The sequence below is a fragment of the Sus scrofa genome, chromosome 8 (genome assembly GCF_054392235.1).
Source record: "Sus scrofa isolate SSC_HxYL_T2T_F1_AM1 chromosome 8, Sscrofa_HxYL_maternal_Yorkshire_Landrace_v2.0, whole genome shotgun sequence".
NCBI classification, from domain to species: Eukaryota; Metazoa; Chordata; class Mammalia; order Artiodactyla; family Suidae; genus Sus; species Sus scrofa.
In genome coordinates, this window is record NC_139390.1 from 34,990,986 (window position 1) to 36,105,190 (window position 1,114,205).

General features: G+C 35.6%; 4 protein-coding genes, 4 long non-coding RNA genes, 2 other non-coding genes and 1 pseudogene across 25 annotated transcripts; 5 read left to right on the forward strand and 6 right to left on the reverse strand.

Moving 5' to 3' along the window:
* The first annotated feature begins 10,250 nt into the window (after positions 1 to 10,250).
* LOC146400415 (U6 spliceosomal RNA) lies at positions 10,251 to 10,356 on the forward strand. Its single transcript, XR_014813929.1, has one exon. It is a non-coding gene; the product is annotated as a U6 spliceosomal RNA (small nuclear RNA).
* A 62,532-nt stretch (positions 10,357 to 72,888) lies between these two features.
* YIPF7 (Yip1 domain family member 7) lies at positions 72,889 to 98,581 on the reverse strand. Of its 3 annotated transcripts, XM_084971943.1 has the most exons (6): positions 98,508 to 98,581; positions 96,627 to 96,743; positions 87,962 to 88,123; positions 80,098 to 80,242; positions 74,882 to 75,063; positions 72,889 to 73,380 (listed from the first exon to the last, which is right to left on the reverse strand). In XM_084971943.1, the coding sequence occupies exons 2-6, from the start codon at positions 96,740 to 96,742 to the stop codon at positions 73,218 to 73,220; spliced, it is 768 nt and encodes a 255-aa protein (XP_084828069.1). In that variant the 5' UTR covers position 96,743; positions 98,508 to 98,581; the 3' UTR covers positions 72,889 to 73,217. The 3 variants fall into 3 exon arrangements, with proteins under 3 accessions (XP_084828069.1, XP_084828070.1, XP_084828071.1); XM_084971944.1 differs by lacking the exon at positions 87,962 to 88,123 and having other exon boundaries at positions 80,098 to 80,243; XM_084971945.1 differs by lacking the exons at positions 87,962 to 88,123; positions 96,627 to 96,743; positions 98,508 to 98,581 and adding an exon at positions 87,767 to 87,935 and having other exon boundaries at positions 80,098 to 80,243.
* Positions 98,582 to 105,275: 6,694 nt separating this feature from the next.
* On the forward strand, positions 105,276 to 128,235 carry GUF1 (GTP binding elongation factor GUF1). 7 transcript variants are annotated; one of them, XR_014812370.1, is made up of 17 exons: positions 105,276 to 105,653; positions 108,500 to 108,611; positions 108,754 to 108,902; positions 109,173 to 109,253; positions 110,165 to 110,242; positions 112,376 to 112,459; positions 115,839 to 115,903; positions 116,395 to 116,598; positions 117,755 to 117,894; positions 118,992 to 119,115; positions 119,468 to 119,600; positions 120,358 to 120,509; positions 121,720 to 121,853; positions 124,705 to 124,806; positions 125,683 to 125,802; positions 127,127 to 127,163; positions 127,978 to 128,235. XR_014812370.1 is itself a non-coding variant. In XM_013978641.3 (17 exons), the coding sequence occupies exons 1-17, from the start codon at positions 105,489 to 105,491 to the stop codon at positions 127,942 to 127,944; spliced, it is 1,899 nt and encodes a 632-aa protein (XP_013834095.1). In that variant the 5' UTR covers positions 105,276 to 105,488; the 3' UTR covers positions 127,945 to 128,235. The 7 variants fall into 7 exon arrangements, 4 of the variants coding, with proteins under 4 accessions (XP_013834095.1, XP_003128999.1, XP_084828065.1 ...); XR_014812369.1 differs by having other exon boundaries at positions 120,358 to 120,501; positions 121,720 to 123,463; positions 123,763 to 124,806; XR_014812368.1 differs by having other exon boundaries at positions 120,358 to 120,501; positions 124,899 to 125,802.
* A 1,942-nt stretch (positions 128,236 to 130,177) lies between these two features.
* Positions 130,178 to 145,349, forward strand: LOC146400416 (uncharacterized). Its single transcript, XR_014812377.1, has 4 exons — positions 130,178 to 130,332; positions 143,934 to 144,093; positions 144,591 to 144,740; positions 145,166 to 145,349. It is a non-coding gene; the product is annotated as an uncharacterized LOC146400416 (long non-coding RNA).
* GNPDA2 (glucosamine-6-phosphate deaminase 2) lies at positions 131,427 to 157,124 on the reverse strand. Of its 4 annotated transcripts, none has more exons than XR_014812371.1 (8): positions 157,028 to 157,124; positions 153,701 to 153,842; positions 149,125 to 149,226; positions 147,896 to 148,078; positions 145,322 to 145,385; positions 141,955 to 142,139; positions 138,367 to 138,541; positions 131,427 to 132,386 (listed from the first exon to the last, which is right to left on the reverse strand). XR_014812371.1 is itself a non-coding variant. In XM_003128949.6 (7 exons), exons 2-7 carry the CDS (start codon positions 153,822 to 153,824, stop codon positions 132,325 to 132,327), a joined length of 831 nt encoding a protein of 276 aa, XP_003128997.3. In that variant the 5' UTR covers positions 153,825 to 153,842; positions 157,028 to 157,124; the 3' UTR covers positions 131,427 to 132,324. The 4 variants fall into 4 exon arrangements, 2 of the variants coding, with proteins under 2 accessions (XP_003128997.3, XP_003128996.1); XR_002346624.2 differs by having other exon boundaries at positions 153,701 to 153,862; XM_003128949.6 differs by lacking the exon at positions 145,322 to 145,385.
* Positions 157,125 to 157,184: 60 nt separating this feature from the next.
* Positions 157,185 to 624,971, forward strand: LOC146400417 (uncharacterized). The gene is made up of 6 exons (XR_014812376.1): positions 157,185 to 157,265; positions 186,577 to 186,637; positions 214,717 to 214,815; positions 260,744 to 260,836; positions 267,264 to 267,334; positions 623,943 to 624,971. It is a non-coding gene; the product is annotated as an uncharacterized LOC146400417 (long non-coding RNA).
* On the reverse strand, positions 422,116 to 747,237 carry LOC146400418 (uncharacterized). 5 transcript variants are annotated; one of them, XR_014812374.1, is made up of 5 exons: positions 743,387 to 747,237; positions 741,563 to 741,709; positions 685,272 to 685,405; positions 475,968 to 476,072; positions 422,116 to 425,249 (listed from the first exon to the last, which is right to left on the reverse strand). XR_014812374.1 is itself a non-coding variant. In XM_084971946.1 (3 exons), the coding sequence occupies exons 1-3, from the start codon at positions 743,840 to 743,842 to the stop codon at positions 685,288 to 685,290; spliced, it is 627 nt and encodes a 208-aa protein (XP_084828072.1). In that variant the 5' UTR covers positions 743,843 to 747,237; the 3' UTR covers positions 681,585 to 685,287. The 5 variants fall into 5 exon arrangements, 1 of the variants encoding a protein (XP_084828072.1); XR_014812372.1 differs by lacking the exons at positions 422,116 to 425,249; positions 475,968 to 476,072 and adding exons at positions 675,976 to 678,050; positions 687,144 to 687,222; XR_014812375.1 differs by lacking the exons at positions 422,116 to 425,249; positions 685,272 to 685,405 and having other exon boundaries at positions 474,237 to 476,072.
* Positions 496,442 to 496,550, reverse strand: LOC146400419 (U6 spliceosomal RNA). The gene has a single exon (XR_014813923.1). It is a non-coding gene; the product is annotated as a U6 spliceosomal RNA (small nuclear RNA).
* On the reverse strand, positions 744,103 to 745,859 carry LOC100623129 (kinesin-like protein KIF3C pseudogene; annotated as a pseudogene).
* Positions 747,238 to 747,805: 568 nt separating the features above from the next.
* Positions 747,806 to 786,233, forward strand: LOC110262082 (uncharacterized). Its single transcript, XR_002346625.2, has 2 exons — positions 747,806 to 747,894; positions 786,106 to 786,233. It is a non-coding gene; the product is annotated as an uncharacterized LOC110262082 (long non-coding RNA).
* A 121,265-nt stretch (positions 786,234 to 907,498) lies between these two features.
* LOC146400420 (uncharacterized) lies at positions 907,499 to 912,388 on the reverse strand. Its single transcript, XR_014812378.1, has 2 exons — positions 911,902 to 912,388; positions 907,499 to 911,193 (listed from the first exon to the last, which is right to left on the reverse strand). It is a non-coding gene; the product is annotated as an uncharacterized LOC146400420 (long non-coding RNA).
* Between the last annotated feature and the right edge of the window lie 201,817 nt (positions 912,389 to 1,114,205).

The following is a 1,114,205-nucleotide window of genomic DNA, read 5'->3' on the forward strand; positions in this document are numbered from 1 at the left end:
AAGATAAGGTGCCCTCAGTTGACATCTGCATTATAATGAATGATACTGGCTGCTCTATATTATTCGCTTGATGCTTTTCTGTGGTTTGGTTTGGGCCGGCTGGGGACGAGGGAAGAGGGAATAAACTGTGAATAGGAAGTCCCACTCTCATCATCTGTTCTGCTTCTTTTATTGCGGGGCTCGTACAGCGGTTTGTTTTATTCTACTTAAAAATATAAGAAAGGATCAAATATCAAAGATGACTGCCTGCTAATTTCAGTGACGCAGTACTCCTTCTTAAATGACATTAGTCATCCCTGTGAAAAACGGCTTATTCTGCCTCTCCAGCTGTGATGTGACCTTCTTACAGATGCGGAACTCTGCAAAGGCCTGAGCCCTGCTAGTGACACATGGGCATTTTCTCTGGCTTCGCTGACACATGTAATATCCCAAACCAAAGCTTTTCGAGGATTAAATCTCTTAATCAAGTCACCTCATAAGAGAAGTTAAGCTTACCCCCAAAAGTTTTCTGGCAATCATTTGCAAACCATTACTACCTTGTCATCTGAGGCATTAAAAAATCAAACTGCTTGGGCTTCATGTGTTTCTCTCCAGAAGAAAAATGTATTTTTATATTTTTATAATTTTTTTCTAAGCTAATGTTTTCTAGTCTCTTAGAAACTGTGCACATTAATGAAAATAAGATCTCAAAATGGGAGTTCCCGTCGTGGCACAGTGGTTAACGAATCCGACTAGGAACCATGAGGTTGTGGGTTCGGTCCCTGCCCTTGCTCAGTGGGTTAACGATCCGGCGTTGCCGCGAGCTGTGGTGTAGGTTGCAGGCGCGGCTCGGATCCCGCGTTGCTGTGGCTCTGGCGTAGGCCGGTGGCTACAGCTCCGATTGGACCCCTAGCCTGGGAACCTCCATATGCCGCGGGAGCGGCCCAAAGAAACAGCAAAAAGACCAAATAAATAAATAAATAAATAGAAATGAAAATTAAAAAAAAAAAAAAAAAGATCTCAAAACGATGACTACGATGAGGTATGAAATGTTATACTTTTCTCTAGATCCCCATCAAGCCCTAAAGCTCTTTAGTCATAATATTCAAAGAACTATGATAAGCAATGTAAAATATACAAATTAAACATCTTACAAATCCAGGGAATTGTTCTAAATGGTTGAGACTTCCCATTGTGGCTCAGCAGAAACGAACCCAAATAGTATCCATGAGGTTGGTTCAATCCCTAGCCTCTTTGAGTGGGTTAAGGATCCGGTATTGCCTTGAGCTGTGGTGTAGGTTGCAGACATGGCTCTGATCTGGCATTGTTGTGGCTGTGGTGTAGGCCAGCAGGTTTAGCTCCGATTAAACCCTTAGCCTGGGAACTTCCATGTGCCACAGGAACAGCCCTAAAATAATAATAATAATAATAAGTGGTAAAAAGTGAAAACTTAAGCTGTCACAGGAAATAGCATCTCTGAAAATGAGGAAGAGGGAGGACAGGGCTATAAGTCTACTGACGTATTTAAGAGGAGATTTATTATAAACCTTTATTCAGTGGTACTTTGAGCACAGTCAGAGGACACAGGGAATCTCAATATTTATCAAAGCAAAAGTGAGTCACATCTCCAAAATTTGATATTAGATCACTGTCCACCAACCGTTTGTAGTTCAAACCATATATGTCCATAGAACACGTTTTTTTCAGTTTGGAATTTAGAGTCTGCTAAAGGGAGAGATTTATCCTACTTCCACAGAACCAGAATTCTATTTGGAGGTAAGTGTTTCATGTATCTTTTTGGACAAAAAAGATAGAGAGTTTCTGTGTAAGTTTAATATATAGAGGTACAGCTGGAAATGGAATGTTCTCATTGGCTGTTTTCATGACTGAGCTAACTAGTGTAATCTTTTAAAAATAACTCAGGGCCAGTTCACTGAGCACTCTTTATGTAGAAAACATTATTTCATGACTCATCCCTCAAGTGGCTGGCAAACACCTTGGCAGGTTACAGATTGGTGCTTTGTTTTCCTAAGTGCCCATGTGGATCTGGCATGTTCTGTATGATACATCAGACGGGGATGGTGAGAAGGCTATGGGGACACCTGAATTATCAGGTATCCAGGTGTCAAGGTCAGAAAAATGTTGAGCAGAGACCGAAGATTTCCATCATGCCCCTCTGACCCCAGATGTCACAAGATCAGTCAGCAGTGACCTACTCAGTTGCTCACACTTATTCTCACCTCCTTTCTCTTTCTCCTTATCTCCTCCTCCCCAACCTGGAGTCTCTTGATAGTTTTCAACAAAATCCCCAAGGGGTAGAACTTTCAGGCCTTTAACAGTCGGTAAATTGAGTGAGTCTCCAATTGAAACAATCATAGCCTTGTTCGGATTCGATTCCCACTCTTGCCCCCTTTTTAGTAATATAAGTGGCAATTTGGTCAAGGACAAACTATCCCATTTCTGGATTCCTCAGTTTGAGGCTTTTTTTCATGCTAATATGGGCTTTTGTCAAACTTTCTCCCCATAGTCATCGGATTCTGGAAGAAAACTGGACCTGGAAGGAAGAAGGGAAAGTAAATAAAAAGAATTGAACTTAGAAGCTTGGGGCAGGGGGAAGCAGAGCTAGAAACAAGCATTGAGACCTTTAGATCATTTACAGGAGACATCTTCGAAACTGCCACAGGGGACACACATGCAAGGGATCATTACTGAGCGCATTCCGTTTTCCTTCTTCTTTCTCGTGTGTTCTGCTGTTATTTAAGGAAAGACTCTCAAGACAATCATCCCATCTCCTTACCCCAGAAGTGTCTCCGGTGGGGCCAATGCCTCTTCACCACGTGGGCCCAGGTCTTGGTGGTCATCAATACCAAATAACCCGGCTTCATTTTATGAGTTATCTTAGAAGAAACTGGCAGAGTAATTTCAGGAGGAGGGAAAAATAAACACAACATAAAACCAAGCAGAGATATGCGTTGAAGTCCCTTGGTATTAAGTGTGGAGTTTTTATGTCAGAGTAAATGGCTCTTGTGAAGCGGATATGACAAGTGAAAAAAACAGGGAGCCTTTGGTGGTCCCTTCTGAGCGTCCTGCCTGTTCTGCCTACAGCTGCCCTGGGAAGGAAACCTGTTTACTGGGAATTGATGTCCCTTTAGTTCTAGTTGTTAAGACAGCCTCCACCTTGGGGACCTGCTTGGGAACTGATATATCACTTTGACGTTTTTGCAAGTTTATTTTTTTATTTTCTGCCTTTCAATCCAGTATGATTTTTAGCAGGTAATTCCCATATCTCTTCTAGGGTAGGCTTAATAGTAGACTTTTAAGACGAGGCTGTTCTCCTTTTTATGGCTGGGTGGAATACACTTCCCAACTGTGTGCTTAATCTCAGAGTTTGCTGAGAAATTTGAGGGTTTACCTATTCCACTAAATAAAGCCTTGCAACACTCAAAAGGGATTAAGTAACCAGTGAGCCCTGTTTCTACCTCCATCCTCCATGTCGGGATCTAAATCAATTCCTTGCTTATTTCATCATGCCCCTTATTTCAGAGTGTTTCTTTTTATTCCCCAAGGCAAAGGTCATGACATTCTAAGGGAGAGAATGATTACTGTATATTCATTCCTAAATTCCTCTAAGATTTTGCTGTCTTATCAAGCAATAAATATCCTACCAAAACTGCCATAAAAATGAAAAAAACATGTGAGCACATTTGCTATATGTTTTTCCAAGAGAGATATTACTTGTTTCCTTTCACTGGCTAAATAGTAGGTTTACAAAAAGACAAGGTGAAAACAGTAGCGGGTTCTGGCTGTCACACTCTGTTTAGCATAGATACCTCTGGAGAAACGGGATGGGATGGGGTATCTCTAGTTACTTTAGTTTCCTTCTGGTTCAGGATACAGAGAGGGAATGGGCCAGGATTTTTGATAACAGTTAGTGTGAGAGAGTTTTACTAGATGCTAGAGGTCAATACATAGGAGAAAGGAGATATGGAAGGATAGCAAAAGGAATCTTGTAGAAGGAAAATTGGTTTCATGCTCACATTCTCCCATCTTTTGCTAAGGAGACCTTGGGGCAAGAAATATCTTGAACCATAATGTCCTTATTTACAAAAAATTGGCAAGATAAAAAACAGCAAAAGGAATTGTTCTAAAGATTGTGAATTCTGTAAAGCACTGACATGTAATTAGTACTTAGTAAATCGTTACCATTATTATGACATGGTTCTTGAACCCTAGGAAACTACTATTCGCTTAGGGAAGAAGATGATAAATACAAGAAAAAAAATGACCTTTTCAAGCTATGCTATACTGAATTCCTATGAGTGATATAAATGTTTGCTTCTTCTCAAGCAAGAGGCCGCTGGGATGTACTAGTTGGAAGACTTTTCCAAGAAAAGTCAGGGCTTAATTATCACATTACAGCATCATTAAAGGGAAACTGAGACTGGAGAAAAAGTAATTGGAGGTAAATATTTGAAGACAGGAGAGGGAATCATTCATGGCAATGGGTTTGGGTGAAAAAAAGCACTAAAATAAGCAAAAGCACTTTTGAAGTGTTCTAGACTTCAATTTGAACTCAGAGAGCATAGCCTTTCAGGATTATCTATACTTTGTAGGTGCTTATTAAGTCAGTGTTTTACTAAACTACTACCATATGCCTAGCTTTACACTAGATTAGAGTGGTGAATAATGAGGACATGATCCCCCATTCTGTGGAGTTTACAGTCTAGTGGAGAAGTCAACAAGAAAACAAGAAATGCAGGTTCGATCTCTGGTCTCGCTTAGTGGGTTAGAGATTCGGTGTTGCCATGAGCTGTGGTGTAGGTCACAGACTCAGCTCGGATCCCGCATTGCTGTGGCTGTGGCTGTGGCCGGTAGCTACAGATCCAATTAGACCCCTAGCTTGGGAACCTCCATATGCTGCATGTGCGGACCTAAAAAGACAAAAAAAACAAAAAACAAAAACCAAGAAAAGAAACAGAAAATATGTATAACAGAGTAGAGTGATTTTATTGTTTTTTGTTGTTGTTGGTTTTTGTCTCTTTTTGTCTTTTCTAGGGCCACACCTGTGGCTTATGGAGCTTCCCAGGCTAGGGGTCTAATCCGAACTGTAGCCAACGGCCTACACCAGGGCCACAGCAACTCGGGATCCGAGCCACGTCTGCAACCTAAACCACAGCTCACAGCAATGCCAGATACTTAACCTACTGAGTGAGGCCAGGGATCACACCTGCAACCTCATGGTTCCTAGTAGGATTCATTAACCCCTGAACCATGATGGGACCTCCTTGTTAAATACACTTATCTATCTACTAACCTATCTACATTTTTCTTGATATATTTAGAAAAAAATCTCAAGCACCCTCTCTAGATGGATGGTCTAGTGAGGGTTTTTTAAGGAGGCCAATTTTTAGCTTTGTTTTCCTTTTTAAAATAAATTTTATTGATGTATACTTGATTTAGGAGTTCCTATTGTGGCACAGTGGAAACAAATCTGACTAGCATCCATGAGGGCTCAGGTTCAATCCCTGGACTCGCTCAGTGGGTTAAGGATACAACGTTGCTGTGAGCTGTGGTGTAGGTCTCAGATGCAGCTCAGATCCTGTGTTGCTGTGGATGTGGCGTAGGTTGGCAGCTATAGCTCCAATTTGACTCCTAGCCTGGGAACCTCCATATACCGCAGGTACGGCCCTAAAAAAAGAAAAAGAAAGAGAGAGAGAGAGAGAGAGAGAAAGAAAGAAAAGGAAGGAAGGAAGGAAAGAAGGGAGGGAGGGAGGAAGGAAGGAAGAAAGAAAGAAAAGAAAGAAAAAAAGAAAGAAAATGAAGTATAATTGATTTGGTGCGTTAATATCTGCTGTACAGCAAAATGATTCAGCCATACATATAACACATGTGCATTCCTGTATAGGTTACCACAGAAAACTGAGTAGATTTCCTTTTGAAATACCCCAGGTTCCCGTTGATCATTCATTCCATACACAAAAGTGTGCATTTGCCATTCCCAAACCCCCAACCCATCCCTCCCCCTCCCACTCTTCCCCTTTGGTAACCATATGTTTGTTTTCAAAATCTGTGAGTCTTTTTCTATATTGTAAATAAGTTCGTTTATATCCTTATTAGATTCTACACATAAGTGATATCATATGATACATGTCTTTCTCTAACTTACTTCACTTAGTGTGATAATCCTAGGTCCTCCTATGTTGCTGCAAATGACATCATTTCATTCTTTTTTCTGGTCAAGTAATATTCCCTTGTATATATGTACCACTTCTTCTTTATCCATTTCTCTCTCAGTGGGCATTTAGATTGTTTCTGTGTCTTGGCTGCTGTTAATGATGACTACAGCTGTATTTTGATCCACTCATTTTGTGTCTGAATTCTACAATTCTCTTCTGACACTAGGCACTAAGGCACAATTCCCTAAGGTTTCCTTCATGATCACAGGATGGTTCTTGGTTATGTCATATCTTAAATAATAGTTTCTCTTTCATTTCTGTTGAGTATCTGTTACATATGTGTGGCATATGTGCTAGGCTCTGAGAGTGTAGGAAGAAATGAAACATACAGTTTGCTTGCTCATGGAAGTTACAGTCTAGGTTGCCTATAAAATAGAGGCAGCAGTAGTGGGCTAGAGTCTAGTTACTGCATCTACCAGTTACTATTGCTATGCTTGGCAGATACTGAGATCTTGCTCTTCTACATCTAACCCTAGTTTTGGCCTCTTAGAGAAGTGAAAGTAATTAGAGAAGACACAGATACTTTAATTTCATTCATCTGAATAGATTGTATTGATAGAATTATTTCTAGGATATTCAGCATATTTTTCTTGAGCATTTGTTCTGGACCTTGTTCTAAGTATTGGGATCAGAGGTGAACAAGATACACATAGTGGCTGCCCCCATGGATATTCAAATCTAATGGAAATAGATTTTGTCAACTGTGAATCAATGAAAGAAACTTCCACAAAAGTTTTATAAGTCTTGACAAATTTTTTCTCTACTTGTCTCCCTATTTTCATGGTCATAACAGTCTATCAAAGATAGGACATCAGGAGTTATAAGAATTAAGGGTGAGCTCTTTATGGGGCTTCTCTACTTTCCTGCTACATATAATTTACCATACAGATAAATTCTGGTTCTGAGTATTGTGAACCATCCCACAATTTCAATCCCTAATCTGTTAAATCTGGTATGTGCATTTATAGTTCAGCCTCTACAAGCAAAAATTTTAGTATATATAGATAGTATATACCAGAGAGAGAAAAATTTATGTCCGTATTGCAAGGGCCACAGAAGTAAAATAGTGGGGGAAGGTATTCTAAGACAAATAGCAAGGCCATAAGTTAAAGAAAAAGAATCATTTTAAAAACATAAGGTCATTCAAAGCTAAAATGCATATTCTCATTCAAGTTGGAACAGTGTTTCAGAATTTGAATTTTGGACAACTTTTAAGAATAATGAAATACTTCTCTTTTGCTGCTTCCATAGATGGATTCAGGTATTTAGTGTTTTCTCAAAAATATTAAAATTGTGACATAGTCTTTACACACATAGGTATTTATATAACCATAAAATTAAAATTATAAGCTAAAGACAAAAGGATCCTTCATGCCAATACAATTAAAACATTAATATCAGGGTACTTTTGCTTCTGGTCAAGGTAAAGTAACAGAGAAGAATTTAGCCTCTGTCTGAAACATGTCTCAAGTCTTTAGAAGTCAGACAAGGAAGGAGAGTGATCTCTGAGCAATAGGAAACAATATACAATGAACTTTGAAAATGCCTAAACTTGCCATAGGGAGTTTCCAGGCTGTGATGTAGGGAGGAGGAAGCCAAGCAAAGCCTGGCTGTCCTGAATTGAGGAGACAGAGCTGGAGGTCTGGGTAGACCAAGGTGGGCAGGAGTTTGTAGGAAATCACACCAAGAGCAAAGATCTGGTAGAGAAAGAACTCTTAAGGTGTACAAACACCTATTTTAAGTCTCCAGGTGAACTCTGATCAGCACAAGTGTGTGAAGAAATTATCCAAGGCTAAAGAAAAGAACATCCAAAGGACTAGAGGAAATAATCTCTGGAATACACATAGGAACAGGAGTAGTGCCTATTTCTTTCAACTTGAGTGGAAAATGATCTACTTCATAGCATAACAGGGAGCATACTCAGAAGTCTTTTTACAAGAGAGGTTGCTAAGGTCCAACACAACAAGTTTAAAAGCAGGATCTGAAAAGATCAACCAGTTTCCCAGTGACCTAACTATATCTCAGAAAAAAAACTCAAAAATATACCTAGGAATACAAATATATCCAGCACTCAGCAGGTAAAATGTGCTGTGTCTAACATCCAATCAAAAATTATCAGGCATGCAAAGAAGTAAAATAATACCATAAATGAGAAAATTTATAAAAACAACCCAGAAATCATACAAAAGATAGAATAAGGAGATAAAGGTATTAAAAATCATATGACTGTATTCCACATGTTCAAGAAGCCAAAAGAATGAATGAACACTTTTAGAAGAAGTATCAAAGATATAAAAATACTCAAGTTGAATTTCTAGAGCTGAAAACTATAATATTTGCAATTGAAAATACACTTGATACGATGAATGGAAGATTAGAAACTGCAGAAGACACATTAATAAACTTGAAGATAGTCATAGAAACCATTCACAATGTAATGCAGAGATTAAAAGACATTTGAAAAAGAATAAAGAATCAGTGAACAGTGAGATAACAACAAATAGCCTGATACACAAATAAATATAATTGCCAAAGGGGTAAAGAGAAAACATTTTTTGAAGAAATAACGGCCAAACATTTCCAAATTTGAAAAAAATAAAATAAATTCACATATCCAAGAAGCTTAATGAACCTCAAGCAAGAGAAACATAAAGAAAACTGCCATGGCACATTGTAATAAAATGGCTTAAAAAGTAAAGAGGAAAATCTTTAAAGTAGACAGAGAAAAATGACACAGAAAAGAAAAATAACAGCAGTAGGTTTCTTGATAAAAAAACAATGAGATAAAAAGCCATGGGATGACATCTTTAAAGTACAGAAAGAAAAAAAAAACAAAAAACCTAGAATTTTTACCCACAGAAAATATCTTTCAAAAATATGCTTGAGGAATTCTTGTTGTGGCTCAACAATAACAAACCCAAATAGTATCCATGAGGATGTGGGTTTGGTCTCTGGCCTCACTCAGTGGGTTAAGGATCCAGTGTTCCTGTGAGCTGTGGCATAGGCCAGCAACTGCAACTCCAATTTGACCCCTAGCCCAGGAACTTCCATATGCCACAAGTGTGCCCCTCCCCTGCCAAAAAAAAAAAAAAAAAACTGGCATGACAGCAAAATGTGTTCATACATACAAATTTGGAAGAATTCTTTAGCAGCACCCCTATACTAAATAAATGTTAAAGGAGAAGGAAAATGATATCAGATAAAAACCTATGTCTATGAAAAGGAATGAGGAGCATAAGAACAGTTATTATGTGGGTAGAAATTTTTTTTTCCTATTTTTTCTATTTTCTTTTCTATTTCAATTTCTTTACATGTTTTAAAAATGATAATTTACCATGGACCTTATGATACATATAGAATAAAATTCATGACTATAATAGTACAAAGGCCAGAGAGGGAAATGAAAATATACATTTAGTACATAATAATGTTGTATAATATCACACGACTGTTGCTTGTCATATATTGAAGGTGAATGCTATAAATTCTAAAGTCAATGGTAAACAAAGCTTAATTTAAAAAACAACAGCTTTATCTAATAAGACAAAATATGTTAAATTAAAATGAAGTGCTATAAAAGAAGGCAGAAAAAGAAAAGAAAGGAACAGAGTTCCCACAGAGTGGGTTAAAAGAGTCAGTGTTGCCATAGCTGTGGCAAAGATCACAGCCATGGCTCAGATTCAGTCCCTGGCCCAGGAATTTCAAAATGCCATGGGTGTGGCCATAAATAATAATAATAAAGAAAAGAATGGAACAAAATGGACAAACAGAAAAAAGAAAAAGAAATGGTAGATTTAAATCATATCGATAATCACAGTAAATGTACAGGTGATCCTCATTATTTGTGGATTCTGTATTTTCAAGTTTGTCTACTCACTAACATTTATTGGTAACCCCTAAATCAATATTTGCTGCATCTCCCTGGTCACCCATGAACTTACTCAAAGCAGTGAAAAACTTAAATGACCATCATGCAAGTTCTCAGGTGAAGTTAAACAAGGTGACACTCTGTCTTGCTTCAGTTTTCATGCTGTAGCAATCACTTTGGCAGCACATATACTAAAATTGGAAAGAAACAGGAAGATTAGCATGGGCCTGGAGCAAGGACAACATGGAAGTTCGTAAAGCATTCCATATTTTTAGCAAAGAGAAAATATATAAAATAGAGATTAAAAAACAATGGAAAATATCCATAAAACCAAGAGCTGGTTCTTTGAAAAGATAAACAAAATTGACAAACTTCATGAGGAAGAAAAGAGAGAGGACTCAAATAAACAAAATAAGAAATTAAAAAGGAGAAAGAAGAACTAATACTGCAGAAACAAACCAAAAAAAAAAACACACACACACACAAAAGAATACTAGGAACAATTATATGCCCACACATTTGACAACCTAGAAAAAATGCACAAGTTTCTAGAAACATACAAAATTGAATCAAGAAGAAATAGATAATTTGAACAGATTGATCACTAGAAGTGAAATAGAGTCTGTGCTTTTAAAACACTGCCTACAAACAAAAGTCCAAGAACAGATGACTTCACAGGTGAATTCTACCAAATATACAAAGAAACCATACTGATCCTTCTCAAACTCCTCCAAAAGATTGAAGAGGAGGGAACATTCCCAAAGATGTTCTTTGAAGCCACCATCACCCTAATACCAAAAACAGACACAGGCACCTCCAAAAAAAGAAAATTATGGGCCAGCTGCCATATTGTAAACATATGTCCATTTCATGGTCTATTTAGTAACACAGTTTTGCAGTTTTGTACATTTTGTTGGCGATTTCACTATTTTAAGTGGCCCCAAAGCATAGTGCTCAGGCTCTGCGTAGTGTTCTTAAGCCCAAGAAAGCTGTGCCTTACAATGACAATGAATGTGTTAGATAAGTTTTCTTCAGGCATGAAAAATATTACTGTTGGCCCAGAGTTCAAGGTGAATGAATCAACAATATATATTAAAGAAAGTGTTGTTAAAAGGAAACATACATGAAACAAGGTTCTATATTGATTGGCTAACAAATCAATTATAGCCAGAGGCTCCAGGAGATTATGTTGTATTTCCCCAAGGAGCATGCTTAGGTATTTACTAATTCAGTGACCATGGTGACTTTTTATAACATAACTATTATGTAGAGCAAGAACCAAGTGTAAAAGCTCTTAATAACCCAATTAAATGACAGAGATTGTCAGAATGGATTTAAAAAAAGGAAGACCCAAATTACTTGCCTACAAGAAACCTCTTTTAAATATAATGATATAAATAGGTTTAAAAAAGAGATGAGAAATGTTATAGCATATTAACACTAATCAAAAGAAAACCAATTAACATCAAAAATTCCAGAACGAAATTATCCCAGGATACAGAGATTAATTTCATAATGAGGATGAATGGATCAGCTCCTAAAGAAGACATAATAATTCTAAACATTTATGTACCTAACATCTGAGCTTCTAAATCTGTGAATCTGAAACTGATATAACTGCAAAGTGAAATGCACAAACCCACAATTATAGGTCAATCCCTGATAATAAATGTCTTATAAAACTACATAGTGATTCTGCTTCTTTGAATGCTGATGGATACATTTACCTTATTAATTAAAACAGAAAAACGCATAAGATCATCTCAGTGCAGAGAGCAAAAGAATTTGACAAAATTGAACATACATTTCTCAGCAAAATAGGAATAGAAAAAAATTCTCAATATAATAAAGGGCATCTATAAAAAATCTACAGTTAATGGCATTCTTAATGGCTAAAAACTGAATGTTTTCCACCTAAGATCAGGAGCAAGGCACATGTATCAGCTGCTACCACTACTATTCAACCTCGTACTGGAGATTCTAACTAGGGAAGTAAAATTTTTAAAAAGAAATAAAAGGCAACCAGCTTAGAAAGAATCAAACTTTCTTTATTCATAGATGATATTATCATCTATATAGAAAATATGATGGAATCTACACGAATGCTACTAGAATTAATAAGTGCATTTTGACAATATCAAATATATAAGATTGATATAAAAAGATTACTATAAAACAATAAATTGAGTTTCTGTATTCTAACAGTGAATAATGGAAAGCTGAAATTTTAAAAATAGATTATTTATAATAGCAAAAAAAATGCAGAATACTTAGGGATGAACTGAATTTGACAAAATATGTATGTCAAAGACATATACTTAAACCTACAAGGATTACTAAAGAAAAAGCCAAAATAAATCCGAGTCATCATATTCGTAGATTGAAAGACTACATTAAGAATGTTAATTGTCCCCAAAATGATCTATAGATTTAATGTAGTCCCAATAAAACCCTGCTAAGCTTATTGTAAAATTGATAAACTACTTCTAAAATTTGTATGAAAAAACAGAGGACCTAGCACAACTCAAACAACTTTGAAGAAAAAAAGCAAAGTTGCAGGACTGATGCTGCTTGACTTCAAGACCTATTATAAAGCCACAGTAATCAAGACAGTTTGGTACTGGAATAAAGTAAATAAATAGATGAGTACACTACAAAAGGAAGTTCAGAAATAGACCTACATATTCATGATCAATTAATTTTCAAATTGGTGTCAAAGCAGTTCAATGAAAAAAAGAGAGTTTCATCAACAAATGGTGCTGAAACAATTGGATGGATGAGATAGAATGATATTTTATCATAACTGACATCATGTAATGCAAAACCTAAAACCAGAAAACTTCTTGAAAAAAACGTTAGGAGACAGTCCCCGTGTCTTTTTTAAAATACAAAACCGAAAGCATGATCCATAAAAGAAAAACTTTGGATTTTATTAAAATTAAGGATTCTGTACTTTAAAGATAATTAAGAGAACAGAAATACCAAACACAGATTAAAAGAAAATATTTGCATATCACATTTCTGATAAAGAACTTACATACTAAAATGTACTTTTTAAAATTTTGAAGATCAAAATAAGGACACAAAAATTCAATTAAAACTCACCAAAGATTTTAACAGATGCTTTCACAAAGAAGATATATGGATGATAATTACCTACATGAAAAGATGCTTGATATCACTCATCATTAGGGAGATATAAATTAAAACCACAATGAGTTTTTATCACACTTATTAAAATGGCTAAAATGAAAAAGACTGTCCATATCAAAGGTTAGGATGTGAAGAAACTGAAACTCTCATTTACTATTGGTGGGAAAGTGAAATGATACCAACGTTGGAAAAGACTTTGCTACTTTTGTAAAATTCTGTGCCATGCGACTATTATATGATCCATCTATTGCACCCAAGAAAAATGAATTTACACATCCATGAAAATATTTATATGCAAGTGTTCATAGAAGCTTCATTTTTGATAACCAAAAACTTTAAACAGTCCATATATTGATCAATAGGTAAATGGATAATCCAATCATGGTGTATTCATTCAGTTGAAAAGTACTTATCAATAAAACAGCTAACAACATAGACAGTCTAATTAATTATCCTGAGTGAAAGAAGCCAGAATGAAAGAGCACATACTCTGTGTTCCATTTATTAAAAATCCTAGAAAATTCAAACTTATCTATAGACTTAAAGCAGAATATTGATTGCCTGGAAACAGAGTATTCTGGAGGAGGGGGGAATGTATTGCAAAAGGTCTTGTGTTGCCTCAAATCTTCCACTATTTTCTCTGCTAAACTATTTTGTTTATCCAATGCAGGATGGTATCATTTATATTTTTTATATAGTCAATCCAGTATTAAGTGCACGGTTTTTCTAATTAGCATATAACAGTTAGATTAGTGGTACACGGCACTTAGGGCAAGCATGAAAATAATGGCCATCACAAACACTGAAATTGCCAGCACTATTTGATTATAATGGAGTCATCCGGGAGTTCCCATTGTGGTGCAGCGGAAATGAATCTGACTAGGAACCATGAGGTTACAGGGTGTGATCCCTGGCCTCGCTCAGTGGGTTAAGGATCTGGTGTAGCTGTGAGCTGTGGTGTAGGCTGGCAGCCGTAGCTCTGATTTGACCCTTAGCCTGGGACCCCCACATGCCGAGAGTGTGGCCCTAGAAAAGAAAACAAAACCAAAAAAAAAAAAAATGTAGTCATCCAAATGACCAGGAGAATGATTAAGCCAACATTTATTTATTACCATCAAATTAAAAATAAGTTTAAAATTTAGGAAAGGTAACTTGAGCACCTCCAGAATTATGTCTATCAACATCCAGAAATCCAAGATCAAGAGAAGTATTGACCTACAAGTGGGAAGACCTAAGCAAGTTTTTTAGTCCCTCACCCTATAACCTGACAGCCAAGAACACTTCTCCACAGTTCTCCTTAAAGAATCACATCTATTCTTTCTACAAAGGGCCATTTAACTTCAGCTGAAGTTCAGCTGCTTCTTCTATAAAATTGAATTTGTAGTGTCCTGCTCCACAGGAGTTTCTCTTTAAAGTAGAATGTACATTTATACATTTTTAAAAGCATATTTTTAGCTGTACCCTCAGCATGGGTTTAAACCCAGGCCAGGGATTAAACCCAGGCCACAACAGTAACAATGGCAAATCCTTAACTGCTAGGGCACCAGGGAACTCCAACCTCGCTTTCTATAGCACTTGAATGTGTACTTTATATACTGCCACTTCCATAATTTACTAGCCGCGTAATCCTGGTTGTCACTGAGCCTTTCTTTACCTTGGATTCTTCACGTATAAAACAGACTTAATAACAAGACCGATCTTACAGACTGTTAGGAGGATTCAGTGAGTTAAATCTTTGAGTTATTAGGACAGTACCTGGCCATGTAAGTACTCAATAAATCTTCTGAGAGGATAGGATATTTTTGCAAGGATCACTCTGTAAAAATGGAATGTTTTACCCTGCTCTTTGACAAGCCTTGTCTTATCTTTCCTCTTTAAAATTTTGCAGTCATCTTTCCCATAATCAAATGCGATAAATGTTTCTACTCTATTGGCAACAGAAATGGGCTAAAATTTATGAATTGAAGAAAGATGTAGAATTTATTTTTTTTCAAATCTAAAATTGTAAAAATAACTGCTTGAATATTAAAAGAATGCTTTTTTAGAATAAGTAAAACGAAATATTCATATCACATCACACTGAGCAAACTATAGATTTCAATAACCTAGCAATAATACAGAGTAGGAAAATTCTTAAATTTTAAGACGTTTCAATAAATTTATCATGACATTGCTGCAGTTATAGGGAAGATCAAAAGCTTGGAGATATTCTCTGAATCTTTCCTTGTATTTTAATCTCCTTAAGCTAAATTTACAGGTTTGATTTTTTAAAAATTTGTTTTTGTGTTTTTCAGAGGTTGATTATGGGGGTAGTAGAAAGAGGAGGGGTCTTTCTCTTCTCCCCACTGATAGTGTGAATATTCAGTACCCTCTCTTGGTTGAATAATTTTCCCCTATGACTGTCAAATTAGAGGAAATGAACCATCATGGTTCTGTAACATCAGGGCTTTATTAATAAGAATACTAACAGTATGTTAGTTTATTTTACAATAAACACAGTACCCACTCTCATGTAACCGTCACAACAATCTGATAATGTAAATATGTACTAAAAAGCAAATATTCTGCAAAATGAAGCAACCAGGACTCAATGAAGTTAAATTATTTGCCCAAGATCAGGTCCAGAGCCTAGGCCAACATCAGGTCTTCAAATTGCGTTTCCAGAATACCTTCCCAGTTTTATTGCTTAGTTCTTAATTCCTTCTTGTAATCCCTGGCATTGTATTGACTCTTAACCCTGAAAGCACATAGGACCACTGTCTTTAGCGTACCACCCACATCGCTTCTTAAATGCGTCCTTGATCTATACCAGTTGCTCAGAACCCACTTTCCTGTAAATATGGTTTAAAATCACTCTTTTGCCCCTTTAATCAATCAGTACCCTAGAAACCAAAAGAACCTTAAATCACCCCCAACACTAGAAAACTCCCTGCCACTTCCTTACCATCAATTGTTTTATGGTCTATAGTGTACCTTATTTATCTTTGATTTACTTTTATTTTACAAATGTTAAGATAATGCTTACTATGTGCCAAGTTATGTTCTAAATATTTTACAAATGTTAATTTTTAAAATCATTATAAGCTGAATCCTTATAAGCTTTCAATCTTTATTACCCTCATTTTGGAGGTAGGGGATGAAGAGGCACTTGCCTAGGAGCATCAGATTAGTATGTGACAGAGCTTTAACAGAGTCACAACACATCACACATCCACTTAGTGAAATACTACAGTTTAGACTAAAATTTGAGCAGTCTTAAATAGAGATCTGTGCGTTCACACCCTATCAGCTCTATTCACACCTGTGACTAACTCAGGGTCTAAAGTCTGCACGGTAGATTAGAGACCAGAGAAGAAATAGTTCAATGGAAGAGGAGAAACTCAATCCATAACATTACCTGAGGCACTCCCTGCTAAGCTGCATATATGTGTAGACACACACACACACACACACACACACGTGTGGGTGGATGGATGGATAGATAGATTAGATAGATAGATAGATAGATAGATAGATAGATAGATAGATAGATAGATAGATAGATAGAATCAGGTAGCTGAACTAAAAACGGAAATTTTATTGAACATGGAGCATTTCCTTGAGAGAACTAATTTCTTTGCTATTAATTCTCTTGTAATCTTAACATCCAGAGTTAAAATAATTCCCTTCAGTGACTGTTAGGGAAAATTCTGACCTATGCGGTAGCTCTAAGTCACATTCACAGTCATTCTGAAAGTGAAAATAAGTAGCTCTCTATTCTTATCTGAAACACATATTTAAACAATTAAAAAAAGACTAAATTTATTTTTTGTTGATAAATTGTCCCTATTCTCTCAAATCAACAATTGGTGTGAAACTATTTGAGTATTTTTTTTTAAGTAAAAATAATATTTTAGAGCTTGAGCACCCTTTTCTAAGAGCTTTGCCCAATGACCTCACTTTACATGATTACCTCACTTAATCCTCATTACAACCTTATGAAATAGATACCCCTATGATTCCCATTTTACACTTAAAGAAACTAAAACAGAGAGAAATTTACGTAATTGGCTCAAGTTCATATGGCTAGTCAGTGAAGCAGGTTTAAACTCCAAAGGTATGACCTCAGAACTTTTGTCCTGAATATGAAATGGTTGTCAGAATACGATTATTGTGATAGAAATGGTTGTCAGAATACGATTATTGTTGAAGACTTTAGATCCAGAAGCCTTGTCTATATTCTTATTTAATTCTTCCCAAGTCCCTAGAAAATTAGTGAATAGCATCTGCAGTTAAGAAACCAAAGTGAAATGTTTCCCAAATTCTCCAGGAAAAGAAATAAGACAGTCATGTAAAAACTCCACTAATAAATAGAACACAATGCTACCTGTGATTGAATGCTGACAGAAGTCATTTAAAAGACTGTTGCCCTGTGGCTTATGATTACTGCCCAGGTAAAAGATAAGGTCTTTGCCAGGTTCTCAGAACCTACCAATAGACTAAGGTTTTGACCAAGAAGTCCACATTATTAATTGTATGTGTTTTAAAACTCTTAGTGGAGGTACTAAATTCTGATGATGAATCTAAGTCCAGTTTGCAATTAGTTCTAAAACGTCCTCTTTGTTTACCATCAATTTGATATTTTAGCTCTTTCCTTACTGGCACATATTACGTTAAAAAATGCAAATATATTCAAAAATATTTATATGGCCTTATCATGTGCCAGACACAGTGCTAAGCATGTCACCTATTTTATTCCACTTAATCCACACAGTAACTCTATTAAATAAATATAGGTATTATCACCATTTCATACATAAAGAGACTGTGGCACTGAGAGGTTATGCATCTTCAAGGTCACTTACTACTAGTGCAAATGATAGAGCCTGGATCCAAACCAGATAGTCTGACCAAAGAAGCTATGTTCATATTGTCTATGTTGTACTATTATGAGATAATGCAAATATTCTAAAATACCACTAGAGCCACAGACTCATATCCACTCTTGGGCAGTTCATCCCCAGATACAAACTCATCCCCTAAACATTTACTGAGTAAAGTGTTAGTTTTCCTGACCATTAACATCTGGAAATACAATGATAAGTAAGGCAGAGGAACTTATAAGGAGACAGGGAAGGCATATAAGTGATTAATTATAACAGGAGGGTTAAATGCCTGTATAGAGTATATAGAAAGGGCTGCAACAGCATAAATGCGACTATACTTGGTCCAGAAGCCCTCACTGGGGGAGGAGGGAAGGAAGGAAGGAAATTTAAGGAGGAGGAAATGGAATAACTTCCCTCCCCCAAATAAAAGCCCAGAACTAACAGTGAATTAAAACAAAAACAAAAACAAAAAAACAAACAAAAAACCAGAACCTATTACCTTCAGATTTACCTCAAGAAAAAAAAAAAAAAAAAAGGTGATTTAATTACGCTACGAGAATATGAATCATTTCATAGGCAGGATCCTTGTAGGACACATAAAAGTGATAACTGAGACAATTTAATGAAGGGACTATTTGCGGAATTGTGGGGAGCATTAAAGGCACCAGCTAGAGAAGGAGAAGCATTCATTAGGAAAGCCCAAAGCCAGGATCTATTGCCCTCTTTAATCGGGAGGAGGAAAGAGAAGCTGCTGTCACTGAAACTGACCAGAGCTGTAAAGGAGGGAGAGGGTCTGACCCCCTGTAGGATGGGGGGCTCGAGCTAGAGGAATACAGCCACGGCCAAACAACTGCCCAGTGAATGGATAGGGAAAATGCATACACTGACCTCATTCTCTACCATTTACCAATCGCTGCTGGTGTCTCCACTGGCTAAACAGAGGGCAAAGGAGTGTATGTGAGGCAGACCACAGAAGCCAGAGTCCACCTCCCAGAGCATGTAAGAGGGTCAGGTGTTGACCCAGAAGAATGAATGGAAAATAGCCAACACCCATTATTACTCAAAAGACAGTACTTGGTACTTAATGCATCACCTCAAAGGAAAACAGAAATAGCAAGAGATTGGATTAAATGAAGTCTTTTCTAGAATTGCTACATAATTACTAAAATCAACTACATCAACATGGACTCTGCAGAGATCTTGTATGAAGATTTTTAAATACAAAATTTGTATCACATTTATTAGACTTCTCTCTCACATCACTTAATACTTTAAAAAATTTTAAAGACTTAGTCCACTCGCAGAACCCACATTTCATGACTTTTATTTTAGAGAAGACCTTGTCTTTCATTCAACTGGCAGTCAAAAGTTTATGAATTCTACCTCTGAATGTCTTTATATCTATTTCCTTTTCCCCTTTCTCACTGTTTAGTTCAAGCTTTTATCAACCACGGCTACTATTAGCTCTGACAGCAGTGAACTTCAAGTCCCTGAAATGACAGGCTGTTCTCGGTCAAGACTATGCTCCCTAAATACAACATAAAATAAGCTCAGATAACAGCACCAGGAATTTCACAGAGAAAGATCCTTTACTGATTATGTTTTCCAATTTGCATGTAATTTTGCAGTAATTTTAACTATGCAAAATTAGCATTTAATTACCATTTATGCTTTTTGGCTTCTTTTAGGGAGCCCCATTAATTAAGGTGAAAAATTAGATGAATTTGGTTTTGCTGAATATGCAAAACTGACTTGGATCTTTATGTAAAAATTAGGCATTCTAAGAATTCCATTAATCAGCATTAGTGTTCCCTCTGGTCATGTTTAGTTTTCAAGTGTTTAGTACTATTGTTCCGAACTAAACTTTCTTTTACATTGCTCTCAGCAAAGATTTAAATTGTGCAATGTCTCTTATTTGTTAATTTTTCTTTGGTAAGCATGGAAAAAATAGAGCCAACTGTCATAGTTGTTCCTGATGGTAAAAAGAAAAGAAAAAAAAAAGAGGATAAGAAGTAATGGAAAGTTGCAAGTGTAATCTTTCTTTTCCCATGGTTCTGTAGAAAAGTAGGACTTGGAATGTATTAAGCAGGGAAGTGGAGAATGAAGAATGGGGAAAAAGGAGTGGTAACTATAAGCTTAATTGTCAGTAAGTAGATAGATATTTAGATAGATAGGTATTTAGACAGGTAGATAGATATTTAGATAGGTAGTAGATAGATAGATAGATAGATAGATAGATAGATAGATAGATAATAGATATATTTATATGTATACTTACAATACATATTTTGTATAAAAACATATATTGTTCAGGTTCATATTATGACACTCAGAAAATTGATGCCACATGAAACATGTCCATTGCCCTCTGTTGCAAGCCATATTTCTACAATATTTTCTTAGCCTCTTTGCTTCTATTTTCTATGCTGAAAACTCCATCTTGTCCTCTCTTACTTTACCCCATATTCCTGCTTGAAAAACAGTTGCAGTGCTGGTGAATGACTTAAGCTTAAGAACAAAGACCTAAAGGCATAAGTTATTCATGTGGTCAGCTGAATGAAGACATAATGCCTTGGTCTAGGCATGTCAGACCTGTGCAGATAGGCACGCCGTTTGTACAGCATGGTATGTCCTCTAAAGAATAAGAGGAAGATGAGCCTCATGGCCCCAAGGGGTTTATGAGGGGACATTAGCAGGATATGCATTAGCAAGGAGAACCAAAGTGCAAACCTAGGCACGCCAGGTTGCGGCAGATAGGCACACCCTCTGCAGAAGCACAATGGTGATTCTCTAGAATGCTATGCATAGATAGCTGATGCCAAGATTCCTCAATGCTAATGATTGATTGTTAAATGCCTAAAAGTCAGAATAAAAGCTTAATCAGCTACCAGCTATGTGATTTAAAATAACTTAAAAAAAACTATATCCTACACCTACACCCCCATCCTCACTTGATGTAATCCTAAAGAGCACAATAAAAGCAGTGTGGTTTCTTGAGGTGGCGCTCTTGGTCCCTGAGACCTTGAGTCCCCTGGTTCCCACCTTTAATTAAGATAAATGTCTCTGTGTCTTGTTTTATGCTAACTTTTTCCTTAAGTTTCACAGCACCCATTCTTCAGCCCTAATCTGCTGAGCTGGTCTCGGCAGCTCTCTATACCACCTACAGAACCAAATTTGGGACCCTCATACAAGTTATGCTTAATCCATTTTTCCATCAATAAATATGTGAATGCTTAATCTCTGCCCAGTCCTCTTCTCTGTGTTCCAAGGGGAATATGGAAATTTAACATAAGATTCTAGATTCTACATTGAAAGAACTTGTTAATAAAATGAAAACATTTGTATAATAACAGTGAACTCTCTGTGATTAAAGGTGATATGATCATTGTGAGAATTAAGAAATATAAGAGTTAGACTAGTTCAAACAGCCTTTATGGAAGGGATGGACTTGGAGGAAGAAGAGGGTTTGGTTAAGCAGTCAGAAGATGAAAGAGGTAAGTGGGAAGAAGGCAAGCTAAGGCTGTGTACAAGGTTTCATATGCTTAGGTTAAATTAACACTAAGACTAAAGAGGCTAACACTTATTAAATACCATTTATTTCATGTTTGACACTCACGAAGCAAGGCGATAACATCATCCTATGGTGTAAGGGCAAGATATTGATCATAACATGGTGCAGTGACCAGGAGGAACTTATTTAAATTTGTCATCCCTAACAAACTTTAATTTCCTTATCTATGAATGGGGAAAACTATCAACATTACCAATTTCATTTGCAAAGTTTAAATAAGATAATACTTATTAATTACTTTGAACAGAGTTCAATCTCTCATGACAAATAAATGTAGAGCTGACAGCTTTACTCCGAGGTGGAAACTCAGAAACCTAACCCTAAGCTGTGGGTGGGAGAGGGGCGCAGAAAGATAAAGATCCAAATCCACTTAGGCAATGTTTCTCAAAGTGGTCTAATCCTACCTCCGTTGTAATCATTTTGATGACTTTTCAAAAATTTTTTCATTCCACGTTTAAGCTAAACTCACTCTATGGGTTTCTCTTCTACCTTTTTCCTCTGTCTCAAATGAAAAGAAAAGGGGGGGGGGAGAAGCGTCTCTCCCTATACACAGAGAAGATGAAAAAGAGGGAAGCTGCCAATCAATAAGAGATCTAAACAAAATGATGAGAATGAAAAGCAGGTGGAGGGCTGCTACTGCTCACTGGATGTTCGAGAACTTTGACAGGATAACACAAGGAAGAGCTTTTATCAGGGAAGGTAGTCAGTCTTCTGTGGAAAACTTCAGACACTCGTTTCAGTGGAGGTTTGGAGTGGGTTTCAGTTTATTGAATCAGGCTTTAATTGAAAGTCTTTTTATGCAACAGTAGACTCTCCACCCCTATCCTGTATCCCAAAGATGTGCAAACTTGGCAAGTAGGTGCTTTCACTCCAGGCAATACAGAAGAATTATGTTCTTCTCTTGAACAAATCAGTTGCAATGAGCATCAGGGGAGAGCTGCTGAGTACATTGTAATAGGGCAAAGGGGAACTGAGATTTTGCCTTTTCTTTGCTTGTCAGACATCACTGTCCACTCATAATAGGCACCCACAGGAAGACGGTGCCCAATGGATCTACTCAAAGCCTTTTTCTATTTTTCTTAGTCTAGAGAAGTTTCCTTTTTTTTCTATTTTATTTGTCCAGAGGTGGTGCCTTTTTCTATCCTGTCTTCTCTAAGAGGTTTGCTTTTCTAGTTTAACAAGTTCAACAATGATTAGTGCAGAGACTTCCACATGCTGGCATCTAAAGTCACCCTAATACTTTCTTCTCTGCTTACACAAAACCAAAGCGTGCCTTTATTTAACTAAAATCATGACCCATTTACCCAGACCTCCATATCCAAGAGAGATGGATGATAGGAAGCCATTTTAACCTCTGCATTGAATGAACCAATAAATAGGGGATCAGCATTCTGTGTTCTTCAAGGAAATCCCACCTGCCACATATTTTTGTGCAGCTTATGAGCTAAAATTTTCATAATATTTAATGGTTGAATAAAGTCAAAAGAAGATTAATAGTCTGCGCCTGTATACATTATATGAAATTCTAATTTCAGTGTCCATAAATGAAGGGTTTTTTGGAACATAGCCATGCTCATTTATTTATTTTTGATGACTGCTTTGGCACAACGACGGCAGAGTTCCGTGGTTGTGAGACAGAGAATAGGGTTTAGAAATTCTAACATATTTACTGTGTTATTCTTTACAGAAAAAAAGGTTTTTCAATCCTTAAAGTAGTTGCTTAAAGAGGAGTCCTTTTCTTGAGAGTTGGAGAAAATGGGTTGGAGCGTTGACATATTGTTATAGACTACACTTTCCTTTGCCTTTCTTCTTCTTCTTTTTTTTTTTTTTTTTTTTTTTTTTTTACTTTTTCAGGCTGTACCTGTGGCATATGAAGGTTCCCAGGCTAGGGGTTGAATCAGAGCTACAGCCACTGGCCTACACCACAGCCATAGCAACTCAGGATCCAAGCCATGTCTGCAACCTACCCCACAGCTCCCAGCAACACTGGATACTAAACCCACTGAGCAAGGCCAGGTATTGAACCTGCATCCTCATGGATCCTAGTCGGGTTCATCAACCACTGAGCCACAGAACGAACTCCCACCTCTTTTTTTTTTTTTTTTTTCTCTCTCTTGCTTTCTTTTGGGCTAGTCAGTATACAGCATCTTATGTTTCACAGTACCTAATGCTTCCACCTTTGACAAAAAGCCTAAAGTGAGACCACATAAACAAGATGCATGTCCATTCTTTTGTTTTTGAAGGGTACCAATACAAAGGGGAGATTCTGAAAAAGTCAGGCCGAATTTGGGCTATGCATGAGAGGGTGAGGAGGTCAAGCCAAATCTTTCACCCCAATCTTCAGGACCTAAAGTTTCAAGGAGTTCTGTAAACATCCCTAGAGAACCAGTGCTTGGGATCTGGTTCTTGTTTCTTTATAAAAATCTTTCCTTGCCATCTTGAATGGATGTGATAATATTTTATTCTTATCTTTTCTCTGGAAACAGGTTTAAACCCAACTTCAGCCACTGCCTGATTCTTTGTTCCCACAAAATGGTCTTGTAATAGCTCTTTTCCTGAATACATGTGCCCGGGTATTCTTTTATAGGTGCAGGAAATCAGCTGTCAGGTCCTGAAGAGGAGAAAGGAGCTGAACATGAATAGAGAAGAGAACTATTAGAGAAACCCTCAGAGACGACATGGGGTTATCCAAAGGACAACAGGTATGCCTTCATATTCAGTTTGTGACATGTTATCGAGCTGCCCTGAAAGAAACACCACGAATCACTGGCATTCTGAAAGCTAGGTGGAATTTTTGCAGTGTTATAATGTTTTCATTTTATGCCCCAGAAATAGCTGAAATAATGTGAATTTTCATTGGGGAATTAAAGTGTTCTTTCAGTGTTTTGACATAAGCGCACGAAAGAGCCAGAGGCACTTACAACACTGAGAGTGAAATCCAAAGAAACGGAATGAAGAATGAACACAGGGTTTGTTTGTGGATTCCTTACCCCAGAAGTCCCCAGCCCCACGGCTCCTAGACTGTTTAGAAATGAGGTAACCTCAGAGGGCTTTGGGGTTGGAAACAGATTTAAATGTGGAAGCTCTGCTTGGGGATCTGGTTATGCTTATGGCAGAATTTTGTCTTTTTCATTTTTTAAAGTTTTATTGAAGTATAGTTGATTTACAACGTTTTGATAATTTCTGCTAAACCACAAAGTGATTCAGTTATACATATACTCGCATCCATTCTCTTTCATATTCTTTTCCTGCATCAGTTATACCAGATAATTGGGTAGAGTTCTCTGTGCTACACAGCAGGTCCCATTGGCCAATCATTCCAAAGCTAAAGGAAAATTAATGTTTGATTCTAAAGTTGTGCCCAGTACCAATCATTGCCTCAATGCTGTTCATTAAAAACACAGCAATCTTATTTGTATTCAGACAAAGCACATACGGAGAAACATGAGAAAAATCTATGTAGAATGGTTGACATTTGTCTTCTGGATATTACTAGGAAGGCTGCCAGTCTATTTACCTTCAAAAAGACAAAGACAAAACTCTTGAAAGTAAATTGGTCCTTGTAATGCAGTGGGATTTATTACCTAAACTCCAGTAAAGAAGATAATAATAAATACTCGACAATGAATTTGTGAAAAGATCATGTTGTGTCAAATTGAAGTTACTATAATTATAATCATGACCATTGGAAGACAGCCACTACATTTTAGTCACGTGTTGGCTCTAGACAAAATTTAACATCAACATAACATTGTGCCATATGGCAATTATGATAATAGTCATGTAATTCATTATTAGATGGATTCACAATTGTAATGAAGTAACTCCATGAATGATTAATAAAGTATATTAACCCTTGTGGCGTATCAAATTCTGTACACTTACCTCCAGAAATATGATTTTTAACTGTTGGCAGGGTAGAGACATTTAGGCTTTGTTGGATAAAAAAATGTGTATTATTTTAGAATACGCTATTAGCGTAGACATTACAAAACAGAATTTTATATTCATTATATTAACAACTAAATTATACTGAGAGAGGCTTATGTGTGAGTGTGTGTGTGTGTGTGTGTGTGTGTGTGTATACACTGCTAAAGCTGCGATTAAAAAATAAAACAAAACAGGAGTTCCCGTCATGGCCCAGCAGTTAACGAACCCGACTAGCATCCATGAGGACGCGGGTTTGATCCCTGGCTTCCCTCAGTGGGTGAAGGATATGGCGTAGCCCTGTGGTGTGGGTCACAGACAGGGCTCAGATCCCGCGTGGCTGTGGCATAGACTGGAGGTTACAGCTCCGATTCGACCCCTAGCCTGGGAACCTCCATATGCCATGGGTGTGGCCTTAAAAAGACAAAAAGACAAAATAAATAAATAAACAAACAAGCAAACAAAACAAAACAAAACAGAAAAGGCAGAAACTGGATACTTAAACAACGGAAATCTCTTTTCTCATTCTTGGAGGCTAAAAGTCCAAGATCATTGTGCCAGCAGGGTTGGTTTCTGGTGAAGCCCCAGAAACCATGTGGCCTCTCCGTTTTATGTTTGCATATATGTATAGAGAGATCTCTGGTGTGTCTGTCTCTTCTTATAAGGTTATCAGCCCTATCAGATTAGGACTCCACTCTTATGATGTCATTAACTTTGAATTAACTCCTTAGTGGCCCTATCTCCAAATACAACCATGCTGAGGCTTAGAGCTTCAACATGTGAATTTTGAGGGGACCGGATTCAGTCCATACTATCTATGCACAGGAAACACATTCCCTTTTTCACGCATTTTTAAAAATTATTATAGAAAAATATATCACTTTTTGAGCTTAGATCTCCTATTTATACGATGCTAATAAGCCAGCGAAGAGCTAATGGAAGTGTGTTTATTCTTACCACGGGTGGTCCTTGGGGACTCTGAAAATGATGGTAACCTAAAATGATATCTTTTAGTTGTGAGACAATTCACCAGTGTTTTTTTAATGGAAAGCAAGTTAATGTGCCTTTTCGAACATTTATTGTATTTTATGTTCATACTTTATTTCTGTGATACTTTTAAACAAGAGCATCACAGAAATAAAGTATGAACATGAAAAGTATGTAATGAATATTGAATAGAATTAAACACCTTGGTTCTGATTTATTGAGGCACCCAAGAATCTTTTTTAATCTTTAATATTCTTATTATTTTTACATTTACAAAAATCCTGACAGAACACTGTAAACCAGCTATGATGGAAAAAAATAAAAAACATTTTTTATTTATTTATTTTATTTTATTTATTTTTATTTTATTTTTTTTGTCTTTTTGCCTTTTCTTGAGCCACTCCCATGGCATATGGAGGTTCCCAGGCTATGGGTCTAATCGGAGCTGCAGCCACTGGCCTATGCCAGAACCACAGCAACGCGGGATCCGAGCCGCATCTGCAATGCACACCACAGCTCACGCAACACCAGATCCTTAACCCACTGAGCAAGGCCAGGGATGGAACCTGCAACCTCATGGTTCCTAGTCGGATTCGGATTCGTTAACCACTGCGCCACGATGGAAACTCCTAAAAAACATTTTTAAAAAATTAAATTACATTTACAAAAATCCTTCCTCCATTAGAGGGATGGACTGGGAGTCAGGGCTTATAAGAGGCAAACCATTACATTTAGAATGGATAAACAAGATCCTATTGTATAGTACAGAGAATTATATCCAGTCTCCTGGGATACACCATGATGGAAAGAATATTAAAAAGAAAGTGAAGTAGCAGCACTTGAGTCCAGATCTCTTAGAAGAATTTGTTTTTTTCTAATTCCTTGCTACATAGGATAAGAATGCTGTAATGATTTGTGATTCTAAATAATGTTTGTTACTGCTGTTATTATTTATTTTTATGACCTAGAGGCTGAAAAAAAGGAATAGCTGGGTAATCCATGGTAGAATAATGTTTACCTACTTCCATATTTTGGAATTGGAAAAACTACCTTTGGTTCATATGAAAAAAGACCAAGCATCCTCAAAAGTCCAAGTGTGGGAAAAAAAAGGGTAACAAATCATAGGAAAAGCAGGGAGACGAAGCACTCTGAATTAGCACTCCCATCCCTAGGATATGTCAAGCAGCCTAAGGAAATGTGTTACTGTTTATTACATGATAGAATAGTAGCAGCTAATAGTCATCAAGTGGCAGCTATGTGACAGTCAGTGTAACAGTGGACTTTCAATAATCTTTATAACTTCATTCATAGCTATTGGCATTTTTCCTCATTTAACAGATGCGGAAGTTGAAAGTTAATTGGCTTCATCAAGGTTACGTAGTAAGTGTCTGGGTCAAAATCCATACCTAGAATGGCTTTTTGTATCCATGTATGTTCTCTTTAGGCTACTATTCCCAGCCACATGTCAAAAATAGTGTTTTGTAATTTCAGTTTATAGAATGCTTTATATTTCTAAAGAGTATTTAAAAAGTAAGTCAAATGGTATTTTTCCTTCCAAATGGTATGAATAGAAGAAAATCACATAAATTAATATGGTAACAAATATCAATGAGTTATGAGCCCACTTGGGAGAATCTGCTTATGTTTTGTGTATGTGATCCTTTATCTTGAAATAGTCCCTCCACCTCACCCTCATTCCTGCTTTTTGCTCTTCTTCATGCTTTCCAACCATCTTAGAATTCTTATCTCTTTAACCTACCCAATTCTATGAATTCTTTAAGGAACAACTAAAGTCTAAGTCGTTCTAGGGGACTTTTGTCAAATATTTTAACCAAGTGATCCCACTGCATTTACGGTCTTTACCCAGATGTTAGCCCTTAATTATAAACTATAACGTATTGTTCTCCACTTATTTGTCCAAACTTCAAGCATTTTCAGTCCCTCTACAGCAAACTTTCAGCATATAACAAATGCCCAAACTCAGTTATTTGATTAATAAACTGTCAGTTCAAATATGTTTTTAAAATTATATATGTGATAATTGCTCCATTTTTTAAAGTAAGGCGTCAAAGGTACACATGTATTGCTGTCACACCAATACATTTTTCACAAAACTAAACTCTGTTCCACCTCTATAGACTATTCCCAAACTCCAAACAGCCATTTCAGAATAGAGAAAATAGATGCCTCGTACACTCAAACGAAAACTTATTCATGTCTCTGCTTTGAGTTCAGCATAAGGACTGGTGATGTAAATATGAATAAGATCCAGTCCCTACTTGTAGCAAATACGGAATTGTATAGACATATAAGTTAAAATATTCAACAAATTTGATGCTTCATAGGGACTTAGAAATAACTATGTTATCAGGGGAAAAACCAGCCAGTTGGACATCTAGAAGCCCCATAGACTGGTACCAGTGTGGTAAAATAGACGCACAAAAAGTTCTTATTTAACTGGCCCAGAAATTTGTTCTTGACAACTTATAAAAATGGGCATTATTTCTTAGGGTTATGTTTTCACCAATGAAGTCCTCTGCAGAGTGAGGCTAGTGAGTTAATTTAGAATTAAAAACAAAATGAATAAATATCCTGTCCTATGACCCACTCATCCTTTCTCTGTAAGGAGAAAATAGGAGACAAATTTTAACCAGGTTTCTGGTGAGCATTGAATCAGAATAATTAGCTCTGTAATTACTAGCATATTACCTTGAAAAATTAACTACTCTCTGTCTTAGTTTACATATCTGAAAAATAGTGGTCATGATAATACCCACCTCTAAGATTGTTGTAGGCTGAATAAGTCAATATATGTAAAATGTTTACAGTTGTTTCTTGCACAAGTAGAAGCACAATAAAATAATATTATTGAAGTATTTAATGATGTGGTTTATAACAGCCTGATGTACACAATACACAGTTATAGCAGCCAAGATAATGGATGTAATTTATTCATTCATTTAATCATCGATTGAATATCTGTTAATGTTTGAAATCTCTTGAGCACCTAACAGACTAACATATCATTCCCTGTACTTTGTGTTCACTATAGAATAGTCAACTAATAAAATTGATGTCTTCCCTTAACAAAACTTGCATTCTAAAGGAATCTTATCAAATAATTACAATAAAATGTGACAGCTGTTATTATTGGGGGTTGGTGACCTAAATTCCTATTTCCAGCATGGCCCTCCATGTGGAAGGAGCTCCATGAGCCTAACTTCATGAATTTTTTTTCTATGTCCTCATTCATTTGTCTCCTGGAGAGGAGGACTGCACTTTCTAGAAGGTGAATTTTGATTAAGAAAATTGGGCGTGCATGGCTCCCAGTCTCTTTACTCTTAGTCACTTACTCACCTCCCTGGAAAGAGCATGTGATCTTCTGCAATATAACAAGGAGAGGCTGTGCTCAAGGACCTATCACTGCTAGTGACTGCATAGATAGCCCCACTTCTGAAATTCAAGCTGAAAAGTCCACTGAATGGCAAATATAAACTGCCTTCTCCAAAATTGACTTTCTTATGGTGGTAATTTTGCCTCCATCTGCCATAATCTTTTATCTGGTTCTCATGTGACCCAGAGCTCAAAAGGGTAAGAGTGAGTTGTTTTTTGGATAACTTGAACTCCAAATAGTTAGGATATAAGGAAAGCAATCCATGTAGGAGGGATTAAGTCTAACCTAGAGAAAGAGGAAAGGGTTTGTTGCTGTTGTTGTTTTTATTAGTATGTAGTTGATTTATAATATTGTCTGAATTTCTTCTCTACAGCATAGTGACTCATATACATATATACACACACACATTCTTTTTCTCATACCATCTTCCATCATGTTCTATCCAAAGAGATTGGATATAGTTCCCTGTGCTGTGCGGTAGGACCTCAATCATTGCTTATCCATTCTAAATGTAATCGTTTGCATTTACTAACCCCAAACTCCAGTCCATCCCACTTCCTCCCTTTCTCCCCCTTGGCAACCACAAGTTGAAACAGGAAAGGTTGACTGAAGGAAATGATGTTTGGACACAAGTTGGCCAAGGAAACAGGGGATTGGTCTGGGACATGGCAGGTCCTTCCTCTCCTGTTCTTGATGGGCACTGACTATGGCTCTTTCCAGTCCCCTTTCTTTGACATAATCTCCTTTTAAACATATTATTCCATTTTTAATTTTCAAGATCTTTAGAAATGTCAAAATAGCCAACCTTAATCTTAGGTTATATTCTTCACCTTTTGTTATCAGAATGCTTTAAATAATCCATTTAAATTATTGCCCACCTAAAAGTTAATTCTCCATCATTTATTAATAGTGATAGCTATCATTATTGAGTACTTGTCTGTCAGGAAGGATGAAAAGAACTTTATATACATGATCTCATTTGATCCTCATAAAACCCTAGTAGGGATGATGTTACTATGCCCATATTCAGATGAGAAAATGAAGGCAGAAGAGGCTAAATAACTTGTCCTCAGAGCACATAGCTAGTAAGTGGCAGAGTCAAAATAGGAACCAATTACATGATTTTAACTCCATTGTCCATCTCCTAAAAACCATACTGGGCCTTTTTAAAAGCTAAAGTTATTTCTAGATTCTGCGTTACTTGTTTTATCCCCTGACTAGTTTTAACAAAACCATGTGAACAAACTTCTATAGGATGTCAGCAAGGAAAAAGGCACTGGTTGCATCCAATCCCTTCCATTGGCAGACTAATCAAACTATAAGACCTTTTGATGCAGAGCAAAATATGTGGTTTTTGTCATGCAAAGTAAATGTAATTTTTTCCCCCTTTTGATTCACTAAAACCTATCCAGAATTAGTTTTAATGAGGTATCACATGATTTTGGAAATACATTTTCATATATGTCAATGTACAGTTTGTTGCCTAAATCAATATGCTCTCTTCCTGAGAGTTCTTTGTGAAGAATTTTGAAATACAGAAATATATGTTTTGAATTAAGTTCAATTCAACACACATTTGCAAACAATATGCAAAGCATGGTGCCAGCAACAACAAAGAATACAAATTCCATCTTCAAGGATATCACAGTGCCTGACATTGTGATTTCTTATTCTCATTTCTATTCACAGAAGTAATTTTATTATTTTCTCAGTGAACTTCCTGTTTTCTTTCTCCTCTTTGCCTTGCTGCCCTATATAAATGAAAGATGGTTTCCTTCATAAACCATATTTTTATTGCTTTGCACCCTAGCAAAGAAAAAAGACAGGTGAATAAGAGTTTTCTGCTTTGAACTAAAATTTTAAATAGCACCTAGAACACTGTCATCATAAAAAATAATTGATTGTGGTGTTGAGGCCAGCATTTATTTCCTCCAAACTTTATTTGACTGAAAACATTGCAGTGAATGAGAGGCTCTACCCATTCTAAGTATCACACATGTCTGGCAGATACCACCCCCATCATATTCTGAAACCATTCTGAGACATGTACAGCTATCTGTTCCAAATTAACCATGGCTAAAAAACAATCAGACAGCACTTGCTCCCCAAGGACAAAATTCAGCAGGAAAGAGAGCCATCAGGATGAATGGGAGCTTGCTTAGGAAACATACTTCCTAGCAAAAAGCAGGATTGCTAAAAAGCTGCCCCCCTCTATTAACTACCCACCTTTTTACAAAGGCAATTTATTGTAAGCTTTTGGAATACAGACTAGAAGTTTACCTTATACTTCCTGGTATGTCATATTATAATCAAGATATATAACCTATAGACGTTAAATGGAAATCACTTTATACATTAAGCGATTCTGTATGTGCCTTCCTGTGGCCTCCATCTTCCATGTTTCATCTACACTGATAGGATGTAAAATAAAAATACATCTCTTTTTAGGAAGGTTTGCAGAGAATAAGGAGTAGAAGAATTAAGACAGTCTTTTCAGCAGCACAGCGAGTCTAGATTATATAGAGGAAAATAAAGAATAGCTTTCTATATCAGCCTGTCGTTCTGTAATTACAACAATCACTTTCAAGAACTGTCTAGATATTAAAATGGTAAAACTAAAATCAATCTAATTATCCACAGTGAACCTTCCCTCCATCAATTTCCATTACAGAGGAAACAAAATTGGCCATTACCTACCACTTCAATATTAATGCTGTCTGCAGCCCCACTGAGAGGTACTTAGATGCACACCATTTGTTAGAAATCCGAAAGTGATTCCTTGGACTATTAACACATGCATGGCAAGAGAGAAGAGATAGGGGGAAATTACTAATTCATTTTTTTTTCCTTCACGCATAAGCACTGGGCTCATCCCTGAGACTATAAACATGCATAAGATGTTATTTCTTTATTCAAGTCATTCCGTCTGTTTTTTTTGGGGGGGGGCAAGCACATAAACAGATAATAATGAAACAATGAGGTAAGAGCAATGATAGGAAATTCAGACATTACTGAGAACCAGGAACTAGTCGAGTCAGTTTGAAAAACAGGGAGAGGGATGTTAGTCAGGGATGTGACTGAATTGTTTCTTGGGAGAAGTTGGAAAGGGGAAGAGAGTACTTCCTCTAGGAGGAAAGTCCTGAACAAAAACATGGAGTTGAGAAATAGTAGGAGCTTAATATGAAATCACAAGTAACTTGCTTTTCTCACATAATAAACAAGGCAGAGACTTCCAGACAAAGAGGCAATGGAGCAATAAAAATATTTGGTGTTTCATTTTAAAGAGGAGAAATTTTGCCGAATAGGAGATAGGGAGGGGGCTCCAAATAGTTATAAACAGTCGAGCTCTGTTGTAAGATCTGTGTTCTGGATTGTTCCACGACCCTTGCAGAGCCATTATCCAGTGGTGTCAATTCTGTGCTCTGCCCTGAAGACTAACTGGTACAGATTATATCAAGGGGTTCTCCTGCCTTCTGATTTCTCTTTGGGTTTGGCCACTAGGGGCCCCAGTCCAAGCTTAGAGGGAGGGTGGGAGTAAGGGTACAGTATTTATCTGGTGTGGTCTGAACAAGCTTTGTTCTGGAATGTCCCTTGAGTAATTAAAGATCTCTGCTTTTTTCAAATCAGCCAGCTCGACCCACTTTTATTTTCCGTATTCTAGTAGCCACTCCCTCACTTCCTCCCATTAGTCCTACAAGGGGTAACATCTTGGCCAGATTATCACACCATCTATTGTAGTTGTCCTATATCCAAATCTATTGGAGATTGTTTCTGTGAATAAAGCTTCCTTGAATTAATCTTATTTTGAATGTGCCCATTGTTTCCAGTTGGGACCTGAGATAATACACTTTGCATTTAGATAATCCAAACTGAAGTCTGTAAGGGAGTCAGTTTAAAAAGAAGAGAGCGGAGAGAGTCCAGCTGAGACATTGTGAAGAAATTAATTGTATCAATGATAGCTGTATCAGAGAAGCAGGAAAAGGTTTGAAAAATACTTGAAGGCAAAATCTGTTGAATGCATTGATTGGTTGGGGAGAGAAAAAAGGAAATGGGCAATAAAGATAGTTTCCAGTTTCCTAACTTTCAAGTTTTCAACTTCAGTGACTAGGTGATAGATGATGGATGATGGTACTGCCAGTGGAAACGATAGATGAAGGAGCAGGTTGATGGGGAAAGATAACAAGTTCACTTTTACATGTGTTAACTTGGAGGTGTCTGGATCTGCTAGATATATGAAAATAAATGGTCAGGACTGAAAATAACACCTTTGAAAGTTGTCAGTAGGTGGTACTTTAACCATGAGATTGAAAACAGTGAGCTGGAAAAGAAACCTTAGAAAGGCCAACATGTAAGGAAATGCTCTCAAATTTTAATGTTTGTGAAGTTCCAGTCAGAAGGCTTGTTAAAAAGCATCAGGATCCTGATGTCTAGTGATTGATTCAATATGTAGAGTGGTGCATTCAGAGATTTCGTATACCAGACACATATCCCAAATGATTCTGATTACACAGTTTACAGACCACATGCAGAGAAATCCTCATTTAAATAATGAAGGAAGGGGGAGTTCCTGTTGTGGCTCAGTGGTAATGAACCTGAATGGTATCCATGAGGATGCAGGTTCAATCCCTGGCCTCGCTCAGTGGGCTAAAGATCTGGAGTTGCCATGAGATGGGGTGTAGGTCACAGACACAGCTTGGGTCCCGTGTTGCTGTGGCTGTGGCTGTGGCTGACAGCTACAGCTCTGATTTAATCCCTAGCCTTTGAATTTCCATATGCCATAGGTGAGGCCCTAAAAGAAAAAAAAAAAAAAAAAGAATGGAGGAAGGAAGAAATACTCATAAAAGAGAAAAATGAAATATACAGAATATATAGAGAACTCCTAAAACTAAAAAAACAAAAAACAAACAAACAAAAAAATAAGCAACTCAATTCAAAAATGGGCAAGGAACTTAGACATTTCTCCATAGACGATATATAAGTGGCTAACAAACACATGAAAAGTTGCTCACTATCACTAAACATTAGGAAAATGCAAGTAAAAAGCACAATGATACTATTTCACATGCATTAGGATGGCTACTATCAAAAAACAAGCTTTGTTGGGGATGTGGAAAAATTTGAAATCCTGATGTATTGTTGGTAGGAATGTAAAGTGGTACAATCGCATGGAAAACAATATGGCAGTTCTTCCAAAACTTACAAATAAAATCACACTGTGATCCAGCAACTCCACTTCTGGGTGCATACACAAAAGACCCAAAACAGAGTCCTAAAGGGACATTTGTTCTCCTGTTTTCTAACAGCATTATCCGTAATAGCTAAAATGTGGAAGCAACCTTAGTGTCCAGTGACAGATGAATGGACTAGAATGTGATATATTGTGTAATGGAATATTATTTGGCCTTAAGAAAGAAGGGAATTCTGACCTCTGGTACAACATAGATGAACCTTGAGGACATGATGCTAAGTGAAATACGTCAGTCACAAAGGGAAATAATGTATGATTCCATTTATATGAGGTACCTAGAGGAGTAAAAATCACAGATGCAGAAAGTAAATGGTGGTGGCCGAGGGCTGAGAGGAGGGAAACATGGGGAGTTATTGTTTAATGGGTATAGTTTCAGGCTTACGAAGTAAAAAACTTTCTAGAGAGGAAGGTAGTGATAATCATATGGCAGGATGAATGTACTTCATGCCACTGAACTGTGTCTGCACTTACAGTGGTTGAGATAGTAATACTATTAAGCCCATTGTATCCATATAAAATGTAAAATATAAATATATTCTCCATTTTATCCCGGGGTGGAGGAGGAGAAAGAGAAGTGATCAGAATATGAAAACAAGGAGAATTTCAAGATGGAGAGAGCAATCAAGAACATCGAATAAAGCAGATAGTTAACTCTGTGCTGTAAATGGCTAATTTCACCATCAATGACAAGGAAATGAGGTCTCTACATTTCAGTGCATTTTCTATATACTTCAATAACATCCTCTGCCGTCTTTTGAGTAAGAATACAATGTTAAGTGTTGCTGATCTTCTTTAGAATTAGATTTATCCAAGAAACTGAATCACTGTTCTTATAAGTGAGGCATTCATTCATTTTAGAAATACAAGATAAGAAATATTTTTAATACAAAATAAAGCACTCAGGAGTTCCTGTGGTGGTTCAGTGGGTTAAGAACCCAACATAGTGTCCATGAGTATGTGGGTTTGATCCCTGGCCTCACTCAGCAGGTTAAGGACCTGGCATTGCCTCAAGCCACAGTGTACATCACATCTGCAGCTCAGATCCAGGGTTGCCCTGGCTGTAGTATAGGCCTCAGCTGCAGCTCCAATGTGACCCCTAGCCAGGGAACTGTCATATGCTGCAAGTGCAGCTATAAAAAGGAAAGAAAAGAAAAGAAAAGAAAAGAAAAGAAAAGAAAGAAAGAAAGAAAGAAAGAAAGAAAGAAAGAAAGAAAGAAAGAAAGAAAGAAAGAAAGAAAGAAAGAAAGAAAAAGAAAGAAAGAAAGAAAGAAAGAGAAAGAAAGAGAGGAAGGAAGGAAGAAAAAGAAAATAAACACTCAAACATAAAACAGACTAAAGGTTGCAGAATTCTGGCTGTCTGCCTACTCCACCAGATCACATTACCCCAAAGAAAAATATGGATGTAACAAATAATAACCATAATACCAAAACCTTAGGCCTGTTTGCCAGAAACATACCAGGCTGGCCTTAGGCAGATGTGCTTTTAGTCTGGTTTCCATAGTCTCTGAATATCTGCAATGAACAAGTTTTCTTGAGAAACTTGCTGAGCTCTCACTTATTTCCTATTAAGCATCCCCTAAATCCACAAGTTGGACCTGCCATTTCTCAGAATCAGCATAAAGCATAAAAACAAAATGTATCATCGGGAACATGTAGTTCATCCAAAGGCACTTATTTTTCTGCATGTTCACAGATCCACTTCCTTTTAAGCCTTCAAGTGATAAATATCTATGCTTTATACAGCTTCATTTTTTCCAGCCCTCAAAAACTTAAAGGTGACTACTCTTTGAAAATACATCTTCCTATTTTCACATTAAGATCACATGTACCCAAATAGCTAATCTTTTTTTAAAAGGAGAATAATGGCATTATTCAAAAGATTGATTGTTTTTAAGTTTTTAGGAAAGTACAAATGTATCTTCATGATTGTACTTATCCTGGACTTAAGCTCATGTTTATGCTAATTTCTCTCCCTAAGAACAAATGTCCCCTCCCTCACCCCACAACTTTTTCTATTTCTTTATTGTTGCTGAAGTTGGTTTCTTTCACTTTGTACACTGGTCTATTCCACACTGCCTGTTTTCACAGTTTATCTGTTCATTCTTCCCTGACTCATTTTTTTTTCCCATCTCATCTTAAAGCTGTTCCCTAAATGGCTTGACCCCTTTGATGTGCTATTCTGCTACCATGCCAGTTTTGCTTCTTGGAGTAATTGCTGTGAATAACATATGTTGGCTGGATGTATTGCAAATTTAACTATATATGTATTTTCAGAATCAGTTCAGATAGTGGTTAAGCAGACATATGACAGTGAAGCTGAGTTGTGGTGGTAATTGTCTGAACTCAGCAAGTCTTGGCTGTCTCATCTATAGAACAGGCGTGGTAGAGACTTCCAGGTGGCTTCACAATGGTCTAAATCCATAACTCTCTAGCCATCCTCCAAAGCTGCACAGATAAGTAAGCTGCACAACTCCCTTTCTTTCCATACAACAAACTTAAAATTGCTTGTAAATTAATAAAATAAATACCTAATCCCAACACACCTATTTATCAAGTCCCTGATGCAAGTCTTTGCAGAGGGGTAGGGAGGTCTAGAAAAATGGTGCTAAACAGAGAAAAAAAGATTGACACAAAATCTTCCAGAAAGGGGAAAATCTTCCTTATATGAAAAACTATTAAAAAAGAGTTTTAATGCATCAGAACTCTAATGGCGAAGGTATTTAAACGTGCCACAAGGAGGCAGTCTTGTGAAGGTGATACTTTTGGGAAAACAAAGGTTAAAAGGAAGGGGGAGAGGGTTTTGAGGACTGTGTGGTAAAGGGTAAAAGAAATAAGAGGAGAAGTTTTACAAGCCCTCAAGACAAATTTTAAAAGGAAACTATCCTCTCCTCATTGACCAAAAAAGGGTGGAAAGTCATCCATTAAAGAGACTGCAATCATTCACCCTGACACAAGGTGCTCTTGAACCATAATCCATAGACATCCCAAACCACCACATCTGTCCAAGAAATATAGAGCTGCAAACTGCATTTATTATATAAGCTACTGAAAAGAACAAAATTAAAAGATTAAAATATTTCTGCTAGTAAGCAACTCCTACCCCCGCCATAAAAGAAGTACAATAACACAGCATCACACACTTAATCAAATACCATTAAAAAGCAATTGGAGGATTTCCCCTGTGGCTCAGGAGGTTAAGGATCCAGCATTGTCACTGCTGTGGTGCTGGTTACAGCTGTGATGTGGGTTCACACCTTGGCATGAAAACTTTTTAATGCCGTGGGCACAGCCAAAAAAACCCAAAAAACAAACAAACAGAAAAAGCAATTGGAGGTATGCAACTAAAATACCTTGAATCATAAATACAAAATTTAAAATTAAAAAATATATATAAACAAATAGATGAAATGAGAATTCCGTTAAAAAAAAGTGGAAGAAAAAGACAAAATGATATCAAAAATGATGACAGAATTGCAAGATTCCCAAAATGAGAATAAATTAAAGAAAATTTAATAAAAGTGACTGAACAGGAGTTCCTTGGTGGCCTGGTGGGTTAAGGATCTGTCATTGTCACTGCTGTGGTGTGGGATGGATCCCCGGCCTGGGAACTTCTGTGTGCTGCAGGTACAACAACAACAACAACAACAAAAAAAGCAAAAGTTACTAAACAGGAGGAAAACAAAAGGAGGAACGTGAAATAGTTAAGTAAAAGAAAAAAAAATGAAGAAATAAAGAAAGAGAAAAAAGCAGGAAGATATCAAAGAAAACTCAACAGACTATAATTATTAACTCTGGACAAACAAAATGAAACAGTTGAGCAAAACTAATAGTTAAAGTCTCTCCTCTGATGCTTTAATAAATAGGCCATTTAAATAAAATAAAGTATTCATCCAGAAGACTGTTTCTTTGCACAGACTATATTCTAATGGTTAAACCTCTTTTTAAGAAAGGGAAAAATATCCAGAGCTGAATTGAGGGCAGAGCAAGGAGTAATGAGATAATATAAGATCTGACAACTTTAAAGAAAGAGCCGAGCCTTCTCTTGATAACCCTGCCTAAAAGACAAAGTACCTTAAGGAAAACAGTTAAGGATGATTGGCAAGCATTCTATTTGAAGAGGGATCAAATCTTATGTTCTGCAAATAACCATCACTTTCACAATGATGGCAACAGCATCTTTATCAAGATCAAACTGGAGAGATGGAGTAAATGCAATCTTAGCTGAGAGATATCGTGTGTGCCTCCTTTGGGGATTCTTAAAGTATTCTACACTGAAGGAGGAAAAGATCCTAAGTCCAGCAGAAGGACAGCAAAAGACGGATGGTAATAGCCTCAGTATTCTCCCTTTCAGCGCTGTTGCCTACATCCTTCTAGCTGCACAAGAGAATATTGTTTCCTTAAGATATATCTTTTAGACACTTCTGTAATAATTATTATAATGCTTCACATTTGTTTAAATAACCTACTCATTGACAGCTTTTTGATGACTCGAGGCTTTGCTTAAATTTCCCCAGGAAGTAAGTTTTCCTTCCCTTTTTATCATCAGCTATTGAAAGTTTACAAGCCACCAGGAAAATTAAGACAGCAAAATATATCAAACATCTGCCTCACAGTTTCTGTGAACATATAGTAATTGCTGAGTGTGATTACCTTTGCTTCCAAAAGTAAGAAGCGCAGAGCAGATAGAACCTAGTGTATCTCTGTTCAAAATAAGCCAAGATAAGAGTCCCCTCTGTGGCACAGTAGGTTAAGAATCCAACTGCAGCAGCTGGGCTAACGTGGAGGCGCAGGTTCCATACCACAGTGGGTTAAAGGATCAGCGTGGGGAGTTCCCGCTGTGGGGGTGGTGGAAACGAATCCAACTAGGAACCATGAGGTTGCAGGTTTGATCCCTGGCCTTGCTCAGTGGGTTAAGGATCTGGCATTGCCGTGAGCTGTAGTGTAGGTTGCAGACGCAGCTCAGATCCCGCGTTGCTGTGGCTCTGGCATAGGCCAGCAGCAACAGTTCCAATTAGACCCCCAGCCTGGGAACTTCCCTATGCTGTGGGTGTGGCCCTAAAAGGACAAAAAAAAAAAAAAAAAGGGATCCAGCATGACTGCGGCTGCAGCTCAGATTCAGTCTCTGGCGAGGAAACATTCATATACAGCAGGTACAGCTGCTAAAAAAAAAAAAAAAAAAAAAAAAAAAAAAAAGCCAAGATCAATCAGCAATACTTCTACTTTACCTCTGTCCTGCCTCTCGTGTCCCTATATACAGCTGTGCAGGCTGTTCACTGCACACAAATATCTTGACAAACAGGTAAGTGGAGGCTGAAATGTAAGTCACACTCCATTCACCCAGGTACATGCTCCAGCAGAGGGCTGCGTTCCCTCAGCATGTCCACCTTTTTCAAATTCTCAAAGACACCCTGTGAGCTCACAACACCTTTGCCTGTTTGTAACACTAAGGACATGGATAGAAATATTGACCTAATGCTAGGCAGTGATCTCGCCCGTATAAGAAGAAAGGCCCCTGTGGAAACTGCTGAGTCCCAAACATCCCTTTCTCCTTCTTCCTGAGAAAACCCGCCTTTATTTGTGATGACAGTATGCCCAGCAGAAAGCATTCAACTCTTCAGACTCCCTTCCAGCTAAGGAGTGTTGAAGCTACACAATTTTGGCCTTAGGATAGAAATTGAGGCTTTCTAGGACAGTTTACCACTTTCTGACATAAGTGCCAGCCGTTCCTGGTTCCCTTCCTTTATCCTTTTGCTTACAAAGCAGATGGTATGCTGAAGATGCCTCAACAATTTTGTGATTACATGACAACACGAAGAAAAATATTCTTCCACAAAGGAGGGCACACCACCAGGAAGATAAAATATCTAGGACAGTAACAGCATCATGCAGACACCTCCCAGTGCAAACTTCCCACCTTCAAGCTGCTTGTAGTGTGTGCAAAAATAAACTTTTTTGTTTCCTGTCCCATGTAGCAAAAAGCATTTCTAACTGACATGTCAATCTTGCTTCTACCTTGGAAGAGATGGATGAGAAAGCTTTGGCTTGTTTTCATGTCCCGAATAGTTATTGTATGTTACATTCATCCAGTTTAACAATTTCATCATTAATTACCAAGGAAACCAAACTTACTGTTTCTACCTCATAGACAAGTAATTTAAGTAGGTTTTAGTTAAACAGCAGAGCTGTATTGCTAAAGACAAATTATGAATTTTTTCCCCCACATCTTGGTAAGAGTCCAAGGAAAGCGGAATAGCAGTTAATATTTAGCTGAGCTCTGCTGTTTTCTCTGTTTAATATGCTTGGGGTATAAGAATTTTTAAACAGATGCTGGCACATGGTCAGTAAATATTGAATAATGACTACAATGATAATGATATTTTAACTGTTTTAAACAATTTTCAAAAGAACGGTTTATGCTGTAGATAAAAATAGATGGATAACTTATAGATTATGTTACAGCTCCTAAAAAGAACATCCTTCCATCTTAGAGGCCAAAGTTTCTCGCTATTTACGAATTGTTAAGTTTTACTAAGAATTTATGCATAGTCAAGTTAGTGAACATCTACACATTTACTTTCATGAAATAAGAATTTTTGTATCACTTAATAGGAGAGTTCCAGAGAGTTGGTGGTATAGGTGCAAAATATTTGTGTCCTGGAGTTCACGTCTTGGCGCAGTGGTTAACGAATCTGACTAAGAACCATAAGGTTGCGGGTTCGGTCCCTGCCCTTGCTCAGTGGGTTAAAAGATCCGGCGTTGCCGTGAACTGTGGTGTAGGTTGCAGATGCAGCTGGGATCCCGAGTTGCTGTGGCTCTGGCGTAGGCTGGTAGCTACAGCTCCGATTCGTCCCCTAGCCTGGGAATCTCCATATGCTGCAGGAGCGGCCCAAGAAATGGCAAAAAGACTAAAAAAAAAAAAGTGTTTGTGTCCTAATGGCTGGTACTACATGTAAATTGAGAATTAATCACTCAGCACCCATTTTTTGTGCCTTATGTCCTCCTCAGAGTGTAAACTCCAGAGGGCACTGTATTTCATCCTCTAAAATCTTAGAGCATTTGCCCAGTTAATGAAACTTCTCTCTGTTGTTTTCTAGGCACCATGTCCCTGGAGATGAAAAGGTAAATTACCATGTCTCTCTTGGAAGTGTTCATGATCTTGTGGTGGATATACATCTATTTTTATACTAAAGTGAAGAAAATCTAGTGATTGAGGTAGGTAATTACCTTACGGTTGAAATACATGAATTAAAAACTACTAGAAATAAAAAAGGAAACAGAAAAGCATATGATGAGTAGGATAGTTTAAGACCTGTATTTCAGTCTCTTTTTATTTTTCCTTAATGACCACACTGGCAACATGTGGAAATTTCCAGGCTCAGGGTATAATTGGAGCTGCAGCTGCAGGCCTACGCTACAGCCATAGCAATACCAGATCAAAGCCATGTCTGACCTACACTGTAGTTGGCAGCAACACTGGATCCTTAACCCACTGAGCCACAGTGAGAACTCCTATTTTGAGGGTTTTTTTTTTATGAATGAGTTCTCAAGTAATTGGTTTTGCTTGTTTTTAAGATCCACAAAAGTGGCATCTTACTATATAGTTTTCCAAGGCTAGCATTTCTCTCAATTTTATTTTGTTAATACTATTATTGTTCATGTGTATGTGGAGATAGGCTTTAAACTGGGTTGAGGTTTTGCCAGACTGATGTGATGGATGAGACACCAAGGAAGCTGAGCATGTAAGCAAGGGTGTGATCATAATGACTGCCTAAGGAATTTAAAGAAGATGTTGATGACACAAAAGAGATTAGGAACATGGAAAAGATGACTTCATCAATGATTTATAGTGGGGATCAAAAGATTGTTGGAGTCAAGAAATAATGAAAGGAAGCTTGAAAAATAGGAAGTGATACTGAGACTACATCTATACTTCAAATAGTATGACTTTATTTCAAATATTAATGAATATGAAAAGATCAAGAGAAGACAAAACAAGATATAAACTTTTAACTAGATGTAAAAAGCCAATTTTTTGAAGTAGGGATAATTTATTTTCCTAAAAACATCATTAAAAGGTATATGTCAAACCAAGACCTAGCATTATGTTTGAGGATGGTACCATGTCTCTTAAAGTTAGGATTAAAACAGTTCTTTTCCTGGTCATCAATATTATTTAGCTTTGTTCTGGAGAAATAATTCAAAAATTGAATTTTAGCCAAAGACCATTCCCCTTCACTCCAAATTTCTGGCACCATTTTTAGTGAAATCAAAATTCTGCACAGATGCCATGACCTTTCTCTTTCCTTCACCAGACCTTTGCATCACCAGAAACAGAAGACATCCAACATCTCAATTTCCTACACTGTGCCCTCTGAACAGTTCCTTTAAGTTTTCCCACTCTCTTGCTCAAGTACACACTCTGTGGCTATAAGAAGACTGAACAAATTTAAAAACAACAATTATAGTTTTGTTATTATTTTCATCAATTGTTCTACCGGCAATGAACCACTTTTAATCCACTGATCTGTTGTACTACAGCAGAAACCAAGGAAGCTTGCAAACTTAATAAATGTAAACATTAATATGCAAACGCTATGAAAAGAATTTCTCTAGGAATTATACTCTCTTCATCTAATGCAAGCAACATAGTCTTTAAGTATATGCACAAAACCTGAGAACATTAATTTTTATTAAGAACGTAATAAGGTTTCTATGAAAATTATAGACAGTCTTAGAGTTCAAATTTATAATATGTTTGAAAACAAATTAATTACATTTGTTTTTCTTCTTCAAATGCTAACATGCCCATGGACTCACCAGAAGTCCAAAGAGCACGCATTGTGTAACCTTCCTGTAGTTTTATTGACATGAAAATATATTCCACAATACATCATTTCCCTCAAAAAAAAGGTTATAAAGTAGGATGTTTATATGAGTGTACTGGTGTGAAATTATATAAATGTATGGGTAAATAATGTTAACATATTCATATGTATAAGAAAAAGAGAAAGGAAGTTAATTCTAGAAGAATGATCACCAAATGATCCAAGAGAATATTTCTGAGGGATGAGATTTGGCGTTTTATTCTTTTTTCCCCTAGGTTATAAACTTTTAGAGGCTATCTTCTATCATTGTATGCCTGCAATAAATAGTTGTCATAGGGTTAAATTAACAAATCAATGGCAACATTTGAATTTTTAACAATTTTATTTATCAGCAAATGGATAGTAATTCTAACCACTGCCAGACTTGGGTGATTGTAACAGCCAGTGATGAATCAGCAGGAAATTAAGTTACTTATTCATACCTCGTGCCCCCTGGAGTAGGTTGTCTGTAAATATGACCAATACCAATTCGGCTTCCTCTCATATTCATGCCACACCTACATCAAATAGTTGAATCAAATTCCCTTCTTCTTAAATCAGGTCAGGATTTGTTGTATAACTAATAAAATTCATGGAAGTGATATTTAGGAATTTTCGAGGTTAAATTTCTTGGAACTTAACTTGGAATGCTTGGTCGTATTTCATGGGATGCTCTTGGAACTCAGTGGTGATGCTGTGGGAAGGCTAAACTACAAGAGGAGTCCCAGGTAGGATGTCTGGTCTTGAGCTCGCAGTTGAGAGACAGCATCACCTGCTTGACTTTGTGAATGAGCCACCTAGGATATCTAGCTCAGTCAAGCCTCTAGTGACGCCAGTTTTACCTATGAGAGATGCTAAGTTAGAGCTGCCCCACTGGGACCTAGTCAACCTGCAGAACTGTGAGAGATAACATTTTATTTCAAGGTATTATGTCTTGGGGGTGACTTTTTTTTCATGGCCATAGATAACTGGAAGACACTCCATATTCTTGTACAAGATTAATGTCATTTAAGGATTCTGGAATATACTTCTTGCTTAACTATTTTTCTCAGAGCCCTCAAATTTGTCTGTTGAGATTCATCTTATTGGTTAGAACTGACTCTCTCCAACACCCGGACAAAACTTACTAAACTTATTTTATGTTAGTGTAAGATAGTGTATAGGATTTTCTGTCATAATATTTTGCAAGGTTTAATGAAAGAGATGGTAGGAAAGAAAAGGCCAGGCTCCAGGGTCATTCTGGAAAGGTCCAGGCATGAAGGTAGAGAAGGACCCTGGGCTAATCTATACTGGGAAGAAATGGATGTGAAGGTTCATGATGTGTATGTGTGTTGGAAGAAGGAAGAACCCAAATTATAAATAGGATGACTCTAAATTTCCAGTATTTTCTGTAGGTCTCAACATACAGGAGATTTTCTGCCTCCTCCCACCCATCAAGGTATCCAAAGAGCTTCCCTGGCACTCCAGGCTCCAGCATTTTAATGACCACCACTCATGATTAAGGGACCCCCATCCTTGCTCTGACTCAGGGACCGGTTCAGTCTCCCATCCTCTTGCCTGGTCCCCATTCCTCATTCTCCTTCAGGCCCCTTGCCTCTAAACTAGACTTTCAACTCTTATAAATCAAAACTGTATTCATCTCCTTTTCTTTAAAAATAAAAACCATTAAGGAGTTCTCACCATGTCTCAGCGGGTTAACCCAATGTTGTCTCTGAGGGATGTGGGTACGATCCCTGGTCTCACTCAATGGGCTAAGGATCCTGCATTGCTCCAAGCTGTGGCGTAGGGCGCAGATGTAGCCCGAATCCAGCTCTGGCTTCAGTGTAGGTCTGCAGCTGCAGCTCCAATTTGACCCCTCGCCTGGGAATGTTCATATACCACAGGAATGGCAGAAGGAAGGAAGGAAGAGAGAGGGGAGGAAGGAAGAAGAAAGGAAGAAAGAAAATAAAGACCACTGAAAAGTTGCTTTCAGAAACAATCTCCAAAAAAAAAAAAGAAAGAAAGAAAGAAAAAGAAACAATCTCCAGACCCTAGCAACATAAAATTGTCCTTTTCATTGTGTTCTAGCCTGAATATTATCTCAAAGGGTAAGAAAATAATGTAGTACAAGTTGAGTAATTTAGTTGTAATACTCTGGTTAAAAAAAAAATTACGGGTCAAGGTTTCTAGTTTTTGCAAAACACGAAGTTAAATAATCCTAGGAGAGTAAAACAACTATATAAAACTCAGAAGGAACTCTGCTACAATAAAATATTCAAAACAGTCATTCTTTTTGAAGTAAATACAATTACTTTCTCCCTTTATGCACAGCCATGACTAGTCCACAGAAGAGGCAATGGGAGAATTATCATAATTGAGACAATACAGTCAATAAAGCTAACCTTATTGTCACTGAAAACCTCACAATCCATTTAAAGTAAGGAAATAAAACGCTCAGAACTTTTGCCGATAGCTACAAAGATAAATGAAGTAATGGAGTTACATTGGCTTATGGAAAAAGCAAATCTAACCTTAGATGGGAAACTATAAAAATATATGAACAAATTTTTGTCTGCATACTTGCAGATAGAAAGAGCAAAGAGAAGAAATAGATCCAGGCACTTTTGTATGGAAAAATCATTAGCATAAATCTTCATCACTGCAGTAGGCCCAATGACAATATATTACCAAAACTTATATTTATGTATTTATATTTAAGTTTAGGGTACTTCCAAAGTACCCTAAAGAATCACAGACTGGTGCTAATCAAAGGAGATCTTTATAGTACCAAACTAATTAAATTACAGCATTTCAAGAAGCAGAACTTGGCTCCTTAAACATAACTGGAAATAAAAGCAGTAGCCAGCATTCTGTTGGATTCTAACTTCTAAGTACCATAGAGGGTTTCCTCTTCCACAGTGTTACTCAGGGAAAATTATTTTATCTAAAGAGTCCCACAGAAAGCTCTGAGATCTAAAACAGCTAAGGTTCTATCCCCATGTGTGCTGGCTACAAAAAGGGAGCAAAGAAAAGGAAAAATTAAAAAAAAAAAAAAAAGGCTAAAAAAGAATCTAGCAAAAGACAAACTGGGATTGAGATATTTGTTGCTTTAGGCAAACTAAGAAGTATGAAAAAAATTTTTTGACATTTCTGGCTCACTAGCATTACAAAAATACCCAGGTTATAGAATTTGATTCAGATCCACCCCCTCCCCACTTTTTTTTCCCTCTCTCTCTACTATGTCTATTGTAAAGAGTGAGTTCAACTTGCTTTTTGCAAATACATTATGTGATAGCAGGAGTATATTTCCTCACTTTTGAGGGCATATAATTATATTAAGAGGAGGTAAATATTTATAATTATTGAGTAATTAATTTATTCTTAAACTTCTAATATCCTTCTTTTGCAAATTTGCCTATTCCCTAGGTCTAACCAACAGTTTTGCTTTTTAAAAAAGGGTGGTAAGACTTAAAAACACATATACTTTGATTTACAAACATCTCTAGACATGACAATAAAAATGGACTAAGATATATGGAGCCCAACTTTAAAAAAAATTACAAAACTATGAAAGTAACAGTTTCACATACTTTATCAAAAAAAAGAAACATTCATTAAACTGGAATCTCAAACTTCAGGTGACTATATGACCTTATCATTACAAAGCATTAATATTACACTGAATTCAGGCTTCTAATATAGAAGAAATGTCATTTTTTTAAATAAACTTCTAATATTAGCCATTAATAGAGATAAATAACTACTCCTCATCATGAAAAATTAAGAAACCTTGCTGTTCACCTGGCCTCTTCATTGACAGCAGCAAAATCTTAGCATGCCTTGACTAATCCCCTTCTCTGATTCTAGAATATTCCTCCACCCTTCACCCTGATCCAGTCCCAACCATGTCTACCGCTCCCATTTTCAGAACACACTCTTACTCTTCTTCAGTGTGCAGTTCTGGCATCCTCCTGAGGGTGCCCACCTGTTCACCATCCCTGGATCCCTGCAGCCCTGAGGGCTGGGCAAAGTAACTTTATTATAGCTCATTTTCATGCTACTTCATTACCTGCATTATGCTGTCTGGGTCCCTCCAGGTGTGAAGTGCTGTCTTCGTCACCATTCTCACATGCCTGACACTTACCAGGCTCTTATAACTATTTGTGCTACTAAACTGAATGGAATTTAACTTCTTCCTGTATAACTTAACGATCTACAAAGCTTTACTAATTTGGGCCAAAAAAAAAAAAGTTGAGAGGAATAAATGTTATGTCATGGACTATGTAGTCTTAAGGGTGGTAGTAACAGCAAGTCATAAAAGCAATGAAGACTAGTGTCTGGTTCTAGTATGAATGCTTGGCCCTTCCACTCTAAAACACTAAAAGTCTTAGTTAGGCATCCCCAAGGGAATCTCTCTGTACCAGGTCTGGTCCAGATCTGCTTCTGCTATTTTAATCTTCTTTTCTTTCTTTCTTTCTTTTTTTTTTTTTTCAGCTACCCACTAACCCTGTTCTGTTCCCAAACTGGTTCATGTCAGGTTAATTACTTCCTTTTTATAAGAGCTTCTAGGCAAATCTCAGAGAATTCTTGGTCTCCTCTATAACTGATCCAAGCTGACTTTAATCTAGAAACTTTCTCAACTATATTTCTATAACCCTAACACAGGTTTGTAGGTTGGCAAATTTTCCATTGAGGTGATTCTTTTCCAGTTCCACTTTTGTCAAATATTCTTGTGCAGCTGCCTGAAAATTCCCAGAGATATTTTCTCTTTTTACTACTGAAGGCCATTCTGGTATTTGGGAGAAGAAAATAACTTCTAAGCTAAATAAAACTATTCTCCCAACATTAGAAAGAAGAGAAATTCTATTACATTTTAGCAACCAGATATGCCTTAGGTTTATTAATGTTCCATGTACATTTATGCATTAGCTAAACACACATTGCAATTTTCAGTACCTACAAAGTGTACCTAATTCATCTGCAATGAATCATACAGTCTCTGTCTACTTAGATATAAAATTCATTCAATGTTGAATTACTTTTTAATATGATAATTTGGGATTGTAAGATATCAGCTAAAATAGGAACCAACTCACATTATGCTTCTGCAAACTTTTTCAAAACACAAAGACTTGAAAATCTAATTTTTTTATAGTAGAAAGTAATAGCAGCATTTAAAATAACAATTACTGTACACTTTTATCACAACAATTCATGTGAATATTCACAACACGAGATTGCCTTCAATGCACTTAAAGCAAGAGTTAAAAGAAAGTATGTTCATGTCATATCCTAAAAAGCAAAGAGAAATAGAAAAGTATATGCAATAGACCATCTCAAAACAAGCAGTAAAAATGTGATCGATAGGCAACTAAGAAACTTAGAAATTTAGAGGTGAGAGCTATATATTAAAAAATCAAAAGATTAAGATAGGGAACAAAAATCTTCATGAATTGGGATAAATAATTAGCAAGGTGTACATTCTTTTAAAATGAACTCAAAATTGTTCATCCAATAAAAAATAAATCTGGTTGAATTTTTAAGCAAATCCATATTCAAGCACAAAGAATATTCGTCAGTAATAATATGGAGGAAATAACAACATCCATAACAATGGAAGAGCTAAGTTTTATAAAATTAGATTTATAGTTTTTCTAACTATAAACATAATAGGTATTTGTTATAGAAATTTGAAGATTAAAAAAGTCACTAAGTAAAAACATGTATAATTCAAATAGAATTACATTTCTATTTGCATATGCTTTAGTATCTGAAATAATATTAGAAATTAAAGATTACATGAGTTTTTACCGTTTGTATTAGTATTTAAGTATTTTCTGTGTCATTGATTTATTTGCAGAGAACTGAGACCCAATTAAAAGTGGCTTAAGCAAATAAAGGTAGATTTTAGCTTGTATGAATAAAAAGGTTACTGAAAAGGCCAGGAGTAAGCTTGCTTGGGCTTTTGTGCTCATACAAATTAATCGAAAATTATCTTTATCTATCTCTTAGCAGTGATTTTCTCTGGGTTGATTTTATTCTTAGTCAATTCTTCCTACAAGATGGCAAAAGAACCCTAGAAGTTTCCATTAACTTTTTATTTAGAAACTCCAATGGAAAGTTTCTGCTTCTTCAGCAATACTCCCAGGGAAGGTTCCCAGCAGGGTCCTTCTCTTCACCCAGGGGGATATAACATTGATTACTCAGCTTTTAATTGCCAGGGAAATGTGGGAGTCATTGGCATGAAGCTGAATCTAAAGTTCGGAGGCTGGATGACATGACTGCCTAGGGAACAAGAACAGATACAGAAGAGAAGCGTCTAAAACATAAGCCCGAGGTCACACAACCAGACTTGTAAGTAGAAAACCTTTCATATAGAAAAATAGCTGCGGATTCTCTTTTGTGTAAGCTCCTTAGTCTCAGTAAGTAGTCAGAAAGGCCATGGACTAAAAAGTCCATATATTCTAACATACACCAAGGTTAGACCCAACATGAAAATTTTTCAGAAGAAAGTGTTTTAATGGACATTGCTGAAAAATCACTATCACAAAATTCAATTGAAATAGTATATTTAAATGTACTAAATCGGTTAAATAAAAGTTTACACTCAACTAAAGAAAAATTTATTGTCCTATACTCAACTGAAAATTCCTTCCCGGTCAGTTGATTTAGACAGCCTGCTCATCTTCAAAATCAAGTTCAATAATACATGGAAAGCCATGAAAAAAGACAAACTGTCATCCGAGATTAACATGTATTTTTGCACTTCATGTAAAACTGCCACTTCTGAGGACATTCAATGTCTTTTGAAAATTTTATCAAGATCAAACTGTACAAGACCAGAATTTTTAAAAGTAATTGATACTCTCTAACAATTTGCAAAGAACTTGGCAAGAAAGGAAATAAAATATGAATAGCTTTACTAGTATGTTAGCACATGTTATAATGAATAATTTGGAATATTTCCTTTGGAATTTTTAAATAATGTAAGGTAACCTACATTAAAAATTTGTGTACAATATAAGTTTATCTAAATATCCTGATTAGCTTTTGAACATTGCATGATGCATAATCTATATTATTGCTAGAGGAATCCTAAACTATACAAAAGAACTCATATTTCAATGCTCTGTTAGATTTCTCTGTTAAAATAAGAAATTATTATATTAGTTTACAAATTAAGACTTGGTCTAAAAAATCATAGAGTCCCGAGTTTTTAAGATAATCAAAATTTCACTGTGATGCAAAGCATGTTCTAAGAATTCAAAGCAAACTTAATAATAATATTCTTTATCCCCAAGGAAAGAGTTAGAAGATAATTTCCACATTTATTTTATATACTTCTGTTTTACAGTATTTTTTCAAATAATGATCTTTTTTATAATTATTTAAAAGCAATTTGTAGTCATAATGAAGTATTAGAAAAATATATCAACTGTGTCACATTGTAATATGCAAATGGATCAACTCTTTCTCTTGATTTAAAAAAATACAAATTATTTGGGCCTCATCCTAAAAAGGAATCCAGTAAAATAAGTCTGTAGTGGAGCACCAAGATTCAATATTTTATTTTATTTTTTATTATTTTTTTTCAATGCACATAGAAACTCCTGGACCAGGGATTGAACCCATGTCATAGCTGCAACCCAAGACACAGCAGTGACAATGCAGAGTCCTTAACCACTAGGCTACCAGGAAACTCCAAGATTCTGCATTTTCAAAAAGCAAACCTCGAGTTCCTGCTGTGGATCGGGCATCTTGGGAGCTCTGGGATGAAGGTTTAATCCCCGGCCTGGCACAGTGGGTTAAGGATCCAGTGTTATCACAGCTGTGGCTTAGGTCTGATCCCTGGCCCAGGAACTCTATATGCCGCAGGGTGACCAAAAAAGAAAAATAAATAAGGAAATTTGGGTGATTCTGTGCACACAGTTTGTAGACTAAAATTCAAAAAACCCCGATAATAGGGAATAATTTCATCATGGTATAGAGAAGGAGAGTTCCTGAGCCTGTTTGCAAAGACAAAATCTAGGGAGAAGAGATAGATCTGACAAATAAAAATGTAAGACTAAAGTATGTTAGAAAACACTGAAAAAAAATCAAAAGTCAAATAATAAATTGGGAAAAATTTAAATTCTTTCAAAATTAAAAAATCACAGTTAACCCTGATAGAGTAAAATGTTTAAAAATCAATTAAAACAATAAGCATCCTAATAGAAAAGCCTTGTAAGATTCTAGATCTCAAGAATTTTATCTGTTAAATAACCCCTCAATTAAGTGATTAGCCCTGATGAGTATAAAAAGAAGCCATGAGGATTATATGGAGTCAAGAAGTGTTTAGAGTTTAGAGTTTATGACAAAGGGTCATAACAAGCTGAAGTTTGAGGAAGTAGGGCAAGAAGGCAGAGTAGCGGAAAGACTACTCTAGTCAATACAAAGAACATAGATAGCATTGCTGTCAAGTTCCAGACAATTCATGAACTTCTCCTGCTAAAATGATTAGTGCTGCCTTGGATCAAGTTCCATTTGTATGATGGCCAGGTGTACTATGGTTTCCATTCTTGGAATCCTATTCCATCTCTGCCTCTCTTAATTGCCCTAAATGTTTCCTTACTGCAAATCCTTCACTATTAAAACAACTTGAGTGTGTCTGTTTCCTTCAACTAAGAGATCATAACTAGAACATCTGAAGAACTCTATCTAATGCATCAATCTCAATGAATAAACAATATACATTGGGCCTTGAAAGTCAGAAGAGTGTCCTTCATTTTTCTCTGGTAGTAGGCAGCAGCAAGGTCATGATATACTGTTATATCTTATACAACTAGCTGAATAATTACATTCCATGTTTATAGACAAGAATCCATTATGTAGATTGTAAGCCTTTTATGGAAAAGAACTGTCTTTTTTTTTTAAGTCCCCAGCACATACATAGTACTGTATAGTTAACAGGCTATGTACCTGAATTTATTGTCATCTCTCCATATTCCCTCTTGCCCTGTCTTCACTGGGATCAGAAACACACAGATTCTGAAATTGAGATATAAGATTTGCATAATTACCTTTTCTCTTAAATAAAGAGTACCATTATTTTAAATCAACTCTCATTTTCAAAATATGCTTTTTTAATGACATAATTAGTAACCCAGTTTTGTCTATTTTTACATCAGTGCACTCCGCTTGATAAATAATATTCAAAAATTTTTCCAGCATGCATATATTTTCTTAAGCAAGTTTAAAATATATATATTAAATGTATACTTATATTTTATAGGTACAAATTTCTGTTGGTCATTCATACACATTATGTGGCTTTCATATCATGATGCTTTATAACACTGTAGTTACTTTAGTCACGTCTTCAGTATATGTATGACCTGGCAAAAGGATGAAACAAATGGAGACCAATAGATAGATAGGTAGCTAGGTAGATAGATAGATAGATAGATAGATAGATAGATAGATAGATAGATAGAATACTTGGTATTCTAAACAATTGAACATATACCCATGAATTAAACCAGATACTCTTGAAAATATTTATTTAAAGGAAATGTTCACCTGACAAAAACAAAAACAAAAAAGAAACCCCTGAAACCCTCTCCTCACACGAAAGCATCTCATGCCTAATGAATGCTCCTTTTAAGAATCATTTAAGGTAGTTTATAAAGTGTGTCTTCCAAATTTCCAGGTTAAATGTTTGATGTGGTTTTTTTCTGCTTCAAAATCACTTTGTTGTTAAGGTTTACTGCTGAGCTTTATAGGGTAAGGTAGATCCAGATTATCTTTTCCTGAAAATAAGCATGGTATTGTCAAGTTCTACTATTAATTCATGCAAATATATCCTTCTATCAGAGAGAATAAAGTCATGTTAAAAATAAAGCTAGATTATAGAATGAGACCAAACTGAATATTTTCTCCATTCTGGAATTTGAGTAGAATCTGTGCTTAAAATAATAGCTTGGGGGCATGTTGAAAAGTTTAATGTCAATTAACCTATTTCCTAAAAATGTTTATGCTAAGAGCCTCTCAGTCCATCTTAAGACAGAATAAAAAGCACTGAACAGAATCAAACTGCTTTAGTCTATAGGTCTAAGGTCCATATGTGCATTGAAATTAGGCCTCGCTGCCATCTCTGCTTCATCTAGAACTAAAACTTCAGTGAGTACATGAACTATTGAAAGCATTCTTCTTGCCAACACCATCTGAATCAATAGCCTGCAAAAGACATGAGGCTCTTTTGGCAAAAATGCACCATGGACACCAACTCCAAATACTGGGAGAGCTAACATTCTGCATTATTCTCAAGGAAACAGCACTCGTGGCAAAGCCTAATCCTACATTGATAGTAGCCTCACTGAAATGCAGCTCAAAAATTAAGAAGGTTCTCATATAAATACTATTCATAATTCAAAGACAGAAATACCTGGCCCACAATGTCATCAGGACACAGGAAATGCACTCTCTAAAAGGTATGCTAATTGATACAGACACTTCAGGCTTCAGAAATTTCCATCAACATTCAGTTCACAAACTCGGAGATATAGTAGAGATTCTGCACGGAAGAGAAACACCTAGACAGGGTGTAGTTGTCAGAAAACATCAGTATAGCCCCCAAATCAGAGAATATTGTTGTTAACATGGCAGGAAGTCCAGGAATTGATTGCTTTCAGAGAAGGGAAAATGGTTTAGGATATCATAGTATTTAAAATAGTGTTTATAGATAATAATTACTGTGAAGTGGAGGTTAATAGATGGATTTTAAAGTATTTCCTATAAATTCTAAGAATTTTTCTCAAAGTTGTTAAAACAAACTTTCTTTAAAATCACAACAGTCACAGAATTGGTATTATTGTGAAATGTAATATGGATTCAGTTCCACTCAAAATATATTTACTTAGTGCTATTAAAGAAAGCCAAGAACTGGACAGCAGTTAAAACAGTAAAGACATATTTTACTCAGGATCTCTTGCAGTAGGGGAAAAGAGACCTCAATATAGAATCAGAGTTATTTCTGAATACAGTGAGAATAAGTAGGGATTTATTGCCAAGTATCATGGGCTGTGGTCAAAGGATGGAAAATTACTAAGTGGAAACATGTTGATAAGGAGGAATTTTGGTTAAACCAACTTGACAGGATTCTAGCTGAAGGCAGGCCACAGTGATCAGATTTACCTGGGAACTAGTGGGGGATGAGGAATTTGATCTGTTATTAAAGGTGAACAGATATGGTGGGTAGGAGTTCTGGCTAAACTGACAGCAGGATTTTGCCAAAAACTTAGCAATGCAAAGAGGAACACAGATACCCAAAGGCTGGGACTAGTTGAAAAGATGGCTCAGAGGATCCTGTCTAAAATTTGGTCAAGGAGAGAATCTGTTAGTACATACCTGATACAGTGTAAAAAAAAAAAAAATGGTGGCAGTAAGTGGTAAGAAGAAAAATCAGTTATGATTGCTGCACAAAAGAATCTACCCTCAGGAAGCTGTGATATGACTTATAATATTGTATTAGATGTACGGTATAGTGAGTGATTCTGTATTTTTGCAGATTATACACCATTACAGATTATTGCCTATAATGATAAAAGATGATGGGTATAAATCGCTGTACTATACATACTACCCTTGTTGCTTATCTATTTTATATATGGTACTTTGTATCCATTAATCCCAAACCCCTAATTTGTCCCTCCCTCCTTACCTCTCCACTTTGTTAACCAGTAATTTGTTCTCTATATCTGTGGGTCTGTTCCTGGTTTACATACACATTCACTTGGGTAATATTTTTTTAGATTCTGCATATAAGTGATATCAATAGTATTTGTCTCTGTCTGACTTATTCCACTAAGCATGATATTCTCTAGATCCATCCATGTTGCTGCAAACAGCAATATTTCATTCTTTTTATGGCTGAGTAGTATTCCATTATATATGTGTGTGTGTGTGTGTATATAAATATGCATATATACCACATCTTCGTTATTTGTTGAAAAGCTTCTAGAAAATGGTATGATGATACCAAGATACCTTACACCTAGATTTACCCATTAACATTTTGCCACACTTTTTTCTATCTATATACAATTTTTTCTTTAACCATTAGAGATTCAATTGCAGGCAACATATAAAAACTTCTGTCTCTAAACATTCTGGCAAACACCAGCTAAGAACAAGGGCATTCTCCAATCACAATGCAGTTATCACGTGTGGGAATTATGACAGTCTGCATTCAATATTGCCAATTGTTTTAATAGAGTTCTTCATAAATCTTTAAAATTTTGATAAGTGATCCCACATTGCATTTAAGAGTCATATTCTTCAGTCTCCATTAATTTGAAACAGGTCCACATCCTTTTGGTGTGTCTTTGTGTCTTTCTGGAAGACATTTAAAAAGATTCCAGGCAGTTATCTTGTCAGAATGTTTTTTTCACACTCTTTTCCCATAGACTGTGGTGAAGCTCAGGCCCACGTGTCCTTCCTGTGCTTCTCGGCATCTCAGCTTCTTAGCCCTTTGTGAGCAGCTGACTATCACACACCCACACAGATAAATATAAATATCTCATTAGAATATGCACCACTTTATGCATGGAGTGCACTCCATACCCACACAGGGGGGAAAATAGGGAGAAAATTCTCCCAGTTCCAAATTAAACCCCACCCTGACCCTTCCCCCGCAAAAAAAAACACCTACCAAGGCAAAAGTCAGAGCTTCAATTCATCAGAAGTAGCAATTTTCATCGCAGAAAGAGAATTTTCAGTTTTAAAGAGCTGCATGCAAGTAACTTGTTTCTTGAGTTCTTTCACAAGCATAATAGGTGGGGACAGCCTCCCTGTACAGTTGCATAAATAAAATACTTATTCTGAGTGCTAATCTTTTTTTCTTTATTAAGGATAATTTGTTTCAAAAGACTGTTGATGCCTGTAGCTCTTGAGAGGCAGAAAATGTGACTTTTATTTTTCTTCCCAGCTAATACTCACACTTTCTCCAAATCTTTGGTCAAATTTCAACCAAATTGCTCCATTACCAAAATTTAAATGAGACAGAGCATAAGGAAAAATCCTGAGAAAAGAGAGACTGAGAAAACTTGGATGGGAAGATAGTCCAGGGTTAGATATAAGGATCCAAGAATCACAAGACACAGTCAGACAACAACTCAGGCAAGTTATTCATAGAACAAGAAGCCCTGAGGAAGTGAAAATCTAGGGTTATTAATCTAGCAGTTCCAAGTTATCAGCAACAACTCAGATTTTTGCCATCTTCCCACTCTGCCTAATCAGCTAGTCAGCTTACCTCCTAGTGATATGGTGATGGTTCTTAGCATCAGATATTCCCATGCCTGAAGTTCCTATTGTGGCTCAGTGTGTTAAGAACTGACTAGCAGCCATGAAGATGTGGGCTCGATCCCTGGTCTTGCTCAGTGGGTTAAAGGATCCCTTAAATGGTCATTTAACCTTCCAATGGTCATTCCTACTAAGAATAAAGAGGCACATACACTCAACAAGAGCATTAACAATTAGTGCTTTTAGCTTGCAGTTTCTGTTTTCCCTGGAATTATTCAAACAATATAGAGACTATTTTTCTAGAAATCCAGGTTTGGTGCCATAGCCCCATTATGAGCCATCAGTTTGGGTTGGGGTATTTGATTTGATTTCATTTAATGGGATTGCTTTAAGGCACTTGAAAAGGATATAGGAGACATAGATTCTTAAACATGCTTGACATTAGCTGGTATGGTAATTGTCTGTTAAATCCCTATTAATAACTGTCATACCCCTGTGTTTTAATTTTGATATCTGTAATATACAAAAGTTGAACTTCTTGTGGTTATCAGTGACTCAGGCACTAACAGAATGTAAAATATTTGTCTCTTCCTATCTCAATCACCTTGTACTCCTTAGAACTGGAACTCAGGTCCACCAGACCCAAAATCCATTTGTTATTCCCATAACTAGTTGTCATGTCATAGTGGCCTCATTTCCCAAATATACCTCAGAAATATTCACAATGGATCCAGAGGATCCCAGGTACACTGTTCTTACTTCAGTTGTCCAAGCTCATCAAACTTTTTTCAGTTGCCTGGTCTTACTGTCCAATGTTCTCTCTCCCTGGAAATGTTGGAAGCCTTGAGTGGCCTAACCATACAATTCTTCACAGCAATATGAGTGGTTGCCATTTTGTCTTCCAGTTGGTAATGATAAACATTGCCTGCATTTATGATCCACAAAAGTGGAATGACTGGGTCAAAACATGAGCATTTTAACATGTTGTTACATTGATTTTTAGAGAAGTTTGCAATAACTTAGACCACCATCTCCCCACACCCTCACAGCTGTTAACATTCATTTTGTCTTTGCAAATTTTAAGAGTGGACATAGGCCTGTATTACTATTTTAATTTTTTAATTATAATTTATTTGGTTACCAATGAGTCTGAAGACAAGGTCCTTGTCTATCTACTCTACACGTCTTGTCTCATAGGCTTCCATATGTTCCTGCTTCTTCACAGGAAGTTGCCAAGAAGCTGCCAAGAATTTATGAGTTTTTCAGACCTTGTTACAGAAAGATCTTAATTGGGATATGGGCCTTAAAATTGCTCAAGGAACTCCCCCTTATTTTTAAGTTAAAAATTTCTTTGAATAAAATTCTTCAATAACTCCCTGATTTCCTTCAAGGGTAAGCCCAGACTCCCTCTTACAGTAGAGAAGTCAGTACAATTTCTAGCCACCACCTCACATCCAGAGGCATCTCTTCCCCTCCCTCCTTCACACTTCATGGTCAAACAACACCTAGCTGCCTGCAGCTCTTTACACAACAGTGATTCTAAATTCCTTTCTCTTGGCTGAGGATCTCCCCTTTCCCACGGCTGTGTTAGCATTCCTTCTTTTCCCTCTCCTGGGTTCCTCAGCTTCATTATATCTGACAAGCTCCATTTCTACTTAGTGTTATTCGACGAATTTTTATATGATTTTGAGGCAGGAGATGATAGACTCCAGGATAGACATTTATAACTAGCTTCCTATTTATACTTCACAAAAGAAATAATAGCAGAAATATGGTAAATAGCTGAGCTTTGTCTCCTATGGACACTTTAAAATCATGGTAATTAATGGCAGGGGTAGAGAAGAGCTAAGCCCTGTTTGGGTAAAAAATCAAGAAGTCACATATTTCTCATCCTTGTGGTCTGGGAGATCCCATCTAAGAGGCACAGAAAGTCTCCTCACGGGTCACAAAGTGAGGGGGGTCTACCCCATAATAGGTGTTGTCATTATTCCTGTAACTCCCCGCACTGGAAACCATCCTGGCTAAAAGATATGCACACATATCAGGGAGGGCTCTGGGTTCAATCAAGAAACAAAGTAAGATAACTGACCAGAAGAAAACAAAGACCCCGAAGAACTGACCCATAGACGTGACTTAAATCACCCCTTTGGCACATTTCCCACTTGTGGAAGCATCCACACACCTCTCCGAGTGTACGGTTTTGCTTCTAAACTGCTTGCCTGTGTGGTCTCCCACATATGCTGTGCTCATAACAAACTTTGTGCCTATTTTTACAGTTCTGCCTACTTGAAATGTTCTTGCTTCCAACAGGGGCAAGAACCAGGGCAACTCTGCTTTTAGTCTCTAGCCCCTGATGGTCTAGTAACTAAGATTCCTGTTTTTTACCCAGGCTGCCCAGGTTCAATTCCTGAGCAGGAAATTAAGATCTCACTTCATGCTATCATGCACTGCTGTCTCCCCAAGATCAATTTTTTTTTTTTCTGGGCCAAGAAACTGTAAGCAGTAAAATATTGACTGGATTGGGTCGCCTTCCTCTGTTTCCCTATTGCACTCTGTGTTTACTTCTGAAGTGTAATTATCTGTCTTCCTGTGTCTCGAAGGAAGACCATGAACTCCCTGAGGGGGTAGATCAAGTCTTCATCTTATATTCTCAGTAACTAACACAATGCCAATGAAAATAACATGGTATGAATGTGTAATAAATATGTTTAACTGAATAGATGAATAAATGCCCAAGAAAGTGAAAGATTAGGCTTGAGCAGGAAATGTAACATTTCTTCTTGGGAAATGGAAGGGAAAAAGGATGTACTAGGTATAGATATTAGTAAGGATTCTGTCAGAACAAAAGGAACAAATCTAGGAATTTGATGTGGGAAGAGATTTAACATGGTATTAAAGCCCAGGGAAGTAAAAAGTAGCAGGCTTTGTTGGGGAGGTGGGGTGTCAAAGGATCAGTGATCCATTAGGTCAACAGCCAAACTGAAAATAACAATCAAGACTTTATTCATTTGCTGTGACAGTGCAAGCAAAGGACAAAAAGAGATATCGGCTCCCCAGTGTCTCTGTTTCTCCCTATGGAATGGCACTGGGCAGAGGTCAGGTGGAGGTTGCAAGGAAGGCAGGGATTGTATCACTCCTGAGGAGTCTGGAACAAAAAGTTCTTCCTTCTTTATGGGTCCCTGAGCTAGCAGGAGAGATGTGGGGAAGAGAGCAAAGTCAAGTGCTTTAGGCAAAGCTCCTAATAAAGAAGAAGAAATGCCTGGAAGTGTGAGGACTCCAAAGCCCCTGATAAGGTGACCTCTGATATGTGGATGAGCATGGCTGGCCCAGAGGAACATGGCTCTTTGCACTGCCATTCCCTCCAGAGAGCATCAAGGCCCTGGCTGTGCAACGAGTCTAGTGTGATCAGCACCTCCCCTTGGGAGGCCTGCTTGGCAAAGTCTTGTAGTTGCCTATGGTGCAGCCTGAAAGATCACATAGGATTCTGACCTGGAACTGGACTTCTCACCGGGAAGCCATTCACATCTGGGAATTGTAGTAAAATGTCAATGCTAACTAGCTGCCTGTAGCATCAAATCAGAAGATCAGTGAGAGAACATCCAGAAGGTGAAAAGCCTTATATTTGCCTTCTGCCAGTGCCCTTGTTTGTCCACCACTTCTTAGGAGGAATAGCAGTTTCTGCTTCTTTTTGGCCTGCTACCCCTTTCATGAGAGACTATTGGACTCTTCCCTGGGATTCTGTTGTTGGAATTTTGGTAAATATAATTCCCAGGTTTCTTGCCTATGTAAATACAAAGTGGCCCACAAAAGGAAAGTGTATTCCAAGCTGTCAATAAATAAACAAGCACAATACATAAGATAAAACATTGGAATGGAGAAGGAGGAATATTGTTGCTAAATAGACCTAGTTGTTAGGTAATCTAAAGTATAGGAAGCAAAGCTGGGAAGGTGTGGCATTGGGGAGCGTGACCACTGAGGGGCACTGAGAGTTGAGAGTAACTGAGAGGAATGAGAGTCTGAGATGCCCAGGAATAGTCCAAGTGACTACTTTTAAGATGTGAATAGGGAGTTCCTGTTGTGGCACAGTGGAAATAGAATTCAACTGGTATCCATGAGGACGTGGGTTTGATCCCTGGCCTCACTCAGTGGGTTAAGGATCGGGCATTGCTGTGAGCTGTGGTGTAGGTCACAGAGACAACTCAGATCCCAAGTTGCTGTGGCTGTGGCATAGGCCGGCAGCTGTAGCTCCAATTACACCCCTAGCCTGGGAATTTCCATATGCCTTGGGTGGGGCCCTAAAAAAGCAAAAAAAAAGCAAAACAACAACAACAACAAACAAATGTATGAATAGTAAACTCATAAAATAATAGACACCAAGAAATTTATAAAGTGAAACATTCTTGGTAATCAAAGAGATGAAATAGATATGCAAAATTTTTGACCACTTAAATGTACAAAGACTTGTAAACGCTATTGGTGTTGCTTTTATATAAGCTACTCAATGTGCCAAGTTAATTGTTCTCTGTGCCACTGTTATTGGAATCTATTCTCAATTTTCCCAAAGATGACTGGTTGAAGTACGTGTAGAACCTCAAAATGTATTTTCTTTGGCTCCCAGGTTCTGTCTTTAGAAATTCATACTAGAAGAAAAAAAGCTTGATTAAAGAAAAGTCAGTAAAACCTAAATATCCAGCAATAAAGGAACATTAAAAATAAATTTTCATGTGTCTAAAAGGCAGGAATGTTAAAAAGCCACTAAAAATTAGACATTGGAAATAAACTCCATGATGTGGACTCATTTCATAGTAATAAAGGGCATTTTGTAAAATAATATGCACATTTTGTCTGTTATTTATATAAAAATGGGAAGGAAAAGCACCAAAATCATGACAGTTTCTCTGTTAGATATTATAGGTATCTTTTCTCCCCATGCTTTGTTATTTTTTGTTTTCCTTCATGCATTCTATAAAAAACATGTTTTACTTTTATAAAAATTGAATTCCTTTGAGAGCCCATTTGATATTTTAGGTTATAAACTTGAAATCAGACTAATCAATAATGTTATGTGATTCCCCAGTTTTCCCACAGCTCCCATCACATCAAGTAGGAAATTAGAAAACCAGGAGTTTGTATTAATCTAAGGTTATAAGCAGCTTAGCAAAACCAGTTGGGAGAAGGGCAGAGGGCTTAGAGAATTGGGAATGTGAAACACCATGATATCTGACCTGGATAGAAACTAAAGTTATATGTCTTAAGGATGGGAAAATAATACTAAAGGGAAAAAGAAGAAAGAATTGAGGAACTGAGAATCCTAATGAAATTTTTCTTTTGAGATGGAAAGCTTCTAGAAAACAGCAACTTTTAGAGTATGGATCTAGAAGCAGGATGAGAATGCAGGAGAAGGAGAGAGAAAGGCTGTTTCAGTCATCAAGTATCTCAGGATGAAGTACAAGACACCCTATCCACATGGATACACAGGTCCCTTGGGGAAGGACCAGGACGTAAGAGGGATCCAAAGTCCTTAGTGAACCCAAAAGGCTTCCCTGGAGAAGGTGGTGACAAGAAAGAGGGGACAGACATGTCCTGAAAAGCACAAGGACGTGACCGTAGGGGAAAGATGAGAATTACTGTGCTGCCTCCAAGTTTGAAGTTCTCAGAATGTTTTTTTTTTAACTAAAAAAAAGAAAAAACTTGATTTTTACCATTTTTAATTATCATCACTCCTTAAAAAATTTGTTCAGATGTAACCAATTTTCCTGTGGTACCTTTATGATTACTTAGCTTCTGAAGGAGAAGAGGTTATAGTATCAGTTAATTTACTTCCCAGCTATCATTACAGTGATTAATGACTGGCTGTACAAAGAAGTGTGTTTTTAATTTTTTTTCTCATTAAAATTGTGCAAGGAATGTTGACAGTACCAATTGTACCTTAACAGGCATCTCAGGTTCAAAAATATTTGAAAGCCATTCTGTGAATGGTTGTTCCAATGAATGGATTTCAAATTATGTGAAATTGGTTTTATGTTAAAAGTGCAAGAGTTTGGCCTAAAAATACATTAATTTTATTAAATTGTTTAGCAGCTTGGAGTTCCCTTTGGATGGAGCCAGATTAAAGGATGGAAAATGAGACTGCCCTCCCTGCCTACCCTATATACTAGGCTGGTGCAAAGGAATTCTTTAAGGTTGTGATAATCTAGCCATCCTCAAGTGGTAAAGTTGGGACGGCTCCAGCAAAGTTAAAGGAGTAAAGAGTTGTGGTTCGAAGGCCGGGGTCAGGGGAAAGAGAAACTTCTAGAATTCTCAACAACACATCCTCAAGGTAAACCTGTCTGTCTAAGACGTCTTCCTCACTAACATTTCTAGCTCCTCCGTGCTCCTCTGTGTGCTGTCTTATTGCAGCACAGCAGCTTGGCCTTCTTTCACAGTGGCTGAAGGTATCAAAAGCCAGGGAGCAGAAATAGCCAGTCCTTGTAAAGTCTGGGCTCAGACCTGCACAGTGTCATTTCCACCATGTTGTCCTGGTCAGATCAGTCACAAGCAGCTCAGGTTTAAGAAGAGGAGGAGAGAAATTTTCTGCCTGGTGCAGTGTGTTATGGATCTGGCTTTGCCATACTGTGGTGTAGGTTAGAACAATGGTGTAGGTTGGATCCATGACTCAGGAACTTCCACATGTGCACCCCCCAAAAAAGCATCTCTGGAGTGCTGGGATGCAGGACCAATCCCTGGTCCCCAGTGCATTGGTTTAAGGATCCAGCATTACCACAGCTGAGGCAGGTTGCAACTTCCATTCAGATCTGATCTAGCAGGGTGGCCAAGAAAAAAAAGGGAGGGGGCCATAGAGGGAAGGAAGGAATTGTTGGCAGCAGCCATATTTCCTGGTGGATTCTACACGGGGTGGGGGTGGGAAGGTGGGGGCTGTGTCATAACACCTGTGGAAAATAGCTATTCTTCGCTATTGAAGAAGAGATTAAAGAATTACTTGGAAAAAATAGGTGGCATATAGAAATTAGCATTAACTTCATGGTGAGGATATAAAAAGAATTAGTCATGGAGAGTGTTACAAAATGAAGTGTGCTCCCCACACTCCCAATTTATAGGTTTAAGTCCTAAACTCTAGTACTTCAAAATATGACTGTATCTGTGAATAGGGCTTTGAAGGAAGTAATTAGAGTAAAATGAAGTCACATGGGTGGACATAATCCAATATGACTAGTGTTCTTTTTCTCTTTTCTTTTCTTTTTTATTGTTAAGGCCGTACTTGCAGCATATGGAAGTTCCCAGGCATATGGAAGGATCAAATTGGAGCTGCAGTTGCCAGCCTACACCACAGCCACAACAACACAGGATCTGAGCCATATCTGTGACCTACACCACAGCTCTCGGCAACACCAGATCCTTATCCCACTGAGTGAGGCCAGGGATCGCACCTGCATCCTCATGGCTACCAGTCAGGCTCATTATGCTGAGCCACAATGGGAAATTCCATGTGTTCTTATAAGAAGAAGAGATTAGGGCATAGAAAACAAGAGACCAGGAAAAGAACATACGAGGATAGGGCACAGGGAGAAGGTAGCCACGTGCAAAACAAGATGTCTCAGAAGAATCCAGACTTAATGACATCTTGACCTTGGACTTCAGGCATTCAGAACTGTGAGAAAATAAATTTCTGTTGTTTAAGACACCCAGCCCTAGCAACGTGATGGTAGTCCTAGCAATCAGTATCAGTAATAGTCTGTACCCTTAAGCCACCTCACTCCACTGAATGTGCAGACAAATGAATAGACATTTCTAATAACTGCAAGAGGGTTCGAAACATGATGCTATGGGAGCATAAAACATGGGCATTATATTCTCAGTTTATATATACACATATATATGTATATATTAGGGACCACATGCAACATATGGAAGTTCCCAGGCTAAAATAGCTCCAGGGGTCTAATTGGAGCTACACCTGCCAGTTTACGCCACAGCCACAGCAACACAGGATCCAAGTCACATCTGTCACCCTCACCACAGCTCATCACAACGCCAGATCCTTAATCCCCTGAGTGAGGCCAGGGATGGAACCCACATCCTCATGGATACTAGTTGGGTTCCTTACCGCTGAGCCATGATGGGAACTCCTCTTTGTTTATATTTTGTACTAGCATAATATCCCATTGTTTTTCCTGATGGTAAAATGTGACATTCTAGGAGTTCCCAGTGTGGCTCACCAGGTTAAGAACCTGACTAGTATCCATGAAGACACAGGTTCATTCCCTGGCCTCTCTCGGTGGGTTAAGGATCCCGCGTTGTTGTAGCTATGGTATAGGCCGGCAACTGCAGCTATGATTCCACTCCTAGCCTGGGAACATCCATCTGCCACAGGTGCGGCCATAAAAAGTAAATAAAATAAAATGAGACATTATGCATAAAAGACTGAAACATAATAGATGCCCACTATATATTTGTTCTTTAAATACTTCTTTCATACCTATTGTATACACACATTTTTTTTTTCTCCTTCTACTCATGGAAGGGAAAAAAATGTAGACAGCCGGGAAAGAAGAGTCTAAAAAAATTCCATTGAATACCCCACCTCCAGCATCTATTGACTACACCCAGAGAACAGTGGTCTGACCTTGGCAGCTCTGATTCATGTGGGAGAGAAGCTTTTCACAACCAAGTGTCTGCTTGTTCTGAAGTTCTAGGAAGCTGTGTACATGATCCGGAATGGTTCTGACGGTGATCTTAAAATATTCTGGGTTAGTTCATTCTCTGCAAGCTCAAAAGAATCTTCTTAAGATTAGCTTATACTATGATGGAGAGCAAAAATTAGTAAATGGAATTATTCATTATTTTTAAATAACATGGAAATATAATGGTGAAGTAAATTCTAACTGCTATTTAAGGAATCCATTTCATCAAAGTTTATAAATGATGAAAGGTTTATTGAAAACAGTTTGTGCTGAAGGGAATTTATCTTGGGAAATCTTTTTGGAAGTGGTATTTCTAATAAGATCAAGTAAGCACTAGAGCATATCATTCATCAGGGAGGAGTTATTTATATTTCTGATTTATCATTTTAATTACACATTGTTTCTTATTAGTAGTCATGACTCAGGGCAGATAGATTGGGTATAGGTTCCAGACATGCAAAATATTTCCAGGCTCTATAGCTCCTTGCAGAGAGACAAACCTAGGGTCATATCCAAAAAAACATAAAATAAATGCTTTTTTAGTCAGTGTTTACAAAAATAATGCTAGGGAAAAAATCCTTGCATGGTCTATATATATTGTTGGACTGGGTCCAGCAGTCTCTCTGAGCAAATGAAGAATATAAACACAGAAACACTAAACGACATTTGAGGACCTCTGCAAACAATTGCATTCTGAGAAAAAAAATTCAGGCTATTTAAAAGGTTTCTGTAAAAGTTCCTCGAATACACTTTTGACACCAGAAAAATCTTGCTTGTACTTGTACCAGCTTCTCTCACCCCTGCCTGCTCAATAAATGACCCCTCCATGGGAAGTTCACAGTGGTCATTTATCTACAAGGCCCACACTTTTTTTTCAAATGAGGATGAGTTCCCTGAGTTACTGCATTTTAAAAGGCAAGACAGGAGTTCCCTTGTGGCTCGGTGGGTTAAGAGCCCGACATAGTGTCCATGAGGATGCTGGTTCCCTGGCCTTGCTCAGTGGGTTAAGGATTCAGCATAGCCATGAGCTGCGGTGTAGGTCGAGGACACAGCTCAGATATGCTGTGGCTGTGGCTGGCAGTTGTAGCTCCAGTTCGACCCCTAGCTTGGGGACTTCCATATGCTGCAGGTGAAGCCCTAAAAATAAATAAATAAATAAATAAATAAAAATCAAGACAGAGTGTAGTGCCTGTTGAGGTGGTGGTCTCACAGCAGCTTGTTTCAGGGCACGGCCGAGGTGGGGCGCACTTTTCCCTAGGTCAGGGGGAGGGTCTTCGGCTGGTGATGTCCTTCACTCCTGCTTCCCCTGCCTGCATCCCACCTCTAGTAAATAGTTAACGTGCTCCTCTTCACATGCTGCTTCTATTCTAGCCTGGCTGCTCCCTCTATACCACATTACACACTCTCAAATACAGCCTCAGAAGCTTTGTCGGTGGATTCCCATGTTCTAAATTTATCCTCAGAGTCTAGGAATTATACTCTAGTTACCACTCTCTTCTCAAACTACAGTCAGTTCCAAGTGCCACTTTTTGGGTGCTGCTTTGTGTGATGACACCTCCGCTGTGACAGTTTAGGCGCCAAGTGTTCTACATGTGATAGTCATCTTCTCGGACAGTACAGTTGTCTCCTGGGGCAACAGAGAGAATACCTTTATTTAAACTCTCTATATAATGATAACCTAATTTATACTCCAAATGTTTGGTGATACTGAGAAAAGGAAATGTTCACTAGTTGACAATATCTTGGGAGTTCTCGATTGCAAACCACAGAAATTGGATAATATAGAAAGAAAATGAGATTTCTAGGAAGGATGTAGGATAGATCATAGAATCATTGTAGGGCAAGAGGACCATGATTGTGAAAAGGACATAAGTTGGAAGAGACCAGGCAGAGAACATAGTTCAGGTCTTAATCAGGGAGAAAGTCTGGTTCAGCAGATATAACCCCAACTATATATGCACTGCTTATATTTCCATGAGTGTTTCTAAGTGCCCCTCTGTCCTTATTTTGGTATCATTCCAGGTACTAAACAAAAGGATCTAATTAGCTGGTCTTTGGTCACTTGCTACTAGCTTTCAAAAGTCAATGAGAGGATGTAATTGCCTACTTTGTTTATTGCTTTGGGAGATGGACAATATCTTCTATATAAGAAGGAGGTTGAGATGCTTGGTAGTCAAATAATGAAACGTCAACAAAGGTTCTTCTTTCAAATTCATAAAATTGTGTTAATATGTCTAGTAACACAAAAATATTTAGATGGATTTGACATGAACCCCTCACCAATTACACTACTATGCCAAAAATTATTTTTCATTATATATATCAGTGAAGGTCATCATGCTTATACTTTTATTCATAATATATGGAATAGCAAATAGTATTTCTTATAATCTCATCCCAAAGGATCTATTACAGCTCTGGTAACCTTCCTTGCTTCCTTCTTTTCTTTCTTCTATATCAAAGTCCTTGTTCATAATATTTTCACCACTTTGCCTAACTAATCAGAAGTGTAAAAGTTTATGAATTCCATTTTCATGAAAGAAATTTTTTTCTGAAAATCTATATTTGGTCGCCATCATCATGAATTCTCTGTGACACAGTCCAGTTTTTTTTTTAAACTTGAAAAAATATAATATTGTGGTTTATAAGATACATGCCTATATATCTTACATATGTATCATATGTATACATATAAATTCATATATTTGGTCTTAGTACTTATTTCTAGCACAGAGCTCCTACAACCTTTGGAATTGGTGAGGGCGATAAAAAAGGTTTTTTTAATTTAAAAAAAAATTTTAAATGGAAATGATCAGTGCAATAAGGATGATTTTGTTATACTAATCAAGTGATTTTGGCTAGAGAACCAACCCTGTAATTAGAGAGTTATAACTTTCCGTCCTACTCTCCTATTTCTGAGAGAGGAAAAGTGGCTGGAAATTGAATAAATCTGCAATGGCCAAATCATTTAATCAGCCATGCCAATGTAGTAAAGCCTCTATAAATACTCAAAAGGGATGGGATTCAGAGCTTCCAAGTTGGTAAAAACATGGAGATTTGGCGAGAGTGGCACATTTGGAGGGAGCGTGGAAGTTCCCTTTCACCTACCTTACTTTGTCCTACACATCTCATCTGTTTATCTGTATCCTTTATCGTATCCTTTATCGTATCCTTTTATAAACCAGTAACCCAGCAAGTAAAATGCTTCTCTGAGTTCTGTGAACTGCTTTATAAATTAATCAAACCCAAAGAGGGAGTTGTGGGGACCTCTGATTCTTAGCCAGTGAATCAGAAGTACAGGCTAAAAAAAAAAAAAATGGGCTTGGGACTGGCATCTGAAGAAGGGGAGGGAGCAGTCTTATAAGACTGAACCTTTAACCTCTGGAATCTGATGCTATTTCTGGGTAGATAGTGTCAGATGCAGGTTGAATACCCAAACTTCCAGCATGTGTCCAAGAATTTCTTGCTGGTGGTGTGGGAAGCTACCCCTCCCTCCACACCAGAACACCCATTTCATATCATTCCACCCAGAAATGAAAGCTAGTTTGAAAAGCTATATATCCTTCACAGTGTTACTGAAAAACAGAACAGAAACCAGGTCCTCTAAGGAAAAGCAGAGCAGGAGATTGTCAGTGTGGTTTTAGAAATGGCATTCTTCACTGGGAGCCAAAGCATAGTAAGTAGAAAGGCATCTGTCATCCAATATTGCAAAGGCCATTGCCCTAGTTAAACTCTTGTGAACTGGGGCACTTGCGTCTGAGTAATTAAGGACTTTTATTTTCAGCACCTGTCCCCATTCATTCCTGTAGAAATGAAGGCCATCTCTTGACGCCAAGTGTGCCATTTACCTTTCACACATAATCTGTAACTTTCATCCAACCAGTAAAAGCAAAAAAGTGGGGGAAAAAAGTTAATTCTCAGATAAAAGAAGTTGAAAGCATTTGAGTAAAAGGTTACGGGAAAAACATTTACTAGGATCTATTCAACTAAAAAGATGTATTATAAGTTGTGTACCCTGAATGTGTTGCTTTCACTTTATCATTTGTTCTGTAATACATCCTACTGACCTTAAACAGAAACCACTATTTATTAACAAAGGAAAATACCCCCATTCCATACACATCCACATAATGCAAACACTATTTGGAATGAGGGAAGAGACCTATATTTTATGACATTTTTCTATTCAAATGCCAACTAGATCTGAATCTGCATTCTTATTTCAACTAGAGTTCAGACATGGACCCAGATGTCATGCAGGTACCACTTTATTCCTATTAGATGCTCCGGAGGATTTTTCTTCCGTCTTTTCATTGCATAATGTTACCCTGTCAGGTAAAGCTTTTCGACTCCTGTCTGGCATTGGCTGAGGCCAAGGGAAAAGGATAATCTGAGTAGAAGAGGTAGTGGACATGTTGATGGCCATGGGAAGATGCAAAGAGATTTTCGCTTAATAACAGGAGAGCTGTGTGGTGATTAGGGACACTAGAATCCTGGTTGTTGGCTGATTAACCTTGCTCAAGTGATATAGCTGATCTGTAACTAGCAGCCTCATCTATAACATAGAGGTGATGATAACAACACTTCATAGAGTTATTGTGAGGATTATATGAGTTAATGTAAAATATCTAGGTCAATCCACAGTAAGTCTTCAATACATATCAAAATTATGAAAAGTTAGTAAAGCATTTCTCATGTTATTATCCTTCAAAAATATTTTTGTATAGTTACCTAGCATTCACCTATAATAATTGTTTTGACTCATTATTATAATACATTTTTGGATTGTTTCAACTTTTCACAGTCACACATTTACTTTTTTTTCAGATTAACATTGAAATTACTTTGCCAACTTCTAATAAAAATACTCATAGAATTTTAATTGGAATTATATTAAACCTATACATTTATTTGGGGAAAATTATTTTATAAAGTCCAGTTTTCTCATCCTAGGATACAGTATATCTGTCTACGTAGCTAGTCTTCTTAAAAAATGCCTCATTAGTTTTCTAATTATTTTCATAGAGATTATCTATATTTTTACATTAGTTCTTAGGTATTTCATAATTCTGCTTTTAAAAACTATTAAATAGGATTTATTCTTATTTCTTGCCAATAAGAAATATTTACTATTTTGTTTATGTGGCTTTTTATACAGGTGTTGTAATTTTTCATAGTAAAAAGCTCAAACCTTTTAAGGTATAACTCTGCTTTAATGCATAGAAAAAAAATGTCAACCTACATCCTGAATTTAGGGAAATTTTTACATGTAGTTTTTTTAATTAAAGCACTTTCTAAAAGATAAAAATTTCAAATCCATTATGTAAATGCACCTGTAATAAATAGGATGATGTCATAGAGAAATAACTATAATAAACAGCATTCTTGCTTCATCTCCCTCAATAGTCAGTAAGACCATCTTAGTCCATATAGAAAGAGCAAGAACTTAAGGAAACTTCATGGTCTATTAACAGGTTCATTAATGAATTATAAAGTAGAGAAGTATGACATTTACCATAGTCCTGCCTTCTTTTCTACACATTCCCCCTTAGTATTCTTCTTGTACATCTGTAAATGTCTTATTTATTTATTGTTTACTTGCTTATTGTCTTTTTCCCCCCACTCCCAGTGTACTTCCTGTTAGGGCTGCAGCTGTGGTTATCTAGTTTACTACAATGATCAACACCCACTTTAGAGAAGGAAAAATTTTTCCTTCTTCCCTTCTAGGTTGCTTACCTGGCGAAATAATTAAATTGACCTAAGACAGATTAGCAGGAGAAAACAAATGTATTTTCATATATACAGGAGCCCCAAGTATAGGCGACTCAAGAACAAGTTGAGCAATTGAAGCTCATATGCCAACCTGAGCCAAAGAATAGGATAGAGATCTGGAGCTTCAAAGGGGAGGTGGGTAATTCATAGGCAAATCATAACAGCAGATATTTGGTAGTTAGATATTTTCCCTGCCATATGGATAAGTCTTTCAAATAAAAATTATCTCTGGTAACAACTCCTTCACACACTCTCTCTTGTCCCTGTCTCTTTTCTTCTCCACATCCAGCTCCTCCATCTGTATAACCAGTGTTTTCCTCTTGATCTATCTTTCATATCAACACATAAACGTTTCAATGTTATCTTATCTTAAAATAAAAATCCTTTGAATCAATATCACTCTCCAGTCATGGCCCATTTATCTGAATTTCCAAGGGGGAATGTCTGTGCATATGAACACATATATGTACACACACACACACACACACATTACAAATATATGTAATAATGCACGTACGTTGATAGATCTGGTGATGGGTAAATGCACTTTTCTTCTAGATGTTTCTTTCTTTCAATAAAACAGAAGGGTCATCAACTAATAGTAAGAATGGGGTATTGGAGATTTGAGCAGTGAGGAAATGGTATAATACAATCATCTCAGAATGTGAAAGCAAATTTAGTAGGACTCTAAAGGCAGTACCGAGCAGCCATTTAAGATATGGTAAGAACAACAAATGGGATTTCCTCTGGTCACATTCATCTATTTAGGGAGCAAGTGGCAAGATTACTGAGGAGATGTATATATTCAAGGGAGAAATTACAGTAATGGACCAAGGCATCTAAACCAAATAAGAAGGAATGAGAACTTGAAAAAGAGGTGCTTTAAGGCATTGTTCAAATGGGACTGAACAACAGTTGTGAAAGTAAATTAATTGAAAGATAGGAGATTCTTTGACTCCCAGGTAAATAAAACCCTAAATAACTCTCCCCTGCAATTCTCCAAAAGTGCTGGACAGCTTGACCTAAGCCACCTACATAGAGCTGGAGCATCATGAAGTTTTCTCAAAAGGATCACTGTAGATTTCCTTTACCCAGTCAGCATATGATTTTATTTACTTACAATTCTCAGAAATACATCCATCGAGAAAAGCAGGGTCCATCAGTACAACAACCATATTCTGTTTCAGTTTAAAGAATTCTAAAATGTTTTAATGCACCAAACAGAAAGCAAATCATGATGCAAACCAAAAAGCCTATTAGAGAACCATCCTTAAGTGCTGTTTTGTCTCTCTGCTTATTATTCTCTCAACAGCAATAAAATCGAAATCATATTACCAAATTCAAATGCTAATATATTTCCAGGCTAATCTGAGCAGGAAACAAATAGAATCCTGTAATGCCGTCTCAAATACTCTTCAGAAAACTGTTAGAAGGGCAAAAAGTCCATAAAGCAAGGCACAAGGGTAGGCAATGAGAAGCTGCTGTCCTTCCATGTCCAAGGCTGAAATGAAGATTTTAGAGGCTGAGAGACTACACCAGCCAATGACGACCAGTGCCAACACAGTTCCAAAGGTGTCCCTACAGCAAAAACAAAAGAGATGGTTATCTTATACCAGGAGGGGAAAAAAAAAGTTTACTGAATCACAGCTGCTTCTGAAATATCCTTGGTACAATATTTATGACTATGTTCTCTATTTGTAAAATGAGTGTGAGGAACCATAGGAACTCAAAGGCCTTGGCTAGTTAGAAAATGTTTGAGTCAAATTCACCATCAGAAGCTGTACATTTTTCAGTCAGTTAAAATTCAGATTAATACCAACGGAAGAACTGACACAAAGCAAAGCCTGACACAGTTCAGGAAGGGGACAGATGGGACAGGAAGGCACAGATGTGTGCGGCCTCCCTCCTTTTGGTAGGTGTGGATTTTTATGATATTGAAATGGATGTGTGCAGATTGCTATCTTCAAAAAGGAACTGTGGAGATTTATTTCTAACTGGGTTTATTTCTAAGAGTGTTTATTTCTAATTGGGCTTGCAGCGTTGCAGGTGACAAAGGACTATGTCATAATTTGTTCTCCCCACCCAAAATAGTAGTGATATGCCTATGCCCTGGGAAAGTACCTGACAGAAGCATATCTACTGAATCCTTATTAACATTGCTGAATTGCAAATACTAACTGCCAGGAAGTAAAAAAGAAAAAAAATATTTTTAATGATTTTTTTCATTATACTTGGTTTATAGTGTTCTGTCCGTTTCTACTGCACAGCAAAGTGACCCAGTCACACACACACACACACACGCACACGCACACACATACATATACACATTCTTTTCTCACATTATCCTCCATCATGTTCCATCCTAAGTGACTAGATATAGTTCCCTGTGCTATACAGCAGGATCTCATTATTTATCCATTTGAAATGCAATAGTTTGCATCTATTAACCCAAGACTCCCAGTCCATCCCACTCCCTCCCCCTTGGCCACCACAAGTCTGTCCCCAAGTCCTTGAGTTTCTTTTCTGTGGAAAGGTTCATTTGCGCCATATGTTATTTGCAGCAACATAGATGGAACTAAAAAAAAAAAAATTATTGGCTGAGCATATACGGTATAAAGTTCTCTGGTGTTAACATCCTCATCAGGGTTCCTGAGAATTCTGCACAACAAGGAGCCCAGCTGAGAAAGAACAGTTGCTTCCCTCCTAGAAGGCAGAGTGGCCGTGAGCTGAAGCAATTTGTCAGTGTTCACCAGGCACTTACTCTTCCAAATTCAAACAAGTGAATTTTCTGCAGTTGGCATATTACTCATGACAATAGTTCATATTGGAGAATGTGACAGCCTACAGAGGGCCAGTTTTAAAGGTAACTTGGTTTAATTTATTTTTTAAATCATCGAAATAGGAACAGCACCTGAGCCAAAACTGACCTACTTTCCTGAATCTGTATGTAGCTTTTAATAGCCAGTTTCCCCAATCCCACAACTAAAATGTTTCCGAAAGAGGTTAACAGTTGCACTGGTGTGGCAAGCTTTAGCGATGATGGTGCCTGTGGGGTCAATTAGCTCACACAGACACTTACTGCAGTGAAAAGAAGATGGCACAGCTGGACAGGATGACCATGGGGAGCAGGCAGTAACCCAGGACACTTGCCACGCAGCCATAGGACACCCCTGAAGAGCTCATCAAGTTTAGTAAGCCATGAATCCCTAGGCAGCCAATGGCACTCATGCCATACACGTAACCAAACTGGACTTTTCCTGCCTGAAAAATGGGAAGAAAACAGTCTGAATGTCCAGAAGCATCAAGAATAAATCAACGTGCCAACAAAGCAGAGAATATTTAAGAATCACTCAGCTTAATGTTGTTCATTCTCTATAGTATAAGCATCAAGAGACTGGGAGTTCTGGGAAAAACGAAAAACAAAAAACCTGGCCGTAATATGGATTCAGGTCACAAAAACAAACACCCCCAATATACTTGGGACGGCAAAAGCATGCTTACATTTTTGGGTTTACATTTTTTATCATAGATTTCCCATTAGGGGTATTAGACATAAGTAAGGATATATTTTCTCTCCATATTCGTTGAATAATTGAATAAATAAATTTATGAAAAAGATCAATATAATTTTGGAGATTTATGTGATATATTAGTAACATTAGCAAGCATATATAGGATTTACTACATTAGGTCTTATTCTAAGCATTTCATCTAGATTAATTTATTTAATCCACACAACAACATAAAGAATAGGTCGCATTGTTGTACCCATTATTCACATGAGGAAATCGAGGTCCAGAGAGATTAAGGTACTTGCCCAAGGTAAAATAATGGCAAGTGGTGGAGTTCGGCTTTGAACCCAGGCAGTCTGGCTCCAAAATTTAGAGCCTTAACATCTGCAGGAGTTCTAACAAGCCCTAAAACAAGGGGACTTATTTAACCTTATCTGTCCTAAACTCACCTGATCACAGAATCCTTTGCTTTCCTAATACCCATCACCAGTTTAACTGAATAGATCTTACGAAAAGCTGATTTACATAAACCAATTGATAACGAATCGTAAAAGAGGTATTGTTAAAGGAAGTCAATAGTGTTCAAGATATACCATTGATCATCTGAGGATTCATAAAAATAGTCATCACTTACGGAGCACTAAAGATTTGTTGCTGAAGTGGCTGCATTAAACTCATCCAGGGAAAGTCACATACTACTATTGATTCAACAGGGAATATTTTAATCTTTGCTACTTGAGGATGCCACAGCTCCAGCAAAGAATGCATTTTCATATATACATTAAGCTGGTTAGAAGTAGGTAAACGTTGGGGGGGGTGACTGATTTTCATGGAAATTATACAAAAACAAGGAAGATCTGGTAAACGGGTTCAGAGAGAATTTTAGCTGTCATTTTTTCTTCTCTGTACACTGTTATCCATGAAGTCCTTATGTCTTACAGAATAAAGAGGTACTTATTTTGCAATTAATTAATGGAGAATGTTATGACCATTTTAATAGGCAGAACTGTCCAGTTATTTTTGAATTTGTCTTCCTCTGCAGCTGGGGAAGTTGATCACTACTAAACCCTTTCACAAAATGTCCCTGGGCTATGCTGCAAAATTCTCTGCTGCATTAGCCATAATAAGTCCTTCTGGCTATTTTGTGAAATAATGCTAATAATACTAATGGGTATGTTAAAAGAAACAAATTGGTTATGTACTACTCTATCGGGTGAGTTTGCTCTACTTGGAAAACAGTGACAATTTCAAATCACTTTCATATATTAGAGAAACATTCTACTTAATATTTAAATTGGATGGGATAATTCTGAGGTAGGAATGGCTGTAACTAACTTCCCTACACCCAAAGGACTCGTAACCATGACCCTAAACTGTTTTGTAAATGAGGTAAATAGAAGGTGGATAAAACTAATTAGGTAGTAAAATTGTCCCTTTCCATATCAGTTATGACTTTCTCTCTTTATCTCTTTTTGTTGTTGGTTTATCCAATTTAAGGAGCAATTCCACTTGGCAGGGGCCAGTCCCGTATTTTAATGTGTCTCAAATTCTAACAAGAACGTGTAATTGAAATGGAAAATAAACGTTCACTTTCTTTTTAACTTGAAAAATTTTCAGATCATCCCTATACCACCCTCATTACCACATCTTTATTTGAAATACTTTTTATTCTTCTGATTATGCTTTGATACTAGCTGTGCATGTTCCTTTTCCAGATCACACTCTTAGCTCTTCTGGAAAAATTAAACAGAGCCATAGCTTTTTTTTTTTTTTTTTTTTTTTTTTTTGGTCTTTTTGCCTTTTCTTGAGCCATTCCCGCGGCATGTGGAGGTTCCCAGGCTAGGGGTTTAATCAGAGCTGAAGCCACCGGCCTACACCACAGCCACAGCAACTCAGGATCCCAGCCACGTCTGCAACCTACACCACAGCTCATGGCAACACCGGATCCTTAACCCACTGAGCAAGGCGAGGGATGAAACCCACAACCTCATGGTTCCTAGTCAGATTCGTTAACCGCTGCACCACTGTGGGAACTCCAAAGCCATAGCTTCAAAACACTTGTGTTCATAGCTTTGGGTATAAAAATAATTTTCAGAGGAAATAACATTAAGTCTGTGTTCAGTGTTTGAAGCCTTTCTTTTTCGTTTGCTTCCTTCAACATGAAGAAAGTCCATTCAAAGGCATTATGCCTTATATCAGCATAAATCTTAAAAATGATGAGGCAGTGATGTTGAAACTTACACTTCCAGAGATGAACAGATTTCAATGTTGTTTCTGCATTTAGTTTTGCTTTCTCTAGTACAATGCATATGCCAGCCAGTAAAATCATCCTTTACATTTTAATTTCAGATATCCAGGGCGGGATTAATTTAGCTTCAAATGGACTCCAAGTTAAATCTGGCTTTACTAATATCAAGCTGAGGTTTTTGGTCCTTATTGTTCTATCTGTATTAGAATCAGTTCTGAAGTAACCAGATCTAATGGTGAAATTGAAGTGAAAAGGTTTGCTTAAAAATTTTGAGAAAATATGCATTTTCACATATTTCCCCAAATCTCGGAACTGAAAGGAAACCTTAAAAAAAAAAAAAAAATGAAGGCCTAGAAATAGTAAACAAAAGGTTAGGGATCACCCCTAGAGGCAAAATTTGAGGCAGATCCAGTTTTTTCCACTTTCCTATGCCAGGATTGCTTTGTATTTAAAAAAAAAAAAAAAGAGGATATTTAAATAATTCCAACTAATTTAAAACAAGGTCTTAATGGGATTCATGCTTTCCTTTAAGAGATGAAATAGTAATATTTTCTACAGAAAAAACAAACAGCTGTTATATTACAAATTACTTGAAAAAGAAAGATGAGTTAATATATTAAATTGATTGTTTCTGACTATTTGATTAATTGACACGGTCTTACTTAGCAGCTTAATCTAAGATTATCAAATTACTATGACAAAGACAGAAGGGACATTAGAGACTAAATTAAAACTCTGGTTGATGTAGCATTAGATTTGTAGGGTATTTGCATTTGCTGTGGTTCAAAGGAAGAAATAAGAGCTATAACCAAGTACTACCATATTGGATAAACATGATGTAATTATTGACCACATTCCAATGCAGAAACTAGATTTCTATCAGAATTTTGATTAGTGTTATGTAATTAATAAAGGGAAGTGAGAATTCATTTAGTTGCAAATACATTTCACAGCTACTTTTGAGAAGTATAGCTACATTAGAGAAAAAGCAATTATTTTATTGTAAGAAGAGGAAGTGACCTGAATAGTTACTTTAAAGGCTTTTCCTAGAATCCTTTTTTTTTTTTTTTTTTTTTCTGCTTTTTAGGGCCAGACCTGCAGCATATAGAAGTTCCCAGACTAGAGGTCAAATTGGAGCCTCAGCTGCAGGTCTACACCACAGCTCGCAGTTACACCACATCCTTAACCTACTTGAGCGAGGCCAGGGATCAAACCCGCATCTTCATGGATACTAGTTGGCTTTATAACCCACTGAGCCACAATGGGAACTCCCCTGGAATCTTTCATTTCCTATATTACTTCTCTTGCCAAGTTTATCTTTTAGTGCCTTAATGAAACTGTACTTTCCAGACTAGCTTGCCCATCTTTTTCATCCTGTTTTTAACGTATTATCATTACCTCCTTCATATACAATCACAGACCTTTCTCATTTTTTTCTTTTTCTTTCTTTTTTTGGAGGGGGGGGTGGAGAAAACATTTTTCTAAACTATGAATTAGAATGGTTAACTCAGGTGGAAATATATTTTTCTTTTTTAGTGACTTCTAATGTTTTTACTCCCAGATTTAAAGAATGAAAAAGGCCATACACAAGACAAATGGTGAAGTCAGAGGGGAAAAAAAATGCCTTCATTAAACAAAGGGAAACTAAAATGATAGGGGAAATATATGGGCTGAATAAATGAATCACTGGTTATTGTTGCAAGTCAGTTTCTTCAGAGTAGCCTAACCAGAAACAAGGAGACTCATCTCATACCCCACAGAATATTTGAAAGAGGCTAAAGATAAACAGCAGCAAAGAAAGGAGAGGGAATTTATCCAATATCATAACAGAAAAAAGGAAATAAAATTTGGGCCCTATATTTCCCAAATCCAAGTATGAAAATCAAGTACATAATTTCCTCATTTGTAGAAAATCTGACCTGGTGATTTGGATTTTTGAAATTCTATTTAAATTTAGGGTTTTTTTTACTTGTTGTAATACCCAATGGCAGTTTCTCTTTGTCATTATGGTTCCATTAAACATGTCTTTCTCAGAGTTCCTGTTGTGGCTCAGAGAGTTAAAAACCTGACAGAGTGTCTGTAAGGATGCAGATTTGATCCCTGGCCTCGTTCAGTGGATTAAGGATCTGTCATAGCTGCAAACTGTGTCACAGGTCGCAGATGTGGCTTGGATTTGGTGTTACCTGCCATGGCTGTGGCGTAGGCCAGCAGCTGCAGCTCCATTTTGACCCTGGTCTAGGAACTTCCATATGCTGTAGGTGCAGCCATAAAAAGAAAAGGAAAAAAAAATGTATATGTATGTCTCTCTCACCAAAAGAATAGTAGTTAGGAATTAAATGATTTTCACATCATAAAGGGACATACTTCTGTATTTACAAAGACCTCTTCAAAAATGACATTTGAAAGGACATGCATTAAAATCTAGTGCTTTGCTGTATACAGAGGTATAAATACAATGCTGTATACATGAAACTTAGATAATATTATAAGCCACAGTTACTTCAATTAAAAAAAAGAAAAATCTAGCGTCATTACCAGAAGTAAGGTAGTTCCTAGGGCCACGAAGAACAGGATAGGCCCAGTGAGGTCTGTTTCATTCATAATGCTGCCATCTGCTGGTTTCAGTGGGTTTAACACCGTCAAGGTTTTTTGCCATATGTGGTCAAAATTAATTCCAAGTTCTGCAAAAACAATAAAGAGAGAGAGAGATAATATAAATATAGAAGAATAAACGAGTAATATTTTTTACTTAAAGTTAACATATATGATTGATTTTTTAGCACTTTAATCTGATTGTTATACCTTCATAGTCTAAATTCTACATAATACATAGCAAAGAGTTTGTTAGCAATGCGCTAAAAGATATTTTAGAGAAAAAACTCCATCAAGGAAGGATTTTCCTGCCTGATGCTGCAAATATAAGCTTAAAATTTAGCCCAAAAGAGGAACATTCTACAATAACAATAGAATAAAATGGTAGCTAACAAACCAGAAGTCCCATTTCAATGCCCATTTAGCTATTTCCTTTTTCTGCATTTTCTATTGCTAACATTTTTGAAACTTGTCTACTCAAACATGCATAAATTTCAATTAGTCGTGTTAGCTAAAGATATTTAGCCTGGGTCAGGGGTTTTACTTTGCACCTGCCTGATGGGAAGAGCAATCCTGGGCTAACTACCTGAAACCCCACAGAGGAGAAAAGGCAATGGCTCTTTCACAAGTAAAAGTAACCATGGCATGCACACATATTTTAATAAAGCCAATGCTCTGTGTTGTTGAGTCTGTGTTTTCAGAGATGAAAATCTTGAGACAAGTTAAACTTTGTCTTTTAGGAGTGGTGATGGTAGAACAAAATATCCAATATCAGTGGGGCTCAGTGTCCATGAATCCAAACTCATTTAGATATTTCTTTTTTTTTTTTTTCTTTTTAGGGCCACCCCTGAAGCATATGGAAGTTCCCAGGGTAGGGGTTGAATCAGAGCTGCATCTGGGGCCTACACCACAGCTTGCGGCAATGCTGGATCCTTAACTCACTGAGCAAGGCCAGGGATCAAACCTGCATCCTCACAGAGATAACCTCAGATCCTTAATCCAATGAACCACAATGGAAATTCTTAGAAATTTCTAATTTTTTCCCCAATGCCTTGTATTTCAAAGAATTCTGACTGCTACCTTGTAGACCCTCTGCTAGATTCTGCTCCTCTTGTATCTCTTTTATTAAAAAGAAAACCAGCCAGCCATTTGACATCCACTGAATATAAAAATAAATACTAACACCACATCAGTTACTTTTCTCACCACTCCAATAAAGATAAAATTTAAGACGGACTTTGAGTAGAAAAAAAAAGGACATTCACAAGGGAAAAGAATATACCTTTACTTAGGAATTAATAAACAGGCTGGTTACCCTCCTTCTATCATTTCAAATTTAAATAAGAGTAAGCTGGGGGTTAGGACAAACTGAAGCTAAACTTCTGTAAAGTACATATGCTTGAACTAAAAAGAGTAGAATTGGTTTTTGCTGAATGTTTTCACTGAATTTTGCCATGAGCCCTACAAGATTTACGTACATTGGTCTTACTGACATGCAGTGGGGCTCATTTTATTTTATTCCTATTTTGTGCATGAGATGTCTGAGGTTTTGAGAGATTTAGCAACTTGCTCAAAGTCACAGAGCTAGTCATAGAAAATCTAGGTTTCAGCACTGGAGAATCTGAGCCAAGAACCCATGCTTTTCAAAAATAAATAAATTAAACAGTCTAATTAAAAAAAAATGGACCGAGAAACTGCATAGACATTTTTCCAAAGAAGACATCTGAACAGCCAATAGTTACATGTAAAGGAGCTTAACACCACTAATCATCAGGGAAATGCAATTAAAACTACAATATTACCTCAAATCTGTTAGAATGACTAACATCAAAAAGACAAGAAATAAGTGTTGAGGAGAATCTGGAGAAAAGAGCACCTCCCACTGTTGGTGGGAATGTTGATTGGTGTAGCCACTATAGAAAATATTTTGGAGTTTCCTCAAAAATTAAAAAAAAAAATAGAATATGATCCATATGATCCAGACATGCCACTTTTGGAAATAATATGAAGGAAAGAAACACAGGATATCAAAGAGATGTCTGCACCCCCATGTTGACAGCAGCATTACATAAAATAGCCAAGACATGGAAACCACCTAAGTGTCCATTGATGGATGAATGGATTAAAAGGTTGTGTAGTTTATATACAATGGAATATTGTTAATTCATGAAAAATGAGGAAATTTTTCCATTGGTGACAACATGAATGGATCTTGAAGGCATTATTCTAAGTGAAATAGGCCAGACAGAAAAAAACCAAATACTATGTGGTATCACTTGTATGTGGAATCTTAAAAAAAAATTTAAACTCATAGAGTCAGGAGTCAGAGCAGAAAAATGGTTGCCATGGCCTAGGGGTAGGGAAAATAGGGAGATGTTGAAAGAAAAAAAAAAAAGAACCCATAGTTTTTGTTTTGTTTTTTGCTTCTTCGGGCCACAACTGCAGCATAGGAGCATAAGGAGGTTCCCAAGCTAGGGGTCGAGTCAGAGCTACAGCCTCTGGCTTACACCACAGCCACAGCAATGCGGGATCCAAGCTGTGTCTGTGACCTACACCACAGCTCACAGCAATGCCGGATCTTTAACCCACTGAGCAATGCCAGGGATTGAGCATGCATCCTCAAGGATCCTAGTTGGGTTCGTTAACCGCTGAGCCATGAAGGGAACCCCAAGAACCCATGCTTTTAATCATTTGCTGTGGTAGTGTCAGTGTGCATCTAATCTCATAATATTTGTTTTTTTGTTTTTTTGTTTTTTTTTTTTTTTTTTTTTTTGACGTGAGGCCAATTCTCCAATGTGAAGGATTGTCTCCCTAAACCATTTTTTTATGTGGCATTCAACTTCCCTTTCTGGATTTAATAACCAGACAGGGTAGAATTCAGCTTCTTTTATACTGGCACAATACCACCTAAACAACCTGCAAAGCTTCATTCTACACACGGAGTACCAAGTGGACTTTCAGTGATCACTGTGATATACAGGGGCCTTGGTCTAGCAGGGACCTAGCCATTTTCAGAAGGTCAGCCAGACATGGTCTGACCTCGGATAGAAAGGGTATCTTTCACTCTTTCCACATGCGGGTTGACAACTGCTGCCCAACCCAAGGCTGAAAAGAAAGAATTTGACTGGTTAAATTAATGATGAGTGAATCATTTGATTTCAACTTCCGTTTTTATTTTCGTGGTATATTTATATATTTCTTAATGAACATACACTTTGGAAAATGTAGGCAGTTTGCAGGCTTAAAATAGGTTTGAATATTTATTAATGTGATTTCTAATTATTTTTTCCATTTTTAAAAGTTTTTTTGAAATATAGTTGATTTACAATATTGTAATTTCTGCTGTTCAAAAAAGTGATTCAGTTATACATATATACACACTGATTCTTTTTCATATTCTTTTCCCTTATAGATCATCACAGAATATTGGGTGATAATATTCCCTGTGCTATACAGCAAGTTCCCATTAACCTATATAGAAGAAGATTTTTAAAATTGAGAAATGTTATTTATTAAAATATTTCTCCTGAGCCTGGTATTGTTTGCAAACTTTATTTAGACATTTATGTTTAAATTATCAGCATGTTTTAAGTATTTACCACAATGAAGTGGTCTTTAGTTCAAAATACCTTTTTCCTCAAAAATCATAGTAATTATCCCTGACAAAGTCCAGATGAAAATGCCTTTTTGATTTCAACCATTTATTTGGTGACATAATTAACTTTTGCATGTTTCAACATTGTCATGCATCAGTGAATAAACATAAGACCTACTCAATAATTTCATATGAAAAGAGATTTTGTATGTTTTTCTACCAGAATACATCTTCATAATATTTTGTTTTCATATTTATTACAAGGTATGCAAATGAGACTATACGTATTTATTAATTTTAGATAACCTAATATAACACTTTATTTTACAAGCTAAAAGATGAAACTGTTGTGAAACTTGAATGCAAAATTTATTGTTTTGCTGTCATCTAGTGGTAGTAAAGTGTACAATATATATGCTATAAAAATGAAGTAATATCTTTGTTTTCTATGCAAATTGTGGCATTGGCCTTTCAAATATAAACATCAAGCTATGCTGCAATATAAATACCAAATATCACACTAATTTTTCTAGTCTTACAGACTTGAATTGACTAATATTTTTCAACATGCATTTGTTAAAGTATTGATTGTATGTTATCAAATAGCAAGTGTTATTATCCCTACATAAAGCCAAACAGGTCTTTTAGACAACAAAGTATTTTAAGACATAAACCAGCACATTTTCAAATAGCATGCTTCTTGTGCAAGGGATGTTAATTATTATAGCTTCATAGTTTTATAGGTGGTGCTGGTGTATGCTCAATAAAAACTAGCAAATGTCATTTATCACCTTATCCTAGGAATCCTGCCTATAGTCTTTTTTTTTGTACCTTTTAGACAGATAAGGCTTGAGGCTTTCACAAAGTCACTCAGCCTGAGGAACAGTCTTGGATCAGAGTCTAGGAATTTCATAGACTCGAAAAGCAAAATTATATTAGGTATTCTCTCTTTTAACATACTATTCATTTGGTGGGGATAATGATAAAGAAAAAAGAATCTAGGAAATTCTCTGAACTGTACAAATTAGAAGGAGAAATCTAGTATATTACCCATTTGAAGTTTAAGGAGTCATTAGGAGAGGAATATTAGAATTTAGAATGTCAGAATGGAGGCATGTCAGACAAATAGAAAAGATGTTACAATTTTTCTGTAGAAAAAATTGTTTAATTATTAAAGAAAAAATAAAGTTAAAGGGAATATACTAACCTAGACAATTTTCAATGAATCAAAAATTTAAGTGCAAAACAAAAAGACATTCTAAAAATTTAAGAATCTACAGGAGGATACAGCAGTATCTAGAACTGGAGAAATATGTTGTAAACAAAAAAGCAATTGGAAAGAAAATTTACCAAAAAAGTACTGTGGAGTTGAAAACATAAATATTATACTGCTTATGTGCCACAAATAAATTAGATGGCAAACAGAATCTAGGAGAAAAAAGTTTAAAATACATATTCCAGACAATAATTTATATCTTTACCATATTTTATATATATATATATACATATATATATATATATGACATATCATATGTATGACAGAGAAAAACCTAAAATTCCAATAGGAAATCTGACAAAGAACTTGAAAAACAGGAAGAAGTAAAAATAGTCAATAAACATATGGAAAAAAAATGTTTAACTTGTCCTTCAACCAAGAAAAAAAGTATTAGTTTTTGCCTTCTTGCCTATTAAATTAACAAAGATATGAGTTCCCACTGCAGCAAGTAGATTAAGATCCTTACTGCAGTTCAGGTCCCTGCAGAGGTATAAATTCAATCCCTGGCCTTAAGCAGTGGGTTAAGGCTCTGACATTGCTATAGCTATGGTGTAGTTTACAGCTGTAGCTTAGATTCAATCCAAGGCCCAGAAACTTCCACATGCCACAGGTAAGGCCATTAAAAAAAATTAACAAAAATATTTCATATTCTATTGTGGAGGTGTATTGGATCATCATTTTTCTCAATGAATTTGACAGTGTAAATACCTTTTGACAAAGTAATCTCAGTGTTATAGATCGATCCTAAGGACAGATTCTTTAATAACAGGTTAAATTTGTTTACTATGAAATTCACCAAAGCATAATTTATTATAACCCTTAAGGTGTGTTTAAATTAGGGTACATTATATAATAAAATATTATGAAGCCATTATATATCATGTTTTCAAATATTTAATTATGTTAAAGAATGCATGTGTAGGAGTTCCCATTGTGCCTCAGTGGAAACAAACCCGACTAATATCCATGAGGACACGAGTTCAATCCATGGCCCTGCTCAGTGGGTTAAGGATACAGCGTTGCAGTGAGCTGTGGTGTGGTTGTAGACACAGCTTGGATCCCTCATTGCAGCGGCCATGGCGTAGGCTGGCAACTATAGCTCCAATTCGAGCCCTAGCCTGGGAACTTCCATATGCCACTGGTGCAGCCCTAAAAAGCAAAAATAAATAAATAAATAAATAAAAAATAAAAAGAAAAGAAAAAAAGAAAGAAAAGAAAAGAAGAAAGAACACATGTGGTGTAGAAGTGCTTATGATATAAGGCAACTTTAAAAAATACAAAACTTTATGTCCAGAGTATGATCCACCTTTTCATTTGTAAGTATTTATAAATACCTATATATTCAAAGAAATATAGTATTTCATTTTAAGTCTGTGTCTGTGTGTGTATATATGTATATTCACAGAAAAAGAGAATAAAGGCTGGAAGAAATTACACAAATCATTAATGGTGGTCATGTCTCAGAGACAAATTTAAGGTGATTTTTTTTTGTTTTTATTCATATGTTCTACATTTTCCAAATGTCTGTATTGAATATAGATTACTTTTATAATTAGTTGATTTTTTTAAGTAGAAATGTCGGCAGAGTCAAGGAAAATGCTTACTGAGAATAGCTTATAACTCTCAGGTGGTTGTTATTAGATGCAGAGGCAAATTAGAATAAATTGGTTAATCATAATCCAAAAACTTAGCTGGCTTTTAAAGAGCCAGCACATCTATTTTATAAATCTCTGCTTTTCTGAATGGTTTAAATCCTGTTTTTAATTTTGAAGGCAAAGCAGTAAGAATGTTTTAATATCAGGTGAGTGGTTGTTCATAAGAAACAGTGATCTTTTGATGTAAAACAGTGAGAATTTTAACCTATTGCTTTCATTGGACTACATACGAAAGAGTTAAAACAGCCTGTGACTATGTCTCCTTGGCTCTCAAATTTAAATCTTGATTTTTAGTTTTCTGGCATTATGTTGACAGTCCTTAAGAGCAAAAGGAGGAGTTCCCATCGTCGCTCAGTGGTTAACGAATCCGACTAGGAACCATGAGATTGTGGGTTCAATTCCTGGGCTTGCTCAGTGGGTTAAGGATCCAGTGTTGCCATGAGCTGTGGTGTAGGTTGCAGACGCCGCTTGGATCCCGTGTTGCTGTGTCTCTGGCGCAGGCCGGCAGCTACAGCTCTGATTAGACCCCTAGCCTGGGAACCTCCAGATATGCCAAGGGAACGGCCCTAGAAATGGCAAAAAGACAAAAAAAAAAAAAAAAAAAAAAAAAAAAAGCAAAAGGAGCAGATGTAAATGGTCTGGATTTAATTTTTTAAAAATCAGTAGATGGAAGCTCCTTGAAATCTTCGAAGGAATTCTTCAACTGTGAGGGTCCCTGGGTTTTCTTGCCACCAGCAGTGCCATTTACTAGAACAACGTTCCTCTCCGCTTGTCATGCCTAGCTGGGGTGTGTAGTGGGGTTTCATATGAGCCAGGAAGGAAGGAATAAACTGTCTTGTCTCCAAGACAATAACACAAAAATATTGAGAAACTATCCCCTTTCCTCCAAGGCAAACTTAGCAGAAAACAGTAAAATATGCTGTTAAGAAGTAGCTTCATTCACTGGAGTGGGAAGCATGAATATGTTGATATAATCACTCTGCCAAGAGATGTCTTCACTATTGTCTAAGGATCAGGGAGTCCACTTTTAAGAAACCTCAAAGAAACATTTAAACACTGCAAGACTAGCACTGCTATAACACGTACCCACTTCCAATTTTCCCTGCACAAGCATGAGACAAACTCCCAATGGTTTAAGTGTGTCGGTTTGGCAGATTCTTGTTTATATGTGGAACAATCACATAAAACCCTGTACATGGCGTGCTGAGAGCACACATTAAGGGCTGATGATCACTATTATTCTTTAAGTCGTACACTCATTAATAGCACATCCTTAACTTATCTTCTAGTAAAGGAGGCTCTTCATCAAAACTGTCAATGTAAGAAGACTGAGAATAATAATCTGGGTTGGATTCTGGCTGCAAAAATTGTCCCGAGTAACCTGACGGTATGAACATCTCCGATGGGATGAAGGCAGATGGAGGTTGCTCACTGGCTTGTTGCCTAGAAAAAAGGAAAATACTGATACGTATACATCTAAGGAAGGCCTAGCAGAACAAATCAAGGAAAGAAACTACAATTTTCCTTTTATGATTTCTCCTAGGTTTTTTGTTTTTGTCTTTTTAGGGATGCTCCGACTGCATATGGAAGTTCCCAGGCTAAGGGCTGAATCAGAGCTATAGCTGCCAGCCTATGTCACAGCCACAGCAAAGCAGGATGAGCACAATATTCAACCTACATCACAGGTCACGGCAACAGTGGATCCTTAACCCACTGAGCGAGGCCAGGGATTGAACCGGAATCCTCATGGATACTGGTCGGATTCCTTACTGCTGAGCCACAATGGAAACTCCATCTCCTAGTTTTTAATGAGTATTTACCCACGAAAGAATTACCTTGCTTAAAGTTTAACCTTAATCAAAACAAAAACAAAAAAGGACTGAGTTGTGAGAAAACTCCAGAAGGATGATCCAAACTAGCATTTATTGATCCATGCCGACTAACGTTATATACAATGTGCTGGACAGTTTCTTTCACATTTTCTCACGTAAGAAAACTCTGCAAGGTAAAAACTGTACTTTTACTCTCATCCTACAGAAAAAGAAATACAGGTTCATGGAGACTGAATGCCTGGCCCAGTATCACATAGTATTGGACTGTGAACTGAAGCTGCCTGTCTGAGCAGTGTCCTGCTCCCTACACAATGTTGCTTTTTCATGCATTTTCAGGGGTGACCACCAAACAGGACATTTCCTACAAACCTGTAGAAGCAGCAAATAAAAAAAAAAATCACAATGTTAATAGTATAGTCAATTCTTAGGAAAAAAATAAATATACTAACTGACTGTCGTCCATCCAGTAGCACACTTTCGTGCTCTGGCCATTCCCAGACAGTTATTGGAGACCAAATTATCTCTGAGTACCGGAGTAAAAATACTCCATAGCTTCTTTCCCTGTTCCACTTTTGAAATGTGCAATTTCGTTTTGTTAAATCATGATGTTTCCATACTTCCTTGCTTTTATTTGTTTTTTATTTCACCATTTGTGTGAGAGAGTTGGAAAACAAAAATCTTAGTAACTAACTTATTGCTAGAGCTAGAGAAAGGAAAGAAGAAAAAAGGGCTGGTCTGTGAGGTTATTTGGTCATTTGAAATTGCTTTTACCCCAAAGAAAGGAAACAAGAAGATTTGTGCTTAAACTTCTTTCATCAAAGTCCCTTAAGCTAAGCTGAAACTGCATTCCAGGATTCTGAACTTTGTAGCTCCCTGTGATCTCTTTGTGTTAAAATATTTACAAAATGGTTTCTTATACTTTCCTTCCCACGTGAAACTTAATATGAAGTCTAAGAATCACACACTCAACCTCCCTTCTATGAGTAAGTCTGACAGAGAAAATAACCCCTTCTGGAAAATAAAGTTACAGAGATAGAAAGAGATACATACACTTAACCATTCTGTAACTCAGTTGTAAGCTCGTTAAGGGCAGGGACCTTCCTGAATCCTTCACAGCACATGCAATTATAGTTATTGCTCATTTAGCCTTGCGGCCTGTTCCTAATTTTCTTTTTTCCCTCAGCGAAGGAGGTCTACTATCAGAAATATTGGGAGAAATGTATTATAAATAAGAATCTGAATGACCTGCTGCTTGATAAATAGTCCCTGTTTTTTTAGCCACACTCACGGCATGTGGAAGTTCCCAGGCCAGGGATCAAACCTGCACCACAGCTGCAACCCCAGCCACGACAGTGACAATGCCAGGTGCCTAACCTGCTATGCCACAAGGGAACTTCAAACATCTGTATTTTTTAATGCAAGCATTTCTAGAAGAATAAAAGGAGCAACTGGAAACAACTCAATGGACCAGAGTCTAAATAAGACTCTTCCACTGAGATACTGTCCTGGCCTCAATATAACCCACAATTACTCCCAGCAAAGCAATCTCTGTGAGTAAGGAAATGTAGCTGGTCACTGTGTTGTTGACCCAACCCCTCTCCCACAAAGAGAAAAACACATTTTTACAGAAAAAAAAAAAAAAGGAATTTGCCCATATATGGGTCAACTCATGCCCTTTTCCCTTTCTTCCATCCTTCTCCGCTCCTTCATCCAGCAAAACTTCATCAGGAGCTTGGCCTCTGCTGTCCTTGTCATGTTGCAGGCATAATATTAAAGTTCTCTCACTACATATTTAAGAAAGTCAAATTTCAAAATCTGTCCTACATAGAGCATCTCAAAATCCCTTACCCAAAATTGTTATCCCGTAAAAATCACCATAGTCACCTATCACTATCTAAACTAAAATCCTCTCTTTTTATCTCATAACTTTGATTTGTACATGTTGCCTATAACATTTAACATTTGTTCATCAAAATGAACAAAATTTAGGCAATATCAAAATAATTACATTATTAGTTCACAGCCCCACTCAGCAAACTGTAAATTGTAACATTGTACCCTTATTCCTGTGTTTTAGGTCTTTTTTTGAAAATTGCTATGAACCATAATTGTAACCATACCTCTTGAACTACATTTAGTCACACATATCCTAGGCTTACTCTTTTTTTAACTAGAGAGTACCAACTCTGAGTGACTATTCCAGTGAAGTTCTCATAATTTTAGTGACATCTTTCAAGCCTACAGTATCCTTTCATGAAAATAATTCAGGAGTGAGACTGGGCATTTTACTATTCCTTTGTTAAGCCTGTACCCTTGAGTTATTAATCTTTTGAACTATTGAAGGCCACTGCATGAGTCAGATTAGTATACCCAATACTTAAGATGGTAATTTGTATCCTATCTGTACCCCACACAGCAATGGAAGTTTTGCAGTCTATACCAACAAAATAGTCCTCTTCTCTTTGATTACAGGGCATCTTAATTAGCTCTTTGAGAAAGTAAATACTGAATTTTGATGATTTCTAACTCAGCACATTACTCCAAATTTCAACTGAATTAGACCAAAATAAACTTTAGATTCTGGCTGGTAGGATTAGCTTTGTTAGCCGGCATCTCCTCTTCCTGTAAAAATCATTGCAAACAACTGTGAGGTGATTGCAAAAGGCTCCTTTAGAACAGCTGGCAACATTGTTGGTCCCGTTTCCCCTTTTATGTTTTCTGACTTTGTGTGTTACAATTCTACCTGTGTGACAGTTCAATGGGAAAGCTGCATCCTGAGCCAAGGAGAGTGGTTAGCAAACAGGATCTCTGGAGTCAGATCATTTGAACCCTCTGTTGGGTTCAAATCCCAGTTTTATAATCTTAGGCAAATCACTTCACATTCAGTGCCTCAGTTTCCTCATCTGTAAAATGAGGGCAATTAATAGAACTCATAAGGTTGCTATGAATTAAATTAGCTGGAATAAATAAAGCGTTCAGATTAGTGTTGGACACACAAAAACTGATCAAGAAGCATTAGCTAAGGATATGAATGCTCTTTTCTTCATGGGGCTTACACTGAAGCATCCTAGGCACCTTCCACACACCTGGAACAGCATCTTCTGTATTTTTAAATAGTTGTCTCCCAAGCTATCACTTCCTCAGAGAAAACAATAGTAATAGGAGACCAGGAGTCTGTATCCCTTCTGTGCTGATCATCTTCAGCTTTTCCCCATTTGAGTTTCCCTGGAACACCCAGAATGACTTCAGTAACACACCACCCACCCTGAGTTTTCCTACCAGGACACTCTCCATTGTACGCATGCCAGACTTTCTGTCTCTGAGCCAAGAAGCATGGGCCACATACCTGGTGGCCTTCTGAATGCTTACCAGTTCTTCAATATTCTCCTTTTCACTCCCTAAACTTAGGGTTATACTGTTCCAACTAGCCTGCAGAGAATTGTTTTTACTTAGATGATATTGTGTTAGGATACATCATGGCCTCCAGCTGGGGAAAATTTTTTACCTGTTTCTGAGGCAATAGGAGTTAACATTCACCTTTCAGTGCAAATATAAAAGATCCCTCTTATGAAGACTCAGGTATAATTTCTGTGGTTGCAGAACTGTATTTGTTGCATCAGTTTTCTGTGTCCCATCACAGTCACCAGCTACATATTTTATTACTCTAGGTTTGGACTTCCATCATGATGGTCAGTTGATGATGCTTTACTCTGTCAGTCTGACCCGGGGAATAGGGTGCTGAGCTGACTACCTGTGTCATATGGAGAGCTGGGGTCTAAAATAGGTGGTAAGAAACACCCTCAGATAAGTACAATTCATTGTAAATCTGTCTTTGCATTTGGGCTAATATTCAAGTATATGTGTATTTCACACAGTCAGGTTGACACCCTTCCAGGAACCTGAGACTATGAAGGCTTTCAGAATTTGTATCACCATGATTTGAAACATCATAAGACAACAAAAACAGGCTGTTGGTTAGCAAAAAATGTAGTCTGGACTCCCAAAAATATTTTACCTATGAAAGTCTCCAGTTGAGCCAATAAACCACATTTTAAGTATGCTTGGTAAGAATACTCTCTACAGGATCAGTGTGATGGCAGTGTGTTTAGGAAAAGGTGGCCAGCGGAGTTCGCTTATGTAACATTCCCAGATTCTGGCTGAGCAGGAGCAGAGTAACTATGTAGCCTTGACAGTGCCATTAACTATCTTTAAAACACTAGAGGAAGATCAGGTCTAGGGATTCAGAAAAGTTATGATTCAGCATTGATCTGTTAAAGTCTTACTGAAACATGCAAAGGAAATTTTCCTGTTGATGTCACCTTTCTGCAAAAATAGCTGTTTCTTTACTCTAAATCATTGGATTAGATTTCCCATTTCAAAATCTGGGAAAATGTAGTGGGAAAACAGCTTAGATAATTGGCTTCAGGCATTGGAAACAACGTCTATCTGAATGACTGGATGATTGTTTGTTTGTTTTTTTTTTTTTTGATGAGAAAATTCTTTGCTCACTCTAAAATAAGAAAACTTGTTTTTAAATGTAAATATGTCATTGTCCTAGTAAGTATGCTCAACTAGCTTTCAGATCACTTTGCCATTCATTGAGCAGAACATTTTTTCTTTTTTTCTTTTTCATTTTAGGGTTGCACCAGGGGCAATGGAGGGTCCCAGGTTAGGGGGTGAAATCCGAGCTGCAGCGGCTGGCATACAGCACAGTCTTAGCAATGCCAGATCGAACCAGATCTGTGACCTACACTGCAGCTCATGGCAATGCCGAGTCCCTAACCCACTGATCTGGGCCAGGGATCAAAGCCATATCCTCATGGATACCAGTTGGGTTCTTAACCCACTGAGCACAATGGGAACTCCTAGAACAGATTTTTTTTTTTTTTGTCTTTTTGCCATTTCTTGGGCCGCTCCCACGGCATATGGAGGTTCCCAGGTTAGGGGTCTAATCGGAGCTGTAGCTGCCAGCCTACACCAGAGCCACAGCAACGCAGGATCCGAGCCACGTCTGTGACCTACACCACAGCTCACGGCAATGCCAGATCGTTAACCCGCTGAGCAAGGGCAAGGATCAAACCCGCAACCTCATGGTTCCTAGTCAGATTTGTTAACCACTGTGCCACGAGGGGAACTCCTTTTTTTTTTTTTTTTTTTAAAGCAAACTCTTATATGGGGAGATGAGGGGAAGGGGAATGGGTCAGGGGACAGGGAGATAGAGAAAAAAAGACTAATTGACTATAACTATCTACTGGATTCCTATGTCTTTTGCCAAAATGATCAGCATCTTATTCCGATTTGGAGTGTATTTTAATTCATTGTATGAATAGAAGATCAAATCTCTGGAGTTATTTTGATGAACACTAGTAAATCATTGGCCTGACTCCATGTTTTATGTACCTCATAAAACTGCCACAGCTAATATGCCCTTTTCTAATTCCTGAGACTTGCAGTGTGGGTTGAAATTTAAATGTTATCACATCCAAATCAGGACTTGGATTTAAATGCTAAGCATCTGAAGGCGGCTAGGCCATCAACCTGACACAATAAAATCTTATCTTCTTCTCACTTGGTTATATTAGTTTCCCCATTCCTGTCATCTCAATGTCTAGGCAAAGTGGAGAAAGAAAATTGGGTGGAGTGGGTGGGGGAGAAGGCTATGGCATAAGTCCCTGCTTAAGGAGGAAGCTTTTTGTCTCTCTTTTCTTGGGCTTTTTAGTTTAGTTTCGTCTAAAAACGTAGGTTGCTGATGCCACCCAGATGTTTATTCCATCTGGAGAAGGGATGGGAGAAAAGAAACAGAAGGCAACTGGATCCTTTCAATAAAAGGGGAGAACAGAGCTGAAAAAACCCTATTAGATGGCTCTCATGTGGATTATATATTTTGAGTTACTGTTCTGTAGTACCTTCATGCTCAAACTACTCCCAGTGCCACCATGTACTTTTCTGTTTCCTCTTGACCTTCTCAATTGTAAATCATAACTGAAATAAAATCAAGTTCTATTTCTGTTGTTGGATTCTGCAATGATCCTTACCCCCATTTTTCATATATTTAAACGCATTTAATTTGCCTACTGATAATATTTAGATAGATACATTGTTTTTCTTTTTAAGAAATGCTTATGGCAATCTGATTAATGCTAAACAGCATAGACTAGGGGCCTGAATGAGATAAAATTCCAGATATTTAGCTTTGCAAGTTTTAAAAACACAATCCACCTTACCTTAGAGCAGTGGTTCAGCAGGAGAAGCTGGAACACAGCTTGTGAAAACAGCACCTATCTGCCTGGGTCTGTAGGAATCATCAGCCAGTGAAAACAATGTCCAAATTGTCCTGGGCATAGTTGGAACAGAAAAGTTCCCACTGCCTGATGTACTTATTCTGTCTTTTCCTCCTTCTTCTGAAGCTTTCAAAGCACTTATCTAACTTTGAAAAATAAACTTCAAGGATTAATAAATTTGGAATATTTGTTATGTGGTTATTTGCCCTAAACTTGTTGGAAAGGTACAAAAACTACACCTCCCAGTTTGCCTAAGACTATCCAGTTTATTCTTACTGTACTAACATTGCAATTAATATTACACATTTTACTCTCAAAAATTTTACAATAAATTATATGTCCACCCTAGTTATGTGTGTAATTGAACAATCTTGGGCTAATATCATAACCCCATGTGTTACTAGCTATGGCACCTTGAACAATTCCCTGAATTTCTTGGGGCCCCTGCTTTTTCATGTCTAAAATGGGGATACACACACACACAGATACATACATACATGCATAGGGCTATTTGGGGATCTAATGAGTTAATTTATATAAAGCTTAGAACAGTATCTAATACATCATAAAAGGTCAATAAATGTTAGTTATTATGAAAGTTGAAAGGTCTGACTCTTGTCACAGTTCACTTATTTATTTATTTTTGTCTTTTTGTCTTTTCTGGGGCCTCACCCGCAGCATATGGAGGTTCCTGGGCTCGGGGTCAAATCAGAGCTATAGCCTCTGGCCTACACCAGAGCCACAGCAACACAACACCAGATCCGAGCTGCGTCTGCAGCCTACACCACAGCTCATAGCAACGCCAGATACTTAACCCACTGAGCAAGGCCAGGGATTGAACCTGCAACCTCATGGTTCCTAGTCAGATTCGTTAACCGCTGAGCCACTCCTGGAACTCCACTGTTCACTAATTTAGACCCACAAAAGAATATCCAAAGAAACAGCTGTATAACCAAATACAATGTTTGACTTGACAACAAAGTATCCATTGCTTCTCTAAGCTGTATTTATATGAAAAAAATAACATTAATATAATGGTTTTACTTAAAACACACTTTCCTACACATTATAGCAATTGATCTTCAGACAATTCTCATGAAGTAGATACTATCAGTGTCCTTATTTCTGTTTAAAAATCTCAGGGAAGTTGTTTCTCCCAGTGTCACATAAAACAAATGCTAGAGTCAGAACTTGAACCAAATTCTTCTAACTATCCTAGTAAAAGTAAAATACTAAATTCCTAATCATTTTTTTTAAATTTATTTTCAACTCAAATTGAATTCTCAACTCAAATAACCAACCTATTCTGAATTTTGTTTATCTCTATTCCATTTAGGAGTTGTTAACAATGTCTTATAATCTCATACTTAATTGCCCCTCTCTCCAATGTAAATTTTTAAATTTTGTGAGAGAAAAGATTATGGATTTCTTTTTTACCTTCGAGTTTATAGGGCCTTTCTTATTTTCTGACACACAAGCAGTTAATAAATAGTTATTAAATTGAATAAAATCTGTTTCGTGAGCAGTGTTCTGGAAAATATCAAGTAAAAGGAAAATGTTTTCTGTTTGTCCAGGGCCTGCATTGTTAAGTGATATTTTGAAAAGCGGAGACAAGTTATTCACCTATAAGTGGGCCTGAGGAGATCAAGGGCATTAATGGAGAACTGAATTTATTTCTCTGCCCTTTCCTGACATTTTTCCTTGGGCACTTTACTAAGATATGATGTGGAGAGGTCTTGCTTCCCCCCAGGAAACCTCCGTCTCTGAAACACCCCATCAAAATATTGTGACTTCTTAAAATGAGAACGTACTTTCTCAAGATCCAGTACTTACTTTCTAGATTCGTAAAGATTTCCATAGGCATGAGGCTCATTACCACTCTGCTCCTGATTTTCAATGGTATAATTAGATTGGTAAAAGTCAGAGTCAAATTGTCCCAAGTTTGACATCCTGAAAATAAAAGTGAAAAACTGAGACATTTACGAGTCAATAAAATCTCTTTTGAGATATTTATAAGGATTAATAGATGATGTGAATATGGCTGGATACCAATTAAAGAACACGGTATTCTTTGAAGAGGGGAGGGTGTGGAAATGTATGCTAGAAAGTCATTTATAGAACCTGTATCTTTTTTTGGGGGGGTACATATTTGAAATTTGTGTCTGTTTGTCACAACACATTAGTATATTCAAACTTGAAACTGGCCACTCCAGTGTCTCTAGAGATCATGGTATTTACCCCATTTAAGAAAATTGAAGTTCTCTTTGGCAAAGCTGAAGCATTTAACTTCAGGAGAATACAAAACAAAAACACATGGCATATGATTTTGAATAGAATTGACAGTTGAGGGTCAGTTGCCCAGAATCTATATCTTCAATAAACTTTTCTGGAGTTTTCACTCATTAGGACTGACTGTGACTTTGATCAAATCGACTTTAATTGATCTGAACAGTATATTCTTCACCTAATGCCTTTTTCTCAGCAGTTTAGGAGAAAAAGTATAAAAGCTGGTATATATCTAGAAGGTTTTCTGAAACAATGTTAGTTCCTCACTTTAAATACAAATATGTACATGTATGTATGTAAGTGTAGTGCGCACACACACACACACATACACGCACGCACGCACGCGCGCGCACACACACACGCATGCACACACGCATACTCTTGTTGCAAAGCCACAAAGCAAACGTCTGATAATAATACTTGAGTTTGATTTTTCCTCCAGCTTTAAAGTGTGCTAGCAGCCCCTCGCTTCCCCAAACAAAGAAAAAAACCTAAGAGCTAATCTCCTAGTTTTATTTTCCTAATTCCTAAAATAAAATGGTTTGGACCATTTTCCTTTTTTCTTGCCCTTCCTGCAGCACCTGGGCTTCTGAGTCAAAGAAGAAAGGACAGTTCTGCTATAGGAACAGTCTGCCTTTCCATGCACTCTCTACAGAGTTTCTGCTCACTTCTGGGAACGAAGAGGAGTGTATGATCTTGGTTTAGACCTAACAGCTAGAATACAAGGGGGAAGAAGACTTGAGAGGAGGAAAAGGTGAGGGAAGTAATAGCAAGATGAGAAATGGTGGCTTTTTGGATGAAAATTGGAGAATGGATTAAAGAATCTTTTCAGTTAGACAGATAGGGTTTTCAACTCAACATCTTAATCTTCATTTTCCTTTGAAAAACTTTCAATTTCAAAGGGTGAATTTAAAAATCACTAGGAGTAAACCATGTAATTATAGTAATCTGTGTAATACTACTTATAATAAATTTCAAATAAAATTGCATAAGCAGCCTTGGCTCTGAGGGCCTCATTAATCAGGAATATTCAAGTAAAACTTGTCAAATATATCAATTTTTTCAGCTCAGTAAAAATACAGAAAGCTTTTCTAAAATAAGATGCAGTGATTCATGTATCTGATACAGTAAATCAAGATTTTTTGTTAGTAATGTGTATACAAGTAGTTATGAATTATGTAAACTAAAATCAGGACTAGGTGAATATTAAGTCTTTTAACAGATTTAAAGAATTTAAAATTTTATAGCATAACTTTCTCAGTCCATGAAAATATGTCATTTTAAAGCATAGGTAGTAATTTTACTAGAGAATATGCTATGTTTTCAGAACATGCAAAGCTTTATGTAATATGACTACTAGAGTCCTTAAATAATGCATCTTCATATTTTGTTTCAATGCCAAATTCTTTAGAAGGATCAGACACATACCTTTATATTATTTTAGGTTGAAAGATCCTCCAACAAATGTAGCTTTACTTGAGGTATTTTCAACAAATCAGCTCATGAAAAGATGACCTGCTGGCTATATATAAGTTTCTAAATTTGTACTCTGACACTCTGAACAGATGCTACAGCCAAAAAAAAAAAAAAAAAAAAAAAGCCTGGCAAATGCCAAATACAAATACAGTATCTTCTAACACTTGTTAAACTGTAACAACACAGTAAATGATGTAGAGACTAACAAATTTAAAATTTAAAATTTGAGTCAAACAATGAAAAATAAGAGGCCTTAACACTCCTTCTGCTTCATAGCCCGTAAGACTGTATTCACCCTGGAAAAGATTTCCTAATAATACGCAATAAAAATCAATACAGATACAGGATCTTAACATGATGAGTGTAGAAACAATCTGAAAATGAGTATTATCCATGTTATCCAAATCTGAACCACTCTATTTATATAAACAACATCGAGGAAACTACCTATGATCTACCTCTGATTTTTTTCCGCTTGCTTCTGACTTTTCCATCACAACCAAAGATGGATATACTAATATAATCTAGGAGTGCTCCTCACTTATAGGCCATGTTCTGTCCCATTTTTGAGCTAATCTTGACCATTGGAAGGCATCTATAATATTGTGGTTTACAAGAAAAATATATTTTTGTCATTCAGATGACCAAAGTACATTTCTCATGTATATTTGGCCTTTATCCATGGTTCTTGACTCACAGCTCCCCAAACCTTTGGAATTTTATAGCTCTTGAGAGTAACAAAGGTGTCTCTTGGTATGTAAATGAGATGATTTTGGAATCTCACCAGTATGGCTGGTTGCTAATGGAACCAATAATATGATTAGAGGGTTAGAACTTTCAGTCCCACCCTCTACATCTGAGGAGGGAAGACAGCCTGGATGTTGAATCATTTGTCAGTTGCCAATGACTTAATTGATCATGACTGTGCAATAAAACCTTCATTAAAATCCCCAAAAAGGATGGGGTTTGGAGAGCTTTTGGGTTGGTGAGCACATGGAGGAGCTAAGAGAATGGTACCCTCATGGGGAGGGCAGGGAGGCCCTGTGCCTTTTCCCCAGACCTTGCTCTCTGTATCTTTTCCATCTGGCTGCTTCTGAGTTCTGTTCTTTTGTAGTAAACCAATCATCTAGGAAGTAAATTGTTTCTCTAAGCTCTGTGAGCCTCTCTAGCAAATAAATCAAATCCAAGTAAGAGGTCATGGGAACTTCTGATTTATAGCCCATCGATTAGAAGTAAAGTAACAACCTGGATTTGTTACTGGCTTCTGATAGAAGGAGGTGTAGGCAGCAGTCTGTTGAACTGAGCTCTTAACCTGTGGAATCTGATGCTATTTTCAGGTAGATAGTATCAGAATTGAGTTGAATTGTAGGACATCCAGCTGGTGACCCAAGAATTTCTTGGTGCTGTGTGGGAACTTCCCCACTGCAACATGTTGGAACTCGTACCCAAATCATTTAGCATCAGATCCATTTCCACCCCAGGAAACTGCCTGAGTTGGTTCCCTTTCTATCTGATGGTTACTTTCAGGAGGGTTCTCCCTTGTTCTGACACAGGTAACTTGGATAATACTCCCAATTCCTATCTGGATCTGGTGGTTTTGTCCTGAATATCAACAATTACAACCAGGGGTCAAGTTCCCCTGTGATCTACTTCTGGCTGATTCTCCTTTACAGGACTCAAGACCTCTCATGTATCCAGATCTCCTTAACTGAAATCTGCTGTTATGTGGCATATTGGAACTTTCAACTAGAGCCGATGGCAGATTGATAAAATAAATTTTTCCACATTGTTTAATAACATTTGGAATTTGAATTTACTTACTCAGTGCTATCTTTTATAGGGTCACTAGCCAGGTAACAATGAATCATGCATTTTTTGAGGATCTCTTGAGTACCAGGTTATGTTCTAGATGTTGTAGTGGACAAATTAAACAGACCTGCATTTCAAGAGATATATTTTAGCATCAGTTCTACTATATCTACACAAATAACAATGACTAGCCAGGTACTGTTATGTGGACTTTAGGTTTAGGTCTTTTAACTTTTGCAATAACCTTGTATGGTATTATTATCCCATTTTCCAGAAAAAGCAGCGGAGATTAAATAACTTACCCAGTAGGGGGAAAAGTCAGGGTTTGCAAGCTCGTGGGCTGAGTCCAGAGCTCACATATTATCCAAGACAGTGTCGGGAATTAACCAAAATCTATCAAGAAGTTAGCATATACTATTAAGACGGAGAGTGCAAAGGGGAGAAAATTGGAGTATTCAGTGAAGTTCTCTTAAGGTCATTTGAATTGAGACCTAATTGGTGAGAAGAATCCACTTGAAATACTATGCAAAGAAGATATAAGGAAATGCTCTGAAATGGTAAGGAATTGGCAGTTTGTAGCTTAGAAATAAAGCCAGTGATTTTGAATAAAAAAAAAAAAGGTTGAAGGAGATTAGGTTAGAGGTATAGGCACAAAACAGATCATGAAGGTCATGGTAAAGAGTTTAGATTTTATTATAATTGAAATAAGATGCCACTGCACAGTTTTAAGCAGTGAGATGACATGATCAATCTTGTGCAGAAAGAGAAGACTAATTAGGAGGGTGCTGTGGCAGTGATACAGCCATGATATACAGGTAGCTTGGACTAGGGTAGCAGTGGAAGTGGAAAAACTGCTGCAAAATTCTTGGCAGCTGAGGGGAAGATAAATTGAACAGGTCAGGACCAGAGCAGATCCCTAAGGAAGAAAAAAGTTCACTCCAGGAAAATGATGTTAAGATGTCTGAACTGGGGAAGGTCCAGTGGAGGCAGAGCAGACTCTGAACAGGTACAAAACATTTGCAGATAAAAGATTTCAGAGGGTTTAATTTCTATTGGAGAAGAGGGAGGAGAGAGAGACAATTATTATAGATGATTTCTAGAATCCTGACAACTTTCCTGTCCTGATATATTAATGTTATGGAAAACTCCCAAGTCATTATATAGTAGCCAAATTTAGATCATCATACTTTCTATGCCTCCTTTCAGAATTCTTTATGTGAGAACATAGGGCCCTTCCTGTAACAGCAAGGACTCAGAGCACATTCTTTTTTTCTGACATCTTAAGTCACTGAAAAGTTTACCAAAGATAATAGTCTCAATCATAGTCCATTCATTTCAATTTTAAACTTACTTTGTTGTTTCATAATTTTTCTTCATAAAACACCAGCTTGATTAAATGAAATGCAGAATATGTGAACTGAAAATGTCATATAAAAATGAAATTAGTCTAAGCATGAAACACGAAAGACCAAATGACTTCATTATCCTGATAAGTGCTTTAATGGACCATTAATATATAGGCCAGAATATTTTGAAGTTACTCTTATATGTGTCACACTGTATACATATAAAACATACATTTAAATGTTAATTAAGGAATCAAGCATTGAGTTGTTATAATGCATGTTGAAGGACAGAGTTGAAATTGATATTATAAGTAGTCACAGTTTGATCATTTGATTAGCTCAGATACCTAAATAATTATTTCTGGCTTCTGAATGATCAAAAAGACTGGATCATGTGAATAAGGATTCTCACCTGATGTAAAGGGCACCGTGTTCTACTCACAGCCCCCTTCCCTTCCTTTCCCTTTCTCCTTCCATCCCTTTCTTCCTTCTTCTCTGTTCTTTCTAAACCCTGTGGGTGATCTCATCCATAATCTATTTAGAGAGAATTCCTGAAGCCACTTATGCAGCCCTCACCTTTCTTCTCAGCTCCAAACTATTTTTTATATCTTACAGACTATTTAAACTTAACATCATTCAAACTGATTTTTTTTTTTTTTTTTTTTTTTTTTTAGTCTCTACCTTCCCCAATCCAACACTCTCTTCTCCATTTCAGGTGATAGCATCACAAACCACTCATTCAAGTCAGAAATCATCTAATCCTTCAGTGAATTGTATTGATTCTAGAAATTTCTCCCACTAACCAAGTCTCTCCATCTCTACTGCCATCACCTCAGTTTATGCTCTTGTGCTCTCCCACTTAGACTTCTGTTTGTACTTTACAATAAAGTGAAATACCCATTTTAAAGTAGCAGATCCAGTGGGTGGTTATAAAGTTTACCATAATAAAGATTGTAAAAATCATGATTGTTAATGCTGACTTGCCAAATCAGGAAAAAGTTTCTTCTGTGGTTGCTGACTGCAGTTTGAACAGGAGTAAGGGGGAAAAGCTCCATCTGTAATTTCTTTATCTCTCTGGTTATCTGCCAAGTGTCAAGGAGATTGTGAGCTGATCAACAGCTATATCTGAAACAATTTCCCTTGTACTTGGCAATTATACATACAAATATACATACGTGGTTGTGTTAAGTTAAAGCATGAAGGATTATATGGATGAATGAATGATTACTACTATTAATTTTGTGCAGTCAGAAACAAGCATTTCAATTGCATAAATCTAAGTCACATATGATTATGACATCCTCTACTGCAATCTTTTGATGTAAAAAAAGAGGATCCAAGAGGCTGACTTCTGCAGTCACACACCTAACGTGACAGAACCTAATCTGAAAACTCAATTCTCTCACTGAGCCTCATTTCCTTCATTACTCAGAATGTTTCTCCCAAGACTATCCATGGCTGTCTGAAACACCAGTGTTAGGATGTTTTTAAACACTAAATGATATTTATTCACAACCTCCAAAAAATATTTTTCGACTGAGTGGAACTTCCAGTGGATCAAGACAAAATATGTACTTCTTCACCTCGGCCAACAGCGAAATGCATTGTTTGCTTACCAGTGTTTATCAAGAAATTGTTTTAGCAGTCTATATTGCAGTTTAATGTGCATTATACCAACGAATGACTACTCTTATTAAGGCAGAAAAAATACAGTACATTCTGTTTTCATTGCCTTTTAAAAATACATTTTTTCTTAGTAATCTCAACATGCTTCTTTTTTTAATACCGCATAACATTTGTTCCTGATCATCTGCCCTTTAAAGACCATGCTGCTTCTATTTTATAAGCCTGCAACTGCAGCTCTGAATATTACACAGTCACATGAAAATGGGCATAAAATTCGGTTTCACTGCCTGAACTTTAAAGAGTTCAATGTGTCCCATGGCAAGACAATAAAATAAAATAAAATTACAGTTTCCTTCATTAATACTATCATAATTATCCTTGACTTTCCACTTGTATATTTCTTATCTTCCACATCTGTCTTAAAAAAATGGAATTTAACAGAATTAGTACTGAACACAAGTTTTTAGTCTTATAGTAACCAAACGTTAGCAAAAACATACATAATTTACACCTGAAATTATGAAAACTGATTTGTTGTAGCTAATTTGTACATTCTTAGTGGCTATATTATCATTATTTTAAAACGTAATAAAGCAAATTCATATACATTATACATTTAGCATATGGATATAATGAACTTTTATAGGAAAATTCTCCTAGGAATTATATAAATTCATCTACAAGTTATCTAACTACATGGATCCTCCATTCCCTCCTTCATAAAACACAAAATTTTTACCTACCTCTTAAGGTACTCAAGATACCTCTTAGGTATCTTTATCTCATCAACTTAATTTTATTTTTCCTTATGCTTCATAATATACCTAAATTATTAATCAATAAATACATATATAACATACATGTGTATGTATGTATGTGTATACATAAATTTGTGTATAAAATACAAAGACTAAACTGGATTTTGAATAGGAACAATTAACAGGCAGGGGAAAGTTGTAAATGTTCAATACATAGTCTCTGCTATGATTATTATGATTGTCGACAACAACAACAAAACACAGAAAACTGCAAATAAGAGAACGGGTTTATTTGTGGTTTTAAGTATTGTAATTCACAAGGCACCCATAGGAGCAGTGACTCAAACGGACTCCAGGGTAAATGGAAAACGGCAGGGGTTTATAAAGGCAACTTACTAGACATTGCACAGAAGGTTATTTTTATACAACTATGATTGGTGCCAATGGGTGGTCTAAGAATGGCCTGATCAAAAGTTTATGCTGCATCCAGGTGTGGACATGTGTAAGTTCCAGTAGCCTCCCGGCTCCATTTTAGATCCCTTGACATAAATGACCTCATTTTGTTGTTCATGTCCCATAGCTTTTAGGTGGAAATAAAGTTGGATCAATAGAAGGTATCTGTGTTTACTCTTGTGTTCATTATTTACAGTCACTCAACAATACAATGGTGAACTCAACGCAGCTGTTTTCTTCTCGGTGCCAAACCCTACGTGCGGCAGAAAAGCCTCTGGGAGACAGTGGGAAACAAAGGATGTGGTATACAGATCTCATGATCCTCATCGTTATCCTCCTCCACCTTAATTGGCTGGAGCTCTGCCACCGGCAAGATAAACACTGTCGAAGTGGTCAACCGTAGACCATAAAGGCTTAAAGGGAGTTCAGGATGTAACTTTTCTTTACCCTCACTTCTGGCCCCAACTTTTCCTAGGATACATTACTGCAATAAATTTTACCGCCTGTTTCCACTCAGATGTACCTCAATATTAGTGACAGCACAGACAACATGGAGAATACATCTGGACTTCTGGATTTTAAAAGTCACTGAAGTATTTTACCATTTGGTAAGAAGCTAAAACTCAACCTTTTGCTAAAAGCACGACACAGCTCCCGAGAGCTTCCCTCACGTGACTTCCCTGCAGCCTCGCGCGGAGGCACGCTGACGTCACGGCGACGTGCGACGTGAGGTCGTCGACGAGCGGCGCTGCGTCTCCAGTATCCCTGTCGGGGCTGCTAGTTGTGCGGCGCTGCCCAGCTATCGTTTTCTTCTCAGCTTCTAAAAGCCCGATTGAATCTTGTCCGTTTGCCGGGAGCCGGACGGATTTGGAGGAAACTGAGCCGCGGGTGATGGCGCTGTCCCCTCTCGGGACCCTCTCGTGACGTCTCCGCGCGGGGCGATGTGGGCTCGTGCAGGGCCGGGCTGGTGGCCCGGACGGACGCTAGCGGCGTGGGCCAGCCGGTCGGCGGGTCTTGGGCCGCCCGGGGCTCTCCCCGCGTCTGCCCTGGGCCCTGCCGCCGAGCCCAGGGCTCCGGACAGGCCCTTCAGCTCTGCGGACCGCCAGGTGACCCCCCCTGAGTTTCTCCTTGGCCAGGTTTTAAAACTTGGGAAGGTGCTCCTGTTGTATTTGGGAATGTGGACGCAGGTTGCGCTTCTGTAGAGGAGGCAGTGCTGGGACGGGCTCCTCTGGGGTTCCTGAGTCTTCCACTGCTCACCAGTGTGACCTTGGGCAGGTGGCGGCCTCACTTTCCTACTTTGTAATATCAGAACTGTTTGTGTGATGCTTTGGGCTAAATATGTATTTAAGTTTAAAAACTTTTTTTTTTTTTTTTTTTGCTTCTTAGGGCCGCACTCCCAGGGAGTATGGAGGTTCCTAGGCTAGGGGTCAAATCAGAGCTGTAGCGTCTGGCTCACACCACAGCCACAGCAACGTAGGACCCGAGCAATGTCTGCGACCTACACCACAGCTCACAGCAAAGCAGGATCCTTAATGCACTGAGCAAGGCCAGGGATTGAACCCGCAACCTCATGGTTCCTAGTCGTATTCATTTCCACCACCACAAAGGGGAACTCCTGTTTGTTTATTTGTTAAATGAGGTGCCAGTGGAGGTCCCATTGTGGCTCAGTGAAACCAACCTGATTAGTATCCATGAGGATGCATGTTCCATCCCTGGCCCTGCTAAGAATCAGGCTTTGCTGTGGCTGTGGTGTAGGCCGGAGCCTGGACATTTCCATATGCCTCTGGTGTGGCCCTCCAAAAAAAAAAAAAAAAAAATGCTAATAAAACCTCCAATGGCTATGCATGACTTAAGGAGTAGAATTTTTAGGAGTTGCACTGTGGCAAAACAGGATTGGAGGTGTTTGTAGCGCTGGGGTATAGGTTCAATTCCCATCAGGGCATGTCGATTTAAGGATCTGGCACCAACTGAAGGTGAGATATGATCCCTGGCCAGGGGACTCCATGTGCCTCAAAGTGGCCAATAAAGGGGGGAAAAAAGAACTTTTAGTCCAGTATCAAGGATATAATAAGTGCTGAGTATGCCTTAGCTTCTGTTTTTCATTATTTCATTTTACCTCAAAGCAGACTTGTTCATGTCTGAGTATTCTTGCGGTTGAGGAAGGTAGGCGTTCAGCGATTCTAAAACCTGTACTATTGGAGTTCCCTGCGGCTCAGCAGATTAAGGATCTGGCCTTGTCACTGCTGTGGCGTGGGTTGGGTCCCTGGCCCCAGAACTTCCACAAGCTCACCAGTAGAGTCCAAAAAATAAATAAGTAAATTTTTTAAAAAACTGTACTATTTGATAACTATGAAGAGATAATTTAGGCAGTAAAGTGAAGCAGTTAAATGCAGGTTATGAGTAGCTAGGGAAAAAAAAGATTATATATAATTAATCAGTTTATTTATTTATTTTTTTTAGGGCTGCAGTTCTGGCATATGGAAATTCCCAGGCTAGGGCTCGAATCAGGGCCACAGCTGCCTGCCTGCGCCACAGCCACAGCCACACCAGATCCAAGCCTCATGTGGGACCTACACCACAGCTCACGGCAACACCAGATCCTTGACCCACTGAGCTAGGCCAGGGATCAAACCCACATCCTCATGGATACTAGTCAGATTCGTTTCCACTGCACTACAATGGGAACTCCCAGTTTTATCCTTTTTAAAAATGCCTGTGGAATGTAAAATGGATCTATATTGTAATTCCAAGTTCTTAAAAATGGTGCAGTACTGTATGTCTTTTGAATTGAATGGTTGAGGGAAGACCCACCAATAAAACAAATCAGGTTTAGTTTTTTGCAGAATTTTTTTCAGATGTAGCTGCAACCTTATTGTCTGCCTTGTATTGGAGCACTTATAAAGAAAGAAGGAAAGGTTGGCTCATGAGAATTGTGTATTGTAATTTCACTTTTTTTTTGTTGATTATGAGATAAATTTGGAAACAGTGGAATGTTTTTAGTACAAAAAACTTACGTATTTTACTTAGACACTGATTTTTAACAATTTGTAGTCTCAATAAAACAGTAAAAAATATGTGTGCAACTAAAAATTCCGAGTTAACATTTTTAAATATTTTAAAAATTTAAGTGATAAATAAGAACTTTTTTTTTTTTTTCTGATGTGATCATTGTTTTTTCTCTCCCTAGATAAGTTGTCAAGGAACAAAATTGAATCTAAATTAAACCTTTGAAGGTTTTATTAGGAGCACAGTTTTTTGTTTTTTGTTTTTTTGGGGGGTTTTTTTGGTCTTTTTGCAATCTCTTAGGCCTCACCTGTGGCATATGGAGGTTCCCAGGCTACGAATTGTAGCCGCCAGTCTACACCACAGCCACAGCAACGCAGGGGTCCCAGCCTCCTCTGCAACCTACACCACAACGCCGGATCCCTAACCCACTGAGCAAGGCCAGGGATGGAACCCGCAACCTCATGGTTCATTAACCACTGAGCCATGACGGGAACTCCTAGGAGCACAGATTTTTAAGTTGACCTGACTCTAGTCATTAAATGTGTGATGGGAACAAAGATTTTTTTTTTTTCTCCCAGCTTTTCTGTAGCTTTTTTGTTTCAAGAGGTTTTGTTAGACGAGGTGCTCTAAAACTGTTCAGAGTTCTAGGTATCTTGAATTCTCCATTCAGTTCCTTATTGGCCCTCAAAGTTGTGGAACTATTATAATGGACTTTTATTTAGCCCTCTGGTCATCTCTGACAGTGGAAACTGATGTATTTGATGGGTCCTCTTGTAATTCATTGCTTGCAATATGAGTTTGGCCGTACATCTCTTTATTGTCAGGAACATAAGCAATATGAATGAAATCGTTCAAAGACCAAAAGAATATTCTTTGATTTTGTATACTTGTTTCATATTGTGCACAGTTTATACTTAAAAATGTGCTATTTCTCTCCCTTTTCTAGGAAAAAATTGATATGTCTAGATTCCCTGTTGAAAACACTAGAAATTTCAGTATCATTGCACATGTGGATCATGGCAAAAGTACTTTAGCTGACAGGTTCCTGGAACTAACAGGTATTTTCATTTTGTGTTACATAATTATGGTGAATAACTGATAATTGCTTTTACCATGCTTTTAAAGTTTTGGTTTTAATTTTATGTGCAGTATTGTCTCTTTAAAAGCTCATAGAAATATTAATAAATGTTTCTATTATAGGGGCAATTGATAAAACAAAAAATAATAAACAAGTTCTTGATAAATTGCAAGTGGAACGAGAAAGAGGAATCACTGTTAAAGCACAGACAGCATCTCTCTTCTATAATTGTGAAGGAAAGCAATACCTTTTAAATCTCATCGATACACCGGTAAATTGATTATCAGTTTTTGTTAAAGTCAGCATTGTATTAATAGTACAAACAAATCCTTTGTTCAGTTTTTGAACTGAACACTAAACATCTTACTTTGCTTTTTTGTTTTCTCAGTGTTCCAATGTTAGTGTAAATTGTTTCACAAGCATAAGCCAAAATATTTACTAACTTTTTTATGAAGTGGAATAAATAGATTTGCCATAATGTCCCTCCCTAAGAAACATTTAAACTCTAACATTTAGAGGTATTAATATTTTTTTTTCTCAGGGCCATGTTGATTTTAGTTATGAAGTATCCAGGTCACTCTCTGCTTGCCAGGGTGTTTTACTTGTGGTTGATGCAAATGAGGTAGGTGCTTTTAATTTTATTTGATGCGGCATGCTATTTGGTTGTTGCAAGCTTTTCCTTAAAATGTATTTTGGAAATAGAATTTTTGTGTTTGAAGAAAAGATTTATTTTATTACTTAGCCAAAATTATGTGTTTTGGTCCTGTTAATTTGAAGTTTTATTACACTAAAGTGGTCTGTGAAATTGATCCTATTCATCCTTTAAAAAATTTAAGCTGATCAGAGGAATTGTTCAAGAGATTTTTGAAATATGTCATATTACATATACATCCTATCAAAAAAACTCAATTTTAAGCAGTTCTTAATCTGAGGTTTCGATTTCTAGCAAAACTTGAAAATAAATTTTTATTTTTGAGGTTATTTTGGATGTTTTTAAGTAATAAATAGAAAATGTTAGGTTTAAAGAAACATGTCAATAACATTACCAAGTTCTTTGATATGAGTATAGCCATAAAAACATATTGAGGTGAGACTATAAGAGCTGAATCTACTATTTAAAGTAAGCTTTTGATATATTTCAGTTTCTCACAAGTTCTTCATTGAAAACCCGAAGTTTTTTTGTTGTTGCGTTAAACCTTCCATAATCCTGTCTGGGAAAGTTAGTCTCTACATATTTAGTATGGGCTTTTTAAAGTGCCTCTCATGACTTTGCCCTTTGGTAGACTAAGGTGTCCTGGAGGATCCTTGTTTTAATACTTTGCCTCCAGAGCCTAACACAGTGCCCACTGAAAAACGTTTCCTGAACTGAAATGAATTTTCACAAGGAATGATCCAGATGCTTGGAAGTATAGATACCATAGTTTGCCTTATACATTTGTTTTTGATGAAGATGTGTGGGATGATCTTGAATTACAACTTTCGTGATAGACTGTAGAATGATCATCTTAGTATCTTGTTTCTTGGTATTTCCAGGGTATCCAAGCCCAAACGGTAGCAAACTTCTTTCTTGCCTTTGAAGCACAGCTATCAGTAATTCCAGTTATAAACAAGGTAATTTGTTAGCACAACAGTGCTATTTATTTACTTTCTAAAAGTCTTCTATTTGGATATTACTTGTACTATTTTTTATATGAGGAATCTTTAGCTATTTATTAAATGGAGTTGACGCTTAAACATCATGGAGGTTAAGGGTGCCAACTCCCTGTACAGTCAAAGTCTTAATGTAACTTTTGACTCACCACAAACTTAACTACTAATAGCCTATTCTTGACTGACGCCTTACCAATAATTTAAAGTCTGTTAACGCATAGGTTTTATGTTATATGTATTGTACACTTTATTCTTACAATACAGTAAGCTAGAGAAAATGCTAAGAAAATCATAAGGAGGAAAAAAAATATTTACAATTCTCTATCAATATCCTAAGTTTACATCCTTTGTTTATAAGGTGAATTGTCTCTTAATACCTCAGTATTATCTTTTGTGATATAAAACACTTTAGATGTTATATGTATTACTGACACCAGACATCAAAAATAAAAAGATAATGTGAAAAAGAATTTCACATTTATTTGCAGGTGTAACAATTTGTGTATTGATAACAATAAAGCAAAAAGATGATTGCTGGGGAGTTCCCATTGTGGCACAGAGGAAGCACATCTGATTAAATCCATGAGGATGAGGGTTCAGTCCCTGGCCTCACTCAGTGTGTTGGGATCAGGCGTTGCTGTGGCTGTGCTGTAGGCTGACAGCTGTAGCTCAGCCCCTAGCCTGGAGACTACCATATGCCACAGGTGTGGCCCAAAAACACAAACAAACAAATTATATTTTATATATATATATGTAATTTTTTTTAATTGAGAGTTTCAACGTTTATTTCAGGTTCTGTTTTGTTTTGTTTTTTTGTATTTTTTTTCTTTTCATTTTTGCCACACCTGGAGTATGTGGGAATTCCTGGACCAGGGATTGAATCTATGCTGCACAGCAGCAACCAGAGCCACAACAGTGAGAACACAGGAGCCTCAACCGGCTAGGCCATTAGAGAACTCCCTATATATGTAATTGTTTTATAGCATACTGTAAGCTCTGTGATTGCTTCATGGTAACCTAGCATATACACTAATGCAGGGTTATAAATGTTTTATGGCATACAGTATTATGGTCATATTCATAGTAGTATTGGAAACATTGTTACATTAAAAAGAATGCTTATCTGTGATGATAAGCTGATGTGTAGTTTCTCTAAATATGAGAGAGAGACACACTCTATGATACTTTAATTCTTTGAAAGCTGTAAAACAGTAAGGAAACTGACATTACTAATTTTATGTTAAATATCCCTCATTATTCCTGTGTAGGGATAGGCTTATCCACCTAAATACAGGTCTTGCACGTGGTGTTCTACAAGTGTATTTTTATATATTTGTTGCAAAAAATCTGCAGATAAGAGGACCTGTGCAATTGAAATTCTATATTCAATTCTATATGGGTGGGATTTACTTCTTTGAATTTCACATGATAAAATTGTAACTCAAACTCCTATTCCCTGGCATGTAGTTGAGAAGAGAGTCTCCCTGAATTACATGGAGTGGTTGAGAGCTATTTCTGTAGGAAAGGGACGTTCAGAGCAGTCAGAATGTCTGTTAGACTAAACTATGCGAAGGAAAGGAAAAAGAGCTTATAAACTAGGAGGAAACATTGTAACATACGACACCTAACAGTTAAGTGCTAAACTGAGCACTGTTGAGAAACTTTAACATTTATATTTTGAAATTAATAAGAATCTTAAAAATCTGCAAAGCATTCACTTTTATTTTTTGATATTTGAATTGTTTAAAAGAAGCAAGGTTGCTCATGTGTAGGACGGTTATATCTAACATAAAATGAGTTTACATGATGTTAATTGTTTTTTAACTCTTCTGCCGTGCGTAGCTAACCATCTAAATTTCTTGCTTGCTCCTTTATATATATATATATGCCCTCTATCTTCAGTGTCCATACCTCTTAAAATTGTATTTCCTTTTTCTAGATTATTTTTGTTTTAATGCTTTTGAAAATAAGATCATAAAGTGGTCAGTTTGGTTAAAAGTAGGTATCTTTTAACTTTTCCAAATACTATTAATATGTAATACATCTTACTTTCACTATACTAAGACATAATGAATTTTTTTTTTTTTTTTTAAGATAGATCTGAAGAATGCTGATCCTGAAAGGGTTGAAAAACAAATTGAAAAGGTGTTTGATATTCCAAGTGATGAGTGTATTAAGGTAAAATACTTTTTTTGGAAGACTTGGTTATACTTTAAAAAAATCTCAGGTAATTGACCTAAGTAAAATTTCATAGTATTTGATAGCTCATCATTATTATATTTTTACAAAGTCTTTTTACTGATACTTCATTTGATCTTTGCCAAAAGTTCTTGGTTAGGCAGATAGGAATTACTCCTTTGATACAGTTGAAGGAAATAAGGTTCAAAGATTTTATCACTTTCTTAAGATTATAGATCTAGTTAGCTTATGTGCCTGGACTGAAATGTAGGCCTCCTGCAACTCTTTACAGTATTATTTCTTGTATGTCAAATACTGTTTTGCGCCTATGGAAATACTGTCTTTTAAGGGTGGGGTCAGACTAATTTCAAGGCATTTGTACGTATCATTCATAGAAATAGATTTTATTTATATCAGAGGTGATACTATTTTAAATTTGAATTTTTAAATCTACCTTTCAAATGATGGTTTGTGTTAAATAGCCATAGCCAAACTGTGCTTTGCTACATGCTTGTGTAGTATGTTAGTGCAATAATAGAATGTTTAGCTTCCACTTTCAATCTTATTTGATTTTTGAAAAAGCAAGTTTCAGCTGATGAAGTGGGTTTTTTTGTTTGGTTAGTCTTATTACATTGGATGATAATATACAACTTGGTAATAACTAGAAAAGGCATTTTTTAATATATGTACACATAGGTTTTATTATGAAGAGGACCTTGTTGTAAGGCAGTTCTGGAATTGTGATATTATGACTTATTATGTTAAAGTATAATTGACTATTCAGATTTTAATAAATCTTTGCAAAATTCTTTTATATACTTATTTGGTATGTGTCAGCTAGGGCCACAGCAATGAACAGCATAGGTAAAACCTGTCTCATTTTGTATATATTCTACTTGGGGAGGTAGTCATTAAATAAGTAAGAGAGAAGTAAGTATAGTAATTATTGAAAGAGGTAGATGTTTCCTACCAAGGAAATTCATTCAGCAGAGCGTATTGTTCCATGTGGAACTGCCATATTTAACAATGAAAAAAATCATTTTCTTAGAGAAGAGCTATGATGCAGAGTAATTTAGGGAATTCTTCTCTGATGGACTGAGACTTGAAATAAAGAGCTAGGAGAAATGCATTTCTGGAAGGAGAAAGAACAGAAAGGAGGCCAGTTAGATGAGTTGGCTTTGTAGGGATAGGCAAGAATCAAGTTATTTTGGGACTCCTGCTGTGCTAAAAAGTTTGAAAATTATTTTAAGATAATGAAAATTTTAAAGCAAGAGAGAAAAATAAATTAATCATTCAGGTTGCCTTATAGAGAATGGATTAGAAAAGAGTAAGAAGAGATATGGTGAAACCAGCTTGCGGTAGTAGCTCAGGTGCAAAATGATGGCTAAGTATATGGTGGTGCTGATGTTGAAGAAATAGGCAAATTTGATGTGTACTTTGGATACAATAGATTTTGCTGGTGTGCTGTGTGTAAGTAGTGAAATAACGACTCAAGGAGGCTTTGGGTTTGAGCAGCTGGTTGAGTACTGACATTTATTAATATGGAGAGGACTCGGGGAGGAACAGATACTGTGGGAAAATAAATAGCTCTGTTTTGGACACAGTGGGTTTGAAATGTCTCTTAGACATCCGGTTAGAAATAGTGCATAAATCTACAATTCTGGCATTTGTTGAGAGGCTTGGGTTGGAGATATTTAGGAGTCATTAGCACGTAGTTTTGAGGCTATGGAAATGGGTCCATTTCCTAGGGAGAAGTGTAGGTAGAGAAGCGGTTGTTGAAGTAGACAACATTATTGTCAGTTTGCATGGTGTTGTAGAAACTGAGGAGGATTAAAGAGGAGGATTCAGAAGAGAAGGGTGCAAGGGTTGCATTTTCAGAGATGGAAATACAGATTGTAACAAGGGAGAAGGCAAAGAGGTTTTGGATATAGGTGCAGATGGATTTGCATGTTTGGATAAAAGAGTTTCTGATGTTTTCTGTTTCCTTAAATGAAATAAGAGGGAAAGTTATCAATTGAAAGTGAAATGGCCAGAGGGGAAAGTATGTAGATTGAAAATGAAGGTAGTGTGAATTATCTTAATGAGTGGTAATGTGAATTTAGTAAGGGATGTGTCCTGAGGCTGTCAAAAAGTGTTAACTGCACGTTGAGGTCTGTGGTTGTGAATTCACAAAAACAAATAAGACTGTTTACTTGATTTGCTCCAGTAATGTTAAGCTGCTCTGATTATAAACATAGAAAAGGCAAAGAGTTGGATGCAGTCACAGTTGCGGTTTTACCAACTGCTTATGGTATCTATATATATATATGGTATGATATATATAATGCCCATGATATATGTATACACACACACATATTTGTAATGCTTGTGAAGATAAGAAGTAGTTGAACAAAATGATTTTAAATAGTGGAACCTTGGAGTCTCTGCTGGGAAAAGAGCTAGGGAGCTAATGGATAACGAAAAAAAAAAAAAAAAAGTACTCCTTGATTTAATGGATTGGAGTTTGTGATCTTAAGAGATTGTTGCAAAGAATGTACTAGAGTCTGAAGCAGTGATTTCTCATTAGGGGGTAGTTTTGCCCCTCCAGGGAACATTTGGCAGTGTCTGAGGATCTTTTTTGTTGTCACACTGGGTAATGGGTACTACTGGCATCCTATGGGTTGATGAGACTCCATGGATGCTGTTAAGCATCTTAACGTACACAAAGCAGCTTTCAAAACAAAAAATTGTCCAGCCCCAAATGTCCTTAGTGCCTAGTTGAAAAACTGATCTAGAGGGATTTTGAAAGGTAAGAGAAAATATTCAGGGAATTAGATTTGAAGTCAAGATTGCAGAGGTGGTCCAATTATTGGTAATGACAAAAGTCAGATGCACCTGTGTTTTGAGTCTTTTGGCCTGCTTTTTCAGTAGGAGAACAATAGCAATAATATGCCCTAGAGTTACCTGTATGCCATCCATATATATTGTTTATTCACACAGTAACCTTGAGGTTTAGTAAAATATGAATACTTCGTTTATCAGATGAAATTAGAAGTTTAAAGAAATACATCTTGGTGGAAGTTACAGTACATGTAGAGTCATGATTAAAGCCCAGATTTTCTGAACTTTTAGTCCACTGTTCTTTCAGTACCATAATCAGAATCTCTTGTAATTTAATCCAAGAACCAGAGAATCACCTAACTGTATTAGAAGGGCATAATATGTGGATATATTATATGTTTTATGACTTCTTTTATAAGTTCTTCTTTATGACTTCTTTTACAAGTTCTTCAAGCAAATTGAGAACTTTTAGAATTCTTTTTTCTAATCGTAAAGTTAAGTCACAAGGTTAGAAAAATAAAGTCTTAACTGTTTATTTGTTTTACATACATATTTTTAGATTTCTGCTAAACTTGGAACGAATGTTGAAAGTGTTCTTCAGGCAGTCATCAAAAGAATACCTCCGTATGTATTTTGCTCTTTTTATAATAAACTATTCATTTATCTCTAATAGTACAAAGCCTGTCAGTTTGATCTGTTTTTTTAGCGTAGTAACTATGGTAGATGCACTCTGTGTGGTCAGTGAGAGTAAATTTTTAATTTATTTTTAGTAATATATAGAAGGTGAAAACAGTACAGAAAAATTTTTTAAAAAGCAAGGATAATATGGGTCTCATCAGTTATTGTAATAGACTTGAATACATTGGTAATTATTGTTTTCTGTTTTAATCCGGAACAAATGTATTCCATCAATTTCATAAGTAATTTAAAAATGGTCACTTAAAATGTATTTAAAACTTGAGGTTGAATTAAAACTAATATAAATATAGGCATTATACTTTACAGAAAGGTCCTTTGGCTGTCAGTTACCAATTAAGCATAATATTTGAGTTAAAAATAAGCATTTTATTAAGATTTCAATTTATTAAGTGTGTATTCATTCCTATTTTTAATAGTCCTAAAGCACATCGCAAAAATTCCTTGAGAGCTTTGGTATTTGACTCCACCTACGACCAGTACAGGGGTGTGATAGCCAATGTAGCATTATTTGATGGAGTGGTTTCCAAAGGAGATAAAATTGTATCTGCACATACTCAAAAGACATACGAAGTTAATGAAGTAGGAGTTCTGAATCCTAATGAGCAGCCAGCTTATAAACTGTAAGTAATCTGCATTAGTAACTGAAAAACACTTGTATGTGTTTCTGTCCCTGCCTTTCTTAACTTAGTATGCTTCGAATGATCTCAATATGCTAACCTAGGGGAAAAAAAAAAGCCTGATTAGGAAATGCAGCTACATGGTGAATGCTCTTTTCAAAAGGAACGTCTTGGGAGGGACAGTAGGAATTCTTTGTATTTTTTTGTTTTTATTCCTTTTGACCAGCTGTAACTAGTTTTATGTTCTGGTGCAGACTGGGTCCAACACTGATGTATTGATGAGGTAGTGGAAGAGATCCCTTATCCATATCCATACTGGGTCACACTTAATATTTGAATGTTGTGTGTCTCAAACTAGCATTATTTTATCTTTTTTTTTGTTTAAAAGTCATAAAGACTTTTAATTTTTACTCAAATATTTCTAAAGTTTGTATTCTTATGTATAGTTGATTTATATGAATACATTAGTTTCAAGTGTACAGCATTGCAATTCATTTTTTTTTATAGATTATGCTCTCTTAAAAGTTATTACTAGATAATGGCTATAATTCCTAGTGATGGTCTATGTCGCATGTGTATTGAGGATTACTGAATCTTCAGTAAAGATTTTTGTACCTCATCCTAAATGGAAATTAGTTTCTCTTGTAGGAAATTTCCTTTTAAAAAAAAAAAAAAAAAACTAAGATGAAATCTGAAATCTTGAAATTTGCCCTTTTCCTGCAAGAAGCACATCAAATAGATAATCAGATTTGTTGACATTTATATTTTTTTGTTTGGTTAAAAATACTGGGTTTTTTTTGGTCTTTTTTTAAAGGACATTTCTAACACTAAGAAATATTGCAAGAAGTGTTTATGTTTCTGCACTTTCCAGTGTCACCATGTTTACATAATATTTTAGAAGCTAGTGTTTAATATGTAGAAGTGGGCAGGGTCATGAGGAAGGGCCTAAAACTTGTGGATTGCAGAGTCTTGGATTGTAAGGCATGGGATGTTCTTTTGCTGACAGTCTTTAGGGTTGAGAATTGATATGTAGCACTTGGTTTCGGCTTGATGAGGTTTTGTTTGGAAAGTGATCATTTCCTGGAAAAGTAGAGCTAATTATGCATATGCACTTGAAACATTAAAACAGTAAATATTTCCATATAATAATTTTATTTAGATATGCAGGACAGGTGGGCTATCTGATTGCTGGGATGAAAGATGTCACTGAAGCACAAATAGGAGATACATTATATTTACATAAACAACCAGTGGAACCCTTGCCTGGGTTTAAATCAGCGAAGCCAATGGTATTTGCAGGTGAGGAGCTCACATATTCAAAGGATAAAGGCCAATTTATTCTATAAATTGAAATAAAAATTAGTAGAAATACTCACTTTAAATAACAGCTAATTCCTGTTTAATAGCTTCTCTGTTTTTACTTGTGTGTGTGTGCTGTTTACGTATTGGTTAATTGCATATATATGGTGAAACTTTATGTGGGAGATCATGTCCCAAATTTGTTAGGACTTCTTAAGAAATAACCTCTTGAGAAACAAGTTCTCTGATATTTGAAAGTGCACAGTAATATTTTCTTCTTGTTTCATTAGAGAGTAGGTCATTATATTTGAAATACTTTTAATTAGGATAATTTTATTACTTATTATCACTGGCATTTACTGAATGCCTTCCCCTTAGTTGGCCTGTCTTTAATACTGTATTATACTAGTGTAGACATGGCAGAGGATAATGTCACCTCACAGGTGCATAACTTCAGAACCTTTTACTTCTGTGTAGTATCACAGACATTTGAAAAAGGAAGACTTGATTGAAGGTCATCAGGTTACACTGTGCTGGGTATCCTTCCTTGTTTTCTCAAACAAAATTATGAGTTTTGTTTAACTCTCCCTGCCCCTATTAAGACAAAGTTAGTCATTTGGATTTTAAAGGATTTAAGAGGTGAGGACTTGGGGTTGAGATGAAAGAGAATCTGATGAATCAGTAGTTTTTGGTTTATTTTTACTCCTGTTTTTTAATCTGCTAATGGAGTTTCATTTGTGGTTGTGGGATGGCTTGCACTTCTGTTTCCTAAAATAAGCACAGGGTATTTTCCTGTTAGGCCTAATTCCCATGGTGGTTTTTCTTTTTTTCTTTTTTTTCTCTCGTATATTCTTTGCAAAAATAAAATCATCACTTTGAGTATGAATCCAATGGTAATTTCAAAAGTCTTTGAAACTTGCAAAATATTTCAGAGCTAATTTAACTTAATATTCATAGTTTTCTTGGCAAACCAATATTTTAATTAGTGAAAAACAGAAAATAAAAACAAGTGATTAATTTTGTACTTGGCAGCAGTGTATATTAGGTTTTCTAGGCAGCATTTCACATGTGATAATTAGAAACCATTGTGCCCCCAGGTGTGTACCCTATAGACCAATCTGAATATAATAATCTGAAGAATGCTATAGAAAAACTGACTCTGAATGATTCCAGTGTGACAGTTCATCGAGATAGTAGCCTTGCCCTAGGCGCTGGCTGGAGGTAAGATTCATTTATGTTGTAGGGTTCCATTTTTATTGAAAAGTAAAGTTTAAATGGTTTATTGCTCTTAAACATTTCTGAAGATAAGTTCATAGTAGTGTAAAGTGAACTGAAACAGTGTCTGCCTATTTCTCACTGTGGATTCATATTCTTCGGGTGAGTTTTATAGCTATTTTAATTAATCCCAATGGAAAATTTAATCTTATTTAATAAAATTATGCTAGCTTAATTGATGTGAATTGATTTGCTCTCTTGATTTCTACCCCTCCCCCCAAAATTAACAATATATTTGTCAAAGAAAATAGAGCCCATGGAACATAAACATTTTGGAGTTTGGCTTTTTCTCCCCCAGGTTAGGATTTCTTGGACTGTTGCATATGGAGGTTTTCAACCAGCGACTGGAGCAAGAATATAATGCTTCTGTTATTTTGACAACCCCTACTGTTCCATATAAAGCAGTTCTTTCATCAGCAAAATTGATAAAGGTAACTGTTGTGAGCCAGCATACAAGGGAAAACTAAATAAATGTGTGTGTACGTGTGCATGCAGAATACAAGAGAAACATTTTAGTACACCAGTAGCTAACTAGTTATCAAAACTAAGTATTTCTGGATTAGTAGTAATAAAAGTTGAATTACCTTATGATGGAGAAGTTGAGAATAATTCATGCAGTATTTTTCTTAACCTGATAAAATTGCCACATTATTGCTAGTCTTTGACTGAGGGTAAAAAGTAGAATTAATACTGAAAATACTGTTCTAAATTCAGCACAAAGAGTAAGAATATAACTTTGGTCATTATGAAAATTGAAGTATTCTACATGGTTGTTAACAGTAGCTTGTATTCCATCTCAGTGGCAATCTGATCATTTTAAACATATTTACTGTGGCATCTGTAAATATTTCCTGACAAAATTAACTTAGGAAACTATTTACAGTGCATTATAAGGGGTAGATTAAAATGTATTCTTATATGAAATGTGTTTAGTAAATGCCAATAACCAGAATATATTAATAATTGTTATTAATATTAAATTATTACAATTGGAGAGGGGTTTTTTTGTTTTTTTTTTTTTAATCTAAAGTATGTTAGGATAATATTCTCACCTTTAGGAATTCTTCTGTTTTCATTAATTCCAACACATTCAGTAACAAAATTCTAACATACAATATAATTAACAGTAAATCTTAAAGCATGGTAATTGTTAAGATATCTTTAGTAATTGGTGATTTTTATTTTTAGGAATACAGAGAAAAGGAAATTACAATCATCAACCCTGCACAATTTCCTGATAAGTCAAAAGTAACAGAATATTTGGAGCCAATTGTTTTGGGCACCATTATCACGCCAGATGAATATACTGGAAAAATAATAATGCTTTGCCAGGTATAAATGTAAGAGAGGTTAATGCAAAAGTAAATTTTAGCCTTCTCAAACAGTGGTACCCAGCTTGGGTTTTGAACAGTTTCTCTCTATAGAGCACATTGAATTTAAAGAAATTTTCATGGAGCTCTATACTTGTATATGTAGATACACATAATTAAATTATTTAGATTTTTAAGAAGGTAAAACCAAAGTTTTTGCTCATTTCTGTTTACTGAATTGATATTTTAGCCTAAAGAAAATAAATTTGATGCCTTTTTATCCTGAATATCTAAAAGTATAATTTCCCTTAGCTTTTTTGAGTATTTGAAATTGAGTATTGTTTGAAAGATACTTATAATACTTTAGAGACCTTTCATTGGAAGGTATTCCCCATTTTGCTTTGGTTTTTGCCACATTGTAATAACTGATTTAATCCATAAATTTGATATAATCATAGTCCTCAGAAAGTACATATTTGAAATATTCTGACATATTGGAAAGAACTCTCAAATGATTCAAATGATGACTAGTAGACTTGTATTTTAATTCTCTTGTCACATGAAAAATTTAACTTTGGTCACTTAATTTCTCTGGACCTAAATTTCTTTTATTTGCATAATAAGAAATTAGAACTTTGACTTTATCTGTAGCTAATTTGATTTATTGTTAAATGAAAAATTCTATAATTAAAAAAGATAAAAATGTTAAAGACCAAGGATTAAAACTTTGGTAATAAGTATATTGTAATTGAAATACAAAATGGGGAGTTCCTGTCGTGGCTCAGTGGTTAACGAATCCGACTACGAACCATGAGGTTGTGGGTTCGCTCCCTGGCCTTACTCAGTGGATTAAGGATCTGGCGTTGCCGTGAGCTGTGGGGTAGGTTACAGACGCGGCTCAGATCCCGCATTGCTGTGGCTCTGGCGTAGGCCAGTGGCTACAGTTCTGATTTGACCCCTAGCCTAGGAACCTCCATATGCCATGGAAGCAGCCCAAGAAATGACAAAGAGACAAAAAAAAAAAAAAAAAAAAAAAAGAAATACAAAATGGTTCTCCCTGTATTATAAATACTGGTCAGAAGTTTTTACTAGACTATAAAATATTCCTTCGTTCTGGCCTCTCTTTAGTAGGATTTATAAGGAAATTGTTAGGTTGAAGATTGACTTCTGTCTGTGTTCATTAAGTAAGTCATTATTTCAATAGGTTTTCGTTAAATACATTTCTTTCTTCCCTTTTCAGGCCAGAAGAGCAGTTCAGAAGAACATGATGTATATCGATCAAACTAGAGTGATGCTTAAATATCTCTTTCCTTTGAATGAAATTGTGGTAGATTTTTATGATTCTTTGAAATCCCTGTCTTCTGGATATGCCAGGTAAAAATTCAATGGGAAACTCAGATACCTGGACAATTTTTTTGAAATATTGACTAGCAAGAATACACTAATACAGCACTTCCTTATCCTCAGTGCTTCTAAAGATGGTTAAGAGTCACACTGTAAAGTTAGAAAAGCTTGGGGCAGCCTTAATAGTGTTAACAGAGTAATTTGGTTAATGAAAGAAGGAATTCCTTTGATTCATCAAACTATTAACTCCTCTCTTAATGACAAACATTTAAGTGCCCTTTTCATGGGAAGAGTTATACTCCTATGTGTTGATTAAAAATTATACATAATTTGAAAAAGTTACTGAGTGACTCTTATGACTCAGTGGCACTTTTAAAATGTATTCGTGTGTTACATAATCCTGGGAGCATCTGTGTATATTGGGAAAATAGAAGTACATATTTAGTCGGTAGAAAGTGCTGGCTATGCCCCAGTGTTTGAGAACACTTCAGTAACATGTTCTTCCTAGGAATAATTGAAAGCCATTATTTTATCCCATAGGAGTACATGGAGGAATAGTGTAAAAAAACTGAAGAGTTAATATTAAATAACAAAGAATTCCGTGTATAGCAATTTGGAATTTTTTTTTTAGGGCAAATATCTCTAGATGCCCTTAATATCCTAAAATCGTAACATTACTGGGTAGCATATATTAGAGTATGAAATATAAAACATAATGGTGGTAAGTTGAGAGACAAATGAATGTTCACATCTGTAAAACACATGCACACATGAATATGCATGCACATTTAAAATTCACATTCAGAGAAAATTCCCAGTTTTCAATGAACATGCTATCCTGACCTGGAAGTTTACTTTATGAAATGAGTTTTTCAGTGAAGAGAGTCAGCATGACTTATGATACAAAGGAATCTTTATGTTTATTTGTATTGAGAATTTATATTTTCCTGTTAGGTCACTCAGTTTTTTTTCTGTGTCTTCTTTCAGACAAGACCTCGAGCAAATAAGTAGCAATATGATTTAAAATAAAACAAATTGAGGCAGCATGTTGTTAAACAATTACTGTAATTTAAAGAATAATTACTAGTGTTATAAACACTTCTAGCAAAAGTCTGAATTCTAGTTTGCATTTGGGTACCACTTTCTGACTTAGGTGGTCTTAAAATCTTTTAACGTGGAAACTTAAATGTATTTCACATTTAGTGATAGAATGTGGTTTATTTTAAACTAAGTTAAAGTAAAATAATTCTGGGTTCCAGAATTAAGGTAATTTCATATTGTTAAGAATGCACGTGGATATTTTTTCATATTCTAAAAACCTATAAAATTTTGGCATCACAGAACATTTTAAAGCTGTAAATAAGGTGAAAGCCTAGGGACTATGTCTTTGTCTTATCTCTCTATTTTGCATAGTACTTAACATGGTACCTTTATGTAGAACATGCTTAATGATGTATTTATTTATTTTTGTCTTTTTGCCTTTTCTAGGGCTGCACCCATGGCACATGGAGGTTCCCAGGCTAGGGATCTAATTGGAGCTGGAGCCGTCGGCCTACATCAGAGCCACACAACGCTAGGTCCGAGCTGCGTCTGAAACCTACACCACAGCTCATGGCAACGCCAGATCCTTAACCCACTGAGCAAGGCCAGGGATCAAACCCGCAACCTCATGGTTCCTAGTTGGATCCGTTAACCACTGAGCCAGGATAGGAACTCCCAAAGTAATCTATATTTAGAGAGTACTAATAAATAATCTCTTTTTAGAGAGAGGTCACCTTGTGACTTTCCTGCTGAAAACCTTTAGAAGCCAAACACTTGCAACTCTAGGCACTGGTTTGTTTTAAAATTAAGGCAGTAGGGGGAGTTCCCATAGTGGCTCAGTGGTTAACAAACCCAGCTAATCCATGAGGATGTGGGTTTGATCCCTGGCCTTACTCAGTGGGTTGGGGATCCTGCATTACGGTGAGCTGTGATGTAGATTGCAGACGTGGCTCGGATCCCTAGTTGGCTGTGGCTCTGGCATAGGCCGGGAGCACAGCTCTCCGGTTCGACCCCTGGCCAGGGAATGTCCATATGCTGAGGGTGTGGCCCTAAAACGACAAAAGACAAAAAAAATAAAATTAAGGCAGTAGGAATACACACATTTTTGGCAATAATTACAAAGACATATAAGCATAATTGAAGTTTTCGTTCTCATCAGATTTCAATTTGTAAGTTAAACCTGCCTGCTTTGATTAGCATTGTAAGCTTTGACCATATTGGTAATAGGAATAGCTAACACTTACTAAATGCTCATATGTGCTAGGCTGGCTTTGTTCTTAACGCTTTTTAAGTACTAGGCAATGTTCAGGTGATTTACATGTATTAATTCATTTCGTCCTCAAAAAAGCCCTGTAAAGGTTCATACTGAAGAGCCATTCGAGAAGTCTCATTTATTAACGGCTGTTTATCACTGACATATCATTTATTTAACTAGTAATAGGAAACTAAACAGAAACCCAACTCATGAATCTGAGAAAGACTCACTAGTATATAGTCTACCAGCCAGCCAGCTGCTAGGAGGGAACATTGGGAAGATGGCATTTGCGTTCAGTGATCCATCCTCCCAGCCTTGCTTAACAGTTTTTTTTTCCTTCCTCAGTAAAGCATGTTCCCCTTTGTACCTCATTTCATATATGTAGAAAGATGAGGGAGTTTGTTCCTTACTATGGTCATTTAGATCCATTCATCTGAAATGTCTTTTGTAATATTTTGTTGGAAAATTAGATCTTTTGGGGGGAGTATGGGAGGAGGTAGAAAAAAGATATTCTGAAAAGAAAAAATATGTAATCTCTTGGAAAATAGAATGTTTATCTACCACTTGAATTTTTTTCCTTGTTAGTTTTGATTATGAAGATGCAGGCTACCAGACTGCAGAACTTGTAAAAATGGATATTCTGCTGAATGGAAATATTGTAGAAGAGCTAGTAACTGTTGTACACAAGTAAGTTGCATAGAAACTAATTACAGAATGTGAAAGTAACCACTTTTGACATATTTTTATTTAATGACTGGTTGCTTATTTTTATTTGACAGCTACATTTTGCAAACTTAAAGGTAATTAAATTTCCAGGTACTAGTTTTTCCTTCCATTCTTTTTCCTTGCTTCTCTTTCCAAATTGTTAAAAGGAGAACAGAATTACAATAAACAAAAAGAGTAGTGTCATGGAAAGAAATGTTTACCTTATTATCAGGTAAGAAAAAATAAAAATGTTTTTTAAACTTTGATAGATTTAGAATAGAGAACAAAAGGTTTTATTTTCATTAAAAATTTTATAAAAATGAAAAATGAAATCCCCTTTTCTGTAATAGATCATGTTCAAGAAATAGTGGATTGGTTAAAATAAATTGTGGAGCACCATATAATCTATCATTTTAAGCCATTACAGTTATATTGTAGAGAGGAATACTTAACGTAAAATTGTCTATTAAGTAGAAAGATAGAATATAACATAAACACTATCATCCAAACTGTAAAAACAATCAATATGTATGCAGAAAAACAACTGCAAGGATGGATTTATGTTTAACATAAATATTGTAAAATGTTTAACAGTGGTATTTTATAGGTGAGGGAAGGGCATCAAGAGTGGTTTTATTCTCTAATGTATGTTTCTGTAGATTTTTCTGTAAGAGATTATGTTATTTTTATAATCACAAGAGGTCATATATGATCCGGCAATAAAGTAGTGTTTATGATAAACAAGTTATATTTTCCTCTCCTTAATAACCTTTGCTTTGATAATGTGTATCAATCAGAAAGCTACTTTAAATATTCTTATTTAGGATTTATGAATAGTTGCATTTTTTTCCATCTCAGAGACAAAGCATACTCTGTTGGCAAAACCATATGTGAACGTCTGAAGGATTCTCTTCCAAGACAGCTGTTTGAGATAGCAATTCAAGCTGCTATTGGAAGTAAAATCATTGCAAGAGAAACGTGAGTTGAAATTCATTTTTGTTTCCTGGTTGTTGTTAGCAATGATATACCTAGAAAGTTAAAAAATATTAAAAAAAATTTAACTCTACATTGTCCCAAGATTTATTACTATTTTAGAAACATCAGTCTCTTAATTTGACTAATTTGAGTGATGACTGGTACTTTGAATTACTTAAATGACAGTTTGGGATGGTAGTTATTTATAGTTATCAGTATAATGTATATGAGTTTGAGGAATTTTATTTCTGCTTGTTTTATTGAATGACACCACTGAATTTTCTGGTTAAGGAATTTCTGTAAAGTTTCTTATAATTTGTTTTATCCCTTCAAGTAGATTATAAACTAATAGGAACAGGAATTAAAAAGGTTTCAGAGATAGGCTTCTAAAAGCCCCCCCCCCAAAAAAAAACCCTAAATTATGGTTTTTGCTTGAAGCATTTGGTATCACTTGCTCAGAGCTAGTCAGGTTCTAAATTGGAAAGTTGGGAGAGGAATGCTGATAACATGTTAGGCTTTGGGGTTGTCAATAGTCTTGGGATAAATTTAATGCCTGTATTTGCAATGAACTTCATTTTCTATACTATATTTTACTTTAGTTAGTTATTCTGTTTCATGATTACCCAGATATTAAGCAGGGTAGAGTTTATAGTCAATATCCAGAAAACTATAATTTAAAATAGTTAGTGGATAATCATTCAAACATAAGTTTGTTAAGGTAGAGAATACCTTAAAGAAAAAGAAGAGATTTATTTTCTTATGGTATACAAAAAAGTAGAGCTGTTTTCAGATTTTTGATCCTCTCAATTTCTCAGCTACAACATAGAAATGGATTTGTTTATAGCTGCTTGAATGAATATATTAAAATTATTTAGTTGCCCCTGAAATGGGTTTTATAAAATACCTGTTGTTTGTATTCCTAGTCACTCTTGACCCACATTTGATATAGTAATGAGATAACTGTTTCAGTAATTTGGGAAGTAGTAGTGACAGTAGTATTTTTAGGTTGAGCTGGAAGTGACCTTATATAATCAAGGTCATACCATGCATTAATTTGGCATCTTCAAGACTGCCCACAAGCCTTGATTTTTTTCTGTTCTTAATAAAGCCTGTATTGATATTCATATTGAATTAATTTTCTATTTTGTTAAAATACATGAAAATAAATACAAGAGCATTTGAGCTAATTATTTGCTAATGGCAATTTTATGTAAGTATGACCTGGTCTTAGTATCTTTAGTAAAGGGGAGATTATTTTTGAAAATGAGTACTTTTAAATAGTATAATTCAAAGTTACATACTTAACGCAAAATTTTCTTTTTTACAGTGTGAAAGCCTATAGGAAAAATGTTTTGGCCAAATGTGTATGTATCTACATGTGTTCTACTTTGTAATAATGTATTTATTTTATAAGCTTAAAATCAAAAAGGGTATAAATATATTGGTTTCTGTTGTTGGTTTTTATAATACCTTTTTTTTCATCTGCACATTTTCTTTTCAAATAGGGAAATTTCAGCTTGACTTTAATGATAGCAATTCATTTTGATCACATTCTTAAATATTTTCCTGTCTTATAAAAATTTCCTTATATGCAACTAAGAACATTTTTTTAACAGTTATGATCAGGATAACATTTTATTCATTTAATTTCTAAGGAGAGATTGTGAAGACAATACTGTCTTACAGTGGGAGTTGAAATTGAAATCCATCTCTCTTACATGCTTTTCCAAGTCTGCTATTTTATCTATTAAAAAAAAAAGATTCTTATTATGAGAATTAAATGATAAATTTTCTAAACCCTTAGCATAGGGACTGACACATGTAATCCTATGTGAGTTTCTGTACTAGGCTACAGCTTTACAATCCAAAATTTCAAACACTTGAGTCAGTAAGGAGATTGATAACTTTTCCTTAACATGCATATTACAGCAATTGATTTCCTTGAGGATCTTCATTTCCATCCAAAAAAAAAAAAAAAAAAAAAAAAAAAAAAAGACTCATTCTTTGAGAAGATAGTAAAATTAGGATGTGCTAGGAGGGGGATTGGAGGTAACTTTGCAGATGTCTGCTTCACAGATAATAATTGTAAAGTTGTTGTAATTGTATTAATGTTCCTAGGTAATTGTAAGATTTTCTGTGGAGTGATTTGGACTTCCAATTCTTAAAAATATTTTTCAGTACGGTGGTGATATTACCCGAAAAATGAAACTTTTGAAGAGACAAGCAGAAGGAAAGAAAAAACTGAGGAAAATTGGCAACATTGAAGTTCCAAAAGATGCTTTTATAAAAGTTCTAAAAACACAATCTGATAAATAATTGGTGGGGATATATACATTTCATACATTAAAAATTGTGTATCTTTTAATTTTTCTTAGTAATTTATAATATGTTGAAAACAACAGAATGAAAATTAAAAATTTTTTTTGTTACTTTCAAGGTTTTCAGTCTTGGGTTTTTTTTTTTTTTTTTTTTTTGGCTGCTCCTGCAACATACACAAGTTTCTGAACCAGGGATTGAATCTGAGCCACAGCTGAGGCAGGGTGGGATCCTTAAGCCACCACACTACAGTGGGAACTACAGGTTTTCAGTTTTAAATAACTTCTTGGCTTTTCTCTGAGAATAGTGGGTAGTTAAGAGTTTAGATTCTGTAGCCGTATTGCCTAGTTTCAGATTTTTGTCCCACCACTCACTAAGCAGTGTGACCTTGGCCAAGTTATATATTACCCTATGTACACTGTAGTAATATCAGGATTATACTGTTACTTCCATGGGCTCTGAAGATTAAAAGAAATATGTTTCAAATATTTAGAAGACTACATGATACATAGTAAGTGTTCAATCTTAATTTGTTTTCAAGCATATTCCTTCCTCAGGCTAAAAGGCCCCATACTTAAGATTCTATCTAGTTTCAAGGTAAAATATTTAAAAAGTCACATTAAGTATCAGCTTGTTAGCTGGATATATTTAGATGATACATATGAATATATTATTAAAGTCAAATAACATGGTATCTAGACATGCTCTAGTTTTTCCTGTAGAACGTTTATAAACGTTTCTTTGAAACTAGACAGTTTACATAATAGTTAAAATAAGCGTAGAACAAAATAGTCTAGAAATACCCACAAAATAACTTGTGTTTTTTTTTTCTATAACATGCAGTTTAAAATAAGACTTAATCTCTACTTGGTGAGAATATTCCGTGTCATTGGTTACCTCCGTTCTTGTGTTTAAAATGGGTTAAAATCTTTTTATGCAAAAAAGAGAGGGGCAGAGTGCTCTCTTATTTCTGAAGATTAAAATGAACTTTTGCGGGAGTTCCCGTCGTGGCGCAGTGGTTAACGAATCCGACTAGGAACCATGAGGTTGCGGGTTCGATCCCTGCCCTCGCTCAGTGGGTTAACGATCCGGCGTTGCCGTGAGCTGTGGTGTAGGTTGCAGACGCGGCTCGGATCCCGCGTTGCTGTGGCTCTGGCGTAGGCCGGTGGCTACAGCTCCGATTCAACCCCTAGCCTGGGAACCTCCATATGCCGCTGGATCGGCCCAAGAAATAGCAACAACAACAACAACAACAACAACAAAAAAAAAATAAAATAAAATAAAATGAACTTTTGTAAAGTAATGTTTCTTATATGAGCAGCTGTTATTAATGATGGTTTAATAATTACTAATGACAGTATTTGATAATCCAGGTTTCATAATTGAGGAGACTGAGCTTTAGAGTAGATAAGTAACTTACTTAAGGTCACATAGCCAGAAAATGGCTGTCTTACTTCAAACTATGTGCTTTGTTTACTCAGTCAGTAAACACACCAGAGGGCAGACTGTGTTATATAGTAAGATAAAATAATTTAGCCATTGATTTTTGTCCTTTACCTTGAATGGAATGAATGAGGTTAAATGTCTATTATGGATAAGAGAATCAGTGATAAACTTTATACAGTTATTATGAGATAATTATAAACTCAGATAGTAGGGATTTACTTAAAATTTTGTATGGAGGTTAAATAATCTGTGGCTTAATCCTTAGTCACATGAATTAGTCAACTGTCTTTCCTGTTTCTTCTAGTTCTAGTATAACAGATGAATTAGGAGATCTCCCGACAACAGTATTTTGGAAAATGGCAGTATTTTTGAAACCAGATAAGCATTTTTAAATAGTTTTTAAGACAAGATGTTCTCTTCTACCCTTACCGCCAGGGGAAAGTTATAGGCTGGTACCTGGCACGTAGTGTGATCTGCTATTTAACATTTGTGCCTTATTACTATGCTTACAGTTTAGACACATGTTTTTTTCTCTAACCTCTGACTTTTTAGGAAAATTTTATTTGTAGTAATAGTACAAAAAGTGTTTTTCTGATTTTTTTTTTTTTTTTCCCAGCATACTCCTAAGTTCTCTCCCCTGGCCACTCTCTGAACATGATTTCAAGTTGTGTGTCCCCCAGAGGACCTTATATTATGAAGATTTGGGGGTACATTAAGATAATGTAAACTATTAGAATAGCCACCATTTATTGAATTTACTACTGTTGACAGGTAGGATTCAAACAGTGGTTTCTTTCTGCTACAGTGCTTTCTTTCCTTTTGTGGAGATATCTTCAGTAAGCTTGTTTCTTTGCTTAACAGGACAGCTTAGTTCCTGAGTTAGCGTGCCAGAGTGGCCAGAAAGCATTTTGGTGTGGACCTAGAGAACATGGACTCCACAGTGAAGAAAACGAGATCTTTCAGACTTTGTTTCAGCTAGCACATTTAAACCATAGAAATAACAGCTGAACCGTGCACCAAAACAGTTTAGCTTTTTCACTGACACTGTGACCTTCTAATGTAGTCTGCAATAATCAATACTTTATTATCAGTTATAAGACTGGGAGATGATACTGATTTCACTGGTTATTCAAAAACCATTTATAATACTTAAGGCTCTTAGAACTTTATTATCTAGAATTAAAGCAGTATATTTTATCCTATTACTTTTACTTATTTTTATTATTTTTTAAATTTGGTTGCTATTTAAGTATTTTAAGGAATGTAACTGCAAACACATTTCAATTACATAAGCAGTTAAGCAGGTATATAAGTGATGCTTCTACTAGTTGGACTTAAAAGAAACAAAAGATACAGAGGAAAAGGAACATTTTTTTTTTTTACTCCCCAAGGAGCAGAACTAAGAAATAATAGGCAGAGACATTGTCTTTTAACTTAAGTCTTCTAATTGGATGATGACAGCAAATAAAAAGTAAAGGCAGGCTCATAGCTACTATTAACTGTTAGAATCTTTCAGATGCATGTGTTCACTTTCACTTCTAGAAATAAAATTTAGTAACTTTTGCTTATTATAAGCTTTATTTGAGTTAAAGATAGAAAACAAGGGAGTTCCCGTTGTGGCTCAGTGGAAACAAATCTGACTAGGAACCATGAGGTTGCAGGTTCAATCCCTGGCCTTGCTCAGTGGGTTAAGGATAAGGCTTTGCCCTGAGCTGTGGTTGTAGGTCGCAGACACAGCTCGGATCTGGCCTTGCTGTGGCTGTGGTGTGGGCTGGCAGCTGTAGCTCCCGTTCAACCCCTAGCCTGGGAACCTCTGTATGCCATGGGTGTGGCCCTAAGAAGAAAAAAAAAGATAGAAAACAATATATTTTTATTTGCAATTTAATGATGCAAGTTGTTATGGCAATCTAGTTTACAGTAATTCCTTTTATATTATACTTCATCATATTATCCTTTTAAACATTATATGTAAGGAATAAAGCTAATCATTTATGAAGTTTAACAATAATCAGAAAATTTACTTCAAAAAATCTTCCTTAAGTGTGTTACTAGGTATAAAGCTCATAATTGCCAAAATACTTATATGAGGTGCATGAACCCAAATCATTAAATAAAAATAAGAGCACATTTGTAAAAAAGTGCTATAGAAGAAGGTGCACAAAAACATGCACTTACACATACTTTTCAAAAGGGTGTAAACTGTATTGTTAGGCACAGCCATATCTTCATATTTTCTATATCAACGATTTATAGCAGGACTTTTGATGTCCAGATGCTACTGCAGGAAGATGACTAAGGCAACCACGTGCAGAAAGCTTGTGTGTGATGAAGAGAAAATATAAAGATAGCATTCCAGAAGCCTTGCAATGACAGTTGCTTGATACCTGAAAGGCTTGGAGTGTCTTCTGTATTTAAAAAAATTGAATCTAATAATGCCAATTTGAGTCATAGGAATGGTACTTGTAGAGAATCTTCACCTTTAAAATTACTTGAAATTTGTAAACAGGCAGACATTTCATTTCTGTGCTGTTTTATGTGGCTTCTGTAACAAACAGCTGATCAGTTGTGAGAGCCAGGTACTTCTCAACCCTAGTATAAAATGGATATTCTAAATATGGAATGTTTAACATATAGATATTAGACTTCAAAAAAAATGACAATATTCAAAAATTCCCCAAGTTTTTATCATATTGCATAGCTGAAAATTCATCTATAATATGAAAGTATACTGTTCATTCAAGCAGAATTTTGATCCAGTCTCCTTCAATTTCCTTCTTTCATACTGTATAGTGGATCCACAAGTTTATTGTGCACATGCATTAAACCTTAAAGAAAAAAAAGCACAGTTCTAGTTGTATTTCTAATTTTGAACTAAATCTCATTTACTGAAAAAAAAGAATAAGATACAAGTATCCTGCTTCCCCTCTAATATAAAATAGTTAAATTTACTGAAGAAATGCAAATAAAAATGTTTCAGAACATTTAGTTTTAACTACTTTAGGAAGTATCAGTTATTTATGAGACTGTGGTACTAATTATGCCTAAAAGTCTGGTATTTTTTTGTTTGTTTATGTATTTTCATCTTCCTCCAACTCCCATCCCATATCCATGACATGCAGAAGTTCCCTATAGCAGTGACAGTGCCAGATCCTTAACCTGCTGAGCCATCAGCGAACTCCCTGAAAGTCTGTTGCATCTGACTTTGGCAGATAATCCACCAGACTCCCAACAAGGGACTCAGAACTACTGTTAGACTAGTTCTCCAACATACTACCTTATACATTCACCTGGAAAATTATTTTCCACTATTCTGACGTGAGTATTTACAACAGAGGTTGTTTACAAGCCACATAGGGAGTTTACTAAAACAAGTAGATAACCTATGTAAAATACTGATTTCCAAGTAAATTTTCATTTCATCTTATAATTGGTATGCTTGTAAATTGTCCTTACTAAAGCCTCTTAGGAAATATCTTCTAGTTACTCATGCCTTAATGCATATGTATTGTATTTCTTTGGGGGGGAGAATCGTCCCAATTAATGAACTAGATTTTATATTTTGGAGGTTAAAAAAGTTCACTTTACCAGGTTGTTAAGAACATGGAGGCTAGGGAAAGGGATTCATAACGTGGTTTTCTTAGGAAATGGGATTAATGGATTGAGGAGACCGGGTACGTGTTAGTAAGAAGGTGTTTTATCAGAAAGGCTGAAGAAGGGTTCTGAAATCCAAACTGTAACAAGACCCCCTTTTAAGAGGTAAGTAAAGGGACATGCAAAGAACACTAAAGTGTATCTGTAGCAGGAGAAAAAACCAAGAGTGGAACAGTCTTGAGGGGAAAGAGAAATATTCACTAGTGTAATTGAAAGGATTCTAACTATTCAATAGCCTACTTCAGTGTCTTGATTAGCACTTCAGACTTATTAACAAGGTTCAGATCCATATTTCCCCTCTAAACCATTTCTTTAAAAATCTTGGTATGTGGTGTTACCCTTCAATGAACTGCTAAAGCCAGACATCTAAAATTCTGTAAATTTTTTTTTCTTTTTTAATTCAGCAGCACTGGTTGGCACTACTTTCAAAATATATCCCAAGTTAGCTACAGGTCTTCATCTCCACAGCTACTGTCCTAGTCAAAGCCACTTTCATCGCTAATCTGACTACCAACTCAACACTCTACTTTCATCATTTTTCTCTGTTCCGTCATATAGTTTTCGCACAGCAGGCACTATGGGTTGTTTTTTTTTGTTTGTTTTTTAAAAGACAGAAACTAGATTATAACATTTCCCTACTTAAAATTCTTGAATTGCTCCAGTTACTTAGAAAATAATTTAGGTTTTATTCTACTGTCTTTGTTTATCCTTCTGAACTGACATCCTCTCACTTTCCCAGTATTCCCTTTTGTTACACTCAACCTTGGCTTTGTTGCCAATAACTCAGAAAGACTAAGCCTGTTTCCAGTACAGGGTCCTTACACTTGATATCTCATTCAATCTGGAATGCTCTTCTCCCTGAGCAAGGCATGATTATCTCCTTTTGCCTTATCAGGTCTCAACCCAAATGTCATCTTACAATGAATTACTATTTATCTTTCTTTAGAGCAATTTTCACTCTTAGAAAATATTTTTCCTCCCATGTTCCAGGTCTAGGACCTTATTAAGTTCACTGTTCTAAGTCCTGGGCCTATAAAGGTCATGACATGGTGGAAGAGCAATAAAAATTTTTTCAAAATCTGAAGGTTCAGAGAGATGGCCTCTAGCTTTTTTTTTTTTTTTAATTTAAAATGAATCTAGAATATATATTGTTAAAAAGGAGAACATGGAGACAGATTCTGTAATTCAAGATCCTTAAGACTGAAAAGCATCAAGGGCACTGGCAGAATGACTAGACATGAATGGATGCTTAATGATTAGTATAAGTTTAGGATCTTGGAGGTAGAACTGTGGAGGGACAGAAGTTAAGCCTTCCATGCAGCACGAGGGACAGAAGGGACAAAAGGTTAAAGTGAGTAATAGGAAGAGTTTGAAGACAGCAAAACAAGCACAACTAACCCGGTAAATGAAAGGGATTTTGTATAAAAAGTACTAAACAGTCTAAAGGCACCTGATTGATTCTGCTTCCACCTCAGGTGTATGGCAGTCATTTAGCTATCTGGCCTTATTTATGAAATGGAGTAATAACCTCAGCTCAAAAATTCAAAATAGAAAGCAACTCACCCAAAATAGTGTATAAAAGTCTTACAAGGATGTTAGGTCTATATATATTAAATAATGTCATATTATCTCTAATACTTGAATGTTCTATAGTGACAGTTCCATAAAGATATACAATCCTCCCTTCCATGCTTACTAGTGGCTTTGAAGACAAAAAGCCAATGATAAAAATCCATGAATATGTAGACAAACCAACAAATACTTCATTCATTAGACTGTTTTATGCAAGCTATCCCTGAGGCTGGATTTGAAATACAGTGATTTACTGGCATTTGTTCTTTGCTGAAAAAATGTTAATACATAAAAATATTTTTCTCAAGGCTAATAACCCCTCTCCTCCAATACTTTTTTGGTGCTACTAAGGCTGCTGCTAATTACGTATCTTCATAGGGAAGAGACTAGCTCTTGGGTGTTCAAATGCAAGAATTCTAAGGGAAGCCAGGACAGAATGAATCTACAAGCCTTCTGTCTGTGAATATTCTCTGTGTTCTTCATAGAACCTAGTTTTAAACTGCACTGGCCCTTTTACATTTGGGCTATGTTCCAGTACTGAGATTCCCAAGGTTAAAAAGAAAATCCAAGGTACTATCATTATTTAAAAAGTTAAACATTCCATACTTAAACATAACAAAAGAGTTAAATTTTGAATGCAGGAAAAAATAGAGCAATAAATACTGAACCATTCTGACTTGCAAACTGATGACAATTAGATGTCTTCTTGGAAAGCAATCAAGTGTATCATGAACTCTTAAGTAGAGCTAGAGAAGGTTCAAGGAATTCTCAAATCTCTCCAGTTAATATACAAATGTGTGTGTACATATGTGTATACACACATGTGCATTTTTTGAAGACAGTCTGTTCACCAAATTCTCAAACTGGTCCATGACCCAAAAATGATGGAAGGCCACTGACACATCCTCATTTGCCTTTTTGTTCTTAATTTATACATTCCCTTTTGTTTTTAATGTATAAGCTAGCCCCACTGTATCAATATATTTTGTTCCCTATTCTACTGAGGAGCCTTTTCTGCTACCGTGTTAGCTCATCCTTACATCTGTGCTGTTGATTATGCTACTTCCTTCTAATCTAAATGGGATTCATCTTCCACAACTCTAGTCCCATCACCTCAAAGTTTTCTTCAACTACTACTATAAAAATCTCTCCTTTATTTAATATCCCTTGGACTTCACAATGATTTACATTAAATTTAGCATGTAAACTAAAATGATACCATCCATGTAGTGTGTTCATCCATCTACCTGCCTAATTACCTACAGTTTTCAAATGTCTGCAATGTACTACATACGTACACCTTGACATGCTGAACTAATGCAGTGAACCAAAGCTAAAGTTCCTACCTCCATGAGCTACATTTTATTTTCTTAAATCACTTAATGAGCCACTTTTTATGAAGAATGCCAACTACTTTCAGGCAGGGATACCTCGTTTAACTAATACCACATAACACAATATACTGGAAGACACTGTAACCCATTTTCTTGGCTGATGACACTTATGTTGAAAACATAATTTACCTTTACCAAAAACAGTAATTTTTTATACTGCACAAGTTATCTACTAATGAAAAAAATTACCAATTTTTTTAACCAATGATCTCCAAACAGAACCAATCTTATTTAAAACAAGATTTAACTGAAAGGTTTAATCCATTTTCAACAACCAGTATGTAAGAAGCAGTGAAATGGAGATTGGAAAGACCTGAGAGAGCACAACAAAGACAACGGTAATCTCATCCATATGGTGTAGAAGAAGTCTTCTAGAGTATCAGCTCTTAGAGGATTATCTACTTGATATAATTCATCTATCATTTGTTTAAAGCTTTGGCCATGGAAGGAATAGATTAAGAGCTTAAAAATACATGACTTAAAACATTAGGATAAACATTAAAAATCCAGTTCCTTCGTAAAGTTTTTTAAAAAAATCAAGCCTTGGCTATAACCTATATTTAAGACAGAGCTAGTTCCAAACTAGAAATTATTTTGGAAATTTTAGTACTGCTTTTATATTTCAAATTACTAAGAAGCTAGCAGTTTTCAGTTTAATTTGGTGTATTTATGGCTTGCTGGAAACTTGTAATTTAACTAATAAAATTTGGAAGTAATCCAAGTATTTAAAAAGGAAACATTTAAGTAAAATATGATATGTATATTTTATAGCCATTAAAAATACTTTTGAAGAATAATAAAACGGGGAAATGCTCACAGTAGATAAGTGCAAATTCAGAACTCTATACATATGATCAAAATTTCATTTAAAATATTAGACTTTTTCACTATTTGTCAAACTTCATTTGTGTATCACCTTCAAAAATTTTTGATACACAAATATTTAAATGAACTACAAATTACTGGTTTCCTTTAAATCAACTTAAAATTTTCAAGTTATACACTATCTCATGAATATGAGATGTTAAAAACTCTAAGACACACTATTTAGTAGTACTATATTATGTACTACTAAGAAAAAACTGCTACCAGGTAAACTATGGTATGACACTAATTTTAAACATATCCCAATTTTATATGAGATAAATGTGAAAAAAGATGTCTTAGAGGTGGTAAAAATATGGTAATTTCTTTAGCTTTGTCAAATCAATGATATCCATGAAATACAGGTTTGATTGGTTCAGTACTTTTTTTCTAATATGCATTAAACACCTAGTTAGAGTAAAAAGATTAAAAATATATTTTCATTCACATAATGTTAGCAGTACACATACTAAATACTTTGTGAATTACTGACCTGTATGTATGACTGATTACATAATATTTTCATGTTAGCTACACAGATACACGTGTGCTCTTGTAAAGATTACCTATTTATACAATTTTTTTATGTGTGTTTATTTACATGTGAAGTTGACTCTTAGCCAGGGAATGGCTTGCAAACTTGAGTGTAGTCAAAAGTTTTCCTTGAAAATCTCTTATACAGCTATCACATCAAGTACATATGGTTTTATATGTATGTGTGTGTGTGTGTATAACCCAGTACAGTAAGGTTTAAAAATTACTGAACTAGACTACAGGAAGAAGCAAAAGGAAAATAAACATGCAGAAGTCTTGGCAATCAAACTCTTCCTTACTTGTAGAATTTACTCCATACTGTTTGACATTTAGTCATTACAAATTTAATACACGGGGATAACTATTTGAAATTGTGACAATTATATGAGAGAGTGGGCAACCCATCTTATGCCCTGATTTCATTCTAAATGTAGCTGGGGGCATGGGGTGGGACAGGTAAATAATAAAAAAAATTAAAAGGACATATACTAATTTCCTTTGGGGTTATTATTGTACACACAATATAAAAGTAAAATATTTTATTAAATTTTGGATTTCAAGAAACATCTTGTTTACTGAAAATATAGACTGAAGAGATTTTCTTCAAGAATAAACATTAGGAAACTACTTTGAAAGCTAGTATTCTCTGAAGTGAGACAGTTCTCTTCCTCAGCATAGTACTAGTTTTCAGTGGGCCACAATGCAAGATGTAACTCCACACCCAATTAAGTTTTATTGACATCTGCCATGAAACATTTTCACAGTCTGGTTTTGAAATTTCAGTGCTCACCTTTAAAGTATTTCACAGTTTTAACTCTTAATTCTAAAGTAGCATCTTCATCACATACAAAAATAGTTCGGGGATGCTGCTGGAAAGCTGAAACAGTCCACATGTGATTGACTCCTTCTTCTATTGCTTTGTAGAGAGCAAATGCTTTGTGTGCACCTGTTATAAGGATCATTACCTGAAAAAGCATGAATACTAACTGTTAATTCTTACAACTTGTTCCAAATGACTAAGCAGACCTATTTTTATTTTAAACACAGACTTTAGCACCAATATTTTCCTGTGGGTTAAAATAAATACCTCCATAGTTTAAGGTATTTATTTCTACTCTTTAAGGTAACAGGCAAGTACAAAGTGTATCTCTTCTTCTGGTTGAATAAAGTAAAACAGTATTTTGTCATGGAGTAGTACTGAATCATAATGCCTATGACAATTAAGATTAAAGACTGATGTGCAGAAGAGATCTGGGAGAATGAAGAAAAAGAAACTAAAGAGCTGTTTTGCAAAAGCAGTTACAGATCAAGAAAGAATTTCTATAACCAGGAATGATATACCAGTCTGCTCTAGTCCAGATAAGCAACAGACAGGAAAAGCAAAGGCTAAAATAATGGATATTTTAGAAGTAATCTAGGAAAAGGAGCCTGAAGACTGTTTCACTGCATGTGTGCGATCTAAAAGAGTTTTGAGACAAAACTAGATTTAAAGAAAGATTCAGAATCTACTTAACTGCAGGAACTGTCCTTTAAGCACTCACAATGGAAACCACCCTTATGTACAGAAAATCCAAGCTCCTGGTCCTAAAGCCCTAAACAGTGGATGAAATAATTTAAAGAACACGCAAATGTGAGTGTACAGATGTCTGAATGAATCTACCATTTTTGACAGTAAATCAATCCCATTTAACAAATTAGTTTATGTAATCAATCTTTCAGTATTTTTTCTCACTACAATAGTTAACTAAAAAATGAATGTTGAGGTGGTTGTAATTCTAAAATATCTGTAACAAATAAAAATTCTATCTTTCATATTTTATAACCAGACCTTATTAATGAAAGATTAATCTTAATTAAAGATTAATGAACCAGCTATTACTGTACTTCTTTTATATTAATTTTGAAGCTGTTTCTTAATATTAAAGCCCATGGATACATTAAGATATGTATGAATTTCTACTGTTTTTATTGATACTACTTTTTCTTACATATAGAAATCCAGGCTTAGTGAAGAATTAATATGCCATCACCTATAATTAAAAGCATTCTTTTTAAAATTAACAATGCTTAATATAATAAGGTAAGCACAACACTGATTAATGGATATATCAATTAGTTCTCCTTGCTGAAAATTAATATTTTTTTTTTCCTTAAGACTGATACATATGTCACAGAGGAGTTTTTTTAAAAAAACAACTAAGGAGTTCCCGTCGTGGCGCAGTGGATAACGAATCCGACTAGGAACCATGAGGTTGCGGGTTCGGTCCCTGCCCTTGCTCAGTGGGTTAACGATCCGGCGTTGCCGTGAGCTGTGGTGTAGGTTGCAGCCGCGGCTCGGATCCCGCGTTGCTGTGGCTCTGGTGTAGGCCGGTGGCTACAGCTCCGATTCAACCCCTAGCCTGGGAACCTCCATATGCCACGGGAGCGGCCCAAGAAATAGCAACAACAACAACAAAAGACAAAAAGACAAAAAAAAAAAAAAAAAAAAAAACAACAACTAAACATTTAAGTTCTTTGCTCCATCCTGTCTTCTAATTCAGAATCTTTGGGGTCAGGGTCCCTTTAAGAGATTATCATGCAATCTGGCAGAAGTCCTCAATCTAGCACTTGAAAAGTCTCTAAAGCTACTTTAACACATACTACATTAAATGGGAATATGTAGTCACTGCTGATGATGGATATTTTCTAAGGTTTAATTTATTTTAGGAGCTCCGAAAAGTGATTTGAACTTAGCACTTTCCTTGATTTATTTCATTCAACTCCTCAAAACAATACCATGAGATAAACGCTATTCTTATTCATATTTTTCAGGTAGGGAACAGATATTCTACAACTTGCCCATGGTCTTGGTAAGGCTACTATATAAACAAGAAGTCTGATTCTAGCGTCCATATCCTTTCAACTACAATAAAACACATACAATCTTTAATTGAGAATTAAGAAGTATCTGGAAAAGAAGAAGTTGAAAAAAATACTCTCAGAATATAATCCGATGTGGGTAATATGTGATTAGTTCTACTCTGTTCCACTATTCTCAAAGACAGTATTCCTCATATCCTGAAAAAGTTCTAGAGCAGCTCCTCTCTGAAACCAAGTCTTAAAGATAAACCGAAAAGGGGACATTTCAGACAGTAATGGGGAGGTCAATTAAAAGCTAGAAGTTTGGTAAGGCTGGAGCATAGGTGACTGATTTGATGTGAAGAAACTGAGAATGACATATTTTTTGAGCTCAGATAATTTTCATGGAGAGTGCTGCTATTCACCAAGGGAGGGAAAGACAATTCTGATAGAAAAGAAGATTTAAATTTTGAATAGTTTAAGGAGTCAGGTGGATATATGAATTCCGAAGCTTCAGAAAAAAACTGGCTAAAGATACGTGTTGGTAGTTAGCACTGCATTCAGAAGAGTTGATCTTTTTAGAATAGTAATAAAAATACTGAGAACACTGCTCTAAAGTGTGAGTGCTACTGATGAGTTAATTTAAAAAACAAAAAAACAAAAATAAAAACACAAACAAGAAAAGGTAATGTATAAGACTGCCCAAAAGTATACAGGGTGAGTATACAGTGCTCAGATGAGAATTCAGAGAACAACATTCAAAAGTCAGATAGAAGAAGAGCCAGGGAAACAGTCTGGGAATGGCTGGAAAGAAAGAATAATGGTAGAGTTTTAAATGAGGGAAGAAATAGTTCATAGGAATAGATGATGAAAAGGAGGCTCAGTGGGATAAGATCTGTAGAAATGATGATGGTTTTAACAATAAAGAAATCTCTGGCCAACTGATCTGTAATAAAGGAGGCAAAACTACACAATGTGCAAAAGACAGCTTCTTTGTCAATTGGTGCTTGAAAAGGTGGACAGCTACATGTAAATCAATGAAGTTAGAACAAACTCTCACGCCATACACAAAAATAAAATCAGAATGGGAGTTCACTTGTGGTACAGCAGATTAAGGATCTGGCTTGTCACTGCAGTGGCTCTGGGTCGTGGGTTTGATCCCTGATCCAGGAATAAATACATGCTGCAGGCATAGCCCAAACAAACAAACAAACAAACAAAAAACCTCAAAATGGCTTAAAGACTTAAATATAAGACATAACATCATAAAACTCCTAGAAGAAAACATAGCCAAAACATTCTCTGACATAAATCCTTCCAATGTTTTCTTGGTCAGATGAAACAATGCCTCAAAAGAGATGGTGCATATTTTTTTAGTTTCCAACTTAAGACTTAATTTACTTGAATTCTAAAGATGGCAGTGAGACGGACAAATTACTGAAAGCTAGACAACAATTTATATTGCAAACAGGATACAACAATATCACTTACTCAACTCATAGACATCAAAGGAAAAACTTGAAAAAACTATAATTCTTACTTCTCTAGCATCCATCACAGTTCCCACACCAACTGTTAGAGCCATAGTTGGCACTTTTGATAAATCTCCATCAAAATATTTAGCATTTGCCAAAATAGTGTCCATTGCCAGAGTCTTTAATCTTGTCCTTGATACTAAACTGGATCCTGGCTCATTGAAAGCAATATGACCATCTGGACCAATTCCTTTCAAAAGAAATACATAGACACACATATATACATAAGTAAATAAGGTTTCTCACATAAAGTAAATTAAGGTTTCTCAAAGTTCAACATGATTTTTAGACCAAAGAAACAGTCGTAAATATGCTTACCTTGTTTTATTTCATAGCTGAATCTCTAATGCTGCAGTAAAATATTTGTTCCTGAATTTGACTCAAGTATTTCAATGTTTTCCATATGCACAGCATTGAGCTAGCATGAGTCTAACAGCAGCAAAATTAACTATCACTTGCTATTAGAATATTTTATACTTAAAGCATTTTCACATTTATCATCTCAAGAACAGATATATTTAACATTTTTCTGATGGAGTCAGAGTAGGCCTATCTATTTGTCTCATCTCTCCAACCTTTTTTTTTTTTTGTCTTTTTGTCTTTTGTCTTTTTTTGTTGTTGTTGTTGCTATTTCTTGGGCCGCTCCCGCGGCATATGGAGGTTCCCAGGCTAGGGGTTGAATCAGAGCTGTAGCCACCGGCCTACGCCAGAGCCACAGCAACGCGGGATCCGAGCCGCGTCTGCGACCTACACCACAGCTCACGGCAACGCCGGATCGTTAACCCACTGAGCAAGGGCAGGGACTGAACCCGCAACCTCATGGTTCCTAGTCGGATTCGTTAACCACTGTGCCACGACGGGAACTCCCCCCCCCCCCAACCTTTTTTTTAAGCTTAAAAGGAAACTTTGCTGCTCAAGGATAATATTTGTTCAAGGTAATAATTTAGTAAATATTAAGACAAAACTCAATCTAAATCTTCTGATTCCCAACCCAGTGGTCTCTATATTCACATTTTAACTTGTCTGGTTATAATCTAGATGGGGCAACTATTGGACCTCCCTGTAGTATAGTTTCTGGACTATAACTACCGGACCTCCCTGTAGTATAGTTTCCTCCTTTTAAAAATGTCTAGATTGGATAAGGTATTATCTAAGGCAGTAGTTTTTTTTCAGACTTTTTGGACTGCAACTTACTACAAGAAATATATCTGACATTGCAATCTAGTACACATACAAATACAATTAAAACAAGAACTGCATGAACTAATACTTACCCGCACTAGGAGCCATTCAAGCTACTTTTGATTACATTCCATTTCATTAACAAAACATATAAAAGGATGCTGGAAGTGACTGACCACTCTGATTTAAAGACCTAATGATGTGTGATAATCACAATTTGACACACTGCTTTAAGGAGACCCCATGCCGGCTCTAGTATTCCAGGACTGCCTCTGAATTATAGAAGGTATATGACATTTCATATGTGAAAGAAACTGGAGGTAAATCTTTTTATAAAATCAAAAAATCTCTCTATGGCATAAGTAAATCAAGCTTTATATACATGGACCCTACTTGCTGGTCAGCTTTCTGGCAACTTCGGTCAAAAAACAAACTCAGGAGTTCTCTGGGTGAAAGTTTCTCTTGTACATATATATTATGCATATTTAATGATAGATATGTATATCTTATTGGCTCTTAACACACAATTCTAGGAAAATTTTCCCAGGCTACAATAAGGTAAAATATGACAAAAAGTAACCTGGTTTTGAAGGAAGAAAGAAGAAATGAAATCTTAGGAAGCAGATATGAACCACCAAAGCACAACAATCTAGGAGTTCTTTAAAAAGTACATAGAGTCAGACCTATACGTGGTTAATGTATGGTTTGTTTCCACTATTAAGTATGTAAGTTCTTTAAGTTTTAAATCATAGCTATGCATATTTCTCTGGATTTGTAATTCTATTCTTCTTTTTCTCTTAAGTATACATCTGCCCAGATATTCTGATTTATATTTCTCTATGGAGAAAAGGATGGAACCAAGAAAATAAGAGTTCCAGAAGTCCTCAAAGATCAATACTAGTGGTGTCACTGGTACAGCCAAGCTAAAATTATCAATCAGCAATGGTTCAGGATGGAGAAGGGTCAGTACATTCCCTTACTCACCATGAGTAACTAGCAAAAATTGAGCTTCCTCATAGAAAATTTGGTTTTTAAAATGTTCAGAATATTTTACGAAGCTTTATAAAATTTTCTTAAAAAATAACCACGAACTCTAAAAACTATGGTTAATTATCATTCAGCCTTTAAGTCTAGACTAAGATACCAGCACCTTTATGATAAAACACCCCTAAAACCTGAGTCTAGACTGTGTCTTTCCTCTGTCTATGGTAGTTCCGTGGGCTAGAATGTACTGCATGAGGGTAAGGACCTTCTCTGCTTCATTACTGTATCCTTACTATTTAGACAGCATGACACATAGAAGGCCCTCAATAAATAATGGCTGAATAAATGAATGAATGGGTAGTTGCTATTCTCTGTTATGTTTAATATAGCTTTTCCCTCCTTCTTCTACCCTGCTCTGTTCCCCTCACAACAGGGACTAGATAAACTGTAACACCCTATATCTCATCCCTTTTAGGCAGAACTGCTGTGATCTAGGGATTAATACCTGTCCCAAGCTGAAACATCAGAATTTTTCTCTAGAAATCTGAAACTTGACCAGGGATAGAGAAATAAAGCAGGCATTGAGAGCTGAGGCATTTGATGACAGCACTGCAGAGAAGGTCAGGTGAGTCCCTGCTTTGATGATCTGAGGCTCCTGGTTCTTATTCTAAAGACTTGTTTTTTTCAACTATTCTATCAATTCTGTGAGTTACCCCAGAATCATTCCAGTAAATTCACTTTGGAGCCCGTTGATAGATTACTGTTACTTACAAATCAAAGAATCTAATCATGTAACTAAAGTAGAGGGGTGAAATTTTCTCCAGTGTCTTCATTTATTTTTACCTTTTAAGTGCAAATTATCTTAAGATAATTTTAAAGTTAATAATGCTTTTAGAGTCTATTTATAGATCTCCATGTTTGTGTATTTTATTGCGGGGGGTAGATTAGGAATTGCATGATACATCTTACTCTTTCTCTCGACACTTTTGTCACTAAAGGAAGAACAAGAACTTCTGAGAGTAGGTATTTCCTCCCTTCTCCTCTCTACAGAGGGAAAGAAATCTCACTCCATTTCCCAGGAGTGAGCAATGGTGGATTAACACTCTTGAGCTCTTCTCTTGTCCTACTATTTCCAATTCAGACGGGAGGAGTAGGAAACCCCATTCTGGCCTCAAGCCCAACCTGCAATCTCTAATCCAACTTTACCTTTAATAAAGCTGATATTTTGATCCCATTTGGCTCAGTTCTTAGTGTTTTTATTAACCAAACCCTGGAACAAAAGAAGGGTAAGTGGTAAGACCCAGATACCAACCCTCATCTTGAAAATCCAGTGACAACAACCTAGATCAACAAAGGCAAAGAATCAAGTGAGATTCTTTCATGAGTACACATCAAATAATAGAGTACCCAGAACAGGAAAAAGGTCAAAGAAAATACATAAGCCGACTCTTCATTCCCTATATACAATTACATGTCCTTGGGTGATAAATATGAACTGCCAGACCCTGGATTATCCTATAACTAAGTGAATGAGTTGATGGAAGAGGAAAAGAAATCCTCTTAAATTTTTTGCAAGGGGAGAATTAAAGGAAGTTTAAGACAAAAACTGGTTAAAAAACAAATTTCTTTTTAGTAGTAAGAGTAAGTGGTAAACCAATAATGATGTTTTTGTTCCTTTAGTTTCAAAGGGAGAGCTAAGGTGGGTTACTGTGAGGAAATGCACCAAACATTTTTAGCTAAAAAGAAACAAGAAAACTATGGGGAAAGAAAATTCTACTAGAAATCTCTGAAAAGGGAGATTAAACCTTAAACATTACATAAAGCTAAAATGGGCAAAAGTAGGGAAAAGGACAAAATGGAGTTAAAGAGATCTAGGTTTTTTCCCCCCCAGTAAATTCTACTTCCTGGCATTGAGTGCCCAAGGGATTTGTCACGAGGATCCTTAGGTAAGTTCAATAAATTAACAGGAAAATGTAATTTCTCAAATAAATAGTAAAAAAAAAATTTATGTTATTTATGAAGACATTTTTTACTATTAAAGTTTTAATAACTGCCTTATCTTTTTGTGTAATGGTAAATGAGGACTGTATTTCTTGATATCACTAAGATAAACAGTTTAAGTATATTATTTTTCAGTAATTTACTTGCTTTTAGTGTAGACTTCAGAAAATCTAAAGAATGCACAGGTAGTGCACACCTTAAACATTTTAAATTTATCTACTGCCTTGGCCTTGATATTGGTAAATGCAAGTGGTAACTACCTTAGAATTAAGTCATATGGGCAAAACTGGAATGCAAATGGTATCTAGGAATACTGAAGGGATATTAGCAAGTTTTATTTAAAAAAAGATACTTTCTACTTTGAAAAGCAAAACAGTCTAACTTGTATTCTTGCTCAGAAAAAAAACATCCCATCTACTTAAAATAACTGACATTAGTTCTGCTGGGTAGAGATAACAAATTCCTCAAAGAGAAACTTTCAATCTTGCTGGATACCTTTAGAAGTAAATCAGTAAAACAACAGGACATTCAATGAACTAAGGAAAAATTACTTCACAATCTACCTCAGAGACAAAGATAAGAGCAGAGTAACACTTCATGGATTAACAACTACACACCAAGCACTGCACAGGGCATTTTGTACATGTTATAACAGTTAATTCTCATCCATTCTGAAATGGTTAATATAAATCCTATTTTACAATGACTTTATTATACTGAATTAATATAGTGAACTCAGGAAAGTTCCCAAGATCTTATAGATAGTAAGTGGCCAAAACAGGATGCTAATTTTTTTGTCTAACTGTAAAGCCTGGTTTTCCCCAAGGGCAACCAAAACACCTCAGCAATACCTGGCCACCTCAACTATGAATCAGCCTCAACACAACTCTATAGAAGATCCAATTCATATAATTTTGAACAGTCTTCTAATAAATTAATTATAAGATATATTTATATTTAATGGATCTATCTATCTATATCTAATGTTAATTTAGGGCTTTAGTATGTTTAGTTAAAAACTAAAGAAACTGGCAAAAAACAACTTTGGCTTCAGTTTATATGATGTACTATCAGATGCTTCATACTGATGACAGAAAATAATACTGTCATTACAAAGAAACTCTTTACCTCTTTTCAATGGCAGATCATAAATACAACATAAAAATCACATACATGTGTGTGTGTGCACGTGCAGACACATACGTATATTTCAAGTGGAATTTAGTTAACTAAACATTCATTTACTTTAGAGTTTATTAAGACAATTACAGAAATTAGTTTGTATGAACCACAGGCTAATGATAAATTAAATCTTACATTCTTAACTAATAACTTAATCCAATGAAGCAATTTAAATTATCAGTAGAGAAATGTTAAAATCCACCTGTTCTACATGCAAACTTTTATTAGAGATTTAGCATTATAATTTGATAAGAAAGCTGGGTTGGAGTTTTAAAGAAACAGTAAAAGAATAAGAGTATCATTTAGGAAAAACACATCACTCATTTTGTTAGAACTGGTAAACTGTCCATTTTAAAGAGATAACTAGAGTTATTTAGCAGGGATTAGGGTCTATTTCTCAAGGCATGATTTAAAAATTCCAACTTGTGACATTCAGGTTATTTCTTGATGAAAAGAAAGTAAAACAGAAATCAATATCTAAATAAATGAGTACTACAGTCACAGGTGTTCTTTCCATTACACAATGGTAATTTTTTTTTATTTAAAGCACCTAATCCAAATACTAACAAATGATCAATGACAAAATGTTTTCCATACCTCCAACAAAAAGATCAATTCCTCCAGCTTCCTTTATTTTCTTTTCAAATGATTCACATTCTGCTTGTAAATCTGTAGCATTCCCATCGAGGATATGAGCATTATTAGGATCTATATCAATATGCTTAAAAAAGTTATTCCACATGTAAGAATGGTAGCTTTCAGGATGATTTCTGGGAAGTCCTAAATACAGAGTTAATGAATAAAAATATACTATTTCCAGAAATTAATCTAAAGTTTACTTTTCTAATTAAGCTGTAATTGCCATTTAAAATATATAACCATTCTATACCATATTCAATTTAAAAGCATTTTTATATGGAATATATGCTTATTATGTTCCAGGTCATTATTTTAACCACCGTACATGTATGTATTAACCCAATTAATTTGTATGACATCTATGGAAATACTAACATCAATCTCATAGACAAACAGAGTCACAGAAAAGTTAAGTAACTTTCCCAGGGTCACAAAGCTCATAGAAGGGCTGGAACACAGAAGTTTAGTTCATGTGCTTTAAATCACTATCCTCCACTTCTCAAATACAAGATATTAACCAATAAAACTGATATATGTGTTAAACTCAACATAAATTGGCCATACAACTGAAATCTTGGTCCATGTTCTTCCACTGTTATTCCTATTTGCATGCAAGATAAATTATAACAGTTCTTTGGCAATCACTTAGGCTTCCATTAAAAATGTATTCCTACAAAATTTAAATTTTAACACAGAGTTTACATGTATCTCAAATCTTCCCAGTTAAGCAAGTTAACAATCAATAAATTATAAAGCTTCATGGCTACAATAGCCTTCTATTTGAAAAGCATTTTACTAATTACTTTTACATACACATTATTTAATTTAGCTCCACAAAAAACATTGGTTTTAACCTTGCCTTAAGAAAAGAAGAAAAAGCAAGAATGAGAAATGTAAATGAACTGGCTCAGAGTTGATAGAGCTCTGACTATTAACTGGCACAGCTGAAGATGAATGCAGATCTTCTGATTTCTAGTCCCACATTCCTTCCACTATGCCATGCTGTCATCACAAAAATACAGCATTTTTACATAAGCCTCCCAACCCCATCACAAGGTAGTACATTATACTCTAAAAATACATTCATAGTACCTTAAAAAATGTAAATATATTAATATTTTCAAAATATATTCATTTTATGTAAAATATAACATATGCAAGTAATACATTCAAATAACATAGCTTACCTACATATTCATCCATGTTAAAGGTCTTCACATATTTAAAAGAAAGATCTCCATTCTTGTGATATTCTATTAGTTTTTTATAACATCCTAAAGGTGTACTCCCTAAAACAGATAAAGATTATATTTGCTAATGTAATTTGAAAATCCAATTTTAAAAAAGTTTATATTAACCTTATTCTTACTTAATGGTATTCTGTCAATTATTAATTTAAATACATATTCAATTAACAAATAAATGTTGAATTAGTCTCTTTACAAGGTACCCTAAAATTTTATTAAACTAGAATTTGCTGAATAAAGTTGGGAATCTGACAAAATAATGTATAGTTTGGAAAATTATTCCTTTTTTTTGTCTTCTTATGGTCACACCTACAGCCTATGGAAGTTTCCAGGTTAGGGATCAAATCGGAGCTGCAGCAGCTGGCCTATGCCACAGCCACAGCATCTGCAACCTACACCATAGCTCATGGCAATGCTGGATCCTTAACCCACTGAGGAGGTCAGGGATTGAACCTGCAACCTCATGGATACTAGTCAGATTCATTTTAGCTGAGCCACTACAGGAACCCCTGAAAAATTTTTCTTGAGTTGTTGGATATTTGGAATTAATGTTGTATATTCTAGGACTAGAAACTCCTAGAGAGTACATTTGAATCAGAATAAACATCCCACCTTTAAAAAAATATTTAGAGAGGAATTTGTAGCATAAATGATAATATAAATAGGTCAAGTGATGACCATTAAATGAACCAAAAAGGGAACCAAAGCTAAATTTAAATATTGCCCCTACTTTCAAAACACACTGGCAAGGTTTGAGTGAGGAACACTTGTTTTTAACTGAAGCACCTGTTTCTCATTTTGTGTAACTGTCAGCATGTACCAGCTAAAATGTATGAAGTAAAATGATTTCTAAGAAATGGGATCTTAGCTTTGGGTACTTCATCTGAGTTCTTAATTTTATTATTTTATAAATGTGATTCTTTTATGTTTTATAAAATTAAGATCTATTTGAGAGTATAGTAGTGCTCCATGAAATACACAATAAAGATAAATTCATTTAGTCACGTGAGGATGGCCTCCCCTTGTTTTTAAATTTGCTGTATTTTCTCATTTTAACTATAAATTTGAAGACTAGACTAAGCACATTCTTACAGCAAGCAATTTGGCCCACTCAATCCTGGTTGCAATATTGATTCCTAGTCCACCTACCCTCACAAAACACCTGCACACAAAATTTTTACTCAAGAGGCAGGGGGAAGTATGGCAGAACCAAACACTTTCTGGGGAAAAAAAATACAGAGCCAATTCTGGAGTAGTAAAAAGACTGCCTCTTGTTTAAGATGACAGAATACAAGTGGCTATAAATAATAAATATCACATAGACAGGTTCAGGGAAGAGAAGACTAATAGGTTTTCTTAAAGTTAACCTTACATATTGTTTTAAATTGTCATTAATAATTTAAATTTATGTAGTTAAACTTTACAATTCCTTCTCAAAGAACTACAGCCCACTAACATGAAACCTGGCTAAAAGATGGATAAATACGCTTTTCCTTTTTCCTTTCTAGAAACATAAGAAACTTTCTTATGTCTATCTTTCAATGCCAAGAGAATAGTTATAGGACTCCCTCCTTAATTTAAGGACATATGAATTTATTTATTTATTTATTTTATTTATTTATTTATTTTTAATCTTTTTGCTATTTCTTGGGCCGCTCCTGCGGCATATGGAGGTTCCCAGGCTACGGGTCGAATCGGAGCTGTAGCCACTGGCCTACGCCAGAGCCACAGCAACGCGGGATCCGAGCCGCGTCTGCGACCTACACCACAGCTCACGGCAACGCCGGATCATTAACCCACTGAGCAAGGGCAGGGACCGAACCCGCAACCTCATGGTTCCTAGTCAGATTCGTTAACCACTGCGCCACGACAGGAACTCCAGGACATATGAATTTAAAAAGGAAGAAGTTCTCACAATGGTGATGACCAAAAAAAACACATTCATTTTCTACTTTTTAATCAAAGTGACTGAAGAAAAAAAACAATGAAAGATATAGTACAGGGTGAACTGGTTAAAGAAACTTCATTCTAATATATTTACTTTGCAATACTCATTTACTAACATAACTAATTTAGCAAGTGCTTGCTATGATTAAGACTATACCCTAGAAGAACTCATAATACAGAGATAGGCAAGTACAATATAACCATAACACAAGGGAAAATATTATGAATAACCTATAAGAAGTACAGAGAACTATGTGGTGAATCAAAGAAGAAAAGACTATAGTCTTGTTTGCTGGAGAAAGGATCAAAGATGGTAGTTCAACTCTGTCTTTGAAAAAGGCATGAAATTCCCACAATCTAAGAATGGGGTAAGTTTTAACTGAAAACAGAAAAAAAAGGGGAGAAAGGTCAGAGATGACATTTATATACTTACCATCTGCTAGATGCTTTGCTGATGTTTCATATATTAGCTAATACAAATCTCCCAAGTTGGGAAATTGGCATTATATCCCCCATTTTGAAGAACTAGGTCAAAAAGGTTAAGGAATGTACCAATTATCACACACATGGCAGTGAAGCCAGAGATTCAAGAGCTTCTGCCTGGTCCGAGCTCATAAAGTTTTTCTTACACAGTATGCTAGCAATATGAGTGAAAAAAAAGCCAGCAGGTTCAGGCCTGTTCTTTGAACCACAAGCAGTCTAATTTGCCTCTCATGAATCAGTGTAGTGGAATGGTGGAAATAATTCCGGAAGGCAGGTCAGGCCCACAGCACGCAGACCCTCAAATGTCATGCTTGTCAACATCGACAAATACATACTGAAGAGATATTCCCCAGAACTGGGCTTGGAGGGGCATAATTACAACACTGCATGTTATTTACAATTATAGAAATGTATGTTCAAATTTCAAAAGCACAGGATTAAGAACGGGACATGATTTAATACCGTCATCACTCAATGAAGGAGAAAAGTGGAAAACATCAACAAAGGTTTTAAAGAAATACACCCTTGTCAGGTATATCATTACAGTTATACTATCCAAAATAAAGCAAGAGTATATATCTAAATATACAAAAACATGTTTAGCACTACTGGCATTTATGACTGTGAAACCTTTCTACCCCACACTCAAATTATGGTTTATTTCTTCAAAATTAAAACAGTGATTAAGGCAGCTAGTCTGAGCACAGCCCAGGTTTACAGTGTGCAGAAGCCATGTTGAACCACTGAGGCTCACACATCAGGACAGTGTGTGCTGAGGGGGCCCATTTCTGGTGTGCAGAACTTAAAAAAAAAATCCCTCTTTGCCATTCTCACCAACATCTACTGCTTTGGACCAAAAAACAAAAAGCAAAACAACAAACAAAAAAAATCAATCTGGTGAGCTAAAGAGAACCTTTCATGGAAACTATGTAAATAAAAAAATTATGATCGTAGCTTTATGTAGTTAGCATGTATGGGGGAGGAACAAGAGGAGAAAATACTGTTTAAATAAAACACACTTATGAGAACCTTAAATTTATATATACAGTTTTACAGCATACAAGAGACTTGCTCTTATTTGAGTCTCAAAACAGCATTTGTGAGCTATTTAATTTCCTTATCTTCCTTGATGGTAAAGAAACCAAGAATTGGGGTGTAGAATAAATGCCCCGCAGTCACCAACAAAATAACTGCTCTGATTCCACGTCCAATAATAGTCTTTCCTGTAGAAGTCAACAATATTAAATAGATTACCAGGACATCAATGACACTACTTGGTCATTTAAAAAAAAAAAAAAAACTTTAACAGAGAACTAAATCGAATAAAAGATATAATTAATGTTTATATTCATTCTGTCATGAAGACATCTTAGGCTTCAATTTTTCACTTATAATACTTCTAAAATAGAAAGAAAATGATCTCAGTAATAGCAAAGGACTAATAAGATAACATGAAGCATGTGAGGTTAAATTAAAGGGCAACAATACATACTTTAGGTACCTCTTAATGATCAATAAGAAGGCTAATCTAAGAAGCTGCATGAATAGTGAAAGCAACATCCCTAAATATAAACAAAAGACTATTAGACTATTACAAAAAGTACCCTGATCATTATTTGAGCTATTATTTGGCACTCTGGAGCAGTAGGTGAGACAAAATTTTAACAAATAGTAATGAAGTGTAGATATTAGATATGGCTGTGTTTGGCTTGGAGTTCCTGTCGTGGTTCAGCAGAAACGAAAACTGACTAGCATCCATGAGGATGCAGGTTTGATTCCTGGCCTTGCTCAGTGGGTTAAGGATCTGACATTGCCATGAATTGTGGTATAGGTCACAGACCCAGCTTGGATCTGGCGTTGCTGTGGCAGTGGTGTAGGCCAGCGGTTACAGCTTCAATTCGACTGGTAGCCTGGGAACCTCCATAATGTTGTGGGTGTGGCCCTAAAAAGACAATGTATCTGGCTTTATATACTAACATGTTAAATCAGTGATATGACAAGAAATAAACAGGGAACGTATTTTACTAAGGAAAATACCTAAATCCCACAACTTTGTTTATCTAACATGGAAAAAAGGGTGTATTACCTGTTGGTAATCCCAGCGTAAAATATCTGTCCTGTCCAGGTCTGAACTGAATGATGCGATTACAGATGTATTTGGCTGCCCATTCACTAGCCAAGTCATAGTTATCAAGAATTACAAGCCTCATTATGGTGATGCACAGCTTCTAGGAAAAGAAGTTCAAACCTGAGAAAAGTCCATCATAAGCACTTTAAGTAATTTATAGACAAACAGAAGTTTAATACATTGATGACTTTCAAAAGGACATTACCTAAGAAAGACATGCATGTATACAAATAAAAGCTGTATTTTTTAAACAGCTGTTCTCCTCTGACAGTGGGTTAGGTCATTTAAGTATTAATCTTTATAACAACCTTCTGAAGTAGATACAATGTCCAGTTTTAGATGAGGATTGAGACTGACAGTTTGACTGAGTTCACATAGTTACTAGTGACAAAGCCAAAATGTATCTTAAGACAAATTTACTATAAAGACATTACACTGCACTGTCTCAAGGGGATATTATATTAAGCAACATAAAACAAATCTAAAGGCAAAGCAGCACTCGTTTATTGATTTCAAGTTAATGGTAGTAATGATTACTCAGCAACTTTTGGGTCACTTACTAAAATCCAGAACTCTCCCAATGAATGATATAATAACCAAACCTCCCTTCTGTTTAATGGTGTTTTTATAAAAGTGATACCTGTACTTTACTCTGAAATAGTTCTCATTACTATTAGGTACACATCATTCTAGGTATCTAATATACACATATTAATAGGATGTATAGAAATAATTTCTAACAAGGATATCATAATAGACATGCTATTTTTAACAAAAAGTGAAACAAGTATTTCTGCATTCAACAGAAGCAAAAGAAAATAGACTAAGGAAACTGCTGATCTCTGGGGAAAAAAAAGAAATTCTTCACACAAAGCAATTTCAGTTCCTAAAAGGATATTCTAAGATTAAGAAAAAATATACTAATATTAAGGAATCAGTCATGTAAAAACTATGATTCCATTTTAGACCATGTGGATTGACCAACTAACAGGAAAGATGTGAAAATTGTATTCTTACAGTTCCACCGCCTGATTTCTGTGAGATTAGTTATTTTTATTTATTTATTTAGTCTTTTCAAGGGCCGCACCCAAGGCATATGGAGATTCCCGGTCTAGGGGTCTAATCGGAGCTGTAACTGCCAGCCTATGCCAGAGCCACAGCAATGCGGGATCCGAGCCATGTCTGCAACTTACACCACAGCTCACAGCAATGCTGGATCCTTAACCCACTGAGCGAGGCCAGGGATTGAACCCTAAACCTCATGGTTCCTAGTCGGATTCGTTAACCACTGAGCCATGATGGGAACTCCAGATTCATTATTTTTATATTGTCAAGATTTATAACATTTACACTATGCTCTACAACCATAATTTCCAGATTTTTCTTAGTTTTATATTTAAATGGATCCATTACCTACACCAATCCTTTTACAAATGGCTTCAGCAGTCCTAAATTATGTACCCACAAACCTTACATACAGTAGTAAGTAAAATTCTTTACATTAATGGGAGTAGTATGTCTTATTACAATAAATACATGGAATCTAAATATGTCCTTAAGAACATAATGACTTAGAATTCTGGCCTAACAACCAAAACAATCACCATGATCTAGAATTCTGGCACAGTAAAAAGAGATAAACAGCATTTACAGACAGTAATATACATAATAAGTCACAAATCAGTCCAACAAATGGGCTTGACCTCCATTTAAATTCATTAATATTCTAATGCCAGAAATAATTTCAGAGTTACACCAAAGAATAAGAAACATTTCCTGGCTGTTTTGACCATCAAGAGATGTACTTATTTCTAATATGAGAACTGAGCAAAATGACTATGGATAAAAAGGGGAAAAAGAAATATAAAGTGAGGAGGAGAAAGATACTAAAGCCTTCCAAGTGTCTGTGTTTGGGACACGCTATTTCTTATCTCAGTTCAACACACTTAGAGCTTGTCCTGTTAAATGCCATGCACTAAGCTCTGTAGACACAAAAATGACTAAAATAAGGATCTTACTATCAAAGGCTTAGATTCATTTAATAGGCTTTGGGGTAGAACTTATCTTCATTTTTCAGATATAGAAAACTGCAACTCAGAAGTTTATTACTGAAGTATAAAGCTATTAAGCGGTGGAGGATCTATCTGACTGAAAGATATATGCTCCAAAAATGCCTTATAAAGAAGAACCATTTAGAATCCTTGTTAAAAAGATTCCCAGGGCCCTTCCCCTGGACATGATGTTTCAACAGTTCTGAAATAGGGTCCAGAGAATCTGGACCTTTACAAATACAAGTGATTCTTACAATCAGGATAAATTTGGAAAAGAACACCATATAAGATGAGTTCATTGCACAGAGGATCAAGAAACCTCTCAGACCAAGTACAGGCATGTTTTGTCCTCTTAAACTCTTCCCTGAGCTCACAGTTCACTTCCAAATTCCCAAATGAATCACTGCACCCAGAAGAAAGTAGAATGTTTTTGGAACATGTGTTTAAATTTTAAAATGTGTCTTTTGCCAAAATGTGGTTTTGCCAATCCTCAGAAGTCCAAACTGCTGTGGCCCTCGACCATTCTCTGATATCACGACCCAATAGCACTCAGAAAATGACACAGCGTCACCCTGCCCTCATATTCCTCTGGTGCTGATTCATTTGGGGTATGGATCCCTTGGAAAAAAGAGCCATGGAACACGAATCTGAGAACTCTAAAGCTGGATGGGAACTTCTAGATGACTTGAGTAACACAGCTATTTTAGAATCTATACTAGAATCTGGAATCAAGACTTCCAGAATCCCTGCTCTGAGCTTTTCCGAACACCACATCACAGCTGACCTGAAAAGACCTCTGAAGCCCGACCAGGAAGGGGGCCTGCAGGGCAGGGGTCTGGATCCCGACGAGGGCTAAGAAGCGGCAGAGAAGGCCGTGGTCCCTACCCAGAAGGCGGGGGCTGCAAACCCACACTGCCGGGCTGCCAGGCCCCCGTCTCTCCGCAAACCGTAACGAATACAAATGAGGATGACTATTAGGAATTTTTAAGAAGTGTCAGGAAAAGGCCGCCAAAGGGAGAGACGGCTATAGCCCTGTCCCAGAGACCCAGTTCGAAGAGCACACCCAGCCAAGTTGGAGGGGGGTAAGGCTGAGGACACCACGGCCCCCGCCTTGAGACTTCCCGGATCCTAATCCGCCCCGCGTCCCCATCTCAACATAAAGCCCTCCCACGGGGACGACGCCCAGCGGGGCCCCTAGCCGACTCCCCTTCTGGGTCCATCCCGGTGGACTCACCCGCCGACCCACTGACTCTCCCGACGCCGTAACAGGGGGAAGAACCAACACCCAGCCACTCTGGAACCAGCAGAGCCGGGCGTGGAGCGCGGAGCTCAAGGACCCGGATGTAAACCTGGCGCAGAAGGGACGGCGGCGCGGCCTGTGGGTGCTGCGCATGCGCGCGCTTCTTGCTTGCTAGGGATGAGCCGCGTAAAGGTCCTTGTGAGTTAAGCAATACAGGAAACCCTGCCTTAACGTGAGTCTCGAGATCCTGGGCCCTTGCCTCCACACTTTTTTTTTTTCATCCCTCAGAGGTTGAATTGCGATAGAGTCTTTGGGTTAATGAGATTTAGCATGTAGGACTGCAAGGCCCGTACATCAGCATTACTTTAGTTGCTGCTTATAATAGCAATATGAATTCTCTCTCTACTCCAAGCTGTTGAATGTCTCCTTTGCAAGCAGAGTGACAGCTAAGCGCTTTTTATCAATAAGCTCATCAAAGTCAAGTTTAACGTGCTGCAGAAGGGCAAACTGTGTACCATGGGAAACCTTGAAGTGGTTCAGAGGCGATTTTGATGAGATACGAACTTGTGCTGAGGTTGTAGGAAAGGGAAGCAGAATCAGCTTTGAACTGAGTATTGCAAATCTTTGTTCATGAGGGAAATGAGGAAGTTGTTAAGAAAGTATCAGTCACTCAAAGAAGTATCATGTGAGTCCCAATAGGAACATTTAGAATTCTGATAGGACCTATAATCTGACTACCTGCATGAGGTGACAGGCAAACTCGTTTCCTTGTACACTACAAAGTTAAGATAAATGTGTAACACTATGTCCCCAAATTCCTTAACTGAAGTTCTGCACCTGAGTTGTAAATCCAGCCAGCTTCTCTAAGTCAAATGAATCCCCCAACTTACATTTTTTAAGGCAAGAACAGTGTTCCATTTCCATATATAACTTCAAACAGCAACGTTTCTCTGCACTATAGCCTTGAGTTAGCTTACAAAGGCAGTTTTTAATACCTCCCCAGTACTATAATTTATCATCTAACAAAAATCAATTGTACAACTACTGTAGTCAAAAAGACCTGCAAGTAAAAAAGAGCCTTGCAGGGAATATTCTTGGACCACAGAGGGATGTTTTTGTAACATATTCTTTCTCAGCGGTTCTACTTATGTGTTTCTAACACTAGAAGAATAAGTTCTGCTCTTGCTATAAGTGCTAACAATGGTTAATTCTACTTTAACTGCATTGTGTCATATCCTGTCTTCCTTTTCTCTCAAGCTGGTGTTTCTCACCTCTTGCAACTCATATGCCATGCTCTTTGTACCAGGATGAAAGCAAGCAATTACTGCCATCAAAAGCAAAATATGTAATACTAAGCAGGAAAATTGTTTTGACAAGGACAGGGATGAATGTGCTGAGTCATTCATTTGTCCATTCGAGAAATGTTTACTGTTTAAGTACCAGACACCAACACAAGGAAAGCGGACACATATTTCCTTGCTCCAGGTAAACCAAGAGTTTTGTGGGGATACAGACATCACCTAGCAAATCCTAATAAGGGAAAGTATTCTCAGTCATGAGAATCTAAATTTGAGATATTACTTTATGTTTGGGAATGACCTGAGTGTAGAAAGGACCTGTGTCTTGTCTTCTAAATAAAGCCCCATGGAATGACAGGGTTACCAGAAAGTTCCCCTGAACCAAGGTTTTGGATGAAGAGTTTGGTAGAAAATTTTAACAGTCTGTCACCCAGGGAAGGTGACAGATTTACAGGAGCACAGGAGCAGTACAGTAGAACTGGCCAAGTAGGTGACAGGAGTATATGCCTGATGACAGCCCTGGTCTACTGCAAGTCACAGAGAGAGAAGCATCAGACAGCAGTCATACTCTGTGATCCTGAGTTGCTGACTTGCAGCTGAAATCAGCTGGTAGAGAGCCTGAAATAGTGTTCACTCAACATGTATCATGCAAATGGATAATGGACAAAAGATGTTTCAGGAGACACCAATGGGGATATATATACTTAACACCGAACACACAGGAAGAGATGCTTGTCCATTAAATAGATGTCAGAGAAGAGAAAATGACTCCAGCACAGATTCCTTCACTGATGTAGACACCTGTAATCTCCCCACCTTATCCTGAGTGAAAGGTGGGGAAGAGGGATACTTACAAATGATAGACTTTACACTTGAAATGGCTAAGGAAACCCTAAAACAATTAAATGAAGCTGAAAATAACTTTTAAGTTGCCTGCCCTCCTGAGAATGGGGCTTGAAGGAAAGATTTAAGGAAAAGTTCCATTAAAGCTGTGTATTATGTAGCTATATTACAGAAAAATAAGAGAAGTCACATTGGAATTTACAGCCTATGAAATTTCTATGTGCTACAAAATGTTTTAGCAGGGGATGTACTGTGATCAGATTTGTGTGTAAAACAAAAATCACCCTGTATACCTGTAAAGAACAGGTTGAAGTTGGGTCAGGAATACATCAGAAAGGCTGGATTTTGTCCTTACAGAGGAGGACCCTATAACCCACCAAAATAGTTTATACCAAGGCAGGAAAATGAAAGACACACATATGGAATTCTGAATGATTCCCATGTGACTAAGAATAGTATGTAGAATAGGTGGGGGATTACATTATAGCTGTGAAAATCCAGACACAAAAAGAATCCAGGCTCATTTTGTATTTTCTCTGTCCCATCCCTACTAGTAGGCATTTCACTAGTGGCTGACGGTGTTTGGTTTTATTTTGTTTTGTTCTGTTTGTTTTTTTTTTCATCAAGAATGTTGGGTTTTACCAAACACTCCTTCCATGTATTGAAATGATGGTATGGTTCGCTCTTTCAATGTGTTGGTGAATTACAGCGAATTGATTTTCGAATGTTAAATATGCCTTGCATTGCTGAGATAAGCCTGATGGGGGCCATGATTTTTCTTGGTCAAGGTGATGGACTTTGTGCCGGAAGCAACATTTGCCTGTAAAGTTTTTGACAAATGCCTCTTTTCCTGTGGGAGTGGCTTTAGCACTAAACAGTTGTTGGGAAAACTAAAACAAGCCTTTCAGTGGCTTCTTTGAAGATTCTGTCTTAAACAGAGACTAAGTAATAAGAGCTGTTCTTTGGGAATGAGGGTTTGAAAGTATTCCTGCCCAGTTTTTCTACCTATAGTACCAGGAATGTAGGATTATTTGTCTGCTTATATCGGCTGATTTTATGTTACTTATTTTATCAATTAATGAGAGAGTAGTGTTGAAAATATAGACAATTATTATGGACTTGTGTATATTTTTGTTGGTATTTTATCAGTGTCTGATTCATGTCTTCTGATACTCTGTTATAGGTGCATAAATATTTAGGTTTGTTATGTATTCTTGATGAGTTAACCACATTATTACAAAAGGATCTTTATCTTTGGTAATATTCTCAGTTTTCTTTGTCTGATGTTAATATCATCATTCTAAAAATTTTTATTACTATTTAAGTGCAATATATTTTCCATTCTCTTATGTTTAACTTATGTCTTTTTGCTTAAAGTTGTTTTTTAAAATAGTTATGGAGGTATGAGTGCATGTATTTAAGGTGTACAGGTGGATGAATTGGGGCATATGCATACACCTGGGAAACCATCATCAGAATCAAGGAAATAAACATACCTATTACTTCCAAATGTTTTCTTATGTCCACCTCCTGCCTTTAGTTAATATGAGATCTACTCATTTAACAAAAATGTTAATTAAGTGTGTGGTACACTCTTGTTAACATAATAGGCAATATGTTACACAGTAAATCTCTAGAACTTACTCATCTTATATAACTGAAACTTTATACACATTGATTAAAAAATTCCCATTTCCCTTGCCACCTAGCCTCTGGCAGTGAACAATATATTCTCCCCTTCTCTGTGTCTGGCTGTTTTAGATACCTTGTATAAGCCAGATCACACATTATTTGTCCTTCTGTGACTGGCTTAATCTCTATTAGCCTAATGTGCCCAGAGTTCATCCATATTGACTCATATTGCAGAATTTTTTTTCATTTGAAGGTTGAATGATATTTCATTGCATGTATATATCATATTTTATTTATATATGTTCATTTGTTGATGAACATTTGAATTGTTTCCATATTTTGGCTTTTGTGAATGGCTCTGCAGTGAACATGGGAATGCAGATATATCTTTTGATACATATCCAGAAGTGGGATTACTGGATCATATGGTAGTTCTATTTTAATTTTTTGAGGAATCTCCAGACTGTTTTCCATAGTGGCTATACCATTTTACATTCCTGCCAGCAATGAACAAAGGTTCTAATTTTTCCACATCCTCACTAACATTTCTTATCTTTTTTCTCTTTTTTTGTAATAGCCATCCTAACTGGTGTGATAGGATATCCACTATGGTTTTGATATGCATTTCCCTCATGATTAGGGAAACTGAGCACCTTTTCATTTTGGTCATTTTTGTGTCTCCTTTGGAGAAATATCTATTCAAGTCCTTTTCCCATTATTTGATTGAGTTAGTTATCTTGCTATTGAGTTGTAGGAATTCCTTGTGTATTTTGGATATTAACCCTTTACTGGATATATAGTCTGAAAATATTTTCCACCATCCTAGGTTGCATTTTTTTTTCATTCTGTTGATTTCCTCCTTTACTGTGAAGAAGGTTTTTGGTTTGATATAGTGTTGCTTGTTTATTTTTGCTTTTGCTGCCAGTTATTTTGGTGTTATCTCCAAGAATCATGGCCAAACCAATGTCAAGAATATTTCCCCCTATATTTTCTTCTAGGAATTTTATCATTTAAGGTCATGTATTTGTCTTCCATCTATCTTGAATTGATTTTTGTGTCCAACTTCATCATTTTGTATGTGAATATCCACCTTTCCCAGCACCATTTGTTGAAGACACAATTCTTTCTCCATTCTGTGTAGTTAGCTGCCTTGTCAAAGATCAGTTGGCTGTTTATGCATGGGATTATTTCTGGGCTCTCTATTCTGTTCCATTGGTTCATATGTCTATCTTTATGCCAGTTCTATACTGTTTTAATTACTATAATTTTGTATTATATTTTGAAATTGGGAGGTGTGGTGCCTACAGCTTTGTTGTTCTTTCTCAAGATTGCTTTTGTTATTTAGGATCATTCTGGGTTAATATGAATTTTAGGACTTTTTTTCCATTTTTATAAAAAATGCCATTGAGATTTTGAGGGGATAGCATTGAATTTGTAGATTGCTTTGGATAGTATGGACAGTTTAACAGTATTAAGTCTTCTGATCCATTAATGTGGGCTATCTTTCCATTTATTTGTGTGTCCTTTAACTTCTTTCATTTGTCTTTTATAGTTTTCAGTGTATAAGTCTTTCATCTGCTTGGTTAAATTTATTCCTAAGTATTTTATATTTTATTTTGGTACTATTGTGAATGGGATTGTTTTCTTAAATTCCCTGTATGGATAGTTCTATGTTAGTATAGAGAAATGCAACTGATTTTTTAATGTTGATTTTATGTTTTGCAACTTTACTGAATTCATGTATTAGTTCTAACAATTCTTTTGTAGAGAGTTTTCTGCATATGGGATCAGGTCATCCACAGACAGACATAATTTACTTCTTTCCTTACATTCTGGGTGCCTTTATATATTTTTCTTACCTAATTGTTTTCACTAGGGCTTCTACTAATTTTATGTTTAGAAGTGGCAAGAGTAGGCATCCTTGCCTTGTTTCTGATCTTAGAAAAAACTTTAAGTTTTTCACCATTTAGCTTCAATGTTAGCTTTGGGTTTAGTGTATATGGCCTTTTTGAGGTAAGTTCCTCCTACAAATTGTTTGTTGAGAATTTTTATAATGAAAGTGTATTGAATTTTGTTAAATGCTTTTTCTATATCTATGATGATAATCATGTGATTTTTTATCCTTTATTCTGTTAATGTGAGATATTATGTAATTGATTGGCATATGTTGTGCCATCCTTGAATCTCAGTGATAAATCCCACTTGGTCACGATGTATGATTTTTTTTTTTAATATGCTGTTGAATTCAATTTGCTAGTATTTCATTGAGTGTTTTTGCATCTAGTTCATCAGTGATATTGGCCTGTAGTTTTTCCATTTTCTCTTGTGTTTATTGGTGCTCCAACATTTATCATTTCTTCTGCTAACTTTGGGCTTGGTTTATTCTTTTACTAGTTCTTTGAAGTGCAAAGTTACGCTGTTTATTTGAGGTCTTTTCTTATTTTTTAGAGTGGGCATTTATCACTATAGGCTTCCTTTTTAGAACTGCTTTAGTTTCACCCTATTAATTTTGGTATGTTGTGTTTTTATTTTTATTTGCCTCAAGATATTTTCTAATTTCCCTTTTTATTTCTTGTTAGACCTATTTGTTATTCAGAAGAGGGTTGTTTAATTTCTACATTTTTTTATATCTTCCTTCTACTCAAATTTCTAGTTTTATTCCATTGTGATCAGAAAATATATTTAATGTGGAGTTCCCGTTGTGGCTCAGTGGTTAATGAATCTGGCTAGGAACCATGAGGTTGCGGGTTTGATCCCTGGCCTTGCTTAGTGGGTTAAGGACCTGGCATTGCCATGAGCTGTGGTGTAGGTTGCAGCCACGGCTCGGATCCCGCATTGCTTTGGCTGTGGCATAGGCTGGCAGCTACAGCTCTGATTAGACCCCTAGCCTGGGAACCTCCATATGCCACAGAAGCAGCCCTAGAAAAGGCAAAAAGACAAAAAAAAAAAAAAAAAAGACAGAAAATATGTTTAACATGATTTGTCTTCTTAAATTTATTGACTCATTTTAAGACCTAGTAAAATACAGAGTATTTTCCATCTCAAACATTGTAGTTTTTTTTTTGTCTTTAAAATTTTGTTTTGTAATTTTTTTATTGTCCATGTTTTTACTTAACATATTCAACCTTTCCTTTAGCTTTGTGAATATAAAGAATACAGTTAAAATAACTTTTTAATGTCCTTGTCTACTAAGTTTATTATTTATATTATTTCTGGTTCTCTTTCAATTGATTGACTTTTTCCTCATTATGGTTCATATTTTCTTTCCTGCTTATTTGCATTTCTGATAATTTTTCATTTGATTTTCACATCATAAATCTTGCCTTTTTCTGTGCTGGATATTATTATTTCCTAAAAATATCCTTGGGGTTTGTTCTGGAACATGGCAAATCTACTTAGAAACAGTTGATCTCTTTGAGTCTTGCTTTTAGGCTTTTTAAGGTAGGAATAGAGCAGGACTTTTTCCAGAGTTAACTTTTCCTACCTCTAAAGCAAGAACCTGCTTAGTAGTATTACACCCTTATCTCATGCATTATGTTATTTTCTATTCTAGTTGTGGGAACAGGAACTATGTTTGTCGCTATGAATGCCTCAGACACTGTTCCCACTAATCCTTTCAGGGGCCTCTCTCAGCCTCAGGTAGTTTCCTTACCTGTTTATTCTGATCAGTACTCAATTCATACTCCAGTGGAGTACTCTTCAGATCTTCAGAATTCTCTCTGTGTGTGTCTTAGTTGCTATAGCTAGTGAACAAAAAATACATTTTCTTCTGCCAGTTGTTACAACATATTTGCTTCCTTTCAAACTGACTGTTAAACTTGCAGTGAGTTCTTCACTAAAAAGTCATTCTCAAGAAATTGCATATATCCACATCAAGCACAAAACCTGATGGAAAAAAAATGTTATATTCATGGAATCAAGTTCTCAGAAAATAAAAAGATTTCATTTGGAAGTTTTCTATAAATTAAAATTGAATGTCTTTCTTAATACTTTATATTTTGTTTTTCTTGTCTTGAATTATGTAAGATGAAGAAATTAATAACTTTCCACTAGCCTGGGCAGAGATGCCCTTAAAACTCCTCTAGTTTACCTCCATGTCTGTACCCATATGATCTTTCTCTTTATGTCCCATTACATGAAAAAATTTGTAACCCCTCATGTGAACTGTGAGTCTAAATCTCGAAAGACTCTTTGCTGTAAGTAGCAAGCAGCCATAGAGATGGAGATGGGCATGTGTGAGAGCATCCAGAAAGTCTGTGTGTGCATATACGTATGTTTTAGATGTCTTTGTTCAGAATGTATAATAGAAGCAAAAGGAAGGTCAGATTTGATTTAGAAAGGAGATAATTTTATAATCATCATTACATTAGTGAACATCTTATAGCATACTGACTGCAAAAATGGCTTCAATTCTCTATCATTGATCCACACTCTTTCTCATGGAGGTGGTCTTGGTGGTGGCTTATTTCATATGACTTCATAGCAATGTCTAACTTATACATAACTGTTGTAATGCATCGGAGAAAGACTTTGACCAAGTGTGGAGCCCTCCACGTGCAAACAAGATGACAAAGTTCTCACAGATGTTGGATATACCTGCTGAGGTGGGCTTCTTGACTCCCAATCAAAGATGCTGCCCTACCTTTTGCATCATACAGGGGTAATGTTTGTCAGACAAGGTATCTTGGCTTATGACTCAGGATCCCATGGGCAAGGCAGGCAATGAAGGCTACCTTAAAATTTAATAACCTTTCATTCATAATTTTAGCCAGATATTTGCATATGCAATAAAATTGGCAAAAGCATTCCTAGGACAAAGTGGAAAATGCTCCTGTCATCTATTTTTTTTTTTTTTTTTGTCTTTTTTTTTTTTTTTTTGTCATTTCTTGGGCCGCTGCTGCGGCATATGGAGTTTCCCAGGCTAGGGGTCGAATCAGAGCTGTAGCTACCGGCCTACACCAGAGCAACAGCAATGAGGGATCCGAGCCGCGTCTGCGACCTACACCACAGCTCGCGGCAACGCCGAATCATTAACCCACTGAGCAAGGGCAGGGACCGAACCTGCAACCTCATGGTTCCTAGTCGGATTCGTTAACCACTGCGCCACGACAGGAACTCCCCTGTCATCCATTTTTTAAAGGAAATACAGTACATGGTCTGAGAAGGCCAATGAGGGGTTTTGATTTTGAATGTGAGTGGGCATTTGAGTCAGTCATTTGGTTGTAAAGAGAAACTGGAAATTGGACCTCAAGCTACATTTGCATAGCAGGCTCATTGTTTTCATTTAGGTTTTAGGTTTATTTGGGGTTGTTTAGGTTTGATATACTTGGAGGAGGGGTTAAGTTCACCACCCTAGGACTCACCTAAATTAGAGCCCCTCCCCCCCCCGCCCCCAAACACTAAGGTAGAATTAGAGAATCTTACAGTAAAAATAAAAGGGATTGGGCAATTGATTAAATTACATGCACAGTGGTCTTCACACTTAGGAATGAGGAGACACCCTCCTGATACAGAGATATGAGGATTTCATTGTTAAGGGTGAAACAATAGTCCTCTAAAATCTAGAAGGGAAGATTATTGATTTAAAGGTTTCATTGAAATCAAATTCTCCCCAATCTGCCCACTGTGGTTTTACATCTTATCATAGGAGGTTTCCTTCTGGATGGTGTGATTTGTAATCTGTCTGCAGCCATCACAATTGAGTTGCTATTCTATTCCTTTAAATTAAAACAAGAAGTTTTGTTTTCAAAAGCCACAAAGACCAGGCAGTGACATTTGAGGAATTTATGTCAGCTCTGAGATTTTTAGCAGATTTCTTTACATAAGAATCATAAAAATGCAGATGGTAAGAATACATAATAAGATTTAGGGAATTTCAATTTTAATAACCTAGACTAAAACACTGTCTCTTGTCTATAATTTAATAAGGAAAATTTTCCTGGGATCATAAACTATGAAATTATAGCCTCAGAGGCTTTTCAATGACAACTAACACTAAGATTAAATAAGATCTTTTGAATTAAACATTACAGCATCATTGCATTAAAGATTATATCTTTGTAAATAATAGCTATAAAACTAAATCAGTGTATTATGAAATTTTTACCACTAGAAGTTAAGGAGAAAAGTTTAAGGGCCAGATGAGTCAATAATTTAAGACTAGAGAAATTAGCGGCAATGTAATTTTTTAGCTGATAGAAATATTTGTATCATATAATGAAATACTTAATCTTCATACAGAGGTTTTCAAATGGATTTTAAACTTCTGTAATAATGAAAATAGGTCCAAAATAATCTCCATGAGAATAGGGACCATGTAGGTCTTGTCCACAGCTGTGGACTCAGCACCCAGCCTAGCACCTGGCACAAAGCCAGTGTTCCCTATTCGTTGTATTCAATTTGAAGTGGAAGCCACTATGCTACACTTATACACAAGAGGGCGTACTTGAACCTGATATAATACAGGTTGTGCTGCTACTTGTGCATTTACTTTTAAACTGTGGGTTTTGTTTTATCCATTGTTCTTTATGGAGAGCAGATCACTCTGACTGACCTTCTATAGCATAGCAGTAACATGCAGTGAAGACTATTAAAAAGGTGAATTTACTGAAATTTAAATTTGCTATAATATAAAACTTAGTGTCCACTTTCACTTATAATATTTGAAAGATTTACCAGAGAACTGAAAAACACAAAATGCAGTAATGTAAAATTTTAGAATTTTTTTTTTAAATGACTACTCTTCATGCAAATTGGGAATCTGCCTCAGATCACTGCCATCGGAATCTTTTATTTGGCTAGAATATTCATTTTTGCCCATTTTTGTGGGTAGTGGATTGAGGCAAATTAGTGTAAGAAAATTAACCTTGATAAAGAATATATATTCTTCAGCATATAAAATAGTGATGATAAGCAAGGGGTGTAGTTGGAGCAGTGGCCCCCAGTAATATTTTATATGTTGGGGAGATGAAAGGCACTCTATTGACCATTCTAAACTCTCTCAGGAGGTGTCTGTGCTGCCTCTATAAAGATCCGAGGTGCAGACACTTCCTGACAATTGTACATCACAATTGTGTAGCCATTGTAGGTCACGCTCAGTCCCTGACTCCCAGCCCTCTCCTCCATGGGCTCACATTGCTGTCATTAAAAAATAAAGCGCCTGGGGGTTCCCGTCATGGCTCAACGGAAACAAATCTGACTAGCATCCATGAGGACGAAGGTTCAATCCCTGGCCTTGCTCAGTGGGTTAAGGATCTGGTCTCACTGTGAGCTGTGTGTAGGTTGCAGATATGGCTCAGATCTGGTGTTGCTGTGGCTGTGGGTGTAGGCCAGCAGCTATAGCTCTGATTCAACCCACAGTCTGGGAAGCTCCCTATGCCAGGGGTGGAGCCCTAAAAAGCCAAAATAAATAAATTAATTAACTTAAAAAATAAAGACCCTAACAAATAACCAATGAAATCGCTAATCTATAACTAATTCCTTATTTATTTTTCTTCCTTGGCAATGGTCATCATGCTATATTTGTGGCTAAAATTGATAGACATTGTTCATTTTATTTTATCTCTGGAAAGCATTTAGTACCACTGGTCTCTTTTTCCATCTTAAAATACTGCTCTCTCCTGCTTTGTTACGTTCACGGAGTTTCCTTTTCTGTCTGTCAAATGGGCTTCTCTCTCCAAGCATCCTTCTTTGACCCGCTTTAGTCACAGTGTCTGAACAAACACTTTTCTCTGTGACTTCAGTTATATTGTCCTAAACTTCTAACTCTAGCTTGGTTCTCAGTCTTGAGCTCTGGACTCCCATGAAACTGAGCTTTGGGCTTTCTAACTAGAAATTCAAATGTATTCAAAGAACTCTTATCACCCCCTACCCTAAACCTGTTCCTCTCACCTTGTTTGGTCCATGAATGACAATACCATCCAGACAATGGTCCAAGCCAGGTGTTTAGGCAATCTTTTTGAATTCTCCTTCTCTCTCAACCTCCACATCCAATCAGATACTCTAGGAGACACTATTGGCTGTCTGTCCAACAGCCAATTCCATTCTCTTCACTAGTGTTAGAACCTGTTTCCCACTGTAGATCCTGAATGAGCCAGATTTCATTATCTCAAGTTTTCATGCATTGAAAGCATGGGCATTTGGCCCAATCTGATTAACAGGCTCTGAGGGGAAACCGGCTGAAGGCTTCCAAGAAAGATCTTCCTCTCTGATTAAAAGACAAAGAAATGCCTGGACAACAGATGTCTCTTCTTCTTTCCTGTTGTTATGGAGATGGATATTTGAAGATCTGATGCTCAAGGCAACTGCTTGAGGCCATGAGCAAGAGGAAAACCACATGGACACGTCAACACAGAGTTTTGACAGGGATGCTTAGAGTTTTGACAGGGATGCTTATCTCTACTTTTCTTGTATGAGAAAGGAACCCCCTTGGTTAACACCTCTGTTTGGTCCTTTTTCATTTCATGCACGGATTGCTGCAACAACAACCTGGCTGGTTTTTCTTCTTCCACTCTTTCCCTCTCTAGTCCTGCTTTCCCTCTGATATCAGAGAAATTTTAACTTCACACTTCAGATCAGATTATACCTCTTCCCTTGTTACCAAATTTTCAATGGTTCCCCTTCTATGATAGTTAAATAGTCAAATAATTCCTAAGCAGCAGCTGCTACTTTGGCTACTAGATCAACTTCCCACATTGCCATCAGTGTGGTTGGTAAGGAAACCATGAGCTTAGTGGATCAAGACAGCTTATTACTCATGGGACATCAAGCAGCACGAGCTTCTCCCTTGGTCTCATCTCATGGGGGTGACACAGAGTGGATCCTGGTGGACATTGCACACACCATGGGTTTGTGTCACAGCTGGGCCTGGGAAACAAATTTCCTAAGGGGGTGGCCAGCTGCAAGCCAATCTGTCTGTTTTTGCTTCCAAGGGAGACATTATTTTAAGTACCTTGATCAGGAAACAAATTTGTCCTAGAGCCTAGAGGGGGACACTCTCTTTAGTCACCAAGGAGATTTGTTGTATAAACATCCTTGAAAAATAACCTGAGACATTTAGAAATACAAGAGAGAACTGCTCCCAACAAATAGGTTTGAGAGCTAGGTTTGAGAATTAAATTGATCTGGAATTAAGTTTATGTGTAACATTATATTAAATTAGTTTTATTTATTCAGATTTATTTCTCCAGCCTTAGAGTTTCCCCCCTAAACTCCAGCCCGATATATCCAATTTCCTACTTTACAAATACACTTGAACATCTAATAAGAATATCAAACTTACCATATCCAAGTCTGAGCTCCTGGTATTTGCCACTAAATCTCTTCCTCCCCCAAATTAATTGCAATTTATCTTTCTGGTTGCTCAGCCTTCAAATCTTGCTGTCGTTTTTCACTCCTATCTTTCTCTTTATGCACTGTATTCAATCCACCTGCAAATCCTGTTGACTTTACTTTCAACTATGTTGAGAATCTGACAACTTACCACTCTTTGACAGTTATCACACCTGTTCAAAGTGCTACCTTCTGTTGTCTGGATATCGAAGACATGTTCTAACAATCTCCCTGCTTCCTCTCTTCAGATTGTTCTCAGCATAGCAGCCAAAGGGATCCTGTTAAAACAGGTCCCTCTAGGATTGAAATCCCATTTTCTTAACTGGAGCAAATGCCGAAGACCTGACTGAACTCCAAGGTCCTATATCATCTGTCCCCTCTACCATGACAACCAGATTTCATTACCCACTGTGCTTCCCTTCTCTGCCTCAGCTTCACCCACATCGACTTCTGATCTCAGGGTCTTTCTACTTGCTGTTTATTCTCTCTTAAATGCCTTTCCCTTAGATAGCTGCTCATCCAACTCCCTCACTGTTTTAAGCAATTACTCAAATGTTGCCTCCTCTCCTGTACTCTCTGCCTACTTGACAAACACTCTTGGATGCCCAACAAGCATGTCAAACTTAACATGTTCAACATGAGGACTTCCCTGAACATCTTATTCAGAATATCAATCTCCACCTCCTAGTTTACTTCCATTTTTCATTTATTTTAGTGGGCATTTATTATATACTGTGTGGAACAAGCCTCACACAGAGTAGGTGCTCAATAATTATTTGTTATTTGGCCTTATTCTTTATTTTTCTCTGACTTTGGAAAAGTTAATTAACCTAAGCTTTATATTTCTCATCAGTGAAAAAGGAGAAACAGTAGCACTATATTGTTGGCTTATTGTGAGGGTTAAATGATACAATGTGCATAGAACACTTAGTATGCATAGTGACCGGCACACAGTAGGCACTCTGATTCCCTATGAATGGTGGTAGCTCACTCTCCTCCTTCCAGTTGTGTTAGCCATGAATCTTCATTCTGTGTCTTATATTGTACTTTGTTTTGTTTCTGTGTTTTTGGCCGTGCCCATGGCGTACAGAAGTTCTTGGGACAGGGATTAAACCCACACCACAGCAGTGACCCAAACCACTGCAGTGACAACAACAGATCCTTAACCCACTTTGCTATAAGAGAACCCCCTTATATTGTACTCTGATTGTGGAAGTTATTGTCAAATTCTAGTTTGCCTAGCTTGTGTTTGACTTATTAGCAACTGAGGGGGAAAAAGTAAGTTGGCAGTTTATAATTTGCTTTAAATACATTATCTAATTTGACCCTCAGAACTAAGCCAAGAGGGTAGTAGGCTGGTAAAAATCCAAGAAAAAAACTGAGGTTTCGAGGGATTCACAACATTGCCAAATAGTGTCTGGTGATGATTTTTGTTGTGGCTTGGATGAAGAATCTCACATTTCCTAAATGATACTGAAATGAAAGCAGCGAACTGCAGCAATCCATATACCCATGAACCTACGTTTGAGTTCTCCAGTTCCCAATTGTTTTGGACCTTTGAAGGCATTTAAACCCATTTTTACCATTTTGGTGAAACTGTTAGAAATGGGATACCACCTTTATTCTCCTCATTCTCCTATGCTTCACTTACAAACCTGTTATTGGTAGATCAAATAAGCAATGCCTAATTTTGTTAAGTAGTTTGTCCTTAAAGAAGAGATCAACTCACAACACAAATAGCATTTGTCTTCTCAAACATAAAATAGCTCATTATTATGTGCTATTTGAGGATTTAAAAATATATTTTGATTCTAAATTAGTGTCTGACATTAATTGAAATAGGTGTATAATCCTAATTTAAATATTTATTAAGTATTTGGGAATATCTTCCCTCTCATTTATTTTGACAAAGCAGTTTATAGAAAGTATCACTATCTTATCAATTTATAATTATCATTTCACAAATAAAGATATTTTGGGAGTCCTGACAGGTGATTGAAAAAGAAAAGATACTTGATGAGAAGGGAATAGTTTCTGGGCATCTGGGGAAAATCGTCATAATTTTTGTTGGTATATTATTTTCCTTTTGCTGCTGCAAAAATTACCACAAACTTAATAGCTTAGAGGAACACAAATTTATTATTTTCAGTTCTGGGAGTCAGAAGTCTGCAGTGTGTCTGTTTGGGCTAAAGTTAAAGTGTCGTCAGGACTGCCTTCCTTTCCAGAGATTCCAAGGAAGAATCCATTTTCTTGCCTTTCCAGCTTCTAAGAGTTTCCTAGGCTTCTTGGCTCATGGCCTCTTTAATTTTCAAAGCCAGCAAAGTCTTTGTCATGATGCCTCTATCTGGTTCTGACCCTTCTTCTACCCTCTTTCATATTTAAGGAACCATTGTGATGAATTACATTGAACCCAGCTAAGTAATCCAGAATAATTTCCTTACTCTAATTTCAACTGATTAGCAACTTCAATTCCCTCTGCAACTGTAATTCCCCCTTGCTATGTAATATAACATGTTCACAGGTCCTGGGGATTAGGATATAGACATCTTATTTTGTCCACCATGGTGAGAAAAGCAAGATAGAGGCCTAAAATGATATATGACTGTACCATATAGTTATGGTTGCTTGTTTATGTAAAGAGTTAAGGGGTCATTCACACTATAATTGAATACTTGTTCATACCTCAGTTTGCTGTTTAAGAAATTCTGATCATGTTAGAAAGTTCGGATCATGCTTTGTAATCCAAATTGAACCCATCACTGGCAGTTTCCTTCTTTAACAGTACTTACTTTTCTGCTGGCTTGCCACTTCTATATTTTTTAGCAAATGATTTTACAGTTATCAATAATACATGCCAGTTGAACGGATATGAACTTTCTCATACTCAACATCCCTTTATTGTTACCTTCTGGCAAGTAGAGAACAGTATTACTCATTATACTATACTAATTTTAGCTCATATAGATTTCCGCTCACTACCAGGAGAAAGGGGTTGAATTTTGGGGTTGTTTTTGTTTTCTAGTTGACAGATTTTATAGTTAAATCACAGAACTTATAGTGCAAAAAAAAAATTTGTGAAGTTCATTTAATAGCAACAGCATGTCTTGCTGTCTCTGGGCAACCAGAAGTGGAGCAAAAGGGGATGCAGCCAAAGGGGAGAGGAGGCAGGGTGGCAGCCAAGGCTTGGGAACAGCACACCCAGCAGACCCTCTACCTGGAAGCTCAAGGCTTAGGAGCTTGTCATCCACATTTATTTGCCGGTCAAAAAGAACATCTATAAAATGGGGCTTGAAAGGAAGGGGAATGTACTGCCCAGAGCAATGGTGGCCCTGGGCAACAGGGTGGACACAAGAGCAGGCATGAAGCGGTCACCACTGTCCATTCAGAATATGCAAAAATAAGTAAACAGAAGTTTTAAAATATTTTAAAAATCTACAGAACTTTTCCTTCAAATGAAATATTCTCTGGAAGTCTGTAGACCATTATTTTTTTTTTAATTTTATTATCATTCATTTACATTATTTTGTCAATTTCTGCTCTACAGCAAAGTGACCTAGTCATACATCTATCTATACACAATCTCTTACTCGTATTGTCTTTCATCATGTTCCATAATAAATGATTGGACATCATTTGTTACGGAACTGTATAGCATCACCTCATTGCTTATCCATTCTAAATGTAATAGTTACATCTACCAACCCCAAACTCCCAGTCCATTCCCCTCCTTCCCCCTCCCTCTTGGCAACCACAAGTCTGCCATCCATGACTTGAGTCTGTTTCTGTTCTGTAAATAGGTTCATCTGTGCCATATTTTAGATTCTGCATGTAAGTGATATCATATGGTATCTGTCTTTCTCTTTCTGACTTACTTCACTTAGTATGAGAATCTCTAATTCCATCCATGTTACTGCAAATGGCATTATATTATTATTTTTTATGGCTGAGTAGTATTCCATTGTATATATATACCACATCTACTTAATCCATTCAACCATCAATGGACATTTAGATTGTTTCCCTGTCTTGGCTATTGTGAATAGTGCTGCAGTGAAAATAGGGGTGCATGTATCTTTTTGAATGAAAGTTTTGCTTGGATATATGCCCAGGAGTGGGATTGCTGGATCATATGTTAGTTCTATATTTAGTTTTCGAGGAATCTACAAACTGTTTTTCATAATGGTTGTACCAATTTGAATTCCTACCCACAGTGCAGGAGGGTTCCATTTTCTCCACACCCTCTCCAGCATTTGTTATTTGTATTCTTATTAATGATGGCCATTCTGACCAGTGTGAGATGGTACCTCAGAGTAGTTTTGATTTGCATTTCTCTAACAACTAGTGATAGTGAAAATTTTTTTCATGTGCCTATTGTCCATCCATATGTCTTCTTTGGAGAAATGTCTATTTAGGTCTTCTGCCCATTTTTCAATTTGTTTTAGACCATTATTTGAAGCAGATAAACACTGAACTGCTTTGTTGCCAGCGAGAAAGCTCTAACCTTATTCCTCACTCCCTACTTTTGGCAAACCCAACTTGAAAAAGAGCAAATTCATGTGTCTTCAGGAAAGATTTTAGGAAGTTGAGGATGAAGCAAGTAATAACTTATTTTATAGTTATTTTTTATTAAAGATGTTTTCCCTAGATTTACTGAGATATAATTGACATATAGCAGTGTATAAGCTTAAGTTCTGAAATGTAATGTTTATATGTAGATATAGATTACAAAATGATGCCACAGTAAGGTTAGTTAACACATCTGTCACTGCACATCATTGAAATTTTTGTGTGTGGAGTGAGAGCTTTAAAAATCTAGTCAGAAAGACAAACATCATATGGCATCACGTATATGTGGAATATAAAGAAAGGATATAAATGAACTTATTTGCAGAAATGGACTCACAGATATTGAAAATGACCTTTGGTTATCAAAGGGTCAGGTGTTGGGGATGGCTGGACTGGCGGTTTGGGTTTGGCTTATGCACACTGTGGTGTATGGAATACGTTGGCCATCATTGGGAACTGTATACCATGAGGAACTCTACCCAATATTCTGTGATGGTCTGTGTGGGAAAAGAATCTGAAAAAGAAGGGACACACACACACACACACACACACACACACACACACACTCACACACACACACACACACACACATATATATATATTTGAATCACTTCGTTTTAAGCAGAATTATCAAAATATTGTAAATCAACTATACTTCAATAAAACTTAAACATTTATCCTACAGATAAAGTGAAAAAATCTACTCTCTTAATTTTCAAATATGTGATACAGTATTGTTAACTATAGTCGCCGTGCTGTACATTTCATCCCCTGAACTTCTTCTTATTGTAACTGGAGTTTCATACCCTTTGACCACTTTCACCTTACCCCCTACCTCCCACCCTCTGTCCCTGGCAACAAATAAAAACTTCAGTAGGAGGCAGCCTGTCCAGGGTAGACAAGTGAGGTACAATGTGGAGCAGAGGTTCAGGAAACAGAAAAATCATAATAACCTGCAGGAATCTGTGGGTATCGGAGTCATGACTTACACAGATAGATAAGGTTTTGGAAAAGTTGAGAAAATGAGGAAGCAGCAGCACAGGCTGAGAGTAAAGAGGTGAGTGAGGGCACAGAGACAGACAGGGTACGTTTGTGGACCACACACAGTTCCGCTGGACGCTAGCATTAGCTGAATTTAAGAGAAGATTGAAAAATATGAGTCAAGACATGAAATGAGGAAGGCTGGGGAAAACCTTAAATAGCAGAGTGAAAAGACTGAATTTATTTTATTTTCTCGTGGGAAACTTGTGCTAAACATAGGAGTCAGGAATTAGAAGCAGGTTGGATTAAAAAAGTGAGCCTCATTTATAAAACGCTTTGATAGCATGATCGTCTCCTTTGAGCTAAGCAAAGAATGCATCTTGATGCACTATGACAGATACTTTGTCTCTCATGCAGTAGTGTGTCCTAGCTTGTGACAGTGAATGCCCTAGCCCTACCCACTGACTCCAACGACGATCTTTCTTACAACCCACTGTGCTCTTTTCTGTAAGAGCACACGTGAAATTTTTCTATTCCTAGAAGGGCCTTTTACTTGATTTAAACATAGAATTCAGTGACTATAAAGCTTATTTATATTGCATCCTTGACAGTGGTTTCATTGTGGTGAATTCCCACAAGAAGATTGAGCTGGCAGACGTGAGCGAGACTTTATATGACTTTAGACCTTCAAGGAAATCATGGCTTATTTTCACACATCCTGTCAGTGTTTGTTATAAAAGTTCAGTAGATTCCACTGTCATATCATACAATGCGTTGTTTTCCAATAACAACTTTTTCTTTTAATTGAGTCTTCAGCTGAGTATTCACATTCTTTCAGTTGTCATGGCTGTGTTGTTTGTGTAAGTTTCTCTTTTGCACCACTGGAAACCTGCATGGAAACTTTCATTCACTTTCTGGGGAAGATCAATGAGGGGCCCTGTTGGCCCCATCTCCGGCAATGGCACCCTCATCCACTCAGTTTCTTAGGCAAGAGACCAGGGAATCATCAGTGATGTTTCCTTTTCCTCTCTCCCATTAACTAGATGTTTTAAAATGGTGACAATTATCTACCCTTTCTTTCTCCACACTTTACAAATGTGACTTTTGCTCCTCCCATCAAGAGAAGGATCTACTTCTCCTCTCTCTGTTTTATTTTGAAGTATAGTTGATTTACAAGGTTGTGATTATTTCTGCCGTACAGTGACCTAGTCATACATATACACATATCCATTCTCGTTCAGATTCTTTTCCCACATAGATTATCACGGAATGCTGGGTAGTATTCTCTACGCTATGCAGCAGGTCCCTGTTGGTCAATCATTCCATATACCTCAGTGTGCATATGCCACCTTGCAAATCCTCTTTGGAGAAATACCTTGTAATTCACTTTGATTAATAGATGATGTTCTATTTCCAAGCCTAGGTGTCAAGCAACCTTGTGTATATTGTCTTTAGCTATACTGCTTCTACCTCTGTTCTGCTGTCATGAGAACAGAACTGGGCCAGCCTGTTAGGGGACAAAAGACCACATAGAACAGAGCTGAATCAACTGGTTCCTTCAGAATGAGGCCCCCAATATGTGTGAGAACCCAGCCAAGATCGGAAGAGCTACCTTACAGCTGACCTACCAGGTGACTGAGGCACCTGAGTAAGATTCTTCTAAACCTTCCTGTCCCTAGCTAATCAATCAACTTACTATTTCAAAAAATGCTTGTTATTTTGAGCCACTAAAGTTTGGGTGGTTAATTGTGCAGAAAAAGCTAACTGATATACCCTCCTCCACTTAATTGTTCCTGGGTTTTATAGCTTCTAATTCTTTAATGTAATTTCTCTGCATTCCATTTTATCCTCCTTTATTGCCTTCTATCTCAATTTTAATCCTTCTTCATTTCTATTACTAGAATAGTCATGTTATTCTTCTACTTAAAACCCTTTAATGGCTCATCATTTTCAGTGTAATAAAGTGCACACTGCTGAAGGGAGTCAGCCTAATGGCTAAGAGCGCAATTTTTTATTTCAGACTTCCTGGCTTCTTTACTTTCTAGCTGTGTGACATTCAGTAAATTACTGAAGCACTCTGTGCTTCATTTTCCTCATGCTTAAAATGGAATAAAATTGAACCTTTTGCAAGTGGAGTCTAGAATAGAACCCAGGACATCATAATTACTCAAACTATATGTACTACAATTTTTACTCAGTGTAAAATTTAAGGCCTTCCATGAACTTCTTCTTTTATTCTCTTTCTAAAGTCATATTTCACTCTGACTTCTTGTTTTGCTTTGTTTTTTCTTTTTAGGCTGCACCTGCAGCATATGGAGGTTCCCAGGATAGGGGTTGAATTGCAGCTATAGCTGCTAGCCTACACCACAGCCACAGCAATGCAGGATCTGAGCCATGTCTGCAACCTACACCACAGCTCATAGCAACCCTGGATTGCAAGGCCGGGGATTGAATCCACAACTTCATGGTTTCTAGTCGGATTCATTTACGCTACACCACAATGGGAACTCCTCACTATGGCTTCTTCACTAGCCAGACCATAGCCCTTGGTTCTTCCAATATGTACCCTGTGTTTAAAGTGTCCATATTTTTAATTCATGTTGTTTCAATGTTTGAAAGGCCTAGTCTCTGCCTCTCTTTTCTTTGGCTTCTAGTCCCCCTCTCTGACTATATGAATTTCTTCTCTTTCAGTACTTATCTCAGGTAGTGCCATTTTAATGAAGTCTTTTCTAGACTCTTCTGGTATAATTGGTCATGTCCTGACTTATGCCCCCATAGTATCCTGCCCATACCCCTTGCATTGTATGTATTGGCTTATATACTCCAGACAGTTCCTTTTAGCAATAAGTAGTGCCCTGTTTGTTCTTGTTTCTCTGTTATCTAGAATGCCTAGCACATAGTCTGAACTTCATAAATGCTAATTATGAATTTAGGACACTGTAAAGATACAGAGGAAGTAATTGAGGAGAAATGCTCTAATGTTCAGTTTCCAGAATGCTAAAGTCGCAGGTGCTCTTGGAGTGATTGCAAAGAACTCTAGGCAAGAGGTCATTGGGGTGGGGTTGAATGTAGGTAAGAGTGTAGGGGTAGGGTAGGTGTGGATAATGCTATAGTTCCATGTGGGTCTTGAAAAAATTAGAAGGTGATAATATAACTAAAACTCTAGTGAAAAGTTGAGGTCCACGAGCATGGCATTATTAAGGGCATGTAGAAACTGTCTCCTGGTTAGAATAAAGGGTTCCTACTCTTTTAGCCACTATGAATGAACCCAAGGACAATTTAAAAGTTGAGATCTTTGACAGTAAGATAATTTTCAGTTACATAGGCTATGTGCTAACTTCATATTTGTTATACATTTTGTTAGTATTTTCTCTTATTATAAATTTAATGTTTTTAATGATTGAAAGGTGGAATGCATATGATCATATATGCTATAGGACATAGTGTCAGGAATATTGGAATAGGAAATATTACGTGAAGTTGATTTATCATGCATTTAGTGACCCAAGGTTGTGATTTCCAATGATTTAAAAAGAGCACTCCAGTAGAATTACTGTTACAAACCAAACATCATGTAACAATTCAGTGGAGAAAGGAATTCCCCATAGCTTTTCCCAAAGAACTGGAAGCCATCATTCTACTTTCTGTCTCTACTATAAGAACTTCATATAAATGGAATCATACAGTAGTTGTCTTTTTTGTAATTGGCTTATTTGACTTGGTCTAATGTCCTCAAGTTTCATCCATGTTGTAACATATGTCAGCATTCCTTTTGTTTGTTTGTTTGTTTGTTTGTTTTTTAAATGGCTGCCACTGAGGCGTATTGAAGTTCCCAGCCAGTGACTGAATTCGAGCAACAGTTGCAATCTACGATGCAGCTGCAGCAATACTGTATCCTTTAACTCACTGTGCTGGGCCAGGGGTCGAACCCAAGCCTCTGAAGAGACCCAAGCCCCTGCGGTCAGAATTCCCTTCCTTTTTAGGGCTGAATCATAAATCATATGTGTATAATACATTTTGCTTATCCATTTGCCCATCAATAGGCATGTGGGTTGCTTCTAAGATTTACCTGTTGTGAATAATGTCGCTTTGAGATTCTACTTTTAATTCTTTTGGTTAGATACCAGAAATGGAATTGCTGGGCCATATGATAATTTTATTTCTAACTTTTTGAGAAACTGCCATACTGTTTTCCACAATAGCTGTACCATTTTACATTTCCACCAACAGTGCACAAGGATTCCAGTTTCTCCACATCTTCATGAACACTGTTGATTCCTATTTCTTTTTTAATAGTAATCATTCTAATGAGTGTGAAGTGATGTCTCACTGTGATATGTATGAGGTGAAACAATGTAATTTTGATTTGCATTTACCTAATTAGTGATGTAGAACATATTTTCATGTGCTTATTGGTCATTTATATACCTCTGGAGAAATAAGTCCCTTGCCCATTTAAAAAAAATTTTTATTTTAGTTGATTTACTGTGTTCTGTCATTTCTGCTGTACAAGAAAGTGACCCTGTTATACATATATATAATTTTCTCACATTATCCCTTGCCCAATTTTGAATTGGGTTGTTTGTTTTTATTGTTGAGTTTTAGGAGTTCTCTATCTATTCTAGATGTCAGTCCTTTATCAGATATATGATTTACAAGTATTTTCTCCCATTCTATGGGTTGCCTTTTTACTCTGTTGATAGTGGATTTTGATGTACAAAATTTAAAAATTTTTATCAAGTTCCATTTATCTCTTTTTTCTTTGGTTGCCTATGCCTTTGGTGTGATATCCAAGAAATTATTGCAAATCCAAATCTATGAATCTTTTGCTCTATGGTTTCTTCTTATAGTTTGAGGTCTTATGTTTAGGTACATCTTGAGTTATTTTTTGTATATAGTGTTAGGTAAATGTCCAGCTTCATTCTTTTACATGTGGATATCTAGTTACCTCAGCACCTTTTGCTGAAAAAAAGGATTTTCTTTTCCCCATTGAATGGTCTTGGTTCTCATGTTGAAAATCATTTGGCTGTGTATGCAAGGGTTTATTTCTGAGATTTCTATCTTTTCCATCAGTCTACATGTCTGTCTTTATGCCAGTACCATGCTATTTTAATTATGATAGCTTTTTCATATGTTTTAAAATCAGGAAGTCTGAGTCCTCCAGCTTTATGTGTCTGACACATTTTTGTGACACCTTGATCCATGGGAGCACTTAAAGGATACTTCAAAACACTTGCAGATTTAATGATGGAACTGCAAGTATTATGTAATGTGGGACATGCTGGAGGACTTGCTCTCACCTTGCCAAACCTAGAATAATTTCCACAAAATTATTTTCAACAAGAAAATATCAAAGATGTTTTTCATGATACAAATTACTCCCCATACTGCTCACTGGAAGCTACTGTTCTGGTGAAGAATGAATGGATTTATTCTCACAATGTTTTGCCCTCTTTTTTATTCATTAAAATTCAAGTGATTGGTATTACAGAAAGAAAGTCTTTTTCAGGTTAGTCATGGATTCTGAGCATAGCATTTTTCCAATGCTAGAAAATTGATCTGGCACAATTTCCTATCCATAGCAAAATAGCATGATCTCTTTATTACACTTTTCACTTAACATTATGGTATGGATTAAAAGTCTAAGGAGATATGATAGAGGATAGTAAGGTTGTATTTGGCAATGCCATAATATAAAGATATGAAGACAAAGTGACTAAAATCTAGGGATGTAAATATCAGAAGTGAGGTATATTATAAATCATCTTTGTAAAAGAAGTCTAATGCAAGGGATTCTGGTTTTATTAAACCACAATTTCCATTTACTTTTAAATTTATGAGCAAAGTATTTATCATCTCTTCCTTTTTTCTGATTAACAATTAAGAATTTCAGAATTTAAGGCATCTGAAAATTGATCATATTAGTTAACGTAAGCCTCGTGTGGTGTAATAAAGAGAACTAACCATAGTTTAGTAGCTTAAAGAAAATATGTTTCTTTTTTCCTTATGTTATGGTCTGAGATGAGCATGCTAGGTTAGCCTACAGTTAAGCTCCAGGTAAATTTTTAGTGTTCCAGCCTCCTTCTATTTTGTTTTTGATGATTCCTTGGGGCATTGTCTTCACCAGCTTGAGAAAAACGGGTATCACACATGTCCTTTTTCCAGTTGTAAGTAGAGAAGTTGCATACAGGGGCTCAGTGCAAGGTTTTAAAGCTAGGCTGGGAAAGGGAGAGTGCCATTTCTGCTGATTTCCCTTTGGTGAGATTTCGATCACTAGGCCACACCTATCAACAAGGGCCCCTGGGAGATAAGGTCCTGGGGAGCCAGTCATGTCAGCTATAGCTCTCCAATGATGTAGAAAAGGAAAAAAAAAGAAAAATCAATTTTGGATAATTAGCAGCATCCTCCACTATCACCCAGACCAAAGCCCTTAGATTACTAATGAGAGAAGGGAGATGAGTCATTATCACTTACCACCTACGTGCTCTTGGACATACACTCATCGTCCATCTGACCTTGAATACCTAATCTTTACCATTTACCACTAATATGACCTTGAACATATGATTTCTACTACTTACCACCCACCTGACTGAACAATTAACCCCTGCCATTTATGTCCTGGACTTTGGACACACCATCTCTAGCACTTCTGTGATTTGTAGCACCTAGGTGACCATGGCCTATAACCTTGCTGAGCATATTTTCCTCATCTTTACCTCATAGGACTTTGTTAGACAAGGTAATTAGTATAAACACATTAGCAAAATGACTAGCATGCTGCGGTCAACAAATATATGCTGCTGTTGCTGCTATGACCACCATAGCTACTCATGTTATTGCTGTTTGTTTATCTAGCTAACAGAAAACTAATAAACATGATAATTAACCTTTGGCTTATCACATAAAGGAATATTTCAGGGCCTCCTGGTTATGAATATGGATTTTAGTTATTTCCAAGCATAGAAATGCACCTGAACAAAAAGTTATGGTCAAAATATATAAGGATTTAATATACACACTTCAATAGTATATAGTGGTTACAGTCTCAGATTAAATGGGAGAGTAACACATTTGTGTATTCTGGTTCTATTTGCCAGTTATAAAATTCAGTGACTCTTTTATGGAGTATTGGTCCTATAGGGGAAATTAGAGCATTGAAAGTGATAATTTATTCTGAATATAATCTTAAAGTTAAATCAACCATCTATGTATTTTATTCATCCTTTTGTTATGCTAACATTCCAGGGAAGCTAAGTGACCCTAATGCTTATTAGTTCAATGAACAATCTATTTAACTGGAAACAGAAATCTAAGAAGTAAAAACTCCCAAGTAGCAGTTTGTCAGATTTTCCAAAATGAAATTCAATTAATATGTAAATAGGTCCTTACATGCAAATGACTTGTTCCTTCCCACATGCAGCAAAATAACTGGGACAGTTGAAGAATCCTTAAGAACTAAAGAGAGTAAACAAATTACCGTCAAAGTCAGAATTCATTTTCCTATGTTTTACAGACATCACAGCAAAAATTTTCAACATTCAGCTTCAATTAATGCTATGTATTTTTTTGCTTTTCTTGAAGTCAGTTTAACTTTTTATTATCTAGAGTTCCCTTTCAAAGTGTGTTGATACCTAAGTTATCTTCAATGAGAATTCATACTTGTTGACTGCATGTACCATGTAATTTTCTGAAAGACTATAAATGTTCATGTTTTGATGTGAATTTTAAATCCTTGTAATAATTCAAAGTAATTTTCATAGAATACAGAAGATCCTTGATATTTGTAAATTTTGCACGTACATGAACACAAGCATGTGCACACACGTACACACACACATGCAGATTTAATGGATTTATATTCCGTTGAATATGGACCCAAGCATGAAATGAAGTGTTATTGCTAATGACAGAAATAATGAGAACATACAAGGTGACTTCTTAGAAGACAGAAGCTTGGACTAAATTAAGACCTGGCAGTCAAATTCAGTGGTGGCTTGGCTGATGTCATGAATAAGTCCACCATATGTTTTACATAGAAATGTGAAAATAGGAATCCTGAAATTATTTCAGTGATAGCTCCAGGGAGAATTAGTTTTATATCTTTATAAGTGGAGGCATTTAGAGCTGTTTGTTTTTTTTTTAACACCAACAAGGGTGTGAAAAGACACTAAAGTTTTGCATTTTGTTATGATATATTATGAAAGAAATTATACACATTATAATATTTAAGAATTTGGGGAATCTTCATAGCCTTAGCTTATATTCTCTGGAATAGCAATATTTATTTAGCGAAGAAGTAATCATTTCACTCACTACTGATCTCTTACTCACTGAACACATACTGTCAGTCTGTAAGCCTAGATATATGGATTGTGTTCTGTCTGGATTTTGCTGAAGTAGTGCTAACATGAAAATACAGCTTAAGGTCAGCTTTTTTTTTTTCTTTAAAGCCTCTAGTTCATGTTTATAGTTACGGCTTTCAAATCAATTTTCAAATTAATTAATTTTCGGAGTATACTGAAAGTGAAAAAAAAATGTCATTACAATTAGAATTTACCATCAGTATGTATTTAATAGCACAGTATCTCTCCACTTCGCGTGAGAGATATTTCATGGGAATGCTGGAGCGAATCATCCAGTTTCTTTCTGTAATTTTATTTTAATAATGGTATGTTTACTTGACACTAACATTCTACTCTTAGTCAAAAACATTGCTCTTGATGACTGGCATCTCATTTTCTCTCCGTTGTTCAGTTTGCAGGTACTAACAAGTTTTGCCACTGGGGGTCACTATTTATCTATATTTTGGAAAACCAAGTCCTTAAAGGTGAAGTGACGTAACTGGATAACCATACAGTGTGCGGTTTACAGTTTAAAGAAACATCGCTGCAGGAAGAGTCTAAATTTAGACAGAAGTTCCTAGGGACTAAAATACCATCTTTTGTAAATTAAATGATTCCACAGAGCCAGTGACTTTTCCAGAGATTTTATTCAGAGATAACTAAACAGTAATTACGTTCAAAATAGCCATGTGTGTTATTTTAGGAGAATTAAAAGTGCTTTACTGGATTTCCCGTTGCGGTGCAGTGGAAAAGAATCCGACTAATATCCATGAGGATGCGGGTTCTATCTCTGGCCTCTCTCAGTGTGTTGGGGATCCAGCATTGCCATGAGCTGCGGTGTGGTGGCAGACGGGCTTGGAACCCCAGTTGCTGTGGCTGTGGTGTAAGCCGGCAGCTACAGCTCTGATTGGACCCCTAGCCTGGACGCTTAGCCTTTTCCATACACTGCAAGTGCGGCCGTAAAAAGCAAAAGACAAACAAACAAATTAAAAAAGTGCTTTACCAATTTGAGGCAGTTAGGGGCTGGATGCTTCCCAAGTCCCCGGGAATGATGGAGGCGACACGGTGGACCACCTGTGCCCAGGAACTCAGGCAGGAGAGCTGGGTTCTGCTCTGGCTCTATTATTCACTGGCCAGGGACCTGATCCAGTCTCTGAAGCCCAGCTTTCTTTCCCTTTGTAAAATGAAGGTGGAAAGTCTCCCTATAATTTCAGCGGTCTCTTCTGCGCCTGTCTTTCTAAGAACCCTTGTCAATATCTGTCAGATTTTTAAGTTTTCAGATGAAAGGGAATGAAACTATTTTTACTCTTTCATCTCCATGGTAGACACATTTCAAGACAGCGGCACAAGAAGTACTGTTTTTTTTTTTTTTTTTTGTGGTGCCTAACGTTTTATGACAGCAGAATGATGTGGCCATCACTAGAAGATTTTCTTTCTCAGTGATCTGCAGGGTGAACCGACAGCCTGGAAAGTTTATGATATTTTAGCTCAGGTTCACCTGTGTTTCATCAATTTTGCTTAATGAAGTGTTGCTCTATTAATGCCTTTTTAAAAAAATTATGCAGTTGGTGCTGATTGATCCAAAAGAGTTAAAGATTCCTGGCCTAGGATCTGCTGGATTGTTTTTCTTTCCCAACTTGCAGCCAAGGAAGCTTCCCTCTCAGGTGAAACCTGTACTTGCCATTTTCTGGCTTCATGCCATTTGTCACCAGGACTGGTTCTCTGTCAGGTGTCTCCTGATCCTGTGCCTCAGATCAACGATTTAAAAAACAAAACCAACCAAACAAAAAAAAACTAGTGTTTGTAGCAAACTCTCAAAGGAATTTTAGACACTTGATTTTCTTCATATCAACCCTGAGGAATAAAGCAAGTAGTATTACCTACCCCGTTTTGGAGTTCTAAGAGTCAAGATCTGGAAGGAGGAACGGGATTTAGCCAAGTGATTTGTTCAGTTTGTAAGCTAACAACAAACCGAATCCAGATCTTCAGTCTCCGTTTTTTTCTGAAGACCTAGATTCTCTTTTATACTGAGTTCACAGTATTCTGTTCTGGCATGTTTTCTTGTGTTTGGGACTCTGCGCTAGTGGAGTGTCTTACTATGGCACCTATTATGAGCTGATTTGTGTCCCCACAAAATTCTTATGTTGAAACATTAACTCTTGGAATTCCCTTTGTGGCTCAGCAGAAATGAATCCACTAGCAACCATGAGGTTGCAAGTTCGATCCCTGGCCTTGATCAGTGGGTTAACCATCTGGCGTTGCCATGAGTGAGCTGTGGTGTAGGTCACAGACGCAGCTTGGATATGATGTTGCTGTGGCTGTGGCTGTAGCTGGTGGCTGTAGCGCAGATTCGATTCCTAGCCTGGGAACCTCCATGTGCCGCAGATGCAGCCCTAAAAAGCCAAAAAACAAACAAACAAACAAAAAACAAAAAAAAAACATTAATTCTCTGTAACTCAGAATGTAAGCTAGGGCCTTTCAAGAGATGATTAAGTTAAGTGAGGCTCTTGGTGTGGGCCCTGACCCAATCTGACTGGTGTCTTTATAGGAAGAGAAATTTGGACACATACAGAGACACCAGGGATGTTCATACGCAGAGGACAGACCAGGTAAGCACAAAGCAAGAAAGCTGACCTTCTGCAAACCAAGAGAGGCCTGGGAAGAAACAAACCTACCAACACCTTGATCTTGGATTTCCAGCTCCAGAACTGTGAGAAAATGAAGTTCTGTTGTTTAAGCCACTCAGTCTGTGATGTTTTGCTATGGGAGCCTTAGCTAAGACCGTTCATCCAGCCATCCAGCAACCCAAGTCATCCATCCATGTATCCAGCCATCTGAAAATAATGATCTAGTATTTAGCAGGCTGCCTACTGTATTGATCTTTGGATACAGAAATAAAGTATATAGTTCATGTCCTCAAGGCCCTCATAGTCTAATGTGGTGATGGGGTGGGTGGGGGGCAAACAGCTAATATAGTTCAGGTGTGCTGAGCTATGATGGGGGGGATAGAGAATAGAGAACCATGGAAATACATAGAAGGAAGCTCTGTCCCAGTCTGAGTTAAGCGGGGTAGAGGCAGAGCTAGGGAGTCCTGAGAAGGTAACCTGAGGAACAGCGAAGGTAAACACCCCCTCATCCCACAAACCATTTCATAGGCTCTATTCATTGTCCTGAACTCCGTCTGGGTAAAGGCCAGTTACCTGCTAAGATTTTTTTTTTTTTTTGTCTTTTTAGGGCCATACCTGCAGCATATGGAGGTTCCCAGGCGAGGGGTCAAATTGGAGCTGTAGCTGCTGGCCTACACCACAGTTCATAGCCACACCGGATCCTTAACCCACTGAGCAAGGCCAGGGATTGAACCTGTGTCCTCATGGATCCTAGTTGGGTTCATGAACCACTGAGCCATGACAGGAACTCCCACCTGCTAAGATATTCTTGATTTCAAATATGTACATAGATTTTCAGGATTACTGGCCTCTAGATTTTCTTTGCCCTTCCTCTGTCAACAAACCTAATACAGCTCTGATCCCTTTTGTGTGCTTGAAATGCCTATACCTTCCTTTCTGTCAAAATCAAGCCATATCTCAAATATGCAAACAAGTTCTTGCCATATCTTGTGAAAACTTGTCATTTTACATCCTAGACATGTAACAATATCTCCTGTCCCGTAGAAGTTAACCAGGCCATTGTAGACCTTGTTCTAAGAGCTAACAATTTCCAACGGGCATAACACAGAGTTGATATACATGCATTGTGGTTCAAGCCACATCATAGACTGCCTGTCAAATATCACTTATTTATGAGATCACCATGAGTTTTTGAGATTCAACTTTATCTGTTATTGGAAAATTAGAGATAAACATGATGTCATTAGTTTGGCTACACTGCTGAATGCAGAGAAAATACTGTCTACTCTGAAATGTGTCCATAAGTGAGTGATGTAGGACTTGAGAGAAGATGACATCAGGGAACTTGTGGTTATCCATATGGAAAAAAAAAATTGAATATCATATAGGAAAAAAATTGAAGTTCACCCCTTCTTTATACCATACAGAAAAAATTAATTCTAGGCACCTTATAGATTTAAGTTGGAAAATGGTGAAAGAGCAAAACTTCTAGTATTAGTAAAGCTCACTTGGAAGAATTCTGAGCACTTTTGCAACTAAACTTCACAATGTTGAATAAACAATTGTAAAGATGAATAAAGGAAGGTAAAGACAGAATGACTGGTGGTGATGACGGGTTAGGTCATCATCCATTTTATAGATGGTTGTCAAGAAGGGAACATTTGATCAGTGTCTGAAGGTAGCTAAAGAATGAGCCATATAGATACCAGGAGAAAGAGGATTCTACCGGAGCGTAGCAAATGCAAATGTCCTGAGGTGGAGTTTGTAAGGTATGTTAAAGCGACAGCAATGGAGTCTAGCAAACCTGAAGGAGAGTGAGTGAGCCAGTGCTGGTGGCCACAAGGCCAGAGAGACATCATGGGTTATAGGTAATGGATCTGGGAATTTAAGTAAAATGTGAAGCCTAAGGAAGATTTCATTATGTGCATAAAAAAATTTAACATAGATTTATTTATTTATTTATTTTTGCTAAACTGTCTGAATTCCTAAAATTGATTAATGGTTCTAGTTCCAATTCAGCTGGGCTTTATAATTGTAAGTGGAAGGGATTAAACTTTTATGCAGTAAACAAATATAGATAAACAATATTCTGGGGGATTTGTGATTTCCCAGAAGTAAATAATAATAATATTCTCCATTGATAAATAATAGCAATATAACTGTATTCCAGCCACTCTGAACTATGTGTGGAAGCATGTACCATCAATTACTACTAGGAGTTAGGAGAAAATTAAAAATTATTTCTCAATATTTCCTCTCGTAATTAAATGTTGTATGTTTAACATCACCAAACACTGTCAAAATAAATGTCGTATTTTCCATACTGAACTTGTTAGACCAGGCTTAGTTTGAATCTTTGCTCTGCCATATACTTAATCTTTTACCTTGAGCAAATTTTCCCAGCATTTTTGAGTCTTAGTTTCTTTCTTCCTGGCAGCATGGGCATAATAGTCTCTAATTCATAGAGAATATCTGCTAAACACTTGTCCTGGTTTTTACCACATGGTAAGCATTTAAAAATAGTTGTAGCTAGGAGTTCCCATCATGGCTCAGAGGTTAATGAATCCGACTAGGAACCATGAGGTTGTGGGTTCGATCGGTGGCCTCGCTCAGTGGGTTAAGGATCTGGCATTGCTGGGAGCTGTGGTGTAGGTTGCAGATGTGGCTCAGATCCCGTGTTGTTGTGGCTGTGGTGTAGGCTGGTGGCTACAGCTCTGATTAGACCCCTAGCCTGGGAATCTCCATATGCCGCGGGAGCGGCCCTAGAAAAGGCAAAAAGACAAAAAAAAAAAAAGTTGTAGCTATAGTAACTATATTGTTTTTTGTCTCTCCTAGTAGTGTTACATATTGTAACTGAAATAGGTTACAATGCCTGCATTCTGTTCACTCAAGTATATTTAGTAATGTTTATTGATATACTCTTAATGTTTTTATATTTTGAGAATCCAAAAATAATATGTACAAGAATAAAAGAAATAGGCTCCATAAATGGAATAATTTAGACAGATAAGCAATACATTGTTTCATACAAATCAATTAACATGAGATTTTAATTTTAGGATAGTCAGCATCTGTTTAATATTATCAAGACTTATTTTTTCTTCAAAGAATGGCTAGTTTTTCTTATCTGGCATCTTGCCAATAATACATGTTCAATAATTGTTTGGTAAAGAAGGGGGGGAGGGGAGAGAGAGAATTATTTTTTCTTTTTTTTTGTGGCAGATGGAAGTTCCCGGGCTAGGGATTGAATTGGCACTGCAGCTGCAGGCCTATACCGCAGCCACAGCAACGCCAGATGTGAGCCACATCTACGACCTATGCTGCAGCTTGCAGCAATGCCATGTCCTTAACCCACTGAGCAAAGCTAGGAATCAAACCCACATCCTCATGGAGACTATGTTGGGTCCTTAACTGGCTGAGCCAGAATGGGAACTCTGAAAGAGAGAGATTTTAAAAGGAAAGCACAATTGGGACTCTTGTGCATTGCTGATAGGAATGTAAAGTGGTAGCAGTCACTGTGGAAAACAAAATGACAGTTCCTCAAAAAGTTAAACATAGAATTACATGATCCAGCAATTCTACTCCATGTATGTATCTAAAAGAATTGAAAGCAGGATCCAAAACAGATACATGTGCCCCAATGTATAGCAACATTATTCACAATAGCCACAAAGTGAAAATAACCCAAATATTTATCACCAACTGAATCAATTAAAGAAGATGTGGTATATACATATAATAGAATATGACTGAGCCTAAAAAGTAACAGAATTCTGATAAATTCTACAAAATGGACAAACATGGCAATTTGAAATAAAACAGATTTTTAAAAATTGTATTATTCCACTTATTTGAGGTGCATAAAATAGGCAGATTCACAGAGGCAGAAAGTGTAACAGAAGTTACCAGAGGCTGGGGGAAGGGAAAAATTGGGAATTCCTGTTTCATGGGTGCAAAGTACAAAGTGTTGGAAATGGATAGTGGTGATGGTTGTACAATATTGTGAAAGTACTTAATCCCACAGACTTATGTACTTGTATATTATTTGTTAAAATAGTAAATTTTATATTTGTGTATTTTACCTCTATTAAAAAGAAAAAGTCTCTTTAGAATTTTAAAAAGCAAAGTATCTTCAAAAGTAAATTAATTAAACATTGCGCAGATAAGCACAATTATTTACTTAGTGATACATGTTAGATTATTCATTTACTTACTGAAAATTTATTGTATGTTATGGTTGTTTTTGCAGCTCATTTTCCAGAACATTAAGTATCAGCCATGCAGTTTGGAGACAGGGGGGCTTAGGTATTCATATTTTTACAAACTCCAGAGTTGTTTCAGCCTGTTATGGAAATTCAGTGCCTCCTGTCACAGAGGTTGCTTCAGAGATGGGTAATTGCCCTGATATAAAACAGTATATTAAGGGTTATAATACCACTGTCTACAAAAGGAGCATAGCTGTAGGCAACTACCTCAACTACTGAAGGTTTCCATTCTCCAAGAAATGGAGAGTTGACAATGTCATGAACACCTTTTTTTTAATTGAAGTATAGTTGATTTACAATATTTCAGGTGTATAGCAAACAGATTCAGATATATATATATTCTTTTTTAGATTCTTTTCCATTACAGGTTATGACAATCTATTGAATATAGTTCCTTGTGTTATACAGTAGGTCTTTGTTGTTTAGCCGTTTTACATATAGTAGTTTGTATCTGTTAATCCCAAATTCCTAATTTATCCCTCTCCCTCTTTCCTCTTTGGTAACCATAAATTTGTTTTCCATGTCTTATGAGTCCATGTATGTTTTGTAAATAAATTCATTTGTATCGTTCTTTTAGATTCCACATATAAGTGATATCATATGATATTTGTCTTTCTCCGACTTACTTCCCTTAGTATGATAATCTCTAGGTCTATCTATGTTGCTGCAGATGGCATTATTTCATTCTTTTCATGGCTGAATAATATTCCATTGTATTTGTATGCCACATCTTTATCCACTCATCTGTTGATGGACATTTAGGTTCTTTCCATGTCTTGGCTGTTGAAATAGTGCTGCAGTGAACATTGGGGTGCACAAATCTTTTTGAATTAGAGTGTTTCAAGGACACTTTTATAGCCTGGCATCACAACTAGCCTACGCTGAAAACTGTTCCAAATAATTCATTGGAATGTTATGAAAAATGAGAGGCTCACCGGTATGTAGGAAAGTTGTCAGTACTTTGGTATTTTTTTAGAATTTAAAAATAACTTGAGAGCTACTAGAAAAACCACTTAAAAATATAAGGAGAAGCATGAAAAGCTATTAAAAATTACCTGTGTTTTCTTTCTCTTTGTTTAATATGCTAAATGCAGAATAGTGCTGGGTTTTTTCCTAGGTTCATTTAACTTTAACGCTGTAATTTCACCCAAGAACATTTGGAACAGACAGTGTCCACCCTCCCCCAAAGCACCCCTTACTTAGAGCAAGAGAATCTTCTAAAGCAAACAGAGACAAATTGTTCTCAGTCTGAAACTAAATCACCTTTGGTGGAGGTGGAAAAGACCTTTGACTACAAAGAATACAATAGCTGAAGTTATTTTGGTTCTGTTTCTCTGCTCAGTAAGTGCAGGCTTGTGTCCTTTCTCCTCCCTTTCTCCCTTTTCCATTATCCGTCAAAAGAGGAACAGCCAAAATAAAGCAAGATAAAATAAAATAAAAATGATAGGGAGAGGTGAATCAGATATAATTTTAGAGACAATGTTTAAATTCTGGTTTTGATGTTTTAGTTATACTAGTGTACACAAAGTTCATTTTAGCTTAGCTTTTGTGGAGGGATACACTTTTGCATTCAAGGAGAGTACTAAACTGGAGTTTAGGAGGTGAAATTGCTTTCTATGAATGCAGGGAAAAGAAGTTAATTTGGAAGGGCCACCAAACAGGAACCTTAATGTTCCAAATCTGAATATTTCAAGGCATTTTATCACGATCAGTTGAAAGGTCTTATTGTGGGGAATAAATTGCCCAAAATCATTAAAAATTTTTATAAATAGTGCTATCGTTAAGTCAGAAAAAAATGGCATTCAGAGGGACACAAGTGGTTGAAGGTTTTAAAAGGATAAACAAATGGAAGAGAAGTAACTGGAAACAAAATTCAGCAAAAGTGTTGAGTAGATGTGGGAACTACTCTTTTTAGGGATTTGGGGGAAGTGTGGTTTCTCACCACCCTTCACTTGAATTTTGAGCAGTTGTTGTGTTCTCTTTAGTTTACATAATGTACGTGACGTTGAGCTTCCTGTGGACGAGGCAAGTCCAGGGTTCAATGTTTAGCAGCCTGGTGGCATGTCTAGAAGAATTATTTCTCGAGGATTAGAAAAAAGGAGGAATGTGTGGGCAATGAGTAGAAAAGTTTCTGTTTCATCAAAAGAAGATCTAGTTTTTAAGGAAAATATCCCCTGCAGCATTCCAGAAAACATGTGGGTTGTGCAGTGGATGAGAGTCAGGGGAGGAGACCTGAGGCTCCTCTGAAGTCTCCCAATTTAAACAGTCCAAGGTGCCTCAAGGCTCTGGGTAAATGGCTTAATCTGCCTTGTTTGTAACTCCTTTTCCACCATTTCTTTTTCATTTAAATGCATTTAGTACACAACGAAAATGATCACAGGAGCAGCAATCTGAAAGAAATGTATTCACTCAGAATTCCATCTCAAACCATTTTAGTTTTTTTTTTGTTTGTTTTTTCCCTTGTTCTTCTACAATGTTTATTGTTCATATGCACCTATGTCATTTGTAAGTAATTGTAATCACTTTAAAGATTTGGTTTGGAATTCACCCCAACATTTCACCCCAGCATTTGTTTATGAGAATTATTCCACATTCCTGTCAGTTTTATTTATTTATTTATTTATTTGCTTTTTAGGGCTGCACCTGCAGCATATGGAGGTTCCCAGGCTAGGGATCATACTGACCACAGCCACAGCAATGCAGGATCCAAGCCGCGTCTGCGACCTACACCAGAGCTCATGACAACGCCAGATCCTTAACCCACTGAGCGAGGCCAGGGATCGAACCCTCAACCTCATGGTTCCTGGATTCGTTTCTGCTGTGCCACAATCGGAACTCCCATATTCCTGTATTCCTGTCAGTTTTAAATCAATCTCATTAGTAGCTATGACTGCCTGTTTCTGCAGTTTTTGACAATTAAATGTTATCAATCTTTCGTAATCACAAATAATATTAAGACAGGTACTAAAATCCCTTTTTAGAGAGTAGCTGTTTTTGTAAAAATATATGTCAAAAGCCTGAGGTACAGGGTGAAACATTAAAGCTTCAGCTAAGACTAAGACTTCTGAGAAAGGGCAGAAGTATATGAAAGAGACACAGAGGAGAAATTATTGAGGCTTCTTGTGAGACAATGAAAAGCGAATGGGGAAAGGAGCCAGTAAGACTGATACATTCATCCCTGTTTAGCTTTTTTCCCATTTATTATTATTTTATTTCTTATTTTTAAAATTTTCTATTTTTTCTTAGTTTTATTTTCTTACTCTTTTATTTTCCTTATTTTTTAAATGAAGATTTAAAGAGGAGACATGCCTGATAACAATTGGTCTTGATAAATATTGCCAAATTATTTCTAAAGGCATTTCTTATTGACCTTTGCCTTCAACATAAAATAAGAGCATCCATCCCTCCAGTTATTATTAGCAGCCTCCATAGATTACACAGCATTTAAATGAAGTCAACAAAATTTATCATGGTGAGTACAGAGTGAGGAAAGAGACTGCCTGCATTGCTTTGGAGATGAGGATAACAGAGTGGGAATATCTGACTATAACATAATGCCAGTTTTATTGTATCCTTTAGTACCCAACTATTGTGTTGTTGCTTAAAATTTTTTTTTCTCTAAAAATCCTCTTCCCATCCATTCACATGGTTGCAGTGAGAGTTGCCATATTATCACTACACAATTTTATTTTCCATTGTTGCCGTTGGTTGGATGAGAGATGGGACCTTGACCCATTTGGGCTATTGAGTTCATTCCCTGGGAATATAGGGAAATTGGAGTCAATTTGTCCTTGGTTCTGAGATTATAATATGGGAGATTTATGGATTCTTATGGACTATAAAGGAGGTAAAGTTTGTCTGCAGGAAAGTCAAACAAAAGGAAGCTTTAGACAGAGAAGCAGATACCAAATGGAGAAAGAAGCTGATGGCACTGGAGCTCACATTCCAATTCTTTCATGATGTTTAACTCTTTTGTTTTTCTTTTATGGCCACACCTGCGGCCAATGGAAGTTCCTGGGCCAGGAGTTGAATCAGAGCTTCAGCAGAGCCTACATCCCAGCTGCAGCAACACTGGATCTAAACTGCATCTGCAGCACACACAAGCAGCTTGCGCTAACGCCAGATTCTTAATCCGCCAGATTCTGAATCCACTGAGCAAGGCCAGGGGTTGAACCTGCATCCTCACAGAGCCAACATTGGGTCCTTAACCCACTGAGCCACAACAGCATCTCCAATGATATTGGCCTCTTGAATTCCCTCTTCCTTTCTTATTTACTCTTGAAGCCTCCTGGACAGATGCCCAGATACTCCTGTGCACTTTTCTACATGTATAGTGATCTGCTGTAGGAACCTCATGCTTCTCAGAGATGAACTTTGTTCTTGATTAAACCGCCAGTAACTATCAGTCCCTTGTTCTTGGAAAAATAATTTATCTGATCAACTAATTTACAATAAGTTGCAAATACTGGTTAATAGTTTAATACACATCCTCAAATCTGGTAAATCAGAATTTTCCGGAAATATATTATAATTGTCTATTTCTTTGTCATGCCAGTTATTTCAGAGAATTTAAAGAGAATCACTCAACAGAATATGAGGCCTTGAAATGGACTGGATTGTGCTCTCCCTCTTTTCTTACTTTCCTGTATCTCCCTATTTTCTGACGTTTCTACTTGTATCTCTCTCTCACTGACTACCCCTCTTTTCTGTGCCTCCTGTGTGGTCCTGCTTTTCCTCAGCTGCCTGCATGTGACCCATTTCAGGTGAGGAACAGGGGAGCTCTACATACAGAGCTGACAAGTAATGTCCATATTTGCTCAGAATGAAACAATATAACTACACTTGGACTTCATGATCACTGCTTAAAAAGTAAAGTCCTGGGCCCCACTGCTAACATCACTCTTCATGCTTTATCTTTTTAGAGCTTGCTACATCCTGACACAGTCACATGATACGTTTCACTTTTAGATCCATTGCTAATCAACCTAAATCTCTCAATAGTCCCTGTTCCATTGGCTGAGGGAGATGAGTCTGATTAGCAAAATTCATTTCCTCCCGCCATGCGTCATTACAGACTGATGGATTGGCTGTCTTGATGTCAGGTACTCACTCCTAGTCCAGCTCCAGTGACAGGAAGTGTTTATTTACAGAGGGTGAACTATGGTCACTTAGGCATAACAGAGAAATCCTCTTAGCAGAGGGACCGGGCAGACCTATTAAATGATTCAGTTTCTTAAGTGAAATCTCATTCATTTTAACCACAAAATAAGGTGACAAGAGATACTTTTAAAATTTAACAAATGACTTAATAAATTCTTTCCTCCTTTCTTTCCTTTTTCTTCCTTCTCTTGTACAAATGTATACGCGTGCGAGCACACACACACACACACTCATGCACACATGCATGCATGTTCTAGACAGTTGCACTTAGTGATTCTAATTTTTCCAAATTAACCCTGTAATAACCCACAATTGTTGTCTCTGGTGTTTACTCAGCTCTTTGGAGGCATGTTTTATCTTAATTTTCTTTCTTTTTTGTGTCTTCTTCTTCTCCATCAGGAAATAATATTGGATAGCACAGTAGAAAGAGCAGAGACCAGCAACTTAGATCCCCTGGCAATCATCAACTAGCTATATGTCTTTGAGGAGCCATCTATGTTTATTTAACTTGCTTTCGAGATAGATAGATAGATAGATAGATAGATATACATACACGTATATGTACGTGTGTGTACATATATTTATAAATACGTAATATAATAATGTTTACAAATATATTTTATATTTAACATAGACAAAAGGAAAATATGATACTCTAATACTCAACACATGTATTTATAAAATTGTAAATTTCTCAATTACAAATAACCATGGGTTCAAACTTTTAGGTGGTGATATAAAAATGAATAAATTATCGCTTATAAAATTGATAATGTCCAGAAAATTAGGAATAATATATGGTTCTAAAAGACAGTAGTGTTTCTTTTTCCTGAGATGAAGAAGCTATTCCTGCCATGGGCCCTCATAAAGAGAGCCCTATATAAAAATATTCCTAACTATCTCCTGAGAGTAATTACAGAAGTAGTAGTTTTGGTAATGATTAAGGGAATGGCCTCTGAAAATTGGGCTCAAGTTTTCATACCACATTTACAAGCTGAGTGACTTTGAGCAAATTATTCAGTCTCTTTGTGGCTATGCTTCCTCATTGTTAAAACAGGGAAAACAATAGTTGTTAGCTCGAATGTGTGTTGTGAGGATTAAATGAAATGTTTTGCATGTGATTCTTGGAATAGTGCCTGGCACATATCAACACATAATAATAAACGATCATTTTTTCTGAAATATAGTTTATTATCTTAAGAAATCATTTCAAAATAGAATAACACTCTAATACTCAATTGCATTTCTCTCACAATATGATTTTGAGCAAGCCAAAAGTTTCAGAGTTGTATGACATTCAGACTCAATCCAGGGAAATACTTTAGATAAATAAATGGACTACCTGTTCTTCAGACAATCATCTGTCAATAGTTTTGTTCAACTTAGCTTGCAATAGCTCTTGATCAGCGGTGATTTTGTGGTTATACTCTTTGACAAGTACTTGGAGTACCGCTCTTCTGAGTTGTTGATTAAGTGCAAAACTCACATTGTAAAAGGGCCAAAGGAAGATTTAAAGTTGAGAAACTTGATGAAAACACACGTCTTAATAGAAACCCTCTGTTTTTGCCTGGAGATGGGCGGAGCTTAGCTATGGGAAATCACAACGTTCTAGTTAAAATGTAATTTGGAGTTTGACCCAGTATCTAGATGGATGTGCAGCTGAGGCTCACACATTTTAATCAGAAAGCAGAGGCCCAGTGATTTCACCTTGGAATGTTTGAAAGGAGGTATGAACAAATGCTTGCCTCAGCCATAAATAAAAACTCGGTGAAATCCTCATAGTATGTTTAACCTTCAGTAATCCCCCTTTCTTGTATGTGCACCAAATCTTTGCCAAAGTAGCTGAATGGATTTGACTTACTGTATAGTTTCATTGATTAAAAGCCACTTAAGAGTTGTAGATTATGTACTCAAAATAATCATTTTGTTTATAGAATAGTTCACGGTACAGTTTATGTTTAAAGTGACCCTGATGGCTGACTGCAGACTAGATTGTTGGAAGGCAGTGGTGAAATCCGGAAAATAAATTAGGAGGATGCTATAGCAGGAAACTAGGTGAGACGTTTATGGCTTAAGGTGAATCAGTTTAAGGATCTGTGAAAGCCCCTGATAGGGAAGCCACAAGTTTCATCCCCAGTCCCGATGTTCACATCCCCAGTTTCAGCTGACTCCTTCAAGGAATGAGCAATGAAAATTAAAATATCATCAAACTGATCTTTTATACCTCAGCAGTGCATGTGTGCCTTGACTAAGGCAATGCACATTTTAAAACTCACCATCCACAGCTTGCCAGGAATCTGAACTGGGGTCACAAAGAAGAGTTGTCAGTAGCATGAGCCAGGTGACAGTCCTTTTTGCAGTTGACACCCATAGGGATGGCCACATTACACTTCTTTTTGCCAGTTCTTTTCTCTGAATGCCAGAGGTTTAAAAGTCATAAAATGATCCAAATGAACATAAAATTACAAAGAACTCCAAGACTCTTGCTGGAAAATGATATCGGAGAAAAATTCCATCGGGGTTCTTATTGTGGCTGTATAACTAGCCATGTTTGAGAAAAGAAACCATAATTTCTGAAGCTTACATTCCAAGGAATCTACTCCACTAAAATTAGAAAACCTCTGGGAGTTCCCGTTGTGGTGCAGCAGAAATGAATCCGACTCCTAGAACCCTCCATGAGGTTGCAGGTTCTATCCCTGGTCTCACTCAGTGGGTTAAGGATCTGGCATTGCCATGAGCTGTGGTGTAGGTTGCAGATGTGGCTCAGATCTGACACTGCTGTGTCTTAGGCTGGCAGCTGTAGCTCCGATTAGACCCCTAGCCTGGGAACCTTCATATGCCACAGGTGGCATAAAAAAAAGCTAAAAAAAAATAAAAGAAAAAAAAGAAAACTTCTGAATTAATATATTTCTATTGTGCACTTTGTAATATTAAGAAGCACCCAACACAGAGCACTTTTAAAGGCAGATAAGGTCATCTATGCCAAAATATAATTTTAAATTTGGAACTTAATTACGAGCATGGAAGGGTCTGAGATTTTAACCTATTTGTAAGCTGACATGTTAGCCTGCTACAGATTCATGGATACTGGCAGGAGACATGAAACTCTTGGGTCAGAGACAAAGGATTTTTATTACTCTAGGCTTGGCAGACAGCATGAGTCTTAATTTGCACTGACCCCTTGCCCTACCCATCCTCCTCCCCCCACCAAGCCCCACAGGAGCCAGGTTGGTGCTGTGCTGGTAGTGTGTTTGCATCACAGTCGAGGAAACCCAGGCTTAGTAAACACTAATCTTTTGTAAGATGGATGCAAACCTGCCCAGTCTTTGCTCTAAAGGGAGATATTTTCATCATACTGGACAAATCTGTAAACAAATCTGCCCTTTGCTTCAGAGACAATATATCTATTTTCCCTGGCTGTTTGCTATCCAAGCATCCTTCAAAAGATAGTCCAGGAAAAGATCTATCAATAACTCTGCTCATGAGACAAACAGAAACATGAAAGACACATGGAGAAATTTGACCCAACAATGTTAAAAAAGCCACACAAATAGCATTAAAGGAAACTTTAAACTATGATAAATTTATTATCACTGTAAAAAAATATTATAAAACATTTATAGCCATCAGTGCCTGGTATTACACTTATAACTCATTTAGTGCCTGGATTGAGAAGCTATTTTGTATATGACATCGCTTAAATTGGGCTCTCGCATCTTGATCAACCAAGACCAGACAACTGTTTCTTTGGGGGTCTTACAAAGCAGTAGAACAAGTTCAACCAGCTTTCTTTGTGACAGTTCCATCCTGTCCCTTCCATCTGCTTCTGTTCTCCTCTACTTGGCTTTGTACCACATAGTATACAGCTGGATTAAAGGTTTTGTGGCTTGTGGGGAACTGTGAGGGAGCTACGAATAGAGGGAACATGGTGTTTTTAATTCCCACTATGTATGATATTGAGAAAACTTATGACCTTATTGGACATTATATGCAGAAAACCCAAACAGCCTGTTCTACAAAGTAGCAATTTTCTTGAGCTATATACCATATTCTTTTCCCTGAACTTGGAAAAGACACTTCAGTTGTTCACAAGTACACGTTAGATACTGCTAACAAAGGATATGTATATCTCTGTTGGTTTCTTACTGTGAATCTCAGTGTTGTAGCTAATAATCCGCATTTTTCAGAATTCATCGTGTGTTAAGCTTCAGCCCCACAGTGGCTTTTGGTGTTTATTTGGCTATTTGAAAATCTGTTTAGTCTTGTATTCCTTCTCCCAACTATTTAGCTTGGTATTAAATGCATTCTAATTATTCCTTCCTCTTGTTTAACCTTCCTATCGATTGACCTGGCCACTCAGCTAACATCATACATTTTTTATTTTTTTGGTATACAGTAACTCCAAGTTAAATTTCTATAAATAGAACATGAATAGATTAAAAATTATTGTTTTTTTAAGGCCAAAATATATGATGAATGATAGTGAAAGTCACTAAAAAGAAATTGCTATCAAATTAGGATTAATGTATCAAATGTAAATTATTACAAAACGAATGGATGAGAAATACTTATAAAGATGCTATATTTATACAACTTACAACTGACTGTAGGTGGCAGTTGGTGACCTGAGCCCACTTTGCCCCTTCAGAGGCTTTTGCATGCGTATATTCTGGTCCAATATGTGTTTAACATAAAATATAATCTTTTGGGGACAATTTATTTCTACCTGAATTATTCAAAAAAGAGTGAATTCTTACACAAAGCTGGTCAAACTATATATGTAACCTTGTTTTTGTTTGTTTGTTTTGTTTTGTTCTTCACTTTTTTCACCTAAAATTGAAGTATGAGCATTTACTTCTATCATTTAGTCTTGGAAAATGTGATTTTGCGGTTGCATTGCATTTCATCAAACATAGTCTCTTTCAAATTTGCTTTAGTACCCAAACTTTGGACATTTAAAGTTACCACAAGTTTTAAATTTTAACCATTTAAAATTATCAGATATTTTCAGTGATCATCCTTTGTGCTTGTCGTCCAATTATTCCTTTGAGTAAATTACTTGTGGTTGAATTGCCATATCAAAGGGTAGGAATGATTCTAAGGCTCTTGGTCTATGGAGCAAAAGTACCCTATAGTGCTTATTTTGATTTAAATTTCTTCCAGCCAGATTATTACATCCTATGGAACAATAAATATTGACATTTTTATAATTTCTGCCAAATTTTGGGCCAAAATGGTGTTGTACTACTTTATTGTACATTTGGTTCTAAGGGAGACATTTCCCCACATGTTTATTGATCATTTGTTGCTCTCCTCCACGAATAGCCCAAATCCCATATTCTTCAGGAAGATATGGTTGTGGTTTATCATATTTATTGCACGTATTTTCCCCATCTTATTGCTTTTTAATTTTATGGTCTTTGAAAATACACAGCATGCCAACCAAACTAGAAGTATAGAGATTTCAATGTTATTATTTAAATGCCAGATTTTGAAAAAATCAGGAAACATTTAAATTATTAAAGGGCTTACTTGTACTTAATAGTAAGTAAATCAGGCAATTGTCAAATTATTTGATTAGAGTTTATGAGTTTTAAAGACCATCATAAAAAGTGAAGAAAATGACTGATTATGGCTTTGCTGTAGCGAGATAATTGCTTTTGTAGAGTGAAATATGATAATTCTCTTGAAAAAGAAAATCAGAGTAGTAAATTTATTTTTCTTCATCATTTAGCCATCCAAGAAAACCTCAAACATCCACCTTGCAGTTGTGTTATTGATATTGACTTGTAATATCTTTTGGTTGTCTGTGTGATTTTCTGAAAGTGAAAGGCTCTTTGGGGCAGGGCAGATTACAAACATTTTTCAAAAAAAAAAAAAAAAGTAAAAGAAACAAACAAAGCCTGGTGCATTTCACAAAAGACAAATGAAACATGATGGATATTTGCCGATTAGATCTAAATGAAGTCTCACCAGAAATGTAATCATTTTCATAGCAAGCAAAAGAAGTGAGACATAAGTAGATATATAGCATGTGTTACACAAAGTAAATCATACATTTTACATTATGCAATAAAAGTCTGGGACATTTTTAAAGCATCAACCATGCAAATTTACCTGATAAAAAAAAGAGGAATCTAGAAAAGGAACTTAAAAAAATCACCACCTGGTTGAAATTTTAATATAGTGGAAACTTTTGAAAAGAGGAAATTTTTAAAAGGAGATTTTCTTCCTATATGCACATAGAAGGGTAGAGAAATAGGGAGTATAGAAAGGTGTAGAAATAGGGAGTCATATTTTGATTTCAAATGAGGAAGCATTTTCTAAAACTCTTCTAACAACTTCTTAAAGGTTTAGTTTTCTTTTTGTGGGATAAGGCCCCATCCTCTGCTGCTGCTCTGCCCTGAAGTTCTTTGCTTGTGCAGATGTTTTATATGCTAATGTATGTGCTTTCATTTAAGGAAAGTTGACTTGTCATCTCTTATCTCTTGTCCTCAATTCTTGCTCTGCCTTTATTCCTCTTCCCAAATTTTGGCATAAAACACAGCTGCCACAGACTGTCTGAAACATGGTTTGAGAGGTTCTAAGGCCGGTACAGAACATAAGTGTAAAAAAATAGAGGGGCAGCTACTTGTTTTCAGTGAGAATTCACTCATTTGTATTTGAAATAGCAAAATCAGATTTGGGGAAGGAGAGACGGGAAGGTGAGCCCACAGCTAAAGAATTCACATTTAGAAAACTGATCATTGAATGAATTGGCTTTGTACTTAAAAAAAAAAAGATTGAGGTATAATTAACATAAGGTCAAAGGCACAGATCTGAAATATACAGATTGGTTAGTTTTCATCAATGTTAACAGATGTGTATCTGACACCCTGATGAAAGTATAGAATATAGAATATTTTCATCAGCCCAGAAAGTAACTCACATCTGCTTCTAGTCAATCAGTGATTGCTGTTCTGGTTTTTGCTGCTCTAAATTAGTTTTGTTGTTCTTGAACTTCATATAAATAAATCATCTGGTCCAAACTGTTTTGTGGCTTTCTTTCGTTTAACATAAAATTTTGATATTTGTTAAGTTATAGTGTCTATTTTTACTACTAAATAGAACTCTTCTGTATGGATATTCCAAAGTTGGTTTGGTTGCAACTAAATGAATTTGATGACTGGCTTTTCAAGTAAAAAAAAAAAAGACAGTGGAAAAAAGGACATTGTTATTTTGACCGGGTTGGCACTGATTCCATGCATTAATATGGGGAATGTTGCCATGTCAACAATATTAAGTCTTCTGATCCATGGACATGCAATGTATGTCCATTTATTTAAATATTGTTTTATTTCTTTTGACAGTGTTTTGTGTGTACAGTTTTGCATTTCTTTAGTGAAATTTACTTCCAAGCATTTAATTCTTTTTGATGCTATTGTATATAGCATTATTTTATTAACTTCATTTCAGGTTGTTTATTGCTAGTGTATAAAAACACAATTGATTTTAGCGTATCGATCTTGTGCCCTGGAACCTTGCTGAACTCATTTATTAGTTCTAATAGTTTTTTAGTCTGTTCCTTAACATTTTCTATAAATAAGAGGTATTATTTATGAAAGAAAATGATTTTGTCTTCCTTCTTTTAAAATTTGGTTGACTTTTATCTCTTTTTCTTGCCTGATTTACCTGGAACGAACCTTGTGGACAATGTTAAATAGTGTTGAGAGTGGACATCCTTAGTCCTGATCGTATGTGGAGTGATATCAGACTTTTGCCACTGAATGTGATATTAGCTGTGCCTTTCTCAGATACCCTTTATCAGGTTGAAGAAATTTCCTTCTCTTCCCAGTTTTTTGATAATTTATATCCTACCTTAATTCATTATTGTGCTCTTAACATTAGGGACTCATTTACTCTCACATCAGAATTTTAATCTATTATTATAGACAAGGAGATCTGTGCCATCTTAATCCCAGCTCAAGGCAGGACTTATTGCGCAGCTGTGGGCGGTGCAGTCAGCCAAGCACTTTCATCGTCTCAGTTTCTTCTGGGTTGGACAGCAGACTCCAAGTTGTCTTCTAGTGTTAAAGCAACTTATAAGTGGAAGCCATAAAGGTTTTATTTTGTATGTGGTTTATTCATAAAGAAGGCACTGAATTACAGTTAGCAGACCTCTGTATAAGGACCAGGCTTTGGTCATATATCAAAAGATTGGTGAAAGAGTATCTGTATATCTCTCTGTCTGTCTGTCCATCTATCCATCTGTACTTTGAATTCTCCATTTTAACCCATCTTATCACCTGCTTTCTTAGACACTCCTGACCTCAACTGTCAGAAGTTCAGTTCCTTGGAAGTAGATTCTGTGATGTAGTTTGGACATTCAAGATTGTTACCAGGGATAGAATAGGGAGGAAAAGGGACCAGACAGAAAACAGAGTAAAAACATGATATATCTGATAAAGCCTTGGCCAACACAATGAAGAACTCTGGGGCAAAATTTGCTGTCATGTTCTCTCACATTGGGCCGAAAGGACTTCTGTATACTTGCTTTTCTCAGCTGTCACATGCAGATACCTAGGGAGTACAAATTCCTTCCTGCAACAAGGTAAAGCGGCATATCCAGCCATTGGGGAACTTCTGGATGTAGGGCATGAATTGACCTTGATACTCTGTCACCACTGTCCCTGGTAAAGTAGGAACATATGGGACCAGATAAAAATGAAGTTTTGATCAAGGTGCGACTTCTGATGGGCCCAAGTAAAAAAAGAATGCTGGTCAAGGTCCAGCTTCTGATGGACCCAGACTCACCTAATGGTCACTTATTTATTCCCTGAATATATAATTGGAATTGACATACTTGGCATTTCACATTATTGTATATTGGGTCTGTGGGTTGTGTGGGTTAATGGCCAAATGAAATGCCCCCACCCCAACTAAGAGAGTAAATAAACAATAGTGCATCAAAGGAGATGGAACATGGATAGAAGAGATTAGAGCTTCTATTTAGGATCTAAAAGATGAAGAGGTGCAGGTACTCCTATTAATTCATCAGTCTAGCTATTGCAAAAACTAGATGGATAGCATAGGATGACTGTGCATCCCTAAAAACTCAAGTAAATAGTAACTCTAAGCACAGCCACCATACCAGAAGTAATGTCTTTTTTAGAGCAGATTTATCTAGCCAGTATCCACAGAGTTATACTTTATGTATATGTTAACTCTCTTGTTATCTGTCATAATGTAGCCTGAAGATGTCTGGACCACTGTTGATATCCTGAAGAATATTACATTGCCTCATTGCATCAATAATATTATGTAGATCTGACCGGAAAAGTAAGAGGGGCCCACCTCTGCAATAGGCCTGGTAAGACACATTTGCTCTAGAGGGTAGAATATAAACCTTGAGAAAATTCAGAGGCTAGCCACTTGAGAAAATTTTAGAGGGCCTGACAGTATATCCTCATCCAAAGTAAAAGATAAATTATTACATATTGCTTCATCTACCATGAATAAGGAAGCACAATGCCTGGTGGGTCTCTTTGTGTTCTAGAGGAAGCACATTTCACACCTAGGGATACTGTTCAGCTGATACACCAAGTGACAAAAAAAGTTTGCCACTTTTGAATGTGGCCAGAGTAGTAGAGGGCTCTGAGCAGCAGCAACCGTGCTTTTTTGCCAGAAGTTCTGTTTTGGAGATAGCAGTGCTAGGAAAATTTACCGTGCTGATTTTGTGGCAAGTACCAATGGTAGAATTACATCATGGGCCATAAGATTTGTGTCAGGGAATTATATGCCTTTTAAAAATAACTCTCTGCAGGAGTTCTCATCGTGGCACAGTGTTAACAAACCCAACTAATATCCATGAGGATGTGAGTTCAATTCCTGGCCTTGCCAAGTGGGTTAAGGATCCAGCGTTGTGGTGAGCTATGATGTAGGTTGCAGACACGGCTCAGATCTGGTGTGGCTGTGGCTGTGGTGTAGGCCAGCAGCTGCAGCTCTGATTTGACCCCTAACCTGGGAGCTTACATATGCTATGCGTGAAGCCCTAAAAAGGAAAAAAAAGAAAAAAACAAAACAAAAAACTACCAGGCCTGACCATGGGACTACAAGTGACTAGAACTAAGAATCATGATCTGGGTCCTATAAATCTCATTAAATCATAAATCAGGTAATACCAGCAATAATCTAGTATAAGATGGAAGAGTTAACACCCAGGATTGAGTACCCACAGATTCAGAAAATGCCTAAGTGCTGCATCAACAGGACCTCATGGCCCCCCCAGTAGTAAGTAGTTCAGTGCTTCTCCTCCTTCTCTATGGATGTGTGAAAGATCCTGTATAAAATCAAGTGATGTGTTTGAGCATCTCTTGGTTCGTTTTTGCTGTACTGTGACTATAAATGGACACTTAAAGCAACCTCAGCCTGAGAAGATCAGGGCGATCATGGTTCAGGGGCCTCAGAGTTGAGTGTGTGCGTTATGATATCTATCAGGTAAGCCACTGCTATGGATGGAATTGTGTCTGCAAAAATTCATATGTTGAAGTCCTAACCCCCAAGATGATGATATTTGGAGATAGGGCCTGTGGAGGCTAAGGAGGTTTAGATGAGGTCACGCAGATGGCACCTTCATGGTGGGAATAGTGCCCGTATAAAAAGAGGAAAAGCTCCCTTTCTGCCACATAAAGGCAGCATCCTTACCAGGAACTGAATTGCCTGGCACCCTGATTTAGGACTTTGCAGCCTCCAGAACTCTGAGAAATCAAAGTCTATTGTTTAAGACACCTAGTATATGGTATTTTGCTGTAGTAACCCAAGCTAACTAAGATAGCTCTCAAGGTCAGCAGAATTGGCAGCTGAGGGTGAGGGGGCTCTAGAAAAGTAGCAAAGGAGGAAGACGGTGAGTATCAGTCTTCTGAAGACGAACTTCCATGGGCCCGCTGCAGTATTATATATTATATGAGAAAATAAGTTGTCATATTTTTAAAGAAATGTATAATAAAGCCAGCATATATTGAAGACTTACCATGAGCTAGGAACAGTGTTAAATATTCTAGTTTAAACCTACAACAACCAAAGACGTAACTATAATTAACTACATTTTACTATTGAGGAAGTAGATTAGAAATGATCTTAAGGTCTTTACCCAGGAACACAAAGCTAGTAAAAGAGATAGAACAACAATATAAATCAATCGCCTGAGTACTTATCAGTTACAAGTTAGCATGACTCTAAGTACAGGCTTTAAAATCAGTTCATCTAAAGTGGTGTTTTCAGTATTTTAGCAGTGAAATAGTCTTTTTAAAAATAAATCTGGGGAGTTTCGACTGTGGCGCAGTGGGTTAAGAATCCAACTGCAGTGTCTTGGGTTACTCCAGAGATGTCGATTCAATCCCCAGCCCAGTGGGGGTTAAAGGATCCCACTCAAGTTACAGCTTTGGCTTGGGTTCAGTCCCTAGCCTGGGAACTTCCATATGCTGTGGATATGGCCATAATTTTTTTTAATTAAAAAAAAAAATCTAATGCAAAGGGATAGAGGAAAAAAAAAAAAAGAGAGAGAGAGAGAGAGACTAACTTCCATAACCTCTGTTTTCCAAGTTTCCCTTCAGAAAAACATGCCTGCAGCAATCCTGGAGAGGCTGTCCTCTGAATGTTTGTGAAGAAGTCAGTCGAGCGGTACCAAAGGTGGGCAGTTGTGCAGATGTCCCCTTAGAGGAGCCCTGGCCAGTCAGCGGAGGGCCTCCGGCTCTCAGACCTTCAGGACTTGCCTCGGTCGTGCAAAGCTGTTCCACTCCAGGTCACACCCCTTGCGGGGACGCTCACCCCTGGTGACTGAGTCAGTGAGGCCTGGGCGTTTTGATCTAACATAGAGCCCTGTGGGAGCCGAAACTCCCTTTTGAGTGTCCCACCAAGTCGGCAAGATTTTCTCAGGCCTGCATTGTAGTTCAGGTTCTTGTGCTTGGCCCTGCTTCTTGTCTTTCCCAGATCCATGGATTTTTGTAATTTTTTTTTTTCTTTTCTTTCTTTGTTAAATATTTTTTTAGGTTTTTATTTCTTTTGTTATAGTTGATTTACATTGTTATGTCATATATATATATATATACTTTTTTTTTTTTTTTTTTTTTTGGTCTTTTTGCCTCTTCTTGTGCTGCGCTGCTCCCGTGGCATATGGAGGTTCCCAGGCTAGGGGTCTAATCGGAGCTGTAGCCACCGCTGGCCTCTACGCCAGAGCCACAGCAACGCAGGATTCGAGCCACGTCTGCAACCTACACCACAGCTCATGGCAACGCCAGATCCTTAACCCGCTGAGCAAGGTCAGGGATCAAACCCGCAACCTCCTGGTTCCTAGTCAGATTCGTTAGTCATTGAGCCACGATGGGAACTCCTTATGTCATATATTTTTAAATCAAACTCTTTTTATTCAAAGGAGTGCTGCGAAAACATTTTTTTTTTTCTTTTTGCTTGGGGCCCTGCACACTGTAGTGTCAGCCACTAGGTGACACTAGGTGACCCAATCCAGTTAGTTTCTTAACTAGTCTTCTTGGTTTCCATTGACAATTCTACCAGAGCGTTCTGGCATCTTAGTTCTTCTCCTATGATTATGACCCATTACTGCCCACTAGTGTTGCAGTACATTTATTTTTCGTTTCCAGAAATGGCAGCCTTATCTAATAAAAAAAAGTCTTACAAATAAAGGGATGGTTCTGTTATAACTAGTTTTGACAGTTGATATATTCCTTCTGTGTACTCAGAAAGATGTCATTCACCTTTTTCCTGTTTCCCAACACACCTTCCTCTACCTTCTTGGAAGGCATTTAGAACACTTGCACATAAACCATAGGTGAAAAATGGAATAGAGCCCTCTGTATTAATTTTCTAGGCAGCAATTCATTGAGGTTGTAGCTATTCTTTTTTTTTTTTTTTCACTTTTTTTTTTTTTTTTTTTTTTTTTTGGTCTTTTTAGGGCTGCACCCGTGGCATATGGAGCTTCCCAGGCTAGGGGTCTAGTTGGAGCTGTAGCTGCCAGCCTGCGCCACAGCCACAGCAACGCAGGATCCAAGCCGCGTCTGTGACCTACACCACAGCTCACGGCAATGGCGAATCCTTAACCTACTGAGTGAGGCCAGGGATTGAAGCCGCAATTTCCTGGTTCCTAGTCAGATTCGTTTCCTGTGCATCCTGATGGGAACTCCTGTATCTGTTCTTATAAAACGACTGAACAACTTCCCTAAGTCAGCTGAGTTTTGATGGAAGAGATTGATTTCTTGGCAATACCTTTCATTCTTCTACCCCATGCTGATAGCAGCTGGGTCAGAAGCGCACTCAGCATTGCTTCCACGCTTAACAGTGATAGTTGCGACCATGTTAATTACTGTCCTGTCAAATCGCACAATAGGGACCCTGAATGAGACCAAGAGTGATTACAGCTTTGCCTTCTTCTTATTGGAAACTACATGCAATTTGTAATTAAAGTTCTAATCATCCTTGGTAAATGTATCCTTCTTTGTAGTATAAAATTCTATTTCACTTTCATTTTGATTAAATATTTTACAAGTTAGGTATATCTGGGGATGGGATCCTAAGAGTCTCATGTTCCATGGCCTGTGACAGTTAGAAATGAGAAAATAACAACATTGAGCATATGCCTTATTCTTATAAAACTTTAAATACCTGGAATGAAATGTATTTAAATGCAAAAACAATTCGCGTCTTTATATTTAAAATATATTTTGCTCAGAAGCGCATAAAACAGAGATATACACCTCGATGGATTTTTATAAAATGTAAAGTGAACAACCAAGAAATTATATCCGCTACCAATTATGAAACCTTAGATCACCATCCCCACATCCAAAGTAAGCACTCTTTGACTTTCCTAACCTATGCTTTCTTTTCTTTGTAGTTTTTTTCACTTGAAGCACAAATGTCTAATCATTTATAGTTTTACCTGTTGTGTAACTTCATATAAGTCAAGCTGCAAAATAAATGTTTTATTTTCTCTGGCTTCTTTTTTCCACGTTCTGTTTGTGAGACTCACCTCTGTTGTTGATGTAGATATGCTGGCTCATTTTTTTATTATTAGAGTTGATGTACGGTGCTGTGCCAGTTTCTGCTGTCCAGCAGAGTGACCAGGTCATACATATATATATATATATATATATATATATATATATATATATATATATATATATATACAGTCCCTTTCTTATATTATGTTCCATCATATTCTATCCCAAGAAACTGGATATAGTTCCCTGTGCTGTACAATGGACCTCATTGCTTATCCATTCTAAATGTAATAGTTTGTATCTACTAACCCTCAAACTCCCAGTCCATCCCTTTTCACACCCCTCCCCCTTGGCAACCACAAGTTTGTTTTCTAGGGTTGGCACATTTTTATTGATGTGTAGTATTCTGTTGCTTGAGTATTCCACACTTTGTTATCCATTTTAATGTTGATAGATATTTGAGCTTTTTTCAGTTAGAATTATTTATAATAGTATGCATATTTGTAGATGTCTTTTCCTGCATGTGTGCACACATTTTTCTTGGATATATACCTTGCAGTGGAATTCTTGATACAGTGTATGCATATATTCAAGTTTAGCAACTATTTCCAAACTGTTGTCTCAGTTCATTATGTCATTAGCAATGAATTGTAGTTCCCATTGCTTTACATTCTTGCTAATACTTCGCTGTAAGCCTTAATTTTAGCCATCTGTGGGTTTTTAGTATCATCTCTTTGTGATTTTAATTTGCGTTTTCCTGATTTTTCTAAGATAAAATATTTTTGTAAATTTATTGGACACTAAGATGACTTCTTTGTGAAGGACCTATTCCACTTCTATTTATTTTCTCTTTGGATTTGTTAGCTTTTTCTTTTTGATTTGTAAGAGTTCTTTATATATTAAGGTGTGTGTGTGTGTGTGTTATATCTTCTTCTGTACATTGGTTTGCCTTTCACTATCTTGATAATATCTTTGGAAGACTATAAATTCTTATTTTTATGTAGTCCAATTTTTAAATCTTTTCTTTATGTTTGCTACTTGTTGTGTCCTACTTAAAAGTCTTCTTCCTACCCTAAAGTTATGAAGATATTCAATTATGTTACATTCTGAAAATTTATAGTTTTGTTTTTTACATTTATATTTATACAACAGTAAGTTTTGATATTTACATATGATGTGATATAGAGGTACATTTTGTTTTTTCCCATATTTTATCCAATTGTTTCAGGAATATTTATTTAAAAAGTCTGCCTTTCCTGCATTGTTCCACAATGTCATCATTATTTTGAATTAAATGTCCTTATGTGCCTGGATCCCCTCTGGGCTCTTCTATATATGATATCACTTACATCTGGAATCTAGTAATGCACAAATGAACCTATCTACAGAAGAAAAAAAAAATAAACTCATGGACCTGGAGAACAGACTTATAGTTGCCAAGAGGGCAGGGGAGGAAGTGGGATGGACTGGGAGTTTGGGATTAGTAGATTCAAACTATTGCATTTGGAGTGGATAGGCAATGAAGTCCTGCTATGTAGCAAAGGGAACTATATCTAGTCACTTGTGATGGAACATGATGGAGGATAATGTGAGAAAAATAATTTTTGTGTATATGTATAACTGTGTCACTTTGCTGTACAGCAGAAATTGACAATGTTGTATAATAAAATTTTTTTAAAATAAAATAAATACATTTTTATTAATCTCATCTAAAAAATAAAAAATAAAATCATTCCAGTTGTCTGTATAGCATGGCATTTGTATCACATTGTTTTAACTAAACGTTGCTGTAAAATAATCTTCACATCATGTGTTAAAGTGCATCCTTACCCTTCTTTTATCTTGAATAATATCTTTACTATTTTAAGTCCATTGCTTTACATTTAAATTTTAGGATAACTTATAAAGTCATACTCACAAATGCCTACTCTGTTATAATTGTATGGATTCTTTAGAAGTTTGAGGAGAATTGATATCATAATAATATCAAGTTTTCCCATGAATAAACATGTTAATTCCTACATTTATCTAGGTCTTCTTTCTCTTAATAGTATTATATTGTTTTCTATGTAGAATTCATGTACATTGGCTTTTAGATTTGCTATATTTCATAATTTTTATGCTCTGTAAATGGTATGTTTCATTAGCATTTTATTTTCTATAATTTTTGTGGGAATTTACAGAAATACAATGGATGATTCTATGTTGGATTCATAAACATTAACTTCTCTAAAAGAATATATCAATTCTAAAAAATGTATGAGTATATTGTTTCATATTTTTTCTCTATATTGTCACATTACAGAATAATTTGGACTAGTGGTTAAGATGGTATGTTCTGGAAGTGGGCTGTCTAAGTTCCAATTCCAGCTCTGCCACTTTTGGAGCAGATCTTTGGTAGGCTATTGAAACTTTTCCAGTTTTGTTATCTTATCAGTGAGACTGCTGTAATAATAGAATCTGTCTGCTAAGGATTTTGTGAGGTTTAATTAGGTGCTAAGCTGGGAGAACTTCCTGAGAAAGATATCTAGTGATAGCTAAGAAACCAGGAATAGAAACCAAGAATATATCTATATGTACTTAAATGGAAAAGTTTTTGGAGTAGTTTTAGATTTATAAAAAAATTGCAAGGATAATAACTGAAGTTCCCATATACCTCACATCCAGCTTCTCCTACTCATATCTTATATTAATATTTTTCCTATGCCAGGATTCTATCCAAGGTACCACATAACATTTAATTTTCATGTCTCTTTAGGCTTCACTAGATTGTGACAGTTCCTTAGACTTTTCTTGCTTTTGATGACCTTGACAGTTTTGAAACACTGGTCAGGCATTTTGTAGGATGTCCCTCAATTTGAGCTCAGCTGGAGTTATGCATTTTGGGGAAGAGGACCACAGAGCTAAAATGCCATTCTCATCACATCGTATCTAGGGTACATACTATCAAAATGTTTGCTGCGGTTAATGTTAATCTTGATCCCTTGGCTAGACCGTGTTTGTCAGGTTTCTCCATTGCTAAGTTACTTTTCTCCCTCTTTCCATACTGAAAGGAAGTCACTGTGTGCAGCCTACCCTTCAGAGGTGGGGAGTTACTCTCCACCTCCTTAAGTACACCGTAATACATAAATTATTTGAAATTCTTCTTCATGAGACATTTGTCTCTTCTTCCCCATTTTATTCAATAATTTATTTATATCAGTATTAACTCAGAAGTCTTTATATTTTGGGTTATAATCCAATATTGCTTCATTTATTTTGTTCAAATTGTTCCAACTTTGGCCATTGGAGATTCCTCAAATCAACTCTGATGTCTCTTTAATAGCTATACCACCATCAATGCAGATTTCTTCTTTTTTTTTTTTTTTTTTTGAGTCCTCATATAAAATGTGAAAACTGTGGAGTTCCCACTGTGGCACAGTGGGTTAAAAATCCAACTGTAGCAGCTTGGGTTGCTGCAGAGGCACAGGTTCAATCCCTGGCACAGCAGAGCAGATTAAAGGATCCAGCATTGCTACAGCTGTGGCATAGGTTGCAGCAGTGGCTTGGATTCAATCCCTGGCCCAGGAATGTATGCAATGGGCATGGTCGTTAAAAAAACAAAATGTGAAAATTTTAAAGTGCTCTAGTGAATAGTAAGAAAAACAAAACAATAAGCCATGAAGAAGTGCTGAAGGGGCAAGGCTTTATTTTCTGTAGAAAGGTAAAGCAAGGGATCGCCTAATTGCCTTAAAGTATATGATGTGCTAAATCCCAGGTTGTTACTCCATTGTTACCACTAATCATAGTTCAAAGAGAAACAGATAAGAATTTAGGAATTAAAGATATATATATATATATAGTTGTGAGATTTCAGAATTGCCAAGGCAGTCTGTCTCTGATTGTTACACTAAAAAATAAAAAACATTAAAAAGAAGAAGAGGTTTTAGAGTAACTGTGGGAGGAACTAATTTTTAGCATGCACTTACACTATATTCCTGGCATTTTGCACATGTTATATCGTTTTCACAATAGCCATTTTCCTCAGGTTTTCTCTGCTCAAAAGCTGGGGAAGAAACTCAACAGTCTGTTGTTATGCTTCACTGTGATTCTGTGAATCATCTAAAGCCAACTAAAGAATTTCAAGAAGCAAAAACAGTAGTTGCATTTATAGAATGAACTCAAGTTATATCCAGATTCTGTAGGAATGAATTTCCTGCTACTTTGCTATTCCTTTTTGTAAATTTCTAATAATAAGGGGTGAGGTATGAAGATGTAGAACACAGCTTGTTCCAACTATATCAATTGTGAAGTGCCCTTTTCTCTTCATTTGCCAAGAGCACACCACTAACTTCTATAATCTAACCTTCTATTGCCTGTAAACAAGATTCACCCGTGAAGAGAGTGGTTCTGAGGACCTTTGACTCATGGGATGCATGGTGCTTGGAGCCTCCAGCTGGGGCCAATCTATTCTCTCTGCTGTGCTTCTGACCTTAGATTATCACCTGGGTTTGGTTCAAGTAATGAGGTTTTCAAGTGGAATCACACAGTCATTTTCCTCTAGAACTTAAGCGATCCTGGGGACTAGTTATGTTATTACCAGTCAAGGCAGATCTCCGTGCTCTCCTGACAACTTAATAATTCCAGTTTTTTACTTCTGACTCAGAGCCCGGCATACACAGAGCTTCTGCAGCTCCCGAAATATTTTCAAAGCCCCCAGACATGCATGTTTTCGCTAGGAAGGTTAAAGCCCACACTGAGAAAGGTAAGTACCCGCCTGCATTTTAATGAGCCTTTTAAACTCAATTTCTATAATGTTAGTAAATTTGTTTCCTCAGACAGCCTTGATAAGTTAACCACTTAATCGGGAGACATGAAATAACAGAAATTTATCTTCTCAGTCTGGACTTGTGGTGGTGGTGGTGGTGCCGTGTTCCCTATGAAGTTTCCAGGGAAAAATCCTTTCTTGCGTCTTCCTGGTGTCCGGTCACTCCCAGCACTCTTTGGCATTCCTTGGTTTATGGCTTCATCGCTCCCATCATCTGTCTTTACACGTCTTCTTTTCTGCGCATCTCTGTGTGTATCTATTTCTGTGTTTTCTTACAAGGTTGGTCATTAGTAATTGGATTTAGGCCCCCCCCCCAGTCCAGTGTGACCTCATTTTACCTTAACCGATTCCGTCTGCAAAGACTTTATTCCAAATAAGGTTACATTCTGAAGCTCTGGGAAGACATGAATTTTTGAGTACACTATTCAACTTGTTATGCTGGGTTATTTCTTTTCTCAGTTGAAAGCAAATTGGGAGAACAATCAGGCAGATTAAGCAGGCTTCTCTGTACATGGAAAACAATGAGAAATGCTGCTGAAAATCTGACAATGAGGAAAAAGTTGAAAATGCTAAAACACACTTAGGGTGTTTTATGCACATTAAATCAGAGACTCCAAATGTATGTACATAATTATCCTCTCAAAAACATGTTTCTGTGGAGCGCTGACCCATGACTGGGTTGTGGAGACCACTTTTTAATTATTAACTTAATTCTCTTTAACAAAACATAACTTTCTATAAAGCAAAATATTCCTAACTCATTTTTGATTTTCTGTTCATCTCATTGTCTCATCTAAAATGTAACCTCCTTGGAGTTCCCGTCGTGGCGCAGTGGTTAACGAATCCGACTAGGAACCATGAGGTTGCGGGTTCGGTCCCTGCCCTTGCTCAGTGGGTTAACGATCTGGCGTTGCCGTGAGTTGTGGTGTAGGTTGCAGACGCGGCTCGGATTCTGCGTTGCTGTGGCTCTGGCGTAGGCCAGTGGCTCCAGCTCTGATTCGACCCCTACCCTGGGAACCTCCATATGCCGCAGGAGCGGCCCAAAGAAATAGCAAAAAGACCAAAAAAACCAAAAAATAAAATAAAATAAATAAAATGTAACCTCCTTAAGAAAAAAAAAGTTGATCAATATATTATTTCCAACAACAACTAGCATGATTTATCAATAATATCAAGCATATATGGAACATCCGAATTAATTAGAGGATTCTATATCATAATAAGAGGGCAAACTCTGGCAACAAACTGTCTGGATTTGAAGCATGGCTTTACACCTCATGTATTGTGCTTTAGTTTTCTCATCTGTAAAATGGCATATAAAATTGTACCTATTTCCTAACATTGTTACAAGAATTAAATGAGTGTATAGATGTTTATTCGTGCTTGTATAGATGTAAGTACATGTATATACAGCTATATGTGTATATATATATATGTAATGTAGGTATTTTTCATAATATATACTTATTATATGTTATACAAGTTATTATATGCTTTCTTCTCAAAGTTCTATGTGTTTATTGAGTCATGTCATATAAACTTCATGACCAACCTTTATGTACCATTTTTATCATCTCTGTTCTGTAAATGAGAGGAGATGGTATTAAATCCCAAAGAGCTTAAGTAATTTACTGAAACCCCTGCAGTAGGGTAGTTTGGATACTAATTTAAGCCATCTAGTTTCAAAGCCCATACCATTAATTATTATAGAATATCACCTCTTTATTTTATAGGTTTTTATTTTATGGATAATAAGCATTTGTCGATTAAGTAAATCTATACTCTGATTCTTACTGGTTTGACTTCTTCACAAACCTCTCAAATTTATGTTGTTCTTTAGTGGCTCTAGGCCACTTAATTAGTTACCTATTGCTACCTAACAAATTACCACAATCCTCACAGCTTGAAAAAACAATAATTATTTATTATCTCTCACCATTTCTGTGGTCAGAATCTTGGAACAGTTTGGCTGAACAGGTTCCAGTTCAGGGCCTGTTTTTAGCTTGCCATCAGCCATTGGCGGGAGTGGAGGTCATCTGAAGCCTGGCCTGGAGGTGGCAGATCTGTTTCTAAGGTGGCTCATTCCCATGGCCAGCAAGTTGGTGCTGACTGTTGAAGGGAAGGCTTAATGCCTTTTCACATGGGGTTCTCCACAGGGCCACTCAAGTGTCCTCACGGCACAGAGCTGGATTTTTCTATAGTAAACCATTTAGGAGACCAGTGAAAAAGTTCCAGTGACTTTTATGGCCTTGACTTGGAAAAGGTCTTACTTCTGCTGTATTCTTCTGGTCTCAGAGATCAGCCCTGCTTGACGTGTGGAAGCCTGCACAAGGGCAAGGGGTTTATCACGGGATGTTTTGGAGGCTGGATACCACAGTCATATTTATACACAGAGTATGTTGTCTTCTCGAGCCTTTCTGTTTTATTAAATCCCCTCCCACTTCCTCTGAGGAGATGGCTCTTCTGGATTCCACAGTAACCTACCTCCTGAACTTACCTCCCATCAGATTTACAAAAGTAGAAAGGACAACCACCATCACTTCCAACAAACGTATTGCTGCATGGAAATATACAAATTCAAAGGCTCATCTGTCTAAATCACCCAGTGAGTACCTGGGAAGAATGTCCAGACATTCTTGTAGCTTCCCTGGATCCTGTTCTTTTCATAGCCTGGGTATTCAGTTCTTTCAGAACATTCTTCTTAGATCAGAGTTTCTTCTTAGCAACTCTGAGTTTCTTCATCATTTGCAAGTCCTACCTGATATAGCTACCTTCATACTGCACGCTAACTGACTGTGCTGCTGGAGTTCCAATATAGCTACTTTCACTAAGTACCCCCGCCTCCAAGGACAAAGTACGTAGTGTGTCTTATGTGGGTAAAACAATCAGGAAGCCGTTCGCTGTTGTAGTTTTTTGGTCTCCAGGGCAAGTGCCCTGGGAGACATGTGGTCCCTGAGATGGAGTTTAGAGACTTGCTCTAGAGGCGTCTTCTACTTCTTTTGTCAGGTCCTGCCATCACACACTCAACACTGAGACTATGCTCCTTCCAAATCTGGCCCTTTTGTTCATAGGAGTCCTATTCCTAGAGAATTTGTTAATTTAGTTAACATTTTTAACTCATGATTTAGCCCTGTATGTGAATACGTCGCAATCTTATACATTATGAATATTTCATTAAATATCATGAAAAAGTCTTTGGTAAATTTGACTGTCTCATATGCTGAAAGATTCCTACTAGTCATGGTGTACAAGAATTTTCCTTTGTTAAAAAGAATTTCCTTAATGTAAATCCATTTCAAATGATCCAGTCTTCTTGATTTCATTATTATAAACTATGAACACCAGCTTTGAAAATATACTTTCTCAGCTGGAAATATATCTTATTAGTTTAGTCTTCAAAGCTAATAGAAATAGACATTGTGTTCCAATCTTTTTACAACCTCAAAAACAAGCTTAGGAGAAGAAGGGATACAATTATGTGTGGGAAGGTAAATGAGGATAATAGTTTCTGGCACATTGTTAACTAAAAGTGTGTGTGGGTGTTCAAGATACCATCAGCTGAGAAGCAAATCTAAGAATATTCATGTATGGTGCTTCCTAAACATTTTCCCAGCGAATTAATGTGTTTGAGGTCTTTTCCTGAAATGATTCATTGGTATCCAAATTGATACTCCATGTAAATGAATCACATGCAACATGATGACTCAGGAACTAACAAGACAGAGGGTACTGGGCCATATTTCATTTGAAGATGGGATTTCAGTAGATTCTAAAGAAAAAAAGAACCCAGCTGCCTCCTGTCATTTGCTCACATTCTGAGTTTTGCTGTGGGTATTGATAGTTGCCTGAAACACCCTGGTGCACATGAATGCACACATGAACTTTTGTAGGGAATATCAGCTTTCTTTTGCACTCAGCTAGGTACTTGGCATTTTCATGTATGTGGTGGCTGTGTTCTGACTGCTGGTAGGGCTAGTACACCTGCAAGTTTGTGTAGATATCTGTAGCCATGCATACATGTGCAGACTCGCTGGCATATTTAGTTGTGTGTATGAGCCTTGTATATGTCTTTGTGTATCTTCTTACATGTCCTTGTTCACAAGTTACTATTTTCTTACACCTCTAGTATTTTGTTTCTCTTTTTGTTACTTCTTTAACCCAATACAGAGGTTCATGGACTCCTCTTCAATCGCATAAACCCTTCTTAGATTAAATAACTGAGAATTGAGTCCCTTTTTTAAAATTTTTTTTCTGCTGTATGACATGGGGACCAAGTTACACTTACATGTACACATTTTTTCCCCCATCCTTTGTTCTGTTGCAATATAAGTATCTAGACATAGTTCTCAATGCTACTCAGCAGGATCTCATTGTAAATCCATTCCAAGTTGCATCTGATAACCCCAAGCTCCCGATCCCTCCCACTGCCTCCCTCTCCCCCCAGGCAGCCACAAGTCTGTTCTCCAAGTGCATGATTTTCTTTTCTGTGGAAATGTTCATTTGTGCTGTATATTAGATTCCAGTTGTAAGTAATATCATATGGTATTCGTCTTTCTCTTTCTGACTTATTTCACTCAGTATGAGAGTCTCTAGTTCCATCCATGTTGCTGTAAATGGCATTATGTCATTCTTTTTTATGGCTGAGTAGTATTCCATTGTGTATATATACCACTTCTTCCGAATCCAATCATCTGTCAATGGACATTTGGGTTGTTTCCATGTCCTGGCTATTGTGAATAGTGCTGCAATGAACAAGTGGATGCATGTGTCTTTTTCAAGGAAACTTTTGTCCAGATATATGCCCAAGAGTGGGATTGTGGGGTCATATGGTAGTTCTATGTATAGATTTCTAAGGTATCTCCAAACTGTTCTCCATAGTGGCTGTACCAGTTTACATTCCCACCAGCAGTACAGGAGGGTTCCCTTTTCTCCACACGCTCTCTAGCACTTGTTATTTGTGGACTTATTTATGATGGCCATTCTGACTGGTGATGAGGTGGTATCTCATGGTAGTTTTGATTTGTATTTCTCTTATAATCAGAGATGTTTAGCATTTTTTCATGGGCTTGTTGGCTATCTGTATATCTTCCTTGGAGAACAGTCTATTCAGGTCTTTTGCCTATTTTTCCATTGGGTGGTTGGCTTTTTTGCTGTTGAGTTGTATAAGTTGCTTGTATATTCTAGAGATTACGCCCTTGTCAGTTGCACCCTTTGAAATTATTTTCTCCCATTCTGTAAGTTGTCTTTTTGTTTTCTTTTTGGTTTCCTTTGCTGTGCAAAAGCTTTTCAGTTTGATTAGGTCCCATTGGTTTATTTTTGCTCTTGTTTCTATTGCTTTGGGAGACCGACCTGAGAAAATATTCATGAGGTTGATGTCAGACAGTGTTTTGCCTATGTTCTCTTCTAGGGGTTTGATGGTGTCTTGTCTTATATTTAAGTCTTTCAGCCATTTTGAGTTTATTTTTGTGCATGGTGTGAGGGTGTGTTCTAATTTCATTGCTTTGCATGCAGCTATCCAGGGTTCCCAGCAATGCTTGCTGAATAGACTTTCTTTTTCCCATATTATGCTCTTGCCTCCTTTGTGAGAATTGAGTCCTTTTCTTCTCCTTCCCTTCTTCCTGAATCATTCTTCTATACTTTACAGAAATATCTTCACTGACTGTTGGTTGACAATTCCAAGACACATCGTCCTTATTTAGGAGAGGAGAGGAACAAAGAGATAATTGATAGTCCATGGAAGGGAAATAGAAGTCAAAGAGATATATGGGTGGCATCTTTGGACACAATGATTTAAAATGTCCCTTAGAAGCAATACATTCCTTTATTCACCCAGCATTTATTGACTTCCTTCTGTGTTCAAGGTGGGATTCTGGGCAATGTATAACAACAGTGATGGCATTCAAGTTTTCAATTTTTTCTGGAATTTGTGCTAAAATAAAAATATTTGAAAAAGTGATTTATTTGTCCAATGGAAAGATACCTCTTAAAAGATAGCTCTAGTGGAAAGAGCGCAGGGCTTGATGCTGATATCTGCACAGGAACTGCAGCCGTCCTAACACTGGCTTCTCCACACTGTAGCTGGATTCTTCATTTTAGGATGCAAATCTGATCATATTATATCTCCTTGTCTTTTAAGGCTTCTTACTGTTCTTAGAATAAAAATGGCAGTCTTTAACATGGCCTACAGCTCCTCCAGAGTCTGGCTGCACCTACTTCTCTGGTCTTAGCTGTCATTACTGCTCCCCTTGAGCTGTTTGCTCCTCTCTCTGCAGCCCTAGTTTATTTGCCAGACAACACTCTGTCTCTCAGGACCATTGCCTACACTTCTCTCTAAAATCCCTCTCCTTTCCTTGCCTTTTAAATTTTCACTCATCCTACTGAAAGCAGATTAAGTGGTTTCAATGAAATGGATTCATGAAACCATGTTGCTTTCCTTCGGATCACTTATCTCCATTTTTAATTGTATATTTGTGTGATGGATGTTGGCCACTCCCGCTTAACTCTCTGTGTTCGTGACCCTGGACACGTGCCTATCTCAGTTTCTGACACATGTATATTTTCAAAAGTTAAATGATTAGAGGAAATTAATTAACTGATCTGAAACAAAGTTTCACCAAGTACAGAATGAAGAAAATAATTGAGAACAGAATATGTTAAAGGAGAGAATATGCAAAAAAGCTTTTGAGAATGCTATAAATAAAGGATAGGATAATAATTATAGTACTAATGAAGAGGAATTACTATTCGAATTAATTTGGTCAGGGGAGAAGAAGTGATTGGGGATGTGAGTATGAAGACAACTTTAAGAGAAATCATTGTCTTCTTGCATAAAGAAAACAATAAGAAGAACTTCTATATCTGTATCTCCCTATCTCTATCTCTATATCTAAAGATAGCTTAAAAGGAAAGTTTTAAAATGAAAATTTTTTCCTTCCTCTGTCCTCACTTCTAGCTGCAATCTGTAGTTGTAACCACTCTAAAGAATTTTTGTTTTCAGCTCATCTGTGGTTATACTGGCTCTTTAAATTATATGTTATTTCTATTTCTTAATTTATCAACTTTAGACAGTATCTGTTGAATTTAGATCATGACACTAACTCCCACTTTCCCCCTTTTGTGCCCAGTTATTACTTATATTATTTATTATGCTAGTATTGGATTTATGATGAAGTAATATTCTTCAACAGATGTTTCTCAATTCATGTAATTACCGAGTACTTATGGACCTTACGTTATTTTACACAACATAAGTGAAATAGTATACTTACATCTTTAACTTCTATTTCTTTCCATTTCCTAAATTCCGTAGCTATACTATTGTTTGATTTTTGCCAGCTTATGTTGTTTTATTGTTTTAAGTTTTATGTTATTGTCTGTGTTTTCATTAAAAATTGAAAACAATTGGGAGTTCCCGTCGTGGCTCAATGGTTAACGAATCTGACTAGGAACCATGAGGTTGCGGATTTGATCCCTGGCCTTGCTCAGTGGGTTAAGGATCTGGCATTGCCGTGAGCTGTGGTGTAGGTCGTAAATGCAGCTCACATCCCGCATTGCTGTGGCTCTGGCGTAGACCAGTGGCTACAGCTCCGATTCGATCCCTAGCCTGGGAACCTCCATATGCTGTGGGAGCAGCCCTAGAAAAAGGCGAAAAGACAAAAAAAAAAAAAAAAAATCGAAAACAATTGAAATCATTTAAAAATTGAAAACAAATCAACCTCATAAAACAGTATCATTATATAAATGTGATGAATTGCATAAATAACATTCAGAACAAATCAATATTATTTCAATCAAAGACCTATAATGGGATCCACTGAGAAGTAGTTGTAATCCTGGATAATTGAAACAGTGCCAAACAAAAGGTAACATTCCAAGATCTTAATGCTCAAAATTATGTTATATTTTAGTGTTCAGTATGTAGTCTTGAGCTTTTTTATTCATCTTTTTGTTCTCCAAAGAGTTTCTAATTGTATTTCTTATTACTGGCAGCGACACCCCCGCCCCCGCCACCTTCATTAAGTCATATTGGTGCAGTCTTTCAAGATCTTAATAATACAGATTGTCAAATGGAATCCACTTTTTCTTAATGACATTTTTTTAGAATCCTTTGACTTCCTGTTTCATTTGAACTGATTGCACAGAGATTACATTGCATAATTTCAATGAATCCAAATGTGCTTCCTTTTTCTTGATTAAAAAAATTTTTTTTCTGCAGTACAAATTCAAGTTTTTTGTAAGATACTTGCAAGCAGGTAATCATTCTTAATCTTGAAGGTCTGAAAATGCTTTTAATTTCTCTTTAACTTTGATTGCTAATTTGACTGGATATGGAATTTCAACTTCAGACTAATTTTCCTCAGAAATTCTAAAGGCACTATTCCATTGTCTCCTTGCTTCTATATGGCTAAGGCGAAACTTGATGCCAGATTCTTTTTCCTCTGTAGATAACCTACATTTATTTTCTGAAGATTTGAAGCATATTCTTTTTATTCTGGGCTTGAAATTCTACTAGAATTTGCATCCATATGGATAAACTTTTATCCATATTTTGGCATAAAATAGGTATTTTCATTCTGGAGATTATACTTTTCCTCAGCTCAGGAAATACATATTTTTTAAAAAATTTCTCCTCTTCTCACTTTATGTCTTCTTTTCTAGAATTCCTCTTTGATATTTTCTTTCTTGTATTAATTCTCCCCACCTTACTAATTTACATCATTTTTATATTTTTGCTTTATAATTATTAATTAATTAATGTATCAATAAATATTTGTTGAATACCTCCTAAGTAAATACTGAACTTTAGGCTCTGTGAATGCAATAGGAAATAGGCAAAATTCCTTACCCTTATATCATAGGGTTTAACACACCCTAATTTAGGTACTCTGATAGATCCTCTTAGCTTGTCCTAGAGACCAGTCATTTTGTCTTCATCTACGTTTGTTATTTATTTTTAATTTTTTTCTACTACTAAAATTTTAAATGCCAGTTAGCATATTTCTGATATATAAAATTTTTTCTTTATTTTTTCCCATGTATAAAATGTTTTACTTCTATTTTTTTCTTTAACATGGTCTTGTCTAGTTTTACAATTTAAATATCCACTTGAATAGACCCACAATTGCCAATTATCTATCTCTATCTATCATCTATCTATCTATCTATCTATCTATCTATCTATCTATCTATCTATCTATCTGTCTATCTAATCTATCATCCATCTATCTATCTATCTATCTATCTATCTATCTATCTATCTATCTGTTTTTACTAGAAAGGCACAATCTCAGTTTCAGTGAAGATGGAGTTTTAGGAACATGGACTTCCCAGAAGCAGGAGATAAACCTGGAATCTATTTCCCCAACAAAGCTGTGAAAAACCAAGATTTTTTAAACAACTCTGAAGTTATCGGCCAACTTGTGAATTCTGTCCAAGATTAAGTCAGTGATTTCCCTGCCAATGGTATAGTGCCCTTGAATATTGTTGTTGGCAGAATTTTCCTTGCCAGTGATAGGCTGCCCAGGGTGGAAGTGTTCTTGGTACAAACTTTATTAGAAATGTGGGTTTCAGGTCTATAAACACTGCAGTAGTAATGTTTAACCATGGTTTTGTTTTTTGTGGTTTCAGTTACCCATGGTCAATGGTGGTCCAAACATATTAAACAGAAAATTCTGGAAATTACAATTCATAAGTTTTAAATTGTATGCCATTCTGGGTAGTGTGATGAAATCTCATGCCATCCTGCCTGGAATGTGAATCATCTGTTTTTCCTGTGTAGCCTGCCTGGTTAGTATTAGTTAATTAGTAGCCATTTTGGTTATGAGGGTGTAGTACTGTCATAGTATTGCAGTGCTTGTGTTCAAGTAATGCTTGCTTTGTTTAGTAATGGCCCCAAAGCAGGAGAGTACTGATGCAGGCAATTTAGATGCCAAAGAAAAGATGTAAGTTTCTTCCTTTAAGTGAAGAGGTGACAGCTCTTGACTTAATAAGAAAAGAAAAATATATATATATATATGCTGAGGTTGATAAGATCTACAGTAAGAATGAATCTTCTATCAGTGAAATTGTGAAGAAAGAGAAAGAAATTGGGCTAGTTTTGCTGTTGCACCTCAAATTGTAACAGTTATAGCCACAGTGGGTGAATTTGAGAGAAGACAAGGTAGGTGGTGAGATGAACATAACTTTTTTTTTTTTTTTGCTTTTTAGGGCCATACCCACGACATATGGAGGTTTCCAGGCTAGGGGTTGAATCAGAGCTTCAGCTGCCGGCATACACCACAGTCATAGCAACGTGGGATGGGATCTGAGCTGCGTCTGCGACCTACACCACAGCTCATGGCAACGCCAGATCACTGACCCATTGAGCAAAGCCAGTGATCGGACTTTCATCCTCACAGATACTAGTTGGGTTTGTTTCTGCCGCACCACGATGGAACTCCTAACATAATTTTTATTAAGTGAGTGGGCCCTTGCACATTGCACAACACCTGGGAGTTGGGGTTGTCAGCACCCTTGTAGCCAAAAATCTGTATACAAGTTTACAGTTAGCTCTCAGTATCTATGGTTCTGCATCTGAAGATTTGGCCAACCTCAGATTATGTAGTACTGCGGGGCATATTTAGTTAAAAAGCTTCGCATGTTAGTGGACCCATCCAATACAAACTGTTGTTGTTCAGGAGTCCACTGGATATGGTTATAATTATTTTATTTTATTATTGTTGTTGTTAATCTCTTATTGTGACTAATTTATAAATTAAACTTTAACATAGGTATGTATGTATTAAGTATACATATATATAGGGTTTGGCTTTATTTGCTGTGTCAGGCATCCACTGGAGGTCCTGGAATGAGTCTCCTGCAAATAAGAAGGGACTACTGTACTTCAGAGATCTGTTCTGCATCACCCATCAAACTGAAGGTGGTAGAGGAGTCACCTCCCCTAAGTCACACACAGTAGTTTTGTTACTTGGCTGGATGACACGTTCCAGGAGGTCGAGTGCCTGGTAGTTATTTGCCTGTCTGGGCACAGGCTGGCTAATGTGGTGGAGATGAATATATGCATGTAGCTGTGGGTTGGGAGATGAAGCTAGCTGGAACAGACACAGAGTCCTGGTTGCCGTGCCAACCAGCTAAGGTTTGAGGTAAATAATTTGCTTATTATTTTTTTGGAAGTCTGATTTTTATCTTCCAATGGATCTATTTTAATCTCAAGTGTGTTTCTGGGTTTGCTCACGTTGGGATTTCTTTTTCCACTTTAGGAGGTCCCGGAGTCATCTCTGGTGATGCTCTATTTTTTGTTCATGTTTATGAATGGTGATTAAGTCGGTCAGCATAGGTAGCGAGTATACAGGCTTCTTTTAATTTAAACAGGTTCAGAAATAGAGTGGGGGAGACAATTCATCAAGTGATGTAGAATATCTTAAATATATAGCCTTTTTTTTTTTAAGGAAAATAGGCTACGTAAAAATAAAGATGCTGTGCTGTTTCTGAATGATCACTCTGTTGTCACCATCATTGTGACTGACCAATATTTCCTTCTCTATAAAACTTGGAGTTCACTATATGTTGTTAAAGTCCAATAGAGAGAAGGATATATTGGTTTAAATATTGGTCTAGATTAGAAAGAATCCCTGTCATAGGAAGATTTACAGCCTAGTGGATCTAATTATCTTTCAGTAACTTTGGAAAATGCATCAACTTGTCAAACCTGGCATCAATTTAGCACCAAGAGCAAATATTAAGTAATGAAGGTGGTTTATTACAAAGAACTATGAGTTACCATTTTAACTTCATTTACAAAAATTTTTATACGTACTTAGGGCAGAAAAGGAGCAAAGCAATTGCGAACAGTTTTAAGGCAATTCGTTCCACTTTTCCCACAAGAGATGTGCTTCATTTATAGCCCTTTAAGTGCTGGCTTTAAAATAAAGTATTGCCATATTTTATTTGCTCCTTCGTATGCTCAGAGATAAAATACCAATATCAAAGCAGTAAATACTACACGGAGGATATTGATGGAAACAGTAGCATAATAGAAAAATATAACTCATTTTTCCTATTTATATGGGAATATTGGAGAACAAATCAAACAAAAGGCAGAGGGCCTGTGAAAAGGGATAAATTTTTTAAATGTGCCAATTAAATTTTCTCTTTCAGTTCCTCTTTTTAGAGACTGTGTTTTCTTTGTATACCTTCACTTATCTCCGTAGCATGACATTTGCAAAAGGTACTATTAAAACATGAGCCAAGATGACTCATGCAGACACTGGAACTAATCCTTAGAGATCATAAAACGTGACTCTCTCATTACTGTTTCTCATTTCATTTAATATGCGAATAGCTCCCATGATTTTGCTCTCTCATAACTTCTCTTCAGTGCTTTCTAGAATTATTTGGAGGCACACACCACTGTCAAAGGATATCAAAAAAAAGGTTTCATAGTTCACGAGAGAGGATTTGACCACATATCTTATATTGTAGCTTCTTCTCTCTTTTTTCTCAATTGTTTTGTTGGTATTTTTATATTTTTCTCTTCCAATCTTGCTTAAAGTATATACTTTGTGTAATTTCTCCCAAATATTTTTCTTTCCATTTGATAGTGATAGGTAAGTACAACTGATTGCGATAGGTTTATTGCTTTTGTTATTGGAGGATTTGGGGCTTTCCTTAAATTGTCACAAGTTCAAACCATCTTTGCCTACATGCACAGTCATTGCTTAGCTGTCCCCCAGTAATTGGATATAAAGAAGTTTCTATGACTGGTGGTGCTTTTCCTAGTACATATGATAAAAATATTTATTGTTCTTTCTGCTTGCTCATGGTTCTAAACTATGGACTGACTCAATTATAAGCCACAAACACTGGCATGTCTTCTTATATCTATGCTTCATGATAGAAAATGATTGTCAAGATTCTTATAACAAGGACCTGTGGTCCCATCATAGAGGAGAACTTACTTGTGATGAGGGCTCTGGAACTGAAGAGACAGGGCCTCATTCTGTGAAGCTAGAACTATTCCTGTTCCAGAGGCCAGTCCAGTGAAGACTGAGATACCTTGACTCAGGAAAGAAATCCAGAATGGACCATGTGGATTTATCTATAGACGTGTATGCCAGATACTCCACAGTGTAAGAGGAAGAGTATTTCTATTCCTTAGGAGGCAAGTGCTTACTGAGAGCAATTCTTGTCTATTCAAAACAACTTGGTTCCACTATGGATACATTAAATACCCAGTATAAGGAGTCTGTCTCTTTGCCTGTCTTTTTATGTTTGTTCTTGAGAGTGCAAATTGATATTTTTATGAAAGAGTAACTTTGAAGCCCTTCTTAGTTCTAAAAACCAGCACTCCTTTCTTGAAACCTTCTGATATTTAAATGTTCAGCTCCATATCTTGTCTAGCTGTACTCTGTTGCTATCACCAGAATCAATATAGTTGCTTCATTTTGGACTAATAACCCCTAAGTCTGCTTAGTGTTGTCCTGTTATGTGAATTTTTGTAACTGTGTTCTAATAACCATCATTTTTTTTAGGTCAGTCCACTGGATGCTACTGAAATTTTTATTTCTCTCACAACTGGCCGTGTATATTGGTACATCTGCTCATTCAGTTTGTTCTCCCCTTGTCAGAGTTTGATATATGTAGCAATAAATCAGAAATTATATATCTAAAACTCCTTGTAGGAAGTTCATTAATTAAAACCCGTTGAAGAAAAAAAGATGCCCAGGGGCAGCAAGTGTATCATAATACTACATTTCATCAGTTTTTCCACATACTAATATCTCTGAAATTGGTTTTCGTTTCACAGTCAATGGCACCTTAGATTTGATTAAAAAAATGGTTTCATCTACCAGCCTTCTTATGTCCTCAAGTACTCTATATCAAAAATGCAGCAAAGACTGAATTGGGCCAGCTATTTTAGAAAATGAATTATATGAGGAGTCTTCATTTCTGAAATGAAATATCACATTACTATGGAGATACTATAGATGTTGGGAAAATCCCAAGAATAGTCATACTGTAATCAGTAGGACATAAATCAGACCCTGGGTTATAATAGTGTCTATTTTTTAAGATCCAAGCAGGCATAGATAATTAGAATGGAATTGCCAATTTTTTTTTTTTTAAATCTCAACTGGCATAGTATTGCAGTGCAATGACAGATGCTTAGAAAAGTTGAAAATAACTCTTATTCAAATGGGAAAATTTCAAAGCTGAGAGTTCTGAAAAAATAAAAAAATAAATAATAAGGCAATGACCAAAACAGGCTAATTTTTGACCAATATGAAAAACTCATTAATAAAGGAGGAGACCAAACTATCTTGTTACACTCATATATGAACCCATTTTACATTGAAACCACTCAATAAAAATAAATTATAGTAAAAAAAACCTTTTAAAAGGATGCTATTCAAGCCCTCTGGCTCTTTTTGGTGGGTGACCTTACAGTCCACTGTTGGTTGCACAATTACTCAGAGCCATTGAGCACAGATTCTTCGTGATCTGCTGGCTTTTGAAGTGGATAAGCTAAATCATCCTAACTCTCAGTACACAGCATTCTGCAGAGTTAGCATCAGCAATGGCTACAGCTGATGTCATTACCCAGTAAATTGGGCTCTACACATCATTCAAGACAGAACCATTTTTAAAAAGAGAGATAGATCTTTGACTTGACAAGCCCGATAAATCAAATCTAGGTTTCAAAACCAAGAGTGGATTCAATGAAACCATGTGAACCCAAGAGCTGTTTCAGAGACACCATCTAGCAAAATTAAACTTGTTTTTAGATGTCATAGGTACACTTAAAAGTCCCATTTGGTTGGACTGTAATAAAAATTAATTTGTGTACCCAAATTACAAGGGGAACAATACAGAAAATTTAAACAGATCCCAGTCTCTGAAATTAGGTGTCCTTATTTATTATGTGGGGTCAAACTAGATAAATTAAATGATTCTCAACTTGAAGGTAAAAAAAATAACTAGAAGTGTCTCTTGCTGAGTTCTAATTTGTATTGAACAACATCTGTGATTAATACATGGGTGTGTGTGTTGGGGGGGACTATGGTGAGATGGAGAGGCACTGGCCAGATCTCCCTGAAGGGAGGACTTGTTCCAGCTGTCAGCAGACAGCCCCCAGCTGTTAGCTCCTTCAGTGTCTGAGCTGTGGAGGGCTGCCTCACTCAAGGGGACAGCCTTGCTGAGGCAGATGTCAAATGACTCATCTCATGGGCTTTAAAGCCATGGCCACTTTGGTTCATCAAGGAACGGACCATCTGTGCTCTGGAGCTCTGCATGGGGGTAACTGAGGCTTTGAGGGGACTGTGTTGTGCTTTGACTGCTCACTCCACTCCATCCTATTTCCTCCCCCTTCCATGGTGCTCTCATAGTCTACAGGCCAGACTCTTCCTCTGTGTCTGCTGCTGGCAAACCCATCTGCAACGGGGAGCATACAAAATGATCTCTGCAAGGAAAATGCCAAGCCCTAGCTCTGCTCTAAATATGTCACAAAAAATAGTTCAGCCTGCAGAGGGCTTTGGTGGGATAAAAAATAGCAACCCACGCTATCTACTCCTGCTTGCTCCAGGGACCAACTTTCTCACTACCCTGCCATTGTCTGTCATTTCCTTCTTTACCAGATACTTATCTATGAAATGACATTGTTGGGAGTTTTCTTTTTTTGTGTAGTCTTTTTAAAATCTGAATAAAAAATAGTTTTCCTTTATGGGAGAGAACTCTACAGGTATAAGCTGTTGCAGAATGGCTCCTGGGCTGGTTTACTTTTACCAGCTATTTCAGTACTTTCTAATCCACCTGTTTATTTCCACTGAATTAAGCAATCTTAAAATCATGTGCCAGAAAGGCAAAGAGGTCTATTTATTTAAACAAAAATCGAAAAGTAAGTGTACTATTAATCTAATCCTGAACCTCCTGCTATTGGCCTTAAGGGAGGTGAATCTCAGTATGGAAAGCTTCTCTCTCAGGACCCAAGCAGGTGGCAATGAGCAGGATGTGACTTGGTTGCATGGGGCTCCTGTATGCTGTGCTTTGTTCTCATTCTTTTTTTTTTTTTTTTAACACAATCTTCAACCACCATTTTTATTTTTATTTTTTGAAAGGTTTAATAAGCTTTTTATTTTGGAACAATTTTAGATTTACAGAAAAGTTGCCAAGGTAGTACAGATGCAGACCCTTTATCCAACTTCCCCCAATGTTAACAATTTACATCACAATGTACACTTATCACAGCTAAGAAGACAACATTTGTGCATCCCTATTAGTTAAATCTAGGCTTTCTTCAGATTTTATCAGCTTTTGCACTAACAGCATTTTCTTATTTATTTTTTAATTTTTATTTTATTTTTATATATATATATTTTATTACTCAAATGAATTTATCACATCTGTAGTTATATAATGATCATAGCAATCTGATTTCACAGGATTTCCATCCCACAGCCCAAGTACATCCCCCCACCCCCCAAACTGTCTCCTCCGGAGACCATAAGTTTTTCCAATGTCTGTGAGTCAGCATCTGTTCTGCAAAGAAGTTCAGTCTGTCCTTTTTTCAAATTCCACATGTCAGTGAAAGCATTGGATGTTGGTGTCTCATTGTATAGCTGACTTCACTTAGCATGATAATTTCTAGGTCCATTCATGTTGCTAAAAATGCTGGTATTTCATTCGTTTTAATGACTGAGTAATATTCCATTGTGTATATGTATCACATCTTCTTGATCCACGCCTCTGTCGATGGACATTTAGGTTGTTTCCATGTCTTGGCTATTGTAAATAGTGCTACAATGAACATTGGGGTACATGTGTCTTTGCCCTAAAAAGCAATAATAATAATAATAATAATAAATTAATTAATTAATTAAATCTCATGTCACTAATAGGATGACCAGATCAGAGCCAGTGGGAGTAACCTCAACTTCATCTTAAATAAGAATGCACAGTCATTCCTAATGAAGTCTCCAATTATTAAGGATATGAACGCCTCTGCTCAAAGACAGGCTTGGATCAACAGCACGGATAAGCTCCATGAAACTGCTCATGGCTTGACTATTCTGAGAGGGGATAACTATTCTCTAGTTACTTAAAGATAATAGCTTTTGTGAATTTTTTTATGCTCTTTTTGGAATATGCTAAATTTAGTGTCACGCAGAAGTTGTTAACTCTCATTTTTTTTTAATCTTCTAGGATTGATGAACCGTTTCAAGAGTATAAATCTAATCTGGGGTTAGAAGTTGATCTCAGAGTCTGAATAATTCCTCCAGGTTCTATTTGCCTCTTCCTTCCTCTCCCTACTATTTTTCTCTTTTTCATTATCAAATCCTATCTAAGCCTCGGTCACCAGGCTTGGTCCTGGAGATAGAGTGAACTATCCTGCTTTGCTTGGGATGAAGAGTTTTCTAGGCATGTAGAACTTTCTGTGCTAAAACCAGGAGAATCCTGGACAGACTGGCACAGTTTTAGGCAAATTGTGAAGGTCGGTCAAAGTTCTTAAAGGTTAAGTGGCTATTGATGGGAATTCCATGCAGAGGGAAAATGTTAGCCAAGGTATAGAAATAAGAGTAGGGAATATTTATAAGAACAATGATATGCATTTTGGCTGGAATCTAGTGTATATTTAATAGGCAGGATAAAGAAAGTGAGTAGGATCACCAGTTTGTGTAAGAACAAGGAGCTTGAACTTCATTCTATAAAGTCAGTGTTTTTGGTTTTCTAGTATTGGTTTTGAGTCTAGCTGACCAATTTATAGATGACACAGAGGTAAAACACAGGGATAGAGCCTGTCTCTACCTTCCATGTAGCAGCATACAATTTTTTTCTTTCTTTTTGATTATCTGTGATTATTGTCGTTCTTATCAATCATTCAAACTATCTGAAATCTTTAGACAAAATCTGTTAGTGCATGTTTTTATGTTTCAATGGTAATAATCATCTAGGAAGCTCACATTTCAAATCTAGCTTTTTTTTTCTATCATCAGATGATCTAAGAATCAGTAGGATTGAAGTAATTAAAATTGTTTCCCCACTAATTGTCAAGTTTTAAAATCCCGGGTAGGAAATTAGATAATGCCAGATGTTTTCTTAAACTTGGAAAAACACAAACATCTTAAAAAAATCTGTCATTTGAAGCAATCAAATCAAATTTTAAGTGGAAATGTCTGTTATTATATAAAATAACAATTTTTTTCTATTTTAGATATGATTTAAAATTATAAACTGCTATTTCAGATGATCTAAAATGCTTCATTATGAATCATTTTTTCAAAAACCTATATTCTATTAATATTGATGGTGAATAATATTTTTGTTCATGAGACTAGTCAGTTGGCTAAAGTAAATATCCTAGTCACACCAGAAATCATTACTTTCATAAAAGCAGTGTTGAAGGAAGAGATAAAATAGATGAGGGTTTTCTGGGGTTATAATGGGATGTCTATGTGACTTTAAGGTCCTCACAGCTCAGCAGGCATAGATCTGTTAAAGTGGCTGCTTATGTCTGGGAATTCTAACCAAAGTTGCAAAGCCGGAAGCAACTGTGAAGCTACTTTTCAGATTTATTTGTCTTTGAAACTCAAAGGAAGAGAGAGGGCATCATGTCATATTAAATAAAATACCATCCTCATGTAAAAGTGTAAGTAAAATTCCTACATTAAATATATGAAATTGTAAATAAAATTCCAACATGAATACATGAAATTGACATGATTTGGTTTATTGGAAAGATGTATGTTAAACCAATTTTCTCTACCTAGAATTTTTGCTAAAATGTAGTCTGGAGAAAAATGCTTGTTAAAAAAACAACCTCATCAAAAAATGGGCAGATCTAAACAGAGTTCTCCAAAGAAGACATGCAGATGGCCAAAAAACACATGAAAAGATGTTCAGCATCACTCATTATTAGAGAAATGCAAATCAAAACCACTATGAGGTACCACCTTACACCAGCCAGAATGGCCATCATCAAAAAGTCTGCAAACAATAAGTGCTGGAGAGGGTTTGGAGAAAAAGGAACCCTAGTACACAGTTGGTGGGGTTGTAAATTGGTGCAACCACTGTGGAAAACAGTATGAAGATTCCTCAGAAAACTAAAAATAGAATTACCATTTGACCCAGCAATCCCAGTCCGGGGCATCTATCCAGAGAAAACCATGACTCACAAAGACACATGTACTCCGATGTTCATTGTAGCACTATTTGCAATAACCAAGACATGGAAACAACCTAAATGTCCATTGACAGACGCATGGATCAAGAAGATGTGGTACATATACACAATGGAATATTACTCAGTCATTAAAACGAATGAAATACCAGCATTTTTAGCAACATGAATGGACCTAGAAATTATCATGCTAAGTGAAGTTAGCTATACAATGAGACACCAACATCTGATGCTTTCACTGACATGTGGAATTTGAAAAAAGGACAGACTGAACTTCTTTGCAGAACAGATGCTGACTCACAGACATTGGAAAAACTTATGGTCTCCGGAGGAGACAGTTTGGGGGGTGGGGGGATGTGCTTGGGTTGTGGGGTGGAAATCCTGTGAAATCAGATTGCTATGATCATTATATAACTACAGATGTGATAAATTCATTTGAGTAATAAAAAAAATGCTTGTTAATCACATAATACTTTGAACGTCATGAGTTCTAGACAATTTTTTTTCTTTTAGGGCTGCACCCACGGAATGTGGAGGTTCCAGGCTAGAGGTCAAATTGGAGCTGTGGCTGCTGGCCTATACCACAGCCACAGCAGTGCAGGATCCAAGCCACATCTACAACTTACACCACAGCTCACAGCTATGCCAGATCCTTAACCCACTGAGCAAGGCCTGGGATCGTACCCACATCCTTATGGATACCAGTCAGAACCATTTCCTCTGAGCCACGAAGGGAACTCCAGATAATGGTATTTTTATTTTTATTTATTTATTTATTTTAAAATAATTTTTATTTTTTCCATTATAGTTGGTTTACAGTGTTCTGTCAATTTCTACTGTACAGCAAGTTGACCCAGTTATACATCATCCTCCCTCATCATAAGTGACTAGATACAGTTCCCTGTCCTCTACAGCAGGATCTCATTGCTAATCCATTCCAAAGGCAATAGTCTTCATCTATTAACCCCAAGCTCCCCATCCATCCCACTCCCTCCCTCTCCCCCTCCCCCTTGGCAACCACAAGTCTATTCTCCAAGTCCATGAGTTTCTTTTCTGTGGAAAGATTCATTTGTGCCATATATTATATTCCAGATATAAGTGATATCATATGGTATTTGGCTTTCTCTTTCTGACTTCACTTAGTATGAAAGTCTCTAGTTCCATCCACGTTGCTGCAAATGGCACAGATAATGGTATTTTTAAATGCTAGCTTTGATGTTTGTCTGCTGTCTTTTGCTCCACATTTTAGCCAATTCCTCACTGTGGCAGAATTACTTGAGCAACATAGTTCAATATCAATCAGTCCTTGACTTGATAACACACTATTCTTGTCTCATAAATAGTCAATATGGTTTGACTATTTTAGATACTGCACATAATTTGAATCATGCAGTATTTGTCCTTTTGTGACTAGCATATTTCACTTTGCATAATATCCTCAAGTTTCATCCATGTTGTTGCATATGGTAGTGTTTCCTTCTTTTTTAAGTCTCATTGATATTCCATTGTTCTCCATAACTCCTTTTTAATACATTCATCCATTGATGGATCTTTAGGTTGCCTCTGCATCTTGGCCATTGTGAATACTGCTACAAAGAACATGGCAGTGCTGATAGCTCTTCGAGATCCTGATTTCAATTCTTTTGGATAAATACCCAGAAGTAGAATTGCTGGATCATACGGTAGTTCTAGTTTAATTTTATAAGGAAGTTTCATACTGTTTTCTTTTTTAAAATTTTTTTTTTATTGTAATGGTTTTTATTTTTTCCATTATAGCTGGTTTACAGTGTTCTGTCAATTTTCTATGGAACAGCGTGGTGACCCAGTTACACATACATGTATAGATTCATCACAAGTGATTAGACATAGTTCCTAGTGCTATACAGCAGGATCTCCTTGCCCATCCATCCTAAAGGCAATAGTCTGCATACGGTTTTCTACAGTGGTTGCACCACTTCACATTCTCACCAGTGGTATCCGAGGGTTCCCATTTTTCTACATCCTTGCTAATATTTGTTGTCTGTCTGTCTGCATATCTATCTATCTATCTATCTAAAATAGCCATCCCAACTTACCTGAGGTGATATCTCATTATGGTTTTGATTTACATCTCTCTGATAATTGGTAACATTGAACATCTTTTTTATATGCCTGTTGGCCATTTTCAGGTCTGTGGCTAAATAAGTATGGGCTAACACTGGGAACTGGTAATCTCAAAGATGATGTGGTAACTGACAGTTGCCTAGTATCTGGGGCCTTGTGATGGCTCCCAACATAGTCACAATAGTTTTTCACCATACTATCAGCTCTTAATATCACTTTATAACCTGCCACTGCCCAGTTATAGAAGGTTAAGAAATAAGATCCTTATTTGGGCATACGTGGTAGTCCTGTTTAACCTTGGTTAAACTCAAGCATGTATTCAATTGATAGGTATGTGTGTATATATTTACATTAGGTACCTTGTTTCAGATGCCTGAATTTCTAGAAAAACTATAGCATATGTCCAAAATAATAGTCTCTAATCTCACATTTGACTCTTGCATAACTTCTAAATGTACTTCTTTCTATGAGAGTTATAGAACTACAAATTTTAGTAGCATAAAAAGTGGCAATGATAGGAAAGTAGTATCCTTTAAGTCATATCTATGTGTATCCATTTCTACAGACTGAAAAAGCCAAAACCAAAAAAATCAGGAAGTCCACGTTCCAGAAAGCTCTTTTCTTGTCAAGATATGTTGTCTTATGTATTGATGCAAAGAATATTAAATTACAAGGTGCATTTTTTTTCATCTTCTACTAGAGAGATTTCCAACTGCATTTCTGTAAGAATTATAAGAAACTCTTAACAAACAGATTTATGTGTGGGTTGAAAATTGCTTAGTTGTTTAGAAGTACATGCTATTTCAATGCATGAAGAGTAGTCTTCATAAAAATCATTAAGAATTAATCTCCTCTCCTGTGCCCTCACTATGCGACGCTTTGAAATATCTACCTAATTAGAGAAATTCTTGTCCCTGAGAAGCAAACTCACTTGCCACATCATCTCCAGAATAATTTTCCCTGTCATTGATGTTTTCATTTCCAGTAGCATGGTTAACAACTGGGGCTCTGAATCTAGAGTGCGTGGGTTTGAATACAACTCTGCCATTTATTAAGTCAGGACTCAGAGTTGATGAATACACATCAAGATGTTTTTCTCTCTCTGTTTTGATCGTTAGTGCCCATTTTGCCATTATATATTATGAATATTACCTCTGACTAGTTGTATGACCTTGGCTGAGTTACTTAATTCATCTGTGAATCAATTTCCTCAACTGAAGGATAAAATTGTTAACTATCTCATTGAACTGTTATAAGAATTAAATTTATAGATATTTACACAGTGTTTTAAAAGTTCCTGTCACAGAATAAGTGCATAGTATGTGATTTGTATCATCTTTTATTTCCCTCTGGCTCCTTCTGATCTGTGTCTGTATTTCTTGCTTTCTTCGTGCTCTTCCTGAATTTATGCTCTACAGAATGTAAATGTAAAGATAAAAAGGGAGGGAGGAGAAAAAGTGAAGGCAGGGATATGATGTTATTTCAGCTGTCTGTTCATGAAGTAACAAACAAGAGCCTTATCTAATGTAGTAGCTGTGGGAACAGAAAGCAAGAACTGATGATAATAACTGATGCTTACTGAGCATTTACAATATGCCGGGCACTGTTTTTAGTGGATTCTTAAATTGTTTTGCACAGATTTTGTTCTAGGTATACCTATCAACAATTAAAGGATGCTGGAGTTTACTGAGGCTAAGTAATTTGACATCCAGTCAGTGCCAGACTTGAAACGATATCTCGGTGTTTGAGAGTCCCAAACATATGCCCTTAACTCCTACGCACTGCCTCACTCCAGAGAGAATATGGATCCAGGTATTGGACCTGAAGGACTCCAGGGAGTCTAGCTGATATGAGTTATTTGAAAAAGCTGTCAGAAGATAGTATTTTAATTTTTTGGCTCATTGTTTCAATAGCCAGAATGAAGGCTTTTATCAGAAGCAGCTTCTGTTTTGATCTCTAAAAGCTGCAGGAGTCTTTATCAACAACAAAACACTCGACAGTAATAAAGGAGGACTCATTAGGCTTATCTCTGTAGACCGGCTCAGCCACTAGCCACCTGGAGTTGTCCCCTGCTCTTTTATCTGGGCACAAGATGGTAAATGGCAAAACCGCCCTTTAAAAATAACTCTTTCCCCATAACTCTTTTTCATCCTTGCTGCTTCCTGGTCACTAGTATCTGTGGAAATTAAATAAAGCCTGCTTGCTTTTCCTCTGAAGGAGAAACAATGACAGGTCTCTTTGATAAATAATCCCCCTTTTGCACAAAGGAAATGTCACTTCTTAACATAATTTGTAGCGACTCGTACCATTTATTTCCCTGAATGCACATATTATTTAAATCAATCACAGAATCCACACACCAGGGACAGAGGATAAACTTGAATTTTAGTTGATCTAATTTTCCTTGATTACAAATATTGGAAAGGGAATGAGTTTGGGAAATAAGTATCTCTAAATGGATTTGTTTGTTTTTTTTCTTTGGCTGTGTCTGTGGCATGTGGAAGTTCCTGGGCCAGGAGTTGAACCTGAGCCACGGCAGCAACCCAAACCACTGCAGTGACAACACCCGATCCTTAACCCTCTGCGCCACAAAGATAACTCTTGGATCTCTCTTTCATATGCACCATATAACATACTATACTCAAAGGTTTAGGGTGAAAACCAAAAACATAATTATTCCTGCATCAGACATTATACTTATATAAGAATATAGATGTTTGTATATCCAGTTTAGTTAAATTGTATTGGGGAATTTTGGATAAATTCATTATCCAAATAACATTATATAAAATGCTAAGGTCCTCTAAGGGAATTTTCTTTCTGATTATCAGTTCCTGTCAATACAATGCATGTTTCTCTTTTCCTTACAGATTTGATAAATCTCCCCCCTAAGGGAAATAGCAAAGACTCGCTTTTAAGAGTATCCATAGTTCAGTCATATCTGATAAATAAATAATATTTTTATAACTTTTATTTCGTAAATATGTATAAAGGGCCAACTGTGTGCACTCTCCTTGTCATTGCAAAAAAAAAAGCAATGAGAAAAACTGTCTCTTTGCCTACAGATATTACATTCAAGTGAAGGACAGACAATAAACAAGCAAACAAGTAATATGTCACGGTGATAAAGCTGTGACCAGGAGCTGGGTGATAGCTATCAGAGTGCTGTTATATATCAGGGGTCTGTGGTTAAGAAACTGTTCCCTGAGAAATTTCTTCACCTACCCATGTATGAACAAGCCTTGCTATCTAAGACATCATGCTTCTCAAAAGAAGACATTTCAGAAAGGCAACAGAAAGTAAACCAACAACTAATCAACACCTAATTAATGGAGCTTGAACACAAATCCCACATTTACTAAATCACATAGAGGTATAATATACATATCCTATTGGTTCTGTTTATGTGGAGAGCTAATATACTCATAAATGGACTTGCTACAGTTTAAAAAATAATATATAGAAATCTGAAGTGTAAATGTGCCTTGTAAAACAATGTAACAAAATAAGTAAACATAATCATGACAAAGTGCTTTCAAGACACATTCACGTATAGTTTTTATTTTTGTATTAAAATACAGAAGTATTTATATAATATTTTTCCTGCCAGGGCACTATCATTTAAAGGGACAAGAGGATCTCATATGACTGCAGCAGGCAGTGTACATCGGAGTAGAATAAATGTCCTTTACTCACATGGATCTGGGTATGAGCAAAGAGAAACACAACCCCAAAGTAATAGATGAGGAAGTATGTGTATTAGAGATGAACGAAAATTGTACTGGAATCGTTTTGCCAACACTAACACAGTAAATAAGTAGTCTAGCAGAGTGGATCAGCTTAGAGCACTTTGGGGCAAAGAAAGATATAGATGAATAATTAGTACAACGAGGCCAGAAGATCAATTAAGACAAAGACTAATTATACTGATTTATTTATGCTCCAGTTTATTCTAAATCAATACTCATGGTTGCTATTACAAGTCTAGATGAGTTTAATATTGAAAATGTTGTAAACATCTTTTTTTCAATAATAGCTTTTTTGAGTTATAATTCACATACCTTAAAATTCATTTTTTAAACAGTACAATTTATTGTTTTTTAGGATATTCACAGAGTTGTGACATTTGCCATTCTCTAATTTTAAGACATTTAAATCACCAACTAAAATCACATACCCAGGGAGTTCCCTGGTGGCTTAGTGGTTAAGGATTTGGAGGCGTCACTGCTATAACTTGGGTTTGATCCCTCACCCAGGAACTTCTGCATGCTGTGGGCATAGCCAAAAATAAAAAATAAATAAAATATTGCACCCAAATGAAACCTCATGCCCATTTACAGTCACTCCCTACCCCCACTTATTGTACTCTATGCCCCTAGCCGTAGCTAACCACTCACTAATCTACTTTCTGTCTCTATGGATTTGCCTGTGCTGGACATTTTGTACATTATGTGATCTTTTATGACTGGCTTCTTTCACTTAGCATAATGCTTTCAAGCTTCCTTTGGGTTGAACATATGTTAATATCCCATTACCTTACATATACATGGAAAGAGAGAGAGACATTGATTAGTTATAGGGTTAGGTTCACTTGGTTATGGAGGCTGAAGTGTCTCACAGTCTGCCTTCTGGAAGCTGGAGAAGCAGGAAAGTCAGTAGTACAATTCAGTATGAGTTTGAAGAGCCACTGATAATAAGTCCTAAAGTCCAAAGGTCAGAGAACCAGGAGCTGTGATATCTGAGGTCAGGAGAAGACGGATGTTCCAGCTCAAGAAGACAAGAAGAGAGAGAGAGAATTCACCCTTCCTCTGTCTTATTTGTTCAGTTTAGGCCCCCAACACACTGACAAATTGCCCACCTTGGTGAGGGTGGGTCTTCTTTACTCAGTCTGCTGATTCAAATGCTAATCTCTTCCAGAAACACTTTCCTGGTGAAACTCAGAAATAATGTTTTACCAGCTACCTGGGCATCCTTTAGCCTAGTCAAGTTGACAGATAAAATTAAACATCACGATAGGTGACTGTTCCATGAAATGAACAAAATACACTCTATCCCTAATGTAGGACCAAAACAGAGATGTTACTCCTAGGAATGGTCTAGAGCCATCTTCTATGTACAAGTGGCTGGGTAGGCAAGTCTGGGTATATCGCCTACTTTATATCTCATAGTATGTTACTGTTAAAATTCTCTAAACTTTGCGTTTCTATTGAATTAGGGGAGCATGGGCAAAGACTACAAATAACACAAGTTAGACTCTAAGAAATTTACAGGTGCAAAGCTGATAATGCACATTTCTCTCTTGGGCACAGTGGGGCTATATGCTCCACAGGTTTTTCTCTAGAAGAATATCTGTTTTTCCTGTTGCTTCTCATATTGGAGATTTGAATGAGGGCCGGATCATCCTAATTGGAACAGTTTGATTTAATAATCTGGTTTCCATCTTGCTGGCATGAACATTTACTATTCTCTGACACCTTGCTGCAGATCAGCTTTAGGTTTAACTGGAGGCCTTGTCTCTCACCACCTCCCAGGTCAGAAATCTGAATCCTAAGCTGCCTGAAGAATTATTGATGGAATTATTCAGGGAACTAACTGTTTTGTTATTGTTTTATTTTTTTTTATTCACTATCTTCTATACTACCTTGAATGTTATCTAAAGTCCTTTCCCCAAATTTGATAGCATTTTATATAAACTTAGTCTCCAAATTGTTTTTTATGTATACTTAGTCCCCAACATGAAGTTACTAATAAAATGAGTATTGGGAAACATGAGTTATATAAATCTGGCTCTGCCTGAATATCATAGCTCTGGTCAAGTAATTTCTGTCACATTCATTTCATCACTAGTAAGATGACGAGGTAAGACAAAATAATCTCTTATCTCTTGCAAATCTGTGATTCTCTAATGGTGTGCAGTATTGGATAAATTTACTAAAGGAAATAACTCAATTTTTATGCATATACACACATCACTTTACAACTTTTTATTGAGAATGTCTCTCTTCATTCCAGGTTTCTCTTTACCTTATTACCCCATCTCATAGAAACTGTAAGGTAACAAAGAAAGAGATTGGTACATCTTGCTTTGGAAGATAATGTGTTAAATTTATCTTGCTACGTTTTAAATTCACTAAATCCAAATGACTTTACCATAATTGCATCTCCAAAATTCACAACACTGCTATCATATAGTCTTTTCTCTCTTAATGGGTATAAAATTGGCAATAAGAAAAGAAACTTGATAGCACTTTATATATGCAAAGGCCAAATCAGATGTCATTTGTGTAGCTATCACTAGGAAAATAATCATATAGTGTAATTAGCATTGTATTGTATTAATTCTGTCTGCTCTTAGGAAACACAAACTTCTTAATGTCACTAATAAACAACTAGAAATGAACTTATTTTAGATGACAACAGTAAAATGGTCTTGCCTCCTTTTCCTCCATCAGTATCTGTTCATTAGGCTTGATGGAATCATTGAGTAGTATAATAAGATATTATTTATCAATAAACACATAAGATGAACTAGGTAATAAGCATGTCTCTTAAATATAAATTAATTTATACCACAAAAACAATTCTTTTCAGAATGAGTATGAAGTGCTGGCAGTATTTCTGCAAGAAAATTATCAAGATTTTTTTCAATCATATAATGTACCTTTACAAGTGCCAGGAATGACCCATATATATTTTTTCTTCAAATAGCATTAATTTTTTTATTTTTTTATCATTTATTTATATATGCGTATTTTTCTACTGTACAGCATGGTGACCCAGTTACACTTAATGTATACATTCTTTTCTCTCACATTACATGTTCCACTATAAGTGACCAGACAGAATTCCCAGTGCTACACAGCAGGATCCCATTGCTAATCCATCCTGAAGGCAACATTCTGCATCTATTTACCATTGCAGCACTATTCATGGAATAGCTAAGACATGGAATCAACCCAAATGTCCACTGAGAGATGATTGAATTAGGAAGATGTGGTATATATGCACAGTGTGGAATACTACTCAGCCATAAAAAATGAAATAGTGCCATTTGCAGCAACATGGATGGAACTAGAGACTCTCATCCTGAGTGAAATAAGTTAGAAAGAGAAAGACAAATACCTTATGATATCACTTATATCTGGAATCTAATATATGGCACAAAGGAACATTTCCACAGAAAAGAAAATCATGGACTTGGAGAATAGACCTGTGGTTGCCAAGGGGGAGGCATAGGGAGTTGGAGGGACTGGGAGCTTGGAGTTAATAGATGCAGAATGTAGCCTTTGGAATGGATTAGCAATGAGATCCTGCTGTGTAGCACTGGGAACTCTGTCTAGTCACTTATGAAGGAATGAACTATGTTTATTTCAAAGTCCTGACCATTATTTTAACTTAAGGAAAAATACAAATCAATGTAAAACAAATTTATGACTCTGTGTATGAAATTCTATTTAGAAATAGGTGGTCATTTCAGCTCCTTTGTAAAGTGGCCTCAGATTGGGGCTTTTAGAACTCAAGTTTCCCTTTTTCCAGACAAGTAAGAGTAGAAATGTCCTTATACAGGGTCTCTGCTGGGAAATGACTCTAGAATGTTACAAAGACATTGCATGAAAAAAAATTGAATGAGTAAACTGTAATTTTAAATGAAGAGCTATAGATTTTTCTGGGCCAGTGTTTCTCAACTTTGGCACTAGTGACATTTGAGGGCTATAATTCTTTGTTGCAGGGGCTGTCATGTGCATCGCAGAATGTTTAATAGCATCTTTGCCCTCTACTTAGTAGGTGAGGGCACTCTTCTAGTTGTGACAATCAAAAGTGTCTCCAGACAAGATCAAATGTGTCCTGACAGGGCAAAATCACCCCTCCATCCCCTGCTCCATTTAAACCACTGTTTTAGGAGTTTCTGTTGTGGCTCAGGGGGTTAAGAACCTGACTAGTTTCCATGAGGATGTGGGTTTGATCCCTGGCCTTGTTCAGTGGTGTTGCTACAAGCTGTAGCGTAGGTATGTGGCTTGGATCAGCATTGCTGGGGCTGTGGCATAGGTTCCAGCTGTAGCTCCAGCTCGACCCCTATCCTAGGGACTTCCATATACTCATGTGTGGCCATAAGATAGATAGGTAGGTAGATAGATAGATAGATAGATAAACAAAACCACTGTCTTAGTCAAAGCAATGACGCAACATGTTTTCTCTGATTTGGATGCTCCTATCTGGTACTGATAGGGGATCTATTGTGGCAGGAACTACATGGGATGAATTGTATGAGATTTTTATGTACTGTGGATATTAACTCCTTTTCAGATATATGATTTGCAAATAGTTCCTCCCAGGAATGACCAACAGTCACATGTGCATAGAAGAATGGCCAGGTTCATTAGTATTTCTGTATGGGTGCCAGGGATCTAGGGCTGATCCTTGATGGCTATATGACATTCTGCAGGCTATTTATCCAGGTTTTCTGAAGTGTGTAGTATCATTTGTAGAAAGTTGGATACAATGCCCTCTTTGGCTGTTTTGGAAAGACCATTAGGTTTCTACTGTCTTTCTCTTCAATGTTCTGTAGCTATCACTAAGACTCTCCTCAAAGTCCTTCCAGATTCTTCTCACTTGAACTCTGAGATCCGTTTCCAAGATGGTTTTCTCACATAGTGGTTAGCAGAACTCTTTAGTTCCTCGCTGGCTGTCAGCAAGAGGCTTTACATGGCCTCCTATGTGGTTGCTTGGGAATCCTCATAACATGGCAACTGGCTTCTGTAGGGCAATGATCCAAGAGGCAGTAAGGCAGAAGGTACAAAGTCTTTCATGACTTAATCCCGGCAGTCACACTTATGATTTCTGCCATATTCTTTTGGTTGCGATGTCAGCCCTGTTCAGTGTAGGAGGGGCTTCTAAAATGATAGGGGGCAGGCCATTATAGGAGAGCATTCTAGTGGCTGGCTGCCAGTCTCTTGATTTTGCTTCTGCTGTTTGATTTTCTCTTTTGACCATCAGTCATATTTTCTACCTTCTTGTCTATCAAGCTTCACTTGTATGATGTACTTTGTGTTCAAAGAGACATTGTGTTGAAGCTCCTAATAACACCACTCTTTTACCTGAAGGCTTGGCTTTCCTCTATGAAGCAGGTAGGATGAGGAGCTCAATCTAGTTTGAGATTGGGTTGAATCAGGGCTGGATGGCAGCTCTTTTGGGACGCTACCGTTGATTTTCTTTCTTTTCCTCTGATATATCCTGTCTCGGCTTTTAACCAAGAGCCTGGTGAGTCACTATCTCCTTTCTGAAAGACAATACATGTATCATGGGGAAAATCTAATTGCATGTTTGGGGTTCATGGCATCCCCAAATTATCACACCAGTGCTTCATGACTTTGGAAAGCTTTTATAATTTTTCTTTATCCCAGTAGCGTTCCTCTTTGTGAATTAGGCCATTCTCAGCTCACACCTAGAACTGGCAAATGTCCCCTCAGGAATAGGGTTGCTAGCAATGCTCTCACCTTTTTGATATTCTGAGGTTTCAGTTTATCATTCCTCTTTCCTCTAGCAGCTCTTTCTAATGCTTTGGCATTGTGTGTGTGTGTGCATGTGTGTGTGTTTACACACATATGCATACATATATATACATATGCACACATATATGTATAAGTATATACATATATACATGCATATACATACATATAGAGCCTATTACTGCTATATCCTCCCTGGGACTAGAAGTCCTACAGCTCATTGTCTAGGGAAAAAAATGAAAGGGGTTTACAGCCTTCATAATTCTATGAAAAGTGAGCAGAGTTGTTGAACTTGTCTGCTTGTGCCAGTGTTATGTGTGTGTTTGTCTTGTTCACTCTGTCCCACTTTGGGGAACAAAAACTTGGATTTCTTTGCTGATGTTGTTTATAACCCTTATCAATAACTCTAAGGCCCAACACCCTGTACGGATCTTCTTTAGCCTTTGCAGAAGTTCCCTTCATAGAGCTTGTACATCATAAGGAACATCTGGCTATGACACGAGATTGATGTGCTCCACTCCTATTATAGCTCTAATCACGGCAGGCGAGTGTAAAATTATGGTGCTCAGTTGTAATGAGACCAGCTTGACTGGGGAGATGGCAAACGTTGAAGAGCTTTTCCATTGTGGGGCTCCTATAAGCTATGCAGCATCACAAACAGGGTACTTTATTTTCGTAGTGTCTACATATGTTTTTAGGACGTAGTTATAAATATTTGATTGTCTTCTTACTAAATTTATTCTTGAAAACTACATTTACTTGCTGGGGCTCAAATGATGAACTCAGACTTGGAAATACGTGGCATATACTTGTCATAACTCCCAACAATTTCCAGCAGTTATGCTAATTAGACATTTCCCGAGGCTCTTGGTTTGACAATTGAGGTTAAGCAGCTGTGTTTAATTACAGAAACCAGAAACTTATAAATCCAAATGGGTCACCAAGGCCATACCTTATGAATAGAAAAAAATGAACAGTATATGTGGACCCCATTTTTAATTAATATTCACTCACTCACTAGTTAATTCAACAAACGTGAAGGCCTACTATACACCATATTCCCAGTACTGAGTTACCCACTCCTCAGAGGTAGATAGATGGTTGACCCTGTCCTCCTAGATCTTGGCATCTACAAGAGGGTCCTCAGCAGAGGGAATAACAAATGAGAAGAACCTGAGAATCTAGTATTAATGTAAGTAAAAGGATAAAAGAAAGTCTTAAAGCATTCTGTGAGCTATAAATTGTTGCAAGAGAAATGCTAGGGCTCAGTTAAACTCAAGAGAGACTCGTGGTTGCCAAGGGGAAGGGAGTGGGGTGGTTGAGGAGCGTGGGGTTACAAGACACAAACTATTGCCTTTGTGATGGATTAGCAATGAGATCCTGCTGTGTAGCACTGGGAACTATGTCTAGTCACTTATGATGGAACATGAAAATGTGTGAAAATAGAACGTGTACATGTATGTGTAACTGGTTCACCATGCTGTACAGTAGAAAAAAATTGTATTGGGGAAATAACTATTAAAAAAATAATAAATAAATAAATAAATAAATAAATAAAACAAAGTGACTGCTCTCAGTCAAGTTCCCAGAAAATTTAACCTAGTCAATCAAGTATTTACATGGAGAGTAAAGAACAGCCTCTACCCCCTTTATCTGTTATAAAAGGAACATAAACATGTGATCAAGAGCTCTTCCTGACTGCAAAAGAAAACACCTTTCTTCAATGTTTTCTGCTTGTTGAGCACCCCAATATTTACCTAACATGGTTTAATTCTCTCAACAATCCCATGAGAGCTTGAGCAAGCCACTCAATTGTTTTATGCCTTAGTTTATGTTATCTGTAAAGTGGGGGTGACAACTATACCTTCATATAGCATTATTGTGAGGATTGGGTGTGTTAGTGATTATAAAGCTTTAAAAATAATGCTTCACACATGCTAAGTGTTCAATTAATATTAGCTTTGATTTGTGTTAATCCCATTTTAAAGATGAGAAAACTGACATTTAGGGAAGTTAATTAACATGCCCCAAGGTCAAGAGTTCCTGTCATCGTGGCTCAGCAGAAACAAATCTGACTAGCATCCATGAGGATGAAGGTTTGATCCCTGGCCTCAATCAGTGGGTTAAGGATCTGGTGATGCCATGAGTTGTGGTGTAGGACACAGACATGGCTTGGATCTGGTGTTTAGCTGTGGTATAGGCCAGCAGCTACAACTCCATTCAACCCCTAGCTTGGGAGCCTCCATGTGCTGCCAGCGCAGTCCCAAAAAGCAAAACAAAAAAAAAAAAAAGTCAGACAATATGAAAATAGTAGAAGTAGGATTTGAACCCAGGTATTTTGACACCATAGCCCATATCCATTCCCTGCTCCTACTGTTTTCTTTTGAATGCCTGGGCAAGGTAATAAGGAGAAATTGCTTTGCATATTTATTGACAGTATACAGAAAGAAGATAAATAAGAAGCTACACATTATTCTAATGAATATGATGTTAAAAGAAAATAAGAGACGCTTAACCTTATTATAGAAAAGAAAGGCTAAGAAATCATATTTCTACAGCAAATGTTGTAGTTACAGGATTTTCCTTGTTACTAGTGGAGAAACATCCAGAGATGCGAAGAGGGATGACGGCCATAAATCAGCACTGAATAATCAATCCAAACCAGGAAAAAATGCCAAACAAGCCCTAAACGCATTTGTCTGCAAAGCTTTAATAAATGTAGTTTCATAAATACGATGTAATATGAAGTATAAATTATGCTAATTTCTCTCAAAAATTAGTTTAAGTGCAAACTGGAAGGATTCCTTGTGCTTAGGCTGATATAAAATTCAGTAAATACAGAAACTTTGTGGGGAAAGAAAATAATAATAAAGACTTCTAAAGGTTATGCGAATACTGTAATTATTTGTGCATAAATGAGAGCATTTTTTCTTTCTATGTCTAAACAGGAAAATGAATGCTCAAAAAAGTGTTCCCACAGAAAAATTAGGTCCAAAACCATCTTGCAAAATGGCAACATTTCCCATATATAAGTACTTAGACATCCTAGTTAAAATTTGGAATGGAAGAACATTGACTTTGATATGTATATTTATTATCTTTCTTTCAAAACATTTAAATTTCTTGTATAAAATTATACATCTCTTAAATAAGTGAAATGTAGATTCACAAAGCTGGTTTAAATAGAGGCTCTACTTTAGTCAGTGATAGAAAACAAGATTTAAATGGAGAGAATCAGGGAATAATATATAACTAAGAGTTAAAATGGTACTTGGTAGTTAGAATATTTTAGGTAGTTAGTCTAATAACAGGTTTACATTAGTCAGACCGAGATACAATTTCCTGCTCTATTTCTTGCCACAAACTATATGACTTTAGGCAAGCTGCTTAATGCTCTGCATAAGAAAAATCAGAATGATAACAAAATCCACCTTACAGATTTGTCAGAATTAAATGCAATAATATTTATAAAGTACTCAGACACCCTCTGGCATATAGTTATATATTTAATAAATGGCAGTTAATATTACTGCTTAGTAATAATATTCATGCCGCAATTACGAATTTGTGTTGAATCCTAGGATTCAAGAGCAGGCAAATGATAAAATTGTAAAGGACAGAGAGCAGAGCCATGATGGTAATGGCAATGCCTGGACCTCATGGCACTGCAGCTCCCTAGCTCTTTCCCAGTCCTGCACACATGGCCTTTGGGCCCATTCCTTACAACTGGGCTCCTTTCCCTATAATACCTGAAGCTTGTTTTTAGATATAAAGGCATACAATTACCAAGATTGCCCACCAAATGAGATATGCTATTAGGATAATTGTGTACAGAATACTTAATAAAATGATTCTTATCAGAGAAAACAAGTTGAAATATATAAAGGGATGTATCTATTGGGAAAAAGAATTAAAGTTATAAATATCTAAAGCCCAAGGGGCTGCAGTAAAGCAAATTGGATTTTTTTTTAAATGAATACCATGGTATATTCAAAGAAAAACATGAAGCCTGATAATGCAAAAAAAAAAGTTAATTTTCTCCTCCATCTTCCTATCTTTGGACATGGTCTACAACCTCTTGTACATAGTGGGCATTAAATGTTTTTAAATGAGTGATTCCATCAAGGCATCAGTTTTAGGTTGCTAAGAATACAGAATAAAAAATAAATAAAGGAGTTCCCGTCGTGGCGCAGTGGTTAACGAATCCGACTAGGAACCATGAGGTTACAGGTTCGGTCCCTGCCCTTGCTCAGTGGGTTAAGGATCTGGCGTTGCCGTGAGCTGTGGTGTAGGTTGCAGACGCAGCTCGGATCCCGCGTTGCTGTGGCTCTGGCGTAGGCCGGTGGCTACAGCTCCGATTGGACCCCTAGCCTGGGAACCTCCATATGCCGCGGGAGCGGCCCAAGAAATAGCAAAAAGACAAATAAATAAATAAATAAATAAATAAAAAGAACTTCAGCTGGAAGAAAGTTAAAGATCGTTTTAATCTAATTTGCACACTTATACTAGATCTAGAAAGTTAAAGAGATTTATTCAGGGTCATTTAACTAACCAGTGACAGAGCTGCAACCAGAAATCAAACCTTAACTCCTAATTTAACTGAGACACATAGGTGGTTAAAATTAAACTTCACATATAAAAAAATTTATATATAACAAATCAAGGATCTGTCAATAGGCTCCCATCAAGCAAAGTTTATTGATAATAAAACTAATACTGTGATGCTCTAGAGGCAGTGGAAAGAGTTCAGAAGAAGGTGTATAGAGCTCTTACTTTCAGTCCTGATTCCCCTGTGCAGGCCTATGTGATTCTGACCTGAATAATTCAATCTAATGCCCCCTCCTCCAAAAACATGTTACATTCCCACTACATTTCATGCCTTGAGTTAGCAGCTGAGGATACAAAGAGAAATGAAAATGCAGGTCATGCTGTGAGAGGTTGATGTACAGTGAGACGTAAGCACGTAGACTATTGAGCCCAACTGCGTGTTCTACTCCCAGCTCTGCCACTTACTAGCGACATGACCTTAAGCATTTATTTAATCTCTCTTGGCCTCAGTTTGTTCCTCTAAAGAATGAAAATAATAACAGTCTACCCTACCTTGAGAGTTACGAAGACTATAGTACCTAGAATAAGCCTGTCACTGGTCTCTAAATATTAACCAATTTAATTAGCCATAAAAAATCCACAATCTAACAGAAAATATAAGAAATGTAAAATTATAGGAGTTCTCATTGTGGCTCAGTGGCTTTAAACCCGACTAAGATCCATGAGGATATGGGTTTGATCCCTGGCCTCACTCAGTGGGTTAAGAATCCAGCGTTACCCCGAGCTGTAGTGTAGCTCACAGGCACGGCTCGGATTCCGCGTTGCTGTGGCTGGGGTGCTGGCCATCAGAGCTTCAGTTTGGGTTAGACTCCTAGTCCTGGAATTTCCAGATGCCTCAGGTGCAGCCCTGAAATCAAAAAAAAAAAAAAAAAAAAAAAAAAAGGTAGGAAGCATTCTTTTCCTTTGAAGGGTGTGATGATGACAAAAGAAGAAGGTGAAAAGGAAATTTATATGAAGATGGACCACTGGATTTAGAAATTTGGTAGTCTAAAGATCACTTTCAACCTTTTGAGAAATTCATTCCCATGGAAGGGACAGGCAAATTATTAAAAAGTTGTAGAGCATAAGAAGGTGAGAAAAAATGAACAGTAAATATGGACCCCATTTTTAATTAATATTCACTCACTCACTAGTTAATTCAATAAACGTGAAGGCCTGCTATACACCATAGTCCCAGTACTGAGACTCGTGGGATAGACCCATTTTCTATCTTAACCCTGGACTCTTTCTCCCCCATAAGCCCAGTGTGATAGCTCTTCACATTGCTATCAACTTGCTATTGGCAGTTCATTTTTTAGTTAGAAATATCCAAGGTCAAGGAAGTGTGGCTTGTTTTGTCTTTCTGCTTCCCAGGAAATAATGATGACAAATTACCTTGGTACTAGAGTTGTGAACTTCCGTCAAGGAAAAATAAACTGGTTTATATTTTTACTTTGTCACACATAACCACAATGTGTATTTGGTTATGATAATGTAGATAGCTCCTTTAGTTGCCTTTCTCTATTGGGAGAGTGTGGAAGGTCTATTTCATTTATCTTTCCCATTAGCTCATCAAATTAAATGAATTAAACTTCTTATTTAGTACTTTCTCTCTTTAGGACCAAAGTGTTAGATAATGACTCTCAAGGAAAGGGTCAGACAAAGTAGGAAAAAATGAACATATCCAGGATAGGCAGATTTTTCCAAAGATAAGAGACAGACCTGGGATTCGTTTCCATTCACTGTGATTTGTTTTGGGGTTTTCAAATGATTGTACTTCAAAATGAAAACTAAAGTCAAACAAACCAAAGAAAAAACTCAGAAATTGAGGCTTGTGAGGCGTATTCCTATACACTCAAGTTCAAAATTATTACTCAACCTTTAAATATCACCAAGTTGTCCCAGAAATGGTGACTGTCATGGTTAATATGACAACTGGTCTGACAACTGTATATTGTGTGCACCCAAGAATTCTCCAAGTCTCAAAGGCAATTTAATTGATAAATTTATATTAACCTTTTACAAAGAGACAAGCTTACATTGAGTTAGAACTTTTTTCTTCTTTACATTCCTTTCTTTTCTTTGACAGTACTCTTTTTCTTTACTGTTGCTTTCTCAGAATGCCTGGATGTAGATATTCATAGGATAAATCAGATTGTTGGAGGTGCTATAAGAGATGGTGATCCTAAGTGAGATTAAATTAATTCAACTGAAATTGATCCCTATTTTACCACAAAATATAAAAAGTAAGTTTCTTGGAGCTGAGGGTTTTTATATCAGTTTTATCTGACTCTTTCTCCTGACATTTAATATCTAACAATTTTATCTAATATAAAAGCATGAGTTTAGTTTTTTCTAGATGTCATAATTGAATGATATCAAATACCTGGGCACAATGACATGATCTTGGTGGTTAAGTCTTGGAGCCCTGGAGCAAGACTACCTGGGTTTGCTACCTGGGTCAGCTTTGTCACTTACCACAAGACATTGGGCAAGTGACTTGTCTTTTCTGTGTCACAGTCTCCTCATCTGTAAAAGGAGGATAACATACATACACAGCAAAAAGTTGTTGTGAGGATCAGATGAGTTCATCTGTGTCAAGTGCTTAGTTTAGTACCTGGCACAGACTAGGGAGAGGTTTGCTATTATTATTGGTTTTTTTTTTTTTTTAAATTGTGTAATGATTTTTATTTTTTCCATTATAGCTGGTTTACAGTTCTGTTAATTTTCTACTATACAGCAAGGTGACCCAGTCACACTATTATTGTTTTACCATTGAGGTTGAACATGTTTTTGTTTCTAAAATATTTTTATTTGTTCTATAATTTCTTGTTCATATCCCTTGCCCATTTTATTGTCATGGTCACCATTTTTTTTCTTACTGATTTTCAAAATGCGTATTGATGTACTCCTTGGAATATCATTAAATATCACAAGTATTAACAATAATTAATAAAGAAGTATTAACCAAGCACATATAATGTCTGAAACACTGTGCTGGGTGCTTTGTAGAATAGAAAAATGGATAGCATCGTCCTTTCCTGCTACGTGATTTTTTAACAGTAAGGGAAAGGGAACATGCAAATAATGCAGTGTGTCACAATAGAATTTTCCATGTCTGTTCTTTTGCTACATTAATAAGGAAGACATTATTCAGGTTTGGAATCATCCCAGAAGCTCTTTAGAAGAGGTGGCATTTGAGACTGGATTGAATAATGAGCAAAATTTCAGGAAACATAGATGGCTGGACAAGGGCCTCCTAGTGGGTTAAAACAAGGAGAGAGAAGACAGAGTGGGGAAATAAAGTATTCATTTAAAGAACTTATTTTTGATTTTTCATCTCTCTGTGATACTTGTTTTCGACAAAGCAAACACCGTGATCACTGACCCCTTAGAGTTTGAAGCATAAGGAAAGACATGAACTGTGCCTAACCTAAGACTAATTTAGGAACTCAAACTAGTGGCGTGTATGATCCTTTCATTGCTGCAGTTTGCATTAAAGGGATAAACTAAATGCATAAGACTGACCTACACCGAAACGACAATTACTTTTTGCCACTATTGAATAGAAGAGGTAGGTTATGGCAATTCCAAGTCTGAAAAAATCTAGAGTGATACAACTAAGATTCTGTTGTAATTCACGAGGACAGATTTAGAAGAAACCAGTCAGTAACATTTGATATACTTGAATGAGTGCAATTTTTCAGCCTGAGCATTCTGACATGTTAACTCAGAAGAGTTGTTGTTATGGAGCTGTCCTGTATATTCTAAGATGTTTAGCAGCATCCTTGGACTCTACCCAGTAGATGCCAGTGGCCTGTCTCCCCACCACAGGGTGATGACAAACAAAAATATCTCTAGACATTTCTGAATGTCCCTTTGGAGGCAAAATCTTCCCTCATTGAGAACCACTGGAATACAGTATAAATTATCCCTTTATTTCAAATTTCTTTTGACTGTTTACCATATTCTTGGGCAGTATGTTCTATTTCCTAGCATTGTAATACCAAGGACCTACCATTTATTGAACATATGCATAAAAGAGTTTAAAAATATGTATCTATATTCCATATAAAGTGATTCCAATTGTGAAAGGTTAACACATACTTTGGTGAGTCCAAACCTTGGTGCAAACCAAGCCGAGCTCATTTTCTGAATTTATCCGCATACTAGCAAATGCCTTATTTACAGCAACTTAGTATTCCTGCTGTTAAAAACTGAGCAGCTTACTCTAACTTGAGACTTATGGAATTATCTTTTTTTACAAACTTTATATATTGAAATAATTTCAGAATTAGAGGAAAGTTGTAAAAAATTGTACAAAGTACTTCACATAGCTTCACCCACATTTCTCAAATGTTAACATTTCACTGCTTTGCCTTTTCTCTCTCTCTACGTATTCATGTGTAATTTTTTAAGAATCATTTGAGAGTAAGTTATAAATATGATGTCCCTTTACAACTAAATACTTCCATGTTTATTTCAAGAAACAGGGACAGGAAAATTCCATTGCAGTGCAGCAGGTTAAGGATCTAGCATTGCTCTGGCTTTTGCACAGGCTGGAATTGCAGCAAGAGTTCTGTCTCTGGCCCCGGGGACTTCCATATGCCACAGGTGCAGCCAAAAACAAAACAAAACAAAAGCAAAAGCATTCTCTTTTGTCACTACAAAGCAATTGTCAAAACCAGGCAATTAATATTGCTTCAGTACTGATATTAAATATCTAGGCCTTATTTAAATAATGCCAATAGCTCCAATAATAGCCCATCTAAGATCATGTTACATTTAGTTGTCATGTCTCTTTAAACTCATTTAATATGGAACATTTAATATTGAATCAATGCTTTAATTTTGGGGGGGGTTCTGGACTGAATAGTCTCCCTCAAAATTCATATATTTAAACCTAACTCCCAGTGTGTCTATATTTAAAGATATATTCTCTAGGGAAGTTATTAAGGTTAAGTGAAGTCCTAAGACTGGGGTTTTGATCCGATAGAATTTGTGTCCTTGTGAGTGGAGACATCAGAGAACTTGATCTTTCTCCCTCCCCACATATATGAGGCAAGATCGTGTAAAGACATAAGGAGAAGAAGGTAGCCATCTACAAGACAGGAAACAAACTCCCAAGAAAGCAGTCCTGCCAGACCTTCATCCTAGACTTCCATCCTCCAGAACTGTGAGAAAATAAATCTCCATTCTTTAAGCCACCCATTCCGGTAATTTATTTTGGCAACCTGAAGCGGACTAATACAATGACCTTGACAGTTTTGAAGTATATAGACCAGATACAATGCTTAACCCTGAGATTTCAAATCCATGAAAGCTACGATCAGCTAAAGGGGTACTGCAAATGTACAGGCAGCAGGTGATTGTGGATTGGTCTAAGATGATGGCAATGATGGTGGGATGGTTCATACTCAGGGTGTATTTGATACTAAAGTCAACAGGTTTCCTAAATGCATTAGGTATGAGGCATGAGGGGAAAAGAAGAGACCACGTTTCAGCGAACGTAACAGATTATATCTCCAAATGGGTGACAGATCGATGATAATTTAAATACATCACCACAAAGCAATTTCTATTTGGAAATAATTTTCTGGTGGCATAATGTTTTTACATAGATCCAACATAAGTTTATTGAATGAAAGATGGTAAGTAGGGTAAATAAATAGCTTCATTCATAGTAAATATTTCAGGGTAAATTTAACTTTAGGAGTAATACAAAAGCCATAGGGTAAATAAATTAGATAACCACTTTAAACAATAACATTTTCAGCCCGAAATTTAAGTAATAGCTCTGATTTCTTTGCATTGTTCTTAACGTGATCCTGAAAGCAATTTCAAGGAAGAGTTTTCCAAAAACTTTTAAGCCATATAGCATCATTAACAAAAGTGACTATATTTTAAAGATTTTTTTTCTTTGAAAGAAAAAAAATGTCAGTAATATCTACAGATAAAGTAATGGCTATTTATATCTGTAGATATATCTATAAGTTATGTCATTTTTTCATTATTTTCATGTTTTCTTTCTCCTTATAGAAGGCTAGATTGTTTTCCTTTATTTTTTCATTTTCAAGATGTGGCTGTCTTTAGGGTACCCTGGTATGGTACTTAGAGAAATGTCTATATCTATAGCTGTATTTTTATATATCATCTATCTCTCTATATATATTTGTATGTATATTTGTCTATGTTATCTATATTTATATGCATGTACATGTATACATACATATATATATATATACACACACATACATATATACACATACACACACTATTATATTATAAAGAGGCCTTTCTTTTTCATCTGGTAATTGCTGTTCCATTGCTTACTAATTTCTCTTAGATTCATGAATCCAGAAAGAACTTAGAAGTCATCTACTAAAACACTCTAATTTAGTCCACAAGGAAACTGATTTTCTTCCCTAATAAACCCTTAACCAGCATTGCATTTAGGATGGCGTGCTCTTTGGCTCTTTCTGGGTTTTTTTGTCATCTTTTTAGGGCCACACCTGAGGCATATGGAAGTTCCCAGGCTAGGGGTCAAATCAGAGCTGCAGCTGCCGGCGTACACCACAGCTCATGGCAACACTGGATCCTTAACACATAGAGCAGAGCTGGGGATTGAACCAGTGTCCTCATTCATACTCATGGAATTTGTTACCTGAGCCATAACAGGAACTCCAGGAATTTTCTTTCTAATCTGTTAGAATGAAGGTTACAGTAGTACTCAGAAGAGAAAAATGATTACCAGCATGGTAACTTAGTTTAGAAGAGTGAGGTACACTAGTTTTTGCTGTAGATATTTTGAAAAACAGAAACAAAACAGGTCAGTATCTTAGCTTCAGAGGGTCCACAAAAGGGTTAGAATTACGTACAAGCCAATCCATTACTCTAAACCTTCAACTCAGAATCAACAAATCACAGTAGATAGACAGTGTTAAAACACTTAGGTAAATTGCAAAAATATGAGTTAATAGCAGAGCTTGCCTCACCAAAAATACCTCTATAATAAGGGAACTCTAGTGTTCAGTAAAGTACTCATTGGATATTCTTCATCTGTAGATGAGCAGAAAGAATATGAAGGAAAAAGCATTCCTTGAACATTTATTGTTTTGCAGTCACTTTCCATGTATTATGATTAAACTCTCACAATTTTACATCTATTGAAATTCTGATTCCAGGAGAGTGTTTAAATAAAAGTTCTGAGTTGAATATTTATCATTTTGAAGTCTTAAATTCATACTTTCACATCAAATATTTAAGTATGCTAAATGACTAAGTTACTGAAAATATAAGCTAAACGTTATCATATTGAAATCTCCCTATTAGAAATAAATTATGATGAGTTAAAAGAATTATGTCTTTTTTAATGAAAAAATTAACATAGTTGATTAATAGTCAACAAATATTTATAAAGTGTTTGCTCTGGGCCCATCAGTGACTCATGAACTGACTATTTAGAACAGGATCCATTTGTCTTAGCTTGAGCTACTACAGATTGTCTTAAACAGACTTTAAAAAAAATTGTTCAATAATTCTTTTTCAAAAATTTTTATTATAGTTGATTTACAATGTTATGTCAATTTCTGCTACACAGCAAAGTGACCTAGTCATAAACACACACACATAATTTTTCTGATACTCTTCTCCATCATGTTCCAGCACATGTGATTGGATATAGTGCCCTGTGCTATACAGCAGGACCTCAGTGCTTATCCACTCTAAATGTAATAGTTGCATCTGCTAACCCCAAACTCCCAGTCAATCCCTCTCCCTCCCCCTGGAAACCGCAAGTCTGTTCTCCATGTCTGTGAGTCTGTTTCTATTCCATAGATAAGTTTATCTGTGCCATATTTTAAATTCCACATATGACTGGTATCACATGGTATATGCCTTTCTCTTTCTGACTTACTTCACTTGGTATGAGAATCTCTAGTTCCATCTATATTGGTACAAATGGCATTATTTTGTTCTTTTTTAAGACTGAGTAGTATTCCATTGTGTATATGTACCACATCTTCTAAATGCATTCATCTGTCAGTGGACATTTAGCTTATTTCCATGTCTTGGCTATTGTGAATAGTGCTACAATGAACAGAGGGGTGCATATATTTTTTGAATGGAAGTTTTGTCTGCATAGACTAGGAGTGGGGTTGAAGGATCATATGTGAGTTCTATATTTAGTTTTCTGAGGAACTTCCATATTGTTTTCCATAGATGTTGTACGAATTTACGTTCCCACCAACAGTGTAGGAGGGTTTCCTTTTCTCCACACCCTCTCCAGCATTTTTTTATTTGTAGACTTATTAATGATAGCCACTCTGACCTATGTGAGGTGGTACCTCATTGTAGTTTTGATTTGCATTTCTCTAATAAATAGTGATGAACAATAGACATTTTTTCTCACTTTTTCAGTTCTGGAGGCAAGGAATTCCAAAATCAATGTGCTGGCCTATTTGGTTCCAGGTGAGAGCTCACTTTCTGGCTTTCAGATGGCCATCTTCTTGCCATGTCTCACATGGCTTAGGGAGCCAGCAAGCTCTGGTCATTGTTTCTCTTTTTATAAAAGACTAATTGCATCAGGGGTCCCACTCTCATGGATTCATCTAAACCTAATTACCTTCCATAAGCCCCATCCCCAGTTACAATCACATTACGGATTGGGGCTTTAACAGATAAATTTGTGGGGGGGGTGGGCTATAAACATTCAGTCCATATCATATATCGGTCTGTTTTCTTCCTTGATAGAGCTTACAGTCTTACAGAGAAAGGCATCAATAAAAATTTCTTGTGGCCAAGGTTATAAAAGGGCCAAATAAGGTCATTAAGAGAGAAGAACAGGGGGAATCAACTTTAAGTACAATTTTCAGGAGAGCCCACCCTAAGGAAATATTTGAGATTCCATGGATCCTGGAGAGCCAGCCTTGCCAGAGGGAGCTCGGCAGGGTTGTTCAGACAGAGCAAATGGAACATCACTCGCTAAGAAGACAGGCTGGGACCTTGGACCTTTTGCTGTAGTGCTTGCACCTGGACAAACATATTCTCTGGCAGTAAAATACAAAGAAATTATAAGGGACTAAAAATAACTACATACATAGGTAGTTGGGACAAATTATGAGCAACAGGATAGAAAAAGACCAATACCCATTAGAGACTTCTGAGGTGTGGGGAGCAAAAGCAGGGTACTGTGCAAGATCCCTGCACACAGCACCACCAAGGGGGTGGACACACCACCTAAGCCTCCCCTCCAGTCTGCCCCTACCCACATCGCATTTAAGGGATCATCATCTCAACCCCACTTGGAGAGTGAGCAAGGATCCCTGGGGTTTTCCCTCCCTTGTGCTATAGTATGAGTCCTAATAATGCCTTGCCAGAATGAATCATCTGGCCTCTTATCAATTTCTATTGATTAAAGAGTTCAAGATCCCAAGTGGGTAACACTAAGGTCCTGAGGAGGGAGAGATTGCATTGGGTTTGGGAAAGGAAAAGAACGTTTTCCATTTAGAGTACCGAGAGATGGGCTTGCAAGAAGCTGTAACCACAACCAAGATTGTGGAGGATGTCTTGGCCTGTGCCAAATGTGAATAGACCTCACTGTGCTTGCTTTGATGGACACTAGTAAACAAACAACAGACATGGTCAAAATGTTGGCTAAGGAAAAGAAAGAAACACAGTTTGCTAATTTGTCTCATTTAAAAGTAGGCTTTTCTTGTCTTATTTAAGAAACAAACATGAAAGATATTTTAATGATAAGCAAGTATTTTTGGAACAAATGTTTGTCAAGAAGTCACCTAAAAAGTCACATGAGTAACTACTAATAGTAGACCCTACATGGAGCTTAAGCCCCCAACTTCCAATCTGCTTTCAGAGTCAAGAGGGAAAACAAACAAGCAAGCAAACAAAACTCTCCTGAAAACTGAGCCCTTAAAAACTGGGCACAGCTTCTTCCTTTCTCTTGTGAAGCAGTTTCATTCTGAAATGGAAACTGGAGGATACAAAATAGAAAATCTCATGTACGTGCCCTCAGGAAAATAAAACTTAAAAGACTTTTTCCATAAGAGCCTGATTTACAGAAAACTGATAATATTGGAATTTTCTTTAATGATAGGAATTTGGTCAGGGATTGCCTCATATCAGCCTTGGGAAATTTTCCTAATGATTTTCAAAGGCATAAGCAAGAAATGACCCAGAGTGGGTTGATTTCACAAAATAAGCCAAATTGAGCTTTGTTTGTATGCCTGGACGGGTTTTATGTGCTTGGGGAAACTTCAGGGCTAGTCTCCAGTTGTTTTTAATTTTAACAGATTCTCACCAAATCTCTTCTTACAGTGTCTGCCCATGAAAACAGCCCCCCAAACCCTCAATGGACTCACCCATAGCGCCTACAGTTTGTGTGTCCAGAATTACAATTTTCCTGCTGTTCTTGAATAAAGTCATCTTTGACAATTTCGAGCTTGTCTCATTTTACCTTTTTGATGTCAACATTCTGTTACAGACACTGTTTTCTCTGAGCCCTAGTAAGCTGCTTCACATCAGCAGGAGGAAGCACTGGCTTTCTTACACAGTGAAGCACTGGCTTAAATCTCAGGTAAGTGGCAATCTGACTTACACCCTGAGGCACCATCTATTCTTCTGATTTTGGAAATGATCTAAGGGATTTGCTATATTCCATTCCATCTGGTGTAAAAAGTCAAGTTTTTTTGTTTGTTTGTTTTGTTTTGTTTTTTACCACATGCATGTTTGTGTGTGTGATCCACAGTGAGGCCAAACAAACAAAAACATTGGAGTTTGGAGCAGAGAAAGGTTTATTGCAGGGCCATGCAAGGAGAACACCTATATCGTGTCCCTCAAAACCTAGAACTCCCCGAAAGGATTTAGCAAAGCATTTTTTTTAATGGTGGCATTCAAGGCACGTGGGCACGTGGGAGTTCCTGGGCCAGGGATTGAATCCAAGCCACAGCTGTGATCTGTGCCTGCGGCTACAACAATTCTGGAGCCTTGAACCCACTGTGCCAGGCCAGGGATTGAACCCACACCATCAGAGTGCCCCAAGCCACTGCAGTTGGATTCTTAACCCACTGTGCCACAGCAGGAATTCCTAGCAAAGCATTTTTAAAGGCAACACGAATAGAGAGATTGAAAGGATTGTGATCAATTCCTGCACAATTCTCTGGTTGATGTTGACATCACAGGGTGGTTCACATTATCAATCCTTAGGTGCAAGCAGGTTGTGGGCTACCTGCTCATGATCATCAAGTAGTTTCTTCCACTTGGTGGTGGTTTTTAGCACCTGCAAAGACTCAGGAAATAAGAATGAGATGCTATTATCCATGGACTTTAGAGAGGGGCTACAGCAGAAGATATGGGGAAGGGGTCTCTCCCCTCTCCCCTCTTAGGAAGGCCCCATATGAGGTCCTGCTCAGTTGTAAGTTAATATTTTTTTAGCCTATGACCAATATATTCTTCAAAGACACACTCTTTCAGTTTAAAGTCAAAACAGAGAAAGAGCTCAATAAGGTTAATTCTAGCAGGAAAGAATTATTTCATAGTGAAAACACCTGGAAAAATATCATATTTTTCTATCTCCTTTGTTAAGTATATTTGGCTAATTGAAAGAAGAGACTTTATTTTCCCCTGAAAGTTTAAGTGTCTATCATATCTGAATAGAAGATAAGACTGCTTCAAATACAGTATTCTGTTTGTACACAAAACATTTCTCTTGAAAGGTTAGTAAAGGCATGTTTTAGATCCATAACATAATGGATATATGTATATATATCTATATATATATGCTTTTTATAATGAAAACGTTCTAAGAATTATATTTTACGTCAGCTCTAGTGTAAGTGGAGTAAGGGCAATTTGCAAATTAATTAATTGGAGCTGAGCCCTTTAAACATTTTAAATTAAATCACATGCCTTATTTTTTCCCCCTTTTTTCTTTTTTGCGTGGAGGAGATATAAATATCACACCTTTTTCTTTCCCGCAACGATAAAGTAACCATATGCCAGAAGACCTAAGGCCTTCAAGCCATGCTTTAACACTCCTTGGAAACATCTATCCATTCTGCCCATATTCACTGCCTAAATCTCAAATTATATCAACTCAATTGAAATAGTTTTTTTTAATGTTAGTATATTTCTTATTAATTTTCAATCACTTTCAATTTTTTTGCAAAATGAGAAAATGATTTGAATTTTAATGCATATTATATTCCTTAAACACAAAATTCTTTAAACCAATAATGCACAGAGGGACAGATGTTGTTTATTTCTTCAAGGACCCAGAAATGAAACAACTTCAAGATGGCATTTGGATAGTCACCAGCTAGTCAGTTTTAAGTACGCTTCCTTCCACAGTGTTCTTCATGCTGTAAATGAAATGATAAACATATTCAGTGTATGAATATTTATTTAGGAACTACTATGTGCTTGATACCACGTATATGACTGACATAGCACTTGCTTCATGGGGTTTTTAATACATTGCATTTGGAATAAAAATACTTAAATTTTCAAGTGGGTGCAGTATCTATCCTTAATATTTTAAAAATAAGGTTTCTAAACACTCTGAATTATTCTGGTTATATGCTACATCTCTTCCTTTTTGATGGCTTTATTGAAGTATAATTGAAACATAACAGGATATATGTAAATATACAAACTCCATAAATTTTGACAAATGTATATACTTTGAAACTACTACCACAATTAAGATAATGAATATATCGTCAATCCCCAGAAAGTCTTCTCTTGTCTGTTTTTTAATCATTCCCTCTTGCTAATTTCTTCCCTCCACCACTCTTCACCCCACCCATCCCCAGGCACCTGATATTTCTGTTGCTATATTCTAACTTACACTTCCTAGAATACTATACAATTCTAGTATAAGTTCTTTTTATATGGTTTCTTTCACTGAGCATAATTATTTTGAGACTCATTCATTTTGTCTCATATATCAATAGTCCATTTGGTTTTATTGCTGTATTGTATGGATATACTGTAATTTGTTCATCCATTCATCTGTGGATGGACATCTGTGCTGTGTCCTTCTTTTGATGATGGTTACCGAAAAAGCTGATGTGAACGCCATATGATATATGATATAAACACACTAATAGGATTTTTTTGTGAACATATGATCTGATGTTCTTAGAAATAGCTGTTTAATATGATGGGCATAAAGACAAAATTTTTAAAAATTGTCAAACTTTTCTAGATTTGTTGACTCTGTCCTCTTTTCATGAGCAGCGTTATCAGAGCTCTAGTTACTCCACATGCTCACCAACACTTGGTATGTTCAGTCTTTTTAAATAGTGGACATCTGGGGTTTGAGTGGTATCTCACTGAGGTTTTTAATTTGCATATCTTTTATGACTAATGATGTTGGTCATTTTCCATGTGCTTATTTCCATGTGCTTGTTTCTTCTTTAGTGTCTAATGAAAATCTTTTGCCTAACTTTAAACAATTGTTTTATTATTGAGATTTGAAAATTCTTTACATATTATGAATATAAATCCTTTATTAAATACGTGATTTGCAAATAATTTCTTCTACTCTTTGGGCTTTTTGTTTATTTTCTTGATGTCTTGCAAAAACCAGAAGTTATTAATTCTGATGATGGCAAATTTATCAGTTTTTTACTATGTGGAAAGTCTTTGCCTAATCCAATGTCAAAAATATTTTCTTCTCTGTTTTCTTCTGGAAGTTTTATAGTTCTAGTTTTTGTTAGTCCTATGGTCTCATTGACTTAATGTTTGTATGTGGTGTAAGCTATAAATTGCAAAAGTTCTTTCTTTAATACAGATATGAGCCATTTGGTGAGAGAACTCTCTTTTCTCACAGAATTGCCTTGGCATCTCTTTCAAAAATCTACTCTGGACTCTATATTCCTTGTCTCTGTTGACGCCAATACTACATTGATTTGATCACTGTAGCTTTTCGTAGAATTTAGTTATTTACTAAGATGTTATTTTCTTAGACCAGTTTTAGGTTCACAGAAAAAGTGAGGGGAAGGTACAGAGTTCCCGTATACTTCCCTGCCTCTACACATGCACAGCCTCTCCCATTATCAACAACTCCCACCAGAGTGGGTACATTTGTTGCAGCTGATGAACCTACACCAACACATCATAATTACCCGAAGACTATGGTTTTCTATTAGCAATCTCTTTTGGTGTTGAACAGTCTGTGGATTTGAATAAATGTATAATGACATGTTTCCATCATTAAGGTATCATACAGAGCATTTTCAATGCTCTAAAATCCTCTTTGCTCAACCTTTTCATCTCTTTCTCTAACCCAGCCCCAGCCCCTGGCAACTATGGATCATCTATTGTCTCCATAGTTTTGCTTTTTGCAGGAAGTCATATAGTTGGAATCATACAGTATGTATCCTCTTCATATTGGCTTCTTTTGCTTAGCAATAGGCATTTAAGTTTCTTTCATGTCTTTTTATGGTTTAATAGCTCATTTCTTTCTAGTGCTAAATAATATTTCTTATTTCTTTATCCATTAAGCTACTGAAGGACATCTTGGTTGTCTTCAAGTTTGGTAATTGCAAATAAAGCTGTGATAGATTCTGTGGGCATTTTTCTGTGGCTATAGTGTTCAACTCCTTTGGGTAAATATCAAGGAGTAGTAATGGCTATGTTGTATGAGTAGTCTTGTTAGATATCCCCAAATTGTCTTCCAAAGTGGCTGTAACATTTTGCATTCCTGTAGCAATGAGTGAGAGTCCCTGCTATGCCACGTTCCTGTTAGGATTTGGTATTGTCATTATTCCAGATTTTAGCCATTCTAATAGGTGTGCAATGTGTTTTTACTATTGTTTTAATTTGCATTTCCCAGATGGCATATGATGTGGAACACCTTTTCCTATGATTATTTGTCATCTATCTTATTTGATGAAGAGTCTGTTAAGGTCTTTTGCCCATGTTTAAATCAAATTGTTTGTTTTCTGGCTGTTGAATTTTAAGAATTCTTATATATTTTGGATAATAGTCCTTTATCAGGTGTGTTTTTGCAAATATTTTCTCCCATTATATGATTTGTCTTCCCATTCTCTTGACATTGTCTTTTGCAGAGCAGTTTTTAATTTCAATAAAATTCAGCTTATTAATGATTTCTTTTATGAATTATACCTTTGGGTGTTATATCTAAAAATTATCCCCATATTCAAGGTCATCTAGGTTTTCTCCTATGTTATCTTCTAGGAGTTTTATAGCTTTGTATTTTACATTTAGGTCTATGATCAATTTTGAGATAAATTTTGTGAAGGATTTCAGTTCTGCAGTTAGATGATTATTCTTTCCTTCTAGATGATTTTTCTTTCTTTCTTTCTTTCTTTCTTTCTTTCTTTCTTTCTTTCTTTCTTTCTTTCCTTTCCTTTCCTTTCCTTTCCTTTCTCTCTTTCTCTCTTTCTCTCTCTCTTTGCATGTGCATATCTAGTTGTTCCATAACCATTTGTTAAAAGAACTATGAGCTCCATGGAATTGCCTTTACTCCTTTGTCAAAGATCTGCTGACTGTATTGATGTGGATCAATTTCTGGGATCTCTATTCTGTTTCATTTAACTGTTGGTCTATTCTTTCACTGATACTACACTGTCTTAATTACTGTAGCTTATAGTAAGTCAATGTCAGTGTCAGTCCTCCAAATTTCCTCTGAATTTGTTTTTACCTTTATCAGGGTGAGAATCACCCTTTTCGTTCAGTCTTCTAAGAGTTTTTGTTTGTTTATTTTTTGTTTGTTTTTAAGAAGAAATAGATGTTGCATTCTGTCAAATGTTTTTAATGCATCTATTGAAATGATCATGTGTTTTTCATTATGTTAATATGGTGAATTACAAGGATTGATTTTCAAATATTAAACCAGTCTTATTACACTTTTAATATTACATTTTTTTATTTTTTGGCTTTGAGGAAATTTTCTCATAATTTTTCCATCAGCTTTTTGAGAGTTATTGGACAACAGTTTTTCTCTTTGTCTAGTTTTAGTATTATAGCAATACTAGTGTCACAGAATTAATTATTTAGTATTCTACTTTCTGAAGAAGATTGTATAGAATTGGAATTACTTCTTATGTGTTTGGTAAAATGTTGAAGCCATGAGGACCTTGAGTTTTCTTTGTGGGACGGTTTATAATTGTAATTTTAATTTGAAAAGTAGATTTTGGGTTTTCGATATTTACCCATGCAGCGTCAACTCCAAATGTGATTTCTCTGTGTTGATCTAGATTTTCGACGTATACCATTGTCCTTCAGAACTCCTATAATATTTTCTTTAATGGTGGTGATGAACTTTTATGTTTGAAAAAGACTTTCTTTTACCTCTGTTTTAAAACAGTATGGAATTCTAAGTTGATAGGCTTAGAATCAATCTAAATTGATTCTAAGTTGATAGGATTCTAAGTTGATATGCTTTATCATTACTTTAAATATGTTGCTCCTCTGTTTTCTGGTTTACTTGGATTCCAACAAGAAGTTGGTTGTTAATCTTATTTTGTTTCTTTTTTCTTCTGTACTCTTTGAGATTTTACCTTTATCACAACATTCAAACAATTTCATTATGAGATGCCTGGGTGTAGTGCTTCCCTTGTTCCTGGGGTCGGTGGAACATCATGCAGCTGCGGGTCTTTAGTATCCTTCAAGCGCGGAAAAGTTGTGGCATTGGTTTCTTCAGGTAATTTTTGTCAACTCCACTCTCTCCTTTCTTTCAAGAACTCCTATAACATGTATATTTGGCCACTTGAAATTGTCACATGCTCTTTTAATTTTTAGTGAGCCTATGCCTCTGGACTATGAACTTCTTAAGTGATTCTTAGTTATTTTCCCCACCTACTCATGTAGGACGAAATGGCTACAGCTGGTTGAGTACCATCTTCCCTCAGATCTCTTAGGCTCAATGATACCCATCTGGTTAGGCTTTGTTAACTAATTTCTCCCAAGGGTGGGTCTTAAGAAGAATGCTCTGGTGTGTTTCAAAATGGTTCTTTTCCTTCTCTCCTTGCCAGAAGCACAAGAGGATTTTTCCTCAGATTTTTACTGTGAGAACCTGGTTGAGCTCCTGGAAAACGCAACAAAAGTGAGTGAATGCTTTATATTATTAAGTACTGGATATTTTTATACGGTATGCAGATTCTTGAGCTTTGTTCTGAGATCATTGATTGATTTGGAAATCATTTGATTCCCATTGATTCTTGGCTTTAGAATGTAGTTAGTTGTGATTTGTATTGTTGCTCTAGGGCCAGTTTTGCCAAACCAGTAAGATAGAACTTTTCTGAATTGTTTACTTGATGTTGCTGGAATTCTGAAATTTTCCACTTAATTTCTGACTATTGGAGATTATTCCTTCTGATGACTTTTCCTGGCCCCAGGTAATTTTTTCACATGCATATACTAATGATTATCTGCCTGAGGTCTCCTTATGGAAAACCTCCATAAACCTCTGGAGCTCTCAGTGTAGCTCTCTAACTATCTAGGCTTTTCTCAGCTTCCAACCCTATCTACTTCTGGCAGGGAGTGTGCAGAGTCCCCCATTTGTTCCCCTTTTCCTTGCCATATTTTGTAAACTTTTCCCTTAATTGCCTGATGTATAATAATTTAGAGCTCTTAGTCAAAAACTGTTAATAACTTGAAACTTGTTTTACACATTGCCTGTTCCAACCCCTTTGTATATGTGTGTTTAGTAGTTTGAGTAAGAGAGTAAATCTAATCCCTGTTACTCAATCTTGGCAAGAAGAAAAATCTGCCTACTTTTTTTTAATTTTGTTTTTAAGAGTTATTTTGATTGGATGGTTATGATTTATGTGTATGCAGACTCAGCGCCATTAAAATATAGATTATGCAAATTTAAGGTAGGATAATTTAAGAATTTTAACTAACTTTTTCCATGTTTATGTTTTACATAATGCAAATTAATTCTCCCCAAAAGAACCAAGAAACCTTAAGAACTGTATATTTTCAAAACTTCACAGGCCAAATGGATTGCAGATTATGTTCATGCTGTTGACACATTTTGGCACCATCTTTTGTTCGATTTAGTAGAAGTATGTTGGGTTTGAATTTTGCAAAATATTCAGTAATGAGTCCTTCATGTAAAATGTTGTCTTCCTGTTTATGTAAAGTTTATCTCAAAAGAGAGGCATTAGTATCTTTATCACATAAGTGTAAAAGCTGAGGTTCACAGAGCTTCTGACATTTTGCTTAACTTTGCATAGCTAAATCAGAGCAAGTAATGAGACTGAATTATTGCTGAATTCTAAGAGTAACTACTTTCTGCTATTCCACATTGATTCAATGATTACTTTAAAATCTGAGATAAATTAGCAAATTAACAATGCAAATATAATGAACTTAATGTATTTGCAAAAAAATTGAGGAAGCCATATTATTTATGCTTGCTTTGTATTTTGTTACATGAGGCTCTAAATTATGTGTGTTAGTGTGTATTAAACCCCATCTAAAGGGGAAGGACCTCCCACATGATCCAAACGGATCAGTTTCTTGCTAATTTTCTTTGTTGCTCTTCTCAAAAGTAGGAGAGACTAATGGCATTTGGAAAAGAGAGTCTGTGCCTGGGTTACTTCACCCTTTCTTGGTTCTCTCCCCTCTCTCTTTTCCTGTCCATCTTGCTCTATTTTGCCTCTTCTTCCTGCTTTGTGTGGGAAATCTGGGTCAGAACATTATTCAGGACCTTTCAAACTCTTACTTTCCTCTTTCTTTTGCCTCTTCTCTGTTTCTTGGGTTCTTTACATCTGGTGTATTGAGAGGAAAGGTTGGGATCCTCTGGTGACTGGTAAGGATTCAGCTGGAAATCTTAAAGAATTATGTCTGGCTTCAGTTCCTAGTCACATATTCCATCCAGCTTTACCAGTAATAAATCTCATATTTTAAAGTTTGAGTCTTAAAAAGAGATATGACAGATCATTGATTTCACAAACCCTATAGGTATCTTCAAATCATATACTTATTTCCTAAGGATAAGAGGGAAACTTCTTTAAAGTAATCAAGGCCATCCTGACTACCTCCAAAATAATAACTAAAGGGTAAACAGCTGACATATCAGAATACTGCCAAGATACGATTCAAGCTCTGTAACTGGTATCCACTCTGATTGTCAGATCCATGGCAAATTGGCTGTTGAAAAATATTCACTATTACCCTTATCTAACACACCAAAAAGAAGGCAAACTTTAAAAAAGGAAAATATACTGGTAAAACACAATGGGGAAAATAAAACAAAAAAAATTATATTACAATTTTTTAAAATTTTTATGTGAAAACTGAATCATTTTTTCTCTATTGCTTCCTATGAAAACAACATGAACTTAAAAGGGGAGTGGGGGAGAAAAGCTCCTTACTCAATACCTGCCTTTTTGACAAATGGTTTGAAGTGGCTTACAGGAAATATAATATAAATATAAAATGTAAATTTGAATAGCCACCAAAGTGAGATGAAACTGAAAGTGCAGATTTATAGGCTTACTGAACTATGCAGTTGCTTAAAGTGGGCAATAAATTTTATTTTGAGACTCCCAGAAAGGAAGGTTTAAAGAAATCCAGCAACACGGAAGAAATACAAAAAAACATTATTTTTATTTCTCTGGATGAATGTTGCCTTTTTTCAAATGAAATTATGATAGGAAAATGGTAGATTTACTACATATAATTTAAAATTTTTGTTTTATCAAAGATAATACATGATCTGCCATTAAACAAACATAATGTGCTCAAAGAAAATATTTTTAGAAAATAATAGGTGATTTTTTTTTTTTTCAAAAGCTGCTTAAGAACTTGGAAGCATTGTCCTTAGTAGGTTTTTAAGTCTTTCAAATATTTCAAATGTCTGACAGAACATACTTAAAAACCTACTAAATGACTCAATTACTTTTTGCCAATTCTCATCACCATGCTGAAGCTCTGTGCTAGGATGCAGTATTTTGCTAAAGTTCTACTTTGTATAAAAAGGTAGAAATCACAGATAGTTGGTGTTTGACTCCTTACTGCTCAGATATCTCTTACCTCACTTGTAGCCACAAATAACTGAACAGCTGATTTAAGTCAAAGAACTTTCTCCAGGGGGACTTTGAAACTGAATCCAGGTGATTCCAATCAGGCATTACGGGGGGAAGAGAAAACGTGCTGGGGGTTATTAGTGATGATCACTTTCTGTCACAACAGCTCTAAAGTAGATAAAAGTCATTTTAAGAGTGGGAGAAGAGCAAACAAATCTGTGGAGGTTGAGGGGAGAAAAGGAGAAAGGCAGGTGCTTTTGTGATTTTCCCTGTAGCTTTTCAACTATTGGTTCCATGACGTTCTATGGCCTCAGCTGAAATTCTGCCCTTTGCTTCCCCAAGAAACACTCATTATATTTTTATATTAAGTCTGCCTCTCTGCTTAATCTGGCTGCCAAAATGCTTCCATGATAACATGGGTTCCTCGGAACTTAGGATGTGCATCCTCACATAAATCATGCCGGAGAGATGGCAACAGCTTCCAGGTTCTGTGCATTGACTTCTGATTGCTTCTCAAGAGTTTGCCTCTGAGACTGTGTCATCTGCCTCAACACCTCACTCAGGTGTGCAAGTCTAATGTTACCCCAGAAGACTTAACTCTGTCTCCATATTACTTTTCGGTTCTCCTGACTCCCTCGATTATCCATACTCCCAGCTGACCTCTGCACTATGAAGTGAATGGATTTTTGAGGTTTCTGGTAGGCAGCTCTAGAAACTTTTTACAAAATACTTTTACCAGAACAGTATGACTTCAAAGTTTTAAAAGATGAAAGTTAAATTTAAACAACCATTTTATTGCATCTGTATGCCCTTTTACTTAAATTCATTTTATTTAAATTCTGACAATACTAGATTATTTTAGTTCACGATTTTAAAATCATATTATGAAGATGTGCATTAGTTGAGTCCCTTTATGCAGTAAGAATTACAATTTCTTGTATGATTCTGTTATCTGCTGGGCTCATGAGAACACAAAGTGAGAAATCAGAACATTTTGAAGAATGATAACTAATTTGTAATGCCTTTAAAAGATCATGCATAGAAATAATGCATTGCTTTTATAATATAAACTCATATTTATATACAGTGGAGTAGGGATTATAAGGGAAAGTATTGCCATTCTGCACAGTACAATAACACGTTATCTTGTGTAAGAATTCTGTACATGTTTGAGAGATTTAATGGTCACAAGGAATTTTCTTATTTAGGCTTCCATTCACTGTTGGAATAAAAATGCAGTTTGTCTTCAATCTTGAGTTCTTTAAGAATACCTTGTTCAACAATTGATTTTGATTACTATTGTTAAGATGAGACTAAGAACCTGCCAAATGCTGCATATCATTGAAAACTTTTTGGTGCCTTAATTCCTTAGTCAAACATAAAACAAGGTAACATCATTGTTGTGTTATAACTGATGCAAAACCTGGTGTAACAATAGGACCAATGAAAAGTAAGTACATTTGTTCTTAATATGCATTTAAATTCCTTGTGCTCAAGATAAGTCTGCTTAAGACTACCCCTTCCCACCTACTGCTCCTTAGAAACACTAATGCAGTAAGCTGATGAGACCACCCCCCTACTCTGTAGGCATCTGTACTGTAGTGCATTTATATACTAAGGAAAATCAAACAATATCCTGTCATTTAAACCAATGCTTTAGCCTTATTAAAAGCCAAAGGTATCTGGGCAAAATGATCTCATGTTAGGAAAAAAACTTCTTGTGGAGTTGGAATGTTTGATTGCTTTCAGCTGTTTGTTCTCTAATCCAAAGCCATAGAGCTGCTTACTCCCTCTGGGAAAACAACTCCACAACAGCTCATTTTACACCAAAACGATTAACTGAACTTAATTGGGCATAGCATTTAATAAAAAAAAAAACTTCCTTTGGGGAAAAAGCAATTTTTTTATGTGTCTGCAAGCACACAGCATAAAATTGCTGTGATTTGTGGATGTGTGTGTGTTTTAGAAACAACTTCATAAAAGACTCTAGAAACCAACATAACTTTTACATGGTGTTGGTGCAATTGTTGGCTGTTAGAAAAACGATGTCAGTTTTTCCTTCTAGACTTTTATATGAGATTTTTTCCTGACTAATGATTTATCAGATTTCACAGGAATAGAATAAAGGTGAATTTTGTTTGAAAAATTTTCCTCTTTGAACTAATCATATGAACTTCTCTATAGAGACATGTATTTCAAGATTTATTTTCTGTGATAAAAGGGCAACTCCTTAAATCTGAAAAATGATTAAAAAATAAATTGAAGGAAGTTATCATTACAGATTGTAATACAATTTACTGTTGCTCTTTCCAAATACGTTCTTGTCCATTAAATTTTAAAATATTCTACCCTAGGGTTATGATATTCATCTTTCTTGACATAGATGAACATGTTTATCATTATGTTATATAGAAATCTCAATTTATGTATTGTTTGCAGAGGATTATACTTTAATAATACAACTGAAATGCCTTTGAATTTTTTAAATGCCCTAAAGAAACCATAAATTCTGAGGTAAAAATGAGACTCAGAGTGGATAAAATTAGTCCTTTTTAGTGTCAGTGAAGGGGTAATGTGCATACATGAGAAGATATGAAAAATATGCTTATTTGTCATTTATTGGTTTTAAAACTCCATTTGAATAGACTGGAGAAGAGAAGGTTTTACTCTGCTTCCGTTTTTGTGATAAATTTAATAGCTCATAAAATTTTGGAGATGCTGTTTCAGGACACAGTGGCATAAATATCTGTAAGATTTTTGCCTTAAAGTAAGAACTAAAACGTTTCTCAGAGGAAATGTATTTCTGTCACAGATAAGAGCATTCTAAAATAATCTGTTATAAGGTAAATACAAAATATAGAATGTTTGGTGCTCTGCTGCTTTGTATTCAAAAATAAATCTGAGTGCCCTGAAATTATTGAGACTTGGAAACTTCAGCAGTCAAAAATTGGGCATTATATGCTTTTAACTACAGTAAAAGCTAAAACGTGAGCTCTGAAAAAAGCATATACTTAGTGAAATAGATTCACCCCACTCGATTTTAAATATGTCTAGGTGTAGTGAGGTCAAATGACAGGCCCATTATCAAATTCAAAAAAGGCAGGAAATAGTTGTAAACAGAAGGTAATTACTTTCCATTTGTCTGCTTCTTCTAACATTGTATTGAACTATAATTATGATAACTATCTGTGGGGTGACTGCCTGGGTTCAAATTCCAACCTGACTACTTAAAAATTATGTGACCTTGAAAAATTACTTCAACCATGTTATACCTCAATTTTTTTACCCATAAAATGGGGATATAACAGTATTTCCTTCCTAGATGATTATGAGGGTTAAATGATTTAAAACCTTGTTGAATAGTGCCTAGAATGGAAAATAGTACATTTGGCTGGGTAAGTCCCGTGCATATGAATAATGGCCTTTTATCTTTCCTATGATGGCAAAGCTTCACTAAAGGCTTTATTTGTGTTTCTGTTTTTTGTTTGTTTTTGTTTTTTAATCACAAATATTCTATGAAGTTTTATTTCTAATAGCCAGAACGTGTAATCAACCCAGATATTCTTCAGTGGATGAATGGCCAATAATCCATGGCACATACATGGAATACTTGTCTACTCAACAATAAAATTGGAATACTTGTCTACTCAACAATAAAAAGGAACAATATGTTGACACACACATAGCAACTCAGATGACCACCTAGGGAATATTCTGAGTGAAATACACCAACCACTAAGGTTAAATAACATATCATTCCATCACCTAACATTTTGAAAGGAAAACATTGCTAGGTGTTACGAGTTGGGTGGAGGTGGGTGTGGTTATAAAAGGTCAATGTGAGGGATTCTTGTAGTGATGGAACTATTTGAGACCTTGACCGTGGTGGTGGATTAAATAAACCTACAGTTGTGATAGTATTGTATAGCACCAAACACCCGCACCCCCCATTCCGTGCATGAACAAATGAATACAGGTAAAACTAGGGAAATTAGAATAAGTTTGTGGATCGTATCCATTCAATATTCTCATAATCTGCAAAATGTTATTAGAATTTGGAGAAATACATGGGAAGTTGAACACATGTTTCATATATTACTTCTTCCAGCTAATGTGAACTGTACTACAACTGCATATGAATATACAACTATCTCTGAATTTCAGTTAAGAAAATTTCATGGATTGCAATTTTATTTAATAAAAGAGCAGGAGAAGAGGAAGCCTATTTAGTATTTGAAAATATCCATTTGTAGGAGATAGACAATTAAAAGTTAAAGTAGACTGATACATGTATGTACGTATGTATATATAATAGAACACAAATAAAACCATAGAATCCAAAAGACACCTGAGAGATCTTGGCATCTAGTAATCATTCTAGGGTAAACGGTTTGTTACTCAGTGGCAAAATGAGAAATTCCAGGACAATGGTGAGTGTGTGTGTGTGTGTGTGTGTGTGATATCTATGTTTCCTAACTGTCATGATTTGAAGAAACTGTTCTTTATTCTGAGATTATAACCTCTATACCTTGTGATGTCTTCTTTCTTTTACAAAATAACTATAGTACTTTTTTGTAATATCTTTAACAAAGTTGATAAACTTAAGAAAACAGCTAAGTGGGTACAACACCCCCCTCTCCACCAAAAAGACACAAGAGTAACAAATGTAACATCAGAAAGAAAAAAAAAAATCAATGTGCATCATTGATCACTTGCACAGAATTTCTCTCCGGAAGGACTTCTCATGTTTTGAGGCTGACTTGCACTCTGGGAGATTGTAGTGCATGTATATTGATTCTTTTCAACAGGAACTTTTTGATGTTCATTAAGCGATATTAAATCATTTAAAAGTTTCCTAGGAGCTCCCCCTGTGGTGCAATGGGATCAGTGGCTGTTGGGAGCGCTGGGACCCAGGTTTGATCCCCGGCCTGCCACAGTGGGTTCAGGATCCGGCATTGCCACAGCTGCGGCTTAGTTTGTGGCTATGGCTCAGATCTGATCCCTGGCCTGGGAGCTCTGTATGTAGTAGGGCAGACAGGAAAAAAAAAAAAAGTTTCCTATATTCTTTGTACTCAAAATGTTTTCTTCCCTTACAAATTTCCACAGTCTATTTAAGACTGGACTCAAAGATTAAACTGGTGTTCATAAATTCATAGGATTTATTTTTGATGGAGGCCTTCTGAATATGGAGAACAAAAGTCTTCCAGATTTTATTTTTACATCATTTCTCACCATTACTGCCTTCTAAATGATTGTTTAATCCTAAATTATTATGGACAATTTTAATATACAAGGCCTGTTTATGAAGTCATCTTGGGAGAAACCTGACTGAAAGACTCAGTGCTGTTCTCCATAAATTCATTCTTCACCCAAACTCTCTCCTGAGAAAGAACTTTCCCTTTGGGTGAATTCACTGCCTCCAAATGTCTCACTTGGTTTCCTGGCACTTCTCCATTTGATCCTTCCAACCCTAAACCAGTCCATAGTAGCATGACCAGGACTGTTCCCTGGTTTCCTTTTATCTTTTCAAACCATATGATGGGTCCTCATTGGAACTGCCCTTTTTGAGGTTGTTTTTTATTCCGAGTACATTTGCAAAACCTGAATACTACCCATCAGACTCAGCTTCTCATCCAGTGTCTTCACATTTCCCACAGCTGAGCCTAACGACTCAAGGCAGCTGGGTGAACTCAAATGAGAAAATGCCACAGAGAACTCTGGGTCTTTTGATGGCAAATGTTCAGATAGACACATGCACACCAGTTTGCTTTACCTTCCATTCATACATGACAGCTTACATAATGTACAGAGAGAGTTTATTGTAAAAATTGGTAGAGCTCAGTTTCCCCCCCTTGGTAGGATGTCATGAATTTAGTACCAACTATGCGTTCTGCACATAGTAGGTATTTTGGAAGTAAAAAATACACTCAAAATATAGATGATATCAGTGATAATGACTAGCCAGGAAGAAACACTTAGGTGGATGCATGCAGTATCAAATTGCCAAACTGGAGTTCTTCATTTAAGAGAAATACAATTTCCAAATGAGTATATTGAAAAAGAGTTATACTCAGAATACCTGCCCTGAAATTACCAGTCTATCAACCTTTATGACAAAGTGATATACAACTTTCTCGTGAGTTACTTCTAAAGTGAACTCGTGCAGACTTTGCAGTTAAAGAAGTAGACAATTTTACACTTTAGCATACTTAAAATGTTTTTGTAAAGATTCTGTATATTGTGTGGTGTTGTAATCATTCATTCAGTTGACGTCTGATTTGGTAAAATAGTTACGATGGTTATTCTTTTTGATCCACCAGGGACCATATTTTTTGATCCATGCAGTGCTCAGTCTCTTTCTTACTTGTTTGCCTTTGTCCATGCCCTCTGCTAAAGACTACTAGGAATGCATGTACAGTTGAACAATAGGGTTTATTGCTCTTGAAATGAGATACCATGCCATGGGGTATTAGGTAGCATCTCAGTAACAGGGTCTTAGGATATATTGTGCAATTTGGGCTCATGGTAGGTGATTCCGGGAAGTTTAATGAAGCTATACTTTGAATTGTATGCTATCAAAAAGTATGGTTAGTTCCATGATCCTGTATTTTAAGATACCTTATTGAGAAGAAGGGAATATCAGAGTGAGGCTATAGATGAAATTCATAAGAAGCAAAGGTTACTATGATCCAAGATAGGGGAATGTTGAGTTACCTTGGACAGTGTTCACATCAGATGTGTATAGGAATTGGTATTACGTTTTGTCTGGATTCATTACAATCTCAGTGACCTTGTCTGATGTTGATTTCTATAAAATTACTTATGGCCATAGGAGAAGACAAGACCTAGCTGTGAATATCGAGTAATCCTCTAGCAACACCACCATCCAGCTAATAGTATTAGGCCAACACCTAAAGACAGCTTTTCTTTTTCTCACATTTACTTCCTATTCCTTCCATTTCTAAAAGATAGGGATGCCTACTTTCAGGACTATGTTATCCTTCTTTGCTCAGTTATCATCTTGGCCATGCCAGGAGGAAGATTTCAGTAGAAATAATGAAGCTATTTTGGACTTCAGTGCTTAAGTGGCAGAGTCCTCTGATCGATGATTCTCCAGTTAATGACTCTTTCTCACAGTGACCCAAGATCCATTACTTGTCTAGGTCTATTTTTTTTTTTTTTTTGTCATTCTGCAGGTTGATTTGTATATAATCAAAATGCATCAGAGTGCTAAAATATCAAATACTATATCTGAAATAATTACTTTGAGTGTCGATTATTTTGAACTGTTAGGGCTAAGTTTGGTTAACTTAGGGTATGGTGCTCAGTTGTTTGGTCTTACTAAACACTAGACTAGATATTGCTTTGAGGCTGTTTTGCAAATATGATTAACATAAAATTAGTAAATGACTAAGTAATAGGGAATGCCCCTCATAATGTGGGTGGGCCTCATCTAATCAGTTGCAGGTCTTAAGAGCAGAAATTATCTTCTCAGAAAAGAATGAATTCTACTTCAAGAATGTAATAAAGAAATCCTGCCTGAGTTGTCAGCCTCCTGGCCTCCTTTACAAATTTCAGACTTTCAGGCTTCCTAAAGTAAATCTCATACATTTATACGTATCCTATTGGTTCTGTTTCTCTGGAGAATTCTAATACAGCTGCTATTTAGCATTTTATAATTGTGATTTTTATATCTTTAAGTACATGATAGGGACATCGAGTTCAGGGAATTTGAAACTCTTCAGAACTATGCCCTATGAATACTTATTGAATGAATCAATGAAAATTGAGTGACACCTTTCCCATAACTTATAATGCTCTTTATTTCATTAGTCTTCCCTGTTGGTTAAAGGACCTGGGGGTCAGCTTAGTTTTTCTAAATCAACACAAAGTCATTTATATGTTAATTTAAAATTCAGACTGTATCTGTATTTTGAGTAAGACTTGATATAGAAGCTAGATTTAAAATGACTGGGTTTGCTCTGAAAACTGAAATTGAAATATTTAAAAATGCAAGAAGCCCTCTCATTTTATGCCCTAATCTACTCCATTTATTAACGCACACTATTGAGAGGTAGTCTACTCGTAATTTATATGTATGACCAGGGCCAGAAACCTAGAAGAGTATTTTAGATGTTACACAGTAGACATTTTGAAGTGGCCACTACCTTCAAATGGGTTTCTGTTATCACCATACTAACTAGATTTTAATTTATTTTCTGTTTGTATGCAACTTTAATCTTTTTGGCTATTTCATGCATTCAATTTTAATATGAATTTTAGGAGTGATAGTTGTTTGAGGTCTAATAATCAAAAATTTAAAAGAAGCTCAGGACATGAGATGGCAGAAATGTGATTCTGTGTTTAACTTAGCATACGTAATTGAGACTGGACAAATCATGACACACACATTCTTTACATTTTTTTCTCATACTCCCAACATCTGTTATCTTTTGCCCATATATGTTAATGTCTTAGTAGAATTCCCTTATGTCAGAACTATTTTATTCAGAATTTTAAAACAATAGTAATGTAATGATTGAAACCTGGCCATCAAGGATAATTGGACTTAGAGCTTCTATCACAGTGACTCCTGGGTTTTCCAGATTCTATCATTTCTGAACCACTCTCCCCCCTTGACTTCATTCATCCACTTCTTCAACTTGTGCAAGGTAAGGGCTGCAGCTGTGTCTGGTCACAATGGATCCTCCCCTTAGGTCTCCATAGCATGTTACCCAATTTGTGCTCTCTGCCCAAGTCACCTTTTCTCTGGCTTCTTTTCCTTCACCTAATTACCTCAGAATTAGACATTGATTTTAGGTACCCACACCTTGCTAGGCTGGCTCTGGGGCAATTGCACTTCCATTATCTTAGTGATTAGCACACCATGTGGCTGCTGTATACACTTGTCTTCATTCTGCAAGCTCCATGTCACAGTGTTCAGTAAGTCACCAGTGGCTCACAAAGAGCCTGATGCATTGTAAACACTAATAATAAATCAACAATCTGAGATCTGACAAGCATTTTTCCTTCAGGGTGGAAAAAAAAGAAGGCAAGACTAATTAGCAAGCAAAAGCTAGTGAAGTGATATTTGCAGTTGTGCAAAGCTTCATGAGGAATGTGACCAATTCTAATTCCTTTTTACAAACCTCATTTCTAGCTGAAACCTAAATTCAATATATTATTTTCCTATTTTAACAAAAGCATAATTTAAACAGTGAATCTATACAGCATATGCTTATTAAGAAAACTGGAAAAAAATGAAAAACTCATTTTTATACTACAAATCGAGGCATTGAAAATTACACGTTTTCATTTCTAAAATATCTGTTCTGGTATTCAAGTGACAAGAAAATATTTTTAAACTATAAAACAAATATATTGTGTCAATAATATATGTATGTTTTGCAATCATGTATGTGACATACGTATATGTATGTTTTGTAATCATATATGTATGTGACATACATGGTTATTAAATGGTTCATATTTCACAGGGTCATTATGAGGATTAAATATAAAGAGCTTTGAATAGTGGCTGAAACATAAACACCATATAAATTTTGTTAGCATTATGATTATCAATAATTTGTAAATATTTTGGGATTGAAGGACGTTTTGTTCTTTTTATTCCTACAGCAAATAAGAGATAAAATATTATTTTGGGGTCATCAAAGCTATTAGAATGAGGTGACAATTTGTGTTTTGGGAATCAGTAGGTCAAAAGTGGTATCTATGTCAAGTCATGCTGAAAAGATTATGCATTAGGGTTTGCAGTCAAAAAGCCATCATCTTTCCATCCTATCTTTGGACAGAGGAAAATTCTCTCTCCGGGGTTACACTCAAATAGGGGCTTTTCCTCTAGTGACAATCTTTTGTCCATCCTTTTAAGTTTCAGAATTGCTGCTGTGCATCTCCTGGAACTTAAAAGCTTCTTGAGATTTTCATCTAAAATTAGTTTTCTAGAAAACTCAGCCCAGTTTCATTTCTCTTGATGTATTTCTTTGCTTTCTCTCTCAAGCAATTGTGATAAACTTCCAGAATTCCAAATATATTATTATTTCCACAGGTGTCTCTGTTCACATGCTATACCTTCATTTCTGCATACTCATCAGCATGATTTTTCTACTATATTTCATTTAAGGGGTATTTGCTCAAAAAACTAAGGGCAATGAATGATCACTATAATAAAAATTAGTTTGAGAGAGGAATAAATGTGTTTGAATTCTTTATTTTATTAACTTAAAAGTTCTCCTGTAGTGCAATAGGTTAAGGACCTTGCATTGTCATTGCGGCAGCTCGAGTCGCTGCTGTGGTATGGATTCTATCCTTGGCCCTGGAACTTCCACATGCCATGGATGTACCCAAAACAACCAAACAAACAAAACCAAATAAAAATGCAGACTACACACTCAAAAAATCAACTTAAAAAAGTATATTTTGCAAAATTTAACTGTCATCTTATTCTTTGCTCTTTAGAGAAAAATTATATTGAGTCTCTCCTTTCTATTTTTATTACTCTTTCTATTCCTTATTTTTATATTTCTAAAACACAACTGGACCTAACCTACTATGAAGTTTTACAATGATTTACAATTTTTTTTTCTTTTTAGGGCCACACCCACAGCATATAGAGGTTCCTAAGCTCTAGGGGTGGAATCAGAACTGTAGCCGCTGGCCTAAGCCACAGCCACAGCAATGTCAGTTCCAAGCCATTTCTGTGACCTACACCACAGCTCATGGCAACGCAGGATCCTTAACCCACTGAGCAAGGCCAGGGATCAAACCTGTGACCTCAAGTATGCTAGTCGGATTCATTTCCACTGAGCCACAAAGATAACTCCATGATTTACAAATTTTAAAGCTCTTTTGTGCTTTCATCCTGACAAAGACCATATGAAATAATCATGTCAGGGAATAATAACCCTCCTTCTCATTTTCTAAAGTAAAATAAAAATAGTTAAGTGACTTGACAATGTTAAGCTTCCTAGTAAATATTACACAGTAATTTTGTCTCACATTATCAGTCTCCCAAAAATATTCATTGCATCCTTGTAACCTCCAATGCTGGAATGGGCTTAACAGAGATGATTTTGATCTAAAAGTAAAACACAAAAAGGAATTAAAATTCTAAATTTTAATAATTACCCTTGTCCTAGATTACTTCTTTTGTTAATAAGTGGAAACCTAGTAAGAAGACCCAGAACCTCCCAAATTGCCGTCATGAAATTTTGTGATTCCTTGATATTAATAAGAGTTAAAATAGGAAAAGCCCTTCATCTGGTGTAGTGAGAGATGAGGGAAAATGAGAAAAAGGAGAAATTTTAGATTGCCTTTTCACCCCATTTTCTCATTCTGGGATCTTGGCATAAAAGCATCAGGCAGATGTTTTTCTGCAGGACAAGTACGGGTAGGAGAGACTGTGGTCCTTTTGCTCATGGATTTATTTCTCTTTGCCCTTTCCTCTGCTTCAACCCTCTTCTCCTGCACAGGAGAATTGGTTGGTCTTCAGTGGTTCGCTAGGATTAACACTCTTAGGTAATGACTTTTCTTATTTTCTTCCGGGATCTACTTGGAGAAACAAAGTTCTGTTATTAAAACCTTCTGTTTTATAATGCTTCAGAAAACAAATTTTAGGGGAAAAAATGAATTAGGTCATTTTTATGATCAGTTATTGACGACTAGCTCAAAAATTTCTCTGAGGCATTATTCAAAGTGATATAGTCAAAAGCCAAATTATATTTAGAATAATTCTTTTCGATTAATTTTCATTATATAGGCAACTCATTAAGTGCATTGCCTTAGTTAATAATTAAAACAGGCTTGATAAATCTACGTCCCCTTCATCATGACTGCAGTCTTGGCTCCCTTCATCCTTCTTTAGAACTAACCATAGAAATAATTTCTCATGTGTATCCTCCTAGTGTCTTTTTTTGAATATTTGAATTGCATAAATAAACATAACCGTGCAAAATACAAAGTACAGCTGTTTTTGACATAAAAAAACACTGTTCTGTAATTTGCTTGCCTTCCTTACCCCCCGACGATACAGTTTAAAGATCCCTTCATGCTAGAACATGAAGATCTACCTCATTCTTTTTGTGTTATACTGTATTCCATAATATTCCGCTTCTCTACCAATTGGCATTCAAGTTATTCCCTGTGGTTATTGTTACAAATAAAACCACAATAAGCATCCTTGATTATGACTTATTAAGTTCAGATGCCAGTGTTTCTAAGAATGGATATGTTGAATTGAAAATGGAAGATGATACGGTCTCCATAGTCTCAGTTATGACAGATCTTGCTAAATTTCCCCATCAAGTTACTATCACAAATAATACTCAATAAACAATGCCTCTTTTCCACTGTTTCAGTAACATATGGTATAAAACTTCACATTTTTGCCAGTTTGATAAGTGAAAAATGGTTCCAGCTTAACTTTTACTACTTTATCTAGGGCTAATCAGAATAAAATCCTCTTAAAAATAATTTCTTGTGATGCAATAAGTAAAACATTGATATATTAATTTTTTCTTTCATTTTATTGTATTACAGCACATAATCAGATGCCCCTGTTGAGGGACTGCTTTAAGATTCTTTGAGACAGAACTCCTTCCTTTTACTGCTGGGGACTATTAGTTTTTGAATCTAATTACTGACACAAATTGGATCAAGAGTAAAAACACAAAGCGATTTATTGCATTTTCACAGTCTGTTGCCAAGAAAAACAGATGATAAGTTCCTGGGAAACCACGAGATTGTCCATCCTCTTAAAAAGCAAGCCAAAAAGAAAAAAAATTCCTAAGCAGACATAACTGACAGCTTGTTACGGAAGCCTTTCCTAGAGTCAGTTCCTCAGGTTTGGGATGATGGGAAGTGTCTGAGCATATCCAGGCTCTCACTGCACTTTGTATTGTACACAGCTATCTGTTTTAACTCAGGATAAAAGCTGGAGGTGAGCATTCGGGCCTGTCAACACTGGACTTGAACAATCGAATCAAGTTATTTTTAGCACTAGGGATGTGTGCACAGCTTCAGTGGCTGGGCTGTGATAATGATGAGGCCCAGTGGCCCAGTGATTCCGGCTTCTGAGCAGGAATAAAAAGACAAGCCCCTATCTCAATAAAAGAGTGTCAGGGAAAACTGCTGAACTCTTCATTACCCACAGTGGTACCAATGCAGAGGAGAAGTAGATTCTTAGGTGTGTTCAATGGAAACCTTCTCAATATGTGATGTATTGATCCCAGGTAAAAGAAGGACATTTTATAAAGACAAGTGCTTTTCACTGAATGAAGGACTGATGTGGCAGCATAGTTTAATTATGGAATCATACGGAAATTGACACCAAAATAGTGTATAAACGTTTTTATGTCATACCTCCTCCACATGGCTTTGTGTGAGAATTGGATCGCTTTAATTTTTTTATTTACTCATAGATAAAATGGAGTTGCTAATATGTTGCAACTCCATGGGGTTCTGAGAATCAGAAGAGCATGTAAATGTCATATTGGGAAACCTTTAAGCTACAGTTATGGAGTCATTCATTTATGAATCTATGCAATAAACAGTTCTCGAGTATATAGTATGTTTCATGAATATACACACACTCTTTAATATATATAATCAATTTATATTAATCCTGGGAAGAAATGTGGGCTCTTAGCTATTTCAACCTGCAGCAAGGATGCTTATGCAGAGGAAAAATGCAGCCTATCAGGAGAGAATGACAATTAAAGCAGGTGCAAGAAGGTGAGTTTAAGTTACATCTGGGAGTTGAAGGAAGAAAAGCAGGACTTCTTTAGAAAGAAGAGCATTAGAATGCCTTAGGCAAAAAAATTATTAACTAGGGAGTTCCCCTCGTGGCTTAGGAGTTAGTGAACCTGACTAGCATCCATGAGGACGCAGGTTCCATCCCTTGACTGGCTCAGTGGGTTAAGGATCCGGCGTTGCCATGAGCTGTAGTGTAGTTTGCAGATGCAGCTTGGATCTTGCATTGCTGTGGCGTAGGCCAGCGGCTACCGCTCCAATTCGACCCCTAGCCTGGGAACTTTCATTTGCCGTGGAAGCCAAAAGCACAAAAAAAAAAAAAAAAAAAGTTTTTAATCTAGCAATTAAATTTCAAGGGATTAATTTCTAGGGACAAATTGAATACAAACATTCATGCACATGGAGATTTATGACAGCGTTATGTATCACAGCTGTACCAATACAGGATCGGAGCCCTGTCTGCAACCTACCCTGCACTTCACAGCAATGCCGGATCCTTAACCCCCTGAGCGAGGCCAGGGATCAAACCGAGTATTCCCATGGATACTAGTTGGGTTCGTTACCACTCAGCCACAATGGGAACTCCCATAACAAGCATTCTTCATACATATTGCCAAATTGCCCTCCAGAAATAATGTATAAATTTGTTTCTACCAATAATTTTTGTGTATTTTCACATGTTCAACATTAGGTATTTGCCTATTTCAGTATTCTCTGCCATTACAGCAGTCTTCAAAATAGATCCTTTTCTGCTTTTTAAAACTTTAAAGTTTTATTGAAGGATAGTTGACTTACAATATTGTGAAAATTTCTGCTGTACAACCAAGTGATTCAGTTATACATGTACACATATCCATTCTTTTTCAAAACCTTTTTCCACATAGATTATCACAGAATGCTGGGTAGAGTTCCTGTGCTATACAGCAGGTCCCTATTGGTCAATCATTCTATGCACCTCAGTGTATATATGCCAGTGCCAAACCCCCAGTCCATCCCTTCCCCTCCCCACCTGTCCCCTTTGGGACCATAAGTTTTTTCCAACTTTGAAAACCATAAGTCTGTGAATCTACTCCTGCTGTGCAAATAAGTTCATTTGTACCTTTATTTTAGATCCCACATATAAGTGATATCAAGTGATACTTGTCTTTCACTGTCTAACTTCATTTAGTATTATGGCTGGACCAAAAATATATGTCCTTTTCTTAAATTTCAATTTCTCAGATTAAAAGATTGAATTTAAATTAATGTTTGACCTACAAAAGCTGTGCGTAATTAATGTATAAAATAATTCTGTGCTGGTGAAACCATCATAATAGATGCCATAAATCTATCTCTAAAATTTCTTCCCACTATCTTACTTATGTTTATAATTTTTAAAGACCAGTTAACAAGATTTACACTCTTAGCAAAATGTTAAGTATACAATACAGTTAACTATAGGCTCTATACTATAAACGCTTAAGACGACTTCATCTTGTATAAACAAAACTTTGTAAGCTTTCTCTAACATTTCCCATTTACCCTACCCTAAATCCCTGGAAACCCCCATTCTAACTCTTCGCTTTCAGGAGTTTGGTCTTTAATCTATTTGAGTTGATTTGGGGGGTATGATGTGAGACATCCACTTTTCCCAACAACATTTATTAAAGAGACTATCTTTTTCCCATTGTGTATTCATGGAACGATTGTGAAAAGTTTTTTTCCAGGCTCTCTTTTCAGGTCCATTGGTCTAAATGTCTGTTTTGATGCTGGCATTATAATATTTTGATTATCGTAGCTTTTTATTATTCTTTCTCAAGCTTTTTACTTTGGACATGCAGGCGTCTTCTGTGATTTCACATGAATTTTAGAATTGTCTTTTCTCTTTCTGTAAATAACACTATTGGGATTTTGATGGGAAAAGCATTGAGTCTGTATATCACTTTGGTTAATATGGACATTTTAATAATATTAATTCTTCTTACTCAATGAACATTCATTTGTGAAGAAAGACTAAATCCCCTCTGTATTTATTTTTGCATGTATGTGTTCTCTTGTGACGTGTTATTTTTCCACTTTTCTTTGCGCTGTTCTTAAATACTCTTAGTAGTTTATGAGTCATATACAGACAGAAGCTTTTAATAGTTTTGTGTGCTCTATTTGCAGAGAGTACTATTTATATTTATCGATTTGTGGCATTACAGATTGGGAAAGAAAAGAATTCTTGATAAATAGTGATAATGAATTATTTCAGTAAGAGAGTACAAGGAGAAGCTTAGTGTGGGTGTTAAACTTTTACTGTGTACATTCATGAAAGTTCACTTCAGGTGAATGAAGAGTCAAATGTAAAAGAAAAATAGTTTGTTACATTGAGAGGAAATTAAAGGATAATGTCTCTGATCTAGAACTAGTGAAATCGTTTTTAAGCATAAAGGCAATGAAAGAAATTTGTAAAGGAAAAAAATTAATATTTGGCCATAATAAAAATAAAAAACAGAACCTGTGAGTTTAATGTCATTTTTAAAAGATTTCCAAAAGGAAATGACTTATTTTCAGTGTAAAGTCATCATAAGAGTGGGATGAACCAAAGAGGATAAAAATACTATCTTTTTTTCTCTGATCAGTACTTTAACTAAATGTATATTCTGACCTGCAGAACCATTTCTGAAGTAAGATATAATTAAAAAATTATTGGAGTTTCATGTATAATAATAATTGTTTTGAAGCAACAATGTTTGTATTTTGGTGGTGTTTGACTAAAGAAAGATGTTGTCTTTCTACCTGGCATGGTTTATTTCCAGAGAGCCCTTCTTCTGTTTGGCCTCTCACGGGCTCAAGCCCAGGTGGCAATGCCTGCTGTGGGGCCCACACTAATGTCACCAGTGTCCTCTGATGCTTTATGACTAGAGTCCTGATCTCTTTCTTAGGCTCAAGGCCGATGTTCCCAAATACAGTTAGAGAAACACACTTGGGGGTCAGACTGTAAATTAATATAACATGTCCCAAACAGAAGTGATCATTCTCCTTCTCCATTCTGCTCCTCCATAGTTATCTTCTCTTGGTTAATGATATCATTGATCACCTAGATTCCTGTTCTTGCTGTCGTTCCGCACACTCCCTGGTTTCTTATGGCACAGATCTAAAACTTCTCAATAATCACTTGTGATTCCACTTTAGAAATCCCCCTGCTTTTCTTCTTTTCTTAATGATATTTATCTAGTTTAGGCTTTTCTCATTGAACACTTCACTCTTCCAAGTACTTGCTAATTTTTCTTTTTATCTCTTTTCTTTCACTCATTCCAAAACCTAGTCATATGCTCAAAAATATCTGTGAAAAAACTCTCCTTGTATATTCTGGAACATTAACAATTATGAAGACAGTTTTAAGAAAATATGCTCTTTATATATCTCATTCAAATCTCCATATCCCCACACACATTTTTTTTTTCAATCTTGGAAATGGCAAGTATTTCCCTAAGCAGAGGTAGTTCTGCCAAGTAAGATATAGGGATATATTAAAGAAATGACTGGGTGACTGCCAATGATTGTGGGTGAAGGACAAGAAGTGCAGAACATGAAAGGAGAATTAATAGTACTCACTCCTTCCCTCTACCTCCTGCTCAATTTTCTCTCATGCCCTCCCTTTCTTGGTCTTTCTCTAAACTATTTGAATCAAGGAGCATGATTACCTTTATTCAGTACACTGGCAAGGAATATAGAAATAAATAGCTGAACCAAATACGGGTCAAACACTGAAATGAACCGCTAAAAACAAGAAAATCTTTTAAATTACTTAGAAATTCTCATTATCTTATTTTATCATTATCTATTTTTATTAAAATATAGTCGATTTACAGTGTTGTGCCAATTTCTGCTGTACAGCAAAGTGACCCAGTCATACATACATATATATGTATATATACACATTACTTTTCTTATATTATCTTCCATCATATTCTATCCCAAGAGACTGGATATAGTTCCCCTGTGCTATTCAGGAGGACTTCATTGTTTATCCTTTCTAAATATAATAGTTTGCATCTATTAATCTTTTTTTTTTTTTTAGAAAATAGTTTTTTAATTTTTTTTATTTTTTGCCATTTCTTGGGCCACTCCTGTGGCATATGGAGGTTCCCAGGCTAGGGGTCGAATCAGAGCTGTAGCTGCCAGCCTACGCCAGAGCCACAGCAACACGGGATCCGAGCCACGTCTGCAACCTACACCACAGCTCACGGCAACGCCGGATTGTTAACCCACTGAGCAAGGGTAGGGATCGAACCTGCAACCTCATGGTTCCTAGTCGGATTTGTTAACCACTGCGCCACGATGGGAACTCCTGCATCTATTAATCTCAAAGTCCCTTGGCCACCACAAGTCTGTTCTCTATATCTGTGAGTCTGCTTCTGTTTTTTAGGTAGGTTAATTTGTGTAATATTTCAAATTCCATTATAAGTGATATCACATGGTATTTGTCTTCTCTTGCTGACTTATTTCACTTAGTATGAGAATCTCTAGTTGCATCCGTGTTTCTGCAAATGGCATTATTTTGTTCTTTTTTATGGCTGAGTAGTATTCCATTGTGTATATGTACTTTGCATTGTGTATATGTACTACATCTTCTTAATCCATTCATCTGTGGATGGACATTTAGGTTATTTCTATGTCTTGGCTATTGTGAATAGTGCTGCAATGAATATAGGAGTACATGTGTCTTTTTGAATGAAAGTTTTGCCTGGATATATGCCTAAGAGTGAGATTGCTGGATCATATGTGAGTTCTATATTTAGTTTTCTGAGGATCTCTGTATTGTTTTCCATAGTGGTTGTATCAAATTACATTCCCACCAACAGAGTAGGAGGGTTCCCTTTTCTCCACACCCACCCTCTCCAGCTTTTATTTGTAGACTTATTAATGATGGCCTATCTGACCAGTGTGAGGTGGTGCCTCATTATGGTTTTGATTTGCATTTTTCTAACAATTGGTGGTATTGAACATCTTTTCATGTGCCTATTGGCTACTTGTATGTCTTCTTTGGAAAAAAAGTCTAATTTAGGTCTTCTGCCCATTTTTCAATTAAGTTTTTTTTTGTTATTATTGAGTTGTATGAGTTGTTTCTATATTTTGGAAATTAAACCTGTGTCAGTTGGATTTTTCTCCCATTCTGTGGGTTGTCTTCATTTTTTAAGGGAGGTGGATCAAACAAGATATTAATGTGATATATGTCGAAAGAGTATTCTGACTGTTTTCCTCTGGGAGTTTTATAGTATCTAGCCTTAAGTTTAGGTCTTTAATCTAGGTTGAATGCGTTTTTGTTTATGGTGTTAGAGAATGTTCTAATTTCTTTTACATGTAGCTGTCCAGTTTTCCCAGCATCACTTAATGAAGAAACTGTTTCCAACACTGTATGTTCTTGCCTCCTTTGTCATAGATTAGTTACACAGTTTCAAAAGTATATTTTTGGGGGTCAGCCACCCTGTGAACATTGAGGAACTTATGGCATTTTCTTGATATTAAGTGTTTTAAAGGAAGGAGGTTCCCCTTGCCTTTTCCTAATTACTGACCTTTAGTGTGTTCTTTGAAGAATGGAACCAAGCTGTCCTTTACTTTTTGTTCTTTGAGTCTCATATGCTTATTATGATTGTGACAGAGTTTAATTTCTTCTAAGTCCTCTAACACGACAAAACAAGTGAAGAGAAGCCAAAAACCAGAGAAGAACATCTTTCATCTCCTTCTTAATACATACAAAATTATGGAGATTAATTTAGAAGCCTGATGAGGAATTCAATAGAAGAGGATATTTAAATAGGAAAAAAGTATAACACTAAAAATAACTACTGCTTATTGAGAATTTGCTATGTGTCTAGCACCATGCTAAATGCCTTTCAGACAACACTTCAATTAATCCTAACCACAACTCTTTTTAATGCTTTATGAAAGAAAAGTGATTATCTGGCACATATTAACACAAATGAATCACACATTCAGATGATTTAACTACATTTAAGGCAGTTGTTGAATACCTCTGTGTTAGATGCCAAGGCTAGAAAAAGAATCTGCTACGGTCCTCTGGTTCTTGAGAAAAAATTATCACGAAGAAAAATAAATTTGTCAGTTGACTTTAGGCATATCTATTTCAGCATACGCAAGGAACAAAAGCAGACCTGGAAAAAGCTGAAATCTTTTCAGCTACCACCCTACCCATTCTGCCACGCCACACTGGCTGCCAGTTCTGCACCTAACTCACCCCATCTTTCCTCCTAGTGGAATTCCTCTCCATCCTCTAACTCTCTGCTTCACGGTGTCTTCATCGACCATGTCTAGTCTGAGTCCTATTCTATTAGAGTGCTTTTATCTACCATTACCTGTGACAGTGAACTAATTGGATAGACTAATCCTTACTTTTGTGTTAATAAGAAACAATAGCTTATAAGATATTCCTCCCAGGGAACAGGTAACTTTCTTACTGACCTCCTCTTGCAATAAAGTGTCAAAGTATTTCTAGGAACTGAGAAAAGTTGATAGAACAATTTAGGGGCAGAGTAAAAAAGGGTACTTAGTCTGCTTCAGACTATACTCACTTGAAAATCATTCACTTGATAAATTGTCGTTCCTTAACAAGTTAGCGTTTTTTCTATATAAGGCTAGTTGCTGGAGGTACACTGATGAATAAGACAGCATAGCTCTCATGCAGGCTCCACTTAGGTCTGTAACATGGTCTAGGATCTGTAAAGTGCTCAGGGGTGAGAGAGAGACCCTGTGCTCCCGAAGTTTGCAGGCTTGAATGCCATAACTAAGATATTTTGATGGTACTTTTCCATCTTTATTTAAAAATTTGTCATATGTGGGATAAACACTGGCCTCTACTTGCTCTTTAACAAAGCATGCTAAAGGCTGATGAAAGAGATCACCCAAATATGCTTTAGGTTACATATCTCTCTGTTAGGAATATAAATCTAAATCAGGGTTTATAAACTCATATGTATACATGAGCCCAATAGGTAAAAAAAAAAACAACAAAATTCAGTGATGTCAACTGGGTATAAGACAAGATGGGTTGATAGGCACTGTATTAAGTTGAAATATATATATTTCATACAATGACATTCAAATACAAAATTTAGAAACACAGTGTCAGCCAATGAAAGCACAGCCAAGGACCCCAGAATTTGATCTCCATGTCACTACATTTTATCTCTCATCAGTAAGATTGGCTGTGATATTGAAAAAATGAAAGTCGTTTAACAAAATCTGTAAATTATGGTTATATTTATGTTTCCATGTGCTAACTACAAATTAGTTTAGGAAACATTGTATTACTGTATTCAGAAATAGTTATCTCACACCCATGATGTCCTGGACTCTGTTCTAGGTGCTTGGGATACATTTGTGGCAAGCTAAATGAAAATATGCATCTTTGTGGGGTTTCCATCCAAGCAAGGTAAATAAGTAAATAATAGAAATGACTTTAAGAAGGACTCTGGCAAAAAGAGAAGAGGGGACTGGTTAATAGGAAGTAGAAGATATCTATAGTGGTTGCGGTTTTTCATAGAGCAAGGAGAACATATTGAAAAGGTTGGATTTGAGTCAGTTGTTCAAAGTTGTGATGGAGTTGCCATGCATATAGTCAGAAAGTACAGTCCAAGCTGAAGGGAAGATAAGCACACGATTTTTGTGAGGCCCATACAAGTGACATTTAAGGGGACCTGTAGCTGGAGTGAATGAGGGTTAGAGTAGAATGCTATGGGCCTTATAAACCATTTTAAAAACTTGATTTCTCTAAAAAATAAATGGTTTTTTTTTTTTCAGAGGAAATGATCTAAATTATGTCTTAGGACTATTCCAGCTGTGATGTTGAGGATAAACTCTACATAAACATTCTCACTGAACTCTTTTGGTAATAAAGCATCAAGATTTTTCTAGGAACTGGAATGGCTCAGACAGTGATGGTAGCTGGGGATCATAATTGCTGAGAAATGTGACAGATCCACTCGAGTGCCAATGACCGCACAGAGTTATCCCCTGATGATGTGTGATTAAAAGCTTTTGTATTATTAGGGAAGAAGGAGCAAGAATGTTCTTAACGCAAGAATGAGGACAAGGAAAATGGGTATACTAAATCTTTAGACCCACTTGTACGAAGAAAGGCTGTGTAGGGAGGGGGTTGGGAGGTGGCAATGATCACTCCATAAGAGAGCCCACCCTAGGGAAGCACAGTCCTCAGGTAAGAACCAGATTTTGGTTTCAGAAAGAAAATAAAAGAAATAGTAAGAGAGGAGGCTGAAAGTGAATATAGAGGATTTGGGCTGTTGGCAAACCATCTATCTCAGAAGGTGCAATGGAAGTTATGAGGAACTGATTAGGGAGAGGAGGAAGATACAGAAGTGACGGGGTGAGTATATAATGTATTTTCCAAACAGGGCATTTCTTTAATTGTATGGGAGACCATTGATAATATTCCAGGATAACAGGCATACATAGGAACCATTGCTAGCCTAGCTGGACTCATGGTACAGGTGGCCGTCCTCATTGCCTTATGGGGATCAGAGTGTCAGAGGTGAAGGATGCCCTGGCATCTGGGGCTTCTTTAAGTGATAGTCGCAAAGAGGGTTAAAGGGCCTAATGAGATTTGCTGAATACAAGGCCGATAATAGCAGCAGAGTTGGAGTGTTAGCGAGGGAAGTTACACCTTTGAGCCGAAATCTGAATTGTTAATGAAAGCAAGTGCCTGTGCCAGAAGCATAGTAAGGCCCAATAACACTGAAACATCAGTTTGGAGCAGAGAAAAGTTTATTGCAGGGCTATGCAAAAATAGTGGGGAGGGGTAGCTTATGACCCCCAAACCCTAAACTTCCCAAAGAGCTTCAGCAAAGCGTATTTAAAGGCAAGGTGAGGGAGCGGGGTCACAGAGTATTGATCAGCGAGGGTACAACCTCTGATTGGTTGATGTAGAGGTAACAGGGCCCTTAACATGAAGCCTGGAGGCTATGTGCTCAGAATCATCAAATAGTTAATTTCTCCCATTTGTTGGTGGTTTTTAACATCTGAAAAAAAAACTCAGGAAATTTACATGTGATACCACTATTTTATCTGGGTACTTCAGAGAGGAGCTACAGAGAGGTCTAGCCCCAGAAGGCTCCACGGGGTCCTGCTTGGTAACAGAATGACAAGCAGAAGCAAATTTCAGTTTGGAGGAATAGAGAAAGAATTCCAATAAAGGAAACAGTAGGGGGAAAAGCTTAGTATTGAGGCCAGTGTGCCTGGAAAGTAATGAACAAGGGAGGCTAGATGAGTAAAGTAGATAATGGATGAAGTATATTTTTGGCTAAGTCTCCATGTATTAATGTAGTGAGTTAGCTAAATTAGGACTCTTTTGAGAATAAAAGGGGGTTCTATTAATGACTATGCTCTTACAAGAACATAAACCTGTCTTGTGTCAGTCACATGGGGATGTAAGCTCAGCTAAGTTTTGAAGCAGGTAACTGACTAAATTGCTGTCAAACAGCTTTGTTTATATTATCCACCTGATGGCAGTACAGGACAAGATAGGATATTTTCCTGCCTATCTGACCTGATTGTGACATTTTTCAGGAAGGCTCTGTGTGTGTGTGTGTGTGTGTGTGTGTGTGTGTGTGTGTGTGTGTGTGTATGTTTCCAAAACCCTCTGCAATTTGTTAATTGTATTCATGGAATGCATCCATGCATTTTTTATTTTGTGGGAACATTTGTGGAGACTGCAAAACAAACAAACAAAAAACACCCGGAAGACCCACCCTAGTATATAAACAGTTTTTTATTCAAAATAGAAACATTTCTCAAAATGCTAGTCATACTTCCTTAAAAGGAAATCCTTGCTGCTTTATAACAAGATTATGAACAAGGTGTGTACATTTAAAAATCAGTTATGGGCTAAGAGCTGACTCTTTGAGTTGTTGCCGCGTCAGCCTGACATAGCAAATTTAGGCTGGTTTGAGAGTCAAGACTTCTCAATCAAAATGCCTTTTAGCTCTGTCTTAAAAATTTAATGCTAGACTTTCCTTAAATGGTAGTGTCTAGACTCTGTTATGGTTTGTGAGATGGACCATTTTGGGAATCAGAGCCACCGAAGGCCTCTTGATGGGAAGTGTAGCTAAGTCAACTGTCGTTACCAAGGAAGTCCAGTGACAGCCAGGCAGGCAGGTGGCTTTCTTGGCAGCTTAGTGGAACATGACAGGAGAAGCATTTGGCAGCAAATAATAGATAAAGCTCCAGGAAATTTGTTTACGTCTGGGAACCTTGGTGGTAGAGAAGGGTCATAGTCACATGAGTAGGGATTTAATCCTTGGATCAGGAGGAAGAATAGCTATTTTTAATCACATCTTCCCCAACTACTATGCTCAAGGGTGAGAGTTATTATAACACTGACCAGTTCCCTCTAATTATCTCTGGGAGAAGCTCAGGATGGCCTCTGTAGAGTTGGATGTGGATGCTGAACAGATGGATGGAGTCTAGGACCAGACAAATACTGACAGACCATTACACTGCAGCACCAATAACTTTGCTTAAATAGCCGTGGGCTTTGCTCTGGCACATTAACCTCCAAAACCACTAGGACTCTCTTTTGCAGTGCAAGAATAATCAGGATTCATTCTCTTGTCAGCTACCATGCATTATAAGGACCCGAACACTATATAGAATCTTCAGGAGTTCAACTAGGACACTTAACTGACCTCAGGGGATTTGACTAAGGGGCTTAGAAAATAGTTTCTAATGCTCTAGAGCTGACCAGACCTAGAGTTTCCAAACTGACTTTTACTACTCTAAATTTATCTCCATATTACTGAGCTAAGAGAAAAATAAAAATGTTTTTCGGTAGTATATTCAGTATTATCACATACACGGAAATCTGTGAAAAGCTGGTAAAATGTTAAACAAACCTAAGAGCAGCTTTAATGAAATTTAGCCTTATTACTGGATTTCCCTTCTGCTTGCCTTTTCTTCTTGGCACTGTGCAGGTAGGCATGAAAATGCTCACTGCTGTGTTAAACGTTGTTATTAATAGAAAATCTTTCCTTAATTCCTAGCTAGAAACAACCCTTTCCCTTTCCAGAATCTAAGTGGTTAATTTTATCTTTCATTTACTGCCTAAGACTTATGTCATTGTGATGATTGTAATTATTATCAGCTATAAAAATAATCAGGATGCCTAAAAATGCAGGAGATATTTTGGGGAAGAAGAAAGGATACAAAGAGCCTGTCTCTGGGGAATTGTAGGGTATGAAGTTCATGAAGTTTCCTCCATTTTCACCCTTGGGTAAAAAGTAATGCTGGTTGTACACATTCATCTTTATGTGATGTTAAAAAAAATATAAAGTTATCAAGTTTTTCACTGTTGGCTTAGGTTTGACCTGTGTTGGGAGCCTGTTATAAATTATACAGAAGTTTTAAAAAATGTTCATTCCAGTTATATAATATGCCCATTTATTTAAGTCATACAGTGCTTTCTTCTAGGAAGATCAAAGTAGTGTTCAGAGAACGAATGCCTAACTCCTTTTCATGTCCTAGAGTCTGATGACTAAATAGAGAGAAGAAACAAGACACAGTGCTGAAAGGGACAAGAAAGTAGAAAAGCATAGACTAACACAGAGCAAAAAAAGTACCTTTTAAAAGGTACTACAGGGCATCTATTAGTCATCTTGGTATATTTGGAAGCTGGACTTCTGTGCGATAGTGAAAGAGGTAATTGCATATTTGGTTATTGAATCATGACATTACAGTTAAAAGCTGTTCACTATTTAAGCAGCAATTCTGACAAAATCACAAGATAGGTGCACAGCAGTAATTTTTAATACCAAGAAAAATAACCAAAAAAAAATGTCAAGAAGTGGTCGATTTGCCTTATTGCTTCACCTCAAGGCTCATGCATCTTGATGATAACAATGCTTCTGATTGATCTGCCCTTCCAGAGAAAGCTGAGAGCTACTTTTCTGTAAAATAGGCTGAATTGAATGAAACAAAATGGGGGAACTCCATGGCCATTTTTTTATTGGCTGCTTCTTGGGTGAGCTTTGAAATTCACAAATTACTAGCTATGTCTTGATGAACGGCTTTCTCTGGAATTTAAAATGCAGATAATGTGGGTGTTTGTGAAATTTTTATTTGCTTAACAGCTAGCATAGGAATTAACTTGGGAGTTGACATTTTGTTTCCCACTGGTTGCCCGCAGGTTGTTTCCCGCTGGTTGCCCGCAGGCCTTGAGCAGCCTACAAACATAATGACCTGCATGATAGGTATTAAAATAGGCCAGTATTTTAAACTTAGAAAATTGTACATCCATTTTGGATTCCAGAGTTCTTAAAAAGCTAGATGAGTGTGCTCACATATCAAAAACACTTTTTATAGCTAAATATTACAGCTGTCCCCTTAGCCTGAGCATGCCCTTTGCAGTTCGTTGTGGTCACAACCACTTCCCCGTTAGCCTCCCAACACTGAAGTAAGATGTCAGTTGCCCTATTGCATTGGATTTGCATTAGTTTTTACTGACAAATCCAGTTTACTTCAGTCATTCATATCATCCTCTCTTCTGGGTAAGCATATGTAGTTTACCCTCTTCTATTTTAGAAAAACGGCTTTATGAAAGACAATATCTTGAGGACAGGAGCCAAAGCAAATATAGTTCAATTGAAAGAGAAAACAAAAAGAGAATTTTTTTTTTTCCTTCTAAGAAAGAAGAGGGAGAGGAAAAGGAAGGGGAAAAGAGAGGAGAGGAGAGATAATTCAAAAAGGTTTTGTAGCACTAGGAATACAATGTGGGGTGGGGTGACCAGGAAACACCCCTGGTATTAGAAAGGCCGTGGGTCATTTAAACAGGAGGGTTGTCTAATCATTGATTTCTTATTTATGATGGGATATTCATAAGGGATGGCTGAATAGCCCAGTAACAGAATCTTCTGTTGAACTATTAAGATATAAACCAAGGAAAGTTATAATATTAGCCCCAAAGAATAGGGGGGAGGCCTTTTGTCTTGTACAGGGTTTAGAACAGAGTTTTAGGGAGATTAGATTTCCAGGAGGTAGCACATCACTCTTGACATGTTTTTACATCATGATTTCCTTTGGATTATAAAGACCTTTGCATACATGTGGAAATGAACCTCACTAGTATCCATGAAGATGCAGTGTTCATCCCTGGCCTCAGTGGTTAAGGATCTAGCGTTGCCAAGAGCTGTAGTGTAGCTTGCAGATGGGGCTTGGATCCTGCCTCGCTGTAGCTGTGGTATAGGCCAGCAGCTTCCACTCTGATTTGACTCCTAGCCTGGGAACTTCCATACCTAAAAAAAAAAAAAAAAGTCGTGTGATATTAACCTCCTGTTTTTGAAAGTGGGTTAGGGATTTATGACAAATACGATGTATTTGGAGATCAGCTTTTGACAAAGATTCACGACATCATATGAAAAGCTGGAAGCTATGGGTGCGTAGTTATTAATTATTTAAAAAACAGTTCCTCTCAGCTTATCTTTGATGATTAAATATTGAGTCATGGTACCTGAGGGTAAATACTTTTACAATTGTAAGATTTCCCAAGTGGCAAGAATCTGTTGAATTGAAACTATTGATTGATTGGAAGAGATAAAAATAATTCTTGTCCAAATAGTAGATGACTTAGGGCTGGAAATGAAATGGAAATTTATTGTATAGGAGTCTGATTCAAGTGTCTCCATAGGTTGATATACCACTAAGCAGAAGAGCTTCTCTAGGAAGATAAAATTCCACAATGTCCTGAACTTGCCAGCATGGCTTCATAGCAACAGAAGTGGAAAAAAAAAAAAATGCTTCCATATCTTGTAGAAAGATAAGGTCACCATAAGTTAATAGTTTTGTGATTGCCAGAATGGCTCTGTTAGTCTTAGAATATATCAAGAAAAACAATAGCATCTATAATAGGTATGAAAAATTGATTTCATCTCACATGTCAACTAGTGGAAGAGACTACCTAACATGCAGTGTTGAGGGGGAATCTGAGGCTGTATCTAAGTCTGGCAGGAGAGCATCAACTAATGATGCCTGTCATGGCCACATCAGGGGAGGTGGTACTTTTAGGCACCTGCTATCCTTGGTGGAGAATGTGGGAGATGGTGGGATAAGCTTCATTTTGCTCTGTAATAGTTATACTGCATTTGAATCTTTTCATGACAGTTTCCATTCTTAAAACTGGTTTGGGTTTTCAATGTATGTGTATCTCAAATCATCTCATTGTACAACCTGAGGTATACCATTTTTTATTTATTGTCAGTTGTTGGTAGGCTAGAAAGAAAATTAGTTTGAGTCTTTTTTATTCCTAGACGGGGTAAGTGGAAGAGGGAAATAAGAACTTGGAATTGGAGATAGTGCTTTTCTTTTTTGCTTTTTTAGGGCCACAGGTGTAGCATATGGAATTTCTCAGGCTAGGGGTGGAATAGGAGCTACAGCTGCTGGCCCACACCACAGCCATAGCAACTCAGGATCCAAGCTGTATCTGCAAACTACACCACAGCTCACAGCAACTTTGGATCCTTAACCCACTGAGCAAGGCCAGGGGTTGAACCTACATCCTCATGGATCCTAGTCAGGTTTGTTAACCACTGAGCCAGTGCTTTTCTTTTTAAAATACCTTTTGTTTCCAGATGTGTGTCAGTTACACTTGGTGCTTTGAAACTTTTATCAGGCTCCTGGCTACATACTGCCTATCTCTTTTTGGTATATTTTTGTCCTCGGCATCTTTTTTTTTTTTTTTTGCATATGGAATTCCCGAGCCAGCAATCATATCCAAGCCAGAATTGCAACCTATGGGGCAGTTGCGACAATGGCGGATCCCTTAACCCTCTGTGCCAGACTGGGGATTGAACCTGCATCCTTGGTTCTGCAGAGACACCACCAATCCCATTGCACCCCATCACTGGGTTTTGCTTTGACCTCAAACCTTCTATTCTGGTAATTTTTCTCATGTATCAAGAGAGAAAATTTTTTATTCTTGTCCCCAAAGCAGTGGTTCTTAACCCAGGGTGATTTTGACCTACAGAGGATGTTACTTTTGGTTATCACAACTGACGAGTTGCTACGGGTATCTAAGGCTAAAAAGGCTGAGGATGATGCCAAATATCTTGAAAGGCACAGGGTCCTCAACAACAAAGAATAATCTCGTCCCAAATAATTGTGCCAAGGTTGATCAACTTTTCCGTAATGTACTGATCCTATTTTCTCAGTCAAAAACAGGCTGGCCCAGATAAGTCACTGTGCTGCTTCCTTTGGATTAAGTCTAGTTCAAAAGCTAAGATGATCTGGCATAAATTGCTCTTATTATAATATACTACCCTTTTGACAAGGCAGATAATCAACTATTGAAACAGCTATATTGTGAAAAACAGGACAATATAAAAGGTAAACTGTGAACCAGACTGTCTTAGTTCAAATCCAAATTTCCCCACTCATTAGTTGTATACCTTAGTTTTCATTTTTGTAAAATGATAATAAAAAAAGTATATATATATATACATATATATATACACATACACAATGGAATATTACTCAGCCATAAAAAAGAATGACATAATGCCATTTGCAGCAACATGGATGGAACTAGAGAATCTCATACTGAGTGAAATGAGCCAGAAAGACAAAGACAAATACCATATGATATCACTTATAACTGGAATCTAATATCCAGCACAAATGAACGTCTCCTCAGAAAAGAAAATCATGGACTTGGAGAAGAGACTTGTGGTTGCCTGATGGGAGGGGGAGGGAGTGGGAGGGATCGGGAGCTTGGGCTTATCAGACACAACTTAGAATAGATTTACAAGAAGATCCTGCTGAGTAGCATTGAGAACTTTGTCTAGATACTCATGTTGCAACAGAAGAAAGGGTGGGGGAAAAAATGTAATTGTAATGTATACATGTACGGACAACCTGACCCCCTTGCTGTACAGTGGGAAAATAAAAAAAAATTATAAAAAAATATATATATATAATAGTAATAACAGTACTTACCACATAGGGTTGTTTTAAGAATTAAATGAGCGCATACACATATGCATGTGTAATGCGTGTATGTACCCAAAATGGCTATGTTAATCTTAGACTGTATAGCATCTTTAGCAAAGATAAAAAAAGCAGCTTTGATTTAGGGCAATAGGTGCTTTATTAGTATTATTATTTTTCATCCTGAGGGCCTTTTTTAAAAATTAAGTAATTCTACTTATTACAACTGTTTAACAAAGAATGTGGTTGGTGGCTACCATCATTGGGTCACTAATTTTAAGTCACCCTCTAGGCTGTCATTGACTTTCTTAGAAGAATCAAGATTCTGCATTGGGTTCTAAAGAAGTTAATCTACTAGGAAGACTTGTTAAACTTACCGAGTAGACTTTTTTTAAAAACAAGGAGAAAAACCTTAATTTTATTTTCAGTGAATCTGCACAATTTCCTATAATTGATTAAATTAATGTGTGATTAGTAAGGTCAAAGTTGATGGGTTAATGTTCACAAGGTTAGTAAACAAAATCAACTTCCTATAATAGAGATGATTTACAACTTGAATGTTTTCTACAACAAAAATTTTAATAAGTCATTTTAGTAGTCTCAAGGATAAGTCAATACTTTTTGTGAGAGCACAGATTTTTGCCCTTTTCAAAAGGTTTTCTCCAAGGGGAAAGGGGGAGGGAGTGGAATGGACTGGCAGTTTGGGGTTAGTAGATGCAAACTATTGCATTTGGAGTGGATAAGCAATGAGATCCTGCTGTATAGCACAGGGAACTATGTAGTCACTTGCAATGGAACATGATGGAAGATAAAGTGAGAAAAATAATGCATATATATATGACTGGATATATATATATGACTGGATCACTTTGCTGTACAGCAGAAATTGACAGAACATTGTAAATCAGTTATAATAGAAAAAATAAAAATCTTTAAAAAATGAAATTAGAAAATTAACTTTGCATTGACAATAACCAGAAGATAGATTTAATGTAAATACTGTGATAATTGACAGTAATATATTTATTACCTTTATTCTCTAGGAATCTAAATTAAAACTAATGATTAAGTATGCATCAACATCTTCCCAATGTTTTTCAGTAAAAATTTTCTCATTAAGAATTGAGACTTGTGGCCTCTTGTTTAAATTTATTTTTAGTAAAGCTTTATTAAAAATATTAAAGCTTATAATAATTTATATTTGCATCCCACAAATGTAGGGCCTGACACTACTGAATTAAAGTTAACATTTCTAAGCTTTTGACACAAATATGGCTTTTAAGCCACTCTTCTTATCTTGTACTTTTACATTTAGTTATAGAAAACACTACCTTTAGTGATAATACACCACATTTTCTTTTGTAATAAGTGAAGCATTATGTAGAGTAAATGGCAAAGATATAGACACTGGAGCCAGATAGCCTGAATTCTGTCTGTAACAAGTAAGTTACTTGTTATTTAATAGCTCTTTGCCTCTGATTTTGGATATCTACATAGTGTATATATGGTACATAATAACAATAGTGACTTTTTCATAGGATTTTTGTGATGAGTCAATGCATTCACATACTTAAAAATACTTAGAACACTGGCTAAATCCCTGGTAAGTCTTAATTATCCCCAATTTCAGAAAATTATATTTCCTATAAACTCAGAACAAAAGCATATAATTGTTCATGCAACACTAAAACTCTTTTTAAAAAAAAAAACAAGGGTCACCAGCATTTTTCAAAAAAAGGAAAAATACATTATGAAAAAACTGTTTTATTGACTTGAAGTCTCAAAACAGTAGATGAGAATATGTTTGTGAGTTAGTGATTAGAAACCATGGTTTATCAAATATGCAGGATAAGGGAAAACAGTAGTATTGAGCTGGTAAGAAGAATACATTTTTTTTTTTTTTTTTTTTTTTTTGTCTTTTGTTGTTGTTGCTATTTCTTGGGCCGCTCCAGCGGCATATGGAGGTTCCCAGGCTAGGGGTTGAATCGGAGCTGTAGCCACCGGCCTACGCCAGAGCCACAGCAACGCGGGATCCGAGCCGCGTCTGCAACCTACACCACAGCTCCCGGCAACGCCAGATCCTTAACCCACTGAGCAAGGGCAGGGACAGAACCTGCAACCTCATGGTTCCTAGTCGGATTCGTTAACCACTGCGCCACGACGGGAACTCTGAAGAATACATTTTTAAAGTCTCACTACACCATTCTCTTGACCTTGAGATGCAGGAAATCATTGTAGTAAACTATTTAAATTTAATTTGAACTCAGAACCATACTATGGCTGCATGGCCAAAAATTACTAATCTGTATCATGGTGAAGTTGAAGTCTCTCGGGGGATCATGGCCAATACATTTGTACTTGGTTTGGCTTAGTATTTCTATGCAAACTAAATGCTGAAATAACTTTTTTTCTTATTCACCTTATAGCTTAAATGACAAGTCATTTCTAGGATCAAAGTAGTAGTAATGAGCATTATTAACTTACTACTGGAGATTTGACTTCTAAAATCTTGTGTATTTTTTTATAGTTGTGTGTTGAATTGAGTTTTGTTTTCTGATTTCAAGAACTTTCAACTGAAAAATGAATATATTCCCATATACATTGCATGTCCATTTTACCGATAAGGAGATAACCTTTAAGTGACCTGTGAGTGGGGAGTCTTGGGTTGATTTCCCTCAAAGCAGAGCCTGAAACAAGGATTTGATGCATCGGCTTTACCGCAGCTGTACTCTTTAGGGAAAGTCTATAAGGGAAGAAGTTAAGCAAGATAGGGGAGTGGAAGATGGTAAACGTGTGCCCTCATGGAAAGCAGAACTTTACTTGATACACGGGATGTTTCTGAAGCAGAAAATGCCCCATACAAAGGTGTTTCCCTTTGAGACAAGATGGTCACCCATTTGTAACTTGCGTTACTCAGATACTGGCTGTAAATTGCATTGGGAGTGGCAGTGAGGCTTAATCCCCATGCTGAGGCTACTCTGGGGAAAATCTCTAGAGAAGTGAAAAGCTCTTTTCTCTGGCAGCCAGCAATCACAGTAGCAAGGATGTGGGTGCACCACCCAGTGAAGCATCTACTCTAAAAGATCAATTCTTGCAGTATTTTCAAACCAGCTAGCCTTCTGAAATATTCAATGCTTGCTAAAATTTACTTAATTTTTTAAAAAAGATAATATTAGAAAATGTTTCTAATGCACTCATATTTTATAGAGAAGTTTATTTAATTTAGTCAGTTTTTGTCTTTTTAGGGCCGCACCCATGGCATATAGAGGTTCCCAGGGAAGGGGTCGAATTGGAGCTGTAGCCACTGGCCTCCACCACAGACACAGCAAAGCCGGATCTGAGCAGTGTCTGAGACCTACACCTCAACTCATGGCAATGCTGGATTCTTAACCCACTGAGTGAGGCCAGGGATCAAACCTGCCTCTTCATGGGTCCTAGTCGGATTCGTTTCCCCTGAGCCACAACTCCTAGAGCAGTTTATTTTATAATGCCATTGACATAGAAGGAAAAATCATGAAACAGGAACTCTTTGTGGAGGTACCGTCTTCAAGAAAATGCAGAAAAAAGGAAATGCAATGATAACTTAAAACAGAACTAATGGAGTGAATTAGTATTGTTCCTTGGATGTTTGTTATTCAAAGTTTTTACAGTGGTTTTAAAACCAGTCATATTTGAGAAGTTTAAAGATTCTCAGAAACAATAAATCTTATGTGTAATAGGACATATTTTGGGTTTATCAAAAGCCGAATTCTGAAGATTTATAAACTCATTTACTTGGCAATCATTGCAGCTGAATCACAACTCTTTTAGCAAAACATTTCTTTCTCACACTGCCAGTTTCTATCATCTATCTTGAGAATCTGAATGTTCCACTACAACGATGGAAGAGAGAAAGTGAAAATTTTGTTGAGAAGTGGGAAAATTTGTTTTTAGTTAGGCTTCTGCTATAAATCTTCTGGATCTAGGTTTTAAGTGTAGAAATACACATGACAGTTGGGCTGCTACTACTTTTGAATACATTGCAGAACAAACACTATCCTTGAGAATTAAAGTTACTGGAAGGTCAGTTTTAGATAATAGTATTAAAAATGCCTTTCAATCTTAACTATCCTTTAGAATCTTCAAAATGCGTGTGTGTGTGTGTGTGTGTATAAATTTGATCTTTATAGCAATCCTCCCCTTTTGGGGTGGACACATTACTTTCATAAACCTCTTAGAAAAGAGGAACATCTTTGAGACTCAGTCACTTGTAATGCATGGTTCACACAGAGGTAAAGTGACAGAGCTTGGTTTCCCACATGATTGCTGATTTCTCTACACGTAATATGTTGGTCAAAGTACACACTAGTTGTATATCCTGTGTTTTTGCCTCTTACCCCCTTCTATCTGTGCACTACTGCTTTCAAATTATCTTCTTAAAACATGGTCTTATTTAAAGCTTTTGATTCTTCCACATGACACACAGAACGCAGTCTAAACTCTTAGCAGAATAGTCATCACCCTCAGAATTGGGCTTTACTTTGCCTGCTCACTTCTACACACTTTGTAAGCCCTCCTCTCCTAGGACAAAGTCGAAAATGAGCTTCTACACTTTTATCATAAAATATGCCTATTTTTATTCAGCTGTGTTATGTCCTCTGACATACTACTATTCAAGTTCTTCATTGTCTGGAATAGCATTCATTTCATATTCATGGGTAATAGGACCTGATACTTGGGTAGGACCCAGCATAGGCCAATACATTATTTTGACAGAAGTTCCAGGCTTAAAGAGAAGTCAGGAGACTTTTCGTGGTGAGTCACAAACAAGTTGAATTGTTGGAATCTAGTAATTGGAGGGTGGGGGAAAGCAAAATGGAGCAGCCCAGAGAGAATAATATTAGTAAATCCTTATGTAGCGTGTACTATGCAGCTGGTACTATCTACACACTTTGCATATGCTGACATCATTTAATCCTCACAACTCTATTTACCTATATTTAAGATGAGGAAACTGAAGAATAAAGGGTGTAAATGACTTACCTCAGGTCGCACAGCTATGGAGTAGGTAAGCTGGAATAGAAACCCAGGAAGTGTGGTTATACTGGTACAACTGATACACAAGAAGAGGTGAGAGACGTCTCTATTCCAATATCTTGTTCCAGTTCCCATCAGATCCATATGCACTTTGCTTCTTTTCTTTGGATTTTTGTGAGAGTTTATGGTATATGATGCAGACTTTTTACTTGAGCTAATTGAAATATATTTCTAAATGTATTTTAGATATGTTTCACCTAAAATAGCCTTGGTGAGTCTTGATAATTTCCATTTTAAAAAAGCTCTAATGTAATCTCTAATTGAAATGCCTTTTCTGTTGACATTGTACTAATGTTTCATGATCCAGCTCCTGTCCTTCTGCTTATTCCTGGCTTTTCTGAACTCACATCTCCAAACAGGATTATTTTTCTTCCTTCATATTTTATTTACAGACTTGAGATATTCTACTTCTGATGTTTTAAGTTATATATCTATTTTCTATAATATTAGTTTGAATCATATGAAATCATCAACCATAAAGTATTTTTTTTTTTTTTGTCTTTTGTCTTTTTTTGTCTTTTGTTGTTGTTGTTGTTGTTGCTATTTCTTGGGCCGCTCCCGCGGCATATGGAGGTTCCCAGGCTAGGGGTCTAATCGGAGCTGTAGCCACCAGCCTGCGCCAGAGCCACAGCAACGTGGGATCCGAGCCGCGTCTGCAACCTACACCACAGCTCACGGCAACGCCGGATCGTTAACCCACTGAGCAAGGGCAGGGACCGAACCCGCAACCTCATGGTTCCTAGTCGGATTCGTTAACCACTGAGCCACGACCGGAACTCCCATAAAGTATTTTTAACCTAAAGGTCAATTTCATGTGAGTCCACTTAACATGTTGGATAAAGACCTTATTGGCAGGTCAGTATCTTAATAATATTTGTATCCTGAATATCTAATAGATTGTGAGGACTCAGTAAATTTGGATGGAATTAAATACTTCTTTGACATAATAAAACCTTAGGAATTTGACTAAAGATTATATATTTGAGGATTTCCCTCAAATATTCTCCTGGAGATAATAAAATGTTTAAAAGAAAAATCCATCATTCTCTCCTACCCTCCACCCCATTATCTACTTCTGACCTTATTTGTGTCCATTTACAAGAAAATCCTAAAAATAGTTATTCTGAGTTCTTGTGTGTGGATAACCACAATCTGGAGGCTAATTTCACTACATAAAATAAAACAAATTCACATTTACTAAAAATATATTCATAAGAATTTGAGTCATTATTTCAAGTGATATCCAGGCAAATGGGTCAGAATATTAAAATAAACTTTGAGAAATCCTGTTTCTGAATAGTAAGGAACCACATATAGATGCATTTCTTTGGGAGGTCAGAAGAATGGATCTGTACCAAGCAGTTATTATGGGAAATTTCACAGACAAGTGGCTGAGTAGGAATTAGAATAGGAAGCAATATGAAGTGTTGCAGAATATTATAGGCAGAGTGAATACAGAGTTTATGGGAAAGCTGCATATAGAACCATATAAGTAGAGGCTGTGGGATATGAGATGAGTTGGGGGAGGTGACAAAAAAGGAATCGTTTGAACATTTTGAGTAGGATATTAACATTGCTAGACTTTCACTTTTTAAAAGTTTTTTAAAAAATGAATTACAAGGGAATATAGAAAGAAACTGCTGAATTAAACGAATTGACCTGACTGTATTTCAAAGGATGATGAAAAAAATGCTAGCAGAGCCAGTAGGAGATGACTGATCTGAGCAAGGATGACAAGGACCTTGAATAAGGATGTTGCTAGTTGAAATCAGTGGGAAAGTGGATTCAGGTAATATAGGCAAATTGATAGGATCTGGATATCAATCAGAGGCTGGGGGTAATCCTGTTTGTGTTTCCTGTCAATTATATCTAAGTAATTTATTTATTTAGAGTAGGCCTGTATCATTTTGGACTCCACTTAATAGTGAATGAAATTTCCAATAAACTGAACTAAGTACTTTATGCAAAAAAATATGTATATATATATACACATAGCCCAGAATAAATTGTTGCTTCTCCAGAGGCACTCTTTTCAGTGAAGTTTCACATAAATTATACATTTTGTGATGATGAGCAAAACATACTTCAAATTAAAACATGGAGTAATATTAATTAAACAGAAGAAAGTTGTAAATTGATGTTGGCATACATCTTCACCTTCATTTATTTTTATGAAACTGCATTATTAATGTCTCTTCTAGAAATAAAAGATTAAATAGCATTTTGTCATTTAAAAATGTGTGCCCAGTATCCTGCTGTCAGATGAAGAAGGTGATTATATCATTGTTATGAGGAACAAGTGGGAATGATGAGAGGTTTGTTTTGGCAGCCTCATGATTTTTTTTTTTTTTTTGGTATTAGCATTATGTGATAATAAGAGAAAGGTGTTTTATATTTTTGGGCCTTTCATTTAGTTGAACAGATTTTAAGAGTTTAAAAACATGATTTACTTACAGGTGTTAAAGAATAATTTTTTAAGAAGTCAAAATGTCAAGAGTTTCCTGGTGGCTTAGGATCCAGTGTTGTCACTTCTGTGGCTTGGGTCACTGCTGTGGCGCAGGTTCAGTCCCTGGCCTGGGAACTTCCACATGCCATGGGCATGGCCAAGAAAAAAGCAAAATGCTTATTGCAGTGTTGTGCAAAAAAGTTTCCAGTCACAAAATGTGTATGATAAATCATTGGGGGAAGGAGGGTACTTTTTAAAGAATAGAATCATAATCTCATGCAAATGTAAAACAAACATATGTCAAGTTAATTAATGAGAAAATCAGGTTCAAAGGAAAATTTAAAGAACAAACATGTAGGCAATTGAGAATGTTGAGAACATTTACAAATAGATATAAAACTGGTCCATATATACATAGGGAAATAAGCAATTTCCATCCACTGGGCAAATTCATTTGTAGTACTATCAGCTTTCTATATCTTAACAGACTTTAAAGATTGATAAAAGGAGTATGTTTCACCCATTTCAACATTTTTACAGGTTTTCTTGACATAGGGAAGGATCACATTAGAAATGAAATTCTGAGAAACATGCTGTCAGACTGCCTCCTCACAGCAGGTACCACAACTTTCAACAAATCTTCTTTTCTTTGCTTAGAGGTCAAATCCAACTTTGAGTAGTAGAATAAACATTTGTCATGCTGTCCGTTTTGTCAAAAATGGTAACTTTAGAATTTAGTGTGTGCCAGTTGCTGAGTGACTGCTCATGGGTACTATGGCAGTACAGAAATAACACTGAACCTGCCTTCATGGACCTTATATTCTAAAGGGAATACAGACAAGTAGCCAGGCAGTTATATTACTGTTATAAGACAGGGTGATAGATCAGTGAGGTTTCTTAAAGGAAATAAACTTAAGCAAATATGTGGAAAATGAGTGGGAATTATGTTGATTACCAAGATAAAGAGGTTAGAAGCATTGCAGAAAGAACAGATATGTGGTGGTAGGGCTGGGGTGTAAGTGGGCTCCAAGATTCAGGGGAGCTTACAGAACTTCAGTATCTCACAGCTCACTTAATGTCTCCAAATCATGTTGCAGGTTTGGCATATATGTATTACAAAGACTAGAAGGAATTTTCAAATGACACTTGCCATTTTCTTTAAATTATTTTAACTTCTAAATTTACCATAATTTCTATGATTTATCTTGAAATGATGAAACAATTTAGGGGAAATAGTCAAAATATTTAGAATTTAGAACTAGTTAAATTCACTTCAGTTGTTCCATACTGGTCTATCATTATGACCATACCATCTATTCTCTGTTCTCCCACAAATATCTTAATCCCTTTACCTCCTGCCCAATAACTCCTTTTTTAAGTGGAGAGAGTGTCCATTTTTTTCCCCCCAGGCAGACTTATTTTTGCATCCCTCTGTGTTTTTACAAAAGTATCGATGTAGGAAAATTCATTTATTCACATAGTTTACAATACTAAAAAATAACCAGTTCAGGGTAATGATGCAAAAGGAATAAAGGCACATGGTACAATTTTAACCATAGAAATAATATAAAAGAGTAAAAGTCCACTTTTCACAGAGAGCTATATACATCCAAGTTGATATATTTGGGTGAGATCTCTAAGGCCATTTTTTGTTTATTGATTTGGGGTTTTCAAACTATTTTGATATACTTCTCTATACATTCATTCAGATGAAAGATTAGAAATCAGATTATGAAAGTGAGGTAGATAGTTAAGTGGATAAGCAGATAGCTTAATCTACAGGAAAGCATGAAAAAAAAAAAACTATTACAGCATAATACAGTAATGCTGCAATTATGTCCTTAATCCAAGGATAGAATAATTATTTTAAGTATCTTCTATTTAAAGAAATTACGTAACACATTTTAGATTTTTAAATTAAACATAGTTATAAAAATTAGGTACATAAAGAATTAAGCTTTATGTCTTGGTAATTACATTGCTGATACCTACTAATTCCCTAACAATGGACAATCCTATGTGATATATGACTCATGATATTAACAGTGTAAAAAAGCTTAATATATTAAAGAGCAAGTCACAGAGTGATTGGGTTAAAGGGTGTAGGGTCCTTCGTTTCTCCTAAGGACACAGAACAATATTCAAATTAAGAGAGCAGCAGAATACACAAATAGGGAGAAACATGACCAGCAACCGTAATTAAGGGGTTTCACCCATCCCTCCTGCAGATTTGGAAAGGGTTTGTTGCTGTGGTTTGAAGATGCTCCAAATAAACAGCCAGCAGTGATGTCAGGAACTTGGGTCTTCTGGCAGATGGCCACTACAGCAGATTGCTTCATAAGTGTGCAGGAGATTGCTTTGTGCTAAAAAGGTGGTGGTGATGTCCTGCAGAGGATAAAAGCAAGAGAGCCAGAGTTCATGGCAGTATGGTCACCATGGAGAGTCTATAGGACAAAGCATAGGGCACAGGTTTTAGCTAGAGGTGGGTGATGGAGCTGTGGGCAGTGAATGTCTACACTTTAGATGTTTGACAAATATTATGTCCTATTTTGTTTCTTATATGTAAAATCTGTGTGAAAAATACTACTCTAGCATTTCAGATATTCCCAGGAAATCTAAGAAAAGGGAATAAGGCCCCATCATTCTCTGGCTACTTTCACATTGGTTTAGTTTTTCTTTGTAGTCTTCTTCATGTTCTGATAAGATGAAGTCTACAGGATAATGATCCCCAAAGATGCTCATGCCCTAATCCTCAGAACCTCTGAACATGTTATCTTAGGTGGCAAAAGGCACTTTGCAGGTGGGATTAAGTTAAGGACCTTGAGGTGGGCAGATTATTTTGGATTATCTCAGTAAACCCAATCTCATCCATGGGTCCTTAAAAGCAGAGATAACATTTCCTTGCTGTGATCAGAGGGAGATATGACCATGGAAATAAGATCAGAGGGGGGTTGTCTGTGAAGATGGAGGAAGGGACCCATGGGGAAAGGTTCTAGAAATGGGAAAAACAACAAAACTGATTCTAAGACCTTCCAAAAAGGAATGCAGCTCTGCCAACATTTTGATCTTAGCCCAATGAGACCTGTGTTGAAATTTTAACTCAAAGAATTGTAGAATAATAAACTTGTGTTGTTTCCAGTTTACGATAACTTATTACAGCAGCAACATAAAACTAATACATATGGTATATACTTTTCTCATCGTCTTTCTACTCCCCATATACACATAAGAATGTAAACCTCAAAAGGGCATGAAATACCTGGTTTCTTCAGTGCTCTCTCCCTAAGACACTTTGATATATTGCGTCTGTGCAATAAATATTATTGAGATGAATGGATGATTGAATGTGAGAAAACTATTTAAATAAATTTATGGAATTTTGCTCCAATAAATGTATTAAAATAACAAATGATACATTCTTGTAATCTTGAAGTACTTTGGTCTACATTATTTTATTTGAACTTTCTATTTAATTGTATTGCTTCATTGTAAAGCAGAAATTATCACAACATTATAAATCAACTGCATTGCAATAAAACGTTAAAAACTGGGGAAAAAGACTTCTGCAATGTTAAACAGGTTTTTAAAAACATAAAAGTACCCATGTTTTTATTATTTATCAAGATTAAAAGCCAATTTCAAAAGCAATTTAAATGTGTAGGAACCAGATAAGGACCACATAATTTTACAAAGTTAAGAAACTGAGAGATTTCACATTGGGAAGTCAGCTGGCATCCCAGGGATACTTGACAAAATGGGAGTAATTTGGGGTCATTTCCATAGCCCAGGGCTTTGGCTTTGGCGTTGCTTTTACAAATCTAGACAAGAGATGGAGTTGGTGCATTTGGGATCAATTAGGTTCTCAAGGCACATCCTTCATTCATTCGTTCATTCAATAATATTGGCAAAGGCTTGCTATATATGCTAGGTATTGGTGTTAGTACTAAGGATACAGGAAAGTACAAAGTAGACAAAAATTTCAGTCCTCATGAAAACTCATTCTGTTGGAGGTAGACAATAAAATATAAAATATAAATTTTATAAAAATTATAAAATTTTTATAAAATATAAAGTAGACAATAAAATATAAAGTTCTCCCCCACTTTTTGAAAGTTTACACCTCTTTGCTTTTACAAAAGACTTACATTAGTACCTTTTTCGCTAATGGAAAGAAATCCAAAGAGGATTTTCGATTTTCAAAAAAAAAAAAAGAAAGTGAAAATAGGGTTCAGCAGTTGTTTTGCATTAAGCCCTTATAAAGGAAGCACACCCTTCAAACTGAGAGAGTCGTATTGCTAAGTTCCTCCCTGGGAACTATACTCAGTATCAAGCTGCCATAGCTTTGAACTGTGTCTGTGAGCATCTGTGCTTTATCTCGACTGATTTTTGTGTATTTGTTAGCAAGATGTGTCCTAAGGTAATTGCTTCTTCACTTTTTTGCCATTCTGGTTAAAAAAAAAAGTTTTCATAGGAACACTCCTACTTTCAGATAGTGGGAGAAATCTGTATGTTATATGGTGATCTGTGGAGAAAAACATGACAGGGCAAGCTAACTAGGGAGAGAGTGTGTAGTGTTTCTTTATAAGGCAGATGACTAGGGAAGTCTTCAATGAGCAGGTGAAATTAAACAAGACTTAAGAGAGTTATTGTTTGGACAAAGCGTGAGGATGAGCTCTGAAACTCGGGGTGTGGGGGTGGTATTCCAGGCAATGAGAAAAATAAGTGCAAAGCCTTGAGTCAGGGTAAACCTGGTATGTTTGAGGACTTGCATGACCATTTCTTACGTACAGTACTTTAAATCAATTACTTTTAAGGTAAAAAATTGAACTTAATGACAGACCTCTAAACCAGATAGCATGGCATTACCTGAAAAGGACTTTCCAATTTAGTCTATCAAATGCCTCAGTTATTCATTTGAATCTGAGATGACTATTTAATTGCTGAGCTTCCAACCAGCAGGTCAGACTTGTCCACATCTGTTGGTATTCTGGGATGCTTGAATCAAAAGTAGTATTTCAGTGACCTATCAACAGAAAATCTGTTGTCATCTGTCTTAGGATTCCTTTATCATCAATAATGAAGAGATCTCTAAGAGTATAATCTGAATGTTGTAGATATGTCCATAATTCTTTGTGGTCTGTTATGTGAGATCTGAGGGAAGTGAAATCATTATTGTTCCAAATCTTTGTTTTTAGAGAGAATGATCCAAGTCAAATGAGTATTCTGTGAATCAAGAAAACAAGCCATCATTTTCTGATTTATATATCTGTATCACTCAATTCTATCACCAAAAACAAGTTCATTTGGACACAAAATGTGACAACAACTAAGTGATGAAAACAATCTAGGATTTTCCACAATAATCAGTTCATGTGAGCTCTTCTTTTTCAGTAAGGTTCTGGCTTTGAGATCCTGGCTTTGCTGACCTGCATAGAATGGTCAAACACCAACAACAGGGATACTTCCCTGGGGTTCAGAAGGACATATTTTGATTTATTGAATAATTAAATGAATTTCCAATTACATAACTTGTAATGGAGGCTATAGCTATCCAGTGAGCATACTTTTGCTTGGAAGAATGAATGGCTCATTAATGGAAAGATTCCTTGGTCATAAAATCAGATCAAGGTCGATTAGCTTGTCAAGAGAAATATTTCATCCAGGACAGTTGTCCTTTCTGTGCCCCAAGTGTGTGTCCTATTCATTCGCTCATTCATTCATTCATTTGATGAATATTTTCTGAGTATCTACAATGCACTCTTTCTGGGATAAGACTATGACAATGAAGAAAGTACGTAGAAGTCCCTTCCTTTATGAAGGTCATAGTAGGTTTTGGTTGTTAAATAAATTCTTTCATTTCAGGTTATTAGTTGAATTCTATAGTGTCTCTCTGACTTGGACAGTGCTGAATAGATAAATATTTTTCTGCTTGATCCCCTCTTTTAGAGTTGTTATGAAGGTAACTGTGTTTTGGCTTGGCTAAGTTTTTTACATCCATGTGTTTATCTTAAGTCTTTAGCTATATTGATACAGATATATGTCCATGCTTATGTGTTCCTACACTTTCTCAATTACCCATTTATTGACTGCTTTTTTAGGGTGTATTACTTCTAAAGATGTCAGCTCTCATCTACTACACTGAAAATCCTTTCACACTAAAAACAGGATTATAGTCATTGTAAAAACTTCAAAATGGAGAGTGTATAAGATAAAATAAAGTCTACTTTCCCATTTCCTTATCTTCGCTCACCAGGTTCTCTGGCTAATTTCTCCCATTAGAGATGGAGCCTTTCTTTCTCTATCCCTCCTCTGAACAGACACCCCTTTTTCTCCAAAATCAAAATCCTACAGTAAATTTTCTTCTTTTTCCCAAGCACTTAATTCATTACTTGCCTTTTTTTTGGATGATAAGAACATTCCCCATTTGTTAAATACATGTCTGTGTCTATGGTCACCTGTTTAACACCTCTTTCTCTTCCATTATAAACATGAAAAGAGAAATAATTCTCAATACAAAAACTTTATGTTCTCCAGTAATAATTTTATGGGAAATTGCTTTTTAAATATGTACAGCTTCTTTAGATCAGATTATTTTAACTAATTTTCCACACCTCAAGTTTTATTTTTATTATATGTAATCTGTTAAAGTAGAATTTTAAAATTTCTAGTTACTCGTTATAATTAGCTTTGCATGGACTGTATATAGTCTCAGAATTGCTTCAGTAGATTTCAAAATTGCAAATAACTGTCCAATATCATGAGCTAAATGAAGCTTATGTAGATTCTCAAATAAAGGTCTTAGAAATGTAAGCAGTGAGAACGATTTGGCCATGGCACAGATGTTCTGATCATTAAAGGAATTGTGTCTTTAATTAAATTTGTTCTCTAGTGCCAGTTCAAAAACTTTGTTTTTCACACAAAAACCCAATTATACAGACAAAAGATGTTCATGCTTCAATGAATTGAAAGTCAAGAAGAAAAATGTTACAGAATTCAAGCTTTATTAATGCAAGCTTTTAATTCAAATGTTGTTGTTACTGTACTATAATAGAGAAATTTCTGTTATTGACAACTTGAAATACACAGATGACCTCAATAAATGGAGGAGGGAGTTAGAAATCCTTTATTCAAAAATTAGGTGACTTAAAGGGATAGAACACTATTTTTTTTTTTTTTTACTAGATGATAAAGACATCTCTAAAAATTCTAAGTTTATTCTGCAACAATGAAATGCTATTCAAACCAAATGGAAATTAAATTGTAAAATGAGGTTTTGAACATATTGACATTTCATATTTTCCCATCTATTTATCGAGATCTTCTTTTGATATAAGGCATGCTATTTTACCATTAGTATTTATATTTTAGGAAGCAGAAATTTTGCTCACTCACATTTGAATCACACTTTCAATTCAAATAGCCTAAGGCTTTTAGAGAGGATCAGATAAATTGAAAAGCAAGTAACATTTGTATGCTTTGATTCAGAATTAATATAATGAAAGGTAAGGTAGAAAGAAAAATTATATTTGTTTACTGTAATGTGAACAAAAAGACTGTTATCAATGATGTCTGTATACCACAGAGCATACACTTAGGTCCAAGAACATATGAATGAAAATGTAAATTTTTAAAATGTTAATCTCAAGTTACTCCTTGAACATTTTGCTAAAGAATGTAGAAATTCCACTTGCTTTGCAGCAATGAAATTTATTTTAAAATATATTATAATTCTATAATGTCACAATCTTGGGCTTTTTCGTTTACATGATTTTCATGTGAGAGGATTTTCCGGGAAAGTAAACACAAAAAAGAGAAATGATAGAACTATTTTGCACACAGCAGACTGTTTCGATGTTTTAAATTCTTGACACAAAAATCAGTTATGTCTCTAAATTCAGTTTTGTTAGCTTGATACCTTGCCTTTTTCATTCTTTTGAGGATTTTAGAATGGGATGATCTAGGTTCAAATCACATAAATTCTTTGAGCCGATTTACTAAGATTTCTTTTTCTCCAATTCATATTCATATGAGTATGTATGTATGTATGTGTGTGTGTGTGTGTATCTCCAGTTTCTCTAAAACTGGCTGGAAAAGTCCACAAAGAAATTAAAGTTATATGAAACTGAGAAAAATCCAAGTGCATCTAACTGAGTTGGTACGTCTCATTATTAGGTCTGTCTGAGGTGATTCAAAGAGAACACCTCAAGGTGTCTCTATTTCTAGGAATGATACAATTACCTGCTTCCACCATCCCAATTATATTATTTGCAGCCCTGCAATGGATATAACGTTTATCTTTCTTTAAAATAAATGCTCTATATATTTGAGGATGCATTAGGGGAAAATCAAAATCATCTTATTCTAATCCCCTAGTGCTGGTGATCCTAGTCCTAAAATTCTGTTGACATCAAAATAGGAAATAAGTTTACGAGTTAAAGGGCTTGGTATTGTTACTGACTCAATCTCTTCAGTACCTTTTTATGAGTTAAAAGTGAGATTTCTAAATTTGCAATCGAGTTGTTTCTCACTGTGGGTGTTTGGCTCGCCTTCCTGACTGGGGAAAGATTTCGTCCAGAGGCAAGTGATCAAATGATTCCAAACCTTGTGTGTAAGTGCAGTGGGCGGCTGGCATCCACAGTGGCTGTAATTCGCTTACTCTTGATTGTCCATTCTCCACTTACACTGCACGCATTTTCCCTTTGCATCTTGGAAGTTTTCCGTGTTGTTGGGACTCTTTCCTGTCCTAGTGTTGAAGTCCTTAGAAAGAACAAGATCGTCAACTGGCTCGCAGAATTTTAGAAAATATTATTAGCCTTCAAGTGCTTGCTGATGACCTCAGAATGTTTGTAATCTCAAACTCGCTTCGAAGGGATACTTTTGCACCGATTAAATTCCTACCTAGTTTAAACAACAACATTTCATTTAGCTCTTTCCAAACACTTACCAACCTCAATAGGCATAGAATTGTAGAGGACAAGAGGAATCAGCTTGCAAATGGGTCTGCCTTCTCCACCCCACTGCCTTGCTGTCCTTTGGAGATGCATGTCCTCAGTGGTTCTCATTTAAATCATCTTTTCTTTCTTTTTGACTCGTGACATCCATGTCAGTCTGTTAAAGCTGGAAAATTTCACAGCTAGTTCTAGTTATGTCTAGATATATATGTCTTTCCCAATTTGTCTTTGTTCCTTATATCAAAATAGAGAAAGATACCACATTATGTGAGCAAAATAAGGCTTATCCATGAATGTCCCTATCTGTAGATATTGAAATATAGCATATGAAGGAGCAAGGACAAGTATATATTAGAATAAAGAAGTTCAGGCTGAGGCTGTTTTTTTTTTTTTTTTTTTTTTTTTTTTTTAGGCATTAGCAGTCTGCATAAGCTCTATTGCTTTGCTTGATACTTAATATACTGCACTTTAAGCTTGTTTGGTTACTCCCTGTTCTGATGTTTTAAATGTACTGCAGTCTTTTTATCATTGCTGCTACCATTTTGAGAGCTCGCTAGCCATCCATGTGTTTAACTGTAAAAAAAAGATACTTTGGCAAAAACTTCTACAAAGTCCACTTGAATTCAGTCTTCCCTTTTCTTTCCTTCTCTTTGGCGACATAGCTAGATAATGTTTCCCAGTCTCATTTACCATCAGGTGTGGCCATGTGACTGACTTCTAGCTAACAGATTATGAGTAGCAGAGATGTGTGCATTTCCAGATCAAACCTTTTATGAAACTACTGTGCCTTCTCTTCACTCTCCTTCTCCTACACTGGCTAAATGCAAACAATGATGGGGCCCTGGGGGATGACAAAACTAAATGGAAGGAGCCTGGATCCCTGAACCACTTAGTGAAAAGAATCCAGGGTTGGCCAGGAACACCTCTTTGGGTTGTTAATGTAAGCAAAACTTAAACTTCCATCATGACTGAGTCATATATTTTGGAGACTATTTGTCACAGCAGTTAGTTTCCTCCAATAGAGATCAACTTGGACAATTTTATTAATTAGATATTCTCATTAATTGGATACTGAAATAAGACTAAAGCCACTAAAGTCGTGAATGTAATATGAGTACAGCTGCAACCATTAAAAAAAAGCCATAGATAGATTTCTGAATTGGTTTAAATGCTAAAGAAATAAACTCCTAGTGCCAGATAGAGTTACTATTTTTTTTTTTTTTTTTTTTTTTTTTTTTTGTAATTTGGTAAAAGTCTGAGCTCTCCCCAGGCCCTACTTTCTAATCTAATCCTGAGTATTGGACTGTAAGACTATAACTGTCCCTGCAGGTCTATTCTTGACGTGGTCCATCTGTCCCTGAAACTCTGTTTTTGATTTTCTGGAACGTCTGTGACTGTGGAAGGCACTTTTCTTCTGCTACAGAGAGGATTTTGTAGGTTTCAGTTCATCTTGTATGATGCTTCCTTTGCTGCTCTTTAGTATTCCTTTGCCTTTGGTCTTATAAATGTCCCGTGCACAGTTAACTTTGAGTGATTTATATTTGCTAAATATATTTAATAACCCATTCTCAGAATGATTCCCATTTTGGCCTAGTTTGCATTTTTACTCAGGGCTCTCATTGAGTGATCTAGGACATGGTTTCTGCAGGCCATGTGACTGACTATATCATGTGGTATAATTGATGTCTGTTCACTTTATTTATACAAACCTTTCAAGTCTGTGTCAGATAGCTCCTTACTATTTTAAAGCTAGGGCCCTCAGTTCCTATCTGAGTAGTGCAAAATACTTCCAGATCTTCTGCAAAATGGACAGAATTGACATAACTGAGCTCAGTTAATGAGAGACTTTTCAGTTACTTGTCCATCTATTCCTCTAGTTTCTGTTCAATGTTAGATTGTGTTGCAAGTATCAGAGAAGAGTGGCCAGAAACAGAAAGAAGCCTAAGACTGAAATTTAGGCAATTTGGGTTCAATTCAGGCACATTACCTACTAATTAAGTATATCCTTGATATTTTATCTCTGGTAAAAATTAGGAATAAAAATAATGCTTACTGAAAGTTAAGTAAGACCTCGTGTTGCTTCAAGCACTAAATAAAATCATGAACGTGGAAGCACTTAGGAAATATTATACAAATACATCATTTTTATAATTCAAATAGATACAGTGTTTCTAAAATTCCTTGAAGATATCCTTGGAGTATATATTTTTAAACACATGTTAATGACATATAAGCAATTCAGAAAATGTAAAGGGAAGTTTGGTCTCTCATCTTGTCTGTGTTGGATTCTTTCTCTTTATGTAATCAAATCATTGCCCTGGCTCTTCTTTTCCACGTATATTCTGAATAAACAGAGACATAAAATAAAGGACAATGAGTAGATGCAGAACATGGAACATCTTGATGTAATCCTGGGGGCCCAGTGAATTTCAGCAGTAGGGAAGCAGTCCCTGAGCTCTTCTGGCCTCAGACACCTCTATTCGCCAGCTTCATAGCCTCTTGGTGTACAGAACATTGTTTTGGAGGGATAACTTGGTAGTTGAGCAGCAAGACCTCCTATCTTGGGATATGAACTGAGACATTGTGGGAGATGATGACCACAACCAAGAAAACAGGCAGATGCTATTAACTCAATCCAGCAGGAGCCATGAATAAATTACATACCATGAAAGCTTTCTGTGACTGAACTTTCCGAAGACCCTTCTTCACTTTATGCTCCATTTCTTTTAGCTCCTTTTTCTTTTACTTTGCCCCTGCCTTAGCAATGTTGAGGGGTTTTGCCTATGATGCATTTGATTAAAAAACGGTAAAACATGGGCTCTTTTAATGTGGTAAAAATGAGATACTCTATTTTCCATAGATAGCAATTGAATTCTTACACCATACTTTGTTGTAAGATGTCACATAAGTTTTTTAACGTTGTACACAAATTACCTAACCTCAGCCCATGGCATATTCCTGACACATGGAAAGCATTTAATATGGAATTGTGAATAAATGGATGATATAATACACTGTATTAGTTCATAATTATTGCTTGTATTTTTTTCTACACACACCCAAAAATGGTAAAGGATATTGTCATATTTTCTAAATTTTTCTCCAGATAAAAGATCTATGCTTCCATATCTACAATCTTTTATAAAGATACCCACTGAAAATTATGTCCCTTCCCTGAAGGATGGAATAGATTTTTCTTATAACAGTTGTAGTTTATCTCCAAGAATTAGTTAAAAATGGACCTGCTTATTTGAGGCAGATAAATATTTGCCTACAACCTTAATTGTAAGTAAAATGAAGGAGATTCATTAAGAAAATTAAAAGGGTAGCTATTTCAGTGCTAACAGCTTTCTGTCTGCAGAATAGACTTTTAAAGAAAGTATGTCATTCAGAAGAAGATTCTTTTATTACATGATTTTTTGGGGGAAACAATTCCTATAGATTGTTTCATTTTCTAAACTTCATCACAGAGGTGGTACCTTGCATTTCCTGTGGAAGATTTCTCTAATACCATATCTTAGCTCAGACTATTCAAATGAAATATTTTATTGAGTGACATAAAACATCAGAAGTTTATTTCTCACAATTCTGGAGGCTGGGAAGTCCTAGATCAAGGACTTGATTTGGTTCCTGGTGAAGGCCTGTTACCTGGTTTGCAGATAACTACCCTCTTGCTGTATCTTTTCATGGTGCATGTAGGGGGTGGGGGGAGGCATAACAGGTGTCTCTTTCTATAAGGGCACTAATCCTATCATGGGGGCTCCACCCTCATAACCTCATCTAAACCTCATTATCTTCCATAGTCCATATCTCCTAATACCATTACTAGGGCTTCAGCATATGGATTTAGGAGGATAAACATTGAGCTCACAGCATACCACCAGGGAACCTGTGGTGTCACTTTACTGAAGGAGAAAATGCTACATCATGGTTAATAATAAGTGCTCAGATGTAACAAAGTGAGTTTCTGAAGAGCTTCTAAGAGTTGTTCATTGAGAAACTCAATCACCTAGTGATTTACAATAAAGCATCAGGTGCCATGTAAACACTTGTGAAATTTTACAATGTAAAGTCAACACAAAATGATATTAGTGATGGTCCTTGAATTAAAGTAGAAAAATTAATAACATTGCTCTGCTTACTGTATTTACTTTTATTACTTTCTATTTGTGGCTAATGATGTGGTTTTCTACTTAGGGTATTAATTTAACAATTTCTTTTTGAAGGCTAAACTTCGTCATTTGGTTTAAAACCTATTAAATAAGTTCTTAGGACAAAATCCTAAAGTTAGTATTATTAGAAAATAAATTTGAAGAATACTGCTCTCATAATTTTAAGTGTTCTTTCTATAAACACCCATACCAATTTCTTTTGTGACCTTTTGCAACACTCAGTAGTTCTTTTGACATATTTATTCAGGATTTCATTTGTTACACTTAGCTAATTTCTTTCAGTTTTCCATCATGGTTACCAGTACCTCCTATTACTCACACTGAACCATGTTACCTACTATAGGAATTATGGGAAAATACATAAAACCAACTCTGCAACCTGACTGGGTAGGTAAAACATATCTGCAAGAGAGAGTAATTACCCTTGACCCAGTTGTGGAATACTAGGAAGATAATAATAGTATCCACATATAAGAAGTATATTCAGTTGTCTTTAGCAGTTGTCCTAAAACTTCTGAAGGGATAATCATCAAACGCCTGTAGTATTTTAAATATGTTTCCTTTGGTCTGAAATTCTAACCTTATTTATAAAAAGCAGATCATTTTATGAGTTAAAGTCTTGTCTTAACAGTAGTTATAACAATGGTTCATATCACTTCCTCTAAGAGAAAAGAGAATGAATGTTGAAAGAGGAAGTGAAGGAGAAAGGCATGCTTTTGTTTTGTTTTGTTTTGGGGGGGGAACCCTTTCTTCCAAATTGTTTCTTTCCCTGGAGGTATTCTCAAATTTCTCAAAAGATAGTGGAGGAAATTTTAATTTTACTTAAAAGAATATCACATACATTCCTTGAGAGAGAGAGCTTCACCAGATAAACTACAGGATGTCAAATCATTTTCAATACACAAGTTGATAATGAAATGTTTTTGACATTGTATACTAGCAGAAAATAACCTTTAGCTGTAGATTTCCATAATAATACAGTTCATTTTCATTGAACTAGATATCAATTTTCTTTTTTTTTTTTTTGTCTTTATAGAGCGGCACCCATGGCATAATGGACCCAGGCCACGGGTCCAATTGGAGCTGTAGCCGCCAACCTACACTACAGCCACAGCAACGCAGGAACAAAGCTGTGTCTGAGGCCTACCATCCTCATGGCAATGCTGGATCCTTAACCCATTGAGCGAGGCCAGCGATCAAACCTGCGTCCTCATGGATGCTGGTTGGGTTCGTTAACCACTGAGCCATGATAGGAACTCCTACATATCAATTCTTGATGTCATTCTACTGGCTTATAAAAAGGAGATTTTATATTCTGGGGTAAATATTGCTGAATATTTTTCTTATGCTTCATTTTCAAACAGCTATTTTTTTTTTTTTTTAAATGTATGGGCATTGGGGAAAATACATTAGGAGTTCCATGGTGGCTCAGCAGCTTAAGGATCTAGCACTGTCACTGCTGTGGCACGGGTTCGATCTCAGATCCAGGAACTTCTGCATCTGCAGCCTAAAAAAAATCTAAACTCCCAGCTAACAAACAAGCCCCCCCCCCAAAAAAATAAAAAAAATAGCTTAGCCTAATAGTATTATTGTTTATATTACCCAACCATAACAAATAGTTCTACCTTGGCATGACCCCAAAGCCCACATTTAACTTGATACACTAGCAAAGGTCAGAAACCAAAGAAAAGAGGCATCCTCCTATTACAGAGTAAATGAAAATTGAAACCTTTCAAAATATCAGTCACTAAAGAAAATGAGCTCTGATTGCCTTTGGAATACACACACAGACGTACACATGTGCACACACATTTATGCAGACATAGTACCTAATTTATCACTTTCCCAAGAAGAAATTTAAGTGAGAAAATAAGACTAGTTCGATGCAAAGAAAATAAAATAGCTCAACTCTGTCACTTGTACTCCATTTCAGAGCAGTCTGTTCTTTGGTGATGGGTTTTGATACTACCCTGATAGCTTGTTTTTGTTTCCTTTTTTTTTTTTTTGGTTGTGGAAGGGTGCAGAATATGGATGTTCCATCAGGATCTTGCTGGCACCCTGCCAGGGGCACAGTTCCCTTGAGAGCTTTTCAAAGAGAGATCAGATGATTAATCTGACTTTGCTTCACTGGGAACACTCATCAGCAAGGTGGGACCAGCACACTTTTGTTTTACTCTCTTGTCATCGTTGTGATTCACATCAGGGTTGATGTGAGTGATTTTCTCCTGCAAGAGGCAGCAGGGCAGCCATTCCTGTCTCAGAGATGCATCTATGTAAAAAAGAGAGGAATCTGGAATTTTTCCTTTTTTTGATGAAAAATAATCTGATTTGCTACTGGGCTGTACACTTTTGTGGGTGACTAAAGATAGTGGGGATATGATTAGCTTAGTCCTTAGAATAGTGTCCTATATGCTTAGCAATGGAATCTATAACCATGATTATGAAATGTTAGGATCTTTTGAGGGCCTGAAAGTTTTTGCTGAAAATAACAATGTGTAGAGTGTCCAGTATGTGTTTGGTCAGTGTTTTATGTTGAATAATGATCATTAGACACAGCAGACTATTCTGTCCCTATTCTCCTTATAATACATAACACCGATAATGAATAGATATGCATACAGACACTCAGAGGAGAGGAGACAGGTGTGCACCCCCTGATGTACACCAAAGCCTCCTATCCACCCACGCAGGTATGCTTCACACTCAGTGTCTTTCCCTGAATGTGGCCTTGCTATTTCCTCCCCTCACTTGTACTGAGTCCTGGTCCTCCACTGCTATGTCTCCTGCCTCTCTCACTTTTTCCCTTGAGAACATTAAACTCACTAGCATGTACTGTAGGCATCTCTCTTTCAGCATTCCTGAGCTGGTCTCTCAATGTCTGATTAAGTATTTATTTATTTATTTTGTATTTTTGTCTTTTCTAGGACCTCACCCGTGGCATATGGAGGTTCCCAGGCTAGGGCTTTAATTAGAGCTGTAGCCTCCAGCCTACGCCAGAGCCACAGCAACACGGGATCTGAGCCACATCTGGGACCTACACCACAGCCCACGGCAATGCCAATCTCCAACCCACAGAGTGGAGTGAGGCCGGGGATCGAACCTGCAACCCCATGGTGTCCAGTCGGATTCGTTAACCACTGAGCCACGAGGGGAACTCCCCTAATTCATGTTAGGGGAGGCAATTCATGTCATTATCTGACCCCTGACTTGTGGGGGAGGATTATTCCCCAGTTCCTCCTCATACCCAGACACCCCTCTGCTTGATCACATTGTGTTATTTTCTGTGAAGAAGGGCATGCCAATTTGGTTAATTCAAGTTCGTTGTAATTAACTGGGTAACATTGGGATGGATGCTGTGCCCAAGTGGGAGATGACATCCTCTGTTGGCTCCCTCCTTCTTCATGTGAACTAAAGCGGTTGAGTGGGTCAAGGAAATCAGAAGTCTTTTTCTTCCTCCTCCTTTGCAAGTAAATAAGCAATTAGGTCGGACCAGAGTGATGGGTAGTGATGAAGATGTCATGACGACCAATGTTTATTGAATGCTTACTATTTGTCATCCATTATGTGAAGCCCTTTAACACATTCATTACAACTCTGTGAAGTGGATGGGATTATTATTCCTATAGAGAAAAACAGGAAGCCCAGAGAAGTCAAGTGACTTGTCCCAGAAGTTGGCATTGCTGACACTGGCCCTAGCCACTTTGCTTCTTTATTTTTGACTTCTTTCCTATTATTCAACTGTTAGAAATGTCCCAAGCTCTGAATTTAGGAGAAGGGGATATAAAAATGCTGGAGAGTATAGAAGTCTTGATTGAGATTCCAAGGTTTGAACACGGGTTTTAACAGATGCTACAATAAGGGTATTGGGGGGGGGTATTAGATTCTCATTTTTGCTGCTGTTCTTTAAGCGCAGTTCTTTGAGAAAGCTTGTTAGTAGAATTTGGGGGTGCAGTGGTTTAATTGCTAAGAGAAATAATTAGCCATTTCTTCCTTTAGTGTTATTTCTACCTTAAAAAATATTAATTGCAACTTTTAGCGTACAACTGATTTTTTTTTTTTTTTTGGCTTTTTTGGGCAGCATACAACTAGTTTAAATTGACCTTTTAATGGTTCTATTTATTAAAAGCAACACAGGCAACGTTTACCTTCTTTTCTACAACCTTCAAGTGTTTGAAAAATCAGTGTGGTAGAGTGACCATAGCAGAGTTGACTACTTGATCTGTACTCTCCCAGTTCATTAACCCTGCAGAAGAGTAAAGTAGACAGAAAAGTCAACATGTTAAAGTCCATGTCCCATTCAGCCTAAGCTATGCTCCTTTCAGTGCATAATGATATGGGGATAATGATACTTCAAGACAATTATTTTCATGGAGGAATTTCTCAGAAGATAATTTTACCTTAAAAAATTAAATATGCTTGGCTGCATGACACATTTTTAGAGTTCAGTATTGAGTCTGTTCATATGATGATGTTTATCAGATGTGTTCTTTGGTCAGCCACTGGGATCTTACTTATATAATCTGGGGAGCAGGGAGAAGAGTTGGAGGTAAGAGAGAAAAGGGAGAAATCAACTAGGATGCAGAGATATTTTGATGGAGATATTTTGCCTTAAGAACCTTAAGATTTAGGGGCTCAAGTCAGTGTTTCCTTGGTGGTGTTAAAGGAAACATGAATTTTCTTTTCCTGTTGAATAGACCACCTGAGTTTGAAACCCTACCATTGGACAGAGTTAAACATTAGTTTGTTATTGGCAGTGTTCCAGCATGTGTAACTACAGTGCTGTCCAGCAGCATAGTAGTACTGCAAGTACTTGGATAAAAAGAAGCTCTTCTTAAGTAGATATAAAGTGTCTTCATGTAGTTTTGGAGATAAGTGGGGCCACAGTAACAGTACTTAGAAGGGCCAGAATAGAAGAAATACTTCTTGAATGCCCTGTGGTTGCTAATTGACATGGTCATGATATCCAAGAAATACCCTGCAGGATGACTGGAGTGATTTTGGCAGGGAATGTCTTCTTAAAACAGGAAATCTTTCAACAGAAGGTGAGCAGTGAAGGAGCAGATCCAGAAAATGTTTTTCTAGATTTGACACTATTTCAAAACCTGGTCTTTTTTGACCATAACAAAGCATTGAAGGTATCTGGAAATCATGTCTAAAATCTCATTGAATTATTCAGGTCAACATGTTCTAGTTATAAAACAGAAATATTAATAGCAGGTATTGCATATTTAAGAAATCATTTATTAGCACATTATGTATATAGTATTGTGCTCAGGAGGTGCCTTGGGCAAATGAAAGATCCAAAGCTTTTAGGGGGAAAATGGCATGTAAATATGAAAGTTTTACATAACATGCAACAATTTATTATTTAGAAAAATAAATATTTAGAACATATATTCCTAGGAGGAAGAAGGTAAAAAGGAGGAAGAAGGTAAAAGTAGTCTGGGATATGTTATAAGAGGTGGCATTAGGAACAGAGTACTTGATGAACTTAAAAGATAAGTAGGGTTTAGATCAGAAGAGAAAAGTCAATAGCTCAGGTGAATCTAACCCCTCCAGAGACAATTTTTTTTCTTCAACACTGTGCCCAGAACCCAGAACAGTGCCTGGCACATAACAGATATGCAATAAATGTTTGTTAAATGAAGGAACGTTGAATTGTTAAAACAATTTAAAACTATTGTATTTCTTTTTGTGATGACATTTGAGATGATCTAATTAAAGAGAAGTTTTCTCCTTGGATTTAGACTTGGCAGTGAATATGGCTTAGTTTTGACCAATTTCTTGTCTCATATCAATTAAACCTTTCATGGGCTTTTACTTGAAATGCAGTCATTAATGAGCAGCTGCCCAGGGCAATGATAATGATGATCATAATACATTGCCCTTACACCATCTCCCTTATCCATGGAAACCTCAGTGCTTTACCAGCAGTAATTATCATAGCTCTTATGGGAGGTACAAACGTATAATTAACACCATTTACAGATGAAATTGGAAAGAGACATTAAGCAACCAGCTTAGAGAAATGTAGTAAGTCAGCCGTCTTTTATTTTTGAAAATGTCAGCCTTCAAATCTTATTAAGGCTTGAGAACAATGAATGACCAATATCTGTTAACTGTTCAAACCATGCATTTGTTTATCACGTTTTTAGAGCTATTTATAAAATTACAGAAAGGAAGACAAATTTTGAAATTCAACAGTCAACGCACTACTTGAGACCTAGTTTGAATTCTTGTACAGATTGGTGGATGCTAATAGGTTAAGGAAAGTGTACATCTCTTGATATAAATTTAGAAGTGCAATGATTGTATAAATTTAGAAGTGTAATTATTATTCAATTATCAGGTCAAAATAATCATATTATCACATGGTTGGTCCCCTTTTCTCAAATCTCATCTGCTTTTTCTCCACACTTATAAAATAAAAACGGCCGCACCCCGGGAGCTAAGATCAATATTGATTCTGTCAAGTAGATCTAAAGAACAATTGAGTTACATTGATTTACTTTAAGATAAGCTTATTTTGTGTTTGATTTGATCTCTTCTACTCTTCATTGAGGTATGTGTGTACATTGTGTGTGTGTATGTTTCAGCGAACACCAAGCATTTCTTTCCCTCTTCTTTTGTAATAGTATATTTGCATTGGGATATTTCTGACACAAAAATAATAGTTTGTAACCTATAGTTTTTATTCAGATTTGGCTGGTTGTCTCAATATAGTCTTTATAGGAAAAAAAAAGAAAGATCAACCTCCCAAAACCAACAAAACAAAACCCCAAATCCTGGATCATACATTGCTTCCAGTAGTTGTATCTCTTTAGTCTCCTTTAATCTCATACAATTCGTTAGTTTTTCCTTTTTTACCCCAATATTGGAATTTTTGAAGGCACAGGCCAGTTATTTTGTACTACGACATGTGGTACTGATTTGTCTCAATGCTGATGTGAACTTTGATCACTTGGTTAAGGTGGCATCTGCGAGTTTCTTTACAATAAATTCTGCCCATTTCTTTTTCGTAATCAATATATATGTCATGGGAGGTATTTTGACTAACATTCTTCAACTCATACTTCGTTTAACCCACTTTTGCATTCCCAGGTCTTTATAAATTATGTCCCTTCTCTGCTTCACTGAATTCTTCTACAAGGGGAACGTAGAAATCAGAATGCTTTCTATCACTCTATAGCAAGGAGATAATTCACTTGGGATCATTGTTGTAACAATTTGGTAACATTTCTTAGGCTTTGTGAATTCCTTGATAATTTATTATTTTTATTATCTTTTATTTCTTTATGATGAATAGCAATAATATTAGTAACAAATGTGGCCCTCTGTAGAGGAGATTTAAAAAAAAAAAAAAGGAAATCTAAAAGAAAAGGCCTCCTATTCTAAAGTCTGCTACTGCTGTCAGGAGGAAAAAACAAATTATGTCACTAATGCCTGAGAAAAGGCAGAAAAAGGCATCATAGAAAGGTATTCTGGTCTGAGGAAATGTCTTAGGGTTTACCCATAAGTGGTCCACAAGGGCTTCTAGACACTGAACACTAAGAAGATTTAAAATCCAAAAGATTCTGGCTTCTTCATTCATGTTTGTTTCAGCTACAACATTATCATAGACCCTAGATTCTGTGTACTTGCCTTTTGGGGAGTTTTATATGCACTTCTCATATTAGTTCTCCCAGCATCAGTGGGAAAGATAGTGATGTTTTTATTTTCAAAGGGTTGTTATTGCAAAAGTAAATATTTCTGGATAATACTTTTCAGTCTGTAAGCTCCAGGATGACAAGTGCCTACATTGTTTGCTATAGTTTTCCAGGCATAGAGCTAGTTACATGGTATAGGTAGTCAGTAAATACATGGTCACTCGCTAAGAGGCTGCAGATAATACCATTTTGCCTTTGTTTTATTCTTCCCTCAGCTAAGGTTTTAACTTTGTGATAAAAAACATTCAAGAGCTTAAATAACCTGACATACTTATTTCTACAAACTGTTGAAAGGATGAGTTTAAGATTATAAACCAAGTTAAACAGATCTGTTGATTCTAAACTCTGGACTCCAACTGCATATTGAAGAAATGATAAGGATAACTGGAGTATATTAGAGTAAGCTGCAAATTAGCAGCACTTAAAGGCTGGTTTCTTGTCCTTATCACAATGTTCCCTTTCTACAAGGGCATAGAAGAAAAACACGCCAAGTACCAGACCAAATGAGCGATAGTCATGTCTGTTTTCTTTCCTACTTTTAATGGAGTCTTTGACAAACTTCATAGAGAGCAAGTTTATCTAGATTTACACTTTTAATCAAATGCAAATTATACCCTTAACTGTTAATATTGATAATATGGCCACTTTCTTAATAACATCCAGCCTGGAGAAAAATAGGAAGAATCTTCATGATTGACTTTTCCTTGGCTGACCAGGGTCCAGAAACAGTCCCTGAGGGTTACATTAGCTCTCTCTGTACTCACATCCAGGATTTGATCTCAATGCCCCCATTTAGGAGACCTCAATCACAGATTTGTAAACCTATTGTCGCATTTTAATCCTTCTCGAATTCTAATTAAGTTATGGTCTTAATGCAAAGTAGTTATGTTTACTGACAGGCCTATGATTAAGGCAAGCCACAAAGCAATTATCTGAAGAGAGACAAAGATTTGGCTAATATCATTGACATACTGGTCCTAGGCAGAATTAACATTATCTTTGAAATGGAGACTCTTTCGCATAGCTCATTGACATGGTTGTCATAGAAACTGCTTGTCTTGTCATTACTGCAGTCTTTAGACATCTGTTCTAGGTTCAAACACTCATTGACATGTGCATTCATTTGGTCAGATAAGATGTTTTATCTCAGGCACCTTTATCATCCATGAGTACATTCATTCCCTTTAAATAATGAAACACCAGTTATAAACTAGTAACCACAGGTGTGTTAGCATGTAGAATATTTGGTTGATAATGTCTAATAGCAGAACTGAGACTTATTTGTGGCTAGTGTTACAGAGATTTTTATAGTCAACTATGAATTATTTATAGTAATGGATTAAAGCCCCGGGCTTCAAGAAGTCTGAATAGTTTGTGGCTTTTTTTTTTTATCTTAATCCTTAAAATTCTGAGTTTTTACAGCTATGTGCAAATACAGCCCCAAAGTATTGGAAAATGTTGGAAAAATTCACCATACTTCAAACAAATAATGAAATTATACTAGGAAGTTATAGTCATGGAGAACTAGTTGAAATATTTAATTTCTCCCTTACTTATTTGCTTAAATTTCCTAAGTGCCATAGCCACTGCTAGGAAGATGGCATTAGCCTTCACATTGACATACTGAGCAGAATAATTTTTAATTTTGAGTGACTGTATTAATCATTTTATGAAATTTAACATTCCTATCCTCCAAACACTGAATGTTAGTAGTAACTCTCTGCCTCAGTCATAGTAGCTACCAATTATGGATCCAAAGGTACACTAGGTAGACCATGAGATAGAGCTGGGGAGGATAGTATTACTTATGGTTGGAAACCACTGTAAAAGTCTTGGCAAAGAGGTATCGTCTATGATTTTCTCAGCAGATGATTTTCATCTTATTACATTTAAATTTATCAGGTGTGTATCTCATATTAATTGCAGCCTGGAAGGTAACAATTGTTTTTAGCTGTCAAGACTTCTATAACAATCTCGGGAAAAAAACAAAAAGCAAAGTTAAAAAAATTTGGTACTCTAAGAAGAAACTAATAAAGGGGAAAAAAATCACTAGGTTGCTAAACACTGAATAAGGAGTATAGAGGAGTTAAAGATTTGCCTTTCTCTCTGCTGAAGGGTGCACTAATATTGGAGTGGATTATTTATTTGAAAGAAATATAAGATAAAAGCTGGCAGGACTGAGAGTCTGTGTTATATGAAAGGAATTTGCAGAAACTGTAGAAAAGATAAGCTAAATAAGCCTGGAGGAAATATCTTATGAATTTTATACCAAAGAAACTTGGACGAGTAGATCTTTTGGAAAAGATGCCTACTGAAGGAGTGCCTATTATATTTCCTATAGCTTAAATTCATGCAATAACAGAAATACACTCTTGGAGTGTAGTGAATAGCAGAAAAGTGTTTTTCCTTTATCCTCCAAAAACTCTGGCATATTTCATTGATTAACATTATCCTGCTGTTTAATGTACAATAAAGAATTGCCACTGAATACTATGATTACTATAAGATATTTGTGCTGCAATTATTGTCTTGGTACACAATAAATAATAATTGATTAAAATCCAGAGAAGGCTAGAAATATAATAGACCTTAGAGACTGTCTAACATCACTTTGTCCATATAGAAGAAGAAAATAATGTTGAAGATATTATTTAAAACAGTCCCTTAGCTGCTTATAGTCAGAAACTGGCTGAAAATTTAAAAGGTATATTTTGGAATTAAAATATGATTTAGAGTCATCATATTTCTGTGTAATTAAAATGTAACTATTTCTTAGGTTGTGCTCAGAAATGATGCTGGAATAGACAGTTTTGGGATTCAGAGGCCAGGGCTTGGTACATGTCAGTTTAGGAGACTATATCAAGTTAGGGACACTATATCAAGAATTTTCCTTAACCAGTGAGAATCATTAATAATGGCAAGAGAGAAGAAAATAGAGAGAAAGATTACTAGGGTAGGAGAAGTTCTGTGCTGTTAGATTACAACACTTCCACAGTATCAGTCTGTATTACCGTGTTTTATCATTGACGTGTTCATTTCTTGGGGATAGCCATAGAAATGAAGAATTCTTTGATTTTGGGCCAAGTTTGGTGGAAAAAAACTGGTGCAGAACCATAAGCTAGAAGGATAGAGTGTTTTGAAAGGAGTGAGATTTTTGTAATTTAAAATTTCAGATGTAGAAAAGTTGTTGAGTGGCAGTAGTCCAGGATGTGAACATCAGCGTGGACAGGGAGAATGCAATATATATGAAATAACCGAAATTATGGAAAACCAGAAAATATAAAGGCTCAGCATTTAGACAACTTTGTTACCTGGCCACTAGTTTCCTAAGAATAAGGGTTAATGTTGGAATAAAAAAAAGGAAGATGGCCAGCCATGAGCCAAGGTCACTGATGAGTAAATGAGGCTGTTTAGGAAGCTACATAGATGCAGAGGAGGAGGAATGGTGATGATGAAGCAGCAATGGTCCAAAATGAGGACCATGAAGTAGAATACTATCCTGCAGCCCCCCTGCTCCTAGACTCTGAACAATGTAGAGTATGGGAGACTGAGAGGGCAGCACTTAACAGGGTTTTATAAGGGAAGTGGTGTTTTGTCTGCTAGCAATTTGTCAGGAAAAACAGAAGCCTCTAGGTACTTCAAGGAAAGGATTTACTACAGAGAATTAGAGGTTTGCAGAAATAGGGAAGTGGCCGTGTTCATTCAGGAAATTATTACAGGAAAAAAAAATTGAAACCACTCCTAATAATGATAGCTGCCTGCCGATTGGAAGTGGGAGATTAACAGGAGGACTTGCCAGCACCACCATATATATCTCATATCCACTTATTACTGCTCTTCCTCTAGCTTCCAAGTCTTACACAAATGACTCTTGTTAGTGGACTCTAAACCAACCCCCTGCTAGCCAATGAGTCTGGAAATAATTTTCCCAGCCTCTATCCCTTATGATACATGATAATGCTCTGCTTAGCAGCTGGGACTAGTAGTACTGAGTATGAAGAGATAACATCAAGAACTATGGTCAAAAAGATGAATCAAGACAAGGAGGTAGGAGTTCCCACTGTGGCTCAATGGTAACAAACCTGACTATTTATCCATGAGGACACCAGTTAGATCCCAAGCCCCACTCAGTGGATTAAGGATCTGAGAGTTGCCATGAGCTTCAGTATAGGTTGCAGATGCAGCTGGGATCCATGTTGCTCTGGCTGTGGATAGGCCAGCAGCTGCAGCTGTGATTCAACCTCTAGCCTGGGAACTTCCATGTGCTGGGGATGCAGCCCTAAAAAGGAAAAAAAAAAAAAAAAAAAAAAGGACATGGAGGTGGATCTTGCTGTCCCCATTGTGGCTCAGTGGGCTAAGAACCCATCGCTGTCTCTGTGGGGATGCAGGTTTGATCCCTGGCCTGGCTCAGTAGGTTAAGTATCCAGCACTGTAGCAAGCTGCAGCATAGGTTACAGCTGCAGCTCTGATTTGACTGCTGGCCCAGGAACTTCCATATGTGGCAGGTGTGGTTATAAAAAGGAAAAAAATAAAGGACAAGGCGGTAGAAAGGACATTCAGAATAGTTTAAATAGAGATATTTGTTATTGTGAGACAAAGACTAAAAAGATCAGAGGAAAAGTTGAGCAAGAGAGAACAGTGGGAAATTGCAAGACCAAGGAAGCACAGAGCTGAGCTGTGTTTCTGTGAAACTTCATGGCACCAGAAAAAGACTAGAGGGAATCATTTTGGGAGTGTTAATTAAATACCACAATGAAGTGAGGCATGGTAGGACTAATTTCAAGTTTCCTTAAAAAAGAAAAGATTTCATTTTTTTTTCTAATGAAAAGAAAAACTCAGGTTTTTTGGATGAAATTGGTAACTTGGATTATTATATATCTATAGAAGTTCTAACCTGACAGGCAGACAGTGAAATAGTGACTTTCTAGGATCCTAATTATGTGTTTGAAACAGTGGCATCCTCTGATAAATGGCAACTTAGTTCTAATGGAAATAGAAGTCAATTTTAAAGGCCTTTTTTTTTAATTTCAAAATTCTGCAAAACATTAGTACAACATGTGCATATTAAGAGGAGACTGCATATCAAAGAGGAGAGACTACAGCTTGGTATATGAATTAGATCGTATTATTGTTCCAGTTATTTATGAGTCCTTTGAAAGCATTGTGATTCCTCCTCCGCTGACCTGGTTTTGGTGGGGGAGAGGGGGGGGGAAGGAGAATGGACGTGTGCTATTTATGAATGAAAGTTTAAGATACATCATGTGTTTCTCTTTTTCCTCTGTCACCAGCCAACATGTCCTAGATAGGGCTCCTCTCTGAGCCTGAGTCCCTGGATGAGGACACAGTTGCAACTGCCCAGTAATGAACTGACATGAGAAAAAAAATCTGCTTCCATTTTTTGTAACTATAGGGAATTTGAACTGGTCAAGAACTGTCTGATACTGATATTTGAACAGTATATATTTCTGTATACTGTAGCTATATATTTCCAAATATATGTAGCTATGGGAATATTTTTTAATCTCAGAATATAGTGGTATAAGTTTCACTGAAAATATGGGGGCAATACTGGTTTAAGATACTAATTTGTTTTCTCTTAAAATACATATTTTTAAGAAAAGAATTTGGTCCTTAGAATGGTTCACCTTTTAAGATGCAGAAAATGAATTTATGTTAACATTCCTAAACGACTCTGGAGGAGTTTAAGAAGGTACCTGCTCTTGCAACACAGTGAAGTTTATAATGTTTCTCTAATTGTTTTGTACCTTTGTGCTTGTTACATATATGATACTAAAGTGGTTATTTTGTGGGTTTCCTTGTTGGTTTTTGTGTGAAGAAACAGTAGTCAGGGAAAATAGAAGATCAAATTTCTCATTTTAGGCAGTCTCAATTTGAGTCATTGATGAAGATTTTCCCAAGGCTCAGATATAACTCTGGCTGAAAGAGGTAAACAAATGTAAATAAGTAGAATGTGCTGATAAATGTTCAACAACAGGGTCTTGAGGGAAAGAAAAAAAGCCCCAAATCCCTGATTTGTAGCATTCGTCAATTTTCAATGCATAAGTACTCCTGACATAGCCAGCTTCAAGCAGTTGTCATAAAGTTGCTGACCATGAAGTTGGGAAGAGATGTACACACTTGCTGGCTCTCCTGATTGTGCAAACCAACTTCTATATTCAGCTGATGGGTAGCTTGAGCCTTGTGAAGTCTGGAGTGCATTGTGTTATTACTGAGCTGTTTCCATAGACGAAGCCTCTCTCACCCTTAAGTGTTAATTGTTAGAACATCTCATTTTTCATACTCCATTTGCCAATAGACGAAGCCTCTCTCACCCTTAAGTGTTAATTGTTAGGACATCTCAATTTTCAACTCCATTTGCCAAATCCAAATGAGAAATTGTCCTGTTTGTCCTTTAAACTATTAAGTTTGGCTTGGAGGCCAGAATCCGGCAGTGAGTCACAGCCCAGTTTTCTAGAAACTCGGAAAGGCTTGCTTTTGAGAGCCCTTTCTTTTTTGTATTCTACCTTCTCTCTCTCTAAATAGAGCAGCTGCCTAAGATATTGATTGTTTTCTCACCTTGTCTTCAAGAATTGGTTCTCATCAATCCTTATTTGAACCAATCCCTCCCTCCCTCTCAAGTTTTACTTTTTCTGTCATCACCTATCTAGATCAGCGTGCATTTGCCCATTTGAACACTTCATCAGGCTGCCCACTTATCCCATTTTAACGCTACTCCGGCCTCTTCTCAACTCTAGTGATTGAGATCAGAGTGTGCCTCACCCCAAGCCTCTGAGTTAAAACAGTAACTGTTGTAAGTAAATGTAATACTGTAATACAGATGTTTTAGATAGTCTGATCAATAGTTTTTAATTAATGTATTCAAAGGACCCAAAGCAATTAAAATCCTATATTGAGCAAGTTTTTATGAACTTCTGAGATAGAATATTGTCATAACGTAAAAGCTTTGCTGATTGAAAAGTATTTTGCATTAATTCTTGTTTTGGTAAACAATATGAAAGCAAACACAATGATATATATTAATATAGGTATATACATAAACTTGATAAGATTACTTCACTTGTGTAAAGCATTATGACTAAGTTCTTTCAAGTTTAGGTACCATGTTATTTTTAACTGTTGTCCAGTTAATATTTAAACTTTTCTTCCTTAAAATAAGATAGCAAGTAGGAGACAGACTTGCCACCCCTGTCTTTTAGACCAAAGCAAGCCTTAAGAGTTCAGAGTAGCAATGCATTAAACAGTGATACTTTCAGACTAAAGTATTCTTCTTTGCAGAAGAGTGTTACTAAAACCTTGCAGCATCTGTAGCACACCATTAAAGAGTGTGACTTGAGTAATGAAAATGGAAAATGTGTTGCTTGAACAGATGTTGCAGCCTATTTTGAGAGGTGTCTCCACTAGCCTATGTGTATATTTATCTTCAAATGGCCAGGCTGATCTTGCTTGAACATGGAGAAAATCCTTTTTAAAAGAGGCACCTAGATTCAAAACAGTTTCTGCTGTGCCCTCACTAGTGCTTGCATTCCATTAAAGTGAGCCTACCGGAACAAACAAACCCAAAAGTGTGATTCATGAAGTTCTTGAAAAATTTTGAAATTTCATTAGAACATAATATAGTATGGAATCTGAGCATAGTATCACTTAGCAGCAGCTGTTAGTCTTTAATGAAGAAAGATGTGCTACATAAAATACTACTTTCTTTCAAAAGAGAAATGATTGATAAATTTATCTTTCTATTAATGTACATGACACTTTTTTCTAGGTATTTTTTTTATAGCTTTTCCATGCCAGATGATTTTAGTTTTGTAGAGAAAAATTTTATTCATTAATTGAACTTATAAAACATATCACAAATATTTCACCATATGAAAAATGGTGATTTTAACCACCAAACTTACATTTTCATCAAGGAGTCTAGGATTTAGGACACAAGTGATTATTATTCCATACTTCTATTGATTATTTTGTTGATGCCACAGAAATACTAAGAAGTTTAAGAATCCTGTATCGTTATATTTTCTAAATAAAAAAGTAATAACATGTAGGCTAAAACTCATATCAAATAGTCTTTTAAAAAGTCAAAGGGGATTGGTAGAGCTATCCCCTTCTAAAGGTCAAGGTTGTCCTGTGTAACTTTTGAAATTAATAGTGATAAGATTGTAGTTCAGATTCTTTTTTTGTTAATCCTATGCTTTTCTATAGCTAAAAGCATTTCTGCTTCTATAAAATATGGTATACTAGCTTATCATTTGCTGTCCAGTAATCAGAATTCTAATTTTAAATACCATGGTACTCTTTTATAAGGAAAAACTAAAGCAGCTTTCTAGTGTTCACTGGTATTTTTACTCTTATTTTTTATAAACCTATTGAAGATAACATGAAAAAAAAATTTTGCATTTCGTGTTCCCATGTATCTGCTACAGCTCTTTTACATAGCAGTTACTCTAGATAGCTTATGCTGCCTGTAGAGCTATGCTGTTATTTTTGATTATCACAGACTGTATGAATGGATGACATAATTTTATTTTTTATTATTATTTTGCTTTTTATGGCCACACCTGTGGCATATGGAAGTTCCCAGGCTAGGGGTCAAATCAGAGCTATAGCTGCCAGCCTCCACTACAGCAACAGCAACACAGGATCCAAGCTGCATCTGTGACCTACCCTACAGCTCATGGCAATGCTGCATCCTTAACCCACTGAGCAAGGCCAGGGATAAACCTGCATCCTCATGGATACTAGTTGGATTCATTTCCAATGCACCAAAACACGAACTGCCTCCTTTGATATTTCACAGTCAGGCTCAAAACATTATTTAAACTAAGTCTGATACATATTTTTTACTGACACTGGAAACTCTTAATCCTTTACGGCAACCATGATTCTTTACTAATCATGGGAAATTACCACAGTTTTGACCAGGATTTGGGAGGGAATTTTATTGGCACAAGATATTGTCAACCTAAGGGAACCAGACTTTGTTGCAGCAGAAAGTTTGATTCCGAGAGACCTGCATTCATAAAGATGAGAAAGCTACAATGTTTTAATAACTTTCTGAGTTTCTCCTTCTTGGTGTTATGGTAGTGCACATAACACCAACAAAGTGGGAAGAAATATTTTTTCTGTGGAAAGGTTCTTTGTCTTGCTGAACAAAGAATTCAGAAACAAGATGGAAATTAAGTAAAGTGAGGATTTATTTAAGTGAGAAATAGACCTCCAAAGGGGAAGTGGGCATACAGGTAAGCAGCTGCCCCACATTTCTTTGCCAAACTGGTTATGAGGAGCATACAGATGAAGGGGTGGAATATTCATTGAGAAGGGGGGGGGGCTTGGGAGTCACATTTCCTGGTTTTTATTCCACCTCCATTTTGCTGAAGGGAGGAGGGATTTTTGTCCTTGTTTGGCCTTGATTAGACGTGTCATGGCAGCATTGCATGGTGGGAACTTCTTATCTCCAAGGCTAATTTGATTGTGTTGAGGGCATGAGCCACAGGTTACTTCAGATGCTAGATATCTGGGCCTTTCCACCTCCCTTCCTTTGTCTGCCTCCAGGACACTTATCACCCCAAAATGTGTGGTTTCCTGTCAGCCTGGAGATTCCTGCTTTTCTTTGCCCATGGACTCTGCTGTTTTCATGATGCCTGGTTTCCTGCCACCTTGCTCATGTTCCCTGCTCTCTCTGCTCTTACGTGGCTCTCTGCCTGCTGTAAAAGTGTTTCAGATGCCGTTTTGTTTATGTACTCTGTCTTACGTTTTGACACTTCAAGGTATGCTACCATTACCAATATATCTTACACTGAGTGCTGACAACAATGAGTAGCCTAAATTTTAAAGTTCAAAAGGACTGGTTTCTAACAGAGATTCAGAGATCAGTGGAATGTTCAAGCAATTAGCTAAGGCTACTGTAAGGACACATTATGCAAATTTTGAGTCTTTCACAGTTAGTTGGTCTTAAAGCATTTTTTTGCCTTAGAATGGGTGTGAATATGTTTTCTTCCTCAACAAACAACTTTTAATAAATCAACTTTGTAAGATTATTAACACTTTTGTATCAATACTAGGCCTGCCTGATTTTGTTCCATAGTAATAATCATTAACACTAATTTGAGAGTTTTCACTTTTCCCCTAACTTTTCCTCTGCAATTCCTGTTGGCCTCAAAATTTGCATATTTACATCCATTCCCCAAATCCCTAGTCCTCATTATCATCGAGTGCCCCCAAGTGCCTCATTCTATCATACTCCCATACCTGATACGAGCCATCTGCTTCCTCTGTCCTTTGATGGTAGCTTTTCTGCTCATCTCCTTAACCCTGACATAAAAGGGGGACTGTGCTCTTCCTTGTATATCCTAGTTTCTCACTTAACTTACCTTTTCCCTTGGTTTTTACTAATTAGAAAGCAATCTTACATAATATAAAGAAAATATGGAAGCGTGGAGAAAATGTTTCCATATGCCACAGGTTCCCCCCTCCCCCCAAAATAAAACCACACACATGAGCAAAGAAGCCAGGAGAGTGTTGTTTCCAGTGTTACTCTTTCTGTGAATGACAAACATAATGCTTTCTAGCATTTGAGAGCTGTTTTCTCACCTGAGATGTGTAAAGAACAAAAGGGAGAAAAGGAAGAAATACAGAAGTTAAAATACCTACAGTATTTGCACAGTATTTCCTCCAAAATAGAGCCAAGTGGGAATATAAAAAATTTGGGGGTATTAAGTGGCTCAATATAATGTTGCCTTACCAGTGACTTAGTGATACATGTTATTTACAGCCTACCTATATTGTTCTTATTCAATATTTATTCAAGTAGTATTTGTTAAGATTTAACTTTTTCCAGAAGTATTTGTTCAGCATTTAATCTTTTTCCAATTATAAAATATTCCTAGCTATACACTTACTTAGAAACAATTCCTGCCCTCACGTAATTTAAAAGCAGAAAGATAAATGTGATACAGAGAGATAATGTCTTTTGTGTGTGTGTGTCTTTTGCCTTTTTAGGGCCACACCCAGGGCGTATGGAGGTTCCCAGGCTAGGGGGCAAATCGGAGCTACAGCTGCTGGCCTATACTATACACAGCCACAGCAACACTGAATCCTTAACCCACCGGCCGAGGCCAGGGATCGAACCCACAACCTCATGGTTACTAGTCAGGTTTGTTAACCACTGAGCCACGATGGGAACTACAAGATGAATATCTTAAGGCTAAGTAAGGGAGACATGACAGTTTTAATAGGCATGGTGAACCAAGTCCTGGAGCCAGCCACAAAGAATCTTTTGGGTAGACATTTAGTAACATGTTTCTACAAGCATATGTAGGTTTCTCTGTAAAAATGTTACTAGAAATGAAACCTCAAGAGTATTTGTGTATTTCATTTTGAATACTTTCTCTCAGTTGCTCTCTGATCTGTTTGCAGGCATTTTCGCTACCACTAAATGTATTATACACTCCCTAATGTTGGGGCTCAGCATGGGCCACCCCAAAATTTGCTGCAGAAATATTGATTATTTCGAATTAAAGTTAACTTAGAAATAGCCAATGTAAGAAGGGCCATTCTGACCCTCGTTTTGTTGCCAAAATTTGACCTCTGCTTACTGGTGCCAAATTGAAAGACCGAGGCAGAGTTCTGGGTAAAGGAGAAAAAGTTAGCTTTTATTGCTTTTTATTGCTAATGCCTGAAAGACTGTGTCCTCCCTTGGAAAGAATTACAAAAAGTTTTATTGTAAAAAGGGGAAAAAAAAAACAGGTTTTCAGATAGGAATCAGGATTGGGAGAAAATTGCATTCTTCTTTCTTTGGGGGGATCTTAGTCATGAAAGCTAGAGTCAGAAGATCTTGGCATGATCATGATGGTGGTCTTTGTGGGTTATTGCCCAGAATAACACTACTTGCAAAAAGGGCATATTGATTAGAACAAACTAGGAAAGTTCCTGAAAAATATCATGTGCAAATAATCTTTAACCCACAGGCAATTGTGCTCAGGGTGCCTAATCTTTAGCTTATGGGTGGTTGTGTTTAGGGTGCAATTAAGCCGGGGAGAAGAACAAGGAAGGATTCTAAGCTGTTTGATTTTAAAATAGTCATTTCTTAAAGAAGCATAATGATAAGATGCCTATATTATTATGTGTATCCCTTGAGAGGGAACAGGGATCCTGCCCCAAGGTACTATACTCTTGGTTTGTTTGTTTTGTTTTGTTTTGTTTTTTAGGGCCACATACCCATGGCATATGGAGGTTCCTAGGCTAGGGGCCGAATGGGAGCTATAGCTGCTGGCCTACACCACAGCTAGGCCAGCTCCAAGCTGTGCCTGAGACCTACACCTCAGCTCACAGCAATGCTGGATCCTTAACCCACTGACGGAGGCCAAGGATTGAACCCACAAACTCATGGTTCCTAGTCGGATTCATTTCTGCTGTGCCACTACAGGAGCTCCTGTTCTCTTATTTCTTAATGCTCCTCCCTTGTTTTGCATCCTCTTCCTTCCCTGATCAGCAACTGTCTGAACCTGTTCCTTGGAACTCAGGGAAGGTTGTAGAGGCTAAATGAAGCCCATTTCCTAAGAACAAGAAATGAGGGACACAGAAAGGCTTTTGTGCCCAGGAGCCCCACAGGGCCCTGCTGGGTGACACTTTCTTCCTGAAAGCAGGACATCAATCTCCCATGTGACAGGTGCCCTCCCTGTATCTGGAGGAAGGACACCACTGTTATCAGAGATAAGATTTCAGGCTGAGAAGCCTCTATAAATTAAACTTGCTACTTATTTAATGTACTACCCACCCCAAGTCTAAACTTTGTTTAAATTCTATACTACTTAGTACCCAAAACTTAATCTCTTTGTCCTGTAAATTCCTCACAAATGTATTGTTTCTTTAAAAAGTATAAAAGTTGCCTGCTTTGGCCACTTCTTGGGTTCTATTTCTGTGAGACCTCCGTGCACATGAATTAAATTTTGTTTCTTTTTGTCCTGCTTTGTGTCAATTTTATTATTAGTCCAGCCACAAGAACTCAGTAGAAGTAAAGGGGATATTTCTTCATGCCTGACACTAACTATGTACTATCAAGAATTTGAGCTCTGATATTCTGATGTTTTTGTGTCTGGGGCATAGACCTCAGCTATAGCTCCAATTCCACCCTTAGCCTGGGAACTTCCATAGGCCACAGGTGTGGCCCCCAAACAAACAAAAAGAATTTGAGCTCTGATATTCTGATGTATTTTCACATCTTTATTTTGAGGAAGGTGGTCATAGAGATAGAGACCATCTCCCTGTTTTTTTTCCTGCGACCTCTCTATGTGCTTCGCTTTAAAAAAAAAAAATAGTTTTAACCCTTTCTTAATGTGTTGGAAGAGCTCATTATGTATTAGAAAATTATTTTTTAGTCATATGTGGTATAAAATTTTTTCATAGATGGCTTATCTTATGACTGATGGCAATTTATTCCGCACAGAAGCATCAAATCTTATTTGATAATTAGGCCATGGTTCTCATTTCAAACTTTTTTGGATTATTTGATAGGTCTCTGGGTTTTGAGCCGTTTTTAGAGGGTTTTTTTTTTGGTTTATTAAGTAATTTTTTAATGTATTGGTATGACAGAAGAGTTTCTGTTTATGCCTATAATTTAGTCTCCTCATATTTTCTCTTTTTGTTATGCCCTTAAAAAATTGCTCACTCTTATATTTGAGCTGGTGTGTGTGTGTTCCTTTTTAGAGTGTGAAACTTTATACTTTTTCTAAGTGGTTGCTTCATAGGTATTTACAGTAATTTTTAAGCTTTTCTGATATATGCTATTAATTAAAAATTCAAATCACAATATGCATACAAATTATATAATTTTATATGTAAAATTTCAATACTTGTATTAAATGTAGGAAAAATAAATTTATCTCATACTCAGGTGCAAACAACTACAGGTGGAAATAGCAATATTTTATGTGGTTATCCTGAGGAATCTTCATACATACCTCCTGTGGTATGGAGAATACTGAATTTTAATGTAATCATTTAAACATTATCTATTTACTTCACAGTCCAGAATAAGGTAATGTGCAGTCTTTCATTTCCTTCCAGCTTCCTTCCCTAACTTCACCACCCAAGTACATTATTTCTGGCTCTTCGGATGGTGACGTTTACACCTTACCTGACATATTTGTACCTCTTTTACTCAATTTAGCAATTTTGGGTTCGGGTTCGGGTTAGGGTTGGATTCTCACCCCTTGTTCTGAAGAATCGGGTTATGAGTTTATACTGGAAGTTTTTCTAACTAATCTCCACTGGCACGACTTCCTTTAGGCATTGTTTTTTGGTTCTCTCAATAAAACGTAACTGGTGGATTTCCGCCCTGTGTGGAACACTTATCTCTAGGTGACCCTGATGTATTTTTCTCTGGCCGATTGTGCTTTCCAAAGAAACAGCACATTTCATCCCGGATGCCCTTATACAATCTGACCTTGCCAACCTACCAACTCTGTCTTTTCCACTTGAAAGTGGATAAACAATATGTTGCTCTTGACCAATTGAATGCAGTGGAAATGATGTGTAACTTCCAAGAGTAGGTTAGAAAAGACCATACAGCTTTAGCTTGTTGAGACGCTCAGGGCTTTGGGGGAAGAGAGACCATCATTCAGAAGAGGCCATGTGTAAATCCAGAATATCGATAAAGCTTTTTCTCACCTTTGTATTTGGAAGTTCCTTCACCCTCTCCTACCTTTTTTTTTTTTTTTCTTGCTGAATAATTTGCTTACTGTTGGTATCGCTCTGTTGTTACAGAATATTTTTGTTTATATCTTTCAGCTATGCTTTTAGCTCTTACGTTTATGGATGTCATGTTTTTTCCATGTCATGTTTTAGTTCAAGAAATAGTAGTCATAAGTTTCAATAGTTACAAACTTTTTAAATGTGCTCCTCAGCTGCTTTTGTTTTGTGACCTTCTCTTTTTCTATTTAGTGTGGTGGATTTACATGGGTATTTCTAAATTACTTATATTTAAATCAAGATTGTATTTCTGGGATCTGATCATTTTTTCTTCTGTAAATAATGTTACATCTGTTTGGAGAGTTAGCAGTAATTATAGTCAGTTTCAAACTTCCTTCTGTCGTCTATGGAAACTTTCTTGTCAACACTTAGCTTTTTGGCTTGATTTAGCTTCCTCTAATTTGAAAATCCCACTGATTCAAGATGAAGACCTACAGGTTTCTTTTTCTTTTTTTACAGTCCCTTCCCTGATGCGTCCTTCTTTTCAGATAATAAAAACAGGCAGGTGCAGAGCTTCTCATGACTTAGAATTTTCCCTTTTTTCTAACACAAAGATAACCTACTGACAAACATGGGTATAATTGCCAATTTCCAGATTCAGTGCAGCTTTCTGCCATCCCATGGTATTAAACCTATTGCAGGGAGTATGATAATTGTGATTTACAATAAGAAATATGTATTCAGTCTTAGTCACTGTTTCTGGCAGCAAGTTCCTGAAACTCTTGGAATTTCCTAAGTGATGAGAGCAACAAAGGTGTCTTTTGTTATGTTAATGAGATTACTTTTGGACCTCCTCTAAGGCTGGAAGTTTGTTGCCAGGGGAACCAACCACAAAATTAGAGGGTTGGAACTTTCATTTCCTGCCCCCTGACCGCCAGGGAGGAAAGAGATGCTGCAAGTTGAATCACAGTCTGTATAAGAAGCATCCATAAAACCCCAAAAGGATAGCGTTCATACAGTTTCAGTTTGGTGAACACATTGAGGAACTGGGAGAATAGCGTGTCTGCAAAGGGCATGGAAGCTCTGTGCCATTTCCCATACCTTGCTCTTTGCAGCTTTTGTATCTGGCTATTCCTGAGTTATATCCATTTTGATAAACCAGTGATCTAGTAAATAAAATGTTTCTCTGAGTTCTGTGATCCACTCTTGCAAATTAATCAAACCAATGGGGAGGAGTTGTGAGAAACTCTGATTTGTAGCCAGTTGGTCAGAACTAGAGGAAACAACCTTGACTTGTGAAGGTTCTGAAGTCAGGGAGTAGTTGTTGGAACCTCCAGATTGTAGCCAGTTGGTCAGAAACACAGGTGACAGGGAAATGGGTAGGACTGAACCCTTAAACTATGGAATCTGAAGTGAGCTCCGGATAGATAGTGCTAGAATTGAGTGGTGGGACACCCAGCTGGTGTTAGAGTATTGTTTGTTATTGGTATTGGGGAACTCCCCCTCAACACATACACACATTGGAATTGAGTGCAGGAATCCAAAAGAAAGATTTCCAGAGACAGCCCCTGCTTTTTATTCATGAGGTTGATTTTGGAACCTTGTGGGAAGGGAGGAAAAAATGACCACCCAGTTCATGTATAGTGACAGTTTTCCTGGGACATTCTGAGATGTTTTCAGCTTTTTTTTCTGTGGCCCACCTGTAAGATACTTGGTTTCTACATCTAATATTTGATGTCCCTTTAAAAAACAAATTTATCATTGGCCTGTTAACCTCTAATTAGTTCCAAGTGAAATAAATATAGGCAGGATAACCTCACTTCTTCAGAAAAATCTTTCCCTTGAAAGCTTTTATCTAGAGGAATGTAAAGGGTACTAGACTTTGTAAGTTTAAATTTTATGAACTTTATTATTTTGGGCAGCTATTCCTCATAATATGTGATTTGTGACTTATTCACTGTATCAAATATTTTTGCCTCCATTTTATTTTTGCTTGTTTGTTTTGCTTTTCTTAGTGCCATACCCAGGGCATATGGAGGTTCCCAGGCTAGGGGTTGAATTGGAGCTACAGCTGCTGGCCTACACCACAGCTACAGCAATGCCAAATCTGAGCTGCATCTTTGACCTCCACCACAGCTCATGGCAATGCCAGATCCTTAACCCACTGAATGAGGCCAGGGATCAAACCAACCTCATGGTTACTAGTCGGATTTGTTTATGCTGCGCTGCAACGGGAACTCCCAAATTTTCATTTTAAATAAGTCCTCATTGATAATTGGTTATTGAAGGTAGAGAGAAGAATGAATCTTGAAAGACTGGTCTCGAGGGCCTTTAATAAGAGGATATATGGACCAATATTTTGACATTGGCAATAAGGAAAAAAATAATTTGACACTTTTAAGGAGGTAGAGCTGGAAGAATTTCATGATTATTTTATGCTTGGATTGAGGGAGAAAACAGAATCAAGTATAAAAATCAGTTTTGTGTTCAGGCCGAATTGATTAATTTTTTGCCATCTCCTTCCTGGATTATGGAAATCAGAAGTGAGAATGTTGGAAGAGATAATGTGTTTATTGTTGAAATGGGAAGTTTCAACATTTGAACAGCAAGCTGGTGACTTTTTACCCCCAGGCACCATTTGTCAATGTCTGGAGACATTTTTGTTTATTACGACTGGGGGGCTTAGTGCTAGTGACATCTAGTGAGTAGTGGATGGGAATGTGCTGCTAAAATAAAAACCTGTGGAGTTCCCGTTGTGGCACAGCAGAAATGAATCCAACAAGGAAACATGAGGTTGAGGGTTGATCCCTGACCTCGCTCAGTGTGTTAAGGATCTGGCATTGCCGTGAACTGTGGTGTAGGTCCCAGATGTGGCTCAGATCTGGTGTTGCTGTGGCTGTGATACAGGCCAGCAGCTGTAGCTCCAATTCGACCCCTGGCCTAGGAACCTCCATATGCTGTGGGTGTGGCCATAAAAAAAAAAAAAAAAAAAAAGCCTGTAATGTGCAGGATATCTCCTCAACAAAGAACTAGCTGGACCAAAGATCCATAATGTTGAAGCCAAAAAACTGTGCCTTATGTAGAAATGTCCAACAGAAAGGCAGTTTGATAAGCAGGTCTGGAATTCAATTGAGAGACCAATTTCAGAGACACAGTTTTGGAAGAGACCTTGCATTGACCACTTAATCCCTTTTTCTTATTAGATATACAGATAGACTTAATTTCTCAATTTCTTTTCTGTAGGTAAGGCTTTGTGACTTAGTTCTAACCAATGGAACTTGAGGAAGGGAGGTAAGGAGGGAGAGAAAGAATAAGGGAGGGAGAGAGAGAGAGAACTCAAGATGAAACCATGGAAGCACAGTCTTTTGTAACCTAATCCAGGAACTGGCCTGCTGTCACTCTGCTGTATGCTATGTGGAAGACCAACCTTGGTGCACTGTAGGTGGGAACTGATTAAGAATGTGAATAATGTAGAGATCACTGTGAATCGCCTAAGATTTTAAAGATTGACTACCACAGAAGTTTATCCTTTATAGCAGAGTGCTACCCTTATCAATATTAACAATTTTATTTATCTTTAATTAAGAATCAGTATGGTTCTTTATATGGGAGGTTTGGTTTGGAAAAATAAAAGGGTGGTGAAAAACTAACACAAATTATTATAAATAGTAAATGTTTTAAGTATTTGCTATCAATTGAAATAGGTCCCTCCAAAATGCATATGTTGAAGCTCTAGCACCCAGTGTGACTATAGAGATAGAAACTTAATGGAAGTAATTGAGGTTAAATAAAGTCTTAAGGGTGGGATGCTGATCCAGTAGGATTAGTGTCCTTATAAAAAGAGACAAAAGAGGGATTGTCCTCTTGTAGGCACAGCAAGAAGTTGGCCAGATCATTTACAAGTCAGGTAGAGAGTTCTGAGCAGAACCCAACCATGCGAGCACACTGATTTCAGACTTCCAGCCTCAAAGACTGAGAAAATAAGTTTCTGTTGTTTAAGGCCCCCAGTTGATGGGACTTTGTTATGGCAGCCCTAGCTAACTAATACATTATACTTTTGTGGAAGGTCCATCCAATAGCATAGCAGAATAACAGATACATCTCAAAAGGTTTCATTGTCATACAGAAGAAAAGCCACTTCATTGGTAGTAAGTAACCAGGTAAATTCAGGTAAATTTTCCTGATTTTAGTTTTCTCACCTTTCCCTAAAATGAGGATATCAAAATATATTTCATTATGTTTTAAGATAACCTTAACTACTATACATGTAAAATACCTAATAATGCCAATATAGGGAAGTGTTCAATACGTATTTGATGAATTGTCTAATAATTTCAGCATATGGCTTGAAAAAGTGAACTGAACATTATAAATTCCTCTAAATTCTTTAGTAGTACTTATTCTAGTAATGAATTATGTTGAGTAATAACAATATATAATTTTATAAATTACTTTCATTTTTAATGGACAAGATAAAAACAATATAAACTTGGGCAAATTTTTGAAATTTTAAGTATTGAAGTTTTTATTGTATTCATTTAATAAAGAATTGTTGATTTTTTCCAAGTCCATATATATTATTGCTTGATAGAAATAATATCTATATCTCAAATAATTTTGCAGAAATAGTGTCATTTAATTTTCTTCACTCTCTTGATAGGCATTGGGTATTATGTACTCGCCATTGTATTCATGAAGAAACAGAAGCTTAAAATGATTCCCAAAGATTACCATCAGTTACTGGAAGAGCAAGTAATTCTGGCACTTTAGAGTTCAGAATCTGAATTAGAAAAGAAGTTAGTAAAAATCTGAATTAGATCTATTTACACAAAAGAGATTATAGATTTTTTATAGATTTAAAAAAATTAGATATCAAATAACCAATTGCATGTTAAATCACACTAGACATTGTATGATACATTTCCTACTCTGGTTCTTCTAAAAGTTTTTTTTATTGACCTGGACAGAGCGTATACTATGAAGTTTACAGCTGACATATATTAAAAGTAGAGGTTAGAAGGAAAAGATGCGTAAAAGAGATTTGAACTTCAAAGTGACACAAATAATTTATAAAAGAAATCAGGGCCAAGAGAATTGTTTGGTCAAATATCCATACAACACATATTGAGTGTTTACTTTGAGAATCAGCAGTGAAAAAGCAAAACAAAACAAAACACAATGTCTATGCTCCTGTGGAGTTTACATTCTAGTACTAAGAGAATGGTCATCAATAAATATGTTACATCAGATGATTATGGACACTTTGGAAAAAATAAAAGAGAGTCAGGAAAACATGGGAGACCTGGGGATTTGTTTTATATAGACAGTCAAGGAGAGCCTCACTGCCAAGTAATGTTGTTCAATCATTTGTTCAATTTATTAATTGATTTCGTAAAATTTATTTAGAGTGTAATCTGCAATAGGCACTGAATTGTCCCTCATGATTCATTAAATAACTATGGTCATATTTGCAAGTGATAACTCACCTTGGCAAAGGTTCTTAAAATTTTTGGCAACAAATAAGCCTTTAAAAATCTTTTGAAGGCTGTGACTACTCTTCCAAGAAAATGCTTACAAGTACATATACAAAATATTGCCCCTTTTAGGGATTACATAAAACTAAAACTCAAGGTTAAGAAGCCCTTACTTATAACCCAGCTAAAAGCCAGCAACATGGAGCCACTTCTTAATTTCAAGTGAAACTTAAATCTTTTAAGATCATCAAAATTTTTGTGTATGATTACAGTTTTCTGTACTTAAGAAAAGAACCACGAGGAGAGTCATAATTTAAAAATAGAAAACATCTAAGAGCAATCCTTATATTGGAAGAAAAGATGTTGGAGAAACACCCACTATTCTTGAAATAAACAAATGATTATTTTATAGTAACTTTTCTTCCTATGTAATGTATCATAATATTTATATAGTTAAAGTATGAAATGATAAATTTTGATATTAAAAACCCTACTTATAAAGGTAACTTTTTTTTTTTTTTTTTGTCTTTTCTAGGGCTGCACCTGTGGCACATGGAGGTTCCAAGGCTAGGGGTCTAATTGGAGCTGTTGCTGCCAGCCTACACCAGAGCCACAGCAACTCAGGATCTGAGCCTTGTCTGCGATCTATACCACAGCTCATGGCAATGCTGAGCAAGGCCAGGGACTGAACCCACAACCTCATGGTTCCTAGTTGGATTAGTTAACCACTGAGCCACGACGGGAACTCCAGGTTAACTTTTTTTAACTTCTTTCCCCCTCTATTTTGTTTCAGTCCTTCATTTATATTCACCTTATTGATATCAAGTCATTAGGAAACCAGCTCTAAAGGTACCATTTCAGTGTTTGTTGCCCTCATAGAACTATAGACCTTCAGATCTAAATGTGACATCCTATGATCACTTTGTCTAATTTTATACTTGAAGTTGAGACAAAAGTTAGTGATTTATCTAACTTCATACATCTACTTACATTATAAAATTAAGACTAATACTTAATAAAAATTTAATATGAGCCAGGCACTGAGAAAGCCAAGCACTAATGCTATGTTCATTTTAAAATGTGGAATCTGAGCCAGAGAGGGGAATATCATTTGCCCAAGATTACAGGATTAGTAAGTAGCTGAGTTGGGATTTAAGGCTGGCTTCTACTTCACAGCCCACCCACGGTTGCATGTCACTCAAGTCTTCTGGCTCTAAACCCTCTGCAATTTACACAGCCCTACACTGCCTCCATCCTAAAACTCACCACCTCCTACTCTTTTATAGCTCTAAACCTTGGTTCCCTAAATATTACAGTCAGGGACAGGTGGAAGATTGTTGTGAAAAGAACAGGCAGCAACGTTCTTGTTTAGCCTCTTTTCTATATCTATTTTTCCTACAGATTGGGGTATTTTTCTCAATTATGCATACTTATTCATTCTGCCAAAAAATTCTTTTAAGGCTGTTAAAGCTGTAGTCAATTTTCTCAGTTTGATGTTCCAAAGGAACCTGCTGTGTCTTTTTCATTCTCTGCAAAAATAGGCATGGCAGGATCCACCAGCTGCTAAAGTCACTGCATAGCTTAAAAACTTTCTATTTGTTTTCTCCATTGTTAGAGTTTCAGTTGCAGAATTTGGGCAATGTTTACTTTCTGCTTTACGTTTTCCTTTAGAGATGGAACACACTGGTATTTGTGTATGTTGGAGGAATACTTTCAAAGAGAGAAATTATTCTTCAAATATCCGTGGCACTGAATACTAAATAATACTGAAGCCTACTTGAAAAACAAAACCCAACCCCAAAACAAACCAAACAACAAAACATCCTGCAAACCAAAAAGTACTGGAAGCCTCAGAAGAATATTGTGGTTATACTTGTTTCCTGAAATGTAAAGATGCTTTACTCTATCCTCTGTGGAGAGGATTCTGATAGTCTTTACCAAAGACCCTAAATTTCTTCACATCTTTTGACTCAGCAATTACACATCCTAAAATACATATAAAATGTATGATGTATCTTTTTTTTATAAAAGGAAACAATCAGAATCTAAATGTTTAGCAATAGGGCATTTATTGACTGAATTGATATACTCCGATAATAAAATATTATAGAGCCACTGTAATATTTATATGTACGACTATCAGAAGTCATTCATAATTTGTGGTTAAACCATGAAACAAAACAGATTTATGGAATAGTGTGCACAACATCATCTGATATTTTCATAAGGAAGTAACCAGAAAAAATTTAAACCAAATAGTTTAATTTGTTCAGATGTCCTATATGATTACTAGTCTTGCCACTTTTTATATCTTTGAACCTAGTCTGATGACTTCTTGCCCACAATATTTTCTATGTTCTGGGGGAGTAAAAAGGGAATTAGAATGAATGTAAACTCTTCCTGCTTTCAAGATGTTTACCAAGTACCAATGGGGCAAGTGTTAAACCAAATAATCGAAAGAAGAGGACTGCTAGGAAGGCAAAAGATGGGATATTTTCTGCGTATGGAATAGTAATCCTTGGAAGACTAAACCATAGGTTTAATTATTACAAAGGACTTCAAAAGGGAAGACTTTTGCCTATCTGGAATGAAAAGAAAATCAGATTGTTTACTTTTGTGAACATGTATTTATCAGGAATTTCCTTAATTATTTTTTGGATTTGTACAGATTCCTGGAAGTTGAGCCTAATTTATTTTTATTCTCCCAAAGCCTGGACTTATTTTCTTATTTTGACCTCCTCTAGTGCTATTTGACGGCTAACTCATTTAGTCTCAGCAAATACCATGTTTTTGTGTCCATAGCAACATTTATTCCCAACATGGTGGAAAATTCCCTCAAAGATGGCCATTTCTCTTGATTCTTCACAGAATTTATTATGGAATCCAATAAGTAACAGAGACTATATAAGTGGTTATTGAATAGAAAGCCAGTATTCAAAGCTAGTCATAATGGATACATATTCTATAAAAATGCAATATAAATATACATAGGCAATTAAATATATATTATCTCTTGAGGGAAAAATAGTCTCCCACTCCTATAGTTCTATGCTTAAAGGCCTCCCTACTAAGATAATTTCTTTTTATTTTATTGGCATACATTTGACTTCTAATGTTGTGTCTCAGGTGTACAGCAAAGTAAATCAGTTACACATACACATATATTCATTCTTTTTCAGATACTTTTCCCATATAGGTTATTATAGAGTTTTGAGTAGACTTCCTGTGCTATAAGTAGGTACTTGTTACTTTTCTGTTTTCTGTGCAGTAGTTTGTATATGTTAAACCCAACTTCCTAATTTATTCCTCTCCCCAGCATTTCCCCTTTGATAACCACAAATTTGGTTTCAAAATTTTTGAGTCTCTTTGTTTTGTGATTAAGTTCCTTTGTATCATTTTTTATTAGATTCCATGTATTTGTGATCCCATAAATTTTATTTGTCTTTCTCTCTGACTTTCTTTACTTAGTACAATAATCTCTAGGTCCATCCATGTTGCTGAAAATAAATAGGTATTTATTCTGTAGTTTCCATTGTCCTAAATTTAAGGTTTGTATCATTGGGGTATCATGTAACAAGCTTGTTTTCTTTTGCATTTCTGCGTATTGATTATTGGATCTAGGATTTTGATCAGACAAAGCTTTTTTTTTTTTTTCCTTCAGGATATACATAAAAACTGATAACATTTTTATGGTGTTATCAATCATTGATATATACTGTCCATTATATTTTATTTCATTATTACACTTGTTTAAGTAGGGAAGATGGGGTTGTAAAATGTGGTCCCTCTTTCTCCAATGTGGCTCAGAGTGAAAACATTCTTTGTATTTTGCTTGTTTTATTCATAATATTTAGATATTTACTCTTGAATTTGTATCTTTAAATTTACGTAGATTCAACTTCAGTTCTTTCCTATATGAATGACTGATGCTACCACTTCCAATAATTGTATAGTCCTTCCTTTCCCAGTGATACGCCTTGACATGAAGAGTATAACTTGCTGAAGTAATTGTAGAAAGTAGATGTTTTTATGATGCCTTAGGACTTTAGGATTCCACTGCTAAATAGATATCCATGAAAAACTCATGCATTTATGTGCCAACAGATATATACAAGGGTTTCTATATAAGCATTCTTTATAATCCCCCACATCTCAGATGCCAGTCTATAATAAATTGGATATGTATATTATGGTAAATTTCCACCATGGACATTGCTAAAATAGTGAAAATGAATGAACTTAGGATATGTGCAATAGCATGGTTAAACCTTGGTACCATAATGTTGAATCTTTTAAGTTTAAAGCTTAGAAAACTACATGCAGCCTGAGGTTCCATAAACTAAACCATGTATAAACGCATGTGCACACCCTATACATAATCATTATTAGAATACAGAATAACAATTACTTCTAGTTGTGAACAGAATGGGAAAACAAGATAGGGAAAAGCACATGGGTACTTCTAAATAATTTTTTAAAAAATGGCTATTGGATTTGGTACTAAATTGACAAGTATTCCATGGTTTCTTAAATACATAAATACACATAGAAATAAATAAAAAGGGGCCAAATTTGTATCAATAATTATAGTATATCACCATGTGTAAAGATTACTCCCTGATAAAATTATTACTCAAATAAATTTTTACATTTACATGTGATTATACAAAGTAAATATTACTTATATCAATGGTATTTTTGATATTTTACGAAAAGAGAGCAACTAAACTCTCTTATAAATGCCTGGACTTGGATTAGAAGACAGAATTCCATTACTTATTAGTGACATGTAAAATGATAGATATCATGCTTTATTTCTTTTAATCTTAAGGTATTAACACTAATTACTATTAGACTAAATGTAATTAATAGTTGTGATCATAGTATAAGTTGCATGTGAATTAAATCAAGATTAACAATTGTATTGCCTGTGTAAGCTACTCAACACCCAATAAATGTATTATATTGACATAATTAAAAACCAAAAATGAAATCTTTTACTCTCTAGTTGTATCTTTGTTGTAATTTTAAAATCCTTTAAATATTTATTTTCCTTTTTTGGCTGCACCCACGGCATATGGAAATTCCTAGGCCAGGGATCAAATCCAAGCTGCATCTGTGACCTATGCCACAGCTGCCAGATCCTTAACCTACTCACTGCAATGGGAACTCCAATTTTTTTTTTCTTCAATTTTTAACTTTTAAAATGTTATTGTGGTATAGTTGACTTACAGTGTTGTATTAGCTTCAGGTTTACAGCAAAGTGAAACAGTTACACATATACATATGTCTAGTCTTTTTTCCCATATACATTATTATAGAACATTGAGTAGACTTCCCTGTGCTATACAGTAGGTCCTTGTTAGTTACCTATTTCACATATATTAGTGTTATGTGCTAATCCTATCCTCCACATTTATCCCCCCCCCGACCAACTATTTCCCCTTTGGTAACTCTTAAGTTTGATCTCAAAATCTGAGTTTGTTTCTGTTTTATAAGTAAGTACTTTTGTATCATTTTTAATTAGATTCCTCATAAAACTGATATCATGATATTGGTCTTTGTCTGACTTACTTAATATGATAATCTCTAGGTCCATCCATGCTGCTGCACATGGCATTATTTTGTTCTTTTTGTGGCTGAGTAATATTCCACTCTATATATGTATCACATCTTCTTTATCTATTCCTTTATCTATAGACATTTGGGTTTTTTCCATGTCTTGGCTTCTGTGAACAGTACTGCAGTAAATATTGGGGTGCATATATCTTTTCAATTTTTGTTTTCTCTAGGTTATATGGCCAAGAGGGGGATAGCTGGGTCATATGGTAGTTCTATTTTTGCTTTTTAAAGGAACCTCCATACTGTTTTCCATAGTGGTTGTACCAATTTACATTCCCACCAACAGTGCAGGAGGGTTCCTTTCTCTCTGCTTACTCTCTAACATTTATTTCTATACACATTGTATTAAATATCTCTAAGAGGATAAAACTCAACTTTCAGGAAGCCTGCCAGAGAGGAGAGAATGTGATCCTTGGAATTAGATATATCTACATTTTAATTCTAGCTCCTAAGTTTCTAGCTTTGTGCTCTTTTGCAGGAATTACAGTCAACATGGGGAAAACGGTAGCAGATTTATAATGTTATTAGAGGGATTTAATGAGATAATCTTGGTGAGCACCTGAATTCCTTTCCTTTTTCCTCATTTTCTTTGTAATTTTTTTTCAAAATTGAGGTATAGTTAATTTACAGTGTTATACTTGTTTCATATATACAACAAAGGGATTCAAAATTTGTGTAGATTTTACTTCATTAATAGCTTTATAAAATATCAGCTGTATTTACTGTGCTATCCAAATACATTTATAGTTTATTTTACACATAGTAGTTTGTACCTCTTAACACCCTACCCCTATCTTGCTCCTCCTGCCTTCCCTGATAATGCAGATAACCAGTACTTTTGTTCTCTATATCTGTGTCTTTCTTTTTCTTTTTTTCTTTTTTATTTTTTTTATGGTATTTGAATGGGAACATGGACAGATCCCAATGGCTGATTTTATTAGAATGTGAATTCTGGATGATTTTCTTCACCGTTTGCCATTACTACATTATTTGCAATAAATAAAAAATCTAATTGAAAGGGTAACCCCCCCTTCCTTGCAGCCCAGCAAGAGGACAGCTGGACCTTTGGAGCTCACCATTCCAGCAGGATGCTCCAAACTTGATAGGGAAACCACTGGGTCTCACTGACCTTGGCTGGGAAAGCTTAGACCTGAGGGCCAGAGGCTCCTTTCTCAGTCTTTGCTGGCTTGTCTGCTCTGTTATGCTTTATTTTATTTTTGCTCTCTCCAATATGATTTACAGCCCCAAAGAGAACAAGTTGGAGAGTTATTTTATAGGAGGCCCGTTCATTCTCTTCTGTGAGTCTTTTTTTTTCCCTCATATTCAGTAGTTTTTTTTCATATTCCACATATAAGGGATAACATAGAGTATTTGTCTTTCTCTGTCTGACTTTTTACTAAGCATAGCACCCTCTTGGTCATTATGTTGCAAATGGTGAAATGTCATTCTTTTTATAGCTAATTGTATATATACTACGTATATTGTAAAATATATGTATATATATCTCACGTCTTTATCCATTCATCTATTTTTTTTGACCTGACTGTGGCATGTGGAATTTCCCCAACCAGGAATCAAACATGCACCATAGCAGTGACAACACCGGATCCTTAACCCACTGCACCACAAGGGAACTCAATGGAACTCCTATCCATTTATCTATTGATGAACATGTAGCTTGCTTCCATATCTTGGCTATTTTAAAGAGTAATGATATGAATATTGCAGTGCATGTATATTTTTAAATTAGTTTTGCCATTTTCTTTGTATATATATCCAGGAGTGGAATTGCTGGAACATAGGTGGTTCTATTTTTAGTTTTTGAGGAAACCGTCATATTGTTTTCCACATTGGCTATACCAATATACATTCCCACAAACAGTGTGCTAGGGTTCCTATTTCTCCACACCCTTACCAACATTTGTTATTTGTGGTCTTTTTGAACATAGCCATTCTGACATGTGTGAGGTAATAATCTCATTATGGTTTTGATTTGCCCTTTTTTAATGATTAATAATATTGAGCATATTTGAATGTGCCTATTAGACATATGTGTCTTTGGAAAAATGTCTATTCAGGTTTTATGCCCATTTTTTAAATTGGGTAGTTTTTGATGTTGAGTTACGTGAGCTGTTTATATATTTTAGCTATTACTCCCTATTGATCATAGCATTTGCAAATATTTTCTTCTATTCAGTAGATTATCTTCATGATCTGTTGATCATTTTCTTTGCTGTGCAAAAGCTCTTAAATTTAATTAGGTCCCACTTTTTAAATTTTTGCTTTTGTTTCCTTTGCCCTAGGAAATAGATCCAAAAAAACATGGCTATGATTTATGTCAGTTTTCTACCTATGTTTTCTTTTAAGAGTTTTATGGTTTCTGGTCTTACATTTATCTCTCTATTCTGTTTTGCATTTCTTTTTGTACATAGTATTAGAAAATGTTCTGACTTCATTCTTTAACATGTAGCTGTCCAGTTTTCCCAGCAACACTTACTGAAGAGACTGTCTTTTCTCCGTTGTATATTCTTGCCTCCTTTGTCATAGATTAGTTGAACATTAATGCGTAGTTTATATCCAAGCTCTCTATTCTGCTCCATTGATCTATGTCTGTTTTTTTTTTCAGTACCATACTGTTTTAATTTAGGTTTGTAGCATAGTATGAAATCAGGGAACATGATTCCTCTAGCTCTGTTCTTTCTCAAAATTTTTTGGTTATTGGGGGTCTTTTGCGTTTACACACAAAATTTAAAATTATTTGTTCTAGTTCTATGAAAGATACTATGGGTAATTTGATAGCGATTGCATTGAATGTATGGATTGCCTAGGCTAGTATGGTCATTTTAATATTATTTCAAACCATGAACTTGGTATCTCTTTCTATCTGTCTTCAAGTTCTCTCATCAGTGTCTTACTGTTTTGTTTTCTATTTTATTTCTTGCTTTTTAGGGCCACACCCACAGCATATGGACGTTCCCAGACTATGGGTTGAATCATAGTTACAGCTGCTGGCCTACACCACAGACAGAGCAATGCAGGATTCAAGCCACATCTACAGTCTACACCACAGCTCACAGCAATGCCAGATCACTGACCCACTGAGCAAGGCCAGGGATCAAACCCACATCCTCATGGATACTAGTGAGATTGATTTCTGCTGCACCACAACAGGAACTCCAGTTTTCTGAGTAAAAGTTTTTTACCTCTTTAGGTAGGTTTATCCCTAGGTATTTTATTACTTTTGATGTGATCGTAAATGGGATTGTTTGATTAATTTTTCTTTCTGATAGTTTGTTTTTACTATGTAGAAATACATCTGATTTCTGTATATTAATTTTGTATCCTGAAACTACCAGATTCATTGATGAGCTCCAGTATTTTCTGGTGGTTTCTTTATGACATTCTATGGATCGTCATGCCATCTGAAAACAGTGACAGTTTTAATACTCCCTCTCCAACATGAAATCCTTTTATTTATTTTTCTTATTGGAGTGTCGTGCCTAGAACTTCCAATATTTTGTTGAATAAAAGTTGCATCTTTGCAATCATTACCTGCGGGGAGCCGAGAAGATACAAGGAGCCAAGGAAGGGAGCTTGCCTGAACGGTGCAAAACCGAGGGCAGGCTCCTAATCAGAAAAAGGGACCTGCCTGAATGGTGCAAGCCGAGGGTGGGCTTCTGGTCAGGATAGAAGCCTGTCTGTACAGTGCAATCTGAGGGCAGGCCTCAGGTTACACAGCTCTCATGTTGATGTTGATGGGGAAGAATTGGGGCTTTCCTGGGAAAACAATTTCCATGTTTGCGCTGGAGAACATGGATTGTTTCTTGGGTGAACTAGTCTTTCCTGTTGTTTTATTTGTTATTCAGTTTTCCTCAGTCTTTCCTGATTATTTGCTTATTATTCTTATTTCCCATTCTTATTTTCCTGTGAAGATTTGTGATTTAACAAAATTACTATAATAAGAATTTCTTTCTAAAGGACTTTCCCCTATTTAAATCCAACTTAATTTAAAACATAGTGTTTATCTACTAACCAGTTATACAGTAAACTTTAGAGTTAGGTTTTTAATGAGGTTTTTAGAAGTTAGATATATATTATTCTTGATCAAAAGAAACCCAGCTGTGAGTTTTGTCCTTGATTTTAGAAACTTTTAGCAGTAGTTAGCTAAGTTGATTTGTATTTTCTCACACTGTCTCCCTGCCAAGGATGCTTTGAAGATAGACACTAGTCTGAAGACAGGATTTTTTGTGTTTGTAACTTCAGCTTGTGGGAACTGGCTGGCCATGACATGGTTTGTGCTGGGTCTCCTCTTTCCCACATGATATGCTGTGTCTGTCCTTGAATTGTACTCGCTAAATTTACTTAAGCTAAAGATTTTAAAACATGACGTATTGCTACGGTACCATGTGATCAAAAAACAAAGCCTAATAGTTAACCAATGCACTTTTAACACTATGATGTAATCTGTAGTAAAACTGGCTATATAATCTGTCTGTATAATCTATGTAATCAACCACTTATGCCAATAAATTTGAAGCAGTCCAGCGCCCTGAAAGAAGGGACAAAGAGGCTGTCTCCGTTCTTTTGCCCACTCTGTCCATCTCCTATCGGGATGTATACATCCTGGCTGCCGGACCCAGTTGTTGGAGCTGGCCTCTGGAAATTACCTTGAACTCTTTCTCAGGTGGAGGACCCTCCACTCCTTAGGAAGAACCTCTGCAGTTGTAACTATTTTTCCATCTGTGGGTTGCCCACTGGGTGTATGGGTCTTGACTACACCATGACTCTGCCCCTCCCACCTGTCTCATTGTGGTTCCTTCTTTATGTCTTTAGTGGTAGAAGATCTTTCCTGATAGGTTCTGGTCTTTTTCATCAATAGTTTTTCTGTGAATAGTTTTAATTTTGGTGTTCCCATGACAGGAGGTGAACTCAAGGCTTTGTACTCCACCATCTCAGGAACTCCATCCTTAATTCCTTCTCTACGTAATTCATATAATGACAGATTTTCATGATGTGTGTTATAGTCCAAGTAGTAGCATTTTTCCTTGGATAACACAGTAGCCTTCTAAATGACCTCTCTGTTTCACCCTTGCTTCACTGAATTTCATTCCTATTTTGTGCTGAATTGTGTTGTCCAAAAATTCATATGTTGTAGTGCTAATCTCCATTACCAAAGGATGTGACTGTATTTAGAGATAGGGTTTTTAAAGTGTTAATTAGTTTAAAATGAGGGCATTTGAGTGGGTTCTAATCCAACTTGACTGGTATCCTCATAAGAAGAGGAAATTTGGACACAGCAGGAACAGAGGTAAAACAGTATGCAGACACAAAGACAAGAGAGACCTCAGGAGTAACTCACCTTGAAAACCCCTTCATCTTGGACTTTAAGCCTCCAGAACTGTGAAAGAATTGATGTCTGTTTTTAAGCTACCCAGTCTGTGGTGCTTTGTTTTGGCAACCCTAGCAAACTGATAAGAGCTCTCTACTCAAATTACAGGGAGACCCTTGAAAACTTGAAAATGCGTAAATCGTATCATAGCCTACCTGTTCACACTGCATGCTCTGAACACAAAGACCTCAAAGTCTTCTAATGGATTCCCATCACACTTAGAATAAAATCCTGAGGCCTACAATAGTGCAATGAGAATACTATGAGACACAGGGGTGTTTCTTTTACCTCTTTTTTTTTCTATCTTTTTTCTGGACATTCAGTGTGATTCTGCTTTATTGGCTTCTTTCTCTCCCTCAAACACACCAAAGTAATTCCCACCTTAAAAATCTTTTTTTTTTTTTTTTGGTTTTTATCTCAGCCTGAAAGATCATCTTCTAGATATTTACATGTTCTCTGTTCTGTCCTTCTGGTTTCTTCAAATGTCATCACCTAAGAGAGGCTTTTGCTGACCACCCTACCTAAAATTGCAACCTCCTGTCACTCTTTATCTTCTACCTGGCTTTATTTCTTTTTATAGTACTTATTGCTGACAGATGTTATTACACAGATGGTCTCTTAAGTTATTTGTGTATTTACACATAGCCTTCTTCCACTGTAATACAAATGCCATGAGAATGACTCTATGTTGTTCATGCTTATAATCTCAATGCCTAGAAATCATTTTGCCAAAGCTGCATACCCAAGATGTATTTTTACAGTAATAAATATAACTTTTTATCATTTTTAAGTTTTATTGAAATATAGTTGATAATGTTATAATTTCTGCTCTACAACAAAGTGATTCAGTTATACATATACACAGTTATTTTTTAGATTCTTTTCCCTTGTAGATTATCAAGGAATATTGAATAGAGTTCCCTGTGCTGTAGAGAATGCCTCTGTTGGCCAGTCATTCCATGTACTACAGTGTGCACATGCCCCAAACCCCCAGTCTGTCCTTCCCCTGACCTGTGCCCTTCGGTAACCATAAGTTTGTTTTTAAAGTCTGTAAGTCTGTTTCTTTCTGCAAATAAGTCCATCTCTATCCCCCTTTTTTTAGACTCCACATGTAAGTGATGTCATATGATGTTTATCTTTCACAGTCTAACTTTGGTCATCTCTAGGTCCATCCGTGTGCTGCACATGGTGTTATTTCATTCTGTTTATTATTGAAGAGTATTCCGTTTTATATTTATATATATATATCCAACATCTTTATCCATTCTTCTATCAATCGACATCTAGGTTATTTCCATTCTTGGCTATTGTAAATACTGCTGCAATTAACATTGGGGTGCATGTATCTTTTCAAATTATGGTTTTCTCTGGATATGCTCCCAGGAATAAGATTGATGGATCTTATGGTAGTTCTATTTTTAGATTTTTGGGGAACCTTCGTACTCTTTTCCATAGAGTTTGTACCAATTTACATTTTCACAACAAAGTAAGAAGGTCCCCTTTTCTCTGCACCCTCCCCAGCATATAGTAATAAATATAACTATTAAATGTTTTTCCTTTATTTACTAATAGGGAAGGAGTTAATGCATTTCATTAAATGAGCATATAAAGGAAAAAATACATGAATCAATGTGTCTTCTATTGTATGAAAGATAATTTAAAATAGTAAAACAATAAAAAAAAGACCCAAAAATATTACCCAAATCTAATCAATAAATTGTGTTGGTTTGTGACATCCATCTTGTCATGTAGATTGTTATTAAAGAAATCATTTGATGGTCAATTATGGTTATTGCGGTTGTAAGAAAATTTTGTAATTTATTTGATTTAGTCCTCTTGTTTACTCTCTTACATGAGTATAAAACTTTTTTTTTTTTTTTTTTTTTTTTTTTAGGGCTGCAGGAGCAGCATATGGAATTTTCCAGGCAAGGTGTTGAATCGGAGCTGCAGAAGCCCACTTATGCCACAGCCTCAGCAATGCAGGATCTGAGCCACATCTGCAACCTACACCACAACTCATGGCAACCCACTGAGCAAAGCCAGGGATTAAATCATATGCTCATGGATGCTAGTTGAGTTCATTACCACTGAGCCACAATGAGAACTCCTAAAATTTGATTCAGATCTTGTGTGTCATTTAATAAGCCAATAACCTGAGACAGATCTTTTAATACTACTGAAATAACTGCATCATCTCTAAACTATGAATAATAATATTGGTCCTGACTGTCACACAGGGTTATAGCAAGTTTTTATGTTAATAATGTATGCATTTTGTTATCTGAAAAATCATTCTGCAATGATGAGTGAGTGGTAGTGTGGTCTTAGTGACAGTCTAACTGAAATTGGGAACAAACACCATTTTCTGTCTCAAGCATTTCCATTGCTATGACACAGTCCTCAAACTAGACCCAGAATTTAATCCAAAGGAGTAATACAATTGGAAATCCTTATAATATTTAAGTATATTTTATATGATATGATAAAATATTAATTTAGTGACCCTTATCAGATAATTAGCACAAAATGTATTATGCATTTTCCATCAAGGACCTGTGGAGAGTAGTCCAGACGACTTGCAAATTTAATAGGAAGGCAGGCAAGGAGGAAGTCTAGCTAAGGCAGGGTCTACTGACTTCTCTAGGGATAAGCAGTTAGAGATGGTCTGGCCCTGTGGATAGCCAGGATGTTGTCATAGAGAAGTAGATCAGAGTGCAAGAAGCACCTGGAATTGGGACAAGAAAAGAGGATGACAAAAATTACTTTGACTTACTAAAATTTTTCTTAGAAGAGACTTGTTCTCTACTATCAATTGCCTCTTGAGAAATCATGATTTTACATGGAACCTACATAATTATTAGACTAATAGTGCTACTATTCAAAAGGGAAAAATAGTCTCCAAGATTATATTTTATTTGAGATCACTTATTTGTACTTCTTTCCAGTATTTAAATGTAAAAATACCTTCTAAACACAATGTTGTGAAGCAAAATGTAAAAGATTCAGGCATGTGTATAAAATTTTAAACATATCCCTAAGGACTCAACTCAAAAACTACTTGAATTGATCAACAAATTCAGCAAAGTAGCAGGATATAAGATTAACATTCAGAAATCAGTCGCATTTCTGTATACTAACAAGGAAACATTAGAAAAGGAATATGAAAATATGATACCTTTTAAAGTTGCACCCCAAAAAATCAAATACCTGGGAATACACCTGACCAAAGAGGTAAAGGACTTATATGCTGAGAACTATAAAACATTAATCAAGAATATTAAAGATGTCAAGAAATGGAAAGGTATTCCATGCTCCTGGATTGGAAAAATTAATATTGTAAAAATGGCCATACTACTCAAAGCAATCTACAGATTCAATGCAATCCCTATCAAATTACCCATGATATTTTTCACAGAACTACAACAAACAATCCAAAAATGTATATGGAACCACAAAAGACCCAGAATCGCCAAAGCAATTCTGAGGCACAAAAACCAAGCAGGAGGTATAACTCTTCCAGACTTCAGGAAATATTGCAAAGCCACAGTCATCAAGACAGTGTGGTACTGGTAGCAAAACAGATGGACCAATGGAACAGAATAGAGAACCCAAAAATAAACCCTGATGCCTATGGTCAATTAATCTTTGACAAAGGAGGCAAGAATATAAAGTGGGAAAAAGAAAGTCTTTTCAGCAAGCATTGCTGGGAAACCCGGAGAGCTGCATGCAAATCAATGAAACCAGAACACACCCTCACACCATGCACAAAAATAAACTCAAAATGGCTAAAAGACTTAAATATAAGACAAGACACCATCAAACTCCTGGAAGAGAACATAGGCAAAACATTCTCTGACATCAACCTTATGAATATTTTCTCAGGTCAGTCTCCCAAAGCAACAGAAATAAGAGCAAATATAACCCAATGGGACCTAATCAAACTGACAAGCTTTTGCACAGCAAAGGAAACCAAAAAGAAACCAAAAAGACAGATTACAGAATGGGAGAAAATAGTTTCAAATGATGCAACGGACAAAGGCTTAACCTCTAAAATATACAAACAACTTCTACAACTCAACAGCAAAAAAGCCAACAACACATTGGAAAAATGGGCAAAAGACCTGAATAGACATTTTTCCAAGGAAGATGTACAGATGGCCAACAAGCACATGAAAAAAATGCTACATCACTGATTATTAGAGAAATGCAAATCGAAACTACCACGAGATACCACTTCACACCTGTCAGAATGGCCATCATTAACAAGTCAACAAATAACAAGTGCTGCAGGAGGTGTGGAGAAAAGGGAACCCTCCTGCACTGCTGGTGGGAATGTACAACCACTATGGAGATCAATATGGAGATATCTCAGAAATCTATACATAGAAGTACCATATGACCCAGCAATCCCACTCTTGGGCATATATCTGTACAAAACTTTCCTTAAAAAAGACACATACACCTGCACGTTCACTGAAGCTCTATTCACAATAGCCAAGACATGAAACAACCTAAATGTCCATCGACAGACAATTGGATTAGGAAGTTGTGGTATATATACACAATGGAATACTAAGCCATAAAAAAGAATGAAATAATGCCATTTGCAGCAATATGGATGGAACTAGAGACTCATCCTGAGTAAAGTAAGTCAGAAAGAGAAAGTCAGATACCACATGGTATCACTTATATCTGGAATCTAATATAAGGCACAAATGAACCTTTCCACAGAAAAGAGAATCATGGACTTGGAGAATAGATTTGTGGTTGCCAAGGGGGAAAGGGAGGGAGTGGGGTTGTTGGGGAGCGTGGGGTTAATAGATACAAACTATTGCCTTTGGAATGGATTAGGAATGAGATCCTGCTGTGTAGCACTGGGAACTATGTCTAGTCACTTACGATGGAGTATGATAATAAGTAAAAATAGAATGAGTACATGTATGTGTAACTGGGTCACCATGCTGTACAGTAGAAAAAAAATTGTATTGGGGAAATAACTTAAAAAATAATGTATATATTAAAAATATATTTAAACATAGATGTTGATCTATTAAATTTGGGCCTAAGCAATGTTTTCCTCTCCTTGAATTAAACCTTGAATTAAATAAAGCCATGTGAAAAATAAATAAAATTTTAAACAGTCTTATTTAGTAATGACTATAATTCAGATAGATACTATAAATAAAAGAAAAAGGCATAGCTAGTTTTGGAACAGAATTATAAATATGGATATAGTGATCAAAGTGCATAATATTTGTCTTTTTTGTGCATTTAAATCAACACTCTGTCTTGCATTTACCTATACATGTGTATGCACATTTGAATATATGCCATGGTATACCATTTATGAAGAATACAAGTAATACTTAAGAAATTAGCATTCATTTAACAATTATATGGGCTTTGGACTAAAAAAGGTAATAAATATATAACATAATTCTAGTGATAGAGAACAGATCAGTGGTTGCCAACTATTAGGTTTTGACTATTAAGGTGTAATATGAATACATAGTATTTTCTTTGCAGTGACAGGGCAGATTTTGATGAGGGTTACGTAAATCTACCCTTCATATAACTACATGCACTCTCACCCCCATCACATACACACAAGATTGAATGACAAAACCTTTGAAATCTGGGAGTTCTTGTTGTGGCTCAGCAGGTTACAAACCCAGCTAGTATCATGAGGATGCATGTTCGATTCCTGGCTCACTCAGTGGGTTAAGGATCCAGCATTGTGGTGAGCTGGGTTTAGGTCATAGACACAGCTCAGATCTGGCATTGCTGTGACTGTTGTGTAGGCTGGCACTTGTAGCTCCAATTTGACCCCTAGCCTGGGAACTTCTATATCCCACAGGTGCAGCCCCCCCCAAAAAAACAAACAAAAACAAAAGAACAAAATCTTTGAAATCTGTTTAGGGTCTGAAACTGAATTAATGGTATAGTAACAGTGTTGTCAGTTTCCTAGTTTCGATAATGCACTATGGTTTTGTAGTAAGAAATCATCATTGGAGAAGCTAGTTGAAGATAAAATGGTAATTCTCTTTACTATTTTTGCAGTTTCTCATGAGTCTAATTTTAAAAAGCATTAAAAGAAGAATCAAATAAAGAGGCTTGGAAAGAATTCCTGATTTCTACCTTATTAACTGTATGAATCTGGGCATGTTATTATTCAACTTCTTGTCTAGACCTCAGTTGCCTCATCTGTAAAATTGGAGTAATAATTTGATTCCCATCTTATAGTGGTTTAATCATGGTTAAATCATGTAATGTATATGTATCCAATAGTGTGTATAGCATAGAATTGATGCTTGAACATCAAGTTTCCTTTTTTCTGTGGCTATTTGTGTTTAAGGTCTCAAGCAGAAGCTTGTTAAAGAAGGAGCAAAAATGGGTGTCTGTATCACAAAGCATCATCTGAACAAGAAGGATGTTCTCTATCCTTTGAAAAGGTCTCAATGCTCTTCAATTTTTAGCTCTTTCTTCAGACAAACCAATAACCTCACATGTTGCTATATCACCAGTAGAGAATTCATTCTCCTTGAGATTTTTTTTTTAATCCATATCTTATTAGTAGTTGCTGGGACCTAAACTTTTACTGGCTCACTTGCTTTTTCTTATTTATATATTTAATAACACTCAATTAAAACATTTCTTCAGGAAACGATTGTTAACTAGTATACATTTATTATTTTTGTTTTCCAATTATATTCCTTGGAGTCTATACACACTCAGGCTTTTGGCCTTTCCTAATATCTGAAGATGAGACAGTAAAAATGAAAACTTAAGATATGTCCCAGGAGTTCCCGTAGTGGCACAGTGGTTAACGAATCTGACTAGGAACCATGAGGTTGCAGGTTCGATCCCTGGCCTTGCTCAGTGGGCTAAGGATCTGGTGTTGCCGTGAGCTGTGGTGTAGGTTGCAGGCGCGGCTCGGATCCCGAGTTGCTGTGGCTCTGGTGTAGGCCGGCAGCTACAGCTCTGACTGGACCCCTAGCCTGGGAACCTCCTCCTTATGCCACGGGAGCGGCCCTAGAAAAGGCAAAAAGACAAAAAAAAAAAAAAAAAAAAAAAAGATATGCCCCACCCTGAAGTCTTATCTCCCCAGCGAGAATGTATACTTTTTGAGAGTAGAGATTATATTATCATTTCCAGGGGAAAAAAACAAAAGTGACAAAAGTTAACACTAGTTGGATTCAATGGTGAGCAGAAGGGGGCAGATGTTAGCCTTCTTCCTCTTTGCTGTGCTTCTTTAACTTTTGAGATTCTGGGTGAAAGAACTAGATTGTCATGGAAACAACCTAAATGTCTACTGAAAGATGAATGGATTAAGAAGATGTGGTATAATTACACATTGGAATACTATTCAACCATAAAAAGAACAAAATAATGTTATTTGCAGCAACATGGATCAAACTAGAGATTCTCATACTAAGTGAAGTCAGTCAGAAAGAGAAAAATAAATACCATATGTTATCACTTATATGTGAAATCTAAAATACAGAAAAAAAAATGAACCTCTCTACAAAACAGAAATAGATTCAGAGACATGGAGAACAGACTTGTGGTTGCCAAGGGGGAAGGGGGAGGGAGTGGGATGCACTGGGAGTTTGGGGTTAGTAGATGGAAATATTACATTTAGAATGGATAAGCAATGAGTTCCTGCTCTATAGCACAGGGAACTATGTCCAATCTCTTTTGTAGAATATGATGGAGGATAATATGAGAAAAAGAATGTATGTATGTAACTGGGTCATTTGCTATATAGCAGAAATTGACAGATCATTGTGAATAACAAAAAAATATTAAAAAACAACCAAATTAAAAAAAAAGAACATGATTGTAGAAAGAAGTTCCCAGAAGGCCCTTGTGTTAGGACCAACCAAAGGGACTAGGAATCTTCATTTTTGAAAAGAAAATGGGAAAAATATAATAAAAATGGACAAAATGCACGAAAGGCATGGTATTGTTCACATGTTCTTGGTGACCATATTTCTGTCATAAAATGGCAAAATCCTGTGAAGCTCAAAAGGGATAAATTTAGGATGCATAAAAGCATTTGTCTATTCTCACAGTGTATACTAGGGCTAAGGAGTGCTTTACCAGAGAGGTCTGAAGCACAAGGACAAATTGATTCACGAACGTTTAAGTAAATTATTTTTGGCCTCCTAAATCATAGACCTCTATGAATCTTAGATAATGTTTTTACAAAAGCATTACATGAAGCATATAATACAGTTGATTTCAAATAACAAGAATTACTTAATATATGTGGGCAAATAATGAACTTACAGATGCACTTGACAGGCATTTATTAGGCAATTTCTATTGAGTGTCCTGTATCATTCCAGGAGCCTAAAATTCACACTCAAATCCTTGTGCTCAAGGAGTTGATATTCTAGTTGATAGAGAAAACAATAAAATTAATAGGTAAACTATTTAGCATATTAGATGCAAAGTTCTGTGTTAAAAAACCCATTGTGGCTCAGAGGGTTAAGAACCTGACTAGGATCCATGAAGATGCATGTTCAATCCCTGGCCTCCCTCAGTGAGTTAAGGATATGGTGTTGCCACAAGCTGCGGTGTAGATCACAGGTGCAGCTTGGATCTGCTGTGGCTGTGGCTGCAGCTGTGGCGTAGGCCCAAAGCTGCAGATCCCATTCAACTCCTAGTCTGGAAACTCCCATATGCCACAGGCATAGCTCTAAAATAATAATAATAATAAATAAAAAATAGTATACAGGGAAAGTTACACTGAGGTGATAATTTGCATAAAGATCCAAAGCAGGTAAAAGAATAATCTATGCAAACATCTTGGGGAGATGTATTCTAGGCATGTCAGATGTCAGAAACAATATAAAATTCTGTACGAGTGAAGCAGAGTAATGGAGGGATGTAGGGGTTTGTAGTGTATGAAGAGAACAGAGCAGGGGGTGGATCATTTTGAAGGGAAGTGTTTCTCAAATTTTAATTTGCATGTAAATCACTTATGTGTCACATTAAAATGAAGGTTCTAATTTAGGAAGTCTAGAGAGTTTATAGTTTGTACAAGCCTCCAGGTGATGCTGAGGTTCCTGGTTTATAGGTCATACTTTGATTAGCAAAATATTGGGGCTCGTGTGTCATTGGAATGATTTTGGATTTCCTTTGAGTGTTGTGGGTTGAACTGTGCCTCTCCACCAAAAAAAAAGACATATTCAAATGCTACCTTTCAGTACCTGAGAATATGACCTTATTTTGGAAATAGGATATTTGCAAATATAATCAATTTAAGTTGAGGACACAGCAGATTGAGGGGAGGTGTTACTCAATAATTAGTGTCCTCATAAGAAGAGATACACAGCGAGAAGGCAGATGGAGGCAGGGATTGGAGTGCTGCAGCCACAAGTCAAGGAACAGTAAGGATTGCTGGCAACCACCAAAATGAATAATTCTTCCCCTGGAGACTTCAGAGAGAGAGGATGGCCTTGCTGATATCTTAATTTCAGATTTCTAGCCTCTCCGGCTGTGGGATAACAAGTTTCTTTCACCCAGTTTGTGGGGATTTGTTACAGAAACAAATACACTGAATGAGGAGGAGAATTAAGCCATTGCGTGGTTTTAAGAAGAGTGTCTCTATGAAACTACTTCTTTTTTGTTTTATTAATTTGTTGTATTTTAAATGCTTTTAATGCATGCCTTTTTATCAGACTAGGAGTGTTCCCTTCTATTCCTAATCTGCTAAATTTTTATTGTGAACAAATGTTGAGTCTTCTCAAATAGTTTCCTACAATGATTAAAGTATCCATTTGTTTGTTATGTCTTACTCTGTGTAGGAAATTACATTGATACACTGGATCATTCTTGCACTCCTGGTATTAACTCTGTATAAAAGTGAATAGTCAACAGCGGAAATAATTCAAGATGATATTTATTGTTCTTTGAGCCTCTAAATAAAATTATAAAACTGAAAAAAAAAATCAATGTGACATATTTTAAAAGAATCCCTCTGGCTGCAGAGATGAGGACGGACTGAAGGGGGCGAGCAGTACAGAAGTGGGGAGACCAGTCTGGAGGCTATAGCAGTAAACGAAGTTGGATTGTGGAGGATGACAGTGGTTTGAATCAGGGTGGTAGTGATGGTGATGAGATGTGGAGATAATCCAAATCTGTTTTGAAGCTACTGTCGATAAGATTTGTTAATACACTGTGAATTCTAAAAGAATTAGGGATGTTAAAAAGGACAGCAAAGTTTAGGGGCTTAAAGAGAACAAAGGAGTGCGCTAAATGAGATGGGGGAGATGGTGGGAAGAAAAGTGGGAGAATAGCACAGGCATATTAAGACCTCTGTCTTGGGTAGGTTAAGTGTGAAATGTCTATTATGCCTCCAATTATAGATGGTAGGTAAACAATTTGGTATGTGTTTGGAGCCCAGAATAGAGGTTTCAACTGGAGTTATAACTGATATGCATCATTAAGATAAATCACCATGGTTGAGAAAGATGCACTTGTGTTTTGTGATCAACATCAGGAAGGATAGTTATGTATTTTTAAACCATGATCTTTAGGAGTTCCCATCATGGCTCAGCAGTAACGAACCCAGCTAGTACCCATGAGGATGTGGGCTCAACCCCTGGCCTTGCTCAGTGGGTTAAGGATTCATCATTTCTCTGAGCTGTGGTATAACTTTCAGATGTGGCGTGGGTCCTGTGTTGCTGTGGCTGTGGTGTAGGCCAGCAACTGTAGCTCCGATTTGACTCCTAGCCTGGGAACTTCCATATGCCACGAGTGCAGCATTAAAAAGCAAAAAAAAAGGAGTTCCCATCATGACTCAGTGATTAATGAATCCGACTAAGAACCATGAGGTTGTGGGTTCGATCCCTGGCATCGCTCAGTGGGTTAAGGATCTGGCGTTGCGGTGAGCTGTGGTCTAGGTTGCAGACGCGGCTCAGATCCTGCGTTGCTATGCCTCCGGTGTAGGCCGGTGGCTACAGCTGATTAGACCCCTAGCCTGGGAACCTCCATATGCTGCGGGAGTGGCCCCAGAAAAGGCAAAAAGAAAAAAGAAAAGTCTTTAGTACTACTTGTCATAAATTATACTTGCCCATATATCTGCCTTGTGACAGTTCTGACATTGGTTGTAAAACATACCAAGACGTTAAGAGTTAAGGGACGGATCTTTTTCTTCTTAGGGTTTATTATAACCTGAATTGTGTCTATCCCAGAATTTGCCTGTTCAAGCCCTAACCTCTAATGTGATATGTATGATGGTATTTGGAGATGGGACCTTTGGGGGATAATTAGGTTTAGATAATGTCATGGGGGCGAGGCTCTCATGATAAGATTAGTACCTTTATAAGAAGACCACTTGTTCTCTCTCTCCCTGTCCTCTTATATTAGGGAGGAGAGTTGGTGAAAGGAGGTGAGGAAGAAGGAGAGAACTTTCACCAAAGACCCAACTATGCTGTCCCCTTGATCTTGAGCTTTTAGCCTTGAGAACCGTGAGAAATACGTTTGTTATTTAAGCCACCCAGACTTGTATTCTGTCATGGCAGTCCAAGCTGACTAAAACAAGGCTCTTATAAAACCCCAATTTTCTATATCTTTAAAGCTTCCAATATAAACAGTTGATCTGACAGACATATTCATTATGTTTTGCTAACTTTGAATTTGATGTCTCCATGTAAAAAGCATGACCTCACTTGGAAACATCATAGCCCAAGAATGGGAAACTTTCACTATTCAGCACTTCTGATAAAACTCAGTTACTCACTGTGGTATATAGAATGACTGGCCCACATGGATCTGCTCTAAAGCATGGAGCACTCTATACTCAATATTCTGTTATAATCCATATGGGCAAAGAATCTAAAAAAGATACCTGTATATGTACAACTGAATCACTTTGTTGTACAGCAAAGATTATCACAACATTGGTAAATCAATTATACCTCAATGAAACTTGAAAAAATGGGAAAAGTCAATTACTCAAATATAGACCTATTGTTCACTGGGCTTGCTGAAGAAGTAGGAGTTGCATGTACAAAATACCACCTGCTATTTATTTTGCTCACATATATTTTATGTTTATATTTTAGATACTATCACTTCAGAAAGTTACTATTAGTACTTATTTACAAAGGCAGTAATAATTCTTTTCATCATGAATTTAAGCAAAAATCTTGTCTATTTGTGGGGACAGGAGGTGGGGGAGAGGAGACCTGCAGATATCTAGCTCTGCTTGTGGCTGGGAAGATATGTCTGTCTACAGTAATAGGAAATCCATTGTTACTGCAAAAAGACACACTAGCTCTTTTAAAAAATGAAGCTGTTGTTTTGACCTCCATCTGTCTGGAAATAGTCTCTAACTCTCACTTCGTTCAAAACATTGTGAGCACTGGGAGGGAGAAAACCAACCCATACTGAAATGGTTGTTCAATCCCAATGACAAAGCTATAGCTGCAAGTCCTGGTTTTCTTGTCCATTGCCAAGAAAAACAAAAAACAAAACACACACACACACACACACACACACACACAATCTGAGCCCATTTAATATAGGCTGTGTCAAACAACAGAAGTCCTACTTGTGCATTTTCTGGGCATGCAGATGGCTATTCCAGGTAGTGGGTTTCTAATTTGCCCTTCCAGATAACTAGGTACTTCTTAAGATTTTTTTTTTAATGTATTTGATTTACAATGTTCTGTCAATTTCTGCTGTACAGCAAACTGACCCAGCCATATATTTTTATACACTTTTTTTCACATTCCATGCTCTAATTGTTCCTGTTTATAATTTGGGGTATTGCTAAGGCTAACAAAATTGTCTTATTGCCATTGGACCTACCTGTGATCATCAAGGTGTAGCTTTCTTGCATTACAAAATTTACACTTGATAAATTGATGAGTATAGACACCTTTTATCATCTCACAAAACCCATATGAAAACTGGAATATGCGTTCAAATTCAAAATTTTCAGAGTGTTTCCTGAGTCATCCACAGTGTTTCCTGAGTCAACATATAGTAGTAACATTTTATTTTTTTTACAACAGCAAGTTGTTATGTCATAAACCTCTGTGATTGGTTTGACACAGTGAATTTATGCTGTACCTATTCTTTTTTTTTTTGTAACTTATTGTCATATACAGCTGATGCTACCTTAACTTATTGATAGCACATCAATTCTATTTCCTAAACCTCCTACAATCAATTCAATCATAAGATTTATTTATTCATTTAAGAAAGTTTTTGATAGCATTGTCCCCATTTAATTTTTTATGCATAGAGATTTAAATCAACATAGTTCCTGTCTTCTAATCCAGTGCATCTCAAAAATGTGGTTTGCTTACTGATCAGTGGCATCAGTATCACATAGATTTTATTAGCAATGAAAATTATCAGTCTTTTCTAAACAGACTTTAACTGAGGTGAGGCCTCGGAATCTGTGTTTTCACAAGTCTTCCATGTGATTCTTACACTTGCTACTATTTGAAATTCCCTGTTGTAGTTAGTTAAATAAAGAAATAGCATAGGCATGGATTATACAGCCTTTAAAACTTATTTCCTGATTTTCTAGAGTGTTTTGAGAAAACAGGTCTATCTTTGGTTCCATTAAATAGATTCTGCTTTGGAAGATTTAAAATAGTTTTCTCTCTTTTTTAATGATTTTTATTTTTTCCATTATAGTTGGTTTACAGTGTTCTGTAATTTCTACTATACAGCAAAGTGACCTAGTCACACACACACACGCACACACATGCATATATACATTCTTTATCTCACATTATCCTCCATCATGTTCCATTATAAGTGACTAGATATAGTTTCCTGTGCTATACAGCAGGATCTCATTGCTTATCCACTCCAAAGGCAATAGTTTGCATTCACTAACCCCAGACTCCCAGTCCATCCCGCTCCCTCTCCCTCTGCAATCACAAGTCTGTTCTCCAAGTCCATGAGTTTCTTTTCTGTGGAAAAGTTTATGTGTGACCCATATTAGATTCCATATATAAATGATATCATACGGTATTTTTGTTTCTCTTTCTGACTTACTTCACTTAGTATGAGAATCTCTAGTTCTGTCCATGTTGCTGCAAATGTCATTCTGTTCTTTTTTATGGCTGAGTAGTATTCCATTATATATATATAGATCTATCTATAGATAGATATAGATATATATAGATATAGATATATATAGATATAGATATATATAGATATAGATATATATAGATATAGATATATATAGATATAGATATATATAGATATAGATATCTATATATATATATCCCACATCTTCTTAATCCATTCATCTGTTGATGGACATTTAGGTTGTTTCCATGTCTTGGCTATTGTGAATAGTGCTGCAATGAAGATATGGGTGCATGTACCTTTTTCAAGGGAAGTTTTGTCTGGATATATGGCCAAGAGTGGGATTGCTGGGTCATATGGTAGTTCTATATTTAGTTTTCTGAAGTACCTCCATGCTGTTTTCCATAGTGATTGTACCAATTTACATTCCCACCAACAGTGTAGGAGAGTTCCCTTTTCTCCACACCCTCTCCAGCATTTGTTATTTATAGACTTACTAATGATGGCCATTCTGAGAGGTGTGAGGTGGTACCTCATAGTAGTTTTGATTTGCATCTCTCTAATAATTAGTGATATTGAGCATTTTCTCACGTGCCTGTTGCCCATCTGTGTGTCTTTAGAGAAATGTCTATTCAGGTCTTTTGCATATTTTTCCAATGGGTTGTTGGTTTTTTTGCTGTTGAGTTGTATAAGTTGTGTGTATATTTTAGAAATTAAGCCCTTGTCAGTTGCATCATTTGAAACTATTTTCTCCCATTCCATAGCTTGTCTTTTTTTTTTTTTTTATGGTTTTCTTTGCTGTGCAAAAGCTTATCAGTTTGATTTGGTCCTATTGGTTTACTTTTGCTTTTCTTTCTGTTGCCTTGGGAGTCTGACCTAAGAAACATCTGTATGGTTGATGTCAGAGAATGTTTTGCCTAAGTTCTCTTCTGGGAGTTTGATTGTGTATTGTCTTACATTTAAGTCTTTCAGCCATTTTGAGTTTATTTTTGTGCATGGTGTGAGGGTGTGTTCCAGTTTCATTGATTTAGATGTGGCTATCCAGTTTTCCCAGCACAATCACTTACTAAAAAGACTGTCTTTTTCCCACTTTATATTCTTGCCTCCTTTGTTGAAGATTAATTGACCATAGGTGTCAGGATTTATTTCTGGGTCCTCTATTCTGTTCAATTGGTCTGTATGTCTATTTTGGTACAGTACCACACTGTCCTGATTTCCATGACTTTGTAATATTGCCTGAAGTCTGGGGCAGTTATGCCTTCTTCCTGGTTTTTTTCCTCAGGATTTCTTTGGCAATTCTGGGTCTTTTATGGTTCCACATAAATTTTTGCATTGTTTGTTGTACTTCTAACAATAGTTTTCTTGTATGAATTTATTATTAAATTTCTCCAAGAAGTATAAGTCCTCTGAGGGTAAACTTGAACAAGTCTAAATAATACTAGGAAATTTTCCAGTACATAAGGAACCGAATATGATGATTAGAAATTTTTTCTCTTTTACATAAAATCCATATATTTGAAAACATATGAAAAAAGAAAACAAATGGTTTAAACATTCAGTTAGTGTTGATATTAAATAAGTGCATATGGCCAAAATGATAAAAATGATAAATTAATTTCTAAGTCTAATGGGACTTTTTTCCTTTTCTATACCTGTGTAATGGACATGACCCTTAGCACCTCTGACAATAATAGAAGAAATATGTCCTTCCATTGACATTCACCCTTCAGTCATTATTCGGATCACCAACTCTCTCATAAAGGCTCTATAAAATTAGTATTACTAACTTTGAGTCTTTTGGTGTTTGCTGTTCTCTGATTGCATAGATGGGACTTAAAGAGTTACAGTCACTCCTTCAGAGGGTCATTTGGTACTTTGAAGCCCATAGTTAAAAAAAAAAAAAAAAAAAAAAAAACTTTTTTTTTTTTTCCAATAAAGAAAGACTGAAGCAGGAGAAGGATTGAAAGTAAACTGTCATTTTAAATGCATTTAAGAAGTTTATGAGTGGGCAAGAGAAGGGTCACCCCTTCCAGTGAGCTGCAAAGCTGAGACTGTTGACCAGCACCATCTGCCCCTCCCCTACTTCCAGCTTGCTTCATGCTTTGACTGTCTGGTAAAAATCTCCTTGGGGGGGGGCATCTGGCTTCAACTGTTCCTGCTCAATTATGCCCTCCTGTGCCATATGATATCTCCATGGCCCCCTGGAATAATCAAAACCTTTTAATCTTACCTCACACTGTGAATTGCTGAGTATCATATGGTGACAGTAATTGGGGAAAAATGACTCAAACATTTCTAAAATTTGCAGAGTTTTCATTGTCATTTTAGGGACCCCTGCTCTTTGTTTTGGAATACTTTTAAAAGCAACTATTCTTTCTGGCTAATGAGCTGAGACAAATTTTCTATTTTTAAGCTTTTTTCTTTGGTAAGAGAATTTTGGAAGAGAAAGGAGAATAGTGGAGAAAAAGATCAAATTGACTGATAAAACCCTATACTGAACATGATTAAGGTTTTATTAGTTTAGAAAATTCAGTGTTTTCTAACGACAAAAGCGGCAATTTCAGGTTCTATCTAATATATCTAAGGAATAGAAGCTCAATTTAGAAATTAAGATCTTATAGGAAATAACAAATTTGATATATTTCTAATATTCTTCAAATTCTGTCCACCATCCATGTCTAATATATTAATTTTTAAACTTTTATTCTGCTTGTATAAAGAAGGCAGCTTTTTTCTATCTTCATAAAGAATCAGATGAGAAATGGACTTAATCATTATTAATCAGGCCAAATTATCCCCCAAATATGCTGCTTATCACGATGATTATTACTACAACTGGATACCAAAGTTATTTTTCACTTGAGTTGAAATGTTACTTAAAATTTTGAGAATTTTTTTTTTCAAATTAAAATATTTTGGAGGTTTTTAAATTTCTGTAGTGTCTGGAGATTGTCCTATGTTATTCTTTATGACTCTCTCAGTTACTCTTCTATGATTTAGAATTTCTCCATTCTCAACTGAAGCAAAAAGCACTTTTAGTTCTCAATAACAGCCTTGGAAAATAAAGGCTAATGAGATACAGTACTACTCTTAGGGAATATAAAAAGTATTTGGAGATATAGGAAACATTCTATCATAACTTTATTTTTATTTTGTATTTTTAGGACTGCACCTGTGGCGTATGGAGGTTCCCAGACTAGGGGTCAAAGCAGAGCTGTAGCTGCTGACCAACATCACAGCCACAGCAATGCCAGATCCGAACCGCATCTCTGACCTACACCACAGCTCATGGCAATGCCAGATCCTTAACTCACTGAGCAAGGCCAGGGATCAAAACTGTGTCCTCATACATGCCAGTCAGATTCATTTCCACTGAGTCATGAAGGGAACTCCTCTATCAGAACTTTAAATCTTTGAAGATTCAGTTCAAGTACTTTCCTGCTTCTGAGAGGGTATTTTTGTCTTTACCACTATGATAGCAATACTGCATCCAAGCATTGAAAGTTATCTACCTTTATTTGTATCGCTATTCTTCTGTGTGAGCCTATCAAGATGAGATCTATGTCTGATTATTTTTGTTTTATCACAAGTAATAGTGGACATAGATTTTGATTCTCTAGGAAAATATGTTAAAACATGTTTTTAATCTTGACCTTAATGTACACATGAATAAAGCCAGAGTTAGAGACATTGTACAGGTAGGCATTGCCTATTATGTTCCAGGTAGCATGTTAAAAGGTTACCATACACTCAGAAACTTCTAGAATTGAAAGTATTTTGGAGATGGTTTATTTCAATTTTCCTGAATTTCCAGATAAAATTATGGAGGTTTAGGGAGTTTAAGTGGCTTTCCCTAGGATATAAAATTAGTTGGTAGCAAGTTTTGCATCCTTTGTGAACTTCAAGTCATTGGTAAAGTAACTATACCATGCAAATGATGACATGATATCATTGGGCAATGAAATGTTATTTGGTAATTAAAATTTATTAGCAAATTTTACTTAGATATATTTTTGCACTTAGAACTGTCGTTTCTTTCTTAAGCCTGTCTCTTTTGTCCAAGTAGAATTGTATTTTTGCTTTAAACTAGCCTTGGTTTTAAACTCAAGGCTAGTTTAGACAATGGCTTCTTACATCTGCAATGAGAAAGAGCAGATTAGTATGTGTATACGTGACTGTGTACTCTGGATAACCTCTGAGAAAATGCCAAAGACATAATGTCTAACATCAAATAATCAGTGCCATAGACTACCTGGGAAATATGTGTCTCAGAACTATGTGTCCAAGAGGATAGACAAAGAGAGTTATCACTGCACAGCTACCGCCCAGCAGGATGGCTTTTGCAGAATATGGGTGAAATAGTTTTTTTCTTCCCCTGTGAACAAAGAGCTTGTCACCTTTTTAGCACATTCAGACTCCTCTGAATGGGGTTGTGTGGGCCATGCTGACTTTCAAACCTTAACCTGCCAAAAGAAAAAAAAAAAAAATCTCTTCTTTAGAAATACCTTTCATTATGATCATGTTTGAAAGAAGCTTATAAGCTGAATAGTGAATCACAGTCATTGTAAGAGCTTACTGTTTCTTTTATACAAGAGATATGCTTTGTCTTGGAAAAAGACTATATGATTAAATCAGATTGGCATATCTTTGTTTTTCTCTTATTCATTTGATACATTCTATATTATTTTTGATTAATATTTTCTGCTGAGAATCTTGAGAGTGTATTTTCCGCAGCTTTCTAAATCCAAAGTGAGTATTTTAAACTCATGTATTCACTTAGTCATTCAGTTTTCTTTGTGGTCCAAGTTGGTACCAGGTAGTGTCATTTCCCTGATATATGTGAGGCCCTGTAGGTGTTTAATAAAGTCTGAGATGCTTTGAAGAATGCCATTAAAAGTTTTCAGATGGTTAAGATTTTTTTTCCTTCATTATTTCCCTTTTTTGGGTGTGGGGGGGTTGGAGGGCAAGACTACTTCATAGATAGTTTGTGCACTTCCATCAGGGGGCACATAAGCCAGATTGCTGTCTTTTAGTGATGGTAGCAGCTACAGATGATCATTACCTTGATTTATTGATTTGTCAGGTACTGCAGATCATGGTGTTTTAATATTTTTCACTTATTAGTTGGATGACTTTTATAAACAGAAACTTGTCCTCATCAAATTTTGATTACACTTACGTAGACTTTCTAGGGGAAAGTCAGGATAAGTTCTTTGTTTTTTCCTTTTACCTCCCAGTTTTCACAGTAATGATTTGGTTCCCTGGCATCTTTAAATTTGGCCACTGAATTTTGTTTTGTTTTAAATATCATGAACTCTTGCAATTAAATATATTTCATGTGTTTCAATTCATTGCATGTATTACCCTATTGATACTCACATGGTTCTCTCTGGTCCAGTGGGAGCTTATTAAATGGGTTCTTTACAAGATCCTAGTAATCTTTGATGACCTCCTTAATTTCTGGTATAACAAGATATGCCAGACTAATTTTATGTATATCTCAGTCCAGATCAGGAATCTGGTATTTCTCCAAGGGAGTGATGAAAGTCTGGATAATAGATGTGCTGATAGCTACTGAATGGTCACTGTTTCTAGGCATTTTCCGTATGTATGAACACACCCACGCAGTCATGAGTTTACACTCATTTCTTATTCAGATTTAGGAAAAAAATATTTTTTATTTAATCTCATTAATCTAAAAACTGTGTCTTTTTTATAAGGACAATTTTTTAAAAACCTTCTGTTATCAATGTCACCAATGTAATTTCTCATTTGCTTTGTCCCACCCTACTACAACAACAGTCTAAGAGTACAATACCAATACTACTCACGGAGTGATGAGAAAATAAATCCTTGAATAGACGAGACTCTCACTTAGCCTTTAGATCTAACTCTCAAATTACTGGAGAACCATGTGAGAGAGACATGCCAAACAGCATTCAATAACATAATCAGTAAAAATCCACAGTGCAGGAAACCCCATGGGACAAATGACCTGAATTTTTCAGCCACAAAGACAAAAGTGTCAGGAAAAATAATATGAAAACTATATTAAAATATAATTAAGGAGATATTTTAGCAGTTCTATATGGACTTTATTTTGGATCCCAATTAAGACAAACTATTACAAAAGACAATTGTGGACTGTATATTTGATGATTCTAAGGAATTATTTTTAATGATTTTAGGTGTAATAATGGTATTGTGTTATTACACATTAAGAGATACACATTGAATTCTTACCAATAAAATGGTATGTCTGAGATTGATTTCGAAATAATTTCAGGAGTGTGGAGATGGGTGCCAGTACAGATGAAGCAAGATTAGCCCTGACTTGACAAATATGTGGATCATGGTTGATGAATATATGATTGTCCATTAGCCTACTTTCTCCTATTTACACATTTCTTTGAAATTATCCACATAAATGGTTAAAAATTCAAGTAGTTTTTATTGATGGGATATTGCTTTCCAGAATAGGATTGTCTCATTCTATGTGCATAGTACAGTTTTTTTTTTAAAGATGCTGAAAATTTGCATATAACAAAATTACTGGCTTTTAAAACCTAAGAATTTGGCTTAATGGGAGTTCCCGTCGTGGCGCAGTGGTTAACGAATCCGACTAGGAACCATGAGGTTGCGGGTTCGGTCCCTGCCCTTGCTCAGTGGGTTAACGATCCGGCGTTGCCCTGAGCTGTGGTGTAGGTTGCATACGCGGCTCGGATCCCGAGTTGCTGTGGCTCTGGCGTAGGCTGGAGGCTACAGCTCTGATTAGACCCCTAGCCTGGGAACTTCCATATGCCGTGGGAGCAGCCCAAAGAAATAGCAAAAAGACAAAAAAAAAAAAAAAAAAGTATTTGGCTTAATGTATCTTTCACCTACAGGAAGCAGTATATTTTAGCTTTTGGATATGATAATGTAGAAGTATTGTTTGAATTGCTTATTAGTGTATTCAGTGGAAAGGAAAAATTAATCAAAATTATGGAAATAAGAACAAAGATAAATTTGAAACTGGAATGTTCATCGATTCCTCTTCCCACCACTTTGGTCATGATTTCTTCTCCCAGAGAAGAAAAGAAAAAATTGTGTGCTATGAAATTCTTATGTCTTGTCCAAATTCTAGAAGCTATAATGAAACTCTGAATTTGCAATTTCGTCCCCTGATGACTTCCAAAGGGCCTAATCTGAAAGGTTAGATGATGTAGCACAAATGTTTAAGGAGATGTAATACCAGTGTTTGAAAGGGTAGGAATATAATTCTTCAGAAGGGTTTTGTCAGAACATCATAAATCAGAGACTAGTAGTGGAAGCAGGGAAATGTAGTAACTGAAAAATAATTTTCCCTGTTCCTCCAGATCATACACAGTTTTTAAAATGGCGATTACTGATGGTTTACTGTTTAAAATAAGGTTGTTCACATAGTGACATTTTACCTATCATCAAACAATAGGAGGAGAGACAAAGTCAGAAATTGTCCAGTGTGGGGACTAAACCCAAATATCCACAGCTGCAGGAAACCTGTTTGATTTTACACCACATTATATCCTCAATAACTGGTCTAGAATCTGGATTATGGCAGACTTGCAGTAAATTCTGTTGCCTAAGTGATTGTGTGCATGCTGAATGGAATGAGGGTAGAGATGAAGTGAAGGAAATAAATAAGCAAAACCAAATAGATACTAACATTAAACACCTGACCAGCCTTTTAAAAGATTAATGTGGATCCTATGGCATAAATGCTCATTAATATTCTCAGAATGGTTTACTAACTCATAACCTTGACTTCAGAATTCTTTTTTCTTAAACTTTCCCTTCCACTGCAGAACACCCAAAAGTGAGAGACTTCTTGAACAACATTTACTCAGTTTTCACAGAGGTCCCTACTTGCAAATTTAGCCTAATAATTTCCTCATCCATTCATCCTGTCAAAACATTTTTTCTATTTATGACTCTGAAAATTTTATAATGATAAAATAATATAAAGATATACAATTGGGAGTTCCTGTTGTCACGCAGCAGAAATGAATCTGACTAGGAACCACAAGGTTGTGGGTTGAATCTCTAGCCTCGCTCAGTGGGTTAAGGATCCGGTGTTGGCCTGAGCTGTGGTGTAGGTTGCAGACACAGCTCGGACCTGGCATTGCTGTGGCTGTGGTATAGGCTGGTGGCTACAGCTCTGATTAAGACTCCCCAGCCTGGGAACCTTCATATGCTGTGGGTGCAGCCCTAAAAAGACAAAAAGACAAAAAATTATATATATATATATATAATCAATCAAAGTTAGCTTTTTTTTCTCTTTTTGGATAGAATTCAACTGAGGAAATGAGTTTAGAATAATCATATTCAATATTTAGGGCAATACATGTAGGGAAAGACTTTCTGTATAAAGTAATTCTAGAAATTTTGGGAGGTGGCTTAATTACAATAGCATATCTGGAACATTAAATGAGGTAATTAATCTTCGCTAGAAGTGAAGCCCTACATGGCAGACAGAGCCTGTAAATATGTAATGAGAGAGAATCTTATTTTTTTTGAGAAATAGGTTGCAAAGTAAAGACTAAAAAATGGTAAATTCCAGAGGCTGAAGTTATATCTATTGTGGTTACTCTCGTTGGAGGAAGAGAGTGTTGGATTAGCTTCATATTTAATATCAGTACTATGTTCATATGTTAATTATCCAACAAATATTTGCTGTGTATATACTCTGCAGCAGGTAGTTTCCAGATGCTGAGGCGTTAACAAGAAAAACAAGGTACTTGCTATGATTTTAATGTGATTCTAATTTTGGAATGTAGGATATGTCATACAATCTAATGTTTTTGATGTCCTGTTTATAAAAGGGAATACTTAACATCGTCAAGGTCAAAATGTAAATCCTTCCCAAGTTCATCTGTGTCGTCTTAATTAATACTGTTATTAGATTCAGCAAAAGTTTAAAAAGATGTTTTTGAAAAGAACAGAGAATAATAATTATACAGCAGCATGTCATAAAACTGTGGGAATTAGTGTGTAGAATATTGGTACATGTGTTAACAAGCAGCTTAAGAGATTAGAAAGTCCAGAAATATGCATATTTTCATGTATATATGTATATATGTTTTATTTGTATTTTAATATATTCACTGACCTTAACTAGCATATATATATATATAATTGAGAAATTCCCAAACCATGAAAAAGTACAGTTCAACAAATGTCAAGAAGACTATCATTATAACATAAAAATATCATTACAATGTAAAATTAGATTCTTACCTCATAATATGTAAAACTAAATAAATTGAAAGCTTAAACACAAAGTAAACAACAAAAGATAATTAGGGAAGTGCAGATTAAAGCAATTATGTCCTTAATCTTGGAAGAATTTAAACAGTAAATAAAAGCAGTTGCTTGTGGGCTTGTGGGAAAAGGCTACTCACACACTAAGGGGGAGGGGGGTATAAATTGAATCAGTCATTTTAGGAGGCAATTTTGCAGTATTACTTGGAACAAATATTGTATTGACTTCAAGCAGGTAATTTCCCTTCTAAATATATATTTTTGACAAAGCAAATGAAAAAGGCTGTGAAGAGTCCTTTAAAAATTTTTTCTTTAAATATTTTCAATTAAATTTTATTGGAGTATAGTTTGACTTACAATGTTGTGTTAATTTCAGGTGCACAACAATATGAATTGTTACACATCTATTATTCCTTTTCGTATTCTTGCCGGTATAGTTTACTACAGAGTATTGAGTAGGTTCTTACAACTCATCCATTCCTATATAGTTGTGTGTATGTGTCAATCCCAAACTCCCATTTTATCCCTACCCCCCAACATTTTCCCTTTGGTTTCAAAATCTTTGAATCTTATCCTATTTTGTTAACAAGTTCATTTGTATTATTCTTTGTTAGAGTCTATATAATAGTGATCTCATTTGATATTTGTCTTTCTTTGTCTGACTTAGGTCATTTAGGATGATACTTTCTGGGTCCATCCATGTTGCTACAAATGGCATTATTTCATTCTTTTTATGGCTGAGTAATACTCCATTTTATATATATATATATATGTGTGTGTGTGTGTGTGTATGTGTGTGTGTGTATATATACACACACACATCTTCTTTATCCATTCCTCTGTTGATGGACACGTAGGTTGCTTCCATGTCTTGGATAGTGCTGCAATGAACATTTTTATTATAACATTAATTGCAATACTAGAATATTGGATAGGACCTTAAAGTCTTTTTGTAGAAAATGGCTATATGATAACTATATTCCTACACTGGAATTCTACAAAGTACCCAAAGGAACTAGATCTATAGGCATTAATGTGACTCTTTATTTAATATACTTTTTGTATATTAAATACATCATAGATAAAGCAAATCTGTGAATACAAATTACTGGATAATAAAATTTAAGGAAAAAATGAGCATATGAAGCATGTGATATATTTATTACAGTTTGATAAGCAAAGACATAAAAATGTCCAATGCTGCAATTAAAATGAAATAATGACCAATGTAATTGTGGTTCAAGGGGAGTGTCCCTGGGTTTTAGAACTGATGGAAGATCATATATACTGGCTTGGCTGCTTATAGCCTACTCTGTTGAAGCAGCAAATAATCCATTTCTGCTCTTCTCTATCAGTGGATCATCACTTCTAAGACTCTTCATTGAAAACCAAATTCAAACTTTGAGGACAATTCTGCTTCTTCAGGAGTGCTTCCATCAGAAGTATCTTGGTGTGCAACAGAAAACCTTACTTACTTCCTCCCTTGTATTTTTGATTTTGGTATGTGTCTTCGGATATTTGCTTTCTGATTTACAGCCAATTGAAGTAAAAGCAATCTATTGTGTCAAAAAATTTTCCAGTCATTAGATGTACAATATTGTAAGCATGAGGATCTGGTTCTTCATGCTACCTTAGCAAAACAGATGTTCCATCCTGTCTGCAACATATAAATAAGGATATCATACAGAGTGCACAATTATAGATGAATGATAATACTTTTCCTTTTTTTATCAGAAAGAAAATAAAATCCATCAGAATTCTTGGGTTCATAGGGCAAAAAACGCAGAGTACTATAAACAGTTTATGCATGAAACCACCTGTTTATGAGTCACAGATCACAGTATTGGGTCACCTTTCAGAATATTTGACCCATCTTCTGCTAACTCCAGGTGTAACACCAAAATTCCTATTGACACAGAGAAACTTCCAGAAAAAAACAAAAACATTTAAGTGACAAGATTACATGTATTAATGTCAGTGAAGATAGTGTGCTAGTAATTCAATTACACACTTAACTCAGTACACAAAGCAATTCAAAATTGCATTGAGATTGCCCTTGTGTATGCCTTAAATTTAGAATTTATACACTTTATGAATGATTGAATGTACCAAAAATATCCTGGTATATATACGAAAACATATACCTCTCTAAAAAAGATAAATGAAGAAGTAAAAAATGTCAAAATCCTTCTATTTTAGAATGAAAACTAAAAGCCCATGATAGTTAAAAACTATGAAAAAAAGGAAAAGAATCACACTTGCTGTGAAAATGCAGATATTTAAAATGACAACAGAATTGATCAAGAGAATTATAAGAAAATATTTGCTAATCATATATTGATAAGAAGTTAGTATCCAAAGTATGAAAAGAATGCATACACTAAAATGGCAAAGAAAAAATTCCACTAAAAATGGACAAAGAACAATATTTCCAAAGAAATATTTTTAGAAAATTTTGGAATTTTTTTCCAAGGACACACAAACAACAAATATGTACTTAAAATGGTGGTCAATGTCACCAATCATCAGAGAAATGTAAATCAAAACCACAAGGAGACTCATCACTTCACACCTGTTAGAATGGTTATCATCATTAGAAAGACAAAAGACAATGAGCATTGGCAACGATGTGGAAAAAAAAATGGACCCCTCATGCAATTTTGGTAGAAACGTGACTTGGTTCAGCCACTATGGAAAACAGGGTGGAAGTGCCTCAGAAAAACTAAAAACAGAATTACTATATGATCTAGCAACCCCACTTCTGAGTATATATCCAAAGAAAATAAAATCACTGTCTTGAAGAGATAGCTGTACTCCAATGTTCATTGCCATGTTTGCCACAATAGACAAGATATAGAAAGAGCCTGTGTGTTTGTCGACAGCTGAGTAGATAAAGAAGATATGATATATGCATACACAGATGTACACACACAGTGGAAAGCCATGAGAAAGGAAGTTGTCCAGGACATACTGTTGTTTGGAGTAGTACGGACATAACTACCTTGGGAGTTTTATGCTAAGTGAAATAAGTCAAAGACAAATAATATATGATTTTACTTACATGTGGAATCTAAAAAAGCCAAACTCATAGAAAAAGAGACTTAGAGTGGTGATTACCAAGAGGTGGGGGAAAAGGGAGATGGTGGTCAAAGAGGACAAACTTCCAGCTATAAGATGAATAAGTTCTGGGAACCTAATGTACAGCATAATGATTGTAGTTAATAATACTGTACTGTATATTTGAAAGCTGCTGAGAGAGTAGATATTGGGTGATCTTACCATAAAAAAGTAATTATGTGACCATGTATGGTAACTATGTAAAGCAGGTGTTAGCTAACCCTGTGGTAGTAATCATTTTGCGCTATATAAGTGTATCAAGTCAACACATTGTATACTTTAAACTTACACAGTATTACATGTCCATTATATCTCAGTGAAGCTGAGGAAATGAAGAGCAAACTATGAGAATGAAGATAAACCCAAATTGGGGGGGGGGTATCTAGAAAGGAGACAGAAATAATGATAAGAAAAAATAACATAATTTGTATGATCAAAACAGATGATGAGGGAGTTCCCATTGTGGCTCAGTGGAAAATGAATCCAACTAGTATTCATGAGGATGCACATTCGATCCTTGGCCTTGCTCCGTGGGTCAGCGATCTGGCATTGCTGTGGCTGTGGTGTAGGCTGGCAGCTGTAGCTCAGATTCGACCCCTAGCCTGGGAACTTCCATATGCCATGGGTGCAGCCCTTAAGAGCAAACAAACAAAACAGATCATGAGCTTTGCTTAGATAAATTTGTTGATTCTTATAAGTACTGTGATTTTAAAAAGGTATCATAATGAGAATAACTTTACTCAACATTGTTTCATTAATAACGGATAGAGAATAGGAGGACGTACAATGGGAGAAAGATTGTTCTCAAACAGATATTTGTATAAATACAGATATATATCACACTCTTATCAGATACTTGCTAGCCTATTCCAGCTCTAAAATTCACTTATATTTTTGTTTATCAGCTCTAAATATATAAGATAGACAATATAAACATCGGATTGATCTTAAGACTGGAAGAATACTTTTAGAGCTTTTAAAAATCATGAAGGCAATATCAAAGAAAAATGTATTTACTTGGCTTTTGAGAATCAAATGTAAATTCACTAGAGCAGTATTTTGAATATACAAGAGAGAACATTCAGTTCTATTTTGAAGTGCTGAAAGGTGTAGTTGTGTTTATTATGGTTTCAAGTGAATGAGATTTAGCCTTCAGGTAAGGATGCAAAGAAGCATTCTTCAATGGAAAATGATAATGTTTGAAATTAATCAATATTTTGCACACTCTTTAAAAATTCCAAAGTAAAACCAAATGTGACTCATTTATCTCAAAGTGTTTATAAAGCATTAAGCAAAATAATTAGAAAGCATGGACAAAATGAAGCAATAACTCTAAGAGATAAAGCAGAGTAAATACCATTATGGTAGTTTCTATGTTGGATGTGACAAACATTAATTAGTTGATAATTATTGTGCACTATTTTTGTAATACAAAACCCTCTGAGCAATTTTGAACTTTGTCAAGTGAAAATTATCTATCAGTGGGTTTTTTTTGTTTGTTTTTTTAAACAATGAAATTTCTTTGGGGTGACTATAAAATGTTTTACCATTATTTGTGGTCAGTCACATGACTGAAAGGTAATGACAAAGGGCTGCATGCCTTCTTTCGGAACATTAACAAGTAGGCACCGTAAGTATAATGTGCTCTTGTTTCCTTATTCTCATCAGAGAAAAAAAGCTGCATTCACAGTCCCTGAGGTTATTGCTATTTGGGGTATTTATAATAGTAATAGGTTTTCTTTTTGCATTTGAAGTATTATACATGCCAATTCCTTTAAATTTTAAGTGTAATGAGATAATCTGCCTATTGTAAAACAGTGCAAGTCCTGGAACATTGATGAAATGTTTTAAAGACTCTAAAATATATTTTCAAATGCAGAGAAAAAGAAGCCTATGCATAAATAAAATGCAAACAATTTAATTAAAATTTGCTAAAGCTCAATGTTTCATTTTAAATTATAAATTACAAAGATGTTTTTAGAACATTTTGGAAGAAAATTAGAAATTATTGGCTTTGGATTTGGATGTACATGAAAGATAGCTCTTTTTGTATTTTTACATTATGAGGAAATCAGGTAAAATAAGTCAAATCTAAAAAATATAAAATTAAGAGCTATCCTTGTTAGAAATTATTCTGAGATGAGAAACAAATTATAAAAAATTCTCATATAATACTAAAGTCAGCAGTTTAGTAACAGGAGAAGTGTTTGAGTTTAGTAGTAATGATAGGCTTTTTTATTGTTTATGCATTTCAACATGGGGATGAATCTCACACACTAGAAAAAAATTAGAGAAATGTAAATTTCTATCTTGATTACATTTGTCAGTACGTAAGAAAATTTGACATGCTGAGAAATTGTGCATATATTAAAATATTTATGGTGTTTCCCAAAATTCTTAAAAGTACCAATTATAAGTTGTAAAACTAAACTGTTTTAAACTATTAATAATAAAAACCCCAATTTCATCCAACCATGCTATTCTCTCTACAGCAAATTATAACTAAAAATTATTTAGGGAGTTCCTGTCGTGGCTCAGTGGTTAACGAATCCAACTAAGAACCATGAGGTTGTTGGTTCGATCCCTGGCCTTGCTCAGTGGGTTAAAGGATCTGGCATTGCCGTGAGCTGTGGTGTAGGTCACAGATGCGGCTCGGATCCCTTGTGGCTGTGGCTGTGGCATAGGCCGGCAGCTACAGCTCTGATTAGACCCTAGCCTGGGAACCTCATATGCCGCAGGTGCAGCCCTAGAAAAAGACAAAAAAATATATATATATAAAGATAATGTGTCCAACATTTTAGGATAAAAAAGATATTATTGGCAGGTAGATAATGCATCAATAGTCTTTTTTTTTTTTTTTTTTGGTGTGATACTTGCCAATCTAAAAAAATTGTGATTTGTAACAATTTCTTCTCTTTAGATGTTCATATCCATGCCTAACCTTGTGTTCAAACTTTGTATTTATCTTACAAAGATCATGATTTAAATGTTAGAAGCTTCAGGCACTATAAACCATCACCTGGTTGTAATTACATGCTAAGAAGTATAAAGCTAAAATTGCTGCTCACAACTTTTGCTTGCTCTAATCATGAAGTAACATTTTACAGACAAAGCATGCAATCTTACCATTGGCTATGGAACAAACGTCAGTGCAGGGTATAGTCCCTGAGAGAACAAAGCCGTATATAGTAAACTACAGAAAATTCCTGGCTCCCTGCCTAGAATCACTTTCTGGACAATGGCACAAGTGGAGCCTAGTGTATGGCAGTCTCACTCAGGAGGGGATAATTAAAGTTTGAGGCTGCAGAGGGGACTGTGATTTGCAAGACAGGGGTCAGAGAGGAGGGCCAAGTATTCTAGTTATGCACCCATAGGGTGAGACTCTTTGAAGCTTGGCAGAGAATAGCAAAGAATTGGGAAACTGCAGACCAAATGGAAATTCCATTGGACATAAATTTAGGGAAGATATAAGAATTCTAAAATAATTGGACTGGAGAGACTTCATGAAATAAGCTCTCAGAGCATTCAGTTGAGAGAGCAGAACACGCACCTTAGGAGCAAGTTTACTCTAGCCTTAGAATTTGGGCCTCTTTAGATACACAGTTAAAAAAATCTTTTTAAAAAGCCTCAAAAGGATAAGTTGACCTGCCATTAAATTGACATCCTGCCAAAATAAAATGCAGCACTTATTTACAGTCATCATCTAGTATCCAAAATGTTCAACATCTAATCAAAAATGAAATAATGTTCTTCAAACAGGAAAACAGCCAATAACACATATTCAAAGAATATAGAAATGATAGTATTAACAGATTAAATATTTAAAATGGTAATTATAAATATGTTTAAGGATTTGTGAGAAAGATAAAAGTATTAAAGAAAAAGAGAATATTAATAGAGAAGTGGAAACTATAGGAAAGACAGATAACCTTGACATCTTTGAGCCTCACAAGGCCTAGTCTTGAGCTCCTGTCCTCCCACCCAGCAGAAAAGGCTCCCTACATGGTTGATTTTCCCATCACCTGACCACTTGTACCTTACCAAGTCTTCAACCTAATGTTACATTCTCTACCAGCTCCACAAAATTATTCAGACAAGACAACCATATCCTCCTGCAGGAGCCAACTCTCATCCATACTCTTGTCACTACAAAGCCACAGCCCATGCTGCTTCCCTCTGCTCCTGAGTGTAATCCCTTGTCGAGGCACAATGCTCACCTCTCCTGAGTAGATGTGACTAAAACTTTCTTGCCAATCTTGTATGTTCAATATTAGGTATTGTGTGTTTGACCATTTTATATAGGAAAGGGGATTTCCCTTATCCTATGGTTAAAAAAAAATATTTGAATATTTGATTGGAGCAAGACAGGAAAGGAAGAAAAAAACACAATGGGGACATTAAAAGAAAACAAGAGAGTAGAACTAAATGCACTCAAATCAATTACAGTAAATGTAAATTGACTCAGTCTTTGATTTAAAAATATACAGTGTTGGATTTGATCAAAAGCAATACAGAGTCACATACTTCTTACAAGGGATGCATTTTAATAAGATGTCACAGTTAAGAGTTAAATTTAAGAAGCAGATGAACATTAACCATAAGAAAACTGGGTGACCACATAAATAATATCACAACAGACTTTAAGAGAAATTATATTATCAGAGAAAGAGTGAATTACATTATACATGTAAAAGAATCTGTGCATCAAAGAGAATCTTAAATATTCAATTTAATAACATGTCTTTAAAATAATGAAGCAAAAAAAAAAAAAATCACAGAATTTAAATGAGTAAAAGCCAAACACAGAGCCATTCATGGATAGTTTAATATTCTTTGTCTAGTATTTGCAGGAAAAAATATGGTCAAAAAGAAAAAGGCAGCATTATTCAGATCTTCTATATATTTACTCTCAACCATCTTAATTGATATTTATAAAACAATCCATTCTATTAACTGCAAAATTCATTTTTTCAAGTGTACGTGGAATGTTCACCATGATGACTCCCTGATGGGGCATAAAAGCCCTTAATAAATTTCAAAATTAAATTAAAAATCAATAACAAAAGGCTATTTAGAAAAACACCAGACTCTTTGGATGTAAATAATGATGTACTTCTAAATAACCAACGAATGAAAAGAATATGTGAAAGTGAGAATATTTTCTACTAAATGATAATGGAAACTTGTCAAAATTTGTGGGACATAGATTAAAAAGTGCTTATGATATAATTTATATCTCTAAATCTTGTATTATAAACCAACAAAGTTCTTTTTTTTTTTTTTTTTTGTCTTTTGTCTTTTTTGTTGTTGTTGTTGTTGTTATTGTTGCTATTTCTTGGGCTGCTCCCGCGGCATATGGAGGTTCCCAGGCTAGGGGTTGAATCGGAGCTGTAGCCACCGGCCTACGCCAGAGCCACAGCAACGCGGGATCCGAGCCGCGTCTGCAACCTACACCACAGCTCACGGCAACGCCAGATCCTTAACCCACTGAGCAAGGGCAGGGACCGAACCCGCAACCTCATGGTTCCTAGTCGGATTCGTTAACCACTGCGCCACGACGGGAACTCCTAAACCAACAAAGTTCTTAAATCAACAGTCTAAGCATCTAAGTTAGAGAAAGAAGAATGAATTAAAAAGTAATTAATTTTTCTGCATCAGTGAACTAGAAAACAAATAATAAAAATCAATAAAATCTGAAATAACTTTTTTTTAAAAACATCAATAAAATTGTTACCCTTGGAATTCTCTTGTGGCACAGTAGGTTGAGGATCTGGCATTGTCACTGCAGAAGCTCATGTTACTTCTATGACATGAGTTTGATCCCTGGCCTGGGAACTTTGACATGCTGTGGGTGCAGCCAAATAAATAAATAAATAAATAAATGAATAAATACTTCTAAAATGATCAAGAAAAAAAGGAATAATACCAAAAGACAAAACAGCAGAAATGAAAAGGCAGTAAAACTGTGATCCTAAAAAGGTAATTACTAGATTTAAGAAAAATTTACACCAATAAATGACTGAACAACAATCAAAAAAGAATAAATAAAAATCAGAATAGCTTCATATTTGTAAAAGTAATCATACTCATAATTTAAAACTTCTCCAAGTGAAACCTTCAGGTCCAGATGGAATCTGTGGTGAATTCCATTAAACATGTAAGAAAGAAAGGACAAAAAAACCCCTTGAACCCTACATCAAATCATAAAAATTAATTAAAAATCATACAGATAGCACAAAATCTCTAGAGTAAACAATGGGAAAATATATGCCTACCTTGAGGTAGGCAAATATTTTTTAGGAATCAAAATCACAAATAAAAAAAATGATACATTAGATAATCATCAAAATGTCTCACCAAATGAATCATTAAAAATAAGAACCTGAAAAATAAAATATTTGTAATGCCTATACATGACAAAGGATTTGTATTCAGAATGTATAAACCACTGCTCCAAACAACCTCATATTAAAAAGGGCCAAAGACTTAAAAAGACATTTCAGAAAACAAGTTGTATACAGGACAAATAAGCATAACTGCTCACCAATAATACTGATTTAAGAAACACAAACTGAAGCAACATGTTATACTATATAAGTGGTTACAATTTAAAAAATTGACAGCATTCAGTACTGATGAGAATGGAAATAAACCAGGAATTTCATACACTGCTGGTGGGAGTGTAAAATGATGCAGCCATTTTGAGAAAAGTTTTGGCATTTTTTTATAAGCTTAAATACACACTTCTGCTATCACCCGGAAATTCCATAGTAGGTATTTATCCAAGAAAATTCCAAAGTATATCCACCACAGACCTTAACAGTAATGCTCATTGGAATTTTATTTGAAAGTTGAAAAGAATCGGGTACAATCTAAATGCCTTCCCATCAGAAAAATGTGTAAATTAAGTGTGTATTTATGCAGTGATATAGTAATTAAACATAGTGACATAGATACAACTTAAAACAATAAGCTAGTTACAAAATAGGAAAATTGTAAGATTGCATTTATATGAAATTTTGTAACAGGTAAATCTGGTGTAAGAAATTATAATAGTAGTGGTTTATGCTAGTTGAATGGAGAATGACTTGGAACACCGTAAGGGAACTTCATGGGCTGATGGAAATACTTTTTTTCCTAGGTATTTGTCTGGGGTATGTGGATATGTGCACCTGTAAAATGCATCAAGATATTACATATTAGATCTGTGCATTTCACTTTGTAAATTACACCTCATTAAAAATGTTACTCATTTTACAGATTAGTAATTTTCTGATAGTAATTTTTTTATTTTAATTGTAATAATTTTGAAATTAAAATCCCTACAGTCTCTGAAGGTAAAATGGTTTTAGTGCAGTTAAATTTCCTTGGCATTGTCTAAAGTGCTTCATAGGAAAAGTTCTTCATAGGAAAAGATCCTGAGAGCACATGCATTTTTGCTCCTCCGTGTTCTGTTCTCTGACCTGTTGAAACATTCACAACATGTTAATTTCACTGTCCATTAGGATAATGCAATGTTCCACTTTGAGGAATGATTTTATACTGCTCTGGACCCAGCAATTATCACAATTTTAAACAAACATGCTCTGTTGGCTTAATCCCCAATTCTAATATGGTGCTACACTCGAAATGATTATATGGTGTGTAAGCTTAATATTTTTTCCATCATTTTAAGGCACTTGGGGTTCATGCATTTGGAGACAGCTTTCTGATGTCAAATATATTTTTAGTTTATCCAAGCAGCCCGTTGCTTGCAGGACCGGCAAAAAGAAGCTATTCTGACAATTTGGCTGAAATCATGGAAATTTCAGCCTGGCCCAGATGGTGAGACTCAGCTGTTGTGTGAAACAGGTAGAGGAACCATTTTAAATGCCACTGGCAGTTTTCCTGAGCCTTGACAACAGGTGTTCCAGATTTCCTTTTTCTAAAATGTTCCCCTAAATTGTAAATTATATGGCATTGTGTTTGTTTTGAAAACAAAGGAATCTTTTCCCACCAGAGTGATAAGCAATTGTGATTACTTTAATCATATGGTCAGAATTCTACCTCTAAATTCTATATGATTGAGGTAGGGTGCAATTTGATTTTTTTTTTCCACCAAGACATGGCTATGCAAGGAATATGGGCAATACAATTCATTATTATGATGACACTGCCAAAAGCAATAGCCCCTTGGCATGCAATGCAATGGCAAGAGAGGGGCATTTATGGACTGTATCTACAAAGTACTTTGGTCAGGCTCAGAGGGATTTTTGTGTTTGTGTGTTGACATCATGGTCAAGCACTGAGCTATGTCAATTTTGCACAATTGAATTGCATTTTTCATTTTAATCACCAAAATTACCAGCACTATTCCAGTTATCTGGGTCATTAAAGTGATGGAATTAGATTGACTACTCTTGATCTGATTGCTCACTAGGAAATTTATCTTCAAAGACACAATCCAGGCTACTGTGACAACAAACCATGATAATGTGATGCTGAACAGCTGTGAACTGGGAGCTCTTCCCAAGAGGCTAGAGTTTTTGCTCAGCTTGGAGTCATGGGATTTTAAATGCCCCATGGAAATTAAACCAATAAAGAAGTTGTCACTTTTATGGAATCATTACTTAATGCAACAAACTAGATAAATATTTGAATTAAAATGGTGAAGCATCCATTCTCAGTCCTTTTGTTTTGAATTTTCTCCTCTTTAGACTCACTATTTTGTGGAGTTTAAATCAAATTTCAAGAAAATGTTTCTTTGACTACTAGCAATATTTTTTTTGGTTTTGTCTTCAACCTCAAGGAATCCAGGGAGGGAAAGGCAATTAATAAAATATAATCCAACAAATGGAGTGACTTGAAGTTTTGGGGAGAAGTATTTTCCAGGTTTGGAGGATATACTAATAATAAATCTTTATTTCCTGTGGATTTCTCTCAAACTGTCATTTTTCCATGTTCTCTTATACCGCATCACTGCTGGCTTGCTGTGTACGTCCTCTAAATTGCTCACGTATATGTACTGTTTTTCTTTCCTAAAGAATCCATTTGCCATCATTGTCTGGAAATTCTGTCTGCAGGAACAGTTTTTACTAGTTTTTCATCTTCTTCACATCGGCTGTTCTTCCTGCACGTGGATGTGGATGCTTTACTGCTATGCTTGTATCTTTAGGGACAAATCGATGATGTCTCTTTGGTAATGAATCATGTGCATCTTATACCACCTGTTCACTGCTTCAACAGATGATGCCTTCCTATAGTCTATGAGTTAGTCGTATATAAAACTCCTTTAATGAGGTGGCCATTGTTAATTTTTCTTCTAACGAGGAAGAAGAGGACCTTTTCTAGGAGTACTTAGTTGTAGCTCAGACCAAGTCTTCATTTCAGATTGTAGCTCGCAGCCAGTGTATTTCATTTTAGTTATCCATGCTATGAGGCTACATGCTTCTTTTGGAGTTTAAAAAGTTTTGAAAGAGGCCATTCATTGTCTCTGAGTATTGAAGTAGTTAAAAATTATATAAAGTGGCATGAGGCAAATAGGGACCAAAATGGAACTTTTTTTAACAGATAAAGTAGATATTGAGATGACATATCATCTCAGTGGAATGTAGGCAGATTTATCTACTCAGTTCAAGGGCAGAGGCAGTCTCTATAAAATGTGTAGCAAGGAGGATCTAACAGAGTAGTGCTTCTTGTGGGGAGAGAAAGGGATAGATATCTATGTCCAGTTTATCAGATAAAGTTGCCCCATATCCTGTGGTGACAGTTTGGTAAAAGGACTGGGAATGAGGCCAGGCAGGTTAGAAGAACTTCCACTGAAGTAAACTTGAAAAGTAGAGAAGAAAGTCTTCTTCCTTTAACAAAATTGGAACTGCTTTTCCTCTAAACCTCAGGAAGGGAGGAGGAACTTCTATTGAATTAACATATATTTTCCTTCCTAGACTAGAAGCTAGTCTTCTTCAGCTTCCACTTAGAGTTAGACATTAATTCCATAAGTCTGCTCTCCAGAAGTGTTATTTAAGCCAAGACATAATCTGCAAAGGAGGCAGGATTGTGAGCCAGGATTAGAACTATCTGGCAGAAGTTCCCTTCATGGCTCAGTAGTAACAAACTCGACTAGTATCCATGAAGATGTGGATTTAAAGTCAGACCCTGCTCAATGAGTTAAGGATCCTGTGTTGCTGTGAGCTATGATATAGGTCACAGACACGGCTCAGATCCCACATTGCTGTGGCTGTGGCATAGGTTGGTGGCTACAGCTCTGATTCAACCCTTAGCCTGGGTGTTTCCATATGCTGTATGTGCAGCCCTAAAAAAGAAAAAAGAAAAGCAAAAAAAGAACTACCTGACAAATGAAGCAGAAAGTGCAAGGATTCCCTTACAAAGAGATCAGTGTGGTTAGAGATAGGGTTGAGCAGGGGCCACCTCATCAGTCTCATAAACTGAAGTAAGTATTGGATTCTGTTTTACTTAGAATATGCAGCCATGGGAAGGTCATAAACAAGAAAATGCCAAATCTAAGGATAAATTTTCTTTGTTGCAAATGGATTAGAGAACAGGGAGCATAGAGGCTATTGTGGGAGTCTAGGTGAGCAGTGGATAGGATAGCTTGGACTAGGGTGGCATCAACACAGAAGTGATGGATTAGGGTATAGTTGAAAAGGCAAACAGATAGGAGATGGATTGGATGCAGGGTATGGGAGAAAAAGAGGATTCAAAAATATGGCCCGGGTTTTTGGTTAAAAAACTGAGTAGATGGTGATTTCCAAGATCAGAAAGACTTTTGGAAGGATTGTGTTCTATTATTGCTATTGTCTTTATCTTTTTTCTTTGTCACTCTTTTAAGATTTACTTTGAAATGTCAGTTAAATAATCAAATGGAGATTGGATTGGAATTTTGATGTAAAAGTCTGGAACTTGGAAGAGTTAGAGTAGGAGGTATAAAGTGGAAAGTTGTCAGTGTACTGGTGATACGTAAAGCCATGTGAATAAACCAGATTTCCAAGGCAGAGGGTTTAGCTATGCAGAAAAGAACACATGTTGGAAGCTGGGGTACTTCAGTATCTAGCCACTTGCCCTAGAGTTGGTCTAACATATACAAAATCCTTTGTCCTACTCTCTTTTACTAGTTTAATAGCTGTGTGTCTTATGGTGTTTGCTCAATTATCAAAGAAACTTTTATGGTAGAAAAGGGACTTTTGACATGTTTGAATCAAGGTGTGTTAGAAACCTCATTACCTCACAATTATTGAATTGCATTTAAGTCTCTTTGTAATTAGAGCCTAAATCTTCAGAATTTTTCATATTTTATTAAAATTATTCTGTCCAAAATTTGAAAGAAAATTCGAGCAAAGTAACTAACTAGTTTCCCAACCAGTTCCCTGGATAGCTTAGCAATCATTCTTCATGTTTATTCAATCAGCCAAATAATATAATTATAACCATATCCTAAGGGGATTTCTGCAAGTTGAATCCACTATAATATCCTGGATAGGGAAAATGAATATTCACCAGCTTTAGTAAGGATTAGCTATACCTCTTTCTGATTGGGGTAAAACGTAAGCTTGAATTTAAATGACAGTTTGCCAGTTTGCAGTCTCAGAACATTCTAAAATGGGAGGAAAAAAACCCTCTGATAATGTAACAGTTAATTGAAAAGAAAATTTGCCCTTACAAGAGGGACATATTTAGGTAGATTTCTTGCCTTCTATATTTTTTGTCCTGAAAAGTTCATTTAACATTGTTATACTGACCAGAAATGTGACTTTTCAGTTTAGGAAGGGCATTTGGTTACTGTGACTATAGTAGGAAACACAATTCCTGGATGGTGTGCTGGAGGTGCCCATCACTGGCCTGGCTGTCTGGGTTTCTTGTGCCTCTAAAGTCAGCACTAACAAAGACTGTGTCTTACGGCACATTATTCATCTTTTTAAAAATGTCATGGCTCCATCTGTGACATGTAGAGGCCCGTGATCATTTTTAAATGCCCTTGGTCACGGCACTTAGCATTTAACAAATTTTAACTTGGGAGGGTGACCATTCCTAACTCTAATAAAACAGGTGAACAGGTCTCGTATATTCCTGGATCCAGTGGCAAGTATGTGCCTGATGATCAGATGCTTTTCACATATTTCAATGATTAACTCTAAAAACCCTTTGCTTCAAGTACTAGTATTCTTACTTTTAATTTGAGAAAACTGAAGCCTAAAGAGTTTAAGTAGCCTACCCAATATTATCCAGTAAATAATTTCTAAATTTACCTAACTTCCAATTCTATACATGCTTCCTTGCCAGATTTCTACTTGAGGCCCAAAGAACCAGGATTATTTTTGGTGGTGGTTATTTTTTAAAGACCTATTTAGGATTTTATTTATTTTACTTTATTTCTTATTATGTTAAGAACACTTAACATGAACTCTACCCTCAACTAATTTTTAATTGCACAGAATAAGATTGTTCACTATTGGCACATTACTGTACAGCAGATTTCTGGAACTTATTTATCTTGAAAAATTGAAACTTTTTTTTGAATTTAAGAAATATATAGCTATAATATCAGACCCTGATAACATTTAAAATTGAAAACAAATTTATTCTTTCAAATGTCTCTTTCATTGGCTTCAATGTTTCATTAAATTAAAAATGATGGGACTCCTAGAAGATCCAAAAATATACAAATAATTAGTTTTATGTGGTTAATATGAGTCTATTGTTCTCCATTTCTCCACTTCCAGGAAAGCAGAATTGTATGTGCAAAAAAATACATTTTTATGAGACAAGAAAAACAAGGTTTTCATGGATAATTTAGTAAACCATTTCTCAAATTGAACTCTGAAAATAATCAGCAGGACCAGCTTCCAGCAGAATTCTATCAGAGATCAACCCAGTTAGAATTAGTTGTGGGAATGGGCTGCAATCTAAATTTTAAATAAGCTACATCCTTCCCATCTAATTCCTATTTCTAGAAAATTGTGTGAATGCTAAATTTTGAGTCACTGGCCTAAATATGATGAGGAACAATTTAGGTAGGAAAAAAAGTTCAGAGTCAGTGAATTAGGAGAAAATTTCAATTAAAAGATGCTTTTGAAAAAATCTCTAGAATTTCCCATGAAGTACGGAATATACAGTTTTAAATGTACTAGCCTGTAACGTTTAATAGATATTGAAAAATTTTCCACAATATACAGTGTTTGATTCCAAAGGGTTTGTTTTGGAACAACTCATTGCATTATCCCTTCTCTTGCCATTGTCTCCTTCTTAGAATATTTTTTTTTCCTTCTGATTCCTGCCTTAAGAATTTTTTTTTTTCTTTAGGATATTTAAGAAAATCCCACTACCCATTTCCAGATGACTTGAAAGATGTCATAGCTTTCTCTTTGAATGGTGGGGGAAAAAGAGTTTTTTTCCCATTTGGTAGATGATCTTTTCATTTTCTTTATGGTTTCCTTTGCTATGCAGGGCTTTTTAGTTTGGTGTAGTTTCATTTATTTATTTTTGCTTTTGTTTCCCTTGTCTGAGGAGAGATATACAGAAAGCCACTACTAAGATCTTGTCAAAGGGTGTATGGCCTGTTTCCTACTCTGAGTTTTAGAGTTTCAGGTCCTACATTCAAGTCTTTAATCCATTTTGAATTGATTTTTGTATTAAGTGCGAGGTTTAGTTTTATTCTTTACATGTGGCTCTTCAGCTTTTCCAGTACTGTTTATTGAAGACACTATCCTTTCTCCATTGTATATCCCTTGCTTCTTTGTCATAGATTAGTTGGTCTTATATCTGTGGGCTTGTTTCTGGGCTCTCAATTTTGTTCCAAATTTATTTAGTTATAAAGTCTGTTTTTCCAGTAATACTATGCTGTTTTGATTAATATAGCTTTATAATAAAGCTTGAAACCTGGGAGTGTGGTAGTTCCAGCTTGGTTCTTTCCCTCCTGATGACTTTGACTATTCAGGGTCTTCTCTGGTTTTGTATCCATTTTAGAATTTTTGATTCTATTTCTGTGAAAAATGTCCTTGGGATTTTGATAGAGATTGCTTTGAATCTTTAGACTGCTTTAGGTAATATAGATATTTTAACAATGTTAGTTCTTCCAGTACATGTATATGGAATATCTTTCCATTTCTTTATGTTTATAAGGTTTTTTTTAAGCAATGTCTTAAGTTTTCAGTGTGTAGGTCTTTTACCTCTTGGGTTAATTTTATCCATAGACATTTTGTTCTTTCTGTTATGATTACAAATGGGATTTTTTTTTTCATAATTTCTCTTTCTGCCAGTTCATTGTTAGTACATAAGAATGCAACAGGTTTTTGTTCATTGATTTCGTACCCTATAATTTTACTGAACTCATTCTTGTTTTAAATGGTTATTTGGTAGAGTCTTTAGGTTTTCTATGTATAATCATGTCATCTGCAAATAGTGACAATTTTTCCTTTCCACTGTGGATGCCATTTATTTCTTTTTCTTGCTTTATCTCTCTTGCTAGGACTTCCAATACTATGTTGAATAAGACTGGTGAAAGTAGGCATCAATGTCTTGGCTCTGATCTTTGAGGAAAAGATTTAAGTTTTTTACCATTGAGTATGATGTTAGCTACAAGTTTATCATATATGGCATTTACCATGTTGAAGTATGTTCTTCTATATCCGTTGTAGCGAAAGTTGTTACCACAAATGGGTGCTGAATTTTGTCACATGCTTTTTATGCGTTTACTAAGATGATCATATGATTTTTATCCTTCATTTTGTTAATGTGGTACATAACACTGATTTATTGTGGTTGTTTAACTACCCTTGCATCCCTGGAATAAATCCCACTTGAACGTGGTGCATAAGTCTTTTAATGAATTGTTGTATTTGTTTTGATGTGTTTTGTTGAGGATTTTGCATCTATGTTCATCAGAGATATTAGCTTGTAATTACTCTTTTGTGTGCTGTCCTTATCTGGCTTGATATTGGCACATTGTTGATCTCATAAAGTAAGTTGGGAAGTCCTCCTTCCCTTTTAATTTTTGGAAAGAGTTTCAGAACAATAGGTATTAAATCTATTTTAAATGTTTGGTAGAATTTACCTGTGAAGGCACTTGGTCCTATTTTGGAGGTGGTTTTTTATTACTGTTTTAATCTTCTTACTCTCACTCTATTCAGATTTTTTATTTCTTCATGATTCAGTCTTGGAAGGTGAGATGATTATAAGAATTTGTCCATTTCTTCTAATTTTTTTTTCTTTGTCTTTTTAGGGCCATACCCACGGCATATGGAAGTTCCCAGGCTAGGGTTCCAACTGGAGCTCTAGCTACCAGCCTATGCCAGAGCCGTAACAATGTGGGATCCCAGTCGAGTCTGCGACCTACACCATGGCTCACTGCAACACCGGTTCCTTAACTCACTGAGCAAGGCCAGGGATAGAACCCACGTCCTCAGGGATGTCGGTCAGTTCTTTAACCACTGAGCCACGATGGGAACTCCTCTTCTAAGTTTTAAAATTTACTGGTATATAGCTGTTCATAATGTTCTCTTAAAATACAAAGTTTTATCTGTGGTATCTTATTTCTCCCTAGTTTTTTTTTTTTTATTTTATTTACAGTGCTTTGTTTCTTAGTGAATTTAGCTAAAGCTTTGTCAATTTTATTTATCCTTTCTATTGTGTTTTATTCTTTATTTCATTTATTTATTTTCTCATATTTATTATTTCCTTCCTTCTGTCTCTGGATTTCATTTGTTCTTTTTCAAATTTATTTAGTTATAAAGTTAGACTGAGGTTTTTGTTTGTTTCTTCTTTTTTCTTTTTTGTCTTTTCTAGGGCTGCACCCACGGCATATGGAGGTTCCCAGGCTAGGGGTCCAATCAGAGCTATAGCCACCAGCCTATGGCAGGGCCACAGCATCTGCGACCTACACCACAGCTCACAGCAATGCCGGATCCTTAACCCACTGAGCAAGGCCAGGGATCGAACCCACAACTTCATCGTTCCTAGTCAGGTTCGTTAACCACTTTGCCACGTTGGGAACTCTTTGTCTTCAGATTTTTTTTGATCTAATAGTTGTTCAGTAGCATGTTGTTCAGTGTCCACATATTTGTGTTTTTTCCCAGCTTTCTTCTTTTCATTGATTTCTAGTTCCATACCATTTTGATCAGAAAAAAATGCCTGATATGATTTCAATTGTTTTAGCTTTATTGAGACTTGTTTTATGCATCAACATATGTTCTATCCTAGAGAATGTTCTATGTGCACTAGATAAGGATGTATATTTTGCTGCATTTGGATGGAATGTTCTGTATAAATCTATCACGTCCATCAGGTCTAATGTTTCAATTGAGTCTCTTGTTACCTTGTTGACTTTCTGTTTGGCTAATCTATCCATCGATATATGTTTAAGGTCCCTGGTGTTGTATTGTTGCTATTAATTTCTCCCTTTAGTTTCTATGCTCCTATGTTAGTCAGTAACTTTTATGGCTTTTTGATGAATCATCCCCTTTATCATTATACAAAGTCCATCTATCTCTTCTTGGGTTTTTTTTTTGGTTTGAAGTGTGTCTTGTCTGATATGAGTGTGGCTATACCTGCTTACTTGTGGCTGCCAATTGCTTGAATTGCTTGGAGTATTATTTTCTAGCCCTTCACTTTGAGTCTATGTTTGTAGAGCTGAGGTGAGTTTCCAAGAAACAGCATGATGTTGGGTTTTGTTTTTTTAATCTATCCAGTAACTCTGTGTCTTTTGATTGGTGAATTCAACACATTTATATGTAGAGGATTGAGGACTTAGTACTGCCATTTAGCTTTTGTTTTCTTAGTTGCTTTATTTTTTCATTATTTCTTTTTCCTTGTGTTTCTGCCTTTCATTTTAGTTTGGTGGTTTTCTGTTATGTTTTTCTCACTTTCCCCTTTTTTATGTTTTATGTCTCTGCTCTAGATTTATGTTTTGTGGTTACCATGAAGTTATGTAAACTTAATGTACCATGGATGTTACAGTCCTTTTTCTGGCTGCTATCATCCTATCTTCCATTGCCTGTATGGATTCCATTCTTTTCCTCTTCCCCCATATGTTTTTTTTTTCCCTCAAATTATCCCTTTTATGTTGTGAGTTTGTTACCAAATTGAAGTAGCTTTAGTAATTTTAATGCATTTTCACTTTAACCTTTATTGAAATTGTAATTGACTGCTTCATTCTATTTTATCACTTTACTCAAAGTTTTGTGTACTTTTGCTTCCTTGTTACTGGTAGAAGAGTTCCTTACATCACTTCTTGGTAGGCAAGTCTAGTGTTGATGAACTCCCTCAGCTTTTATTTGCCTGGGGAAGAGTTTATTTTTCCTTCATATCTGAAGGATCATTTTTTACTGGATAAAATATTCTTGGCTGACAGTTTTTATCTTTCAGTATTCTGAGTATATCATTCCACTCTCTCTTGTCATGTAGAGTTTCTGCTGAGAAATCTGTTCCTAGCCTAATGAGGGTTCCATTGTAGGTTACCATCCTTTTTCTCTGGCTGCCTTTAAAATTCTTTGTCACTGACTTTTGACAGTTTTGATATAATATGTCTTAGAGAAGGTCTACTAGTGTTGAGGTAATTAGGTGTTCTCTTAACTTTATGGACTTGAATATCCAGTTCCTTACCCAGGTTTGGAAAGCTCTCAGCCATTATTTCTTTACAGAAACTCTCTGTACATTATCCCTCTCTTATCCTTTTGTGATGCTCATTATGCCAACATCCTAATGTTGCCTTTCTTAAAAGAGTCAGGTCTTGTAGAATTTCTTCTTTTCTTCTGATCTTAATTTTCTCTTCTACCTCTGAAGCATTTGTAGATTTCTATCTTTTGGTTCACTAATTCTCTCTTCCAAATGGTATGCTCTATTTCTAATATTTTCTAGTATATTCTGCAGCTCTTCATCTCCAGAATTTGTTTGGTACTTTTTTTGAGTGCCAATATTTTGTGTGAAGTGTTCTTTCTGTTCATTAATTTTCTATGTTTTCTTGTAGTTTATTGAATTTCTTCATGATAGCTATTTGGTAGGCTCTTATCAATTAGATAACAATATTCTGTGTATTAAAGTTTGGTTTCTGAAAAATCGTAATTTTCTTTTTGTGGTACAGTGTTCTGTGACTCTTCATGATACATGATGAGTTATGCCTCTGATGTGACATTTGAGGTAGGAACACCTTTCGGCTTAATTCTAATGATTCAACAGGTTGGAAATTAGAGGCCTCTCCTTTGTTTTCCAGTAGGTGGTGGTAGAGTGCAAATTTTGGGTTTCTCCAATCTGAGCTGCCTCTAGTTAAAACTAATTTGAGAAGCAGTACTTTCCACCATCCACCACTTCTGCCAGAGGTGTTGCCTGGTGCCCTTGTATTTGTTGCTTTTTTCTAGGTTTTGTGGTACCTTGCTGCTGCTGGTATTCCTGGTGTTGCCTCCTAGGGTATTGCAGTGGCAGGCACTTCCACCACATCCCAGGTCTCCTGAATTGCAGGCTCTACTGCCAGGGAGGGAAGAGGGATTGAGAGAACTAGAGTTGTATGGGCCTCTGCTGTGTCCCAACTGTCAGGTTTGTGGGCACCACTGTGGGTTGGGGTGGAGGATCAGAATCATGTGTTGCCTATTTCCCTATGCCTACCCATGTTCTGTGTCCCTGAGCCAAGCCTGCTTTGTGCTTCCTCCTCTGATGGTACATGCAGGTTTAGCCACCTTCACTGTGGCTCCAGGGATACACGTACTGCCTCAACTTCTCCCACTGTTTCACTACCTCTATCTCTTCCAATCCACCCACTATAGTTGTAGAGATTGTAGTTCTTCAGCATCCTGGTGTGTTGGGCATGGTACCTTTGTTGAGTTATAGCTGTTTTACTAGTTGTAGATTAAAGAGGAAACAAAGGGAATATCTAATTCCACCATGACAATGACATTTTCTTTTAACTTGTAATATCTTTTGAAGCATAATTTCAAAAATTTGGTAAGGTCTAATTTATATATACTTTCTTTGGTTGCTTTTACTTAATTATTATATCTGAGAAATCATTGCTCCTGGGTTTAAAGATGTTACATATTTTTCTTCTAAGAGTTTTATAATTTTAGCTCTTTCATGTAGGCCTTTGATATTTTCCCAGAACTATTTGTTGAAAAGACTATTCCTTCCCTATTGAGTTTCTTTGCATCCTTGTCCCCACCCCAGCATAGTGGGTTAAGGATCTGTTGCCACACCTGTGGGAGGAGAGATCTGCATCCTTGCCTTTCTGGCCTATAGAGGCTGCTTATATTCCTTGTCTCATGGATTACTCCTTCACCTTCAAAGCTAGCAGTGTAGCATCTTGAAAGCTCTCTGACTCTTTTTCTTTTTCTTCCACATTTAAGGACCCTTGTGATAACATTGGACCCCCTTGGATAGTTCAGGGTATCTTCTTATTTTAACTGTAACTGATTAATAATCATAGTCCACTGCTAAATTAATTCCCATTTGTTGTATTTACAGATCCTAGGGTTTAAGATATATTTAGGGATAAATTTAGGGAGCATGTATTCTACTAACAACAGTTTGCTAGTAGAAGTTTGTTGAGAATTTTTGCATTTATATTATAGTGGCTATTGGTCTGGAATTTTCATTTTTTGTCATGTGGTGTTAACTCCTTAAGTATATGGTAGAATTCAACAGAGAGGCTGTATGATCTTGGACTTTTTTTGTGGTAGTTTTTTGATTATTAGTTCAACTTCTATACTTATATAAAACTATTAAACTTTCTATTCTTCTTGGTTAAAGTCACAGTAGTTTATTTCCAAGAACACATCAATTTCATTTAGGTTATATAATATGTTGACATGCAATGTTTCATGGTACTGACTTTTAAACCTTTTCATTTCTGTAATATTTTATTGATACCCTGCATTTATTTTTTGTTTTTAGCAATGTGAGTCTTTTTTTTTCCCTTGGACAGACTAGCTAAAAGTAGATTTTGTGGATCTTTTTGATAAACAAACTTTATTCTTAATATGATTTTTATTTTTTCCGTTATAGTTGGTTTACTGTGTTCTGTCAATTTCTACTGTAAGCAAAGTGACCCAGTCTCTCTCTCTCTCTCTCTCTCTCTCTCTCTCTCTCTCACACACACACACATACACACACACACACATATATACATTCTTTTTCTCACATTATCCTCAATCATGTTCCATCATAAGTGACTAGATATAGTTCCCCATGCTATATAGCAGGATCTCATAACTTATCCTCGCCAAGTGCAATAGTTTACATGTATTAATCCCAGACTCCCAGTCTGTCCCACTCCCTCCCCCTCACCCTTGGCAACCACAAGTCTGTTCTCCAAGTCCATGTGTTTCTTTTCTGTGGAAAGGTTTATTTGTGCTGTATATTATACTCCAGATATAAGTGATATCATACGGTGCTTGTCTTTCTCTCTCTGACTTAATTCACTTAGCATGAGAATCTCTAGTTCCATCCATGTTGCTGCAAATGGCATTATTTTGTGTTTTTTATGGCTGAGTAGTATTCTGTTGTATATATATAACACATCTTCTTAATCCATTCATCTGTTGATGGACATTTAGGTTGTTTCCTTGTCTTGGCTATTGTGAATAGTGCTGCAATGAACATACGGGTATATCTTTTTCAAGAAAAGTTTTGTCTGGATATATGCCCAAGAGTGGGATTGCTGGGTCATATGGTAGTTATATATTTAGTTTTCTGAGGTACCTCCATACTGTTCTCCATAGTGGTTATACCAATTTACATTCCCACCAACAGTACAGGAGAGTACCCTTTTCTCCACACCCTCTCTAGCAATTTTTATTTGTTGACTTGTTAATGATGGCCTTTCTGACAGGTGTGAGGTGGTACCTCATAGTATTTTTGATTTGCATTTCTCTAATAATTACTGATGTTGAGCATTTTTTCATGTGCTTGTTGGCCATCTGTATATCTTCTTTGGAGGAACATCTATTCAGGTCTTTTGCCCATTTTTCAGTTGGGTTGTTGGTTTTTATGCTGTTGAGTTGAATAAGTTGTTTGTGTATTTCAGAGATTAAGCCCTTGTCAGTTGCATCATTTGAAACTTATTTTCTCCCATTCTGTAGTTTTTTTTTTTTTAATGGTTTCCTTTGCTGTGCAAATGCTTATGAGTTTAATTTGGTCCCATTTGTTTATTTCTGCTTTTATTTCTGTTGACTTGAGAGTCTGGCCTAAGAAACATCTGTATGGTTGATGTCAGAGAATGTTTTGCTTATGTTCTCTTCTAGGAGTTTGATTGTGTCTTGTCTTACATTTAAGTCTTTAAGTCATTTTGAGTTTATTTTTGTGCATGGTGTGAGGGTGTGTTCTAGTTTCATTGATTTACATGAAGCTATCCAGTTTTCCCAGCACCACTTGCTGAAAAGACCGTCTTTTTCCTATTTTATATTCTTGCCTCCTTTGTCACCAACTTTTTTTTTTTCATTGTTTCTCTGTCGTATTTTCTATTTCATTACTATTTACAGTAGTATTATTGCTTTACATTTGCTTTCTTTGGGTTGAATGTTCTTTTCTTCTACTTTCTTAAGCAGATAGATTAGGATATTGTTATAATATTTTTATGCCTCTTTAGATATAAGCAGTTAGGTCTATAAATTTTCCCCTAAGTACTGATTTAGCTGCATCCCCTACATTTTGGTTTGATCTCATTGTTTTTTTTCAATCTCAAAATATCCTTTAATTTCTCTTGTGATTTATTTGATCCCTGAGTTATTGAGGAAAGCGTTAAATTTCTGTATATTTGTGAATTTTCCTTATTATTTCTAATTTAGCTGGAGAATATACTTTACATATGATTTACATACTTTTAAAATTGAGGATTGTTTTATGGCCTAGCATATGGTCTATCCTGGAGATTATTCCATGTGTACTTGAAAATAATTTGTATTTTGTTATGTTGAGTAGAATATTCTATACATGTCTATTGTTTAATTCGATTTTGTTAAGTCTGCTATTTCCTTGTTGGTCCTCTGCCTTTTTTATTCTTACTGAAAATGGTACATTGAGGTCTCCAACTATTACTATTGAAAGATTTACTTCTGTCTTTAGTTCTGTTTTTGCATTATACATATGGAAGTTCTAGTCATAGCTAATAATAGAGGAATTAGTATATGTTCTTGTTGACAAATTGACGTTTTATCATTATGAAATATTCTTCCTTTTCTATAATAACAATTTTGGTCTAAAAATCTATTTGTCTGATATCATTGTAGGTACTTCAGCTCTCTTTTAGTTACTGTGTACATGGTATATTACTTTCTATCTTTTACTTTCAACTTATTTGTATTGTGAATCTCAGGTATGTATTGTAGACAACATATAGTTGAGTAAATTTTAAAATACCTTGGCCCGTCTCTCTGCCTTTTAATTCTAGTGTTTAATCCATTTACATAAGGTAGGTTATACATCTGCCATTTGGTATCTGGTTAGGGGTTTCTTTAAGGCTTTATTTTGTAAGAGCAATTTTAGGTTTACAATAAAATTTAGAGGCAAGTGCAGAAATTTTCTATATAAATCCTGCCCCCCATGTGCATAATTTCTTTTATTATTAGCATCACTCACCAGAATGGTACCTGTTTTACCAAGGATGAACCTACATTATTTACCTAAAAGTTCATGGTGTTCATGGTGTTGTACATTCTCTGAATTTGGAAGAGGTATAATGACATTTATTCATTATAATAATATATAGACTATTTTCACTCCCCTAAAAGTCCTCTGTTCTCTTAACTATTTATCCATCTGCCCTCCCTCACTCCTAACTATTACAAATCTTTTTATTGTCTATGTAGTTTTGCCATTTCCAGAATATCATATTATTGGAGTCATACAGTATCTAGAATTTATAGATTGGCTTATTTTACTTGTAATATGCATTTAAGATTCCTCCATTTCTTTTCATGTCTTGTTAGCGCATTTATTTTTAGCAGTAAATAATATACCATTATCTGTATGTACCGCAGTTTGTTTATTCATCACCTATTGAAGGACATCTCAGTTGCTTGCAAATTTGAGAAATTATGAATATATTATTTATAAATATGTATGTGCTGGATTTTGTATGGACACCAATTTTCAACTTCTTGGATAAATACCAAATAACACCATTCCTGGATTGTAGGGCAAGAATATTTTTAGTTTTATAAACAAATGCTAAACTCTCTTCCAAATTTGCTGTACCATTTTGCATTTCCACAAATAAAATGAGTGTTCCTATTGTTTCACATACTTGCCAACATTTGGTGTTGTCAGTATTTCAGATTTTGGTTATTCTAATAGGTTGTATCTCATTTTAATTTGCATTTCCTTGATGATATATGATGTATGGGACATGTTTTTTATGTGTGATTTGCCATCTCTGTATCTGCTTTGGCAATATGTCTGTTAAGCCTTATTGTTTTGATTATTTTTTTATTATTGAGTTTTGATAGTTCTGTTTTTTGGATAACAGTCCTTCATCATATGTCTTTTGCATAACAGTCCTTCATCATATGTCTTTTGCATGTATTTTCTCCCCACCCCCCAGCTTGTCTTCTAAGCTCTTGATATTGTCTTTCACAGAGTAGAAGTTTTTAATTTTAATAAAACCTAGCATATCAGTTAATTATTTAATGGATTATATCTTTGTTATTTCATCTAAAAGGATATTACCATCCCCAAGTTTATCTAGATTTTCTTCCATGTTACATCTAGGAGTTTCTTAGTTTTCCATTTCTGTGTTGGCCTATGATCCATTTTGAGTTAATATTTGTGAAGGGCATATTGTCTGTATCTAGATTTATTTTCTTTTTGCATGTGGATGTCTGGTTGTTCCGGAACTGTTGTTGGAGATACTACCGTTGCTCCATTGTATTGCCTTTATTAATTTGTTAAAGACTAGTTAACTATATTTATGAGGATGTATCTCTGGCTCTTTATTCTGGTCTGTTGTTCTATTTGTTTATTTATTCACCAATACCATACTATCTTGATAACTGTAGCTTTATAGTAAGTCTTAAAATTGGGTAGTGTAATTTCCCCAACTTTTTTTTTTTTTTTTTTTTTTGCCTTTCATCTTTTTAAGGTGGCACCCATGGCATATGGAGTTTCCCAGGCTAGAGGTCTAATCAGAGCTGTGGCTGCCGGCCACAGCCACAGCAATACCAGATCCAAGCTGCTTCTGTGACCTACATCACAGCTCACAGCAATGCCAGATCCTTAAGCCACTGAGTGAGGCCAGGGATTGAACCCACAACCTCATGGTTCCTAGTCATATTCACTTTTGCTGCACCATGATGGGAACTCCATAATTTCCCCAACTTTGATCTTCCTTTTCAATATTGTATTTCCTATTCTGGTTCTTTTATTTCTCCATGGAAACTATAGAATCAGTTTGTCAATATTCATAAAATAACTGTGCTGAGATTTTGATTGGGATTGCACTGAATCTATAAATCAAGTTGGAAAGAACAGACATCTTGGCAGTATTAAGTTGTTCTGTTTGTGAATATGGAATATTTCTCCATTTACTTAGTTCTTCCTTGTTTTTTATTTATCAGGGTTTTGTGGTTTTCCTGATACACGTCTTGGGCATATTCTGTTAGGTTTATATCTAAGTATTTCATTTTTGAGGGGTGATAATGTAAATTTTAATATATTTTGAATTTTAAATTCTACTTCTTCATTCTTGGCATATACAAAAGCAACTAACATTTGTATATTAAGATTTTGTGTGCTGGCTAATCTTGTTTATTAGTTCCAGGGTGTTGTGTGTGTGTGTGTGTTCCTTTGGATATTTTATGTATACCTTAATGTTATCTGAAATAAAGATAGTTTTATAACTTCCTAATCTGGAGAAATTTTATTTTATTGCCTCTTGCATTAACAAGTACTTCCAACAAGATGTTAAAAAGGAATAGTAAGAGGGGATATCCTTTTCTGGTACCTGATCTTAATAGTACTTCCAGTTTCTTACCATTAAGGATGATATTAGTTGTATGGTGTTTTTGTTTTTGTTTCAATAGTTTTTATAAAGTTAGGGAAGTTTTCCTCTATTTCTGTTTCCTGAAAGGTTTTTTATGAATGGGTGTTAGATTTTGTCAAATGCCTTTTCTACATGTGTTGATAATAATCATTTCATTTTTCTCTTTAGTCTGTTGATGTGATAGATAATACTAATTAATTTTAAAATGTTGCACTAGCTTTATAAACCTGGAGTAAATCCCATCTGGTTGTGGTGTTTAATTATTTTTACATATTGTTGGAAATACTTACTTTTTAAGGATCTGCTGTATTTTCAGCTTGGCTAATTACTGTCTTTATTCCATAACTACAGTATATTTTTTAAGACTATAACATGGAATCCAAACCCATTGTTCCCTTGTTTCAATTTTGTTCTTCTTTAATTTCATAATGTTGTAATTCGTTCATTGCTAAATTTGTTGTGCTGTCTTCTTATTTGGTTTCTTTTCCTTTGAACATAGAAACACCTGTTGGTCAGGCCTAGTTCTGTGGTCCTTGCTTCTATAGTTCACAGTCTGCAGAGACACAGATGTCTATCCTTAGGCTAAGCCTCAGTGAACCAACTCTATTCCAAACTACATGGAATGTGAAGGGTTTCAAAAATTATATCTATGCTCAAAAAAATTGACAAATTTATTTTACTGTAGTATTTTGGGGGAATGGAAAAGAAACTTCTGAATTAAACCATTATTATTTGATCATAAAAATACTCTAAAAAGAAATCCATTAAAGTGGACATACATAAAATTTCTTACTTAACTTGGAGAATTCATAGGTATACTTAAGAAATAGAATCCAAACATGGAAAATACACAAATTCTATATATATGTATGTAATTATTCCAAGAAAAGTAGGTGTTGTGAACCATCAATTATTGGTTGACTTCATCTTACTTATTTTTCTAATTCTAGAAAGAGATTTCCACTGTGAGTGTAGTGTTCAGTGAATTCATAATTGTACAGTTGACCTCTTGGGTTCATATTATTGAACACATACCAGTGTAAACTGAACTAATGAGTACCTGCATTAATGCTCTGCATCTCTTCCTTAATGTGATTCAAATGCATCCTGTTTATATTGGAATAAAAACATGTCACTCACTACTGAGTATGTCGTTCTGAAAATGCAGCCTGGGTGCTATTCATTTTCAGGTGAAAACAATTGCAGCTCTTCTGAGCACAGAGAGGCAGCTTGTCTTCTTGTAACCATGGAGACCAATCATGGGTTTAGGACTTTAACTTGTGTGCTCCATTTCAAAGGAAAATAGCTCTGGGAAGATCATAGAAGTCACAGTTTGGCCTGTAGGGAGGGAAGTGTTAGACAGTACACACTCAAGGAATCGTAGATTCACATACTTGAGATTTGGTTCTGACAGTTGGTGCTTTAGGTCAACTTTATTCAAAATTAGTACAAAACAATAGCAAGCAAATGAAAAACAGTTACAGCGTTATTTCAAGGAAGTATATTTTAAAAGAGAATTGATTTTTTTGTAAGACAAAGTCACTAATTGCAAACTGATAAATTCTTCAAACCAGTTTCATTTAAAAGATGTTTTAAAATAAAGTCCTTTCTATGTATTACAAATCACTGTGTGATTTCATTCCTGCTACCATTTCTTCCTCCCCATATCTTTTTACCTTGCGTGTCTGCTCTTCCTTCTGCTTGCAGGGCTTTTTGTCCATCTATTTACATGGCTACTCTCCCCTCTGCCCCCATCAATCTTCATCTCAAAGATAGACAGATGCTTGCTGATTATCTGCCTTCCAATTCCTAACACACTCATTCTAGAATCTAAGCCTCTAAGGGCAAATATCTTGTCTATTTTACTCACTACCTTATCTTTAGCACTTAGAACAGTGTCTGTCATAGGATAGGTGGTCATAAATGTTGAATAAATGGGTGAAATAATTTAATATTTCTATTGACCTTTGCTTGTAATTACAATATTATGCAATTAGGTTAAAATAAAATCCATCAGTTTCCAGGAGTTTTCAAACAGGGCATTTTAGCAAAACAAAAATGATGAAAAAAAAGATTTTGCAATAATATAACAACATTGACGTGTACAATTGGGCTAGCAAAGCCAGCCCTCTAAAATAATCACTAGACAGATAACATCTTTCCAGTAAACAAACAAACTTGGCTTTGATTATGCAAGAGCTTTTAAAGTTATCGTGAAAAAATTCCAGTGTTTTAAAATATCGGCAGCAGAGAAAACATAATTTTATGCTTGTGGATATCTCAACCTAATCCTTCTTTTTCAGCTTTAGTTTCCTAAGGATTTTAGCATTTCTCTAAAATACTAAATTTCTGTTTGTCATAAACACTAACTCAAATATTCAGTCTCACAACTTTGACGTCTCTAACTTTCTGGTCTTAACCTCTCTTCCCTATTAAATTGGCCATCGACTCATGTATATCTCATTGTGGTAGAAATTACTAATTGCATAATCTGATACACATTAAAAACTCCAATTTTAGTTTCTGCCTGCATTAATGGGACTATATAGCTCAGCTTTCCCTGCAGCTAAGGGTGGCCACACGACCAAGTTCACACCAGAGGAGATGTCACTGGAAGTTTTGAATGGCTCTCATGAAGGCCACTTTAAGGGAGCTCACTCAGAGAAGAGGACGTCCTTTTTTGTATTTCTACTTTCTTATCTAGGTCTACAATGAGGATGTTATGATGGAGATCCAGTCACCATTTTGGAGAATATGGAAATAGGGGCCATACAAAAATGGTAGTATGGAAAGTTTGGATCTTCTGAAGACTCTTTGAGGTTACTATCTTAGTTCTTGGGTGTTACTAATCTTCTTTATTTTTTTGTTAATAGCCACACCTGTGGCCTATGAAAGTTCCTGGGCTAAGTATTTAACTGGAGCTGCAGCTGCTGGCCTATGCCATAGCTACGGCAATGTGGGATCCTTAACCCACTGAGTGAGGCCAGGGATTGAACCCACACCCTCCTGGATACTAGTTGGTTTCTTAACCTGCTGAACCACAGTTGGGAACTCCTAATGTTCTTCTCTTAAATGAGAGACAGATGAACTTCTATCATGGGTAAGCCACCCTGATTTTAGATTGCCTGTTACACTCATTTAATTCCAATCCTAACAGATACACACCTCAAAAATAACCCTCTTCACCTATTGCCATCTTTCCACTGGAAAATGATAATAGTTTTCTAGTTTGTCTCCCTGTATTCAGTTTTTTCCTATAGGTACTGCCAGGCTGATTTTTTCTTAATCTTGATTCCAGAAGTGCTGTCAGCACAAAAGCCTTCAATAGCTTACTTTTGCCAGTGTAATGACACCATCTGCCTTTGTCTACACTTAATATTTTCTATATGGTTGGATCAACCTACCTTTCTACCTTGCCTTCTCCATTCCTTCTATTTGCCCTACATTGTAACTACAGTGAACTATACCTTTATTCCACCTGATGGTCAACCACCTGACAATTGATGTCATATCCATAGACTTTCTGACCAACTTTTACCATGGCCCTTCTTCCCTCTGTTATCTGTATTTTTCCTGTAGTACTTGTCACATTCTATGTCATGTTTTAGTGATTGGAGTACATTTCTTTTGAAAGTAGTAGTTCTATCTTTTTTAGTTTTAGACATGCCATAGATTTTTTTTTTTTTTCAACTTCAAGATGGTGGTATACTTGGTTATGGGATTTTCTTTCTTTTTTTAATTGTTATTTCCCCAAAACAGTTTTTTTCCCTACTGTACAGCATGGTGACCCAGTTACACATACATGTACTACTGAGTGAAGTAAGTCAGAAAGAGAAAGACAAATACCATATGATAGCACATATCTGGACTATAATATACAGCACAGAGGAACCTTTCCACAGAAAAGAAAATCATGGACTTGGAGAATAGACTTGTGGTTGCCAAGGGGGAGGGGGAGGGAGTGGGATGGATTGGGAGCTTGGGGTTAATAGATGCAAACTATTGCCTTTGGAATAGGTTGGCAATGAGATCCTGCTCTGTAGCACTGGGAACCATGTCTAGTCACTTATGATGGAGCAAATGTGAGAAAATAGAATGTGTACATGTATGTGTAACTGGGTCACCATAGATTTTTACACATGAGCGCTCAAGAAGTCATTATGAAATAAGTGGACAGATGGATCAATAGATGCATACTGGCCATGTATCTTTTCCAGTTCCTAACTTCATTTTATACACTGATTCCAACAGTTGTAAATATATTCTTCTTAAAGTTACAGTAGAATCTTTGGTTCTTTTGTCATTATTTGTCCTGACTCTAATCCACTGTGATTCCTAAATAATTTCTTGAGATAAAGAGTAATTGAGTGTTTATGAAGTTTACTTTTCATCTCTTTGTGGAAAAACCCCATTACACTGAAAAGAATATGTGCTAATACAGGCTGTCTGCTTGCTTCTACTGAGAGAAGAAAGATGAGGTGGTGAGAAGAATGGGAAAATTGAGACATGTATATGATTTTCCAAAGACCACTATGGATTCCTCATACTTTTGATTTGTTACCTAGAAGATAAAGGTTGTTTTTTTTTTTCTTTTTACTTGAGTAAGAAATGGGGCATTTCTTCAGCTTATTGAAGGGTTTGTTTCCCCACTTGCATAGTTTTATCTGTATGATTTACCTGTAACTTCAATATTTCTAGCAACTAGTACTTACATGACACATTACATACAATCAAAAGTATCCAAGCTCATCTGGTCTTGAGAATAATATGGTGAGATAAAGAAGGAGGAAATTTATATCTGTATTTAAGAAAGAGAAAAGTAGAGCTCTGAGAGGTTGTGAAATATCTTAAGTCACGTACATACAAGTGACAGAGGACACAAGGTATTTTGGTTTCTAGTCTTGTGCCTTTCTTTGCATTTTATCTTATTATTCAAGTCATTCTTTCTTTTTCTTTTCTATTTTCAAAAGACGTGGTCATATAACTAATCTTTAAAATGATCAGACTTAGGCATATCAATTACATCTGTTTATACGTATAACAGTAAACGAATTAAATATCTTGCTTTTTTTTCTTTTTCTTTTTGAACCCTATCTTTTTCCACCACTTTCTGTCTCTGGCTCCAGGCACCATGTTCTCTTACATGGACCACTGCAAAAGCTACCCTGCCCGCCTCTGTTTCTGCTCCTTCCCCATTAAAGTCCATCCTCTAGACAGCAGTGTTCATTATAAATAACTCATTATAAAGTAGATTATTTAAAATAATTCTCTAGGCAGAACGATCATTTTAAATAAGTCACGTGATGTCATTCCTTTGGTTAAAACTTCCCCATGGTTTAAGGAACACCCAGTTAAATTTGAGTGTCAGATAAACAGCACATAATTTAGAAGTAAGTATGTCCCAGATATTGTCTGTAGCATACTTGTAATACAATTGAATAATTTACTAAATTGTTCAGGTAATTTTTTAGTGAAACTATGTCCCAAATTTTGCATAGGACATGCTTATATTTAATCATTCATTGTCTATCTGAAATTGATATTTAAATGGGTGTCCTTTGATTTGCTGATTCTGGCAATTTCACATGGGTTCCCATTCTCTAAGAATATGGAAGACTCCTGACTATGGTCTATAAGCTCCTATGTGGAAGGCCACCCTAACCTTCCTAACTGGGTCTCTTATTACTCTCTCCTTCACTCTGCTTATTGTTTCCTAACAGATCAGATGCTTCTGCTTTAGAGCCTTTGTTTCGACTGCTCCTTCTGCCTAGAAGCCACCCATCTCACCCTATTTACTACTGCAAACCACCTCCCCAGAGCACTCCAGACCCCTTACTCTGTTCTAGTTGCTTTTCTGTAGTGCGCATCTCCTTCTGGCATCTATGTTTATTGGGTTTATTGTTTATTGTCTTTCTTTCCTCACTTGAAAGAGAGCTTTACAAATGCAGGGATCTCTGTTTACTTTTGGGCTCCTATACCTGACACACAGAAAGCTTTCACTTAAGATTTGTCAAATAAATTAGTGATAAAATATAGGCATGCAAGATATGCAAATGAAAAGTTTCATAACAATTTTGTATGCAATAGGGAGATGAAGGAACATAATCGTGGATCAAAAGTAAAAGCTAAGATATCATATTCTGTTGGTAGCCTATTCTTAAACTTATTTGTGGGAAGATATGTTCTTTTGCAAGATAAATGCTACCTAAATTTTTTTCCATTAAATGTGATAAATACCATTTTGGATACTGCTATTGCCTAAGTGCATCATTCTTTTGTTACAATGTTATTCTCTGTTGGCTTTTTAGAACTGGAGTGTTTCTTATGGCTCTGTTGATGTCAGTAAAATAACAAAAATGCTCAAATGAAGAAAAGAGGAAAATGAACTTGTTTGACATTTCCACTGTAATATCCTATTTAGAAGGGTCAACATTATTTTTCTGGGCAAGCATAGCAGAACAATCTGTACTAAATGTTGCAGCTTTCACAAAGCCCACTCTGTTTGTGTTTAAATATATTCGTACCCAGTAAAATATTATCTTATTCATGTCCTAGATTTTTAGGTGTCAGCCTTAAAGATTAGACAAGTTTATTTTAAAAGCTTGCAAAGGAAATTAAAGTTTTCGTAGTGGTGATGAGGCAGAGAGGGAAAGAAAAGAATAATACATAACTGGTCTATTTCTTAAAGAACGAGGCTAGATTGTTTTATCTCTTAGACAGATAGATCATACATTTACTAAAGGTCAGCCTGTTATTAGGGTAAATTGAGGTGTTCAAAAATAACTTCTATATATCCTTTATCAGTTCCTTCTTGTAATTATCAGATACAGATATACAGGCCATTGCTAAAATATACTTTATTTTTACAAGTATGCAAAATAGGTTGATGAAACAAGGCTGATTGAGAAAATGAAAGAAAAGAAAAAATGTTTCTATGGGTGTTTTTACTCTCTGTTTTCTAAACTTGGGGTGACATTTTAATTTTACTTTTGTAGTTAAAATAGTCATGTAATATAAAAATGAGAGCTATGGGAGAATGCAACAGAGGCTGTGGTACATGGCCATTAGAGCTCAAAGATTCATCTGGCGTGAGACAATAATATACTTCCATAGAAAGAGTCCACAATTGCTGCTCTTTCTGAAAAAAGTCATGGAAGGCCAGCTTTAGAGATGATAGGGGAGAAAAAATCACTTTCAAACCTAACCAAGTCAATCAAGTCCTTTTATTTCTCTTTTAAAAGGAGCACAAATCAAGTTTTTAAAATCTATAGATGTGACTTCATATTCTCATACTAAGTAAGTCAGAAAGAGAAAGACAAATACCATGTGATATCACTTATATGTGAAATCTAAAATATGGCACGAATGAACTTATCTACAAAACAGAAACAGACTCAGAAACATAGAGAACAGACTTGTGGTTGCCAATGGGGCAAGGGAGGAAGTAGGATGGACTGGGAGCTTGGGATGAGTAGATGCAACTATTATATCTAGAATGGATAAGCAATGAGGCCCTACTGTGCAACACAGGGAACTATTCCAATCTCTTGAGACAGAGCATGATGGAAGGTAGTAGGAGAAAAAGAAATGTGTGTGTGTGTATATATATATATGTGTGTGTGTGTATGACCAGGTCACTATATTATACTGCAGAAATTGGTGCAACACTGTAAATTAACTATACTTTAAGAAAAATAAAATATGAAAAAACAGCAAAAACTCAAAATTATCTACAGTGGCCAAACTTGGGTTAATATAAAGAGAATCAGTAACAAGAATCCTAATATAGGAGTTCCCGTCGTGGCGCAGTGGTTAATGAATCCGACTAGGAACCATGAGGTTGGGGGTTCGGTCCCTGCCCTTGCTCAGTGGGTTAACGATCCGGCGTTGCCGTGAGCTGTGGTGTAGGTTGCAGACGCGGCTCGGATCCCGCGTTGCTGTGGCTCTGGCATAGGCCGGTGGCTACAGCTCCGATTGGACCCCTAGCCTGGGAACCTCCATATGCCGCGGGAGCGGCCCAAGAAATAGCAACAACAACAACAACAACAAAAGACAAAAAAAAAAGAATCCTAATATAAAAGCATGGTCATGATATATATCTAAATCTCTATTTCTAGATGAATCTTTTTTTCTTTTCCAGGAAAATTACCTGTTTTTTTTTGTTTTTGTTTTTGTTTTTTTTGATCCAGGGCAAAATAAACCTCATAATCTTGAAATTGGGGTAGTGGTAACCACAGTTATTTAAAAGTAATGTTTCACTATGAATGAAGCACCTTTACATGGGAAAAATCAACCCTTAGTTACTTCACTAGAAATGAAGGCCTTGAACTAGACTTCTATGTTAACTCTTCCTCTTACAAGACCATTTCTTTATATCATGGCCTTTCTTTTGTTGTGTCTACAATGCAAAATCCAACTGGTAGCAGAGACAGATTAGATTTTCAAATAATTCAGGTTTGGGAAAATTTTTTTGAATATTAGAAATAGTGAAGTTTCAAAACTATAAATACAAAGTACTTGAGGGGTATGCTGTAAATGCATCTTTTTTTAGGAAAAATTAAAATATAATTTGCAAGTTCAGACTACTTTTTACAAAAGAAAAGATATAGAAAAATGGAAAATATCATGTTTTTAATAAAAAGGATAATTACATACTTAGCAACAACTACAGGGATTTCATGCTCTTACATCTACACACACACAGAGTTAGGCAGGCAATGAAGAGAAACATAAACAGACACATGAGCTCAAATTATCTATCCCAAATTCTAAAATATAATGCCTTCATTCTGTTTTCAAAATAATTTTATTCACCCAAAATATTTTCAGCTATATTTTAGTAATAAGTTTTATCCAGAATGGCATGTTGGAATTGTTAGACAAATATGCTATTACAATCAAATAATGTTTCTTTAGTTTCTGTATCACCACCTCTTGCCTCCTTGACTTTGGGAAACTACTTTTTGATTATAATCCTCTTTTTAAATTGTATCTATGTCTGCTAAGATTTTTTTAAATTGAAGTATAGTCGATTTATAATATTGTGTAAGATTTCAGGTATCCAGCATAGTGATTCGGTTTTTTGGTTTCCGGATCCTTAACCCACTAAGTGAGGCCAGGAATCGAAACCTCAACCTCATGGTTCCTATTCAGATTCATTTCCATTGCACCACAATGGGAACTCCAGTGATTCAGTATTTTTGTAGATTATAATCCATTATAGATTATTACAAATTCCCTGTGCTACACAGTATATCCCTCTTGCTTACCTGTTTTATATGTAGTAGTTAATATCTGCATACATCTTTTTATGTAATTGTTAATATCTGTTAGTATCTCTACTCCTAATTTGTCCCTTCCCACTTTCCTGTCCTCTTTGGTAACTACAGTTTATTTTCTGTATCTATGAGTGTTTCTATTTTGCACATACATTCATTTGCATTATTTTTTAGATTCCATATATGTGATACCATGAGGTATTTGTCTCTGTCTGATTATTTAACTATGAATAATATTCTCTAGATCCATCTATGTTTCAGGAAATGGCAGTATTTCATTCTTTTTTATGGCTAATATCCATTGTCTATATATACCACATATTCTAAATCCAGTCATTTCTTGATGGGCGCTTGGGATGCTTCCATGGATTAGCTATCATAAATAGTGCTGCTGTGAACATCGGGATATGTACGCTTTTTTTTTTTTTTTTTTCCTTTTCTTTTTAGGACTGCAATCAGGGCATATGGGTGTTCCCAGGCTAGGGGTCTAATCGGAGCTACAGCTGCTGGCCTACAACACAGCCACAGCAATGCCAGATCCAAGCCATGTCTGCTTCCTACACCACAGCTCACAGCAACTCAGGATCCTTAACCCACTGAGTGACGCCAGGGATCGAAGCTGCAATCTCATGTGTCCTAGTCAGATTCATTTCCACTGCACCACAACTGGAACTTCCACTATTTGAATTAGTGTTTTCATTTAGATTTTGATATAGACTTTGCAGCACATCATACTGCTTTGACATCTATATAGCGTATTAGCACAAGAGCCCTTTGCTGGTGCGAAATCTGCTCTTTAAATTAATGGTTAGTTTGAAGACTGCTGAGAAATCAACTGAAATTTATCCTATGTCTATGTTATAGGATATGTTAATATGGTGCCCTTAAAGGATATTATAATATATACAGTTTGGAGGCAAAATGAATATGCACAAAATAAGAAAGAAACAATTAAGAGCTGAACTTGTGACATTGATTCAAATTGTGAGAAAAATTCATAGAAAGAAAAGAGATGAGATGATTAGCTATAGCCATCAAAGGAGCCTTTATAGATAATAGAAGATTTTAGTTGTCTTGAAGAAGTTGAAGAGGTCTTGAAGAATGAAGAAGTTTTAATAAATGAGAGATAATTAAAAGGGGTATTTAGGACAGAAATAATGATTCAGTGATGAGATAATGATCTGGAAGTAAAAAGAAACTGATATTGGCAGAAAGAAGATAAATGAGGAAAATTTGTTTTCTCAAGCTTTCTTTAGAAATTTCAAACAACTTTCACCAGAAATCCACTGGAAGAAAGGCCGATAAATATGTGAATTAAAATGTGATATTATATATGATTTTGTTCTCTTTTCTGTCTTGAGACCCAAACCACAGATGAGGTGGTAAAAGAAAGTGGGGATATGTTCAGGTCATAATTTGGCTTAGTAGTGTTGGGTAGGGGTGTTGGAGGAGATTGTGGTCTCACAATAAAAGTGCATAAACACTCCTACTACATTGCCTTAGAAACAGATCAGTTCTTATCACACATGACACTTTTGGAGGTCACATAATTTTTTTTTTCCCACAACACGGACTGCTGTTTGCCTGCTTCAGGTACAGTGGTCATTATCTCGTGACAAGAGTCATGCTCACAGCACTTTCTTTGTTCTCATTGATTGTTTGACCTCTCCCCTCTCAACTGCTGTAGGAGGTAGGTTCTACCACTAACTTACATTTCAGAGGAGCGAGAGAAAGCAAAGCGGGGTGAGCTCAGCTCTGCACCCAAGCTTACAGCTAATAAACAGATCCCAGATTCAAACCCAGAGACCAAAAGCTTTTATTGAGCATTGGCAAATTCATTGTTTCATAGGCATATTTACATGGCCATTCTTTTTTTTTTTTTGTCTTCTTGCTATTTCTTTGGGCTGCTCCTGCAGCGTAAGGAGATTCCCAGGTTAGGGGTCGAATCAGAGCTGTAGCCGCCGGCCTAAGCCAGAGCCACAGCAACGCGGGATCCGAGCCACGTCTGCAACCTACACCACAGCTCATGGCAATGCAGGATCGTTAACCCACTGAGCAAGGGCAGGGACCGAACTCGCAACCTCATGGTTCCTAGTCGGATTCGTTAACCACTGCGCCACAACGGGAACTCCTACATGGCCATTCTTCATAAACCTTATAAATGTGGCCCATATTTATAATGCCTGTCTATATGTGCTACCATAGATGTGAAATTTTTGACCCTAACATCATCTTTGAAAATGTTAAATGGAGAATTCTGTTAACTTACATTTTATGAATTGGCATATTTATTACTGCAAGAAATGTGATTTTCAGCATAGTGTAAAGATCTTTCCAGGGCATATGTCTTTTTTTTTTTTTTTTCTTCTTCTAGTTCCATTTTGTTTTAAAGCACATTTTAAATTAGTTTTCTCATTTAAGAAAAGTTGCCTAATTGAAAAAAAAAAATCCACACAGTTGGAAGAATGCCTTGTTCAGGTTTTCTACTTTATCAAAGCATGGGTTTTTTCTCAGGCACAGTTTTTAAAACAAATAGAAAGAAGGTCCACGTTAGTGGTTATAAAATACTTCATCTTAGAGTTCTAGAAAATCAAATGAAAACTTATCAAAGGACCGAATCTATAAAACAGGTAAACTATAATAGTTTAGACTGAATGGATACTCTTTGCCTGGTGCAGGGCTAAGTGCTTTACATACATTTACATTTCTTGTCTAAAATAACTTTCAGGAACCACTGCGATAGAAATGTTATCATCGGTATTTTTCCTATGAGGAAATGGCCTTAAATCCTACAGCCACTAAGTGGCAAAGCCCGGACATGGACTCAAATTCATTTGAGTTAAAAGCCTGCACTTATCACTGCTGTCTGAGTTTCTCTCCCATAACTAAGGGACTCCTCTGGATTAGACTGAAATTGAGAGTCAGGAGATGAATGCCTGCTGTGACCTTCTCTCACAAGAGGCATTTTGCCATCCTTGGGAGAACCCTAAAGAGTACACGGAGCACAGTTTGAAAATCATGAGTTTAGTTAACTTGTGTTATGCAATGGTCTGATGTTCTCTTAGACAGCTGCTATTTACTTCTAAATATTTTTGCTCTTTTTCTAAATATAACTTCGATATTAATAAGAAAATATAATTAAAAAGTAAAAAAGAAAATACAAACCTAACCTTAATTTAGAAGTGTTTTTTAAAATTACTATAAAATTATTATTTATTGAAATACAGATTGTTTTTACTAATCATGCTAGAATAATATTAGCGATGGGTTTGTTAAAACTCAGAATGTACAATCCCATTCAAATAACATTGAAGATTTAGTTTGGTCCCTTAAATAATTGATTAAAATAATTGATTAAAAGGCTAGGATGTATATGAAATGTGATATGGCACTGGAACAACTCAACATCATAATTTTATTTGTAAAGATGTTTTGTTGGGAAATGGCTTTAAATAAAATTTGAGATGTCCAGAAACCATTTTCTCTCTGCCTTTCCCCTCCCATCTCCAGATACAGATGCTGTTGCAGGGTGGCAGGGAAGCATCCACACTTCTTGGAATCCACTTCCCTTTTTTCTTTTTGGCAGAGGGATCAGGATTTCTCCCTGCTATACTATAACTAATTAATAGCAATTAGTTATTACTATTGCCCAGAGCAGGTGTCTTAACAGTCAGGAAAATATACAGATATAAAGTTCAGGACTCTTGGATGGAGTGAAAGAGAGGAGTTTAAACATGGCTGAGAGTAAAGGTAGAGAGAGAGAGAGGGAACTTTGTTGCCTTGTCCTTTTGGCAACACTGTCCTTAACAGTATAATGCCAGTAACATACATACATTTAAATTTGATAGTGGCCACAATAAGGAAAAGTAAAGAAACGAGATATTAATTCTAATAATACATTTGGTTAACCCCATATGCCCCAAACATTCTAATATGTAATCAATTATAAAATCATTATGCTTTCTTTTTTTCATTATCGTATGATGTTTTTCACAGTAAATCTTCAAAATATATTTATACTAAGAGCATAAACATTTGCTACAATTTGGACACTAATTTTTCAGTGGTTAAAGTACATTTATAATTAGGTTTAAAGGAAAAGATATTATTCTATACCATTTTAGTTCCTAAATGCAAATTCAAACAAATTAAAAATTTAGACACTGTGTTGCAGTAACTTCTGGTAGTGCTAATAAGCATATCTGGCAGGTGGCTCCAGCAGGGCTGTAGGGCTTAAGTCTCCCGGATTTACCTATATCTCCCATAAAGCTTTTACTAGGGAATCCTTGTTTGAGAGGATTTCTTAGGGATTTTTCAAGCCATGAGTATATAGACTTGTTTTTATTTTGTCAAAATGGAGGAATAGAAAGTGGTAGGAACTGATGAATCTACACTTGAATATAACCCTTTGGAGAAGGATGCATATTAGGTCATGGATGGCTTGGCGGGCCACTCCTTAATTATAAAGCATCTTCTATTAAGATATCAGAATGCATGGAAGATGATTTAAGACGTACTACAAAACAGATTATTTCAATTATTTCACAATAAAAGATAATTAGAATTTTTATAGTTTACCTGGAGCCTTCATGAAATGTTAGGCCAGTGTGGAGCACAGTGGGGACTTGGATGGTCTATGAACATCTATTTGATGACTGAGTAAGACATATGGTGGCCAGAACAGTGTGACACATGAAGCAGATATGTGCACTTAAGTAGAGCAAAAATAAACTGTAAATGTAAACTTCAACTTCCTGGAAATTTGAGCCCAGGGCTTATTTTGCACTCTGGCTGTTTTTGTGGCTGATGAAGACAATGCAATAGATTGTAATGAGACAGATAAAATTCTGTCCGCAGTGCAAACACCTATTCAATAAATGTCCGGAAAGATGAGGTGCAAAGCCAAGATGTGCCAGGTCACCAGCTTCCAAGGGGTCTGATGGATGTTGCCATGTGAACAGCACTCTGTCAGAATATACTTGGCTGAGGACAGTGACTCTTTCCTGCAAATAAGACACAAAGCTTAGTGATACGTTTTGGAGCTAACCCCAAATAAGACTACTGAAGAGAACTTGTACTGCTAAATGTTTTGTTAATGGGTGTCAAGGTGGATTTGATGAATTTGAGAGTGTTTTAGTGCACACCTGCAGCAGATGGCCTGTGCTTCTCAGCTGCTCTTATGATTTAGCCACAAGTATTTTAAATCCCAGCTGTCAGCCCATAAGCACTGACCGTGAATGTTAAGATTCACAAGCGGCATTGCCAGTGGCAAGAACACACTTGCTGGGGTCATCCTGTTGTGGGAAATATGACTCAGCTGACATTTTTCTCTGGGTTACTTAAAGATGCCAGAAGAAATTGTAAAAAGAAGGCAACTTTATCTATTTCATGATCCTACCAGAACCCATGTATAGCTCTCTCCTTCTGAGATAAGAACTTTTGCAAAATGAATCAATAGAACACTTTGGCACAGTCACTAAAGTAATCCTGATTTCAATCCTTTATATTGGCATAGGACGTTGCCAGTCACAAAATATTTTCACATCCATCATTTCATTTATTACTAAAATATCCATGAGGAGTAATTATGGAAAAAATATTATTTCTATTTTAATAATTGAAAAAAAATTGAGGCTCAGAGAGGAATAAGACAATGTTTGTGCATGTGTAATTTGATGAGGTCCAAAATGGCATCTTGGAGAGTTCCCATCATGGCTCAGTGGTAACAAATCTGATAGGATCCATAGGATGCTGGTTCAGTCCCTAGCCTCACTTAATGGGTTAAGGATCCAGCATTGCCATGAGCTGTGGTGTAGGTCGCAGATCCTGTGTTGCTATGGCTGTGGCTTAGGCCAGCAGCTACAGTTCTTATTTGACCCCTAGCCTGGGAACTTCTGCATGCTGCAGGTGAGCCCCCCCCCCCCCAAAAAAAAAAGCAAACAAAAAAAGCTAAAATGGCATCTTGAATAAAATAGTAAGGGAAATCAAACAAAAGTCCATTTCGGGAGAGAGCATAGCACTCAAGAAATGTCTCTTATATGGATATCTAGTGTTTATTTTCTTTAGCTTCAGGCTCCTGCCCTCTTAATATAGCTTGAAATATATGTCATTTATATATAGCTTAAAGGAGATCTCTAAAATGAGCAAGAAAGTACCTCTTCCCACACACAGAAAAGTGGTTCATCCTATTTGAGGCAGAGTTGCTATCAATATCCACTCTTTTCTTATTTGTTAATAATAGAATCCTTGATTTTAAGCTGGCACACAGCCATCCTGAACAGAAGAGTCATTCTCATCTTTCCTTCTACTTAAGTTCTGGCAACAGGGACCTGAATGACTTCTCAAAATTGTCCTTAATGGAAATATACGAATCAGTAAACAAGCCATTCTATTTCTTCCAGACACAGAATAAATTCATATAGATAATTAGGAGTTTACCTAATAATTAGAAGATCAGGGAAAGCAAAAATGAGGAAATTACTAGGGATTGTCTTGGTTGAAGGAACACATTGGATAGTTGTTAAATTTGCTGGAGATAAGCCCAGATTATGAAGACGTGCTGGAGAGCTCCCACCAATTATCTCCATCAGCAGAGCAGAGCAAGTTGTTCAGAGGGCTCACTGGGCACAGCTGTGAGTTACACACCTGATAACATCTCTGGCAAACATTTCCTCCAGAGGTTATATCTTTCCCTCTTTCAGCCTCTGAAGTGAGTGCCTCTCATTAGAAAATTCTAACCTTGAACCATTGGGAAAAGGATTTTAGGAACATTTCTGATTTCTCTTTGGTCTTGCAAAAAAACCTTAGGATGAAGTTGTGATAGTACTGATGTGTTAATGGACAGTCCAACACAGCCCACCTCTTTGCTCAACACAGCATCCATAAATGGCATTTAACTCAACATCCAAATATACAATAGCAATGCCACACCTGCTTAGCCTAATGCAACTTCTCTTAAGTAAATGAGACTTTGCAGAGTCTCATATGTCATTTATATAACTCCAGTTATGTTCATTGTTTTTTTAGCTCATTCACTTTCACTGTGATGATGCTATAACTTAAATACTGAATTACAAATTAGCTATTATTAATACTCATAATATCAATGGAGAGGGAATATGACAAAAATCTGATCAGTTTCTATATATAAAATCTATTATATATGTATAAATATGTTCATGTCACTGTCAAAAGTAAAATACGCATGGTTGCTAGCCTATGTGTAGTTATACAGCTGTAGTTTACATCCAGAACTTCTTTTTTTAACTGTTGTTTCCTTTGCCATTTGATATTACATCAGCTGGTTTTGATTTTGTACTGCGCAGGATCTAAACCTTATCTATTCAAATGTCTGTGGCATATGTTATACTGTATATATTGCATTGCCATAGCTTTTTATTCTTTTTTTTTTTTTTTTTTTTTTTTTTTTTTTTTTTTTTTTTTTTTTTTGCTTTTTAGGGTTGCACCCATGGCATATGCAAGTTCCCAGCAGACTAGGTGTCTAATTGGAGCTGCAGCTGCCAGCCTACACCACATCCACAACCAAGCCAGATACAATCCGCATCTGGGATCTACACCAGCTTACAGCAATACTGGATCTTTAACCCACTGAGCAAGGCCAGGGAGCAAACCTGCATCCTTATGGATATTAGTCAGAGTCATTACCACAGAGCCACAATGAGAGCTCCTTTTATTCTTTTTTAACTGCTGAACACAGGAGTGCTAAGGGATACTCTGGATATTATCTTGGGCTCAAGATATATCCATCCATTACCCCATGTGTGGTAGCAACTCTATTTCCTCTGTTTTTTTTATTTTTTATGACTTAATGGATTTTATTACATTTATAGGTGTACAACAATCATCACAAGCAAATTTTGCAGCATTTCCGTCCCAAACCATCAGTGAATCTCCACACCTCCCAACCTGTCTCACTTGGAAACCATGACTTTTTCAAAGTCTGTGAGTCTGTGGTGCAAACAAGTTCATTGTGTCCTTTATTTTTAGATTCCACATGTAAGTGATAGCATTTGATGTTGGTGTCTCATTGTCTGACTGACTTCACTTAGCATGATAATTTCTAAGTCCATCCATGTTGCTGCAAATGCTGTTATTTCTTTCCTTTTAAAGGCTGAGTAATATGCCATTGTGTGTATGTACCACATCTTCTTGATCCATGCCTCTGTCGATGGACATTTAGGTCATTTCCATGTCTTGGCTATTGCAAATTATACTGCAATGAACATTGGAGAACATGTGTTTTTTCAAGTTATGGTTTTCTCTGGATAGATGCCCAGGAGTGGGATAACTGGATCAAATGGTAGTTCTATTTTTAGTTTTCTGAGGAATCTCCATACTGTTTTTCACAGTGATTGTACCAATTTACATTCCCACCAACAGTGCAATAGGGTTACTTTTTCTCCACACCTTCTCCAGCACTTGCTTTTTGTATACTTTTTGATGATGGCCATTCTGGCTGGTATGAGGTGGTTCCTCATGGTGGTTTTGATTTGCATTTCTCTAATGATGAGTGATTTTGAACATCTTCTCATGTGTTTTTTGACCATCTGTATGTCTTCTTTGGAGAATTGTCTGTTTATATCTTCTGCCCATTTTTTGATAGGGTTGTTTGTTTTTTCGGTATTGAGCTGTAGGAGGTGTTTATAAATTTTGGAGATCAATCCCTTGTCAGTTGATTCACTTGCAAATATTTTATCCCATTCTTTAGGATTCCCTAGGTATAGTATCATGTCATCTGCAAATAGTGATAGTTTTACTTCTTCCTTTCCAAATTGGATTCCTTTTATTTCTTTTTCTTTTCTGATTGCTGTGGCTAGGACTTCCAAAACTATATTGAATAGTAGTGGTATGAGCGGACATCCTTGTCTTATTCCTGATGTGGGAATTCTTTCAGCTTTTCACCATTGAGAATGATATTAGCTGTGGGTTTGTCATATATGGCCTTTATTATGTTGAGGTAGTTTCCCTCTATGCCCACTTTCTGAAGGGTTTTTATCAGAAATGGGTGTTGGATTTTGTCAAAGGCTTTTTCCACGTCCATTGAGAGGATCATATGGTTTTTATCCTTCAGTTTGTTAATGGGGTGTATCACACTGATGGATTTGGGGATATTGAAGAATCCTTGCAGCCCTGAGGTAAATCCCACTTGATCATGGTGTACAATCCTTTCAATGTATTGTTGGATTCAGTTTGCTAGTATTTTGTTGAGGATTTTTGATGTATGTTCATCAGTGATATTGGCCTGTAATTTTCTTTTCTTTTTTTTTTTGTGGTAACTTTGTCTGGTTTTGGTATCAGGGTGATGGTGGCCTCATAGAATGAGTTTGGGAGTGTCCCTTCCTCTGTGATTTTTTTTTTTTTGGAATAGTTTCATAAGGATAGGTGTTAGCTCTTCTCTAAATGTTTGATAGAATTCACCCATGAAGCCATCTGATCCCAGACTTTTGTTTGTTGGAAGTTTTTTAATCACAGTTTCAGTTTCAGTACTTGTGATTTGTCCATTCATCTTTTCTCTTTCTTCTTGGCATAGTCTTAGGAGATTGTACTTTTCTAAAAATTTGTCCATTTCTTCTAGGCTTTCCATTTTATTGGCATATAGTTGCATATAGTAGTCTCTTATGATCCTTTGTATTTCTGTGATGTCCGTTGTTCCTTCTCCTTTTTAATTTCTAATTTTATTGATTTGAGTCCTCTCTCTTTTTTCCTTGCTACATCTGGCTAAGGGTTTATCAATTTTGTTAATCTTTTCAAAGAACCAAATTTTTGTTTCATTGATCTTGTCTATGGTTTTCTTCATTTCTATTTCATTGACTTCTGCTCTGATCTTTATTTCTTTCCTTATACTAATTTTAGGTCTTGTCTGTTCTTCTCTCTTGAGCTGCTTTAGATGTAAAGTTAGCTTGTTTGTGTCAGCCTTTTCTTGTTTCTTGAGGTGAGTTTGTATTGCTATAAACTTTCCTCTTAGAACAGCTTTTGCTGCATCCCATAGGTTTTGGAGTGTCGTTTCTTTGTTATTTGCTTCTAGGTATTTTTTAATTTCCTCTTTGATTTCTTCAGTGATCTATTGGTTGTTTAGTAGCATGTTGTTTAGTCTCCATGTGTTTGTGTTTTTTTGCAGTTTTTTTCTTGTTGTTGATTTCCAGTCATATAGCATTGTGGTCAGAAAAGATGCTTGAGATGATTTCAATTTTCTTAAAGTTACCAAGGTTTGATTTGTAGCCCAGGATGTGTTCAACCTTAGAGAATGTTCCATGTGCTCTTGAGAAGAATATGTATTCTGTTGTTTTTGGATGGAGTGTCCTATAAATATCTATTAAGTCCATCTGGTCAAATGCTACATTCAGGGCCTCTGTTTCTTTACTGATTTTCTGACTGAATGATCTGTCCATTGCTATAAGTGGGATGTTAAAGTCCCCTGCTTTTATTATATTATTGTTGATTACTCCTTTTAAGGTTGTTAGCAATTGCCTAATATATTGTGGTGATCCTATGTTGGGTGCATAGATATTTCAAATTGTTATATTGAATTGGATTGATCCTTTGATCATTATATAGTGTCCTTCCTTGTCTCTTAAAATATTCTTCACTTTAAGGTCTATTTTTTTCTGATATGAGTATTGCTACTCCAGCTTTCTTTGATCCCCGTTTGCATGCAGAAACATTTTCTTCCATCCTCTCACTTTCAATATGTATGTGTCCCTAGAAATGAAGGGGGTCTCTTGAAGACAGCATATATATGGGTCTTGTTTTTGTATCTATTCAGCCAGTCTATGGGTTTTGGTTGGGGCGTTTAGTCCATTAACATTTAAGGTAATTATTGATATGTATGTTCTTATTGCCATTTTATTAATTGCTTTGGATTTGGTTTTGTCACTCTTTTTTCCTCCCTTCTCTTGTTCTCGCCTCTTCTGGTTTGATGACTATCTTCCGTGTTGTATTTGAGTTGATTTTTCTTATTTGTTTGTGTATCAATTGTAGGTTTTTGATTTGCAGTTATTCTAAAGTTTTGATATGAGTCAAATATATGAACTTGCCTTAAGTTGTTGGCCTCTTAATTTCAAGTTCACCTCCAGTGTCCTGCATTTGTACCCTCGTCTTCTCATGCTTTCTGATTCTGGTGCCATAATTGTACATGGATGATTTCATATCTTTACTGTATATATACCTTTACTGGTGAGACTTGTCATTCATGGTATTTTTGTTTCTGGTTGCAGCCTTTTCTTTTCTGCCTAGAAAAGTTCCTTTTGTATTTGTCGCAAAGCTGGTTTAGTGTTGCTGAATTCTCTTGGCTTTTGCTTATCTGTGAAGGTTTTGATTTCTCCTTCAAATCTGAATGAGAGCCTTGCTAGGTGAAGTAATCTTTGTTGGAGGTTTTTTCCTTTCATCACGTTAAGTATATCATGCCACTCCTTCTGGCCTGCAGAGTTTCTGTTGAAAACTCTGCCAATAACCTTATCGGGCTTTCCTTGTATGTTATTTGTTTCTTTTCCCTAGCTACCTTCAATATTTTCTCTTTGTCTTTAATTTTGGTCAGTTTGATTAATATGTGTCTCAGGGTGTTCCTCCTTGGGTTTATTTTATATTGTACTCATTCTGCTTCCTGGATTTGAGTGAGTGGTTTCTTTCCCATTTTAGGAAGTTTTTGGCTATTATCTCTTCAAGTGTTTTTTCTGTCCCCTTCTCTCTCTCTTCTCCTTCTGGCACCCCAATAATATGGATGTTGTTGCATTTAACGTTGTCCCAGAGTTCACTGAGACTCTATTCATTTGTTTTCAATCTTTTTTTTCTGTTCCTCATCCATAATTTCCACTAATCTGTCCTCCACATCGTTTATTCATTCTTCTGCCTCCTGTATTCTGCTGTTAGCTACTTCTAGTGAATTTTTTATTTCAGTTATTATATTTTGTATCTGTTCCCCTTTAAGTTTTATATCTTGTATCTCTTTACTCAGTGTTTCCTGTAAGTTATCCATTTTTGTGTCCAGTTTATTTCCAATGTCTTGCATCATCTTCAGCATCAACAGTCTAAAGTCTTTCCTGGAGGCTGAGAATCTCCTCATCACTAGCTGATTTTCTGGGGTTTTTTCTTTCTCCCTCATCTGAGTTATAGTTATCTGTCTTTTCATTTTTATAGGTTTTTGGTGCGGTGACCTTTTTGCAGACAATGGAGTTGTAGCCTCTCTTGCTTCTGGTGTCTGCCCCCCTTGTGGCTGAAGTCAGTATGGGGGGCTTGCTGTAGGCTTCCTGATGGGAGGGGCTGATGCCTGCCCACTGGTAGGTAGGGCTGATTCCTGTCCCTCTGGTGTGTGAGTCTTTGTCTCTGGGTGAGATTAGAGGCAGCTGTGTGCCTGGGGAAACTTTAGGCAGCCTGTTTAGTGATGGGCAGGGCTGTGATCCCACCTGGATTGTTATTTGCCCTGGGGCTTCTCAGCACTGACTGACAGGTGGGGCCAGATTTTCTCAGAATGACCACGTCTAGAGAAATGCATGCTGATGAATATTCCCAAGAGCTTTGCCTCCAATGCCCTTCCCACACAACAAGACACATTCACCCCTGTTTTCTCAGAATGTCCTCCAAGAACTGCAGTCAGGTCCACCCCAGATTCCTGTGCAGGCTTTGCTTTGCCCTTGGACCCAGTGCATATGAAAGTCTGTGTGCCTTTTAAGAATGGGGTCTCCATTTCCCCCAGTCCCATGGAGTGCCTGTGCACAAGTCCCACTGGCCTTCATTGCCAGATTCTCCAGGAGTGGTGTGTGGGGATTTGATGTGGGGCTCAGAACTCTCATTCCTATAGGTGAGTCTCTGTGATACAGTTACTTTCCAGTCTATGGGACTTCCCACCCAGGAGGTATGGGATGACTTACATTGAATAGTCACCCCTCCTACCTCTTAATGTGGCCTCCTCTTTGTCTTCTGGAATAGGATGTCTTTTTGAAAGTTTCCAGTCCATTCGGCTGAAGGTTGTTCAGCATTTGGTTGTAATTTTTTTTATGTCTATTTCCTCTTGATAACCAGAAATAATCACCATAGTCAGAAGTGTAACTTCCTGAAGGTTTAGTGGCATGTGGAGTCTAAGATGGCCTAGTAGAAATTTCATTGTTCATTTCAAAGGAGGCTTTTAATTTATTCCCTGGGAGAAAAATTCCTCTTTGGAGAAGTTTATATCTCTAAAACCAGCATAAGTGTAGTGAGATAAAGCAGCTCTCTTTCTAGTTAATGGGAGCTAATACCACTTCTAAGTTCTGATTCCCAGATTCAGGATTCCTTCCTAAGGGAGAAAGAATACCATATAGTGTCACTGATTTCAGAGCATACAGTTGTTATCAGCTGCCATTGAGTCCTTAGTCCTCATGAGGTGATTCAAACTGCCTAATGTATTATTACCTTATCTTTCTGGGGGTCACTTTCATTCAAAACTAATGCTAACTTATACAGCAATGCTAATGTGTTGATATCTTTAACATTTTAATACTTTTTGTGTTGTCAAAAAACCTATAGGAAATCCATTTTTAAATTTCTAAATTAAAATTACATCTTTTTTTTTTTCTTTCTTTTTAGGGCTGCACCTGTGGCATATGGAAGTTCCCAGGTGAGGGGTCAAATCAGAGCTGCAGCTGCAGGCCTACACCACAGTTACAGCAACACAAGATCCAAGCCACATCTGTGACCTATGCTGCAGCTTGCATCAACACTGGATCCTTAACCCACTGATCAAGGCCTGCAATCAAACCCACATCCTTATGGACACTTAGTTGGGTTCTTAACCTGGTGACCCACAACAAGAACTCCTAAATTAAAATTTCTTCTCAGTTGTATGTATGCCTGTGTTATAAGTGTGGTGAAAGCTATGAGCAGGACTTTATTATTATCACTTACAATTTTTTTTTCAAATTTCATCTTCCTAAATACTGTATGTCTCTCTCCATTCCAACAAGTTTAGGAAAAGGACATGGAGTAGTATGCACAGTTATATATGTCAACTCCATTGAGAGAGGAACAACGAAAAAAGAAGAGGGTAAAAGCAGATGGGAATCATAAAAATTTTTCCAGGGGAGTTCCCGTCATGGCTCAGTGGTAAATGAATCCTACTAGGAACCATGAAGTTGAGGGTTCAATCCCTGGGCTCGCTCAGTGGGTTAAGGATCCAGTGTTGCCATGAGCTGTGGTGTAGGTCACAGATGTGGCTCAGATCTGGTGTTGCTGTGGCTGTGGTATAGGCTGGCAGCAACAGCTCTGATTCAACCCCTAGCCTGGGAACCTCCATGTGCCACAGGTGCAGCCCTAAAAAAGACAATAAATCAATAAATCAATAAAAAATAAAAATTTCTCCAGATGTTCACTTTGACATCAGTCACCACCCTCATTTGAAAGCTGTGGACATAATCATTCATTGCTCTCACTCAGTGTTATAATTCATACACATATCCTTATGATATTTGAAAAATCATATCTGCGTCCAAATCTACAATCCTGATCTTTTCTTTGAGATCCTAGAAGTTTCCATCTGCTTCCTAGACAAATATAACCTTTGAATACTTATTAATAACCAACTTCAGAAATAATTTTGAAGATATTATGTCTTAATACCCTACCATGATTTCATAATAGAGTGCTTTGCACAGTGCCTAGCCAGTTAAAAATATAGCTAATAGTGTATGCAGTGCCTTCATATACTATTGTCAAAACACCTGGACATTATACAAACATTTAATGCACATCCAAAGTTTGTTACTTTATCCTTTTAGATAGAAGCCCTTTACCCATCTATTGAGTATTTGCAATTATGTAAGTTAAAATTAGCAATTCTCAGGTAAACACTAATATTTGGATCTGTAAGGATGAGGAGAACATTGTATATCCCATGCATTCATGTTCTTCTCACTTTTTTCTTGGTAGCATAATATCAAAACATGTTTGAAACATGGGAGGTCAGAACTGAGAATCCTTGAATGACATGTTCCAAGAAGAGATGTGTTAACGTTGATATAATAATAGTTAATGTTATTAGTTCTTACTGTGTGTCAGGAATTTTAATATGTCTGCTTATTTTATACTCATTACCTGTATGAGATAGGTAATATTTTTATTCTCACATTACAGATGAGGAATCTACAGTATAAAAATTCTAACAATTAGTTTCTATTATATAACAGGTTACTGCAAGACTTAGCATGTTATTAAAATAGCCATTTATGTAGTTCATGATTCTGTGGATCAGAAAATTGGTCTGCATTCAACTGGACAGTTCTTTTGTCATGACTGGGCCCCCTTATGTGTTTGTAGTTCATTAAACATCAGATAAAATATAGATATTTCTGGGGGTTGAGTAGATGTTGGCTGGGGTGACAATGGTGACTGAGTGATGCATCTCTCATCATCCAACAAGCTACTCTAGGCTTGTCACATGCAAGCTTGGGAGACAGAAAGAGTAAAAGAGAGCAAAGTCTTAAATTTTTAAGAGGCACAATTCTAATGTCATCACATTCTATTGATTAAATACAAATCACATTTCTGGCCAAGAATCAAGGGATGAGACAATACACCCCATACTTGATGAAAGAGGGTACGGAGGTACATTGTAATGAGGCATGGATACCGGGAGGAACGTCATGGCTATGTTTGCTATGTAGCAGTCAAGCTAGGGAGCTTGAGTGGTGGGTAGGAAGAGAGACGAGAGAGAAAATCTGTTTATCGGAGAATCTTTTGTCTTTATTTGAATGGCCACCCATGATATTCTCTCAAAGTTATAGTGAAATAAATATTAGCATTAGCCTTCTAAAGGCATTTTCATCCATATTCTGTATCTGCCTTCAGGTGCAGAGAGCATTGCTACAAAATATTTACAGGCTAGTTTGAAAATTTTTGAAAGCTTTTACTTGATGTGATATCCAAAGTGAGGGTCAGAGATCAAAGAATGTTACTCTGAAAATTTATTATCTGTAATGGTTTTAAACTAACTCTTTTCTTAAATTTATTCATCATATAAAAGATGGGGAAAGACTGCTTTGTATTCTTACTCTAAGATTTTTCTCGTCTTACTCAAAGTTTTAAGCAGCCATTTTTTGAGATCCTTCTCTAAGTCAGGCGGTTTGTTACAAGACTTGAGATACAAAACAAAAAGACATTCTTTTGTCCTGATGCAAGACATAAACATATATGTAACACTATACAAGCATATATTATGATAGTTTGACTTTCTCCCTCTGGGTGCCTCTATCTTATACTTAGAATTGGGTTTTTCAGAATCTGAAGGAAGATTTCTTCGTGCAGTGAAGTTTTAAAAGAGGAGTTATAGAAACCAGGCAATGTTGGGTGTTCAGGGGCAGAATGTAGAATATTATAAGAACAGCAACTAAAATAGATGACTGGATTTTAGTTTCAGTTATCCAGATGAGAAATGTGAGACTGATATAAGAGCAATGACAAGAAGGATGGGGAAAAAAGAGGGGCATAAGAAAGGTGTAAGTGAGATGGACTTATAGGAATTAGAGCCTGCTTAGATATGAGGGCAGACAAAGGAGGAGGAGTTGAAGATGAGGATGACTTTCAGATACTTCCTTTGGACAGATACAGGTGTATGGGCATATATCTAGATTTCATATATATCTACCATGTATGTGCTATATAGGAAGGGAAAGAGGAGGAGAACTCCCCACAGAATCAGTACAGGGAATCTTTATGTGCAAGTTTCTCATTGCAGTATCAGGATTTTTAAAAGCAATTTTGTGAAATGCAATTATAAATATATGTAGAAATAGAGATCTAGACCAGAGGAAGACAAGTTTCTTGTTTGAATTGTAACCTGTAGATTTTTATAGCTGTTTTAGGGACAACTTTTCTAAGTATTTGTAGGCTGTAGATTTGTCACCTACTTATGTTGAAAGCATTCCCTATATGATTACATATTCATAAAACACATAAAACTTTGTCATGGCCATCTACCATCCTATCACATGACACTTTCATACTTTACATTAATAATTCCCCTAGTGTTTATTATAATTTAAAAACTTGGATCTAAATCTTTTACCACATCAGCAGCTAAGTAAAGGGTGGGCTATTTATGGCATTTTTCTGCTGACTTGAGGTTCTCTGCAGGGGAGGATGGTCCTCCTTTCATTTGCTCAGTACGCCTGCCTAACCTCATGAACAATAAAGACACTGGCTCCATTTTCTCTGAAGCTGACAGGAATGACGTCTCTTCTCAGTGTCAAGATTTGGATTTAGAGGAGAGAGGGTGTGTCACATTTAGATTCTCCCTTTCAAGTCAACCTCTTTTAGGAAATGGATTCCCTCATGGGAGTTGCAAACATAACTGGGGCGTTTAATGGGGAGTCCTAGTGACCAATTGTCCTCATGAGTGGCTACAATGTAACCTTATCAGGTCACCTTTAACAACACATGTCTACTGTATATTTCATTTAACACATATCGCTTTTCTACAAATGTACCAAAAGAGATAAAAATAAACTGTCACAACTTTATGTAAAAATAGGGGAGAGGAGGAGTTCCCGCTGTGGCACAATAGGATGGGTAGTGTCTTGGGAGACCTGGGATGCAGTTCAATCCCCAGCCCAGCACAATGGGTTAAGGATCCAGCATTGCCACAGCTGTGGCTTAGGTGACAACTGTGGCTTGGATCTGATCCCTGCCCTGGGAACTCCTTATGTTGCAAGGTGGCAAAAAGAGAAAAGAAAAAAAAAAAAGAGGAGAAAATAGACTATGACACTGAAGAGCAAGGCAATAAAGTCTACGATGGATGTGGCCCAGAAGTAGATTTTATGTATTTTATATATATTTTATAAATTTATATGTATTTATGTATAAATGATATATGTAGGTATATTTATAGTCTAATGAACATATACACATACATGTATATGCGTGATGTACATATATTTGTACACATATACACACAGGTGTATTCTATATGGAGAGAGAGTCAGTGTTGATCTTCAGGTTTTAGTTTTGTTTTGTTTGGGTGGGGGCATGGGGCCCACAGTTGTGGCATATAGAAATTCCCAGCCTAGGAGTGGAATCTGAGCTGCAGCTGCTGGCCTACGCCATAGCCACAGCAATGTCATATCTGAGCCGCATCTGCAACCTTTACTGCAGTTCAGGGCAACACCAGAGCCTTAACCCACTGAGCAAGGCCAAGGATTGAACCTGTTTCCTTTGGGTTTATTTCTGCTAAACCATCACAGGAACTCAGATCATCAGTTTTTAAATTGTATGAATTGTTTCCCAGCATTTAAAGATAACAATATTTCATGTAAAAATCCTGATTTTCTTGAAAAACTGAAAGATCTAGAAATTTTGTTCCTGAATCCAAACGTGACAGCATTTCTATATTCCTGCATAACAGTTAGGTAGACTAGAGTGGCTAATATGTTTTTAGCTCTTGTTCAGTTGCCCTTTCTAATGTCTCATGAATTCTGCTGTTGGTTGTAATAGGATAATTTTTACTTTGTCTGGTTTCTGTAAAATACTTTATTTTGAAAATTCCACTTTACATGATATATTTTGAAAAGAGCTTTTCAGGTCAGAGGATCTCTTTCTTTAAAATTGTCCTCATAGATGTAACTATAAGAAAACAAGACAGGAGTTCCCATTGTGGTGCAACAGAAACAAATCTGACTAGTATCCATGAGGGTGCAGGTTCGATCCCTGGTCTTGCTCAGTGGGTTAAGAATCCAGGCTGTGTGGGTTGCATACAGAACTCAGGTCCCATGTTGCTATGGCTGTGGTATAGGCCAGCAGCTGTAGTTCTGATTCAACTCCTAGCCTGGGAACTTCCATATGCGACAAATCTGCAGCCCTAAAAAATAAAAACAAAAATACAAAATTAAAGAAAGCAAGACAATTGTCTAGTTCAATTACTTCAGTCAAAAAACTTTCCATTTAAAGAATTCAGCAAAATTGACAGTCTAAACTTGATCAAATGTTTCAATGGATCAACTATTCCTGTCAAAGCATTAAGCCCAATAATTCTATATGGATGCAGCCTATACCTTTATAGATACAGTAAAGATTTCACTTTTGTCAATTTGTGCACATCACTGAATGATGATTTATGCTTGAAGCATGTGGTACACAGGGGACCATTTTCTCAATTTTATGTTGGATGACAGTCTTGCCACCTATTTCATTTTCAATTTCTTAGAGAAAGTAATGTCTGGGCTCTTGTTCAGATGCTCCAAAGATTTTAAAATCATCTTTAGCCCTCAGGAAATGTTAAAAAATGGACCACAATATAATAATAACTATAAAATGTTGTCCTTATAAAATCAACTTTGATCTCAAGCCTGTTTTCCTTATGTGGAAATTCTTGTGCTCCCACACTAGAAATCTATGATTTATTTATGAATGGTCATAGAAAATGCTCTTGATAAAGCTAGCCAGTGAAAGACAAACATCACAGGATTTCTTATATGTGGAATCCAAAAAAAGGGTACAAATGATCTTATTTGAAGAACGGAAATAGACTCACAGACTTTGAACACAAACTAATGGTTACTAAAAGGGACAGGTGCAGGGGAAAGATGGACTGGAGATTTGAGATTGGCATATGCACACTGTGGTATATGGAATAACTGACCAATGGAGACCTGCTGTATAGCACAGAGAACTCTATCCAATATTCTGTGATAATCTGTATGTGGGAAAAGAACCTGAAAAAGAATGGATGTGTGTACATGTATAATTCAATCATTCTGTTGTACAGCAGAACTTATCATAACATTATAAATCAACTATACTTCAATAAAACTTTAAAAATAAAAAAAATGCTCTTGAACAAGTAATCTGGTAGCTACATGTTTTTCAGATTGGTCCTTCTGTTTCTAATAGAAAGCCATCTAGTACACAGAAGATGAGTTTGCATGATGACAGCTGACAAAACTGCCCCACAAAATAAGATGTGCTTACTCTTACCATGGTTGAGGCAGTTTATATTCACAGAGAAAGCATCACTCTGGAAATCAAAGGTATACATTTGCCCTTCCTGTGTTACGAAGTCAACACTGACAGCTCTTCACAACCTCAAGAATAAAAGCAAAAATTCCAGTCAATCTTTACCATTTTTACAACACTGAACTTCTTCCTTGATCAAACTTACACCCTTAAGGGTTATCATTGATAAAAATGTTCTTTTGTCTAAATCATAGTTTAAAGAATTGTGTCTTTAGTAGATGAATAGTGTATGTTCTAATGAGTCATGGTGTTAAGTTTATCTCAAAGTATTGCATTTGATTTTTATAATACTTAGTATGGAGTGTTCTCACCAACCAACATGTAAAAATATTTACTTATTTATTTAGCTATTTTTTTCTATAACCTTGTTAGTTGCTATAAAGGATTAAAAAAGGAGATACAGTCTTTTGCATCTTCCAATATAATGCCAGAGATTGAATTTTTTCCAAGAGGTTTTTTTTTTTTTTTTTTGTATTGAAGTACAGTTGATTTACAATACTATGTTTGTTTCAGGTGTACAACACAGTGATTCAGTATTTTTGCAGATTATACTCCAGTATAGGTTTTTATAAGATAAAGGGTAAAACACCCTGTACCTTACAGTGTATCCATGTAATTTATCTATTATATATATATTAGTTTGTTCATAGAGAATATTATATCCCTAATACGTCCTCCTCCCTTCCTTCTCCCCTTTGATAACCACAAGTTTGTCTTCTATATATGTGAATCTGTTTCTTTTTTTGCATATACATTCATTTGCATTTTTTTAAAGTATAGGCCAGAAGTTTTTAGGAAGAGGGACATATACAAAGTAGAAAGAGCAGCATGTACGAAGGCCCAGGGGTAGCAATGAACATGGTAAGTTCAGGGAATGGCTGATGGGTGAACTGGAAGCAGTACTGCGTAGAGCCAGTTGAGTAGCAGATTCTATGGCTGGAAATTTTGACTCAGGATGCATATCACCAGATATTTTTTAGCCAAAGATAAGTCACAGGAGTTTCTGTGTCACAAAAGAAAGTAACCAATAACCCAAACCATCTTTTGAAATCATCCAATCAAAAGAAGTCATTGAGGCATTCAATTTCTGCAAGATTCAAGTCCTTATCCACTGAACGAGGCTCAGATAATTCCTTTAAGGAAGATTCACCATTTAAGACAAAAGTAAATGCTTTCTTTAGGTACTGTATTGTCCTGGCAGGAATTTGTTTTGGGGTCTTCTCTGCTCCTCACTGTATGTGATGCTGATAATGAACAAAGAGCTGTTTCTTTTAGGGAATCTTGGCCTTCGCTTCATTATGAGCCATAAGTAATACAGACATTTCCAGAGATATATTTTTAATGATAGTTCTTCAATTTTCAAAATTAAAAAGCATAATATTTTTTAAAAATGAAGCAAACATGAGACACATGTTAGAGTTAGGTTCGTTGACCAGTCCCTGTCAGGAGTTACAGTACCTTAAGAAAGGATCTTTGAATACCAGACCTCTGCATATGACCCTTGCTTCTTCTGTATGACTAACTTTCTTTTATACTATTCTTAGAACCATCTTTGCAAAATCATTTATGTTCCTTAGACAGAATATTTTTTTTTCCTGTAAAAGTTATCAAGGCCTCACTTTCTGCTCCAGGAAGTCTGAATAAGTTGGTTGGAAATTTTCTTTCAGTGAAGTTATTTTTTTTTGAGTTTCATAAAAGATATAATTTTGGAAAAAATGGACCTCGCCTTTTTCTGTTTACTATAAATTTTGATCTGTACATTCTAGGATCAGAATGAGTTCATTCGAGATGAGCTATAGATCCATTGGTCTCTGAAGGAATTTTCTGAACTATATTCACTGTGAAAATGTAGTGTTCCAAACTACTGTAGACTGGCTTTGTCCTCTTTTCTAGAAACCCTCTGGAGTGCAAGGGCATTTATGGAAAGGTCCTAGACTTTATTGTAAGGTGTGATTTTTAATTGTTCTCCAGGGGAAGTATTAACAAAATACGTCAAGAGCATTTATTTCTGCTGAAGTAGAAGATCACGTCCATCATTCAACTGGAGATGACAGATAATTTACAAAAATTAGGTAGATGTGGAAATATACTATTTTTATGGGTGGACAGGATTTGAAAAGGATTTGAGAGAGAAGATATACCAAGAATAGGGCACAGTAAAATATACAGACACTGGCATTTCAACTGGAGAGAATGTAAAATTTTTCTTGCTAGATCATTTTCATCTTGCTAATTATTTTGTGAATGTTCAATGTGAAAGAGTGAAACAGTCCTCCTAACAGTTGTCAGTCTATTTGGGACATCAAATAGCTTTTTTTGTCAGGACCGGAATGTCATCAGCTACGTCTCTCTAAATGAAAGTTCTGTATATTAATGCTAACTGTGAGATGAATAGTAAGATTGGCATTAGAGACTTTCTGAAATGAGAACAACAGTCCTGGTTAACCTACAGAGTGTGAAAATTGGGAAATCATCTAATAACTTTGTGAGGCTACGTTGTATTATAATTTCATTTTCATTAGCAATGACGTTATTATAGAATAATGAGAGACTTTGAAGTATAACAAGATAGTCAGGTAAAAACAAGTGGCTGCACCAGGTTTACAGACAACTTCCAGACACTTAGTAACTTAAAATTTTCCTATAACTCTTGAACTAAACTTTGGAGATGGAATGTTGTTTATTTATATGTCTTTACCACTGTTGGTATTACCATTTATAAACATATCAAACATGATTATAACTGATCATTTAGTTTTAGATACAATCTGTGTTCTGTAGTTTCAGTTGGGAAGAGAGGAATTCATTTTTATTGGACCCCTCCCATGTGCTAGGAGGCTTACACATTTGTTTTTAATTCATAGTTTATTGACTATGAATTAAAAGATTTCAAGTTTCATGTGTTAAAAATATTGTGTTTCTTCTTCTGTATACACTAAAGTGTTCTCACCATCAAAAATTTAGTTTCCATCCATCACCATAGAGTTGATCTCCTTTAACTATTTCACCTTCCCCACCACCACCCTTCCCCTCTGATAACCCCTACTTTATTCTCTGTATCTAGGTAGCTTTTTGTTTTTGTTTTTGTTTTGTCTTGTTAGGGCTACACCAGCAGCATATAGAAGTTCCCAGGCCCAGGGGTCGAACTGGAGCTGCATCTGCCAGCCTACACCACAGCCACAGCAATGCCAGATCAGAGCTGCATCTTCTATCTATGCCAAAGCTCACAGCAACGCTGGATCCTTAATCTACTGAGTGAGGCCAGGGATCAAACCTGCATCCTCATGGATACGAATTGTGTTCCTAACCTGCTGATCCACGATGGGGACTGCTCTAGGTGTTTGTTTTTATGTGATTTGGTTTCTTCCTTTATTTTGTTATTTTTTTTGTTATATTGCACATATGATGAAATTGTACAGTATTTGTCTTTACCTGTTTTCTCTCACCCAACCTTCCCAGTGGACCAGTGAGATTATTGCTATTATCCACATTTTACAAATGAGGAGACTGGTATTAAGGGGAATGAAGTAGAGTGGATATGTATAAATTTGTGTTTATTTCCTTAGTACTTTTTGTTTTGTTTTGTTTTTTGGCCATGTCTGTGGCATGCAGAAGTGCAGAAGTTCCCGAACCAGGGATTGAACCCACACCATGGCTATAACCAGAGCCACAGCAATGACAATGCCAGATCCTCAATTTGCTGAGTCACAGGGAACTCCAGTACCTTTGTTTTCGAGGGTTGTGCCTCAGTCTCTCTTGTACCATATGTTATTTTCTTCACCTCAAAAGAAGCAATCTTTTTGTTTTTGTTTTTGTTTTCATTTGCTTTTTAGGGCCGCAGCCTATGGAAGTTCCCAGGCTAGGGGTCAAATCAGAACTGTAGCTGCTGGCCTACACCACAGCCACAGACGAACTAGAGCTGAGCCATATCTGTGACCTACACCACAGTTCACATCAACGCTGGATCCTTAATCCACTGAGCAAGGCCAGGGGTCAAACCCACATCCCCAGGGATACTAGCCGGGTTTGTTACAGCTGAGCCACAATAGGAACTCCAAGAGAAGCAATCTTAACATCTCTGTAACCTAAAAATAATGATTAATCTTCTTGTGGGTTCAATATTGCAGCAAGGCCAAGAAATGTCCATTATCAGAGATTGGAAGAGGGAGTGGAAGAGGGAGTTCTTCTCTTTCTATAATCTTGAACTTTACAAAACACATAATCCTAGCACACTGTTTGAGTTACTATTTTAGCACCCATAGGAAATATATCTTCCATAAGATAAAGCCAATAGAAGTATGGCAGAACTGGGAGATAGGAACAAAGAACCTGATTCAGGAACTTCAACTTGAAGTTAAAGAAAATCTGGCCATAAAACTCAGAAGAGGGGAATTAAGTAAGTGGAATAATTATTATGCTCAAGTATTTTCTTAGAACACTTGTTTTCTCATGACTAAAACTTGCTTCATTTTCCAATCAGTACAAGGTCTAATTCCTTGAACACCTTATGACAAACCTGTGATAGTTATTGACCCCATAAAAGTGACTTCACCTGTTAAAAGGAAATAATTCATGAATCTGTGAAACATGCTGAGAAGTAATCAAATTTAGTTTAAAATTTAGAAATTAAGGTGGGAATCTGTTGTATAGTTACAGGGAGTTTTAAGGGATAAGAAGTACATTATTCTGTTTTACTGTACTCATGAAGTTTGCAGCGGGTGTGTTGTGAATGCGTTTCTCTGGATTTGCAAAAGCAAGATGGAAATACCAGTACAGAAATGACCCTAGGGGTAAAAACTGTATTGGCCTTGATATTTGGTGGCTTTATGTCCTGGGGCTTGGCTGTCTTCTGCTATTGTCAATTGTGTTTGAATCTTTTAGGGACATTATTTCTTGTTTGACATACCTGCTGGGTGCAGCAGTCCTGGAAGATAAAAACCACTATCCTTGTGGTTTTTATCTTCCTGGAGATAATTAACTCTGAAGCCAGATGATGCCGGAAGTCACCAAATCTCCCTTTTCTGAAGAGGGAGGAGAACAACTTTGTCTTTTTTTTCCTATTGTGAAGGGGGGAAAAGTGTTCACAAAAGGCTCTTCTGGGACATAGTGGTATAGCTGATGGTGGTTCTTACTGGTATTAGCAAATTATTTATTGAGTATCTCCTAAGCACAGGCACTTGATTGGGAATACAAGTTTTTAATCTTCACAGCCATTTTTTAAGGTTGAAACAATGAAGGGGCTGAGGCTCCAAGAGTTTCTAAGTGACAGAAACCTATATGAAAATACAATGCGATGATGCATTGATAATGCATGAAAATACCTAATGCAAACACCGCACTAGGTAGGTGGTCAGTTTCAGCTCCTCCCTTTCCTCTTCCTTTCCTCCTTCCCTCAACCATGGTCTGAATGTTTGTGTCCCTCCCCCTGTGACAATTCAGGTGTTGAAACCAAATGCCCAATGTGATGGTATTTAGACATAGGGCCTTTAGGAGGTGATTTAGGAGGTGACAATTCAGGTGTTGAAACCAAATGCCCAATGTGATGGTATTTAGACATAGGGCCTTTAGGAGGTGATTTAGGAGGTGATAATTCAGGTGTTGAAACCAAATGCCCAATGTGATGGTATTTAGACATAGGGCCTTTAGGAAGTGATCAGGAGGGGGAGCCCTCCTGCCTGGGATTTTGTGCTCTTGTCAAAGAGGCCCTGGAGACAGATCTCTTGCCTCTTCTGATTTGTGAGGTTACACTGAGAAGACAGCATTGGTCAAGAAGCTGAACCTTACCAGACCCCAAATATGTCAGCACCCTGATGTTGGACTGCCCAGCCTCCAGAACTGTGAGAAGTAATTTTCTGCTGTTTATTATGGCAGCCTGATTGGACCGAGCCATCCTCCCTTTACCCCCTCGCCATCCTTTCCTCTTTTTCTAGCGTGCTTGGTGGAATACTTAAAGCATTTTCCATTTAGGCTACTCTTTTTGTAATTAATAGAGTGATCTGACTTGGCCCTTGGTGAAATTTTCAAGGCTTTTTCAATCCTGCCTTAAAACCTACGTCAAATTTGGTGACTTTTACAGCTCCAGCTATAGCAAGTGCTACATATTGATCTTGTTTACTAAGTAAAGGAAATTCCCAGGTATTGTAGCTGCAGTGGGTCGTGAATTCACGTCAGAATGAGCTAAAGTCTAAAAATAGATTATGTTCTGTACATGAGGTTCTTCCCTAGCGCTTTTCAACCTCTGTTTCTCAGAAATAGTTGATGCAGCTCAGAGGCAGAAAATAACAGTGAACTCCACAATTCACAGTGGGAGGAAATGATATTAAACTCCTAATGAGTTCTGACATGTATAGCGTCACCAAGTGCTACAAGTCCTAGGAATATTTTTAGGAGTAACCTTGCTGAAGAGTTATATATTTCAAGCTTCATATATGCGACCATGCTTTATATATTTATAGCTCCATGATTCAGGATCTATCTTGATAATCTATTTTACGTGTATATGTGTACTGTTTCTAATACGTTTGGGACAACATCTTTTAAAATACTCTAACTTTTTTTCATTATATAACCTTGTTCTTCTTTAATTACATTTCCCTTTTAACTCGGATGACATCCTTTGATGTAAAATAAAAAATAAATGCAACTCTGTCTCTGTTTTCCATGAGGAAGTGTTAGATTTATAGAAAAAAAAGAGAAGATAGTAAATAGCATTTTTATATACTCAATACCAATATTCCCTAGTATTAACATCTTATATTAATATAGCACACTTAAGACAATAAACTGATATTGATACATTATTTTGAGTTAAAATCACAATTTACTCAGGTTTGCTAAGTTTTTACTTAAGATCTTTGTGTTTCAGGATCTTGGTTGGTATATCATTCCATACTTTATTGTCACATCTCCTTAGCTTCCTATAGGTTGTGACAGTTTCTGGAAATTTCTTTGTTTCTAATCATTCTGAGTTTTGAAGAGTACTAGTGAGGTATTTTGAAGGATTCTCCTCTACTGGAGTTTTCTGGATGTTTTTCTCATGCTTATGGTTGGGTTATAAGTTTGGGGGAGGAAGGTCACAGACAGTATTCCTTTCATCACATCATGAACGTTTACATACCAAAGGTATGATTCATGACGGTTGGTTGGTGAGAACCCTGGCGGCAGCACTGTGTCAGGTTTCTGTACTGTAAAATTACTCTCCCCTCACCTTTCTGTATTTTACTCTCCGGAAGTGTTGCTATGAGCAGCCACATTTATGGAGTGGAGATTTATGCTCTCCCTCCTTGAGGGAGAAATAGCTACATAAATTATTTGGAATTCTCCTGGATGGGAGCCCTGTCTCTCTCCATTAATAACTTGCTTACTCATTTATAAACTGGAGTATGGAGTCATATGCTAATTTTATGTTTGGAGTTATAAATTTATTTATGCTCTTGCTCAAATTTTCCCAGCTTTGGCCATGGGAGACTCTTTCAGTTGGCTCCCGTGTCCCTTTAACACACCCCTGTATACCTCCAATAATGTTTTGTTCTTCATTTTCTATAATGTGTGCTTACTTTCTGACCCTGTAAGATGGTCCACACTCATCTTTTATAATTCCAGGCCCAGTCTTGAATTGGCCATTTCTCCAAGGAGGTTTTGCCTCTTTTCATAGGAAAATGGTACTAGAAACCAATGTCTATGCTCTCTGCTACTGGGGTGGAGCTCTCAGTTGATAGAACAAAGAAATGTTTGTGTGTGTGTGTGTGCGCTAACCTATCTGTTTATATATTTATATATACGCACATATCTGTTTATATATTTATATATATGTCAATTATATATATATTTAGAGCTGCACATATATGCACATATCTGTTTATATATTTATATATATGTCAATTATATATATATTTAGAGCTGCACCCACAGAATATGGAGGTTCCCAGGCTAGGGGTAGAATCAGAGCTACAGCCACCAGCCTATGCCACAGCTACAGCAACACTAGATCCAAGCTGTGTCTGTAACCTACACCACAGCTCATGGCAATGCCGGATCCTTAACCCACATCCACATGGATCCATCATCAAGTTCTCTACCGCTGAGCCACAACGGAAACTCCATACATCTGTAAATATTTCTATTTGCAGCCATATGTAATACATTAAGCTAAATGTGAGTTCTTACTGATGTCTCCAACTCTAATCCATTACTGCTTGAATCAATTTAGCTTTTCCCCCTTGCTTATTGTAATGTATTTTTAATATAACATGAGTGTAAAGTTGTTTCTAGATGCTAATGATAAAGATAACATTTACTGATGACTTACCAAGTTTTAGATATTACCTTTCGAACTTTATTTGAATTATCCCATTCAATTTTCACCCCTAGACTCTAGGTAGTGAGAATGCCTTTTTAAAGCTTTCATATGGCACAACATAATATTTGCATATTTAGGACTTTATATATACAAAGAGAAAGAAAGAAACTCAGAGATACTCAGTAACTTGGCCAACATTATGCAGTACGGAGCATGATAGCTTATGTTCTCTGACTTCAAACTTGTCTCTAACTTTCGTAGATTAACTCCTGGCTCCAGCTCCTCCTTTTCTTTCCATGCTGAGCTTCACTGGGGTGAATTCAGTGCTGGGTACCTTCAGGAAGGCAGCTATGGCCGAGTTGTTTATATGACCAAGTAAATTAGAAATGCCCATTAGTTATTTTAATGCAGTATCAATGTGCATCTGTTTATCTAATGAAAGCAAGGACCAAGAGATTACAAAGGAGTTTAATATAGTAAATGCACAGAAGCTTCTGTTCGTTATTTATTTTTACGCAGACCTTCCCACTGACAGCTACTATATTCTTTAAAAATATTGAAATTGTGATTTAGGGGAGTAGATGGACTAAGGATACATGAAAGTAATGTTTTATAGGTTCACAGGGGCAGTCAGAAGTGCTTTTTCATTCATCATAAGTTGAGTGTTAATAAATGGTTACACCAAAATGTGCAGAATACTTAGTGCCCAGGACTTGTATGAATGCGGTTATTTTGATTTCTAGGATCTATGAGTAAGTAAAAATTTTGAGGAAATTACTCTTGGTCTTAAAAGTATATGGATCCCAAGGAGGAAATATATGCTGATAGACTGAATTGGGAAGGCAATTGTTACTTCATAATCACTAGCAATACTAAACTTATATAGTTACATCCTTAAGTAGATATGTACTTATGTATAGTTAGGTATAAACATCCTGAATTTTCTCAACTCATTTCTATGCATGTGAGTATAATCATTTTTTAAGAGCTAATATGCATACAATGCCAAACGGTCAGTTCAGTTTGGGTCTTCTCTACTTTGGCCCTTACTAGCTCTTTCTCAGAACTTCTTAAGTTATTCATGAGTGTTTAGCTTTTATAATCAACATTTGTATAACCTCTGAGCCATAGATTCTCAATATAAAAATATCAGGCAGTTATTGATCTGCTGTTAAAACCAAAGCACTTTTTAGAGCACTTTGCACGTAACCTTTCCTTTAATCTTTATGACAGTTTTATGAAGTGGGAACTATTAATTATGCCCATTTCATAAATGAAGAATGTGAAAAATGTTAAACACCTGAGTTCACACACTTCCTATGTATCAGAGTTTAAACCAAGGTGATTTGACTCTAAACTTGCACATCTAACCACCACTCAATAGGGTATAAGTGCAGGTAGGCTACAATGATAAGCAATCCCAAATTGGAGTGACCAAACTAGATATATGTTTATTTTTCAATCACATTACATGACCCATACAGTTTGGTAAGGAAACTATGATCAGCAGTCTCTCTGAGATTCAGGCTCACCATTATGTACTGTATGATCTGGAGCACGAGGTCTCCTTGGTCACTGGGGCGGAGGAAGAGACTGCTAGAAATTTCCATTTTAGTTTTTTTTTTTTTATATATATATAAATCCCAAAGTGACAGTGTGTTTGGCTGGAACTAGTCAATGTCCCTGTCTAACTATAGTGGGCTGGGAAATATGTAGGTATAGACAAAATTACTGGATGGTGTTATAGACTGAATTATGCCCTTCCTACCCAAATTTGTATGTTGAAGTTCTAACCTGTAATGGAACTATATTGGATATAAGGACTTTATGGAGGTAATTAAGGTTAACTAAGATCAAAAGAGTGGGGTTCTAACACTGCAGGCCTTGGTGGCCATCCAAAAGCTAGGAAGAGAGCTCTAACTAGAATTTTCCAGTACCTTGATCATAGATTTCTAGCCTCCAGAACTGTGAGAAAATGAATGTCTGCTGTCTAAACCACCAGTCTGTGTTATTTTGTGATATCAGCCTGAGCTGACTAATAAAAAAGCAACACTGTCTCTGTCACAAAAATACAATACGTATTTCAAGGAGTTTTAAGCTGAAAAGATATAAAAGAAATAATTAATTTGATGAGCAAAAAAGAATCGATGTTCAATAAATTTCAATAATTTCGAGGCTTTCTATTTACCTTGCCTAAGTACCTCCAAAATTGGTTCTAGTCAGTGCTTTTACTGAGTAGTCAGTTCTTTTTGTTTGTTTGTTTGTTTTCTTTTGCTTTGCTTTTTAGAGCAGCACCTATGGAGTATGGAAGTTCCCAGGCTAGGGATCCAATCAGAGCTACAACTGCCAACCTCCACCAGAGCCATAGCAACGTGGGATCCAAGCCATGTCTGTGACCTACACCACAGCTCACAGCAACACCTGTTCCTTAATTCACTGAGTGAGGCCAGGGATCTAATCTGAAACCTCATGGGTTCTAGGTGGGTTCGTTACTGCTGAGCCACAAGAGGAACTCCAGCAGAGTTGGTTTTGATCAGCATTCCTTTAGAACATACATTTTCCATTGAAATGTATCTTAGGGTTATGGGGAAAAAAAGAACCACTAGTCAAGTTGACATGTAAAATTAACCACCTTAACAGGAAAAACATGAAATATTTAAGAAGAAAAGGAATAATGAATGTTGTAGTTGTGTCATTGTCAGACTCTGAAAGGATTTATTTGAAGGCCAGCATAAGAGTTGTTTAAAAGAGTAAGTAAGAGTATTTCAATATTGGCCTCTCAACTGCATTCACAAATACTCCTAAATGTTTTAATGTATCTTAATCTTATCATAGAATTATGGAAATAAAATTATCTGGGTGAACATTTACTTACATGGTCTATGGTAATAAAATGCTATGTGACGTGCAATATTCAGGTATTTACCTTTTTACAAATTAGTGTTTTCAAATCTAGCAAATATTGTTTTTGTTCCAATTCATGTATATTAAGCAAGAAGTCATATAGATTTTGCTATATAAATATGAATTAATCAGTATAAATATCACATGGGATTGTTTTGATTCCCCGAGAGCACACAAATGTAATCTTTTTTTAATTTTATTATAGTTGATTTACAATGTTGTGCCAGTTTCTCCTCTATACACACACACACACACACACACACACACACACACATATGTGCATTCATTTATATATATATATACATTCCTTTTTATGTTCTTTTCCATCATGGTCTATCCCAGGAGACTGGATATAGTTCTGTATACTATTACTTATCCATTCTAAATGTAATAGCCACACAAATGTAATTTTATACTTGACTTTTAAATCTATGTATACATAATTAAATTTGGAGGTACGTAGTTGTATGTATTTTAGATGGTTTGCTTTCCCATTCCAGGTTTAAATTCAGCATGGTCGAATAATTATGTTTCAAGACTATAAAACTTCTGTCCACGTGAAATTAATTTTATTATTTTAAGTCTCCAGAAAGTCAAAAATTATTCAGCTAGGTTTTGTGCCACATGAGTCTGTATGTTTGTATGCATATTTGGTTGGTAGTATATGGGGGAGATGTGCAAGACTTTCTCTTCCTCTTTATGTGTTTTTCCTTATCATTTCCTCTCCTTTCGTCCTCGTGTTATTTGTAGGCAACAGAGATGGCGTGTCCTAGCAGACTCACTGAAGCAGGGATCAGGATGAAAAATAATATAACTAAAATCGCAGTTAATAAAATATTTCAAATATATTATCCCAACAGTGTATAAGAAATTCTGTTGATTCTCAACCTCTCAAATTTGATATTGTTTGACTTTTTAATTATTACCAAACAAGTGGATAAAAAGTAGTTCTCATCATGCACTTCCTTTACCTTTAAATGATAAGTTTGAGCATATCGTAATCTTAATGGCCATTTGAGTCCTTTCTTTGGAGAAGTGACTATTACTATTTTGCTATTGAGTTGTTTTTTCTTTTCTTTTTGATTTATCACATGCACAATATATCAACCCTTTGTGCACTATGTTTTCTATAAAATTTCAATTTTTTAATTTAGTTTCTTTAGCTTCTTGTAAGATACCTTTTGATGAACAGGTATTCTTGTTTCTTATAAAAATTTTAAACTATATATAAAAGTAGAAAGAATAGCGTATTGAACCTGAAATACTATCACCCAATTTCAAACAGCAGTCAATATATCACCAGATATGTTCCATTTATATGACCCTACACTCACAATTTACCTACCAAGGTATATTGTGAAATGTCTCCGATGTTATATGACTTAAATTGTAAATTTTACAGTGTGCATCTCAAATTTTAGGCATTAAAAAATCATAACCATGATATCATTATTATACTTACATATTTAATAATTTTTAATTAATTGGTATTCATATTTTCCACTTCATCATCTTAATTTTTGACTGTTTGAAATATGTCTGTATAAATTTCATAATTGTAACTAATTAAATTTTCTAGAAATGTCTTTTAATCTATAGGTTTCCCATAATTTTTTCCCTGCATTTATTTTTTATCTGAATTTATGATTATATTGTACATAACTATCTTCTCACAGTTGTTTTTTTAGTCTTAATTGTAATCAGTTGTTATTTCCCCAACACATTTTTTTTTCCTACTGTACAGCATGGTGACCCAGTTACACATAAATGTATACATTTTTTTTTCTCACATTATCATACTCCATCATAAGTGACTAGACAGTTCCCTGCATTTATTTTTGTTGAAGACATATTTATTCTATAGTTTCCATAGCCTAAATTTAAGCTTTGTATCATTGGGGTATCACTTAACAAGCTTCTCTTTTTCATTTCTACGTATTGATTATTGGATCTAGGATCTTGATCAGTAGAAGCCTTCTTTCTTTTCTTCAAGATGTATATAAAAACTGATTGCCTTTTTAATTGTTATCAACCATTGATATTTATTGTCTTTTATTATTTCATAATCATACTTTTTAAGTAGGGAAAATAGGGTGGTAAAATGTGGTCCCTCTTACTCCACGTGGCCCAGGTTGAAAACCTTCTTAGAATTTTGCTTGCTTTACTCATAATATTTAGATATTTACTCTTGATTTGTGTCTTCTATTTTATTAATCGTTTTAGGGCCGTACTTGTGGCATATGGAGGTTCCCAGGCTAGGGGTCTAGTCAGAGCTATAACAGAGCCACAGCAATGCAGGATCTGAGCCACGTCTGCAACCTACACCACAGCTCATGGCAATGCTGGATCCTTAACCCACTGAACAAGGCCAGGGATTGAACCTGTGTACTTATGAGTGCTAGTCAGATTTATTTCCTCTGAGCCACGATGGGAACTCCTTGGTTTGTATCTTTTAAATGACTTAGACTCAACTTCACTTCTTTCCTATATGAATTACCAATGCAACTACCTCTAATAATGGTATGGTCCTTCCTTTCCCCAGGGATATGCCTTTACACAAAGTGTATAATTTACTGAAATAATTACAGAAAGTAGACATTTTTATGCCCTAAGAATTTAGGATTCCACTTCTAAATATAAATCCAAGAAAAACTCATGAGTATATGTGCTAAGAGACATATACACAGGGTTTTTATATAATTATTCTTTATAATCCCCCAAATCCCAGATGCCAGTCTATCATAAATTGGATACATGCATTATGGTAAATTTCCACTAGGGTCATTGATACAATAGTGAAAAATGAATGAACTTGGGATTTGTGCAATAGCATGGTCAAATCTTGGTACCATAATGTTAAATCTTTTAAATTTTAAATCTCAGAAAACTACATGCATCTTAATGTTCTTAAAAAAAATTCAAACATAAACTAAACCACATGTACACACATGTACTCACCCTTAAAGATATAACCATTATTAAAATACAGAATAACAATTACTTCTCACTGTAAACAGAATGGCAACACCGATAAACGAGATAGATAAAAGCACATGAGGTATATGCATATAAATTATTTTCAAAGACCTAGCTATTGGATTTGGTACTAAATTCACAAGTATTCCTTAGATTCTTAGAAATGCATAAATACATATAGAAATAAATCAAATAAAAAGGGGCCAGGTTTTACAATAATTACAGTGTATAATCAACCAAGTATTGTGAATAATCTCATTCTGTGTTCCTGTGTTCCATTAAAAAATATTCCCTGATAAAATTATTACTCAATTTACATTTAAATCTGATAATTATATGAAATAAATATTACTTACAGCAATGGTACTTTTGATATTTTATGAAGAGGTAGCAACTGCAGGCTAGTATAAATAGTCCTGCACTTGGATTAGAAGACAGAATTCTACTACTTATTAGTGACAAGCAAAATGATAGATATCATGCTTTATTTCACCTAATCTTAATGTAGTAACACTAATTACTATTAGACTAGATGTAATTAATTGTTGTGATAATAGTGCCAATGTATAAACTTGCATGTGGATTAAATAAATCAAGATTAACAATTGTACTGCCTGTGTAAGCTATTCAACACCAGATAAATGTATTATATTGACATAATTAAAAACCAAGAAAGAAATCCCTAACTACTTTCTAGTAGTATTTTTATTTTAATTGAAAGTTTCTAATTTTTAAATTTTATTATGGGATCATTGATTTATAAAGTTATATTAGCTTCAGATTTATAGCAGAGTGAATCAGTTATACATATACATATATCTATTCTTTTTTCCCATATAGGTTATTATAGAACATTGAATAGACCTCCCTGTTCTATACAGTAGGTCCTTGTTAGTTATCTATTTTATATATATTAGCATGTATGTGTTAACCCCATCCTTCCAATTTATCCCTCCCCCTCACATTTCCCCTTTGGTAACTTTGTTTGATCTCAAAATCTGTGAGTTTGTTCCTATTTTATAAATAAGCGGTTTTGTTTGTTTTTGTTTTTGTTTTTGCCTTTCAGCCACCCCTTTTGCATAAGGAAGTTCCCGGGCTAGGGACTGATTCCATGCCACATCTGTGACTTAAGGCACAGCTGCAACAATGCCGGATCTTCACCCCACTGCACCAGGCCAAGGATCAAACATGCAGTGCCACAGAGACAAGCTGGATCATTAACCCACTGGGTCACAGCAGGATTTCCCTCTTTTGTATCATTTTTAATTAGATTCTACTTATAAGTGATATCACATGGTATTTGTCTTTCTCTGTTTGACTTACTTCACTTAATATGATAATCTCTAGTTCTATCCATATTGCTGTAAATAGCATAACTTCATTCTTTTTGTGGTTGAATAATATTCCTATATATATATATACACACACACACACACCCCACATCTTCTTTATCCATTCCTCTGTTGAGGGGCATTTAGGTTTTTTCCAGGTCTTGGCTATTGTGAATAGTGCTGCTATGAACATATGGGTGCATGTATCTCTCTGAATTGTAGTTTTGTTCAGATATATGCCCAGAAATGGGATTACTAGATCATATGGTAGTTCCATATTTAGTTTTCTGAAGAACCTACATTCTGTTTTCTATTGTGGTTGTACCAATTTACATTCCCACCGACAGTGTAGAAGGGTTCACTTTTCACCCCACTCTCTCTAACATTTATTATTTCTAAATTTTTAATGATGGCCATTCTGACCAAAGTAAGGTGGTACCTCATTGTAGTTTTTATTTGCATTTCTTTAATAATTAGTGATGTTGAGGATTTTTTTCATGTGTCTACGGGCCATCCATATGTCTTCTTTGGCAATATCATTGTGCCACAGTGGGAACTCCAGAAGTAGTTTCCTTCTATGCCCACTTTCTGGAGGGTTTTTGTCTTAAATGGGCATTGGATTTTGTCAAAAGATTTTTCTCCATCGTTTTAGATGACCATAAAGTTTTTATTCTCCACTTTGTTAATGGGGTATATCACACTGATTTATTTGCAGATTTTGAAGAATCTTTGTATCCCTGGGATAAATTCCACTTGATCATACTGTACAATCTTTTATTGTATTGCTAGCTTCAGTTTGCTAGTATTTTCTTGAGGATTTTTCATCTATGTTCATCAGTTATATTAGCCTGTAATTTTCTTTTTTGCGTGTTATGTGGTATCTTTGTCTTTCTTTGGTGTGAGGGTAGTGGGGTTCTCATAATGGACTTGGGTGTATTCCTTCCTCCGCAATTTTTTAGAATTTTAGAAGGATAGGCGTTAACTTTTCTCTAAATGTTTAATGGAATCCGCCTGTGAATCCGTCTGGTCCTGTGTTTTGGAAGGTTTTAAATCCCATTTACAACTTTAGTACTTGAGATCGATCTTTTCATACTTCGTGTTTCTTCCTGGTTGTCTTAGAAGGTTATACCTTTATAATAGTTTATCCATTTTTTTCTGTTGGCATATAATTTATTGGCATATACTTGCTTATAGTAGCCTCTTATGGTCCTTTGCATTTCTGTGGTATTAGCTGTAACTTTTTTCATTTCTAATGTTATTAATTTGAGCCTTCTCCTTTTTTTTCCTCAATGACTACGGCTAAGGTTTATCAATTTTGGTGACCTCTTTAAAGAATCAGCTTTTAGTTTCATTCATCTTGTCTATTACTTTCTTCATCTCTATTTCATTTATTTCAACTCTGTTCTTTATGATTTCTTTCCTTCTACTCACTTTGGGTTTTGTTTGTTCTTCTTTCTCTAGCTGCTTTAGGTGTAAGGTTAGCTTGTTTATTTGAGATCTTTCTTGTTTCCTAAGATAATATTTTATTACTGTAAACTTCTCTCTTAGAACTGCTTTTGCTATGCCCCATCGATTTTGAATCATTGTTTCTTCACTGTCATTTGTTTACAGGTATTTTTTGATTTCCTCTTGAATTTCTTCAGTGATCTCTTGATTGTTTAGTAGCATATAATTTATCCTCCAGGTGTTTGTGTTTATTTTATTTTAGCTAAGCCTATGGCATGTGGAAGTTCCTGGGCCAGGGATCAAACCTGAGCCACAGCCTTAATCCAAGCCACAGTAGTGACAACACCAAGTCCTTAATCGCTAGGCCACCAGGGAACTCCCTCTAGTTGTATTTTTAAAATCCAGGTTTCTTCTGCCAATAAAAGCAAAGGTGAACGTATTCACTCTAAATAAATAGACAGTATGAGGAGCATTTGGAATAAGGTGTGGGGAAGAAAATTGGGATGGAAATTTGGAATGGAAACTAATATTACTGTTGACTGATTCTCAGTCAAAAGGATCTGCTGATCAGAACACTAGCCTTGGACTGTTACAGAATAGTATTCACATTGTGTGAGAATTATTCCATATTCTGGAGTTTACCTGTTACAGCAGTTTGCTTATCAGTTAATATAACATCCAATGCTTCTCCTACCTGTAGCCTGCTGTATAAAAACTGAAGACTTAAAATCAAATATAACAGAGGCTAACTGATCACTCTGAAGCAAAATTGTGTTAAAGCATGGTTTCCTGAGTATTAGCTAGAAAATCTTGGATAGTTTCTCAGTTTCTCTGTTTCTGAATTTACTCATGTGTAGTATAGAATTGATACCATCTATGCCAAGAGTTGATATTCTACTGGTATGCCTTGATGGTTTTAGCAAAAACTTGAATGTTAATAATACGTAAAAAATATTTTAAAACGTTTAGAATATGTTTGGTATATATGACACAATCAATATATGGTAGCAGTTTTAGATTTATTTAATTTTGATAAATCAGAGATACTGTCTGAGAAACAAAAACAAGCTTTTTGGAGGGATGAGGTGGACGTTAGGATTTTCTCGAGTTTTTGTTCACTTTCAGTTCCATGACCAAGGGTAAATATACCCTAAAAAGAGGCATGCAAAGTTCATGTCTTTGAAGAAAGAGGAACTCAGTTTCCTTTTCTCACACCTTCTCAAGCAGTTTATTAATTTCACCATTTTAATTTATATACTAAAACTTTTGCTATGCAGTTTGAGGAGCAGATTTTCTCAGTGCAGCAGAGAGTTGAGAGTAAGAATGTCTAACAGTTCATTCTAATTTGTTCATTGATTGTTAGGCATCTTCAGCAGCAGCAGCTTCAATCAGTTTACTTGATCCTAGCTTGTGTATGGATGCTCAAAATAGAGGAACAGCCAACGTCACAAGGCCCCACATGAGTTTTTGGTAACACTTGTCTAGATAGATAAAACAGAATAGAGTTTATTCACTGTTTGGGTGGATGTATCATATCGCCTAAATGGTTCATTTACACCGACTATTGATGCATTGCTTCTTGCCCCTGAGCTCTCTCAAGCTGTGTTTTATTTTTGAAACATGGCTTTTTCTCCCCAATCTCACAAGATATCTTTCTAGCATTGCTTATAAAATCTCATTTTCTCCATGAAACCTTTCTAGCAGCTTTAGAGAAACGAAAAGATTATATTATATTCCTATACAAATATGCATAATTCCATGACCATGCATTTCATTATTTGAATATAAATATTACTTAATATCCTTCATCTCTCTGCATACCTGTATGAAGTTTCTCTGTGTCAGGATGTATTTTTACTTTCGGCATCAAGATAAATGACAGAGTTATTTGCTTCTTTCTAAGGTTGCCACATTTTGAATTTGGTCACAGTTTATAATGCCCCTTACTGAGAAGTGTGTCCAAAATTATATCAGAAGAGGCTGTTATTGGACCTTATACCAAGATTTTGAGAAGAGTCTTATTATGTATCCTCAAGCAGTTCCAGAAGTAGCAGCACTGCTTTTTACTAAGCTCAGATCTTTGTTTTTCTTTAATCCTACTTTCTGGATGTTCATAAATTCCTAGGTTGTCATTCTGAAGTTCCAAAATGCTTGAGTTTTTATTCTATTGGAAGTCACATTGGCCACTGTCCTCAGGTGTACTTTTGATACTGGAGACTTGTGAATAGTGCCTGAATTAGTGATCTAGTTGAATATCATGCTAATGTGGAATAATTCTTATAAATTAAATTTTTTATACAGAGAGGTAAGTACAGAGTTAGAAGCATTGTTGAATATTTTTAAAAACTCTAGTAAAGCAACATTTATGCTTTCTGTTTTCTGTTAGTGTTATCTTATCAGCAAACAATACGGTATAATGGAAATAGCTATAAATTTAAAATGAAAATTTGGTGTCTTGGCTCAATCTCCCATTTACCTAGCCTTGAGCAAATGATATAGCCTCTGAGAGTTAGCATTTTATTCTTAAAATGAGAAGAATAAATTCTGCTTATCATGAAGTTTGCTATGGAAATCAGGTAATTAACTGGCTTTGTAAAACACTCCTTGTTCCAAGAAGGAGATAATGAGAAGATAATCTGAAATAATGTAAACTTTATTCAAAGCTAAATTAATTGCTAATTCCCTTCTACATAGTTTGCTCTTTTTAAGGATGATCTGTGCATGTTAATAATTATCACTCTACTAATAATTTTTTACCATCAGATGACATTTGGCAAGAAATCAAAGACCATATGCACCACAGAGAATGTTTATTGTAAGTAAGTAAACCAGCTGTGGACTTTTGATCAGTACACCAATATTTAGGTTTTTTTAGCTTTTATTTCTGCTGTATTCTGCCAGTCAAGTCTCTTCATATAACAGGAAGGGAAATGAACAACTAGTAACACATTTGATGTGTCATTCTGATGAACTTAGAATGCTTAATATCATCTTGTTTAATTTCATGTTTCATAAAAGCTTCTCAATTGCAGGATCAATTACTTTCAATTTCCGCATCAATCTGTCCAGATGGTTCTCATTATTTGCTAAGGATAGCTGCAAATTGAAATTTTTGAACCCATGATGCGTATTGTGTTAATCCTTGATATGAAAGAGCCCTTCTGCAGAATAATAAGTGGAGCTGAAAAAGGTGTGTTTTACACTCATAAAGTGAATATTACTTAAGGATTGAAGAGGACTCTGTAGTGTTATACCCAGACGAACATTAAAAAATATAATATTCAGAAAAATCAAGTCATTTCACTTAGGTATTCATTGCTGAAATAAGAACATCATTTTATTTCTGATTCTAAATTGAATTTTGATTGGAAGGAAAAAAAAAAACCTCTCAGGGTCGTTATGTATTGCAGAACACACCATAATATGTTCTGTAAACACTATTTGTTGTTACACTAAAAATGTGAGTTATACTTATTTGTGTATGCAATAATTCCTTTATTGTCAATTTTTCCTGAACTTAACTCATAGCTGGAATGTATTCCACTTTGGAAAGTTTGAAATGTAGCTAATACAGAATAATAATTTTACTTTTCTTACTGATTTAGTTGAGAAGGTAGTTTTTAATGATATCCATTGCCATTTGGTTGTATTTTCATCTTCAATCATTTCTATATTGAAGGCAATTTATGAATATTTTTTATTTAAATGTCTTACATTGCATATAAACAATATAATATGTTAAATTTGGAGGGGCAATACATTTATTTTTAAAGTTATTAATACTTTCATAGAGGAAAGGATGCAATCCTCCAGAATGTTCAAACAGTAATGCAAACTCACAAGAGACAGAAATAATAATCGAGGGGCTCTTTTATCAAGAGGATATGGCAGTTGTGAATATATGTGTATCCCAATATTGGATGACCTAAATATTGCCAGCATATAGTAGAATAAATGAAGGGAGATATAGACAACAATACAATAATGATAAAGGACTTCAACACCAACCTTCATCAGTGGATAGATTATTCAGACAGAAAATTAACAGTAGACCCAAATAACAACATAGACCAATGAATCTAACCGACATACACACATTTCATCCAACACCATTGCATTTCTATGAATGCCTGCCAAGTCCACCTATGTTGCTGCAAGTGGCAAACTGTCATTCTTTTTATGGCTTTTTTATACCTTCTTTATCCATTCATCTGTTGATAGACACTTAGGTTGCTTCCACACCATGGTTATTATAAATACGGTGCTATGAATATTGGAGTGCATGTATCTTTTCAAATAAGTGTTTTCCTTTTTTTTTTTTTTTTTGTTCTGATATATGCCCTGGAATGGAATTGCTGTATCATATGATAGTTCTGTTTTTTTATTTCTTGAGAAATCTCCAAACTGTTTTCCATAGTGGTTGCACCAGTTTACATTCCCCAACAGTATACAGGGGTTTCCTTTTCTCCACATCCTTGCCAGCATTTATTATTTGTGGGTTTTTTTTTTTTTTAATGATAGCCCTTCTGACAGATGTGCTATCTTATTGTGGTATTAATTTACATTTCTCAGATGATTAATGATGTTAAGCATCTTTTTGTGTGCTCGTTGGCAACTTGTATGTCTTCTTTGGAAAAATGTCTGTTCAGATCTTTCTTCTACCCATTTTTTAACTGAGTGTTTTTTTTTTTTTGATGAGTTGTATGAGTGGTTTATATATTTTTGATATCAACCCTTTAGCAGTCATATCATTTGCAAATATTTTCTCCCATCCTATATGTTGTCTTTTCATTTTGTTAATGGTTTCCTTTGCTGTGCAAAAACTTTTAGGTTTAATTAGGTCTCATTCATTTTTTATTTGTTTGCTTTAGATACATAGCAAAACTGTTGCTATAATTTATGTCAAAGGGTGTTCTGCCTATGTTTTCATCAGGGTTTTTATGGTTTTTCATCTTATATTTGGGTCTTTATTCCATTTTGAGTTTATTTTTGTGTATGGTGTTAGATAATTTCTACTTTCATTCTTTTACATGTAGCTGTCCAGTTTTCCCAGCACCACTTATTAAAGAGATAGTCTTTTCTCCATTCGTGCTTCCTTTGTCATAGATTATTTGACTGTAAGTGCATAGGTTTATTTCTATGGTCTCATTTCTATTCCCATGATCTAGGTGTCCATTTTTTGCCAGTACCACCCTGTTTTGATAACTGTAGTTTTTATAGTCTGAAGTCAGAGAGCCTGCTTCTCCAGCTCTCTTCTTCTCAAGATTGCCGCAGCCATCTGAAGTCTTTTGTGTTTCCATAAAAATTTTAAAATTATTTGTTCCAGTTATATCGAGATCTCATTATTTTGATAGGGATTACATTGAATTTGTAGATTTCCTTGGGTAATACAGTCATTTTATCAACATTAATTCTTCCCATCCAAGAACACATTGTATCTTTCTGTTTGTATCATCTTAAATTTCTTTCATCAGTGTTTTACAGTTTCTTGAGTACAGGTCTTTTACCACCTTAGATAGGTTTATTCCTAGGTATTTTATTATTTTTTTGATGTGATTGTAAATAGGATTGTTTCCTTAATTTCTCTTTCTGATAGTTCAATGTGAATATACAGAAATGTAACAGATTTCTATGTATTGATTTTTTTATCCTGCAACTTTATGAACTCTAGTAGGTTTCTGGCAGCATCTTTAGGATTTTCTATGTATAGTGTCATATAATCTGCAAACAGTGACATTACTTCTTCCTTTCCAATTTGGATTATTATTTTTTCCTTAGAACTTCTAGAAGATTATGTCAAATAAACGTGGTAAGGGTGGCCATCCTTGTCTTAGTCCTTATCATAGAATAAATGGTTTCAGCTTTTCATCATTCAGTATAATGTTAGCTTTGGGCTTATCATGCGGTCTTTATTATGGTGAAGTATATTTCTTTCTTTCTTTTTCTTTTTTTTTTTTGTTTTTTTAATCTTTTTGCCATTTCTGGGGCTATTCCCGTGGCATTTGGAGATCCCCAGGCTAGGGGTCTAATCGGAGCTGCAGCCACTGGCCTACGCCAGAGCCACAGCAACGCAGGATCCGAGCCGCGTCTGCAACCTACACCACAGCTCACGGCAATGCCAGATCCTTAACCCACTGAGCAAGGGCAGGGACCGAACCCGCAACCTCACGGTTCCTAGTCAGATTCGTTAACCACTGAGCCATGACAGGAACTCCTGAAGTATGTTTCTGTTATGACAACTTTCTGGAGGGTTTTTATCATAAATAAATGTTAAACTTTTCAAAAGTTTTTTCTACATCTTGACATGATCATGTGGTTATTATTCAATTTGTTAATGTGGTGTACCCTATTGATTGATTTGCAGGTATTGAAAAATCCTTACATATATCCAACTATGATTCTTTTAATTCAGTTCGATATTTTGTTGAGGATTTTTGCATCTGCTCTGCAATGATATTGGCCTGTAGTATTCTTTTTTGTGTGGTATCTTTGTCTGGTTTTGGTATCAGGGTAACCATGGCCTCATAGAATGAGTTTTGGAGTGTTCATTTCTCTGCAATTTTTTTTAGGGCCCCACCCATGGCATATGGAGGTTCCTAGGCTAGGGGTCGAATTGGAGCTGTAGTCCCCAGCCTATGCCAGAGCCACAGCAATGCAGGATTCGAGCAACATCTGCAATCTACACCACAGCTCATGGCAATGCTGATCCTTAACCCACTGAATGAGGCCAGGGTTCGAACCCACAACCTCATGGTTCCTAGTTGGATTCATTTCTACTGCACCATGATGGGAACTCCCCTCTGCAATTGTTTTGAATAGTTTGAGAAAGATAGGTGTTAATTCTTTAAATGTTTGGTACAATTCACTTGGGAATCCATGTGGTCCTGGACTTTTGTTCCTTGGGGATTTTTCCATGATTTCATTACCAGCAACTGGTCTATTCATACTGAAGTTGTCGCTGTTGTGATTTTTAACCAGTATAATAGACATGTATTTTGTAAGAGCTGAGGATCCAAAATTGAACGTGACCATGATCTGTAGGAAACACAACAAACAAGAAAAAACAAATAGAAAAAATAATAAAAGATTCTGAGGGAAATAAACAAAATGAGGTGATAGCTAGTAACCAGGGCAGCAATTTTCATTAATTAACATGTTAGAAAGCTTTTCGCCTGAGATTTCAAAGAACAAACAACCTACTTATGCAAAGGACCAGAGAAACATTTATTCTAAAAAGAGAGAACAGTAATCATACAATCCTAGGTGTGGAAAATCTTAATCTTTGGATGTATATCCAAAGATTAAATTAAGAAATGTTGGGGTATGATAAGCTTTATGGACTAAATTTGTCCCTCCACAATTTAGATGTTTAAAATCCTTACCCCCAGGGTGATGTTATTAGGAGGCTGGGCCTTTGAGAAGTAATTAGGTCATGACGGTAGAGCCCTCAGGAATGAAATTAGTATCCTTATAAAAAGAGACAAAAGAGACATTCCTTCCTCTCTGCTCTTTTCACCATGTGAGAAGACAATAAGATGACCATCTGCAAAAGAAGCAGGATCTTAACAAAACTAAACCATGCTGACACTCTGATCTCAGAATTCCCAGCACCTGGAACAATGAAAATTAACTTCTCTAGAGACTTGTGGTTGCCTGATGGGAGGGGGAGGGAGTGGGAGGGATCGGGAGCTTGGGCTTATCAGACACAACCTAGAATAGATTTATAAGGAGATCCTGCTGAATAGCATTGAGAACTATGTCTAGATACTCATGTCGCAACAGAAGAAAGGGTGGGGGAAAAAAACTGTAACTGCAATGTATACATCTAAGGATGACCTGACCCCCTTGCTGTACAGTGGGAAAATAATAATAAAAAAAAAAAAATAACTTCTCTTGTTTAAGCATCTCAGCCTAGCGTAATTTGTTAGAGCAACCTGAACTAAGATGGGAAAAAAAGAAAAGAATGGTAGGATATGTGATTGGAGAGAGGTAGATAGGAAAACATCAAACTCGGATCAATGTCATCATAAAAGCATTGACTTTCTTTTTTTTCTATTAACAGTGGAAATCCAATCAAGGAATCAAAGCAGTATGTGGGAATTGAAGAGTCAAGATCTTGTGTGATTTTTTTTCAAAATATCACTCTGACAGCTGTGAAAGTAGATCACTAAGGGAGTTGACAGGGAGAGCAGAGAGACTGATTTGCATGTGTTGTCATGTTCTAAAGAAGAGAAAGGGTGGCTTTGACTAGACGTAACAGTTGAAAAAGAGAAAGAAATTTTGGGTCATGGATAGTAATGGAAAGAGAAGAATCAGACTGACCTGCGGTTTGGGGACAGGAGTTTCACAGACATACTGCGGTGCCATTTATTGAAATGAGAAAAACTATTCAAGGGATTTTGTTTCAATTTTAGACACACGAAAGTTGAGACTTCTGTTTGATATCCAGGAGATTTCAAGTAGGAGATTTGATATACAGCTGAAGTATTATATTTGCAATGATCCTTCTTCAATTAATCTTAGATGAATATTAGATAAATGAGTCGAGTACAGTGAAAAGATTCCATTAACCTTAGAGCTATCTGGGTTTATTATTGTAGTCTTTTCTCTTTTTTATGTGACTCAAATGGGTAATAAAACTCTCTGAGATTCAGTTTCTTTGTCCGTGGAATGATAATAATTAATTATGCTAGATATGCATGATGTGAAAATTAAGTAAATTACTCAGATAAAGCAGCTCCAACAATGAAGGTTATAAAAGTAAAACTTTTGGGGATCTAAATAAATATGTATTGTCCTCCATTTGACTTTCCCATTTTTGAATTAAAAAAGGAGACACAGGAGTTCCCGTCATGGCGCAGTGGTTAACGAATCTGACTAGGAACCGTGAGGTTGTAGGTTCGATCCCTGCCCTTGCTCAGTGGGTTAAGGATCTGGTGTTGCCGTGAGCTGTGGTGTAGGTTGCAGACGCAGCTCGGATCCTGCGTTGCTGTGGCTCTGGTGTAGGCCGGCGGCTACAGCTCCAGTTAGACCCCTAGCCTGGGAACCTCCACATGCCATAGGAGCGGCCCTAGAAAAATACAAAAAAAAAAAAAAAAAAAAAAAAAAAAAAAAAAGAGAGAGACACAGGAAGATATCCTATATCCAAGTGTTTCAATATGTAGTTAAAACATTTGTTTTTTAGTAATTTATCTTGAATGATACTCTTTGGCCAATGTTATCAATTTTAAAGAGTGGATAATTTAAGTAATTCAAGCAGAATTTTTTCTTAAGCCATCAATTCATTATTATGTATGTGACACTGTTTCTTTTGATATCAGTGAAAAAATGTTACAAATTATTCTTTCTATGAAAGTGGTTTTATTTTATTTTCCCAATTTTAAAGGAAGCTAAGAATCAATAGCTTTCTTAAAAGACCTAGAGCCAGGTAAAATCTCACCCATGACTCTGAATCATATCACTGTGTTACACTGATTTCAAGGTTTAGGCATTTATAAACGCTCTTTAACCTATTCCCATTCTGCATGGATATAATTACATTATGTCCTCTAGGAGGCAGACTTTTTGTAATTGTTTGCTGTAGTGCTTTGCAAAGAAGAACAGAATATATTTTCACTGTCACAAAAAATACAGTTGTGACTTCCTCCTTCCTCTTGATGGTTTTGTTTGTTTTTTAAAGGTGTTACTGAAAAGAATAACTTAAATGAGACAGAAAAAAAACCTCTTTCCTAAATAAAAAAATACTTTTATTAGTACTTAAAAGAGTGTTCAACAGAAATGACAGTTCATAATCAAATTCTGTAAAGATAGGAGCCTGAAAACACACTGTAATGCATGAATATTTTCTTCTCTTCTGAATCTGAGAGATTTTCTGTCCTTGTAAAAATACTGGAGCCTCTTTGATTTTGACTTGTGTTTGTAACTCATGATTTCAGCTTAATAGTACATGAGGCCTCATGCATTTTTGTCCAGAAAGCAGAAGACACTTTCTATTACATAAATAATGTCTTTGAAAGGATGCCAGAACCTCACTTACATGTGGTATTTTCAGTAAGACCACCTCTCTGTGATCCAAGGGATTTTAAATTTCAGATTAGATCATGCCACAGTTCCCAACTCTCTGTGGCTTATTAATGATGAATTATTAAAGATGAATGATTCTTTTCTATAACATCAGACAACATATCTTCTATAAAATAGTATAAGATTTTCTGCTAAATATGGGATGTTTTTGGTCACCCATGTTCAAAAGCAAACTCCAAGGAGACTATACATTTTCTTGGTATAAGACAATCTTTCAGGATTACATATTGATACCATTCTTCAGAAATCAAATATCACTTGCTTTAGGTATTCCTTTCTCTTTACCAAGAGGTTTGTACAAGCAGTCATGTTCCCAGAAAATGAGGAGGGACAACTTTCATTATTTCTATATTACTTAAAATTAGGTGTTTTAGTCCTCTAATTAAGATTGGGCATGTTAGTACTTTCCCTTACTACCACCCCTCTGGAATTCCTGAGTTTTAATCTCTGAAGATCCTAAAACATTTTTTCCCTGTCACAACTAAGGGTCTTAGTGATTTGGGAATTAATACCCCATAACTTGTCATGAGGCAGAGTCATCTGCCCAGTAGCATCTCTTATGACTTTTTTTTCCATTTTCATAAAGAAGAATAAGAAAATCTCCAGATTTGCTTGAGAATAGCTTGATCGGTCAAGTCGGTCATGATCAAAGTTTATGTCTACCTCAAAGACCCTTTTTTGCACCTTATTGTCTCTTCAAAGAGAGTGAAGAATGAAAGAGCCTTTCAGACAAGTTGGGGCATTTGAAATGCCAAGTCATTACATTTGGTGTCTTAAAATGCCTCACTGAATTATAAAGTTTTACAAATAATGCCCTGTGCAATTGGCTGGAGTGAGAGGTAATTTATTCATCTACATTGATGTAGTTCAGATAGATTCCATGGACATGATTATATTGACACACCTAATGTGAGTTTTTCTACTCCATGTATGATTTGACCTCAGCCCAATCTGTGTGCAACTGCCTGCTCTCATCTTCTATTCTATTTCTATCCCTCAAAAGCCTTCATCTAACATGTTCATCTGCATCTTTGCTTCTTGCTTCACTGCCTCTTTTCTTCTTCTTGATTAGAAAATGTGGCTAAGTAACTGGTGTTTTAACCTCATTTGGCCTTAGGATTCTCTTAAATATGTTCCCTTGAACATCCCATATAAATGGTAGCATCTCTGAGCAACAATGTCCCTCATGTCTCATTTCTTATTCCTCCCCATTGCTCTTTCAATGAAAAGTGAAGAGTCTAGGCAGTTTCTCTATATTAGAGGAAATAACCTAAAATTTGCCATTAATCCACAAATGTTTTCATTATAGTGATCACTGAATGATCTAGAAAATGATGGTAAACTGTATGTATGTGTATGCACTTTTTGTAGCTATTTTGTCCTTCATATAGAAAGATTTGTTAAATATCTAAGTAAATATCATTTTTATAAAATGAAGTCTGGTTAAAGTCTAGTGAACAAAATTGAACCATATAGTCATCATTTGGAATCTTTCCTACACAGTTCCCTGAGGAATTGCTTAATTGCTAATTGTTTCTGCCTTCTCTGCCAAAACCACTAATATTTGGACTTAAAAAGAAAACCTTGGTAAGGCAAAGTGGAATTTCTTTTGGAAGTAACTATAGAGCATCCTACAGGGAGAGTGAATCAGATTAGGACAATCGCTGTTGGAATTTCCCTGTTAGAGAATATCCAGCCTGGCCTTGGGGCGGAGAGAAGGGGGGAGGGGGATGTATTTCTCTCTTGCTGCTTTGTTGCTTATCTCTTCGACTGTGTCAATTTTCATCTTAGTAAAACTATTACCCATTTCAGGAACATGCCTCTCATAGATCTAGCCATCTATTGCAATTGATTTTCCTGGTTCAATTATATTCAATTTGGGTTTTTTCACTGCTTCCATGACAATTATTTGAAACAGAATATATGTTTATGCCCAGGTTCAAAGGTGGTTTTCATTTGGGGCAACTATAATGTCTCCCTTGTGTGTGCTCACTGGCCTTTGCAGGACGTGGTCATTAACTGATTTTCATTTGTATCAGATCCCTATTTCTGCAATCTTGGCTCTAGTTAAATTTCAATTTCATTCCCTACAATGCCTCTCAAATCTATCTTGAAACTCAAGATGGGTAGAGATCATGATATTTTAAGTACTTAAAACTTATGCTCAGCTTAATTATTTTGTAGGAATCTGATTAGTTTACCAATGAAATTGGAAAATGGTTGTAGGTTATTTCTGAAGAAACATGGAGCACAGAAGACTGTTACATCAAAGATTCCCAATGAGTGAAGCCTCATCCTATCTACATCTTTGTGTAGCCCTTTCCCACAGTGAATTTCTAGACACTTGATAAGTGATAGTGAATTAGGGCTTGCCACATTGAAAAGGCACCCCTGCCATGTAAGAAACCTGATCTATACCCTATTGAAAAAGGAGGGAAGAGGCAGAGCACAACCTTTAAAAAGAAATGACATAGCCTTTGAGGTTATGACCAAAACTGGTTAGAACCAACGAGGCCCACAATGGTGCATGATTTGACTTCCAGAGGAACTTGAGTTTCACTACACTCATGGTAACACATTAGCTGAATGATATGCCCACACATATTATGACAATTCCAAGCCTGGCCATAAAAGGCCAAAATTGGCAATGGCCCAATTCCTGGAAACCCTGACCTCTTCCTGGAAATAGCTGAAAAAATTCTCCCAATCAACCTATGCCCAGCCCATAAAAAACACCTCATATTTTGGGGCCTCTCGCCTTTTGAGATGACCTACTCTCCGTATTTCTTCCAGGGCTACTCACCTTTTGAGACAATCCATACTTTGTGTCTCTCTCAATAAATCTACTTCTTACCTGTCACTTTGCCTCTCGCTGAATTCCTTCTGTACTGAGACATACAGAACCTGAACTTCTAGAAGTCCTGGGACCAAGTGTATGATTTTATTTTAAAAACAGTGGGTTCAAGTCCCAATCTATGTGTTGGCTGGGTTAGAGTCCCAGCATATGGGTTCGAGTTCCGGTCTGAGGTGTAAAGTTTTCTTATTAGAGAAGACAGGTGAAAAGGAATCAAGGCTTCTAAGATGATAGCATCAGTGACCTGCTGGACATTTAAGTTATGTCATTTTGGACCATACAGATTCAATCAGCCATATGAGCAAACCTAGGAAAGGCTTAGAATAACGTCCTACCAAGGCCAACCCAAATTACCAAATTGTGAGCTTTTACAACCAAGTTTTATGGTTGGTTGGTATACACCAAAGTGTAACTGAAATAATAACAAAAATTAAGGATAAATACAAGATAATCCTGTTTCAAAAAATGAGCAGATGAGTATTTCATAAACATGTAGATGATTTATCTTGATGACATCACCAACTAAATCTTACTGGAATTAGTAGAACACATTATTTGGGCATTGATAAGAGAGTGCTGATTACTGGAGGCCAACATACATCTACTTACCCATGTGCTATCTCATTTACTTTGTTTCAGTTATTCTATAAAAAACAGGGTGTTGCTTTCAACAGGGTATCTGAGGTATTTTACAAGGACTCTCAGATGATTTTTGTGTATCAAGGGTAGATATCTGGATTGGGGGCAACACCAAAAATGTTCCATCTTCTCAAATTGAATAGTGTACTTACATGTGTTTAATAGCAAGTTGAAGGCACCTTGATTTAATGTTTACTCTAGTGTGTGATATAAGATTTCTTCTATAACCCTCTTGCTTTCACTTGTTAAAAATCATCAACATAGATGACACAGAATGTTGTAAATATCAAAGGTACGGATGATGTAATAGAACAGTAAATATGTGTAAGAGTGTTACAGCCTTAAAATATTGACACAGATTGGAATAATGACCTAATTTACCATGACAAAATCTAATGGAATGGGGAATATAAAATCCTGCATTTCTTTATGAAATGGTCCTTAGTACTTACACATGTTTTTAACAGTGTATCAGTTTTTGTCAGTAGCGGGCTGTGTATCAGTCAATGATTGTTACATTCTCAACAAGCTAATTTAAATGAGGGATACCCTGATGGTTAATTTTACATGTCACTTTGGGCCAAAAGGTAGCCAGATACTTAACTAAACATTATTTCTGGGTGTGTCCGTGAAGGTGTTTCTGGAAATGATTAGCATTTATATTGGTGGACTGAGTAAGCAGATTGCTCCACCAGTGGGGCTAAGTATTATCCAATTGTCTAATTCTTGGAAGGCCTGAACAGAGCAAAAAGCCAAAGAAAGACTGAATTCTCTTTCTCTCTTTGCCTGACTTCTTGAGCTGAAGCATCATCCTTCTGCCCTTGAGCTAGACTGGGACTTACACCATTAGCTCTCCTGTTTCTCAGAACTCAAGATTTGTACTGGAATTTATAAACCACTGGCTTTCCTGGATCTCCATCTCACAGACAGCAGAGGCAGATTATGAGACTTTAAGGCCTCCATAATAGTATGAGCCAATTCCTTATAATAAACTTAAAATTCTCATTCATATATACATATGTGTATGCATATATATATATATATATATATATATATATATATATATATGTATGAGTATGTGTATGTGTGCGTGTGTGTATATATATGTATACATATCTATATATGTCAGGTCTGTAGCAGAGGATGGTTTGGAATGTCAGGGCCCTCTGTGTTATCTCTGGATTCTTGCCCACACACAGCAAAGATTTGGAGGTGGAGGTGTTCTGGCTGGGGGTTGTTCCAGCAGGAAGTGCTGAGGAGGCACCTGGGAAGGAGCCAGCAGTCTCACTGCTCTGGGATGGAGGTAGGTGGTCTCTCCAGGCAGGAGCATTCTGTTCAGGACTGGAGAGGCTCTGGATGCCACCATGCCTTAGTTTGAAAGTTACAGCTCTTTGATACGGTGGTCCTAATGTCCCTTCCTTGTTCTGTCAAACAGTGCAGAAAAACTACTCCCTCTGCAGGTTGCCTCTGGATCACAATCAGGAGGCAAGTTTGTAGCAGTGTTCAGCAGCTTTGATTTATGCCCTCAGAGAGAGCGGGCTGTCCTGGGGTAGGGACTGGCCCTGCCTGCAACTGGGTCTTTCCTTATATCCCTGTATTGGGGACCCCAATTCTCATGCCCCTGTCTCAGTCCCGCCAGCTATGTGTAAGGGCTGAGTGTTGTTTGATCTCTGTATGGGGCATATTTGATCTTCTGACTGGTCTTGGGCAGGATACCTTATTTGCATGGGGAACAAGTTATATAGAGGTTATGCAGAGGTGTGGTGAGAAATGGGTGACATTCCTTCTCTAGCAGGGACATTACAATGAGACATGGCCAGAGGCTTTGGGGTTTAATTTCCTTGAAGGGGACTTGAAGCCTATAACGTATATGTATGCATGTACGTGTGTGTGTGTATTTACATGTAGTAAAAATATTTCCCATTGCTTCTGTTTCTCTGGAAAACCCTGACTGATATAGATACAGTGTAAACATTTGGAAAGAGTTTTACATTTCTGTTCTTCTCTGCATATGTCACTAGAAATCTAGAATTACAGAGTTAAATCTTACTTTATGAAATGTTGTAGTCATTGGTTATCTTAAAAGTTCAAAATCACTTAAAATAAAATTAGCACTTCAAAATTTCCTGAAGTGCCCATTAGTAGTTATTATGGGGTTTACAAAAATATGTGACATAAAGGGATTGCTCTCTGTTGGAATCACTTGCCATTTTCAATATACAGAATTATTTTTGGTGTTTAGGTCTATATAAAGAGAATGGCATATAATTTTTTAAAAGACAATTTGGGTTTAAGGAAGGAAATTTACTTAAGGTTGTTGCTTCTAAGAATAGTGTGGTGAGTTTGATTTAAGGATTGTGTTGTAAGAAATATTGTACAGGCTCTAAGTTTATGCTCCAAGACAAAAAAAAAAAAAAAAAAGCATTATGAGTGCAATATAAGGAAAGACATTCTTACTTTCATAACTGTCTTTAGGAATGTGCACTCCCTTGAGAAGAACTAATTTCCTTATAGAGGAAGAGATTCATGAATTAGAAAGGATGTGGACTCCTTGAATGTTCAAAATACCTCCAAACCTTAAAGATGATCAGTTTGCAATGGTAATTATCATCTCCCAAGAGTATAATTAGCTCCTTTTAAGAGACATGGTAGAGTCCCTCTGAGTCATCCCCAGACACATATTACTCCAATTGCCTGGAGAAATGTTTAGCAATCCACACAGAATTACTCTCATTGAGACTTAGAGAAAACATTCTCATAAGTGTTTGAAGAACACTAGAATTGAGGAAAATATGGTAGAGCTTGAAGCTTGATTTATTCTGCCTCTACTGCTCTGAAAACTGAAAATTGAAGTGAGTGTTGCTATCCAGAATATTCACCAGACCATGAAAATTCAGAAATCTGATGAAGTCTTCGCTCTGAAACTGTGAAACAACCATCTCTGTTCAAGGCCCACAAAATCCACTTAGCTGTTTTATTTTCACTAATTTTTATTCCTTTCATTTTAACTCGTAGATCTATTTATAGAGCACTGCTTCTCAGTAACAAAGTTATCACTATAAGGTAGAAACCCAGGTCTCTTTGATAGTTATCAGAAGCTCCATTTCCAAATCCCTTTGCAATGTTTTGTAAGAATGTTCCAAGGAAATTACTTTGAAATGCCCTCTCATATTAGAAAGAATAAATTATACATACCAATTTCCTATATCAGATTTCAAATTGTACCATTTTCAGTTTTAACCTGGCCACACACAAATTTTCCTCATGGTTGGTGAACATGGTAGTTTAATGATTCACATAACCTATCTTGCAGAGGCATTTAAACTCAAAAATGGATGACATAATCCTCTGATTGTTTACATTTTAAAGGAAGCCTCTTAATCATGTTTTATTTTCATTTGTACTAGCACTAATTTACCACCCCATCCTTACACCATGTGTCAAGATTCCAATATACATTTAATTGTTTCTTTTCTTTCTTCCTTTTTTTTTTTTTGTCTTTTTGCCTTTTCTGGGGCTGCTCCTGTGGCATATGGAGGTTCCCAGGCTAGTGGTCTAATCAGAGCTGTAGCCACCACCCTACACCAGAGCCACAGCAATGACAGATCCAAGCCACGTCTTCGACCTACACCACAGCTGACGGCAATGCCGGATCCTTAACCCACTGAGCGAGGCCAGGGATCGAACCTGCAACCTCATGGTTCCTAGTCAGATTCATTAACCACTGAACCACAACAGGAACTCCTACATTTAATTGTTTCTAAGAAGAGTGTCCACGTAATTACATCCTTACAGTTTCCCTAAGTTTTTATTTGTCCTCATTTAAGGTAGGGCTGGACATTTCTCAATTCGGATGAAAATTTCTAATTTTTTTCTCATTACTAAAGCATATAGTGGTTGATGAGTATTCTTATTGTACTCATTACAATACATTTAATTCACGGTGGAGAGGCCTTATTGTATAGATATACCTAAAGATGAGAAATGTTAAAAGCAAGAGTTGAGCGTCAAAATATCAAGACTAAAGAAAATTTTATCAATTCAGAAATATTTTAAGATTACTGTGTATGTGCATAAAATTTTCACAGAGAATCTCCAAAGTCTGAGAATACAGATGCTCTCTTTCCCAAGGTGAAACTATTTTTGGCTTACCCAGACTTTAGATAGTGTATAAGTAATTCAGAGTTTTATTAGACAGAATCAGGAGGTAGTGAGAATTATTGGCCCAGGAAGAGATGGAAATGCTTGCTGACTCTGCTCTCAGCCCCAGTGAAATTCCTATGCTGTGGGTAAAGAAATGATTAAATTAAGCAATTTTGAGACTAAGCCAGTGAATCTAAAGTACTGATTGGTTGATTAATCAGTTGTTAAGATTTGCTTTTAAGTATATGGTTTATTATTTAATGATCATTTTTGTAGACTTTAAAATTCCAAGGGTTCACAAGGAAAATATTAAGGTAATAAACAGGTGAGTATGGAGACCTATATTAAGTGGGGGAAAAAAATCCCAAGATATAACACAGAGTCCAATAAAACACACATGGAATACTTTCAACCCATAGGGAAAAAAATTAGTAGCATATTTGTACTGCCCCAGATTGCACTGACTTGATATAGAATTGGTGTTGGTATTTACCCATAGAGAAAGGCTTTACAGGCTGAAATGCCCTCTTTACTCCCAATCTCCCTACTTAAAAAGATTGATTTCTTCTTTCTAGTCCATTACTACTGGAATCCCCACATTAAAAAGAAAAAAAAAATCCTTTTGATTAAGTTGTTGAAAAGATCTGATAAATGCTAAGGATATCATGGAAGATATGAAACATGAATTGGCATTTCTGACCATTGCTGGGTCTTTTGCACAGCATAACACAGTCCTATCAGGATTGCCTGTCATTTAAAGTAGAAATTTTCAAATAAATATTCAATATAGGGGAAGGAGGGCAATTCCGATCCCAGGGAGGCAGATGCCTCAGGTGGGGAATTATCACACTTAATCTGAATTGGTTGAATAAATTATGATTAATAGGGAGTAAACATTTTGTTTTATGGATTTTTCCTGGCAAGGTGAGAATTAAAAATGAATTAAAAATGACTCACTAGTTACGTAGCATATTAGTTAATATAATGCTAGCAATTGTCACAAACTCCAATGGAATAATGTCTCCCCTCCAAAAAAAAAAAATCAAAGTCTCACAATGGGTGTTTCTTATGACAGGTGTTTTCCCTCCAAGTGACGTTCCGGGAACTCCGTCTCTTTGATCTTGTGTTTCTCCCATGATCTTCATTGCTTTTCATCAATCTAGGGGAAAAGAAAGGAAAAGCACAGAAAATTTCACGTGGCATGGTATTGTTATGGATAAGACCTGGAAGTAATGCTCGTCATTGCTATTCAAATAATATTGACTAGAACACTGCTCTTATCCACCTCCCATCACCAATTGTTTAAAAAAAAATGCTGAAGAATACCATCTATCAGTTTGCCCAGGGAAAAAATGAAATAGGGTTGGTGAGCTGCTATAGCAGTTGCTGCCATAGCATAAACATCATGCCTCAGCATCTCAACATCTAGTGCAGGAGGTGTGAAGTGAGCAAAAATAAATTAGGGCTAAGTAAATATTAGTCTCCAAATTTGTTGCACAGGATTTCTAGATTTTCAACAGCTGTGTATTTCAGTTTATACTCAAATACATGTTTCTATTTTTGCTTACCACCAACTTTAGCTTTGAAATTTTACAAGTCCCCTAATCCCTAAAGACTCTCAGTGCTCAACGTGGTAGGTCTATACATCACCACAACCTGGAAACATCCTGGACATATAATAGTGGTAGTTAATTAGAGAGGTGACAGACGAGGTTGAACAGTAGGAGGAGTATGGAGAGAAGATAGTGTAAATTCCAGAAAGTCTTTTTTTGCTGAATAAATTTGACATCACAATGTATCCACTTGTCACGAAGTATAAGATTTCAGACTTTACCATTTACTCACAGTTGCGGTTGAGAAACAACCGTGGTGAGAGAGGACTATCCGCAAATACATGCTCCCTGTCTTATTGCTGTGTTACTTTGAACAAGTCATTTCACCTTTCTGGCTCTCCTCTCTCTGAAAGATAAGAGAGAGACTAGATAACAAGCCCTCCCCACCCTGGTGCCCTTTGCCCATATTTTCTTTCATAGTCCTATAAAATACTCTTCTGGGAACCTATTTCTAAATATAACTTAAGAACTCTTAAAATGACTTTATAAAATTGTATTTCAATATGAAAGCCCATGTAGAGGTCTTTGTAAATCTTTTCCTATCGAAATTAAAATTACAATTTCACTGTCTGTGTGGGATAAAGATAAAAGGCTAATGCTTCTTTTATTAATATTGGAATTCCAGAAACAGATGAGCTACAAGATTATATCTTTTAGCAAAAGTTTTTTTTTATTTGTAAAGTATAGTTGACTTACAATATTGTGCCAATATCTGCTGTAGAGCAAAGTGACCCAGGCGTGTGTGTGTATGTGTGTGTGTACACACACACATTCCCTTTCTTATATTCTATCAACTGGCTATAGTTCCCTGTGCTATAAAGTACAATCTCATCACTTATCCATTCTAAATGGATAGTATCCATTCTAAATGGGATACTAACCCCAAACTCCCAGTCTGTCCCCTTCCCTCCCTCTTCCCTCTCAGCAACTACAAGTCTGTTCTCTATGTCTGTGAATCTCTTTCTGTTCTGTAGATAGGTTCATTTGTGTCATATTTTAGATTCCATATATAAAGGATATAACAAGGTATTTGTTTTCTCTTTCTGACTTACTTCACTTAGAATGAGAATCTCTAGTTGCATCCATGTTGTTGCAAATGGTATTATTTTATCTTTTTTATGGCTGAGTAGTATTCCATTGTGTATATGTACCACTTCTTCTTAATCCATTCATCTATCGATGGGCATTTAGGTTGTTTCCATGTCTTGGCTCTTATGAATAGTGCTGCAATGAACATATGGGTGCATGCATTTTTTGAATGGAAGTTTTGTCTTTATTTATGTCCAGTAGTGGGATTGCTGGATCATACGGCAGTTTACAACTTTTCCAAGGAATCTCCACGCTGTTTTCCATTGTGGTTGTACCAGTTTACATTCCCACCAACAGTGTAGGAGGGTTCTCTTTTCTCCACACCCTCTCTAGCATTGCTATTTATAGATCTTTTAGCAAAAGCCTTGATAATTCTTTTTTTAATCCAGAAAGTATTATGTCTTCATTATATTCGTAAATGGACCTATGTGTAATACACCCCAAATATTTTTATTACCTAAACATATGTCATGGATATACATTTTGTAATAAGGCTGCCTTTTGAAAGGAAAAGGGTTCTTTTTTTATGGTATAGTAACTGCTCTAGCCCCTGCCCCGCTGATCTCCAATCTCTGGAGCTGGCAGCAAACCATTTTTTTATGCAGCGCAATGGGAAGAATTGGTTCTTCCCTTCCTCCACCCTTCCTCTCTTTCCCTTTCCTTCCTTCCCTCCCTCCCTTCCTTTCTATTGAATTATAATTAACATATAACATTATATTAAAATCTAAATGTCCATCCACGGATGAATATCTTATAGAGAAAGAAAACACACACACACCAGAAAACTAATCAGCCATAAAAAAAAAGCAAAACGGTATCTTCCCATTTGCAACAACATGGATAGACATTGAGGATCTTATGCTACGTGAAAAAAAATCAAGATAAAGACGAATACCATATGATTTCACTCATATATGGAAACCAAAATAATTGGTTCTTAATGTGGGACAAGAAAGAATCAACCCTATAGATATTTTACTGTTTTCTTTGAAGTCTTTTCCTAAATAACTTTTTCCTTTGTGCCAAATCTTAACTCGCTACCCTTTTGTGTTAGTTCTAGTCCAGTTTTTGGTTTTGGTTTTTAAATTGACCATGCACCATTCAACCTTTTTTGAAATTATGCTGAACATTTCTTGGCTTATGTGGGGAAAGGCAGGAAGTACTGTTAGAATGAGCAAAACATTTTTTTTTTATGGTTTATTCATGCACACGGAGTCAGCAAGGGCATCCCAAATAAGCTGTGGCCATGGGGAGAGAGTGAGGCAGAAATAGCATTTGCATGCAGCGCACTGAAGTTGCAAGTTTGAAATCATTTGGGCTCTCTCCTGGAGTAGCAGGTTTTTCTACATAGAAAGTTCTTATCTACTGCAGAGGGAAGATTGAGTTATATGAGGGTAAACAAACATTACAGATTGCAGATATTCTGATTTTGCAATGAATTCAAATTTCAGATCTCAGCATTATGAACACTTAACTAGGGAAGACTGGGCACCAGGGAATTTCAAGAAAAAGAAACATGAATACCTCCCAAACTTCTTGTCCTGTGCTATATTTTCTGCATTAAAAATGTAGGATTTTGATAATTGCATATAATGTAAATGGAACACTACTTATCTACACAATAAGTTCCAGGAAAGATTTCTGAAGTGATGCATTAGAAAAAAATGCGTACAAAGAAGTTAGAAATGAACAAAAAGAAACAAGACCGAAAAAAAAAAAGACGTTAGAAACATCAGCGCTCTAAGGGGCTGTATGATTATCCTGTTACTTAATTTTATTGACGGAGTATAAAAGGCCTAAATATGTTGAGTGATTCTTGCCCACATTTACAAATAAAGTCACATATATTGAGGTTTGATAGGTCTCCTTCTTCTCATTACAATGTTGTTTAAAAATAAATATATAGCAGCAGAAAATTATTTTAAAACACTCATTTTTTGCAACCTGGAACAAGTGATTTTTGTTTCCAATACTCACAGAAATGTATTAAAAGAAAAGATGTGGGTTTTAGTTTTGTTTGTGCTAATAAAACAAGAATAAGAAAGTAATGCATTGAAATAACAGTACTGAGATAAGATTACTCATTGTAGTTTTGCCAAAAAATATGAAATTAGAGTTCAGTGAACTGGGAAAGTTAAAAATTGTCCAAATAAAAAAATAGCATTAGTAGGTCAGTTATTAAAAAAAACAAAGCCCAAACAAAAAAAGCAATAGAGAATTTCACTGTCTCATTATTCAAGGGAATAATACCTTCACTATTGCTTTACAAACATGAGGATATGGAAATATAAACCTCTGAAAGCTCCTAGAAGCATTTTTCTCCTGTGAATATATAATGGTATGCATATGTGAGAAAAAAAATTCTTTGGATTTTGGCAGTTTTCTTACAGTAATTAGCTGCAGTGGGAATGTTTTGGGGCACATATTTACATAAACTAAAATAAGATGAATTAGGTGAATGGTTGTTATCTCTGAATTGAGGGAAAATGAAATAGGATAATAGATCACATTTATTTTCAAAAAATCTGGTCCATGCTGATACCTTGACTAAAATAACCAATTGTATACAAAGTAAATGACCTTGTTTGATGTTTGTCAGGATATTATAATAAATATTAATCATATATAAGAAGAATGATACGGAGATTACTGTCATGGTGTGAGCTTTATTTCCATAGATGCTAAGGAAGGATATAAAAGGCATAAAATGGTTATTATAATGTAACTATTATTGCAATATTAGCATATTGGGCTACTTCACTTTTTCTTTCCATTTTTTTTTTTTTTTTTTTTTTTTTTTTCCCTCGCTTTTTAGGGCCGCACTTGCAGCGTATGAAGGTTCTGGACCAGAAGTCAAATCAGAGCTACAGCTGCCTTCCTACACCACAGCCACAGCTACACAAGATCTGAGCCGTGTCTGAAACCTACACCACAGCTCATGGCAACACCAGATCCTTAACCCACTGAGCAAGGCCAGGTATTGAACCCGCAATCTCATGGTTCCTAGTCAGATTCACTTTCGCTGCACCAAGACAGGAACTCCAATAAGAACAGTTTTTTTGTTTGTTTGTTTGTTTTTGTCTTTTTAGGGCCGCACCCACAGCATATGGAGGTTCCCAGGCCAGGCTAGGGGTCTAATTGGAGCTACAGCTGCCGGCCTACTCCAGAGCCACAGCAATGCCAGATCCAAGCCTTATCTGCAACCTACACCACAGCTCAGAGCAATGCCAGATCCTTAACCCACTGAGTGAGGCCAGGGATCAAACCCGAAATCTCATGGTTCCTAGTCGGATTTGTTTCCGCTGAGCCATGACAGGAACTCCCAACTTTTTCTTTCTGATTAACATCAAACTTGGGTGTCTATATATGGATAGTTTAGTGAATAAAATTCCATATCTTCATATTCTATAAAACTCATAAAATTAACCTGAGAACAGGTTATAGGTATGCTCTCAAAATTGTCTGACTTTGGGAAAGAAAGGTCTGGCTCACTCCCATTCTGTATCTTACTATGGTGCATTACAGGAATGTGAGAAATTATGCAGGCATCAAGACAGGTAGATATTTCAACATATCAATTTTAGGTACACTATTATTTTTCTTTTTTGACTCCCATGGCATATGGAGTTCCCAGGCCAGGGATCAGATCCCAGTCACAGTTGCAACCTATGCTGCGGCTGCAGCAACACTAGATCCTTAACCCATTGGTCAGGGCCAGGGTCAAACCTGCATTCTGGTGCTGCATGGATGCTGTCAATCCAGTTGTGCTATATTGGGAACTCCTGGGTGCCCTCTTTTAATCAATGCTTCTTTGTTTCACACATACTTCTTTTTAGGGTAAAGAGCTACATGAGAAAAGTATTTAAAAACTCTAAGAGGATGTTCTTAGATGTAGAGTGGGGCAATGCAAGTGATGATAATTTTCCCTTAATCACATGTTCTGTTCCATTTTCTGACTACTATCAAGTAATTTCTTTTTTTCTGAGGGAAAGGCCCACTAAAGGTAAGCAGAAGGAGTATCAGATGGAGAAGTTGAGAATTGTGGTTCATTAATTCATCTATTAAACTCTCAGCAAGACTCCCTGCTTTAGTTAGCTATACAGTTATCTAAGAATGGGAATTCATAAATGAGATAAGTGTGCGGGGCTCACATTTTAAGATCTACACTTGAAGTAAAAAATGATAGTGATTTTTTTTTTTTGAGAGTGTTTGATTAGGTTAATTTACTGGACAATGAGAACAGAGTTTGCCGGTCAGGTTATGTATTATACATTTTCTGCGAATTGAATGACCTAAATTTGTAGCTCTGAAGCTTGATATAACAGTTAAAGTGCATAAAGAGATTAAAAATATTTCATCTTATATGACACTGGGAGAGGTGTATTGAAATTAATATTTTGGTTTTCCTAATTCCTTCTTATTGACTTTAATAAAGTACTTCCAAGTTGAAAAGGATCATGTGTAAATAATATAAGTTTGAAAAGTCTTGTTAAAATCTTTCTCAAGGGAGTTCCCATTGTGGCGCAGCAGAAACGAATCGGACTAGGAACCATGAGGTTGCAGGTTCGATCCCTGGCTTCTCTCAGCAGGTTAAGGATCCAGCATTGCTGTGAGCTGTGGTGTAGGTCACAGCCATGGCTCGGATCTGGCATGGCTGAAGCCATGGCTTAGGCTGGCAGCTGTATCTCCGATTAGACCCCTAGCCTGGGAACCTCCATATGCGGTGGGTGCAGCCCTAAAAGAAAAAAAAAAAAGAAAAACAATCTTTTTCATATATAGATTTGTTTTTCTATCATTGTATAATAAACTTCCACAAAATTAATAGCTTAAAAACATACTCATTTATTACTTCACAGTTTCTGTGGGGTCAGTGGGTTATCATAGGATAGCTGGGTTCTCTGGTCAGGGTCTCACAAAGCTTCAAGCAAAGTGTCACAGGGTCTACAGACTCATCTGAGGCTCGTTTGAAGTCCTTTCCCTCATTTGCTGTTGGAAACATCAATTTCCTTATAGTTGTAGAACAGGTCTCCATTTATTTTTTTCTTTTCTTTCTTTCTGTCTGTCTGTCTTTCTGTCTTTCTTTTTAGGGCAACACCCGCAGCATAGAGAAGTTCTCAGGCTAGGGGTCAAATCAAAGCTACAGCTGCTGGCCTGCACCACAACCACAGCAATGCAGATCCTTAACCCAGTGAGTGAAGCTAGGGATTGAACCTGCATCCTCATAGATACTAATCAGGTTTGTTCATCACTGAGCCACAACAGAAACTCCCAGGTCTCCATTTTCTTAGCTGTAGATCAGAACCACTCTCAGGTCCTAAAACCACTCTCTGGTCCTTGACCTGTGGGGCTTATCTCTCAAAACATGGCAGTTTACTTCTTAGAGGCCAGTAGGAGAGTATCTTTTCATTAAAGGGCTCAGTCCCTCTTTAAAGGCTTTCTCTGGAAATCATACTTACCAGGCATAATCTTCATTTTTATTTACCCTAAATCAATAAATTTGGGATCATAATTTCATCTGTAGAATGCCTTTGCCTTTAATTAAAAGGAAACCCACCCTATCCACATCTCACCCACACTCAAGAGGAAAATGAACAAGGTATATACTCCAGGAGATGGGAGGCTGGGAGTCATCTTAAAATTCTGCCTTCCATAGTATACTTTCCAGAAATTAAGAAGGAAAAAATAATCTTTAATGGTCTGTAACAAGCTATATTGCCAGTCAGGTGTCTCTAGGCATTTTTCCTTTATTTAAACCTTCACTACCTTTATTGAGAAAAATTAATAGATATGGATACATTTTTTGAGGTAGGGCTAATACTTGGTTTCTCACAAGCATGAATTGTAAATGAATCAGATGCTCAACAAGGTATATCTATTGGATGTACACTACTTGTTCTGAGTATCAAAGAATAAATATTCATTATTAAAGATGTTTCATTTGAAATACATAATATAGAAATGCATTGTGAATTGGTTAACAGCATCCTTTACACCTTCTTTCTAGTGAAATTTCCAGAACTGCAGAGGCTGGAAACCTGAAAACCACAGTCCTTAGGTTTCTTAGCAGGTTAAGATTCCAGAGTAATTTGGAAATATTTATATGCACTTTGGGAAGTAGAAAGTATGGCTAAAGCTGGACCTTTCCTGTTTCTGAAGATTTTGCTGGTAAGCCATATTGTGGAGGCAGTTATTTTCTTAATAATATAATTGTTTATTGTGGAGGACAATGAGCGGAGGCACCAGTGTCCCATCAGCAACCTCATAGGCATCAAGAGGTCTGAGTAGGTCATCCACTTTGATCATGACCCTCACAGCATTGTTCTGAACCTGTAGCAACTTCTCAGTCATGGAAGGGGCTTTCTAATTCCAGTGGGGGTGTAGTGTTTGCATGGAGAGGAAACTGCTCTAGGCTCAGCCTCTCCATTCAGTGGGTAGCTTCCTGATCACAGGAGAAGTGGTTCCTTTGGTGCATATGCTCTGTGATGGCCTTAGGAGTCTTTTCTGAAAGCATACTTTTTGTCCTGGTTTTTCAGCACTCCCAGTGATTCTGTAAACCTCTCTTTCGACTTTAACCAGCTAGAATGTATTTTCTCTGTTGCTAAACACACCCAGTACAGGTAGCACTTCCTTATTTTTCCTAATCATCTCCATTTCTAGAGGAAGACTCATTCTCCTATACCAAACAATAATTTCAGTTGGTTTCTTACATGGTCAGGCCTTTTGGATGTGTCTGGGACAATTCTACTACTTACTTTTTTTCTTTCAGTGTGAGAGATCTGAAAATGACTCCTTACTGTGTGAAGCTAATTATATTTGTTCTCAAATCCAATTGGTAGAGAGGAAGGGGAGAGTTTGTTTGTAAAGTTTAATACCTATTTAAATAATAAAAAGAAGTCTCACAGACAGTCCACAGAACTTGCCTTATTGTCAGTTGTAGATTCACCAGGAGTTTTCAAACTTAATGACCATTTTTATAGTTTAAATGCATAGGTTAAATCATCCATTTGCCCATGGCTATTTTTCCTGCAGGCAAATTAAATTTTTTCTTCTTTTTTTTTCCCCCTAGCTGCTACTTTAAAAGTTTAGTTCCATAGAACTTCCAAGATTGCTTTAAAAAGAATGGATTATCATAGTGTTTAAGAAAGTTGAGTTGTGGTTTCTTTTTATTTTGACAGTGGTAACATCCTATTCTACAGCCCAAGTCTACACGAGAGAAAATGAACTCAGTGTAGCAGAAGATACATTCGGGTTTAATACAATGAGGGCCTCTTGGCAGAAAGCCTGTTTTGGCATGGAGCCTGTCTTAATGTCATGCGCACAGCATGATTTAGTCCCCAGAGAATATCCAGTGTTTAAATTTTGATAAAGTTCTGGATGATTGGCTGAATTTTTTATTTTTACCTTAAAATGTATTTTATTCAACCATCTCTTGTATCTGCCAAGAACAGCCTTTGTGCTTTCCCCTTTCACAGCCCTCATTACTCTTAGAATCCTTGGTGTAATATCTGTATCTGTCAGTAAGGTTATGAAGCTCAGACTTTTTTGCATCCTTCTTATGGACCACTATTTATCTAGCAAATAGCATTGAATGAATTACTGAAGATATATTTAAGAAGGTATCCTGGGAGTTCCCGTCGTGGCGCAGTGGTTAACGAATCCGACTAGGAACCATGAGGTTGCGGGTTTGGTCCCTGCCCTTGCTCAGTGGGTTAATGATCCGGCATTGCCGTGGGTTGTGGTGTAGGTTGCAGACGCGGCTCGGATCCTGCGTTGCTGTGGCTCTGGCGTTGGCTGGTGGCTACAGCTCTGATTAGACCCCTAGCGTGGGAACCTCCATATGCCGTGGGAGCGGCCCAAGAAATAGCAAAAAGACCAAAAAAAAAAAAAAAAAAAAAAGTATCCTAAGTGTAATTAAACCTAGAGTGGTAGAACATAAGTGCTGTGGAATTTTAATACCTTGTAGGAAATTAAAACAATTTAAATTCATCTTCTATTTTATTTATGTACCAAATAAATAGTTAGTATTTATCATGTGCAAGGCACAATTCTATGTAAAATTCAGCGTTTGCCTGTTTTACCCTCAAATATCTCTTTTAGGGAAGTGCTATTATTAACTTCCAACACACAAGGAAACTGGAGCAAGTAAAAGTTTGCCCAAGTCACTCAGGAAGAAAGCAGCTGCCAGTCAGTCTGGACCCACAGACCAGGTTCTTAACAACTAGAGGGGCCAATTTCCCATCTTTGCCTGCTTTCAATTGTAAGGCTTGGGAGATCAGTGGTAAATATAGATTAAAAATCTGTGTCATTTGGAGTTCTCATTGCAGCCAATGGGATTGGCTGAATCCTTGCAGCACTAGGATGCAAGTTCAATCCCCCAGTCTGGCGCAGTGGATCTCAGCTGCAGCATAGGTCACAACTGCTGCTTAGATCTGATTCCTGGCCTGGGAATGCCATATGTTGTGTGAGTGTGTGTGTATTGTGGGGGGTGGCCAAAAATGAAAACAACACCACCAACTACAAAAAGAACTATGTCATTAATCTCTACTTTATGAATTTATGGTGAATCTTGTTTAAGGCACATTTTCTGAAACTAAAAATCTGTGTCATTTGGAGTTCTCATTGCAGCCAATGGGATTGGCTGAATCCTTGCAGCACTAGGATGCAAGTTCAATCCCCCAGCCTGGCGCAGTGGATCTCAGCTGCAGCATAGGTCACAACTGCTGCTTAGATCTGATTCCTGGCCTGGGAATGCCATATGTTGTGTGAGTGTGTGTGTATTGTGGGGGGTGGCCAAAAATGAAAACAACACCACCAACTACAAAAAGAACTATGTCATTAATCTCTACTTTATGAATTTATGGTGAATCTTGTTTAAGGCACATTTTCTGAAACTAGTATCAACAAATATTCATAAGAGAATCCAGAAATAGTAATAGCCACTTATCAAATTCTGAAAATTTATCTGAGTTTTCAAAAATAGGAAAGAACAAAAAGAAGTTAAAAAAGATGTGAGATGGGGAACTTTTAACTTGCCAGTAGCCTTATCTTTACTGTCTGTTTCCTCTTCCTATTTCATTCCACTCCTCCTTTTTTTTTTTTTTTTTTTTTTTTGGTCTTTTTGCCTTTTCTAAGGCCGCACTCAAGGCATATGGAGGTTCCCAGACTAGGGGTCCAATCAGAGCTGTAGCTGCCAAGCCTACACCAGAGCCACAGCAACGCGGGATCCGAGCCACATCTGCAACCTACACCACAGCTCATGGCAACGCCAGATCCTTAACCCACTGAGCAAGGCCAGGGATTGAACCCACAACCTCATGGAACTCCCCACTCCTCCCTTCTTACTCAGATTCCCCCACTGATCAAAATTGAGGTGGGAAGACTCTTGGTTGGGACAGTAATGACAGTACTCTAAAGTAATAATTATAGACTCTGGAGTTTGTTTTTTTGTTTATTTTTTTGAAATGGCTTGTGCTAGAAAAGAATCCTAATGTATTAACAGCGACTAAAATATCCCCTCTTATAAAGTGCTGGCCCAGAAGTATAAGTTTAGGCACATCACAGGTGCTTCTCATCATGTAATAGTGTCTATCTTTTTAAACGGTGTGGCAAATCATTCAGCTCTTTTAAAAAGCTGAGGGAAAGGTGCATGATTTGCTGGAGCATGACTGCAACTGAAATTATCAAATCTGTTACACAGGTAAGATACGATTACTCTCAGATCATTTAACTCGGTATCTGAAAACTTAGCGTGGATATAAAACTGACTTTTTTTTCCTGCTTCTGATAGAACAACTCAATCCTGTCTCCGTTACTCGCCTCCATAGCAACTCAGAAAGTACCAACAATGTATCTTTCTATGCATAGAGATATTTCCCATGAACCTCCTTGACCCCTCATGTCTATACTTTTCTTATTATAACACTAATCACAGTAGACTGGAGTGTTTTCTTTACTTGATCTTATCCTTCATTAGGTGGTGAGGTCCTAAAGAATACAAACTCTGCCATGTTCTCCTAACACAACTAGAATGTCACTTGGTACAAAGTAACCATTGGACAATACTGGCCAACTAAGCAGAGGCTTATCCTATTTATTTCCTGTGTCAGTTTTTGATTGCAGCTATAACACATTATAACAAACTACCATTACTTAGTTGTTTTAGGACAATGCAAATTAATTATTATCCAATTCTGTAGGTCTGAAATCAAATATGATCTCACTGATCTAAAACCAAGAGGCCAGCAGGGCTGCAATCCTTCTGGAGGCTCTAGGGAAGAATTCATTTCTTTGGTTTCCCTAGTTTCTGGAAGCCACCCACAATGCTTGACTCATAGCTCCCGACTATCTCCAAAGTCAGGTGTGTAGCATCCTTGGTCAGCGTATTATAGCAATCTCCTTCTGGTATCCATCTGCATATCCAGGATAATATCCCTATTTCAAGGTCAGCTGATAGTAACTTTAATTTCATCTGCAATTTTAATTTAATGTAACATATTCACATGTTCCAGGGATTAGGATGGGGATATCTCAGAGAGCAGGGACATTATTCTACCTACCATACTTCCTATACTCCATCCCAAAGTCAGTTACCTACTTGACAGTTAAAGTGGAATGGAAGGTGTGGAATATGGCTCATGCAATGTCCATTCTAACCTCCAACCATCTCTGAGTTTCTTACTGTATTTTAGAAGCTGGATAGCTGGAACTATGTATTTCAAGTTCCTTCATAGCTAGTTTTCCAGCTATGATTTAGGTCTGAGAATCAGATGTGCTGCAGGGAAATTTGAATTCCATAATGAAGGAAATAATAAGGGACAAAGAGATGCACGATGTGGCAGAGAAATTCACATGTCTGTATTCACCACTTCTGTGATTTGGTAGCTTTCTGCAGTCAGGGGGCATTTACCCAGTTATGGCAGAGGTACCATACAGAATGGTGTTTGTGTACCAGTTTTCTGATTTGCTAACTACAGTTTTCCTGGGCAGAGACAGGATGCTTGATGGTTTCCTGGAAGCTCTTTCAGTCTTCAGCCCATTTTAAGCAATGTGCTATATGTGGTATTCCATCAATTTGAAATACATTTTCCCACTTTTAACTGTCATAATGTTTATCTTTCTTAGTTATACATGAAATGACATGTCTTATAATCAATGCTGCCAATTATGTGAAGTATTGTACGTTTCTTTCTGGGAAAACCATCTAGCATGGTTTCTGCAATTCAATCCTATCTAATACAGATAGTCATTGTTGAAATATTACGTCAAGGGTTTATGACATAGTGAAAATGAGTATCTGCCCTTTAAAATTCAACTTTAAGACATAGAAAAACATATAATTTGCTATTTTATCTTCCAACCTCTGTTTTGACCACCAAGGACAAAAACAGACTTCTTTTCAGAAAACAATAGAGTTGCAAATTATTCGCTATGTTAAGACATAGAGGATGTCTTTAACAAGGCAGAGTTATCATAATTTACTTTTAGGCATTAGACCATATTCCCTGAGGAGTAGACTTTCACATCAATATTCTGATTCTTAGACTTTCACATCAATATTTTTAAAAGCTGCAAATTATTACACACCAGAGATTTTGTTAGTTTCTCTAAATCCCATTGCCTTTTCTCTACTCCTTACCATTGTATATAAAACATCAAGACAACTTTAAGGAAGCAGGCATAATGTTGGAAAAATAATTTATTTTCTGATTCACTTTCAATGTTAATTTATATATTTAACTTGTAAACAAACATATTCAGATTCAGAATACAAGCTATAATGATCCATTATGTGACCCATTATAACACATTCAACCTTGCGCTAGCAATAACAGTGCAGTTGTAATTTTAGTTCTGTGCTCTTAAAAGTCAAACATGAAAAACAACTTGACATGCCAGTCAGTTGATTGATGTTTAACCCTTTACAGTCCAGGCCTTAATTCCATTTTGATAGAAATGGCATATCAAGGCATTTCTGAAATGTCTTCTATGCCTTCTTATCTGTTATTTTAAAATAGATTGAATTTTTGGGGGGATACATCCTTATGCTGTGATTGTCAAGCATTGTGATCAGATGCAGATCTAGGTGGGATGGGATCAATTACTGTTGTGGCATGAATTACAGTGTTGGCTCTGAAGGCTTTCTTGAAAAAGTATTCCAGTGCAGCATACTTCTTTTCTTATCTCTCTTTCCTGATGAAGGTTGAATTTAAATTTCACAACCTCATGACTTCCTAAGCAGAGCTCAAAAGCTGCATTTCTCTAAAAAGAATTTGTACATGAAAGGCTGAAACAGAAAATGATCACTGAGTAGAAAATTACCTTATCATTACCTCTTCTCATCAATGTCCTTTGACTCATCTGCACAAGTTTCAACACTATTATTTCTGTATCACTAACATCAGTTAGAGTGTCCTCTGGGATTTCTGTTTTGTTGCCCTATTTGTTTAAGACTGAATATTCTTCACTATTTCAAAAATTTACAACAGTGAATTTCTGGACATATTCTTTATCTTTATTGGATAACTTCTGCTTATCTGATAGCAGACTACACTTATGTCTAAGTTTACTTTAAAGAGCAACACAGACACATAAACTTACAATTGCATCTCTATTCTAAAGATAATATTGAATGTTCTCTAATGGATCTTTGTGTGATAACATTTCATATTTAGAGGCTGAAGACCACAATTCATAGGTTGAATATACAAAATAACACTGAAAATTCAGGAAGATAATGAAAAGTGTTTTTCTAAGCTTATAAGCACTTCCTTAAAGTTTCCCAGTGTTCCATATGCAGCAGAGAATTATTGGATTCCTCCCATATGTCAGACATTGTGTCAGATCTGCAAAAAAGATTTAGCAACAAAAGACAAATGGCATTTCTATCTCTGGACAGCATCTATTTTATTGAAAATACATAGAAGGATAAAACCATTTAGAATGTGTTTTCATTTATTGCTAACTAGTTTCTGTTCTGTCAGTAACAAAAGAGTGCTTAACAAACACTGTTGTCTAATATAAGCAGTTCCATAGTGTAGTACTGGACCTTAGTCTTAGATTAACTCAGAAGCAAGGACAACATAGCTACTATATCTGATTTCATACAGAAATACTGCTTCAAAACTTTGGAAAATACCACACATTCTTAATAATAAGTACTCAACTTACTTTTATAAAATGATGATTAATACCTGTATATTACCCTAAGATACGGTTGGTTTTATTTAAATGGTCACTTGTTTAAGTGGATTCCAATTTTGGATCCAGTAAAGCTTAGTCTGCAATGAAATTCTATATGCAAAAACCTTGATGCATTTTTCCAATGACATTCTTTGGCTATATTCTAAGAATGGTAAGAGATGACTATGCACATTTTGGAAGCTTTTCTATAAGTATTCTTAAAATCTCCACAAATTTCAATGTTAACATACTTTATCTTTTAGGAAGGAAAGACTACAATCCATAAAAACGGATGTTTCCTGACACGTCTTTTTTTTGTTCCGTTGCTTGCATTGACACTATTGTTTAACCCACAGCACTCACTTGCTTTATTGCTCATTTTGTCATTGCACTGTCCACTTATACTGCAGACGGGGAGCAAACTTCCTCTTTCTAATGCCGCAGGATAACGACTCTATTGACTGCTATAATTTCACTGACACATAATAATACCCTCCGTTGTTCCAAGTACTTGTTGATGGCTATAACTCTTTCTTGTTGCAGATGGCTTTTGGGAGCTAGTTAGAAGAACGTTCTTAATCAACCCCAACTGATTCATATGGCGACAAAATACTAGGGATTTAACACCAGGATGTTAAACAATAGAAAATATACAATATTGGCTGTAGACTACAAATAAGGATAATGCTTTCTCAAACTGAGATGTTTAGTTCTTTCAATTAACTAGCCGGTACAGCACATGGTTTCATATGAGTTTTCTTTTGTCTTTTGCCTTATAATCTTGGTAAAGCTCCATTTGTGGTTTCAGTTGATCTTAGTATTGGCTTTTTATTTCACCATCAAAAATTTACTTCCCATATGTCACTATACAGTTGATCCCCTTAGCTCATTTTTTGCTTTCCCATCTACCTACTTTCCCTCTGGTAACCACTACACTGCTTTTTGTTTCTATGTGTCTTTGTTGTTATTGTTGTTTTTGTTTTGTTTGGGCTGCATCCACAGCATGCTGAAGTTCCTGGGCCAGGGATGGAAACCACGCTATAGCAGTAACCAGAGCCACAGCAGTGACAACACTAGATCCTTAACCCACTGAGCCACCAGTGAACTCCTCTATGTGTATATTTTTGTTTTGCTTGGCTTGTTCATCTATTTTGTTTTTGTTTGTTGTTTATTAGTTTTAATATTCCACATATGAGTGAAATAACACTATTTCTCTACCTCTGTCTGACTTATTTCACTTAGCATTATACCCTCAAGGCCATCCATGTTGTCATAAATGAAAGGATTTCATCTTTTTTTTTTATGGCTGAGGAGTAATCCATTGTATATACGTATACATCTTATCCATTCATCCATTGGTTGGCAGTTAGGTTGTTTCCACATCTTGACATTATAATAATGCTGTGATGAACATAGGGGTGCAGACATCTTTTTGGATTAGTTTTCAAATTCTTTGAGTAAAAACCCTAAAGTGAGATAGCTGGATTACACTGTAGTTTTATTTTTTATTTTAAAAAATTTTAATTTTAATTTCTTTCTTTTTAGGGCTGCTCCCACAGCATATGGAAGTTCCCAGGCTAGGGGTCAAATCGGAGCTATAGCTGCCAGCCTACACTACAGCCACAGCAATGCAGGATCTGAGCCACATCTGCAACCTACACCACAGCTCATGGCAATACTGAATTCTGAGTTATTGAACAAGGCCAGGGATTGAACCCGCATCCTCATGGCTGCTAGTCAGATTCATATCTGCTGAGCCACAACAGGAACTCCAATTCTTTATTTTGGGGGATCTCCCCCCTATTGTTTTCCATAGTGGCTGCACTAATTTACATTCCCACCAACAATGTATGATTGTTCCCCTTTCTCCTCATCCTTATCAACACTTATTTGTCTTTTTGATAACAGTCATTCTGATTCATCTGAGATGAAATCTCACTATGGTTTTGATATGCATTTCCCTAATAATTAGTGATATTTAACATCTTTTCATGTGCCTGTTAGCCATCTGTATTTCTTCTTTGGCAGAATGTTTATTTAGCTTCTCTGTCCCTTTTTAAATTGGGATGTTTTGTTGTTGTTGAGTTGTATGAATTCTTTATATATTTTGGATATTAACTCCTTATTGGACATATCATTTGCAAATATCTTTGCATTTGGTAGGTTGTCTTTTCATTTTATTGGTGGTTTCCTTTGCTATGCAGAAACTTTTTAGTTTGAGGTAGTCCTATTTGTTTGTTTTTACTTTTGTGTATTTTCCTTGCCTAAGACACATCATGAAAGATTTTGCTAAGACTAACTTCAAAGAACATTTAGTATTGGCTTTTACAAGGGAATCAAATGAAATATGTCTGGATTGAGTCCATCAAAAAGTCTGTGTACTTAAGAGTAGTAGAGAATCCATAGCTGTCAGGCATTGTGAAGTCAAGGAATTAAAATGGAAGAAATTAAATAAAAGGGGGGAGGGGCAGGGAGTGGGATGGTCTGGGAGTTTGGGGTTCGTAGATGCATTTGGAGTAAATAAGCAATGATATCCTGCTGTATAGCACAGGGAACTACATCTAACCACTTGTGGTGGAACATGATGGAGGATAATGTAAACAAAAGAATGTATATAAATGTATATCTGGGTCCCTTTGCTCTACAGCAGAATGTGATAGAACATTAAGTCAACTATAATAAAAAAATTTTTTAAATAAAATTTAAAAACTTAAGACTCTAAGACTGGAACTATTGATACATAATAGGTACTTGACCACCATGATATATATTCTCAATATATTTTATTGAATTATTGAATAATTTATCAAGAAAAATCAATACATCACATTTCTATTCAAAAATAGTATTTCCAAAGAGGTTTCTCTTATGGGTATAATTGGGGAAATTATCCTATTTCTAATAAGTGAAATTTCCCAGTTTTTGGAATTACTTCACCCAGTGCTGAATTCACAATGGTGCAGTTGGGGCAGGAAACTATAATACAAACTTTATTTGTAAATGGGGAGAATGGAAGTCATGCAGAAGTCATTTGTCCATAGAAATCCTAGATTCTTAGAGAGCAGTTATTATTTCTGGGAGTCATTCTCTTTTTTGTTGTTCTCTGTGTTCCTGTACTATCTTCTGGGGAATGCTTATTTGCTCATTATTCTGTGTGCCACTTATAAAGTGAGTGTTAGGTCCCCTAAGAAGGGCATAATCTCTAAAATTAAAATCCTTTTACAGCTTCATGTAAACTCTGTGCCCCAAAGATTATTTCAAGTCAGGATTAGTAACAACTTTGTTTTGGGTCACAGTTTTCTCTGATAATAAAATTCTCACAAACAGAAATTCCCGTTGTGGCTTAGTGGGTTAAGAACAAATGTCTCTGTGAGGATGCCTAGCCTCGCTCAGTGTGTTAAAGATCCTGCATTGCCACAAGCTGCTGTATAGGTAGGTCACAGATGCACTTTGGGTCTAGTGTTGCCATGGCTGTTGTTTAGGCTTGTAGCTGCAGCTCCAATTTGACACTTAGCCCAGGAACTTCCATATATCATGAGTATGGCCATAAAAAAAGAAAAAGAAAAAAAGAAAATTCTTACAAACAATAAAATTCTTGTTATTTTTCCTCTTCCCTTCCCCCTCCTCCCCCTCCTCCCTCTCTTCCTCTTCTTCCATAGTAATAGTAGTAGTAGTAGGAGGAGTAGTAGGAGTAGTTTCAGATCTGCTCCATGCAACATTAACTATGTTCAAAGTTCTTTCTTAGAAATAGTTCTTAAATTTGCTTTAAGATGTTAAGTGTCCAATTGAATAGACACAGGAAAGAAAGTGATTTTAGTAAGATGACCAAGTAAGATGTCTCTTGGTGGGGAAATGGGATAGGTAACCAAAGTGTATGAATTTCTAATTATAGGATAAATTCTGGGAATTGAATATACAGTATGCATTTTTTCTTTTTTTATTTTTTCTTTCTTTCTTTCTTTCTTTCTTTCTTTCTTTCTTTCTTTCTTTCTTTCGTTTTTTTTTTTTTGTCTTTTTAGGGCCACACCTGCAGCATATGGAGGTTCCCAGGCTAAGGGTTGAATCAGAGATGTAGCTGCTGGCTTACACCACAGCCACAGCAATGCAGGATCTGAGCCACATCTGTGACCTACACCACAGCTTAAGGCAACACCGGATTTTTAACCCACTGAGAAAGGCCAGAGATCAAACCTGTGTCTTCATGGATGCTGGTCAGATTTATTTTTGCTGAGCCACAGTGGGAACCCCAGCATGCACTTTTCTGATGACATTTTTTGGATCATTCTAAGAATGGTAAGAGATGAAAAATTATGCACTTTTTCTTTCCTTCTATGGTCACACCCATGGCACATGGGACTTCTCAGGTTAGGGGTCGAATTGGAGCTACAGCTGCCAGCCTACACCACAGCCACAGCAATGTGGGATCTGAGCTGTGTCTACAACCTACACCACAGTTCACAACAATGCCAGGTGGCTGACCCACTGGGTGAGGCCAGTGGTTGAACCCACATCCTCATGGATACTGATTGGATTTGTGTCTGCTATGCCTTGAGAGGAACTCCAATATGCACATTTTAAAAGGTTTTCTATATACATTCTTAAAATCTCCACAATATTTTAATGTTACTATACTTTAACTGTAGTTAAGTATACTCTTGAATATTTGAAACTTGGCAATATAGTGCATCTTAAAAATTCCAGCCATACACACAAAAGAAAGATAACTATATGGTATGACAAATGTTTTAACTAGCCATGTTTGGTAATTATTTCATAGTGTAAACCTATATGAAATCATCACGTTGTATCCCTTAAATTACAGTGTTATATGTCAGTTATATCTCAATAAAGCTAGAGAGGAAAAGAAGCGAACTAGTGGACTACTCTCTATAAACCTTCCCTGAATTATTTTTCAAAATAATATATATACACATTTACATATAATATATATGTTTCATTTGTTTATTATTGGTTTCTGTTAATATGGATAATTGTTACTGTTCAAAATCTTATTTTGTTTGAATAGATAACAAGAAGCAAATTAAAACGAAAGAAATGCTTCAATAAATATTTGACTTATCTCAGGCCCAGTTATATAATGAGAGAAACACGCACACACACATCAAGTCCAAAATTTATCGAAGAAATTGATACCAAGTTTTCTAAGTCATTTAGTAAGTATATATAACTCTAGGCAGTACTATGTGTGTGATATAATAAAAAATAGTGTTCAAAATTATTTAAGTTGCCACATGGTGCTTTATAGTGGTTACAAGCATGGGTTCTGAAATCAGACGGAAACTCTCCACCATTTATCCCCTTTATGTCCCTGCACAAATTTTTTGAACATTTTATGCCTCTTTCTATTTTTGAAAATTAGGTGTCACCCATTAACAGTAGCCTCGAAAAAGTTTTAATTACTGCTTTATATGCCCAGCATTGGAAAATTTATCTTTGCTCTGATGTCAAAACATCATCAGTATCTATGTAAATGTTAATAAATTTATACCTATATTATCCTTTGTAAGGTATTTCTAACCTTTACTGAAACAAAATTCCAGTCTTAAAATTTAAGTAGAGAAATGCCACAGAAAATATATCTCTTATAAAAGGGGAAAATTGCATGACAGCAAGGATTTTTTTAAAAAAAAATATGAAATGCCTCACACAAATTTGCATGTCATCCTTGCACAGGAGTCATACTACTCGTCTTCTGTATTATTTCAGTTTTAGTAGATGTGCTGCTAAGAGAGTACAGGGATTTTCAGCAGTCTCCTCCCTGGGACTCTTTCATGTTTATTCCCCTGCTCCCAAACTTCCTAAATTCTAAGATATTCTACTCACCCCTAAATTTCTAGTTTGTATGTATGGCAGGGCAATGAATCAAAAATTGAATCCTTGTATTTTATTTTGCTTTAGTATACCTAAAATACAATGAATTTTTTTTTTAAAACCCTATCTCTAAAAACAAAGGTAAAGCTGGAGTTACTTTTCTATTTTTAATTTTTTTGATCTCTGCCTTTTCTAGGACCATACCTGCAGCATATGGAGGTTCCCAGGCTAGGGGTCTAATCGGAGCTGTAGCCGCCAGCCTACACCAGAGCCACAGCAACACGGGATCCGGGCCATGTCTGTGACCTACACCACAGCTCACGGCAACGTCAGATCCTTAACCCACTGAGCAAGGCCAGGGATCGAACCTGCCACCTCATGGTTCCCAGTCGGATTCTTTAACCACTGAGCCACGGTGGGAACTCCTGGAATTGCTTTTTTTAAAAAAGTGTATTTATTTACAGTAATCAGATGGAACCTTATAATTGACAGAAACCTCAAACGCCTCTTCCTCTCATTAGGGAGTATAAGATGGTTCAATATTCATAAACTTTGTGAAATGATTTTCACATTCAGCATATTCATCACCTCACATATTTCACTGTTTGTTCTTCAGAAAGAATGTCAAGGTCTATTTTCTTTCAATTTCAAGTGTACAATACAAAAGTATTAACTGTAGTCCACATGCTGTGTATTAGTTTCTCAGAACTTATACAATAATTGAAAATTTTGTGCCCTTTGACCAGTTTCTCCCCTTTTCTCCTATTTCTCCAGCCCTTGGTAGCCACCATTCTACTCTGTTTCTGTAAGGTATTATTTATGTATTAAGATTCCACATATAAATGATACCATTCTCTGTCAGGTTTATTTCACTTAGCATTATGCCTTGTATTTTTATCCATGTTTTCACAAATGGCAGCCGAATTTTTCTTTTTTACCACTGAATAGCATTCAACTTTGTGTGTGGGGGGGAGTTGACATTTTTCTTTTCTATATAATGAGTTTTATTTTTTTTTCCATTATAGCTGGTTTACAGTGTTCTGTCAATTTTCTACTGTACAACATGGTGACCCAGTTACACTTACATGTATAGATTCTTTTTTCTCACATTGTCATGCTCCATCATAAGTGACTAGACATAGTTCTCCAGTGCTACACAGCAGGATCTCATTGCTAATCCATTCTAAAGGCAGTAGTCTGCATCTATTAACCCCAAGCTCCTGATCCATCGCATTCCCTCTCCCTCCTCCTTGGCAACCACAAGTCTATTCTCCAAGTCCATGATTTTCTTTTCTGTGGAAAGATTCGTTTGTGCCATATATTAGATTCCAGATATAAGTGATATCATATGGTATTTCTCTTTCTCTTTCTGACTGTCTTCACTCAGTATGAGAGTCTCTAGTTCCACCCATCTTGCTGCAAATGGCATTTTTTTTTTTTTTTTTATGGCTGAGTATACCACAACTTCCTAATACATTCATCTGTTGGTGGACACTTAGGTTGTTTCCATACCTTGGCTATTATAAATAATGCTGCAGTGAACATGGAAGTGCAGAAACCTCTTCTAGACAGCAATATTGTCAGTTTGGTTATATTCCCAGAAGTGATATTGCTGGACCATATGATAGCTCTATTTTTAATTTTTTGAGGAACCACCATACTATTTTCCATAATGGCCCACCAAGGGTATACCACGGTTGCCTTTTCCCTACATCCTTGCCAGCACTTCTCTCCTATCTTTTGAAAATTGCCATTCTGACAGGCATGAGGTGATATCTCACTGTGATTTTGATTTGCATTTCCCTGAAGATGAGGAACATTGAAAGCCTTTTTATGAACCTGTTGTCCATTTACATGTCTTCCTTAGAAAAATGTCCGTTCATGTCCTTTGCCCATTTTTTAATTGGATTGTTTGTTTTTTTGCTATTGGGTTGTAAGTGTTCCCTGTATATTTTAGATATTAACCCCTTCTTGGTTATATGGTTTGCAAAAGTTTTCTCCTATTCTGTAGTTGCCTTTTTATTTTGCTGATTTCTTCTTTGTTGTATGGTAGCTTTTTGGTTTGATGTAGTCTTACTTGTTAATCTTTTATCTTTTGTTGCTTATGCTTTTGGATTTGTATCCAAAAAATCATTACCAAGACCAACTCAAGGAGCTTTCTTTTAGAATGTTTACAGTTTCAGGTTTTATGTTCTTTAGGCTTTGAATTCAGAAAGGTCTGGATTTTATATCCTGATGCAGTATTAAATATCTCTGTGAATGTGAGTAGTTGAGCAGAGTTCTCATTTCTTAGTTATTAACTTTCCATTTTCCCATAACTTAGTTATTAACTTTCCAACTTTCCTTATCTGGTCAAAGTTAAAAGTGCAAATACATGTTAAAGTACCTTGTATAATGAGCACTCCAAAATGTTGTTACTATTCTTTTCACTAAGTTTTCAAAAATGTTTTTAGTAGTATTATCATTTTGATTTTAAATTGCCGTTTTTACCATAGTGCATGTATTCGGCTATGTTTTTTGGCAAAGTATGTTGTTACAGTTACATCTATTATTTTATCAAAGATTTATTTTAGTCAATTTTATTTATTTACATAAATATAATGCATCCATTTGAAGTGTACATTTTCCTGAGTTTTGAGAAATATGTGTACCAGTAGAACTCCCATGGCAAATCACTTGTGGAACACCACCATTGTACCAAGAAATTCCCTACTGAGTCACTAGCCCAGCCTAGGAAACCTCTGCTTTACTGCCATAGAGATTAGTTTTAGCTTTCCTTTGGGACTCATATGCTGTATCTTCTATTGTGATTAGCTACTGTCTATAGGCATAATGGGTTTAAAACCTCATGTAGCAGTACCCCCTTTATTTTCATTGCTGAATCATATTTTACTATATGAATATCCCATGTTTTAAAAAATATATTCACCTGTTGATGGAAATTTTGGTTGTTTCCAGTTTTGGCTATTAGAAGTAAAGCTGCGACCCATACTTGTATACATATCATTGAATGAACACCTGTTTTTATTTCTCTTGGGGAAAATTCTGAAAACTGGTATTGCTAGGTTGTAAGAGTATCTTTAACTTCATAAGAAACTGTCACACTCTTTCAGAATAGTTATGCTATTTTAAAATTTATGAGAGCAGTGTATGAGAGTCCTAGTTATTTTACATGTTGCAAGCATATTACTAATCATTTTAATATTAGTCATTCTAATGTGTCTAATAGTATGTCATTGCACTTCTAATTTACATTTCCATGAAAACTATTGCTACTGAGCATATTTTTATGTGCTTATTAGTCATTTTAATATCATATTTTGTGAGATGGCTCTTCAAATCTTTTGTCTGTTTTTATTGGCTTGTTTGCAGGCTTGTTATTGAATTGTAAGAGCATATTTTAAAAAGCTTTCTTTGCAATTAAAATGTAATTTTCTCAGCAAATACAGAATCAAAACAGTCAAGTGTTATTCTGAACACATTTTTAATTCAGAATAAATTTTCTTTTTTTTTTTTTTTTTTTTTTTTTGTCTTTTTGCTATTTCTTGGGCTGCTCCCACGGCATATGGAGGTTCCCAGGCTAGGGGTCTAATCGGAGCTGTAGCCTCCCGCCTACGCCAGAGCCACAGCAACGCGGGATCCGAGCTGCGTCTGCAAACTACACCACAGCTCAGGGCAACGCCGGATCGTTAACCCACTGAGCAAGGGCAGGGACTGAACCTGCAACCTCACGGTTCCTAGTCGGATTCATTAACCACTGCGCCACGACAGGAACTCCCTGGAATAAATTTTCCATGGACTTGAGATCAAGAATGATCCAGTAGTCACTCTGATCACCATGTCCACTAGATATTTTTGCTTCTGAATCAATTTGCTATATTTTGCCATATTCTGAATTTAAAATAATCACTGAAAATGTAAAAGATACCTCTTAAAGTCTTTTGCCAATCATTAGTTTTCTGTATTTGAAAGTGTAGTACATTTATCATGCAGATTCTGAATTCCCATAATATAAGAGATAAGTATTCAAACACTGGGGAGATATTTATTTGCAATAAGATACAAATATTGTACAGAACTATTTTCATTTGTCACATTTTAATAGTAATATGAAATAGACAATACCTTATCTAAATTATTTGTCTACATCAATAGAAGTTAATACTTCATTTCTTTTATATTCTCAGTGGCTGTTAGGCCTTATTTATCCTTGCCAAGTTTATTTCCTAGAGTTCCCCAAGGTATGTTAAACACAAAAAGGTATTGCTGGTTTTTAATTATATTTCTACCATTGAGATATTTCAGTTCATTACTTGAATGTTCCACCTGGCTAAAATTTGGTGAATCAGTCCCTCTAGAGACTGATCATTTAAAACTATTGTTTTTCTCTTTAAATAGCAATTGATTTATATACAACTCAAGCAGATCAAAAGCCAACAAGAGTCCTATTTTACCTGAACATCAAAATTTTTCTTGTTTGTTTCTGACTCTCTTAATGTTAAAACTGCTTGGCAGTTGTGCAACTATACATTTTCATTCATTTATTCATTCCTTCAACAAAATTACAGGGAGTCTCACTACATACCAGGTACAACTGTTATGTGCTGAGGACACAAACACATGAACTCAGATCAGTCTTTGCTTACAATGGCTCGGTGTCTACCAAGAGGACAAAAAAAAAAAAAAAAAAAGACACTGTTCCTGGGTTATTACAGCTTTTAAGTAGTCCATTTGTACTAAATGCTTTTGAAATTAGCACACTTAGAAGGACTTACACAGACCTTGTTAAAACATTGTTTATAGGGAGTAGCTTACTGAGTTCCCTTATCCTGGGTACCATGTACTTGATTGTGGTTTTGACAGGTAAGACTTTTTTCTAGCTCGTAAATTTATTATAGTGACAAAAAATGGGGAGAATTATATATTTTATTTTGGAACTATACATACCCTACAAAGAAAACTAGTGGCAAATGACTAAACTAACAACATAGATGAAACATTTTCTATATATTTTAGTGTAGTATAAATACTTTTAGCAACTATTAGGACTATATTAGGGTTTTTATGTGAATCACTCAATCTTCATATTTAAGTAACTTGTATAAATACTAAGTATAGTTAGAGGACAATCTGTTGTTTGAGGCCATGATTTCCCTTTTCTTAAGTTCTAAAATCCCCTTCTCTATCAATATATTTATTTTTAATATGCTGGGTTGATTTAAGATGGTGCTTTCTGGTTTCAGAATTTATATTTTAAATCTCTGCTTATGCATTGGCCTAGAAATTCTTAAATTCAGAAGTAATTTTCTAATCATGAATTCCCCTATGGGAAATTCCATTGTATGCAACTTGATTTCTGTATATATTTTGAGAATTGCATTAATTTGTGTTCCAATATATTTGAAACATAGGTTGCTGATACCGTAAAAAATTTTCAAGTCCTGTTATTGAAATATAAGGAAATAAGTAGGTGAGAAAAATTAAATGTGAAACTAAGATGTATTGGCAATAAAAATGAGAATTAAATAGGGTAGATATACGTGCTATGGTTGCTGAAAAGAGGTAAAGGCAACTGAGGAAAAGGAAATCTGAGCCTTAGGCTTGAATCCTTGCCTCCTATTGCCAAGGGGAAACCAATACGTGCCTAAAAAAAAAATAACCACTTGTTCTGTGCTGGGATTAAACATTTCCATGGGTGTTGTTCAATTCTCTAACCTTGTGGAAACTGAGAATTGGTTAATTAGATTTGCTGAGTGATTTAAACAAAGATGCTCAGCATTTCCTTCCATTTCTTGCATTTGAGTTTTCTGTGGAATAGAAGTTAGATTAGGGCAGTAGTTATCAGAATTTCCAAATGATAGGATTGGTGATTCTTTAAAATAATTCATTGTGCCTGCCACATAGCAGGAATGCTTATCAAAATATATCTAAGATGTTCTCAAATAACTAGCTTTAGACTTAACATCAGAACAAATAGGAATGCATTCATTTTTTTTTTTTCACCATGCCCACAATATGTTCCCGGGCCAGGGATGGAACCCGTGCCGTAACAGCAACCTGAGCTGCTGCAGTGACTGCCAGATCCTTAACTTGCTGACCCACCAGGGAATTCCAGGAATCACATTAGGTTTAATTCCATTTATAAATTTAATACTTAAAAGAATGCTAATATTTCTAAAAAAGATGACTCAGTCTTGTTATTAAGATTAAATTATCTTTTGTGGACCAAGTTTTTTACCACGAGAATGTCAGAAGCATAGCACAATTTTGCTTAAGACTGACATATTTATTTGTATAAGGTGACATGATAGACACATCAACATACTTTCAGGTTCAGGGTAGAGGTAGAATATTCATTTGCTAACAACCAGTACTGTTTTTGAGTGACTCTGAACTCCCTAACATTTACTCCATTTTTGAAGTTCAGCCTTTCATTACTGATATAAAACACATTTAATTAGATGGCAGTATAATTAATGGTATATAATAAGCAAGTTCATAACAATATAATCCCTTATTGCCAAAAAATATTTTCAAACTCAACTCAAATTCATGGCAATTGCATATTGAAAATCCACTAATAACAACCCTCATTTATATGACACTACTCTTAGCAAAATCAACATTCTGGTATGTTTATTTTCTATCTGAGAAAAACATTAGACCTGTTTGTGTTGTTCTGAATTCTCCTGTGTATTTGTTTATTTGTGTATATTTTTGTATTATGGTACTTATTCCTTTCCTGTTTTCCTCACTGATTCCCCAGTTTGTATATATTCTCCGCTTAGAATATACTCTAAGTAATTACATCAAATTTCAATTGAGACATTACATTTTGGCAAATTTATACATCTTTGCTCTGCTAGTTTTTATCAAGAAAGCTAAAATCAAAGACAGTTATTTGGACTTATGTATGCTCAACTCTTAAGCATCTAGAAGTGAGAGTGTGACAGTCTTTAATGCAATGGATTTGATCTATTTTTATGTTATTCCTCTAATTATGGTATATATGTATGATCAGTAGAGGCTGTGTTTCACTGTTTTCAAAGCTTTGGTGCGATGTTAAAGTAGTTTTATTAAGTCCCTATTCATTACAAAAAGACCCCCACCCTAATTGTCTAAGCTCCAGCTCCAGCATTAAGGAATATTATGTTTGCTTGGGTCAGCTAAAGAGAGGAGGACAAAATGAAAATTTTGGATAGGGCTAAGCACATTTGGGGGCACAGATTGGTGTTACTGCTACAGACAAAATATACTGTATGATCTTTATATGGATGAGATACTGGCTGCTGTAGATGCATGGGTATGTTTATGGTGTTAATGAGAACAGGATTAGATGTAGAGGCTAATTCTGCTACCATTCAACTATTGATACTATTCTTTTGGACAGAGTCTGTTCAGTCTCTGATGCTGATGTTGGTCCCTCCGGAGTCAGCAACATGAATCAGGGCCCTAAAATCTATTATCTGATCATGTTCCACTTGATAGTTTTCTCCTCTTTCCAAGTGGTTGAATTTTATTTTATTACAGGTTAAAAAACGTAACTTTCCTGCATTTTCATTAACATGGACTTTGTAATTAATTTCATGTTTTGAATTCATTTTGCTCTTAGCCTCTTTGGAACTCTAAATCCCTTGTCTTGTTCAAAAATTTAGCCATTATAAAGTCTCTTCAAACTTATATTTCTTCATATGAGGTTCAAGAATGTACTCTGAAAAATAAAATTAAAATAGGTGGGGGTTTTTGGCCTTATTTATTTATTCACTCAGCATCAATATTAACTGAGGGCTTACCATGTCCCAGGCATCGTTTTTGGTGCTGGAGAAAAATAAATCAGACAGTGGAAGCCTCTGTTCTCCTAAAACATATATTCATGGAGTGAGATAGAGAGCAAAGAAAGAAGTAAGTATGCAATAAAAGTATGAGAAAGTAATAACTGCAATACAGAGAAATGAAATAGGGTAGTGTGATGGCATGCCTCAATAACCAGGCCTGGCTCTCCTCAGGAAGTAAATTATGTACTGAAATTTGAAGATTTTTAACACTCATCAATGTGAGGACACTATACCCTATTCTGAATAAGTATAAATATGTGAGAAACGAAGGATAGAAGACAAAGGAGATGTACCCTAACATAGCATTTCAGCACTGTTTCTCTAAATCTATTGTATATTTTTTGTATTGTAATATTATTGATGGTGCTTTTTTGCAATCCAGAGTTCATAGTTCACTTGCTGAGTTTGGAATGGGGCTCAAGAATATGAATTTTTATCAAATCCTCAATGGTCTTTGGACTATACTTTGAGAATCCACCTATTATAACCCACTGAGACAGGGTATAAAAACCATAATAATACCCTCTGGGAAGAGGAGGCAAGGCTTTCCAAGCTAATTCAAAAGTGGTTTCAGAGAGCAGGGAAAAGGAATTGGCTTAGGGCTTTTATGGTGGTTAGGTAGAGGAAATGGGGTAGGGATCATAAATTTCTACCTGCATTGAAGGATAAGGCATCTGGGCTTTCTTAACAGCATGGCAAGATGTAAGCAAAAGGGGAAGATAGCTATATGTGGCTTAAAAACCATGTAAATCAATGAAACTGGAACACACCCTGACACCATGCACAAAACTAAACTCAAAATGGCTTAAAGACTTAAACGTAAGACAAGACATCGTCAAACTCCTAGAAGAGAACATAGGCAACACATTCTCTGACATCAACCATACAAATGTTTTCTTAGGTCAGTCTCCCAAGGCAACAGAAATAAAAGCAAAAATAAACTATGGGATCTAATCAAACTGACAAGCTTTTCCACAGCAAAGGAAACCATAAAAAAAAAAAAAAAAACCCAAAAAGACAACTTACAGAATGGGAGAAAATAGTTTCCATTATTTGGACTCATGCATGCTGAACTCTTATGCATCTAGAAGTGAGAGTGTGGCATTTTTTAATATAGTGGATTAGATCCATTTCTATATTATTTCTCTAATTATGGTATACATGCATGATGAGTAGAGGTTGTGTTTCACTGTTTTCAAAGCTTTGGTGAGCTCTTAAAGTAATTTTATTAAGTCCCTATTCATTACAAAAAGACCCCCACCCTAATTATCTAAGCTCCAACTTCAGCATCAAGGAATATCATGTTTTCTTGGATCAGTTAAAGAGAGGAGGTCGAAATGAGAATTTTGGATAGGGCTAAGCACATTTGGGGGCACAGATTGGTGTTACCATTTTATGTAAGGGACTTGAGCTGATCTGCAGATTTTGGTACCCGTGGGGGTCCTGGAATCAATTTCTTGCAGATACCTAAGGATGTATGAATTCTATTTTAAGATTGACATGAATCTTAAATTCATTTTGACTAAATCTCTTATTTACATATCCAGAACCCGAAGAATATATGGGAAAACAAAATGTACACGGACTAAAATAAAACCTTATATGTCATGCTTCTTCACTCTTTTCTTGTCTTTACCATTTTATTGCTTCCTACTCTTTGGCAGTAATACATTTTGGTACTCCTGTGCTTTCTTGGAATGTTAACATCTGGCCTAACCACTTCCCCTCAATTCTCCTTTTCTTACAGGCATCTTGTTTTTCTATTAGCAGATTTTTTTCTTTCACTCTAATGCTCACTTACTACAACTATCTATAGCAGTATAAATTATCAAGAATTTTCTTTGAAATAGGTAGAAACCTAATTTTAGTGTCCTGATTTTTCATTTGAGGAAATATTCATAACATATTAGAAAATTTGTTCAGTAGCAAGAGTAAACCTGGCATGCTCCTGGAATTACTTGCACATAATTTGTGTTCAGTTACATAAGATGAATTAATGTATGAATGGCTCAATCAATATTTCTAACAGGTTAAATCAAGTTGTATTTATTAAAAATATTGGAATTTTCAATAAGGCTAAAGGATATTTCTGAAATTCAAAGCACAACACAGATATTACTTAAATCATTCAAGACAGAGCTCAAAAAGACTAGGCTATTTTTAATATTCAGAGACTATTGCTAGGCATGATAACAGAGCTCTATCTTGAAGCTGGGTATGTATTATGATAATAAGATGTATTTATCTTATAATAATAAGTACGGTAGATACTTTCGACCCTTCAATAAGGGAAATTATTTTTATATGTATTTTAGGTATAAATTTTCAAAGTAATAGACTATCAAAATAGACATGTAAGGGTTAAGTCTTATTATCAACATTTTATATAAAAGTAACATCTTTTTCTGTCAGGTCAGACAAGGCTATTTTGTGATAACAACCCTAAAATCCAAGTGTATTAACACAATAAAAGTTTACTTTCCAGCTTATAAAAAACGCTGCAGGCAGTGGTGATTCTGCACGGCCAATTGTCCTTGCTATGGCAATACTGTTATAAAGAGAGACCGAACTGCTGTAGCTTCTCAAACATGTGGTCTACTAAAGGACTGAACACCGGCTCTTAAATACTCCCACTCAAAAGTCATACACATCATGTCTGCCCAGATTTCATTAGTTAGAGATAGACTCAAGTTCCTTCCTATCCTCAAGGGGAAAAGAAGCACAATCATCTCCTATTGCCTAGTAGAGAACTACTTGTCAGTGAGCATCTGCCTGCTCACTGAAGTTACCTAACTAGTAGGTAGAAGAACAGTTTTCAACTCAGATCTCTCTAACTGTTGTGCTCTTAATTACTGGGCTATGTTTCATTCCTTCACCTATATTACCTAGTAAACCTACCAGAAGCTCAGAATAAGAAACCTTCAAAGAAACAAGGAAGCTAAGAAGTTCCTCAGGGAGACTGATTACTAAAGCATTTGTAGATAACCTGATACTCTGGAGGCTTAAGTGTGTTGTACATGCTACTTAAATCTCTACCTTAGCTTTTGGTGGCACCTGATGAAGAAAAGAAAATCTGGGGAAATTTTAGGGAAAAGCATCTACTAAAATAATTACTGTTCTGGGTTAACTTTGATCAACAAAGATTGACCACCTAGGCAATAAGCATTTTAGGGTGTGACTCGTCCCAACTATGATGTTAAAAATTCACTCTGCATCTCAGATGAGAGCCTCTGAATATTGAATTCAGATAAACATTCTATTTGGATGCTTGGCATCCTGTCGAATTGAAAAGGGAATCTCCTAAGATGTCTATCAACAGAAGAGGACTTTTCTATTAGGATAAAAACATTAATTAATGATTGATTGACCTGCTGAAAGGCTAGTTGAAATATACAGCTCACCCTTGCTGCATAATCTCTTGAGAATTCTCATTTTATTGCACTATAAAATGGATTCATTAGTATTCTAACTGCTTCTTTTATTGTTGCTGTAGCTATGGCTGGAGTGAGAGGTTTATTCTTACTGAGCAATGATGTTTAATGGTATTTTTATTTTGAAAGTAAAAGTGCCTTATATTCTCACATGGCACATCATGTCAGGGTATAGCTGCTACACAGATAAAGGTCAAGTGAATCAAACATTCCAGGCTCTAACTAGATTTATTTTACTTTATTTTTTAAAAAAGAATAACCACATGCATTTCCAAAATGATCTCAATTTTATTATTTCCTTGGAATTTCTTTTTTAAAATTATTTTATCTTTTGAGATCTGAGTTGTTCAAAATATCAATTTTAAAACCTATTGGAAAACTGTCCATAATTATAACTATTTAAATTTTGTAGTCATATGAATAAGATTGGAACAAAAATACCTGTCAAATTGACTTGGTTGATAATAGGGTTGTAATTTTTAGGTCTATTGTTCTTTTGATTTCAGGTGACAGTGAATAAAATACCAAGAAATATTTAGAAATAAATTTGAGGATTATATATTCTTGCACATTTTAGCAGTCACAGAATGAAAATACAATTAAACACCTCTTTTAATTAGCGTGTGGCAAACATTGACAGTTTGTTATTACCGCAACTGAAGAAAATACAGCACAGAAAAGGACCATTTGAGAAGAAACTCACCTTCAGTGTTAGCAGATATATTACCTAATAATTTACCAAAATTCACTTGAGGAAGCATTAAACAATGCTTGAAGTCTTTTAGAAAAAGTCCCGTACCTGCCAGGCTATGGTTTCTGGGATTACTCACACAGGTTAACTTTTCAATTAACACCTCTTTTTTAATATTAGATTTGTTTTTTCATAAGAAAATAGAGACACGTTGGTTTCTTAAAATCCATAAAACTCCTAAATCAAGACAAATATTTTGGCTTATGACTACCACATGCAAACAAAGAAAATATGAGCGCAGTGGAATTCTGAAATTATTAGACTTGAATGTTACTACTAAAAGCTTATATTTGCACAATGATTTCATAATTATGTCTGTTATGCTTATTAATAGAAGTTCTGTGTTGTATTTTCTGGTTGAAACCTCTGGTCATAGCTAAAATGAATGATTCTTAGTTGAAAAAAGGAAAAATAGACTGAAGGAAGAAGGAAAAAATGCATTAATAGAGAAGTATGTATAAATCCATACATAATTGCTACTTTAAATTTTAAAAGGTATGCTGATGAGTCATTAAAGCTCATTCTGCTTCCCCCCCCCCCTTTTTTTTGTAGCCTTTTGCCTTTTCTAGGACCACTCCCACGGCATATGGAGGTTCCCAGGCTAGGGGTCCAATCAGAACCACTGCAACATGGGATTCAAGCTGTGTCTGCAACCTACACCACAGCTCGTGGCAACACCAGATTCTTAACCCACTGAGCAAGGCCAGGGATGGAACCCTCAACTTCATGGTTCCTAGTCAGATGCGTTAACCACTGCGCCACAACGGGAACTCCTCTGCTTTCCCCTTTATCTTTCAGCAGCACCTTTATTGTAGAGTCTAAAAGAGTAAGATATATGATAACAGATTATGAAGAAGAATATGACTTCTTTTTAAGATCTACTTGACTATAGATTAAGTCATTGAATCTCTATTTGGTTCTCTTTATGGAAACCAGAAAAATGTCACAGTTGGAAAACACTCACTGGTTCTCAGAAAAATAACAATAGAGCTTTTAATATTTAGCAGAGATTTCACCTTAAATGTGTTGAGGCATTTATTCCATGGCTTTTTTTTTTTTTTTAATGAGCTTAGGAAATGGTCAATTATAAAAAGGTATAGGACAAGATGAACTAATCATGTGATCTCCATAACATGAATGGTAGAGTGTAAACCAACACGGAAGGATACTGAGTATACATAAGAAGAAAAATATTGTTGCCATGGTTCTGATACATTGTGCTTCTGAGGTTGGTTAAGTGACCTCTGCTTTAAACCTCAATTTACTGATATAAAATGAATATACAACCTTTCCTAAGACCCTCAGTTGTGTTGCAAAAAGCTGTATGAGAAAACATTTTCAAAACTGAAAATCATGATACAGATTGCTATTCAATAGAATAGCTTCACTGAAATCACAAATTTTAATCTTCCTGTTACCTTTCTATTCACCTGAATTCTATGTTGACCAGCAATACTGTTTTACTTTCTTTTGTAATCAATTCTCAGTTTTGAACTGGGCTTCTCTCATCTCCTCATGTCTATTTTTAAGCAGTTTATAATCCTACTTTATTTCTATCCCTGAAGGCATCCTAGGGAAACAGATAAAGATTATTAAGCAGTGGGAAATTTCTCTGCCTCCTTTAAATAAGACTTGTTTTCTTCTTTCCTTCTTTATTTTTTTTTTTTTTTTGCTTTTGCTTCATTATGCTTTCTTGCCTTTTAACATTAGAATTAGAGAAAATACATAAACTTGTTTACCTACAACTATCACAGGGCTGTCTGTCATTACTACCATTTGATAACTGTTTCTTCTGCTACTGCTGATACTACTCCTAGCGAGGCAGCCACCAGTCTCAGCACTTTACATTCATTGACTCATGGGATCGACCTGAAAAACTCATATGAAGTTTATTTTATAGCCCGGATTTTCAGTCAAGAAAACTATGTCCCATATAAATTACCAAGTTCAAAGTGGCTATACACTCACCCAATGAGGTGAAATGGGCATTTGGGGAACAAAATAGGAGTTAAGAAATGAAGAAACTCAAGATTCTCAGAGCTTGACATACACTGTGTGTATAGTGGCACTGTTAACCTTTCTCAGCTGTCCTCTAGCAGAAACTAAAAAGTGGGTTTCATAAAGCATGTACCACGTGGGGTCCCAGAAGAGTATTCACCAGGTGATCCTACCTGTAATAAGAGTATAGTGGAATGCAGTTTTCTGTGCAAGGCATATAAATTTTTCAGTAAATAAAAGATCTTCAGGTAAATTAGACAGGCAGCATTTCACAGACATAAAGCACTGTGGTGGCCAAAGGGGGGAGGGGAGGGAGTCGGATGGACTGGGAGCTTAGCGTTAGTAGATGCAAACTATTGTATTTAGAATGGATAAACAACAAGGTCCTACTGTATGGTACAGGGAACTTATCCAATCTCCAGGGATAGACCATGAGGGAAAAGAATATAAACAAAAGAATGTATATGTATGTATAACTGAGTCGCTTTGCTGTACAGTAGAATTTGGTACAACATTGTAAATCAACTATACTTAATAATAATTAAAAAAAAAAACTGTGAAGAATAAAAGAGCATAATGCTACTTTTCGCAGTCAGTCACCACCCAGGCATATCTTAACATTCTGTCTTTGGTGATACATGAATTGGGTTTACTTCTCAGATTCACCAGTCAGCTCTACAAACTTAGAGTTGATTAACTTCTTTGGTCCTTTATCTGTAAAATAGGGATAATCATAGTATCTACCTCAATACCTTAATAGGGCTATTGTGAGAACTGAAGGTGACAACACTGACCCTGGCCCCTAATAACTTTTACACATAAATTTTAAAATTAAAATATTTAGCGGTAATGACCAAGACCCTCTTCAGTTCATTTAGAAAACATTTTTTTTTTTTCTAATTCAAAAGATTCATGGGCTGAAAAGCCAAAATCACTGTTGATTTAGTTTTTTAAGATACTCAAGTGAAGACAAATCCAGATCTCTCTCAAAATACCATTGTTCTAAATGAAGAGAAAAAAACCAGCTGAGAATGTATGTCTTGTGGCTCCCCTTAAGATCAGTGAACCGGAGCTGAGATGGATTTTGCCATCTAAAAGTCTCTCCCTAGATGAAATTCCATGTTTGATTTCTTTTTTATATGTGCTCAAGTGAACAGTAACAATTTATAAATGTCCTGTGGTGGTAATATGCCACAAATTCTCCTTTCTGCAACAAGATTCAGCCAATTAACTAGCTTTAGGTAAAAAACTGTAGGACAATCCACTCAACAGGAGCAGTACCTACTATCTTTATAGTTAATAATGCATTTCTCTCTTAACCCCCATACAGCTTTTGAACTATTCCCATTTTTTTAACTGATCATCTAGATTCAGAAGTCAAATTTTTAAAATAAAAACCCATTTTATATATATATATATATATATATATAATTTTTTTCCCTGAAACAATAATCTTCCCCTGCTTAAAACACTCCAAGGGGCTCTTTCCTTTGCAGAATTTGAAATCCACCGATGTGTGTCTCAAACCTAAAAATGAGCCTGTAAAGAATTACTGTCTTACTTAACCTCCTCAGGCTAAAAGATGCCATGCTGTGATAAGTCAGTGGCAAAAAACAAATAACACTTCAGTAGGAAAATCAGCAAGGAATTCCAAAGAATAATAAGATTCCTCTGACACTTAATGGAAATAGCCACAATTTACCATATATTAGAAAAGTCCAAAAGTAAATAGTCTTAAAGATGAATAAAAGTGAGCTATATTCTGTACAACACACACACACATACAGGTAAATTGGAAACTAGAATTATCTTGTTCACCTTAAAAAAGTTTTTATACCTTTGATACTTTTTGAAACATAATAATTTAAAAATACCATCACTCTTTTCAAAGAAAATATATACATATTATCTCATTTTTTTCACTGATGTTTCACATTTGCAATCTATTTTAACTTACTTTGAAATTTGGACTCACTTAAAATTCTCTCGTATTTTCAAATGATTATACTTAGAGCGCTGGATGTCAGGATCCCCTGCTAACTTACCTTTCTCCATGTTTTTATAAAAGGACTTAATCTTAAGAATACCACACATTCTCATTCTGTCTTTCATTCGTCTGAAATCAATAATTATTCTAGGAGTTCCCATCGTGGCTCAGCAGTGACGAACCTGACTAGTATCCATGAGGATGTGGGTTTGATTCCTGACCTCTCTCAGTAGGTTAAGGATCTAGCGTTGCCTTAAGCTGTGGTGTAGGTCGCAAACGCTGCTTGGATCCCGAGTTGCTATTGCTGTGATTTAGGCTGGCGGCTATAGCTCCAATTCAACCCCTAGCCTGGGAAACTCCATATGTCTTGGGTGCGGCCCTAACAAGAAAGAAAAAAAAAATTATTATTTTAACTTTTGCGGGAAGGTTCTTCTGTTTTTTGGGTTAATCCTGCTTAACTATCTCAACCACTTCTTAATTGACTGTGATGAAATACTGAGTTTTCACTATTTTAGGCCTTTTTTTTTTTTTAATTCTCCATGTAGTCTCAACATTTGTCTAGCTCTGTCATTTCCAAAGCTAACCTGAAAAGGCAATGATTTGGACCAATGACTTTTAAGTCCCTTCATTATTAAAAAAAATAATAACGGAGTTCCTGTTGTGGCTCAGGGGTAACGAACCTGACTGGTGTCCATGAGGACGTGGGTTCGATCCCCGGCCTCACTCAGCAGGTTGAGGGGTCCGGTGTTTCCCTGAGCTATGGTGTATGTCACAGACATGGCTCTGATCCTGCACTGCTGTGGCTGTGGTGTAGACTAGCAGCTACAGCTCCAATTCAACACCTAGCCTGGGAACCTCCATATGCCAAGGTGCAGCCCTAAAAAGACAAAATTTTTTTAAATAAAAAAAAAATTGATTCTATGTCTTTAGTATAATTACTCTTTATAATATCATTATTAAATTCACTTTCTTATTTATGTGATATGTTTTAGGCCTAATTTTAAAAGATTCAGGTTTTCGTATTTTCCCATCTTATTCTTAAATATGGATTGTGTACAAATTTTAGATTATTTTCTCCTCTAAATAAATCTGTACACTACCTTTTCACAATTTCTCTACCCATATGTCACTATCAATGAGATTCTTGCCATGGAAAATAACATTTCTAACAAACTCTTCAACATATAAATACATCTCTGTAGGAGTTGTTCTAAGAAAACTGTAATTAGAGGAAATCTGTAGAATCTTTTTGAGCGAGTGCAGAGCTTACTTGTAATAGGATCAAAATCAGGTGGTAGCAGTAAGGGGAAGTAAAGTTTTCTTAGATTTTCTTCATGTGAAGTTTTCTTACCACAGGGTGATAAAATTACCTTCGTATGGGCATATCTTATTGTGTTGGTCAGGGTTCTGCAAAACCAGAGCCAACTGAGAGAGAGAGAAAGTGTGAAAAAAGAGAGTGAAATAAAAAGAGAGAGAGAGAGATAGGTAAGTGACGGAGATATTGAAATTGATTGAGAGAAAGGGCCAGAGGAAGAAATTTTTTTTAAGAAATTGGATCAAATCAGTATGAGAGCCATCAAGTCCGAAAACTGTGGACCGGCCTGGTAGGCTGGAAACTCAGGCAGGACTTGATGCTGTAGTCTTCAGACAGAATTCATTCTTTCTGTGAGGCCTCAGGTTTTGCTCTTAAGGTTTCACATTATGAGGTTAATTTCCTTAAATTCAACTGATGGTAGATGTTGATCATATCCACAAGATACTTTTAGAGCAACATATAGATTAGTGTTTGAATAAATAGCTGGAGACTATATAGCCTAGTCAACTGACACATAAAACTAACCATCATATTCACCTCCCCCTTTTCCCTTGAAAAGTTGTTATGCAAGTGATCTCAAATTCAAATTTTATTGTCTTAATATTTAATCATGGGTCATTAAATTATTGTCCTTTTAAGTATCATCTTTGACTTTCAAAGAAATGTCATGAGCATAAATTACATCAGACGACTTAAGCTCTCTGAAATTCAGTTATTCTTTCATGAATGAGAATATTATAATGACTATAAATAAAAATAATAACATAGTAAATCATGTTTTGTTAACATTGTGTTTTATTTGAAAGCGCAAATGAGAGACACATTTAAGAAATTTCAAGGTGGTATGCAAATATAAGAGGTTACACAAGATCTCTAGATAGTTTTTTATCTCTTTTTCTTTTGTTTCTTTTTGTTCTGGTATTTTGTGCAGCCAGAAACTTGAAAATGGGCTTTCTGCCACCTTACCAAAAACTTTCCAGATTCCATAGAAGGTGCCCAAAGATCCATCTGAAAGTGACCATCAAAATACTGTTTCAGCTATTAAAAATTAAGGTCCAGAGAACTATTGTTCAGCCAGATTTAGTTTCCCACCCACCTTTAATGTAGGGAGGAGACTAGAAAACACAACTGTGTACTCCACCCTCAGTTAAACTGTAACTATATTAAATCTAAAACTGCTAAGTAAAATGAAGGGTTTTTCAAAATTCATGACATAATATAGTGGTAAAGGGAAGCCCTCAGACCTCAGAAAATATTACAAGAGTACTCTTTTCTATGTAAGCCATACACACAGTCACACAGGATTTTCATAAGCCCTGTTGAATATTTCTTAAAGTATTTTTATTTTTCATTTTAAGACTTTTTAAAGGGCAGTTTTAGCTTCACGTAAAAATTGAGAAAATACAAAGATTTCATTTGTACCCTCTACCCACACATATGAACAGCTTCTCATATTTTCTGCATTCCTCACCAGAGTGGTACATTTATTAATATTGATAAACCTACACTGACACATCATAATAACTCAGAGTCCATGGTTTACATTGGGGTTCACTCTTGGTGTTTACAGATTATGGTTTGGACGAATGTATTCACCATATGGTATCATACAACATATTTTTACTGCCCTAAAAGTCCTCTCTCCTCTTCCTACGCACCCTGCCCCTACCCACATCCTTGGCAACCACTTATTTTTTTTACTGTTTCCACAGTTTTGCCTTTTCTGCAATGTCATTATAGTTAGAATCATATAGTATTCTTTTTAGATTGACATCTTTCACTTAGTAATGTACATTTAAAATCCCTCCATGTCTTTTTGTGGCTTGATGACTCATTTCATCTTAGCAGTACATAATATTCCCTTGTCTGAGTATACCATTGCTTGTTTAGTCATTCATCTATGGAATGACAGCTCAGCTACTACCAAGTTTTTTCATTTATGCATGAACTGCCATAAACATCCATGTACAGGGTTATTTTCACGGATATACGTTTCTCAGTTTATTTGGGTAAATACCAAGGAGTGCAATATCTCAATCATACGGTAAGAGTATACTTAGTTTTGTCAGAAAGGAAACCCGCATTGCAGTTTGTTTTGGAACTTTTGCTTTGTTTTGTTTTTAGGGCAGCAACCACAGCATATGGAGATTACCAGGCTAGGGGTCAAATTGAAGCTGTGGCTGCTGGCCTACACCACAGCCAGAGCAACACAAGATCTGAGCCACGTCTGCAACCTACACCATAGTTCATGGAAACTTCGGATTCTTAACCCACTGAGTGAGACCAGGGATTGAACCTGGTGTCCTTATGGATGCTAGTCAGATTCGTTACCACTGAGCCACGATGGGAACTCCTGTACTGAAACTTTTTTTATTAAACCTTTCCCAGAAAACAGAAAACTGCCTTGCTAAGTAGGTATACCATTTTGCAATCCCATCAGCACTGTCTGAGAGTTCCTGTTGTTCCATATTTGGCAGTACTTGGTATTATCAGTATTCCAGATTTGGGTCTTTCTAATAGGTATATAGTAGCAATTCAAATGTTATTTTAATTTGCCTTTCCCTGATGACATATAGTGTGGAAAATCTTTTCATATGCTTATTTTCCGTTTGTATATATTCTTTGGTAAGGTCTCCACTAAAGTCTTTTGCCCATTTTCATTTTTTTTTCTTGGTGCAGCGTATGGAAGTTCCTAGGATGGGTCAAATTGGAGCTGCACCTGCAGGCCTACACCACAGCCATTGCAACACCAGATCCGAGACTCATCTGCAGCCTACACTGCAGCTTGCAGCAATGCTGGATCCTTAACCCACTAGGCAAAGAGGGATCATACTTGCATCCTCATGAACACTGTGTCAGGTTCTTAACCCACTGAGCCACAACAGGAACTCTGGCCCATTTTTAAAATCAAGTTTTCTTTGTTTTCTTGTTGTTGAGTTTTAACAGTTCTTTGTATATTTCAGATAACAGTCCTTTATCAGATGTGTCTTAGTAAATATTTTTCTCCTATTCTATGGCTTGATATTGTCTCTTCCATAGAAGTTTTTCATTTTAATGAAGTTCAGCTTATCACCTATTTCATTCCTTGATTTTAACTTTGGTCTGTATCTGAAAATTTATCACCATCCCCCAAGTCATCTAGATTTTCTCCTATGTTATTTCACAGTTTTGTGTTTTTACATTTAAACCTATGATCCATTTTGTGTTCACTTTTGTGAGGGTGTAAATTCTGTGTCTGGATTTATAATTTTACCTGTGGATGGCCAGTAGTTCTAGCAGAATTTTTAGAAAAGACTGTCTTTTCTCCATTGTGTTGCCTTTACTCATTTGTCAAAGATCAGTTGACTATATTTATGAGTGTCTATTTCTGGTCTCTCTATTCTGTTTCATTGATCTACTTGTCCATTCTTTCACCAGTACCACTCTGTCTTGATTACTGCAGCCTTATAGTAAGACTTGAAGTCAGGTAGTATCACTCTCCAGCTCTATTCTCCTTTAATATTGTATTTCTATTTTGTCTCTCTCTATAAACCTTAGAATCAGTTTGTCAATATCCACAAAATAACCTGCTTTTTTTGTTTGTTTACTTAGTTTGGATTGCATTGATTCTATAGACTAATTTGGGAAGAATTGATATCTTGGTGGTATTGAATCTTTATCCATGAAATGAACATGAAATATCTCCCCATTTATTTAGTTCTTTGATTTTTTTTTCTCAGAGTTTTGTAGTTTTTGTCATATAGGTCTTATACATATTTTGTTTGATTTATGCCTTGTTATTTTATATTTGAGATGCTAATAGTGTGTTTTAAATTTCAAATTCCACTTATTCTTTGTTACTGTATGGGAAAGTGATTGCCTTTGTATATTTATCTAGTATCCTGCAACCCTGATATAATCACTTTTTAGTTATACAAAATTTCTTGTCAATTATTTGGCATTTTCTGCTTAGATTATCATGACATCTGCAAACAAACACAGTTGTATTTCTTGCTTTCCAATCTGTGTTCCTTTTCTTTTTCCTCATCTTATTGCATTAGCACAAACCTCCAGGATGATGTTTAAATGGAGTGGTGAGAGGCGATGTCCTTGCCTTATATCTGATCGTCATGGTAAATCTTCAAGTTTCTCACCATCAAGTGTGATGTTAGCTGAAGTTTTCTTGTAGGTGTTCTTTATCAGGTTGAGGAAGTTTCCCTCTATTGCTAGTTTTAAGAGAGTTTTTATCATGAATGGGTGTGAATTTTTTCAAGTTGCTTTGTTCATAATCCAGTCATTAATATAATCATCTTTTCTTAAGCTTACTAATGTTATAGGTTACATTAATTGATTTCTGAATTTTGAAACAGCCTTGTATATCAAGAATATAACATTGGAGTTCACATCATGGGGCAGTGGAAACAAATCCAGCTAGGAATCATGAGGTTGCGGGTTCAATCCCTGGCCTTTCTCAGTGGGTTGAGGATCCGGTGTTGCCTTGAGCTGTGGTGTGGGTCGCAGATGTGGCTCAGATGTGGTGTTGCTGTGGCTGTGGTGCAGGCCGGCAGCAACAGCTCCGATTGGACCCCTAGCCTGGCAACCTCCATATGCCACAGCTACAGCCCTAAAAAGACCAAAAAAAAAAAAAAAAAGAATAAAGCATGACACACAATCATGGTGTATAATTCTTTATACACATTGTTGGATTCGATTAGCTTAGATTTTATTGAGAGTTTTTGCATCTATATTCATACTGGAGATATTGGTCTGTTGTGTCTTTTCTTATAATGTTTTCGTCTGGTTTTGGTATTAGGGTAATGCTGGCCTCACAGAATGACTTAGGAAGTACTCTCTTGGCTTCTATCCTCTAAAAGATGTTATAAAGAACCAATGCAATTAATTTCTTACTTAAATGTTTAATGGAATTCACCTGAGACCCCATCGGGACCTGGTGCTTTCTGCTTTGGAGTTTATAATATTGATTCAATTTCTCTAATTGATATTCAGATTTCCTTTTATTCTTATGTGAGTTTTGGTAAATTGTGTCTTTTAAGCAATTGGCCAGTTTCATCTAGGTTATCAAATTTGTGGGCAGAAAGTTATTATTCTTTTGCTGTCCACAGGATCTGTAATGACATCCCTTATTTTATTTTTGAGGTTAGTAATTTGTGTCCACTCTTATTTTTCTTAGTAAGTCTGGATAGAGGCTTATCAGTTTAACTGATATTTTTCAAAGAACCATCTTTTGTTTCTACTGATTTTCTCTAATGATTTCCTATCTTCAGATTCATGGATTTCCATTCTAATTCTTATTCTTTGCTTCTACTTGCTCTTATTTTTTATTTGTTGTTTTTCTAGTTTCCTGATGTGGAGACTTAGATTGTTGATTTTAGATCTTCCATCATTTTTAATATTTGCATCCAATGTTACAAATTTCCCTCTAAGAACTACTTTTACTGCACATCTGACACATTTTGGTAATTTGAGTTTCCATTTTCACTTTCAATGAGTTCAAAATATTTAAAATTTCTTGAGATTTTTTTTATTTGATCCATGTGTTATTTAGAAGTGTTTTATTTAATCACCACAAATTTTTCAATTTTCCAGTTATCTGTTACTGATTTCTAGTTTAATTCTACTGTGTTCTGAGAGTAGGCACTACATTATTTTTATCAAAAAAATTTTAAGGAATGCTTTATGGCCCACACTGTGGTATCTTGGTGAATATTCCATATGAGATTGAGAAAAATGTATATTCTACTGTTGGATGAAGTTGTCTTTAGATGTCAACTGATAGTGTTGTTGAGTGCAGCTATGTCCTTACTTATTTTCTGCCTGTAAGATTTGTCCCTTTCTGGAAAATGGTTGTTGAATTCTTCAACTATGATGATTCATCTGATTTTCTTTACAAGACTATTAGCTTTTGTGTCACACAGTTTGGCATTCTGTTCATAGGCATTGGGTTTTTTATTGTTATTTTTTTAAGAGAAGCAATTATTACAGAACCAAGTGATAAACATCATAGACAATTTTTATATTAAAAAAGAATTATTGAAGTGGAGGTTGCTGAGAATTGCACATGTGGTCATTTTACAGTTATTTGCAAGTAGTAAATATGGATTAAAAGAAAACCCTTAAGGCCTTAAAACTTACAGAACATTTATGCCAGTTGGGCTCTCATCCACATATGAAAGAACTTTTAAAACAAGTCTAACAAAAAATAACTATCACACGAGATCTACAGAGTACTACAAAATAAAAGCAGGAAAAAAGCACACAGACCAAATAGATTAATAACACCATCATTTAAAAAGTTCCCACAGATCAGATGAAAACTAACCAAATACTGAACCAAGAATAAAAATACAAAGGAGGGGTTAAGTAAAATTTTTTTCTAAAATGGTAAAATAGATGAAGAAAAGCTTTCCAAAGAGAGGACAAAATAACAGATGCCTATAGAAACAAAACTAACTTCTAAAAAATGAAAACTAAATTAAGGGGAGCATATATGAGAATAGATATGGCTGAAATTATAGTACTGGCTTTGTCTTGGTCTAGGTGCTCTAGAGAATAGAACCTAAGGGTGGAAAGTATGCTAATACCTTATTGAGGTATGAATTTCAGAGTAGCAGGAACACATAGAGGTAGAGAATGAGAGAAAGAAAATACATGATAGTGAATTACTGAGTTCTACAGAAAATATGCCTGGTTGTTTGTGTAGGACATTTACAGAAAGACTATATGGGACTACTGTGACTCAAAGCATTCAGTTAAGGGGAATTAGAGAGAAATTTATGTTCTGATTCCTTTTAGTCATCCTCTTCTTATTGGCCAAATTAGGCTCATGGGTATTTACTCTCCTTCACTGCTGGTTTGTGCAACATCACCCCACCAGTAAGTCTCTGTGCAAGCCAGTGCCATGTATCATGATGCAACACTTCATCTGAGTCTGGAAGGGCTGAGAGAAACCATAGCTTCCATCAGCCCAGTTGGTTGGCTTGGATACTGGAATTCCCTCTGCTCCCATTATGGTGGAAGAGTTGGAGACTAGCCATCCTTTCTAGGAATTATGAAATAAATAGAAACATTAATAGATGGATCAGGAAGCCAAAGCCTAGAAGGCAAAGACCAGCTAGATAAATCTGGGAAACTCACAAATTATATCTAAAGTGTCAATCCATCCCTGTACTCATATCCTGTATCCTCTATGATATTTGATCTATACAAATATATGAAAATAAGATACTCTCACTTCATCCCTCAGAGGAACAATAAAAATCCAATGCTCCTTGGTGGGGGTCAGTTATAATATCCTAAGAAGGCTTACAAATGGTTCAATAAAACCAGGTCCTCACGGCTGGAGTTCTCCCAAGACTATAAATTATCATCTCTGCCTACATGAACAATCCGGATTTTTCAGAAGGAACCTAACTTTTGTAGGTTGCCTGCCCGGTGGCTTTCATTTCCAGTGTGTCTGAAATTTTAATTGCATTCTCTTGTAAGGATGCAGTTATTGAAATTGCCCCATTCACAGTTATCATTGAAGTTGGAAACAATGAGATACCTTAATGAATGCCCTGAATCTGAAGTGTGTATTAGTAACCTTAGCTCCTCATGATAATTGGGGTCACTCATCCCAGGAAGAGCATCCTTTTTTTGCCCTCTGGCTCCCTGGTGTTTGTTATATATTAAGGTTCAATCAAACTCTTAAGGTATTCTTTAGGTAAATATATACTGGTCATATCCTACCACTATTACCAGAAACTAGAATGTCAAATCCATCCGATTCTAAGGATGCATGGAAGAGATGTTCTAATAGGGAGCGTTTAGGAAAGAGATACTCTTCCTTCTTCCACTTCTTTGCAGACTTGTATATTCTGGTGACACAGTGTCATATTTTGATCATTGATATAGTGACTAAGTGCATCCTGCAGAAGAGCACTCAAACATTGTAGGATGTCCCTGAGGTTAATCCTTAGTTGGGAGTTCAGTATCCCATTCAGCCATTCTATCAGGTCAGTTATCGGAGTGATCACACACTTGATAATGAGCCCACTGGAGCAGCTTTTGGTGTGAAGCAATCTGTGTGGGATGCCACATCAAAGCATAAGGAATTCTATAAACCCTTGGGTGATACTGTTTTTAGAGGTACTACAGGCAGAGAAGATAGATTCATATTTGGAATACAAATTGTTTTGGTTGGTGAATATCACTGCCCTCTTTAAGGTGAAATGAGTCTGATGTCATCAGCAAGCCTCCAAATGCCTGGAGAACTCAGCATCAGTCCTTCCCTATGGCAAACTGGGTGCTCTGGCTCAGCAGTGATAGCAGCTATATTAGCTATCATGTGAAAGAGCCATATGTTTTATTCCACATATATCTTTCATCCCTGCCACCATGGCCATTCTCTTAGTAGAGTTACTATGTGAGAATATGAAGAGAGACAATGCTAATTCATGATCTTCATCTGGTCCCTGAGAGCATTCTCTGAAGTGGATGCTGAGGGACAAAGATATGAGACACAACAGTCTTTCTGGCCTCTTCAACCTTGTAACTCCATGCTTCCAGTTTAAATCTTCTTCCTTCCAGGTTGCCGATCAATTAGCCAGTTTACTTGACTACCAGAATTTGGCTTATACCTCATTCATCTCTTTCTGCAGGCAGAACCCGTACCTTTCTCTATTGGGAGACTTTCGCCTCAACACTATTTTCATCGGGGTGGGGGGTACTCAATGGGGCTCTAATATGGTAACAGTTCATTTTTCACTAATGTAAACATATCCTTTAATGAGGATTAGTCCCATAACATTTACTTATCTACAAATTGGTCATCAGAAGGAGCCCCTCAGCCCATGGGTGTGAATTTAGAGAAAGTCTCTGTTGCATCATTGAGTCTGAACTATCCATAGAGCCCAATCCAGAATGCAGGGTTTAACTTACAGGCTGTATTGCTCCTCTGCATACCTGACTTTTTTAATTCATCAGATCTAATGATGGCTAGATCTGATGGGCAAGTCGTGTTGCCATGTTTTTCAAATGTAGGTTCTCCATGTTTACTTAGGGTGTAGTACCAGACCAAGGGCATGTTTTTTTCCCCAAATAGTACATAGGTCATGGCTATAGAAGCATTACCGTCCTTCAAACCCCTGGATATATGTACTCCAAGTATCACATTAGGGCTTACAAGACTTCTTTCATGATTCTTAACCAACCCAGATACATAAAGTAACATCTTATTTGCCATGTCTTGTGTCAAAAGTTACAGGATAGCTTTTACTAGAGTATGGACTTGCCACAGACCCTCCTGTGTTCAATCGTACTTGAACATGGCACCATTGTGTATCATCTAATAAAGATGTTAGAGAATGTTCCCAAGTGCAGTACATGTTTATAAACTCACTAAGATTTTCAACTCTTTCACAAGGTAGGAGGTACGGGGCAGTGAGTAGGGGTGGGGAGCAACAACTTGTCTTTTGCCTTGTTGGTGATGTCGCAGCAGGACTCAGACCCCTGGATTCCTAAAAACTTCACTCATGTCCCATGCATTGAGTTCACTTCCTATGCTCTGGCACATACATATCTTACAAGGACATCTAGCCCCAGAGGAAAAAAGGTGAATGATGTCAACAAAGTGCTAAAAATGCAAATGGATCATAAACATGAAAATATTTTCAGCCTCATTTACAAGAAGAAAAATGCAAATTAAAATTTACTTTGATACTATGTTTATCTTCCACATTATCAAAGAACAAAAAGTCTGTGTTAGGAAAAATAAGAAACAGACTCACATACTCTTGGACTGCAAATGAGAAAAATATCTATGGCAGTCGATGTAGCAATATCTCAAAATATCAAAAATATATGCCATTTTCCTAGCAATTCCTTTCCTTATAATTATCATGCTGATAATCTTGCATTTGAGAAAAATGATACTATGTAAAGAATTATTAAGTAGTACTTCATTTATAATTAACAGATTGACAAGTGATTTAACAACGGGCTGGTTAAATAGTGTTATTCAAAGGATAAAGACTTTTAGAAAGAATGATATAGATCTTTAGCTCCTCATATGAAATGATATACAAAATATAAGTGAAAAAATAAGTACTGAACAATATATATGGCATATTACCATTTCTGTTTGCCTCTGTTTATGAAGACTCTCTGAAACAATGTTCAAGAAACTCATTTATATTAAAAGTGGCTACCTCATGTGTGGGAAGTTGATTTTTTCTATGACAAGGATGTAAAACTCTTTTTTTATCTGTATACTTATTTATCTCTTTTGAATTTTTCCTATGTATTCATTTTCTAAAATCAAAATAAATCCTACCTAATTCAACTTAAATGTTAATGCATATCAAGGCTTTGCCCCGTCTTCTAGCTAAGATTTGAGCAGCAGCTTGAGGACTTTAGAGTAGGAAAGAGGGTAAGAGTAAGATGTTTATTCCTTCTTCCTTTATCTCCTCCCACGTGACAGTTGAGATAATAGGGAAAAAAGGATTAAATAAAAAAAATTAAAATTCTTACGAGTTTTTCAAGGAATAGGGAAATTCATATAGTGTTGATGGAGTTTAAATTTGTTAAAATAGTGACAAAGAAATTTGGCCATATATAATGAATTTTTATGGAATTTTACAGAGGCTGTTCTTATTGTGGTTTGCACACCCATTGATCTGCTCTTGTAGCATTAAAACTCTGGCTATCTCATTACTTAACATGGGTAATTACTTAACTGACCTCCTTTGGGATGCCTCTGTATGCCTCAGAGTAACACTAGGTGCTGTAACAAATAAACCCTTGAATATAAGTGGTGTAATAAAATACAATATTTCTTTTCCATCTAAGAATCTAATAAAAATATCACTAGTCAGTGGAGTTTAGGAATAAGTGTGAAGGCTTTTGTTTTGCATTCATTGAAACCCATACTATCAAGGCTCTGGCCTTTTTGATATAACTTTGTAAGATTAATTGGGCATGCTATAGAGCCAGTGGAAGAGGGGGATGCATGGTGGCTTGCAATGTGGGAGAATTTTATGGATCAGGCCTGGAAGTGGAATGTGCCACCACAATCTATTGTGTGGACCTGGCCTCATTTAAATAGGCAGATATTATTGCAAGTGAAGCTTCAAAATGTAGTCCCAGGCTGGTCAGCTAATATTCAGTGACAATCCTATACCACTGAAACTCAAGCATCACATTTTTGGTCAGCTACTTTTTTCTGCCACATGCCCTTCAGCAATTTCCCATGTCACTTGCATCACATAACCCCTTATTGCTGAAAGGTACTGTTGTCTTTCTCTTGCAGCATCTACTCTTAGGCAAAGCATATTAAATATAACACAAGCTGGCTATCTTTTCTACTTTGCCCAAGGGAAACTTAAACTCATTTCCAAGTGGGAAAGTGCCAGTGGCATGTGTGTGTGTGTGTGTGTGTGTGTGTGTTTATTCCTCACTCCAAGGCACATAGAAAAGTATTCTAAGAACTATTTCACTATGATCCACTCTAACATATCTGGTGGGAACTCAAGATTCTCTGGTTAGCTAAGAATCAAAGCTAAAATACTGCATTCAGTGGGTTGACTGGAAAGCAGATGTTGAGTCAGAGTGAGTAGTACAACAGACTCACTTGGAAGTGGTGCTGGATAAATGCTTATGAAAGTTCCAAAGGAGAGGAAACAGGACTGGGACCAAAAAGTTTTCAGATACAGATGCCAATCTGACATCTGTGAAAGGAAAGGCTGGAGGAAATAGCATTGGTAGGGAAAAGATCAGATAGCCAAACATGTCTGCAAAAGGGTTAGTCCCATGGGGAACACTACAGCAGAGCTTCCCAGTTAAAAGAATTCCATATATGTCCAAAATGGCCAGACTCTAGTAACGCAACATTAATCATTGGTTAAGTCTAGGCAAAAAAAATGCATGTGGATTCATCTTGATAGATGAGGTAAACTCTGTTTTTTGTTTGTTTGGTTGGTTTGGGTTTTTTTGTTTGTTTTGTTTTGTTTTGGCCACATTGTGTGGGAATTTCACTGCCGGGGATTGAATATGTGCCACAGCAGTGACCCAAGCCACTGCAGTGATAATGTGGGATCCTTAACCTGCTGAGCCACCAGGGAACTACATGATATAAACTCTAAAGGCATTAATAGTTGAAGGCTGTCAGCTATAAGCACTCTTGAAGTTAAACAAGCAGTTCATTTGTGGAAGGAGATTTGAGCTAAAATCTCCATGGCTGCTTTAGCTCTAGATACCAGATTCTCATTATTTCATGTCCCTTCAATTTCTATGAATATGTTCTGTTGGATTGATTAGTCCTCACTTAACCTGGAAGGAATAGCTGATTCTTTAACCAACCACCATCTCATCTCCATACCTTCACCTCAATTGCATGGGTAAAGAAGAGGGTATTTCACAGAACTTCTGTTAGGAAGCTAGCTTTCTATTTTACAGAAAGGATGAAAATGGCTTATATAGTTCTGTCTTAGTAATGACTTGTATGGTTCTGGTCTTAGCAATGGCTCAGGAAACTTCTAAATACAAAGAGAATGTCTGGCACTTAGTATTCTTGGAAATGGGAAAACTTGGGCCATTTTAATATTTCGACAAGAGCCAAAAAAGTGGGGAAAAGGTGGTCAAATGAAAGAAAATAATAAAGTTCCCAATGAATTAAAGATATTTAACTTATATAATGAATTCAAAGAAGAAAAGTTAATAGCAAAGATGAAATAACAGAACTTCTCCAAATGATTAAAGGACATATGTCTGCAAATGGAAAGAAGCCCCTGACACCTAGCAAAATAAAGATCCACATAAAGTGACTTTTTATCTACCATGTGTGTGATTCCTCACAAAATCTGGCCTTTAAATTCCTTGATTCCTTCTCCTCGAAGATCTGACTTTTCACCGTATTTCAGGTACAGTGTCCATGTTCATTGCATTAATATTTTAATGTATAATAAATGCATTTCCCTAATAATTTCATTTTAAGCACCCCAGCCTATGGTCACAATATTTTAAGTTACTCCAACTTTATAAAAACACACCCTTCCATAATGAACTCACCATGCACTGAGCCTATGATGTTGATGCTCCTCAGTACCATCTCCGGTTTCAGTAACATGCTAGGACGATTCATAGGGCTTCAGAGGCGCTCATCCTGATTGCCAAAAATTTACTAGAGCAAAAGGATACCAAGCAAAATCAGCAAAGAGAAAGCGACATGGGTAAAAGTTTGGAGGAAACCAGGTGCAAGCTTCCAAGAGTCCTTTCTTAGTAGGGTCACAGAAGCAATGACTTGTTACAACACGTGTGAAAGTTTACTAAAGAAGCTCATTAGAGACACAGTGCCTAAGGATTTTGTTGAGGACTGGTCATGTGGATACCCTAGCATGTCTCAAAATTTTAGCCTTGGAAAAGGAAACAGATGTTTAGCCTAAAATCATTTTGTTGGCACACACAATTTAGATACAGTAATTTGTTCTTATCAGGGAATGGTGAAAAACCTCTCCATATCCAAGCTTCTAGATGCTAACCAATGGCCAGTTATAAGTAGGACTTTCAAAGAATAGCATTCTCAGGTGTACTATGTATTAACATAGGTGTGCTATGCTAAATACTTTCTGCCCGCACTAAAAGTTTTTCACGCCCTTCACCCTGTCATGTTCTGATAACCTTTCTTCCTGAAGTCACAGTCTATGGTCTATCAGTATAAGCATTCTTGTATGTAACCTAGATCCCCTTCCTGTTGTCTATTTATGTGACATTGGGGGAATGAATCATGATTAAATCCAAGTCTCAATTTCTTGCAACTTTGTATGATAAGAAAAAAACATACACAACCCATACAGTAAGTTCATGACCAATGCACCTGTACTTCTTCCCAGAAATTCTAATGAAATTCTTTAGTTTATTGTATTGTTTCTCATACTATGGTCACTGAACCTATGGACCAGCTCTATCTGGGAACTTATTAGAAATGTAAGCTTTCGGACCTTACTACAGATCCACGATTCAGAAGCTCTAGAGAAGGACCCACGTATCTATGTTTTAACAAGTTCTTTGGGTTATTTTGATGCATGTTGAAGTGTGAGAAACTGTTCTTGGCTATTTCTCCTCATAATCTCTTAGAAATATACTTTACATGTTCCCTTCTTCAACTCAAATTGCTGGGAACACTGCTCCCATCTTTCTTCTCAGTCAATGCCCTTGCTATTTATTTTACTGAGAAAATAGAAATAATTAGAAAGAACTTCCCTAAGCTCTCTTTTGCCCATGCTTCTAACCTATGCCCATATTATCTGCCTTTGCTTCTTTTATTATAGAAAACCTGCTATATCCATTTGTGCCCTGCATTTCATCCTCCCTGCCTAAGCACTTAATTGTCTCACTTTCTCTTCAACATCATCAATTCCTTTCCACTGAATCATCTCCATTAACATTCAAATATGCTGTAATGTTTCCAACAACAATTAATAGCACCTTGACCTTGGTCTCTTGCAACCTCTCTATTTTAGTGATCCATTTACAGCAAAAAAATTAAAAAGGAAATACATACTTAATATCTCTAATTCCTTTCCTCCCATTCTCTCTAACCTACTTTAATTAATCTCTCTCTGTACCATCCACAAAACACCTCTAAGTATACCAGTATTCACCATACTAAATATAGTGAATTTTAGTCCTAATGTTATCACTGTCATGTTATAAGTTGGTTCAAGGTCCCTTTATATTCTGTTATCTAGAATAGCTGCCCTATTTCCATATGAGTCACTCTCTTGTAACTTCATATTTCTGCTCAAATATAATGTTATTCATGTAGCATAACACTAATAGCAAATACTATGATCAACGATTATCTATCAGACATGTTTTTAAACACTTTAAGTTTTAATACAATCCCAATTTTTAAGATAGAGAAACTGAGACACAGAGAGGTATATTAATTTTTCCAATGACACTGTCAGTAGCAGTGGAGCCACATCAGAGTTCAAACCCAAGCAATGTTGCATGACCTTAAGCCCTAAGCCATATTTGTTGTATGGGTTTTCCAGACTTCCTATTCTAATTAACTATCATCATCTTGCCCTCTCTATCCTTCTCTACTTTGTATTCCTCTATAGCCTTTCTTATCATCTTTGGCAGAGAATGTCAAGTGTTCCCTCAAAACTTGTTTTTGTTTTATTTTAAACATACAACTCAACTACATTTCCTAATCCCTCTTGCAGTTAGTTGGCCACGGAATTGACTTCTCTCCAAGGGCACATGGTCATAAATGATGTGAGTCACTTCTAAGCCTGGCCTGTAATAACCTCCAGATGCTCAGAGATGGATTTAGTGTGAAACTAATGAAGCTTAATATTTAGGGATCTTGCTCAATTCAAATTCTTTCATGACTCATGAAGGGCCTCAGAAATGTACCTACACGCTCTCATAAAAGATAAATTTTAAGATATTTTCAACCCTTTAAGAAACTGGGTTGTGGAGTTCCCATCATGGCTCAGCAGTAACAAACCCGATGAATATCCATGAAGATGTCGGCTTGATCCCTGGCCCCGTTCAGTGGGTTAAAGATCCGGTGTAGGTCACAGACATAGCTTGGATCCTGTGTTGCTGTGGCTGTGGCACTGGCAGGCAGTTGTAGCTCTGATTTGACCCCTAGCCTGGGTACTTCCAAATGCCTCAAATGTCGCCCTTAAAAGCAAAATAAAAAAAAAAAAAAAAGAAAGAAAAAGAAACTGAGTTCTTTCTATTCTGACTCTGTCACATTTCATCTTTTGTTGTGCAAAGTTAGAGTGATGGCAGGTTTTTTGGGATCTGTAAAGGGGAAAGTTGAATTAATGTTATACGTGAATGGGATTTGGGAAGATGTGTGCATATGTTTTGCTTTTTTTTGAATCTATATTTAATTTATAGCCATCCAGATGTAGAAATGGTTTTCATGACTTTTTAAATCAATAACTGTACAGATACACCCAGAATCATAATACAGATGAATGACTCTGTCCCATGGCACTCAGCATCAGACTCACATGGATGGAGGAAAAAACCAGGTTTGAAATTCAGGGTTTCAAAGGCAGTCTATGGAAAATTATTCCAGTTATGAGATACGTAAAATTAAATGAGCAAGATTCACTTCTCACTGAAACCTAGTGGAATGAAAGTATTCTCTTGTCAAGAATAGGAAAAGCAAATGACTCCTAAACATAAAAAGAAAAATATTATAATAAACCCCCACACAATGTGTTGAGTTGAACTACTAAGATCTGGAGGTTTTTTAGAGCATTTGCTATTACTTATCACAATAAAATATAATAACACCTTATATATTTTCATTTTGTTCATATGAGCTGCATGGTGTTAGAGTCTTTGCTATTTGTTCACTACATGATCCCCTGCAATTAAAATGGAACATGATATATAATAATCTTCCAGCATATATTTTTGAATATGTAGACACGTCTTAGTATAACTGCAGAACACCAAAGACAGAATACTGTAGAAGTTTCCAGGGAGGAAAAAAATTTTTATTAATGAATAAGACTCAGACCAATTGAGTTATCAGATATGCAGAATATTACAAGACAAAGGAGTGACACTTCTATTGCTGGATAACAGATTACTATGGATTTAGTGGCTTAGAACCTCACGCATTTTTATCTCAAAATTTCTGAGGGCCCAGAGGGTTTGCTAGGTGTTTTGCTGAAGGTTCACAAGACTGCGATTAAATGGTTGGCCAGGCCTGTGGTCTCATCTGAGGCTTGGCGTTTCTTTCTACTGTTTAGAATTTAGTTCCTTGCAGTGGTATGACTGAGACCCTCAGCTATTAGGGACCATCCTCAGTTTGCTGCAGGTGGACCTCTCCAGGACATGGCAATTTTCTTCTTTAAGGACATCATGAGAGTATCTCACTGTTTTGAATCTCTGTCTTCAAAGAACTTCTCAGATTTCTTGTAAAGGCTTTACCTATAATATGGTCAGGGCCACCCAGGATACTTATTCATTTGATTAATTCAAAGTCTACTGTTGAGTCTTAATTACATCTGTAAAATACTGTTACCTTTGACATAGAGCATAACCTAATCACAGGAGTGAAATCCAGTTACATTCCCATGTCCCATTCATACTCAAGGAGAGGGGATTATACAAGGAATGACAATAGGGGCTAAGAAACTTGGGGACCATCTTAGAATTCTGCCTATAAAAATGCTTCTAAAGGAAATTTCTTTCTAACCTTGAATTCTACACTGAGACAAAATATCAGATATTTTAGACATAAAAACAGGGAGTTTCTTCTGTGTGGCAAAGAATTAACCCAGTAAGCCTGCTGTTGCTCTTTAGAAGGGCACGCTTGTGGAGTTGTCCTTGGCTGATATTTGGAAAATTGGCTTTTGGAATGTTTTCTATGTTACTAATCTATAAGGTTATTTTGTATGCCTGAGCACTGAATCCTGATGTACCAAGATGACTAGATTATTTGTTCAAAGATGTGATTTTTGGTAAATGCCTCTTTTTCTTTCGAGATTCTATAATTTTTGTAACTTTGACCCTAGTAGCAAATGTCCTTGTGGCCAGCCCCCCATTAAAAGTACTGTATTGTGAGTCTCAGGTTGGCTTCCCTGGGCCACAACATTTTACAAATGTTGCTACATTTCATTGCTGGAGAAAGAAGCATGTTCTTTGTAGCCCCAAGACCCCCTACCCTGGGAGGGAAAACTTGGAAATCTGTTCCTGATGTTCTCCAGACTCTGCCTGATGGGTTCTTTTTTGTTGCCAACCCATCTTTGTATCTTTTCAGTGTAATTTGCCATAGCCTCTGGGTCCTGTGGGTCTTTCTAAGGAGTAGCCAAATAGGATGTTGTTGCAGAATCCCTAAATTACCTGCATACACCTTATTATACCAGAAAGCCACCAAAAAAATTAAGGTGTAAGTCAAGAAAGACGAAAGTATATTCAGGAAACAGTGGATAGAATTTATAAGGTCGGTAAATCCAAGGCACAGAATAACAGCTGTATATCAGCTTGGAGAACAGCCAGTCTTGACTGAAGTCAGAGATTATAGATAGATCACAAGTAAATAGATGCTATAATCGAGATTGTAAAAAATATGAGAATATAAGGAAATCCAACACTATAACAAAAGTGAAGCAATTGGCAAAATCATAGAAAGCAAAAATTGTATAAAAATAATTGCCCAATATGAAGGGAAAATGTATCATGAATTTTAAATAATTGTTAAGTAATGAAAATTATTATGCATTTTAATTAAAACATGTGAGTTTTTAGTTCATGGTGTTCCAGGGCTCATTACTTTGAACACAAGAGGGTGAAATGTATTATTTTAGCATATTATTAGACACAAGTCTAATATTGGAGAGAGACTGCAAGCCATTAATAATGTAAATGATCTTTAATCCTTTTCATTTTAATAACTTTCGACTTAACCAAAAAGACAAATGTTGGTAGTTATTAAAGAATCAAAATAAATATTAAACTTCACTATGTAAAACTAAAATGTTAGTAGCAGAATTTAGGGGTTGCAATGCGAGAAAGAATAGGAGAATTAGTACCACCATCTTTCATTGTGGAGGGCCAAATGTTACTATAAACCTTTAAGGGAAAAAAAATAAAACTTATATTTAAAGTTTAAGAGAATAACAACTAAAATAATAATAGCACAGGTAACAAGTATTAAAATGGGGTAATCTACAGTAGGATCCTAATCTTTTATGTCAGGGAATGAATACATAGTGTCTAAAGTTGAAAATCAATACATGTAGCCTATATATGTGTATATATATATATATGATATATTTTATTAAAATATATTTTAGTAAAATGTCTTTCATTAAAATATATTTTAATATAAATATTTTACTAAAATATATTTATTAAAGCAGATATTTTAATTAGAAATCTAAAAATTATCAAAAACTCTTCTTTAATATTCATCATGCTCACATGTATATTCACTGATTTATATAAAAACTTTAAAGGAGAGGAATATTAATGGAAGCTGGCTACCAGCATGCCAATGTAAAAGTAACAGTTTTATTAAAGCAGTGGAATAATAGGGGTTTTTTAATTTCGGATTTTAAGTTCTTTGATATTATTACATTGTTTTTAACTTTAAAACATAAATTTATATTAAACCTTTACAAAATTTATTAGAATCTTAATACTGGAAGGACAGAGATTTTAGTTTTTCTGCTCTAAGAACACAGAACGTTTGGCATTTAACAGATGTTCCGCAAACATTTGTTGAGTGAATGCAGTTTGAATTCAACAAGTAGTTCTTAATCATCTCCTACACAAAAGGCAATATTTTAGGTTCATTGACTCCAACTCTAATCACCCTCTTTTTACGAACCTCATTTTGATTCTACTTTAATGATTTAATTTCATCCCTATTGTTCCGTGACCTTTTGTTTCATAGGGTTTACATCCATGGAAACCTAAAATATTTTAATACTATATTTGGCTTTCCCAGGGAACTGCCATTTATGAAAAATACTGGAGAAAGAGTAGGACTTGCATAATTATACTATTACAGATACGGGCAGCAGCATTTAGGAGAACTTGGTGTGTCAGAGGATAGAAAGATATTTGATATGGTTAAAATGTAGAGTTTGAGAGGTGAACACAGAGTGTTTCTAATCATGAGAAAAAAAAAAAATGAAAGAACAATATAAGCCATTCAAGTACATTTGTGTTTCAAAACCATCTATACAGCTGCAGCCAAGACAATTCTTGAGGCAACAATGAGAGCTATTGCTAGGGTACTGGGGATAAAGAAAGCTATATATATACATATACACACACATATATAACGCACACATGTGAAATGCATGTTATACAGTGGGGGGGGTGCAATTTTCCCAGGGCTTGGTACAGTGATTTAGTAACAAAACAGAGGAATTGCACAAAACCCTTTCCTCTTAAAACCCTTTCCTGGCACCACAGGCAGAGGGGGAAAGGTCACTGTAGTCAGAAAGTGTGTCAGTAGTTTTAAGATTCAGGAGCTGCAGTCCAGGAGCTGAGTCACCCATAGCCATACTTGCACCACTCTGTTTGCTGGTGACTTCCTGGTTTGGGGGATACACACACATACACATATATATGTATATGTGTATATATACACACACACATACATTTGTATATATACAAATACATAGTTTATACATACATATATATACACAAATATTTATAATAAAATTAGATAATCAAGACAATGTTTGCAGGAAGAGAGGTTTAAGGATGATCTGGGCACAATTTTGTTTTTTTTTTTGAATGGCCACACCCATGGCATACGAAACGTTCCTGGGCCAGGGACTGAATCCCAGCACAACTGCAGCAGTGTTGGATCCTTTAACCTACTGCGCCCAGCCAGACACCGAAGGCGCAACTCTACGCCACTGCAGTCAGATTCTTAACACATTGTGCCCCAGCAGGAACTCCTGGGCAAAATGCTTACAGAGAATTTGAAGGGGATCAGAAGCAATGTTCTGGTGGGGGTAGGGATGATGCTCTGTGTGTTCTGCTGCCCACACGTGCCCGTACTTGCCCATCAGCACTAATGCCGCCAGTCTATTTCAGGTCACGTCTGTATCTTTAGGAAAGAAATTGCTTCACTAAGACTATTATTTCACAACTTGCTACCCACTCCCGTGCCTGTTGTAGGTGATTAGAGACATTTATGCGACTAAGAATGACCTATGTAGGGAAAAATACTGTGGAAACTCTTGGGGCTTTGTAGTTGCTTTTTGAAACCTTCTTACCATTACAGGTTTGTCTAGAAGTTATCTCCCTGCACAAGACTTTACTTTGACATATTATCTTATTATACATTAAAAAAAAAAAAAAAGGAAGCGTCTGGCATGATGGAGCATAGAGTTATTCTTGAAATCTTATTTTTGAATTACTATTCTGGAAATCATTCATGTTAATAAACTGGTTTGCAGAAAGACTTCCTATGTTATGGCCAGCAAATTCTATTTAAAATAGATAATGTGCACATGCACACATATAAAACACATTGATATAAGATAATAAAAACATCTACGGTGGAGTTCCCATCATGGCTCAGTGGTTAATGAAACTGACTGGTATCCATTAGGACATGGGTTCAATCCCTGGCCTTGCTCAGTGGGTTAAGGATCCCGCATTGCCATGAGCTGTGGTGTAGGTCGCAGATGCAGCTCAGGTCCTATGTTGCTGTGGCTCTGGTGTAGGCTGGCAGCTTCAGCTCCAATTCATCCCCTAGCCTGGGACCCTCCATATGCCATGGGTGTGGCCCTAAAAAGACAAAAGGCAAAAAAAAAAAAAAATCTAGGGTAACAACATCCAATTACACTATCCATTGTTTCAAATAGTGTTCCTTTATAAACCAGGACACAGACCAAATTCACAATTCTCTTTTTTTCTTTTCTTTTTTCCTTCTTTTCTACCAAGTTCATAATTAAAATGGACTCATTTCATTGAATAATATCCTTCATTTTGAATATGAATGCAAGTTTGTAATATTATACTTATGCCCATGGTAATCGTCTCTGACAAAATTTCTCTGCTGCCCCCAAACCAGCCAAGTGCTCATTTCCTCGGCACCTTCCTCGCTTACTGGTGACTGTAAACCAATAGTGCCCCTTTCTGGAATTACTCAGTGAATAAATGATAAGGGAACTTTTAGGTTAATAGGAGAGCAGAGATTGTGCAACGTCAAGAGAATGCTTTGTTATAATATCTGGTCAATTATTATAGATACGTTTGTCTTCCCATCATTAAGGAATTACCGTCTAATTTGACTTTCTTCGATGCAATTTTTAGGAAGTTGCTAGACCTGTGATGACTGCAGCAAGAATAAGGAGCAGTTAGTGAGATGCAAAGAGTCTGAAAAGCATGTTATACACTGGGAACCTATCTTTAGTGACTAGTATGTCTTTTGTTACAAATACGTTTTCAGTGAAGATGATACATCTTTTCTTGGATAAGTGACAGATGGTTTCGATTGGCAAATTTGCTTTCAGTAAATACATGAGGAAACAATCTCTCATGTTTCAAAAGGGTAACATCAGGTCAAATACTTAGATTTGGATCTAATCCCTCAGTAGCTGCACTATGAGTGAATATCCTTGATCTAATACCATCTTTTAGAAAATTATCTTTGGGAAGATGTGTTGTGCGTCTTATTTCAAAAGTCTGATTCATTTCCCATCCACTGTGCAAAATTGCTCCTGGGTACTAAACCTCTCTGTATATTAAATATGTAAGCATGTGTATCGTGCATTTCTCTGTGTAAACTGATGATGGAAACACAATCGCAGGCTCAGAAGCTTAGATGTTCTTCTTATTTACATGGTAATATTAAGCAATTTTCATTTCTTTGACCTTATTTTATACTGCAAAATGAGAAGATTCAAAAAAATAAATAAATAAATGAGGATTTCAATCCTGATTTATACAAATAAGGTTGGCTATTTATTTTCTCTCTCAAAATTATCAGAAACTAAATAGTTTATGGATAAAATAAATTCCTCTCTAAGGGGAATTTTCTAAGAGTCTTCTGACAGTCACTCTATCATTGTTTCCATTTGATTCTAAATTACAAAAAATCCTACTACTGTGACTTGTACTCCTTCTTATAAGCTTGTATTTCTCATGTCAAGAAATTCAGAAGGCAGTTATCCAGAGCCATTAGTGTGACTTAAAAGTGCACTGGCAACTTGGAAACCTTTAACATTTCCTTTTCCTTTTTTTTTTTTTTTTTTTTTTGTCATTTCAGGGTCACACTCGTGGCATATAGACGTTTCCAGGCTAAGGTTTGAATCAGAACTGTAGCTGCTGGCCTTGGTATCCTTTATGCTTTTGATTCACTTTTTGAACCTGTGATTTTAGCTGTCATGATCACAGGATTATTGATGTATACTGACGCGAGTTTCATTAAATTAAGAAAAAGGGAAAGTACCAAAGGAAGACAGGTCCTCCATGGAGCACTTCATGTGGCTGATCATAGCTTCAAGGGAGCCTTGGACGATATGCATTTTAGTTTTACTGCTTTGTTAACAGAATAAGACAGGGGAAATTAATTTGACTATAGCTTTTGAGAAGTCCACCCAGTGTGTTCCATAGTTATGAAGTAAATGCTATCCTTTTAATTAGAAGAGCATGAGTCACTTTCCGAGGACAGTAGAGCACTAGAATAAAATGAAGCTTGCTCCCTAGTAGATGTTGAAAATTTGCTTTTATCTTTTCCTAGTTATGGTCATAAAGCATATATTTGCTTAGATTTGCTTGTTCTTTATTTTAAAACCTCATGTCTGTTATATAATTATAATAACTAATTTTTTATCTTAGAAAAAATCACCATTACTCATTTTTGTCTTTCTTCCAGAATATAGCATTGCTTAGAATACTAATAGATACCCAGTTACATTGATCAATAAATTAATGAATATTTTAACCACTCTTAAAATATCCAGAAATGATTACCCAAGGTGGTTTAGAGGAAAATTTTTATTTATGACAGCTATCAAATGATTAATATAATTGGTTAATAAATTATGAACTTTAGAGATACATGAGTAAAATTTCATATTTACACTAAAATAATACATTTAAAATTAGATTTTTGGAGATACTTTTTTTGATTTCACCCCATCTTTCCTTGCTACTTGAAATAGACTTAATAGACTTAGCTATTATTGGCCTTCATGAACTTGGGTTTAACTTCTGTTCTTTCTGTGTCACTGTTGTACCAGTCTATCCAATTTAATTCCAGCTCCGAGACATGAAGGGATAGGCTGTATTGATTAATATGTTAAGAATAATTTTATTTTTGTACCAAAAGCCTAAAGGGGAATCCATAGAAAAGTTTAAAAAAAGGATGAATGAGGATTGGATACTTCCAGATGCTCACACTTCCTCTATATTATTTAATATAATAGGCCTATATACAATGCTCTCAGAAAATGCACATCTACATTCCAGTCTTAGCATTGTAGAAATGAGAGCTACCAAACTATTGCTCCCGCCTTCTCTTACTGATGAATGGAATGGTAAGATGCTAGACTATTAAGACACAGACAAATGATTCAGATTTAGAATCTGGGATCTCTATACTCAGAGTAAATTTCAATTCAGCTTTTGCCTTAGGCTACTCATTAAATCTGATTAGGCAAAATGATCTGAAAGAGAAGATAATGGAAGACATTACTAGAACTTATTAAGCAAGATATCTGATCTTATTCTGTTTGGGGATCAGGTCTCTTAGAGATGACCATGGCCATGTGATTTATGTTGGCCAATGGAACATGAACTTGAAATGACATATGTATTTTCCAGGTGGAAGCATTTAAGAATCATGAATGATTCTCTGTGCACACTTCCTCTGGTACTATGTAACGCATATGTTAAAATGTAATTCCATGATATTGAAGCAGCCTGGAATGATGAGTCAAAACTTAGAAGTTGCTGTGGGGAGTCATCTAGAAACACTGTAGACTCCATGATTGATAAAGAGACTTTATTAACATTTCTGATCTTTTGGTTATGTTGTTACTGCAATATAACTAAGCCTACCTTAGCTGAACCTCTATTCTCAAAAATTTGAGAAATAAGTGATTTTAAAATATCGACCTATTTTACTAATAAAATCTAAAATGAGACATAAAATCTAAGCTTAGTATGGGGAAGAAAATGGACCTTGTAAGCAACCTCAAAAATAGGCAAACTCCTCCCTCCTTCTAGCCACAGGTAAAGCTGAAATCCCTATCTTCTCAAAAAAGGAAGTTATGGGGTCATGGGGAGAAATTCTGGACATTGTGGACAGATTCACTCACTACCAAAAAGGAGAGGAGAGGAACAGAGTTGAACATGACCAGTTTATTGTTATGAAATTTTCTAATTAGGTAAAGTCAGATATCCTCCTTGACATTAGGAGGATAAGGGATAGAGAGGCCAGGAATGTGCCAGCAGCTCTACTTGTGAAAACAAAAACAAGATGGGGAAGAAGACTTTTGCCTGTTGCCCTGCGTGATTCTATCTGGTCCCTACCTTCTGCTCCAGTCACACACCGCATTTCTGTATTTAATCTTGAAGGCATATGAACATACCGTTTCCTTTGAATTAAACAGTCATCTATTCTCTCTTATCTAGTCAGCTCTTACTCATCATTCAAATCTCAAGTCAATAACTATTTCCCCAGTTAAACAATATTTATTGTGTAATTAATTTTATTAGTGTCCATATCCCTAATAAGATTATAAATGGAATGATATTATGCCTGTTTTGCTCATCATTTATTCTTTGTGTCTTGCATGGTGGAGCTGTTTTTTTCCCTCTCCCTCTTTCCCTCTCTCTCCTTCCTGCTCCAATTCTATTTTCTCTTCCTCTTCTTCCTTATTTTTTCTTTGATTTACCCCTCCCCATATTCATTTTATATATACACATATATTCACATCTGTATATATGCTAATATACAAATATAAAAATACATATATGTATATCTTATGTATTTAGATACACAAAATGTGTGTAGAATGTATACATAATGTACATTATCTAAATATTTAAAATACTTAAAAATATTTTAAAGAGATACATTCATAATTGTACACATGAGAAATATTTGGGAGGTACATGAATGTTCAAAAGCAATCTTATAAAATGACTTATTGGTAAATGTCAAGGAATGTCAAATTATGGTGTGGAATAATGATGTGAAATTAAATACTTTGAAAGTAAATTACAAGGGAATACTCACCGGCCATTGCACTGATTTTTGTAAGAGTGCTTTGACCAGAAGCAAAGTTTCATGGCAGTGACTCAAATTGGTTTCATTATAGATTAAATCATTATCAATATTTACATGTACTTAAGGTGTAAGTTAAGTGGTTACAACAAAGAACCATAGAATATGATGACTAAAAACATACATTTCTTTCCCACCTACTTCCAGGTGTGGATGAGGCAGGTTAGTGGGATGGTTCTATACCACAGAAACATCCAGGTATAATCATTTCTTTCATCTATTTCACCATATGGTCAAGGATGAGTTATTGTCATGATATTCAGGCCCTATGTAAGGAGATAAGAGTTTAAGTCCAAGAAAACATTTTTTTGTTTGTTTGTTTTTCTACAGCCAAACCCACAGCATATGGAAGCTCCCAGGCTAGGGGTTGAAATGGAGCTGCAGCTGCCAGTCTATGATCCAGCCACAGCAACGCCAGATCCAAGCCATGTCTGTGACCTATAGTGCAGCTCATGGCAATGCCAGATCCCTAACCCACTAAGCTAGGCCAGGGATCAAACCAGCATCCTCATGCATACTAGTAGGGTTCATTACCACGAAGCCACAATGAGAACTCCAATAAAACAGATTTCATTTTAATTGAGTGACCCAAATTACCCCCGGTATGTATCTATTAACCATTACTAGTTCCAGGGAGGCTGGGAAATGTTCTATCTAGAAAGACAGTTAAAACTTTTTTACTAAGGGAGAAATCTATATTTTGTGGAACAATAAATTATCTGCCATAAGCTTCTGTAAGAAAGGAATTCTGACTGTAAGAACCACAGCATTTCTTTAATGATAAGATAAGATAAGATTCTCTTATCTTTTTTTTTTTTTTCAGAAAAGTTACTTGGTTGGAAGATTTTTCTAAAGTTTTTCATCTTTCTTAAGTAATTATTTTTTATTTCAGAAATGTAAATAAATTTGCAATTTCTTAATGCAATTTACTGGAGAAGAAAGGAATTTAGGAACAGAATTATGATTATATAAAACTCATGTTCATCCTATTTCATTAAAGAAGGATATTTTAAAAAGCAGTATTTTTCAAAAAGTTTAGGTAAATTGAAAGTGTATGTTGATTTCCTTAAGGTACCTAATATCACAGTTTTTCATATTCTCTTGAGCAGTTACATGATTTTGGAGAGAAGCTTGAGGAATCCGTACACATGTACATATTTGGGTCCAGAGAATGTGGTTCTTCTAAAAGAAACTGAGAAGATTTAGTTCTGAAGTTCTTCCTGGGGTTTTAATTGCTGCAACAGGAACTACTAGAAACATAGGTATATATATGTTCATATATTATATATATTTCATATATACATATCATATATATCTATGTTGTGAATATATGTGGAAATAGAATTGCTGGATCATAATTATATGTTCAACTTTCATAGAAACTACAAACAGCCAGAAAGTTTTCCAAACTTCTACAAATTATCCATTGAAACTATCTGAGCCTAGGGATTTCTTTCTTTTTTTCTTTCTTAGAAGTTTTTACATTTCAGATTCAATTTCTTCAATATTTATAGAACAATTCAGTTAACCTATTACATATTGTGGGAGCTTTGGCAGTTTGTGTTTTTAAGAAATCGGGAAGTTTTCTCTAACTTTTTAAACTTATGTGCATAGAAATGATAATATTCCCTTAGTTTCCTTTTAATAAACACAGGATTTATAGTTATGCCATTATTTTTTAAATCAAATTATGGTTGACTTACAGTGTTGTATTAATTTTTGATGTTCAGCAAAGGGATCAAGTTATATGTATATATATATATTTTTTTTTCATGTTCTTTTCCATTACAGTTTGTTAAAAGAATATGGAATGCAGTTCCCTGTGCTATAAAGTTGTACCTTCTTGTTTATCTGTTTTATATTAGATAAAATATAATTGTTTGTATTTGCTAATCTCACACTTATAATTTATCTCTGCTCTGCCCTTTCCCCTTCAAAAACCATACTTTTGTTTTCTATGACTGTGGCTTTTTCTGTTTAGTAAATAAGTTCATTTGTGTCATATTTAAGATTCCACATACAAATTATATCATATTATATTTGTCTTTCTTTGTCTGACTTATTTCACTTAGTATGATAATCTCTAGGTCCATCCATGTTGCTGCAAAAGTTATGCCATTATTAATTCTTTGATCTTGATGATTTTCTTTGCTCTGAAGTCTACTTTTTCTGATATTAACATTGTCACTTCTGTTTTTAAAATTCACTTTTACATGGTATGATTTTATCTTTTTACTTTCAACCTGTCTATATCATTGTATTTGAAGAGAGGATCTTGTAAACACAGTTGGCCATGGGGTATATGACAGTCATTCTGAATATAGTTCTTTCTGGTTAATGTGACAGGATGTAAAATCAATTTCATGTTTAGCTCACAACATAGAGGGTCATCAATCTGAAAGTGCAGTGTGTCCTTCTTGGATGCACAAGAAAAGGAAATCATTCAGTATACATTTCTAATTTAATGTAAAAAAGAAGTACTACTTGGAGTTCCCATTGCGGGTAGGGGGGTTAAGGACCCAACGTCTCTGTGAGGATGCTGGTTCTATTCCTGACCTCGCTCAGTGGGTTACGGATCGAGCATGGCCATAAGCTGTGGCACAGGTCCGATCTGGTGTTGCAGTGTCTGTAGCATAGGCTGGCAGATGCAGATTTAACATTTCATCATAATTTAAATATTTTTAAAAACTCAGCATTGCTTTTGTTTGGTCAATACCCCAAGATTTTTGATTCTCAATTAGGGCTGAACTGCCAAATGGTAATGATAGCAGATTACTCTTCTTAGAATGGTTAAATTGCTTTTGAATAGACAGTGTCCACAAATCAATTTCTAAAAACCAATTTCTATTTAGTTTAATTGGTGGAGTTTCATCTTTAATTTTAAAGTTGTGATAAGTTTTTGAATTTCACTTTTTTTTTTTTTTAAGAACAAACAGATAACTTGCCCATTATCTGAATTGGGGCCATGTTTTTTATTATTTTTCTTTAGAAAGACTGAAATTATCTGAAGAATAAAGTATCCCTGTGGAGTTTCCTTTGACTCATCATACTGCTTTTTCAGTAAAAGATTGTTCCTAAGATTTTCTTGAATTGCCCAGAACAGTAATTGTAAGTACAAGGCTGCTGGCTATATTCAACAAGCCAAGTATCTTCAGGTCTCAGATACTTATTTCAGATCAGACATAGAGGAGACAAACTATTTCTGTGAAGTTAATTGGAGGAGAAGACATCTGTTGCTTCTTTTGAGTAGTGTGATATTTAGGATTGTTAACCTGAAAGGTCCTGCCTCTTCTGAATTAAAATAGCAAAGTTAAATATTTAGGTAAAGTATGTATAAAGAGGAATAAAAACAAATTGTACATAAACCCAGGAGAAATATCTGTTATTTAGTCTTAAAGAATACCTAAAGTACCTTGTAAGTCTGCAGCTAGAATTAAGATGAATGAAATGAATGCTTTAAGCATCTGTAGGGGACAAGTTTAGAATTCCCAATGGGAAGAGTTTTGGAAGAGGAATGTTGAAGTTCAAGTTTATCACCTGAGTTTCTGATTGGAGACTAATGAGCATTCTCCCCACAATTTATTGCACATCAGTCATAACATCTAGTTAAAGACACCCCATACTTGATGGTGAAAATGGAATAATGTTTTTCCTGCAGAAAAACCCTATCACAACCTGCATCTTTCCTCACAACTCCTTAATATTTGCTCTATACATCTTTTCCATTTTAGCAAGCGCTGAATAAAAATAAGGATGCTAAACTGTCAGACTCTTGGTCTCCAGTCCCACTCAGATTCAAACACTGAATACTTTCAACTAGCAACCTTACTTCTGCCTAGTCTCTGACCAAGTTATGGACAAAGGAGGCAGGTTTGATTTACGTTCTTATTAATCTTTGCATAGTGAACATTTGGAGTAAAACCGTACTTTTTTCTCACCGAGTTAAACTGTTGTATTGTCTGCTGTGGGTTTTTTTGTTTGGTTGTTTGTTTTTTGTTTTTTAATTTCATCTGCCTGGAGTTCTCTTAGGCATTCAAGATCAAATTTTTTCAGAAAGCAAATTTCATGATGGCAGGATAATTTGACTGTTTTTTTCACTGTTATACTTGAACATATATAGCAATGCTTCATTCATCGTAAACAACAAGAAATATCTGTTGAGTGAATCAACCAGTGAATACCAATATCACTCCTCTGTGCCTTTATATTTTTGAACTGAGATATGATATTCTGTTTATTAACACAAGTCAGTGCTGACTTGTACGGATTGAGATCCCATTACTCTCTCCCTTGAATTCTATTCCAAGTTTTGTTCCAGATGGAATAAACAGCACACAAATTTCTGTCTAATAGAAAATACTGCTCTGAGTTTGCAAACTCTGTTGTCACATTTTAACCTCCAGAGTAGCTACCTAGGGGCATGAACTAGCTAGAATTAAATACAAATTTGCCTTGCTCCCTTACTGTATATAAATTGCTGGAACATAATGTAGTAGAAAGAGGCCTGGTTTTGAAATAACCCACATCAGGATTCCAGTACTGCCTCTGACATTGTAATTGTGTTGTGTCCATAGGCAAGTTTCCTCATTCGCTTCAATAAAAAATAATTGATTGTGTGCTCCAATTCATCAGGCAGTGTACTATAACCCAGGGTCATGAAGATACAGTCTTTATCCTCAGAGAGTTCAATAAAAACATTTTTTTTAAAAAAATGCAATAACAAGTGATTTAACTGAGGCTTATAAGGGGTCAAAAGAGAATATTACCTAGCCTTAGGAACTTCCTCATTGAAATTATACTCCATGTACAATTACCAGCAAAATATAGCCCAAATCTTAACACTTCTTGCTACCTTCAAAGCTAGCAATCTATGCTAGTCTAGTTTGCATCACATTTTCTTTGCAAGAACACAGCATTTCAAATTGGTTATAGTATAACCACAACAGCCATATTAATCTTAAAAATATAAATTATGCCATTCTCCTATTTAAAATTCTCCAATAGTTTTCCACTATGCTAATGATAAAAGTACTATTGCTTAACAGCAGCCCACATTGACTTGGTAGAGATCTTCCTGGCTCAGGAAACCCACTTCTTTGTCATGGGAATATAGCTAGGCCCCATGTCCCACGTTTCCCTTCAGGGATGTGTGGGCTTATGAATATATTCTAAGTGATGGCCTTTTAGCACATTTAGAACTTGGAAGCCATGTGTCAAAGGTGATATTATTTCTGGATACCTTAAAGATTTGATGGAGCAGTGACACCTGTCCACCCCCCTCCCACCATGGGCCCATCAGGAAAACTGGGTTTAATTTATAAATATTTCACATTTACCTGTGAAATTTGCTAGCATTAGTGTAACTAACACCAGGACTCGACTTTGTATTTTCCCTGCCCGTCTCTCTGCCTCATCTCCTACCACCATTACACTTGTCCATGGTGCTCCAGTCACACTGGCTTTCCTGCTGTACCTTAGGCATCCCCAGTTTGTCACTATTTCAGGACTTTGCACTTTCTTCTCTTCTTGGAGTTCTGTTTCTCAGGACATGTAAATGGATCACTGCTCACTTCTTTAAGTCTCTGACCAGAGTGACCTGTACAGGTTTCCCACCCTTACCTTTTTAAAAGAGCCACTCCTTCCATCATGCGTTATCCCTTTGCCCTGCTTTATTTTTCTCCATAGTATAACCTAATCTCTTCATATCATTTTATAGATTTGGCATTTCTACATTGTGTAATTCCAGTCAGTGAAAGTACACTATATTTATCTGCCTTTTGTTTCTCTTCTTTACCAGAATGTAGTTCCATGAGGTAGGGGCACTTTCTGTGTTTACTGTTTTCTCCCTAGAAGAGCGCTTGCACTTTGTAGGCAAGTAATACATATGAGTTGAATGGGTATTAAATGGATATTAGTGCTTAGATATCTAAGATATAATGATTCTTAGAATTTGGAAGATCCAAGGTGTGGTTTTGGGAATAGATGCCAGGTGAGGGTAGAGGTCATGGCCAAAAAAATGAAAATAGTCCAATAAGATGAGATATTTTATAATCATTTATTCAAAAATGGTTGATTGAGCACCAGACTAATACAGAATAAATTCTGAGTATAGTAGTATGTTGGGAGCTTACATTCTAGTGGGAAAGGCAAAGGGTGAAATCAAATTTAAGATGTAATAGGTGGCCTTCTTACATAGACAGTAAATTATACAATGGAAAGGAATGCTTTGTACCATGGGCCTGTGTTTGCATTTAAGTAAGGGCAGAAACCTGAGGGATGATCTAATATCAAAGAGAGAGGATAGCAGAGGTGGCATTTTTTTAACCTCAAAGGTGGAAGAGTTTTACAAATCAGATCTTCAGTTCTGAGCCAGAATTCTTTCCACACTAGAAGAGTCAGTAACAAGGCTTTCTTTATGTGTCGAAAAACCATTGCACCTCCCCACCTCTCTAGGGAAAGAGCCATCATATGTGCTTACTGGATGATGTCCTGAAGAGTCCGATCCCAAGATGTCAACCAAAACCTACAGGGAAAATTTGTATTTAGGAAGGCACCTCTAGGAAGGAAAGAAAGTTACTATTTTAGGCAACAAGTGAAATCAAAATAAAAAACTAAAACAGTTAAGAATATGCATTCATATTCTCCAAACTAGATGTGACTGCTGCTGCTCTGCATGTGCCTGATCTCCCATTCTACCTCTCTGCTCACCATTTTATAAGCTTGCCTTTTAAACCCTGACTATAGACTATTTGAGTGCATGGACTATAAATGTTTTTAAAATGTATATTTCCAAGCAAAGCACATTGCATATAATAGATCAAAACTATTAATTGAAGTGAATTATATTTATTAAACAGTATTCATCCAGTATGTGTCAAAATTGCTCAACTCAGAGTTTTCACCCCCTACCATAGTTAATTAAAGTGAAAAATGTAAATCTCTCCTAATACTTTAGACATTTTTCTTCTTCATGGATAATATAGTTATTATATATTATTTATATATATACACACATATACACATATATATATATATTTGTATAAAATTTACTTTTCTGTGATTCTGGCTGCCAATCTCAATTCTAAATTAAGCAAAAAGTTGTTCTGCTGTGCATATCTGAGTTGCAGGTGCAGGAATCCAGTGCTAAAGTAAATGTAAGGGGTTGGTGAGACCCAAGGATTATTGGGAGATATATTCACTTTCCTGTTGGATTTGAAATATGATGTAATGGCACTTGCTTTAGAATGTAGACTTAGAAAGTCCAAGTTCAGAAGGAATTTAAACTCTTTCAGACAAAATAACATCACAGGAGTTTAGTCCCATGAATAACAAATACCCATTTTCATTTATATTTTTAAGTTGTTTACTTAGATAGCACCATCTCTGAAATTATGGATGATGCTAGTCTTATTCCCCATCTCAAACTCCCATTATTTATGAATATGTTAAAGAGAATAGTGGAGGCACCTGGATTTGATGGGGATATTTTAAGAAACTTCAAAACACTTATCACATTGTCAAATTTGGATTTCAGCCAGAGTTGACTGATACTTAATTTGGAATATATTTGAGATGGAGTAAACTCTTTCATGTGTAAAAAAATCTAGAAATAGCAAAATTAAAACCATAAGCTCAGTAAAACAGTGTTTAGTAAGGACTTCTTGGGCATGTAAGAATAGCTCATGATCTGGGAGTTCTCAAACCAATAGGGAATGACTCTCAGAGGTACACTGTTGTAAGAGAATTGATGTAGTGAAAATGCAGAGGCTGTTTGTTATTTACAATGGTTGCTCATAGCATTAGAGTTTTTCTAGTGATAGAGAATTGATTAAAGGTGGTAATCACATTATGCAACTTTTGAGGAATAGCTTAAGCTTCATTTATGATTTTTTAGAGGCATTTACAAGAAGTGGCCTAAGTTAAGTTTCACTTATTTTGCAGAATAAGCTAAACTGAGTTTTGCTTATGTGGCTTAAATGGTTTTGTCTGCTCAGAGAATTCTCAGGTTTAATCTCTGTCTTTTATTTTAGTTTAACACTTTAATCTTTTAAAAACACTAGCAGCACCATGAAATAGAGAACTCGAATTGACTTTTAGGTTTTCATTTTCCTTTAGCTAGATTAAGAAGGTCATACAGAGAAAAAAACTGGAACAAAGAATTTTAATTTTATTATAGTATTTGAGAGAGATGGTAGTATACTATTATGTTTTACTTTTACATTGATGCCAGTTTTATAGCACTGCAAAGAGTAAACTAGAAGAGTAATAAACACTGTCGAGAACACATTAGAAGAAGGATAAGACTAAAGGCAGAAAAACTTGGAAAGAGAAGCTGTGGTAATGAAACCGACAGCACTAATGGTCTGAACTTAGCCAGAATACAGGCTGGGACTTGAACCCAGGCTAAACCCAGATTGGGACTTGAACCCACAGTTTTAAATTAGAATCACTCACCCAGTGTATGGACTTACTGAGGTTCAGGTTCTTCATGCCTCCGTGCAGAAGGAATTCAGTGAGAGACAAGGTGATAGGCAAGACAGATTTATTAAGATAGGGCACTTATGAGAGATGCAAGGGGGCAGGCAAGGAGGTTCTGCTGGAGGATGGAGGATTCAGTGGGCTACAGTTTTTTTCACCCAAGGGGAGTGGGGGTGGGAAAAGACTGCCTCTTTCTCTTTTTTCAAGTAGTAGTTCCTCCTTGGTCAAGGTGTTTATTCAAATTAGCAGAAGGGTAGTCCTCAAACTCTTGACCTTGTTCTGAATCTGAATGCAGGCCTCACCCCATCCCCCACCCAATGACCTCCACTAGTTAAGCAAGGCTGCCTTGTTCTGATGGCCCTCTTGAGCAATTAACTTACAGTGGTCTCCCAAAGTCCTCTAGGTTTATACATCTCTATCTATGGTCCCTTACTGGGACTTGTACAACTACCTGTGCCTACTCCATCCCTATCAGTAATATTTGTGAGAAATGTTAAGGACTTCAACCAGAGGAGTAATATTAAAAAGGATGTAAAGAAAAATGGCATGTTTAATAGATGTAAAGGTGGCAGGTCGGTACTAATTGTGATTGGAAGTGGGACTGTAACCAAAAGAAATCATGCACCTCATGGTAACGACATCACGTGCTGAGCACTGAGTATAATACTTTGTTAAGTGTTAAGGGAGTACCTAAGGTATAGGAAGTTCTCAGAATGTTTAAAAATAATATTCAAACTAGTAATCTATATTAAATACCTGTAACAGTGATGCTAATAATGAGGCTGATGATGAGTAGAGGTCCCTGTTCATAAAATACATATAAAAGTTAACATCAAGAATGTATGAATTAAAAATATTTTCAATCAATATGTCAACAAAGCCAGGGTGGGGGAGAACTTCAAGAAGAAGGATGTTGGAGAAAATATCAGTTGCTACGAAGGATTTAAATAAGAATGTATGTTGAAAATTATCCATTGCAAGTGATAGCAAGGTTGTTAGAGACCACGGCAAGAGGAGTTGCTATGGAGGATGCAGATCAATCAGAAGCTAGGACCTGTTGCCTGAGACACATCCTAGGAAACCTACTATGTGACTGTTTCACAGTTGTTATAGGAGTCCCTGCTGTGGCTACCAACCCACCATACCCTTCCAGAACAGTTGCCTAGCTGCTGAAGCACAATATTAGAATTTGTAAGAACTTCCATGGTAGCCTAATATCTTGGCCTAACAATTTAGTTCACTTAATTGATTCTGTAGTTGCTATTCCCTGTTGGAACATAGAGATGGCACCAGAAGTCTGCATCTCTCAACTCTTTAATCAACAATCTTTATTTTACATACTCTTTGAGATCTCCAGTAGTCTGTAACTAATTACTGCTTGGTGCCTCCAGGCATGGGAGAGACCCACCAGGGACTCCCTCTGTATATTTTAGCACAAACAGAAGTTTGCACAGATTAGTTTACACAATCAGCTTTAAAGCTTAAGAGCATTAGGCATTTCCACCTAGAGTTACAGGCTTCCACTTGTGACAATCTTAATTGGTGGGTAAGGATGTTGAACAATAGGTGTAAACTGTTTCCAAAAAGCTGGGGCTGTAAATAGAAAGGCAGAGGTAGGATGGTAACTAGAAGGATAGAGAAGTTTTTTTCCAACACAGGTAAGACTTGAACATCTGCTAATGTTTTTGACACATTAATTAGAGACTTGACTACATTTTCAATGTCAGGAAATTATAGGTAACACAATAACTTGAAATGACCTTGTCATTTAGGTTTTCTCTTTGTTTTATTTGTAAAACAAAACAAGAATTTTTATAAAATGGACTCGTACATTCCTTTTATTTCTCAAATTCTGATTTGGTGTGCCAGCTTTTTTGCAGAACAAAGAATCCACATAATTTTGTAAGATTAACAATAATAACATTTAAAAATGTCTGACAATGTAGATGAGATGAGACTGTTCCCTTAACAAACACATACAGATTGCATTAAAATGTTTTTTTCCCTCTGATTTCTCTTGAGATAAAAATCAGGGCAAGAGGTAAATATGACTTTTTTTTTTGTTTTTCTTTTTTTTTCAATTTCATGAGAGATGATTTTTGGCTATTTAAATAATCACAGTGTTCTTAGGTTGATGGTACATGTGGCAATGACTAAGAAAATTTTAAATCTGATTCTTTTAAATGTTATTACTGGCTTCAGGTTTATTTTGAGACTAGTTTGGAGGTGCCTAGGACAGAAATGTCAAAGTTAATAATCTTTATGCTATCAGAGTAAGTGGAATTTGAGGTAACACTGTTTGTGTTTCTTGATAGGTTTTTTGCCTTATAAATTTACTTTACTTAGTTGAAACCAGTAAGGATAACTAAGTAAAGATTGTTTTTGTTATACTTCCTAAATTGACATTGTAGTTTTGTTTTGTTACACATCTTTGAATGAGTAGACCTGAAACCAGAAGAACACATCTCAGAACTTAGTAAATTAAGTGTAGGTTCTTCTATCTCGGCACAGAAAGAATTCAGCGTGAGGCAGAGTGACAGGTAAGGAAAGAGTTTATTGTATAGGATGCTTGTGAGAAATAGAAGTGGGCACCCAAAGGAGTACTGCATGGAGAACTTACTGGGCTACAGTTTTATAATAAAAGAAAAAGTGGGGAGGGGAAAAGATGCCCTTCTTCCTCATTTTTTGAGTAGAAGTCAAACTTCCATCATCAGTTCTTCCTCCATGTCAGGCAGGGGAGTTTCCTTGTGCTTACAGGGTCTAACTAGGAGTGTCATGTGCAATGGAAATGAGCAAAAAGAGAGTAACATATTAAAATGTAGTAGTCATCTCATGTTTCAGTAAATGTCATCTTTTCCTATATTTTTGTTTTTAGTGTATGGAAAAGCATGTCCTAGGAATCATTAACTTACTGACCTTACTGACAGTATGTGCGTCTCATTTTACCATGGTTTTATTGCTTTGGAGCATGCTTCTGTTGTATGGTTTTGTTGCTAAGCAAGCCTGCTTTCTTAAGGGATCATTAACATGTGGGGTCTCACATACTTTTTTCTACTAACAATCCCCTAGTGGGATTAACTGTTTAATCACCTACTTTGGCCCTTTACTCTGTCCCTATTATACTGATTTCAATCTGCATTGTTAAGTTCATCCCTTAAACACGCACATACACACATACACTTGGTACATGTTTCTGACTTATTCAGTTAAGGGTATAGAAGTTAATGAGTATTTACAGCCTTTTACTATATGTTCCATATAGGATGTAATGGCTCCTGTAATGTAATGTAATGTAATGGCTCCCTTTCAGAGTTACTAAAGCCAAATTCTTGCTATATACCACAGCCTTTTATAGTCAAGCTTACATTATGCTCAGGGACAACTAAGACTATCTCTAAATATGCTTTCATTTAAAAATATTTGATAACTAGTTTGTATTGAGTTTTTACATACTTAGTGTCAGCTGAGATACGTCCTTACTCAGGGTAAGTTAGATGATTAAGTGTCTGAGGTGCCCCTGAATGATATTTTAATCTTCTTATGCCAGTTTTCAGCAAACCTATTTCCCCACATGATCACGTGTAATACATGCACACATACTCTCTCTCTCACACACAGTATTTAACTTATTGTATTTGTCTGTCTATAATGGCCAAGAAAGGTTAAAAGAGTATATTCTTTATTACTATATTTAAATATAGAGATAAAACACTACCAGTATACATGATATACTGCAGAGACCAACCTTAGTATAAACTGATATTCATTATTTATATTAATGTCTGTGAAAATGTAGTAGGCTTTTATTTTCCTCTTTATAGGAAAGATTCAGACCTTTGACACTAATATTATTACATTTCATGAGGTTATATTTTGCTAGTGATGAATTGGATTCAGCATTAAAATCTTTTTATTTAATTGAAAGTACTTTGTGTTTTATATTTCAGTTAATATATAATGTTCCTTTTGCAACTCCCATAAGCATTTTCCAGATATTCAGTATACAATGTCCTATGCAGATTAAATAATTGATAAACACTGCAGATTTCCCAAGGAGTGGACAAAGTACAGTTTCTCTCTTAAAAGTGCTTAAAATTGAAGTTGGAATGAAGTGTCACATATATATATATATACACACACACACACACATATATATATATATACTTTTATGTCACTAGTTCTAAACCATAATGAAAAATTAACACTGCTTTTCATTATTGCTGCTTTCTTAAAACGAACACTAATGTGAATTGACTTATTTCCACAGTAAAGTTTTATTTTTAACTCATATAATGCAAACTCAATGTAAAGCATTGGTGACACTGAAAAAAAAATATTGACTTACAATATTTTAATTACTTCTGTTATGCATAAATTTAGAAACTGCACAGTAAGATTGTCATTGTAAGGTAATTAAAATCATTTGCCTACAAACTGACAAATTAAATGTAAAGATGGAGCTTTTCTTCTAAAGCTAACTCAAGCCCATAGCTTCTTCTAGGGATGGGTGGTGTCACCTTGGGGTGACTTTCAAGTCATGTATTTAAAATCTTAACTACATAATGAAGAATGAATAAGAGTGCTCGAAACAAAGCAAGGTGGGACTAGAGCAAAAACAACACTGCAGATCTGAAAGGTCTTAAAACCCATAAACTGAACGAACTGATGAAGCTAAATGAGCTTATTTGCTATAAATATAGTATAGGATATCCCTAAAAAATGTTTATGGAACATCATAAAGAAATGTTTTGGATTTTCTATACCATTTTGTGCTGCTTGGCTTACCAATTTAACTTCTTGCATAATAAACAATTCAAAAAACAAACACTATAGCTCTGAAATTTACTTTCTAAAATGCCTCAAGAGAGGCTAAGTATATGAAAGATATCTAATAAACATTGTCTAGTGTGCTGGTGCAAAAATGTTAAACTTAAGGAGTACAGAAATACGAAAATAAATTAATATACTTGGTTTCTGTTAGCCTTTTCATCAAGCATTTCAGTATTGCTTATATTACAGGTATCAAGGGGTGAAGAGAAAGGTAAGGTCAATGTTTTTCTAGTTATCTCTACATGGCTAGTCTGTCTGAGTCTCAAATGGAGATGTAAAAACAAGTAAAGTACATTACATTTTCATGTATTTTCTGCCATCAGTGAGCTCATCATCTTCCCATAATGAAAGTTCAAAATTTGGAGCCATTTCTTAAACCCATCTACTGTTTTTTTTTAATGTATACATCCATAACTATAGTTCATATTCTATTGGATGAAAATTTACAGACATGTCTTTAATATGCTCACGTGCATTCCGGTCCTTTCTTCAACAAGTTATATTTTCCCCTTCAGTTCTTTTTTTTTTTTATGAACATGTTTGACTATTACTCAAATATTTCTCTAATTGTTAAGATCTCTCCTTGAGGAAACATACTTTACAAAGCCTTTTAGGGAGTTAGCCAAGGATCTGGGGTAAGAACCTTATTGGGAGAGAAACTGAGTACAGAAGTCCCAAGGACAGCAGTTAGTGTGGCCCATTTGACAAGCAACAAGAACTGCCGATGACTTTGAATGTGGAGCAACAGAATGAACATTTGCTGCCTTGTTCTCTTCTTATTTCCATACATCTTCTCAAGTAGTCCACACCCATGTTTCTCTAGTAGTTGGCATTGTGGCTGCTCTGCATGAAGGTTTCTGTCTCCTTGGCAGCTGCTTTGTATGATCTGGGTCAGGTGATACCCCTGTTAGTTCTTGGGTCAAGATGTCGAAGCATCCTGTTGTCCTTTCCATAGATGACCAGAGCTGGCTTTTAGGTAATAAGAGTTGGGGTTTTATTTTGTTTTGTTTTTTATTTGCATGTAAATTGTAATATTCTAGTTGTTATTTGCCCTTCAGTTCTTTTACTACACTTGCATTAATGGAGGAATAGAACAATATTTTTATGCTTTCATAGCAGAATCCCTGGACCTGCCTTGTTGTCTTTTTAACTGCTGCATAATAACTCTTAGTAAATGTATACTATAGTTTATGTAGGTATTTATGTATTAACTATTCTCTAACAGTTAATTTCAACTTGTTCCATTATACAGTGAGACAGTTAACATCTTTGTACATGCTTTCTTGTGTGTACATTACCACATTTCCCTGGGGTCAGTATTGAAACCTGGTATTGTTTTTTAAAAAGTAATAAGTACTATGAAGCTGCCCTTCAGACTAACCTTTCCCTTTTTAAAAAATCTTAGACACTCATCATTACTTGATAATCCCCAAATTTTGATTCTTCCAATTGGATGCATAAATATTATTTCCAGTTAGGGTGAATACAATGTGTTATCCTTACTAGAACTCTTTAAGAAGAGAAAGGAGGCATTAGTAAGAATTTTCCTGGGGTAATTGGCATAGACAAGGATGGTAAGGACCAAACTAGAACTACTGTCCCCACAGTTAGAACGAAATTTCTAAAATTCAAACCTTATAGTTTCAATAACTGCCTAATTATTTATCTTTATACAATAGTATGCATAAAGGCTTTTCATGATATGAATCTACCACCTACTTCTTTAATCCTAATCTCTTTTTTCAGCATTCTATTTAATACAAGTGACATAGTCACTGTCATTTCCAAATTCTTCTGGGCTACTTGAGCTCCTGCTGTCTTGTCTCCTTGTCTACTCTCCTATCATGTCTACCTGTCAATGTCCTACATTTCCTTAAAAGTCCAGCTTAATTCTACACCCTACAAGGGGCCTTCCAAGTCCTTCCTGTTAGAATTACTTTTTTTCTTACTCTGTTGTGCTTTATCTGCTACTGCTCTTCCATTTTTATATCTTCCTCTTCTGCTCTGGGGATAATGCACCTGGCAATTAAGATAAAAGACTCTGGACTGGAATCTCAGGTCTATAATTTGTATCTTGAGGAGGTTATTTAATGACTCTGCGACAGATTCCTCACGGCTAAAGCAGGGATGATATTTCCTATCTCCTAAGGCTTTCATGAGGGTTAAATAAGAAAAAATAAGATAAAATATTTAGAAATAATGCCTGTATAATAAGTATAGTTGTAAATATAAGGTTTCTCTTAAATATTGGTTTTCCCCAGAAGTTAGCCTTTGGCCTTTCTAAAATTCTCTCCTGCTTGGAGAAACTAAGGTAAATCTGTAACTACTACTTCTTCATTAGCTCATGAAGCAGCAGAATATGGAGCTAAAAGTTTAACTGGGGAGTAGGCTTGGCCCAGGTCCATAATCTGCCACCAGACAGCTGTGACCTTAATCTTTTTCTTTTCCTCCTCTCTAAAATGCAAATAATAAAAATACCTTCTTTATAAGACTGCAGTGATAATTAAAATATGACAGATACCTAGCATAGGACCTGGCAGCACTGGGTTAATGATAATAAATATTACCTATAGATAATGTATTTAAAACACAGTGGCTCTGAGGCCCTAGGTGAAAGATCTTTTTCCTCACTTTGGCCATCCAACCAACAAACAGATAAAATGTTTTCATTATCTGCATAATTATAGACTGTGAGCTCATCTAAAGGGTTCAGTGAAATCATCTGTAATATTATGAAAACAATGCAGTGATTTAATAGTTCTCTACATGTGTTTTCCCCAAAACAGTAATAACGGGTTTACCTCTCAATCATATGGAAACTGCATAATTTTGAAATCTCTTCTTACAGTCTGAAGGCTGTCTTCATTTTGTTTATGGTTTCTTTTGCTTGTAAAAGCTTATAAGTTTGATTAGGTCCTATTTGTTTATTTTCATTTTTATTTTTATTGCTTTGGGAGACTGACCTAAGGAAGCATTGCTACAATTTACTAATTTATTTATTTATTTAGCCATGCCTGTGGCATGTGGAAGTTCCCAGGCCAGGGATCAAAGCCTTTTCCTGGCAGCAACCAGAGCCAAAGCAATGACAACCCTGAATCCTTAACCTTTTGAGCCATGACAAACTCCTACACTGCTATGATTTATAACAAGAATATTTTGCCTGTGTTCTCTTCTAGTAATTTTATGGTGTCTTTAAGTATTTAAGCCATTTTCAGTTTATTTTTGTGTATAGTGTGTAGGTGTGACCTCATTTTATTGATTTTCATGTCACTGTCCAGCTTTCCCAATACCACTTGCTGAAGAGACTATTTAAAAAAAGTTGTATTCCACCTGTAGAAATCTAAACTTTGTTCTTTGTCTACATGATTATCTGGATTATTTTTTTGCCATTTGTATTTCCTTAACATTTTAAATGTTTGTTAAAGGAAAGCTAGTGGGACATTGATTGGAACTGGATTGAGTATATAGATTAATTGATAGAATTGATAGAAAATTGATGTCTTTACAATATGGAATGTTTAAGTCTATGACATTTGTGCTGTCTGGCCCTACAGATTACACCCTTGAAACTACAGTGTCCACTAGTATGATTTAATATACATAAAGTTCATAAATGGGTAAAACTAATATAAAGTCATAGATATCAAAAATAGTGGTTACCTCTTAGAAAGGGGATTGACTGAAAAGAGACAGAAAACTTTCTTGGTTGTAGGAAACCTGATGACGTGAGAGAACATATCTTAAGGTTTATATCTTACAAACTCCTTTGAACTGTGTTCTTAGGATCTACGTTTTACTAAACATAAATGTATCTCAGTAAAATTCATTTAAAAGTTTAACAAAAATGATGTGGCAATTAAAAAATTATTCAGGTTCAGGATCACATTTATGATTTTTGATTATTTATCAAGGTCATGATTTTGTGCATCTCATGGATCTTTTCAAAGAACCTAAGAAACAACTTTTCTTTTTGTGGATTTTCTCTATTGTTTTGTTTGATTTCTGCTCTAATTTGTATTATTTATTCTTCTGCTTTGTCAGAACAATGTTGTGTCTTCTTTCTCCAATTTCCTAAATTGGAGGCTTAGGTTACTGATTTTAGATCTTTCTTCTTTTGTAACATACGCATACCTCATTTATATATTTGCTTTATTGCATTTCAGATAGTATATTTTTTACAGATTGAAGATTTGTAGAAACCCTGGACTTTCAGATGATGTTTAACTTTTTATCAAAATATTATTCAATTAAGGTATGTACAATTGTTTTTTATATGTAATACAACTGTGCCCTTAAAAGAATACAGTATAGTGTAAACATACCTTTTATAGGCACTGGGAAGCCAAAAAATTCACGTGACTTGCTTTATTGCAATATTCACTTTTTTACCATGGTCTGGAACCAAACCTGCAATATCTCTAAGGTATACCTATAATGTTTTTCTGGAGAACTCATCTCTTTATAATTATGTAATGTTTCTCTTTATCCTTGAAAACTTTCACCATTTTAAAGATAGCTTTGTCTAAAAGTAATCTAACTATTCCACCTCTTTTTTTGATTAGAGTGGTATATCTTTTTCCCTTTACTTTTAATCTGAGTTTTTAATATTTAATGTGAGTTTATTGGCAACATTTAGTTGAGTCCTTTTTAAAATCTACTTACAATCTGTCTTAGATCAATCATATGTGAAGTGATTATAGATACAGTTGGATTAATTTGTACCAAGTTTATAATTATTTTCTATGGTTCTTTGTTTTTCTTCCCATCCTCCCCACTTCTCACCAATCTTTCTTCCTCCTCTGACTATAATTCAACATCACATGATTCTATTTTACCTCTTAGAATATCAACTACACTTTTCTTAAAAAAAAGTAATGATTTCTCTAGTGATTTTTAATTAATGTAATGTTTTTTTTCTTTTTTTTTTTTTTTTTTTTTTGTCTTTTTGACTTTTCCAGGGCTGCTTCCCATGGCATATGGAGGTTCCCAGGCTAGGGGTCTAATCGGAGCTCTAGCCTCTGGCCTATGCCAGAGCCACAGCAACGTGGGATCCGAGCCGCAGCAACATGGTATCTGAGTCACATCTGCAGCCTACACCACAGCTCATGGCAATGCCGGATCCTTAACCCACTGAGCAAGGCCAGGGATCAAACCCGCAACCTCATGGTTCCTAGTTGGATTTGTTAACCACTGCGCCACAGCGGGAACTCCTGTTTTTTGTTTTTTAAAGTTTTATTGAAATATAGTTGATTTACAGTGTGGTGATAATTTCTGCCATACAACAAAGTGATTCAGTTATAAATATACAGACATCCATCCTCTTTCAGATTCTTTTCCCATACAGATCATCACAGAATATTAGGTAGATTTCCCAGTCCTATACAGTAGGTCCCTGCTACCCAGTCATTCCACATACCACAGTGTGCCTGTGCCAAACTCAAACCCCCAGTCCATCCCTCCCCTGCATCTGTCCCTTTGGTAACCATAAGTTTGTTTTCAAAGTCTGTGAGTCTGTTTCTGTTCTGCAAATAAGTTCATTTGTATTCTCATTTTAGATTCCACAGTAATATCATATCATGTGGGTCTTTCACTGTTTAACTTAGTTTGGCAAGTCCATCATGATGCTACAAACGGCATTATTTCATTCTTTTTTGTGGCTGAGTAATATTCCATTCTGTATATGTACCACAACTTCTATCAATGGTCCATTCCTCTATCAATGGACATTTAAGTTGCTTCCATGTCTTGGCTATTGTATATAGTGCTTTAATGAGCACTAGGATGCATGTATCTTTTCAGATTAGAGATTTCTCTGGATATATGCCCAGGAGTGGGATTACTGGATCATATGATAATGCTATTCTTAGCTTTCTGAGGAACCTCCATGCTTTTTTCCATAGTGACTGTACCACTTGACATTCTCAATAACAGGGTAAGAGGGTTCTCTTTTCTCCACCCCCTCTCCAGCACTTACTGTTTGTAGACATTTTTATTAAAGCCATTTTGGCTGGTATAAGGTGGAACCTCATAGTCATATTGATTTGCATTTCTCAAGTAACTGGTGAAGTTGAAAATCTTTTTCATGCATTTTTTAGCAATCTGTATGCCTTTTTTTAGTTGGGTTGTTTCTTTTTTTGTTGAGTTGTATGAGTTGTTAGTAAATTTTAGAGATTAAGACATTGTCATTTGCAACAATTTTCTCCAATCCAGTAGGATTTCCTTTGGTGTGCAAAAACTTGTAAGTCTGATTAGGTCCCATTTGTTTATTTGTTTTTATTGCCATGGGAGACTGATCTAAGAAAATATTTGTATGTTGATGTCAGGGAATTTTTTGCCTATGTTCTCTTCTCAGAGTTTTATGGTGGCATAAAAGATTTATGTTTAAGTCTTTAAGCCATTTTAAGTTTATTTTTGTGCATTGTATGAAGGTATGTTCTAGTTTCATTGATTTACATGCAGCTGTCAAGTTTTGCCAGTATACTTGCTGAAGAGACTTTTTCCCATTTTATATTCTTTCCTCCTTTGACAAAGATTAATTGACCATAGGTGTTGGGGATTATTTCTGGGCTCTCTATTCTGTTCCATTGATCCATATGTCTTTTTTGTACAAGTACCATACTGTCTTGATTACTATAGTTTTGTAATACTGTCTTAAGTCTGGGAGAGTTTTGCCTTCTGTTATGTTTTGTTCCCTCAGGTTTGGTCTGAAAACTCTGGGTCTTTTAAGGCTCCTCCATATTAATTTTTGGATTATTTGATCTAGTTCTGTGAAAAATGTCATGGGCAATTTGATAGGCATCACATTAAATCTGTAGATGAGTAGTATGGCCTTTTATCAATAATAATTCTTCTAATCTAGGAGCTAGTGGTATCTTTCCATTTTTTTGAATCCTTGATTAATGTTTTATAGTTTTCAGCATATAAGTCTTTCACCTCCTTGGTTAGGTTTAATTCACAGGTATTTTATTTTCGTGGGCAAGATTTTTGAAAGATACTGTTTTTTATTGCTTTTGTAATATTTCATTGGTTAGTATACAAAAATGCAACAGATTTCTGATTGTTAATCTTGTATCCTCCTACTTTTACTGAATTCGTTGATTAGATTGAGTAGTTTTTGTGTGGAGTCCTTAGGATTTAATATATACAATATCATGTCATCTGCACATAGTAATAATTTTACCTCTTCTCTTCCAATTTGGATACCTTTCAGTTCTTGTTTGTAAGACTGCTGTGGCTAGAGCTTACATTACTATGTTAAATAAAAGTGGTGAGAATGGGCATCTTTGTATTTTTCCAGATTTTCCTCGGAAGGCTTTCAGCTTTACTCCATTGAGTATCAAATTTTTGCTATGGGTTTGTCATAAATGGCTTTTATTATGTTAAGATATGTTTCCTCTATACCCATTTTGGTAAGAGTTTTTATCAAGCATGGATATTGATTTTTTTCAAATGCTTTTTCTGTATCAAAACAATCATGTGGTTTTTGATTTTTATTTTGTTAATGTGGTGTATGACATTGATTGATTTGCTTATGTTCAATCATCCTTGTGAGCTTGGGATGAATCCCATGTGGTCATGATGTATAATCATTTTTTATGTTGTTGGATTCGGTTGGCCAAAATTTTACTGAGAGTTTTTGCCTCTATATTCATCAGAGATATTGGCCTATAGTTTTTTGTTAGTATCTTTGTCTGGTTGTTATTAGGGTGATTGTGACTGAATAGAATGACTTTAGAAGTGTTTCTTTTATTTCAATATTTTGGAAAAGTTTAAGAATGGTATGTATAAATTCTTCTTTGCAAATTTGGTATCAGTCATTTGCCTAGAAAGCCATCTGCTCCTGGACTTTTGTTTGTAGGAGGTGTTTGCATTACATATTTCATTTCATTTCTACTGATTGGTCTATTCAGTTGATCTATTTCTTCTTGATTCAGTTTTGGCAGGCTGTATGTCTCTAGAAAGTTGAATTCATTTTTTTAAGGTTGTCAAATTTGTTGGTATATAATTGTTCATGGTATTCTCTCTCTCTCACTCTTTTATTTCTGCAGCATCAGTTTAGATTTCTCCTTTTTCATTTATTAATTTATTTCAGTTCTCTCTTTTTTCTTCTTAGTGAGTCTGGTCAGAGGTTTGTCAATTTTATTTACCCTCTGAAAGAACCAATTTTTGGTTTTATTTATTTTTGCTATTGCTTTTTGAATCTCTATTTTATTGACTTCCTCTCTGATTTTTATGATTTCCTTCCTTCTGGTGACTTTAGGTTTTGTTTTTTCTTTTTCTAATTCTTTTAAGTGGTAAGTTAGGTTACTGATATTCTTGTTTGAGGAAGGCCTATAATGGTATGCTGTCTAAGAACCGCTTTTGCAATATCTCATCAATTTCATTTGGTTGTGTTTTCACTGTCACTTGTATCAAGGTATTTTTTAAATTTCTTTTGTATTTGTTTTGTTTTGTTTTATGGCCATGTCTAGAGCAAATGGAAGTTTCTAGAGCTGCAGCTGCCAGCCTACACCACAGCCACAGCAATGTGGGATTGGAGCTGAGACTGTGACCTACACTACAGCTCATGGCAACACTGGATTCTTAACCCACTGAGCAAGGCCAGGGACCATAACCTCATCCTCATGAATAGTAGTCAGGTTTGTAACCAGCTGAGCCACAGTGGGAACTCTCTTAATTTCCTTTTCTATTTCCTCATTGACCCATTGTTGTTGTCGTTTTTATTTTTTTACCAGCATGTTGTGTAGTCTCCATGTAGTTTTTCTCATTTTTTTCCCCCCTGTGGTTGATTTCTAGTTTCATGCTATTGTAGTCAGAGAAGATACCTGAAATAATTTCTATACTCTTAAATTTACTGAGATGAGTTTTGTGTCCCAGTATGTGGTCAATCCCAGAGAATTTTCCATGAGCACTTGAAAATTATATTCTGGGTTTTTGGGGATGTAAAGTCCTGAAAGTATTAAGTCTAACTATTCCTACTGTGTCATTTAGGATCTCTGTTGCCTTATTGATTTTCTCTCTAGAGGATCTGTCCATTGATGTGAGTAGGGTGTTAAAGTCTCCTACTATTGTTGTGTCCCATCAATTTCTCCTTTTACTCCTGTTAGTATTTGTTTTATATATTTGGGTTCTCCTGTATAAGGGGCAAATATATTGATGAGTGTAATATCCTCTTCTTGAATTGATCCTTTTATCATTAGAGTCCCTCTTTATCTTTCTGGCCTTTGTTTTAAAGTCGATATTTTGTGTGATATGAACATTGTGACTCTACATTCCTGTCTTTTCCATTGGCATGAAATAGATTTATCTGTCCCCTCACTTTCAACTTATGTGTATCCTCTGCTCTAAGGTGGGGCTCTTGTAAGCTGCATACTGTAGGCTTTTGTTTTTTTAATCCAGTCTGCCACTCTATGTCTTTTGATTGGAGCACTCAGATAATTGACATTTAAGGTAATTATTGATAAATATATATATTTATTGTAATTTTAAACCTTATTTTCCATTTGATTCTGTTTTTCATGTGTTCGTTTTTTCTTTACTAGGTTGGATGATTTTCTTTTATCTTATGCTTTTGTCTTCTTGTTTTTTGTGAAGGTATTATTTGTTTTTGATTTGTGGTTGCCCTGTTTTTCAAGTATGCTAACTCCTTCATATATCTGGTTGCTTTAGACTGCTATTCATATTAGTGCAAACACATTCTAAAAAAAAGTCTAGATTTTATTTTCCTTCCCCACATTTTATGATTTTGTTGTTCTTTTTTACAGTCTTTATCTTTATCCTTTTGGTGTTCCTTGATTTTATCACTGCTTTCATAACTAGCTTTTTATTTTTTTCCTTTTCTGGTCTGTATACTGTCTTATTTAAGTGATTACTTTTCAATTTTATAATCTTCCTACATCCTATAGCTTATTTCTTTTATATTTAAATGAGACCTTTCAGTATTTCTTTTCAAATGGCTTTAGTATTGCTGTATTTTACTTTTTGTAGTTTTCTTATATCTCTATGAATAAGGAAAACTATTTTATGTAACCTTTATTTATTGTTTCCAGTGCTCTTCCTTTCATCATGTAGATCTGAGTTTCTGACATGTATCATTTTCCTTCTTTTCTAAGACGTTCTTTTAATGTTTCTTTCAGGATAGGCCAACTAATGATAAATTCCCTCAGTTTTTCTTTGAGAAAGCCTTTATTTCTCTTTTATTTTTGAAGGATAATTTCATTGTAGCTAAGATTCTGGGTTAGTTTTATTTTTTTCTTTCAACAAATTAACTGTTTCACCTTACTCTTTTTGCTTGCATGGTTTTTGACGGGATGTTCACCATATTGCTGTTCTTGTTCTTCTGTAGCTAAAGTTTTTTGTTCCCTCACCCCCAGCAGTGTCTTTCAAGATTTTCTCTCTCTGGTTTGCTTCAGTTTGAATATAGTATGTCTAGAGGTAGAATGTTTGGTATTTATACTGCTTGGTGTTCTCTGAGCCTCCTAGACTTGCCCTTTGGTCTTTGTCATTAATTTTAGAAAATTCTTAGGTGAATGTGGTATCATAGTTGGAGATTTAAAAAATATTTTTTGTTTTCTCTCTTATCCTTCATATTCTAATTATAGATATGTGTATCTATTTAAATTGTCTCATAGTCCTTGCATCATCTTTTTGCTTTTTATTTGCCATTCTTTATCCTCTTTCATTTTTGTGTAGTTTTACTGACATATCTTAAAATTTACCAGTTCTTTTCTTTATCAGTTCCATTTATTGATAAACTACTGAAAGCCATTCTTTATTTCTATAATGACATTTATGATTTATAGTATTTTCTTTACATTGTTTCTGAATTCCATCTCTGCTTACATTACACATCTGTTCCTTCATAGTTTCTATTTTTTCCATTACAGTATTTAATTTAATCATAGGTGCTTTATATTTCCTAAGTAATTTATAATTGCAACATTCACAACATATCTGAATCTGGTTCTTGCCGGAGTCCAGCTCCAGCAGCCAGAGTGTTCCTGCAGGGATGGACAGTGTCGGTGAATGCACATGGAGACAGCCTCTTTGTCCTTTCTTTCAGGGCACTGGACTACTCGAATTTTATTAGCATAGGTAGAAGTTTATATAGACAGCTTAATTATAACTTACATCACAGTGCTTAAATCATATTTTTAAAGGTTAAACTTTTAGATTACACAGTACAGTAGATATACATTGTGTTTTAAGGATCTTAATTAAAACTAACAGATACAATACATCATGTAAAACTATAATGAGTACAAAACATCATGTGGAAAAAACATTATATGAAAATAAGGTGATTTGGCCCAAAACATTTTGTGGTTACTTTTAGCAAGCACTACCCGTTAATGTTTTAAGCTAATCTTTAACAACTAGAAAGGTCACAAGCACAAGAATTTGACATTTACAAAAACTCATTTTTTAGATTAAAGCTTGGGGTACTAACTTCAAAGCGTTATGGTCAGGAGACAGTATGAGAAAATATTTTTTATATCAAAGTAACTTAATTTCCTAAAACTTAAAAGTTTCCTACAAAATTCATTAAAAGCAAGATTATTATTATGTTTTTCCATCAAGAATAGTGTATGTCTAACCTATTCTAAGCTATTACACATTCCAAAATTACCTAACTCTAAAACCTATTCTTACTTGTAACAAACTAATGAATACTTTGTTTTTACCTACATTAGATCTGAATAGGGGGAATTCCACCAAGGTGAAGCTCCGATTATTTTATTACTGTTCCAATTTTTTGTTGTTCCAATTTTATTGAGTCACAAAACAATATAGGAGACTAACAAACAAATAACAGGAAAGACTGAATAATAAGTAAATAATAGGAAAGACTGATTTTTCCAAGAAGCGATTTTTATTTTTGCACTGTTGTGCAAAGCCTTCATTTTGTTATTGTTGCCGTTGTTGTCAGGTTAGCAAGTGAGCCTCATTGTTTTTAGAACTTGCCCTCAGAACTGTGCCACCGGGTAAGCCCCTTTTCCTATTTCTAAACCTGCCCTCGGAACTGTGCTGGCGGGTAGGCTTTTTTTCCTCAGTTAGGAATCTTGCCTTCAAAACTGTGCCATCAGGCTAGTTCCCTTCCTCAGCCTCCTGAATCTCCTCAGCTCCCCTCAGGTTCTTTTGCCACTTTTGCCCTTCAGATTATGTTTTTCTTGTCTTTCACCATACCTTGTAATTTTGTTGTTGTGGTTGTTGTTGAAAGTTGGAATAGGAACAGAGATAGAAAAGATTTTAATGTAGGTTGTATGTTAATCTGGCTAACTATTGGTCCTGTTCAATTTTTGATGTAGCTGTAGGTATTAGAGGCTTTAAATTCCAAATTTCAACTTTCCTTAGGGAAGCTCAAAGACAGAAGAAGAGAATAAACTAAGAATGCCTCTTCAGATAAAGTCTATGTACTGAAGCTTTTGATCTGTAATACTCCCTTTATACTGGAGCTCTTTTGGTATGGTGGCAAAGGTCAGGGAAGGAAGTTTTCTATAATTTTATAATTACATCTTAGTCTTTTAATGAGTCTATGCTCTGGATTGAGACCTTCACAACTGTTTCTTAGTTTCCCCATCCAACATTTTAAGTGAGATAGGAAATCTAGAGGAACCTAGAGTAGGATAAATGTTCTTCCACTAGGTGGGATAAGACTCTGGTAGGTTATTTGTTTTGCTTTTTTTTTTTTTTTTTTTTTGAGAGTAGGCCTTAATGTAGGCTCTGGGTGTACTTCACAATAGCTACATTTGTCTTCAGATCTATGTGGAGTATTTCTTTTTTTTTTTTTTCATGTGGAGTATTTCTTAGCTATTAACTGTGAAAAATGTGGCAGGATCCCTGAAGTTAATGCCCATGAAAATTTGTGTGATCCTGTCCACTCAAGACTGTAGAAACCAAAAGTTTTCAACTCTCAGGCTAACCTACACTCAGCCTCAACCAATTTGTCGAAATTAACATTTTGTGTTATTAGGAATTTATGACTCCAGAATCTTCTGCTTTGTGTAAGCAATTCTTGGAGGCAACTATCTGAATTCAGCTAAATCTCTAGATTCTGGAGTGACAGTGTATCCTGCAGACAGTTTGCTGATAAGTTCAAGACAATTCATTGCTTTTCAATTTATTAGGCTTTTTCTTATTATAGGAATGAGGATGACAACTTCCAAGCTCTTTTACATGTTAGAGTTAAAATAAGAAATTATTTGGTATATTTTAATATTAAAATATTTATATTGTTAAGAATTTAATCCCTTAAATTTTTCCATGTGCTCCTAATTTACTTGTTTAGATGTATACATTTTGCACAACATAAACACACTATATTTTGATTAGACTATAACTATTCTTTCAATATGTAATTTGAGATATTTGTCTATATTTTTATTTTACTTTAAAAGTATTTTTGAAGTGTATAGATTTCCTTGTGAATCGTTCATTATTAATTACATTATGTCATTTATGAAAATTTTAATACTATATGTCAGTTTTTTAATACATATTTTAATAATCTGGGATAGGTCACTAACTAGACGCATTAATTTATCATATTTAAACTCATTAATAATGAAGAACATATTCATTTCTCATACACTGGTAAGAAGAGATAAATGTTATAAATGATATCATAATTCTATGTAATAGAATTAATTCAAAGATTAGAAGCACAAGTATTTTTTCTAAGATATGAATTATCTGAATTCCAAATAATAGTATGGAATAGATTAAAACATTATTTTCTTATAAATATTGTCAAGTGCTAACATCATTTAAAGAACTTTGCAAAATAGTTGTATACTACCTCATATAAATTAAAGGAAGAAATTGGTCCCAGTATTACTCTTTCCATTAAAAATACATTAATAAAGTATATTAAAAAGGACATTGGTATTAATATAGTAAAATACATATTCCAAACCAAATCTAGCCTAATAGTCAATGGGAAACACTAGAAATATCTCCACCATGAGCAAAAAGGTAAAGTTGCCAAATACTGTAATAATTTAATTATGTATGTATTGAGAAATCAATGAGAAGACAAAGTGTTATGAAAACTACAAAAACTGAGTTAATATTTTTTTGATAGTAGATAATATAGTTGTACAGCTATCCATCCAAAAGAATGTCTAGGAACAAATATATGATAAAGTCATCCAGGAATAAAAAAAAAAATGATGCCTGTATTGCATATCAGTTCAAGTGATGTAATTTTTGGAAGTATCGATCTTGTAACCTAATTTTTTGAATTGTTTGCTTACTTGTTTTATTTTATAACCATCTTTGGTCATTCTGAATCATAGCAATGATTGATAATCATCATCCTAGAAGGATATAATCAAAGACCAAACAAGGAAGGTGCAAACTCTTCTGTCAGAGATTGTTTAGCTCACTCTTGATGTCTTATGCAATACCATTTAAATGGTTTTATTAAATAAATGAAGGAAATGAATCAAAATTTTTTAGCCACAGAGAATAATTTATACTTTTCTTATTTGACATTAGGATCAAAATTTTAACAGTTTCACAAAGTTGTATTAAAATGTTTTCAGGATGGAACCTAAATTCTGTACAGAATATGTTAATATTTTAAGCTACTGCAAAGAAATCTGTTTTTTAGTGTAAGCTATAATGAGAATATACATATCTTCTTCTTTTTACCTCTTCTTAAAGCTCCCATTGATATTGCAATGATCCCTGAAACCATGATTTCATATTCTATAGCTTTGGTTAACCCATCAAAGATTTACTGGCAAGCCTATGCCAAAGCAAGTTTCAGTCACATTTTTTCTCATTCTTTTTTCAATATCTAGCTTTAAGTAATTAGTTTAGAATAGATATTAATAGTATTTTCTATTTTTAAAAATCAGTCATAAACCTGTCTTTCCCTGCATGCCTGCCCCCACTGCAGTCTTTAAATTAAATACCTGTAAGTCTTTTTTTTTCCTCTTTTTTTTTTTAGGGCTGCACTCCCGGCATATGGAAGTTCCCAGACTGGGGTGGAATTGGAGCTATAGCTGCCAGCCTATACCACAACTGTGGCAATGCAGGATCCGAGCCTCATCTGTGACCTGCAAAACAGCTCATGGCAACGCCGTATCCTTAACCCACTGAGTGAGGCCAGGGATCAAATACATGTCCTCATGAATACTCGTCAGGTTTGTTACCCCTGAACCACAATGGGAACTCCCAATACCTGTATGTCTTCATAAGGATAAAAATAAACTTTACTTTTCAGCCGAGAATTTTTTTCCCCAAAGGAATTTAATAGTATTGGAGATTGAATAAGTGCTTTTTATGGCTTAGGAATTATTTTTGCAAAAATTTTTAGGTTTGTAAAAAATACTAAAGAAAAAAAAATCTCTTAACAATTAAAAAATTGTGTTTTGGAGTTCTCTTTGTGGCTCAGCAGTTAACGAACCCAATGAGGATCCATTAGGACTTGGGTTTGATCCTTGGCCTTCCTTAGTGGGTTAAGGATCGATCTGGTGTTGCTGTGAGCTGTAGTGTAGATAGTAGATATGTCTTGGATCTTGCATTGCTGTGGCACAGGCCAGCAGCTGCAGTTCCGATTTGACCCCTAGCCTGGGAACTTGCATATGCCATGGGTGCAGCCCTAAAAAACAAAAGAATAAAAAAGAAAGAAAAAAATTTCTGTTTAGACCCAGAAGCCAAGGTTATATTCAAATGAATTTGCAAAATCCTTATTCCGTCCGTGCTTTATCATGCTGATTTTTCATTTGATTAGTAGCACATTAAGCAGATGAATATAACTATAGATCTGAAAATGTTGTAACATTGAATATATATATATGAGAGAAACCCTTTAGGATTGAATAATTTCTCTTACTGATAGCCTATCTGGCTGCTTCTCTACATGCAGAAGGTAAGGAAAAATAAATCTCTGGAGTAAAATTTTCCTTTAGAGTCTTAGCTATAATTCAGGTGAAACTGCCACCTGTCCGGAGTTCAAGACCTAGGGGGATAATTTCTACCTAGAGAATATTTCCATTACTTTCAACTTACCAGTAGTACTGTTGACATTCACATGCATTAGTAAGAGGAAATATGCACCAGAGGGAGATGGGTGGAGTGGAAAACAAATGACTCTATTTCTCCTCTAATGTTAAAAGTGTTAAATTTCTATTCTCCTTGCAATCACCTTTCCTGGATACTGTCCCATCTTATACCATTCCCAAGTATTTTCACATGGAAATAAAAATACACATAAAAAGAAAGGAAAAATAAAGTATGTTGCATACAATATAAAAGGCAGTTAAACTATGGGCCATCAGTTAAGCAATTATGTTCAATAAATGTATATTAGAACTTGAGACTATCAAGTTTTAAAAACAATACAAAATAGTGCTTTCTTTGTATAGAACCATTCAATGTTATGATAGTTTCCAAATGAATTCAAAATGACATAGGAACTAGTCACAAATAATATATTTTCATAGGTCACTTTTAGCTAATATTAAGACAAAGGTAAATGAAGGAAAAATATAAGTTATGATGGTTAACTCCACATATCAACTCGGTTAGGCCTCAGTGGCTAGTTATTTAGTCAAATATTCCTCTAGATGTTGCTGTGAAGGTACTTTTGTGTAGATATGATTTACATTTAAAATTAATTGATTAGTAAAGGAGGTTACCCTCCAAAATGTAGGTGGGGCTCATTCAATCAGTTGATGGTCATTAGAGTAAAACTTAAGGTTTCCTGAAGAAAAAGAATTCTTCCTAGAGTCTGTAATAAAAATCCTGCTTGAGTTTCTAGCCTGCTGGCCTGCCCTGCAGATTAGGACTTGCCAACCTCCATAACTGCATGATCCAATTAATTAAAATCTCTTTTTCCTGAAAGAACCCTGAATAATTAAAATCTCTTTTTCTTGAAAGAACCCTGAATAATATATTAATCCCAACAATAGAGAGATAGAATCAAGAATTTAGGGAATAAGAAGTCCTATGAGATGTTTTAAATATATTATTTGGTTAGCTCTTAGCCAGTAAGCCCAGCAAACTATGGTTTGGGAAAACTTGATCTAGTCAATTCTACCTCAAGTTCACTTTTACAACAAATACTGATAATAACTATTACAATTTTATTGTAATGATGTCACATACTTATAAACTATGACTAACATGTTATATACTTAGTTTGAAAATTATAAATCTGTATTGGTTTATCCACAGAAAGCAGTTTAACTTAACCATTTATTTTTCTGGTGTGGCTCATACCATGTGAAAGTCCCAGACCAGGGATCAAACCTGTGTCACAGTAGCAACCCAAGCCATTGCAGCGACAACACCAAACCTCAACCAACTGCACCTCAAGGGAACTCTAAGTTGTCTATTTTTAATTCTTGTGTTAAAATTAATGCTAAGGCATTATTCATGTTAGTGAAAAAAAAAAACAACACCTGAATGTCCAACAAATTATGGTTGAGCCATACAATGAGACACTATTTAGCATTAAAAAGGAATAAGGTACTGATAGATGTACTTTGAAAACATTATGCTAAGTGAAAGCATACAGTAATAAAGGGTCACATATTGAATAATTTCACTTACATGAAATGCCCAGTATAGGAAAATCCATAGAGACCGAAAACAGATATACGTTGTCAGGGGATGGAGTGAAGAGGAAATGGGGAGTGACTGTCAGTGACTAGGGGTTTCTTTCTGGGGTGAGTAGAGGCTTAATTAGTGATAATGTTACCACAAATTTGTAAAAATGTGAAACTAAGCAGAACCCCGTGGGCCTGCTGGGTAAAAATCCCTCCTTTGTTCCCTGTTCTTATTTGCAGGAAATAGGTTGCATTCAGCCACCTTGACCTTTCCTAATTTATAAAGGGCAGATTAAAATAATTGCCTATCAGGGAAGTAAAGGAATGCAGAAACAATGGAGGAGCAGGTAAGAAACCATAAGTGAGTCTTGGCGAAGGGTCCTAGTTCCTCCTCAAGAATATATACATAACAAATTCTCTGAGTTTCCTTGAGGGAACTAAAGCCCCCACCCTAGTGGAAAATGTCAACTCAGACTGAGCACTGCATTCCAAGAACACCACCCCCATTACCTCACTACCAACCAATCAGAAGAAAGCCACATACCCTGAATCCCTCACCTGAAATTTTGCCTATAAAAACTTCCTGAAAACAACTGGAGAGTTCAGGTTTGTTGAGCAGGAGGCACCCATCCTCCTTGTATTTAGCACCTTTTACAATACATGCTGCATTTTTCTTCACCACAACCAGGTGTCAGTAGATTGGCTTTACTGCATCCAGGAGAGTGGACCCAAGCTGGTTCAATAACAAATGTGCTAAAACTGACCGAATAATATATTTTAAAAGACTAAATTTTATATTATGTGAATTATATCTCAGTGAAACTGTTATTCAAAAAGTAACAGAAACATTATTAGAAGTATGGGAATTTCTGATTTCAAATTATATTACAAAGCTACAGTAATAAGAAAATGTGATACTGGCACAAAGACAAATAGACCAATGAAAAAGAGATCCCACAAATGAACCCTCACAGGTATGGTCAGATGATCGTTCCAAGACCACAAACTGGGAAAGTATAGTTTCTTGAACAGTGTTTTGAGAAATGGATAACCATAAGCAAAAGAATAAAGTTGGACCCTTTACAATACATAGAAAAATTAACTCAAGATGCATTAAAGACCTAAATATAAGGCCTAAAACTGTAACTATTTTAATTTAGGCAAAAAAGCTTAATGACACTGGATTTGACAAGTATTTCTTAGATATGTCACAAGCAGCAAGTTAAAAAAATTAGACATCAAAGTAATAAACTTCTGCATATCAAAGGAAACAATCAACAAAGTATAAAAATGAAACAGAATGGGAGGAAATATTTGAAAATCATATATCTTATGGATTAATATCCAGAATACATAAAGAACTCCTACAATAGCAATAAAAAAACTGATTAATAAATGAACACAGGGCTTGAATAGACATTTCTCCAAAAAAAAAAAGTGTAGAAATCAAAACTCTTGTGCATTATTGGTGCGGAGGCGCAATGGTGCAGCCTCTATGGAAAACAACATGGAGGTTTTTTGGAAAAATTAAAAAAAGAATTACAAGATGATCTAGAAATCACACTTCTGGATCTATATATTCAAGGGATTTGAAAGTAGGATCACAAGGAGACAATTTCTCACTCATGTTTGTTTCAGCATTAATCACAACAATCAAGAGGAGGAAGCAATCTAAATGTCCACTGCAGGAAGTGGGATCAAGATGGTGGAGAAGTAACACATGGTGCTCTCCTTCTCCTCCAAACACACACACACACACACACACACACACACACAAATCTACATGTAGAACTAATGGCACAGAACCCCCACTGAACCCAGGCATAAGACCTTAAACCTCCAAAAAGAGCAAGAAACCCTCAAAATAACTTGGTAAAATGAAAGGAAACAAACAAGAGAGAGAAAAAAAAAAGAATCAGAACAGGACTAGCACTCCTGAGAGGCCACAGAAAGAGGAAAGGAACCCACAGCCTGGAAGCCACCTAACTGATAGGGAGATTCCCAAGACAGAAGGATCTCAAAGCCACAGAGAAAAGTGCAGCAGCTGGACTGAGGGGGGCAAAGCAGAGAGAGAGCTGCACAGACAGTTGGTTACCACTGCCCATGGACACCACAGCCTGAGACACTTGTGCAGGTGTGGGTGCTGACTTAAGCTCTGGAGGTCAGTTCCAGGGAAAGGGCTAGGTTTGGCGGTCTGGAGGCAGCCTGAGGGAGATAGGGGGTGGTGAGCCAAGGGCTAGGGAGTAGGATGCCACAGCCAAGGAAAACCTGGAAAAGGTCTGGGCCTGCAGGGGAAGCAGGAAGCCACTGTTGAGGAGGAGCAGACCAACCATAGGAATATCTTTCTCTGTGCATGGGCAGATTCTCAGAGAGCAGGGATGTAGGGGGTGAGGTACCTCTTGCATGGGCTATGGGTGATGGTTCTTGCACCAGTTGTAGGTTGTGGCACCTCCTACACAGGCTAAGCGGGATGGGGGTGTTTTTTGTGTGGTCTACAGGTGGTGGAGGCAAACCTCTGTGGTAATCTCTAATCCAGACATGGGCATGAGCCCCTATCACTTGGGGTCCATGAACAAGCACCACCTGGGCCCCAGTCATCTCAGAAGTAGGCACAGAGGTGGGCACTGCAACTGAACATCACCCGTTGTTGCTCTCATTCCCTTAGGAACACTTCCACTGCCAAATGCTCTGGGCACCACCTAAACCTGCCTAAGTCTCATTGCAGTTGCCCAAGGCCCTGCAACTAGGAGCAGCCTGTGCCACCTTCATGCAAGTCCTTGCTACTGTCAATGGTGAAGCAACCAGTTACTGGCTACTAGCCTTGCTCATTGCCTCCATCTCTTTGGAACCACATGCAGCACTCCATCAAGGGGATAAAGCCTACTCACACTGAGGAGATACAGCAACCATCCAAACTCTCACACCAAAAATAAATGGTAAACCCTCACAAAATACCCAGAGGTCCACTGTTGCATATAAATAGACTTCAGTAGTTAGTTTCCCTAAACTCATAGAATAAGAAAAATATAAGCAAAATGAGGAAGCTCAGGAACAATTCCCAGTTAAGATAACAGGCAAATTTCCCTGAAGGAGCAAACAATGAAATGGATTTCTGCAGGCAAACAGACACAGAGTTCAAAAAGGAGATAGTGAAAGTACTGAAGGAATTAAGAGCGTATATGAACAGTAATGCAGATTACTTTAGAAAGAAACTAGAAAATATGAGGAGCCAAGACACATTAGAAAATTCATTTGCAGAGAGCAAACTTAAAGGCACTGAAAAGCTGAATGAATAATGCAGAGGTATGATTTAGTGACTTGGAAGGAAGAATCATGGAAATCACACAATCAGGAGAGCAGACAGAAAACCAGATGAAAAACCATGAAAGCAATATAAGAAATCTATAGGCTAATATAAAGTGGGCCAACTGATGCATAATAGGGATTCCAGAGGAGAAGAAAAAGAAGAGGAGATAGAAAATATATTTGAGTATGGGAATTCCTGATTCCCATACTTATGGTTGAAAACTTTATAAATCTAAAAAAAAACCTATCAAGATACAGGAAGCACAGAGGGCCCCAAACAAGCCCAAACCAAGACATAATAAAAAATGGCAAAAGTTAAAAGTGAAGATTCTAAAGGCAGCAATAGAAAAACAAAGATTTAATTATAAGGGAACCCTTATAAGATTTAATTATAAGGGATTTCTCTACAAAAACACTAAGGACAGAAGAGAATGACAAGATATGTTCAAAGTTGTAAAAGGGAAAAATTTGTAGCCTACAATAATCTACTCAGCAAGAATATCATTTAAAATAGAAGGAAAATAAAGAATTTCTCCAACAAATAAAAACAAAGAGTACAGTAATACTAAACCCATTCTAAAAGAAACACTGAAGGGCTCCTCTAAATGAAAAATAAAGAAAAAATAGGATGGAGGAAAACACAATCGAAAAATAATCACTTAAGCCAGTATTCAGAACTAAGAGGAAAAAAAAAAATCCTATTGTAAAAGTTATGTTAAACACAAGGAACACCAAAAGGATAAACACAAAGATGTTAAAAAAGGATGTCAAAATCATAGAATGTGGGGAAGGAAAGTAAGACAATTTAGACTCTTTTTTTCTAGAATGTGTTTGAGCCTACACTGCTGTCAAACTAAAGCAAGAAGATATAGGAAGAGGTTAACATAATTGAAAACAGGGCAACCACAAATCAAAACCAAACAATACATTCACAAAAAAGACACAAGCATAAAATAAATTATCCAACCAAAAAAAAAAAAAGGAACAAAGGAGAAACACAGAATCAACTAATAAAATTTTTAAAATGGCAATAAATATTTACCAATGGTCTGAATGCTCCAATCAAAAGACACAGATGGCAGATAGGATAAAAAAAAAAAAGAGAGAGAGAGCCTACAATATACTGCCTATAAGTAACTCACCTTAGGGCAAAGGGCACACATACATTGAAAGTGAGGGGGTGGAAAAATATATTTAAGGTGAATGGAAAAGACAGAAAATTAGGAGTTACAATACACATACCACAAAATAGACTTTAAAATAAAGCCATAAATAAAAAGATGGACACTCTTTAATGATAAAGGATCCATTCAAGACGAGGATATTATGCTCATCAATATATAGGCCCCTAATATTGGGCTACACAAATACATACAACAAATACTAACAGACATAAAAGGAGAAATTGATGGGAATATAATAATAGTAGGAGACTTTAACACCCAACTCATGTCAATGGACAGAGCCTCTAGACAGAAAATCAATAAGGTAACAGAAATCCTAAATGACACAATAGAAAAGTTAGACTTAATTTTAAGGACATTACAGCCCCCCAAAATCAGAATAGACATTCTTTTCAAGTGCACATGGAACTTTCTCAAGGATTGACTGCATACTGGGGCACATGACTAACTTCAACAAATTTAGGAGTACAGACATTATTTCAAATATCTTCTCTGATCACAATGGTGCAAAACTATAAATCAACTACAGGACAAGAAATGAGAAGAAACTGACTACATGGAGACTAAACAACATGCTACTAAAAATCCAATGGATGAATGAGGAAATCAAAAGGGAAATTAAAAATACCTCAAGACAAATGATAATGAAAACACAACCAAAACACAACCAATCAAAATCTACAGGATGCCACAAAAGCAGTTCTTAGAAGAGAAGAAAAATCTCAAATCAACAACTTAACCTACCACCTAAAAGAATTAGAAAAAGAACAAACAAAACCTAAAGTCAGCAGAGGGACTGAAATCATAAAGAGCAGAGAGGAAATAAATAAAATAGAGATTCAGAAAACAATAGAAAAAAATCAATAAAACCAAGGGCTGGTTCTTTGAAAAGGTAAACAAAATTGACAAACCTCTAGCCAGACTCACCAAGAAAAAGAGCAAAAAAACTCAAACAAAATAAAAAATTAAAAATGAGAAATCTTGACATACACTGCAGCAATACAAAAAACCATGAGAAGATGATGAACAATTATATACCATAAATTTGACAACTAGGAAGAATGGACAACTTTCTAGAGATGTACAGCCCTCCAAAACTACATCAAGAAAAAATGGACCAAATGAACAGACTGATCACTAGAAATGAAATTGAATATGTAATAAAAACACTCCCTACAAACAAAAGTCCAGGACCAGATGGCTTCACAGGTGAATTCTACCAAACATACAAAGCAGAACTTATAGCCATCCTTCTTAAACTTTTCCAAAAGACTGAAGAAAGATCACTATCAAGTCACCATCACCCTAATACCAAAACCAGACAAAGATACTACCAGAAAAGAAAACTATAGGCAAGAAAACTACAGGCCATGTCTTTGATGAGTATAGATGTAAAAATTCTCAACAAAACTTTAGCCAGCTGAATCCAACAGTATATAAAAAAGATCATACATGAGGACCAAGTAGGATTATTCCCAAGTTCACATGGAGGGTTCAACATATGGAAATCAATCGACATCATACATCACATTAAAAAAAGAAAAGCCAAAAACCACATGATCATTTCAATAGATGCGGAAAAACCATTTGACACAATCCAACATCCATGCATGATAAAAAGTCTTACCAAAGTGGGTAGAGAGGGAAAATACCTTAGCATAATAAAACCCATTTTTGACAAACCCATAGGCAATATAATACTCAATGGAGAGAAAGATGAAAGCCTTCCTGCTAAACTAGAAAAAGACAAGGATGCCCACTCTCACACTTCTATTCAACATAGTATTGGAAGTCCTAGCCACAGCAATTAGACAAACAAAAGAAATCAATGTTATTTGAATTGGAAGAGAAAATTTAAAATTGTCCCTCTATGCAGATGACATGATACTATATATAGAAAACCCTAAGGACTCTACATAAAAACTACTCATACTGATGAACAAATTCAGCAAAGTCACAGGATACAAGATTAACATTCAGAAATTGGTTGCATTCCTGTATCCTAACAATGAAATATTAGAAAAGGAATATAAAAATGCAATAACTTTTAAAATAACACCCCCAAAATTAAATGCCTAGGAATAAACCTGACCAAGGAGATAAAAGACTTACATGCTGAGAACTATAACATGTTAATCATGGAAATTAAAGAGGTTTCAAAGGAATGGAAAGAAATCCCATGCTCCTGGATTGGAAGAATTAATATCATTAAAACGGCCAAACTGCTCAAAGGAATCTACAGAGTCAATGTGATCCCCATCAAATTTCCCATGAATTTTTTCACAGAACTAAAACAACCCAATGATTTACATTCAACCACAAAAAACCCAGAATTGCAATTCCGGGGGCGGGGGCAGGCAAGCAGGAGGCATAACTCTCCCAGACTTCAGGCAATATTACAAAGCTACAGTAATAGAGCCAGTGTGGTACTGATACAAAAAAAAAAGATGTACAAACCAATGGAACAGAATGGAGAACAATTAATCTCCATTCTGGTCAATTAATCTTAGACACAGGAGTCAATAATATAAAATGGGAAAAAGACAGTCTCTTTCAGTGGTGCTGGGAGAACTGGACAGTTGCATGTAAATCAATGAAACTAGAACACACCCTCATGCCATGCACAAAAATAAACTCAAAATGGTCTAAAGACTTAAACATAAGACAAGACACCATAAAACTCCTAGAAGAGTACTTAGGCAAAACATTCTCTGACATCAACCATAAAAATGTTTTCTTAGGTCTGTTGCCTAAGGTAATAGAAATAAAAATACAAATAAACCAAGGGGACCTAGTCAAACTTACAAGCTTTTGCACAACAAAGGAAACCATTAAAAAAAAAATCCTATAGAATGGGAGAAAATAGTTTCAAACAATGCAGCCATCAAGGGCTTCATGTCCAAAATATAAAAACTACCCATACAACTCAACAACAACAACAAATAAATAACCCAATTAAAAAAATGGGCAAAAGACCTAAGTAGGCATTTCTCCAAAGAAGACATATGGATAGCCAGTAGGCACATGAGAAAATGCTCAACATCACTAATCATAAGAGAAATGCAAATAAAATCCACCACCACACTGGTCAGAATGGCTATTATTAATAAGTCTACAAATAACAAATACCAGAGAGGGTGTGGAGAAAAGAGTACTCTGCTATACTGTTGGTGGGAATGTAAACTGGTACAACCAACATGGAAGACAGTATGGAGGTACCTCAGAAAACTAAACACAGAACTACCATATGATCCAGCAATCCCACTCCTAGACATAAACAGTGGAATATTACTCAGCCATAAAAAAGAACAAAATAATGCCATTTGCAACAACATGGATGGAACTAGAGACTCCCATACTAAGTGAAGTAAGTCAGAGAAAGACAATAATCATATGATGTCACTTATATGTGGAATCTAAAATATGGTACAATGAACCTATCTACAGAAAAGAAACAAACTCATGGACATGGAGAACAGACTTGTGGTTGCCAAAGTGGGGAGGGAGGGAGTGGGATAGACTAAGAATTGGGGGTTAATAGATGCAAAGTATTGCATTTGGAATGAACAGGCAATGAGATCCTTCTGTGCATCACAGCGAACTATATCCATCTATGTGATGGAACATGATGGAGGATAATGTGAGAAAAAGAATGTATATAAATGTATAACTGGGTTACTTTGCTGTAAAGCAGAAATTGACAGAAAACTGTAAATCAACAATCATAAAAAATTAAATATCCATTACTGGATAAAAGAACAAAAAACTGTTGTATATACATATGATGAAATATTTTCCAGCCTTAAAAAAAGAAGGAAATTCTGTCATATACTACAATATGGATGAACCTTGAGGACATTTTTGCTTAGTGAAAAAAAGTCATAAAATTCTTGTTTCCACTTATATTAAATATCTGAAATAGTCAAACTCATAAAAACACAAAGCAAAATGGTAGTTGCCAGGGGCTGAAAGGAAGAGAAAGTGTGGTGTTGTTCAATGGGTATAGTGTTGCAGTTTGGCAAGGTAAAAATGTTCTAGGTATCTGTTGCACCACCATGTGAATATAGTCAATATTGTCAAACTGTTAAAAAAATATAGTAAACTAAAACCAAACCATTACTTTTTAGAAAAGCATGAAAAATAGGTAAAATAAAATAAGAAAGCAAAGTCATTTGCAATTGTACCACCCCAATGTTAACAGTGATCCAACTCTGACATCGATAACAACAAAAAAAGGCTCTCAGAAAAGAAGGGAGTAACCCTTTCCTTTACATCTTGGGAAACTTTGGGTCAGAGAAGGGGATTGATTTGCTTAACATCACAGAGAGAGGTGGTGGCAGAGTCAGGACTAGTGTACATATACAATAATTGTTTGTTAATTTTTGTAATTATGAAAAAAATACGAAGTTTGAAAATACATAAAAGTCTGAGTATGTGCTTCTACATACTCATGATTTTCAGAACTCCAGTTCTCAGCTTTCCCCGCAATTCCAGACACAGTTGCATTGCTACCTACATGACTGCTACCTTCCAACTGCGTTTTGGTTTTCATTCCTGGGTCCTTAATTCAGTAAATGTGACTATGATTCACCCATATTTTGAAGCCACACCCTGAGGTCCATCCCAAATTCTCTATATCACTTCCCCAATTCAATCCCCTTTCTAATCCTATATGCTTTTTTAATCCACTTTACAAAACATTCCACTTCATTTCTTCCCTACCATTATCAACATCTCAAATCTTTCTCCAACTCTGTTGCTCAGCTCTTGCCTTTTAAATTCTCTCTTAATTTTTTTTTTTTTTTTTTTTTTGTCTTTTTGCCATTTTCTTGGGCTGCTCCTGTGGTACCTGGAGATTCCCAGGCTAGGGGCCGAATTGGAGCTGTAGCCACCGGCCTACACCACAGCCACAGCAACACAAGATCTGAGCCGCGTCTACAACCTATACCCCAGCTAATGGCAAGGCTGGATCCTTAACCCACTGAGCAAGGCCAGGGACCGAACCCGCAACCTCATGGTTCCTAGTCAGATTTGTTAGCCACCGAGCCACGATGGGAACTCCAGAATAATTATAATTTTTTTTTAAACATAAGGAGATAATTTTACTCTATTACTCATGTTTAATTGTTTTAAGTTAGAGGAAAAGACAAATTCCTTAATCTTTCAACTCTGAAGTTATTTGAATTTTGCTTAGAATAACTTGTATTATTTTATACCACTTATATTATTCTCTTTCTAAATTATACCTCATCCATTGTGACTATATTTTCTGTTCCTGAAACATGCTAAGCATCAAATACATCAGTATTTAAAGTTCCTTTTGTGACTTAGCAGAGACGATTCCAACTAGTATCCACAAGGATGTGGGTTCAATCCCTGGCCGTACTCTGAGGGCCAGGGATCCAGTGCTGCCTTGAGCTGTGGTGTAGGTCACAGACGTGACTCAGATCCTGCATTGCTATGGCACAGGCCAGCAGATGTAGGTCAGATTTGAGCCCTAGCCTAGAAATTTCCATATGCCACAGGTGCAACCCTAAAAAGCAAAAACATAGTAACTAAATAAATAAAATAAAAAACAAAAATACACCAGTTTCTAAGTATCCATGAGAGATTGATTCCAGGATCCCTGTGAATACTAAAAGCCCTGGATGTTCAAATCCTTTTATAAAATGATATAGTATTTGCATACAATCTACACATATCCTACCACATACATTAAATAGTCTCTTGCTTACACCTAATACAATGTAAGTGCTATCTAAATAGTTTTAAATATAATGTAAATCTATCAAAATAGTTGCTGGCAATTCAAGTTCTGCTTTTTGAAACTTTCTGGAATTTTTTTATCTGAATATTTTTAATCCTATTGGTTGAATCCATGAATGTGGGACTCATGGATAGGGAGGACCAACTATATTGAGCTTGTCTGTTCCTATGACTATAATATTTTCCCCTATGTTTGTTGCTTGGCTGGCTTCTTCCATGCCTTTTTTAGATTTCAACTAAAATGTCATTCCACAGAGAAACCTCTGACAATATAATTGAAATGATCTTTCTACATTACTAAAGGATTTTTTGAGCACTTGCTTTAAATTTTGGATTCTCTCTCCAGTGATTTCAGAATAATTCCTAGATTAGCACAGCAAGACACTTTAGCAGGTAATCAGTGTTGAAACTATCTTTTCTCATCTCCTGTAATTCTCTCCAAAACTCATTTATTCCAGCTATTCTCAAATATTATTGTTCACTGAATACTTTGAGTTTCAACCCTCAGTGCTTGCATGCAGACAACTAAGAAAGAGCTTTTTTTGTATTGTTTGTTTTGTTTTATAGAATTGTTTGCCTACTATCCATAGCTATATACTCCTTCAAAAAGCTCGAGTTCTAGAGATCTTCTGTACAACATTGTGCCTATAGTTAATAATACTTTATTTTACACTTAAATTTTGTTAAGAGGATATAGCCCATTATATATCTTATTATTATATATTAAAAAAAGAAGTTTATGTTTATTGTATGTTTGGCAAAATGTTTGGTACAGTATATAAGACTGGTAATTTTTAAAAGTAATTTAATAAAATTTCATAATCCCTATACAGCTAAATATCACCCCCAAATTGTAAGGTCACTCGAGAAGTAGCTTGGGTATATTTCTCCTACCCTACCTTCTATATTGACCATGCTTTAAAAAATGTATTTCTTATTGCCACTGAATTACAACTATGTGAAAATAAACAAAAAAGAGGTTGGCAAAATTTGTCATTACTCAAAGAATAGAATGATCATGTTAGAATGGGGAGGTATGGTTGAGAAATTATTTTCTTTGCTTTTCAAACACTGCTGAAGAATAATCTGGTCCAATGTTGAGCCCTTTTTGAGACAGCTGTCATGTACTTATCTCCCTCTACTCTGTAAGTTATATTTTTGCTCATTTGATTGCTTCTATGGATAAAATTTTTAAATTCCTAGAAACATAAAGCCTACCAGGACTGAATTATAGAGAAATAGAAAGTCTGAACAAACCAGTAAGAAGTAAGGGAACTGAAGCAGTTATCAAAAACCTTCCAATAAATAAAAGCCTAGACAAAAGATGGAACCGTAATGTTTTCTGATTTCAAACTACGTCGCAAAGCTACAATAACTAAAAGTATGGTTATGGCATAAAAACAAACATACATACCCATAGAACAGAATAAAGATCCCAGAAATATATATGTATGTATATATGTGTGTATACATTTCTGTATATATACATATAATTGATAATTAAATAATCTCCCAAGTTTATCTTCCAAATTTTTCTGTTTTTTTCTTAGACCACAAATAAGACTTGTAATCCTGCCTAATATACCTACTGTTACTAAAAGAAAAAAATAAAAAGAAACAACCAAAAATAAACCCTCTTATCAGTCAATAACCAAAAAAGGTAGAGAAGAAAAAAATCAATAAAAATGGTTATCTACTTCAAGAGAAATTTCACAATCAGAAACACTAAATTGCAAATAAGTACATGAAAATGTGTTCAAGAGTATTACTCCTAAAGGAATGTAAATTAAATCTATAGTGAGATACCACTTTGTACCCATTAGAGTCGCTGCATTTTCAAGGACTGGCAGCACCAAATATTGACCCAGACATGGAGCAACTTGAATGTTCAAATATTGTTAATTGAGGTGTTAAATAATACAACCATTTTCTTAAACTCTTCGGCAGCTTCTTTCACTATTAACATATGGCTCAGCAATTCTACACCAAGAAAGAATTTGCCAAAGAGAAAAGAATCCTTACACTTTTAAAAAGTTTTTTGCAAGAATGATCAATAGTACGTTTATTAATAATAATCAAAGAATTGAAACAATACAAATGTCCATCAACAGAACACAATTCACTAATTGTGAATTTCATAGAATGAAATATAATTTGGTATATACATTAACATAAATGGTTTGCAAAAATATTATTTTCAAAGATAGAAGCAAGACACCAAAGAGAGCATAATGTATGGTTACATTTAAATAAAAGTAAGCCACCTAACTTAAAGTAACAGAAATCACAGCAATTGTTTCCAATGGAAGTATGCAGATTAAATGTAAGGGGACATGGGGAGACCTCCTGAGGTAATGAAAATATTCCATAGTTTTGTTAAGGTGTTATTTATGTGGTTGAGTTCACTCTTCAACACTCATCAAGTTGCACCCTTAAGATTTATTTCTATTGTATGAAATTTACCACCTATCCAACCCCTCAATCAATTATATTTGTCTTTAAAGTTTGTCTATTTTAAGCAGTATAGAGTTGATGTTTTGAAGAAAGACAAAAGTAGAAGGCTCCCCAAGTCAAAGTGACAGAGTGAAGAATCTGGGAAGACCAAGGCAACTAGAATTTACAAAACAGAGTTCTGAAAAATAGAGCTTCATGGAGGGAGAATGCCAAAGACCTTAAGGTTAGGGGCTAGGGTTAAGAAGGCCCTTTAGTATTCATGAGAGAACTGTTGCCAAAACTTGGCCTCTGACCTCTGGTGCTGAATACAAATGTATAGACAGAGTTTTGGGTGAAGGAGAAAAAGATAGCTTAACTGCTTTGCCAGGCAAAGGGGACCACGGCAGGCTAATGCCTTAAAGACAGTGCCCACATTGGGAGAGATTAGGGGTGGTTTTATGGTTTGGGAAGTAGAAAATAGGGCTTCAGATAAGGATGAGGATAGAGGCAAGCCTACATTGTTTCTCAAAGCTTGGGTTTAGTGACCCCAGGACTGGTTCTGGCGGATCTCCTTTGTCTTGGAATGAAGAATGTTTCAAGTAGTCCTTCCAATTGTTGGGGGTTTTAGTTCTGCAGAAAGGCTCCAAGATATTGTTATATATATTCTTTGAGGAGGAACTGGGACCCTACCCCAAGGCTGCACTATTGTCCCCTGACTGCTCCTCCCTGGTTTCTGTATCCCCTCCTTTCCCTGAGTAGCAACTGCCCTTTGGAACTCAGGGAAGGTCATGGAGGCTGAAGCTTACTCCCTAAAAATAAGAAATGGAGGACACAGAAACGCTTGTGTATCCAGAAGCCCCACAGGCCCCTGCTTGGTTATAGTACTGATCGGCATATGCTTGTGAGGAAACCACCAAAGACTTGGAAAGAGAAAAACTGAAAGGATGAGAGGTAGCATTACCTGGTATACCCTGGAACAGTACTTGGAACAGTGCCTGATCTCAAGAGCCACCTGAAAAATTGCATAACTCAAGAGCTTTGGATAGAGTTTTCAACTGTCTTGCCTTAGTAGTGGAATAGGGGAGTAACTAGTCATAAATTAAGTACAGCTCTGGTTTTACCTAACAAGTCTTAAAACCAAGACCCAAAAGGTCAAACTGTATTCAAATTTCTTAAATGTGTCTCAGGACATATTTCATAATGTGAATATAAAACAATTGCTCATAAATGGGAATACAAAATATCCAGGACTCTAAAATTTGAATTTATAATATCTTCCATTCAATTAAATTACCAAGCATGTAAGAAGTAATAAAATAAGACCTATAAAAAAGAAAAATCAATCGAAACTAACCTATTACTGACACATAAAATATAGAGATATGAATGCCAAGATTCAAAAGTTAAAGGGAGAATTGACATTGTATTATTTTGCTAATGTCACCATAACAAAGTACCACAAACTGTGTGGCTTACTGAACAGAAATTTACATCTAACAGTTCTGGAGACCAGAAGTTCAAGATCAGATGGCAGCAGGGTTGGCTTCTGGTAAGACCTCTCTTCCTGCCCTCCCACAGTGTCAGCTGGTAGCCTTTCCTCTATTTACATGCATTCCTAGTGTCTTTCTTTTCTTATAAGGACACCAGTAAGATTAGATTAGGACCCACCTAAGGGCTCATTTTAACTTAGTTATTTCTTTAAAGGTCTATCTCCAAATATAGCTACTTTCAAAGTACTGGGGATTAAGGCTTAAACATATGATTTCCCAGTAAAAGGAAGGACAGTTTAGTCCATAACAAATGTGTTTCATAAAAATACGTTCCATTAAAAAAAGTGTTACATAAAGACACATAACAAATATATTATACACACATTTTTCTCTAGGTACATATGCATGTGTGTGTATATATATGTATATATGTGTGTATTTATATACCTACACATATGCAGATTAATTCGTCTGAGATTAAAAATTCAATGGGCATGTGAGCAGATTAAAGGCAGATTTTATATTCATCAAATGGAATAAATTTTATGGAAAAAATAATATGTTGAAAGATATAAGTGGAAATAAGTTACAAGCAAGGGGAATTCTTATTGCTTCTCTTTGTTGACTTGGAAGGGAAAAAAACTGTGAAGAAAAAAGTTCATTGCATAGAAGGCATTAAAGCCCGGCCTTTGGTTTTCTAGTATATAGTATTCTATGACAGCCTCATGAATTCATCTCTCAAAGCCTAGGAAGAACTTTTTAGCAGGAGACTTGCTGATCTAATTCAGCTTCAGGTAGAAAATCCCAAGTACTGCTTTGGAAGAAGCAATACTGTGGACTGGACACAATTAATATAATACTTTGCAATAAAATATTAAACACAAAAAAGCTTGAAATTTGAAGAAAAAAATAACTTGTGTCACATATATAATCACATTTGGGTAGTTTTTTGGTATTTTTGAAAGATCTTTATGAGTAAAACATATTTAAGCTAAGAAACAAGAAATAAAGTATAATTTTGGAATTAAGATCATCAATATAAGAATTAAAGTCACAGACAATTACTGTAATGGAAAGTGTCTCCAAAATTAAATAAGCAGACACACATATACATGCAACGATAAAACTGAGGAGACCAGAACTCCATCTGATGGAAGAATTATTAAGTTATCTTAATCTCTAACAGAAAGAGGGGATTTCCACTTAATTTGTAGAGTTAAATAAACATCTAATTTGAATATCCACATATTAAAGGCAAAAGCTTAACCCCAGAAACAGGGTTGAGAGAGTTCAAGGTCTCCTCAGCAGGTCTTAACTTGGGCTGGACAGAGAAGCATCGTTGAGTTGAAAGGGTCAGGAATCAAAGCCAAAAGTAAGATGTCAAGCATCTGGGGAAATTCCATTGTTTGTGGAAGGCTAGATCTGGGCTGCACTGGCAGGGATATCTAGCTCCTCTGAAGAAAATTTAGAAATAAAGAATCTAACAAATATGAATCTGTAGGCCTGGGAGGAGTGTGGTATTTCCATTAGTGTTGGAACAAATGAAAATGATGAAAAAGACAAGATTAATACTTTGGTGAGGATTGTTGCCCAGGTTGTTCATACTACTGAATGTTTTACTTCTGTGTTCTTTTATCATGGTAAGTCAGAATAATAACCTTCCCCATGATAGACAATGTAAGATGTCTATAAAATATGATGCTATTAACAATCTTTCATTTGGCTACAGTCCAAGAGTCAGAGACAGCCTTCAAATTGAATAAAAATATTCCTGTTTGGGCAACAGAAGGGAGAACAATGATTCTTAAACACAGAAAGCAGGAGACAGAGTTATAAAGAAAATGGAGAGATAAATTAAGACATGTTCATATAGCACAATATGGACTGTGGTACCTAATTGAGGTGAAGATGCCAAGGATCTGAGCGGTCACAGTATTAGATATTTCTAACAACATGGATAATGTGTACATATATGGACATATGTGACTGTGACAAAGAAAAGACAACTGTGATGACATAGCCTTCTGTTCATAAGAATAACTAACAGGGACATTATACCAGTGTGACTGTAATTGCAATATACATGGATGACATGATTTTCAGCATAACTGGTGGTTTTTAAGATGGAAAATGGATGAGCTGGACATGTTTAGGTGGTGGCCATGAAGAAGTCTATGTAGCTCATCTCTTTGCATAGTGCTGTGTGTAGTATGAGGGCAACAGTCTCATTTTGAGATGTTTTAGGCATTCTGGAACATTGAACCAAGGTGGAGGAGACATACCCAGGGAGATTAAAGCTGGTCACAAATTCAGTGTTCCAAGGATACAAGTGGCAGGGCTTAGAAGTGAGACAAGTAATGGAAGTGGTTGGGGATGAGGAGATTAAGGACTGATGGCAATTGTCTTAGGTGATGGGTGTTCACACAAGAAATACAAGAGGGTATGGCAGCCTCTGGATAACTGTTCCCTGTTACTCCATCTTCTTAGAATACTTCCTTAAACATTGCATTCTATTCTCATATTCGGGAGCTCTGATTTGCTTCTTAGTTCCTTCTATCTGAATGTAAAGTTAGCAAAAATCTCATATATTTTGAGGAATAACTTTAGAACATAAATCTATTTGGATTCTTATAGTCATCTTCAAATACCTATCTCTTCATTCTTTGTTGAGTGGCTGTGCTGTAAGAATGTATTTAAATGAATGATGCTTCTCCTATCTGACATGAAGAATACATTTTCCTCCATGTATTGAAAAAAATCAGTGCCATCCCCAGAGTTTACATTTATGGCCTTATGAACTATTTATTACCACCACAGTATCTTACTTAGAGTATATTACTTGGTAGATTTAGTGTTGTAATATTTACTGCAATTGACTGTACTTTAGGAATGTCTTTTTCAAAATCCCTAGTTATCTTCTAGTACAGTGTAAATGTACAAAGGAAATTCACTAAGTACTGTTGAACCTGTCCCTGTGTGATATAGGAATTGCCCAACTATCCCAAAATATTCTCTCTTCTCTTTCTTTTGTCTGAATATTTACTTATGCACATTCATTTTAGTAAGTGTAAATATCCTTAATAGCACCAAAGACATGGAAGATTTCTTGTTCTCTGTGGACACATTCTATATGCATTTAACTTGGAAGTATGCTTTGACTGTGTAAAAAATTGGCTCCCAGACTTCAAGCTGAATGTTTCTTTGAAACTGGAAACTGACATATGAAATGATGAAATATGGGCCAATAGGCTTGGGAATTCTCATCATTTCTTACTTCTTCAGAAAATGCCTCGGGACTTTTCTATTGCTGTTGCCACTTTCAACTCGGATAGCCACTGGGGAAGAGTTTAAAAGAGATCTCCTCTAAGTCAATGCCCATCTCTCTCATTATTTTACTCCATTGTCAGCTATTTTTTCCCTTCAGGAGATTATTCTTCCATATTATTCTTCTGAGTTATAGTTAAAAGACCAGTGTTTCTACAGTAAGGAGTTACACAGGAATTTCATTAAAGCCTGGAAAAGCCTTAAAGAATTTACCTTTTACTCTTGTGAATGAATTAACTATTCTAAAACCATGTGTATTATCATTTATGGAGAACTTTGTGATAAGCATTGTGCTAAGTGCTTACATAATTTTTTCCAAGCTGTGATAAACAGAAATGCAATGCAACTAATTAGCTTACACAAAACTGGAAATTTGAATTCCTGCTGTGGCTCAGCAGAAATGAATGCAACTGGTTTCCATGAGGACATGGGTTCAATCCCTGGCCTTGCTCAGTAAGTCAGGGATCCACGCATGCCATGAGCTATGGTGTAGGTTGTAGACACAGCTCAGGTCCTGAGTTGCTGTGGTATAGGCTGGCAGCTGCAGCTCTGATTAGATCCCTAGCCTAGGAACTTCCATGTGCCCACATGGGTGTGGCCCTAAAAAGCAAAACAAACAAAAAACTGGAAATTTATTGGCTCAAAAAGTCAAATCAGGCCTGGGAAGGCAAAGTTAAGGCTTTCTTAAAGGCAAAGTTAAAGATGTCTCATTGATAATGGGAACCTGATTTAGCAGTTATCAGAGTCTGTACAATCTCTCACCTCTACTTCTTTATTCATATAAGATTCTTTCTTCCCATAGAATGTGTTTTCTCCATGTCGATGTAGAATAATAATTCAAGTAATTACTGTAGGAACATGGGCTTTGATATATTCCCTGGTTGATGTCCAGGTTTAAGATTTATAAAAACTAATCAAGACAAGCAGGCCTTGCTTGATGGAAGATTAACTATTGAAAGTACATTTGTTTTATATCAAGATGGGTATTGACCCCTGACCTATACATTTGATTGTCAGCAAAAGAATGTAAAGACTGGTAACTCTAAGTCTAGAGGACAGAAGAGCAAAAGGACCAAAAAACTTATAGAGCATATGCTAACTGGAAAGTCCCTATTGGACGAGGCCTGATATAGGTTCTGGGCAAGGCCAAGGGGGAGAAGAACGGATAGCAGGACCCCATGTTGGTACCCCCATCCTTAAGAAATAAAAACCTCCACAGGACAGTAGAGAGGTAGATTCTTCCTCCCCCTGCCAGTGCTGGGAGCTATTTGCTTTCTTGTAATGAAGATTTTTTGCTTGCTTGCTGCCTGTGTGTGTTCGTGAAGTTCATTCTTCATCTCCATGAACAAGAACCCGGATTCCAGTAACAATATGACAGGTAACACAGTCAGTGACAACGTCTAGATTTTACAACTTACATCTTTAGCTCCTGGGGCAGAATTCTTTCTTCTTTTTAGTTTGAAAATGCCCAAGAAAAAAACTAGTCTGGTTCATGTGCACAACTGTAAAGCAAATCAGTTGCATGTACAGTCTGTGTTGTGTATTACAAAATTGAAGATTCTTTTTTAATCATTAGAATAGAGATTAGGGGATATTTAAAGGAAAAGCATTGGGTTCACTATATATAGCTATCCCAAAAGTAGTTTATATACATGTTAACTTACTACTGTCTCTCTTTTTATGTATTATCACTCTTTTACAGATGATAAAACTGGGGATCATAAAATATTAGGTGAGATGTCCAAGGACATACTGCTGATAAGTAACATAGATTTAATATAGGTGGCTGCCTTTAAAGTCTATGCTCTTATTTGTAATATATATTCTGTAAATGTATAACTGTAATATATAGGTATAAAATTTAATATTTAGTGCCACAGTAAAAAATCCAGCAATAAAGCACTCTCTGGGACTCTAGGACTCTTATTAGCATTTCCCAATATTCTTATCATTTGTATCTCTGGCACCCTTGCCTCTGCTAGATCACAGGACACATAACCCAGGGAACCTTGCACTGACAGCCCAACCTACTTTGTTTCTTTTGGGCCTTACTCAGATTTGCCAGCCTTCTTGGTTGTCCAATACATGTTTGGAGAAATATTCCAAATTATAGCATGTACCATTTTCAAGGTCTGAAGTAGCTCCAAATATACTCTGTCTCTCTCTTAGTAGTGGGTAGTACATTTTGTTTATATCAAAGTGGATATACTCTAATACCCAGAATGCTAAAAACTTCTCTAGGAATACCATGACCTATTAGCCATAGTCACAGATTCCTATGGATCTAGCCTCTCTGACTGTCACGTTAACTTTGTTATTCTTTTGGTGATTATGTCTACCTTTCTTCTGATGGTTAACTACTGTCACCCAGCTTCACCATTGCAGGATTCCATGATCCTACTCATTAGAGTACAGTTCATTGGCAGTATTAGTTACCAAAATCTCTAGCTTACAATAGATAACCACAGTTGAAACAAAGCAGGGCCCTGTGGGCTCCTGGGCACACAAGCCTTTCTGTATCCCCCATTTCTTATTTTTGGGTAATAAACTTTAGCCTCCAGAACCTTCCCTGAGTTCCAAAGGGCAGGTTCAAGCAGTTGCTAATCAAGGAAGGGAGGGGATGCAGAGACCCAAGAGGAGCAATCTTGGGGCAGGGTCCTGGTCCCTCCTCAAGGAATGTACATAACAATATTTTTGAGTTCTTCTACAGAAGTAAACCCCCCAACAAATGGAAGATATTAACAAAGCATTCATTATTCCCTAAAGAAGACCACCAGACCACCAACATCAGCTATGAAAACAATGCAAGCTTGCCTCTACCCTGATCCTTATCTGCAGCCCTATTTTTCACTCCCCAAACTATAAAACCACTTCCCAATCTCTCCTAAGCAGGGCACAGTCTTTGAGGCATTAGCCTGTTTTGACCCTCCTTTGCTCGGCAAAGCAACAAAGCTATTTTTTTTCTCCTTTGCCCAAAACTCTGCCTCTGAGTTTCTATTCGGCATTGGTGAGCAGAGTCCAAGTTCTGGTTCTGGCTACACTATCATTGGTTTTTTAGAAATGCCAGTTTCCTATGTACAGATGCATTTTTACATTTTTAACTGCCTTGGTGAAGGGGATATCCTCTGGGCACTCCTGACACACTTAGGGACTGGTTTGTCTGTGGATATATTTTACATAATCCTATATGTGTTTAACCAGGTTCTTCCCAGAACAAGTCTTAAAATTTCTTTTATATGTAGCCCTCCCCCGCCACACAACAATTTTATACTTCTACTTCCCAGTTTAACATATAGCAAACATTGGTTATGGACCTAGACACAATTAAGTTTAGTGAGGTAATTTTCAAGAACAGGCATATCTTCGGGCTCTACTTCAGGTGAAATAATTACCCTTTATTTACATGAGGGGAAGCCAGACTCTTCAGGTAAGGAGCACAAAATACCTCTTCCAACAAGGCATATTCAAGCTAAGTTGGTCCATCCAAAACCCTCTATCCCTTATCTTCCCATCCTAATCTATCCTTATCAGATGTTTGAATTGGACACAGAAAATTTTTGAGAATGTGCAAGTAGTCTAATTTGCAGCTTTACTGTCATTATAATCTTGGGCCTACATCAAATCTTGTGCTACATTTTAAGGCAGTTTCTTTTGAGGGTACAACAGAAAAGACTTTCCTTTAAAGGTATCATAGTGACCCTCTGGTTTTAAAGGGTGCTTTAAGTGAGCAACTGACTTTTCTCTTTATTATTTTTCTTTTCTTAAATCTCTAGTTGTGTCAGAAGCAGATTATTCCATAATCCTAAATTTCCATGTCAATATTTAAGTACCACTCCTTTAATTTATTTAGCAATGCCTTGCCTTTCTCCTTCAATTCATCCCACTTCTCCACAGGTAAGAAATTAAGTGCAAGATTACTATACGAGAGGAGTTATTACAATCCACTAAGAAGTGACAACAATGGGTTCCTCTTTCAGATAAAAGGGCAACCTAAACACAAAAATTCCATCTGGAGGTTACACTTTACAGAACCACACCAATCCCAATTACTGTAACTCATGCCTTCTAGAATATAAATCCTAATACAGGAGTTAAGTTGCTGAAACTTTATACGAAGCAATTGTAAATTATATGTTACCACGTTGGCTATTGCTTCAATATGATTCAGGTAAAGGCCCAGGAGGACATTTGGCAATTCTGTTTATTCGGTGTGTTAGGACTTTTCAGCAGAGACTACATAGAGCAACCATTCTTTGGAGAAGTCCACGGTGGTGAGGGAGAAAGAAAATGAAATCCTCCACCCCCATCTCCTGTTTTCTATGTTCTTCCAGGTTGCATCACCTGGCTCCTTATATTATGGCTCCTGTTAGATCCCAGGCCATAAGATACATTGTTTCCTCAACCACCTAGAAGTGGTGGAGGCTGGAAACTCCTGGCATCACACTGGTTGAGGTTAACACTCACTTTCAGGAGGAGCGATTAATTAGCTCCCTCTGCCGTTTGCTGGACAGGTTTGTAGGCGAACAGAACATTAGGACAGAAGAAAACTATTGGGAGAAATTGAGGGGCCATGTAAGCTTTTTGTCTGAAATAATCACCCTCTTTCTGAAATTCTATTAGTCAACTACAATTATTTTTGGAGGGCATTAACATTATATATTTGTGTCCTTCAATGGACTGTGAGCTCCTGGGGGGAGGAATTTAATGATTTATCTTGTATTTCTAGGGATTAGTATGATGCCTGGTATAAATTGAATTCTCAACAATATTTTTATAAGCAATACAGGCCATTTTATAAAGATAAAATTTAGTATGGTTTCTAAAACAACTCATTTTAATCTTTCTTACTGAAGAAGGGAATTCTCTTCAAGAACATTAAAACTATGTCCTCATAAAATGCATGGTAGAGTATTAAATCCATGGCTCCATGATTTACCCTTGATTCATCCTGAGACCCAAGGAGGTCTCATAACACTTGGCCTAACAAACCAGAGCTAAGTTCATATGAGGCCAGAATTCTTAACAGGACATTTGTGTAGCAGCAAGAGCAGAGAATGTGACCGAAATAGAGATTAAATTGAAATTAGCTTAATTTCATAACTATGCCCTGAAATATCTAAAAAGATAAGGAGGAATGGTTCACTAATATAAAAATTATTGTTGGAAAATCATAAGCATTTATGAAGAATAGAATATAATTTTAAAATGTTATTTACTTTACCCACTGAATCTCTAATCAGGCCATCAAAATTTGAATCTTTTGAACATCTGATTTTCCCTTCCATTAACTTTATCCTAGGATATCCCTTTCCACCCTCCATTGTCTACAGCTGTCTGCCTGGGGTCAGAAATTCCAGTTAATTGTTTCATGGGACATCTTAGGGCAAGAAGGGAAACAAAAGGTTTTTCCAGTGTGCATATCAAGCTGGGTAACCAGAAGGGGATTTTGCATTTTTCAGGTCTGGCATTTTTTCAGGACCCTTCAAAGTGAAAGCCACAGTAAAATCACCTTTTTCTTCTTTATAATAACTGCTTCTTATAATATTACTTGGTGATTATGTGTTAACAGAATTCTTCACTTTCTTTTTTCCATTTAACCTAAGACCTGCCTCCTAAAAATGGTGGAGAAAGCATGCAAATAATGAGGTTAGCTGCTTCTGTATTGCCTCAGTTACTCTACAATTTAAAAAAAAAAGGTTTTAGGTAAAATAAATGGAAATAATTTTGTATTTGGCATATTTTTTGAATGATAAGCTAATGACAGAAATTATTAACCTCAAAATGTGTTTTTGGTAGAGGCTTTGGCTTTATGCTTTAGAATTTCAAATACTTGTATAATGCTCATATTCTGAATGTGGATTTTTCTATCCAAAGTAGAAACTGGTATTCAAAAAATTAAAAGAGATTTGATATCTCTATTTATCATACTTGTTTTCCTCAATCCATGATGCTAATAAAACAAACATTCTATTCTATCACTGCTTTCCTATTCTATATTCAGAATGATATGAAAATTAGGTAGGCAGGATATTAGTGAAATAAATTATATATTTTACTTGATGGTTACCAACCAGTTGTTTCTAATTTGCTTACTTTCCTTTTATATTAAAATGAAATAAAATTGTAGATAAAAGGTAATATCTATGAGAAAAATAAAGATCAATTAAACGACATAAAACCCTCTGGAATGAAATACTGCTAACTGAGAAATTGTTGATTTTCTGCTTAGGCTTGGACATTGAAAATGCAGTAAAACAAAACTGGAGAGAAGAAACAGGAAAAAAGTCCTCCTCTCATCTCTGTGCTCCTATATTAAGAGAGAAAGCTGCTAGTTCCTTCTTTATTATTCAGGGACATTCTTCCATCTTGGTAAACCCTTTTTTCCTCATTTGGCTTTTCACTTTCTATATCAGTTTGAAAGAGGATTTGCAGTGAAACTATCTGGTTTAGGTTATAAAGTAATGTGTGGCATTCCTTATAGACTCCCTTTAAAATGTTTTCTAGATTGTGAAGTATCAGAAGAAAAGGATGAAGGAAGACAGGATTTACCAAACACATGCACACACACTCATCAGGGCAGAGAGAGTTCCTCAGTCTTCTGGGATCTCACCTATGGAGACAATCCTCTAAGCTTCTGAAGTACCACTAGGCAACTCCCCTTCATAAGAGACACAAATTTTAGATTCTGATAAGCCTAATCTAACTTCTTCTCTTTGTTTTATACAGACCTGAACTGGCAGCTGCTTGTTAAAATTATTATCTCTGTATTAGTTCATTGTTCCTATTAATCCTTAATAACTATGTAACATTTTTTGTAATAAATTCTTTTAAAATAACCTGTATGTTTTTTATGTCCTTGTCCAAATGACACAAGGACAAAAAGGTACCTGAAAGCTGCAGAAATATGGTAAAGAAAATTACTGGAGTAATTTTTTAGTGAGATTTAAAGAAATACCTACCACATGATCCAGCAATCCCACTTCTGGACATCTGTCCAGAGAAAACCGTAATTTGAAAAGATACATGCACACCAATGTTCACTGCAGCACTATTTACAATAGCCAAGACATGGAAGCAACTTAAATGTCCATAAACAGAGGAATGGATAAAGAAGATGTGATACATATATACAATGGAATATTAAAAATGAATGAAATGATGTAATTTGGGGCAACATGGATGGACCTAGAAAGTATCATACTAAGTGGAGTTAGGCAGTGAGAGACAAACATCCTATGATTATCACCTATAGTGGAATCTAAAAAAAAAGAGGGTAAAAATTAACTTATTTTCAGAACAGAAACAAAATCACGGACTTTGAAAAATGTAGAGTCACCAAAGGGGACAGGTGAGTGGGGTGGGAGGAATAAACTGGGGGTTTGGGACTGGCATATGTACACTGAGGTATACAGAACAACTGGCCAACAGGGACCTGCTGTACAGCACAGGGAACTCTACCCAGAATTCTGTGATAATCTATGTGGGAAAAGAATCCAAAAGGTAATGGATATGTGTGTATACATAACTGATTCACTTTGTTGTACAGCAGAAATTATCACAGCCTTGTAAAATAAAACTTAAAAAATACTAAAAAAATAAACAAGCACCTCCAATTCAAACCAATCATCTGATCTTTAGATCCATTATAACACTGCCTATTAAAATTTCCATTTTAAAAGTTCTATAGCTGTCTCAAACTGATCAGATTAAAATTAAATTTTCCTTATGCTTTGCCCATTAAACTCATTCCTTCAGCATTTTCTATGCTAGTCAATGGCATCATAATCCACTTAGTTATTCCAATAAAAATCTATGAAATTATTATTGACTCCTTCTTTGAGCTATGAATCACCATGTGATTTCTACCCTTAAGTGGCCCTAAAATCTGTTCACTTATTTCCATGCTTGAATTGCTAGCGGAGGTTTCTAATTGTAATTCCTGACTATGAGTGTATCTCATTAAATTATTCTCTACTTTGCATTTGTCACACATTTAAAAGTAGGAATTTAAACACATCACATATCCTTGCTTAAATCCTTTAAGTACCAAATCCATGCTTGTCCCTTTGAGTGTCAGAGTCAGAAACACCCATATATAAAGTTATTAAAAGACAAGAAAACTGGAATAGAACTGTCCTTGAGAAAGTTTGCACAGGCTGCTGGGTTTGAATCACACATATGTAGCTGTACCACTTACATATGTGTGAACCTGGGCAACTTACAATTTACTTATTGCGTGTGTGTGTGTGTTAGTTTATTCATGTATAAAATGTAAGAAGAACATTCAACTCACACAACTGCTAGGGAATTAGTTAATATATGTATAGCATTTATAACACTCCCTGACAAGACAACTGCTTGATGTTATCATTAAACAATGCACAGATGTATAGAACCTTCTATAAGCTTTACATATATAAACATATTAATTCTTGAACTTCCCATCATGGCTCAGAGGTAACAAACCTGACTAGCATCCAAGAGGACACGTGTTCAGTCCCTGGCCTCGCTCAGTGGGTTAAGGATCTGGTGTTGCCGTGAGCTTTGGTATGGGTCAGAGACGTGGTTTGGATCCCATGTTGCTGTGGCTGTGGTGTAGGCCAGCAGCTACAGCTCCATTTCGACCCCTAACCTGGGAACTTCCATATGCTGCAGATGTGGCCCTAAAAAGGCAAAAAACAAACAACCAAAAACCCATACTAATTTTCAGTATTCACCTTGGTCAACCTGTCAGGGGAATTCGACATAGGTGATCATTCTTTCCTTCTTAAAACACGTTCTTCACTTGCTTACAAATACTATCTACACTTATTTTTCATTCTATTTCTCAGGCTTCCACTTCTCAATTATTATTGCTGACTTCTCCTCATCTTTTTGAATTCAAAATTTGGAAATGCCCTAGAGCTCAATCCTTAGGCAGCCTCTGTTTTTATGCCGATTAGTCTATGTGACCTAATCCAGTCTTTTAGGTGAAATGGTTAAGAATGTGTTTGACTCAAATATATATCAACATTTTGAATAAATCTATGAATTTCATAAATGCTTGTATAGATTTGTACAAATCACTACCCATTTCTTCACTTGTAGTAGAAAACTAATCTTAATGTGTCCAGAAGTGAGTTATCCATATTTTATCATTCCATAAACCCACTACCTCAGCAGTATAGTCTGGCTACAGGTCATAAAACTCATAAATACTGAATGTAACTGATGAAATTTTATAACATACATTTTTAAATATGTAAGGTATACTTTAATATGTGTTTAGAATTTTACTGAAATATTGTCTTAGTCCGTGCAGATTGCTATAACAAAAATACCATAGACTGGGGGGCTTATAAACAACACACATGTATTTCTCACAATTCTGGAGGCTGGGGAGTCTAAGACCAAGGCCTCAGCAGATTTGGGGTTCGGTGAAACTGATTCTGAGTTCATAACTGGCTGTCTTCTTGATAAATCCTCACAAGGAAAGTGAGCTCCTCTCTGGAGTATCTTTTATAAGAGCACTAATCCCATTCATGAGTGCTTCATTCTCATGACCCCATCACCAAATGCCCCACCTCCAAATACCATCACACTAGGGATTAGATTTAAAGATAGTAATTTAGAGAGAAAGATATAATCATTAAGTCTATATCAAATATTACATCTAATTAATTCTGCAAAATATTTTACAAAGCTATAAAGAAACCAGTTGTTTCTTATTGTCTTTATATTGCTGTGTATGCCAATAGTTGTAGAGAATACTGAAAAACGAAATGCAAAACACATTTTGCATTATTTTGTAACTGAAATTTTAAAAAGTAAATTATGCTTAGTCAAGAAGTTTTAGCAGGCGGAAATGCTTTTAGCTGAAGCTGGCAGAAATGCTTTAAAAATTTTTTTTTTGTCTTTTTGCCTTTTCTTGAGCTGCTCCCACGGCATATGGAGGTTCCCAGGCTAGGGGTCCAATCCGAGCTATAGCCTCCCGCCTACGCCAGAGCCACAGCAATGCGGGACCCAAGCCACGTCTACGACCTACACCACAGCTCATGGCAACGCCGAACCCATAACCCGCTGAGCAAGGCCAGGGACCGAGCCCGCAACCTCATGGTTCCTAGTCAGATTCGTTAACCACTGCGCCACCACGGGAACTCCTTTTAAATTTATTTAAAAAAAAAAATACCAAGTGTTTTGTACTGGTACCACACTGTCTTGCTTACTATAGCTTTGTAATACTGTCTGAAGTCTGGGAGAGATACACCTCCTGCTTTTTTTTTTTTCTTTTTCTTTTTCCCTCAGGATTGCTTTGGCAGTTGTGGGTCTTTTATGGTTTCATATAAATTATTGGATTATTTGTTCTAATTCTGTAAAAACTGTCATGGGTAATTTGATAGGGATTGCATTAAATCTATAGATTGCTTTGGGTAGTATGACCATCCTAATGATATTAATTCTTCTAGTCCAGGAGCATGGAATATCTTTCCATTTCTTTGAATCCTCTTTAATTTCCTTGATTATGTTTTAAAGTTCCCAGCATATACAGCTGTCAAATCCTTGATCAGGTATTTAATTTTTGGGGGTGCTATTTTAAAGGGTATTCTATTTTTATATTCCTTTTCTAATATTTCATTGTTAGTATACAGAAATGCAATCAATTTCTGAATGTTAATCTGGTATCCTACTACTTTGCTGAATTTGTTGATCAGTTTGAGTAGTTTCTGTGTGGAGTCCTTAGGGTTATTTATATATAGTATCATGTCATCTGCATATAGTGACAATTTTACCTCTTCTCTTCCAATTTTTTTTCTTTTTCTTTTTAGGGCTATACCGGAGGTATATGGAAGTTCCCAGACTAGGGGTTAAATCAGAGCTATAGCTACTGGCCTACACCATAGCCACAGTAACAAAGGATCTGAGACATGTCTGCAACCTACACCATAGCTCACATCAATGCCCAGATCCCCAACCCCCAGAGTGGGGCCAGTGATTGAACCCATATTTTCATGGATACTAGTGGAATTCGTCTCTACTGTGCTGCAATGGGAACTCCATTCTCTTCCAATTTGAACACCTTTTATTTCTTTTTTGTCTGACTGCTGTTCCTAGGACATTTATACTGAATAAAAGTGGTAACAGTGGTCATGTTTGTCTTGTTTCAGATTTTAGGAGGAAGGCTTTCAGCTTTTCTCAGATGAACCAGAAATAAACCCAGAAATCTATGGCTAAGTAATCTTTAATAAAGGATGTAAGAATATAAAATGGGAAAAAAATCTCTTCAGCAAGTGGTACTGGCAAACTAGATAGCTGCATGTAAATCAGTGAAACTAGAACATACCCTCATGCCATGCACAAAAATAAACTCAAAATGGTCTAAAGACTTAAATATAAGACAAGACACCATAAAACTCCTAGAAGAATACTTAGGCAAAAGATTCTCTGACACCAACCATACAAACGTTTTCTTAGGTCAGTCATCTAAGGCAATACAAATAAAAACACAAATAAACCAATGGGGACCTAATCAAACTAACAAGGTTTTGCACAGCAAAGAAAACCATTAAAAAAAAAAAAAAAAACCACCTACAGAATGGGAGAAAATAGTTGTAAATGATGCAACCGACAAGGGCTTGCATCAAAATACACAAACAACTCAAACAACAACAACAACAAAACAAACAACCCAATTCAAAAAGGGGCAGAAGACGTAAATAGACATTTCTCTAAGGAAAACATATGGATGGCCGAAAGGAATATGAAAAAATGCTCAACATCACTAATTATAAGAGAAATGCAAATCAAAACTACAATGAGATTCCACCTCACACTGGTCAGAATGACTATTAATAAGTCCATAAATAGCAAATGCTTGAGAGGGTTTGGGAAAAGAATACTCTTCTGTACTGCTGGGAATATAAATTGGTACAACCAATGTGGAAGACTGTATGGAGGTACCTCAGAAAACTAAACACAAACTACCACATGATCCAGCAATCCCACTCCTGGGCATATATCCAGACAAAACTTTCAGTGAAAAAGATACATGTACCCCTATGTTCACTGCAGCACTATTCACCATAGCCAAGACATGGAAACAACCTAAATGAACACTGACAGATAAATGGTTATGAAGATGTGGTATATATACACAATGGAATACTACTCAGCCATAAAAAAAACAAAATAATGCTATTTGCAGCAACAGGGATAGAACTAGAAATTCTCATATTAAGTGAAGTAAGTCAGAAAGAGACAAATACTGCATAATATCACATATATCTGGAACTAAAATATGACACAAATGAACCTATCTTCAGAAGAACAGAAACAAATTCATGGACATGGAGAACAGACTTGTTGTTGCTAAAGGAGATTGGGAGGGAGTAGGGTGGACTTGGAGTTTTGGTTTAGTAGATGTGACCTATTCCATCTGGAGGAGATAAGCAATGAGGTCCTGCTCTGCAGCACAGGGAATTACATCTGATCACTTGTGATGGAACATGATGGAAGATAATATGAGAAAAAGAATGTATATATATGTATAACTAGGTCACTTTGCTGTACAGCAGAATTTGACAGAACATTTTAAGTCAACTATAATAAAAATTAAAACAAAAACAAAATATTCCATGTTTTGTAATAAATTTCACTGCAAACAATTTTTCTTTTTATGGCTGCACCTGAGGCATATGGAAGTTACTGGGCCAGTGGTTCAATCAGAGCTGAAGATGCAGGCCTAACCCATAGCCATAGCAACACTGGGTCTGAGAGGCATCTGCGACCTATGCCCCAGCTTGTGGCAATGCTGGATCCTTAACCTCCTGAGCAAGGCCAGGGATCTAACCCGCATCCTCACAGACACCATGTCAGATTTTTAACCTTAAGAGCCACAACAGGATCGCCAAATAATTTTTAAATGTTGTTATTTTGCTATAAATTAATCTTTCCTTGGATGATGCCAAAAGAGTATACCTGGTAAGCACTGAAATGAACAGCTAATATTTATCTTGCAAAGATATAACTGAGATCATTAGACCTAAACCTATGGAGAGGAGGAATATTCATGGATTAAGTTCTGAAGGGACCAGAAAAAGTAAACTTTGCAAAAGGTCAAAAATCCCCTTAAAATTTCCTTTGAAGAAATCACTTACAGATAGATATAGTGGTCTTTAAAGCTAACCCAGCCAATTTTATCACCCACTATTGGGATGGATAGTAGTTTCTTTGGCTAAGCACCAGATGAAGTAGTTCCAGTCTTGTTTTAACAAACAAAGTAATCAACATAATGAGATGCTCACATTATAAGAGATACATAGATCCCTGTGAAATGCAGTTTAACTAATGAATTGAAGCCATATTTCCTATATCAAACGTATTCTCAGGCATATGCTCATTTCTCCCTCCCTCCCTTTCTCTCACTGATTAATTTTTTGCAAGGACACATAATAGAAATTCCTAAGTGAACATGATTATAACTATACTGTAATGCACCCATCCTAAAAGTCACACAGGAAAACACTTCAGCAAAGAGATTTATACAGAATCATCATTACTCTTTCGCAGTTTGCATTTCCCTCTGTTAAAATTACTTCCACTTTCTAGGTTTTATTTTCTTCATCACTGTATTTACTACCAAAATAAATACTTTGACTAATGTAAGGCTTAGAAGCATTAACAAAATTTAGAGTGAAACAAGATGCTCTTTTACGGAACTCTAACTTAAAAATAAATATTCATAGTTGTTTGTATTTCACTAGGCCTAAAGACATACACTTCTTTACTACTAACTTTATAAAAAGGAACAAGGTCTTCAAAAAAAAAAAAAATCGAGACAGTAGATACAGGATTAAGAGAGGTTGTTAAAATAATTAGATCAACCATTAGAGAACCCAATGTTATTTCTTCTTCTCAGGGCCTATTTCCAATGTAACAAAACATTCTTTTCAGACTCCTTCAGAAAACTCTTCTCCAAATATTGATGAGGAAAACATATGGTCTCAAATTGTCAGTAATTTTTTGAACCTATGAGCCTTTTAGATTGAAATTAAACAGACTTAGACTATAGCAATCTGCATTCATTTGGAACATTCCTTAAAAGCATGAATCAAAGCACCTACACTAAAGATATTGTCCAATGTACAAGCATCCATCTGCACTGTGATACTGATTAGACTGGCTGAAACTAGATGTTTTCTATGTAAATGGATTTCCTTTTAAGTTGAATTTGTAAGTATAAACATAACAGAATTATCTATAAATTTCCTGGTATGAAAATCATTTCTAACTTCTGTTCTTCCCGCTTCTAGTCTATTGACTTTAAAATATAATAATAATAATAATATCTTTATCATTAGTCATTATTTATTTGTTTACAATTTAGGCTAACCTGAGCTTCTAGATGAATAAGTTTTACAGTTATCTATAGTGATATAAATCAATATTTATTTTTATATGTAGGAGGACACATAAGTCAGTGAGAGGAAGAAAAAAAAAAGAATGCATTGCTCTGAAATATCCTGTTTTAGTGAAATAATATAGACTAAGGAGTTTGAAGACTAAGCAGTTCTAGTACAGATTTTGCCTTCAAATGTAATTATAAAGGAGGCAACCTAATTCTTTGCAGGTTTCTTCAAGTAAAGAATGTGGATAAATATTCTCTCTTGGAAGATTTTTTAGGACTGTTATAGAAATAAAAGTTTATGAAATTGTGGGCAAGAATTGTTTATAACATACTAGATTCTGAAATGTTAAAATAACTGCAGAAGGGAATTCTTATTGAGTCAAGTTGTAAGAATTGTGGAGTGTTGTTAAGAAATTACTTTGGCAAAATTACCTTCCTCAGACAACAGGAGTTGCTGATGTCAGGTGAAGTTAAGGAGGAAGGAGGTACTTTGGATGTCCTTTACACATAGAATGGCAAATGTGATGTTTTATTTGGAAAAAACTAAACTGATCATTTCTCATGGGTATCCCATGTTTCACAAGCTGATAAATGTATCATTTTTTCATATCCGAGGAATCCAAGAATATTTGCAGTATATTACTATATGTAACAGGCAATATCTTTCTAAGCCCTTTTGTTAACAACTGCCATTTTCTCCACTATCAACAAAGGAGATCGCCTGCCTTCCTTTCTTAGGCTCTGCCTTCTCCAGTTTTTAGGACCAGTCTGGACTTTAAACAACACTTTTTTAAATAGTTGTACAGAGTTGTGTTTCACAGTGTAAGTTTGGGAACTACAATGTGTGTATGTTATATTGCTATTTTACTAACATCTCCATCAGTTAATTTTGCTGCACAAATAATCCCCAAATCTCAGTAACTTTTTTAAACTAACTTTAATTTCTTAGCTGAAGGTGGATTGTGACTTGGCTAAAGCTGTATTTCTGCTGCAGGATCCTGGAAGCCCCCTAATGTAGACCATGCTCTTTTTACGGCTGTATCTTAAGCTCATGCTGCATCTTAGGCTCATGCTGCATCTTAAGCCTCCACTGCACATGTGTATCTAGCATAAGATGTCACATGGACAAGCCAAAACTCGAAGAGGTAAAAATGTGTTCTCTTCCCACAGGAGGCAAGGCAAATTACATGGTGATGAGAAAGGTTAGATAATCTTTCAGGGAAGGAAAAGAGAGAAAAATTTAAACAAAAGTATAGGAATTTCCCTGCCATTTATCACATGTTAGACTGGCTTTTTTTTTTTTGTCCTAGAACCTCCAGGTGTTATTGTATAACACTCTCTGCCAACCCTTTGAAATTTCTTGAATGGAAATTCTTCTGAGTTCAAGTGCCTGAATGTGTTTTTCACTTCCATCCGGGTAGATCTCTTTCCAGTTTCCATCTCTTCCAGTCTGTCCCAGAAAACATAATTTCCAAAGTGTAGATAATGTAAGCGCTTTGTCATGCACATTGTGGATGCTGTTTCCTCTCTCCATTCCTATTTTCTGCTCATGCCTACATATCTGATTGATTATTCAATACTCTTAAAAGAGTCATCTTCTGGGGAAGATGACAGGAAACCAATTCTTTATCTGAATATTGAAAACAATATTTTTGATTTATAAAATTCTTGAAATTTGCATGTCTAGTCTAGACTTTAGAAAAATACAACTTTGATTGAGGCCTTACTCAAGAACATGTAATTAGTGTAACATGTAGGGTAGTGGATTAAATTATGGACCTCTGAAAGATATGCATACATCTCAATTTACAGAACATATGAATATGACTCTGTTGACAAAAAGGTCTCTGCAGATGTAATTAAATAAAAGATCTTGAGGTGAGATCATTCTAGATTATCTTGTGGGCCCTGCATCCAAAGTCAAATGTCTTTATAAGAGAAAGGTGAATAAATGACACAAAAGAGGAGGGCATGTCAAGACAGAAGCAGAGATTGGAGAGATGCAACCACAGGCCAAAGAACACCTGGAGACACTAGAAGCTAGAACAATCAAAGGAGGATTCGCCCCTGGGGTCTTCCCAGAGAGTTCAGCCCTGCTGATTCCACAATGATTTCTCTTAAGGACTTCAAGGATTGTGGGAGAACACATTTCTATTGCTGTAAGTCACCCAGTTGTGACAACTGATTACAGGAGCCACAGGTAACTAAATACAGGCACCATACATTTTTAAGGAGGAAACTAATTTCTAAATCTTCTAAATGTGGGATATAACAAACATCAGTAGGTCTTTTCACTATAAGTAGACCTGCTGCTTCTTATACCCTGAAAAGTACTGTAAATTCCAGTTTTCCTATGGATTAAATTATAACTCATAAAATATTTCTTATTATATTGCCAGAAATGATATCAATAATCTACAATATGGGAGTTAATCCTATCTTGCCACCAATGATGGAATGTGTGCTGCTAATCTTTTTTGGGTTTTTTTTAAAAGGGCCGCACTGGCAGCATGTGGAGGTTCCCCTAATCTAATCTGAGCTACAGCTGCCGGCCTACACCACAGCCATAGCCATAGCCACAGCAACGCTAGATCTGAGCCGTGTCTGCGACATATGCCACAGCTCACGGCAACACCGGATGTTAAACCCACTGAGCCAGGGATTGAACCCACAACCTCATGGTTCCTAGTCAGATTTGTTTCCTCTGCGCCATGATGGGAACTCCTGTTCTGCTAATTTTGAAATTGGATTTGCCATTGTTAATAAAATTAAACTCTTTGATTCAACATCTACTTTATATACTTTCTCTATTATTCAGCTAAGAAAGAGAACACTTTCTTAATATGCAATAGGTTTCTTAGTCTGGGAAAATTTAATGGTAAAAAGGTCACAGCAATTTTCTTTATGGGCCACATGTTACCAATAAAGTGAAATCATTTAGCATATGGCTTTTGCAGAAGAAACACACAAGCAAACAAAAATTCTAAATGTCAGAGTAACCTCATTTTAGCATACATATCTTCACAAAATGTATAAAGATAATAAAAATAAAGCTAATATGATAAATCTAATTAAGAAATGCATACATATATAATTATAGACAATGCAAGAACAAATAGTTTTGCAGATTTCATTAGATTTTAAAATGACAAATAATATATAACCTCTTCACTGCAGTTACAAGAAATTTCAAAGCATTAATGGTACACCGGGCAATTGTATTGGGGGGTGGGGAACAATATAAACTGCAGTGCTATTGGCATGAATAAATATATATCTTTTTCAGAATACCATGCTAATTTCCTGATTTTATACATATTTGGGTTTTTTTGGCCCTGCCAAGGGCATGTGCAATTTCCCTGGCCAGGGATCAAATGTGCTCCACAGCTGTAACCAAAGCCAAAGCGGTGACAATGCCAGATATTTAACCTGTTGAGCCATGAGGGAACTTCTGATTTCATACATATTTGAATCAAGTTAATATTTTTTTCCAATTCAATTTATATTATATTGTTTTAGTGAACCTGGTTTCTCTTTCCAATTTTGTATATATGCATTTATAAAACATGGAAGCAGATACAACACAAATGGAAAAGCCTAAGAAGATGACTTTAATTGATCTTACTAGAAGGGGACTCTGAAAATGTGGCAAAGGAAATGACCCTGGGTAAGACTGAGTGTATAGACTCCTTTGGAAGACGTTCCCCCCCACCACCACCATGGAACCAGGACTTAAAAACAAAAAAACAAGACTATGTTCCTATTCCAAAATAACAGAAAAATTGCAACATGGCAGTATTTTTGTAGGCTCAAAGACATTGGCCCACAATAAAGATACACAGTAGCATTACTTAAGGAAAGTAATTATTTTTCTTCCTTTTTAGGGACACATTTGCGGCATATGGAAGTGCCCAGGCTAGGGGTCGAATTGGAGTACAGCTGCCAGCCTACACCACAGCCACTGCAATGCAGGATCTGAGCCCTGTCTGTGACCTACGCCACAGCTCATGGCACAGCTGGATCCCCCACGGGCATCAAACCCAAATCTTCATGGATACTCGTCAGATTTATTTCTGCTGCACCACAATGGGAACTCCAAGGAAAGTAATGTTAATGGAAAGAATTAACAATGTGGATGACCTAGCAGTTTGTAGCCCTCATGTTACAATAATTTTACATACATTGTTTTATTAATGTCTGAATTTTGTTTAGAAGAACTATTTGATGAGGGCTTTCTCATCATTTTAAGCATTTTTCTGTTTTCTTCATGGACCATTTATATATGTCCTCTATTAACCTTTACAGTCTACAAATAACAAAGAGCCTTGATTGTTCTATGTCATGCAACTGATAATTTCTGGGGCATTTGCTAGAAATCAGTCAAGATTGTAACCCTAGTACAGAAACATTGTAGGAGGATAATCTTCCTAAAAATGAACAGAATAGAAAGGTATGTTTACTGGCTTATTCAATCAGATTGACAAGATGGTTGGTTTTAATCCTATGAAATAGTTTCTTTTCTCTAATTTGCTTGTATTTCTTTTTCATTTCCAATATTCATAGCTTCCTTGGAGATATATATATATATATATATATGTATATATATATATATATATATATATATATACATATATACCTTTGGTGACGTGTCTGTTAAGGTTTTGGCCCATTTCTAATTGGGGTATTTGTTATCTTGTTGCATTTTTAATAGTTCATTTTATTTTCTGGTTAACAGTCCTCTTTGATGTATTTAACAAGTATTTTCTCAGTTTGTGTCCTCTTGTTTTTCTCTTGACATTGTCTTTCACACAGGAAAACTTTTAAATTTTAGTGAAGTCCAGCCCACTAATCATCTCTTTTAATATGTTGTCTTTGGTGTATATCTAGAAAGATACCATGATATCCAAATTCATCTAGATTTTCTATGTTATCTTCTAGGAGTTTTAGAGTTTTGTGTTTTATGCTTAGGTCTGGGATCAATTTTGAGTTAATTTTTGTGAAGAATGTAAATTCTATGTTTAGATTCATTTTTTTTTTTTTTTTTGCACGTGGGTGTCCAATTGCTTCAGCATGATTTATTGAAGAGAATATTTTTGCTTCATTGTATTGCCTTTACTCCTTTGTCAAAGATGAGGTGACTTTATTTATGAGGTCTATTTCTAGGCTCTCTGTTCTGGTCAATTGATCTCTTTGTCCATTCTTCTGCCAATATCACTCTATTTTGATTACTAGAGACAGTTTTTTGGGGGGTTCTTTTTTTTTTTGCTTTTTTTTATTACTCAATGAATTTATTACATTTATAGTTGTACAATGATCATCACAATCCAATTTTATAGGATTTCCATCCCACTATCCCAGTGCATCCCCCAACACCACAAGCTGTCTCCTTCGGAAACCATAAGTTTTTCAGTCAGTATCTGTTCTGCAAAGAAGTTCCATCTGTCCTTTTTTCAGATTCCACATGTCAGTGATAGCATTTGATGTTGGTGTCTCATTGGATGGCTGACTTCACTTAGCATGATAATTTCTAAGTCCATCCATGTTGCTAAAAATGCTGGTATTTCATTCCTTTTAATGGCTGAGTAATATTCCATTGTGTATATGTACCACATCTTCTCAATCCACTCCTCTGTCGATGGACATTTAGGGTGTTTCCATGTCTTGGCTAATGAAAATAGTGCTGCAATGAACACTGGAGTACATGTGTCTTTGCGAGTCGTGGTTTTCTCTGGATAGATGCCCAGGAGTTGGATTGTTGGATCAAATGGTAGTTCTATGTTTAGTCTTCTGAGGAATCTCCATACTTTTTTCCACAGTTGTTGCACCAATTTGCATTACCACCAACAGTGTAATAAGGTTCCCTTTTCTCTAATGTGTGTCCTCTCCTTTGTTTTTATAGTTAGATCTATCAGTTTTTACCTCATTTGATACTCTGCTGTTAGGCACATACATGATTGTTATGTTTTCCTGAAGTAGACAAGTTTCCAGAAACATAAAGCCTGCCAAGATGAAGTTAAAAAGAGATAATTTTAACAGACCAATAACTAGAAGTGAAACAGAATTTTTTTTTTGCTTTTTAGGGCCATACTTGTGGCACATGGAGGTTTCTAGGCTAGGGGTCAAATCAGAGCTACAATTGCCAGCCTATGCCACAGCCACAGCAATGCAGGACCTGAGCCACATCTATGACCTACACCACAACTCATGGCATAGCCATATCCTTAACCCACTGAGCGAAGCCAGGGATTGAACCCACAACCTCATTGTTCCTAGTCGGATTCATTTCTGTTGCACCACAATGGGTACTCCCAGAATTCTTAATAAAAACATATGAATAAAATACCCTTCAAAGAAAAGTCCAGGACTGGATGGCTTAACCGGGGAATTCTACCAAGCATACAAAGATGAATTTATAGCCATCCTTCTCAAACTACTCCAAAGGACTGAAGAAGAGAGGTCACTCCCAAAATCATTCTATGAGGCCTACATCTCCCTGATACCAAAACCAGACAAAGACACTACAAAAAAAATTGCAGACTAATATCTTTGATGAATTTTTTACAGACGTAAAAATTCTAAACAAAGCAGTAGCACATTGAATCTAACAGCACATAAAAAGGATCAAATACCATGGTTGAGCTGGATTTATTTCAGGGTCACAAGTAGGGTTCAACATATGCAAATCAACCAGTTTGATATAGCACATTATCAAAAGGAAAAACAGGGAGTTCCCACTGTGGCTCAGCAGAAACAAATCTGACTAGTATCCAAGAGGATTCAGGTTTGATCCCTGGCCCCACTCAGTTGGTTAAGGATCTGGAGTTGGCATGAGGTGTGGTGTAAGTTGCAGACATGGCTTGGATCCCACATTACTATGGCTGTGGCAAAGGTCAGTAGCTGCAGCTCCAATTCAACCCCCTAGCTTGGGAACACATCCACATGCTGCAAGCGCAGCCCTAAAATGCAAAAAAAAAAAAAAAAAAGGAAAAACGAAAACCACAGTATCATCTCAATAAACACAGAAAAAGCATCTGACAAAATTCAACATCCATTTATAATAAAACTTCCCACCAAAGTAAGTAGAGAGGGAACACATCTCAACATAACAAAGGCCATTTACAATGAACCAACAGCTAACATAATACCCAATGGTGAAAAAATTAAAAGACTCCTCTCTACATTCAGGAACAAGACAAGGATAACCCCTCCTACCACTTTTATTCCACATAATTTTGGAAGTCCTAGCCATAGCAATCATTCAAGAAAAAGAAATAAAAGGTAGCCATATTGGAAAAGAGAATAAAAAACGGTTACTACTTGCAGATGACATGATATTCTATACAGAGAACCCTCAAGTCTCTACAAAAAACAAAAACAAAAAAGTATTAGAACTAATAAATGACTTCAACAAGATAGCAGGATACATTAATATACAAAACTTTAATGCATTTCTTACACTAAAAATATCAGAAAGAGAAAGTTAAAAAAAAAAAAGCAATACGACACAATCCCATTCAAAATTGTGTCAAAAAAATTTAACTACCTAGGTATAAACTTAACCAAGTATATGAAAAACCTCTATCCTGATAACTATAAAACAATGACAAGGGAAACTGAAGATGATTCAAAGGAGTGGAAAGCTATGCCATGCTCTTGGTTTAGAATAATATTGTTAATATGGTCATACTACTCAAAGCAATCTACAGATTTAATGTAATCCCTATCCAAATATCCATAACATTTTTCACAGAACTAAAACATATAATCCTAAAATCTGTGTGGAGCCACAAAAGATCCATAAATACTAAAGAAATTCTGAGGAAAAAAGAACAAAGCTGGTGGTATAACCCACACAGTCTTCAGAATGTATTACAAAGCTGGAGTAACCAAAACAGTATAGCTGGCACAAAAACAGGCATACAGATCAAATGAATAGCATAGAGATCCCAGAAATAAACCCATGCACCTATGGTCAGCTATGACAAAGGAGGCAAAAATACACAATTGATAAAAAGATAGTCTTCAACAAGTGGTATTGGAAAAGGTGGGCCGTTTACATGTAAATCAAAGAAATTAGAAGATTCTCTCAAACTATATGTAAAAAATAACCTCGAAATAATTCAAATACCTAAATGTAAGGCATGATACCAGAAAACTCTTAAAAACTATCCAGGCAGAACACACCATACAGATAGAAATTCCAGCAATATTTTCTTAGGCCAGTCTCCCAGCAATTTTTTCCTAGGTAAAATAAATAAAAGCAAAAGTAAGCAACTGAGACCTAATCAAACTTAAAACTTTTTGCATAGCAAAGGAAGTTATTGACAAAATAAAAAGACCACCAATAGAATGGGAGAAAATATTTACAAATTATGCAACCCACGAGGGGTTAATATCCAAAAATATACAAAGAGCTCATACAACTAAGTATTATAAACACCCAAATCATAAAATGAGTAGAAGCCCTAAATAGACGCTTTTGCAAAGATGAGGTACAGATTAACAAGTACGTGGAAAGATGTTCAATGTTATTAATTACTAGAGAGAAATGCAAATAAAAACTACAATGAAGTATCACCTCACACTGGCCAGAATGCCCATCATCAAAAAGTCTAAAAATAATAAATGACGGAGAGGGTATGAAAAAAAGGGAGCCCTCCTACACTGTTGTTGGTGAAATGAATGTAAATTGGTGTAACCACTATGAAAAACAGTATGGAGGCTCCTTAAAATCTGAAAGTATAGCTTTAATGTGATCTAGCAGTTCTACTCCTGGGTATATATACAAAAAAAAAAAAGAAAGAAAGAAAGCTCTGTTTGAAAAGATACATGCACCCCAATTTTCAAAACAGCACCAGTTACAACAGTCAAGACAGAGAAATAACTGAAGTGCCCATCAACAAATGACTGGTTTAAGATGTCACACACACACACAAGCATACACATACATATACATACATACACACATATATGTAAAATGTAAAATGTAAAATGGAGTATTACCCAGCCATAAGAAATAATGAAATACTGCCATGTGTAGCAAAATGGATGGACATAGTGAATATTACACTTAGTGAAATAAGTCAAAAAGGTAAAGACAAATAATACATAATATCACTTACATGCAGAATCTGAAAAAAAACCAATATAAATGATTCTATACACAAAACAGAGTCACAGATACAGAAAACAAATTTATGATTACTAAAGGGGAGAGGGAAATGGGGAGGGACAAATTAGGGTATGGGATTAACAGAAACAAAATAGCATACATAAAATAGATGTGGAGTTCCCGTCGTGGCGCAGTGGTTAACGAATCCGACTAGGAACCATGAGGATGCGGGTTCGGTCCCTGCCCTTGCTCAGTGGGTTAACGATCCGGCGTTGCCGTGAGCTGTGGTGTAGGTTGCAGACGCGGCTCGGATCCCGCGTTGCTGTGGCTCTGGCGTAGGCCGGTGGCTACAGCTCCGATTAGACCCCTAGCCTGGGAACCTCCATATGCCATGGGAGCGGCCCAAGAAATAGCAACAACAACAACAACAACAACAACAACAACAAAAAGACAAAAAAAAATAAAATAAAATAAAATAGATGAGCAACAAGGAGCTGCTGTATAGCACAGGGAATTATAGCCAATATTTTGTAATAAGCTGTAATGGAGGATAACCTACAAAATTAAAAAAATCACTATGCTGTACACTTGAAACACAATAACTGTGAATCACCTGTACTTTAATTAAAAAAAAAAAAAAACTTTTGTGCCTTCTTGCAGAACTGACCATTCACCATCATATAATGTGCTTTTTTATCCCTCATAACCGTCTTTGCTTTGATGTCTGCTTTGTCTAAAATTAATGTAACTTGTTTTTCAGTCCTAGTATGATATATTTTATATTTATTTACTTTTAACTTATATATTTATATTTTAAGTGGGTTTCTTATAGACATTATATAGTTAGGTGATGTTTTAGGCCCACTTAGATATCATCTGCCTTTTAACCAATGTTTTAGATCATTCACATTCAAACTAATCATTTACATAGGTGGATTAATATCTACCACATTTGTTGACATTCTCTATTTTTTTTGCCCCTGTAGTGTTTTTGTCTTCTATTCTTCTGCCTTTTATGGTTTTAATTGAATAATTCATATGATTTCTTTTTCTCTCCTTTCTTATATCAATTATACTACTTCTTCTCTTTTTAAGAAAATTCCCTAGAGTTTAGAGTTTATAATTTATATTAACAATTAATCCAAGTTCTACTTTCAAATAACATTATACTGCTTCCCAGGTAGTGAGTATCTGATTTTAATGAAGTTATCCTAATTCTTTTCTCTCATCCCTTGTCTTACTGCTGTGATGCATTTTACTTATACCTAAGTATACATAATCCATAAGCATGAATATATACACACACACATACACACACAATGTATCTGCACATATTTTTGCTATTTTTATTTTGAACAAAATTATATTTTAGGTCAACAAATAAGAAAAATATAAGTTTTTGGATTTCCCATTGTGGCTCAGTGGAAATGAATCTGACTAGTATCCATAAGGACACAGGTTTGATTTCTGGCCTCACTCAGTAGGTTAAGGATGTGGTGTTGCTGTGGCTGTGGTGTAGGCCAGTGGCTATAGCTCTGATTCAACCCCTCGCCTGGGAACCTCCATGTGCCACTGGTGTGGCCCTAAAAAACAAAAAAAAAAACAAAAAAAAAAGGAAAGGAAGAATATAAGGGTTTTTTTTCCATTTTTTTTATTACTCAAATGAATTTATCACGTCTGTAGTTGTATAATGATCATAACAATCTGATTTCACAGGATTTCCATCCCACAGCCCAAGCACATCCCCCCACCCCCCAAACTGTCTCCTCCAGAGACCATAAGTTTTTCAATGTCTGTGAGTCAGCATCTGTTCTGCAAAGTTCTGTCTGTCCTTTTTTCAGATTCCAAATGTCAGAGAAAGCATTTGATGTTGGTGTCTCATTGTATGGCTGACTTCACTTAGCATGATAATTTCTAAGTCCATCCATGTTGCTAAAAATGCTGGTATTTCGTTCTTTTTGATGGCTGAATAATATTCCATTGTATATATGTACCACATCTTCTGGATCCACTCCTCTGTTGATGGACATTTAGGGTGTTTCCATGTTTTGGCTATTGTAAATAGTGCTGCAATGAACATTGGAGTACATGTGTCTTTGTGAGTTGTGGTTTTCTCTGGATAGATGCCCAGGAGTTGGATTGCTGGGTCAAATGGTAATTCTATGTTTAGTTTTCTGAGGAATCTCCATACTGCTTTCCACAGTGGTTGCACCAATTTACAATCCCACCAACAGTGTACTAGGGTTCCTTTTTCTCTACACCCTCTCCAGCACTTATTGTTTGTAGACTTTTGGATGATGGCCATTCTGGCTGGTGTAAGGTGGTACCTCATCGTGGTTTTTATTTGCATTTCTCTAATAATGAGTGACGCTGAACATCTTTTCATGTGTTTCTCGGCCATCTGTATGTCTTCTTTGGAGAACAGTCTGTTTAGATTTTCTGCCCATTTTTTGATGGGGTTGTTTGTTTTTTTGGTATGGAGCTGCAGAAGTTGTTTATAAATTTTGGAGATTAATCCCTTGTCAGTCAAACATAGGCCAAACACTCTCTGACATAAATGACAGCAACATCTTCTCAGATCCACCTAGCAGAGTATTGACAATAAAAAGGAAAATAAACAAATGGGACCTACTCAAACTTCAAAGTTTCTGCACAGCAAAGGAAACCCTAAACAACACAAAGGACAACCCACAGAATGGGATAAAATCTTTGCAAATGAATCAACTGACAAGAATATAAGTTTTAATTTCACCTTCACTTATTTATCCTTTGACAGTTTAGCCTTCTTTGTTACAAATCTGACTTCCTGACCTATATTGTATTTTTTTTTCTAATGAACTTTTAACACTTTTTTTGCAAGCAGGTCTGTTGACAACAGATTCCCTCAATTTTTATTGGAGGAAGCTTGGATTTCTCTTTTACTTTTAAAGGATAATTTTGTAGGGTTCAGAATTCTAGGTTGCTGGGTCCCCCTGCCCCCAAAACTTAATTTTTCATTCCACTTTCTTTTTGCTTTTATGGTTGCCGAGAAGAAGTTGGATATAATTTGTACCTTTGTTCCTCTATAGGTAAGGCATTTTTATTCTCTGTCTAGGATTTATTTTTTATTTTCCCCTTTTGAAAATGATATGCCAGGGTATTGTTTCTTTGACATTTAGTCTGCTTGGTGTTTTCTGACCTTCCTGGGTCTGTTGTTTGGCGTCTGACATTAATTTAGGGACATTCTCATTCATTACTATTTCAAATTTATCTTGTTTCTTTTCCTCTTGTCCTCTGTAATACCTATTATGCACAGGCTATGTATGTTTTATAGTTGATGCATGTTCTTTGAATATTCTATCCTTTTTTTTTTTTTTTTTTTTTTTTTTTTGTCTTTTTACTATTTCTTTGGGCCGCTCCCACGGCATATGGAGGTTCCCAGGCTAGGGGTCGAATCGGAGCTGTAGCCACCGGCCTACGCCAGAGCCACAGCAACGCGGGATCCGAGCCGCGTCTGCAACCTACACCACAGCTCACAGCAACGCTGGATCGTTAACCCACTGAGCAGGGGCAGGGACCGAACCTGTAACCTCACGGTTCCTAGTCGGATTCGTTAACCACTGCGCCACGACGGGAACTCCTGAATATTCTATCCTTTTTTTTTCGTCCTCTTCATTCTTTATCCTCTTCATTTTTTGTTTTTTGAGGATTGTATGGACATATCCTCTAGCTCAGAGATTCTTTCCTCAGCGATATCTTCTTAGGTGGAAACTAAAAGGAAGGCCTAAAAAAATATAACTCCATGTGACCCACCCAGACCCAGACCCAGACTGGCAGTCTCTACTTTATCTGACCTCCACAGGCAAGACAGCCAAGCCAGTGAAGTGGTTGGCTTTCCAAGGACAAAGACAGCCCCAAGGAGAAAGTTAAACTTTATACAATGATTTCAACTGCCATTCCAGAGCTATAGAACTCAGCACATGACACCTACCTATAAAACCTGAATCTCTCCCAACAGTGGGGGGCCTGAGTTTTACTTGCTCAGTGCTCCAGGCCACTCTGTTGGTCAATAAACCTGCTTGTGATCTCACTGCTCCAGCCTCTGCCTCCTTCCTTCCTGCCGCCCTAATATATCAAAGCTACTAATAGGCCTTCAATGGCATTTTCATTTATTTTATTCATTTGTTCTTCATCTCCAGAATTTTTTGTTCTTTCTTAGGATTTCCATCTCTCTGTTTCCATTGGCCATCTGTTCTTGCATGCTGTCTATTTTACCCATTAGAGTCCTCAGCATATTAATCACAGACGTTTTAAATTACTCGTCTGATCATTCCAACATTCCTTCCATATCTGGTTCCAATACTTGGTCTTTCTCTTTAAACTGTAAGTTCCTGGGCTACGGGTTGAATTGGAGCTGCAGCTGAGGCCTATGCCACAGCCACAGCAAAACCGGATCTAACCTGCACCTGTGACTTATGCCATAGCTTGTAGCAACACCAGATCCTTAGCCCACTTAGCAAGGTCAGGGATCGAACCCAGATCCTAGCAGAGACATCAAGTCCCTAAACTGCTGAGCCACAATGGGAGCTCCCAGATTGTATTTTTTGATTTTTGGTATGCCTTTTAATTTTCTATTGATAGCTGTATATAATGTACTGGGTGTAAGGAATTGCTGTAAAAAGTCCTTTCGTAATGTGATGGTCAGAAGTGAGAGGAGGGGAAGCACTCTAGAGCCCTATGATTTGGTTTCATTTTTTTAGTGAGTCTATGCCTGTGGACCATGAGCTTCACAAGTATTTCTCAGTTAACTTCCCCTTCCCTTAGGTGGGACAGGAAGGATAGAATGGGTTAGAATGGGATATTTCTTTTTTATTTTTTTCCCATGTGGATGGATAGATTGGCTGGAATTAGGTATTTCCTTTCCTTAAATCAGCTAGGTCTTAACATACCCGAGGTGATGAGGTGCTGGAGGGCAGTCTTTGTTAAGAATACAGGGCTAAGATGTATTTCAAAGTGATTTTTACCCCTGCCAGAAGCCCAAGAGTATTTTTTTTCTGGTTCAGTTTTTGAAGTTAAACCTCACAACACTTATGATTGGATCCTCTGGAGTTTTTAACTCTCAGAGTTGTTTGCACTTATAACATTTTCCATTTAATCTATTTTGAGACTTTGGGAAGGAACATCTGAGTTGTAGGGATTTAAAAACATACTTCTACACTGTAGACATGTAAACATATATTAGCCCAATTATTTTTCTGTATCAGAAATATGACTATAAGGCAAATATGTCTTTTTTGAAAATTATAATAAACATGATGTTTGCCATCTTAACAACATTTAGGTATCCAAATCCATGGCATCAAATACAATTCATATTGTTGTGCTGTTACCATTATGATCAACCATCCACAAAACTGTTTTCACTTTGGAAAACTTAAATTATGTACCTAATAAACAACTCCCATTATACTCTTCTCCAACCCTTAGCAATCACCATTGTACTTTTTGTCTCTATGTATTTAACTACCTCATGTGAGTTGAGTCATAGAGTATGTCTTTTATGATTGACTTATTTCACTGAATCATGTCCATAAGTTTCATCAATGTTATAGTGTATGTCAGAATTCTCTTCCTTTATGAGGTTGAATATTGTTTTATTGTCTGTATGTATACATTGTATTTATCCATTCATGCACCAACTGAATACTTGGGTTGCGTCCACATTTGGCTATTGTAAATAATGCTGCTATGAACGTGAATGTACAAATAACCTGTTCAGGTTTCTTCTTTTAACTGTTTTAGGCATATGCCCCAAATAAGAACTATTGAATCATTTATTAATTCCATGTTTAATTTTCTGAGAAACTGCTATACAGTCTTCTATACATATGTGAAAATATCCCTGGATGGTGAATTACTGTACTTCAAACTGTAACCACTAAAAATAACAGAGAATTATAGAAAATAAGCCAGAAAAAGAGATATAGTAAAATATCAAAAATACAAAAATGACAGAAAAAGAAGAAACAAAGGACAGAAAGGAAAGATAGAAAATACAAAAAAAATGAAAACTGTACCAATAATTATATAGGGGCAGTCTAAATGCAATAAGTAAATGGTACTGATATTCAGATTTCATAATAAAAGTATGACCCAAATATAAAATACCCATAAGAAACAAAATTAAAATATAGAGAACAAAAATAATTTGGAGTAAAAGAATTTACAACTATATATAATGCTAATACTATTCAAAAAAATATAGCAGTGGCTATATTAACACTCAGAACAAAATAGATTTCAAAGCAAATGATAAAACCAAGAATAAAGAAAGTCATTTAATAATGAAAAAGATGACCCTTCAACAGGACATAATAACCTTAAATGTTTATGTACATCAACATATGCAAATCAATGAACATCATACATTAACAAAATAAAAATCAAAAACCACAGGATCATCTCAATGGATGCAGAAAAAGCATCTGTCAAAATCCAACATCCATTCATGATAAAAACTCTTAACAAAGTGTGTATAGAGGTAACATACCTTAACATAATAAAAGTCATTTATGAACAAACCCACAGCCAATATAATTCTCAATGGAGAACAGTTGAAAGCCTTTCCACTAAAATCTGGAACACAACAAGGATGCCGACTCTCACCACTTTTATTCAACATGTTATTGGAAGTCCTAGTCACAACAAACAGACAAACAAAAGAAATAAAATGATCCAAATTAGACAAAAAGAGGTAAAATTATAACCATTTGCAGATGACCTGATACTATAGATAGAGAACCCTATGGACTCTGTACAAAAACTACTAAAACTGATCAACAAATTCAGCAAAGTAGCAGGATCATAGATTAACATTCAGAAATCGGTTGCATTTCTGTATACTAACAATGAAATATTAGAAAAGGAATATAAAAATACCTTTTAAAATTGCAATTCAAAAACTCAAATACATAGGAATAAGCCTGACAAAGGAGGTGAAATACTTACATGCTGAGAACTATAAAATATTAATCAAATAAATTAAAGAGGATTCAAAGCAATGGAAAGGTATTCCATGCTAGATTAGAAGAATTAATATTTTAAAATGGCCTTAGGACCCCAAACAATCTACAGATTTAATGCAATCTTATTATTTTAACCATGACATTTTCAAAGAACTAGAACAAACAATCCAAAAATTTATACTCAACAGCAAAACAGCCAGAATTTCCAAAGCAATCCTGAAGATAAACAAACGAACAAGCAGGATACATAACTCTCCCAGACCTCAGGCAATATTACAAAGCTACAGTAATCAAGACAGTGTGGTACTGGTACCAAAACAGACATACAGACTAATGGAACAGAATAGAGAAGAGGGAAATAAACCCAGATACCTATGGTTAATTAATCTTTAACAAAGGAGGCAAGAATATAAAATGGGAAAAAGTCTCTTCAGTAAGTGGTGCTGGGAAAACTGGACAGCCGCATGCAAATCAATGAAACTAGAACACACCCTCACACCATGCACAAAAATAAACTCAAAATGACTTAAAGGTTTAAATGTAAGACAAGACACCATCAAACTCCTAGAAAAGAACATACCCAAAACATTCTCTGACATCAGCCATACAAATGTCTTAGGACAGACTCCTAAGGCAACAGAAATAAAAGAAAAAATAAACCAATGGGACCTAATCAAACTGACAAGATTTTTTACAGCAAAGGAAACTATAAAAAAAAAAAAGACAACTTACAAAACTGGAGAAAACAGTGCCAAATGATGCAACCAACAAGGGCTTAATCTCCAGAATACACAAACAACTCATATAACTCAACAGCAAAAAAAACCCCAAACAATTCAATTCAAAAAAAGGGAAGAAGACCCAAATAGACCTTTCTCCAAAGAAGATATATGGATGGCTAACAGGCACATTAAAATATGCTCGACAACACTAATTATTAGAGAAATGCAAATTAAAACTACAATGTGAGGTACTGTGAGGTACTGTGAGGTACCACTTCACACAGGTAAGAATGGCTACTATTAATAAGTCTACAAATAACGAATGCTGGAGAGGGGGTGGAGAGAAAGGAACCATTCCTTCAGTGGGAATGTAAATTGATACAACCACTGTGGAAAACAGTATGGCAGTACCTCAGAAAACTAAATATAGAACTACCATATGAGGCAGTGGTCCCACTCCTGGGCACCTATTTGGACAAAACTTTCACTCAAAAGGATACATGCTCCCCTAGATTCACTGCAGCACTATTCACAATAGCCAAGATATGCAAACAACCTAAATGTCCATTGACAGATGAATGGATTAAGAAAATGTGGTACATATACACAATGGAATACTGCTTAGCCATAAAAATAACAAAATAATGCCATTTACAACAATATATATGAAAATAGAGACACTCATACTAAGTGAAATCAGAAAGAGAAAGACAAATACCATGTGATATTAATTATATCAAAAATATAATTTATGGCACAAATGAATCTATCTATAGAAAAGAAACAAACTCATGGACATGTTGAACAGACTTGTGGTTGCCAAGGGGGAGGAACAGGGTGTGGGATGGAATGGGAGTTTGGATTTAGTAGATGCAAACTCTTGCATTGGGAGTGGATAAGCAATGAGATTCTACTATATAGCACAGGGAACTACATCCAATCATTTAGAAAAATAATGTGTGTGTGTGTGTGTGTGTGTGTGTGTGTGTGTGTGTATGTCATCCAGGTCGCTTTGCTATACAGCAGAAATTGAAAGAACATTGTGAATCCACTATAATAAAAAAGTTAACAAAAAGAGTCTACATCAAAAAAATGTTTATGACCCTAAAAACAAAATATTTAAAGCAGGGAGTTCCCGTCATGGCTCAGTGGTTAACGAATTCGATCCCTGGCCTTGCTCAGTGGGTTAAGGATCCGGCGTTGCCGTGAGCTGTGGTGTAGGTCGCAGACATGGCTCAGATCCTGTGTTGCTGTGGCTCTGGTGTAGGCCAGCGGCTACAGTTCCGATTGGACCCCTAGCCTGGGAACCTCCATATGCCGCAGGAGCGGCCCAAGAAGTGGCAAAAAGACAAAAAACAAAACAAAACAAAACAATTTAAAGCAAAAACTGATAGGACTTCATAGGGAAGTATATTAATTTACAATTATAGTCAGTGATTTCAATTCCTTTTCCCTAACAAATGAAAGAGCAAAAGGTGGAAAATTAGTAAGGATACTGAAATATAAAAAAGTACTACTGATAATAGTATCTAAATATGAAAAGCTTAAGAATAAAATGGATAAGGAATGTGTAAGACATACACAGTGAACACTAGAAATTACATGAGAGAAATTAAAGATGTTTAATAAATTAAGAGATGTACATATTCATGGGTTGAAAGACTCAAATTTCTAAAATGTTAATTCTCTCCAGTAATCATTTACTATTGAAATTTACAAGATGATTCTAAAAAAAATAAAAACGAGTTGAACAGTTTGTAACAGAAGAGCAAACTTGTACACATATCTATAATATAATGAATTCTCAAATAAAGATGCTGCCCAACTTAAGATGAACAAAATATTTGAAGTGATAGTTAACCCAAGAAAGTATTAGGTTGAAAAATAAGCATATTAAAAATGATCAGTAACTATAACTATTAAAATCACAATGAGATACCACCACACACCTATCAGAATGACCAACTATATACTAAGTGCTAGTAAAGATGTGAAGGAGCTGCAATTTTCTTACATTTCCCATGCAGATATAAAATAATACAACTATATTGTGAAAGAGTTTAGTAGTTTCTTTAAAAGTTGATTCTACATCTGCTATCTTGCCATTCTACTCCCAGTTATTTATCTAAAGTAAATGAAAACCACTGGGCATTCAAAGACATGTATATAAATGTTCATGACAACACTGCAATACCTAAAAATTAGAAAGAGCTCAAAGTATCTACTGGTGAATGAACTCATAAATTAAAGTATATTGACACAATGGAAAACTATTCAGCAATAAAACATGGACTGTTGATAATACAGCAGCATGAACGAAACTCAAAATCATTATGCCAAGTAGAAAAATCCAAATTTAAACAAGGTACATACCAAAAGATTCCATTTATATAAAAATACAGAAAATTCAAAATAATCTATACTGATATAAAGGACATCCGTGTATGTCAGGGGACCCAGGCAGTAGAAAGCACAGGAGGAAAGGGAAGGTAATTGATTATAAAAGTATCTGAAGAAACTATTAGGGGTGATGGATACAATCTCTATGTGGATTGCTGTAATAATTTCACTGGTGTGTATCACCCTTACCTAGTTGGGCCCTTTTAATGTGTGCTGTTCATTGTATGTTAATTATACTCCAAGGGAAAAAAAAAAAAAGAAAAAAGAAAAAAGAACAATGGAATGATTGATTAGTACCTGAGTCCCAGGAAAACTATTTACCGCTATAATATAAATGTGTGGCAATTACATTAAATGAAAAATTATAATGTTAATTTTAGCTACTGTCTTGTTTGATCACATCCATATTAGTTCCATTCTTTGAAAAATTTTCTTTCTATTTTGATTCATTCTAATTTATCAAATGTTCACTTCATGTGTAGGGAATCCTCTGATCCTTTCTTCTCATGAAGTCCCAAACGCCACCCTGTTTATTTAGGTTTCATTGGTTTAACTGCATTTTAATTCTACACATTGAGCTGGGAGTACAAAAAGTCTACAGGAAAATATTTTGTTCAACCAATGGCTTTACTACAGGTGGAAGCGATAAAACAAAAAATGTTCTAGAAAAGATTTTAAGATTGGTCATCATTACCAGTGGATTATTGTATTCTCAATGATTATTTAGCCTGTACCATGTGGAATTAGCCATATACTAGGAGAAAGATTATTTCTGCTTGCTTCCTGACATTGGAAATGGTCTGACATTTGACATCTTGGCATCTAATTGTCAAGAAAATTCTCAGCTGTGAGGCTTGTCTTTTAGCATTTTACTGACACCTGAGAACTTAAGTTAAATCTAATAACTTATTTTCTTAACAACACAAGAAGTGTGCTTCTTTCTGTTCAAACTGATTCTCTCTCTCCTGGAGAATAGTTTGGATTTATTATATTTTTTTCTTTCAAACATACTCTGGGTAAACATAATTTTTAACATGTGTGGGAGTAATGTCAGTAAAAATTCTTGTGAATAATGGACTTGTAATTGACTCTGAAGGCTAGAGTGTTAGTATATGAAAGATAAGAACATTAAAATTAACATCCTTTAAATTCAAAATGTTCTTAAAATAAATTTTATTGTCACTGGAGTGAGTGGGTGTTTGAAGAGTTTGAATATTATCGTGGACATGTAGTTCTTTAACAGTAAAGAATCCTAAGGTTAAATCTACACATCTGATGAAAATAATTTATTTTGTTGTATTAATGATAACTACCATTAAAAGCCTACTATCTACAACCCAACAGAACCAAACTCTTTATGGATCTCTTATCATTTAATCCTTTTGAAAGTCTTGCTTAGAAACTAATTCTATAGTGAGAATATGGTGGAAACTAAGAGAACTTCTTGCCCACAAAATATTAAGTAGTTTTGAAATTAATGATTTTCATATAGAACATTTCAATAATAATATTAAGAAGTTGCAAATGAGGTGAACAATACAGCTAAGTTTTTCAATGAGAATATGTACCAATATTTAATTATTACTAGGGAATTGTCTTACTGCTGATATTCCAATTATGAGGCCAGTGTAGTAATAAAATGCCTCAATACATCATGGCATTAAATGACCAATCATCATTCTGTGGATTAGGAATCCATTCTGTGGATTAGGAAGTCAATCGGGGCATAGTAAAGACACAGTAAAGACAGCTTTTCTTTGTTGCTTTCTGGACTCTCAGCTGGAGGACATAAGTGCTGGGGGCAGGAATCATATGATAGCTTATTAAGTCACATATATGGCAGTTGCTACTGGTAGTTAGCTGAGACTTTAGTTGGAGCTATTAGCCAGAACATCTCCATATAGTCCATCCATTTGGGCTTCCTTCCTGTCAGCATGGAGTCTGTGGGACGAAAGGAGTGAGATAAAGGGAGAGGGATGAGGAGAGAAACTGAGATACTAAACTTGTGTAAGTCTCTCCTGTGAGCTCTACAACAGAGATTGGTAGCTTCTCTTCAAGTTTATCTTCTATTATTCCTGGGAATTCTAATCTCCTTCCAGTAATAAGTGAATGCTGTGACTGAATTATAGCTAGCAGAATATGAGTAAGAGATATGTACATCTTTTGAAGACTTAGCCATTGAAATTCTTATGACCACTACACCTTGTTCTAATCCCTTTTCAGCCTGGAAGAGATTAAACCTTCAGGATGACTTTGAAGTTACATGAGAATGATGGCTCCATCAGCCTTGAAGCCTTAATAACTTCATTAAGGAGGACAACCCCACTAACTCTGAAGCTCACTCAGTGTTGCTATGAGAAGAAAAAATGGACTTCTATTCTGTTTGACCCACTAAACATTTTTGATGTATTTTTTAAAGCAGTTACTATACCACACATAGCCAACTAGGAACTGGTAAGGAGTTGGGGCTGACTAGATTGCAGAATGAAAAAAAACTTTTCATGCAATGGTCAACATGATATGTAATTAAAATCCATGGACATTCCTACTATAGTTATAAACATAACAAAAGTGACATCTTTTGACAGTATTGCTTAAAATTGTTTTGAAAGTTCTAACAAATGCTATTTTAAAGGAAAATAAATGTATAGTTATTGGAGAGAAAAAAAGGACAAAATAATTTACAAGTGTATAAAAGGATTATTTAGAAAAATCAATGGAATGAATAAATAAAACTAAGAATATAATGAGAGTTTTTAAATATCAAAATTTGGTACTTATTCTACAAATATGGAAACATCAGAGAATATAAACATTTATTCATACTAAAATTTAAAAATTTAAATGATAAGAATAAGCTTTAAGATCTTTTTTTTTTTTTTTTTTCTTTTGTCTTTGTTGTTGTTGTTGTTGTTATTGTTGCTATTTCTTGGGCCGCTCCCGCGGCATATGGAGGTTCTCAGGCTAGGGGTTGAATCGGAGCTGTAGCCACCGACCTACGCCAGAGCCACAGCAACGCAGGATCCGAGCCGCGTCTGCAACCTACACCACAGCTCACAGCAACGCCGGATCGCTAACCCACTGAGCAAGGGCAGGGATCGAACCCGCAACCTCATGGTTCCTAGTCGGATTCGTTAACCACTGCGCCACGACGGGAACTCCAGCTTTAAGATCTTTTTATGCTATAAAACTGGGTTGTGATGATTGTTGTACAACTATAAATATAATAAAATTCATTCAGTTAAGAAAAAAGTATATCTTTAAAATTTTGCGATACTAGTACACAGAGCATTTTTTTTTTTTTTTTGTCTTTTTAGGGCTGCACCATGCATATGGAGGTTCCCAGGCTAGGGGTCTAATCAGAGCTGTAGCAGCCGGCTGATGCCACAGCAGTGCCAGATCTTAGCTGCGTCTGCAACCTACACCACAGTTCAAGGTAATTCCGGATCCTTAACTCACTGAGTGAAGCCGGGGACTGAACCCACAAATTCATGGTTCCTAGTCAGATTCCTTTCTGCTGGGCCACAATGAAAACTCCCCCAGAGAATCTTTTAATATATATCCAAATAGTGCCAGAGATGGAGGTTCTGTTGTGGCTCAGCAGTAACAAACCATCTTAGTATCCATGAGGACACAGGTTTGATCCCTGGCCTCACTCATTGGGTTAAGGATCTGGTGTTGCCATGAGCTGTGATGTAGGTCACAGATGTGGCTCGGATCCCACGTTGCTGTGGCTGTGGCGTAGGCCAGCAGCTGCAGCTCTGATTGACCCCTAGCCTGGGAACCTCCATTATGCTGCAGGTGTGGCCCTAAAAAAACAAATAGTAGCAGAGCATATGTTAAGAGATTATTTTAAAAACCTTAAGTGCACAAGAAATTGTAACAAAGTCAGAGATTCATTATATTCCTACATGAGAGAACTGATGAGTATAATAATACTTATTTTCCATAAATCAGTATATAAAGTAAATACAATTGGTGTCATGTCAGTCTAACAATTTTGGGTTTCAAGGAAATTTTAAAAATATAATGGAATAAAATGTAAGTAAGATTCAGAACATAGGATCTTACAATTTAGTACAGGGAAATGTGAGTGCAAAGTATTCATTTCCATAATTTGTGGAAAGAAAGCAATGAAAACTTTTGTATATATATTTAAAACTACTTATTATTCTGCAATAAAACCCCTTAAAAGCACAGCAGCAGCAACTATATAGAGATAGACATAAGAACACAAGTTCTGGAATACGACATGGAAAGAATGACGTATAGAGGTGGTGAAGCTAAATGAAGCCAAGAGTTACCTTCTACAGAGATATCAGTGAGAATATATTCATTTTATACTCAAAAGCACTCAAGGTTTACCATTGAAAAGATGTTTAGGATTCTGCAGAGTTGTAGGAATTTGAGAGTTTTGTACTGGATGAGAAATATCATGGCTGTTAAAAACAGGAAGAAATACATTGCCAATTTATTTAAGTGATGTTAATATCTTAATTTATCAAAAATTTGTGTTAAAGTAGATTCTATTTTTCCAAAATTTTAAAGATGACCTAATTTGTAAATCTATGTTTAAAAGCCTAAAATTTACATTAAAAGAACCATTCACATTTCTCAGGATAGTAACCTGCAGCCCAGATAGGTAAAGTGGCAAGTCAAGGTCCTATTACAAGATGCAACCAGCAGAGGGAAAAAATCTGCTCAATGAGCTGTAACTCTATCCATGCTGAGAAGAGATTAGAGGAAAAGTGCTTTTTGATTCCTAGAAATTTTATTAACCCAATTAAGTTTATTTCCTTAAGCTATATCCTCCCTAGGCCAAAATTATATCCCTTTTCCTTCCAGTGGTGAGTTCGCATAGTTCAGAGAACTACTGGAAACAAAACACCAAAAAACTTATTCCTAAAAGCAAGGAGAATCAGCAATAGAGAATGCTTTAAGGACTATTTCTTCATTTTGGTGAAGGTATAGGGGTATGTACATAGCCCCATGTACAATCCAAAGAGCTTATAAATAGAGCAGCTATAAATGATGTCTCAGGCAAGAGGAAACATATTCCATGTATTACACATAGAGGTTTTAAAAAGGTTCTTTCTATGCTAACTAACAGATGTAAAAATTGCACAGGTAAACCCTACCAAAACCATTTAGTACATTTTACTGAACCATCTAATTACCACTTAATGACTACTTGTAAAATTAAATTTTCCAAAGATAAGTAATACTGTCTACATACTAGATGGACAGAAATTTTGAGTATGGATAAATGTCCTTTATTTGCTAGAATAAAAACCCTTTTATTGACTGAGAAGAATGCATCTAAAGATTCAGTCTGAAGCACTGTCAATAATCATAATTCCTGGCACCTTGATTTCTTCTATGCTGTGTAATGTTTACTTTTATTACTTTTCCTTATCTGTGTCATTGCTTATTGATGCATTCACAGTTGTTTTCTCACATTATAATAAAAGACGGTGTAATAAAAGGAATTTGTAAGACTAAAAAAATCTGGCTTTAGATATAGTTTGGATGTTTAGTAGCTCCTGAACTGTGCCCCTAACTTGAACTCTCTTAGCTTCACTTTTCCAGTTTGCAAAATGAGAACTGTCAATCTAGCTCATAGTATTATTATAAGGATCTAGTGGGATAACTCTTAGGAAATTGCTTTGTTAGTTGCAACATGCCACATGATTGCAAGTAAGTAGTAATGTCATGTTCAATAGTGATTCTGTCCACATGACCTAGGGCCTGCAGCATCTCTCAGTGGTCTCCGCACTGGTTGTGTTCATCCATCTAGTGGAGAGTCATGCTTGATACAACATATTATTGTTGCAGGCCCTGTTTCTTCTTTCATCAGCTTCAAGACACTTGGCTCCAAATGGCAATTGTCTGCTTCATTGGTCTGCCAAAAGACACAGTTTCCTAGCAGACAAAGTCTATGTCTGCCTGAAACTCTTCCACAATGAATCTCAGGGATGTCTCATCAATCTTCCCTGCTGACAGTGATTCTACTTTAGTCCAGCATACAGGGAGTAAGTGGTTATCTGGCTGGCACTGAACCTGCACACATGTCCTTCCCAGAGAATCTGTTGTGCAGCGTGTGGAGTTGCAATATGGTTGAGCTGAATTCATTCTAAGAAATCATTCTAGCCGATCCCAGCAAGTTAATAATGCCAAGTTTTGTATGTAGCATGTGCTAATTTAGAAACTTCACATGAGCTCATGATGCCTAATAAAGTGCTGATATCACTGTGAACATTTAATTAAAATTTTGGTTTCATTGATAATTTACATAACAAAATGGTAAAAATCATGTTTCAGAAGACTTTATTTTGACCTTGGAGCTAATAAAAGTAACTGACATTTACTGAGCACTTAATATGCCAGATATTTTAAAGCATACTATACATCACAACTTCTTTTTATTACCTTAGTTTCTTAGTATGCAGGTTTTCTGATAAGGAAACTTAAGCATATGGGGTTCAAGGAATGTGCCTCAAAGAGCTAGATAGGAAAGAGTACACCCTGGATTCAATTGAGAAGACCCACCTCTGAACCTGGTCTACTAATCACTCCACGATTATGCCTTATCATCATTTTGGTATGCTTGTCAATGGAGAGATATATAAATATTGTAATGAATACTTAAGAAGTAAGATCTTCATATGAACCTCTCTTAATATACTCTCTGGTAAGAGAGAATTAATGCCCTACAGCTGTTTCTGGGACTATGAGTCTTGTATTTACATGTGTGTATTTCGGTATATAATCTAGGGCATTCAAATATGCAATGCCACTCATTTTCTGAGCAAAGTTATTTCACTGCTTTTGAGTAAGGGAGTCAAATGAAGGTACATAAAAATAGCATAATAATATAACCTCTTTAATACACTCAAGAGTATCATTTGGGGAATGTGACCACATGTTTAAATCAATTGGGAGAGGGGTCTCCCTTAATTCAGGAAGGGCAACAAGAGCAGCTATGAAATCAAATAGTTTAACATTAGTTGACCTAAGAGATTGGGTATGAGGAGTTAACACGACATAGGTTAAGACAACCTGAATCTCTATATAACATCAGGAAGAGTTATGGGAGTCTGAGTTGATGGTGACCATGGGAGCCTTGGAATAACAGTAACAACATGCCGTAATGTAGTACTTCCCAGGGGCAGAAATGATGGGACATCAGCAGTCATGTTATAAGGTTATCTGTGATACAACGGAGCAGACATCAACACAAATAAAAACAAAATGTAAAAGTTATTTCAGATAATGTGTGAAAAACTTAGGACTCTGAAAAAGAAGAAGGGGGATAAACTGTTTTGGGTTTCTGATATCTCAACAGCTGGAGTTCTCAATAGTAAAATCTATTTTCTATTTTCATTTTTATATTTTATATTAATTATATACATCCATCAAATCCTCTTCCAAGGTGAGAAACCAATTTTTACATATATGGAAAAGGGGAAAAGGAGAAAAAGTGAAAACCTGCATGCTATTTGTTCTATTTTTTGTTTTTTGTATTGAATTAATTTATCCAGCAACAAGCTATATTATAATCTCATTTGTCCTGATATTTAAGAATAACCTACATGAAAATACCTAAGTGTTCAATCTTTTATATAAGAAATAATATGAAGGTAAAATTCTTGTTAAATCAATACTGCTGACATCTAAATATGAGCTTTAAAATATTTCTATTTCTTAATGATCTTGAAAATAATTCAGCACGAAAAAGTATTCCCTTTTGGATAGTAAACTATTGCTGCTTTTGTTGAAACTTGTTACACTATCAATATCTTTTTTTTCTAGGTTGCTTACAAGATGATAAGTTAAAATGTGATATCCCATCTCCACTATTTTTGCAAATAATCACCAAAGAGATAAGTAATAGAGAAGACATAAGCATGTGACAAGCAGCACAATTGCCTACATCATTCTTTGAAAAGGCCTAATTTTTTCTTTCACAAATGCTTTATGCTTGGTCTTTTTCAAGTAAAAGGCACAGAATAAGACAACCTCTTTGTTCAGAGTTAAAAAAAAACAAAACAAAACAAAAACTGGTGAGGATAACAAGAATTAGCAAGTCTGTCTTGACTTCCTGAATTCACATGGTAAATAAAAATAATTCTTCCCAACTTTATGGATTTTCAAAGTTGGGCAAGACTGTGTCATTTAAATAAAAAAGGTAAAAGTTTTTAAGCTATTACTGAAACCTATAAAACTGTATTGAATTAGCTGCTCTGAGTGCATAATGTTATACACGGTTTGTGAAGTTATAAGTTACCCCTTTGAAACAATATGATCCACATTATCCAAAGTCCTTTCCATAAATATGAAAACTATGGGACTTTAGAAAGAAGAAAGACTAGTTTTGGATGAGTCAGATCTAGGAAGTTTAATTGAAGGAAATAACCTGTGGCTTTCCTTAATAGGTATGGAATATCCCTACCTACCATATAAAGATTAATGGATGTCAAAACTATGAAAATAAATAGAACATCTGAAGCTAGATTAGAATACAAAGGCTTTAAAATCAGAAAACTACAGTTTTTAGCCCCAAAATTCCTAATCCTGTGACTGGAATAATCACAAAACTCTTCTGTGCCATAGTTACTTCCTCCTTCTTAAAATAGACACAAAAATTATACCATCCTAACTTGCCTTGCTTATGCTACAGAGAGGTCACTTAGTACTATAATGTTGTTGGCAACAAACAAATTGCAAAACATACAAATGATAATTTATAGACTGGCACTGAAATGTAAGATTATTAATTTCTTTTGTATAATACATGTTTGAAGCAACAAAAACATTATGTGGCTATTAAATTAAGCCATTAGAGTCAGAAAGATGAATATAAAATTAGTGTGCCTTCAGACTTTATGGGTAATACTGTAACAGGCAGAATTATGTCTCCTCCCAAAAAATTTTAATCCCAAGAATCTATGAATACGTTATACTACACGGCAATGGGGAGTTGAAGTCGCATATGAAATTAAAGTTGCTAATCAGCTAACCTTCATGAACTTTTCCCGGACTACATGGGCATGTCCACTGTGATCACAGGGGTCCTTGACTGTGGATGAGGGAGACAGAGGAATCCCTGTTAGAGTGATGTGATGTGAGAGACTCAACCATCTGTTGCTGGCTTTAAAAAAAGAAGAGCAGTATGAGGCAAGGAAAGTAGGTGGCTAGAAGCTGGAAAAGAAAAACAAAACAAATTCTTGCCTAGAGCATCCAGAAAGGAACAGAACCTTGCCACCTCATTGACCTATTTCAGACTTCTGACCTTCAGAACTACAATTAACAAAATTGTGTTGTTTTCGGCCACTAATTTGGAGCAAAATGTTATAATAGCCATGAAAACTAGTAGAAATACCATGTCTGCCTTTTACATCACTGCATTCCCAGCATCTACACACTATCAGTACTCAATAATTATTAAATCAAAGAAGACATGAGTACAGTTCTTTGTTTAATTTTAAGACTCAGTTGATTCATCTCTCAAATGGAACTGACACACATGCATTTGATGTCTCCTTCCCTTCAGGTTTTACAATCCCTTCTATTTGATTAGATATCACATTAAGTATTAAAGACAAGAATCAGGTGGAAAAAAGGTCATGGGGCCTGGTTTGGTCTTTGGCAGTCATACCATAATATCTGTTATTACATTTGAGGAATCATTATATGGGTATACGTAGGTATGCATATACACTCAAGAACACTGCAACCTACATGAAAATATCATTTTCTTCTATTCTATAGTTCACACTGTGCCTGCCAAAGGGCTGCACCATAGTGGTTCCTTCTAAAGCTGCAAAGACAGTCATACATGATACACGGCTACCATACCATCCATAAGACCATTTCCCACAAAATTCCACAGGTTCTATTACTGCTATTAAAGAAATTCCACCCACATTCACAGAACACATCAAGCCCCAGCAAATATGGCAGGTCCCAGCAATATGCTTCTAAATATAACCAAGCAGCTGTCTTGATGAGTCAACTTGATTCATAACTACATAGCATGCTTTGATGTTCAAGAAGCTTTACACTAGGCAGTTCAGGAGTATTATTTTTGTTGTATGATTAACAAAATCATAAAACAGTCTATAAATTATGAGCTAAATGGTAGTTTTGGTCACGTATGAGATCAGTAAAGATATCTGTGGGTTCTGTGTTACTTTTCCACAGATCATCCAGGTGAATTAAGGCAAAAATCTGTAAATCAGCATGAGTTGTCTTTCTTAACTGGAGTTAAAACTGAAGTTGTCTTTCCTTAATTGCAGCAAACATATCTGATAGCTTCTCCCAATATCAACAGTTAGCTCCAGATCTAAGGGAAATAACTAAGAGTCTTAATCTCTTAATTGGGGATTGTCTCTTGGGAATGATTTTAGTGTATCCTTTCCTGGAACAATAACCCAGCCCCTTCTTGTGTGCACTGAACTCCTGTTTTCCATTATTACCCATTCCATCCATACCCTTCCCAGTAGGATTTTCTAGCCTGGCTGTACTGCTTACTGCTAGGGCATACAGTAACATCATTATAGCCAGAGCTTTCCATCTGCTCTATTCCAGGGAATACATCATGGGATTGGACAAGAAAAGAATTAAAGGACTTTCCTGATGCTTGATAATGGAGCCACTTTCACTGTGGTTAGCCCTTAATTTGTTTCCTTGCAATGAAGTTCGGCAGCCTCTATTTGTCACATGGTCACATAGGTGTCTAGAATCCTTAACTTCTTTTAACCTACTTCCCAAGAAGGCAATCATTTATGTATTACACTAAGTTACTCTTAAAGGCTATTCATTATAAAAGTATGCTTGCGAGTTCAAATGTACTCATGACAAAACCATAAGTATGTACTGAACATTTTCCCATGAAAATGCAAACTGTGCCTTAGTGGACTATGAGATAGAAAGGAAAAAGGAGATGTCTGCCAAATCTATTATAGTACACTAATTACCCTTAGTGTATTGTAATTATGGAATAGTTTTACCATACAAGGTATAGATGAAGCCAACAAGGGAACTGCCCTGTTTAATCCTTGATATCTACTGTATGAACTGAATTGTGTCCCCTACAACTGGGAGTTAGAGTTCTAACTTCCATTATGATTACATTTGGTGGTAAGGCCTATAAGGAAGTAATAAGGGTTAACTGCGGTCTTAAAAGCAGAGCCTTAAATCCAGCAGGGCTGGTGTCCTTATAAGAAGAGGAAGAGACATCATTTTTCTCTTTCCATGTGCAGACACAGGATTACACTCTATAATGTGGGTGGCCCTCAACCAATCAGCTGAAGGATAGATAGCTGATAGAACAAGACTGACCTCCTCTGAGCAAGAAGGAATTCTGCCAGCAGAATTCTGCATCTCTATCCTGCTGGTCTACCTTGCAGACTTGTTTATTTATTTAAGTATAGTTGAATGTATGTATGTCTGGTTGATTTGCACTGTTGTGCTAATCTCTGCTGTACAGCCAAGTTACTCAGTCATACATATATGTTCTTTTTCTCATACTATCTCCCATCATGTTCTATCCCAACAGATTGGATATAGTTCCCTGTGCTCACTGCTTACCTTACAGATTTTGAGTTTAGCAAGGTTCCACAATTTCATGAACCAAATTTCTTAAAATATATCTTTCTCTCTATGTGTGTGTATATATATATATATATGTGTATATATATATATATATATATATATATATATATATATATATATATATAACATCCTATTGGTTTCGTTTTTCTGTATGACCCTAATACTCCCTACAGAAATACCACCCTAATTGGCAGTATTTAAAATTAGTGCTATGCCCTCCTGTTCATTTTTTCTTAAGACTCCCTGCTAGTAGGAATTTATCAGACATCTACTAGTTTGTCTGTAAACTGGCTCAGCTCTTTAACAGAATATACTGTGGATTTTAAAGACTCCTGACCATGGCTCTACCTGTTAATATTTGGGGTAACTAAAGGGTGAAAGTGATTCTGTTCTTTTCCCACATGGCCACTGTAGTGCCCTTCTATAAAAATCTAGTTTTCAGCATGTTTTCTAATAAAGTCCATGAAATTATAAGTGCTTGCTAAATTTTCTTTTGCTTGCCATTATCTGATTATTTTCTTGGCCGATTCCTCTGGGTTTAACATCATTTACTCCTGATTCCATTGGTAAGACTTGCCCACTGTAATACTTTGTATGCTGTTATTCTACCCTACCCAACCCTACCAGTTCATACTAAAGAAGCCATTTACAGCATCAAATCTACACCATGCTTCAAAACTTATCCTTTTTCCTGCCAGATATTGTAATTCATTACAATTCATGGAACTAAGATGTAATCCCTACAGCTGTTATCAATCTTTTTCTCCACAAAGTTTTAAATGTCAAAGCATATTCTGGTGACAGATCTCTTCCAACTTGAAACTTTAACAATGATGCAAAGGGTAGAGGCAAGCACCAAGCACAGATTACACAATCTTTTCCCAGAGGAGCCTAAAACTATCAGAGGCAGTTTCCAAGATTCTCTTTTCTCCTGCATACGACATGATTTAGCTTCAGATTAAAGGCCATTTTTGAGTGTCCATGTGGAAAATGCTCACAAGGCCATTTCTGTTTTGTAACTCCTCTATTTTATACTCCTTTGATTACACAGATAAGAAATTGCTTATGCGACCCCTCCCATTTTCTAGCCAGTCATGCCCAATAAATGTGTACCTTCCTATATTAAAGGCAATAAAATATCTAGAAAGACTACATATGTCCTGTTAACAAAATATTTCACAATTAGGGATTCCTGGGTATTTTTCTTTTAGCAAACATCATTAACTTTTTTCCAGGGAGGTCTGGCATCAGTACCTTTACAAGGTGGTCTGCTCTAGCAATTCATTCTGTAGGTATCCTGGTACAAAAGGTTAATCTTTGCATTCCCAACAGGGCACATTCTTATTGAGCTCTACAGCAGAGGAAGGAAATAGACAAAAATGTTTACCAACAAAAACAATTACCTTGTTTTCTTAAAGACTCAACCATAATGATGTAGAGAACAGTATTTACACTTATGAAGTTTTCATCTAAAAAAAAAAAACTCCGACAAAAACAAAAAAAACTATGTAACATAATTTCGGAATCAAAATTTCTAGAAATAGTTCAGTTCTTCCCTCTGGAGAATGTTTTAAGGAAAACTCTTGACAGGTATGATTTAGAAATTTATATTAATCATGGTAACAACTATTTCCTTGTATATGGAAATCAGAATTGTATGTGAATTTTTTTTGCAAATTTGGAAAAAACAAAAACATAAGATGTTTAAAAGAGATTTTTTTAGTAATTTAGAATATGTTAATTTGTGCAAATAGTTATTCTGAAAAACTAAAAATGCACATATAATGATGAAAAATTGCTCAATCTTAGTTAGGTATTAAGGGTGTAAATAAGTAGTTCAAGTCTTTTATCCCTTTGCATGGTGAAATAAATCCCTGAGAGCCAGGTGCTAAAAACTGATCTCATACTTTCTAAGAAGTATAGGAAAATTGTATGTCTCAAGATAACATCTAAAAACTACTTTATGATTCCTTTAAAAACAATGAAGAACGTATGACTCAATACATTACATTCTTGTATTTGTTTATTAAATAATATTTAAGATGCTTGAGAGGAATAAAAATAATTTCTGATGCTAATATACAAAATGAAATTGGAATATATTTCAAGTACTATTTATTTATTCAGGCATTTTATACCTCTAAATAAAGCTGCAGATTTTTATTTATATATAATGTATAATGTTTTAACATTTTAGGTGTATTAGTATATGTATACATTATATATTATATTTTTATTGTGAAGAAGCCTTATTTGTTTTCATTTTATTTTATGTAACTAGTAGGAAATCTACTGATATTTTGAAATACTAATTTTCAATTTACCTGTCCTAAAAACACTAACAACAAAAAAATTTGATCTTTAATAAATTTCTAGTTGATTTTATTATGTGCATGTGCTTGTGAGGTAACATCTTGTGCAAAATGATTATTTTGTCTTCTTTTCCACAAAGGTTTAACCACTGCTGCTTTACATCTTATTTTTTGATTTGACACTTCAATGTGTGATTTAAGATTATATAACTGGCCTTTTATATTATTTAATTCTGGTGTTTATTATTCTGCAAATCCTAATCAATTATGTAACTGCCCTAAAATATGTACAAAGTATTATCTTCTATTGGTCTGATAATTTAATTTTAAAAAATACATTCTATTATAAGTGCTTTTTTCTTGTTTGATACTAAAGAATGGAAAATCACTCCCATATATTAAGTATTTTAATATTACTTAATACTCTAATTGTTTTATTATTTCAGTTATATTTTAATATTAACCCAATAAATATAAATATCCATATAAGTATTCACGCAAGTATTCACAGAACTTATGAAAGTTCAAATAACAGTAGCAATGTCTTAATACTTAAAGTGCTTTGTTAAATAGCTGATGCCAGATCTACTGAAATTCATTTTATTTAATTCTCGAATATAGTGCTTTAATGCATTCATTGCCCTAGGCTACTTATTCTAGAGGCTCCATTTCAACTCATAGCAGACATATTCATATTTACACTGTAAATTTTGAGAATATTTTTTATAATAGTGTCTTTGAAGTTATTTGACCATAATGACCTAATTTAACATTACATGACTTTTCAGCTATCATCATGTAACTTGGGAATGCTTAAAAGGGAAAAATTTAACCCACACATTTCCTTATATATAATGAAATTTTATTATCTAAAAATCTAATGTTATTTGATAAGAAATTTATCATTGTTCAACTTTCATTTTGCTATTTTCTTTTAGATACTAATATATTAATAGGGAGGTTCTGGAGTCTGGGTTCAAATCTCATCTATGTCATATCCTAAACTCTCTAATCTTGGAAAACATTACTTAAATCTCTAACTCTCTGTCTCCATTTCCTCATTACTAAAGTAAGAATAATAGCCATGACTACTTCATAGACTTATTATGAATATTATTAATATAATTATGAATATTGATATATATTAATATAAAATATGTGTATTAATATATAAGTATCCTAGAATAATGCTAGGCACATAAACTATTATATAATTGTTTACTAAATATAAGTAATACGTGTTGAAAAATAAACCAATTTGAGACTCTCTCAACAGTTTTAAGGGGACTTTTCAAAGCTCAATGTCTTGCTCACTACATGTACAATGCCTTAAAAAATGTACTTTTGCTGTCACATGAGCTTTTAAACATGAAGACTATTTCATTTTCTATTACTACATAAGGATCAGAACTAAGATATTTTTAAAATTAATTAGTACACAAAGTTTTTGAACAATTTTTCTGCAGATATATTGCTTTATTATAATACTATTAATACTTTATCTGATATAACTGACAATAACATACTAGTTTCATGCGTACAACAAAAAATAATTATGGAGTTCCTGTCGTGACTGGGAGTTCCTGTCATGGCTCAGCAGAAATGCATCTGACTGGGGTCCATGAGGACACAGGTTCGATCCCTGGCCTTACTCAGTGAGTTAAGGATCCAGCATTGCCGTGAGCTGTGGTGTGGCTCGCAGACACAGCCAGATTTTGTGTTGCTATGGCTGTGGTGTAAGCCAGCAGCTATTGCTTTGGTTTGACCCCTAGGCTGGGAACCTCAGATCCCATGTTGCTATGGCTGTGGTGTAGGTCAGCGACCACAGCTCCAATTAGACCCCTTGCCTGGGAACCTCTATATGCCATGGGTGTGGCCCTAAAAAGAAAAAAAAATCGATATATGAATACACTGCAAATAATTACCATACTATGCCTAGTTAACATCTCTTACCACTTAGAATTTTTTTCTTCTGAGAAGAAGTTTTAAAATCTGTTCTCTGAGCAATGTTCAAATATATAATGCAGTATTATTAACTGTCACCATGCTGAACATTACATCTTCATGACTTATTTTACACTGGAAGTTTGTACCTTTTGACCCTTTTCACTCATTCTGCCCAGAACCCACCCCAGCCTCAAACAATCACCAAACTGTTCAATGAGTTGTTTTTTGTTTTTTTTTTTTTTTGAGTTTATATATATGAGTGAGGCAAAAGGGTATTTTTTCTTCCTCTGACATTTCATTTAGCATAATGCCCTCACAATCTATTCATGTTGTTGAAAATGGCAGGATTCTTTTTATGTCTGAATGATATTCCATTTTGTTTGTTTGCATGTGTGTGTGCGCACTCATGTATTTATTTTTTTTTTTTAGGGCTGCACTTGCAGCATATTGAAGTTCCCAACCTAGGGGTCAAATCAGAGCTGCAGCTGCCAGCCTACACCACAACCACAGCAATGGCCAGATCCGAGCTGTATCTGTGACTTATACTTCAGCTTGTGGCAATGCCAGATTCTTAACCCACTGAGTGGTGAGTGAGGCCAGGGACTGCCTATTGCTTACTACAGAGACAATGTCAGGCTCTTATCCCACTGAGCCACTCCGGGGACTCCCCTGTGTTCATTTTTTAATCAGGTTGTTTTAAATCAGGTTGTTGTTGAGTTGAATGGGTTCTTTATATAGTGTAGCTATTAAACCCTTATCAAATAATGATTTATAAACATTTTCTCCCATTCAATAAGATGCCTTATCACTTTGATAACTTCCTTTGCTATGCACAATCTCTTAGTTTGATGTAATCCCACTTGTTTATTTTTGCACCTGTTGTTTTTTTTTGCTTTTGGTGTTAAATCAAAAAAAAAAAAAAAAGGAAGCAACACTAAGACTGATATCAAGGAGCTTACCACCTACATTTTCTTCTAGAAGTTTTATGGTTTGAGGTTTTACATTCAGTTTGATTCTTTCACATGTTAACTGTCCAGTTTCCCTAACACCATTTACTGAAGAGACTGTCCTTTCCCCATTGTATATTCTTTGTATTTTCCTTATAAATTTGTTGCTTATATAAGCATAGGTTTATTTCTGGGCTCTCTATTCTGTTCCACTGATCTCTACATGTCTGTTTTTATGCCAGTACCATACCATTTGGGTTACTTCATCTCTGTAGTACAGTTTGAAATTAAGGAGCACGGTCTCTTCAGATTTCTTTTTTCTGAAGACTGTTTTGGCTGTTTGGGGTCATGTGTGTTTCCACACAAATTTTAAAATTATTTTGTCCTATTTCTGTGAAAAATGTCATTGGTATTTTGATAGGATTGCATCAGATTTGTAGATTGCCTTTGGTATTATGATGTTTTAAAAATATTAGTTCTTCCCACAGTATATCTTTTCATTTGTTTGTTTTATCTTTCATCAGTGACCTACAGTTCTCTGAGTACAGGTCTTTAACTTCCTTGGTTATATTTATTCCTAGATATTTTATGATTTTTGATGCAATTACAAGGATTTTTCTTTCATATAACTTTTAGATATTTTGTTATTAAAGTATAGCAATGCAACAGATTTTTCTATTTTGAATCTTATTCTGCAATTTTATTGAATTCAATTCTGAGTTTCAACAATTTTTTTGGTGAATTCTTTAGGTGTACTATATATAATATCATATCATCTCCAAATATTGTTCTGCTTCTTTCCAATTTGGATGGATTTTATTTCTTATTCCTGCCTAATTGCTCTGACTAGGACTTCCAATACTATGTTGAATAAAAGCGGTGAGATTGGGCATCCTTCTCTTGTTCCTGATCTTTGAGAAAGCCTTAGATTTTCACTATTGACTGAAATGTTAAATGTAGACTTGTCATTTATGGCCTTCTTTATGTTGAGATATGTTTCCTCTATAGCAACTTTCTGAGAGTTTTCTTTAAATCACAAATGGATGTTAAATTTTGTGAAGGCTTTCTCTGCACCTATTGAGATGATCATATGCTTCATTTTGTTAATGTGGAGTATCACGCTGGCTGATTTGCAGATGTACTTTAACTTTTGAAGGATAATTTACCAAATATACAATTCTAGGTTGGTAGGTTTTTTTCTTTAAATTATTTTAATTCCACTCCACACTTTATCTGCATGATTTATGTGAGAAGTCTACTATTGTTCCTATCCTTTTTCCTTTGTAGGTAAGTTTTCTTTTTCTTTTCTTCTTTCAAGAGTTTTTCTTTATTTTGGTTTCCTGCAGTTTGAATATGGTATGCCTAGATGCAGGGTTTTGTGTCTGCGTATGTGGGTTTATATTGCTTAGCATTGTCTAACCCTCCTACATAGGTGGTTTGGTGTCTATTATTAATTTCTGAAAACTTTTGGCCATTTCACTTCAAAAAATTTACTTTCTGGTAATAAAATTACATATATGTTACAAATTTTGAAACTGCCTCACAGTTTCTGGATTTTCTGTGTGTGTGTGTGTGTGTGTGTGTGTGTGTGTGTGTGTGTGATTTTCTCTTTGTCTTTTAGTATTGCAGTATTATGGTTTAGAAGTTTCTATTAATCTGTCTTAAAGTTTATTGATTCTTTCCTCAGTCATTATTAATCTGATAAATCCATCAAAGACATTTTTATTTGTCTTACAGTGGTTTATATTTCTAGCATTTCCTTTCTGAGAGTTTCCATTACTCTGTTTATATTGCACTTCTATTCATCCATGTCTTTTTTTTCCCCTTTAGAACTCTTAACCTATTAATCATATTTATTTAAAATTTCATCTCTAAAAATTCCAAAATGTGTTTCATATTTAAGTATCATTCAGATATTTGAATTGTCCCTTCAGATTGCATTTTTTTCTTGCCTTTTAGCACACCTTGCAGTTTTTCTTGGGAAGCCAGACATAATGTATTTGGTTACTGAATTAATAAGACCTTTAATGTGAAGATTTATATTAATCTGGTAAAGAGTAGGGCTATGTTTAATGTTTGTTCTAACTGTGTCAGAGGCTTCATATTCCTCTTATATCTTTGTTTTTGTCTTTCTTGTTTTGAGTTTCCTTAACAACTTCTCTTCAAGAAACTCTGTTTTGCAATCTTTGCAGTTGTAATCCGCTGGCATTATTATGGGCATGTAAGATGTGAGTAAAGAGTAATAATCTGTAATTTTATAATTAAGTTTAATTTTTAATGGGATTGTGTCTCTGGGCTACAGCCATCACAAGAAGTTAGATATCCTTGCCATGCCCTAACCACCTCACAATACCCCACCCTATACTAAGACAGGAATGCTGGAGAGGAGTGTTTTACAAGGTTTAATCTTTCTCTCCCCAGCCAGAGCCATGAGAGGATCTTTCTTGGCTCTTTACCATAAGAATTTGGTGGCATAAAACTGATGAAGTAGTGAGGAGGGTGGGTAGAAGATTAATAGAGCCTTCAGGAATTTCTCATTCCCCAAGGGTCAATACTATATCTCCAACAACTGGTTAAAATTATTTAACTGCTCCAACAAATTTATAGTTCTGGTGGCTTTTGTTCCAGGTAAGCAGACTCTTGGCTGTGACTCTCTGACCTGTTTTTCCATTTAGGGGATATGGTGGTTTGTCCTATGACTTCAATTTTGTGATAAGTTCAAGAAAGGTCATTGACATTTAGTTTGGTTATTTTTTGGTTTTGTTTTAGTTTGGTATGCCTTTTCTTGTCATAAATATGAAATTGAAGAGTTCATTTTCTACATATTAACAATGAAATTCAGCAAAGTAGCATTTCTGTATACCAGCAATGAAACATTAGAAAAGGAATACAAAAATATGATACCTTTTAAAATTGCACCTCACAAAATCAAATGCCTCGGAATACACCTGACCAAGGAGGTAAAGGACCTATATGCCGAGAACTATAAAACTTTAATCAAAGAAATCAAAGAAGATGTAAAGAAATGGAAAGATATTCCATGTTCCTGGATTGGGAAAATCAATATGGTAAAAATGGCTATACTACCCAAAGCAATCTACAGATTCAATGCAATCCCTATCAAATTACCCATGACATTTTTCACAGAACTAGAACAAACAATCCAAACATTTATATGGAACCACAAAAGACCCAGAATCGCCAAAGCAATCCTGAGAAACAAAAACCAAGCAGGGGGCATAACTCTCCCAGACTTCAAGAAATACTACAAAGCCACAGTCATCAAAACTGTGTGGTACTGGTATCAAAACAGACAGACAGACCAATGGAACAGAATAGAGAATCCGGAAATAAACCCTGACACCTATGGTCAATTCATCTTTGACAAGGGAGGCAAGAACATCAAATGGGAAAAGGAAAGTCTATTCAGCAAGCATTGCTGGGAAACCTGGACAGCTGCATGCAAAGCAATGAAACTAGAACACACCCTCACACCATGCACAAAAATAAACTCCAAATGGCTGAAAGACTTAAATATACGACAGGACACCATCAAACTCCTAGAAGAAAACATAGGCAAAACACTCTCTGACATCAACATCATGAATATTTTCTCAGGGCAGTCTCCCAAAGCAATAGAAATTAGAGCAAAAATAAACCCATGGGACCTCATCAAACTGAAAAGCTTTTGCACAGCAAAGGAAACCCAAAAGAAAACAAAAAGACAACTTACAGAATGGAAGAAAACAATTTCAAATGATGCAACCGACAAGGGCTTAATCTCTAGAATATATAAACAACTTATACAACCCAACAGCAAAAAAACCAATCAATCAATGGAAAAATGGGCAAAAGACCTGAATAGATATTTCTCCAAAGAAGAGATACAGATGGCCAACAAACACATGAAAAAATGCTCAACATTGCTGATTATAAGAGAAATGCAAATCAAAACTACCATGAGATACCACCTCACACCAGTCAGAATGGCCATCATTAATAAATCCACAAATAACAAGTGCTGGAGGGGCTGTGGAGAAAAGGGAACCCTCCTGCACTGTTGGTGGGAATGTCAACTGGTACAGCCACTATGGAGAACAGTTTGGAGATACCTTAGAAATCTATACATAGAACTTCCATATGACCCCACAATCCCACTCTTGGGCATCTATCCAGACAAAACTCTACTTAAAAGAGACACATGCACCCGCATGTTCATTGCAGCACTATTCACAATAGCCAGGACATGGAAACAACCTATGTCCATCGACAGATGATTGGATTCAGAAGAGGTGGTATATATACACAATGGAATACTACTCAGCCGTAAAAAAAAAAAGAATGACATAATGCCATTTGCAGCAACATGGATGGAACTAGAGAATCTCATCCTGAGTGAAATGAGCCAGAAAGACAAAGGCAAATACCATATGATATCACTTATAACTGGAATCTAATATCCAGCACAAATGAACATCTCCTCAGAAAAGAAAATCATGGACTTGGAGAAGAGACTTGTGGCTGCCTGATGGGAGGGGGAGGGGGAGGGAGTGGGAGGGATCGGGAGCTTGGGCTTATCAGACACAACTTAGAATAGATTTACAAGGAGATCCTGCTGAATAGCATTGAGAACTATGTCTAGATACTCATGTTGCAACAGAAGAAAGGGTGGGGAAAAAAATGTAATTGTAATGTATACATGTAAGGATAACCTGACCTCCTTGCTGTACAGTGGGAAAATAAAAAAAAATATATTAAAAAAAATGAAATCCTTGTATTATTTTTTAATTTTGAAGAATTTTACAAAACAAATACATACAACATGTAAATTTTATCATATGAAAATAAAAGTAATAACCTTTAGCTGCTGGGCAATTTAAGGAAGATAGTAACACCAATATTGTTGAAGCTTTAGGTATGCTTCTTCATCAACTTCGTATTTGCTCCCTTCAGAGAGAACCACCACTACCCTGAACTTGAATACTCTATCATGCCCTTGCTTGTATTCAGTGTTTTACTATATATGTATATATCCCTAGCAAGATATTGTTGGTGGCACTTGTCTGTAAATTAACTATTTTTCCTAAGAAATTTTTATATTTTATGTTTTATCATCTTGAGTGCTGCTATTTGAACTTTTACATATAAAACCAATGTTAAAAACACACTGTAGTGAATATAAAAGTTGCATTTAGTAAGCTTTGAAAATGTCAAAAATTGTGTTTAACTGCTGTGATAAGAATATTAGATCCACAGCATGGATTCTTGAAAAATGAATTATGCTTTAGTTTATAAATTTAACAAAATCAAAAACTACCATGATTATTTCTATCTTCTATTATACTGATATATTAAATTATTCCCAACTTAATCATTATTTGTTTATATCTAGATAAATTACTAATTAGGGGACTACACATTACTTTCTTTTCTACTAATGCATTTAACGTCATAACTAAATTTTTTTTTTTACCGTTTTGATCTTCCATTTTGATTAAACTCCTTCTGTCAAGCCACCTATATTTTACTCTCATACACCTTCTAAACCTGTTCTAGTCTTTAAAAGTATCACCAGTGACTTTTTCTTTCCATTTCACCCACTTAATTACATCTCCTCTTTTGGATCATTACTTTTGAGTCTCTGGCCTTCCCTTATTCGACTCTCCATTTATCTCCACCACTGCATGCTTAATTAAAACTCCCCAAATCTCTCCCCTCATTCTTTATAAGAGCCTGCTATTTGGTCTCCCTGCTTATAATCTTAACCCCTAAAAGCCATTGCTTCCACAGAGCCAAAGTGAATTTTTTCAAGACAAATTTTTAAAAAGACTCACATATGATTTAAAACTTCTGAAACTTTCCCAATACATTAAAACACATAACCTTATATTACCTGGCTGTTACTTCTCTGACTAAATCTCATCCCAATATGCCTTTACCACTATAATCTAGTCCCATTAGCAGTACATTTCTGGTCCTTGATGAAGCCAATATAATTCTTACTTTATGGCCTTTAAATAAGCTTTTTCACTTGCCTGGAAGAGTCTTTAAATCTCACAATGTTGACACCCTCATGTTATTTGATCTCAGTTTAAATGCCACCTCCCTGGATAGTTCTTCTCTAACCATCCATCTAAAATAGCCACTTAACGACTATTTACTTTGCAATCACATTCACTTATTTTAAATTCTCTGGAAAACACATGCTGCTATTTGATTTTTTCTTGTTTCATAAAGTTATATACTTGTTTATTACTCATGCCTCTGCTAGAATATAAACTCCAAAAATACAGAGACTTTTTATATTTTTTGTTCTATTTCCAGAAATTTTAACAGTTGCTCATTAAATATGTGTTGACTCTAAATTAAATAGTTTTTCAGTGACATTTGTTTTGCTTAGTTTCTCCACAATATACGCCAAGAACAAAATCTGAGTGAAATAGTTTTTGTGGCGATGATCTCAGGAAAAACTATTAAGAAAGTAGAGAATTCAGAGTTTAAAAATACATCAATATAAAATATGGTATTATAGGGAAAATAATGGTTCCTCCAAGATATCCATATTCTATTCCCTGAAATCTGTGGATACGTCGGCTCATATGGATAAAGGAACTTTGCAGAAGTGATTAAGTTATTGATCTTGAAATGGGAAGATTATACTGGATCATCTGGGTTGGTACAGCATTTCACAGGTGGCAGGAATATCAGAGTCAAAGAGATATTTGAAGATACTACTTTTCTCACTTCAAAGACTGAAGATGGAAACACCCGTCAAGGAAGGCAGCAAAGGCAAGGAAATGGATTCTCTCCCTAGAGCCTCAAGAATGAATGCATCCCTGCTGACACCTTGATTTTAGCCATGAGAACTATTTTGGATATTGGACCACCAATCTGTACCATGATAAATCTGTGTTGTTTTAAGCCACTAAACTTTGGAATAATTTGTCTAAGAATCAGTAAGAAACTAAAACAGGTCCATTAAAGAACATATTACCATCATTGGCAAGTGGAGCTCAGTCGTACTAGAGACTGCAAATTGTTTATAACTTGTTTCAGAACTGCCTCACTCAAGATGTGAGAAAGATGGTGCACTTATCCAACAGTTTTTGTTAGTCCTCAGTCATTCTCCTGGCAGTGACTGCAGTACCAACGACTGCCCTGTATGTAGACAGAGCATGTTCCCAAGAATAGAGAAAACTCTCATGCACAATCAAAGATACAGCAGAAGGCTCATTGGCATGCATGGCAAGGTTGAGAGGCAAGCAAAGGTGGGCAGGAAACCAACATTTGCTAACATAATCTTGAGTCCTTCATACTCTCACTTCTCCACTATGTTTAGTGTTAATGTTTAATATGAAAACTTAAATTTAATTAATACATTTTCTAAGCACTATGCTAGGTTAAGGCAGCACAAAGCCTTAATCTCACTCCCCAGGAAATTTCCTATTAGTAGGTAATAGAAACAAAGTCTATAAGGAAGGTTAAAATGGAAATATACTTAAGCTGACTTCTTAGCACATAAGAGGATTACTGGATCGAGATAATGGTGTACAAAAAAGACAATGATTAGAGGGGATAAAGGTGCCAAAAGTTAATATAGGAGTTAAGTATATAAGGAAATGGTAGAGGATGTACTGCAAACATGTATAGCATATATAAATATGTGCTTCAAGAAAGATCTATAAGTTTAGTACACTTACAGAAAAAAATTTTGGTAAGATGTGGGTCAGGACATCAATGATCCCAATAAGTAGATTTAGGTTCAAACCGACTCTCAAAATATGCATTATAATTTTGGTTTTGGACTTGGCTAGATAATTTCATGTTCTCCATACATATCTGATGTGCATACTATGAAAATGAGTAAGTGAGAAGAAATAAACATATACTTCAAATCCTTCAATAGGAGTTTCCAAAATACAGATTATTAATGGCCAGTATTGGCTCAAATGAAACAAAATTCTAAGAAAGGATGGGTTTGCTGCTAATGCTCATGTGAAAATATTTGAAGACATAATCCTCAACTGTTCTCATTTCTAACAACCCCTATCTACTCTATCACCAAAACTGCTGCCACTAATTTCAAAATATTCAAGCATCTGTACACTTTCAACATTTCCAAAGCTACTGTCACAATCTAGACTCTCTCTTGGTGTATCTGATTGCCTTTTAGCTCAAGGCTTACTTTCTTGATTATGTCGCATAACTGTCTATTCTCCACTCAGTAGCCAAAGTAATCTTTTAAAAATTTAAGTCAGGTCATAACCATCCCCATTTTACAAACAGGAAACCGAGGTACAGAAATGTTTAGTAATTTGCAAGGCTAGTCAATGACAGAGTTAAATTCAAATGCAGGTAATCTGACTCCAAGTCTACATTTTAACCATACCACGACTCTGTTTTTATAGGTATATTTGGATAATATTCTTAGTTCCATAATCCTTAAATATTTAAACCATGTAATTTCCTCAAACACTTAAAGATTTCCATTCTATGTTCTCCTGTTCCTGGCATCTTGAGTTAGTGCAGGTGGCCTCTCTCTCTCTCTCTCTTTCTATCTTGTTTCTTTGCTTTATACAACTTTTTTTTTTTTTTTTTTTTTTTGGTACATGTGAAGCATGTGGAACTTTCTAGGTCAGAATCACACTCGTGCCACAGAAGCCACCCAAGCCACTGCAGTGACAATGGCAAATACTTAATCCACTGTGCTGCAGGAGAACTCTTGATATTACTTGATTTTGAAACACAGTATTTTTATTGGGCTTATACACACATACACACTGTATTGCTCAAAATGAAACCTAGCAGTGCTAAAAAGCCATGGACATGTGTATGGAACATATGTATGTGTGTATACATGTAATTTATGACAAACATTGTACTAAGTGCTTTACGAGTATCTTTTGCTGTATATCATCAAGTATACATTAAGAAGTTAGCACTATTAGTATCATCCTCTTTTACTTAGAAGAAAAGAGGGACAGAAAAAATTAAGTAACCTGGCTAGGATAAAATACCTAGTAAATAGGAGGTAAGTTCACACTCTGGTGTTTCAGCTCCAGTCAGTCTCTCTTAATGACTATACTATATTCAGCAGATAAAACTTAACAAAAATAAAATTAATTAAAAATACAAGGATAAATAAATATTAGTACCTATTTTCATACATATATTAATATGCTATACATGTATATATTATATATAATTGTGTATATATAAATATACAGAATATATACATAGAGTGAGAGACCTTTTAGAGGCAGATAAAGATAATCCATTTTGACTAAATAAATATATCTCAAAATTTTAAGTTCTATAAAGTAAAAAAGTATATCATCTAATTATTAATTTAGTATAAATTGAGACTCTTGGAAAGACTAAGGAACTCCTGGTAATAAAAGGAGACAGCACTGCTGAGATCCATAGGAAATCTCCTACAAAATGCCACTTCTCTAAGGTTGGGAAACTAACCAATATACCAGAAACATAAAAATAAAAACAGGAAGTTAGGCAAAATGAGGCAACAGAGGGACATGTAACAGATGAAGGAAGAAGATAAAACCCCAGAAGAACTAACTGAAGTGGGGGTAGGCAATCAAATCAAGAAAGAGTTCGGGGAAGTGATTGTAAAGATGATCAAAGAACTTGGGAGAAGAATGGATGTAAAGAGCAAGATGTTAGACATTTTAAATAAAGAGCAAGGAAATATAAATAACAACAGAGATAAAGATTACAATAAGTACAATTAAAAATACACTAAAAGAATTCAATAGTGTATTAAATGATAGAGAGGAATGGATCAACAATCTAGATGACAAGGTAGCCAAAATTGCTACTGATTTTGAATAGTAAATATAATTTAAAAAATTAGAATAGTATAAGAGACCTCTGGGACAACAAGAAAACACACTAATATTCATATTACAGGGGGTCTCAGAGGGAGAAGAGAGAAAGTGGCTGAGAATATAACTGAAGACATAATGACTGCAAACATTCCGAACCCAAGAAACAAATATCCAAATGCAAAAGGTGTAGAGAGTCTCATATGGATTAATCCAGAGAAGAGCAGGTCTAAACACATGTAAATTAAAATAGCAAAAAAAAAAAAAAAAAAAGAAAAGAAAAGAAATTAAATAAAGAAAATCCATTAAAATCTTACATACAAGGGAACAAGGGAACTCCTACATGACTATCAACTAATTTTTCAGCAGAAACTCTTCAGGCCAGAAGGAAGTGACACAACGTATTTAAAGGGATGAAAGTAAAAAACCTATAACTGGGAGTTTCCATCATGGTGCTGTGGAAACAAATCTGACTAGGAACCATGAGGTTGTGGGTTCAATTCCTGCCCTCTCTCAGTGGGTTAAGGATCCAGCATTGCTATGAGCTGTGGTGTAGGTCACAGACGCAGCTCAGATCTGGCGTTGCTGTGGCTGTGGTGTAGGCTTGCTGCTACATAGCTTTGATTAGACCAAAAATCTATAATAGATACACACACCAAAGGAAAAGGAATGCAAACATAATAATAAAGATAGTCATCAAATCACAAGAGAACAAAAGAAGAAAGGAATTAAAAACCAACAAAAACAACCCTAAAACAACAAAGCGGCAATAAGAACATACGCATCAATATTCCAATAAAAAGTGGCAATAAGAACATACAGATCAATATTCCAATAAAAAGAGTGGCTGAACGAATACAAAAGAAGGCCCATTTATGTGCTTCTTACCAGAGACTCAATTTAGAACTAAAGAAACACACAGAATGAAAGTGAGGAAATGAAAAAAGTTTTTCCATATAAATAGAAATCAAAAGGAAAAAAAAGCTGGGGTAGCAATATCTATATCAAATTACAGAAGACAAAGAAGGATATTATGTAGTGATCAAGGGATCAATTAAAGAAGAAAATATAATAATTATATATGCACCCAACATAGGAGCAGTTAAATGCACAAAGCAAATTTTGACACATGTAAAGGGAGAAATTATCAGCAACGCATTGATAGTAGCAGACTTAAACACTACACTTACATCAAGAGACAGATCATCCAGTAAGAAAACTTGGCTTAAATGACAAATTAGACCAGATGAACTTAAATATAACATCCCATACAGAACATATAAATATTCCAAAAACAGAATACACATTTTTTTCAAATATCCATGGAACATTCTTCAGGATAGACCAGACACTAGGCCATAAAACAGGCCTTGATAAATTTAAGAAAACTGAATTTATACCAAGCATCTTTCCAACCACCATACTATGAGACTAGAAATCAACTACAAGAGAAAAACTGCAAAACCAAAAACATGCAGAGGCCAAGCAATATGCCACTGAACAACCAATGGGTCACTGATGGACTAAAAGAGGAAATAAATTTACCTAGAGACAAATGAAAACAAAAACACAACAGCTAAATATCTAGAGACACAGTAAAAAATGTTCTAAGAGGAAAGTCTGTAGTAATACAAGCCTTCCTCAATTTTTTTTAATCTGAAATAAACAAGCTAACCTTATACCTAAACAAACAAACAAACAAAAAACAAAATTCAAAGTTAATAGAAGAAAGAAAACATAAAGGTAAGGGAAGAAATGAATGAGAAAGCTCAATGAAATTACGAGCTGGTTCTTTGTAAAAATAAACAAAATTATAAAACATTAGCCAGACTCAAGAAAGAGAGAAAGAGCACAAATAAATAACATCAGAAATGAACAAGTAAAAGTGACAATGGACAATACAGAACTATAATTATTATAAGAGATTGCTACAAAAATTACATGCCAGTAAAATGACAACCTAGAAGAAATGGACAAATTCCTAGAAATGTGCAATCTCCCAATACTGATAAGGGAAAACATAGAAAATATAAACAGAATAATTTCCAGTAATTAAATTGAATCAGTAATTTAAAAACTCCCAACAAACAAAAGTCCAGAACCAGATGGCTTCACAAGTGAATTCTACCAAAAATTTAGAGAAAATTTTAGATTTCTCAAAATATTCCACAAAATTGCAGAGGAATGAATGTTTCTAGACTCATTCTATGAAGCTAGTAACACTCTGTACCAAAACCAGACAAAGATATCACAAAGAAAGAAAATTACAGGCCAGTATCAATGATAAACATAGGTGCAAAAATGCTTAACAAAATATTAGCAAATTGAATCCAATAATATGTTAAAATGTGACATACATCATGGTCAAGTGGGCATTATCACAGAGATGCAAGGATTTTTCAATATCCACAAATCAATCAATGTGATATACCACATTAAAAAATTGAATAAAAACCATATGATTATCTAAATACATGCAGAAAATAGTTTAATAAAACTCAACATTAATTAATGACAAAAACTATGGAGAGAGCATATCTCAATGAATAAAGGCCATATATGACAAGCCTGTTACATCATACTCAATGGTGAAAATCTGAAAGCATTTCTTCTAGATTAGGAACAAGATAAGGATTCTCACTCTTTCTACTTTCATTCAACATAGTATTTTTAGTCCTAGCCAGAATAATTAGGCAAGAAAAATAAATAAGAACATCCAAACCAGGAAGGAAGAAGTAAAACAGTCACTATTTGAAGATGACTTGATATCATACTTAGAAAATTCCTAAAGATACCACACACACAAAATAATAGAGCTCATCTATGAATTCAGTAAAGTTGCAGGATACAAAATTAATATATAGAATCTGTTGCATTTATATACAATAACAAAAGGCTATCGAAGACAAATTAAGGAAATAATCCTATTCACAATCATATCACAAATAATATTTAGTAATAAACATATATAAGGAGGTAAAACACCTGTGCTCAGAGAAGTATAAGAGAAGGATGAAAGAAACTGAAGACAACATGAACAGATGGAAAGACATATCATATTTAGGGATTAGAATAATTAATATTGATAAAAATGACCATACTACCAAAGGCAGTCTGCAGATTCAATGCAATCTCTATCAAAATACCAATGGTATTTTACATAGAACTAGAACAAATAACTTTAAAATTTGCTTGAAAACATGAGACCCTGAATAGCAAAATCAATTTTGAGAAAGAAGAATAGAACTAGAGGAATCATGCTCCCTGACTTCAGACTATACTGCAAAGTTACAGTAATCAAAACAGGATGGTACCAACGCAAAAAGAGACATATAGATCAATGGAACAGGATAGGGAGACTAGAAATTAACTCATGCACTTAGAGTCAATTAGTCTATGACAAGGAAGGCAAGGATATACAATAAAGTGAAGATATTCTCTTCAGTAAGCAGTACAGGGAAAACTGGACAGTTATATGTAAAATAATGAAATCAGAAAATTCTCTAATATCATATCATATCATATACAAAAATAAACTAAATAAAATCTGGAAAGCCTAAAGGTCCTAAATATAGGAAACATAACAGAACACTTTCTGATATAAATCTTATAAATATTTTTGGATATACATATTTTTCCTCAGCCAAGGGCAGCAAAAGCAAAAATAATAAAATGGGACTATCTTGAACTAACAAGCTCTTGCACAGCAAAGGAAACAATCAACAAAACACAAAGGCATGGAGTTCCTGTCATGGCTCAGCAGAAACGAATCCATGAGGTTGTGGGTTCGATCCCTGGCCTTGCTTAGTGGGTTAGGGATCTGGCATTGCTGTGAGCTGTGGTGTAGGTCACAGACACAACTTGGATCCCGAGTTGCTGTGGCTGTGGCAAAGGCTGGCAGCTATAGCTCTGATTCAAGCCCTAGCCTGGGAACCTCCATAAAAAGCAAAACAAACAAACAAACAAACAACAACCCAAAAGGCAACTTACTAGATGGGAGAAGATATTTAAAAACAATATATGCAATAAGCAATTGATATTCAAAATATACAAAGAATTCACACAACTCAATATCAAGAAAAGAAACAACACAATTAAAAGGCAAAGGAGTAGTTCCCATTGTGGCTCAGCAGTAATGAACCTGACTAGTAACCATGAGGATGCAGGTTCAACCCCTGACCTCTCTCAGTGGGTAAGTATTGGCATTGCCATGAGCTGTGGTGTAGGTTGCAGACATGGCTTGGATCCTGTGTTGCTGTGGCTGTGGCATAGGCAGCTGCAGCTCGGATTCTGCCCTCAGAACCTCCACATGCTGCATATGCACCACCACTAGCGCAGCACCTCCCCCCCCCCAAAGAAAGTAAAACAGGCAAAGGATTGAATAGACTTTTTTTGTGTGTGTCTTTTTGCCTTTTCTAGGGCTGCTCCCGTGGCATATGGAGGTTCCCAGGCTAGGAGTCTAATCAGAGCTGTAGCTACCAAGCCTATGCCAGAGTCACAGCAACGTGGGATCCGAGCCACGTCTGTGACCTACACCACAGCTCACAGCAACACCGGATGCTTAACCCAATGAGCAAGACCTGGGATCAAACCTGCAACCTCATGGTTCCTAGTCGGATTCGTTAACCACTGAGCCACGACAGGAACTCCCTGAATAGACTTATTTCAAAAGAAGATATACACATGGCCAGGAGGCACATGAAAATATGATCAACATGGCAAATTAAAACTATAATGATTTATTGCCTCATAGCTGTTAGAATGGCTGTCATCAAAAAGACCACAATAAGAATTGCTGGCTAGGGTGTGGAGAAAAGTGAACCCTAATACAATTCTGTTTGGAAAATAAATTGGTATAGACACTATGAAAAATAGTATGGAGGTTTTCCCCAAAACTAAAAGTAGGACTACCACAAGACGCAACATTTCCATTCCTGGGTATCTTATCACCCCCAAATGAAAACACATCAGATATATGCACCCTGATGTTCACAGCATCATTAATTACAATTGCCAAGATATGGAAGCAACCTAAGCGTCTATCAAGAAATAAATGGATAAAGAAAATACTCCACTTTTTTTAAAAGAAGCTTTTATTTTACCGTAAATACTTTTGGATTCCTCATATATAAAGGGATAACGTTTACTATTTTTTTTAATTTTATTTTATTGGAGTATAGTTGATTTATAATGTATTAATTTCAGGTGTACAGCAAAGTGAATCAGTCATACATATAAATTTATCCATTATTTTTTCCCATATAGGTTATTACAAACTATGAAGTATATTTTCCTGTGCTTTACAGTAGGTTCTCGTCAACTACCTTTAAGTAGCAAGCATCTAAGTGATTATGTATGTGATACTTTTGACCATTTTTGTAAAACTAAAATATAATGATATTAGCTCTTTGTTCCTACTGTCATTGAACCAAATGGAGAGGATAAGCTCAGAGATGTGAACTCCCAGCTCAAGCACCAAAAATACCTGAAGCCTCCTGTGAGTGCCCTGAAAGAGACTAAGATCTCCTTGAGGACTACAAATATCTTTCTTTGTCTTCTTCAAAGGCACCTACATTCTTTTGCCAGGTTAAATTTTTATTAAAGGATTGGAAACAGACATTTTAGAGACTACCAGACTGTGGATCTAAACTGACAATAATTCTAGCAGACCTAAAATATCACTATATTCCAACAGACAGAGTAGGGGTTTATGTAGGTCAATTGATCAATGGAGTTTTATCTTGGGTCCATGTCACAGTGGGCCTGGTGGTTCTTTGAAACCCATTCTGTGGTTATTTTTCCATTTTCAAATTGCATAATTAGAATAAGTTTACTTGGCCGCTTGCAGAATTCCCTCTTCAGTTTCTTGATGTCTGGGCTAAGGGCTATTACAATTGCAAAGGCCAAGTTGAAGCCAATTAAACTTGCCTCTACCTGGGAAAACAGTAAGCCAAAAGTACCACATTTCTGGAGGGATTTCAGATTAGTAACAATATCAAGGCCTTGAAAGATTCAGAGGTGGTTATTCTCACCACCCTTCCACAAATAAGACAGAATGCCTATTTGCCTGATAGTCTTCCATCCTCTCCCATTTCATCTGCCTAATGAACATTAATACTCTCCTGCTTTCAGATAGAGACTGGATCTATATCATTAGCTTTCGTGGGACTCCAACTTGTAGGCTACAGGTACTGGGGACTTCTCAGTCTCCATATCCACGTGGACCAATTTCTTATCATCTCTCCACCTCTCTCTCTCCCCTTTATCTTGAACTCAGACTAACATGCCTATGATTTTACTAAAACAGAGGAAAATGCAAATATAAAAAATTAAGAAAGAAGGGTAAACACCTAGTAATACAAAGTAAATTAACAGATAAGAAAAGTATAGTTTATTAAAATAGTTCTTCTCTCATCCCACCTTTTCTTGTTCCCCTTTTATCTAAATTTGTTCCAAGAAGGAATTACGATTGATAAGTTAGGTAAGATTCCAACTTAAAAATGAGAAATGAGAGCCCAGTATTGCCAGCCCTTCCACAGTTTAATGAGAAACAAAACTCCAGACATTTATGTAAACTTTCTCAATGTTTAAAGGTTAGCTCAGCAATTTTAAAACACTGTTGACACACATACACATAAATGTCTGCTTATTATTAAACTCAATGCACACGCCAAGCTTTTGTCTTCCGATGAAAAGATCACCACTTATTTTCAGATAATATTTGCTAAATATTGAGTTTTATGTCTGAAAATTTCTAATCATTGGGGATTAGTGAAATCATATTTCCTGGTAAGCAGTGGCATACGAACAGTCAATGCTTTATCTAAGGGAACAAGAATGTACTTTAAGAACAAACTGAATCAGAGGTAATCATGGTAAGAACTTTTGAAATTTGAAAAATGTGATAAGCACATATTCCTAAATGGAAGTATATTCCTTTCCCACGTAAGAAGGAACTGAGCAAATACTGCTAAGCAATTAAAAATTCTTTTGTTTTCAGAAATACCCACAAAGAAGTGTGTACTTCACTCATTCAGCAAATATTTATTCATTATCTATGTTTTACGCTGAGAACTGAATGTATAACATCATGTTAAAAGATATGATTCCATGAGTTCATGGAACACATGGTCATTTCTAAAGTCTAATAGTGAAAGCAGAGGGGAGTGGAGAGAAGGATAAAGGGTGATGGGAAAGTGAAGAGAAGGATGGGAGGAGGAAGAATGGGAGAAAATGAACTAAAAATGCCCAAAAGCTTCAATTATGAAGATATAATTCTTAATCCATTATTTAGTAGGTTTATTGTCATACTGTTAAATGTAACTTATTTAATTAGATGAAATTTACCAAAAATGAAAAATTGAGGTCATGGGGAAATGTCAGTGGTAAGCCATTCTATCTGACCTTAATTAAATACCTGTCCCAGTTGTACATCAAAACCACTTTAATTTGTGGAAATAAAACTAAATAGACTGTATCACCTAAATATCTGATGTATCTCTCTTTGTCAGATTTCTATGCAATTTTATAAATTCATGGATCTTAAGCAAAAACCTTGCAGTTAAAATTTTTTCCTACTATGTTTAGTTTGAGGTTGGACTTAATCCTCACTCAATATCTGTTTGCCACAAAAAAATGACATAGAATTAAAGAATGTTAACACTAGAAGGAATTTACGATATTATCTTTTCATTTGTCAACAATTTATATGTGTAATGATTGAGATGTAAAGAAGCAGTGCTTTGTCAAAAGTTTATAGGAACATGTAGCGGTTACCTACATAAAAAGTGTTTGGGTATTTAGATGTTGAAATAGAAATGTCTACTTGTGAAATATATTTAAAATTCATCTGTAGTTTTATTTTATTTTATTTTGACCATGCCCACAGTATATGGAAGTTCCTGGGCCAGGGACTGAACCTGCACCATAGCAGACACTGAAGCACATGCAGTGACAAGGCCAGATCCTTAATCTGCTATACCACAAGGGAACTCATCTGTATTTTTAAAATGATTCATGTGAAGTTCCCCTGAACTGCTCAAATGAGCAGAAACGAGGAAAATTAGTATCCATGAGGAAATGGGTTCCACCCCTGGCCTCGCTCAGCAGGTTAAAGATCTGGCATTGCTCTGAGCTATTGTGTAGGTCACAGATGCAGCTTGGATCCCGTGTTGCTGTGGCTGTGGTGTAGGCCAGCAGCTGTAGCTCCAATTGGACCCCTAGCCTGGGAGCTTCCATATGCCATGGGTGTGGCCCTAAAAAGCTAAATAAGTAAGTAAGTAAATAAATAAATAAAATGATTCATGCACTGTGCCATAAATTAAGTTCAGAGGTAAAGACCACTCTTTCCAATTTTGATTGGAACAATTTTCTGCAAGTTTTGGTTGGCACAATTATTGAGTTTTGGTCCCATGAGCTCTGCTGTGGCTGGCCGACTGTTACAATTTCCTCAGTACTCTGTCTCACTAGTCAAAGAAAAATGAGTTAAGAAGGCATGTGAGACTGTAGCTCAGAGAAAGCTATAAAATTCAACCAACTGCCACAGGGGTCAGTATGTGGGGGAGGGTAGAGATTTGAAGTCAGTTTCCAGATTAGTTATTGCTGGTGAACATGGCAGTATTAGAACTCACTGCCTCAACACAAAGCAAAGGCCAGCAATTAAAATCCCTCATAAACAGCTCTTGCTTTCATTTTTCTGGTGTGCCCTAATGGACTTTAGAGCCCTTTGCTTCTAATATATTCACATCATGATACTAATATATATATATGAATTTAGTCTTTGTGTACTGTATGCTTTCTATAACTGAAAGATCTGCTCTTTAATTTAAAAAAGAGCATTATTGACCTATGTAATTTGTGTTAGATATGTTACTTGATTATTTTACGTTGATGGAGGATTCTTATTTTCATAGCAATACATCATGGGGTCTGACAGTACATAAATAACAGTAAATAAAAACATTATCAGGATCTCTTATTCGAGAAATTGATTTTCCATAGGATCGTATTTAAAGTCCTATTCAGGGAATAAGCCAGCTGTGTTTCATAAAGTAAAAACCATCATGCTTAAGAAATCAGTCTTATGGAGAAAGAGAGGAACACAAAAGAAACACTATTAGATGCAAAGCTGAGTTTTACAATGGTGTTTCAGGTCAATGGTTTTATACAACATATGAATAAACTCATCACCCCTGTTGTCCAGTTCAATCATGAAGAGACATGGCATTGGTATATACAAAGAAAAAGGGTTTGAAAATGTTCTATAATGCTAGTTTGTTCAAAGGCTATGGGGGTAATCACTCTAAAAAAAGTGTTTTATTTGCATGTGACTTTTATCAATAAGATTTAATTCTCTAAAAAAAAAAAGCTTTCATAAATGCTCTTGATCTTTCCCAATTGTCACTTTTTTTTCAATTGTCACTTTTAAAGAATATACATTTCTATGATCTGCTTGTTCACTTGTCTCTGTGTAATCTCTCAATTTCTACTTATAAGAAAATCCTTTATAAGAACACAAGGATTTAGAGTAGCAAAGAGGAAAGTAAATTGATTTTTTGAGACTACAGATATTAAATATCGGTATTCTAAAGCTAAAGATAACTGATAAACACTGGTAGGAAATGAATGTCCATTACCAATAGGAGAATGTTTATTAGGATACAAATTGAAACAATATTTCTCTAGTGAAATCAAAGAAACTTTCTTTAGGCAGGCTTGGAAGTAAAACTCTTCAAAAATATCTGTCTTTAAAGACTCTAATTTTCTCTGCTTATAAAGACAGACAATTGCATTGAGTGAAGTTGGAAGTGAAGAAGTCATATAGGTAAAAATACTTAGAACCCTTCAAACACTATGCAAATTTTAAGATTATAATGACTATAATTACAATCATATAATAAATATTAAGTATTAACTTATGTAGTTGAATAGCATTCAATAATTCTAATTATTTTCCCTTTTACTATCTCAAAACCTCACCCACAGTAATTCCACACTATAGGAAAAAAAAGAAATACTTATTTTCAATTAATAAAGGAGGAGATTTTGAGGCCAGTGTGAGACTGTTCCTACCACAGATCAAGGGTCATTGCTATTGTGGAACATAAGCAAGCACTTAGTTCTCATCACAAAGCACTAATTCAGCTTTCAAAAAGTACTGATATACATTTGCAATCTGACAAATGACCAGATTTCTCTGTATTCCCTTTCCAAATGGAAAAAAATAAACACATTTTTTAAGTAGTAGAAACAATACGATGTCATTCTGCATATTTACATTATTTAACAAATGTGGTAATAATTAAGACTGTTCTCAATAATCTAGTGTGGGAGAGTGGGATCAAGATGGCAGAGGAGTAAGACATGGCACTCACCTTCTCCCACAAACACATCAAAAAAATCCATTACATGCAGAACAATTCTCATAGAACATCTACTGAATGCTGGCAGAAGACATTAAATCTCCAAAAAGGGCGAGAAACCCTCTACATAACTGGGTAGAAAAAAAGGAAAAAGAGAGAGAAAGAGAAGAGAGAAAAAAAAAAAAAAAAAAAAAAAAGCAATCAGGACCAGACTAGCTCTCCTGAGAAGGAGCTGTGATAAAAGAAAGGAACCTCCACCCAGGAAGGCTGATTAACTGTTGGGGAGAACAGCTGAGACAAAGGGACCTCAAAGCCTCAGAGAAAAGTGCAGCAGTGGGATTGAGGAGGGCAAAGCAGAGCGAGAGGTGCACAGACCACCAGTACCACTACCCCCAGACACCACAGCCTGAGATGATCAGGCAGCAGCTGGGTGCTGAGACTCAGGCTCCAGGGGTCAGTTCCATGGAAAGGACTAGGGTTGCCTGTGTGGAGACAGTCTAAGAAGCTAGGGAGCAATGTACCAGAGGTTGGGGAGGGGAGCACCAAAGTTGAGGGAATTGGGAGGAGGCCTGGGCCTGCAGGAGGAGCTAGGTGCCATTGTAAGGGAGGGTGAGAGGAACAGGGGTGGGACTGCCTTAGAAATATCTTTCTCTGCTCATGTGTAGGCTCTTGGGCAGTGGGGCACCTCTTAAATGGGCTATGGGCAGCAGGGTGCCTCTTGTGTGGGCTATGGTGGTGAAGGTAAGCCACTGCAGTCATCTCAGACTCCTAAGGTGTACATGGCTCGCCACCACTTGGGGTCTATGAACAGGCACCATCTGTGGCCCCACTCATAGGTCAGCACAGAGGAGGGCACTGTAACTGAGTGCCACCCATTATTGCTCTCACTCCCCTGGGAATGCACATGCCCTGCTGCTGTCACTGCCCTGGGTACTGCCTACACCTGCCTGAGAGTCACTGCCATTTCCCAGGGCACTGCAACCAGGAGCAGCCTGTAAACTTCCATGCAGGTCCTTTGAACTGTCAAGGGCCCAGCAACAAGGCCCTAGCTATAGGCCCTGCCCTTTGCCTCCATCTCCCAGGAAGCACACACAGGCCATACAGCAGCACATCCCCTATCAAGGGAATAATAGCCTGTACACACTGAGAACACATTTGCCTTCATGCCTATGGAGACGAGGGTATGGGGCAAGAAGATGGTGAATTCTACTCTTATTCCATAGGAATAAGAATGGAAATTTGAGGATGTCAAAAAAAAAAAAAAGGACTTCAAAATCATAAAATGTTGGAAAGGAGAGCAATAAAACCTAGACTTTTTTTTTTAAAGAATGGGCTTGGGCCTATATGACTATTAGGCTAAAGCAAGCAGATATGGGAAGGGGATAATATATTTGAAAAACAGGGCAACCACAAATAAGAACCAAACAATACATTCACAAAAGCTAAAACTAAGAGGACACAAACATAAAATGAAAGGAAATCATCTAACCCAAAAAAGAAAGGAACAAAGGAGAAACAGAATCAACTGGAAAACAAGGCTTAAAATGGCAATAAATACACATATATGAATGATTACCTTAAAATCAATGGCCTGAATACTCTAATCAAAAGACACAGAGTGACACACTGGATTAAAAAAAAAAAAAAGAGCCTAAAATCTGCTGCCTACAAGAGATCTATCATTGGACAAGAGACACATATAAACTGAAAGTGAGAGGATGGAAAAAGATATGTCATGTGTATGGAAAAGACAAGACAGTTTTGCAATGGCAGTTGCATTACTCATATCAGACAAAATAAACTTAGAAAAAAGGCCATAAAGAAATATAGAGAAGGACACTATTTAATGATAAAAGGATCAATTCAAGAAGAGGATAATACACTCCTCAATATATATGTCCCTAATATAGGAACACCCAAATATATACAACAAATACTAAGAGAATAAAAGGAGAAATTGAGGGGAATACATTAATAGGAGATTTTAAAACTGCACTCCTATCAATGGACAGGACCAGATGCTTCAATGGAGAATTCTATCAAACACAGAAATAAGAACTTAAACCCATCCTTCTTAAATTTTTCCAAAAGGCTGAAGGAGGAATAATTCCAAAGACATTCTATGAAGCCACCATCACCCTAATACCAAAATGAGACAAAAGTACTACTAAAAAAAAAGCTATAGGTCAATAACTTTGATGAACATAGACACAAATGTTCTCAATAAAATATTAGCTAACTGAATCCAACACATAAAAAAGCTCATAAACCACAACCAAAAGGAGAAATTGGGATTTATCCCAATTTCACAAGGACGGTACAACATAAGCAAATTAATAAATGTCATACACCACAGTAACAAAAAAGTCAAAAACTGCATGATCATCTCAATAGATGCAGAAAAAAGAATTTGACAACATCCAACATGCATTCATGATAAGAACTCTTACCAAAGTGGGTATAGGAGGAACACACATTAACATAATCAAAGTCATTTATGACAAACCTACAGCCAATATAATACTCAATGGAGAGAAACTAAAAGATTTCCCGCTAAAATCTGGAACAAGACAAGGATGCCCACTCTCATTAATTTTACTCAACATAGTATTGGAAGTCCTAGCCACAGCAATCAGACAAACAGAAGAAATAAAAGGTATCCAAAATGGAAGAGGTAAAATTGTCACTATATGCAGATGACATGATACTATATAAAGAGAACCCAAAGAAATCCACACAAAAACTACTTGAACTGATCAACAAATTCAGCAAGTAGCAGGATACCAGATTAACACCCCAAAATCAGTTGCATTTCTGTATACTAACAATGAAAAACTAGGAAAGAAATACAAAAATACAATACCTTTTAAAAATCACACCCCAAAAATTAAATACCCAGGAATAAACATAACTAAGGAAGTGAAAGACTTAAATGCTAAGAACTATGACACATCAATCAAGGAAATTAAAGAGGATTCAAAGAAATGAAAGAGATCCCATTTCCTGGGGTGGAAGAATTAATATTGTTCAAATGGCCATACTACTCAAGGAATCTACAGCTTCAATGCAATCCCTATTAAATTACCCACGACATTTTTCACAGAACTAGAACAAACAATCCAAAAATTTATATGGAACAATAAAAGACCCAGAATTGCCAAAGCAATCCTATGGAACAAAAATCAAGCAGGAGGCATAACTCTCTGAGACCTCAGACAATATTACAAAGCTGCCATAATCAAGATAGTGTGGTACTGGTACCAAAATAGACATACAGATCAATGGAACAGAAGAGAGAACCCAGAAATGAACCCAGACACCCATGGTCAATTAATCTTCGGCAAAGGAGGCAAAAATATAAAATGGGAAAAGGACAGTCTCTTCAGCAAGGTGCTGGGAAAACTAGACAGCTACATGGAAGTCAGTGAAACTAGAACACACTCTCATGCCATGCACAAAAATAAACTCAAAATGGTTAAAGACTTAAACATAAGACAAGAGACAATAAAACTGCTATAGCACGGGCAAAACATTTTTTGACATCAACCATACAAATATTTTCTTAGGTAAATCACCCAAGGAAATAGAAATAAAAACAAAAAAATAAACCAATGGGATCTAATCAAAATTATAAGTTTTTGCACAGCAAAGCAAGCCATTAAAAAAAAAAAAAGACAACCTATGAAATGGGAGAAATAGTTGCAAGTGATGCAACCTATAACAGCCTAATCTCCAAAATATACAACTCATACAACAACAAAAAGGCCAAACAATCAAATTCAAAAATGGGTAGAAGACCTAAACAGACATTTCTCCAAAGACGACATACAGATGGCCAACAGGCACATGAAAAATGCTCAACATCACAATTATTAGAGCAATGCAAATGGAAACTACAAGGTACCACCTCACATTGGTCAGAATTGCTATCATTAATAAGTCTACATAAATGCTGGAGAGGGTGTGGAGAAAAGGGAGCCCTCCTACACTGTTGCTGGGAATGTAAATTGGTACAACCACCATGGAAAATAGTATGGAAGTACCTTAGAAAGCTAAATATAGAACTACTATATGATCCAGCAATCCCACTCTTGGGCATATACCCAGACAAAACTTTCATTGAAAAAGATAGATACACCCCTATGTTCACTGCAGCACTATTTACAATAGCTAAGACATGGATACAACCTAAATGTCCACTAACAGATGAGTGGATTAAGAAGATTTGGTACATATACACAAAGGAATATTACTTATCCATAAAAAGAACAAAATAATGTCATTTGCAGCAATATGAATGGAACTAGAGACTCTCATACTAAGTGAAATATGTCTGAAAGAGAAAGACAAATACCATCTGATACTGCTTATATATGGAATCTAATATTTGACACAATGAACCTATCTACAGAAAAGAAACCACTTCATGGACATATTGAACAGACTTGTGGTTGTGGTTGCCAAGGGGAGGAGGAAGGAATGGGAGTTTGGGGTTAGCAGATGCAAACTATTTCATTTGGAGTGGATCAGCATGAGGTCCCACTCTTTAGCACAGGGAACTATAGCCAATCACTTGTGATGGAACATGATGGAAGATAACATGAGAAAAAGAATGTAGTATATATGTATAACTGGGCCACTTTACTATACAGCAGACATTGACAGGCTATCATAAATCAACTACAATAAAAATTAAAAAACACCTAAAAAATAAAAAAACACCTAATATTATTTATATATATATATATACATATATATATATATATATATATAATTCAGCTGACTCTTTCTAGTGACAAGGCTGTATTAAACTGCCCAAAAAGTTACAATTAGATATGGTCACATGAATTTTTTCTTAACGACATATAAGCAGAAATGATAAGTATAACCTTCACGATGAAGCATTAAGCAAAAGTTCATGTTTTTTCTGTTGTTTGTTTTTTTAATTTCTTCCCCTTGGCATTCTGACTGGCAATGTTAAGAGATGGCTGTTCTTTCAACATGTACCACCAGCATGACGTGATAATAAGCAAAGGAAATTTCTACCCCACATATACATGGAATTTGCAGTAAAATCAACTTCTTGTTTGTTTGAATTATGAGTTTGTATAGATTTGTACAAACACCAACAGTCAGTATACAGAACACTTCCATCACTTTCAAAATTTCCCTTGTGCTATTCATTTTGTAGTCATTCTCCTCTATCCTGAGCCCTGGAAATCATGAATATTTTCTCTGGTTCTATAGTTTTATCTTTTCTAGTATGTCATATAAAATGGAACCATTTGGTATATAACATTTTGAGACTGGCTTTTTTCATTCAGCATATCTTTCAGAGTTCTCTATGTGTCACATGTTATAGACAGCTCATTTCTTTTCATTGTGGAGTAAGTCTTCCAGTGTATGAAGCTACCAATTTCTTTATTTATTTTATTTTTTTGCTTTTTAGGGCTGTACTTACAGCATATGGAGGTTCCCAGGCTAGGGGTTGAGTCAGAGCTACAGCTGCCAGCCTACACCAGAGTCACAGCAACACCAGATCTGAGCCGCATCTTCAACCTACACCACAGCTCACAGCAACACTGGATCCTCAGCCCATCGAGCGAGGCCAGGGATCGAACCCGCAACCTCATGGTTCCTAATTGGATTTGTTTCCACCATGATAGGAACTCCCCAATTTCTTTATCAACTCCTAATGACAGAAATTTTGATAGTTGCCAGCTTTTTTTGTGATTATAAATAAAAACAGTATAAACCCTGTTTATCAGCTTTGATTTGAACCTGAATTCTCATTTAACTCCTCTGTATAAGAGTGGGACTTCTCCATCATACGATTGATGAATATGTAATTTTATAAGAAATTCTCACTTTTCTAGAGCAGTTGTACACTTTGGCATTCCTACTACCAAAATATAAGAGTCACAGCTCTCTTGATATTATCATATTTTATGAATTTAGCTATTCAAATAGATATGTAGTGGTATCTAATTATATTTTTAATTTGTATTTTCCTAATAGTTAATGAGGTTGATGTGCAGTGGAATCTCATTATAGTTTTAATTTGTATTTACCTAATGATTAGTAAGGGTGATCATTTTCCCTTGTACTTATTTTCCTACTGCATGCCATTTTTAGTATTTCTCATGCTCACTTTCTAAAGTGTGCTTTATGCTCATTTTCTAAATTGAGTTGTCCACTTTCTTTCTTCTTTTTGTATTTTTACAGCCACACCTGGGGTATATGGAGGTTCCTGGGCTAGGGGTTGAATCAGAGCTGCAGCTGCAGGCTGACACCACAGCCATACCAGATCTGAGACACACATGTGACCTATGACACAGCTTGTGGCAATACTGGATCCTTAACCCACTGAGTGAGGGCAGAGATCAAACTCAAATCCTCATGGAGACCATGTTGGGTTCTTAACCCACTCTGCTACAACAAGAACTCCTGAGTTGTCTACTTTCTTCTCATTGCATTTTGACATATTTTTATTTATTCTGGATATAAGTCCTTTATTAGATACGTGATTGCAAGTATTTCCTCATCTGTAATTTGCCTTTTCATTCTTTTTATGTTTTTCATTGAGCAAAGGTTTTAATTCTGAAATCTAATTTGTCAATATATTTTTAAAGATGTATGTCTTATTGCCATATCTAAGAGTTCTTTTCTTAACCTAAGGTTATAAACCTTTATTCAAGGTTTTCTTCTACTTTTCATTGTTTTGTTTTTTAAATTTATATCTATGATCCATTTTGTTACTGTTTTCAAATGAAGTATAATTTACCAAAAATCTATTTTAGTTCTCGGTGAACAACAAATAATTCAGTATTTCTATACATTATAAAATAATTACCATGATAAGTCTAGTTACTGTTTGTCACCAAAGTTATTGCAATATTAATGACTATATACTCCATGCAGTATATTTCAAACCTATGACTCATTTATTTTGTACCTAGAAGTTTGTACTGCTTTAACTTCCTCACCTACTTCACACCCCCACACCACCCTTCCTCTCTAGTGGCAACTGTTTTTTTTTTTCCTCTGTAAACTGTGAGTCTGTTTCTGTCTTATGATTGTTCATTAGTTTTTGGGGTTTTTTTTAGATTTCACATATAAGTGAGATCACACTATATTTTCTCTCTTATTTCACTTAGTTTGGTATACTCCAGATTCATCCATGTTGTCACAAATGGCAAGGTTCAACTCTTTTTTCTATGGCTGAACAGCACTATTTATCCATTCATCTGTTGATGGGCACTTAGGTATCTTGGCTACTGTAAAAAATGCTGCAATGAACATAGGGGTGAATTTACCTTTTCAAATTAGTGTTTTTTTATGGACAAAACTATTTTGATTACTGTCAGTGCTCAGAAAGTCTTAAAATTGGTGAATGCATGTCTTCCTTTTTCTTCTGAAAATTGTTTTCATTTCTCTAGATCTTTAACTTGCAATATAAATATTAGAATCAGCATGTGGATACTTGCAATAAAGCCTTCTGGAATTTGACCAGAAATACATTAGTTGTACATATCAATTTTAAATTAAAACTATGTTATATTCTAATATATGATTATGGTAAGTTTCTCAGTTTATTTAGGTCTCCTTTGATATATTTCCTTATCATTTTATGGTTTTTATAGATATTGTTTATGAGAAAATTTTATTTCTTCCTTTCTAATTGGCTACTCCTTTATTTTCCTTACAAGAAAGTTCAATATAATATTGAATGGGATTGTTCAGCATAGAAATGCTTGCTTCATTCCCAGTTTTAGGAGGAAAGTATTCAGTCTTCCACCATCAAGTACAATGTTCACATTTGTTTGCTTTTATAGAGCTTCTTTATTAGGTTTTCTGTGAATTTTTATCATGAGTGAATATCACATTTTATCAAAATCTTTTTCAGTATCCATTGATATCATAAAATGGTATTTCTTCCGTAGTTTGGTAATATAATGGAATATGCAATAATATGATGCACTGAATTTTGAATGTTGAACCTATCCTTAAACCCTACTTAGTCTTTGTATTATTTTAATTGTGGTAAAAATGCTTAACATGCACTCTATCCTTTTAACAAATATTTAAGTGCACAATACGCTATTGTTAACTATAGGCATTGTGTTGTACAGCAGACCTCTAGAACGTATTCATCTTGAATAATTGGAACTTAATGCACTCTGAACTACAAGTCCTCATTAAAATTACAATTCCTTTTGCCAGACCCAGACCCTGGAAGCCAACATTCTATTCTCTGCTTCTATGAATTTGGCTATTTTAGATTATGTCAGATAAGTGTAATTATGCAATGTTTGTTCTTCTATAACTGACTTCCCATAATGTCTTCTGGATTCATCCATGTTGTTGCATATAGCAGTATTTCCTCTTCTTTTAGGCTAAATACTATTGTATTATATGTAAATGACGTATTTTCTTTATCCATTCATCTGTCAATGGACATTTAAGTTGTTTATGTATCTTGGCAATAACATTGCTGAAATGAACATAAAAGTGCAAAATATATCTTTGAAATCCTATACCCAGGAGTAGCATTGCTAGATCATATAATAATTTTATTTTTAACTTTTTAAGGAACTGCCATAATATTTTCCATAGAAATGGCACCATTTTACATTGATTGGCATGAAGACAGATATATAGAGAAATTGAATAGAATAAAAAACTCAGAAATAAATCCACTCATGGCTCTGAATCTTGACAAAGTAGCCAAGAATACACAATGAACAAAGATATGCTGCTCAACAAATGGTGGTGGAAAACTGGATATACACATATATGTAACTGGATCCTTACCTTACACCATACACACAAATTAACTCAAATGGATTAAAAACTTAAACATTAGATGAAAATACAGGGGAAAATTTCCTTGATATTGGTCTTGGCAAGAATTCTTTCAGATATTACACAAAAAACACAGGCAACAAAAGTAAAATTAGACAAACAGGACTATAACAAACTAAAAGCCTCCTGTACAGCAAAGGAAGCAGTCAACAGAGCAAAAAGACAATTTAGAGAATGGAGAGTATGCTCATAAACCCTATATCAGATAAGAGTTAATATACAAATTACATAAGAAACCCTTATAACTTAATATCAAAAAACCACACACAAACCAATTTAAAAATGGGCAAAGGACTTGAAAAGATATTTCCCTAAAAAGACAAATTTCAATAACCAAGAGGAATATGAAAGAGTGCTTAACATCACTAACCTTCAAGAAAATGCAATTCAAAATCACTTAGTCATGTTTCATTATTTTTATATATTGCTGGATTTGATTTACAAATATTTTGTTGAAGATATTTTAAATCTATGTTCAAAAAGTATGTTGTACTTTTTTGCACTGTCTGCTTCAAATTTAGTATAATGTTCCCTTCTGTTTTCTGAAAGATATTATATAGTATTGGTGTTATTTCTTCTTTTAATGTTTGGTAGAATTTACCAGTCAACATACCTGGGCCTTAAGCTTTTCTGTTTTGAAATATTTTAAAATATGGATTCATTTTTAAAATGTTTATAGGAATATTCAGGTTATCTATTATTTTTGGTTGAGTTTTGTTGTGCAAGAGTATCTTGGTCTCTTGTGTGTGTGTGTGTGTGTGTGTGTGTGTGTGTGTGTGTGTGTGTCTTTTTGCCTTTTCCAGGGCCACTCCCGTGGCATATGGAGGTTCCCAGGCTAGGGGTCTAATCAGAGCTGTAGCCATCAGCCTACACCACAGCCGCAGCAACGCAGGATCCAAGCCACGTCTGCAACCTATACCACAGCTCATGGCAATGCCGGATCCTTAACCCACTGAGCAACCCACAACCTCCTAGTCAGATTCGTTAACCACCGCGCCATGATGGGAACTCCAAGAGTATCTTGATCTTAAGATTACCTTCTTCTGGGTGAATAGCTAGAATATATAGGTCCTTACACAACTATGTGATACAGGCTAAGAGAAGAATTGTCTAGTGAGCAATGGCATCATGATCCCTCATATGTTCCATAGTACAGCCAGACCCCAGAGATAATTCATCTAGGATATCAAATAGATTCCATCATATAGGAAGAAGTATCCAGAAGAAACCGGAAAAATTTTTCTGAGTCATAAACATATGGTCTGTGGTCCAGAAAATACTTTTTGTCTTTGATTATATATCCCAGGCATTTGCAGACTTCCAGCCATGGGGCCCAAGACCTGCACACCCACCCCCAGGTGTGTTGCAAGAGCAAGCAAAGGAGACACATGCATGGCCATGGACATAACAGCAGGACAGAGGGGCGGTTGGGCAGAACCAGGCTGGCTTGGAAGGTCAGAGAAAAGGTACCAAGTCAGTCCTGAGGGATGGAGATTGGGGCAAAGGGAGGAACGGAGGGAGGAAAGGTGACAGCCAGGTAGAAACATGTCCCATTGTGAACTCACTGTTCAGTGAGGTGTTTGATATAAAAATCACACTCAGAGACTGAATCAACATGGGAGGTAAGTGGCAAATGGAAACATATTTCAGGTCTCCAAGTTGCTGTAGGCACAGTGGAAAAGGAACCATGTTATGAATAGATCCGTATCTTACAACAAGCTTGACTTTAGTTCCTAATGTACTTCCTCTTCTACTCAAAGGGTTTGTGGTTTTTTTTTACAACCAAAGTGAGGCTGAGCATATTGTAAAGCCTTTAGGATTAGAGTGTGTCAAGGTGAGTGAAGAAGTTATGGAAGCAAGGATGGACAAAATATTGATTTTATAATTTAAATGATGAATAAAACATATTATACCAAAGAGGTCATGATCTAGGGAAGTTTTAAAAAGTAAAAGTACCAATTTATTATTAAGTAAAAATCAATTAAAAAATCACTATTTTCATTAATTACATGTTAAGTTGAATAAACTAAAATATCATATCAGTCCAACAATTTTGCCAAGATTCCCTTCTGAGACAAAGGGAAAGCCTTGGTACTGAAATAAGATAGAGCTTATGAGGAAAACTGTTACAGATTATTTAACAAAACGCACTGGTCTATGACAATTGTATGAAATCCAACTTCGAAAAGACCTAGGTAGAGGAAAAAGTAAGCAGTAATCCAAAGAGATAACAGAAATTAAAAACTAAAAATGAACCACAGAAATATAACTGAAAAACAAATAGCCAAAGTGGGTGTGGAAAGACTGATAAATGTTTATCCTGGAGTGGTATATCCAGGTTGGAAGACAGAAGTAATATGGTTCAACACAGAGCTATTAAACCATGTTTGGATAATTTTGGTCAACTGCAATATCATGAAACTATAACAGCAATAGGACATTGGGAAGCCCATATATCTTTGAAAAATGGAGGTTGTGATAAAGAATCTCTCCTTGACAAAACTTTAGATAACAATTCTCTGTGCTATCTTTTTGACTAGACTTCATCCTTGGGCTTTATTTTTAGCCTGCCTAGCCCAGTTTTAACAAGAAAACTGTTAAGACAGTATAGCAAGAATCTCCGTACCCTTGATGTCTCTCATAGTACTTTTCCATCGATTGACCCCCTTCTTATTCTGCTCTTCGACTACAAACCACCTGCTCTCTTTGCTGTATTTGGAGGTGAGCCCCATCTTAACACTTAATACAATAGCCCTGAATAAAGTCTTCTTTACAATTTTAAATGTGTCAGGATAATTTTTCCTTTTTTTTTTCATTTTAGTGCCACACCTGCAGTATAGCATATGAAAATTCCTTGGCTAGGGGTCGAATCAGAGATGCAGCTACCAGCCTAAACCACAGCCACAGCAAGCCAGACCCAAGTAGAGTCTGTGACCTATACCACAGCTCACAGCAGCAACAGATCCTTTAGCCCACTGAGCAAGACCAGGGATCAAACCCCCTACCTCATGGATACTAGATGGGTTCTTAACCTTCTGAGCCACGACAGGAATTCCAGGATGATTTTTTTATTTAACAGTTGTGACCTCTAATAAAATCATAAAGCTATACAGAAAATTTTATCACTTTGCACTGAGTGTGCTCCAAAAATGGTCTAATGAAGGGAAAAAAGTCATGTAACTCTTCTCACGCTCTAATCTCTAGCATTTTGCAAAATGCTAGGGTAAGACCTATATAGAAGGATAATTGGATTTGATAGAATAATGCATTTTTAACCTGAGTTATGAAAACAAAACAGCATGTACAAACTTGTACTTACACAAAGCATTTTAACATCCTTAATGATCATTTATAAGCATAATAGAGCCAATAGTCACATAATATACATAGGAAAAAATAAACACTCTTTTACTGATCCTAAAGTATTGAGTTTGGTGTTAATATTTTGTCATGATTCTTTCTCCTAGAATAAGCACTTTCCACCTTTTTGTTGTTGTTGTTATTGAGCTCTGTATAGTGTTGAACCAAATATTCATGGTCCCCGACTTCTTGCAGCAACTGAAAAGAGGCTTCGGAACTTGATTTCTCTAACACTAGGAAAGAGCTACTGGTATGGTAGAAAGAAAATCATGGTATTCTGGAATCCAAACTAAGAAAGTACATTAAGGAGGAGGGAGTGGTCCACAGTTTCAAATACTGCTGATTAGTCATTGATGAGATCAGTTTTGGTAGCATGATGGGTAAGAAAGTCTAATTAGAGTAGGCTTTTGAGAAATGAAAGAGAAAAACTGGAAAAGTGAATAAAGACCACTTATTTGAGGAATTCTGCTGGGGAGATGACCACAGAAATGGGGCAGTCATTGATAGGTAAAAAAAGAGAATGGAGTCAGGATAAAATTCATTCACTTCTGGTAAGTACATTTTAAGAGGGGAAAAACAAGAGGATGTTTTAATATGAATAAACACATACAATAAAGTGTATGATAATCATGCAAGAAAAATCAGGGAGAATTTCTGGAACAATCATCTTGAATAGGTAAGACGATATAGGGTCTATCACACAAATGAAAGGATTAACCTTATATAAGTTCATGTATATATGATCTTAAATAATTGGAGGATAATCATAGGAACTGGATAAGCATTTTGAGAAAGGACAGACAGGGGAAATCTGAGGATATTCTTAGCCAGTGACCAAGGACTAAATTAGAGTGTGTTTGCAGACTTTGAGATTACGTGTAAAAGCTAGATTAGAGGACAAAGGTACTTCAAGGGCTAAAATAGGCTTGCTTTCTCTTTTTCCACCCCTCCTCCCAAATTCTCCAAGTGAGAATATGTAATATCACGGCACGTATAGTTTGTCAGCCTCTTTCTTCCCCTCCCTCTTTTTCTCTCGTTCTCTCCTTATTCACAATGAAGAGGTAGAAAGGAAAGGAAATTTACCGTGTTTAGGATTTTTGCTAGATTAATACCATCTTATCACAGAGAGGTAGGTTACTCCTCAGGGGAGTGGAGAAACATGGAAGAAGAACTGTTAGGAAAGGCCAGACAAGCAGATCTACAGTAGATGGCGAGTGAAATCTCCTGCCAAAGAAACCAAATTTGGTTTCAGAAGAATTAGTCATTCATGTTGACTGCCATGTTTTAGATACAACCCTACTGTGTTTACTGCCACTCCTCCTAGACTATGAAGTCATATTCGTTAGAGCCAGATTAATCCCCTCAAACCGCTGACCCCCCTATGTTGCCAATAATGGATCGATGACTGCCCTACATTTTGACTTTGTTAATCTTCAACCCACACCCTATCTTGGAACATTCTCACCCTTTCCTCCTACCTTCCCATGACCCTATCTTGGAATCTTGCATCCTCTCCTTCTACCCCTCCCACGTAGCCTAATGCTAACATTGACACTGGTTACCTCAGCCATAACCCCCTATAAAACCTACTAATGCTGGGAAGCCTGAGCCTTCTCTCAGTGCTCCTGGCCATTTGCTGGTCAATAAACCTGGAAGTCACAATGCTGAGGATTCCCTGCCTCTGTTTTCTTCAATTCCAAACCCACAGCCCTTTCTCACTCTAACAGTATTACTATCACCTAAAAGAGTAGATGTCTATTAAATATGAAAGACCAGTATCTGTGAAATTTTAATGTCTTCATGTTTTGAGTTTATTGTGACTCAACTTTCACTTTCCATTGAAATAAGCAGGGATGCAATGTCAGGAAGCAGTGTATGACTTGATTTTAGGGGACTTAAGTCCTACTGCTGCTGTGTGACTAAATAATTTCTAAATGCCCTGTAGGTTCTAAATTAGTACATCACAATAGTGTTTTTTTTTCCATAATTTAAGCCCTAATACACATTTTCTCCACAATATTTAGTTTTCTATTGATTATTAATATACATATTTGCATTCTCTGAAAGATTTCAAGTACCTTGATGAATAAACAATGTCTTCTTTACAATTTTTTCACATTTAATATATTTAACAATGTATTAAATGTGATGCTTAGTACATTTAATAATTTATAGTTGAATTAAAACAAAATGCAATAATGGTTGCTTAGGGCAGGAATTCTAATTATTATTGTGCCAAAGATACTTGAAGGTATCTTCACTTCTTACAAATATTTTTTTTCATTTTGCTACACTGCCTGGGTGAGTGCCATTGTTCTGTCTTCAAACTTGCTTATTTTTCTACCTCATCCAGCCTGCTGCTGCTGGAAGCATCTAGTGTATGTATATATTTATTTATTTATTTATTTTCCCACTGTACAGCAAGGGGATCAAGTTATCCTTACATGTACACATTACAATTACATTTTTTTCCCCCACCCTTTGTTCTGTTGCAACATGAGTATCTAGACAAAGTTCTCAATGCTATTCAGCAGGATCTCCTTGTAAATCTATTCTAAGTTGTGTCTGATAAGCCCAAGCTCCCGATCCCTCCCACTCCCTCCCCCTACCATCAGGCAGCCACAAGTCTTTTCTCCAAGTCCATGATTTTCTTTTCTGAGGAGATGTTCATTTGTGCTGGATATTAGATTCCAGTTATATGTGATATCATATGGTATTTGTTTTGTCTTTCTGGCTCATTTCATTCAGTATAAGATTCTCTAGTTCCATCCATGTTGCTGCAAATGGCATTATGTCATTCTTTTTTATGGCTGAGTAGTATTACATTGTGTATATATACCACCTCTTCCGAATCCAATCATCTGTTGATGGACATTTGGGTATATTTTTTAATTCAGTTATACTATCTGTTACTTTTAAAATATTTTCTACCTCTGTTGAAACTCTGTGTTTAACCACTCTTCTCCCAAATTTGGTGAGCCTCTTTATGGCTATTACTATGAACTCATTATCAGCTAAATTACTTTTGTTTTGTTTAGCTCTTTTTATGATTTTTGTCTTGGTCTTTCAAATGGGACCTATTCCTGTGTGTCCTCATTTTGCCTAATTCTCGTGTTTATAACAATGTATTAGGTAAATCAGTTATTTCTCCCAGTGTTGAAGAACTGGTCTTATTTAGATGTCCTGTGGGGACTAGAAGCACAATCCACCTTGCTGCCAGAGGTAGGCACTCAAGGAGTGTCCCCTACATGGGCTGTGTGTGCACCTGTTAGGGTGGGGCTGCACCTGCTGCAGGGTGTTGGTGCAGGGCTACTGCTTGTCTTAATGGGAGGGATGTCCAAGGTGCAAGTGTAGGCAGGACTCTCAGTGAGGCACACCCATTGGTGCTAATAGGTTGGATGGAGAATTCCGAAATTGTGCTCACCATCACTGGCATGAGCAAAATAGTCTGAAATCACAAAAGTGGCTCCTGCCAGTGTGTCAGTCCCCAGCTAATACTCCAACAAGTTTCTGGCAGATGCTTCAAGATTCATTAAGTGGGTTTTCTCGACCTATAGTCCATATGCTCTTCAAAATGTTGTTTTAGCACTGGTTTTGGGGTAGAATGAGTCTGTACATGAGCTCTTTAAGAGAAAATTTTCTGTTCTCTACAGTGCTATACTTTCCCTGGATGTATTTCCTGTTGTTTTTCAAAGCTAAGCATCTTAAGAACTTGTATTGGAGTTTCCGCCATGGTGTGGCAGAAACAAATCCAACTAGGAACCATTAGGTTGCAGGTTCAATCTCTGGCCTCACTCAGTGGGTTAAGGATCTGGCATTGCTGTGAGCTGTGGTGTAGGTCACAGACATGGCTCAGATCCCAAGTTGCTGTGGCTGTGGTGGAGGCCAGCAGCTGTAGCTCTGATTGGACCCCTAGGAAGGGAATCTCCATATGCCACTGGTGCAGTCCTAAACAGCAAAAAAAAAAAAAAAAAAAAAAAAAAGGCTTGTTTCTCTTGTGAAGAATCTAGAGGGTATGGTTGGTGCCGGATATGGAGCTCCTCAGAGAAAAGATCCACACCTTTGTGATTCCTTCTGATTCTAGATCACAGTGGCTGGGGGGGGGGGGGGACTTTTTCCTTGAGACTCTACCTTTGCCTCTCCTACCTGTCTTGATGATGTCTTTTTACCTCTGTTGTGGAGGATGTTCTTCTAGCTTTCAGGTTCCTTTCTAAGGGAATTATTTCATACGTAGTTGTAGCTATGTTGTGTCCCTGAGAAGAGGTGAGTTCAGGATTTTCCTATACTATCATCTTTAACCTGATCTTTAAGAATACAATGTTTTCTGCCTTAAGGTATGTAGAGTACCTTAAAATATTAACTACATTCCCCCCTCTCCCTCCCAGGAGGCTTCATGGCTATCAATGGTGATTTATGTGTTTTAGTGAATATCAAATAGTTTGTCATCTAAGCAAAATAAGAAATTTTCAGCTAGGGTCTGAGCAAAATCATGCACACCAAAGCTAAATATAAAAATTATATATTTCTTGAATTTGCTCTATGCCAACCCCCCCCCCTTTATTAGTCTGGATAATAAAAAACTGAATACAGTTAAAATTTCAAAAAAAGAATAAATTAATAATAAACATATAATAATGGGCACTGTATTGGAACTAAAGTTGATCAAAACCAAGTTGACATATACCTTACCTAGCCACATCAAATCTTACTGATTAAACACCAAAGCAGCATAAAACTGAAACAAATGTGAGCTAACAAACTTCAATGTTTCCTCCATTTTTCCTGGCCTCTTTCAAGAACAGCAATTTCCACTAATTCCCATTAAGCAGCATTTATTCTATGACAGTCTCCTCCAGGTCACCAATTCACCTCCTGATGCTCCCCTGCTGTTGAAGCTTTTGTTGGTTTTATTACATGACAAAAGACTTTAGGAAGATGAAAAGTGGTGCTGAAGTGTACTTTCCAACTTACTGAGCTTCTTTAGAAATGCTTCAGGCATAAAGGTGATATATACAGGTTATTTTATTCATAAAATAAGGAAGGAATTGTTTTCATCTTTATAACTTATATCTGCATATAAATATTTCCAAGTTAGATACAGTTACATGAAAATATATGATTTCAACTCTGTTTCTTCTGTAAGAACAATATATCATTCATCTGAGTTTCTGTTGTTTAGAAGAGTGCTTTACACAGTGTGAAAAGCTGTAACTGTCAGATAAATGTGAAATATATGTACCCACTTAGCATTAGACTATGGTTTCAAGAATATTGGTCACATTTACAAAGTTCTTTGAGATAAAAGTTATATCCTATATCTCAATTTCTTTTGCCTTACAAATGAATGCAACTACATTATTTTTACAGACTGTTCTCAAGTGAAAATCTTTGATCTTTACATTTATCATATTACTACCACTTGGTTTATGGATGTTTCTTTAATGTGTTCCAGATGAAATTTTTCACTTATGAAGCAAAAATTATGTACACTGACTAAATCTATATGAATATCCCAGAATATTTTGATTTTCTACCAAAGTTATCTTTTCATTTATTAGTAACAATTATAAAGAGACTCTGTTTATGAGTTTTCTCCATTGTCCTGAAATATTTTGTACAATATTTTGTCAGTACAATTGTCTGATGAAATTTTGCTAGATTATGGTTGATAGAAACCTTATCCTATATCCTAAATAATCCCAAAGTAGTAATTTGTAAGTAAAAGTGAACTCCAAGATTCTTTGACAGTTAATCAAGTCAAGTCTGTATGATTTTACTTTTGAATCCCTCAACATTCTGTATGCTGAAGAATAAACTGCTCATGCAGCTATGTGAGTAAAATTCTCCTTATTGGATTATTTTGGAAGATATATTATCATATCTGGAAAAATAACCCCACTTCAGAATGTTAACTTTGATTTTTTACCTCTTTGAATGTTCCTAAATAATTTATTTGATTGTATGGACTCATAGAATTCTAAGATTGCGTATTTAACCCAAAATGTAAAGGGATTACTTAATATTTTAAATGATCATTTTATCTAATAGATACCACAATAATACATAAAGTTGATCAGAATGTCCCAAAATATTACACAAAAAAATATTTTGTGATGTTTTTTTCCCTTCTGTTTTATGTTATTTCATATTTTATCTCCTCTTCAATAATTCCTGTAAGTAATTCTCCAGCTGATTACTCTTATTGCTTGAGTACTTAGTTTATTATATAATTCCCTACTATAAATGACTTATTTCTCCAGTTGGGAATCATTGTATTTGGTAGCTAATGGACCGTGACATCTGGCACATATTACTAGCAAAGCAGAATATTAGACAATGGTGTACCTTTGTTTTCATTCTATTTCTTAGCATTTCACAGCCCTTGGTTCTTGGGACTGTCTCCACCTCCTTTTACTTCATCCAGAGCAAGAGCCAGGAAAAGAGAATGTGATTTGGCAGAAGATTAATAGCACATGCTTTGACTTATTGAAGGTTGGTCATTGAGCAGACTAGATATAGCGAGTGTTTTTCAAGGGTTGGGTTCCTCACGGTCATTCATTTTGAGCATCTGATGTGCAATACTGTTTCTTTCCTTGCTGCCTTCTCAAATCTTGTGACCCTGCTGATGAGTTTCTGAAAACCCTGAAAGTAATCACTGGAATGATACTTCCTTTTCCGTAATCAAAATTCATTTTTCATTAGAGTTAAGTGTTCAGAAAGCAACTCAATTAAGCTAGATGCTGCACTAAAAGCAAGATTTTTTAGCAAGAAAATATTCGTTCTTCTTAACCCATGCTTTCTTTTTATTATTGTATTCTTCAGTGATTTGCAGACATTTGAGGCATTGAACTCCTTTGTAATGATTTGAAATTCTTGAACCATGAAATATCAGGAAGGCATGCCTTAACCTTTAATATCTCAAAGAATCATATACCTAGGAAAAGTCTCATCTTAGGTTTGCTTCTAGTGGAACAGATATAGGAACTTATTCTGTCTGAATGACTGTAATCCATTGATATTATTCCACTAGAAAAGTCTTTTCCTTTTAAATGATTATTTGATGGCTTAATGTGATCCAGGCCTTGTATAGAAGGGGAAAAAAACAAAAACAAAAACAAAAACAGGCATTTCCGACAAAAAAAAAAAAAGTCATTCTAAATCATATGGAGATAAATGTCTAAATAAGTCATTTTCAAATTACATGAAACCATATATTAAAATATGTTCAAAATATTATAGGATCACAGGAGATAGACAAGGAATTTAGAGGCCCGGATTATCAGTGGAAAGAATCTTGAGCTGGGTATAAAGAACTAGTAGTTGGAAATATTCAGTTGACTCTGACTGAAAAGTCTAGAGCAAAGAAATCAAATCAATAATTATTGATGCAAAGGTGATTAAAAAGTTACAGAAGTAGAACAGTGGCAAAATTTGTCTGTTTTAGGTGCAAATAGGAGAGCTTATGCTAAAATCATGTGGAACATCAATTTTTCAAATTTTGGATGATAAAACAAGGACAGAGAAGACTAAGATGTGATTAAAGAGATAGGAGGGAATATTTAGTAGAAAGTGTCAAAAGTCACTGAATGTTCAAAGGGTGGAAGGCATATTACCATTATTAGCAGTATTAGTAATTATTTGTCTTTTTAGGGCCACACCTGCAGGATATGGAGGTTCCCAAGCTAGGGTCAAATCAGAGCTGTAGCTGCCAGCTTACACCACAGCCACAGCAACACCAGATCTGAGCTGCGTCTGTGACCTACACCACAGCTCATGGCAACGCCAGATTCTTAACCTACTGAGCAAGACCAAAGACCAAGCCTCCATCCTCATGGATTCTAGTCAGATTCATTTCCACTGAGCCACGATGGGAACTCCAGAGAGGCATATTATGATGTACGAGGTACTCAGCTGTGTCAGTGGATATGGGAAATTACAATAAAGTCTGAAAAATTCCAAGTGTAGCAACCTTACTAATAACCATTTTCAGTAAAGTTCAAATTAGATTTCTTTGAAATATCTAGCCTTTCAAGTCTTAAGTTGTATAGATAACTTTTGATTTTTCTTCGGCTCCACTGTAACAGCTATGTCAATGGTCACTGATTCTTCATGGTAGATATATATATAAGGGAACACTTTTGTATGCAGCCTATGGCTTCATGCCATGGAGGCCACTGGCCTCCATACACACATACACACATGCTGTGGATTAAAAAGTGATACTTTACAGAATAAAAACTATCCCTGTATTGGTTTGCATTGTTATTCTCTTCATGACAGAGAATGCCTCCTCTCATGTCTGCTCACCACATACTCTCCTGTTCTTCTATAAGAGCAGCCCAGATTTTAAAAAATTTCATACTATTTCTCTACATAATTAAATAATAGATTTGACTATGTATCTTTACATTTATGCTTATATATTAATATTAAAATCTGTTTATTTTAACCTCTAAATTTGAACTATACTTTAAATAGGATACATTTCTAGAACAGTAAAGATTAGACAGAATGGGTGAAAATATTTGCAAATGAAGCAACTGACAAGTGATTAATCTCTAAAATATATACACAACTCATACAGTTCAAGTCTAAAAAACAAACAACCCATTAAAAAAACAGAAGATCTAAACAGATATTTCTCCAAAGCAGACATACAGATGAAAAAAACACATGAAAAGATGCTCAACATTGCTAATTATTAGAGAAATGCAAATCAAAACTACTATGAGGTACCATCTTACACCAGTCAGAATGGCCATCATAAAAAGTCTGCAAACAATAAATATTGGAGAGCGTGCAGGGCAAAGAGAACCTTCTTAAACTGTTGCTAGGAATATAAAGTGGTACAGCCACTATGAAAAATAGTATGGAAGTACCTTAAAAAAAACCCAAAAGCTACCATATGACCTGGCAATCCCACTCCTGGGCATCTTGAGAAAATCATAATTCGAAAAGAAAATACGCCTCAATGTTCACTGAAGCACTATTTAAAAGCGAACCAAGACAGGAAGCAACCTTAATCTCCATTAACAGAGGAATGGATAAAGATGTGGTACATATATACAATGGAATAAAACTCAGCTATATAAAAGAATGAAACAACACCATTTGCAGCAACATGTATGAACCTAGAGATTATCATACTAAGAGTAGTTAGACATTGATATACAAAGATTTGATATCACGTATATGTGGAAACTTAAAAAAAAAAAAAAGATACAAAAGAACTTATTTGCATAACAGAAACAGACTCACAGATTTTGAAAAAAAACTTATGGTTGCCAAAGGGGACAAGTGGGAGGGGATGGGATGGACTGGGGCTTTGGGACTGGCATATGTACACTGAGGTACATGGAATGACTGACCAATGGGGACCTGTTGTATAGCACAGAGAACTCTACCCAATACTCTGTGATAATCTATGTGGGAAAAGAACCTGAAAGAGAAGGGATACATGTATATGTATACCTGAACCACTCTGTTGTACAGCAGAAATGATCACAGCATTGTAAATCAGCTATACTTCAATAAAACTTTAAAATGTGAAAAAATAAAAGATTAGACAAAAGCATGTATTTTAACAGTATCTACAGTTCTAAGGGTCCCATGATTCATATTTCCAGCAGTACTTATGAGGAATTCAATTTCCTTAACTCACCGGCCTGCTTATTCTCATTATGTTTAAAATTTTGCTAATAGGATGGATGTTCTGTCATCATTTTAACTCCATATTTAATTGTTTCATACTGAGATTTGCTCTTACTGAACATTTTACTTTTCTTTTTTTGTGAAGTGCCTGTTTTTGTTTTGTGTTGATTTCTAAGATATATTTAGATACTATAGATATTACTTATGTATTTACATAATTTACAAATATTTTTCCAAATTATTGCTTGTCATTTAAATTTTACTTATCTTAATAGTTATTTTAGTAGTATATAAGTTTTTCTGTAAGATACATAGCAGCTTTTTATATTTTCTACTTCCTGTGCCCTTCTTTTCACTAATACTAACATATTTCAACCACATACTTAATATTTTAGTATTTATTTAATGTTTTATATTCATATTTTAAATCCATCACACATTTTAAAATCCATCAGGCATTTCTGTACTCTATAAAATGAGGTAGGGATACATATTTTAATATTAATTTATAATGTAGATATATTATAAAAATATGCCTTCTATTTCTACCTGGACTTTGTCTTGCTTCTAAACATTAATTTATTAATCTGACTGTATATCTTGATGGTAGAATAATTGTATTTTGGTTATCACTAATATGGAATGCATCTTAATATTTGAAAAAACACTTCATAATTTTTTTTACAGTTTCTTAATTGCCCATTTATTTTTATCCAATAACAGAAAATCAGTAGATGAAATTCTTAGTCATTTTTTTATTACAGTATAACTGAGAATGCTATATCGGTTTCTGCTATACAGCATAATTCATTAACCACATATTTGATATTTTTCTCACATACTCCATCATATTAATTCTGGAAAAATAAGACTATCTTTGCTATTGGGATTGCAGTAAATTTATAAATTTATACTTTAAATGTTTTTATTATGTAACTTACAATGGCATTCTGCCATTTTTCAATTTTTTTTTCTGTTCATCAATAACATTTATAGATTTTATCTTAGGTAATTTATTATTTTCTTACTAGATATTTCACATCTCTCATATGTTAATGTTACACATTATATTTTATTACTATTGCCTTTTAAACCAGTTATTGGGAACACAAAAGAAAGCTATTTCAGGTATAGTACTATGACATATAGAAAGTTTTCTTGTTGCTTTCCGCCCTTGTCATGCATCTCTCAATTAGCTTTCATCTCTCAGCTGTGCCCAAGATTAGAATGAATCCTCATTTAAAAGTTAAATCTGTAACTCTTCTTTTAAAAGAGAAAGCAGAAATACTCCAAGGAGAGAGTAGACCAGATTGTAAAGTCAGATGTGTGATTCAGTAATGTGGATTATTATTTTTTAAACTCAAGTGACACAAAAAGTATAATGTATCGATGTTTACATGTATATGGAAGGATGTGCTTCTACTTATGTGTACTGTGCAATGTTGGATATGTAAAAATAAAGAAATCCTCTTGCTAGTTTACCTTTCACATATTCTCAGAGACAATTTTCAGGGTTTCTACAATTATTTCCTCATAAGGATTCAGAATAAGCACTCAACAAATATTCACTGAATAAAAATACTGATGAGAAACAAAGTTAATCTTTTTAAGTTCCACATCATAGATAATCAACAAATATTTATTGGTGGACTGAAGAAGATTTTCTGTGATTTACATGAAATTAAATGTGAAGAGCTGGCTAAATACATGTACTAAAGAATGATGCTTACAGAGATTATTGACCTTTTATTTAGTATTATTCTTTCTCTCTACATAGCGATCTCTATATGTCTAAATATATATGTATTTATCACATGATATCTAATGTGGGCTTTCTTTAAGGTAGCGTCAAAAAGATGATAGAGGATGATTTGGAATTTGAGTATTTATTATTCCAAGGATTTGACTCTTATGAGAAATTCCAAAGTTACTAAACCTACACTTCTGCTAAGGCACCAATTCAGCTGTAAATGCCAGAAGTTGGTGTAGCAGCAGCGGTACTTAACTAGTAAGTGAACATACAGTAAAGTCTTCTGAATGCAGGACTTATTTCGTATAAAGGATTTGTCTTAGGTGACTTCGGAAATTAACATAATCAGGTAACTGAGTCACATCTCACATTGATGTCCTCCAAGAAATCAGGACATGCTTGCAGTTCAGTTGTTGCTGAGGCCCTCAGTGAAGATGGCAATTTGTCTTGAATTATTAAATGAATTTTTCACTTATTCTCAGTGCTATCTTCAATGATGCTTGTCAGTAAGTGTGCACATATATTTACTCATACTGTGATAATGAGTATATATGCCTAATGTTAATTACTAATTCTACTTATTGTGTATTTGGCATTATTTCTTGCAACACATCATGCTGTGAAGTACATTCTCAACGAGTTAATTCCTTCTATTCACATTAACATTGAAGAAAAGAACAGAAGCACATAATTTCTTCTAAAAACAGTAAGAGCCAGGTGCTAAAGAAACTTGCTTTCACTTACATAGCTCTGTTAAGTGATTGTTTAATATTAAGTCAAAAATCTGAAACACTACCTCAGAGAAATAGATTTTGGTCATCTTTTACTTGACATAATTGTTTCCCTCTCATGGACTTTTGCTCATGTTATATTTCTTGCCATAAATGTAAAATATTTTAACACACATCCCCAGGAATTTAAAATGCTACAGAGGCTCACATCATTCAAGGGGACACCCGCACCCTCACTTCTCCTTTGGGTGTGTATTACTCCTTTACTTCTGTCTTAGATAAATAGACTAATACTCTGTATTTCTGTGCTCTCCCACATATTATACTTATTTTTTACAATAAAAAATGCTAAAGATGCACAAAAATTCACATAATTATGAAATATCAAGCCAAGTATGAAATAATGAAATCACATAATATTCAGATTCATAAAATCCAACAGGGATGTTATGGTATGGTATTTTAATAATTACTTATTCCTAAATAAAGCTTCAAGTCTTAGAAGGATGTTTATTTATAAGAAAATGTCATGTTTTCCTTTTTGCGTCACTCTAGCAGAATAGACAAATCCAACACATAATTCGCCATATGTTAAATTCCCCTTATTTTTATTGCCTCACATAAGGCAAGGCTAGTCAAATATGTAACTAAATGTGGAAGTCTCCATTTTAAAGTGAGGAAGAGACCACTAGAATATATTATAGGTTTAATTAGAGGAAATTATTTTAAAGCTGTATTTCTTTTGTGAGTATCTATGGCGTAGTAATTTATATCTACACTTTCATTCACTTTGAAAAGCCCATGATAGATAAAAATATAACTTTTATGTAAGTGAATGGGTTTTCTCTTTAGAAAAGTGCATTGGATGAAAATAATTTCCATTTTTATAATTAGAATACTCATATAAGACAATTGTTTTCTTATCTTCTTACTATGATTACATACTTTCCTGGGAATTCATCCAAAGAAAGCCAAAATGATTTGTTATTATGAATAATTTGTTATTGTTGATTGTAGAATGAAAATGTTCTTTAGAAATAACATTTTCATGGAATCATAAATATATTATTTAGCATTTTTAGTAACAAATGAATGAATACGTCAAATATCTCAAGGGATCTTGATAATAAGCAGGACTGTGGGTGGGGTGAGAGAAGTTAGGCATTCACTTTACATGCAAAGTTTAAGGCATAGCAAATAACTCAGTATTCAAGATGAAAGTTTTAATGCAATTTAAAAAACCCAACTTAATGCAAAAATTAATGATGAGGAAAACACAAAACTTAAGATCTGACTCTGCATTTGCATAACTCAACTGCACTCTATTTCCTGCCCTAATAAAAATAAATATCTGATTTTTAAAAAATGCCTCCTCAAAGAAATTGGAAATTTTGATATGTAAACATTAGATAACAATGTCATTTCATTAAAAATCATGATACATTTTGGTAACAAAGAAAAAGAAAGATTTCCAATAATTTCCTATCAACTTAGAGATTAGAGAAAATGGTTGTTCAAACAGAAATTCATCTTAAAAAGATTAAATGTAACAAAATCCACTGATTCTATCTTTTGCTTTCTCTTCATTGATTATTAAAATAAAAATAACATTTCACATGCATAATTTTCTTATATTTTTCGATACATAGTTTATATAGGCCATCAGGTTTTTATTTTGGACATAATTTATTATTCACTAATTTTTATGTGGCTAAGTATTGTTGTGCGCTTCCATGAAGAATCATAAATTTTCACTCTGAGAACAATATGGAAATTTTGGTCCTGTACCCATCAGTCAGCAACCAAGAAAACTAGTCAGATCACCCAGAGTAGCAGCCAATGTTACTCTAAAATGGAATTGCTTAATAAAACCAAGTAAAGAATATTTTTAAAGTTCTTCATTTCCACTAAAACAATGACTCTATAATTAAATCCAATTGTGAACTATTTTGTGCCACTGCACAGTATATTTGTTCTTTTGACAAAATTCTGGTTGTTTAAAATCTTGAGTTACTTAAGTAATTCAGAATTGTTTTAAAGCAGAAAGTTGCAGAGTTAGGAACTAAGCAGACATAGGTTAGGAATATGCTAAATATGTTGATCTTATTTTAGTAGAAAATTACTGAAATAGAGTCTGTAATGAAAATCAGAGATAGTAGAAATAACTTACTGAAAGCAGATGGTTGCTATAGTGATGAGATACATCCATTCTGGTGCTGATTGAAAGGAACATATCTCAGAACTAACACAAGCCACAGAGGATGGATATCTTTGGGAATCTTTCTTTTTTCCAACTTTTCTGTCCTAGTAAAAGATGGGGAGATTGAAGGTCAGGGAGGACATGAAGATATTACAAATGAAAAAAATTCTTCTTAAACAATACTAGCAGAAGGTGATTACAAATTATGTAGTCTAAGTGATGGGACAAATACTTAATCAAATTCTAAATGTTGAGCTAAGGTGGCAAATAGATTTTATCTTGAGCATCTTAATTAACTTGGTCACAGATTCCTCCAATAGTAGTGCAATGAGCTTCTCTGGACTCAGTATGAAAGAATGTAGCAGTTAACAGACAAGGCACCTGTTTTTGGAGACAAAGTTTCGAGTATTCCTGTTTGCTTTTGGAATTTAAGCCAGGGAAAGCACACAAGAATCAAAATGCTTTTTAGTGATAAGAACCAGCAAAAGGAAAGTAATGGTGCATGCAAGATTCTAAAACCCCAACCAATTTAGTATTATATACAATCAGTACTTTTATAATATACAAAGAAAATACATGCTAGCTGATCCTGAATCAGGAATGGAGGAATGAGTACTGCAAATGCTCAGATTATTTTGCCACCGCTGACTGCTGTCTCCAGCTACCTCACAACAGCATCTGAACAGCATTTGTGGGTCCTTCCTGATAAAATCACTGGAAACCAATTTAGGCATGAGTTTTGACCAACCCTTTTTCCAAATGATTGTCAGAGTAGTATTTAATAACTGGAGAGATTAATATTCAATAACAGATTTTAACTTCATAACAAATGATAATTAAAAAGAAAACAAAAATAGACTACTGTGTGGAGAACATGTGGATGTGGAAATAACTCAGAGAAGAGACTTATTAGAAGATTAAGCATTAACCCAGGAAAGAAGTGGTTGTGGTTTTTTAAAAAATTTTTATTATAGTTGATTTAAAATTTCTGTCAATTTCTGTTGTACAGCAAAGTGACCCAGTTATACATACATATATATTCTTTTCCTCATATTATATTCCATCATGTTCCATCACAAGTGACAGGATGTAGTTGCCTGAGCTATACAGCAGGACCTCACTGGAAGCAGTTGCACTCTAAATTATGATAGTGGCAATTCTGGGAGAGATGGGGAGAGAAGAGAGGACAGGTTGAAAAAACATTTGGATGGTAGGGTTCAGAGTAGTGGAGATCTGGAGTGCTTTATTGGCTCTGGAAAACAAAATAAGAAGTGGCAAGTCAAGGAAGAAGACTGGATTTTTTGGCTGGACAGTGGAGGGAGAGTGATACTACTGACAACATAATAAATTCAGGTAGAGTGATTGGTTTGACACATGCTGAATTTTTAAGGTCCCTGAGAATCTTTAAGTGGAAATGCTGATTTCTTGGATTTATATGTCTATAAATCAGGAAAGAAGTGAGAGGATACAGAGAGAGACAGAGAGACTATCTTTCTATCTGTCTAAGTATGTCTGTGGCTGATAATTTGGGTAATGAAGACTGATGAGATCAAGCTGCATGTGAAGAGTGAAACCGTAAGGAAAAGAAAGGGAGAGGAAAAGAGAGAAAAATACTAGAAGAGGATCTACAGAAGAGCACTGAATGAGGAACATATCAAGAGAAACTTAAGTAGAAGAACAAAATAATGATCACAAAATATGTTCCTTTGGAATTATTCTGACGCAGGTGAATATCCTTTTAAAACTCCCATTGTGGCTCAGTGGTAATGAATCCAACTAGCATCCATGAGGACACAGGTTCATTCCTTGGCCTCGCTCAGTATGTTAAGGATCCCGCCTTACCCAGAGCTGTGGTGTAGGTTGCAGACATGGCTAGGAACCCGTGTTGCTATGGTCAGCAGCTGTAGCTCCAATTCAACCCCTAAAATGGGAACTTCCATGTGACACAAAAAACCCTTCTGTTTTACTACTAAGCATCAAAATTCTAGACACAGCAATACTATCTATCTTTATGAAGGTAAAAAAACAGATTTAATAATTAGTTAATGAAGTTTAGATTACTGGAAAGGTAGTTACATTTCCTTTTCTAGAAATTCTAGATTCAGAAATTATCTCTGTTTTGACTAGTGAATAGGATCAGAAGTTCTATTACATATTTGCTTTTTTTTATAAATTGTAAGTCAAAATTCAAAAATATGACTGCTATAACAGAATAGAATCACAAAATTGCATTTACTATAAAGATAATTTAAAATGACAAAAAAAAACTAATCTCAAAAAAATCTCCCTTGCAAAAAGCAACTTTTCTTGGATGAAAATCTGTAAGTAAATGAATCCATATTTGAAGTATGTATCAAAGCAATTCTACATCACCGCAACTATACTTAGAGGAAACATGATGACTAGTCACATACTTTAAAAGGATAAAAAGAAAGCAGAAATATCAAACCATAAGAAATAAAAAGAGATATGGGAATGACTCATAAAGTTTAAGTAATTTCTTTACAAATTATGTTAAGTAAATGGGCCTTAAATGTCTCAGGCATATGAGCTTCCCACTGTGCACAAGTAGTGCTTTCTAGCCACCTGTCTTATATTCTTAAATCCTATTCAGATGATCTCTTTAGAACCATTATGAAAATTTAGTGTTATTAAACTTATCTTACATGTTAGAAAACTGAAGTTAATAGACCTGAAAATTACACAGGAAGTAAATAATACAGCAACAGTCTGCACCTTGGTGTGCTAAATACAAAAGCTGTTATCTTTCCATACTGTGATGATGTTGCCTATCCAATGTTTTGTTAAAAGTCTAATTGTATTAGTCCTGCTTATATTATCCTTTAATTTATTACGTGCTTTTTTAATGTATAGTTTTAATTTTTAAAATTTTAATAAAATTTTTAAATGTTACTTTCCATTTACATTTATTACAAAATATTGACTATATCCCCCATGTTGTACAATGCATCCTTGAGCCTGTCTTACACCCAATAGTTTGTATCTCCCATTCTCCCACTTGTTCATTGCCTTCCACCCCTCACTTCCCACTGGTAACCACTAGTTTGTTCTCCACGAGTCTGCTCCCTTTCATTATATTCACTAGTTTGTTGTATTTTTTAGATTCCACATATAAATAATATCATAAAGTATGCCTTCTCTGACTTATTTCACTTAGCCTAATTCCCTCCAAGCCCATCCATATTGCTACAAACAGCAAAATTTCATTTTTATAGTTGCATAGTATTTCATTGTTTGTGCATGATATATGTGTGCTATATATGTATATATGTATATGTGTGTACTTGTATCATACCTTATCTATTCATATGTTAATGGACATTTAGTTTTTCACCTACATGTCTTGGAAATTGAAAATAATGCTGCTGTGAACAATGGGGTACATGCATCTTTTCAAGTTAGTGGGTGTTTTTGGGGGGGATATAGACAAATGAGTGGAATTGGTGGGTCATTTTGTAGTCCAATTTTAGTTTTTTGAGGAACCTCCATACTGTTTTCCACAGTAGCTGCACCAATTTACATTCCTATCAACAGTGTTTGAAGGTTCCCTTTTTCCATATCCTCACCAACATTTCCTATCTGTGTTCTTTTGGATGATAGCAATTGTGACAGGTATGAGGTGATACCTCATTGTGGTTTGGATTTGCTTTTACCTGATGATTAGCAATGTTGAACATCTTATCAGGCGCCTGTTGGCCATCTGCATTTTCTCTTTGGAAAAATGTCTGCTTAGTTCTTCTGCCCATTTTTTAAACAGGTTACTTATTTTTCCGATGTTGATCTATATGAGTTATTTATATATGCTGGAAATTAAACCATTATCTGTCACATCATTTAAAAATACTTTCTCCCATTAAGCAGGTTGTATTTTCTTTTTGTCAATGGTTTCTTTTGCTGTGCTAAAGCTTTTAAGTTTAATTAGGTCCCATTAGTTCATTTTTGTTTTTATTTACTTTAGAAGGGGGATCCAGAGAAATATTGCCACAATTTATGTCAAAGAGTGTTCTGCCTATGCTTTCCTCTAAGAGTTTTATAGTATCCAGTTTTATATTTAGGTTTTTAATCCAATTTGAATTTATTTTTGTATATGGTATTAGAGAATGTTGTAATTTCATTCTTTTACATGTAGCTGTCTAGTTTTCCCAGCACTACTGACTGAAAAAACAGTATTTTCTCCATTATATAGTCTTGCCTTTGTTATAGATTAATTGACCATGATTTCATAGGTTTATTTCTTGGTTCTTCATCCTGTTCCTTGATCTATGTGTCTGGTTTTGTTCTAGAACCATACTGTTCTGATTACTTTAGGTTTATAGTATATTCTAAAATCAGGGAGCATGGTACTTCCATCTCTGTTCTTGTGTCTCAAGATTGTTTTGGCTATTTGAAATCTTCTGTGTTTCCATGCAAATTTTAGAATTATTTGTTCTAGTTCTTTGAAAAGTGCCATTTGTAATTTGAAAGGAATTGCATCAAATCTGTAGATTGCTTTGGGTGGTATAGTCATTTTAACAATACTGCTTTTTCCAATCCAAGGACATGGTATATATATTTCCAAATATTTGTGTTGTCTTCAATTAATTTCATCAGTATCTTACAGTTTTCAGAGTACAGATCTTTCCCCTCCTGAGGTAGGTTTATTCCTAAGTATTTTATTATTTTGATACAATGTTTCCATAATTCTTCTTGATAATTTATTGCTATGTCATTTGTTTTTTTTAAGTTGTCATGGCAGTATCTGGTTCTAGGTTTAAATATATTGAACTAATCTACCACAGTTAGAATAACACAATAATTACATTAATACAAATATTTTCTCTCATTTTGCATATAAGTGCTCCAAATATGTAGTTCAAAAGAATCTGTGGGCAAGGTCTAGGGAAAGAACCACTACCAAACCACAGCATGGAAGGAAAGGAGCTGGGACAATGACATGTTTTGACTTTGCTGTCTTCTGTACCATGCCAAACAAACCTTGTTGCTAAGCCTAACTAGATATGGGCAAGGGAATTCTATTTATTCAGTTCACAGAAGTTGGCATTGGCAGGGCAGAGAGCAGAGAGAAGAAAGGTGGAAAATAAATCAGGAAGGATAAATGAAAAATATTCAACATAACTGCTAATTGCAGGGGTGTGATAGTCTGAATATTGTATGCACTAATGATACCATTCTATAAAATCTACCAAATATCACCTCATATTATTTGAAAATAAGCTAGCTTTAGAAGCTTCTTTTATTCATTATGCTTTAATTTACATAATATAATTAGTTTGCTGATGATACTCTTATTGATACTCTCAATTGCCATAACAATCCTTCATTTTCAAACGTTTCTTGCATGTTTCTTTTAAATTCTGGCTGCATAACCTCTGCACCTATATTTCCCTTTCAATTTTCATAACCAACTAACTCTTTTGTTTTCCTTTTTGAGAAATATTCTGTCTTTAATCCTGACTGGTTTACTGACTTTTATTTATAAGTTGCAATCTGTCCTGCATCTTTTCCTTTTGCCACATAAAAATTGTGAATTCCAAACAAACCAAACATTTCAATAGATAACTTTTCCACAAGTCACTTTTTTAGATACATAGAATGATATATATTGATAGAAAATGTTCTCTAAAAGACAAACCATTTAAACGAGATATCCATCACCTAGAAGTCAGTTGTACTTTTTTAGAGTCCTCAGGGATATAGCTAGTGTCAGATTCATACATATATTTTTGTAGAAAATTTAACATATATCTGTATATTATATCTTCTCAACATATGCATTATATCAGTGTTTTGGAGATGAGTAAATTAAAGCTTAGAAATCCTATGTGTATTGTCCAAATCAGCAAAAAAATGACAAAATAGCAAATCCAGATTTACTGTCTCAGTAGTCTGCATGCACTTCACTGTATATATATCTAAGATATGTGTACAAAGACTCTTATTATAATCTCACATTTAGAGGTTAAAATAATAGGAAGTCTTCCATTTTGGTATGATAAGAAAATCCTGAGTTTCTAAATACTTGTAAAAAAGGAGCAACTGCTCCTGAAAAGAAAAATAGCAGGCATGTATTTAACTTATCAGTTCTATACAGGAAAATAATTGGACAGCGAAAAGAGATATAATAGGTCACCTCCAAAAAGGACAGCATTTACAAGAGACCACGGCATGATAAGAACAATGGTACTATGAATTTGCAACTGTTGTCATCCATCATATTAGGAATACAAATAAGGAAGAGATTTGGGGGAAAAAAAGTATATGCATGAGAAAAGCTGGGTTTAAATTATAAGGGCTTGCTAAAGCTTTTCATTGGACTTCTCTCGAGAAGTATTTTTTTTCCCACTAAAAGCAATTTCGCAAATAACATCATAGGTAGGGCAAACGCAAATGACTCAGGTCTAGCAATAGAGGGCAGACATCATTTCTGTAATCAAATGGAAATCTCACGAGAATTACGAAAGTAACCAGAGCAGCTGCCTTTGAATTTTGCCAAAAAGACAGATGCTCTTAGAACAGCCCCTTCCACTGCTGGTGCCTGAATCCCAGTAGGACACTACTGTCATGCCATTCCACTTATATTTTATTATTTTACTCAGTCACATTTTATTCAGAACATTGAAACTTTCATAGAAATTAAATGCCATGTGTTCACATTAGACTTTCACCAGCAGCTCCATTCTATGTGAAATATTGTAGTCTAAGAATTTGACTCTAGTCCTGCTGAAAACATTCCCTCCTTAGTCATCTAAATGTCAATTCCTTTTAATTTATAACTAACACTTTAAAAGATAAAAGTCTCAGTTTTACATATGTAAAAGAAACCAATCAGGATCCTGGAGGGCCTTCTCAAGACAGACCACCTCCCCAGATCCTTCAGATCTTGTGTGCAGAAAAGCTTTAGCTTTCTAGCCTTCCTTGAGTTCTTAAGAACAAATTTAATCAGAGAAGTGAGTAAAATGAAGAAATAAAGGGAAGCAATCAAGCAAGACAAAATGATAATAGTTTATCTATAAAACAAAGTCTGGGGCCTTTAAGTTCCTCCTAAATGGCCATAGATAATATTTTAGGCCAGACAGGCCCTTGAGTTGTTTTGCTGATACTAAAACCCCCACTAGGTGGAAGTGTGCTAACCACCAGATCACAGACTCCAGACGTGTGGAACCAGAAGGGTGATGATTAAGTTTCTTGAACATCCTGCAACCCTCTCCCATATGCTGTCTTTAAAAACCCTTTCCTGCACCATCAGGGAGTTTGGGTTTTTTGAGTGCAAGCTGCCCATTCTCCCTGCTTGGCATCTTGCAGTAAACACTGTACTTTCCTTCACCACAACCCAATATCAGTAGATTGGTTTTGCTATGTGTCTGGTGAGCAGACCCAAGTTTGGTTCAGTAACAAAGCCTGTAGTTACTAGCCAGGCTTTATAAGGAACACTGTAAAACTTTGTCATAAATACTGGGTGGAAAGTTGTATTCATCAAGAACAAACATTAAATCCTATGTTACCCATGTGCAATATGCATTGCCTGTCACTCCTTCAAATTAGAACTAAATTCTTCCCAATTCTTAGCAGGAAAATCCTGAATAATATTATTAATCAAAGGACCAGAGAGATTTTACAAATAAGATTTTGTTTGTTTTTTTAGGGCTGCTCCTGTGGCATATGGAGGTTCCCAGGCTAGGGGTCTTAATCAGAGTTGTAGCTACTGGCCTACGCCGTAGCCACAGAAACGTGAAATCCAAGCTGCGTCTGCAACCTACACCACAGCTCACGGCAATGCTGGATCCTTCACCCACTGAGCGAGGCCAGGGATTGAACCTGCAGCCTCATGGTTCCTAGTCAGATTTGTTTCTGCTGTGCCACAGTGGGAACTCCCAGGTGAGAATTTTAATCAAACTTTTGAAATGTTTGTAAAATGCCTTCTTAGCTTTTTTTTTTTTTAATTGTTATTTCAACATGCAGTGAATTCAAAAGAATGAACATAATCTTTTTAAAAAGTACAGGATTCTAAACCCATAATTCAGAAAATTTGGAGTAACTCAGTTTCTGGGTTATAACAAGAGCACATAAGCCAACATAAAAAATAAATAAATAAAAACATTGATTATTTGATCTTGAAGGTTTTTCAGACTATCATATGTGTTGCCCTGAAATTAGTAGCATTAAGAATGAGAAATACAGTGTAAAGATTAAGATCATAGACCAGAGTTCTAGGCTTAAAGTGTGTTATGCGTCTACAATATAATAACTGGGTGACCTGTGACAAGTTCTTTAAATTCTCTGTATCTTTCTACATTTGCGAACCCTGCAAAGTATCTGTATGCATATTATAAGGTTATTGTAAAGATTAAATGAGTTAATCATTTTAAGTGCTTAGAAACTGTCTGGTATACAGAAAATTCCCTATTTTTTTCAAAGTTAATTTCAAGCTACATGAGTATATATCTGTTTATGTGTGGAGGTTTCTCAAAAAATTAAAAATCAGACAACCATAAGATCCAGCAATCCCACTTTTGTGTATATGTACCAAAGAAATGAGACAAGTCATCAAGAGGTATCTATACATCTATATTCATTACAGCAATATTCACAATAGCTAAAATATGGAAACATTCTAAGTGCCCATCAATGATGAATGAATAAATAAGATACATTGTACACATGGGTATATATGTATATATGTATATATTTATACTCATAATGGATTCAGCCATTAAAAAGGAGGACATCCTACCACCGGCACAACATGGATATATCTTGAGGATGTTATGTTAAGTGAAATCAATCAGAGAAAGAAGATATTTTACAGTATCACTTATACGTGGAATCTAAAAAAAAAATGGATCTGTAGAAACAGAGACTAGACTGATGGCTGCTAGGACCTGGAAGAGGGGGGAATGGGAGATGTTGGTCAAAGGGTACAAACTTCTATTTATAAGAAGAATAAGTCCTAGGGATCCAATGCACAGCACGGTGATTATTAAAAAACAAAAACAAAAAAACATGGTATGATATATTTGAAAGTTAAGAAAGTAGATCCAAAATGTTCTCACCACAAAAAGAAACAGTAATTATGAGAAATGACTGAGATGTTGACTAATGTCATGGTAGTAATCATTTTGCAATATATGTGTATCAAATCAACGTGATGTACACCTTGGACTTACATTATATATATGTGTATGTATATACCAGCTCATAATATTATGTAAACAATATTACACACATACACACAATATATTTATGCCAATAAAGCTGGGGAAATATAAATTCTTGGCAAATGTTATTTTCTCCATCTCATATGTTTTATACTAAAAATAAAATTAGGTTTATCAACTACTGAGACTTCCTGGGACAGATAATAAAAGTACAATATAAGCCATGCACAAGATGCATTGAATCAAGAGCAGGTAAGGTGGGTTCAATTCCTGTCTCTACCACGCATATGCCCTGGTCCTTTGGACTCACTTTACCCCTTATGGAACTAAAAAGGGAGACGCTGGTAAACAGGTGATATCTACAGTATAAATCTAACAGTATAAATTTGACTATAACTTATGAAATTCATAAAAAAGTGCCTCTTCTTTTCTAAAACATAAAGACATTTTAAAATATAACCAAGATATATACCTGAGAAATCATTATCTCATATTGTTGTTCTGATGACACCTGTATAATTTACTCCTCTTTTTTCCACAGAATATTATGATTAAGTTTAATTATTTAACCATATGAAATGGAAAAAAAAAAAAGCAGAGAATCACCAAGAACATGAAAACAGATGACAGCCATTTGAACTCATATACAAACCAAAGCTGTAAGTTAGGAAGATTTTCTCTGGACACAGAATCACAAAATAAACTTATGGCACATAGCAGATTCTTAAAACTTAAATGTGGAAATTTAAATGTGGATAAACTCCTAGAGGGAAGAATTATAGGTCATGAAATTTTATGTGCATCAATTGAGGGTCTAAGGCATGCATTAAAAGAAACCAATTCATCCAAGTAGTTTATGTAGTTTGTACTTATATTTACAGCCCTTACGATTAGTTGATTTTCAATAAAATAAGTCACACAAAAATAATAGGGTAGTATACACTCCTGCTAATGTTATCCTGTAATGATTAAATTATTTCAAAAGGCATATGAGTCTAATATTTTTCTCTATTTCTCTCTGGTGTATAAAAAAAAAAAACCCACAAAATCTTGGACTGAAGAAAAAACAAAATTTCTAATTACCAACGCATTTTACTATGTTCAGCCTACATACAGTATAACGTAACTCCTCGTGAATTTTTGCTTAATAGAATCAATGAGTGTTTCTTTTAACTTTCTAGTAGTCTACTCTATAATTTAGTTTAAATGGTTATTAAACATACATTGATTCAACCCTTTAAATGTCATATGTAAACATTACATTTCAGAAGAACTGTTGTATAATAGAAGGTAAAATTTGGTCCTTCCTTGTTTTAAGTCTAAATCAAATATAATTTTTTGCTTTAGTGAGTGTTGATACTTATTGATCATACTATGAGACACAGAATTAATAAAAATGAGTCAGTTGAAGATTACACTATTTGCAACATCACCAGGTTCTTTATTCTTAATTGATGGGTCAAAAGGAGATATGGAAATATTAATTCTGTAGAAATCTAATAGAAATAAAGCCAGACTACTAATTATCTGTTGTTGTGTAATAAATTACTCCAAAAAATTAAAACAAACAATTATTATCTCACAGTTTTTCTAGGTCAATAATCTGGAGACAGGTTACGTCTGTCTCAAAGTGTATCATGAGGCTGCAATATGAGGAATGAAATCTTATCTGAAGTTTCACCTATAAGCAGAATTGTTGGCAGAACAAGGGTGCTGGCCAGAAACATCAGTTCCTTGACAAATGCACCTCTCACATGTCAACTGGCTTCCATCAGAGTAAGAAAGCGAGAGAAGTGAGAACAAGACAGAAGTCAAAATACTTTGAAATCTAATCCTCAAAATAGCACTCATCTGAGTTCGTTAGAAGTATACATATGAAACGAACACAACTTTGAGGATCAACTATACTTCAATAAAATTAAAGGGAAAAGAAAAAAGAGAGTGAGAATGAAGAGAATCACTAGGATCAGTCCACACTCAAGGGGAAGGATTTACAAGAACTTGAAAAACTGGAGGTGGGAATTATTTGGGACTATCTTAAGAGGCTGTCTATCACAGAATTGCAGCAGAAAAAAGACTAGTACTGAGGAAAGTTCTGAGTTTCATTTCAGAAATATTTTTAGATTAAAAGGTTGTAAATTTCTGTCAATTTATAAGATTAACATTAAACATTTCTGAAAATTAGGATTCTAGCCAGTTTTATATTTTGCCACAATTTTAAATATATGAAATGATGCCTTCTCAATGCTTTTCATTTTGACTAGAAATGTAATCACTTGGGCTCCAAGGATTTTCCCACAATAGCATGTTTCATGTAATTGTTTTATAATTACATAAAAGAAGAGAAATCTAATAGAAATAAAGCCAGAACTACAAATTATGAGTAATATAGAAATTAATATTTTATAGCTACTTCATAGATTCCCATCTGATTGGTCTCTTCAGTACTGTTAATTTGTTGAATTTGTTTATTATTTAAATTTAAAGTAAACATTTATGCTATAATAGGTTAGTTCTACTAAATTGTCACGTTATAGTTATCTCCCTGAACTCAGACAGCATTTTAGATAGCTTTTAGTGATGTTAGGATATCTAATATCTCTTTCCATGTAGAAAACAAAATTGTATTTATTTATATGAATGTGGCTCAAATCTTGCTGCATTTGGGAAAAACACAATTCCTATGGCATTGCCACAGGAAAAGTCCCTCAAGTCATCCTGGCCCAAATTATTACTCTTATTATGAACCTATACTTGGTCCAAGAACTTTAAAACATTTATTTCTAATACATAATATTCTTTTTTATTTTTAGGTCAAAAGTTTTGTTTTGTTTAGTTTCTGTTATAGAAAAGTTAATGAATTTTTCCCAAACTACAAGCAATCTGCATTTTCAAGGGTTTCTACTTTTATGAAGCTTTCTAAAATACATTAGATCTAAACGTATATATATAAGTCAAAGAATATCATCTGAAGAGGTTACCTACTCTATGATTCCAACTCTGTGACTTTCTGGAAGAGACAAAACCTTGGAGAGAGTAAAAAGATCAGGTGTTGCCAGGGGTTAGAAGTGAGAGAAAATAAGCAGAGCACTGAGGATTTTTAGGGCAGTGAAATACTCTGTATGATACCATAATTGTTAATACATCATTTGTCATCATACATTTGTCCAAATCCACAGAATGTACAAAACCAAGAATGAACCATAAACTATGAGCTTTGGATGGTAATGACGTCAATGTAAGGTAGTATATTGAAATATGCACCACGCTGGTGGGAGATGGTGATAGTGGGGAAGGCTATCCACGTTGGGAGGCAGGGGTATGTAAGGAAATCTCTGTACTTTCCACTTCATTTTGTGAACCTAACACTGCTTTGAAAAACAAAGATTTTTTTTATAAAAGGCAAATAAAAATAACTATTATGTGAATTTGGATAGGAGATATTCTGTGGTGTCAGTGTAGCTGTAGGGACATTTTCTGGGGGCACAACAGGACTCATTTAAGTGGAATGAAAGCTAGTAAGGGCTCCAAACCAACGTGTTCAATTCTCTGCTATGAAGTCCCTTAAGTCATCTAGTGCAACATTCTTCACGTGGGAGTAATGAGACTGAGGCCCAGGGAGGCTGAGTGACTTACACTAAGTGACATAGCTATTTTATGGTAGTCTTCATCATATAAAACTTTAAAAAAAAAACTTCAAAGTCTCATATGAAAAGTGTCAATGTCAGCAATGACTGATTTGATTGGAAATTAGTTGTGCATTATAAAGATATGCTAAATAAGTAAATATCACTCTTCACACCTTGGTGAAGGAACTTCACTTAGAAAATTAAGCGACAATTGAAGGCCACTATAATAATGTGTTACAAGTCCAAAATCAAGACGTGGCATCTATAAATGTAGTTTTCTTTCCGAGTATGTGTATGTGATTTCCATAATAGAATATTCCTTCAACAAAATATGAGATGAAATGTAATTGTAGAAGGAAATATTTTATATAGTGTTCTTGGAGATTCACAATGTATGTCAGTGCAGTAAGGGAAATAATATTTGGTTTTTGCAAAATATTATTACATATCTACAGGTAGCTCTTAATCACTTAGCTAATAAAAAGACATTTAATTTTGTAAAAGTTTATTGTTACTAAAGAATAGTTTGTTGTATAAACAATTTCTCAACTCCAAAGCAGTTAAAATAAGCAGAAAATCATGCATTATTAACCATGATTAGGCCCTAGAACCAAACTTTGGGGTCAAACCCTGGCCCTGGAACTCACTAGTCATGTGACACTGGAAGAATGCCTTAGTCCTTAGGCTTTAGTACCTATAAAACAGAAATAATAATTTGCTATGCCTCCTAAACTTTTTAGGATTAAATCAGTTAATATTTATAAAGATTTTGAGTAGTGCCTCGCAGAGAGCTATCACACAATACATGTTAGCTGCTGGAGTTATCATCTGTTAGGAAACAAGGAAAATATTCAGGAAATGGGAAAGCTTCCTTTGCCACCTAGATCTTTGTCCATCTCTCCTATAAAACAAAACAAAAAATTCCTCTTTGTATCTTTTCCTCAATATTCTATTATTTTTCTTGTTCATTTATTTCCCCTTGCCTATGGTGATAAGCAGAGTATGGACATAGACAAATTTAGGATATATGTTAGAATCAATGACTGAGGGAAGAAGACAGAGAATGAAACAAAAGCAAGTAGTGAACAGGAAATGAATGTACAGATGAAAACAGAAAGACATGGAGTTGAATGAATAATTTCATGGAGCTACAACCTTGCAGGTTCAGAATTCCTAGTTCTGAAATACCCAACATCTACTTAGGATTCATGAATGGTAACAAAATATTTTTTAAATTATTGAACAGATTTTCACCTGCTTCTAAGTGACAATTTGGCAGTCTCAGTATCTTAACAGTACTAAGCAACATTACAGTTTTTACCTCACTTGTTTTGTTCAATATTTTGCTATGAAATAATTTTGACCATTATAAAATACAATTTGTGGTTCAGCAAAGTACCCATGAGGATGTGGGTTTGATCCCTGACCTTGCTCAGTATGTTAAGAATCCGGCATTGCTGTGAGTTATGGTGTGGGTCACAGACACGGCTTGGACCTGATGTGGCTGTGGCTGTGGCTGTGGCTTCCTGCTGCAGCTTCAGTTCAACCCCTAGTCTGGGAACATCCATATGCTGTATGTGTACCACTAAAAAGCAAAAAAAAAAAATATATGTATATAAAATGTATATAGCATGTAATATATACATATATACACACATATACAATTTGCTACAAAAATGATACTTGTTTTACATAAGAAAAGCTATATATTATAGGAGGTACTTAATTACAGAGTTTCTTTTTAACTTACTTTCTATTAATTTGCAGAAGCAGTGTTCCAGAATGTTGAAAGATATGGTGCTTCCATGATTATAGAAATTCAACTTTTTTTTTCCTAGTGAAATTGACTACCAATATGCAGATATGACAAAAATATATTTGAATATTATGACATAACAACACATGATTAATTGAAAGTATTGATTCATTTGAAGGCAGAAGACATTAAGAACAACTGAAAAGTACATCAGAGAAGATAAATAACAATGAGCTTCCTGTAAGAATTACCACCTCTGGAAAAAAATTACTATTAGAATAGTACTACAGAAAACTTCTCACGGTATGGAAAGAATATGATGACAGTCTAAAAATTAGTCTGGCTAAGAAACAATGTTAAATAAGTCACACAGATGGTTATGAAGACACTATTCACTGACACAGAAAATGACTCAGACACCAGGTAATGGAAATAACAATTATACTTAATAGCAGACAGCAGCATAGGCGTGAACTGCTACTTGAACAGAGAAGAGACGCATTATTCAAAATTGTTTGTCCTAATTGTAAAACACAGGTGAAAAAAGAAAAGATGGAATTTATTATAGAAACATTATAGTGAAAAATCTAATATTCAGTTCAAAAGAACAGTTCAAGCATGGTTTATTGGCAAATTTAGAAACAACTATATACTTGACATTTTTTTCCAAATGTCTGCATTTTAAAGACACTGTTGTTACTGCAATAAGGTTTTCAATATAAATGTAACATGTATTAGCGGAAATTATAAACTAGAAAAAAACTTACTTGGAAAATAACTAAAATATGATAACTGCAAAATAATACAGTGGATCTCAAAAACTTAGTATAGAAAAACATAAAACATCCCATTTAGAGTCCTTTTTTGTTTACAAGCTAGGTTGAAAAATATCTTTGATATACTGTGTTAAATAAATATGTTACAAAGTTTAACTTCACCTGTTTCTTCTTAATTTTAAGTGTGGTTAACAAAAAAATGTGAAATTAAATAGTTAGGTCTAATTATCTTTCAATTGGACAGAGTTATAGAGATTGTGGTTTGAAAACCGTGATATAGTTTCTTGAGAGATGATTTCATGCACTCTTAAAAAGAATTAAAAGTTCATTTTTTATCATGACACCAAATTCAGGCCTTAACAATACAATCAAAAAATTAACAAAGGTACCTGGATAATATTTTGGAGATCCATAAATTAATAATATTTTACATTCTATGCCTGTATTTTTTATAGTAACTTTGAACAATTAGGTTTGAATTTTAGTCCTACCACTTCCTAGCTCTCAGATCTTTAAACTCTAAGCCCATTTATGCATTTATTAGTTAATTACCAAAAAAAAGGGCTGTTGGTATTTCATGATTATTGGTAGAAGATTTTAATAGTTTAAGTAATAATCAATTTGTATTACATTCAGTTCATGTTAAGAATTATTATTATTGTTAGATATTAATGTTGTTACTAACATTAGTAAAAACTTTTAATTTTGTATGGGCTTATGAACAGCTGGAATGGCTGGCAGACTCTATTCATGACCTTTTTTTAGTTTTCTTTTTTTTTTTCCTTTCTACCAACGTTATAAAGGGCACAGCAGGGAAATCACCAGCTAGAGCATGAAGGTAAAGCTATTTTGCATTCATCGTCCCTTCAGGAGGAAATATTGAAATGCCAGTTGCTGTGCTGCCTGATACACTGTGAAATCATTTACTGCCCATTGGGATTAAGAGACTTGGTGATGCGTTGCCTTTACTTAATATAACTTCCCTGAGAGAGTTGCTACAACATAGCCATCTGTCTGGGTATCATGGCTGAGATGTATTTTAGAAGCCTGTGTTCCCTTTCCCTTATTTCTCAACATGGGCATTTTTACATCCATAAACCAATGTCTTAAAGTATTTTGCTCAGAGCAGCCAAATCAAGAAAGCAATGGATTTAGAGTCAGGAGACCTAGTTTCTATTTCTGGCTTGGCCACTAATGAATTCTGTGACTTTATGAGAGTCATTTAATTCCCCTTTCCCTTAATTTCTTTATATATACAACAAAGAGTTTGAACTGAATTTTTTAAGCATCCCTCTAAAATACAACTGCCTAAAATCTTGTCATGTTTGAAATGGAAATGTGTTATTTTATGATATTTCTGCTATCTCCTTGATGTTACATATTTGGTGTCTGTCATTTATTCATTCATTCAATAATTATTTGAGGGTATACTTTTAGTGTTTGAAGTGTTAGGAAAACAATAATAAACAAAAAATATGCTGGTGATCTTTACAGTCTGGTGGGAGAAATAAATATTGATCCAATATTTACACCCACATCTCCACATAAACATACATGATGTAACTGTGACAAGTGTGACAGAGACATAAAATTCAGTGATATGAGTGAAAAAAGTGGAGTTCCCATCATGGCTCAGTGGTTAATGAATCCGACTAGGAACCATGAAGTTGTTGGTTCGATCCCTGACCTTGCTCAGTGGGTTAAGGATCCGGCGTTGCCATGAGCTGTGGTATAGATTGCAGACGCGGCTTGGATCCTGCATTGCTGTGACCTCTGGCCTAGGCCGGTGGCTTACAGCTCTGATTCGACCCCTAGCCTGGGAACCTCCATATGCCGTGGGAGTGGCCCAAGAAATGGCAAAAAGAAAAAAAAAAAAAGAGTGAAAAATGTATGTTGGCTTTGGGGGGAATGTAAGAGAGGCTATGTGTATGCACATTGTAGTTAATGTACTATTTATTTATTCATTCAAATTTTGAGTCTGATCCTCATTATATTCCCGGCACTGTATTGTACACACATCAATTTACAGTAATAAACAGTATAGTTAAAAAGACACAGCAAATAATCAAGAGAGTTCTGCTTCCACTTAAGATGTAGAAAGCAAGAGAATGTGACTCCTATCCTAACAACCAAAAAAGGCATACCATTTACAAAAGCATAATCTTCCTTGAAAGTACAGAATACTTATCCGAAGACAAACGACCAAATTTCAAGTGAGAATTCAATTTCCCAGGAGAAAAGAGACAAATGAATGGTTTCATTTTTGTGAAAGCAGAGAAGATATAGGTGGCTTCAATAGAAGCCTGTGCGATAACTGGCTAAAATGTTGATGAATTACTAACGACCAAATTTATATGAGCTTGAAATTAACTTCCATTATAACTGCCCCACTATCCATTTTTATCTGTTATACTGCAATAGTGTTTCCTTAATTAATATAAAAATGGTAACTTGACGTGAAACAATTTCATAGTATAATCACAAACTAGATGGGATCGCCTTAGCAATCAGATACAGTATCTAAGAAATTTATATTAGAGCTCAGAAACATGTCAATTCCTTGGGCAGTAGCAATACCTCATTTAAAGCTGTTGCTCTTGGTAACTTAGTAGGCCTGACAACAGGCCTACTAAGTTGTACTTCTAGGAAAATGTTAAAGTTAAAATGATAATGTATGGTGTATAGCACAGGCAACACTACCCAATATTCCATGATGGTCTATGGGAGAAAGGAATCTGAAAAAGAATGGATGTGTGTACATGTATAACTGAATCACTTTGTTGTATAGCAGAAATTATCACAACATTGTAAATCAACTACACTTCAATAAGACTTTAAAAAAGATAGTGTACATTGGCTTTTATTTTAGGCTTCCAGAAAGATATTTTACAAAAGAGTTAAGCCCAAGGAAGAATCATGCAGTTTACAAAATGAAGTAAAAGCAAACAAAGAGTCCTACTATTTGGAGATCCTCAAAAGTTTGGAAAATTCTGGCTGCTTTTGGATTTATAACAAATTAGAGTAACAGATTTGAGCAACAGATACTCAGGAAATCGAAATCACAAAGCCTTGTGCAAAGCTCAGATTAAGAGTTTTTCTAACCTAGATAAGCCTATTATTTCAGATAACCTCCAGGTGTTCAAAAGTGTTCAGCCTGGGGGCAGGGTGGTGTTTACGGAAACTAGGATGAGAATTACAAAGTAATTAATGTTAGATGTTTTTAGGTGGATTCTGTACATAAAATGGACAGGAAGCAAACATATTTCAATCTCATTATGTCTTTGAAGAATTATCTAGTCAATTGATAAAAGCCAACTAAAATATGCATTACTTATTTTAATCTCAAATCAACACTGGATCTCCAAATCTGAACCAGTAAGATATCGACCCTAAAAACTGGCAGCCCCCCAAAACAATACATGTTAGCAGCTACTTCATATATGTATATGGATAATAATGGAAAAAGAACAGGCCACAGGGTGGCTTTAGAAGGCGTTGGAGAATAGTGTACGGGTGAGGTACTCTCAGAAAGCAGAATTGGGATCCTATTATGTCAGGCTTGAGAGATTTTCCATATTGGGCCCAGCAGAAATTTATTATTGCTATGATCCAGTGACAAATATGTATTTCTAGATCTTTTTTTTTTTTTTTTTTTGTAGTGGCAGTTTTAACTGCAATTATCCTGTTTTTACTGCACACTGGGTGTGTGTGTGCTGATGAGGGTAAGGGGCAGATAAGTTCTCTTTATTATGCATATATTATCCTATCATAAAACACAACCTTCACATGAAAATGACTGTATCACCCAGAAATCCTGAACTTTGATTTAGATCTTTATACTAGAGTTGCATCACTTGAGAAAGTGGTGAGAGAAGCAAGGTAAACAGACAATCTGTCACCAGAAAGCCAAACTGTAATAATCACTGACTAGTTGTTATGGTTGTATTGTATTTAATGTACTTTAACATCTGCTTTTTTTTTTTTTAATCCTATTATGGGATTTTTGAATTGATAGTCATAATGTGAATTTTTCTGTCTTATACTATCTTTATCAGGATTAGGCATCAAATACATTTGTTATAAGGAATAGAATCTAGATGGTGTTAGTCTTCTAGGCTATGGAAACAAGTCAAGTAACGTAGAAATTATCTATTCTTTGCGGTTTAATAAATTTCTCTGAAAAATCTAGCGTTTTTTAATGAGGTTCTTTGTAATAACTGTCTGTAATTCTCTGGGAGAATTTGTTCTTATTATATCTGTATCTCTATTACTGTCTACTTAATAAATGGTAACTAAATTTCTTAGATAATATTTACTAAAAATTGAAATCTAACTTTTATTTATAAATTTTTATGGAAATTTTTAATTTCCTTTACCACTATCATTTTTAATCTATTTCTTCCTCTTACTTTCCTTTTATTTTGTATGTTTATATTATTTTCTATCCTTTTTCTTAATTGTTATTTATTTTGTCAAAGAATTTTTTCTCTATATATATATTTTTTAATTTTATTGGAGTATAAGTTGATCTATAATGATGTATAAATTTCAGGTGTAAGCAAAGTGATTCAGTTCTCTTCCTATACAGATTATTATAGAATATTGAGCAGAATTCCCTGTGCCTACAATTTCCTTTCTTGGAATATGTTTGTCTGGCTTTGGTATCAGAGTAATGCTGGACTCATAAAATTTGGAAATGTTAATTCTGCTTCAGTTTTCTGGAAGACTCTGAAAAGGATTGGTATTGAGTCTTTAAGGGTATGATAGAATTCATCGGTGAAGACATCATGTACTGGCTTGTCTTTGTTGGGAAATTTTTATGACTGAGTCAATATTCTTATTATCAGTCTCCTCAGATTTTCAAGTTCCTTATGCTTTAGTCTTGGTAGTCGTTCTAGGAATTCATCTATTTTATCTAAGTTATACAATTTGTTGATATACAATTGTTCATAACACTCTCTCATAGTCATTTTTGTTTATATATAAATCAGTAATAATTTCCCCTCTTCATTTCTGATTTTAGTTATTTGCATCTTTTTTCTTAATTGGTTTAGCTTAGAGTTTGTCAATATAGTTGATATTTTTGTAGAATCAAATCTTTCATTGATTTTCTTTACTGTTTTTCTATTTTCTTTACTGTTTTTCTATTCTCTGTTGCTCAAGTCTCCCATTTCCGCACTGATCTGTTGTTATATCTACTATTGAAACTAGGGTACTAAAGTCGACCACTATTACTGCAGCACTGCGCACATCTCCCTTCAATTCTGGCAGTGTTTTCATATATTTAGGAGCACTGATATTTGAGGCATACACCGTTATAATTTTTATATCTTCTTAATGGACCAACCTTTTTATGCAATTGACCCTTTAACATACAATGTCCCTTTTTCTCTCTCAAAAGAGTCTTTAACTTAGTTTTTTTTTTTTTCCTGATAATAGTATAGTCACCCCTAATCTCATCTGGTTACTATTTGCATGGAATATCTTTTTTCATCCTTTCACTTTCATGGCTTAGATATAAACTGAGTCTAATGATTTCACAGAGGGGGATCAAGATGTCACAGTGGGAGAATGTGGAGCTTACCTACTCCCACAAACATATCTCATGGAATATGGAAAATACCTCATAGAACAAATCTCATGGAATATGAATAGGAGACTGGCAGAAGAATTCCTATACAACCAAAACTGCAAGAAAGATCTCCATGTAACTGAGTAAGATGGGGGGAGGAAGAAATTTGGTTGGGGCCTGAGGCCCTGGGAGTAACTTGAAAAGAAGAGAAGGTTCACACAGACAAACTGTCACCTCAGGGAGCAAGCAGGTCATGCCATAATCTGGGCATCACAGTCCTAAGTAGGACCTAAGGTCCTATGTGGAAAATCGCTATGACAGACAAAAGGGGTTGAAAAGCCTAATCTCTAATTGTGAGAAGTGGGACAAAGTGAACACTCTGGTCCTGCTCATTCCACACCACAGCCTGGTGTGAAATCTGGACCAACCAAGATCTAGGAAAAATTTTGGTCTAGTTATGAAGAGACAGACCATGGAGGTCTGGTGTGTGATCTGGGTGCGGCCATAGTAGATACTGTAAGAGTGTTCACGGAGTGATGCCACAGGAGTGTGCCACTACGAAATGCTGAATGTTGAGCAGATAGACCCGGGAAGAGGACCTGATATAGTATACAGAGACAGCCCAGGAGACTTGGGATGTGATTTGGACAGGGCAATAGCAGCTGCTGTCAGTGTGCTTGGGAGAGCACCCCAGTTCCGCCCACTAAACATCCCAGATTAGCACTAGATCTGGGATAGACAAGTCCTAGGAAAAGACTGGTAGAGAGGCAACCCAAATCTCTGGTGGCACTATAGCCACCTCAATTCCTGTAGACGCAATGTCCCAACCCTGAGCCCTAGCCTTTTCCACACCACAGGCTTGCACTAGATCTGAGATGAACAAAACAGAGAAAGGGCTGTGATCTTCGGCTGCTCCTGGGCAGAACCATGGACACCTACACAGACCGTGTATGTATCGCCTGTGACTCCACAGGACTCAATTGCCTCACCAATCACTTTCTTTGTGGCAGGGTATGCATTAAAGGGCAAGGGAGCCTGGTAGAACCCAACCCTCATGGATTCTACTCCAAAACCTGGTGAATAGATGCCACCCCTGACAAGGTAGGAATGGTCATTGAGCAGAGAAGAAGCCCCACCTCACACCTGGCACAGGATTCAGACACTCCAACAACAACCACACCTATCAAGAGGATAATGGTCAGCATACCCAAGGAAAGACCAATGTGGTATCCTTACTGAAACTAGCCCCTGCACCAAAAACAATGGACACACACAGTCTATATAGGGATACTCCCACATAAAAATGCTTCAAGACCACAGCAGATAACTGCTTCTCCTAAATTCATAAAGACAGAGAAACTTAGGTAAAATGAAAAAGCAGATGAAGTATTCCCATTAAAATAACAAGAGAAATCTTCTGAGAGAACAAGTAATGAAACAGAGCTCACCAGTCTCCTAGACACTGAGTTAGGAAAAGTAGTAATAAAAGATGTTAACTAAATTTAGAAAGACTATCGATAAAAATGCAGATTATAGTAACAAGAACCTATAAAGATGAAATAATCAAAAATATACAACTCACAAGATAAAAATCAAACTAGGGAGGAGCAGATCAAGATGGTGGAGGAGTAAGACGTCACGCTCAACTTCCCCCACAAACAAACCAAAAAAACACATCTACATGTAAAACGACTCAGAGAGAACATCTACTGAATGCTGGCAGAAGAATTTAAACCTCCAAAAAGGGCAAGAAACTCTTGACATAAGTGGGTAGAACAAAAGAAACAATGAGAGAGAAAAAGAATCAGGATGGGGCTAGCATTCCTGAGAGGATGCTGTGAAGGAGAAAAGAAACCCACACCCTGGGAAGCCACCTAACCGACAGAAAGATGAGCCGAGATGGAAGGACCTCAAAGTCGCTGAAAAAAGCACAGCAGCTGGACTGAGGAGGGCAAAGTAGAGTGAGAGCCACAAAGATCATCTGCACCACCAGCCTGGACACCAGAACCTGAGACACTCGAGCGGGGGCTGGACACTGAGACTTAGGCTTTGGAGGTCAGTCCCTGGGAGAGGACTAGGGTTGGCTGTGTGGGGACAGCCTAAGGGGCTAAGGAGTGGTGTGCCACTGGTGGGGGAGTGTTGTGCTATGAGCTAGGGAGTGGAACACCACGGCAGAGGGAATCCAGGAGAAGGTCTGGACCCAAAGGAGAAGCAAGGTGCCATTGTTGGGGAGGGTGAGAGGAGGAGAAACAGACCCCCATAGAAATCTCCTTGTGCATGGGCTCTCAGAGGGTAGGGTGCCTCTGGTGCAGGCTAAGGGTGGCAAGAAGCCACTTTCTCAGGCTACAGGTGGCCCGGAACCTCTTGTGTGGGCTAATGGCAGCAGGAGGCTAAGTGTGATATGGTGCCTCTTGCATGATCTACAGGTGGAAGGGATGGACCATGACAGTTATCTCGGAGGCCAGAGGAAGCTGTGGCCTGCACCACTGGGAGCCTGTGAGTGGAATCCACCTGCAGCCCCAGTCACCTCAGGGGACAGCAAAAAAAAAAAAAAAAAAAAAAAAAAAAAAAGAGGTAGCACTGCAACCAAGCACCACATGTTATTGCTCTCACCCCCCTGGGAACACACCCACACTAGCTGCCACTGCCAAATGCTCTGGGCAGCAGCCAGACACTAGATCACTGTCCCTTCCCAAGATCTTACAACTAGGAGCAGCTAGTGCAGCACCTCCTGAGGAGGTTAAGTTGGACAAGGTGCTTCTTGCATGATCTATAGATGGCAGGGGCAAACCACCACAGTTATCTCTGACTCCAGAGGAGGGTATGGCTTGCCACCACTAGGAGTTCGTGAACAGGCACCACTTGTGGCCTGAATTACCTCAAGGGTGCCAAACAGGAGGGCATTGTGACCGAACACTACCTGTTGTTACTCTAGCACCCTGGGAAGCACACCAGCCCTGTTGCTGCCCCTGCTGAATGCTCTGGGCAGTGCCCACATGCTTGATCTCTGTCACTTCCCAGGATCCTGCAACTAGGAGCACCCTGTGCAGCACCTCCTGTGTGGGCTAAGTGAGACGGGGTGCTTGTTGCATGGTCTGCAGGTTGTGGGGGCAAAACACCACAGTTATCACTGACTCCAGAGGTGGGCATGGCCTGCTACCAGTAGGGGTCCCTAAATAGGCACCACTTGCAGCTTCAATCACTTCAGAGGAGGGCAATGCAATCAAACAATACCTGCTGTTCTCACTCCCCTGGGAACCCATACATCTTGCTGCTTCCTCTGCCAAATGCTCTGGGCACCTTGTAAATCTATGTAGGCTCATTACCACTTCCCAGGGCCCTGCAACTAGGAGTAGCCTGCACCACCTGCCTGCAGGTTGTTGCTACTCTCAAGAGCCCAGCAACAGGCACTGAGTACTAGCCCTACCCATTGCCTCCCTCTCCCTGGAAACACACTCAGCACCCTGGGGATAACAGCCTACTCACACCAAAGAAAGAAACAGCAAATATTAAAACTCCCATGCCAAAAATAAATAGTAACTCCCACAAAATACAAAAGGGCGATCTTGCGTAGAAGCAGCCCTCCAAGACTATACTTTGGCTTTTCTAAACTCACAGAAAAAGAAAAAACATAAGCAGGATAAAGACGTTCAGGAACCATTCCCAGCTAAAAGAACAGGAGAATTCACCTGAAGCAGCAAACAAGAAAACAGACCTCTGCAGTCTGACAGACACTGAGTTCAAAAGAAGGCAGTGAAAATACTGAAGGAATTAAGGCAGAATAGCAAGGACTTAAGAGCAGATATGAGCAGTAATGCAGATTCCTTTAGAAATGAACTATAAAATATAAGGAGGGAGTTCCTGTCGTGGCTCAGTGGTTAACGAGTCCGACTAGGAACCATGAGGTTATGGGTTCGATCCCTGGCCTCACTCAGTGGGTTAAGGAGTCAGTGTTGCCAGGCTGTGGTGTATGCCAGTGGCTACAGCTCTGATTCGACCCCTAGCCTGGGAACCTCCATATGCCATGAGTGTGGCCCTAAAAAAGCAAAAAATTTAAAAAAAAAAGAAAACTAAAAAAAAAACAACTAAAAAAAAAAGAAAATATAAGGAGGACCATAGAAAAATTATAAAATTCATTTGCAGTGACACAAACTGAGCTAAAGGCACTAAAGAACAGAATGAATAATGCAGAGGAACAAATCAGTGACTTGGATGATAGAATAATGGAAATCACACAATCAGGACAGCAGACAGAAAACCAAAGGGAAAAAAAAACATTAAAGCAATATAAGAGATCTATGTGATAATATAAAGTGGGCCAATCTACACATAATAGGAATTTCAGAAGGAAAAGAAAAAGAAAAGGAGACTGAAAATGTATTTGAAGAAACTAAGGCTGAAAACTTTCCAAATCTAAAGGATACTGATATCAAGAAACAGGAAGCACAGAGGGCCCCAAACAAGCTCAACCCAAAGAGGCCCACACCAAGAAATATTACAATAAAAATGGCAAAAGTTAAAGAGAAGATTCTAAAGGCAGCGAGAGAAAAGCAAAGCATTAATTATAAGGGAACCTCCACAAGGCTATCAGCTGATTTCTCTATAGTAATGCTACAGGCCAGAAGGGAGCGGCAAGATATATTTAAAGTTCTTAAAGGAAAAAAAAAATGCAACCTAGAATACTCTATCCAGCAAGAACATCATTTAAAATAGAAGGGGAAGTAAAGAATTTCTCCAACAAACAAAAGCTAAAAAAGTACAGCAATACTAAACCCATTCTAAAAGAAATACTGAAAGGGCCTCTCTAAATAAAAAAAAAGAAGAAATAGGATGGAGGAAACCACAATTGGAAAGCAATCACTTAAATAAGCCAGCATACAGATCTAAAGGGAAAAAACAAACAAAGAAACAAAAAACCCAAAACTACTGTAAAAGTCATGATAAACACAAGGAACAGCAAAAGTTCAAATATGAAGATGTTAAAACAAAAGACTTCAAAATCATAGAATGTGGAGAAGGAAAGTAAGAAAAAAAATATACTTTTTAAAAATTTTAATAATGTTTTTAAGCCTATATGACTATCAGGCTAAAGCAAGCAGATACAGGAAGGGGTTAACATACATAAAAACAGGGCAATCACAAATCAAAACCAAACAACATTCACAAAAACTAAAAAATATTCAAGCATAAAATAAATGAAAATCATCCAACCAAAAATAGAAAGAAAGGAGAAACATAGAATAAACTGGAAAACAAGGTTTAAAATGGCAATAAATACATATGTATATCAATAATTACCTTAAATGTCAGTGGACTGAATGCTCCAATCAAAAGACACAGTGTGGTGATTGGATAAAAAAATAAAAAGCTAAAATTTGCTGTCTACAAGAGACTCCTTAGGCAAAGCACATTCAGATTGAAAGTGAGGGGATGGGAAAAGATATTTCATGCCAATGGATAAGACAGGAAAGCAGGAGTTGCAATACTCATATCACACAATATAGACTTTAAAATGAAGGATATAAAGAAAGACAAAGAAGGACACTACTTAATGGTAAAAACATCCATCCAAGATGTCAATATATATGCCCCTAATACAGGAGCACCCAGATACCTACGGCAAATACTAACAGACATAAAAGGAGAAATTGATGGGAATAAAATCATAGTAGGAGACTTCAACACCCCACTCACATCAATGGACAGATCCTCTAGGCAGAAAATCAAGAAGGCAACAAAGATCTTAAATGACACAATAGAAAAGTTAGATTTAACTGACATTTTCAGGACATTACATAAAAAAATCAGAATATCATTCTTCTCAAGTTCACATGGAACATTCTCAAGAACTGATCACATACTGGGGCACAAAGCTAACCTCAACAAATTTAAGAATACAGAAATCATTATTCAAGGTTCTTCTCTGACCACAATGTCATGAAACTAAAAATCTACCTCAGGAAAAGAAATGAGAAAAAAAAAAACCATATGGAGACTAAACAACAAGCTAGTAAAAAACCAATGGGTCATGAGGAAATCAAGAAGGAAGTTAAAAAATACCTTGAGACAATTGATAATGAAGACATATCCACTCAAAATCTACTGGATGCCCAAAAGCAGTGCTCAGAGGGAAATTCATAGCAATACAGGCCATCCTCAAAAAAGAAGAAAAATCTCAAATTGACAATTTAACCCAACACCTAAATGAATTTGAAAAAGAACAACAAACAAAACCTAAAGTTAGCAGAAGGAAGGAAATCATAAAGATCAAAGAGGAAATCAGTAAAATAGAGATTAAAAAAAACAATTGAAGAAATCAATAAAACCAAGAGCTGGTTCTTTGAAAAGGTAAACAAAATTGACAAACCTCTAGATAGACTCACAAAGAAGAGGGGAGAAAAAACCCAAAGAAACAAAATAAGAAATGAAAAAGGAGAACTCACAACAGATACTACAGAAATACAAAAAAACCATGAGAGAATACTACGAGCAACTGTATGCCAACAAATTTGACAATCTGGAAGAAATGGACAACTTTCTAGAGTCTTACAGCCTGCCAAAACTGAATCAAGAAGAAATAGATCAACTGAACAGACTGATCACTAGAAATGAAATTGAGTATGTCATAAAAACATTCCCTACAAATAAAAGGCCAAGACCATATGGCTTCAAAGGCAAATTCTACCAAACATTCAAAGAGGAACTTATACCCATCCTCCTTAAACTTTTGCAAAAGGTTGAAGAAGGAACACTCCCAAAGTCATTCTATGATGCCACAATCACCCTAATTCCAAAACCAGACAAAGATACCACCAGAAAAGAAAACTATAGGCCAATATCTTTGATGAATATAGATGCGAAAATTCTCAACAAAATTTTAGCCACAACACATAAAAAAAGATCATACACCACAACCAAGTGGGATTCATCCCAGATGCACAAGAATGGTTTAAAATATGCAATTCAATCAATGTCATACACCACAGTAACAAATGAAAAGTCAAAAACCACATGATCATCTCAATAGATGCAGAGAAAGCATTTAACAAAGTCTAACATCCTTTCATGATCAAAACTCTTACCAAAGTGGGTATATAGGGAATATTCCTTAACATAATCAAAGCCATTTATGAAAAACCCACAGCAAATATAATATCAATGGAGAAAAGCTGAAAGCCCTTCCACTAAAATCTGGAATAAGACAAAGATGTCCACTTTCACCACTGTTATTCAACATAGTACTGGAAGTCCTAGCCACAACAATCAGACAAACAAAAGAAATAAAAGGCATCCAAATAGGAAGAGAAGAGGTAAAACTGTCAATGTATGAAGATGACATGATACTATATATAGAAAACCCTAAGGACTCAACCCAAAAATGACTTGAACTAATCAACAAATTCAGCAAAATAGCAGGACATAAGATTAACATTCAGAAATCAGTCACATTTCTGTATACTAACAAGGAAACATTAGAAAAGGAGTACAGAAATACAATACCTTTTAAAATCACACCCAAAAAATCAAATACCTGGGAATATACCTGACCAAGGAAGTAAAGGACTTATATGCTGAGAACTATAAAACATTAATCAAGGAAATTAAAGAAGATGTCAAGAAATGGAAAGATATTCCATGCTCTGGGTTGGAAAAATTAATATTGTAAAAATGGCCTTACTACCCAAAGCAATCTACAGATTCAAAGTAATCTCTATCAAATTACCCTTGACATTTTTCACAGAACTAGAACAAACAATCCAAACATTTATATGGAACCACAAAACACCCAGAATTGCCAAAGCAATCCTGAGGAACAAAAACCAAGCAGGAGGTATAACTCTTCCAGACTTCAGGCAATATTACAAAGCCACAGTCATCAAGACAGTGTGGTACTGGTACCAAAACAGACATACAGACCAATGGAACAGAAAAGAGAACCCAGAAATAAACTCAAACACCTATGGCCAATTAATCTTTGACAAAGGAGGCAAGAACATAAAATGGGAAAAAGACAGTCTATTCAGCAAGAATTGCTTGGAAACCTGGACAGCTGCATGCAAAGCAATGAAATTAGAACACACCCTCACACCATGCACAAAAATAAACTCAAAATGGCTGAAAGACTTAAATATAAGGCAAGACACCATCAAACTCCTGGAAGAGAACATAGGCAAAACATTCTCTGACATCAACCTTACAAATATTTTCTCAGGTCAGTCTCCCAAAGCAACAGAAATAAGAGCAAAAATAAACCAATGGGACCTAATTAAACTGAAAAGCTTTTATATAGCAAAGGAAACCAAAAAGAAAACAAAAAGACAACTTACAGAATGGGAGAAAATAGTGTCAAATGATAGAAATGATAAGGGCTTCATCTGTAAAATATACAAGCAACTTATACAACTCAACAGCAAAAAAGCCAACATCTCAACTGGAAAATGGGCAAAAGACCTGAACAGACATTTTTCCAAGGATAATGTACAGATGGCCAATGAGCATATGAAAAAATGCTCAACATCCCTGATTATTAGAGAAATGCAAATCAAAACTACCACGAGATACCTTCTCACACCAGTCAGAATGGCCATTATTAATAAGACCACAAATAACAAAGGCTGGTGTGGGTATAGAGAAAAGGGAACCCTCCTGCACTATTGGTGGGAATGGAAGCTGGTACAACCACTATGGAGAACAGTATGGAGGTAGTTTAGAAATCTATACATAGAACTACCATATGACCCAGCAATCCCACTCTTGGGCATTTATCAGGACATAAGTTTCCTTAAAAAAGATACATGCACCCACATGTTCAATTGTAGTACTATTCACAATAGATAAGATATGGAAACAACCTAAATGTCCATTGACAGATGACTGCATTAGGATGATGTGGCTTATATACACAATAGAATACTACTCAGCCATAATAAAGAATGAAACAATGCTAATTTGCAGCAACACGGAAGGAACTAGAGACTCTCATTCTGAGTGAAGTTAAATCAGAAAGAGAAAGACAAATACCATATGATATCGCTTATATCTGAAATGTAATATAAGGCACAAATGAACCTTTCTACAGAAAAGAAAATCATGGGCATTGAGAATAGACTTGTGGATGCTGGGGGGGAGGGAGAGAGAGTGGAGTGGTTGGGGAGCTTGGGGTTAATAGATACAAACTATTGCCTTTGGAATGGATTAGAAATGAGATCCTGCTGTGTAGCACTGGAAACTATGTTTAGTCACTTATGATGGAGCATGATAATGTGTGAAAATAAAATGTGTACATGTATGTATAACTTGGTAACCACACTGTAATGTAGAAAAAAAATTGTATTGGGAAATAGCTATTAAAAAAATAAATACAAAACAAAACAAAACAAATAAGTAGATACAATATTGGGTTACATTCTTAAAAACCACTATAACCACAAATCAAAAGCCTACAATAGATTCACATAAATCAAAAGGAAAGGAACACAAGCATACTACAAAAGAAAATCATCAAACCACAAAAGGAAAAACAAATACGTAATGAACAAAGAACTAAAATAACAACTGGGAAATAAGAAATAAAACAGCAGTAAGTACGTAACTATCAATACCTACTTTAAATATCAATGAACTAAATGCTCTGATCAAAGACATAGAGTGGCAGATTGGAATAAAAAGCAATCTTTTAATATGCCCCTAAAAGAGACACAAGTCAAGGTGAAAGACACACACATAATGAAAGTGATAGGATGGAAAAGATAGTTCATGTAAATAGAAATGAAAGCAGGGGTAGCAATATTCATATCAGACAAAATAGACTTTAACACAAAGACCATAAAAAAGACAAAGAATGGTATTATACACTGATAAAAAGGATCAATACAAGAAGAGAATATTACACTCATTAACATACAACCAATATAAAAGTACCTAAATATATATAAAAAAATACAGACACAGATGGAGAAATTGACAATAATACAATAATAGTAGAAGACTTTAATAACCCACTGACATCAATGGGCAGATCATAGGCAGAAAAGCAATTCAGCAATTGAGGTCTTAAATGGCACAATCAATCAGTTGGATTTAAATGAAATCTATAGGATATTACCTCAAAAAACAAACAAAAAAACCCAAACCCAGAATACGCATTACTTTCAAGCATGCATGGAATATTCTTTAGGATAGATCACACACTAGGTCACCAATAAGCCTAAACAAATTCAAGATACAGAAATTCTTTCGAACATCTTTTCTGACAACAAAGGTATGAAACTAAAAATAAACCATAGAAAGAAAAATGGGAAAAAAACAAACACTTGGAGACCAAACAACATGCTACAAAAACCCAGTGGGATCAATGGTAAAATAAAAGGAGAAATCAGAAAATAACTTGAGCAAATAAAATGAAAAGACAACCTTACAAAAACAAAAGGGAAATACAAAGCTATCAGGGTTTTCTCAAGAAACAAGAAAAATCTCAAATATACAACCTAACCTACCACCTGAAAGAATTAGAAAAAAAGAACAAGCAAAACTCAACATCAGTAGAAAGAAGGAAATAATAAATATCAGAGAGTAAAAAAAAGAGGTCCAAAAAAAAAAAAAAAGAAAAAAGTCATAAAACAAAAGCTTTTTTTTTTTTTAAAGATAAGTGCATATCAAAACCACAATGGAGTATCACCACACACTTGTCAGAATGGCTATCATCAAAAAATCTAAAGATGTGGATAAAAATAAACCCTTGTCCACCATTAGTGCAGCCATTATGAAAAATAGTATGAAAGTTCCTCAAAAAACTAAAAATAGAGCTACCTTATGATCCAGCAATCCTGCTTCTGAGGATATATCCATTTAAAAAACAAAACACAACTCTAATTTGGCAAAAATGCATGCACCCCAATATTGATAGTCACATTACTTATAATAGCCAAAGCATGGAACCAGCCCATCAAGATGTGACACACACACACATACTATGTAATCTTACTCAGCCATAAAAAGAATGAAATCTTTCCATTCGCAGCAACATGGATGGACCTAGGAATATTATGCTTTGTGATGTCAGAGAAAGACAGATCCTATATATTACTTATATATGGAATCTAAAATATAATACAAATGAATCTATATACAAAGCAGAAAAAGACTCACAGACATTGAAAACAAACTTATGGCTAGCAAAGTGTGTGTGTGTGGGGGGGGTCAAATTAGCAGTATGGGATTAACAGATCCAAATTCCTATACATAAAATATATAAAAAGGATTTATTGCATAGCAAAGGGAATTATAATATATTGTAATAATACATAACTGAATATAGTCTGGAAAAAAAACCTGAATCACTACACCTTAAACCTGAAAGTAACACAGTATTTTAAGTCAACTACACATCAATTAAAAACAAGAAAAATAATAAGAAAATGCATCTCTTGTAGGCATAATATAGTTGTAACCTGTTTGTTTGTTTCCCATTATGCCAATCATGTCTTTAGTTTGGGGAGTTTAATCCACTGTTATTTAAAGTAATTACTGAGAGGCTAAGATGCTATTGCCATTTCATAATTTATTTTGTCTATTTCCTATAGGTTTGTATTTTTTCGTCCCTTATTTCCTACATTTATGTTTCCTTTGTGTTAATTTTTTTATAGTGACATGTTTCGATTCTCTCCTAAGTTTTGATGTTTCCTGGTAGTCTAATGATTAGGAGTTGGTGCTCTCTCATTTCATTTTCAGTTGTGCATATCCTACAGATATTTTATTCTAGCTACCATGGGAATTACATATAACATTAAAGATATAACTATTTCTTTTAAACTAATATTACTAACCTTCAGTCACAACTTACATCATTATATTAGATGTGTATAACTTGCATCTGTAAGTAGAACAGATTTATAATTATTTTATGCACTTGTATTTTAAATTCTGTGGGAAAATTAAAAGGAGAGTTGTAAATCAAAATTACCTTATTTTTTATTTTCTGATTTTTATTTTTTGTTATAGTTGACTTACAGTGTTCTGTCAATTTCTACTATACAGCAAAGTGACACAGTCATACATATATATAACAAATCAAAATTAAAATACTGAATTTTTTATTTATCCATTTATGGACCTTTGCTAAAGAAATTTATATTTTTATATAACTTTGAGTTATGGTCTAGCATTCTTTTATTTCAACTTAAAGAACTCCTGCTAACGTTTACTGTAGGTCTAAGTGGTAATGAATGTCTTCAGTTTTCATTTACCTGAGAATGTCTTAATATACCTCTCATTTTTGAAGAGCAGTTTTACTAGACATTGACTTCTCATTTGCCAGTTTTGTTCATTTACATTCAGCATTTTATACATATCACTCCACTGCTTTCTGAATTCCAAGGTTTTCTGCTGAAAACCTTTATATTTTCCCTTGATCCTTTCAAGATTCCTTATTGTCTTTGGTGTTTGACAGTTTGATTAGTGTGTCTTGTTGTGGATCTCCCTTTTTATATTTCTAAGTTCACTGTACTTCTTGTATTTGCATATCTACAACTTTCCTCAAATTTGATTAGTTTTTGGCAATTATTTCTTCAAGTACTATCACCCTTTCTCTTTCCTTTCTGGGATTTCCAACTTGCACATATTGGTCAACTTGATGGTGTCTGATAAGTATCTTAGGCTCTGTTTACTTTTTCTCTTTATATTTTCTGTTCTTCAGACTCAATAATTTCAAATGACTTGTCTTCAAGTTTGCTTATTCTTCCTTCTGCCTGTTTGAGTCTGCTATTTGTTTTATGTATCTGGGTATTCCTATATTAGGGGCATAAATATTGATTATGGCAATATCCTCTTCTTGAATGGATCCTTTTACCATTAAATAGTGTCCTTTGTCTTTCTTTATGGCTTTAAAGTCTATTTTGTCTGATATGAGTATTGCAACTCCTGCTTTCCTGTCTTGTCCACTGGCATTAAATATCTTTTCTCATCCACTTATTTTCCATCTATACGTGTCCTCTGCCCTAAGGTTAGTCTATTGTAGACAGCATACTGTAGGCTTCTGGGTTTTTTTAATTATTATTATCCAATCTGCCACTCTGTGTCTTTTGATTTGGGAAAAATTAATATCATAAAAATGGCCATACTACCCAAATAAATCTACAGATTCAATGCAATCCCTATCAACTTACCCATGACATTTTTCACAGAACTAGAACAAACAATCCAAAAATTTATATGGAACCATAACACTGAATTGCCAAAGCAAACCTGAGGACCAAAAACCAAGCAGGAGGCATAGCTCTTCCAGACTTCAGGCAATATTATAAAGCAGGAATAATCAAGACAGTGTGGTACTAGTACCAAAACTGACTTACAGAGAAATGGACAGAATAGAGAACCCAGAAATAAAACCGAGACACCTACGGTCAATTATCGTTAACAAAGGAGGCAAGAATACAAAATGGGAAAAAGACAGTCTTTTCAGCAAATGGTGCTGGGAAAACTGGACAGTCACATGTAAATCAATGAAACTGGAACACATCCTCACACCATGCACAAAAATAATCTCAAAATGGCTTAAAGACTTAAATGTAAGACAAGAAACCATCAAACTCCTAGAAGAGAACATAGGCAAAACATTCTCTGACATCAACCATAAAAATGTTTTCTTAGATCTCCCAAGCCAACAGAAATAAAAGCAAATATAAACCAATGAGGCCTGATCAAACTGACAAGTTTTTGCACAGTGAAGGAACCCATAAAAAAACCCCACAAAGACAACTTACAGAATGGGAGAAAATAGTTTCAAACCATTCAACTGGCCAGGGCTTCATCTGTAAAATATATAAACAACTTATACAACTCAACAGCAAAAAAATCACAGCCAAACTGAAAAATAGGCAGAAGACCCGAATAGACATTTCTCCAAAGAGCATATACATATGGCCAGAAGGTACATGAAAAAAGGCTCAACATCACTAATTTTTAGAGAAATGCAAATCATAACAACTACTATGAGGTACCACCTCACACCAGTCAGAATGGCCATCATTAATAAGTCCACAAATAACAAATGCTGGAGAGGGTGTAGAGAAAAGGGAACCCTCTTGTACTGTTGGTGGGACTGTAAATTGGCACAACCACAATGGAAAACAGTATGTAGGTACCTCAGAAAATTAAATATAGAACTACCATATGACCCAGCAATCCCACTGTTGGGCATATATCCTGAGAAAACTTTCCTTGAAATAGACACATGCACCCACATGTTCACTGCAGCACTGTTCACAGTAGTCAAGTCATGGAAACAACCTAAATGTCCATCGACAGATGTTTGGATTAAGAAGATGTGGTATAGATACACAATGGAACAAAAAAATCCATGTGGAGCAACATGGATGGAAGTAGAGACTCTCATACTAAATTAAGTCAGAAAGACAAATACCATATGATATCACTTATATCTAGAATCTAATATACAGCAAAAATGAACCTTTCCACAGAAAATAAATGCCCATGGACTTGGAGAACAGACTTGTGGTTGCCAAGTGGGAGGGAGAGAAAGTGGAATGGACTAGGAGTTTGGGGTTAGTAGATGCAAACTATTTCATTTGAAGTGGATCAGCAATTAGATCCTGCTGTATAGCACAAGAAACTGTATCTAGCCACTTGTGATGGAACATGATAGATAATACGAGAAAAAGAATGTGTATACACACACACACACACACACACACACATATATATATATGACTGAGTCACTTTGCTGTACAGTAGAAAATTAACAGTGGAAAACAATTACAGTGGAAAAAATAAAAATCATTAAAAATAGATTTGCTTATTCTGGACATTTAAATGGAAAAATCAACTATGTTGTCTTTTACAACTGGCTTCTTTCAGTTGTACATTGTTTTCAAGGTTAATTCATGTTTCCTGTTGTTCAGCTTATTTATGAGCCATTTATACTCTGAGTTGTTGACTTTCTGATTCATAGTGTTCCTTCATTTTTGCCAATGCTTACATGTTATCTAATTTATATTAGAGTGTTATAATTTTCTTCTGCTTCATAATTATTGTTGGTGTGTACATGCATCTGCTGAGAGGTTTTGACAGTCACTTCCTTCTTGTAGCAGATCCGACGTGGATGGTATGTGACTTTTTATGTGTATTTTTAAAGTACCTTTTATTGCTCTGAAACATTAATTATAGTTAATTATATATAGATGACACTGAGTAGTGTGAATGCCTTGCCAAGACTCTTAGTTTAAGCTTACCATATTCTGATAGCGCAGTTCAGTTTCTTTACTGATTGCTGCCTTTTCCCCATATTTGTGTTTGGGATAGAGGAAATGTAGAATTTTTTCTGATTCTGTGATATTCTTTTGTTTTGGAAGGTTCCACATTTTTCACTGCTATTTTCCTCCCTTTATATTTTTACTATCAAACTTCCAATAATGCCTCCTCTTCACGTGGCCTCTATCATCCCCCAAAGTGAGGCTTTTCCACCTTTTTACCTCCAACTCCCCACACGTTCCAATTTTTCCTTCTGGTTCCTTAAGAGTAATTGTTCTGATCCACAGGCATCTGTCACGTTCCAATTTTTCTGTCACTCATGGCCAGACTTTCCTCTTCAAGGATGATGTTATCCGTATTTCCTACTGTTAGGACTCTGTTGCTCAATCTATTTTACAGATAATCTTCCTGTTCTTTCCACTTAGTACAAGGTTACAGAATATGCTGCAATGATTTTGGATGTTTCCCCCCATATGTAAGTTGGACTTTTAGCAAATTGTATCTCTTAATTATGTTCTAGGAATAGAGTATATTTAGCTTTGTTTATGTGGAGGTTGTGTGGAACACTTTATATTTTAGTACACAATCATTATTCTATCTGGTATTTTAAGATAGAACATTTTCCCTCAACTGTTTTGCAAATCTAGCAGATTCATTGTGGTAAACTAATTGATCTTACAAATAGTAGTTTCATGTAATTCTTCATGTCATTACCCGAGCATTTGACTGATTTTACTTTTTGGTACAAAAAACAGTGCAAATTTGGGCTAAGTTTTTGAGGTAGAGATTACCAATGCTCATCATTTCATCTATTTTTATTTTTCTCATACAAAAGAGACTGCACATATAATATTTCTTTTAATTAGGTAAGGTCATGTGAGTATTTCTCATCATTAAAATATGAATGGGAGAAATGTGTCATTTCTAGGCTAAGCCAGAAAAAAAAATCATTATAGAGTTCTATTCTCTCACTCTTCCCCTGCCAGAACAAAAACGGATAAGGTTTTACCTTAAAAGAGTTGAGTCACAAGATGGAAATGATTTAAATTTTTGAGCTTCCACATGGGAGACATGTTTGTTAAGAAATATCTGAAACTGCACTCTAATCAGAATGATCAGGGAATACACTTTTGCTTTGTCTAGTCACTAGATTTGGGGAGATATTTGGTACTACAGCATAGGTCTAGGCTATCCTGGCATATGTAGTTTAGAGGTTGAAACAACTTCCCCAGAGCAAGAACAGGAATATAGGCTTCCATGTTTAACAGAAAGAAAATAACTAACGATATAACTCAAATAGTTATTAGTGAAGTTCTTTGGTGGAAAAAAAAGGGAAGTCCACAAACATAATGCAGTTAAGAAGCTGAAAGCTTCATGTATCCTTCTGGAAGTCACATTTTGCATATATAAATTTTCAAATAAAATGATTACTATTTAAAGTAGAAATCACTATTTATTTAGTATCTTAAATGAATGAACAGCCAGCCACATTTGTGAGCAATACTTCATAAGACCTTTGCACATCTCCAAATCTGTGAAAATCACTAATATAAATCCCCTCATAAAATATTATATTAACAATTATATTATGCTTCAAAAAGCAAGGTAGAAAATATTAATATCACTTTGATTTTAATTATTTTGATATTTAATTATTTTTCTTATAAATATTCTATCATTCAATGTATGATTGGTATAGTAATATTAATTTTGAACTAAACTGGCAAACCTAAAACTTGCAAAATAATTGTGATTTTTGCTGTATCTTGTGTGTTCACTACAAATAGAATGAATGTATATTTAGAAATAGATTTTCTTCCATTATTGAATGGTTTAATTCTAAATGAAATTTATTCTGCCTATGGCTCATCTCTTTGTGCTAGAATTCTGCCTTGGTAGGGAATATTTTCTCAGTTATGTATTCAACTGATGATTCCTTTCCTATTAACTTAACATTATGCAAAATAAAATGCTTCTTGAAATTCTTGAACCAAAATTGGTTTCTTCAAATGCTGTTCTGGTACCTTCAGTACCTGTGGTTACATAGAAGAATTTTTTTTGCAGGCTTCTGGCTTCATGCAAAATTATATTTGCATCCAGAATCACGTTTCCTATGCACACCTTCATACCACACATTCATGATCTTTTTAATACTCATAGATTATTCCCTTTTAAGCTATGAAGAACTATGTGCAACCTGGAACATTTTAAGAAAAGAACTTCTCTGTATTTCTACATAGAGCATATAAAGCTGAGTCACAACCAGATTTATCAAAACCTTCTATATTCTGGTTAAGAAGCTTTGCTTTCAGTTTCATTTTCATTTCTTGCAAGAAGAGCTATCTTTCTTTTCTAGGTGATTCTCAGGAAAACAGACTATTAACTATTACTTTTTACTTTGAACCTAGGGTACTAGATATAGAATGAGTAAGTGAAATAAACAAACCCGTACTGAAATGTAGAATGGTGTGCAGATTTATTCATTAGCTAAGTGAAACAATCCTATATTAGGGCCTCAGGGGTTCTACAAAAAATTACTAATGAATAAATCACATTACAAACACACATGATGAGCACGTGAACGCACATGCATCCCAGAATTCTGTAGTCTTTGCTTAATACTAAAGCAGTTGTTTCTAATGTCCTCAAATACCAAGAATGTAGTATATTTGTGTTTAATGTATCTACATTTGGTAGATTTCAAACTATTTTCATCCCTCTAGCAGAGAAGGGTAAACAGGTTGGCACTTGTTTCTGTTCCTTAACTCTGGGTCACACAACCAAAAGCTGGATTCTTTTACCTATTTTACATATTTGTTTTATATAAAGAGGGGATTTAAAATAATTACTTAAATATGGAACTTGTTTTATGGAAATGGCAAAGGTACTACCAGTTTTTAATCTGAGTTCCTTATCATTAAATGTTAATTTAAAAAGTAGACTATCTGACCCCCCAAATTTGATCACCAATGAGACAGTCACAGAATTCACAATCAGTTGAAGAATAGTCTTTTCTTATATTTTTCAAGGTTGTATTATGCCCCAAATAAAAGTTGCAATGTCTTTAAGGTTCTTAAAATGGAAATTAAATGTCAAAGTTTTTAACCATATATTTTACTCTAAACTCTTTTTATGATGAAAAACAAATACTAAAACTGTTCTTTGTGGTCTAAAGTTTTCTTTCTTTTTTTTTTTTGTCTTTTTCTAGGGCCGCATCCATGGCACATGGAGGTTCCCAGGCTAGGGGTCTAATCAGAGTTGAAGCCACTGGCCTTCACCAGAGCCACAGAAATGCCAGATCCAAGCCACATCTGCAACCTACACCACAGCTCACAGCAACGCTGGATGCTTAACCCACTGAGCAAGGCCAGGGATCGAACCTGCAACTTCATGGTTCCTAGTCAGATTCGTTAACCACTGAGCCACAACAGGAACTCTGTGGTCAAAAGTTTTCAAACAGACTTATTTAGGCTATTTTTTTTCCATCTGGTATCAGAAAATATGCTCTAAGGAATCAAATTAAACCTTTCTGGTGAGGCCACAAAATTTTTCCTCTTGTTCTGGGTAGTCAGTGAGCTGAGAACCCTATCATCCATAATGTCTCTTCTAAATTTAACATGCTAACAATCTCATTTGCTATGTACTACCATGAAAACATTTGTAAAAGTGCATGAGTGTATAAATTAGTGGATTCCTGAGTTTTTTATCATTCATCAGAAGACTTGTTCCTGAAATTTGAGGGTCATTATTTTATGGGCCATGCCCAGAGAATGTTGAAGTTCCCAGGCCAGGTATCAAATCCACATCATAGCAGCAACTCAAGTTGCTGTAGTGAAAAAAATGCCATATCCTTACCCTGCTGTACCACAAGGGAACTATTTGAAGGTTGGTTTTTTGGCAATATATTATTCTCTCAGATACAGGTTATAAATTTGCTTCTTGGCAAAGTCACTCTCTAGTCTAGACCACTGCTCCTCAAATATTAACTTGTATTCAAACTATTTCAGGCAGGATCAAGATGGCAGAGGAGTAGGACATGACATTCACCTTCTTCCACAAACACATTAAAAAAAAAATCTAAAAGTAGAATGATTAACAAAGTACGTCTACTGAATGCTGGCAAAAGACATCAGACTTCCAAAAAGGGCAAGAAACCCTTCATGTAACTGGGTAGAACAAAAGGGGAAAAAAAGAGACAGATAAGAAAAAAGAAAGAAATCAGGATGGGACCAGCACTCCTGAGAGGAAGCTATGAAAAATGAAATGAATCTGCAGGGAAACTGACAGACATTAGCCAAGAAGGAAGAAGGGAGAGCCTCAAAGCCTTGGAGAAAAGTGAAGTAGCTGGTCTGAGGTCAAAGCAGAGAGCCACAAAAGCCATCGGTACCAGTGCCCCTGGCTCCACAGCCTGAGACACTTTGGTAGGGGCTGGGTTCTGAGACTTTGGTTTCAAAGGTCAGTTCCAGGGAGAGGACTAGGTTTTCCTGTGTGCAAATAGCCTTGGGGCCCAGGGAGCAGTGTATCACAGCCCAGGGAGCAGAGGAGGAGGCCTGGGTTCCCCAGGAGAAGCAAGGTGCCATGATTCAGGAGGGGCTAGAAGAGAATACAAGGGACACCACAGGAACTTCTCCAGGCTCTTGGGTGTCTCTTGTGTAGGCTCTAGGGATAGGTGCAAACCACTGTAACCATGTCGAACTCCTGAGGTGGACACAGCTAAGGGTCCCTTGAACAGGCACTGCCTGGAGCCACAGTCACCTCAAGGATCACTAAAGCAGAAGGCCCTGCAACCAAGGGCTGATTGATTCCTCCATCTCCCTGGGAATGCATACACTCCACCACCGCTGCTGCCAAAGGCTCTGGGCACCACCCCCACCTCCCTGAGGGTCACCACTGCCAAGGGCTCTGCAACCAGGAGCAGCCTGCCACCCCACCCTCCCACTTTCCCATGAGTCCACAACAGTGCCACAGGCCAGGTGGATAAGTGCTGACTTCAGGCACCACCCACTGCTCCTCCCACATCCCTGGAAGCACATGCAGGCCATATACCTTCACATCCCCTATCAAAGTAATAGTGGCCTGCACACACTTAAGAAAGAGAAAGCATCCAAGCCACAAGCAGCCCTCACTGCAAAAAAACAGAAGTCCCCAGAAGCTACCCATACAAATAGCCTTTGAAGACTATAGTGGGTAGCTCTATTTGCTAAACTCATAGAGTAAGAAAAATATAAGCAAAATGAATAAGCACAGGGCTATTCCCAGTTAAAAGAACAGGAGAATTCCCCTGTAGGAGCAAACAATGAAACAGACCTCTGTAGTCTAACAGACAATGAATTCAAAAAGAAAGTAATGAAAATAATGAAGCAATTATGAATGGATATAAACAATAATGCAGATTACTGTAAAAAGGAACTAGAAACTATAAGTAGGAGAGAAAACATTAGAAAATTTCATTTGTACAGACAAAATCTAAGTTAAAGTCATTGAAAGCAGAGTGAATAATGCAGAGGAATGAATAACTGGAAGATAGAATTATGGAAATGGAGCAATCAGGAGAGAAGAAAAGCAAATGAAAGCAAAATAAGACGTCTATGAGGTAATATAAAGCAGGCCAATCTGTGCATAATAGGGATTCCAGAAGGAGAAGAAAAATAAAGGGGACTGAAGATATATTTGAAGAGATTATGGCTGAATACTTTCCAAATTTAAAGAAGGAAACAGGTATCTAGATACTAGAAGCAGAGGGCCCCAAACGAGTTAAACCCAAGCAGACCTACGCCAAGACATGGTTTAATATAAAATGGCAAAAGTTAAAGATAAGAAAAGGATTCTAAAGACAGCAAGGGAAAAAAAGTAAGAGTTAATTATAAGGGGAGCCCGATAAGGCTAGTGGCTGATTTCTCTACAGAAACACTACAGGACAGAAGAGAGTGGCAAAATATGTTCAAAGGTCTAGAAAAGAAAAATCTGCAACTTAGATTACTCTATCTGACAAGACTATCATTTAAAATAGAAGGAGAAATAAATATCTCAGACAAACAATAACCAAAAGTATATGGAAACACTAAACCATTCTAAAAGAAATATTGAAAGGTCTCCTCTATTTAGGAAAGAATAAATAAGATATGGGATGGACGAAATCCCAATTGGAAAGTAATCAATAAAGCCAGATACAGAGCAAAAAAAAGCAAAAAACAAAAAACAAAACAAAACAAAACAAAAACTCTTGTGAAAGCAATGATAAACACAAGCAACAGCAAAAGGATAAACATGAAGATATAAAAAAAAGGACATCAAGATCATAAAATATGGGGAAGGAAAAAAAGGAAATCCAGATTTTTTTTTTTTAGAATGTGTTTGAGCCTATATGACTGTCAGCCTAAAGCAAGCAGATATAGGAAGGGGTTAACATACTTAAAAAAATAAGGCAAACCACAAATCAAAATCAAACAATACCTTCACAAAAACTAAAAATTAGAGGAAACAAGCATAAGATAAAAGGAAACCATCCAACCAAAAAAAGGAAAAAAATAAAGGAACAAAGGAGAAACATAGAATCAACTGGAAAATGAAGTTTAAAATGACAATAAATACATACTCATCAACAATTACCTTAAATGTCAATGGACTGAATGTTCCAATTAAAAGACACAGTGTGGCAGACTGGATTAAAAAAAAAAAAGGAACCTATGATGTTGTCTACAAGAGACCCACCTTAGTATATAGGACACATAAACTAAAAGTGAGGGGATGGAAAATGATATTTCATGCAAATGGAAATGAAAGAAAACAGCAGTCACAATATTCATAAAAGACAAAATACACTTTAAAACAAAGGTCATAAAGAAAGATAAGGAAGGACACTAATGATAAAAAGATCAATTCAAGAAGAGGATATTACACGTGTCATTATACAGGCCCCTAATAGAGGAGTACCCAGATACCTACAATAATACTAACCGACATGAAAGGATCAATTAATGGGAATACAGTAACAGTAGAAAATTTTAACACCTCACTCATGTCAACAGACAGATCTTCTGAACAGAAAATCAGTAAGGCAATGGAAACACTAAATAACACAATAGACTTAACTAATATTTTCAGGACATTACGTCCAAAAAAAAAAAAAAAAACCCACAGAATATATATCATTTTCAAGTGCTCATGGAACATTCTCTAGGACTGACCATATACTGGGACACAAAAGTAACTTTAACAAATTTAAGAGTAGGGAAATTATTTCAAGCATCTTCTCTGACCACAATGGCATGAAACTAGAAATCAACCACAGGAAAAGAAATGAGAAAAAAACAACCATATGGAGACTAAACAACATGCTGCTAAAAAGCCAATGGGTCAATGAGGGAATCAAAAGGAAATTTAAAAATATCTTGAGACAAAGGACAATGAAAACACAACCACACGAAATCTATGGAATGTCACAAAGACAGTTCTTAGAGGAAAGTTAATAGCAATACAGCCTTTCCTCAAAAAAAAAAAAAAAGAAAAATCTCAAATCAACAACCTAACTTACCACCTTAAGAGAATTAGAAAGGGAAGAACAGAAAAAACCTAGAGTCAGAAGGAAGGAAATCATAAAGATCAGAGAGTAAATAATAAAGAGATTAAAAAGAGGAAAAAACCAATAATACTAAGAGCTGATTCTTTGAAAGTGTAAGCAAAATTGACAAACCTCTGGCCAGACTCACTAAGAAGAAGAGAGAGAAAACATAAATATACAAAATAAGAAATGAAAAAGGAGGAATCTCAACTGATAATGCAGAATACAAAAAAATAAGAGAATACTATGAACAATTATACGCCAACAAATTTTACAACCTAGAAAAAATTGTCAAATTTCTAGAAACATACAGCCCATCAAAAAACAGAATCAAGAAGAAGCAAATCATTTGAACTGACCAATCATTAGAAATGAAATTGAATATGTAATAATAACAAAAAAAAAAAAACTCTCTACAAACAACAGTCCGGGACGAGGTGGCTTCACAGGCAAATTTTATCAAACATACAAAGAACTCATACCCACTCTTTTTTAAAAGAAGTTTTTAAAGTAGAGTTGATTTACAATGTTCTGTCAGTTTCTGCTATAGAGCAAAGTGATACAGTCATACATATATACACATTCTTTTTCTCATATTTTCTTCTATCATGATCTATTACAAGTGATTGGATACGGTGCCCTATGTTATACAGCAAGACCTCATTGCTTGTCCATCTAAATATAATAGTTTTCATCTACAAATCCAAAACTCCCAGTTGATCCCACTCCCTCCCTCGCCCCCTTGGTAATCACAAGTCTGTTCTTAAACTTTTCCAAAAGATTGAAGAAGGAACATCCAAAGACATTTTATGAAGCCACCATCACCCTAATACCAAAATCAGACAAAGATATTACCAATGAAGGAAAATATAGGGCAATATCTTTGTGAATATAGATGCAAAAATTATCAACAAAATTTTAGCCAACTGAATCCAACAACACATAAAAAAAGATCATACACAACAACCAAATGGCATTCATTCCAAGTTCACAAAGATAGTTCAACATACGCAAATCAAACAACATTAACAAAAGTCAAAAACCACATGATCATCTAAACAGATGCAGGAATAGCTTTTGACAAAATTCAACATTCATTCATGATAAACACTCTCAACAAAATGGGTATAAAGGGAACCTGTCTTAACATAATAAAAGCCATTTACAACAAACTCACAGCCAAGATAATACTTAACAGAGAAAAGCTGAAAGCCTTCCCACTAAAATCTGGAACAAGACACAAATAAAAGACACCACTTTTATTCAACATAGTTTTGGAAGTTTTGGAAGTCCTGGTCATAGTTTTGGAAGTCCTAGCAATGACAATCAGACAAACAAAAGAAATAAACGGTACCCAAATTGGAAGAGAAGTACAACTGTCACTACATGAAGATCGCATGATACTATATATAGAAAACCTTAAGGACTCCAAACAAATACTACTTGATCAATGAATTTAGAAAAGTAGCAGGATGCAAGATTAAAATTCAGAAATCAGTTGCATTTCTGTATACTAACAATGAAATATTAGAAAAGGAGTATGTAAACCAGCTAAAATGGAAAAAAATAAAAATTATGTATAAAAAAAACTTTTAAAAATTGCACCAAAATAAATACCTAGGAATAAACCTGACCAAGGAAATGAAAGACTGATACACTGAGCACTATAAGGAATTTGGCAAGGAGATTAAAGTGGATTAAAAGAAATGGAAACATAGCCCATGCTCCTGGATTGGAAGAATTAATATTGTTAAAATAACCATACTACCCCCAAAATTGTAAAGATTAAATATAATCCCTATAAAATTATCCATGACATTTTTCACAGAACTAGAAGAATCAAAAAATTCATATGGAGCTTGGGTTTATCAGACACAATTTAGAATAGATTTACAAGGAGATCCTACTGAGTAGCATTGAGAACTTTGTCTAGATACTCATGTTTCGACAGAACAAAGGGTGGGGAAAAAATGTAATTGTAATGTATACATGTAAGGATAACTTGATCCCCTTGCTGTACAGTGGGAAATTAAAAAAAAAAATTCATTCTCACATTCTCATATTTTCCTTTTGGATTTTTAACAACTACCTTCTTACAAAGGAGTTGAAAATGCACTGAATAAAAAACATAAATAAAAAAAATTCATATGGAATCATAAAAAACCAGAATTGTGAAAGCAATACTGTGGAGTTGGAGCAGTGGGGGATGAGGGAGGAAGTAACCAGGAAGCATAACTCTCCCAGACTTCAGACAACATAACAAAGCTACAGTAATCAAGACAATGTGGAAATGCTATAAAATTTGGTTGTGATGATTGTTGTACACCTCTAACAAAATTCATTGAGTAATTAAAAAAAAAAGAAAAAAGAAAAAGAGAGAAATTGTCAAATTGCATAACAGAAAATAAGACCCAGCTAAACAGATTCTACAACAAACCCATTTTAAATATAATGCTACATTTATATAGTTCATAAGTAAAAGAACTGATGAAATAGCAAGTAAACATCAACGAAAATTAAGCAAGCATGTGTATATTGTTATCAAGGAGACTTCAGAACAAGACAAATTACCGGGGGTAAAAGGGACATGACATAGTAATTAAATAGTCTATTCTCCAAGAATATACAGAAATTCTAAATGTATATGCACCTCATGACAAAGTTCCAAAATACATTAAGCAAAAACAGATAGAAATGAAAGGAAAAATGGAAAAATCCACAAATATTTCTGGAGAGTACAACACTTCTCTCTCAGTAATGAGTAGAATGAGCAATTAGCAAATCAAAACACATATATGTCAGAACTGAACAGCACTATCAGACAACTTGACCTAATTGGCATTTATAGAAAAATTACCCCAAACAGTAGATTACAAATTGTTTTATGCACATATCAAACATTCTCCAGAATATGTAACTTCATAGGCCATATAACAAACTTTAACAGACCTAAAAGAATTAAAATCATACAAAGTATAATCTCTAACTATATCAGAGTTAAACTAGAAATTCGTAAGGAAAGATACCTGAGAAATTTTTAATATTTGGAAATTAATAGCATTTATAAATAATCCATGAAGTCAAAGACTATATCTGTTATGTATAACTGTCCAATTTGCCCATTATTGGAAAGACTGCCCTTTTTCTTTTTTTCTTTTTTTTTTGGCTGTGCCTACAGCATGCAGAAGATCCCAGGCCAGGGATAAAACCTGGGCCATAGTAGTGATGATGCCAGATCCTTAATTGTTAAGCCACAAGGGAACTCCTTAGAAAGACTGTATTTTTGCCATTGCATATTCTTTTTTCCTTTGTTATAAATTACTTGATTATTCATGTATAGGATTATTTCTAGGCTCTCTATTCTGTTTCATAAAAAAGAATGAAACTTTACCATTTTAAGCAACATAAGTGAACCTAGAGATTATCATACTAAATGAAGTTAGAGAAAGACAAATATCATACAATATCACTTCTATGTGGAATCTAAAAAAAAACACAAATCAATCTATTTGCAAAAGAGAAATAGACTCACAGACTCAGAAAGCAGACTTATGGTTCCCAAATGGGAAAGAGAGCCAGAAGAGGGGTAAATTAGGAGTATGGGATTGACATATACACACTACTATATATGGCACAGACAAGCAACAAGAATTTACTATATAGCACAGGAAACTACATACAATATCTTATAATAACTTATAACAAAATAACCTGAAAAATATATATGTATAACTTTACTGTATACCTGAAACACAATATTGTAAATCAACTGTACTTCAATAAAAATGTGCAGAATTTTTGCACATCAATTAAACCTCAATAAAGCTGCAAATTTTTTTCATTTTCCAAATAAAAAAACCAGTGTGGTACTGGTACAAAAACAGATCAATGGAACAGACTAGGGAGCCCATAAATAAACCCAGACTCCTATGGTCAAATCATCTTTGACAAAGGAGGCAAGACTATATAACAGGAAAAAGACAGTCTCTTTAGAAAATTGTGCTGGGAAAACTGGATGGCTGCATATAAATCAGTGAAACTAGAACACACCCTCACACCATGCACAAAAATAAACTCACTGGCCTAAAGACTTACACATAAGACATGACACCATGAATCTCCTAGAAGAGAACATAGACAAAACACTCTCTAACATCAATAGTACAAATGTTTCTTAGGTCAGTCTCCCAAGGAAATAGAAATAAAAAACAAAAATAAATCAATGGGACCTAATTAAAATGACAAAATTTTGCACAGCAAAGGAAACCATAAAAAAAATATGAAAAGACAACCTATGGAATGGGAGAAAATAGTTGCAAACAATGAACCGACAAGGGCTTAATCACCAAAATGTACAAACAACTCAACAACAAAAATACAAACATCCCAGGTGAAAAATGAGCAGAAGGCCTAAACAGACATTACTCCAAGGAAGACATACAGATGGCCAGTAGGCACATGAAAAAAGGCTCAACATCACTAACTGTTAAAGAAATGTAAATCAAAACTACAATGAGGTACCATCTCACATTGGTCAGAATAACCATCATTATTAAGTCTACAAATAACATATGCTGGAGAGGGTATGGAGAAAAGGGTACCCTCCTCACTGGTGGTGGAAATATAAATTGGTACAACTCTGTAAAACAGTATGGAGGTTCTTTAGAAAACTAAATGTAGATCTACCATATGATCCAGCAATCCTACTCCTGGGCCCATATCTGGACAAAACTATCATTCAAAAAGATATATGCACCCGAATGATCATAGCAACACTATTCACAACAGCCAATACATGGAAACAACCTAAATGGATATCAACAGATGAATGGATTTAGATGATGTGGTATATATACACAATGGAATACTACTCTGCCTTACAAAAGAACAAAATAAAGTCATTTGCACCAACATGGATGCAACTAGAGATTCTCAAAATGTGAAGTCAGAAAGAGAAAGAGAAAGACAAGTACCATATTATATCACTTATATGTGGAATCTAAATTATGGCACAAATGAACCTATCTACAAAACAGAAACAAAGTCACAGACATGGAGAACAGATTTGTGGTTGCCAAGGGGGTGGGGGAAGAGAGTGGGATGGGCGGGAAGTTTGGAATTAATAGATACAAACTATTACATTTAGAATGGATAAGCAATGAAATCCTACTGTATAGAACAGGGAACTATATCCAGTCTCTTGGGATGAACCATGATGGAAGATAATACAAGAAAGGGAATGTATATATACATGCATGACTGGATCACTTTGCTGTATAGCAGAAATTGGCACAATATTGTAAATCAACCCTTTAATTTTTTTTAATAAAAAAAATTTTTAAAAAGAACTGTTTCATAACCTTTATAAATATTCAGATATTTGCCTGATTTATTGTTGGTTTTTATTAAGTAGTTTGGGAGTTGTTTTATAAAATTTTAGAAGCTCCGTGAAACCATTAGTTTGAATATAAATATTTTAGAACCTTCACTCCAAAGAAAATGTTAAATTTAAGCACCATTATCAGCAGACAGGAGAAAGAGAATCAACATAACTAAACAAGTTTTTTTCCATATATATATATATATATACACACATATATAAAGTCTTAGATCCTCTTTTTTTATATTTTTTCCCATGGGCCACCTGCTTCAGAGTTTGAGAGTTTGGCAGTTTGCTCAATTAGCCGTTTCTGGTCCTTTGCTGCTCTCATACTCAGTTTGCAGGCTTGAAAAGGTCCAGAACATTTATATGTTACAAGTTCTCCAGGTAAACCCTTATGATTCAAGTCTTCTAATGTTGGGGAGGGGGGTCATTTTCATTTATTTATTAAGTGAATACTTTGACTTCTTGGCATTCCTAATATTTCCCTTGATTTCTCAAGGCATATAATTATAATGATTGTGTTAAGGACCACATAAATTAAAAAGGGACACCCTAGAGTTTCTGCTGTGGTGTAGTGGGTTAAGAATCCAACTGCAGTGGCTGGGGTCACTGTGGAGGCAAGGGTTCAATCCCTGGCCTGATGCAGTGGGTTTAAGGATCCAGGGTTACCACAGCTGCTTGGATTCAATGTCTGGCCTGGGAACTTCCATGTGACACAGGTGTGGCCATAAAAGTAATAAAAGGCTGCATCCTTTCTCAAATTTACAAAGGCTCTTTACCCCACTGAATAAAGTAAAAGAGAAGGGAAATAGATACACTTTCACATACCATCTCCTTCAAGTATTTAAGCCTCCACATAACCCAGTCTTATTAACCATTTGCATTTGAGGAGACAGATTTACCAAACATATAAGTAACTTGACTAAGGCACTATTGACTCACAGAGTCGATAAATGGCAGAAATGGGACACTGATTGAGATCCAAGTCCCACAGACCATTTATGACACTATGCTGGCCCCCAAAATATGATAATAGCAAAAGAATGGAAACTTCTTGTGTAATACTAGACTAGATTCGTTAGTTGACTATTCTCTTGGTAAGACTTGCACTGAAAAATTTGGAGCCATTTTTAATACCAACATTAAAATCTGCAGTTAATTTTAAACTCTATCTTCATTTTTGGATTCCATGTCCTAAAAATATGTTATTATATTAGCTTCCCAAATTCTTAGAATATTGAAATAATAACTTTAATATTTTAGGAAAATACAAGGTTAGTACTATTTCAGAGAAAAATTTTGAGTATTTCAGATAAAATTGTATTTCAAGAGAAATAATGAAATAATTTATAAAGAATTTCCCTAGAACATTTGTGAAATAAGCAGAAACCCTACTAGCTTTTCTTATAACTATATAAAATCCTTCTCATGCTCATCCTTCCTCTATCAGCCATGTTAAATGTAACATAAGTTTATCAAATTATAAAATATTCATGATACAAAGAGTTTTATATGAAACTTGGACTGCCTTTGCAAAACACCTCTTGGTATGTTTAACACAAAAGTTCATCTAGAACCTAGTGCTATTCTTGAGTGCATCATTTAAACCATCTCTAAAGGTATATTTTAAAGGCCTCTTCTTTAAGGTAATGTTTTCATATCAGAAATACTGACACTGTGTATGTCTGCTCAAACCAATACTTTCCATTTGTTCGTAATCTACATTAGACTAATGGAACCTATGCAGTCTTATGGCAGCAATTAGACTTTGAAGTTCATAAATTATTTGCTTCATTTTTCCTGTCCTAGTTCATCTGAAGAGTTTTTATTCTGATTTCTTTTTTCACCTTCTATTCCATTCTCCTTATCTTATTTGCTTTTCATATTTTTGTCCATTCCCCCCACCCAAATATGCTTAAGCAGAAGGTTACTCTACATTGGCAACACATAGGAATTTCATCGGTAGACACAAAGTGTACACTAGCCCTTGTCACTCCCATCATGCTGACACTGTCAAATGCAGTACAGTGACAACAGTTTAGAGCACTTCAATTATAAAACCTGACAATGGTGTAGATAATGGTTTACAGAAGTCTCTGAGTAGATACCTCCTGTCATATGAGGGGGAAATCTTTAGAAATTAAAGATAACTTCAAGAAAGAAACTTCTTAGGTACACTCTTTAACCATATAAATTCAATTTTAGATTAAATGTGAAGGTTTAGAATATTTTTATTTTAAAGTGCTCTGGACTGTGATTATTGTAACAACTATTCCTGGATTCCAAAGTAGTCTCATGACTAACTATTGCAGTAATTTTTATATTGCATTCTATAACTATAGTCAAATACTATGTTCAATAAGCAGGCAGATGAAAGAATCATACAGCATGTTGAGAAATTAGTGGGTATAATTTTGCAAATAGTAGACTTTCAAAATGATTATGTTAATATTTAGGTTTTTTAATATATTATTTAAAATAAGTCTTTTGGATTAATTACTGAATATAAATACAATTCATTTTAGCAAAACAAAATGTATGGAAATATACCTTATATATTTTTGTTAAAATTTGGGACAGATATTTTACTTTTAGAGAAATAAGAGGTCTTAGGTTCTACTAGACGTTATAGTACTCTCTGAGATTTTGGGTTAGCCACATATCTTATCTTCTTTTAAATCTTACAGAAATAAAATACGTAAAACCTTTTTTCTATAAAAGATCTATGATTTAAATTATAGGCAATTTGAAAAAAAACCTGTAAAATGTAAATAAATCACTCTGGATATATAATTTTGTTTAGCTATCTTTCCTTTTGCTATTTCATTTTAACTTTTTGCTTATGTAGTCAAGCACTATTTTTCATCTGAACAGTGTCCATTATTGGCATAAATTTGGAACAAATCAATTGTGTGAGAAAAAGCAGAACAGGAGGAAATGCACATAACAGCCAAAATCTGTTATGCCTATTTCCTCTAGCACCTGAAATATAAGCATCGGCTTTTCCATGGAAGAAAAGCTGGCAAAATGCTCAAGATGATAATAAATATACTGCATAACTTCTGACTGCTATCTCTTATATTATGGATGTTTTATATACCGATTCCCTCAGCTTTTGCTTATAACACCCAGTAGTGCTATGCTCCTTTCTGGAGGCTCCAGAGATGAATCTTCTCCCAAGATCATTCACCTAGCAGGATTCATTTTCTTTCATTAGCAGTACTGGGGAAACCACTTTCTCCTGGGTGTCAGCAAAGGGCTGTCTTTGCTCCTAGAGGCCACCTAGGGGCCTCTAGAAACCTTCCTGGTCATGTTTTCCATATATCTCCACTTCCTCTCACAATGGCAGGTAGACTCTTCTCATGCTTCAAATATCTCCCCTTCAGATGAACCCCTCTGATGGATTCCCAAAGAAAAGAGGAAGCACTGTCTTATTGGTTTTTTCTTATCAATATTTTGTAACTTTCAGTGTACATAACTTGTGTCTATTTTGCTACATTCATTCTTTTTGGTATTATTTAAGATAACTGTTTTCACAAAAAAAAAAACCCTATAAATTCAGCATGATCTGCTGTTTTAAGTTACCAACTTTGTGGTGGTTTTTTACAGATGCTTCAGCAAATTAATACATCATATATATGAAATTCCAGAGGAGGCAAAACTAATCTATAGTCACAGCAGATATTGTCTGAATCAGAAATTAGGGAAGGGTTGCCTGCAAAGAGGCAAACAGGGAGTTTTTGGAGAGACAGAAAATGTTATATATCTTGACTGTGATTATGGTAACATGAGTAGGTTTGTCATAACTCATGGAATTACACAATTAAAATAATATACATCAGAAATTAGAAATGTTTATCAGTTCATTGCTTATTTAATCTTATAGGAAAATCATTACCTTAGGCAATGTGAGTAGGATAAAATGAACAGAATTGAAAGCAAAGTTTATGCTTTCAATATAGCCAAGACTCATTAAAATATCATGGCCTCAATATTTATATCTGTATTTATGATATATCTCAAAGGGCTGCATTATCTGGGATACAGTGAAATAGCAACCCTTGGTCTCAGAGGTGTTCTTTGGCTCCCTCGTGGGTTGGGTTGCCTTATGGTTGAAATTTGATTATAAATCACCCCAGCTCTGAACAAATGAAAGTCACAAGCAATAATGAAACAATTTTCCTTGAGTAACAATGGATGGTCAGAGCAAGACAGTGGAGCAACAACCATGACCAAACTGTTATTTTTTTGTTCATAATGTCTCTAAGCATAGCTGAGGAATCAATTTACTACCCTAATAATTTTGCAAGTGAGAATGAAAAACTGATTCCATCAATAACTTAAGGAACATTTATAAATTCCTGAGAGGCCGAAATACCAAGATATTTGCTTATCTGTAAATCAGGAGGACACTGAGTTAGTCATTAACTTTGACACATGGGAAGGAAGGACTCTTACACTGGATTGTGGAGGATATAAAAAAAAACAGCACAGAGACATAGATAAAGTGTGAAGCACTGTCAGCACAAAGATGAGATTAGAGCAGGCAACAAGGAAATACTAATTAGCAAACAGGCTTTTTACTTTACTTTAAGCACCTCTCTCCACTACTCCTTTCACCTATCTTGATTCCGTTATTTTTGTGTGACTCTAAACATTTCATTTTGTCATGATTAGAAAAACAGCCACCCATTCACACAATTTTATAAATTAAAGCAAACATGTCATTGACCATGACTATGAGAAATAGGGAGGCCCCACAGTTAACCTTACAGAGTGTGAAACTGCCTTCATGGTATAAGTTTGGTAATGACAACATGAAGACCTTTGTCCTAAACTTGCATATCTAGAGTTTGGATTTGGGCATGTGGTCATTTTCATAGACATTTTAACATCTTGGTCCTAATATGTACTTTCTTTTTATAGTGTACATATATAATGTTGGAGAAATAAGGCACAGGTTCAAATTAGAGTGTAACAGGAAAAGCTGACCTATTGGCTGCCAGCTTTATTTTGGAGGAATGCACTTCCAAGAGTAAATACAATAAAAGAATACAAGTGACTCCATGTTAGCCCAGTGAAGACACTGGAGGTAATGGATTCCAACAGAGGAAAGAGCATATTCAGATGTCAAGACAAATGGTATAATAAAAGACTATAGTACTTTTAAAGACCAAACTTATTTTACTGAAGAATAGAGCTTAGGATGAAAAGTTTTTAAAAGATGTAGCTGGAGAAAGATAAGGGGATAAGAAGAAGCAAGTAAGCCAAAGGGCAGGGCTATAATTTGACTGTAATGAAGGGTCCGTGGGTTTTCTAAGTGAATGAAATGTTCAGGTCTTCCTGTACTAGAGAAATTCAGGGGCTTTCCAACCTTGGAACCCAGGGTAGACTTCTTCACATCTACTATTATTGAGTACAGAAGTAGAGTGAAAGAGATCAAAGCGCCCATGACTATAGGAGGTTATGTATGTAGTTTGAGGCCAAATCCCTGAAGGTGTAGGCTGAAGTTTGTAAGGCTAGAGAGTCAGGCTGTGGAAACTCTGAATATTATGAACTATGAAGATTCATTTTCCTTTTTCCTCATAAAGATAAAGGAGACCGTTTTTTTTTTTTTTTCTTTTTTTCAGAAAAAGCCACTCACTCACTTTATAGGGAACTTACCTCTTAGACCTACAGAGATGAAGCTGAAACCCAAACTGGCCAATCAAAGTATCCATAATGATTAGCTCAGAAGTAGATAGGTGAATTAAGCAGGAACAGTGTTATTTGGGGCAACTAAGATGGATACTGAGGGAGGAGGTTAGATGTTATTCTTTGTCAGTTAAAGAACACTGTAAGTCTAAAAGTTTTTTTAGCAATTTCTGTTATAGTATGGAGAAAATTAATTTTGTCTAAGATAGTTTGAGATTTATTTAGTGTTGTAACCACTGCAAATATTCTGATATGTGTATTAATGAAAAAATAAATTTTCTTGGCACTGGAATGTAATATCTTTTTAATGGATTATAAATATATCTACAATTTCATATAGATATACATATGTATGGTATAACTCAGGATAGTTTATAATCTACAATGGAAAAAAATAATCAGAACATATTAACTAGAAGGAAAATAATTAAAATCACATAGTTGATATATATTGAGTATGTGTCATGTGCTCAAATGTGGAAATGAGATGAATTAATATACTTTTTATTTAAGGTCACATCCTAAAATTATATACAAATGTTTAAAGCTCATCCAAAAATCCATGAAATTTATTGTTGTGTGCTTATTTAAGAAACTTCACTGCAACCTTTGTATTGAAGTCCTGTTTTAACATTAGGTCAAAAATATTTGGTCCTGAAGCGGAAAAACCTTTCAAATATGTTATTTGCATTCCACATAAGATTAGTGCAGGGGTCTTATGATTTTCTGCATCTTTTGTTAAGAGTGCTTTGAAGGCCAAAGTGCCTATCACTGTATTCCAGGCGACAGATCTTGTTCCCACTCATGAATTAAATATTTTATACTACCTTTGTAATGATGCATGCAGTGAATACACCTAAACAGTTCATTAATTGTTTGGTCAGAGGAAACAAATTGGGAAATGTATGGTATAGTTTTAACATTATCTATTTTTTTCTATTTCTCAAGAGAGTGAAATAATACCATCTTCAATACATGAATTAAACCTAGCATGACATTCCACCATCAAAATTCATTAAAAGTAATAAACCACTGTCTGAATATTAATGGATCTATTGAATCAGTGCAGTGGGAGCCTAGAAATATATTTACCACTTTTACTCAAGTCTGTAAGTGACCAATGCGGGTTATACAGATAGGAAACAAAAACTATTAATTTTTGATTTTAGATAATCTAGCTGTATTTATAAATAATCACTAATAGTTTTATTGCACAGAAAAATAACATTTTTGAGCTTAATATTTTGTCTTAAGGATAGGGTTCAATGGAATATTAATTTCAGTAATTATGACTATCACAACCCTATAATTCAGATAAAGTTCAATCTATCACAGATCAAGTAGGGAAATCCAAAATGTGCTGGGTTTTTTGGTTTTCTTGGGACCCAGACCACATCAACCATCATAAATTACTGACCACCAAGCTTCAGGTAACAGACATACATACCTTGGTCCTGGCTATGGATCCTGCAGTACCCCGTACCCCAGCTATCACCCCTCAGTATGGTCTAGGAAGACCTGGGAGAACAGAGTAGACTCACAGATAACAGAACCTTTGTGGAATCCAGGAGTCCAGTAGAATAGTCCCAGCATACTGTTAGAGGGGGAAAAAAATACAAGTTTCAATGCACTAGAGAGAGTAGGAGGTACAGTTTGACTTAACCTGCATAATCCTTTCCTTAAGGCAGCACAAATTAGTGCCCAAAGGGGCCATCTTGACTCATGATTCCTCACACAGGGGAAGTGAAAGCTTGTGAGTACTCAGGTTCCCAGCCATGTGAGATGCTGCCCAAGAAGCCCATTTCTTTTTCACCCCATCCAAAGTACTGAGTTGTCAAATGCACAACTTGGGAGAGGGAAGATGCTGGGAGACTGGCAGAAAGAAGTCTAGAGGGCATTAAAGGAATGTGAATCTGGATCCTGCTAATTGAAGAATCCTGGCCAGGAGCCACTGGGGAAGCCTTACTTCTGGATCTCCCCAAACTGGCCCATGAGAACCCCCTAGTGCTCTTTGTAACTCACCCCCATACACCCTGAACTGGCCAGCTCCCTGTGCACACTCCTGATGTTGGCAAGAATAAGCTTTAGCAGATGGTTAGTGAGCACTGCAGAAAATCAGCAGGCCAAAAATCAACCACAAATTTGAGCTTTAGCAGCACCACTGGGAAAGTAAAAGGGAGGCTGTCAGCAACCTGCCTGGTGTGTTGCAGGATGGAAAGAAGGCATACTGGCTTAAGTATTCTGCCAAGTGGAAGCAAAAAGGGTGACCGAGGTGTAGTCACCAAAGGACTGAGAAAGCCTCAGAATCCCTAGCAGAGCAGTGGGAAGATATTTATTTCCTAAAGTCAGTCAGTAAATACTGAAGAAAGTGTCTGCTACTTCCAATGGAAAGAAAGAAACTGCAAAAAACTTCAAGAAGCAAAAAAAAAAATCATGGAAACCTGACACCTCAATAATCTCTCAGTAACCAATCTCTAAAACATCCTTGATAAAGAATTCAAAATAGCTGAGTTTTTTCCTTGTGATGAGAACTTGTAAGATCTACTCGCTTAGCAACCTTAAATACACAATATTAAACTCACCAAGCTGTCCCATCACATCCCACTAGTTATTTTATAACTAGAAGAGTGTTCTTTACGTTTCCTGTCCCTGCCCACCCACATAGAAGGGCACTGCAAGTTGCTGACCCACCATGCCACCGGCTTCCAGCGGCGCCAGGAAGGCAAGGACATGGTTTTCCTCCTCCCGGTGGCATGGGTCCTGGCCCACTTCAACCAGGGAGCACAGGCGTGCTTCGACAGGGCGCAGAGATGGCACGGGGCGCGGGTAAGGACGCTGCTCCTGCCTTTTCACCTCCCCTACACAACCCCCACCGCCGCACCGCCCCGGGCACCCCCGCAAGCCCCGAAACCGGCTCCTGGGCAGCAGCGCAGGTGCGGAGGCGCCCCTCCTCCCCCAAGCCCTGCGAGGAGCAAACCCAAACTTTAGCCCAGGTGGGCTGGATCCTGAGCAAGAGCCCAGGGCCTCGGACAACACGGAGCCCGGCCTTTTAGAGGCCGAGGGGACCAAAGTCGCGCCGACCTTAGGTCCTCGAAGAGAACGCCCAGGTACCACTGTGCAGCCTGCAAGAAAGCGCCTGTTCCTGATAACTTAAACAGCGAAGACATGCTTCGCCTTTGGCAGCAGGCCCTCCAAAAGTTTGCGCTTCCTCCTCGGAAAGCTCGAGGCACCACCACCTCTCTGTGCCTGAACGAGAAGTTGCGAGGCCCACCTGTGCGAAGCCCTTCGGGCGGAGCCGAGGATCACGCGCGCCGTCACACCCGCCTTCAGCTTGCGCGGGGATCGGTGCCGCCCCCTCTGCCACTACTGCTGCTCTGACGCCAGCTCGCCCTGACCGCCCCGGCACAGGCCGCCTGGCCGATGTGGCCAGTTTCGCGGCGCCATAGCGCAACCCCGCCAAGTTCTTTCGCAGGCCCAGCGGCCCCAGCCCCTCACCTTGTGCGCAGGAGACCTGAGGCCCCGCCTCCCTTGTTACAGTCTTAGGCAGGTGTTTTCTCCTTTTGTAATGAGAAAGAAGAGCACGGACTTTAAGGAGGCCAACAATAAGGAAAACAATTTTCTTCACCTCAGGGGTCAAAGAAAACTTGTAAAACAACAGCGCGAAGACGAGAACAAAAACACCATGCACAAGCTGCGCAGTGGATATATCCACGGAGGTGAAATTCATTGGTGTTGAACCCCACTTTTTCAGGGATGGACAGGTTCCGGAGGTCAGAGGTCAAAAGGAGCCCCCCCCCCCCCCCCGCCGCGCTTCCTGCGTAGACCCTCTACATGGATTGGTGCTCTGGAGTTTTCTTTAGGTTCGGGGAAGTACTGGGGACGAAGGCGGCAAACCACTACAGATGGAGCTCAGTGTCTGGCCGGTGCATCAGCGGATGGGTGAATTTGTCAGCCCGACTGAAGATCATCATTTATGGTCTAGCACTGTCATGGTCTGTAGAGTAGTGGAGGGGGAGGCCAAGAAGGCGTCTGGCACCAGGATCTGGATTTTTGGACTTTAGACCGGAACGTTCTTTCCACGAAGCTGTTTAACTGCATGAGCCTCTCCATATATAGTGCATGGGGGTCTTGCTCTTAGTCATGAGAGAATTCTATCATAAACATAGCAGGAGGGGATATATCCAACTCCAAACCATTATCCCGTGGCTAGGGTGGGACCCCGTTGCTGTGGCAACCCAAGCACACTGACTGATAGGCCTCTTGTAGTCCACTGCAAACACCTGCTGCTGCTTCTTTTAGCTGTTATTAAGTCCAGCTGGCACACGTTGTTGGCCCTTCTACTGCTTCTCCTCACCGTCTAGGAAAAGCTGGTTTATGATCCTGTTCCTTTCAGGGAAGATGAAGCTCTCCACGGTTAGATACTTGAACTTGAGTTCGCAGGCCTCCTCATTCTGTGCCTTCTCCAGGTCCTGCTACATGTGGATATACTCTTCAGGCTGATCCTGGATCTCTGCCTTCACTGCCTGGTGCTTGTTATGGAGCCTCCTGAGTTTCTTGGTTTTTACTTCCACATCCTGTTGCAGAGATGCGTAGGTGCGCCAGAACTGCATGGTCTCCTCATCTCAGATCATCACTTCCTGCTGCATTTCCTGCTTATGACATTTCTGCTTGGCCAGCTCTTCGTCCTTCAGTTTCAGTATCTTCTGCTGCTTCTTGGTGTGATCCATGAAGTTCCGGTCCCAAAGGAGTAGCTTACTTTCTCTTGCTTTGTACTTGACTGCAAGCAGATTTGTGTCCTGCTGCTCCTGCTATAGAACTTCCAACATCTCCTGCTTCATCCTCAACAGTTTCTGCCTCTCCTTGCTCACCAGGCTGCAGCCATTCTGGATTGTCGCCTTCTCTTCCTTGAGCCATTACTTCTGCACCTGAAGGTAATTATCCATGTTTTTCTCCAAAGCCGACTTCAGGCAGCTGCGGCAGGTGGTTGTTGTTGTTGTTAATTGTTGTTATGTCATCTTTGGCCTCCCAGGCTTTGATCATTTACCCTTCATAGTACTGCACCAGGGTTGACATGCTACTTTTTATGTACTGTTCTTTATGCTGCTGTTTTTTGTGCTATTGGTTTTTATGCTGTTGGAAGCCACTTTTGCAGCATCTCCTTCTTCTCTGGATGAGACTTCAGGTGGGTAATCTTTTGTATTTATTTCAGCAGTGTGTCCTTAGGGTCCTCATGTCTCAGGACTTGTTCGTGATGTTTTTGGCTCAATTGGCAAAGTATAGGTTGGAGAGGTTCTCAGTGTAGCTAGCGAGACTCTGGCCCCAGTGTGACCACTGTAATGATCTTGTCATTGCCCCCAAGACAGACGCTGAGCAGCTAGGTCAGCTCAAGGCCCTGGTAGGGGATGTGAGCGCTCCTTATACCTAACAGAACCGTGATCACATTGCCCAGGGTAGACAGAGGGAAGTTGATTTTTGGAGGCTTCTTTGGCGTTTTTCTACCACCACCTCTGCTGCCATCGCCACTACCCATGGACAATGTGGCTGTTCCTTCAGCTGCATAGGGCACAGAAAAGGTCTGCTTTGTTCTGCCTTTTATTACCAGCCAGTTCCATGAGGTTGAGCTTGTCCAAACAGATGTGGTCCTGGCCATTATAGCTACACTCACTGTACTTCACCATAATGAGGAAGGAGAAGTGGGAGCAAGAGCTGAATTCACATGTGTGATGCCCATGACTTGAGCTCATTTAAAGAAGTAATGGCTAATAACCTCCCAAATTTGGGGAGAGTTTTATACATCCAGTATCTTGATGCTCATAGGTCTCCAAACACATCCAATGAGACCTTTTCCAGGACACTTTGTAGTACAACTATGAGAATCAAATCTGATTCTTAAAAGCAGCAGAAAGAAAGAAACACATAACTTACAAAGGAACCCACATAATGCTATCAGCAACTTTTTAGCAGAAAACATTCAGGCCAGGAGAAAATAGGATGATATATTCAACATGCTGAAAAAAACAAACAGAAAAATCTGCCAACCAAGAATGCTTATTCCAATAAAGTTGACCTTTATAAATGAAGAAGAGATAAAGACTTTTCCCAGACAAACAAAAGCTGGGGAATTTCATCACCACTAGACTTGCCTTATAGAAAAGGCTGAAAGGAGTTCTTAAAGCTGAAATAAAAAGATACAGATCCGCAACATGAAAACATATGAGAATATACAAGGCACTAGTAACAGTGATTACTCTTTCTCATAGGAATCAACTGAGTTGTTTGGGCAACTTTTTTTGTTCTTTGTTAGCAGTATTAACCTCATGCTGTAATCTGAAAGTTTCTGTCCCTCCAAAATTCAGATGTTGAAATCCTAACCCCTGGGTGGTGGTATTAGGAGGTGATTAGGCTGTGAGTGTGGATCCCTCAATAATGAGATTAGTGCCTTTATAAAAGAGGCCCAGAAAGCTCTATCATCCCTTCTACCATGTGAGGACATAGCAAGTAAATGGCCATCTATGAACTAGGGTGGGAGCTTTCATCAGGCAGTGAATATGCTAATGGGTTGATCTTAGATTTCCCACCTATGGTATTTTATTTATAAGCCACCTAGCCTATGGCATTCTGTCATAGAAGCCCAAACAGACCAATATAACATGATCTGTTCCATTCATGGGCAGTGACATGCAGTGCTGTGAAGAACATAGAAACAAGTAAGATAGCTTAATTTCTAACATTGGAACGAGCATACTGTAACTTCCAGATATATGACATTGGCCAAAGCAAGTCATAGTCAAGCTAAAAGTCAAAGGGTGGGGAAGGAGACTATGACCACTTTGAAGCCATGGTATGAATGCCGAAATTGAATATTGCATCAAAATATTCAATACATCATAGTCTGCCTTCTTGGTTTCAATTATTCATGATGTTCCTGCATGTAAAACAAACTCATCTCCATTCCAGGATCACTATATGTCTCATACAATCATGGTATCAACTTTGCAATCTAAGATACTGTGATTCACGTTGGGTTGAACGCAATTTCTCTTGGTCCTTACGCCTATGAACTAAAAAACAACAACAAAAAATCTGTAGTACACATACCCTATATAAAATGATGTACAGGGAAAAAAATACACATAATGTACACTCTCATTTTAAAAAGGAACAGAGTCTCATAACAGTCACTACTCAATATTGATTTTGAAACACTAGGCAAATGTTACCAGGTACCCAGGCTCAGGTAGTGGGTATTATTTGCTTGGCATTCAATTCTAATTCCTAAGATTGTTTCCCACATCCATATTTTTTAAGGCGCTTGGCTTCAAATTATGAAAGAATCTTCCCTTTCTGTCATTGTCCATGGCTATTTCTAAAGAACACATTAGCTGTGTATGTGTGTGTGTGTGTCTTGGTGGCTGCTGGAAACTCCAGCCTAATTCCTGATAGTTGAAATTTTGGGGCCCAGAGCCAAGCTTTTTGTTGTTGGGATCTAGATTGACACCGCTTTGCTTGTAAAATCTTTTCTGAAACATTGTAGGGTTTTATGTACTGAGCTTACTCAGTTTTGGGCCAAAAGTCACATTGATAATTTTTGTGAAATATGTCTTTCTGGTTGGATGTAATTATTAGTACTCTGATAGTATTATGCTGCTTTGGGACTTATTTTTTTTAGGAGGTCTTTGGCCCCTCTAAAAGAAGAAAAAGTTCATTCTTGAACTGGTGTCCAGCCAGATTATGTTTCTATCATCGAGTTCATAAAGGGGAGAGAAATACATCATCAAAGTAAGTCACTAGGCCAGTCACAATGTCAAAAGAGTGGAGAAGAACCGTACATTCATGATGAGGCCGTGGTAGAGATAGGAATTCAATGAAAACTAAAGAATTGGTGCTAATAATTACATGAATCATAAAATCCCCCCTCCCCAGTGCTGTAATTTTCCAATTTGTTCAATTATTCAGAGTCCTTTATGAGTTCTTTAAACTTTTGCTTTTAAAAACAGTACACATTTCTTTTTGGTTTTATCCCTCGATATTTTGCCTTCTCATTGCTTTTTTAACTGGAGTTTTCTTTTGCTCTCTTCTACCCATTGTTTGTATACATGAAAGGTGTTGGTTTCTAGTATTAATATAACTCATCCTGCGTTTTATACTGCTTTAAGGAGTTTCTCTTCTAGTAACTTTCAGTTTGTTTTGTTATTCCCAATCTTGTCTTTTCTATAGAGGATGTTCTGTGGGGGCATTAACATAGGAGACAAAGATCCTCACACTTCATGTCACTGCCTATTGGTTCAATTACATGTTTCTTCTCCAGATGTTCTTAAACTCAATATACCAATATTGCTCCTTCCATGCTCTTGCCTACATAGTGAAATTATTTTCCAATATTCGTGAATCCAAGTGTGATGGTTAATTTTATGTATCAATATAACTGGGCCACAGCATGCTCAGATATTTTGTTAAACATTACTTTTAGTGTGTCTGAATGAGATTAACATTGGACTCGTTACACTGAGTAAAGTAAGTTGCCCTGTTACTACCGTGTAATTTTTAATTAGAATGTTACCTTTTAGATGAAGATATAGGGAGCCTGGTCACTGTCACTCAGACATCCAGCCTAAGCCCTCAAATTATGTAGCAAAGAAATGTCAGCTATAAAAATTCTCATTGACTACTTTGAAGAGATTTATTTTGTAGTATTCAAGAAGTATGAAAGTAAAAATTATACACTAGGACAGATCCTTATTTAATACATATAAAAATTATTTTTCTGGGATTATTCAGAAAATTACTTTTTGTGTTGTTTCAGTTGTCAGTTTAAATCAGAAAAAAAATAAAAATTAAGTTATATAATTTTAAAAGCTTTTAAATTATTTATAGAAATTTAGTCCTCTTAAACTGATTAAATTAAGTAGGAATACTCTAGTTATTTTTTTTTTTAACTTAAGAGAGGAAAAAGAGCTTAGATGAACATAGCATTTTTGGGTTTCATTAATGTTGTGGGTAAAGATTTATACTACCCAAGAATATAAGCCTGTAAGTGGAGGAATAAAAGTAATAAGACGAGTTTAATAAAAGAGTGTTGCCTCAAGTTAAATGAAAAAAAGAAATAGTTTTCCTTAATATCCTTTTAATATTTACCTGTTTGAAATTTTCTATTGGTTTATTAATGACAGATGTATTTATTAAAGGCCATAATTAATGTAATTTTTCCTCCCAGTACAAAAGGCTTAGGTAGGAAATGGGAATGGCTGATCTTAGCCAAAAGCATCATCTCTATATTTTGGTGAGATTCATGGATACTTTCTGAGTTATATTAAAAAATTCCTATATTTTAAAATATAATTTTCATGGCTGATGTAAGAAAATTATTTTTTACCATATCTAACTCAAATCATTTGGTCTAATTTAGACTATAAGTCATAAAATAGCATGTGAGACTTACAGATAAATCTAATTTTTTGTTTAGAATTCTCTTCCAGATAAAATATATTTTATTTAATACTGACTTCATTTTATTTTGTTATATAGCTTAATTCAAGAAATGTTAACTTGGGGGTTCCCACTGTGGCTCAGTGACGCAAACCCAACTAGTATCCATGAGAATGTGGGTTTTACCCCTGGCCTCACTCAGTGGGTTAAGGATCCAGCATTGCTATGAGCTGCAGTGTAGGTCACAGATGCTGCATACATCTGGCATTGCTGTGACTCTGGCAGAGGCTTGCAGCTGCGATTCTGATTTGCCCCCTAGACTGGGAACTTCCAGATGTCACAAGTATAGCCCTAAACATACCCACCCCCCAAAAGGAAATGTTAACTTTAAGTATTAAAAATAGTATTGATAATTATGGAACTTTTGTAGATATTTTATCTTAAATACATAGGAATAATCATCTGAATTATGAAAAAGATTTTGCCAATCTGTAAATGTAAATAAATTAGAGCTAGCATTGATTTATAAATGGTAGTTGATATCATATTTGCTAATTGTTAGACTGTTACTTGTGTTCTAAGCCACAAGCTACTTGTCACCTTATCGTATATGATGTGTATTCCTAGAACAAATGAACAAGCCTATCTGGCATAATGTCATAATATCTTAAAATACATGTGAAAATTTGGTATATAGATCATAAATATTTTTATAAGAATGGGCAAGCTAAGCTTTTTTTGATGCTGTCTTTTTTGAAAGAAAGATATGATATCTCATACTGTGGGAATTTTCCACTTGAATTATCTACTTGATATAATTATCCCGACTGGGAGTTTACATATCTTTAGCTATAATGTAGTACTTTGGACATCTTATGACACAGGCCACATCCAGGACATCATTATTCCCTTTATTGAAGGGTAATTTCAGAAGGGTAAAAATTCTGCATCAGTATTTCAGAGTATTAATATGGGCTCCGAGATAAGTTTAAAACCACTCAGTGCTAATGATTGGAACCAGAAAAAAATTGTATTACAAAATCTATTCTTAAAAGAAGATTCAGGTGTGCCTTCTCAAAATGGCTGGAGTTCAGGGCTATTTGGATTAATATGCATTATGCACACTCTGCAGATTAAGCTAAACTGCCTGGGAAACGGATGGCCAATGAACCACTTTATCTGTACTATGCAGGTACCTTGAGTAGTTTGCTACCTGCAACATAATTATAATTCTGTTTTGATGTAGGCAGTGGTACAGTAGTTAACATCATTTTCATTTCCTCTCAGAATTTCCCACAGAGAAATGCAAGGTAATGTGGCCTATTATAAAACAATATTTTGTCCCTGGATCTAAGCCATTAAATGTAACCATAATTCAGAAACAGCTAATATATCCTTCAATAGAAAAGGGAACAATTATTGTCTATGGTGAAGGACAGGAACAGAATTAAATGTAGATGTTGTGAAAATCCCTTGATATTTCATTAATGAGATTGCTTTGTGCCTTTTTAAATCAAAATCACTCATTCAAAGAGGTTTGAATTCTTAAAATATGTTTTGATACATTTTCCCACACATTTAAATGAAATGTTGGGTTGAAGCGCTTGGGACGTAGATGGAAAAATGTATCTTGGCATCAATGATTTAGACATTTGGGGGAAATACATGTGCACATGAATTTATATGAATATATGTATATATATATATGTAAATATTTTACATGTACTAAAATTTGGTTTGCATAATTTGGGTAATTTCATTTTGTTTTTTAAAGTATACTTAGGAAATTTGCTATATGTGATCAGAATGGACCTGGAGAGATGTCTACACCAAAATCCATGGAATTTATGAATATGTTACATTATATAGCAGAAGGGGTTTACAGTTATCATTAAAGTTATGGACCTTTAACTTTCAAATAGGGAGCTTTTCTTGGATTATCTCACTTGGCTCAGTCTAATCACATGAGTCCCTAAAAGCAGTTAAGTTTCTAAACTGGAGTCAGAGATATAGCAGGGTGAATATCAGAGATACTGAGTGTATTCGTGGGGTTTGATTCACGCTTACTGGCGGAGGCCACGTGGAAAGCATGAGAAAGACCACAGATAGCACTTAGGAGCAATAACAAGTCTGACTGACAACCAGTGAGGAAATAGGGACCTCAGTCCTGTCATCACAAGGGGATGGAATCAGCTCAAAACTTGAATGACTTTGGAAGTAGATCATTCTCCAGAGCTCTAGGAAGGCAGATCTATCAGCACCTTTGATTTCAGCTTTATGAAACCCTGCCCCATCATAACTTCTGACCTACAGAATCTATGGGAAAATAAATTTGTGGTAAATTGTTACTGCAACAATAGAAAACTAATATGACATGTTTTAACCTGACACTTGTACAGAGGTGTAATTTATTCAGTCTATTTATTTAGCTGATTTCTGTGTTAGTTCCTTGGCACTGTGGTAGGTAGTATATTTCATCTGATAATTACCTATGGGAATATGGCCCAAATGGAAGACCATCCATGGTCACTATGGTTTCTGCCTCTCTGCTATTTCCCCATCACAACTCCTGTCTTGGACGGTTATTGATGCTGCACTTCCACGTCTCCTTGCCCAGTTATCTTGATCACATTCTGGAAAATCTCTATTTTTTTTTTTTTTTTTTTTACAATGAGTCAAAGACTAACCTTCCTGTCCTCTTCCCTCCCTAACAACAACAAAAAAGAAATAAATATATCAAGAAATAAAGAAATTCATGCAATATTAGGGAAAACAATCTTTTAAAAATTTTACCTGAAGGAGAGTCCAATTGGATGACCCTGTTAATAGAGTTTCCAAACTTAGTTATTTTAATCTTCTTAACTTTGAGTGTGTGTGTTAGCTAAAGTCCCATCTTGGTTTAGGACATGATTTCCACGTATTATGGGATTTCCAGGCCTCAGAATTTGATCTCATGACTCTCTTAAGGTACAGTCACTTGATATACATTTGCTAGGATGGTACTATATCCCTGCAAGGCTTACTGTGTCACCTTGCCCTGGAAGAAGAAAATTATTCCACATCTTCCATCCATAGATGTAGCCCCTCAGTTAAAGTTCATCTTACATGGCAGCCACAGAAGTGTGCCTTACAGATAACTGGTAAAGAGAGGACCAGCTAGGACTGTGAAACCACACTCTCTAGCTGTGATTGCCTTAGCAATCTACCTTACCTTGCCAGCCTAGGCCTTGTGCATCCTAGAAAATCCTTGTCTATGACTGAGCGCACACTGCAGTAGCACAAGGACTCACCATTTCCAATTAGTTAAGGACTGTACTGTGGAGTTGAGCCTCTTCATACCTGATCCTCCTGTCCTTCCCCCCCCTTACAGAGATATTGGAAGTTATTTGCTTTCCTTGTACTCACTTTTTTATTCAACTTAATCCATGTGATACTGATCATTTGTTAGATACTATGATCTGAATGTTTCTTTCTCCTCTAAATGTAATACTGAAGTCTAACCCCCAAGTTGATGGTATTAGGAGGTGGGGGATGATGACGTGAAAGAGGCTCAGGAGATCCCCAGCCCCTTCCACCAAATGAGGACACTGCAAGAAGGCTTTGCCTGTGAAATAGGAAGTGAGCGCTCACCATCACAGAATGTACTGGAGCTTTGGTCTTGGACTTCCTACACTCTAGAACTGTGAGAAATAGATTTCTCTTTTTTATAAGCCCACCCAGTATGTGGTATTTTGTTACAGCAATCTAAACTGGCTGTGACAGAGGCATATTTCAGGTTTTCCTTATGTTGGGGAACAGCACTAAGTTAAAAATGTATGTTTATGGAGTTCCCATTTTGGCTCAGCAGTCATGAACTGACTAGTATCTGTGAGGATGCAGGCTTGATCCTCGGCCTTGCTCACTGAGTTAAGGATCCAGCATTGCTGTAAGCTGTGGTGTAGGTCATAGCCATGGCTTAGACTGGTGTTGCAGTAGCTGTGGCACAGGCCAGCAGCTGTGGCTGTGATTCAACCCCTAGTCTGGGAACTTCCATATGCCACAGATGCAGCCCTAAAAAGACCCCCCTTCCCCCCCAAAAAAATATGTATATATAATATGAGAATCTGTATAAATATTTTTTCATCAGGATTCATATATTCATTTAACCCATATTTATTGAGCATCAGTTATAGGTTATATACTATTCTAGGTGAAGGGATATACTAATCCATGATTATTGAAGCTCTTAAAAATTTTCTTATGTTGGATTTTAGTAGATCACTGAAGATTTTCTGTTTTCCTGTATTACCTTTTGATTTAATGATGTCTAATTTTACTATTCCCATATTAAAATGAATCATCCAATTAACATATAATGCTAATTAGAATTAAGTAGTCTGCAAAATCATCCTTGCACATATAAGGCAAGTTTGCACTTTGTATCTTTTGTAATTATGTTTCTATACCTGTATTAACATAATGGATGTGTGGCCCACTAGAGAATGTTTAATTTATTGAACCATGTTACCATTAACAGAAAGTGTCAGGATAATAAAATAGCTGATTCTGAATTTTTGTAGGGACCTTAAAAACAGGGTCCTTCATCTCACAGTATAATTAATCTTATCCATCCTTTTAATAACATATATATTACCAATAAATTTGATTTATCTGAATATAATACTGCAATATCAGTGATGTTGCTTATTATTCTCAAGATACATCTCAGAAGTTGGAGCAGAGACACAACAGATGTGAAGTAGTTCAGAAACTACATTGTTGCACTTAACTATCTGTGAATTTGATGAGCTGGCCTACAGAAGTATTAATACAAAAAAATAAGTTACTGTATTTAAAGTCCCTGATTTTTGTGGTGTCTACATAACACTAAAATGCAGTTTAAAAACCTATTCATTTTGTATGGACAAAAAAAAATATTTGTTTTCTTCTTCTGTACTTAGAAATCAGGTAGCATAGATTTCAGGAAACTTGCAATAAAAATAGAAATAATGGTAAAAAAAAATATGATGGTGTTAATGTTGACTGTTTATGAAGGGCATACTCTGTCCCTTTTAACCCCATCAGGTGAAGGATTTTTATTTCCATTTTAAAGAGGAGAAGATTATGGTTCATAAAGGATTAAACTTGTGAATGGAAGCAAATCTAATAATCACAACTGGGATTCAAGTTCTGGTTTGTGTGTAATAATTTATGCCACACTCCTTTGACAATGTTATTTACCTTGCTTATAAGTAAAATTTTAATATAAATTATTATTATATTATTTATCCACTTTATAACCAGGACAGTTTTAAATTTTTAATAAATAGACTCCATCATTCTTCCATGAGGAATGTATAAGAGGATTAATGAATGAAGAACCTAGTAGCCTTGTAAGAATAAGTAGCGAAGAACAGATAGTCACAAACTTTTAGTATAAGCGCTTCAAAACTATTTATTTGAATTGTATCAAATAGGAGTCAACTAGATATCTGATTTCTAAAATTAAACAAATTTTAAAAAACAAAACTATTTAATATATAAAAAATATTTAAAACAACAAATCTATTAATGAGGGTGAGAACTTCTAAAGGGCATGCTGGCTTAACTAGGACCAGATTTGACCTCCGTTAAAACTGGCTAACAAAACAAAAAATGTATGAAATAACTCTTTTCAGACATTAGATAAGAACAGTGCAGGACTGTGATCCCTGAGAGAAAAGAAACAAGGGGGTGAAACCAAAATCATACTGGTTTTCCTCTTTAAGGCATTTTCCAGGGAATAGTGCAAAGAGGGGAATCTGAAGCTGAGCAAGAAAGCCTCACTGAACCAAGGAATTAACAGTAACAGAGAAACCAAGGTGCTTGAACATTTCAGCATAGTGTTCTGGGCATAAGGGATCTATGTAGCAAAAGAACTTCATAGATTCAAACTTCAGAAATTTGTGCCTCCTTGAGCATTTATTGACTACCAGATGGCACATGAGGAAAATGAAACTCCCAAGGACAAAGAACAATCAGAGAATTATAAACTGAAAATTCTCAGAGCTCCTCATTAGGTAAGGAGAAATTCCATCCCTGACCAGCAAGAATGAAGCATCCTCAGAAATCATTCACATCATTCTTAGAGAGCCCAGAAGGGTCATGACTGAGTAAGTGGGAGTGAACTATGTCTGAGTAAAGGCTCTTCTAAACCCACCCCAGAAAATTTTAAGAACCTGAAGCTCAAAATGATTACTTAGGATATAACTTAATTCTCTGTCAAAACAAAGCATTATATTCTTTAATGGAAGATACAAATACAGACATTAAAAATACAACATTTGCAATGTTAATATCCAACCAAAAATTCCTTTGAAAGTCAAGAACAGGAAAATGTGACTCAAAACCAGAAAAATAATCAGCAGATGCAGAGATGGTAGGACCAGCAGGAAAAAATAATTAGAAAAGAACTATGTGCAAATATTTATGAAATCTCAGACTTCTTTGCCATGCACCTCCTTCAAAGAACCTATCTTTCTGACTTACATATTAATTTATTTGTCAGTTTTTAAAACCTACATACATGCAATAAACTTGTATATACTTACTTGTAACTTATTTTACCTAATATTACCTCAGCGCTTTTCATTATTTTTATTACAATGTAGCGCTATGTGTTAATATATTAATACTGTATGATACAAAAACTATATTACAATAATTGTTAATTGCTGAGTGAAATGTTTTCAGTTTTTGGCGACTGTAAGTAATGTTGATAAGAAAATTCTTTTGATACACAATTTGCACATTACTTTTGGGTAGAAATAGTGATTAGAGTGGAATGCCTGGGGTATTGGATATTCATCTGATTACATTTGGTAGTTCCTACCAAGTAGTTTTCCACAAGGATTCTAACAATTAACAGTCACAACTTGTTAAGAATCTGACTACAGTGGCTAGGGTTGCTGCAGAGCCATGGGTTCAATTCCCAGCCCAGTGCAGTAGGTTAAAGGGTCCAGCATTGCCGCAGCTGTGGTTCAGGTATCAGCTGGGGCTCAGATTCAATCCCTGGCCCAGGAACTTCCGTATGCTGTGGGTGTGGCCATAAAGATGAAAAAAAAAAAATGTAACTAAAATGCTTGGGAGGTATGGTTGTAGACATCTCACTGTCACTTGATATTATCAGCCCTATTTCCCTTTTAACCATTCATAATGGATAGGATTCTTATAGTTGTAGGGTTATCTCATTGACCCTTTAATTTATATTTCCCTTCTCACTTAAGAGACAGTCAGTGCATCTCTCAGTATTCTTATAGGACAATGGTATATCCTCTTGCTAAAGTGCCTGCTCAAATATTTTGCTTAATTTTTCTTGAAAGGGCAGAAGAGTTAATCCTTTTTTTTTTGCTGAATAATGAGAAAACGTTGTGTATTTTAGATAGGAATTCTTCAGATTTATGTGTGCAATATCTTTTCACATTCTGTGAATATTTTCACTATTTAAAGGGATCTTTTAAGGCACAAACATTTCCAATTTTATTTTATTTTATTTTATTTTGTTTTTTAGGGCTGCACCCTGCGGCACATGGAGGTTCCCAGGCTAGGAGTCAAATCAGAGCTATAGCTGCTGGTCACAGCCACAGACACAACAATGTAGGATCTGAACCACGTCTGTGACCTACACCACAGCTCACAGCAACGCCGGATCCTGAACCCACTGAGCAAGGCCGTGGATCGAACTTGCATCCTCATGGATGCTAGTCAGATTCATTAACCACTGAGCCCCGATGGGAACTCCTTTTTGTGTGTGTGTTTTGTTTTGCTTTTTTTGTTTTTTTGTTTTTTTGCTTTTTAGGGAACATTTTCAATTTCAATGGTGTTCAGTCCATCAGCATTTACATGATATGCTTATTCATTTTTTTATCTGGTTTATGACACCTTTGCTTGCTCTAAATTCAAGAAGACATTTTCCTTGCAGTATCCTTAAGAGGTTAATAATTTTATTTTTATATTTAGGTGTGTAACATACCTGGATTCACATTTGTGTATGATGTGAGGTGGGGTCAGAGTTTACTTTTTATCCATAATTCGACACTACTAAATCCAGAACTTTTTGTTGAAAAGAACATTGTTGTCTCGCTGCATTTTGGTGGTATCTTTTTTTATTTTTTGTTGCAATCTTTCTGAATTGTACAGTCTGTTCCGTTTATCTGTCTGTCTGTACTCTGCTTGTCCCCACTCTGTTTCTTCCCATTTCCTTTAATAGTAATGTTTTGTAATAAGTTCTTCAACTTTCTTCTTCATCTTGTCTCATTTCTTGGCTTTTTGTGTTTCTGTGTGAACTTTATAATCAATTTTTTATCAACTTCATAGTCAATTTTAATTTTTAATAGTGATTTTATTTGGAATCTTATTTGGAATTGCATCCAATCTAAAGAGTAGGTTGCAGAAAATTAGCAATTTAATCTTGAGTTCGTTAGTGTGGTTTGTGTTTTTAAAATAGGTTGTATAGAGTTCTCTCAGTAGTGTTAAATAGTTTAGGGTGTATGTCATCACAATATTTGATAAATGTAGTTATTTAATGCTTATTGATCTTAACTGATCTTATAACTGATTTTTCACTTTAGTTTTCCAAATTTTGTTGCTCTTCTATAGAAATAAAATTGAGACTCAGAGTTCCCGTCGTGGCACAGAGGTTAACAAATCTGACTAGGAACCATGAGGTTGAGGGTTCAATCCCTGGCCTTGCACGGTGGGTCGAGGATCCGGCTTTGCGGTGAGCTGTGGTGTAGGTCGCAGACGCGGCTTGGATCTGGCATTGCTGTGGCTCTGGCGTGGGCCGGTGGCTACAGCTCCGATTAGACCCCTAAGCCTGAGAATCTCCATATGCCATGAAAGCGGCCCTAGAAAAGGCAAAAATACAAAAACAAAACAAACAAACTGAGACTGGACAGTTTCATTTTTGAAAGTAAAATGGAATTTGAGAGTTAAATCTAAGAGTAACCAATAAATACATGGATTCTGAGACAGTTTCCTTTCAATCAGTAGAAAAGCCAACATCACTGAATGCTTTAGTGGGAGAGAAAGAGACAACACGGCATGCTCATCTGCTTCCATGAGTTGTATTTGTTCAGCACACAACTTCTGGATCCATGGTAAATCATTTCACACAAATTAGAGCATTTGTTAAGTGTTCACGCTAATAAAGATGTGTGTTGGAGACAGATTCTTATTACTATCACCCTAGTGATGTACATGTCTCAATGAGGTAATAGAAGATAAAAAGTGGATTTTTAAAAGTGTTACTTGAAAAACATATCTGTAGTATAAAGAAACAGACATTTCAATAATAGGTTAGTTATAGAATTATTCATTTTATATTACATTCATTCTATTTTTTATATTTGAGTCACTTTCTATTATTAAGATTTTAACAGCATGTGTGTGTGACTACTACTTTCATGATTGTTATAATGCTTAAAAAGAAAATATAATGGAGCAGAATCATTACCAACTGCTGAGATAGATAATATAAATCTTAATTTCACTGGAGTGTTTTTTAAAAAAAGGCATGTTCCAATACCTTAGCATATATCTGACAATAGGCACTTTTAACTATTTAGCACTATTAGTTGAGGTTTTTCTTCAACTTCTTATTTTTTTTTCAAGGATAGCATATTTTCCCCAGACATAAGAAGGCTTACTGGTCTAATTTTTAATCTTCCTGTTCCAGAGAGGAAAACAAATGTGCCAGAATCACAAAGAGAAATTATGCATTTCACATATCATCTTTCTCTCTCTTCTCTTTTGCTTATTTTTAATTTCTTTTTTTAACTGAATAAATGTGAGTTATATATTGTGTAAGATTAAGATGTACAGCATATAACTTTGAGACATTTATGAATTGTAACATGATTGCCAATGTTGTGATACTTATCACATTTCATACTTTTTTATAGATTTATTAGGCCTGATAATTTAGAGTGAAGGAGCTCTTAAAAGTTTTATGTAAAGCAGTCATTGGGGAAATATTTTCAATCCAGGGCAAAACCTCAAATCTACTAGCTAATCCTGCCCTTAATGAAAGAGTTATAGTAAATAAGCACATATATTTATTATATAGCACAGAAAGTTTATTAAAGCTTAGCATATTTCCACTTAGCATCCCTTATATAGCAAATAAATTCTGAAGACCCCAAATTTTTCTCAAGGCTGAAGCTAAAATCCACTGTGAAGAGCTCTATCCATGGCTTTTGCAACATTTTTCATTTATTGAATAGTCTTATCAAAACATCTTTTTTAACTTAGTAGAAAATTCTATTGAAGATCTGTGACTTTAGATAGTGTTATACCTTGAGAATTATTGTAGTTGGTAAATTGGATGACATAACTCGAGAGCTCCTTTAAAGACTGGTGTTAGAGGAATATTTGCTTATCCATTTCTATGTTATGATCTTGTTTGAATATTTGCAAGTTTGATTGGCAAGGGTGGATGACATATGCCTAGTTTTACCTTCTTTCCCTCTGACTTATATCCAAGAGCTAGCTGGTTAGAAAGGCTTGTCAGAGAATTTTGTTTTGGAGTTCCCATTGCCACAGTGGAATTGAGGTGTCTCTGTAGCAGCAGGGACACAGATTTGATCCCCAGTGCAGTAGATTAAGGATCTGGCATTGCTGCAGCTGTGGCATAGGTTGCAGCTCCAGCCTGAATCTGATCCCTCACCCAGGAACTGCATATGCCACAGGGTGGTCAAAAAAGAAAAAAAAAATAATTTTGTTTTCTTTACACATTCTTTATGTAATGAATTTAAATTATTATTTTTAAAATTCTATTTTTTACACATGGTATATTGTGTTTAAAAAAAGCAGTTTGTATTCCATGTTGTTGCTATTAGCAACAGATATTTAAGTCAGTAATCTAAACACATTAGAATGTGGAAAATAATCAGCTCTCTCTGGGTGAAATAAACCAAAGGAAGTTTGATATTTCTATAAAAATGAGAGATTTTAAGTTTCTACATCTTAGGGAACTACACATGGCCTTGAGTAAATATTTAACCGACCTGAGTTTCAGTGTCTGCATTTATAAAATACAAATAAAATTAATAACCAGCCCCATAGTTTATTTTGAGGAATAAATGAGGAAATATCTGTAAAGTGCTTACCATTCTTCCCAGCATCTATTATATGTTACAAAAATATTAGCTATTATTGCTACTAATATAGAATTCTACTCATTTTAATTATTCAAAAACTTAAAGCTGTCATTCTCTAATGAGCCTATATCACTTAAATCTTTTGTTACTTGTATTTGAAAATAAGAATCATTGTGTTAACGGAAAGTTGAATTGATATCTTGAGTGATTATAGTACTAAATTTTAAGGTAGTTATAGATTAATAAAAATGTATATTTCTATAATAATGAGTGCATTATGATTAATAACAATATTTGTTAAATTAATAAACTAGCAAGTAAAGCATGAGACTTGAAAGTAATAGCTGTTATATGTGTTCAAAGGAAATGTTCTGAAAATAAACTTGGAGGTAAATAGAGTGCTAAAACACACTTACATCTATAATCTATCAACATTTATTTTAGAAAATAGGGAAAAAGCTTATCTTAATATCTACTAACCAGCCATAAAATATAGAAAAACATTATCAGACTAGAGTCAAGAACTTGATTTTATTCCTTATCCTTTCTCCTACTCCAGACTTTTCTCTTAATTATTCAGCTTTGTCATCGTCTGAAAATGCTTTGTCTTTCTGGGTTTAGTCTCCTCACCTGAAAAAACAAAATGAAAATATTAGTTCTAAAGATTTTTAGGATAACTTTCTTATAAAATATCTATGATAAACTTTCTGATGACTGATACTCAGATCTACTAGGCATAGATATCCTGGGAGTTTGGTAAAAATTAGAGACATAACAGAACCAAGAAAGATTTGTAGGAGAAATGTAATTAGATAAGAATAGGGGATAGGTACCTTAATTGATAGAGCTCATGTAAATTATTAAGATAAAGAAATAAAATATCAAGTTTCAGGAAACAACATTTCCAAAGCTGACTACAATTTTATATTTATCTTATGGGAAGAATATAAGCTGAAAAAATTAGAATAGCTAGTTGACTTGGGAAATGCCATTAAATAATCTGTACCTTGATTTTTTCACTAGTAAAGTGAGAATAAAAAAATGTATATCATTGAATGAGTGTGAAATAAGGTGATATAGACCATGCCAATTGGTAACGTATAAGAATTCAGCAGGTGTTAATATTCTCTCTCAACTGTGAACATTTTATTTTTTTAGGGGTTGAAGGTGCAGGTATGTTTTCATTCACCATTGTCATGGGGTTTCAACCTGTCCCATAGTAGGCACTCAGTGAATGCTGCAAACTCACAGGCTTGGCTCTCTGCATTGGTAGATTTTTAACTCTGGTTGTGCAGCCTTTGAAATTTCCATGATGCTATTTTAGTCTGTAGGGAATTGTGATTGAGACTGTCAGCCAAGACTAATGAGAATAAGGTGAGGAAATTTTATTAACTTTTAAAACAGGCTCTCAGCCTTTCTGGAGAGCCAGTGAGGGTGGATCATCCTGCTATTTCTGTATGGCTATCAAGTCTGAGTTCAGAATAGAATCCGATTGTGACATGCCTCATTTTTATAACATTTTATATAATGCTAAAATGATATTTTAATTTATGATGTATCCCAGAAAAGAATACTCCTGAAGCAAAGAGCAAAAGAAGCTTAGAAAAAAAAAGTTACTTCTGGAAAATAACTATAACATTAACATTTATTCATAAAATAAATGTAATCTCCAACAGAATGTTGTCAAAGAAAGCTATAACTTAGGAGTCAGCTGACTCAGATTCTTGTCCTGATTAATTTAGTAGCTAATTATTTATCTTCAACAAATTATTATTCTGTTAAGAAGCTGTTTCCTTAAGAGGAAGATTTTCGAAGCCAGTAGTTTCCGGTATCCCTCACAGTACTGTGAGTATGGACACTGAAAGGAATTTTCATTGCATGTTGTTCTTGATATTCATGACAACCTGTTTGGTTCAGAAAATTTTTCAGGCTTACAACACAAACATATATTCTAAGGTCATACCTTCTAATTTGTTAAAATTTGTATTTACCACCAGTGAATAAAATTCAGCATTGAGAGATTCTCTTTTAGGGCTTTTAAACTGTTAACAACTGTAATTGACTCTTAGGAATATATTAGGTAAAAATAATTCATTCATTTTGTGCATAGTGCTGGTCATATAACTATCATAAACACAGACTAAATTTGAATTTGTGGATCTATGTACATTAAAGGAATATAAATGCCCTTTTCATTGGAATTTAAGGGCTATTCCTCTATCTTTTGTGTAACACTTTGGGCTCTGGAGTATGACCCTCTGAAAAAATGTTTCCTTTCAGGAATTAAGCCAAAATCAGCCTTTTTTTAAATCACCAAAACACAGATATACAAAATATTAAAAAGCCAAATTTAAAGAGTCTGGTGCCATCCAGATGTATTTGATGATGGTAAGAAAATCATAGTAAGAACTATTTGAAAATCTCTGAATGCTAGCCAGTTCGCTTGGCTCATGCCCAAACTGTGGGCCTCAAAATAATTCCAATTCCCAACTCAGCTGGGGCACTGTGTTTTCCTGTGTAAGACATTTACACAATTATAAATTGAGCTAACTATAGTAACATTTCAATTAGTGTACATATAAACATTATCACAAGCTGTCTTCTCTTTAAAAAGGACTTTTTCACACAGTGGATGGTTTTACAATGAGCATAGCACATGGTTTATATTACCTGTACTTTAAAAGCAAACTTACGAGGCTTAGTGGAATGAAGGACTCATGGAAAGACCATTATTGACAAGGGAAAATAAGTTATTAACCTGAAACATCTCTCTAAAGGCAACCCTCAGTGTATTCACTGAGTGTACAAAAAACAATGAAATGATTAAATCAGAAATAGTGTTCCTTCCCATCCTTTTATGAGCTGATTGACGTACACCTAATTCCTGACTGACCATTTTTTCCTCTGTTATTCAAGAAAGCACTTTGTGTCTACGTTTCTATGTTGTTATTGTGGAAAAGAATGTCACACATACTCCAATAATTTTATCTATGTATTTTTGTTAGGGTTTTTTTTTTAATTTTGAGAGATATCATATGCACAGAATAGTCAGTAAAATCTAAATGAGCAGGTTAATGCATAAGAACACAGTCATTTACTACCATCCAGTCCACAAATTAGAAACTTTCCAATAATCCTTATACTGTTTATATATATAGGTATCTATGTATATACATATATATATATATATATACACACACATTATTGGATTTTATTTCCTAATGTTTTGTTCAGGATTTTTTTTTTTGCATCTATATTCACAGGAGATATTCCTTTGTAGTTTTTTTGTAATATTGTTGTCTGTTTTTGGTATTAGGGTAATGCTAGACTAATAGAAAGAGTTAGGAAGTATTCCCTTTGCTTTTATCTTCTGAAAGAGGTGGAGAATTGGCATAATTTCTTCCTTAAATATTTGGTAGAATTCACTCTCTGGGCCTGATGATTTCCATTTTGGAGGGTTATTAAATTTTGATGCAATTTTCTAAATAAAGGCCTATTCAGATTATCTATCTCCTCTTTTGCGAGTCTTAGGTTGGTCTCTCAAGGAATTGGTATATTTCACCTAAGTTATCAAACTTGGGGACATGGAGTTGTTCATAGTATTTCTACGTTATTCTTTTAATAGGATGCATAATGATGTACCACCTTTCATTTCTGATACTAGTAATTTCTTTCTCTTTTTTTTTTTTTTTTTTTTTTGCTAGAGGCTCTTCAACTTTATCAGTCTTTTCAATGAATCAGCTTTTGGTTTCTTTTTTTTTTTTTCTATAGATTTCCTGTTTTTAATTGATTTCTGCCCTAATTCTTATTCTTTCTTTTCTTTTTTTCCTTTCGATCTAAATTTCTCTTCTTTATCTAGTTTCCTAATACAAAAGCTTAGATTCTTCTTTTTATTTTTTTTTCTGTAGATCACATCTGCCCACCACTCTTAAAAGTAATCATGTTTGACACTTAGATTACGTTTTTTTACTTTGTTTTAGATCATTGTCTGTGTGTGTATGCTCTAACAATATCTAGTTGTCTGTCTCTGAAGTATATACAAAGGGAATTACCCTGTACACATTTATGTCTCTCTTTTTCTTAACTCTGTGTTGTATATACCAGAGCTATCTGTGCTATTATGTGACTGTTCATTCAGTTTCTCTTCTTAACAATGGTAGTGATGATGATACCACTGTCATATTAACTGCAGATGTTATTATTAAATATAATATCAAATTGAGTTTATTAAAGATAGAACTCAAATATGAATCTCTGTAATCTGGCTCCAAATCCTGAATTTACAATCATTCTGATATACACCATCTCAGTAGCATATTTAATAGTATAAAGTAGCAGGTTGGCCCATTCTGTTCTTGGTAGAGGTAAATTGTTTCCTGTTTTTTCTATAACAAATAATGTTATTTTTATATATTCTTTTTTTTTTTTTTTTTTTTGTCTTTTTAGAGTTACACTCGTGGCATATGGATTTCCCAGGCTAAGGGTCAAATAGGAGCTGTAACTGCCCGCCTACACCAGGGCCACAGCAAAGTGGGTTCCAAGCTGCGTCTGAAAACTACACCACAGCTCAGTGCTATACCGGATCCTTAACCCACTGAGCAAGGCCAGGGATTGAACCTGCATCCTCATGGATACTAGTCAGACTTGTTTCCACTGAGCCACGATGGAAACTCCCATATTGTATATATTCTTGTACAAATATCCTAGTGCAGATGTATGAGAACCTAAGGTATAAATCTGTGACTGAAATTGATGGGTTGTGGTGTATATAAGAATGCAGATTTATTGGATAATTTCAAACACTTTCCAAAGTGACAATAACAGTTTATAGACTCATAACAGCATGTGAGTTTTTCCCTTGATCCACATTCTAGTAAAATTAGAATTTGAAATCTGTTCTTATTTGATATATGTGGAATAGATTTACATTGTGACTTTAATTTGAATTTTTAGTAACTTGTTGACATCTTTTCATTTGTTGGTTGCATAATTGGATTTCCTTTTTGGTGAAATGGGCATTTAAGTCTTCTTATTTTTAAATGAGTTCCCTCTTCTTTTTCTAATTGAATTTTGGAGTTTTCAACATATTTTGTTAGTTAGGAGTGTTGTGAACATATGTTCACATGGTGTTGTTTACACTGTCTTTATAAAAGAATGATTGGAATGCTATTGAATGCAGTAATCCTTTATTGCATAATTAGTAATTAATTGTGTTTAGTTTTAAGAAATTATTCCTTACCCTTAAGTAATGAAAATATTTTTTATCTTCTAAAATGTCCATAATTTTTTCTTCATTGGTAGAGCTCTGAAGCACAAGGAATTGATTTCTTTTTTTTAATGTATAGTGTTAGATAGGGATACAATGTAATGATTTTCATACATGGATATCCAATATTTGAAGGAACGTTTTATTGAATAGTCCTCTTTTTGTCAGTGGTTTCTAGTGCCACCTCTGTGATATATCGGGTGACCATCCGTGCGTGGAACTATTTCTATTTATATGTTATTATGTTTATCAGCACCTTATTCTTCTCTAAGGGTTTCTGGGCTGAACTTAGGTATCTTAACCTCCAAGTGGAGTTTTAGCTCAACTTTTCTAGTTTTTCAAATTTATGCTTTAAAGTAAATATTTCACAACATAGGTGCCATTAACTATTATTAGGAGCTAAATCATGGCATATAATTATGCAAAAGGCAAGCCTCAGTATATGTCTTGGGCTATTCAGGCTGCTTCAACAAAATACCATAGATTGAGTGGCTTATGAACAACAGAAATCTATTTTTCACAGTTCTGGAGGCTGTAGGGTCTTAAGATCAATGTTTCAGCATATTTGGTGTCCAATGAGCACTTGCTCCTTACTTCATAGATTGCTGTCTTTTCACTGTACTCACATGGAAGAAGGGACACAGGAACTCTATGGACATTCTTTTATAAGGGCACCAATCCCATTCAGAAGAATGCCACCCTCACGACCCAATCACTTCTCAAAGGTTCTACCTGCAAATATTACTATACTGGGAATTAGGATTTTAACATAAAAATTTGAGGGGGGGCAAACTATAGTATTCCACACCTGGTACCCCAAATCTGTGTCCTTCTTACATGAAAAATACATTTATTCCATCTCAATAGAAAAGTTTTAACTCATTCCATTATCAGCTTTAAAGTCCAAGTCAAAAAGTCTCCTCTAAATATCATCTAAATCAGATTTGAGTGAGAATCAAGATATAATTTATCATGAAGCAAATTGCTTTCCAGTAGTGAACTTGTGAACCCAAACAAGTTATGCTCTTCTGAAATATAGTGGTGTGACAAGCATCAGATAGACATTTCCATTATAAATGAGAGAAATAGGAAAGGAAAAAGGAGTGAAAGTTCTCTTTTAATCCAAAACCTCATGGGATCAAAAATGTTCACTAAAGCTTGAGGCTCAGGAACATCCCCTTTTGGCCTGATGCTCTACTCTCTAGGCTCCATGGGGCAGAAGTATCATCTTCTGGACAAATTAAGGTGGCCGTCCTGATCACGAAACTTGCTGCCCCCATAGCTTTGGGTGACTCCCTCTCCGTAGTACCTTTGTTCCTAGGCCATGCCCCCCTGATTATTCTTTGAAGTTATCCCATCTGGAAGCAGCTCTGTGTCTTGTTTGCACACCTGTGACTCCAGGCAGCTCTGTCCTTGAAACCAAGATGGAGACAGCCAGGCCCACAGGGCTCATGTATCTGCTTAGTGGAGAAATGGCAACACACTGAAGCTACCCAAGTCTTCTGTTTCCACCCTTCAGAGGAGTGGCCACTGTGGCCTATATCACATCAAGGCCTATAGGAACCTCACCTGGAGTGGCCAAAGAATGTAGAACCAGAGTGCAGGGAGCTTGTGATAGAGGGCAGTGCCAAGCCATGCTCACTGAGGTCCCACAGGCACTGACAGCTTCTCCTTTGAAATCACTCTGCTTTCTGGCTGCTGGCTTATACTCTGGGTCTGTGATGGGAGTGTCAGCTTTCCTAATCTCTGAATTATCTTCAGGGCCATTCTTCCACATTTTAAGGATTTGCTCCTTGACTTCGGTTGAGATAGCTGATCCATAGTAATCTCATTATCAAAGGATCTTTGGCCATACCCTTAGTATCTCATTTTTTGCAATAGAGATAAGCTGAGAATTTTCTAAGTCTTTTAATTCTGCTTCTCTTTTGATGAATGATTTCATCAAGTTGTTGATCTCTTCTCAGATTTCACTACAGGGAGTCAAGCAGCCAAGCCATATTGTCAACACTGCTTAGAAATAGCTTCAGCCAGATACTCAGTTTCATTACTAACAAGTTCTATCATCCATAAAAGACAAACACAGTTCAGTCAAGTTCTTTGCCACTTGCAGCTAGGATCACATTTCCTTTAGTTTTTGATAACATGTTCCTCATTTTTATATGAGATCTCATTAGAATGGCTTTTACCATCCCCATTCTGCAGAAAGATGGTACCAGAATCCGGGTTCTTGTTCACTGCGGTTGAAGAATGAACTCCATGAACTCTGCGAACACACAGTCAAGGGGTCGAATTAGAGCTGCAACTGCCGGCCTACACCACAGCCACAGTAACACCAGATCCAAGCCACAACTGCAACCTGTGTCACAGCTTATGGCAGCACTAGATCCTTAACTGACTAGATCCTTAACCCACTGAGTGAGGCCAGGGATCAAACCGCACATCCTCATGGATACTAGGGAGCTTCGTAACCCACTGAGCCCCAACGGGAAGTCCTGGACTAGCAGCTTTTGCAAAAAATCATTAAGTACTATTTCATGTGACCATTGACTAACACCAAACTATTGGACATATTGTCTTATTTTAAAGTATTAGGAGTGACCACAAAGGCTTTGAAAATTCCCCTCAACTTGACAAAACAAAAAGAAGCTTGTCTCCCTTTTCTTAGAGCATTTACTCTAGAAAACCTTTAAGCACAAATTCTTTCTCTGGTCTTTTGAGATGTAAATGTTTTCCCAATATCTTGCCAGTTTTATAACCCAGATATATATTTCTGAATGGTTTAGATTATCTTTTCCAATAATCATCAAGGAAGATAGTGCCCCTCTCTTTCTGTCTTTGAAGAAGAGTAGGAACCAAACTTTGCTAAGTGCCAGTTGGCAAGAACCTCCCTCCCACCCCCGCAGCATCCTTTAGTGCTTTTCCACTAGCTCAGACAAACACTTAAAAACCCATTCACCTCCCTTCTCCCCACTTCCCATAAAATAGAATTTAATCTCTCTTTCCTATTGTGATAGTCTTGAATTCAGTCTTCCTTGTCTGTTTAACCTGTCTGGTTCAATTTCTCTTTGACCAGAGGATATTTAATTAATAAGAACCTAATTTTGTCAGAAGCAAGACATTGTAAATGACTTTGGGAATATATATTTATTTGCTTTAACTTAGAGAAGCAAATTCCTAGGGCAAATACCTTTTAAGAAGTTGAATATAGTTAAAGTTTAAGGAAATTGAATAATGAATTGCTCTAGACTATGACTTAACGTGTTGTAATGAAATTTGTAAGACACTGCAGATATTATTAACTCAGCTCTGAAAATAAGTGCTCTCTAGAATTGGAAGGCTTTTGATAGCCTTTTGATAGGTCTAGTCTACAATATCATGGAGTTTTAAAATGTGCAGTTTCATCAAGGTCTCAATATGTTATTTTTGTTTGTAAGGAAGCTGAAACCGAGTGTTTTTAACTATGGAGAAAATCAGTCATCTGCTTATCTAAGAATCTTAGCTCAGGAAAGAACTTAGGCAGAAATAATGAATTTTTTCAATTATATTATTTTCTCATTCATAAACATTTTCTACAGATGTAGTGGACACTACAGAAATCTTTGAAATTGTTAAGATATGAGCATTAAAGATTTGTTCTTCTTTGGCTAGACCTATTTTTAAATATTTTTTTGTTTTGGAGTTCCCATCATGGCGCAGTGGTTAACAAATCCGACTAGGAACCATGAGGTTGCGGGTTCGATCCCTGCCCTTGCTCAGTGGGTTAACGATCCAGCGTTGCCGTGAGCTGTGATGTAGGTTGCAGACGCGGCTCGGATCCCGCGTTGCTGTGGCTCTGGCGTAGGCGGGAGGCTACAGCTCCGATTAGACCCCTAGCCTGGCAACCTCCATATGCCACGGGAGTGGCCCAAAGAAATAGCAAAAAGACAAAAAAAAAAAAAAAAATTTTTTTTTGTTTTTCTTCATAAAGGTACACTTGGTGGTGTGCTATATATGTAACAGTTGGCTTTCAAGGAGAGAAAAAGGCCCTAATTTGTGGTATTTGCCAATATTCATGGTGCAAACATTCAAGCTTCCGAAAAGATTTCACTGAGTAAGGGGTTGGGAAGAGACAGGCAAAACCAACTCTTCCAAACTGCTATGAGCTAGTTTCAGCATACTGCTAATTACAGATATAATTTCACATTAATGAATTATGTACTTGCTTATCAAATAATTCTGGTTATCCCTCCTTTGGGACACCAGGTTGAATTGAGCTTTCTTGTGCTCTTGTGATTGAATGTGCCCTTGTGCTTCCTTCTGGTCAGTGAGTGATAGCAGAGGTGTTACATATCACTTTCAGTCCAGATTATTAAAGTGTCTTTGCAAGACCCTCCAAAACTCTCTTACCCTCTGCTAAGGTCATGAGCATCTTCCAGATAGTGAGTTGTCATCACCTTCAGTTTTAGAGTAACGATGAAAACCGCAAAAGCAAAAATGGTCTATTCTTAGACACCTAATATGAATGAGAATTAAATCTTTGTTGTATTGAACCACAGAGATGTTAGTTTTTTTATTGCCACATAAGCTAACCTATTCTGCCGGAAAAACCTTCTTGTCAGTGACTTAGAAAATGTCTTTGTATTCATGCACTTTAAAATACAAAATGAGCTTATGTCAGACATTTTAGTTTGTTAAAAAAATACATTTGCAGATACCGATTGGACACAGTCACCCTGCTCTGTTCGCCTCAGCCATTTCCTTTCCAGTAGGTATTTTCCTCTTGTCTTTTTGCTAAAAATATCAACCTGAAGTAAAAGTTATTATTCCAGTATTCAGAGAGAGGTAGTATTTGTATTTACTCAAACATCATTTTATGTAAGTACTCATTTATAATTGGTGGATACTATGATGTGAAAAAATTAGTCATTTTTCTAGGGACGCCTTTTAGTGTATAAAGAGAGCAAGCCATGAAATTCTTTGAGAAGCCTCACATTAATGATCATCTGTACCTCTTGCTAATGTATGCTCCTGTGCTTCTATAGCTATATAGTCGTGGGAAAAGTTTCAGATATATGGTTAAGAAACACAACTAGATTATAAATAAGAAGATATAGTAAGACCCTGTTTTTATATGTTCCCCAATAGTGAGAGTCAAATGATTTAATTAAATAGCTGATAACAGAATTTTCTACTAGTCAAGAACATTGAGAAGGATGTCCTCATAAAATGAATGCTGACAGACGAAAGAAACCTAAAGGACCTAAAATTGATAAAGAATAAATGAGAAGAGCCAACCTCTGTACAAAGTAAATTCTACCTTGAATAGAAGAGGAATTTTATAAAGTTAGACAAATATTTAGGAACATAGGAACCTGGCACTGTCACTTAGACTAGGGGAGGGGGAGACTGCCTGGGGAGGGGCCAGTGAAAGAACCCCAGGTGTGAATACCCAAAATGAAAATTAGAACACTTAAATAGCTTTTATTACATGCTGGGCACTGTTCTTTTTCTCCCAAAGAACTTTAATAAAAACAAGTACATGATATTGAAATTAATCAATTTTCATTGCTGAGATACAAAATGCCTTTGGCTGCATGTTCTACAACTCCTCTGCACCATGCACAGATTCTTTGAGGGAGTTTACTAAGCTCAAGTTGTTTTACTGAGTAACTTTTTATATGGAAAGGCCTGACTTTCAAATCTGAGTTGATAGATTGCAGAACAGAAATTAAATTCCAGAATAAAAATCCTACATGGCATTTGGAAACAGGACCCAGAGGCAAAGGTGACCGACCATGGGAATTATAGCAGCACTTCAGAGAAATTCACAGACATCAACAGTCAAAAGCTGGCTTACCTAAATCTCAAGGCTCTCATAGAAAAACCCATCTCAGTGTAATAGTCAATTTTTTTTTTTTTTTTGGTCTTTTTGCCTTTTCTAGGGCTACTCCCTTGGCATATGGAGGTTCCCAGGCTAGGGGTCGAATCAGAGCTGTAGCTGCCAGCCTACGCCAGAGCCACAGCCACGTGGGATCCAAACCGCGTCTGTGACCCACACCACAGCTCACGGCAACGCCAGATACTTAACCACTGAGCAAGGCCAGGGACTGAACCCACAACCTCATGATTCCTAGTTGGATTTGTTAACCACTGAGCCACAATGGGAACTCCTGTAATAGTAAATGTTAACTATAGTAATAACAGTTCACGGTGGTAAAAATGAGAATAGTTTGTATTTTGTTTATTTTTTTATTTTCAGATGATAAACATGGATAACTTGATAGTTTTTTTATTATTTAGCTTCTTTATAAGTTAATGCAAATGATTATAGAATCACATTAGCAGTAACAGTTAGGAATGAAGCATAATAGCTTTGTGCTGCTAAAATTTTTATATAAACCTTTTGTTAGTTTGGCAATATTTTTCCCCCTTTTAGTTGAACATGACACTAATACTGATAAGTCTCCCATTACTATAGAAATGTATTTTGTTCTAAAATAAGTTTGCCTTATTTTGACAAACAGTTTTTAAAATTGTTCAAGCTTAGGGGAGATATTTGTGTGCTCAAATTATAGTGCCTTGGAAACCAGTAGGTAATAATCATGCATTAGTAGAAAAGTGAGATGAATGCAGAATTTGTTTAGAAAAGGATTCTAAATTTATAGATAAATGTGGTAAAGTGGAGACAACAGATTTGTTTGGAGTTTCTGACTGTGTCATTGTTCATCTTCAAGTTTGATGCACTATACATCCTCATTATAAAAATACTGTTGCCTATGTTTCCTTACAATATATGTTATTCTTTGAGAATGTATTTGAAAATGAGATTTCAATTCTCTGGAGAAAATATGTATGGCAAAAACTACTATTCCTTGGTTAATTTCATTTTGTTTTAATAATTTCGTATGCACCATAGATTTAGTAGAGCACATTTAATACATTTTTTAAAAAAGTATATCCACTCCTGATAGATTGATGGTGTCAAAAATTCGCTTTTTCTCCATCTGACCTAATGAGAATTCACTAATGAACTCAGATAAAGGATGTGTATGCGTGCACATGTGTGTGTGTTTGTGTGTGCGCATATGTGCATGTATGTGTTATTGGCGATTTTTTCTTGGAAATTGCATGTAAGTTTCCATATTTTGCCTTGATTTGAACCTAACCTAGTTATAGCCAAAGCACTTTGAGAATGGTTATCCTTTTTTCTCAATGAGAGGAAATGGCTTTACTAGAAGATCTTAGCACAAAAAGAAACAAAATCGTACGAGATAAACACTGTGCTTTGGGAGTAAGTGTCTAAGAAAAAAAATGAAAAAAAAAATCAGAATTAGACCACTGTTGCCCAATTTCAATGTGATAATGAGATGCATGGCTCAATGGGTATATACATTCACCAACATCACATGTTTATATGGATTATGCCCTACTTTATTACTTTGAGGACAAATTGGCATTTTAAACCAAAGACTATTTAACTCAATATTCCCTCCAGAGCAGTGGACGAGAAATGAATGAATGGTAAGATGGGTGAGAATTTTTCTTTGAACACTTTCTTTTTAGTTCCCTGGAGTTAATAATCAAAACTAAGGTCAACCTGGGGCTGGACCTGTGCCCACTCAGGGGAAATAAATAACGATTTACCAGAGTCCTTTCCCACCACTGTGGGGCAATTCTCTCTGTATCTACCACAGCTTCTTATTTATCTTTTAGAACCCCTGTAGGACTTCTCAACTGCTGCCTATAAATAGCTGAAGTGAATCATACACAGTTTTACCCTGAATTTTGTTTCTTACCTCACATAAAAGCAGCTATGTTATTTAATAACTTGCCAGTAGTGACTATGTAATGCAAATAATAGCATAATAATATTCTAAATAATATGATACGTTATAAAATAATTCTCTAACTTGAGGAATAAGAACTCTGCCATCATTAAACTTACAGAGATAATCAAAGTATAAAATAATCCCTCTCCTTGAAAATTGAAGTCCAAAAAAGTCAGTGTTTATAATTTTTCAATTTCTTCATCTGCTCAAGTCCAGTGATATCGTCTTATTCAGAAGCCATTTATTTATTTTATTGCTTATGTGTATGTATGTGTGTGTGTGTGTGTGTGTATATATATATATATATATATATATATATATATATCTGTAGAAGCAGTTGTACCTTCATCCCACTCTAGTGAATTACCTCTAACATTAACCATCAATGTTATGGTTGGCACATAATGAATCTATTGTCATTGCCACATTCAAAACTTGGACTTCCTGATTGGTATAATGTCTCTCAGATGCTGAAGATCCTGAAGATTTCTTGGCTAATGGTCCTAAAAATATCTCAGGCTATGGTCCATATTTTGGAAGTTAAGCACTACCTGCTCAAAAGCTCTTTATTCCAGGTTCTAATCAATTGAGAGAATGCATTTTTTAAAACATGCCAACTGATACCACAAAAAAAAATGACAAAGTAGGAAGCTCTAAAGGTTGGTCCTCTCACTGAAGTGACCAATTAGCTGGAAAGAGCAATGAAAATCAACTGCTTTGGAACCATGCAACCTCGTCGGAGAGTTTTAACAATCAGGGTAATGCTTTATGAAGGCAGAGACTGATGTTCTTTGATAAGAGAGTGGTTTGCATGAACCAGTTACTATAACTCATTCCTCATCTTACTATACCAATAGGAGCCAACATTCCTGGAACAGGTAGCCAGTATGGACCTTACCCTCCAAGAATTTGGGATTGCACATTTTGATTAGCCTGGAGAATAATAAGCCTTGAGGATGCCAAGAAAAGGAAGCGTCATGCATTGCTGATGAAAGTAGTACAGCCACTGTGGAAAACAATTTGGCCATTTCCCAGAAACTTAAAGATTTACATTAGATAACAGTTTCTCTCTTAGTTAACTATATACCCAAATGATTAAAAACAAGGACTCAGCCACTTGTACATCAGTGTTCTTAGCACCATTTTTTTAAATAGCCAAAAGGTGTAAAAAACCCAAATGTCTAACAATACATCATGGATTGAAAAAAGTAATATATATATACAGGGGGATATTATTCAGCCATATAAAGGAATGAAGCTCTGATACATGTTATAACATGAATGAAACCTGGAAATACAAAAAGTGAAATAAGTCAGACACAAAAATAAAAATATCGTATGATTTTATTTACACTAGGTATTTAGATAAATTCATAGAGATAGAAAATCAAACAGAGGTTACCAGAGGTGGGGGATGGGAAGAAATTGTGAGGTATTACTTAATGGATATATAATTTATGTTTGGGATGATGAAAAAGTTCTGGGATGTGTGTAGTGATTTATACAACATTGTCATACTTAACGTAGAATTGTATACTTTTTCTTCCCTTTTATTTAAGTATTTTAATAGTCTCATTTTAATACTAGAAAAGTAATAAATGATCCCAATTTCACCATCAAGAAAAGAGGCGGAAAGAAAAGAAAAAAGTCCAGAGTTATGCAACCAGCTATGCTAATGAAGCTGTGTTAGGTAATACATCAGTCTAGGTTGAATGAAGACATAGAAGCCACACAGTGAGTGAAATAGGGAACATTTGATATAAGGAAACTCTATTTGGTACCTTAGAGCTGAGGGAGAATACCCATAGAAGGAACAACTTAAAAATGAATCTCCCTACCCCTGAAGGCTAGTATCTAGATTTTATTGGAGAAGGTGTAGTTCCACCTACTGAATTATCAGAAATATTCACTGATTTGCCTAGGCCAAATCTAGTCTGAGGTCACTGGACAAGAAGTAAACAGCCCGCCAGAGAGCAGCAGGAGTAACTGATGGTGCAGTTAGCAAGAAGCGGTCGTGGTTTGGAGGGAACCCTCTGGATTGCAGGCACACAGTTTAGGGACATGCAGAAGGAATCAGGGTGCCAATGTGGGTAGAAGATCTTTGGGACACTGATTTCTGAATCAAGAGAACCACATGAAGGTGATATCTAGACCACACTGGGCTGCAGTGTCACCAAGAGAGCATGCTTTTGGCCACAGGCTTGTGCAGAACTCCCCTTGATGTCTTTACCTCCGTACCATTGACTCACTAAGCAAGAGCTGGAAACCAAGTCAAGGCCTTTCTTTTGCAGTGTCCCTCTAGTGCCCTCTACTGAGAAAGCTTTGTATTATGTTCACTGTAAAGGAGAGATGCTTAAAGGAACTCTATATCATCAGAAAGCCTATGTATAAATGTATACATATATGTATATTTTATATATATAATAGTCATATCACATGTGTTACATATTATATCCCTATGTATTTGGAACTGAGGTGCAATAAATTGATAACCGACATAATGTTCAGCTTAAACACTGGAATTGGATAGCGTGGTTTCAAAAACAGGGAAATAAGATGATCACTCCTTTATGGCAGGGAATTTAAATGAGTGTTGAGTGTTGGGACTGGGTTAACGCTGTCAATGGATGACGCCTGTCAAGGAAAACAAGTCCTAACAGATGTTAGACTCTCACTGAAGTTTTAATTAGTCTCTCCTCCTTTCAAGGGAAAGAATAGAGAACACCCTTGAAAAATAGACTGGGATTGATCTATTTCCTTCTGCTCCATGAAAATGTTGAAAAAGGGTAATATTTTCTCCCACTGACTTCAGCTATCTTTGAACTTCACATGAATAATAAAATTCATGTGAAAAACTTTTTAATCCTCAACTTGAGTATAATTTTACAAACTCAAGGCTGTTTCTAAGGTTTAGAATTCACATTACCATTCATATGATTAATAATCTTGACTAATACACCATATACAAGCAGCAGTTAACTCTTTTTTTTTTTTTTTGATACTCTCAGGGAAATCAGATTCTTAATTATGATTCTATGTGAAACAGAGGCTATAGTTTGTGATTTTTCATTGTTACAAAGGTTAGAATGAGGATTTCATACATCAGGAGCCTTCTCTGTGTCCTTGACATAGAGCTAGAAGGAGCAATGTTATGAAATAGGCAAATTATAAGATTGGAAGATAATGTGTATTCGTTGCCTAAATTTTAAAGGATAAAAATAATATAAACAATTTACTCTTTTTAAAGTTTTTTTGAAGTATAACTTACATTCAGTGTGTATAAAATTGTTATCTTTAATTTATCAAGCTACGTAACCAAAACATTATTTAGTTTTAGAACAGTTCCTTGAAATGTTCACTTGTGTTTATTTTCTGTTAGTATCCACTCCCATCCTCAGCTCCAAGCAACTCCTGATCTCCTACAAGTTTGCCTGTCTAGGAAATTCCACATAAATGTGATAAGTCTTTTATGTGTGGGTTTTTTTTTTCATTTAGCATAAGGTTTTTGAGGTTTATCCATGTTAGACCATGTATCTATAGTTCGTTCATTTTTATTGCTGATCATGTGCTTTTGCATTAGATAGGCAACATTTGCAGTTGATAGCCACAGTTCACTCTTCTGAATTATCCTGCTGTGCACATTCACATACAAGGCTTTGTATGGATGTATAGTCATTGCTTCTGGATAGAAATCTAGGGATGAAAGTGCAGACTTACTGAATTTCCAAAAAAATCCGCTTTTTTTTTTTTTTTTTTTTTTTTTTTTTTTGCCACGTCCATGGCATGCAGAAGTTCCAGGGCCAGGGATCAAACCTGTGACACAGCAGTGACCAGCACCACAGCAGTGACCACACCACATCCTTAACCCATTGCATCACTCCCCCATACAGTCTTCTAAAGAATTGTCTAGTAGTTTTCAAAGTGGCTAAAACTTTTACATTCCCGCCAACAGTGTTTAAGGATTCCATTTGTTCCACAAACTCCCAAACCAGCTTATTGCCATTGTTTTTAAATATAGCCATTCTTCTTATTGTGTAGCAGTATCTCAGTATGTGTGTGTGTTGGGGGGAGGTTAAAAATAGTTTTGTGGACATAAAATTTATACTTATAAATACATTTTCATATATTAACAAAGTTGTGCAACCATCACCACTATCAAATTTTGGAATGTTTTTATTACCATCCAAAATACCCTGTACCCATAGCAGTCACTCTCTTCTCTCCCTTTCTACCCAGACACACCTGGAAACTACTAATCTACTTCCTCTATGGACTGCCTATTCTAAACATTTAGTATAAATGGTATCATATAACATATGCCTTATAAGACTGGCCTCTACTACTTAAGTGGAATGTTTTCAGGGTTTATCCATATTGTGACATTTATTGATTTTTATTGATGAATAATATTCCATTGTGTAAGTACATCAAATTTATTCATTCATCAGGTGATCTGTATCTGGGGTGTTTCTAACTTTGGCTTCTATGAATAATGCTGCCATGAACATTAATTAATTAAGTTTCCATGTGAACGTATGCCTTCATTTTTGGGGGGTTATAAACCTAGAAGTGAAATTATTAGGTTATATGGTACTCTATGTGTAACATTTTGAGGAACTGCCTCACTGTTTTCCAGAGTAGGTGCACTGTTACACAGTCTCACCAGCAATTTAGGAGATTCTAAACTCTGAATTTTCACCAGCACTTGTTATTTTCCGTCTCTTTGATTTTAGCAATTCTAGTATATGTAAAGTGGTGTTTTACTGTGGTTGTCATTGTGTTTCCCTGAGAGCTAATAATGTTGAGCATTTTTACAAGTAATTATTTGATTCCTCTTTGGAGAATTGTCTTTTCAAATTATTTTTCCGTTTTTAATTAGGTTGTCTTTTTATTACAGAGTTGTAAAGAGTTCTTTATATTTTCTATATATAGTTTCTTATCAGATAAATGATTTATAAAAGTGTTGTCTTGTATGTGTTGTTTTTCACTTTCTTGAGAGTATCCTTTGAAGCATAAAAACTTTTAATGTTAATGATGTCCAGTTTAGCTATTTCTGTTGGTTTCTCATGCTTTTGGTTCTGTATCTAGGAAGACTTGGCCTAAGTGTGTCAAAAGTTTAGTCCTATGATTTCTTTTAATAGTTTTTTGTTTTAGTTCTTACAAATTATGTCTCTGTTCCGTTTTGAGTCAATCTGTGTTTTTGTATGAGGAAAGCATCCAAATTATTATTTTTTTCTTCATTTTATAGTCGCACCTGTGGCATATGGAAGTTCCTGGGCTAGGGGCCCAATTGGAGCTGCAGCTGAGGCCTACTCCAAAGCCATGGCAACACTGGATCTGAGCTGCATCTGTGACCTATGCAGCAGCTTGTGGCAATGCCCAGTCCTTTACCACTGAGGAAGGCCGAAGATCAGACCCCTATCCTCAAGGTCACTATGATATGTTCTTAACCCTCTTAAGCCACAGCTGGAACTCCCCAAATTAATTTTTGCATGCATTTTTGGTTATCAGATATGCAGTTACTGCAGCAACATTTGTTTAAATGACTATTTTACCACACTGAATTGTCTTCACAATTTTTGTTAAAACTCGGTTGACCATAAATATGAGAATTTATTTTCAGTTCTATTGCATTGATGTATAGCCAGAGAAATGGTTTTAATTGCTTTCAGGAGATCAGGAAATATTTTTGTACCACAATTTTTTCCATGATAGTATTTTTGTGTGTGTGTGGTAAATAGATATTTTTTAGTGTATCATTATAATTCCATTGCTGTTTGGCTATTTTGTTATTTTTTAATGATTGGCAATTAATATATTAACTTAAAACAATATACTTTGATAATAGAAACTTAATTTTGATAGTATAAAAAGAAATGTGTCCAATATAGTTTTATCGTCCCTCATCCTTTGTCCTGTCATTGTCATACAAATTACATATTAATAAATTATAGTCACATCAGTGCATTTTTATAACTCTTACTTTATGCAGTTGCCTTTGAAGTCAAATATGCAAAGAAATTAATTATAAACTATGTGGATTCATATTTCTGACTAGTGTCTTTCATTTTAGTTTGGACAATTTCTATAGAACTTCTTATAGAGCAGCTCAAGACAAGAAAACTACTGTTCTTCATGGAAGTTTGAGAGTTTTTCATGGATAAACTCTTTTGAATTTGTTATTTGTCTCTGCTTGATTTTCAGAGCTCTGAAATGTCTATTCTTGGCAGTTCTGTTGAGTAATTTAGTTGTTTTCAGTAGTTAAGATATGTAAATCTCTTCACTCTACTCTAGCCACCATATGTTCATCTTAACCATAATTATAAATTCTAATATAAATTAAAATGAATAGAAGTTATGTATTCTATCTCTGGCTTGTAACTATTTTTCCCTAGACTGCTTCATTGTTGTTGGATTTCTAGAAAACAGATGATACAATGAATAGGAAGTTTTGTAAAATTTCATTTGCATTTTATTCATAAAGTAGCTTAACTAAAGATAATATAAAGAGCACTTCATACATGAATGTAGAAAATTGGCCTGAATCACTATGAGGAATAAATGATTTGCTTTTGAGTAAAGGAAGAAAAACATATAAATATGTATTTATATGTTTTATATATGTGTGTATGTGTGTGAAATTCACACTTTTAATGTATACAAAATAAAAGAAGAAAATGTAAGTTCAAATTTGGACATTTCTCGGTATAAAATTCATTATCATGAAATGCAAAATCCAAGTAATAATATTCATAAATTAGTTACGCCAATTATGTAGTACATAACGAGGCTTCATTTTGATCATTCTTTAAGGTTATCTTAAATACCACCTTCTAGCATAAGTTCTTTCCTGAACTCAGGCTGTTAGGTGCCACTATTCTGTATACCATATTTCTCTGAATATATTTCTACCTTTATTACACTGCAGGGTAATGTAATAGTGTTCAGTTTTAAGCTGTCAGTTTTTTGCAGGACTATGCCATACAAAACTGATTGCCTAGAGTCTGGCAAAGTACTTGACATATATTAAATAATCAATAAAATCAAGATGAATCATTGAATTGTCTGGACTCAGCTTTTTCTAGAGTGTGTTTTATCAAATGTCAGAGTGACAGAATACTCCAAGGAGAGAAGCAAAAGGGCTATATAGTACAATATGTTTGGGATAATCTTAATGAACCAATAATAAAAGTGCTTAGGAAATGTGAAGTAACAAAACTTTTATCCAAATCCTAACACAATGTTTCACAAAGGTTTCAAGCCCATTTTATTCTTAAACGCCCAATAAATTTTGAGCAACTATGATTTGATGGGAAATGCTACCCTAAAAAAATCATTAGGCTCAGACTCTAAGTATTTGCTAAGCTTCTACTTATTTTTTTCTTTTTTTTCTTTTTATTACAGAATAAAATACATACATTTACACACAATTACATTCACACAGATTATTATAACATGGATCTTAAGAAACAGATTAAGTGACTCCCACTGGAGAAGTGGAATGGAAAATATGCTGAGACAAATAGGAAATTTATTCTATACTTTATCCCAATTTTATGGCTTTCATCTTTACTACTTAGTTTTATCTATTACATTTCAATTTTTCTTTAAAAATTAGCATTATATTAAATTGTTATATTATGCAACTAAAATTTATAAAGAAGAAAGCCTTATATACCATCAAATATTTTATATAGCATAGTAAAAAGAATAACAACTGGTAAGCATAACAAAAATAATACACCCTCTGAAGATAAGTAAAATATAAAATGCGTAAGTTGGTTAAAAAACAGTGTAACTATATAAATATGTCCTCACAATTTGTTCCATCTCATTGATTCTTCAATAAAGGCATTACACCATTCTAGGTGATGTGATAAGACATTATAGACTACATTTTACCATGGAGAGAAATGGTTATTAATAATACAATTGTAGAACTGTATTATTTAATTGTACAGTGGCATTATTTAATTATAATTATCATAAGTTCTTTGATGGAGAGGAAATCAGAATCAGATCTAAGAAGACTTCAGCATTCCAAGAATGATGTCAAATGACCCCCTTCATGGTGGATTATGCACTTATTTACTATGAGATATATTTCTTCTCCAGAGATTCCTTGTTTGTGTATCAATTGTAGATTTTTGGTTTGCAGTTATTCTGAAGTTTTGATGTAAGAGTCTATATGTATATGAGATTGTTTTAAGTTGTTGTTCTCTTAATTGCAAGTTCATCTCCGGTGTCCTGCATTTGTACCCACCTCTTCTCATGATTTCTGATTTTGATGGTATAATTGTGCATGGATGATTTCATATCTTTACTGTATATATACCTTTACTGGTGAGCCTTGTCATTTGTGAAATTTTTGTTTCCTGTTGCTGATCTTTTCTTTCCTGCCTAGAGAAGTTCCTTTAGTATTTGTTTTAAGGCTGGTTTAGTGTTGCTGAATTCTCTCAACTTTTGCTTATCTGTGAAGGTTTTGATTTCTCCTTCAAATCTGAATGAGAGCCTTGCTGGGTAGAGTATTCTTGTTTGGAGGTTTTTTCCTTTCATCATGTTAAGTATATCATGCCACTCCCTTCTGGACTGCAGAGTTTCTGCTGAAAAATCTGCTGATAACCTTATTGGGGTTCCCTTGTATGTTGCTTGTTTCTTTTCTCTAGCTGCTTTCAAGATTTTCTCTTTGTCTTTAATTTTGGTCAGTTTGATTAGTATGTGTCTTGGTGTGTTCCTCCTTGGGTTTATTTTATATGGTACTCGTTGTGCCTCCTGGATTTGAGTGAGTGGTTCCTTCCCCATGTTAGGGAAATTTTCAGCTATTATCTCTTGGAATATTTTTTCTGTCCCCTTCTCTCTCTCTTCTCCTTCTGGCACCCCTATAATACGGATGTTGGTGCGTTTAACATTGTCCCAGAGTTCCCTGAGACTGTATTCATTTTTTTTCAATCTTTTTTCTCTTTTCTGTTCTGCATCCGTAATTTCTTCTAATCTGTCCTTCACCTCGCTTATTCGTTCTTCTGCCTCCTGTATTGTGCTGTTGGCTGCTTCTAGTGCATTTTTTATTTCCATTATTGTATTTTGCATCTCTTCTTGTTTAAGTTTTATATCTTGTATCTCTTTGCTCAGTGTTTCCTGTAAGTTATCCATCTTTGCCTCCAGTTTATTTCCAATGTCTTGCATCATCTTCAGCATCGACAGTCTAAAGTTTTTTTCCTGGAGGCTGAGAATCTCCTCATTGCTTTGCTGAATTTCTGGGGTTTTTCCTTTCTCCCTCATCTAAGTTATAGTTCTCTGTCTTTTCATTTTTATAGGTTTTTGGTGTGGTGACCATTTTATAGATAATAGAGCTGTAGCCTCTCTTACTTCTTGTGTCTGCCCCCCTTGTGGCTGAAGTAGGTGTGGGGGGCTTGCTGTAGGCTTCCTGATGGGAGAGGCTGATGCCTGCCCACTGGTAGGTGGAGCCTATTCTAATCCCTCTGGTGGGTGGGGCTTAGTCTCTGGATGGGATTAGGGGCTGCTGTGTGCCTGAGGCTCTTTAGGTAGCCTGTTTACTGAGGGGTGGGGCTGTGATCCCACCTGGGTTGTTGTTTGCCCTGGGGCTTCTCAGCACTGACTGATGGGTGGGGCCAGATTTTCCCAAAATGGCCACCTCCAGAGAAAGGCAACTGCTGAATATTCCCGAGAGCTTTGCCTACAATGTCCTTCCCTCACAGCAAGCCACATTCACCCCTGTTTTCCCATGATGTCCTCCAAGAACTGCAGTCAGGTTTGACCTAGGTTTCTGTGGAGACCTCGCTCTGTCCTGGGACCTAGTGCACGTGAAAGTCTGTGTGCGCCTTTTAAGAATGGGGTCTCTGTTTCCCCCAGTCCTGTGGAGCTCCTGCGCACAATCCCTGCTGACCTTCAATGCCAGATGCTCCAGGGGCTCTTTCGAGCTTCTACTTATTTTTTCTTTAAGTTTGAATGAGTCTGTATTCATTCTGAAATGCTGTATTCTCATCTGTAAAATGAAATTACTATTAACTCATTAAGTTCTTCTGTGAATTAAATGAAGCAATGCTGAAAATATGTTGAACCACCAGTTGTTTCAGAAACATCTATTTCCCATAATGCAGGTATGGTTTTGTATCCTTTCTACTGGCACAGCAAAAGAAAAATTTCGATACATTGCTGCATTCTAAAATATATCACTTTCTTAAAATTCAAGTGATTCTTTTAGGAACACTTTGAGGGGGGAGCTGTACAGAATAAGAAATTTGAATTATTAAAAATAACTTGTCTATAATTTCATATTTAAAAAATCGATATATCAAAAGCGTATGTTGCTTCAGTCAGTGTTGTCTGAAGTAATTCACAAGTAGACAAAGCTATTCCTTGTTTTTATATTTAAGATAGAATTTTAGAGAGACTGTCTTCTAAGAAGTGACTTACCTAAGGCACTAGGCTCCTGGTTTTAGTGTTGACAACTAAAGGCATCCTATTTTCATAAATTCTGAAACTAATTATTAACTTTCTGCTATTAATTTTAAAATAATCAAACAACATGTGCTCTTACTGTCAGTATGTAGAGAACTATTTAAAATTATTTAACAGTGATTTTATTAAGTTTGACAGATTTCCTCACACTTTTCCTAATTCATCTCTTTTCCCGGGTAGTCTGTTAAGCATGGTAGATATGACATAATAGAGAGATTTGGAGATTTAGTTAGCATCTCACAATGTTTTTTAAGATAAGATTTTGTATTATCTTTCCTTGAGAAGAGCACATCTTATAACATCACCCCGTGACATAGGTAAAATTGCCTTTGATTCGTGTGTAAGATCTTCCAACTTGCTGGAGGGGCAGACTGCCAACTTTATAGCACAGGGTTTGAAATTACAGTGGAAATTACAGTGTCTCTTTTGTTGATGGAAACAGCAGGGAGCAATGGTCAGTTCAGATGTCAAGACCCCCTGCCTATAGTGCTTTAGATTGATTTTTCAGAAAAAAAATCTTTCTTTAAAAAAAAAAAAAATGACCACCATATTCATTGTGCAGTATCTTTGCTTTTACTTCTGTCTTATTTTTTCTACTTTATATCTGCCTCCCTTTTTCTTTAACTGGAAACTCTTTAGTTTCAGTTATGTTGGGATATTAATTATGATATGGGATATTAATTAAGTGTTGTTAGTTAGCAGACCTTCCTAAAATATCATGAAAACTGCCTGCCATTAGCATTAACATAGAAATATTACCAACAGCTTTGTGTTTTCCACGAGTTTGTATTCTCCAAACTGACAGCTCTTTGTCTTGTCCTTTAATGGAAAACACATTGTATTCTGTGTAGTCTACAAACCAATATTATCCTATTTTCCAAAAGAACTATTTCAATTTTAACTAATTATATCTTACTTCAAGAAGAAATGTGTTAGAGCTTATATGGATTTTAAACTAATGTTTGGCTAAAAAATGAAAAATGAGTAAAGTATTTATGAAAAAACAAAATAGGCTTTTGTCTACTTGATTTGTCATACATAGGTTAGTAACATTCTAATAGGGATTGAAACGAAGATATTACTATTGAGCTACTCTTAAAAGAATGGAAAGGCATACAGTGGTGTAACGGAATGGATGGCACCTTGCTCTGAAGTGTGAGAGCAGTGCTATAACTTCTGCCATTTAAGCACACAGAATTCTGAGACGTTTTGGATAAAACACTCAGAAATGGATTATTTTGAAATACTCTGGTTTCTTGCATCCTAAGCCATGTTGACCCAGAATGGAAAAATTAGGAAAATATATGGTTTATCAAGGTAAAGCATACAAAATGCAAATCATAGAAAATTTACAAGTTTTGTACCCATATTTTGTACCCATATTTTCTTTCCATGAAGACAAATAAATGTATAGCAAGCTAACACTTGATTTTTATTTAGTTACCATATGAGTACTTCTAAAGAATTGCACTTCAAAACCAATGCACACATTTTATTCCTGTTCCGCATCAATATTCCGTATCAATTTTTAGTAAGGAACAATGTCATATTTTTCAATTATTCTGATAATATTGAAATAAGAACAGTTTTCAGCAAGAATGTACTGAAATAATGGCAGGAAAAAACCCAATATCTCATTTCCATTTTAAAGAATTATTTGTTAGGAAGGAAAAACAGCCTGTACCATGAATCTCTTCAATGCCAGGTGCCCATGTGATTTTCCACCAATAATTCTAGTATAAATATAACTGAAATGGCTTATCTTTAAATATGCATAAATATAGGTCATGGCATCAGATTGAATGTCATATTGTTATTTTTAAATAAAAGAAATATATGAATTCTGTAAACTTGGCACTTGACATTATAAAAATGTAATTTTTCTACTCTTTAGGAACCTTGGAATTAATGACTGTAACTCCTACACATGAAGATTAAATGCTTATTAAAGGATTTGTTAGGCATCTCCTGATGGCATTTATGGTATTTTAAATCAAATTCAAATAAAACTTCATGAAATTTCATTTAATGTGCTAGTTTGTTCTTCTTTTAAACTTTGTGGATTCTGTCTTGGTTGATTTTTTTAGTACCCATTATTTTCATTGTTTTTAATTCTGTCCTTGTGTTGTTTTTGCTGATAGGTAGTGAGTTAAAAAATAATCATAAAAGAGGAGTTCCCGTCGTGGCGCAGTGGTTAGCGAATCCGACTAGGAACCATGAGGTTGCGGGTTTGGTCCCTGCCCTTGCTCAGTGGGTTAACGATCCGGCGTTGCCGTGAGCTGTGGTGCAGGTTGCAGACGCGGCTCGGATCCTGCATTGCTGAGGCTCTGGCGTAGGCTGGTGGCTACAGCTCCGATTCGACCCCTAGACTGGGAAGCTCCATATGCCGTGGGAGCGGCCCAAGAAACAGCAAAAAGACCAAAAAAAAAAAAAATCATAAAAGAAAATGAAAGATTATTTTCATATCTTTTAGTTTGAGAGTAAAGCTAAATTGTGTGGAAAACTAGGTATTTTTTAGAATATATTTGGAGGAAGTATTTATCTTGATATGAGTTAATTTTTATATTTATCAATCACATTTATAAATATGAATGGTAAAGTGATCATGAAGAGATAAAGTTCAAACTATTTTTTAGAAATAGTAGGAATTAATATTTTTGAAGCAAATATTTTTATTGCAGTTATAGTTTTATAATTATAATGTAGAGACATAAAAAAGCATGGATAGGTGATAAAAGAAATACAATTTACTAACTATAATTACTAATTATACTTTTCTAAGGATATTACAATTTATTGCAGACTGGAAAGATTTTTAAATGAAATGATATATGTAACGTATATTTTAAGAATAGGAGACATTATAAAAATGAAAAAGAAGACAAAAATCACAGATATTTCATAAGGAGAAGTGTAACTGAGTTGGAAATTGGCAGAGTTTGTATTGATAAAGAATGATAATTTTACCAGATTTATGAAAGAAACAAATCTTCAGCTAACAGGTTTATGAATTTTGGACACTGTTAAGTGTATTAAACTTTATTTAGTAAAGGAAACAAACATTATCTGGACAGATATTTGTAGTATCTGTAATGAAGGAAGTTAGCAAAGGTTACTTGCTTTCTAAATGTAATAACCCTTTCTCTGTTTAACCACTTATTTTTACTTAGTGTTTGATCCCACTTCTTATAAGTAATGCATAACTTTTTCAACTCTTGTTTATTATAATAATGATAATGATGATGATGATATTTCTCTTTTTGCTTTCTGCAATCTTGAAGGAAAAACATCACTTAGTCTAGCCTGTCCCCAGTGATTAGATTTATAAATACTCATTGCCATATGAAAACAGATTTTCACTAGCCCTTTGGAAGAATGGATGCATGTATCAGGCCATATGTGATGGCCTGATCACAATAGGTTGAAGATAAATTGAACTCTTTACAAGTGTTGGGATTCCATTTACAGTATGATACTCATTGTTTAATATGTGATTAAGCATGTTAAGTTAACCGTTTTGATCAGTAATGAACCAGGCTCCTATGTACTTCTCTTCCTTCAAAAGATAATAAACATTCATACTGTTTTCTTCTTATACAATTTTACTTATATTTTTGTTTTATTCCCACACAATTAATTTTGGTTTGAGATAAGCTCTATGGTAATTTTTCTGTTTAAAATACATTATCCAAATTAACACAGAGTAAATAACATTATTTAATGAATTATTCTGTTGTTCCACTGATTTTACAAGTCCTCCATAAGCATGAATGCCATTTTCACACATACTAGATTCTATTGAAAACACTTAATTTGTCCTATTTATGTAACTATTATGCAAATCTATATGTATATAGATTTACACACATATATATTTTTTTGTTTTGGTTTTGGTTTGGTTTTTGGTCATGCCTACAACATTTGGAATTTTCCAGACCAGGGATCAAACCCCAGCCACAGCAGTAAAGTGGACCACAGCAGTGACAATGCCATGTTCTTAACTGCTAGACCATCTGGGAACTCCTATATTTAAATATATTATTTCAACAGAGATCAAGTGGCAGACCTTATAGAATCCTAAGGGAATCATTAGTCAAAATACTCCTACTTGGGTATAAAATAATATAGCTGCAATATATCATGACTGGGTTGTATTTATATTAGCAAAGCATATAACCAGTAAACAAACATACAAACAAATAAATGTTAAGAACATATACATATTACATCATCATAATATGTAGAAAAAATGCAAACAATTCAACTTCAATTTATGGATTAAAAATATAAAATATCTGGATAATAAACTTATGTACTTAGAACACTCATACAATCTGAAATAAATTTTAGATTAATAATTGGCTTATGCCTTTTGCTAAATATAGAGATTCAAAACTCATTTAATTTCCATTCATGAGGTACTATGGGGCCACAAAATGAAACTTCATAAGAAAGTTACTATGTATAGTAGGATAAGAATAAATCTAACAAAAATGTGCAATAAATATACAAGTAATATTTTTTAAATTTTTTGAAAACTTTTTTAAAAGCCCTAAGTAAGGGAAAACAGAGTAAAAGGTTCATTGATAGTTTGTCAATAATAAAGGCATCAGTTTTCTATTAATAGTACTAAAGAATCAATACAATTCCCATTTAGTTTTCAAAGACAGAAATCTCTGAAACTTGACAAGATAATTGAAAAATATAGTATATATATAGAAGAGAAAAGTGCCAAAGATATCTAAACAGTTGTAATACATAGGAAAGAAGGAGAAAAAGGGCAGCTTGCCTTAGAGAGGTCTGAGAATGAGTACACTAGTTAAAACTATGCCAAGTGTGGGTATCATTGGCTTGTTTTTGATTTTAGAGGCAAAGCTTTCAGCTTTCCACCACTGAAAATGATATTAGCTTGGCCTTATATGTGGCCTTTGTTATGGTTAGATATGTTCCTTCTATACCCAGTTGTTGAGTGTTTTTACCATAAATATATATGGAATTTTATCAAATGCTGTTTATCTATTGAGATTATCATATGATTTATAACCTCATTCTCTTACTGTTGTATACACATTTATTTATTGATTAGGATATATTGAACCATCCTTGCATTCCAGGGATGAATTCTACTTAGTCATAGTGCATGATCAAGGTGAATTAGGGTTGTAGGGGGGGGGGTAAGAAGTTTTGAATATGTGGTCATCAGGGATATTGGCCTGTAATTTCCTTTACTTTTTGTGTCCTTATCTGGCTTTGATATGAGAATAATACTGGCCTCAAAAATTAGTTTGAATGTATTTCCCTCTCTTTAATTATATGGAAGATTTTGAGAGGAATGGCATTAACTCTTCTTTAAAGCCATTTGATCACAGACTTTTCTCTGTTGGGAAGTTTTGGATTACTGATTTGATTTCAATATTCCTTTTTGATCACTCGGAATTTCTCTTTATTCCTGATTCAGTCTGGGTAGGTTGCATGTTTCTGGAATTTATCCATTTCATCCAGGTCATCCAATCACGTGGTATATAATTGTTCATAGTAGTCTTTTATAACCCCTTGTATTATTGTGGCATCAGTTTTGGTGTCCTATTTTATTTGTGGCTGTATTTATTTGAAGCTCCCCTCTAGTTAGTCTAGCTAAGGGCTTGCCAATTTTGTTTCAGAAGACCAAATCTTTGTTTCATTTATCTTTTATATTGCATTTCCATTCTCTATTTTAATTATTTTTGCTCTAATATTTATTATCCCTTCTGCTACCTTTGGGCTTCTTTTATTCTTTTGATATCAGTTCTTTGATGTATAAAGTTAATTTATTAAAAATCTTAATGTAGTCATTTATCACTGTAAACTTTCCTCTTAGAACTGCTTTTGCTGTATCTCATAAGTTTGGAGTGTTGTTTGCATTTTCATTCATTTCAAGTTATTGTTCCAAATTTCCCTTATAATTTCTTTTTTGATTCCCATTACGATTTCTAATTTCATATCATCATGTTCAGAGAAGATATTTAATATGATTTCAGTCTTCTTAAAATCTGTTAAGACTGGTTTTATAGTTGAACATATGATCTATCCTGGAGAATGCTTGAAAATAATGTGTACTCTCTTGCTGTTGAATGGAAAGTTATATATATGTTAGGTCCATTTGAGCTATAATGTTGCTCAGGTCCACTATTTTCTATTTATTTTATGTCTGAAAATCAACCCAATTTGAAAGTAGAGGGTTGTGTTTCCCATTATTATATTGCTATTTATTTTGCCTTCAGTTCTGTTAATTTTTGCTTTATATGTTAGATGCTTCAGTGTTGGATACATATATATTTACAACTGTTATAACCTCTAGATTAATGCTCCCTTTATTGTTTATAAAATGGACTTCTCTGTCTCACTTTTTATTTTGCCTGATGAAAGTAAACCTACCCCTGCTCTCTTTTGGTCATCATTTGCATGAATTTTTTTATCTCTTAACTTTTAGCTTATGTATGTCCTTAAAGCTCAAGTGAATTGGTGGTGGGGCAGCATATAGTTGGATCTTGTTTCTTAACCTCAATCCACTCTATGTGTTTGACTGGAGCTATTTATATTTACACTGATTATTGAAAGGTAAGGACTTACTATTGACATTTTGTCAACTTTTTTCTGAATCTTTTTAGTTCCTTTGCTTGTTTCTTACTTTCTTGCTGTCTTTTGGAATTTGATTTTTATTTATGTGTTGATGGAAATTTAAATTGGTACAGCCAATATGGAAAATAGAGCAAAATTTCCTCAAAAAATTAAAAATAGAACTACCATGTGCTTTAACAGTCCCACTTCTGGGTATTTACAAAAGGAGATAAAAATCTCAAAGACAAAATTGCATTTGCATGTTCACTGTAGCATTTTTCACAGTACCCAAGATATGGTAACAGCCTAAGTATTCATTGACAGGTAAGTAGATAAATTATGGTATATACATAGAATATTATTCATTCTTAAAAAAGAATGAAATCTTGCCATTTGTGACAATATGGATGGGCTTGGAGGACATAATTCTAAATGAAATAAGCCAGATATAGAAAGATAGTACTATATATTTTCACTTATATGTGCAATTTAAAATAATCCAACTCATAGAAGTAGATAATAGTGGTTACCAGGGACTGGAGGAAAGTGAAAATGGGCAAATGACCAAAGAAAGTTTCAGGTATATAAGATAATAAGTTCTGGGAGTCTCATATGTAGCATAATGCCTATAGCTAATAATACCATTTCGTGTATTTAAAATTTGCTGAGACTAGGTCTTCTTTTTTTTTTTTTTTTTTTTTTCCCCTTTTACAACCGTACCTGAGGCATATGGAAGTTCCTGGGCTAGGGGTCAAATCAGAAATGCATCTGCCAGCCTACGCCACAGCCACACCAGATCCCAGCTGCATCTGCGACCTAGGCTCCAGCTTGTAGCAACGTTAGATCCTTAACCCACTGAGTAAGCCCAGGGATTGAATAGCATCTTCATGGATGCTATGTCATGTTCTTAACCCCCTGAGCCACAATGGAAATGGGAACTCCCTAAGTATTCTTAAATAATAATAATAATATTAATTAACAATAGCAATAATAATGGTAGAGATGGGAGGAAACTTTGAGAGGTGATGGATATATTTATAACCTTGACAGTGTTGATGATTTCATGGGTATATGCTTCTCAAATTCATCAAGTTTTATACGTTAAATTTATGCAGTTTTTACATGTCAGTTATACCTCAATAAGAAGTTTTAAAATTAAAAACTGTATGACCTGAGTGCAGGGATTGACAGACAGACTTATGGAATGGGAGAGAGCACCTAAGAACCACTTCACTCACATGAAATATTTTTAATCAATACAGTGTGAAGTGCAGTGTAAATATGAAGTATTCAATAAATAGTGCCAGTCTAATTGTTTATAAATAAGGAAAAATACTGAATCCTTTCATCCCTGTAAACATGAATATCAATTTAAGTATATTTAAAAAACCCTTATGTTAGAAGTGAACATTTTTATTACCTGGAGATAAGGAATAATGATTCCTTCTTTTCACCATAGGTTGTTAAAAAATCAAGTCGTAAACTGGGAGTTATGGTTGCAGCAGTAATTGAACACAGATTGTTTGCAGAATATATAAGGGACTCCTAAAATGAATGAGACCATGAAAAGAATGAAATAGAAAAATGAGCCAAAGTCTTGAGCAGTTATTTCACATAAAAGAGAACACAAATAATAATTAAATAAGGAAGAAGTTTGAGGAACTTTACACAGTTAGTAACATGAAAACATTTTTAAAAAGACAACAAATGATAAAACCATAATGAGATACTATTTCACAATCCCAGAAGGGCAAACTTAAAGTCTAAAATTTTCTATCATCATTATTGACATGGAGCAAGAAGATTCCTTGCTCCATGGTAGATCTGTAAAATGGTAAAATGATTTTGGAAAACATTTTAAATTTAGATACCTAAACACACACACACACACACACACACACACACACACACACACACACACACACACACACACACACACACACAGAGTGAACTATAAGAAAAGCAACTCATTTGTAGTTACTTCATCTACATTAACTTATCCATGTTTACAACAGGTCATGCATATAATCTCACCTTATCAGTTTTAGTAATCACAAATGTCCATTTATTGGAAACTGGATAAATGCATTGTCCTTCATAAAATATAAAGCTATATAGCAGACAACTGTGGCTGTACATATCAATTTGGATAAATCTTAGAAACAATACTCAGTGAAAAAATATGTCTGAAGCATTCTTAGAGTATGATACTATAGTACTCTTTAAATTAGCATTTTGTTTTTGGAGACACCTTGTGTAATCATTTTTCTTTTTTATTTTTTTCAAGGTTTTTATTTTATGTTATTTTTATGATTTTTATTTTTTCCAGTATAGTTGATTTACAGTGTTCTGTCAATTTCTACTGTACAGAGTGACCCATATCACTTTTTCTCACATTATCCTCCATCATGTTCCATCACAAGTGACTAGATACAGTCCCTGTGCTATACAGCAGGATCTCATTGCTTATCCATTTGAAAGGCAATAGTTTCTATCTATTAACCCCAGATTCTCAGTCAATCCCACTACCTCCCCCTCCCCCTCAGCAATTATAAGTCTGTTCTCCAAGTCTGTGAGTTTTTTTCTGTGGAAAGGTTTATTTGTGCCATATATTTAGAGTCCAGATATAAGTGATATCAGATGGTATTTCTCTTTCTCTTTCTGACTTATTTCACTTAGTATGAGAGTTGGTAGTTCCATCCATGTTGCTGAAAATGGCATTCTTTTCTTCTTTTTATGGCTAAGTAGTATCCCATTGTGTATATAAACCACATCTTCTTAATCCACTCATCTGGTGATGAACATTTAGGTTGTTTCCATGTCTTGGCCTTTGTAAATAGTGCTGCAGTGAACATACGGGTACATGTATCTTTTTCTTTTTTTCTTTTTAAGGCCACACCCACAGCATAGGGAGGTTCCCAGGTTTGGGGTTGAATCGGAACTACTGCTGACTTATGCCATGGTAACGCAGGATCCGAGCCATGTCTGCAACCTACACCACAGCTCATGGCAACTCTGGATCCTTAACCCCTTGGGCAAGGCCAGGGATTGAACCCACAACCTCATGGTTACTAGTCGGATTCATTTCCACTGAGCCACAATGGGAACTCCTGCATGTATCTTTTCCAAGTAAAGTTTTTGTCCTGATATATGCCCAAGAGTCACAGGGATTGCTGGGTCATATGGTAGTTCTATATTTAGTTTTCTGAGGTACCTCACTACTGTTTTTCATAGTGATTGTACCAGTTTACATTCCCACCAACAATGTAGGAGGGTACTCTTTTCTCCACACCCTCTCCAGCATTTGTTATTTGTTGATTTGTTAATGATAGACATTCTGACAGGTGTGAGGTGGTACCTCATTCTGGTTTTGACTTTCATTTCTCTACTAATTAGTGATGTTGAGCATTTTTTCATGTGCTTGCTGGCCATCTGTATATCTTTTTTGGAGAAATGTCTGATCAGGTCTTTTGCCCATTTTTCAAATAAATATTAAGAAAATAAATTACAGAATAGTTATTTCTGTAGTTGGAATAAGGTAAAAGTTTGGGAACTAGAAGCATAGAGGAGGTCAAAGTTTTGACAGTAATACACTGCCTTGAGTGGGTAATAGGCTTATGGCTTCTTATTTTATTATTGTTCATGGTATTCATAATTATAAAATATTATATGCATGTCAGATATTGTATTGTGACATTGTATATGTAATATCTTACAAGGTAATTCACCTCTTAAATATTTCTTATTTTATTTTTTTGCTCATTTTTTGCTTTTTTACAAATGAACTTTAGGAACTTGTTATTTAGGTAAAGTTTTAATATAAAATTTTTATAAATATTTATAGAGAAAACTTTCTCATTAAAGGTTTAAATGAAAAGAATTAATGGTGTACACAGTCTTTATGTTTGCAAATATAGTGAATATTCCCATTCTTTTCCATTTTTATGTCATTCAGTAATAGCTGGTGATGTTTCATATACTGAGTGATTTATACATTTATAAGGATAAGCATTTCAGAATTTTGTTTGTATTATCAAACATGTTATCAGATTAACTTGTTTTCTAATATATTTTCCAATTTTAAATTGGTATATGCAAAATCTATTGAAAATGTTGGTATCTAGTCAAAATTGTGAACTTTCTTTTTAAGTCTATCAGCTATTTTCTTGATTAAAAATAATTAAAAGCTGGAGTTCCCGTCGTGGCGCAGTGGTTAATAAATCCAACTAGGAACCATAAAGTTGCGGGTTTGGTCCCTGGCCTTGCTCAGTGGGTTAAGGATCTGGCGTTGCTGTGAGCTGTGGTGTAGGTTGCAGACGTGGCTCAGATCCCGCTTTGCTGTGGCTGTGGTGTTAGGCCGGTGGCTACAGCTTCGATTCGATCCCTAGCCTGGGAACCTCCATATGCCACGGGAGCAGCCCTAGATAAGGCAAAAAAGACAAATAAATAAATAAATAAGTAAATAATAATAGTAATAAAATAATTAAAATAGGCATAATATTTTAAAATTACATTTAAAACCTAGTCTGTCACTTTCTCTGTTAAAATACTTGGGTTGCCCAAAGTTAATAGAACAAATTTATGATGTGAGTGTGACTATTCCTTTTTTCAGATGTGGAACTTGAGGCTTAAAATTAGTTTATGAATATACAGAAAGAAAGCTGGAGCTAGAATTTTAGCACAGCTGGTCTCATTTAAAAAGTGAACTATAAATCAAAATTCATCTCATATGATGAGTAAACATATTTCCTCCTTTTCAAAGTGTTTTAACTCATGTTCCTATTCTTCATTTAGAACTTCCTGAAGGAATATGTACATAGGAATGTACATTTCGTGTCCACTTTTTATTAGATACCTACCATTACACTGATAATTATTAAATTTTATATTCTTTTTAGTGTATAAAAATCCTTTTATTTCTACTTATTGAATTACTTTCTAAATAAGTAGTTGTGAATTGTGTCACGTATGTTTGAAACTTTAAAATTTGATATAATGATGGTATATGTTCTCAATAAAATTTCTAAGAAAACTTTTCTGTTATGGAAACTTTAATATATTTCTGAATCCTGTTTCATATTACATTATATACATTTTTACCTCTATTCATAGGTAAAATTTATCCATGTATTTATCCCTTCCTACTGATTTCCTGGTTGTATGTCATGATTAGTTTGGCTATTTCATTTAAATGAATCGGGTTCTTTGTGTGTATATTCTAAAGAATAGTCTATACAATTTATAAATAAATGATTATTTGGTAATATTTGAACTAAGTCAAATCAAAAATATTTTTACCCTAGGATCTTAACAAAGACATAGAAATTTATCTAAACAATTGTATTTTTCAATGTTTTTTCCTTTAGCAGTATTGAGGAAACAATTGAGAGTGTCTGTATCATTTATGAAATTTACCTGACATAGTATAGTTATCCTTCTGCATTTACAAAATTTTCCCCTAGATGTGTACCCTTGATTATTGCTTCATTCATTTGGGATACTTTCTGTTTTATGAATATATATTTAAGTTTTGTCTCTAAGATCTGGCCATCATATCATTTTTAATTGCATTTCTCCACTTTATTCTTTTGTGTTTCGAGGATGTTTTTCAAGAGAGTCTATGAATTTCTAATTGGAATTTCTACAGCATTAGTTCCAGTCATTACTCACAATGTGGTTTTTACTTTGACAATCGTGATTTTCATTTTAATGCAATCTTCTTATAAGCTGTTGACATCACCAAACAACTTCGTTCTTAATGGAAATAATAAACATCTTCTTTTATTACATGTAAGTGATTAGACAAGTATTTTCCAATATATTCTTTTGGTTATATACTGCATATCTTTTTGAAAAAAATGAGATTTGGAATATTTTACCTTAAACTTGCATTTCTTTCCTCACAGACTTGCTACATTTTTTTTTTTTCTTTGCTATTGTTTGGTAGCAGTAGTCATTTATTGGTTATTTGTTCCTTGAAAAGTTCATTTTGACAGTACAGAAAAGGTTCATCTAGAGAACATGGAAAAAGCTTTTGGCTCCAAGAAAAGCCACACTTTGACAGATATATAACGTTAAACTTGAAATAAGAAAAAGTGCACAGAGGGACATGAATTCAAAGATTAAATGCTGATGGTTGTGGATGATGGGTCTTCTGCTATCTGATGGACTCTCCATGAAGGACCCACACTAAACTTTGCTTGATTGCACAGTTGTGTTTACAGTGATCATGCTGAGGAAGCATAGTAGGATGATGATTCTCGTGTCTAAAATTTCCGAAGTAAAAGTTTTATGATACAAGATCAATGAGGGAATGAAAACTTTGGTTTTTGTACAATTCCTCTACTTGCTCTGTAACTTTGTCCTGGACCACAGTATTTGACATTGCCTTACCTATTTGTTCATCCCTCAAATGACAATTAATCCCTAACTTACCAGTTTATCATGCGTTTGAGATACAAAAAGTCATTACAGAATATAGGAAATAATAGAATATATTATTTTCATGATCTTGAGAGTCTTTGAGGGTTGTGGGTAATGGCTCTTGAAAATACTTACTGTACAGTGGACAAAACTGTGAACTTAAATACGACTTTTACTGGCAAACATTAATTTATCTAGGTAATGAAAGTTCACATCACCAGTGATATGTGAATCTCAATTACCTGGATATGATATGACTAGAAAGGCACTTCATCTCTATTCTTTCCCCCAAATCCATTACCTTTGTCTAATAAGTGAAAAAAAAAAAATCCAAGATACGCAGCCTTTTACAGGATACCAGGCTAGTATTCCTTAAGACTCCCATGTTCATTAAAAATAAGGAAACAATTAGAAACTCAGTAGAGACTGAGAAGTTGTGAGGACTAATTACAATGTAGTGTCCTGGATTGTTCCTAAAAGAGAAATAAGACATCAGTGGAAGAGTTACTGAAATAAAAATATAACTTAGAATGTAGTTAAAAGTAATACACTAATGTCAGTTGCCTAGTTCTGACTATGGCAACGTTAGATGTTAAGGATATGAGAAACTGGGTGAGAAATATGTGGAAACTTTCTTTATAGGCTTTAGAACTTTTCTATAAATCTAAATTTTATTCTAAAATAAAATATTAACATTTTGAACAGTAATCCATTCTAAAAGGCTAATGGCAGCATTTCACAGATACTCCATAGAAATTTTCTTTTTTATTGAACTAATGTGTGATATAGCAATTCAGCACAGTTCTTTGAGAGAAAAGTAGAAGGCTGAAAAATTTCTGAAATGGGCAAATTTTACCTTTGCTGTTGGAGAATAGCTAATTTAGCTGGATGTAGAATCCCTGTTGACAGTTTTGGGTGTTTTTTCTTTTTGTTTTTTTAATTTTCAGCACTGTGCCCGGTCATTTTCAAAACTGAAATTTATTATTCACCCCTTGTTCACATTCCAATTGCTTTTCAATATTTTTTCTCTTTGTATACCTCGTTACTGTTCTGGGCATTAGGAGTGTGTTGTGTGTGTGTGTGTGTGTGTGTGTGTGTGTGTGTGTGTGTGTATTTATTTATTTATTTATTTGTCTGTTTTTGTCTTTTTCTAGGGCCGCACCCATGGTATATGGAGGTTCCCAGGCTGGGGGTCTAATTGGAGCTGTAGCTGCCAGCCTACACCAGAGCCTCAGCAATCTGAGCCATGTCTTGTGACCTACACCACAGATCACAGTAACACCAGGTCCTTAACCCACTGAGTGAGGCCAGGGATCAAACCCGCAACCTCATGGTTACAAGTCCGATTCATTAACCACTGAGCCATGACAGGAACTCTATGGACATTATATTTTGTTTTTAACATTTTATCTTGAAATTATTACTTAATATATCTCGAGACCTAGAATAATGGTGTCTTTCTTCAGAGGCTCTTTACTTGCTGTTATTAGGGTTCTCAGGACCCAAGCATTCAGACCTATGGCTGAGATATTTTCACGACCTTAACCCTAACCCTAACCCAACCCCTAACCCTACTCCTAACCCTAAAGATTCAAAACCAAGATTGTTTTTTTCTTATTCACAGTAACCTTAGAATGTAGAATTTGGGAGTCATGGGCCAACGTGGAGAGAGATTTTTCTGGGTACTATTTTTTAGCATTAAAACTGAGTTTTATCTTTAAGGCCCTACGTTTATTTTTAGGCCTAGTGGGGTGTAAAAATACAAGTAAGTCTCTTATGCTCTGCGGCATCACTTCCAGGCTGACAACCAGGACAAAGACAGTCCTGAACGCTTTCCTCTGGTTTGGTGGCCCCAAATGGATTCAAACCCATTTTTCTTTTTCTCATCATCTATGTAGGTCTTTTATTCTTGGTTTGTTTATCTTTTTGTTTTTTTGTTTCTTTGTTTTTGTTTGTATTTTTGGCCACGCCCATGACATATGGAAGTTCCCGGGCCAGAGACTGAATTCAAGCTGCAGCTGTGACCTACACTGCAGCTGTGGCATCCTTTAACTGGATCCTTCAACCTACTACACCAATCTGGTGATCAAACCCATACCTCTGCAGAGGATTGAGTTGCTGCAGTTGAATTCTTAACCCACTGCACTACAGTGGAAACTCCTGTTTAGTGCTTTTTATCTTGTTTTAATGTCTCTATTCAGGTGTTAATTCTAAATTCTCCAGACTCTCACTAAATCCTAGTTTTGTGTACATAAACTATTTCATTATTAAAACTGTAGAAATAAATGAAAGAAAAATATGTTCAAGCCATTAAGAGGCCATTCAAACCCTGACAACACATTGGATAAAGCCAGGACACAATAAAAAAATGAGACAAATTTTACATATGAATATTAAAATACTCCAATTAGAGCATTAACTAATTTAATAGACAATATTTTAAAAAAACATTTAATTCTAAATAAAGGTAGAACATTTCAACATAAGAAAACTAAATCATATAATTTTCTGCATTAATACTCTATGAGAAAAATCTTTCGATAAATTAAATAAATTCCCAGATAGGAAAAATGACAAAGTTCTTTGACTTGATAAAAAAATGTACCTTCCCAAAACTTCTAGCTACAAGTATTCTTAAAAGAGCACTTTAGGAGTTCCCACCGTGGCGCAGTGGTTAACGAATCTGACTAGGAACCATGAGGTCGCGGGTTCGATCCCTGCCCTTGCTTAGTGGGTTAACGATCCGGCGTTGCCGTGAGCTGTGGTGTAGGTTGCAGACGCGGCTCGGATCTCACGTTGCTGTGGCTCTGGCTTAGGCCGGTGGCTAAGCTCCGATTGGACCCCTAGCCTGGGAACCTCCATATGCCGCGGGAGCGGCCCAAAGAAATAGCAAAAAGACCAAAAAAAAAAAAAAAAAAAAAAAAAAAGAGCACTTTAAGGCACGTTTCTTTAAGTTTCGAAACAAATTTGCCTGTCCTTTTTCATTTTGAGAGAACTTGGTCATAAACAGCACAAAAATAGGAGTAAGTGCTATAACAACTGCAAAGAAAACTGAACAAAATCTGCATACAAACTACTAATAGGATTTATTTAAAATAACTATTGAAATAATCTCTAAATAGATTTCATTCCTTTACACCAATAAGTGCCAAATAGAAAATGTATTGGAAGGTTAGATGCCTTTCCCAGAAGCAATAAAATAAATATTGCACCTAATATTTTTATCGAATGAGAAGTTCCAAAGTCCTTAGTGAACAAAATTTGTAAAATTATTTGAGGACATAAAAGGACTGAACACATGAAGAGACATACTCTTTTCAGGTCTGATATCTAAAAATATTAATTGTAAATATGCTAAGTGTCTCCAAATCAATCTATGCATTTAATGCCATTCTAATTAAGATTATAGTTGGAAAAAAACAAATGTCCATGCACAGCTAAAGGAATTTTAAGAGAGAACAAGAAGAGATTAAACTCACCCTATTTTTGCAAAGATGTACAAGTAATAATGAAAATAATTTAAGAAATAAATTAATAGCACATTGCAACAAACTCCAGTAAATAAAGAGAAACGAGACATAAATCCAGGAAAATAGTGGAAATTTATGTATAATAGAAATAACATTGTATTATAGTTGAAAAAAGAGAGAATATCTTTGATATCTTGTCTCTCGTTTGAGACAAGTTCTCTCTCATGGAAAAACTGTAGCCAGAATCCCTCTACAAACCCTTTACTAAAAACAAACTAAACTTTGAATGTGAAGATTAAATCTGTGAAATTGTAAAACCAACAGAAGAAATTGAACCTGCATCATTGTGTGGCCTTACAGAAATGACTTATTGGAACTGATCAAATTTACAACACATGATATCAGGATATATATGTTTTTTACATTAAAATACATTATCTAGAAAGGACACCAGAGGCAACATGAATAGAAAAGACTGAAAGAGTACCAATATCAAAAACTCGAAAGATATTAATATATACAGTATATAAAGAATTGCTGCAAATCAACACCAAAAGAGAAGAGACAACCAAAGGAAAAATAATGAGCAATCAAATCTCAGAAATAAATACCTGAATTGCTAGCAAATGCTCAACTAAATATTTAAACTGCCTAGAAGTAAAGTGCAAATCTGAAATAATGGCATAACACCAATTTACACTGATCACTATGGCATGTTATAGGAGTATCATAGAATTAAAGTTGATCAGGACATAAGAAGACATCAGATTTCTCTATTTTTAATGAAAACATTATGAAAATAAACTGTTGTTACTGAAATTATGTACATAAATTAAGAGCCATTATGTTCCACTCTTTCATCTGTGTCTCATAATATTTCAAGCACACATCCAAATAAACATGAACAGGGAGTTTCATTATAGTGTTTTTTAGAGAAGGCTTAATAGTACATCAGTAGGAGAAAAAAAAAGTTACATGTTGAGGATACAGTTAGATGAAGTAACCTAGAAATGCCAAGCATCAAAGAGATTATGCAATTTTCCCAGTATTACATGACAGTACATGAGTATTAAGTAGTAGAGACATTACCAACTGTGTCACATCATTTCAGAGATTATACTTTTATTCAGAGCTTGCAAAAAAAATAACATTGTGTGAAAAATGTAAGCAAGACGATGAAACTACAGAGAAGTACCATTTATATAAATCAAAAATAAATGGGAAAGTTCCCATTGTGGATCAGCAGAAAGGAATCTGACTAGTATCCATGAGGATGCAGGTTTGATCCCTGGCCTTGCTCAGTGGGTTAAAGTTCCGGCGAGCTGTGGTGTAGGTTGCAGATGCAGCTGGAATCCCGCGTTGCTGTGGCTGTGGCATAGGCTGTAATTTGACCCCTAGCCTGGGAACCTCCATATGCCACTGGTGCAGCCCTAAAGAGACTAAATAAATAAATAAATGTACACTCAAATTAGTACTATATAATCTCAAAGACACACAGAAATATAAGAATGTTAAATATTTAAGGCATGGGGAGATGGATGAAAATAAGAATGGGAGATAGAGTAAAAGTATTCAAATAAAATAATACAAGCAGATGCTAACCATTATTATTTTTCATAGTAATATTTTTCAGAGTCTGAAATATTTATCAGTAATCTATTTTTAAGGTGCTAGTTTTTTTTTCTAATTTTGAGAAATCCTCAGTTATTTAAAAGTAAAATTCAGTTTATAGTCAAACTTATAATAAAACTAGCAATTACATAAGCCTTGTGTCACAGTATGTCAGGCACAGTTTTATAATAGATGATAGATCATTAGACCATAAATAGCTAGTTAGATATATAGAATACAGAAATACATATATATATCTATATATTTTGCTTTTTAGGGGCGCACCTGTGGTGTATGTAAGTTTCTGGGCTGGGGTCTACAGCTGCCAGCCTATACCACAGCCACAGCAACATGGGATCTGAGCTGTGTCTGTGACCTACATCCACAGCTTAAGGCAACACCGGATCCTTAACCCACTGAGCGAGGCTAGGGATCAAACCCGCATCCTCATGGTCATTAGTCGGGTTTGTTACCACTGAACCACAAAGGGAACTCCTAGAATACAGAAATATAGATATATAATCAGTGATATACATACAGTGATAGATGTACATGAATATATACACACATACTCATACTTTGCTCAGAACGTCAGTGCTGTTGATACTTTCATTTTTGTGATAAGAAAATTAAGATCAACTGAAATTGCTTGTCCGAGTTCACATGTTTTGTTAGGCTGAATAATGCACAAAGATAGCCACATTCTGACCCCTGGAATCCGTGAATATTTACCTTAGAGGGCAAAGGAGTGAAAATATTGTGGCAAAAGATGTGATTAACTTAAGGATTCTGAGATGGGCTGATTGTCCTGGATCATCTGGGTGGACCCAATAAAATCACAAGGATTCTCATAAACCGAAGACGGGAGGGTCAGAAGAGCAGGATGCTCTGTAAAGGAGGAAGATGTGATGAAAGAGGAAAAATTAGAGGAGAGATTTGATGATGTTACACTTTAAAGATGAAGGAAGAAGCCATAAGCCTAAGAATACAGGCATCCTTTAGAATTTGGAAAAGGCAAAGAAAGGGATTTTCCCCTGGAACCTTCAAAACAAAAGCAGCTCTGCTTTCATTTTGATTTTAGCCCTTTATTTATTTATTTATTTTTAATTAGCTTCTGCTATTTTATTTTATTTTTTGTTTTTTTCTAGGGTCATACCTGCAACACATGGAGATTCCCAGGCTAGGGGTCTCATCAGAGCTGTAGCTGCCGGCCTACACCAGAGACAGCAATGCTGGATCCAAGCTGCATCTGTGACCTACACCACAGCTCTTGGCAATGCCAGATCCTTAACCCACTGAGCAAGGCCAGGGATTGAACCCGCAACCTCATGGTTCCTAGTCGGATTCCTTAACCACTGTGCCACGATGGGAACTCCTGATTTTAGCCCTTTAAATCTCATTTTTTTTTTTTACTTTAAATCTTTAGAAATTAAAGAAAATAGATTTATGTTACCTTAAGCCACTAATTTTGTGTAATTTGTTGCAGCAATTGGAAAGTAAAAGAACCAGCTAGTGTCAGAGCCCCATTACAATCTTATCTGATATTCTCCAGCTACACTTTCTACCTCAGTTTAGTAATTTGGAATATTCTTAGGTAACATGTTATAGAATTATTATGAATATGTTTTTCAAATGAGGTTCTCCAAAATCTCATGACTCGACTAAATTTGACCTTTGTAACAGTGAAAGTTCCTAACCCATAAAACTACATCACACTACAGCACAGAAAATTAAAATTGTCCTCTTTTATACTCACTCAGGCAGCACACTTGCTTTCCAAACTGCAGGTTTTCTACTGATATTTGAATATGTGCTAAGACATGATGATGAACCCATAATCATCCCCCACTTGAAAAAGTGTGAAATAATACCTAAAATTACCTCAGTGACATTTCAGAATCATACCCTTACTGAAAGAAATGCAAAGAAACAAGTAATGGCTTACTTCAGAAAAATATCTCCCACGTATTAGTACACTGTCTGGCACATATTAAAGGTTAAAACTTACTTGTTTAATTAAAAAAATGACATTTGAAATTATTTATAGTAATATTAATTTAGAAAAAATTGTCATAAATCTTCATTTCTATTGTCACATAAATTTTTTACTTCGGTTCACATGTAAGAGAAGAACATGCTATTATAATTACAGCTATTATGAATTTGAATGATTTTATTTTTCTTATCTATCATTTGGAGCTAAAAAAGAGCAATGTAATTTCACTTGAGTTAGAGCTGAGGCATTTACAATAGATTAGTATTAGATTAAATGTTATAATATAGCAATTTTCATTAAATAACCTGGAGCTGCTCTTTAAAAAAAATATTGTCATTTGAGCTAGGAAATTTAACTTTCTCTGCCAGGTTTTATATTCATCATAAAGAGTAAATTTGGAGCTAGAAGAAATGCAGTATACCATTTTAAGCCATTTTTGAGTTTACAGATTGATAGAACTTTTCTTTAAACACAGGCTACGAGAAGAAGAATTTTAACTGAACAGAAATGAGACATAGTCCTGTCTCTCTGTTTGAGTACTGTAACTACCTTGACTGTGAGGGGCTATCTGAAAAATACTTCTTTTCTACAGATTTCAGTTGTTCTCCCATGTCATGGATAAGTATGCAGCTTTTTCTGATTGCACATAAGTGATCAAGTTCACAACAAGCATATAAGTAGGCAGAGAGATTTAGCGAGAGGGTAGATAAAGGTCTGAAATAGCTGGTGAGAGTACAAAGCATTTCCTTGGGTAAACAAAATCTTGAGAAATCCTAAGGGCCTGTATTGACAATGGAGTCTATTTTTTTTTTTTTTTTTTTTTTGGCTCAGAATTTCTGGGAGTTCTCAAGCATAGCCTTTTAAAAATTAAAGTTTCGAGATTAAGATGTCCTAGACTTTAGAGGTATTATAAATGCATACCTCAAAATTCGATGAAGACAGGACTGTGGTGTTAAATCCTCATATGATAATCTTTTTGTTTGATTGTGTTTCATTGTCTAGAACTTTGTAAAAAAAACAAACAAATAAACACCACCCCATCACCTCTCTTTGCCTGTGAGCTCACTGAAGATTTAGCATTTTAAGGAGTCTCCATACTAAGTAGAAGATCTTCTTTTCTATTCCTTTCACCACATCTTTGCATGACCTTTGGATATTTTTAAACTAGTATCTTCAAACATCAGCAGAGTAACTCAACCTAAATGTACCATTCTGCTTTTCAATTACTTCTAATTTTTGCCCTCTGCAGAATTTCTTTCTTTTCAGTTCAACAGTAGGCTGAAGGGGCAGTTATTATATTAATCCAGTAATTTTGTTTGAGTATCTGGTTTACAGTTGTGCTTGCATTAAAAAATACTAGTGTAGGAGTTCCCATCGTGGCTCAGTGCAAACAAATCTGACTAGGAACCATGAGGTTTCGGGTTCGATCCTTGGCCTCGCTCAGTGGATTAAGGATCTGGCATCGCCATGAGCTGTGGTATAGGTTGCAGATGCGACTCGGACTGGTGTTGCAGTGGCTCTGGCATAGGCCAGTGGCTACCACTCCGATCAGGCCCCTAGCCTGGAAACCTCCACATGCCTCAGGTGTGGCCCTCAAAAAAAAAGACAAAAGACAAAGAAAAAAAAAATTTAAAAAAATACTAGTGTCTCATTTTTAGTCAGAATTTGTGATTAATCATTTGAGTATAGTGCTGTCATAATTTAGTTTGATAAAAGTAGTAGTTTCGTATTTTTGTTAAAAATAGTGAAAACAGGAGTTCGCATTATGGCTCAGTGGAAACGAATCTAACTAGTATCCGTGAGGATGAAGGTTTGATCCCTGGCCTTGCTCGGTGTGTTAAGGATATGGCATTGCTGTGAGCTGTAGGTCACAGATGTGGCTTAGATCTGGAGTTGCTATGGCCAGTGGCTACAACTCAGATTCAAACCCTACCCTGGCAACCTCCAAATGCCATAGGTGCAGCCCTAAAAAGATCAAAAAAAGAAAAAATAGTGAAAATATTTATTCACTAATACTACCTTTAAAATAATCCATTTAGGATATGTCAGGTTAGTTTTCTTTTTGTTCAGTAAAATTGTTGATTCAGAGACCTTTATTAAAAATTTATATCTGGAGTTTCCATTGTGGTGCAGCAGAAACGAATCTAACTAGGAACCATGCGGTTGTGCGTTCGATCCCTGGCCTCGCTCAGTGGGTCAGGGATCTGGCATTGCCCTGAGCTGTGGTGTAGGTCGCATACATGGCTCAGATCTAGCATTGCTGTGTCTCTGGCCTAGGCTGGCAGCTGTAGCTCCAATTAGACCCCTAGCCTGGGAACCTCCATATGCTGTGGGTGCAGCCCTAAAAAAGACAAAAAAAAAAAAATTATATCAATCTGTTATAAATATATATATATTTTTTTACTGTTTACAGTAGCTCAGGATTTTTTTGTTTGTTTGTTTCCAGTTGTATTTATCTAATTCCTTCCTGTTTGTTCCCCTAAACACAGAATCCCATAGTATTTGACATTCTGAATAATCTCTGGTAGATTACATTTGCTTTTCCCTATACAACATGCCTCTGCCTTCTGTCATCTTTTGGTTGAATTGTCATCAACCAATTCTTCTCTGAGAAATGTATCCTCTATTATCTGGTAGAGATTTCAATCAGCAGGTCATGATTTCCTTACCAGCTGGGGTGGTTAACAAGGCTGATACTCTGTACCTTCTGCCGTAGTTATTTTTCCAATACAAAGTTTTGGTTCAAGAGGAAACTCTTTTCCTCTTTTCGAATGTAGTCCTGGCAAGACTGAGGACAGCTTCACACACATGCACGATGCCTGCCTAAAATTAAAACCGCAGAGTTGAAGTCAGAGCTAAAAAGATTTGTGATATTACGTGACTCTGTGCATTAGCCCAGGCTTAAAAGGAGATCTTTTACTGAATATTTAACATGCAAAAAATTACATTTTTAAAGTTAGTTGATGTCCTTTTTCACTTTTAACCAGAATATCTTCAAGACAGAGGTCATACCTGGCATATTCTAGATTCATCCTTCTTCCATGGGTCAAACCCATAATTTCACTTAAGATTGTCAACATAAAAAAATGCACAGCCAGAAAGTTGAGGGTTAAGTTTTATGTGGGGCAAAATTAGAACTTAAGCCCAGGAGACAGCATCTCAGGTAGCCGTGAAAAACCACTGGAAGGCTGCAGATAGAAGGAACAAAAGAGACCTGGGCTCACTGAAATCATTCCTTTGATATGCACCTCAGCTATCAGGGCTGGTATCCTGAGTTTTCACGCCTGCAGGACACATGGGCTCTCACCTTCCATGGTGACTGCATTCACAGATGACGGTGACATTCTTTGTTTTATCCTTAACTGCAGACCAGGCAAGGTATTTCAGATACTTGAAATACCACCCAAAGAGGAAAGGGGGCAGAACAGGATATGATAAGGTGAGGGCGAGGTGCATAGGGCCATACATATACTTTACAAAGTTTGTTGCTGATCTCCTGAAGGTTATTACCAGTCACAAGGAGCAGCCATCACCATGAAGGATTTTAGTGTTTTTCTACATATGAGAAGATGCAAGAATTTGGCACAAAAATCTTCTCCTAAAAATATCTGACTATCTGAAGACCTCTTCTTCCAGTTTTCCTAGAGCACAGAGTGCCTCGCTCCTGGTTTTCACCCTGAGCTCTGCTTAGGGGGTGCCACAGGTCAGGTCAGCAGCTGTAGTGGCTCATGATTTAATTCATATAGAGGTTAATGGCAAGAACCAAACTTCAGTTCACAAAATATTTATGACTACTAAATATATATTTGCTCCCCAAACTTCTGCTCTTAGCTCCAACCAAATAGCAAATTTATAATCTTTATGTGGATATTTTAATATACCTCAAATCCTAACATTTCTATGACAAGGATCATTGCCTTTCATCTTTGCCCTTTCTTACACCTCTCCCAATAACTGTCAAGTGAAAAAAAAAAAATCTTTTTAAATGCACGACCTAAAAGTTGTGAGTTGTGTTTTTTATTTGGGGAGCTTACTGAGGAGTGTAGTCCAGAAGACAGCTTCTCAGGAAACTCCAAGAGGTAAAGGAGGAGCCAGGGTATATAGGTGTTTTTGCTTAAACATTCAGTCAGACATCAAAAGATTACTCCTAATCAGGAATACAGACATCTCAAATTAATGATTTTAGCACTTTTCTATGTATTAGAAAATGCAAGAATCAGGGCTCTTTGAAATTATTCCTTTGATACTCATCTTAACTATCTAGGGCCAATATCCTGTTTTTCTCCATCCTGAATCCCCTTCAGGGTACACTGTCAGGGATGGCTGCCATGGCTGATGCTTTGATGGCAGGCAACATTCCTTGTTTACTGAAATGGCAGGCAGTATTTTATCTACATATCCTTGTTTCTGTTTTCCTGTGGTCTGGAAATTTCATCCATAAACGAATCACTGTTAACATCTTTATCATTTTTCTTGCAGATGTCTTTTAACACATGCATGTCATTTACACAAATAGGATAAAATTATTCATGCAATTCAATGACTTTTAACAAAATATTTTATTTATTAGAAGGTAAAATTTATAATAGTTAAAATCAAGTGGTTTTAGAAAACAAAAAAACTCTTACCTTATTTCTTCCTATTTTCCAGTGGTTGTCCCCAGAGGTGTTTGCATTCACCTATTTTAGTTGTCTTCCATTCTCCACATTTCCCTGTATAGATAGATCACATTTTTATTTGAACTGTAATTTATTTAAATTATTAATAAATATTTCAGCCATCTTTAACTTGGGGTCCAAAGATACCAATAAATTGAATTCAGTAACTCTGTGACCTGAATGAGGAAAATACTTCCATCTCCATTTATATTAATTTCTATCTGAAATTCAACATTTTCTTAATATATGAATGTAAACAAAAACTAAGGAGCCTTGGAAGTATTTGTGATTGTGTCACCAACAGTAATATAAATACTTTTAATTATGAATAGTATTTAAATATAACTAGTTTCCTTTGTAACATTATCTTTTCTGCCTTTGAAAACATTAGTCTAAGAAAGGGTCCATAGGTTTCACCAGGCTGCCACAAATGTCCATGGAAAATAAATGTAAAAAAAACCTGACTATATTGTTATTGTATAAATATTTTCACAACTGAATCAATTCATAGAATATGTTTATATATATTTCTTTTGCTACTTTTTCCAAAATTACTAATTCCTTTAAAATGCGACGTTTTAAGCCTCACCAGGGACTGGAATATTTCCAGTTTCTTCCTCCTCAAAGATTTCTGCTGTCATGGAACAGTAATCTTCGTTATTCATTTAAATGCAGTAGCAAGACCAAAAATGTGTTGTTGGGCGCTCCTGTTGTGGCTCAGCAGGTTACAAACCCCACTAGTATCCATAAGGATGTGGGTTCGATCTGTGGCCACACTCATTGGGTCAGGACCCGGGATTCCCATGAGCTATGGTATAGGTCACAGACATGGCTCAGATCCTGCATTGCTGTGGCTGTGGTATTGGTTGGCAGCTGCAACTCTGATTAGACCCCTAGCCTGGTAACTTTCATATGCCACAGGTGTGGCCCTAAAAAGCAAGAAAAAAAAAAGTGTTGTCATCATACATTAATCTGTTGTGTTTTTGTACTCTTTTTTATTTTAATTTGTTCTGTTTTGTTTTTTCCTTTTAAGGATACGCACGCACAGAGGCACATATAGTCACACATAATTCAGTTACCGTTATTTTAGTTGTCTTTTGAGAAAGGAGATTAATGCTTTTTGTCAGTCCTCTCTGTTTAATTATAATTTATTAGTATCCAATTGCATGTTGCAAGCATTTTCCATGTAAATGAGTGAGCTACATTATTATTTTAATAGCTGCTTAAAATTTCATAATGCATGTACCATCATTAACTTAACCAATCTCTATGATGCATATTTATGTGGCTTCTAAATAATGCTGTTGTAAAAATGATGTGATGAATAAATACTCTGGTGTACATATCCTTTTGCAATCTGATGATCTCATTAGGATAAATTCCTAAAAAAATGAATTTCTAATGCAAACTGTTCACATTTTCTGTCTGGACTCATATTAACTCTTCCACTTACTTACTCCATGTCCTTGAGCAAATTTCTTAACTACTCTGAGTATGTTTTCTTATGTGCATAAAGGAACTACTACAATATCATTGTCTTATGTTCTATTATTGGGTTGTTGGTGTTGATTGTTTGAAATAACATGAGCTCATTTTTCTCACACATTTATTTAATCTTGTTATTACTGATCTACTGAGTGATTATTTAATAATAATAGTAATTGTAAGATTGGCCGAAAGGGTGAGACCCTAGTTCAGGCATAAAAGACTTTATTAGTGGGGTATACTGCCAGGCTGACTCACAAGGGTAGGTCAGCAGTCAGCCATTTGAGGAGGGAGGTTATTTGTGAGTGCCAAGAAAGGGGGTCACCTGTGCAGAAGCTGATTGGCCATTTCTTATGTAAATAGGGTGAAAAGGAACAGACCAATCAGCTTAGGAGAATTGTTAGTGGGATATGAGCAGAGGTTTAGACACTCTCCTGGGTGAGGTAGGCTTTAAGATTGAGTCACATGATTTCCGGGAAGACTTAAGTCATGTCTTAGTTATGTTTCTCCAAGGGTGGGGTGAGTCAGGTTTCATTTTTCAGTTTTTCTAAGGCGAACCTAACAGTAATAATGTTTTTTTTTTTTCAAATGTTGTTCAGAAAGGTAGAATCTCATGTAATTTAATAGTAAAAGTGTTTGCTTTGCCATATCCATTCTGGCATTGATATTTACCTATGCTTCTTCATATTTGCTGCATTATAGTTCTTTAGTAAGTTGCTTTTTTATCTGCTCTATCCATTTTTCTTGTTTTTATATTTGGTTGCTTATTAATATGTGAGTACTTTAATATTTTTCAGTTTTAATTGAGATAAATATTATTGATGTCCTTTTGTTTCTCTTTTAAAATTTAATTTTTTTTCTTTTGTCCTGTGATTTCAAGTTGTTAAACGTTTACAGGTATTTTTTTATTTTCCTTCAAGAACTTAAGGTCAATTTAGTTCAAGTTTAAAAATATTTTCACTATTCTTTTGTCTTATACTTTTTATGGTTTTAAATTCTTTTCTGGAATCATAGTTGGAATTGGTATTTCTTCTACTATAAAGCATAGTGAATCTTAAGGCTTGTTTCACTTGTTATTACAGATGACATGGGAAGTTATCCTGACACCAATTAGTGAATAATTCATTCTTTATTCCACTGAGCAGAAATTATATTTTAATCATATAGTAAATGCCTCTAGCTGTGGCTTTATATCTGTGCTCTCTGTTCTGTTACACTGATTGAAATGTGAGGAAGAGAACCTGACTTGCCTGTTCAGTATCCATCACTGGCCTTTAACGTTGTTAACATCATCTCAGTTACGGCCACGGCCCACAAGGAATGATCATTGGGAGAAAAGATCAGGGGATGGATCGTAATAGCCCTCTATCAGTAGCTCTAATTGTATTGTTTCCCTAGTGATTAGACAAGAAGTAAGCCTTTAACCCACTTCTGGTAAATTTTATAAGAGAAGACTTTGTCTTTCCTGAGAAGAGAAACCATTATAGGAGGAAAGTTTTCTTTCCACCCATACCTTCCTTTTCATATGTTTTGTTGTTGAGTGAGGACTTGATATTTGCTGCTATGGCAAGCATATTATAATGATGAAGAAAAGGCTAGAACAATTGTGACCCAGATCTGGGGCTGCTAGAAAAGTTCTGAAACTGCTTACTTTGAGGCATTCAAGTAAATAATAAAGATCATTTATTATTTAAACTGTCATTCATGAAGTATTCTATAACCTGCTGCCAAACTAATACAGTTCTTTTGTTCCAGTGCTGATATCACACTGTTTTAATTATTAAGACCTCAACATGATTCGACATCAGATATAAATAATTTTGTACTTATATTTTCTTATGCTTCCTAAATTTTTTTTCTTGTTCTCATTTCACATGTGACTGTTTTTTTAAGAGGGACTTTAGACTATTTCATGTCATAAAAAGATTTTAAATAACATATTAGGAGCTTGAACAGAATTACAGGGAATGTGTTTATTAATTTGTAATGTAAGAATATTTTTAGAAAATTTTTTATTTTCATATTGGGTTTTATGTGAAATAGAGTTTTATAAGCTTTATCGTATAAGCTAGGTTGACTATATTGAATTATTTCTTTTGATTTTTATTTAAATTCTAACTAGTCTTTTTACTTATTTCTCATATAGCTATTGGCTTGTTTTCTTCTGTTTCACAAGCACAGAAAGATAACATCCACACATAATAATAATTTTGATCATTCTTGTATGATAGTATTTCATCTTACTGGGTTAGTGAGTACTCCCATATTAATATTAAATAATGGTGGTTATAGATCACAGGTTTTATTCCTGACTTTAACAGGAATGCTTTGACTATCACCACTAAGCTAAATAACTGGCTTTTGGGCTAAGAATTATTTTTAAATCATTTCAGGATTATATCTAGATAATTTTATTACAGGTTCTCTAAAAATATCTATATATTTTATTGGGATGATCATGTGGGCTATCATACTAATCTATAAATATGTTAACTTAGCTGGATGTGGTGAAGATGATGTAGTAGGAAAGAAGACCCTGATCTTACCTACTCACAAAGGTTCACCAAAATTACAACTATTTACAGAGGATCTCTTTTTGAAATGACCTGAAGATGAGCAGAAAAGGTTTTCTATAACTAAAGTCCTAAAGAAGGAACCAGAAATGAGTAGGAGGGGGCAGAAACACAATATAGTCAGTACTTACATCACTGGTTAGGTACCCTACAAACACGAGGATAGTCACAATTTTAGAAGTTCACCCCAAGGAACAAAGAGTCTGAGACCCACAATAGGCTCCCTAGCTTGGGGATCTTGCGCTGGGAAGACAAGGCTCCAGAATGCTTGGCTTTGAAGACCAGAGAATCTTGCTTGAGAGAGAGCCAGAGGGCTATAGGAAACAGTCTTCCCTCTTAAAGAGATCACACAAAATCTCTTAGCTGTGAGTCCCAATATAGAGGCAGTAATTTGAAAGGAACCTGATAAGACCCACTTGCTGATCTTGGAGAGCCTCCAGAGAGGCAGAAGCCTACTGAAACTCATTGTGGAGGTATTAAACACTGACAGTAGCCATTTGGGGGAGGTCATTCTACCAAAAGGACACTGGTGCTGGAAGGCATCTTTTGGAGTCCTTCTTCTAGCCTATTATCATTGACAGCTTACTGTTTACTAGACTAGCACCAGTCGCAGGAACCAGGAACTTGGGCTGCAAGGCTAGCCAAGCCACAACCTGGCTCTGCCCACCAATGGATCATCAACCAGTTTAGCTGAGAACCAGACCCACCTTCCAGTGTGACCACTGTAATCAGCCCTACCACAGCAGAAGAGCCCACACAGCCCCTACATTGAAGCACTCCTAGAGTATGTCTGTGGTAATCTGAGGGGAGAGTATGCTGCTGTGTCCCATAGAATGTATTCTTACAAAAGGCCACTTCTCCAAGGTTGGAAAACTATACAGAAATAAACACACAGAGAGAACGAAGGAAGGAAGCATGGAAGGAATGAAGGAAGGAAGGGAGAGAAAGGAAAGGAAGGAAGTAAAGAAAAAGCAAATTAGGTTAAGTGAGGAGACAGAGGAATATATTCCAAATGAATATGAAGACTGAACCTCAAAAAAAGATTGACGGTGGAGAGAAGCTATCTAACTGATAGAGTTCAAATAATGATCAGAAAGGTCCTCAGAATTCCCATTGTGGCTCAGTGGTGATGAACCAGACTAGGATCCATGAGGATGCAGTTCTGATCCCTGGCCTCACTCAGTGGAGTTAAGGGTCTGGTGCTGCTGCAAGCTGTAATGTAGGTTGCAGACGTGGTTTGGATCCTGCATTGCTGTGGCTGTGGCATAGGCTAGCAGCTGGAGTTCTGATTTGATCCCTAGCCTGGGAACTTCTACATGCCATGGGTATGGCCCTAAAAAAAAAAAAATGGAGATCCTCAGTAAACTCAGAAGAATAGAATAGATGAACAGTGAACATTTTAACAAAATGTTAGCTAATATAAAGAACCAAACAAATCTGAATAATATAATAACAAATTAAAAATACATGAAAAGGGATCAGTGAACTGAAAGACACAATAGTGGAAATTACCCAAGATGAACAGAAAAAAGAAGAAAGAATTTTTTTAACTGAGGATAGTTTAAGAGACTTCTGAGATAACATCAAGTATACTAACATTCATATTACAATGATCTCAGAGGAGAAGAGAGAAAAAGTGGCATAGAACTTCTTTGAAGAAATAATAGCTGAAGACTTCTGTAACCTGGGAAAGGAGATATTCAGGTCCAGAAAGCACAAGACAAACCCAAAGAGGACTACACCAAGACACATTGTTAGAATGTCAAAAATTAAAGACAAGTTATTTTGTGACATATCAGGTTAAGGATCCAGCATTGTCACTGCAGTGGCTGGCATTGGTCCCTGCTGTGGCCTGGGTTGACCCTAGCCCAGGAACTTCAACATGACATGGGTGCAGCCAAAGGAAAAAAAAAAACAAAAAACAAAGGTAAGAGAGAATCTTAAAAGCAGTAAGAGAAAAGCAACTAGTTACGTGGAAGAGAACTCCCATAGGACTATTGACTGACTTTTCAGTAGAAATTTTGAAGGACAGATGGAAGTGGCTTGATATATTCAAAGTACTGAAAGGGAAAAACCTAAAACACAGAGTACAGCAAGGCTATCATTTAAATTTGGAGCGATAAAGAAGTTTACAAGTAAGAAAAAGCCAAAAGAATTCAGCACCACTAAATTAGCTTTATAAGAAATGTTAAAGAGGGAGTTCCCATCGTGGCGCAGTGGTTAACGAATCCGACTAGGAACCATGAGGTTGCGGGTTCGGTCCCTGCCCTTGCTCAGTGGGTTAACGATCCGGCGTTGCCGTGAGCTGTGGTGTAGGTTGCAGACGCGGCTCGGATCCCGCGTTGCTGTGGCTCTGGCGTAGGCCGGTGGCTACAGCTCCGATTCAACCCCTAGCCTGGGAACCTCCATATGCTGCGGGAGCGGCCCAAGAAATAGCAAAAAAAGACAAAAAAAAAAAAAAAAAAAAAAAATGTTAAAGAGACTTCTCTAAATTGGGGGGCGGGGGGGAAGACCACAACTAGAAATTTGAAAATTACAAAAGGAAAAATCTTACCGGTATAGGCAAACGTACAATAAAGATTATAGATCAACTGCTTATAAAGCTAGTGCACACAATAGAAAAGGATGTGAAATATTATTTCAAAAACAACAAATATGGGAAGGGCGTGGTGAAAATGAGGATTATTAGAAAGCATTTAAACATAAGCGATCATCAACTAAATACAATTTTGTGTATACGTACACATATATGTGTATATGTGTGTATATATAAACATATAAATGTATATATATACATTTATAATATATAAATATTAACCATTTATAAATCTCTTGGTTACCACACACCAGAAACCTATAATAGATACACATATTAATATGCATTGATATAGTACATTTGTTGCAATTGATGATATAAAACTGATGAATTATTATTAACTGGAATTCTCAGTTTACATTAGGATTTATTTTTTGTACAGTTCTACAGGTTTTGATAAACAATGTATATTGTATAATCTACAAATTATACAGCATGCTTTCTGCCCTAAAAAAATCTGCCCTCCACCTAACTATCCCCTGCCCCCACTCTGAAACCACTGGCAACCCTAATTTTCTAGTGCTTTGTTTTGCTTTTTTAAAAATAATTTTTTAAAAAAAATCCTTGCTTTTTAACACCAAGCAATGTAATATTAAAGCAGACATTTAAGTGAGATAAATTAATCTGAATCAAAGTATGCTAAGAATTGAAATGTATATGTCTATATGAGCATGTAGGATTATGAAGGTAGGTAATATGGCCAACACAGTTGAGTTAGGGTTCCTTTATGTTATGACTCTGCCAACAGCATTGGAGCCTATGATAGACATGGATGAGAAATAAAATTTACCTCAGTCACTCCTATCTCAAGAATCTCACATCTCTGTTTCTCTTAACACTTGCTAGGAGCTAGTAAAATACATTTTACTGCTTTAGGCCAAGCTACAACCTGACCCTGCCCACCAGTGAATTGGCAGTATTATTTACAATTAGTAGAGCTATTTTGTAGGCATTTGCTGCTAACTCTCTTTATGCAAATATGCAAGTACTTATTGAGGCGAAACCATGAGTCTATCATTGTGCTAGACTGTGAAGATGAGAGGGGTAGAAAATGAAGTGAATTTAAATAAAGTGTTTTATCTCAAGTCTTCTAAAAATTTTGTTGTAAGTCTTTATGAGCATTCTGAATATACCGTATTTTTCTTGTTAAAATAAGATCTTCATATTTCACTCTGCCCAGGATTTTGTTTGGGAGAATTTGATAGGATATATAAGGGAGATGAATAAACTCTCCAATTAAAAATATATATGTATATAATATTTATTCTCTAATGTCTAAATCATGAATATTAAAATTATCACTCTAAAATTAGGCTGCATTCCAGTGAAGAATAAATCAGGATTTTTAAAAACCTGCTCTCCTAAATAAACTATATAAATGAATGATCACGAAGTTTGAGAACTAAATGATGAACTTGAAAAAGTTTTTTGGAGCTCAATCAACTAATTTCCCATACTTCATTTGCTGGAAGGATGAGAGGAGATGGCTAGAGTTCTAAATATTGATTGAGGCCACAGAGAAAAATGGAAAGATGATGACTCACTAACTTTCAAAAGAACTTTCAGAACTTCATAATATTGCCAGAAAAGTGCTATCAAATCATCAATATTTTGTCTATACTCATCCAGTCATCATAAATGCTACAAAACTGAGTTTTAACTGGTTTATATTTTCTGTTTTTAAAACTCAAAATGCTTTATTCAGAGTGAGTTGCTTCAGATATCAAGAAATTCTTAAAATATTGCTAGATTAATTATATTTTAATAATATTTGGTGGACAGGGCATTCCAAGGTTTTTCAAAAACAAATGATATCAACATTTGTATTTATTTTTAAAGGTCATTTTCACAAGCTTTTTACTTTTTTGGACTACAGGTATTTTTTGCTAAAAGTATGTCTGCTTTCTATGATTGAAAATATATATTCCCATTATTTCTAATCCTTAAAATCTCTAGAAATTGGAATTTGTTAAGCTGTCATTTTCAAAATGATAAAACAAAAGGGTGAAGGGGCCTTGTTTTTTTTAAAAAAATGGAAAGGTATACTGTATTTAAAATACTTCCTACATAATTTATCATTGAATTATATATGCAAGATTATTTTTATGCATTTGTTTCATGTATGAATATATATCTCCAAGGATCATATCAGCTGAGCGATTAGAACACATCTGTTATTTTTTTCTTTTAATTGCACTTAACCTGTAGTTAAACATGGAATATATATTGAATCAAAATTTGGTAATTATTTATGGAATTTCTCCATAATTTCAATGTGAAAAAAAAACTGTCACAAGAGTTTTGTGATTTTTTAAAATTTATCATGTATTTCTACATAATTTTAAAATCTCTTTTATAACTAGCATTATATTTGCATGAAAATATTAAAAATAAAATACAAAGAAATTCAAAACTAAGTTAAACATTATTTCCTCTTATTATGTGGGTCTTGTTTCAACCTAGGAATAAAAGTTACCATCATTAAAATAGAGATCAAGGCTGTTTTATGACCTGATCAATGGCAATGTAGTTAAAATAGAAAGTAGTGCTAATAGAGTGATTAATATGCACAGTGACCTAAGCATGTCTCTTGGATTATCTTAATTAGTCATTCTAAAAACTCTTTAAGATAAATTTCTTCTTCCTCATTTACATATAAGAATTTAAGTAATTTGCCACCTTTTCTTTTGAGAACGAAACTCTTGCTCTTTCATTGAAAGTAGTATTTTACCTGAGTTACTCATTGTCTTTTGGAGCTTCTGATTTTTATAGCTCACTATTTCCCTTACCTTATAACAATAATCCTTTAGCTATACCAACCAGTCTGTTGGCCCTTTCTCCTCTCATTCACTCCCACTCCTTCATCCCATCACCTCTTTTGCCGCTCTTTGAATACTATAATCACTCTGTTGTCTCTACCTTCAGTCCTTTAGCCCCTCTCTTTGTAGTCTTTGGAAAATGCAAAACTTTGTTAAATTTAACTCTTCCCTACTCTAAACCTAGCCCTGGAGAGCTGGGTGTGACAAGAGAATATCACAGCGCTGTTGTCAGGGCTCACTCTAAATTCATGACCAGTAGTTAAAGCATGACCAATATGGTGCCAGATAATCTTATTTCAGTTTTCTGATCTATCGACTCTCAAACACTGCCCAATGTAAATTTCATATTTTTTCTCTGATGAAGCTTCCACACCTACTCCCATTGTCATTCTCAACTGATCATTTTCTTCCTTTCTGACTAAAAAATTAGGAGCCAGTAGAAGAGGACTTCAATACAACGCCATCAATGACATACCCCTGTACCGGAAGTCTTGCATAGACACTCTGCATTCTTTTCTCTTAGCAGGGATGATCTATCTGGACTCCTACCTAACACAAACTTCTCCACTTGTGCCCATTCTTCTGTCCTTACTTTCCTACTCAAGGACATATGTCCAGCAATACTCTTGTCTCTTTATTACACTTCTGATTTTTTCCTGCCTCCTGGAATTTTCCTAGTAGCACCTAAACCTGCTTTAATTGTTCAATGTTTTTTAAAAAAATCTCTTACATGTCCTAATTTTCTCTGTGATTTACTATTACATTTCTAGTTTCCTTTATCTCAAAATTCTCAAAAGCCTCACCTGTGCTCTGTGTTCTCAATTCCTCTCCATGTTTTGTCAAAGCTATTCTAATTAGCTGTGTTCCACCACTACTCCACTGAAATAGCGTTATAAAAACATCAGTGGTCTCCACATTGCCAAACACTATCTTTATTGTAATTGACAGAAAATTGGGTATAGTCGATCACCTGTTCCTCTCTGATAGGTGTTTATTTGTCCATTTGGCTTTCAGGTCATCTGTCTCACTCCCTTCTCCTTCCCAGTCTCCTTTGTTTTTGTTTCTTCTTTTCTGTGACCTCTTAATATGGGAGCATTCCAAGGTCCAGTAATTAAATCTTAACCATCTATATCCACTCTCTTGGTGATCTCATGAAATTGTTTTGTTTTAAATATCATAACTGAACTGATGTACCTATAATTCGCATCATCTTTGAACTTCAGACTGATGTATTCAGCTACTCTCTCGACATCTCTAATTAGGTGTATAATATATGTTACAGCCTCAACATGTCCAAAAGACACTTGGTCATCTCTCCCAAACTGTACCTTCCTCATCCCTTCTTTCCCATTTCATTGGTAGACTATTCCCTGACTTTAATTTCTTGGGATGAAACATTTAACTCCTGAATCCTCCAATTTTTCTCACATCTTAAATTCAGTCAATCAACTGCTATTTGCTCTACTTTCAAAATGAAATCAAAATTCTACCATTTCTCACCACTTCCATGTGTACTTTTTGATGCATTTCACCATAATTTCTCATCTAGATTTTTATCACAATCACCTTCTAATTCTTCTCTGTAGTTATGTGCTTGCAGTTGTATATGAAACACAGCAGATAGAGTGATCTTTTACAAATTTAATGTTATTACTCTTTAGAACTCCTACCTCCTAGTGCTTTTCAGTGTCAGATAGTGCAGGAACATAAGCTCATGTGTAGCCTGCCCTTCACAATACCAGTTAGCTCTCTGACTTACATGCCCTTTGCTTTCAGACTACCCTGTTGCAGATATTGATGTCTTTGCTGTTCTTAAGAGCACTTGTACTTTGCATTTTCTTTAGTTGCAGTGTCTTCCCTTCAGAAACCTATTATATCTTTTCCCCTCCCTCCCTTGGTTTACTTTTCTCCATAGCATTTTCAGTACCTAGTACATGTTATGCCTGTTTGTTTACTCTGTAAATCCCCTATTAGGAAATGACTTTCATTGGAGAAGCAGCTTTGATTTGCCCACTGTAATTCCCAAAATGTAATACATAGTATATATGATGTATTCAAAAAGCATTTGCCCAATGAATATACAAATCAAATAGTGAAAGAGATAGAGATCAAATCTAAATCTAGAGTTAATATAATATTATCCTCAATTTCCATTTAATTAAAGTAAATGAGTCTGAAGAGTTTCAGAGTATGCCACCCAAAATGTGCTGCTCTGGCATAAGGATTATTTTAAGCTGAAGGCAATTGAGAAGAAGCAGATACAAGAAAACCTTTTTATGTTGCACCTCCTACCAGGAAAGGCAGGACCATTTTTAATTACCTGAGACAACTCTAGACTCCTATGGGTCTGGAGACAGCACCAGAATAATCTACATAACAAAACTTACTAACTAGTCCTTGTCTTCCTTTAGGCTTCCCCATATATTTACCTCCCCACAGTTTGCCTCCCCTAAAAGCTGAAAGCAGTTTTCTTTTGTCTTGTCACTCCTCTACAAATTTATTGTTCGTTTGTTAAGATACTACTTGCATCCAAGGTCTAACCACCTCTTCAAGTTACTCAGCGTGAAGTACTCCTCTGTGAACGCATGTATTAATAATCTTCTGTTTGTTTTTCTCTTGTTACTCTGTTTTTGTCCGTCTAATATGCAGGGCTTCAGGCAAAGAAATTAAGATGAGTAGAGGAAAAAAAAATATGTTTGCTCTCCTCTAAAAGTCTTAAATATTTTCAAATGGATACATATAAAAACTATTATAAAGCAGAATTTTTTTTTTTTTAAGTCACAAAGGTAGTTTGGTTTGGCTTTCTGACAGTGTAACTAAACTGATCATCTCCACCTTTTTACATCAATGTCTAACATGATTTAAAAGTATAGAATGAGGAGCTCCCATTGTGGCTCAGTGAAAACGAGTCCGAATAGGAACCATTGAGGTTGCGAGTTAGATCCCTGGCCTTGCTCAGCGGGTTAAGGATCCGGCGTTGCCATGAGCTGTGGTGTAGGTCACAGACGAGGCTTGGATCTGGCGTTGCTGTGGCTCTGGCATAGGCCAGTGGCAACAGCTCCGATTGGACTCCTGGCCTAGGAACCTCCATATGCCTCGGGTGCAGCCCTAAGAAGACAAAAAAAAAAAACAAAAAAACTGAAAACAAACAAACAACCTTATAGAATGAGATAGCTTTTAGAATAATTCTGGAGATGTGATATATTGCACCTTTCAATGTATACAATTCAATAAACATCATTTTCTAAGGGTAAAATTCTATATTAAGTTACTGATGAGTAATACCATAAGCACTATATACATAACTTGAACAATATCTTATGTACCAAATCAAGTAATTATAAAATTATAGGTGTTATTTGATGCTAGAAAATTATTGCAAAGAAGAAAAATAAAAAGAAGCTCTTTTCTTTAGTTCAGGTTAGCTAAAGGAAAATATTAAGTGTGTCAACAGCCTGAATAGTAATTACGTCTCTCATTTATTTTGTATATATATCCTAGAAAAATATTTGTAATCAATCCATGCATATAGAAAAGGCAATTTTTAGCAGAAATAGAGAACGTTTTTGACATATTTATTTTATTTCAATATCAGGCAGACAATAATTTCCTATTGTTCAGTTATTACTGAATGCCAAGAAGAACAAAGCTTAGTTAAAGCACATGATGTTAATAGTGGAAAGATATTACCGGAATTCAGTAATATCTTGTTCATGGAGCCGAAGAATGAACTTTGTGAACACACAGGTGGCAAACAAGCAAAAGTCTTTATTACAGGAAAGCAAATATCTTCCAGCACAGACACTGGGATGGGGAGGGAGTCCCCCTTTCCTACTGTTCTATGGAGGCTTTTATTTCTTAAGTACAGGGTACCAATGTGGGGTCCAGACATCATTTTTTTTCCCATTGGCCTTGTCCAGTCACCTGTATCAGGCCTTATCCAATAGGGGTCTTAGATTTTTTTTTTCTTTTTTGTCTTTTTGCTGTTTCTTTGGGCCACTCCCGTGGCATATGGAGATTCCCAGGCTAGGGGTCGAATGGGAGCTGCAGCCACCCGCCTACACCAGAGCCACAGCAACACGGGATCCGAGCCGCGTCTGCAACCTACACCACAGCTCATGGCAACGCCGGATCGTTAACCCACTGAGCAAGGGCAGGGACCGAACCCGCAACCTCATGGTTCCTAGTCGGATTCGTTAACCACTGCGCCACGACGGGAACTCCCAATAGGGGTCTTAGAGATGGATATACCCCATAAATTTTGTGGCTACTTTGTTCTTTCCCCTAGACTGGGAGTTGCCATTTCTCTCATTCCTTTCTTTCAGTCAGGGGTGTAGAGATTAACGTTCACATAGGTGTAAAGCAGATATACTTTCTATAGAAAACAAGGCCTGAGAATGTTATTTCCTGAAACTCCCAAATCATAGATTTTTTTTTTTTTTTTTTCCTTTTAGGGCTGCACCCACAGCATATGCAGGTTCCCGGGCTAGGGGTCCAATTGGAGCTATAGCTGCCTGCCCACACCACAGCAGCCCAAATCATAGATATTAATCAACAGCTATATCAAAGAATACATTGAAGCCCATGTTTCTATACTAATTGCCTAAATCAGTATTTATTACTCTGCCTCAATATATTTATGTATACTTTGGCTAAGCATTTGTGCTTATGGTGCTTTGGAAAGCTTCCAGTAGAGAATGGGGATATAAGATATATTATCTATCACATAAGAAAAGGAATCTGGAGTTCCCGTTGTGGCGCAGCAGAAATGAATCTGACTAGGAACCATGAGGTTGCGGGTTCAATCCCTGGCCTTGCTCAGTGGGTTAAGGATCCGGCATTGCCATGAGCTGTGGTGTAGGTCACAGACACGGCTCAGATCGGGCATTGCCGTGGCTGTGGCATAGGTTGGCAGCTGTATCTCCGATTAGACCTCTAGCCTGGGAATCTCCATATGACGCGGGTGCGGCCCTGAAAAGATGAAAGACAAAAAAAAAAAAAAGGAATCTTGATTATTCAGCCTTGTATTCTTTGCCAAGTATATCTTTCGGCAAATAGGTGCGCAGTAAATCTTTGAATGAATGAATTATTCTTTATGTGTGAATATTATTAACACAATTATTTTCTAACTCTTGATGGAGGAAGTATGCTCCTTTAATGCTAAGATACTGACATTTAAACAAGTGGACATTTTGGAAGTAGGCAGATGTCAAAGATCATGCATATACCTAACAGAATCGAGGTGATCATTCAAACCTGGAATTGAATTCAAAACGTTAAAAAAAACCCTGTGTGATATTGGTGGAGATCAATCAGAGTGAATGCTCTATCACTGCATCCCTTACTGTGCCAGGTGTTAATCCTACAGCTCTGCAGCATCTGGATGTTGTGGATGAGGGGACTCTTGGGATGGACAGAGTATCTTGGAAAATGGAGGGAGGGATGTGACAAAAGTAGCAGACAAAATAATTTACGGTTTCCACAAAGGATATGTCAGTACTGGTGTATTCAAGTAAAATATCAATCTGGAGATAGATCCCGATCAATATAGATGACAAATTTTCTGAGCAAAGTAATATTCAGTAGTTTAAAAGATAGATAACATTTTCTGAGGCATTTGGAAAATTTTACTTTCAAATCACTCCATTTATATCATGTCAAACATTAAACCTTTGCTCAAATGGTAGACTTTCTGATCTTAAAAAAATAAGTACAACCAGAAATGTGCTTTGAGTACTAAAGCTTTATCAGTTAATGATCTGCAGTCTCTAGAACTAAAATTCATGTTATTTTACTGATCCGTTACATTTCGAAAAACTTTTTTTTCCCCACTAGGACATCTTCCATTAGAACGAAGATGAATAACCTTAAGTGTTTGTTTATTTTTTATTTTAGTTTTTTGTCTTTTTAGGGCTGCACCCATGGCATATGGAACTTCCCAAGCTAGGGGTTGAGTTGAAGCTGTAGCCACCCACCTAAACTACAGCCACAGGCCACAGCAACACGGAATCCTTTAACCCACTGAGTGAGGCCAGGGATTGAACCCATGTCCTCACGGATACCAGTTGGATTAAGATGAATAACTTTAATGTAAACTATTTTTGGAATTGTGGCAATTTACTCTTTGTGAAATTAGCATTCAGTTGCTTGTATTTGTTTTCTAATACATAAGATTGCTCAGCTGTATTTTCTGACAACAGCTTTTATATCTGTTCTTAAAGCTTGCAGTTGTTGAATTATTTTTTAAATTATTTTTAAAGTTAAAGCGTACATTATAAAAGTAATTTTAGAAGAAAGTATTTTTATTTACTTGAACAATCAACTCTTTTTCTTCCTTTCCCCTTTTTTTCTTTTATTCCTTTCTGTAAGTAGCCTAGAGCAGTGTTCTAGTAATGGCTTGGTTAACGTGGACTTTGTCTATGTAAGTTGCTTGTTTTGTTTGAATTGAAATTTGAATATAGAAAACAAATATGATTGAACATAAATTAGGTGAATTACCTGCCATTTTTTCATTTGTAAGGGAAAAGGCTAGGTGAGGCAATGTGCTTATAGATAACATGCTGAAGTATGACACTTTGCTTTAAAATTAACTCAGGAAAGAAAACCTATCTACTATGAGTGAGGAACACAATATGTAGAACAAAATGTGTAGTGTTTAATGACCCATTGTATTCTTACTAAAATTAACTGCACTTAAATTGGTAAGGTTCAATAGTCACACTTTTCCAACAGTGATCATTTCAAAATACTCAAATTATTGTATGACAATTGATTAGAAATAAATTACAGTGGCTCTAGGAAAAAATATATGCTGTGGACAATCAGGGATTCATTTCCACCCACTACATCTCTGAAATCACATCTCAAAATACTACCTTTCCATGTTTTCACATTTTTATTTTTCAGAATCTTCTCACTTATTACACTTTGTATTGGATACAACTCAAGTGTTTATAAATCCTGGTGTGTGTGCGTGCGTGTGTGTGTGTGTGTCTTTGTATACACATACATGCACACATTATATATCATTGCACAGAATAATTTCCTTTTGTGGAGGAGAACTCAGTGGTAGTTTCAATTTCTTTACTCAATACCTGCATGATGATCTGCAGTCTCTTAAAAAATCTAGTATTTATTTTAGAGTTATTCGTGATACTTGTTTCCCTCATAATATTCAAAATTCCATAATTCCTTCCTTCATTCTTTTTAGTGCTTCCTCCCATAGGACTTACTGTTTCTGGGGTCAGAGAGTTTGTAGTTAAAATCCCCAGAAGTTACCACTTGGTTAGCCATGCAGATATGCCCTACTTCCTATGAATCTACACTCTGCATTTGTACAATAGAGTTGAACTCTTGTCAGCTCATGTAATAACTGAAGTGTCTGACAAAAATGCAGACACTCAACAAATCATTGTGCTACTTCTGTATACTTCACAGATAAACATTTTAATGTGTAATTTTATTTAAAAATTAAACTACCATAAAGAATATGATTTCTTTATGGTATTTTAAATGCCTGTATAAGAAGCCATAGCATTAAGCACAGTAAGAACAGGATGGATGTGTGTCTAAGGAGCGTCCATCTTTAGAGACTACAGCATTAAGTTCAAAATATTTTACAGTAAATGATTTTGAGAATTTACTATTACATTCCCAAATTTGCTAAATTTCCCACACCAGTTATTTATAAGAATAATCCTTTTGATGTACATTATGATGTCTATAGTATAAATTTGAACCATGAAACAGAATATGTGTGTCATATTTTAGTTAAAAATGTCATGATATTTAAGCCTACTGAATTTGCAGGGGCATTTTAATATCCTTTGGGGATTTTCCGCAATTTTACTTCCTCATTATTCCTACTGTGTTCTTAACTCCCACTCTTCTCTCCTTAATATACTTGGTTTCAAAAACTCTTGAATAAGAGACAAAATCCCTATCCTCATGGAATTTACAGTGTAGAAAATTTAAAAAGACAAAAATCACTGAAAGAAATAAATACTAACATTATTTTATACAATGTATTTGTTAAGACAACAGTTAATTATGTATTCTTAAAATTTGTTTAGAGGGAGACTTTGTGTTCTCACTACATATACATACACACACACACACGATGGCAACTATGTAAGGTGGTACATATTTTTTATCACATTGTATACCATAAATACGTATAGTATAGTTTTATTCTTCAATTATACCTCAATAGAGCTGGAAAAATTAATACATTTCAAAAAATAGGAAACAAGATAAATTTTTAAATAGGGTAATCTGAGGCACTTTGAGGAAGTACTATTTATACTGAGTGTGAATACCTCAGGAATAATGAAACCCATAACAGAAGTGCAGAGCTAAAAGCAAATGTGTAAATTGATAGAAAGCTGAGAGAGCATACATTTGTTTATATTTTGTCACATAAAAGTCACATAAAAAACTTGAGACCATCCATTTTAATACCTTACCTTGTATCTTTAGATTAATTTTTAGTAAATCTACGCAGACTCATATCAATAGTACAATATTTTAGATTCAGGAGAATGAAAATATGTAAGACTTATACAAAATCTTTATGAAAGCTAGTGACAAGTGTGCAAAACTGAAATGAGTATCATACATATGTTTTTTAATTTTTACATGCATTTTGGCCTGTGACAAGTGTGCAGAACTGAAGTGAGTATCATATCGGTACTTTTTAAATTTTTACATGCATTTTGATGCAAGCATGATAAGTGCATGCCTCAAGAATACTCATCAACTGGAAACAATTTTTCCAGTTATTTGAGTAAATAAATCTATGCTCCTCCCAGGTGCTCTGTAAAACTGTACATGAAGAGACATATCCAGAACCTCATTTTAAAAAGTAGACAGTTGCAGACCTGTAACATTCCAATTCAGTGACGCATTTATAAGAAACTTAAGCATGTGCTCAGAGATGACTAAAGAGCTTCATTTTGAGTTGATAGCTAAAGTTAACACATTCATTGTCTATATTAAAGTTTAATGTAAACAAATTTAAATTTCCACTCTTCTCATTACAGTTTAAGAAAAATTAAATTACATGTTGCATTTAAATTATAATCAAGTAAGAAAGAATCCTGATGTATCAGTGGGAAACAATAGAGGCTTCTTGAAACACATTTTGAAAAAGTATTGGTATGCGTTAACTCATTTTCAAAGTACTTCATCTTTCTTTCCAGAAGTCATATAATTCAGTCCATGATGTTTATCACTCTCCACTTTAGTGCCAATAATATACTGGGGGCTAAATTCCAATTATTTAGTCTATCACAAAATATTTAGGAATAAACCAGTGATGATGTAATTTAATCGTTGTTTATGGGAATGTTTTGACGTACTAAAATAATATAATTTTGAAACATTTAATTCTATACATGCAGTATGACTATGCAGATAAAAGAGTTTTGATTTTACAGTGTAAAATCATAGCACTGAAGTTTGAACTCCACAGCCTTCTATAATGTAACCTACTGTCCTTGAAATATTAATAGAGTTGAAATTATAAAAATTTCCTTCAAGATGAACTTTTAATTTTCCTGTCTGGATATCTGGGGATGTGTCTTTCAGCATGCTGTGAAAATGGCCTAAAGAGGGAGATGTCTTTAAGGGGACATCAGGCCTTTTCAAGAGTCATGTCTGCAAGGTTTGAATGGATGTCATGTGATATGACATCCTGTTTCTGATTATTCACAAATCCTTTTTCATCACAAAGTGGAGTGCTAAGCAGTCTTTAAAGCATCATCTCAGTAAAGTCTAAAACATACCTACCATGTTGAATAGACGTTTACCATTCGTGCTTTCAGAGAGTAGATTCTTTGCTATAAATGCTCTATCTGGCATATTGAAATGTTCTATAGAACATTACATTAATATTTCTGTTCTAAAACATCCAGTTTATATTTACAAATCCATTTATAAAAATCCATTTATAAGCAAATTTCTAGCAGAAATCTTCACGTAGAACATTCACTCTAGAACATTGTGGCTCTCTCCTCTTCTCCATTCTCATGCCCTGGAAGAAGCAGAATGATAAGTTTGGGGAAAGTAACAAGGTATTCTTGGTTCTACCCACATTTTCCTTGGAAGCCCATTACCCACAGGTTGTACATATGCTGCCTCTGTTTCAGAGGCATCCTATCTCTCATTAGGTGGAAAGCTCACGTGAGTTTTCCTTCTATAGCTGAGTCTTTAACGGCAATAAAAGGAATATTCTGGTTATTATCTGATACCTCTTAATTCATTCTTTATTTGTTCAGAATTCTGACAGGGGAGTTGTTAATCATACCTGATGACCCCTTCAGAGTCTCAAGCAGTTTCTAATAATCTATTCATAAAACTTTACTTCCTATGAAGCAATAATAAGGTAACTTACAGTGTCCTCATTCAATTATACTGTTGTAAGTCTTGGAATTAATTGCCTTAGTATTTCTTCAGGAAACCACATCAGATTAAATTAAATGTATATTAAAATCATGTCATTATATCTATAAGAAATAATTAAGATTTTTTTGAAAATGATATGAGTAAAAGTTCTGTAATTTTTTTTTTTTTTTTTTTTTTTTTTTGCTTTTTAGGGCCACACCCACAACATATGGAAGTCCCCAGGCTAGGGGTCAAATCAGAGCTGTAATGTCGACCTATACCACAGCCACATCAATGCCAGATCTGAGCCATGACTGTAGCCTATACCACAGCTCACAGCAATGCCAGATCTTTATCCCACTGAGCAAGGCCAGGGATTGAACCTGTGTCCTCATGGATACTAGTTGGGTACGTTACTGCTGAGCCATGACAGGAACTCCCCCAAATTCTGTAAATATCAAAGACTCTTTGTGAAACCATCCTCTGCTTAAGTTTTTTTTTTTTTTACAATATTTGCCAAAATAGTCGCTGATTTCACTTCCATCAAAACAATTTCACAGGGAAATTCAAAATTAATACATCCCTATTTAGTGCAGAGTGTAACACTTATCTAAGCAAATTTTTTTTCTATTTCTTTAGAGCTTTCAAAAAGGTATTTCAATAAATACAGAGATGAGTTTATATAGGGTAGCCAAGACTGTAGAGTTATTGGCAGGTTTTACCTCCAGAATATCAATTTTTGCAAAGTATTATCATTAGCCCTTTAAAAAACTGCTTAAAGCCCCAATATTCCTTAATATAAGATACATTTCTCGGTGATGGTATATTTACATTCCACCATTCTAGAGTAACAGATATCTAATACATTACATGTTAAAATAATACAGTACCAAAAGAGCATGTACTATTGAGGGCTTGCTATGTGGCAGATCCTGGACTATCATTCAGAATGCTTTTAATTCTCAAGATAAGTCTACATAACAAACATTGTTATCATTCCTCTTTTAAAGACATGTCTCCCAGGAAATGGAGAACTTAAGTAAATTATCTAAAGTAACAGATTGAAAAGGCTTACCCGGGTTTTAACCCACATATGCCTAAGATTATAATGTTTGTTTTAAGAATGAGACTAGGCTGCCTTTTTTTTTTTAATATGGATTCTTTTATAACAAAAGCCTAGTTTCACCAACACAAGCAGGAAATGATCATAATTCATCACCCTTTCCCAGTGGCAACTGAAGGTCTAGAAAATGCAACCTGAAAATACCACAGGGGAGTAAACTCAATTTGGAACAAATTTTGACCAACGAAGGACTTGGGGTACAAGTGCAGATACATCCTCTCTTTTCTTCCTTAAAGTGTCTCTAAATATGTCCATTGAGTCTTGCTAATCAACCACCCTTGTTACAGATCTGAGGCCAGTTCAGTAACATTGTTATTTGCACTGTCTCCTTCTATACCTCACACTCCTTTTTTCCCTCAATGATGTTTCTGTAGGATTTCACTCCTCGGTAAAGTGTAAGCACTGCATTTTATGCCTCAGGCTCTGTCATTCCAGGGAACTTGGGATAAAATAGTGCTTTATCATCCTACCTGTCTTCTACACTACTGTAAGAGAATTCATCATCACATTAGTTATATGATACTACTTCTAAGAAGTCTTGGTCTATATGTCAAAACTCCAGTGTACAGTGTAGGAATCCAGTAAATATTGTTGAATGAATGAATATCTGCACACATACACACTTATATGCAACACATAAAATGAGTGATGAAAAGTTATGATACCAATATTCATTTAGTGATTGTGTTTTATGTATATTTGAGGTCATATTAAGTCTTTCACATAATGCCATTTAATCTTTCTAACAAATATGTAGGGAAGTATTGTTATCGTTTTCACCATTTAAAAAATTATTTATTTTTGGAGTTCCCATTGTGACTTAGTGGTAACTAACCTGAGGACGCAGGTTCCATGAGGACATGGGTTCAATCTCTGGCCTCGCTCGGTAGGTTAAGGATCTGGCGTTGCCGTGAGCTGTGGTGTGTTGCAGACACAACTCATATCCCATGTTGCTGTGGCTGCAGTATAGGCCAGCAACTATAGCTCTGATTTGATCCCTAGCCTGGGAACTTCCATATGCGTGGGTGCAACCCCAAAGAGACAAAAAAGAAAAATTAATTACTTTTTGAGTAAATTTGATAAGCAATACAATGTAAATTTAAGATATACAGCATGTTACATTGTTACATTTTGTATATTGTAATATGATTGCCAATGTAATGACATTTATCATTATATATAATTCCAGTGCAACAATTTTGTCTCTATTCATTATACTGTGTATTAGATTTCTCACTTATTTACTACTCTTTTCAAGTTTGTCCATTTAAACGCCATAATTTTTATCCTCCCATCCTCATCCACTGGAAACCACCATTTTATTCTCTGCTTTTTGTAGGTTTACCTTTTTTAGGATCCGCATATATGTGATGTGATTTTGTATCTGTATCACACCTCTTTACCCAGTCATCTATTGATGGACATTTGGGTTATCTCCATATCATAGCTATTGTGATTAATGTGATAAAAATGTGAGTGCATATATCTCATCGAAACCCTGTTTTCATTTCTTTTGGATATATGCCCAGAAGTGGAATTTCTGGATTGTATGGTAAATATATGTTTAATTTGTTGGACAAATTTACATTTCTACCAGTGATTTATAAGTGTTCCCTTTCCACCACATTCTCACCAGGACCTGTTGTCTCTTGTCTTTTTGATGATCTCCATTTTAATGATGTGACATGATAGCTCATTTTGGTTTTAATTTTAATTTCCCTAATAATTAGTGATGTTGAACATCTTTTCATGTGTTTGTTGCCATTTTAATGTCTTCTTTGGGAAAATATCTATTAGTTCTTCTGCAAAAGTTTTAATCAGATGCATTTTATTTGTTATTATAATAACTTATAATACTATTATGCAACAGCTACATGCATATAAGAATTTAACAGATAATCAGAATGGCATACTAGTCTTTTATAAGCCTTTTTTATCTATATTAAAGCATTCATGGGTAGTCACATTGTTAGGATCAAATGGGTTGCTGTAAAAATAGTCTCTAAATATAGTGACTTTATTAGGAAAATGTTTCATTTCTCTATCATGTAACAGTCCACACATAAGCAAGCCAGGCCTCAGATAGAGGTTACATCCTGTGGAGGAGTTAGGCTGCTTCAATCTTGTTGCCATTATAAGAGTTCTTGTCTCTATGTCCATAATATTTATATCTTTATTATAATCAGGTGGGGAGAGGAAAAGTGGGAAAAAGAAGTAGCATACAGGAATTCCCATTGTGGCTCAGCAGGTTAAGGACCTGACATTGCCTCTGTGAGGATGTGGGTTTAATCCCTGGCCTGGTTCAGTGGGTTAAGGTTCTGACTTTAGCGTAAGCTGCAGCATAGGTCACAGGTGCAGCTCACATCTGGTGTTGCCAAGGCTGTGCCGTAGCCCACAGCTGTAGCTCCAATTCCACCCCTGGCCCAGGAATTTCCATATGCCACAGCCACAGCAGTGCTGGATCCGAGCTGCATCTGTGACCTATACCACAGCTGGGGACAATGTTGGATCCTTAGCCCACTGAGTGAGGCCAGGGATCCAACCTGCGTCCTCCTGAATACTAGTCATATTTGTTTCCATTGAGCCATGAAGGGAACTCCCATCTGTATACTTTTAATTATCTCTGAATAGAAAATATGTTTTATAGACTCTATACTGTAGGCAGCTTATATACTATAGGCAGCACTAATAAGATGGGTACCTCTCTTATAGAAATGTCTGCTAAAGTGTCACCCTTCCTAACTCCCTCTGGATATGTTTAAAATAAACATTTATCTTATTATTTATCTTATTATTAAATAAAATAATCTAGAACTTATAGAGGAAATATTTTATTGGTTTAATTCCAGTTACTATGTATAACACAATGTAATAAAGTTGGAAGTCTATAAAATTCTTATTTGATAAGTCGGCTCAGGTTGCTCTAACAAATATACCATAGACTGAGGGTTTGAAAAAAAAAAGGCATTTATTTCTTACGGTTCTGAAGGCTGGAAATCTGAGATCAGAGTGCTGGCGTGGCTGGATTCTCTCTTTTCTTATATGAGAATTAATCCTATTCATAAGGACTTTACCCTCATGACCTAATTATCTCCCAAAGGCCTTACCTCCCCATGCTACCTCAGTGGTGAATAGGCTGCAACAAATGAATTAGGGGCATATACAGATATTCTGTCTGCATTATTGTAGCTGTTTTGATTATTTTTGGTAGATTTTAAAAATGATATTTTTGTATGATAATTCCAACTCTTCAGTCACCTGGCAAAAAGTTATTTAAAAGAATTTATATTCTTCTTTTGGCAGATAAATCAGGTTGTACATTTTCATTGTTTGTCACTAGAATGGTATTATTTGTCTTGTCTACGATTCTCTGACATTTTTCTACCATGTAAAATAATGCTTTTAAAATAATTTAAAACAAATTTGCCACCAGTTGTCTCTGTGGCAGTAACTTATGTAAATGGATTTTATGGAAATTGTAGGTTTATCTTTACAGAATGTAAGTGACCTTTACCTGTCATTGTTGAAGAATATATTTCATTGTTGTTTCTAGTTCTAATACTGGGGAACAATATAAGAAAATATGAAGAAAACTGTGAAGGCAAGAGTTGTCTAAAGGTGATAGATTTTAAACATTTTCTTTGATCTTCAGTTGCCATAGCCCTATTTTAAAGACAGAAGTTTGGAAAAACAGCTCATACTACTTCAAGTGGAGAATTTATACTTAATTCAGTTCTCAAATATGTGTTTTAAATATACATGTGAAATCAATAATATTTAAATGTGGATTACAAGCCGTGAATTGTCTAGAGCAATAGTAAAGGGCATTTAGATACTTATATATTTGAGCAGGAGAAATCAATAGCTATGAAACGAATACCTTTATGAGCTCACATTTAAAATATTATATTTATAACATGAATATTAGATTCTCTAAAACACTCCTATAGAGAAATTATAGGAGAAAGTGGTCATTGTGTCCAATGATATAAAAGTTAACACTAATTTTCACCCACTGAAGTTTAAGAAGAAAAAACAACCAATAAAGAACAATATGTGGAATATATCCATATTCATAGAACTGTATCTCCGAGAATAAATTATTTCTTTTTGTTTAAATATTTTACCTCTATCGTTTTATAAAATCACATGCTCAAATGTATAAATTGTCCATCTCAATTGATATTGTCAAATAACTATCATCAGGGATGGGATTTTGCATGATCAGTGAAACAAATTAATACTAAGGTATGGTAATATGATTATTATCACTAAATTCCAGAGCACAAAAGAAAGAGTTCACTTACAAAACAAATATCCCCTTTTAAATATGTCAGTATTTTATTTTTTCCCTCAATACCATCTATGTAACCTATTTGTTAGATATTAAAAACCCTACCCAAATGATTAAATTACACCTGTGAAATAGAGACCAGAAAGATAGTGAAAGGGGTAAATGTGTTTGTAAAGGGAACATGTAAAAAGCATTATTACAGATTTCAGAGCTGGTAATTCAGTAATGAAGTATCAACTCTGTTTATATTCATTTTCTAAAATCTTCATCATGTTAACAACATTTATGCAGTTAAGTTCCAATTTCTCACCTTGCATCAAAGGCCCTCTCCTTTATCTGTTATGCAAGTATTATTATTAGAGTTCCTGTTGTGACTCAGTGGGTTAAGGATCCGTCAATGCTGCAGTGGTGTAGGTGGCAGCTGCAGCTTGGAGTCAATCCCTTGTCTGGGAGCTTCCATGTGCAATGGATGCAATATATATAATTGTAACCCAGGAGTCTACTGTTAGGACAGGAACAAGAGAATAATTTGTAAGTAATAGAAAGATAAAAACTGGCCTGAGGCTAAAACCTGAGGAGTCGAGAATACCAGGAACCTGTTCTTCCATTGATGCAACAGTTGAACTGGCATCTGCTGTCAGACTCAACTTTACCAAAATTCTGGAACCTAGTCAAAGATTGATAAAATCTAAGGAATTCTTATTGGAGAAAGAAGGTGATAAATTTGTGTAGGATTATCTTGGCATTTTGCTTCGCTTGCTTGCCATCACCAATCTCTTTTCTCAGAAGTGGCTTTAGGGATGGCAGCCCATTTTTCCTTGTGTGTCACACAAGTGCCAGAGGGGAAGATATGAATCTTTTTTTAGTGAGTTGTGCTTTTCTGTTTTGAGCATCTGGCAGTGCCCTGAGGGAGTACCTCAGGGTCTTATTCTTCTCACTTTGGAACTTGTTTAGGATTAGAGCAGTATTCTGAACAGTGTTTGTCAAAATACTTGACATGTATTAGTCCCAAATGCTGCTGGGACTAATCTTTTATGCATAGGGTAGTATAACTTCCTGTAGCCTCAATGTCATAGTCTGAGGAGGACGTTGTTGCTGGAGTAAAATCCTTGTCACAGATGGCAAACATATGCCTTGGACACAATCAAAGCAGGCCACAGGTTTACTCATGTGAATTAGAGAAGCATAACAAGAATTAGCTAGGAGAGGTACGTATTTGTGGAGACAAGTATGCCAAGAGGTTTAGCTCACTAAGAAGATTTAATGATAGGAAGAATAGGTCTCAGCATATATGTCTAAACTGATCACTGGGTAAATCTAAACAGTGGCCACGTGGAGTCTTATATCAAGAAAGATTTGAAGCCAAATATGGGTGAAGAAGAAATGATTACCATGGTTGATTATTAATGGCTAATATAAGCAAGAGGAGGGGGAGTCTTTATTAAGAAGTATGGTGTGAGTTCTACATTTTGATATCTGTGGCTCAGGATTTTGTTCAACAAATTATTCTTCAGTGCCCATTGTGTACAATATGCTACAGTGCTGGACACTGAAAGTATCAAAAGTAAAAGCTTAGAGTCCTGTGGAAAAAACATATATAAAAAGAAAGATTTAAAACAACACATGATAGTTACTGAAAAATGTGCACTTGAAACATAGACATAGGAGTTCCCTTCATGGCTCAGTGGTTAATGAACCCAACTGATATCCATGAGGACATGGGTTCAATCCCTGGCCTTGCTCAGTGGGTTAAGGATCCGGCATTGCTGTGAGCTGTGGTGTGGTTGCAGACTTGGCTCAGATCCAGCATTGCTGTGGCTGTGACATAGGCTGGCAGCTACAGCTCTGATTCGGCCCCTAGCCAGGGAAGCTCCATATGCCACGGGGGGAAAAAAAAAACAAAAAAAAAAAACGTAGTTGTAGAAACTACCAAAACTGCCTAGAGAGAAAAGGTTAGCTACACAGAAAGACTGTTATTTAGAAGAACACATGAGCATAAACTAAATTGGACACATTTCAATACATTGCCCTGAATAATTAAAATGAATTATCTTTTTTGTGCAAGTGGGTCAAAATATAGCTTTATGAGAAGGTAAATAATGTAAAAGCACTTTTTACCCACCTAGATAAAATATTTTATATCATCAAAGAATCATATACGTTTAATAAACTTTAAACAATTCAAAGTTTAAAATGATTCTAAGATTTAAACATTTTAATTTTAAATATATAAAAGTGTGGATGGAGAGATAGTATAAGATAAAATAGAAATAACATTTAATAAATATTTTACTGAATTTTAATTCGCTTCATATTATTTTAGTATTATATAATGGTATCAAAATATTATTAAAATATTTTTGTATATTTTGTGTATATGCGACTTTGTATATGTCTATTGTTAACTTCTGTGAATAAGAGACATTATTAAGATATTTTGAAAACATGTATTTCTTCTGGAGGTATGTTATAATACTGGCCATGCTTCAAATTCACAGAGATTTATTATAATTGAAACCATCACTGTTACATGTTTTTGAACTGTAAAATATGTCATTTCACCTGGCATTTATTTGATTAAACAGTTTACATATGTTTATGTGCCCTTCATAAATTTTCTCCGTGAATGTTGCTCTACCTACTCTATACATTTTTCTATTTGAAGAAAAAAAATTTTTTTGTCTTTTTTGTTTTTTGTTTCTTTAGGGCTGCACCTGTGGCATATGGAGCTTCCCAGACCAGGGGTCCAATCGGAGCTGTAGCCACTGGCCTGCACCACAGCTGCAGCAACGCGGGATCCTAGCCGCATCTAGAGACCTACACCATAGCTCACGGCACCACCAGATCCTTAACCCACTGAGCAAGGCTAAGGATCCAATCTGCATCCCCATGGATGCTAGTTGAGTTCGTTAACCGCTGAGCCTTGACGGGAACTCCTATTTGAAGAACATTTTTAAAAGAGATTTTTAAATTCAAATATGAACAGCAATATTTCTTTTTTTAATATGTAGTTATAAAAATTCTAATAAAATACTCTAAAACAAGCAAAATACTTTAATATACATACATGCAATCTTATCCCAAAAAATGTTTAATAGCAAGTAATTAAAGACTTTGGAACTGTATTTTAATATAAAAATTTTCAAGCAGTTTAAAAATTATAAACCTAAAGAATAACACTAATGAAATATTCAAGACATTTCAAACCAAATACACATTTTCCACATTTTTTTTCATTTTGTTTCTTTTATCACAGTTCCTTACTATGCTTGTGATCATTGGAATTCCGCAGCAATAACGGTTTTTAAAAATTGTCTGCGCAGAGTAAAGGATAATGTGGCTGCCCTACACAAACTAGTTTAAAAGTGAAAACATTTAATTTATTTTCATGAATAAGGAATAAGGGAATAAATAAGAAAAAGTCTGTCAGACTACACAGCAAGGGGATGCTTAGTACAAAGCCAGATGAGACAAATTAGCCGTGGTGAAAGGAAAACAAACAAAGGAACAATTCTTAACTTCAATAATGGACTGGAAGGTGGAGTGGAGAGAAGAGAGGCAAGCACACAGCAAGCGACATATATTTCCAAGTAAAGTTCCAATGGCGTAGATGAAATCCTTTCCTCCTCTCAGTGCTGACAGATAGTGGGGACTGTGGTGGCCACAGGAGCCCGATGACTGAAGAGGTTTTTGTTTAACTGTTAAGCTTCCTACTTTTTATGAGTCTTTTGGGTTATAAATATTTGGCTTGTTTCACTCTCTAATTTTTTATTCTTTTTCTAAGGTAAACATCACTTTCTTAGGAGAACAAGTCAGATTAAAAAATCTTTCATAAAAACCATTATTTGTGAAAACACTTAATTATGGGATTGCTTTTAGATTAGATGATGTGCCTTCTTCCATACTTTGCAGCCAGTACCTAGCATAGTTTCTGGTACACAATAGAATTTCAGTTCTATTTGCTAAGTGCATAAATGAATGAATCTGAATTGTTTTGGCATGTGATAGTGCAGGAAGACTTTCAGAATGAAGAGTATTCACCACATTATATCTGAAGTCTTTGTCCCTTCTCTGTTGTTGATATTTTCTTATAAGTAGATAATTATTATTTGTGAGAGTCTCTGGTAGCTTTATTTCAGCTGTATATGTTCAGTATTTATACATTGCAAACTTTTTGAGAATATGTTTTTGGGAAATAGCAAAATCACAGTTATAGCAGATGTAAAATTGCTTTTAAAAGTTACAACTTATTTGTAAATGATTTGTTTTCATTGAAGTACAGTTGATTTATAGTAATATGTTAGTTTTAGGTATATAGCATAATGATTCAGTATTTTTGAAGATTAACTCCATTATAAGTTATTACAAGATAATATACTATACAGTATATCCTTGTTACTTTATCTGTTTTATATATAGTAGTTTGTATCTGTTAATTCCATGCCCCTAATTTCTCTCTTCCCCCTTCTCCCTCTGCCTTGGTAACCATGAGTTTGTTTTCTATGTCTGTGAATCTGTTTGTTTTGTGTATAGATTCATTTGTATTATTTTTTAGATTCCACATATTAGTAATATATAGTATTTGACTTTCTATGAGTTGTTTCATTGAGCATAATATTTTCTAGGTCCATCCTTGTTGCTTCAAATGGCAGTATTTCATTCTTTTTTTATAGCTGAGTAATATTCCATTGTGTATATATACCACTTCTCCTTAAGCCAGCTGTCTATTGATGGGCACTTAGGCTGCTTCCATATCTTGGCTTTTGTAAATGGTGTTACTGAGAACATTGGGGTGCATGTGATTGAATTAGTGTTTTCATTACTTTTCAGATATGTACCTAGGAGGGGGAATTGCCAGATCATATGGTAGCTTATCTTTAGCTTTTTTAGGAACCTCTATACTATTTTCCATAGTGGTTGCACTTGTACTAACAGTGTACAAGGATTTCCTTTTATCCACATCCTTGCCAACATTCATTATTTGGAGACTTTTTAATGGTAGCTATTCTGACAGGTGTGAGATGATATATCATCATGGTTTTGATTTGCATTTCTCTAATAATTAGTGACATTGAGCATCTTTTCATGTACCTTTAGCCATATGTATATGTTTTCTTTGGAAAAAACGTCTTCTCACCATTTTTACAGTGTTTTTTTTTTTTTTTTAACACCAGGTTGTATGAGTTGTTCATATATTTTGGGTATATACAATGGAATACGACTCAGCCTTAAAAAAGAACAAAATTATGCCATTTGCAACAACATAGATGCAACTAGAGATTATCATACTAAGTGAAATTAGTCAGAAAGAAAAAGACAAATGCCATATGATATTACTTATATGTGGAATATAAAATATGGCACAAATGAACCTATCTACAAAATAGAAACAGACTCACAGACATAGAGAACAGCCTTGTGATTGCCAAGGGTAGCGGGGAGGGAAAGGAATGGACTTGGAGTGAAAAGACTAGCAGAAGACTGGGAGAAAATATTTGCAAGTGAAAATATGATTTAAAAAACTCTTATCTAAAATATGCTAAGAACTTTTAAAACTCAGCAATAAGAAAAAATATCTATCTGAAAAAATGGGCCAAAATATCTTACCAGACACCTCACCAAAAAAGATATAAAGATTGTAAATAAGTATTGAAAGTACTGCAACATTGTATGTCATTAGGGGAATCAAATAAAAATAAAAATGAGTTACTACTACACAGCAATTAGAATGGCAACATCCAAATGCTGACAAAACCAAATGCTGGTATGGAGGATAATTCAGTAGGAACAACATTGCTGTTGGGAATGAAAAATTGTATAGGCCCTTTAGAAGACAGTTTGGTAGTTTCTTACAAAATTAATTATACTCTTAAATATGTTATAGAAATTATGCTCCTCGGTAATTACCTGACATTTATTCCTTGGTGTTGAAAACTTATGTGCACACCTACACACAAAAACACACATGGATGTATACAACAGCTTTGTTCATAATTGCTAAAACTTGGAAGCAACCAAAATGTCTTCATTAGATGAATGGATAAACAAACTGGCACATGTAGATAATGGAATATAATTTAGTACTAGAAATAAATGAGGTATCAAGCCACGAAGAGACATAGAGAAAACTTATATATATTATTAAGTGAAAGAAGGCAATATGAAAAGTGTACATGCTGCATGATTCGAACTATATGACATTCTGGAAAAGGCAAAACTATGAGGAAAATAGACATCAGTATTTGGGTGTAGAGGAAGGGGGCATGAATAGTCAGAGCACAGGGAATATTTAGAGATGAGTAGCAGTTTCACTACTCTGGATGGCCCTGTAATAATAGACACAAGTCATACATTTATCCAAACTCATAGAATGTATTATACCATGGGTGAATCCTAATATAAACCATCGATTTTGTTAACAATAATGTGCCAGTGCAGATTCGTCCATGATAACAAATTCACCAATCCATGGGGTGGGATGTTAATAGTGGGAGAGGCTTTGACTGTGTTGGGGGCAGGGAGTATGTAGGAACTCTGTACTTAGGCCTGTTATTGCTGTGAACATGAAATTGATCTAAAAAAAATCTACTAAGAAAATAAGTGATTTAAGATTCTCTCGGGGATCTGTAAATACATACCTAGGGACTGTGATTCAGTAGACCTCAGCAGGGTCAGAACTTTATGTTTTAAATGAGCACACTGTTACTTCCGGCAAGCAAATGTTAAGAAAAGCTTATTTTAAAGCTTTTAAAAAAATATCTGTAACTGAATTTGTTTTATCTTTAATAGTACTTTTTCTAATGTAGCAAAGTATGAACACTTCAATTAATTATTGAAGGACTTATGATCACAAAAAGAAAGGAAATCAGTCATATTATATTATTTTCATATGTACTTTTTATTCAGAAAAACTATCTCTAACATATATCAAGAAATGGGACAGTTTTCAGTTGTATAATTAAATATTTTTCATTAAAGTACATTCAAGCTTGTAGTTGTGAATAAAGTGTTCATTAACAACTACTCTTGTAGAGAATGCAGCTGTTAATTTGATCTCATCAGCACAATCTCTACCATTGAGGTTTTCCTGCAATAAATTAATTTTTTAGACTCTGGAAACCACACTAAGGATAGCTAACTGATATCCCTTGAGTATGATTCCTCTTCAGTGATAGGAGCTCATGTTCATAAAGCAAGAGATCCTTATCCTACTAGTGGAAATGAAGGGAAGAAGTTTGCACACTCCAGTTAAGAAACTCTAGGAGCTGAAATACATTTAGTCTTCCTGGATATAATATTACTTAAAACAATAGAATATAGAGGGAGGAGTCACAGAAATTCATTTCTTAATGATTTGGAGATTTTCAGTTATATCCTTTAACCTTGTTATAATCACATGTGTACAAACATCACTGTTATATATATTTTTATTATTTAAAGTCCTGATTTATCTCATGGATAAGGGCATAATCCTGGGCATTTTACTTGGTTCTGGTATTCATTTTTATAAAGGCTACATGATAGTTTGTTGGAAAAATAATGTGCTTGAGTGTGTTATATTCATGCTAAAAATACATTTTTACTATTTATGAATTAATGGCCAAGTAATTTTCTTCTGAGCCTCTATTTCACCACCTGAAAAACTGAGATGATTATAATTACTTGTCAGGGTTACTAAAATGTATAGATGTAATGGACATAAGTGGGTAGCCACAGTATTGTGAATAGTATACTACTTATTTACATTAATGTTTTTATCATCATTCTAAAACATAACAAAACAAGCCCAAAGTCAATATAACTTTGAAAATCATAAATAATTAAAAATTAAAGGTTGTCACAAAATATATGTCCTATGAAACAAGAAGTACATTGATGTTTTTTATATTTTCAGTATGGATAAGCACATTGTGTGACTTTATAAATTTAGTATCTAAATGAGTATATGAATGTACTATACAATATGACTTTTAAAATTATTTAGTTTCCCTTTACTCAGTGGCACGAGGCTATTTGTTTTACCTATGATGCATGATAAAATGCTTATTAGTAGCAAATGCTAAATTTGACAGCTCCTGGTATACACTGTGTATTATGTGGTCATAGCCAGTAGCATGTTGATAGATGTAAAAATTATATAATAATTGTTTGCGAATAACTTACAAGAGTCTGTGTCAAGCAACAGTCAGATCAATTTCCCCCCCAAATGGGGAAATACTGTAATTAGATTTATTATACTTATGGAGTGAATTTTTATATTCTGTTCTTTAAATGCTGCCATCACCAATTTATTCACAATATGTGGAGAAAGTGATGATCTTTATCTTCACATGGGTCAAGAGGTATAACTCTATTAGCATGAATTAAGAAAAAAGTGAAATGAAAACTTTGGTTAAAAAAAGGAACTGCCAGATATGGCAGCATGTACATTGTACACAAAATAATATTACCAGATCCTGAATAATAACAAATATCCTCCACAGCAGGTACATTTTAGGGAGGCTTATTAAAAAATAATAGGTAAGTTTAGTCTATGCATAAAGATCTCAGACTTTGCTATTCTAATGCTTAAGCTTTTGCATAGTATGTTTAGAAGTTGATGTTTGATGAACATAGGCAACTTAAAAGATGCTAAAATGCTCACCATTCAGTTATATCTTTCTGTAATTAATTAATAATTAATACTCAAGTACTGCTTGCTCTCTATTTTTATTTTGTACCATTGTTGACAGTTTGGGAAAAAAATTGAAGTTCTCTTACTGAAAGTAAATTTAACATATGCTCTTGCAAAGAGGTACACTGCTTGCTTGCTTCTTGCATCAAGGAACAACCTGCCAATAGGCATAAGCAGTGTAATTGGCTGACAGACTCCATCTGTTAGTGCCTTTGGGACCCTTTTCCTTTCTGCTTCCAAGCTGAGGTTTTACTCTCTCCAGGAAGTCCCACCCAGTCAGTGACTGAACATGGTGGGAGTCCTAGGGTCTGGCTATTTCTGCCCAACACAAGACTCTTCTAACAGGTAATTGTTCCAGACCTTCTTGCCAGGTTATCCAGTACTGGGGCAGTGCTGCCCCCTGGACTGACCCTTTCTCTGCCTCATTCTGCTTTCTCTCTCTTCTCTTTACACAGGTGTCAGATTCACTGGTAATCAAAATGCTTCCATTCCCTAATCATCTTTCCCATACTCTCTTTTATCTTTAAGTTATAGGCTTTAATATAAAAATAAATCTCTACCTGCTTAACTTCTCAATGTCACTACATTTTAACAATGTATTAGCAAAAAAAAAAATCAATAATATGCAAATAGTATGAACACGAGCAAAAGTAGCTGGGCAAGTAAAATCTTTAATTATAGGAAAAATTAGAATTTAATTTCAAAATTTTTAGTGAACAGTACTTTGTAATTGTAAAATTCTTCCAACAAGCTAAAAATTTTTCCAATTTGAAATTATGAGTTGGTATGGAGAAAATACACATAAATAACATATTTTGAACAGCAATGGCAGAAACACACAGAGAAGTTGAAATCTCCCTGATCCTGAGTTATTTTAATACATCTTTTTCAGGGACCAAAAAAGCCAGCAAATCAGTTAATAATTACATGGAAATTTGAGGAAAAATTGCCTGTCTTTTTCTAAAGAATATATAATGTCTTATGAAATATTTACAAAATTTAATTGCACACTGAATCTAAAAGGTTTCTCCACAATTGTGAGGAATGGATATCTAATAAATATTTCTGCTCATAGTATGATTAAAGAGGTTACAAGATTCAACCTTGGAATCTTCAAAATGACAGGCTACATAATATATAGATTAAAAGAAAAATTCCATAGGAAAAAAATAAAAGAAGATAATACATATAAAACTCATGGTATATATATATGTATATATATATACACACATGCATATATATATACTCAGAAAAACTCTTTATTCTTATAAAATATTTAAAAAACTGAAGTGAGGTAATAATTCCAATTCAAGAGTAAAAGATAAAGGACTGCTGTTATTAAAGGAATAACAGAATTGATTCTTGTTAATTAAAATAACAATGAAATAATAAAATCTCAAATTTTAAATATAATAAAATGCAATATGAGACTTAAAATAAGTAAAAATACAATATTTAAATATATTTGACAAGGTACAGGAAATTAATTCTGTCCTAAAAAAGTTTTCCATAACCTGCATAAAAAATATCAGACAAATCTGAACTAACCAATATAGATTAAAACCATTGAGGAGTTCCCTTAGTGCCTCAGTGGTTAATGAAGCCGACTAGGATCCCTGAGGATGTGGGTACGATCCCTGGCCTCACTCAGTGGGTTAAGGATCTGGCATTGCTGTGAGCTGTGGTGTAGGTCACAGATATGACTCAGATCCCATGTTGCTGTGGCTGTGGCATAGCCTGGCAGCTACATCTCCTATTCGATCTTTAGCCTGGAAACCTCCATATGCCGTAGGTGTGGCCCTAAAAAAAGCAAAAAAAAAAAAAAAAAGAAAAAAGAGAGAGAAAAAACATTGAAATGATAATAAAAAAATTATCCCTAGCAATGATTCCAAGTTCAGTCCTTTTTAGAGACATTTAAAAATAATTTTATATAGCCTATTTTATTATTATTATTATTATTATTATTATTATTATGGTCTTTTTAGCACTGCAAGTATGGCATATGGAAGTTCCCAGACTGGGGATCAAATTAGAGGTGTAGCCGCTGGCCTATACCACAGTCACAGTAAAGTTCTGTCTGTGACCTACACCTCAGCTCATGGCAACACTGGATACTTAACCCACTGAGCAAGGCCAGGGATCAAACCTGCATCCTCATGGATACTAGTCGGGTTTATTACCACTGAGCCACAATGGGAACTCTCAAAATATTTATGAGGAAATGTGTAATAGAATGGGTAGTATTGTTGGCTTAGGTATGATAGTGGTAATTTGACTATGTATAGGAACATTTTTATTTTCAGGAGATACATGCTGGGTAGGTCTTGTAGTACATTATTTACTTTATAATAATTCAACAAAAAGTTAAATGGGTTACTAAGGAAATGAGTAGACCGATAGATAGATAGATGGGTGAATGAATATGTGGGCAGAGAGTCAGAGTAAATAAAGTGAAATATAGTTATTGTTTCAGTTCAGATGAGAGCTTTATGAGTTGCTATATTCTATACTTTATGGTTATTTAAATTCTTCATAATAAATCTTTAGGAAAATTTACTATAGTTTTCTCATTTCTCACTTTTCAAATATAAAGGTGACCAAGAAAAAAATAACAATAAAATAGGAAAAATAAAGTGAAAATCCACCATATTATTACTCCTGAGAGGTGTTCTGGCAGCTTTATTTTATTATTTCCTATAAGAATTGAGCTATTGGAGTTCCCGTCATGGCGCAGTGGTTAATGAATCCGACTAGGAACCATGAGGTTGCGGGTTCGGTCCCTGCCCTTGCTCAGTGGGTTAAGGGTCCGGCGTTGCCGTGAGCTGTGGTGTAGGTCTCAGACATGGCTCGGATCCCTCATTGCTGTGGGTCTGGCGTAGGCCGGTGGCTACAGCTCCGATTCGACCCCTAGCCTGGGAACCTCCATATGCCTCGGGAGCAGCCCAAGAAATAGCAAAAAGACAAAAAAAAAAAAAAAAAGAATTGAGGTATCATAGACTTCTGAAGCTTACGTCTTGAGGATTTACAAGGAAATAAGATATAAAGTAATTAACAGTATTGACAATAAAAACAAAAATAAAAAAGTGGGACCTAATCAAACTTCAAAGTTTCTGCACAGCAAAGGAAACCCTAAACAAAATGAAAAGACAACCCACAGAATGGGAGAAAATCTTTGCAAGTGAATCCACTGACAAGGGATTAATCTCCAAAATTTATAAACAACTTCTGCAGCTCCATACCAAAAAAACAAACAAACCCATCAAAAAATGGGCAGAAAATCTAAACAGACTATTCTCCAAAGAAGACATACAGATGGCCAAAAAACACATGAAAAGATGTTCAACATCACTCATTATTAGAGAAATGCAAATCAAAACCACGCTGAGGTACTACCACCTTACACCAGCCAGAATGGCCATCATCACAGAGTCTACAAACAGTAAGTGCTGGAGAGGATGTGGAGAAAAAGGAACCCTATTACACAGTTGGTGGGATTGTAAATTGGTGCAACCACTGTGGAAAACAGCATGGAGATGCCTCAGAAAACTAAACATAGAACTACCATTTGATCCAGCAATCCCACTCCTGGGCATCTATCCAGAGAAAACCATGACTCGCAAAGACACATGTACTCTGATGTTCATTGCAGCACTATCTGCAATAGCCAAGACCTGGAAACAACCTAAATGTCCATCGACAGAGGCGTGGATCAAGAAGATGTGGTACATATACACAATGGAATATTACTCAGCCATTAAAATGAATGAAATACCAGCATTTTTAGCAACATGGATGGACTTAGAAATTATCATGCTAAGTGAAGTCAGTCAGACAATGAGACACCAACATCAAATGCTATCACTGACATGTGAAATCTGAAAAAAGGACAGACGGAACTTCTTTGCAGAACAGATGCTGACTCACAGACATTAAAAAACTTATGATCTCCAGAGGAGACAGTTTGGGGGGTGGGGGGATGTGCTTGGGCTGTGGGATGGAAATCCTGTGAAATCAGATTGTTATGATCATTATACAACTACAGATGTGATCAATTCATTTGAGTAATAAAAAAAGTAAATAAACACCTAAAAATATTTTAAAAAATAATTAACCTTATTACAAAAATCTTTGTGACCCCTAAAAACCTGTTTGTTTGGCTCATGATAAGGTCATGTACTGAGAATATTTTCTACTTATTTTCAGGATCTTACATATATACCTGCAAAACTGTATCACTGAATGTTTGTATAGGATTAAAGCCATCAATATTTAAAAAATGTTTTTAAGTTTTGAAAGGAATTATTCATAAAACCGCCTAAATTCGATGTATAGAGAGATGGATAAACTAGATCATCAAATAAAGTTTCAAATTATATTATTTATTGGAGTTCCTGTCATGGCTAACAAACCCAACTAGCATCCATGAGGATGCAGGTTTGATCCCTGGCCTTGCTTGGTGGGTTAAGGATCTGGCGTTGCCAGATGTAGTTCCCAGACATGTCTTGGATCCCGTGTTGCTGTGGCTGTGGTGTAGGTCAGTGGATACAGCTCCACTTGGACCCCTAGCCTGGGAACCTCCATATGCTGTGGGTACAGCCCTAAAAAGCCAAAAAAATATATTATTTATTGATGTATTTGTATATTTTTTTAAAAAATAAGAGGATTCTGCCAGGGCCCAGAGATAACTGCAGGGGAAATAGCATATTGGCAATGGGAGGTTTCCAAGTGTTACTGCTGCCCAAGCTATACCCTCCTCAAGTCTTAGGGACAGCTTACTTGAAAGGTAGAGTATGAGTCACAACTTCTGAAACCAGAATGCCTAGTTCTAGTCTTTCTCTTCTCTTCTTTCACCTCCTGTTCAAATATAGCATCTGTGAAGGAAGAGGAGATTCTAAACCTAAGAGGTTCAGTCAAAAACTCTGCTCCTAGAGGTCCATCAGCTCCTCTGGTCCTTCCTCTGTTCTTTAGCAACTTATTTTTTTCTACAAAATAGTTTATTTTAGCTATGAAATAATTGGTTTCAGCGATTCTTCTGTAGCAGATGCTTTCTGATATACAGGAGACATAAAGACCTGCATACTTTGAGCCCCATCCTACATGTCTGCATATACACATTTGCATGAATTTCACTGTCTCTGTCAAATTTTGTTTCTTCCAGTCACTAATCATCAGTGAAACCATCTGATAATATCCAAGATTTTATGTATTCTTTACCCTAGCCCCCATTATCTCCACATTCAAAGGAGAACACTAATTGTATTACTCTGAGGGTATGTTTCCTCATCACTGGCCTGAAGGACCATGCTGAATGGAGCTGTTATATGATATAATGCCTTGCACAATATATTGAGCAAACCCATCTCTGAACCAGACCCATTTTTTTCCCTCCCTTTCATCTGTAAGTGTGAAGCCATAGATGTGAGCTGTGAGACAATGCTGCATCAAAGATAAGTGAGCTGGGATTCTGAGCTACCTTTTGTGAAACATTTAGTGTGCCCTCTGGGTCTTCCCAGGCCTCATATATCCTTTTCATGGAACAAGAGATTGCTACTGCATTCCCCTGACCTTAAGGCTTGCTTGTTCTGACAATACCAAGCTTCTGAAGGACAATTCTAATTACACAGTTATCTCCCATGGTCAGGCATTTAGTCTCTACTATGTGTGAATGTCATGCCAGGAGCTGCTTTTCAAATGATGAGTAATTTTCAGCCACAGAAAGCAGGACGTTCCTCCAGAACCCGGAACTCTCCTTTGGGGCTTCCTGGGAACACAATATAATATATTTAATTCAATGGATATCTTTAACACCATTGGATTTAATAATTCATATAGCCCAAGTGACAGGGCAGTTTAACCAAAATCTGGACCTGTGGAAGAGTCTACCCTTATTCTGTTTCTTTCTCAAACCTGGCAATTTTCTGAGTTTTTGGGAAATGGATCAGAGAGATATTCCCAAATGGTATGTGTGTGTATGTTTGTATTTCTGAACTCACAAAAAAGCCCAATGAATGTTGTGCCACATTTTTAGTATTGTTCTTTACTTTCTCCTTTTCAGGATGTCTTGTCATACCCTGAATTTTAACCCTAAACCATTCACTGATGTGTAATGTCTTAAACATGTATAGGATTTCTCTCTCACCATTTCCTATGCATGTGTTTAACTAGGGCATAAGGAGTGCTTGCTTCTTCCCATTTAAGCAAGTCCAAACAGCATTATGTTTTCCATGAAGTGAACAACCTGAATATGCTGTGTGATATTAGATCAAGGATTTTTGGACTTTATTGTGGGAGCCTCTGTGTTAACATAACTCTGTGACAAATAGTAAATGTGAACCGCTATTCTTCCCAGGTGAATGTGAATTGCTTTTGATCTTCTTTTGTGTTCGGGATTTAAAAGAACTGCTCATGTCAAGTACCAGAAACTATGTCGATCTCTTCTAGTAAAACACTAAGTTTGGCACAGCAGCTGATACTGAGGCTACTACTTGGTTCATTTAACATTAGTTCACTGTCATCTACTCTGTTTCATCTGTATGTTTGGATTATATTCTGGAATACAATGTCAAATTGTGGGGATTCTGAATCTTGGTATGTTTATACCATAAGTGTTATTTGTTTTTTTTTAGTAGATAATTTTCATGGGTAGATGTGAAATGGAACTGCTTTGGGGCAACTCTGCCTCAGGTTAGTTTTTTTTTGTTTGTTTGTTTGTTTTTTTGCCTTTTAGCTGAATTGTTTTGAATCTATTCTGTATATTCATGGTTTCAGAATCTGTCAGAATATGGGATAACAAAGAAGGAAGGATTCTCTTTCCACCTCTTATCCTTTCGGGAAACCCCGTTCTCTTCAGCATTCATTATGTACTGGCTATATTTTTTTGATTGTTCAAACCAGGACATCTGTAGGTTTTCACCTTCACACTCTGGCCATGGTGTTTGCCATGCAAACTTCATTTAACTGTTGGTTAAAGGCCATGAATCAAGGACTTAACTTGTATAGTTCCCTGTCTTACCTCTTGCAAGCAAGTGTGTGCTTTTCACCAAACTCCATCTGTCTTTCCTCATTATCTAGCATGCTAAGTGGGGCAGCTTCTATTTCAGTTCAGATCTTTGGTCTTTAGTTGTATTGTTTGGAGTTCTTTCTGCAGACAAAGACTCTGGACTCCATTAAAACAAGAAGTAGGAAGGGTTTGTAGATCTTCACTTTTTCACTCTTATTTTTGCAAAACACACTCAATTGATATAGAAATCTGGGTTGAACTCTGCCCCCCCCCAATGTGTTTTAAAGATAGAGAGATTTAACTGCTTTGCAACTTGCAAGAAGCTTCAGCTGAACTGATGTGAAGCTCTGGAACCAGGATGATCCTTTCGATTTGTCCCATCAAGCAAACAGCCCAGGTGTCCTTTCTTGTAAAGAGTGGCTTTCTGGTAGCCCTCTCTGACTTCACCCTGCATTCTTCATTAATAGTTGCTTTCTAATCTTTTGATATCTAGAAAATTCCATTCTAATTTTTTGTTAGCTTTATTTTTATATTTAGAATACCTTTTGGGGTACACATTATAGAGAAATTTCATTATGTTCTCCACTTCATATTTTTGAAGCAGAAGAAAATCTTTTTAAGAGGTTTTCATACAATTGGTTAGCACAAATGGAATTGTAAAAATTACAAATACTGCTTTCTTAGTGGTCAAGTTGTCAACAATCTCCCGTACTAAAATGTATCTGGGAAACTAGAAGTAAATGGAAAAGACAAGAAAACAGCTTCTAGAAAAATTACTTTTTGTCAAAATTCTTAACAATTTAAACTTTAGAGCCTTTTCTTGTTTTGTTTTGCATGCCTATTTGTAGTAGCACATTTTGAGTGGAACCAATAGACTGAGAATGTATGTAAAGACACAACAGGAAAAAATGGTAAGTATAAAAAGGTTATAAAAAGGCAGGATAGGTAGGAAAGCAGAAGTACAGGGAGTATATTTAGCACAGTGATGAAGACTTCTGTACACTTCAACAAGGGATGATATCTCTCTTTGATGACACAATGCTGTTAATGGTATTTTAAATAATGATGGGGGAACATTTGGAAAAAAATTAATACAATAAAGAGTCATGCATTTGGAAATGGTCCCATAAAATATTAAAATATAAAAACATTTGCTTATTGTGTTATCATTGATGTATAATGTCAAATTTAAAAAGCATGGATTTACTTAAATTAACATTTATTTTATTATAACTTAGATTTGCTTTCTGGCAAGCATAAGGGATATAAATTTAAAGATACCTTTCTTTCCATTCCTGCACTGCCTATTCAGAAATGGATATTTCTGTTTATTTTTCATGTAATAATTTTAAAATCCAACAATAATATTATACTTGAAAAAATTACTTTTAGGCAAATACAAATGACCGTTTTTAAGAAACTAGGTCGGGCTCTGGATATTTCTCTGTAGAAAAAACAAGTGGAAAACTGAGGTTAAAACTTCTGTTACTAAATGTTGTGTTTTGTCTTAATATTTACTGTTTGCTATAATTGGTTTAGTAATTATTTTTTCAATTCACACATTTACTTTATGATTACAGACTTAATATTTTAGATGCTTTGGCATGAAGTAGAGTAGCGAGTTCTAATTATTTCAAATCAACTATGAAAATTGGAAATAGGGAGTTCAATAAAAGAACAATATTTTTGCATAAAAGCACATGATTATTTTTTTCAGAAGACAAGTCTCTGTTTTCATTTTAGGATCTCCATGATTCTGGGCAAGTAAACTGAGTCTGAGCTTCTATTTCTTGTCTGTAATATAGGTTTAATAACAATCACAATTTCAGCATAATTTTGCTAAACAGAAATAAGACAAAACTTGTAATTATTATTGATTTTAGCAAATCTTTTCCACAAGAATCAGTTGTAAAGCTGGATAAAATTGGCTAAAAGCAACTATTTTAAGCCTGGAACTTAACCAGAGCCACACAACAAATTGAGAAATATTTGTTTAAGAAAGTTTACTAAATTTTTGGAATGAGAGTGGAAGGCAAGGAGTTCCCGTGGTGGCTGGGTGGTTAACGAATCCGACTAGGAACCATGAGGTTGCAGGTTCAGTCCCTGGCCTTTCTCAGTGGGTTAAGGATCCAGCGTTGCCGTGAGCTGTGGTGTAGGTGGCAGACGCAGTTCAGATCCCGCATTGCTGTGGCTCTGGCATAGGCCAGTGGCTACAGCTCCAATTGGACCCCTAGCCTGGGAACCTCCATGTGCCGTGGGAGCAGACCAAAAAAATGGCAAAAAGAAAAAAAAAAAAAAAAAAAAAAAGAGTGGAAGGCAAGTATGTAAGAGAGAAAATAGCAGTGCCTGAAGCTTGGTAGGGGAAATATAGAGTGAATGAAAATGAATATGAAAACCCTTTTTGGGTTATGGAAATGTTCTAGGATTTGATTGTGATAATTGTATGACTCAGCAAATTTACTAAAAACAAAATTGAAATATTAAATTGTAAAGTTAAAATAGGTGGTCTTTATGGGGTTTAAATTATACTTAATCTTAAAATAAGAGTTAATGTAAACAAAATATTTTAAAATGAAAAGATAAAAAATATATCAACCACCTCATGCCCATTAATTATGATTTTATTTAAAAAACAGCAAAAACGCAAGTGTGAGGATATGGAGAAATTTGGAATTCTCCTGCATTGTTTGTGGAAATAGAAAATGGTTCAGCCACTGCAGAAAACAGAATGATGATTACTCAAAAAAATTAAACATAAAATTACCATATGATCCAGCCATTCCAATTTTATATATATAAAATGTATATATATATATATATATACACATAAAATAATTGAAAGCAGGCACTCAAACATTTGTGTACCAATGTTCATAGCAACATAATTCGCAATAACAAAAGGTGAAAACAACACTAATGTCAAACAACTCATGATTGGATAAACAAAATATGGTATAAATACGCAATGGATTATTATCCAACCTCAAAAAGGATACATGCTACGAGGTGGATGTGGATGAAAACATTTTGCTAAGTAAAAAAAGCCAGACACAAAAGGATTGCCTGATTCCACTTATATGAGGTACCTAGAATAGTTAAAATTCAAAGAAATAGGAAGAAAGATAGTGGTTATAATTGAGAGGAGGGAGGATTGGACAGTTATTGTTTAATGGGTACAGAATTTCAGTTCGGGTTAATGAAAAAGTTCCACCGTTGGATAATGGTGATGGATATGCAACAATGTGAATGTACTATATATGACTGAACTGAACAGTTAAAAACTGTTAAAATAGTAAATTGCATTTTTTGTATATTTTACCACAACAAAAAGAAATCCTCAAGAAAACTAATATGCATATCTGAGGCAGAAAATGTGAGTTATAAAAAAGGTGACTTCATAATGATTAAATGTACTGTACATAATTTATAATAATCATGACTCAAGCCTATATATATTTAATAATATATAAGGTGTTTCATAACCTCACAGAAATACAAATAAGATTTAGTAGAGTGCATTCCAAAGGAGATATCTATGTAAAGGAACTCAGGCCAAAATAAAGATATTTCAAATACTATTTTAAAGTATCAAATACTATTATAAAGTTTGACTAGGTATATGAAAACATGTATCCTAAAATCTAAAATAATGCATCTCTTTTTAAAATTTTTTTTTTTTTTTTTTTTTTTTTTTTTTTTTTTAGGACTGAACCCAGGGCATATGGAAGTTCCCAAGCTAAGGGTCGAATTGGAGCTGTAGCTGCTGGCCTAAGCCACAGTAACACCAGATCTGAGGCACAGCAATAGGGAATCCTTAACCCACTGAGTGAAGCCAGGGATCAAACTGGCATCCTCATGGATACCAGTCAGGTTCGTTACCACTGAGCCACAACAGAAACTCCCTAATGCATCTCTTTTTGTTGTCATCCCATCCCTAAAACCTTTTTGCAAAACAAAATATGCTTTCTTTTAAAATTAAAAATTGCAAAAATGCAAAAAATTTCAGATTCTTCTTTTTGGGCATGATATAAAAGCACATATATTAATTTTCAGTTTGAAGCCAAGAAAATTCTATCTACCAGAAGGAAATTGAACACTTGCCAACATGGTTTGTTCCAATGGAGAAAAAAAAAATCACATAATACACATGCTTAGAATATATAGGAGGTGTATGAGGGTAACAATAGATATATATTAATCTACCAAAAGCATTTACTTAATAATTTAAGCACAAAAAATGAAATGTAATCCTCAGTCTTGACCAGTTTAAGGATGGTGTTCTCTACTGGCACCTTTAACCTATAGATGGTGATTCAAAGATGCAGGAACTTTCTGTGCTATGTTCTTCCATTATCATCCCATTGAGTGAAAGGAAATATGACATCAAAGAGGAACATGTTCTTTCTTGAAGGCTTTAGCCAAGCTGGGGTACACAACATTTTATCTTATTCCAGTGGTGAGGATAGCCATATGTCCTTGCTTAACTTTATACTGAGAAATATTTTCTAGTCTTGTGCTAAAAAAGGACAAAGACTTCCATGAGCAGCTTTAAGGCTATGTTCAAATACTGCCATAAGTATTTAGATATAGACTTATAAAATAAAAGTCAAATTTATGGAGTATGGGCAAAACTATATTTAGGAAAAATCCGTACCATTAAATAAAAGGAAAACCCCACACTATTTTTTCTGTATTTGCTCCCAGTTTCTTCTCCCAAGTTCCTTCAATAAAATTTATGACTTTTTCCATGATGACTACATCTGTAACAACTTAAAGACTAATATTAAATAAGTTGGCTTCTTGAGAATATGTCAAGTCTGTGTACTCTGCTTATTTTAATTGAGGTAGAGAAATAATTGGGCATGAAATATGAACAAATGAAATAAATCTCAAGTCTTCCATGCTCTAACTCAAAGAAAGTATGCTGCCATCCTCAAGTAGTGGGAAAACTACAGTAATAGAACCTCAGTATGTGTGTGTGTGTGAATGTGTGCATGCATTTGCGCACCTGCATCAAAGAAGAGACAGAGACAGAATATTCAAGTGGCCATAGCTTCTTTTCATATTTTACACACTGCTCTTGACCAACAGGCATTGATAAACCAGCCTTTCTGGAGACAGATTTCTTCTACATCTTAATACTAATAAACTAATAAACAGTAATTCTCATTACTAATAAACGGTAATTCTCAAACTATAGCATACCTCAGAATCACTGCCCAGATTACTGGCTTCTAACTTAAAACTTGAAAGTAATGAGGATTAAAAATAGTAGCAGGCAGAATTCTAATACATTTTACAAAAGACTGTGTGACACGTAAGTGTGAAATATGTTTGATTAATGAAAACTAAGATTCCTAAAAGGAATTATTAAAACACATCATATACTATTGGGGAAATTTAAAACTTTGGAAAACTTGATATTAAGTGTTCACCGTATCTCATACAACTCTAGCCGTTTCCCCATTATTTGTAGTAACATATAATTAACTTAGATTTATTAAATTCAGGTAGAAATACTTGAGATATTTTAATCTAACCATATATTATTGCATATTTTTGACTGTTTCATATTATTTGTTCAGATTCACATTTAGAATAAATAAAAATACTTCACTTTTAAATAACTAGTGTTTTTCAAGTATTTCTATAAATATTAAGTCATTTTCTCAATATAAGAGGAAAATATTAAAATAGTGAAATACAAAACAAAATATTGAAATATGTTAATAAATATTTCATTATTGATTCTTTGAAATTTTTGGAAGTGTACGGTTTTAATGCATGATATATGAATTTGTTTAGAGACTAGTTGCATTTTTACTATTCTATTTTCAGCATATATTATATAATAATAAATATTTGTTTATTGAACAAAGATTTCCACAATTCACAGTAACTTTTCTACAGAGACATTAAGAGATGGGAAAAATTCAGTTCATGAGTCATTTCTAACTCAGCTGGGAGTTTTGTTCCGGGTAGAAATTATCCTGCATTCTATGATCATGGAAAAATAAAACGTTAGAAGAGGGAAGACCTAAGTCCAATTATACTAAACTACTAACACTGTTTTTCATAAGGAATAATTTTTTATTGTATCTCCATGAATTGCCTATCTCTAATCTCAGTATTTATCAAGCATTTGAGCACAATTGTTTTTTCTTGGGAACTTCATTTTTCAGCAGTCTACATTATGCCCAGATACACTGAGATTTATGATCTGCCATGTATTTTACAGAGTTCTTCATAAATGTCTATTTTTGAAGTTGAGTTCTTAGACAAACACAGGAGCGATGTCTTCATGCTAAGCTAGAGAGGAAGCTAATATTTTCCATTTGACAATAGGATGTTGATAGAAAATCAGTATCAATTTTCTGAAGCAAATCTGGGATAAACCAGCCTCTCTCTGTTCACTCTGCCTGATTTTTCCTCAGTGGTAGACACACAGAAAAGAATATGGCCTAATATTAGTTCATTAGAGCAGTCATATATAATTACTTTAATTCATCCAAATCTATATGTCATTTGTGATTTCAAGCCAAGTTCAGAAACTGTTTGTTGCTATTGAATAGAAACTTCTATGTGGATATGTTTGAATTACATTCTCTGCTTAATTCCTATTTTTTAAAATAGAATAATCACAAAAGTAGTGATGATGAAAATATTGATATTCTGCTACTTGCTGAAATAAAACTGTTTAGACATATTTTGCTACATTTTTTTTCCCACTGGTTAATATTTACAGGTGAAGTTTATTGGCTCAATGTAATTTTTTAAAGGAGGACCTCTTTATTTTTATTTATTTAAAATTTTTAAATTATAGTTGATTTACAATGTTCTGTCAATTTCTGCAGTACAGTGATCTAGTCATACACACATACATATATGTGTGTGTGTATGTGTATACATTCTTTTTCTCACATTATCCTCCATTATGTTTCATCACAAGTGATTGAATATAGTTCCTTGTGCTATACAGTAGAATCTCATTGCCTATCCACTCCAAATGCAAAAGTTTGCATCTACTAACTCCAAACTCTCAGACCATCCACTTCCTCCCCCTCCCGCTCAGCAACCACAAATCTGTTCTCCATGTCCATGAGTTTTTTTTTTTTCCTATAGATAAGTTCATTTATGCCATGTATTAGATTCCAGATATGTGATATCGTATGGTATTTGTCTTTTCTCTTTCTGAATTAACTTCACTTACTATGAGACTCTCTAGTTCCATCCATATTGCTGTAAATGGCATTATTTTGTTCTTTTATATGGGTGAGTGGTATTCCATTGGGTGTATATACCACATCTTCTCAATCTGTTTATCTATTGAAGGACATTTAGGTTTTTTCCATGTCTTGGTTATTGTGAATAGTGCTACAGTGAACATATGGGTGCATGTGTCTTTTTCAATGAAAGTTTTGTCCAGTTATATGCTCAAGAGTAGGATTGCTAGATCATGTGGTTTTTCTATATTTAGTTTTCTGAGGTACCTTCATATTGTTTTCCATAGTGGTTGTACTAATTTATATTACCATAATCAGTGGAGAAGGGTAACCTTTTCTTCACATCCTCTCTAGCATTTGTTGACTTGTTAATAATGGCCATTCTGACTGGTGTGAGGTGGTATCTCATTCTAGTTTCGATTTGCATTTCTCTATTTAGTGATTTTGAGCATTTTTTCACATGCCTATCAGCCATCTGTGTATCTTCTTTGGAGAAATGCCTATTCAGGTCTTCTGCCCCTTTTTCAATTGGGTTGTTTGTTTTTTTGCTGTTGAGTTATACCAATGTAATTAATAAAAGTTTGTAAGATGGACAAAAAGAGGACATTAAGCCACGTAATTATTTAATTCCTCTGATCAGCTCAGGTATCCCAGTCATACAGTGCTGATTGTATACAGAGTAACTAGTCATTGATTTGATTGCTTCCAACAAAATAAGAGAAATATTGAGTTATTTGTCTGTAAGAGGTGTAAACAGATATATTTTGTCCCCATAAATGACCTAAATGAAATGCTTGGTGAGGATAATTTAAAAAAATAGGCATTGTAGTGTTCCCATGGTGGCTTAGCAGGTTATGAACCAGACTGGTATCCATGAGGATGCCGGTTCAATTCCTGACCTTGCTCAGTGGATTAAGGCTCCTGGGTTGCTGCAAGCTCTGGTGTGGGTAACAGATGTGGCTCAGATCCCTAGTTGCTTTAGCTGTGCTCTAGGCTGGCAGCTGCAGCTCTGATTTGACCCTTAGCCTAGGATCTTCCATATATGCCACGGGTGTGGCCCTGAAAAGCAAAAAAAGCAAAAAAAAAAAAAAAAAAGGCACTGCTTGATTTTGGTTGGAAAGAAAGAATAAATAATATATAATCAAAACGACATTACATATTACGTCTTACATATTCAATTTTATTTGTGGAATTACTAAAGCACTTGATCGTAAATGAGAGGTACTGACTCATGAAGTTACAAATCAGTTCAATTCTACCTTACATGCACTTTATACTTTGCAATTTACAATGCACTTAAGTGATGCTGTAATTTAATCATTGTAACACCAAACCATGAATAGGAGAGATTTTGTGATAGCCCTTATTCATTGTAGATTAAAATATGGGCATTACATCTCTTGCTCAATGCAATTGAGCAAGCAACAGTGAGCAGCCGAACAATTGCAGGACTTCAATTTCTATGCTTTTTAGTAACCTAATTAAGTCCACTAATTTGTTATGACCAATTTGGTCAGTTTTCTTTGTGTTTTACACACAAAGGAATATCTAATGTTGTTACTTTTCATAAAAATCAGAGGCTGAAACTTCTTGTATACTCTCAAAAACTCTAGAACCAGATTGTCTCAATTCAAAGCATAGCTCTACCCTTATGTGTGATGTGACCTGGAACAAATTGTTTAAACTTTTTATTATTTTTTATTTGATTTGATTTTTTGTGTTTTTGACTTTTCTAGGCCCTCACCCTGGCATATGGCGGTTCCCAGGCTAGGGGTCTAATTAGAGCTGTAGCTGCTGGCCTATGCCACAGCCACAGCAACACGGGATCCGAGCCACATCTACAACCTACACCACAGCTCACGGCAATGCCAGATCCTTAACTCATTGAGTGAGGCCAGGGATCGAACCCGCAGCCTCATGATTCCTAGGTGGATTCTTTAACCACTGAGCCACAATGGGAACTCCTGTTTAAACTTTTTAAAATCTCAGTTTCTTCTTCATTTCTTATTCATAAAATAGGACTAATGTTAAAACTAGTTTATGAGGATTTACCTCATAGTTGTGTTGTGAAGTTTTAATAATGAATATATTCAAAGCACTTAGAATAGTGGATGGCACATATTGAATTAGAAATAAATATGTTACTTATTAAGCATTGAGATTAATCAGCTGTCATTATGAATATATTACCATAAAGAAAATAAACAAAAACTTTAAAGCTCATGTAATGTGTATCAAGTCCTAGAGCTAAAATAATTTAGTTTAAGGGAATTCCTGTTTTGGCTCAGTAGATTATAAATCCAACTAGAATGCATGATGCAGGTTGGATCCCTGGCCTTTCTCAGTGTGTTAAGGATCCAGTGTTGTTGTGAGCTGTGGTGTAGGCTGGCCACTGCAACTCTGATACCACCCCATAGTTTGGGAACTTCCATATTCTGCAGGTGCTGCCCTAAAAACCAAAAAAAAAAAAAAAAAAAAAAAAAAAAAAATTAGTTTCAGAGAGTTATTATATATGTGTGTGTGTTTGCACATGCATGTATGTGAAATGAAGTTATTGGATAATCTGGTAATCTGAGATAGAGTTTTGTTTCCTCACATTTCCTTGAAATATTCACAATCATAAAAGCAAAATACTATCATTATGCATAACCAGTAGAAAAACATTTAAGTTGTTTTTTTTGTGGATATGTAATGTACTTGCATTAAGATTCTTATCTGCTTAGCAACCTCTCACTCTACTAGCAATCTCTTGCAGTGTGGTGATTGTTTTATAGGAGGTGGCGATGTAGGCGTCCACATTAACCTGAGACCAGACCTGTGGCCACACTTAATAACACCTTGTTCTGACCCACTGAGCTCATCAAGTGGAGTAGCATTTGAATTGGTTGAAACAGATGTGATGATCTGAATAACAATTACTGCAATGGGCCCTGTGAAAATAAGAAAAGGAATGTACTTTGGCCTTGAAATGGCATTATCCTATCAGTGTGATAGACCTTGTCTATTTATCTACACCTAATATAATTTCTTTCTATATTTAAATAACTGCTGGTTTTAATGAGTTTTATTGAACTTAGAAACTGCCCTAAAATTTCAGCTTATACATTTTTATACGCTGCTGAATATTTATGACTTTGTAACATCACTGTAGGAGCTCTGTATGGCCGTTATGAGTACTGCTTTTTAAGGGACGCTTACCCAGGAAGAAAAAATTGATATGTGGTCATATAGCTAATCATAATTACACTCATTTTTTTTCATTTTACATTCACCAAATTCAGTATCTGTTTTGTTATTGGTTAAAACTAGATAGAGATAGTATTTCCTATTGTTATAATAATATATATAGTTCTTGTTTACTATGGGGTCTTCTCTAACATCCTTATTTAAGTACCCAACATTTATTTTTCTCCATCTTTGGCAGTTTTTCAACCTGCCACTATTTTATTTCATCTTATTTTATTTTTCTCTCTGTTGGTACACTAGAATTATATTTGTTTTATTTTATTTTCAAGCTGGCACAAAATAAATACTCAATAAATTCAGATACACCTCCACAGTTCCTTACCTAAAGCCCTAAGGACCATACGTATGTTCAGAATTCAAAGAAATTTTTATTTGAGACATGCGAAAGTAGACATACACCAAATGTCATAGCATAGTTCATTAGGGCCTGCAGCAGTTCCCTGCAATCAAATAATAGTTTTTCTTTAGAAAAACACATGAATATTCACACTTATGAGATGAATAAGGAATCTAAATAGACTTACCAATTCAGGTCAGGTCAGTTTTGCTGCCAAAATTAATTATATATATATATATATATATATATATATATATATATATATATATATATAGTGGCTTTATCTGTAATGGCTAAGAGCTAAAGGATATAAAGAAGTAAAAGAAAAAATAATTTTAAAATTTTACAAAAAATATTATCTGAAAGCTTAAGTGAAGATCATGAAAATGTTAAATAAAAGAAGTTTAGTAGATTGCAGCATATGGAAGTTCTTAGGCTAGGGGTCGAATTGGAGCTACGCCACAGCCACAGCAACACAGGTTCCATGGTGCCTCTGTGACCTACATCACAGCTCATGACAATGCCGGATTCTTAACCCACTGAGCAAGGCCAGGGATTAAACCCATATCCTCATAGATACTAGTCAGGTTCATTACTGCTAAGCCACAATGGGAACTCAGCCATTGTGTCCCTAAATTTTAGGACCTGGTGGAGTGCCTGGCAAATGGACAAAATTGAGTGAGTTGTTCCTAAATGAATAGAAGGTAACTCATATCTTACATTCATCCTTTGCACCCAGTGTTCTTTCCATGGATTAACTCATTTAGTCCTCGTTACCACAAGAAGTAGTTGCTGTTTCTATCCCTTTTACAGATGAAGAAATGAAAATGTTGTGCTTTCTCCCAGGATCATCACACTGTGAGAGGAAATGCAGTGGTTCACTACAGCATTCCAAAGTCAGTGTTTTAATGACTATGGTGTGATGCTTTGCGTATTCCCATAATCCCTGGCCCATATCAGTACTCAATAAATATTAGCTACATCTAGTTGAGAAAGTTTAAACTAAGCAACTAAGTACATAGGCAAGCAAATCTTTTTTTGTGTGAACTATGACAATGTCTTTCGCAAAAAGAGATTTAGAATTGGACAGACTTTGTCTCCATTATGGATTGAATCTTTACTAGCTGTTCTAATTTTGAGAAATTTACACAAAATCTATCCGTTTCATATCTCTAATCTGTATAGTGGACATGGTAATTGTCTTTTCCTGACAGGCGTTTTGTCAGGATTATATCAGATCGGTACCCAAATCTAACTTCTACTATCAGGAATTTTAAAAATTAATTTTTTTCTTATTAACAATTAAGTATAACTGCAGGATCTCTGTGATGGTTAGTTTTGTGGTCCATGTGGCTAAACTCTCATTCCCAGTTACTCAGTCAACCACAAATCTAGGTATTTTGAAGATATTTCGTAGATGTGCTTAATATGTATAATCTGTTAACTCCAAGATCATCCTCCATAATCATGTTAGATCTTATTCAATCATTTGAGAAGCTTTAAGAACAAAACTGAAGTTTCCCTAAGAGGAAGAAATTCCTCCTGTAGACTGCAGCTTCCGTTTCTGCCCTAGAATTTCCAGTCTGCTGGCCAGCCCCATAAATTTTAGACTTGGCTATGGACCATACAACTGTATAAGACAATTCTTTCAAATAATTCCATATCTACTATATGTGTGTTTGCACATGTGTGTCCATTTTATGTTCTTTTTCTCTGATAGAACCCCAACTGATACAATAACTGTATTGTTATTAGATTAGCATTTCCATTAATTGATTAGGAATGCTTATGTATTTTATAGATCTATACCAGTTTCTGCTCCTCATTCCCCTGGAGACCTGGGGGAGCTAGGCTTCAGATAGGGGATTGTTTATACTGGGGAGCCTAAATCCATAGTAACTACTGAAGTTTTGAAAAAAAAAAATCCATATCCCCTCTTTCATTAGTTTTGCATTTATTTTGAGGGAATATATGACCAACTACAAGACACTTAGTTCACTGAGGTTGAGAAGGCTCATGATTGGCCACTGTTCCATATACAGAATTTTGATTAATTCCCTTTACATTGTCCTTATAATTACTCTTGCTTCTCTGTCTAGTTTGTTTCTCCTCAGGGGTCCTGCCAGGAAGATCAGTTGTGTCCTCTACTCCAGTGGGCCTTGTGACTTAGCTAGCATGAAAATTACTCTCACTTTGCTTGCTTGCCAGTTTCCAAATGTTGAAAGCTCCTGGTCTGTTGATCTCTCCCCTTGTCTTTGTTGTTGACTATTATATCATTTTGAAACAGGAAATAGGTGAATCCCAGGCGGCACAACTGTAATCTGTTCCCTGTGGAACACTTCAAGATAAAAGCTGCATCCTGCTTGGATAAAAGATAGAGACCATCGACTTCTGGTTCTTGAGGTCAGGGAGACTTCTGGAACCACACATTTGCAGAAAGGTTCCTCAGGGGTCAGAGAAAGGAGGGGCACCAGACCATAGTACTTCCTGTCATCTTCTCAGAGACCCTTGTGCTAGAATCCATCGTGAGGGCAGGGTGCAGAGTAAGGCCAAAGCCAGATGAAGCAAGATGATTGGCCAGGGGAAGCCAGGAAGGACTGCCCTCATTCAGGTGACTTAAAGCACCTCCATAGCACGTGTTGCTCTCTTCCTCTCTTGCTCTCTGTTTCTCCTCCCTTGCACCTGTGCTTTCTCCCCACCTATCTATCTCCTAATAAACCTTGCCTGTGTTTTCTCCCAACCTATCTTCTCTCTCTTCTTTCTTTAAATAAACACTTACTTGCTTTACTACCTTCAGTCTCTGCTGAATTCTTTCTCCAAATTTCTGGGGACCTACATCAAGTGGTTAGGGTTCAGCATTCTCACCCAACAGCCATCCAAGAACAATTTCTCTTTGTATATTTTAAAAGGTATTGGGAGAGAGGGGATTTCAAAAGTTCCTCAGAACTCAGTTTTTTTCGTAGTATACGCTTAATGAGAGGCACTCTGGGAAGCAACTAATGATATACTTCATAACAGTCTGTATGAGAAAGGTACATGGACAGATGACGGCTGCTGTTGTGACTGTAGTCTTCTGTTTCAGCCCATTATTGGATTTCTCTCTGAGGTAAACTAGATATATACCTGAGGTTTAGAGAAATGAATCCTTTTACCAATTACTAAAATAAATAAACAACCAAATAAAACAATAGCAACAAAATAAGACTTAAGCAAAGTACATCTTGGAGACTGATTTGAAAAGAGCTTTTAATGCAGAACTCTACATAATTTTATTACTTAGAATTTCATTTGAATAAATTTATCTAGAAAAATCACAGCATTCTAAGGTTCTTAGAGGTAGTTTTAGAAATATTTAGCGAGGCTTCCATCAGTCCTGTAAGATAACCAAAAAAACTTTATTGTTTCAGATTCAGTTAACCAAAATTTAGAGAAACAACTGGAAAATCATTAAGTTATTATTTTTAAGGGTCTCAGATGTGACATATGGAAGTTCCCAGGCTAGGGGTCATATCGGAGCTACAGCTGCCAGCCTACACCACAGCCACAGCAGTGCCAAATCCAAGACGTATCTGCAACCTCCATTGAAGCTCACAGCAGCACCGGATCCTTAGCCCACTGGGCGAGGCTGGGGATCAGACCCGCATCCTCATGGATACTAGTCAGATTTATTTCTGCTGAGCCACAGTGAGAACTCCCAAATTATTTTAAGAGAATAAAAAAATAGGAACATCATAATGAGTCATTACTTCTAAAGTGTAAACCTTATTCTCCACCTAATGAAGATGTGTTTCCCCCTTAGAAGGGAGGTATACTCCTGATGAAGTTTTTGACCAGGCAGATGAGTAAAGCCACAGAGATTGTAGGCATAGGTGGTTATAGTAGCCAGTTGAAACACATAAACAGATGGCTCTGATGTTATGGAAAATGCATGAGATTTGCAGAAAAATCTTTAGGCCAAATCTACATTTGGGGACTCTAAAATAGCTTACTTAATTTAGAAAGGCTTATTAATTTGTCTAAACCTTATTTCCACACAGGTAAAGTCAGTGTCTTAGGTTTATTTTGAAAATTAAACATGAAGACATTGAAAGCTAACATATTGTATTATAGAGATAGCCTCATAATCTAGGTAAATACTGTGAAATAAATGATTATCTCAGTACTCCACTTGAATTAACCATTATTCTTGCACTAAGTCTTTCAAAAATGTTGAGAGATTTGTTGAGCCCTAAAAAGAATTATGTAATTAAGCAGCCAAAATTGCTTCATTTCTATATCTATATTCCTTTGTGCTATATTAAAATACTATGCAATATAATTAAATACAAGTACTCTAGTAATCAAATTAACTATTTACAGAAATTAGTAGTGCAAATAGATGAATATATACATATATATATATACTGTAAATAATAATACAGCATCCAGCTGTATTATTATTTACAATAGGGTTAGACTTTGAATATATCATCTGATATGCAAATGCTTTAAATGGTCGATAGAGCAATAGGATATTGAGCAAAAAGTGATGAAAGCAATAATATAGCCAAATAAAATACTTATTCAAAGCAAAATATTCCACTAAATTGCATTGTTTTAATACTCTAGTGAACTGCACACTTTATTTTTACATCTACCATTTACTTGGTTGCAAAAGGGACAACTGAACTCTATCATTTTCATAATGGCAGTTGTCATTCTAAAGATAACCTTGATCCTCTGACTCTGTTTATCATTTAATTACAAGCAAAGTTAGCAACTACTTGGATAAATCACAGTCAGTTTTTCTGTGTGGGAAAACTCTGTAGGATAATAGGGATATACCGTTGTTGTATCTAACCTTGTCTGAAAATGGTAATGAAATACAAAACATTAAATTTTAAATAATCATTGCTACACTTTAGGATTAACAATGAGTTCATAAACCCAATCTGAAATTTGCAACATTTATAATGGAGTTTACCCTTAAGAATCAGATTGCAATTTAGGTTTCAATTTCATGTGCTTAATGATATAATCTATAGGTCAAAACATTCAGAAGGGAAATTACTTTGTTTTCTAGTTTTTACTGGTAAAGTTTTTCAATCTTTGCTACTAAATGAAACAACAGCAATCACCAAGAAATTGAAATGGTTGGCTACTCATTGTTAGTGATACTGGTTTTATGCTACTGTCATTTGATTATTATATGTTGGCAAAGTGCTGACCCAAGACAAGTTTAGAAAACTGAACTTGAGTTAAGATAGATCACTTTTTCAAACATCTGTAATATGGAATGATACTATAATAGGAAGTAAATGACTTAACTCCTCTTTTTTCCATTTATCTGGGTGACGATAGACGTCAGCAACATTTAGTGCTAATGCAACAGATAATATTCTCAGATATCCTAATATGAATTCCTTTGAACTTGTCAATCAATGCTACCTGTACCTAATATGTATGCTAGATCATTCTTTCATGCCAATATAAAGGTAGTTATCTGTGTGAGTCAGGATGGGAAGTAATTTCTCATCTTGCCTTAGTTACCTCATCTGTCAAATGGGCCCAATAATAGTATGAGTCTCGTAAGTTATGAAGAGATTAAATTAGCTAATATGGTAGTGAACTTAAAACAATGTTTAAGACATAGTTACTACTCAATAAATATTAGACACGATTAGTTTCAGTATTGTAACTCATCAAAAACATGGGTTTGTATCTCTGGGGCAAGATTTCAGTATCTCAGAGGATTATGAGATCTGTGGTACATATTATATGTCATAGTCATTTATCTGCATTTTTTGTTTGTTTGTTTTATCTTCTGTCTTTTTAGGGCTGCACCCGCAGCATATGGAGGTTCCCAGGCTAGGGGTCTAATCAGAGCTGTTGCCACTGGCCTATGCCGGAGCCTCAGCAATGCCAGATCTGAGCCGCGTCTGCAACCTACACCACAGCTCACAGCAATGCCAGATCCTTAACCCACTGAGCAAGGCCAGGGATTGAACCCGCAACCTCATGGTTCCTAGTCAGATTCCTTTCCACTATGCCACAATGGAAACTCCTATCTGCATTTGTTAATTCATTCAGTGTAACAAATATCTACTGTAATTCTTATTTAAATCTCATTCTCTCTTGTCTTTCTCTAGTTCTTACTCTTTGATAAGACAGTTTTGGAAGCTTTTTCCAAAGCTAGCATTGTCTTACTATATTTCTACCAACTGCACTCCTAGATATTTATCTAACTAATTTGAAAACTCAAGTCTACCTTAAAACCTACGTGTATATGTTTTTAGCAGTTTTATCTGTAATTGCCAAAAACTAGAATCAACCAAGATGTCCTTCAGTAGGTGAATTGATAAACTGATACATCCTTACATTGGAATATTATTCAATAATTAAAAAGTGGAATGTCAGACCATGAAAAGATGTGGATGAATCTTCAAGGCCTATTTTCTTCATGAATGGGTCAGGCTGAAATGGCTTCACACTTTATAATTTATATTATATAATATTCTGAAAAAGGTAGGACTGTAGTGATGGGAAAACATCAGTAGTTACAAGGGATGGAAGTAGAGGAAAAAGTTGAACAAGTGAAGCACAGGGAAATTTTTAGGCCAGTAAAACTTTGCTTATGATACTGTATTGGTAGACAGATGACACTCTGCATTTTATAAAAGCTATAGAACTTTACAACTCAGAGAGTAGACCTTAATGTATGAATATTAAAAAACATCATTCAAGAGTTTGAGGAATCCAGGGATGGAATTGAGAATGTAATGATATAATCTAATGATTACATGCATATGAAGCAACCTCAGTGAAGAGATGGAGGAAGATTTACAGATTTTAACTTTGGAAAAAAACAGTATGTAACAAAGTCTCAAGGCAAAATAATTTGTACCTAAACATTGTACTCTATTTGGTAAAATTGTTCTAAGTGTGATATGGGTAAGCTATTGTAATTGCGCTATGAATGTGTACTGGATTTGAACAGTTATGTAAATAGATGTTAAATAACAGGAGCCAGGTTTCTCATTGTTAAAGTGGGGGGTTACAAAGAAGTAAGGAGAGGATGTTAGAATGACCCATGTGGTAATGGATTCAAGTTGGAGATGCCAGTATCAACCTATGTTTAATATAGATACAGATTATTATATATAGATATATGTTAAAACACGTGAATATATAATGCAGGTTAATATTTGTGTGTATCTTTCTTTGCTTCATGAGTTGAAAGAAACTAGAAGACCTATAACTCCAACAGCAATGAGCACACCTAGCACACAGATCATAGCAAAAAAAAGAAAAATACCATTGTACAATAAAAGAGACCAGAGCTCCTTGGAGAAATGGCTGATTCTAGGACTGGGGCAGGAAATACCCAAGAGCCTGGAGCATCTTAGATACCCAGAAAATAAGGAAGTGCTTAAAAAATAGTAAAAGTGAAAAATGAAACATATATATGTGTATATGTATGTGTGTGTACATATATATATATATATATATATATATATATGTATACATAGGCTATATATATGTGTATCTCCCCAAAACAGAGATTGGCAGAAATGTTTTGTCTTTTAAGATTTAACTCCATATTTTGTGCCAGTTATTCCTTTGTAAATGGTTTTGTGTCATGAGAACAAGATTTACTCAAAAAACATTTAATAATCAAAATGACTGCATGACTGACAAGTGTTAGAGGAAATCCACTGGGAAAAAATAAAATGAAACAAAATCTTTTACTACAAAATAGATACTTTTAGCAAAATCAGTGGTTACAATTGGTTTATTTATTTTAACATAGAATATGATCAATGACTAGAAAATGCACTATAGAAAATGATTATTTCTTGTCATACCTGAAGGTTAAGTGTTGTCAACAGTTCTCTTTTATTTTTCAGGACCTTATTTTCTGCTGGCAGTTAAAAAATGTTAATAAAAGAGTTTCACTTCCTTCTCTTAAGTTTGCAATAAATAATTTAGAGTGATTTCCTATGGTATATACCATTGGCAACTTAATAATCCAGAAATAAACTGTTGATTCATGGGGTTGTGGATACATTATTCTGTGATTTAATTTCAATAAAAATAATGGCATGTGTCTGATGCTGTAAGGTGGAAAACCTTGCCAAAAACCATTGGAGGAGAGAATGTTTGTAGTGATTTCCCTTGACAGGCCATACTTGAGCATCTGAAAATTCTGCAGGAGAAATAGAAATTCAGGATAGACCCTGTGCTTAAGCCCATTAACTTATGTTTCCTTCAAAAAAACATACAAAAATGTCTTTTACATAGGGTCAATACTTTTGATTTATCAGGAATGCAAACAATTTTAGTTTGCTTATTTAAAATACACTCCCACCAGTAGTATACAAGGGATCCCTTTTTTCCACATCTTTGCCAATATCTGTTATCTTTGTCTATTTTATGAAAGCCATTCTAGGTGGTGTGAGGTGATAACTCATTGTGGTTTTGATTTGCATAGCCATGGTAATTAGTGATGTTGAACAGTTTTTTCATGTGCATGTTATCCATTTGTATGTCTTGAGAAATGTCCATATAGGTCCTTCACTAATTTTCAATAGTTTTATTTATTTATTTATACTGAGTTGCATGAGTTCCTTGTAGAATTTGAATGTTAATCCCTTATCAAATATTTAGTTTGTGGCTATTTTCTCCATTACATAGGATGACTTTTTACTCTGTTCATTGTTCCCTTTATTATGCAACAGCTTTTTAGTTTGATGCCATCCCATTTGTCTGATTTCACTTTTATCTCCTGAGCTTTTGGCACAGATTCAAAAATATTTTGCCAAGATCAATGTCAAGAAGCTTTTCCCATTACCTTCTAGTAGTTTTACAGTTCCAGATCTTGTATTTAAGTCTTTAAACCATTTTGAATTAATTTTATATAAAGGATGAAATAAGTATTCAATTTTATTATTCTGTAGGCATATATGTAGCTTTCCAACACTATTTGTTGAAGAGACTGTCCATTCTTTCTTGTGTGTTCTTAGCACACTTGTGGAAGATCAATCGGCCATAGCTGTGTAGATTTATTCCTGGGCTTTCTATTTTGCTCCATTGTTTATAGGTCTGTATGGATTATGGTTTTGATTACTGTTGCTTTTTAATATATTTTGAAATCAGTAAGTGTGATGTTTTCAGCTTTGTTCTTCCTGCTGAAAATTGTTGTCTCTTCAGGATCTTTTGTGGCTCATTACACATTTTAGAGTTTTTGTCCTGTTTCTATTGAAAAATGCCATTTTGATTTTGATAGAGGTTGCATTGAAACTGTAGAGTGCTTTAGGTAGTATGAATATTTTAACAACACTGTCTTCAAAACACTGAACATTGGATACCCTGCTATTTGTTTCTGCCTTTAATTTTCTTCATCAGTGTTTTAAGGTATTCAGTGTAAAATCTTTCACCTCCTTGGTGAAATTTATTCCCAAGTATTTTATTCTTTTTGATGCTATTTTAAATGGGGTTTTTGTCCTAATTTCTTTTTCAGGTAGTTGTTAGGGTTTTCAAACAGTTGACTTTTTGTTTTGATTATGTATGCTACAACTCTATAAATATTTTTATCAGTTCTAAGAATTTTTTCCTGATGTAGTCTTTAGGGGTTTTTGTATGTAACATCTTTAGCAAACGGAGACTATTTTAATTATTCCTTTCCAATTTGGATACCTTTCATGTCATTTTCTTGCCTAATTGTGTTGGCTATGACTTCTTATACCATGTTAAATAAAGGTGTCTAGAATGGGCATTCTCTCCTTGTTCCCAGCTTTAGAGGAAATGTTTTCAGTTTTTCATTTCTGAGTGTAATGTTAGCTGTGAGTTTTCCATGTATAGTCTTTATTAGGTTGGGGTAATTTCTTTGTATTCCTAATTTGCTGAGAGGTTTTTTAATGAATGGGTATTGAATGTTTCACACTTTTTCTGTATCTTTTGAGATATTTATGTAATTTTTATTGTTTATTCTGTTAATGTGGTATATTATATTGTTTATTTTTAACTAATCTTGTTATGCTAGAGATAAATTCCATTTGGTCACTGTATATAAATATACAATGATATGCTTTGAATGTGGGTGCTAGTATTTTTTGAGAATTTTTATATTTATTTTCATTGAGGATATTGGTCTATAGTTTTCTTGTGATGTCTTTGTCTGATGTGATATCAGGATGATGTGGGAGGGATCCCTCTTCTGTTTTTTGGAAGAATTTTAAGAGGACTGCTAATAGTTCTCCTTTGAATATTTGGTAGAATTCCCCCATGAAGCCCCCGACCCTGGGCTTTTCTGTGATGAGAAGTTTTGATTATTGGTAATTAAATATCCTTATTTGCTTTTGATTTGTTTATATTTTTATTTCTTCTTGATTCAATTTGGGTAGGTTGTATGTTTCTAGGAGTTCACCCATTTCTTTAATACTATCAGTTTGTTAATGTATGATTATTCATAATAATCTCATGGTTCTTTTTATTTCTGAGACATTATTTATTGCCTCCTCTCTCATGATTTTATTTATTTGAATTATCTTTTTCTTATGTAGTCTTATTAAGGGTTTGTTCATTTTGTTTATCTTTTCAAAAAACCAGCCCAATTTTTTTTTTAATTTTTTCTATTGTTTTTGTAGCCTCTATTTCACTTTTTAAATTCTTTACTATTTATTATTTACTTCCTTATGATAATTTGGGCTTAATTTTTTCTTTTTCTTCTAGTTCTTAAGACATAAAGTTAGATTATTTACATGAGATCTTTTTTAAAAAATAATGTAGGCATTTATTGTTATGAACATCCCTATTAGTGCTACTTTTGCTGTATCCCATGAAATTGTTTCCATTGTGTTTTCATTGACATTTGTTTCATGATATTTTTAAAATCTCATTTTAGTTTTCCCTTTCAGCTAATGAACATGTAAGAGTATATTGTTTAACTTTTATGTATTTGTGAATGCTTCTTTCTTGTTTTTGGTTTCTTTTTTACTGTTCTTGATTTCTAAAAGTATTCCATTATAAAACATATACTTGGTGTTGTATAATCCTTCTCTCTCCTGTCTCTTCTTATAAGGGCACTAATTCCATTCATGAAGGCTCCATCCTCATGCTGTATTTGCTTACCAAAAACTCTACCTCCAAATACCATCACCTAGGGCGAAGGCTTCAAAGTATGAATTTTGGGAGGACACAAACTTTCAGTCCATTAAACTTTTTATTCTCATTTATGAAAACAATGACGTGAAGATTATTAACAAGGTTTCTTTTTAGAATTAAGCACTTTTTCTAAAATTGATTCCCATCACTAAAAAGCAATTCTACTTTAGAGCCTAGTACCATATAAACTGTTTATGTTTCCCACCTTTAAGTAAAGATCTCAGGATAGTGTTGAAAATAATGTGGTCATAGTATTTGATAGTTGTAATGAAGAATATGATTCATTTTTTGGTGTTTGACTGCAGACAGCTTTCAAGCCACCACATTTACTCTTTTTCTTACCCTTGACTTCTGGGCAAGCTGATGAAAGAGTACAAGTTCTCTCTCCTTTTAATATGGCAGGAAGTTCAAATCTTCTAAGTCCAGATCCATGTAGGAAACTTCACCATTCCCACTTATAATAAGCCATAAAAAAACCATATCACTCTCCTTTCCTGCATTCCCCAAGCCCTTTTCAGACTTGTTGGGAAGACTTCTCTGCTCTTTCAGAAAACCCCATCATGTGAATAATAAACCTTTCTTTCATAGCCTTTTTGCGCATGTGTAGAATCTTAAGTCTTAACATTTTAAGAAAGTTTTAGGGGAGTGGGTCAATACGACATTTGTCAGATAATCACAATGATAGCATATAAAGAATAGGTAAACCCTTTGATTAAATTTCCTTTTGTTTTCCTGAAACATTCATATCATATCATCAGAAGACTCAATACAGTACAGAGAGAGGCATGCCAAGTTTTCATAGCTTTCTTTGCTTAAAATTTTTTTAAAAGTTTTATTAAAGTGCAGTTGATTTGGGAAGTTATGATAATTTCCACTCTGCAACACAGTGATTCAGTTTTACATGTACACACATTCATTCTTTTTTAGATTATTTTCCTGTATAGATTTTCATAGAACATTGGGTAGAGTTCCTTGTGCTATATAGTAGGACCCTGTTGGCCAGTAATCCCATATACCACAGTGTGCATATGCCAATCCCAAACCCCCAGTCCCTCCCTTCCTCCATCCTGTCCCCTTTGGTAACCATAATTTTGTTTTCAAAGTCTGCAACTCTTTTTCTGTTCTGGAAATAAGTTCCTTTGTATCCTTTTTTTTTTTTCCCCAGATTTCACATATGAGATATCACATGATGTTTGTCTTTCATTGTCTAACTTCACTTAGTACAATAACCTCTAGGTCTATGCATGTTGCTACAAAGGGCATAATTTCATTCATTTTTATGGTTTAGTAATATTCAGTTGTGGATATGTACCACATTGTCTTTATCCACTCCTCTGTCAGTGGACATTTAGGTTACTTCCATGTCTTGGCTATTGTAAATAGTGTAGCAGTGAACAGAGAGGTGAATTTATCTTTTCAAATTATGAACTTCTCCAGATAGATGCCCGGGAGCAGGATTGCTGGATCATACAGTAGTTCAATTTTTAGTTTTTTGAGGAACCTCCATACTGTTTTCCATAGTGGTTGCACCAATTTACATTTCTACCAAAAGTGCAAGAGGGTTCTCTTTTCTCTACACTCTCTCTAGCATTTACTGTTTGTAGACATTTTGATGATGGCCATTCTAGCTGTGTACAGTGGTACCTCATAGTAATATTGATTCCAATTTCTCTAATAATTAGCAATGTTGAACATCTTCTCATGTGTTTTTTGGGCATCTGTACATCTTCTTTGGAGAAATATCTATGTATATCTGCCCATTTATTGATTGTGTTGTTTGTTCTCTTGAGCTGTGTGTGTTTTTGTTATATTTTGGAGATTAATCCCCTGTCAGCCTCTTCATTTGCAAATATTTTCTCTCATTATGTGGTGTTTTTTTTTTTTTCATTTTGTTTATGGTTTCCTTTGTTGTTTAAAATCTTCTAAGTTTAATTAGGTCACATTTGTTTATTTTGTTTTTATTTTCATTACTCTAGAAGGTGGATATGAGAAGATACTGCTGTGGTTTATGTCAGAGAGTATTTGGCCTAAGAATTTTGCAGTATAAAGTCTTATATTTAGGTCTTTAATCCACTTTAAGTTTATTTTTGTGTAAGAGTGTTCTAATTTCATTCTTTTACATGTAGCTGTACAGGTTTCCCAGCACTACTTACTGAAGAGACTTCTTTTCTTCATTGTATATTCTTGCTTCTGTTGTCTTATATTAGTTGACCATAAGTATGTGGGTTTTCTTCTGGGCTTTCTGTCCTGTTCCATTGATCTGTATTTCTGTTTTTGTGCTAGCACCACACTATTTTAATGACTATAGTTTCGTAGGATAGTCTGAAGTCAGGAAGCCTGATTTTTCCAGTTCCATTTCTCTTTCTCAAGATTGCTTTGGCTGTTCGTCTTTGTGTTTATTTAACAATTTAAAAATTCTTTGATCTAGTTCTGTGAAAAATGTCATTGATAATTTGATAGGGACTGTGCTGAATCTGTAGATTGCCATGGGTAGTATAGTCGTTTTGACAATCTTCATTTCTCTAATTCAAGAGCATGCTATTTATTTCTGTTTGTGTCATCTTTGATTTCTTTCATCAATGTCTTATAGTTTTCAGAGTACAGGTCTTTTGTCACTTTAGGTAGGTTTATTCCTAGGTATTTTATTGTTTTTGATGCAAGGGTAAATGGGATTGTTTCCCTAATTTCTCTTTCATTGTTACTGTATAGAAATGTAATAGACCAGAAAATTGTTATAGCTCATCAATGACTTTGGTCAAGTGAGATAGCTTTCAGTGGAGCACAATAATGTTTAGTAATTATCTGAGTTCTATAGTACATACTCCCTGAACCAGAATGTCAGTAATGTATTATATATTTCTAAGTATTTTTATTCTTTTATGTAGAGGTTATTTATCTTGGATACTGCCTTCTTAAGATCATTGTCTTGATTTCTCTTGGTATCACTTTATTTCTTTCATACCCCTGTGGATTCAAAAATCTATTAATCTATTTATCTATTTATATATATATATATATATATATGTTATATATGTTTATCAAGTTTTCCCAGCAACTTCTCTTAGTATATCAGGGGCATATTGAATACATCTAAAACTCAGTTCAAACTCTATCCTGTATACTTTGCTATTGTTCTCAATTACTAAAGTATAACTATATCCAAGCATTTGCATAGGCCTGAAACCTTGGAGTTTTTCTTCTTCATCTTAGTCCTTGGCCACTATATTTCATTGTCTTATATATTTTGCTTCCTACAAATACACATTGGTATTCTCCCATCTCCACTACTATCTTCCTAGATGGTTTGTGCAACATATCTTATCTGTTTCATTATTGAAAGGATTTCTGTATGTAGTTTTTTCTCTCTCTAATATATATTAAAACTATATCTAGTTTTTAGTTAAAAATAAAAAATAAAAAATTAAATTTGATCTACTTACTCTTCTGATTGAAATCTTACATTTTTGTACATGATCTCTTTACAAATGATTAAAATGAACAAAATAGCCCTAAATAAAATGGAATTTTTGGCTAATTTAAAAATTCAGAAGAAGCTTGAATAGAGATATGACAATGCCATTAGGATCTAGTTATTCTCCAACTTCTTGCTCATTGTTCTTATTTTCCTATAGGCTTCATTCTCACATTTACATGCACAAGATGGCTGTGGTAGCTCAGGCTGATATTTCTCTGTGTTCAAGTCAGAAGAAATGGGAAAAAATTCCACTTTCTAGGATTGCAAACAAAAGGTTGAGTTTTTATGGGTGTTATTGCCTTGCTGGGGGATATCCCATGCCTAGGTCAAGAGAGTGAAATCTTGGGGACTGATAAAGGGGATTCATAGATAAAAAATGGGCCTTTGCCAGATTTGCTGAGTAATAACTTCAGCAACAACAACAAAAACAACAAATATTAGATCAAATTTTACTGTTCTCAGAAAAAAAAAATCTTCAACTTAATAAGAATGCCTGTGACTCAGCTCATATTTTGTTTACTATCTTTATTTCTAATTCTCTACCTATGTGACTTTCCTTTAGGCCCTACAACACTATGTATTTTTCCATCTTCTTAAATATTCTATATTTTCTAGGCTTTTTTTGCCTCCTTCTCTTTTATGTTTTAGCTTAAATGTCATTTCCTGAGGGAAAATTTGCCTAATTGCCTTGACTAGGTCAAATCCCTCTGATATTTGAACTCATAACACTTTACTCCTTTCCTACATGGCATTTAATACAGTTTTTAAAATATATTTTTTCACATTAATATTTGGTTAATGTATATTATCCTTACAGAGTGTAATTATAGGTAGATTCTTAGTGTCTCTCTAATTATTTTAGTGGCCCAATATTCACCCTCTTTACTAGATATGTTATGTAAAAAATATATATTTTAAAAAATGGATATATGAATGAATGAATGGCTGAAAAATTGTAATTTTAATCCATTTGACCTCATCTACCAAAGCTTTCATGTGTTGTTTAAAAAAAATTTTTTTTTATTATCAGCCATTTTATTCTGTTCAGTATTTTTAATTAGTCTTTTGAGACTTAAGGCATAGTAACACATTACTTATAGCTATTGAAGAGCTATTTAAGTTACTTTATGGTGATGCTTATTGTTTTTTTATTAGAAAAAAAGACCCTCATTTTTTCATCTGATTTTCTTGAGGTGGGTTGAGGTCATAGAAGAAAGGAAAAAAAAATTCCTTTTTAAAAAAATTAGTTTAATGTATATGGCAATAAACAAAGCATGTCCTAGTCATTTAAAATACTAAATATTAATTTTTGAATTAATTAAAATGAAATTATTTAAAAGTTTTTTTTTTGTTTTTTTTTTTTTGTCTTTTTGTCTTTTCTAGGGCTGCACCCAGGGCTAGGTTCCCAGGCTAGGGGTCCAGTCAGAGCTGTAGCTGCCAACCTATGCCAGAGAGTACACCCAATGCCAGATCCGAGCCGTGTCTGTGACCTACACCACAGCTCATGGCAACGCTAGATCCTTAACCCACTGAGCAAGGCCAGGGATCGAACCCACAACCTCGTGGTTCCTAGTTGGATTCGTTAACCACTGAGCCACAAGGGGAAATCCAAAAAGTTGTTTTTTATAAAAAAAATTATTAGTAAGTCTATGGAGAAGTATAGAAATCAGGGGCTAATAGTAAAATATGCTGATTAGATGCCCCCCTTTTTTCAGTAGTGGGGTCTCCAATCGGTTACTTTAAAATTAAAATAAAAACCAACTGAATCCCATAATTTTAGGTATGCATCAAATGACTTCTATTGTTAACCCAAACTAAGAGAATGAAAACTATCTTAAAAAAATACATTTGATCATTGTCATTTAAAAAAAAAGAAAAGGTAAAAGGAAATCACAGTTGGCTGAAAATCAGTAAAATAAAATAGTGTTGGAGTATTTCCACATTTACTCAGAGGAAGACTTAACATTTCAAGTGTTGTGTATTTAAATGGCATATTAACAAATAAAATGACTGTAAATGTAAATGACACAACTCACTGAATACATCTTGTAGTTGCTGGAAGTTATTGTACTAAGCCTGCAAGTGATGTCACTTTTCTGCAAGAAGTCGTTATTTAAAGATATGAAGAATCTCCCTAGCATATGTCAGTGCTCTGTTCATATCCCTCAATTCATCTTCAGCTTTAAGGTTCAGATCCTGAATGTACCAACTGCTTCCTGCTTCATCTAGTGTCTTCTTTCTGCTTGAAAGCTTTCTATAACTAGACTGGAGTTTGAAGAGATTTCTGTGGTAGAGATAGATCGATAATTTTCTTTTGCTTTGTTCAAGGTATGGTACCAGAGAAGATGTTTCTTGTAACTTATTTTCTCAAAGAGGGAAAGTTTTCAGGAGAAAACAATGCCAGGTGAATAAGAATGCTGAGTGAGTGGTGAATAAGAATGCTGAGATGTGTGCCCGAGGGTGAGGTTAACAGGGGATGAGTATACCAGGAATATTATTTGTGAGTCCAATAAGATGCATTGGGAAAAATATCAACATTATTAGGAAATGGGGAAAATATAATAAAGACCAAATCTCAAAGCATTTTGCATAACTTATTTTAAAAACAGTACATGTACTTTAAATAGAGGGTGAATTTGTATTTTATAACACAATGAGCAGGATAGCTGTTGGATGTCAGAGAATGAGGCTGGAGACAGGAAAACCAGCTAAAGGGCACTTTTAATGATCCAAGTGAGAAGCTGAAATAAAGAAATTAGAGTAGGGTTGAAAAGAGGTAGAAACCTTTGTAAGGTAAAAAATTGGTATAGTTGTGGACTATTTTTCCTCTGTCATGATATTTCAAAATAAGAATGACATCCACGGAGTTCCCATTGTGGCCTAGCGAAAACGAATCTAATATCTATGAGGACACAGGTTCAATCCCTGGCCTTGCTCAGTGGGTTAAGGATCTGGTGTTACTGTGAGCTGTGGTGTACGTCACAGACGTATCAGGTCCTGCATTGCTGTGGCTGTGGTGTAGGCCAGAAGCTATAGCTCCTATTCGACCCCTAGCCTGGAAACCTCCATATGCTGCAGGTGCAGTTCTAAAAAGAAAACAAAAAAATTTTTAAAAGAATAACATCCAGTTATTGACTTGGGTAATTAAGTTGGTTGTCAGTGGCACTTAAATACAGGTGAAAGGGTAGAAATATAACATTTTATTCTAAGGGAAAGTGAAATTGCTTAAAAAATTTAGAGCTGCATTGAGAATAAAAAATACAGTTAAAAATACATTTTTTCTTTGGCTTATGGACTCAGTCTTATACTTTTATAGGCACAGTGAGTATAAATACTTTGGTCACATTCCACTTTGAGTAAAAACATACAAACATACATATACCTCAGAAGAACCAAGAAATTATTTCATATGCTTACTCTTTTAAGTATATTATGCTCTATACCACTATACTTTTCTTTTTCAATCGGATAGAATGCAATATATAATATTAATGTTGTCCTATCTTAAAACAGTTTTAGATAAATCACAATACTAGATAATCCCGGAGGCATTATTAAATAATAGCCAAGAATAAGCCATGAAAAGAGGAAAAAGTAAATTCACTAAGCAGAAAAACAAAACTGGAATTATACTTCAGTATCTCTGTCTTCTTCAAGTTTTAATTTTCTTCTGTCCCAGTCAAGAATACTCTCCAATTAATGTCTTAGCTGTTCTTCAGCATTTGGTATTTTGCTCATGTGTGCAACCTAGAACTTGGTTTTGACCCCTAGCAGTGCTAGGAAGAAGAGATTTGAAGTCACTGCTCACAGAACCTTTGATTATGAGGATTTTCTTATCAAATGTGTAAAGTATTCTGAAATGATCTCACCAGGGGATGCAGAGTCTTTGTGTTCTCACAATAGTCATTTGTGTCCCTGTAAAAGAATGTTCTCAGAAGCACCAGATCTCATTGCCACTGTTAGGATATGTGATTGCCTTAGCATTTGAGAGTTATTTTTATGAGATATTTTGGTCTTCCCCTTAAATCTCCCAATAAGGAATTGCTCCTTTTAGGTCTCCCAGGTATCAAGGTGACTTAGGAGCTACAAAAAGAACTTGATTTGGAGAGTGAGATAGCTGCAACTTTAAAACTTCAGACTAAAACCCCATTCTCCAAAGTACAATGTCACTATGACATTAGCAATTTGCTCAAGTTCACACATTTGTCATGTGAAATAATGAAAGTCATACTTAGCCTATTATTCCTCCACAGCCCAAAGTCTTACTATTATATTAGGCTGCCTTGAGTTTATTGTGTGTGACATTATTTTCATGAGCAGTACAAAAATTAATGGGGTTAAAACATCTTATTTAAAAATATTAACTACCGTATCATCCTCTTAAAGATTAATACTGATCATTATTATATTAAAATTTAGCAATCCCCGAGGATGCTGCTCGTCATGTAACTATCTAAAAGCATAGTTTCTTTCTTTTTCATACCCTTCATACCACTGGGCCTGTGTTTGAGTTCAACATCCTCCCTTCTCTTCAGTTTTGCTCCCAAGTCATTCTTTCTCCCTTCTCTGTAAAAATACAGATTGCATCTCATCAACAATTACCACCTCCAATGCCTACTTTTTGAGCTACCTACAGATTACTAGGACAATTTTTTTCTTTATGAATTTAGCATCCAGAAAGATGATGTTTCCAATACCTTGGCCTCTCAGTGCCCTGTTACAAAGATACTTTTCTCTCCCTGATTTTACCCACACATGGTCAGTCTTCAATCTTGGTTATTACTAGTTACTACAACTTCTCTATAAGCCAAGTTTCCAGCATCCTATTATCTGTCTCCAAACCCCTAACATTCTACCCTACTCCCTTTGTCAAGTTCTACCATATACAAACTCCTTTGACACTTATAATACACCAAAGGTATCATGTTATTTCTGCCATCCCACATCCTACTTCTCTACTTAGAAAATTAAGGCTAATATTCTCTGATTCATAAAAATGAATAGTATACTCTTGTTCTTTTGCTTCATGGATATTATCTGGAAAAACCCACATCTTACTTATATCCTACTCTGTCTTATATCCTACTCTGTCTTATTTGTGCCAGAACCCACACCACAGTTTAAAAAAATCCCGCATCATCCTGATTCGTCTCATTTAAAATCATGATGATAAACTTCATGTAGTCCTTACTGTTTCCAACTAGTCTTACTTTAAATTTTTCTCTCCTGGAATTTGTTTGTTTGTTTGTTTGTTTGTTTTACTTATTGCAATAATTAGATGGTTGTTTTTCTATTACTTTGAAATTTATAAACTTAATTAGAATGTACCCTACAAGAGAAACCCACCCTACCTGTTTGCATCAATGCCTATATAGTCTACCTTCATTCCTGTAACAGTGGGTGAAATGTTATACCTTTTATTAGCCAACCTTTCTAATCAGGCACTAGAGCTCATTTCCCCATGCCTATTTAGAATGATAGCTGTTACACTTCTCCCTTGATTCTCTTAATTTTCAGTATCTACTGAATCACTTCTGTCAGCTTAAAAGCATTCTGAAAGTTTCTCCTTTATTCAAAAACACAAACCTTTCTTTATTCCATATCCCCATGTAGCAGCTGCCCAAATGCTGGTGTGTGGTGTGTGTATCTGAGCTTCTTTATCCATTCATCTCTTGGTGGACATTTAGGTAACTTCCATATCTTTCTTAGTGTAAATAGTACTTCTGTGAATATTGGGGTGCATGTATCTTTTTGAATTAGAGTTTTCATCTTTTTTGGACATATGCCTAGGAGTAGGATTGCTGGGTCACATAGGAACCCTATTTTAGTTTTTTAAGGCACCTCCATATTATTCTCCATAGCAGTTGAATCAGTTTATATTCCCACCAATAGTGTAAAAGGGTTTCCTTTCTGCCCCACCCTCTCCAGCTTTTATTATTTGTAGAGTTTTTGACGATGGCCATTTTGACTGGTGTGAGGTAATACCTCATTGTAATTTTGATTTGCATTCCTTTAATAATTAGTGATGTTGAGCATTTTTTCATGTGCCTCTTGGCCATTGGTATGTCTTCTTTAGAGAGATGTCTATGTAGGTCTTCTGCCCATTAAAAAAAAAAATTTATATTGAGCTGTATGAGTTGTTTTTATATTTTGGAGGTTAATTCTTTGTTGGTGGTATGATTTGCAAATATTTTCTCCCATTCTGTAGGTTTTGTTTTGTTTATGGTTTACTTTGCTAGGCAAATGCTTAAAAGTTTAACTAGGTCCCATTTGTTTATTTTTGCTTTTATTTCTATTGCCTTGGGAGACTGATTTAAGAAAATATTGCTATGATGTATGTCAGAGAATGTTTTGCTTATGTTCTCTTCCAGGAATTTTATGGTGCCATGTCTTATATTTAAGAATGTAAGCCATTTTTGAGTTTTTGTGTGTGGTATGAGGGAGTGTTCTAACTTCAATGATTTACGTACTGCGGTCCAGCTTCCCCAGCACCACTTGCTGAAGAGATTATCTTCAGTTTCCATGATAATGTTTCCATGATTATGTTTTAATGATAAATAATTTCCTGTCATCTAATCCATATCTATAGGTATATATATTTATTATTTATCTACAACTTATATATGTATATTTGTGGTATATGTACATGTAAGGAGAGGTATATGCTATACATAGTATATATGTGATCATATATAGATATATAAACATATAGATCATTTATGACAGAATAATGGCCTCAAAGATGCTTATGTCCTAATCTCTGGAAACTGGATATGTGATCTCCACATCACATCCTAATCATCCGAATCCTGTATAGCAAAAGGAACTTGACATTATGTGATTAGATTAAGGATCTTGAAATGAGGATATTAACCTAGATTATCAGCCCAATTACAGTGTTCCCTAAAAAGGGAAGCAAAGTAGTCAGATTAGAGAATAAGATGTGACAATAAAAGACCTCAGAATAATTCAGCCACAGGTTGCAAAATGCAAGTAGCCTTCAGAGGCTGCAAAGAGCAAGGAATGGGTTCTGTCCTAATGTCTTCAGGAGGAACTCAGCTGTCTCCTGAATCAGTTTTTGACCTTGATTTTAGCTGTGTAAGATCCATTTTAAACTTCTGACCTCCAGAACCATATGATGATAAATTTGTATTATTTTAAGATGCTAAATCTATGGTGGTTTCTTATAGCAAGATTAAGAAACTAATACAGATTTTCCATTTATATCGATGTATCTACCACCATTCATCTAGTCTAGATTTTTAATAGCAACCAATTATTATTTAACTATATTCTTGCCATGACTTTAAATATTTATAAATATTAATTTACACATGTTATTTATATAATTTAATATATTTTATAAAACAGTCTAACAAACTTATAGAAGATAACCAATAGCATTACACCCATATATAGATTATGAAACTAAGGCACAGAAGGAGTTACCTATCACACAGTAGGTAATTTTTTATTTTTCTGTCCAAACAGAATTTTATTTTGATCATATTTATTTTGACCAATGGTTTTTGCATTAGCTCTTCTTGCTGCCTTCTGTGACCTTTTTCAGGCTTCTAAATGGCTGATTTCTTATAGTCTTATCTGTTTAGATATCACCTCTTCAAAAAGGCATTCCACAAAGAGAGTGGTCCACCAGTAATACTCTTTGATTTTGTCCAGTTTTAATTCCACTGTAGCATTTATTTGGTAGCTGGCATTGATATTGTTTATTTTTTAGTGTTCTGTTCCCTTCATTAAAATGAAATTTCTTAAAAACAGGACTTATTTCAATGCTTAAAAACATGAAATCAGTTGTTTCTTAGTTTTTGTTTTTAAAAAATTTGTGTTTATTAGAGACATGATAAATAACTACAGTAGAAATTATAGATGTCAGGGTGATCTAAGCATCATTGGGGAACTCTGCCCATATTTGAGGTGAAGCTGAATGCCTGTTCCTACACACTCAACAGAAAGCCAATACGCTTTTGTACATGGAGGTAAAATAACCCAGTTTATGCTTCAGAAAACTCATCTGATAATTTATTGAAAAACGTGGCATAGGTTAAAGAGAAAATAAATTTTTGTATTTATTCATCTGTGTGAAGGTAGTAAGCCTTACATGCAATATGAAAAAACACGTAATATTTAACACATGTAGTCTAAGGTATTCCCATTCATAGGGAATTTAGTTCTGGACATTCCTTCCCATGGATACTTAACTATAAGATACAAACCAGACCTGTGGAAGATGAAGAAAATCTTCAACTTAAAGACATACTGGGTTGTTGAAAGGAACATTAGTAGTTGGAATCATGTGTTTGCAGTTCTCACTGGTGCATTTATGGTTGCTTACAACAAATATTTGAAACCGTGAATGCATTACACATATATAAGAATGGAGAGCAACTGTTAAGTTATACCATAGGATAAACAAATCTACCTTTCACAATGAGTGATCTTATCAAAAACACTGACGTTTGTAATAGAATAGATAACACAACATATCAAGAATGTGAGAATTCAATCATTAAGTATAATGCATAAGGCAAAACATTCATTTTTTTCAGTACTCATTTTATTAAGAACAAGCAGTATTTTAGTCAAGACTTTACTAGGCAATCCTGTTCCAAAAATAACATGAATATGCTAAATACCAGCAAGGAATATGTGATTTTCTATGACATCTAGACCAAATTAGGAAGAAATTACAACCCCAAATTATCTGTATTACAAAAACTAATAGTCTGACAGCATACGGAAGAGACAATAGTTTTCTGAAGCTTTCACGTTTCAGTCTGAAAAAATGTTAAATGCTAAAGATGAAAGAAGAAATAGGGTGTAGAAAGAAGAAAGAGGTCCAGATTAAGGAGAGAATTAAGTATTTGAACATGGATGGAGCTTAGCAAGACAAGGACTTCCAGGAGACTGATGTAAATAGTAAGCAGAAGGTCTGTGATGAAGCACTGCCCAAGCTATTTTAGAGTTAGCATTTCACCCTGAGAGCCATGGTCTGCCACTGATGGATTGAGAATGGAATAATGAATGGTATTTAGTTTGTGTTTATAAAAGATTGTTCTAGCTGCCATGTGAAAATCTATCTTCAACTCATTTTGTTCCCAGAATATTAGGCATGAGGCAAATAATAGGCATTAATTAAATGAATAAAATAACATACTCATTAATAATCTCTTGTTGTTGATCCTGGCGCTGGAGTTACAGCAGGGAACAAATCAGGCGTGAGCCATGTCCTTGCAAAGTTTTGCATTTGAGAGGATATTCTAAAGGATGTTTAGCTTATTGTTGGAAATGCAGATCTCTACTCAGGAAAGAAGGCATGGCTGTAGTTGCAAACTTGCAAGTCACTTTCATAAAAAACATTGTAGAAAGGGAGGGAGATATCCTCATCTGATGTATGCTTCACAGATTTTTTTTTCATCAATGTGAGAACACAAAGCAATGCATCCCATTTATATGCTTTTACATTGAATCAATTTTCTAGGCATATTAAATATAAATGCACATAAAATTTTAACACAAACCAGATCACATTTATACATGTATGGCATGCATACTGAACAACATTTTGCTTTAGACACACTTGAAATGACAATGTCAAACACCTCCTGAATCATAATCCATGAGACAGATAGTGGTGTTATGATTTGCTGTAAATGTCAGGAGCTCTAAAATATTGTTAGAGCACTTAAATGACTTTTAGCAAGCTAGCATTTGATAGGATTCAGATGAGCAATTCATTCTTTTCATACCAAATAACCAGTCATGTGCCATTTATAATAGAAATAGTACCTGTGGAACCATGAAAAAATAAAAAGATTGGGTAAATATATCCTTGTTATGGGTAGACAAAATTTTAATTACTAACAAATCATTTAGTTGGTACAAATAATGCTTAATAAATATTAGGTTGCAATTTCAGGTTCCTATAAAATAATTAAAACTTTAGTAAAGCCTGACAGATATGATCAAAACACAAAGTAGTATGGCAAAATAATTAACTTTGTTATTTAATTGAGTTATAAACTTTTTTTTTATATATACTTGAAAGGAAAATCCCTAATGGAAAGAATGCAGAAGATCAAGTCACCCTGTTAAGCAGTTGTCTTATTATGTCCACATAGGAAGTGCATCACATAAGCAACCTTAGATTTACCCACTTTTAAAAGGTGTCAGGGGAAGTTCCCATTGTGGCTCAGCAGAAACGAATCTGACTAGTATCCAGGAGGAGGCACGTTCAATCCTAGCCTCACTTAGTGGGTTAAGGACCTGGCATTGCCGTGAACGGTGGAATGGGTTGCAGATGCGGCTTGGATCCAGCATTGCTATGGCTGTGGCTGTGGCTGTGCTGCAGCCCCAGTTTGACCAATAGCCTGGGAACTTCCATATGCCACACATGCGGGCTTAAAAAAAAGGTGTCAGGGATACTCTCTGACTTTTAAATGAGCATTGATAGATTGGGAAGCATAGCAAATAAGATAGACTAGGAGAAGAAAGGAAAATATGATAAATCTCATTTTTAGTACACACATCAAATCCCTTTAAAAGGGATGGTATTTGAAAATGTATTTGAAATCTTGAGATAAATGTTCATGTTGGGTGAAAGTTTGAAGTTTCTAGAATGACCTACTGTAAGTGTTCAGTGTACTCCCAGAGGTCAGTGTACTCCATTGTCCCCTGACCTGAGTTTAAGAAAGACTAAATGTAACCCTCTGATATCTGCCCATCTTTTTTGTTTGTTGGTTTGTTTAAACCTTTTGTTTCCTTTTCTTGATATCATCATTACTAAATGCTAGTACTCAAATTCTCTCCTGGATATTCTAGTAAACCTTTATTGGCTTCTGTAAAATTGATGAAATATAAGGTTTTATGAGGTTTTTTTGGTTTATTTGTTTGTTTGTTTTTGCTTTTTAGGGCCACACCTGAGGCATACAGAAATTCCCAGGCCAGGGGTTGAATCCGAGCTGCAGTTGCAGCCCTTCGCCACAGCCACAGCAACACCAGATTTGAGCCTTGTCTGTGACCTACACCACAGCGCATGGCAGCACCAGATCCTTATCCACTGAGTAAGGCCAAGGATCAAACCTGCCTCCTCATGGATGCTTGTTGGGTTCATTTCTGCTGAGCCACAAAGGGAGCTCCTTAATATAAGCATTTTGAGAGCAAAGACTGGGGTTTTGTTGTTCACTACTGTCACAAGCACCAAGGTAAAATATGTATATTCTATCATAAATATATGTATATTTATTGTATCAGTTTAATAAGCTATATTATGATAACAACATAATAGGAAACTCACTAGCTTGTAGAAGTAAAGATTCAATTCTCATATCACTTGTCATAACAAGTTGTCTTATACAACTTAACTTGTTGATTCTAGATAGTTGTCACTCTGGTCCATGTCATCCTTTTTTTAGGAAACTTGGATGAAGGAGAAGTCTATGGAAAATGGGCCGTCTTGTAACAGAGGGAAAAGTGACATAGCAAACTATGTGTTCATTCTTAAATATTCTGCCTAGAACTTTCCACCACATGTGATTGCTCAGAGCAAATCACATGGTAATGTTTAAGTTTAATAAGTGTGTGTGTGTGTGTGTGTGTGTGTGTGTGTGTGTGTGTGTGTCTGCGTATAAATTCCCCACAAATAGAGTTCTTATAGGAAGCAAACCACAGTATTTGATCTACAGTCATACGGACTCACACAGTGATTGGCAGTGTTCTTTGCCAGAGCCCTAGTTAACAAAACAAAATATACTTATTGCTGTGTCTCACAAATACTGTTCTTCAAGTTAAAAAAATATGGTTCTAGAAACTGGAAAAGTTTTCAAAGATATTAAACCACAACCTGCATGTTGTTTATCTGTTTTTATGTCATACAAATCACATGACCTCAAGTAAGCTTGTTTTATAATTCAGTAAATCATGTCTTTCGATCCTGTTAACCTGGGATTTGATAATCTAGCCCCCCAGTTTTGACTTGCTATGAATATAGGCATTTCTGAAAATTTTCCTGTAACATTTCCTTGCAAACTCGACCTTCATGACTAATATTCCTATCAGCAAACTAAAGTATGCATGTTTAAATGCGGACTTATCAAGTTTATGATTTTGAGCAAGTCACTTCCAGTTTCCTTATTTGTAAAATGAGAATTGGAATAGAATATAATTAATAGGATTAGTTTGAGGATTAAAAAATAATATTTGTAATGTGGCAAAAAAGGTTAGGTATGTAATAAGGTTAAGATATTCTTTTTTTTCTTTTGTCTTTTTATGGCCACACCTGCAGCATGTGGAAGATCCTAGGCTAGGGACTGGATCTGAGCTGTAGCCACTGGCCTACACCACAGCCACAGCAATGTCAGATCTGAGCCTCACCTGCAACCTACACCACAGCTCATGGCAACACTGGATCCTTAACCAGCTGAGCAAGGCCAGGGATCAAACCCACATGGATACTAGACAGGTTCTCTACCACTGAGCCATGATGGGATCTCCAGATATTCTTAATTGCCATAAAATTTGAATTTAATGAGAATGTTTGATTTTTTTTATTGCCTAAATTGTCTAAACCCTGTATGATTCTTCAGATTATTCCACTGTAATAACTAATAACTTTCCATGACTGGAATGCAAGCCAGACTACGGATCTGGTTGATCATTTCCCTACAATATCAAGACTGAGGGACAAAAGTTCTCCGTGACAGCTTCCATGAATGCAGTCACCCATTCAGTCATTTAAAAAACATTTATTGTTTTCCTTATATGTGCCAGGTAATTTGAAGAGGATTGGAGGTTCAGTTAAAGAATAAACAGATACTCTTGTTTTTGTACCCAAGGAATCCATATTCTTATGGGAGATACAAACAGGACATCTACAATAAAGTACAGTATGTGGAAAGATAGAAGACTTACAGTTGCACACAGAAAAAGTACCTAAGAGGTGGGGAAGTTTGGCCAGAGGAGCAGATATTCTTTGTTGACACTATCTTTGCATTTATGTACCCTAGAAACAAATCTCAATACCAAAGTCATCCGTGATATTGAATCTTTTATTATATAATTGAATCAAATATTATCAACCACCACTTATTTTCATTATTTATTGTTTTGCAGCATTGCTGTTTTCACTAATAACCATTTATTATTCAGCTGAATAATTTCTTTCCTTTGCTTTTCTTATGTTCATAATTAGTCAACACTGAGATTCCGCTCTATATTATTTCTCATCTTGGATTTATATTTGAATGGATAGAGTCATCAGATCATATTACTTTATTAAACTCTTTTTGAAAGGACAAAAATTTACTAAGAGGTATACTAGACTACTTCCATTGACTGATTTATAACTCTGTTAAATTACCATAAGTGAAAATAAATTGTATTTTTAGATTAAAAATCTACTTATAATCATCTCTATTTCCACCATAAAATCTTAAAGACTAAAAGAGTATATCACCATGGCAATGCGACTTTCACATGTCTTATACAGGCAACATCCTAAAAATATATATATCCATGCCAAGCTTATTATATAGGATCTAACTAAACCAAATTCTGTATTCAAAGTAAAGAACTGTTGATTTAGAGCCTTTATTACTAAAATAGTTTGAGTTATAGTAACATTTGTATTTTTTACACATTAGGAATGAGGCTATTAATATGACATCGGCTTTCTTTTTTTTTCATTTTTAGTATATTTTTGATGTCATGATGTGGAAACTAGCCTAGTATTTTCATCTAATTTTTGACAACCCAGCATTTTTTACAATATTTTCACATATCTTATAGTGAAAATCCTGATTTTACTCTCTTTATTCCCTGAATAGTACATGTGTAAAGAGTCAAACAATTTAGTGTGATCAAAATAAGGAGAAAATATGAACTATTCTGTGTGTTTTTTTGAGTGTAGAAAAGGCACTGAGATTTGAAGTGATGTATTCTATAAAAAAATCAAATCCATAATCCTGAATGTTTGTGTATACTTCACTCTCCTACACTATTTTTGAGCCAGTTTTTGGAATATAGTTGGAATGTAGTTTTAAATATTTATTTATCTTAGCAAAACATGGTTTGTTTAAACATTCCTTTTTCTCTTACTGATGTGGCTCATCAATTAAACAGGTGCTATAGATGTCAAACTATTTGAAATTAACTTTTACTTTCTTGAGTTATTTACATGGTATTGTGAAATCTTACAGTACAGTTATTCCACCACAGACCTCCCTTCCTTCACGGTCTCCCTCTCAAGAGGCAACTGCTTTGACACTTCCAGGGTTTTTTAGGGGATTTTTTTTTTTTTTTATTTAATTCTTCAAAGAACACAGGCACTGCTGTTCTTTGATTAGTCCTTTATAAACATTATCTATTGACTTCCTATAATGGTTAGCCTCTTATTTTTTCATTCATTGTGTTGCAAACCACTGTCCTTCTTCCAGTAGTTACCTTGCACTTTGAGGCTAATCACACTTTATATAAATACCCACAGCTGAACGTCAAAGTGTAATATGATTATATTTTATTCCTCGAGTTAATATTTGTCTTTTCACTATCTTAGATTTCTTTGAAATTTTGGCTACTCATCCTACACTTTCCAGTTGTACCTCAGTATGTGTTTTCACAAAGGCCATTATATAACATAATCAAGCAAGGGCTAGTAGAGTCCTTGAGTCTGATACAGTTCATAAAATTCATGTCCTCAGGAACTTACACAGGTGTCTGAAACCACATACACAGTGGCCACCCATCTCAGTTTTTAATGCTTGAAAGAGTTTTATTTATTTATTTTTATTTATTTATTTTTTTGGGCCGCGCTTGCGTCACTTGGAGGTTCCAAGGCTAGGAGGTGAATCAGAGCTACAACTGCTGGCCTGCGCCACAGCCACGGCAACATGGGATCTGAGCCACATCTGCCACCTACCCCACAGCTCACAGAAACTGCAGATCCTTAACCCACTGAGTGAGGCCAGGGATTGAACCTGCAACCTTATGTTTCCTAGTCGGATTCATTACCACTGCACCACAATGGAAGCTCCACTTTGTTTTAATTTTTAAATACATTCTTTTCTTTAATGGTTAAAGCAGATGCACAATGCATGTTTTGACAGGCTAGAAGACAGGCTGGTCTAGTCAGCATTAAGTTCAAGCTAAATCGTGTATAAATCAGAATGACTTGCCTTACCTCAGTATGTGAAATTTTCACCCAGTAGATCTTGTCTAATGTATATTTGCTTCACCCAATAATAAGCTCCTTGAGGTCAGAATTTTATTTGCTGCTTTGTTCTTACTGCTGAATTTGCTGTTTTTATTTGTTTTCATTGCTGTATCCCTAGTGCTCTGAGGAGCCACTACTAAATATACAGCATCTCATGTAATTATTGAATGGTGCACCAAATGAATAAATAAATGCATTTAAGCTTGTTTTTATTGTCTGTGCTGCATGCTTCTCCTTGGTACTGGAGAATTTTCTGGAATGATTCAATTAATTATTTCCTCCTTTCTATCTCTCTTCTCTGTTAGGAATATTGGATTTCCTGATAGGTTCTTTATTCTCATCTTTTATCATTTGCTTTCCATTCCTTTTCTTTTTTTAGTTATTTTTTTCTGTCTCTGCAGAGAATTTCCTCAACTCTGTCTGTATTTTACTGATGTTTTCACTTCTATTTTTAAGTTTTTATCTCTCTAAATCTTCCTTTTAAAAAATCATTTTCTTGTTTCAGTTTCAAGGAAGAAATATCTTGTCTTACCTCAGAGAGATTAATGAGTGTGTTGATATTTTGTTTTCTTGTATAGATTTCCTCTAACATGACTATATTTAGTTTATGTATTTTAATTGATGATGTCTACCTGTATTCAGAGTGGAGAAGTTGCTGACTGCAGTGTCATGAGTACTTTATTTGAACAGTGTCAACTTTGGGTTTCCTTGTAGACTTTTTTGGGAAGCAATGATGTTGGTGTCTTTAGGTCTTTTAGGCTAGTTGCTTTCTTCAGAGAGCACTATGCCAGTCTCTTGCCTGAGGGTCAGAGATCTGGCATGTGAGAGAGGATGTCTCAAAGCCTCAGCTGCCAATATTTAGGGGATTCATTATTTCCATTCAGAACTAGTGGTCTCAACTGTTAGTGATATCTTCCAATTCAGAGAGTCTCTGTTTTGTCCTTTACAGAGAATAAACTTCCTCCCAGCTACTAGAGTGCTTGTACCTCTAGATATCTAACTACTTCTAAGTTATCTTTTAACCTATCTCCTTTATTTGCATAACCTTTACCCACAATTCTTTAACTTGTTGAAAATTCAGAATTATATATCATTCAGGTCTTGGTTTTCTTGATCGACAGCTAAGAATTCAACTTCCAGGGGTTTAAAAAATCAGTAATACATATCTGTTTCCCAGCTTCAAAAATGTAATTGTTTTTGTATTCTTGTTTGCTTTTGTATTCTCATCTTACTGACCTTTTTCATGTCCTTTCCAGGGATTGGGGGGAGCAAAATTAGATATATGTGTTCAGTCTATCATTTTTGTCTAGAAGGTACCTTTTCTCCCTTAACTACATTTAAATCAAAGTGGTACAACTTTGCCATGTTCATAATATATCAGAATATTTTGAATAATAATAACATATATTTTGAATAATAATAAATAAATATTTTGAATAATAATAACATATATTTTGAATAATAATAACATATATTTTGATACCAAATAAAGTACTATTTAGTACATTAATATACATTAGCTCACTTGCTCTTCAATTCAGATCTTTAAATAAATAAGTGATAGCAGCATTCCTGCCAAAGCGCATAAAAAAATAAAATCCCTTGGTGTTAAGCAACAGGACTGTAGGATCAATTAGGTACAAAAGTTTATAATATGTCTCATGATTTAAAATATAGTGCATTTTCTATCATATTGTGCAGCTGAAATACTTTAATCTGTCTTCACATTTTTAGGAAACCATTGTGAATAATTTTATTTTTATTACATAAAAGTATTGTCTAGGATAAAATTGCTTCTTACAAAATATTCTTCAGCAACTAATATGTATATTTTATCCTTACTTGCCTCTATAGAAAATGTCCATGGCAGAACATCAAGAATTCTCAAACATAAGATTTATTTTTCTTAACAAAAAATGTACAGCTGCATAAAATTTTAACCTGTAAAGATTTTTGAATTAATGGCTTTAATAGTAGATATTAAAAACTATGTTCGTGATCCCTGAAGCTTCTCACAGAGGTATGTCTTTAAAGTTCAATATCACTTAGTAACAGAAGCTAATTTAGTACAATACAGAAAGACCAGCATCTTAAATTGTGCTTTATCTTGATTTTGTAATCTCTTCTGTCACGACGTATCAAAGTATTTTATTACCAAATATAGTATGAGTGTGTGTGTGTGTGTGTGTGTGTGTGTGTGTGTGAAATTCAACCTTTGTACTTTCTCATTCTGTACTTTAAAAGGCTATAACTGGGGTATTTTAATAAAGATATCTTTGAGACATGTATCAATATCCCATCAGTCCAATCAACCTGTAGTCATTTATGCAACATTAAATTGAAGATGAGGAATATTATGTGAGTTAGTCATCTAACAATCACCAGCAAGAGTAAAGTTTTGAATGCCTTCATGAACAAGGGATGTGAGTGGGAAGGAAGGAGCATAAAGAATGTGTGGCATAAAAATAAAGGGAAATTCCTGTCATGGCTCAGTGGAAACAAATCTGACTAGTATCCATGAGGACTTAGGTTTGATCCCTGGCCTCTCTCAGTGGGTTAAGGATCTGACATTGCTGTGAGCTGTGGTGTAGGTCACAGACACAGCTCAGATCTAGCATTGCTGTGGCTGTGGCGTAGGCCAGTGGCTACATCTCCAATTTGACCCCTAGCCTGGGAACCTCCACATGTTGCAGGTCTGGCCCAAAAAAGACAAAAAAAAAAAAAAAATGTGTGGCATAATGGTCAGATTTTTTTAAATGAAGTTGATCCTAATGTTCAGCTAAAATAAGGTCATCTTAATTCAAGTTTGTCATATCAATAATACAATCAGTAGTATACCAAAGCAATCTTCTTTTTCCTGTATCCAAAGGTAATGAAACCTCTGAACTTCAGATTAAGTAAAAATGAATAGAATTTGCAAGGTAATATGTGGGCAAGGGATTTTTTAGATAGCGATATATTATTAAACATTTCGGAGTTCAGTGTGGACCTGGTTCAAGGACTCCTGCTGCCTGCAATAATAGAGGTGGCCAGCTACTGTGGAATGGCATCTATCACCTAGCAACTAATGGAAGCAGTAGTGTGCTATAAGAAATGAACTAAGCTATCCCATCAAGATTAAGAGGGAAAAAACCGAACCTTAAGTGTTATTTTTCTCTTAATGCTGTCTAAAATACAGAGTATCTTACTAAAGCAAGGGATAATCTGTTAGTACAGACTTTAGGTCCAGCAAGGGCCAAAAATTCAGAAAAATCAATTTAAAAATATAGAGTTATACTCCTAATCCCATTCAGTAAGAGAGCTCTACATGTGGATTTTCCAAAAATTATATTTATTTAATTGGTTATTTATCTAGTTGCCTATTATTTACCTACATATATGAATAAGCGCCACCTTCAATACATGCTTTTTAAAAACTATGCAAAAGATGTCTATAATTATGCAAAACTATACAAGAGGGACTATAAAAATATGTGTATATTTATTTACTTTCAGAGTTAGGCCAAAGTAAAACAAAACAAAACAAAAACCTAAAAGAAAGTATTTTTGATTTATAAATACTAGGCATCATTAAGCAACATTCAACAAGAGGTTGGAGGACTGATACAGGGCTCATTAATTACAGAGGAATATGATATGAAATAAGTAAGCTGCGAAAAGAAATTTTTGTGAGGATTAGATAAAGGGTACAGCAACTACAGGTGTTTAGTCTCTTATCCACATTTTCAAATTTGAAAAGATCTCTAAAAACCACTTAGCATGAATATTATACATTTCATTGCAGAAATAGCAATATGCTGGATTAAAGGATGCTTTTCATTATCCACCAAAATCTGAATTCCAAAACATATTTTCCTCCAAAAGTTTTGGATAAGGTAGAGTAAGCCTACACTATCTTGGTTCAAAATCATGTTTAAGGTGGGGTTGGAAGGATAATATGAGAATATAGTAACAGGTGTCTTTTTTCCTACTTTCCTTCAGTGTTAGTTAATGAATAATATGTCTCTCACTAAAATCCCACATTTGGCATGAATTAGGGTACCCGAGAGGAGCTTCATGTATTCCTGAAGTTGATAGTATAGAATAGATTTAGGGTGGAATGTTTCCTGATAGTAAACATATATGAGAGGAGTGTTAATGAGAGATATAACTGCAAAGGCTAATGTAGACTCAAGATACAGTCTAGGACCAGTAATCCCCTCTGCTTTCCATGGCAAAGATGATAAAAATGAAGAACATGATGATATTTTTCTTGATATTTAGAAGACAGTTTAGAAAAAAGGATTTGGAAAGGGCAAACCTTTGAAAAGGGTAAAAAAGTCACAAGAGTAGGCAAGTTGGACTTGAAATGGCTACTTTATGTAAAATGAATGAAAATAACTAATATAAAAAAGAAAATAACTAATATAGTAAATTTAGTTTTATTTATTTATTTACTTTTTGTCTTTTTTTTTGTGATTTTTTGGGCCGCTCCTGCGGCATATGGAGGTTCCCAGGCTAGGGGTCGAATCGGAGCTGTAGCCACTGGCCTACGCCAGAGCCACAGCAGCTCAGGATCTGAGCCGCATCTGCAATCTACACCACAGCTCATGGCAACGCCGGATCCTTAACCCACTGAGCAAGGCCAGGGATCGAACCGGCAACCTCATGGTTCCTAGTCGAATTCATTAACCACTGAGCCACGATGGGAACTCCAGTAAATTTAGTTTCTTTATCTCCCATCAGAAAGATGCTTTTTATTCAACTCTGAGCAAGAGTAGTATGTTATACATTTAAAAATGTAAGAAAATTTTACAAACTTATGTGTATCTGAATTATATATAATAATCCCAATACCGTTCTTTCAAATTTTCTAAGTGTTGTGTTTTGTTATAATTCTTTTGTTACTTAAATAGATCTGCTAGAATTTATAAATAACATGGACAATAAATAGAATTCAAACAAGTTCAGTGTTTTAAAAAATTAAATGTAATGTCAAAATCATCACAGCTTCTGAATTTTATTGCTACATCTATAAGCCAACAACACCTTGCATCTCTATTTCACCTGACATATCTTTCATAATTCAGTTTTCAATTAGGTATTGATTCCATAAAATAACAGAATATACCCAGAAATATTTAGCCTCTGCAGAATATCCATGAAATGTTTTTATTTGTGGATGGTGTGATGATAGAGAGTGTGTATTAAGACTTCAGTTTACTGGCTTCATAGTGACCAAGGCTGAAAGATCTGTGTCCATGTACAGATTTGTGGGATGTCAGCTCTTTTCATGTAATGGTTTAAATGGCTTTCTTAAAGCCTTGGCTCCCAGCGGTGTTCATATTCCTATCACTTAGTTGCAGTGGCAGAAAAGCTGTGGGAAATCTCCAGCTCAATGGGCTGTAAAGGGAAAAAAAAAAAAAAAAACACACAAACATTTTGAAATGGGAACTAACCAAGGAGTAAGACTTCATCTGGAATGGATGTTTTTTAAAGTCCACCGTACATGTTTCCCAAAGGAGGCATCTTCTTAGCAGCCAGTGTTTTTAGTAAACCCTCCAACATGTTAGCTCAGTTAATGAAAGTATGTCTGCCTATCAAGAGCTAGATTCTGAGGCAGTATTCTTGGAGTGTTTATTTAAGTAAAGTAAATCGTGTGAGTTGTTAACATTAGGTAACAAATTACCATACATGTAATGGTTTAAAAAATGACAGTACATCTATTTGAGTTGTGAGGGTTGGAAGTCCAAAATTAGTTTCATGGGACTAAAGTCAAGATGTCAGCAAGACTGGTTCTGGCTGAAGGGTCTAAGTGAGAATCTATTTCCTGTCCTTTTCAATCTCTAGAGGTTGTCCCAGAAGCCTCTAGAGGTCAGCTTCTAGCTATCAATTTCAAAAGATTAATACTAAATTAACGTGATTTTTATTTTACTTTCTACTTTTGCCTTCAGGGTGGGTGTGTGGGGGGGTGGGTGTGTGGGTATAGTTTAAGTGATCTACACAAGTAATTTAGAAGAAATACAGTGAGATTACAGAATACTTGTTGTGTAGCAACTAAAGTGGAGGCAATGGCTGTAATAAAGGGAAGATGAAACACTGAGAATCCTGGTGTAGAACTAAAGCCAATAAAGCATAACTTCAGACAAACTGAGCTAGTGAGAGCAGTCCAGCTGTGAGAATAATGATGAAAGATTGGGCTTGATCTATCAGGCAAACAATCTGAACTGATAGAAAGACCAAGGGAAATTTTAAAGACACAGATAGTAAGTTATAAACCAGTGGCTACAATGACAAGGTCATATATAACATATATGGAATGTTTATTATGTCTTTCTATAGACAACTGTACATAATACAATGATTGCAACAACAGAAAAAGTGATAATAAGAGGAGTTCCCGTCATGGCTCAGTGGTTAATGAACCCGACTAGTATCCATGATGATGCAGGTTCCATCCCTGGCCTGCATCAGTGGGTTAAGGATCTGGCATTGCTGTGAGCTATGGTGTAGGTCTCAGATGCAGCTCATATCCTGTGTTGCTGTGGCTGTAGTGTAGGCCAGCAGCTACAGCTCAGATTCTACCCCTAGCGTGGGAACATCCATATGCCATGGGTGGACCCCAAAAAAGGCAAAAACAAATGACAGTAAGAGTTCTTTAAAGTAAAATAAGAATTTTGGAGTAAAGTAGCTATGATTTGTTGCCAGAGATCATTTTTTTCTTATTCTTCCAACATATTTTGCTGTTCAACTGATATATTAAAATAATTTCTTACTTGTTAAAGAAGAAAATGTTGTTTATGTTAGAGAACTGAGAAGGTTTAATTTATAAACCTAAGCAAAATAATTTAAAAATCACCTATAATGTATAATCCACATACAGCATTTCCTTGTTTTTTAAATTTATTTTTCTTCTGAGTGCATATATATATTTAAATGCTTCTTTTTATCTTCTATTTGAAGAACCTATGTTTAATGCTTATGCATCCATAGTTAGGCATTCTAGATTCATTTTTATCTCAGGATTTTTGTTTAGGCATAATATATCACTGAAAGGTGCAAAAGCAATGAATGCCAGTGTAATTAACTTTCATTAATAGAGCATGCTATGTGATCAGAACCCTGAGCAAAAATAAATAAATAATTAATTAATTTAAAAAATCAGCCCTCTTTTGGATCTTACTCACCCTTCACTTAATAGTTGAGAATGATCATGGATTCTCCTTTTTCTCCTGAGACTCTGATTATACTCCAGTTACATTTTCAGTATGTCCTAATTTCTTCTCATGCACTTATTTTTCTTTCTTGTTTATTTCTGTGGTTCAGTTTAGGTACATTAATGTGACTTCCAGGCTACTAAATTTGCATTTTGTAGTGACCAATCTGTGTAAAGGACGCAGAGATTTACCTCCAGCCTTTAAGCAATAAGTTGTTGCTCTATATGTCAGCAGGTGGTCTACTATCAATATCTTCAGGTTTGATTCAGCTGCAAAGAGCTGCCCTGCCCAAGAGGCCATCCTTCCTGGGGCAGCCTATAATCAGTGACTGATGAAGGAGGTCTATAGACCCAGACATTTTGGCCCAAAGTAAGACAACTCTGATGTGTCTGATATGTGCTTTAGACATCCCTTTTGGTTTGAGCAATATTTTCTGAGCCTGCATGGCAAGCTGGTTTGCATCATTCCCAATCCCACTTTTAACCTTCCATTTTTTATGTGTGTGTATCCCTAACAAGTACTGTGTACAAATGGCCATCTCAGCATCTCCTTCTTGAGAAATCAATCTATGACTTGTGATACTGGAGGTGTTCAGAGAAAGCAGATCATTATGATGATCTTTTGGTTTGGATTACTTACTGACAACCTGATAAATGAGGATTACATCCATGGTAGTAGATGATACAGGAAGCCCCTAAGCAGTAAAGCAATTCAGTTGTTAAAAACCACTGGTGGTGATTCAGGATGGCATACTCCATAGCAGAGAATGTATTAGTTGGTATAACTTATTGGGTGTTTGAAAAGTACAGGGAAAGTATATGTGTAAAGCAATTCCAAAGATCCTTAGAAAAGGGAGAGAACATAAGTTTGTATAGGGAAGAGATTATAGATTTGGGAGCTCTTAACTGAGATGCATTTTAGCACCAAGGTAAGGAGCTTGGGGGATGGTCCAAACTAGCTATCAAAGTGGCTCCTAGAACCTGAAAAGAGATATGACTTTGTTGAGCAAAGGTGAAATGCCAGTGCTGCTATGACAGAGAGTAGAGGAAGAGATCGAAGTCTCAAGGAGGTAGGCATGCTGGAGTCTAGACACAATATATGGCCAAAAGAGCAATGGATTATGTTCCAGAGTAAGGCTCAAAGATTACAAGGACATAAAGAATGTGCTGTGGTATGGACTGGGATTTTGGGGTTAGCAGATGTGAACTGCCAACATTTAGAATGGATGGGCAACGGAGTCCTGCTGTATAGCACAGGGAACTGTGTCCAGTGTCTTGGGATAGAATATGATGGGTGATGGTATGAGAAAAAGAATGTGTGTGTGTGTGTGTGTGTGTGAGAGTGTGTGTGTGTATGTATAATGTGCTGGTGAGAGAGTATCAACATTTACTAAAACACTCAATGATGTGTGGCCGTTGTGAGGTCAAATCTGAAGGAAAGAGCAGCTGTTACATGTGACTAGGCTTATTGCCAATAAGAGTAACAATAGAGATGATAGGACCTGGGGAAACAGAGAAAAAATGGTGGCACTCAACTGTCAAGAACCAACTGGACACAATATTCATGAGTTGTAGGATTGAAACTGACCCACAGAGATAGTTAGTCCAAGATGGTAACACAAAGGTCAGCCAATAAAGGCACTACTCAGCTTTTACCAGTAGAGAAAAATCAAGGATAAATGACTAGGAGGCTAAGTCATTTAGTTAAAAATTGTCCTCAGTTAAAAAGTCATATCCCTTGCCCAGTTTCCAGGTCTGAGCCAGTTTTGAGTCTAGAAATCCATGTGCTAAAGAGACTGGAATTTCCAGCAAGAATATTGCACAACTTTTTACATGGCTACAGTGATCCAATTCACAGCTGAAAAGGGTGCATTTTACTATATATAAATTATATTACAATAAAAACAGAAAATTCAGAGTATGCCCTACACCCACCACCATTCTTTTAAAAATCCTCGAATGGCTACACATTAATCTTGTCAGCTGCATTCTCTACATTCATTTTACTCTTCTAGCTGACCTTGTACGATTCTTTCCCTTCTGCTCTAGTGTCACTCTGGCTCTTCGAGTAGCTTGGCCTCCCTGGTGGGGTTTATGTACTTGCTAATTAACACCCACACATCTATAACATATTAGCTTAAGAATCACAGATTTTAAAGAAGGCTTTTCTAATTTCCAAAATCTAAGTAGGTTTCTTTGTTAATAGGCTTCTGTGAATCATACATCTTTCATACAGAACACTTTCTTCAGTGTTTACTTAAATATTCATAAGTATAATTATATGATGGATGCTTTTCTCCCCACAGTAATCCATGAAATTATTTAAAGCAGAGGTCCATTTACTTTACTACACCATTTTATTTCAAGGACTTAGCACAATGTCTGGCACATACAGTGTCCTAAATAAATATATTTCAAATTATGGGATAAATATTTTCATCATGTGATTTTTTGTCTTAATTATTAAGAGGTATTGGAAGTTATTTCTGTATGTGTATTCTGAATATTTTAATGGTAGGGATCAGATTTACTGGGTATTCCTATATTTTTTCATGTTAAACATCAGTAAAAATGATTTTTAAACTAATTCCTAATCACAAATGCTCTTTTGCACTTATTCCACAGGAATCATGGAATCAAATGAGATGTTAACTTGACATCCAATCTAATTTGCGTCATAAAGCACTACCATATAACTCTAAGTAGTTACCATTTAAAATATTCATTAAACTGTAGCTCTAGGATAATTGACATTTTAAAATCTCTGCAGAACTAGCTATGACTAACTTAGGTAGTTTGGGGAAAGAATTAGAGGCTTTAGATCAACATAAAGCACCAGTAAATAGCATTTTCTATAAATAGTTACCATTGTTTGTTTCCAGACCTATCACTGGTTTAACAAATTTCTCATCTTTATGTTTCTCAGAGCATAAAATCTACATGGTTCAAATAGCTTTCTGCTACATTCCATGAAATTTTTTATAACCATTGTTATCTCTATCCTTTCACATTTGGTTGTGTTTCTATTATAACAAATAAAATATTCAGATTTTCTTGGCATATGAACCTTAAATAATACTTACCAAGTAAGCAAGGCAATTGATAAAAGTCAAAATAGAAATAAACATCACAGTGAATTAATATTTGGTTACCAAAATTTGTGTTGTACTCATGAGTATTTAATTGCTAATAAATCAGACTAGAGGTGTGTGATATAAAATTTATGTTCAAAGTAGTGAGCTGAAACAAAGTTCCTTTCATGTTTTTAAATTTTGTTAAATCCACTTCTTTTATGGCAGTTATCATATAAATAAAGTTGGGTATGTGATACATATATATGCGCCTCAAGGTGAATAAAAGGCAATATATAAGTGGTAATTTCTGCCATTATCCCCTGGGTACATTCTCACTGTCTTCTTTTCTGTGCTCAGAGCTTTAAAGATAAATAAATTCTAGATGTAGACTGAGAAGGAATAAATCTTTAACTTAGATGTTGGATATAAAACTCCATTGAACAGATGACTATTACCCTAAAGAAATGAGCAAGCATGCCTGACACATGGCAAGACCACTGATTCAATGTTTATTTAGAAATAAAATTGAATTATATGGCAACATGTTTCTCAAGCACATATGGATTACTAGATTAATAGTTAACGTATCAAGTCTTTTATTTTTTTTTCCTCATGAGTATTATTTAATGCATTTAAAATTGTTGCCCTGAACTGGTAGTCCAATTGTTTGTGATAGAATGATGAATTCAAATTGGTCAAGATAATTACTTTTTTATGTCAAGATGTCAGAGTAATTAAGCTTCCATATCTACATTGCCACCAAACTATGTTATACAATGTTCAAATATATTTAAGAAGGCTAAAGGACTGATTCTGTCAAACCTCCACCTGCACTCTTTATCTGAGAGAGCTAGGTTTTTATTTCATGATTAAAAGAAACTTTGCTTTCTGCCTTACCTCTGTATTCCAAATGCTTTGCATAGCGGCTGGCATAATAAAGTTTCAGTAATTACTTGTTAAATTAATCAGAACAAATGAGCAAGTAACATAACTAAAAGTGTGACTGAATGAGAAACTATCGCTGATTGAAGAAACACAAAAGCTTCATTGGAAAATAACATGCAGTGAATAAAGATTATGAAATTTTTAAAAAAATCTGCTATTTAAAATCCCTCAGGCAGAACAAAAGGTTTAATGTTATGAGATGTCAAGGAAAAGAATATCTCATAGGAATCATACTAAATCAAGGGGAAGATGCTATTTTTTTTTAATTGAACCAAGGGTAGAGGTTCTAGCTATATGTAGACTTGATAATTAAAAAATAAAAAACTGAATTGGGACAATTTGGAGATATTTAGGTTACAATGTCTTGGATTAATGTATCACTATTATTCAGTCCATCTATCTGTCATCTTTCCATAATCCAGGTTAATACCTATGTAACAATATTTAAATAAAGGTAACAAAATTACATGATGTTTATCTCTGTGAGGTGAGATTATAGTTATTATTTTATTTCCTGTATATTACCGAGTATTTTCCAGAGCAATAAAAGTGTAGTGCCTTATATTCAAAAAACATGCTCACGATTTCCTCAGATAAAATAAATCAAAGATGTGGGAATTACTGGGACTGTCTTAGAGATGCCTACCTCACTGCAAAGTCTTCGCACACTCTTTCCCTGCTTATGTTAAAAAACATATGTAGGAGCTCCTGTCATGGCTCAGTGGTTAACAAACCCATTTAGAATCATGAGGACACAGGTTCGATCCCTAGCCTTGATCAGTAGGTTAAGGATCCAGAATTGCCATGAATTGTGGTGTAGGTCACAGAAGTGGCTCAGATCCAGTATTGCTGTGGCTGTGGTGTGGGCAGGTAGCTGTAGCTCTGATTCAACCCCTAGCCTGGGAACTTCCATATGCCACAGGTGTGGCCCTAAAAAGTAAAAAAAACCCACAAAAACCAAAACAAACAAACAAAAAAAACAGATGTAACTTAAAATGCCAAGTGTGTCTTGTGATTCTGTGGGACTGATAAGACTCATTTCATAGTGAGGAGTTTTGGATGTATAGTCATTTGGAGTCCCATGGTCAGCCATGCTGTCTCTATCAGGAAGCAGTAACATATCAGGAGCTGTTTTTCAAAAGCATTGAACTTTTTGCAGCAGATATAATGGACTTCAGAATCCTAATATTCTGGCTTATGATTCTCCCATGAATCTTGTCTCATAGTTTATATAACAGCTTTTGTCATCATTGATAACACCAAAACCAAATAGTCTACCAGAATTACTGGGCCAAAGGGCAGAGTTGTTTGCTTCACAGCCTGGACTGCTGTAGAACACATTGCTGCACTAGGCTTCACACACAGCTGTGAGCCCTTTGTACCACCATTATATGGCCCAGAACATTTTCTCTAAATGTATAATATACCATCTCGAGAACTCACAGAGACCCCCCAGGAATTGAGCTTCCTTCTTTGTGGTAGGAGACATAAAATGCAATAATCTATCTTTTAATTTGCATGTGTCCCAGCATGCCCTTGACAGCATGTCCTTTGAATATTTTATGACTATAACTTCTTCAATCATTGTAGTTTTGAGGAAGAGGTAGATGACATCTCTTTGGTTCGTAGAGTTTCATAGTGAAGGAAATATACTTGGGAACTACACTTAATGAACAAAACCTGAAGAGCTGTATCTGTACCTAAATCTGAGGAGATTTTAAAATTTTATCTGATTCTATAATTGGATGGAACTTCTGTAGATCATGAGACTGGATAAACTAATCTTGGCATGTGGGGAAGAACATGGATCTTCACTGGGGGTTTGAGGGCAGACTGTAATGGTCAGGTTCCAGAATGGCCCTCAGTCATCCCTGCCTATTGGTTTTAATCCCTCTGTGTGACTCCCCCCCCGCACATGACTTATGTAATCACAAGGATATTATATAAATGATGGAGTATGACTTCTGAACCTGGGTCATAAAAGACACTATTGTTTTCATCTTCCCTCTTGAATCTAAGACCTCCTGTCAACAGTCCAAGTTCAACAGAAGCCTTATGCCAATAGTCACATGAGTGACCGATATTGGTAGCACATTCTCTAGTCTCTGTCAGGTCTTGAGATGACATAGCCCTGGCTAACATCCCAGTTGCAACCTTCTATGAGATCCCGAGCAAAAAAGTACATGGCTAAGCCTGAGTTTTTAGTCCACAGAAACTTTTAATTAATGTTTATTCTTTAAAGTTGCTAGGTTTGTTAAATATCAGCAATTAACTAGCAGAACTATCTAAACCTAGCCTGGAAAGAAAAGCAGTGGATTTTGCATTTAAATAGACCATCTGTAATGTCGGGCCACACATCTAATTTGGAGATCTAGAGTTCAGCAAGACTTACTATAATATGCATCAGTAAATATTGATTGAAGACTCTCCTGATAGGTTTATAAGTTATCTGATCTATTGCCATCATGGATGTTAATTAAATAAGAACCGGAGCTGGAATCTTTTTCTTGAGAGTCTCCCTTCACCCCCATGAAATAGAGATAGGCAGTAAAGTTCCTTTTTATACAGTGGAATTTCTAGGGACTAACCACAGAAAAACAAGTTAAATTTCAAAGTTTCCTTTTGTTTTTTCAAGAGAAAGAAAAAGGAAACCCACTATCAAAACAGATTGATGGGAATGTTATAGTGAGGTTTAACCATATTAATAATGAATGTCTGCATATGTATGGCCCTCCTAGCAATGCCATGTCTGCTACTGAAATACACCGAATTTTTGCCCTGAATTCTCAGAAGGAACGTAGTTTGGAGACAGATTCTCCCATACTGCAAGGAATACTGCTGCAAGCTTAATTGAGAGTAGTTTTTTCTTATAATTTTTATGTAAACAGATATCTGAAAGTGAGCTCCAAATTTGAAAAATTCCTTTAAAGGTTAATTCTGCCTAATTTCCTGCCCTACAGAATGACATACTTATTACCAAACATGGGTTTTTTTGGTTTATTTGAAGACAAAATAAGTGATATAACTAAAATTCAATTTAAAGCATCTTGGAAATGATTAGAGATTATAAAATAAGCCTTTAGTCACCGGGGTCAGAAAACAGTGGGGACTCATCTGTTATTTGCTTATACATGTACAACTGAAGGTAAACTCTTCCCTTCTTTCCCGCATTTTCAGCTGAAAGAATAAAGCCTGAGAAAACACATACTGCCTGTATTCTACATATTCAGAAGTGATGAGCTTGTCAGTCTCTGTGGTGGGGGAAGCCCTTTCATTATCAGCTCACATTGAGGATTTAAGAAGGCTGTAGTTAAAAGAGAGAAGAATTTCTTTGGAAAGAGTTATTGGTTGGATTGTGATCTCAAACATATAGAAGTGAAGAGGAGCACTTTTCCCTTGAGTTAAGTCAGTACAAAAATGGAATTCCTGACAACACTTAGCTTGTTATGTGTCCTATAACACACATTTGGTTTGCACCATGCCTAAGAAATACAGAGTCTAAGAGATGCAGGTTTGGTGGCAGAGTGAATGGAAATGGCTCTGCTAGGAGCCAAAGATGCTTCCTTCCACTGATAAAGGTGCACATTTCTCTTCTGTACTCTGCATGTCTCATGAGCCACGTTGGGGCCTTTTGGAATTAACTCCAACCACAAGTATGCTTTGAATAAGGGGACCTTAGCAATAAGACACTGGTTTTAGGTTATTATACCCATTAGTATGTGGGGATGGGGAAGGGTAAATGTCCACTCAGAGAAGAAGCATTTATCTTGACAAATAGAGGCATCTAGGGAGGCTCCTTCTGACAAAACCATAAAAAAAATCCCAGTTGAAAAAAGATCCCCATTAAGACTGTGCCATATCTAGAGGATACCTGAACCAGATTATTTTGTGCTAATTAATTAAGACTTTTCTTTCTATTACCTCTTCTCTGTATCTTCAGTTCCAAACCTGAATGTATAAGATACTGTTTTGTAAAGGGAAAGGTGTAGGAGAAAACTAAGAATAAATGGGAAGTCAACCACAGGTCCCTTCCCCACTGCAAGTGTCACAGCTCAAAGGAATCTCAAACTGGCAGAGGGGAAAAGCTTTAATGTTAAGTCAGGTTGAGTATTGAGATGATTAAGTTGGTCTGGATATTTTCATTTTATTATCTAAGAGTGAAAAAAAAATCATCACCTTTATAACCAAATATCAAAAATTAAGTAGTACCCTGAGTTTGAAGGTATATGAGGCAAAGTGGGAAAAATAATTGTATGAATTTACCTTATTGAGCACTCATTACACAGAAAAAATTAGGCAGAACCAAGTACATAGTAAGTGCTCAAAAACAGCTATTATTATTAGTTATTACTCCTACTACATATCTTTGTGGATATAGAATTTCAACATGTAAAAGCAAAATCTACTTTCATTTTTTGCCGAGGATGACACAGATGTTGGGGTCGAAATGACCACAGCAAAATGTTGATGTTTTTACAAATGCTAAACACTGTATCTTTTTCATTTAAATGTAGTTTTGTTCAGAAAGAAAAGAGGATTTTTTTTTTTTTAGATTTCTTTCATAAAGTGAGCATGAAATTTTTCATGGGTGAAAATTATATAATTCACTGTAGAAGATGTTCAGATATTTTATTTATAGTAAACACAATTCAACAGAATGTAGTGGACAAAAAGTGTTGGTAGATGTTGAGAGTCTGGCTTCTCACCCAGATCTGTGTGTGATCTTTCAGGCCTGACCATAAGCAATTATATATCATTGCCCAGCAGGCCATATGGGGGAAAGCAACTGTCTGTTCACTAAATTGGGCACATAGCCAGGACATTACAGTCCCTGGAGGGAGTTTCAGTCAAGAACTCAGGCACGCCAAGACCAGCCAAGCTCATAAGTATATTTCCAGGCATCTTCATTCTGAGACTTTTTTTTTTTTTTTTTTTTTAATCAGGAGGCCTTGGCTAAGACACTTTTTTCCATCTGACTTTGCTTTTCTAGTACTATCCCTTCCCCTCTCCATCCTCTGGCTCCTCAGGTCCACAAGGAGACTCTGCAGGCATCTTTGTTCTGTGCTCCTTAGCAGTGAGACTATTCCTCCAGTCCCAGCTCCCATTACCATTCTCCAGGCAGATGTAAAACACTGGGGAGCTGGTGCCTTTCTTTTAGGCCTCTTGTTTGTATTGTCACAATAAATAAATAAAGACTTGATTACAACTTTCAGTTTAGCCCATTGTCCTAACTGACTACTGCCACAATTGGCAAGCTCAACAGATGACGCTTTCGTTAGCTCCTCAAAGGGGGCTGTTGCTGCCAAAATGACAAGTATCTTGCTTTGTGAATCTCAGACTGTCTAGAAGCTCAGCTTTATGACTAAGAATAAGAATGGGTTGGGAGCTCCTGTCGTGTCTCAGCAGAAACAAATCTGATCGTATCCATGAGGATACAGGTTCGATGCTTGGGTTAAGGATCTGGCATTGTCGTGAGCTGTGGTGCAGGTTCCGGAAACTGCTGGGATCCTGTGCTTCTGCGATGTAGGCTAGCAGCTATAGCTCCTATTTGACCCCTAACCTGAGAATCTCCATATGTTGTGGGTGCAGCCCTAAAAAAAAAAAAAAAAAAAAAAAAGAGAGAGAGAAAGAATGGGTTTGATGAAGTCTCTCTCAACCATAATGCAATATGTTTTTCAAATGCTTGGTGAAAGAGTTAATGAAGCCACTGACACACTGAAGCAGGTCAAGAAGCATAAATAATAAAGACTTTATTTCATATGGTAGTAAATATGTACAAAGCTTAGCACTCTATATTTTTTAATCTCATTTAAGCAATAAGACAGACCTAAGAGGTAAGTGCTATTGTTATCTTCATTTTATAAAAAAATAAAGACTAAGAAAGTCTAACATGGTAAAATGGATTTTATAAGCTATAAATGCTATAAATGCAATTTTGTCAACATTGGAGTTCCTGCAACAGTACAGTGGGTTAAGAATCTGACTACATTGGGTTGCATCTCTGTGGAGGTGAAGGTTCAATCCCTGATCCAGCTTAGAGGGTTAAAAGATCTCGCATTGCTGGAGCTGTGGTGTAGGTCACAGCTGTGGCTCAGATTCAGTTCTTGGAGGGGGTCTTCCATATGCCACAGATGCAGCCATAATCACTGTGTAGTTTAAGAAATAACTTTTCCATGTAGATCTTACTTAAACTTAGCTCTTTCAGCACCCCAGTCTAAGAGAATTTTTTAATGCCATGATCTTGTCAAATTGGATGCTATTAGTGTTTAAGGCTGGCCAAAGCTTGTATTAAAAAAAAAGCATTTGGCTATGATTGGTGACTGATAAATGTTAAATAATTGATGCTTCTAAATATGGTTCATTATTATTTATTATTGCTATGGTTCATTATTATTGTTACAGAGTAATACAAAATAATAATTTTGTTAATTTTATAATGCTGTTAACACGACAATGGAATTTTAGATTCAAAGTTTTACTCCAGTAATTCTGGATATAATCAGTAACTACAACCCTTCTGAATTATTCTGATATTCTTGGAATAAAGAAAGGCCCATGTTGAGAGCCAAAATTGCAAGCATGTATTTCCTTTGTTGGTAGATTAACAATATCAATAAATTGTTTAAAACGTTAGTAAAGAAAGAATGAAAAAAATAAATTTTAACAATCTTATAAACTGGTATGATATTTGACTCTAAAGTCTGCTTTCTTACCCATGCTGTTACCTTCTACAGAGGAAATAAAACTTTCTTTATTCTTACACTCTTAGGAAATTTTCCATAAGATCTAACTCATCCAGAATATACCATTTGTCTTATAATTTCCATTTGTAGACAGAGCTTAATAAAAATTTACATAGATCCAAGTATTCCTTACAGCTTTTTTGCCTTATCACCCACTCAACTACCTTCAGTCCCCAAGCTTTTACCTACTATTCTGCTCCACTTTATTATCAGGTTCAGCATCCCTATATATTTTTTTGTCAAGTCTATCAGATTCTCTAGGGAAGTGGGTCATTTTCTTGCTCATTAAATCTGCCAGTTTGTTTTTCTAATATCAAATAATATTGTATACCCCACAAGATACCGATTATTTTCACAATCACAGATTTTCATATTTCCATTTCTATATCCTGCTATAACTACATGATAATCTTGAAAATCACCAATAAATTGGTGTACACCGTGAATCATTTTTTGAAAGTGGCACCTTTTCTTGCTATAGTCCATTGTATTTCCTCTTCCCAATAATTGTAAAAATATGTGACTGCAAATATAAATCACCAGTAACCATGGAAAGAAGAGGTATCTTGGCTTAACTTATAAAACTGAGCTTTGGAATTAGACAGACAGTGGTGCCCTGAAAAGCTGCCCTGAAAAGCTGCATGATTTTGGAGAGATGTTTACTTCTCGGTGTCTCAGTCAATGTCTCTTCACTGTGAAAGGAGGATTACTCTCACTTTGCAGTCATTTTGGAAAAAAAAAAAAAATCTAGTTAATGTATCAAAAATACTTGACTCACTGCTTGGCAACTAATAATACAAAGGTCAAAGCATTTCTGACAGCTAGGCTTATGTTAAGAGCTTTACACATTTTTTATCTGATTTGATTTAATCCTCATAAGAACATTATGATGTACAGACTTGTTGCAAGAAGAGGTACTTTTCCCATTTCTTCATTTTCATTCTCCATTTCAGATGTTTTTGTTGATATTTGTGCTATGGACTAAATTGTGTCCTTGACAAAATTCACCTTTTGAAACCCTAACTTATAACTATATTTAGAGATGGGCCTTTGGGAGGTAATTAAAACTAAATGGGTCATGACTGTAGAACCCTCATGATGGCATTTGTTGCTTTATAAGAAGAGGAACATTGCTCTCTTTCTCTCTCTCTGCCACTGAAGATACAAAGAGAAGTTGGCTATTTGCAAACCAGAAAGAGAGCCTTTATCAGTCCAATCTCTTGACACCTTTATCTTGGACTTCCAGATATTAATCTTAGTCTCCAGAACTATAAGAAATAAGTGTTTGTTGTTTACCCAGTCTGTGGTATTTTGTTGTAATAGCCCAAGTAGATTAACACAAGCTGAGATGCAATATATCTTATATCATTATTATTTAAAATAATAATCATCTGATTACTTGTTTATTCCAGCTATTGAAATCCATTTATCAAATTTTCTATATATTTTTTCAATATCTCCATTAAATAAACACTTCGTTTTTCTCTCCTGCATTGTTCTTTTCTAATAATGCCATCTAAAAACAATCTTATTCCTTCTTTTTTTCTCAAAAGAGATATTGCATTCTAGAGGACAGGAATTGTCTCTTTTCAACTCTTGATCTTTTATAACCTATAACAGAAACTCACTAAATATCTAACTGAACTAATGCAATAAATTGGTGGAAGGAGATTAAGTTTTATTCTGTAAAATATGCACTATTTGATTATGTTGATAAGGAGAGACATGTATTATTTATTTTATTGAAAATCTCATAAATACTTTATGTAGTTTGAGATCATTCATAGATATGTATATATATACACACATAGAGAGAGAGCTGTATATATACATATTCATATAGATTTATATTATATATGCAGAAATAAAATATAAGCACATTAAAATATCAAAGATAACATCCTGAATATAAGTTTAAGGATGACTTTTTCTCCTAAATATTATGTACATATTTTTTTTCAAATCTACTACTTTTAATTCTAATAAAAATGTTAAAATTCAGGGTTTTTTTTGAAAGATTTTAATAGACACTATTATAAGAAATCTACCAAAAATAGTTGTAGAATTTCAGTGCCATGGAGTGAAAAAATCCAGATTACACATCAGGTCAAATGCCAGATTCAGTGACGCTTTCCAATTTGAGCTTGTCTTAATCATATTTTGGTAAGTATGGTAGAAATACAAAATGGATGAAGCTCATTGAGGAGGCTTAAAATGCTTTCCGTGTTTATCCCCCAAACAAATTGTAATTGATCTCTCATAATGTTCTACTTTTTGGAACATAAAGGAGAAATAAATAATGTTTATATGTAGGCCACACTGTAGTTTAGAAGAGCCTAAGAACACTTTTTTTTTTTTTGAGAATTACTTGACATCTACAAGCCTGGTACTCATGTACATGGTGCACAGGTGTTAGTTCAGCTTTTGCCAGGCCTCATGACTCTGACCCAAGCCTACTTAGTTGTCTCCTTTTCTTCAGGATTCCTTATCTCCAGCCTCCCCAGTTCACTTCATCTTGAAATATGTCCCATGTTCTCCCCTCTCTTTCAGCCCAGATGATGCATGCTTATTTTCCAAGGAGTCTGGAGCAGTTTTATAAATTCTCTTCTCTATTGCATTCTTGTCATAGCCCTGATTCACGTAGACATTGCTTAACTGTCCTGAAGAGTCAATGCTAGAAGTAAAATACAAACAAATTAAAACGGAATATTGCCCTTGTTGTTCTTTTTAGGATCCCCATCAAAACATTAATTTTCCTCAAGGAATAATGAATAACTATGAATAATTGGAGAACAGTCAACTAGATGAATAATGCGAAAGAAAAGTTCAATGACTAATATTACAAATTTCACTTGCTGTACAGTCTCCTACTTATATATCATCATACCTGTACTGTGAACCCTTTCAGGTCAGAAACTGTATCTTATTCTTGTAGCACAATGCCAGGCTAGCTCAGAGAAGACACAGAAATGCCCACATTCAATGAATAAAGTTAATACACATTTCTCTAATTATATGCTTAACTACATATTCGTTCTTTAATTTATTTTTTATTTTTTATTTTTTGGCTTTTTAGGGTCGCACCCATGAAACATGGAAGTTCCCAGGCTAGGGGTCCAATCAGACCTACAGCTGCTGGCCTGTACCACAGCCACAGCAACAAAGGATCCAAGTTGTGTCTGGGACCTGCACCACAGCTCATGGCAACGCTGGACCCCCAACCCACTGAGCAAGGCCGGGGACTGAACCCGCATCTTCATGGATTCTAGTCAGATTCCTTTCCACTGCACCACGAAGGGAACTCTGTCTTTAATTTTAACTTTAAAACATTTTTTAAACCTTTTAGAAATAAAACAGCTGAAAAGTATATGTAATAGCTTACTTTGTAGCCTTATGATTCGACAAGGGACATCTTCATCAAATTCTATAATAAATGAATCTCAGTAGAAAAGCCATTGCATGTTCTCTCCTGCGTTTTCAAGCAGCTAGAAGTGTTAATTAGTGGAACTTTGGCAGCTCTTCTTCTCCATGAGCTTTTCTTTGCAGGGTCTGTCTTGTCTTCTCATGCTTAGCTGACAGTGACATGGTCATTGCGTTCACAAAGAACTCTCATTTCTCCCCCTTGGGTCTTCCTTTGCCCATAATTTACTCATCATTTGTCCTCCTTCACGTTCTTTTCCTCTGTTTCTCTCTGTGTCTTCCTCTTTTTGTCTCTCTTGTCTCTGTCTCTCTGTTTCTCTGCCTGTTGCTGGAGGCCAGTTCCGGTGGCCAGGGAGTATACATCCCGATTGGAGAGGGACACGGCGTCAGCGAATGTGCTATTACGGAGACAGCCTCTTTGTCCCTTCTTTCAGGGCGCTGGACTTCTCAAACTTTATTGGCATAAGTGGTTGATTATATAGACAGCTTTTTGCTACAGATTACATCACAGTGTTAAAAGTACATTGGTTAACTATTACATGGTATAGCAGCTATACATCATGTTTTAAGATCTTTGTTTTAACTAAACTTAGTGGGTACAATTTAGGGGCAATTAGGTACAATACATCATGGAAAGGAGGAGACAGTACAAATCATCCCATGGCCATCCAGTCTTTACAATTTGAAGAGTTTACAGACACAAGAATTTGGCATTCACAAATCTTGTTTTTAGACTGGTGCTTGTCTTTAAAGCGTTATGGCAGGGAGACAGTGTAAGTAAATATAAACCAACTTACTAGCTATCACTTAAAAGCTTCTATAACTCATAGCTAGGTGTCTTTTAGTCAAGAATAATGTAAGACTAACTTCTATGAACCTCATTAAAATCTTAACTCTAAAGTTTACTATATAACTAGTTAATAGATAAACAACTCTAAAGTTTACTATATAACTAGTTAATAGATAAACACTATGTTTTAACTAAGTTGTATTTAAATAGGGGAAAGTCCTTCAGGATGAAATTCTTATATTATTGCTGTAATTTTGTTAAATCACAAACCACACAGGAAAATAAGAATGGGAAATAAGAATAAAAAGTAAATAATCAGGAAAGACTGAGGAAAACTGAATAACAAATAAAACAACAGGAAAGACTAGGTCACCCAAGAAACAATCCATGCTCTCTGGTGCAAACATGGAAATTGCTTTCCCAGGAAAGCCCCAGTTCTTCCCCATCAACATCAAAATGAGAGCTGTGTAACCTGAGGCCTGCCCTCGGCTTGTACCGTGCAGGCAAGCTTTCATCCTGACCAGAGGCCCACCTTTGGCATGCACTGTTCAGGCAGGCTTTTTATCCTGACCAGAAGCCCACCTTCAGCTTATACTGTTCAGGTGAGCTCCCTTCCTTGGTTAGGAACTTGCCTTCAGGTTTTTCTGCCATCAGGCAAGGTCGTTTTTTTGAGTCCTTGCATCTCTTCGGCTCCCCGCATCTGCCTCTATAAATGCATACACATACATGCACACACACACACATCCTATTGGTTTTATATAGAGAGAAAACTCTGACTAATACAGGGATACAATAATTCTTATGCTGTAGAAAAACAAATGTATTTTAATTGGTCTTTCAGCAAATTTTGTTAAAATTTCCACTATCCATTGTATAAAGTACAAGAATAAAGGCCAAATGATTCACATACATTATATATAATCTTAACAACAATCCAAGAGTATATTATCCAATTTTATATATGAGAAAATGAGGCTCAGTGAAGTAAATAACTTCTTCAAGATGACCTGGGTGATGGTCACCGAGCCACTATTCGAGTCCAATACTATTTGAATATGATGTTTATTACCTTTCTATTAGGATAGGTGGTTTTTCTTTAGTGCAAAGTCTAAATAATTAGACATTTTGGGTAATGGAAAGGACATGAAATGGCAACTGTATATATTTTTAAAGTCTTGGTCAGAAAGTTCTTCCATATCTTGTATGGGATCTTTCCAATGGATTTTTCCCTCTATGGCTACATTTCATGACAGCCTTTCTTTTTCTTTCTTTCTGTCTTTCTTTCTTTTCTTTCTGGCTACACCCATGGCATATAGAGGTTCCCAGGCTAGGGGTTGAATCAGAGCTGTAGCCACCGGCTTATACCACAGCCAGAGAAAAACTGAATCTGAGATGTGTCTGTTACCTACACCACAGCTCACAACAACACCGGATCCTTCACCCACTGAGCAAGGCTAGGGATGGAACTCGTATCCTCATAGATACTAGTGGTGTTCGTTAACCACTGAGCTACAACAGACATTCCTCATGACAGCTTTTCAGCAATTGAAGCTAGCTATCTGATTCAAAATATTTTTTCTCTCTCTTTTTAATGTTTTGTCTTCTCCCTTGTGATTGGTTTTACCAGTGTTCTTTGGTTAGCTGTCCATTGGTCTGTGGCTTCTTGTTTCTAGGACCAGTGTTAAGAGGGAAAGTGTTACAGTAGCTTTGTATACACTGGGGAAAGCTTCTTAGAGATTTCTACTGATAAGCTTGAAGAAAATGAAGAACACTGCATCAATTCATTGCCACTGAAAAAAATGGTATAGGAGGAAAATATTGCACTTAGACATTTACATTTCATGAAAAAAGAAGACCCTAATGACTAGAGGATGACTAGGGAAATTTAGAATATATGAGTACATTGTAACAATAATTTAAAATAAATAAGATAAATCATGAAACTGTAAAATGTATTAATTATTTTCCATTTAAGCCAAGTTTTCACTTTAATTTCTTACATTAAAAAACATAAATATTTTGTAAGATTTTTGGTTTTTGTACAATTTTATTAGGATAAATATACATATGATAAATTGTATACATTTACATATAGTTTGACAAATTTATACACTGGTATCAAGACTACTTCAATCAAGAAAAAACAGAAAGTTGCCTCATGCCTCTTTGCAATTTTAGTCCTCTGGCCTTGGTAACTATTAATCTGATTTCTATCACTATAGATTAGTTTTGGAAGTTCCAAAATTCATATAAAGAAATGTACTCTTTTGTATCTGTCTTTTTTTCAATCAGTATAATGAAGGTGAGATTCATTCTTGTTGTTGCACAGATAGGTAGATTGTTCCTTCTTATAACTGAGCAGTTTTCTTTTGTGTGAATTTACCACAATTTGTATATCTTTTCAGCTGTTGATGGAAATTGAGTTGATTATAACGTTAGAATATTACAAATACAATTGTTATAAGAATTCAAGTATAAGAATTTTTGTAGACATATAAGTCTCTTAAGTTGATATCTAGCAGTGAAATGGCTGGGTTATAGGATAACTGCATAATTTACATTATAATCAACTTCCAAAATGATTTTATAATTAGTTGTGCCATTTTCATACAAATTAGCAATATAGGACAAAGTGAATTGTTCCATATCCTTGTCAGTTCTATATACTTTAGCAGTTTTAATCTGTGTGAAATGAAAATTATATTGGGTTTGAATTTCATTTTTCTTATTTCTAATGGTTTTTTAAACCATTTATTAAGGTATGATTGGCATTCAAAGAGCTGTATAATTCAACTGCATATACAATTTGATGAGTTTGGAGATAACTGCACATCCATGAAACTATCTCCATGACACAATATATTCTCAAGACAAATTCATCATCCTCAAAAGTTTTATTTCATTGTTTTTATTAATATTTTTTATTTTAAATTTTATTGTTAGTGACAGGAACATTTAATGTAAGTTCTACCCTCTTAGCAAAAATTTAGGTATACAATACATATCATTAACCATGGGAACTAACCTGTACGATAGATCTCTAGGACTCATTCATCTTATATAACTGAAAATTTGAAACCTTTGAACATATTTTCATCTTATTGGCCATTGATTAATCGCCTTTTGTGACTTGTCTATAGAAGTCATCTGCCTGGTGTTTGGAGGTTATGACTTTATTAATGACCTGTACAAGTCAGTTACATATTCTAGACACATATCCTTTGATATTTGCACTCTGAATATTTTCTCATTTGAAGCTTGTAAGCTTTATATTCCTTTATTGATATCTTTTGAAATGAGAAATTTAAAATTTTTTATTGTCTAATTCATCACTTTGTTTTAGTAGTTAGTGTATTTGTGGTAAGAGAAATTTGCCAATTTTCCAAAGATTTTTTTTCTTATCTTTTCTTCTAGAAGTATTTTTTGATTTTACTTTTATATTGAGGTCTATGATCAATTTAGAGTTGATTCTTGAGTATGGCGTAAAGTTGGATACCTGACTCTCTTATCATTATTTGTTTAAAAGATTATCCTTTCTCCTCTGAATCTCCTTAGCAGCTTTTTTGAACATCAATTTTTTTGCCATAGACCTGTGATTCTATTTCAAGGTATACTATTCTGTTTCATTGACTGTTATCTCTTTTACCATTGTATCACTGTCTCGATATCTGTAGCTCTATAGTCTTGAAATTAGGTTGTGTAAATCTTTCCAGTTTGCTCTTTTCAAGTTCATTTTAGCTATTCTGGGCCCAGTGAATTTTCATATGAATTTTGCTCTGTTTATCAATTTATTCAAAAAATAATCTTGCTATGGTTGTGTAGAATTTATAGCTCAATTTGTAGAGAATAATTTAACACTACTGAGTTTACCAACTCATGAACATAGTCCAAAAATATTTAATATCTTACCCTTAATATTATATATTGTAATAGATGTTCTCTACAAAATTGAATAATTTATGTTGTTCAAATGTTCGCAGTCATTTTATCATAAATATTGAATTCATCTTGAATTTTTTATCATGAACATGTTGAATTTTAGTCATACACTAAGATTATCATATGTGCCCAGCTCTCTTTTTTTGTTAAAATGACAAAATACATTATTTAATTTTCCAATGTTTAACCTTTTATTCCTGGGGTGAAACTTAGTGGGTCATGATATTATCAATTTTGTGTGATGTTGGGTTTTATTTAATAAAATTTTGTTGAGGATTTTGCACCTATGTTCTCTATGTATGCAGGTCTCTATTTTATTTTTGTAATGTGTACCAAACTTCTGTATCTGATTTATGATGGCAGTACATTGGAGAATGTTCTCTCCTTTGTTTTACAAAAGAGTTTGAATCAAAGTTTGCCTAACATTTTCCCTTAATTTTCTTTCAGTATTCATCAGTGAAAATATCTGTGCCATATGTTTTCCTCATGGGAAAGTTTTGTTTTTTCCTTTAATTAAAATCCCATTTCTTTAACAGATATTTGGCTATTCCTTCTTAAAATGTGTCCTTGAATCGTGCTTGCTTAATGTGTTTTTCAAAGAAATGTGTCCATTTCAATTGTTATTGAACATATTTTTATAACTTCTTTATTATAATCTCTTAATTGTCATAGCATCTCTAGTGATCAGTATTCTATTTCTGATATTGGTAATAAATGTTTCCCTCTCCTTTTTCTTGATTATAATCAGCAGGGATGCATCAATTTTTTTTTATAAGAGAAAAAAATAAACTTTTACATGACATTTTTATAACTTTTTTTATTTCATTGATTTGTGCACCTCTCATTATATACAATGTCTATAAATATCACGTTAAGTCAGTCATTCTGGTTGATAGTATCGATCAGACATTCTGTAGCCTTACTGGATTTTGTCTACTTGTTTTATTACTTACTCTGAAATTGATGTTAAAGTTTCTTTCTGACCATGAGTCTTTTTATCTTTTCTTTTCTCAATTTTGAACCTTTTGTCAAATTATATCTTTCTGATGGATGGATGCATTTTTCATAACAGCATGTGACTTTCTATTTATCAAAGTTTACATTTTATCACTTTGCTGTAGTCACATCAACTTCCATGTGCCTTTTGTTTACATTTTATATATATATTTTTTGTTTTTTTGTCTTTTTATGGCCGCACCGGCAGCATATGGAGGTTCCAGGCTAGGGGTCCGTTCAGAGCTGTAGCCGCCGGCCTATGCTAGAGCCACAGCAACCGCCAGATCCCAGCAGCATCTGCGACCTACACCACAGCTCACGGCAACGCTGGATCCTTAACCCACTGAGCAAGTCCAGGGATTGAACCTGCAATGTCATGGTTCCTAGTTGGATTTGTTTCCTCTGTGCCATGACGGGAACTCCTACATTTTATATCTTTTCATTTTTTAACTTTATCCTGTTTTTGCCTTTGCATTTTCAAGTACAAATGACCAAGACTCCCATCTTGTCTAAACTTTAGCCAGGATCATCTGTCCCTCTTCTTGAGGCCTCAGCTTTGGCAGCTGCCCTGCTCTTAACCTGCTTAGCCCAGTTTTAACAAAGAATTCCGCTATATCACTTTCAATTCTCCCGCCCTTGCTTCTTTGATTAAGTTTCTCACCCCTTACTGATGTCTAAGTCTTTTCCCTTCCCTTAGCCATAATCCTGTTAAGCCAGTTTATCAAGAATTCATCTGCCCTTGGTATATTTTCTTCCGTTGACCCCCTTGTTCTGCTCACTGGCTGTAAATCTTCAGCTGTCCTTTGTGTATTCAGAGTTGAACTCAGTTTTATACTGAAGTCTTTCTCCTATATGACAACAGATCAAGTAAAACCTGTTTTGCCATTTCCATCAAGTGTTTGGTATAAATTTTTTTTTCTTTTTTGCATCCAAAGCTCATAGTAGGGACTTGCTTTTATATCTAGTCTGATACGCTTGGCCTTTTAATTGGAGAATTTAGTGATTTGTAATATAAATATTATAACCATCTTGTTTTGATTTTCCATTTGAGTATTCTACTTTTGTTTCTTGGTTACTACTTTCTTGATTTTCTTCAGTTATTTTTTCCCTTCCTATTCCAATGAATTTCCTATACTGGCCTTTTAATGTCTATCCTATATATCTATCCACCTATCTATTTATCCTTTTTCTTGATGACTCCAGCTGTTATATAGTGCATTTTTAACTTACTAGAATCCGCTTAGAATTAATAGTGTACCATTTTATTCCACATCTCACTTCACTTAAGAAATTGTACTTATTTACAACTTTATACTAAAATATTCCACAGAGCACTTACATGACTATATCCATTTCCTCTCATACTCTTCTTGCTTTAGTAAGTCATATAATAATGCTCATTTCATAATGCTATTATTTTTATTTAAAATTTAATTATCTTTTAAGGAAATTATATGAGGAAAAACACCCATTTTTGATTTAAATTAACCACTTTATTAAATACTTTAAAAAATAAATCTAGGGAGTTCCCATTGTGGCGCAGTGGAAAGAACCCTACTAGTATCCATGAGGATGCAGGTTGGATCCCTGTCCTCGCTCTGTGGGTTAAGGATCCCACGCTGCTGTGCACTGTGGTGTAAGTCGCAGACATGGCTCGGATCCTGCATTGCTGGGGCTGTGGTGTAGGCCAGCAGCTATAGTTCTGATTCGACCCCTAGCCTGGGAACTTCCATACGATGCAGGTGCAGCCCTAAAAAGCAAAATTAATTAATTAATTAAATCTAGAAGCACATTTTTTTTTCTGTACAAACCAAAGTTCAGTTGTGTTTCTTATGCATTTGCTTTAAAATTCAGTTCTTAACTTTATAAGCCACAACTGAGAGAGCTGGAACTTCTATGTTATTGTATGTTTTTAATTTATTTTTATTTTGGCTAAGAGGACAGTAGAAAAAGATTTTCTGGCATTTTTGTTTATTTGGCTATATTTATGTAAATTTCTGATTGCCAGTTGCTTAGATAGCAAGTGACAAGGCAGAAATCTTTAAAGTATTAAAGTTACTTAAACCTAAGGCTAAATCTTGAATACATTTTTGAATTCTTTAATATCCTTAACCTAGCAGACTGACTACCCATGTGGTATTCTTTGTTTCCTTTGCCGATTTATTTGGCAATGAAGAGCAAATTTTGTGAACTTGTGTCAAGTTTATAAATAAAAACCCATTAAAACAAACTTTTTAAAAAATCACCAACTAATATACTACACCTGGTGCCTTTCTTTTCTTCTGTAGATCTAGTATCTCATTTTATATCATTTCTTCAGAATGCCTTGTAAGAAGTTCTGCTGGTTACCAATTATCTTGCTAATCTGATAATGTCTTTTATTTAAAAATCATCTTTATGGTATATTTTTTCCAAGGTTAGAATCCTGGGTGTCTTTTTTAGCACTTTAAAGATGTCTTATCATGGTATTCTGGCCTGCATAGTTTCTAATGAAAAGGTTATGCATTGTCTCTTTTTACTCTGATTACTTTCAATATTTTTCCTTTGTTATTGGTTTTAAGCAGTGTGAAAAAAGATGTACCTATATGTAGCAGTATTTTTTATTGATCTTTCTTTGGGATTTGTGAGGTTCTTGGATCATTGCATATTCTTATTCAGGTGAAGAATTCTTACCGTCTCTAAGTGGGACTTCAGATTTTATTGTACCACGTTCATTTTTTTAAGGTCAAAATTTCCTATTCTTGTTTTCTAACACTAATTTTCTTCAACCTAACTCTAGTTATCATAGTGAATATTGACACTATTTAAAAATCAATAATTTGAACCATCTGGATTTGAAGTTAGTTTTTGCTTAAACATGTTGTTTAAGCAAAAGAAAGATGAATACTTCCCAGAATTGGATTAGGACTTGTTCCCCATATGTGTTCCTCAAGCCTCTTGTACTTAAACTAGTCACAGCACTTATTGTGGAAATATATTCTTTATATGTGCCTCTCTACCAAATTCCACAGCAAAATAGTTACAGTGAGGAACTATGACTATTCTTACTGTATTTTCACTACATAGAATGGAAGGGGATATTAGGCATACAATAATATGTTGTTCGAATAAATAAGTAAGAGAAGAGGATGCTGTAGCCCTCTAACTCATAATTTGATAGCCTAATGCTGTGCCATCACCAATGTGTGGAAATAAATTCTAAATAGATATACAAACCCTGTCTCAAGAATATCTTTAAAAGGTACCTTTCTGGAATTCCCACTGTGGCTCAGTGGTTAATGGACCTCACTAGTATTCATGAGGATGTGGGTTTGATTGGATCCCTGGTCTTGCTCATTGTGTTAAGGATCCAGCATTGCTGTTAGCTGTGGTGTAGGCCGCCGGTTCTGTTCAGATCCCGCGTTACTGTGGCTGTGGTGTAGGCCAGCAGCTACAGCTCTGATTCGACCCCTGGTCTGGGAACCTCCATATGCAGTGGGTGTGGACCTAAAAAAAAAAAAAAAAAAAAAAGAAGAGAGAGAAGTTACCTTTCTGTTAAGGGTATTCTACTTTCCCATTGTTGCTTGCCAATCTTGCAGAATATTTTCTTTTCTTGTCTTATTTAGCTCCTTGAATTAAAGATAACCCAGCATCAGATTGTTATTTCTATTGAACTAGAAAATAGATAGCTTTTTTGATTGTTCTTGTGATGTATTCTCTATGACTCTGGGAAGGAGTCAGTGACATTCAACAGATATCTTGTGGTCAAAGGTGTCTCTAAGCCTCTGTGTTATTAGTACTCAATGCCATTTTTAAAAAAATTCACAAAAATATTTTCTTCATATGAAGTGATTTGGTACTGCAACTTTAAGACATGTACCCTAGCTACAAACCCAACCATATTGTTGCCTAAAGTCTTTCCTACCTGCACTCAATAAAGCAGTAAAGAAATTCTGGAGAAGCCTCTAGCAGAAAGTGATTCACTGCCTTATCTGACCAAATTCCTAAGATATTACTAGAACTCCTTTCTCAACTCAAATAATTTTCTGATCTTCTGCGGAGGGAGATTGGAAAACTTAGTGTGAAAAATGATTAGTGTCTAATTTAGTAGCTGAAAATTTTGATTAAACTTTTAAAATGAAATTACACTAAATTAACATACAATAAGGAAATATTAAATAGGTGACTCTTTTTTCTAAAGGGACATACAGTTGATCCATTTTGTTACGTTGCATTTTGGATTTTTAATATGTTTCTTAAAAGTAATTAGTAGAGGAGTTCCTGTCATGGCTCAGTGGTTGACGAATTCGACTAGAAACCATGAAGTTGCAGGTTTGATCCCTGGCCTTGCTCAGTGGGTTAAGGATCTGACATTGCCATGAGCTGTGGTGTAGGTCACAGATGTAGCTCTGTGTTCTGGCGTAGGCAGATGTTGCTGTGGTTCTGGCGTAGACGGTGACTACAGCTCCGATTAGACCCCTAGCCTGGGAATGTGCCACATTGCAGCCCTGGAAAAGACAAAAAGACAAAAAGAGAAAAAAAAAGTAATTAGTAGAGAAAACATCTTCATATTACAAGATTCAAGATTTTAAATATGGAAAATACTGCAATATAGAAATAATAAATTAAAAGAATTCATTTAAAGGCAAATTTTGAAATAAAAATATCTTCTTTTAGATTATATAAGATAATTCTAGAGAATTTTTACATTTGAGGGCATATAAAAATGTGTAATTACTTCTTATATGAATTTATACAGTTATGGTTCCCAAACAGAAAAATTAATATTAAGATTTGAAATAACCGACTAGGTCCTAAAATTAACCTCATTTTGTTTTCTCAAATTTGATACAGATTACATCTTACAAATAAATCTACATCATTATGAGCCAGAAGGATCAAGTCAAACTTTATGTGGGCAAATGTCTTTCATGTTAGTTATAATCAAATCATAGTGCTTCAAAACTCCAGGATAAATACACTTGAGAAAGCTCAGTTACATGAAGCTGAGGCTTTGAGAAGGATATTCCTAAATAACTTATCTTTGCACATTTTCTACCATTTTTAAAATATAGCTTCGTTAAGCAAAGGATTTTCTATTTATCCTAATATCCTAAAGTACATTCTACTAGGTTTATTTTTAAAGGCCAAAGATAAAATACAATTTTTGAAGAAATAAGTTTTAAAAAGTTTAAGATGTATTTTAAGCCTTTTTTTTTTTTTTTTTTTTTTTTTTTTTTTTTGTCTTTTTGCCTTTTCTAGGGCCACTCCCGCGGCATATGGAGGTTCCCAGGCTAGGGGTCAAATCGGAGCTGTAGCCACCAACCTACGCCACAGCCACAGCAACGCCAGATCCGAGCTGCATCTGTGACCTATACCACAGTTCACAGCAATGCTGGATCCTTAACCCACTGAGCAAGGCCAGGGATCGAACCTGCAACCTCATGGTTTCTAGTCCGATTCATTAACCACTGCGCCATGATGGGAACTCCGAGACATATTTTAAGGCTATTGTCCTGCTGCATAAAATACTTTGGAATAGATCAATTCAATAAATATATTTATTTTGCAAATAATCTTTTCCAGTGAAAATTTCGTAACAAGGAATGAAAAATCTGGATATTGGGGGAAATAATAGCCCTCATCTCACAAAAGAAAATCACTGTTTCTAACATATTAAATCTTTTTTACTATGTGGCTATAATATATCCCTGAGAATATCATAAAATATCTGTAGTTTTTCTTAGCTTAATATTACAAATAAGCTTTATACATTTTATAAATGATTTCCAAATGTGATTTTAACAGTATTTAATATTTTATGTACCTATTTAGTAACCATGTATAATTAGACACACAAACACACACTGTCACTTTGCCATTTATGTGTGAGAGAAGAGAACAGTCCCTTGATGAGGAATACACAGAGAAAAACTTCACTTTGCAGGGTGATGGGTAGAGACCTCCTTTTCTGTAGAGAATGTAGATGGTATACATTTGAGAGATTCTGAGAAATCAGTTTCCTCTCATGCACAATCTAGCGCTAGTCAAATCTAGAAACAGGTAATATGGTATATACTACTCAATGCTGAGGCTTTTAATCCCTTGTCTCCCACTACATATTCTTTTAGGCATAGAATGTGCTAATTTTTCTCCCTTCACGTATTGCTCGAATTTAATGCAGCACTTTCCATATTCCTGGGGATATGAAATCACTGGTTAATTTTACTTATCCTTCATATTTTATATCATATTACGGTCTTTACTGTTGCCATTAGGTCTATCGGAATTTTAATACGTAGCTAATAAAAATGATGATGATGAAAAACACTTTAAATTTATATAGGTCTTTTAACTCTCCAAGGAACATTTACATGTAATTTTTATTTTCTTCGGTGGTGGATGCCAAGTTTCATTCATCTTTGTAACCGGTCTAGCAACCTAGCAAGTTGACTGCTACATTTGTAGACTTACAGTAAATGTATGAAAAAACATTACTCACAGAATCTTGTCAGGTAAGGAGGACAAATGCCATTATGCTGATTAGAAAAAAGAGGAAAGTGAGGACAGAGATATTTAATTTATTCAAGGCTGCATTATTTGCTAATGACACAGTTCAGACCAAAAGAATACTAAGGCTCTATTTTCTAGTCTAGAGATGCTTATAGTATAATAGAATATGCCCTTCTTGTTTCTAGAGTTTTTTACAAAAATATAATTATTAGTAAAGTATGTGTTGTTTTTCAGCATTTCTTTTTTTTCCCCCCCAAGGAAAGGTAATATAATACCAAACAGGTTTATTTGTGGCCGTAAAGTGAATGTATGAATTAAAATGTACCTGGGATTTTGTTTTAATCAGGGATGATCAGATGACAGAGACAATAGCCTTGAAAGAAGAGCTTATTACTTACAATTCCTCCCCAAAGAGGGCACACTCTATGGTGTAGAACTACCCAGGGAAGCACATGATTTGATCAGATGGCAGAAGGAGGGAGGGGAAAGCCAGGGCCAGATCCTTTATTGTGGTTTTCACTGAAAAGAATGGACAAGTCAGAGTGAATATTCTGAATAAGTTTAGTACGGGATAAGTTGAGTAATTTTAGCCTCTGGTATTAGGGGTGATTTCTCCTTGTTTAGTACCTGGGTCTAGGATGCCAAAGCATCATAATAAATGGAATAAAAAATAAGCAATGCATGTATGCAAAATATATTCTCTAAATTCTCAGATTACTTAAAAAGTTGAGGATTCTCTATTTCTTCATATAATTCTCTGGATCTGTCTTGATGAGTAAGAAAAATGACACAAACTAAATGGCTAATACCAAGGACTACCATAATAAAGTACCAGAAACTGGATGACTTAAAAGAAGAGAAATTTATTGTCTCAGTTCTGGAGGCTACAAGTCCAAAATCAAGATGTTGGCAGGGCAAGCTTCCCTCTGAAAACTGTAGGGGAGTATCTTTCCTTGTCTTTTCTTAGTCTCTTGTAGTTTGCCAAAACTCTTTGGCTCCTTGGCTTGCAGTTGCCATACTTCAGTCACTTAGTATTCTCTCCTCATGTGTCTCTCTCTGTCTCTCCCCGTCTCCCCCCCCGCCCCGCCTTTTTTTTTTTTAATAAGGACAGCAGTCCTGTTGGCTTAAGGGCCCACCGTACTCCAGTATGACTTTATTTTATCTAATTATGTCTGTAGTAATCTTGTTTCTATATAAAATCACATCCTGATGTACTGGGGAGTCAGGGCTTCAGTGTGTCTTTTTGGTGGCCATAATTTAGCCCATAATAGGCATGATTAATTTATTTTTCTTTTACAGAAAAATTATTTAAATTTCAAAAACAAATCAAGTTTTTGTGCTATACAATGAACTCCTTCTCAAAATAACACTAGTCTGCGATTTATGAAAGAATGTAAAGTTACATCCAACAATGAAAATATAAGTGGGGTATACATGTAAATTTTAAATAAATTGTCTTCCTTCCCAGGGCTCTTATTTGATTATTTTACTTTAATGTAAAGTTAAGTCTTCTAAAATTTCAAAAATCTTTTCACTGCCTATGACAGTACTAGAGAGGAAATTAGAGTGACTATAACTAATGTCAAAACTTACACTGAAAATCGTCCTTTAACAACACGGAAACATTGCTGCTTTTTCTAGAATAAGATTTAATGTGGATGGCATACTCAGTAAATTGCCATAAAATGTATCTAAATTTCTAATCTGATGATATCTTCCAGGTACTGAAACAAAAAAGCAACTGATATGTAAGCAGTCTCACTCTCACCATTAAATGAGACAATAAATGGGTGTTTCTGCCCTTTTACATGAATTTACTCGTAAAAACTTCATCTCTCTTCCCTGTCCAGTAATATGTAAATGGAGTTTTATTCTATAGCAGAAATGAGGTTAAGTGATTTGCCCAATATAGATAACATGATTCTGTCAAAGTTTCTAATTTCCGTACCAGGGGCTGACTTTCTGCTAATACTTTCAATACGCGACTTCCTTCTGCCAAACTTCTCGTAATTCAAGTATGATATATTTCTTCTAAGGTAAATATAGAAACCAATACAGATAAAAACACTTCAGATAGATTAACTTCATGCTTTACTTACAAATACCATTCTCTCTGTTCTCACATACTCGGAATAGCATGATATCCAGCACTAAGATTCTATAGGAGTCACTAGAGACTATTAGAAAATTTGAAATTTAGTTCTGATTTTTCCTCAACTAAATAAATACCTGTATAATATCAAACAAGTCATGGACTTTGATTTTTTTTTTAAATGCCTGCTAGAAGCATTAGATTAATACTCTCTGGAAATTCATTAAGTACCTATAGTCTATGATGGTATGGTCTTTCATTATCTCAATTATAGTCTCTGATGTAAGTTAACATGTAATTATAATCATCCAAATACAATCTTGTACTTTTAAAATTCTTAACAATACAGGACTTTTAAAACCGCTCCTTATAACAGCTGTTGCTTATGTCTTTTGTGAAGTGGAAGAATAAGAAGAAAGAGTCAAGAAAGTCCCTTGGCAGAGTCTTTATGTTTATGAGGTATAAGCGTCTTTAATTTGAGTTTCAAATGGTATCACTGCTATGATGATATATATCTTAGAAGTCTGGAAGTTTCTTATTCTTAGTGAATTTTGAATATTAGCACATTAAAGTTATATTTTATTGTATTAAAACAATTGTATGGTCCTATTAAAATGGTTTAAAATTAAGCTCTGGAGTCAGACTGGCTGAGATGGATTTCCACATCCATGACTATTTTGCAGTTTGAGCCTAAGCGAAGTTAGAAATGCCTTTAAAATTCATTAAATATTTAATCTTTGTATTAGTCTTCTCAAGGTATAATTTGCATATTCCCTTTTTGAATGTATATTTTAATAAGTTTTGGACAAACACCTGGATTCGATGTCCTCTATTATAATCAAGATATACAATAATTTGTTCATCCCATGTATTTTCTGTGTGAAAGATTCCATTCATTTAAAACTCAAAAAATTGCGAGCTAATTATATAGTGACAAAAAGCAACTCATTGGTAGGTAGCATAGAGGTGGGATATGGTGGTGGTTGCAGAGGAGGGGAGGTTGATTTGCATAACAGAATTTAAAAAAACTTCTGGGATGATGGATGTATTTATTATCTTGATTGTGATATTTATTTCACAAGTGTATGCATTTGTCAGAATTATCAAAATGTACATTTTAAGCATATGCGATTTATTATGAATAGCTTTTACTTAAATTGTTTTTTAAAAAGAGCTTGATAAATGGGCATGTTATAATGGATATACTCTCTGTGGCTAAAAAACCCACAACCAATCTATGTTCCAGGCCAAAGCTCTAACAGTTTCTGACAGGAGCAGCATGTTTGGGATATTTAGTGGTGGCTCTCCTCTCTAAGTCAGTGCAGACTGTAGGGGGTTTTATTATACACTGAGCTCAGCTCCCTGATAGTTATAAGGATGACAGAATCCAGAAATCATAGATGCAATGTCGTGGCAGTTAATTACCAGAAGGAAGGTAGGTATAATGAGAAGCAAGAGTGATAGGAAGTTCTAACTCACAGACACATATGAAAATATTTAAAAGAAAACGATAGCCCTAGAGGCAAGATAGATAGACAGCCAGCAAGAGTGGTGCTGAATCCATAAAATCAAAAGAAAGCAAGAATGGATAATCAAGAGGATAAGGACAACTTCTCCTAAAATTCACAATATATTGAACAATTTTCAGAAGGAGCTAACTTTCTAATCTAAAACCTATCAACTGGAAGAGAATTCAGGTCCCAAGGAGATAGATTCTACAATTCCATGTATATGATAATGAATTTCTATCCTACAGCCCTTTAGTTAGCTAAGCATATAAGAGGGCAAAGAGACAGCACCATTTCAAGGATTGCTGGACTGTTTACATTAGCATCTAGGACTCAGAGCTTAATCTTACTATTAGAGTGAGGATATGTAAATGAAGTCCTATACAAAGTCTGATGTAGTGTGCATCCATTGGCACATCCCCTGGTTAATTTTCCAACCTAATAAGGTATAATAGGAAAGGAAATACATAGTGCTTCACAGAAACCTTATTTTGGTTGATTTGTCAGTGAAGTAAGAGCTACTATAGCCAGACAGCCTAAATGGAAGCCTCTAAAAACTGACTCTCTCTCTGAAGAAAGCAAATTTTATAAATAAAATCCCTGAGAGAGATTAGTGTCACCTGTGATGATACAAAGGATGGAGATGAGCAGTGGTGAGTGCCATTTAAGTTACCAGACTGGCCCCTGGCCACCAACCAAGATGAATTTGGAGGATGATGGTGGACTATGGAAAACTTAGTGTAGTATTTCTTGTACAAATTATCACAGTTGAAGGTACATTGCATCATTTTATATCTCAATCAGGAGGGAGGCTTAGGAATAGTTCAAATTCTTGTGTGATGGAAGCCATATTTATTTACACCCCGTCCTGGTACCATATTAACTGTTCTACCTTCTGTCATAGTGTGAGTCCAAAGGACCTGGTCCTCCTGGATTTTCCACAGAACAGAATATTAGTCCATTGGTTCAATAATATGCCACTTAAACTGGATGAAGAAGAAGTATGGGATATTAATTCTACAAATATTCAAAAGCATAACACATTAATGAAAATTGTGATGCCCAGTGGTCTGGGGATTGTGAGGACATCTCTCTCTAACAAAGGATATTATTTCATCTCACTCCTCACACAACTAGGAAGGAAGCAAATGCCTGGTAAGCTTTGCTAAGCTTTGGCAAAATACACCCACACTAGGAAATACGGTTCCAGTTCATTTCCTGAGTGTCACAGAAATTTTCTCACTTTTTATAGAGCTCAGATTGGAAAAAAGCTTTGTGTAGCAGCTCCATACTCTTGTGCAAGCAATTCTTATTCTTGGCTTATAAACGCCTGAAAGGTCCTATGATAATAGAGATGTATGTGGCAGGAAAATTTATCATTTGAATTTTGGGGGAAACTTCAATAGGAGAACCAAAATGGAAAATTCTAAGATGTTGGAGCATGAGTTTGTAGCACAGAATTATATATCATTAGGAAAAAAAAAAATTCCCGTCTTGCTACTGGTAAAGGTGGAGTCCCTGATCAGGAGACATTAACTGTGTGGCCTAAATTGTCCTTCATGGACATTAACTGTGTGGCCCAATTGTCCTTCATATCCCCTACATCATAAGTTAGGGTGGGCCTAGGAACAACGCATTATTAAAATGTAAATGATAAGTATAGTTCAGGGATGAACAGAGTCAAGAGTTAACAGCAAGCTACAGAAGAAGATGGCTAAGGCTTCCATGTCATCCACCACTCTGACTGTGACTGTTTTGTGTGTGAGGTCCCTTATCATCAGCTAATGAATGAGAAAAAGTTCAAGTCCACAGATTGAAGGTTCGTATATTGGAACAAGCTGAAAAATGCATTATAGCCTCATCCGGTTGAGGGAAACTTCTCCCAGTGAGAAGATCTTTAGGCAGAATTTTTTGTCATCTGCTAGGTGAGAAGAAAATGGTCAAAGTCATTATTTGTAAACAGCAGTGGGCAACTTTGATAATTTGACAACCAGAGAAAGAAAAACTGGATAATTGGAAAGAGGTCAGGGGTGGAAGTATATATATTAAGTAGGATTGAAATGTAAAGACTCATATCTTGCGTGCTAACCCCACCAGAGAGCATCCATCACCCGTCTTTTTTGTTTTTTTAACAATAGTCTTAAACTGAAAATAAATCAAATTTTCATCCAAAGGAGACAGGATAAAAAAATTGTGGTATGTTCATCCATGCATTTCAGCAATAGAACAAATGAATTACTCTTGCAACAACATTGGTAGAACTCAAAACTAGCTATATTTCACTAAAAAAGAAATCAAAGGAAAAATGGGAAAGTAAAAGAAGCCACCCTTCAGTATATATACATACACACAAAACATGCATTGTTATTTCATTTATGTAAATTAAAAGAGCAAGGAAAAAACTCTGATAACATAAAGGAAAAAACTCTGATAACATAAAGTAAAAAACAATGATTTCCTGAATGTGGAAGTGGTGCTGGCTGGAAAGGAGTGTGAAGTACTTCCTGATCATATGGAAATGTTTCATATCTTGTTTGGGTAATGATTACATCATTACACTGGTAAATACAATGGTTCATTCTCATGGAATTGGAAAGTTAAGACAATGGGTTTTAATGTATATACATTTTCCCAATAAAATAATAAGCCTAAGAGACAGTGACTAGTACAAGGCAAATGTGAGATTCTAGGAGAGTGGTAGTATCCTTTCTCTTGATTGGTTAAGGTTAAACTATATGTTAATTTGTGAAAATCTTTGCATTTATTTAGTTATGCTTTATGCTCTTTGGATGTTATATTTTAATATATATATTTATGTTTACTAAATATAAAATTTAGGCAGCAGGTAATTATAGATAAAATGTTCTCAAATAAAGTACAAATAACTAATTATAGATAAAAATGTTCTCAAATAAAGTACAAACTATTGTCATTGTGCTCCCAAAAAGAAATTTAGAATAGTTATAAAGAAACCTGTAGTCAAGGGTCTGACATACCAGATTTTTGCTGCAACTACAATAGCTTAAGAAACAGTAAAGGCACATAAACATCCAGATTTATGTGTCTTATGTATAATACAGAAAAAAATGAAGGAAAGAACTGATACAAATAATTTACTGAATTGCACAGGATCAAATGAGATTTACATATATATTTATATATTGTATATATTTATATATGTATGTATACATATATTTATATTTTTATATGTATTCATATATGTATGTATATAATGTTTGAAAACCGTAACACAATATAAACATAAGATGTTACCACCTTCTTTATCAACTGCACTTTGAAAGTTTTCTTTAACAATGAACTTCGCCAAAATTCCACACACCAGTCAGGATTGTCAGGGAGAATAGCACCAGCCATGATGGTCTGTTTGTCAGTGAACTGAGAAAACGAAAAAAAAAAAAAAAAATTGGATCTTTGACTAAAGAATGAGATAAATATTTGGTTTAGACTGACATTAGTTATTGGGCTTTCCAGGAGCTATAAAATTTGACAGGCAAGTCATATATGTCAGCTGAAATCAGACCTACTCAAAGTCTGAATATAGCCTTCTGTCAAGTCATGTTTTTCTCTTCCCTGTAATGTGTTTTCCTATGTATATAACTTTATCATCATTATCATCACCATCATCATTGCCCTTGTTATCACTACTATCAATTGTGAGATACCTGACTTTACATAAATTTTTGTATGGATTATATAATTTCATTTTTACAATTCTAGAGTTCCAGTTTTCTTAAAGTTGCCGTTGTTCAGCATATCAACATATATCAGACTGTTTCAACCTCAATACCACTGATATTTTGGGATGGATAACTCTTTGTTGTTGGGGAGAGACTGTTCTGTGTCTGTAGAATGTGTAACAGAATCCCTGGCCTTGACCCACTAATTGCTATTAGCAACTCTACCCAAGTTGTGACAGTCAGACATTGTCAAATATAAATTCTTATCCTTCTACTCTGTCTCTCTTTTTTTTTTTTTTTCTTTCTGGGGCTGCACCCATGGCATATGGATATTCCCAGGCTAGGGGTTGAACCAGAGCTGTAGCTGCCAGCCTGCACCACAGCCATAGCAATGCCAGATCTGAGCCGCATCTGTGACCTACACCACAGGTTGCAGCAATGCCCATCCTTAACCCACTGAATGAGGCCAGGGTTGGAACTTGCCTCCTCATGGTTAATACTAGTCAGATTTGGTTCCACTGAGCCACGACAGAAACTCCTTATCCTTCTACTCTTGATTGTGAACTACTGCTTTGTATTGAAGTAGCCACAAACTTATTGCCAATTAGGTTTCATGAACCATACATTTTACTTTTAGTCAAAAGATCTGGGCTTGAATTCATACTTTGCCATTATAGTAGCTATCTAACCTAGGATAAATTATTCAACTAAGTCATTACTTTTTGACTATAAAATGAGAGTAACAACGTATTAGGTCTTCACATGAATGAGTGTCAGTTTGCAGTCTTAAAAAACTGTTCACATGTTCCCATTTTACTTAAAGTAATCCCTTACCTTATTTTACCTATTATTTTGTAATAAATCACACTGTCTATTCTCTTTGTAAAACATTTCTAAACAACAATTAACTTTGTTGTGTATTCATTTGTGTTTATTAACATCAAATGCACTAGAATGTTAAATGCATGAAGGGGAGCGCTGTCTTTCTAGGTAAACATATTGTGCCCCATACCTTCCTTTTGAAAGGTGGTTAACGTGGGAAATGCTCCATATGTATTTAGTGTGTAATGGCTTTTAGTGTTAATTTGTGGGAAAGTAACAAAGTACTTCTTATCACATTACTGGTGCTCATCGAATGAATTTCCTTCTTCCCTTGAGTTTTAAAGAAGAATGTGTCTCAAACTTATTTCCTCGGGTGGAGAAACCGCTGTGTAACAACCTGGTATAAGTTATGCAATAAGCAGAATAATGACTCTTTGAAGATACCCATGTCCAATCATTGAAACGTGTCAATATTTTCCCTTAAATGGCAAAATGCACTCTGCAGATGTGATTAAGTTGATGTGGGGAGAATATCCTAGGATACAAATCCAACCTCCCTTAAAAAGGTAGAAGAGAGAGGCAGCAAAGTGGAAATCCAGACATATGACTACATGAGTATGCAGCCCAAAAATTCTGGCTTTGAAAATGTAGGAAAAGGACCACAAGCAAAGGAAAGTGGGTATCCTTGAAAAGCTGGAGAAAGCAAGACAACCTTTTCTTTCCTAGTGACCCCAGAAGGAACACAGCCATAGCAATGGGTTGATTTTATCACAGTAAGACCCGTTTTGGACTTCTGACCTCAAGATTGGAAGAATATAAATTTGTGTTGTTTTAGGCTGTCAATATTGTGGTAATTTGTTATAGCAGCAGTAGAAAACTAATAAAAGATGTACCCTGCATATGTTTTTCTCATCTTTTAACAGAAAATAACACAAGCTTTTCACATTTCTTGTTCCTTACACTTTTGCTTGTGTGTGACACTAGCTTCTTGATTTGACAAAGGCAGTTTTCTAGGATGAGAAAAACAGTTGTAGTGTATAGAAAGTATAAATGGATTTATAATCCAGTTGTGTGATATAATCATTCTATCCATTTAGAGAATATAATTGGGAAAATGCTAAATATTTAAGACAGAGTCTCTTTCCTTTATGAGTTCAGGCTCAACAGCGAGAAGAAAGGGAGAAGGAAATGGAAACTTTAAGAGATATTTTTAAGTACTGTCAGATACAATAACATACATATTCCTGACATTCCTTGGGGACATATAACTCTTCCCCAGGACATTCTTTTAGAGAAAATAGATACACGCTGGCTCTCCCTTGTAGTACATCCTTTTTAAGCTCATTGAAATGCTGAGTGAAATCTATTCATAGAGAATTAAATTAATTCACACAATACAAGAAAAAGAAACATCTCTTTTCAAGAGGCATTAAATCTACTCTCCTTAATAAAGAAAGCAAGATTAAAAGAGGTGAAAAATGATGAGAATGACCTTTTTAGTTCTAATCACACAAATAAATCAGTGCACTGGTTATGAATTCATTAATTTTGATTAAACACGGAACTATGAAGTCATTTGAATTAATTCAGTAATCACCATCAAGAAGAGATGATTTAGAGCTTGATATTGAGTAGTCCCTTTAATTTGCACTTTGACCCAATCTTAAGGAGATATGTACCAAGATCTTCAAGTGAGCTGATTTTGTTGATTTTGTATACACAAGCATCAAGTCATAGAACTGAACAACCAAAGCCTGTGGTTCTGAGAAAATATGAGTTGTTGGTTAGTATCCCTATCTGTAACTATGTACCTATTCCCTTAAGGGAAATAAAAACATGCTTTAGGGTTAAAATTGGCAAGAGCATGCAGCTAGCAGTAATAGGAGAAACTACTAGCTATTTCTTATAGAATTTTATCAATATAAATGAAAACAATTGTAAGCGAGATGACTTTTCCAGTCGTCAGGTTGGAAGGCACATGGCTTAAAGTACTAGGAGTGCTGGAGTGTCAGAGGGTCCTCATGGAAAGTTCTTACATCAGATCCAAACAGGAAAATACCTCAGCCATGTGTGCAAAGTATACATTTTCATCTCACTTTTAACTTCCTTTGAGTTCCATTAATGAATTATCATAACGGAAAATGGAAAAAATAATTTTCACACTGAAGAGTCAAAAGTTTTCCATAGAGTAAATACTTCAAAAGAGCACAGAGGAGTTATTGACTTCATTCACTTTTGTAATAAGCCACAGAACTTTTAATGAAATAGGTCTTGAAAAACTGTACTCATTAATAAAAGCCCTTGATTGAATTAATCATTCCTTGTGTTACCTGATTCTTAAGTGGGTTGAGATAAAGTTGAACAGGTTATCTGCACACAATTCAGAACCATTGACACCTTTGAAAATTGTTGTTTTCTGGGTAGGATAAAAAGCAGAGTAGGCCAGTGGTGTTGGGGAATAAAGCTTATTTTTCTCACTTATTCTGGAAGCCAAAATTTTGACTATGTTGCCAGGCAGAAATCACTCTGAGTGGGGCACTGTTGATAAGAACAAAAGGAGGAGTGTTTTAATTCAGGATATTAATTAAGGTCAGGTAGATTTTCAAAGACGATCCCACCTCAAAAATATTCACATACACAGAGGATGGTTCAGTAGTGTGCCATGTTCCTGTGCTATACAGGAATCTCGTTTGCATCAGTTACAAAGGCTAACTGGGGGATTCTGCTGTGCCCTTCCAATTCCTCAAACTAATGCACTCCACTAAACCAAGCAATTCAGTAATCACTTCAGTGATGTAACCCAGGCTCCTTCTGTGTTTTCTATACCATTAATTCCATTCTGTTATGAGCTAAAATCAGAGGTGTATGATTTAGCACTCTTATTGCCTGGAATTCATGTACTACAAATACTCTATCTTTACCTACAGTTTCTATCAGCTGATTTCTGTGAAAGGCTTTGCTCCTTATTAACACTTTTGCAGAATGTTTGTTTCCTGCTTTCTTCAGTAACTCATTTTTTTTTTTTCTTGCATGTGTATTTCGTGCTTGCTTTGCCTTTTAACACACGCTTTGGGTTCAGCACTTTTGTCTTCCTATATTCTGCCAGTAAGATTTCTCCTTGTTCAGCAATGGGGTGAACTTAATTATTTTTTTCTCTCTTTGAGAAGCATTCACTTCACGACTTGAGTCCATTTTGAAAATCAGACCCCTGTTGTGAATCATTTTAATACTTCCTTTGTAACAACAGTTACTTTCCCCCTAGGAGAAAAAAACCCTTAGAATTTCACAGTTTAGCAACATCCAATCCAATCCCTCTCTTTCTTTCTTTTCTTTTCTTTTTTTTAAATAAATGGGGTGAGCACTTGTTTTATTCTGTGGTAAACGTTTTAAAATGTTATTGTTACATAGTCATCTCTCTATGTAATATTAGCTTTCCAACTTTTAAAAAGTTATTTCTAATATCAAGGAGAGTAAATGCTGAGAGAGGAATAGCTACTGAGCCCTATATAACTGAACATAAGCAGATCCACTATTTTTTTAAATTAAATTTTTCATTTTTCTCTATAAATTTTCATTGGTTTTATCGGTTTACCATAGATTATCTTTAATTTTTTTAAGTCGTTGTCTTAAAAAATATGCACGACCTAACAGTTAAGAGTTAAGTTTTATTTGTGACAAAGTGAGGACTGTCGCCTGGGATAACTCTGTGACACTGTCCAAAGAGATAGGGAAGAAGATCAGGACTTATGTGGTTTTGGTAAAGGGGGAGGTGCATGCAACCAAGCACACGTTTTATAGAATTTAGCTGCTGGTCTCATGAAGGTCACTCACTGCTAGGCATGGGGAGCAGACATCACCATGAAGGATTTTCGTGCTTTTCTAGATATGAGATGATGCAAGAATTGGGCTCATAAAATCTTCTCCTGGAAATATCTAACTTTCGGAAGACCTGTTCTGCCAGTTTTCCCAGAGCAGAGAGTGCCTTACTCCTGATCTCCACCCTGAGCTCCTTTCCAGGGGTGTTGAAGGTCAGCAGCTGCAGCAGCTCATGGTTCAGTCTGTGTAGAGAGAGATGGAAAATGCCATCAATATACATCTTAACATTGATAAAGACTCTGCTAAAGAAAAAATATTCTGACACATTAAAACGGTAAGGAAGACTTTATTCGGGATTTGCAATAGATGTTGAGAGGATCACAACAAGGGAGAGAAATGAGGTTTAACCCCAAATACAAGAACAGTGGGGATTTACAGATGAGCTCCCTGGATACGGGACTAAAATTACTAGGAGGAGACATCAAGGGTAGGGGGATTCTTGCTAAGCTGGTCTAACAGAATTCTTGCTAGAAGTAGGCCAGGGTGATCAGATATCACTTGGGGGATGGTGGGAGATGAGGATGTGATCAGATATTGAGTGGGGTCAGAAATCCAATGTGGGAAGATTCTCTCTAAACTGGTTTAGCAGGATTCTTGCTAAACCCGAACTCTGCAAAGATGAGGACAGGCTCCAGTTTGAAGCCTAGTTGAGATGAGGACTCAGGAGCCTAAAGTTTGGTCAGCTGACTAAAATTTGACTAAAGTTTTAAAAAAATGTTTACCAAGTGAACTGTTTTATTTTTTTCTTCATATGCTGTTCAAAAACTACTGGCTTACTCACTACTTTCTGGCCTACTCAGATCCTCTGTGCTTGCTCTTCCTTTTCCTAGAATTCCCATTCCCCAATATTTATATATTTTTCTCCTGACTTTTATTGACTTTTTTAAACCAAAATTTCACCTTTCTTAGATTAACCCAATTAAAAATATTAAAGCTTCACCTACCCCCTACAGTTTTCCTTTTCTTCTGCTTTTTCTCAACTCTTATCAACTAAAAGTGTACATACATAATACATGCTGTGAACTGGAGATAGACACTTGCCATCTGCCTTCACACAGATCGACTCATGAGCCATCACAGCTGCTGACCCTCAACACCCCGTGAAAGGAGCTCAGGGTGGAGATCAGGAGTGAGGCAGTCTCTGCTCAGGGAAAATGGCAGAATAGGTCTTCAGGTAGATATTTTTAGGAGAAGATATCTATCTTTTTAAACTAAGTCTTATTTATATAAACAAATTCCCTAGTGTAACCTCATGTTTTTAGGCTATGAAACCAAATTTCCTACTATGTTTAGGCACTTCAGACAGAATGTTCCCAGGATTTTTCCTACATTAAACTGTACTGTCCAGTCACCGTGCAGCATATCCATAACTAGCTAAATCTGTGGTTTCCTAATCTTGCAATTCTTGTCTCTATGCATTACCTACATCTCAGGAACTCACCTCCTGAGTTCTGCATACTGCCAGTGCCAACCTGATTTCTGACTGCATAGCAGTCTCATTAAAATGCACTTTTCCTCAAATACTCAAAATACTTACCTACAGGCACATCATAGACACCAGTCAATCAGAACAGAGAAAGGTCAAAATGCTGGAACAGGGTCTGGGAGTATGTTGCTATGTTAGGAATTAACACTCTTGTTATTTAATGTTCTGCTGTTTGTGGAGTTCTGAGGGGAATTCAGGGCAGCTAGACAAGGGATATCCAGGAGGCAAGGAGGAACAGTTTTTTTGGCAGCTAGTATAGAATTATTCTAATATTTCATCCATTGGTATTGCTGTACCCATGGTTAGGGATAATATCAGTACTGCATACTTGAGGGAATAGATTTCTCTTTAGTTACCTGTGCTTGAATTAATATTTTTTACTCTAGTTCTAATTTTTAAAACTGGCCTTTCTTCTATAGGAAATTAATTTAGTGTATGTGATAGACTGAATGTTTGTGATCCTCCCAAATTCATATGTTGAAATCCTAACCTCTGATATGATATGAGAAGATGGGGCCTTTGGAAAATGATTAGGTCATGAGGGTGAAATCTTCATGAATTAAATCAGTGCCCTTACAAAAAAAAAAGACCCCAGAGAGCTCCCTCACTCCTGCCAGGTAAGGACGTGGTGATGGCCATCTGTAAACTAGGAAGCTTGCTTTCACCAGACTCAGAATCCACCAGCACCTTGATCTTAGTCTTCTAAGTTTCCAGAACTGTAAGGAATAAATTTCTGTTGTTCATAATCCCACTGGTCTATGGTATTCTGTTATAAAAGCCTAAATTGACTAAGACAGGGCAGTAAGTCTAACAATGTCTTTATATTGTAGTGTCTAACAATGTTTTTATTTGTTTTGAAACCATAAGGAGAATGTGTGTGTGTCTTAGGTATAAAGCATATTTTGTGCTACATCAATTAAAACCTTATGCAGAGAATATAGTTGTTTTGGGGAAAGGAGGGAGAGAGCAATAGAGCATTTTATTGAGAAGGCCTTGGTGTAGTCAGTTCTATGCATAGGAAGTCAAGAATTTTGTCATGGGGGTGAAAATAGGCATACTTTATCAGCAGATAATGAGTAAGAGACTCTGGTCAAAATCAAAGTATTTTATAGAATAGAAAGTAATATATTTGGAAATTGCAATTAGAGCCAAATTGCGTATGGTTTTCAATAGCAAATTAAGAAATTAATCTTTACTTTTTATTTCATTTTCAAACTCTGTAATTTGAAATGTGTCCTGAAAATTTTGAGGAGTTTTTGTAAACTATGGGTTATTAGGACAGTTAATTTGGAAATGCTACAAAGAATCATTCGAGGCTGGCAGAAGGTCATTAAAAGAATCCAACAGTATTAATAGTTCCTACTATTAAATCCAACAAAAGAGACTGTCTTCATTGTGATTTTAGAGCAGGAGACCGCAAAGCTGTGGATGACTCCTAATTTCACCTATGGTGGGCTCTAATTGTTATGATAATATTGAGGACAGAATTCATAGGGTATTTCACTATCATCCTTGTGGACTTCACATCTTAGCTTTGTAGAATTTAGTAACTTACACTGTAGAAAAAAATAGAAAACATTGGCAAATGTAATATAAAAGCTATCTTTTATATCCTTAAGCTGATTACAGCATGCAACTATAAATAATGCTTATTCTATCATAAACAATCCGTACTATGAGTCAATTATAACTATCGTGATAATGGTAAAAAATTAACATTTTAATCATTTAAAATTTACTATGCATTAGCCTAAGAATTTTATTACATGTTGTGTAGTAACACATTGATTCTTACTGTCCTATGGGGGAAATAATGAGCTCTTGTACTAATAAGAAAACTGAGGCGCAGACAATTGTAGTTAATTGAACAGTGTTACATAAGCTATGAGAGATAAGCAGCATGTAACTAAAGTAATACTGATTAAAAAAAACCATCTATGTATGAGGAGAAGTTTCAGATTGCCTTGAAATTCCAAGTACAGTCATTTGTTTATCCTAGTAACAATATTTTGTTGTGGTTGTTATTGAATGAAATCTGTTAAATTGTATAGTGCTTTACAATTTTTAAAAATCTCAAACACATGATTTCATGTAATCCCATAAAAACCTCTTTTCCCTTCTGTCCCTCTGTTGCCCCTCCTAACTTCCCTCTGCCCCCTTTCTAACTACTGGTGTATTCTCTCTGTATGTGAGTCTGCTTCTTTTTTGTTATATTGACTAGTTTTTTGCATTTTTTAGATTCCACATGTAAGTGATATTATGCAGAATAAGTCTTTGTCTGACTTGTTTCAAATCTATTCATGTTGTTGGAAATGTCAGAATTTCATTATTTCTAATGGCTAAGTAGTATTCCAGTGTGTGTGTGTGTGCGCACGCACACGTGCATGCGTGTGTGCATGGACCAAATCCTCATTACCTATTTATTTGTTGTTAGACACCTGGGTTGCTTCCATACCTTGGCGATTGTAAATAATACTGCTATGAATAATGAAGTGCCTGTATCTCTTCAAATTAGTGTTTGGTTTTCTTTGTTTTGTTTTTTCAATTATATACCCAGCAGAATTGTTGGGTCATTTGGTAGCTCTATTTTTAGTTTTTTGAGAAACCCATACTGTTTTCCATAGTGCCTGAACCAATTTACACTCCCACCAACAGTGTACAAATGTTCCTCTTTCTCCACATCTTCAACATTTGCTTTTTTTTTTTTTTTTAATCTTTTTAGGGCCATACCCCATGGCATATGGAAGTTCCCAGGCTAGGGGTCAAATCAGAGCTGTAGCTACTGGCCCACGCCACAGCCACAGCAATGCCAGATCAAACTACACCACAGCTCACGGCAACACCAGATCTTTAACCTACTGAGCAAGGCCAGGGATCAGACCTGTGTACTCATGGATGCTAGTCAGGTTCGTTACCACTGAGCCACAATGGGAACTCCCTGTTTATGTTCTTTTTGATGATTGCCATTCTGACAAATGTGAAGTGATATATCATTGTGGCTTTAATTTACATTTCCCTGATATTAGCAGTGTTGAGCAGTTTTCCATGTGCCTATTGGCCATCTACATTTCCTTTATGGAAAAATATGTATTCAGTTATTCTGCGCATTTTTAGTCAGGTGGTTTGTTTTTTTGATGCTGAGTTGTATGAGCTGTTTATGTATGTTGGATATTATTCCCTTATGGGTCATATCATTTGTAAATATCTTCTCACATTCAGTAAGTCTTTTTTGTCTTTTTGTTTTGTTGATGGTTTACTTTGCTGTGCAAAAACTTTTAAGTTTAATTAGCTCCCATTTGTTAATTTTTGCTTTTGTTTCCCTTATTTTAGGATGCAGATCCCAAAAATGTTGTTATGATTTATGTCAAAGTGTATTCTGCTATGTTTTCCTCCAAGAGTTTCATAGTATCTGATCTTTCATTTATGTCTTCAATCCATTTTGAGTTTATTTTTGTATATGATGTTAGAGAATGTTCTAATTTCATTTTTTTGCATGTAGATATATGGTTTCTCAGCACCACTTATTGAAGAGACTCTCTTTTCTCCATTATGAAGTCTTACCTCCTTTGTCATAGACTGACCAAAAGTGTATAGGTTTATTTTTGGGCTCTCTATTCTGTCCATTGATCTATGTGTCTGTTTTTGTGCTAGGACCATACTATTTTCATTACTATAGTTTTGTAATATGATCTGAATTCAGGGCACCTGATTCCTTCCACTCTGTTTGTTTGTTTTTTTTTGTTTTTTTCAAGATTGTTTTGTCTGTTTGGGGTCTTTTGAGTTTTTCAACATCATACTCAATGGTGAATTGCTAAAAGCATTCCCTCTAAGTTCAGGAACAAAAAAAGGATGTCCACTCTCACCACTTTTATTCAACATAATTGTGGAAGTCCTAGCATAGCAATCAGAGAAAAAAAATAAATAAAAGTAATCCAAATTGGAAAGGAAGAAGAAAAACTGTCACTGTTTTGCAGATGACATGATACTATAGATAGAAGATCCTAAAGATGCCACCAACAAACTGCTAGAGCTCATCAGTGAACTTGGGGAAATTGCCAGGATAAAAATTAATATACAGAGATCTGTTGCATTTCTATGCACTAACAGCAAACAATCAGAAAGAGAAATTAATTCCTTTAACCATCACAAAAAAACCCACTATAACCTACATAAAGAGGTAAAATACCTGTGCCCCCCAAAACTGTAAGATGGTAATGAAAGAAAACAAAGACAACAGGAGTTTCTGTTGTGGCGAAGTAGAAACAAATCTGACTAGGAACCGTGAGGTTGTGGGTTTGATCCCTGGTCTTGCTCAGTGGGTTAAAGATCTGCATTGCCACAAGCAGTAGTGTAGGTCACACATGCAGCTCAGATCCTGCATTGTTGTGGCTGTGATGTGGGCTGGCAACTGCAGCTCTGATTTGACCCCTAGCCTGGGAATCTCCATATGCTGCAAGTACAGCCCTAAAAAGTAAAAAAAAAAAAAAAAGAATTCAAAGACAACACAAACAGATGAAAGATATTGTGTTCTTTGATTAGAAGAATATTGTTAAAATGTAAAATGACCATATTACCCAAGGCAACCTACAGATTCAGTGCAATTATTATAAAAATACCAATGGAATTGTTCACAGAACTAGTAACTATTATTAAAAGTAAATAAAATATTACTGTAGATCAGTTCAATACTTTATTAAATTATTTATTTCCTCTTAAATTCTTCAGAGGGATAGCTGGGGGTTTGCTCAGATTAACAAACTACTTTTTGCCTACTTTATTACTGGTAGGCTAATTATTCTTGCACACTTAATATTTCTACCAAACCAAACAAAACAAAACAAAAATCTCTCAGAATTTGTGGCTTTATAAATTTTGCTGTAAAATTTTTCAGATTTCAATGATAAAACTAAGCAATGAGTTTTATCTGGCATCTTTAAAATGTTTTCTTGGTACGAAGCATTGTAATATTTAAGTGTAGTTACAGTGTTTTTCTAGCTATAATAGGAATTATAATACTAAATAATTATAATATTATAATATTAAAGGTTTGTATATCAATATTAAATCTAATATTAAATGTTTGTAATATTTAATATTAAACATTGCATTATTATAACAAGTTTTTAATATGAAAACAAACTATGCTTTGTTTTATATTACATTTATCACATATTTTTTTTCCTGAAACTTTTATGTAAAGCTTTTATGAAAGAAAAAAATTGCCCAAGTGGTTTCTTCAGAATAATATTATAAAAACATACCAAAATTTACATCATCACTTTCTTACTCACTCTAAAGTATTCTTACTTTTTAAAATTATCAAGTCAATAGAAGACATGTCTTGCACTTATGGTAACATTTTGACATTTATTCATTCCAATGCATAAGAGATCCTCCTTGTAAAAATAATTCTGATTGACCTTGGACCTTGAAGCTGAAATCTTAAACAAAAAGCCAATTTAATTTTAATGATCTTAATAATTTCATAGTTTCATCTATTTCATGTGAAAAATAAATGAACCACAATGTGGTTTATGAACATGAATTCTTACAGCTAAATTTATTTTTATCTTCTTTTATACATACAAATCTTCAATAAAATGGCATTTGAATCAACAGTTTTTTAAAAGACATATGCAAAAAGAAATAATATATGTATTTCTTATTGGCTAAATGACATATCCTTGCTTACTCTAGCACCCATTTTCTCCTATCTTTGTCGTTTTCCCCCAAGATATACACATGGTCACATGATAAAGGGAAAAGTAAATGATAAAATGCAGAGGCTAATTTGACAGGTTTTACTTATATTATTTCTAAATGTGGCCTTAATAGCAAGGCCTTATGATTTATAAGCCTGCCATATGTTGAAAGTTTAAAACCATCACCTGAAGGAGGGAAGTATACATGCAACCCCCAAAGCAACAGGATTCAAAAACAATGCATTGCCTAATTGTAGATTTCACAAGGAAATGACGAAAACTTCTAGATGGTACAATGTAAGACGGCAAAAGGGCCAGTTTGAGTAGACCAGATTATCAAGAGGTAAAATTAGTTTGATGCTAAGTGAATAATCCTGTGAGACAGAGTCGTGGTAAACAGAATTTTGGTATTTCTTCTGGAAGTTAATCACTTCTGATGACATGATAATACATGGGTGGAACAGAACAGCCACTGTTATCATGTTTCAAGCAGTCTAAGTGTAATTTTTTTACAGAGTATTATTTGAATAGGAAAATAAGTATATCTGATACAATAACAATAACTATTGACAGTGTTCTAGTCAGTTTTTGCTCCCTACAACAAACCACAAATCCCAGGGGCATAAAATATTAAGTTCTTTACTTTTTGCTCATATATGAGTAGAATCTGAAAGTCACTTTTTTATGTTTTTAAGTTAATTTTAACATGTAGCTGCAAATAAGCATATTCTGTTATAAATTGTCCCTATTATGGATTAATGATTATTACTCTGGTAATAATGGTTTTAATATTGTTTATTTCCAACTTCTTCCTGTGCTCATATCTTTCTGTATTTCTTACCATTTCTGATTATTTTCATTTGTCTTTTCAGATTTATCATTTTCCACCTAGCCAATTGAATATTGGTTGTTAAAGCTTGGTTTTAGGCTTTATTCCTTTCTGACATGATTAATTCACACTGTAATCTCATCCATAATTATGGAGTCAGCTATATACAATAATGGTTACCAACTATGTATCTTCAACCTGAACCTATGGACAGATCCAGATATCCAACAAGTTTAAGTCTATAACCTTACGAGTACCTTCTGCTTTTCCTCTTCTTCCCCCTCCTTTTTTTCCCCTAACCCCTCTTCCCCCTCTTCCATCCATCTCCTCCTCCTTCTTCCTCTTTTCATTTGTTATTTCGGAGTACTTGGATTTTTAATTAAAATTTTGGTTTTTTCTCTATTATTGTCTCATTAACTGTACCTCTTTTAAAATCATTGTAGTGATTACTTTAGGATTTATAATATGTATAATTTATTTATTGCAGTCTAACTTCAAATAAGGTTATACATGTAGTGTAAGACTTATGACATTGTAGTTGTGTGTCTTCCTTCACATTCTTAGTGCAATTGTTGTAGGTTTTATGTCTACATGTTATACGTTTTGATATATATTGTATTATTTTTATTTTAAACAATTATCTTTTAACAAAAGTTTTAATGAGAAAAAATATCTTATACATATTCCTACATTTAGCAGTTGTATAACTCTTCACTGTATTTACGTAGACTGTTTTTAGGGCTGCACCCGCAGCATATGGAGGTTCCCAGGCTAAGGGTCCAGTCGGAGCTATAGCCACTGGCCTATGCCACAGCCACAGCAATGTGGGATCCAGGCCACGTCTGTGACCTCCACCACAGGTCACGGCAATGCCGGATCCTTAACCCGATGAGCAAGGCCAGGGATCGAACTTCAGTCCTCATGGATGTTAGTCAGGTTTGTTAATCACTGAGAAACGACAGAAACTCCAGACTTATATATTTTATCTCGTGCCATTTTCTTTCTGCTACAAGAAATGTCTTTAATATTTCTCATATAATAGATCTATTTGATGTGAATTCTCTCATTTTGTTTTATTGCAAATATATTCCTTTTGTCTTCATTTTAGAAAGACAATTTCATTGGGTATAAAATTATAGGTAGAGAATTTTTCTTTCAACATATTAAAATTGATTCTAATTTCTGTTGGATTATAGGGTTTCAATGAGACATCTGTTTTATATTTTTCTCCTCTACACATAATGATTTCCCCCTCTCTACCTACTTTCTAGATTTTTTTTCCCTCTCTTAATTTTGTTCAGTAATTTGATTATGATCTGTCTTGGTCTGATTATCTCTGTGTTTTTACTGTTTGGAGTTTTTTGAGCTTCCCAAATCTGAATAGTTGCATATTTTTTCAAATTTGCTTTTGTGGAAATTAAGACACTGAATATTTGCTACAGTTTAATAATAATATCTTCTTCTTTTCCAACTTTCTATACTTTATTTCAGATAGTTTAAGATTCAATGACCTTAATTTTACTGATCCTTTCTTTTGCTGTACCTAATCTGACATTACTCTCCACAAGTGTAGGAGGATTCCCTTTCTCTACACCCTCTCCCGTATCTGTTATTTGTGGACTTATTAATGATGGCTGACTGTGTGAGGTGGTACCTCATAGTAGTTTTGATTTGCATTCCTCTAATAACTAGCGATGTTGAGCATTTTTTCATATGCCTGTTGGCCATCCATATGTTTTCTTTGGAGAAATGTCTGTTCAGGTCTTCTGATCATCTTTCAATTGGGTTTGTTTTGCTCTTGAGTAGTATGAGTTGTTTGTATATTTTGGAGATTAACCTCTTGTTGGTTACATTGCTTGAAACTTTTCTCCCATTCCATAGGTTGTCTTTTTTTTTTTTTTTTTTTTTTTAATAGTTTCGTTTGCTGTGCAAAATCTTGTAGGTTTGACTAGGTCCCATTGGTTTATTTTTGTTTTTATTTCTCTTGCCCTGTGCTACTGACCTAAGAAAATATTTGTACTGTTGATGTGAGAGAATGTTTTGCCTGTGTTCTCTTCTAGGAATTTTATGGTGTCTTGTCTTTTGTGGTTTCTTTAAGCCATTTTGAGGGGGTTTTTTTGTGCATAGTGTGAGGGTGTGTTCTAGTTTCAATAATTTACATGCAGCTCTCAGTTTTCCCAGCAAACACTTGTTGAGGAGATTTTCTTTTTCCTGTTTTATATTCATCCCTCATTTTTTGAAGACTAATTGACCATAGATATCTGGGTTTATTTCTGGGTTCTCTTCTGTTCCTTTGGTCTGTATGTCTTTCAAACAACATAAAAAAAGATCATACACCACAAGTGGGATTCATCCCAAGTTCACAAGTATGTTTCAACACATGCAAATCAATCAATGTTATATACCACATTAATGAAAGTCAAAAACCATATGATCATCTCAATAGATGCATAAAAAACATTTGACAAAATCCAACATCCATTCATGATAAAAATTCTTACCAAAGTGGGTATAGAGGGAACATACCTTAACATAATAAAATTCATTTATAACAAACCCACAGCCAATATAATACTCAATGGAGAAAAGCCTTACTGCTAGAATCTGGAACATGACAAGGATGCCCACTCTCACCACTTTTATTTAACCTAGTATTGTAAATCCTGGCCATAGCAATCAAACAAAATAAAAAAAAGTATCAAAATTGTAAGAGAAGAAATAAAATTTTCACTGTATGCAGATGACATGATACTATATACAGAAAGCCCTAAGGACTGCACACAAAAACTATCAAACTGATCAACGATTTCACCAAAGTAGAAGTATACAAGAATAACATTTGGAAATCGGTTGCATATCTGTATACAAACAGTGAAATATTAGAAAAAGGAATATGAAAACACAATACCTTTTAAAATTGCACCCCCCAAAAATTAAATACCTAGGAATAAACCTGACCAAAGAGGTAAAAAACTTACATGGTGAGAACTATAAAACATTAATCAAGGAAATTAAAGAGGATTTGAAGACCTGTAAAGATATTCCATGCTCCTGGATTGCAAGAATTAATATTGTTATAATGGCTGAACTACCCAAAGCAATCTACAGATTTAATGCAATCTCTATCTAATTACATATGACATTTTTTACAGAACAAGAACAAACAATCCAAAAATTTATATGCAACCGTAAAAGACCCAACATAGCCAAAGAAATCCTGAGGGAAAAAAAAACAAAAAACAAACAGGAGGCACAACTCTCCAGGTTTCAGACACTATTACAAAGCTACAGTAATCAAGACTGTGGTACTGGTACAGAATCTTAAGGCTTGTTTTTTAATCTTTGTGATGCCATGTCCAGAGCAACCTTCCCTTTGAGACTAATGTAGCTCTACTCACAAAGCATGACCTTTTTAAGGACTCTGCCCAAAGTCTTACATAATACAAGGTCTTTCTAGTCTGCCTGAAGGGAATTGCAGCTCTTCCCACATGGGCATTTACTCATGTCACTTACAGGCTTACTGGGTTTTGGTCCTTCCTTTGTGTGTGTGTGTGTTTTTGTTTTTGTTTTTTTTTTTTAATGGGGTTTCTCCCAACTCATACAAAAGTAAAGTCTCAACGATTTGAGATTCCTTTGTAGATTTTGAGAATTCTCTTCCTTCATAGCTTTCCCCTTATCAGCATTCTTTTTTTTTAGTTTTTTACACCAATGTTTTGAGTTTTTTATTTTCCTTTTTTCCAGTGTGCACAATCATTATAATATTGTACAATCTGCTATTTTCTCATGTAATAGTTTGTCATTACATACCAGTAATTTCAGTAAATTTTTTTATCACACTAGTTATAATGGCTGCACAGTAATTTTACAGAAGTACTATAATTGAATTATTAATTCCCTTTATAGATATATATGGGCTTATCAGCATTCTTGCTGTCTCTGACTCACTGAACTACAAACGTTCTCCTCATCACAGTGAGGGACTGTTTGGTTACCTCATTTTTATGCTGTTGCCTGAAAACCACCTCCAGACAGTAAAGTAAGGCATCATAGGAATTAAGTTGTTTGTTTCCCTTTTTTCAGGGATCTTAATCCTGTACATCCTTTTGTTTAATGTCTTAAAACAATGCCTAAAAATGTGTATATTTTTTCTGATGTTTTAGGTGTCACTGGCATAAAGACAATTGCTTTGAGAATTAAAAGAATGTCTGGAAGCAAAAAAAAAATAATTCTAATTTTAAACATCTTGTTTACAAAATATAAGATTAAGGAACACTAAATAACTCACTTATATGACTACTAATACCCTGACACCAAAAAGAGACTAAAGCATAGTAATAAAACATTATTCTTTCTGAATTCAGATGGCAAGATTCTTAGCAACATTAACTGAATTATGACAGATGCAAAAAGAACACTTGACAAAATTCAACACCTATTCATAAAACCCTTAATAAACTAGGATTAGCAATAAATTTATTTATCCTGATAACATATGAAAATACGTATGCCGAAGGTGATATTTAATGGTGAAAAGTGGAGTGCTTTTTCTCTAATGTGAGGGAAAAAACAAGTATTTGCTATCACCACTGCCATGTAATATTGTTAAGATCCCAGCCAGTGCTTTAAAGCAAGAAAAATAAAATCTATACACATTAGAAAGGATTGTATAAAGCTGTCTTTGTTTACAAACTACAAAATAGTTTATGTGTAAAAATCCTACAAAATTACAAAAAAAGTCCGGGGGTTAATAGGGGAGTTTAGTAAGTTAACATGATACAAAATCAATATGTAATGGTCAATTGTATGTAGCAATACATATTTTAAAATTGAGATTAAGAGTAGATGCCCTTTACAAAAGTATTCAACAACACAGAACACTTAAAGATAATTTTTTCAAGGCCATTTCTCTGAAAACTTCCCGATTGCTGATATAAATAAAACAAGGTAATTACATAGATTTCTTATGTGTAAGGATCAGAGCATTTAGCATTATAAAACTATCCACTCCCTTCAAATTGATCTATGCATTAACCATATTTCCAGTTACATTTCTGGAAGGTTTTTTAAAAAATAGAAACAAGTTATTTCTAAATAGAATTTTACTACATCTCTGCTTTTCAACCTGCCTCTTAATCTATTTCAGTCAAAATGCTTTTAAAAACATATGTTGTACTACTATCAGAGCCTAACTTTCTGATAAAGAATAAACAGAGTGAAAGTAGTCTCATACCCATTATCCATAGGGTAGGTTTTTTTTGTTTGTTTTTTGGGTTTTTGTTTTTGTTTTTTTTTGGTTTTTTTTTTTTTTTTTTTTTTTTTTTTTTTTTTTTTTTGTCTTTTTGTCTTTTTAGGGCCGCACCTGCGGCACATGGAGGTTCCCAGGCTAGGGGTCAAAATGGACCTGTAGCCACCAGCCTATGCCAGAGCCACAGCAACATAAGATCCGAGCAGCATCTGCAACCTACACCACAGCTCACAGCAGTGCCGGATCCATAACCCGCTGAGCAAGGCCAGGGATTGAACCCATGTCCTCATGGATACTAGTCAGGTTTGTTAACTGCTGAGCCATAACAGGAACTCCCACGGGGTAGTTTTATTAACAATGTGCTTTACTCTGAATACAATATATAAGAATAAAAAAAAAAAAACAGTAGGAGTATAGTTTGCTCAGATCCTCATAAACATAAAAAGTTCTGGCAGATACTATCAACAGGGGTAAAACCAAGATTTAATCAGGGAGTTCAAAGTGTCCTTCAAACCTAATTGCTAAAAACTGAATAAACATAATGCTATGACAAGAGGCAGAGTCCTAATACAAAACTCCACCTAAATACTTTGATATTTCTGTGGTAAATTTAGTTATTCTTTTGCTACAAAAAATATTTTATTTGTGGGGAAAATATCTACAAGATCAGAGGAAAATATCAAGTGAAATATAATACCTGAAACTTTTGGCAGTAATATTAGAAAATACCCATGCTTACTCACAAGTCCACTCACAAACATGTATACACCAGATGATTTTCAGGAAAGATTATTTTCATGTTGTAGGATTTGAAATTTAGAGAAATCAAATGTATTTTCCAGACTTAGAAACTTGATGATTTGATGGCAGAGCCATGATTTGAACCTAATTTTGTATCTTAAGGGTTTTAAGTGAATATATGTATCATATATATATATGATTCAGACTTCACAGATTACTCAATACCCATCATTTTGTTACATTTCAGTTAGATAATTTACATATATAAATGCTGCATTTGTAGGAAACTGAGTATATGCCTTAAAAATAAGGAAATCTCGGAGTTGCCATTGTGGCGCAGTGGAAATGAATCAACTAGGAACCATGAGGTTGTGGGTTCGATCCCTGGCCTCGCCCCGTGGGTTAAGGATCCAGTGTTTCCCTGAGATGTGGTGTAGGTCACAGACGCGGCTCGGATCTGGCTTTGCTGTGGCTGTTGTATAAGCTGGCGGCTACAGCTCTGGTTAGACCCTAGCCTGGGAAACTTCATATGCCGTGAGTGCAGTCCTAAATAGACAAAAGACCAAAAAAAAAAAAAAAAAGTCAAAAAAACTCACTCAACAAAAAATTTTTAAAAATCATGTGAGATTTATTCTAATAATCTTAAAACGATTTGGTAATAATATTATAATACTCAATATTAGTTTTTAAATTTGTTTTCTCGATAGCAATATTATAGAGTGTTTATATGCTAAGAGTAATGAGAGGGCAAGATAAGAGAAGATGGGATATGGTTTACAGGTAAAGGAGTTGGCCTTAAAGAGAGCAATAGACTGTCCATCTAGAATAATAGGAGAAAATGGAGAACATATAAGTATATGGGCAGTGATTTTTTGTATGTGCTTCTGGGAGTACATGAAATTTGTCTTCATATTTTTTCTCAGAAATTAAAGTAAGAAGAACATAGAACAGACACACATACAGTTTAGAAAATAGTTAAGGTAAAAGACTGGAGGCTGCTATTTTGAAAAAGATTTACTTGCAAAGTTGGCTGTTTCCTAAAAGTATCTGGAAACTTATAATCATAGGAACATACCCACCATCCTCATAACTTATAAGAGTGATTTCCACTCTATAAATGGTACCAAAAAATGTGGCTTTATTCTGAGCACCTGCATTCCTATTGGGAACTTTAAAATGTTGTATGTGCTGCACAGAGGGTGCCTATATAAATAACCCTAACAAAAACTTTGAGCACTGAGTCTATAATGAGTTTCTCTCTTAGACAGTGTTTTGTATGTGTCGCCACACTGGTTGCTGAAGGAGTTAAGCACATTCTCTGAGACTCCACTGGGAGAGGACTTTTGAAATCTAGCACATGTTTCCTCCGGTTTTTGTCACATGTGCTCTTTCCCTTTGCTGATTTTGCTTTGTATCTTTCATTATCATATGTCCTAGTTATGTGTATGAATGTATGTGAACTTTCCTAGCAAATAATCAAAACTAGGGATGGCCTTGGGGCCCCTTACCAAAACACATACGCATAAGTATGCATGTGCATGCACACACATGCATCCACACACATCCTATATGGTTAAAATATTAAACAACTTGGATCTATAAATTAATCATTTTGGTGGAAGGTCAAATTTTCTATCACTGTTCGGAAAATTTTTAATGAAGTGTTTATATATTTATGAATATGGGACAAATAATTATTTTAAATGTGACAGAGTAACCATAAGCATTGCAAAATGCATTTAACTTTTAAAATTCCTAATAAATTAAATAGATATAGGATATGCTGTTGATAATTTAAATTTAGTAAGATTCTGAGTTTGGACTTGTGTACTCTTTTTGGGACTCTAATATGCTATCTGTTGAATTAGAATTAGAGGATGATTCAGAATAAAGTATTGGAAATATTGGATGGGGAATGAAAAATAATATTTTATAAATGATATAAAAGTTAGCATCAAAACTAGAAAAATAAAGGACATATTTAAAAAATAGAACTTTAGTGAAAATGATGATGGACTTTAATAAACCTAAAAAAACTTTTATAGTGATATGAAAGTTAGCATCAAAACTCGAAAAAGAAAGGACATATTTTTAAAAGTAGAACTTTAATTAGTGAAAAGCCTTATAAGAAAAAGGAAATAAAACTATTGATGTTTTAAACTGTTTTAAAGAAATAAAGAAAATAGGAACTGTTCAATTACATTTAAAGACATTTTGCAGAATTCAGGGCATACAGCCTGAAAGGTAGAAAATATAAAATAAAAAATAATGACATAGGATGTAATAAGGTCAAATATATATGAAATCAGAGTCCCAAAGTAATAGAATATAGAAACTGTGGAAGAGGCAATATGTGAAGCAAAATGTTTCCAGAAATAATGATAGACTTTAGTAAACACTAAGCAGTATCAATAAAATGAAATCCACTGTAAGCCACATAATAATAAAACTATAGAATGTTAAAATCAAAGATATATTAAAATATTCAGAGTGTATAGACAGTTTGCCCATAACTAACATACAAAACTTATCAATACAACAGTGAAAGCTAGAAGATAGTAGAATAATATATCATCAAAGTTTAAAAGAAAATGTTATTTTCACAGTAAACTATACCCCCAGTTTAATCCTAATTCAAGAACAAAAATGAGGAGTTCATACTGTGATGCAGTGGGTTAAGAATCAGACTACAGCTGCTAAAGTTGCTGCAAAGGTGTGGGTTCAATCCCTGGCATGGTGAAGTCGGTTATAGGATCTGGCATTGCTGTAGCTATGGTTTAGGTGTCAGCTGAGGCTTGGATTCCATCCCTAGCCCAGGAACATCCATATGTCATGAATGCAACCACTACCAAAAAAAAAAAAAAAAAGAAAAGAAAGAAAAAAGAAATAAAACGTTATACACTAAAAGAAACTAACAAAATTTACTATTAGTGGACTTCACTAGAATAAAATTTTTTTTCAGACTTTTAAGAGCAGGTGATGGAGTTCCGATTGAGGCTCAGCGGAAACAAACCCAACTAGTATCCACGAGGATGTGGGTTTGATCCCTGGTCCAGCTCAGTGGATTAAGGATCCGGCATTGCTGTGAACTGTGGTGTAGGTCGCAGACACGGCTCGGATCTGGCAATGCTATAGCTGTGGTGTAGGCTGGCATCTACAACTCTGATTCAAATCCTAGCCTGGAAACTTCCATATGCTTGGGTGTGGCCTTAAAAAAAAAAAATAGAGCAGGTGATACCTGAACTTAATCTTTTAATTTTTAAAATTTTAATTGATATTGTATTGAATGATTCTTTAAATTCCATAGGGCTTTATGATTTTCAAAATTTGCACATATATGATTTCATACAATCTTATAATCCACATTTTTTTCCCCTCCATACCCTTCTATTGCTCCTACTCCCTTTCCTCTCCCCACTGATATCTACTAGTTTCTTCTCTGTATTGTGAGTCTGCTTCTTTTTGGTTTTATTCATTAGCTTGTGCTTCTTTTAGATTCAGCATATAAGCAGTATCATACATATTTGTCTTTCTCTGACTAGTTTTACTTAGCATATTGTCCTCCAAGTCCATGCATGCAAATGATAAAATTTCATTCTTTTTTATGGGCTTAATAGTATTCCATTATATATATGTAGCATTTCCTCTTTTTTTTAAAGATTTTAATTTTTTTCCATTATAGTTGATATACTGCTCTTCTTTATCAAGAAGTATTTGGTAGACACTTAGGTTGATTCCATACCTTGGCAATTGTGAATAATACTTCAATGAATATTGGGCTGCATATATATTTTCAAATTAATGTTTTTGTTTCCTAAAGTAACTTTTGATAGCTGTACATCAAGAAAATGGAAAATGATTCCTGATAAAATATGAAATTCAATACATAATCAGAAGAAAAATAATGTAATTATAAGAATATGTTTACTATGTACAGATAATGATAATGTCTAAATTTTGGTGAAAAATAAGAGAAATAACCAAGATGTTGGGCATTCCTAACCATGAGAAAGAAGAGAGATGAAAGAAGTTATTGTACTTTAAGGTACTTAATAGATGTGTATTTATAGTTTTTCCTTAAGTGTGTATATTACAGTTTTAAGAGGAATCAATAAATGATAGAAATACAGTAAATTGGTATATAACTGTCATTCATTCAGCAAGATAAATTTTTTTCAATGCCTCTAACATTTGTTGAGCTTGACAGATTCACATGGTGCATCAATAACACTCATATCATTATTTGAAGTGAGTCTTATACTTTGTACACAACAATTATCTAGACCATGTTTGTTTGTTTTTTTAATTCACTGTCAGTCTCTTTTAGTTGGTGTATTTATATCATTTATAATTAATGTAATTAATGATCTTGAGTTAGGCATTTAAGTTATAGTGTTGATGGTACTCCATTTCTTTTTGTTTTATTTTCCTGTTATCTTAAAATTTTTTTGATTTATCTATGTTATTTCCAAGTATATCTCTTTGTAAAATGTTTTAGTAGTTGCTTTAGATATTGCCTTATACAATATAATATATCACAACCTAGTAATGTTCATCATTTTGAGTGAAGTGTAGAAAACCTATGTCCCTTTAGGTTTATTTACAGGAGTTCCCATTGTGGTGCAGCAGAAACGAATCTGACTAGGAACCATGAGGTTGTGGGTTTGATCCCTGGCCTCGCTCAGTGGGTAAAGGGATCCGGTGTTGCCATGAACTGTGGTGTAGGTCGCAGAGGCAGCTCGGATCTGGTGTTGGTGTGGCTCTGGCATAGGCCAGTGGCTACAGTTCCGATTTGACCCCTATCCTGGGAATCTCCATATGCTGCAGGTGCCTCTTTTTAAAGCTCTTTGGAGAAAACATTTTTTTTTTTTTTTTGAAGAAAGCAAGAAGTTAATGTTTTTGAATTTCAGGAGAGTTTTATTGTAGAAACAATTCAGATAGCTTTCTTTAGTAGATCTGGATGATATGTGGAATGAGGTCCTCCTTTGTAACTTCCTTTTCTTTTTTTGCTTGGATTTTTTCCATCACCAGGATTATTCCCATGAATAATCAGAGGCCTTTGAATTGCCATATTACTACAAACCCCATAATATATTGATATATACAGTGTATAATATATCAATACTTACTAGTACTATATTAATACTTCTATGATATCACATCTTATTTCAAAACAGTCTCAAGGGTTTCATCGTTGAAATCACTATGGCTGCTAATGTAATGTGTCCCAATTTGACTGAACCTCCACTTTCATTTCTAAGTCATCTGTCACCAGATTGTTTGGACTTTACATTTACATTATATTCTGACTGGGAATTTTGTTCATTTGTGTGCACGTTTGTTTTAGTGGTTTATCTACTAACCGGTCTTTGTCATATTCTTCTCAAAGCCTGTTCTTAATTGTCCTAGTAGTTAATATACTGGAAGCCTGAAGTAATCTACAAATTAAGTGCAAATCACTTAATTTTTGAAATAAATACCTGGGAATAAGTGAAAGAAATGAATCTTGACTTAGAATAGACCACTGTTCTCCACTCTTGTTCATAATAGACATCTTACATGGATCCCAGAAAGTAAGTTGCTGGTTTGAAGCTATCGCAAACTTCCTCAATCTTTTTTAACTTTAAATCTTCTTGCGAAATAGCGTATTTTTATGATGTTGGAATTTTCTTTATTATTTTATACTGTCTCTTTTAAAACCTGATGTGAGATATTGTTTTGTTAATTTTGTTATGTCATCACACCTTTAATTTTCTTTAATTTAGATTGGTCTTGTTCAGAAATGAAAGTTGACTAATACTCTTTTATAGTCACATCTTAAAGCTCTAAGCAAGAATCAAAAAGACACTGCCAGAAATTATCAATATAACATGACTACTTGGATACAGTGCCCTTTTTGTTTAACATAGGTTTTTGTTTTTTAGCATATTTATATATGTAAATGCTGTAATATTTCTCACTTGGCCAGTTCCTAGTTCATGATCTTGCTCCTCTATGGTTTACTATTAGAAGGTATAGGTATTGCCTAATAAATTCCATCATGACTTTCCATTTAATGGGAAAAATAAATATTCTCCTTGGAATTTTCAAATAGCTTTTTAAAAGTATACCATGTTTTTAAAGTTCATAAAGTTTAAAAAACATAATAGTAAAAAAGATGAAACTATTAAACTACATTTTAAAAATGAGCTATATAGTCACAAAAGGGAAAGCTTCAAAATTGCTCAATATTAACAAATCAATTAGGAGTATTTTTCTTGTCAGTCAGTGACTGGAAATTTCAAAACTCTTAGATAAATTTTATTTTACATAGAATAAATTTAAATAATGTTTTAGCAGAATTTACCTCTTAGCTTTTTAGTCACATGATCTCCGGTCTTCTGAGAGTTCGAAGCTCTGATAGTATTGAACATAGGATATATTAGAAGGTACACATAGAAAAAATTCTGTGGCTAGGGCATGCCCAGTGTTCCTTTCTCTTATGGTGGCCTATTTCCCACTCTTTTACCACGATAGTTGGCAATGATGACTCACAATTGCAATTTTCCCCTTTAACTTAGATTTATAAGAAAAGAGTTTATTTTCCAATAGAGTCGTAACAAAGTGGCAAGCATGAAAATATTTTAAGATAAAGACTCAAGATCATATTATATATTTCTTCTATTTTTATTTTAAAAACATTCTATGGCTTTGGTCTGCCATGCTCTCTGACATATTTCAAATCCATTTTTTAAGTTTTATTTCCATTGGCTCACAGATCAAACAAATATCAAAGGCCCAAAGATTCTCAGTCAGCTTGTTTTATGCAGCTTTCAACACTCACTACCCACATTTTCCTTCTCCAGCACCCTGGCCAAACAAAATTTGGCTGTAAACTTATTGATAGCTAGAACAAAAGCAGCCACTGAATATTAGACATTTCTCATCAGAGAAATAGAATCTCTGGGAAAACAAAATTTTAACAGGATTTGACTGTAAATAAATTTTCTTGTTTTTAGGAGCATTTTCTTATCTTGTTTATTGGTAATACCTTTGGAAACAATTTTATGTTAATTCTAAGAGTGGTTTCCTTACTACTAATCTCTGTACTAATTCAAGTCAAGATCTCACATTAGATATGATTGCCATGAAATGATTCTGTGAGTGTCTGTGCTGTTGTTCAGTGATGCACCTTAATCAAAGAATATGCCTTACAATAGAAAGCCTGTGAGGACTCTTCACCACTTTTACACAGCCTTCTCTAAAGATAACCTCTCTCTAAGCTTTTGATCAGTTCTGCAGTGACAGAGTCTTGATGCTTTCTGACAAGTATTATATAAGTGTTTTTAAAATTCCTTTGGTAAGTTATGATAGAATTATATATGCTCTGTAAAGAAGAGAAGTGTGTGGCACATTTGAATTTTTTTGCTTTTGTCTCTTTAAGGCCGTACCTGCGGCATATGGAAGTTCCCAGGCTAGGGGTCAAATCAGACCTGTAGCTGCTGGCCCACACCACAGCCACAGCAATATGGGTTCCAAGCCGCACTTGCAACCTACATCACAGCTCTCGACAGTGCTGGATCCTTAACCTACTAAGCAAGGACCCTATTGAACCTATGTCCTCATAGATATACATCTGGCTTGTTACCACTGAGCCACGATGGAAATTCCTAGATTTGAATTTTTAAACAACATCTGAAAATTGGTGGAGAATTAGAGAAACAGGAGTTAAAAATCGCATACCAAAGTATGTGAAATATGAAGTTGTTTTCATGGGTTCAGACTTTTCTAAGCAATCACTAGCAGTTCTATTTTCTTTGAAATTCCAATTAAAATGTTTATAAATACTGAGAAAAAAATGTAAATAAAAGTTGCTATAGCGCTAGTAACTAAGAAATATGGATATTAAGTAAGCATGACAAAAGGAAAGCAGAACTGTAGTTGTAGTAGTATTTGAGGCAAAAAAAAATGGTATATGAAACAAGAATATTTTTACATTAATAACTGTTATAATCCTAAGTGAAAATATAGTGGTCATGAATATAGTGCTATTTTATCCACTAAACAGCAGAATAATAGTCATTGGCACACTGCTATCAATTTTATTAGATCAAATACATTAAAACAAAAATAGTCAAGGAGTTCCCATTGTGGCTCAGTGGTAACGAACCCAACTAGTATCCATGAAGGTACAAGTTCTGGGCCTCACTAAGTAGGTTAAAAATTCTGGCATTGCTGTAAGTTGTGGTGTAGGTTGCAGACATAGCTCAGATCCCATGTTGTTGTGGCAGTGGCATAGGCCAGCAGCTGCAGCTCCCATTTGACGCCTAACCTGAGATGTGCTGTGGCCGTAAAAAGACAAAAACAAAATAGTTAAGTCTTGTCGAATGATTTAGATGAAACATTTAATGAATAAAAGTGTACAAGATATGCTCTTCATTTTCAAATAGTTAAAGGGTGTTGTATGAGGTTTGAATTGTATTTCATAGTTAAAGTACAGAGAAAGATAAAGCTAGAGCTCCTCAATTATTGAAAGGCCTTATTAGAGACCTTACTTAGAGTGTATAGACATTTAGCAGGCAAATTGACATTTGAGGAACATTCACACTGAATTTTATAGGATAGATAAGAGAGGACAGAGATTGAAAGAGAATGGCTGTGTGTCCATGTATAACTGAATCTCTTTGTTGTACAGCAGAAATTATTACAACATTGTAAATCAACTATACTTCAACAAAGCTTTAAAAAATGAAAAAAAAATGGAAAAAGCAACCTAAAAAAGAAAAAAAAAGAGAGAGAGAGAGAGGAAGAGGCTGAAGGAAAATCAGGATTCTATTTCAGTGATGCTTTAATGAATGATGAGGGCTGATACAAGGTTATAGAACATCTGAAAAATATTGTAAAGGAGTCTGTAGGAGTCACCTTGGACTATATGAGACTAGTTGGCAAAATCTCATAAATCAAAGGGAAATTGAAATGTGATTTTTGTTCATAATGAGGAGTCTATTTTATTATAATCAGCTCCCGCCAACCTTAGTTCTGATTCACCTGCAGATCTGTTTTCCCTGGATGCTGAAATAGGTATATCTGATTGTTTTTTTTTTTCCCCTATGGAAAACTATGAAGGGATGAGAAGTTAACCTGGCCAATGAATTCTTCATGCTCAAGTTCATTTAGTTTCTAGAAAACTACTTTACACACAAATAAAATCTTGTATCATAACTCGCTATATATATATATGTATATATATATATATACACACACATATATGTCTATATAAATATATCTATCTACTATCTGTCTGTATAATCTATCTATCTGTATATTACCAATAATCCTGATGATGTAGCCTAAGATCCTAGAAAGTAATTCATCAGTGTATCAGAGGGAGCTAAAAATATTGTAAAACATGGTTATATGGCATTCTATATTTAACTGTTTGAGGAACTGCCAGACCATTTTCCAAAGTAATTGCACCATTTTACAGTCCCACCAGCAGTGTATGGGTCATCTTCTTTTGTGTGTGTGTGTGTGTGTGTGTGTGTTTGCCATTTCTTGGGTCGCTCCCGCAGCATATGGAGGTTCCCAGGCTAGGGGTCTAATCGGAGCTGTAGCCACCAACCTACACCAGAGCCACAGCAACACGGGATCCAAGCCGTGTCTGCAACCTGCACCACAGCTCATGGCAACGCCAGATCCTTAACCCACTGAGCAAGGGCAGGGATCGAACCCGCAACCTCATGGTTCTTAGTCGGATTCGTTAACCACAGCACCACAATGGGAACTCCAAGTATGAGTCTTCTTATAGGTGTAACCTCATTCTTGCTAATACGGCTTATCATTTTAGTGGGTGTGCTGTGGCATCTCATCATGGATTTGATTTGCATTTTCCTGATTTCTAATGATGTTAAACATCTTTTCATGTGCTTAGTGGTCATTTTGTACATATTCTTTTTTTTTTTTCTTCTGTAGTAATGTCTATATATATCCTTTGCCCATTTAAGAACTTGGTCATTTGTCCTTCTATTATTGAGTTGTGTTATTTACATAATCTAGATATAGGTTCCTTCTCAGATATATGACTTAAAAAATATCTTCCCACATTCTGTGAATTGTCTTTTTACTTTCTTGACTGCAGAGTTTGAAACATTCTACTCCCAATAACATACCCCAAATAAATGAAAACATGTGTCCACACAAAACTTGTACATGAATATTTATAGCAGCATTATTCATAATAGCCCAAAGTTGGAAGCAACCCAAAATCCATCAACTGATGAATAAACAAAATGCAATATGTCCATACAATAAAATGATAAGAATAAAGTATTAATGCATGTTACAAAATGACTGAACTGTGAAAACCAAAGACTGCATAGTTTAGGGAGTTCCCGTCGTGGTGCAGCGGAAATGAAACCGACTAGGAACCATGAGGTTGCGAGTTCAATCCCTGGCCTTGCTCAGTGGGTTAACAATCCGGCATTGCCCTGGGCTGTGGTGTGGTTGCAGACACTGCTTGGATCTGGCATTGCTGTGGCTCTGGTGTAGGCCTGTGGCTTCAGCTCTAATTAGACCCCTAGCCTGTAACCTCCATATGCCATAGGTGTGGCCTTAAAAAGACAAAAGACCAAAAAAAAAAAAAAAAAAAAAAAAAAAGACTACGTAGTTTATATGTAATAGTGGTTGCTTGGAAATGGGTGATGGGGAATAAGAGATGATAACTAAATAGTATAGAGTTCCTTTTTAAGTTTATGAAAATGTTCTAAAATTGACTGTTGTAATGACTGTACCTATCTCTGAATATTCTAAAAAACACTGAATCAAGCAGTTTAAATGAGTGAATTATATGGGGTGTAAATTATATCTTGATAATGCTGTTATTAAAAATACATGAACAGATTGAGGTTAAAACCATAATCCTACTTTTTTAACCAATGTAACTTGAAGTCATTAAATAATTTCTACTTACTTAGCTGTGTATCTGTAAATGGGTAGGTATTTATAAACAGATTTGCTAAACTAAGGGCCTCTGAGATTATATTCAAGGTTCTAGTTCTCAGAGGAGGTAGCCAGGATCACAGCCCACTTTCTGCAAGAGTTGTGAACCTTCTGGATATGAAAGAAATATTTGAAAAACTATTGAATGTTTACAGGTATCCAGCAAAAATGTACTTAAGCACACTTTAAAACTGTTATTTCCTTTATTACATTTAACACAGGCACAGGAAAATACAGCCTTCACATTTGTTTGTTTTTTCTTGGAAAAGCAAGTTTCCACTGACTGAAAAAAAAAAAAAAAAAAAGCAGTTTTATTCAAAAAACAAAAACCAAGCTTGAATTCAGATAGAAAGTGATTTCAATTACCTGAATCTTTGGTTTTGCTTACATAATAATTAATAGTGAGTCATATAAAGAAGAAATATTAAAATAGCATCTTATACCATATATTTTCTTTAGGATGTCAGGATATTGATGAAAATAATTTTTTTCTTATGAGCAGTTTTCAAATTAAAGAGGTAAATTGACATGCATACCTGGTTTACAGAAACCCTAAAGACCATCCATGGACTTTGTACAGTTAACAGATTTTTTAAAAGAGAGGAAGCCTTGATTTCTGGCCAAGCCATACTTTTTTTTCCCTTAAATTCCAGGATCAGTGCTTATTAAATAGGGTTTATTGCTAGAAACCGCTAAGACCTAAGTGAGAAGTAGCAGGTGCTTCTCCCTCTCATTGAATATTCCCTCAGTCACAAAAATAGCTTATCATTCTTTATTTCTCCTCAAATATTTTCTAGATGCATTTCACATATAAATAATAGGAAGTAATTATTCTTATCTCTCCATACATCTTCTCTTACCATGCATCAGTTAATAGCCATCTCCAAAGCATGATAAAGAAACTTTAAAAATGAACTTAAACACCACAGTTTTTCCACAAGCACCTTGACGCATGAAACTACATCTCCAATAAAATAGGATTCTTTTGTTGTGTGGGCAGAAATATCATACAGAATAAATTACATTAAATAGTCTGGTTAAGAAGTAAAAATATCTGGAGTTCCCGTCGTGGCGCAGTGGTTAACGAATCCGACTAGGAACCATGAGGTTGCAGGTTTGATCCCTGCCCTTGCTCAGTGGGTTAAGGATCTGGCGTTGCCATGAGCTGTGGTGTAGGTCGCAGATGCGGCTCGGATCCCACGTTGCTGTGGCTCTGGTGTAGGTTGGCAGCTATAGCTCCGATTAGACCCCTAGCCTGGGAAACTCCATATGCCGCAGGAGCGGCCCAAGAAGTGACAAAAAAAAAAAAAAAAAAAAAGTAAAAATATCTCTTAAGAAAAAGGGGGGTAAAATCATGGCAGCATGAGATGTTCCCTTTCATTTCCCTCTTTAGTCTATAATAAGTGAAACATTCATAATTTAACAAAATGTTCCTCTGCCTAACACATTAGGGTGCTAGAGAGTTCAGCAATCCATATATCTGAAGGTGGGTAGGTGAGAACATGAGTTGGAAGTGTTGGAATAGCAGAGTATATGCCTATGATCCTGGCCCCTAGCTGTGATGGCTGAGCCTGCAGGCCCCGCAGAACCCAGCAACTGAGGTGAAGGTGACACACAGGACTACAGCCTTCTGGCTGCATCAGTAGCCATCATGGCGACAAAGACCTAAGCAGCAGCAGCAGTAGGGCTTGCAACCCCAGTTCCTCCAGTTGTGGTGGCACCTCTGATTCTTGCTTCCCTGCCTAAAGTGGTGGTCCCCATGGACTGGTCAAACCTGAACATGGCAGAGGCACCTGTGATCCCAATTCTTCTCCCACTCTCCAACTCCCCCCATCATAGAGGTAGTGCCCATCACTTAAGCAACCCTGACATAGTGAAGGTGCTGGTGATCCTGATGGTGACACCAGCCACAGCAGTAATATTGGAAGCAGCAAGTCACCACTAACCAGTGATGTATAAGCAGGGTTGATAATGGCATCAATGACATCTCCAGCAGAGGTTGTAGAGGGTGGAAAGTACTGATTGTCAAATAGCTAGAGGCAGCTCAGATAAAAGAAACCAAAAACTTGTGCCATAGCACCACCTACTGAAAAACAAAGGAAAGCCCTCTAGTTACCAACCTGTTGAATGTTTAGAATCAAAGTAAACAAAGTTTTATTTACTTAATAAGAAAAGTGTTCACTTCCTCAAATCCACCAGCAGGGGAACAACTCATCAAGCATGATAAAAAACCACAGTAACACAATATCACTGGAAGAAAATGTCAATTCTCTAGAAACCAAACTTAAATTCATGGAAAATTGTGATCTGACTGATAAAGAATGCAAAATGTCTGTCATGAAGAAACTCGGAAAACTCCAAGAAAAATCAGAAAGACAGTTTAGTGACCTCAAGGATAAAATTAATGACTTGCAGGAATATTCTACCAAAGAGATTGAAACTCTATAAAAGTTTGAAATTCTGGACATGAAGATTTCAATAAATGAGATGAAGAATGCATTAGAAGAAAATTAGGGTTAATAGATGCAAACTATTGCCTTTGGAATGGATAAGCAATGAGACCCTGCTGTATAGCATTGGGAACTATATCTAGTCACTTATGATGGAGCATGATAATATGAGAAAAAAGAATATATATGTATGTGTGACTGTGTCACTTTCCTGTACAGCAGAAAATTGACAGAACACTGTAATCCAGCTGTGATGGGAAAAAAAATCATTTTAAAAAAAGAAACAATGGAAGTAGAGCAGACCACATGAAAGAGAGAATTAATGGGCTCAAAGAGAGAAATCTGCAAATAATTTGTATAAAAGAGGAGAGAAAACTAAGATTCTTCTTTAAATGAAGAAATTCTACAAGAAGTATTCAACTCCATTATAAATGGTAATATAAGGACAATGGGTATCCCAGAAGGAGAAGAGCAGGAAATGGGGGCAGGAAGTTTATTGAAGAAATAATAGCTGTGAATGTCCCAAATTTGGGGAAGGAACTATATACACAAGTCTACAAAGCTAATAGGACACTCAGTTACATCACTGCAAAATGACTTTTCCACGATAGATTATATTAAAACTGGCAAAAGTCAATGATAAAAAAGAATTTTAAAGGTAGACATGGAATAAAACACAGTAACCTAATTATTTGCTGCCTCTAGGGGAATCATCTCATCTCCAAAGACAAGGGTAGATTCAAAATGAAGGATGAAAGAAGATACTTCAAGAACATGGAAGCCAAAACAAAGCAGGCAAAGCACGTGTAGGCATATTCATATCAAACAAAATAGATTTGAAGTTAAAAAAGGCAAAAAATACAGATAAACTCTGTAATGATAAAAGGGAAAAATCCATCAAGAAGACATAACAGTTATTTATATATATGTACATGTGCATATAAATTAGGAGCATTAAAATATATAAATTATTAACAGACTTAAAGGTAGAAATTGATAGCAACACAGTAATACTAGGGGACTTTAACACCTGACTTACATCAATGAATAGATCATCCAGAAAAAAAAGTCAACAAGAAAATACTGGCCTTAAATGAAACATTAGACCAGATGAACTGAAGGGATGTACAGAATATTTCATCCAAAAACAGTGGAAGAAACATTCTTATCTAGTGCACATGGAATATTCTCAAGAATAGAACATGTTTTAGGACACAAAACAAATCTCCATAAACTTAAGATTGAAATTCCATTGAAAGTCTTTTCTGATCACAATGCTGTAAAACTAGAAAATGATTATAAAAAGAAAGACGAAGGAAAAAAATCACAAATATGTAAATCTAAACAACATACCACTGAACAACTATTGGCTTAACACCAACAACAAATCAAAGGGGAAATTTAAAAATACCTGAAAACAAGTGGAAATGAAAATACAATATAAAAATCTGTGGGATGCATAAAACCACTAAGATGGAAGTTTATAACAATACAGTCCAACTACTAGAAAAAAAGAAAAATCTCAAACAATCTAACCTTACACCAAAAGGAGCTAGTAGAAGAACAAATGAAGCCCTAAATTAGTAGAGAAAAGTAGATAATAAATATCTCAGTGAAAGTAAATGAAACAGAGACTAAAAAGACTGTAAAGATCAATGGTTCTTTGAAAAGATAAACAAAATTTAAACTTTAGCAAAAACTTTAGCTAAACTCATGAAGGACAGAATGAGAGAAGATGCAAATAAAGAAAATCAGAACAAAAGAATACAATGGATACTCCATAAATATAAAGAACTATGAGAGACTACTATAAATAGCTATAAACCAGTAAATTGGAAATCTAGAAGAAATGGATAAGTTATAGAATCATACAATCTTCAAAGACAGAATAATGATGAAAAACCTGAATAGTCTGATCACTAAGAATATTGAAATAGTAATCAAAAACCTCCCAAAAACAAAAGTCCAGGACCAGATGGTTTATATGATGAATTCCACCAAATATTCAAAAAGATTTAATATGTACTTATTGAACTCTTGTAAAAAATTCAAGAGAAGGAAATTTTTCCTAACATGAAGCCAACATTATCCTGATACCAAAACCAGACAAGGACAACACACAAGAATTTACAGGCCAAAGATCTCTGATTAACATAGATGTAAAAATTCTCAATAAAATATTTGAATACAATATGCTACAAGGATCATACAATATGATCAAGTGTAATTACAGGATGCAAGTTTGTCTCAACATTTACAAATCAGTCAATCTGATACACCACATTAATAAAATGAAGAATGAAAATCATATGATTATTTCATAGCTGTAGAAGAAACATTTGACAAGATTCAACATCTATTTTTGATTAAACTCCAAATAAATTGGGTATAGAAGGAATGTACCTCAATATAATAAAGGTCACGTGTGGCAAATCCATAAGTAACATATTCAGTGGTGAAAAATTGAGTGTTATCCCTCTAGTATCAGAAACATGGCAAGGATACCCACTCTTGCCACTTTATTCAACATATTATTGGAAGTCCTAGCCAAAGCAATTAAGCAAGTAAAAGAAACAAAATTGGAAAGGAAGAAGTAAAACTGTCAGTATGTCCAGATGATATAATATCACATATAGAAAATGCTAAAGATTCTATCCCAAAGCCCTTACAAATGATAAACCAATAGAGTAAATTTGCAGAGCACAAAATCAATATACAAAAATCTATTTAATTTCTATATAATAATAACAAACTGATTTAATGAAAAATTAAGAAAAAGATCCATGTGCAACTGCAACAAAAGAGTAAAATTCTAAGGAAAAAATTTAAGGAAGTGAAAGATCTGAACACTGAGAATTATAAAACATTACTGAAAGAAATTGAAGAAGACAAAAAAGAAATGGAAAGCTATTTCATGCTCATGAATTGGAAGAAATAATATTATTAAACTATCCAGATTATGTAAAGTAAGCTACAGATTCAGTGCAATCATTATCAAAACACCAATGATATTTTCCACAGAAATAGAACAAAAAATTCTGAAATTACTATGGAACCACAATAGACCCCAAGTAACGAAAGCAATCCTGAGGAAAATGAACAAAGCTAAATGTATCAAACTCCCTGATTTCAAATTTTACTACAAAGCTCTATTAATCAAAACACCCTGGTACTTGCAGAAAAGACATACAGATCGATGGAACTGAATTTTAAGCCCATAAAATTAAAAATATATATATAAATATATTATTATATGTCTGTATATATAGACAACTAATTTATGACAAAGGAGCCAAGATCATACAATGGAGAAAGCAAAGGTGTTTTTTGTTTTTTTGTTTTTGTTTTTGTTTTTTGTTTTTGTCTTTTTGCCATTTCTTGGGCCACTCCCGTAGCACATGGAGGTTCCCAGGTTAGGGGTCTAATCAGAGCTGTAGCTGCCAGCCTATGCCAGAGCCACAGCAACACGGGATCCAAGCCGTGTCTGTGACCTACACCACAGCTCAGGGCAACACCAGATCGTTAACCCACTGAGCAAGGGCAGAGATCGAACCTGCAACCTCATGGTTCCTAGTCGGATTCCTTAACCACTGCGCCACGACAGGAACTCCAGAAAGCAAAGTTTTTAATGAATGGTGATAGGAAAATTGGATAGTCACATGCAAAAGAATGAAACTAGACTATTATTTTCACCATAACAATAATAAATTTAAAATGGTTTAAAGACTTGAATGTAAGACCTAATACTATAAAACTCCTGGAAGAAATCATAGCAGTGTGATCTTTGACATCAGTTTTAGCAATATCTTTTTGACTATGTCTCCTCAGGCAAGGAAAATAAAAAGCAAAAATAAACAATTAAGGAGTTCCCACTGTGTTTCAGTAGGTTAAGAACATGACTAGTATCCATGAGGTTGTGGATTTGATCCCTGGCCCCTCTCAGTGGTTTAAGGATCCATCTTTGCCAAGAGCTGCAGAGTAGGTCACAGGTGAAGCTCGGATCTGTCATTGCTGTGGCTGTGGCATGGGCCAGCAGCTGCAGCTCCCATTCACCCTCTAGCCTGGAACTTCCATGTGTCATAGGTATAGCCCTAAAAAGAATGAAATAAAGTAAAATAAACAAGTGGGATTACATCCAACTAAAATGCTTCTACACACCAAAGTCCATCAACAAAACAAAAAGAGAAACTGCCAAATAGGAGAATGTATTTGCCAGTCATATATTTGATAAAGATTTCATATCCAAGATATATAAAGAAACAACTCAACAAAAAATAATTAAGTTGATTACAAAATGGGAAGATGATATGAATAGATGTTTTTCCGAAAACACACAGATGGCCAACAAGCATGTAAGAAGATGTTCACAGCACTAATTATTAGGGAAATGCAAAACAAAACCAAAATGAAATACCACTTCACACATGTTGGTATGGCTCTTACCAAAAGACAATTAAAAACCTGGGAATAAACCTGACCAAGGAGGTGAAAGACTTATATGCTGAAAACTATAAAACATTAATCAAGGAAATTAAAGAGGATTCAAAAAAAATGGAAAGATATTCTATGCTCCTGGGTTGGAAAAATTAATATTGTAAAAAATGGTCATACTACCCAAAGCAATCTACAGATTCAATGCAATCCCTCTCAAATTACCCATGATGTTTTCACAGAATTAGAACAATCCAAAAATTTATATAGAACAACAAAAGACTCAGAATTACCAAAGCAATCCTGAGGAACAAAAATCAAGCAGGAGGCCTAACTCTCCCAGACTTCAGGCAGTATTACAGAGCCACAGTCATCAAGACAGTGTGGTGCTGGTACCAAAACAGACATACAGGCCAATGGAATGGCATAGAGAACCCAGAAATACATCCAAACACCTATGGTCAATTAATCTTTGACAAAGGAGGCAGGAACATAAAGGGGAAAAAGACAATCTTTTCAGCAAGTGGTGCTGAGAAAACTGGACAGCCAAATGTAAATCAATGAAACTGAAACACACTCTCACACCATGCACAAAAATAAACTCAAAATGGCTTAAAGACTTAAACATAAGACAAGACACCATCAAACTCCTGGAAGGCATAATATTTTCTGACATCAACCTTACACATGTTTTCTCAGGTCAGTCTCTCAAGACAACAGAAATAAAAGTAAAAATAACCCAATGGGACCTAATCAAACTGACAAGCTTTTGCACAGCAAAGGAAACTAAAAAGAAAACAAAAAAACAACTTACAGAATGGGAGAAAATAGTTTCAAATGATGAACCTGACAAGGGCTTCATCTGTAAAATATACAAACAACTTATACAACTCAACAGCAAAAAATGCCAACAACCCAATTGAAAAATGGGCTGAGTAGACATTTCTCCAAAGAAGATATACAGATGGCCAACATGAAAAAATGTTCAACATCACAGATTATTAGAGAAATACAAATCAAAATTACTATGAGGTACCACCTCATACCAGTCAGAATGGCCATCACTAATAAGTCCACAAATAGCAAATGCTGGAGAGACTGTGAAAAGGGGACCCTCCTACGCTATTGATAGGAATGTAAATTGGTACAACCACTATGGAAAACAGTATGGGGGCACCTCACAAAACTAAATATAGAACTACCGTATGACCCAGACATCCCACTCTTGGGCATATATCTGGACAAAACTTTCCTTGAAATAGACACATGCAGCTGTATGCTCATTGCAGCAGTATTCGCAATAGCCAAGTTGTGAAAACAACCTAAATGTCCATTGACAGATGAATGGATTAAGAAGATGTGGAATATATACACAATGGAATACTATTCAGCCATAAAAAAGAACAAAATAATGTCATTTGCAGCAACATGGATAGAACTAGAGACTTATACTAAATGAATTAAGTCAGAAAGAGAAAAATAAATACCATATGATATCACTCATATCTGGAATCTAGTATAAGGTACAAATGAACTTTCCACAGAAAACAAAATAATGAACTTGGATAATAGACTTGTGGTTGCCAAAGGGAAGGGGGAGAGAGTGGGATGTACTGGGAATTTGGGGCTAACATATGCAAACTATTGCATTTGGAATGGATAAGAAATATCCTTAAATATCCTGCTGTATAGCACTGGGAATTATACCTAGTCATTTTTGATGGAGCATGATGGAGCATAATGTAAGAAAAAGAATGTATATATGTATGTGTGACTGGGTCACCTTTTGTACCAAGGAAAACACTGGTACAGTGTTGGTGGAATGTAAACTAGTGAAGACACTACGGAAAAGAGTATGGAGACTCCTCAAAAATTGAAGAATAGAGCCCCCATATGTCCCAACTATTCCACTCCTGGGTATTTTCTGGAGAATATGAATATACTAATGCATAAAGATACATGCACTCCTCTGATCATATGGAAACAACTTAAGTACCCATTGAATGGATGAGTGGATAAAGATGTCCAGTATATATACAATGAAATGTTACTAATCCATAAAAAAGATGAAATCTTTCAATTTGCTGCAACATGATGGATCTTTTAAGGGATTATGCTAAGTGAAATAAGCCAGACAGAGAAAGACAAATGCCTCATTATTTTACTCAAGTGGAATATTAATAAAAAAAAAAAAAAAGACAAACGAAACAAAACAAATGCATAGATACAGAGAACAGATTGGTAGTTACCAAAGGAAAATTGGGTTGGGGGAGGAAAAAAAGTGGATAAAAGGGCTCAATTGTATAGTGATGGATGGAACCTCAATTTTTGCTGGTGAGCACACAAGTCAAATTCTAATGATGTATACATGTATCTTAAGTAATATTATAAACCGGTGTCACCTCAATTTAAAAAAAAGGGAAAAGGGTTCCCATTTTGGCTCAGCTATAAAAAACCTGACTGGTATCCCTGAGAATGCAGGTTCGATCCCTGGCCCTGCTCAGTAGGTTAAGGATCTGATGTTGCCGTGTGGGTCACAGATGTGTCTTGGATCTGGCATTGCTGTAGCTGTGGCATAAGCCAGCAGCCAGCAGCTGCAGTTCCAATTGGGTCCCTAGCCTGGGAACTTCCGTGTGCCACAGGTACGGCACTAATAAAGACAAAAAAAAAATTAAAAATTAAACAAGAGAAAAGATAAATGTAAAAGGCAAGCATGGAAAGCAAAGCCAAAGAGAAGAGAAATGAATATGCCATGTGACGTGAGTCAGTAAGAGTTACTGCCTCATTCACTTTATTTTTCCATTTTGTGCAGATAAATCATAAGAAATTTTAATAAGACTGAATATGACCCTAAATTATTCTACAATACCTGAGGAATTAAAGGATTAAAATACTTTTAAAATGGAATTTAGATAATAGGAAAATTCTAATCCTATAATTAAAATGTTTAAAAATGATAAATTGAGGAATAATCTAGCTATGCATGTTTTGGTATTTAATTTCTTTTTTCAAGATTCATCCTTACAAAGGTAATCCAAAATGCAATTGGAGAGAGATTAAGTATATTAGAGCTTGACAAAAAAGGATCCTTCTGGGAAATACCTGATGTTTTGTTTTGTTTTGTTAATTTATTTTATTTGACTTTGGTTTTCAGAGCTACTGAAATTGAACACTTAGATATTCAGGGCAAGCAGTGAACTTATTTGCAATTAAGTCTATGGATGACCCCTTAAAATAAACACACAAACACAAAAGACTAACTGATCTAGACAAAGCCATTGATTTAAAAATGTTACTTGGTACCTATTCAACAAAGAAGCAAGTATTCACATACTGTGATACTAAAAACATGTTTAAGACATTGGGAAACCAAAAGACATTTAAAGAAATAGCTGCTTCTCAACCCTGCTACAGTAATCTAACATTTTTCATTTTCTAGATTTATCAACATAAATCATATGTAAGTTCATTTTATATAATTGTAATTATGTATGTCTTTGTGGATAGTTCTTTGATAGATTTTTTTCAAATAATACATTATTTTCTGTCTTCATATATATATATATATATATATTATTCAGAGGCTTCATAAAATGACCTTGAATGAAAGCATTTGTTTCAATTTATTGTACAACTTCCCAGTTGTTGAAGAGTATCTGTTTAATTTTTATTATAAATAATTATGATGGAAATGTTATAAAACTTGGTTAAATCTATGTAAAATTATAGTGCAAAAAAATTCTCTAACACAGATCGTATGCTTTTTTAATAGCTAAAATGTATTTATCTCTAAGCATGTTTCAGACACTGTTTTAAGTTCTTTTCAGTTATTTACGTGTTTATTCTTTACAGCAACCACATTGAACTGGTGTGTTATAATATTCATTTTATGGATAAGAAGGCTGAGTTCCAGAGGTATTAAGTAACTTGTCTGCAGTGACACAGCAGTACAGGTGGAGCCAGAATTCAAACTAAGTGTGACTTCTGAGGCTGTTTATCTAAACTGCAATTTATAATGTATATAATATTGCATACAAAAAGAAAAATTATTATCTGACAATCATTTATATACTATCTCCCAAAAAATCGCACAGATATGTAAAGCTTATAGCAATATCTGAATGTGCTATATCTTCCGAGGAGGTACTACCAGAGTACCTGGGTAACATGTTAGATAAAGGATTCAGATAGCTACAAATATAAAACTGACATATTTTGAGTTACTGGATACATGCAGAGGAGTAACGGTTCCTATATGCAACTGATATTATCAATTATAGGAAGCTGTCTCTTTAAGGAACCCATAGGTGATTGGCAAACAGATTTTGTGACTTGTGAAAAGAAATTCAGCTGGCTCTAAGTTTGATGCAAAACTGAATTTTAAATATTAAAATGTCATAGTGGACTTATAAGCTATAGCCAAGATTGTTTTTATGTGATGTTACTGGTGGGGAAGAAAAGGTGAGCAACCCAGAGGGATATAGCAAAGAAAAGAGAGTGGCGTGGGTTCCTGAACTCTCACTTGAATTTACTTAAATTAAATTCTATATTAGACATGTTTGGCTAAAAGTAATGGAACTCAACCCAAATTGATTTTTTTAAGTGGCATTTAACTGCTTCTTCTATTAGAATCAAGGGTTTAAATAGTGTATTCAGGACAATTTTTTTACTCTCATCTATTTGCATTTTTTTTTTCTCTCTCTCATGATTGGCTCTGTTCTCAGACAATAGATAGCTCTGTTTTCATTGCCTCAGTTCATTCCTGGACCTTCAGCTATAGTCAGGTTGGCCCTGAGACAAAGGCCCACTGTCAACTGTCAGCAAAATAACTCTGGCCAGAACTTAAGGATTGACAGTAGTGGGTAAGTAGTTCCCAGAAGTAAATTGCCAGACAAGAGCGTAGGTACTGGAGAAGCAAAAACAGTGAATACATATCCTCTGGTCCTCCATACACTGTTTTTCTTCCAGTACATTCCTCACACTCTTTTTCAAATGACAGTACTAATCATTTTATGTTCTTCTTCAAAATCCTCCCTTCGATAGATCATTTTTCTTCACTCTGTTTTCTTCAATAGATCACATTCACTTCACATAAATCATTTCTTATTCAATAGATCATTGACAATGCTTTTAGATGGGAACCTGACATCCTTCAGATTGACCTCTAGCAGTCTTTCCAGTGTCATTTTCAGCTAGTCCTTGCTCTATAATCTATAACCAGCACAGCAAAAATCACTTGGCTATTACAGGGCAGCTCTAAAAGATCTGCTCTTTCCACCAGCTACATCTAACTTCTCTCCTAAACTCCTCTTATCTCCTATACTCCTGCTTTTGTTATTACACACTCTGCATTCTGGGACAGAAGGATGGGTAAGCATTCTGTGAAATTACAGATTTGGGGAACTCTGCCCTTTCTTTCTGTCATTAGTGAATATATGATCATAAGTTTAAAAGAAAAAAAAAAAAGCCCTTCAAAGGATTTGGAATAATCTATCCACTGCCCATTAGAATCATTGTGTACTTCTGGCTCCATCGCTTTAGTATTCCAGCCTTCTTTGCTTCCATCAACTTTTGAACCTAGTCTGATCTCAGTCTTTCTGTTTTTGCAATTGCTTCTCCCTTATTTGAGCATTTTTATTACATTAGTCTGGCAATAACTCAGATCAAATTGTGAATTATACCTCTACTCTGTGAAATGAGTATGCTTCCTCAAATTTTCAATTTAGATTTTAATATGGTGGATGATAGCATTTCAGTGCTTCAGTGAGGTTTTAAATCTCTGACTTAAAATATTTATTATGTTAAAAAATATTAGATTGTTTACTTAAAGTTGTCTTTATCCTCAAAGTCATATATTCTTTTAAAAAACGGTTTTTTTATTAAAGTATAGTTGATTTACAATGTTGTTCCAATTTCTGATGTACAACAAAGGGAATCAGTCATACATATATATACATTCTTTTTTTTATATTCTTTTCCATCATCGTCTGTCCCAGGAGATTCGATATAGTTTCCTGTGTTATACAGTAGAACCTTATTTTTTATCCTTTCTAAATGATATAGTTTGCATCTACTAAAGTAATATATTCTTATCAATTCATACCATATTATTGAAAAAAATGAATGAACTGCATACAAATATGACAAGCACTAGTTTATATGATATATTAATGAAATATGCTATTTCCAATAAGCTAAAATTAGTTATTCCGTATTTTCATTGGGAGTAACTGTATCCATGTTCCATCTGCAGAAATGGAAGATTTTTTTTTTATAAATCACACATAACTGTATAATAATTTTAGTGGGTTTTTTTTTTTTACAGTGATATTTTATGTTCCTTTGGGGTTATTTTTTGTTAATATAATCCTATGTTAAGAGAAAGCTTTGTAAGTTCCCATTGTGGCTCAGTGGTAATGAACCCGACTCAGTGAACCCAGTATCTGTGAGGATGTGGGTTTGATCCCTGGCGTCTCTCAGTGGGTTAAAGATTCAGTGTTGCTGTGACTGTGGCATAGGCCACCAGATACAGCTTCGATCAAACCCCTAGCCTGGGAATATGTCTCACGTGTTGCCCAAAAAACAAAAGATAGACAGAAAGGTTTAAGCCTTTTTGGAATAAAATCTCTCTATTTGTCAAAAGTTATGACTATGTGAGTAGTTTTGTCTTATGTGCTTGAGTTTGACCTTTTTTTTTTTAATTGTTATTTCCCCAACACAATTTTTTTTCTACAGTACAGCATGGTGACCCAGTTACACATACTGTACATATTCTATTTTCTCATATTATCATGCTCCATCATAAATGACTAGACATTGTTCCCAGTGCTACACAGCAGGATCTCATTGCTAATCCATTCCGAAGGCAATATTTGCATCTATTAACCCCAAGCTTCCTATTCCCCCCACTCCCTCCCCCTCCCACTTGGCAACCCCAAGTCTATTCTCCAAGTCCATGATTTTTCTTTTCTGTGGAAAGGTTCATTTGTGCCCTATATTAGATTCCAGATATGAGTGGTATCATATGGTATTTGTCTTTCTCTTTCTGACTTACTTCACTCAGTATGAGAGTCTCTAGTTCCATCCATCTTTTTTTTTTTTTTTTTTTTTTGTCTTTTTGCCATTTCTTGGGCTGCTCCCTCAGCATATTGAGGTTCCCAGGCTAGGGGTCCAATCGGAGCTATAGCCACTGGCCTACGCCAGAGCCACAGCAACGCGGGATCCGAGCCGCGTCTGCAACCTACACCACAGCTCATGGCAACACCGGATCCTTAACCCACTGAGCAAGGGCAGGGATCGAACCCGCAACCTCATGGTTCCTAGTTGGATTCGTTAACCACTGCGCCACGATGGGAACTCCCCAGTTCCATCCATCTTGCTGCAAATAGCATTATTTTGGGTTTGAACTTTTTTAAATCAATTTATTTAAATCTTAACTTTGAAATCAAAATAGTTGTGATTTTATAAATATTTTATAAATGATATACCATTATATTTATATAATAATCCTGTTAGTTGTATTTATTCCAATCATTGAAATCTAAATTTTATTTTTTGAATTTTTTAATTTAAATTTTTTTTTTTTTTTTTTTTTTGTCTTTTGTCTTTTGAGGGGCCGTACCCATGGCACATGGAAGTTCCTAGGCTAAGGGTCTAATTGGAGCTGTAGCCTCCGGCCTACACCACAGCCACAGCAACATCAGATCTGAACCATGTCTGCGACCTACACCACAGCTCAGGGCAACGCCGGATCCCTTAAGCCACTGAGTGAGGCAGGGGATCAAACCCGCGATCTCATGGTTCCTAGTCGGATTCCTTAACTACTGCGCCATGACGGGAATTCCAGAAATCTAAATTTTAAAACTAACTTTAACTTCAAAATTCACATTCTCGGAGTTCCTGTCATGGCACAGTGGTTAACAAATCCGACTAGGAACCATGAGATTGTGGGTTCGATCCATGGTCTCGCTCAGTGGGTTAAGGATCTGGTGTTGCCGTGAGCTGTGGAGGGTCACAGATGTGGCTCAAATCCCCCATTGCTTTGGCCCTGGCGGTAGGCCAGCGGCTACAGCTCTGATTAGACCCCTAGCCTGGGAACCTCCATATGCCACCGGAGCGGCCCTAGAAAAGGCAAAAAATCAAAAAAAAAAAAAAAAAACTCACATTCTCTTTACTGTAAGTAGTATTTGACATCAAGTATATGATGAAATTATATACATACATATCACGTGTAGTGCAACATATATTTATATAGCACATATATATTATATATGTATGAATATATTTAAGTTGAAATTAGAGAGGTGAAGTTATTAATACAGAGTCATAAAACAAGTTAGTGTCAAAGTTTGAAATAGAGTTTATATCTCCAAATTCTTATTCACATCTCCTTTTCATACTTTATGCTGCTTTTCAATCGTAAGAAATGACCAAAGGAATCTATGTTCTTTAGCAGGTAGACATGTTGAATATCACTTTTTATTCTTTATTATGCTTCACTTTATCTCCAAGTATTCATGGCTGTGAATTGGACAAACTGAAACTATCTGCTTGTAACTGGCATCGTCTAAAGCAAAAATGAGTTTGAAATCCATAGGCATTCAAACCTTCAAACAATTGCTTTATGTTTTGTCATTCTTTTCTTTTTCTCATACATACATTTATTCACACATAACACACACATATATACACAAACACGTTATGACTAAGATCTAATCAGGCTAGTGAATTTTAAACAAATTCCTTAATACCCCTAAATTCTCTTTTAAAATATTTTTCCTGCTTGATTACTTAATTAACCAACTGTGTGGTTTTGTAGCATTTTATTGATTATAGGGACAATAATAGTAACAACTGGCAAGCCTAACAGAAATGATGACAATGACTCTCGAGACAACTCATGTAAAGTAAAATATAAGGACCACTTTTGGTTAGGCCAAAAAACACATGTCAACTTGATTACTGTATTAATTAACTGTGCTCATTTTTAATAATCTTCATATTTCCAGATAAGATTATTTAAAGGCAGTTTCATACATTTCAATATAACATCCAGGCTTCCAAGTTGCAGTTTTATTTAACTTTATATATGATTAGAGAGTAACATTTTAACATTGATGAGTCACATCATTAAAACAATTACTAGTTCTTAAAACATTTTATTGATTTTAAGATCATTTTATCCAGCTGTAAAAATATTGGATCCCATGGATTTAAATTAAATATTTCATAAGAGAATTATATTTTAGAAACAAATATATTCAAAAGGGAAATCTATTTTAGTCTTTAACCATATCCACCTATATTACAACACTTGAGGAGGCTGATTTTCTCAAATTATTCCAATACCATTTAAGGCATTCAGCTTTTCTATTTTGTTTCACATCTAGCTTGTCGTCGTATTCTAAAACTCATTTTTTCTTATTGAGGGAATATATATATATTTTTTTTTTCCTGGAACCTAACTAACAAAGAAGTTAGAGATTCTACCAATGAAACATTATAACTAGGTCTTTTATCATAAGAGGGATTTTGAGTTCTACTTTAGGAAGCATATTCATTTATGGTCTACATTAATTTCTCCTTGAAATGAGACATTCTTTAAAGCTGCTAATAACTTTTTAAGATACATTTATGCACAGAAAATGTCAAGTGCTCTTTTTTATAGTCAGTAAGGAAAGAAAAACAAAACTTATTTAGCCTAATCTTTCCTTTTTTTCATATTAACCATATCTTGAAAATAGCAGATATGTTAGAATTGTAGTATATGATTATAACAGAAGTTCAAGAGCATCTATTTAACACACTCACCAAACTGTTTGGTTTAGGCTGATTTTTTCTAATAGCTAATACCAAAACAATGGAGTTCCCATTGTGGCTCAGAAATAATGAAACTGAGTAGTATCCATGAGGATGAGGATTTGATCCCTAGTCTTGCTCAGTGGGTTAAAGGTTCAAATGTTGCTGTGGCTGTGGTGTAGGCTGGCAGCTGTGGCTCTGATCTGACCCCTATCCTGGCAACTTTCATGTTCTACAAAATGATTTGTTGAAGGGTTATATTGCCTCATACATACAGCTGTGTAAATATTAAATGTGTTTCCTTATTAAATACCCACTTTTCTCTATACACATATGACTGTGTAATATACAATTTGTTTTCTACATAATTTGCATTCATGGATTATTTATCTGATATGCAACAGACATTTATCTCAGAATGTTCAGTTGTGCAGGCCAGCTATGTTTGTGGCTTTGTATGAAACAATGAGAACTGGTGGGGATATGAAGACCTCCATCTCTATCAGAATGCAAATGTTGGGAATCGGGGTACCATGACACAGTTTTCCTCCAAAAGGACCTAAGTGCTAGCACTTTTAATTGTTAGCCTCTATAGTCACCAGAACAAAAACTTGCAACCTAAATGGGCATGTGCTGTCAGCTCCCTAGTGTGGGAGTTCAGTGATCCTACTGCACAGGTGCCAGCTGATTGCTCTGCAGGGAGTCTTAGGCAGAGAGGTGGGAACGCAGAGAGAGAGGACCCTGACCCTATGGTGGATCATACTTGGTCATTTTACAGCAAAAAGACAGCTCACAGTCATGTATTTAAAATACGAAAATTAAGACTATGCAAGTATGTGTTCTATGTCCTTGAGCAAATGAAGATCAAAATGAATACAAAAGAAACAAAAATCCCCCAAATTAAATACCCAACCACTAGTAAAATTTGAGGAAAGATTTCTTCACATCTGCCAGGCCACATTTCCTCTTTGGGGGGAGATTTTAAGAATAAGATGAAGGGAAAAAAAACCAGAGCTAATTTCACATAACTTCTTTACATGTGATGAGAGGGTGAAACATTTCTTCTATATAAATTAAGGCAGGAAAATAGAGGAAGAATAAAAATAGGTAATTCTCCTAAATGCAGTACTCTAAAATTTCTTTTAAATCTTCATTCATTTTCTCTCAGAAAAACAAAACTTTTGACCAATTTTATGTAATCTATTGAATGCTTGCTAATTTTTTGCATTCAAACATCTGGCTTGTAATAATAGTAGGCTATCTTAAAATATACCTAAAAGTCTGATTGTAAAAATGAATTTTAATATTTTATAATAGGAAAATGTGTTTATGTTGTGTTTATTTGGTATATGAGAATAAGGAAGAGTGTGGAATATTAAATAATGCAAATGAATAATCAGGAAAGAGGAAAAAAAAAACTTGGTAAAATAGTAAGATTTTTAGATGACTTTTAGGTGATTGCCTAAAAATAAGTAGAGTAAAAAATATGTTTTGATATATTCACTGTAAAAATTCCCTCCAAAATCTTAAACCACTTACCTCTTCCCAGAAAATGGAAGTAAACCTCCACCAAAAATACATTCAGAATTTAAATGAAGGCCAAAAAAGAAGAATACTGAAGAGATTTTATTGGTAGAGTAGGTTGTGGAGGTCACTATTAAGTCTTATTTTAATGAAAAGTGATCTCACCAAGGAAGTAAAATGTGCAAGAAGTGAATATACTCATATTGTAATGGAAAAAGATTTTTCTTTTTTTTGCTTAATGATTAGCGTCTCTCTGCTGCCTTCACATCAAAAGAGCAAAGCTCGTGATTTAAATATAATGAAGGACATTTCAAACTCACCAATTTAGTCTGTGTTTAAATTTTTTTTTTCATATAGCAAGTCTACTTATCATAAGTTGCTATGTGCCAAGAAGATTTTGAAGATGTAGTAACTTTTCAGATGCTAGAACAGTTGATCATAAAAGTGGGAAATAAATGATACAGAAAGTGATATTCAATACATATTTCCTCAAAAGAATATGTACTTCATAGGTGTATGCATGTACTTACAGTCTCTATTATTTGTAAGGGTAAGTTATAGAAATCAAATGTCTATCAATAGATGGCTGGCTAGATTAGTCACAAAATATCCACAGAAGATAATTTTATGTTGCTTCTTTTTTAAAAATTTTATTTATTGATTGATTTTTAGGGCTGCACCTGCAGCATATGAAGTTCTCAGGCTAGGGGGTGCATCGGAGGTGCAGCTGCCAGCCTATACCACAGCCACACCAATGCCAGATCCTGAACCTGCTAAGCGGAGCCAGGGATCGAACCTGCATCCTCATGCATACCTGTTGGGTTCATTACCACTGAGCCATAACAGAAATTCCTGTTATTATTATTTTTTAATGAGGTATTTTCTACACATATTAATGTGAAAAGTGATCCACAGTGTGTTATGAGCAGCCTAAGTAAATGAGCACAGTAAGTTATAGAACTGAGTTCATGGCATCTTTCCACTTAAATGAGAAGCTTCAGAAGTGGAAGTAGGTAGAAAGATGATAGCTAGCTAGCTAGACTGATAGGTAAATTAAAGTAAACATAGTATAGAGCAAGATTTGAAGTAGGGGAGATACTGATTTGGACTATGCATAGAAAGGATGAGGGGAGAGGAGCCACTACAATACTATTAGTGCTTTCCATAGAGGAAGGGATATTAAAGAGGGATTGTATGAGATGGGAGATTTTAACTTTTCACGTTATATATTTCAGAGCAGTTTTCTTTCTCCTGTGTAATATAGGCAAATTTTATAATATAAAAAAATAATGGAAATGAAATTCACTAGCTTTAATATTTATAAATATTGTTAAACCTGTGATCATAGTTAATGCTGATTTAAGAAAATATGTTTTGTTTTCAGGATCCATTTTATTCTGCCCATAAAATACATAGCAATTTCACAGAAATAAATATTATAATGAATATAAATGGAATAGCAGTCATTTTTACTCAGAAATAGGTTCTGAGAACACCAATATCAAAAACTTGGATTTTTTTTTAATATTTCACACCTACCCTAAACCCAATGATCTGGATTCTTTAAAAATATTTCTCAAGTATTAACTTTGAGGGGAAAGCTTAAAAAATGCCCATAGAAAATATACAAATATAGAGATGTGTCATGAAAAAACAATCTATACTTTAAGCAAGGATATAAATTGTTGGATATTGCCACTGTGCATTAGTAAATTTTTCTAGAATATATTGTATGAAAAACAATACTCCACATCTTTGTAAGTTCCGCTAGTGAACATTACTTTCTCACTCAAGCTAGATGTGGGTTGTGGGTTAGCTATAGCTCTACTCCAAGCTGTGGTTTCGGCTTTACAGTTCCTCTCTCTATAGGACTATGATGAAGAAGAAACCTGTCTTTGGATGTGTTCTAAGAGGGAGAGAGAGGAAATGCAGATAATGTAGTCAACCAACTCAGACAAATTTAAAATTCTGCTGTTTGGGAATAGTGTTATTGTGCTAATATACATTCCATTAGCCAAAGAAGATCAATGGGGTAAACAAATGAGTGTTACCAAAGTCAGGTTTGGTTATTCGCAGCTCAGAAGACAATGATTGAGAGACTGATGTCAATAGAAAGGAAAGACGCTTTACTCAGAAAAGCCAACAATCTGGGGAGAAAGTGGACTCCTGTTCTAAGACTAACTCCAAAGATTCTACTCAGCCATGACAGTTTTTAAAGAGGGGGGAAGGGGGAAAAATCTCAGTGAATCTTTGAGGCAGGAGGTTGGATTCTACATCATTCTCCATTGCATGCAGGCTGGCTGGCTCTCTCTTCACATGGTATCTTGCTTGGGTGATCTGCCTGAAGGATTGCGAAGGGGGCTGTTGGAGGTAGTGAACTGGTCATTCTTTCTAGGAAAAAAATCAACAGATTAGGCAAGGCATAGTATGCATTCAGGAGAGTAGAAGTTGGGAGTTCTATTAAGTTACCTAGTAATTTCATTCCTGTAATTTGGTTCTTTCAGGGCTAAAGGGGAAGAGAAATGGTCAAACAGGAAAAGGGCAAAAGAGCTCCTTTCAGTTCCCCACTGTCAAACATCACTCCATTTCTATGGGATCAGGAGTCTGTCTTCTCGTAACTCTAACTCGTTTGTGCTGACATAGGCTGCCGTATTCTCAGAGTAGAAGATGTCAGTGTGGTCTTAAGCATCTCTTTGCTGACAATTTTAGTTGTCCATTTACATATATGAGCAGAGCAAGCTACATTATTTTGATGCCCACAAAGATATACATTATTATTATAGAAATAATGTTAACCCCATTCTCTTGCAGCCAGTTCTTGGGATTTTGTTAGCCATATATTCAGTACTGCTCAAGATGGAGCAGTTTATGTCACAGCTACAGTCTAGTCATATGCAGTTAGCTTTTTTCCTCTAGCAACAGTTATTGTATCTGTAAAACAACTCAGGAATGTGCATCAGACACTGGGTCAGTTACTCAATTTTTTTATCAGTAACTGCTCAGTTTTGTATTTGGATGGGTCTGTAGGGTTCTGTTCAGTTCTGAGTCATTGCAAGTCACATTCAAAGGAAAAGTACATGAAATTATTTTATAGTGATAGAAGACATGAAATTATTTTGTAGTGGTAGAAGTGTTACGAACAAAAACACACGAGTACATCGTAACCCTAACCGTAACCCATATATATATATGGTATATAGTAATAAAATATATAGTATATATGTAATATATATTAATGCAGAGAATGGTTGAAGGAAGGTAGTATAAAATTTGTTTTATGGAAAATCTTCCTACACAAAATTGCCCATCAATAAATGACATTATATCAAGAGGTTTACATTATATCAACTTTGTTATGAATGAAGTTTTTTACTTTCATTTCATTCTAATCTGTCTCCTTCTCTGCCTTCATCATTCCTTCCTTCCTCCCATCCTTTCTTCCCTGCTTCCTTCCTTTCATAATCCAATGTTCTATACCACTGTTAAATTTTTTATTTTTTAATTATATTTTTTGTTTATTTTTTATTACTCAATGAATTTTATTATATTTATAACTATACAACAATCATCACAACCAAATTTTACAGCATTTAAATCCCCAAATCCCCTGTGCATTCCCCCACCCCCCAACCTGTCTCATTCAGAAACCGTAAGTTTTTCAGTCTGTGAGTCAGTTATCTGTTCTGCAAAGTTCATTGTGTCCTTTTTTTAGATTCCACATGTAAGTGATAGCACTTGATGTAGGTGTCTGTCTGACTGACTTCACTTAGCATGATAAGTTCTAGGTCCATCCATGTTGCTGCAAATGCCGTTCTTTCTTTCCTTCTAATGGCTGAGTAATATTCCATTGTGTATATGGAATATTACTTTATCCACTCCTCTGTCGATGGACATTTAGATTGTATCCATGTCTTGGCTATTGTATATAGTGCTGCAATGAACATTGGAGTACATGTGTCTTTGCAAGTCATGATTTTCTCTGGATAGATGCCCAAGAGTGAGATTGCTGGATCAAATGGCAATTCCATTTTTAGTTTTCTGAGGAATCTCCATACTGTTTCCACGTGGTTGCACCAATTTACATTCCCACCAACAGTGTAATAGGGTTTCCTTTTCTCCACACCCTTCTCAGCATTTATTGTTTGTAGGCATTTTGATGATGGCCATTCTGCTGGTGTAAGGTGGTACCTCATAGTGGGTTTGATTTCATTTCTGTAACAATGAGTGATGTTGCACAACTTTTCATGTGTTTTTTGGCCATCTGTATGTCTTCTTTGGAGAACTGTCTTTTAGATCATCTGTGCATTTTTTGATAGGGTTTTTTTTTTTTTTGGTATTGAGCTTCAGAAGGTGTTTATAAATTTTGGAGATTCGGAGTTCCCGTAGTGGCGCAGTGGTTAACGGGAATGCAACTAGGAACCATGAGGTTGCGGGTTCCGTCCCTGCCCTTGCTCAGTGGGTTAAGGATCCGGCGTTGCCGTGAGCTGTGGTGTAGGTTGCAGACGCGGCTCGGATCCCGCGTTGCTGTGGCTCTGGCATAGGCCGGTGGCTACAGCTCCGATTCAACCCCTAGCCTGGGAACCTCCATATTCCGCGGGAGCGGCCCAAGAAATAGCAAAAAGACAAAAATAAATAAATAAATAAATTTTGGAGATTAATCCCTTGTCGGTCGCTTCATTTGCTGTTAATTTAATTCAAATACATTGTCCTGTTCTTGTACGCTTCTATGAAGTGTACCAATTTCAAATACCTAGTACATGCCAAGCATTAGATGTGTGTGTATGCATTTATATTCTTCACATACCTAGTCTAAAATAAGTGAAGGGAGCACTCCTGAATTCAAGCTTTTTCCTGTAATACTCTCTGAGAGACCTTAAGCCAATCAGAGTCTGTGTACTATATCTTTCACTGTGAAGTAGGGATGATCATATAATACTTACTCCAAAGGGTTGCCAGAGTTAAAGGAATTAATGTGATTTGTTTACAGTAATGTCTGCTATACAGTAGGTAAAATGTATGTATAAGCTCTTTTTACTGTCACATTATTTTTATAGTTGTAGAAACTTTTTTCAGTGAAGTCATATAACTACTTCTGAAAGATTTGGATTTTGAATTAAGATCTAACTCCACTGTCTTTGGTTTTCTCTATGTCATTCCCTATTGCAGTTATTGGATACACCAAAGTTTAATTTTTTCAATGTAATAGAGAGCTGTTTTTATTAATATAGTCCAACTTGGAGATATAATAATGTGAAAGTATTGAGAAACTTTTTTCTGAAGAGTCATGGTTTCGATGACTTTAGGGTCTAATCATTATTTGCATAGATGACTTAAGCCTAAATACACATTCAAAAGTAATTGAAGCAATATAGTATAATTTATAATGCATATAAGCTATTAATAAATATGTAAAGTATAATTAAAGCTTATCAAATAATGTAACATTAAAATATAAAAACAATTTTATTTATTTCTAAACCATGTTTATACATTTTTATATAAGAACATTAAAAAATTCCTAAGTTGAAAAATTATACTTTTTGATCTAATATAAATTAAAACCCATACTAGTTATATTTTTAAAGAAAATTCAATAACATAATGAAGATTAATTCCTAAATCAATACAGGCTTAAATTTATAAGATTTTACATATTTGGAAGTTTATACATAAACTTTGGATAACTTGGAATTATTATAATATTTAACTTTGAGTCATTTATCTCAGATGTCTTTTCATTTCTGAAATTCAAGTGCACATCATTCCACCAATATTCATGTTCACCATAATATTCTTCCCTTACAGAAAGGTCATGCGTATAGGAGAGATTTTTATTCCTTGTAACCTAACTATTTATTGGACAGCTGGTATTTGCCATCCTGCTAGCCTTTTAATTTCTACTGACACTTTCATCTCTCAAAACACACACAATTTAGTAGCACAAATCATTTGTGAATTTCACCATTTGCATTTTGGAATTTTGATTTTCTTATTATGGACCTGCTTTACATTTTAAAAATGGTCAGATGTATTGCAGTGTTTTCAACAGATGGAAATAAAAGAGTAATAACTTCATTCAACAAAATTTCAAAAATATACCTCAAGTACCTGCATGTCATAATTATTTAACCTATTATAAGTGTAATTACATTGCTCCACTGCACCAAGTAGCATCCTGCCAGTCTACTTGATCTTCCATGTCAGTTTTTGGAGTGTGGTCCCAATGTCCTGTTAAGTGTATTTTCCAGAACTATAAAAACACTCAATATATGCTCTCTGCTAATGGATCAACAGAAATCTGTTTCCACGGTAACCCATCTTCTAAAGAAAACCTTGTAGTTATTTGGGAAATGTTTATAGGGGCGCACTCTATGTATTTGTTTAAATTTTTTGCCTCATTGTGTATTTCATGATGTGAAGAATGAAAGAAAGTATTTATTTGAGACTTAGATAAAGACATCTTTACCAAATGATGAGGTTATCTTCATGATTGGATATATGATTTGCAACCTTATTACAGACTGAGTTTCTATCAAATATTTATGTGAAACGATATCTTAATCTGAATGAAAGATAGTTCAGGAGTCTGAGGGTTTGGGCTTATGAAGAAGTCGGAAAAGATTTAATGGATAGGAAAACTGACCATTATCTTCTACTTATTTATTGACCCCTGTTCTTCTTGGTACCTTTAATTTTGGTATGACAATCAGGGAAAATATCTCAGAGTACATCATTTTCATTTGTTTCAAAGCAAGGGTATGAGTACACTCTAGTACGTATAGTAAAGTCTTTATCCTTGGCATGGTAATTTACAATTTAATGTTTGTAATGAATCTTTGTAATGAATCTTCATTTCTTATAATTGGTGCATCACTCTTCAAAATAGCCTATTTTGTCATTTCCATGGAGCATCCCCTTTCAAGGTAACAAATAAATATTATTGAAGAATTTAAGAATATCTTTTGTATACTGTTGTGAGACATTGCATTAATACTGTGTTCTTTCATTTTTGATGCATTTGGGCTGAGGGGCTTAGTGAAATGTCTAATATCTACTGAATTCCTAGTATTTAGTAAACCTGGAACTAAGTGCCATTCATTGAATTTGCTCATTCATAATGGAGAATTCCAATGCAGAAAGTTAGTAGCAGGCTTTACTGCCTGCAAATGATTGGTTATCCCAAAAGTGACCACATGGAAACTAATTTAAATGAACCTAGTGAGATAAGTAGTGAAGTGTGTAATTTTATCAAGTAATAATTTGTTAACAGTCTTTGCTCAAAATACACACTTTGATTCAATGAAAACCTCATTCAATTTATTTAATTTCCTGCATACTAACTTACTCATGTCTAAGTATTGTCTTGATTGTCTTTGTTTTTTTTTTTTAATATATAAAATCGGGGTGAGGGAAGCATCAGGTTGTGAGAATGCACAGTAACAGATGTGCTCTGATACCTCTAGTTACCACTGGGTTCCACATCCCGGTGTACCAAAAAATAATGACAAGGGCTAATGATGACTAAGCTGACAGCATTCAATTTCTTTTCTTTTAATAACTCTTCTTATCGCTAAGATTCAAGAATATAATCTTTTATAAACATTTTGTAGTATTTTTGAGCCAGACACAAGGCATATGTACTATTCTATTACTCCTATTACCCGCATTATAAAATACTCATAAAATATAAATTGAGGAAGCATTTTAATTGTTGCATTTTATGAAGTAGTGTTATTTCTTAGAATGACAAAGAACTATATAGCCACATCTTTTTATGCACAAAAAGTATATGCTATGTATAAGTAATGAATACTGAAAGTAAGATTGATTGTATCTAGTGTTGTATTATGAAATATCAGTGAAATCTTTGTCTTAGTGACCGTCTGTTTTCTTGATAGCTTTGAAAACTCCAGTTGATCTCTTCATACTTAGAATGCCAGAGTATCAGTATATTTAAGTTTCCAAACTTAATTAAAAGGGAAATTTATTAGATATTACATGCATCTTTGAATGGGGATTCTGTAGTTATAGTATCTAAAATAGTCCCAAACTCTAAGTCAATCTTAATCCTGCACTGCATACTTTTGAGGAGATTTTCTGACAAACCCAGAACAAAAGAAATTATTTCCTACATTGTATATTCTGATATCCAGGTGTGAAAATATAACTATACACTATTAACCTTGGTTTGTTCATGGGAGTAGCAATAAAATATTTTTATGAGTTTTATGGAACATCATGCTGAGCAAACAGTTGGAGTAATTTATTAATATCAGCTTTTGAATCATAATTAATGGCACTGACTTTTAAATGATATTGTTCATTTTAGAGAATTTAAGCTGTTTTCTATAGCATATCATTCTATTTCTATAGGAATGTGATATTTTTTTCTGGATAATATTCCCTTTTACCACCTCAAAGTAAAAATAGGGTTAAATATTTACTGTGGCAGATTGTCAGAATATCATGACAAACACACACACATGCACATATTGTTGTTCATAAAGTTAGTTTGTATGCATTGTTTTGACTATGTCCTTTTCACTTAATATAGTCTGAAAATTAGTCCATGTTGATATTGATATTGTCTTAAATATTTTTCAATGGATAAATAGATAATTATATAAACCTTAGTCATGGTTTATAATAGATGATTTTGGAGACTTTGCTATTTATTATGAAAATATAAAAAAATTAGAATCTTATATATTTACAAACACCTCTACCCCTGGCACTTATACTCAAATGGAAAAGAATGTTCAGAAGTACAAAAATAATATTAAATTTATGTTTAAAAGGCATGAAGTATTGTCTTTTCATAATTACATATATTTGCAAAGAAATTTCTAGGAGATAAGCAAAAAGCTAACAGCTTTTCTACTTCTTATGAGGTATAGTATTTTAGTAAGTGGGGGACAAGTCTGGGAAGACTGTCATCTTGTATACAGTTTTAATTTTGACATTTACAAATCTAGGTAATAAATATTCAGCAAGTGAATAAAAAGTATTAGGAATTACAAAGAGTACCCACTGTGGCACAGGGGGTTAAGAACCCAACTACAGCAGCTCAAGTTGCTGCAGAGGTGAAGGTTCAGTCCCAGCTCAGTGAGTCAAAAGAGCTAGCATTGTCACAGCTGTGACATAGGTTGCAGCTGTGGCTCAGATTCAATACCTGGCCTGAAAACTTCCATATGTTGTGGGTGTGTCCATAAAATTAAAAAAAACTTATAAAATACAGGAGGGATTTGTTAATGCTTTGGGGGAGAAAAGGTTATTAATCAAAATATACAAAGCTGAAACCAGAAAAATATGTACTTAAAGGAGAGTATTTCTTCAAGTGTTTGTTGTTTCAAGTGTAACTGGGTCACCATGCTGTACAGTAGGAAAAAAATGTATATATTTAAATGATAAAAAGAGTATTTTAGGGATAAATATGGAATTTGTCATAGTGATGTTTGGTGATTTTCCTAATTGGCAGTCACTGGGCTTAATAAACTTATTTACATATATTTCCTTAATTAGTAATCCTGGGAAACATCCCAAGCTTCTTACTTTCACTGCCTCTTTCAAGTACTAACCCAAAGTTTGGTTCACTTCTATTTTTTTTTCCCCTGTATATTAACATGAGGATTTGCAAAAAGAAACCACAGCACAAAGTGCATCAAGTTCTCACAGGATTTATCCTGCAGTTGAGTAATCCAGACATGCTTTATGAAACATGCATTGCCATTTTTTTAAGTTAAATTATGTTTCATACAGAAAATTGCTTCAGAATTAAGAATGCATTTTTCTAAGATTATGAGAATAGATTTTATGCACAACAGACCAGAACACTTCATAATCTGCCAACAGTGATAATTATACGATCAGGGAACCAGTAATTGTTATTAGCTGTACAAACCCCTGAGTAGCATTTCAGGTAATGAAGAACAACCATAGGACGTCAGAACCATGAAGATCATTTTTCAACGGAGCAGTGAAGTATGCAGCATATGTATTGTAGATTCTTAGAAGTAGTAAATAGTGGATACAACTGTATCAGCAATCATCCATTTTATGAGTAATGCTGACTGAAGTAGTTGGGCAGCTTCTTTATACTTTCCAGAATTTGATAAATGAGTTTATGACATCCATTATCTGTAACTGTATTTCAATGATATCCTTCATCAATATTTATAATATCATACTAAACCTATTTAGCCTATTTTTCTATTTATTCTCCCATCTTCTCCTTCATTCCTTACATTTAGTAGTTTGTTGAGGATCTGTAGCTTTACTGTATGACTTGTTATATTATACATCATTCTAGTATAAGGACTGATTAGATTTTTCCAAGAGCAATAGAATCTTAGAATTTCAGAAAGAACAACAATACCAAAAACCTTTTACAGCTGATTTGATCCAGATCTTTTTACAGAGGATTGGATTATAAAGATGTGGTATATATACACAATGGAATACTACTCAGCCATAAAAAAGAACAAAATAATGCCATTTGCAGCAACATGGATAGAACTAGAGACTGTCATACTGAGTGAAGTAAGTCAGAAAAAGACAAATACCATATGATATCACTCATATCTAGAATCTAATATAGGGCACAAATGAACCTTTCCACAGAAAAGAAAATCATGGACTTGGAGAATAATGTGTGGTTGCCAAGGGGGAGGGGGAGGGAGTGGGATGGATTAGGAGCTTGGGGTTAATAGATGTAGATTATTGCCTTTGGAATGGATTAGCAATGAGATCCTGCTGTGTAGCACTGGGAACTCTGTCTAGTCACTTATGATGGAGCATGATAATGTGAGAAAAAAGTATGTATGCATGTATGTGTAACTGGGTCATCATGCTGTACAGTAGAAACGTTGTATTGGGGAAATAAAAAAGAGAGAAAAAAAATGATCCAGATCTTTTCAAATTACTCTTTTCGGGTACCTAGGATTTTCCAAAATCACAGTGTGGTGGGATAGCTTCTAAGAAGCAGGAAGGAAAATACATTGTTAAGTAGGCAAGGCTATGCCCCTCTCCTACTACCCAAACATGTACACATTCCTGCTTTATCAGAAGATTCTCTATATTCATGTTTTTGATAATATTCTGTAGATAAGACCATTTCTTTCCTCCAACAATCTCTACACTTCCATTTTATTATCAAATAATCTGAATAACAGTGAGCCTTGGCTTAGTCTCAGGCACTTGTATATAATGCTTTTACACATGTTATTTTATCTGGCCTCACAAGAACCCTGCAAAGTACGTTATTATCCTCAGTTTTAAAAATGGTAAAATCAAGACCCAGTGAAATACAGTAACTTATTTGTCACAGAAACTTTTCATCTGACTGAATTTCCTGGGTTTGCAAGGTAAATTTTTATATTTTTTCATTATTAACAGGACTACATTATGCAGATAACTGCAGGAAATAGTCTACAAAGATAACTGCTTATCTTACATTATTGCTGATGTTCAAATCTCATCATAACGATATTATAAAATTAACAGAAAACTAAACTCCTTAAATGAAGTTGATATTTAAAATGGCTATATACTTTAATGTGTCCAAAATAGATTGCTTGGTGAAGGAGAGAATCAGGAAAGGTTGAGGGAAAGACTGATATGTTCTTTGCCAAAAGGAAAAAAAAAAGTACTTATTTGACCTTTCTATCAGAAAATGTGTAAGTTTCACTGAGCAGACTCTCCACTCCCTTCCTCCCTTCCTCCTCTTTATCTTTTGCTTTACCAATTTTCTGTGTTCCTTCCATTTTTGTGTCTCTATCCCCCCTGCCCCACCCCACCTGCTCACTTTTTTTTCTTCTTATCCTCTTTCTTTTGCTCTTCTTTCTTCATCCCTTAGTTTACCTTATGGTATTGGTCTGGAAATAGGCAAAATGACAAAAAAAAAATCTAAATCCAGGATTTGAAGGGTAACAGTCACCTTTACCAGCAGAAGTCTCCTCAACCCTTGGTTGCTAGCATTAGAAAGTCAGTAGGAGAGAGCTCTGTGCTAGGATGGTTCAGGCAGAAGCACGTTTGTCTAAAGCAATATGAGATCTTGGAGGATTGACTGACCAATCCTGAAACAAAAAAACAAAATTTGGTTCATGTATTGCCTTTCATTTATTCATTCAACAGACATTTTGAGAGCTATGAAGAGAAGAGAATGCACATGCCCTTATGAAAAATATTACTACTTAAGTGGTAACTGATAGTCTTTGAGCCCATTTGAGATATCAGATGTGTTGTTTTGCTTTATGTTAACTGCTTCTTCTCAGATGTTCTTGAACAATAGATATGTTATCATGACTCACTGAGAAATCAGTGGGTGTCACTGAAAGTAGGTTTTGTTTATTGTTTTTTGTTGTTTTGTTTTATTTTTTTTTTTGCTTTGACATACTGCTATAAGCCTGCTCCAACACAAGAGCCACTAGCCACATGTGGCTAAAATACATACGTGAAATATAGCTAGTTCGAATTGAGATGTGCTATTGAAAAATACCAGATTTCAGGAGTTCTCATTGTGGCTCAGTGGTTGACAAATCCGACTAGGAACCGTGGGGTTTTGGGTTCGATCCCTGGCCTTGCCCAGTGGGTTGGGGATCCAGCATTGCCAAGAGCTGTAGTGTAGGTTGCAGATGCTGCTAAAATCTTGCGTTGTTGTGGTTCTGGCGTGGATCAGTGACTACTTCTCCGATTAGACTGTTGGCCTGGGAACCTCCACGTGCCGTGGGTGCGGCCTTAGAAAAGACAAAAAGACAGAACCAAAAAAAAAAAAAAAACCAGATTTCAGAGACTTAGCACACACACAAAAATGTATCCTTTCCTACTTTTTTTTTGGCTTGGAAATAAAAGCTTTTTGACTTATCTAAGGCCACTATTTGCTATACATTTTATGTTGATATGTTTATATAAAGGTTTGGATATAAAGATTGATATAAAAATATATCATTAAAATAGTTTCAACTCTTTCTACTCTTTTTTTAACATTGTTTCTAAAAAATTCAAAATATGTATTTGGCTTACATACTCTCTTGCATAGCAATGCTCTTACAAAAAGTTTGTTACTTCTGTTGTGCACCTCTTCGAGAGACCCTTGTAGTAAAACATTATTCTCAGTTCTTTAACTATGCATGTAAAAATTGTCTTTGCATAGAAAAATGATAAGGAAATCTTAAGGTCTAAGCATTTCTGTATTTATTTATGTCCTTAAATTATACTGGTAGATTAGACAAGCATGATTTCCTTTCTAGCAGCAGTTGTGCAATTCTTCAAGTAGGAAGCTTACTGAAGTGGAAAGGGATCTAAATCTTATTATGAATTCTACAGCCTGTCATTTAAGGACATGATGCATACTGGTCTATAGTTCCCCAGGGCCTATTTCAGTCTTTCATTTAAAATGATTCAATTTAGTCCAGACCAATCTAATACATATTGGTTACATTTTTCTCAATTTTCAGTGGCATTTTGCCAGACCCTGCTCAAGTGCATTTCTTTTTAGCTTATTATCAATCAAGAACAAATGGTGCAAAAGTACACACGGATGATATAAGTGAATAGAAATAGCTCCCTCTTATCTCCCGAGGTTCTACAGGAGGCAAAATAAGAGGCAACCAAGTAAGTATAAAGGACCATATCAGTACTCAAAGGTCTAATAGGTCTCCTATTAGATATGCGAGGTAACCCTTTAGTAACTTATTTACAAGTTCTATTTATAGGATTGTACAGGGTTTCCACGATTTAGAAAAATGCTCATATGTTCATGGTGAATCTGAAACTCTGTTTTATAATAAGAACTGCAGTTACAGAATTCACAAAAGTATAGATTTGGTTGCAAAATTAGCCACATTTATTCACTATAATCATAGATTAGACTCCTTAGGGCACTGCAGCTTTTTCAGATTGGCTTCTTTCCCTGGAAAATATACATTATAGATTTCTCCATGTCTTTTTGCAGATTGAGAACTCATTTCTTTTTATTACTGAATAATATTCATTTAATGGATATACCACAGTTTATCCATTCACTTACTTAGAGATATCTGGTTTACTTCCTGTTTAAGGGACGTTATGGGTAAAAATGCTATAAATACTCACAAATAGGCTTTTTTTTGTGAACATAGAGTTTTTGATTCATTTGGGTAAATGTCTAGAAGAGCATTTTTGAATCATATGCTAAAAATATGTGTAGGTTTGAAAGAAAGTACTAAATTTTCTCCCAAAGTGACTGTATCGTTTTGCATTCCCACTGGTAATGAGTGAGAGTTCCTGTTGTTCTGCATCTTTGTCAGCATGTTGAACATCTTTACATATGCTCATTTGCCATCTGTGTTATCTTACTGAGTGAGGTGTCTCCTCAGATGGCTTGCCAACTTTTTTCCTCTTTTCAGCTTCATTGATTTCTTATTTTCAATTTCATTAATTTTTTGCTCTAATTTTTAAATTACTTCTCCTGTTTTCTTTTGGCTTAAATGGGACTCTCTTCTCTAATTTCCTGAGGGAAAATTTAGAATATTTATTTTAAACTCTTATTTCCAGTATATGCATTCAATGCCATAAATTTTCTCCTAAGCACTACTTTTCCTGATTCTATAATTTGACTTATATTTTCACTTTCGTTTTGTTCAAAATAGTTTCTAAAAAAAAAAAAAAATCCTTAGGATTTCTAACTTATTCCACACAAGATTACGAAGTGTATGGTGGGGTTCCCTTTGCGGCTCTTTCTACACTTGTTTCCTTGGTAACCTCCCAACCATGTACTAATTACCTCCAAATTTGTATCTCTAACCCAGGCTTTTTTGCTGAATTCCTGACTTGTTTAGTCACTGATTACTCAGTGTTTCTACTGCAATTTTTCATAGAAAATTTAAACTTAGTATGCCTATAGCTTACTTCTTATTTTTCCTTTCAAATTATTCTATAATCAACTATTTTCATTTCATTAATTGCAACTCTGAGGCCTTTCTAATCATCGACATTCCTTTCAGTAAATTAAAATCCATCTCAACATATATTGAACAGCAAACATTTCAATATACTAGAGATAGAAGAATTCTGTGTTCCAACCCACCAGAACCCCACCTACAGAATCCCACCGGTGAGTCCCAACCAGTGGACTCTTACTCTGGCTCCTGATTATAGCCTAGTAGTTGTACAGTTTGTATTACTGGGCAGTGTATAAACACAAATAAATGAGGGGTTCCTAGCCCAAACTAGGACTGAGAGCAGAGAACAGTGATAATCATCAGGAGCTAAATGTGAAAGTTTGATACAGATATTCTAAGTGAAGCTTTATGTGTATGTTACATTTAATGAGGCTATTACGAGTTGAATTCAGCAAGCATATACTGAAAATATATTATGGGTAAAGTCTTGGATTAGATGCTTTAAACAAGAGCTGTATGAAAAGTAAATACAGTGTGACTTTGACCTCAAGAATAGAATAAATAGATTCATCTTTATATTTAAGGAAGCTAAAAATGGATAAAGTTGAGACTCAAGAAGAAACCTGATATCCTCTTAAATATGTTTGACTCTTGGAGTTCCCGTCATGGTGCAGTGGTTAACGAATCCGACTAGGAACCGTGAAGTTGCGGATTCGATCCCCAGCCTTCCTGAGAGGGTTAAGGAACCGGCATTGTCCGTGAGCTGTGGTGTACGTTGCAGACGCAGCTTGGATCCCGCATTGCTGTGGCTCTGGCTTAGGCCAGTGACTATGGCTCTGATTCGACCCCTAGCCTGGGAACCTCCATATGCCGTGGGAAGCAGCCCTCGAAAAGGCACAAAGTCCAAAATAAATAAATAAATAAATAAAAATAAAATGTTTCATTTAAATATATATATATTTGACTCAAGTATAAAAAAAAAATGACTGAAGAATGAGTAGAGCATGATCAAAAGCCAAAAGTCATGAAATGTTGTACAGAACATAATCATGAACAGCAAGAAAAGTGAAAAGGGCACCAGTGAACAAGTTTTAATTTCTTCAGCCTTTCCTTTTGAAGTTTGACTAGGTGTATTTATCTCTCTCCATGCCTTTCATACTTAGGAGGTATTTTGTATCTGATTAATGTTTGTGGAAGGCACATGCAGCCTTTTCTGGCTTACCTCTCTGCTTTTCAGAATGAAACTGAATTGTCTTCAGAACATACTATTCACTGCTCTGTCATGGGATAGACCCTTCACAGGTAAGGGAGGCTTACAATTGAAAGATGACCATGCCATCAAAAGCTCTGATGCCTTTGTTCTGTGCATTCTTACTCATTAACTGTACTTATAAAACCTCTCTCGTTGTGCTTTTGTTATCTGACAACTAAAAATGGATAAAAATGCATTTGTTTAAATAAGATCAACCACTTATACTTTGTAGGATATGTCAAAATGCAGAGCTAAAGTGATAGAATCATGTCCCAGGAAGAGGAAAGACTGACCATTTGTTAAATGTACATGCACTTTCTTCAGTGCCCTTGTTTTGCGGCATAAAGAGGAATAATCTGGCTTATTGACCTTTTCTCTGTCTCATAGTTTATATTTTATATGTTTACGCTTTTATTTCTAAGGAATAAATTAGGTTCCAACTGTCGGAAATGGGGTAAATATCATTGTTTCAAGAAATACCCAGTAAACTTTAAGGTGGTGTCAACAACACTAAAGAAAAGCACCTCTTGATTATTTTCCCTGAGAAATTTGAGATTTCCTCCACAATTTACTTCAATATATCATAGAAGTGGTGAGATTTTTGTACCAAAAAAAATGTGGGATAAAATATTTATGATACTCCAGCCTTGATGAAAATCTTTGAAAACTCCCAAGAAAATTTCTTCAGGAATTATGTTATCAGATAAAAGATAAATGTAGATGATGGTGGAGTAGGAGGACCCTGAGTCACCTCCTTCCATGGGCACACCAAAATTACCGCTGTTTGCTGAGCAACTATCAGTAAGTGAGATATGATCTGAAGCCTAGCGCAGAAGATTTTCTAAAACTCAAGATATAAAGGAGCTACAATAAGATGGGTAGGAATATAGCTAAGACAGGCAATATAGCTAAGATCCACATCCCCAGTAGGCGACATACAAATGGGAGAATGATCATATTTGCAGTGATTCTCCACAAATATCAAGGGAATCTGAGCCTTACTTTGGGTTCCCCCAGTCTGGGCCTCCTGCACAAGAAAGAGGAGCCCCCATAATATCTGGCCTTGAAGGCCAGTGGGGCTTGAGTACAGGAGGGCTGGAAGCCTGTAGAAAATAGAGACTCTCCTCTTAAAGGGCATGTCTAGAATTTTACAAGCTTAGAGTTCCAGCACAGAGGCAGTCATTTGAAAGAACCCTGAGTGAGACCCACTTTCTAGCTTTGAAAAACCTCCCAGAGGCAAGAAACAATGGAGACTCCCCTTCGAGGCATAGATTCTAGCCTGCACCATTGGGAGTCCTCCTTCTAGCCTGTTATTGCTGGAGATTACCTGCCTCCTAAGTGGCTGGCACCAACGTGGGGCCCTGATCCCCACAGCCATGTGCTGCAACCTGGCCCTCCCTACCAGCTGGCAGGACCAACTGGGTCATGCAGGCATATAATTGGAGACCTAGATTGCCCATTGCAGGCTGCTGCCACCACATAAGGCAGGGCATGGCAGCCAAGCAGTGCAGCCACAGTGTCAGCCCCACCATGACAGAAAGGTCCATACAGCCCACATAGAGGGCATACCTAAAACATGTGGGGTTGTTAGAATGTATTTGAACTAAAGAGATTATCAATTTAAAATAATCATACACATATGTATGTTGTTATCTATGAACCTCTTGATAATCATAAACCAAAAATCTATTATAGATACACACACAAGAAAGAGAAGGGTATCTAAACATAACTCTAAAGATATCCATCGAATTACAAGGAAAGAGAGAAAAAGCAGATGAAAGGAATGAAAAAGAATCACAAAATGAACTGGAAAACAGCTCACAGAATGATGATAAATACATAGCTCTTAATAATTACTTTAAATGTAAATAAAGTAAATCCACCAATCAAAAGACAGAGTGGCTGAATGGACAAAATAAAAACAAGGATAACTTGATCCCCTTGCTGTACAGTGGGAAAATAAAATAAAATAAAATAAAAAAGACATATGTATGCTCCCTACAAGAGGCTCACGTCTTAGATTGGGCACTTTGGAAACATATACTGAGATGAAGAGTTGCATACCCATGGTTAATGGGAAGTGTTCTAGGAAGATACACTTGTGAGGTGAGGCCAGTAAAATTTGGGAAGAGAGATAAGCTGACCAAAAGTGGTTGTAGCTGTGGTCTCAGCTGATCACATGGAAAGCTCTAGAGCCAGGATGTCTATTTAGATATCCTCAAACTGGAATAAGGATGTTACACATTTGTGTATCCCACATCCATCGTAATTAGCTATGAGCAGTTCCTTGGGAGGTAGCATAGCCATAGGCAAGGCAGATCTGAGAGGGAGATAGAAATTCTCAGTGAGGGATATAGACTTGAGACTTCAACAGTAAGCAGGATGGGTATGTTAGCCTTAAAGAGGGTATCAAAGGGGAATTTGACAGTATCTATTCCTATAGTTTTACAAATCTTTTTTTCCTTTGAGTCAAATGCTCCCTCCCATCTCTCACAATTTCTTATCAAGCTAACTTCTGTTCATTCTCTCTGACTCAAATTCTTGGTGGGCTCTTTCTCCCGTGCTTCAACAGTATGGCACAAAATCTTCAATCCTAGAATTTATTAAAATGTGTAAAGATTGTCTATATAATTATTAAGGCTCTGCAGAAACATAAATTGCATCGTTTTACCTTATGCCCTCAGAGTCCCAGATAGTACCTGAAAATACTTGATGCAGAATGAATATATATTTCAGAGTGAAAAAAAGTTCATGTTTATTTTCATATTTTGTGTTCTTGATCTTACTGAGGGAGAACCATCCAAAATCAGGAAAATAAGTGAGAGGTAACAAGAAATTAGTAAAAATCTTAATAGAGTATGCTTTCCAAAAGTGTTGAGTTAATCTCTATTTCTAAGTATTGCTGGTGAAGAATTTCAAATACTTTCCTTTACTAGATTCTGGGCCTTCTATAGGCCATATCTTAGTGCATATTTTATTTAACTATATGTAGATTATCTTTACGGTATTAATTCCATAATATAATTTATTCAGCTGAGAAGAAAAATTAGTAAAGTCATGATTCAGTGCTTTGCTTGCTTTTTTCGTGTTTTCATTATGAATATAAGCCCCTTAAGTTACTGTTTTCGTAATTATATAGAGTAATATACAAAAGACCTTGGGTATCTGAGGCCCATTGTGAAATAAGACTTACATTCTTATGAAATCCAAGACATTTTTATTTGCACGCAGATGATAATATTGATGTTGACAGCAAGGTTAAAAATGACTTAAGAGTTCCCTTTGTGGTGCAGCAGAAACGAATCTGACTAGGAAATATGAGGTTGCAGGTTTGATTCCTGTCCTCCCGCAGTGGGTTAAGGATCCTGCGTTGCCATGAGCTGTGGTGTAGGTCACAGATGCAGCTTGAATCTAATGTTGCTGTGGCTATGGTGTAGGCCGGTGGCTGTGGTGTAGGCTGGCAGCTGTAGCTCTGATTGGACCCCGAGCCTGGGAACCTCCATATGCCTCAGGTTCGGCCCTAAAAAACAAAAACAAAAAAAACCAACCAAACAAAAAAAGACTTATACAAAAACCAGTGTAAGTAAAAATAGTATCCTAAAAATAGTATCCTCCACTCAGGATTATAGTGTGTGTTCATTTTCTGTGAATTGTCACTAGGTATATGTATATGCACATATAGCCAAAACTAGAATAAATGTTATGAACTGCACATGTTAATCTCTTATTAATTTTCTGAAGAGTTGACACCATGTTTAACTGCCTGCTCATACCAGTACATATCAGAATACCTGTGCACTCATTAATGTTTGTTGCTTGAATGGCAAGGATAAAAAAAAATCATCAATTTAAATGGAAATCAGTGATTTCCCACCATTTACAGTTACCTTTAAATTTGTACATGGTTATCTAAATCCAAACATTGTCTTAAGTTTCCAACAACAGTAGATATATTCTAGCTTAGAATTCCTTATCCAAACAAGCAATTTTTCTGACCAACAATAAAATTGCAAACACTTTATACTTCCTAACAAATTCCCAAGTATAAGCAAAAGGCTTGATAAAATCTCTGTGGATGGTGTGTCTCACATCATAGACTCAGAGATCCCTGTGTACAACTACATGCTGGCATTTACTGGGATTGGAGCACTTCTAAGAAAGAACACTCCAGGAAAAGGCTATTTTAAATTATTCCTTGATTCTCTACTTGTAAACATAATTTTCTAATTCCCCTGACCCAGTTCTAACTTTGCTCAGCTGAGAATTGATCAGAGTGACTTAGTAATCTAGAATTTAATGCATATAAATTACCAACATAAAAATGATTTTACTCTCTTACCTTACCCTGAGGTAACCTCATTATAAAATTTTCACTTTCCCACTGTCCTTGAATAATATTGTTAGTATCTATAACTACCTAGTATGGTGTCCAAAAGAGAAGAATGTGAGTAATTTGGTAAGTCTATAAGGCATTATATTAATGGAATACTATTCAAATGCAAAGTTAGATATGACAGCATTAGAGCACTTCAAGGTTTTATTAAACCATTAAAGATCATATTTTCTGTTTATATTCAGCGAAAATTCACCCATCTACTATTGTATCACTGATTTCATCATATTGTATATTTTCTATTGAATATTATTTATGTGACATCTAGACATTATATATATGATTCTGTATTTGTAGACTCAGAAGAATATATGGTCATGCAGATAAAAATTATGTAACTTATAGAAATTCTACAGGAAGATAAAGCCTAATCATAGGAATTAAAATATAATAAGATCTCTATTCATTATATTCAGTTAGATATCTTTCTGAAATAGCCTCTCCCAACTCACATTACAAATTAATGATTGCATCCCATTGGTTTATTTTCGCTTTTATTTCTGTTGCTTTGGGAGACTGACCTGAGAAAACATTTGTAAGGTTGATGTCAGAGAATGTTTTGCCTATGTTCTCTTCCAGAGTTTGATTGTGTCTTGTCTGATATTTAAGTCTTTCAGCCATTTGGAGTTTATTTTGGTGCATGGTGTGAGGGTGTGTTCTAGTTTCATTGATTTGCATGCAGCTGTCCAGGTTCCCAGCAATGCATGCTGAAAAGACTGTCTTTTTCCCATTTTATGTTCTTGCCTCCTTTGTCAAAGATTAATTGACCATAGGTATCTGGGTTTATTTCTGCATTCGCTTTTCTGTTCCACTGGTCTGTTTTGGTACCAGTACCACATTGTCTTGATGACTGTGGCTTTGTAATATTGCCTGAAGTCTGGGAGAGTTATGCCTCCTGCTTGGTTTTTGTTCCTCGGGATTGCTTTGGCAATTCTGAGTATTTTGTGGTTCCATATAAATTTTTGGATTGTTTGTTCTAGTTCTGCGAAAAATGTCGTGGGTAATTTGAGAGGGATTGCACTGAATCTATAGACTGCATTGGGTAGTAAGGCCATTTTTACAATATTAATTGTTCCAACTCAGGAACATGGAATATCTTTCCATTTCTTGACATCTTCTTTAATTTCCTTGATTAATGTTTTATAGTTCTCAGCATACAAGTCCTTTACCTCCTTGGTCAGGTATATTCCCAGTTATTTGATTTTTTGTGGTGCAAATTTTAAAAGGTATTGTATTTTTGAATTCCTTTTCTAATATTTCACTATTAGAATATAGAAATGCAACTGATTTCTGAATGTTAATCTTATTTCCTGCTATTTTGCTGAATTTGTTGATCAGTTCAAGTAGTTTTTAGATTGAGTCCTTAGGGTTTTCTATCTAATCAGACTGACAAGCTTTTGCACAGCAAAGGAAACCAAAAAGACAACTTACAGAATGGGAGAAAATAGTTTCTAATGATGCAACTGACAAGGACTTAATCTCTAGGATATACAAGCAATTTACAATCTCTAGAATATACAAAAGCCAATAACCATTTGAAAAAAGGGCAAAAGACCTGAATAGACATTTCTCCAAGGAAGATGTAGAGATGACCAACAAGCACATGAAAAAATGCTCAACCTTATGTATTATTAGGGAAATGCAAATCAAAACTACCACAAGATACCACCTCGCACCAGTCAGAATGGCCATCATTAATAAGTCCACAAATAACAAATGCTGGAGGGGGTGTGGAGAAAAGGGAACCCTTCTGTGCTATTGGTGGGAATGTAAGCTGGTACAATCACTATGGAGATCAGTATGGAGATACTTTAGAAATCTATGCATAGAACTACCATATGACCCAGCAATCCCACTCTTGGGCATGTATCTGGACAAGACTTTCCTTTAAAAAGACACATGCACCTGCACGTTCATTGCAGCACTATTCACAATAGCCAAGACATGGAAACAACCCAAATGTCCATCAACAGATGATTGGATTAGGAAGATGTGGTATATATACACAATGGAATACTCTTCAGCCATAAGAAAGAACAAAATAATGCCATTTTCAGCAACATGGATGGAACTAGACTCTCATACTGAGTGAAGTAAGTCAGAAAGACAAATACCATAGGATATCACTTATATGTGGAATCTAACATAGGGCACAAAAGAACCTTTCCACAGAAAAGAAAATCATGGACTTGGAGAATAGACTTGTGGTTGCCAAGGGGTAGGGGGAGGGAGTGGGGCAGTTGGGGAGCTTGGGGTTAATAGATGCAGACTATTGCTTTTGGAATGGATTAGCAATGAAATCCTGCTGTGTAGCAGTGGAAAGTATATCTAGTCACTTATGATGAAGCATGGTAATGTGAGAAAATAGAATGTGTACATGTATGTATAACTGGGTCACAATGCTGTACAGTAGAAAAAAAATTGTACTGGGGAAAAGACAATTAAAAAATTAAAAAAAAAAGAAAAAACACAACAAATTAATGATTGAATTTGTTAGTTGTCAATGGCAATTAATGACTTCTTTCCCTTAGATAATGTGAAATATTGAAATAATTTCTGAAGCAAAGAAAACTTATCTTCAGAAGATGTCTTATTTAATCAGCATTTTGTTATATTCCAACTTTTGGATATTTTAATATCTATGTCTGTTATGAAAACTTGATTAACAAATATTTGTGTGGATGTTGTAGACACCAGTTTACAACCATACTGGATTATAAAAAATTTTCTATTTTGTGAATTGGTTCATGAATTTAGTGATATTTAAGTAAGTATTTATTTATTACATATTAAACATAATGATATTTTCAAAAATGTCTCCAACTCTTTCAAACCAAAAGAAAACCTGGGTAGGTTAAAAAAATTTTTGATAAATTTCTATGTCTTATGTGTGTTGTCAGTTGATTTTCTTGAAGCTGTTTAAAGGCAGTTTTCTTGGCTTTTGTCCCAGGTCATGTGCCTGGTATTTACCCTTATATCTTTCAGTATTCAAGAGTCCCTTGAAGAGCATTCTTCCTTTTAATTCTGTTTCTGAAAATAAGATTTGGAGGATATATTTGACTTTCCTAACTTCATACACAGAATTGGTCAATTTCTAGAGTTGAATCAAAGTGCATCTTACTTATAGATCTGTGCTGTTCTTCACTATGTTATACTACTTAAATTCATTAAATGAAGAGTTCAATTTTATTTATTTTGTTCCACTGAAATTTCAATGATCTGAAATTTTATCTAAAATTATTATGTTTTTTTCACACACTCAGGTAGAGGTAAGATGTAATATTTAATGTGTTTTGGAGTCTAATAAACTTGAATGCTTTCTAAGCAAGTCACATTTAAAATTCAGTCTTGGAGTTCCCGTGGTGGCGCAGTGGTTAACGAATCCGACTAGGAACCTTGAGGTTGTGGGTTCGGTCCCTGCCCTTGCTCAGTGGGTTAACGATCCGGCGTTGCCGTGAGCTGTGGTGTAGGTTGCAGACGCGGCTCGGATCCCGCGTTGCTGTGGCTCTGGCGTAGGCTGGTGGCTACAGCTCCGATTCAACCCCTAGCCTGGGAACCTCCATATGCCGTGGGAGCGGCCCAAGAAATAGCAACAACAACAAAAAAGACAAAAAGACAAAAAAAAAATAATAATAAAATAAAATAAAATAAAATTCAGTCTTATTTTTTTGTGCTATTCCCTATTCCAGTTATCAGTGAATCATTAAAAGTTTAATAACTAATTTACTTCACTTAGTCTGAGAATCTCTAGTTGCATCCATGCTGCTGCAAATGGCATTATTTCATTATTTTCTCCGGCTAAGTAGTATCCCATTGGGTCAGTTTGCTGTACAGAGGAAATTGGTACAACATTGTAAATCAACTATTATTTAATTTAAAAAAGTTTAATAACTCTATGATAAACTCATTTTTTTCTTGACCAATAGTAACTACAGTTTTTTCCTTTTTAATAAGAAAAGGAAATAAAGGCTTCTAAAAATACAAACAACCAAGCATAAATTTTGACTATACTGAATAATAAGTGCTATACATTAAAGAAGACTGAATTTTCTACATATTAGATGTCTTGCCTGATCTAAAAGTTATTCCTATGTCTGTCTATTATAGTTATTCCTTTGTGATTCTTATCAATATAGAATGAATTAAAGTCTGTTACTTTTTTTCCTATTCAATGCTTTCATGGAACATTTTATTATTGTATCAAGAGTTAAATAATTGTTTATTTAGGAATTAATAATGCTACTGTGAAATTTTTGCATACTAGAAAAATTATAATACTGACATTATTTATTATGTTAAGTAGATAAATGTTGTGTGAATTCTGTTCAGTGGACAGGGATGGCAATTTTTTTTTTTTTTTTTAGAAAATCATTGTAGGAAAAATTGGGGGGAATAATAGTTAAATTGAGTGATGCATCAAAGAATTAGGCTCTCTATTTACTCAATAAACATTCTTCTTTTAGCCTTCCAAGATTTAGGCATATTGTGGGCAACTCAAATGATGAATAAACTTTTATGCAAATTATAATTAAAATGTTGATGCCCTATGAGGAAATATGATGTCTTATTAGAAAGAAGTAGGATATGACTTGGTTGGGGCATTAGAGAGGGCCTCCCTAAGATGGCAACCTTTTAGATGAATTTTGAATAAATATCATAACGTATTCAGGGGACAAGAATGTCAGAATTAGGGAGTAGTATATACAGTTTCCAGATCTATAAAAGGACCTTATTCTTCATGTGGCTTTCACAGAAATCTCAAACTAGAAGCTTAACACCTTCAGAATCTTAAGTAAGTTCTGTGTCCCCAAGACTTAGGTCACCCATCAAGCTCACATAGCAACATGGAAGTGAGTGTGTGTGTTGTGGGGAAGGGCTTCTTGGAAAGCCTGACTGGAGGAGGTTGAAGAATGACTAATAAGAGAATTGGATATAAGAAGACTACTCCCATCCTACTTATAACCAGTCTAGAAGTAACAAAACCACTGAGCACAAAGACTTTGTAAGAAAACTATATTTTATTCATATAAGAATTTATGTAGCCTATAATTTGTGTAAACATATTTCCTTAATCGTAGAATCACATACAATGTCATAGAACACAATTTCATGGAGAAAAACGATTTAAAATTATATATATATTTTAAAATATCAACATATAAGCATTGATACTCAGCAGCTTAAAAACTTGACCAACTAAAGGTGTCTATCTGTTGTTTTTAAAAAATAAATATAGGAGTTTTAAAAGGTGATGTTAAAATTTAAAATTTAATATTTATGTATATAAAATTGCAAAAATTTAATAAGATTAAAATTAATTTAAATGTCAACAAAAAGTCAAATTTGCAAGGAGTATGAACAACATAATAGATAAAAAGCAAGGAGTTCCCATCGTGGCGCAGTGGTTAACGAATCCGACTAGGAACCATAAGGTTGCGGGTTCGGTCCCTGCCCTTGCTCAGTGGGTTACTGATCCGGCGTTGCCGTGACCTGTGGTGTAGGTTGCAGATGCGGCTCGGATCCCGCATTGCTGTGGCTCTGGCGTAGGCCGGTGGCTACAGCTCCGATTCAACCCCTAGCCTGGGAACCTCCATATGCCGTGGGAGCGGCCCAAGAAATAGCAACAACAACAAAAAAGACAAAAGACAAAAAAAAAAAAAAAAAAAAAAAAAAGCAAAAATGAAGTTCATCATACTGTTAACAAAATAAAAGTAAAAATACAAACAAAAGAATAGTACTTTAGGTTATTTATTGGAAAACTTTGAAATTTATATATCTGATATTGACAAAATGCAAAGGAACCATGCATTACAGATATAACTTCTGTGGAGATTCTAATGGATAATACTTAAGCAATGATCATATTTGAGCATGTAATTTTACTGTTAGACTTAACCTCTAAAAATAATTGAACGTTCATACAAAAAATATAAATAATTTTTAACATAGTAATATAATAAATAAGCAAACATAACTATTTTGTGTTTCTGATACAGAAAAATGCGTTCTAAATCTTACAAAAAGAAACCAAAATATATGCTTGTTAAAAAATACATACAGAAAAGACATGACGTAATCATGCCAAAATATTTTTTTCAAAAATGGTGGGATCGGAGTTCCCGTCGTGGCTCAGTGGTTAACGAATACGACTAGGAACCATGAGGTTGCGGATTCAATCCCTGGCCTTGCTCAGTGGGTTAAGGATCCAGCGCTGCCGTGAGCCGTGGTGTAGGCTGCAGTCTCAGCTTGGATCCCGCGTTGCTGTGGCTGTGGTGTAGGCCAGTGGCTACAGCTCCAGTTAGACCCCTAGCCTGGGATCCTCCATATGCCATGGGTGCAGCCCTAGAAATGGCAAAAAAGACAAAAAAAAAAAAAAAAAAAAAAAAAGGTGGGATCACAGTTGATTCATTTTATGCTAAACATTGGAACATTATCAAATACTTACTAATTAGGTTTTTTTAAAATATATACAAGGTAGGCAGAGGAAAATCAAGCTCTTTAGGGTAAAAAAGTATTTGAAATATAATAAAAATTCTTAGCATTGTTGTAGCTTAGATTCCTGATGAAAAAAAAAGTGTATATTTCTAAAACCTGCATTGTTATATTCATTTGTGCTTTTCACAAGTGGCAGAAAGGAAACACCTATACTCTTCACAGCCTGATTCTCTAAATGCAGTGATAAAAAGCCTTGAGTTAGGAGTCAGTCTGCTGCTTTGCTTGCAAACCTAGTGGTAGTTCCCAGGTTGTGTAAACTTCTATAATGCACTTAAGCCTCATGGGACCTTAATTTTCTGATCAGGAAAAATGTACAATCATTCAGCTTCATTGTTGTATCATATGTAGTTCATGTAAGTTTATGCATATCTTTAAGGCATTATGTAAATATAAAATTCTGTTATTGTCTCTGAAAATGTACTAAACAAGTTATCTAGTTTTATTGACACAGACGAATGTGTATGTTTCAGTTGTCTTCAAACTTTCTTTGAAGTTGAATCTTTGCTGGTGAGTAATCTCACCTTTATTACATAAACCTGCAAACAATGCTACTTTTTTTTCTATGCAAACAACTTGAAATACAAAAAACAATGAGGAGTTCCTGTTATGGCTCAGCGGTTAATGAACCAAACTAGCATCCATGAGGATTTGGGTTTGATCCCTGGCCTTACTCAGTGGGTTAAGGATCTTGCCTTGCCATGAGCTGTGGTGTAGGTCGCAGATGCGGCTTGGATCCTGTGTTGCTGTGGCTGTGGTGTAGGCCAGCAGCTACATCTCTAATTCGACTCCTAGCCTGGGAACCTCCATATGCTGAAGGTATGGCCCTAAAAAGACAAAAAGGGAAAAAAAAAATGGAGAAATCAAACAAGTATTGTAAAGTATATACAAAACCCAGAAAGCCAAGGGAAGGTTTTTTTCTCCTAGAGCCTATAGGAGGAACCAGCTTTGCCAGCACATTGACTTTAAACCGGTAAAATTGTTTTAGAACGTCTGTCCTCTAGACTGTAAGAGAAAATAATTTGTTCTGTTTTGAGACCTCAAGATTGTAGTCATTTATCACAGCAGCTGTAGGAAACTAATACAGAAAAGAAGAGAAGGAGAGAGGAACAAAAGAAAGAAAAAAGGAACATAGTCACAGTAGCCTCTAATCTGAGAATTATTTGGCCAAACCATCGGAAAACAATTTCTTGAACTTTTCTGGCTAATGGCCACAGGGGTTTCCTTTTAAATCTCCACTTACATTTAAAATTGTTTTGGAGTTCCCTTTGTGGCTCAGCGGAAACGAGTCTGACTAGGAACCATGAGGTTGTGGGTTCTATCCCTGGCCTTGCTCAGTGGATTAAGGATCCGACATTGCCATGAGCTGTGGTGTAGGTCACAGATGCAGCTCGGATCTGGCATTGCTGTGGCTCTAGCATAGGCCCGCAGCAACAGCTCCTATTGGACCCCTAGCCTGGGAACCTCCATATGCCGTGGGGGCGGTCCTCAAAAAGATGAAGGACAAATATAAAATAAAATAAAATAAAATAAAATAAAATAAAATAAAGGTTTTGTATGCTATTTTAGGTTGTTTACACCGCTGTAGGAAGAGAGATGGGCAAGCCCATTATAAAAAATAAAAGTTCAAGCTCTTGCCTTATGGAGTAATTTCTAGGGAAAGAGACTTCAAAATCTAAAGTAAGGGGAAAAAAGAAAATATTAAATATTTTCAGAGCAAAATAATATTGCCAGTTTCAGCTCTGTTATCTTCTTTTTTTCTTTTCCTTTTTTTCCACTATTAATACTCGCTCAAAGTTGGCTTTGCAAGTGTATAAAAGCTTTATTAATACAATGAATTGCTCACTAAAAGGCAGGACTCTCTTTGTAGCATAAAAACCTTATCTTTTATTAATTTTAAAATATTTGAAATTATTTTTCTTATTCTTTTCCTCAAGACATCCTGCTACCCAAACACACTATCCACCCCTCAAATTTCTGTAATTTTTGAGATCCCTAAGACAAAGACTACCTGAACACATATCCTTTTAAAGCAGGAGATTTACTGGCATCATTTGAGAACAGGTGAAGTTGGTAGGGCTTGGCACTAAATGGAAATGGTCTTTAGCTCTTAGGTAAAGATAAAATGTCTGCGTCTTTGTGCACTGTTCCCATAATTGGAATAACTTAATTAAAAGTCGCTGAGCTCCTTATCTCCAATAAGCTATGTAGCATTACTCAATCTTTTCTTTTTCAAATGGGAAAGAAAACTGTGATTTAAAATCATTTTAAGATGATTTTATCTTAATCTTTTTTCGGTAATTTATTTTTCCTAATTTAATCCTTCACTCAGGTATTAATGCCAACATTTCACAACCCTTTGATTTACTAGGGGGTCTTCTCTCTATGCATAGATCATTATCATCATCATCACTTTGGCTGTCTTTTATTGCGTTTAATTATGTGCCATGTCCTGCCCCAGGCTTTACATGCAGTTTACCAATAGGTAAGCTTATTTTTTAATATTTATTTTACACTTGAGAAGATGGAGGCTGGGAGGCATTTATTAGCACACCCAATGTTATATAGTTAGTAAGTATGAGATAGTCTGCCTAATGAGAGTAACTTTACTTTAGCTGCCACTGAGCCTTGCAATTTTTATTGTTACCTGGTTCAGGCAGAAGGATGAGAAGAGTGATGCCAGAAAGAGATCCCGTAGAGAAGGGTAAAGAGCAGCATAGATGAAGAGGTAGTACTTTAGCAACATTCCCCGAGTGAGCAAAAGTGGGGTTTCCAGGGCATTGAGGAAGCAGCAGAGATTTACTAAGCAACTCGGCCTATTTCTTTTAATTCTATTCTCAAGTTCTTAAGCCTGAAAGTACTCTAATGCTACAGTAATAAAAACAAAATCATCTCCCTTTTTGAGGGATTTTTTTTCTTAATATATGTTCACTAGCAGCTCAGCAACAAGGATTATCTGGGAGGAAAATCGCACAAACTAAGTTTTATAAAATGACTCAAGAGGAGACGTATGAGAGTTCCCATAGTGGTGCAGCAGAAATGAATCCAACTAGGAACCATGAGGTTGCGGGTTTGATCCCCGGCCTCACTCAGTGGGTTAAGGATCCAGCTTTGTCATGAGCTGTGGTGTAGGTCGCAGATGTGGCTTGGATGCCACGTTGCTGTGGCTGTGGTGTAGGCTGGCAGCCGTAGCTCCGATTCGATTCCTAGCCTAGGAACCTCTATATACCACAGGTGAGGCCCCTAAAAGGCAAAAAAAAAAAAAAAAAAAAAAAAAAAGAAGTATGGAACTGATCTGTGTAATTTTGAGTTACCACACATTCTAACAGTAGGTCTGTTGCTTAGGAAATAGAATTTTTTTCCTTAAATAGATTATATATGTACAATATCATTTATCATACATTTTAACAAATATTATAACTCTCATAGCAGTTTTAAATGTTAAATTGATTTGATCAGCCCATTTCTTATGATTTCACTATAATAATTATCCAAGGATAAGCAATAGCATCAAAACACATATACCCCTCTCTTACCTCAACTAGGAAAGCTATGTAAGGAAATTATTGATACAAAACAAATGTTATGCAATTCCCCTGTTTTTACATCACAAACATAATGACTGTGATATGTACATAACTTTATAATATACAAGCATGTTGAGATGAATAAATCATTTCACCTTCTCTTAAATATTACACTGCAGACAGAATGGAAAGGAATATATCTTGAGAATTATCTAGTGATTAATGTGACAAAGGCTATAAGAAAAATATATGATTAAAATCTGCAGAGGCCAGACATTTAGACCAAAAACTTCAGTATAAAGCAGGATTAAATATATCAAAATATGCAAAACTCAGATTCAGTTTTCCTGATTTCTGAAAGGTTATTTTTCCTGACTAGGCCCCAGATTCTCCTGAATATGGAAAAACATATAAACTTGACTGCAACCTTCCCTACAGGCAACCAAAATCCATAATCATTTTCTTCAGATCTCCCACAAATGTAACCCAAGGTCTAGTTTCCTTTTCCCAGAAGCTCTGGGCACTGGTCATATTGTAATTGTAAGGGATCCAGCTCAGAAACAATGATTATTTGGGAGGAAAATCACACAAATTTTTGTAGAGTAACTCAAGATGAGAGGTAGGAAGCAGTCTGTTATGGAACCTCTTTTCTCCAAATATCTGGACCATCTTCTATTTTTATTAAAGAAACATGAGCTATGAAAATAAAAGTAATATCACTTAGTTTTACCTTTTTTAAAAATAAAAGGTTGGGAGTTCCCGTCATGGCACAGCAGAAACGAATCCAACTAGGAACCATGAGGTTGTGGGTTCGATCCCTGGCCTCCTTCAGTGGGTTTAACGATCCAGCGTTCCGTGAGCTGTGGTGTAGGTCACAGGCGCGGCTCGGATCTGGTGTTGCTGTAGCTCTGGTTTAGGCTGGCAGCTATAGCTCCGTTTAGATCCCAAGCCTGGAAACCTCCATGTGCCACAAGTGCGGCCCGAAAAAGAAAAAATAAATAAATAAATAAAAGATAACATTAAGACCACTCAGAATGAAAATTTACTTGATTTTTAAATTATTGGGTTTTTTTTTTTACCGTAATTACTGCTCCATTGCTACAATGCTTTTTAATTAAATTTATAGCAAAGTTTAAGAATTGAAAAAATATATGTTGAATATAGTATAGGCACCTGTTAAAATATTTTATGTTGATTTTGAATAAAGTGGATAAACAAAATAAGTTCTTCTAGCAGAAACATGTTTCTAAACTTCATTTGTACATGCTCAGAATTCATTTTCATTAGAGCCAACTGCCTCTTAAGATATTGACAGACTTTAAAAATTTCTATTTTAGTGGTTTACTGTGACATCAATGTTACATCGTATATTGTGCAAAATTCTGTTTCCTTAGCAACAGGAAGCAAACTGCTCATTTCAAGGAACCCAACAGAAATTTTAAAAAATGTTTAAAGTTACGTAACTACAGCTTAATATGTATAATTATACTCAGAATATAGTGGTAAATTAATAAGATTTTAAACCTCCTTAAACAGAATGTGAAGTACTGTGGTTTATCAATAAAAAAAATTCAAATATTATTTTAGGGGTACAAAATAAAATGTCTCCTCATACATATGTAATTTGAAACAACAGGGATACTATTAATGAAACTGAGACTAACTGTTCATTCTTGAACAATAAGTCACCTTACTATTCTTAAACTGCATTTCTTCCTTTGTAAAATAAATGACATTGACTAGATTGGATCTAATGTTCTCATAGCTCTAACAGTCTATAATTTTATGATTTACATCTCTCAGGTTGATTGGTAATGACTTGACCAGATTTCTGTAGATGATGTAGTATAAACCAGTAGATTATAAAAGAAATAAAATCATAATAGTTATATGCTGCTAAAATGGAGAGGCAGAATTAGTATTCACTCTGTCTATATTATATATTTTCTAGAGTTCATTGGAATGACTAGAGATTTGGGGACTGGTGAAAGAAGGCATGAACCAGCATATATACTGCATCTTGGAAAATATTGATCTGAACAGTCTGAGAAGTACATCAAATCAGATAAACTTCTGAGTGCCCAAAGAGAATCCCAGGCATTTTGTATTGTTATGGTTAGATGGCAAATCTTCTGGGTTTATAAGAGCTCCCTTCCCCTTGCATTGTACCCTGAAATAAGAGAAGAGAAGTGGAGTCATTTGTCTTTGCAGTTTTCTTTTAAACCTTGGCTAATCTTTATGCCATTTCATATTTCCTTAAAAAAATCTAACTGAGGCTCCCTGTCATTGGGATGCACCCCTCACTTTTCTAGACAACAGCCACTCATTTAAGACTTGGCCTTGTCAGTAGCAAGGAACAGTCATCCCTACCCTGCCCCATGAATTCCACAAATAAGAGGATCACAAGAAAAATTAAACCGGCATGCAATGCAAAACAAACATTTTGTACACATCCAAACTAGTACAGAAAAAACTAGCCATCAAGAATAAAGTTGAAAATATAGCGTGAGAAGCTAAGTCTGATAAAAAATAATGTAAATTTGTTCTGGTTTCTATAAGGGTGTATATTCTACCTCAATTAAACAGCAAGAAAATTTCTGAGATTCATGAAGTTATCATAAGCATCAATCTAATAATACCTAATTGACCTAATGCCTAGCACTCATGTATCATTAGTGTTTTTGTTAGAATCGTATTAATTCAGGAATAATCATCATTATTATAAAGCACTAACTTAAACAGATATGCCTTAACTATGAATTGACACACAATGGATTTGGGAAGCACTGGGGAAATGCTCAAAATATCCACTCCAGCACATATCTAGCATAATTATTTGATATTGAACCCAGTGGTCCTTGGGACATTTATTTATTTACTTCATTTATGGAGTGTCTGCTGTATGCAAGCTGCCATTTTTAACACTATCTTGGCAGGTTACTGTCCCCATCTTAATCAGTTAATATGTATATATAGTTTACCTTATATAATAAAATGTTTGCCAGGCTGTCCAAGACGATGAAGTTGAATGTCCTGAAACAAGAACACAAAGAGGTTATGTGGGGGAAAAACAATCATTCATTTCCTACAACTCTAGGACACAATGACTGTAAAGGAAAAAAATCATCATACAGAAAGAATAACACTAAACTCGGGACAGCTACAGGGACGAAGATACATTTTTCTTTCACTTTCAAAGTGTCTTTCTTTTAGACAAAACAAATCACTCAGTAAGGAGGGATTATATTTTCTACTTCAGAGAAAATACCTTCAGGTTTTGCAGTTAGACACTCTTCCATCTAAAATCTCCTAAATGTGGCCTGTGGCATCATACCCATCAGCTATTTTACAGCTAAATGTGGCCTGTGGCATCATACCCATCAGCTGTTTTACCCTTTAGAAATAGCATAATATCAACAACAATAGTAACAAATGTCCAGACATCTGGTAAGGGAAGGGAATCAAAAAGAAGAGTTCTAAAACTATTCACTAATAAGAATTTCTATTATTGAGCATTAGGATATTAGGATATTACCTAATATCCTAATAGGATATTAGGATATTACCTGTTTGAAGTTATGGGTCTGAGCCAGATAGTGTCTTGAGATTGCTCCAAGATCTAAAATATTCAAGTCAATGTTGACAGTTACTATAAAATATAAAGAAAAATAAGTGTGTTGAAACTTGTAGTATTGGAAGTAATATTATGAAATCTGCTAGAAATATAGATGTGATCCAATATGGTTTGGCTAGCCAAACCACTTGGATTAAATCATATATTAATGAGAGTAGAAGCATGATGTTTGTTGGTTTTGTTTAATTAAGCTAGAGACAGCGACTGTGAAAGTAAAAGAAAAAAATCCATTCTTTGATTAAATGGAATTTCATAACTGAAATTACATTCCCCTTGAAGTAGTTTAGAAATTGGATTATATTCAGTTTTAGTCTGGGGTGAGATGTGACAAATGTGACTGAAAGAATTTGCCTAAAATTTGAGCTGGGAAAATTCAGCTCAGGGAAAGCTCAGGAATATTAAATCCAGCAGGCAGAGAAGTAGAGCCTTATTAACACCTCATGCTGGAGGTTAGGCATGGTACATGCCAATCATGCTGCTGCATGCAGAATCTTCCTTACAACCATTTTAAACTGATAGTCTCTATAAATCTCCTTTATTTCCAATTCAAAGAAAAAAGGTGGCCATTTTGGCTGCAATCATAGTGCAAAATCTTTGCACAAGTTTAAAAATTTGCTCATAGCTATGGAATTACCAAGTTTAAATCTCAAATATAGAGCATCCTCTGCAATCAGTCCATCCAGAACCAGACTTCAGCCAGAAACAGGAAGTGGGATATACCAGCTCTAGAACCACCTACCCCAGTGGCTTGGTTACAGACTTTTTCAAATCTCTCTCTACTGATTGAACCACACACAATAATAAGATAGGTGAAATTATCTCTTTATATAATTCTTGTTCTCAGGACTTAGACTATGGGTAATAGGCACCAGAAAGTATGTGGCATTTTCTATTCTGACTCCAGAAAAACAAAAAAGTGTTAGCTACAGAGAGTCATAGACTACTAGCATTTTTTCAGGAAAACTGCAGCCTTCTGATGGCTTGGGAGGATCATTAGTATGGATTTTCAAATAAAGAATAATGTAGTTCTCATTTTTGAAAATAAAAGACACTGTCACAAAAGCATATTAACAAGTTCCAAGTTTAAAAAAAGTTTTTGTGTTAGTCTGAACCATAAAAAATAGATGAAATTGTTGGAAAGTAATGCTGTAGAGATTTTAAAGCAAAGCTAGGAGCCAGTGCCTACAAGTCTGACAGAATAAAGAAAACTGCATGATTAGGTCAATTGACACACACACAAAAAAAGTGGTAGCAAAATTCAAGTTACTCATAACAAAAATTCTCAGAAGGATCAAAAAAGAGGAATTTCCTCAACATGTGCATCTACAAAATACAATTCGGTATTTGTATCATATATATATATATATATACATATATATATATATATGTTGGTATTTGTATATATACCAATTTGCTTATATTGGTATATATAGAACATATATAGAATATATAGAATATATATATAATAATTTTTTAATGAAGAAAGGTCTATCAACACTCTAAATACACTTAAGAAGCTGCCCCAAATTATACTGTCATATCTATATTTAATATGAAGCAGTTTGTTGCCGGAGGCCAGCTCCGGTGGCCAGGGAGTATACATCCCGATCAGAGAGGGATGTGTGTCGGCGAATGTGCATATGGAGACAGCCTCTTTGTCCCTTCTTTCAGGGCGCTGGACTTCTCAAACTTAATTGGCAACAGTGGTTGATTATATAGACAGTTTTTCACTACAGGTTACATTAGTGTTAAAAGTACAGTGGTTAACTATTACATGGTATAGCAGCTATGCCTCCTGTTTTAAGATCTCTATCTTAACTAAGCTTAGTGAGTACTTTGAAGAGGCCATAAAACACAAGAATTTGGCATTTACAAACTTTGTTTGTAGACTGGTGCTTATCCTCAAAGCGTTATGGCAGGGAGACAGTGTAAGTAAATATAAACCAACTTAATTAAACTAACTATCACTAAAAAGCTTTTAAAATCAAAGACAAAACTCACAGCTAGGTTTTTTGGATAAGATATGGCTAACTTCTATGGACCTCATTAAAATCCTAACTCTAAAGTTTATAACTAGTTAATAGATAAAAACTATGTGTTAACTAAGTTGGATTTAAATAGGGGAAAGTCCTTCAGGATGAAATTCTTATTGTATTATTGTTGTGACTTTGTTAAATCACAAATCACCACAGGAAAATAAGAATGGAAAATAAGAATAATAAGTAAATAATCAGGAAAGACTGAGGAAAACTGAATAACAAATAAAACAACAGGAAAGACTAGGTCACCCGAGAAACAATCCATGTTCTCTGGTGCAAACATGGAAATTGTTTTCCCAGGAAAGCCCCAATTCTTCCCCATCAACATCAAAATGAGAGCTGTGTAACCTGAGGCCTGCCCTTGGCTTGTACCGTGCAGGCAAGCTTTTATCCTGTCCAGAGGCCCACCTTCGGCTTGTACGGTTCAGGTGAGCTCCCTTCCTTGGTTAGGAACCTGCCTTCAGGTTTTTCTGCCATCAGGCAAGGTCCTTTTTTTGAGTCCCTGCATTTTCTCGGCTCCCTGCAGCAGTTGATTAAAAGAGAGGCAATTTGACAAATAGACAAATTATTCAAATGTGCTTATGAAAATCCTTTAGAAAAGTTGGCACCCAATATGAGTCTTAGGTAGTTATCAAATAAAAATATGGCCATATTTGCAAAATGACAGAATGTGAAATATTAATATAATATTATAGATATAAACTAAAAGTAAGAGAGTGATAGCATTAATGACATAGATTTTGAAGCTTCTCCAAACAGATTTCAGCAATAAGTAGAAAGAATTGTAGATCATGACCAACTGGGACTTATTCTAAGGATGCAAGGCAGGTTTAATTTTTCAGGCAAAACTGACAGATAACATTATATTAGTTAGAGATATACCATGTAATAATTTGGTATTTGTTTATATTGCAAAATAATCACCACAATAAGTCTCATTAACATTCATCACCGTATAGTTATACATTTTTGTATGTCTGATGAGAACTTTTAAGATCTATTCTCGGCAACTTTCAAATATTCAGTTCAGTATTTTAACTATAGGCATCGTGCTATACTAGGCAGTTTCAATATCTAAAAATCAGTTAATCCATCATATTAACAAAATAAAGATTTCATGATTAAGTCATTTGACACCGAAAAAAACAACAGCAAAATTCAACAGTTATTAGTAACAAAAATTCTCAGAAGAATCAAAAGAGAAGGGGAATTTCCTCAACATGATAAAGTGTATCTACCAAAACCCTGAAGCTAATTTTATACTTATTGTGAAAAACTGAGTGCTTTTCCACTACTGTTGGCAATAAGACAATAATGTCTGATCTAACCACTCTTACTGAACAAAGTTCTGGAAGTTCTAGCCATAAATCTAGTGGATAAAAAGGAAATAAAAGTCATTCAAAGTCAAAAGTTGGGAAAAATGCTGTTTATACCTTTATGGATAAATTAATGAAGGTTATATGATACAAAATAGATAAACAAAAATCAACTTTATTTCAGTAATCTAGCAATGAAAACATGGACACCAAAACTTAAAATTTAAAAATCTATGTCATTTACAACTAAAAAAAAATGTATGTTTAAATGTATATTGAATCAATCAGGTGTGGAATTTGTATGCTGAAAACCGCAAAATTCTTTAGAAATCCCAGAAGAGCTAAATAAGTATGGAAACATACCACATTTTTGGGTTACAAGATGCAGCAAAGTAAATATATCAGTTCCCCTCAAACCAAATTTAAGTTTAATGCAATTATTGTCAAAATCCCAGCAAGATTTATGGTTAGTGTAGACAAGCTTGTTCTAAAGCATATGTGGAAAGGCAAAGAAACTAGAATAACTAAAATATTTTGAAAATAAAAATAAAATAATGAGTGTTCAGTCTATTTGATTTCAAAACTTACCATATAGCTGATGTAATCAAGATTGTATGGTATAGGTGAAAATATAGATTTATAAATCAGAGGAATAGAATAGAGAATTCATAAATAGACACAGACAAATATGCAATTTTTTTTGCTTTTTTTTTTTTGGTCTTTTTGAATTTTTTAGGGCTGCTCCCACAGCATATGGAGGTTCCCAGGCTAGGCGTTTTATCAGAGCTGTAGCCACTGGCCTACACCAGAGCCATAGCAACGAGGGATCCAAGCCTCGTCTGCGACCCACACCACAGCTCACGGCAACGCCGGATCTTTAACCCACTGAGCAAGGCCAGGGTCGAACCCTCACCCTCATGGTTCGTTAACCACTGCGCCACAACGGGAACTCCAAATTTTTTGCTTTTTAAAAATAAATATTTTAGGAAAATTTTGGATTTAACCATGAAATTGCTAATGTAGTACAGAAAGTTCCAATTTACATATTCAGTTGCCCTATTAACGTCTTACGTTATCATGGTACATTTTTTACAATTAGGTAACCAATTATTGATAATTTATTATTAATTTAAACCCATACATTAAATCAGATTCTCTTAATTTTACTTAATGTTCTTTTTCTGTTCTAGAATCCTAGCAAGGATGCTATATTACATTTAAAATTATGTTTAACTAGGCTCTTGGCTAAGGCAGTTTCTCAGACTTTCATGGTTTTTTGATAATCTTAGCAATTTTGAAAAGTACAGGTCGAGTATTTTGTAGAATGTCCCTCAGTTGGATTTCATGATCTTTTTTCCATGATTGCATTGGGGCTATATGTTTGGGGGAGGAAGATCAAAGAGTTAAATTGCCATTTTCGTCACGAAAACATCAAGAAAATATCAAGAAAAACATCAAGAAAAATACAGTATGATTTTCCTATGTTAGTGTTAACCCTGATGCTCATCTGGCTGAGAAATTGATTCTCAGGTTACTATACTATAAAGTAACTTGTTTTTTGTCGCGAGACATATTTCTACAATATTTTCTTAGCCTCTATGCTGAAAACTCCATCTTGTCCTGCTTTACTTTACCCCATATTCCTGCTTGAAAACAGTCGCAGTGCTGGTAAATGATTTAAGCTTAAGAACAAAGACTTAAAGGCATAAGTTATTCATATGGTCAGCTGAATGAGGACTTAATGTGTTGGTCTAGGCACCGAGACCTGTGCAGATTGGCACGCCATTTGCACAAGCATGATATGTCTTCTAAAGAATAAGAGAAAGAGGAACCCCATGGCCCCAAGTGGTTTATGAGCAGTTAGTAGAATATGCATTAAAAAGAGAACCAAGGTGCAAACCTAGGCACACCACCAGGTTGCCATTTTTGGAAACACAGTGAGGATTGTCTGAAATGCTATGCATAGATAGCTAACGCCAAGCTTCCTCAAATGCTAATGATTGTTAAATGCCTAAAGGTCAGAGTAAAAGCTTAACCATCTACCAGCTATGTGACTTTTAAAATAATAAAAGAACTTTTAAAATAATAATAATAATAATAATAATAATAAACTATATCCTGCAGCTATAGCCCCCTTCTCACTTGACATAATCCTGAAGAGCACAGTGTGGTTTCTGGAGGTGACACTCTTGGTCCCTGAGACCTTGAGTCCCCAGGTTCCCACCTTGAATTAAGATAAATGTCTCTGTGTCTTGTTTTATGTTAACTTTTTCCTTAAGTTTCACAGCACCCATTCTTCATCCCTAACCTGCTGAGCTGGTCTCGGCAGTTTTTATCCCTGTTTTTGTACTAAGTTATTTGTAAAGAAGTCACAGTGTGCAGCCCCCACTTAGTGAGTGGGGAGTTATGCCCTTCTTTCCTGGTGGAATATCTACATCAATTACTTGGAATTATTCTGCACAGATTTGTCTTTTCTATACTGCTTATTTAGATATGCAGTCATTTACTACTAACAATGTGGGCTTGGATATTTCTTCTGCACCTTAGGTTATAATCAAATACTAATTCATTATCTTCTTGCTCAACTCGCTCTAAACTCTGTCATTGGGAGACTTTTCAGGAAATTTTTGGTTGTTTTTATTGATTTTTTTTTTTTTGAGCATTTCTTTACTCTCAAACACTGTGAGATGTCCCAGGCTCATATTATATATATCCTGCCCCATTAATAATCAACCATTTCTCCATGGAGCTGCTTTTAATGGAGAACATTATTAGAAACTAAAAACTGTGTGCTAGATATGCTTGTTGTTCCTGGTGTACCATTGCTTCTAGATCCTGTCAGCTGATAGAGCAACAAAATCCGTGTGTGTATAAAGCCCATGTATATACATATAAGTACAAATGTAACCATCTGTGTCTATATTAAGGTAAACATGGATTCATACTGGTATTTCTAACTTGGATTAATTACTTCATGGATTATTCTAGAATCTTTCCTTGCTTGTTTGTTACCTCTCACTCCAACAATGAGAAACTTGGGCTCCATCACCTGCCATTCATTTGTATAATTGTTTTAATTATAGGATACAAGTATGGAGGTATCAAAATTGTTAACTTGTAACTCTGTGAGAAAAATTTCATAAAATATAGTATTTACATGCAGTTTCTTTTGCCTTTAGTCTTACAAACACCACTCATTTTCAAAGTTACTTATGTCAGCAACTTTCCCTCCCACCTTGTTCAGTAAGGCTGTTTCATTCATTGGTAATATAATTAGATTGTTTCACAACAGTCTTCCTTTGATCCTGGATTTCTAGATCTTCTTTATTCATTCCTTTGAAAATTTCCCTTTCTTTATATAGATTAAAATTTTTGAACAATATCATTTTCCTACATCCTAGATAACTTTGACATTTCTTCCAGGGCAGATCTGCTGAGAATGAATTCATTCAGGTTTTCTTTGAGAAAGGTGATTTCTCTTTCACTTACAAAGGATATAGTTATAGAATGTTTGGTGTTTTGTTTGTTTCTTCTTCTTCTTCTTCTTCTTCTTCTTTCTTTTTTTCCTTCTTATGGCTCCACCTGTGGCATCCGGAAGTTCCTAGGTCAAAGGTTGAATCAGAGCTGCAGGTGTGGCCTATGCCACAGACATGGCAACACCAGATCCTTAACCCATTGAGTGATGCCGGGGATCAAACCCACATCCTCACAAAGACAGTGTCAGGTCTTTTACCTGCTGAGCCACAACAGAAATCCAGGATTTTTTTTTTTCTTTCAATACTTGAACTATTTCATTCCATGTTCTTGAATAAGAAGAATAAGAGTTCATTGTCATTATTTCCACTGATTTTTTTATAGATATATTTTCCTCTGTCTTCCTTAAAGATTTTTTCTTTGTTTTTTTTGAAATTTGAGTATAATATGCTTAGGTATAACTTGTTGTTGTTATTCTGGTTTTTCTATGAGTGTCCTGGGTCTCTGGTGTGGTGTCTATTACCAATTTTGAAAATTCTTGGCCATTATTATTTCAAATATTTCTTCAACTCTGTTCTTTCTTTCTTCTCCCCTAGTATTCCAATTACACTATTTTATACATTTTAAACTCATTCAGAGATCTTGGTGACTGTATTCTGTGTTTTGTTGATGGTGGTGGCGGCTTATTTTTATTTTTAATTTTACTCTTTCATTTAAGTTTGGCAAATTTCTCTAGACTTTCAAGCTTACTGATTCTTTATTCAGCCATGACCAATCTACTAATGAGTACAACAAGGGAAATTTACATTTGTATTAAAATTATTTTCATTTCTAGACTCTCCCTGGGTTTTTTGTCAGTTTCTATTTCTTTCTTTATATTATTCATCTGTTATTGCATGTTGTCTACTTTTTTACATTACTGCCTTTAACATATTAATCATAGCTATTTAAAATTTCCTGTCTGCTAATTCCAAAATTTATGTCACTTTTATTTGCTTCTGATTTTTTTTTTTTTCTCTTCACACTGTGATTACTTTTCTTGTTGTTGTTGTTTGCATGCCTTGTGATTTTTCTGTAAATGTGCCATAATACTTTGGGTTATAGAAAGTGATATAAATAGTCATTTAATGTGAAGTTTTGTGTTTATATAGCTAGGGTTTAATATGTATTTAATGTTCTCTCTTGTCCTTGTTTTTGTCTCTCTTCTTGGCTTAGGGTTTTCCTAAATATCCCTGTTTAGAGGAAGTCTGAATCTTTACATATTTTGACTATTATCTCCTGTTATTATACTGGAGCCCTGCTGGTTTGGTAGACAGATGTGGGGTTCAGGAAGTGTTCTATAATTTTGCAATTAAATCTCAGTCTTTTAGTGGGTCTTTGTATCTGTTCTATAAGCTTTGAAACTGGTTTTTCTAGGGATACAACTTCTCCCCACCTCTCAAGATAGTAAGTCCAAAAGGACTAGAATGGAAGAATGCACTTCCTGAGCTTGATAAGACTGGTAAAATTGTTTTCTGTAGTGGGTCTTTATTTTAGGCAGTGATCTCCACATATTTCACAATGATTAGTCTGCCCTGTTCCCACCAATACCATGAGGGGATCTTTCTTGAATCTTCACTGTGAGAACCTGGAGGCAAGATCTAAGAAACTGCAGCCTAGAGAACTTTCTTTAGGCAATTCATACTAACCTCCAGCAGTTCATAAAAATCACCGCTTAAATGTTACTATTAGTATATGGCTGTAATAGCTTCTACCCTAGAAGAGTAAATCTTAGTTGTGACACTCTGGATTTTCCTTTCTGTATATATTTCAAGGTAGTGGTTCTTCTGAATCCTCACTTCTCTAAGAAGCTAAGAAAAGCCATTGGTTTCAGGATGTTCAGTTCATTTTGTCATAAAGGTGGAGTGACACCTTCCAAGTTCTTAACATGTGTGGACTGAAAGAGAACTCCTGCCCAACTGACTTTGGATAAAAATACAAAAGCAATTCAGTAGAGAAAAGACAGAAATTTCAACCAGTGGTACTGGAACAAGCGAATATTTATATATACAAAATGCAAATTTTGACTTCATTTTCACATCTTACACAAAAATTGACTCAAAATGTATCATGGCTGTAAATGAAAAAGTTAAACCTATGAAACTCTTAGAAAAAAATTGTTATTTAGAACTTGATAAAGAAAGGCTCAGCATCAAAAGTGTGATCTATAAAAAGAAAAACTATAAATTGGTCTCCATTAAGTTATAAACATTTGCTCTTAAGAGGAGGAAAGGAAAAGCTGAATACTGGAATTTGTAAACCACATATCCATCAAATGACAAGTGTCCAGAATATATAAAGAATTTTCAAAACACGGCAGTTGAGACAAACCAACAATACAGTTAGAAACTGGGCAAAAGTCGGTATTTCATTCCTTTTAATGGCTGAGAAATATTCCATTGTGTATATGAAATACCAGCATTTTTAGCAACATGGATGGACCTAGAAATTATCATGCCAAGTGAAGTCAGCCGTATAATGAGACACCAACATCAAATGCTTTCACTGACATGTGGAATCTGAAAAAAGGACAGACTGAACTTCTTGCAGAACAGATGCTGACTCACAGACATTGAAAAACTTATGGTCTCCGGAGGAGACAGGTTGGGGGTGGGGGGATGTGCTTGGGCTGTGGGATGGAAATCCTGTGAAATCGGATTGTTACGATCATTATACAACTATAGATGTGATCAATTCATTTGTGCAAAAAAAAAATAATAAAAAAACACTTAAAAAAAAGAAACTGGGCAAAAGTCATGCAGATATATTTTACTGAATAAAATATACACATGTCAATGAAGCATGTGAAAAGAGATTAAAAATCATTAGCCATATAAGAAATGCAATAACAATAAGATGTTACTGCACATCTGTCAGAGTAGCTAAAATAAAATGGTGACAACAAAAGTTTGTAAGGATCTAGGGAAACTAGCTTACTCATACGTTGCTGGCAGGAATGTAAGATGATACAGCTGCTCGTGAAAATATTTTGGAAATTTCTTTAAAAAGCAAAGCATGCAGTCTTCATAGAGCTCAACCATTGCACTCCTGGGCTTTTATTCCAGAGAAATGAAAATTGTGGTAATTAACACACACAAACATATACACAAATGTTTATGTCAGCTTTATTTATAATACCCCCGAACTCGATATCCTTCAACAAGTGAATGGCTAAGCAAACTGTGGTACGTCCACACTGTGGAATACTACCTGGCAATAACAAGGAATAAACTATTGTTACACAGCCTAGATAAATCTCCAAAAAATTTTGATAAATGGGAAAAAAAAATGAGCACCAAAAGGTTACATACTGTGTAATTCTATTGATATGACATTAGTGAAATGGCAAAATTATAGAAAACAGATTAGAAGTGGTGTACAGATAACAGGGATTAAGTTTGGATGGGGTGAAGGGCACTGGTATGGCTATGGAATGGCAACCTGAGGGGGTTTGTGGTAACGGGAAGTTTCTGTGTCTTGACTGTATCAGTGATGTTATTGCGTTTGTAATATTTTACTATCTTTTTGTAAGAGGTTATTATTGGGGAAAATGGGTAAAGGGTCCATAGAATCTTTCTGTTATTTCTTTACGACTTCAAGTAAATCTAAAATTTTCTCAAAGTGAGAATGTTTAACTAAATTTTTCTAATACAATTCTTTTTCACTATCTCTTTATTTTTATTTCTCTAAATTATTCGGAAAGAAAGATTCACTGGATCCAGAGGGTAAATGGCAGTGACTATTTTCCTGGTATACCATGTGCTATAAAATGAAATTCATACATCCACTATGAAGCATGCCAATAGTGATTTTATTCCATAGCCTGGGTCATTACAAACTTACAAAAGTATTTGTAGAAACATTTTTTTTCTTTGATGTCACTGACGCAAGCTGTTGTGAGACATTTCTTTATTGATGAGAGATGTTATTACTTTTTAGGACTACAATTGAAGCCTATAGAATTAAACATTTTTATAAATTATAATATACAAAGAAGAGAATATACACATTATCAGTTACGAATAGTGATTCCCATATCAATAAAAGACAAGAGTATTATTTGAACAGTGCTTTTTAGAATATTCAATTATTTATTTGTCATGTCCTTGTTATCCAGAGGCACATATGAATCAGAATTCCTTTACATAAGTTAAGTTATGCAAATACTCTTTAGAGTACATGGACTATTCTATTTCTCAGTCATAAAATTGCCTTCAGGCTTCAGGTCAGTCATCTTGCATGGAATTTTTTCTTGTGACATAGAGGAGGCATCACATCTGTTTCTTTGCCTAAAACCCAAAAGGCAGTTGCTATATTAAATAAAATACATTTAAATTATTGAAAGCCTGAGAATTTCCCAGTGCAATACTTCCCAAAGTCTAAGACACAATTCCTTATTTTTTATTTAAGTGCAAATTCTGTGGAGTTAACCTGAATGCAGAATCACATAAGCCTGTTACTTTGCCACTTCTGGACACAGTGAATCACAGAATTTTGATACTGTAAATATCAACTCACAGATAATAATTTAGTCTAAAACCCATATGTGATAGAATAAAGCTGAGGGTGTGGGCTTATGTAACTTGCCCAAAGCCCTAGAGTTGGCAGAGTAAGAAAACTAAATCATAAAGAAAAGATACAGTTTACATTATTAGTATGGTACACTGCAGAAATTTTCACACCTTTTTTTGTCATGAAACTAAATAGTAAAAAGGAATCTTATTGCTCATAATAATTTCACTGTTGATTTAGATTTCATTTCATTTGAAAAGATTTCCTAGAACCCCACATGATTATATTATCATCTCCTTAAATGTGCTTCTGTAGTGCTCTTATGTAGGAATTCAGCATGTAAAACAAAGGTTTTTCTTTGTTTATTTTTTCTTTTCTTTTTTTTTAAGAGCGTCTTTGCTCACCTTTTCAGTCTTCATCAGACAAGTCCTTGAGGGAGATTCCATGAAATCCTTGGTTCTCCTCTGAGCCCAATTTGAAAACTACTGATCTGTATTATTAAGCAATAAAAGAGCATATTAAAATTCAGCCTTAATAAAGGCAACGAGCATGCATTCTATGAAGATGTAGCTTAAAATAATATAGATTAACATAGACTTTGATGACTGGAAATTCAGAGCATGGTTCATTTATTTTTAGTGGCCTGTCCAAGGACTAGAATAGGACTCAGCAACATGTTACAAATATGCAAACCAGTTACAGAGCCTTCTTTCCTGTGTTTAAAGCCTTTAAGAAGACAGAGAAGATATAATAGTCCCAGAGAAAAGGGCCATGTACAAGGTGCTCCACCTTTCAAAAAGATTCCTCTACATGTGCTTGAACCTGCAAGTCATTTGTGTCATTCATCTTTTCTTTTAATCTAAGCACCATTCTCTGCTATAAGAGAATTAGTTGCATTATATTTATATGTTGAAAAATGGTTTTCCCTCATACTTGAGACTTACTTAAAGCCAGAGAATTACATAAATTGATTTTGTATCCATAGCACATTAATAAAATATGAAAAGAAAAAATAAATTAATGAAAAAAAAATCAAGCACTATGACAAAAATGTCAGGATTTTTAATTTTTTTTAATTTTTTATTTTTTTTGTCCTTCTGCCTTTTCCAGGGCCGCTTCTGTGGCATATAGAGATTCCCAGGCTAGGGATCCAATCAGAGCTGTAGCCACCAGCCTACGCCAGAGTCATAGCAACGTGGGATCCGAGCTGCATCTGCAACCTACACCACAGCTCAGGGCAACACCGGATCCTTAACCCACTGAGCAAGGCCAGGGATCGAACCTGCAACCTCATGGTTCCTAGTCGGATTCGCTAACCACTGCACCATGACGGGAACTCCAAAAAAAAGTCAGGATTTATTATTCAGATAATATGCATATAATGTTTTATAGATATTGAATCATTTGCATTCAACAGTCAGTCTGTAGTATGTATGTGACTTCCTTCCTCAGTCTAAGATAATTCTTACTGATTTTCATGCACTTGTTAAAACAAATCACAAATGTTAGAAGACCTTACTTTTGATACAAATATCAAAGTCTCTATTGGCTAATAAATATGCTAGAGCTTGACCTATAGCTTAATAGGTTCAAGTATAATCTGACTTGAAGTGATCAATGATATCTTTCTTTTAATCTTTAATGAAGTAATAATAATCCATGTATTTAAATATGTGTGTAAATATGTGGAGTTGCTGTTTTTAAAAATCATCAGCAGAAATAAGCAATCAAAATGCTAATTCTTGTTACTCTAAAATCTGTCATATCTTTGTATATCATCCTAGTTACATAAAATGGGAAAATCTTCATTCTCAGTTTATGGGTCACATATTTTATGTGACGGACTTCATGCTGAATACCGAGAAAAAAAAAACTGGCTCATAGGGGTGGGTCCGTGTCATTTGCTAAATAAGTATACAATTATTTAAAGAGGCTGCAAAGAATTGTCTTTCATTGCCCTAAAGTGAATAAGTTTTATTCAACTAATATTTGTTGAATAACTAATACATAAAATCATAATATTTGCTAATATAATAGGTCCTTGTACTGACATTCAATTAAGAAAACAGTAACATCCAAGTCTGGGACAAGCTTGACTTAAATATCAGAGAAACATGCCTGCACTTGCAGAGGAGAACACGAGGGCAAAGTAAATAAAGGGTAAAAGAAAGGAGCTAGTTATGAAATTTGTTTCAAATCCTAGGGTAGCCCCACACTTTCAGTTAATATCACAAGAAAAGCCAAAGGTTGGTGGTGTCTGACCAAGCCTTGCCTCAAGTATCTTTTTCTTTTTTTTTTTTTTTTTGTCTTTTGAGGAGCGCACTCCCAGCATTTGGAGGTTCCCAGGCTAGGGGTCCAATCGGAGCTGTAGCCACCGGCCTACACCACAGCCACAGCAACTCGGGATCCGAGCCGCATCTGTGACCTACACCACAGTTCACGGCAACACTGGATCCTTAAGCCACTGAGCAAGGCCAGGGATGGAACCCACAACCTCATGGTTCCTACTCGGATTTGTTTGCGCTGCGCCACGATGGGAACTTCTTAAATATCTTTCTAATTAGTTAAGGAAACACTGAATGTATATATTGCTATGTGTGTATATGTGTGTGTGTGTCTGTATAGTTATGCAATACAATGGGTATAGAATGTTAAGCACTAGTGGTGCGGTTGAAAAAAATCTATGCTTCTGGGAATTAAAAACTGAGGATCGAGTCTAAATTTTACCTCATCATACAGTGTCAAAATTTCACTGAGTCATTCCTTCATCAATTCACCATTTATTAAGCACATACTTTAGTGCCAAATACAGAATCTTTAACCATGCATTTACAAATTTCTTATCTTCATAAACTCAGAGTTTGTGAGGATTGGTGTTCGGAAAATGAAAGATTAATGCAATGCAGTAAGGTAAGCAACATAAAAGGAGGGAAAAGTAGGTTGCTAGAGATCAAAATAAAGTAGTCTGCAACTCAGGTTTTGGGAAACATGGAAAGGGTTTTCCACGAGAAGTGGCATCTATGTTGGGACATAATTTAACAGTAAAGAGATGATATGGTGCAGAGAGTGTTGCAAATAGGACTAAATCTGTAAATGAAGGCCCATGGTATAAGGAAAGAGCTGAAGAACCATAAGAAATTGAGTACAATTTATATGTGTTGTTTCACTTTTTTTTAACCAAAAAATACTAGAAATATAAGACAGAGAGATGATAATTGACAGATTGATAGGTATCCACATTTTACAGATGAGGAAAATGAAGTTGAGAGAATTTTTTTTAAATTCTCAAAGTCATAACAGAAAGCATCAGTGTAGGATTTGAACCCAGGTCATCTAGTTTAGAAAACCTAAGTTCCTGTAAGGATAACTTGATCCCCTTGCTGTACAGTGGGAAAATTAAAAAAAAATTTAAAAAAAAAAAGAAAACCTAAGTTCCTAACAATGCCAGTGCTTTCCAAACAAAGATAGAGACCTTCATTTTACAATTATCCCAAAATCCAAATTTAGATTATAATATACCAGTTTTTACAATGTCATTTGTACTTGTTACCTGATAAAGAGTTTGCAATTTTTTGTAAAAACAATGGGGGAAATATTTTGATTCTAAAGTAGGAAACATTTTACAATTCGAAAAGATCTTAACATAGTTTGAAAAAAGTTAATTAACAGGGGAAAACAGAAAATCAAAAAAAGTATTGGAACGTTGTTTTAGAAATAAAGATTACAGAACAGGGGGCAGGCGTTGAAAATGGGGAAAAACATTAAAAAATCATAAAATTAAAGTTTATATATTTGGAAAAGAAAAATAGAAAATTTTTTTCTTTAGTTTTTTATTATGATTGATTTACAATGTTCTGTCAATTTCTGTTGTACAGCAAAATGATCCAGTCATACATATATATAAAACACATTCTTTTTCTCACATTATCCTCCATCATGTTCCATCACAAATGATTATATATATATACTGATTAGACATATAGTTCTCATTGCCCATCCACTCCAAGTGCAAGAGTTTTCATCTGCTAATCCCAGACTCCCAATCCATCCCGCTCCCTTCCCCTCCCTCTGGCAAACAGGAGTCTGTCCTATATGTCCATGATCTACAAAACAGAAGAGATCATGGTTATTGTTTACATGCAAGAAAGTGATATAAAGTTGAGAAGAATAAAGATGCCACATTAAGAAGACATACTATGTTAGTCAAAAAGTTTAAAATTCAACATTTATGTAAGTAGATGCACAAATTATTGGTAAGCAAGGAAACAATTTTGCAAGTGTGCTTAACAAAAATTAATAATTGCAATTTGGATTGGAAAGAGGACCACTGGACACCATTTTTGGTTGAATGTGGTGTTGGACCATATAGCAACTTCCCCCAGTACAGAATAGTAAAAATATTAGCTAATTAAAATTATATTTTATATAGGTAACTGAACACTTGGAGAAAAAGTACAGGAGTTCCTTAGGGGAGAGAAGTATAAAAATATACATACAAAAAAGTTGGGAGTTCCTGTCGTGGCGCAGTGGTTAACGAATCCGACTAGGAACCATGAGCTTGCGGGTTCGGTCCCTGCCCTTGCTCAGTGGGTTAACGATCCGGCGTGGCCGTGAGCTGTGGTGTAGTTTGCAGACGCGGCTCGGATCCTGCGTTGCTGTGGCTCTGGCGTAGGCTGGTGGCTACGGCTCCGATTAGACCCCTAGCCTGGGAACCTCCATATGCCGCAGGAGCGGCCCAAGAAATAGCAACAACAACAAAAGACAAAAAGACAAAAAAAAAAAAAAAAAAAAAGTAATGGTTTTTCTTTAAGATAAGTAGTGATATATGGGAAGTCTCTGTTTCTTCCCCCTAAATTTTACTTTGAACCTAAAACTGCTCTAAAAAAGAAAATCTTTTAAAAAATAATATGATAAATAAATATAGAGCAGTATGTTTCGTATTATACATTGGTACAGAATTATAAATTGTTGTAACCACTTTGGAAAGTGGCCACCAATAAAACTAATAAATGTGATCATCAATAACAAAAGCAGAAATAAAATCACCCTCCCCCCCAGATACCTGAAACCTTTTTTCAGATTGCTTTTAAAAATAGCAATCTGAAAAAAGATAAAGAGGTAAATTTTAATTTCTAGAAGTCAAAAATAATATTATAATATTTAAAAAATCATGTCTGAATTTATTGCATAATGCTAAAGAAATATTCACATGAATATTCCTAGTTTCAAATGCATGCCAATATGAATTAATAAGGATCATCTGTATGTTGATGATTCCCAAATTTAAATCTCTAGCCCAGACCCTTAGCTTGACCTTTCAGACATGAATCATTCAATATGTGGTATTATTCACCTTGATGGCTAAGGTCTGTCATTATTAACACCGCTATAACTGATATCATAACTCCCTCCCAACACCAGGTTTCTTTTTTTTTTTTTTTGGTCTTTTTGTCCTTTTAGGGCCACTCCGGAGTCATATGGAGGTTCCCAGGATAGGGGTCTAATCAGAGCTGTAGCTGCTGGCCTACACCACAGCCACAGCAATGCGGGATCCAGCCGCGTCTGCAACCTACACCACAGTACAGGGCAACACCGGATCTTTAACCCACTGAGCAAGGCCAGGGATCGAACCCTCACCCCATGTTTCCTAGTCGGATTCGTTAACCACTGAGCCACAGTGGGAACTCCCACAAGCTCTTCTTGTAGGCTTTCCCATGCAGGTGGTACACTCAGGCCTTGAATCTGTTCAACATCAGCATATCCTCCTGTATGCACAAGATAATGAAATCTCAACATTGTTTAAGTCAATTTTTGGTAATCTCTGGATAAAGATAATCTAAAAGGAAAAATACACTCATGTGCCTTTAAAATAAAATCAGGTATAGATTTGTGTAAACAATATTTAATACTTATACAAACAAATATATAGATATACAGATATCTCTGTTTTCTCTGTATTTTTTTTAAATATACACATGGGAGTTCCTGTTGTGGCTCAGTGGTTAACAAATCTGACCAGGAACCATGAGGTTGCAGGTTCGATCCCTGGCCTTGCTTAGTGGGTTAAGGATGTGGCATTGCCCGTGAGCTGTGGTGTAGTTTGCAGACGCGGCTAGGATGCCGCATTGCTGTGGCTCTGGCACAGGGCGGAGGCTACAGCTCTGATTATACCCCTAGCCTGGGAACCTCCATGTGCTGCAGGTCCAGCCCTAGAAAAAGTCAAAAAGACAAATATGTATATATATATACACACACACACACACACATTTCCTCTCCCTAAAAGCAAACATTTCTGAAAAGCAAGTCGCATATAACGAATAAGAAAAAGATCTACTGCATAAACAAATATGTGGTTCACAGCCTAAGAAGCAACAAAATGTGTATTTTAATACATTAAAATAAATCCTCTTAGTTATTTGGTAAATAACATACTTTATAAACAAATTGCCTCCTTAGAAAATCACTGAAATCAAGATAATGTAGAAGAGATAACTCTAAATTGTACAAAGCATTAAAATATTAAGTCTAATTAAGTAACAACACATTTACAAATGTCCCATAATAATATAATTAGTTTCAGAGGCCTGGTTTGTGTTCATATGTATGAATGCTTCTTTATACAGATCAAAACCAAATAGATTTCAAGAGAAACATTTGATGGGTGTGATTTATGCAAATTACTTGATTCAGTTTCAATTAAGTTGCTTCAAAAATTTAAGAGACTAATTTGATTAGCTGAAAATGTTTTCCTTCACTAGGATTTATGAAAACTTCCCTATTGTAAAATGACTTAAATGATTGGTAGAACACCATGAAATATTCCTTCAGTTTTAACAGCATTCATTTCTTTGTGTGCTTTAAACTCAAGTATGTATTATGTAATTGAAGCTCTTGACATTCTATATATGCATTATATAGTTTAGAAATCACATAGTTTGATAGAGATTATAGCAGTAGAATCATAATGCATGACATAAAGGCTTTCATCTTTGGTTGAAAAATCAAATTTGATCCACTATGCCTGAAATAAAGGGAAAAGAAAACTTTTTATTCATAAGTAATGGATCATATTTGTATTGATGCAACATTTTTGGTGACAGTTGGTGTTTCTTAAGAAAGGAGAATGAATAACATAAGAACTTCAACCTGGCCTTTTTGTTTTTCTCTAATGCGTTGAATATCTAAGATAAAAATCCAGCAAACATATAAAAATGTTTGGATTTCATTGGACAATGGCATGATAGGAACTTCTTATTGAAAAGTTTTAGTGGCATCAACAAGGTTTGGATCCACAAATTGTCAATTCTCTACTGCAGACATGTGTGATAAAGACTCTGGGAAAAGAGAAGACTGCAGCCAGCTTAAGGAGTAAATATGTACCTCCTCCTGAAAGTGATTCTAAAGATCAAAATCATTTTTTAGAATTTTATCAATTGCTCTAATACAGTAACATCATTTTTGCCTTTTCTTTTCTGTTCCATTTGCATTTGTTAATTTATTTTCTTTATTATTTTGTTTTAAAAGGGAGGGGCAGTGTCATAACTTTCTCTGCATTAGACTCATTAGGAGTTTATTCCAGTCTTGTCAATCATCTGAAATACACCAGATCTGAAATCAACACAATTGAATTTGTACAGATCACTAAGTAATAAAGAACAAAGGGAAGGAAATAATCAGATAAGAAAAAATCTGAGTATTCTTTGAAGAAGCAACCCTCCCAGATAAATGACTGGATTTTTTAAAAAGCCCTCATCTCTGAAATGCACAATCTGTCCAGCTAGTTGAAACAAGAGAAAAACTGCCTGGTGGTTCTTTGCAAGCACTTGAATATATATACTTTACAAAGTAAATATACTACCATATTGATCAACTCATTACACAACTACTCTATGACTCAAGCACCACTTTCCCTGAGCTTTTTCCAAATGACATGTCAGTTAAGTCTTTTGGTTAAGTTCAAATCAGATTTTTCAAATGGTCCTTGCCGCATTTGTCTGCTAAGAGTTTTAAACTAAACTCTACTTAAACCATGAAATTGTGATTCTGTGCCTAATCATTTTTGTTGTTTCATTTTTTCTTCCAAAAGGTGATTGTAATAACTTGTACAAGACACAACATAAGATAAATAATATAACAGAGGTTTTATACTCCATATTATTTGACAGTTTGCCAAACATGCAACTCTGCTATCAAAAAAACATACACAGTTGATTCAGTTTGTAACTTTCCTGGGCAAAGGGTAGGGGGAAGCAATAGGCTACATTTTTTTAAAGCCAAAAACTCATCAGAGCAAAGAAATATCAATCTAAAGAAAATTTGGGAGATTCTGCAAGCCTTGTTTGGAGAAATTGGTGTATGACTAGAGCAGGTTGATTACTTAAAAGGGCTACAGTTACCCAGGTTCACCCTGTAGGAGTGTGACTCTGCAGCTCTTCACATGAAGAGCTGAATCTAGTTTAACTCAGCAACCATGCATTGTTCAACAGAGTGAGGAGGAAGTGATGATGTGCCAGTCTGAACCAAGACCTCAGATGGCCTTGAACACTTTCACTCATTTCCTAGGAAACCTTACACCAACTTATGAAAGAGCCCATCAGTCAGGCTGGAGGATTAGAGATAATACGAAGGAAAGCTAAGGAGCTTTGGCAAACCCCAAGAAGCAGAGCTACCCAGTAGGTTCACAGCTGATCACAATGCTTAAGAAACCAGAATCATGAAAATTTCTCAACTGATCTCAACCTAAGTTACCAGTCCAAAGAATTATGAGCTAAATATGTGGTTGAACTTTGAAGTTATTAAGCTTTCAAGTGGTTTTTTATGAATAATTAGTTTACAGAGTATACATGTAAGTGTGGAAGAGACTGCCAGTCATCACTTTACACTTTTGGTGTAAGAACTCTGATTTTTAGTGGGTAGCTTATCACTAATAAAAGCCTACTTTTCCAATCATCCATTGCACCTACGGGTAACCATTTGAATAAGTTTCAGTCAATAAGATATAAAAACAAAAATTGTAAAAAACGCTCATGAAATCTACTTTAAGAAACTTTTAAGCCTTATGTTCCACAACTGCTCTTTCTGTTTCCCAGAATATGATTTTGATAGCTGGTATTTAAGTAGTCATCTGGCTATGAAATATCCCTGATGATGGAAATAATGTACGAAGGAAGAAAATAGAAGCTTAGATTCCTTATTTTATAGGAGACACCATACCAGCCCATCAATATCAATTATAGACTTCTTTTCATAAAAAAATTTTAATTTATAGTTTGATTAAGCCATTAAATGTCTTTCTCTTAAGCAAATAATCTCAATCATATTAATTATTCTTATCCAGTATATATATAGAGAGAGAATACTTGTAAGTCAATAATTATAGACAAAGCATAGAAAAATTGGCAAAGCTGTCTAAAGACAATGTATAGAAAATAAAAATCAAATAGCTAGTATATACGTAAAAGGTATTTCACATTATTGGATTTCACAGAAATAAAAAAAAGCAACAAGAGAACATTATCTACTAGATTGGCGATTTTTTTTTTTAGGTCTGGTAATGTCAAGGATTGTTGAGACTGTAGAACAAACAAAATCCTTACATATTTCTGAAGGAATTGAAAGACTACTTTCTTTAGCAATTTGACAATATCTAATGAAATTGAAATTGTCCATTTCCCTCAGTCCCCACAATTCCACTTCCAGTAATATATGCCTATTAAATATTTTTACATATCTGGAACCAGTATTTTATTTTCTAAACATGTTTATCAAACAAAAGGACCTAGAATTCCCTGGAGAAGTGGCCGATTTCAAGACTGGGGCAGAAGAAAACACACAATGATCCTAGTGTAACTTGTGACAGCAGAAAGTAAAAAAGTCACTTTTAAAAAAGATAAAGATGCTTTTGAAAAATACAAACTTAAGTAGAGATACTGATCTGAAAGAGCTCCAAATCTGCAACAATTTAAACAGCAAAGAGCAGCAATAATATTTGATTTGGACTCATGCAACAGAATAAATATCCAATATTCATGAATCAATACTAACATAAGTAAATAATTGTAAAAAACCAAGGATAAAGGACTTCTAGTTCTCTCAGAAGAATTTCAATTGATAAGTATACAAGTAATGAGGGAAATAGAAAACTATCATTGGGAAACCACAGTAATGTACTGATATGTGCTAAGGGTGAAAGTTTCAGGAGAAATAAGATGTTTATATATTGTGAAAGACTCTTTGCAAAGAAATCTATTAATTACCAGGGGGATATCACAACTTGAGACACTTGGCAGATACCACCTTTAAACAAGTAATCAAGATAGCATAACTAGTAAAGAGACAAATTATTGACAGCATAAGCCTCCTGATATAAGACACTGAGAAAAGGGGGAAAGTTTTCACTGGTATCCTTGCCAGTGATGCAGTGTTTTACTCTAATCATGAATAAATATCAGAAAATTCCTAACTGTAGGACATTGTACTGAATCCCTGGGAAGTAAACTGAAAATGTTTCAAGATTATGAAAAGCAAGGAAAGAGTGAGGAATTGTACCAGATTAAAAACTAAGGCAACATGAAAATAAAATAGAATAAGTGATTCTGGATGGAATCCTGGAAAAGAGAAAGGACATTAGTGGAAAAAGGACCATAGAAATTTGAAGAGATTCTAGAAGACACTCTCACACCACACACAAAAATAAACTCAAAATGGCTTAAAGACTTAAATATAAGACAAGACACCATCCAACTCCTGGAAGAGAACATAGGCAAAACATTCTCTGACATCAACCTTATACTTGTTTTCTCAAATCAGTCCCCCAAAGCAACAGAAATAAAAGCAAAAATAAACCAATGGGACCTGATCAAACTGATGACCATTTGCACAGCAAAGGAAACCAAAAAGAAAACAAAAAGACAATGGGAGAAAATAGTGTTAAATGATGCAACTGACAAGGGCTTCATCTGTAAAATATACAAACAACTTCTACAACTCAACAGCAAAAAAGCCAACAACCCAATGGAAAAAAGGGCAAAAGACCTGAATAGACATTTCTCCAAGGAAGATGTAGAGATGACCAACAAGCACATGGAAAAATGCTCAACATTATGTATTATTAGGGAAATGCAAATCAAAACTACCACAAGATACCACCTCACACCAGTCAGAATGGCCATCATTAATAAGTCCACAAATAACAAATGCTGGAGGGGGTGTGGAGAAAAGGGAACCCTTCTGTGCTGTTGGTGGGAATGTAAGCTGGTACAACCACTATGGAGATCAGTATGGAGGTACCTTAGAAATCTATGCATAGAACTACCATACGACCCAGCAATCCCACTCTTGGGCGTATATCTGGACAAGACTTTCCTGAAAAAAGACACATGCACCTGCATGTTCATTGCAGTACTATTCACAATAGCCAAGACATGGAAACAACCCAAATGTCATCAACAGATGATTGGATTAGGAAGATGTTGGTACATATACAAAACGGAATACAACTCAGCCATAAGAAAGAACAAAATAATGCCATTTGCAGCAACATAGATGGAACTAGAGACTCCCATCCTGAGTGAAGTAAGTCAGAAAGAGAAAGACAAATACCATATGATATCACTCATATCTGGAATCTAATATAGGGTACAAATGAACCTTTCCACAGAAAAGGAAATTATGGACTTGGAGAAAAGACTTGTGGTTGCCAAGGGGGGGGTGGGGAGGGTGTGGGACGGATGGGGAGCTTGGAGTTAATAGATGTAGACTATTGCCTTTGGAATGGATTAGCAATGAGATCCTGCTGGGTAGCACTGGGAACTCTGTCTAGTCACTTTTGATGAAGCATGATAATGTGAGAAAAAAGAATGTATACATGTATGTGTAACTGGGTCATGTTATACAGTAGAAAAAAATAATAATGTGTTGGGGAAATAAAAAAGAAAGAAAGAAAGGAGAGAAAGGAAGAAAGAAACCTGAAGAGATTCTGTAGTTTGTTATGTGTGCTAATGTCAATTTGTTTGTTTCGAAACTCATACTATGGTTAAGTAAAATATTAAGACCAGCTGAGTGAAAGTTGTATAGAAACATTCAACCTTTTTTTTTGCAGATTTCTTGCAAATTTGAAGTTACTTCAAATAAAATATTAAAATTATTTTCACAATTAAATAATAACATAAACATGAGATTATCCATTAAGGCAGTGGTTGTTATCATAAAAACTCAAATAATCATCTATGAAAATTATTTTAGTTACATGTTCACATGATAACATACAGCAATTAAACCAAATTAATTTTACCACATATATCAGTATTAATGTGAATGAATCTCTAAAGTTAATTTTAAAGCTGAATTTTAAAATACCTTCATGTTATCTAAAGATTGAAAGTATGCCTCCCAAATGCCACACAGATATCACATTATCTATGGATGGATATATACAAAAAATAGTAGTCGATCATATGCAGGGAAAGTATGAACATCAACTTCTCATTGTTTTTACATCTGGGTAGAAATAGAGGGCTAGACATAAGGCTAAAAACCTATCTTTAAATATTTATTTTTAAATTAAAAATAACTGAAACAACTATTGCAAAATGTTAGGACTTGCTGGATGCTGTGTGGAAGGTACACAGATTCTGCTCCAAATTTTTCTGTACATCCAAAAATGTCAAAGAAGAAATACAAAGTATAAGATTAAAATGATAGTAAAGAACTCTGAAATAGTACTGTGAAAGATAGCTGTCATGAGTGCCTAAATTCAGCTCATGGCATAGAGAGTACAAAGGTAGATTATATAAAAGCAGTAAGACTTGGTAACATTACATATCTGTATAAAGCATTAATGTAAAATTATTCTGAGTTTTCAAATCTAAGAGTTTGAGTATGCTGGTAGATCACATTGAATGACAAGGAGTGCAAATGTGACTTTACAGAGTTGAATGCAGTAAGAAGAGATAAAAATATCTATCAAGAAGTTTGAAACATCAAGTTCCTGCCGTGGTGCACCGGGATTAGTGGCATCTTGCAAACCATGGGTCAGCAGGTTCCATCCCTGGCCCGGACAGTGGGTTATGGAACTGGCATAGCCACCTACTGCAGCTCTGATTTGATCCCTGGCCTGGGAACTCCGTGTTCCATGGGGTGACAAAAAAAAAGAGAAAGTTTGAAGCATAAAATTAGACCTCATGGAAGAGATAATGAATGGACTGGAGGGGGGGAAATCAATACTATAGTTGTCTGCAGAGCAGAGAGAGAGGAAGAAAAAAGTGAGAACAAAAGAAAAGAAGAAGCAAGGAAATGAAGGAGCACAGGAATACAGAGATGATTAAGAGAACCTGAATCCAAAGTATTGAAGGAATTTCATTGAAGGAAACATTTTTCAAGTAAGAAGGATAGCAGTGCTAAAAATTTGAAAAGGAACCAAAAGTGTAATGGAAGAAAGAATAGGTTTTTTATGAAGGTAACTATTTGGGTATGGTTTACATATAAATATTTGTTTCTTGTTTATGAACGTCCACTTAGTAGCAAGTCTTGAGAGAATAAAATACTGTCAATAGAAATTAATGAAGACCTAAGTCAGTTTGAAATATTTATTTTTATAGACAGGAAGCTAGGAAGCTTTAATATTAAGATGGCAGTCTTCTCCATTCATCTACATATTCAATGCAGTTCTCCACAGACTCGCTGCTTTCTTATTTACAGAATTTGATAAGATAATCTTGAAATTCACATAGAAATGTAAGGATCCAGACTAGCGAAAAGCTCTGGAAAAGGAAGAGCAAAATTGATGATTTATACTTCCTATTTTCAAAACCTACTACAAAGTTATCGTAATGAAGACCCTGCAGTACTGACAGGAGAAAAACTTAAAAATTTGGGTATATGTATTGTTCTGATAATGAACTCATTGCTGAGCTAATGTAAATTTTCTGCAATGCAACCAATAAATGTCGTGTAATAAATAAAAGTTCTAAAGAGACCTTTTTAAAGGTTTCAAAAGAAGTGAATATTATATTTAAAAAAACCCAGCAAGAATACAAACATAATGACAAGCACAGAGCATAGGAAACATTAAATATTTTCTATTAGTGGTAGTAAATAGATAACAAAATGTTCCAGTGTTTAATGAATTTATCTCTTGCTTATCTACTGATGAGAACGCCTCATCAGTATAAATACTGTTTCCTTGGGAAGCTATTAGAGATAAACTGTGACATAAAAGATGAATAAAACAAGAGAATAGAGCTGTCATGAGAAGATATAATTTCTTTAAATTTCATTTGAATTTAGAGTAGTAATTGAATTTATCAAGCATTCTAAAATGTGTAAGAAAAGGATATACAGAAACAAACGCCATATTAGGAATGTTATTCAATGCCTATGAAAACTTAAAATTGAATTTTAACTTTGAAGGTCATTATAGGAAAACATGAGGAATGATTTGCTAGAGATTTTTAAAATAAGTATGCTGATAATGCTATTGATTCCATTGCCCTCATGTGATTAATAAAGATAGCAATGTCTCCTGCTGTGTAGTTCTCCCCAAGTATTTTGTTGAGCCAACTTGCAATTTTTCAATGAAAGAAGAAATATTTTTTGCCTCTTTTTTTCCCAGAAGAGAGAGGGAAACTTCATATGTTTCATTTCTTCATGTGTCTTCATGTGGTGTAGAAAGAGAAGAAAATTAAAACTGTAAAACTGTAAGGGAGTTCCCTTGTACAATGGGTTAAGGATCCAACATTGTCATTGAATAAGCTTGGGTCACAGCTGTGGTGCAGGTTCTATCCCTGGGCTGGGAACTTTCACATCCATGAACCTGGACCCCCAAAATAAAACTATAAAACTGCAACATTCTTTACTTAGTTATATTCCTTCCTTCTCTGTATTATATACAAATAACCCTGTTTCCTAGATCGGAGTGTCTGCATTTTGCATTTGTATTTTCGATCTTTAGTGTAGATAGAGGTTTCCCTAACATTCTCCTACAAGTGCTATCCTGTAATTTTCTTCCTAATGAGAGGAACAAAGTCAATAATTTATTAATCTGCCAAAGCATCTATTATTTTTAACAAAGCTAATCATTTTCACCATCTTGAGTAGGATAATTCCATCCTTAAACTATTTTTCTGTATTTCCAACATCACATATAGATCCATGGGCTAGTATGATTTCCATGAGATTTCTTGTATTTCGTGGTTTTCCTGAGACTCTAACCTCATACATTCCCTTTATATTACAGACTATGAATTATAGGAATTATTTTCCAGCTAAAAAAATAGTAATCTTTTGTTATTTTCATATTGCCATGTCAAACATGTCCAATATTTATGTTACCACCTGCTATAGCCAGAATATTAAAAAATAACTTCTATAATTTATTTTATTAATTATTTCATACTACAATGGAAAAAAAAATCTCCCAGTATTTCTTGTGTTTTTATTTATGCATTGCTTGTTACCCTCTGCTGGTTCTCTTGTTCCAGTTATCCTTTTTGATCCAGTGGTAATTAAAATCTATTATCTGTTTTATCTGTTGGTTTCATATTTTAAAGCAGGGTCAAAAACCTTTTTCCATTGAAGGTCAGATAAATATTTCAGGCTTTGTGGACAATGAGATCTCTGTCAAAATTAGTCAGCTCTTCTGCATGCATGTCACCATAGACATAATGAAACAGAAGAGGGTTGTGGTGATCCAAGAAAACTAAAAACAAACAACAACAAGAAAAATAAAGGCTGATTTGGGTGTGAAGGCAGTAGTTTCCTGTTTTAAATCATTTAAATGTAGTCTGAGATCCAATGTTTCAGCCTTCTGTGTCATTTTTTGAATGTGTTTAGCTACAAATAAGGAACTGTCCACACCATCTCTTGAAAATTCTAAATTCAAAAGGTTTTTCTTCATGTAAGGTAAAGTCTAGAAGATGCTGATCAGTAGGACTGCACAAGCAAAAATTTCATTGCTAATGCAAATCTCTTGATCTGCTTTGTAGATCATAGCATTGGTGTTTGGCACTTGTGATCACCAGATGGATCCTGTAGCTCAAGGCTTCCTTTCTATGTAGGGAGAAGGTGCGTCCTTTCTATGTAAGGAGAAGGACATAGGGGAAAAAAATGCTTTTCTAGCTGAATGTTCCCCCTTCCCTTTTTAAAGTGCTTATCAGAATCTGTATGCATAGCAAAGGAAACCCTAAACAACACAAAAAGACAACCCACAGAATGGGAGAAAATCTTTGCAAGTGAATCCACTGACAAGGGATTAATCTCCAAAATTTATAAACAACTTCTGCAGTTCCATACCAAAAAAACAAACAACCCCATCCAAAAATGGGCGGAAGATCTAAACAGACAGTTCTCCAAAAAAAGACATACAGATGGCCGAGAAACACATGAAAGATGCTCAGCGTCACTCATTATTAGAGAAATGCAAACCAAAACTTCGATGAGGTACCGCCTTACACCAGCCAGAATGGCCATCATCCAAAAGTCTACAAACAATAAGTGCTGGAGAGGGTGTAGAGAAAAAGGAACCCTAGTACACTGTTGGTGGGATTGTAAATTGGTGCAACCACTGTGGAAAGCAGTATGGAGATTCCTCAGAAAACTAAACATAGAATTACCATTTGACCCAGCAATCCAACTCCTGGGCATCTATCCAGAGAAAACCACAACTCGCAAAGACACATATACTCCAATGTTCATTGAAGCACTATTTACAATAGCCAAAACATGGAAACACCCTAAATGTCCATCGACAGAGGAATGGATCGAGAAGATGTGGTACATATATACAATGGAATATTACTCAGCCATCAAAAAGAACGAAATACCAGCATTTTTAGCAACATGGATGGACCTAGAAACTATCATGCTAAGTGAAGTCAGCCATACAATGAGACACCAACATCAAATGCTTTCACTGACATGTGGAATCTGAAAAAAGGACAGACGGAACTTCTTTGCAGAACAGATGCTGACTCACAGACATTGAAAAACTTATGGTCTCTGGAGGAGACAGTTTGGGGGGTGGGGGGATGTGCTTGGGCTGTGGGATGGAAATCCTGTGAAATCAGATTGTTATGATCATTATACAACTACAGATGTGATAAATTCATTTGAGTAATAAAAAAATGAAAAAAAAGAATCTGTAATTAGCAATTTCTGTGTGCATTTCATTGGGAAGAACTGAATCACACAGCACCTATAATAACCAAAAAAAGAAAAAAAAGAAAAATTTAGTTTACTTCTTTTTGTTAAATTAATTTCTTGAATCTTTATTTCTCATAGTAAAAAGGAGAAAAGTAGATATGCAACTAGTGGTGAGTGTCACTCTTTAATTCCAAAGAAAGTAACTCTCTCTTCCAGGTCAGTTTACCATCTTTTGTCTTTCTCTCACATTCCCACTGTTTCTAATTAGACGTAAACTTCAAAACCACTTTTTCTTAAACTAGCCTAATTTCCAGTCTGATTATATGTGGTATTTAGAGAGGGGATTTTTCAGTATTGCCTTTTCACGTCACTTCTTATCTTTTGAATTTGTATTTTCAGTATTTTTATTTTCTTTACTCGAAGACAAACATGAAATTTCCTCCTATTTTCAAAGGGAGATATTTCCTTTGTGTTTCAACTACTTACTGATAACATAATCTGCCTAAAATTATTGGTTCATCTTCTGAGCCACCAAAATCCACAAACACATGCAATATCAATACAAAGAGCAATCCAGACCCTCTTGATGTCATATACTGGGCACAGAGAGGATAGAAGACTTTATGGTTTCATTCTTTATCCTAAATATGAATCAAAGCTAACAAAGAGAAACAGAATTTGAGGTAATCAGTTAAATCTTTCTATTCATTTAAGTACTATCTGAAAGCCCTTCTAACTGTTAAATTTTGGTTTTTAACCCTGTTGGAAGTTTTTTTTTTGGGGGGGGGGACAATTTAATTTTACCCTCTACTATTTGGTAAAAGATTAGGTAAAATTGGAGAGAGGACCAATTAAGCAGACTAGGCAGCACAGACCAACACAGGGCTAATCACTAGGAAACAGCTCAAATGGCTTCTTGCTGTCTATCTAAAATATTTTTAAATGTTTTTAAAATAAGATTTTATTTATATTTTTCAGGAGATTATATGTTCACTTGATTCTCAATTCAAAAGGTACAATGAATGGTATTAGTTAATTCTCAATTCAAAAGGTACAAAAGGTATTTGCTCTAAAATACCAGCCATTCATTCCTATTTTTTCATTATTCAGTTCTCCTTTATGGAAACAAAACATACCATTATGCTGTTAGTATGTTTTTTAACACTATTAGATGTATATGTATAATTTTCCCACCTTTGTTTCTAAAAAATATGGCTTACTCTTGACACTCTTCTACACTGTGGGTTTGTGTTTGTTTTATTTTTCACTTAAACACATACACCCAAGTTGGTTCTTTATTTGTTCATGAAGAGTTTCCTTGCTTTCTAAATAGCGCATTGTATGATTTACATGACTTATTTAACTTATCCCATAGATTATTATTTAGAGCATTTCCAAACTTTGTGGTAACTAAAACATATTTATTAATATATATAATGCCACACAAGAGGAAATATGTTTTCAGGCTAAATTTCTAGGAATGGAATTTCCAGGTAAAAGAAATTTTCATTTGCAAGTTTCATATATCCTACCGGTTTTTTTATTTTTTAACATAGAGACTTTACCAGTTTATTCTCTTAAATACAGTAACTATATTTGTTTCTCATGTACAGGGGCAGAAGCTCAGAGGTCTCCTCCACACTGCCTCTGTACGTGATTAGACCACAGTGAGAGGTTGAGCAGTGAGGACACTAGTCTTCTGTCCTTTTAATCTTAGATGAGGCAGAAAATTGCATGAGTGTTATTTGCAGATTCCTGCACTAAAAATTGTCAGTTTATTTAAAAAGGCCAGAATCTCATTTAATAAACACATAGAAGAGGGCTAGAAGTTGGTATTTTTATGAGCCCTGAATTTTAATAGACATTAACTCAGCTGCCAAGTAAGGATAAATGAATGTCATGGTCTGACAACTAAGATTCACAATTCTCTGAGGGCTACAGCAAATAAAGTGGTAGAGACGGTTAAAGGAAAAAGAGTAATTTTCAATATTTATTAAAATAAGAAGACACACAACGCTTTCCTTGTAGACTGAATCTTCATAGGAGAGAATATTTCATTAGCAGGCAGGAGAAACCACATTGTACATCTCCTGTTGTACATCTGTTGTACATCTCCGTCAGAGCTCTTGGATGATCATGTGCATTGTCAATAAGCAGTCATATTTTGAAAGGAATAATTTGTTCTGAGTGGTAGGTCTTAACCATGGGCTTAAAATATTCAGTAAACCACGTTGTAAACAGATGCACTGTCATCCAGGCTTTGTGGTTCCATTTACAGAATAGAGCACAGGCGGAGCCAACTGAGCATAATTCTTAAGGGCTCTAGGACTTTTTGAATGGTAAATGAGCATGGGCTCTGACTTAAAGTCACCAGCTGCATTAACAAGAGTCAGCATGTTCTTTGATGTTTTGAAGCCAGGCATTGACTGCTCTGTAATTATGAAAGTGCTAGATGACATCTTCTTCCAGTTGAAGGCTGTTTGCCTACACTGAAGGCTATTATTCAGTAGAGGTACCTTCAGTAAGTATCTCAGCTATGTCTTCTGGATAACTTGTTGCAGCTTTTACATCAGCACTTGCTACTTCACTTGGCCCTTTTAACATTATGGAAACAGCTTCTTTCCCTAAAACTCATGAACCAGTCTCTGCTAGCTTCAGACTTATTTTCAGCACTTTCTCATTTCCTTCATTGAAGAGAGTTAGGGCCTCACTGTGGCGTAGGCTTTGACTTAAGGGAATGCTGTGGTTGCTTTGATCTTCTTTTCAGGCCACTAAAAATTTCTCCGTATCAGCAGTAAGGCAGTTTCACTTTATTATCATTTGTGTGTTCACTAGAGTAGCACTTTTAATTCCCTTCAAGAACTTTTCCTTTGCATTCACAACTTGACTGTGGAGCAAGCAGCATAGCTTTTGACTTATCTTGACTTTTGGCCTCATTAAGATTAATCATTTCTACTTTTGATTTAAAGTGAGAGACAAGTGAATCTTCCTTTCACTTAAACTCTTAGAGGCCAGTGTAGGGTTATTCACTGACCTCATTTCAAAACTGTTGTGTCTCAGGAAATAGGGAGGCCCCAAGAAAGGGAGAGAAATGGGGGAACAGCCTGTCAGTGGAGTAGTCAAAACACACACATTTATTGATTAAATTGTCTAATATGGGCATGGTTCATGACTTCCAAAAACAATTGTAAGAGTAACATCAAAGGTCACTGATCACAGACAACCATAACAAATATAATTAATGAAAAGTTAGAAATATAATAGAAGCAACAAACTGTGACACAGATGCTAAGTAAGCAAATTCTTTTGGGAAAATTCTGCAAATAGATTTGCTCAAGGGAGAGTTGCCACAACCCTTCAACTTATAAAAAACCCAGAATGTCTATGAAGAGCAATAAAGCAAATTAAATTGAAGTATGCCTGTAATGACAGCGCTTGCCTTTTCAGACAGGAATTGACTAGAAGTGGGCATGGGAAGCTTTTCGAGGTGATGGCTACTTCTTTATCCTATTTTAAGTATTGGTTACATGAATATATATAATTTATCAGAACCTGTTTGTACAATATCTGTGCTCTTCATCATATGTATTTATACTTCAATGAGATAGAGACAAAGAAAGAAAGAGAGAGGCAGAGAGGGACTCTTCTGCCCCTTGCCATAGTTTTTATTGTTTTGTGAGTGTGTGTTATGTGGGACACTATTATTGCTACCATGAAAGGAGTGAGCTAACACCTTGAGGAGTTAGGAAAATTAATACATAAACAAATGAAAGGAGCATGGACCTTTGTTGACATTGTTTTGTTACTTAGCCAACTGAAACTGAAGAATTGTAAAACTCTTTAGTATGTGAAATTTCTCCATGGTATAAGTCATTTTGAGTTGGGTTTTCATCCCCTTAGAATTGAATTTATCCTAACTGGTACAAGTTTAAAAACCATGATGGGATATATATGTGTATTAATAAATAATATATCTATCTAGCCACTGTTGCCATAAATGTAAAATGAACCACATAAATATGAAAATATTTGTTTTAGTTTGTGGGCTAGAACTCAATATGGCTTAAGATTCCAGAGCCAGACTTTTTTTTTTTTTTTTTTTTTTTTTTTGCCTCTATACCAAGAATGCAACTACCAAGCATAATTATTCTGATGTCTATAACTAGGTATAAAGAATATATGGAGGGGGATACACTGGGGGTTTGGGATGGAAACACTATAAAATTGGGTTGTGATGATCACTGTACAACTATAAATGTAATAAAATTCCTTGAGCAACAAAAAAAGAATATATGGATAACTATTGTCAGTAATATCTCTGAACCATCTTTCTGATGTTGGGTATTTAAGGAACTGGAAGCTCAAAGTAGAACATAAAAACTTTCCAAAACAAATGCTCTATGTGGATACAGAGCACACTGGATAGTGTTTTCAGATACCTCTGAAAAGGTAGGGCATTACAAAAGGGCACCATCTGTTTTCTCTTTTTGGTTTCTAAGCATATTTGAAAAAGTGTTGATGACAAAATGTGCTCTTGAAAGTAAATAAATAAATACTAGAAGAAAACATAATTTGAAGCAAAATATAATAGGTAATCTTTCTCTCAAACTAGTGCCAAGAGCACAAGATTTGGGATCAGAGTGTAGAGGCTTGAGTTGGTACTGTTTCACTTGTTAGGTGAGGAAACAATAGCAAAACAGATGAGATAAATGAACTAGATTTCCTATACTGCAAATGCATAAAACATTTTAAAATAATAACATCTGGAACCGATGCTAAATCTTCACGTGAGCAGAATTTTAAATGCTGTTTTGCATAACATTCCATATATCTTGTTTCAAAATATTGTGATGTTTTGATATTAACAAAAATGTTGAAATAGGTTAAATCAAGAAAAAGCAGATGGGACAGTGTGGCAAATTGACCCATTAATGTTCTAAAACTCATAAAGCATATTTATGTTTTTTGTGACTATTGATATACCTTATGACTTTACCTATGATGATTTTATCATAGGAATATGGAAAAGAATGTAAGACTATGCTCATGTCCATAGCTATGGACAAAACTTAAAAGACTGTTATTTTTACCTCCAAAATTCCACGCACACCACAAATGTCAGGCATTCTCTCTTCTTAGGAAATTTACATTGAATGTTCCCACCACCGAAAATTAAAATCCCACTTTCCAACTAGACCAATTACCTTCCATAAACAGCTTTGCTCTTTTTCTTCTTTTTACCTTCTAATGTTATATATGATTTACAGTCTTTTAATGTTTATTATTAATATTGTATTTCTCATACTGGAATTCAAGCTGTATGAAGGCAGAAGAGCTTTGTCTGTTTTGTTGCCTGGATTATCCCAAACAGCTTAAACAGTACCTGACACATATTTTTCCTTAACAAAAACTTAACAAATGTTGAATAAATAAAAAACAGGTATATTACTAAATATATTTTTAATGTATGTATAGATGACACAATATATTCAGGAGAAAATTTAATAATGGTGAATTTATATTAAGATAGATATTAAGAAGTAAAAGATAGTGTTCTAAATCTGGATATTGCAACATGAAATGTTGCACCTCCTGGTTTGCATGCTTTTATATACATGCGAAAATAAACATGGGTGTTCACTATGTGCTAGGTCAACTTGCCACAGTTAAGGAAGACACTCTTGGCTAGAAAAGTGAGGTCAAGATCTGGACCTCAGCTTCAGTATTTATGACTGTCCCCACTACTTAAATCCCTTCACCACTCTGGGCCTCCTAGCATTTGGCAGAGTACCTGGCAAGAGGTATGTTCTTTGAGTGAATGTTTTAATATGTGAATGTTCCTTCTTCTAAAATTGAAGACAGAAGGAGTTCCCATCGTGGTGCAGTGGTTAACAAATCCAACTAGGAACCATGAGGTTGAGGGTTCAATTCTTGGCCTTGCTCATTGGGTCAAGGATCCGGCATTGCCGCGAGCTGTGGGGTAGGTTGCAGACACGGCTCAGATCCCTGTTGCTGTGGCTGTGGTGTAGGCCGGGGGCTACAGCTCCGATTTGACCCCTAGACTGGGAACCTCCACATGCCGCGGGTGTGGCCCTAGAAAAAGCAAAAAGACAAAAAAAATAAAAATAAAAAATAAAAATAAAAAAATTGAAGACAGTAAGATAAATGATCCTGACAAGCTAAAAATCCCCTTTTTAGATTAGGGGATTATGCTTTTTCTAAAAAAAAAATTTTTTGTTATGGAACCGTGTTAACATTAGTGTAATCAATCATATTAAAGATTATTGCATTGAAGATACGATAAAATTATATTCCAATAAACTAGATCAAAGTTTTGTTTAATTTCTGCCTATTCAGAAAAGGCAGGGTCCTGTAGAGAATAGAATAAGGCTTTCGAATTAGATGGGTCTTGGTTAAAAACCCACCATTATTATTGACCAACTGTATAACCACGTTGAGTCTCAATTTCCTCATTTGTAAATGACTTAATTAAGATCCACCCCCAAAAGTGGCAAAAACTGAAGAGATGATGCATGTAATCAGCCCAGGGTTTGGCACACAGTAAGTGCCAAATGCACGTTATGTATGTATGTTACATAAGGAAAGACTATCTTTTCCCTTTTCCATATCCCTAATTCTTTTTTTCCCCAATTTTATTGACATATTGACATACAACACTGTATTAATTTAAGGTGTACAGCATAAAGACTTTACTTCCATATATTATGAGATGATTACCACAATAAGTAGTGGTATTCGTCCATCATCTTACATAGTTACAAAAAAAAGTTTTTTCCCTGTGATGAGAACTTTCATAGTCTATTCTCTCTTGAATTTTTTTTTTTTTGGCCACACCCATGACATGCAGAAGTTCCCAGGCCAGGGATCAAACCTGTGCCACAACAGTGGCAATACCAAATCCTTTACCACTAGGCCACCAGGGAACTCCAGAATCTACTCTCTTAGAAACTCTCAAATGTACGATATAGTGGTATTACCTATAGTCATTACGCTGTATACTACATCCCTAATACACATTTATCTGATAACTGGAAGTTTGTGCTTTTCAAACACCTTCATCCAGTTCATCCTCATTCATTTTTATAGAATCATTTATATATTTGAACAATTGGTGTTTAATGATTCTCACTGAAAACGAGCTATTTCTATTGAAAACTTGAAACACGTCCCTAAATTACCAGAAGCATATTCATGTTAATTAATTGTAATAAAGCAAGACTCAATCAGCTTTAATAATTATATTCTGCATTATTTGAAACACTGAATCATTAAACTTCTCTTGGATGCCTTTTTACATAATTGTCCTATTTGTTTCAACTAACACAATCAGACAAAAAGACATGTCAGCTCATGTATTGATTCAATCTAATTTCCAATGTACAACAAATTGGAAGTAATGATACCCTTTTTTTTTTCTTAAGTGTTAACAGTGTACACCTAACACATGGACATTACTTGCTGATTTTGTCATTGTATTTAAACTGAAATAAACTAACTTCCAATAATATTTTACACAGTTGGGAAGCTACTTGCACCTTCGTGATAGTTTTCTGAATTCCGGTATAATTCCATTTGCCTTTTTTCAGTGGCCTCTTATGCTGAGTAGTTATTCATTTTTGTACATATTGTCCCAAATTTGGCAATCAGTATGTTCTTCAGTTTTCTAAGTACATTTAAAATCATCATTCTGCAATTTGTGGCTGAGTACTCAAATAACTATGAAAAGAATGAGAGAATTTAATACACAGATTTTTATAAGAATAGAGTAGGGATGGAGGATTTTAATTTAATAATTTTATGCTCTCTTATACTCCTCAGTGTTGACAAGAGCAAACTGGTGGTTAAAAACATATAGTTTAAAATATACTTGCCTTATTAATCACATTATATGATTTGCACCTCACCCCAGAGGTAAATGACATCATCATCCCATTTTATAAGTAAATAAAACTGACTCAAAAAATTAAGCAACAGCTTATATTATGTGTCTTATAAATGAAAAGGTTACGACTAGAGCTCTTGCCTTCAACTCCGCATATTATCATTTTTAAGTCATTCAATATTCTCTTTACTCTGCTCATCTCAGGTGAGTTTAAATAAATACACTACATTAACTTGCATCAATAACCCTCTTCCATTAAAAAAAAAAAGACTGTCAAAGTCATTGAATTGTTATCATCATATGTTAAGACAAGAAAAATGTGCCAATCATAATAATACTGTCCCGAGTGAGGAGGAAAACCATATAATAGAAAACTCCATTTATCTAATAAAGCAAATGGAGAGTCTTACAAGATTTTGACATTACCTTTCTACTGCTTACCATGCTAGTACAACTGTTTGCTTTAGCTAAGTTCAAAAGGCCAATCCTTAGGAATATATTGCCTGCCATATACCTTGATTAAAATGAAATATAGGGTAGAGATTGGATTTGAATTCTGCAGACAGACGTACTTACGATCCTCACTCTAGTACCTACTAGCAAAATGATCTTAGGCAATTTACTCGAGCTCTCTTAAGCCTCACTTTCATCTTCTATAAAAATATATTTTTAAGGTTTCTGTTAAAAACAAAAGAAAACCTCTAGCTGGTTTAAGCAGACAGGTTTTAAGTGCTTACAAAAATCTACTGGATGAATAAAGGAGCTATCTAGTTCCTTTGAACAAGTTGAAGTTCAGGAACAGATCAGGTCCCAGAATACCACTGCTTCTCGCATTATGTTGAAAACTGACATAGAGCTTTAGAAAGCCCTGAAATCAGGAAGCATTTGATCACAGGACCATGTGATAATGTGCACCATCAAAATAAATGCCTATAGCTTGCCCTTTTCCCCACTTAATACAGTTTCACGTTCCAGTCATGTGTAAGTGCCTCAGATGGGCAAACTCAACAAAATCCAGAAACTTGGTCTTAAGGGAGCATCAATAAAATAAGATTTTAGCTTCCCAAAGAAAACATGTAGAAGGAAATCAGTTAAGTCAGCCAATCTGTTGTGTCAACCACAATAATAATAATACATACTTTGGATTTTAGTTTGGCTGATTACATCAGATAAAGCATATTATGTTCTTGGACCATTATTAATATATAGTAAAATCTCAATGACTGCTAGCTAGTATGGTTATTGTACTAATATTATTGTGCTTGTCCAGCTATCCACATATGTCTGCTTCCTGGTTTTCCTTTGTAAAGCTGGAAGAAAGCGCATTTCAAAAAACTGCACCAAACCATAGGGGAATAATGAAAAAGAAATGGATACAGAGACTAAAAGAAACACAAATCAAAAACAGAGTTTGATCTTCTTTTTAAAAAGGAAACATTTTCCAAGAATATGTTAAGGAACTCCTAAAACTCAATAGCAAAAAATCAAACTTAAAAAAATGGACAAAGTACTTGAACATACATTTCTCCATAAAAGACAGAAAGGTGACCAGCTGGTATTTGAAAGCATAGTCAACATCACTAAACATCAGGAAAATCAAATCAAAACCACAATGAGATGTTACCTCACAAAATAAAAACCTGAATAGATAACAAGTGTTGGTGAAGATGTGAAGAAATTAGGATACTTGTATACTCTTGGTGGGAATATAAATATAGAAAACAGTATGGGAGGTCCCTCAAATATTACAAATAGTACTACCATGTGATGCAGCAATCCCCTTCCTGGGTATATTTTTTGAAGTAATTGAAATCAGGATCTTGAAGAGATATCTGTAACCTCATGTTCATTGCAGCATTATTTATAGTAGTCAAGATATTGAAACAACTCAAAAGTCCATTGACAGATAAATGAATAAAAAAAAGTTTGGTGTGTATACAATGGAATAGTATTCAGTCTTTTTTTTATTTTTTCTTTATTTTTATTACTCAATGAATTTATTACATTTATAGTTGTACAATGTTCATCACGATCCAATTTTATAATATTTCCCTCCCATATCCCCAGCCCACCCCCCCAACCTCTCTTTTATTTTTCATTCTTTGCCTTATAAATACTTTTTTTTCCCTACTAGTTTTTTGGTTAAATGAGGCTCACACATTAATTCAATTAATTCAGTACAGAGGCTTGCTCCATCCATCTGCCTCTCTTTTCCTTAAAAGTTCTCCTTGGAAGAAACTGGGTTGGTCTTGTCCACTGCCTTCCAACAGTCAGAGTTTTGGTGATGCTTTCTGAGGTGTTATTTAACTATTTTACTCCTCTAAGACTGATTATTTGAAAACACATCTAAAACATAAGTGAAATGCTTTTGCTCCTTAGTTCAAAGTACCCACAGATCCTGAGTGAGTCCTCTAATCATCTCTCCTTTACCTCTTCTCTGCTTCTTCCACTCTTGTTTCCAGCCACACTGGCCTCTCTGCTATTCTTTTTTTTTTGTATTCAGTCTTAAAAAAGGAAGGAAATATCTGCTATTTGCAATGACATGGATGGACTTGGAAAACATTATGCTCAGTGAAGTAAATCAGTCACAGAACGACAAATTATGTGTGATTCTACTTATATGGGATATTTAAAATAGTGAAACTTAGCAAAGCAGAAAATAGATTGGTAATTGCCAGGAGATGTAGAGGAGGAAATGAGGAGTTGTTCGATTGAAGTAGTTGTAGTAGTTGTGCAAGAATTAATGCTTGTAGTTAACAATATGGCATTGTGCACTTAAAAAAATGTTAATTGGGTAAATCTCATGTAAAATATTCTTACTATTAAATGTACACACACACACACACACACACGTAAATGGACACGCAAGAAACTTTGGAGATAGATCTGTTTATTAGCTTGATTATGGTGATGGTATTATAGGTATATGCTTAGGTCTAAACTCATCAACGTGTTTACATGAAGTATATGCAGTTTTTTTGTATACCAATTGTACCTCAACAAAGCTGTAAAAAAATAATTTTTTAAAAAGTATACAAAATTCATAATATCTGTCCTTTAACTCCTCAGCTTCATAAGCACTGCTGCTGATTTCTATTTTTGTCTTAGTACTCAGTTTTCCTCTGCTGTATTTTCTTCTTCTTCTTTTTTTTTTTTTTTTTTTTTTTTTTTTTTTTTTTTTTTTTTAGGGCTGCACCTATGGCATATGGAAGTTCCCAGGCCAGGGGTCAAATCGGAGCTACAGCTGCTGGCCACAGCCACAGCAATGCAGGATCCGAGCCGCATCTGCAACCTATACCACAGGGCAATGTGGGATCCTTAACCCACTGAGCGAGGCCATGGATCGAACCTGCATCCTCATGGATCCTAGTTGGGTTCATTAACCACTGAGCCACGAAGGGAACTCCCTCCTCTGCTGTAGAAATATCAGAATAATTGTAGTTCAAGTAATTTCTCTGGCAAACTAAGAGTAAGTAAAATCAGACAAGTTATTAACTTATTTGAACTGTTCTTTCAATTTTAAATAGAAATAAAAACACCAATCTCAACTGTTATCAGCATCAATGAAGGTAATGTATTTTGAGTATCGTTTGCTTTGTCAATAAAATTAGTCTTGTTGGAGTTCTCTTGTGGTGCAGCGGGTTAAGAATCCATTGCGGCGCAGGTCACTGCTGTTGTGCAGGTTCAATCCCTGTCCTGGGAACATTTGCATGCCCAAGGAGCAGCCAAAAATGAATCCTCTTCATTCTCTTGTGTTACAACAACCAAGTCTTCTCACCAAACATGTTAATTTAATTTGCTAAAGACCAGCGGATCTTACTTTAGCTCTGAAGCTTACCTAGAGATTTATCCATTCATTACCCCTTTGAAAGACAGGACTTTTCACAGTTGCCTGGCAGCCCAAATTCTCACTCCTCAGGTAAAACCCTGAAAACCTTAAGCACAGAGCTATGGTTTGACTTTTATATGTCTAACAGGACATAGTAGCCATGTAGCTGCCATAGTACATTCAGCATTCACATAATAGTCATAATAGCAATAATAACAGAACTATTAATAGCTGTTATTGAGCACTGAACACTTTTTGGCACTTGTTCATAGTACTTATTCAGTCCATTCAAAAATCCTATGAGGTTACACTATTTTTACCCATTGAAGAAATTTACCAAAGTCATAGATTAAATAAATGGTAGCATGATGATTTGAAACCAGATTTGGAACCAGAGACCATGTTCTTAACCAGTGAGCTATATGATATTCTGTATAGAAAGTTACAAAAACATAATTATAAAGCCGCATTACTTCACACTTTGCTAAAATCAACTCCATTCTGATATGCTCAGAGGTCAGTGTCTTCTAACTTATCACCCAGATCTTTGGTAAATATTCACTGAATAGATGCCTAGATAGCATATCTGACCCACTGAATCAGGATCTCTTGATATCAAACCTGGGAATCTGTCTCCTAGAAATTCTTATCCTCAGAAAAATCTGTGAAATAGTTCTCTAAGTTTTAAAGTCTAGAAGAGTATTATGTTTTCCTTTGGATCAAAAGGCTCAGCTCCCTGCTTTGAAATAATGCTACTCCTATAAGTCAAGAAAGAGCCTGAGATTTCTATGCTTTTGGCAAAAATAGTTTCACCATGCACCTTGAAACATGAGCAGTGGAGAGAATTTCAAAGAGGCACCAAATGTGGCAAGCTGGAAGGGAACAGAGGCATCTTCCTTGTGTAAATATTTTCTAAGCCTGGGGCTTGAAGGCAAATCTAGGCAGCTCTTATATTGCTGGGGCCTGTGCTTCTAAAATTAATTTACGCATACAGGTAAAAGTTGATTTTTAAAACCTTTTAAATCTTTGTTTCTAGGTTTAGAAACAAAGATGATTACATGCAAAAGAACAAAAACACTTGCCTATGCATTATCATGGGGGGCATCAAAATCCCTTCATTTCACCTTTAAGTCCTCTCCTTTTAGAGAGAATCTTTGAATATTGTTAGTCAATATTATGCTCATGATTTTTCTGTTTTTTCTTTTTTCTTTTCCTTCAAAATCTTCCTTGAAACAGAATATGATTGATTTGCCTTGCCAAAGGCTACCTCAAAGCATGCTGGAAGAGAATCAGGCCTGGACCTAAAAGAAAAGGTTAGATTTATGGCAGTTTTGAAGTTTTTCTTTGTTGTGATATTGTTATTGTTGGAACCTCTCATGCGACATGGTGACAATTCAGTCACATCTCATCTATAATGTTATATATTAAACCCAAGTTCAGGTGTATCATGGGCAGAAAGGAGGGCATAAGGGGAGTATAAGGTCCAGGAAATCTCATAGGGCGAAATGGACTGCTTTTAGTTTGGGGATTGTAGTGTGGAGAGAGTAACACCATCCAGCAGACTTGGGGTCATTTTAGGAATTCTGTCTCCAACAAAGAGAAGATAGACAGTACCTGGTATCACCTCCAGGATACAGGCTAGACAGAGAGAAGACATGAATGGACTTTCAGTTTTTTAGAACATGGGACTGGGCACTGTCTCCTTTCTGTTGTAAACTTAAATATTTCTGGGCTGCAAAGTTTTACAAAGAGATGCGTTTTCTTTTAATGAGCTCTCCTCAGTTGTGGTGGGTGAATGGGTGGGTTGAGCATTCTCTGGAGTACTGGGTCTACATTACAAAGAATTGCAGTGATAAAAAAGGAGTAAACAAACCTGGTTCTTCCTCACATAGTACACTTCTCCTGAAGGTACTGTCCCCTGTCACAGTTATTCACAATCATTCTCTCACAATTATGTCCTGGTTTATAATCACCCCTCCACATATATTCATTGAATGAGCTGCAGTATGCATACTTACTGGTAAACATAGGATGCCTCTCGGGGATTGGCTCTGTCAGTAGCTACCATTATCTCTAATGTATCCATTAAAGTCGCAGGCTTACCCTTCCAAGCCCTACCGTACCTGCCTCTGGGCCTTTTTGCCCTCTTGACTCATTCATTCATTCAGTGCATTTTTATTACTGAGTGCCGCTAAATCATAAAACATAATTTAGGCTTTAGACAGACAAAAGTGAACAAAATAGACAAAAATCCCTCATGGACCTCACATTCTAGAAGGAAAGACTGGCATAAATGATGTAAATATGCAAATACATATAGTATTTAGTGGTGAGTACTAAGCGGGGAAAAATGAACCAATAAAAGAAGATGTGAAGTACTATGAAGACAAGGGAAGAGGGGTGAAAATTTTGAGAGAATAGCTAGAGTTAAGCCTTTTGAATAAGCTGAATTTTGATTAAAGAGCTGTTAAGGATTAAGACATGTGGATATCTAAATAAACAGCATTATATGGAGGAGGAAATGGCAAATGCAAAAGGCCTGAGATGGGATCAAGCCTGGAGTATACAAAAAGCAGCAAAGAAGTCAGTGGTTGGAGTGGAGAGTGAACGGGAGAGTAGTAGCAGGTGGACTGGTGACAAATGGCAGTGGAGGACTTTGTAGATCATGTAAGGGCTTTTGTTTTCCTGTGCGTGAGCCAGAAACCATCCACTGCTCAGTGAGGATGAGCAGCAATCTGGGCATCACTTAGGAAACCTTAGACGTGCCCCTGCCAGTCTTTTATATCGAAAGTGTTATTTCCTATTTCTGCATTTTGATTAAATGTACCCTCTAGTTCTGACTATGGTTTTATTTGTATGTGTGTCTCTCCTAGTGTTTGGACTTTTCTATCAAAATCTTTAGTTTGATTTATCTCTCTGGCTCTTTGTAATCTCTTTGCTTTGAATAAGTATGACTTGCCTTAACCTGTTCCCATAGATAAACTTTTGGGCCAGTCTTCTGTGCTCCATTTTCAGATAGGCACTTGGGCAATTTTTCAGTGCTTTTCACTTTTCTGGTCATAGTAAAGAATGGCTCCGATGTAGACTAAGCTAGTTCAAACTACGTGTTAGCAGTCTTCCTTAAGATACTGAGATAGAGCTATTTTTTCCTTCCAGATATGTCCTCTATTAAGAGCTTTCTGATGTTCAGAAAGGCAATGACTGCATTTTCGAGTTAGACATTAATACTGTGTGTACTTGTGTAGCTCAATGCACCTCAGATATGATAGGATATATGATCTCTATTTGGAAAGAAAGTAGGGGACTTTTGAAAATGTTTATATGGTAACAATGGTACTTATGAAAATGTTTGTATGATAACAATGGTACTTATGGATGCTGGTTAATCACAGAGTGGGTCTGTGGTGGAAGTTTGTTGACTATGTACCCAGAATTCATGTCCACCTTCCTTCATCTAAGTATATCCAGATGCTCAGTGACTACCCAGTAGTATATCTCAGCTTTGTATATATGTGAGATAAACTAGCCACAGAATGACAGACACTGCATTATTCCATTTATGTGAGAGACAAAAATTAGTCAGATTTATAGAAACACAGACTGGAATAGTGGTTGTCCAGGGCTATTGGGAGGGGGAAATAGAGTGTTGTTCAATGGGTATAAAATTTTAGTTATATAAGGCTAGTAAGTTCTAGAAATTTGTGATGAAATACACTGCCTATATTTAACCATATTATATCGTGAAGTTAAAAAGTTATTCAGAGGGTAAATCTCATATAAAGTGCTCTTATCACAAAACAAAAAGTAAGCAAACCAAACTACAGGGGGGCATAAGGAAACTTTTAGAGGTTATGGATATATATCTATTACTTTGATCTCAGTGATGGTTTCATGGTATATGTGAATGTCCAAACTCATCAAATAGTATACATTAAATATATACAGTTTTGTGTACATCAGTTATGCATTAACAGAACTGTTAAAAAAATCTGTTTGTTGATTTAAATTTTTCAGGGCTTTTCACTTTTCTGGTCATAGTAAAGAATGGCTCCGATGTAGACTAAGCTAGTTCAAACTACATGTTAGGAGTCTTCCTTAAGATACTGAGATAGAACTATTCTTTCCTTTACAGATATGTCCTCTAATAAGAGCTTTTTTTTTTTTTTTCATTTTTTTCTTTTTTTTCCAATTCTGCTTATACAACATTTAGAGTGAGGGAGAAGAAATTTTTCAGTTCAAGTAGGATCATAATTATTGCATTAACTAAGATTACAGATCATAGTAAAAAATAAACAAAAAGGACCTTTTTTCAGCAAAGCAGTGCTTCATTTTTTTTTTCTTTTCCCTTTCTGTGAGTATTCAGTTCACCTTTGGCCTGAATTTGCTGTGCTTGTAGGAACGCACTGAAAGCCAGTGTAACGTGCCAATACACTCCAATCTCCTGAATTTTCTTCACCATCTCTTAATGCTATGCTCTTAAGAGATATGTCTTGTGTCCTGATATACAAAGGCAACAATGTAACCAATTACACGAACACCTATGGACAATCACCACCTTCCCAGCTTGAGATAAATTCAAGCAATTCTCCACACTGTATTTCCTGTTCAGTTAACCCCTCACCTTCTCTTGCCAAATTCTTTATCAGTCAGAACTGTTATGTTTGCAAATAAACGTGGGCCCCCTTCAAATTGGCATAAATGGTAAAGGGATTCATTGGCCTAACTAGAGATCAGAGTAAGGACAATACAGAGTTTGTGGGTCTAGAAGCCCAATAGTGGTATCAAATATCTCATCCCTCTCTCTCTTTTCTTTTACTCTGAAAGCCAGAATAATAAGTTTTATCCTAAAATGAGCTGATCTAATGTATATGCAATGACAATCCACTGTGATTGGGGCTGTATTTTCCCTCATCCATATTGAGCAAAGGAAAAAAGTGTTTATCAAACAATATTTTATTTCAAAGAATTCAAACTGGGAGTATCAGCTGAAATCATTTTCCCACTCTTAAACCATCCTTAAACATAGGTGAGGTAATGACCTACATTGACTGAGCTAAAGTAATCAGAGCCTATAACTGTTCTGGAAGGTGGGGTCAGCATCAAGAGATATATAGGCTGTGCTAAAAACAGTGGCTATGAGGTAAACATTTGGATGCACTTTGGAAAGAAAAGAGGGGATAGCGGTCAGGTAGGAAAGAGACAAATTTCCATTTTAGAGAAATAATTCTAATACTGCTTAGTGAGAATCAGGAATCCACTGAAATAAACCATGGGATGAGAAACAGAAATTATCTATGCCCAAGCCAGTAGATGAGAAATCAAAATTCAAAGATAGACAAGATGTAGCAAGACATGGCTTCAGGGACTGAGAACTGTGTGATTCAGTATAATTCTATTGGTTGATGTTTCTGGACCAGAGAAGTTTTTCACAGAACAAGTACCATCAAGAAAAAAGTATATGCCTTTGGTTACCCAGGGCACTGATTGAAAATCTACTTATTAGCACAGACCCAAATCCACTGCTCAGGGTATATAAACATCTGAAGAAGATTTAATGTCATCAGTATAATACATGGGTTCTAAGTAAAACTCTGGAGTCAGACTGATGGGGTTCTAATTTCAGGTCATCTCTTATTAATTTTTTAGTCTTGTGAAAGTTATTTGATGTCTAAGAACCTCACTGCCTTCAATCTTCAAATGGAGATAATTGTACCAATATTGCCAGTTTAATTTTTTATTTAAATAAGGTAAAGAATATAGAATGTCTAGAAGGAGTACCTTTCTCACAGTAAATGCTCTATAAATGGTAGATATTAGTATTATACTTTAATGCAAAGGACTTTTTTTCTGGATAGTAATTACATGTGCCAAATACAGACTTACCCTCAAGTTGGTAACTCCTTGAGGTGACTGGCCCTTGAGCAGATTCAAGACACTGATGTAAAACTATTGTGTGTTCAACTGAGGTACTATGAGAGTTCTCCTAATGCCTCCTTCACTCTATAACTTTCAAGGGCTTAGTGCTTCAGTACTCTAACTTTGAGCTCCCTGAAAGTTTCCCTGGGATCCATGTGCATATCCGTTTTCATTGGTAATACCTTTTAGGGCTTTCTCAGGCTATTTGAGTTATGTGTGTGAATGGGGCCCATGAAGGCCCCTCCACTCATATATATTTGAGGGTGTGGTGAGATAGTTACAAGGCATTTAAGAATTAGTGCTGTGATACCAGTCATCTCTAAGAAGCAAGTCAAATAAGCAACACCCAAAACAGAAAAAGTGGCTATCTGAGCTATCTAAATACAACTAATGTGCCTGGGCTGCTTGGAATCTGAGCCTCCTCCTTCTGACAGCACTGCTGGCAGCGGCACAGGGGAGAAGGTTCTCTGATGAGTATATTTAACTATGTCTTGCAGTAACCAGCGTACCACTTTTCCTACCCATCTGGGGAAACAGATCATTGAGTTCTCTGTTCTCCTCACTAAAAAAATTTATCCTGAGAACTTTAAACTATGGCTTAGGACCTTGAAGGGATCATATGGCTCAGGGGAAATTCACAAAACATTGAATGAAATTATTTACTGATCTCTAGTCTTCTCTTGCAACAAGAATTTTCTGAAAAAAAAAAAAAAGTTGTATAGCCATGTTGATGAAGACTACTTTACTTCTTATCCCTGATAGTAAGCTATCTGGATGTGGAAGTACCTATTTTCAAGTATTACTACATTTTTCAGTACACAATGCACTTTGATACAAAATGAACAGAATAAAATGTGAAGGTTGTGACTATCATCCACCCCATAATCTAAAAGGGTACCATCCATGGTTCATCATATCACTGTGCTCTTCTTGGTGGGCTGTTCCTACATAGCCAATTCTGGGATGAGTCATATTGTCACAATATTGGCATAAGGCCATGCCCTGTGACTTAAGAACCTATGCGTTTTAATTAGACACCTGGAGATTCATGCTTACATACAATAGATAAATCCACTTTTAAAATTCTAGCGAGTTAACAAATGATCATTTAACTCCATATTAGCATAATTTCCTGTTCACATCTAGGATACCAATTTCAAGCCTTATAAACATAAGAAATGAAGAGATTCATATTCTCAGGACATAACAACTCAGTTATCCAGGCCTAAAGTAATGTAAATGAAGCTGTGGAGTTTGTCATTTGGTAGAGCAGAAGCTTCAGTGTGTTCACTCTTTTTCCATTGTGTGATATCTAAGCTCTACATTTATGATGCAAATGCTAGCAGGCAAAGTGCAACTGAAATCAATATGATTTTGCTTCGTATTCATGCAACAGATGCCATCTGTACAATATTCTTTTGGAGGATGTTTAACAGAACTATAGAAAGTAATGACTGTTCAAATATAAATGACACTTTTGATTTCAACTGAAAAGCAACCCTAAGCACCAAAAAAGTACCGCTAATATCAGTTCTGAAGAAAGTCAGCATCTTTTAAACCATCAAAAGCATGAAGACACTCATTGACCTAAGTAAGCTTGTAAGAAGAAAGACCAACCATTGCTGTATCATAAAGAACTATCCATTTCAGGGATCTAATACTGCACAAGGAACTGATGGTCATTAAGAAATTTTTTCACATTATTTTCTAGTTGAGCCACCAAGCCACTTTTACTTCTAATACATTAACTCATGTCCAGCTTTACTGAAGCTAATATGCTGCCACTAATGATATACTAAAATTGCTCATTTTTACCAAAAAAAAAAAAAAAAAAGCCTAAACAAACAAAAAAGAACAATAAAAACAGCCAGTAAGTCTTTGGTTGGCCAGAGAACCAACTCTGCTGCTATTGTAGGTTTATTTCATGAAATGATAGAAAAGCATGGCTTTAGTTCTGGACCTTAAATTCAATATTGTAATCACATGTCTTCTCTATAGAGTTTCTACTGACGCAAAAGAGTTAAAGAGATCAGCAGATCTGAGAAAGCGTTGTCCAGGACAACAGGACAATACTTCTCCTAACAAGATTGCCATTTAGAGGGGTTCAGCAGATGGCATAAACAGTCCTACTCTAGTACCCCACATGTGCTCAAGCATTGGATGGGAACATGTGATCCCCTAAAACTAACAAGAAATCTCCAAATGCAGCAACTGCAGACTGTCAGCCAACAAACTGTTTGCAATAAGTTCTCTCAGTGAGACCCTTGAGCATTTTATTCCCATGGCCACCATACATAAATTTGATTTTTCAAATCAACCTATTATTTTAGTTATTTAGTCACTACTCCATACATTTATATTGTATATGAATTCCCTTTACTCATGGATTTTCTAGGACAAAATAATTGAGCATGTAATTTTTTAAGTTTAAAATGAGTTATGAACATCATGAGCGACCTATATAGTTTCCCTAGACAAACTAGATTAGTCTTTTGTCCTTTTCATCCTTTCTTCCTACCACACCCTACCTGGCATAATTTGTATACATCAAGTAATACACAAGATCCAACTAAATGATTTCCAAAATTTATACAGTGATGAACCCTGACAAACATCATTTTCCCATGGCTTGCCTTTAAAACTGTGTTAGGAAAGATGGGAAATGAAATCCCATCTTAGCAGCCTATAGCAGAAAATTCCTTATTTACTTTTCAGGAGCTTAAAGTCTCAAATACATCTTAAAATACTCTCATACTTGATTGAGTAGCAAAAAAAAAAAAAAAAAAGATTTCTGCAGGTCTACAACTTGCTGAAGCTCCTGGCTTTTTACTAGCAAGGAGGTCAAAGGGAAAGTTTGACGATTCTAGCAAGTATATTAGATAAAAGCCAGTGGATAGCTTTGCATTATAACCAAGATAGACATGCTAGAGATAAAACAAGTTGACATATTAAAGTGCTTTGCTATTTCCATCCCTGTAACTAATATAAAATGTTATAATGAGTTCATTGGGTTTCGAGTATGAACTTAAAAACCACAACCCATCTCCTGTGCACTACTGTCAGGCCAAGAGTTGCTTCTCTGTGTTCATGGAAACTTGAATTCTATTTTGCCATCTGAAATCTAGTTGCTCTCTCAGTGTCTAAATTCAGTGAGTGCAAGTGAACTCTTTGAAGTGCTTTAACTTTCTAATGCATTTACCACTTAGTTCAAAGAATTAGAAACAAATTTACATCCCTTTGAATTTATCTTTTCGTGAGCACTGTGTTCATTGGTCAAGGTACGTGGTCTTAGCACATGTGTAAGCTAACAGAGCAGTCATGAAAGAATCACAAGTTGGATAATCCACTCACCTATCATTGGCTTCTTTTTCATGTCTATAGAGTAGAACGTGTTTTATTCCGCATTTTATCTATTGATTATTATTAGTTTGCCTGCAATTATCACCTTTAATCTAGAACCAAAAATAAAGCTAATCATGGTTATGACTCGCCCCTTAAAAAAGGAAATATTGCTGCCTCTGAGGATTATGAGAATGAATGAAATGAATGAGAATGAATTTCAGTATAGAATGAAATTCCATATTTACACAAAACAGATTATTTTAAGTGCTGACAATTTTAAGTGTCTGTTAGGAGCCTACTGTTTTTACATGCACTGTTTCCATCTCTCCTTTCTACCTTCCTTCCTTTCCTCTTTCTTTCCTTACCTGCCATGCTTGGAACTGAGATTATGAGGACATCTCCCATCATTGAACCTCCATCATGCTTTGGCTTATGAAAGGCATTTTCAAATATTTTATAATAATAACTCTTTACAAAGCAATTTCTAACTTGTACACCTAAAGGAACTGCTGCATTTATAGCACAGAAGCACAGGGATTATTTTGCATGTTAATTTTCTGTCAATTTACCCATCTATAGCCAAGTCTTCTCCATGCAACCTTTATAAGGCTTTGAGTACCTGCTCTTGTAAACCATCAAATTAAGGCACTTACAGTTAGTGTACCTGTATATTTACTACTCATGCATGTTAACTGGGAAGAATAGAATATTGAACAATTAACATAGTGTCAATTCAGTGTTGGCTTTGGAAAACCAAACAGGTTTGGTTTAATGGAAAAGAAAGATCTGTAGCCAGGTGCATTAGTTTTCCATGACTACAAAATAAATTTCTAGAAACTTTATGATTTAAAAGAATACGTGTTTATTACTTCATATTTTAATGGGTCAGGAATATGAACATATCTATCTTAGGGTGATTCTGCTTAGGATTCCACAGCTGCAATTAAAATTTTGGCCAGGACTGGGGTTTCTTGTGAAGATCTGGAATTTGTTCCAAGATCATGTGCTTATTGGCAGAATTCAATTGCTCTTGTTCGCAGGACTGAGGCCCTTACCTTCTGAAATCTTATCACTTAATGTTCTTGATAGGGAATTCAACTTGCCTTTTCAAGGCCACTCACAGAGTCTCTTAATCCAGTATGGATCTTAGAATTATATTTATTATATTTAGTCTAAAATCATAGATATGTTAGATTGCCAGGAAGTGTTTGGGCTACCCACAGTGAAATCTGAGGACCAAGACAAATGCTTAACTTCCTTTATACCTTTTGTCTAAAGTTTATTCTAAGATTTTTCATTTCCATTTCTCTAGTGCTTTCCCATTTAAAAAGTAATTACCATTATATTTTCTAATCTGGTTGTTCTAATCACTCCTGTGGTGATATAAGACATTATGATTTCTGTTCTTACAAGTGAAGAGACTGAGCTTCAGCGAGGTTAATCACTAGCTGAAGTTCTCACAGGTAGTACAAGGTAGAGCTAGAAAGTGATTCAGATTTCCAGACTTCTGTTCTTAATTTGATATAACCTATCATAGGTGTAATGCCTCTGTAAAGATTGCCTTAGTAGGTACCTTACAAGGTCCATAAGGATTATCTTAGCCCCCCCCCATATATGATTGCGTAACTGAGTGGTATCCTCAATAAGGCAAGTTGGGCTACAAATACACAGAGATGCAAAATATTTTTAACTTATGTTTTCTGACTATAGAGATATGGTGGAGTCACTGTCATATTCCTTTCCATCTCAGAAGCTTGTATAAAGAGTTCCCTGGTGTAGCATATTTGAGATACCAATCCAGATGCTGATGTACTAAAAGAATTTCTAATGAGACCTCTGTTCCCTACTATTTGTTTTCAAGATCTGTTCACCAGAGCCATGATACAAATCTCAGAAGGTATCACTGAGTTTCAAATTTCCCTTAATAAAACATACTGAGTTTTTCATAATGTATCCCTCATTACGGCTCTGGGTCAGCATGCCCCCATGGCTAAGTATAATGGTGCAAGAAAAAGTTGGTTAAAAAATAAAGATGTCTTAAAATAAGATCTAGAGTGCAGCTAAATACCAGATCTGACTGCGCCAAGTATTAGAATGCAAAGATGAGTTCTGATGATATGACAATGACCAGGGAGATAAGGAATGTCTGAAATCCTTCTTGGCCAAAAATTCTATATGGAAGATGGATGAATAAAAGGCAATGTCAAAAGAAAGAAAATTGGCATTATTGTTAGCTGGACTGGTGTCCTTCTATGATTAATCCCACTCCCATCCCAAGCAGAAGAATTCTCTGGTATGCTCACCTTGATATTGAAGCGCAAATTCAAGGATGATGAAACCTCCTTAAACCAGAAACCCCAATCCTGACTCAGTATTTTTTATACTTTAAGCAGTCACATACTTCAAGAGAAAAATGAGGGTCAGCCAGGGTATGGGTAGAAAAAAGAAAAAAAAAAAGAGAAGGAATCTTCTAGGCCCCTGAATTTTAATTTCTGAGCAATCCTGGTCTCTGGTAAGGGAACCATGTGATCAGTGTTGAATATTGCCGATTATATTAACTGTTCAAGGAGCAAAATTTGGGAGTATGCATATCATGCTTGGAGAAGAATTGGAGAGAGCTTTTCCTCTTTCCAACATAAAAAATATTTTTTGTCACTGCTATGGCATGGGTTTGATCCCTGGCCTGGGAACTTTGGTGTGCCAAGGGTGTGGCCAAAAAATAGTTTCTGTAATACCATTGTCACAATCTGTTGAATACTAGAATCAATAGAAATATTGAAATATCTTTCAATTTGGAGAACAGCACTATGTATGTTCTTAAATAAGCCTAGAAATGCAGATTGAAACAACATCAAGCAAATTGAATTGCTGTAAAAATTCTATAGTGCCAATGTGTATTTGTGAATGTTTATGTGCAATCGACTTGTTTGCCCATGGAACCGATTTTTCAAGAACAATACTAATATCTCATCAAACATCGGTGTTTTATAGCCTGAGTAGAGGCTGAGGCACAGTTAGCATTTCAAGAATTTTATTGGGTAGGTAATGTTTGTGAAGGGGGAATTGTAGAACTAGCAATGTTGGACAGGGAGAATAACATACTGCAATGAAAATAGACATCTTTACCAAACCACAAGCAGCAATCGAACACCACCACCAAAAATCCCCATTTTGAGGAAAATGGCATTGTCTTCGTGCCTCCACCATGGTCAGTATTTGTCTTCCCAAGAAGAGTGTACAGCTTGAAAGCTGAGATGATCTCTAATGTGTGAATAACTGGAGGCTGTCAGCAAACTGTATTCCTTACTGCTAAACATGAACTCTTCTTCGTGATAGGAGATCCAAGTGGTACATCTCCATGGCTGCCATGATTGGCATCTTAAGTAAGCCAGATTAGAAAAGTCTGACAATGAAATAGTCATGTGAATATTCCCAACCAATCATTTAAGCAAACTATAGCTAAGTGTGTGTGTGTGTGTGTGTGTGTGTGTGTGTGTGTGTGTGTGTGTGTGCGCGCATGCTCCTTTCCTCTTATAAGGTCAGCTGCAAGAGCTGCCAGATAGAACTCCTGAAATCTGACAGGATATAGAATTTCCTCATTTTTATAATCTGTTCTGAGAAAAATAAATAAATAAAAAGGAGTTGCCATCGTGGCTCAGTGGTTAATGAATCCAACTAGGAACCATGAGGTTGTGGGTTCGATCCCTGACCTTGCTCAGTGGGTTAAGGATCTGGTGTTGCCATGAGCTGTGGTGTAGGTGGCAGATGTGGCTTGGATCCCGTGTTGCTGTGGCTGTGGTGTAGGCTGGCAGCTGCAGCTCCAATTCAACCCCTCACCTAGGAACCTTCATATGCTGCAGGAGCAGCCCTAGAAAAGGCAAAAAGAAAAAATATATATATATTCTGTTCTGAAGAGTGAATATAAAATGATGACTGGCTTAATTTTCAATGAATGCCTCCCATATTCATGTCAGATCTGAAAATGATCTCAAGATACTATATTGCTTAGTTTTTTGCTTTCATAAAAATGAGGCATTATGATCCCTCTTACATGAAACAGCAGGTGAACTGGAAGAGAACTAGAAGCCTTAAAGGAATATATGATACCTGGCCAGCACACATTACATCAAAAATGCCATCTAGGAAGGGATCTTTTTGGAAATCTACTTAAACATCTACAGACTTTTAAGTTGGTGCTGTAATTACAAATAAGGAATTTGTTACATTCTGGGTTTAGCTAAGGACAGATATATACCACATTGGTTTCTGGACTAGAGAAGATGGATGAGGTTTTTATTTAATCTTGCCCTTAGGTTTTAGAGTTTTATTTATAGTGACCTGTGAGTCACTCCTGGCTTGGCCCAGAGGTCAAATGGAAATACCAACTGTAAAATGCAATTATTTAAGAGAACTAGGCCACATTTTATGATAGTTTTATAAAAATTTGGCTTTTATTGTTAACAGAAATCACAGAAATTTAGGGAAAATAAATCAAGCAAAATTCTTTATGTTTACTATGCTTTGTACTCTGTGTTTTTATGAATACAGCACAGCCTGAAAGTCTGCCGTTATCTATAATGAAGTAGCTAGAAACATGAATTGGTGAGATTTTTCAGAATGTATGGGACAGGAGAGATGTGATAATTTGATCATTTTCCAAATATTCTCTTCAAATTCCAAAAAAAAACCCCACCCCATTTTATTTTTAAAAACAGATGGTGGGCCAGATTTGATCTACAGGTCATGTTTACCGACCCTTGCTGGAGAGAAACTTTCTAGATGCTTGGAAATGTAGAAACCATGCATCTAAACTTTCTTGGCTTCTAAAAGCTCATCCTGATATGTACTCATGTCTTCACTATTCCCAGAGACTAGCATGATTGTGATCTGACTGTTTAAAGATGACTTCTCAGCTACTGAAATAATATCTCTTTTTAAAACTGAAGTATGGTTGATTTAAAAATTGTGCTAGTTTCAGATATATAGGAATGTGATGCTGTTTTATATACATTTCAGATTAGTTTCCATTATAAGTTATTACAAGATACTGAATATAGTTCCCTGTGCTATACAGTAAATCTTTGTTGCTCATCTATTTTATTTATAGTAGTTTGTATCTATTAATCCCACACTCCTAATTTATGCCTCCTCTATCCCTTTCCCCTTTGGTAACCATAAGTTTGTTTTCTATGTGTGTGAGCCTATTTCTGGTTGGTATATACATTTATTTTGATTTCAGATCTCCACCAACCTACCAGCCCACCCTAGCAAAGAAGAGGAATTCTGTGTTCCCTAAGCACAAAGCCTTGACTGATACACTAGGCAGAAAGGACTGGACAGTCATAGAAGGCGGGGTCCATTTAATTGAAATCACTGAGGCATGTAAATAAGTTTTCCTTAATAGTCTGTAATTCTAAAATTTGAGGGAAAAGCTGCCTTAAAATGTGCATGAATAAAATCTGAAAAATAATAATGAAACCTTAGGGATAATGGTGTCAGGACAAATCTAGCACACTGTTATCTTCAGTAGGTGAAAATGCAGGAAAATATGCATCATTCTGTATAACATCACTAATATTGGTAAGCTCAATATTTGTGTTTCTACCATGGCAAGTTTTATCGTTTTCATAAACAGAGATTTCTGGCTTTAACTCATTGACAGCATAATGCCATTTCCTATTGCATGATTCATCAGCTTCATTTAATTAAACTCAAATCATATAAAGGCAGAATTCAGCCAAGCATTTCTGTCCTTGAACCACATTCTTCCCTTGAAGTCCCAGGCCTGAAGGGAGAAGCACAGGAGGTCAAACATTGCCTCAAATTTACAATTATTTCTTTTCCTTGGAAAAAAGTTCCAGGTCTTTCTACATATACAGTTCATAGTATGGAAATCTAAAAGCAATTATAAAAGATGCTGTTCTCTAAGATTTAAAACGCCCCTATCAAGCGTGCAGAACAAATAGTTATTGCTGTCATAGAACTCTGAATGTATTGATTCTACCTGACTTCTGTTATTCCTTTCATTACTGAGACTAAATCCTAAAAACCATCATTACCATATATTTGTTTGACAGTGGCCTTGTTTCATGTCTGTTTCCAAAATGAGCACTGATTTTGTGCATGATGAAAAAATATGCTTTTATTCAGGATTAAAGATTTAAGTCATTGTGAGTTTGGTAAAATTTGTCTATTTCTTTTTAATTATAATAACTTTAGTAGCTATTATGTATTGAATAACTTCTATATGAGAGACATAGTGCCTAGTATTTATAGCCAATCTTTAAATAAATCATGTGAGAGAACACTATGCTGATTTTACAAAGCTATAAAATGTTTAGTTTATGCATGCAAAACCATACCGCTAAATGTCAATGTCATTTTAATCCCAGGTCTGTTTTGTTTCAAGCCCTTCCTTTGTTCATTTATTCCCCTGCAGTGACATTCTCAGTTTTCCAAATGTGGGGGAAAAAGGATCCCTCCCAGGTTTAACTTTTTTAGTCAGCCAACCTGGATGAGGAAAGGAAAGGAAAGCCATGCTCATTTACCTGCATCTTCTCAGAATTCCCATGTTCCCCTGGCTGTGTACTAAATAATCAATGTCGTAATTGCATACCTGTCTTAAAGAGCTCTCTGGTTTTGAAGACTTTTCAACAAGTCCTTGTCAGTAGATGAGAAAGTTCTGCATTTATTTAGCAAGTGTTTTATACATATAATTTTTTAAATCCACAGATGAAGTGCCTACAGAAATAAATACAAAGTAATAAAGGAAAAATAAAAGAAAAACACATATGCAAGCTAAAAATGATTGCATTTCAAAAATGACAGCATTGAAGAACTGTAGAAACATAATTGTGATAAATGAATATGACAAGAGAATTTAAGAATGATACTGATGACACTTATTTTTTCTCTATACTGTGTGGAACAATATTTAATACATATATTCATACTGACTTTGGAATTATGTCCCTGGCTGTGACAAACTCTCTTCCGTATATAGGGAGATTATTTGAGGCCTCATTCATCACAATGTCCCACAGGGAATCTGGAGACTCCTGAGTTGATGGAATTATATTACTTGTGCAGCATGCATGTTTATTACAAGTGTTTTTATATAAACAGTAGAGTCCTTTTGTTTTGCCTCTCCGTAGTGAAGTCTGAACTGAACTGAGAAAGCAATAGAATAGATTTCAAATTTGCTTAACCAATATTTTCTGACAGTTGGTTTTTAAGTATTAGAATGAGTTATTTATGGATGCTGTGAAATTCTCTGGAGAAATCTAAAAGGCAGACATTCCTGTCCAGAATATATTTGACAAAAATCTACCAAAAGACAAAATGTTGGATTAGGGTCTTTTCTTCATTTTTGACTCAGAGTATTTCCCCCTAACAATTAATTAGACAAATGCAGCATATCTAAATTACCATTTAAAAATCTTGTTTCCGTTTTTGTATTCAATTTTATTCTCAGGGCTAGATAACAATATTTTATATTCATGCATTTCACTGCAAAGGGATTAAGTCATCTGCAAAGTCTTTTTAAGTCTATTTTGAAATAAGGTAGAATATAAATAAATGCATTAATTAAAAAGTAGAGAAAATCTTCATTTGGTCAATTTGTTTCATTTTAACTTGTGTTTAAAATGTTTCTACATGGATAGCTTTGAAATAAGTGAATATTAGGTTTTAAAAACTTTTAAATACAGTGTATTTATCAATTTATTAACTACATTTTTTTAAACTGTGATTATATTGTCCATGTTTAATGGAATTGCAGAATACATTAAATTTAGTGGAAAAGAAGGGAATCTCAAAGGGATCGGGGAAACTTGGTTTGGTTCAATCATTTATCACTGCCACTGGGCAAACTTTCCTTTTCTATAACTCCTGCAGGAAGTCTAGTTTCACTGACTTAATTATTGTAATCCTTTAACTAGCAAGCAACCAGTGAAGCAAAGAAGGAAGAACGGATGAAGTGATAAGAAAATTCAGAACTTAAATCTGTTTTAACTTCAAAAAAGTTTGTTTGTGCAACTTATGAGAGCTGACTTAATCTTTTCTGTTAATCATTCAGAAGCTAGCCAAACATAATTAATAGAAAAGGAAGCCAGGAGATCTGGAGAGAGATATCCAGAGGGGATACTCTGAACAAAAATCACACTGTTTGGTATTCAAGACAGACTTATATAAGGTAACTCTCTCTTGTCATGGTGCATTATGCAGATTACAAAAGCCAAAAGGAATTTTTCTTGAAAGGCCTCTTCCTTTTGCCCACAGTATAACCTTGACAGTTAGGCAAGAAGATTTAAGAAATGGTAAAATGTAGTAAAGCCAACCTTCTGAAAAGGAGAATTGGACACAAACTAATGTATTTATCCTACTCCTGATAAAGCACCACCTGGTAGGAAGATGGCCTATATGAGTCCTAGCTAGGTTCTGTCTTCTTCAAGAAGTGAAGCGAGGGACGTTTTCTTGAGTTTCTCTAAAGGTGGAAAACCAGTCATCTCTGTTACCCCCGTTGTCAACTATGGCCATTAATATTCTCTTCAAGGCGTTCCCGCCGTGGCTCAGCAGGAACAAATCGGACTGGCATCCATGAGGACGCAGGTGTGAACCCTGGCCTTGCTTACCGGGTTAAGGATCCGGCGTTGCCGTGACGTGTGGTGGAGGTCACAGATGCGGCTCAGATCCGGCGTTGCTGTGGCTGTGGTGTAGGCCGGCGGCTACAGCTCCGATTTGACCCTTGGCCTGAGAACTTCTATATGCCGAGGGTGCGGCCCTGAAAAAACAAACAAACAAAAAATTTTCTTCAAGGGGTAACAAGGCTTTATATTCGAGGGCCACGTCTTCGACCTTTTACTCTTAGTGATCTCTGTGTTTTCCCCTGAGAGTAATGAAGTGCATTATTCAGATCCGTAAGACTATGAATGTCTGCTTGAATTTTCCCCTAAGCTAAAAACACAAACAAAACTAAGCCCTGCAGCAACCAATAACACCTCTTAGATGGGTCGGTGCATTGCTTAAATTAATTTTATATCACTAGGCCAAAAAATCACCTTAGAAACAATGCCCTCAACCCACCCTGTTCATCAGTAACTGAGTGAGCGGTTAAACAGTCCAATCAAACACTGAACAGAGATGTACAATGTGTAACAGAAAGCAAAACAAAGAAATGATCATAAAAATGATCCAAATATGAGTCTCCCCTGACCATTATAACACTTCAGATTTTTTTCATTGTGAGCCAGTTCTCATAATGCTTTATGCCTTATGCTGATAGACATACACATAAAAATCAGAATTGCTTCTATTTCTTAAGCTTTAACTCTGAACCAGCTTTACTCTGTTATATAAATGTGGGGGGGCGGAATCCAACAAAAAGTGCACTAAGGGAAGGAGTTTTCCAAACTTGTTTATATTCACTCCCCTCTAGTCCACCTCCTAATACAGACTTGATGATGTCCTAATATTTGACCCCGTAATCTGTTCCTCTCCTAAAACAGTGGCATGAGAGAATAAGGAAGGGGAGACAAATTGTGGTCCTTGGTGCAGGGAAAAATCTAGCCCAGGGCCTATTTGCATTTGGTCCATAGAACTAAGAACAGTGTTTAAATTTAAAGGGTTATAAAAATAAGACAAAGGATAATATGCAACAGTGACCTTATGTGACCTATAAAGCCTAAAATACTTATTATATATCACTTCACAGTAAAAGTTTGCTAACCTCTAGATAACACATTGTATTTGTTCGTAGGGCCATTGTAACAACTCATGACAAATTGGGTAGTTTCAAACAGCAGAAATCTATCTCTCACAGTTCTGAAGTTCAGAACTCCAAAATCAGTGGGTCAACAGGATCTGTTCGCTCTGAGGGACAATCTGTTCCATGCCTCTTTCTGAGCTTCTGGTGGTTGCCAGCAATCCTTAGTGTTCCCTGGCTTTTAGACGCATCGCCTCATTCTTGTCTCATGGTGTTATCCCCTGTCTCTTGGTCTCTGTTTTGTATTTTACTAGGGACACCAATCAGTAGATTAGAACCCACTCTAATCCAGTATGACTCATGTTGACTAACTACTGAAAATTCTTTCCACATAAGGTCACATTCTGAGTCCCCAGATGGATGTGAATTTGGGAAGGCTGCTATTCTATCCAGTACAAGTATTTTGAATTTCTTCTAGGTTTGAGAATGTAGCAAACGTTTCCCATCATCAGCCTAAGAACATCAGGGTAGTGCTCACACAATGACCTTACCTTCAAGGTCCACATCCACACAGAGGGATTCCTGATAACAGAAGATAAAGTAATCACACAGTCACTCTATTACCACCCCAAATTTCATATCTACTACTGAAGTGATTATGCAAATCCTACTTTTTGCATGAAAAACATGTATATAAAATTTAATTTCTTTACTAATGGAGGGCACCTCTTCAGACTCCCAATATTCAGGCTTAGTGCAGTTTTATTGGGTTTTTGTTTAATATGCATTTAGCTATTGAGAAAAATGTAATGAAGTCATTAATATAAACAAAAAAGTCCCCCTAAAATTGCTAGTTCTCATGGGGTAATTGTGGATTTCAGAAAAAATAAAAATTGTTTAAAAAAACAGAATGACTTTTTTTTTCTATATTAAACAAAGAGAATGAGTTATCTCAGCAAGTTGCAACTATAGATATTTATAAAAGGAAGGAAGTTATGAATAACATGACTTGAGAGGGCATCATTTTCACTAGTGACTTAGACTGGATAAAATGAATTAAGGTCAGAGATTGGAGAGACTAAAAATTATAAGCATTTAAAATAATAATACCCAGGTAAATACAGTATTTTTTTGTATATTAATTTTTTAAATATAATTTTAAGTAAATTCCAAGAACTTCTCAACATATATCTTTTAAATGTAAAATTAAATCACTTTCCAATTATAAAGGCTCAAACATTAAATATGTTCTTTTAAAAACAGCATCTAATATTCCTGATACCCATAGAATCATTATACAAGTCTTCTTTCCTAAGATGATTCACTGTTTTCAACACCAGAAGCAGTTATGGATAGCAGATGTAAACGCAAATAAAAATCAAAAATAAGAGGTTTAGGAGTTCCCTGATAGCTCAGCAAGTAAAGAAGCCAGTATTTGGAGTTCTCGTTGTGGCTCACTGGTTAACGAATCCAACTAGGAACCATGAGGTTGCGGGTTTGATCCCTGGCCTTGCTCAGTGAGATAAGGATCCTGCGTTGCCGTGAGCTGTGGTGTAGGTCGCAGACACAGCTCGGATCCCATGTTGCTGTGGCTACAGCTCCGATTTGACCCCTAGCCTGGGAACCTCCATATGCCATGGGAGCGGCCCAAGAAATGGCAAAACGACAAAAAAAAAAAAAAAAAAAAGGAGCCAGTATTGCTATGACTCTGGTTACTGCTGTGGTGTGGTTTCCATCCCTGGCCTAGAAACTCCCACATGCCAAGGGCATGGCCAAAAAAAAAAAAAAAAAAAAAAAAAGGGTTTAATTATATCTGATAAAAATAGAGAAGCAGACCCCCCACCTTTTAAAATAGAGATTAATTTAAACAGAGACTCACCTTTAAAATAGATAAAAATAGAGAAGCGCCCCCCCCCCCCCTTTTCCTTAGAGCATTTACTTTGGAAAACTTGTAAGTTTTTTGTCTCTTTGAAATGTATGCAAATCTTTTAAAAAGTTAAATAAGCCTCTTGCCAGCTTTAAGGCCCAGGATTGTCTTTCTTCAGGATTGAATAAATACCCCTTTAAAATGTAATCAAAGAACATGGTGTCCTTAGCTACCAGTTTCTATGCGATAATAGAAGCCTAACTGCAGTGGGTGCCTAGCTGCAAAATTACTTCTTGTCATCAGAATATGAGAAGTTTGTTTTCCTCTGGATAAAATCAGTTAGATAAGACAGATAGTCACACAGATAGTCGTGCAATTACCAAGTGAATTGAGATGAACTATGTGTCACAAATGCTTCTGTCACATCCTCTTACCTGAGGACTAGTCAGTGTCTAAATTGAGAATATGTATATAATGGGTAATTCTGCTTGGCTCTATAAGAGGGTGAGATTTCTTTCTTGTCCTTATTTATAATCTCTCAGAAGATTGCCTATCACGCACATGCCATTCTGGTTTAATGCTTATTCAATAGCAAAACTGTTTGTATTCTCTTCTGTCTTTGCGGAGAGGTTTTTCTGGGTTGAGAGGACATTTTGTTTCTAATTGTATTTCTTCCGAATAGACCACAATAAGTAATCCATAAACTCTCTGAGTTAGCATCTCTTAAAAAATATATCTTTTAAAAATGTAGAAGATGTCTGATAGGCTTTCAGATATCACCTATATTAACAGTTTGTCTAATCAAATAGGTTTTTCAAAATTGTAGGAATGTTATTATATCTCTTTTTAAAAAGTCTGATTATGTCTATCTGTAAAAGAAAAACTTTAAATTGACAATATAAACTTAGCCTAGGATTTTTTGTTTAATAATTGAAAAAATGTTGACATGATATTAAGTTTCAAATTATATTTGAGGTAATTTCTTTTTTTATTCAATTTTGGAGTGTCTGCAAGTATTTCCAGTATTTCATGGCTTTCTTTGCTTATTGACTTTCTATTTAGTGTTTTTACCTTTAGTAGTGCTCACAAAGATCAGCATTCACAGTTAACATGTAAACAAATGTTCTGATCACTAGAATCATAGGAACTAAAAGTATGTCTGTCAGAACACTAATAACAGAAGAAAATGTGATGCTGTGACTCTTCAAAGACAATTACAGAAATATCTTCCTGTCTACTACTCAAACGATGATATGCTACCATTGTTTATAGAGAAAAGAGGTAGAGTTTAACCTGGGCTTGTTCAGAAAATTGCCAGCTCTTGCCTCCAAGTCTCAGTAAAGTCACTGTCACTGCAAGGATCCTGTTCCCTTGAAGAATAGCTGGCAAGGCAAGTGACAGTCTGTAGCTACAACTATCAGGTCCTTTCACCCCCGTGGACTTTTGTTACACTGACCATTTGATTAATTCCCAAATGGCAGATTGATTAGGAAGCATATTATAAATTTACCTTAAAGATGCCTAGAATTGTTGCCCAGTTAAAAATATAGTCAGTGAAATACAGAGCAAATCCCAGATCTGACACAACTAGCTACATTAACTAGAGAAACAGACCTCTACTTGTTCGTTCATTGGTTTCCTCATCAGTAGAAGGAAAATAATAATAGTTATTTCAAACGGCTGCAATGAGAATATAATGGCAATTCATTTCAAAATCTAACACAGTAATTGGTACATCTAGGTTTCTTGCTAAGGGTATGTGTTGTTTGTTGTCATTTCATACTGGGTATAAAGAACTTCACTAGTGGCTGTGGACTGCTTGTTATTTAAAACATTTACAAGGGAGTACTTTAGCTACACATTCAGAATTCAAATGATTATACAGGATATTGTTATTATCAACATACAAAGAAGACTTAAGAAACGTTTCTACTTAGTTTTATTTAATAACTAGGTAACATCTCTTTATGCCACTGTGCATTCTGTACTTACTGATGTATTTTTCAGGGAATAATCGGTAGGAATTATCCCTTCCCTCCATTGAATTGCAATCATTATTAGTTATCCCATTATAAAACAGTTTTTGTAGTTAGTGGCCTCCCAGTGGACCATGCCTCTGATAGTCATACAACCATTTGGCCCCTGGTTGGATTTGGGCTGGCCCTATGTAACAAATAAAATGTGGCTAAAGTGACTTCTGAGGCAAGGTCATAAATTTTGCAGTTTCTGTCTGGTTGTCTTGGAAAGCTTATTGGGTAAAGCTGGTGGCCTTAGATGAAGTTTGACTATTCTGAGCTGCCATTCTGTAAGAAAGCCCAAACTAGTCATGTGGAGAGGCAATATGGAAAGAAAGAGATGCCAGTCAGTCTCCAGCTAGTCCAACCATCCTGCTTAAGTGCCAGGCATGTGAGTGAAGAGCCATCTGGACTCCCAGCCCAGTTATGTCTTCAGATGACTCCAGCATAAGCCTGTGGTTTCTGACTAAAACCACATTTGAACCATGAATGAAAACTACCCAGGGTAGATCCAATCAACCCACAGAACCATAAGAAGTAGTAATGGATTTCAGGTAGTCTGTTATATAGCAGTACAAATAGAAATTATTTGCTATGCTTAATTTTTAAAAAAGGGAAAAGATTATACCCTTTATTGGTTATAGTATGTAAATATAATTTATACATACTTTAGCCTGAGTTGTCCAAAAACATTTGAGAGTGTGACCAAATCTGACACAAAATTTGTTTATTTTTTTTTTTTTTACTTAAAAAAATCCATACATAGGTCAAAAATCCTATCCAGGACTTTGGGTCTATGACAATATTATGCACTGAAATATGCCCTCCTCTCCCCTAATCTGCATAGTTGGAATCCTCAGGAACCCAGAATGTAAGATCCTTTAAAGAGGTGAATAAGTTAAAAGGAGGAAGTTAGAGTGGGCCCAAATTCAGTCTGACTAGTGTCCTTATAAGAAGAGAAAATCTGGACAAACTGAAAGACCCTAGAAGTGCCCACACACAAAAGAAAGGCCATGTGAGGACACAGGGAGAAGGCAGCCCCCATAAGCCAAGAAGAGAGATACTCAAAAGAAACCAACTCTGTCAATACCTTGGACTTCTGGCTTTCAGAACTTTGAGAAAAATGTCCATCATTTAAGCCATCCAGTCTGTAGAATTGTGTTATGGTAGCCCTAGCTGACTCATACATGAAACAAGAGTTAAGAGTCAGAATATTTCCACTGCTGATTAGAGGGGTGCATTTGGCTGAATTCCACAGGGTTGGCTGGCGTCCTATTCCTGACATATACCAACCTGCACGTCCTGGACCAGCACTGGAATCAGATTCTGCCTTGTCTGTAGTGATTCTGGCTTGAGAGCCTACATCAGTTCTATAAACCCTTTACAACACTTTGAATAAATCCCTTTTTCTGTTTCGGTTGATTCGATTTGGTTTCTGTGGTTTGTAATTAAGAATGCAAGGGAGGAAAGATCTATCCTTCAATATTGATATTTAGAGGAGTCACAGTAAACCGTAGAGGGTAAGGAAGGAGTTCTCCACAAAATGCCTACATGTGCTCTTACACCAGGAGGTGTACACCATTACAAAAACTCACTGGTGGAATAATTTAGTAATGATATTGGAGGCTGCAAATTTCTCTTAGTGAGACATTTAGATAGTGCTACAAAATAACAGCAATATAGTAATAATAACTAAGATTATTGTGTTGCATGAGAGGAGGCTGTCAGAGGCTTATGAATGGCTCTTTTTTTTTTTTTTTTGTCTTGTTTTGTCTTTTTAGGGCCACACCCATGGCACATAGAAGTTCCTAGGCAAGAGGTCGAATGGGAGTTGTAGCCACTGGCCTACGCCACAGCCACAACACCAGATCCGAGCCATGTCTGCGACCTACACCACAGCTCACAGCAACACCGGATCCTTAACCCACTGAGCAAGACCAGGGATCTTACCTGCATCATGATGCTAGTCAGATTCATTTTTGCTGAGCCATGGTGGGAACTCCATAAATGGCTCTCTTAATAATGAACTATATGAGAGTTTTTAACAATTTCATTACTTTAGGATTAAACTAGTAAATTATGACATTTATAAGGGTTGCTTTTAGAGCAAGACAAATCTATGTTCAAATCCTAACTACATTATCCAGTGGATGTGGCCTTTAAGAAGTTATTTCCTTCATCTACAAAATAAGGATATAGTCTCATATAGAATTATTCTAAAGCTTTAAAGAGAAAATATATACCAAATATTAGTAATGGGATAAAATAGAGCCCATGTTTTCTTATCTTCAAATCCACATCCTTTTCAGAGGTGGGAAGAAGGTGTGGTTAACTTGCCGAGAAAACTAAAATTTAGTCTCTTTTAGTCTCTTCTTTAAGTAAACAATCTATTTCAACACAAAATAGTCTCTTTGGGGCAAATAGTCAGTCGATGCAAAAATAATTAGCCAACAAAGATAATGCTGTCCTCTAATATGATGGCATTTATTCTAACCTGGATAGAAGATGGGATACTGGTGAGCAAATAGATGACCTCATGGCATCAAGGGTGCAACAATTTGTTCTTGTGCTGGAGCTTTGGTTAGCTGGTCTGCAGTTCTCAAATCCTGATTTCCCAAGAAATGTATCATCTACTATATCATTGTGCACATACACTGCTGGTGATCTTTGCCGATAATTCCCCCTTGGTGGAACTTCAGAGAACAGTTCTCTGTGAATTGTGAGGTCCTGTTGTCTGCCCTTCACATCACTGATTGTAGTTCCAACACAGCAGTCATCGACACTCCATTGTGTCTCTGTCCTGTTGCTGGCTGCTGTCATCTTCATGGTGTCGCCTTCCCCTCATCACAGCAGCTTTACAGCAGGCAGGCTAGTCCAGCCTTCTTTTCTGGTTTCTCTGCTAAGAGCATGAATAGAACCTCTACACCTTGCATGTCACAAGGAGCCAAGAGGAAGCAATAGATGCCAAGCAGTGGTGGAGTACTAACACAGACGCTCTTTGTGATTGGAGACCCTCCTCGTGATTGGACACAGCAGGCTAGCTTGCCATCTGTATGATGCCCATGGTGAAGTGAATGCACCTTCAGAAGTACCCTGAACACACTGAGTTCCCAATAAGTAAATTCAGAATATTTTAAAAAACATTTCTGCTCTCAGCTCTCTTCTACTCTCAACTTCTCTGTGTTTTTTCTGTCATTCCTCTGGAAGTTCCAAAGTGGCAAGAAGAGGAAGAATCCAGGACTCTCTGTCATCTGACCCATTGCCCTATCCTCTCTCTGTCTTCAGTGTCACAGTAGTGCTCTTTCTTTCCTCCTTCCATGGGTAAGAGTTCTCTTCTGTCTCATCTTGAATCCTCTCTCCACTGAGACTTCTCTAGTCCTTAGAGACCTGACTTTTGATATAAAAATGAGAATACCTTTGCAATCGGAAAATCCTTGTTTCTCTACATGAGGCCTGTTGTTCAAGGTAATTATTTTGCTTTCCTCCCCACATGCACACACATACACACACACTATATTTCTTACAAGTTAACAGCTATTCACCATTTTTCTTCTCTTCTGGGCATTCCTACTAAGATAATTCTAACTGCCCTTCAGGCATTGCGTGCCTCTGGTGAACCAGAAGCAATGTCTTATGTGGAAAATAGAAGAGGAAAAGCATATTAAACCACATTTTAAAGTGTCATTCTATTTAATGAATAGAAGAAACACTTGTAATTGAAACTATAACTTCAATTTATACTTCCATTTACTCAGTGAAAAAAGTAACTATTGAACTCCTACTATGAACAATCAGTATATTAGAAACTGGGGAATATAACATGGAACAAAATGGAAATTGTCTCTGGCCTCACAGATAAGACAATCACAGAAAAGTAGTTACAAGTGTGATAAGGATCACAGGAGAAATTTAGGGCTCTATGGAATATCTTACAGGAGATAGCTCAATATTTTTTTAAGTGACTTTTTTTCTTTTTATGATTCAGGTAGACCTACCTAAAAAGTAAGTTTATGAGTATGAGTTAACTTTGAAATAATTGAAGAGCTCTTTTAGGATGCTGTTGAAATTGAGATATTTTAGTTTATTATATTAGCAAAGTCAATTACAAAAATGATGACATGAATGAACTTTTTCCCTGAACAAGCAAACTTTTCTATTAATGAAAAGTATCCCATTACCTGAAGAAAACTTTAAAATATAATTTTCTAAGTTTAGTTGAACAGAAATAAGGACAAAAACTATTTAAGGAATGATTTTTCCTGAATCAAACAGATACATTGATATGGATTAAATAAGTTTCTTATGGAGAATGTCTATATTTCTATTAATACTGTCATTTAGAGGGGTGATAATTAGCCTCTGCTCATTAAAAAAGAACCCTTATTTACAGTCTTATAGCCCATCAACTCTGTGATTTCTGATATTTAGACAAAAAAAAAAATCTGGTTATACAGCAAAAGTGTTCTCCAAAGACAAAAAGAAGCTGAGAAATAAGATGGCCCGCTAATCTTTCATTATGCAGAACATGAAAGGACTTGTGTTCCAAGCTGTCCTTTGTCTGACACCATGCACATGGACCAAACATACAATGATAAGGGAGATTGTAAAATCATAGTCTACTTGCATCATCTCTACCTGACTGAGACTGCGGCAGTATGATAAATAATATCAAAGGACAGAAATAATTTTATGCCTCATTGGTTTGATTATAGGATTCTGAGCCCCAAAGGTGCCCTAGCTCTCCAACACACAGAGGATTTCTGGTTTAACTTTGATGTAATATTTAAGATATATCAGCCATAGTGGTATTAAAAAAATCATTTCTATCAAGTTGGAATATATACACATTTCTTCAGAAGAAACTTAATTCCAGCTACCATTTCCCGGGTGCTCATGCTATGCCAGGATTCAAGCTAAACATATTACAAACATTACTTCGTGGAAACCTCACAAAGCCCTATGAGGAACTATTACCGCTGTTTCACTAATGGAGGAAGTGAGTTTTGAAAGGTAAAGAAATCGCTGAATATCACAAATAAGTTAATAAGTAGTGGAATCTGATTTCTAGGTACACACACTTACCACTAATTTTCCTACATTTGAGTATCGAGGCCATACTTCATTTGAAATGCACTGTTTTTTCATATACCTCTCAAGTTCACCATTATATCAAATTGACATAAAATTGACTTTGGGAGAACAGGTATCTCATTCCCATTGTAACCAGATGAGAAACTTCACATGTGTGTGCAAGTGTAATATATACACACACATACATATATACATATATTACCCAAAACCATACAGTTTATCAAGCGGTAGCAGCTAGACAAACGCTGGTATTCTAGTCCAAACTTGAGTGCTCATTTTTAATATAATATAATATATATAACATAATACAATTTTATATTATTTTGACTTTGCCTCATATATGCCCTCTTTGCTTGGAGGGGAGAACTTCCTCAGTCTAAAGGCAGTCCTTGAGGCAGAGTTCCAGATTTTTGAGCCAGGAGACTTAGGTTTTCATATTCTTTGAATAAATTCCAAGAATAATAAGCACACCACATATAAATAACAAAAAAAAATTATTTTAACATCTATGCTCCCTATCTGAACATCTCCTACATTGCTTTCCCCAAAACCGTAATCCAGTTTCCTGGTGCATCATCCAAATTTTCTCAAAACATTAACATTTGGTAAAATGTCAATATTACCAAGGACCTAAATCTTTGACATTTTTGTGGGTGAGAATGCCACAGATTTCTCTTTATTCTTTTTGGTAGGACAGCGCTATTAATTACTCCAAACATTTTAAGCTTTTAGAAATACACTGGAAATAAGGAAGAATTTAAAAGAAATTATAAAAGGTAAAACAACATCTTAAAGACTTCTCTAAAAGGATCTTTTATTTATTTATTTATTTTATAAAGCCTGTGGGAACCTTTGCTAGGATGCATCTCTCTTTGTAGGATCAGAGTGACCTGGCCACCTCAATCTAAAAAAAGGGGTCTTTGAGTGAGTGGCAACATTGGCAGCAGCGCTCCGCAAGTACCCAGGCCTTTCTGGTTCATCACTACACGTTCAGTTCTAGCACAGTTCCTGGCACAAAGTAGGAGCTTGACTGGATGACAAGTAACAAAATTGGCAACAGTGCTGCCACCAGGCTGAAGAATGAACATGAGTGAGTTCAATGCATTGTAAGATGACCAGGCACAGAAGCTTTACCTAAGACGTGTTACTTACTCAGCGGAGTTCATTAAGTGCATAACCTCACCCACCAACCCCATCACCCCAGCTCATTATTTACTTCTTATTCACATTCTTATGAGGAACTTTTTGAAAAACTAACTGGAAGAGGATAAGAAATGGCAGGAGAAGATGCCCCTGACTCAGGGAACACACTCTTATTTTTTACCTGGAAGTGTTTATCAGAATAGTTGTGAGGAGGCAGATCTTTAAGATCCACTTAATATTGACTGACCCTGACTGGCTTGGGCCTCACCTTTTTAGGAGGGAGTAGCAGTAGTGAGTAACCTCAACACAATTTGGTTGGTTGGAGAGCGTCTACTGAATAGATAATAGGATAAGCAAACATGTAAGAGGCAGACTCAAGTCATAAGAGTTAATGAAGAACTGAAGAGCTCAGTGATTAATGAATCCAACTGGGAACCATGAGGTTGAGGGCTCAATCCCTGGCCTCACTCAGTGGGTTAAGGATCTGGAGTTTCTGTGAACTGTGCTGTAGGTTGCAGATGCGGCTTGGATCCCAAGTTGCTGTGACTCTGTGACTCTGGCATAGGCCGGCGGCTACAGCTCCGATTAGACCCCTAGCCTGGGAATCTCTATATGCCACTGGTGCACCCCTAGAAAAGGCAAAAAAAGACCAAAAAAAAAAAAAAAAAGAGTTTTCAAGGACGCAGTAGGTATCTATTATTTTAACTCCAGAGGAGTAAGCTAGCCATTCTCCTTAGCAAATTGATGAAAATGATGATGATAAAAGAAAAACAATGAAAATCCTCTATTAATATTTTTATTAATATTTGTTCTTCCATTTCTAGATATGAGTATGAGAATTGCAATTGCCTGTGAGTAATCAATGTCATTAGCAATCACAGTGCCATTTTGTGGTTTTTTCCCTGATTACATAACTTTTAGTGGCTGAACATAAAAATGTGTCTTCATTGAGTTTGATTCTCAATTTAAAATTATTTACACTTATAATAAAAGTAAATGAATAAAATATTAAAATTTAATAAATTGGCTATTGACCTTGTTTATGAAATACTAATAGTCACTTTTGGTGAATTTTTAAACTATATATTTTATTTGAAAAATTGAAACAAAAAAAAAGTAAAAGATGACATAGCTTGACTAAAAAAATTTTCATTTACACTGGAATGGTTGACACCCTGAAAAAATAAAACTGAGATTTTGGTGCCTTAGCAATTAGCTCAAGAAAAAACTTCGCCGAAATGTTTTATTTGAATTTGACTGAACATAACTTTTTCAAACTATATTAGTTATAAAAATAAAAACTGATTCAATTATATTCAGGCTTAATTATTCACATTGTGTATTCACAACAGATTTCAATTTAAATTATGTGGTAAACCTGATTCTATTTATAGTATTCAAGTCACCAAGATGCCATAGCCATTAGTGTAGTTAATGGAACCTTTTTTGTGTGTTTATTCTATAAGTGATTTGTCAGAAATTAAAGTTGTCTTCTTTCTGTAAATGGACCTATATAACATTTTTAAAAATCTTGTTAGTGTTCTGGTTGTGAATATACATACACACACACAATGACTACTTTATTTGGCACTTAAACACACATTTAAGTCTTCATACATACATTTAATTGGGAAAAAACACTCAATTTAGTAAAATTTTGCTGAATAGCATAGGAGTTTCAATGCCCTGATAACATTACTTTATAATCCAGAGGCCATCAAGAGATAGACTTTTATTTGTGAACAGATATTTACAATAAATATTCTGCTTTTCTTTAATTGGAGGGCTTTAGGCTAGCATAAATGCTAGAAATTTATAAGAATTAGATGTAGATACCCATACACAGAATTATACATTTCAGAAGAGTAAAGGAGTGTCCTTTACTGTCATGACCTCAAATCAGTGCTTTTAAGAAAATGTCTGAGCCATTAGTAGGAACTAATATGACTAGCATCCATCAGGATGCAGGTTCGATCCCTGGCCTTGTTCAGTGTGTTAAGGATCTGGTGTTGTCATGAGCTGTGGTGTAGGTCGCAGATGTGGCTTGGATCCTGTGTTGCTGTGGCTGTGGCATAAGCGAGCAACTACAGCTCTGATTCGACCCCTAGCCTGGGAACGTACATACACCTCAGGTACAGCCTTAAAAAGACAAAAAAAAAAAAAAAAAAGAAAGAAAGAAAAAAAAAGAAAAGAAAAGAAAATGCCTGGGATGCCTGAGCGAGATCGCTTGGATTTCAATCCTGGCTTTTTTCTAAATATATTATTAAAAATTTTCAAATACTCTTAATGATTCTATGACCATTTTCTTAAGTGTAAAATAGAAACACTTAATTTCTATGATCATTATGAGAACTAAATAAATGAATAATTATCAAACTCCTAGATCAGGGAAAAGCCTAGGGAAATGTTAGGTTAGGCTAACCCATGAGAAATTGTCATTTTTATAACTGAAAAATGATTGCATGATAGCAGTTTTGTATATCCCAACATAATATTGCTACAATTATCTGCCTAGCTACCTACCACTTATTATTTAAGATTCAGAGCAGTGATCACTTCCTCCCAGAGCCTCCCCTAACTCCTTTTTTGTCACTAAATTCAGCTCCACATCTCTCTTTCCTCTACCACCGTACAAAGTATCTATTTCTAATAAACCTTCATCATGCGCATTCTGTTTATTTCCAGTCTTGACACACCTTTTTCAAGATCATGCTTTTTATGTCTGTAATTCTAGCACTTATCACATATTTCATTATGCTAACCTATCAAAATTATATTAGAAGTGTCAGTAGCAATACTAGCACAGAAATTTTCTTCTCCCATTGCCACATTTCACACCCACCCCAAGAGCCTACTCAGAAACAATCCCCCAGCTCAGTCTTCTTCTCACTTCACACCAAGGGCTGCCTGTCGAGTCGCTGGGGCTGCCTGTCGAGTCACTTGGGCTGCAGGGACATGGCAAAGAACAGCAAGGCACCTGTACTAAATGAAGAGAAAAGAGCACCGAAAAGGAGATTGATCCTGCCCTTAGAGCTGTCTGCACAACAGTCCTCCAGAATGAATTTGCTATTTTCAAAAAGTAGTTTTCCACATATGAAATTATGGCTACAGGAGTAATAGGAGATTTGATGCAAGTAGAGGGAGCTCATGATTTCTCATGCAGATCTATTGGCAGTTCTCAGCATATAAGTCCTTTACTTCCTTGGTCAGGTATATTCCCAGGTATTTGATTTTTTGGGGGTGCAATTTTAAAAGGTATTGTATTTCTATATTCCTTTTCTAATGTTTCCTTGTTAGTATACAGAATTGCGGCTAATTTCTGAATGTTAATCTTATATCCTGCTACTTTTCTGAATTTGTTGATCAGTTCAAGTCATTTTTGGCTTAGGTCCTTAGGGTTTTCTATGTATAGTATCATGTCATCTGCATACAGTGACAGTTTTATCTCTTCTTTTCCTATTTGGATGCCTTTTATTTCTTTTGTTTGTCTGATTGCTGTGGCTAGGACTTCCAAAACTATGTTGAATAGCAGTGGTAAGAGTGGGCATCCCTGTCTTGTTCCAGATTTTAGTGGGAAGACTTTCAGTTTTTCTCCATTGAGTATTATATTTGCTGTGGGTTTGTCATAAATGGCTTTGATTATGTTCAGGAATGTTCTCTCTATACCCACCTTGGTGAGAATTTTTATCATAAATGGATGTTGGACTTTGTCAATTGCTTTTTCTGCATTTATTGAGATGATCATATGGTTTTTGAGTTTCATTTTGTTAATGTGGTGTATGATGTTGATTGATTTGCATATGTTGAACCAACCTTTTGAACCTGGGATGAATCCCACCTGGTCATGGTATACAATCTTTTTGATATGTTGTTGGATTCGGTTGGCTAAGATTTTGTTGAGATTTTTTGTGCCTGTATTCATCAAAGATATTGACTGATAGTTTTCTTTTTTGGTGGTATCTTTGTCTGATTTTGGAATTAGGGTGATGGTGGCGTCATAGAATGTCTTTGGGAGTGTCCCTTCTTCTTCAACCTTTTGAAAAAGTTTAAGGAGGATGGGTATAAGCTCCTCTTTGTATATTTGGTAGAATTTGCCATTTGAAGCCATCTGATCCTGGACTTTTATTTGTAGGGAGTGTTTTTATGACATATTCAATTTCATTTCTAGTGATTGGTCTGTTCAGTTGGTCTGTTTCTTCTTGATTCAGTTTTGGCAGGCTGTAAGTCTCTAGAAAATTGTCCATTTCTTCCAGATTGTCAAATTTTTGGGCATATAATTGTTCATAGTATTCTCGCATGGTTTTTTGTGTTTCTGCAGTATCCATTGTGATTTTTCCTTTTTCATTTCTTATTTTGTTTGTTTGGGTTGTTTCTCTCCTCTTCTTAGTGAGTCTATCCAGAGGTTTATCAATTTTGTTTACCTTTTCAAAGAACCAGCTCTTCGTTTTATTGATTTTTTTCCTATTGTTTTTTGAATCTCTATTTTATTGATTTCCTCTTTGATCTTTATGATTTCCTTCCTTCTGCTGATTTTAGGTTTATTTTTTCTTTTTCTTCTTCTTTTTTTAATTCATTTAGGTGGTAGGTTAAGTTGTCAATTTGAGATTTTTCTTCTTTTTTTTTGAGGAAGGCCTGTGTTGCTATGAATTTCCCTCTGAGCACTGCTTTTGCTGCGTCCCATAGATTTTGAGAGGTTGTGTCTTCATTATCATTTGTCTCGAGGTATTTTTTTAATTCCTTTCTTGATTTCCTCATTGACCCATTGGTTTTTTAGTAGTATATTGTTTAGTCTCCATGTAATAGGGTTTTTCTCATTTCTTTTCCTGTGGTTGATTTCTAGTTTCATGGCATTGTGGTCAGAGAAAATACTTGAAATAATTTCTATGCTCCTAAATTTGTTGAGGTTAGTTTTGTGCCCCAATATGTGATCAATTCTTGAGAATGTTCCATGCTCACTTGAAAAGAATGTGTATTCTAATTTTTTTGGATGTAATGTCCTGAAAATGTCAATTAAGTCTAACTTTTCTATTGTTTCCTTTAGGATCTCTGTTGTTGTATTGATTTTCTGTCTAGAGGACTGTCCATTGATGTGATTGGGGTGTTAATGTCTCCTACTATGATTGTATTCCCACCAATTTCTCCTTTTATGTCTGTTAGTATTTGTTGTATGTATCTGGGTGCTCCCATATTTGGGGCATATATGTTGATGACAGTAATATTCTCTCCTTGGATGGATCCCTTAATCATTAAATAGTGTCCTTATTTGTCTTTCTTTATGGCCTTCATTTTAAAGTCTATATTGTATGACATGAGTATTGCAACTCCTGCTTTTCTGTCTTGTCCATTGTGAGGTGGCTTAAGCTACCTGCAAGGAGGACTAGGGAACATGGTCGTTATTCTGACAGTCATGTACTTTGCTAATATTTAAGAGTTCTAATACTGAAAAATGGAGGAGAAACAAATATTGAAAAAAGAAATGCAGCCTCAGCCACATTTGTGGACAAACCTATGTAATATCTGTTAAGGTCATTTCATATTTTGGAAAAATGTTTGAATTTCTGGATTCTGATATAAATAAAAATTTCAGAATTAAAAGTAATCTTGAAATACCTCCTACGTGTCACCAGAGTAAATTTTTTAAATCCATAGGCTGTCTACCAAGCTGTTGAAATATCATCTATCCTTCTACTCACAAGAAATTTTTTCTGACTTACCTAGGCAGCTTGCAGGCTTCTAATGATGAGAAGCCTTATAGGATATTGGTGAAATAAGGTTGAATACAAATTAAAGAAAGAAGAAAGACAGATTTATGGTTCATGGTTTATCTTTCTGTGCTCTTACATGAAGAGAAAACAAGTCATCCATTAACACTATGTGACAAAATTTTGATGGTGTCTTTTCTCTCTCAAGAAAGACTCGATTCCTGGGAGTTCCCGTCGTGGCACAGTGGTTAACGAATCCGACTAGGAACCACGAGGTTGCGGGTTCGGTCCCTGCCCTTGCTCAGTGGGTTAACGATCCGGCGTTGCCGTGAGCTGTGGTGTAGGTTGCAGACGCGGCTCGGATCCCGTGTTGCTGTGGCTCTGGCGTAGGCTGGTGGCTATAGCTCCGATTAGAGCCCTAGCCTGGGAACCTCCATATGCCGTGGGAGCGGCCCAAGAAATAGCAAATAGACAAAAAAAAAAAAAAAAAAAGAAAGAAAGACTCAATTCCCCAAAAGATACAAGTTTGATATTTCAAAGAACTAATGTTCCAGTCTTGTAATTACATCAACATCAATTTAAGAGAGACAGTTGTTAGTTGTTTTGTGGGTTTTTTATACTTTTATTTTTAAAATACACAAAACAACCATTGCTGAAATCTTATGCCCTGTTGAAATTCATCCTTAGACATCTCTTAAAAATAATTTTTACCACTGGCCACCTAAGGGTTGCATAATAGCTAATTGGTGGAAATTGTGTTATTATGCTGACCTTTATAACCTGAAGCATAATTTTGAGCAATGAATGTTTTCTGCTGTATATCTACCTGGCTATTATAGAGAGCTCTTCTTTCCTATTATAAATAACTTCCTTGCAGACTGATTTACAATAGACTGACTTCCTTCATGATGTTACCTATCTTCAGAGAATGAATAGATTAGAAATGTGTGCTTGTTAACACAAATACTATTATATAAAAATTCTGAGGCAAAGTACAGAAATGGAAAATTATTATACCCAGGTTTTGGACCAGTTTAAGTAACTCTCCAGGTTTGCTCAAGTCTCACTTACTGCTCTATGGTTGTGATGAACCTCCCAAAAGATCACCTGGAATTGTCTTCATTCTGGTACATTTAACTTTTTGAGAGGAATTCCTTTTTGTGATCTGATACCACATCTTGGTGCTCATGGTGATCTACCTGCTTGGACAACAGATCCTCAGGCTTGGGCTCCTAATTCACCATGTTTTTCATTGACACTGATAGGCGACACTTCACCTCGTACCATTATGTACACCTGTTGCCTTCTAACGTGGCTTCTCCTATTGCCTCTGAGACCTAAGGCACTACTGTACTGGATCATTTGGAGGCTGCCTCTTCTACTTTGAGAGTGGCTGCCCCAGAAGTTGCTCAGTTAAGACTGAAGTGAAAAACCTAGAATTCTGGGTGTAAGAGCCCTATGGAAGGATTTGGCCAGTGAGAAATGAGAAACAGAGAAATTTTCTGCAACACAGTTTTTCTCTCAGATGCCCACCACACTGAACAATTGGCAATAGCCAGGTCAGAAAGACACCTTCTTAAGTGGGGTCTTCTTCCATCCTAGGCTCATTTTCCCTCATTCCTCTTTTTCCTGAGATTTCTATTTTACTCACCCATAAAAATGTTACCATATAAGTTTTCACTTCAGGCTCTGATTTTTAGAGAATCATGGCTAAATCATTCATAAATTTAATATTCTTAAGGCATCAAGAGCAATTATGTTTATCTTCCATTCTTCCTCCATCCCTTCTTCTTTCTTCTTAATTCTTCCCTACCTTTTATTATTTTTTAATTTCTTATTAAGATCTTATAACTAACTTTTAGGCTATTCTATGGAATTAACAAGAGCCAAAACAAGTTCACATATACTTGGAGGAAATGTAAGTTATGCTGGTTTTTACTTTAAGTAATGCTAGTATCTTAAATGACCTCCAAATTATATAGATACATAATTACTCTCAATAGAGAAGAGCATCTGAAGATCACTTAGGAAATTTTCTGTCAAATTGTAAAGTATAGGAAAACTTTGGTGATGTTATGATAGACATGAGAAGTTGTAATTAATATATTTAACACATTAATATGTATTGGGACTTTTAAAATTTGACTTTAGAAATTCAGTGGTAAACATATAAAGTGTTATTTTAGAGACTGAAAAAGGTTAAACATTCACTTAATCCTAACTTTAATTAATTATTATATAAGGCAGTTAAGTCTCAAAAAGATGAAGTGACTTAAAGATATCTAGCCTCCAAGTTCAGGAACTCAGTTAAGACCTAGGTCTTCTGAATCAAAGACTAACTTCTTAAAGTCATTTGTAGCTGGTTTGCTATATATGTCTCATGCTTAATGTTTTCTCTGCTTTCACTTTTTGAAACTAGAAAGGAAAATTTTAAAAATATATAATAATTAAAAAAAATTGAAGGAACTGAACACTTGACTTTGAAAAATCTTGCCAAAGCGACAGATTTTATTTATCTCTCCCTTTACAGAAATGGACCACAAACTCTGTTTCTTAATTATGTACTGCAAAAGAGAAGGCTCTGGATTCTAAATTATTTAAGTTCATGTCTTTCTGGAAGGAATGGCTTTAACCCATACTTGTATCCTGAGTGATAGGTGGTTTTCAGCAAATGTCATGTATAGATAACGAATCAAGAAATTATGGATACAACAAATTTCTCTTTGCTTATGCATGTTCTCTAGCTGTGAGCATTTGCAACATTAATCATATTTTTATTTATTTTGCTTATTTTTCTTTATAAAACATTTTAATTTGAAAAGCAAATCATAAAAATGATTTGAAAAATAGACAATATATGTAAGAAAAAGATAAAACTAATACTACTCTCTCACAACCCAGAATTGAACAGCATTAAAATTTTGGAGTTTATCTCTCCAGACACTTTTTATTCACATCTATTTATTCATTTTTACACATAAGAGGTCTTACTAAAAACACAACTTTTATCCTGATTCTTTTCTTTGAAATATGTATTATACATAACTCCAAGTCTTTTCATAAATTCATGTTAAATGTTTCAAAAATATTCCACTACATGGATTATACCAAAATTGAAGAAGAAAGGGAAAAAATAAAATATAAATAAATTTAAAATTTAAAAATTGATCATGAGGCCAATCCTTGTTTAACTGGCAGATTTTATTTATTTTCACTATATAGAGAAAAAACTTTAACTGGTTTTCTTTCTTTTATGGTGTGTCAGTTAAAAAATATATACATTAGCAAGGATTATAAAATATATTAATCTTTATAAAAATAATAGCGATGGAGTTTTCTAGTGGCTTAGCAGGGTTAGGGATCTGGCATTGTCACTGCTGTGGTGTGCGTTCTATTCTTGGGCCTGGAACTTCCTCATGCTGCTGATGCAGCCAAAGTAATAACAATGATAGTAATAACAGTGACAATAAAAGTAGGTAATATTGGTATCAAGGGCCACCTATAACAGCCAACAAAACTAAATATTTGCATCATCTTCACCTTACAGTAAAAGAACAGAGAATCTTGAGTTGAAGTAATTTGCTACCTACTACAAAGGTGCTTCTTTTCTGCCTTAAAAATTTTGTCTGAAGTCAAGTTTAATTATACATACTTCTATATATAAGACATATACCAAACAAATCCAATCCTTTTAAGTATATAGTTTGGGAGGTTTTTACAAATGAATACAAGCTGTGAAAACACCATCATATCAATATACAGAGAATTTCCATCACCCCAAAATGTTCCCCTATCCCAGTTCAAAGTGAATCCCAACTCCAGGCAACAACTGATAGACTGATTCCATAGTTTTCCATCTTCAGAATGCCATATAAATCAAATTATATGGTAAGTAGTATCCTGTGGTTAGATTCTTTACCTAGCATAATACAACCCAATCATCCATGTTGTTACACATACCAGTACTTCATTCCTTTAGATTACATATTGGTTCACACTTTACTTATGCACTTAACATTTGATGAACCTTTTGTTTACAATTTTGGTGATTATTAATAAAGTTACCATTTTTTGTACTTAGACTTCTTTAAAATGACATTATACTGTTTCCTGTATAGAATAAAAGGCTCAGGGCAGTATATTTCCTCTTCTTTTCTCTCATCCTTTGTAGTATTATTTTCAAAAGTTTTATTTGCACATATGCTATGAACTTCACAATGCTTTGTTAGCAGTTTTCTTTCAGTGCAGATAATATTTAGATAAATTAAGAAAAATAAAAAGATCTTTACACTCATTTTTACTATTTTCAGTGCTCTTTAGTTTTTGTGTAGATCCAAATTTCCATATTGCATCCTTTCCTTCTGCCTGAAGTACTTTTTTAATATTTCCTTGAGTGCAGGTATACTGGATTCTCTTAGTATTTATTTTGTCTTGATTATTGAAGTTATTTTCACTAATTATTGATTTTTGTGTTGAGAATGTAATTTTCTCCTAATATTTTAAATAACTCTCACCACTGTCTGTTGGCTTGTATACTTGAATTCTCTTGTAATTCATTCTTTTTTCCTCTCTAATGTTTCTTCTTTTTTTCTGGCTTTATTAAACACTTTATCTTTGATGTTAAGTACTTGATAACATATCTCAGTGTTTCTTTCTTTGTATTTGTCCTTGGATTTCCCTGTGGTTTAATAATTGTGGTTTGTTGCTTTTTATTAGTTAAAAAAAAAATGAAGGTCATTGTCTTTTCAAGTAATCATTGCACCTAGCTGTTTCCATGCTCTTCTTCTCAGAGCCCAATTACCATAAATCAGAACACTTGATAATGTCCCATATTTCGTGGATAATCCCTTTTGTTGTTTTGTTTTCTGCTTTCACTATGTCTACAAGTTCACTTACTTTGCTTCTTCTGTCGTGTCCAGTCTTCTCATACACCCCTTGAGGGAATTCTTACTCCTTAATAACAGCATAAATTACCTGGCTCCATAACACTCCTTGAACGTGTTTGTTCATAAGATAATACCACCTATAAACATGAGAGAAAGATAGTTTTCATCATATTTAAGTTTATCCCAGTATTTTTTGTAGATTTGTTTCTTCTAAGTTGAAAAATTCTCTGTCATTTTCATCATTTTTTTAGCAACTTTAGAGGAAGTACACTGTGCTTGAGAATGCAGTCTTCTAAATTCCCTTTTTAAAGCAACAATTGGTTATAACTTATAACCAAAAAGTTACCAATTTAATTTGAATAGAATATAAATTCTTAAATAATACTAGACATACATGAAATTTGAAAATTCATAAAATTATCTTGACAGTATAATATAATATTATTGGAAGCAAGATATCAAAATGTACTTACTTCATGTTATATTTTTTCATATGCTCAAGAAAAATTGGGGGTTTCAGAATAGCTATTTATGGTTTAAGCAAAAATGGCCTAGTAAGAAATAGAATAACAAGCTGATGTAACCTTTAAATATGTATATATCCCCAAAACTATTACCAGGCAATTCTGAAAAATACAATATACAAGCACATATTCCATTAATCATCAGTAATGATCTCACCACATATTTTTACTTATTTATTTATTTATGTATTTATTTATTTATTTTGGTCTTTTTGTCTTTTGAGGGCCACACCTGCAGCATATGGAGGTTCCCAAGCTAGAGGTCTCATCAGAGCTGTAGCTGCCAGCCCACACCAGAGCCACAGCAATGCCAAATCTGAGCCGCATCTGCGACCTACACCACAGCTCATGGCAATGCCGGATCCACTGAGCGAGGCCAGGGATCAAACCTGTAACCTCATGGTTCCTAGTAGGATTCGTTTTCTGCTGCACCACGACTGGAACTCCTCACTACATATTTTAAAAAAGCTTCACTTCTAAGGGAACCAGAGTGAGAGTTTAAAAAGTTAAATATGCCTTAATATTATTATAATTTTTGTTAACCTGACAGATCCCACAAAACTGTTTTGTTGATCTCCAGGGGTCTATTAACCACACTTCGAAAACTCCTGCCTTAAATGTTTCATTTATGGTTTTTTATTTTTTTACAATTTTTAGAAACCAATTCCTGATAACCATTGTTTATATTAAATTTTCTCAGCTGAAATAACTGACAGGGTAATGCCTAATTTACATGAGTCCGGGAGAGCCCTGAGAAAGGCAGACCTCTTTTAACTTGCTTCTTCAGAGTAAAGCCATTGTCCTTCCCTTTGGCTTCCATATATAAGTCCTTGGGTTATTTTAGTGAAGAATTACTAAGATCATTTGTACAACACTATTACATTAACTTTACAATCTGGTTTTCCTGCCAAAGACAGAATTTGTATCAGCACGAAGATGATATTTCAGAGAGAGCTTTTTATCTTTTTCTGGAACACATTTATAATAATAACAGCTTAAAAAGGCAGTGACCTGTCCTCTACCTTTAAATACATAATTATATTGACTGGTTTCAATTAGTTTTTCATTGTTGAGAAAAAAATGGACTCAATACTCCTAACATTATATCAATGGAAAAATGTATCTCAGTTTCCTCTACTAAAAAGGGAATGGTTTGTTATTCTTTGGTGAACTTGAGCCAATCTGGCATAAGCAAAAAAAAAAAAAAAGGATTTATTTTTGGCTCAAGTAACTAAGTCCAAAGGTAGGGCTGCCTTCAGGCATAGCTTGATGTACTGGCATAAACGAGATCCTTAGCATCTGTTTTCTCCCCACCACTTGGCTCAACTTGACTCTTAATGTTTTGGCTCCACTCTCCAACAGGCTCAGAAAAACTAGCTGTAGAAGATCAAAACTTTACATTCTCTCAGCTTCAGTTCCCTTAAGAAGGGATCATGTTTTCTCCCATAGGATTCCCAGGAAAATCTTATTCTGTCTCATTGGTTACTGTATGCAACTCTAAACACAAACTTACACAGAAGAATATGAATCACCAATAGGCATGAGGTCAGGTCACATGATATACCGTTCTAGATCAGGTTCCCCGGGGTTCCTTTGCAGGTGAGTAAGGCAGTATTTCTAGGAGAAATCAGGAAGCAGGACAGGAATGGAAAGGAAAACAAGCAAGGATAGGATTTCAGGTAGACTCCAGGAAAGGTGTATGCTTCAGGAACTGTCTAGAAAGGAATGTCTTCAACCTTTTCCTGCAGGGAAAGTTGGTGTGTAATTTACTCTTAGACTTTTCAGTTACTGGGCATGCATAAACATAACCTCCAGATTTCCTGTGCATGAGGGCAGAATGGATCTAGGGTCCTGAGGGCAGTGTCCTAAAGAGGAGTCCTAAATGTTGGCCACTGGAAGCACACGCACATGGAACCCAGATAGGCACACAGGATTTCAAAAGGATTGGAGCAAGTGTTCCCTATAAAACCTAAGGTCAAGTGGTAGCTAGGGATCTAGCCCTCATGAAAACCAGGTACAACTACCAGAATATGGGTGAAATGAGTGCTATGTAGCACAAAACACGGGACATCTTCCACTAGATTCTCTAGATTAGATTTTGGAAATGAATCAGAACACTTGTTTCATAAAATATTGGTTAATTGGTTAATATTAGAAATCTTGATTTTATATTTTAAAGGCAGTATTAGCAAATTAAGCAGCTGTTGTGGAGTGGAATGAGCATGACACTAAAGAAGTTTTGGTTTCCCCCGTTCATTTAGAGTAAGAATTTGGACAAATTAATTAACCTTTTTGAGCCCAATTTCCTTACCTGCAAAGTGAGAATTAAAATAAGACATCCATCACTGGTTTCAATGAAGACCAAATGAGGTAATAAATGCAAAAGAGGTTTTGTACCTATAACAGTGCTTAGAATGTTAATGGTTCCACCTTGCCCATTAGTTTGTAAATTTCTGAAGGCTAAGACCTTATCCTCTTCAACTATTCTCAGTGTTTAGCCTAATACCTACACTTAATTTACACTCCTTGGGAATTTAATAAGAAAACATATATTTGGAAGGCAAGAATTTTGCTTTGGTAGCTATTTGCTCATAGGCATGATTGTTTTGTACAGTTAAATTTGTGTTTTAATAGAAATAAACTTTCAGATTTTTAGAGGCCATGCTATATACTTAATAGTGAGAATAAACAAAAACTATGAGGCAAGCTCTTTTTGTCTTATATATCCTCTGTCTTAATGCTCTGTAAGTTTTTTTAATTGAGCAGGAATTAACTAGGCATAAATTCCAAACATTTGAAATAACTAGCAGCCGTTTGGCATGAGACTAGTCTGGTTCCTTCAGAAAATTAAATTTGCATGTGTCTAGAAAGAAACTATCAGTGCTTTTCAGAATTAAACTTGTCATCAAAATTTTCTTAAAGAGAGATGGATGATAAGAAGAGGTGAGAGAAAGAGAAAATTTTAGGTAAGAGAAATTCTGGGGTATAAGTATGGCTAATTATCTAGACTTAACGCTGCTACTTTGAGTTATTATTTTGGCTCTATTTGTCAATTTCCTCATCTATAAAAGGGGGTAATAATATTATTACTCTTCTAGGTTGTGAGTACGAATTGCTTTAATACATATAAAATATCTTATCAAAGTGTATGCCTGTTTTACCCTATTATGTTTATTGTTACCCTAAAATTACCAATGGATAAAAGACACTCAGGACATTGTAGAGAATCCGTGGATATTAACTGTAGAATACATTATCACCTGTTAGGGCAAATACAAAGTAAAAATAAGAGACTTAGGAAACCAAAAAGAAAACAAAAAGACAACTTACAGAATGGGAGAAAATAGTTTCAAATGATGCAACTGACAAGGGCTTAATCTCTAGAATATATAAACAACTTATACAACCCAACAGCAAAAAAACCAATCAATCAATGGAAAATTGGGCAAAAGGCCTGAATAGACATTTCTCCAAAGAAGATATACAGATGGCCAACAAACACATGAAAAAATGCTCAACATCGCTGAATATAAGAGAAATGCAAATCAAAATTACCATGAGATACCACCTCACATCAGTCAGAATGGCCATCATTAATAAATCCACAAATAACAAGTGCTGGAGGGGCTGTGGATAAGAGGGAACCCTCCTGCACTGCTGGTGGGAATGTAAACTGGTACAGCCACTATGGAGAACAGTTTGGAGATACCTTAGAAATCTATCCATAGAACTTCCATATGACCCTGCAATCCCACTCTTGGGCATCTATCCGGACAAAACTCTACTTAAAAGAGACACATGCACCCGCATGTTCATTGCAGCACTATTCACAATAGCCAGGACATGGAAACAATCCAAATGTCCATCGACAGATGATTGGATTCGGAAGAGGTGGTATATATACACAATGGAATACTACTCAGCCATAAAAAAGGATGACATAATGCCATTTGCAGCAACATGGATGGAACTAGAGAATCTCATCCTGAGTGAAATGAGCCAGAAAGACAAAGACAAATACCATATGATATCACTTATAACTGGAATCTAATATCCAGCACAAATGAACATCTCCTCAGAAAAGAAAATCATGGACTTGGAGAAGAGACTTGTGGTTGCCTGATGGGAGGGGGAGGGAGTGGGAGGGATCGGGAGCTTGGGCTTATCAGACACAACTTAGAATAGATTTACAAGGAGATCTTGCTGAATAGCATTGAGAACTTTGTCTAGATACTCATGTTGCAACAGAAGAAAGGGTGGGGGAAAAACTGTAATTATAATGTATACATGTAAGGATAACCTGACCCCCTTGCAGTACAGTGGGAAAATAAAAAAATAAAAAAAAAAGAGACTTAATTCTCTATGCTAAAAATAAGGGTAAAGAGGAGTTTGCATTGTGGCTCAATGGATTAAGGACCTGATATTGTCTCTGTGAGGATGAGGGTTCAATCCCTGGCCTTGCTCAGTGAGTGAAGGATCAGCATTGCTACAAGCCACAGCATAGATCCAAGATGCAGCTCAGATCTGGTGTTGTGGTGGCTGTGGTCTTGCAGTGGCTATGGCATAGACCTCACCTGCAGCTCTGATTCAACCTCTGGCCCGAGAAATTCCATAAGTCAAAGATGTGACAGTAAAAAGGAAAATAAAAGAAAAAAGGGGGGAGGGAAGAATTCCCTCCCCTACTTTTTCTTAGACCCTTTGCTTTAGAAAATTTATAAGTTCTTTTTCTGTCTCTGAAATGTATGTAAAATACTTTAAAAGCTAAAGAAGCCTTTTGTTTGCTGTTTGAATAACCAAGAATGGCTTTCTCAAGGACCTGGAAACCATTTCATTGGTTTCTCTCGTTCAAGGAAGAGAGGGTCCCCTATCACCCTGATTCGGTGGGAGAAGAGGAGCCTAACTTCAACTGGCTTCAAGTTGCAAAACTGTCTCCTGTCATAGAGATATGGAAAGCATATTTTTCCTTTGAATACAGCTAATTAACTAACACAGGTTGTCACCCCAATTACCAGGTCATCATAGGCAATTACAGCTTGTGATCAATGATGCTGTCATATCCTACTACTTGAGTTTAGTTATTGTTTATCTTGAGAACATATATACAGTGGGTTGTAACTGCTTGGCTATAAAAAAGTTGAGATTTCTCTTCGTCTTTGAAACCTCACAGATTGCCTGTGATGGACGTCTCACCTTTTCATATATAGATTAAGAGATAGTTGGGCATTTGTATCTTTAGAGAAAGAAAGGTGACAACAGGCAAAGAAGTTCTTGATTTCTCTCTTACTCATGCCTTGATTTTTTTTTTCTTCTCTGTACATAAAGCAGTAGTCACAAAATCTGACAAATGTAGAATTTAGATAGACAGTCTTCCTTGAAGTGCTGGCAAAAAGCTAAATCCATCAGAATCACTTGTCCTGATGATAAAGTGAAGTTTGGGAACCAACTACCTGTTGCTTTACCCAAATACTATTGACCTTCAACTATCGATGCTATAGATGAGTAACTTAATTGTTGTTTCAGTTTAATCATCATTACAATGAGGAGAACAGTATCTACCTCACTGGGTTGCTATGGTTAGTAGATATTCTGATGCAGTATGTTAGTCTTTTTTCACTAACATTCTATTGTAGATTTGCTGTCATTGTCATTATTCTTTTTAATTTAGGTCACCATAATATGTATCACCAAATTTATTGATTCCATTAAGGATATCTGGTTGCAATTTATGATGGTGACTAGTGTAGGTAAACATTTGAAAAAAAAATGTCTACATTAATATAAAAAATGTCCAAGAAACTACTTCAAATCAACAAGAAAATAAGTAAACCCGTTAGAAAAAATGGATGAAGATTATAAACAATTTATAGAAAAAGAAACCCCAATGGCTAAAACTACATGAAAATGCAATTAACTCCTTTAGTAAATAGAAATGTCAAATTAAGACCACAGCAATATAACCTCAACCAGACTGGCAAACATAGATAAGTATCAAGGGTTGTGCATCATGTGACAAAATAGTAAGCTGTATGATTCCTCTTGGAATGAATGCTGGCACAGCTATTTTGGAGTATACTTCAACACAACATAATAAAATGTAATTGTGCACATGTAGTATGCCCCAGCAATTCCACTCCATATCCAAACACAAATGGGCTCAAAAAGGAATATTGTAGAATGTTCTCTGTAGAAGCAAACAGCTGGAAATAATCTAGTATCTCCAACAATGAGAACATTTCAATAAAATGTAGTTAACATATACTATAGAATGGCCTGCAGCAGTAGTAGTTCAAAGCAGTAAATAATAATTATACATTAGTGTGGACTGATCTTAAGAACAGAACATCAGATGAAAAATTAAGATATGGAAAATAGATCTGTAACATATTGCAGCATATACAGAGGCAATATATAGAGACAAGGTTAAAACTCCCAGTTTCTGAATCCAGAAAGTCTAGGTATGAATACCTGGTAGTTGTGTAATCTAGGGCAAATCATACAACCTCTCTATGCCTCAGTTTCCTCATCTGTAAATTGAGAAAATAATAGTACCTACACCATAAATTGTCTTAAGAATTAAATTAGTCAATATATGAAAAATGCTTTGAAGAGTGCTCTGCAGTATTAAGACCCAAATAATTCTTAAAACTGTTCATAATTATTTTAAAATGTATTTGAGGGGGATGGGGAGGGAGTGGAATGGACTGGGAATTTGGGGTTAATATATGCAAACTATTGCCTTTGGAATGGATAAGCAATGAGATCCTGCTGTATAGCACTGGGGACTATATGTAGTCACTTATGATGGAGCATGATAATGTGAGAAAAAAGAATGCATATATGTATGTGTGACTGGGTCACCTTGCTGGACAGTAGGAAATTGACAGAACACTGTAAACTAGCTATAATGGGAAAATATTACAATCATTTAAAATAAAAAAAAAATTAAATACAAAATGTACTTGAAGCATGTACATATACCTATTAGTATTGTATAATTTTGAAAAGATCTATCTATATGTTTCCCAGGTAATATATGAAAGTGAGAATGCAGTGAAGGGAAAGATGGGTATAAAATAAAAGGTAGGAAATAAGTGAAATAAAATATGAAACATGAGAGAGGACTTGTAAAGACTGATGATGATAGAGTCCTTGATTAGAAGAGTGTGATGAACAGAACTGTCCTCAAGTGAAATCTAAACAAAACTAATCTGTTATTTTAACTTCAACTGTTTTCAGGCTTTTTCAGGGCAACTTGTCACAGTTGGAACAAAATTTTTGCAAAAATCCTTAACAGCAAAATTTACATTTGATTATGTGTCTAGGGAATACTATCCTAAAACTTTATAGGAAATAGTATATAGACAGTCCAAGAAAATGTAATGCTCCTCAGTCTCACCACAACAATGTATGCATAAGAGACTCTAATTGTAAAATATATTATTTTCTGGTTTGTAGAAAAGGAAAGAGAAATAGAGTGTGCCCTGCTAGAGGGTAAGCATCTTCTACTTTTTATAGCTTTTACCCTAGAAACTATCAACATGCATGACACTTAGTAGATTCTCAATTACTATCTGTTGAGTCAATGAACAAATATTATAAGCAGAGATATTCACCCCTCTCTCACTAGTGGGTTTTGCTTGCATATTTAAGAGCTTATTCTTTCCTAGAGACCCAATGGGCATTACTTTACAAATAAGAAACTGAATCATAATGCTTTATGATCTCTGTCTCTCCATGCCTGTGCTGAGTTGCCCAATTAATGAAGCCTGACAGATGCAGATGTAGTTCCTTTCTGTCTCCAGGCCAATGACAGTGACCTTGGTAGCATATTAGAAGCCTTTGGGTAGAAAGGAGAATCAGCACTTCTGTTCTCTGTTTTAAGCCCATTATCTAAAATGGATAAAATGAGGCCCCAGGCCTGAATTGAATTACTCCATTTCTTCCTGTCTGCCAAGTATATAAAGTTAAAGAGATGAGACTTCTACAATAGCATTTAGATTATGCCCTCATTTCATCCTGAACTTGCTGGGAGTTTTCACAACTTGCTAAATCCTCCTAAGTCTCTTCTCCAAGGTTGACAAGAGCCTACTCGCTGTGTCCTCCATAGGACTTAAATTTTGGTGCCCCTCCCCTCCAACTGTGCCTAGAGTTGGCCATAGTAGATACCACCTCTCAGACCAGTACCCTTAGATATCTGATGGGTGGGAATCAGACCAGAACTTTCTATTTCCGTGTTTGTGGGTGCAGTGTTCTGGGCTCTAGTCCCATTGCTTCCTCAAATTTTGGTCGTATCAATTTCCAAGCCACTCCCCTCTTCCTGTGTGCCTGATTCCCATACTGACTTGTGATTGGAGTCTGCATGCTAACATGTAAATGTTTTTGCTAAGTTTTTCTTTCCAATTATCAAAGATAAGTAACCCCCACAGAACTCTTCTGTTATTTAAAATGGAACATATACCAGTGAATATGTTTGTCTTGATTTGTGATAAAATAAGCAACATTCTTTTCCCTAATGAGAATAATCATTGTCCCTAGTGTTTAAGGAGATAAAACTTCACAGTCTTCCCATTAGAAGTGACTTCAGTAATACACAATAATAAAATGTTTTGTACTGTATAAAATGTCAACATTAACAGTATCTTTTTCTCATTTTACTCTCCCTATGCATTTAGTAAAATTTAAAAAAAAATGGTTTTGAAATTCCCTTACAGCATAACTCTGACTTAGTAATAAATTTACCATATATGCCTTCAATAGGTATCTCAGTTACTCATTATGGAATTATAGCAATGATGAAAGTAACATAAGAGTAATAAGTTTTGATTTTGAAATCTTATATCTTAGGATCAACAGGAAGTATTAAAAGCATACCTTAATTTATCTTGCAGTAGATAGTAGCAACACCTACTACTTAGGATTGCTATGCGAGCTAAATATGACATAAAGTGTTTAATAAGTGTTGTGTATGACTATCAATATGTAATATGGTGCTATATAATATGTAAGAGAAAACATTCAGAACACTTTTACATTAAAATATGAAAGCAAAAAAAAGTGTAGTAGGATGTTAACTGCATTAGCTCAAGAATTACATATTTGATAATAGTAGGGGAGAATATTTGTAGCTTCCTGTAGGTTTCAATGAAACTGGCCAGTCTGAACGTGATCTGTGAAGACACTATTCAGGGCTTTAGAGCTGACATTTCAGAGCAAGATCTCCTTCTTACATCTCCTTTGGTGGACATTACCGCTGGTCATAAAACACAATGCCCATCACATTCTGCTATGGAGGAAAATAACTTGACACATTGTTTCTTGTATTGGAGTTTTTAATGAAGTTTGCCCTTTCTTTCAAAACTAAGGTTAGCATTTTCAGGAATAGGCTGTGTTTTGCTTTGGTGTGCTTTTTTTTTTTTTTTTTTTCTTTCTTCCTTCTGCTTGTCTATCGAGAGGTGTAAGTCATATCTTTTATGTTGATGTTGGTTGTATAGCCTTTGTCTCCTGTACAATATTTTGAGCTGGAAGGTCTATTTCATGCACTGGCTTGTTTATTTAATGTGCAATGTAAACTATTCTGTCACCATATTATCTTATAAATCATACTATTTGGTGTTCACATGGTACTTGCTACTCAAGATTGCAAGCAGGTAATTCATGGGAAGTCAGAGAATCTCTATGAAATAGTACACCCAATGTTTATCAGTAATGACATTTCAAAAATATATGGTTGATATTTTTGAATTTCATTCCTGAAAGAATAAAAGTCAAATGAGATTTCAACAGGTCATTTTGAATAGGTATAGTTTCCCTTTACCCAATCAGGTCTGTATATCAAGTTGGAGTGCATGATGTATTTAGAAGAGATTCTTTTGTTCATACTCCCAATATCTCCTGATTCGTGCTTTTTTGCAGTCATTTAAAATATTGCAGACATCTGAATTCTTAGAAATTGCATACAGCATCTGGGACTAATTGATAGAGCTCAGATTTGGAATGTAAATATATTTTACCATATATACTAATGTACACCAATTTAAATTGGTGAAACCATGTAGTTTATTAGCTAAGAGTTAACAGTTTCCAGAATCACATCAAGAATGGTGAGAATTTGTAAAGCAAAATAAATCATTTTTTTCATATAATCACATTTTATGATTAGTTTAGGTCTTGAGACAATATGACACACTGCCAAATAGCATGTAACGCCACGTTATCTGGGTGATAACTCTAATTTAAATTATTTAACTGCTCTGAACATTAAATTTCTTATGATTAGGCTGTTGTGAGGATTAAGGGTGTTAATACAGGTAAATCACACGGAAGAGTGATAATATGCAATAACCGCTCAATGTAATTCAGAAGCCAATAAGAACAAAGTAAGAAAGTATTTTCAATGTGACAATATCTGATTGTACTAATTTTCCCCACAAATCCATTAGAAATACTTAAAATAGATCAGTGGACAAATGACATAAATGGATAATTCAAAAAGGAGAATTAGTTTATTATGTGATAAATACTGACATTGAAAAGCAAGTAAGTCACAATCCCTAAATCTATGAATCTTGAAGTTATTATGGTGACAAACATATAAACAAATATAGAAAATGTCTTCTTGGAAGTGTATGACAAATAAGTGTAGGAATATTCCTCTTGAAAATGTGTGCCAAGTGCAATGAAAGTACGGTGGAGATTCAAGAGTGTCAATCTGGGAAGTCTTCAGAAAGGTGGTAATCCACAAACAGGATTTCATCAGATGGAGGAGGAAGTAGAAGAACAAAGTCACCAAGGAGGTGGTATTTTAGAGGAGCAGTAGGTAATTGTATAAGCTAGAACCACAATGTGCTGAAGGGTAGTAAATGAGGCTGGGACATGAATAAATTGTGGGATTATAGCTGATTTAAGTGAGGTTAAAATATATGGAGTAGAGAAAAGAGTACTAGACTGAAAAGAGAGAAATTAGTTCCCAGTTTTAACTTTGTATTATTAGCAGATCTCTTGAGTCCTCTGTATGCTGGGCACAGTGCTAATTGCATTGCGTTCAGCAATTAGGAAGAACAAATAAAAACCCTGTTCCAGTGGAGCTCACAGTCTAGTGGATAAACATACTGTTAAAAATATTTATAATACATATTTATATTTGCTAAATGGTATTTGGGAGTAGATGGTGAGGGAGGTGTGTTCAGGGAACTAAGGCAGTCTGCAGGAGAAATTAGTGACATTCCAGTTCTGACCTGTAACCTGTAGGAGTTCTATTTGAGGGGATTGTCGAAGTTTCGGTGCAGCATCATGCAACAATGTGGTGAGGTCAATAAGGCTGGAGGACAGTGCTTGAGACGGAGAGATGAGAATAGTTCAGGCTGGAAATCAGAAATGGTCAGATGGGCCACAAATTTGGGATAGAAATTAGGGGTGATTTTAACACAGTGGGAAACCTTAGAGATTTAATGGCATGAAGAGTTCATTTTTAAATGAGTTCTCATTTATCAATGTGGCGAATGGATTGCAAACAGTAAATCTAAAGACAGTGATGCACTAAGATTGGAGTGTAGCAAATAAAGGAAGAGATAGCAGTTTCGAGTTCCTGGGGTCATAGGAGTGGGGAAGTCAATTTCATTTAACCTCTCTGAGCCTCAGTTTTGTCTGCTAGAAAATAAGATGTTGTGTGAGATGGACTCAAGTTATCTTTCTGATGGAAAAATGATCCTTGGACTGTTTAGCTCATGTACTACAATGAAAGGAACATCTCTTTCCCACATGGGAATTCAGAGAGCAGTGCAATAACACTTTGACCTAACACGTAGCTCTGAGGGACCAAGCTGCACGAGTTTGAAAGAGAAAGATCAAAACCAGCCACAAGAGGAAGACAGGAAAGCTAATAAAGTGAAATGTCTGCTGGGAACTGTTTCACACAGCCTCATTTGTGAAGATTCCTAGGGGAAACAAATAAACCAGAACAGTGAGAAATTTTCATCAGAAACCCCAAACTGTGTGAAAACTGCCTCCTTCTAGGTTTATGCACAAGTTTCATACAGAAGAGATTTCATTCAGATTTATGGAATGTTTTCCCCTGAGCCCCGAAGCCTTTCATCAAAGCAAAAAGAGAGACCTGTAAGCTGACCTAGAGAAGGTGCTTTCTCCAAGTTGATTGTTCTGCATCTTGCTCTGTGTGCTTGCAATTCAACCGGGAGTGTAGGTGTTTGGCTTTCCTGTGCTATTTACTGCATGGCAAGTCAGAGCAAGGTGTCTTTTTTTTTTTTTTTTTCCAAATACCTGAAGTAATATCCAGGCTCCTGCCTTTTTTTTTTTTTTTTTTTTTTTTTTTGTCTTTTTGCCATTTCTTGGGCCGCTCCCGCAGCATATGGAGGTTTCTAGGCTAGGGGTCTAATTGGAGCTGTAGCTGCCAGCCTACGCCAGAGCCACAGCAACGCAGGATCCGAGCCGCGTCTGCTACCTACACCACAGCTCACGGCAACGCCGGATCCTTAACCCACTGAGCAAGGGCAGGGACCGAACCCGCAACCTCATGGTTCCTAGTCGGATTCGTTAACCACTGCGCCATGACGGGAACTCCCTTTTTTTTTTTTTTTTTTTTTGTGGTAACAGAGGAAAGATTGGATAAGAGTTCTTATCCAGACATCTCATTCTTACAACCTCTTCCCAACATTTTTGCTGCCTCCCATTCCCATCATTTCTGTCCTTCTCCTACAGGGGTCAATACACGTTGGTTTCTATCTGATTATCAGAATTTATTCAGTCCCATGATCACTACCTGCTCCTTGCTTCTTCTGCATTCTGCCTTATTCACACTTAATGGAATTAGGATTCAATATATAAATTCTTAAACTTCAAACCTTCTCTAAGTATCATATAACATCTTCTAACCTCTTCATCTTACTTCTAAAGCAACTGAGTTGTAACTCTATGGCATTCTTTGCCTTCTCAACTCTGACCTGAACCGGCACTGAATAAGTAGGAAAAGGTTGCCACATGCCAAGTCTCTCTTTATCAAATACTGCTCCTTCCAGTGCATAGGCCCTTCTATTCCCATAGAGTCTTTACTTTTTCCACCGTTCTGAATTTAATATGGGGAAATACAATGGTATTTCTATTTGCAGACTTTTCTAACTCACAAATTAATATTTTTCCTGAATTTTAGAATATAATGTACTGCTGTCTTCACAGAATTTTAGCTGGTGGATAATTTGCAGTTGTTAAAAATTAAGTCAGAAAAGCATAGGTTTTTGCAAACATTATAGGTAATATCAATCTCTTTATTCTTTGTGCTTCAAAATGCTTCATTTATTGTCTTTTTATGGCTCCTTTGACACTGTCCATTAACGTATCTCATTACATGCTTGCCTTTTTATACTACATGCATCTTGATGGCGGGGCCCATGTATTCTTCACTTTTTGTGTGAGTTCTACACCTCTAAGATCATATCTAGCAAATAGAAAGGGCTGTGTGAATAGTTGCAGAGTGACTACTTTTTTTAAACTGAAGAGACAATGTCACGCATATTAAATAAAGCAGTATAAAAATCATTCAAAAGTACGTAATATCAATTAATTTATTTCAAGATACCTTAATTTTAGAGCTTTTGTGCATATTGAGATCTGAGAAAAAAATAGAAAAAAAAATGACTTAGACAACTTTTAACATGTTCCCAATTTCTTTATATAAAACTGGGGGAGAAACAAAATAGTAAAAGCAGCAGGATCTCTTAATTGTGTATTCTCTCATTTATTAAAGGTATTATTCAGTTTTAAGAAATACTGGAATAAACTGGTTTATCATTTCTAACAAAAGAAATTATATGACTACCTAGAATATGCAAAGTGTATCTGTGAGTTTTAATTTATATGAGACTATAGTGAGCTTTTTTTTTTTTTTTTTTTTTTACTGAGGAGGCAGCAATTTGGATTTAGTTAAAAGAGGTGTTGCATAAGTGATTGTTAAGCTACTGACTAGTACTGCCTAATACATATATGGCCTACAAGCCATAAGCCGGGGGCAATGAAGAGCCCCTTAGCAGACTCTGACCTTTGGATCTTGCCAGAGAAATTTATCCTTAGATTTCTCCTTTTTCAATGCAGCAAAGAATCCTCAAGTACGGTTTGCACATGTGAAAACAGTATGTTCCTTCTAGCTCTACCCCCTTTTAGGGGCAATGTTGACAAACTCAAAAACATACTTCTATAGAAATGATCTAGAATAGCCTGTCTTAAAATGTCTTCCAGTTTGATTAGATTTCTCCTTTTCAAAACAGGAAAGGGATTCTGCGATCAAATAGTTTAAGGAAACTAGGTAGGTAGGCTTCTTTATTGCTAGATTTCTTAGGGGCTTTAATGTGCTATTGTGTATCATCTATCTCCAGAAAGGAGATAGAGAATACAGTATTTTCCAAACTTAATGATTGTGAAATCTTTATTCAACCCTAAAGCATCTGTGGGAATAGTGTTCTGCTAAAAATACTTGTAAAAATCTCATTCATGTTAATGGAACGGAAGTAAAAAGTCTGTTAGTTGAGTAAACTGGGATGAGTTCAAAGGGTAAAGTTTCTTTAGAGAAAAATAAATTCAAATGACAAAAATTATCACCTTATGCTGACATATGCCAACTCAATACCATAGGAGTTTTTTTCCTTTCTCCATTCTGTCTTTGTCTTTTCTCCATAGTGAAACTATGGCTCCCAACAACATTGCTGTGCTCACTAATTTGCTCAGCCCTGTAATACATAATTTCTGCTTCTATACACTGAAAGGATATAGAAGCAATGGAACTACAGCCACAGTGAACACACCTCACAATTGTATCTTCTTTTCTAAATACTATTCCATTTTATTTATTTATTTATTTATGTTTTTAGGGCCGCACCTGCGGCATATGGAAGTTCCCAGGCTAGGGGTCAAGTAGGAGCTGCAGCTGCCAGCCTATGCCAGAGCCACAGCAAAGCCAGATCCAAACCACATCTGTGACCTACACCACAGCTCACAGCAATGTCAGATCCTTAACCCACTGAGTGAGGCCAGGGATCGAACTCACATCCTCATGGATATAGTCGGGTTCATTACTGTTGAGCCACAATGGGAACGCCATTATACTGTTCTCTTTTAAAAGTAAAATAGGAATACTTAGAGAAATGGCCAATTCCAGGGAAAGTACAAGATGATTCCAGAATATCTTAATTTTGTCAAAATGTATGCAAACACTCAAAAATGATGGGAGTTCCCTGGTGGTCTAGTGGTTAGGATTTGGTACTTTCACCACTGTAGCCCAGGTTCAATCCCTGGTCTAAGATGCCACATCAACCCCCTACATACCACAGCCAAAAAGAAAAAAAAATAAAGGAAAGAAAAAAAAATATCAGTCATATGTAAATGACACAAGAACCAGTTTGAGAAATTTCCCACTGCTGACCAAGTTTCTTCAAAACAAATCTTCAAAACAAATAATGACATTTACAGATTAAAACACAATGAGTATTTTAAAAAATTATTGTGGAGACCAGAGATGGACAGTCTACACTATCAAGTTAACACAGGAAATATTTTCTTGTACAATTAAACATACTGGGTATTTGTTTAGTTATATACAGTATAATAAATATTTTGAAGGAATATGTGATCCACTCCACTATAGTTTGTAGGTAACTGTGCTGCTACCTAAGAATGCTCTGAAAATTAATTAAAAGGGATCTAGTCAATGGAAAAAACACAAGAAACATAAAAGAATTCATAATTTGTATATTAACACTAAAAACCAATCAAATAAGACAGAAAGAAAGAGTCTTTCTTAAAGTAGAATACCAGTTAATAATTGTCAAAGAATGACAGGGTTAGAAAGATCACCATTCTTGCAACTTATATAGTAAGAATAAATTCAGGCAAGAATGACCTTTTATAGAGTGTTTTTTCCTACATTACTTACAGCTAAATTCTTTGTTAAGTGAAACTATGAACAAAAGCTGTAATGTGTAGATGAAATTAAATATAAAAGAATAAGGTTTTATAGAATAGTCCTATTAAAAGTCTGTATGTAATGCTGATGGTTTATTTTTTCCACAAAACTATTCTGAATTTAATGGTGCGACTTAGAATTCTTAGCAACATTTTGACCAATTATCTAAATTGCGTAGCTTCAACTTCTGTCTAATCTTCAGAGTCATTAACTTTTTTTCTGATGAATTCTGATGTACCATATGTTCTTTTCCAATTTTCCTTTTTGTATCTTTTCAGCAAACTGCAGCTAACGTCAAAGTATAAAATTGACTATTTTACCTACGCACTCTTTTTTTGTCATTTATATAGTTGTTTTGCTTAGATTTTTCATTGCTAACCACCTGATGTACAGTACATAACATCCATTTTAAAATTTTTAAAAGTTGGTTATATTTCATAAGTTGGTGAAAGTTAAGGAAACAATAAGGAAACTATAAGAAATAATAGTCTTATAAGAAAAATTCTTAGCAGCTTTCTAAATTTATCAACTACTTTTTCTAAGTTAAACATATTTTTATAAAACTGACTAAAATTTTAACATTCTAAGGTAATTAGTGATTTTAGCTTTGTCCTAATAATTAACAAAATAGTAAGTTTCTGCAATTAAGGTGCCTTGTTTAGTTCTTTTTTCTATCTCTTCATTCCTTCTTAGTTTCTAGGAAGGTATAAGTATGCATTATGAGTCAAGGAGATAATTTTGACTTACGATTAGTATTGGAGTTCCTGTCATGGCTCAGCGGAAACAAATCTGACTAGTATCCATGAGGACACAGGTTCAATCCTTGGCCTCACTCAGTGGGTTAAGGATCTGGTGTTGCCATGAGCTGTGGTATAGGACTCAGACATGGCTTCTATCCTGTGTTGCTGTGCCTGTGGAAGAGTCCAGCGGCTACAGCTCTGATTTGACCCCTACCCTGGGAACTTCCATATGCTTCAGGTGCTGTCCTAAAAAGACAAATCAAAACAAACAAACAAAAACAACAACAACAAAACCAACAACGTCTAAATGTTAATTATGTAAATAGAAAGTCACTTGGCAGTTTTTTGAAATTTAAATATATGTGCGTGTGTTTGTGTATAAAATTTTGATGGGATTCAAACCTCAGTGTACTCAAGTATCTTGACATAATGAACATCTGTTTCATCACTACTTAAATATATAATTTGAAATATCTTTTGCTGATACAGATGTAAACTAATAAGTTAAAAAAATAAATCAAACATTTCAGTATGAGTGGTTATTAAAATTTTTCAACCATTCCTTGATTTAACAAATTTCCTATCATCTCTGAAGTAGAAAACCAGATGTCAAGGCATTTGAATATATAATCTCTATAACTAGAATATATGTTATAAAAAAACTGACCTATCTAACATAACTTTATGTTCTTGTGCATTAAAATATCTAATATAATGATCTAAATGTTAGGACCTATCGCTGCTTTAAAGAAATTCTCCTTTGGAGTTCCCATCATGGCGCAGTGGAAACGAATCCGACTAGGAACCATGAAGTTGCGGGTTTGATCGCTGGCTTCACTTAATGGGTTAAGGATCCAGCCTTGCCGTGAGCTGTGGTGTAGGTCGCAGACACAGCTCAGATCTGGCGTTGCTGTGGCTCTGGAGTAGGCTGGCACCTGTAGCTCCAATTAGACCCCTAGCCCGGGAACTTCCATCTTCCACAAGTGCGATCCTAAAAGGACAAAAGACAATAAAATAAAAAATAAATGAAATTCTCCATGGAAAAAAATGAAAAATCTCATCAGTGAAGAAAATGCAAGCATTTTCTGTTATTAGTCTACATATATCTAAAGTCCTCTTTAAAAAAATAGTGCAACCAGTTCTGTTCTTCATGATTTAATAATAATTGTAGCAACTATTGTATTAGTTTACATCCTTGAAATATGAATATATCCATCTTGTAAAAAATAGAAGTGGAAGAAAAAATGTCAATTAGCTTGGCAAGATCTTGCAAGAACAAATTAGTCTTCTTCTAAGTGACCTCAAAGTAGTTTCTTACAAAGGAAAAACATGAAGTATAATATATAGCTTCACCGATGTGTAGTTAGGAAATGCTATCTCAATTGCTGAAAAATCAGAATCATTGGAAAATCATTAAAGATAACCAGCTCCTACAAAGAAGATAAAATATACAGTCACTTTAAATATTGTTTCTAGATAAGGATAGTTTATCTGGGCCTACATATTTTTTTTTAGATAACAATTATGATTAGATTTAGACATAAAGTTCTGGAAAAGATAAGGCAGTGCTTATGCTTTTTTTTTTGGCTTGCTTTTTAGGGCTGTACCCACAGCATATGGAAGTTCCCAGGCTGGGATTCAAATTGGAGCTATAGTTGCCTGCCTATGCCACAGCCATAGCAATGTGAGATCCGAGCCACATCTGCAAACTACACCACAGCTCACGGCAACGCTGGATCCCATCCCACTGAGTGAGGCCAGGGCTTGAACTTGCATCCTCATGGATGCTAGTCAGATTCATTTCCTCTGTGTCGCAACAGGAACTCAGGTTATGCTTTATTTATTTAACTTTGCACGCGCAATGATTAACTTAGAGCCTTATAACTAAAAGGAGTATAATGAAAGTATTTTGCATAAATGGTTGAATGAACATCTGAATGAAAGAAAATATTTGAGGGGTTTGTTTCAATTAAACAAAATATCTCACAAATTAGTTTTTTTCCCTTTAAATTTTATATTTTACTTTAACTCCATATATTGTCTGTTAAGAACCTTGGAAACGGCTTCATCTTAATTAAGATGAATACTAGAAGAACATAACTAAAGAATTTGTTTAACTCCTGTTCTAGCTTTTAAAACAACAGTTTTATCTATTAAAACCCTGTATAAAATACTTAACTGTAGTAATACCTAAATAGAAAATTTAGTAAAAGAATCTGGGATTAATCATTGGATTCATTCAAAATTGTCACCAAAAGCCATGGAGAAAAGTTAAGTAGAGTAAGGAGTTATAAACTGCCCTGGAAAGGGAGAAAAGATGTTACTATTTAAAAGTAGGTTAAGGGAAACCCTCCTTGATAAGGTGATATTTGAACAGAGACTTAAAGGAAGAGAAGAAGCTAATCATGAAGACATTAGAAGGAGGCTTTTTCAGGCAGAATGAACAGCAAGTACAAAGTGTGACCTGGACTGTGAGTGGTATATGTGAGCAAATTGCAGGAAAACAAGTATGGTTGAGGTAGGAAGAATGAGAAAGAGAATGGAAGTAGATAAAATCTGGAGGGTAGTACCAGGTCAGTTCATGTAACCTTGTTGGCCATTTTAAGGCTTTGGGATTTTTATTTGTAAGAGATGGAAAGCCATTTCAATGTTTTGAGCAGAAGATTGGAATGATACAGGGTTTACATGTATTTCAAAAGGATCACTCGGGTTCAGCGAAGAGAAGAGGAAAATGAAAAGTCAATTCAATACAGGCAAGATACGATGGTGACATTACTGTGGACAGAGCTTTGGAAGTGCTAGGAACTAAACTTAGCAGAATTTTAGGAAAAACCAATAAGATTCAGTATTTGGATTCAGTATTTGGTCAGGGACAAACCCAAGGTGTTTAGCCTGAAGTTAGTGAACTGAAGGATCAAGTTATATTTTATTAAAATGGAGGAGACTGACAGAGGAGCAGGGTTGGAGAGGTGGAAATCAAGAGCTTGGGGCAGGATGATGATGTCCACTAGAGAACCACGTAACACTGTTAAGTTGATACCAAGAGATAGAATTCACCAAAGAGACAGGAATTTGCCAGTCATGACCATTTAGCTAGTGTTTCGTAGAAGAAATCATCTTGGAAGTGAGTAAAATAGTAAAGAAAATAGTTTAAGGACTGATATAAAGTTCAAATTCTTATACTTTAAAAATGTAGTAAAAGCCTTTAGTTTAACAGGCCTGTAAGTCTCGCACTTGCAATTATTGAAAATAAAGATGTATTTTGAAAATAAAAGAATGGTTGGCTATTTGTATTCATTATGTGGTATCCTTGATTTTATTTTATTTTATTTATATATTTATTTATTTATTATTGTTATTTCCCCAATACAATTTTTTTTCTACTGTACAGCACGAGGACCCAGTTACACATACATGTACACATTCTATTTTCTCACATTATCCTGCTCCATTGTAAGTGACTAGACATAGTTCCCAGTGCTACACAGCAGGATCTCATTGCTAATCCATCCCAAAGGCAATAATTTGTATCTATTAACCCCAAGCCCC

Coding starts and splice junctions, on each gene's coding strand:
- LOC146400418 (XM_084971946.1), bottom strand. CDS start 743,842: ATGAATTTCACCTCCGTGGATATATCCACTGCGCAGCTTGTGCATGGT. Junction 741,710..743,386: donor GCCCGAAGGGCTTCGCACAG/GTGGGCCTCGCA, acceptor CCCCTCTAACAG/TATGCTGGGACTATTCTACT. Junction 685,406..741,656: donor CCACAAAGGTTCTGTTATCT/GTGAGTCTACTC, acceptor ATCTTTTACTAG/GACAGAAAAGTTGGAAAAAA.
- YIPF7 (XM_084971943.1), bottom strand. CDS start 96,742: ATGTCAAACTTGGGACAATTTGACTCTGACTTTTACCAATCTAATTAT. Junction 80,243..87,961: donor GAGCCTCCTTTACTAGAAGA/TAAGTTAAGGAT, acceptor TGTTTTTGCAGA/ACTTGGAATTAATTTTGACC. Junction 73,381..74,881: donor GCCATCTTCTTTTCACTGCA/GTAAGTGTCTGT, acceptor TTTTTGCTGTAG/GGACACCTTTGGAACTGTGT.
- GNPDA2 (XM_003128949.6), bottom strand. CDS start 153,824: ATGAGGCTTGTAATTCTTGATAACTATGACTTGGCTAGTGAATGGGCA. Junction 149,227..153,700: donor TACGCTGGGATTACCAACAG/GTAATACACCCT, acceptor TATCTGTTTTAG/GGAGTACACCTTTAGGATGT. Junction 132,387..138,366: donor AACTGTGAAATACTTTAAAG/GTGAGCACTGAA, acceptor TTTTTCTTTAAG/GTTTAATGCATGTGCACAAT.
- GUF1 (XM_003128951.6), top strand. CDS start 105,489: ATGTGGGCTCGTGCAGGGCCGGGCTGGTGGCCCGGACGGACGCTAGCG. Junction 117,895..118,991: donor GAAGCCAATGGTATTTGCAG/GTGAGGAGCTCA, acceptor TTGTGCCCCCAG/GTGTGTACCCTATAGACCAA. Junction 127,164..127,977: donor AAAATGTTTTGGCCAAATGT/GTATGTATCTAC, acceptor AATATTTTTCAG/TACGGTGGTGATATTACCCG.